The following is a 1,153,433-nucleotide window of genomic DNA, read 5'->3' as shown; positions in this document are numbered from 1 at the left end:
TGGTAAGGTGAGAAGGACGTCAGGAATTCAAGCAAAGAAAAGACAAACACATTGAGTAAATGCATATTCTAGTCTGGAACCAATCCAAAAAGCAAGCATCCCTGTTTCACTTCCCCTTCTATAGCGAGTGCACTAACTGGGACCATAACCGCTCTCAATATCCCCTTGGCCTGAGGAGGGGGTCTAATGCATGCTCCTACAGCAGATCTTAGCCTAATAAGCTGGGAAGTATATGAGATGTGTGTTTAAGTGCAAGAGCAGATCCAGTAGTGATGCCTTTTGTAGTTAAATAATCCATTTGCAGCCTCTGCCTGGTCTCACAGATGAAGAATGACTACTTGGGCAGGATGCCTCAGAGAGGCTAGTGCTGAAAAGCCATTCCCCCATCAGAGAGGATGACAGAACAGTGGGGGGAGAAGGAGAGGGAGCAGAGAAAGTGAGAGAGACATGTTATGTTTGCATTCCTCTCCATTTAGAAAAACAGACAACACAGCTTACATGCCATAGCTCACCAAAGAAAATATTTAGATTCTTTCCTTATGGTTCTTGGTGTGATCAGACATGTGTGGACCTGCTATGTATTCAGAAGTGAACTGAACATTTTTAGAAAAAAACTTCTGATTATGGGGTCGGAATATTCTGGCTGGTTTGTTTCAACCTTTTTGAAATGTCACTTTAATTGGGCAGGCCTGACATGTATAAAAATAAATCAGACTTTCAATTCTTTGGAAGTCTTAGACTTTGACTTATCGGGTGGTCAGCCAGTGGAGAAGGTGAGACAGGCTGCTCTGTCCCTGTCATTTTAAAAGTCAGGGCTCCGTATCCCAAATCATGTATCCCAATGTTGGTTACCAACTCTAGGATTAGCGCAATACTAAACAGCCTGCTGGCTGACTTGGCCAGCATGGAGCTAGGTCTGACTGAGTTAGTGTAACTGTGGGGGGGGCTAAGGGACTGAGGGACTGGAGGCTGAAGCCACTGACCTTGTGGAATCTGAAAAACATGCCTGCTCTACCTCACTCCAATGTTCAAACATTCTATTGGCCCATTCCTCTTCCAGGATGCTTCAGGAAGCATCTCCCAGTCTGCAGTGAACAAATACTTCAAGCAATGCATTGGTTTGCTCAGGCACTACCTTTAGCTGTCGTGGTGAACCAGCCATCAAAGAACCTGATGACCAGACTGAAGCAAAAACAGAAAGAGCTTTCAGACCTTCAGTATGCAATCTGCTTGCAATTAGCCTCGGGGATGTTTTCATCAGACACTTACATCTGAGAAGGATCTAGAGAAAAGAGGCAGGAAGTGACTTAGTACAAACAGTCAGAGCGGTATCAAATGGCAGACTTCAGAGTACAGCCTGAAGTTGTCTAGCTGGAAGAAGGTAGTATTATCTGAACTGTATGATTGGATATGCTTAAGTAAGGTGCAGAGACCAGGCTCAATCAAGCTGTCAGTCTCACCATCTCTAGTGCTCTATGTTCTTGACAGGATATTGATTCCAGTCTGAGTGACAGTCAAATGCTGGGAGGTCATCTCCTAGTGTCACTCCTGCCATCTGTCCTGCAGAAAGATAGGGTGACAGAAAGTTGCTGTTTAAAAAAAAAGAACTTTTGTGGAGATAGTAAGAACTGCCGATGCTGGAGTCAGAGATAACACAGTGGACCTGGAGGAACACAGGCAGCATCAGAGGAGCAGAAATGCCGGTCGGGGACCTCCTTCAGCCCAGACCCGAAACGTCAGCTTTCCTACTCCTCTGATGCTGTGTGGCCTGCTGTGTTCCTCAAGCTCCACACTGAATTTTTGTGGAATTTCTTCATATAGTGACTATGCTGAGAGGAAGAAAATATAAGGATGGCAGAGATATTGAATAGAAGACAAGTGGCTGTAGCGTCAAAGGACTTACAGCTCCGTGATCACCTTCCTCAAGCACTGATATCAATTATTGAATTGTAATTAGGAGTGGGGTCATGACACATTCGACTTCTCCATTAATAACCTGAAGGTGCTGAGGCCAGAAATGCTTCACAATTTCTGCTTTTATGAACATTGGACTAGCCTAGGGAACTTAGCAAGTGGCTCAGCACAATATTAAATTTCATAAGTCTGTTAATATGTATTTGAAGCTGAGACTTATACCTTTAAATAATAACTTCTGGCTGCATGAGAGATGGTTCAGTCCAACTCTGAGTAGTGATGCTGTTCCTCATAAATGTATTTTGCCACAGTGCAAGAAGTGGGGGTCTGAGAAGCCACAATGACTTCTTGTAAAGATGTAAGCATTGGGGAGACACTTCATTTAAAACATTCCATTACAATGTTTGCAAAAGTGCTGCACTCTTAGTTTACTCTTCTCTTTTAAATCAGATATTTCCCTTTAAACAAGCCCTGGGGTCGATTGCTAACGGTTAAACAGAATTCCCGGTAATGTTAAAGATTCAAGGATACTTTTTTAAAAATCCATTCAGAGGATTTGGGTGCCAATGACTAGGCTAATATTTCTTGTTATTATTTGTCAACGGGTTATTTAGTTACTCATTGTAGGACTTTACTTTGCACAGCTTGGCTGATGCATTTTCTCTCCTACAATCGAGGGAGAAGTTGTTGGAAAGACAGTAACTATTTTGTGAGTGGAAGCAGAAAGGAGGTGGGATGACACTTTTGATGCTTGATAACAAACACAAGTGAAGGAGGGCAGAATCCATGACAGCAAAACACAAACACTCTCGGACACAACATTTCAGAGAAAGGTAATCTTATCCTGGCACTTCTCGTGAAGTCTTTAAATGCCTTTGTGCACTGCAGCCACATCCGAGAGATGACTTGATCCCAATCACATCATGCCTATTCACCAATCTTTCCTAATGCCTGTCAAACACATTTCAGTAAGAGCATCTTAGTCTGTGCTCCACCTGCATTTCCAAGGCTATGTCTAGGAAGCTTGGGTGAAGATGCCGGTGTTGGACTGGGATGGACAAAGTCAAAATTCACATGACACCAGGTTATAGTCCAACAGGTTTATTTGAAATCACAAGTTTTCAGAGCATGCTGCCTTCATCAGGTGCAGCGAGAGAAGAGTACACATACGTGGTTTATGAGCAAAGAGATCAAAGGATCATACAACCGGTGTGAGTCAAGTGAACAAACCTAAAATGGTTGACTAACTGCTGCCTGTTGAATCTTAAAACATTTATGCATTCCTGCATTCTAGAAATTGCAGAACCAGGACATGGGGAATACTTTGAGAAAGAAGATGCAAGTTTTGATCAATTAAGATACAAATTCCAGAATCTGTTTCAAGTCACTGCCCCAAGATAATTAAAAGTTTCATCAGTGTTTGCCTAACTTTCCATCCTTAGAACAGGCGGAGTGATAGGAATATACAAAAGGTGACATCTCAGATCAGACACTGAATTGTAGGTGTGATGCCTTGTTTAGAATCTGTCTCCACGTTTTAACTTTGAATCAGGCTGGTTTTATTCCGAAAGCAGGAATTTATAAAATGCCATCAGAGATAATGGGAACTGCAGATGCTGGAGAATTCCAAGATAATAAAATGTGAGGCTGGATGAACACAGCAGGCCAAGCAGCATCTCAGGAGCACAAAAGCTGACGTTTCGGGCCTAGACCCTTCATCAGAGAGGGGGATGGGGAGAGGGAACTGGAATAAATAGGGAGAGAGGGGGAGGCGGACCGAAGATGGAGAGTAAAGAAGATAGGTGGAGAGAGTGGAGGTGGGGAGGTAGGGAGGGGATAGGTCAGTCCAGGGAAGACGGACAGGTCAAGGAGGTGGGATGAGGTTAGTAGGTAGCTGGGGGTGCGGCTTGGGGTGGGAGGAAGGGATGGGTGAGAGGAAGAACCGGTTAGGGAGGCAGAGACAGGTTGGACTGGTTTTGGGATGCAGTGGGTGGCGGGGAAGAGCTGGGCTGGTTGTGTGGTGCAGTGGGGGGAGGGGACGAACTGGGCTGGTTTAGGGATGCAGTAGGGGAAGGGGAGATTTTGAAACTGGTGAAGTCCACATTGATACCATATGGCTGCAGGGTTCCCAGGCGGAATATGAGTTGCTGTTCCTGCAACCTTCGGGTGGCATCATTGTGGCAGTGCAGGAGGCCCATGATGGACATGTCATCAAGAGAATGGGAGGGGGAGTGGAAATGGTTTGCGACTGGGAGGTGCAGTTGTTTGTTGCGAACTGAGCGGAGGTGTTCTGCAAAGCGGTCCCCAATCCTCCGCTTGGTTTCCCCAATGTAGAGGAAGCCGCACCGGGTACAGTGGATGCAGTATACCACATTGGCAGATGTGCAGGTGAACCTCTGCTTAATGTGGAATGTCATCTTGGGGCCTGGGATGGGGGTGAGGGAGGAGATGTGGGGACAAGGCCCGCAGACAAGGGTGGCGCAGTGGTAGTATGGCGCACTGACCTCTACATCGCCGAGGCCAGACGCCAACTCTCCGACACCACCTCCTACCGCCTCCTCGATCATGACCCCACACCCGAGCACCAAACCATCATCTCCAACACCATTCACGACCTCATCACCTCAGGGGACCTCCCACCCACAGCGTCCAACCTCATTGTTCCCCAACCCCGCACGGCCCATTTCTATCTCCTTCCCAAAATCCACAAACCTGCCTGCCCTGGTCGACCCATCGTCTCAGCCTGCTCCTGCCCCACCGAACTCATCTCCACCTATCTGGACTCCATTTTCTCCCCCTTGGTCCAGGAACTCCCCACCTATGTCCGTGACACCACCCACGCCCTCCACCTCCTCCAGGACTTCCAATTCCCTGGTCCCCAACACCTCATATTCACCATGGATGTCCAGTCCCTGTACACCTGCATTCCGCATGGAGATGGCCTCAAGGCCCTCCGCTTCTTCCTGTCCCGCAGGCCCGACCAGGTCCCCTCCACCGACACTCTCATCCGCCTAGCCGAACTCGTCCTCACACTCAACAACTTCTCTTTTGACTCCTCCCACTTCCAACAGACTAAGGGGGTGGCCATGGGCACCCGCATGGGCCCCAGCTATGCCTGCCTCTTTGTAGGTTACGTGGAACAGTCCCTCTTCCGCACCTACACAGGCCCCAAACCCCACCTCTTCCTCCGCTACATTGATGACTGTATCGGCGCCGCCTCTTGCTCCCCAGAGGAGATCGAACAGTTCATCCACTTCACCAACACCTTCCACCCCAACCTTCAGTTCACCTGGGCCATCTCCAGCACATCCCTCACCTTCCTGGACCTCTCAGTCTCCATCTCAGGCAACCAGCTTGTAACTGATGTCCATTTCAAGCCCACCGACTCCCACAGCTACCTAGAATACACCTCCTCCCACCCACCCTCCTGCAAAAATTCCATCCCCTATTCCCAATTCCTCCACCTCCGCCGCATCTGCTCCCACGATAAGACATTCCACTCGCGCACATCCCAGATGTCCAAGTTCTTTAAGGACCGCAACTTTCCCCCCACAGTGATCGAGAATGCCCTTGACCGCGTCTCCCGCATTTCCCGCAACACATCCCTCACACCCCGCCCCCGCCACAACCGCCTCAAGAGGATCCCCCTCGTTCTCACACACCACCCTACCAACCTCCGGATACAACGCATTATCCTCCGACACTTCCGCCATTTACAATCCGACTCCACCACCCAAGACATTTTTCCATCCCCTCCCCTGTCTGCTTTCCGGAGAGACCACTCTCTCCGTGACTCCCTTGTTCGCTCCACACTGCCCTCCAACCCCACCACACCCGGCACCTTCCCCTACAACCGCAGGAAATGCTACACTTGTCCCCACACCTCCTCCCTCACCCCCATCCCAGGCCCCAAGATGACATTCCACATTAGGCAGAGGTTCACCTGCACATCTGCCAATGTGGTATACTGCATCCACTGTACCCGGTGCGGCTTCCTCTACATTGGGGAAACCAAGTGGAGGCTTGGGGACCGCTTTGTAGAACACCTCCGCTCAGTTCGCAACAAACAACTGCACCTCCCAGTCGCAAACCATTTCCACTCCCCCTCCCATTTTCTTGATGACATGTCCATCATGGGCCTCCTGCACTGCCACAATGATGCCACCCGAAGGTTGCAGGAACAGCAACTCATATTCAGCCTGGGAACCCTGCAGCCATATGGTATCAATGTGGACTTCACCAGTTTCAAAATCTCCCCTTCCCCTACTGCATCCCTAAACCAGCCCAGTTTGTCTCCTCCCCCCACTGCACCACACAACCAGCCCAGCTCTTCCCCCCCACCCACTGCATCCCAAAACCAGTCCAACCTGTCTCTGCCTCCCTAACCGGTTCTTCCTCTCACCCATCCCTTCCTCCCACCCCAAGCCGCACCCCCAGCTACCTACTAACCTCATCCCACTCCTTGACCTGTCCGTCTTCCCTGGACTGACCTATCCCCTCCCTACCTCCCCACCTCCACTCTCTCCACCTATCTTCTTTACTCTCCATCTTCGGTCCGCCTCCCCCTCTCTCCCTATTTATTCCAGTTCCCTCTCCCCATCCCTTCTCTCTGATGAAGGGTCTAGGCCCGAAACGTCAGCTTTTGTGCTCCTGAGATGCTACTTGGCCTGCTGTGTTCATCCAGCCTCACATTTTATTATTTATAAAATGCCACACTGATTATGACTACAAATTGTGTCTTTCTTGAACAAGATAGAATTTATCTGCAAATAAACTAACATCTTGGATGAAATAATTCACCCGTAGGTTTACATATGTATTATATACATCTTATATGTAGTGTATGTGTGCGTTTTCGAGAGTGTGTGTGAGGGACGGGGTCTGTGTGTGTGCACTTGTGTAGTGAGTGCGTAATAAGTAATCCAAAACTGTACATAGTAATTAAGGTAAAGAGATCATAACAATTTATTAAGATGATGCTGTCAAAACAGGACAGCAAGGATGACTTTACAGGTAGAAAACAGTGTGGTAGGGTTACTTGTAGTGCAATATGAACCTAAGATCATGGTTGAGACCATCTTCATGGGTACGGAACTTGCCGACAGGTCTCTGCTCAGCGGTTCTATGTTGTTGTGTATCTCGAAGTCTGCCAGACTCAAAGATCAGAGGCTGAATGCCTTTGACCACGGAAGTGTTCCCTGAGTGGGAAGAAACACTCATGTCTGGCCATTGCTGCATGGTGTTGTAGCATCTGCATTGCCTCACCAATGTACCATGCCTTGGGGCGTCCTTGCCTGCAGCGTGTGTGATAGACAACATTGGCCGAGTCATATTGCTCTGTCTGTTTGATGGTTGCAAAGTTAGGCAGAGACTGATGAAACCTTTAACTATTTTTGGGCGGTGCCTTGAAACAGATTCTGGAATTTGCGTCTTCATCAATCAAAACTTGCGTCTCCTTTCTAGCTACATTCTGCTTCTGCAGTTTCTAGAATGCAGAAATGCATGAATGTTTTAAGATTCAACAGGAGGCCGTCAGTTTAGGTTTGTTTGCTCCACTCGCACCGGTTGTATGATCCTTTGATCTCTCTGCCTTTCATCTCCCTGCCTATAAACTCTGACACTGTGCTGTCCTCTCACTGCATCTGGCGGAGGGATTGCATTCCAAAAGTTTGCGATTTCAAATAAACTTGTTGGACTACAACCTGGAGTCGTACGATTTTTGACTAAGAAGCTTGAGATCCTTCTCAAATGGCCATGCCCACAGACATTATCCTGTAGCTTCCTTTAAATCCTTGCTGTTTTTCTCAGAAAAATCCATCCCAAAAATTGGGGCAGCTCTCGCATTGATGGTGGTGGGCAGCTGCTGATTGGGCATGTTTCTGAACAAATCTCTGAAGGGGTGATTTTGATAACGTTCAAAAGTGTCAGGACACGCTCCCAAAGTGGTTAATGTAGCAAGAAGACATTTCAGTTGTTAAATAGAGTTGAAAAATCAGGAACACCGAAAGAACTGCGGACGCTGAAAATCAGGAACAAAAACAAAATTGCTGGAAAAGCTCAGCAGGTCTGGCAGCGTGCAGAACAGAACTGTTCTGTTCTGAGGAAGAGTCCCCGGACTCAAAACATTAACTCTGCTTTTTTCCTTCACAGATGCCGCCAGACCTGCTGTGCTTTTCCAGCAACTTTGTTTTTGTTGTAGAAAAATCAAGAAACTAGACTAAACCTATATAGAATATTTGTTCAGCCTTAACTGGAGTATTAGGCAGCATTTTCCTTTCTGTAGAAGTAGCTGACCATGTGGCAGGAAAGCAAATAATCAGATGGCTTGTTATCAGAGAGGTATCTGTCTCATTGTGCCATCTCAGCAATAAAGATCTAGTCAGGAAACTGCATGGTCAGTCTTTTTTTCTGCCACTAATTAATGTCTTCAAGTGGTCAATTAATGGACCTCAATCTGCCAGCTGTCCAACTACCTGCCTTGCATGCCCATTAGGGAAATCAGGGTGACCTGCCTGCTGAAGCAGAGAGAGTCACCATTTGCTCCAATCTTGGACAAGTTTGAAGCGCCATGACAGAGGCCATGGTTACTGTGGTGACAACGCCCACTTCCTCTGCCCTGATCCCCAAGACAGATGGTCATCCACAGCAATGATAAACTCTGCAGGGCAGAAGGGTGCTGGGGTTGGGGGCCAAGGGGCCAGAGGTAGCGTAGGGGTTTGGCTTTCAGGAACCTCCTGCTCTAGGTCTAGTCCCTTGATCATGTACAGACTGGTATTCATTAACTGACCATTCAAGGGCCATAGTTGGTGGTCGGATAGGAAGGTGGAGCTTAAACCTTCCTATTCAAAATTTAATTTAGGCTGAAGCTCTCACTGCCTTAGGAATCTTCCAGATTCTGCCAATTTGTTTCCTAAACTCTTTTTTCTTGAATGATATCAGTGTCAGTCTGGTCTTCTGCATAAGGGAGGTCTTTGTGCAAATCTTTTTTGAATAGACAGTGCAACTAAGGCAAAGTCATAAAATTTAAAAATGAGGAAATGTTATTGCAAGCTGAGTGCCTGCATTTTTCAATGTCCAGACAAGAAAGTTATGTTCATTTATAGAGCTCAATGCTTAAAATGGCAGCAAGCACAATGACATATGCTACATGTAGATATAAGGGCAAACTTCCGAAATGAAGTCACAACCCATTCTATTTCAGTCTAAACAGAGTGCTGTTGATGATGAAAATGTTACCTACTCCCAGTTTGCATTAATTTAGGTTTGTAACTACATTGCTCCTGCTGATTGAATGTATCTCTTTTTTTTGCAAATAAATGAAGTTTGTTCAGTACAAATAGATCAATCACTTATGCAACCAAGTCTCAACAAAGACAAAAATGTAGTGTCAAGGAGTTCCCTGCATGTATCAGAAATTCTATAAACATAGATAAAAATAGCCAATGACTGCATTCTTTTCCTCACAGTTCATTTAATCAGTTATTCAACAATCCAAATGAAATAAAAAGCAACAGAAATTATCTAACAATAAGATTTTTTTTAACAATTTTCACCAGCCATTGGCATTCTCACTCAAGTTTCTATTAACACAGGGCTAGATTTATCATACTTATTGTGCTGGACATTCCAAGTCAAGTAATTGTGGAATACCTTTCCATTGAAATCAGGAATTCTACGCAGAATAAGCAATACACTGAAACTCTTTGCCCTGGTTCTGATATGTGTTTATTTGGAGTGGACTGTGTATGTGAAATGATTATGTTCTCTGGAATGAAAAACAAAATGCTATTAGGATGTTTCGAGGCCAATGGAATGTTGTCTCCATGGGTTAAGTACTTTCAATGTACTGACTAAAAGAACAATGATGAAGGGTGAAAATCTGCAACAAAAATAAGAACTGTTGTAAATATACTTTATGTCTGAAAAAAATTGGTTTTTTTTGGCAAATCAACGCTCTCCCTTCTTCCCTTCCAATTTTAATGGTACATACGCTGAGGTACTGTTCTACAGGCATTGAGTAAGCTAAGTGGTCATTCTTCACATTTCAAGATAACTTTGATGAAGGGTCTAGGTCCAAAACACCAGCTTTTGTGCTCCTGAGATGCTGCTTGGCCTGTTGTGTTCATCCAGCTACACACTTTGTTATCTTGGATTCTCCAGCATCTGCAGTTCCCATTATCTCCGATCACAATTCTTCACATTTCAGACTTGTGACAGTGACTGGCAGGCTATCCAACAGTAGAAGTCATCACAATTGCCATTGTCACTCAAAATCTGCACATTTATCATTGCCAACTCGTTAATGGTCAAGAGGTAGAACAGGAGCTGATTTTGCTCTCCCTTATCCTGCTGTAGTGAATGCATGATTATAGCACCTTGGCTGCTTTCATGACTGAGGTTAACTACTCTGGCATTGACAGATCAGTACTCTACCTGCTGATTCAGATTCAAGTTGTATTTATTAACTAACTTGCGAGGGAGATCAAGGAAGATAGGGTGATGTTTTGGCAATGTTGACGTGGTGAAAAGTCCCATTAGAAACATCAACCTGTTTTTTTCTCTTTATGCCTTTTTCCATTGTGGACTTGGAGAAGATGTTTCCACTAACAGGAGAGACTAGAATCAGGGAGCACAGCTTTTGAGTGAAGGGGTGACCCTTTAAAACTGAGATAAGGGGAAATCTCTTCAGCCAGAGGGTAGTTAATCTGTGGAACACATTGCCGCAGAGTGCTGCAGAAGCCAAGTCTTTGAGCATCTTTAAGACAGGGATGGATAGGTTCTAGGTTAGTAAGGGGGTCAAAGGTTACGGGGAGGAGGCAGGAGAATGGGTTTGAGAAACGTAACAGCCATGATCTAATGGCAGAGCAGAGTCGATGGGCCGATTAGCTCAATGCGTTTCCTTATATCTTATGGCCTAAGGTGCTAAATAGCTGGCTCTACACTCTGTTCTTATATTTGGTGTTATTACTAGGTAAGGGAAAACAGAAGGTTTTCATTCTGCTTTTTATCATTCACGGGATGAGCCGTCGTTGGCTAGGCCAGCATTTGTTTCCCATCCCTAACTGCCCAGGGGGCAGTTAAGATCAACCACATTGTTGTGGGTTTGGAGTCACGTGTATGCCAGACAAGGTAAGGATGGCAGTTTGCTTCCCATAAGGACATTAGTGAACTAAACAGGTTTTACTCGACAGTCGACAATGGATTCATGGTCATTGTTAGATTCTTAATTCCAAATACTTATTGAATTCAAATTCCACCATCTGCCATGGCAGGATTCGAATTCAGATCCCCAGAACATTATCTGGGTCTCTGACTTGACAGTCCAGTGATAAAATTACTAAGCCATCGCCTTCCCCCAGTTTGCTGAAATGTGCTCACTATAAGCCTTAAACAACTGTATACACTTACTGAGGGAAACTTTTTCCAGTGTAATCACAAACATGCTTCTTTACTGTTTTTTTTTGAGCAACAGAATTATGCAAAGAAGCCAAATTTAATTCCTACAAAACCCACCCACTTGTACAGAGTTAAAACCAGGGTTTTGCTGCTAAGCATCATGACTAGGATCAGAACCCTGAAGAAAACCAGAAGAGTTGCAAATGCTGTAAACTAGAAACAGAAACAGAAATTGCTGGAAAGGTTCAGTAGATTTGGCAGCATCTGTGGAGAAATATCAGAGTTAACATCTCAGTTCTGTGAGCCTTCCTCAAAGGGCCACTGGACCCGAAATGTTCACGCTTCAAATGAAGCCAGACCTGCTAATCTTTTCCAACAATTTCTGCTTTTGTTTCAGAGCCCTGAAGTACTTACACACAGAATTTTCAGATTACAGACTTTTTTAAAAATTTATTTTTTAGAAAGAGAAAATACAGCCAAACAATTACCACAGATGTACACTCAGTAGCGGTCTGTAGAGAAAATATCCTGAAAATATCACAACTGAAAAGGCATCAAGACAGCTTCAAAGGCATGGACTTAAAGGTAAGAATTATACCATAAACTGAGCCATCGTCTCCTGGGAGTTATCCCTGACTGTGAAAATGATGGGACTAAGACAGCAAGACATGTTCTTTATCTTCCCCTTTCAAGAATAGACAAACACAGGGGTTAAATGCCAATTCAAGCATCATCAGAGATAGTAAGAACTGACAATGCTGTAGTCTAAGATAACATAGTGTGGAGCTGGAGGGACACAGCAAGCCAGGCAGCATTAGAGGAGCAGGAAAGCTGACATTTCCGGTCAGGTCCCACACTGTGTTATCTCAAGCATCATCAGTGTGTGCTAGTTGAAGAAGACTTCAGCGGCCTGAAGTGCCCTTACATGCTGGTGAACAGAGGTACTTGTGTGAACTAGTTCGTTTTTGAACAGTAGTGTGCTGTGAAGGTCACAGTCAACGAATCATTAAATAACCACCCCTGCGTTCCAGGTAAAGAATGCTCTTGGTCTCAGCGCTGGAAGCAAGCTAGCCTGCAAGACATTCAAAAGGAAGCAGAATCAGAGGAAGACCCTGGCACTTTAAGCACTACTAGTCAGCTACCATCAAAGGAAAATAGGACAAATGATCTTCAATTAACCTGCAAAGCTCAGAATCCCAAAATTGATTGTCTAACTCTTAATATTCCACTATATACATAGAACATATAGAACATAGAACATTACAGCACAGTACAGGCCCTTCGGCCCTCGATGTTGTGCTGACCTGTCATGCCAATCTGAAATACTCTTCATGAACAATCCAAACACCAGTCAGTAGATCTTTGAACTTTTATCTTTTATTGCAACTCACTTAAAATTTCAAATCTGTGTGTATGAGTGTTCTGTTGTAGTTCCTTCTTGCATTTAGTAACTAAAAAAACTCACTGTTTTGTTAACTCAAGAAAGCCTGGTTAAGTTGGCTCATTTAAAAATATTAATTTGTTTGCTTTGGGCAAAAAAGATACAGAGGATATAGAGGATTTTTTGATGAACTAACAATGTCTATGAATAAAAGAAGAGGATGCAGTTTATCCCACCTTACCTGGGAGTTTAACAATTTTATGTAACTCATTTGGAGCTGTAATAATTTGGGGAAGCAGGCTCAAGGTTGGGAAATTTCCTGACTCGACAGTTTAATTTAAGTTGAACCCAATTTTCACCCAGGGAGGAAGGCTGGGATTCAGACCTGGGAAGAGATCCTAGATGGTCATAGTGGTGCATGAATGCTGTGGCAGGCTGTCTAGGAGGTCTGTCTTGGTTCTCTTGGACTTCATCCTCCATGTTTTAAAAGTTGCTATGCCCTCTAGCTCCCACCAAACTCCATGTTCCCTCATAACACTATGTTTATTTCCTCTCATCCCCATGCCACCTCCATAGCCAATCATTTGGTACCGCCAACCATCCCACCCCATAAGCAGACTCCACGAGCAGTGTGGAAATGCAAAAATATAAACTCCAAAAATTCCAACTAAGCTCTCACTCATACACTATTTGTCTTAGAAAAACTCTTATCCAAACTTCTTAAATCTCATGCATTCAGTGTCTTAAAAAAGCAAACAATTTTTTCCCAAAATTCACATTATAAACAGTTTATTCTTTAATAACATCCTTAAGCTATCAAACAAATTGTGATCTCAGTTTCCTGCTGAGCTAATTGTAGATTTTGAAACTCAACCAGGGTAGATAATTATATAATAAGTGCCTTTGGAGATGTCAGTGAAGAACTCTACTGAAACTGTGCGAAAGAATGTTCATTTTCTTTTCTAACCAATACCAGATAGACTTTCAATCAAGCAGCCCAGCAGATTATATTTATGTAATGTTCACTTGTAACACAAACCTGTTTTTAAAAAAATCTTCATGTTTAAAGAGCTGAGGGTTTTAAAGCCTTCAGATTGCGATGTTTGGGCTTTATCCTTCTTTAAGGAATATTTCTGTCTACTCCATCAATTTGTGACTCCAAAACTGCATGTTAAGTCCCGTGAACAAGCCAAACATCGATCTGCTTGAACTCAGCACTCAGTTCAACTTGCACCCTTGCATTTGGGTTTCACTCCAATGTAAATTATCCCCTACTCTTTTGCCATTCTAATAAATAGTGCAGAACTACTGGAAATCGAGGACAGGGCTGCCAAATTCAGGTCTAGTTCACTGTTTTTAAGCACCTGTGGCATCTTCCTGACTGTCAAAACTCAGTGTCCTTTTCTATACATTGATCAACCTGTAGGACTGTTTTTTTTCTGAATAACTTTAATCCTTTAGATTTTCTCAAGAAGAAAGAAAGAGTTTCAAAGGAAGATAAGGAGAATTTCATTTTATGTGGTGAACTGATCTGAACTATGTTTCCTCAAAGGGTAGCAGAAGTAGTTTTAATATTAACTTTTAGAAGGAATTTGGATTTCAGAACAAAATGTGAAGATCTGTAATGAAAGAGGAGAAGAATACAACAAATATGATCCAGCAAAGAAATGATGAGCCAAAGGATTACCTGCTGTGCTGCAGGCACTTCTAAGCTACCTTTCCCAAATCAAAGAACACCTTAGTTGTTACCCCCAGTGCACACAATTAAAGAAATGACATTAGCTGAATTGGATAAAGAACGTTGCTTGATGTCTTCAATACATTCCAACCCACTCAGTCTCCTTGCACTGACATTCAGAATAAATTATTTTGTATCTTAACAGCCAATTAAGATTATCACTTGTAACTTCATTAGACAATAGACGATAGACAATAGGTGCTGGAGTAGGCCATTCGGCCCTTCAAGCCAGCACCACCATTCATTATGATCATGGCTGATCATCCACAATCAGTATCCTGTTCCTGCCTTATCCCCATAACCCTTGATTCCACTATCTTTAAGAGCGCTATCTATCTCTTTCTTGAAAGTATCCAGAGACTTGGCCTCCACTGCCTTCTGGGGCAGAGCATTCCATATATCCACCACTCTCTGGGTGAAGAAGTTTTTCCTCAATTCTGTTCTAAATGGCCTACGCCTTATTTCTAAACTGTGTCCTCTGTTCCTGGACTCACCCATCAGCGGAAACATGCTTCCTGTCTCCAGAGTGTCCAATCTGTTAATAATCTTATACGCCTCAATCAGATCCCCTCTCATCCTTCTAAAATGATCCAGCATTGTTTGTTAAAAACTAAATGAGTTTAAATGCTTTTCAAATAAACAGAAAAATGAATCTGCCCTATATGGTAGTAGGGTCTGGTTATCACAGCCTATAAGATTCCACCCAAAGTCTCTTATGAAGCAGAAACATTCAGTGAAGGGTCCTGACTGAACAAGGAAATTACATATTGCAAGTTGGCTGAGAGTTTAGTTCTAAGTCTCACTTTCAGGTTTAGGTCCAGGCAAAAATTTTACTTCCGGGGAGCTGTGACTGTGAATCTGGGAGATTGTCTGGTGCAGAATTGAAGGTGCCAGCTTTAGCTCTGCTTATGCGTTGGAACAAACAGCATACAGTGAGAAACTTGTCCATTCTCATCTTGGCCTGGGCTGACAAACTGCAAGCTGCAACCTGCACATGCCAAGTGCACCCGCCTGAAACCAATTGTGTCCTTCTTTAAATTTGATGTTCTGACACTTATTGTTTAATGATCCTTCTGCTGTATTTACATCAGACCTAGGTTTGGGAGAGTTGGGGGTGTTTGGGATAATTTGAATAACCCCATACTTTACAAGTTTCTTATGATATCATTGGTGGGGGTGCTTTCAGCTGTCAAGGTGCCAACCTCACAATTCTTAATCTGAACATTTCACCTCCTTTAAAAGCCAACTCTTTAAATAAGCTTTTTATCACCTATCTGAATATCTCCCTTTCTGGCTTGATGTCAGACTTTCATTTTGTCTTGTGTGGACATGCCAGCTCACTACACTGTATGAGCTGCTATGCAGCCATTTTCTTTTAAGTGTAGTTTGTTGCCTAGTGTGGTCAAGGAAAACCACTTCCTGATCTAATTAGAAGTGTCTCTTGTAGTTATCAAAATAGATGGCTTAATCTTAATTTATTTGCCTAATTCTGAGCTGCATTGAAGTTTTCTTAGAACCATTCCCAACACAAGGTCTAGTGAGTTTTCTCATTGTATTTCTTCAGATAGAATGTAATGCAGTCTGACCACTGCAGGCTATCATGAGATGCGAAATCTGGCAAGGCCCATGTTGATGTTGGAAGCATTTAGCTCCATTTTCTATGAGAAGGGACTTATTGCTTGTTAATGGCCTGACTCACCTTTATTGGCAGTGCCCTGGCCATAACCTCTTCTAGACTTAAACAAAGTTGCTGGAAAAGCTCAGCAGGTCTAGCAGCACCTGTGAAGGAAAAAACAGAGTTAACGTTTTGGGCCTGGTGACTCTTACTCAGAACTGATGGTGGCCGGAAAAACATCAGTTTGTATCCAGAAAATAGGGAGGTGAGTGGGGTAGGGAGTAAACGATAGGATAGAGCCCAAAGAGAGAGGAAGACAGTTGGACAGACATTTGCTAACGATCAGGTTGGGAGGGTGAGTAGTTGTTAATGGGAACTGTTAGTGACCTACAACAGGGCGTGTGTAATGGCAGGCTATGTAGTAACAAGGCCTAGTGTGTGGGGTGGGGGCTGGGACATGGGAGAGTTTAGGCCCTAAAATTATCAAACTCAATATTGAGTCCAGAGGGCTGTAGGGTCCCCAAGCGGAAAATGTGTTGTTCCTCCACCTTGTATTGGGCTTCACTAGAACACTGCAGCAACCCACACAGAGAGATGCTGGCCAGGGAGCAGGGTGGTGCATTGATGATAATGGGAACTGCAGATCCGAAACGTCAGCTTTTGTGCTCCTGAGATGCTGCTGGGCCTGCTGTGTTCATCCAGCCTCACATTTTATTATCTTGGATTCTCCAGCATCTGCAGTTCCCATTATCACTAATACAATTTTAGCCTCACTGTGAAGCCTCTTCCAGGAGCTCCGTTGAAGGGTCTAGGCCCGAAACGTCAGCTTTTGTGCTCCTGAGATGCTGCTGGGCCTGCTGTGTTCATCCAGCCTCACATTTTATTGTCTTAGGTTGGTGCATTGAAGTGGCAGGTAACAGGTAGTTCAGGGTCTTTTGAGCGAGCAGAAAGTAGATGTTCTGCGAAGTGGTTGTAAAGTCTACGTTTCATTTCCCCAATGTAGGGGAGACCACATTGTGAGCAGCGAATGCAGTAGATTAGATTCTGGGAGGTGCAGGTGAAGTGTTGCTTCACCTGGAAGGTATGTTTAGGCCCTTGAATGCTGGCGAGGGAGGAGGTAAATGGGCAGGTGTTGCACCTTCACCAGTTACAGGGGAAGGTGCTGTAGGGCTGTGGGGAGGTATTGGTGCTGAAGGAGGTGTGGACCAGGGTGTCCTGGAAGGGGACACCTCCTTTCCTTGACTATGATTCCTTCCTTAGGATCACTGTATACGTATCTCATGCTGAATGTGGTACTTGGCTATATCCTTCAAGCTGATTGAACTATGATGAAGAAATTTCCTGACCCTTTCATTTACAACTTGGCATGTTGATGGTTCTCACCTCTGATCCCTGTTCTAACCTGCTACTCTTCCAGCAGAATTGATTCCCAAATGTCAAGTTTTCAGTGGCTGCTTTCAACTTATTTTAAATGCAGAAATTTTGTAACCGTTTAATTGACCAATCTTCGAGTTACTATGTACTGGCCAGTTGTGTTTTAGCTGAGTTCAATGTGGAATTGGAGGATTGCAATAATTTTACAAAATCAAAATCCTGAAGGAGAAGTTTATTGCTGTATTTGTTAAATCTAGGTAAAAGTTAATACAAAACTTGATTCCAGGTTTTGATGTAAAAGGACTGACAAATCATTTTTGTCTTGCCAATAGTTTAGGGCCTGTTATAGTGAGGAAATGAATTCAGTCCTTCATCAAATGACCACTGCTATTTCTTGGACAAGGGTTGAGACATACCTACGCTTAAACATAATGTTTCAAATAATCATAATTATGCATGTGCCACACTGATAAATCAATGAGTAGTTTGTGTTTCACCCCTCAGACAAAATGTAAATAAACTCTTCATTAATATGGGTTTAACCTGTCACAAGATCGCTACACATTGTATGCAAATAATGAACAAGAATCAACAGCATTTTTGCCCAACAGAAGGGTCTAGGCCCGAAACGTCAGCTTTCCTGCACCTCTGATGCTGCTTGGCCTGCTGTGTTCCTCCAGCTCCACACCTTGTTATCTCTACCCTACATTATGCAATGGCTTTCTCTCTCCCAAAAAGGATGTTATTCGTAACATTTGTAAAAATGCACTACAAAAACATTTCAACTTGAGTTTTGGAAATTTTGTAATAAAATTAAACTTGTCTCTGCATCACACTTTCCGCTCAAAATGTAATAGTCTTAGCATTTGCAAAATGTTAGGTATACAGCCAGAGTGCCAAGCCTTTTTTGTTAGTTAACATGGGTGATGAATCTATCCCTTTGTTGCAGCCTATGACTGGTAAAATACAAATTATTTACCAACTTGGCCAAACAGCAAAGGATGCTGGATGTGGGACACATTGGCCAAGTAAAGGTCTGCAAATTGCAAATCCAGAAACTCGAAACAGTGCAAACAAAGCAGCCAAGTGCTAATAGCATTAGCATAGTGTTAAAGAACACATCTTATTAATATATCAACTAAACAAAGGAGGAATGTATATTTTCAACTACAAACCAGACAGAAAGGCACCCAGGCCTTGCTTCACAAAGAAGCAAACATTAGCAAGCCACCCAAACAATTAACAACATTTCAAACCATTAAGTGAGTCCCCTGATTGGCCAGAACTACAGAAAGTTCCAGAAAACCATTCAATAAGATTTACAAACAGGGCTTACTTGCAAAACAATCTCTTAGACTTTCTGGAGATGAAGAAGTGGTGACTGGTGTGGCAAATGCAAAAACCTACCAACCACCTGAAATGACACAGAAAGAGAACACTAGCTTCGCAAACACAAATAAAGTTACAGGAAACTTTGCAAAATATTGTAACGACTAAGGCTACTAGGCAGGACTAGACATAGTATTGTTAGTACTAAAAACTTACTGTTACTTGTTCCTTATGCCAGTAAACAGATATTGAAACAATTACTGCCAATTAATTTCAACTGAAGAATGTGTCCTCTCTCAATTTAAAGGGACGGGGATTTAAATAACCTGTGTGGAGCTGGATGAACACAGCAGGCCAAGCAGCATCTCAGGAGCACAAAAGCTGACGTTTCGGGCCTAGACCCTCTGATGAAGAGTCTAGGCCTGAAACGTCAGCTTTTGTGCTCCTGAGATGCTGCTTGGCCTGCTGTGTTCATCCAGCTCCACACTTTGTTATCTTGGATTCTCCAGCGTCTGCAGTTCCCATTATCCCATTTAAATAACCTGACAGCTTTGGCAGTTCCACTGACCTTAGGCACTTATTAGTGTAGACATGGCTCCTCTTAATAATGCCAACACAGTACCTGGCCTCATGAAAGATCTATTGCCTCAAAATTGTCAGTCCCACAGGGCTTTGGAAATTTCAGTTGTGAAAGTTGCTTTTGAGTGAAAGAAGCTGCACTTTTAAATGTCCTGGTGCCTCCATGAACTACCAATTGCAAAATAAACTCCATCCATGTTCCTGCTCTCAGGCAAAATGGTGTTTGCCCCACATGAGGGAAGTGAGTTCAGATTTGGGGTTTTCGCACTGTTGGCTATTATTCTAAGCCCTTCCATCATGACTAAAATTCAGGCCTTTGTTTCTTGGCATCTGACCTCACTGTACATGGCGCTGAGTCATGCTGAAGGTAATTTTGCTGCAGGTGGGAAATGCATTTGTCAAGGCCTGTTACAATTCTTTTAATGGGACAGATATTGAATTCGTTTCAAACCACAGTTATTCAAACAATGATCACATCTGAAATCTGATAATCAATTTTGTAAATTCAGTAAATTCATCTAAATGTATGCCATTGTACAAGATCCTAAACAACCTTGCTTCGATGATTTAAACATGTTTTGATTGCATGTCTTTGTACAAGCTTTGTGGGTAGCTTTGTTTTCATTGTAAGAGAATCCTTTATTAATCTTCAGTCTCTGATTCAGAAATGATATTTATGCAGTGTGATTAGTAATTTTTCATTAAATTGTAAATTTTTCCATCTGCTGAAATTATTCTCAGTATATGATTGTTAACTGCAACTGGTCTTTCTCTGTCATAGCTGTTGTAAAGTTGCAGATATAATACCTCAATTGACTGTGTGTAGTATTTATCCTGCTTTGAATTCAGAAAATATCATTTGATGTGAAACAACCAAATATGAAAATGTACACTAAATTCATTGGACAAACAGAATTTGGAAAAGGCTTGGGGACCGCTTTGCAGAACACCTCCACTCAGTCCGCAACAAACAACTGCACCTCCCAGTCGCAAACCATTTCCACTCCCCCTCCCATTCTCTAGATGACATGTCCATCATGGGCCTCCTGCACTGCCACAATGATGCCACCCGAAGGTTGCAGGAACAGCAACTCATATTCCACCTGGGAACCCTGCAGCCATATGGTATCAATGTGGACTTCACCAGTTTCAAAATCTCCCCTTCCCCTACTGCATCCCTAAACCAGCCCAGTTCGTCCCCTCCCCCCACTGCACCACACAACCAGCCCAGCTCTTCCCCGCCACCCACTGCATCCCAAAACCAGTCCAACCTGTCTCTGCCTCCCTAACCGGTTCTTCCTCTCACCCATCCCTTCCTCCCACCCCAAGCCGCACCCCCAGCTACCTACTAACCTCATCCCACCTCCTTGACCTGTCCGTCTTCCCTGGACTGACCTATCCCCTCCCTACCTCCCCACCTACACTCTCTCCACCTATCTTCTTTCCTCTCCATCTTCGGTCCGCCTCCCCCTCTCTCCCTATTTATTCCAGTTCCCTCTCCCCATCCCCCTCTCTAATGAAGGGTCTAGGCCCGAAACGTCAGCTTTTGTGCTCCTGAGATGCTGCTTGGCCTGCTGTGTTCATCCAGCCTCACATTTTATTATCTCAGAATTTGGAAAACCTTGTTTTGCTAAGGGAGAAGAACTTTTTTTATATAAATTCATCACGAGAAGTGGGCAAGACAAAGCTTTGTTGGCCATCTGTAATTACTTTGATAAGTGGTGAGTGACCTTGTTGAACCACTTGTATGTCCGATCTGACGGAAATATTCCCTCGAGTTCTGTGAGCAAGGGAGTTCTTGGATTTTGACCCAGTGATGGTGAAGTAATCATGATTTTTCAAAGCAGCAGAGTGTGTGGCTTGAAGGAGAATTTGGCCAGAGTGGTTTTCCCATATTCCTGTGCCCCCTTTTCCTTCAGGCATTTAGTGGTTTTGAAGGTGCTATTGAAGAAGTCCTGGCAAGTCAATTCTGTAAAACTTGTAGGTAGTTTTCGGTGCAGTAATGCTTTACTTGTGGCGAAGACTGTCTGTTCAGCGTGGTAACTAACATACTAGCTGCACAGGCTGCTATCTCGTGGATGCCAAAGTGCTTTATGACATTTTTTTGGAACTATACTTATCACCATGTTTAAGGAAATAGGTTAATATGTTGGGAGCAGTTCATAGAAGGTTTACTATACTAATATTTGAAATGAGCATATTATCTTATGAGGAAAGGTTAGACAGGTTAGTCCTGTAATCTCTGGAGTTTACAGTCAGCTGTAACTTAATCAAAACACCTAAGATCCTGAGGGGACTTCACCATGTGGATGTTGAAAAGATGTTGAAAGGAGAGTCTAGAGCTAGAGGTTATAGTTTAAAAATAAGGAATCGCCCATTTAAGACAGATGATGAAATACTTTGTCTCTCTGAGGGTTATCTGCCTTTGGAATTCCCTATCTCAACAGGTGGTCGATGCAAAATCTTTAAAATTTTTTAAGGCAAGCAGGCAGATCAGCAAGGGGTTGGAAGATTATCGGGGACATGCAGAGATGTAGAATTCAAGTTAAAATCAGATTATCCATCACCTTATTAATTGGTGGACCCGATTCAAAAGGTTGTGACCTACTCATGTTGCTAACTCATGAGCTCATAGGGGAGCAGAGAACATTCATCAACCTCATGATTGTGCCTAGTAGGTGATGAACAAACTTTGGAGGGTCAGGCAGTGAGTCACATATAATATCCAATCTCTGTAGCCACAGTATTTAGGGACCTGTTCCAGTTACATATCAGATTAGTAAAAAGTTGCCGCGTGTTGATGATGACAATGAAGATGATAATGCGTATGAATGTCAAGAGGAGGTGGCTCGACTCTTTCTTGTTACATCTGATGGTTGCCTGGTGCTGGTCTGGCACAAACGTTATTTGCCATTGATTAATGCAAGCTCGAATGTTATCCAGACATAGTTGTGTGTGGGCACTGACTGCTTCAGTGTCTAAAGAATTGTGAATGAACAATCATCTGCAAACATCACCACTTCACTCCATCATAAGGTCAGAAGGTTATTGATCAAGCAGCTGGATAAAGGCAGAATTCCTTCAGCAATGTCCTAAGACTGAGAAGATTGGCCTTTGACAATTAGACCCAACTTCCTTTGATGTCAGCAGAGGATTAAAATTTCCCTGATCCTCAATGACTTCAATTGTGCCAGCGCTCCTTGATGCCAAATGCTACATTGACAATAAAGGGAGTCTCTATAATCTCACCTGTGAAACTCAGCACTTTTATCAATGTTGGTTTCTCCCAGGAGTCCTCCCTCCTGAATGGACACCTCACTACCTCCAGTTCTGATGGGTTAGTTCTGCTGGTGGAAGGAGACAGAGCCAGTGGGTTGGTAACCAAAACATATGATTCCATGATTACCACTGAGCTAAGCTGTTGTCTGTCTATCGGTGAGCTAGATCCCTCAATTATTTTTAAAGAAAGTCCCTCGATGTAAATGAGTAAGATGTATGCATGTGTGTGTGTGTGGTTGAATTGTCTGTGCTGATTATATGCTTCTGCTAGCTTATTTGTCCAGTTTTAGGTATTTTTAGTCAACCTGTTCAGATATAGCTCTTGAGCAGATGGGGTAGGAATCCCAGCCTTCTGGCCTAGAGGCAAGGACACTACCATGGCACCACAAAAGCTCTTTCCAATTTATTCTTGCTTTAGCAGGGTGATACAACTGATTAGTTTGCTAGGCCACTTAAGGAGTGAGTTAAGAAGCAGCCTTATAGGTCAAGGACCACATTTGGGCCCGAAAGGTGAACAGCTTATTACTAAAAAGGTGTTAGTGATCCATATGGCTTTCTATGACAATCCAATTTTCACTACTACTGCTTTTTAGTCCCAGATTAAATCTATTAACTGCATAGTGGGAGTTAAATAAGTATCACCTAATCTCACAGTGAGCAAATAGACTACAACATCCTTTACTATGCTTTTTATCTTACTTCTGCCCACGAGTTGCCTGTGACGTTTTATTTTCATGAAGATCGAATGACTTCCAAGGTGACTCACCAAGTGGAACGTATACTTTCAGTGCAATGTAAGCATACGCAAATGTTTGATGTGTGCCTCCTCCACCTCAAGTCTGGTCAGCCATTCTGTTGTCTATTTCAAAAGGCAATATTTTTGTGGTAATTAGAGAGTGACTCGTAATCTAGGTGATGTGATCCCACAGCCTCATCCTGGCCTGTTTCAAATAAACCTAATGCTGGGAGATTGATTCTTTTTTAATAATTACCAGTTAAAGAAAATTGCTATGGGAAAGTCATAGAGATCCTTATGCAATATCTAAAGTAAAATATCTTCTGGGTTCTCAATTATTCAGGAAACATTCCATATACAAGAACAATAAGATTTTAAGTAGTAAAATTAAATAGAGTTACAGGTATTCCCATTTTCAGAAAGGATGGCTATATAGGAGTTACAGGTGACTTCAACAATACTGAAATTGGATGGGAAAAGTTAGCCAAAGCTCCTGCTGGTGACCATTATTCAGTAAATTATGTTCTATAATCTTTATCATGATCAAATATAGAAAGTTTTGATTATTTCATGATGGTTCCTATAGTCAAACAGCCATTACCTGGGTTCACATATGAAAAATAAGTGAGACTTTTGAGTGGCCCAGGAACTTTCTCTTAGATGGTACCAATGGGGGAGAAAATTGGATGAGGGAATATACTTCGCATATTTATTATTTTTTAAGCAAATTTAACTTTTATTTGATGGCTTGGAAATATGAGCCCAGAACACAGAGTGTTTACACTGTTGGAGGTGCAGTCTTTCAGATGACATGCCAAATTAACAATGCAAGGCACTGTTGGAAGAAAAGCATGGAAGTTTTCCTAATTCCTCATTCATCAAACCTTCCTCCAAAAAGAGCTGATTCAAAGAACAGGTTTCGTTTCTGTTTGTCGCACTTTGCTATGTGTCCTCGAATACAACAATGCCTAACATTCTTGTGTTATCCTGAGGTTGTCAATGATGTCATATGCCTTTAGAAGGCTCATAAAATGGCCACAGCATATTTCCCTGTTTAGTCTGCCATGCCTGTGCTTTTTCTTGAGAACAATTCACTTAGTGCCTCCTTCACCTTCTCCACAAATCTTTGCACGTTTTTCCTTTACAGACAACAATCCAAATCCCTCTGGACTGCATCAGTTGAAGCTGCCTGCACCATACTCTTAGCAAAGACATTCCCATTTCTGGTTCCTCACTGTGTGACAGTGATTTTGCTAAATATGCCATTGGCTCTTATGCCAATCACTCTAATTCAATGCCCTTTGGTTGTCGTCCTTCCAGCACTGATGGCAATAGTTTCATCATAACAACTCTGTCTTATGATTTTTAATGTACCTGTCAAATCTCTTCTCAATGTTCTCTTCTTTAAGGAAATTGTCTCAACCTCACTAATCTGAACTGAAGCTCCTCATCGCTGAAATTCAATCTCATGAATGTTTTCTGCGCACTCCTGATAACCTGCACCTCATTCCTAAACTGAGGGTAATCAGAACTGGACACATTTTTTAATTTCAAAAATGTACTTTATTCATAAATTATCTGCAAGTGAGTACAAAAAGTAGAAAATATTTCCATACAGGCTTCGCAGAAAATACAGTGGGATTTTGACATTCCTCATTAGTGTTTCAATCCAGTTGCAAAAAATGACATTTTCTAACCTTGAAAGAAACGGCTTGCATTCCCATTAATGCCACAACAGGATCTTAAAGTGTAACAGGTCACACTCCAGTTAAGATAGTAAGAACTGCCAATGCTGGAAGCTGAGATAACAAGGTGTAGAGCTGGATGAACACAGCAGGCCAGGTAACATCAGAGGGAGCAGGAAAGCTGATGTTTCGGGTCTAGGCCCTTCTTCAGAAGAACACAGCGGGTCAGACAGCATCAGAGGAGCAGGAAAGCTGACATTTTGGGTCTGGACCCTTCTTCAGAAGTAGAAACATCAGCTTTCCTGCTCCTGTGATGCTGCCTGGCCTGCTGTGTTCATCCAGCTCAACACGTTGTTATCTCATACTCCAGTTGAGGCCAGACCAGGGTAGAGGTTTAACATAATTAGCTTACCTTTGTGCTCTATTCCCCTATTGATAAAGCCAAGATTCAGTACGCTTATTAACACCTCCCTCACCTGGTACTTGTCCACCCAATCCAATGATCTGTCTCTTCCTTTTGAAGTTCTACTTAATAGCTCAGATCACAATGCTTTCACATTTGTATGGTCTGCAAATTTTAAATCTGTGCCCTGCACACTAAAGTGCAAGCCACTTATGTATGTCAGCTCGAAAAAACATCCTAACACTGACTCCCTGAGGAATTCTACCTCATTATTAGCTTGTCTGTCAGAATGTATGCAGTGTTAATTTCCATATGTTCAAAGAGAAAGGTGCAGCAAAAGTAGGTTGGCCAAGAATCCTCAACTGAGAGGATAACGGATGGGGAATATCTGTTTAACAGCAAAAATACTTCCAGGTGCCAACAAATAAATTAAACTTCATGCTGTACCTTCTCCCTTTCTGTGTAGTTCTGGAGAACCTGTAACAGGAAAGCTACTTAAATAGAGTCAGCTACAGTCAAAATAAAAGTGCCATGTGAAACAGAGCCTTTCTAGTGCTTTTAGGCTTTCTTCACAGAGTGCCTGCCCTCTGGTAAGAATACAGAAAATTCCCTTATCCACAGCTTGATGCTGCATCTAACTGATGTTGTCTGTGATCAGTGCAGAATGTATCTTTCTTAGTGGAGGACAATATTTGATGAAATATAGTATTATGTTATTTATTCCTTCCTTGAGGAAAACAATCCTTAAGGCAAAAGGGTCATACACTAGGATTTCAGGACATTTCAGTGTACCATTGCTCTAATAAGGAGTTAAATTATTACGAGTCATATTTGGAGTTTTACTGCTGCTTGTAACTATGATAAAATTGGCAATCACTTCGGAACAACGTGGAACATGATGATTCACTAATTGCCTGCAAAGGGGCTCTGGGGACACTCCCATAATCTAAAATATGAGTAAACACTGTTTTAATTGTGAATATGAAAGACATTTTTCACCCATCACAATTTTGACATTTAAAAATCATGATGCCAAAAGTACTGTAGATTTCCACTCAATGAAAATGTGGCCATAGCAGTCTGATACTACAGCTCTGCGCATGTTATTTACCAAGCTGTCAAGATGCCTAATTTCTGGAATGTTTATGAATGCCTGTATCTTTCAGCTCCCTGGCACATAAATGTTTGTTCCATAACAGGGACCATATATTCAAATGCTGGCTCATGACACCTGTGAACAATCCACAGGCTGGTGCCAAGGACGGGTGAAACTCTATGCAAGCTTTCACAGAGGCCATTGTACAGCACAGCATAGGGCTCCTAGCACTGATTCAAATACCTGGACTGGTCAGGCAGTGAAATGCAGTGTATGCAAGACAGAGTATCTTGCATCAGTTGTTTGCAACAACCCCCACAACATGACTTGACAAGGAGGGGATATCTTGGGACAGGGCAAGATAGGTGAGTAGCAGATCACCTTGGAGGAGGCAATTTGCACTGAGAAAATTCCGATGGTCAGGAAGGTCTTTAGGAGATGCAAAGATGAGTGGAGTATATTTCAAAGTGCCGAAGGTTTCATTAAATCCTCAAAGTTTCTTGCTCACAGGGTGGAACTGAGCTACATTGAATTGTATTTTTTTGCTATTCCAGCTGCTCTCAGAGGCCAATGCACCCATTATTCAATGTACCTCGTTGACGGAGAAGGATTCCATTTTGCACTGAACTAGCAGGAACTGCCGATGCTGGAGAATCTAAGATAACAAGGTGTAGAGATGGATGAACACAGCAGGCCAAGCACCGTCAGAGGAGCAGGAAGGCTGACGTTTCGGGTCTAGACCCTTCTTCTTACACTATCTCTGCAGCAGTATCTGATAAACTCAAATGCTAAGTCCATGATTGACTGAGTTTTGAGAGGGAATACAGGAAAAACACATTGTTGAGACAGAGAGATATTGAATGGTGTCAAAGGGGAAGAGCAGCAATTCTTAGTTATGGGGAGTAGCAACCACGATCTGCACTAATGTTCCTGTTTCACAGTTAGTGACAGGGTGCCACGTGGCCTTTAAAAGCGCACCAGAACCTTTGAACCCTGACGGTGCCAGTGAAGCAACACCATCTGCATACAAGTCACAAATGACATTCAACATTTAAGTTGCTGTGTAATCTTCTCGCATTCGAAATGAGCTAAAAGCAGACGGTTACTCAGGAAAGCTCACCACGGATCATGGTGGACATGCTGCCATCTAAGATGCTCACCACCCTACATTAACTTCAAAATCAGAAATCCTGGCCGCTAAGTATATTTAGAAATTTCTCCAATATGTTTTGAAGAAACAAATTTCCTACTCCTTCTAAAATGTTTTCTGTTCTATTCCTGGTGCATTCCACTTAGGGACTTCTGAATCCTTGGGATTCCCCATAATCATTGGAGAACAACTTGGTTAAAAAATGAAGTCTTAAGACTGTAACACTATTTCAGAAAACCAACACAATGGTGAAGGGTTGTGGAAGCTATTCTATGGCTCTCTCAGGGTGAAGGTAAAACAAAACTGACACACTTGATGATGAAAGTTTTTAGCTCACTATTTGGGGTTCACTGGGCAATCCAAAACTTGAATCAAGACTGTTCCCAATTTGACAGGACACCATCAACAAATTGGTTAACCATTGAAAAATGGATATTGGGATTCCTTTTTACTTAGTTGCAGAAGTAAAAATGTTTGACTTTTGGCAGCACTCTGCATTTGAATCTGCATTGCAAAAACACCTGCCGAGTTCAGCACTAAAAATGTCTTAAAGCCATCTCCTCACTGTTAAAATGGCACATGAGTGTTAACAGGTGAAAGAAATTCACAATGAACCTGCATGGCAGTTCAGGACAGGGCTCTTGTGGTACAGTGGTAATGTCCCTACCTCTAGACCAGGAGGCCTTGATTCAAGTCATACAAGCTCCAGAGGTGTGTCATAGCATATCTGAACAAGTTGATTTGAAAATATTTATGGTACTTCAGCCCTCCTTGTATATTCATTGGATCCATCTTTACACACAATGAGACTGAGATATTAATAGATGCTTCCTATTTCTCCACTAAGGTCTGAAAGAGGAAGTCACTATTTCCTGCCATAAGGCAATGTTAACTCCTGAGATACTTTTGACCTAGTGACATGTGTAAAATTAAAGAAAATGTGACTAATCTAAAATCAGGAGAGTTTAACAGTTGTCACAAGAAAAAGAATCTTTAACATTACTTACAAACTATAACATAGCTCATATATTCCATATGTTAAGGATAAAATAATTTATCAAAACATATCCAAATCAAGGCTATTTGACAATGAGAATGAATTTTATATTTTAGATGCAATTAACAACAAAACATAAGCACATTTTCAAACATTTATTATAAATTGTATTTTTTAAGTCTCATTGTGTTGGTAGAAATAAAAGACTTTGTTTCCTCATTTATAAACTTCTATCTTCTTATTTCTTCGGTTTTGGTTCTCTATTTGTCCACTTCCTTTTGGTGGCAATTGACAGTTTCAAAATTCAGTTTACTTTTAAAGGTTCACTTTCAGCTTTGATCATGATACTGCTTGTTTCTGCTCCCGAGTTCAATAAAACATGCATTTAAACCAGGCTAGAAAGTAAAAAGCTTTGCTCTGATAAGGAAAAGATGCCTTTAGTTTGCAAGGAAACTTGAACTGCTCTCTCTGGGTGATATAGTTCCCGACTGCATAGCAGTAATGTTTCATATTAGACTGTTGCAGTCATACTGAGTCATTTGGTCTTGCCTAGGAGTTTTCATGGCAAGTGGTTTCAGCACTGCCCGAGCTAGATTAGAGGGATGTACAAGAAAGAAATCAAATGGGGCTCCCACTCCTGATTATTATTAAGAATCTCACTGGAAAGTGAATTTCTGTAGGCTGTGAGAAATGTAGATTTAAAGATTCCCATTATTGTAGCACAACTTGCCAGCATTCACTGACATGACTCATACACGACATGCATGCAGCTGTAAAGTCTCTGCTTCTATGGGTGCAGAAGCTTAAAAAAGCTTGTTAATTTAAGAGTGCATTTTTCATTGAAACATTTTTTTTTGCAAAGAAAAAGTCAGTTGAAAGTAGTGTTAGGAAATGTCTACATTTTCTTAGAAATGGCTAGTGCTTTCTGCCAGTGAGAGAGTGAACATGGAAAGTTAATGTGAACCATTTGGATTTGCAACAATCCAACGGAAGTTAATTGCAGTAAGCGAGAACTAAAGTCTACATTCTACAATGTTTCTGCCAGTATGTGAATGCCTTTTGAAATTTCAGTCTTTACTTGCAATGATGAAATATCAATGTTGAGTAATATCAAAGCCATTGAGCCAGAAAGAGAGGTCAGTAAAGACTGACAACCAACATGAAGCTATATGTTGTTAAATGACCACTTTTTCTGTTAAGACTTGAGTAGGTGAAACTTAGATGGAATGTAAAGTTTACTAGTGCAAAAACCACTTGTAACTTGACGTGACAAAAAAAATTCCCCAAGCTACACCGAAGCAAGTTATTATTCATTGACTGTTTTAGTTCCTTTTACTGACCTAGAATCAGTCATTCTGGGCAAAGTAGTGGAGGCTGGATCATATATTATATTGAAGGCAGAGTTAGACAAACTTCCGTTCAGTAAGGGAGGTAAAGGGTTACGGGGAGGTGAATAGGAAAGTGGGTTGAGGTTACAATCAAATCAGCCAAGTCCTTTTCAAATAGCAAAACGACTCAAGGGGGCAATCAACTTACTCCTGCTCTTAATTCTTGCCCTTTCTTCAAAGTGCTCAGATTATTGTGAGCAATTAGTTGCTCTTACACTAGAGTGTAACCATGTGCAATTACACAGTTAATGCTCTGCACCTATAATATCAGCCAAATAGCCCCTAGTAAACTAACAGAATGTCTGGATAGCAGAGTAGAGCTATTGGAAGTACTTGCACTAAAGCATCTATTTTACAGCAAACAAAGTCCATTTACTCAGCAAACAGAGCCTGGTTAAACACTTAACTACAGGAAAAAACCAAAGAGACAATCTTAAAATGATCCTGGCAAGTATAGCAAACTTTTGCGCTATCTTCCTATAATAGCAAGGTGTTTTCTGCAGTGAAAGGCAGTGAATGAAGGACAGTTACATGGAAACAATAAGTCTAACATAAATCCCAGTCATTACGGAAGTTAGTAGGAGATTTCAGAGATAGTAGGAACTGCGGATGCTGGAGAATCTGAGATAACAAGGTGTACAGCTCGATGAACACAGCAGGCCAAGCAGCATCAGAGGACCAGGAAGGCTGTCGTTTCAGGCCTAGACCCTTCTTCAGATTTTTCTGAAGAAGAGTGTAGGCCTGAAACAACAGCCTTCCTGCTCCTCTGATGCTCCTTGGCCTGCTGTGTTCATCCAGCTCGACACCTTGTTATCTCATTGCAGAAGCGTGTTCTCCCCAGGCATGATCTTTTCGGATTAATTTGCCAACAATCTCCATTCTCACTGGGAATTAGTGTGCATCTGCAGGAAGCCTAAATTCACAGCCATATGAAAATCTAAGTTAATAACTTGAGATCAGACCACTTGAAAAGTATGTCAGGCTTCCAGCAGTGGGAAAAATTAAAGCTGTTCAGCCCACTGTGAAAGTATCGACTCTTTCTGGGATCTTTTGATTTTCCTGGAGTGAAAGCATTGTTGAGGTGCAATGAAAATCAAATGCGGTATAGTTAGAGTTGAAGTTAACCTAGCACACTTTTGTCCACTACCTCTCTCTCTCTCCCCATCCCCACACCTCCAGTCCCTAAGACAAGCCTTACTCTCCTTCACATCAATAAATTGGCAATAACCTGCTCTTCAATATAAAGTGCAGAAAAGAGGCAGCAACAAAAACAAGTTAGTACAATGCATCTTTAAAAATTATCAATGATGATATTTGACTACAAAAGCTTGACCTGCTGGTAAATAAATCTGTTGGCTGATCATTATCTAGTTGAATTGTGCACTGAAAAATAGTGAAATATTTAAACCTGTTTGGAGTGATCTGTCCATTTTAGCTTGAAGTACAAATGAAATTTAAAACCTCCAAGTGAGTTTCTGCATTGGAATTAAAAACAAAAATATCTAAATTACTTTATTGGGATAAAAGAAAATCTACAAATGTTGATGTTGCTTCTGGTGTAACTCACTTCTCTAATATGTAATCCTTTAATTTCTGCTTCAGATATGTACAAAAGTCCACATGTGCAATTTGCCACTCAGAGAAAAAGTATCTTTTGTAACAGCTGCAATGCCATTTAGCAGTCAACGCAGTAGGAACACAACTTTAATAAGTGTTCAGTGTTAAAGTGTTGTCTGACTCAACCCAATGGAGTTGATAAACTGACCTTTAGCACCTGAAGCCAAAATATTGGCTGCAGAGAAGTGCATCATGCCCAAAGTCCTTTGAATCCCAGTCTGTTTATTGATCTGAAACCATGAGATCAGTGCCTTATCTGCACAGGCATTGGCTGCTGATGAGTGCACATGAAGGAATGGCGTGGTGGCTCAGTGGTTACCACTGCTGCCTCACAGCACTAGGGACCTGGGTTTGATTCTGCCCTCAGGTGACTGTGGAGTTTGTATATTCTGCCTGTGTCCACCTGGGTTTCCTCATACAGGCTAGGTGGATTAGCCATGCTAAATTACCTGTAGTGTTCAGGGATGGGTCAGTGTGGACTTGTTGGGCTGAATGGCCTGTTTGCCCACTGTAGGGATTCTATGAAAAATAACAGAACAATGTCCAATAAGAAGAATATTGGCCATCATCTCATTATTAAAATGTGAAATTGAATATGTTTATGTTTATAACTGAGTCCATGGATTCTAAAGAATTCAGAACTAGTCTATATATCATTCACACATTTATTTTCTGTGAAATGTGTGAGACCAATTGAATTGGAGGAATGCTATTGCTCCTAAGGCAAAACATTTCCAATGTCTCAGTGAAATCAGCTTTGATCAGGTTGGTAGCGCTTTATGCTACACAAAAAAACTCTGCTTGTTGCAACAAATATGTTACAACTTGCATCAACTGAGTCTTTCATAACAAACACAGACTTGACATTGTGTATCTAACCGCGATTAAGCACATGCAGGAGTTTACAAGCGAGTTAAAGAAATACAAAAGATTGGCTAAGAGCCACAGTTTGGACACAGGAGATGCATTCTGCCTGTGTGGGAGTGAACATGGATAGTTAATGCGAGCCATTGGATTTGCAAAAACCCAACAGCAGTTACATGTAGCAGGCATTAACTAAAGTACATATTTTACAATGTCTTGCTATGGTGAAATACCAATATTGAGTAACATTGAACCACTAAGCTAGAAAGAGAGTGACTTGAATGCCACTTCTGTTACAGAAGAGATGAGGAACATGGGGAAGTAATTCATCTATTTACATTTGGAATTTTTTTTGGGAATGTGATAAGACCAATATTCTGCCAAATAGACAATGGAAAAAAAAGAGGTCAATAAAGATTGGTGATCAACCTGAAGTTGTGTTTTGTTCATTAATTTTCCTGTTAAGACTTGACGAAATGAAACTTATACAAATTTTTAAATATTTCATCTACGTAGAATCATTCACACTAATTACTATTGTGTGGAAGACAGTGCACCACGTGATCAAATATCAGTAGACGCTTTCCCTACACATTTATGATTTTATTACAGTACAAGTACACAGTATTACATTATGTTCCGAGTTGGCGGTCGCCTGAACTAGCCCTTGAACCAAGACCTCGGGTCCCTGTCGGAGAACCACAGTGCTATTTTCCCTTACTCTGGCATCTTCTGGAAAGATCATTGCCCTAACAGTGCAGCTTAGGAATGCCCATGCTCCTCCAAGTTCACAGCCACCTGTTAATTATAATGCAAGCCATAGGGATGCTTCCCTTTCCACAGATATCCGCTGAGTGGCGAGCTCTTCCTGAAACAGCTTGTGGCAAGATCAGACTAGAATTGGATGAGATGAAGGCCACAGGGGCAGGGTAGATAGTGTATGAGACAGGTTGGGTAAAATGCAGAAAGAGAGGGATCTCATTATACCAGAAGATGACAAGCTCTCCAGAAATCTCAACACAACAGATACTTAACCATGTGCACATTGTCACTGATGTTCCTTCCCCATGGAGTGTTCCATTTGCTATTGTATCCCCACATCATAAACTAGCAGATTATACTCAATTGCTTCTGCTCCAGGACAATCACTAACTCTCTCATGTTGTCATCATTGATATTCCTCTGGTGTTGTAAAATGCCAAATAGCACCTGGATCACCTGAAAGCAACACCGAGTACATAATTAGAAAGCTGCTGCTTTCATCTAGTTTCCATTGCCAATAACCACTCTTCACAACTGGGACAGCAAAGATTTGCAATTTATGACAAAGTTCTTTGATGGTTGGCTTGGGTGGTGAGATCTGATTAGAGTTTTATGTATCAGAGATATTAGGAACTGCAGATGCTGGAGAATCTGAGATAGCAAGGTGTTGAGCTGGATGAACACAGCAGGCCGAGCAGCATCGGAGGAGCAGGAAAGCTGACGTTTCGGGCCTTGACCCTTCTTCAGAAATGGAAATTGCATTTCTGAAGAAGGATCTAGGCCCGAAACGTCAGCCTTCCTGCTCCTCCGATGCTGCTTGGCCTGCTGTGTTCATCCAGCTCTACACCTCGTTATCTCAGAATTTTATGTAGATCCTTTTGAGTCAATCCACTCACCTTTCTGGGTTAAGTGTAGGTAAAAATGTGGATTTGAGGTTATAATTGGATCAGCCGCAATTTTATTAAATGGCAAAGAAGGTTTGTTGGATCTACTCCTGCTCTCTGTCCCAATGTTTGCACTTTTATGATTCTAGCTGATGTTACAATGTATAAATCTGATCTCAGAATGAAATCTGTCTTAATAGACCTTTTTAAAAAATTAATATGGCAAACTTCCACTGACACGTAAACATACAAGCCTGCAGATAGCTTAAATACATTTATTACGCAAGAAAAATAAACAAAAAGAAAAGAAAATAAACTAGCTAAATAATAACAGTTTAAAAGATTTCAAATACCCAGCAAAACAAAATCCAATCTATTCCCACAACAGTCACTTTACAGTTAACTAAATCCTGAGAAATTTTCCTTCCCTGCCAAGTCTGATGGTTGACTTAACTGCTTCTTTGCAATTCCTGTTCACTGAGAGCTTAGACTTCCTCAGTGCCTTAGTGATCTGCAGCATTCTTATCAAATATTCCTGGTCATGACGTTTTCACAAGCGACAAGCCTTACGTGGAGATAACTTATTCCCTTAACTGCATTTTCCTTTCCAGGAAGAAGGTACGCTAGCACCTGACCCCCTTCAGGTTCTTTTACTCAATAAAAGCTTTCCTATCTCTCTGTTGTCTAATCTGAATTATCCTAAACCCAGAAGCAAGCTAATGTATCACAATGTATTCTCTCCCCTGGCCTAAACCAGCACAGCATAAACAAATTTTCATTAACTTTCCAGAAGGCTTTTAATCATCTGCTCTCTGACACATTGTGATTTCAAATCATGGTTGTGAAAAGACTAGCCAGTTAACCCCTTCTTAAAAAAGGACCGACATCCAAAGGCTGCTAGTTTATAACCCAAACTGTAAAAAAAAGTATCTTCCAAATAAAAATGATCACAGTGCAGATAGAGGCCATTTAGCCCATCAAGCCTGCACCAACCTCCAAACGGCATCCTACCCAATCTCTGTAACCCAGTGTTTAGCATGGCCAATCCACCTAGTCTGCACATCCTTTGGACCATGCAAGGTAACTGGAGCACCCAGTGGAAATCCACGCAGACACGGAGAGAATGTGCAAACTCTCTATAAGCAGTCACCCATGGCTGGAATTGAACTCATCTTCCTAGTGCTGTGAGGCAGCAGTGTGGCCCTGTACCATGCTGCGCATCCATTTACTAGAAGTTGTTACTTTCTTAACTGCTTTCTTCTTTTGCAATTCATCTATTTCATGTTTCAGACTGGCCTTGAATGTTTCTTGACAGATGTTGATATGTTCTTGCATTCTCTTTGATTTTAAAATGATATTCTCCTGGGAGACATCATAGCACTGTTGTACTCTTCTGTAATCAGTGGTTTAGTGTGCTTGAAAATCTTGAATCTCTTTTATCTCATTGAGGATTACACTTTAGACCTTCTCCAGCTAAGATGAGTAGCCTTTTTCTTGCTGTTTGACAGTTGTACCTCCAGGTCTTTTGTTCATGCATTGCTTTGGGCTTAAAGTCTATTGGCACAAGTATGGGAGCACCATTTACCTTCAACCTTACTTTTGAGGACTTCACTTTTGGTTTGCTAAGTTGAGCCACTTCACCAGGTCCATGAAGGTATGATATTGCATGAAGCACTGCTGTTTATCTGACATTAATGTTAACTTTATGTTCTCTTTCTGAAATTATCATTGCAATAGTCACAGACCGTTCATCACCTCTGAATCTAACTGAACTAATTTGTCCATGGTGTAGTGTAATTCATCAGAAAATTCAGCTGATATCTCTCCTGTGGCTAGTTGGATCTGTGTTATGCTTCCTTTAGCCAAACACTTATGTACAAAATGATTCAGCCTTTTGCAGTGAGGAAACTGCTTTCCCCAAGCTGGGTATGTTTGCTTCTCCTTTGCATGATGTCCTCTGCAATTGTTGTATCCTCCCTTTGTCTGTAATCATTCTGCCCTTTGGCCAGTGTTCTTTATCAGCATGATGCAAGGCTTGGTCTGGTTTGCCACGCATATTCTCTACCTGCTGATTTACAACTTTGACACTTCTGGGCATGTCAATTGTTTTCCTGAGAATAATGTTCTCTCAGCAGGCACATTCGCACTGTGGGATCTCATGTCTAATTCAACTGTTTCTTTAATTAGCTCGACTTTTAAAGTTAGGATTCTGTGAACAGAGTTAATGAGATTGATCGGTATGCAATGGTCTCTTTTTCACCTTGGGCCTCAATATTGAAACCAAATTGTTCATAAATTACATTTCCTTGTCTTTAAAAGAACCGCTTCAAGGTTTCCAAAATTTCTGCAGGCTGTTTCTTCTATTCTTCAGAGAGATTTAAGTTAGAACACACAATTACACAATCTCTTCCCATTAGTGCATCTATGTTTCGTTGCTGTGGCTTGTTGAGCAGATCTGTCATAATTTGTTATTTTACCTTTGCGAGCAGGTATGAAGAATTCTATTTTGTAAAATTTGCTGGAGCTGGGAGAGGAAAGGTTCCAGTTTGTGGATAAGATACGATGTCTCAGCTGTGACCTGATATGTTCCTTTTCAATATCTTTCCATTGCTTAGAGCAACTTTTGCAGCTCTGAACAATGCCATACATCTCCATGAGTATCTCAATTTCTTTAGTTTTTTCAAAACTGAATCTCAGCTCCACTTCTGACACCTTGTTATAAGTTCAGTGTGTAAGGCTTGGCCTGTATTGTGACTTTATTGAAACTGTTACAAGATGGCAGCTCCCAGTCAGTGTCTCATGGGTAGAAGCCAAATGACTAGAGCAAGCCAGGAAGTACATTGTTCCAGATGGCATTTCTTTCTCAAACAAAATGGGTTTAATAGGGCTGCAGAGATCTGCTTGGTGCTAATTTTGATTCTGTGTGGTAGTATACAGAACCTTCTATACGTCTGTCCCAATTTTAACTTTCATGAATGTAATGGAAAAAAGAGGAGAAATATAAAAGAGCTAATTGATTTACTATTACCTATTTTATGTGATCACATAAAGTCACAGTCTGTGGCTGTACTGTATCAACTCCTCTTCCTCTGTATGTGTCACTCTCCCCTTTCTTTCACCTCCTTTATCATCTCCATTCTTTCCCTATACATCTTCCTTTGTTTCTGCTGATTTTATGCCTCTCCTCTCATGATGCTATGGTCAAGGGTGTTGTGCATATTGTAGCTTCTAATGATATTACAAAGGCTTTCTTGGCATCTCAGTTGAAGACTGCACTGGGAGTGTGTCCACAACTTGGAACTAAATATGTTGAAGTCTAAGATCACACAGCTAACACCACAATTCTAAGCTCGACAAGACCTATGAAAAACCACAGTTAAACAGAAGATTGGCCTTTTTAACCGCATTATTCACTGATCTAGACAATTTGATTGCAGCCAAGTTCAAATCTTTGTATTGGATACATCTCAATGTGTCTTTCTGTTCAGCACTCACCTTGATGTAACTCCATTGAACACATCATTTAAGTCCTCTGTAGCATGCACTTCATTTCATTCTCTAGAGAACTGGAAAATACACTATCTCTTACCTCAGGCCAGGTTAAAGCCTAGTCATTCTCCTCCTGGCATTCCTGTCCTAGTGTAACCTGCAGTTCTTGCATATCTGAAGCAGGAAATCAAGGGAAACATCAGTGTGATTGGGGTGAAGTGACAGGCAAGCAGATTGTACTAACTGCAGCAGAAGCATGCTCATCAGGCAGGTTAATTGGGAAGATGCAAAGCAATCGCACTCCATGCTCTCAGTGACCTATTGCAGCCAGCAGCGTGAATGTAGTGAACCACCTTCTCTGTAGGGCTCAGGAGGTGTAGGCACAGTTTTGATCTGCTCCCTTCTAATGTGTTGTACATTACCCTGCAAAAGAGAGAGGGGGCAACATGTCAGTGATTGTGTAGCCCTATGTTCAAGTGATATGCCCATGATAACTGATTAGTTGGTGATATATGAAGGTAGTAAGAGGCAGGTGTGGAATTGACAGTATTAGTAGATGTATGATGAGGTAAAGTAGCTGGATGTTTGAGATAGCTGCTGGGTGAGTAATGGAGTGTGATGATTGAACATCATGGCAGACCGGTGCTCTGGTGGCTATGAGATAACAGACAAGATATGTTCACTGACATTATCCACCCATGTGAGGTAATTTGGCATCTTCTGACTCTGCTGTAAGGTTCTTGGATCCACATTGTAGAAGTTGACCTCTTTGGCCATCTGCTCCCAATCTTTTCTATGGAGTTGCTTCTTGAGGGTTTTTTTAGATGGCAGGTTTATGTCACTTTTTCATTTTACCAATAACTCTAATTTATCACCCATCAATCTAGAGCTTTCTGTCTGTTCTAATAGTCAGTTTGTAAGGAATTCCCTTGAAGTTTTTATTGCCACTTTCCTTGCTGTTACCATCTGCCTGAGTCCCTCTTACTTCCAAAAATAGCCAGCAGTGTTAAGAAAGGAGTGTGCATTACTGAAGGCATAGGAACTACAACTAAAATCATTCACATCAGGGGGTTACACACATTTGAGCTTTAAAAAAAGTGCATAGATTTACTGTCCCCTACTGTTTCTCTTCATTGAATTGTCAGATGGAGTTTCTTTGGTTATTGGCCATCCCTATTTGGCACTCAAGAAAGTGGTAATGAGCTGCCTTCTTGCAACACTGTGTGAAGTAGTTACAAACATAGTACTGTCAGGAAGGGAGTGCTAGAATTTTGTCCCAGTGACAGTGAAGGAACAACCATTTAGTTCCAAGTCAGGATAGCACGTCACCCAGAGAGGAATGTGCAAATGGGAGTGTTGCCTTGCACTTACGGCCTTTACCCGTCTTGGTGATAGACATTTGAAAGGCGCTGTCAATGGAGCTTTAACAAGTCGCTGCTGTGCAGTAGAGATGGTACACACTGTTCAAAGAAAAAGACACATTGTTGCTGCAATGACCGAAGGGATGGAGTGAACGTTTAAGGTAGCTGATGGAGTGGCAATTTATTTCCTGTTTCATTCAGACTTTTAAATGTATTTTTCCTTTCACTTGCAATCCTTCTTAGCCTCTCTCCCAGTGCATCACCCACTGTCACTAGTCCTTCCTATCTTGGTCTTTACTCTTTTTCTTCCTCATGCTCTTACTTACCATCAAGGTCAGCCATCTATTTGCAACATTAGTGAGGCTGCCAGCATGAGCGAAAGTTACATATATATTTAATCAATTTGAAACTATTATTTAAAAAAAATTAAACAACATTCTGGATATCACTGTAACTAGTGTCTCTGAAGCTGCTATTCACTCTGTGATACAGTGTAACAATTACAACTTGCTCTTGGTGCTTTGCCATTGTTCAGTTTAATATTTGAGTTAACAGGAAATATTTGTTCTGTCAAGGGACCATTAAATACAAATGAGAGTCTTCCTTTACATCATTAATCATTTTAAGCGTTCATGGAAATTGTCTGCCAGACTTTCCCTCCCTGAAGAAGTTTCAGAAACCTCCTTTGTGCACTCACCTTCACAGCACATTGCACTTGGGAACAGCAGAAGACTATTTACATCCTTGAAGCTGTTTCACAATTCAGTGAGGTTGTAGCAGATTTGCACATTAATTCATAGAATTCATAGAATCTCTACAGTGTGGAAACAGGCCTGTTAACCCAACAAGTCCACACCAACCCTCAAAGCATTCCACCCAGAATCATCCCCCTATAATCCACTGAATCTACATATCCCTGAGCACTATGGGCAATTTAGCATGGCCAACCCACCTAGCCTGCATATCTTGGACTGTGGGAGGAAACCGGAGCACCCGGAGGAAACCCATGCAGACAGGGGGAGAATGTGCAAACTCCATACAGACAGTCACCCGACTCCTTGACTCCTTGAGGCATCAGTGCTAAATACTGAGCCACCGTACTGCCTAAAAAGTCTAATATGCATAACTATGTCCTTTATTCCTCATTATCTTTGCTTAATATTAGTCTACCAATCTCAGATTTAGAATTAACAACATAACCAGCACCAATTGCCATTTTGAGGAAGAGGGTTCCAATCCTCTACCACCCTTTGCACATTGAGGTGTTCCCGAATTCCTGGAGGGCTTGGCTCTGATCCTTAGACAATGTTGCCAAGCCCAGGGCACCATCTTTCCCCCGCCATCCACAATCCTCAAATCAATACCTTCCCTTTAAACCCAATTCACCTTCCCTCAATATTGTGAACGATCTCACCTTACGAACACACCCTTGGCACCTCACAAGCAATGTACTGCATAAACTGCAAGGCTCCTCAGCAACCCTAACAATCCCACACAATCCATGCATATGTCAGTGCCTTTTTTAAATTCTAGGCATGTGCAAAGAGAGCTAAAGAATGGGCACATTGAAACAAAGTGCAATCGTGCAACAAACAAAAAGGTTGTTTGCTCACACTTTACAGACCCATCCTTACACCATTACAGACCAGTATAGTCCACCATTTGCAATAGCCTCAGCCTCAGAGGCCAGAGGCAGTTAAATCCCTGCAAATAACTGCCCGAGGATGGGTAACAGTTCAATTCTTACACCTCCCAACGCTATAGGAGCAAGGCCAGGCCTACGCTTGGGATACCTGCTTCTTTGGCCAGGAAATGAAACACGTAGCTGGCGGCTAGTATCAGGTCAGATCAGTCTCCTTCCTCCCCCTGCACACCTCAAGGCCTTTCTTGGATGGCTAGTCAGTTCATTTGGGGTTTCCAGCATCGCAGGTTGTTGGATTGTGGCCTACAAGCATTCTTGTTAGCCCAGGCAGGTGCTAACCCCACACATTAACCTCCCACTTCACACCCCACCCCCAAAACTCCAGCAGTTTGAACCCAAGTTAACTGGGACACAACATCACAACTGCTGCACTCTTCAGTCTTGACAAACTAGAGCAGCTGATCTGGTTTGCAGTCACTTACAGGCCAGAATTCGAGGCTGGATGAATCGGAAAACAGGAAAGAGCAAGTGCTTCAAACTTCCTTGTTTTAGAAAGAGAAGTGACAGAATTGTTCAAGCACAATTAATTTGCTGGAACACTGTAAAGTTAACAAACAGAGGAAAAGATCTCACTTCCTCCATTTAGATTGATATTTTAGACAAAGGTATTTCTTAGCTAATGTCTCACACATGGAGGAATAGAAAGGAGGACCAGAACGGCAAGCAGTTATTTCTCCAGGACTTCTTCAGCTTTTAACTTTGGGACTTTTCCATTGATCATTTAACCAGACATTAGGGAAATCCCTGTAAAAATTCTATCCCAAAGTGCTTACACTTTTCTTTTTACCATCTTTACAGTTCTTTTAAATTATACATTTTAGTTAAACAGGATAAGTAAAACAGCGGTAAAGTTACCTCTGACAGATAACACTGTTTATTATACTACTGGAATTCATCTCATGGAAACTGTGCATGAGATTAAGACAAAACTTACAGCTTTGTTGCTGCAGGTTGAAATTAGGCTGAATTTTGTTTCATATCCTTTTCTCTCAAACTTCCTCTTGTTGAAAGCCCATGGCTCTAATGTGGAGCAGCAATCCTACATATTTCATGGGTAGCAGAAATACAAGTTGGCTGTTGTTGCAACAATGTGAGGAAATAACAGTGCCAAAAAGTTCATTCTCCCACCAGAATATGAATGAAAGGTATATTTGACAGAAGTAGCACAAAGTAAATGTAAGCACTGCCAATGAAGCCCAGCAAATCATCAGTGAAGAGGAACAGGGTGGTCTGAAATATGCTCTCAAGGGGATCGCTCTGAGAATGTATGATGAGAATGTAAGTGCACATTTGTCTGCTTTCTCTGAGGAAGTGGCGCACCTGCTATGATGACCTCATCAGATATGCAGTTAGAGGCAAGCTACTCTCTGATACTGGCCTACCATACACTATTAAAAGCTTAAGACATTTACATATTGTTAAGAGTACTGTAATCACCATGCCCACAAACTGCATTTAGACAAGCATTGCAAGACTAAAAATGATGTGCTGTCAGACTGCATGCTTACATTGGTATTGCAATTCTGCTAGTTCTTGAAAGTGCAAATTTCCACTCAGTAAGCACAGTGCTATTTATTGCCGTCTTGCATTGTGCATTTTTTTCAAACACCTTATGCTTTGACAGTCAATAAGATCGAGAGAGGTTCAAGTCCCACTTCTGGGATGGAGCTAGACACTTCCAGTGAATTGTCAGGGATACCACCCTTAGGCGTGGATATGAAACAAAGGCTCTTCTTCCATGTTCCATGACTGGGAAAAATTCCAATGACATTGTCTAAGGAAGAACAGAGAGTTACCCTATGGCCTGAATAGTGTTCATCACTACATGAAAAAAACAAACAATTTAGTCATTTGTGGCATTGTTATTTGTGGGACCATATGAACAAATGGTTGCCACATTTATTAATTTCAAACCAAATTTACTTTACTGGTGTGGAACATCTGGTAAGTGGGTGGATAATACTTGAGTGAGCACTTGAAATGTCAACATGAAGGGCCAAGTGCTGGAAAGTGGGACTAGAGTAGATTTAAAGTTGTACAGTCTCTGAAGAGATGAGATGAAGAGCAGCTTCTATACTGTGTAATTCACTGATTCTAATAAAAACAGAGAATACTGGATGAACTCAACGGGTCTGACAGCAACTGTAGATACAATGAGAGAGTTATTGATTGGAATCTTTGGCCTCCCTGAGAGCAGACTGGCAGACAATGGTGGGAGGTGGACTGTAAAGGCAGGTTCCATAGTGGTGGTGCCATATCATGCACCACTAAATTCCAGTCTGTCCTGTTCAAGCATTTTGTACCCAATGGAGGGCTCAGATGGTCTTCCACTCCTTTACATACTAACCCACCAGCCAATGTCTTGCGAAGCCCAGCCGTCCCCAGGATCTGCCAGTTGTCTCCAGTGAAACCTCAGTCTTCTCTAGTTCTCTTGGCTCCATGGCTCTTCTACAGTGGGGATTACTGGCAGTCCCAGGAGTTGCCATCGCTCTCAGTGGTGCTGCTGAGACTTTAGAGCTGCTGGCTATTTGAAATACCAGCATGTGATGGCGGTGGAACATCAACCCAGATGGGGGCAGCAGTGACACCCCGAACCAGTTCATGGCCTGACAGCCGATATTTTACTATTAGGTGACTCAACCAAAGGGAAGCGGGATTACCATCGACTTCTCAGTTGTCTTGTAGGCTACCACTTCCTCATAAAATTGGGATCAACATTTCACTCTTTGACACTTCAATAGGTCTGATGAAAGAGCACAGGTCTGTTAAATTAAGTCTGTTTGTCTTCACAAAAGGCTGCAAGATCTGCTGATTAACTCCAGAGTTTTCTGTTCTTATTTCAGATGTCCAGCATCTGCAGCATTCTGCTTTCATTTCTTTGGTTGTGAAGCATTATTAGATTTTGTGAAGTGTGTTGTCTAAATTCCAAGTTCTTCTTTGGACACCAATAGAGCTAGTTTAAAGATATAACTTCAAATAGTGCTTGTTCTGGCTATGACATTTCAGTGGTTAAACACCTTCCATGCGACTAAGTAGGAGAACAAAATGTCTACTTGTTAAAAATCAGAATGCCTGATGTCTCTACTTAGTAACAACATCTGACAAGTAGCTGACCTTAGGGTAGAATTAAAGCAGATTCTGAGAGTGTGCCTAATAAAAGAGGCACAACTAAGTCAGACGTACAGACCAGCACAATTTTAACCAACCTGTTCAGTTATGACACGCTTCTGGAGCAAATGGCACATGTGCCAGGGCCTTTAGGAGGGCAGGCTACCACCGAGCCATTAATCGCAAATGCAAGCTAGCATAATCACATTTTAATGAGATACAGACAGCTGATTGAAGCTGCTTGAAGACTAGATATTGCATTAGAACAGCCACCTTTTATAAATCATTAAATACAGGGGTTCAACGAGGTGGCACAGAATTTAATTGACCACCCAAAATATATGCTCTTTTAAAAGTTTAGAACCTTTGCCTGTGTGACTGAAATAAAACAGAAATTGCTGGAAAAGCTCAGCAGGTCTGACAGCATCTGTGGAGAGAAAACGAGTTAATGTTTCATGCCAGTGACCTTCTTCAGAGCTGGACCCGAAACGTAAACTCGGCTTTTTCTCCACAGGTGTTGCCAGACGAGCTGAGTTTTTCCAGCAATTTCTGTTTTTGTTTCAGATTTCATTAATCCGCAGCTCTTTGGGTTTTTTCCCTGTGTAATTGATGCTGAAAACTATGAAAATGGAAATGCCATTTCCATGATGTCGTTGCTTACAAAAGCCCATGAGGATGATGTAAATGTTGGAGACTAGAGTAGCTTGGCACTAGATAGGGATCTCTGACTTTTCCATTCTGTACTCCGTTAATTAAGTTTTGCATTGTGTCTTTAAAAGCAGTCAACAACTTAACAATTCTGGGCTCTGTTCCAGTTTCAGTATTTTATTAGTTGTAACTTTATTGTATGAGCTGGCAAATGATGTTGACATATTGCAAGGTTAAGAGATACATGTGGTAACAGAGATGTGTCCAGCCTGCAGCCTAAGCTTTGAGCCAGTAAATAAGCATAGAATGTGCAGCTGGACTCAATTATAAGAACATGTTTTGAAGTCGGTTTCGGATTTCAGTATGACAACAAATCTGAATTTTAAGTTTGAATCTCATAGGGGCCTGACCGATGTGGGCTATGGTGAAAAATCAGGCAAGGCCTAGCTCAATGCAGAGAACAACTTGCTGCAATTTAGAACGGAGATCTTGGCATCGAGATAAGATTCTTGCTAGAAAGTGATGAGATGTTAGTTAACAGGGATTATTTTTTGTTAACAGCCTCATAAACTCTAAATCTTGCCACATTAATATACAGCTTTCAATGGTACAGCAGATTTTGTTTTAACTGACACCTTATGAACTGGCGCTCTCAATAAACTGGCAAAAATTATATACCTGACAGACCAGAATTTTGCCATATCATCACAATATCCACAATGACAATGTCCCAGTAATCAGTTGACGGTGTGAGTGAGAAATCTGTCTGCCGGGAAGTTTTATAGAAGGCAAAGTTGCATTATTATTTAAGTGGTTTTTGCTGTAAATAAAGTATAACAGTGATATGGACAAACTTTGCAACACATTTCTATCACTTAGTGTCTACTTTTACATTGATTATGTGGACCTCTTGATCAACTGGAATATTTGATCATCTGGCCCACTCTTGATCGCTTAGGTGCTGCTTCATAGAAAGTCTGCTGCACCACCACCTATAAGGAAGCTGGATCTCAAGAATTTCTGACAAGAAACCCAGGGTGTGTACCTGGAGATTTCAGTTCAACATGTGCGCTTTCGGACCACTGTCTTGGATACCAGCACGCAGGGCATGATCCACAGAAACTAGCTGTATTTGCACACCGTCATTAGCTGCACACGCCCAACCCACAACCCTGGGAGAAGACAATGTTCCTGCTCTGTGCCACCCTGTGCACCAAGACCTCCAGGAACCTGTCAATAAAGTGAGGCAACAATTTTCTCTTAGCTACCGTGCCGCCGGCAAATGCCAGAACTTGTACAGGGTAACTCCAGGTAGATGGTGGTTCTCCAGGTATACAATGGATAGTACAGGTTCCAGAGATTCTGATCTAATCCAATACATCTGGGCAGCGGTGAGTTCATCAAGGTCTTAGATCATAGATAAATAGAAACCCTACAGGTTGTAAACAGGCCATTCAGCCCAACAAGTCCATACCATCCATCGGATGAGCATCCCACCCTGACTCATTCCCCTACCCCTGATTTTGCCATGTCTAAACCACCTACCCTGAACATCCCTGGACACCATGGGCAATTTCCCATGTCCAATCCACCTAACCTGCACATTTTTGGACTGTGGGAGGAAACAGTAGCACCCAGAGGAAAACCAAGCAGACGCAGGGATAACGTGCCAACTCCACACAGACAGCGACCCAAGGGTGGAGCCAAATCCGGATCCCTGGCATTGTGAAGCAGCAGTGCTAACCACTGATCCACCGTGCCGCCTAGAATCTGGGGGTATTGCAAGATGGTAGAATCCAACTATCAACAGGAGAAAGAAGCACTATCGAGTGTGATAGGAATTAATGAGGTTAGTTTGCGATGATATGATGAGAGATTTCATTTGGCCCTGCGGAGAGAGACCCTTTGTGAAACCAGATGAAATTGGTGCTTAGCCAAAATATCATATGAGTCAGTCCTTAGATTTAATTTGCATTGAGAAGCCAAAGGAAAAAGGGCTAAAAGGTGGAATAACCCAGCTGACTGGTCAAACTGGCACTGCCATTCCCAACAGCAACTAGGGATGGGCAACAAATGCTGGCCAGCCAGTGCCACTCACATCTCAATAATGAATAAAAATAATTCACTATGATTACGGCTGTTCTGGTTATACTCCAGACTTCACTTTCCTACCTGTCTGCATCATTCCCTTGTTAAGCAAAAATCTGTTTCACTCAACTTTGAATATATTCAGTGACCCTATCTCCACAGGAGTTGAGGAAAAGAATGTCAAAAACTACCTACCTTCTCCTCGAAGGTATTCCTCCTAATCTCCAACTTGAATGGTAGACTGCTTATTTTCAACATGTAGTTCTTGAATCACCTTAGAGGGTAAAAGTCCTCATACCTTTCAGCCCCCAATGAATTTTGCCTTTCATCTGCCTTTTTCCCAGTTTCCAAAAAGCCATAGGACTAACTTTTCCTCATAAGACCGACCTTTCATCCCAGGGAACAGCAAGTACGTCCCTCTTTAAGTAAGATGCCAAAATCTGTGCAATGTGCTCTAGGTGCAGCCTCACCGACGCCTTGCACAGTTGCATGAAGAATTCCTTACTTTTAATACTTCAACTCCTTTGCAATAAAGCCATTATAGCATCATGATCACTAAATGTCCTGTCACTACCTCTGTAATAGTGGATTCTAAAGTTTCCCCATGACAGAGTTTAAGCTTGGTTTATAGTTTCCTGTATTCTGTCCATTTCCTTTCAAAAGTAGAATTGTTACATATGTATTTTTCCAGCCAACTGGTTCCCTTCTAGAATCTGAGGAATGTTGGAAAATTATAACCATTGCACTCACTATCCCTATAGTCACTTCCAATAGAGATCCCAGTCACAGACCACGAGTTCCAGAATAATTGTCAACCTTAAGTTCTATTTATTTTCCTATTACATTTTCTCTAATGAGAATGATTGCTTTAAATTTCGTCATTTTGACTTCTTATATTATTCTCAATTTTGTGTTTTTTTTCTGGGAAGACGAATGAAAATATTTATTTGGAGCACCTGTACTTTCTTTAGATTCTTTACATAGAAACATAGAAGATGGGAGCAGGAGGCCATTCAGCCCTTCAAGCCTGCTCCACCATTCCTCACGAACATGACTGATCATCTAACTCAATAGCCTAATCCTGCTTTTTCGCCATAATCTTTGATCCAATTGGCCCCAAGAGCTATATCTAGTCACCTCTTGAGTACATTCAATGTTTTGGCATCAGCTACTCCCTGCAATAATGATTCTGAAGGCTCACCACTCTTTGGGTGAAGAAATATCTCTTCATCTTCACCTTAAATCGTCTACACTGAATCCTCATACTGTGACCTCTGGATCCGGACATTCCCACCACCGGAAACATCCTCCCTGCCTCTACCTATCCAACCCTGTTAGAATTTTATAAGTTTCAATGAGATCCCTCCTCATTTGTCTGAATTCTAGCGAAAACAATCCCAAACCTAGTCAATCTCTCTTCGTATGTCAGACCCACCATGCCCTGCAGCAGCTTGGAAAACTTTTGCTGCATTTCCTCGAGCAAGAGCATCCTTCCTCAGAAAAGGAGACAAACACGGCACACAATATTCCAGGTGTGGTCTCACCAAGACCCTGTACAACTGAAACAACACATCCCTACTCCTGTACGGGAAACCTATTGCAATGAACGCCATTTACCTTCTTTAACGCCTGCTGCACCTACACGCTTACCATCAGTGGCTGTTGCACAAGGACACCCAGGTCCCATTGCACATTCCCCTCTCCCAATTCACAGCCATTCATGTAATCTGCCTTCTTGTTTTTGCTTCTGAAGTGAATAACTTCACATTTATCCAAATTATACTGCAGCTGCCATCGATTTGCCCAATCACCCAACCTGTCAAGTTCATGCTGAAGGATCACTGCATCCTTGTCAGTTTGCCCTCCCAACTTGGTGTCATGTGCAAACTTGGAGATGTTATATTTTGTTCCCTCATCCAAGTGAATAGCTGGAGTTCCAGCACTGATCCCTGTGGCACCTCACTAGTTACTGCTCGCCAACTTATAAAGAACCCATGAATTCCTATTTTTATTTCCTCGCTGCCAACCAGTTTCCTATCTATCTCAATACATTTGCCCCAACCCCATGCACTTTAATCTTGCACATTAGGCTCTTGTGTGGGACTTTTTCGGATGCTTTCTGAAAGTCTAAGTATGTTACATAGACTGGGTCCTCTTTGTCAATACTACTGGTTACACCTTCATCAAAATCCAACAAATTTGACAAGCATGATTTCCCTTTCATAAATCCATGATGACTCTGTCTGATCCAGACACTGCTTTCGAAATGGTCTGCTATAAAATTTTTGACATTTGAGAATTTACCCCACTACCGATGTTGGGCTTACCAATCTATAATTCCCTGTAGTTGCTCAACCTCCCTTTTTGAATATTAGAGTGACATTGGCCACCCTTCAATCTGCAGGGACAATTTCAGAGTCTATAGAATCCTGGAAGACGATCATCAATGCGTCCACCATTTCTAGAGATACTTTTTAAGTACTCTGAGATGTAGATTATATACCCCTGGAGATTATTGGCCTTCAATCCCAACAATTTTCCTAGCACCATTTCTTGACTAATATTGTTCTCCCTCGATGCCTCCCTCTCACCAAATCTTGCCTCATCCAATAATTCTGGCATATGATCTGTGTCCTCTTTTGTGAAGGCAGAACCAAAGTATGTATTCTGTTCCATAACCAGTTTTTTGCCCTCTATTATACATTCTGGCAGTCTTGTCTGTTGGGTACTTAGTTTTGTCATTACCATTCTCTTTCTCTTCAAATACCTATAGAAGGTCTTGGAGTCAGTCTTTGTGTTCCCTGTGAGATTACTTTCATGCTCTACTTTCCCCTTTTTAACCTATCCATTAGTCCTTCTTTGCTGAACTCTTAACTGTTCCCAATCCTCAGATTTATTATTTTTCTTGGCCAATCTGTGTGCTTCTTCTTTGGATCAGATACATCTCTTGTTTCCTTCATAAGCCATGGATTGGCCCCGTTGGCCATTTTGCTTTCAAGACTGACAGGAATAAATGGTTGTTGCAGATCACCCATGAGTTCCTTGAATGTTTGTCATTGCTTATCCACTGTCATCCCTTTAAGTAATGCTCCCCAATCTATCAAGGTCAACTCATGCCTCATATCCTCATAGCTTGTCTTGTTAAGGTTTAGCACCCTAGTCTCTGAATCAATAATCTCAATCTCCATCTTGATAAATAATTCTATCATGTTATGGTCACTCTTCCCCAATGGGTCTCACACAGCTAGATTGACAATGATTCCCTTCTCATTACACAGTACCCAGTCTAAATTGGTTCCTCCACATATAGGTCAAAAAAACCATCAAGCATATGGTCCAGAAATTCCTCCTCTATGCCATTGTGGCTAATTTTATACGCCCAATCTACGTGCAGATTAAAATCGCCCATGATCACTTATATTCCCGATCACATGCATCTCTAATTTCCTACTTAATGATATTCTTGACATCACCACTGCAGTTTGGGGTTCTATATATGACACCTACTAATGTTTTTTGCTCCTTGGCATTTCATAACTCTACCCGTATTTACTCCACTTTGTCAGAGCTAAAATCCTTTCTCACTATTGTGTAAATTCTAGCTTTAACCAGCAATGTCGCTCCACCACCTTTTCCTTTGTGCCTGCCCTTCCTAAATACTGAATACTGTGGGAAATTCAGTTCCCATTCCTGGTCACCCTGCAGCATGTCTCCATAGTCCCAATTATATCGTAACCGTTTACATCTATCTGCTCAATTAGTTCATCCATTTTATTGCAGATGCTCCACACATTAAGGCACAAAGCCTTTAAACTTGTCTTTTTAATGGTGTTTGTCTCATCTTTATTTTTCTCAATACCCCTGCTTGAATGTCTTCCTCTGTTTCTAAACATATCACTTTTCTTAGAGGCAGTAGGAACTGCCGAGTTGGAGTCTGAGATAACAAGGTCTACAGCTGGATAAACACAGCAGGCCAGGCAGCATCAGAGGAGCAAGAAAGCTGATGGTTCAAAACGTCAGATTTCTTGCTTCCTCACTTTTCTTATTCCCTTTTCTAGCCTTTGTTTTTGTCCTTGCTGTCTTCTTCTCTCACTCTTTACATAGGTAATTAGTAACGAGTGCATTCTTCAAAAGTTACAGATGTGCTTTGCAAACCTTGTTAAATACTTTTCAAAAAGTAACAGAAAGAGGAGACAAAGTCATACAGTTGATTTTCTAAAGTTCTGAATCAAAGGCTACTCCATTGTGGGCGTATAATTAACGTCACTCAGTCCAAGTATGTCATGTGAGGCGGGAGAAAGATTAAGGGATTGCAAATAAGTCCAACTGGAATTGAGGAGCAAAGGGAATAGATATACAAGTACAGAAATTTCAAAACATAATAGTACAGGGTAATAAATCTGTTAAAAATAGAAAAGCAAATACAGTCATTCAATTCTGCAGGGATAGAGTTGAAAAGCAGAGAGATTATTCTGACCTTGTAGAGAAACCTACTTAAATTGCTGCCTGCACGTGATAACAAAGGTAAAGATATAAAGGCATCGGTAAAGGCGTTAAAAAATTGACCAAGTTTCGAGGTTAATATTGAACAGCTGGGGTCTTTTAACCTAGAAAAGAGTAGGCTGAGGGGTACCCTAAAAGATGCCTTTGAAGTTCTGAAATGTAAAGGCTGTAGATGTAAGGATATTCACTGATAAACCCAATAGGAATTTCAGGAGAAATATTTTCGCCTTGAGGCTAATTGGATACAGAATGCATTATCAAAAGAAGCAGCTGAGGCATGTAGGATAGATTTATTTGAGTGAAGCTGAAAAAGCACCTGAAAGTAAGGGAAAGTTGTGCTGTTGGGATTAAGGAGTGGGAGAAGGTTTATTTGGTGGAAACGCCTGTACTGCATGGTGTGTTTGTGTGTGGTACATTCGGTGGTCTTGGTTTTATTTTGAGGCTCATTGGGAGTGATGAATAAGGAGGGTCCGATTTTGCACATGAAACTCACAGTAATTCCAGTATGCTTGGCTGCAGCATTACTGTTGTGTAGTGCCAATTCAAAGGTGGGATTTCAACAATGGTATCTTTTTGTTATATTAAGATCTTAATTGCTGCATATTGACTCAGGGCAGCAAAAGGCCGTGCATTGCTTGCTGGTTATCGTACAGGTGTTTTGTCATCATAATAGGTAACATCATCAGTGTGGCCTCTGATGAAGCGATGTTGATCTACTCCACTTGGTCATTTACGTGATCTGGACTGATGTAATGTTGCCGCAGTCATTGTAAGATATTTTGTCAACCAAGTTGGTCCTGCAAGTAATGCATATGGGGTCTTTGGTCCTTGAGAGTGTTTGTCGCAGTGTGGCTGTGGGTTTGTGTGCACAATGGATATCCCAACAACTTCATCCGCAGGTACTACTAGATAGACAATTCTAAGGGGACACAGTACCTGCCAAAACACTGGACACACTGTTGTACATCAAAAGCATATCAGAACTGACAACGAGATTCCTACGACCATGAGGAATCATCGTAGCACTCAAACCCACATCTACACTACAACAATTGTTCTCAAGGACCAAAGACTCCCAAGACTGCAGGACCAACTTGGTTTACAAAATACCTTACAATGGCTGCAGCAAAGTAATAAGGCTGTGTTACATCGGTCAGACCAGAAGGAAACTAGCCGTCAGGATACATGAGCAGCAGTTAGCAGCAAAACGACACAACGAACTTTCCCTCATCTCAGTGCAATCGAATAATGAAGGCTGATTAATCGATTAAACTGGAACAGCATGACCATAATAGCTCAAGCAAACCACTGACACACACAAGAATTCCTAGAAGCCTGGTTTTCAACCCATAGTACAATCAACAAACATATGGAATTGGACTCCATATACAAACCCATGCAAAACAGAATGGCAGATGACACAACCCAACTTAACAGACTGGATCATATGAATACCAAGCCCAGTAGAACAGCATTGCTTCATCAGAGGCCACACTGATGACATTACTTCACATGATGGCAAAACATCGGTAGGTTAGCCAGCCAGCTTGGTGAGCAAGTCAGCAACCTCATCCACAACCCGAGCTACAAATCTTCATAAGAATCTTAAAGGCTATGCATTGTTTTAATATAATCTTCCTTGAGGTAGTCATGATCCAGCAATGAGAGAAATTTGCTTTCTTAGCAATGGGATGAAGAAAACTGCTGTTTCAACAAAAAGTGTTTAGCTGAATCTAATCCAGGTCAAGAGAAGGAGCCAACTACAACAGACCTGGCTTCAGAGACGGAAATACTGAATGAACCAGAAAGGTAAGTGCCGTTTGGCATTCACCAATAGACTGTTATGTACATCTTTCTTCTCCGTTATCTCCCTTTGCAAACCTACTCAAATGTATCACTCCTTATACTGATTAGCTTTCATTCACACGCCTATTCTTCTCTTTGTATGCAATTATTTGCACTGCCGTCTAATCATCCCTCAGCTGTATAATTTATTGCCTCTCACTCATTGCTGCCTGCACCAAATTGTGATGACGCAAGTCCTGGGAAAAGCCCATATTTGCTTTTGGGCAATGTCCCTTTAAGATCAAAGAGCAGCAGGGAGAATGTTGGAAAAAAAGTGCATTTAGTATCTGTGTGAGACACCATTTAAGAAATGCCCATATGCTTTGGGGTTGCCATGGAACCGAAGAGAAGAGACACAAAGGATAGAAACACAAACGATACAAATAAAGATAGAAAATTAATTGCAGTGGAATTGGGTTCTGGTCTAGGTACATTTTGCTGTTTCACTGTTCAGAACACTGAGAATTCATACAAAAATACATCAAGCAAAGCTATCTCTGAATGGAACAATTTTCCATCACTGCCGTCATCAAACAGGTCCAGTCTGTGACTGCAGAGAATGTGTTACTGTGTATGTGCTATATATATATAGGAGCTGGACGAACACAGCAAGTCAGGCAGCCTCAGAGGGGCAGTAAAGTTAACGTTTCTGTTTGGGACCCTACATCAGGAATCAACTATTTAAAGGGGTTTATTAAGGCAGTCTCTGGGGATTTTGTGCCATCAAGACTGTGATGTGATAGAGGGAGTGTTTGTAGATTAGTACCTTGCCAGTGGTAACCGTGTTCAGGCAACTCAGAAGAAAAACAACTGCTGATGATTTGAAATCAACAGTTGAAAGGATTGCATGAGCAAAATCCTGTGAAATAAAGTTTAAATTTGAAAGACTGTGAGAATTCATAAGGTCTTACGCTTGTGAGGGAAGTAATGCCTGTGCTTGTAATGGCAATGAAATGTATCTGTTGTATCAACTGTTTGAAGGGATATCTACTTTTGTTTTTGAAATATACATCACCTGTTAATTGATATCTGAACAATTTTGGTTTATTTGATTTGTTACAGTTAAATCTTGTTCAGTGATTTTACTTCTGCTGGTATTGCTTGTTTCAATTTAAAATGTCAATGATCTCCACAGGGGTTGTAACACAATAAACTGTATCAATTGGGTGGACATGGGATATTACAATCAATTATAGATCCGTTTCCACCCTCATTGTACAAGTTAAAAACCAGAGATGGCCATTCACATATCTCACAACTGCCAAGTGGCAGTGAGAGAAAACAAGAAATTGTCAGGGTCGCCATGTTCCCTGATCATCAGACAGGAGGTGCCTGTGATCAAGTTAAGTATCACTGACTCATGTGTCACACAACATTTAGTCATATCATCTTAAGCTCAGCAGCAGGCGAAAATGATAATCTTTACAAAGATCAGATGATACATCCTTACCTAGCTGCTCATTATGGCTGATATTTTATCAGCCACTTTGGGATTGGATAGGAGGGAGTTAGATTGGAAAAATGGCGTGGAAAAATGGAATGTGTGCCAATTGGGTGGCATGTCAATTGCCTTCCTGTTAGTATGGCATTTTGCCAACAGTGGCAAGTCAGGAAGATTCTCTGTCCCTGTGCCTGTTGCCCAAAATCAGCCATTTAAATAGTGAAAGGTTCTTTCCTGCCTCATTTTACAAACTGCTGGGTGTCCATCCATTAGGTGGGAGACTGGCTAGTGAAATCTACCAGGCACCTGATTGGTCCAAAGTTGGTGGAGCCCTCTTTTTCAGGAGCTCTTTGGGCCATTGAAGGGACGCCAATGGCAATGGTACTGACTGTCCTCAGTCAACAGCTCACTGTGATCCCCTGTGCATTTTTAGCTTAATAGGGAGGAGGTAATTGAATATTCATCACTTCATCATGATTTCTATATTACGTCCCCCAGAGTTAATGTCTGTGATTGGGAGATCTTCACCCCCACCCATTCAGATATCCACCCTACTAAACCTGCCATTTCCAATTTTAAGTCGGGCAAAGATGGTAACAGTTTTCTGGTATAACAAGGTGTAGAGCTGGATGAACACAGCAGGCTAAGCAGCATCAGAGGAGCAGGAAGGCTGACGTTTCAGGCCTAGATGGTGCTTTTGTTTTTGTGAAAAGCCTGTCAACTTCAGCAATTATTTTATTCCACAACCATTCTGTTGTTTTTCTTTCTTTCTCCAGGTCATTTCAGTTGAACTCTGGTGTCTTGCACGACAGAAGCTCCTTCATTGTACTCCAACAGAGGAAACATGGGGACTTTTTATCTGAGTGTATAAAATCAACAAAGGCTTCTTTTACAAAAAAAAGTGACTTCCTCCTTGAACTGAGAATTCATTTCTGTAAAACAGCTTAAATGTGTAACCAGTACCATCAAAGACCAGTAATTATTTCCATGACATTGGGATTTATTATTTAAATAACAGGCACTTAAAAGTGCATTATAAATTCTTCCCAGTTGGCTGATTTCAATTTGAGCTTAATGAAACTGTGCTGTAGGACAGAGTGTTTGTGAAAGGGTTTACCTTGGAATAACCAATGCAACAAAGTGGAAGACTTGTGGTTTCCTGTAAGTTGCTGGTGAGGCACATTGGCTGATGATGTGATATTTGTGTGTATGCAAAAATCTGAATATAAAGGAGCTCACAGCACATCAAAACTTTGACTGTCTGTATTACTATGTTACAACCAAAACTGAACCCCATTTGAAACTTAACCTATCACAATTCACTTGCTTTGAGTTCACGGGTACCAGAAATGGATTTTGATATATGTTATGACAAAGGATATCTTGTCATATCATGAGAGGTATAGACAGGGTGGATAGCAAGAAGCCTTTTTCCCAGAGTGGGGGACTCAATTACTAGGGGTCACGGTATCAAGGTGAGAGGGGAAAAGTTTAAGGGAGATATGCGTGGAAAGTTCTTTATGCAAAGCGTGGTGGGTGCCTGGAATGCTTTTCCAGTGGAGGTGGTAGTAGCGGGCATGATAGCGTAATTGAAGATGTATCTAGACAGATACATGAATGGGCAAGGAACACAGGGATACAGATCCTTGGAAAATAGGCAACAGGTTTAGATAGAGGATATGGATTGGCGCAGGCTTGGAGGGCCGATGGGGGTGTTACTGTGCTGTAATTTTCTTTGCTCTTCTTTGTTCTATCTTATTATGACACTGTGTGCACTGCTCACAAAAGTATAACTGTGCTTCTCAAAAGGAATTGTGAAAGCAAGATGTAAAATGTAAGCATGTCTTTAACAATAAAGAAAAATCAACTATTGGGAAGTACCATTAACATTTCTTATTTTGGTTCTCTGTCCTACTGAAGAAGGTATTTCCTACTGATGGATGATATGATGGCTCAGTGGTTAGCACTGCAGCCTCACAGCACCAGGGACCCAGATTTGATTTCACCCTCAGGCGACTGTCTGTGTGGAGTTTGCACATTCTCCCCATGTCTGTGTAGGTTTCCTCCGGGTGCTCCGGTTTCCTCCCACATTCCAAAGATGTGCAGGTTAGGTGGATTGGCCTTGCTAAATTGCCCATAGTGTTCAGGGGTGTATAGATTGGGTGGGTTGCTCTGTGGATCGGTGTGGACTTGTTGGGCTGAAGGGCCTGCTTCCACACTGTAGTGATCCTGTGATTTTGAAGCTTGCCAGATATCCCATCATTTACCTAAATTGTCCATTCTTCACTGCGCATCTGAAAAATGTCAGGGGGTGGAGGGCTTCAGAGAGGAAACGGTAAAAATAAACTAATTTTGGACTGACTGGTCTTAATATGAGGCTTCCATTTCATTGTATGCTGCATTCATTGATGTCACCAGGTTTGATTGTGTTGGTTTCCAGTATAGTTGCAGTTAGAGCTAATCCCCTGAATGTTGTCAGAGTATGAGGGATTTCTGATCTACGTTCAGGTACTTACAATATTTTGTGCATTTAAGCAGTGCTGCATACTGATAGACATAAGGTCATTCCTGGTCTAGGGAGTTAGGTAAAGCAAGAAATTCTCTGGACGAGATGGTCAGAATTTTCTTCCTTGGTCCCACACACTTTAAGCTAGGAAACTATCACTGTTCCAAACTGAAATTCTCTGAAGGCAGCATCCACCTGTTGGTGGCCACAATTTTCCCATCTACCACAGGAGAATACTGGATCTGGCCAAAAATCTCATTTCTATCCCACCCATCCTCATTACTGCTTGGCCATGAAACAGTCTGACAGAAATTGGAGTAGGCCCACAATAGGAGCATTGATGGCTCTTTTGATGTTGGAGGGAGAGTCAAGGCCTCTTTGTAAGATGTTGCTGGTGATTTCTGGGCAGTATTTCCTTCTTTCTTTATTCTGTGTCCCTGGCCCTTGAGACATTCAGGCTTTCTGAGACTTGTGTGCACAAACAATAATCGGCTTCCAGCTCCTTTCCCTGTGTGAACTGTTGAATTACCAGCAAAGGAAGTGCAGAGAGTAATCATAAACACCACACCTTACCCCAGAGTTATTGCTTTCAATGATAGCACTCTTCTCACTGGCCTGACTGCCTGAGCAAACAGGTGAGTAGGGGAGTGGGGGAGGGGTGTGGGGATGATGGGGAGGATTTTTCTGGTGAACTTCTGAGCATCATGTCAGGCTCAAATGGACTGCACGGAAAACAGTTGATGAGATTTTCCCCAATCAGCTATAGTGAATGGGGTCTCTTAAATCTGGAGTGCTGTGAGAGAAGGAGATGCATTTTAAAAAGTATCTTTTGCAGCCTGGCCACCACCGTAGAAGTATCCCTCTATAATGCAGTCTGATTATGTCGCTTCATGCTGCTAAATTGGTCTCTGCTACTTGTGGGAATTTGGAGACCAGGATGATCATTCCAATCAGCCTGCTTCAATTTATCTTTGGGGTCCAATAATTAGCTAAGTTTTGGCTATCTGCCATGTGTTAGTGGAAAAATGACTGTATTGAGGCCTAAGGTCCACTGAAGGCATCCTTGGCCTGTGCATCTGGAGGCAGAAGGTGCTGCTTTCTTCAATAGGAGACTACTGAGGTGAAGTCTGCTTTAGAAGCATTGGATTTTCCTTCCCTTGGCTATTAGCATTGTACTGATTTAGTGTCTGACTGGGTTTTGCACTTGAAAATAGGGCAGGCAACAAGAGCACAGCAGCAAGCCTGAAACCTGCTAATCAGCATTCAGATCTAGAGGGGACGCAATGAGGAATCACCTCCTGCATTTTCTTTAAGCCCGCCCCTACTGCACAGTGATACGTGCAGTGCCTCAGAGAATTCTTCTGGTCCCCTAAGAGATGATCAGATCTGATGTAACAAGCCTCTGCTCCTTTCTCTTCTGGTGTGCACCTTGGGAATACACAATAAGCATGAAAATCTGCCTCTTTGTTACCAAGTTTCTGTCCTGCAGGTATTCTGTGCTGCGACTTTGGTAGAGAGATACTTGGAGCAATTCTGCTTCAATGATGTGACCAAAAATCACAAACTAGCCAGAGTATTACATGAAAGAAAGAACAAGGAGTGAGGTCTAACAGCAGCTGCTTCATGCACTGAATACACTCAGACAGCTCTGAGCAAAATCTCATTCTCAGCATTTTCTTGCAGAGAGCCACAATTACTGAACTGGGTCTACATAGTCCAAGAGTGGAGCTGTGTGACTCGGTTATTTAATTAGAGCATGCTTCTCAAACACTCCACATTTTGCAGATATCTCTACACACAAAGCAAACAACAACAGCTTTGCTCCTGCTGCTCTTTTTCACTGCATGTGACTTCATCAACTAAGAAACAAAACAGAACTTCACAAAGCATCTGCAGCTGTGTACCCTCCCTCCTCAAGACTCTGCTATTCCCTTACCCTCCTTCCCTCCCTCTCTGGCATTTAGTCATACATACTTTGATACGTACTTCTCATCGTACAGAAATTACTTTTAAAAAAAAGTGAAAATGGTTTTACAAAACACAAGACTTGCACCTGGCTTCTCTCTCTCTCTCTCTCTCTGTGATGTAATACATCCATAAACTACTCAAAGTTTAGATAAGCAAGCATGATCCTGTTGGTTTTAAACTGAAAAGTAACAAAAACTTTCATTTCTTTCCCCTTGTTATGGCAAAATATCCTTCGATAAGTGGGAAACAAAGAATAGTAATTTAATTCATTTAATGTGGAATTTAACTGTATTTAGGTCCATTAAATTTAAATCAGAAACTTATTTTCACAAATTCTACCAGAACACTTGACAAATGAGCTCATTTCTAGATTTAATAAAACCGATGAAAAAATAAACTGATGCATCTGTTCTGTCTTTAGCACATGTTTTAGATTTAAAGACCACAGATCATTCCAAAATCTCAGTGAGAAAGTTTCTACATTTTCTTAGTGCTATGCACACTGTGTCAGATTGCAAAGGTCTGAGGTTTGATCCTTGATCCGTGCTGAATTAGCTAATGCCAACCAGGCCTGCTTCAATGCACTACGATTGACCTCAGCACTCCTGGGTTCAGGGTGAGAAAGGTGTCATTTTGGATCTTTGATAGTGTTTATCGCTAGAAAATGTGCGCGTGTGAATGTTGTGCCAGGCTTCAGTTGGGATTAGCTGTGATACCACTTCAATGGCTTAGAGTATATACTCACACTTATGAGGTGATTTTAAATCTCTCGGCCTCGCAGTCACTTAGCCACCATGTTCCTCCTCCAATCTGCAATTTTCTTTAAATTTAGCCTATTTTTCCTAATTGAAACAATCAGAGATGTTATTGCACACTTTTGGGGCAGGTGGGACTTGAACCAGGGGCAGGGACACTACAGCTGTGCAATTAAATTGCAGGCGGTAATGCTTGCAGCTGGCAAAGTTCTTTCACATGTTCAGATTAGACTCTGATTAGGGTCTGCCAGACACTTTTACCTGAGACCTGAGCTATTCTGCCAGGTCTAGCCTGTCCAGATCCTGAGCCAGTGCCTCAAAATCTGTACATTTTTTTGACAGATTTCTTCTGGCCATCACAAAGCAACTTTAAGTCTCTCTTGATGTGCCCCTGCCTGGCCACAATTGCCCCTCAAGCTTGCCTTGTGCTGAAGATCATTTCCCTGGCTCCCTGGCTCGGAACTGCCTGATTGCAATGACTACATGATGGTTTCCTGGCCACTTTTCCTGCAGAATTTGGCAGACAACTTGCTGAGCTCAGCTAAACCTCCCTGTTACCTCTCCTGGCAATGCCAGGCTGCTGGTTAGACTGTGATCGCATTTTGGACTAACTTGAATGAAAAACTGCTATAGACCAGCCTGCACCATTAAGGTGAGGAGAAATTGGAAGGGGCATTACATTCAACATTTGATTCTCATTAATAGGCTGCACTTTTCGTACAGAATAGTAACAGATGAGTGATTGAATGCTGTGTGTGAATAGCAAAGAGAACTCTAACGACTGACTGAATTCTTTCTCCATTGTGTCAGAGAAACCTTTTGATACTAAATTAGTCATGCTCATTAGAGTGATGGATAGTGGTGCAGGAGAATGGAACTAAACCCAATTTGACACCTTAACTTCAGTTCATCGTCACCCAGATGTCAAAGTTCAGATTGTGCCTAATCGGCCGGAAATCTTGGGTTTTGTTGGATCAACCAGGCTCTCCTCGTTCTGTGCTTTCTCTGCACTGACCAGAAAAAAAAGTACGGACGGAATTCTCTTACCGCAGTGACACTGCTTACTTTGACTGGTGACATCGAGCTTTAAGAATGGTTGGCAAGCAGAAAAAGTGGCAACTGAACTCGGAGCAGATTTGGTGCCTGTTCTAAACATGTTTAAGTTTGGCATATAGTTGGATGACCTTAAAAGGATTAAAAGTTAACCAAAGGCTGTTTGATCAAAGAAACAAAGCAAGGAGAAGTCTTGCTGTCCTCGTGCTGAAGCTCGTGTTTTGGCTGCTACCTGTGAAGATGAGGAATGTGAGGCCATCCCACCATGAGACACATGCAAGTACTTGTAAGGACACTGAAGGATGCCAAAAAGGCACAACAGAGTCACTATCCTTTCTTGAAAAAGGATATTTTTAAATGTCATGCAGAAATGAAGGGCCCTTATTGTTTAAGCTGACCCAGCCCCTTTGATATCCATTTGAAAGGAGACCCGAGGGAATGCTCTGCTCTAGTTTACTTTGAAAATTATTGAAAGGAAAGCCAGGTTGACGGAAGGAACGGGGGAGGGGGAAACTATGAACTTATAAAGAACCCGCTGCTTCAGTCTGCCACTCCAGTATTTCAGACAGCACTGGGTGGAGGAGCAAACAGAAGTTTCTAAACATTGAAAAGGATTGCAAAGTCATGAACTATGAATTATACCATTTTCTACATAAATATTTAAGATAAAAATTTATCACTGCTACTGTTGCAAGCAGACCTCAGACGATGTTCTCCAGGTTATGGTTAAACTGCTGGCTGAGGAGGAATAATAACCCTCCCCTTCTTTACTCACCAGCACCCGCACCCCCCCACCCCCACCTTGCAACTATTCAGCGGCAATAATGTTAAATGAGAAAGGGTTACTCCATCGTGGATGCCTTTCTCCCAGGCCAAATTGGTTTGCTTTAAAAGGAACCAATTTAACCAAGCTTTCTCGAGTTAACAAAAGATTAAGGTTATTAGTTACTAAATATGACAGAAAATGAATGGTGCAACACACACACGCACACAGATTATGAATAAGGCCATGAAACATAGGAGTAGAAATAGGCCATTCAACCCATTGAGACCACGCTATCATTCAGTGAGATCATGGCTTTGAGTTGCATTGAGTTCAAATATACGAACATATACAGACCAGTTTGTGAAAAATAAATGTGCAACATTGATAGCTGAATTTTGAGACTCTTGGCTTTATACTTCATTGAGCGCTTATTGTCCTATTTCCAATGGTTAGTTGGAAACTCTCTTCCATCCTGTCTACTTTTCACTGACTTGTTGGTTGCTTAGTTTCTAGTACACTGAGAAATTCCTTTACCTGCAATGCAGGATTGATTACTACTTCACCTGTGATCTTTGCAGCATTTTAGCACTAGCACCCAATCTAATACCTCAGATCATTAGCACACATTCTCCTGTTAAAGGACACAGACAAGTCAGGCCATAACCTCTTTTTTTGTATATTCCCGAAAGGGCAAATCATTAATAATGTCTGCAAGAGATAGCTTTCTGCCCAGAGATCGATGACAGTCAGTCTTCCCATTATCTCTTCTTGGCACATCCCTCTCCATCTCTTTCAAATTTTTCTGACATCCTGTAATGTGGCATTCTATGGATCATGCAGAGAACCTTGCCAGTCATACCTGAATTTATATCTGCAGTCCATTTTTTTTGTCTGTAGATGTTGACTTTTAAATTAATACAGACATTTTGTAATTAAAAATTAAAAATGTCCATGCTACTTTGGAGTTCTAACCTAATCAACATCATAATATCAATGCATTTCTGTAACACTGAAGAGCGCCATTATTCTGTTCCCCACCTTTATAAAAGGGCCTGTAGGTGATTGAATGAGGCACAATGTTTATCTCCCTATTTGTCTCATATTTTTGCCAGTGTCCATTCGAACTCATCTACCTGGATACTATGCGAGTAATTATCACTGCAGCAATAATGTAGAAAAGTTGCACTCCTATGTCAATTAAAGACCCCAACACAAGTATAATTTCATGGCATTTTTGGCAAAGTCATGAGAGAATCCTAGAGGTAAACAGTTACAGAGGCATCATAGGCCACTTCAGTGGGAGAACATTTTAAAATATTTTCTTTGTGAGCTCTGAAGCGATTTCTAACCCAAACTGCAGCATTGGAGATGAGAATCCCGTAAATGTTTGGTTGCAATCATAATACAACCAAAAGGCAGAAGACTGCCCTTCCCGTTTCTCTCTTCATCTATCCATTCCCCCATCACACAGTATTCCCGAAGATCTCTGTTCCCATCCCATTTGCCTCCACCACCACCTCCTACCCTCCCCCTCCATCTCCAAAACTGAAATGGAGGTTATAAAGTTTATTGGGGATTCATAAGTGTGAGCTTGCCACATACGAAATCAAGGGCACCTTGATTTAAAATCAGAGCATGCAGTATGGAATTTGGGGAACAGATTTTCATTTTCCATTTTCCTATCTATGATGAATCATGTAAAGTTAGACTTCCATCCTCTTCTGCGGCAGAACAGATCTGGAAGTAATTGATAGTTTCTGAGAAATTAAATAGAAAATTCCAAAGAAACTTCTCTATCTGAAGAGTGAACTTGCGACCTCAGGGAGTGGTTAAAGTGTGTAGTATGAAGACACTTAAGACAAACTGGTCAACCAGTTGAGGGAGAATAGTTCCACAGTAAAATTGGGAAAGTTAGGAGAAGGCTCGAGCAGAACATAAGAACCAGCATTGACTAATTCAGCCAAATAAGCTGCCAGAGGAAGAGGTGGAGGCTGGTCTATGAGCAGGAAGGGTTTAGAGGCATACGGACCAATTACTGGCAATTACAACAATTAAAAGGTATCTGGATGCATAAATGAATAGGAAGGGTTGAGAGGGACATGGAACAAATGCTGGCAAATGGGGCTAGATCAGTTTGTGCTAACTGGATGAATTGGACTGAAAGGGCTGTTTCCATTCTGTACATCCCTATGGCTCTGTGAATCTAAATGGTCTACTGTAAGAAATACTCCTGTGTAGCAACTGTTGTCCTGAGGCCTTCAACTGGCTGGTCCTCTATAAAGCTAGATGTCAGGTCTATGGCTCATAAGGCATTACAACTGTGTGTGATCTTGACATCATTCAAATATGAACCCTGTAATGATTAGATAATGCGAATGCCACAAACTTATTAAAAGGGCTCCCCAGATTATATCAGGTAGTAAAAAGGGGTTAAATTATGTGGCCACAGACTAGGCTTGAATTTTCATGAGTATAGGCAGAAAAGAATTACATTTATGTAGAACCTTTCATGAGCTTGGGACGTCCCAATGGCTTCAGTTTCAATGAAGTACTTTCAAAGAGTAGTCACTCTTGTGAGGTGGGGAAAATGGAAATCACTTTGTGCAGAACAGGCCTCAACGTAATAATCAGTACGTAATCTGTATTTGTGATTGAGGGATAAATATTGGCCAGGAGCTAGAACACCAGAGCTCACTCCCCTGAGTCCTCTTCAACAGTGCCATGAATCCACCCACCTGAGATGGCAAACAGAGCCTCAGTTAGTGGAGTCACATGCAGACAGGGTAGTGAAGAAGGCACACATGTGTTCATTGGTCTGTACATTGAATATAGGAGTTACAACATTATGTAGTGGCTGTATGTGACATTGGTGAAGCCACTTATAGAGTACTGTGCTCAGTTCTGGTCTGCCAACTGGAGGAAAGATGTTGTTAAACTTGAAAGGGTTCAGAAAAGATTTACAAGAATATTGCAGGGATTGGAAGGTTTGAGCTATGGGGAGAAGCTGAATAGGCTGGGGCTTTTCTCCCTGGAGCATCGGACACTGAAGGGGGACATTATCTAGGTTTTTAAAATCATGAGCGGCAAGGATAATGTGAATAGCCAAGGTCCTCTTCCCCGGATAGGGGAGTCTGAAACTTAAGTGCATTGGTTTAAGATGAGAGGGGAAAGATTTAAAAGGAAACGGAGGGGCAACCTTATCATGCAGAGGGTGGGGAGAGGCTTGTAAAATTACAATATTTAAAAGGCACCTGAATGCGTGTAGGAAGAGGAATAGTTTCGAGACAAATGGACCAAATGTTGGTAGTTGGGGCTTGATCAGTTTAGGATAGCTGGTCAGTGCGGACCAGTTGAACTGAAGCACTGTTTCCATGCTGTACAACTCTATGCCTCTATTTCATCTGAAAACCAGCTCAGACCGCAGCACTCCTTCAACACGACACTGGAATGCCCATTTGTTTTTTTGTACTCATGTCCTTAGTTAAGGAGTAATCTAATTGAGGCGTTGTAATGATAAACTGTTTTGTAGATTAGATTCCCTACAGTGTGGTAACAGGCCCTTTGGCCCAACAAGTCCACATTGCCCCTTGGAGCATCCCACCCAGACCCATCCCCCTATAACCCACACACCTCTGAACACTATGGGCAATTTAACATGGTCAATCCACCTAACCTGCACATCTTTGGACTGTGGGAGGAAACCGGAGCACCCGGAGGAAACCCATGCAGACACAGGGAGAACGTACAAACTCCGCACGGACAGTTGCCTAAGGCTGGAATTGAACCCGGGTCCCTGGCGCTGTGAGGCTGCACTGCTAACCACTGAACCACCGTGCGAAAGTAGGGTAACTTTCTGCTGGTAAAGTACAGAACAAAGGAGGTACAGCCATCAAATTGGAACTAAATCTTTCAGGGATGATTTCAGGAATGACTTTTTCACATAATGAGTAGAGGGAATCTAGAAGATTTTCCCTCCCCACAAGTTATTGGCAGGTCGAGTGAATTCCGCATCAACTTTGCTCAGTAATTGTTTGGTATGCCATGTGCCAATGGAGTGCTATTGTGGAGCATTCAACTAATTAATAACGGGCTACATTCTTTGCTGGTGGAAGCATTCTTCTCCGTCTCATGTACCAACAGTTGCAGCAGCTGTTCTCAGCAGCTGAATAGTTTCTAGGAGGTTAGAGATAATCACACAGTGAGGCAGCTGTCACTAAAATCAGATAGAATTGTGTACCTCAGTGTACCCTTACACTGAGAGTGTGACATGTTTATATTTCATTCGAGCAGCCATCAAGCTCACATCAGGGCAATTCTGTGGTGTGGGTCCATCCACACTCGGAACTTAGTTGAAGCTTCCTAAACTCCCTTTACAAAGGACCCTTGTGGACAGCCAACAAAGATCTTTTGTCCTATTAGTCTGGCCTGCGTTGAAATAGAGGTGGCTCTGTAATATAAACATGATGTAAAAGAGCAGGCACACCAGGACCAAGAGATTGTGCCAACGGACAATGCACAGACATTACGTAATATGTATTATCCTACAATTTTATGCTAACGCTTTTCATTTTGCATCCTTTTTATAAGTGTACCTTCTTGCCACTTTCCCGATGATTGAGAGTGGAATCAAGTGTCTTAGCTGTATCATTAACAGTTAAATAAATATTGTATTGAACTTGATGGAAAAAGAATCAATGTTTTGTTTGACCGATGAAGGAAAAGGTAAAGTTAAAATATTTTCTCAGTTCCAGTCTTCCAAAGTATCTGACTGCTTCATCAGTCATTGTTTCATCGGCAAACAGGAGTCTGGAAGAACATAGCAGGCCAGGCAGCATCTGGAGGAATGGTATTACACTTCTTCAGGACTGAATGTGGGGGTAGGGAATCTGTTGTCTGTTATTTCCAGACTCTGGGTGATGTTGCCAATATGTCACAATTTCAGATGGGATACTCCAAATCGATATGCTCACGATTGAGGAGGGATGAGCCGCCTCCATCTTTATTCAACCGTCCCCTCAGTGGGTTGCAGCAAAATTGATTTAATAAAGAATTCCTTCCCTTTTTGTCAGAACAAAATAAATCATGTTTTAAAAGGTGCCACTTTCACCAGGCTTTTTTAAGCTAATGAAAAGTGAGTTTATTAGTTACTAAACAAAGTCAGTAATAATAGTATAATATACAGGCACAGGTTAGGAACAAGAAGTCAGTCCAAAGAGAGGTAAAAAAAGAAAAAGATGTGTCTCTGAGTTTTTTGTGAAAATAAGATAGTAGCACAGTGCAGCTGCAACATTGGATAGTGTCAGTAATGTTGGCATTGGTGCTTGAGCAGTTGATTTCAGGATACCTGGTTTTGCAGATTGATAGAAATTCTTTTGTCCTGGTACCATATGACAGTGGCTGGGTATCAGCACTCAGAGTGGAAGACTGCCTTTTCCATTTCTTTCCCTGCAGCGCAGGGGTGTTCAACAGTTTTAACAATCCTTAACATATAGATGGTGATGTTCCCATGCATTTGCCTGCCCTTGTATTTCTTGATCACAGCAGTCAGGGTTTGGAAGATGTTGTCAATTTAGCCTGGATGAGTTTTTACAGTGCATATTGTTGTTTGTACATATTGTTAACGCTGTGCATCAGTCATGCAAGGAATCAATGTTAGTGATGGCTGGGGATGGATAGATGGAGTGCCAACTAAATGGTTGCTATGCCATGTATTGTGCCAAGCTTCTTGAGCGTTGTTGGATCTATACTCCTATAAGCAAGTTGGGAGTATTTTATCACACTCCTGACTTGTGTCTTGTTGGTGGTGGATAGGTTTTGCGGAGACAAGAAGTATGTTACTCTAATATCTCCAGTATTTGTATGGCTAGTCAAGTTTGACTTCTGGGCAATGACAATCCCCAGATTGTTGATGGTGGGATTTCAGCAATGGTCATTTGATGTCAAGGGAGATGTTTAGATATTCTTCAGTTTGAAATGTTTGGTGCCTGGGATTTGTTTGTCGAATGTCACTTGTCACTGGTTAGTCCAAGTCTGAACATCATCCAGGTTTTGCTTCCTATAGGTACAAGCTTCTTCTGTATCTGAAGAATTCAATTAATGGCAAACATCATGCAATTGAGATGAAGGGGATGCCATTGATGAAGTAGCTGGGCCTTGGATGCTACCCTGAAGAACCCTGACAGAGATGTCCTTGGACTGAGGTAATTCACTTCCAACAACACAACCATCTGCCTTTGTGCTAGGCACCGAGCAGTGGGCAATTTTTACCTGGTTCCTATTAGCTTCAGTTTTGCCTGGGAAGGCCCTACTCAGTCGAGGGCTACTTTCATCAAGGCAGTCAATCTCATCTCTCTTCTGAAGCTCATTCAGCTTTTGTCCATATTTGGGACAAAGTTGTAATGAGATTGAGATCTGAATGGCCCTAACGGAATGCAAACTGGGCAGGTTAGTGCTGAGCAAGGGCCATTTGATAGCACTTTTGATGATCCTTTCTGATACTTTGCTGACAATTGAGAATAAACTGGTAATTGGACAGTGTGGGTTTATCTAGCTTTTAGACAAGATCGATCATAGAAATTTTCCACATTGCTGAGTAGATGGCAATGTTGTAGCTGTTCTGTAATAATTTGGCACAGCAAGCTCTTGGTCACAAGTCTTCAATACCACGACCTGAATGTTGTCAGGACCCAGAGCCTTGGCAGTATCCAGCACCCTCAGCCATTTCATGATATCATGTGGGGTGAATCTAATTGGCTGAAGACTGGCATGTGCGATACCAGTCACCTCACGAGGAGGCTGAGGCGAATAATCCACTCGGCATCTGTGGCCGAAAGTCGATGCAAACATATCAGCCTTAACCATGAACAGAGAAGGCTGAACCTTGCTTATTTCTGCTTATTTCTGTCCAAAGCTGGCCAAGTTTATTGGAGGGTTTTTTGCTGGGAGACCTGATGAGTTTTCTCACTCCATCTTCCCAAACTCATTTCACTGATTGCCTATCATACCTCTATAGCACAGAACTGAGGAAGGGTCACCGGACCCGAAATGTTAACTCTTTTTTCTCCTCCACAGATGCTGCCAGACCTGCTGAGCTTTTCCAACAACTTTGTTTTTGTTCCTGATTTACAGCGTCCGCAGTTCTTTTGGCTCTTATGCCTCTGTGGCATCTCTCACAAGGAGTCCTCTTCCTGGGAGACCAGCAGAGGAGATCGGCCCCAGATTTAGTTTCACAATCACAATTACCCAGGCTAGTTTCCAATTCCAGATACCTTGAATAAGTTTAAATGCCACCAGATGGCTTGGCGGGATTTGAACCGATGCCCCTACCAGCACATTAGCCTAAACCTCATGAATACTAATCCAGTAACATTGCCACCATGCCTCCATCTTGGGAATTTACTGAACTGTGGGTTCTGGGACATCCCTGGCAGAAATATATGTTTGGTCTGGCAAAGGCTGGCCCATGTTGCATAAAAGTGACAAATTTAAACCTCATTAAATGAAGACTGTCAAATACCATAAATCCGCTGACACTTCTCGCCCATTCTGTGTTATAAATATTACACTCACTTGAAATTTTATTGCCAGTTGTGAAATGATTGTACCACACCAATTGCAAGGGGATCTCTTCTTCCAAAGGCAAACTAGTAAAATATTCATGTGTGTGCATCTTGCAGTGACTCACAAAATTTAGCTCAGTCTGCATTTGACACACAATGAATCTGCGCACCTGTGAGTTCTCACAGTAGGGAAATTTTCCATAGAGCTGCAATGGAAGATAAAAGAATCAGTTACACCTTCAGCATCTTTTCCATTTATTCAATTCTTTCATTACCCAAGAGAAGATGGTGAGTATTGAGAACATTGAGCTTCTAACACACACAAAGAAAACTGCTCTCTCGTCTTGGGAACAAGAAGTAGCATGGTTCAATGCCAAGCTCATTGCTAAATTAGCAACCAAATTAACTACAAAACTGGCAAAAATTTCAAATCTTCCTGTCCTCCATTTGAACATGCTAATGTGGCAGGATAATAATGTAAAAATATTTACATTGATGTGTAATGGTTTTGGGAATTACAGTTCTGCAATTTCCCCCCAAAACATGCTTTACACATAAAATTTATAAACATAAACATATCATTTAACTATTAAAGTTTGCAAATAAATCCAACAAACTCAAAGCAGCGTATTACACTCTATACCATTGTAATAGTGTTAACATTTACAAAATCCATTCCAGGTCAGGTACGCGGTCTAAGAGAAAAACATTTCAAATTAGAAATGACAGAAAATGCGATAGGGAACGTCACCAAAGCACAATTAGGTGTACTTGCTAAAGCATCTTTTACAACCCCATTATGTCCCAAAGCCCTTTAAAGTCAATAAAGTCCTTTTGAAGTGTAGCCACTATACGGTTAAGTCGAAAATGTAGCAAACAACTTGCCGACAAGGTCACTTAGGCATTAATGGGTTTCATTGGCACAGGCCCATTTAATCAGGTAGGAGGGTGCTGAATGGAAGGCTGCTGCTTTCCAGGCACAGTCCTGAGTAAGTCCGTATTGCAGATGCTTGTGAATGGTCTTCCAACACTAATGTAAATAACACCCTTAGGTGGGCAATTAAAGCCCATTTAAGGGCCTCAAACCACTGCTGCTGGTTTTTACCAGGTAGCAATATGGGAAGTATAAACAGTAAATCTAAGTCACAAACCAATGCTTTCAGGCTTCCTTCAATCGTCAGCTGTTCGAAGACCCTCCATGTCTGTGTAAAGGACTCAGCATGAGCTGCTGGTGTTCAGCCTGTTGAATGCCAACTGCTGCCACGCCCATCCACTGTACTTACCTCCATTCCCACCAGCACTCACCTGTTCCCAGCCTTACATGACATTCTTGGATGGGTGTGATACTGGCAGCAGCCACTGTGTCCTTAGAGACAAGGCCAGCCAATGAAGATCCGCCTACCTCTGATTGGCCAGCATCTCTCAGAGAGCTCCATCTCTGTCCACAACGTCCTTGATTGTGGGGAAGGACTTCTGCTGCCCTGCTTCACAGTGCATCCCCAAAAGGAAGTGACTCCGGGATCTCAACAGCTCTGCTGCCACCCTGCAAGATTACCGTCATCTTCAATGAATACTGCTCAGAGGTAGTTGCTATTCCGGATGTAATTCATAATAAAGTGACACAATGTAAAAATGAGGAAGAACCTAAGACCTGGTAATCAGAACATTATAGAGCTAATGTTAAAAAGCTTATATTAAGACTCTAAAACTATAAAAGTTACATGAATTTTAAAAAGTTTCCCCACTATATGTTCTGCACAATTTAAATGTTTTATATCAGTGTATGGGTCTGAAAGGGCTAATGCTGGGGAGTGTCTTTGCACCACATAGTTTGATCTCGGCATCATATGGACTGGATAAGAGAACAGCTTTTAGGATCTGTATTAAAGTATGGTTTGCCATTCAGATATTCCTCACGGCCTCTGTAACAATGTCTATCATATCAGTCTAACTTCTACCTGACCACTGCCTCACAATGAACGCCCTTGACCACGTCTCCCGCATTTCCCACAACACATCCCTCACACCCCACCCCCGCCACAACCGCCCAAAGAGGACCCCTTTGTTCTCACACACCACCCCACCAACCTCTGGATACAACGCATCATCCTCCGACACTTCTTTCATCTACAATCCGACCCCACCACCCAAGACATTTTTCCATCCCCACCTTTGTCTGCTTTCCGGAGAGACCGCTCTCTCCATGGCTCCCTTGTTCGCTCCACACTGCCCTCCAACCTCACCACACCTGGCACCTTCCCCTGCAACCGCAGGAAATGCTACACTTGCCCCCACACCTCCTCCCTCACCCCTATCCCAGGCCCCAAGATGACTTTCCATATTAAGCAGAGGTTCACCTGCACATCTGCTAATGTGGTATACTGCATCCACTGTACTCGGTGTGGCTTCCTCTACATTGGGGAAACCAAGCGGAGGCTTGGGGACCGCTTTGCAGAACACCTCCACTCGGTTCGCAATAAACAACTGCACCTCCCAGTTGCAAACCATTTCCACTCCCCCTCCCATTCTTTAGATGACATGTCCATTATGGGCCTCCTGCAGTGCCACAATGATGCCACCCGAAGGTTGCAGGAACAGCAACTCATATTCCGCTTGGGAACCCTGCAGCCCAATGGTATCAATGTGGACTTCACCAGCTTCAAAATCTCCCCTTCCCCCACTGCATCCCAAAACCAACCCAGTTTGTCCCCTCCCCCCACTGCACCACACAACCAGCCCAGCTCTTCCCCTCCACCCACTGCATCCCAAAACCAGTCCAACCTGTCTCTGCCTCCCTAACCTGTTCTTCCTCTCACCCATCCCTTCCTCCCACCCCAAGTTGCACCTCCATCTCCTACCTACTAACCTCATCCCACCTCCTTGACCTGTCTGTCTTCCCTGGACTGACCTATCCCCTCCCTACCTCCCCACCTATACTCTCCTCTCCACCTATCTTATTTTCTCTCCATCTTCGGTCCGCCTCTCCCTCTCTCCCTATTTATTCCAGAACCCTCACCCCATCCCCCTCTCTGATGAAGGGTCTAGGCCCGAAACGTCAGCTTTTGTGCTCCTGGGATGCTGCTGGGCCTGCTGTGTTCATCCAGCCTCACATTTTATTATGTCGGATTCTCCAGCATCTGCAGTTCCCATTATCACTGTCACAATAAACTGCATCTTGTTTCAGGCAGAAGCCTCTTGCCACTGCATTACCAAATAGATTTCCTCACCGCACCAGAACAAGCATGCCCTGTAGATCCCTTCTCTGAAACAGGATGTGGTAGTAAATCTACCTTCATAGTGAACAACAGTACAGCCTACGCAACATGAAACACAGTCAGTTTGCCCCACAGCACTAAATTCCTCAAATATAGAATTTTCTGATCAGTTACAATGCTTGGTAAATGTCTTAAGAGATCAAAATAAATATCCTCTTCATTTTGTTCTGTGTTGATGACAGGAATGAGCAGAATGCAAGAGATCATGACTGGGACAATGAGGGTCGAGATAAGCTTTGCAATAAGCAATTGCATAAGGGTAGCACTGAAATAGAGGAGCTTAGCACTATCAACTATATACAAACTCTGGAGGTGAATGTCAGCGTATCCATTTTTGTTACATGTACAAATCCTGCATGGTTGCAGTTCAAAATGGCGCAGTATCTTTTGTTTTAATCTATGCTCAGCCAAATTAAATAATGGGAACTCTATTTGACCATTTCATTTAGTTGATTTGCCTTTGTATGCTTTTCAGAGCATATGGGACACAATCTGAAAACATTTCAAATGTTTGAAAAGTGTTTCTCTGTTCAGGGCGAACCAACTGTGACAGCTGTTTGCTGAAAACTTCATGCTAAGTCAGCGCAGGAGGCATCATTTGAGGTGGGAGAGGGTCTGAGATGGGGATGGTGGGATAGGGCCAAATTGGGAGTGGGGGATTGATGGGTATGGGGGGAGTGGGTAGGCAGAGCGTAAAGCAGTCCGACATGGCTCGTGCTGATTTTCTCTAAATTGGTGGGTTGGGAAAAAACATGGGCAAGAGACCAGCTGGCTTGCATCAAAGTCAATAGAACATGTCCAAATTCACAGGAAGCTGGTGGAAGGAGCAGTCCAGATTCAAACCAGTCACTTTATGTGAAAGGTTACTCGCTTCTAAGCTTCATGTGTGTGTGACCTCATGAGAGGAAAAGCGAACCTGAAGCAGAAGCCACATTTTTTTACGAAAAGCAACTGCAATGCTAAAATATATTTTATTTGAGAGTCACCAACAATGACTGATGACACATTGTTTAGCACTGACCCTTCATCTCACAGCACTGAATCCCTCCTTGTCCCCCACCTTTAGGATTCACCAGAAGACATGGTAGATCAGAAGTGCATTTGGACTGCAATCTTATAAACTAGCTCTGAGTCCGTTCAGCTTTTAATTCAATTAGAGTACAGCTAACGAAGGCCATGCAATAAATAAACATAGAAATATGGAAAATATGAGCAGGAGTAGGCCATTCTTCCCCTTAAGCCTGCTCTACCATTGAAGATGATCATGGCTGATCATCCAGCTTGGTACCCTGTTCCTGCTTTCTCCCCATGCCCTTGGATCCCTTTCACCTTAAGAACTGTATCTACCACCTTCTAGAAAATATTACATGTTTTGGCCTCAACCACTTCCTGTTGTAAAAAATTCCACAAGCTTTCCACTCTCCAAGTGAAAAAATTTCTTCTCACCTCAGTCTTAAATAGCCTACCCTATGTCTTCTGATTGTCACCCCTGGTTCTGGACTGTCATCGGGAACATTGTTCCAGTGTCTACCCTATATAGTCCAGATAGAATTTCACAGTTTTCTTCAGAAACCCCTGTTATTTTTCTAAATTCCATTACTTATGATCCTCCCTGATCCACTCTCTCTTCATTCGTCAGACTTGCCATCCCATGAATCAGAAGCAAAAACTGAAATTGCTGAAAAAACTCAGCAAATCTGGCAGCATCTGTGGAGAGAAATCAGAGTTAATGTTTTGGGTCAAGTGACGCTTCCTCAGAACCAGGAATCAGTCTGATAAACCTTCTTTGCACTCCCTCCTTAGCCAGAGCATTCTTCTTCAGATAGAGAGATCAAACCGAACACAACATTTTAGATGTGGTCTCAACAAGATCCTGTGCAATAGCAACTGTTCCTGTACTCGAATACTCTTGCAATGAAGGCCAACATACCACTGCCTTCTCTCACAGCCTGCTGTATCCACGAATAGTGTACAAGGACACCCAGGTCTTGCTGTGTCTCCCCCTCTCCCAATCCATCGCCATTTAGACTATAATTTTCTTTTCCTGTTTTTTTTTCTCAAGTGGATACCTCACATTTATCCACATTATACTTCATCTGCCACACATTTGCCCACTCACTCAATTCGTCCAAATCACACTGAAACATCTCAGCATCCCCCTCTCAGATCACCCATCATCCAGTTTTCTGTTTTCTGCAAACTTGAAGATATTACATTTATGTTCCTCAATTAAATCATTACCATACGTTGTGGATAGCTGGGGTCCATGAACAGATCCCTGCAGTGCAATAATCGTCTGTGCCTGCCATTTGTATAAAATGCTGTAGGAGTTTAAACAAAGTTGGAGCCTAGTCTCAGATATTTGAGTGGAAAAAACTCTTTACCAATTTTCACAATGTAGCAAACTTTGTTTTAACCATCGCTTTACGAACTGGCACTTTTGATAAATTGACAAAAATGATATACCTCAAATATCAAAGTTTATTCTATTGTCGCGATCTCCATGATGCCTGAGTAGTCAGTTGATGATGTGAGTGAGAAGGCTCTTTGCCAGTACATTTTGTTTAAGACAAAGTTGTATTATTATTTAAGTGATTTATGCTGTAAATAAAGTGTAACAGTGATGTGTATACTCTATGCATTATGTTTCTATCACTTATAGTGTGTGCTTTTACATTGATTTTGAGGACCTCTTGGTCAACTGGAAGATCTGAATAAATATTCTGCTCCAGTTGATGCTAATGAATAAAATGTTTGCTGTACACTGCCTCAACTTCTTGAAACATGTGAATATTGTGAAGTCTAAGGGAAATGTAGCACTGAAACTATTTGCTTAATTAACAATTCCATTTTTAATTCTTGGCCACTCTGTATTGGTGGACTATCAATTTAACGAATTTTGCAACCAGCACAAGGGTTTCTTTTTACTGTTCTTTACAGCAAAAAGAGATGACGAGGAGATTTTTTGAGAGACTGACCAGAGGATAATGGGCTTGGATTGAGTACATCAGGAGAAGAGTGAGGAGAAATGTACTTACTCAGGGAGTTCTCATAATCTAGAATATATATCTTGAAAAGACTTTGGAAACAGATTCCGTCATAGTTTTCTCAAATTAATTGTGTAAAGAATTGAAAAGGAAGGAAAATATGAGGTGTCCGACACAAAGGTCTTTGAATGAGAGTGCATTTTAGCTCTTTCAGAGATCTGACATATTAATAATTGGCTGGATAGTCTCCTTTTGTGAGGTTTTCCACATGTTGGGAGTAGGTTACATGTTTTTCAATGGGATTCAACTTCAGAAGCGGCAAGTGCAAATGCCGTTGTACAGTAGTTGAAGTATTGTTTTTGACACCAATTTTTTACAGTTACATTTAATAGGTTGTAACATGCTATAAAGAGGTGATATAGACAGTGAAACAAACTTTGCAAAATACCAGGAAAGACAGAAGAAGTGAAAAGCTAAATAGCAAAAGGTCTTGACATTTGAAATTCTGTTCTTTAAATGGAACCAAGAAGCTATTTTTCCTTGAAAACATTGCAAAGATGCATGACCAATAGAAGACCACAGCACTCCCTCTGACGCTTTGCAAAGCTCTGAAACATGCAACATTCTGTCTCTTATGCTGTTCAATCACTCATGCCAGAATTAACTCTTTTGAGAATTTGCCAGCACTATTTATCTCCAGATTGCCTCAGAGCAATTTGATCCCTGTTGCCATCACCTTCCGGGAGGTGTAATTAAATATCAATTGTCTGTTTACTTTTTATCTTCTGATCTTGAATCCATGTTTCCAGCCCCCAATCCAGTCTGGTTATAATTAGGTCAAAACTGAAAAGGGTACCCTAATATTCTAACAACACTGGTTTCACAGCCAAACGGCTCAGGTGTGATCTTTTACTCCAAACTCAGGAGAAAGTGCCTCAGATGTTCTAATTTTGATGAGGAAATGTGGGAGTGAACAGGAGTCTTGTAGAGGCAGCAACAGGGGCTCCTGCTTATAGAGACTGGCTGTGTGGATGGCTGCTCGGTACTCTGGGAAGTCATAGAATCATAGAATCCCTACAGTCTGGAAGCAAGCCGTTTGGTCCATTGAATCTACACCGACTCTCCGAACAGCATCCCACTCAGACCCAACTCTATAGCCTGTCCCTGTAACCCTGCATTTCCCACGGCTAATCCACCCAGCCTGCACATCCCTGGATACTATGGGAAATTTAGCATGGCCATTCCACCCAGCCAGCACATCTTTGGACTGAGGGAAGAAAGTGGAGCACCCAGAAAAAAACTGACGCAGGCACGGGGAGAATGTGCAAACTCTGCACAGGCAGTCACCCAAGGATGGAATCGAACCAAGGTTCCAGGCACTGTCAGGCAGCATTGCCAACCATTGAGCCACCATCATGCCCCATTTGTAAGGAGTAGAACGTGAACAAAAACAACCCTCTGGCCCTCACCATCCACTAAACACTCCCCACACCTCCTTCCCAGGAGTGAAAAGGGGGACATGGTTTATCACCCCCTGAAGATATAGCTTGAAGATTTTCAATGAATGGTATGCTTCGCATTTCTGGAGAAACTACTCTCAGAAGATCTGCGGCAGAGGGATGGAAAAGTTAGAGCATGGCAGTGATCCCGTGATAATTGCTGCCCACAGGAGATCCAGGCCAGTGACTTGCATGCTTGAAGCTGCCAGTGGGCCAAGCAACTTGGTTCATCAGCACAGTCAAACAATTGTTTTATATTTAGTCTGTTTCTTTACTAGCACATTTCTTTAATGCAGAGAAAAATATGTCAGCAGGAACCAAGGCTAAAATGTGCAATTCTCAGCACTTTTACGTCCCAGTTTAGGTCAAATTGTGTCACTCTCACTTCTGGCTGTGGGTTCTGGACTCATTCCAGAGACTTGGACACTTAATCTGGAGTGACACAGTGACATGTCAATGCTGCACTGTGAAGTGCTGACTTTACACGAAACTTTTCATCTCATTTGCCCATTCAAGTAGCTATGAAATCTCCCATGTTATTGGAAGAACTGAAGTTTCTTGCTGTCTTGGGCATCCCTCCCTCAATTAACACCAGCGAATACAAATGATCTACTTTATCCTTCACTGTTAATGCACAACTTGTCTCTCCCTTCCATGGATTGAACAACAATTAATCATGAATAATAATTCATTTGTTGTAAATTAGTTTGGGACATACTAAGAATGTAATAGGTCACCTGTCAACAGAGTTTTGTCTTTGTTTTTCCACTAAAACATGGGAAGCAGTGGAACTCTTGTGGGAACACCACTAACCGGCATCAATAACAACAACTTATAAATAGTGTCTTTGTTGTAAGGAATTTATAAAGTGCATTACAAATCAAAATTTGACAGTCAGCCACAAGAGCAGATAATAAGTCAGATAAGCTTCATCAAAAAAAAAGTTTTAAGAAGCGTCTTGAAGTAAGAAAGTGAAGCAGGGAGGCACATAATGGAGATATTGGTGCCTCAGCCACCAATATTGGAGCCACTGAAAACATGGATGCCAAAGACACCAGAGATATGCAGAAGGCTGCAGGACTGGAGGACATTACTGAGGTATGGAGAAGCAACATCCAAGAGGGATTGGAAAACAAGGAAATAATTCTAAAATCAATGCGTTGCTTACTAGGATGTATTGTAGGGCACAGACTTGTGATTGATAAGTAATTGGGATTTGGTCCAAGTTAAGACATGGAGGCAGAGTTTTTGATGACTTAGAAATGGTGAAACAAGGAGTCTGTTGTGTAAGTACTTCAGGACCATGAAGAAACCTTGCAATAATGTTACAGAGTTGCGCATCACTGAGCATAAATACAGCAGTCTGTATGTAACTAACAATGGTTTCCAAAGTAAATAACAGACTACAAGAAATGTAACCACTTTGTGATTCTCATACATTCTTGCATAATGATTTTGGGATGGGTAGCAAGGATAAGGAAAAATTGTACACCACAAGGGTGGGATTTTCTGAGGATTGGCAATTGCATGCAGACTGCATCAGCAGCTCTTCTTTTATATGAAATGAAAGAACATCATATTTCTGAGAGGTGATCCTGATTAGGGCTTCTCCAGAAATGCGAATGTGCAGTGTCATTAGGGCAATTTTTCATAATGCAGAGCTGTCAGAAAGCAAACCGGCAAACCATGACCCCTTATCACAGCAGTCAACTGCCCTATCCAGCTGGCTTTAAAGATCCAGAATCACAGACAGCTATATTGCCAATAGCTGATGTCGTGTGTGTATATATATATATATCTATTATGTATATATGGGTAAATGTGATGTTAGTGTGCCAGGAGGCTCAGATGCCAGGTGTTTATAGTAAAGGTGCGGGTAAGTAGGATCAAACTGGATAAAGTGTCATGGGGCAGGTAAGTAGGGTGCCAGCTGTGTGGGGGTGAAGGTGCCAGATAAGGAGACAGTGTGCGAGGTAAGTAGAGTGCCAATGTATGAGAATAGTGGGGTGTCAGGAGTATGATGCTAGATGGAAAGGGATTTAAGTGGTAGGAATAAGGTCCATGAAGTAGGATCCCTAGGTGGCAAGGGGTCAAGATCAGCAGTCGAGTGTTTAAGGTAGGTTGGGGTAGGTTGGATACATTGGATCTGGCTGTGACAAAAACAATCCATTAGGTACTGAGCAGGGTATCAGATCCTGGGAAAGGGAGGTAGATTGAATCCAGAGTGGGGAAAGTTGGGGCTTTATTCCTGGCAGGAAGAAAGCGGGTCTAGTCCTGATTGGGGGAAAGGAGCTAGTGGGTCTTGAACAAGTGGAGGCAGATTGGGTCTGGAGCTGTTAAAGAGATGTTCTAACAAGGAATAACACAAGTAACTCATTTGAGAATGTAAGTAAATATTAAGCAATGTTTATAACAGGGGAAAATGTTTGGAGAGGTGTTTAGTATCAGTGTTTCAGGACGCTGGAGCAAACTTACGTGATGTTATGGAACTATATATTTCTGAACTTCAAAAGAGAAGTGTGGGTGCAGTTAGAACCCTCTTGACGGAAATACTTTCTCTAGAAGAATAACACACTACATTACACTCTGGAATGAGAAAGGCTCCAGAACACATGAATATGAATACACAAAGAAGAGAGACTGATCCTTACTTAATGTAAATATAAGATCAGAGTTTAGTATTAACATGATTACCAGGTACAGTGATATTTAGAGCTCATGTACAATGTGCGTGCAGATCACCACTGTAACCATTTTCTTAAGAAAGGAGAGTGGGACGCTGGCAGAGGCATGGTGTGGGCTGCAAAGCCTGATTGGACTGCTGCAGTGGAAAGGAAAATTGGGCTGTTATTAGGTATTCTTTTTTTCTCATTTTATTCTAAGTTAATGTGAATGGTACCATGTATGTACAGGGAAGATATACACTTTTTACTGTATTTTTACATTGAACACACATGACAGTAAATAATTCAAACAAAAAGAACGGAGCACCACATTTCTGAAATAAAATTCCTTTCAGGATTCCCTCAAAAATTTAGTCATTCTTCCATTGCGACAGAACTGTCAGACAAACCATTCCCCCGTGCTATGTTTCACAGTAGTCACCTGCTGTATTCTGACATTTAAAGATCTTAACAGCCACATTGACAGCTGCTGTAAAATGTTAAGTACAGGAGGTAAATGTGATGTTATGTTGCCAGTTGAATGGGGAGGGAGGGTTAGGGTGCCATGTAACTAAGATCTCAGTTAGGAAGGTTGCCAGCTAGGGAGGGCTTTGTAACATTGGATAGAATGCCAGAAAAGTAGGGTGCCAGGTTAGTAGGATGCAGCGATGCAGGATGCAACATGCAAGGAAATTAGGATGCTAGCTGGATTGGGTGCCAGATAGGGAGGGACATGGTGCTAAATGAGTAGGCAGAGTGCCAGTTAAGTAAGGTGCCAAGATGCATTGTGGGAAAGGAATTAGGTCTGAGGCAGGTATGTCAAGCCTGTCTTAAACCCAAACTGATAGTGTGATATCAAACCACATGACAGGCCAGCCAGGAATGCATTGGAGTCGTCAAGTCTATAGGCAACAAGGATCAATGAGAGTTTTAGCAGCAGATGAGCTGGGACAGGGTGAACCTGGGTGACATTACACAGGTTGAAATGGGCAGATTTCATGATAGTGTGAATATGAGGCAAGGATTTCAACTTAGGATCAAGTATGACACCAAGGATGCAAACAATTTCATTTACTCTCAAAAAATTGACAAGGGCAAAGAAGGTTTCAGCAGGACCAGGCTTTCATCCTAAAACTACTTTATTGGCATAAATTTCAGTGCCACATGGTCCTGGATGACAGATAATATAATAATAATAGTATAATTATAGGATGATAGCCTTTGATAATAATGACAAGCAGTGTATTAATCAGTGCAGGAGTTGAGAGAGGTGGGGTGATGTAGGATGTGTTGGCATGGTAGCTGTGAATTCAAAAGATGTCACTGAGGGAAAGCACATGGGTGAGAAACAGAAATAATCCCAAAATGTTCCACTGGGAGACTAAAATCAGGCAGGTAATGCTGAACAGCTTCGTGGAGGTTTTTGAATGGAAAGGATTTGGGAAGAAAATGATGCAGAGGTTTGGGTGCAGAATTTAAGTCAGATCTAAGTGACCGATCACTGCCAGCAAAGAAAGGAATGGCCAGAATCAGAGTAAAGGAGTGATTGTGGAGGAGGAGATCATTAGGAGCCTTAAAGGAAGACTTGAAAGTTAGAATGGTGGTTTTCAACTGGAGTGGCTGGGGATGATGTACCAATGACAAGCTTCTAAGAGGTTTTTTTCTGTCTTTTAAGTGCGATGGAATGTGCCCACTATTAAAAATAAGATGGATCCCAATGAGCTCCAACTCTCCAATGTAATTGCACAATGGTTTCAAGCTGTTTCAGTAAATGAACCAGGCTGTGATTAAGGAGACTGTCCTCATGGTGGCATTTTTAACTAGCCTCTTACTGCTGGCAAATAGCAGATGCAAAAACATAATCAAGCTAAAGCTTAACCCATTTTACATTACTAATATGTGACGTTATTGTATCAAAAATATGCATGGCTCATTTATTTTTCTCCTGCCTCCAAAGAACAATATGACAAACAATTGTGCATGAATTTTCCCATACAGTCATTTGATCTATATGCATTTAGTTTGGTTCACTGTTCAGTAAAATGTACTTTATCTACAGCACTAACATCCGTCGTCCCAATGAGCACACACATCACCTAGTCAAAAAATTTGTAGGTCTGTCAATGGCCTTAAGAATTATTGCAAGACCTGAGAACTATACAGCCCAGTGAAGTGACACTATTGACAATGTTTATGAATCTGTGTCGTGCTAGCTGCTGTCACATAGGGAGGTCTTTGTATTCTGCAATTAGCCGATAAAAAAAGAGGAAATTGTCAGGATTACTATCCAGACATTGCTTTCCAGTAATCTGCTGGAATGTGACATTGGGTAAGGACAGTCCTGAACTCAGCTTGGACTGCCCCATAGTTTAGCAGCCAGCAAATGTACAATTAGAATTGTAAATGTTTCAGGAAGTTGGTTCATGTAATGTAAGCCCCTGGGTTTTACTTCAATCATGAGAGACGACTCGAGGGGAATTTTCGAGTTATTCTTACTCATAGGCCCTGTCTTTTCCTGCTCTTTTTAAACACAGCCCAACTCCCAACTCACCCCCAACCACCTGGTTCCCTGCAGATTACAATCCTCAATTGTCAAATCATCCAGACCAGAAGAAGGGCAGGTTTGGAGGAGATGCTGTGTTGTTATTTTTGTAAATGTTTGTATATATCAAACTCACCTTGGTATATTTAGCTGCCTAACTTAATTCGTCTGTTGCTTTGCACTTTAATCTTCATTTTTTGCAAGCACTTACATCGCAAAAGTAGGTGACAATTATATTGTATAAAACCCAGTCAATGGTGGATTTTGGCAGAGAAGGCCACGTTGTCTGTCCTCTGTGTAAATGTTTGTTGACTTAAAGGCTCACGGGTGAAGTGCTAATGCCATCTCCAATTTAACTTTAGCAGTTGTAAGCGCCGTCAGGATTATTGGAGAGAAAATTCTAAATGAAGCTGTAAAGTGAGCCTCAATCACAGCTGATTATAACAAGCTTTTGCGCATTCTCACCCACTTAAACTCAGATTGCAAAGAGTTAACAAAGTGTGGAGCTGGATGAACACAGCATGTCAAGCAGCATCTTAGGAGGACAAAAGCTGACGCTTCAGGCCTAGTCAGAGAAATGATGTCAGTGAGCCAGCTTCCCGTGTTCCCATTGCAAAAACAATTCTGGTCTCCATATCCCAAAGGCAGAATTCTAGGCTGTGAGGGAATGCAAGTTTACAAATCTATAACTGGGGTAAAAAGCAAAAATTTAAGTAAGCGAAACTGCTGATGGAATCTTACCGGGGGATATGGAACAAATTTAGGAAAATCAGTGAGCTGTCAAGTGAAGCCCATCTCGACTTGAGACTGAAAGTTGCTTTTCCAAGCAAATCCTGGACTTCAAAACAAGATTCTCACCGGAGAGTAGCAAGAGGTCTATTAACAGGGATAGCAAGAACTGCAGATGTGGGAGTCAGAGATAACACAGTGTGGAGCTGGAGGAACACAGCAGGCCAGGCAGCATCAGAGGAACAGGAAAGCTGGTGTTTCAAATGAAACGTCAACTTTCCTGCTCCTTTGATGCTACCTGGCCTGTTGTGTTCATTCAGCTCCACACTGTGTTATCTCTATTAGCGGGAATATTGCTCATTAGCACTCACAATAACACTTAATCTTATCTCATTAATTTGCAATCTCCAATTCTCGCACCCACCTGATAAGGATTAGATGCTAAGAATTCCCAATGTGAAAGCCAGAGCAGGTACCCAGTGACTCTAGCTGTCTGCTTGCTCACCCAAGCCCCCATCTTGGACACCAGTCACTGGTATGTCAGGGCACACTAGATGGGCAGGGCTTGCCCACACCCCACACCCACAGATGCTGGCATCCAATATATACTAGTCTCCTCATATCACCACAGCACATCTCCTGATCCCCTTACAGTACAATTCTGCGCTTCAATGCTGCACTTTGGAACACACTAGCACCTGTAAGGATACAAAGCACACTTGGACAGGTACCCAGCACACAGCTTGGACCAGGCAGCATCTCAGGACTGCGAGCTAGCTCTCTTAGTGCACACTTACTTTGCACCTACCTGCTTAGGAGTGTCTAGCATTGTAACCTCCTCTGCCAGCCTGGGGGGATGAAGATGTCTCTCCTGTTCACCACCCTATCAACCTGAACCTCCACATCCCTATCTGGAAAGCAATCCCCAATTACCCACTAACTGCCATCTCCAGGTTGACTATTTCTGTGCAGAACAGCTACAGTTTGCCAATGTTTGACTGGGTACACAGCGGCATTTTCGGTGATAACATCAGTGCCAGGGATCCAGAATATCCCGACCGTGCCAATACATCTGCCGATACTGAGTGAGAAAATCAGGCTTGCATCAGATTAGAGAAGAGCCACAGGGGTGTGGTGGCTAGTTAATGAGGCAATTTGGGATAATCACGTGAGAAATGCACAAAGCCTCACTGACAGAGATCTTTATGAAACCACATAAAAATGACACATTGCCAATTTGTAGTAATATTCAGCCCGATGGGTTGACACTCATAGAAACATCCAGCAAATAAGTCAGTCCATTACAGAAGCTATTAACGGGCAGGTCAGAAGAAAATGGAATTGGATCTAGGTAAAAGTGAAGTGATGCACTTGGGGCAAGACTCAAGAGGCAAGGGAATACATGATGAATGGTAGGCCCCTGGGAAGGATTGAGGATCAGAAGGATATTTTGTGCATGTTCCATTTAAGGGAATGGGAGAGGTAGATAAAGTAGTTAAGAAGGCATGTGGGATACTTGTCTTCATTAGCTGAGACATAGAGTTTAAGAGCGAGGAGGTCATGCTGGAACTGTGTAAAACATTCACTAAGCCAGAGCTGGAGTACTTTGTGCAGTTCTCAAATTCACATTATCGGAAGTTTGTGATGGCACTTCAGAAAGTGCAGAGGAGATTCACCAGTATGTTGCCTGAGCTGGAGATTTTCAGTTATAAAGAGGGATTGGATAGACTGGGGTAGCTCTCTTTGGAGCAGCGGAGACTCTGATTGAGATGTACAAAATTATAAGGGGCTTGGATAGGATAGACAAAAAGGAACTTTTCCCCTTGTTAGAAGGGATTGGTGATTGGGGGCATAGATGTAAAGCAAGGAGCAGAAGATTTAGAGGGGAAGTGAGGAAAAAGTTTTCGCCAAGGGGGTGATGGGAATCTGCAACTCACTGGCCATGGGGGTGGCAGAAACCCTCATAACGCTCAAGAAGTATTTAGATGTACACTTGCCACGTCAGGGCATACAAGACTGTGGGCCAAATGCAAGAAAATGGGATTACATTAGCTAAGTAATTGTTTCTGACCAGTGGGAACCTGATGGGCTGAAGGGCCTTTTTCTGTGCTCGTGACGCATACAACCCGATGACATTTGAGCTATTATGACAGTGCCAGCTCTTTGACACAGTTATCAAATAACCCATTTTTTCTCTTTTTTTTCTCCTTTCCAAACATTTGACCAACTCCCCCTTCTGAAAGCAACTACTGCATCTTTGCCCACCACCCTTTTGGACAGCACAGTCCTGATCACAGCAACTCGCTGAGTTAAAAAGTCATTTCCTCTGATCAACCCTTTGGTTCTCTCATTAACTGGTTTTTATCCGTATCTGATCTGGTTATCAGCCCTCCTGCCAGCAGAGACAAATTCTCTACATTCTTCTCCTGCTTTCTGAGCTAAACAAACACCAAATGGAAAAGTGTCTTTCTGCTGCTGCAGCTTCAGGGCAGCCACATTTTTAATAAGTCAATGATGACTATGTTATGCTTTGCAAAGTTATTTTCAAAACTGGTTCACTTCGGGAAAAATAATCTCTCTGTATAGTAATTGTCCTTGAATGATGTGGGGATCAGGAAAATCATAAAATATCGCAATTTATAATGGAATTAATTTCTAAGTGATTTGAGGGATGAGGTGAGGCAGAGGCTTATATTTTTTCTGACATTACCCTGCATATAGTTCAGTTGGGCATGGTGCTATTTGTTTTCCAAGGAGTAAGATAATTTAACAGGGATAATGGGAACTGCAGATGCTGGAGAATCCAAGATAATAAAGTGTGAAGCTGGATGAACACAGCAGTCCAAGCAGCATCTCAGGAGCACAAAAGCTGACATTTTGGGCCTAGACCCTTCATCAGAGGATATCAGAGAAGATAATTTAACATTCTCTTTATCCACATAAAAAAAAGGCCAGTTCCATTATCAGGAATGAATGAAAAGCAGTACTTCCATTGCATGATTTAAATTACATACCCGTTAGTGTGGGACACTTGGCCCCTCTTGAGTTGTGGTCATAGGTAATATGATCCAAGCGTGGCACATTTCAGGCTTTCTTCCATGACTTAAGAGTTAAACATGCTCAGTCGAAGCAATTGTTGGAAGTTACCATGGGAGTAATAAAGAGGGGGAGAAAAACTAGCAGTGTGCTCGGAGCTGGATACTGTCATCAATTCTGCTGGCAGAATGAGCTTTGCCAGCATGCGAAATCAGGAGTACGTGGCTAATTGCACTTATATAACACCATAGAAATTCAGGATTGCACTGTTGATTAAATAGACGATTATTAAAGTTGGGGGAACTTGTGGTGGTTTAAGATAAGTAAAGTAAAGTTGAATTCAAGACTAAGAAAGCAGCATTAATGTCTGCAGTTACATACTGCACTCATTAGAATGTAAAATGAAAAAAAATCCTCACTTTGGAGAAAGTTGAAATCTCAGGGTCTCTCCTCTGGCCTTCTGCATATCATTGGTGCAGGCATCATTCAGATGGATTGTAATCTGGTTGACTTTACCTGAACCCAGTTGAATTTCCAGACTTAGCACCTTATTCCAGGCTATTTCTCCCTAGCACAGGGCTGTCTTCTGACTGGCTCATGTACCTTGAAAGAGTGCAGAAATCTGATTGCAGTGGCAGTCCTGAGTTGTGTGCAGCAGGAGCAATGATTTTCAAAGACCGTAGCCTAAAGGTCTTCAGGTCCTGACAATGGTGACAAGTGTGTATGGAGCTCAAGTATTTCCCTGGTCTTCTGGACTTCATCATCTTGTCACTTTTGATTTGAAATGGCCAGGGTTCAGAGCTGAATGCCCACCCTTCAAAATGGGTGCATTTTTTTGTAGAAGGGGAAATGACAAAACAAAGTCAGTTATGGCTACACATTCTTCAAACATAATTAGCCACTCTCAATCAGAGCTGGAGGAGGCCAAAGATTTCTTCAATCACTTAGAGTTGAGGGAAGCTATCTCTCTTTTGCAGACTCACACGTATGCTGTGAAAAAAAGCCTTGTGGAGCCAATGACTCCCAGCCCCTTTTACAGCTGCGTTTCCCAAATAACCCTACTCTTTCCACAAAGCCATCTAATGTTTTGCGTTTCAAATATTAATCCAATTCCTTTCTGAATGTGACTGAGGATACTTCCACTGTCCTTAAAGCAGTATAGTGCAGATCACAACCACTCCCTGTGGTAGTCAAATGTACAATAGTTCTATGAGAGATAATGGGAACTGCGGATGCTGGAGAATCCGAGATAACAAAGTGTGGAGCTGGATGAACACAGCAGGCCGAGCAGCATCTTAGGAGCACAAAAGCTGATGGTGAAGGGTCTAGGCCCGAAACGTCAGCTTTTGTGCTCCTAAGATGCTGCTTGACCTGCTGTGTTCATCCAGCTCCACGCTTTGTTATCCACAATAGTTCTATGTTTGATTATGAGTTTCTTTTCCATCAATGCTAACCATATCATGCAAGCAAACATGATTGTATGCCTGAGTGATGTGGATTTGGAAAAGTAACTCAAGCTGTAGAGAAAATAAGAAGTTACAAATTGGAAATGGAAGCATGGAGGAGACATTTCGAAGACTAATGACACAAATCTATTACACACAGATAAACTAGTTTCATCTTTGCATTGATTCAGGGTATATGAACTATACAATGTTATCTGTATAAAAACTGTGTGTGTGTGTTTGGTGGGGGGAGATGGAGAGAGAGAAAGAGTGTGTGTGTGTGTGTTTGGGAGAGTGTGTGCATGTGTTGGGAAAGAAAGGGAGAGAGTGTGTGAGGGCCCTGGTGAGACCGCACCTGGAATATGGTGTGCAGTTTTGGTCTCCCAATTTGAGGAAGGACATTCTTGCTATTGAGGGAGTGCAGCATAGGTTCACAAGGTCAATTCCCAGAATGGCAGAACTATCGTATGTTGAAAGATTGGAGCGACTGGGCTTGTATACACTTGAGGTTAGAAGGATGAGAGGGGATCTGATTGAGACGTATAAAGATTATTAAGGGATTGGACACTGTGGAGGCAGGAAGCATGTTTCTGCTGATGGGTGAGTCCAGAACCAGAGGACACAGTTTAAAAATAAGGGGTAGGCCATTTAGAACAGAGTTGAGGAAAAACTTCTTCACACAGAGAGTGGTGGATATATGGAATGCTCTGCCCCAGAAGGCAGTGGAGGCCAACTCTCTGGATGCTTTCAAGAAAGAGATAGACAGAGCTCTTAAAGATAGTGGAATCAAGGGTTATAGGGATAAGGCAGGAACAGGATACTGATTGTGGATGATCAGCCATGATCATAATGAATGGTGGTGCTGGTTTGAAGGGCCGAATGGCCTACTCCAGCACCTATTGTCTATTGTCTATTGTGTGGGGGGAGAGACAGGAGAGAGTGTGTGTATGAGGGAAAGAGTGTGTGTGTGTGTGTGTGTGTGTGTGTGTGTGTGTGTGTGTGTGTGTGTGTGTGTGTGTGTGTGTGTGTGTGTGTGTGTGAGAGAGAGGGAGAGGGGGGACGGGAGAGAGAAGGAGAGTGTGTGTGTGTATTTGTGTATGTGTGTTTGTGTTTGTGTGTGTGTGAGGGGGGAGGGGAGAGAGAGGGAGAGTGTGTGTGTGAGAGAAAGTGTGTATTTGATTGTGGGAGGTAGTGTGTGTATGAGAGAGGATCCATGTGAGAGTTCGTGTATGTGCATGTGTGTGTGTTTGTGTGTGTGTGTATGTGTTGCGTGAGTGAGTGTGTGTGTATGTATGCATGTGTGAAGGTAATTGTGTGAGAATGTCTCGTGTGGTATATCACCTGTAGTGCCACATGAACCCAAGATCTCGGTTGAGGCCATCCTCTAGAGTACCAAACTTGGCTATCAGCCTCCGTGCAGCAACTCTGGATTGTCATGTAACCCGAAGTTCGCCTTGGAGCAAATTTACCTGAAGATCTGAGGCTAAATGTCCTTCACCACTGAAGAGATCTCCCACTGGGAGGGAACATTCCTGTCTGATGATTGTTGTGTGGTATCCATTCATCTGTTGTCTTAACTTCTGCATGGTTTCACCAATATACCATGCCATGGGTCATCCTTGCCTGCAGCGTATGAGATAGGCAACGTTGACTGAGTCGCCTGAGAATCTACAATGTACGTGGTGGGTGGTGTTCCCACTTGTGGTGGTAGTGTCCATGTTGATTGTCTGACATGTCTTGCAGAGGTACCATGACAGGGTTGTCTAGTGTTGTGGTCAATGTTGTCCTGAAGATTGGGTAGTTTGCTGTGAACAACGGTCTGTTTAAGGCTTGGCAGTTGTTTGAAGGTGAGAAGTTGAGGGGTGAGGAGGATCTTGGCGAGGTGCTCATCGTCATCAATAGTGTGTTGAAGGCTGAGAAAATATGGTGTAGTTTTTCCACTTCAGGGAAGTACTGGATGACAAAGGGCATCCTATCCGATGTATCCCATGTCTGTCTTGGCGGAAGTCATTAAGGTTTTTTTGCTGTGGCACATTGGAACTGGCGATTGATGACTTAAGCATCTATGCTTTGAAGGGCGTCCTTCAAAACTTTGAGGTGTCCATCTCGCTCCTCCTCATCCAAACAGATCGTGTGTATGCACAGGGCTTGTCTGTAGGGGATGGCTGTTTTAATATGGTTAGGGTGGAGGCTACAGAAGTGCAGCATTGTGAGGTTATCTGTGAGCTTGCGGTACAGTGAGATACAGAGGCGTCCGTCCTTGATGGATCTGTGTGTCCAAGAATGGGACTGATTCTAAACAGTAGTCCATGGTAAGTCTGAAACTTGTTGATATCACTATGTAGCTGTTTGAGCGAGTCCACACCATGATGCCAAAGGAAGAAAATTCATCAATGCATCTGGTGTATCGCATTGCTCGGAGGTTCTGCACAGCAAAGAAGACTTGTTTTAACCTGTACATGAAAATGTTGACATACCAGGGAGCAAATCTGTTCCCCATGGCTGTTCCGTGTGTCTGGATGAAGAACTGTTACTATAACCTGATGTCGTGTGATTTCTGACCTTGTCCACACCAGTCCAACACCGGCACCTCTGCATCATCGACAGCACAGGGAAATAGATTTTTTAATTCTATCATGTTACCCAAAGGTATCTGTCAGTTCTTCTCTTACACTGTTGAGTAGTTGGGGGAAGGGAATGATATATTGCACCTTGTGTTCCCAAAGGTGCATAGAGTCATAGAGCCATGCAGAATGGAAACAGATCCTTTGGCCAATTTATCCATCCTGAACAAGTCTCCTAAACTGGACTGGGTCCCATCTGTCTGCACTTTGCCAATATACCTTTAAACCTTTCCTTTCATTGTATCTGTCCAAATGTCTTTTAAATTCTGTAATTGTACTCGCCTCTCCATTTCCTCTGGCAACTTGTTCCATATACATAGCATCCTCTGTGTGAAAAAGTTGCCCCTTGGACCCTTTTTAAATCTCTCTCCTCTCACCTATGCCCTTTATCTTCGACTCCCCCTACCGTCAGACAAAAACACCGGCTCTTCACCTTATCTATATCCTTCATGATTTTATAACCCTCAATGAGGTTACTCCTCAGCCTCCTACGCTCCAGGGAAAGAAGGCCCAGCTTATTCAGCCTCTCCTTATAACTCAAACCCTCCAGACTCGGTAACATCCCTGTAAATCATTTTTGCCGCGTTTCCAGATAATAACATCTTTGCTATAGTAGGGTGACCAGAATTGTATGCAGTCCTCCAAATATGGCCCCACTAATGTCTTGTATAGCCATCCCAAATCCTGCACAATGCAAAAGTAAGCTACATTTGTTGATATGAAAAGAATTTCACTTTGTTCAATAATTATTGCATATTTGTTACAATGTGCACTCCTCCTCAACAAAAACAATATCCTGGAGTAATAAAAATGAACACAGAATTTTTTTTAGGAAGATAATCTGGTTCTTGAGTGAGTGTTTAAACCAAGCACTCAAAGTCTAATTTTGAAAACAGAATCCTGTTATTTCCCTCCAGATCTGCACCATATTGTGAATGGTGCAGTAGCACAGTGGGTAGCTCTGCTGCCTCGCAGTACGAGGGGCCTGGGTTTGATTCCACCCTCGGGCGATTGTCTGTGTGGAGTTTGCACATTCTCCCTGTGTCTGTGTGGGTTTCCTCTGGGTGCTCTGGTTTTCTCCCACAGTCCAAAGATGTGCAGATTAGGTGGATTGGCCATGCTAAATTGCCCAGAGTGCTCAGGGGTGTGTGGGTTAGGGGAATGGTCTGGATGGGATGCTCTGAGGTTCAGTGTGGATTTGTTGGGCTGAACACTGCAGAAATTCTAAGAATCGTATATTTGTCAAGGACGTTGAGGAATCAGAATCAGCAAAGTATTAAAATATTTAGCAGAGTATCTGAGGTAATATTTTTATTGACTTATTCAGGAACTTAATTGGAGTCCGAGAGCTTTACAAACTGTGGTAGCAAAAAGTTTAAATGTGCACATACAAGTTCCTTCCTTTTTTTCTGTGGTAACCTGCTGAGATATGATAACAGGTAGTTTGGTAAATCTCTAAATGTCCCCTAGCTGGATTTCAGAACTTTTTTGGAATCGGAGTTATTTATATGGCTGCAATGGCATGGTGGCTCAGTGGTTAGCACTGCTACATCACAGCACTGGGGACCTGGGTTCTATTCCAGCCTTGGGTGACTGTCTGTGTGGAGTTTGTATGTTGTCCCTGTCCCTGGGTGGTCTGGTTTCCTCCCACAGTCCAAAAACAGGTTAGGTAGATTTTCTGCAGGGTGCAGGGATGTGTAGGCTAGGTGGATTAGCCATGGGAAATGTAGGGTTACAGGGATAGGGTAGGGGACTGAGTCTGGGAGAGACACACTTCAGAGAATTGGTGCATACTTGCTGGGCTGAATGGCCTCCTTCCAGACTGTTGGGATTCTGGGGGAATGGAGATTGCAAAACAGATCACGTACCCTGGTTTTTGGTATAACTCAGATGACAACCCCGTGAAGAGGGTCTTGGGGGCATGATGAAAGCAGGAAAGTTCTGCAGTGTCCTGTTGCATAATGAAGTCTGGTGGGACAGGGGTGGTGGCTGGATGGTGGGAGTTGACTGTTCTCCAGAGTTAGAATTGTTATGTTTCCTGATCAGTGGCTAGCATTTTGAGCTCATAAAGAAAATTAGATGCCATTTCAAACAAGACATGATTGTGATAAGCACACATATTTGTTAGTGAATGCAACACTGGGCCAACTATGGGAGCACAATGGGATTTCATCGCCAATCTATGAACAATCTTCACCATTATGAGGAAGGGACACCAGACCTGAAATGTTAGCTCTGTTTTATCCTTCACAGATGCTGCCGGACCTGCTGCTTTGTTTTTGTTCCTGATTTACAGCATGCGCAGTTCTTTCGGTTTCTATGAACAATGTTGTTGGCTCTATGTGGGATTCTGCTGTCACAACCCTTCTGACCCCAGAACTTCACCTATCATACTCCACAGCAGACTACTGTGTTCCTGTTTGGTAGAAGTCATTACACACACATCTTTTGGCATTCAACCGAATGTAACAATATGCATCATAACTGGAAACCTCCATTTAACACCCCTCCTCAGCTTCCTGTCATCACACATATCACTTCCTCACATATCTGTCAACTGATGAAAACCCGTAAACCATCCACACATCCACCACACCTACTCACTCCATGATGATCCGTTCATCCTAACCACAAAACTGCCTGACGTCCATCCTGTTGCCCATTCTAAGCAACCTGAGCAAGATCTACTGCCAAAAATCCTTTAAATCAAGGAATGAGAACCACAGGTATGTCATCTGCAAAACACCATCAGTCAGATGACAGGATCTGAACCACCACTGCGAGAGTGGCACTAAACAGATTCAGGAGAAACCCAGGGTTGCAGCAAAACCAAACTCCATCATTAGGACCTCAATATAAACCCCGTATCAAACAATGCTGCACATTACTGAGGAATGTTCCTTCCATAGACTATGCGGAGACTAATCACTTTAAATGCAGCAAATGAGGTAGTTATCAATAGGTTTCAGGAATTTGCATTCACCAAATAATAAGAGTGGATCAGATGAATTTGCTCGGTTACCTGAGGAAGAATATAATTGTTTTAGACAAAATTTGATGAAGGCTCTTTTTTAAACACTAGAATTCCTAGGGTGATTGTCCTGCGAGGAATGATTCAGCAGACTAGTCCCTTACTCGGTAATTAGAAGAATGAAGTAATCTCATTAAAACATATAAGATACTTGAAGAGCTTTACAGGATAGCTACTGGGAAGATAATTCCTGTAGTTGGGGATATCTCAATCTTGGAGGTCCCAAACTAAGAATATCAATCAACTCTTTATGATTGAGATGAGAAGAGACTTCATCAGTCAGTGGTTTGTGAATCATTGTAATTTACTACCACAGATTGTTGTGAACATCCCATGATTGAGAATATTTAAGATTGTGATAAACAAAATTCAGCATACTAAGGGAATCTTGCGATATGGGCACTCTGTACAATGGTGCAGCTAAGACAAAAGGCCTGTTGTCAGCTCTTGAATGGGGCAGCAGGCTTGAGGGGCTGAATGGTCTACCCCTGCTCCTATTTCTTCAATGTTCTGATATCACATGACAACAATATTGGAAAGTAATTAGAACAATCAGGAAACATGAACCAACATAGAAAAATCTGTGGCCAAATTTTGGCTGCAATTCTTTGGTTAAGGCAGTGTGAGTTCATTCATTCATACCGTTTAATGTAATAGAAGGTACGGACATAAAAATTTCTGAATAAGGTGTGGAAATAAACCAGAGATGTAGATATAAAGAGAGATGCAAGAGGGATTTTAGATATTCAGCTTGGAGGGGATGTAATAAAAAGCCAACCATTTGGTCTGATTCAGGCAGCTGCAGGGTTGCATGCTGCTCAAACCTGGAGAGGCTCGGGGGCTGAGATGACTCTGAGCTTCCTCCCACTGCCCAAAGATGTGCAATTTAGGTGGACTGGTCATGCCAAATTGCCCTGTAGTGTTTGGGGATATGCAGGCTACACGGATTAGCCATGGTAAATGCAGGATTACAGGATAAGTTGGGGGGTGGGGTGCGCGGTGCTGGGTCTGGGCAGGATAGTCTTTGGATGGTCAGTGTAGCCTTTATTGGCACTGTTGGGATTCCATGATTTTATGAACTTCAAGGGGATAATTTTCAGGCTTGGGGATTTGAGCACTAGGCAGATGGATAAGACAGCCACAAGCAGTCTGCCAATTTAGTTTTGGGCTTTTATATCGAAAAAATGTTCCAGACAATACAAAATGGGTGGAGGCTGGAAGGGTACCATGAGCTAATCATATTCAAGGGTCTACAGGCAGGGAGACTGAAAACTCACCATCTATATTTGACATTGACATAGAAGGTTGCTCAGAGAGAAAGCCGCACGACACATCGCTAAATAATCTCCTATGCCTTATCTGGGCCAGGGCAAGAGTTATAGAGTGATACAATATGGAAATAGGCCCTTTTGCCCAAACTGGCCCATGCTGACCATGGTGCTGTCTCAGCTAGTTCCAATTGCCTGCATTTGACCCATATTCTTCTAAACACTTTTCATCCATGTACCTATCCAAATGTTTTTTAAATGTTGCTGTTGTACCTGTTTCAACCACTTTCTCTGGCAACCCATTCCATACATGTACCACTCTCTGCGTGAAAAAGTTGCCCCTCACATCCTTCTTAAATCTATCCCCTCTCACCTTAAACCTATGGCTTTTAGTTTTCAATTCCTATCCCTGGGGAAAAAAAAAACTAAATGCATTCATCCTAACTATGCCCCTCATGATTTCATGGGCTTCAGTAAGGTAAGCCCTCATTCTCCTCCTTTCCAAGGAGAAAAGTCCTATCCTGGCCAACCTCTTCCTCTAACGCATGCCTACTAGTCCTGGCAACATGCTCATAAATCTTCTTTGCACATTTTCCAGTTTAACTATGTCTTTCTTATAACAGGGTGACCAAAACAGTACACAATACTGCAAATGCAGCCTCATCTATGACTCCAAGTGTGGCCTCATCAACAACTTATACAACTGTAACGTAACGTTCTGACTTCTGTACTTGATGCCTTGACCGATGAAGGCCAGCATGCTAAATATCTCCTTCACCACCCTGTCCACCTGTGACCCCGCTTTCAACGAACTGTGTATTTGTACTCCTCGGTTCCTCTGTTCCACAGCACTCCTCAGGATCTTACTATTTACTATACAAGTCTGACCTTGGTTTGACTTTCCAAAGTACAATACCTCACACTTATGAAGAACCATATAGTCCATGCCATTGCTGTGGATGTGGTGACCCTCTTCAATGTAGTGGATGTGCAGGTATAGGAAATCCATGATAGACTCCAGGATCAGTAACCAGCTACTATTCCAGGGATGCTCTGTGTGCAAAGCAAGTGATTTGGTGCTCAAAGGAGTGCAGGTATGCCCTATCACACAATACGTCAACTCTACTTGGTGCCTGAGGACAGAGATGTCAGACTTAGGGATTGCACATCTCTAGCAGGATTGCATGTATTTCATGGACTCCCTGTGGTCTTGGAGGATTAGTGATCACAGTGACATGTCTAGTTTGAACACTTATTCTTTGCAAATAAGCTAAAATATCCACCACACTTGCTGCAGGACAGATATACGTCTGTCACGTTTCAGGATTTCTTACAATGTTACCATTGTGGTCAGTGGGAGGAGGGAGGAGGGGTGTTTTACTATTATGAGATAAGCTCAACTGTTAATATATTAAGTTCACAGAAAAATAGGGTTGCGAGACATAGGATTACGTTTTGAACAGAACCTCCACGTCAGGCTGCTTCTGCTTCTGATAATGGAAGATAACAACATTCCAGCACTCAGTCACATGCACTGATACCAATCCAATGACAAATTGTATTCTCTTGAAAATCAATCTTTAGCAAATTAAGTTTGTGGATTTGTCTATTGGGTATGGGCTAGGTTTCTCAGTTTGATGTCAAACACTAGCAAATGAAATTAGTTCAGAGATAGTAGGGACTGCAGATGCTGTAGAATCTGAGATAACAAGGTGTAGAACTGAATGAACACAGCAGGCCAAGCAGCATCAGAGGAAGGGTCTTGGCGTGAAATGTCAGTCTTCCTGCTCCTCTGATGCTGTTTGGCCTGCTGTGTTCATCCAGCTTGACACCTTGTTATCTCTTTTATAGCAATGAAATTAGGTTTGGTTCTGGGCTAAAGGTCAAGACACAGAAGTTATGTTTCTTGTAGCTCAGATTTTGCATAGAAGGTAAATTCTGAATTTATAAAATGACAATGTAGAATATGTGGATAAATCATAACTTTCTTTAAGTAGGAGAAACTGAGTGGATAAATGAGTCGGGATTAAAATATTTATATTTGTGGACTGTATGGATAAATTAAGCAGTTTATTGATTTGTCATTGGCCCCATGTCACTAGAGAAGACTCCTCTGCCTTTCATAATGTTGAAGAAACATCAATGTGCCAGAGTGGGCATGAAGTAGAATGAACGAGCTTATGATATCCAATTGTCTCACAAATAGAGAATATCCTTTGGATCATGTACCAATCTATATTAGAGGCTGTATCTGGGCCTGGAAGGGTTGGAAAGTACTAATACTTGAATGAGTGCAATCAGTACTGGCACAAATTGTCACAAGCACTGAGGGGGAGTCAGAAGTAGAACTTTGTGGGAGACCGCCCTAAGGTTATGTCCTTCCAGCAGTCTTTGGAATACAGTACACTTATTCTTATAACCTGTAAATAGGTGCCAAGATATAATAATCCACAAAATTCTTTTGTTAGTCCAGAAGGTGGCTACCCTCACATAAACAAGAGGACATGAGCCCCTAAAGTATCCACACACTTAGAAGATAAGGATGGCAACACACACAACAGTCAATATTGAGTTAGCTCCAAGAACATGAGTGATCAATGTAACGGTTATCACTGAGAGTCATAAGCAGATCTGTTGAAGTCTGCTCACTTAGCAGACCAGCAGTGTCTGTTTCTCCTCTGCTGTAGGGATAAGGGATCCAGTTGTAAATGCTAGGAGTAGTTTCCCAGGAGTTGAATCTAACCAATTCAAATATTAAATTAATTACACTGGACTATCATCTGTGAAAATATATTTGTACAATATAAGCACATATTAAGAGGGCATAGCTCCAACTCGATTTGAACCCTGGTCTGTCACATGTGCATCCCTGTAAATACCTGAAAAGGCAAATCATATGGAAACAATTTAGAATGCAATAAACTAGGTCAAATGCATGACATGAAATTCTGGAAGAACACATCCTCTGTCAAAACAAATGGTCAGATTTTTGGCCTCAGTTATGTGAAGTTAACAAATCTCAGAATGCGTTGGGGAGTTAAGTGACATAAACGTTGCCTAACTGAAGCCCTTGTCATGGAAGGAATCCTCAGAATGTTTATCCTTAACAGTACAATCCATTTTTCAGTGATTTAATAGGTCTGAAGATTTTAAAAAAAGAACAAAAGATGTCTGGAATACTTGAGCTGTGCAATGAGATATTCCAGCTGCTTCGGAAAGCTGACTACAAAATGGCTGCTGCATTTCAGAAAACAGCTGATAGATCCAATTTGATATCAAGGAAGTGAGATTCCGGATATAGGTAGCACAGTACCAATACCCGCAAAATGCATTACTGCATAAAAGAATTTTGGGGAAGTTATGGTTCAGTAAATCTATAGAAAATTCAAAGTTACAGCATTTGTTTAAACAAATTATCTTTCATTTGTGAAATATAAGTGGGCTTAAAAGGCATGTCTTGTGATTGAAACCAGGTGAACCTCATTGACTATGAGCTTCTTGATTAGAGTTGTTAACCTGGGCCAATCAGAAAAGCCCTAGCTGACTAATATTAACAGAGGATTTCGAATCTCCTTAGTTGAGTACTGATAGTGATCAGGCTGGCTACTGCAGGCATACAAATGAAGGGTAACTTGGTGATGGGATACTGACCTCTGTGCAGTTATTCCAGTGTGCATATATATCATTGTCAAGGTCAAATTGTATATTTCATACTCTGGATGGCTGATAAAAAGCTCCAAACTTTTGTTTTTCATGTTTGAGGAATAAGTGATGATATTTAATGTCTGGAATTCTCTATTCCAGAGAGTTGAGGAGGCTAAATCCTTGAAAGCATTTAAAGAGGAAAATAGATTTTTGAAATATCTGGGAATTGAGGGCTGAGCTGCTGGCAGGGAAAATGGAGTTGGGGTCTTGGACAGATCAGTCAGGACCTTATGGAAAGCCTTGAGGAGCTCAATAGCTTTCTTCTGTTCCTATTTCCAATATTTTTAACCCATTATGGGTGTTACTTACGCAGATCTTCTTTTCTTCAAGATAAGTAGAGGAATGTTTGGTAGTTTTACCCTTTATGTTACAAAGCCTGTACAGATAATAATTTTCATATCTGAGACAATATGTAGCCCCCATCCAATCTCTAAATCAGGTAGTCAGGGTTTGCTGTGTGCAAATAAGTTTCTACGTTAACATGCATTACAACAGCAGCTACACCTTAACTTGATCAGTGACCAGTGCAAACATGTAGTTGATAAGTCAGAAGCTGGATATCTTGCAATAGATAAGTTCTCAAAGCCCCTCCATTGCCTACAACACACCATACAGCAATGGGAAGGAATTTGCTTCACTTACCGGTATGTTTCCAGCTCTAGCAACACTTAAGAAATGAAACACCATCCAGGGCAAAGCAGCCTGCTTGATTGGTGCTTCATTCACCTTCTTAAATATTCTGTATCTTCACTGCTGATGCACAATAGCAGCACAGCATAACATCTCCGAGGTGCTTGTAACAATTCATCAAGAATGAACAAGGCATTTGTTACAGTTGCCTTCATTGGTCAATGCATTGCGTATGGGCATTGGGAGGTCATGTTGCGGCTGTAACACTGGCAGGCCTCTTTTAGAATTTGCGTTCAATTCTGGCCTCCCTGCTATTGGAAAGATGTTCTAAAACATGAAAGGGCTCAGAAAAGATTGGTAGGGATTTTACTATGATTGGAGGGTATGGATGATTGGAGGATATGAGCCGTAGGGAGGGGCTGAATAAGTGGGGGCTTTTTCTCCCCTGGAGCATCGGAGGCTGAGGTTTAGAAAATCATGAGGAGCATGGATAGGGTGAATAGCCGAGATCATCATACCCAGGGTAGGGAAGCCAAAATTGGGAGCACAAGTTTAAGATGAGAGTGGGAAAAATTTAAAAGCAACCTGATCGGCAACTTCTTCATGCACAGCATGGTGCGTGTATGGTGCGAGCCGCCAGAGAAGGTGGTGATGGTGGGTACAATTACAACATTTAAAAAACAACTGGATGGGTACATGAACAGGAAGGGTTTAGAGGGATATAGGCCAAATGCTGGCAAATGGGATGAGATCAGTTCAGGATATCTGGTTGGCATGGATGAGTTGGACCGAAGGGTCTGTTTCCATGCTGTATAACTCTATGACTCTATGACATTCACTAAACCAACAATCTTAAACATCGAGAAGACCATAGACATCATGTACATCAGTATATGATCTCCTCCAGCTTCCCCTCCAACGCGCACACACCATCCTGACTTTGAAACACGTCACAGTTCCTTCATGGTCGCGGAGTCTAAATCTTGGAGCTGTCTCCTTGACAGCACTGTGTTCCGAAATCCCAAAAGAACGGGAGGTGATCAAGAAGAAATCTAAACACCAGTTTCTCAAAAGCATTAAATTGTGCTCTGGTTCTCCATCCCGGTATTCTAAGAATGTTTTTTTTAAAATTGCAAGCTTGCAGGGGCAAAATAAAGTAAAATGATCACGCTTGCAAATTTATGAAGGGAAGTATTTGGCAAAGGTTCTGGCATTCTCCCTCTGTGATAATAGTGAAAAGCACTAAAGAATATTTTCAAAACAACCTATGATCATATGTTTGCATACATTTTGAAATATAAAGGAAAGCCTTGAGCAAGCTAGAAAATATCTTCCTCTCAGGCTCCAATAATGCTTGAGACATATTATTTATTATAAATTAGGTCCATCCAACCAAAACAAGCCTTTTGTTTCAGGTGAACATTGCATTGCAGTCAATGAATAGGCTCCTTTGTAATGACCTTCACCTAAATACAGTACAATAAAGAAAACTTGTAATTTATTTAAAATGTTTGTGGAATCTGTAATTATTTTTAGGAATGTTTGAAAACAACTTTTAAGAGTTTGCATCAACTGTAAAGTGATCAATTGCAATTTTCTTAGATAGTAAGCAATACTAGAAAGACTGCCTGATAGGCATGAAGGAGAACTACAGGCACAAAACTGTACTATAAGCTATGGAACTGAAGGACGAAGACGCAAATGCAGACGCAGAAAGAAAGTAGATGGAGACAGAAAATGGCACCAAGGAAATTCTCGTGAAGACAAAAAGCAAAGTGATCTCAGTGTCGTGATTAGGACCAGGTGGATCCATCGATTACAAGGTCCTTTGATTCGGTCATTGGCTCAGGGTAATCAGGGAGCCCTGGCTGGCAGGTATAAACAGGAGATTCAGAATCTCCTCACTTCAGGGGCTGAATATGAGCTGGCTGCCCACAGCCAGTGTACAAGTAAATAAAGGTGATTTGGTGATGGAATACCAGCCTCTGTGCAGTTACTTAACTCAGTTAGAGGTCAGTTTTTCTGTTCAGCTGAAAAGAGGTAAGACGTTCTGCAGGAACTGTGCAAGTTTGCTAAAAATGTCTAAAATCTGGAGAGTAGTGCAAATATATTTGAGACATTCAAGAATTGTGTGCAGTCCCAGAAGTGGCCACACCATACTCTGGAGTGTTACTTATTTTAGTGAAAAAGGAACTCTGGAACATGACACAATCAAAACTATCATGATGTGAAGGAGAATAGCTTCATTCAAATGTGTTTTTCTGAAGATTATCGTGCCCATAAAACCTGAATGTGAAATCTGTCGTTAGATGGAATTCTTGAGCTATCTTATATGAATAAAGAACAGTATATTGTGGAATGCTGTAGTTTCATTGTGCTACATGTTTGGCAGCAAATGATACAGATGCTTGTACATTGACTATTTAAAGTGAAACCTGTCTATTTATTTGAAATACCATTTAGTTCAAGTGTAATTTGTGTCGGTTCTGACTTGAGTTGAAGCAAAGGCTACATAATATCCCTTGAAATGGACGTCTGTCTACTGATAACCTGTTAGTTTAACACTATCACACAAAATCATGAACCACCTTGTTGAATCTGATACTTAATGAGTTTGTCACAAAATCATAGAAGCCCCACATTGTAGAAGCAGGTCATTTCACCAATCAAGTTGATCTCTACCCATCCAGAGCCACCCCCATCCCCATAACATAATGGGTAATCTACATCTTTGGACTGCAGGAGGAAACCCACACAGATATGGGGAAAATGTGCAAACTCCACACAGACAGTTGACCAAGGGTGGAGTCAACCTCAGTCCCTGGCACTGTAAGGAAGAAATACTAACCGCCGAGTCACAGTGCCTGTTGCTGCAAATAAGTTTGGCTCCAGACACCAATGTCATCTTAGAGCAACCTAATTATATCCCATCTACCTCCCCAGTGCAGGGGTAATGGACATTCACTGGCCAATAGACAATTAACAAGCTCTGATTTGAACATTCATGAGGCAGGAAAGATCTGCCAGGGTCTCTGAAAGTGCGGTAGATAGTAGAGTTCGCCTTAAAAGTTTGAGTGTATGGCTACCATCTCTCTTAAACATAATACAGGCACACACAAAATGAGTGGAAACTCCAGCATTTAGACTAGTAAAGCTTCAGGAAAGGATGTTTGTTTCTCTGTAATCCAATGTATAATCCTACTAAAGGTACTGCTATGCTCCTGTCTGACAAGACAAGAAGAAACAGGAACAAGAGTACGCCATTCGACCTCTTGAGCTTGCTCCACCATTCAATAGTAAAGTCCCAATCTTTTAGCTTTTGCTCATGGGAAAATCCTTCCATACCAGGACTATCTAAACTGCCTACATTGGAACGATATTCTTCCTTAAATAAGGAGACCAAAACTGCTCATAGAACTCCAGATGTGGTCTCACCAGTCGCTTGTGCAATTGTAGTAAGACTTCTCTACTCTTTTGCAACCCCCTTGAAATAAGGGAAATATTTGATTATCCTTCCTGAATACCTGTTCCAACTGTGTGCTAGCTTTCTGTGATAATGGGAACTGCAGATGCTGGAGAATCCAAGATAACAAAGTGTGGAGTTGGATGAACACAGCAGGCCACGCAGCATCTCAGGAGCACAAAAGCTGACGTTTTGGGCCTAGACCCATCCTCTGATGAAGGGTCTAGGCCCAAAACGTCAGCTTTTGTGCTCCTGAGATGCTGCTTGGCCTGCTGTGTTCATCCAACTCCACACTTTGTTATGCTAGCTTTCTGTGTTTTGTGCACAGATACCCCCCTGCCCCAGTCCCTTTATGTTGCAGATTTCTATAGGTTTTCTCTATCTAAATAATATGCTGCTCTTTTGTTCCCTTGCCCAAAATGAAAAACTTTACATTCCCACATTACACTCCATTTGCCAACATTTTGGCCACTTACTTAACCTATCAATATCTCACTGTAAACTGTTTGTATCCTTTTGACAACCTGCCTTTCTGCCTATTTTTGTATCGTCTGCAAGTTTGGCTGCAGCCTAATGACTTACATTGTTGAACACCTTCTGGACGTTCAAATACAACCCATATACTAATTCCCTTCCATCTATTCTAATTGAGACCTCCTCAAAAAGCTTGAATAAATTATTTAGACACAATTTCCTGTTCATGAAGCCGTGCTGACTCTGCTTAATTAGATTATGATGTTCCAAATGTTCTACTATTACATGTTAAATAATTGATTCCGATATTTTTCCAACAATAGATGATAGGCTAAAATTGGCCTACAGTTATCCACTTTTTGCCTCCCTCCCTTTTTGAATAGGGGTGTCGCACAGCAGTTTTCCAAACTTCTGTTAATCCTCCAGGATCCAATTTTTTTTGGGAAAATACAATCAATGCTTCCATTCTCTTTGTCGTCCCCTCTTTTAGGATCCCAAGATGCAAGTCATCAGGATCAGGGGGCTTATTTGCTTTTAGACCCATTAGTTTACCTAATATTACTTCTTTTGTAATGGTGACGGTAATTGATTCTTTCCCTTATTCATAAGTATTAATGGAATGTTTGAAGATGTTTGAAAAATATCTCTTTAGTCCTCTGCCATTTCTTTGTTCCCCAAGACTATTTCCCCAGATTCATTTCCTAAGGTTCCTATGGTCACTTTGACCTCTCTCTTCCTTTTCATACATTGAAAGAAGCTGTTATTGTCAGATCTTAAATTCCTCACTAGGCTAGCTCGTAGTTTATTAGTCTCTGAAATCTTTTTAGTCCTCCTTTACTGGATTCTGAACTTATCCCAGTCTTCCAGGGTATCACTGACTTCAGCTTCCTTGTATGCATTTTTTTCTTTTGACTTCATGCTATTCTAAACTTCCTTAGTTAGCCACGGTTGGTTTACTCCTCTCTTAGTATCTCTCTTCCATACGGGGAGTATTTTTGCTGAAAGTTATCAATTTCGTCCTCAAATATCAACCACTGTAGACCTGCTCCTATCCTGTTCCTGTGGCCGACCTGAAGGTTACATATGTAACTCTCCAGTAAGTAAATGTTATTTCTATGAGGGGAAAGTATGCACTTGATATCATGCAGGCACTCCACCTGCCTACATTTTTTCATGGTTCTTTGTTGAGAATTTTAAGAAAGGCAAAACCTAAAATTTGTGAGTACTATAAACAGGTTGCTGAACCATGTGCAATCATGATATCGGGTGCTGATCCTGTCAAAGTTAGGAGTTGTATTGAACAACACAGGACGAGCATTGTAGTTCCTTAGGGCTTTGTCACTCATGTGCCGATGTTTTTGTTTGGTGTGTATGGACAGTCTACTCTTTGCAAGGCTGAATACTTGTCCCTGTGGAATCCCTGATGTGAGGTTGGAGACACAAAAGCTCAGTGTGTGTTTGATGTGCTGGGGAATTTATGGCCCCAATCAGGGATTGCAATACATTTAATTGCTGGCTGGTTCAAATAGAAGAGGTCCCAGTAACTGATACACAAAGTGGCCTTAATTTGTGATATACTATTGGTCGTCAAAATGAACTGAATGTTTCAATAATTGAATAATAATTTCACAAATGTTATCTTAGGGATCTTATCTAAGGAAAGACATATTGATATTGGAAGCAGTCCAGGGAAGGGTCATCAGAGGAGCAGGAAGCCTGCTGTGATCATCCAGGTCTACATCTTGTTATCTCAGATTCTCCAGCATCTGCAGTTGCTAGTATATCAGAGAAGGGTCAGTCTGTTAATCCTGGGCATGGAGGGCCTTTCTTACGCAGAGAAGTTGAGTAGTTTGAGATTGTTCATTCTGGAGTTTAGCAGAATGAGAGGAGACATTATTGAGATATATAAGCCTATTAGGGGACTTGACAGATATGGAAATGTTGTTTTCCCTTTTGGAGTGTTTAGGATCACAGGGCATAATCTCAGAGTAAGGGGTCATCATTTAAACAGAGATGAGGAGGACTTTTTTCTCTGTCCAAGGGTAGTCAATCTGTGGAAATCTTTACCATCAAGGCTGTTGAGTTTGGGTCATTGGGTATATTCAAGGCTGAGGCAGACAGAGTTTTGATCAATAATGGAATCAAATTATGGGGACAAAGCAGAAAAGTGTAGCTAAGGATGATCAGATCAGCCATGATTTCATTGAATGACAGAGCAAACTCAGTGAGTTGATTGGTTTACTTCTGTTCCTGCATCTTATCATCTTATCTTCTTTACAGTGCTAATGTCATGTTCCCTCTCCTGACAAGTTTGATGATGGAGATACCCTTCACTTGATTTTGTTTTTCTTTCCACGCAGCCTAGTTTTGTGACAAGCCAATCTGGAGTTGTGTTTCAGTGATTTGGTGCCTAATATAAGCTAACTTTGCTGCTTTCATGAGCACAGTTCACACTCCCACAGATCAGTAATGCTGGTAAGTGTGTGGTACGAGACTCAAAGATTAATTTCCTGTTTATGAAGGTACTAAAACTATGGTTATCATGCTGAACTCTCATTGAGTTTCCTGAAGCATTTTTTAGTTACCGAACAAAAATCTTTGAATTGACACATGTCCAGAAATTGCACAGTTAACAGTGGAAATTTCTCCAATATAGGCATTAACAGTCCAACAGCCAGCAACCTCCCTTCTTCAAATCTGATAGTCATTTTCATTGAGCTTCTCAGAAAAAACATTTCAAAGTTGAGACAACTGCTTACTAGCTGAGGAAAATGAATAAAATGAACATCAGCAAAACATGGTACACTTTCAGTCAATCAGCTAAAGACTTATGCTCTGTGGTTATGATTGTCATTTGAAGATTGGCTTCATAAAAAACCTTAGATGTTCCCATTAGAGATGGAAATCAGAATCATTCAGAAATACAATACCGTTATCATTAAAATTATGTGATGACCTTCATTGTGTCATGACAAACTGTTCTTGAGGCTTGCTGCAGAAATTGCACTCTTGGATTGCACAACCTTCTGACTTCAATTCTAATACAATGCAACTTTTATTCTACATTTAACTAATAATGAAAGCAGTGAACAGAGTTCTTTAGACTGCATTAAAATTGGCTGAGTGTTGGTTTACATAAGATGTTATCAGCAAACGTTTTAAAATTATGCCAACATTTCTGTTAGGGTGCTTTCAACTTTTGTGTGAAGGCTAAAAAAATGTACATGAGTATATAGGTGAAGTAAGAGATGTCCATGGGAAATGTATGCAAATGGACACCATAGAGCAATACAGCTGTGAAAATGAGAAAAATGTGAAATGGATACATGGAGAAAAAGTGATAAAACATATTGAAGACAACCAGAAAGATAGGAGGCAGAGCAGCAAGAATTATAATGTGGGCAGCAAGGCAGTTACAGGAAGAGAACAAGATATAAAATTTAGATTTTTTTCTGTCAATAAACTGCAGGAAAAATAGTATTCTACTAATTATTAACAGTTGTAACCTCACGCAATGTGGTTCATTGGGTTAAAAAAATGATTGATGAAACTCTTCAAAATTTGTGAACTACAATTCCTTTAAAACTATATTAAGATCAAGTTTCCAGAATTCAGCCGTGAGATTATAATGGGCTGATCCTATGACTCTCTACTGCGATTCCACACATTCTAGTGTATTCTCTGGCATTGATCTGGGATGGAGAGTCAATTGATCAATGGAGTATTTTTGATTACTGTGATTTTATAACAACTACATGATAACATAGCAGCAGGAGAAAGTTGAGAAAATTAAATTGAAAGAAAAATGAAATCGAAGATAAGGGAAAGAAGGTGAGCAGAGTATAATCATGCCACTTGCATGTTTATACATATAAAATAAACACACCTTGATACTCTGAACAATTATCATATTTTTCTTAGCACAAGTCATTCACTCGAAAAATGGTTCAAGACTGAAAGTTTTACACCTTGAGCAAGTTCAACATTTGGCAGCAGTAATGATGGCCTAGTGTTAAACCAAGGCTATATTTTAATCTCGTTCTATGAACACTTTTTTTTAAGTAAGTCTATTTTTGGAGGAGAGGGCACTCTTGTGCTAATTAAGCTTCAGACTTAAGTTCTGCAGAATATATCTCTATTTTCTACATCGTTCCTGAACTCAAAAATATTGTACTTATAACAGAAGTGATTACAGCAGTCAGGAGAAGGGACCTATTTCCTTTCTCGCATAATTAAATCAAGAACCTGTTTAAACCTGTATGACTCAGTAGTACCACATGAATAAATGAGTTATCAGAGAACTTTGACAAACAATGTGCTATTGAACATTAATCTGAGCAACAATGCCCTGCCTGTGCAATTAGTGTCTTGTACCCAAAAATGGAAGGATTAGAAATCCATCATTCCTGATGAATATTACAAAAGGCTATGGGCTCTGACAATATGCCAACAACATCACCAAAGACTTGTGCTCAAGAACTAGCCATGCCCGATACAAGCTGTTCACAGCTAAATAAAAACTGACATCTACTTGACAATGTGGAAAATTACCCAATTATGTCCAGTCAATGAAAAGCAGAACAAATCCAACCTAGACAACTACTTCCCCATCAGTTTATCCTTGATCCTCAGTAAAAGTAATGGAATGTTTTCAAGAGTGATGTCGAAAAGCGCCCATTCTGCAATGATCAACTTGCTTGCACTTTGTTTGGGTTCTGCCAAGGCCACAACTCTGAGCCTCATTACAGCCTCGGCCCAAATTTGGACGAAAGAATTGAAAACTCCGGATGTAATGTAGGAATAACTGTCCTTAACACAAGGCCACGTTTGAATAAATGGGGCTCAGGCAAAATGGGAGTCAATAGAAATCATGAGAAAAGCCTCCACTGGTTAAAGTTATACTGACAGAACTGAAGATGGTTATGTTTGTTGGAGGTTAATCGTCTCAGCTCCAGGGCATCGCTGTACTTCCTCATCAATGACATTCCTTCATCATAAGATCAGATACAGCGATATTTGCTGATGATTACACAACGTTCAGCACCTTTCATGGCTGCTCAGAAGCAGGCTGAATCTGTTTACAGGAATACATGGATAATAGTCATGCTTGGGTTAATAGGTAGCAGGTAATATCTGCATCACACAAGGGCTAGTCAATTGCCGTCTCCAAAAGACAAAACCAAGCCACCTTGCCTTGATGTTTAATGGCATTATTATTACTGAAACCCCTACTATCAACATCCTGAAAGCTACGGTTGACCAGAACTGAACTGGCTAACCATATAGATCTATGGATTTCAAAAGTTGTTATGAATTCTTTGGCAAGGAACACATCTTTTGACTTTTCAAATCCTGCCTACCATCTACAAGGCACAAGTTAGGAGAATGATGGAATACTCTCCACTTGCCCAGATAATTGCATCTCCAGCAGCATAAAAGGGGTTTGACACCATCGAGGACAATGTATCCTGCTTGATTGCCAACCAAAATCCTCAACATTTATTCCCTCTACCACCAATGCACAGTAGCAACAGTGTGTATCATCTACAAGATGACCTGTAGCAACTCACCTAGACACCTTCAACAGTGCCTTCCAAACCCCAGCCTGCTGTCTTCTTTTTACCACCATGTTTACAACCAGAAACACATGCGGGGGATTACAGTTTGTAGTGCATTTCTGTTTTGATGCTAATTTAATACTTGTAAGTGTTCAATTAAAGAATCCCTGTCCAAACAGCCACTAAATTTAAGTTCGCACTCATTTCAGCTAAAGCTGTTCCCTTTTTAAAAAAACATATTTTGCAGTTAAAAGTTCAGTATAGCCATAGACGATCCGGGGATACGATCCGTGCTCATGGCAAAACGTTCACCGAGATAACCAAAAGTGTACAAATTAGCCTTGAATTTCTTTAACTTTCTGAAGGATTGCCATATTGAAAATGACAGGCAGAATTTTGCTTGTCTACGGGTGGTAATCAGAAGGCATCAGAGTCAGTAAAGTGCTGGAGAGCCAGGGCAGGATGGTACCCTGGTTCTTGCCAAGAAGTTTCCCAGAACTGGGAAAAGCAACGGCTTAGCTTCCAGCTGACTAGAACTAATTTATACGATTCAAAATCAAATTTAGGACCATTATCCCAGGCTTCTGGCATTTAACCATTTAAAACTGACACCCACCACATGGAGGTTCATAGGAACCAGAGGCACCATGGAACAGGAAGGTGCTGCCAGCATCAAAGGCTCTCCCCGGCATCCCCCCCCCCCCCGACCCCCCAAATCCACAGCTAAAGAAAATTCTTGGCTGGTCCTTTAAGTCTGCCTCAAAATGGAATGTTCTTCACTTTTACCTTGCTTTTTCACCAGTAGCCATCACCTCTTTGTGGTACAGCTAACATTACAGAGATGTCAACTCTCTGGGCTTGTAGCATTGAAAACCCACCTGCCTTCTTGTGTTCACACCCCCCAGGCCTTGCTAATCTCTTCTGAGCAATATCATGAGAACCAGTTCCAGCTCTCTGCAAAATGTCCTGGCCTCCCAAACAGCTTCCCAACATTGGAACATACTTCTTTCTAGGAAGCATCTGTCTCATTTTATTCGTATCACTGGGGCTATTCTCATGGTAATGTTGGCAATGTTACAGTAGTACAATAACAGACAGTTTGTCTGGTGGTAATCAGGTCCATTGTTTATCCAGAAAAGTTGCCAATGTAATTTGAGCAAATAGGTCAAGGTAAGTGCAAAACAAATTTGGTTGATAATCTAAATCAAAATTCACAAAGGCATAAGAAAGGTTACAACCCAATTCTTCTTCTAGCCAAGATAATGAAATGTGAGGCTGGATGAACACAGCAGGCCAAGCAGCATCTCAGGAGCACAAAAGCTGACGTTTCGGGCCTAGACCCTTCATCAGAGAGGGGGAATGGGGTGAGGGTTCTGGAATAAATACGGAGAGAGGGGGAGGCGGACCAAAGATGGAGAGTAAAGAAGATAGGTGGAGAGAGTATAGGTGGGGAGGTAGGGAGGGGATAGGTCAGTCCAGGGAAGACGGACAGGTCAAGGAGGTGGGATGAGGTTAGTAGGTAGATGGGGGTGCGGCTTGGGGTGGGAGGAAGGGATGGGTGAGAGGAAGAACAGGTTAGGGAGGCAGAGACAGGTTGGACTGGTTTTGGGATGCAGTGGGTGGAGTGGAGGAGCTGGGCTGGTTGTGTGGTGCAGTGGGGGGAGGGGACGAACTGGGCTGGTTTAGGGATGCAGTTGGGGAAGGGGAGATTTTGAAACTGGTGAAGTCCACCTTGATACCATTAGGCTGCAGGGTTCCCAGGTGGAATATGAGTTGCTGTTCCTGCAACCTTCGGGTGGCATCATTGTGGCAGTGCAGGAGGCCCATGATGGACATGTCATCTAAAGAATGGGAGGGGGAGTGGAAATGGTTTGCGACTGGGAGGTGCAGTAGTTTGTTGCGAACTGAGCGGAGGTGTTCTGCAAAGTGGTCTCCAAGCCTCCGCTTGGTTTCCCCAATGTAGAGGAAGCCACACCGGGTACAGTGGATGCAGTATACCACATTGGCAGATGTGCAGGTGAACCTCTGCTTAATGTGGAATGTCATCTTGGGGCCTGGGATAGGGGTGAGGGGGGAGGTGTGGGGGCATGTGTAGCATTTCCTGCGGTTACAGGGGAAGGTGCCGGGTGTGGTGGGGTTGGAGGGCAGTGTGGAGTGAACAAGGGAGTCATGGAGAGAGTGGTCTCTCCGGAAAGCAGACAGGGGTGGGGATGGAAAAATGTCTTGTGTGGTGGGGTCGGATTGTAGATGGTGGAAGTGTCGGAGGATGATGCGTTGTATCCGGAGGTTGGTGGGGTGGTGTGTGAGAACGAGGGGGATCCTATTTGGGCGGTTGTGGCGGGGACAGGGTGTGAGAGACGTGTTGCGGGAAATACGGGAGACGCGGTCGAGGGCATTCTCGATCACTGTGGCGGGAAAGTTGCGGTCCTTGAAGAATTTGGACATCTGGGATGTGCGGGAGTGGAATGTCTTGTCGTGGGAGCAGATGCGGCGGAGGCGGAGGAATTGGGAATAGGGGATGGAATACAACCGCCCAAAGAGGATCCCCCTCGTTCTCACACACCACCCCACCAACCTCCGGGTACAACACATCATCCTCCGACACTTCCGCCATCTACAATCCGACCCCACCACACAAGACATTTTTCCATCCCCACCCCTGTCTGCTTTCCGGAGAGACCACTCTCTCCGTGACTCCCTTGTTCGCTCCACACTGCCCTCCAACCCCACCACACCCGGCACCTTCCCCTGTAACCGCAGGAAATGCTACACATGCCCCCACACCTCCCCCGCTCACCCCTATCCCAGGCCCCAAGATGACATTCCACATTAAGCAGAGGTTCACCTGCACATCTGCCAATGTGGTATACTGCATCCACTGTACCCGGTGTGGCCTCCTCTACATTGGAGAAACCAAGCGGAGGCTTGGAGACCGCTTTGCAGAACACCTCCGCTCAGTTCGCAACAAACTACTGCACCTCCCAGTCACAAACCATTTCCACTCCCCCTCCCATTCTTTAGATGACATGTCCATTATGGGCCTCCTGCTGTGCCACAATGATGCCACCCGAAGGTTGCAGGAACAGCAACTCATATTCCGCCTGGGAACCCTGCAGCCTAATGGTATCAATGTGGACTTCACCAGTTTCAAAATCTCCCCTTCCCCAACTGCATCCCTAAACCAGCCCAGTTCATCCCCTCCCCCCACTGCACCACACAACCAGCCCAGATCCTCCACTCCACCCACTGCATCCCAAAACCAGTCCAACCTGTCTCTGCCTCCCTAACCTGTTCTTCCTCTCACCCATCCCTTCCTCCCACCCCAAGCCGCACCCCCATCTACCTACTAACCTCATCCCACCTCCTTGGCCTGTCCGTCTTCCCTGGACTGACCTATCCCCTCCCTACCTCCCCACCTATGCTCTCTCCACCTATCTTCTTTACTCTCCATCTTTGGTCCGCCTCCCCATCTCTCCGTATTTATTCCAGAACCCTCACCCCATCCCCCTCTCTGATGAAGGGTCTAGGCCCGAAACGTCAGCTTTTGTGCTCCTGAAATGCTGCTTGGCCTGCTGTGTTCATCCAGCCTCACATTTTGTTGTCTTGGATTCTCCAGCATCTGCAGTTCCCATTATCTCTGATACTATTCATTACAGATACTGGGGATAATGTTGGCCCATCGAGTACTTCCAGCACTTCCTTAATATGTATTTCGGGATTTTGAACAAGTAATGTATTCCTTCTTAATCCAAACTGTGACGTGTCACACCACTGGTCAATACTATATACTAGTGAAAATAGAATTCTCAGATATCAAGGCAGCCAGTTTTTGATAAATGTACAGCAGCAACAATGTCATAATTGTCAGTATTTTTGCCTGAAAGTCATCACACATTGCTCAGGGCAGTTCACATTCCTGACTCCTACCTGCAGAGTGCTTGAAAGCCAATGAATTCCATTACAAATGTAATCACATTCTTAATGCGAGGACTGTGGCATCCAATTCGTGCATGCAAACTCCCGCACATAGCAATGTAACACAGCTAGGTAATTAGAATCCCTACAGTATGGAAACAGGCCCTTCAGCCCAACAAGTCCACACCAAACCTTATAATATCCCACCCAGACCGATCCCCTCTAACCCACCTAAACTGCACCTCCCTGAACACTACAGGCAATTTAGCATGGCCAATCCACATACTCTGCACATCTTTGGACTGTGGGAGGAGACCAGAGCACTCAGATGAAACCCACGCAGAAACGGGGACAATGTGCAAACTCCACCCAAGGCTGGAATCGAACCCGGGTCCCTGGTGCTGTGAGGCAGCAGTGCTAACCATTATGCCACCGTGCTGTATTAGTAATGTCAGTTGAGGGATAAATATTAGCTGGGACACTTGGGAGAACCCCACCACAGCACTTCATTGAATACTGGCATGGAAACATTTACATCTACCTGACTGGCATTGTAATTGGTTTAACATCCTCATCTGAAGGAAAACAATCTGGAGTTTCCACTCAATGGCACTGTTACTGCAATTTGACTGAGATCTCTGCAACACTTGTGAGCATTTTAAAAACATCACATTGGAACATAATCTATCTACAGACTGACCATTGTCACTAAAGTGAATTACTCACCATTGGAACTTTCCACTGATTGCTCTTGTTTGTGGGCCTTCACGCAGGCTTTAATAATTAGGTACAAGGGGTACTAAATGTTTAAACATCTTTTAAGTGTGATTTTTGTTTGAATTTATGAGAACATTGTCGAATATATCCTTATATAAATAGAAAATAGTTTTAAGGAAGTGATTTGCACTCATTTATAATTTAGTTACTCAGAAATAACGGACTGACAGTGCGGATAATTGTTTTTATAATTATAAACCGTATCAGTATACTGATCAAACTTCACTCTTCAATACTCAAAGTCACTAATTTCATGCAAAATTTGACGTATTGCCCAAGTATGTTGTCTGATAGCAGATTTTGCGTTTGACAACAAGCAAACAGTATGAGTATGAATTTAAGGAAAGAAGGGCAACTTGCCCTGCACAATTCTGTATAAAAAGATGTTGTAATCAACAATAGCACCTAAAATGAAATTGAGACCACAATGACCACGGCATATAAACAAATACACATACAAAATATACATTTAACAGTTTCAATGTTCTGTGCAATGTTTTAGGACCATGTCTGGAGAGGTGAATAAGTTCTTCTCTTTTGACTCCTGAGATAGTTTCCAGAAAGTACCAAATATTAAATCAGTTGATGGGATTAAAGATTAATAATTGAATTCATGGCAAATACTTAAGCTGAAAAACTTTCTCTTGGAACACCAGGAAAGCAGATAACCAAATGTTGATAATGAAATGACCACTGCAGAATATACATCAATGCAGATAAAAGGAATTCAAACTAAATCTTAATCACCAATTTTAACTTGTGCTGAGGGTGGATTTATGAAGCAAATGTTAAGCTTGGCCCCAGCTCACCAAAGTGAACTCTCAAATCTAACAGGAAAGAAGCTCAGCTCCCACATGAATCTGATGTTAATAATAAACTGTGGAGCTAGATGAACACAGCAGGCCAAGCAGCATCTTATGAGCACAAAAACTTATGTTTCGGGCTCCTAAGATGCTGCTTGGCCTGCTGTGTATATCCAGCTCTACACTTTGTTATCTCGGATTCTCCAGCATCTGCAGTTCCCATTATCTCCGATGTTAATAATGTTGTGCCAGTGGCTAGGAGCCTGGTGGCCGCAGCATTAATCCATAGCCTAGGATTTGTAAGAACATTGGTCCACTAAATGAGGGGTGGGCAGGTCATCAGGAGTGGGAATTACAGAAACCGCAATTCAACAGTTCCTTCTTCCTGCCCCTTTAGTCCACAATGAAATCTTCTATAAACTGTAAATAAATCATGTTGTCAGCCCTCTCTGGGACTTCAGTAAGAGCTGAATGCTCCTGATCACTCATAAAATGTCAATGACCTGAATCACATATTCAGATCCTGATTTTTGCTTGTCAATGAGGCCTTTACCTGCCTGGGGGTCAGACTTTGATGCCTGCTCATATAATGTCCATTAAATGATGACAGCTGGGCAACAGGACAATCATATGTTTTATTGGCTAAGTGTCAGTTTCTTCGAGCTTCACAACAGTTTCCCTCTACAAGGGCCAGGGAGATCTTTTGTCATATCTTACCAAACTGACCTCATTAACTACTCATCCTGCTATTATGGTGACCCTGTGCTCTGATTCTAATCATAGTCAACAATCATGTGAGGTCCTAATGTTTGGGCTGGCACAAAAGCTGAACCGGACTGGCATAGAAAGCCACGACATCAGACCACTGTCACCATTGCCTGCACATCTCCCTCACTCACCATCGCCCACTACAAACCCCATCAGCATGAATCTTGCATAATCTCTCGACTACCTACACACTATCCAAATGCAGCAACAGTAGGAGGTGTACACTCTCCCCATCACACTCATCTCCCCTCTTACCTGCCTCTCTCTCTTTCCAGGGTGAAAACAGCCTACGATGGTGTAGAAAGAGTCAAAACTGATGCTAGAATGTCTGATAGTTGCCTCCTAACCCTATTAGAGAACAGAATCCTGATTCTGACCATATCGAGGGCTGACTGACATGTCAAAACCTCTGGACTAGTGTTGGAGGCTGCCCTTGACTTACTGTTGCAGGAGCCCTTGATTGAAGGTTATCCCGTTGACTTGACAGAAGACAGCTAGCAACTGTGATGACCTTCCTGACTTTGTGCGAGTGCTTAACAGCATGGCAATACAGCAGTACTGACAGCAGTACTGTGAGCAGAGCTCTGCTGAAGAGCAAGGCAAGGCAATACAGGGATGCTGTGAGCATCCAGGCAGGTTGGAAATCAAGGAGCACTAAAAGAGCAAGTAAACAGGCTGACGATGCTGGTACATTTTGAACACTAAAAGAATTAAGGGTTATGGTGAACATACAGAACATAGAACATAGAACAGTACAGCACAGTACAGGCCCTTCGGCCCTCGATATTGTGCTGACCTGTCATACCGATATGAAGCCCATCTAACCTACACTATTCCATGTACGTCCGTATGCTTGTCCAATGGCGACTTAAATGTACCTAAAGTTGGCGAGTGAGTGGGAGGGTAAGTGGAGCTGAGTCTCAAAGATCAGCCATGATCTTCTTAAATGGCGGGGCAGGCTCGAGGGACCAGATGGCCTACTTCTGCTCTTTGTTCTTATGTTCTTATGTCCACGTGCCTGAGCTCACAGTGTCCTTGCTATATCATTACAATGATAGTTTCAGTTGTTCTCTGAGATAAAATGCAGAAGCATGCTGTAAGTACATCAGAGAAATGCCATCAGGGCTCTTAGTGGCTGGCACATTATCAGGTGCCAATGTCCATGAATGCGGGCTGCATGTGACCAGTGCCCAAAGAGCATTCCTTGTTTCTGACTGGTGTCCAACATGGAGGGCCTTTGGAGGAAACAGTGAAGCTCTCTGATGAAGGGTCTAGGCCCGAAACGTCAGCTTTTGTGCTGCTGAGATGCTGCTTGGCCTGCTGTGTCCATCCAGCTCCACACTTTGTTATCTTGGATGCTCCAGCATCTGCAGTTCCCATTATTTCATCAAGTGAAGTCACCAGATACCCGCTCAGATTTCCACGTCAAGAATTCTTGACATCTGGTTTGTTCAGGGAAGGTGATAGGATTGGAGAAGTGTATTGATAAGAGAAGATAGACAGACAGTTAATCAAGTCATTAACATCTAATAATTACCTTTAATATGCAAAATGCTGCTGCTGCTCGGTGTGAACCATGATGCCCAGAATGGAAAGGTGCAGGCATTGGCCCTTATATATATCGAGATAGATCTATTTAGACTTCTCACATGATTCTGCCACATTTCTCACCATAGCCCCATTGTCCAGATCCCAATAAAATTCCCACCATTGTACATGAATGAATAGCTCAGTGTTAGAATTTTAACTCCACTTTACCCTGCCATCATTTTGTACAGGAGTTTAAAATTGGGGCTAAGGCTTTGATGGTAGTCCTAATCTTTGGAGTTTCACTCCTGGGACATATAATTCATCTTTCTAACAAATTTTAAGCATTTTCATTTCACTTTGAATCATGGAATCAGCATTGTTTGATTTTTAAATTTCAGTATGTACAAGGCTCATGTGATTGAATCAACAAGTAAGCCTATCATAAAGTGTTAAATTTAAACACTCTATATTCCACAAGGTAGATTCATCAAAATATATCACATGAATAGCTTTGACAACCTTTAGGGTTAGAAGTATTATGAGGTAGATGTCACTTTACAAAGCAGGAAGAGCATGCTTTCTTCATATTGTAAGTAATTAAGTAGGCTAGTGTCAGTGCCTAATGAATAGGTCTCATCTGAACTAGCTGCCCTTTCCATCACCTTCTGCTTTAAAATGTTTTGGAAGAAAATGCAGCAGGTGCCAGGCATGATGCCCTCAAGATTTCAACATGCTGCATCTCTTTAGGCCAATATTGAGGACTTGTGGGTAGCTGCCAGGGGTTAAGAGCTATTCTCAGAGAAGGTAGTTCCTGAAACCTACCTACCATGAGACACAGAAGTGTAAGAGGCATGACAAAGTGAGCTGTATTTACAGAAGCCTGCAGTGAAGAGAGCATCACTGTGTTGACGACAAGCTCTATTGCCTTGGCAAATCATGTGGACTCCTTCAAGATGACTCAGCTTGGGTTTCCCATTTTATGGTTGGCTGTTGCTTGCTCCACACCATATCTATTCAGAGACTTGAAAGCAAATGAAGAAGAAGGATTGGCGGAGGAAGATCACATAGAGGGCTGAAGAGGTAGGATGATGAAGAGGGTGCTGCTGAAGAGTTTTATGCCACAAGTCCCTAAGCCATGACTGAGCATCAGTACTGTCTGGTCTTTTCCAATCACTGCATGTAGCTCTGCAATGGAATATCCAATGATCCGGAAATTGTCCACCTCTGAGGGTCTTTCCTGTGTATTTCACCTGACTATTAGCATCTCCACCCTACAGAGCATGACTATGTTTGTCCTTTATCCACCAAAGCAGATTAATACCTATTAACTCTGTTCACTCTCCACCTCAGACTCAGCCAGTGCTCCTACTCCAACCTAATCTAGATTATATTCACACTGAGGACAGTTTATTGGTGCTGCTGACTGGTGTGGAGGTAAGATGGGGCAGTGAGGAGACCGACAATATCCACATGTTCTTCTTCTGCATGAGCCCAGGCTGCTGGCCCTATCAGAGAAAAGAGAAAGGTATTGATAAGAATTCACACAATGTAGCAGATGCAACTGCGTGACTAAGTCCATGAATAACAGCAATCAGGTCAACACAAGTCGTAGGTAGGAATTTCCTCCATACTCTTCATTTGGGCATACAACTATGGCTGGACTGTGCTCTGTTTCACTCCAAGCCTTGCCAATACCAGTTTTTGATTGGCATCATGGTAATCCAATGTCCCCAAGTGCTGGCTAATATTTATCCCTCAATCAACATCATTGTAGCAGATGAGCTGGTTATTACCATGTTGTCGTTTGTGAGAGCTTGCTATGTGACAATTGGCTGCCAAGTGCACAACATCACAACTTTGACTCCGCATCAAAGGTTCTTCAGTGGCTGCAGAGTGCTTTGGGACATCCTGGTTTATGAAAGGCACTTACTCAATGTAAAATACATTGGGCAGCATGGTGTTTCAGTGGTTGGCACTTCTGCCTCACAGCACCAGGGACCTGGGTTCGATTCCACCCTTGGGCGTTGTCAGTGTGAAGATTGCACATTCTCCCCATGTCTGCATAGGTTTCCTCTGTGTGCTCCAGTATCCTCCCACAATCCAACGATGTTGGGTTAGATGGATCGACCATGCTAAATTGCCCATGCTGCCCAAGGATGCATAGGTTAGCTGGATCATTCACAGGAAATGCAGGATTACAGAGAATAAGGCTACGGGGGAATGTGTCAGGTAGGATGCTCTTCAGATGGTCAGTATGGACTTGATGAGACAAACGGCCTTCTTCTACACTATAGGGATTCTAATGATCCTATAAAATTTAATAGGGAAAGTGATTTGCTATTCCCCAAGGTGTAGAAAGCTACAATCTATCCCTAATACGACAAGGTGTAGATCTAGATGAACACAGCAGGCCATGCAGCATCAGAGGAGCAGGAAAGCTGATGTTTTGGGTCTGGACTCTTCTTCAGAAATGGGGAGGGGAAGGAGATTCTGAAATAAATAGAGAGAGTGGGAGGCGGATAGAAGATGGATAAAGGAGCAGATAATTGAAGGGGAGACGGACTGGTCAAGGGGGCGGGGATGGAGCCAGTAAAGGACAGTGAAGGTGGGGAGTTAGGATGGGGTTTGGTCAGTCAAGGGAAGACAGACAGGTCAAAGAAGCGGGGATGAGGCTGGTAGGCAGGAGGTGGGAGTGGGGGTTCAGGTGGGAGGAGCGGATAGGTGGGAGAAAAGACAGACAGGTCAGGGAAGCAGGGACGAGCTGGGCTGGCTTTGGAATGAGGTTGGGGCGGGGAGATTTTGAACCTATAATCTATCCCTAGTGTTTTACGTAAAAAATGCACACATCAATGGGCCCACCTGTGGAATTATTCCTGAAGACATCTAGAACCTCCAGGAGCATGTGGGGCCAGAGTTGCAAGGCGGATGGAATTTGTTGAGTAGTGCAAAGGTCAACCAGCGACCCGCAGTTTCTTCAACATCCTGAATGTTTTCACTTGTCCTGATGGGAGTGGGAATGAGGTGAATCAGGGGAGCTTTTTCCAATATTTGTCTCACTGGGCTATGTAAGTTTTAAAGTTACCACAGAAAATGTCTCCTTTGAAAGGTGGTATTTAAAATAAAAGCCTTCAAGTGCAAGGTTTTTTATTGCAACGACAAAACAAATTAGGAGGAGATCAGATGAATCACAGGAAAAGGTTAATAGCCTGCTGTAGTACAGACTCTGTTGGCCTTTGATCTAACATTTAGATTAGATTAGATTCCCTACAGTGTGGAAATAATGGTGTCTTATTACATTGTTATAAACCTTGTGAATCTCAAATGGGTGTTGTTCGTATATTCTATCCTTTAGACTCCATAATTCATTCATTTAAGGAAACAACACACTTAGGAAAAAAGAAAGATTACAAACCCACATTTTCAAGATTTTGAGTTATTGCAATCATTTCACATCTCTATCACAAGAAACCTTATAAGTCTTACATTTTCCAGAGGTTTTATCAAATAACAGAACACAAGATATGTTAAACTGTGGTTAGCTGGACAATTGGAACAAAACTGATAAGTCATACATGCACACACAAAGCTTGGAAGAAAACAGCTTGGTTTTAGTGGGTGAATATTGTCACGTATTTGCTTAAAGTAATGACAGAATAAGGCAACTGGCCGCTCTACCTACAGCATGGAAGTTTTACAAGAGTGGGTTAATTCTAAGCAGTGTGACGTGCCAGAAAATGCTATTTCTCAGAACTCTGTGATCATTCATACTTGGAGCCAATCCAGTCTTCACAACAAGCACCATTTGGAGCAGGCTAAACATTAAGACCAGAAATTGTAAATCTAGGTCATTGAGCAGAGTGAAGCTTGTCATAAACAGGAAGCACTGTTCGAAGATACTGCTCAGGAAATTCTGCACAAGATCAAATGAAAATTTTTGAAAAAGTTTTCGACTGCTCTGATCAAAGTAACCTAATTAGAAAATATTATTGCATTTTATAATTAACATCGACAGAGAGAACAATATTTATATACCAGTAACTAACTGTTCTCATGATGCTTACAGAGTATTTATTTTAATATGAAATTATATTTTTCAGTCCTGGGGAGGAAGAAAGAGAACAGTGAACATCATTATTTGACAATTTGCATCGATTAGACTAAAAGATTCACTTTTTATCCAATCACAGAGGTGGGAATCAAAAAAACACGTGTTGATGTGGAGTATTTCAATATTAGCTCTGGAGGAAGTGAACACTATATGTGACTCACAGGCATTGTAACCTCCCCTAAGTGTAAAAAAACACACACAACTCGCAGGAACTAAACCTTTCTCTTTTCGCAAAAAGAACTGAAGCGACATCAGTTCCAACCCTCCCCCATTATTAACAGTTTAGGTCCTGGAGCAGACAGTATGACTTAGATTATACACAGATACTTTGTGAAATTGCTATGTTCTTGCAGTTCCACTGTGTTAACATGTAAAAGACCATGTTGTTTCTTAAAACAGATATTTATTGTAAACATCAGTGCTTTTATGTGGCTGTAACACACTTCAATTCAATTCATTTTAAGCAAAGAATACCTCCTGAAAGATTTGATCAAACGCATTTGCTTTTTTTTCCTTTGCTCCTGTTACTGACTTAATTGCTAATACAACACAACTATCCAACACCCCATTATCTCTGGTTACCATTTCCAGATCCAGCCCAGGGTAGATAGACCCAGGACTTTTTGAATAGAGAAAGGAAGAATACTGAACATAATCAGCTAATTGTGGAAATAGAAGACCCTCTCCATTTCATAGTCTGGTGCTTCCAAGCATTCTTACCAACACGTGAATTACTGAGGAAGGCGGTAAGCAAAGGTAAAACTTCTAAAGCGCAGTTATAGTAAACTGCAGAACAAACTCCAAAAGCGATAATATTAAATCCTATGATTTCGGCAGAAGATTCCTCTTGATCTAAGTCCAGTGACCAAAACTGCTGAGGCTTTCGTTCCCAGAATTTTCCTGTTTTCTTTGAGTCACACCTTCAATTTTACAGCCTTATATTGGAATATTCCTACCTTAATCGTCTCCAAGATTTACCTTCACCTTTTTTAAGATTCTTCCTAAATCCAAACTCTTTGATTAAACATCGGGTATGTTTTCAGCACCCACCATTTTTATTCTAGGTTCACAACATTTATGTTCTGAATTTGACTAAACTTGTCTGCGTCAGTACCACCTTCTCCTTTAAGATGCTCCCTGAAATCTATCTTTCTGACCAAGTATTTGGTCACCTGTCCAAATTGTCTCCTGATCTGTTTGGTGTCAAACTTTGTTTAGATAATATTCCTGTGCCAACTGGCTTGGAGCTTTTTCTATATGTCATAGGTGCTATATAAATGCAAGTTTTTTTAAAAATCTGATTTAAAGATGTACAAAAGTATATTTAGAATTCAGAAACACTATATTGAACTTGGCACCAGCCACTCGATTCCCTTTTGCTTTGCAACTTGAGACTCCACCACATTAAGAGACATTAACCTTGTCTGCCATGCCCATGCAAATTTGGGGTGCACTTATTTCTGAACTGTCACTCGTCACAGTTCTGTAAGTTACAACAGGGCAACAGATCATTCAACCTGACCGGTTCGTTTTGCGGTTTATTGTCGTATGGTCGTATGGTCATAGTTACAATAAACCATACTATTTCCATATCCATTTACAATCCTTCACCTATTTAAATGTCAATCGAGTTCTACTTTAATTAATGATGAACTCTTATGCCCTCAGAACTCATAGTGCAGAAAACATTGCATTCTGTTCCATTCCTCTTCCATCTCGTTGTGTCCTTGTAGATCCTCATATTGGACCCACAACATCTGGAAAGAATCTGCTATCTTCCCTGTATCAGGCTACTCATAATTTTAACCACTGTCACATTATCCCCAGGCTCACCATGCTGAGAAGATGCCAGGAAACCGCACCGTTGTCTTCCTTTTATTGTTTACTCAGAAGAATGATTCACTACAATTTTATCCTGGATAAGTGAATCATGCACCCAAAAGCCAGATTTGAATAAATATGCATTAAAGTGGATAACTACTGCCAGGGCATTTGTGGACCTGGTACAGTTGGTTAAGGTATTTGAAATAGGAAGGGACACACTAGGCAGGGATCCCACTCCTGACTTTCAGCCAGTGATCTATTTTGGAAGTGCATGCATGTTGGCATTGGCTGAAGGCAGAATGACAAACACAACCAAATCGCCTCATATGTGAGATAGAATGTATAGGTGAGGTATGAGAGTGTGGATAGTGCTCAACATGTTATTGACAAAATAGCTACAAGCTATAGGTATCGAGAAATTGCCATTCCTTAATCAGGTTTAATTTGATGGTAACCACAAATTGCATTGTGCTGACTGAACATGAAAAGCTGCAAAATTTTATTCATCAGTAATTCAAAAGGACACAATTCTTATGTACAATACCTGTGTCTTGACACCTTTTGTCCTTGGCGAAATAGCCATAAAAAAGTAACAAGCAACTTTATCATATTAATAATACCTCAGATATGTCTTTATTGTGCTTATTTCCATAGCAAAATTTCATAATTAGTTAAGATTTATTGACATGCTATTTGAATGTTCTAGTTTGAATTAGGCACATCAAAATAAAAAAGTTTGAACATTTATGCTCTATGACTCCTCCAGCTTTTTATGAATTTTTTCACTGTACATTGCATGTTTTATTGCAAGCTGTTTTTGAAAATTCATTCTCACGTTGTGGGAATCACCAGTGATAACGGTTGTCCTTCCCTAATTACCCTACAGAAGGTGATGACAAACATTCTTTTTGAGCTACTGTAATCCAGCTCCCATGAGCCAATGATCTAGCTTAAAAACTTCCCTCCACTGGTATTTTACTGAGTATCTCTAGCAAGTATAGCATGGTCACACAATCAATGGATTATTCCCTGATGTATGGTGAGATTGCTCATTACAGCTGAGCCACTGGCCTCAAAACTGCAAGGTTACAGATACAGCATATGGATAGAGTGTATAGACTGAGTGGACAGCCAGAGACATTTTCCGAGGGTGGAAGTTGCTATTACAAGGGAGTATAGTTTAAAGTGAGTGGAGCTAGTTATAGGGGAGACATCAGAGGTAGGCTCTTTACTCAGAGAGTGGTATGGGTGTGGAATGCATTGCCGGAGCTGGTAGTGAAGTTGGCCTCATTAGGGGCATTTAAGTGACTATTAGCCAGGCATGAGGATGATGGTATAAGGTAGGGGTGGAGGTTAGATAGGCCTTAGGTTTAGGGTAAAAGTTTGGCCCAACATCATGGGCCAAAGGGCCTATGCTGTGCAATACTGTTCTATGTTAAGTAATGGTGAGTCAGTCATTCCTTTTCATCATTGTTGCAGCCAGTTCCTGGTGAGGTACCGCAAATTGTTACGGCTCCTGATGAACCAATGACATATCTCTAATTATTAAATTCCCAGGAGAAAAGAGATAAACTGGCTCCTTTCTTCATTCTTCTGCCCCTGCAGTTAGTCGCAATAAGTTATTTAAAAAGGAACCACTGTCTTTTACCTACCTTTGAGACTAAACTAACTTACGTTTTAAAAGGAACTAATTTAACCAGATTTTCTTGAGTTAGTGCAGAGTGAGCTTATTAGATACTAAAATGTGGGAAGAGATACACAAATACTTGGATTGGGAATAAAAAAAAGGTGTAAAAAAATATAAAAGTAAAAGAAAATTGATTGGAATCTGATTCATTACTGAAGAGTAGGTATCAGAATGTTGTTCCCATAAATTGAATGATATAATAGTTTTGATTTTGATAGTTGAGCAGTTGATTTTGAGATTCTTGCCTCTGCAGGTTGACTTTTGTTCTTTTGTGTGGCTCCTTTTGATTTTGGCTGCCTGACCAAACAGAGTGGGGCAAGCATGTTTTCCTCTTTTACATGTAATGTGCTTAATGAATGTTCTCAAACTGTCACCTCCACAGCACACTAGTCCACACACGAGTGGGTCAGGGTACTTACACACATAGGCCATCAGTTATAATTAGTTTCTAACTTTTACTTTTGTCTATTCCTCGGAAAACACGAGTATGTCTGTGCAAGATGGCTTCCTGCTGAGAAGAGCCTGTGTAGTAACTCTCTGGTTATCTCTTCCTATTTGGTCTTTCTGTTTGAAGTTTCCCTGACTCTACAAAGGAGTGATGTTCCATGTGTCTGCACTGAACTCTGGCAGACAGTCTTGGAATTTTCATACATAGTTATCCTTTGGCTGTAGAGACCCCTTTTAAAAAGCATACTGGAGAATTAAAAGTTCAATATGCACATAAACATTTCAAAGTTCTGTTCTAACGTCATGATACTATATAACCTCTCCTGTGAAAAGGAACTACAAATAATTCTCCTATTAACATGATAGTTGTGTTCTTGTGTGACCTCGCGCAATAGAAAATCACACTATAGAAAATCGGGTTATAGGGAAATTGCAATAGAAAATCGCCTTATAGAGAAGCTGCGATAGAAAATCGCGTTATAGGGAAGTTGCAATAGAAAATCGCGTTATAGGGAAATCTCTATAGAAAATCACGTTATAGGGACATTGCTATAGAAAATCTTGTTATAGGGAAATCACGATAGAAAATCACATTATAAGGAAATTGCTATAGAAAATCGCATTACAGGGAAATCTCTATAGAAAATCGTTATGCTGTACAGCTGAAAGTTTGTGTTATACAAACAATGTTCACTATTCGTCAATCGCATTACAACCAATTTGCATTAATGAAACGCACATTATAGCAGAAATACCTGTATTATCAAGCTATGTTATGAAAGCCCAAAGCCTGGTGTGCTACTTTAGATCACTGCTTAGTTTCCTGCAACAGTGTTTGCTATCTGGATGATATGCTACACATTGATCATCAACTGTTGTGCGTTCCTCCAGCAAAGCATCAATGAAGTGTTTTTTTCTGCTCCATTAGATTGTCCTAGAATAATACTTTCAAAGGAGAAGTTGCTAGTCTCACTTACACTCCTGACCCAATCTATTCCCTCTGCGTCCATTGTCATTAACAATTCGATCAATTAATCAGCCCCTCAAACCCATTGTTTTTTGAGTGTATCTTGAGTGAACTGCATTCCAGTTCTTCAAAGTTGTAATGAAACAACTGGATACCTCTGTTCAATATTATGTCACAGAGGCCAATTCCTCATCCAAGAAGTGGTGTGTGATATGCGTAAACTAAAAATGGGAATAAAGTTCATCAGACAATTCCAAGGAGATAGCGTGTTTTGAGTAGATTTGTAGCTCAGGTTGAGGTTCTGGATGTGAGTTTGCTCGCTGAGCTGGAAGGTCAGTTTTCAGACATTTCGTCACCATTCTAGGTAACATTATCAGTGAGCCTCTGACGAAGCGCTGGTGTTATGTCCCACTTTCTATTGATCTGGTGAGGTTTCCTTGGGTTGGTGATGTCATTTCCTGCATTGGTGATGTCATTTCCTGTTCTTTTTCTCAGGGGATGGTAGATTGTCTCCAAATCAATGTGCTTGTTGATGGAGTTCCGGTTGGAATGCCATGCTTCGAGGAATTCTCGTGCACGTCTCTGTTTGGCTTGTCCTAGGATGGATGTGTTGTCCCAATCAAAGTGGTGTCCTTCCTCATCTGTATGTAAGGATACGAGTGATAGTGGGGCATGTCGTTTTGTGGCTAGTTAATGTTCATGTATTCTGGTAGCTAGCTTTCTGCCAGTTTGTCCATCAGAATACATGAACATCAACTAGCCACAAAACGACATGACCCACTGTCACTCGTATCCTTACATACAGATGAGGAAGGACACCACTTTGATTGGGACAACACATCCATCCTAGGACAAGCCAAACAGAGACGTGCACAAGAATTCCTAGAAGCATGGCATTCCAACCGGAACTCCATCAACAAGCACATTGATTTGGAGCCAATCTACCATCCCCTGAGAAAAAGAACAGGAAATGACATCACCAATGCAGGAAATGACACCACCAACCCAAGGAAACCTAACCAGATAAATAGAAAGTGGGGCAGAACACCAGCGCTTCACCGGAGGCTCACTGTTGATGTTACCTAGAATGGTGACAAAACATCTGGGAACAAACCTTCAAGCTCAGTGAACCAGCTTACATCTGGAACAAAATAAAGACCCACTCTCTTGTGGACCGAGAGGAGGAGAGTGCTGTGTTGGAGGTGAAAGGAAGACGTCGGGTTGGCTGTGCACCCTTGCAACCAGTGGATCTTAATGCTGGCTTCGGCCGAACGCTGGTTCAGGGGAGCAGCCGACCTGCAACGATGGCTGCGGCAAGTGCTCGTGCCCCAGGTCAGGGGGTCCGGAATACCATCCATGTTTCCGTGAAGAAGGTGGATGAAGGTGCACCTGTGGACCGCACCTTCTTCGTGAAGAGGGTCCTGTTGGACTGTTGCGGGTTCACTGCTGCGGACATTTACTGCCTGCAGGATTTCCCCGGAGGAGGTTTTTACGATGTGACCTTCAGGAGTGCCAAGCTTTGCGAGCGCTTCCTCGAGGTTTTCAAGGAGAAAGGAGGTGAGGGCCCCCTCTCTGTATTGACCGCTGTCCTGCTGTTCGTGATGCCAGCGCAGAGGAGCCGTATGGTGACTGTACACATGTAAAACCCGCATGTGCCAGCAGTTGATGTCCTGACCTTCCTTGGAAGGTACGTGAAGGTGGAAGGGGACCTAACTGACATCATGGACCCCTTTGGCATCTGGACCAGTAAGAGGCAGGTCAAGGTGACGCTGAGGATGGGCGCGGACGGGAACGTCGTACACCCACCGTCCAGCTTCGCGATCGGCAGGAGCAAGGGCTACCTGACCTATGCAGGGCAACCTAAAGTCTGCCATGCCTGTGGTAGGTCAGGTCACGTGGCGGCCGACTGCAAAGCCACCATCTGCAGGAACTGCAGGGAGGAGGGACACCTTGCAAAGGATTGCCCACAACAGAAAAGCTGCAACCTTTGCGGGGAAGCGGGCCACCTCTATAGGGCATGCCCGCAGCGGGGGACCACCTACACCCAGGTCGCCGGCAGGGGCAATGCGGGGCCAGCCCCCCCGGAGGAGAGGAAGGCACCAGGGCCCAGCAAGGACCCCACTAATGTGCTGGAGGGCCAGGTCGTGCAGGAGGGCCCAGCCCCGCAGGATGGGCCCGAGGCCAGCAAAGCGCCCCTGCAGGCTCCGCTCCGCCCCGACAACCCGGAGTTGATGGAGACGGCGACAGGCGACCCAGGGGAGTGGACGACAGTCCGGAAAGCGAGGAGGAAGGTGCATCAACGGGCCCAGGAACCGCAACCATCAGGCGGGAAGAGGCAGCTACAGGGGGGCTATAAGAGCTCCTCTGGCGAGGCGGATTCGGAGACGGCCCGCCCGAAGCAGAAGTTAAAGATCTCGAGGGAGAAGGGAAGCAGCACCACGCTTCCAGGTGATGGGAGGCATCCTGAGGCTCCCTCCGACACCCAGTCAAGTGCCGCTGGGGCACTGGAGGGCCCCCCGGAACTTCGGGCGGGAAGGAGGAAACAGCGCGTCCCCAGCCTGACCCAGAGCCGGACCCTCCTGTCTCTGCACCCCCGATGGGGGGATGCCACCCGGAAGGCAGCATGGACGGTTTCCTGAGCCCGGAGAGCGTCCAGCAGTTAGCCCGGGCAATGAGCATGAAGGGACAGATGGAGGGGCTGGACCTTGGACTTGGGGAGGGTACTGCGGTCACTGCCCACAATGGGGGTACGAGTTGCGAACATTAATGTGCGCAGTGTCAAGTCCACCGCAAGATGTGTATCCACGTTGGCCTACCTGACCACCATCAAGGCGGACATCCTGTTTCTGCAGGAGTGCGGGATACCGCACCTCGGCAGGTACGGGAAATGGTCCAGTGCCTGGACCTGTGGGCCTTCGATCTGGTCGGGAGGTAACGACTGTCAGTCCTCGGGCCTGGCTATTCTGCGGCGGGGGCGCGACTTCACCATCTCTCAAGTTCAGGAGGTGGTGGGGGGGCACCTCCTAGTGGCTGATGTCACCTACAGGAACGCACCCCTGAGGCTGATCAACGTGTACGCCCCAGCGGTACGGAATGAGCTGTTGGCTGTCCCGCAGCGGCTTCCACCCCTGCTGGCTACGTCCAGGCCGGTCATCCTAGGCGGAGACTTCAACTGCATCATCGATGCAGATGGAAGATCCGGCGTGGGGACAGTGGGTGGGGGGAGTCAACTGGACATCACGTCCAGATTCCTGATGGGCACGGTGAAGGACGCCAAGCTGCTCAACGTCTTCAGCACCCCTGCAGACGGAGCGCAGCGGAGGTACACCTGGTCGCGTTCAGACGGGTCTATCCGCTCAAGGATAGACTTCCTGTTTGTGTCACGGGCGTTCTCGGTCAGGTCCACCAGTGTCGAGCCGGTGTTCTTCTCTGACCACTGCCTCATGCTGGCCGACTGTCATTTACAGGACAACCAGCCGGCCGGCAAGGGGACGGGGAAGCTCAACAGCTCTGTTGACCCCAGAGAACGTCGAGGAGCTTAAGAGGGAGTACGCCGGTTGGAGAACCGTGAAACCCCTCTTTGAGTCTCCGAGCGACTGGTGGGAGATGGTGAAGGAGAACATCAAGAGGTTATTTGTCCTCAAGGGTGTTCGGAAGGCGAGAGAGAGGCAGGGAAAGCTGTCGCAACTCCAGAAAAGGGTGCAGAACCTGCTCCTTCTGCAGTTGATGGGGGTCGATGTCACGGAGGACCTCCGCGAGGTGAGGGGCCAGCAAGCCTCGCTCTTAGCCGCGGAGGCCTCCAGGATAATCTTCCGGTCCAGGGTCTGCTCTGTGGAGCAGGACGAGACGTGCTCGCGTTTCTTCTTTCAGAAGGTGCACAAAGAGAGCTCTGTGCTTAGCCGGCTGAAGGAGGACGACGGCTCGGTGACGTCGTCTCGGCCCGACATTTTGAGGATCAGCAGATCCTTCTATGCCGGACTGTATGACACGAAGCCCACGGACAGCACGGCCTCAGAGTCATTCCTGTCGTTTATCACGGAGGTCTTAGATGACGGCACGAGGGAGTGGCTGGACCGGCTGATATCCCTGGACGAGCTGACCAGAGCCCTCAAGTCCTTGGAGAGGAATAGGACTCCCGGGAGCGACGGCTTACCGGTCGAGCTGTATTCCGCTCTGTGGGGCCTGGTCGGACAGGACCTGCTGGAGGTGTACGATAGTGCGCTTCGGGCAGGGGAAATGTGCAAGTCCATGAGGAAGGGCATCATCACCCTCATTTACAAGAGGAAGGGGGAGAGGGAAGAAATTAAGAATTGGCGTCCCATTTCACTATTGAACATGGACTACAAAATCCTGGCAAAGGTCATAGCCAACTGGGTCAGGTCTGTCCTGGAGTCAGTGATTCACCCTGACCAAACTTGTGCTGTGCCAGGCAGGAAGATCGCTGAGAGCCTCGCGCTCATCAGGGATATGATCGCCTACGTACAGGACAGGCGGGTGGACACCTGCCTCGTCAGCCTGGACCAGGGGAAGGCCTTCGACAGGGTCTCTCATGCTTACATGAGGAATGTCCTCTCCAAATTGTGGTTCGGGGAGGGCATCTGCAATTGGATCCAGCTGCTCTACGCCAACATCGTTAGCGCAGTCGCGATCAATGGGTGGGAATCGGACAGTTTTCCTGTCAGATCTGGAGTCAGGCAGGGCTGCCCGCTCTCTCCTGCCTTGTTCGTGTGCTGTGTGGAGCCCTTCGCCGCATCCATCAGGAAGGACATGAGCCTGAAGGGCGTGACTATCCCAGGCAGCGGAGGCCTTCAGGTCAAGACCTCCCTGTACATGGACGATGTCGCCGTCTTCTGCACCGATCGTCGGTCGGTGAGTAGACTATTGGACATCTGCGGCCAGTTTGAACTGGCCTCTGATGCCAAAGTCAATAGGGGTAAGAGCGAGGTCATGTTCTTCGGGAACTGGGACGACCGCTCCTTCATCCCCTTCACCATCAGGACAGACTACCTGAAGGAGCTGGGTGTTTGGTTTGGTGGAGCTGGGGCATGCACTAAGAATTGGGAGGAGCGTATCACCAAATTGAAGCAGAAGCTGGGCAGGTGGACGCTCCGGTCCCTCTCCTTCGCGGGTAAGAACCTGGTTGTCAGGTGCGAGGGGCTTTCAGTACTGTTGTATGTCGCGCAGGCCTGGCCTATTCCCTGAACCTGCGCCGCTGCGGTCTCCCGGGCCATCTTCCACTTCATTTGGGGGTCAAGGATGGACCGGGTCCGCAGCGACACCATGTACAAAGACCTGGAAAATGGGGGAAAGGGTGTACCGAACGCCACCCTCGCCCTGATGGCTACCTTTGTGTGCGGCTGCATCAAGCTGTGCGTAGATCCTCAGTACGCAAACACCAAGTGTCACTACTTACTGAGGTTCTACCTGTCCCCGGTGTTGTGAAGGATGGGCCTGGCCTCGTTGCCGCAGAACGCTCCGAGTAGTTGGACCATCCTGTACCACCTGTCATTTGTGGAGAAATTTTTGAAAGGAAACACCTTTGACGACAAGGCCGTCAGGCAGTGGTCAGCACGTAGTATCCTCGAGACCCTTCGGGAAAAGGAGAGGGTGGATCCCGTCGTGTGGTTCCCCACGCAGACTGCCAAAGTCGGTTGGCAGAATGCCTCATTGCCAGAACTTTCAAACAAGCACAAGGACATTGCTTGGCTGGCGGTGAGAGGGGCCCTCCCAGTGAGATCCTTTATGCATGCCCGGAATCTCTGCGCCACCGCACGCTGCCCTCGAGGTGGCTGCGGGGGGACGAGACTGTCGATCACCTCCTTCTGAAGGTTGCATATGCGCAGGAGGTCTGGAGGGGGATGCAGTGGTATTTGTCGAGGTTCATCCCGAGCAGCTCCGTGACGCGGGACTCTGTGCTCTACAGGCTGTTTCCTGGGACGCACACCGAGACCAACATCAACTGCGCCTGGAGGACCATCAATGCGGTGAAAGACGCTCTTTGGTCTGCCCGCAACTTGCTGGTCTGCCAGCTGAAAGAACTGACCCCGACCGAATGTTGCAGACTGGCGCACTCCAAGGTCCAGGGCTACGTGCTGGGGGATGCGCTAAAGCTCGGGGCAGCCGCCGCCAAGGCGCGGTGGGGAAGGACCACGGTATGAAATCCCTCGCCCAGAATAGAAAAAAGGGCCCTATCTGGTACCTGGGCCCAGCTGGCGCCTTCCCCAACTGGTCAAGGGGCCAACTGGGACTGTGCGGGGTGACAACTGCCGGGGTATTTTCTTTGCTTTGTTTTTTTTTCTTTGTTTTTTTCCTTTAGTTGATGTATGTACCCCCTGGGTAACCCAGAGCGGCTTGCATGACTGGGTAGGTGTATAAATATGTTTTATTTTTTGTACATCTTATGAATAAAGTATATTTTTTCAAATAAAAAAAAGGTGACGAAACGTCTGAAAACTAACCTTCCAGCTCAGCGAGCAAACTCACGTCCATTCCAAGGAGACTTTATAAGCACCTTATATTGAGAGTTTCACTTTCTGTTCTAACTTACTTTACCCAGAATCTTCAAACTACAAAACTCTCAGTTCCATTGGTCTGTTCCTCCTCCAACATTGTCCAATTTTAAAATCTCATGTTCATATCAATTCATTGTTACTTCACGGTCAGTCCAGCCAAATGACTTTTTGACCTTGATGATACCAACTTTGTTTAACTTGGCTGTTCAACACGAGAAAACAAAGTCACTGCTTAGCACTTTGGCTTACGGTAATACAGTTTCGGGAAAAGAAGGTGCTCTCGTAGTAGGTTTCAAATTTACTTTTTTTTAAAATAACGTGACATCCTCTTGGTAAGCTGTAACAACATAACCTCAGTGCATTTTCACTAACATAATTTTAAGATCAACAATGCTGTTTTTGACAATCTTATTGGATTATGCCATAACGGGCAGAGCATACCAATCAATCCCAAAAGCCCTAATGTACCTGTGTTTCTCACCCATATGTAGCTAAACTCCCATCCAACCTGATTATGTTAACATTGAATATCCTTTATAGAGCACATTTTTACATTGAAATCAGTTTTGGCTCCTAAGATTTACTGACGGATGATTATTCTGAAATGCACAGTTGCCAAGGATGACCTCACTTTGTTCCTTTGAGGAGGAGCTGCAAATGACCTTTTGTACTAAGCTGGTGGATATTGGCCCTTTGCTCAAATAAAAAGCTGGATAAATTAACTCCTAGTGAGCATGACTTGTTTTTCTTTATTCAGAGGTCCTTCTGTTCCTGCCATCTTTACTACTGTGTTATGGCTAATAATATAATGTTAGCATTTACTGCCTAAGAAAAATGAGACAGCTAAACCATTCGCAGAGCCAATGGGACCAATGTTCTTTGAAGGTTGCTCTGTATTTTCCTTTTTTATTCTTTTGTGCTGGCAAGGTCAGTATTTGTTCCTCATCATCTTGATCTGAATGGTTTGCTAGGCCATTTCAGAGGGCAGTTTAAGAGTGGACTACACTGCTGTGGATCTGGAGTCACATCTGGCCCATCCAGTAAGGACAGCAGGTTTCCTTTTCTAAAGGACATCAGAGAACCAGATAGGCGTTTATGAAAATCAGCAGCGGTTACCATTAGTCTCGCTTTCAATTTCAGATTGGTTGAACACAAATTTCATCAATGTCCTTTGCTTCTAGAACAGCACACTGGGATTCCAGATTGTTAGAGCAGTGTTAATATTCTCGCACAACCACATCCCCTGACCTGACCTCCCGGTATTACATACTAAGAGTTCTTTCACTGAGGGTAGAATATCCAATATCAGCAGTTCCTAAAGGATGAGAGCCCACTGTTCAACTATGATTAGTCCCAGCACAAGAAAATGGGCCAGGATTAGCTGGAACAGGAGAGATGGGAGAAAGCATCACTCCACCAAATATCCCATCCCCACCCTCCATATATTTAAGCTCATTCAAAATTCTGTGACCATATTACATTGCACTATATGTGACCCATCTGTTAATTCTATGCTGGCTAACCTGCATTGGCTCATATGAACCCCATGCTTCAACTTTAATTTTTAATTCTTGTTTTCAAGCCCGTATATAACTTGCTCCCTCTGTATTTACCTAACCAGATTTTTCAATCCCCTAGTTTGTTCGTCTAACTCTTGCTTTTGTCCATCCAAAGCCACATTATTCAACATTATTAGTTCAGCCTTTAGCTGTAAAGGCCCTCTTCTCTAAAATTCAATCCCTAAGCCTTTCTGCCTTTCCTCTTCCTTTAAGATACTCCTTAAAACACACCTCTCTGAACACATTTGTAGTCTGCTCTGCCAATATCTTTCTTCAGCTTTGTGATGATTTTTTGTCTGATCAGCCTGTGTGATGATTTCTAAATTTTTTCCATAGTAAAGGCATTACATGAATGCAAATTATAGCACTTATTGACAAACATACCATAGCCAAAAACAAACTTCCAATTTTGCAAAAGTCTTTGCCTTCATTTTTCCTTCAGACCACATTTTAAATATTGTGAGCAATTTTGGACCCCATATTTCAGGAAGGATGTGGTGGCCCTAGAGGCAGTCCAGAGGAAGTTCATGAGAATGATCCCAGGAATGAAAGGCCTAACACATGAGGAACATTTAAGGATGATGGATCTATACTCAATGGAGTTTAGAAGGAGGAGGAGTTATCTAATTGAAACCTACAGAATACAGAACAGCCTGGACATGGTGGATGTTGGGAAGATATTTTCATTAGTAGGAGAGACTAGGACTCGAAGGCACAGACTTAGAGTAAAGGGAAGACCTTTTAGAATGAGGATGAGCAGAAACTTTTTTGCCATAGAGTGGTGAATCTGTGAGTTCATTGCCACAGAAGGCTGTGAAGGCCAGGTCATTGAGTATATTTAAGACAGAGATAGATAGGTCCTTGATTGTTGAGTGGATCTAAGGTTGGGAGAGAGAGCAGAAGAATAAGGTTGAGAAAATTATCAGCCATGATTGAATGGCAGCGTGACTCAATGACCCAAATGACCTCATGTCTTTTGGTCTTATCGTTTCGCTGTCCAATATGGAAGTAGTTGTCAATGAATAATCTTTGATTTGCCACTGGCTTGCTACTTCCTCATTTCTATCTTGGAAAATTATATTGAGGGAGTTAGCATCTGTACGTTAAGTATTTCATATGTAAAGTAGAACTAGCCATAGTTCTGGTTTTTAAACTTCCCACATTCTGCTTGAAAGTCTGTGCTACTAATATTATTGCAACTGAACATTTCCTGTGTAGGTACCATACAAATGTTTTATTCACTCTCAGTTTTTCAGAAAGCCTGCAGATATTACAAATGCTTCTTAAATCAGAAAGATCATATTGCAAAAGTGGGACAAGAAATATCAAAGGAAATTATAATCTCTTTTGGACATGATGTTGAAAATTCATCACAAACGTAAGTGAACTGTGACCAACCTTATCATGACAACATTTTCCAGTACAAATGCAGAAATTTAGAAAGGAAAGGGTAAGGACCGTGATATCCAATTCATATAAGAAAGATTTCAACCTTAGATACCAATCGCATCCATCTCTGACAATAGCTCCACTATCAACCCTGCATCATTATCTCCAGAATACCCCAGAATTGATCTTTGATTCCCTAATTTTCCATATTTAAACATTTTCTTTTGGTGGCATCATCCTCAGATATATGTTTAGCTCTGACATGTATACCAATGATATCCAGTTGTAACTGTCTACAAGCTCAGCTTCATTGCATCTGTGTAGCAAGACTGCATGGAATACATGTAGCCATGGGCTCATAGTTTCAACTCGGGATGGCTAATTTTGGTACACAGGCCTTTTTGTCTTACAGGCCAACTGCCAGGTTTCCAGCCTTTGGAAAATTCCCCACTTGTCTAGTTGAGTGCAGCTCCAACAACACTCAAGAAGGTCAGCACTATCCAGGATCATGTAGCCTGCTCGATTGTTACTCCAACCACTGCATTAAACATTCATTCCCAACACCATCAGCACATCTACACAGCATCTGTAAAATATGCAACTGTGACAATTTTCCAAACCAATGATCTCTATAGCCCCAAGGATCAATGTCACATGGGAACACCACCATCTGCAAGTTCCCCAGCAAGCTAGACACCACCCTGATTTGAACTTGTATCTCAATTCCTTCACTGCCACTGGGTCAAAATGCTGGAATTTCCTTCCTTTTATTTGTTCACGGGACACAGGCATCACTGCCAGCGTTTACTGCTGCTCCCTACCTGCACTGGAGAAAGCAATGGTGAGCTGCCTTCAGCCATAACAGGACTGTAGGTGTAACTCCTATCGCCCAAGGACTGGGGCAGCTGAAGGTCCAAGAAAGTAGGTCAACACCCTTTAAGGGTATTTAAGGATTTTAAGGGAATTCAGGATAGGAAATGAATGAGGCTTTGACAGTGACACCAACGTCCCATGAACAAATAAAAACTAAATCAGAGACATGTAAAATTAACTCACTCCAACCCATTTTACAAAGTCAAAATTTGCCCCACTGAATTTTTGCATGAGTCAGGTTTCTGCTGGAGGTTGAGCGTTCTCCTGTTTCCCATGATAATTCCACTGCCCCTCCCCTGGGTCTGAATTAATCAGAAGACCCTGCCTAGGTTAAAAGGTCATCATTTTATCTACTTACGCCCGACCTCCCAGCTCTCACTTGTTGCAAAACCACAGCAAGTTTGCTGTCTCCTGCTTCTGTTTGCAGTTGCAATTTTTGCAGAATGATTGAACTCTAAAAGTGGTATCAGTTGTTTGGAAGTGACTGATAGCAATTCTTTGTCTATGAATGAGATACCAGTCTGATGAGTGACTAGCTCAGAAAGCATTTGGAAAGGTTACTTTTTAATGTGGAATGTGGGCCATTGGTGAGTGGGAGTAGGGAGAAGTAGAGAAGTTCACTAGCAGTGTTTAAGCTGATGTGTAGGATATCACCTTCTCACACCAGCCATTGAAGTTTGATCACAGACTCACCATTAGCCTGTGTTGAGCCTCTTTTCTGCAAAACAGTAACTCCTGATCAATTTAATGTGAGTTCTTGAATAATGGCACATTTTCAGTCGCACTGTTTTCATGACTTTTTTTGACAGGAGTACAATATTAACTGTGTTCTTAATTTGGGAATGATTTACAAGAAAGATATTTAATCATTTCAAGTTTAAGACAATTACATATTTTTCTTTATTTTGGTCCTACATTTCATTCACTGTAACAATTCCAAAGCAGCCATGATTTTCTTCCACAAGGATGCTTTACGGAACGTGCTCGATGTACAACTGGCGACATCATTGTAAAATTAGAAGAGAATGAACCTGGGATCTTCCTCTAATGTGTGGTTCAGCTTTTCAATGGAAACAGGCCAGTGATCAGTGTTACTTACTCATCCTAGTCCAACAGCTTTATTTGAAAACACAAGCTCTCAGAGCCTCAGTCCTTCTTCAGGTGTTGGTGAGAGAGGTAGTATCAGATACAGAACTTACAAGTAAAAGACCAAAGGTTCACACCATTGATGAGGATGTACTAAACAAACCTAAGATGCTGTTCAATCTTTAATCAGTTAGAAGGTTTTAATTGATTAATATGTATGCGTAAATCCCTGAATTCCTTTCAAGTCATGGTCCTGAGAGAACTAAAGCTTTTATCAATGTAGAGAAGAGGTGAAATTTTAAGTCAGACAATGCTTGTTAGGTGTGAGACCTTGTTTATAATCCGATTGTGTTTTAGTTTGGAGTCAGCCTGGGTTTACTTCTAATGCTGCAATTTATAAAATGCCGTATAGACTGACTGTCTATAAATTGTGTGCTTTTTGAACAAAATAAAATGTACCTGTAATATCAATTCACCCCGTAGATTCACGTGTGTGTGTGTGTGTGTGTGTGTGTGTGACAGAGCTAGAGGGGGTGAGAGAGAGTGTGTGTAATGGGGTGGACAGAGAGAGACCCATATCCTCCTAACCCCACATCCAGTCCTGAATAGGGTTATTACCTGAAACGTTGGCTAATTCCTTCCTCCAGATGCTGCCTGGCTCACTGTGTTCTTCCAGCCTCCTGTTTGTCTACCTTGGATTCCAGCATCTGCAGATTTTTTTGTCTCTAACTATTAATTACTCATTCATCTCCTCCCTGTTCCCCAATATTTCACCTCCTTGAATTACAAATTCCCGTAAATCAGCAGCTCCACAGGTTTCAGTACCTCACCCAAACCTCTACATTTTGTGTGTCTGCTTTGTTGTTTATAGGTTACTCATTGTGGAGACCATTATAACCAATCCTGCTCATCAGGCAAGGGCTCACTTTTCTGCAAGGAGCATTGGATATCAGTGAGTAACGCAACTCCAGCTTTTTTCCTCCTTCTTAGCCTCAAGCAAATTGCAGTTATTCACCTGTCTGTTTTCCCCAAGAAAGTAAATAGTATGTGCAAGTATAAGAATAATCATTCAAATTTGACATTACAATTCAGATCAGTTTCATACACAATGTGCCTCTCTTCTTATTGCCAATACTCGTCATATTTACAGTGTATATTGACATGTAATGATAAGTATTCAGTGGCCCATACAAGAGGAAAGGTTTTACATGGTTTTCTGTCAAATACTGTGGTTAGTTTGGTGGTTGGGCCTTAGACACAGGGTGGGGGGGGGGGGGGGGTGTGGGTTGCCCCATTGCACTCTTGGTTCTGTTTGCTCAAACTGTGGTATGTCCCTCAGCACACCTACCCCTGTAATTTCATTATGTACCAGTTTGTCATACTCAGTCATTGACGGCTTTTTGCAGTGCTACTGAATGCTCCATTAGATTGTACCATATCACGTGTGGAAAGCTTTGTGCAAGCAAAGTCCTTTCATCAGGCATTGATCCACAATATAAGATTCATAAGGCATGCCTGGAAAAGGAGACGATCGCTTCTGTTAGATGGTTCCCTGAGCAGACTAACACGGTTTTTTAGCAAGACAGCGTCATCACTAGAATTTTCAAAAAAGCATTAAAACATAACCATTGAGAAGGGCCACGCTCACCCTTTCACGCAATGGCCTAACAAAGGGCAACCAACTCAGCTGAGGGTCAAACCTGAGTCCGTGCGTATGTTTGGCAGAACCACACTGTATTGTGACCTTGCTCAATGGAGAGATGAAAACTTATAAAATATAAAGCAGAAGCCAAAAGCTTACTTTTAAACAACAAAATCAACTTTGTCATATATTTCATTGAACAAAAATGTTGCTTAAAATAAACCAGAAGTTAAAGCTCTTTCAACTTGCACTCATGAGAGTGGCGACGTTAGATCACCAAGGGAACAAAAATGTACACAGCATAGGAGAGGGTGCTGATTAGTGCAATATGGGTACTATGAAGTTACAGTCAGAACTGTTAACTGGCAAACTCAGTTAACTCATTAAAGTTAAACCAGGCAGATCAACCCTGATTGATCAGGCCATTGCCATGAGGATGAAGCAGGGTTTGGCAGACTCCACAATGTTTCCCTCAGAGGAAAAGGTGCAACGTGTGAATATTTCCCTTTTTCCTACAAAGAACAGAGGAAAGTGAATCCACTGTGAGTCCAATTGGTAACCTAAACTGGTTTTCAGTGTAATTCTTAGCGGAGTCAGGATTACTAAGTAAACGTAATTCATTTGCAGGTACTAGAAGCTACAATTATTGTAATGGAGAACCTTTTTTTGTAAACAAAAGGAATACTTCTACAGATTGATAAAGATGTGATGAGGAATGGGTTATGGAGACCACCAATCTCTGTACTGACCCCATGTAAATAAATTGGTTGCTCGAATCAATTGGCTGGTTTGTAGCTAATCAGTTAACTAAGGGTGACGGTTATAACACAGTGTGGAGCTGGAGGAACAGAGCAGGCCAGGCAGTATCAGAGGAGCAGGAAAGCTGATGTTTCGTGTTAGGACCCTTATTCAGAAATAGGGGAGGGGCAAGCAAGCTCTGAAATAAATAGAGAGGAGGGGTGTGGCTGGGGATGTTGGAATGGTGAGAGGTAAGTGCAGGTAGGCGCTGGTGGGGATTGGTCAGTGAGGTGGAGCGGGCAGACAGGTGGGAGGGAAGATGGACAGGTTGTGTCTGGTCAAGGAGGTGGGGATGAGAGGGAGGGTTGGTCATGGGGTGAGGCCAGGGGTGGGGGGATTTTGAAACTGGTAAAGTCCACATGGAGACCATTGTTGTAGGCACCCAAGGCAGAATATGAGGTGCTGTTACTCCAGTTTCCGAGGGTGTCATTGTGGCACTGGGAGAGGTCTGGGATGGACATGTTGTTCAGGAAATGGGGGGGTGTAGTTGAAGTGGTTTGCAACTGGAAGATGTTGTTGTTTGTCACAAACAGAGGTGCAGGTGCTCTACAAAGTGGTCTCTGAGCCTCTGCTTGGTGTCACTGATGTAGAGTAGGCCACAGCGGGAACAGTGGATGCAATAGCGGATGTTCACCTAGACTACACCTCCTCTCACACACCTTCATGCAAGAATGTGATCCCCGACTCCCAATTCCTCCACCTCTGCTACATCTGTTCCCAAAGTGGGGTGTTCCACTCCCAAACAGCCCAGATTTCCTCTTATTTCAAGGACCACAACATCCCCCCCATCAGTGGTCGAAAATGTCCTCGGCCACATCTCTTGCGTTTCCTGGTCTACTGCATCCGCTGCGGCCTCCTCTACATTGGTGAGACCAACCGGAGGCTCAGAGACCGCATTGTACAGCACCTGTGCTCTGTTCGCGCCAAGCATTAACATTTTCTAGTTTATAATAGATTAGATTAGATTCCCTACAGTGTAGAAACAGGCCCTTTGGCCCAACAAGTCCACACCGCCCCTTGGAGCATCCCACCCAAATCCATCCCCCATAACCCTATAACCCACACACTCCTAAACACTACGGGCAATTTAGCATGGCTGATCCACCTAGCCTGCACATCTTTGGATGGTGGGAAAAAACCAGAGGACCCGGAGGAAACCCACGCAGACACGGGGAGAGTGTGCAAACTCCGCACAGACAGTTACCCGAGGCAGGAATTGAACCCGGGCCCCTGGTGCTGTGAGGCTGCAGTGATAACCATTGAGCCACCGTGCTGCCCCTTTTGCTAGGTATTTCAACTCCCCCTCCCACTCCCTGGATGACATGTCCATCCTGGGCGTCCTCCAGTGCCTCAACGATGACAACTGGAAACTAGAGGAGCAGCACCTAATATTCCGCCTTGGGATCCTACGGTCCTGGGGCGGCACGGTGACTCAGTGGTTAGCACTGCAGCCTCACAGCACCAGGGACCCGGGTTTGATTCCAGCCTTGGGCACATGTCTCTGCGGAGTTTGCACATTCTCCCCGTGTCTGCGTGTGTTTCCTCTGGGTGCTCTGGTTTCCTCCCACAGCCCAAAGATGTGCAGTCTAGGTGGATCGGCCATGCTAAATTGCCCATAGTGTTCAGGGGTCTGTGGGTTATAGGGGGATGGGTGTGGGTGGGATGTTCCAAAGGGCGGTGTGGGCTTGTTGGGCCGAAGGGCCTGTTTCCACACTGTAGGGAATCCAATCTAATCTAATCCAATGGTCTCAGTGTTATCTCTGACTGCACCATTGGCAGTTCCTACTCTCTAAGGCTGACAGTTAACTGCTTCTGCTGCAGTTCCATACCAGCCATTGTCCAATCAATCAGCACCATCTTCTCATGTGGTTTAAATTGTTTTCTTCTTTCTCAAGTTGTTGTTCTTGCATTATAATCTCACTGAGTGTAGGTTTAAAAAATTTGACTTCTATTTTTGGCAATGTGTAAGTTCTGCTCTGACCCTCAATTTTATTTCATTGAGTTTCCTATTTGTGAAATTGCTTGATTTCAGCTCAATGCCTCTCTTTGAGTTTGCCTTTGAAGGCACGAAATTGATTGTAATGATACTGTGCCAAGCCACAGAGCTCTAGATGTATTTGTCTCTTCCTATTGTTCACTAAGAGTGCTAAATGTGTGTGTGTCTTTAAACTGGACAGGTTTTCCTGCAAAATGCAACTCTTCATTCAAGAATTGCAACCATGCGTTTTTAAGTAAAATGACATAAACAGTTTTTCAGTTTTAAAAGCTTCTTCATTGTTCCTGTTATTCAAATTAATAGTCATATTGAGGGACAAGATGCACAGAAACATCTTTGAAGTTTTTGCAGTTTCCATTAGCACTATCGTGGAATGCTCACTATTGTCTGTAAGCCGGCCTTCCAAAAGAATTCTATGCCAATCGTGTTGCACACTGATGTTGATTTTATTCAATATCTGCTATTATTTGAGGCAATGAATGTGAATAGAAGACTCCTAAATCAAAACTCTTATTTCTGTCTTTTCTGTGTTTCAGGTAGAGTACGTCATAGCTGTTCTGTCAGTGCTGTGCAGTTAGTTATTCATGTGCACTTCACTGCAAGGAGCCAACAATATCAATCTCCAATTATCATCACATCAGAGCACTTTATCAACCATTTCCACGGATTCACATTATATTCAGTTAGCAGCAGAATTGAACACTGTTGGAATGTTATCTTGATTGATTTGCATGCTAGGGGCACTGAAAAGAAGTGAACACCTATGTTTTTACAAAACCAGCTCCTAAGTCATATATGGCAGAGATTTGTGGATAATTAAGGTTAATGGCTTGTTGGCCTTCATCCCAAGGGGATCGAAATACAGGAGTAAAGATATTTTGCTGCAGTTGTGTCGTGCTTTGGTGTGACTGTAACTGGGGTTTGGTCTTTTTGTCAAAAAATGATATTCTTACAATACAGAAAGTGCAGAAATGTTAACCAGGTTAACCTGTGGGATGGTGACACTACCTTATGAAGAGAGATTGAGGAAATTTAGCCTACTAACTACAGAGTTTTTAAAAATGAAAGTTGATCCCATTGAAACTTCCAAAATTCCGACAAGATTTGACATGGTGAATGATAACAAGGTGTTCCTACTGATTGGTGAGTCCAGAATCACGGGACATAGTCTCAGGATAGGGGGAGGCCATTTAATATGGAGATGAGGAAGAATTTCTTTACTCAGAGGATGGTGATTTTTTTTTGGAAGTTCTCTCCCCAAAAGGACTTCAGAAATTCAGTCATTGCGTATGTCGAGGTCAGAAATTGATAGATTTCTGGCTACTAAAGACATCAAGGGATATGGGGTTAGTAGAGGAAAGTGAAGTTGAAGTGGATGGTCAGCATTGAGCTAATTGAATAATGGTGCAGGCTCATCTGGCTGGAGTCTTACTCATGTTCCTGCACCATGGTTGGTGCAGACTTGATGGGCTGAATGGCCTCTTCTGCACAGTATGGATTCTATGACGCCACTAGAACAGCTATTGATATGATTAGTTTGAAAGGCATTCAAAATAACCTCAAATGTCTTTACTTAACATTCAAAAATGTACAAGCTCGAGACTGATTGCAGGATATTGAAGACTCGCTGAAATTGGATTCATTTTTTTTTGTTGATCTCTCAGCAGGAGCTCATATTGAAACTACAGTTCTAATACTTTCTCAACTCTCTGTCTAGATTTCAAAGCAAAAAGATTTATTTCCTTCAGCAAACGAGTCTCTTATCAAAAGCAATATATGCCCAATAAATGCCATGAAGGATTCAGATTGCCCAAGATTAACATCAAGTTGCATCAATCACTGGAGCACAAGTGGTAAGTATATTACATTCTGTTCACTGTTTCAAATGGTGGGCACTATCAACCCAAGGTGATCAGACTAACTCTAATATTCAGCTTCATTTGCAGACGGGCTAATGCACGTGGTTCTCCTAAAACACGATAGTTGCGTTCTTGTGTGACATCACACTATAGAAAATCCCCTTTTAAAATCGCGTTATAGGGAAACGACTATAGGAAATCGCTGTACCTATACAACAGAAAGTTCACATTATCCAAAGAGTGTCCACTATTCATCAGTTGTGTTACAGCTAATTTGAGTTTACAAAAGTATCAGAGATAATGGGAACTGCAGATGCTGGAGACCTGCTGTGTTCATCCAGCCTCACATTTTATTATCTTGAGTTCACAAAACACGTGTTATAACAGAACTACCTGTGCCTTGAAGTTCATCAAAATGCTTAATGTTGCACGTGGGAATCATTCAGCAATGGGTTAAAGTAATGCTTCTTGAAACTTTTCTTTCTTTCACAGTTTGATTAAAGACAGGATTTCTGGATGAAACAGTGTTTCATTGACCTTCATGATGTGATGTTGTACATGGATACACAAACATTATAAGTGGAAGGTCATATTGATAATGTGTACAGAACTTAAGCTTTATTTATAAAAGAGGGATAAAGGCTTTGGACGATAGGCTTACACGTGTTGTGGTTAGGCTACAATTAGAGTGTTTCGGTATTTTCAGAAGTAGGTAAATTTGAATTTCTGTAGCATTTTCAAAACCACAGTATTTTCAAAGCACTTTGCAATCTATGATTAACATGTTTAACTTTGGAAATGTAGGAAATTCCACAGCCAATATATCTTGCACACAGCAAAATCCTGGAGTCTGAAGTGCCGGCACCATTGAGCCTTTCTCCTGTCTGGAGCCATGGATAACATATTACCTTACATTTGTGAATTGAGGTCATTACCAGGAAGCAAAACTTTCACAATAGAAAAACAATCATGTCAACATTGTACAAGTATTAAGGTTGCTAGCGATAGCAACAGAATTTATGAAAGATTTAACAATATGAAATTATGCTTATTTGTAATAGCAATGGGTAATGAATTTGATTTTCCAGGAGTTAATTGCAATGCGCAGTGTATGCTAAAGCAATACAAAAATGAAGATTCAGAGAGTGATTCACAGTTTGTCATTTTAGTCCGATATTTGTGACCTCATTCTGGTCTGTGGTTGACTTAAGGTAGGGACTAAAATTTCTGATCCTTTTTACTGTGGATGGTATGTGTCAGTATAGGATCAGTTTTAACTGTGCTGCTCAACATGAATTCCCAATACCCATACTCTAGGCTCATACACAAAAACTGAACAACTGACACCCATAGGGCTGTATGCCAACAAGAACTCAAGAACTTTTGGCAAGTAAAGAACTGAAGGAAAAGGTATTGGAAAACATGTAAGTGCAGACACTCCAAGAAAGTATGATATAGGGGACTTGCGTCACTACACCCTATTACACACAATGGTACGGTTACATTTGTTACTTCAGGCCTCTCTGACATAAACAGCAATGTAGACTGTTATAGAATGATGCTGGAGGACATAGGGTGGTATCTCCCCCATAACTGAATGTCTTGGGGAACGACAAAAGGTCTTTTGAATATAAGGTGTGATCAGTAGTGGAGACCCTCTTCACGTCAAGAACAAAACACCTGATTCTGCAACTAAATGTTGAACAGTAAGATAAGGTTTTCACTAATGAAGAACAAAAGGTCTACTTGCATCCATTAGCATGGATTAATATGGCTTCATGATAATCTCACATCAGACATAAACATTTTCCCATTCTCCAACCTGCCGGGAGAAACTAGATAGTGGCAATTCCTGACATGAAGACCTGAGTAGGTACCTGGCAAATCCACCTAACTGCTTGCTCCTCTGTCCAATGTAGACAGCAGTCCCCAACATCTCAGGACATGATCTGTGGGCAAGGACAAGGGTGGGCCCATATCCACAGACATTGGCTTGGGTATGATGCAGCCTCATCGCACTCTCATGTCACATCGCTAATTCAATTACAATATGATTCTGCACATCAATGCTATACTTTGCAGCACACTGACAACTTTCATTGTAATGCTGCTGCCAGGCTACTTTGCACATATGATTGGTCAGCCAGCTTGTGGATTTAACTGGGGTACAACTTAAGGCTCCTCGTTTGCTCACTCAGTGCTCACTCACTTAGCACCAACTTCAATACTGAAAGCATCTCTGCCTTGCTTTGCCATTTTACTCTTTGTGACCCAAGCCAGGGCTTAAAAGTTCAAGGTTTAAGAGGAGCCAAATCAAGGGAGACAGCACAGTAGGTCAGGTGCGGTGTTTACTATCATAGTAAGTGTTTGGACACAGTTAATCAGACATTTGGGGTGTTCAGGGTCAGGGCATCTACATCACTGCAATCTGGGGAGTAGGCCACACTCAGCCTTCTGGAAGTCAGCGAAACCAGATCGATAAATTGTTGTACATTAGTCAGGGAGCTGCATAAGACCAATCTGGGTTTTAATTATACATCAATTGGAAGTATCTGTTTAAGTTAGTCAGTGCAATGGACCATGAATAGTCCTGGGGGTTAGCTCATTAAATTCAAGGGGAATTATCAGGAGTTTCCGCTCTAATCGAGATCCTATGGGAGCTGAGAGGTAAGTTTGTAGAAGTTTATAAAATCATGAAGGGCATAGATTGGGTGAATAGCCAAGGTCTTTTTCCCAGGGTCGCAAAGTCCAAAAGTAGAGTCCATAGGTTTAAGGTAGAAGGGGAAAGATTTCAAAGGGACCTATAGGGCAGCTTTTTCATACAGAGGGTGGTGCATCAGTTACGGGATTGGAGTTAGCATGCTGAAATATGGAGGAAACAGTAATTGTGAATATGGAGGAAACAGTAATTGTGAAAGGGGTAAATTCAGCAAAAATTGGGGAGATGAAGTGCATTGGAGAATAAGGAATCTTGCAGGAGAGAGGGTAAGTCATGGAGGAAGAATGCAGCCCGATTGATCATCAGAGAGGGGGATGGGGTGAGGGTTCTGGAATAAATAGGGAGAGAGGGGGAGGCGGACCGAAGATGGAGAGAAAAGAAGATAGGTGGAGAGAGTATAGGTGGGAAGGTAGGGAGGGGATAGGTCAGTCCAGGGAAGACGGACAGGTCAAGGAGGTGGGATGAGGTTAGTAGGTAGATGGGGGTGCGGCTTGGGGTGGGAGGAAGGGATGGGTGAGAGGAAGAACAGGTTAGGGAGGTTGAGACAGGTTAGACTGGCTTTGGGATGCAGTGGGTGGAGTGGAGGAGCTGGGCTGGTTGTGTGGTGCAGTGGGGGGAGGGGACGAACTGGGCTGGTTTAGGGATGCAGTTGGGGAAGGGGAGATTTTGAAACTGGTGAAGTCCACATTGATACCATATGGCTGCAGGGTTCCCAGGCGGAATATGAGTTGCTGTTCCTGCAACCTTCGGGTGGCATCATTGTGGCACTGCAGGAGGCCCATAATGGACATGTCATCTAAAGAATGGGAGGGGGAGTGGAAATGGTTTGCGACTGGGAGGTGCAGTAGTTTGTTGCGAACTGAGCGGAGGTGTTCTGCAAAGCGGTCTCCAAGCCTCCGCTTGGTTTCTCCAATGTAGAGGAAGCCACACCGGGTACAGTGGATGCAGTATACCACATTGGCAGATGTGCAGGTGAACCTCTGCTTAATGTGGAATGTCATCTTGGGGCCTGGGATAGGGGTGAGCGGGGAGGTGTGGTGGCAAGTGTAGCATTTCCTACGGTTGCAGGGGAAGGTGCCGGGTGTGGTGGGGTTGGAGGGCAGTGTGGAGCGAACAAGGGAGTCACGGAGAGAGTGGTCTCTCCGGAAAGCAGACAGGGGTGGGGATGGAAAAATGTCTTGGGTGGTGGGGTCGGATTGTAGATGGCGGAAGTATCGGAGGATGATGCGTTGTATCTGGAGGTTGGTGGGGTGGTGTGTGAGAACGAGGGGGATCCTCTTTGGGCGGTTGTGGCAGGGGCGGGGTGTGAGGGACGTGTTGCGGGAAATACGGGAGACGCAGTCGAGGGCGTTCTCGATCACTGTGGGGGGAAAGTTGCGGTCCTTGAAGAATTTGGACATCTGGGATGTGCGGGAGTGGAATGTCTTGTCGTGGGAGCAGATGCGGCGGAGGCGGAGGAATTGGGAATAGGGGATGGAATTTTTGCTGGAGGGTGGGTGGGAGGAGGTGTATTCTAGGTAGCTGTGGGAGTTGGTGGGCTTGAAATGGACATCAGTTGCAAGCTGGTTGCCTGAGATGGAGACTGAGAGGTCCAGAAAGGTGAGGGATGTGCTGGAGATGGCCCAGGTGAACTGAAGGTTGGGGTGGAAGGTGTAAGTGAAGTGGATGAACTGTTCGAGCTCCTCTGGGGGGCAAGAGGCGGCGCCGATACAGTCATCAATGTACCGGAGGAAGAGGTGGGGTTTGGGGCCTGTGTAGGTGTGGAAGAGGGACTGTTCCACGTAACCTACAAAGAGGCAGGCATAGCTGGGGCCCATGCGGGTGCCCATGGCCACCCCCTTAGTCTGTAGGAAGTGGGAGGAGTCAAAAGAGAAGTTGTAGAGGGTGAGGGCGAGTTCGGCTAGGCGGATGAGGGTGTCGGTGGAGGGGGACTGGTCGGGCCTGCGGGATAGGAAGAAGCGGAGGGCCTTGAGGCCATCTGCATGCGGAATACATGTGTATAGGGACTAGACATACATGGTGAAGATGAGGTGTTGGGGTCACGGAATTGGAAGTCCTGGAGGAGATGGAGGGCGTGGGTGGTGTCACGGACGTAGGTGGGGAGTTCCTGGACCAAGGGGGAGGAAATGGAGTCCAGATAGGTGGAGATGAGTTCGGTGGGGCAGGAGCAGGCTGAGACGATTGGTCGACTGGGGCAGGCAGGTTTGTGGATTTTGGGAAGGAGATAGAAACGGGCCGTGCGGGGTTGGGGAACAATGAGGTTGGAGGCTGTGGGTGGGAGGTCCCCTGAGGTGATGAGGTCATGGATGGTGTTGGAGATGATGGCTTGGTGCTCGGGTGTGGGGTCATGATCGAGGGGGCAGTAGGAGGTGGTGTCGGAGAGTTGGCGACTGGCCTCGGCGATGTAGAGGTCAGTGCGCCATACTACCACTGTGCGACCCTTGTCTGCGGGTTTGATGGTGAGGTTGGGGTTGGAGCGGAGGGCTGCCCGTCCTGCGGGGGAGAGGTTGGAGTGGGTGAGAGGGGTGGAGAGGTTGAGGCGGTTGATGTCTCGACGGCAGTTGGAGATGAAGAGGTCGAGGGAGGGTAGGAGGCCTGGGGGTGGTGTCCAGGAGGAGGACTTGTGTTGGAAGCGGGTGAAGGGGTCAGTGGAGGAAGGGTTAGGTTCCTGGTTGAAGAAGTAGGCATGGAGGCGAAGTCGGCGGAAAAACTGCTCTATGTCCAATCGTGACTGGTATTCGTTGATGTGTGGTTGTAGGGGGACAAAGGTGAGCCCCTTGCTAAGGACTGACCGTTCGTCCTCAGTCAGTGGGAGGTCTGGGGAGATGGTGAAGATTCGGCAGGGTTCAGTGTGGCTGTCTTCTCTGGGGTTGCTGGCTGTGGAGATTGTGGGCGGAGCGATGAGGTCGCGACCATGGGCGGGGTTCCGTCGGCGTCGGCCGTGGGCTGGGTTCCGTCGGCGGTGGCAGTGTCGGGGTGGGTGGCAGCAGCGGCTGCGGTGAGGGTGACTGCAGCAGCAGTCCCGGAAGTGGTGTAGCCGGCGGAGGCGGATGTGACGTCATCGGTGGGGTCTCCGGCCGCGTCCTCATGGTCAATGGCGGCAGGTGCATGGTGGGGGAGGGGCAGGGACAGACGCGGGATTTGGGAGGCACAGGAATCCTCTTGTGGGTGGCAGGGGCCAGTGAGTTGGTTGTACTTACGATTTTTGGTGTCCAGTAAAGCTGAGTGGAACTGGGTGTTCAGTCTGTGGATCCTGCGGAGGATAAAAAACAGCAGGGGTCCTTTGCAGGTCTGGGAGAGGGAGGGTCTGAGCTGGGGCAGGCTGGATTGCAGTGCCTGGAGGTGCCGGTGCATGGCTGCGAGTGTCTGTTTTAGGACTCGCAGGGAGAAACGCTTCTGAAGGGTCTGAATATTCTGGGTGTAGAGGTGGTCACGGTTGGGGCCAAATTGGGAAGGCTGAAATGTAGACTGTAGTCCCTTGGGGATGATCCGGTTCCGTAGGCAGGTGCTGAGGAAGGTGATGTGGCTGTGGTACCTGGTTTGCTTCAGGACATGGTCGAGCAGTTTCAAGGCCGAAGAGATTACAAGAGAGTTGCAATGGGAGAGAGATTCCCTGAGGTTGGTCCGGAGGGAGGAGGGTAACTTCTTCAGGTTAGGCATCCCTGGAAGAGGCTTCGCAGTGAGGTTAAAATAGTATCAGAGATAATGGGAACTGCAGATGCTGGAGAATCCAAGACAACAAAATGTGAGGCTGGATGAACACAGCAGGCCAAGCAGCATCTCAGGAGCACAAAAGCTGATGTTTCGGGCCTAGACCCTTCATCAGAGAGGGGGATGGGGTGAGGGTTCTGGAATAAATAGGGAGAGAGGGGGAGGCGGACCGAAGATGCAGAGAAAAGAAGATAAGTGGAGAGAGTATAGGTGGGGAGGTAGGGAGGGGATAGGTCAGTCCAGGGAAGACGGACAGGTCAAGGAGGTGGGATGAGGTTAGTAGGTAGATGGGGGTGCGGCCTGAGGTGGGAAGAAGGGATGGGTGAGAGGAAAAACCGGTTAGGGAGGCAGAGACAGGTTGGACTGGTTTTGGGATGCAGTGGGTGGAGTGGAAGAGCTGGGCTGGTTGTGTGGTGCAGTGGGGGGAGGGGATGAACTGGGCTGGTTTAGGGATGCAGTAGGGGAAGGGGAGATTTTGAAATTGGTGAAGTCCACATTGATACCATTAGGCTGCAGGGTTCCCAGGCGGAATATGAGTTGCTGTTCCTGCAACCTTCGGGTGGCATCATTGTGGCACTGCAGGAGGCCTATAATGGACATTTCATCTAAAGAATGGGAGGGGGAGTGGAAATGGTTTGCGACTGGGAGGTGCAGTAGTTTGTTGCGAACTGAGTGGAGGTGTTCTGCAACTGATTTACGTATTAGTGCTATTTGTTTTTAACATGATTTAATTTAAACCTGATTTTGACATTCTGCCAGTACAGACTGTGCCCATCTCCACATGACTGGATACAAGCAATTACTCCTAAATATCTTCCAGTTAAATAACATCCAAGTACTTTGCCAGAGCTTGTGTCGATTTGTCACTGAACAGGATCTAGAAGCACAAAGGCTTAACTTATGGTCTAATTTTTCCATGGCAATGAAGTCTGGGCTATTGAATCACATCGGAGACTATTAAAGCACAGAATAAGACCATTTAGCCCATTGTGCCTGTGCCAATTCTTGAGAGCACTGGCCAATTAGTCCCACTCCTAACTTTCTCCGCAGTCTTACAATACAGAATTATGAACTCTTAGAGCGCATAAGTCAAAAAAAATGTTGCACTTCTCTTTCTTTAGTAAATTTAATATGAAGCGGATTCAAAACATAACTGGGGGAAGCATCTTCAGTGAGAAGGGAGAGGCAGAATCAGGGACTATAGTTACAACACAGTTCGATGGCAGAATAGAAGTGCTAAGGTTTGTAGTATTTTGTACCTATTGAAGCAAGTAACCACAGTCGGTACAAGCCTCATGCTCTAGAATTCTGTATTAGGAACAGAACACAAAACTTCTGTGATGAGTTCATGACTGAGGTTAGGAAAGGAACAATAAAGCATGAATAATACAGTTTGGAGCTGGAGGAACACAGTAGTCCAGGCAGCATCAGAGGAGCAGGAAGGTTGACGTTCCAGGTCGGGACCCTTCTTCAGAAAAAGCACGTACACTGCTTTTTAAAACAGGCTTTAAAATCCTGAGCATATACGTTATGAATCAGTTTCAAAGCCCTATTTTTGCTGCTTTGTGAGCATGCACATAGGACCTCTCTAAATAGTTCAGTGACAGGGATAATTAATTTTCTGGCTCTGACTAATTCACCTTTTTTTATGTCTCATTTCTCCACAGAGAGTGACTTCAAAGAAAAGCCCCAAGGGCAAGAAAGGAGTCAATTGCAATTGACTTTAGATCTCTTAAGGTCAGCAACAGAAAACTCTGCAATTCAGATGCCAGTGAAGTGATTTGCAAGGATTTGCCTGCAAATCACCCATTTCCCTCAAGCCACTATTACTGGGAGAGGAAAGAATCCGTTAGTGCAACACTACAACTTCTCTCACTGCTGCGAAAGAATTTTTCTCTATTGAGATGTGTAGCTGTAATTGAACTCTGAAGACACGGATAGATAAAGCGAGGATTCCAAAACAAATGCCACAAGAGACCTTTCTGCAAATGTTAAATGCAGAATGTAGCTTGATCACACTTTGTCTAAAACACATATGCATCTACATACATAAAGATATAAATACTCAATCAAATGTACAAGCATACAGATGTACACACACATGCGCAAAAATGCACGTACTGACATGCACATGTAGCTACATCAGGCACACACATTAACAGATACATGTGCACAGATACACATAACTTTCACCCATGTAAATACATATGCACAGACATACATATACACAGTTATACACACATACAGACTTAAATATAGGAGACATGATTGAGAAGTTTTAAAGGTGGTCATGTGGCTGTTAAGGAGGATGACATGGTGACACAATGGTTAGCAGTAGTGTCTAACAGTGCCAAGAATCTGAGTTTGATTCCAACCTTGAGTAGCTGTGTGGAGTTTACATATTCCCCCGTGACTGCATGGATTTCTGCTGGGAGCTCCAGTTTCCCGCCACAATCCAAAGATGTGTAAGTTAGGTGGATTGGCCATTGGGTCCAGGGATGTGTAGGCTAGATGGATTAGCAATTGCAAATGTGAAGTCCCTGGGATATAGGGATTGGTTTGGGTGGGATAATCTTTGGAGAGTTCATGGGCTGAATGGCCTCTCTCTGCACTGTAGGGGTTTTATGATTTATGAGGAAGGAAGTTGGAAACTGATATCAATGGACTGAAAAGTAGCAAATGGAATATGTCCATAGAAATTGTTTACATGGGCTTTAGTAAAGCCTTTGACAACGTTCAGCGTGGTAGACACATTGGCAAAGTTAGTTCGCATGGAATTCAGGGTGAGCTTGCCAATTGGATACAAAATTGGTTTGATGGTAGGAGACAGAGGGTGGTAGTTTTTGGGACTGAGGGCCCATGATCAGTGGTATTCTACAGGGATTGATGCTGGGTGCACTTCTGGTTGTCATTTATGTAAACGATTTGGATGACAATATAGATGACATGATTAATAAATTTGTAGATGACACCAAAATTGGTGGTATAGTGGACAGTGAAGAAGGTTATCTAAGACTACAAAAGGATCTTGATCAATTGGGTCAATGAGCTGAAGAGCGACAGATGGAGTTTAATGTTGATAAATGAGAGGTAATGCATTTTGGTAAAGCAAGCAAGAGCAGCACTTATACAATTGATGGTAAAGCCCTGAGTTGTGTAGTAGAAAAGAGAAATCTATGGTTTGGGTACATAATTCTTTGAAGTTTTAGTCATGCGCAGGCATGAGGTGAAGAAGGCATTTAGCATGCTTGGGTTCATTGTTCAGACCTCAAGTTGGGATGTCATATCAAAATTGTACAGGACCTTGATGAGGCCTCTGCCGGAGTGTTGTGTCTAGTTGTGGTCACCCTGCGATAGGAAGGATATTATTAAATTGGAGAGGGTTCAGAAAAGATTTACCAGGATGTTGCTGGGAATGTAGGATTTCAGTTATAAAGATAGGCTGGGTACGCTGAAACTTTTTTCACTGGAGCGTGGGAGGTTGAGGGGTGATCTTTTAGAGGTTTATAAAATCATGAAGGGCATAGATAAGGTGAATAGCAAGGGTCTTTCCCCAAAGGTGGAGGAGTTCAAAACTAGGGGGCATATTTTTAAGGTGAGGGGGAAAGATTTTAAAAAGACATGAGCGGCAATCTTTTCACACAGAGAGTGGTTCATATGTGGCTTGAACTGCCAGAGGAAGTGGTGGATACAGGTACAATTACAACATTTAAAAGACATTTGAATAAGTACATGAAAGGAAAGGTTTGGAGAGATATGGGCCAAATGCCGGCAAGTGGGACTCGCTTGGTTTATGAACATGGTGGGGTTGGACTAGTTGGACCATGCTATATGACTTTATGGCTGTGTAAGTGTGAGATAATGGGAAGGGAAAATGAGATGAAGTGTCACCGGACCCGATATATTAACTCTGTTTATTCCTTCACAGATGCTGCCAGACCTGCTGGGCTTTTCCAGCAACTTAGTTTTTGCTCCTGATTTACAGCATCCGCAGTTCTTTCTGGTTCTTTTTTAGCTCATCATGGTTCTGAGCAATCCTCAGGCACATCAAGGGAATCGCTTCCAATCAGAGATTCCTCCTGGTGCAGTGAGTCAAGGTCTGCTTCTGAAAGCAGCCTAGAAGGAATATTAATACAAGACACACACATGTATGTATGGGTCCGAAATGAGCTGAGGTGGGCAGCACGGTGGCTCAGTGGTTAGTTCTGCTGCCTCACAGTTCCAGGGAACTGCATTCGATTCCACCTCGGATGGCTGTCTGTGTGGAGTTTGTACATTCTCCCTGTGTGGGTTTCCTCCGGGTGCTCCAGTTTCCTTCCACAGTCAGCAGATGTGCACGTTAGGCTGATTGGCCATGGGATAAACAGCGATACAGGGATAGGGTAGGGGAAGTGGTCTGGTTGGAATGCTCTCTGGAGAGTCAGTGTGGACTCAGTGGTCTGAATGGCCTGCTTCCACACTGTAGGGTTTGTATGATTCTAAATTAAAAGATATGTGGTTGAGTCTCTGGGTCACTTGTGAAGAGGTGATGGAGCATTCGAAATGTCAGCTTTTGTGCTCCTAACATACTGCTTGGCCTGCTGTGCTCTTCCAGCCCCACACTTTGATATCATGCAACATTAATAGTTGAGTTTGAGATTCTTGGCTTTGTATGATGATTGAAATCATTTACTCCTGCTTCCTTTTACCTGGTTTATTGGCTTGCTTCTAACTCATAGAGCAAGAGTGTCCTTTCCCTGCAATGCAGGGGTGACTAAAGTTGGTTATTCAACCGTGACTTTTACTTTACACGCATGCTCAAACCCAAGCTAGTACACATGATAGCGCAGCTCACGAGTACACTTTCTTCTACTAGCACAGACAGATCATGGTTGAGGTGGCTTAGAATCCCTGTTCTTGAGTATTCTTGAAAGAGCAAGACATAAAACATGGCTTTTACGCAGTCTATTGTCATTGTTCTTATCATCTTTGCAGTCTGAAATCACCCATTGATGATTAAATTCCATTTACAGTTCATTCCTCCCTTTTTAATTCCATCCCTTTGAAGCTTCCCTGAAGCCCCATTTAGTGCGATATCCCACGGCCTGTCTGTACATACAGTGACTGATCTACATCCACAGTCATCTCGGCTGAGTAGATCCTCTTGTAAACAGCACATATTGGTATTAAATGTTCAATATATCCCTAAGTGATCCTAAGTTAGGATCCTAATGTCACTGACATGGTCTAACTCCAGTTTCTGAGCTGTAATCGAGAAGCAAGTAACACAAAGATTGACTTGGAAATGTTTGGGGAAGAGAAACACAGACCACAGGTCCTCTGAAGGAATCAGTCAGGGGTTTGATCTTTGACTTCATCAGTGCCCTTCCTATCTTCATTGTGATGCATGTTGGCGTTAAAACTTGATTCAGGCCAAAGCACATTTTCCTTATAACCTTACTCAACAAACCTAACACTGAAGATGATGAGCCACTCCTTCATGCTAAATCGAGCAAAGTTCCTGCAAAGACTTTTAGATCTGATGCCTGAAATTGTCACTTTTCTTAAATCAAGGAATGAAGTGTGCAGTGTCAGAGCTGTCAGGTTCCTTAAAGACATAATGTCAAACTGGACAGAGATAATGGGGACTGCAGATGCTGGAGAATCTGAGATAACAAAGTGTGGAGCTGGATGAACACAGCAGGCCAAGCAACATCTTAGGACCACAAAAGCTGACGCTTTGGGCCTAGACCCTTCATCAGAAAAGCTTTTCTGATGAAGGGTCTAGGCCCAAAACATCAGCTTTTGTGCTCCTGAGATGCTGCTTGGCCTGCTGTGTTCATCCAGCTCCACACTTTGTTATGTCAAACTGGACAAGTTGAATGGTGAACTGCAGGGAAAGGACACAGATGCCCAATACATATGATAAGTGTTGTGAATAGATTCAAATTGAAGCCAGGTATGTGGTCCTCCCAATTAAAAATTTAAGTGCAACAACACTTTACTGAGTCGAGAGAAAGTACTTGAAAAAATCAAAAACAGGGAGAAAACATCTGTGTACATCTGAGGGTGTTAACAGAGGAGTTCACAGGAAACTTCAGAAATTAGATGAATAAAAAGGGATTGTCATGTGCGTCTCAAATCCATTCTTTCAAGCAGACATTGGTGAGCTGTTTGACATACAAATGTACAGTTGATACGGAAATAATTACTGTGCAAAATTATGTTGAGCTGAAAGCGAGATAAAGGGACTGTAGCTTTTGGGGACTTGTAAACAGAGAAAATGTCCAACCCTATTGTCCTGTGCTTTGAAAGCGGAAGCTCACTTTGACTTTACATGCCTCTGTAAGACAGCCAAATGAATAGAATCAAGTCCAAGTATTGCACTCGCCTCACAGATAACCAGTTGATGGAATGTATATAACAAGCAGTCTCAAACCACAATACAGACTTCAAGGCAGTGGCAAATAATGTGCAGTCTTAGGTGTCAAACTGAGACTTGTTAAGTAGAAGACAAAATTAACAAATATATGTAGGGAATAACAAGGTGTAGAGCTGGATGAGCACATTAGGTCAAGCAGCATCACAGGAGCAGGAAGGCTGATGTTTCGGGCCTAGATCCTTCTTCTAGCAGCTCCTACTATCGCTGTAACAAATACATATAATTGATTTTAGATTTATAGATTTATAAAGCACTAAAAATAAACTTTATTCTATATTTTCTTATGAATAGATCCTTGGTTGCAATTAAGTTCAAAAAGTGATCTTACGCTTAAGAAGGTTGGAGACCACTGGATTATTGCAGGAAATCTAGTAAAACCATGTGAGATGTCCAGTGAGGTCTTACTTGATGTCAAGGCCCACTAATTGAATTTTTTATCATTGTCCGAAGCGTCCAAGTGTGATTCTCACTAGGTAGTCGTGAGTTCCTATTAAAGGGGAATATTGCTTGTTAACAACCTTATTAGCAACCATTTTCAGTGCATTAATTTGCAGTTTTCTATTCTACCATCCTCCAGGAGCAAATTAGATGTCAACGATTCTCTACGTGGAGATCAGAGCAGGTACCTGCAGGTCGCTGTTTACTCCAAAGGACTTTCATGGTGGGCATCAGGCACTGCGAGCGACATCAGCACTGGGTGCATGCACTCCACCTCACAGACATTGGCATCTTGTCATGGCATATCTTATCTATTTACATTATGCCTTTGTAATTTAATGCTGTGTTTTGGTAACTATCATTGTAATGCTGCTCAAGAACGCTTCATTCTGGATGTGAGTTTGCTCGCTGAGCTGGAAGGTTAGTTTTCAGACGTTTCGTCACCATTGTAGGTAACATCATCAGTGAGCCTCCGGTGAAACACTGGTGTTATGTCCCGCTTTCTATTTATCTGTTTAGGTTTCCTTGGGTTGGTGATGTTATTTCCTGCGTTGGTGATGTCATTTCCTGTTCTTTTTCTCAGAGGATGGTAGATTGGCTCCAAATCAATGTGTTTGTTGATGGAGTTCCAGTTGGAAAGCCATGCCAGAAAGCTGGACATAACACCAGCGCTTCACCGGAGGCTCACTGATGATGTTACCTAGAATGGTGATGAAACGTCTGAAAACTAACCTTCCAGCTCAGCGAGCAAACTCACATCCAGAACCTCAACCTGAGCTACAAATCTTCTCAAAACTCGCTAACACTTCATTCTCAGGGACATGCATCCAGCTCATAGGCTAGACCAGGCTCCACCTCTAGGCTATTGTCTTGCTCTCTCTGTACTCACTCACTTTGACCCTGCCTGAATGTCCCTTTCTCATCCTGCCTCTTTGCTAAAATTACCAGGCTCTCAATATTTCCGTCTTGCCATGCCATTTCATGCAGATTCAAATGCAGGAAGCTCATCATAGTTATCAGCAATCCTCAGGTGGGTCAGGAGGATAGCCTCCAGACAGGGGTTATCCCTGGCACAATAAGTCAAGGGAAGCCTCTGAAAAAAGCCTAGCGCTTGGGCACGCTCAGCCACTCGAGATGGTCAGACCCAGGTTCCTTTCCTCATAAATAGTGAGGGACCAACTGTCAGGCAATATACAAATTGTCTTGACTTTTGGTCCGATTGTGAGCTGTTTTCCTTCTGGACTGAGAGGGAGAGCAACAGGGATTGAGGGAGATGGAAGTGGGTGTATCAGCTATTAGTGCTGGTACAAGTAAGGAGGTGACCAAAGTGAGTGAGTAGGCAGCACAGAGGACATGCCAAGTTATTGGTGTCATTGGGGGTTGAGGTGAGTGATGGTGAGTGTGGGAAGATGTTACAAGCAGCAATGGGGCTAGCAGAACATGAGCCTTGCTGGCATACCAGCACAGTAGCAGAGATAGAGTGAGCGTTACAAATCAGATAGAACTTATGCTACTAGAGTGGATAATGCCATTGAACTTTTTTGTACATTTCTGTACATTCCTCCAGCTGAGACTGCACTGAAGCTGGGTGGCAGCCTTAGGCGAGGCTGACATGGTCTGACGTCAATGCCTTCTATGCTGGAGCCAGGCATGTGGATGTCTCACCTCTACACCATCCGGTGCAATCAGACCTCTAGGTCCCTGCCTGCAAAGCTGAGCAACAATCTTACCTTCTCTGCCATGTGTAGAGCAAATGTCAGGAACCATGTCTAAAAGTATTTGACCAAATACAAAACAGCTTTTCGAAGATGGTGTGGGTGCCAGGGATATCAGTACATTCTGTGATATCCGTGGCAATGATGTGTTGTTCCAGATTCAGGGAGTGGTAGAATGAGGCTAGAATCGACAAAAGGAGCAACACAGGAGCCCAGTGGATGGTAAATGAGGTGGATTTGGTAAGATACAGCAAGAAAAACTGCTAGGGCTTGTGGAAAGAAAATCTTTGATGAAACTTGATAAAGTTGATACATAAGACATAAGATTCAGGCCTTGAAGTCTGTCTGTGATGGGGCATCAACTTGTAAAAGAATTTTTGTGCGTATTGTTGGGAAAGTGAGTATCCAATAAACCCACTCTCTAACGGAGAGCATCGTGCAGGGTTTGTGCTCTCTTTCATGTGTGATGGTGCCCAGGTGACCCAAGATGGAGATAAGACATTTAGTATTCAGTAGCTGTGTGCTTTCAGCACTGTATAACCTTCAGCTAGATTTTCCAACCCAAACAGATTCTGTCTTGTGACCTCAGTTTGCTCAAGGAAAGCTTGTGTACCAGTCTTTGAAAATGTGAAGTTGAAACTCATGTAGTCAGAGGTATTATTAACATAATCAATACAATCATTAGTGCTGTAGGGAGAAAAGTCACATACATTACATCTGCTAAGCTGAAAGCACTAATGTCATGCATGGGCTGTAAGAATGCAGCAGAGGCCACAACTGTTGCAACTGCATGTGAGTAGATTTTTTTGAATGGATCACAGTCTTGTTAAAAAAGTTTTAAATTTTATGATATAATAATCTTTATTCAAATGATGTTAGATTACCTATGTATAATGCACAATGAACAATTTTAATGACATTGTGGGTTGGCCATATTCCAGTTTTAAAACTATCCAAATTTCTTGGCTCTTTTTGTGCTTTGCAGCATTTCTTTGAGAAATTAGAGAGCTAATGACCCGATCTTTAACCTCCAACCTTTTTAGCCTAACTCAACAATAGCTGCCTTTAGGAACTTCTACAGAATATGCAATGAATGCAGCCTGTGAAAAATGTGTGGTCCTGCTAATCAAACATAATTTGACACCAGACCCAGCCCCACACAACGGGGAAGGAAATTAAAGTAACTTATTAATTGCCATGATGCACAATATGAAGTTCTACATAGTCATTTACAAATAAAAATAAAATACAGCTTATACAATATACAGCATTACTTGCTGTATACATCTAGAATTAGATACATACATTCCCCCCTGTATGCTTAGAAGTTAAGTAAATGAGAAATAAAATAATTTTATTTGTTATCATTAGTCTGGCATCCCTGAAAACCAGTGTGCTGACACAATGGGGCTAAATAACTTCCTTCTTTGCCATAACAATTCTGTGATTTCACATTTATGCTACTGTGCAATTCCATTAACAATGGTCACCATTCAATATTTCACCCAGGTGGCCATTTCTCATGTGTTACTGTGAGCCATCAAGCCATTCAACATGTTCAGCTTATTACTGCCAAACCCTGATGTACCTTCATCAAACATCTAACTATCTTCCTCTTGCCTCTTTGTCTGATGATTGTGCAAAAACATAGACTTATTCCTCCCTGATACATCAACATTTAGTGAACTTCAGCCAACTTACTGCCAGCTTAGCTGTGATCATGTGACTGAGCAAAATCCATACTTCAAGGCTGAGCCATTTCATCAAAACCAAATGGTACATTTAGCTACAGAATCTACACGTGCATATATGGCCACGGGATAGGTACAATTTAACAGGGTCAAAAAATTGCCTGCAATGAAAACAGTCAGCCCGAAATGTAACCGTCTCCCCTTCCCCCTCCCCCTTTTCTAATGAAGGGTCTAGGCCCGAGATGTGCAACTCTCTTGCTTAATGTTTATTGGAGTGATATCTAAAAATATTAGCATGTCCCCCACAATGAGTCATATAATGTAAAGAGGGTCAACACTACTTTGAATGCAAATTCCAACATGTTGAGCTCCCTGTACAAGTACATATCAGGAACTCATGATCATCTTCCACACAATGTTCAAAATGTCAAAGTGAAACCATTAGACAGAAAAAAAAATAAAGAGTACAGCCAAACATTTTCATTGGTGTAAGAATTCATCTGGTTTCAGAATTGGAGTGATACAAGGACTGGGGGTCCAAAGCAAGGCTCCACAGTTGACTGATAAATTAGTTCTTATTCATAACTTCAATACTTCGGACAATACCTGTTCCATTTAAAACCAATAAACAATTTTGGGCTTTTTGCCTTGTCAATATGGTATCAGATTGGGTGGATTAATGTGAAGTGGACCCATACAGTAACTTATTTGTCAATGGGGATCTGTGACTAGTGGTGCTCTGCCGGAATCAGTGCAGGGACCCCTATTGTTTGCATTAATGTGGAGGAGAATTTCGATGGTCTGATTAGTAAGTTTGTAGATAACACAGAGATTGTAGGAGCTGCAGACGATGACGCCTGCCAAGGATACAGCAGGATATGGATGGACTGGAGACTTGATCAGAGAAATGGTGGATGGAGCTTAATCTGGACAAAGGTGAGGTGATGAATTTTGGAATGGAAGAGGGATGTACACATTAAATGGAATAACCCTTAACTAGCACCAACAGATAGAGGGATCTAGGTGTTCACATTTCCCCGAATGTGACAAATAAATAAGGTGGTCAAGAAGGCATGTGGCACGCTTATCTTCTTTGGTTGGGGCATACAGTATAAAAATTGGCAAGACATGTTGCAGCTGTATAGAACTTTAGATAGGGCACATTTGGAATATTGTGTGCAGTTCTGACCACCACACAACCAGAAAGATGTAAAATAAAAACTGAAAGAACTGTGGCTGCTGTAAATCAGTGTTGCTGGAAAAGCCCAGCAGGTCTGGTAGCATCTGTGAAAGCAAAAACAGAGTTAATGTTTTGGGTCCGGTGACCCTTCCTCAGAGCTGATAGTGGCTGGGAAAATGTCAGTTTGAATACAGAAAATAGGGAGGTGGGTGGGGGAGGGAGTAAGCGATGGGATAGAGACCAAAGAGAGAGAAAGACAGTTGGACAGGCAAAGGAGTTGATAACGATCAGGTTGGAAGTGTCAATCATTGTTAATGCGGACTATTAGTGACTAACAACATCTGAGGTTTCTAGTTTAGAAAGGCATTATGTATCAACACACTCTCAGTAGGCTGAAGAGCCTGTTCATGTGCTGTACTGTTTTTTGCTCTTTATACTGGTCTGGCACTATCCAGATCTGGAAAACCTAAGTAGTACAGAACAATCAGATCCTATGAGGATCAAGTACTACCCTGTACTTCAGTTCATTACCAAAAAGTTTAGAGCAAAAGTATAATTCGGTGACCTGGGGCTGCAAAGTGCTAAGTGGGCAATTATTAGAGAACTTCTGCCTTACTATCTGTCTTTTGTCTTAATTTAATCTATCCTCCTCTATCATTATTTGTCTTCCTATTCTTGGTTTGTCGTCAAGACTGTTGCCTTCTCTGTTGTTCCTCTGTTAGTTTACAAGACTTAAATCTCAATGGTTAAAGAGGTATACTTTTGTTGTCTCTGTTAGGTAAATTTCCAATGCCTCAATGCCCTTGTTTATCAACTTGCACCTCTAGCAAGTAAGAATGCTGAAGGTTTTTGAGCTGAAAGGCAAAGGAGAAAGTTACATACTGTGTGCTATAGGGTGCCCCTCTCCAGTAAGATTGACTTCATTAAACCAATAAAGTCAAATACTCTTCTGCTCCTCTGATGCTGCTTGGCCTGCTGTGTTCATCCAGCTTTACACCTTGTTATCTTAAAACGTTCACTAGACAGATTCATGCCTGTTTTCCACTGCATTCAAATGGTTGTGATGAAGATTTCCATTCTTTTCTCTGCTGAGTCCCTTTAGAATTCTTAGAACCTGCAAACAAACAAATCAATAAACTTTCCATTATTATTTGAGCTTCAATAATTTTGAGCTGTAGGATCCCAGATGAATATACTGTGCAAAACCTCAGTGTACATAATGAATTCATTTGTCTTTAAATTCATTCTTTTAATTCCCTCTTTGCTATTAAACCAACACCATGCTTGCTAAAGGAATGAAACAATGCTGCAAATAACTACCATTAGATCTGCAAAGATGTGTTTGTGTGAGGGATGCCTCTTCAGAATGGGGTAAACTAGTACATGGAACTGAATCACCTATGAACAATCTATGTATCAGCATGAATAGATCTAGTTAGGAATCAATTCCTTAGAGTAATTACCAAACACAGTACTGTATTCATACGAGAAATCTATTGAAAGGTAAATTAATGAGTTCAAATCATGCTCTTTATGACATGGATTACAGATTGTGTAATATATCCTGAAAGTGTCAGTGTAATTGGATAGAGTCGTTCTTCTTTCTATGTCAAAATCAGGTCGCCTCATTGATCATGTGCCAAGCACTCTCAGTGTACAATTGGGAATTGTCATATCCAACATCATACAAAGTCATTTGGACCATTATACCCGTGTTCTGTTCCCAGTCTAGGCAGAGTTATCATCTTGTGTTCTCCTTGGGAGCTACAACTGGCCTTGGGCTTTGGGCTCAGGGAGCAAAAATAAAGTTTCCCTATTTGATTGCTGTGCAATTATGCCAGTTGGAAATTATGCATATGCTGACATAAGGCAAGGGCAGGCTTGACTGCAATACTTGCAGTGGTTAAATAACCTGCTGCGTAGGCTCACATGTGAAGAATGGCTTCTTACATATAGTACTGAATTACTTCGAGAATCTGTGAGAAAATATCCCAGCACGGCTTTTGTGTCTTTCGAAAATAATGGGACATGATTTAAAAAGATTTTCTTAATCCCCAAATATACTCTAATGAGCTGACCATGAAGATATTGGCAGCTACACACGCAAATGTAAACGTTTTAAAAATTAGATGTACTAAGAAAAACATAGACAGCTTGCAATTATATAGTGCTATGTCAAACCTCAATATATCCTAAAGTGTTGCACAACCAGTGGATCAATTTTAGTATAGGCACTATTATAACATAAGGAAATGTGTTATTGACACTCATAAAACTGGCTTCTGATTACTGTTCATCTTCTCTAACATTTCAGTGGTCTATTTGAATAATTTCCAGTTCCTAACTGCCACATGTTGTAAATGAGCTCTTCCTTAAACAATCTCCCCTAAGTTGTATATGAATTTATGGCCTAAACGTTGATGCCAATAATATCAATGGAAACAAGAGGTAACGTCAGCTTCTCTATGATTTGAAATTGAAACGTGCCTTATATTGAAAGCAATTATAGTTGCCAAACTTGCTGTCACTAATTGGTTGGGCATTTTTCTATTAGTTGAGGTTTGATCCTCAGCCTGCTTGTGTTAAAAATTCCCCTCCATTGTTTGGTGATGGAGCCATCTGGTTACCTTGAAGTACAACCCAAAGCAGGGAATACCTTTCATCCTAATTGTTTTCAACAAGCATGAAGACTGAGGTGCCATCATCTTTACATAGACTCATACAGTATGGAAACAAACCCTTTAGTCCAACCAGTCCAAGCCAAACATAATACCAAACTAAACTGTCACACCTGTCTGCACAGGTCCATATCCTGCCAAACCTCTCGTATTCATGTACTTACCTAACTGTCTTTTAAATGTTGTAACTGTGCCCATATCCACCAATTCCTCAGGAAGTTCATCCCACACTTGAACATCCCTCTGTGTAAAAAAAAATTGCCCTTTATGTATTTTACAAATCTCTCTCCTCTCACCTTTAAAATATGCCCCATAGTCTCAAACCCTATCTATGCTCCTCAAAGTTTATAAGCCTCTATAAAGTCACCTCTTAACCTCCTACGCTCAGTGAAAAATGTTTCAGCCTATCTAGCCTTTCCATATAACTCAAACCAATATTGTAAATATATTTTGCTCCACTGTTCTGACAAAATTTGTGAATATGTGTTTTATCCTCCTACACCTCTGTACCATAGAGGATTTTAAAACAGTTTTACCATTCCAGTTTAATACACTATTAGTATACATTTATACTGTGCTTTACTTTCATGGTCCTTGGAGCAATGGAGAAACTTTATTTTCTGAAGCAGCCTCCAGCAGATCTATGAGTGAACAGAGGGAAAGAACAAGATAAAGAATAGTTCTCTAACAGTTTCTTGACATTAATTTTAAGCATCTTCCACTTGGCCCTGCAGGTTGCAACAACGTTTTATAGCTCAGAGGAAGACTCCTATATTTGGAGTCAACCATATTTGCAGAATAAAAGCACATACCAAATAAATGAGCAGACATGAATTACATGAATTGTTCTGATGCAGTTTTTCAAAACATTGCTGCACTGAGAAGTAACCTTCTACTTTTAACAGTGGCACAGTGGATAGCACAGTGGATGTGCACTTTTAGTTTGATTTCAATTGAAAAAGTTGTGACCTTTTGTACATCCTTCACTCCACGAGCAGTAGCCTAAAGTAAAACCTCAAAACCTCAGTAACGGATTGTCAGAAATAGAGCACTGAATAAGATACATGATTTCAGCAACTCACAACAGGTCTTGGAAATCATTTATGAACGGTCCTCTGAGCTTAGATTGGTTTTTGTATCTAGCTCTGTTGACAATGTGCAGATTCTGATCAAATCATTTCCTAAATGGATGATGAAAGCCTGGCATAGTACTCATGACGTGCGTGAAAAGCGTAGAAATGAAACCCCTTGAGTTGGTTCTCCTTCTCCTCACCTTCAAAAGTGTATGCATGAACTACCCTTCAAGGAGACTTTCAGTGATATCCTCTACATGTCAATTATCCCACTAGTCACACCCTTCCCTCTTCCCTTCATGAAGAACCTTGGGATATTTTGCTCCATTTACTTGTCTTTTATCCATTTGTCAGACGTGCTTTACAAATTGTTCTTGGAAAGATGATGGCGAACTGCATTCTTGTGCTGTTGGCATCCTTGAGCTGCAGGTGCACTTAGGAAAGGAGTTCCATAATTTTGACACATGATAGTGAAGGAATAGTGACATAGTTTCAAGCCAGGATGATACGTGACTTGGGGGGGGTGATGTTCCCATGTATCTACCAGCCTTGCCCTTCTAGGTAGCAGAGATCATGAGTTTGAAAGTGTTCTTGATGGAACCAGGGTACATTGCTCTACAGTTATTTCCATGAAAATGTTGCAAGTGTTATATCTTTATTAAACTGTGTGCACATTGTAATGCTATTTGTCAAACATGGTTCTAATTCTTGCCTAGATATGACACCACATTGGGAAGTAATCCTAGCTTTTGTGCATGAAGAAAACAGAATATCGTTACAGTTAGAAGCCTTCTAATGTCTACTGACATGAGGTAGACAAAGTGCATACCTATTCTAGGTCTTTGTGCTTAACTAATCATGGAACAGATCACCAACCTGTCACCAGAGTTCAAAGCACGCATCAAGCATAGTTGACACAGAAACTTTCCCACTCTTACCACCTGCAATAGATTTTGGAAAGATTTGCAGTTGGATAATCAACCTGTTTTGTCTAGAAGTGGAACTTGAAACAAAAGCTTCTGCAGGGATGCTACTCAGAATGCCACAAGATCTCCCACAGAAGACAAGAAGCCATCTTTAACAATTCTTATATCATGCCAATATAGACATTTTAACTGATGATAACTTTAAGAACAATGAATGCTCTAACCCGGTCTGGTACTCGTCCACAAAAAATTTTTGTGATTAAAAGATAACAAAACAGCAGTAATTTTTAAGCACTGTGAAAATCAGTCTGCTGCAGGGTATTTTTTTTCTTCATTACCTATTTCTATTTATATTAGCATGATTTTCTGCCAGATACTGCATTATTACTAAATAAGGAAATAGTAGTAATTTGTGGTAAATGCAAGACTTCTGAGTATTGTGATACATGCACAAAAGCAATTCTTTTCAAGCCTCCTAATTTATTTGTGCAAGGAACTCACTTGATGACAAATCAATAAGAGTAACTTTGATGTCTGTATTAGAATCTTACTTTCTGCCTTTGGTTGTTAAGGAAGTAGAGTTGTTGAGGAAGTGGTAGTTTATCACAAAGACATCACAGGACCAAAATAACCGAAATTTGCAAGCACCTTGTGATTAACATCCTCTCCTGAAATCATTTATATTGTTCATTTTTCAGAATCTCACTGACGAAACATTTAGTAGTTATTCAGAACAAACTAAGATTTTGTCCTTTTGCCTTTATCAGACTGTATCCAGAGCAGCATTTTAATATTTTCTGGTAGCCGCAACTATGCTTAGAATTAATCCCCCAGAAATAAAAACTAGTTTAATGGCCTCAAGATCTGGCCGGTTCAATGGTTGTATTCAATAAGCTGATTACGAGGTTCCATGAGATGACTCAACACTACAGAGGCGAAAATGTCCATCATTTTGCTCTCTCTTGAATTAAGTAACCATAACTGGTGATGGTGAGCAACATCTCAATCATTCTCAGTGTCACTTGTTTGTGTGGTCACGGATGATGGGCAGAGTGATGGGCTTGCCTATCTTTGGTTGAAACAATCTGCTTAGTCCAAAACCACTTGAGTGAAATTCCATATTAAGTCCTGTTCCTTGGAAAGATTACTGCTGTTCTGGTGCAGGAAGACACAGAGCTAATGAAAAGCCCTTAACGACACATAAGATAGTAGCAGAATTCCAGTTCGTGTTATCGTGGAACCAGAAGATATGACAGCCAATATGTTCACATACTTTCCAAGGATGCAAGCATGTGGAAGCTGGATTATAAACAAAATTGTGCACTCATTCAAAATTTACCACAATTCAACAATGTAAAAATAGAATACTTGTGGTGTTTTACTGGTGCTTAATACAGTATACGAACTGAAAATAAGTTTCTGAGAAGAGTCAAATGTGCAGACACTGTCTTTGCTTTCAAACTGCCAGTGCCTCACTTGACATTTACAGTGCAAGACAGAGAAGATGAAGGATTAGCACAAATTAAAAATATTGTACAGCTGCCAGGGTAACAGGCATAGATATTAGTTAAGGACCACTTGTAATCATACAAGATATATCTATTAATGAAATGGGAGCCCTTGCAATTTGTGCCAATGGAGGATTTGTTCATTGCACTATAAGAATTTGTCTGCAGCCAATACAGCATTAGATTTGGGGAAAGCCTGCTACTTCTGCGCACTTCAGGGCCCTATCACCGAGATAGTAGGAACTGCCAATGCTGGAGAATCTGAGACAACAAGGTGTGGAGTTGGATGAACACAGCAGGCCAAGCAGCATCAGAGGAGCAGGAAAGCTGACATTTCGGGTCTGGACCCTTCTTCAGAAAAAGGGGCCTATTTCTGTTCCTTCCACTGACTATGGATCTGGAGGGGAAATTCTGCCGCCAGCATCAATTACCCACTCAGTATGAACACAATCTACAATCAATGAAGGTTACCATGAAGGTCCCAACTTCTCAACTCTGTCCCACACCTAAGGCAGTCACTCTCACGTTAAACTCACCACTAGTTGTCTCTATAAGAAAGCAGCTTCAGGATCCTGTGGGACTAAAACAACTTCTAATTTATAACTAGAATGTTGATGTTGATATACCCAGTTTCAGTAACTTGGAGGCAAAATGATTGAAGACCATAGTAGTAATTGTTGCAAATGCAGTGCCAAAGAATTGCACGTTTGTTGCCGGAAGTGACACACATCTTACCCAAGGGAAGCATAAACATCTCATGCAATGCTTCTTTGAGGTGGCCAACAGGCCTCGTTGGGTCTATAAACTTCCGTGGGCTCTCCTCCTATGGTGTCCATCTGATGGTTCCCCCTGTTACTGTTCCTTTTCCCCTAGCCAGACATAAAAAAAACAATTCATACTTTCAGATCATTAACTAAATTGCTGCACTACATAACCTCAGGCAGGATGCCTTTGACATTATTGCTATACTCAAGAGATCTCTACCATTGAACAGGCTCACACATTTGCTTAACCCCCAAAAGACAGGTTCAGTTATATTTCCAGATAGCCAACATTTATTTAAGCAATATAATCAAATATAAATCGTACTCTGAGATTCCCCAGGATAGGTTAACTGCTTCAGAAAGAGCGGAATTACATAACTACAACATGCTGCAGCACTCAAGCTTGGAAGAACGAGGTCAGACATCACAACGCCAGGTTATAGTCCCAACGGGTTTATTTGGGAACACAGAATATAACCTGGTGTGCTGAAGAATTTTTGGAGCCATTTTTGAAGGGTCCAGACCCAAAATGTCAGCGATTTCTAAAGAAGGGTCCAGACCCGAAACATCAGCTTTCCTACTCCTCTGATGCTGCTTGGCCTGCTGTATTCATCCAGCTCTGCACTCGTTATCTATAACCTGGTGTTGTGTGATTTCTGACCTCATCCACCCTAGTCCAATACCAGCACCTCCACATCTTGGAAGAATAACAAATGGCACGTAGGGAAAGTTAATTATATCAACCATACCAACTTGGCTCACACTTACATTCAAATAGGCAACATTTAACCAAATTTGCTGGGATTGCTTGACCCATGATGTCCAAGCAGTCAGATGCAAGCCAGCAAATTACAATAGTCACTTGTGATGCTGTGTCACAGATTAAAATTAAAATCTGTAGTGCAAGAAAGCCTACACTTACGAAAAATCTATGCTTGAGAATGTCCTTCTGCTCAAAGTACTGTTTAAACTTTGCATATTAAGTGCTTCTGAAAAGATTGACTCTTGCTTTGATTACACAAAGTTGACCCAAATCACCTCAACTTTGCTTGTCACCATAAATCACCTTACCTGATGAATATTTTCTAGTTTCTTGCTTTTTTTAAAAAGCAAAATATAAGGGAGTCTAGTTTACACTGTAGCCAATTCCTCAGTGTTGAGGAAGTGAGCTTTAATATTTTGCACTTTAGACAAAAAGTAACTTAGCCCATTGAAGCTAATCTGCTCCTTCAGTTAGGTGCAGGAATGGAAAAAAGTTACCACCTAGTGCTGAGTTACTGGGATTTGGTTCAAACTACCAGGAGCTTCAATTTGTTCAATTAGAAAAATTAGGAATCAGCAAACTTTTCATCTTCAATTTACTGTTGCTTCAGAGAGTGAAATAACCAAATTATTTCACTCTTACTACATTATATACAAGTAGGCTGTGGATCTTTATACAAGAGAATACTCACTTTTGGCCCAATCTATTGATTCAGCCAAAATAGGGCACTACTGTAGAATTTTTAAACATTTAGAAAAGATATTATTTCTCTCCTGCAGCATATATCAGACACTACTTCACATCATGCCTTATGTTTCTTTCAACAGTTCTGTGACCAGTCACAAGTCCATTTGTATGTTTTTTTCCAAAAAACACCAAACAAAAAAGTGATTAATTTCAAATTTTTATTTGCATATCAAAACAAAAACCAAAATCAGTTACTGTGCATGCCAAGAGACCTAACAGAATGGCACTCTACATAGTTGATTTGATTGAATTGATCATAGGTCCTTGTCATCTTCATTCACAGGCATTTGATTATTAATGTTCCTGCAGTCTTTCCTGGGCTCCCATGAGACATGCAAGCTCTTTAGTGCCACCAGACATACTAAGCCAGCCAGATGGTCAGTAGTTAAAATCCCCCACCCCCACTTTTCCAAATTAAAGGAAGGGCAAGTGGAAGAAAATAGATTTGGGGTAGAAGGGTTGGGTGCAGAAAGAAAGGAGGTTGTGGGGGTAGGAGACAACCAGGTCACTCAATATCCAAAGTTTTTTTTCCCCTTTAGGAAATACGTAGCTAGAAGGCAATGCTTGTGGAATGTACAGTGCAAATTCAGAAACAAAATCACTTTCATTGTGCCGCTGCTGCTTCTTTTGCCGCTTTTTTTTCTGCTTCGATTGCTAGGAGAGAAAGAGGAAGAAGAAAAGTATTAGATTACAACTCAGGTCAAAGTCTCCACATTCCAGTCTCTGGACCGTACAGCCCAATTTAATGCTCCTCATTACCCGAGATGTGCCGACCTACACCATGCCACCGCAGAAAACTCACCCTTTAAATTTAATCAGTTTTATGCTACGCAGGAAGAAGAGTTCAGGTTATGCAAACCTGAAAAGCGCGATACTGCTTCTTCTTTATTAAAAAAGTGGAAGAGTAGAAGATATATAACGCGTGATAATTGCAGATTAGGAACGTTAGTTTAAAAATTTCAACTCCTTCACCTAAATATCGCTGAAAAACGCAGAAGATTCAGCATCCAATTGAAAATGCGTTTAAATTAATCATATGCAGCAACTCCAAGTAAGTCACTGCGTTTACAGAATTGCTTACACGCAATGGAGTTGTTCGAAAATTCGTTCTTCTCTACCCAGCGCAAACCCCCCACTCAGTCTTTGGATTAAAAGACCACACCCGCCTCACATACACCGAGCAGTGAAAAAAAAGGAAGTGGCTTCCGCAGTTCGCTCTAACTGCACCTACTTGCTGCGTCTGGCAAGGGATTCTTCGTCTCAGTCTTTGTTTCTTTAAGTTTGCTCTTTTCGAATCCAGTGATCTCCTGCTGTAGTTCTCCCACGAGCTCCTTGGGTTTCTCATCAGCCATTGTCCCAACTATCTGCACTAGATCAATGTACATTTGAAAGAAAAAAGGGTCAATTCAGGTCCACCTCCCCGACGCCCATAGTTTACAGCAACGGGGGAGCAGTCGCTGTGCTGCAGCTCACCGTTGAAAAACAAAAATCACGGTCATCGAAACCTCTGTGCATGAGGTAGAAGTCAAACTGTATCCAAATCTTCGTTCACTCACGCAGATGCAGGGCAGTCACTAAGCGCCCACAGTGTAATCAGGAACAACTCCCAGCTCAAGAAAACCCATCAATGCGTATCTCCAAACATCGGATCCCAACACAACAGGAGATTCCTCACTTTACTTAAAAATGTCCTACTTCCTTCTTCCACCCACCCCACCCGCAATTAATGCAAAGGCTCCATTAGGAAATATTCACTTCATCTTAATCTTCGCAATAAGTCTTCTATTTTCAGCAGCCGCCTCAGAACCAGCGCCCCCAAACTCGGAAACAATTCCCTTCGACTCCAGCTACGATATAAGTAAGCTAGAGTGGAAGGCTTTTGACTGAAAGGACAAAAAAAAGGAACAGTCGGCACCATCCCACTGCTGCAATAATACATTCAAGAATGCGCAAACTGCTTGAATTATAACCGCTTACCGTTCGTCTGCACTTCTCAAAGAAACAACCAAACTCAGCTCACTCTAGACTGAGGCGAAACGCCTGGGAGCCGGGGTAGTTATATCGGCGTTTATGCAAATCACAGCGCGTCAGACTCTACACCCAGTCTTTGTCCATCTGTTCCTCGTTGGCTTTATTCTTCACTCAGTCGGAGCCAGTGAACTGGGCGTGTCCAAGTGAGATGGAGCAGGCGGGGATTGAAAGGTTCCTCTGATGGCAAGAGGTTGCTTTGCTAACTGGTTCCCCCTACCGAACGCTGACTACAGACTTTTACCAATAGCGACCTCAAGCGAGATCAGTCTGACATGGTCACCAGAGTGCAGTTGTGTTCTGTGTTCGTGACGCTTCCAAGCAATCATTACTGACAACTGGACTCTTTACCTGGCGTCCCAATGCAGCACGAGGTATACAATGAGTTGGTCGAATGCTAAAAAAAACCTCAATGAAAGAAATCCAACAATAGGTGCCCCCTTTTATTTTTATTCAGGTAGCCGCTCAAGCTTGAAGTTTGTTTATAATATCAATCAGTACATCTTAATGATGAGAGAGGGGAAACAAGTCCTGCTCGCAGGATCCCACCAACTCCTGGACGTCAGCCCCATGTACCCAAAGATCTGTGGTTTGAATTCTCCTGCTTAGACACATGATGGGCATTGGCAGAAACTCATGACCCTGCATAGGAATCATCCTCTAATCAAGGGTTAGCCATTGCCCACCATCATTTCCACTAAAAGCACTTGAGTCCCTGTGGTACCCATTGTTCATGGGAAGCCTCAGGCATAGCACTAACCTAATGTCCCTTGAGTCTGATTGGAGCAGACAGCTAAAGTAGGTACCCACACAGATCACATCCTTGGGCTCTAAATCATTAGTTTGATTGGTGGATTTATTGTTTTGATTATTATTGGAAATTTCAAGGATAAAAATAATCCAGAAGACAGTCATAGACTTTTTTGTGAAGCTGAGCTTGAGTTAATCCTCCCATTCCCCAAAACCTCATAGTAACTTCAAGGCTAAGGATTCTTTGGTTAAACTGAGCAGTTATATCGTTTTTGTGTTTATGCTCCCTCATCATCCACCCCAACCACACCATTATTCCATCTTGCCCAAATCATGTTTTGTACCTCTCTGTCCTGACACCCCATTCTGGAAGTCCCAGTGCTCATGGTTGCTGCAAGTGAGTATTTATTTATCGGTTTATAGGTAGTTCAGCTGCAAACAGATTCCATTCATAAGACTATTTGCAAGTTGATTTGTGCACAAATTGGAACACGATGCAGGACAGCATAAAGCAGTTGCTTCTAAGTAGATAGTTGTATGTTGGGCACTTAAAATTACACCTCTTTATGGGATTGCATTGATAGGTGATGAGCATTCATAAATCAGGACCCCCTCTATTCTCTTTTGTGAACTTAAAGTTTTAAGATGGCTTGACAATGCACGACAGGATGGTGGTAGAGGGTTGTTGTTCAGACTGGAGGCCTGTGACCAGCAGTGTGCCACAAGAATTGGTGCTGTGTTCATTGTTCTTGGCCATTTAGATAAGCGATTTGGATGAGAACATAGGAGGCATGATTATTAAGTTTGTGGATGACACCAAAATTGGTGGTACATTGGACAGTGAAGATTATCTAAGAGTACAACAGGATCTTGATTAATTGGGCCAATGGGCCGAAGAATGACAGATGGAGTTTAATTCAGATAAATGCATAGTGTTGTATTTTGGTAAAACAAACTAGAGCAGGCCGTACACAGTTAAAGGTCGGGCCCTGGAGAGTCTCATCCGACAGAGAGCCCTAGGGGTGCAGGGTCATATTTCCTTGAAAGTGGTGTCACAGGTAGACTGGGTAGTGAAGAAGGCATTTGGTACACTTGCCTTTGTTGGTCAGCTCACTGAGTACAGGGGTTAGGATGTCATGTTACAGCTATACAAGACCATTGTTAGGGCCACTGGAGTGCTGCAAACAATTCAGGTATCCTGCTGTAGAAAGGATGTTTTTAAACTGGAAAGGTGCAAAAAAGATTTAGAGGGATTTTTGAGATCAAAAGGCTTGAGTTATAAGGAAAGGATGGATAGGCTGAGATTGTTTCCCTAGAATGTAGGAGGCTCCAGGATGACTTTAAAGAGGTTTATAAAATCATGAGGGGAATAGATAAGTTGAATAGACAAGGTCTTTTCCTCAGCGTCAGGGAGTCCAAAACTAGAGGGTATAGGTTTCAAGTGAGAAGGGAAAAATTTAAAAGCGACCTAAGGGGCAATTCTTTCACACAGAGGGTGGTGCGTATATGGAATGAGCTGCCAGAAGAAGTGGTAAAGGCGGGTACAATTACAACATTTAAAAAAACATTTGGACAGGTACATGGATAGGAAAGGTTTGGAGGAAAATGGCCAAATGCTGGCAAATGGGACTAATTCAGTTTAGGATACCTGGACGGTATGGACCAGTTGGGCTGAAGGATCTGTTTCCATGTCATATGACACTATGGCTCAATGTTTATTTTAACCACTTTCGTCTCATTTTTTAATTAACATTAAATGGCAAAAAGCTCAGATTTATATTTCAGCATCTCAGGAGCCGTGAAATTTACATGGCCCATGCAAGACTTTGTTATAAACTCAAGTGAGCCACAAAGACAAAAATGTTTGAATAACACAGTTATTTTCAGGAATTCAGAAGATTTTTTTGCCTGTTATATTCATCAATACTTTCAATAATGAGAAATCTTAGTTTCAAACCCACACCAACCCAGGAATCACCTCACATTACTACACATGTGTGGTTAACAATATCAAACTGGATTCGTCATATGTATCAGAAATCTTTGTCTGTGCTTTTGATCTGAGTTAGCAGTTGCTATTACTGAGGTGCATGCCCAATCACAGTGAAATTCCTCAGTGTGTGCTTGAGTTCAAATAACATCAATGACTGATTTGATTGTTACCTAATGTTTTATTTGGGTTACCAATTCTGACTCTTAACTTAAGGGAGGCTTGGGGCTAGACCATTGTTTAACTTAAGATGTTTGCTCAGGGAGGCTGCAAATTCAATGGAAACTTGATAATTCATGCTGATCCTCAGCAAGATGAGTTAATGAAAACAATGGACGGCTGAACTAGTAGGCAGTCATCTAGGGGTCAATCATGTGGTTCAGGTGCTTGTGAAAAAATGAGATAACTTCACTTGAAATCAGCTGAAACTGTTCCCAGTGAACAGCACATAGGCCCAGATGTCCCATTGTCCAGATAGCCAGAGCCCAGATGTACCCTGAAAAGATCTGTGTCAGCACTCCTCGAATGTCTCAATGCACTGACTTGAATGACATTGCTCAAATTGTTTAAAATTCTAATGGACAATTCCCAAACTGGGGACCCTGCACAACTGTCTGCAATTCTGAAGTAGGAGACTTGGGTGAGATCTGTCTTACTTATCTGGATAGTTACACAGGTAACGTTACACAGATTGAAAACCATGTCTAACTGCTGGTAACCATACAACTGAATCCCCTCGCCCTGATACCCTGTTGACCATCCAAACTTCCAGAATCTACATTCCACCAATACTTTATTCCTTAGACCTCCGAACTCCTCTTCCAGCCAGCATGACTATTGAAACACACTACCCATCCTACCAATCCTCCACCCTGCTCCACTACCCACCTTGACATTCTACCCATGGTGTTATCTTCCCTACACTGCCACTTTACAAACCTGCTACATGACTTACCCTGTCATCTAGCACCCTGTAATGCAACCCACCCTGTTACCCCTCCCAGCTGGCAGCCTGCCCCTCCCCCATACTATCCTGACACCTACCACCCTGTCATCCTGTCATCGCACCCAGCCTGTGCTCAATCTGCATACCTGACTCACACTCACTCACTAACACACCAAAAAGTGACATATATGCTCCAGAATTTTGCAGTGTGTTCATGGATGCTGACCTACCAGAATGCAACCAGTGCTGTATAAAGTTAGTTGGCCTGGATGCCCTGACATTCCTCCCACCCAAACAAACCCATGCTATGAAGAAGGACTCCAGTGGAAACTCACCCTGCATTTCTGAAAAGGTGGGGTTTAGAAGCCTCAGCCAGAAATGTGCAGCAGTCTGACAGTGATTACCAATCCTTGATAAGAGCACTGGAAAGGATGACAGCAAGGTCTGAATTGCAGTCAATGAATTGCTTTTAGTGCTCATCAGGTGTAAGTAGGATTGTTCAAGGTGTAACCTGGATCCAGCTAAGTCCTTGGCTCATTTTATAGCATTCCAGTGATTCAGAACTAACATCTCCATGGAAATAGGGGCAGAGAGCAAGAAATATTGAAATGACCTTTGTTATATCCTCTCCTTGAGCGCCAATTCCAGTGGGTACTGTGCAGCTGGAACCTGATCTGGTATACTAGTCATTTGATGAGACATAATTTACAGAAAAAGAGTCCTTATTGAAACTCACAAACAGTTTGCAAACAAATACCAGCCCTGCCATTCTGACTGGTTTCATTGTAACGTATTGGAAGCCTAAGATACATCTGTAGGGCACTGATCTTCACAGTCAATAACATAGAGAATAGATGGCTACAGTTTTGTATAAGCAGCCCTTCAGAAATTTCTGTCCAGCTCACATACGCCCAATCTTCCAGCTTTTGTAAATCATTTTGGATATCACCTGGAAGTCATGAACTGAAACCAGGGAGGATTGATTCCAAAGAAGATTCATTCAGGTTGAAATGTTAACTCTGTTTCTGCCTCCTACTACCAGATGTGCAGGATGTTTTCAGCATTTTCTGTTTTTAATACAAATTTCTGCATTCCACAATGTTTTTCTTTCATTACATAAGAACTGGTAATCTGTTTTAATGTAAATATGTGAAACCTTGTCAAAAAAAGTGCTGGTGAGCTTTTACAGGTCACCTGTTGAACCGTCACCTATTTTTGAATGTTTAAAATGTTGGCAACTGTTTCTCAATCATCAAAAATCACTCTGGAAGCATGAGGCTGCTGTGCTATTCTTTGTTTATGTGTATTGGCATAGATGGCCGGTTTACAATGCCAAGCAATGCCAGCAGTGTAGGTTCAATTCCTGTACCAGCTGAGGGCACCAAGAAGGCCCTACCTTCTCAAGCTTATCCCTTGCCCAAGTACTGGTGATCCTCCGGTTCAACCATCTTTACTTAGCTACAGCTGGACACTTCCAACAGCATTCCATTAGGGTATTTAAACCAGATAAACAAGCTTCCTACAGTAGAATGAAAATGAAACTATTGGGCAGAATCTTATAGAGGCCTGAGTGACATGCGATATGATGGGAAATGTGCAGGATTACATTAGAAGCCTGGTGAAGTCTATCTTTGTGGGAGCGAATTGCTGCATCTTTTAACTAAATTCATGCATCAAGATGAGATCCTCACTTGGAAGTGATGAGTTGCCTATTGAGGGAGATTAGTGCTTGTTAACAACTTTATTAGTAGCATATCTCACCTCATTAATGTGTACCTTGCAGTTCTAACATCCACTGAGCGAAAATTAGATGCCAAGAATTCTTGATATGAAAGTCTGAATAGCTACCTAACGACATCAGTTCACCACTTTCTCCAAAATACATCTGAGGCCCGTTTCATGAGCACCAGCCAGATGCAGCCCACATCCATGCATATTGGCATCCGATATGTGTTTGCCTTTAAAAACCCTCATGGTACTACTCCAGCCCATTTAAAGGACACTTCTGCCCTTCAATGCTGCACTTTGGGTCAACACAATAACTCTCATTGCGGTGCTGCAGCAAGGATACTGACTCAGTTCACAGACTGGATCAGGCTGTGTCTCCAGTCTCTTTGTTTCCTCTCAAAGAGCTCATTTACTCTGAGCCCACCTGGATGCTCACAGCATCCCTGCCTTGCTCCTCAGCCAGAGACATCAGTACTCCTCTATCAGCACATCCATTTAACACAAACACAAAACTATGCATGGGGTGAGGGATGTCCCAACAGAATAAGTCTGAAAGCAATCCAGGGACTTGGATACAGTCACTCAGCTACTCAGTGTATCATAAGAGATGAGGAGCTGAATGTCTTGACTCTTTTTGCCCTACTAAAGACTGCTTTCTGCCTGGATTGAGAGTGAAGCAGGTATTAAGGGTGATAAAAGTGGATGTCACAGATATTAGTGTTTCAGGTGGAGCGATGACTCGAGCGAGTGGGTGGACAGTGCACAGGTCACGCATGGTTAAGTGCTGTCCGGTTTGGAATGGATAACAGTAAGCGAGCTAAGATGTTGCAGACAATAGTGAGAGTGTTACACCATGAGCCTCAGTTGGAAATTGGTACAGGAGCAGAGATTGAGTGCGTATGCGGTGTTGGAATAAAATGTGCTGGCCATTATGCTGGCACAGTGCAAAAGGTTATTGACCCTCTTCTGAAACTGCTGTGTGTTCCTCCAGATGGCTGAGACTGCACTGACCTGAGTGGCAAAATCAGACGTGACTGGCATGACTGGTTTCATGACCTCCTGTGCTGGGAGAGGTAGAAAACCCGTGCCATCTCTGTACTACCCCATCCACCAGGAACTCCAGGTCCCTGCCCTCAATTTTCCTTTGTCTGCCAAGTCCAAGGCACATGTCAGGAAAAGTGCAGCGTAGTTTCAGATTGACAGTATTGCCTCAGTGCATTATAGCCTTTAAAAGATGATGGCAGTTCTAGGGATGCCGGTCTATTGCGGGATGTCCTGGTAGTGGTGAGTCTTTCCAGGGATGGCACATAGTTGGTTGGGACTAGAATTGGGTGCGAGGGGCAGGTAGTTAATGGAATGAGTTTGGTAAGAAATGGCAAAAGATGTTGCTAGGCCTTGCAACAAAAAAATCTAAAAGAACTGACACTTAGCTAAAAAGTGCAAGTTTCAGCCCTTTTTACCTTTTTTTTATCTTTTTCACATTCTTTTTCTTTATCAGTCTACAGTTCACTATAATTTTTTCTCCCCTTTTCATCTCTTTTCGCTTTTATTTCTGTTTTGACAATTCAACTGGCCTGCGTGCAAAAGCCTTATCTTTCTGCCCTGAAGTTACTGCAGACATGAGATTATGTCAATGCTCAGGTACAAAATATTCCCATTTCTCCTTTAAAATCACAAACACAGATTCTCATGAGCTCACAGTTAATTCATCTCGTGACTAAAGGGGTTAATGAGTCAGTAGGAAGAGCCAAAGTTCAATTTCCAGGCTGTCCAGAGACATCTACTGCAGACATGCACAGACATCCAAGAGGATGGGGGGTGGAGTGGGGTGAATTGCTAGACAAACTATCCAACAAATAGATTTTGAGGACTGTATGCTTTATTGATTTGTTAGCAAGCTTTCACAACTAATTACTCCATTTTTACCTCATGCCTTGCCAGCAATTTAACAGAGAATAGTGATGATTGTTAAAATGTTTGTGTAAGCAGGATAATGAATGTGTTAAACAAATGAATGGTTAATGGATGTGTATTTATTCATTTTTATCAAAGGGGGATGCTGGCTGGGACATCAGGAGAGCTCTGTGTTGTACTTCGAATAGCATCAACAAAAAATACAATGCATTTATTTAGCTCCTGTAATGCAATGAAAAGGTGCTTCAAAGGAGTATTATGAAACAACAAAATTGCACAAAGCCATATAAGGAGAGTTTAGATATGATGACAAATAGCTTGGTCAATGATGTAGCTTTCAAAGAATGTCTTTTGGGTGCAAAAATGAGATTAGACAGAGAGAGAGATGTAGAATGAGAGTTCCAGTGTTCAAGATCTAGGCAAACTGATGGTGCAACCACCAATGACGCAGCAATTGAAATTGAGGATCCTGGAAGGCCAGAATTAAAGGAACACAAATATATTAGACTGGGGAAACTGGGTGTCCGACTTTGGAGGAGATTACAGAACCAGGGAGGGCAAAACCATAAAGTGATTTGCCAACAAAGGGGAGAATTTTAAAATGTTGAAATCAAGATGTTCTTTGATCAGGACCCAGTGTAGCTGAGGAGTACAGGGGTGATGGGGGAAACAGGATTAATACAAGGTTAAAGATGAGTATTGGTACAGACAGCAGGATATGGGAGGCTATCCAGAAATGTGTTTGAATAGTCCAGTCTAGAAGAAACAAAGACATGAACACAAATTTCAGAAGCAGTTATGCTGAGAGTAGGCATTCTCATGGCGTTGGAAACAGGAGTCCAAATAGGTGGTGTGAATATGTAGTGGGAAGCTCAGTTCAGAGTCAGATGGAACACCAAAGTTGTCTTATGACTTGTCCCATGGCAAGATTCCCCAATTTATTTTGCTTCCAAATGGGATACATCAAATCATCAAACTCAAGGGAGATTAACTGAATCACAGATAGTCGGAACTGCAGATGCTGAAGAATCTGAGATAACAAGGTGTAGAGCTGGATGAACACAGCAGGCCAAGCAGCATCAGAGGAGCAGGAAGGCTGACGTTTTGGGCCTTGACCCTTCTTCAGAAAAAATGCCACCTTTTATACATTGCTCCTATATCCTGCTGCTTTGATGCTGCTTGGCCTGCTGTGTTCATCCAGCTCTAGACCTTGTTATCTCAGATGAACTGAATCCCCTTCTTTTCATCTGTATGCTTGGTTGGTCCCAACAAGGGTAATTTAATGTCTTCCTCCCAGATCCAAAGGAATTTACATTTTAAAAGGAACTGCTTTAAACAGGTTTTATGATAAAGCTTTGAGTTTATTATTTACTAGCTGCAAGAACAAATAATAATGGAACAAATATACTAATAAATTAGAAATAAACGAGCCCAAAAAAGTTAAAAATTGATAGCACAGTTTCTGAGCTTTGTGAAAAGTTGACAGTAGGAAATTGGGGCTATTGTATCGGGTGAAACCAATGGTAATGATGTCGGTGGGGAAGTATCAGATATCGAGACACTTGGGTTGGCAGGTTAGCTGAAGTTCCTTGATCCAATCTTGAAGCATTCAGAGTGAGTAGTGTAGTGGTATTTAATGATACGTAATAAAGAGTGTGACTGTAGCCTAGTGACACTGTAGTTCACTAATATGCACATACCAGGAGGTTGCAGTTGGTTTTAACTCCTGGTATGTACATTTCTGTAAGGATAAAAACACAATTTGACTTCGGTTTGGGTCATTATCCACAGTTAATAACTTTCAGTGGAGGATGGTGGCAGAAGTAATCAGCCCGTCATTATCTCAACGGCCATAGAAGAGCGCAGCTTGGGTTGTTTTGACATGCCTCGCTCCCTTTACAGCGTTGCTGTTTGAAATTCCTTCATCACCCTCAGGATTTTGTTTCAGACAGCCACTGAATTTACGTCTGCTATCGTCGTTTTGCTATGTGCTATCTTTTGCCGCCTTTTATATTTTACTAACTTCAGGTAGAAGGGCTGAGTGGATGCTCCATCTTATCCTCTTTCACTGGTACCCAGCATCACAGATACCAGTCTTCAGCCAATTCAATTTGCTCCATGTGACATTAAGAAACAGTTGGAGGCACTGGATGCTGCAAAGTCTATGGGCACTGGCAACATTCTGGTAAGAGTACTGAAGGCCTGTGCTCCAGAACTTGAGAATCCCCTAGCCAAGTGTTCCAGTACAGTGACACCAATAGCATCTACTGGACAATGTGGAAAATTGCCCAAGTATGTCTGTGCACAAAAAGCAGGACAAATTCAATCTACCCAACTACACCCCACCAGTGTCCTCTCGATCATTAATAAAGTGATAAAGGGTGTCATCAACAGTGCTATCAAGCAGCACCTGCTCAGCAATAACCTGCTCAGTGATGCTCAGTTTGGTTTCTGAAATGGCAGTTAACCTCCTGACATCGTTACAGCTTTGGTTCAAACAAGGACAAAAGAGTTGAATTCCAGAGATGAGTCAAGAGTGACTGCCCTTTACATCAAGTTCGCAATGTAATGAGTGGCTCATCAAGGAATTGTAGCAAAACTGGGATAAATGGGTATTGGGGGCCAACTCTCTACTGGTTGACACATAGGAAGATGGTCATGGTTGTTGGATGTCAGTCATCTCTCTTCCAGGACATCTCTGCAGAAGTTCCTCAGGGTAGCGTCCTCAGTCTAACCATCTCCAACTGAGTCATCAATGACTTTCCCTTCATCATTAAGTCAGAAGAGGGGGATGTTCTCCGATGACTGCAGAATGTTGAGCAGCATTCACCAGATACTGAAGCAATCCAAGTAAATGCACAAGATCTTGACACTATCCAAGTTTAGGCTGACAAATCGCATGTAGCATTCATGTTGCAAAAATGCTAGGCAATGACCATCACCATAAGGGGCAATCTAATACTTTTCCCTTGACATTCAATGGTGTTACCATCATTGAACACCCCACTATTGATATCTTTGGGGTTACTATTGGCCAAAAACTCAACTGGACTTGCTATGTTAACTCAGCTACAAGCACAGGTCAGAGGCTAGGAATACTGCAATGGGTAACTCACCACCTGACTCCCACAGCCTGTCCACCATTTATGAGGAAGAAGTCAGGAGAGTGATGGAATACTTGCCTGGATGGTTGCAGCTCCAACATTCTTGCTTTCCAAGCCACTTTTCATCTTGACATGGAAATATACTGCCATTCCTTCCCTGTTAAAATCCAATCATTTGCTTCCTAAGAGCATTGTGGATCTAACTACAGCATGTGGACTCCAGCAGTTCAAGAAGGCAGCTCACCAGCTCCTTCTGAAAGGCAACTAGAGATAGGCAATAAATGCTGGCCAGCTGGTGATGCCCACATCCCACAAATGAATAAAAAGAAGTTCTCGTTTTTTTTCAAAAACACATGTTGTATCAAAAAGTTAAATGTCTGTAAGCACTTGAGGGCTCAGAACTTTCATTATAACAGTTGCAAATAGGTTTATTGCTCTCACAATTGCCAAGAATCTCTAACGTACAGATTTTACCTTTCACAACATTTAATCTAGAGGCAGCTAAAGTAGATCTCTGGAGTCCAGCATCAGTAAGTTATCAAACGGTGTAATTCAACATGGAAAAATACTTATAGATAGCGAACCAAAAAGCACAGATTACCAGTGATAATGGGAACTGCAGATGCTGGAGAATCCAAGATCATCCAGCCTCACATTTCGTTAGCACAGATTACCAGTAATGTGTTTGTCATTTAAATGGAGCGCACCTTGAAACATCCACACAGGATCAAAGTAAAAGACAATATTTAAGCAAAGTGAGGACTTCACAACAGCCCATTCTGTGAAGGAGCAGGGAATCACTGACAGCAACTTTTAACATAAGAATTTAACTGTGCAAATGTGGAAACCAGAAGTTGCCATTGTTTTCATAATGCAAAACAATATGAGTTTAGCCATGATCACAGCTACAAAATCCAGGCCAGTGTATTTATCATCAAAACCATGTAACAAAATTCACAATTGATACTTATGTAAGCTAATTTAGGTATAGAGTTATTTTCAGAACAGTTTTTTCAATAAGTCGAATTACTGCTAAATAAAAACATTGCCCAGTGTCTTTGGTGCATGATGTTTCTCAAACAGTTACCATTATTGACCCACTTGATGGCATGTTAGCCTTGAGCACTAGATAAATATTAACCATGGTTGAATTAATAATCTCAGCAAACACTCCAATGCAGTACCAGTGGACCGCTGCAATTTTGGCAAGCTGCTATTTACTTCAGACTTTTAGCTGAAGTTTCTTTCTGCCTGTTTCTCTGGTTAAGATTCACATTATAAATTCCATTCAGTTTTCTGAGCTTCCTAGCCACCATTCCTCCGTAAAACAAAATTAATTTAATATATTATTCACATATCACATTTATTGAATGTTATTAGTTCAGCGTGAAGACTCAGTTTGTCAGCAATGACAGGCATTAGGCTTTGAAAACCAGGAAAGCTATGTAAATCACTGACAGGTTCAGCATGACAATGACATGTACTAAAAATGCAAATCTTATTCATTTCATCATTTTCTCATATGACATCAATACACTGGATAATGTTCTCAAGCCCCATTTAAAACAATTTATCTGCTGAATGATGAAATGCATGCTAACAAAACCATTCCTGATTAGCATTCAATCCCTCACCCTACTAATTGGCATCAAACTAGCTGGACTTTACTTTAAAGAGAGAATTGTATGCTGGTATACTTGTATAGATGCAAGTTCCCATCCAAGCCACTTATCATCTTGACTTGGAAATTTGTCATTGTTCCTTCACTGTTGAAATCCAGGAATTCCCTCCCTAAGGGCATTGTGCATCTAACTACAACATATGGACGGCACACATCTGTGGAGTGTATTTTTCCTTTCGCCTGATACAGGAACATATCCTGATATATTGAAATAAATGAAAGAAAATGCTGGATGTATTTGACAGACCAGGCAGAAACTGTGGAAAGATAAACAATTCATTGTCAGAAACTCAAGTCCTTTGGAAATTTTCAAATATAGCGTCACAGAGTGATATGCATGTATGCCCCGAAAACAGACTTTTAGGTCTGACTCATTCATGCTGACCAGATATCCTAAATTAATCTAGTCCCATTTGCCAGAATTTGGCCCATATCATTCTAAACTCTTCCTATTCATGTGTCCTTTCAGATATCTTTTAAATGTTGTAGTTTTACCAGCTTCCACCACTTCCTCTGAGAGTTTATTCCATACATGCATCACCCTCTACATGAAAACCTTATCCCTTAGGTCCCTTTTAAATCTTTCCCGACTCACCTTAAACCTATGCACCTTAGTTTTGGACTCCCCGACCCTAAGGAGAAGACCTTGGCTATTCATCCTATCCATGTCCCTCATGATTTTATAAACCTCAATTATGTCAGCCCTCAGCCTCCGATGCTTCAGGGAAATTAGCCCCAGCCTATTTAGCCTTTCCCTGTAACTCAAACCCTCCAACCCTGGCAACTTACTTGTAAATGTTTTTTGAATCCTTTCATGTTTCACAACATCTTTCCTACAGGAGAGAGAGACCATTTCTGGGTCTCAACTATAGATAGGCCAAAAGTGCACTGGCAACTGGAATTATACCGGGAGGAGTCTAACTCACACATCACCTCCATTTTTGCTGTCCAATTAATGATGCCAGGTGATTCATAAGGTAAAAGGGTCATTAACACCTGCAGCGTGGGGTGAGGTGAGGTGAGGCAAGGCAAGAATGTTAGACCTTGATATTAAGACTGCATTCAACCGAGTATGGCATCGAAGGGCCTGAGCAAAATTGGAATCAATGGTATCAGGAGACAAAACGTTTTGGTGGTGAGAGTCACACCTGGCACATAGCAAAATGGTTGTAGTTGTTGGTGATTAGTCATGTCTCTCCAAGAGTTCCTTGGGGTAGTGTCCTAGGCCCGACCGTCTTCAGCTGCTTCGTCAATGATCTTCCCTCCATCATAAAGCCACAAGTGGGGATGTTCACCAATGATTGCACAATGTACAGGACCATTTGTGATTCCTCAGATACTGAAGCAGTCCATATAGAAATGCAACAAGATCTGCACAATATCTAGGCGTGACAAAAGGGAAGTAACATTTGCACCAGGCCATGACCATCAACAATAAGAGACAATTTAACCACCAGCCCTTGACATTCAATGTGTAACCATCACTTAATCTCCCACTATCAACTTCCTGGGTGTTCTCATTGACCAGAAACTCAACTGGACTCAGCATATGAACACAGAGACTGCAAAAGCAGGTCCGAAGCCAGGAATACTGCAGTGATTAATTCACATCCTGACTCTCCAATGCCTGTCCACCATCTACAAGGCATAAGCCAGGAATGTGATGGAACACTCCCCACTTGCCTGGATGGGTCCCGCCCCAACAACATTCAAGAAGCTTGAGACCATCCAGGACAGAGCAGCTGCTTAATTGGCATTACATCCACAAGTATCCACTGCCTCCATCACCAACACTCGGTAGCAGCAGTGTATACTATCTACAAGGTGCTGTACAAAAATCTACCAAAGATCCTTAGACAGCACCTTCCAAACCCACAATCATTTCCATTTATAAGGACAAGGGCAGCAGACACATGGGAACTCTATCACCTTCAAGTTTCCCTGAAAGCCCCTCTCCATCCTGATTTAGGAATATATCACTCTTACCTCACTATCACTGGGTCAAAATCCTAGAATTCCCTTCATAATTGCATTGTGGGTCAGCCCATAGCAGGTTCAAGAAGGCAGCGCGATGTCACCTTCTCAAGGGCAACTAAGGATGGGCAATAAATGCTGACCATCCAACAGCCCCAACAGCTCACAAATGAATATCTTTTTTTTAAAAAAAGCATGGCTGACTACCACACTGAGAGAACTGGGTGCTCCCAGGGGAGGAAGGAGTTGGGGACGTTGTCTCAAAATGGAGCTATTCTCTGAGGTATGATCAGAATTTAAAAGAAAAAACATGCCCTTAACTGCCAGGACCATCAGTGTGAATGGACAACCACTTCACAGTATAAGATATCCTAGTAAGACATCAGATAGAGGGTTGTGTATATTTGTTGGCACCACATCATACGATTGGACAGAAGAGTTTCAGGAAGGAGGAACTTCAGTTATGAGAGGAGATTTGATTGAGATGTTCAAAATCATGAAAGTATTGCATAGAGTTGTCAGGGAGAAGCTATTTCCTCATGAAAAGGAACAAAAGAAAAGTATAGATTTAAACTGGTCTGCAAAAATAACAAGGGACTCATGAGAAATTTGATTTACACAGTGAATTGTTAGGTACTGCTTGTGGAAATATGTTGGAGGTAGGTTCAGCTGAGGGAGTCAAGAAGGCATTAGATGATTGTTTTGAAAGAAATAATATACAAGAGTATAAGATTGACATGAGGTGATATCGCTCATTTGAAGAACTGATGAGGGGTTTTCCATACTTTACGATCTCAGAATTCCAGTGTTCCACTCTTCACTTGTTAGGACAGTTGCCATAGTCTTACCAAAAGGGCTGCTTTCTCATTAGAAATAGAGAGAGAAAACTGGTGGTAGTTTAACCTGAGGATCACCATGCCTCAGTCGAGGGGAGAGATTAAGAAGAAGAACTCTTCATGGTAACCTCAGCCAGAGTGGGAATTTAACCCACACTGCTGCCATCTCTCTGCATTGCTGACTTAGCCTTCCAGCCAACTGAACTAAACAGCCCATTCACAAATAATAAACATGGATTTCCTGACAATGAGTGCTGCCAGTTTTTAGACTCTTTGGCACATATCATTGTAATTTACACAATTCGGTACAAACCTCACTTCAGCTTTGAGCTATAAACTTCAAACAGGCATACTGTCAACCTGTTGAGTTCTTGTATGAGACGGATAAAGAATGGTTTAAAACTGTTCCCGACTCTATGCTGCCAAATAGAGGAGTGTGTTACAGTAGTACCTTTCATTTGGAGATGCTAGAAAATGGTGAGCAACTGTGTCAACTTTGAACATGAGTTAGCTGATCTCGCTAGAAACTGAGGCAATACAATATTAATTAGTTCACGTAGACTACAAGGACAACACTCAAAAAAGAATCCCACTTCTTATCAGTGTCCAGTGTTTGTTGCTGGGATATACTTGCAAGGAGTTCAGGTGAAAATTGAATGAGCTTCAGGCATTGTGCCTCTAAAGTCAAAAAGCATGCCAATGCCACCCAGGTGGACTCAGAAGAAAAAGATCGGTAAGTCTTTAGACATGAAACATCAACTGTATTTCTTTCTCCACAGATACTGCCAAGTCAACTGAGTTTTCCCCCTTTTATTTAAGAAAGAGTAAGGGGGACCTGATAGTATCAAGATTACAAGAGGAATGGATAGGATGAATGGAGAGCAGCTGTGCCCCTTAGTTAAAGAGTCAGTAACAAGCAGATTAATTTTAAAATTAAGTGTAGGAAGTTTGGAAGTTTGCCAAATCGACTGAGTTTTCCCCCTTTTATTTAAGAAAGAGTAAGGGGGACCTGATAGTATCAAGATTATAAGAGGAATGGATAGGATGAATGGAGAGCAGCTGTGCCCCTTAGTTAAAGAGTCAGTAACAAGCAGATTAGTTTTAAAATTAAGTGTAGGAAGTTTGGAGGGAATTTGAGAAAAATGATTTCACCCATGATGTAGTGACAGTCTGGAATGCACTACCTATAGTTAAGGTGGGGAACTTCACAACCTTAAAAAGTTCTTGGATGAGCACTTGAAGTGGTATAGCATTCAAGGCCTAGTGCAGGAAAGTGGGACTAGGGTCGGTAGTAGTATATTTTTGGCTTGATGGATTAAAGGGCCTTATTCTGTATTGTATGATTTTAAGGTGCTGATTTACGCTTACAGGTGAATCTGTGATGCATTAAGAGTTAGAACTTCAGATTAGGAAGAAAGTCAAATAAGTCTTTTTATTGTTAAAATTGTCCTCCGGACCTCTCAAATTATACAAAAAAGGATTTGTGTCAGGACAAAGTTCATGCTAATGCCACAGCTGAGCTCCACAATAATATTATTGCTGTGTAATCACTCCCATACCGGCATTGTTCTTTACAAATTATATATACTAATCAACTATAGATTATCTCTTGTTGAGGTTACCTCATGATGATAACTGTCATGTATCATTAACAAGCAGCAGCTTAAACTGATATTGTTGCAATCAAAATCCCATCCAAAAGTAATGTCCACCACTAAGAACTTGGTAGACATCAGCTACTAAGGCTTAAAATTCTCCATTAGTGTCTGGTGCAAACTGTTTGAGTGCTATTTTTTTCTGATTATGGTATGGTACCATGAGGGCCCTTTGATGACAATGCAACTTTGTAGTCTTCTTGTATCTGATTACAGAAAGGCTTTGAACTGAAATTCGAGTTTTTTGCCACTAAGTAATATTTTCACTGTTAGGCAAAATCTTTTTTAGAATAGTTGATAAAGAAACAATGAGGCCAGTGTGCGTGTGGTTTGGAATGTGTTCCAGCAGATTGATAAACCTTCACTTTGCTATTCTCTTTTTCAGGTCAGATAAGATGATAAAATGCTTCTGTGTGGCTTACAAGTTATTCTTGCTGCTTGTTGCTGGACTGCCTGACCCACCCAGTTCAGATATTAATTGTGTCTATAAATATTAAAGATATACAGTATTGAAATGCATTTAAAATAGTGATATATTATTTTTTGATTGATTTAATCTGTAGATGAGTTGTTGCAGGTTAGTTGAACCTACATTTGGAAACCTTGTATATCAATGACTAATTTAAATTATTTTGACTAATTGCCACTTTAAAGACAGGGAGACAGGTTTGGGGCTGAAGGGTATTGCCAACCTATTTGTAAATGTCAGACACAAGGGATTTGTGGATGTGCACTTGTATTCATTTTTCTGATGAATTAATGTTGGGGAATAGAACATTTTCACTCTATGATATAAACTTTATGAGTAACATTAATTCTATATGACAACTCTTTACTAATTTGCAGATTTCAATCCATCCTGCCATTACAACAGCGTTATCACCTTTAAAACTTGGAGCAGAGAACACTATTACTGGAGCAAGCAACATGGCAGCAGCTTCTGTCAATGTACTAAATATCCAAAGGGATTCCAAGAACTCTAATGTATAGGAACTCTTTTAGAGTTACATAAATCCTGTATGGACAGATTGAAATCTGCCAAACTTTGCTATATCGAAGACAACATTTCTCATGGAATAGATGCTAGCTGATAACCTCTTAGTCTAAGGAATTTGAGTGCTACCATGAGCTTAATTTCACATGAACCAGTGATGATATTGTGTTCCCATTTTTTTCTTTATTCATTCACGGGATGAGGGCATTGCTGGCTAGGCAGCATTGATTGTCCAGCAGGCAGCTAAGAGTCAACTACATTGCTGTGGGCCTGGAGTCACATGTAGGCCAAACTAGGTATGGCAGTTTTCTTCCCTAAAGGACTTTTGTGAACCAGATGGGTTTTTCCCCCAATCAATCAACAATAGATTCATGGTCTTCATTAGACTCTTAACTACAGATATTTATTTAACACAATTCCCACCATCTGCCGTGGCAGGATTTGAACCCAGGTCCCCAGAACATGATCTGGGTCTCTGGATTAACAGTCCAGTGATAATAACACTAGGCCATTGCCTCCCCATATTTTGCAGGAAACTGCTCAAACAGTAAGACAATCTCTTTGTGCAGCTACATTAGAAACTTTAACAGACAGAAGAAAGAGAAAAGCTTTAATTAAAACCTGTTGGAAGCAGTGTGTCACAGGTTTTTCACAAGAATCAGTGACCCTCCAGTTAAAATCCTCATATTTGGGAATAGCAGTTGTCCATATCATGAAATCCCTACAGTGTCAAAGCAGGCCATTCAGTTCACCAAGTCCACACCAACTCTCTGAAGATCATCTTTCCAAGGCCCACCCCATCACCCTATCCCTGTAACCCTTCATTTTTTATGACTAACCCACATAACTCTAGCAATTTAGCATGGCCAGTCAACCTAACCTGCACATCTTTGGACTGTGGGAAGAAACTAGAGTGCCCAGAGGTGTCCACACAGACACAGGGAGAATGTGTAAATTCTACACAAATAGTCACCTAAGTATGGAATTGAACCTGGGTCACTGGTGCTACGAGGCAGCTCTGCTAGCAACTGAGCCACCATGCCATATCTCAGAGTTAAGGCTGACATATGGTTGTGCGAGAATAACCTGAAAGGAGACAGAAAATTTTCCAGAAGATAAATGAAATTGATGCTCCAGTGCAGGACTGAACAAGTGCTGCAAATATGGACCTTTTGAATCAGACATTAAATCAAGGAATCATCTACTCTGTCAAGTGGATGTAAAATATCTCATTGCACTGTATGAAGAAGTTTGGAAACATTATCTCCACTGCTCAAACCAGGTTATCCCTCAAACAGTATTGCAAACACAAAGATCAGCTGACCCTTATTGCATTCCTGTTTATGTGATCTTGCTGTGTACAAATTGTCTACCCTGTTTCCTGTATTTCAAGAGTGATTACCCTTTGAAAATATACTGCATTGGCTGTAGAACATTTTGGGATGCTCAAAGATTACAAAAGATGTTACATAAATGCAAGCCTTTGTTTAAAAAAGGCTAACTGACATAGATTTTGACCTCAAAGGTCTGAAGCACAAGAGGCCAGAGATGATGTTAAGATAGATTTTGTTTACATTGCAGAACTGTTTTCATTTCTGCACATGGCAGCTCTGAAAAGATATGTTAACTTCCAGATGGTGAATTGCATTTTGAAGACAATGAAACTGGAACTGAAATGTTAAAGTCAATGAGAAATAGTTTAATAAACTAGGCATATTTTATCCATTCAGGGGATGTGAGTTTTGCTACCTGGGTCCGCATTCATAATTCCCTGGAGAGAGTGAGCTACCTTCTTGAATTGTTGCAGTCCATGTGGTGTAGCGACACCCACAGTGTTGTTTTGTGGAGGTAGTTTCAGGATTTTGATCTGGCAACATTGAAGGAAAAGCATTACATTTCCAAGTAATAGTGGTGAGTATGTTGGAGGGGAATTGCAAGTTGTGGTGCTCCTATTTACCTGTAGCCCTTGTCCTTCTGGAGGGTAGTGGCTGTGGACTTAGAAGGTGTTGTAAAAGGAGCCTTAAATTTTTGCAATGTGCCTTGTATGTGATACACTTTGCTGCTCCTGAGCATTGGTGAAGGAAAGAGAGAATGTTGTGGATGTGATGCAAATCAAACAGGCTACATTGTCATGGATGGTGTTAAGCTTCTTGAGAGTTGTTGGAGCTGCATTCATCCACGTAAGTAGAGATTATTGCATCACACTCCTGATTTGGGCTTTGTAGATAGTGGACAGGCACTGGGGAGTTAGGAGGTGAGTTACTCAATGTACAATTTTTAGTTTGGTACCCGCTTTTATTGCCACAGTATTTGTTCGGCTAGCCTAGTTTCGTTTCTTGCCAATGTTAACTTCCAAGATATTTAATAATAAGGAATTCAGTAATGGGAATATCATTGAAAGTCCAGAAGCAATGGTTAGATTCTTTTTCATTGGAAATGCCCATTACCTGGCACTTATGTAGCGTGAGTGTTGTCTGCTACTTTTTAGCCCAAGCCAGAATACTGTCTAGACCTTGCTGCATTTGGGCATGGTCTGCTTCAGTGTATGTAGAGTCATGAATGATGTTGAACATTGGATAATCATCAGTAAATGTCCCTTCTTATGATGGAGAAAAATTCATTGATGAAGCAGCTGAAGATGGTTGCACCAAGGGCACTACTCTGAGGAACCCCTGCATAGATGTCCTGGAGCTGTGATAATTGACTGTCAGCCACTGCAACCATCTTACCTTTGGCATCCAGAAGATTGATGGGTGCTCTAATTGATGCATTTCAGATGATTGGATGATTTGATAGAGTAGTTGGAAGGAAACTGTTTCCTCTGGTGAGTGAGTCCTGAACGAGGGACTGAAGATTTAATGTTGGAGATGGCTGTTCTAGGGTTACACAAAGTAGCACTCCTTCACACAAAGGCAGGTTCAAATCCAGATCTCTTAATCCCAAAAACCCGCTGATTAGAGTTAGGAGTCATTTGATCATTTCAAATATGAGACAGGTAGGTCTTTGTCAGGTCAGGACATTAAAAGGAGGAGTAGATGGAGATCAGCTATGTTCTAATGGAATGTTAAGGCAGGCTTGTAGGCCCCATTTCATTGTTCATAAATCCTAATCCGCCAGAAAATAATGGATCTCAGGATCATATGAGTCAATTAATTATGTGTTATGTAGAATAGAAAAGGTTGTGACATTAGGAACTTTTCATATGAATAAAGAACACTTAAGGTTGCAATGTAAAAATCAATGGAACAACCTGACCATTTCTGAGATGGATGACAATAACAGCATCAGTGACCCAGGAAAGTCAGTCTCCCCACCCTTGATAGCTCTGCCTCTAATTCTGTTCCATTCATTTCATGTTCATGTCCCTCAAACTCAGTGATCGTCATTGTTTTCTGACCTATAGAATTGCAGAGTATGCAGCAAACCCGCAAAATTCACCATCCAGACCTGGGAGCATCATTGAATGAAACAGAAATCAAAAATGCACCTGAATCTTCCCTTCAGCACATTTATCACCTGTTTGTTCTTCAGGTGCTGTTGTAAACTTTGTCATAAAGTCCCAGATTTTGCATGGAGGATAAGTATACCTATGATACTTCAGTATTATCATGCTGTGAATCAGGCATCCTGATATAAAATACAAACTTGCCGAATAAAATGTGAACATTCTGAAGTTCTGGTCTGACTTACTCTGGTCCTTCATATCTTGTAAGGGAACCTCGCTGATAGACGCAGCATTGAAATCAAAGTAAGGACGTGAAGGTGCAGAATGTAGCTTGAAAATACCCACCGAACACAGCAGAAATGTTTAAGCTTAGTTCATGCAGTCATGGGGAGCTGGAAGTGTTGTGGTAATGAAATTGGACCACTAATCCAGTATTCTATCTCAATGTTCTTGGTACATTGGTTTGAACTCGACCTGTTCTTGACAGTGAAATTTGAAATCAATAAGAGTTGGAATTAAAAGCTAGGCTAATAACATCAATATAACCATTTTGAATTATTATGAAAAGCCACCTGGTTCAGTAATGCCTTTAGAGAAAGAAATTTGCTGTCTTCACCAAACTGGCCTACACATGTCTCCAGATCCATAGTAATGTGGTTGGCTCTTACCTCCTCTTTCAGATGGATCAGCAAGCTACTTAGTTGGATCAAACCACTATAAACTCTAAACAAAGGCTGAAAACAATCAGACCACCCTGGAATCTACCTAGGTACCTGAAGCAACGATGCAAACTGAGCTCTGCAAAGTCCTACTTTCAAACACCTGGGAGCTTGTGCCCAGAGACTAGTCAAGTGCTGGACTGAAATAGTCATTCTCGAAGATCATACCTGACTGACAATGTCCCAGGCACCACCATCACGCTGGCAGCAGTTGTACAGACAGATGCAAGTTGCCTTGAGAGTCTCCAAACTGATTCCAGACCTATGAACTGTCATGGCATCAGGTCAAACACAAGTAAATTGCTCGTAGTGTTCAGGGGTGTGTGGGTTATAGGGGGATGGGTCTGGGTGGGATGCTCTAAGGGGGCGGTGTGGACTTGTTGGGCTGAAGGGCCTGTTTCCACACTGTAGGGAATCTAATCTAATCTAATCTACACAAATCTGCCTGCTGCACATACCTCTGCCGATGACAGTGTCTGTAGGAGTGACTCACACACTATCTCTACGGGGATGAAGTCTCACATTGATATTGAGGATGCTGCCAATAAATGCTGTGCAGTACTGCCACTTCTTTATATGGGATAGTTTTTGAATGGTCTGGTACCTCAAACCTTTCACTAAGGTGGTGCCTGGTTCACTTTGTCACAGAAGTGTGTGGAAAAGCCACAGAAGTCATTTTGTAACCTATGGGCATATGCTGTGCCAGGAAAGGGTATTGCCATGTCCAATTTATACCCTACATGAATAAGTAAAAATTCTTTACTGATTGATTGAACAATCTTGCTGTCTCGTGCCCTCGCTCACAGATCCCCTTGTACGGGGGTGCTGTTCTAAAACTGGTAGTCAATAGACAGCATATCTCTACTCAAAATCCTGCAAAACTCTTTAAAAGGCTGTCAACACATTGAACGGTAGGTGTTGTTTCGTTGCAACTGGTTGTAAAATTTGGGACATCATTTTTCTGCTTCAATGGGGCTTCCTCTAAAAGGTGTTCGTACTCCATAGACAATAAAATGTGAGGCTGGATGAACACAGCAGGCCCAGCAGCATCTCAGGAGCACAAAAGCTGACGTTTCGGGCCTAGACCCTTCATTAGAGTACTCCATAGACCTTGTCTCAAGAAACCAGCCAGCATTGTCACTGATTCTGAAACAGTACACAGACACTGGAGTGGTGAAAAATGAAGGCAACTTTTTTGCAATTTGAAAACCTATTTTAAATGATTTGAAGTTATTAAAATGTCTACTGGTTCACATTATGTTTAACTGTAAGGACTCATATGACAATATGAATGCATTCCAGAACTCTAAGTGCTTGTTGAAAAGCAACAAGCTGATAAAGATTAATGACCCATCGCTTTGTATGACTCCCACTAATACATTAATAGATGGATCTATCCTGCCAAACAATATATTGATACAGCTGAGAGATAGTAAGAACTGCAGATGCTGAATTCAGAGATAACACAGTGTGAAGCTGGACAAACACAGCAGGCCAGGCAGCACATGGACAGCCAATTGATTAACCTGGAAAAGGTCACCTATCGCATCTGAGAAATAAAGTGTTGTCATGATTGTCTGAGCTACCATAAGGAATGGCCTGGTTCTCAAGGAACTTTGGAGCTGCTCATTCTGTGTTAAAACAAATGGGAGTCCATTCAGTCTGAAATTATGCTATAATCACCTGCACAACTTTCCCCGCTAGTTTTCATACAGCTGGCAGAGATATACTTGGTAAATAACTTAGTGAGGAATATGAAATCAAAAAATAAACTTCAGTGACAAATGTGGTAGCTGTATCACATTGAATATATCTGTTTCAATCAAAAGAAAGATGAACAAGACCTTTTTTAAAGTCATACTTTTGTTGCAAGAAAACCTCTTGCATGAACAGGTGTTTCATGACTAAACCCCTGTTTTTTTCTCAAAGTCAGCAGTTCTGGGTGAATTTGGCCTGTTATCTGGGATTAGTACATACGTGGCAAATAAGACTTACTTTCCTTGTTTACCACTGCCCTCTGGAGGTGAAAATGAAGAAAAGGCAAACAGAGTAGTAACAAGGTAAAATTGCAATTGTAATAATCTTCAAGGAGTTTAATTCTATCCAGGATGAAATGATTGTCATGATTAGCACTCCTACCAATAAACTTAATATCCACTTATTCATCACCAGTGTCTGCAGTGAGTACTATCTAAAGAATGTAATGTGTCAATTTCCTAAACTTGCCGTTATAACCTCCCATAACCTTTACCCAGGAAATGAGAAACAGCACCAATATCCTGGCAACATCAGGGAGCCTCCTGTTCCACTCTAAGTACCACTCCACCCTCCTTGCATACATTACAATTCCTTCAACGTATCTTTGTGTCATCTGCAAACTTAACTAAAAAAGTCTTCGTTCCCTTGTCCAGATCATTAATTTATAATCTGAATAATTGTGGTCTCAACATTGAACCTGCACAACTCCACAAGTCATTGGCTGCTTTCCTGAAAAAGACTACTTTATCCCCACTCTCTGCCTTCTGCTAGTTCTTCCTCCATTTCTTCACACTGTTTCTGCCAGTCTTTGTTTCTGCCAATCTGTTTCTCATCGTCTATTGCTCATTCTGTGTTTCTCATCTTCTGTTTCTGCAGCATGGTTTCTCCTCATCTGTTTCAGCAACTCCACCTTGCACCCTCTGTTTCACACCCTCTGTACCTGTCAGTCTGTTTCTCCTCATCTACTTCTACCACTCTGTTTGTCATCCTCTGTTTCTCATTCTTTATTTCATATAATCTGTTTCTACCACCCTGTTTCTCATTCTCTGTTTCTCATCCTCTGTTTCTGCCGCACTATTTCTCCTTATCTGTTTCAGCCACTCTGTTTCTCACCCTCAATTTTTGGCACTTTGTTTCTCACGCTCAGTTTCTAATCCTCCATATCTAGCACTCTTTCTTCTTGTCATCTGCTTCTGCCACTATGTTTCTCATTATTTGTTTCTCATTCTCTGTATCTGCCACTGTGTTTCTCATGCTGTTTCAAATCCTCTGTACCTGGCACTCTGTTTCTCATGAGATAGTAGGAACTGCAGATGCTGGATGAACACAGCAGGCTAAGCAGCATCAGAGGAGTAGGAAGACTGGCATTTCGGGCCTAGAAACATTTCTGAAAAAGGGTCTAGGCCCAAAATGTCAGCCCTCCTGCTCCTCTGATGCTGTTTGGCCTGCAGTGTTCATCCAGCTCTACACCTTGTTATCTCTGCTTCTCATCATCAGTTTCCCATCCTCTGTATCTGCCATTAAGTTTCTCATCCTCTTTTCCTCATCCTTTGTTTTTGCAACTCTGTTTCACCTCATTTGTTTCTGCAATTCAATTTCTCAGTCTATGTTTCTTTCTCATGCTCTGTTACAAATCTCTGTTTCTGACCTCTGTTTCTGCCCCTTAGTTTCTTATCCTCTGTTCCTGCCCCTCTGTTTCAGCCCTTCTGTGTCTCATTCTCTGTTTCTTATCCTCTGCTTATGCCCCTCTATTTCTCATTCTCTGTTTCTCATGCTCTGTTGCTTATCTCATTTCTTAAATTCTGTTTCATATTCACTATTTCTGCATGCCTGTTTTTGCCACTCTATTTCTCATTGTTTGTTTCCGCCACTCTGTTTCTTGTTCTCTGTTTCTATAACTTTGTTTCTAATTCCCTTTTTCAGTGTCTCTGTTTCTCATACTCTGTTACTGCCCCAATGTATTCTGCCCACCTGTTTCTCATCCTCTGGTTCTCATACTCTGTTATTGGCCCAACATTTTCTGCCCCATTTTTTCCCATCAGCTGTAACTCATCCTGTGGTCCTGCCCCTCAGTTTGTGCCCCTCTGATTCTCATCCCCTTTTTCTCAAGCTCTGTTTGTCATTCTCTATTTCTGCATAACTGTTTATGCCACATGTGTCTGCCCCCCTGTCCTAGCCCCTACATTTCTGCCTCTCTATTTCTCATGCTCTGTTTTTATCTTCTGTTTCTCAAATACTGTTTCTCATTCATTATTTCTGCCAGCCTGTTTCTCATTATTTGGTTCTGCCTTTCTGTTTCACATTGTCTGTTTCTCTAACTTCGTTTCTCATCCTCCTTTTCTGTGCTGTTTCTCATCATCTGTTTCTAATCCTGCTTCAGCCCATCCTTTTCTCTCTGTTTCTTTATCTCTGTTTCTTTATCTCTGTTTCTGCCTCTCTGTTTCTTCCCATTTCTTTCCTCTGTTTCTCAACTCTGTTACTGGCCAGATGTTTTCTGTCCCTGTTTCACATGCTCTGTTTTCCATCCATTGTTTCTACCCCTCTGTTTCTCATGCTCTGGTTCTCGTCTCCAGTTGTTGCCCTAATGTTTTCTGCCCCTCTGTTTCTCATCCCTGTTTCTTCCGCTCTGTTTCTTCCCCTTAGTTTCCACTCCTCTGATTCTCATTCTGTGTTACTCATGCTCTAGTTCTCCTCCTCTGTTTCTCATGTTCAGTTTTTGCCTCTCTTGTTTCTCATCCTCTGTTTCTGCCAGTCAGTTTCTGCCCCTCTGATGATTAGCCTCTGTTTTTCATGCTGTTTTTCATCTACTGTTTGTCGTGCTCTGTCTCTCATCCTCTGTTTCTGCCCCTCTCCTTCTCTGTTTCTGCACCTCTGTTTCTCGTTCTTTGTTTCGTCCCATCTGTTTCTCATGCTAAGTTTCTCATGTTCTGTTTCTGCCCACTGGTTTTTGCCCTTCTGTTTCTCATCCACTGTTTCACATTCTCTGATTCTCATCCTCTGTTTCACATGCTCTGGTTCTCATTCTCTGTCTCTGCCCTTCAGTTTCTTATCCTCTGTTTCTGAGCCCCTGTTTCTCATTGTCTATTTGGCATTCTCTTTTTCTGACACTGTTTCTGTCAATCTGTTTCTCATCTTCTGGTTCTCGTCCTCTGTTTCTGCCCCTCAGTTTCTGCCACTCTAATCCCCATCCTCTGTTTCTCATTCTCTGTTTCTGCATCACTGTTTCTGCACGTCTGCAGCTGCCCCTCTGTTTCAGCCCCTAGGTTTCTGTTCCCTGTTTCTCATTTGCTATTTCTCACCCTCTGTTTCTCAACCTCTGTTACTGCCATGATGTTTTGTGCCCTTCTGTTTCTCCAGCTGTTTCTCATCCTCTGTTTCTCATGGGCTGTTCCCCATCCTCTGTTTCTGCCCCACTGTTTCTCATTCTCTTTCTGCTCGTCTGCATCTCATCCTCTGTTTCTAACTCTTTGTTTCTACAACTCTTTTTCCGCTGTCTGATTCTCATCCTCTGTTTCTCATCCTCTTTTTCTGATTCTCTGTTTCTTATTCTCTGTTTCCATCTATTTCTCAACCTTGATTCCCATACTCTGTTAGTGCCCCATAGTTTTCTGTCCCTATGTTTCCCATCCCCTGTAACTTCTCTGTTTCTACCCCTCAGTTTTTGCCACTGTGGTTCCCATTCTGTCTTTCTCATGCTCTGTTTCTCACCCTCTCTTCCTGCCCCTCAGATTCACAATCTCTTTTTCTGTCCCTCTCTTTCTCATTCTCTGTTTGTGCATCAATCTTTCTCCCCCTCCGTCTGTTCCCCTCTGTTCCAGCCCCTAGGCTTCTGCCAACTGTTTCTCATCCTGGGTTTCCCATATCCTGTTTCTGTAACTTTGTTTCTCGTCCTCTTTTTCTGACCATCTGTTTCTCTTCATCTGGTTCTCATCCCCTGTTTCTCATCCTTGATTCCTGCCCATCTGTTTGCCATTCACTGCTTCTGTATCTCTGATTCTGCCCCAGTGTTATCTACCCCTTTGTCTCATACTGTTTTTCATCCTCTGTTCCTGCCACACTGTTTCTCACCAGAGATAATGGGAACTACAGATGCTGGAGAATCCGAGATAACAAAGTGTGGAGCTGGATGAACACAACAGGCCAAGCAGCACCTCAGGAGCACAAAAGCTGACATTTCGGGCCTAGACCCTTCATCAGAGAGGGGGATAGGGAGAGGGAACTGGAATAAATAGGGAGAGAGGAGGAGGCGGACTGAAGATGGAGAGAAAAGAAGATAGGTAGAGAGGAGAGTATAGGTGGGGAGGTAGGGAGGGTATAGGTCAGTCCGGGGAGGACGGACAGGTCAAGGAGGTGGGATGAGGTTAGTAGGTAGGAAATGGAGGTGCGGCTTGAGGTGGGAGGAGGAGATAGATGAGAGGAAGAACAGGTTAGGGAGGCGGGGACGAGCTCGGCTGGTTTTGGGATGCAGTGGGGCAAGGGGAGATTTTGAAGCTGGTGAAATCCACATTGATGCCATTGGGCTGCAGGGTTCCCAAGCGGAATATGAGTTGCTGTTCCTGCAACCTTCGGATGGCATCATTATGGCATTGCAGGAGGCCCAGGATGGACATGTCGTCTGAGGAATGGGAGGGGGAGCTGAAATGGTTTGCCACTGGGAGGCGCAGTTGTTTATTGCGAACCGAGTGGAGGTGTTCTGCAAAGCAGTCCCCAAGCCTCTGCTTGGTTTCCCCAATGTAGAGGAAGCCACATCAGGTACACCGGGTAAGCCGCACCTCCATTTCCTACCTACTAACCTCATCCCGCCCTCTTGACCTGTCCGTCCTCCCCGGACTGACCTATCCCCTCCCTACCTCCCCACCTATACTCTCCTCTCCACCTATCTTCTCCTCTATCCATCTTCGATCCGCCTCCCCCTCTCTCCCTATTTATTTAAGAATCCTCTCCCTATCCCCCTTTTCAGATGAAGGGTCTAGGCCCAAAACATCAGCTTTTGTGCTCCTAAGATGCGGTTTTTGCCTGCTGTGTTCATCCAGCTCCACACTTTGTTACCACTGTTTCTCATGCTTTGTTTCTTCCCTTCTGTTTCTGCCCCTCTGTTTATCATTCCCTGATTCAGCATCACTGTGTCTGCCCCTCTGTTTCTCAAATTCTGTATCTCATTCAATATTTCTGCCTGCCTGTTTTTACCACTCTGCTTCTCATTGTTTGTTTCTGCCCCTTTGTTTCTCATTGTCTGTTTCTTCCTCCGTTTCTGCCCCTCAGTTTCTGCCTATCTGTTTCTCACCCTCTGTTTCTGCCCCTCTGCTTCTCATCCCCTCTTTCTTACTGACTGTTTCTCACTCTCTGCTTTTCATTCTCTTTTTCTGATCTTCTGTCTCTCATGTTCTATTTGTCATCCTCTATTGCTCATGCTTTGTTCCTTGCTCTCTGTTCCTGCCCCTCTGTTTCTCATCTTCAGTTTATGTCCATCTGTTTCTCATCCTGTTTTTTGTTCTCTTTTTCTGATACTCTATTTCTGCCCACCTATTTCTCATCATCTGTTTCTCATACTCTGTTTCAGCCCGGACATTTTCTTCAGCTCTGCTTCTGCCCCTCAGATTATGCCCCATTGATTCTCATCCTGTGTTTGTCATGCTCTGTTTTTTTATCCTCTGTTTCACGTGTTCTGTTAGACATGTTCTGTTTCTGTCCCTCTGTTTTCGTCCAAAGTTTCTGTCCCTCTGTTTATCATTCTCTGATTCTGCCCCTCTTTGTCTGCCTCTCTATTACTGCCCCAAGGTTCTGCCCCTCTGTTTCTCATCCTCTGCTTCTTATGCTCTGATTCTCATGCTCTGTTTTGCTTCCTCCGTTTCATTGGCTATGTTTCTCATCTTTTGTTTCTCATGCTCTGCTTCTCATGTTCTGTTTCTGCCCCTCTGTATCTCTTTCTCTTTCTCTGTTTCTCATGCTATGTTTCTGCCCTTCTGTTTCCGCCCATCTGCTTCTCAATTTGTGTTTCTGCATCACTGTTTCTGCTCCTCTGTGTCTGCCTGTCTGTTACAGTCCTCAAGGTTCTGTTCCTCTCTTTCTCATCATCTGTTGATCACCCTTTTTCTGCCACTCTGTTTCTTCTAATTATTCTGGTATGTTCAACAAACTATAAATCTCTACAGATCTCCGGAATGAAATATAGCAGTAGTAGTTAGGTTGCAAAATTGGATGAGACAAGGCAATAATGGCTGGAGACTAGTGGCAGAAGACAAAAATCAATTAGAATAATGGGTTGAAGCTGTAATTCAGGTTAAAATGTTACAGTAGTGAAAAGAAGGTTTAGATGAGAGCATGAAACTGATAGCTTTGTCTTGGTGATGTTAGTGTCCTTGTCTTTCCTTTTAAGAGAATTGAATTGGTGATTGAGCCACCATCAAGGCATTGGGATCATAAGTCGAGTGATAAGTAAAACCTCAAAGATCATTAATAAGATCATGTGGGAGTCAAGAATGCGTGACATGGTGTTGGGATACCAAAGTATGTGAGCAAAAGTCATTATTACCTCGGAGTTAACAAACATGATACGGTAAAAAGCATGCACATGTACACCTACTTGGTGAAAGGATCAGTACGGCTTTGAAGTACACAAAATCACAGCTTAAACAATAAGATGCTGACACAAAGTCCATTGACAAACTGACTTTAAAACAATGAAAGTAAACTGAGTGAACGGGCCCATTGGATGACATACAGATACCCTAACTTGTACATTTGTATGATGCATGTACTCCAGTGTTTATAGAACGTTGAATTGTACAGCACAGTCCAGGCCCTTCAGCCCACCAGGTTGTGCCAAATTTTTACCCTAAAGCTAAGGTCTATCTAACCTCCACCCCTACCTTATTCTTTCATCCATATGCCTATCTAATAGCTGCTTAAATGCCCCTAATGAGGCTGAGCTGTCTCCACCTTTTCTCGTAAGACCTTCCCTCCATTCCAGGCAACGTCCTAGTAAATCTACTCTGCACCTTTTCCAACACTTCCACATCTTTCCTGTAATGAGGCAACCAGAAGTGGACACATTACTCCAGATGTGGCCAAACCAGGCTTTTGTATAGCTGGAGCACGACTTCACGGTTCTTGAACTCAATCCCTCTATTAATGAAAGCTAACACACCATACACCTTCTCAACAACTCTATCCACCTGGGTGGCAGCTTTCAGGGAACTGTGGACATGAACCCCAAGATCCCTCTGCTCCTCCACACTGCCAGGAATCTTTCCATTAACCCTATATTCTGCTTGCAAATTTGTCCTCCCAAAATGCATCACCTCACACTTTTCAGGGTTAATCTCCAGCTGCCACTTCTCAGCCCAGCTCTGCATCCTATCAATGTCCCTTTGTAACCTAGAACCAGCCCTCTGCACTATCCACAACTCGACCCACTTGTGTATTGTCCCTGAGTTTACTAATCCACCCTTCCACTCCTTCATCCAACTCATTTACAAAAATCACACATAGAAGAGGACCCATAACAGATCCTTGTGGTACACCACTCATAACTGAGCACCATGTTAAATATTTTCCGTCCACTACCACCCTTTGTCTTCTAAGGGTCAGCCAATTCTGAATCCAATCTGCCACATTTCCCATATCCCATACCTCCTTGCCTTCCGCATGAGCCTACTACGGGGAACCTTATCAAATGCCTTACATAAATCTATGTATGCCACATCCACTGATCTACTTTCATCCACATGTTTAGTCACCTCTTCAAAGGATTCAATAACGTTTGAGAGGCATGATCTACCCCTCACAAATCCATGCTGACCATCTTGAACTGTGCCTATACAAGTGATCATAAGTACTATCTCTTAAAACCCTTTCCAATAATTTGCCCACCATTGAAGTAAGATTAACTGGCCTGTAATTTCCAAAGTTATCCCTATTTCCTTTTTTAAACAAGGGAATGGCATTTGTCACTGTCCAATCTTTCGGCACAATACCCATGGACAGTGAGGACAAAAAGATCGTTGCCAAAAGCCCCACGATCTCTTCCCTCACTTCCCATAGAATCCTTGGATAAATCCCATCAGGCCCGGGGGACTTATCTATCTTCAACTTCCTCAAAATTCCTAGTACATCTTCCTTACTAACATCCACCTCCTCTAGCCTACCAGCCTGTTTCACACTGTCTTCCTCTAAAACTGTGTCCCTCTCAGCGGTGAATACCGAAGAAAAGTATTCAGTAAGGACCTCTCCTATCTCTTTAGGCTCCGTGCACAAATTTACTTTACAATCCTTGATCGGCCCTACCCTTTCTCTGGCCGTTCTCTTATTCCTCACGTATGTGTAAAAAGCCTTGGGGTTTTCCTTGATCCTATCTGCCAAGGCTTTCTCATGCCCACTTATAGATCTCCTTCGCCCTTTCTTCAGCTCCTTCCCAGATAACTTGTATCCCTTGGGCCTTCTCCATTTCTTGTTTCCTCAACCTTACATAATCATCCTTCTTCCTCTTAATCAGTCTCTTGAGAACTAAGTGTCCCTCACTCGACCGCATCTTCCCTGCCTGCTAGGGACAAACATATTGAGCACACGCAGCATGCGTTCCTTAAACAATCTCTACATTTCAATAGTGCTCTTCCCTGACAGCATCTGTTTCCATTTTATGTTACCCAGTTCTTGCCTAACAGTTTGGCCCGGTTCATTGCTAAGCACCAAATTCAAAGTGGCCTCTCCTCGTGTTAGTATATTGTAGCTCAAAAGGGGGTACCTGCATTTGGAGGTAGTTACCACTCAATGATACAATCATTAATAGAATTGGCAAGGAGAGAAACATATTGGAGAAGTATTCTCAAGACAGATGCAGATAAAGAGAGCTGGAGAAATTTTGAGTCCATGTATAATGTTATTTTACTGTTCTACTGTATAATATTATTGGGTGAAGTGATCTGCGGATGGGGAACTGAAGGATTTAAAAAATCACAAATTAATAAACGTGAATCTGGAATATACTGAATTTTAGAGCAAATTATGTAAACAGGCTAGCTGAAAAATAAATTAGACAATATTCTGGTCACCTCAGTCAGGTGACACATATTGCTGGTTCTGTCACTTCCTTGACCATATGTCAGGGCTGGAATATATAACTAAGCGTTTGTCCACAAAGGCCACTGCAATCATTAAGTTGGTGATACACCCTATTGCTGTATTCTTTGTATTGATGCTCGTTATTTTCATTGTAGTTTTAGTATTCTAGTGTAGGTTATACACTCTCCTCACATGTTCTTGCACAGCTATTGCTGATTTTTGTTTGCATCTGCGATTGTAACATGTGCTGTCAGATATCATCAGGGTGGAATGCAGAGGATGGGCAGAAGGGCTAAAAACTAATGATGATACTCAACAGCTGTATGACCTTGAATGTGTCATGTGGGCATTTCTTTATGGGCTGAGTTAGCACAAACAGCTTGTTTTCCTACAACTGTGCTTTCTGTACCAGCCAGCAGTTTTGTCTTTCTGCATCTGCTTTCTTTCTGCTGGCTGTTTGTTACACTGTATAAGGGAGAGAGTTTTGTTCTAAGTCGCAGGACTTTGCCTTGCCTCAGAATCACAAGTTGTGTCAGGAACATACTTAAACCTCCAGACTAGCCACCAACTGAAGGATCCCTGATGGGCAGAAGGGTGTGAGACTGGTTGCTTTTTCTCTTTTCCATTTATTATTACCACGATAATCATTGTAATTACTTAATAAACATTCATATTTAAGCAAATTGCAGTTGTGGAGCCTTCTCTCAATTATACTTAACCAAATCCAAAAGAACCGCTTGGATACATGCAGTGATCTAAAACAAGCTGTGACAACCTTATTTTAATGTATTTGTATCTCAGTATATCCCCAACTTGCTGTATTTATATGCTATTCCTAATTCTCTCCTTCACTGATAAACTTTGGTGCAAATTTCCAGCATGTAAGTCTGAAAGGGCACCTGGCAGCTTCAGCTTATCAAATGCTTGCCCTAGTTGTTTCTTCAGACAATATCCCTGTATGCTCCATGGTCACATCCTCTTTGATCCTTCATTCATACAAGCTGGCATCAGCAAGCCACCAACCTCACCACATTATCCTAGATAATGGGAACTGCAGATGCTGGAGATTCCAAGATAATAAAATGTGAGGCTGGATGAACACAGCAGGCCAAGCAGCATCTCAGGAGCACAAAAGCTGACGTTTCAGGCCTAGACCCTTCATCAGAGAGGGGGATGGGGGGAGGGAACTGGAATAAATAGGGAGAGAGGGGGAGGCGGACCGAAGATGGAGAGTAAAGAAGATAGGTGGAGAGGGTGTAGGTGGGGAGGTAGGGAGGGGATAGGTCAGTCCAGGGAAGACGGACAGGTCAAGGAGGTGGGATGAGGTTAGTAGGTAGCTGGGGGTGCGGCTTGGGGTGGGAGGAAGGGATGGGTGAGAGGAAGAACCGGTTAGGGAGGCAGAGACAGGTTGGACTGGTTTTGGGATGCAGTGGGTAGGGGGGAAGAGCTGGGCTGGTTGTGTGGTGCAGTGGGGGGAGGGGATGAACTGGGCTGGTTGAGGGATGCAGTGGGGGAAGGGGAGATTTTGAAACTGGTGAAGTCCACATTGATACCATATGGCTGCAGGGTTCCCAGGCGGAATATGAGTTGCTGTTCCTGCAACCTTCGGGTGGCATCATTGTGGCAGTGCAGGAGGCCCATGATGGACATGTCATCAAGAGAATGGGAGGGGGAGTGGAAATGGTTTGCGACTGGGAGGTGCAGTTGTTTGTTGCGAACTGAGCGGAGGTGTTCTGCAAAGCGGTCCCCAAGCCTCCGCTTGGTTTCCCCAATGTAGAGAAAGCCGCACCGGGTACAGTGGATGCAGTATACCACATTGGCAGATGTGCAGGTGAACCTCTGCTTAATGTGGAATGTCATCTTGGGGCCTGGGATGGGGGTGAGGGAGGAGGTGTGGGGACAAGTGTAGCATTTCCTGCGGTTGCAGGGGAAGGTGCCGGGTGTGGTGGGGTTGGAGGGCAGTGTGGAGCGAACAAGGGAGTCACGGAGAGAGTGGTCTCTCCGGAAAGCAGACAGGGGTGGGGATGGAAAAATGTCTTGGGTGGTGGGGTCGGATTGTAAATGGCGGAAGTGTCGGAGGATAATGCGTTGTATCCGGAGGTTGGTAGGGTGGTGTGTGAGAACGAGGGGGATCCTCTTGGGGCGGTTGTGGCGGGGGCGGGGTGTGAGGGATGTGTCGCGGGAAATGCGGGAGACGCGGTCAAGGGCGTTCTCAATCACCGTGGGGGGGAAGTTGCGGTCCTTAAAGAACTTGGACATCTGGGATGTGCGGGAGTGGAATGTCTTATCGTGGGAGCAGATGCGGCGGAGGCGGAGGAATTGGGAATAGGGGATGGAATTTTTGCAGGAGGGTGGGTGGGAGGAGGTGTATTCTAGGTAGCTGTGGGAGTCGGTGGGCTTGTAATGGACATCAGTTACAAGCTGGTTGCCTGAGATGGAGACTGAGAGGTCCAGGAAGGTGAGGGATGTGCTGGAGATGGCCCAGGTGAACTGAAGGTTGGGGTGGAAGGTGTTGGTGAAGTGGATGAACTGTTCGAGCTCCTCTGGGGAGCAAGAGGCGGCGCCGATACAGTCATCAATGTACCGGAGGAAGAGGTGGGGTTTGGGGCCTGTGTAGGTGCGGAAGATGGACTGTTCCACGTAACCTACAAAGAGGCAGGCATAGCTGGGGCCCATGCGGGTGCCCATGGCCACCCCCTTAGTCTGTAGGAAGTGGGAGGAGTCAAAAGAGAAGTTGTTGAGTGTGAGGACGAGTTCCGCTAGGCGGATGAGAGTGTCGGTGGAGGGGGCCTGGTCGGGCCTGCGGGACAGGAAGAAGCGGAGGGCCTTGAGGCCATCTCCATGCGGAATGCAGGTGTACAGGGACTGGACGTCCATGGTGAATATGAGGTGTTGGGGGCCAGGGAATTGGAAGTCCTGGAGGAGGTGGAGGGCGTGGGTGGTGTCACGGACATAGGTGGGGAGTTCCTGGACCAAAGGGGAGAAAATGGAGTCCAGATAGGTGGAGATGAGTTCGGTGGGGCAGGAGCAGGCTGAGACGATGGGTCGACCAGGGCAGGCAGGTTTGTGGATTTTGGGAAGGAGATAGAAACGGGCCGTGCGGGGTTGGGGAACAATGAGGTTGGAGGCTGTGGGTGGGAGGTCCCCTGAGGTGATGAGGTCATGAATGGTGTTGGAGATGATGGTTTGGTGCTCGGGTGTGGGGTCATGATCGAGGAGGCGGTAGGAGGTGGTGTCGGAGAGTTGGCGTCTGGCCTCGGCGATGTAGAGGTCAGTACGCCATACTACCACTGCGCCACCCTTGTCTGCGGGTTTGATGGTGAGGTTGGGGTTGGAGCGGAGGGAGCGGAGGGCTGCCCGTTCTGCGGGGGAGAGGTTGGAGTGGGTGAGAGGGGTGGAGAGGTTGAGGCGGTTAATGTCTCGACGGCAGTTGGAGATGAAGAGGTCGAGGGAGGGTAGGAGGCCTGGGGGTGGTGTCCAGGGGGAGGACTTGTGTTGGAAGCGGGTGAAGGGGTCAGTGGAAGGAGGGTTGGGTTCCCGGTTGAAGAAGTAGGCATGCAGGCGAAGACGGCGGAAAAACTGCTCTATGTCCGACCGTGACTGGTATTCGTTGATGTGTGGTTGTAGGGGGACAAAGGTGAGCCCCTTGCTCAGGACTGACCGTTCGTCCTCAGTCAGTGGGAGGTCTGGGGGGATGGTGAAGATTCGGCAGGGCTCAGGGTGGCTGTCTCCTCTGGGGTTACAGGCTGTGGAAGTTGTGGGCGGAGCGATGATGTCGTCGGCCGTGGGCGGGGTTCCGTCGGCCGTGGGCGGGGTTCCGTCGGCCGTGGGCGGGGTTCCGTCGGCGTCGACCGTGGGCGGGGTTCCGTCGGCGTCGACCGTGGGCGGGGTTCCGTCGGCTGCCGCCCACCCCGATCCTCCCACCGCCGACGGAACATCCCAGATGTCCAAGTTCTTTAAGGACCGCAACTTCCCCCCCACGGTGATTGAGAACGCCCTTGACCGCGTCTCCCGCATTTCCCGCGACACATCCCTCACACCCCGCCCCCGCCACAACCGCCCCAAGAGGATCCCCCTCGTTCTCACACACCACCCTACCAACCTCCGGATACAACGCATTATCCTCCGACACTTCCGCCATTTACAATCCGACCCCACCACCCAAGACATTTTTCCATCCCCACCCCTGTCTGCTTTCCGGAGAGACCACTCTCTCCGTGACTCCCTTGTTCGCTCCACACTGCCCTCCAACCCCACCACACCCGGCACCTTCCCCTGCAACCGCAGGAAATGCTACACTTGTCCCCACACCTCCTCCCTCACCCCCATCCCAGGCCCCAAGATGACATTCCACATTAAGCAGAGGTTCACCTGCACATCTGCCAATGTGGTATACTGCATCCACTGTACCCGGTGCGGCTTTCTCTACATTGGGGAAACCAAGCGGAGGCTTGGGGACCGCTTTGCAGAACACCTCCGCTCAGTTTGCAACAAACAACTGCACCTCCCAGTCGCAAACCATTTCCACTCCCCCTCCCATTCTCTTGATGACATGTCCATCATGGGCCTCCTGCACTGCCACAATGATGCCACCCGAAGGTTGCAGGAACAGCAACTCATATTCCGCCTGGGAACCCTGCAGCCATATGGTATCAATGTGGACTTCACCAGTTTCAAAATCTCCCCTTCCCCCACTGCATCCCTCAACCAGCCCAGTTCATCCCCTCCCCCCACTGCACCACACAACCAGCCCAGCTCTTCCCCCCCACCCACTGCATCCCAAAACCAGTCCAACCTGTCTCTGCCTCCCTAACCGGTTCTTCCTCTCACCCATCCCTTCCTCCCACCCCAAGCCGCACCCCCAGCTACCTACTAACCTCATCCCACCTCCTTGACCTGTCCGTCTTCCCTGGACTGACCTATCCCCTCCCTACCTCCCCACCTACACCCTCTCCACCTATCTTCTTTACTCTCCATCTTCGGTCCGCCTCCCCCTCTCTCCCTATTTATTCCAGTTCCCTCCCCCCATCCCCCTCTCTGATGAAGGGTCTAGGCCCGAAACGTCAGCTTTTGTGCTCCTGAGATGCTGCTTGGCCTGCTGTGTTCATCCAGCCTCACATTTTATTATCACCACATTATCCTGCCTGCTCCCAGACTGACTCAACTACTGCTACAGTCCATCAGCACTTTACACTGTGGCTCAGGAGCACCTGTGACTTCCCCAATTCTGCCATCGTGCAGTGTTCACAGTGACACACAGCATCTCATGCTATCTTCACGGGATGTACCTTATGGCTCTTGGTTCTTTGCTCTTAGTTTAATATCTTGGCATTTACTCAGTTTATCACTTACTTGGAGGCTGCTTTCTTAGTTCATTCTTCAGCACTAGCTTACAGGCTGCCTCTTTGTGGCCTGCATGCCTTTCTTAGCACACAGGATATTTTGTATTAATTACAGGCTGCTAGCCTATGTGGTTGTGTTCAATGTGTGGGTTTACATGCTAAGTATGTGTTGGCCTCGTGTACGTGAAGTAGCAGAGAGTGGCACTTGCCCTTGCAATACACAAATGACATTTGACCTTCTTTCAACATTTTTGCACATCTTGTTTCACATAGGACACAGCAGTAAGCCAGACTTCAGTCTGTGCCCAGGCTGGTTTGGTCTAGTGGGGTGGCCTGTGTGGGGATCAGAGAGGAAATAATTGACCTCTCCTCCATCACCCTGTTGACTAACACCTCCAGGAACCATCCATAAAGTGGGAAGTGGGTCTTATCTTCCTCTGGACCATGTGTTCTCAAAAAATGGTCAAGCACCATGCTGTGATGAGAATGCAGTTTCTGGCTTGTAGCATCTAAAATGGTGTGCAGCTAGGCTTTAAATGTGATGCCAGAGGCTTGAATGCTGGAAAGTTTTGGCAGTGACGAGCATTCACCCCTTTCCAGCCATGTGATTCCCTGTGAAGGGCACCCAAGACTTCAGCTGCATAATGAATGATGTGAAAAATAGAAGGCTGCATAAGAAAAATGACTCTAAGTCATGGCAGACCAAGCAACATGAGTCTCACTCAATAAAATCTTTAACTGCAAATAGGAGTATTCCATCAATTTTATAGGAGAAGCTCTCGCAGCATAAGTGCAGCCACATCTTCATTTTCATCTTTGTTGAGCCATAGAAAAGGATTTTTGGATTTAGTTCTTCCAGGCAAAGACATCAGACAATTTATTCTTTACCATCCTGTGATAACCCAGTCTCACAGTTAGACTTAAAGTTTCATAATCAAAGAATGCATTGTATAAAATATCTGAATTGTAAGAATGGGATACTGATGTCTCTTTTTCTTAGCAGTCCCAAGATAGTAAAAGTTGTGCAAATCCAGTAAACAAAAGGACTAATAACTAATGATCACCGTAATTGTACACCAAAGTTAGATTGTGTTCTACCTGCAGACTTTTGAATCTCACTGATTCTGTGCATTTTGATTGCTTTTCTGAAAGTAAGTTTCTCCTCTCTCAGTAGACATTCTCTTTCTTCATGATCTGTTGTGCCCAACGTTCCCTCAAAACTATGCTGATGCATAAACGTGCAGCTTCTCCAAGGCTGTACACACCGCCACTGGCATCAATAGGACAACTGCAGCATTAACTTCTAGTTTCAGAAGTTACGACAGCACATGGACCTTCGAGGCTCAGGCAACCATAAAGAATATTGGAGGGAACATGAATACAATATTGTCTTTAATTAGATCTTTTTGTTGTGTAAATTTACAGGATTCTGTGAATGCAGGTGCATACTGAAGAATAAACTCCTTTTCACTCTAAACCCTAATATTGAACAGAGATAATGGGAACTGCAGATGCTGTAGAATCCAAGATAACAAAGTGTGGAGCTGGATGAACACAGCAGGCCAAGCAGCATCTCAGGAGCACAAAAGCTGACGTTTCGGGCCGAGACCCTTCATCAGAGAGGGGGATGGAGAGAGGGAACTGTAATAAATAGGGAGAAAGAGGGAGGCGGACCGAAGATGGAGAGAAAACAAGATAGGGAGACAGGAGAGTATAGGTGGGGAGGTAGGGAGGGGATAGGTCAGTCCAGGGAAGACGGACAGGACAAGGAGGCAGGATGAGGTGGTAGGTAGGAAATGGAGGTGTGGCTTGGGGTGGCAGGAAGGGATAGGTGAGAGGAAAAACAGATTAGGGAGGCGGAGACAGGCTGGGCTGGTTTTGGGATGCGGTGGGGGGAGAGGAAGAAATGGGCTGGTTTTGGGACGCAGTCGGGGAAGGGGAGATTTTGAAGCTTGTGAGGTCAACATTGATACCATCGGGCTGCAGGGTTCCCAAGCGGAATATGAGTTGCTGTTCCTGCAACCTTCGGGCGGCATCATTGTGGCACTGCAGGAGGCCCATAATGGACATGTCGTCTGAGGAATGGGAGGAGGAGTTAAAATGGCTCACGACTGGGAGGTGCAGTTGTTTGTTGCAAACCGAGTGGAGGTGTTCTGCAAAGTGGTCCCCAAGCCTCCGCTTGGTTTCCCCGATGTAGAGGAAGCCACACCGGGTGCAATGGATACAGTATACCACATTGGCAGATGTGCAGGTGAACATCTGCTTGATATGGAAAATCATCTTGGCGCCTGGGATAGGGGTGAGGGAGGAGGTGTGGGGGCAAGTGTAGCACTTCCTGTGGTTGCAGGGGAAGGTGCCGGGTGTGGTGGGGTTGGAGGTGAGTGTGGACCGGACAAGGGAGTTGCGGAGAGAGTGGTCTCTCTGGAAAGCAGACAAGGGTGGGGATGGAAAAATGGCTTGGGTGGTGGGGATTGTCGATGGCGGAAGTGTCGGAGGATGATGCGTTGCATCCGGAGGTTGGTGGGGTGGTATGTGAGAACGAGGGGTATCCAATGGGGGCGCTTGTGGCGGGAGCGGGGTGTGAGGGATGTGTTGTGGGAAATGCGGGAGATGCGGTCAAGGGCAATCTCGACCACTGCAGGGGGAAATTTGTGGTCCTTGAAGAACGTGGACATCTGGGATGTGCGGGAGTGGAAAGCCTCATCCTGGGAGCAGATGGAGCGGAGGCAGAGTAATTGGGAATAGGGGATGGAATTTTTGCTGGAGGGTGGGTGGGAGGAGGTGTATTCTAGTTTGTAGCTGTGGGAGTCAACGGGCTTGAAATGAACATCAGTTTCTAGCTGGTTACCTGAGATGGAGACTGAGAGGTCCAGGAAGGTGAGGGATGTGGTGAAGATGGTCCAGGTGAACTTGAGCTTGGGATGGAAGGTGTTGGTCCCCTCCCACCCACCCTCTTGCAAAAATTCCATCCCCTATTCACAATTCCTCCACCTCCGCTGCATCTGCTCCCAGGATGAGGCATTCCATTCCCGCACATCCCAGATGTCCACATTCTTCCAGGACCACAACTTTACCCCCGCAGTGGTCGAGAACACACTTGACCGCGTCTCCCACATTTCCCACAACACATTCTTCACACCCCGCCCCTGCCACAACCAACCCCAGAGGATCCCCCTCATTCTCACATACCACCCTACCAACCTCAGGATACAACGCATCATCCTCTGACACTTCCGTCATCTACAATCCGACCACACCACCCAAGCCATTTTTCCATCCCCACCCTTGTCTGCTTTCCGGAGAGACCACTCTCTCCGCAACTCCCTTGTCCGGTCCACACTCATCTCCAACCCCACCACACCCGGCACCTTCCCCTGCAACCACAGGAAGTGCTACGCTTGCTCCCACACCTCCTCCCTCACCCCTATCCCAGGCCCCAAGATGATTTGCCACATCAAGCAGATGTTCACCTGCACATCTGCCAATGTGGTATATTGTATCCATTGTACCCGGTGTGGCTTCCTCTACATTGGGGAAACCAAGCGGAGGCTTGGCGACCGCTTTGCAGAACACCTCCGCTCGGTTCGCAACAAACAACTGCACCCCCCAGTCGCAAACCATTTCCACTCCCCCTCCCATTCCTCAGATGACATGTCCATCATGGGCCTCCTGCAGTGCCACAATGATGCCGCCCGAATGTTGCAAGAACAGCAACTCATATTCCACTTGGGAACCCTGCAGCCCAATGGTATCAATGTGGACTGCACAAGCTTCAAAATCTCCCCTTCGCCCACCACATCCCAAAACCAGCCCATTTCTTCCCCTCCCCCCACTGCATCACAAAGCCAGCCCAGCTCATCCCCTCCCCCCACTGCATCCCAGAACCAGCCCAGCCTGTCTCCGCCTCCCTAACCTGTTCTTCCTCTCACCCATCCCTTCCTCCCACCTCAAGCCGCACCTCCATTTCCTTCCTACTAACCTCATCCCACCTCCTTGACCTGTCTGTCTTCCCTGGACTGACCTATCCCCTCCGTACCTCCCCACCTATACTCTCCTCATTACCTATCTTCTTTTCTCTCCATCTTCGGTCCGCCTCCCCCTCTCTCCCTATTTATTCCAGAACCCTCACTCCATCCCCCTCTCTGATGAAGGGTCTCGGCCCGAAACGTCAGCTTTTGTGCTCCTGAGATGCTGCTTGGCCTGCTGTGTTTGTCCAGCTCCACACTTTGTTACCCTAATATTGAACACACATCTTTCATAAGTTACATTCACTTGGGTTTCAATCTGCAGCTTGGTGTGTCTTCTGCAGCTTGTTTTTTTTTGTTCTTCAGAGAGATTTGGGGTAAAATACACTTTGAAATAATTTCTCCCTCGCATTGATAAATGTGTGGCTACTTGTAGCTGCTTTAATTTGTTAATTGTTACTATCTCAGTTTCATAGTGAAAGAAAAAACTTATAGTTTTGTTTCACGTCACCTTTCATTCCAGCCAGTGCCAGAAGAAGGAAAATTTGCAGCCATTATTTTTCATCCAGTGCTATCAGCAGTGGCCTGCTTCTTTATTCCTTTTCTGTGATTTATTGTGTCGTCAGTGGCTCTGAATATTCTGTGTTCCTCGTTTATTAGGTTTGCTTCAATACAGCACTTCAACATTCAACCTTAGTTCCACTCTGACATGAAGTTACAAGTTCGAAGGGCAACAATTTGTTTGTACTGTTTCTTCATTGAACTGACTGTAAGTCAGATGACTGCAGCAAAAGCCTCATGATAATAATCATAGGTTGACAGCAAGCCAGGAAGCCCATTAGGACAATATTGCATTTTTTATCTCCAACACTCGGTGATAAAGCGGTATGAAATAATAACTGTTTAGTTAGAACACAAGATCAACAAACTCCACAGCTGGAGAAACAAGACAACAGCTAAAGAGGCTGTACTGAGTGTTCTAACATATTGTCTTAACAGCTCAAAAAACTTTGAACTTCAACTGCCCTTAACTTTTTGTTGTGACCTTAACATCTCCACCAATCCATTGATGTTTGTTTGTTTGATGTCACCTTTTTTCCCCCTTTTACTCAAGAAAACCTTAGAATTGTCACCTTCAATTTCACCTGTTTAACCAAGTTTTGATTGAAGTGTGATAGTTATGTGCAAAACTAAAATATTTGCTGCAATCGACTGAGAGAGGTTAATATCGACAGGAGCTAATCAATGCTCCTCACCTGTGAATGAAAATATGACATTACATCACTTCAGTGAAAATAAAAATCAGTAGAAATGTAAACTGGGCTGCTGACAATTTTCTCTCATTTTATATTATCATAAAAATCTACACTGCAGAGTGAACGTAGATGAAAATGAAGTGTGGCCCTGACACTTGCCTGACTGTCCCTGCAGTGTTCAGTCAGAATGCACTTTTGCGAGGTTACTTTCCTTCCCTACCCATAGATCACATCTGGTCTACATTAAGTTACACCAATCATTACTTCAGTGGTGGGGGTGCTTGCAATGTAGTAATGGGTGTCCCTAACTTTGAGCCAGGGGATCTGGGGTCAAGTCCCATCTGCTACTAGGATGTCTAATAACATGCATGAAGAGTTTGTTTAGAAACTATCATTGCTTTGATAGATACAGGAATAAGTTGGTCCTGGAAACAGCCTTGTTATTAGCCCTACAGACCACCAGTGGGCACTGATTATCTTTGTTTGACATAAAAGCCGTGCCAGTCATCACCATGAACATCAGGACCTGACCAGATCTGCTTTCTTATCATTAAATTCAAGTGAAACTTTTGACATCTTAGAAAAAGGCAAAAGTAGTTTATTAAGGCAACATCAAGTAAACAAAGCAGCACAGTGACCTTGCTGTGAATAATAAACAGAACACTTCTCTTAAACAAAAGAATGGATGTATTTTCAGAAGCAGTGCATACTTAACTATTTTAAATTAACAACACATTATGAATATAATTTTGCCTCACCTTACAGAATAATAGCCAGAGCTTAAAAGTGTTGATGGCCATTATAGTGTATGAGTTATTATATTGTTTCCTCTATTGTTATCTGTTAAAGAGTGGAGACATGGGCCAGAGACACCTATTAAAAAGAAGTGACAAAGTGTATGAGATGGGAAGGCATGAAGGACAGCAAGAAGTGTATTGGAAGAACCTAGGGTGAAGATGACAGAGTTAGGAACTTAAATTTATTGACTGGCAGGAGCAGAAATCGGCGACTAATTTGAAGGAGGAAAGATAGCAGTCTTACTTACATTGGAATGTGGAAGTGGGAGCCGCAAATAGTATCCAAAATAAAATCCTATACAAAAACATTCAGTCTATGATGAATGCTGGGGTGATCAATGGAATCAACATGAATCATAGCTGCTTTGGGAATCTCTATGAAATATCTCTTTAGTTTTACTGCTGCTGACATCAAACTACTGCTAGTTATGGCTCATTCAGAATTTTGTGCAGGATAGTTGCTGGACAATGCGGCATCATTGATGGAAATACTAAACATAAAATAACAAGCATCTCTGACATGCATGTGGAAACTGATTTCATGCTCCCATTGATGTCTCTAAGAATCTGGATGCAAATGATGAAGAGGGTAGCAAGGATACTATAAATGAAAATGCAGCCAGGAGAGAAGAGGTCACCTAATATGAAGAACCAGGAGAGAAACAGAGGTAAGTTGAAGAAGGTGGAATTAATGTTGCAGTAACAGAGAGAGTAATTTAGAGAAAAGGCGAATAATGCAGGGGGGTAATGTTTGGTAATGTGAATTGTAATTTGATGATGGAAGATCTGGAAGAACATTTAAATCAAAAGTGTGAAGTTGCTGATGTTACAGGCATGGTACTGAAAATGTGAAGTTTAGAGTCAAAGTGAAGAGGAATTAGCGATGATGGGAGGTTGAGTGTGAAAATGTGCAATATGCACATCGAGAGTGATCAGATGGAGTAGTGGCTTGGGCAGTGCCCATGGGAGAGAAATGTTTTAATTTTAAGCACATTGAAAGAAGTTCCTGAGCACCTTCGAATGACAGTGGCAGCTAGAGGAAAAAAATTGACAGTTTATTATCAGAAAGGGAGATGAGAATTTTAGACTTATTCTTTATCTTCAGTTTAGCTTAGTTCCATAATAACTTGAAAGGCAGTTACAGTTAAGCTTAAGTGGTCAAGACGTAGTTGAGGATGGATGGCCAAGAAAATACATTGGACTTTGTAGCCTACCTGATCACCTATTGTGCATCATGCAAATAAAAAATGGCTTAATTGGATTCAACTGAATTCTGCAATTGTATTGTAGCTTGAGTTATTGTTTGCTGCTATTGCGTTTCTTAAGCATTGCCAGAAAAAATCTTCAGAATTAGGATTTTTAGGCCAATATAACACTGAGCTGCGACATAACCTCTTCCTTAATTTCAGATACTTTGAGTTTATTAAAACAGGTTCCAGTAGGATCAGCACGATTACATCTTCATTTTTATCCATTAATCTTTGATGAGCCATATAAAAGGCTGTTTTGAAACTTCCAGTCTTGACATATCTCCTTGTAAGCACGAACACAGTCTTTTTGCTCTTGTGTATGCTTTGAGAAAGATTCTCAACAACAGGCATTCCTAATTCCCAATCTCTCTCTTCCAAACAGAGGCAAAGTTGCCTTTCACCTTTATCTTCCAAATGAACCAATAATTCATTGACAATCCAGTCTGTCACAGCAAGATCTGAAGTGTCATAAGCAACAAACGCATCGTAGGAGCAGTTCTGCACTTTAAATGTGTGACACTGATACTGTTTCAATCTAGAAGCACAGAAATTGTACAAGTACCATACATCCCAGTAAAACAAATGATGGGTCACTGCTATAAACATGGTGCAAAAAATGATGATGGCAGAAGCCAAACTTAGTGAAGCTGCAACATCATCCATTGCACATGTGTGCTGATCAAGGAGAATAATGCTCTGTCCTCGTTGACTCTCAGGCGATCCACAGGTAACATCAGTGGCCAGCTGAGGAATGTCCAGGTCACATGTATTAATCCAGGCAATAAATGGCACAAGTTCACAAATGCAAGAAAATGGGTTCCCCTTTAAAATCAGAACTTCCAGGAAAAGTCGTTCATTTGTTGAAAAAACTGTCTGCTGTAACTTTTGAATTTTATTATAACTTAAATCAAGATACTTAACTCTGTTTGCTGATGTAAAGAAACTTATGGGGAGTTGAGAGATTCTATTTCGTTTCAGCAACAGTTTTTGGAGGGACTTGGTGCTATTGTACAGCCTATCAGGGGCAATAGTTAAGTCATTATAGCTCAGGTCTAAAGTCAGCAGGTTCTTCAAAAAGCGAAGTTGTGGCCAGCTAAACTTATGTAATTTGTTGTGTCTCAAAGACAAATATGATAAATTATACGGTAAATTTTCATAAATTTCAGATGGGATGTACTCAAGTTTGTTGTATGATAAATCGAGATGGGTCAAATTTATTAGATTTTTAAATAAGCTTGTATATCTATAATCCTCCCTTTTCCACAAAATATCCAGCCGATTTCCTTGGAATTTCAAAAGTTCCAAAGAGGCACTGTTCAATCTATTTTCTGTTAGGGTGAAGATGGCATTGTTGCCTAAATTTAACTTTTTCAAATATTTAAGGTTTTCAATAAATCCCATTTTATGTGTCACACCCTCGACAACAAAATAATGCTGGTTGTTGCTTAAGTCCAACACTTCCAGTTGCCACAGTTCTTGAAAAGCGTTATCATAAGCTGGATCAAGTCGATTATAAGAAAGATCTAAATATTTCAAATTTGACAAGGATGCAAACTCAGTCCCATTTAAAGCTTGCCCAATTGCATTTGATGACAAATTCAGGCACCTTATTTTCTCAAGGCCAATGAACAGTTTTGGGCTGATGAAGAAAATACTATTCAAACTCAAATCCAATGTCATCCCATATGAATCACAATCCCTCTTCATGTTTGGCCCAAAGATATAGTCACCATCATCATTAAGAGATTCATGTCCAAGGTGGCTATGGCCAGGTAGTAAATTTGATTCTTGTAATCTTGATTCCACATACGGGAGGTATTTACCTTTATATGTAGAATCATGTAGAAGATTTCTGTTGACTGATGGAGGTGATATTCTATTTTCTGAAAGATCTATTATCTTTAGCGATTTGAGATTTTTGAAGATCGTTAAGTTTGCCTGTTTAATGAAATTTGTTCCAAGATTGAGAATGGTAAGATTGTGGAGAAGGAACAATGGTTTTAGATCCTGGTAATCAAGTTCTTTGAAAACATAACCTTTAATATATAATTCTCTCAAAGAGACTAATTTAGAAAAATTTTTTGAAAGATTGATATTATTGAAATAATGAGCTATTTTATAGTTGAATGACAAGTCAATTTTTTCCAGCCTGGGTAGGTGGTTTAAAAAGTCTCCAGTAGCAATTTCATCAATCAAGAAATTCATTTGAAGATATAAAACCTTCAAGCTTGTACAATTCTGAAACCAGCTACTTTGTATTTTACGGAGGCTGTTGCTGGAAAGAATTAATGTCTGTAACTTTGGAAGCCTTTGAAAAGCATCTGGATGGATGTGAATGGACTTATCTCCCGGGCAGGGTTCACATGGGAAAGGAGCATTAAAACATCTGGGGCAGTTTTCAGATAAGTCAAGGTATTCCAGACCAATCAGATGTTCAAAATGATCAGGGTTTATAAATTGAATCTTGTTTTTATTGAGATTTAATGAAATTAGCGTTTCTGGCAAGTTTCGAGGAACAGTAGTTAAATTATTTGAGCCAAGTGATAGATTTTTCAGTTTGTTGCCACTTGAAAATGCTCCATCATGTATATAGTTGGACACATTGCAGGGATTGTGATAGTAACAATTTTGCGACAAGTGAAGTATTTCTATGTTTGACAGATTGGGTAGATCCTCTTTTGTTATATTAAGAATCTTATTGCCTTTGAGGCTGAGCAGTTGTAAACTAAATGAGAGTTTCTTTGGGATTCGTTTAAGCTGGTTTTGATTCAGGTATAATTCTTGCAGTTTTATCAGAGAGGAGAAGCTGTCCTCTGCAATATTCATGTTCTTCCCAGGTGAAACATTCTGACTCAAATCTAGCTTGGTTAGGTTTTGTAAGTTGGAGAAATAGTAACTGGAAATATTTGAAATCTGATTATTTGCCAGATTTAGACTTGTTGCATTTGCAGGAATGTTTGCTGGTATGCTTCGAAGCCGGCTGTTTCTGCAGTCTACTTGAATAGAGTAGCCATTATTCTGTAAACTCACATCACATGGAAGGCTTCTGGGAATCCAGCTGGGTGTGAGTGGTAAAACAATTTTGAGTAGAAAGAGGAAGCACAGTAAAATTAGTGCTGAAGCTGATGTTGGTTTGACCTAAAGAAACATTTTAAAATAAGTCAAAACAGGAAGTTGACTTTATTACTCATTTTCTGTGTACAAATACAGCACTTTTCAATTAAAATGTGCTATTTTCTATTCATGATTCACAAATTTATAGCACATAAAATATAGACACAGGGCTGAATTCCAGAAAAATTGGCTAAATGTCACTTTCTGGATGTTTTTGTTCATGAACTTTAATATGCTTTAGAACATAGAACATAGAACATAGGACATAGAACAGTACAGCACAGAACAGGCCCTTCAGCCCACGATGTTGTGCCGACCATTGATCCTCATGTATGCACCCTAAAATTTCTGTGACCATATGCATGCCCAGCAGTCTCTTAAATGACCCCAATGACCTTGCTTCCACAACTGCTGCTGGCAACCCATTCCATGCTCTCACAACTCTCTGTGTAAAGAACCCACCTCTGACATCCCCTCTATACTTTCCTCCAACCAGCTTAAAACTATGACCCCTCATGTTAGCCATTTCTGCCCTGGGAAATAGTCTCTGGCTATCAACTCTATCTATGCCTCTCATTATCCTGTATACCTCAATTAGGTCCCCTCTCCTCCTCCTTTCTCATGCTGCTTTATACTGTTCACCTTGTTACCTACACACCATGCCTTGATGACCTCTCCTGCACTTGTGCTATCATGCACTCGTCAACAGTAGAAGCAGTCACCATTGCTGGAAACTCCAGAGATTTCTGGGGCTGACACCATATTCAAAACTCTGTCGTGGACTAGGTCAATCACAGCCAGCTTGGAATTGCCCATCACATTGCACGTAGTGGGAGGGGAATGAATACAAAAAGCTTTTGAGGTTGCATAGTTGGCAAGGAGGCATTTCATTGGAAACCCAAGCTCAAATTCATAAATGTACTTTTTGGTCGACAGTCATTGTAACTGCAATAAAGACCAAGTTCCACAGACGACCTATTCTTCATGTCGTGCCACGTTAGGACACTGTATAAGAGAATGATGGCCTTTCTTAATTGCACAGTGTGGCATAACATCTTCCCATTGTTCAATGTAGGAGCATTGTATGCTGGAAAGACTTCAAAAGTTTGACACTGTCAACCTTTCTTGAGCAACAGCAAAAACAAAATGAATAAAATAACAACAGAAAAGGCTGCATTTGCTCTGAAAACAAATAGGGGTACTCCTCTTCTGAGCAATGAGAAACCATCCAATTCCAGGTCACTAGCAATTTTCACCATGTCACTGGTCATTATAGATTGAAAATAGTAATCTCTGAAGCTGAAGTATTCACAGGCAACCTTCAAAAGGGCATTTGCCCCTTGTCACACTCTTTCACAATTATTGCCCCATCTGTGCTCCATCTTGTTGCTCCCAATACCTACAACTGACTTCCCAAATTTTATCATCACAGCAATAGACCTGATGTCCCACTCCTCAGCCTTCTTGGATGAGTATCTCTGATTGATCAGTGACCATCAAATCCCCTGTACTATTTGCGCTGAACCTGTAGGACTGACTGTGGGCCAGTGCCCAGACAGCAGTGATAAATAATCTTTGATTCTGACAACCCCAAGCAGCCAACTGGCCATGTCCAAGCCCCTGAACTGACAAAGGAGAATGGCTGATTAAGGCAGGACTCTCAACTGACAACAGTCCCCTGTGACTTAACAGAGAACTACTCGCCTAGACTTTGAGACATGGCTGTTTGGTTGAAGCACGTGTGGTATGTTTTTCATGTACACCGGTGGTACACAGTGCAGGTGTGAGATTCACTTTGCACACCCCTTTGACTGAACATTACTGAAATATATGACAAGCTGCCTGACATTGCACCTGCGCTATACTGAAGGGCAACTTATATGTGGTTATGTTCCCACGTATCTGCTGCCCTTGTCTTTCTAGATGGAAGCGGTCACAGGTTTGGAAAGTGCTAAGTAAATTTATTAGTTTTCTGCTGTGCATCTGGGAGGTAGTACACGCTGCGGCTACTGAGCATCTGTGGTGGAGGGAGTGGATGCTTGTGGATGCGATGCCAATCAAGCGGGCTGCTTTGTCCAGGACAGTGTCAAGCCTTTTGAGTGTTGTTGTTGGAGCTGCACTCATCCAGGCAAGTCAGGAGTATTCCATAACACTCCTGATTTGTGCCTTGTAGATGATGGACAGGCTTTGGGGAATCAGAAGGTGAGTTAATCACTGCAGTATCTTTACCTTCTGATCTGCTGTTGTCATCACTGTGTTTGTGCAGTGAAACTAGTTCAGTTTCTGGTCAATGGTAACCCTAAGATGTTGGTAGTGGATGATTCAGTGATGGAAACATCATTGAATGTCATAAATGTTCGATTATCTCTCATTAGTGATAGTCATAACGTCGCACTTGAATGGCATGAATGTTGCTAGCCACTTTCCATCCCAAGGTTGGATGATGCCCAGATTTTGTTGCATTGGAGAATGGACTGCTTCATTACCTGACTGACCCCATAGAGGTGTCACTCTGAGCATGCCCTCGACTGTCTATATGATTTGTCTTTAAATAAAACATTGTTAATATTCACATTGACTATTGTAGAGGCAACCAGATGCCTGATAACTCAATCCAAAGAGGAAATGTATATCTACACCATTTCACATATATTTATATATTTAAATGTTATTTATTTGTAACTAAATCAGTATACCATGTGCATGGGCAGTTGGGAAGGTAAGTGATTGTTATTTAAGCACTTACCTCGAAGCCCCAGGTCCTACACAGTAGGGCCTCACTCCCTCCCTCCTCCTCTAACTTAATTAAAAGTCCACAGACTCGCAGCAGGAAGAGTGGGAGCGACAATCAGAGGCCTACAGGAGGGTGAATCTCTGCTTTAAAGATTAGCAAATACCTACTTTGACCGGCAGAGCCCTCCATTCCAGCAGCAGAAAGAGCGGGAGCTCTAACTGAGAAGGACTCTCGTGTGTTGTTAAGGTAAGGCTTTTCAATTTATATCCTTGTGTATTGTGTAATTGATTAAAAGTTTAATTGCTTAATTGAAAAAAAGTGTAGCAGAGATGTACTGGAAAGCATCTAATACATAAATTGTAAAAGTTAACTCAGTAAGTAGTAATGGCTGGACAGGTGATGTGCTGTAGCTGTATGATGTGGGAGCTGGCTAATCCCATTGTGAACGGCAGCGACCACATCTGCAGCAAGTGTTGGTTGCTGGAAGAACTCTGGATCAGAATAAATGATCTGGAATCTGAGCTTCAAACTCTGCGGCACATCCGGGAGGGGCAGAGTTACCTGGACACTTTGTTTCAGGAGGCAGCCACACCCGGTAGATTAAATAACTCAAATTCAGTAGGTGTTCAGGGACAAGGTGTGACTGTAAGTGAGGCAGGTAGGGGGATTCCGAGTTCAGGAGTGCAGGAGCCTCATTCCTTGACCTTGACCAACAAGTATGAGATTCTTGCTCCCTGTACGGATGAGGAAAAGGACTGTGGACAGGATGAGCCAGCTGACCACGGCACCGTGGCCCAGAAGGCCATTCAAGAGGGGGGAGCAAAAAGACAGGTAGTTGTTATAGGGGATTCTATTATTCGGGGGACAGATAGTATCCTATGCAAGCCGGATCGGGAGTCCCGAATGGTGTGTTGCCTGCCCAGTGCCAGGGTGTGGGACATCTCTGACCGGGTTGAAAGGATATTGGAGCGGGAGGGGGAGGATCCTGTTGTTGTGGTCCACGTTGGGACTAACAACATAGGCAAAGCTCGGGTAGAGGACCTGTTCAGGGATTACGAAGTACGAGGAAAGAAATTGAAGTACAGGCCCTCAAGGGTCATAATCTCCGGATTACTGCCCGAGCCACGTGCCAATTGGCATAGGGAAAAGAAAGTTAGGGAAGTAAACACATGGCTAAGGGATTGGTGTGGGAAAGAGGGATTCCATTTCATGGGGCATTGGCATCAGTTTTGGAACCGGGGGGATCTGTACCATTGGGACGGCTTCCACCTGAACCGACCTGGAACCAGTGTTCTAGCGAAAAGGGATAAATAGGGTGGTCAGTAGGACTTTAAACTTCTGAGTCGGGTTGCGGGGAAGGGAAAGTGAAAGAGACAGGGAGTATGGAGTTAAATGGAAAGATAAGCAACAGGATAGCATGTGTACAGGTCGGTTTAAGCTCGAGGCAGACTAGGAATACAGCAAAAAGGAAGGATAGCTTAAGACATCTTAGGATTTCCAATCTCTCTAACAGTGATAAGAAAGTTAGCATTAAGGCACTTTACCTAAATGCTCGTAGTATTCGCAACAAAGTAGATGAATTAACAGCACAAATCCTCTTGAATGATTATGATGTAGTAGGCATCACAGAGACATGGTTGCAGGGAGTTCAGGACTGGCAGTTAAACATCCAAGGATTCACAACATATCGAAAAGACAGGGAGGCGGGCAGAGGGGGTGGGGTTGCCTTGTTCATTAAGAATGAAATTAAATCTATGGCACTGAATGACATAGGGTCAGAAGATGTGGAGTCTATGTGGGTGGAATTGAGGAACCACAAAGGCAAAAAAACTATAATGGGAGTTATGTACAGACCTCCTAACAGTGATCAGGGCCAGGGGCGCAAGATGCACCGAGAAATAAATAGGGCATGTCAGAAAGGCAAAGTCACGGTGATCATGGGGGACTTCAATATGCAGGTGGATTGGGTGAATAATGTTGCTGGTGGATCCAAAGAAAGGGAATTCATGGAATGTTTGCAGGATGGCTTTTTGGAACAGCTTGTGATGGAGCCCACAAGGGAGCAGGCTATTCTGGAATTAGTGCTATGTAATGAGCCAGACTTTATAAAAGATCTTAAAGTAAGGGTACACTTAGGAGGCAGCGATCAGAATATGGTAGAGTTCAGTCTGCAGTTTGAAAGAGAGAAGGCAAAATCGGATGTAATGGTGTTACACTTAAATAAAGGTAATTACAGGGGCATGAGAGAGGAATTGGCGAAAATCGACTGGAAGCAGAGCCTAGTGGGGAAGACAGTAGAACAACAATGGCAGGAGTTTCTGGGTGTAATTGAGGATACAGTACAGAGGTTCATCCCAAAGAAAAGAAAGATCATCCGGGGTGGGATTAGACAGCCATGGCTGGCAAAGGAAGTCAGGAAATATATCAAAGAAAAAGAGACAGCCTATAAAGTGGCCAAGAGCACTGGGAAATCAGAAGATTGGGAAGGCTACAAAAACAAACAGAGGATAACAAAGAGAGCAATAAGGAAGGAGAGGATCAAATATGAAGGTAGGCTAGCTAGTAATATTAGAAATGATAGTAAAAGCTTCTTTCAATACATAAGAAACAAACGAGAGGCAAAAGTAGATATTGGGCCGCTCCAAATTGATGCTGGAAGGCTAGTGATGGGAGATAAGGAAATAGTGAAGAACTTAATAAGTACTTTGCGTCAGACTTCACAGTGGAAGACATGAGTAGTATGCCAACAATTAGGGAGAGTCGGGGGCAGAGTTGAGTATGGTAGGCATTACAAAAGAGAAAGTGCTAGAAAAGCTAAAAGGTCTAAAAATTGATAAATCTCCTGACCCTGATGGGCTACAGCCTCGAGTTCTGAGGGAGGTGGCTGAGGAAATAGCAGAGGCTTTGGTTGTGATCTTTCAAAAGTCACTGGAGTCAGGGAAAGTCCCAGATGATTGGAAAATTGCTGTTGTAACCCTCTTGTTTAAGAAAGGATCGAGGCAAAAGATGCAAAATTATAGGCCGATTAGCTTAACCTCAGTAGTTGGTAAAATTCTTGAATCCATTGTCAAGGATGAGATTTCTAAATTCCTGGAAGTGCAGGGTCAGATTAGAACAAGTCAGCATGGATTTAGTAAGGGGAGGTCGTGCCTGACAAACCTGTTAGAATTCTTTGAAGAGGTAACAAGTAGGTTAGACCAGGGAAACCCAGCAGATGTTTTCTATCTAGACTTCCAAAAGGCCTTTGATACGGTGCCTCACGGAAGGCTGCTGAGCAAGGTGAGGGCCCATGGTGTTCGAGGTAAGCTACTGGCTTGGATTGAGGATTGGCTGTCTGACAGAAGGCAGAGAGTTGGGATAAAAGGATCTTTTTCGGAATGGCAACCGATGACAAGTGGTGTCCCACAGGGTTCAGTGTTGGGGCCGCAGCTGTTCACCTTATATATTAATGATCTGGATGAAGGGACTGGGGGCATTCTGGTGAAGTTTGCTGATGATACAAAGATAGGTGGACGGCAGATAGTACTGAGGAAGTGGGGAAGCTGCAGAAAGATTTGGACAGTTTAGGAGAGTGGCTCAGGAAATGGCTGATGAAATTCAATGTGAGTAAATGTGAGGTTTTGCACTTTAGGAAAAAGAATACAGACATGGACTATTTTCTAAATGGTGCGAAAATTTGTAAAGCAGAAGTACAAAGGGATCTGGGAGTGTTGGTCCAAGATTCTCTAAAAGTTAACTTGCAGGTAGAGTCCGTGATTAAGAAAGCAAATGTAATATTGTCGTTTATCTCAAGAGGGTTGGAATATAAAAGCAGCGATGTGCTTCTGAGGCTTTATAAAGCTCTAGTTAGGCCCCATTTAGAATACTGTGTCCAATTTTGGGCCCTACACCTCAGGAAGGACATACTAGCCCTGGAGCATGCCCAGCGGAGATTCACATGGATGATTCCTGGAATGGTAGGTTTAACGTATGATGAACGGCTGAGGATCCTGGGATTGTACTCATTAGAGTTTAGAAGGTTGAGGGGAGATCTAATAGAAACTTACAAAATAATGTATGGCTTAGAAGGGGTGGGCGCTAGGAAGTTGTTTCCTTTAGGCAGGGAGACTAGGACCCGTGGGCACAGCCTTAAAATTAGAGGGGGTAAATTTAAAACTGAGATGAGACGACATTTCTTTAACCAGAGAGTGGTGGGCTTGTGAAATTCCTTGCTACGGAGTGCAGTGGAGGCCAGGATGTTGGATGCCTTCAAGGCAGAGATCAACAAATTCTTGATCTCAGAAGGAATCAAGGGCAACGGGGAGAGTGCAGGGAATTTGAGTTGAAATGCCCATCAGCCATGATTTAAATGGCAGAGAGGACTTGATGGGCCAAATGGCCTTACTTCCACTCCTATGTCTTTTGGTCTTATGGTCTTATGGACAGAAACTAATATCAGTGTACATTTAAAATTCATTATTTCGTCATTGAATATCGACATGAACACAAGGTTGTGAAACTTTTTTTTCACACCATCACATAAAAAATCCTCACTTCATTGCCTATCTAAATTTTCCAAATTTATTTTGCAAACAAAAAAAAAGCAAGTGTAGCAAACTGCTGTTAACTGGTTGTTCTGAAGTATTATTCAAGAGATGATAAATGTTGAATGACATGTTTCTTCTGTAGATGAAATCATAAATTACTCCTGAATCTTTGATATAATAAGCTCAGAGACAATCATTTAAAGTCTGGTCAAATTTGCAACGTGAAATCTACATCCCCAGGATATTATAGTCTACCTCCCAGAATACCTATGGATATGTTGAGCTCTTTCCAAAATTTGTTAAGTTTTGGAAAGATTTCTCCAGATTGGAAGTTTGTAACTGTCATCCCACTATTTAGGGTAGGAACAAGGGAGCATCTAAAATCAATCCCATCAATCATAAAGGATGTGATAGATGGACACTTAGATAACAATGATCAGATTGTGCAGAGTCAGCACTGAGTTGTGAATGGAAACCATGCTTGGCAAACTTGCTGAACTTTTTTGAGATGCTACTAAGAAAAATTGATAAAGGGAAGAATCAATGGATGAAGTAAACTTGGACTTTCAGAAGGCTTTTGATAAGATTCCCCAATGAGGTTGGTTAGCAAAATGAAAACACTCAGGATAGCAGGTAATGTATGGTCTGGATTAAAGATTGGCTAAAAGACAAAAGAAAAACTGAGCAGTCGGAATAAATGGATCATTCTCACATTGACAGGTTGTAGCTAATGGGATACAGCAGGGATCAGTATTTAGACCCAGCTGTTCACAAAATATTTCAAAGATTTGAACATTTTAACCAAATTTAACTCATCCAAAATTACAAATGAGACAAAACTAAGCAGGAATTTATGTTGCGAGGAAGATGAAAATGTTTTCCTGACGATTTGGACAGTTTAGTGATTGGACATGAATAAGACAGACTGAATATAATGTGGAAAAACATGAGGTTATCCATTTTGGTAAGATGTGCAGAATATTTCTTAAATGATGAGTGGGTTAATAAATGTAGATATGCAAAAGGACCTGGGTGCCCTTGCCAATAAGCCACTGAATGCTAACAAGCAAATGTGCAAGTTACTGGGAAGGCTTCTGGAATTTTAATTTTTAACACAAGAAGGTTTGAGTACAGGAGTAGTGAATTATTGTTAAAATTGAATAGGAGTTTGCTTACACTGCACCAGGAGCATTGTATGCAGGTTTGGTTTCCTTATCTCTGTGAAGATGTTATTAAGTTACATCTACTTCTCAGATGGTACAAACCTTCTATGAAGTGATTTGGCATATTGACAATAATTGCTAGAGTTTCGAAGAATGTGATGTTGAGACCTAAAAAGTACTTCAAGGGATAGACATAGTAATGCAGGTAGGATGTTTCTTTTGGTTGGGGAGTTGAAAATCAGGGGCACAATTTAACATTTAGGACTGAGTCAAGAAAAACTTTTTAGACTCATAGGGTTGTGAAGCTTTAGAATTTTCGACTCCAGAGGGCTGTAGAAGCTCATTCTTTGAGTATATTTAAAATAGATATTGATAAGTCTTTATCAGTGGTATAAAGAATTCTGCGGATAATGAGAATAAAAAGCATTGAAGTGTTTGATCAGCCTACAGAGCAGGCTTGATAGGCTGAAAGGCCTCTTCTGTTCCTGTGCCCTAACTTTATCTAGTTTAGTTTATCTACTGTTTAATTATATGCAGGCAGGGGCATTAATTTGTAGAATCTGAAGGAAGCAAGAGATGGAGAAGGAGGTTGCTTGATCAAGGGTCAATGATAAAGTTGTTGTTAATTTATTCCCCATTATGCTCAGTCACTTATTCTTTGCGACTGAACAATGCATTATGGGGAAAAATAAAATCATGCCCCTCATTTAGCTGAGTGATATACACTTTAGCAGAAACAGAAATGGTACTACTGGTTTCTTTCTTTAGCACTTTGAAGGAAGCTAAGGCAAGAATAAGCAAAGGGTAGTAACCTTTATCCAGTGTAACATCCTTCAGTTGAACCCAAAAAAGTTCAATCATCTTCAGGGTATTTTGCAACTCGAAACACACTTACAGTAAAATATTATCATTTTTCTTGAACCCCCATATAAGAGGGTTCTGGGATTAGAATCACTGTCAAAGTTGGGAGAAAACATAGGCAAGTTTTGTTGAATAGATGTTTCTATGGTAGCATTCAATGTTGTTTCTAGGAGATGCTCTACAGCCCTATGATTTTCTGATCTTTTGTTATTTGGAGATGCTTAGCAATCACATGGAGATAATGGTTAATAGGGACTTCACTGATTTCAGTGCATTTGCTAGTATGCTAATTCATAGTATGTGGTGATGTAAGGATTAAATGTGAGGTGTTGCTACATCTCACTATGACCCTTCAGCTATTCCTCTCCATCTTTAAAACACAGGCAGGGACACATCGGTTTTGTAGGTTCTGAAGTAACACGAGTCCGCAATTGGTTGTTATCAAACTCTTGTTTACAGTAGTCAAGTGTCACCTTAATCTCCAGAGCTTTTCATGCACAGAATGGAGGGTAATCACATTCTCCAGACATGGGCGTGGGGTATGGAGGAAAGGGGCGGACAAAGACTTAAAAATGAGTGACAGAAAAGAAGATTTTGAGTAATTCTTAGTATTTTTGGAACATTGCACATACTTGCACTAAAAATGAAAAATCAAAATAACTCACCATTTTCTCTTTGATTTTGAGAATTGAAATATCCCCAGGGAAAGTTAAAGCAATCTACTTTTCTTTTCGAGAAAGTGACAGGTCTAATTTGTGTGTAAAAATCTCAGAAGTGTTGACTGTTCATCCAACTTGCAGATTCCACCAAGGCACTGGGTGAAGTATGCTTTGCCTGAAAGGAGTATAAATGACAACACATTAAAAGTTAACTTTGCTGTTGTGCCTCACAAAGGTGCATTGAATAAAACACGGCTGTGTGTGACACACGCATACTACTCCTGAACCTCTGGTGGAGAAAAATAGAAAATGCTGAAACCTGTAGCTGGCCACACTGCAGTAAAATATAAATTTGTGGTACCTAGGGACGTAGAAACAGAGACAAGATGTTTAGTCAGCACATTAACTCCATCGGTCTGTATTTGAAACATAGGGTGGGATTTTCCCATCTTTTAGTCAATGTGATTTGTTAAGCAAGAGTCCTGGCTGGTGCCCAGTCCTAGCTAGCCAAGTGCCAGTTCTGCCATGCGATTTTCCACTTTTCATTTCATTAAATATGCAACTAGCATTTGGGTACCTATCTTGCCAAATCACGTGGTCAAAGAGGTTAAAGAACTTGCCACTGCTGGTACCATATGACATATACACTGAAATAACTCCACAGAGACTGATATTGTGTCACCAAGTCACCTTTTATCTATGCATGCATAAAACTTGACACCGATCTGGCTTCTTCAGAGCCAGCTATCAATGTGAACAGGATGTCCAACATTCCTATTTGTATCTGTCAGCCAGAACTCCCTGATTGGACCAGATTAACAGTCCCAGTCAGGAAACTCACATTCTATGAAAGTTCCCTTGCTGACCTCATTACAATAATTCCACACACCTCTATCACTATATTTAAAGCCCAGCTGTAAACCATTTCACCTGGTACACGCCAGAAACCAGACCTCACATTATGGTGTTTAAGCCTGAGCATTGAAAACGTAGCCCTGCAAAAAGTTCAGTCCATCACACAAACCAATCTATTGATTCCATCTACACTTCCCTCTGCCTCAGAAAGGCAGCCAACACCACTTAAGACCCCTCCCATCCTAGCTACAATCTCTACAAACCTCATCCATGAGGCAGAAGATACAAAAGCTTAAACACAAGTACCAACAGGTTCAAGAACGGCTTCTTCCCTGGGATTAAGGAAGAAAATTCTCATGTTCTGTGCCAGCTGCAGAGCTCAGGCATGGTTGAGTGAATGAACAGGATGTTACAAGTAACATTTGCTAAAGTCATCCAGGCAGCAGGGCAGGGAGGGCCAGATCCTGATGGGACTCAGGGCAACCGCCAGTAGAGTGACCAGATAAACTTAATGAGTTATTAGACTTCTAAATGTTTCTTTCAAATTTCAAATGCAATGTTGGTCTTGCTTTTTTTGCACCTTCCTTGCAGCCTAACCTTGTATTCCCCAGTCTGTTCCATCACCCTATGATCTGTGACCTGTTGCACCGCACACAAAATAAAACTTTTCACTGCACCTGGTACTTGTCATAATAATAAATCAAATCAAAAAAGATAAGCTCACTTCCCACTTTGTTGCTTGGGGCCTGGCAGATTGGTGGAATGGTGGAGAGGAGGTCAGGCATTTTTCCTCCCATAGGATACCTCACATGCATACTAAGCCACTTTGGACGTAAACTGCAGCCCAGGATAGTGCCACGTCTCAAGTTAAAAAAAAGACATCTGGGTGTGCATGTAGAAGGTCAGTCATCCTCTACACCCCACAAGGGTAAGTGCCAATATTTCCTCTCTGCTACCTCACTCTGACAAAACCCACCACCTACTCCAACTCTGTTACTGCAGGCTCCTTTGACCAAGATTCATGAACTATAGTTGTCACTATTGCATGCATCATGTCCACTCAATGTTCTCACCCAAACGACTCATGTCTTCTGCCTACTGCACCTGGGGGCATCTCACCACCTCATTTGCTCCTGCATCACCATTCATTGTTTTTTCATCACTTCCATTGCACTCAAATTGCTCCCTTTGTCCCATTGCAGGAAAGATCAGCCCAACCCAGAAATTAAGCCTCCACAGCATTCCAAATGACTTCGCTGTAACCACTAGACTGGTTGCACTTGACCTGCAGGATTGTCTGTGGCTGAAAGCCCAGACTGCGAGGATGAAGTTCCTATAACTCTGGTAGGATCAAACGCATGATTAGCCATCGCCAACGCCCTGTACTGGAATCAGCTCAGCCCCTTGACTGACTGTGGTTGTACCCCTCTTGACCATAGACCCCCTTCACTGCACTAAGGACTACTTTTTTTTGACTTCCACAAATTCTCATTTTCTTGAGACAGACACGGGACATTTGCCACATTAAGCTGTTGGCATGTGCTACAGTTATAATGTTGATGTAGCAAAGTGTTGCACAATGATATGTCCATCTCCCTGACTGATCGCTTTTCCCCACCATCACAAGCTGCCTACCTCACCCTCTACACTGAAGAGCAATGCAATCTAAAGTGGCTGGTAGCCTGCAACTCAGCACTGAAACCAGTGAGTGCATTCTAAGAAACCAATTTGAAGTACCAATAGAAGCCTTAAAGTAACTGGAAAAGAAAATAAAGTGAGTCGCAATAAGATGCATTCTAATGACATGTATGTATGTCCCTGTGCACAAAATGAGCTGGCAAAAACATCTAAATCATAGGGGGCTCTAGAGCTCCAAAGTAAGGTGGTAAAGGGTGAAGGCATTGTGTCAGATCTGCAACAGTTACTGAGTAATCAACAGGATCTCGTCTCACATCCCCAGGACTGGTACTGCACTCAAGTGAATATGCACTTCATTATTAGGGCAGAGAGTTGGTACTGAACTGACATGGACAAGATTCAAAAAATATGATGAGGATTTGGTTGGTAGGCTCTGTGTGAGCAGGTTGAAATGAAATGGCAGGATGGGAGAGTTAAAGCTGACTCCACAGCAGATGTTAGCAAGAGAAGTCCAGTTTAAGTTGTGTTAGTCAGGAAACTAAGACCATGCAGGAGGGCTAGCTAATGTGTGAAGAAAGGTATGAAAGATGTTTTGGGAGAGAAGTCAGAAGGTGAAGTTTAAAATAAGTTTAAAATAAGTTTAAATTTGTTAATGAAAGGCCACATAAGAGGACATGAATTGCGTTTAGAGTGTACACACAGAACATTTCTAATCCCTCCTTTCTAATATTTCCCAGAAGGCAGTCAGGAAAGAAACATTAAGGATAGAGATGTAAAATTAATAAATAAACATGCGAGTTCTATGGATTTTTTTTAAAAAAGAGGATATTTAAAATTAAAGGAAATGTTAGTTAATAACAAAAGGGGCAATAGGAGCAGGTACAAATAGACTTCATGGGATCACTCTCTCTTAGTCATTATTGATTAATTTACAGAGTGGATGGAAGCCTGTCTCACAAAAGACTGTATAATTGTTGGTCAAATGTGATAAAGGAGGTTATCCTGAGATGGGGAATGCCATTATAGTCGGTTTTGGTCAGGGAACACATTTAACAGGACCAGTGATTAAGGAAGAAAATTCTCATGTTCTGTGCCAGCTGCAGAGCTCAGGCATGGTTGAGTGAATGAACAGGATGTTACAAGTAGCATTTGCTAAAGTCATCCAGGCAGCAGGGCAGGGAAGGCCAGATCCTGATGGGACTCAGGGCAACTGCCAGTAGAGTGACCAGATAAACTTAATGAGTTAAAACAGGAATGCAATGAAATTGCTAGGGGATTTTGAGACTGGTAACCAGGAAGTAGGATCCTAAAATAGAAAGCTAAATGATTTGTGAGAGAGATGTGTGAGCAGCTGCACAGACCAAGACAGAAAGTTAGGGACTAGCAGATCACACACAATACAGTAATAGAGGCAGAACGGAACAGGCTGAGGTTCTGAGTGTAATGAGGAATGTCACAGTAAAGGTTGCAATGGTGGATTTGGATTTGCACCAAAATGGGAAGGACCTTATGAGGTGATCATAATTACCAAACTGTGCGTTGTGCATGGCCACAAAAGAGAACATAGAACACAGAACATTACAGCACAGTACAGGCCCTTCGGCCCTCGCTGTTGTGCCGACCTGTCATACCGATCTCAAGCCCATCTAACCTACACTATTCCATGTACGTCCATATGCTTATCCAATGACGACTTAAATGTACCTAAAGTTGGCGAATCTACTACCATTGCAGGCAAAGCATTCCATTCCCTCACTACTCTCTGAGAAAAGACTACCTCTGACATCTGTCCTATATCTTTCACCCCTCAATTTAAAGCTATGCCCCCTTGTGCTCGCCGTCACCATCCTAGGAAAAAGGCTCTCCCTATCCACCCTATCTAACCCTCTGATTATTTTATATGTTTCAATTAAGTCACCTCTCAACCTTCTTCTCTCTAATGAAAACAGCCTCAAGTCCCTCAGCCTTTCCTCGTAAGACCTTCCCTCCATACCAGGCAACATCCTAGTAAATCTCCTCTGCACCCTTCCCAAAGCTTCCACATCCTTCTTATAATGCAGTGACCAGAACTGTACACAATACTCCAAGTGCGGCTGCACCAGAGTTTTGTACAGCTTCAACATAACCTCTTGGTTCCGGAACTCGATCCCTCTATTAATAAAAGCTAAAACACTGTATGCCTTCTTAACAGCCCTGTCAACCTGGGTGGCAAAGATCATTGGAAGCATTAGTCATGGTTAAAGGGGTGGGGGATCCAGTGGTGAGTTTAATTGGCATTCAACAAAACATTAGCTCCCAGGAGTAAAAAATGGCTTCAGATTCCAACCACCAACTCATTGTGTGGACAAATGGATATGTGCTACTTTCCTTGACAAGGGCCTTGGCGGTTTTGGCTGCGAAAACATCAACCTACGATGTCACCAATAATTGCAATAATAGCAATGAGAAAGAAAAAGATACTGAAGCACAAATTGTTAACCCACCTTACCCAGCTTTGAACCCAGGACCAGAAAAAGGGCTAATGTTGGTAAAGGATGTTGAACTTTCATATGATAACTTATACAATGAGCTGGTACCAGTTGTTCTAAACATCTCCAATATTGCTTTACTTGAGTGATATTCAGTACAGACTTGAGCATTCAGTGACAGTGCAGGCAGCTTGCTTTAATGATGGAGGCTGACCAATGGCTGCACCCCCAGATCCCAGATAAAGATGAACTGAAACACTGCCTGGTCAATGATGTTGCTGCAGCATCTAACTCAGGAGGAAATTCAATTGGTTTGGCAATGGTGCAACAAAAGTTTCAGATATTAAGCTCTCAACTGAATGAATTTCTGAAAAAAAAGGTACAAGGACCCAGGAGAGAAAGCTCAGTACAGACAAAGGCCTGACATACTAATTCTCTGAACTTGGCCTCTGTACTGGAGTAATGCCTGGGCCATTAATAAATTGCTCAATATGCAGAAAATCCACTTAAATGATGCAGTCATGAAAGATGTCTACAAACAGATGGATTATGGATATACAAGGAGATGAAGGAAAACGTGTTACAAATTCATGAAAGTGAGATACCTCTGTGGAGAACAAATGTACACTCATTTAACCTGTCACAGAACAGGGAAAATAGCTGCCAGTTCAGGCATTTAATGTACGACATAGAATGGTTTTACGTATAATAAGCTAATTGGAATTGTGCTAACAATCCCAGGCACACCAGTATTAAGACCAATTAAGACATGCTTATAGACAATATTGGCTGAGTGGTATTATTTCTGAACTGTTAATTTGGAGACCAAAATAAAGTTCTGGGGACCCAGGTTCAAATCCCACCACCTGGTATCCCATTAGTCAGAAGCTGTCAATGTCAGAAAGACCCATTTGTTCCTGCTCAGTTTTCTGTCTTTAAGCTAGTTGACCAGTTTATTTTGGGATTATGGTAGGCATGGACTGGCTGGACTGAAGGGTCTGTTTCCATGCAAAATGAAAATCTGAAATTAAGAGTCTAATGATGACCACGAAACTATTGCCAATGGTCAGAAAAGCCCATCTGGCTCACTGCAGTCATTTAGGGAAGGAAACTGCCATCCTGACCTGATCTGGCCTACGTGTAACTCCAGACCCACAGCAATATGGTCAACACTTAGCTGCCCTATGGGCAATTAGGGATAAGCAATAAAGGCTGGCTTAGCCAGTGAAGCCCTCATTCTATGAATGAACAAATAAAATTACAAGAGATTATTATGTGAGGTGTAACCAAATATAGTAGAAATAATGAAAATATAACAAACACCACTTTAAATAGATGTAGTGTGGTAGCCTCTTTAATAGTATATCTATATCCAGTAAGTGAAACAGATGAAGCAAGGAGTAGATTAATGCAACAGCCAGTTGTACAATAGAAGTTATGTAGCCTGTAATGGAACCAACACATGTCGCATTTTTGGATACCGGCAGACGGTGCATTATCACATCACAAAAAAGAGTACTAATATGGCAAAAATTGATCCTGCTCCATAATTAACCATGTGATGCATTTGTACCAACAGGAAATTTAAAGTCCTGTAAAGAAATGGTTAGCTTTGTACAGGTCCTACCAGCGACAGGACCCGGTACTTTTATCATTGGGCTGTTAATCCAATAAAAATATCTGGAATTAAGAGCCTCATGACTACCATGAATCCTTTGTCAGAAAAATCCATCTGTTTCAATAATGTCATTTGGGGAAGGAAACAGCCATCCTTACCTGATCTGGCCTTCACGTGACTCCAGGGCTATAGCAATGCTGTTAGATACTTCACCTACAATTTCATTCAGTACAGCTCCAAAACTGGCATCTATTCAATAATGAGGACAATTGCCAACATATGTCCAGTACAGAAAAAGAAAAAGCAGGACAAGCAACCCAATAATGAATGACACAGCTTTCTATTGTAATTTTGGACTATGTAAGATGTTTTACGTGACCAATGAACTCCTTTGAATATATGACAATGCACCAAAATGGATAAATTTATGTTTCCTTTCATTTACATGTTGCCACCTGATACAATGAAATAAATTTTCTATCATTAGTGAAATCTCTTATACCTTGCATATTTCTAGAGATCTCTGTTAATTAGGTGTGAAATTTTCAGGAGTGTCAGGACAGTGACATAGTGGCTCAGTGATTAGCACTATTACCTCACAGCACCAGGGACACAGGTTCATTTCCACCCTTGGGCAACTCCAAGTGGAGTTCTCCCTGTATCTGCATGGATTTCTTCTGAGTGTTCTGGTTTCCTTCCAGCCCAATGACTTGCAGGTTAGGTGAATTGGCCATGCTAAATTATCCATAGTGTCTTTGGGATTAGCATGGTAATTGTGGGAATAGGGTATGGGGGGTGGATTATATAAATTCCTTTTGAAAGGATGAGTGTGGATTTAATGGGCCAAATGGCCTGTTTCCACACTGAAGGATTTCTATGACCAGCTCCTGTGTCTTTTGTTCACTTTCTGTTACCATTGAGAATAAAACTAAGCTATTTCAGTTGTTAAAATTCTTTGTTGTGTCACATATGATACTAATTTTAATCATGGTTCATTAAAAAGAGAAATGGCATTTTTAAGTTGTTTCAACATAAATGCGTTTGACAGGAAATTATCTTATTAATTCTATGTTTAAAATTGCAAACTTAGCTTCTTGGCCACTGAATTTGTTCCAATGTATAATGAAATATGCTGTCATCACATGATGTTACTCCACTTCCCACATATAAAATAATGTTTAAAAGAACAAATAGCTTCTCGTTATTTTCAAAGAATTTACATGCTTCTTTACAATTAATCTTTCAGAAGCCTGAGACAATTGTACTTGTGATGATCCATAGGTGCAGGATATTGACTGCACAATGATCAGTATAATTACTTTGATAATCCTGGTAGACTTTACAGCTCTAATTTTCAATTTACAAAATGAGGTGTGTAAATGTCCTTTTAATTTGCTTTTCGTTCTGCATTTCCCATAAACCTACTATGTTTTAGTAAAAGCAGAAAACTGCTCCCAGAGAGCAATGACAGAGCCAATTTTAAGAAGTTATTATTGTCCTTACTTGTCGATCATTTACTGTGTAATGCACAGATTCCTACATTTGAAGCAGGAAAACGTCACAACATCCAAAATAAATTGTCTCCTAAATCATAGCGTCAGATACATTTTTCTGTGTAACTGATTGGGTCATTACATGGATTATAACGCAAGAGTTCATATCAGCTTTTTAATTAGATGCAAGCCTATAGCCTTTGACAGATAATTAAGTTATTATAATCAATACACACATAATTGTTGCCACTTAAAATACATATCAAAATACATATTTTCATTATATTTACTCTCATAGATGATTGAAGAAAAGGAAATATTTCACTCACCACTATAGAGTATGCATTAAAGTCTTCCAATGTGTTATTCAGGAGCACTATATTTTAGCCGATGACTCTTGGTATGGAAATGGAGAAGTTCCCGCCTGATCGCAGAGGAATAATGCAAACTGTTCAGCTCATTGTATTCTCAAAATGTAATGCTTTATTTGTGACCGCAGTGTTCCCATTTAACCAACGTGACAAAATATTGTGAAATACTTGATGTACCTAAAATTAGCCAAAAAATACCATGGGCGACACTCTGAATTACCCAAGAAGTAATATAAAATCGACTTTAATTATTGTAGAAAAAAGTCATAAGCATTAATGGAAAGTATCAAAGGAGGTCAAATTTGGACCAAGGAAATCCAGTAACAAAACTGTTATCTACAATGTGGAAAATCATGAAGGTATTTTCTATCAAAAAATAAGATAAGAAAAATCCAGCCAATTACTGCATTATCAGTACATTTTCAATTATCAGTAGTGATTTTGTCAGATTGATTTAGCTCCAGACCTTGTTACAGCCTAATCCAATAACCTCTGTCAATTCAGATCCAAGCCAGTCGGTTAGACAGAAAGCAAGTATGGAGTTGTTCTCTTTCTGGTATGATGTTAGTGATTGCAATAAAGATAGGAATATACAGTGAAAGTGGAATAATCTGTGCCTCTACATCAGGAAAAAACTTTTTGACTTGCCCTTCAAGCCTTAAATAATGACTCCAAGAATTTCGCCATTGAGTGGCAAGTATATGCCACTTCCAATTTGCCTCTCCTTCATCAAGAATCTAAATAACACATCACATAAATCAGTACACAACCTGGCAGCTCCTTCATGTTGAATGTTTGTCCTGCCCATCATGCAGCAATTGAGCCTTCACAATAACATCCTGGCATTCTCCATTAATGCCACCTCGTTGAACTTTTGCCCAAGCATTGGGCATTGGCAAACCACCGGCTTCACCACATCATCGTCCCTGCTCTCAGGTCAATTCACATACCATTTCATCCATTTAACACTTTACTTTAGAGCTCAGAAATATCTGGACTTGCATTGTTTTGCCACGTTGCTTTGTGTGCAGACACACATCTGTATTTTATACATCTGCACAGGATGCATCTTATAGCTTATATTGCTTACCTTTCACTCACTTTGAGCTTATTTGGAAGCTGCCAGCCTCTTTATATTACATTTTTCTTTCTTAGAACACACTAGTTGGCTTCAGCACAGAATTGTGGTCTGCAAGCATCTGTTTGGGTCATATTAATTTCTTAGTACAGAGTCTATAGTGTTTAGTTACAGGCTGTCGACCTCTGTGGCATGCATTGTTTTATTAGGGCAGAGTAAGAGTCAGGTAGCTTGTGATGCTGGGCAGCACTGAACAGTCAAGGACATGGACATGTTGCTAAATGGCACTTTACTACTTCAAACCAGCAACTGTGCCAGCAGTTTATGCCACAAACACACTGCATGTGCTTCAAACAAATAGCTATGTGTGGAAGTCAATGTGAGCTGCCCACAATGGAGTAACAAGGATGACAATCAATCGGGGAAACTACCATCTTCTGTAAAGGCTCTCATTCAATTCCAGTTCGGGGGCTGACCACATTCACTCAGGCACTTGATCCTACTGGAATATGAGGGTTCATGTCCTTGCAGGCCACCGATATGGCTGCAGTCAGTGCTGTAATACAAGTGCTGGGAAATCCAAGGGACTTAGCCAGGGTGTTATGGAGACATCAGTCTAGGGGTGAGCTGGGATCTTTCAGGTTTGTCCTTTCAGGCTTAACTGTCCTGTCTTTCAGTTCAGTGATATGGTCCTGGTCAGTCATGGGGATTTGGTCAAAATGATCAAAGTATTTATCAGGGAGCAGTTCATAGCATTCTACAGAAAATGGACAGATCAGGTCTGGGAATGGGCTTTAAACTGGGAATGGATCACTCAGAGAGTGAGAGTGATGACAGTGATAGGGGACAATTGTAGTAGGATGGAACCTCATAATGAATGGCAGAAGACTGGGAGTTTTGAAAGGTTTTGGAGAGATGGATTCAAACTGGTAACATTGACTCTTGTATGTACGTTGGGAAAATATATGGCCAACAAAGCCCTGGGAATTTCAAATGTCAAGGGTTCTGGCATAAAGTTGGGACAGTAACGGGTATATAAAGGGTCTCCACGGAAACTGGGTAGTGTGAAAGGTTATAAGGGTCCCAGGGACACCAACATAAAAAGAGTTATAAAGTTTGGGGAAAATGTGTACTTCAAAATGGAATCTGCAAGTCACTGACAAACAAATGAAATTGGAACCATATCATGCCACATTGAGGATAAAATTCAAAATGGCTGACAACATGAGCAAAGTGGACTGAGTTTCTTGCTATTTATTTCCTTTAAATGACAGAATGAAACTCTTGGAAGTGGTGGGCCTACTAGGCATTAGAATAATCATGTTGCTACTAATTCAGTAATGTCACCCATCTGATTTAAACTGGTATTTCAGTGGCAAGTCATTCATTGTGCATGAATCCAAATGAAAGCTTACCACCTTGGCCAATCATTGCCACTATATGGAATAAATTAATTGCCTCCTTAAAATGTTGACAAAGCAACAGTAGTAAGAACAAGTTAATTAAAAGCAAAACTTGAAGGAGCATTTTCCTTGGAAGGATGTAGCAATCTAATTGCTGGCAGGAATCAACTCCCAATGGAGATTGAAAATTTTGGTGTGCAGGACAACATTCGATAAAGTGTCGTAGATTAGAACTCCTTATTAAGCCATGACAATGACATCACTGGAAAGTCTCCATGTGAGGGTATAACATGAGGCTTCATTGTGATGGATGTGAGAATTCAGGAAGTCCTTCAATAAAATTGTTTTTTCACTGACATTTCCCAAGGACTTAACTCCTTGTAGATCTCACATGAACAATTGTGGCCTTGATGCTCCTCTGAAAACAATGTAGAAAGACTCAGTAATTAATACTTCATCAGCAAGTTCAGCAAGAATAGCAACCTTCCATGGTTACCACACAGCTTATCTGTCATTTCCTAATTATTGACACATAAATGCATCCAGAAAGTGATTGATATCATTTTCACCAGAACACAGATCTGAATGTCTTTTATTCATGACCAGAAGAGTCTGACATCTTGGACAATATGATTCTCCACCACTGTTGATTTATCCCAAATGCAGGTGATATCAACTGTACCTATATTGCTTTGAGCGTACCCTTTCACCAACCTGCAGAGTTCTTCAACAGAAAAGATTTCCACTCCATCAATGTTTAAATTATATATAACCGTCAATGACAAATCCTGAAGACCTATGTCAGAATTCTAGGGAGCTGCCATGACTTCTACACACTAGAGAGCTCATATATGCCTGCCTACATCCAAGATCCATACAGGGAAAACTGCTGGAAAACAAAGGGTTACATCCATGAACATGGCCTGCAATATCTTTATAAAATCCTCAGATGGAGCGCATTAAATATAATGCTTTCATGCTTCCACCAGGAACTTTGTGGAACAGGTTAAAGACTTCCTGAAGATGAGGTCTTCCTGAAGGTGAGGTTTTGATGCCAGTTAACACTCCTGCAGTTATATCAGCCAACCATACTGAGAATTAAATAAAATTTTATAAAAAGGCCATTTAAAAAGGGTAAGATAGCTAGTATTGTAAGGCACATTTTATTATGCATGGATCTTGAACACTCTAAAGGCATGTGTCTAAAGAAATGACTGGCCAGAAAACTTGCACTCCTTAAATCTTATAACAACCTTTAGAGCAAACTAGAATATAAACAGATTCCTATGGACAGGATAAGAGGAAGACCAAGAATGGCAATAATAAGATAAATAATGTGACTATAAGGGCAGTCAACAGCTGAGAATTCTGCAGGAAGTAACTCACCTCCTGGCTCCTGAAGCCTGTCCACCCTATAGGGTGCCAGTTGGAATTTTGGAGGACCATTCCTTCTTGCCTGGATGAGTGCATCTCCAATAACTCAAGAGGCTTTACGTTATTTGGACACAGCATCCCACTTGACTAACACCCCATCTGCAATCTTAAATGTTCACTACCTTCACCAACTGGTGCAAAATGATAGCAGTTTGTGCTAGTTATAAAATGCACTGCAGCATCTCCTCAAGATTACTTCGATTGTATCTTTTAAGTTTGTGACATCTTCCACCCAAAAGAACATGGCAGTATGATTCTGCAAGTGACACATATTCTGACTTAGAATAATATTGCTGCTTTTTCCCTGTCTTTGGATTAAATTCCTGGGACTGCATCCGGAATAGCACCGGGAGTTTTCCCACATTAGATGGACTGTGGTGGTTCTCAAGAGTAATTAGAATTTGCCAATCGTAACCAATATGCTTTGAACTGATTTTTTTAATGGCAGAATTACTCAATACCAGATTATGACAGCAATTAATCAAAATGCTTGGAAGTTTTAAGCAATGAATGAAAATGACCAATAGATTTACGAAGCAAAGAATTCAAGATAACTGACAAAATAGCTTGGTCCAAGTGAAACAAAAATGTAAAGAATGGACATTTTTGTGAGGTATTAGAATAGACAATATTATGATAGCAAAAATATTCCACATGCCTGTGGCTACATTAATTGAAGTGAAGAAATGCTGGGTGGATATCTCAAAGGACAACAGGACTTCATCTGTTCAAACATGGGCATTAATCTCATTGATAATATCCTTAATGGGAGGGGAGCAGCCATTAGCAGCCCATCAGCTACCATCGCCACCTGTGCAATAGTATACTAGGTAGCCTCAGTACAATGAAAATATTTTTTGCGGAATAGCAAAGGTTGTACACAATGCTTCAAATAGCTAGACCCATAGGGCATGGAAGTTCTAATCTTAGGTTTGTGCTTTGGTTCATTGCTTCACAAGAAATGTATGAAAAAGTGAGGAATACCTTCACCTTCCTTGAGAAAACTTCAAGCCACATCCATGTTTGCACCCAGGCATGAGGAAGTTGGGTCAATATGTAACTTTGTCAGTGCCCTTCCTCTGTACAGTTTCATAGAATCCCTACAGTGTAGAAACAGGCCCTTCAGCCCAACAAGTTCACACTGACTATCACAGCATCACCCCCAGACCCATCCCCCTACAACCCACCTAATCTGCACATCCCTGAACACTACAGGCAATTTAGCGTGGCCAATCAACCTAGCCTGCACATCTTTGGACTGTGGGAGGAAACCGAAGCACCCGGAGGAAACCCACGCAGACACAGCAAGGATGTACAAACTCCACACAGACAGTTGCCTGAGGGTGAAATCAAACCCATGTCCCTGGTGCTGTGAGGCTGCAGTGCTAACCACTGAGCCACCGTGACACCCCATTGCTTATAACTATAATTATTCTGGAAGGTGATAAAGTCATTATGACAATTAAAATAAAATAAAATCCATGGCTTTTCCTTGCATCCTCAGTATATTGTGATCTTGAAGATTGCCACAATCTGTCATTCAAATTCTCAATGAAAGTGAAATCTAACCCACTCCTTTCTATGCTTGGTAAAACAAATAGAGCCCACTATCAGTAAAACTCATTGGAAATTTTTAGGTGCAATCTAATTCCACATCAAGTGCCAAACTGTGTCACCTTTCAACTGTTTCATGGGTGTTAACCTGATTGATCACAGAGGTTTGTCCAGTAGGTGACGGAATAACCCTAATGCTTAAGTATCTGACAATTTGACCTGAATGGTTCAGTTTCACAGTGAGGGCTTGCAGAATTTGAATGAATTATCCTTCCAAACTTAATATCTGATATTCTAGGCAATATTATTATTTTTCAAGGTACTGTCTCTTTACAGCTCATCAGGTGTAGAGGTTTTGGCAATTTAGCCCTAATTGTATAACATATATTTATTTCTTATAAGTCATCTATAGGCAGCAGAATCACACAAATTTATTACTTTATCGCTGCTTATGACAACAGTGAAAAAGCAGAAAATAATTAAGGTTCTCTTTGATTTTACTAAAATGCTTCTCAATCACTTTCTCTTTTGCCTTTCCAATTAATTACCATTTTTCCAGCTACAGCTTAAAGCAAAAGAAATGACTTGCTTTCATGAAGGAGTACAGTATTAAGTAGTACAATTTCACACCAGTAAATGAATGTGAACTGAGTACCAAAGAGTGGTAAATCAAGTAATAAGTATTTTTAAATGTAATATTATATGTATTAACCAATAAAGTGGTTGTTTAGACAAGTCACTCCAGAAACTCTAATGAGAAATTCAGATGTGAATGATATGGAGATGCATGTCATATAGGATAATAGTTCTGAAATTAATAATGATAATCTGTATTGAGTTCCATCCTATATGAAGAATTCATACAAGTGTTTGCATGGAGTCAGGGAGTTTTATGCCAGCTCTTCCAGAATGGAGACGTATTCTGATTAGCTCCACATTGTCCTTGTAACTATGTCTAACAGTGTAGTTGAACTTATAGCTATCATGCATTGTTAACTAAGACATGTGCCTCCTCCGTAAAGTGTCTACAGTGGTGCATCCTCCATCACTGATTCATAGTTCGGCCTTAGACACAGTATAGATAAAGGAGGATCAATGATAGCAAACTACCTCAAACATTTCTTACCATGTGCCCCATACTGGCAGAGATGACAGATACCATAAAGTGCTTGCAGTAGTTATCAGGGCAAATTCTAGAATGCGTAGAAGGATTATTATTTCTGTAGTTTTGATTTTAAGAGGAGTTTTAAAAAAACCATAAGATAAACGAGATAGAAATAATTTGCCATGCCTCTTAATTCCTTTATTTATAAATTGATAATCTAAAGGTGATTCTTGAAACTTTAGTTTCTTCTCTCTTTCCCTATTTCTGTCCTCTCTCTACACTCTGATCAAAGTTGTCAGTTCACTAGCTCAGATTTTACCTGATGATTTATTGCAGCCCCTTTTCAGACTGGAGATAATGGTGATAAGATTGAGTCTATTTGTGTCAGAAAGAAACTGTCAGGACCTGTTGGGACCAGTTTAGGACGTTGTTAGGTTCTGATTGTTTTGTTTGAGTCTATTAGTGTCTGTTATGGTTTGCTTGGATGGTTGAAGAACGAACGGGTCTGTTAGTCTGATTGGGTTTGTTAAGGTTTCATTGGAAGGAATTTGCCTAGCCCCTGAATGACATAGGCTATGGCAAAAACTTGAGAGAATCACTTGAGAAGTCATAGAAACATACAGTACAGAAGAGACCCTTCAGGCCATCAAGTCTGCACCGATTGAAAACTACTTAAGAAAAATCTTTCTCAAAGCCAAGAGAAACAAATCACATTTTCCAACTAAATACTGATCATCGACATGAGATTCTGATTCGTGAGCAGCTAGAACCCTATTACTAGGACTATTTAATCTTGCCTAGTTAACATGTAAGTTCTCAATCTACCATCCATTGGATAGAAACTTGATGCCAAAAATTCCCGACATGAAAGTCAGAGTGGGTACCTGGTGACTCCAGTTCATTGCTTGCACCCCTGGAGCTCCACCTTTGATACCTGGTGCCAACATCTCAATTTTCTGAAGAAGGGTCTAGGCCTGAAACGTCAATTTTCCTGTTCCTCTGATGCTGCTTGGCCTGCTGTGTCCATCCAGCTCCACACCTTGTTATCTCTGCATCTCAGAGTTCCTCACTTGTGTTTTTAGCACTCACACATTTAGTGCCTACCCAATACTCACAGCATCCTTGCCTTGCCTTACTTTTCAGTGCGTTACCCGCTCAACCAAAGCTAACAAGTCCAAGGTACTGCTGTTTATTTTGCTTTTTAGTGCCAATACAAAGGCAGCCAGTTTGTAATGGTTGGCAGCAATGATCAGTCAAAGTGGGGGCATGTATCTGTGTGGCACTGTTCTATGTCAATCTCACACCAGTGCCAACAGTGCATATGGCAAATGCACTGCATGAGCTTCAAGCAAATGACCAGATCTCAAATTTGAAGGGAACTAATCCTCATCCACTTCGATAGACACCTGTCAGTCTGGGAGTCCCGGCACAGTCAGTCAAGGGTAGCCTTCAATATCAATGGCTTGGGCATAATCATTTAGCCTTTCGGACATTCATGGTCAGCATCCTATCCTAAGGGGGTTGAGGAGCTAAGTGTCAGGCATCCCACCATCTGCCTTGTCTCTTGGCTCCTTCTGTCCTATCATACTGCTTTGTCCTGGAATGTGAGGAAGGGAGGGATTGAGTGCAATGCAAGTGCCTGCTACAGCTGTTAGTGCTGGTACAGGTGGAGGAAATGCATTGAGGAGTCTCAAATGATGTCAAAAGTAGAGGGCTTGCAGAGTTAGTATTGTGGGGAAATTGGGAATATAAGAGTAAGTGCAAGAAAATAGGCAGATGGTGACTCAGTGGTTAACACCGCTGCCTCACAGCACCAAGGATCTGGGTTTGATTCCACCCTCGGACTAGGCTGGCCAGTCTGGTGTTGTGGCCTCCACTTCTGGTCCTTCGGAAAGATGACAACTTCCTCTGCACCAACATATCTAATAAGACCTCCAAGTCCCTGGCTGAGAGTGAGGTGCCAACTTCCCCCTACCTGTCACACACATCATGATCTGTGCAGAGCTGCTCTGGACTGACAGTACTTGAATGGTTACTTTTATACATGACACCAGGCTTAGAAACCCCAGCTTATCCCAGCAGTAATGATAATCTAGATAGCATTGGACAAGAGGAATGCCAGAGGTGCATGGTTGGTAGTTAATGAGATGAGTTTGGAAGGATAACACAAGAAAACAAATCGGATCTTGGAGAAAGATGCCCTCAATGAAGCTTGATGGAGATGATAGTTTGTCAAATTATATAAGATTCAGCCCAATGGAGTCTGTTAGGTTTGTGAGAGTCTTTTATCTGTTGAAGACAAAGAATTGAGCTCCCAATGGTATTACAGTGTTTTGGTTTGTCAAGTAGAGGCTGCCCACTGAAAGATGTATATGTTTTCCAATGAATTTATCTTTATTGTATTTGTTCCTTTGGTGTGGGTGTCTCTGGCTAGGTCAGCATTTATTGCCTATCCAAGTTGCATTAAGGGCATTTAAGAGTCAACCACATTAATATCTGTCTAGAATCACATGTAGGCCAGATCTGTGTGGATGGCAGATTTCCTTCCCTAAAGAACATCAGTGAACCAGAAGGATTTTTACGATAATTGACAGTAATGCAATTGGTTACATGACATCTCTTAGACTAGCTTTTAAATCCAGAATTTTATTGAATTCAAATTTCACCATATGCCAATGTAGAATTTGAAGCTATAGTTGGAGGGCATTCATGCATAGGGCTTCAAAATTACTTGCCTTTGTAAAATGCCATCACCTCCCCTTATATATTCAGTACCAGTGAAATCAAAAATACCCGAACTGGAACTTTTGTGAGATTTGTGTACATTTTTCTTCATTACAGCATTTTGTTTGAAGATAAGAAGGAGGCCAATGAGTAAGGTCCAGGCTTCAGAAGAAATTTGTTTGATAACAGGCCCAAGTGCCCATGACCAACTTCACATAAGATAGTAACGTCATTGAGGATCTTCTATTACGGTGCCAATTCAGCTAAGGGTTTTTGAGGATACAGCACAGTAACCTTTTGAGGTCCCAAGTCTGACACATTCACCAGAGTACATCCATGTCTACAGTTTTCACACTCATACCATCACTGAGGCATGTTGTAGTATTGGGCTTAGTATCTCCAAACCAGACCATTAAGGTTAATCATTACATGTTTATTGGATATGACAATGAGCATTTGAATCAAGTAGAAAAATACATTAAAATAGGCCCGGTGTGAAAAACAGCCTACTTTTACTGGGAGGTAACTGCATAACCTTGATTGTCTGTAGGAATGATTCTTTCACATAGTTAGCTTGGAGTTACCTGGAAATGTTTTCAACGTATTTTCTGCACATTGGAATGTTTGGAAAAGTACTGAATGTACTATGAAATGATGATACAGCACACAACCCAGAACAGGATTAACATCAGAGACATTGTCCCACTTGTTGAACTTCACCATCAGACCGGCTTTCTGAGACCAGGGCCGTGGAATCTGTGAAAGAGCTCCAATTACCAGACGTCCAAAGTTACTGTCATGAAGACAAGGCAGTGAGACTCATTAGTTTGTGTGTGCATAAAAGTAGGTTAAATTAACAGATTTGCTCTTTAGCTTGTATATGAAATAATTTAAGCTAATAAATTCACTCATTAGGTTATGTACATATTAAGTAGAGTAAACTAATAAATTAGCTGTATATTGAAGTACACATATCTTCTTGTAATCATTTTGATTAAACCTTAAATATCCCATTAGATACTTTCCACCTAACACAACAGGTGACTATTGACTATAGTGTCCACTCATAATCGTAAGAACTCATTGGAACATGTTTACATTAAAAATCAAACTAAAATTCTGTTACAGAGCATGGCATGCATTGGAGAAAGTAGTCACTGTATTAACATGGTGATTCAAAATTACTGTCTACAATGTCAGACTGTATGACTGTTAACCCTTTATTGAACAATACTGACCCATAGTCTGGCATTCATGAACAAAGTGCAGTTCTGCCCATGTTGCCTCAGGAGAAGTGGAAGTAGATTGTCTGCATCTTTGACTGTGAGACAGCAATGACAATGGTGCTCTGCTTCAATTTTCGGGGACCCATTGACATCTTTAATCCTGACTGGCTTTCGGCAGGCTTGCTGCTGGGATGCAACTATTGTCCTCTCCACCACCAGTATGCAAGTGTGATCAGAGATAATGGGAACTGCAGATGCTGGAGAATCCAAGATAACAAAGTGTGAAGCTGGATGAACACAACAGGCCAAGCAGCATCTCAGGAGCACAAAAGCTGACGTTTTGGGCCTAGACCCTTTATCAGAGAGGGGGATGGGAGCGGGTTCTGGAATAAATAGGGAGAGAGGGGGAGGCGGATCATAGATGGGTAGAGGAGAAGATAGGTGGAGAGGAGAGTATAGGTGGGGAGGTGGAGAGAGGATAGGTCAGTCCGGGGAGGACGGACAGGTCAAGGAGGCGGGATGAGGTTAGTAGGTGGGAAATGTTAAGAGCAAACAACTGCACCTCCCAGTCGCGAGCCATTTTATCTCCCCTTCCCATTCATTAGACGACATGTCCATCATAGGCCTCCTGCAGTGCCATAATGATGCCACCCAAAGGTTACAGGAACAGCAACTCATATTCCGCTTGGGAAGCCTGAAGCTCAATGGTATCAATGTGGACTTCACAAGCTTCAAAATCTCCCCTTTGCCCAATGCATCCCAAAACCAGCCCAGTTCGTCCATGCCTCCCTAACTTGTTCTTCCTCTCATCTATCCCCTCCTCCCACCTCAAGCCGCACCTCCACTTTCCACCTACTAACCTCATCCTGCCTCCTTGACCTGTCCGTCCTCCCCGGACTGACCTATCCGCCCCCTACCTCCCCAACTATACTCTCCTCTCCACCTATCTTCTCCTCTATCCATCTTCGGTCCGCATCCTCCTCTCTCCCTATTTATTTCAGAACCCTGGCCCCATCCCCCTCTCTGATGAAGGGTCTAGGCTCGAAACGTCAGCTTTTGTGCTCCTGAGATGCTGCTTGGCCTGCTGTGTTCATACAGATTCACGCTTTGTTAACCAGTATGCAAGTGTTCTTTTTATAAAATTCATTCGCAGGATGTGGGTATCACTGGCTGGATAAACATTTATTGCCCATCCATAATTGCTCAGAGCCAACCACGTCGATGTAGGGCTGGAGTTACATACAGGCTAGACCAGCGAAAGACGAGCTCACATTCCTGAAGGAGATTATTGAATTAGTTTTTTTTTCCTAATAGCTTAACAGGTCATGTTTATCATTTCGCTGGCTTTTAAATTCCGGATTTTCTTGAATTCAAATTTTTCTTATATTTCAGAGTGTAGACATTTGCATGAAATACTGTTTCAGGGTGAAGCCACTGTGTGCGGTAGGCAGCAAAAGATTTTCTGTTTCCTATGAAAGGTTCATTCTGGGCTATCTGTAAGAGATTTCATAACCTGTTGACCAACATTTACTACTAAGGGATGATGGTAATGTAATAGTAATGTCATAGGGGCCTGTAATTCAATTTTCTGGGCTAATGCCTTGGGGACATGAGTTCACATCCTACCATGGCACCAGATGGAATTGAAATTTAAATGAATAAAAAAAACTAGATTTGAAACTACCATGGCAATGGTAACCATGGAACTATCATCAATTATATGTATTTTACAGAAGGAAATCTATCATCCTTACCTCATCTAACCAGCATATGAAGGTTTCACATAATATTGGTGATTCTTACCCACCCTCTGAAAAGGCTTAAATGGTGAATCTACGTAAGATTTCCAGATGGTTTAGCTGAACCATACCATAGATAATAACTGCGGTGAAGACTTTAACCTATTGTAATAACAACCATGATGTTTGCATAGAACAAGCTGGAAATAGAAATATAGAAATAAATGAGTATGCTATGATAGCCATTATAGAGATGGAATTGCAAGGTAGCCAAAACTAGGATATGAATTTTCAAGGACGTTTGATATTTTGGAGGGATGGAATGAATGGAAAAGGAGATCGGATGAGTCTGTTAATAAAGAATGATATCAGTACAGTGGAGAGAAATTAACTTGGGTAAAGGATCAAACTGCAGAATCAGTTTTGCTGGAGATAATAAATAGCAAAGAAAGCAAGTAAATGGTGGAAAATTATTTATACACCATTAACAATAGTTACACTGCAGGACTGAGTCAATAAAATACAGGAATTTGTAGGAAGGATATTGCTGTAATTGTGAGTGATTTTATATTTCATATAGAATGAATGAAATTGGCAAATATCCTGGATTTCGTACTATGCTTTTTTAGGGCTGTTTCTTTGAATAATACATTCTGGAAACAGCCAGGTAGCTGGCTATATTGAACCGGAAAATGTGAAATGAGACAGAATTAGTTAATGAGCTTACAATAAAGAATCGTCTCCACAGGGACAATAATAACATGATGGAATTTCATTCATTTTGAGGTTGAAAAACATGTGTCTAACCTTAGTGTCTTAAATGTAAGTAAACACAGTGATAAGCATATGAATGCAGAATTGGCTGAAATGAATTTGGTAAATTGATCAAAATTAAGGAGGTAAATAAACAGAAATTTAAGGAGATATTGCATTTTTTTAACATATTATTTCATTGATAAATTCCATTGAAACAGAAAACTCCATTACAAGGATGCACCAATAGTGACTAACTGAGAATGTTTAAGATTGCAGCAAATTGAAAGAGATGGTTTACAATGCTGAGATTAGTGATTCACCAGAAGATTGGAAATTTTTTTAGGAGCTCTTTACCCAACTAGTATATACAATATGGGAAGTCACTTCATCCAAGTCCTCAGAGCACTGTTAGTTTTTGGAATTGTCTTCCACAGACAGCAGTGAGGAATAGATGAAGGGTCTAGGCCCGAAACGTCAGCTTTTGTGCTCCTGAGATGCTGCTTGGCCTGCTGTGTTCATCCAGCCTCACATTTTGTTGTAGTGAGGAATAGATGTTTGAATATGTCTGACACCTAGTGGTAATATCAGGCCCAGCCTAATGCTCTGGAGACAGGGCAGGGGCTCATCCTATCACTATTGTTGCAGAATTTAAACTCATTTAAAAAATCTTGTATATCAGTTTTCATAACTAACAATTTTCTATTAGCAATTGTTGTTTGGGAAAACCTATCTGGTTCACCAAGGCATATCAGGGAGGAATGTCTGCTTTCCTTGCTTGTTCTGGTCAATCTGTTATGCCAGAACCACAGCAATGAATCTTACCTGGCCTTTGAAATGGCTCAGCAAGCCGTTCAGCTCAAGAGCAATTGGGGATGAACAATAAACGCTGGCCTTGCCAGTTATGCTTACCTCCCATGAATTAGAAAAAAAACAAAACTGAAGTTCGTTGAGGGAGAACCACAGGGAGCCCAGAGTAATAGGAGGCTATGGTCAGATCAACCACATCTTACTGGATAGCAGAGTAGGCTTGAGGCACTAAACACAGTTACAGCTCTGATTTTTATGTTCTTACATTACTGGGATTACTGCTAGGATCAGTTTGTTTCTGTTTGTCTCTATTTAGGTCTGTTATGGTCTATTACAATTTGTTAGGCTTTTTCAGAATCTGTTAAGTTTTATTATCATTAAGATCAATCAGAATTAGTTCTATTAGATCATGCTATGGTCTGTTTAGTTCTGTAATATTGGTTTAGTTCTATTTGTCAACATATTTTTGGATTTGTTAACGGCGGTTTGGCTCTGTTTATGTCTATTAGGATTGGTTCTTTGCGTTTGGATCTGTCATAGTCCATTTGGTTTTGTTGGAGTAATTCAGGCTCTGGTTGAGACAACTTGTTCTGGTTAGGGTGTGTTTGTGTCTGTTTTGGCCTGTTTGGTTCAGTTTGGTTCTTTTGTGGTTTAATGGGATCTATTATAATCTAATTATGTATATTATTTTCTGTTAGGTTCTGATTAAGGCTGTTAGAATTTCATCAATTCTATTAGTGTTTGTTGGACCTGTTAAGGACATTGTGATTCATTTATTGTTAGCATACTACATGTATATGTATGCAAGAATGTATGTATGATTTCCTAAAAGCAAGATTATAATAAACTGTCAACTTGCTGTCCTTTCACATTCAGAAATGTATGTGAAGGGCATAACCAAGATTAGAAAGACTGGGAGGGAAGATTAGATAAATAAAATATTATTTGATTATATTAAAATTGGCTTTGAATATTTGCATTTTGTAGAAAAAATGGAAGATTGAGAGGAATGAAGATCTTGTTTGCGGTGTTTTGCAGTATGTCCTGAATTGTTTAAATTAACTACTAATAATTATAGAATTCACAATAAAATGTTGTTTAAAAATAAGCTTTGTTTAACAATCGTGTAATTTAGCAATGCCTATACAGTTTATTTACATCCTGTGAAGTTGCTTAGTGCCCCCTGGTGTACAATGTTTGCCTTACTCTCAAATCTGTCAGTGTTGATGAGAATTGCGTTAATGCTTATTTTTTCCCTGCTTTGAGACTTCCAAGGTTTTGTTGGCCAATTTTGCAGTTAAATATCTAAATTAGAATCTGAGTCTCCTTATAATTTCTAATCTGTTTGGTTGTTTGGCTGACCACTAAAAGGTTCTATGATACAATGCAAAGCATTCAAAAATTCTAGCTTGAGCCAAAAACTAATGAAATGGTTATCAGATAGTTGTTTAAAGCACATTATTGAACACAATGTGGTAGCTACATTTATCTAAATTGTAACTTTGCATTTCATAGAATATAATTATTTGTGATGTGGTTGGAGAGTATTTCAAGGAGATGTGATGAAATATTGTACATGTATTAATTTTTTGCATATTCTAAATTTTAATGTGACGATTAAGGTCGCAAAATTAGGTCACCAGCATACAATCCTGCAACTTGCTTGACAATTTATATCACTCCTGAATTACTGCAAAAGCGAGCATAACGTGTTTCCTTTTTTCAAATTGGCATATTGGTTTTAAAATATTGACTTTTTAAATTCAACTCACAACATTTAAGTTTTTGGAAAAGAAGTACGGGAAAAGAAAGAAATCAGTTAAAAATGTCACACATACTTATCAATTCATAGAATTGCTACCGTGTGGAAGAAGGTTATTCGGCCCATACTAATCCTTTGAACAGTATCCCACCCAAACCCATTCCCCTATAACCCTGCATCTCCCATGGCTAATTCACCTAGCCTACAAATCCCTGGGCAATTTAGTGTAGTCAATCCACCTAACTTGCACATCTTTGGACTGTGGGAAGAAACCAGAGCACCCAGACATTGGGAGAATGTGCAAACTCCACAAAGAGAATAGCCAAGGGTGGAATCAAATCCAGGTCCCTGGTGCTGTGAGGCAGCGGTGCTAACCACTGAGCCACCGTACTCAGGTACGCTTTTAAATGTAAATAGAGAAAATAACTATATGATAGCAGCAACGAATATTGCATTTTTAAAAATAATGCCTTAACATGGCAAAACAGCCTAAGACACATCATACTGATGTACCATAATCAACCAAAAAAAAAGACACCAAGTTAAAGGAGGCAGTTTAGCATGTGACCAAAAACTTGGTCAAAGATTTAGGTTCTAAAAAAAAATGAGCAGGAAAGGCAAAAATGTTGAAGAAAAATGTTCGAGTGCAGACTTCAGCAATTAGGGGGGGGTGATGACCAATAGTCAGTCAAGGAATTGTAAGGAAGTTAAAAGGCATACCGTCTCCAAATGCAATCTCTGAGATTATTTTCTGATTTTAACCTCTTCCTTCAGGTTTGAGACCAACTGTAATTTTGAACAACTGAGTATATGGTTCCAAGTAATTTATACTAACAACAGTAATTTTAACAATGATCCCTGGGGCACACCACACAATGGGACTTCCCGCATCAAACCACAATTTTTCCAAGAAACATACATAATTTTTCACCCTTCAGATAATTTCTGTTAATTCCCAGAGCTTGCTCTCCACACAGCTTGAAATAAAATTCACTAGTGTGGAACTTGGCCCACTACCTCTTAGATGTTTAATAACACCACATCTGACAGCTTTCCCTGGTCTACTTGAATTTTTATTTCCTCAATGGAATCGGGAAAGTTGATCGGGCAGCATTTTCCCCTTCTCATTCACACTATTGTTGACAAAATTGTTATTATATGTATTATCTTCAAGTTTACTCTGATAACTGATTCTATTATTTTGCAAAGAATTAAGATTTAGATCTTTTAGAGATATTAGGAACTGCCGATGCTGGAGAATCTGAGATAACCAGTTGTAGAGATGGATGAACACAGCAGGCCAAGCAGGATCAGAGGCTCAGGAAAACTAACGTTTCAGGTCTGGACCCTTCTTCAGAAATGGGGGAGGGGAAGGGGATTCTGAAATAAATAGAGAGGGGGGGAGGCGGATGGAAGATGGATAAAGGACAGATAGGTGGAGAGGAGACAGACAAATCAAAGAGGTGGGGATGGAGCCAGTAAAGGTGAGTGTAGGTGGGTAGTTAGGGTGGGGGTTGGTCAGTCAAGGGAAGACAGACAGATCAAGGAGGCGGGAATGAGGCTGGTAGGTAGGAGGTGGGTGTGGGGGTTGAGGTGGGAGAAGTGTATAGGTGGGAGAAAGGACAGACAGGTTAGGGAGGTGGGGATGAACTGGGGTGGTTTTGGGATGTGTCCAGGGTTGAGTAGATTTTGAAGCTTGTGAAGTCCACATTGATACCATTGAGCTGCAGGGTTCCAAAGCGAAATATGAGGTGCTCTTCCTGCAACCTTCGGGTGGCATTGTTGTGGCACTGGAGGAGGTCCAGGATGGACACATCGTCCAAGGAGTGGGAGGGCAGTTGAAGTGGTTCATGAATGGGAGGTGCAGTCATTTGTAGCGAATCGAGCATAGGTATTCCACAAAGCAGTCTCCAAGCCTCCACTTTGTTTGCCCGATGTAGATGCGGCCACATCGGGAACAGCAGATACAGTATACCACGTGCAGGTGAACATCTGCTTGATGTGGAAGGTCTTCTTGGGGCCCAGGATGGGGGTAAGTGGGGGGAGGTATACAGGCAGGTGTATCACTTCCTGCAGTTGTAGGCAAAAGTGCGGGTTGTGGTGGGGCTGGAGGGGAGGGTGGAGCGGTCAAGGGAGTCACGGAGAGAAGGTCCCTCCGGAAGGCAGATAAGGGTGGGGAGGGAAATATGTCCTTGGTACTGGGGTCAGATTGCAGTTGGCAGAGGATGTTGGATCTGAAGGTTGGTGAGATCGTACGTGAGGATGAGGGGGATTCTGTTTTTGTTGTTATTATGGGGAGCGGGTGTGTGGGATGAGTTGCGGGAAACGCGAGAGATGAGGTCATTTAAAATAAATCTTTTAGTTCGGTTTTTCCGAACAAGGGCACTTTGTTAGTTTGTTTCTGATACCTTACCATTTCTAGTATCTCTGTAACAATAATTGTTAATGCCTTAAAATTTGCACTTTAATTTCCCGAGAAAAATGGTAGCAGAGCGGGTGGTAAGCTCGTTTGAAGAAAAAAAAGTGTAGGTCTTAAGATAGTTTATCAGATCAGCAAAAGTCATCAAAAGATCAGGTGCTGGGAGTTTCATTGTTTGCCATTTACAAAAACATGTTCTAGTAACTGCAGAGGAGTTCAGTCACAAAATACAGATGGACATTAATAAATTGCATATGGACATGCAATTTCAATGTAGACAAATGGAATGAAGAAAATGAAGACCCCAAAACTTTAAAACCCAATAGGATAAACGGAGGAGCAAAGGAATTGAAGGGGATAGACACACTAATCAATGAAACAAACACAAGTTAATGAGGCCTAAAAAATCGCTGGAGTTTATTTCTAAATGAGAGGATTGGAGAGCAGTAGTATGTTAATTTTCAGCCAATGGCTAAACTGTCATGCACAATTCATATGTCCTTATTATAAAAAGTATATAGAAGTACTGGAGAAGGTAGAAGCAATTTTTCTAGGATCATATAAGACTTAAGAGGTAATAATTGTGAATGAAGAGTGAACAAGCTAATGTACTTAACCTGGATAAGTAAAACACTGAGGGGAATTCAAAACAATTTTTTAAGATTATTAAAATGTTTGAGAGGGTAGGCCTGAACACATTTTCTACTTGGAAAAGACAAATTGAAGGGTCATAATTCTAGAAATGCAACTGATATACCCAAAAGAGAATTCAGAAGGAGCTTCTTTAGCCAAAGAGAGCTTCTAATGTGGAACAGGATACAATGAGAGTAGTTGAGGTAAATAGCATTAAGCAGGGAAATTAGATAAACCAATGATGGAGAAAGGAATACAAAGTTATGATGAACAGGGTTGGGATGAAGCTTGTGCGGAGCAAAGAATTGAATTTTTTGAGATTACAGTGTTCTCCCTGTTCTCTAGTTAAATTGATCCCTCAATTAAGACCACCAGCTTAGATCAACTGGTTATCTCATTAATGTTTTTGGAACATGGCTATGCATAAAAGATATGCTATGTATCCTTCCCAAGCAATAACACTCGAAAAGTAATTGCTTAGCTGCGATAATGAAATTCCTTTGCCATTTTTTGATTGCAGGCTGTCGGCTTCCTGTAGTGTCCTGTCCAGTATTTGGTGTATTACATTGAAAACAATTAATTGGTTAATTATGAATTTACCACAAAACAATTGTCAAAATCCAATTCTTGATCCTGCACCTTGTGCTTAAATTAATTCAAGTTATTCCATAATGGTGTGTTGAAACTTGCCATTCAAATCTCCAATTCAATTAAATTGAAATATTAGCTGGAATGAAATTATCTGCCCTGTTAAATAAGGAATCAGTCAAAAGATAATTGCCACTGAAAGACTTAATTAATAATGCACAAATGTAACACTTGCATTAATGCATCTGTACATCAGAAAGCTGCAACAGTGTTTAATGTAGCAATATGTGTAGTTTTTAAAAATTAATTCAGGAGATGTGAGCTTCTCTAGTGGGTTATTCATTGTGCCTCCTCGTTATCTTTGAGAAGCTGGTGCTGAGGTGACTTTTTAACCTGCAGCTGTCCACTTGGTGCGCGAACACTCACAATGTTGTTAGGAAGGGAGTTCCAGGATCTTGACCCAGTGACAGTGAAGGAATGACAGTATTTCTAAGTCAGGATAGGAGTAGCTTAGAGGTGGCAATGAATTGAAGGAGCTGGTGTTGTGGGGCACCTGGTGCCATTTTGCTCTTTAACCCACCCCAGTACATTCGTCAAAGGGAAAGATACAAAATGTATATGCAGTTTGAGTCAGCATAACTTGTTAAGCAGAGAGTTATCAGCCCATCTGTATCTTTGTAGTTACAAGAGATCCACCTAGTCTGTTTTGACTTGTTTCTTTCCAATTAAAGTATTGTTGTTTGAACTCCCCTTTATATCATTATTGTGACATTCTGTTGTTCTTGGTGGATCTCTGCAGTCCACCTTGTAAATCATACACACTGCTGCTACTGTGCATCAATCATGAATATTGTGAATGTTTAGAAATATGGTGCCAATCAAGTCGGGGCCTTCATCTATAGTTAAGGAAAAGATTATGAATTTAGAGTGAATACAAGAGGTTTGGTGGAATATTAAAAATCAGAACTTCAGAAGTTGTAATCTCCAGTTTACTCCCCCTGCCAAACTCAAATGAGGGAAAGAATAAAATAAGATAAAGGAGATAAACTTTACTGCCGTGAGTGGAGAAAATACTTCTGAAAAATCATCCAGTGAAAATGTATGGGTTGAAGTTGAAAATAATAATGGATGGTATCAAACTTCTGGAGTTGGAGCTGTGCTTATCCAGGCAAGTGGGATACATTCCATTATAGTCCTGAAAAATATCTTGTCCATGGTGGAGCAACTTTAGAGTCAAGCGGGTGTGTTACTCACTGCAGGATTTTTAGCCTTTGAAAAAAAATCTTTGGTCCACAAGTGATCCAAAGTGAGATATCTTCAGTCTGTCTCTGTATATTGGATACTCGCAAACATGCAATTCAAAGCATTTGTAATGTATTAAGAGTGTTTTTGAATTAAGTATCCATACCTCCTTCTTCAGTTATAATAATGGAGTAACTTAACAGTTATTAATGAGTCATGATTATTGGTGGTGTTCAAAGCACAAATAGATTAGCACTGTATCATACAATATAACTTTCCATCAATACAAATTCTTTATTTAATAAGATAATACAAAGATTTGTGCAATATACATTTAATGATTTGGTTGTACAAGATATTTAAGGAACTACGAAGAATTTCAGTTGCTGGATAGTCACATTTCCTGTAATTAAACATTCAAGGTGCATACAAATGGGGCACAATTATCAGTGGAAACGTAAACCAGGAGGTTGAGGTTTGCATCTTTTGCCCCAAATAGTCATGTGGTTTAAATTTTAACCAACCCCATAACTCAAAATTCCTTTCTAACAAAGAGAAGGACAAAGTAAGTATAGAAAACAGGGAGGGAGATGGTGGTCAACTTGAACAAATTAGTCTTGAGAGGAGGTATTAGAGGTTTTAGCAGGCTTGACAATCCCCAGGCTCAGATACAATGTACCCCAGGCTGTTGTGGGATGCAAGGGAGAAGCATATTTTTAAAGGCGAGATCGAGAAACTGGAAATTATTCTAAACATTGGTAGGAATGATATAGTTAGGGAAAAGATTATGACTTTACAGAGTGAATATAAAAGGTTCAGCAGAATATTAAAACTCAGAAGCTCAAAAGTAGTAATCTCTGGTTTACTCCATGACAAAACTCAAGTGAGGGAAATAATAAGGTAAAGGAGATAAATCAATGGCTAAAGAAGTGGCATAATGTTCATGGATTCAGGTTCTGTGATCATTATGATTACTTCTGGGGCAGAAAAGACCTGTTCAAAAAGAATGGGTTTCACCTGTATTGGAAAAGGACCAATAATCTACTGGGAAGATTTGCTAATTCTATTACTGTCCAGCATCTACTGTAAACTATTAGAGAGAGGGCGTGGAGGGATTATAATCAGCAGAATACAGAAAGACTGATGAGGATGATTTTGAATCTGAATAGAACAAGTTAATTAGAAAAGACAGACAAGAGCATGTCAGAGAATGAAGTAACTGAAGAATTAAACTGCATTTATTTCACTGCAATGGGTCTTACAAGTAAGGCTGATAAACTCAGGGCATGTTGAGGAACATGGGATTGGGATGTCATAGCTATTATATAAACTTGGTTGAGGGATAGACAGGACTGACATCTCAATATTCCTGGTTTCAGGTGCTAGAGGAAGGATAGAAAGAAAGACAAAAGAAGAGAAAGGGTGGTGTTTTTGATTAAGGAAAACAGTATTGCTGTAACTGGAGAAGATGTTTCTGAAAATATATCGGTTGAAATGAAAAATAAAAAAGGGATGATCACCTTGAAGGGATTGTAGTATCGACCATCCCACCCAATAGTCAGAGGGAAATTCAAGAATAATAAGGTTGTAATAATAAATGATTTTAATTTCCAAACATTGACTGGGACTACCATAGTGTTAAAGATTTGGATGGTGAAGAAGCAGTGAAATGTGTTCGACAAAATTCTCTTTATCAATATGTAAATATTCCTATTTGGGAAGGAGCAAAACTCGACCTTCTATTGGGTAATAAGCCAGGGCAAGTCACTGAAGTGATAGTTGGGAAACACTTTGTGTCTAGTGATCACAATTCTATCTGTTTTAAAATAGTTATGGAACAGAATAAATCTTTCTTAAAGATTAAAGCTTTTAATCGGAGTAAGGCAAATTTTAACGGTACGAGACAAGAACTTTCAAAAATTGGTTGAAGTAGACTTCGCAGGTAGAGGGACATCTGATAAGTGAAAGGGTTTCAAAAGTGTGATAAGGAGAGTTCAGATTCATTATGTGAGAGTGAAAGATGAAGCTGGTAGGATTAGAGAACAATGGATGAATAAAGATATTGAGGTTCTAGTCAAAACCAAAAAAGAATCATACATCAGATATAGACATCTGGGTTCAAATAAATCCCTTGAACAGTATAAAGAGTATTGAGGCATTCTTATGAGGGAGATCAGGAAGGCAAATACTGGATATGAGATAGCATGGCAAATAAGGCTAAAGATAATCCAAAGAAATTCTACAAGCACATTAAGAGCAAGAGAGCAACTAGAGACAGAGTCGGGCCCTTTAAAGGTCAAACAGGTAATCTTTTTTGTCGAACCTCAGGAAATGGGAAAGTTAGTAAATGAATACTTTGTATTATTTTTTACTGTGGAGAAAGAAATGGAAGCTAGAAAACTCAGGGAAATAGGTGGATTGACCATGCCCATAGTGTTCAGGGGTGCTGGTGGGTTTGATATGGGAAATGCAGGATTACAGGGACAGGGTCTGGGTGGAATGCTCTTCGGGTGGTCAGTGTGGGCCCATTGAGCCAAATGGTCTGTTTTCACACTGTAGGGATTCTATTCTAATTCTATATTGATGTTTTGAAAACAGTTCACCTTACAGAAGACGACATGCTGGAAGTCTTAGAAAATATCAAGATGAATAAATCTTCAGGACCTGATCTAGTGTATCTCAGGATGTTGTGGGAAGTCAGGGAGCCTCTTGCGGAAATATTTGTATCATCTATAGCTATGGGTGAGGTGCTGGAAGACTAGAGAGTGGCTAATGTTGTGCCTTTGTTATAAGAAGGAATATAAGGAGATCTGCGAGTCTGAATTCGGTGGTGGGTAAGTTGTTAGAAGTGATTCTAGGTGATAGGATTTATATGCATTTGTAAAGACAAGGAATGATTAGGCATAGTCAGCATGGATTTTGACAGGGAAGTCATGCCTCACAATCTTGATTGAGTTTTTTGAGGAAGTAACAAAGAAGATTGAGGGCAGAGTGGTAGAAACTTTTTTACTTGGACTTTAGTAGAACCTTTGACAAGGTTCCACATGGTAGACTAATTAATAAAGTTAGATCACATAGGATCACAGATCTTTGAGTATAGCAGTTGGAATGTCATATTGAGGTTGTACAGGAGCTTGGTGAGGCCCCTTCTGGTCTCCCGGTTATAGGAAGGATATTATTAAACTAGAGAGGGTTCAGAAGAGATTTATCAGGATGTTTCCAGGAATGGAGGGTTTGATTTATAATGAGAGGCTGGATAGAACATCGAATATAGAACAATATAGCGCGGAACAGGCCCTTCGGCCCTTAAACTTGCACCAATCTGTGAACTAATCTAAGCCCATCCCCCTGCACTATCCCATCATCATCCATATGCTTATCCAAGGATAGGCTGGGACTTATTTCACTGGAGCACAGGAGACTGCGGGGTGACCTTATAGAGGTTTACAAAATCATGAGGGAAATAGATAAGATGAATGAAGGTATCTTTTCCCTAGGGTGGGGGATTTAAAAATGAGAGGGGCATATTTTAAGTTGAGAGGAAAAAGATATAAAAAAGACATGAGAGGAAATTCTTGTACACAGAGAGTGGTTTGTGTGTGGGATGAATTTCCACAGGAAGCGATGGATGTGGGTACAGTTACAACATTTAAAAGCCATTTGGAATAATACATGAATAAGAAATGTTTCGAGAGATATCAGCCAACCACAGGCAGGTGGGGCTAGTTTAGTTTTGGATTTTGATTAGTACGGAATGTTGGGACTGAAGTATCTGTTTCAATGCTGTATGACTCTATAGAATTTCAGGGTTACTTTCCAACCTACCATTTCTGCCACCTCCAGCAGGATTTCACCACTAGACAACAAAATCCCCATCCTTGTCAGCATTTCACAGGGACGATCTCCTCTAGGACATTGTGGTCTACTCCTCCTTCACTCCCAACACATCCCACGTCTGATGGGACCTTTTCACACGATCACAAAGGGTAAAATATCTGTCCACTTATGTCCTCTCTCCTCAATATCCAAGGCTCCAGACATACCTCCAGGCCAACCAGGAGAGTGTAGGTGGGGAGGGCCTCCTGCAGTGCCACATTGATGCCACCCGAAGGTTACAGGAACAGCAACTCATATTCCGCTTGGGAACCCTGCAGCCCAATGGTATCAATGTGGACTGCACAAGCTTCAAAATCTCCCCTTCCCCCCACTGCATCCTAAAACCAGCCCAGCTCGTCCCCTCCCCCCACTGCATCCCCAAACCAGACCAGCTCGTCCCCGCTTCCCTAACCTATTCTTCCTCTCACCTATCCCCTCCTCCCACCTCAAGCCGCACCTCCATTTCCCACCTACTAACTTCATCCCGTCTCCTTGACATGTCTGTCCTCCCCAGACTGACCTATCCCCTCCCTACCTCCCCACCTACACTCTCCTCTCCACCTATCTTCTCCTCTATCCATCTTCGGTCTGCCTCCTGCTCTCTCCCTATTTATTTCAGAACCCTCTCCCCATCCCCCTCTCTGACGAAGGGTCTAGGCCCGAAATGTCAGCTTTTGAGCTACTAAGATGCTGCTTGGCCTGCTGTGTTCATCCAGCTTCACGCTTTGTTAGCAAGGAGATTATGATGGATTTAAGTACGAGATTACTTGAGCCATAACTGGTGTAGTATGCAGTTCTGATCATTACACACAGGAAGGATGTGATACAGCAGTTAGTAACTGGGGACACAGCTTTAAGACTGGAAGCAGGAGGGTGAGAGGTGATTTAAGGAAATATATTTTCACCCATAGGGTTGAGAGTATCTGGAACTCATTGACTTAAAAGGTGATAGAGGACGGAAACTGAACTATTCAGATGAGATCTTGAAATGCCATAGCATACCAACCTAAGGACAACCAGGTCAGTCATGGCAGCCTTGAGGAGGGGTTCATAGAATGCATCCGCGATAATTTCCTTGAACAATATGTAATGGAACCTGCAAGGGAGCAAGCTATCCTAGGTCTAGTCCTGTGAAATGAGACAGGAATAATTAATGATCTCACAGTTAGGAGTCCTCTCAGAAGGAGCAATCACAGTATGGTCGAATCTAAAATACAGATGGAGCGTGAGAAGGTTAAATCCAGTATCTATGTCCTGTGCTTAAACAAATGAGACTATGAAGGAATGATGGAGGAGTTTGCTAAGGTAGAATGGGAGCAAAAACTTTATGGTGGGTCAATTGAGGAACAGTGGAGGTCTTTCAAAATGATTTTTCACAGTGCTCAGCAGAAGTATATTCCAGTGATAAGGAAGAACAGTAGGAAAAGAGAGAGCCAGCCATGGATGTCCAAGGAAATAAAGGAAAGTATCAAATTGAAAAAAGACACATACAAAAAAGCAAAGAGTAGTGGGAAACTGGTAGACTGGAAAATCTTTAAAAGCCAACAGAAATCCACAAAAAAAGTTACAAAGAAACGTAAGATAGATTATGAGAGTAAACTAGCTCAGAACATAAAACAGGTAGCAAAAGTTTCTATAAGTATGTAAATTGTAAAAGAATGGCGAAGGTAAACATTGGTCATTTAGAGGATGAGAAGGCCAATTTAATAACAGGGAATGAGGAAATAGCCGAGACATTAAACAGTTATTTTGCGTCGGTCTTCACAGTGGAAGACACAAATAACATGCCTAAAACTAATGGCAAGAAGATTATAGCAGGTGAAGGCCTACAAATTATCATGATCACTAAAGGGGCAGTGCTGAGCAAGCTAATGGGGCAAAAGGTAGATAAGTCTCCTGACCCTGATGAAATGCATCCCAGGATACAAAAAGAGGTGATGGGTGAAATAGAAAATGCACTAGTAATTATTTACCAAAATTTACTGGACTCTGGGGTGGTTCCCACAGATTGGAAAACAGCCAGTGTGACGCCACTGTTTAAAAAGTAGACAAAAAGCAAGTAACTATAGGCCAGAGATAATGGGAACTGCAGATGCTGGAGATTCCAAGATAATAAAATGTGAGGCTGGATGAACACAGCAGGCCAAGCAGCATCTCAGGAGCACAAAAGCTGACGTTTCGGGCCTGGACCCTTCATCAGAGAGGGGGATGGGGGGAGGGAACTGGAATAAATAGGGAGAGAGGGGGAGGCGGACCGAAGATGGAGAGTAAAGAAGATAGGTGGAGAGGGTGTAGGTGGGGAGGTAGGGAGGGGATAGGTCAGTCCAGGGAAGACGGACAGGTCAAGGAGGTGGGATGAGGTTAGTAGGTAGCTGGGGGTGCGGCTTGGGGTGGGAGGAAGGGATGGGTGAGAGGAAGAACCGGTTAGGGAGGCAGAGACAGGTTGGACTGGTTTTGGGATGCAGTGGGTGGGGGGGAAGGGCTGGGCTGGTTGTGTGGTGCAGTGGGGGGAGGGGATGAACTGGGCTGGTTTAGGGATGCAGTGGGGGAAGGGGAGATTTTGAAACTGGTGAAGTCCACATTGATACCATATGGCTGCAGGGTTCCCAGGCGGAATATGAGTTGCTGTTCCTGCAACCTTCGGGTGGCATCATTGTGGCAGTGCAGGAGGCCCATGATGGACATGTCATCAAGAGAATGGGAGGGGGAGTGGAAATGGTTTGCGACTGGGAGGTGCAGTTGTTTGTTGCGAACTGAGCGGAGGTGTTCTGCAAAGCGGTCCCCAAGCCTCCGCTTGGTTTCCCCAATGTAGAGAAAGCCGCACCGGGTACAGTGGATGCAGTATATCACATTGGCAGATGTGCAGGTGAACCTCTGCTTAATGTGGAATGTCATCTTGGGGCCTGGGATGGGGGTGAGGGAGGAGGTGTGGGGACAAGTGTAGCATTTCCTGCGGTTGCAGGGGAAGGTGCCGGGTGTGGTGGGGTTGGAGGGCAGTGTGGAGCGAACAAGGGAGTCACGGAGAGAGTGGTCTCTCCGGAAAGCAGACACTTAACTTCGGTAGTGGGAAAAATGCTTGAATCGATCATTAAGGAAGAAATAGCAAGACATTTGGATATAAATTGTTCCATTGGGAGCACCCAGCATAGGTTCATGAAGGGTAGGTCATGTTTAACTAATTTGGTGAAATTCTTTGAGGACATTACTTGCATGGTGGACAGTGGGGAACCTGTGGATGTAATGTATCTGGATTTCCAGAAGGCGTTTGACAAGGTACCACGCCACAGGAGATAAAGTTGCATGGTATTACAGGTAATATATTGGCATCGATAGAGGCTCGGTTGACGAGTAGAAAACAAAGAGTAGGGGTAAATGGGTGTTTTTCTGGTTGACGGTCAGTGGCTAGTGGTGTGCTCAGGGATCAGGAATCAGTGTTGGGATCGCAATTGTTTACAATTTACATAGATGATTTGGAGTTGGGGACTAAGTGTGGTGTGTCAAAATTTACGGTTGACACTAAGGTGAGTGGTAGAGCAAAGTGTGCAGGAGACACTGAAAGTCTGCACAGGATATAGATAGTCTAAATGAGTGGGCAAAGGTCTGGCAGATGGAGTACAATGTTAAGTCTGACGTCATCCATTTTGGTAGGAATAACAGGAAAATAGACTATGTTTTAAATGGTAAAAAGTTGCAGCATGCTGCTGTGCAGAGGAATTTGAGTGTCCTTGCGCATGAATCGCTAAAAGTAGGATTGCAGGTGCAGCAGGTAATTAAAAAGGCAAATGGAATTTTGTCTGCCATTGCTACAGGGATAGAGTTTAAAAACGGGGAGGCTATGCTGCAGCTGTACAGGGTCCTGGTGAGGCCACACCTGGAGTACTGTATGCAATTTTGGTCTCCTTACTTGAGAAGAGATATACTAGCACTGGAGGAGGTGCAGAGTAGATTCATTTGGTTGATTCCAAAGTTGAGAGGGTTGGATTATGAGGAGAGACTGAGTAGACTGGGATTATACTCATTGGAATTCAAAAGAATGAGAGGAGATCTTATAGAAACATATTAGGTTTGAAGGGAATAGATAAGGTGGAGGTTGGGAGGTTGTTTCCACTAGCAGGTGAAACTAGGACTAGACGGCATTGCCTCAAAATAAAGGGAAACAGATGTAGGACTAAGGTCAGGAGAAAATTCTTCACCCAAAGGATTGTGAATCTGTGCAATTCCCTGCCCAGTGACGCGGTTGAAGCTACCTCGCTGAACGTTTTTAAGGCAAGGCTAGATAAATTTTTGAACAGTAAAGGAATTAAGGGTTATATTGAGTGGGCGAGTAAGTGGAGCTTAGTCTCAAAAAGATCAGCCATGATCTCATTAAATGGCAGGACAGGCTCGAGGGGCCAAATGGCCTACTCCTGCTCCTAGTTCTTATGTAAGTGTTGGACCACAACATGAAAAATTGATGAATGTTTATTGACTGGCACGGATACAATGGGCTTAAAGGGTCTCTTTCCACGCGGTTAAAACTATATTGTGTACTCGGTAGCTCATAACCAGGTGTGTTGACAGTGAAATATAACCTCTCATGTATTCAGTGTGTGTTTTATAGCCATTTTAAATATAGTGAGTGTTTATCAGGTATAGTTTTAGACATCTGAGGTTTACAGCAGACGTTGGTTCATGTGGCACACTCACACTTGCAGGCAAGCTAGACAATTTCGTTGAAGAGTTTGCCATGCTGTAGGCGGCTGTCAGCGGTCAGGGTGTTCCTCAGGCGCTGCCAGAAGAGGGGCTGGGCGCGGGGATTGCGGGGCCACTCGAGCACCGAGTGGCGGCTCAGCCTCTTCTTCAGCCGCAGGTAGCGAGAGCGCTGCCAAACCTTGTCCAGCAAGACCAGCACGATCACGTCTAGCTTCTCATCCAGCAGCCGCTGGTACGCCATGTGGAAGGCGGTGCGGAACTGCCCGGTAGCAATGTAAGGCCGGGTTAGGATGAAGACGGTCTTCCTGCTGCGGTGGATACTGTGCGAGAGGTTCTCCAAGATCAAGCGGCCCGGCACCCAGTCCCTTTCCTCCAGGCACAGGCAAAGGCGCCTGTCGCCTGTCTCCTCCAAGTGGGTGATCAGCTCCTTCAGGACCCAGTCGGTGACCAGTGAGTCGCGGGTGTCGTAGGCCACGAAGGCTGCGTAAGGGGTGCTCGCGGACGGCGACGAGGGCAGGCGCCGGTAGCCCCGCAGCTTGGCGCCGCACAGGTGGTAGGCATAGCGGGCATGCCAAGAGAGACGATGGGCTGCCAGTGACACGAAGAGCAGCAAAATGGTGAGGCCGGCGGTGGCGGCGTGCAGGCCGGCGCCGAGCGAGTCCAGCTCGCACGCGCGCCGGTCCAGGCTCAGCACGCTGCGGCCCAGGTGCACCCGCGGTGACGCACACGTCACGCCGGTGGCCAGGCGTGGCACGTGCACGCTGGTGCGGTTGAACCACCAGGCCAACCAGGAGGCGGCGTCACAGCTGCACGCGAACGGGTTGCCATCTAGCCGCAGCACGCGCAGCCCCGCCCACGACCCCTTCCCCGCCTCTTCCAACGGTCGAGGCGGCGGCAGGCTCGACGCGTCGATCGTCCGCAGGCGGTTCTTGCTCAGGTCGAGCTCCCTGAGCGAGGCAGCGCCGCGCAGGAAATAGCGCCCCAGGTGGGTGATGCGGTTGTCGGCCAGCACCAGGCAGCGGAGGCCGGCCGTGCAGTCAGCGAGCGACCTGGGCACGCAGCTCAGCTGGTTCCTGCCCAGGTCAAGCAGGCGCAGCGAGTTGAGGTGCTGCAGGCCCTTCCAGTGAAAGGAGCGCAGTTGGTTGGCGGCCAGCACCAGCTCCTCCAGCTGTGGCGGCAGATGCTCAAAGACGGGCAGTGGCACGAAGCTGAGAAAATTGGACGACAGGTCAAGGCGAGTCAGGTTATCGAGGCCCCTGAAGAGGCGCAGGTAGCGGTCGGTGCCGTCCCTCCACATGTAGTCCAGGCGGTTACCGCGGAACTCCAGCACCTGGAGCGACCGGCTGCTCAGCACCGTGTCGGCCGATGAGTGGATGGCGTTCCCGTTCAGGAAGAGCTTGGACAGTGCCGTCAGATTCTGGATGAAGCCCAGGCGGTGGGTCAGCCCCTCCATCTCAAAGTAGTGGCTGTTGTGGCTGAGGTCGAGCACCCGCAGCTTCTTGAGCTCCTGGAAGGCTGTCTCATACAGCAGGTCGATGCGGTTGTTGGACAGGTCGAGGTAGAGAAGGTCTGGCAGGTGCTGAAACTCGCTGCCATTGAGGGTCTGGCTGAGGGCGTTGCCAGACAGGTTGAGGCACCGCAGGGAGGAAAGGCCTTCGAAGAGCGTAGGCCCCACGAAAAAAATGTTGTTCCTGCTCAGGTCCAAGGTGGAGCCGTAGCGACTGCACCCGGTCTGGCGGGATGGCACAAACGGGTAGCTGGCCTCCTTCTCCGCCTTGAACTTGCAGCTCCGGCCATAGCCGTCATAGCGGAAGTAATGTATCTGATCGGACCAGCCGTAAAAGGCGCCAGCCGCCTGGCTAGGTTCATTGGACCCACACCAGGCACCCAATGGCTCGCCAGAGGATGGCGAGATTTTGTTCTCCGACAGGTCGAGTACTTTCATACCCTGGAACATGTTGAAGATCTGCAGATTGGCCACTTTGATGAAGTTGGTGCCCAGGTCCAAGAACTTGAGGTTCCTGAGCTTCCCCAGTGGCTTCAGATACTCGTCCTTCAGACTTTTGAAAACATAGCCCCTGATTCTTAAACTTTGGAGAGACTTGAGCTTGGAAAAGTTCTGGGAAAGATTCAGATACTTTGCATACAGCTTTAGCTCGTAGTTAAAGGACAGATCAATTACCTCTAGTTTGGTCAGATATTTCAGAAAAGCAGCATTGCCGATTTCCTTTAACAGAAAATTCTCGGACAAGTCCAGCATTTGCAGGTTGGAAGTGTTTTTGAACCAAGAACTAGATACTGCTGAGAGCGAATTGCTTTGCAAACGCAGAACTTTTAATTTATTTAGTGTTTGGAAAGCATTAGGGTGTATTTGGATATAACTTGGAGACTGGCATGGCTGGCAAGGGTATGGAGCATTGTAGCAGCGGGGACAGTTGCCACTCAAATCTAGGATCTCCAGCTCGGGCAGCTCAGCAAAGTCCTTCTCATTGATTTTCTTGATCATGTTATTGTACAGAAGAAGCAGCTTTAAACTAGATGGCAGTTTTCCAGGTACATAGGTCAAGTTGTTGTCTTTGAGCGACAGGATGGTGAGGTTGCTAAGACCGTAGAAAGCATCTTGTTCAATCTGGTAGGAGGTGTTGCAGGGGTTGCGATAGTAGCAGTTCTGACCTAGATAAATGGCCTCCAGGTTTGACATCACTGAAAGGTTTGCTTTAGTCAGGACAAAGATGCTGTTGGCTTCTAGACTCAGCATTGTCAGAGTATGGGGCAAGCCTTCAGGCAGCTCGTTTAGTTGGTTCCCATCCAAGTAGAGTGATCTCAAGGCTGGCAAGGAAGAGAAGGCCCCTTTTTGTACCCTCAAGGGCTTAGTGCACACTCTGTCTTTGGGACCAAGTCTGACAGGCACACAGTTACACCTTAAGTCAATCTCAGTGAGGTTACTTAATCCAGAAAAAGACGTGCTATGTACTTCAAGGATGTGATTAATAGTCAGGCTGATGTTGGTGGCATTTGAGGGAAAGCCAGTTGGTACATGTGTAAGTTCACGTTCACTGCAGTCCACAACCACTGCAGGGCCATTTTTTGTCACGTCACAAGGGAGACTTTTTGGAAACCATATGTTAGCAGTTGATTTTGAAACTGAGGTAAATAGAAAGAGGACATGAATCAGCAGGACAGGTGCACTGTTCACAACTACCTAAAAAGGAAAGAAAACAATGATTTAAGAAACTGGCACATCTTAAAGTTTGCATAAAATTTCACTGAAAGGACAATTTTGACAACCAAAGAGCTGTTGTAACCTCCCATCACCCTTTGACTCTGCAGGCTCAGTTTTACTCAATGTCACAAATAACTCACTCTTTCAAATCAAAGTCAATGGATCAGGTACTTAAATTTAACTGCAGCATATAAAGAGTCATGACCCAAAATGAATTTCAGATAAAAGCAAAATACTGAAACAAACAGACAGGATACTGGAAACACTCAGGAGGTCTGGCAGCATCTATGCAGAGAGGAGAACAGTTAACTTATTGAGTCTGGTATGATTTCCTAAGAACTCAAAAAATTAAGTTTGAAAGGAGGCACAGGATAATTTTTAACAATATTTTTCATGGATGTGACAATCACTAGGAAGGTCACCATTTGTTGCTGAACCAAACTGTCTAGGAACTGAATGTATGGTTATTTTAGAGGACATTAAAATTCAACAATGTTGTGGATTTAGAGTCTCATATAGATCAGCCAACTGGTAAGGGAAGCAGGTTTCCTTCCTTAAAGGATGATAGTGGAAACCCAGCTGTTTCTCTCAACAATCGATAGTAAGGAACTTACAATTCCGGGTCTTTATTACAATGAATTTACATTCCACCAGCTGCCTTCGGGTTTGAATTCATGCCCTCAAGGCATTAGGCTGGAGTACAGTGATAATACTAGAATGTCATCACCTCCCTTGGAAATTGAGTTGCACGAATATTAGGCAGAATTTGGTAAGAAAATTGAGTTGTTTGCAAGGGTAGGCTAAATGTACTTTGGCTCGAAGGCTTTACCTTTCCCGTAATATTTTGATGTTACAATGTAAGGAAGTTTCTTCAAGAAGAATATGCTGACCTATATATCTCTCAGTAACACTGTTCACATGCAGTACGGCCTGAAGACCACCAGTGCTCACTTTGGTTTGGATGCTTAAGGTTTTCAATAAGATTTGAATTGTTCAGTGTGAAAAATATGATTGCTTTGTGTGGATCTTTTGAAATTTCAGTTCACTGAAGTAGATCTGAATGAATAAAGTTTTTCATTTTACTTGATATGAATTCTAGAACAATGGTGTTTTTCATCTCGAAATAAGGACATTCAAGAGCTTTCCAAGCTATTCAGCCATTTGGAACACAAACTGCACGTAAAATTCTTCCTGACTTCATTCACAACCCTGAACTTTGTCATCTTGTTTGATTGTGTTATTTCATCATGGAATAAGTTATTGTGGGGATGGTAGCATTGTGATTAATGTTACCGTGCTATTAATTCAGAAGCTCTGACTGAGTCTCCAAGGTGTTCAGATCCCACCACAGCAGCTGGGGAGTATACATTTAATTAATAACTATTGAATGAAAGATGTCCTATCTTCACTCTAAAAATACTCTTCATTCTTTTCTGTGACACTATGAGGTCAATGAATGTTGCCTAAAATGAAAAGTGCAGGAGAACTTACCAGGATTAGTACTGTCATAGCACCTATAAGGAAGAGACAACCCCAGTGAGGTTACAGTTCAAGACTTGATTGAAACAGTGGAGGTGATATACAAAATAGACAGGGATAATTAATCTCTGAAATCGTGGATCAGAACAAAGTTTCGCAGTTCTGTCATATCCAGTTGAGACCGGAGGAGGACAAATAACAAGATCAAAAGCTTGACAAGCGCATCACATTTTTCCAAGATGACAGCGCCAGCAAGGTAGACAGATTTCAGACTCCTCGGCCTTTCCACTCCAGGTCAGTGGCCTCCTGTCTTTTCTCCTTATTCTTTTTCTTCATCTTTCTGTCAGTGGCAGCAGAGAAAGTGACATGATGGAGGAAGCATCTGGTGTGGGATTCTCGACGAGGCAGCAGTGGCCCAGTCTGGCATCAAAGCCGGGGACTCAGATCAATATTACATGACTTTTTGTAACTTATTTTCACGTTTCAGTTTCTGCTTGTAAACCGGAAGGATGAGCATGGCTTTATGGTCTTATTTTCCAAAGCGCAGATGGAGCTTGGAATGGTGGGCATCTCTGGCTGCGAAGCAGTGGACAAAGGTGCTTTGGCCTCTGTTGGGACATGTTGACAGTATTTTGGTAGCACTCGGTAGCACACTGAAGTTTGGCCTGGTCAAAGTCACCAACTATGATGAACAAGGCTTTGGGGTATATTGTTTCAAGGCTACTTAAAGTGGTGGATATTTCATCATGTGCATTCTTACACTTTCGCATGGGGTGAGATGTAAACTCCAATAAGGCTGCAGAAGTTTAATCCCCCAGCAGGTCATAGGGATGGCACTTTCCCATTAGATATTCTAGGTCTAGGGAGCAGTAACTCACCGGAGTTGTCACGTCTGAGCACCAACCGGTGTTGATTAGGAGGCAGTCCCTTCTACCCCTTGCTCTGCCGAAGGACACATCCATCTGATGAATTGAGAAACCCTTAGGTTGTAAGACACAGTCAGGTCTATGTAAACTGGGGCACACAGCAGCCTTTTGATTCCCTTTGATAGGTGAGTCTAACTTTTAAGATTATCCGGCTTGGTTTCAGCAGCTTGTACATTTGCCAGGAATATGCTGGGGAGGGCAGACTTGAAACTGCACTGTTTCAGTCTCATCTGCAGGCCAATGTTTCCTGGGTAAGTGGCAGCTTCTGGTCAGGCTGGGGAGTTAGTGTAGGTCGTCTGCCATTCCAAAAGGCATGTGGATGCATCCAATGGGGTCTTGGATACTGGTCACTACCTCAGGCACTCTGGAGGGTCTTATTCGCTGAGTGGTTGGGCCTCAATGTCGAGTCTTAAACTGACTGGGGAACTGCAAGGAGGCACATTAAAGTATTCCCTATTCCAAGTTTACTATCCATTTTCCAGTGAACTACAAACATAATAACTAGCAACAAAGTTGGTTCTAACCCACAAAAATGGTGCATGTTTGTGGGGGTAACATCGTGGGAAGCGAGGGGATTTGGGCTGCAGTCAGTGCCAGGGAAGAATGGTATGCACTATGGAGATGGCTGAGAGCAGTGGCTGTGAGTGGACTCAGCCCATTTGAAGAGCGGTGTACTCACGTGGAAGCTTACTGAAGTCATGGAGAATGGTTGTGATGGGACTCGGTCTGAAGGTCACACCAGGGAAGAACAGTACTCCAACACAGTCCACGAGGGAGCAACCAATGCAAAGAGTGTTCACTGAGATGACTCAGGCTATGAATAGCTACTAGACTTGAGGGGCAAGAAAAGTTCCAACCAGTGAGAAAACAAATGGGCTGTTCAGAGGACTGGGACCCTTTGGTGAAGAGACAGTTGGATTTTATACATCAAACATGTTAATGCATACCTAAAGGTGAACAAAGTGGCTGAAGACATCATGGTACTGGTTTTCTTGAATACAAGAAAGAGGAAGAAGAAGGCTTCTGTTAGGATGAGAATGCTCAGTTAGGGCGCTTGAGAGCTACGAGGTGGCCAGGAAAGACCTAAACAGAGAGCTCAGTATAGCCAGGAGGAGACATGAGAAGTTGTTGGCGGATAGGATCAGGGTAAACCCTAAGGCTTTCTATAGGTATTTAAGGAATAAAAGAATGACGAAAGTAAGATTAGGGCCAATCAAGGATAGTAGTGGTAAGTTGTGAGTGGAGTCAGATGAGATAGGGGAAGTGCTAAATGAATATTTTTCAACAGTATTCACTCTAGAAAACGACAATGTTGTCAAGGAGAATGCTGAGATACAGGCTACTAGACTAGGTGACATTGAGGTTCACAAGCAAGAGGTATTAGAAATCCTACAGAGTGTGAAGATAGATAAGTCCCCTGGGCCAGATGGGATTTATCCTCGGATCCTCTGGGAAGCCAGGGAGGAGATTGCCGAGGCCTTGGCATTGATCTTTAACTCATCATTGTCTACAGGAATAGTGCCAGATGACTGGAGGATAGCAAATGTGGTTCCCCTGTTCAAGAAGGGGATTAGAGACAACCCTGGTAATTATAGACCAGTGAGCCTTACCTCAGTTGTTGGTAAAGTGTTGAAAAGATTATAAGGGATAGGATTTATAATCATCTAGAAAAGAATAAATTGATTAGGGATAGTCAGCACGGTTTTGTAAAGGGAAGGTTGTGCCTCACAAACCTTATTGAGTTCTTTGAGAAGGTGACCAAACAGGTAGATGAGATAAACCAGTTGATGTGGTGTATATAGATTTCAGCAAGGCTTTCGATAAAGTTCCCCACAATAGGCTATTGTACAAAATGCGGAGGAATGGAATTGTGGGAGATATAGCAGTTTGGATCGGAAATTGGCTTGCTGAAAGAAGACAGAGGGTGGTAGTTGATGGGAAATGTTCATCCTGGAGACCAGTTACTAGTGGTGTACCGCAAGGGTCGGTGTTGGGTCCACTGCAGTTTGTCATTTTTGTAAATGACCTGGATGAGGGCTTAGAAGGATGGGTTAGTGAATTTGCAGACGACACTAAGGTCGGTGGAGTTGCGGACAGTGACAAAGACTGCTGTAGGTTGCAGAGAGACATACATAAGCTGCAGAGCTGGGCTGAGAGGTGGCAAATGCAGTTTAATGCAGACAAGTGTGAGGTGATGCACTTTGGTAGGAGTAACCGGAAGGCAAAGTACTGGGCTAATGGTAAGATTCTTAGCAGTGTAGATGAGCAGAGAGATCTTGGTGTCCATGTACACAGATCATTGAAAGTTGCCACCCAGGTTGACAGGGCTGTTAAGAAGGCATAATAATAAAATGTGAGGCTGGATGAACACAGCAGGCCAAGCAGCATCTCAGGAGCACAAAAGCTGACGTTTCGGGCCTAGACCCTTCATCTCCAAGATAATAAAATGTGAGGCTGGAAATTTCCTGTTCTTCATCCCCTGAGAAAAAGAACAGGAAATCACATCACCAACCCAAGGAAACCTCACCAGATAAATAGAAAGCGGGACATAACACCAGCGCTTCGTTGGAGGCTCACTGATGATGTTACCTAGAATGGTGACGAAACGTCTGAAAATTAACCTTCCAGCTCAGCGAGCAAACTCACATCCAGGATATTATGATTTCAGAGGGTTCCTCCAAGATGCTTAGTGGGGCCGTTTGGTTTGAGGTCTCTGACAGGAAGCCATCCAACAGTAGCTACTAACAAGGAGGTACCCAGATTTCAAGGCAGCTTTGAAATTACTACCTTGATGATGTTGGCTGCCAGAGAAGCAATACAATTGAGTGACGACAACCAGATGCATAAAGTAGCGGATACTCAGCAGAGTGTGGTACCAACCACAAAGAGTCAACATGCTGGATTTGAGCAGTCCAGTGCTGCAGTTGTAAGTAAATGGGCCAAATTGCTTGAAAATGCCAGGTACAACTCCAACCAGAGGAGGGGTGTCTGAAGGAGACAGTTTAGAGGGCAAAGCATAAGGTACATGACTCTGGTGAGGGAGTAGACTGGGAGTCAGGCAGGTCTGCAGAAGAAGCAGGAGGCCTGGAGAAGGAGGAGGCCTAGAGTATCAGAGTTTTGGTTAAACACCCTATTGGTACAGGGTGAAGCTGATTAATTTAGAAAATGCCCAGGAACAGAGGACAAGGCACTAAAGATAGAAGTGGAAATGGGTGCAGCAGCATCTCTGATTCCTGAGTCAATACATGGGGAAAATAAAAGGCACTGGCATTGAGGTTTGTCAGGGTTACACTACGGATATACACAGAACAAATGGCACTGAGGGGAATGTGCTGGCAAAAGTAAAGCTAAGGGACCAGTGTGACTGTGTGTAATGAAAGGCAACAACCCTGCATTATTTGGCTGGAGAATCTTTGAGCTTTGGAACCAGTAACCACCAGTGAAGGAGCCATCCTAATCATTCTGTTCTTACAAAACAGATGGGGCAGTGAGAATTTGTGGTGACTTAAGATCACAGTCAATGCAACTGTGTGTGTGGATCAATACCCACTTCCACACACATGTCCTTTTCAGTGGACTGGCTGGGGGAAAGATTCTCAAAAAATGGATCTGTCACAAACCTTCTTGCACAGAGGGTATGCAAAGGAGTCCCAGCTGCTGCTAACAATAGTTGCACATGGGATTCTTCCACTACAAACAACTTTCTTTTGGCATCACGCCAGTGTTATCTCTATTCTGAAGGGGTATGACCACATTTCAAGTGTATTGCCAGGTGTTCAGTATTGAAATTTTGGTTACTGGATCCTTCAAAGAGGAGCATCTGAAATACCCAGGAAAGATCTGAAAAAGGTTACAGGAACATGGTCTACAAGTAAAAAAGGACCAACGTGAGTTTTTTTAGAAAGTGTCTCCATAGAGTATCAGGGCCATGTAACTGATGGCAAGAGACTACATTGGGCACCCAAGAAACTGAAGACTTTTATGAAGGCCTCTCAGACCAGAGAATGTGTCTCGATTGAGATTGTTTTTAGATTGGATTCCCTACAGTGTGGAAACAGGCCCTTCGGCCCAACAAGTCCACACCGCCCCTTGAAGCATCCCACCCACACCCATCCCCCTATAGCCCCACACACCCCTGAACACTATGGGCAATTTAGCATGGCCAATCCACCTAACCTGCACATCTTTGGGCTGTGGGCGGAAACCGGAGCACCTGGCGAAAACCCACACAGACACGGGGAGAACGTGCGAACTCGGCACAGACAGTTGTCTGAGGCTGGAATTGAACCCAGGTGCCTGGCACTGTGAGGCTGCAGTGCTAACCACTGAGCCACTGTGCCACTCATTGTTCTGGGGACTCATTATTATAACGAGTCCAAAGCTAGAGGGCATAGGTTTAAGGTAAGGGGAGCAATTTAAAAGAGACCTGTGGGACAACTTTTTCGTACAGAAAGTGGTCCATACATAGATTGAGCTGTCTAAGAAGTCATAGAGGCAACAACAATTGCAACATTTAAAAGACATTTTGGACAGGTACATGGATAGGAAAGGTCTAGAGGGATATGGGCCAAATTTTGGCAAATGGGATTACTTCAGTTTGGGAAACTTGGTTGATATGGATGAGTTGGGCCAAAGGGTCTGTTTCTGTGCAATATGATTTACAATTTTATATTTGTGTTTGATCTGACAACCATGCTAAAATCTCTGCATGGCTGCTGGGAAAAGGGTGACTGTAAAAATAAATTCAGGAATATGAGGAGGCTTACGAGGAGGTGAAGCAAGCCCTAAAATGTCTGGAAGTGTTGACTTATTTTGACCCAAAATTGCCACTGCAGTTGGTGTGCAATACCTCACCCTGTGGGATCAGTGCTGCATTGTTACACATTTTGCTGAATGTAGAGGAATGGCCTGTTGCTTTCACATCAAGGTCACTAATGAAGACGGAGAACTATGCTCAAATGGAAAAGGAAAGATTGGGCATTGTGTTCGGTGTTGAGAAGTTCACCCATTTACTTTATGGTAGGCACTTTGTGCTGCTTTCAGAGCACAGGCCACTACCCTCTATTTTTTGGCACATGTACCATCAATGGCAGCAGCATGCCTGCAGAGATGGGTACTGGCTCTGTCAGTCTATTCATATGAAATCTGATGCCGACAGTCAGAAGCTGTCTGGGGGAGTTTTGTGAACTAGTTGGTCACTGCAAACCAGTCCAGATTGAGACTAGTGGTGTCAATCAAATATGTGTCTCCAAGCCAGTGTTGGCTATAACCATGGAAGAGACAACAGCAGTGTTACAGAGCAACAACAGCTCTAATCAGAGAGGAATGTATCTGCGGAATTGTAGTAGTAGCTGGAAACCCAGGAGACTGCCTAAAAAAGAAATCACCATCACCTGAGAGACTGATCATGTCAACATAGATAGTGGAAGGGTTGTTTTCTTTTTCCATGCCTCTTTTAAATATTCAAGGTGATGTACATATATGAGCTACAATGCTTGTATAATTGTTACAATTGTTGGATGTATCTGCATTGAGAAGGGCAGCATTGAAATAAAAGGGAAGGGTGTTTTGTATGCAGTTAGATTTGGATCTAGTGAACCACAAACAATACATCCCAACAATTAAATGCAAAAGACAAAGCTGAAGCAACAAACTTGAAGTGACCTATTTCAGACTCTTCCTGAGAATCTTGCATCACAGATGCCATTCTTCAGCCAATTCAATTCAGGCTTACACTTGCTAATTCATAGGTTCATATGCAATTCATTATGGGACAACCAAAAAAAGGTTGAAGACACTGCATACTGCAAAGTCGACAGTTGTCAATATTCCAACAATAGTACCGAAGGCTTGTGCTCCACAATGAACAGCACTTCTAACCAAGCTGTTCAAGTACTGGTATTATACCGGCATTTCTGCTACAATGTGGTAAATTGCCCACGGTTAATACAAAGTCACCATAGTCATACCAAACCATAGGGCTTTCTCATTAGAGATATAGCTGGTGGCGGTTTAATCCAAGGGTCACCACACTTTAGACAGGAGTCAAGATTGAGAAGGAAAGGCCATCATGATAATGTCAGCTAGTGCAGGAATTGAATCTATGCTATTGGCTTCACTCTGCATCTAACTGAATCTCTCACTCATTTATAACCTGACAAACAAAAAAGTAGTACAAATCCAACATAGCTAATTACTACTCCATCAGTCAAATTTCAATCATCAGTAAAGTGATGGAAAGTATCATTGATCGTATTATTAAGTGACATTTCCCCGGGCAACTCTTCTCCAAATTCATTGCAAAGTTGTTTGAAAGACAGAAGAGCTGAATTTCAGAGCTGATATGAGTAACTGCTTTGATATCATGGCAGCATTGCCTGAATGTGGCATCACGGAGCTCAATAAATGTGAGGCCAGTGAAAATTAGAAAATGCTCTCCATTTGGTTGGAGTAATACTTAATTCAAAGAAAGATACCTGTGATTATTGAAGAATAATTGATATTAACAGTGCTGAGGAGACCATTTGGCACATTTTATTCATGAAATCCGTACAATGTGGAAACAGGACATTTGGCACATTGGATCTACACTTTTTAAGAGCATCCTAATCCTGCATTTCCCATGACTAATCTACCTAAATCAGCACATCTTTGGACCGTGCAAGGAAACCAATGCAGTCATGGTGAGGATGTGCAAACTCCATATAGACTGTTGCCCGAGGGTAGAAGCATACTCAAGTCCTGTGCTAAGTTCGAAAAAAAATCATAAGCCACATGACACCAGGTTTTAGTCCAACAGGTTTATTTGAAATCACAAGTTTTCCGAGCACTGACAAATGAACAGCACTGTGAAAGCTTGTGATTTCAAATAAACCTGTTGGACTATAACCTGGAGCTATGTGACTTTTGACTTTGTCCATCCCAGTCCAACACTTGCACCTCCACATCTTAATTAAAAAAGATCTGACTACACTAATCCCATTTCTCAGCTTTTGGAAAATAAATTTGGATGCTACAGCAACACACCCCCAAGTGAAGATCTAAATAGTACCAAAATGTTATGATTCAAGCACCCTTTCAAGCAATGCGTTTCAAATTTCCATCACCATCAGTGAAAAAAGATTTCCCAAGCTCCTCTTAGACTTATACCCTTTAAATCTGTGCCCACTGTTCTACTAATGGAAAAAAATGCGTTCCAGTCCATTGTGTTTCTCTCAATCTTATGACCTTATGTTACATCTAAACATTCCCCACTCTAAGGAAAATAAGAGATAACAAAGTGTGGAGCTGGATGAGCACAGCAGGCCAAGCAGCATCTTAGGAGCACAAAAGCTGACGTTTCGGGCCCAGACTCTTCATCAGAAAAGGGGGATGGGGAGAGGATTCTGAAATAAATAGGGAGAGAGGGGGAGGCGGACCAAAGATGGATAGAGGAGACAATAGGTGGAGAGGAGAGTATAGGTGGGGACGTAGGAAGGGGATAGGTCAGTCCGGGGAGGACAGGCAGGTCAAGGGGGCAGGATGAGGTTGGTGGGTAGGAAATGGAGGTGTGGCTGGAGGTGGGTGGAGGGGTTAGGTGAGTGAAAGAACAGACTAGGGAGGTGGAGATGAGCTGGGCTGGTTTTGGGATGCAGTGGGGGGAGGGGAGACGTTGAAGCTTGTGAAATCCACATTGATACCGTTGGGCTGCAGGGTTCCCAAGCGGAATATGAGTTGCTGTTCCTGCAACCTTCGGGTGGCATCATTGTGGCACTGCTGGAGGCCCAAGATAGACATGTCATCTAAGGCATGGGAGGGTGAGTTAAAATGGTTCGCGCCTAGGAGGTGCAGTTGTTTATTGTGAACCGAACGGAGGTGTTCTGCAAAGCGGTCCCCAAGCCTCCGCTTGGTTTCCCCGATGTAGAGGAAGCCACACCGGGTACAATGGATGCAGTATACCACATTGGCAGATGTGCAGGTGAACATCTGCTTGATGTGTAAAGTCATCTTGGGGCCTGGGATGGGGGTGAGGGAGGAGGTGTGGGGGCAAGTGTAGCACTTCCTGTGGTTGCAGGGGAAAGTGCCGGGTGTGGTGGGGTTGGAGGGGAGTGTGGAGTGGACAAGGGAGTCTCAGAGAGAGTAGTCTCCCCGGAAGGTGGACAAGAGTGGGGATGGAAAAATGCCTTTGTGATGGGGTCAGATTGTAGATGGCAGAAGTGTCGGAGGATGATGCATTGTATCTGGAGGTTGGTGGGGTGGTATGTGAGGACTAGGGGGATTCTCTTTTGGCGGTTATTGCGGGGGCGAGGTGTGAGGGATCGGTTACGAGAAATGTGAGAGACACAGTCGAGGACGTTCTTGACTACTGCGGGGGGGGGGGGAGTGAAGTTGCGGTCCGTGAAGAACGAGGACATCTGGGATGTATGGGAGTGGAATGCCTCACCCTGGGAGCAGATGTGGTGGAGGCGATGGAATTGGGAATAGGGGATAGAATTTTTTCAGGGAGGTGGGTGGGAGGAGGTGTATTCTAGGTAGCTGTGGGAGTTGGTGGGCTTGAAATGGACATCGGTTTCTATGTGGTTGCCTGAGATGGAGACAGAGAGGTCCAGGAAGGTGAGGGATGTGTTGGAGATGGTCCAGGTGAACTTGAGGTTGGGGTGGAAGGTGTTGGTGAAGTGGATGTACTGTTTGAGCTCCTCTTGGGAGCATGAGGCGGCGCTGATACAGTCATCAATGTAACGGAGGAAGAGGTGGGTTTACGGCCAGTATAGGTGTGGAAGAGGGACTGTTACACCGCGTCATCCTCCGACACTTCTGCTATCTACAATCCAACCCCACTTCTAAAGACATTTTTCCATCCCCACCCTTGTCCACCTTCTGGAGAGACTACTCTCTCTAGGACGCTCCTGTCCATTCCATACTCCCCTCCAACCCCACCACACCCGGCAATTTCCCCTGCAACTGCAGGAAGTGCTACACTTGTCCCCACACCTCCTCCCTCACCCCCATCCCAGGCCCCAAGATGACTTTCCACATCAAGCAGATGTTCACCTGCACATCTGTCAATCCGCTGCACCCGTTGTGGCTTCCTCTACATTGGGGAAACCAAGCTGAGGCCTGGGGACCGCTTTGCAGAATGTCTATGCTTTGTTCGCAATAAACAACTGCACCTCCCAGTCGTGAACCATTTTAACTCCCCCTCCCATTCCTTAGACGACACAATGATGCCACCCGAAGGTTTGCAGAAACAGCAACTCATATTCCACTTGGGAACCGTTCAGCCCAACGGTATCAATGTGGATTTCACAAGCTTCAAAATATCCCCTCCCCCTACTGCAGCCCAAAACCAGCCCAGTTGTCCCCACCTCCCTAACCTGTTCTTCCTCTCACCTAACCCCTCCTCCCACCTCCAGCCACACCTCAATTTCCTACCCACTAACCTCATCCTGCCCCCTTGACCTGTCCATCCTCCCCGGACTGACCTATCCCCTCCCTATGTCCCCACCTATACTCTCCTCTCGACCAATCCTCTCCTCTATCCATCTTTGGTCCACCTCCCCCTCTCTCCCTATTTATTTCAGAACCCTCTCCCCATCCACCTCGCTGATGAAGGGTCTGGGCCCAAAACATCACCTTTTCTGTTCCTAAAATGCTGCTTGGCCTGCTGTGTTCATCCAGCTCCACGCTTTATTATCTCGGATTCTCCAGCATCTGCAGTTCCCATCATCTCTAAGGAAAATAAGCTTAACTTATTCAATCTTTTAATTTAGTTCAGAGTATCCAGCTCAAGCTGCATTCCTTACAATGTGATGACCAAAACTGCACACAGTACTCCAGTTCTGGCCCAACTAATATTTTAACCAGTTCTAATAGACACCTTGCTCTTGTATTCTATATCTCGTCTAGTAAGGGCAATGATTCCATATAGTTTAATTACCTTATCTAGCTGTTATATTACCTTCAGAGATCTTTCGATAGGCACAATAAAGTCTCTCCGTTCTTAAATACTTTTCAAGTCCCACAACTCACAGAGTGATTCCTTGTTAACCATCTGCACGTTCATTGTATAACACTTTTCTGCACTGAATTTCATTTGCCACTGCTCTGCCTAACTGACCAGTTAATTGATAATATTCAGTGCATCCTCACTATTTATCACGCTATCAATTTTCATGTCATCTGCAAAAGTCATACCTCTCACATTAAGTCCAAATTCTAAAGGAGATAAACCACAAACGACATGGGCCCCATCACAGGGGCCAGGTAATGACCATCTTCAACAAGAGACAATCTTCCAATATCCTTTTACGTTAGTGGCATTACTATCACTGAATCCCCAACTATCAACATTCAGGAATGCCACTGACTGGAAACTTAGCTTGACCAGCCATATAAATACAGCGGTAACAGAAGTTAGGAATTCTGCAGCAGTAACTTGCCTCTTAAACCCCCAATGCCTATTCATCACTTACAAAGACACAAATCAGGAGAATGATGGAAAACTTCCCAATCACCTAATTGGGTATAGGGCCAACGCAATTAAGCTCCATAATAGGTAGGACAAATAGCCCCTTGATTGGCACTACTTTATCCACCTTAAACATGCATGCTTTGCACTATGTTCTCACATGCCACTCAAATAACACATCAGAAATCCAGTGTCGTTATTTCCAGAGTTATCACAAAAAAAATTCAAAGTATGTGGATGGATGGATCTGTTTTCTGTATTTAACAAGAATTACTATTTATTGTAAGTAACTAGACTCTAGCTATGAGTAAACAATTATGAGCTATAGGCATGTAACTACTATTTAAAAGTCTAATCCCATTATAACCTGCCCTGACACATGCACACAGACACAGGCAGAAAAAGGTGTTGTGACAGAGGAAAAGACTGAGAAAGCAGGTCAGTGATTTCTGTGCAGAGGTTAATAAAATTATTCTTGTGCTGGTTGAACACTTCCTTGGTCTTGTCTGAAAGATTTCAGAATTTTGGAGAGCACAGAAGACTGGTTCACACTCTGATGTTACCACTTACGGTATTTTTTTCAGGCTTTGAGTGGTTTTTACAACAGAAAGCTTCTAAGCTGGTTAAGGTCTGAAGGCTTGCACTCATTTTGTTAACCCGAGAACCAATTGTTGGCACTGGTGGCAATCACCAGCTAGCTAGGATGAGTTTCACTTCGGAAATCCAGTGTCACTGATCGTGAGTTCAGTGAGCACTTCCATGGCTGATGTGTCTGATCCTAGAGCCACATCTCCCACCACACTTTATTTTCTAATGGTGGATGCATTGAGCAGGACATCTTTTAACTTGGGAATGCCATTCCACATTGGAGGACACACAGCCCTTGACAAAAGATACATCCTGTTCCTGTGGAAAGGGCAACTGGTTGACTGGATATTGCTTGACTGTTGCGGCATTCATCTGCTGTCACAGCCATGATACTTGATACTGAGTTCTGTCCAGGTCCTCCCCTCTGACCTGACTGTCATGGGGAGCCCTTCCAAGCATTGAGGACTCCTAATGCCATCGCTCTTGGGATCAATGGAACATTATGCCTCTCCAGCACAGCACCCACAGAAAAGTGAGAACCAATCATGCAGTTGTTGACAGGCAGAAAGTCTTTGTCACTGATAACTGATCAGTAGTTCATATCTGCTTGTTGCTGGCTATTTCTCCATTTGTACACTGTCCTCAACTCTAACTTGCCTGCAAACTATACTTCAATTACTACCTCACATAAGCATGAGTAAAAATGATGCTTGCAATTTCTGTCAGATTACTCGCTTTCAAAACATGCACCAATCCTCCAGCGACTCTTAGTTTTATAAAGTTTTTTTTCTCATTTCAGAGTACAATTAAAAGCAAAAACAAAATGTGTGTGGTGGGGCTACAGGAACTTGCCAAGCTTCCCTCAATAATGCTTTCCAAACCTAATTTCTACCAAATAGCAGGACAAAAGTAGATTTTGACCAAGACTCTTGGTCCGTTAGGGACTCAATGGGAGTGATCGGGGCTCTGGTGCATCTTTGTATGGCATTTCAGAAAAAGCACAGTCTTGACTGGAAAAGAGCTGTTGTCATCTGCCACCACTTTCTACCTCCATTGGCTGTTTAACCTATTTTTCTAATCAACTTGTTCAGAGATGTTATTGCACACACACCTCTGGAGCAGGTGGAACTTGAACATAGGGGTCCTGAGTTGGGACACTACCACTGAACCACATAGCCTCACAGTCAAAGAATCTGCACTGTAAATTAACTGTAGTATATGAGGCATAGCCTAATGACTGTGATGAACTCTGAAAGTAAAATGCAATAGATGGTGGAAATCTGAAACAAGCAGAGAAAATGCTGGAAAAGCTCAGGAACTCTGGCAACATCTGTGAAGAGAGAAACAGTTAACATTTCGACTGCAGTATGACTCTCCAAACCTCAATTCTGCACAGCATTCTCAAGGAGTTCTACAGCATATTTGAAGTAGATGTTCTTATCAATTTGCTATTGTATGCTAGTCTGTGGAAACCTTTCCCATGAGGAGTGCTGACACACAGTAAGATCTCAATTTCACTAGTATTTTGTACATGAGTGGACTCCTGAAATTGCTATCACTTGAAGTGTATCCTTCATCATCAAAGCAAAGTCTGGTCCATTATTCAAGATAATGGGAACTGCAGATGCTGGAGATTCCAAGATAATAAAATGTGAGGCTGGATGAACACAGCAGGCCAAGCAGCATCTCAGGAGCACAAAAGCTGACGTTTCGGGCCTAGACCCTTCATCAGAGAGGGTCTAGGCCCGAAACGTCAGCTTTTGTGCTCCTGAGATGCTGCTTGGCCTGCTGTGTTCATCCAGCCTCACATTTTATTATCTGGTCCATTATTCTTTTCTTTATCATTCCATTCTATCCTCTACTTAAATAATCTCTTGAGTTGTTGGGAAGTCTATGGTTATCCCATTCATCATAATTCATAATGTTGAGGCCAAGAAGCTTTCCTCCATATCTCACAGCATTTGAGCCTATTCTTTGCTTCTTAACCAACACATTTGGAAAGAATGTTCATGAAGTAACAGGACTGCAACACTTTAGTTTGATCACAACTTTCTGCAACGTATTGTCTATGATTTTGGCTGCACGGTTCATTATTAGGTAGGCTTTGCTAGGTTGCTATTTTGCAAATGTCAAATATGTTGAGAGTTACAGCTATTAATAGTCTTCTGTCCTTTTTCAGTTTTTACATGCAGTTCTTCATACTTCTCTGCAGTTCCTATGTCATTGGGAATTCACCAGATTGGAGATGTTGTGATTCTGACATTTGGCATCATATAGCTTACAGCATAGAAATAGGCTATTTGGCTCATGAAGTCTGCAATTCTGTTTGTCTGCATGAGCTACTAAGTCTAATCTCACAGTCTGCTCCCCCAACCTATAATTTACTTGAAATCTCAGCAGGTATCTACATCACAAACAAAAACAGAAATTTCTGGAAAAGCTCAGCCAATCTGGCAGTACCTGTGGAGAGAAATCAGAGTTAATGTTTTGGATCGAATGACCCTTCCTCAGAACTGGGTCGCTCAACCTGAAATGTTACCTCTGATTTCTCTCCACTGATGCTGCCAGACCTGCTGAGCTTTTCCAGCAATTTTTGTTTTAGTTTCTGATTTACAGTAATGACAGTTCTTTCTGTTTTTATCAGGTATCTACTTCCTTGTTTGTGGCAGAAAATTTTACATTCCAAATATACATAAAATAAATATTTTAACTTCCCTTCAATTCTTAATGTTAATTTAGATTTGTTCCCTATTTTATCATCTAACAGACCTTACCACATCTTATTGTTGCCATTTGTAATTATGAAAACCTCTACCAGGTAAATCCCCTTAAAATCTTTCATCCACTATTATTTAATATCCATTGAACAATCTGAGTTTGCTTTGATGTATTCTGCTTGGTATGTTTAAAGTTATGTCAGAGTGATAGTGCAGACAGTTGATAATCTGCCCATTCCTGCTCATGATAGGGTTTTAAAACTAATGCACTTTGGTGGGATGAAGTCTGTTGCTGAGAAAAGGCTGTCTAAAACCAATTCAAATTGGATAGAAGGCCAGAATAAGAACAAAAACTGCCCTAAATCGACCGTGGAAATGATTCCATTTTCAAGCGGTGACATCCTTCACCTTGAACAGAATATTTACCAACATTTATCACAAATCAATTACAAACGTTGCCTCCATATAGACAGAAGATTCATGGCGGATTCTTTTTCAAAACCAGGTTAAATTGCTGCAATTGTTTCCAAATTCTGGTTCACTTCCAAAATAAATGTATAGTAAAGGGGCCCACACAAAAAGAGCGATTTGAGACTCATGATTAATTTCACTTAAAGTGTGTAAATTGTTCCAACATGGAATTATGTTCAGCTTTGTGAACGCATTATTACTCTTCAGAAAAATGTATACTCAATCATTCTTTTCTAAAGTAAATGTAGTTATTTCTCAATTGACTATTGCTTTTATCCTCAAGCATGCTTTATGAAGATCTATCCCATTGCCATTGTACAGTGCAGTTAGGAAAACACTGCTTGCAATGGTGTCAGACAACAGATACTGTAAAAAATACAGCAACGATATAAATATTGAATTAGTTCCAGATTATATAAAGCAGAAGATTAGCTGTCAACTATATTTCAACTTGAATGCTACAATCTGGTAATCTTTTCATACACCGGAGTAATAAGGATAGGCTGGGACTTTTTTTTCACTGGAGCATAGGAGATTGAGGGTGACCATGTAGAGGTTTACAAGATCATGAGGGGCATAGATAAGGTGAATAGCAGTGATCTTTTCCTGAGGGTGGAGAGTTCAAAACTTGGGGGCATATTTTTAAGATGAGAGGAGAAAGTTTTATAAGGGGCAACTTTTTTACACAGAGGGTGGTTCGTGTGCAAAATGAACTTCCAGAGGAAGTGATGGATGTGGGTACAGTTACTATGTTTAAAAGACATTTGGCTCAGTACACAAATGAGGAATGGATGGATTTGGGCCAAGTGCAGGTAGGTAGGAATAGTTTGGTTTAGGATTATGGTCATCACGGACTGATTGGACTAAAGGGTCTGTTTCCATGCTGTGTGATTCTATGACTTTGACTCTATAAACCTACCATGAGGAAGATTGTATATGTTCTTTAGTTTTGGTAAAATCATAAATCCATTTTAGAAATAGAGAACTTGGAAGATCTTTCCATTAGGTGTACCTCCAATGTGTCTAACTCATAAACCAGAGAAAATATTCTCCTGATATTTTTACGGTTAATGAAAAATTTGTAGTGACTCCTGTTTAAAAAAATGTTAAATAAATTGCTTAGTGATTACCAATGATTGCACATGTATTTATATTTTGTGCACCATTCTTAGAAATATTTTTTCTGCATGTCCAATATTTTCAGGTTATTTTTAACATTGTTTTGGGATTGTGAACATTCTTAATGCTAAAATCTCTTGAAGGCAAAGAGTTGCATTGTAGTAATGTCATTGGACTAGTAATCCTTAGGAATGGGAGTAGGCAATTCAGTCCCTTGAGCCTGTTCTGCCATTCAATGAGATCATGGCTGATTTGTGGCTAACTCCATGTACCTGTTTTTGACCTTTATCCCTTAATATCTTTTCTTAACAAAAATCTAGCTGTCTCAGATTTAAAATTAACAACAGATCGAGAAGAGAGTTCCAAACCTCCGCCGCTCTCTATGTGTAAAAGTGCTTCTTAACATCTCCCCTGAACGGACTGCCCCTACCTTTTAGACTATACCCCTTAGTTCTAGAATCTCCAATCATTGGAAAAAAATATTTTTATCTATTCTATCTTTTACTGTTAATATCATGAAATCTTCAATCAGATCAGCCCTTTACCTTTTAAATTCTAGAGAAAACAGGTTTAATTTTTATAACCTTTTCTCATAATTTAACCCCTGAAGTCCAGTATTATACTTGTAAACCTGTGTTGTACTCCCTCTAGGGTTAATATATCCTTCCTAAGGTGTAGTGGTCAGATCTGCTCATGGTACTCCAAGTGGGGCCTAACTAGGGTTTTGTATAGCTGCAGCATAACCTCTGCATCCTTGTAATTCAGTCCTCTAGATATAACCAGAATCCGAGGCCAGTGTTCTGCTGAACTGAGTTTAAATCTCAACATAGCAGATGGTGAAATTTGAATTCAATAAAATATGGAATAAAGAAAAAAAAATAGCCTAATGCTGACCATGGAACCATTTAGTTGATTGCTATAAAAACCAGTCTGGTTCACTAATGTCCTTTAGGGAAAGAAATCCGGCATACTTACCTGGTCTGGCGTACATGTGACTCCAGACCCGCAGCAATGTGGTTGACTCTTCCTGTCCTCTAGGCGAATAGGGATGGGCAATAAAGGCTGACTTAGCTAGAAATGCCCACATTCCCCCAAATAAAGAAAAAGAAACCACAATGAATGTTTTAATGACCGCATCATAATGTACTAGTCAGTTTTTAAGATTGTAAACCATTCTTTTAAATCACAGATGTTACAGTTTTAGAACAACCTTAAAATCTAATTTTACACAAGAATTTTTATGAAAGACAAACTCAAATACTCATATTTCTTTTAACTCAAGAAAAAAAATTTCTTTGCCTCCCTTTCTCAAAGCATTCACTTATGAAGAATTACAGCCCTCTAGGCATTGAACATGACGAGCTAGTCTGTTTCTGGGGACATTGCAGTTAAACCTGAACCTGTCTTCCACAAATATTTCCATTACAGATCTGATAAAGTACTCAAAACTCGGCTTGTCTTCCAGCTTCCACGCCCTGATGAAGGGGACAACAAATATAGTACAGTCCTGTCTGAAGCAGTGCACCACTGAGATCAAAAACATCGATTCGAACCACTTTCTTAACAGTACATATTGAGCAAATATTTATTCAATGTAAATTCTCCTCACTGATGAGAAATGAGCATCCGTTCAGATGACCCCTCTACCCATTGTGTTTCTGTTCAGTGATGAAAACTTATGTTCTGCTCTACATTGTATGCAAAAATGAATAGATTCTGCTCAATGCAATATTGAAGAGCCACACAGCCCAAGAAAATATTCATTGCTGAAAGCAAGGCTGCCTGTAAAATGAAGTATAACATTTTGAAATCGAAGTACAAAATATCTCCTGAAAACCCAACATATAAACATGAGATGTAAAATAAAATAAAATGTACTAGATTACTTAAAAACCTCCAAAGAACAACACATGGTAAAAAAAAGTGGAAGTGATACAACACCTACCATTTTTTCTGCTGTAGCTAAGAATTTCCACGTTTGTCTCAGTAACTTTCCATCTTCTTACAAAAGAAACTGATAGAATATTCTTGGAATAACAATGTTTTCAACATTATCGCATCCTATCAGCAATTAAGGTTCTTTTTTATAGAGTGTGTACAGTGTATTACCTACTGTAGATCTAGAATTAGGTATATTCAGGAGTAAGTATGAACTTCATATCAAATAAAGTTTCACTTGTATCAGAAGAATGAAATTGAAACTGAATTATTAGTTCCACCTCTCCAAAGATAGCATGAAACAAAACGTTTTGCTTGGTTAACAAACTGTAGTCATGGGTATAATGGCTCATTATAATACACATTATGTGTTTTACACATTATGTACAGGGGTTTCTCAATTTTTATTGCATTTTCTTTTCCTGCTCCTAAATCAGAAACTATGTTGGAAACTAAAAGACAACAGCATTGTGGATGTTAATTTGTGCTCAATTTGATTGATAGACCAGAAAAGAAATGATCCATTCTGGGCCTCCTGCAGTGCCACAATGATGCTAGCCAAAGGTTGCAGGAACAGCAACTCACATTCCGCTTGGGAACCCTGCAGCCCAATGGTATCAATGTGGACCTCACAGGCTTCAAAATCTCCCCTCCCCCTACTGCATCCCAAAACCAGCTCAGCTCGTCCCCGCCTCCCTAAGCTGTCCTTTGTCCCACCTATCCCCTCCTCCCACCTCAAGCCCCACCTGCATCTCCAACCTACTAACCTCAGCCTGCCCCCTTGACCTGTCCATCCTTCCCGGACTGACCTATCCCCTCCCTACCTCCCCACCTACACTCACCTTTACTGGACTCCATCCCCGCTTCTTTGACCAGTCTGTCTCCTCTCTACCTATCTTCTCCTCTATCCATCTATTCATCTCTCCCTCTCTCCCTATTTATTTCAGCACCCCCTTCCCGTCCCTCATTTCTGAAGAAAGGTCTAGACCCAAAGATCCGCTTTCATGCTCCTCTGGTGCTGCTTGGCCTGCTGTGTTCATCCAGCTCTACACTTTGTTATCTCAGAACCACATTAAGTTAGGCTCAGATACATTATTCCATACAATGGGATGGAAATATGACAAAGGCAGGGTTTTTACTGCTGGGAGAGAAAATGGAAATCAAGATCTTTTCTAGGGTTGTCTCACTTCCTCTATCCAAGCTACAGGGAAACAGTGATAACCCAAAAGTTTCACAATGGCACCTTCTTAATTGACATGGAAAGATTTTTGACATTTGTGAGAAGGTGGGAAGTTTTCCTCAAATGCAGACTTGATTTAATCGGTCCACTGCAGCAATTACTATATTTGCCATGTGAATACAGTCGCTTGAGTTTAGATAAAGGATCAGAACCCTGACATATCAATCTTTCACACTTTCTTTGCTGCAATGTAGCCCACATTGAAAAGAAACAAGACAAAAGGATTTCAGCTGACCTGCAATGCAAACAATCTGAAAAATCAACTGTTTGATTACCAATCCTAACGCTACTGTACCAGCTAATGTATCAGCCAAAACATTTCATTATTTAATCTTCACGAACAACCTGTAGACCTTTCCACAGATCTTTCCACTTCATGGTTTTTTTCAAGTTACTTATTTCTAATTTGCACGTATGTGTTGTGTTATTATTTTTTCCCATTTTTCACAATGATTTGTTAAGTCAAGAAAGCCTGGTGAAATTAGTTAGATTTAAAATATGAATTCAATTGTTTGGGAGAAAAGCATCCATAAGGGAAAGGATGCTTTTTACATCCATCTTGTTCTGATCAGTTGAGGGTAACATGAATGAAGAATGTGAGTCAGTTTGTCCTGTCTCACTTGGGAGCTTAACGATTTGGGGTGTTCTGTCGAGAATCATAATAAACTGTGGAACTTTGCCAAGAGCTTCGTCATAAAAATACTAGGTTAGAACCAATTTAGGACTGTCTCAGGAAAGCCAAAAACTTGAAACCAGGGACAGGACAGTCATCCATGTTCTATTCAATGCTTTAGGCTAGTGCTGCTTCTAGCATAGTTAGATACTTCTCCTCAGTACCCCTTGACTGTAGATGTCCACATTTACACTATTAGAGGGTATTGGCTACTAATCTTAAAGTATGGCTTTCTCACTCCTACTGGAAATACTTTTCATTTATATATATGCATTATATGTCACTGAATACAGCTCTGCACTATTTTTGGAGCTGTTTTTACATGCTTCTTTCTAATCTGATATTTTCTGTTCCACTCTGTTGATGTTAGAGTGACATCTTCAGTTGAGTCATCTATTACTTGCTTATTCCATTATATTACACCTTGAACCTGAAGGTAATCTTGAATGCTGTAAGAGACTCTCGTTTTGACAGATGGCAGCAGAAAATCAACCGTCAAGGACACCTGCTTTGTCCATGGCTGTAGTGTAATAGCACAAGAGTGAAAAAGGGGTCATCTCACCAAAGAAGTGCACTTCCGCTTGCACATATCCTCTGGTGAGTGGATTCTGGTGAGTGATTAGATAGGGTGGCATTGAGTGAAGCGTTGGGCTGGGCTGGAATGGATGTTGGTGTGGTGATGTGCAGGAGGAAGTGTCAGAGCCAGATGAAACTTTGGGCAGCCTTCTTACAGGTGGGCATACATGCAAGATCTCAGACGCCACTGAAAAGGAGATCCAACTTAGCCAAGCTACAACAGATGCGCTCCACATCCGGTAGGATGCTTTTCGGAGGTATGTGGTGTAGACTCGATAGGCCAAATGGCCTACTTGCACACTGTAGAGACTCTTTGATTCTATGACATGTCAGAGTTCAGTCTAAGGTCGTGGCTCAGAAGATGTGAGTCCATCCAGCTCTTGTGACCACCACTGCTTAGGACTGTGAGCACATATGATTCTCCATTGTGAAAGAGGCACCACTTATGGGGAACAGCACTTGGAGTTCATGCAGGCACTACACATTGGTGTTTGCAGGATGCATGTCACACTATCTTACTCAGGCCAGACAGTGGCAATGCCAGGGATGTTGAAGAGATAACTGGAGCAGGTACCATTTGAATCACACCAGTAATTGTCTGGAGGACCAAACAAGGGCTAAAGATGTCACAAACAAGAAGGAAGGTGCCATTCCTCATGAGATAGCATCATCCCTTTGAGGGAGGGAGCATTTACGCAGCAATGATGGAGGCTGGCTCTGCTATTGTTCTGGTGCACCAGCCTCTGGAGATAGTTTCATTGGAGTGTCTCATGAAGAGGCTGGCCAGCGCCTAAATCTCAGCTGCAGGCAAATGCAAGGGAGTTTTCATCGCCTCCAAGGTCACAAGAGGAGCATCATGTGCGAGTGGATGAGTGAAGAGGGTCAAAAGGCTCAGGTTGCACAGAGAGTGTGGTTTCCAGCCTGTAGCTGGGCACTGTTTATGTTTATGAGGACAATGAGCTAATAAGATGATGACGTGGTGGAGGAGAGTAAGGATTCATCACTGATGATGTTGAAACATCTCTGAGATGTGCTTTTTTCATTCACAATTACAGTCTTCACTAGCAGCACTCACAGAAGCAGCTCAAAGTGGCTTCAAGACCATATTATTATAGGCCAGAATGGGTCTGTTGAAATGATCCTGAATTGAACTGTTTATAGCAATTTAAAAAGATCTTGAAGCACATGCTAGACTTGGTCACCTAGGGCACCTCAGTGTCTTTCCCCTCTACCTGTTCTTCCTCTGCTGATATATATGTCACAAGGCCTCACCGACTGGGAAATGCACAGGTTTCTACAGGGGCATCCTATGGGGAACTCAGCAGAGAACACAATGACTAATTTTCTTATTGGAACATAATGCAGGGCACTACCCAATGTTTCCTAGCACCAGGACAGCATTAACTAATGCTGTGCTCAACGGTGGTCCTTGTGAGGAGATGGCCATTGATATATTGCTTCTGCTCTTCCATTAGGGTCTCATAGAGGAGTCAATAACCATCTCTTAAGGGATAATCCTTATGCTTTGGAATTTACTGAGTTTAACATAGAACATAGAACATTACAACACAGTACAGGCCCTTCGGCCCTCAATGTTTGGGGATAATGGTGCAATGAAGAGCTGTGCCATGCTTAATAGGCAAGGTTTGAAGCAGTCATGGTCGCTGCCAGGAAAGCGAGCGCAAAATTTTTTGTTGTGATGGCAGACCAGCTGAACATTGAGGGCAATGGAACACTTGCAGTTGTTAAATCTGACTGGGTGGTTACTGGGTACAAACAATGATGCCTTGCACTTGGGGTAATCTAGCAATGGCAGTGAAACCCAATGCTCCAGTACCTGCAAGGCTGAATTTGTCTGGGATTAAGTGCACTGTCTTGTATGCCCTTCCTCATTTTGTTTTTGGTCGGTTAGCCTTAAAGAGACGGAGATTGAATCTGAACATCATAATTAGGCCCTATTTAATCTGAACCAAAGCCAGTAGAGATCTGCTGACATTAAAGTTAGGGTGTCCTGAGGTTGATTACGAGGGTACTCTGCTCTTCATTAACTTATTTATTCATTCCATTTTTGACAATCAGAAACTAAGCATACCCACTTGTCAATTAAAATGGGTCATTATTGCTCCTGAGCAAATACAGAGTGGAATAAAGATGAACTGATATTTTAAAAAGAAAGTCATTTGGGAGGTCAGGTACTAATATTTGATCCAGGTGGATCATCATAGCTGAAACACTGATTTAGCTTGCACATATTATTTTGGAAAGAGAAATTGATAGCTTTTATTTTCTACTGATATCTTTCATTTTCTAATGAACCTGTTGCTATCAACACTTCTGGAGCAAATGGGACTCATTCCCAGTCCTCCTAGTCCAAAGGTATGGACAGTATCACTGTACCACAACAGGACCATGGAAAAACTGTTGATACCTGCACTAACAGCAGTCACCTGAAGGCTAGTAAAGGGACTGATTTCCATTCAGAATCCTGTTCGTGCTCATTATGCTGCACATCACTTTGATGGCTGTCATCTGTCCTGACATCCACTTCTACCAGTGACCTAGTGACAGGGAGGAGATGCAGTGTTGATGCCAATTTCTGGCTGTATTTAAAGGGGTACTTATTAGGGAAATTGTTGGCCTGGCGGTATAATCACTGGATTGTTAACGTTCTGGGGGTCCAGGTTTAAGTATTGTCATGGCAAATGGTAGGATGATGACCGTGAATCCATTATCAATGGTTGGGGGTGGGGGGGGGTGGAATCTGGTTTGTTAATGCCTTTTGGAGAGGAAAACTGCCATCCTTACCTGGTGTGGCTTACATGCCACTCCAGACCCACAGCAATTTGGTTGACTCTTAACTGTCCTCTAGAATGAGCAATAAATGCTAGTCTAGCCAGCAATGCCTTCATCCTGTGAATGAATAAAAGAAACTCACCATTTCATGCCCATTTTCTACTGCTCAAGCTGTGAAGAAGACATCTCAAACACATTAGGGTTATTTGTCTAGACTTCACCATTTCAGTAGCATTACTCAGACAAATTTTACAGCATACCTTTCCTCCTTGGGATTTCCAGCTTCAGGACCTCGAGCACCATGTCTGAAAACCTGTGTGCCTGTTGCATGGTCCCTCAGCCATCATAAAATATATTAGATTAGATTAGATTCCCTGCAGGAAACAGGCCCTTCAGTCCAACAAGTCCACACCGCCCCTTGAAGCATCCCACCCAGACCCATCCCCCTATAACCCACATACCCCTGAACACTACGGGCAATTTAGCATGGCCAATCCACCTAGCCTGCACATTTTTGGGCTGAGGGAGAAAACCGGAGCACCCAGAGGAAACCCACACAGACACAGGGAGAATGTGCAAACTCCACACAGCCAGTCACCAGAGGTGGGAATCGAACCCGGGTCCCTGGCGCTGTGAGGCTGCAGTGCTAACCACTGAGCCACCGTGCCGCCTCTGTGCAGCTGCAGTATTCCACGGTTTCAGTGTAAGTGAATACAAGGAGCTCACATATACCCATTCCTGAAAATGAGTCTAACCAGTATTTAGGTGTTAAGCAAGCAGGTTTTAATTCTAACACCTTCTGACAAGTTTAACTTCAGCTGATGAAACACATTTTGGAAGTATTGTTACTGTTGGAATGTAGTCACAGGGCACCAGGTTATACTCCAACAGGTTTATTTGAAATAACAAGCTTTTAGCTTGCTGCTCCTTTGTTAGATGAAGTCCTGACTTCTGATTTTATTCGCCCCAGTCCAGCACCTCCACATCATTGTAATATAGGGACACAGGAGCTATTTTACATACAGTGACATCCCACTAACAGTAGAGAGTGAGGCTGGATGAACACAGCAAGCCAAGCAGCATCAGAGGAGCAGGAAAGCTGACGTTTTGGCTCAGGACCCTTCTTCAGAAATGGGGAAGGGGACGGGGATTCTGAAATAAATAGGGAGACACGGGAGGCGGATAGAAGATAGATAAAGGAGAAGATAGGGTGAGTGGAGATAGACAGGTCAAAGAGGCGGGATTAGAGCCAGTGAAGGTGAATATAGGTGTGGAGTTAGGGGATGACAGGTCATTCCAGGAAGGACAGAGAGTTTGGGGGTGGGGGGAGAGTGGGGAAGGTGGGATGAGGTTAGTGGGTTGGGGATTGGGGTGGGGCTTGAGGTGGGAGGAATGGTTAGGGAGGCGGGGATGAGCTGGGCTGGTTTTGGCATGTGGTCGGGGGATGGGAGATTTTGAAGATTGTAACGTCCACATTGATACCCTTGGGCTGCAAGTTCCCAAGCGAAATATGAGATGCTGTTCCTGCATCTTTCGGGTGGCGTCATTGTGGCAATGCAGGAGGCCCAGGATGGGCATGTTGTCCGAGGAGTGGCGTGGCGGGGTATTGAAATGGTTCGCGACTGGGAGGTGCAGTTGTTTGTTGTGAACAGAACGTAGATGTTCCGCAAAGCGGTTGCCAAGCCTCCATTTGGTTTCCCCAATGTAGAGGTGGCCACAACGGGAACAGCGGATACAGTATATTACATTGACAGACGTGCACGTGACCATCTGTTTGATGTGAAAAGTTTTCCAAGGGCCTGGGACCGGGGGCGGGGCGGGGGGGAGGTACAGGGGCAGGTGTAGCACTTGTTTTGGTTGCAGGGAAAAGTGCCGGGTATGGTGTGGCTGGAGGGGAGAGTGGAGTGGACAAGGGAGTCCCAGAGAGAGTGGTCCCTCCGGAAAGCACATAAGAGTGGGGAGGGAAAAATGTCTTTGGTAGTGGGGTCGGATTGCCGATGGCAGAAATGTCGGAGGATGATGCGTTAGATTTGGAGATTGGTGGGGTGGTACTTGAGGACGAGAGGGATTCTGTTTTGGTTATTATTATGGATAAGGGGTGTGAGGGATGAGTTGCAGGAAACGCGGGAGACACGGTCAAGGGCATTTTCGATCACTGTGGAGGGGATGTTGCGATTTTTGAAAAAAGAGGACATCTGGGATGTTCGGGAGTGGAATGCCTCATCTCAGGGGCAGATGCGGCGAAGGCGAAGGAATCGGGAATAGGAGATGGCATTTTTACAGGAAGGTTGATGAGAGGAGGAATATTTTAGGTAGTAGTGGGAGTCAGTAGGCTTAAAATGGATATCGGTTTCCAGGTGGATGTGAGAGATGGAGACAGACAGGTCCAGGAAGGAGAGAGCGGTGTCAGAGATGGTCCAGGTAAACTTAAGGCTGGGGTGGAAGTGTTAGTGAAGTGGAAGGACTGTTCAAGCTCCTCGTGGGAACACGAGGCAGCGCCGAAACAGTCATCAATGTAACAGAGGAAGAGACAGGGGATAGGGCCAGTGTAGGTCTGGAAGAGGGATTGTTCCACGTACCCTACAAAGAGGCAGGCGTAGCTTGGGCCCATGCGGGTACCCATGGCCACCCCCTTTGTCTGTAGGAAGTGGGAGGAATTAAAGGAGAAGTTGCTAAGGGTGAGGACGAATTCAAATAAGCGGATGAGGGTGTCAGTGGAGGGGGACTGGTCGGGTCTGTGGGACAGGAAGAAGCGGAGGGCTTTTAAGCCATCGGCATGGGGATTGCAGGTGTGCAGGGACTAGATGTCCAGAGTGCTCACGCACCACCCCACCAACCTCCAAATCTAACGCATCATCCTACGAAATTTCTGCCATCTGCAATCCGACCCCACCACCAAAGACATTTTTCCCTCCCCACCCTTACCTGCATTCGGGAGGGAACTCCCTCCATGACTCCCTTGTCTGCTCCACACTCTCCTTCAGCCCCACCACACCCGGCACTTTCCCCTGCAACTGAAGCAAGTGCTACACCTGCCCCTATACCTCCCCCCTCACCCCCATCCCAGGTCCTAGGAAGACTTTTCACATCAAACAGATGTTCACCTGCACATCTGTCAACGTGATATGCTGTATCCACTGTTCCCGATGTGGCCTCCTCTACATCAGGGAAACCACATGGAGGCTTGTGGACCGCTTTGCACAACACCTACGCTCTGTTCGCAACAAACAACTAGACCTCCCAGTCACAAACCGTTTCAATTCCCACCCCCACTCCTTGGACAACACTTCCATCCTGGGCCTCCTGCAGTACCACAATGACACCATCCAAACATAGAACACACCATCCTAAAGATGCAGGAACAGTATCTCATATTTCGCTTGGGTACCCTGCAGCCCAAGGGTATCAATGTGGACATTACAATCTTCAAAATCTCCCATCCCCTGACCACATGCCAAAATCAGCCCAGCTAGTCTCTGCCTCCCTAACCATTTCTCCCAACTCATGCCCTACTCCCAGCTCCTACCCACAAACCTCATCCCGCTCCCCCCACACCGACCTGTCCGTTCTCCCCGGACTGACCTATCCTCTCCCTAACTCACCACATACACTCACCATTACTGGCTCCACCGCCGGCTCATTGACCTGTCTGTCTCCACCTATCTTCTCCTTTATCCATCTTCTATCCACCTCCCAGTGTCTCCCTATTTATTTCAGAATCCCCTTCCCCTTCCCCATATCTGAAGAAGGGTCCCGACTTGAAACATCAGCTTTCCTGCTCCTATGATGCTGCTTGGCCTGCTGCGTTCATCCAGCTCTACACCTTGTTATCTCAAATTCTCCAGCATCTGCAGTTCCTACAGTCTCTCCCAGAAACAGTAACTGACATTTTAGTCATGTTGATTTTGGAAAAAGTACTTCCGTGGTACCTTTTATATCCAACTGAGAGTGCAGATAAAGCCTTTGATTGGAATCTGGTGATGTTCAAGAATTTGATGAACATCTGAAAAACAATGCCTCCAACAGCACACCACTGTAGTCGCATTGCAGTTACCAGCAAGAAGCTGAAAGCATAATCTCCTGACAGCAGCAAGTTCGAAATGAGGCACAGCCATATACGCTGGAAGTTGGTCACTTAAAGAGTTGGTTATCAGATGTTGCTAGAGTGAAATAAATAATTAAATGGATTCAAAAACAATGTAATGTGTTTTTTTGGTTTTGGAGAGCGTATCAAATGATATGTTGAGAATTCATGTAACTGGTATCAATGTATGAAAACACAACATGCATGTGATTTCAACGTTTTTATTCATTTAGAAAATACCATGTTCAATGTGGAGAATTTAAAAGAAACTGAAATAAAAACCACGTAGAACTGGATGCAAAATAGAAGGAAATAATTATGCAAAAGATACCTGAAAGTTAGAACATAGAACAGTACAGGGCCTTCGGCCCACGATGTGTCCTTCTCAAAGATCAAACTACCCTGCAGCCTCTACATTTTGCTATCATCCATGTGCCTATCCAAGAATCGCTTAAATGGTCCTAGAGATAGGGAGAACAGCTGAGAGGTCGCCTGAACGTTAGGAGTTATGGGGTAGCATTTGGTTTCGTCTCATGGTAGATCAAACATTCACATGCATGTTGACTTAAAAGTTAAGAGATAATGGGAACTGCAGATGCTGGAGAATCTGAGATAACAAAGTGTGGAGCTGGATGAACTCAGCAGGTCAAGCAGCATCTTAAGAGCCCAGAAGCTTTTGTGCTCCTAAGAAGCTGCTTGGCTTGTTGTGTTCATCCAGCTCCACACTTTGTTATCTTGACTTAGAGTTAAACTTACTTTACTTCCCGCTACGAAAATATGATTACAGTAATGTGTCTCTATGAAATGTGCTATAGTTGACCATGTGTTTAAAATAACTCTGAGGTGTAAACCAGTTTGATTTTAAATCATTTTTTAACAGCTGTATTTCTAGGTTGCGTTTGTTACCACCACAGCTCTTGGGCCGTCCACGGCCGCTGTCCATTTGACGATACCGTCAGCGTCGACACTGGGTTTGTGCAATGAATGGCCTCGTAGGTTAGTTCGGGAAGCGGTCTGCTGTCCCTGAAGTAAATGGGAGAACTGTTAACCGGGGGAGAGCTCATAGAGAGCCTTTAATGCCGCCTTACTTGCTACTCCAACTGCCAGACACTCGGTACAGTAACCTGGGAGATGCAGCCATAAGGATAGGCCGGGCACGGGGGTGGGTGCAGTGGCGACGGGAATGACTGAAGGTGTGAGTTACCTAAGTATCCCGTCTTACTGGGGGTAGCATATATTCAGTTATTTTTAACCGAGTCTGTCAGCGCATTTCACCTACTGATTTAAGCCTTTGAAAAAATGTGAAATATATACCAAGTATTTTTCTAGTAAAATCCTACAAGTTCTACTGTACCTGTCTTTAATTAATTGTGTTCGTCCAGTCACCTTTAGGATGTAACTTACTGAACCAGCTTTCAATGAAATGAATATTCTATGAGCAGAATATAGCTCCTGTGTAAAGGACTTTTTTTTCTGTTATGGACCATACAAGTTCAGTATGAAATACTGCATAATGTACAAAATAACTTTTTTTAAAAAAAGTCTTTTTCTTGTCAGTCACAAAAACCAGAATGTGGCAACCTTCTTTTCAGGTTCCTTTCAACTTTTCATTTGTTGTTTACGTCATGGGCCTGCTTTCAGTTAATAAACCTGGGCGTTATAAGCAAGTACTCGAACATGAAGGCACTTGGACTGTTTCTTCAAGTTTTATTCACAACCTTTGCCGAAATTCCTTTGCAGGTTGCAGTTCCTCACCTTTGTAATTATGATTTTCTTCAGTCAGCACGTTGAACTTGATTTAACTTATTATTCTTGTGAAAATTGCTTGTTAATGTCTGCATTCACACTTTAAAACATTTGCAACAACCACAGCTTCTTGGCTTAGAAATCTGTTGGATTGGTATCATTGTGAACCAAGACTGGGTGAAAGCACAGGGAATCAGGACATGTGCTTCAAGTCTTTTCCACACGAAGACAGCATTCTAAATTGTCCTTTATAAATTTACTTCTGCAGCTATGCTGTCACATTAGACAGCAACTGACTTTAGACTCAAAGAATTGCACATTTAAACAATTCAACCAGTTCTGATTTCAGTCATTTGAGAAGGACACGCAGTTCTGCAGCATCTGTAGTAATTTGCTCTTACAAGATCGTGGCCGATTTACCCCGATCTTTGACCCTTCTTTCATGCCATCTCCTCATAGCTCTCAAGAAGAAATTGTTTTGCATTTCAATTTTAAATGAGGACCCTTTTGCTTTGTAAAAAGTTTGAAATTCCCCCACTAATTTAGTTTAGTTCATCAAATCTTTTGTTTCTCATATTAGAGCTGCTACTAAATCATTTCACTGATTAGCATCCTGCTTATCTATTATCTTTGGAATTTTTATACTGTCTTCCACGATAAAGACTGATGCAAAATACTGGTTTCGGTTATCTACAATTACACTGCTCTCCATTGTCAGTTTTCCGGTTGCATATTCTTAGGATTGCACATTTACTTTGGCTACTCTCTTTATATATAAAGAGAGGAAGCTGTAACTGCTTTTCTCATTTCTTTACACTTCATGATAGTTTCATAATAAATATTCTCCCTTTATCATTATTTTAATTTTTTGATCATATGTCACTTGTTCCTGAAAAATCCTAATCCTTTGATCTGCCACTTAGTATGCCTTTGTTTTTGATTGGATGCTCTCCTTGACTGCTTTTGTTAGCTACAGGTGGTTCAACCTTCTCATCAACTTTTTGATCAGAATAAACTTTTGCTTAGCAACTTTTGTTGTGAATTTATCTACTTAAATATTTGCCACTGATCATCCACCAACTTTCCTTAGTCTATTTTATCTGCTTGCTTTGGGCAAAATTTTTATACATCTGTAATTGCCCTCGGTTAAGTTCAGAACACTGCTTTGAAATTGGATTTGCTTTCTTTAAACTGAATTTGTAATTCTACAGTGTTAGGATTGTTATCTTCAATTATGAGATCTCCTGTTAATCCTACAACATTACATATTAGTAGAAAATAATCTTTAAAATAACCTATTTCTAAGTCACTTCTGTAACATACTGCACAAAGAAACGAATCCTGAATCCCTGATCAAATTTGTCTTCCATGTTTTCCTTGCCCATCTAATTTATCCAGTCAATATGCAAATTACATTCACCCATGGCTATTGTTAGTGCCTTTCTTGTATGTCTCCATTAATTCTTGATGTATACTTTGTCCTATAGTGCAGCAAGCAACTCTTCAAGGTCATATAGATGACTCCTACGCATGACTTAATTCCCTTGCCTTCACTTATTTTCATGCGAACAGTTCCATTTCATGGCTTTGTTTTATTCATCCATGGGATGAGGGCATCTCTGACTAGGCCGGTATTTATTGCCCATCCCAAAGGTCAGTTAATTGACAACCACATTGCTATGGATCTGGACTGACATGTAAGAAGTGACCAGGTAAGGATTGGCAGGTTCCTTCCCTAAACAACATTTATGACCAAGATCATTTTTTCCCTGACAATCAGCAATGGATTCATGGTCATTGTTAGCATCTTAATTCCAGATTTTTTATTGAATTCATATTCCACCATCTGCCATGGCAGGATTTAAACCTGAGAAAACATTTACTAGGTCTCTGGGTTAACAGACCAGAGCTAATAGCACTAGGCCGTCACCTTACCTACACATGTTGTGCCTATACAACCAGTCACTACAGCACTAACTTATTTTATTTACAAAGCTACCACACCTACTTTACCTTTTTGCCTTTTCTGCTGGGACATCAAAAGGCTTCAATATCAAGTTTCCTGTCTTGGTCACCTTGCAACATCTTTCTATAACAGCTGTCAAGTCAGATACTATACAACAGTATCAAGGATAAGCTCTGTCTTAATTTTAAAACTTCCCATCCTTGTTATCAAATCCATCTTTATTTCCACCTCGTCCCATTTCTACAATTTCCCCCAGCCCCACAGATATCGGAGATATCCCAGATATCCTGTGAGTTTTCTGCGCTCTGCCCTCTTGAATATCCTAAATGTTAATCATTGCACCACAGATGGCCACATCCTCAGTTGCCTAGAAGTTAAACCCAGGAATGCCCTCTCTACACCTCTGCTTCATTTTTCTTCTTTGAGAAGCTCTAACAATCATATTGCACCTTTTGACTGAACGTTTCTTGTGACTTAACTTCTCTTTATGGCTTGGTATCATTCTTTGTTTTATAATATTCCTGTAAAGCATCTTACAATATTTAATTAAAGGTGCTGTGAATTATTACCAATTAAAAAAATTATCATGGCTGTTTTCTTATTGCCCTTCTTAAGTTGTCCGAACACCTTCAAGTGTGCACTGCCAGGTTTCTCTGTTCTTACACTCTATTTCAAATGGTATCAATTAGTTTGCATTCTTAAACTGAGAATGATATATATCACCTCAGTACAGTACATTTCATTACGATAAAGATTCTATGTAAATGCAAGCTGTTAGTTTTCCAATGCATCTACCCATTTCATCACATTAAATCTTCCTGAAGTCTACTACTACACTTCAAAGTCGTGTCACTTAAACATGTTGAAATTATCTTCGTGTTCATGTCATTTATCTACGTGTGGATATATACATAAAAAACACAGTAACTGTAACACTGATCCCTAAGGAACACCACTGCATATTTCTGTCAAACGTTTCACCACATTGTTTCCTAACCTTTAAATTTTGTGCTCATTGCCACTGTCTCTTTAATCCCATGAGCTTCAATTTTGTGAACAATTTATCATGTGGCATTTCATCAAATACCTTTCGAAAGTTCACATACGTTTCACTAGCAATACCTTCATCAGATACTTATTTAGTTTTATTCATATGACTGCTTTTTAGTGAAAATCTGGCAACTTTAGCAAAGAAAAGGATGTGATAGAACATAGTGTATATGATGAGTAAGATAAATGTTCTTAAGATATTTTGTTCATAAGTTCACATTGTTCATTAGAACTCCGCCTCTAAAGGCATGAAGCAGATCAAGAAGGCAGCTCACCTCTACCTTCTCAAGGGCACCTGAAGATGGGCAATAAATGCTGGCCCACCCAGTGATGCATACATCTCATGAATGATTTTTCTAAAGAAAAAAATCAATTTCCACACAGTGTCAGTAGATTATGGTAATGTATAATAAAATTACATAGCCCTAAATAGACCACTGTTTCATATTCAGATGAATCAATTATCAGATTCTCACTACAACTCAGATATAACTAAAATCAATGTGACTTGTAAAAAAGTCAACGGCTAACAGAGTCAGAAAGAATGCTTGATGGCCTGAGTCTCTTGCAAAAGGATCTTTTACCTACAAATTCTGATGAACTGTATTTATTTCCTTAACTTTGTATAAATGCTTTATCTATTATATGAATACATCTGGGAAGTCACTTTATAAATAGAGCTCATTAATTGTCTAAATTTAAATCTGCATATTCCATTTTGATTGCAATTATAAATAAAATTACAAGGGAGGTGACAGCCAAGTGGTATTATTGCAGAACTGTTAATCCAGAGACCCAGGTAATGATCTGGGGTCTTGGTTTGAATCCTGCAATGGCAGATAATATAAAGGTGAATTCAATAAAAATCTGGAATTAAGAGTCAAATAATTACGATGAAACTATTGCTAATTTTTTTTTTGGGGGGGGGGGGAGAAAAGCATCAGGTTCACGAACGTCCTTTAAGGAAGGAAACTGCTATTCGTACCTGGTCTGATTCCAGACCCACAGCAATGCAGTTGACTTTTAAGTGCCTCTGGGCAATTAGGGATGGGTAATAAATGCTCATTTAGCCAGTGATGCCCTCATCCTGTGAATGAATTTTTTAAAAAAGCCATTTGTCTTTAATTTTATATTCTAAGCAAAGCAATTATTTTTCCGCCAAATATCAGCAAATTAGATTAAACTCCCTACAATGTGGAAACAGGCCCTTCAGCTCAACAAGTCCACACTGCCCCTTGCAGCATCCCACCCACCCATAAGACCGTAAGTCATAGGAGTGGAAGTAAGGCCAATCGGCCCATCAAGTCCACTCCGCCATTTAAATCATGGCTGATGGGCATTTCAACTCCACTTCCCTGCACTCTCCCCATGGCCCTTGATTCCTTGTGAGATCAAGAATTTGTCAATCTCTGCCTTGAAGGCATCTAATGTCCCGGCCTCCACTGCACTCCGTGGCAATGAATTCCACAAGCCCACTGGCTGAAGAAATGTCGTCTCATTTCCGTTTTAAATTTACCCCCTCTAATTTTAAGGCTGTGCCCCTGAACACTATGGGCAATTTCACATGGCCAATCCACCTAGACTGCACAGCTTTGGACTGTGGGAGTAAACCAGAGCACCTGGAGAAAACCCACGCAGACACGGGGATAATGTGCAAACTCTGCACAGATACTCGCCCAAGGTTGGGATCAAACCTGGGTCCCCGGTGCTGTGAGGCTGCAGTGCTAACCACTGAGCCACCGTGCCGCCCCAAACATACCAACACATTTTATTAAACAGAATAGCAATCAATAAAAAGAGAATTCCGTGCCACGGCCTGTGAACTACCTGGGTCAATGTAAATAGACTTTGCAAAATTTAACCTCCCATTGTATTTTTAGCCTGCCATGCACAAGAATTAACTCTCTAAAACTGAACCTTGCAACGTTATATAAAAAAAAGAAAGCTGCTTCCTGACCAGAACATTATTTTAGTACCTGGTCCATTTGGGTTTGTGTTATTTGTCAGTGCTATCATTTTCTATTGTTGTGACCCTTTTGGTCCAAAGATTGACTGATAGTCTGAGACTCCCTGAACATGCTATAAACGTGCTGATACAGACACCAGGACAGAAATTAAGATTTCACTCTGTAATGATTCAGTGAAAGTGTTAAAAAAGGATTTTGCTTGAGGGACTGAAGGAGCATCAGAGACTGATGGGGTGACCCAAAAGACATCTATAAAATCATGAGAGGCATGGATAGGGCATCTAATAGGCAAGCTCTTTTCCCATGGTGGTGGAATCTAACACTAGAGGACATAGATTTAAGATGAAAGGAGAAAGGTATAAAAGGGACATTAGGGGCAACTTTTTCATGCAGAGGGTGATGCACATGTGGAACAAGCTGCCAAAGGAAGTGGTGGAGGCTGCTATATAGTTACAACATTTAAAAGGCATCTGGATGGGTGCATGAACAGGAAGGGTTTAGAAGGATATGGGTCAAATACTGGCAAATAAGATGAGATTTATATAGGCCATCTGGTCGGTATGGAGGATTTGGACCAAAGGGTCTGTTTCTCTGCTGTATATATTTATGAGACGGGGAATCTCGATGTCTGAATTGAATTGTTCCTTTTTAAAGATCATACACGAGAATGATGAGCCAAATGGTCTTCTGTGCTTTCTGATCTATGATATGTTACATTAAACTCAATCCTAATTAATTTTCTTTGCATCAAATACTAATTTTAGTCATCTGACAAACTAAAAATGGTCAAAATTCCTGTCAATAATTTAGTGAACAAATCTGAATATTCATTTTGTACCCATACCAGCCTCTTTTCCCTTCTGCAAAATTACTGGAGAATGTGTTCATCAACACTGCTTCAATTAAAGCAGTCAATAATATTGTAGATTGCACCGAGCGGAAAAAAGACATGGATGCAGTGTGGACAGCCATGAATGAATAATTTTATTCACGTCTCTACAACCTAGAGGGCAACAGAGAGCAATATAACAATATGGTCAGAACTTGCAATACACACTTCCCTGTTGAAAAAAAAACTTGTCTTTTAAAATGTAAAATGATACATTACATAAATTCCTAGAATATGATGCCTAAACCAACATCAACAATACCTGAAAACATTACAGATTTGCTTGCAAATTTGTTTTTACTGTAATCACAACCAGACATATGGCTGATTGTGATTTTAAGTGAAAATTGCTTCACTTTGACATCAGTAGGTCTTTATTTTTATATGATATGATGTTATTTTTATTAATGAGTGGGGTTTATTTCTTGTTCCTTCCTGTTTTCAATTAACCTAGTTGGCTTCTTTCTCTTTATGTCTGGCTCTCTCCTTCAATTTCTATTAGCTTCAGCTTAATTCTTCTCTCTCAACATCTCCAACTATGTCAAATCCTGACTGACTATCAAATCCATGTAATGGTTGGCACAGTGATATTGTTTGGTCTTAATTCAAAGACCCTGATTCACTTTGCTCTGCTGATGGATCCTGTGATATCATTCAGTACTGTGGCTCTCATTTACTTTCTTGCTTACTTCCATTTGGTAGGAATTTGGACGACAAAGTTACTTATGCTCTTCTTCAATCAGAGATGCATGCTCAACAACATCAATTTGTGTTTCCAAATCCTATGCACACAAGTTTTTCCCCAAACTACCTTTGGATCTACTATGACTGTGACTTTATATATGGTGATGAACCAGACCCTTACCACAACCTGGAATATTGACATTTGCTACACTGCTTGCAAACTGCCTGGACCTGACTAACTTAAGCACGGGCATATCACATGGACTGGACATTTAACTAGTTATTTACTGTCAAAAAATAGACACAACTGCATTTCTGAGTCAAACTGCAAACATGGACACGAACTCGATGAAATCTGGAAGACTTACCCTGTTGAAGCAGGGAATGAACTCTCTTGGAACCACCTCTGCCATTTCCATTATTATGACCTCCTCCTGTGCCAGCTTATTATCTTTGCTGAAAAACTTAGCCTAGATTTTATTGTTCTTGAAGTATTCTATGAACTAAGGTTGATTTCTAATCACCTACTGCAAATTTCATAAATTTGAGAATGTAATTTCTCATAATCTTAATTGACAACTGTCTCTTTCGATGGAATACAACACTTAGCGCATTTTCATTCTTAGTTAGGTCATGGGGTGACCTCAGAATTTCAGCATGTTGTATTGATCCAGGGATTGTGGGGCAGCTTCAGTTAAAAACTACATCAAAAGCATTTGGCCACAGCACGGAGACACAAACATTTCCTTTATTCACCTTCAGCCAAATCTGAAGCCTTCACTCTTGATTACATCAGCCCTCTTCATTCGGCTTGAACTCCCTGTTGTCTCTTAAGTACCTATTGCTTCAGTTACATACTGTACAGACTCATTTTGTGCATGAACATGACATGCACAAGCAGAAATCTTTCACGTCATTCAAACTGCCTCAAAGTCAACTTCACGAGTTCCAAAAACGTACCTTAATATTCTTCAGCATGTAATTTCTCAAACAAAATGCAAAACCAAATTCAGTCCTAGACTTGTGACTGTTACCGTTATGTGTTGCATTGAGGCATGTGGATTCACAACATACACTGTTAGTGACTTAATTTATTTACACCTCTAACAGAGGTATAATAAATGCTCAGATCTTTCCCATATGAGTATTAACATCTCTACATTAACACAATGGTCAAAATCAGTGCAGCCAACGCGGAGGCTAGCAGTTCACAAACTTTTTGCCATGTTGATCTTGTTCTAACGTTTTCACATTTTGTGTGACTGCATTTTTGTGGGAGAGGATTAAAAAGACAGTCACACACCATTTTACTGGCTGTGGTAGCAGCAATCAATCCTCAAAACAAATGATTCAGCCAACCTAACAGAAGAGAACATCAACATTTATGGGTATCACAGCTGTCAAAACTGGGTCTGAGCTCGATGCGTGCATTACTGCCTCATAGCTCAGAATCCCAACCATTGACCCACAGTTCTGAAAAACAATGGTCTGGACTGCAACAAACTCTGGTTTGGGCAACATGGGTGGATCACCACATATCCAGACAGGAATTATAAATGCTGTAATTGAGGCTGAGGCATTTCAACAGCCTCAAAAACCTAACATAAAGCACATTATTCATTGGCTTGAGTTTCTTACCAGTGAACGCAAAATCCTTTCAACACTTGCATCACGTGCAGTAATTAGTTAGCAGTATGCACTGGAGCAACTCTCCATACTTTATTCGCCATCTTTTTAGTCCTTTAGTCAAAAATAAAATAGGAAGATCGTGGGAACTCCTTGAGCTGCAAGTCACACATCATCCCGACTTGCCATTCCTTCATTGAAGAGAGTAACATTTTGTAAAGCTGAACTGCAAAAATTTCAATGCCACAATCTCCTGGGGTAACTGAAGCTGAGCAATAAATGTGCCATCACCCAGATCCCTTAAATCAGAAGGCAGGATCTTACTCAAACTTGCTGCAAAAATATCCCATCACCAATTGCTTGAGGCTCCCCTTGTAATTAATTAAAGCAGATATCTCCTCAAGTGTGTTTTTCTGCATAAAAAGTTACACTATTTGAATGAGTTGTGCAATTTTACAGAAATATTTATTTGTTCTACAGCACTTCAAATTGAGCTGGGCAAAGACACCGAGGAAAGAGATTGAAGGAGGGCAAAGAGATAAACTTGCATATTTCAAACAAAAAAAAACAGCGGATGCTGGAAATCTTATAAAAAGACAAATTGCTGGAGAAACTCAGGAGGTCTGGCAACGTCTGAGGAGAGAAGAGTTAACATTGAGTGATCCTCCTTCAGAATTGTTTTTATTCTCTCCACAGATGTTGCCAGACATGGTGTTTCTCCAGCAATTTGTCTTTTAAAAAGATTTCCAACATCCACAGTTCTTTATCTTATGAACGCAAGTTTATCTCATTGCCCCACTTCAATCTCTTTCCTCAGTGTCTTTTTCTAAATATCAATGTTACTGCTGCTGTCATGTAACATGGCTGATCCCAACTGATTCAACCAAAATCTGTGCACATGTACATATGGCTCTGGTTCACTCTCAGTTGACTCCACTCAGCGATTAAAAGGGAGTTTAGGCATATCTTGTCCCAGTTCAGAGCCTTATTTGTCTATTTAACACAACATTCTATTTTACACATTATCTGGTTAATTTTCACAGATCTCATGAAATCCTCTATACAGATCCCTAGGTAACCCATAAAATAATAGCAAGTGCTTTAAGGTACGTTGATGAGAGAGTCGGGTCTACAGCATAGATATGGGCCCTTTAGCCTAACTTGCCTGTACCTCCCAGTTTTCATAAACTAAGTCCCACTTGCTTGTGTTTGGTCAATATCACTTCATACCTATCCCATTCATTCACCTCCTTAATGTTTCTTCAATGATTAAATTGTACTCGTTGCCAGCAGGACCTCGAGCATCCCGTTCCAGACACTCACCACTTTGTGTTAAAAAAAACTGCCCCTCTGGACCCTTTTGTGTCTCTCCCCTCTCACCTTAAACCTACGCCCGCTAGGTTTAGACTTCCCTATCATGGGGAAAGGCTGTTGGCTATCTACCTTATCGATGCCTCTCATTATAGATGTCTACAAAAGGTGACCTCTCAGTCTCCTGTGTTCCAGGAAAAAAGTCCCAGCTTATCCAATATCTCTTAATAACTTAAGCCTTCCAGTCCAGGTAACATCCTAGCAAAACTTTTCTGCAGTCTTGCTAGTTTAACAATATCCTATCTGTAGCAAGGCAGCCAGAAACTGCATGCAGTACTCCAAACGTACAACTGCAACAAGACGACCCAACTCCTATACTCAATGCCATAGCGGATGAAAGCAGGCATGCTGCAAGCCACCTTCACTACTCTGTGACTCCACTTTCAAGGAACTATGAACCTGTACCCTTAGATCTTTTTGTTCTTTTAACACCTCCCAGATGTCAATGAGATTTTTCATGTAAAATCCTGTTTACTCTGAATACATCCCATTCAACTGTTTGAAGACATCTACCAGGCTTAATATTAATCTATTATCAAGCAACAGTCTATTAGGTGATTTCATTTTCTTACTTACTTGTGCAATCTTGGACGTTGCCTACAAACCATTGTATGTTATAAATAATTCATCAGCTGCAAAGCACATTGGATCCTCAGAGGATGCAAAGGGAACTATATACGTGCAAGTTCTTTAGCTGCTAGATCAAACAAAAACATTTTTAAAGTCCAGTATTTGATTCGTAGCAATATTCTGCAACTTTAATATCCTGGAATGGCATCACAGTGCTGAATTCACAAAGCTTAATCCATCATGTAGCTTTTAAAATGCTAAGTTTTGTCCACAGTGAGTTACATCCATCTTTAACACACCTATCTAGCTCTATCAAAACACTTGTGCAAATATGCATGCCCTGTTTGAAGAATATTTGGTTCTCTTTTTACACTTATTTATGCCAGGCACACAAAAGCTATGTAGCTTTGATTGAATTGTTCCAGTTGCCACTACATTATCTGTACTGTTCTAACACACAGTTTGCCATGTGTCCAGGATGAAAATGATCAAATCCCTGGCTGAAAATGTAATTAAGGTATTTTAATAAACCTATGCTGATCGGTGATCAAAGAAGTGACCGTACAGCTTCTTCGCTTCGAAAGGGTGATTTATGGTCACACAATTGAGACAGATGAGCAGCAGTTTCTTCTCAGAGGGTAGTGAATCCGTAGAATTCTTTACCACAGAGGACTGTTGAGACTGGACTGCTTGCTAAGAGTATTCGAGGCTGAGGTAGATTTTTAATCAGGAAGGAAATCAAGGGTTATAGGGAAAAGACAGGAAAGTGGATTTGAGGATGATCAGATTAACTATGATTTTATTGAATGGCAGAACAGACTTGATGGGCTGAATGGCCTACCTCTGTTCCTATATCTCTTGCTTTTACCTCCTTTCCAAATGCTCCACGTTGACAATGCAGCTACTACTGCTAAACCTCACTAGGTATTTCCACTGGCCTTAAGTATTAGAATGTCATCTATTTCTCCCAATATTTTTCTAGAACTTCCATTTCCAATCTCACTTCCCATTCTCAATTCATCTCCCTCCAAAAAGTGTTTGTACCTCAAGATTTCTCCCGCCACATCTCAAATTTATCATGAGCATGTCTAGAAACTATGATTACTAAAACTTAAGTGGTTTGCCATCTCTCCATCGGTCCTGTCCCACTGTCACGAACAAGCCAAAGGCATATATTGAGTCATGTTACATTTGCCCAACTGCTTACACCATCCTTTGTCTTTTGCCTCTGTATTCTGCAAATAGCAACACAAAACAGGAGTATATGCATCAACAGAAAATCATCAAGGACAACTTGGAATCCCCGAAAAATAGTGATAATTTGAATTTGAACAGCAAACAATTCCATAATGCTTCACAAAAATTTCACTTATTCAGCTAACTTAATAAATTACATAGAATAAAAATAAAAAAAATTGCAAGCTGATTTGATTTCTGCTTGAGCTGAGTATTTGCTAAGAGCAAATAGCCACTAACAAGAAACAAAACAGTTACATCTTGAGACCTTGAAGGGATCAAAAAGGTCCACAGAACTTTAGCAGTGTAACATATTTTTGAATGTAAACCCCCAGCCAACATACACAGTACCAAAAAAGGTGATCTGCTGGTATGGTCATCTGAAGCATTTTACCTTGTGTAGTCGTTGCACGGTTAAGACAAAATAAGAGTTGAATTCAGAATTGTACATTATTACTCATTGCCTCACTCACTTTAAGGTGGTGAGGAAGCCAACAAACGACAGAAGTGCCTTGCATAGACATCCCTTACCCCACACTTAAAACAAAACAGCTTTGCATTTGTCAGAGAACCTTTTCCCCTGCTATCTTGACCCACAGCACTGCAGTACGTTTTAATTAGTGTATACAGTGAAACAAAGAGCTTCAACTTTAATTGAGTCATCCCAAATCATGCATTTGAATAGTTTTTGAAACAGGTTGCTCGCCAAGATAAAAAAGAAGGCCATGTGCAAAATTCAAACAAGAGCTCAGAAGCTGCCTATTCTCTACAGGGATTAATGCTCTTCAAAATCAACACCCTGTTTATCAGAAGCAGCTGTACGTTAGCAACGGCAAACAGGAAGAGATTGGACTTGTGCTTTGCTCTTTTTTATGAGGCTGCAGCACTAAAGAATGCATTTCTTATATTATTACAAACTTCTGCACATCCACATTCTGAACAAAGATAGCACATTATTGAAGAGCTATTGTTTCTGCAGAGATATGTTATTTAAACCACTTGAGACACTGCAATTTGGCTGCAAGATCTGTATTTACACTTGAAAATTTTACTGGTAGTGGAATTCACTTATTAACCAACTAAAAAGTTCATTGGCCAGTTTTGCTGTTGCTGCTGAATGCAAATATTTGATCATGTCTGAAAGTTCAAATCAGTTTTAATGTGTTATGGAATGTCTGTTGGCAATTATTACTATAGTTGCACCTCAAACATTTGTTTCCTCAAAATAAACAAAATCAGCACATAGCCACACATATTTAACAGACTTGTGCACCAGTATAAGGAAGCCACATAGCCACAAGTTTGGAGATTTCATAGAAATTCACTTCATGAAAGATTATATTTTCAAAAGTACAAAAACAGATCGGCCATCCTTCCACTATGCATTGAGAGAAATAAAATCCTGTCCAATGACATTTGAAATAGTTATGTTTTCAACTTGCAAATATGGATGTAACTTTTCCAGTTTGATACAGCAATGGGCCCTTTCTTATTGGGTGTGCAGTATTCCAGTACGCAAATGGGTTCCCCAGATATGCAAATAGAGCAACTTTCAGACCAGGACTACTCAGTAGATCTGAAGTTTCATCACCTTACAGGGGAACATGGCTGAAAAGATATGACACAGATTCTCCATTGTGGGTCCTGCGTATTGCCTCAGCAAGGATCATCGATATATCAATCACCTGAAAGGAAAGAAACCAGACTAAGTGGTTTTGTGTTCAACACATTATTTCAAAATAAATCCAAACAAACAAAGATCAATCTTACCCGAACTTTTGAGCAAATTTTCATTTTTTCTTCTTGTGGAATGGTGTTTGTAACAACAATAGCTTCAAACGCAGCATTATTTATTCGACTAATGGCAGGGCCAGAGAAGATACCGTGAGTAAGGATAGCATAAACTTTGGTAGCACCAGCACACAGCAATCTGAAGAACAAAACACAAAGGAGACTAAAATCTACAGGAACAATACAATATAAAGTATTGCAAAGATATTTAAACAAGAAGTTAACATCCATAAGGTTTAACACTGTGGGTTTGTTACCAGAAATCAAGATACTGTTTACAAATAATAGTGCACTTCCTTTGAGGCAGTGATCAACAAGGTAGATGGTTTATATTTACACTTCCATAGCCAGAACCATCAATGCTTCTATTCTCATATGTAAACAACATGGATCGAACCAAATGCAAAATTTTCAAGTGTGTCGATGTCACAAGACTGAGCACAATTGAGAATTGAGGTGGCAGCAAGTACACTTCAAAGTGATGTAGACAAGCTGAGTGAGTGGACGGAGAAACAGCGGATGCAATGTGGCTAAATGTGAAGCTCTACATTTGGATGTGAAAATCTGAAAAAAAGGGTATTATTTTAAATGGTGATATATTGGGAAGTGCAAAGTACAGAGGGATCCGAGTGCTTTTGGACCCCAGTCAACTCAAGTAGAAAGGCAAATGATATATTGGCCTTTGCTCCAACAGAATTTGTGTTTAGTAGGGATGCCTTACTGCCCTTACACAAGGCCTTGGTACGACCACATCAGGAGTACTGAAAGCAGTTTTAGTCTCCCTGTTTAAAAAAAATGATATACTTACTGTAGAAGCACTGCAATAGACAATAGGTGCTGGAGTAGGCCATTCAGCCCTTCGAGCCAGCACCACCATTCATTATGATCATGGCTGATCATCCACAATCAGTATCCTGTTCCTGCCTTATCCCTATAACCCTTGATTCCACTATCTTTACGAGCTCTGTCTATCTCTTTCTTGAAAGCATCCAGAGAGTTGGCCTCCACTGCCTTCTGGGGCAGAGCATTCCATGTATCCTCCACTCTCTGGGTGAAGAAGTTTTTCCTCAATTCTGTTCTATATGGCCTACCCCTTATTTTTAAACTGTGTCCTCTGGTCCTGGACTCACCCATCAGCGGAAACATGCTTCCTGCCTCCACAGTGTCTAATCCCTTAATAATCTTACACGTCTCAATCAGATCCCCTCTCATCCTTCTAAACTCAAGGGTATACAAGCCCAGTCGCGCCAATCTTTCAACATACGATAGTCCCGCCATTCTGGGAATTGACCTTGTGAACCTATGCTGCACTCCCTCAATAGCAAGAAATGTCTTTCCTCAAATTGGGAGACCAAAACTGCACACAATACTCCAGGTGCGGTCTCACTAGGGCCCTGTACAGCTGCAGAAGGACCTCTTTGCTCCTATACTCAATTCCTCTTGTGATGAAGGCCAGCATGCTATTAGCTTTCTTCACTACCTGCTGTACCTGCATGCTTGCTTTCATTGACTGATGTACAAGAACACCTAGATCTCATTGTGCTTCCCCTTTACCTAACTTGACTCATTGAGATAGTCATCTACCTTCCTGTTCTTGCCACCAAAGCGTATAACTGCAGTAGAGGGTCACTGCATTGATATCCAGGATGGCAAAACTGCTCTATGAGAACAGATAGGTTCAACTGGGCCTGTATTTACTAGAGTTTTAGAAGCAGGAGAGGGGACCTGAGTGAAATGTATAAAATTCTAACAGGGCTGGACAGAAGAGATGCAGGGAGGCTATTATTTTCCATGGTTGGGAAATCCAGAACCAGGGGATGGAGTCCCAGGATACAGGGAAGACTATTTACGATTTGGAAGTGGAATTTTTTTTGAGAAAGAGTACTGAACCTGTGGAATTCTCTACCACAGAAGCTGTCATGACTAAATCACTGCATATACTCAAGAAAAAGACAGATAAAGGGGCATGGGTAGGTGGGAATACGACATTGAGAAAGAGGATCAATCATGATCCTATTGAATGGCAGAGCAAACACAAAAGGGCGAGAAGGCCCACTCCTGCTCCTAGTTTTTCCAGAGTGGAATGTCAGAGAAAATAAAATGAGCTAATCACAAGAAGCAAATCCATTGGAGTATCTTAGAAAATTCAAACCATGAGTGAAGCTGGAATCTAAATTATTGATAACAATACAAATAATATTTGAATTCCACTTATGCAGAAGTTTTACCTTTAAATTGGCAATTGGTCAAACTATCATTCTCTTGAAAATGGGAACTCTGTATTTTCTGAAGTGGGAAGCCGGAATGCTATTCTTCTGCTTAACAACAATTTCAGTATCTGTATTAGTATAACCATTTTGGACAGTTCAAGTCTTCAACGACAGCCCATACCTCACCCATAAAAGCAGGAATGACCAATTTAACATGAATATAATTTACTTTATTCACTCTTTGGACATGGGCATTGCTGGGTGGCCAGCATTTATTGCCAATCATTAGTGGCCCTTGAGAAGGTGGTAGTGAGCTGCCTTCTTGAACTGCTGCGCTCCACCAGCTGCAAGTTGACCGACAATGCCATTAAGGAGAGAATTCCAAGATTTTGACCCAGTGGTGAAGGAAGAGTGATATTTCCAAGTCAGGATGGCGAGTAGCTTGGAGCGGAACTTGCAGTTGGTGGTATTCCGATATATCGGCTGCCCTTGTCCTTCCAGATGGAAGCGGTAATGGGTTTGGAAGGTGTTGTCTCACAATCTTTGAATTTCTGCAACGCTTCTTATAGTACACTGCTGCTATTAAGGATGCTTGTGGATGCAGTGCCGATCAAACTGGCTTTTTTGGGGAGAGGTTCAAGTTTCAAGTGTTGTTGAAGCTGCACTTATCAGGCTAGTGGAGAATATTCCATCATACTCCTGACTTTTGCCTTGTAGATGGTGGAAAGACTATGGGGAGCCAGAAGGTGAGCTATTTGCCAGAGGATTTCTAGCCTCTGACTAGTGTGGCAAGTCCACTTGAATTTTTGGTCAGTGGTAGTATGGCCCTCAAATGTTGATTGAGGAGGTGGGAGTATTCAGTGACGGTAACACCATTGAACGTCCAGGGCTGTTCGTTAGAATGTCTTTTACTGGAAATGGTCATTGCCTGGCATTTGTGGGATGAACGTTACTGGCCATGGTGTCAGCCCAGGCCAGGATACTGTCCGGATGATGTTGTATTTGAACGTGGACTGCTTTTCAGTATCTCAAGAATCAAACAGTGCAATCAGTGAATGTCCCCACACTGGCTAACGATGCAGGGAAAGTAGCTGAAAATGGTTGGGCCTAGGATACTACCCTGAGGAACTCCTGCAGAGATAACTGAATTCTAACCACCACAACCATCTTCCTCTGTGCCAGGTATGACTCAAGCTAACAGAGAATTTTCCCACATTCCCTAGCAAAATTGGAATCAATGGGTCTCTCCTTAATGCCACATTCAGATTAATGCAGCATTGACATCAACAGCTGTCACTCTCATCTTAACTCCTCAGTTCAGCTTCTTTGTCCATGTTTGAACCAAAGTAATAAGGTCACGAGCTGAGTGGTCTTGATAGAACCCAAACTGGATGTCACACAGTAGGTTAGTGGAATGTCAGAGAAAATAAAATGAGCTAATCACAACAGCAGATGCTACTTAACACCACTGTTGATGACACCTTCAATCACTTTACTAATGACTGACGGTAGATTGATGGGGTAGTAATCGGCTGGTTTGATTTATTCTTTGCTTTTAAACATACAGTAAAATACTTGGACAATTATCCACATCGTTGAGTAGATGCCAGTGTTGTAACTGTACTGGAACAGCTTGGCTTAGGGGAGTAGCAATTTTTGCAGTACAAGCCTTCAGTATATTGCTAGAATGTTGTCAGGGTCCATAGCCTTTGCAGTATCCCGTGCCTTCAACAATTTCTTGATATCGTGTGGAGTGGATCAAATTAGCTGAAGACTAGCATCTGTAATGCTGGGGACCACCGGAGGAAGTGGAGATGGATCATCCGCTCAGCACCTCTGACTGAGGACTTATGTTTTGCTTCATGTGTCTGACTTTTCTATCACTGACGAGGAGATTCATGCAGCCTGCTCCTCAAGTTGTTTAATTCACGACTAGATGTGGGATGACTGCAAAGCTCATGTCTGATCTGACGGCTTTAGGATCATTTGGGCTCTGTCTATCACTTGCTGCTTATGCTGTCGGGACAGCAAGTAGTTCTGTAGTGGCATAATGTACTTTTTAGGAATAGAGTTGTGCCCATTGGAATAAACTAGATTTAGGAAGTTCCAGATAAAATTCAGTGCAGAATTTTCTCTACTGCCTCTTCCCAGAACTTTATAACATGACATCCCCACAAATCCCACAGCACATTGTTTACCAGATACCATTTGAATAAAGTATCATTTTAAAACGTTCTTCCAGATATAGCCACCACTCAAAATTATCTTGCCAATGATTCCTAATTGACCTTGAATGGAGTAGTCTGAACTTCAAAGTTCTGGAGTCATGTGAAGGCCGGACAAGTAAAGATGGCAAATATCTTTCCTTAATAGATATGAATTTATTGAGACAGGCTTTGAATTCCAGACTTTGTTAAATTAATTTAAATTCCACAAGCTGCCACAGTGTGACTTAAACTTGCGTGCCAAGAGCATTAGCCTCAGCCTCTGGAGTAACAGTCCAGTGACTATAAAACAATCTTCCCATTATGGTTCCCATGAAGTAGTCTGCACAGGACAGTCACCATGGGAAAGCGCAAGACACTGGGTCCTGTGTTTCTTTTTAAATTCTACTCATTTAATTTTGTTTACACAAATGATTTGATTTTTCAGCATATCCAGAATCAAGATCTTGCTCCTTTTCCTGCTGTTTAGGATCCACGACGGCACTTTTAGACTCGAGAGATCCATTATGCAATAAGACTACTTGTCAGGTAAATGCTCATGAACAGCGAGTTCAAGGCATTTCTGTAACGTTTATTCACTTCATAATAGGTGCTTTCGGTAAAGCCTGCATTTCTTTTCTGTGCAATATGTCCTTTAAGATCACGGCAGACTAGGAAATACATTAAGAGGCAAGTTTCCTGATTATAACATCTTTACACCCACGTGAGCCAAGGTAGCCATAGGAATGTTCAGCTTGAGAAGCAAAGATAAATAGAAAGCTAAATGCATTTGGGTTGGGTTTCAGCTATGTTACTGTTTGACCGTTTAGAACACAAATTTTACAAGAGAAAATGAGCAAAGTTCTCACTTAATAAACAGCTTTTAATTTGGCCCTTGTATTGAAGCAGGTCATCGACTAGAGTCGATGTTACTTTATGTAAAACCGGTGGAAAAGAAACTGGAAATTGAATAAGACTCAGTGACAAAACTGATACAGCAGTGAACTCCATCAGACCAATTAAAAAATTAAGAGGAACTATTTGGGAACTCATGTGATCAATGATGCCATTTCCCGAATGAGAGGCGACTCTGTGCTGTGTACTTTGTTGGTGCTATCTGTGTCCATGGATTTTAGATAAAATACAGCTGCTGGTGAACATGGTTCAAACAATTTGATGGAAAGGAGGGATAGATCCTACAAAACAAAATTGGATTTCAAAACATATTGCTCATGCTAGCACATTTTTGCCCAAACAACGCAAGTGGCTGCAATGATGTCAGCTGTAATGTTGCTGTATTGACAATTTAAAGTGATATTTATCTTATTGTTTAAAATATTATTAAACTAAAATTGTTTAAAATAGGGGGCATGCGAAAACCTTGGCAGGTAGGATCAAGGAAGACTCTAAGTTTTTTTACACACATGCGAGGAATAAGAGAATGACCAGAGAAAGGATAGGGCCAATCAAGGATTGTAAAAGGGAATTTGTGCACAAAGCCTAAAGAGATAGGAGAGGTCCTTAATGAATACTTTTCTTCGGTATTCACAACTGAGAGGGACATAGCTGTACAGGAGGACAGTGTGAAACAGGCTGGGGACTAGAGGTCAATGTTAGTAAGGAAGATGTACTAGAAATTTTAAGGAAGTTGAAGTTAGACAAGTCCCCAAGGCCTGATGGGATTTATCCAAGGATTCTATGGGAAGTGATGAAAGAGATCATAAGGCCTTTGGTGATGATCTTTTCATCCTCACTGTCCATCGGTATAGTGCCAGAAGATTGGAGAGAAAGGCAAACATCATTCCCTTGTTCAAAAAAGGGAATAGGGATAACCCTGGAAATTACAGGCCAGTTAGTCTTATGTCAGTGGTGGGCAAATTATTGGAAAGGACTCAGAGAGGTAGGATTTATGATCACTTGGAAAGGCAGTTTGATTTCTGATAGTAGCATGGATTTATCAGGGGTAGATCATGCCTCACAAACTTTATTGAATTCTTTGAAGAGGTGACCAAAAACGTGGATGAAAGTAGATCAGTAGATGTGGTATATAGGGATTTAAGTAAGGCATTTGATAAGGTTTGCCATGGCAGGCTCATGAAGGTGGTAAGGATGCACGGGATGGGGGAAAATATGGCAGACTGGATGCAGAACTGGCTGGCCTTTAGGAGATAAAGGGTGGTAGTGCATAGAAAACATTCAACATGGTGCTCAGCTACGAGTGGTGTATCACAAGGATCTGTTCTGGGTCCTCTCCTATTTGTGATTTTTGTAACTGAGTTGGATGAAGGAGTGGAAGGGTGGATTAGTAAGTTTGCTGATGATACAAAGGTGAGTCGTATTGTGGACAGTGTGGAGAGCTGTTGTAGGTTACAAAGGGACATTGATAGGATGCAGAGCTGGGCTGAGAAGTAGCAGATGGAGTTTAACCCTGAAAAGTGTGAAGTGATTCATTTTGGGAGGACAAACTCGAAAGCAGAATACAGGGTAACGGAAAGATTTTTGGCAGTGTGGAGGAACAGAGGGATCTTGGGGTTCTCGCCCACAGTTCCCTGAAAGCTGCCACCCAGGTGGATAGAGTTGTTAAGAAGGCCTATGTTGTGTTAGCTTTCATTGATAGAGGGATTGAGTTCAAGAGCTGTGAAGTTAGGCTCCAGCTATGCAAAACACTGGTTCGGCCACATCTGGAGTATTGTGTCCAGTTTTGGTCGTCTGATTACAGAAAAGATGTGGGACCATAGGAAAAGATGCAGAGGAGATTTACCAGGATGTTGCCTGGGATGGAGGGAAGGTCTTACAGGGAAAGGCTGAGAGTGGTAGGGTTTTTCTCTTTAAAACGAAGGATGAGAGGTGACTTGATAGGGGTGTACGAAATGATCACAGATGTAGACAGAGAAGACAGCCAGAGACTTTTTCCTAAGGTGGAGGTAGCTATTATGAGGGAGCATAGTTTTAAAGTGAGTGGAGGTAGATATAGGGGAGATGTCACAGGTAGGTTCTTTACTCAGAGTGGTTGGGGCGTGGAATGCATTGCCGGAGATGGTAGTTGAGTTGGCCTCATTAGGGGCATTTAAGCGGCTATTAGATAGGCATACGGATGATAGTATGAGGTAGGGGTGGTGGTTAGATGGACCTTAAGTTTAGGGCAAAATCCAGTACTGTGGTGTACTATTCCATGTTCTATATCCTTTTGCTGTTAATCGATGTTTGAATTATGCTGTTTTTAGTTACTTTGTTATAGTGAAAGTTTAAAACAGTGAAACATGGTCCATCAGTTTTATTTCCATTGGCACCATGGGGATTCCATAATGGGTAAATTAACCTTCCATCTCCCATTGTACACAGGCAGGTTAAACATTTCAAAGTCAGTATCTCACTAAGGATGCTGGAGCAGTGAAATCCTAAGTGCTGTACTTCATCCCTCATCGGGGCATTCAAAATAGATTTTAAGTGAGACCGAGAAGACTATGTATTTTAAATAATTATTCAATTCTTCTACTAGGCAATTAGGCAAATTGATAATAGGTGCAGTGGTCTCATTAAGAACAGATTCAAAACCACGCACCAATGAAATACAAGCAAAGTTGTGGTGTCTCCTTTGAAACAGAACAAGGACCACATAGAAGTACTGAATATGGTGTTGAAAAAGACAAGAATGATTATTTCCTTTGCAGAACACATTTGAAAGTAATATTCAGGATTGTGCAAGGCAAAGAATACCACTCATTGACGAGCAGCCTGCTCTCAGGGGAAAAAGGAACACGGTTGTGAAAAGCTATTTCTTATTAGAGTTGGTCATCAGAACAAGTGAAGAAAAGCATTCAAGTGGTGTGTCAAGATTAGTATCGCCTAAATGTAAATCACAAGTTTGGTGCAGTTTCAATAAACCCTTCTAACTCTACATATTGACTTTAGATGGCAATCTCTTTAACCGGACACACAATGACAAGGCAATTCACACCATTAATGTGGGAAAATATGAAGTTCAGTTTGGATAAATAAAAGTGGACAATTTAAATGGACAATGACTGCAAAATTCTGAAGTACAGAGAGATCTAGTCGTTCTAGCATGAGTCACAAAACATTAGTTTTCAGGTAAAGCAAGTGTTTATAAAGGCTAATAGAAAGATATCCTTAATCACAAGAGGAATTAATCATTAATTACAGAGGTCATGCTTCAGTTACACAAGGCACTGGTGAGGCTGTATCTTGAATATTGTACAGATTGATCTGATGTAAGGAAGGATGCCAATTAGAGGAGGTCTACTAAGTTGATATCCGGATTGAGCAGGTTGTGCCAATAATGGTATATTGGTCAGCCAGGGCTTGCTTTCATGGGAGTTTAGAAATACGAGGGGCAACATAATTGCAGTTTAGAAGATCCAAATTTAGGATTCTGGATTCCTCTGTGGGTCTATCCAGAACAAGGGACAATTATAAAACCAGCGGTGCCCCACTTACAGCAGAGAGGAAAGTTTTTTTGCTCAGCAGGTTGCACTCTTTAGAACACTCTGCCTCTAAAGGTGGGGTCATTGAATATTTTTAAGATGGGGGTAAATGATTTCTTGTTAAGGAATCAAATGTCATCAGGGATAGTCAGGAAGAGAGAGTTTGGAACACAAACAGATCAAAATACAGACAGCATTGCTACTATTTGCTGTACCATCTAGTAAACAGGTTAGAGAGAATGAGAAGCACCTTAAAAAAGGTACAGCTTCTGAAAATTCTCATGGAGACTCAAAAAAAAAGTGTTCCCTATCCTGAAAGCTAAACTGTGAAGTTTGAAGCTGCTTGTCCAGTGAAACAAATGCAGAAGGTTGATCGAGAAACTTGACAGGATTTACAGTCTTGTATGCTTCAAGAATGGGTCAAATCGTTGTTTCCACCTTGGAATTCCTAGGGACCCAATCCTTGTCCTTTCACACTGAAGGTAAGAATTCTCGGTACATGCCAAATCCAAAAAATTGTCCCAGTTCATACGAACTTGGCTAACTACTAAAATATATTTTAAAAAATTGCCCATGTTCAAAAACCAGAAATGGACGTTGTAAATATATCCATCATGAGTGTGTTCTCCTCAAAAATGACCACATCCCAAAATAATTTAACAAGAATATTATGTAGGACAGTGAAACCTTTATTTGGCCTTAACTTTAAACCCTTGATGAAGCTTCAATTCAAGGAAACAGAAGGCACATCTGCTTCCTGTTCCTTCTCCCCCAGTGCTGTGTACATTGCAAAACCAGTATTCTTCACTGGAAAAAAATCATCTTCTGGGAACTATTTTTACTATTTGCTCATATTTACTTACTTGTCAGCAGCATGACATATTGTCCCACACGTGTCTGCCATGTCATCTACAAGAATGGCTACTCGATCTTTAACATCGCCAACAAGCACCATTCTATCTACTTCATTTGCCTTCTTTCTCTCTTTATGGATCAGTGCAAATTCAACATTCAACCTATCAGCAATTGATGTTACCCTAAAGTAAAACCACAAAGAAGTGGATTATAACATCAATAATTAAACTGGAACCCAAGGCAAAATTTAACATTTTCCCAATGAAATAATGGCAGCATTATACAGATCAAATGTGAGGCATGTGATGTGAATCAGGAAATTTATTTTTGCATTTATAATTGGAAGACTGTACCCAATACAACAATTATTCTAGCATTTGCTTTTTGGCATCTCTCGTTTCTGTGAAACATGAGCAATGAAAAAGTAATTAAAATGCTTTTTTTTCTTTCACTGGCATGTTATATTAACTCTATCTTAACATCACAACCAGACCAAGCAAACTGTAAAATTATAACTGGATTCAAAAAGATAGTTACCTTTTGGCTCCACCAGCATCAGGAGAGACAATTATTGAATTCCTCCACTCTGGAATATTCTCCTTTATCCACTGCAATACTGCTGGCTCTGCATACAAGTTATCCACAGGAATATCAAAAAAACCCTATGCAAGGATAATTAAAGTGATCAGTTTTTGGAGGAAGGCTAAAGAATGTACAGTGCTCTTAGCTTCAATGGTATCTCCAAAAACTCTGATTTAATCTGTTTTGAATCCTTCGTCCAGAATCTTTAGATTTTCTTTTTCAAATAATAGCATTTATTATGTGAACAAAAAATCCATTGAAAAACTTCAGATTGTTACAATAATATTTTTTCCAGGTGCTCCTACACTTAGGAAGTCAACCAATTGATCAATGAAAGCATTTCGTCCAAGGTAAACATAAAACGGCAATTCTTCATTCATGTCACTGGAATGATTTTGTTAGAATAAACGTATTAGTAGATACAATTGACACATTAAAATATAACCAATTACCTGTACTCTACAACTTCAGCAAATCTATTTTGATGAATTATTTAGTCAGAATTGTTACCTTTAAAATACTCAATGTTTTAAATAGTAAAACACAAAACATGTAGATGAAATCACCAGAATTTGCAACTGAAAATAAAATCAGTCACTCTGCCATCGACACAGACAACGTCTAATTCACGTTGACCAATATGCTGCTGTTGGGATATTATGTAAAAGTTTATCAATTCAGTCCAGTCCCTCATCTTTTTGTCCTCCCATCACATTCTCTACAAATTTTAGGTCAAAGCGGGTGCAAAGGCAGACATTTACCAGAAGTAATACTCAAGGGATGACTCAATTCTTTTTTATGCACAATATCTGCAGCTCTCCGTGTTTAAAAGGAGAGTGGATTTATGTCTACATTTGCAAACCGTTTTTGCCTCTGATCATTAGCCACACATGTTGATTTTTGGGTCTGCCATGATACTCAACAGAGGATTACTCAAAGTTGAATTCCTGCTACTCCAGGTACCAGACTAAAAAAGACCTTAATAAGCTCAGCTATCATTTGCCGAATACTTTAATCGAATTGCACCAACTCACTGGCTGTGGATTTAGCACTCAGTGACATCCGTGGAGGACTCCCTTAAATATATGGTTTTCTTTGATCAAGGACAGATTTTTTTTTGCGGGAAACAACTCGTTGTTTTCAACTGATTACATTAAATAAATAAGTTGTGCAGTTAAGTAACAGACATGTAGCCAAGAAGATTCTACATGCTGCAATTTGTTACACCTCCAGAAAAATATTGCTCAATAAGAAGCATCTTAGCATGGTCAGATAGTCAAGACGAAGCCTAGTTGCTGTTACTTGACTAAAATGATGTCATATTTTACACTAACCTGTATCTGAGAGGCATGCAAATCCATGGTGATGATATGATCTGCTCCAGCAACTGACAACATGTTGGCCACAAGCTTAGCTGAAATTGGGGCACGACTCTAAAAGAAGACAGATGTGAGTCAGATCTCCAACAGCACAAATGCACGATTTCAGCCCAGATAATGTTCCAATCTGTCAGGATTCTTCAGGGACTGGTAAATTCTCCTGTAATAAATCAAGTTGGAGTTACATTTCATTCACTGGAAATCCAAATTACTGAGACACTGTTTCCTGGAATGTGTAATCCTACCCCAGGTCATGAATTCACTCGTCCAAGTCATTCAGTCAAATGATATCTAACCTAAAAGTACTTTGTAATAATGCAAATTTAGCATCATCACTGATAGGTTAATAGATTTTCAGTTCGACCCATGTTGATTGAGAAGGCACAAAGGCACAATTACTTGGTTAAGGAAAATTACTGAAGTCGTAAACTCAGCAGTGAAACGCTCAGATTGAGTGTTTAACTCCAAAATACAGCATGCTAACAGTCCTCATTTTGCAGTAGTAGCCAAGGGCTCAGCTCTTTCAGGTCGGGTGACTCTTAGTTTGGGTTTTTAAACCAGAAAGTGAGTCACTATCACCAAGGTCCAATTTATCATTCTTCCAAACTCAAAAACAAAATAGGTTTCACGTTCTAAAGAACAAACCAATTCTGGCCATCAACATTTACTGGCAAGCTGTGATACAGACAATCAATTTGAAGCTGCAATTCTGTGGAGACTTTGTTTCACTAGCTATTAACAGGCTATTATTCTTGCAATGTTTTAATTTTCTTCACTTGACTAACTCATGAAAAATCTTTTGCATTATGCAGGAAAGCAAATGTAGAGCAGATCGGTAACAAACAGGAAACTGGAACTCAAGACTTTCAATTGAAACAACACAGGTTTATTGTGCAATTTTTTTTAATTATAAATTTTTAATATTTCCAAACATCTGCATTTTTGACAAGTCACTTTCAAATAAGCCACAACTCTACAAGAAGAGAACTCAAAAACAAGAAAATCCGAATGAAGATACTTTCCTGTATCACATACCATATAAAACACAAACTCATGTCCCTACTTGACATAGAGGGAGAGCGAAATATGCATTGTTATGTGAATTAATTCCAAATGAAGGCACAATTGCATTGGGGAATGGAATGTTGCGTAATTTTGACTGTTAGTATTGGTCATTTTGAGGTCAAAAGTACCAGTTACATGCAGAGTAAAGCCTTTAACTGTCTAAATAATCTCAAGTCCAATTTTGCAGTAATTCTCATGACACCAGGAGAACACCGGACATGACCACTGCTAGGCAAGACTAGTGCGTGTAAAAGTGGGAACACTTTGTTTGACTCATGCTAACAAGAAACTAACATGCTCAGTGAACTGAATATGGTACAGAATTAGAAATGTACATTGGAATTTTGAAATCCTAATTAAAATACTATAATTGAAACTTAATAAATGTAACACTATAGTGCAATTGTGCTAAATTTGATTCAATTCAGTTAACATGAGTAAAACTTAAAAATGGCAATGAGCAGCCAGAAGGATTGACCTTAAGTACTTTTCACATATTAGCATGAAGTCCTTGTGCTGCAGCTCATTCTCTTTGAGAATCAACTGTTAACTTCTATTTATTTCACCAAGGGAAACAATCCACTTCGCTGAAGAAAATAGAAGCAATATCTAACCTGATGTTTAGCTCAGACAATTTTTTGAAAAACATGTGAAATTAGTTTGTCCTGCATCTCATTTGGACATCCTAGTCTTTTCAACAAGCATGAAAACAAGGGCTTCTTGTCAATGGTTATTAAATGAGCTGAATTTTCTTTTTAAAATATTACAACAGACCAGTTGTATTTTATGTCAAAAGGGCCATTTTATTCTATTTCAGGAGAAAATTAGGTATCTGGGCCACTCAATTAACTGACTGAAAAATGAGATCTTTTTATTCAGAAAACCCAAGAACTGTTGAGAGCCTCTGGTAAATGGTTAGCTGAATTCGTAAAAGTGCAAACCATGGAAGCAAATTTTAAAACGGTAGTTGGACGTAGCAGTGTCACTTGAGTGACAATCATTAACATAGTTGAACAATTTGTTCCAAAGATTATTGCAGTTATCAGACTATTAACATTTACTTGCTTAATTAGGAGAAACGTCCATAAGATACCAGAGATGTAGGCCATTCAGTCCATCAACTCAGTTCCACCATGCAATGAGATCATGTCTGATCGGATAATCAACTCCACTTTCCTGCCTTTCCCTATAACCCTTGATTCACTCACTAAAGATCTATATCAGCCTTGAATATACTTATGACTCAGTCTTGGCAGCCCTCTGAGATAAAGAATTCCACAGATGCACTCATGCTGTCACAATGAGCCATGCAAATCAGGCAAGAGAGAAATCTGATCATCTAAAGTATAAAAAAAAACGCACAAACCCTATTGTGATGCAAAGAATATTTGAGATTGTTGCTACACCATGATGGAGCACATCAAATTATTTTAGGTCTTTGGCTACTTAATTAAAAATTTGCTAGCTATATATTTAAGTATTTATGTTACACACACACCAATAACGTTGTGCCGAGTACAGACACAAAGTACACAAATTTAAAATCTATTTTTCAGACAGACCCACCAGATTTTAAGATGGCTAGCAGCATATTGAACAATTTCAGCTTCTGACATACCTGAAATCCAATGAAACACCTCAGTAAAATAGAAGTAATCTCAGCTAGTTGGGTAACTCCAGTCCATTTTGTCCATGCCGACTAAGTTTCCTAAGCTAAACTTGCCCCACTTACCTGCACTTGGCCTACATCCCTCCAAGTGTTTCTTATTCATATACTCATCCCCAAATATCTTTTAAATGTCATAAACGTACCTGCATCTATCACTTTCTCTGCCAGTTCATTCCACACATGAAACACCGTGTGTGGAAAAAGTTGCCCTTCAGGTCCGTTTTAAATCCTTCTCATCTCACCTTAAAAACAGGCCTGCTGGTTTTGAACTGGAGCAGAATTAACTTATGTGCAGTTTCCAGTTAGTTGAATAAATGTCATTCAGTTTAAAAGCAATTTACCCCTTATGGACAGGGCTGGAAAGGTGTGGGTCAAGAGGATATCACCAAGATTTGACAGAACAAATTACTATCAAAATTTTATTGGTATCACCTCACTGACTAATGCTTAATTAAGCAAATAGCTACTTTGCTTCATCCAAACAGTTCTTCTCAAAAGTGTGTAATCTTGACACAGATATAGAGGATGTTGACCTTGACAGCTCGAACAATCCAACACTAATTTGTAGACAATTATTTTTAAAAATATGCTCTAACTACACAGAGGAAAATATGTCTTAGAAATTTACCTGAAGTCAAATGTCCTGTAAGCATACTTCATATCAGACTGAGAAGAGACATAGAACTGGTCAAAGACTTTTTTAGCTAAAGGTCACAGTGAAGCATGAAGCGGTTGAAGAGATGTTGCTAAATATTTCCATGGACCTTAAAATGGACAATTAGCAAAATATGTAACAACTAGATTGTGACTTTCAAAACCCATTTCATGTAGCATCAGGGCAGCAGGGAAAAAAAAAATAAATCAGTCAGGTTGTCTATAACATAACATTCCTGAGGTGAAGGTCTAGATCTAACAGCCTTTTACTTCTCACTAAAGTCAGTGGCTATTACTCATGATATACCTATTTTTCAATATTGAGGTGATCTTCAAAGAATCGTTCAGAGTCCATCTATAGAGTTAAGCTTATTATTGTCTCCTCACTAGGAGTGAAAGAGAGCCTTCATACTTAATACAGTTTCTAACTTGCTTCTGAAAAAAAAGTGTCTTCCTATTCATGAACTTCAAATCCAGGTTCCAGTAAGGACTCACATCCTCAATCGCTCCCATCCTTCCAATCTCTACAAGCAGTTACCACTGAACAGGTGCATCAGGTTACCATGCAATCAAATAGTGTACGTGCATTTGAACAACAGGATGCAAGACATCAAAGGACTGGTGTGCAAATATTGGTTCACTTATGTCAATAAGCAGACCAATGTCAGAAATATAATGACAACAACTGATGCTATATAAAAATGAATGTGAAAACCATGTCTACTAAATTAGCCAACAGTGCTCTGGTACGTATATCTGTATCTATCTGAACAGACTGCTTCCAACTTGTAGAAAGTTTTTTTGAAAAAAAAAATCAAAACAAATAATGCGCAAATAGTAACTCTAATATTGGCAATATAAAAACAAACTGGAACACAATGACAACAGAGCAATGAGCAAATATACTAAAAGGAGAATGAAGTTTGAGATGAAAAGCACAGACCACCCAAGATAATAATATCTTTGTAATATGAAGATAGTCATCTAGTACGGTCATTCTCCAGTATCACAGGGCATGACTGAGACCACATGTGGCGGGGTGGGGGGGTATAGTCATATTGTTTTTTTGAAGAAGAATGGAGTTGTGTTGGAAGTAGTTCAGAGGTTTACTTGACTAATATTTGAAAGGGACTTGTTACCTTTTGAAGAGAAGTTTGAAAAGTCTAGGCTTGTATCCACTATAGTTTACTAGACTAACAGGTGACTCGATTAAGGAAGACAACAGGTTCTTGGTAAGGGGTGAAAGGGTTTAGGCAGGAATGTAATTTCATCTACAATCAGATGAGCAGATCAATAAAATGGTTCAGAACATGTGGACTTTTTTGTTTCCATTCTTAACCTATATATTGAATGCAGAAACAGGAAACAGATTTTGAAGGAACTGTATACATTATTGGTTCAGCTATAGCATGCGTACTGTGCACAGCTCTGATCATCTCATTGTAGAAAGGATGTTATTACATTACAGAAAATGCAGATGTGAACCAGAAGGATGTAGTCTGGACTGGGAAAATACAACCGAAGAAAGATTGGATACATTGGGTTGCCCTCGTAGGAGTAAAGGAACCTAAGGGGAGATTTGTGGTGTGCAAGACTGAGAGGGGCCAAGAATGGGCATGTTTATCTTAACATAGATGTTAGTGACCGAGCAGCATAGATTTAAACTGATTGCTAAAAAAAAAAATCACAGGGATAGTAGCAGTTATAACAACCAGAGTAATAACTGTTTTTCTTCTAAAGGGTGGCTGGGGTCTAGAACTCATAGCTTGAAACAGTAATAGGTGCGGAAACCCTCAACCTTTTTAAAAACAACTGCCTAGAAATGAGATAACAAAGTGTAGAGCTGGATGAACACATCAGATCAAGCAGCATCAGAGGAGCAGGAAAGCCCGTTTTGGGCCTAGACCCTTTCTGAAGATGGACAGCCACCAGCCCAGCCACCCTTTAGAAGAAAAACAGTTATTATTCCGGTTGTAACAACTGCTACTATCCCAGCAATTTTTTTTAGCAGTTTAAAATCTATGCCGTTCGGTCACCAACATCTATGTTAAGATAAACATGCCCATTCTAGGCCCCTCAGTCTTGCACGCCACAAAGCTCCACTTGGGTTCCGTTGCTCCTACGAGGGCAACCCAATGTATCCAATCTTACTTTGGTTGTATTTTCCTAGTCCAGACTACATCCTTCTACTTCACATCTGGGCCCAAAAACGTCAGCTTTCCTGCTCCTCTAATGCTGCTTGACCTGCTGTGTTCATCCAGCTCTACAGCTTGTTATCTCAGCTTCTCCAATTCCTACTATGCCTAGATATGAACTTTAACTGTGGTACCTGTCTGGATGGAGACCAAATGTGAAAGTGGGATTAGGTTGGGTGTCCCATTTTTCAGTTTGTGCAGAAACGATTGGCCAAAATGGTCTCCACTGTACTGCAATTTTCACAAAATTCTAAATTGTGTTATAAAGACATGCTTTGGAAATGTTCTTTTTCATAAACTACTGTTTTAAAACAAGCATCTTGATGAAAAAGAGGCACATTCTCAACAGAATATTCAAATTTTTTTTTTTAAAAGTACAGGAATTGTCATTCATCAGTTGCCAGATCAAAAAACATTACCTGTGCGGTTAATGGAATTAGGATTTCTTCCCCATAACAATTTTTTTCAATTATACTTAACGTAGCCAAACTTCTAACCCCACATAAACAAAACAAATCACAACTATCTTAACTGAACCTGTTATTGTTCTGTTACATGTCTGTTCTTTGTATCACACTATACATCAGTTTCCTCTCACCTCTCCCACAATCCAACAAGAAACAAATGACCAACAAAATTTATGTTACCTTGTCCTTCTTGTCTTGTCGTGCATAGGGAAAACAAGGAATAACTGCAGTGACTCGAGATGATGATGCAAACTTGCAGGCATTGATCATGATTAACAGCTCTATCAAATTATCATTGATTTCCCCACAGCCACTTTGGATTATGTACACGTCTTCTCCTCTGACACTCTCCCCAATTTCCACACTGCAGAACAAAGCAAAACGGATGAATCATTACTTTTGCAAAGACGCAGGGAGAAATTAAAAATACTATTTATATTCCAGGTAAGTGCTGCTGAGTCTTTAAATGTTTTGTCAGACATTTAGATTTAAAAAGGCTGTTTAAAACTAGGTAAAGTAGAGCAGGTGACTTTCTACAACTTGTGCTAAATGTTATACCAATGTGATCTGGCTGTCCTGGGAACTGGCACTCAGGTCACATCCTATTAAAACCCAAATGTCAGTTTTCACACCTGATTCAGGTGGTCTTCTGAGAATCCTTGAAATGATTTCCAGCAGCAAGGTCAATTGCTGTGATGATTTCAGGCAAAGCTTCCAACGTCCTTAAATTTGTGAATATGCAATGAAAGAAAATGAAACGGCAGCCAATGCAAACAGAGTGGAAAAAAAATTCTGTTGGCCAGACAGAATGCTGGCAGGAGCACATTTAAGTCAAAGAGCCACTATATGCACAAATTTAAGGACACTGGAAACTTTGCCTGGAATCTTCATCACTGGAGTTGATCCTGCTGCTGCAAGTCATTTCAAAAATTCCCAGAAGACCAAGTGAATCAATTTTCACCAAATGGTTGTCTTTACAAGTCAGTGAAACAAGGAGAAGGAAGCTAGCAGTAACTTTAGACTGAATCCTGCAAAGAGCTCAATTCTGTGGAAAGCATAGTATGAAGGAGCTGGGGTAGTAGTTTTGATGTGTTAGGAAGCAACTAGAAGAAGGGTGAGAATATATTTTCTGTTGTTTTGTGCATTAGTTAAAAATCAGACCCAGGCAAGTTTCCCAATTTGTTACAGCTCCAGACACAATACTACCCTTCTTCTGCACTGTGATTTTGTTAGTATGAGGAATACCTTCACTGCAAGTATATGCTAGGGCTGAAAAACTCTGCCTAATACTAAAACTGCCTCAAAAGGAACACCAAACAGCTGAAGGTCACATCTTTTGAATGAAGTAACTTAGCTCTAACAGCTAATGTGAAGGATGTTTTCCACCATTCTATGAATGGGATATAAAAAATGTTACATTGCCTCATACAGTATATTCAATATTACAGAACTTCTGTTAAGATCTTCCAATGACTTGGATTAGATTAGATTCCCTACAGTGTGGAAACAAACCCTTTGGCCCAATAAGTCCACACCGCCCCTTGGAGCATCCCACCCAGACCCATCCCCCTATAACCCACACACCCTTGAACACTACGGGCAATTTAGCATGGCCGATCCACCTAGCCTGCACATCTTTGGACTGTGGGAGGAAACCCACGCAGACACAGGGAAAATGCGCAAGCTCCGCACAGACAGTTACCAGAGGTTGGAATCGAAACTGGGTCCCTGGCACGATAAGGCTGCACTGCTAACTACTGAGCCACTGTGCCGCCCAGATTCTTCATTACGCATCAAACCATCTATTAACTTATACAGCACTTTTGCTCTGGTGGAAAAGAAATAAAAAATGGAGTCTAAGGACTTTTGCATCACTTGGTCACTAAACCAAGATGATTTTAAAAATCTATAATGCACTTTTCACCATTAGTACATTTTTCAAAAAAAAAAACAACAGAAAGCCACTCAGCAACTACATTAAACAGGTTCAGTGGACTAAAAATGACTTATTCAGCAACTCAAATTCTCAGGTGTGAGTACACTTAATCCAACTAAGAGACATGGACAGGGGAGGGAATATGGTCAGGTGCTCCAAACCCGATTATAATCAATTACCATCTACAGTACTTTTAACAAAAGAAAGTCTCATAAAGCACTTCACAGGACAATTACAAAACAGTGTGATGTTGAGGCCCACAAAGAAATTTTAGTTAAAATGGCCTGGAGCTTGCTGAAGGAGGTACATTTTAAGGAGTATCTTCAAGGTGTGAAGTAAAGTAAAGTACAGAGGCCAAAAGGTGTCAGCAAGTTATTCTGGAGCTTGAAACCAAACAACTGAAGTGCAGTAATTAAAAATCGGAGATAGAGAAGAAGCTAGAATTGAGTGCAGATGTCTTAGAGGGCTGAGAAGCTGAGGGTAGGGGGTTGGGTGGGGAAGAGTACAGAGACATGATCAAACATAGGTCAGTGAGCACAAGGGTAATAAGGGAATGGGACTTGCTGTGAGTTAAGACATGGCCGGTACAGTTTTAGATGACTTCAAAATCTGTAAATGGTAAAAAATGGAAGAAGAGCCAGACGTGCATTGGAATAGCGGAGAGAAGTAATAAAGTCATGAATGAAACTGTCTGTTGCAGACATGTTGAAACACAAATCAGGCCATGTTATAGACTTAATTGTAGAACAGACAGAAAATCAAAAGCTCACGTGGAGATGAAAGATGGCAACAAACATACAAACCAACTAATTCAGGGTCAGATTATTGCATAGAAAATTAATAGAGTCTATAGCTAGGGAACAGAGTTTGGAGATTTAAGTTACAAACACACACACACACATACACACACACAAAGTTTTTGAGTTCAGTTACAGAATGCAAGGGACATGGCGTCATTGCAACGATATCACAAAACTCAATGACTTTCAAAGAAGAAATGCTATTTTGGGAAGCCTGTTTTCTTTTCTGTCTAGTATTTTTCTAGTTGCAGCTATAAAATTAATAATCAACAAAAAGGAAAACGGAAACAATAAAGCTCCTCCTGTATATTTCTATACTTTCTAAATGTCTGAAAATGAGCACGCGCAGGGTATCACTTGTAGGTTAACTGCTCTTTAGGAGGATGACCAATGACATGATGGGTTAAATAGCCTTCTCTGTACTGTAATAATTCTATGATGTTGCATCAATGTTCTGCAGAATTAGCAATACAACATTCACAAAAACAACAATCCCAGGGAGAATTTCATTAACAGTGAAACATTAGCTCAAACTAAATGGGGCCTTGCCAACTAATATTTCCAGTCGACCAACTTAGCATGCCCAAACACAGGCAACAGATTTCTATGAATTTTCAACATTCTACAATGGGATGTGGGCAGTGTCAGTATTTGATGCCCATCCCTAACTGCTTTTGAACTGCTGGGTCTATTAGCCTGAAAAGCCAAAAGTACATTAGTGAATCATTTGTCCTTTTTACAATCAAATTAGCATTTTTTTTTCCCCAGATGTTACTGAATGCAGATTTCTTCAGTAAGATTTGAACATACGTCTCCAGAACACCATCCAAGGGTAAAGACATTACCAGTCCAATGATACTACCACTATTCCAATATGTTCCCTTGTTTTCCACACCATAAACGTAAGTAATCAAATGATTTGACTCTCTACACTGTTCACCTTTCTTCAGTACTGGTTTGACGTAGGCCCATTTTACACTTTGAACAGAGGTTTATGTTAAATTAGTCACCACATAATGCTATTAAATGTTTACATAAATACCACAAATCAATGACTCCTATCATAACCTGACAACGAAAGCAGCAAAAACTGAAGAATAAAAATGTAAATTGTTCTTGCACCATGATAGAATTAGAATAAAAAAGTATATCTGCTGTCAGAAGTAACCAAAGTCAAAGTCAGAGTGTCCTTCAAAAGGTCAGATTTGAACATTCCCACCATGAGCTTATGCCTCCGCCATACCTCTCAAGCTGCAAGTTTCTTCTCAACAAAAACAAAACAAAACCATAACAAGCTGGAGAAATCAAATCTCTCAGTCAACTTCTTTTGGTGAAATTTTGCAGTGCACTCAAATTTACAAAGCTTGGTTTTAATTGCACGTGGTTGAATCATTACACAGTAAATGGAACAAATTCATAATTGGTATTCGGTCAGAACTTTCCCTTTTCATGAGTTTCCACTTAACAAATCACTGATCAGTTTTATATGCATTCAATCATTCTAATTTGGCTCGAAAAAAAAATCCAGAGAACTTCAGTTCTGGAACCTAATCTTTACTCTTCATATCCACGTAAAACATGTACACCACCCAGTACATGATAGAATCTAGCCAATAAGATGTAGGTTGATGTCAATCAGAAATTTGCAGAGATATGCAAGCCATAATCTTTGAATTACCTAAACACAGTCAATCTGTCTTATTTATGATACTTAGAGTCAATGACATAAGTCTGGAGAAAGACCCTTTGGTCGAACTCACCCATGCTAAACCTAGTCCCATTTGCCAACATTTGGCCCATATCCCTCTTAAAAACTCTTCCTTTTCATGTACCCATCCAGATGCATTTTAAATGTTGCAATTGTACCAGCCTCCACCACTTCTTTTGGCAGCTCATTCCATACACACATCACACTGTGTGGAAAAAGTTGCCCCTAAGGTCCCTTTGACACCTTTCCCTTCACACCTTAAGCCTATGCCTCCCAGCTTTGGCCTCCCCACCTCCAGGGAAACAACCGTGTCAATTTACCCGATCCATATCCCTCAAATTTTATGAGCCTCCAAGGACACCCCTTAGCCTTCGACACTCCAGGGAAAATAGTCCCAGCCTATTCAGCCTCTCCCGACAGCTCAAACACCTCAACCCTGGCAACATCTTTGTAAATCTTTTCTGAACCCTTTCAAGTTTCACAACATCTTTCCTGTAGCAGGGTGACCCAAATTGCACACAGTATTCCAAAAGTGGCCTAACCAAAACCCTGTACAGCCGCAACGTGACCTCCCAACTCCTATACCCAATGCACAGTCCAATAAAAACAAGCATGCCAAATGCCTTCTTCACTATCCTGTCTACCTGCGACTCCACTTTCAAGGAACTGTGAACCTGCACTCCAAGGTTATTTATTACCTATGATGTTACCACTTTGTGGGTCAGAGATCTGGAAAGGATTTATTGGAATGGATTTATCAGAACTATCGCTTTAAAGCCATAATCTATTAGGAGTGAAAACACATACATGGGAGCATGGACTTTTATAGGATTTTTACCTTTCAAGTGAGCCAAATACCAATATAGACCATATAAAACAGGAAACTTGATCACCCAGTTTTATAACATTATCATGAGAGTGCAGCTGTCATTTAAAGCAGAATACCATGCTTACATCACAAACACAAACAGCCCTATAACTGAAACTCAAACTTTGTACAATCTTGGAGACTTAGTCCTCACTATCCACTAAGTTGTTACCCATGAAACCATATACTCAGAAGGTTGGCTCCAGAACCCATTCTCCTTTGACCATATTGTCTAGTTCAGTCTGTCTTGGCAAACTAATTACAGTCCTTCGTGGTGTATAGGAGGGCAACATTTGAGTGGTAGTGTTTTTTGTTAACCACGAAAAGTCCTTGGCCCATTTCTCACAGATAGCAAGGATTGAACGTAGACGTAAAATGTAGAGTTCACCCATTATACCAATGCATTGTGCTGCATTCTACTGTCCAAGCTCAATAACTTGTATCCAGTAGCTGCTCACCAACCAGATGTAGTCAAGGACTACAAATTAAGCAATGTTACTTAATCATAGCATTTAGTGGCACCTCCACTGTTCACAGCGTTTCTTTTGCAGCTGTTGGACTGAGAAAATCATGTAAATTGTAGCCTTTCCAGTTCTGTAAGTAGAGGGTGTGCAGTCAAACAAGGGTAACACTAACAAATCATCTTCACACTGATCAGGAAGGAGATGATTCAATAGTTTGTCACAGACACTGGAGTTACCCTTGTTCCTTTTCAGTGTCACAATCCTTGCAAAAATATTTAGGATATGGCCTCCTCCCTCCAGAGACACAGAGAGGTTTGTGCAGGTTTCCCATGCATGGTAAGTTCAGGCAGTATTACATTCACACCTGGACCTTTGCCCACAGCAGGTCAGTAGCTTTGCTAAGCACCTCCACTGAGAATGTGGTACCCAGCTGTGCCATGACATGCTTTCTGTAGAGTCTAGAGCTTCCTTGAAGAAGTTCACAAAAAGTAAAACTCAAGGTGGTGTTCCACCATCCTTCCAACTGTTTATGGCATTTGGTGACAACCTCCCCTTATCTTTATTTTTGATAGCCATTTTCTTTGCTGATGAACCTGTTAACTTTGATTTCTTCAGTCATTTCCTGCGTTGAAAGGTACCTGGTTACTCTGGCAATGTTTTAACCAGCATTCTTGGGGCACCGCTTAATAGTCTGTTCACTTTACTTTAAGTGACCTAACGCAAAGTCATCTTGCATGGATCTCTCAATTAATTGAGAGCATATTGCTTGGATTTCACAACATGTTCCATCAAAGTGTGTTAGCCTAGAAACATTTACATTTTTCTGACTAACAAGTTCAATATCAATCACAGCTATTTTGCACACATTATTGACCAGCTGCACACTGACTGTCAAGCCTGTGCAAATGCTCCTAACCAAGATTTGGCATTGTCTTTCTTTTTATTGGTCCAGTGCTATGGATTTGATTCACTTGTTGAGCAGAAAGTCTAAGCTCCCAACACCTACTGAAGCAGATGGGCCACACTTTGTCAGTACCCTAGTAGTCTGACACTGCCCAATTTGAGTTGGACAACGGCTGACCAGTGGGACATAATGGACCCTGTCACCACTGGAGACAGCACACACTCAGATTTGGTGTCCAAGTCTACTCCCTTAGCCTTCAACTCTCTCCAAGCTCCTAGAAGGCTGACAAACTCTGGCTCATAAATGTCAAGGTGTGTTCACGCATCTGTAGCTTGGACATTATAAATTGGGGCCAAATGTTTGGAGTTCCTCTTGAGCTTTAGCCCGGGGCCATAAGAGATCCAATTTCTCTGTGATGGCAGGAGAAGACACAGCTGCTGATGGAGAGGTTATTTACTAACAGGGAAAGACTTTGTAATTGGCTCTCTTCCGATTGCTACTGTGCAGAGACTAAAATTAGGACAACTAGCACTTCAAAGCTTGAAGTATGCTCTCTCCCCTTAGTCACACCCTATCACTGGATGCACAATGACCAACATTTACCCTTCAACATTAAAACTGACCTGGTCATTTCTGTCAAGGATATTTGTGGGATGTTGTGCAAAATGGCTCTCATCTTTCTCCAAGTTGTAACATCACTTCAGACATGCTGAGGTTGTCAAAGATACCGCAAGTACCAAAGATCCAACATCTGCATATGGCACACAACTGACATCAAACTTACGTATTGAGCATTATTAGAGAATCAGGTCTGATTAACTGCATTGTTAGCATTTTGCTTCAAAGTTTTAACCAAATATAATCATGAATACAGCTCTCTCAGTACAATAAACAACACTGATTCAAACTGTGAATAAAGAGATAGAAGAAATCCAAGAGCAATAACAGGAGAAAGTTTGCCTACAAAAGACGTTAGAAGGTTGAATTGTGGGTATCTATTATATGAGGACATGCATCTGAGCAGTACAGATGCAATTAAGTTGAGCAAAAGCTAGCAAAGTGCTTGAGGGAAAAAAGGACTGAAAGGTTTTGTTGAAAGCATGAGATGAAAGGGTGAGAGAAGGCACGTGGAGCTTAAACACCAACAGCAACTTGTTTGTGCTGAACTATGTTGGACTATACAGTATTTTTATGCTTCCAGTGACATATTCATAGTCAATTTACATTTACCTCCGAGTAATTTACATTTACCTATGAGTCAACATAGTATAAAGAACATTTCTCAAGTGGATCAGTCAGATTTCCATAAAGACAGCAATGCTGGACCAATTAAAAGTCAAAGTAAATCTCATTTATCCAAATGATAATAGACAAGCATTACAGTATTTAGGGTATTTGGGCAAAAGAAACTAAAACTAGTCCTATTGAACAGAAGTTGGAAACAAAAGCCTGAAAACATGTCGCATGCCAAGTGATACTTTAGCAGCTAACACAAGAAACATTTATGGATTATAATTTACTTACACGTTATAGTAAAAACTTGCAAAACATACAAGTCACACCTGAATAGAATAAAATTGGAACACTGAAGATAGTTTAATACTGTACACTGATGTTCTGTCCTTATAGTCATAAAAACTGGTAATGTTTACTTTTCTCAAAATCAGCCTCAGGCAGCAAATAGTTGCATTCATTTCAGAGATAATGGGAACTGCAGATGCTGGAGAATCCAAGATGACAAAGTGTGGGGCTGGATAAACACAACAGGCCAAGCAGCATCTTAGGAGCACAAAAGCTGACATTTTGGGCCTGGATCCTTTAGTTGCATTCGTTTACACACTTTGACCTAAATTCGTCAACTTTCAATCAATAACATAAGAAATCCCTCTGTCAATATGAAAAAGTGCATAATCACATTTCAAAAGACTGCACTACTGCAATTTTGTATGATACTATGCTAATCATAATTAAATCCCACTAATTATAATTGTCAAAATTAAATGCCAGCATACTAATAATCAAATGCCCATAAACCCAGGAAAACTGAACAAGTAAATTCTCACTTCCTCCGTTTAAAAACCATTTAGTATACATTGTTCACTCAATTTTGATCGTTCTAAGAGAAGATCTCAAAGAAAATGTAATAAAAATCTCAGATTTGTATTTCAGATCCTCAAGATGCTCTGACTCAGCCAACGACTTTTGTGCAAATGCCACTGTCGTGTTATGGAATCAGAAAAAGCAGACTATTTATTTCGAAGGTCCAATAAATAGCAAAATTACAAATAAACAATTAACATGTTGGGAGATTTTGGTTGAGAGATAAATGCTGACGATACAACTGGGAGACATCCTTGTGCTTTTTAAATTGTTAGCGAGTTGAGAAGATTTGTAGCTCAGGTTGAGGTTCTGGATGTGAGTTTGCTCGATGAGCTGGAAAGTTGCCTTGAATAGTTAGGCAGAATCTTGACTTAACAGTTCATCTCAAAGGCAGCACCTCTCAGTCTGCACTAAAGTGTCAGCCTATATTTACAGTCCTAACTGGCTCGTAGTTAAGTAATGCCTTGTTTTTAAAATTATCAACGTTTTTTCCGAATGCCTTAATGGCCTCACCTTTTCAAATCTCCAAGATATCTGCACTCATCTAATTCTGGCCTCTTTAATGCTCTTTCACTGGAGCCACGGCTTCAGCATCTTCGATCTCAAGCATGATTTCCCTCCCCAAAAATCTACCTCTTTCTCATTCTTTAAAGGTGTACCTGAAATTTACCTCTGACCAAGCTTTACATCATTTGCTATCATCTCATTATGTAATGGACACGTGCTGCGTTTTATAATTTCCTTGTCATACTTTATAACATCAGAAGTACTAGATAAACACTGTAAAATTCAAGTTACCTGGCACTCTTCCAATGAGGATACTTCTAACAGAATCTCCAATCTTCCCATGACAAAACGTGACAACTGCTCCAAGTACTTTATACAAAATTGTTTTATTTCAATACTACTTGAAATCATCAAAATAAATTTCTTATTTATTCGTTTTTAATACTGGCTTTGATGATGAACTGAAAACATACAGCTTGAAAGAGAAATGGAAAGGCAAATGGAATTTAGTCCTGAAAAGCACAAGGTGATGCCGTTTAGGAGGACTAACAAAGCAAGGGAGTTCACAATGAATGGTAGTACTCTAAGACGCACAGAGATTAGACGGACCTTGGTGTGCATATCCTTGAAGCTGGCAGGACAGGTAGAGGACGTTAAGGCATATGGGGATATCTGGTGGTTGTGAAGGAGTTGGATAAAACATTAGTTAAGCCACAGATGGGGTACTGTGTTCAGTTTTGGTCACTATATGATAAGACCAGTGTTACTGCCCTGTACAGGGTGCAGAGCAGATTCAGCAGAATGCACCTACACTGGAATGACTCAGGCGGGAGGAAAGGATTACATTGGCTAGAGGTGAGTTCCTTACGGGGGCTGAGAAGGAATCCGATTATGGACTATTACATCTCAGTGTCTGCGTACATGTGCGAACCTGAAACGGATGGTAGAGATGGGAATCATTTCAACATCTATGAAGTTAGATGATCACTTGAAATGCCATAGCTATGGGCCAAGTCCTGGAAACTGTGATTAGAGTAAATAAGCACTTGATGACCAGCACAGACGATGAGCCAAATGGCTTCCTTCCATGTTGTAACCTTTATGACTAAGTGTTGAGAATCAGCGCAAATTGGACAGACTGATGGTCACAAACGTAGTTCAACAACATTGTACTGACAGTGCCTCCTGATTAGCAAACACTTTCAGATATATAGAATTTTCAGAAATACCAAGAATTCCTCAAAGCCTACAGTTACATAGATGATAGGCATAATACATCAGTATATGTAAGATTTCTCAATACTGATCTTTTTCAAAACAAAATGTAAATTCAGGAATGGCTTCTAATTTAAATGTAGGCTTGAGAAAGTGGGTTGAGACAGGAACAGGATAGAGGCACAGAACAAAAATACTGGGTGTTAAGTTGTAGCAAGAGGTCTTTTTTTTTGGAAAGATCGATGCCAAATCACTATTTACCCAGATCATTGTTTGTCTCATGATTTTGAAAGAGCATTAGCTTTCACATGGGCATACAGTGCGATTTTAAACAAAGTACACTAATCCATGTAACTCTACAAAATGAGCAAAACGATTGGCAACTTAATCCATGTCAGACAAGCCTTAACTTGTCTTTGCAAAACTGAAGGGACTGATAGTCTCAAACACTGGCCGCATTATGTATTATAGTTTACAAGTCACATCACTAACAGCAACAAGTGCCTTTCTTTAAAGTCACTGAACACTCATCACTAAGCTTTAAATAGAAGGTTAATCATTAATCTCTTATTTCACTTTTGCAGCAGTTTGACAAAACTTCAGCTGCTAACCTTATACTCACATTAGAAACTAGTGAGAAAATTGATAATGATCCTGATAGAAAAAGGCATTTTATAAGTCACCTTTTAGTCCCTTTGCCAATCATTTCAAAACTGCAATGTCTGGTTTCTGACTCTTCTATTAATGGGACTAATTGTTTCCATTAATTGTTCGGTTACTCATGGTTTTTAAGACTCCTATCAAATCTGCTGTCATCGCTTTCCCCAAAGTCACTATGCAACTTTTTACTTGAATGTCATGTTCAAACTGCACAGGTTTTTCAAAGACTAATTTAGCCAATACCCAAAACCAAAATTGTACGGATCTTTTATCTTAAACTTCATGTTCTAGTCAGATGAGCAAAGTTATTCACCCAGTCATGTTAAGTTTAGAAAATCGATGCCTCAATTTGAAAGTCCAGGTATTGTTATCTTAAATCATACACACAGTTTTCCATCAGACACATTTGAAATACAGTGAAAGATTATTCTTCCAAACATTCAGAATGACTTAATATGAATTTTGAAATATTAATTTTATCTTGCGGCACCAATTATGTTAAACATGAGGTAAATGAATTGCAGCCCAAACAGTGGGTCAACGTATCAATTAAAGCTTGGCCAAACAATTTTTCATGATAGCCTTTCATTTCTGATTATAGAGAGATTTTTCAAAAACATACAGTTCTTGGTTTGTGGATACATTTTGACCAGAAAGAATTAATTTCCCTCTCCAACCTAAAAAATTCAGTTGGTACATTTACAAATCCTGCAAGACAAAACAACTTCGAATTATTTGCATATTTAATACAGAGAAACATCTAACTGCCCTTTATAAAAAGTGACATCAAATAAAGATGGATGTCAATATAAAAGGACGATAAAGAGGCGCTACTTAAGTACTGTCTTAACACTTGGAGTGAGGCAGGGCGCTTGAGAAAGGAAGTCTGAAGTGCAGAGGTTACAAAGCGCACAGCCTAAAGACTGAACAAGCAGGTAGCAAAGATTGGCAAACTAATTCATGTCAAAGCAACATCCCAGTGCTGACAATTGAAGTATTTACCTGTACTGCCAAGGGCACTACATGTCACCCCGATCCAAACCAACCGTCATCCACACTTCTTCGTGTAGAGGTGATGGCACTTTGCTGGTACTGTACGTGGGTCTACGACCACTTTTGAGCGCTGATCATTGCAATGGAGCAACTACGTTGCTTAGAAAAAAAACACATCCGGATATGCGCTCGTTTCAGCGGCGCCCTTCACGTTCTCAAGCGGACGATCAGGGGGAAAAAAGCAGGGCTGGCTTTCCTCTCCAAACTCATCATCGCAAGGCAAACTCGAGCAATTTTTAAAACATTATTCAAAAGGGCGGAAATAATTCAGAAGCGCTGGCGGGATAGTTAAAAAGTGTGTGTGTAGTGTGTGTGTGTGTGTGAAGTCTCTTGCTGTCAGCATCGACCGAGACAGGAAGGTGAATTGAGAGAGGGATTGGCGATGAGATGCGTACCTGACATGAAGACACAGGGCAGTGTCCACACATGGCCCAGGATTGATGCCAGTTCATGCTGGAGTCTGACAGGGACAGAGGACAGGATTTCAATTCCCTCTCCCAGGGTCAGGCCGGACCCTCAATCCCGGGCCCCTGCCCCAGGACTAACCGACCAGCTGTGGGGCCCGTGTGCCAGCCCAGACCCTCGGGCCCCTGGGCCTATACACACACAGCCCCGTGCCCGCCCCTGGCGGGGTAAACTGCCTGCCCCAAACTCACCATGTCTCCTGGTTACTGAATTTCTTGGTCACCACTTTGCCGAGCTCCAGGCCCAGCCTTTCGGCCACCCGCTGGGACAGGTCCTGGTGCGAGCTGCCGCTGAACAGCACGATGTTCGGCATTTCGGCGGCGGACAGAGCGCGAGCGAGTCAGCGATTCACCGAAAGACAACCTCCAGCATCTCACACAACCCCCTCCGCAGTCTTCCCGCACCGCGACGCGGTACAGCCCGGCCCGAGAGAAAACCACCTCTGCCCGCCCACAAGTTGACGCCCCCTCCCCTCTCACAGTCCAGCCTAGACCCGCCCCTTCCCTCTCACAGTCCGGGCCAGACCCGCCCCCTCCTTCTCACAGTCCGGGCCAGACCCGCCCCTTGCCTCTCACTGTCCGGGCCAGACCCGCCCCCTCCTTCTCACAGTCCGGGCCAGACCCGCCACTTGCCTCTCACTGTCCGGGCCAGACCCGCCCCCTCCTTCTCACAGTCCGGGCCAGACCCGCCACTTGCCTCTCACTGTCCGGGCCAGACCCGCCCCCTCCCTCTCACAGTCCAGCCTAGACCCGCCCCTTCCCTCTCACAGTCCGGGCCAGACCCGCCCCCTCCTTCTCACAGTCCGGGCCAGACCCGCCCCCTCCTTCTCACAGTCCGGGCCAGACCCGCCCCTTGCCTCTCACAGTCCGGGCCAGACCCGCCCCTTCCCTCTCACTGTCCAGGCAGACCCGCCCCCTCCTTCTCACAGTCCGGGCCAGACCCGCCCCCTCCTTCTCGCAGTCCGGGCCAGACCCGCCCCTTCCCTCTCACTGTCCGGGCAGACCCGCCCCCTCCTTCTCACAGTCCGGGCCAGACCAGCCCCCACCTTCTCTCCGTCCGGGCCAGACCCGCCCCCTCCCTCACACAGTGCGGGCCAGTCTCGCCCCCTCCCTCTCACAGTCCGGGCCAGACCCGCCCCCTCCTTCTCACAGTCCGGGCCAGACCCGCCCCTTCTCTCTCTCAATCAGGGCCAGACCCGCCCCCTCCCTCTCACAGTCCGGGCCAGACCCGCCCCATCCTTCTCACAGTCCGGGCCAATCCCGCCCCCTCCCTCTCTCAATCAGGGCCAGACCCGCCCCCTCCCTCTAACTGTCCGGGGCCAGTCCCGCCCCCTCCATCGCATAATCGGGGCCAGACCCGCCCCCTCCCTCGAACTGTCCGAGATGGTTCAAAATCTCGCCACCCTCGACCTCATCCAAAGACCAGCGCCCCCTCTCATCCCCGCCTCCTTGACCTGTCCATCTGCTTTCGTGCTCCTAAGATGCTGCTTGGCCTGCTGTGTTCATCCAGCTTCACACTTTGTTATCTCAGATTCTCTCCTTCCTATCTGCTCCTCCCAACTCACTGAACAATCCCCACCATTGCCTACCTACCCTCACCTTTACTAGCTTCATTCCTGCCTCCTTGACCTGTCCATCTTTTCTCCTGCCTATTCACTCCACTATCCACATGCCATCACCGGCCCCACTCTATTTATTTCAGAGCCCCCTTCCACTCCATTTCTGAAGATGCGTCCTGACCCGGCTTTCCTGCTCCTCTGATGCTGCTTGGCCTGCTTCACACTGTGTTAGCTCTGATGAAGAGTCATCTAGACTCAAAATATTGGATAAATTTGCGTTTTCTCCATAGATACTGCCTGGCTCGCTGTGAGTTCCAGCTTTTTTTTGTTTTCATTCCAGAGCAGTGCCTCCTTCTGTCAATCAGAGACAGATGTGCCTTCCCTCTTGTCAATCAGACAGATGTGCTCCACCTCCTGTCAATCAGAAGTAGACCAACCCCCATCCTGTCAATCTACGCAGCATGCCTCTCCACCTGGGAGATAGCAAGAACTGCAGATGCTGGAGTCAGAGATAAAACATCATGGAGCTAGAGGAGCATAGCAGGCCAGGCAGCATCAGAGGATCAGGAAAGTTCAAATTTTGGGTCGGGACCCTTCTTCAGAAAGGGTGAGGGAGATCAGAAATAAATTGAAAGAGGATGGGGGTGGCTGGGAAAGGTAGGTGGGATGGTGATTGGTGAGTGCAGGTAGGGAGTGGTGGGGATTGGACGGTGAGGTGGGAGGGGAGGATAGGTGGGAGAGTAGATAGACAGGTTGCATCAGGAGGCAGGGGTGAAAGGGAGGTTTGGACATCTGAATAAGTGTCTCGACCGGAAACATCAAATTTCCTCCTCCTCTGATGCTGTGTGGCCTGCTGTGTTCCTCCAGCTCCACACTGTGTTATGCCTCTCCTCCTGTCAATCAGACAAAATGCTCCTCCCCCTGTCACAGAGATGTACAGCACCGGAACAGACCCTTTGGTACAATTCATCCATGCGGACCAAGTATCCTAAATTAATCTGGCGCAGTTTGCCATCAGATGGCCCATATCCCTCTAAAACCTTTCTATTCATATACCCATCCAGATGCTTTATAAATGTTGTAATTGTACCAGCCTCAACCACCTGCTCTGGCAGCTCATTCCATCAATGCACCACTTTCTGCGTGAAGAAGTTGCCCCTTCCATCCCTTCTAGATCTTTCCCCTCTCATCTTAAACCTATGCCATCTAGTTTTAGGCTCTCCTACCATCAGAAAAAGTCCTTGACTCAATCCTGTCTCTTCTCCTCCTGTCTACATAGACAGTCTTGCCCCTTGCCCTGTCAATCAGAGACTGACCTAACCCTTATTCTATAAAAACAGATGGAACTGCTCCTCTTCCTGTCAGTTGGAGACAGATTTGCCCCTGTATGTAGAAATATGACAATTTGGACATCAGGACTAAAGGGATCAAAGGGTACAAACAGAAAACAGGGTATTAAGTTGGATGATCAAACATGATTGTATTGAGCGGTGGAGCAGGCTCAAAGTGCCAGTGAACTACTCCTACTCCTATTTTCAATATTTCTGAGTTTCTATGTCTGTAGATCATCAGATCGTACTGCACAACTAAAACAACACCTGAGGTGAAAGTGGTCTATTTTTGAAAGGTTTCTTAAAAGGACCTTCAGTTGATCTCGGATAAAGTTGTAAAACTAAACCCACTGGCTTGGCGAGCATGTCGACTATCTAAAGCTGTAATCACTATTTTTAGAATCATGTCAAATCCAGCATCCAGCTAAAATGGAATAAAAAGATATGTTGGGACAAGATCATGTGCAGGTTAAAAAGGGTGAAACAGATTCTCACTCCTCAGCTGCTCATAACAATATTAAGAGCATTGAATAAATGGTTCGTCAATGCCATGGATTTTCAGAATACTCCTAATGGAGATAGAAATAGGAAGAGGTTGAGAGACATAATTGCAGTGTACTGGGATTAAATAGATGAATGCTGCCCTAATTCTAGTGTTAATTATACCAGCAGCCCCATTGATAGCTCAGTACATTCCTGCCCTTGAATTTGGCCACTACAAATTAGCAAAAAATCAGCTCTGCTCCATTCTTGTTTCAACTTGAATCCTGTGATGAAAGTGATTCCTGCTCTCCTATTTCACTCTTTCATTCACAGAGCCCCTGGTTCATTCATTACCTGACTGTACTGTATGCTCATCTTGGAGATGACTTGGTCAAAATAAAAGTACTGATTAACTACTGGAAAGATTCAGCACTGCAAAGGTTTGTGAGCTCAAAACAGTAAGTTTCCAGTTTTCAAATCACAAGGGAACCGCATGACTGAACTACAATTTTAAACAAGAATTAAACTGTAGAAGCATACTATACATTACAAATTAGATTGAATAATTGAGTTCTGAAGAAGGGTCACTGAATCCAAAACATTAACTCTGCTTTCTTACCCCAGATGCTGCGAGACTTGCTAAGGTTCTACAGCAATTTCTGTTATTGTTTGAGATTTAAAAGATGCTTTTGTAATGAAATGGAAAGTATGTGAAATCTGTAATCATAGATGACTGATGGACTGGTTTTCATCTTCAGATGTAAATCATTTAATTCTACTTTTCATTGTTTAAAGACACTTGAATCCCAAGAGCTAAATCACTGTATTGTCCTACCTCACCTTACTTAGATAATAAGCTGAATGTTCCTACTTTTGATATGTTATTTTTGGGGAAGTTTCAAGTTGCATGCCCAGTTATAACTTGCAGCAGCTTTTTACATGCAATCCTCTGCTGCTTATGTTATTAATTACGCTTTCAGACTCTATGTCGCTGCTGCATCAGACAGTGATTGACACAAACAGTATGTTCACCTTCATAGCAAGAAGATTTGAATACAAGAGCAGGGATGTTTTGCTACAATTGACGAGGGGCTTAGTGAGATTGTAATCCCTGCATTGTAAGGACCAGATTCCTGGATTTTAGATCTTGGTTGCTCTTCATGTGCCTGACTGACCATGCCCAAATCCTGGACTGAGATCTGAGAGAAATGGATTCACTTAAAGTCCCCCTTTGTTCCACTGACAGCCAGCCCTCTAGACCTCTGACATCACCATGTAATTGCAACACACGATGCATGCTTGCTACATAAGCTGCTGGCATATGTTGCCAAAGTGACATAGATGTAGCAACATGCCCACATGTTCAGAACTGGCAACAATGATGAGCTGTTTGCTCTTCTGTCTGTTAAGGCAAAAGGCAAAGCAAACCAGAGATGCTGTGAGTGCCAAAAAGAGCACAAAGTAAATAAGCATTATGAATGCAAACTTTGAGCCATAAAATGCATCCCATATAGATACATGACATGAATGTGCGTATTTACGCACAGGCAACCTGTTAAAAGCATTGGAATGCAAGGTTTTGATGAGCACCAAACTGCAGTGGTGAAGTGATAAAGTGTATTACAACTTAGTCTGAGATCTGTCATAATGAGGCTATTGGTTTGCTGATGTTGACTTTCAGGGATGAAAGTGGTCACTGCCCATAGAGCATGCGATGGACCTTTATATGGAGGCCTGGAGAAAGCCTGGCAAACTGCATGTGTCAGACAACTGTTCTGATTTTCACGTCTGGGACTGGCACCATCTAGATTCTTGGCAGTGCATGGGAGAATTGCAAACAGCATATAATTGAGGCAAGATTAACCAATTATAGGGTGCAAATACATGGAAATAAGATAGCCACCATTTAATAATGAGATTCAGATCTCATCATCAAAATCTTAAGGGATAGATTGGATTTCTTTCCCTGACACTGAGATTTTTCCCTTCTCATAATCTTTTTTCCCCAAGTTGCCACTCAAGGCCTGGGAAAATTCCGCAAAATGATTTGCAACTGCAAATGTCAATTCCCATGGATTTAGGAATGATACAACAGGCAGGAGACAAAAATTGCACAAATTAACTTTAAAAGGATGAGAAAATTAAAGGGAAATGTCACAATTATTGGATAAAACTGAGATTGCTGCCATAAATATTTTCCATAATACTGGTTAATTTTCCATAATACTGGTTAACATAATAATGTTAACCAAACTTTTTTTGGGATTCAGAGAATGCTTGTAATTAATAATCAGGACCCTCTTCCTGATGTTAAGCTTCACCATTTATCCACTCTGGGGACTGATACTGATGTAAACTGGGCTATTTGTATTCAAATTTGTGTTAATCTGAAACTAACAAGGCCCAGAGTAGAATTTGAAACTGCATTTCCAATACAGTGACAAGCTTGTTCCTCACTCCGCCACTTTCAGCTCCCTAAAGCGTTGTTTTGATGAACAGCAGTTGATATAATTAATCCATCAGCAAATTTTTGCATGTCTGAAGAAATACGGGATTAAGAAATGACAGACAAGGATGAAGGAACAGTGATCTGTCAGTAAAGAGTGGTGCTGACAAACAGTTTTTGTGTGGTCCTGGAGATGATGCAGTGCTGCAGGAGTTTGTAAGGATTCATTTCTTCCATATCACCATCTAGCATCAGCCCATAGATCAGTGCTTGCGATATAAATAAAAGGAAGAGCAACAAAGTTTCAAAGTACAGCTGTCTGTTGGGTTCCATGCACACATGCAAGCTCAGTGCTGCATTTTAGTAGCCAGTGATATTGTAGCAGACCACTGAGTTTGACACTTTTCTATCCATAGATACAGTCTCCGAAAATCAGGGCTGGTTACCAATATTAATAGAAATACCAAAATCTACAGAAATGGTTGATGATATCTTAACAAATGTAGTCAAACAGACATGATCATAAGCCAAGCTGTTAATTATCCTGAAATGCCTTTCTCCATGCAATACTCTGTGTATCCAGCAAAAGATGCTATATCTCAAACTTTCATCTTCACCACTCTATTATATAGATTAGAGTCATTGATCACTTATTGCTATCACATCAAGCAATTTGATTATTACTTGACATCAAAGAGGCAGAATATAACAAATGCCATTATAATTGAAAATGAGGTATGAGGAAAAGTTGGTTGGATCTGCATGTGTCACGCATACGCCTGTTAATAACATTTCTGATGTCTTCTATCATGAGTTTTAGATATCTTTAGAGGACTGGGAAGATCAAGATAATTTAGAAACCTTGCAATGGTGTCCCAACCCCTGGGAACCAACAGGCCACCAACCGGCCATCATGGACATTTGGCTGGCCTCCTGTTCATGCTGACATCTACTGCTGTTCCCTGATTCCAGCAATTACCTCAGTTGATTCCAGTTAACAAACCTTCTGGAGACAAGAAAGAAATCTCTTAGTTGAAAAAATTAAGTGCAGTTGGAGAGAACAGAAAAAGAGTGAGGAAGGTCCCTTTGTGTGAATGTGCAAAACCTGCTCAAAAACTTTCTTAATAAGGTAACATCTCGACCAACGATCAATTTAATGAACCTTAATTGAACTGCCTCTAACACAAATGTGAATCTCTTCAATATAAGTCGCGAAATTGTGCACAGTGCTGTAGATATAGTCTCACCAACGCCCAAATTACTCTCCATGAGCCGAGTCAGCAGATGGAGAAATGAGCTAGCTTGGATCTGGAGAAGAAGCAGCGAGAGGAGCGAGAATGAAATGGGTGTGAGAGTGAAAACAAAAGCGCTTCTAAGGTCAGAAAAAGAGATGTCCTTTCTTGTCACTGTGACAGGTACAGAAGCAATTTTAAATTAAGTTATCGATTAGATTCAGCGATGGAAAACATTTAATATATACCCAACATTATTCCCCGATGCCAGACTCCTGCAAAGCATGAGGAAATATCCCACAATCTAACTCGTGCTTTTTTAAACATTTTACAATAATTGGAATGTTCGTGATCCCTACTGCTGAAGTCTTCATGCCTAATTACACAGACTCCACCCTCGACCTCATTCTGGACAGAGTATTAAATCGCACCCAGTAACTATTTCTCTCTTCACAGTTGCTACCTGATCACTGTACATTTCTAGCATGTTCCATTCGTACTTGCAATTTCCAGCAGCGACAGTACTTTGCTTTGGTTAAAAAAAGTGTTTTTTCTCCTGATCAATATTTAACGAATGCTGCCAGTTTCCAGTCGCTGCCGTCTGTGGTTATGTGAGTCATGAGCACGCATCTGTATTCAGCAGTGATACCACCAAGATCTGCAGCTGGTCGAAAATTCGCAGTGTGCATACACACACACACATACACACACGCAATGTAATGGTGAATGGGAGGCACATTAGACGTCGGAGCTACAGCCTGGTTTCCCAACATGAGTCAGTGATCTTGAGTACTGCCTTTTGAACATTCTCAAATCTTGAAGAGAACTAGTTTGCTATGTCAGAGATAATGGGAACTGCAGATGCTGGAGAATTCCAAGATAATAAAATGTGAGGCTGGATGAACACAGCAGGCCAAGCAGCATCTCAGGAGCACAAAAGCTGACGTTTCGGACCTAGACCCTTCATCAGAGAGGGGGATGGAGAGAGGGAACTGGAATAAATAGGGAGAGAGGGGGAGGCGGACCGAAGGTGGAGAGAAAAGAAGATAGGTGGAGAGGAGAGTATAGGTGGGGAGGTAGGGAGGGGATAGGTCAGTCCAGGGAAGACGGACAGGTCAAGGAGGTGGGATGAGGTTAGTAGGTAGATGGGGGTGCGGCTTTGGGTGGGAGGAAGGGATGGGTGAGAGGAAGAGCCGGCTAGGGAGGCAGAGACAGGTTGGACTGGTTTTGGGATGCAGTGGGTGGGGGGGAAGAGCTGGGCTGGTTGTGTGGTGCAGTGGGGGGAGGGGACGAACTGGGCTGGTTTAGGGATGCAGTAGGAGAAGGGGAGATTTTGAAACTGGTGAAGTCCACATTGATACCATTAGGCTGCAGGGTTCCCAGGCGGAATATGAGTTGCTGTTCCTGTGACCTTCGAGTGGCATCATTGTGGCACTGCAGGAGGCCCATGACGGACATGTCATCTAGAGAATGGGAGGGGGAGTGGAAATGGTTTGCGACTGGGAGGTGCAGTAGTTTGTTGCGAACTGAGCGGAGGTGTTCTGCAAAGCAGTCTCCAAGCCTCCGCTTGGTTTCCCCAATGTAGAGGAAGCCACACCGGGTACAGTGGATGCGGTATACCACATTGGCAGATGTGCAGGTGAACCTCTGCTTAATGTGGAATGTCATCTTGGGGCCTGGGTTAGGGGTGAGGAAGGAGGTGTGGGGGCAAGTGTAGCATTTCCTGCGGTTGCAGGGGAAGGTGCCGGGTGTGGTGGGGTTGGAGGGCAGTGTGGAGCGAACAAGGGAGTCACGGAGAGAGTGGTCTCTCCGGAAAGCAGACAGGGGTGGGGATGGAAAAATGTCTTGGGTGGTGGGGTCGGATTGTAAATGGCGGAAGTGTCAGTCAAAAGAGAAGTTGTTGAGGGTGAGGACGAGTTCAGCTAGGCGGATGAGGGTGTCGGTGGAGGGGGACTGGTCGGGCCTCCGCCTCCGCCGCATCTGCTCCCACGATAAGACATCCCACTCCCGCACATCCCAGATGTCCAAGTTCTTCAAGGACCGCAACTTTCCCCCCACAGTGATCGAGAACGCCCTTGACCACGTCTCCCGTATTTCCCGCAACACATCCCTCACACCCCGCACCCCCCCCCCCACAACCGCCCAAAGAGGATCCCCCTCGTTCTCACACACCACCCCACCAACCTCTGGATACAACGCATCATTCTCCGACACTTCCGCCATTTACAATCTGACCCCACCACCCAAGACATTTTTCCATCCCCACCCCTGTCTGCTTTCCGGAGAGACCACTCTCTCCGTGACTCCCTTGTTCGCTCCACACTGCCCTCCAACCCCACCACACCCGGCACCTCCCCTGCAACCGCAGGAAATGCTACACTTGCCCCCACACCTCCTCCCTCACCCCTATCCCAGGCCCCAAGATGACATTCCACATTAAGCAGAGGTTCACCAGCACATCTGCCAATGTGGTATACTGCATCCACTGTACCCGGTGTGGCGTCCTCTACATTGGGGAAACCAAGCGGAGGCTTGGAGACTGCTTTGCAGAACACCTCCGCTCAGTTCGCAACAAACAACTGCACCTCCCAGTCACAAACCATTTCCACTCCCCCTCCCATTCTCTAGATGACATGTCCTTCATGGGCCTCCTGCAGTGCCACAATGATGCCGCCCGAAGGTTGCAGGAACAACAACTCATATTCCGCCTGGGAACCCTGCAGCCTAATGGTATCAATGTGGACTTCACCAGTTTCAAAATCTCCCCTTCCCCTACTGCATCCCTAAACCAGCCCAGTTCGTCCCCTCCCCCCACTGCACCACACAACCAGCCCAGCTCTTCCCCCCACCCACTGCATCCCAAAACCAGTCCAACCTGTCTCTGCCTCCCTAACCGGTTCTTCCTCTCACCCCTCCCTTCCTCCCACCCCAAGCCACACCCCCATCTACCTACTAACCTCATCCCACCTCCTTGACCTGTCCGTCTTCCCTGGACTGACCTATCCCCTCCCTACCTCCCCACCTATACTCTCTCCACCTATCTTCTTTTCTCTCCATCTTCGGTCCGCCTCCCCCTCTCTCCCTATTTATTCCAGTTCCCTCTGCCCATCCCCTCTCTGATGAAGGGTCTAGGCCCGAAACGTCAGCGTTTGTGCTCCTGAGATGCTGCTTGGCCTCACATTTTATTATCTTAGTTTGCTATGTCAGTAGGTCAGCGTTCAGGATATTTTAATGAGAGCAAACCTGATATATTTATAGCTGGTTGATATATCTTAACAATACACTCTTTTCTCAATATTAAAGCAACAAGGTCACGAACAACACCATGGTACCAGTTAATTTGTCATTGCAATGAAACAATACAACTAACCAACAGAAAATTTCAGCACTTGTTGATTTCATGACAACTGCATGATCTACTGCTCATATAATTCTCTCTGTGGATGCTTCTTGTTCTGTGCTATTTCAGAATTGCTGTTACTTCTGAAGAGACAGTCAACAATCTGCCCAATAGTTCTTGAGGAATTTCTCATGTGCATTTCAAAGGCATTCAAGAAATGTCAAGGAATGAAATAAAACATGTCCTTTTGTAAAAAAAACGTGCTAAAATATAACTTGCAACAATAACTTTCAGTTGTTTATCCCCTTGAAGTATTTTCACAACAAAGAAGATTAGCTTTTGGAAGAAAGAGAATTGGAACTCAATCGATGCTGTTAGAAAATTTTGACTTGGATTCATAAAAAGTGAATTTAGATTTGCAATTCTGTACATACACCCATGAAAATTCATCTGATAATCAATAATATTTGACTTTCTTTGATTTGATTATGTGCTGTTCACCATTTCTGTTCCTCCTTGGACAGTGAAAGTATCTAAATCAAAAAATGTCAATGATTGTTAATAATATTTATTAGAATCCCTTACATCTTTGGTAAGAAGTATATGATTCACATTCAAGATGCTGTTAAAGTCCTTAAGCATGGTTCTTCACAATGGTGCAAACTACAGTGTGTGATTTATGGTAGCACTCTTGTCTGAGTCATAAGGCTGTAAATTCAAGTTTGACCTGAGCATTATAATCTGGACTGACGCTCCGATGTATGACTGTGGGAGTACTGCATAATGGAAGGTAAAAATGCCTTCTTTCAGAAATGGGCTAAACTGAGACTGTACCGCCCTGTCAGATCCATGACGCTATTTCACATGAAAACATGAGAACCCCCCAGCAGCACCACCTATGTTTATACATCCACCAACATCACTAAAGAAGGTTGTTTGGTTTTTACCATATTAATATTTAAGGACCTTGTCTGCAAAATAGCTGCTGCATTTCTGTCATAATTATCAGATATGCCCACCATGTGATCAATGACCAGTACATTGATAAAGCATGTCTAACTCACTTTTATTCTGTAAAGATTGAAGTTTAAAACAGACCAACAGTCAAGTTTTTGGTTTAAACACGTTAACATATAGTTTATAAAATTTTTTAAAGTTAAGCTTCCTTAGGGATAAAGAGATAAAATTATTGATGAGAAATTTGAGATATTAAAGTTTGAAAAGTACTGATAAAAATGCATTTACAAAAAATAATCTTAATAAATCACTGTGGTATTTGAGTCGAGCCCAAGACTTGAGTTCTTTATTTCTGTCATGGTTTCTAAAGTTAAGTAGGTGATGTTTTCCTTTACAGAAAGGTTCCTCAGAACATTAGGTTTTAGGAGAGAAGATTCTTGCCTTCTGGTTTGTAGGCATTTAGTTTTTAATGGCCCAGTTATTTTACAACACCCCATGAACTGGTTTTGAAATGTCTCTCCCTTTCTCTGTTTTTCTCACCTCTCTCTCTGTCTGGAGAGATATTTTCTTTTGAGATATTCAGGAAGACATCTCTCCTTATCTCATTGTCAGGGTAGTTCTGAAAACCTTACTGCGTAATTCTGCATATTGGCTGTTCTTAACCAGGTTTGTTTTATTGCTTGTATATGTGTTTTTCAGTTGTGGGGCCCTTGAAGAAAGAAATCAATTGCGCTGAGTCCCTTTTGAAGTTTTCCTCCATCTGCTGTCCGTCAAAAGCTAAAATTATTACACCTTTGTTGTCAGTAGGCAAACTCCAGATATTTTCAAGTATGTGACTCAGCAATCCACTTAGAACCTGGACCTGTATAATCAGGTGACTTGTAGCAGAAATGTTTGTTGAGCATTGCGATCTGTTAGAGTTTGATTAATTCCTCCTTTTTAAAAGACATCTACAATCTTGTAACTCTTTTGTTCATGACAATTCCTTACAGTACAACTATGGTTACACTTCAAAGTACTTCATTGGCTGTAAAATACTTTGGGATGTTATGGAACCATGAAGGGTGTTAGATAAATGCACGTCTTTGCTTTTTTTTATTATTCTCCTGCAAAAATTTCCATTTCTCGCATCATTGCTGCCTCCGTCAGTCCCTTGTAATTAGTGATGAAAAATGGATGCAGAATTGTAGTTACTATGATATTGCAAAATTGACAAAGAACTGGGCTTAGCACTAAATATGTCAGGGCATGTCAGACATAACTGACCAAAGTAATACTTCTGTCAGTGTGACCAGATTGAAGCCAAGATATTAGGAGCAAAACAACAGTGTTCAAAAATATCTTATCATTTTGAAAAAATATATATTTGTACAGAAATTAAAGAAGGAATTGTGAACACATGACTGAACTCTGTGCATCATCTTTGAAACCACTGATGACCTAAAACAAACTTGTCTGAGCAGGTTCATTTTGAACTAAGATAACAAGGTGTAGAGCTGGATGCACACAGCAGGCCAAGCAGCATCTGAGGAGCAGGAAAGCTGGTGTTTTGGGTCTAGACCCTTCTTCAGTATCTACTATCTCATTTTTACCTAGGCATTTGGCCTGCATCCTACAATGTGCTTGTACATATGGGTACAAGGACTGCCTGAATTTAGTGCCAGTAGCTCTTTACAATGAGTCAGGCATACACTAGTGTTGTTCACACTTTTTTTTTGATTGCAGCCTGTTTGGAAATGGGGAAGGACATTAGTTACTTTTTATGCCGGTTAAAGATAGTCAGCATCTTTTAATCAGAAGATATAGTGTGGTGGGAAACAAGAGGGAACACTAGTGAATTTAGACCTGCCTGCGAGATCTCTAGATTTGACCTCTCAGGTTTTCCTGTTCTCTTCAGAAGTCCTATTTTGGCCAAAGGACAAGAAGGTAGAGATTCTGTTACCCTTCCCCACTTCCTCCTGTCTCACTTCTATTGCAACCTTCACACTTGACATTTCAACAGATCCTCAGCTCTTTCTATTCTCCTTTCACACACGGAACCATACCCTCTTCCTCTTTTTCAGTTCAGGTGTTGAAAATTTGAGGGCCCTGTGCCAGTGCAGGAAGAAGACAATGGCTTTTCTAAAGATGCATTGTCACTCAACTGACTATAGCAAACTCGAGCATAGAACCAGCTACTGTGCATTCTTTAAGGTGTAGACTAAAGGGGCATTTTCATTTAATAAATCAGATGTGTAAAAGGTTGTGTAGTTGGATAATATTCCACAAAGGCCAGCTCTGCAGAATGCATGATCACAAACTCTGCTGCATAGGACTTGAAAGCTATCCCCATATCTCTATGTGGCTCAGTGGTCACTATTCTTTACAATCTGTTCAAGTGAAGCACCTTGTGAAAATTTGTGAGGATAAAGGTGCTATTCAACGGCATGTTGTTGCGTTATCTCCTTTTCGGATCTCAGTAAAACCTGTAAAGAATGACTCAGTAATGTGTTACATGGATGATAGCCATTCAATGGGTCAGATAAAATAATGGGACAGGACTGTTTGTAATGTGCGTATTACTGGGATTGACATTGTTCCTATGGCTTGTGAGCTTGTACCATACCATAGTGTTTGATCAATTTATTGAAACATCATTTTGGTATTGTGAGTACATTAGATGACAAGGTGAGCGTGCTAGAAAGTGTGAGGAGAAAGGTGAATTAGGCTATAAAGAGGGCAGCACCCAGAGCTTTCTGGCATATTGTCTTCTAGAGATGCAGGGTAATGGCAGAGCAGAACACATGGACAAATCCAAATTTACTGTCCAGAATTAAAAACAATGTTGAAACAAACGAAAGTGTAAATTGCTGGACAAATTGTTTCTTTAGAAGTGGAGATGGGTCACTGGATTTGAAACATCTTTTTCTTCACAGATGCTGCCTGACCTGCTGAGTTTCTCCAGCAATTTGTTTTTGTTTGTTTCAGATCTTCAGCTTCGCAGGTCTTTATTAAAGAAAAGGCCCACTTGCAGCCAAACTACATTATTATATTTCCAACTGTAGTTTATTTACAGAATACATCACGGGATGGCAGCTTGATTTTTATTGCGAGAATTTCAATGGGAGTCAGGCTTATTTTGTACAAAAATATTCATACTGTAGTTATCCAACATGCACCTTGACTAGTTACATTCCTCGAGAATAGTTATCGCAACTGAAATGAGACACTTTAAGTTGCATTGTAAGGATGTGTAAGTGAATATCACCGTGCAGGAGGAGTCAAAAACTGTATAGGTGTTTGATCCATGGCGTCTTAAAGCAGTGGGTAATGTCCCTGTCTCTCAAACAGAAACTCTGTGTTTAAGTATTATACAAGTCTTGACGGCCACAGAAGATGCCTACATTATGTGGCTAAACTGGTTGATTATCATTGTGTAAATCCTTCCAATATACCTGACAGGTAGTTGAACAGTTTTTTGGTCAGTTAGAACTGTACGATAGGTGTAGTGTAACTACCTCCACTCTTTGAAGGACCCAATATTCAGGATCTTGCTATGGACTGCATTCTGCCACAGCATCGTTCACACTTTGAAGGACTATCAGAAGAAGATATTTACTCCAGTAAGTTACAAGTGAATACTGTACAAGAATATACGGATATATATTCCCATTATTAAATTAGACTTCACCATGCACACTAGTACTAAATACATATTTAAAAGATTATTTTGCTCTGATCCCAATTTCAGGGGAAGTGTCACAAATATTTCAGAAAGGTACAGTGCACAGTATATTTCATTTTTTTTGGTAGTTTCGATGCTTCCCAAATGAAACTGTGGTAACTGGGCAAGAGAACGTCACCAGTAATTCAACCCCCAATGGATGTTTCTTCAAGACGGATGTTTTGCCCATCCTCTCCATTATATAAATGTAGCCACCAATAGATTATACTTGTTTGCAAAAACCAAAACAAAGTAATCCACTACTTATAAGTAATACAGGCTTCAAGACTTAGATGCTGAATCCCGTGGGGCAATTTGCCTGCCTTCCAAATGAGGTTGATTGCTAAGTCACCATTAAAGGAGTGCTAATGGCCTCAACATAGCACATCCTGTTAATGACAGCACTCCAGCTCCCAACATTTTTGCAGGGCTTGTCAAAAGGCATCTGAATAGATGATATATCTTTCTCAAAATGCAAGTCAACATCCGATGGTGTGCTTGGGACTCCGATTGCCAATTTCTTGACAACATAGCTAAGGAGGTCCCTAAAAAGATATGGTTGAAAATACCTCAGGTTGAGGAGATGTCCAAATGCTCCTCCAAAATCCAGAAAAGTAACGAGTGCCTCTCTAACCCTTGCTTCCCACTGCCAACTCCTCGCAATTGTGCAGCATTCACAGCAATTGTGTAAGCCTCCCCCGTGCACAGAGCTTGCTGGGTGCCTTCTGTCGTACTGGTCTGAATCCAGCTCGCTGCATCAGAAAATTAACAAGGTGTCTGCAACCTTCTGTTTCTATTTAAATGAAGCCTGGGCTTCAAAATGATTCTCTGCTGCTCACGGAATAGCCTGTACACTCCTAAAATCTACTCGATAGTAGTCATTTTGAATTGTAAACTGTATCAATATAAATATGAAACCAATGCACAATTAAAGTCCACTGTGATTTTCTTGCACAATAGAATACATTCCACACCATGTATGAAAGGAGAAACTACCGACAAATTATGATTAACTTTCTTACTTAAATTTCAAGTTATCAATTTTGACATATTTTGAGTTGCTCACAAGGTTGCAGGAGGTACAATCAAGCCAGTCTTATATCTGCCATGACCAGAGCATACAGGTGATCTTGTTGAAGGCTGTAGGGTCAGCTAACTAAAATAATATGGTTGAAGCAGCAGCAACCAGCAATCATACACCAGAAGAGCTCAAAGATTTCAGGAAAGAGGCAGAGCAAAATATACTAGAGATAATGGGAACTGCAGATGCTGGAGAATTCCAAGATAATAAAATGTGAGGCTGGATGAACACAGCAGGCCAAGCAGCATCTCAGGAGCACAAAAGCTGACGTTTCGGGCCTAGACCCTTCATCTAGGCCCGAAACGTCAGCTTTTGTGCTCCTGAGATGCTGCTTGGCCTGCTGTGTTCATCCAGCCTCACATTTTATTATCAGAGCAAAATATACTGTTTAGATTTAAGGGACCATGCCTACAGCTAATGGACTGAGCATTCCCTGCATTGAGCTGGTTGGAACTTCAAATAAAAAGTGTCAATGTGACCTTTCAAACCTCTCGAAAGCTGATATGGAATTGCAGCAGAGAATTGCCGAGGAAGAAGCCATCATATAAAGTCACATCGGCCACATTGAAAGCGTGATGGCTGTGGCTAGACTGGGAACTGCATAATCAGCAGAGCTGCTTAGAGCATTTGAAGAGGTTTACTCTTCTGATTGTACTTGGGCAGCAGGGATAGTGTTTTCAAATGAAATAACAGGGTAGATAACTGATAACCGGAGAAGCACACAATATACCTAGAACAATAGTTAAGCATGAACTCAAGGCCATCATGCCATTTTCTTTGTCCCAGACACAAGGTTTACTGGCAGCACTCTTGCTTGGTTTCTTACACCTTTGTCCACAAACTAAAGTCTCACATCCTGGTCTTTATACCATCTGTACCTATCATTTGCATTGCCCATTCCAGGAATTCTGAAACTGAATGGAGCTTAAACTTCAGTGCTTCTCTGATAGAAATCAATCTCATCTAAATTTGTTGGCACTACAAATGTGCAATGTTGATTGAGGCCCTCCCCAACCCAGCAATCTCCAGGCTTTCGCAGACTGCACTGTACAACTGAAAGAGAAGTCACATGACTGTGTCAAGCTAGCCAACTTCACTAAGAGTTACAAGCACAAGTTGTGGAACTTTTATACAATATACACTGCTGCAAAGAAAATTTTCATTGACTAACAACATTTTGATTAACAGGGAAAGCAGACCCTTTTTATCTGTATCTGGACATGCATTGCACACACAATCTTTAAGTTGTGTTTATGTGTTGTTGTCCGTTGTTGCTTTGCTATCTGTTCATTTCTGGGGTGCTGTTGCTTTGGTAACTGTTGTTGAAGGTCCATGGATAATCCAGGGGTATGATCCATAGTAATGACAGCCAGGATACAAAAATTGGGTGGTACCTCCATTATTGGGAAATAGAGAACTTTGTTAAATTAGCATTGGGTATCATCAGCTAAAAGGCAAGGTGTTATGATTTCAGTTAAATAAAATTTATGGAACTTCTATGAAGTGTGTGAAAGTATTTATGTGCGCTTTTGAATACATTGGATAAGTTGCTGTGTTTACTAAAGACTGTTACCACTTGTGCATAAGTTTGCCAGAGGAATAGACGACCTAAACACACAAAGGCTACAACAGGTAAGGGGAATGCAGTGCCAATGCCTCTTGGACTCTGAGGATGGCAGAAATAGAGCAGATTATGCAGCTCTGTAGAGTGCCCTTTGACAAATTGGAACCATAAAATCCTCCTTGATCCTTGACAAAGGGAGAAAGCTATCTGACAGGTTAGCCCATGCACCCAATAGTGTGCATACCCATTCAGCGAGACCCTGTATATAGCCGACTTAAAGTAATCACCTGAGCCTTTGTAGTGGAATCTGTTTCCCACCTTACTCTCAGGTAAACTGAATAAAAGCCGTTCCTCACCATATGCTGATTGTGTCGATTTCCGGCCTAAAGTAGCATTCAGGATACGAGCATTACCAGTATTTGTGCTAGTCAAGCATCAGATCAACTGGTAGGACCTCTTCATCTCTGGTGTCTCTTGCTGTTTCTGTTCCACATGAGGCTGTTGTCTGCAGCTGGGTAAATGGCAGTCATTGAGTGTTTGAAATCTAAAAATAGAAAGTTAAAGGTTGGAGTGGGAGAAAAGAGGTTTAGATTTGGGAAGCAGGATGCATTATGAGCAGTTTACTCACTGTGCTAGAAAGCTAAACTGGGATCTGAGGCGCTAATTAAGGCCAGAAGGTATCACTATCCTCAATATCCTTAGTGATAATGTGTTGTTTTATTCTCCATTATACAGCCAGTGCCATGATGCACAGAACCATCTTCTCTGTAGAGCAGAGGAGATGCCAGCATTTTTATCCCCTGCTGTATTTGCTCTACCATCTTCTGTTGTGATTATCAACATCTGAGAAAGGGAGTGAAAAGCAACTTCAATGTCTTTCAATCGCTTACTCCTGATTTTTAGTTTCAAGTACACCATTGAGCTGGTGAACTGTGGGGATGACAACCTATGATGAAATTTTTTAAAAAATTCTGTCAAGGGTCACAAGTTAGATAGAAAGCTAAACTAAAAATTCTCCAGAATTAATTTTGGGATCAGGAAAATAAATAAATCCAATCCCAATATGTTACCCCCCTGCAACATTCTCGCGATGTTATAAAATGTACAAATTCACATCACTTACTTTCTGTGGTTTGGCCTGTTTCTGACAGGAATATGATTGGATTCATGGTTAAATTACAAGGCAATTTCCCAAATTGGTTGAATGATGATAAAACAAATTAGTTTCTTCATGTTATCAGGTAACATTGTGTAGACATTAAAAACTACATTTCATGGTCAACAAGGTTTGTTAGCAGCTGGTACCTTCCAATTAAATTGTGCAGATTGTAATATTGAATAAATATTAAATCAATCTAACTTACCCTGAATACTTACATATCGATTTTCTGTTTACACACGCAATAGAAATTCTAAATACTTGCACCCAGTTTAGTTTCCAGTAAGTCTAGTAAAATATGTTATACCACCATGGAAGCAATTTTCATCAATTAGACAAATAACTTTAATGTAACCTTAATCTTGTGAATGTATCTGAATTATTCTAACTGTATGCTAGGTGTAACTGATGAAATTTCTACAAGAGACTGCCATCTCGCCAACTTTGTGTTCATTCTGGGGATCGTGAAGGGGAGGCAGAGTTTCAAAGCATGAAGAAAAGTTCTCAGCAAAATTCCTTCAACCCAATTCTGAGTATGCAAATGAGTTGCAATTTTCATTTCCCACTACTGAACTGTTTTTTTTTTGCTGTTGACTACTGATTTGCAAGCTGCATTTGTTATCTACACAGTTGCTTCTGTTCCTTTTTCACCCTTCTCCAAACAGCAAACCTCACACACTTTTGATCTTTTATTTCAGGCTGCTGAGGTGGAACAAACATTATGCCTTCACCAGACCTCAGTGGCATTGCTCCTGTCTCAAAGTAAATCGATAGGTTTGAGCACTTTTGGACCCTCAGATACCTCACTGAGTAATTTATTGATTATCCCGTCACAACACATTTCACAGGACTGGGAATGTGAGCTTCTTTATTCAACATAATAAAAGCAAAACTGGTACTTAATACAAACGGTCCAATGCCCTTAACAAATGGGTGTGAATGGTTAGCATTCCTGATGACCCAGGTGCTTCATTGAGATTGACTCCTATTATCACACCTATCAGAACGATATACTTTTACAAATGTTTAGAGGAAAATCTTCTTGTGTGCTTAATTAAATACAAATAAGAAACGAGCATTTGATGATGGAATTCAAACCTCCGGCTAAGAGTAATATTCAATGCTGGGTTTATTTAGCTGAAGGCAAAAATTATAGAACTGTATCATTTTATTTTGACCCACAGCTTACAGCTGCTCTCTGTAACCTAGCAACTCTTACTCGAAACAGCATGAGCAATATTTGCTGTGGGGCTGCAATGGCACTACTCTTAGATAACCACTTTCATCTTCAAATTGTGCCCAATGTGTTGGGGTGCAGAACTGTAAATGTAGCGTTAGAGTAGCAGAAAATTCAGATTTGATTCCTGCACATGTGCTAAGATTTAAACATTGCCTGGTCAGACACAACAGCTTTCTGGTGTTTCATGAGTTAAGTCCCATTATAGCATGGATTAGAGTTGTAGAGTTGGTGGTGGTAAGGGTTAGTTGATGACATGTCATCTTTTCCATCTGGTCCTAGGTCTTGTTGGGAGTGAGCACTGAGCCTGACTAACATCTGTTACCATGAATGGCTTTCTGAAATTCCATTTATTGGAATATTGTGCATTTATTAAGATCAACATGTTGGTATGATTGCACACCAATTACACATTAATGAAGTGGTAGCCATGTTGATATAAGGAAGCACATAGATCCACATGGGTGCGGTAAGTGATGCCCTACAACTTCAGGAATCCCACTATCCTGTCAAAACCATGATCTCTTTCATCATTCTTTAGATCTTGTTTTATTCACTCGTGGGGTGTGGGCTTGTCTTGCTAGATCAACATTTATTGCTTAATTGGCCAGAGGGCAGTTAAGGGTCAGTCACATTGCTTGGGTCTGGTGTCACATGTAGGCCAGATCGAGTAAGGATAACAGATTAAAAACCAAAAGAACTGCGGATGCTGTAAATCAGGAATAAAAAAAAGTTGCTGGGAAAGCTCAGCAGGTCTGGCATCATCTGTGGAGGAGAAAACAGAGTTAACGTTTTGGGTCCGGTGACCCTTTCTCGGTTCTGAGGAAGGGTCACCGGACCTGAAAGAAAAACAGATTTTCTTTCCTAACAAGATGAATGAACCAGATGATTTTTCTGAGAATCATTTCAGGGTCATAGAAACATATAAAAATAGAATATAGAAGCAGGAGGAGGCCATTTGTCCCTTGGAGCCTACTCTGCCATTCAACACGATCATGGCTGATCGTCCAACTCAATAGCCTATTTATGCTTTCTCTCCATAACCTTTGATCCCATTTGCCCCAAAGAGTCATATCTAGTCTCCTCTTGAGTACATTCAATGCTTTGGCATCAACTACTTCCTGTGGTAATGAATTCCACAGGCTCATCACTCTTTGGGTGAAGAATTATCTCCTCATCTCCATCCTAAATCATCCACCCTGAATCCTCAGACTGTGACCCCTGGTTCTAGACACACCCACCATCGGGAACATTCTCCCTGCATCTACCCTGACCAGTCCTAATAGAATTTTTAAAGTCTCTATGAGATCCTCCGTGATTCATCTGAACTCCAATGAAAACAATCCTAACCTAATTAATCTATCCTCATATGTCAGTCCTGCACTCCTTGGAGTCAGCCTAGTGAACCTTCACTGCACTCCCTCAAAAGCAAGAACATCCTTCCTCAGAAAAGGAGACCAAAACTGCACACAATATTCTAGGCGTGGCCTCACCAAGCCCCTGTATAACTGCAACAACACATCCCTGCTCCTGTACTCAAAATCTCTCACAATGAAGGCCAACATACCATTTGCCTTCCTTACTGCCTGCTGCACCAGCTAGCTTACCTTCAGCAACTGGTGCACAAGGATGCCCGGGTTCCACTGTATATTCCCCTGCCCCAGTTTATAGACATTCAGGTAGTAATCTGCCTTCTTGTTTTTGCTTCCAAAGTGCAAAAACTTCACATTTATCCAAATTATACTGTATCTGCCATTGATTTTCCCACTCACCCAACCTGTCCATCAAGGTACCCTTATTTCCAGACTCTTTACTGAATTCAAATTCCAATATTTGCTATGACTGGATTTGAATCCAAGTCCCAAGAACATTTGATGGGTTTCTGTATTAATAGTCTAGTGATAGTACCACGAGGCCATTGCCTCTTGAGAGAAGAGGCCTTGTGCATTGGCTCTACATCATCTTCTGGATAATCCTATTGCTAGATATTTGTAATGTCTCCTGTTACCACCCGGAAAGATCCAGACCATTAAATGTTGAGGATGACAATGACCCACATGGCCACTGGGAGGACTGTCCTACCCTGTTAAGAGCAACAATATTGCGCTAAATAACTAAGTGCAGCTCTATAACTACCTCCTTAGAAAATTGGAGCCTCCACAGATCTTGTTACAAGCACAATTATGGCAAATCAGTATCATTACAGAAGACCCATCAAGGGCAGGACTTTCAATGGAGAATTCTCCGTTTCCTCCCACCTCTAAAGTTGCTGAACACAATGTTGATTCCAGATTATTGTAGAATGTTGAATTGACAGACAAGATGTTATTCTTGTGATTGCACTGATTTTCACTGGGACACTGAAGCTTCACTGGAGCTCTGTAACAGGCCATGGACAGAAAGGCCAACGCAAGAGTAAGGTTGACAATTAAAATGACAAGGAAGTGAAAGTTTGTGGTTGTCCTTGCAGACAGAATGGAGGCATTCACAGTGGAAATTTGATTCTTGTTTTGGAATTCATCTCCAGGCAATTTCAGTTCTATTTCTTGAATTTCAATACTGCCTTAGTTTATAGGCAGTGTATGTCGTCAATGCCACCATCGCTGTTTGATAGGTTTTAAGCATCACCTGAGGGTTTGGATTTAAGACAGACTGACCAAGGAGAAGACAAAACAAGAACTATCTTCAAGCCTAGTTTTCTATAGAAGTTCTGTATTGCATGTTAACGTATCTACAATATATGCATAGTAATCTCGGATATACCAGGTTTAAACCTTATTGCTACATTGCTAAAAGATTGTTTGCCTACATTCTAACAATTCTCCACCATTGATCTATCAATTTTTTGTCTGACTAATTCCATCTACACTGTTCTATTTATACCCTGCATGATGCAACTCCATGACATTCGTTGTAAGGTTGTGCAGGGCCCTAAAGTCATTGCACAATAGCTTCAGTCATGTATGTTTTAGCTGCGATGACAATAATGATAAATTTTCAATCCAACTTGTGGAAATTTCAGATATTGTTGATGCTGTTGAGTCACCACCCAGAGAATGGTGAGTCTGTCAAATTCTCTGCTATGGAAAAAGTTTGATGTCAAAACGTTGAATGCTTTCAACGATGAGTTAGATATAGCTCCTATGGCTAAAAGAATCACATGGTATGGGGAGAGGGTAGAAACAGGGCTCTGAGTTGGATGATCACCCATAATCGTATTAAATGATGGAGCAGGCTTGAATGGCCTACTCCTGTTCCTATCTTAAGGGCAGTGCAATGGTTATCACAGTTGCCCCACAGTGTCAGGAACCTGAATTTGATTCCATCCTCAGTCAACTGTCTATGTGGAGTTTTCATGTTCTCTCCATGCCTGTGTGGATTTCCTCCAGGTGCTCCAGTCCCTTTCCACAGTCACAAAGATGCACATGTTAGGTGGATTAGGCATGCTAAATTGCCCATAGTGTGCCGGAATGTGCAGGCTAAGTGGGTTAGACATAGGAATTGCAGCGTTACAGGGACAGGATCAGGGTGGCGTGGGTCTGTTCGGGATGCTCTTTGGATGCTCAGTGCGGATTCAATGGACTGCAGGGATTTTATCATTGTGTAAAATTCTTGACAATTATTCACTGAACCATGGCAAAATGGCATGATTTTTACTATAGCTAAGGTAAGGAGGTAGCTCCTGAATCTGTTTCAATTGAACAGGGATCGAATCCCACATTGTTGGCATTAGTCTGATCTATATGCTCTCTGTCCAGCCAACTGAGCTAACTGTTTCTTTATTTGTCACTATATAAGCCATAAACGTAAATTCATAACATTAGCTAGCTGAATGGTAAGTGTTTTTATAAATACTTGTGTCTTGTAGAGCATATCTTCTTGAGTAGTTTCATACATTATTTGCAAGTAATCACTTATGCAACACACTTGAGGGAAAAAAAAATCTTCATTGTGTAAGCAAAGCAGTTTCTACACCCAGGGCCTTTTCGGACAACATGATATTTAAACAGATTAACATTCTTAGTGCAGGAAGAGGAATCTTGAGGGACTTAAAATGTCTTCTTGTGTTCCACACCAAGTATAACTAAGATATTAAAAATCCTGAAGATTGACATGTCCTTTATCACAACCAATTATTCTACAGTTTATGAATGTTGGGTCTATAACACAATTGCAGGCTAAATTTTGAACAATACTACAGTATGTTACACATTTTTCAAAAATACTCCCTGTACCATTAATAAAAAAAATCTGCTTCTCACAAAATTACATCTCTTTGCAAGTCTAATTACAAGAACGCAGTGCGATTATTGAAACATTAGCTCACAGTTAGTGTGCACTTGGATGTAGATTGGAGTGACTGCATAGACCAGGCTTCAAGTTACCAACCCACTGTCTACTCAACTCCCAAAAGCCTTTGTTTTAGTCAATGTTGCATCAATTGATCCTGTACACTGCCTCGGTGTTTTGTGAAAGGCAACTTTTCCACCATCTTGTGGTAGGTTTTAGCTCCTGCAGCAAAGAATACTATTTATTGGTTTTGGATTGGAGTACACTGGATAAGTGGTAGTATGTGCAGGGCTGATCCTTATTACTGTGAAGGTGAACTAGTATTTCAGGCCAAGGAAGCAATGTCCAAGGAATTGTGAATTGCCTCAAGTTGTTGGCAAATTTCTGCCATTTAATGGCTTGATGGAAATAGCACTTCACGTTTAAGTTCCTTGCAAATTTCAACAAGGTTTTTGCCCATTAATTGTCCATTAAGTGCATCACAGGAGAACAATTTGAGCAATAACAGTATGAGTATCCTTTTAATTACTTTTACTTGTTAATGATAGTTAAGCAACTAGAAACGGCAAGATAAAAAGTGTAAAATCTCATTTCATGAATGTGAAATATTGGACGTTTTAAAATTTCAAAATTTTAGTTATTATGTACCTCATTAATTCTGAGTATGTGCTGTGTAACAAAGCTTCTGCCTAAAAAGAGACTTGTAGAATAAATAAGTTGTTTATTGTTTGCCTGCAATGATTTACAGCGTATAAGAACAGTCTCTATGTTATTATAAAGATTACTGCGGGCTCTTGTGGTGCAATCATGGTGTCCTTACCTTTGTGTCAGTAGGTCTGGGTTTGGGACCCATCTGCTCTAGAGATGTGTAATAACATCTATGAACAGATTGATTAGGAACATATCACCAAAGATTGTTGAAGGCTCATGTGGTGCAGTGGTAGTGTTCCAACTTAGAGTCAGGAGGCCTGGGTTTATGCTCCACCTGCTCCAGATGTTCATAATAATCTCTCTGAACAGGTTGATTAGGAAAATAAAAACTAGGAAAACTGTGGATGCTGTAAATCAGGAACAAAAACAAAGTTGCCGGAAAAGCTCAGCAGGTCTGGTAGCATCTGTGGAGGAGAAAACAGACTTAATGTTTCGAGTCCAGTGACCCTATGAGTTCTGAGGAAGGGTCACTGTACCCGAAACATTAACTCTGTTTTCTCCTCCACAGATGCTGCCAGACCTGCTGAGCTTTTCCAGCAACTTTGTTTTGGATTAGGAAAATACCTAAAAAGACTATTGAAAGGACATAGCCTTAGCTCTGTCCTACATTAGACACTCCTTAATGCTCCCATCCAAGCCCTGATGACTACATTTCAATGAGTGCTGCACATTGCACTCAATCAAGTATTAATACTTTTAGACTCATACTACAACAAAACCAATCTATTTCACAAATATGTGGATATTTTGACGATGTGGGATAGTTTAAAATAGATGGAAGTGATTTGGCACCTATTTAGATATCTCTCCTGATTTTTATTTCTATTGAAATTTGTTACAACCCATTCTACAGCATCACGCAAAGACAAGATTTGCCAATATTCCTATGAATATACAACCAAATGAATGAGGAGCAGGAATAAGATGATCATTGATGATTGACCTACCAACTGAAAATTTGGTTGGTGACCAACCCCTGAAGAAGTTGTTCCTGTGGCTAAAGCACACAGACAGCAGCATTAACAGCTTACCCTTCACTGAGGAGGTATTTCCGCCCTCTGGGCTGCTGGTCAAATGATTGACTGAATACTTCAACACATCCAGCAATGCCAGAGTTTGTGGTAGCTACTGCCGGGAGTGCCGATGCAAAAACAAAGAAAATAACCTTGGATCCTGGATGGAAGTCAGTGTTGTAGAAGGAACTTAGGACCCTTGAACTATCTTCTGATGATGTTGTAGAGCTATATATCACAGAGTGTAAATAACAGAGAGTGGGTGGATTTAAGAGAGTCTAGAGGAAGAGTGCAACACGCTAGACAGCGACTCTCCCTCTTCCTTTTTCTCTCTGGAAGAAACTCAGACAGCAGTTGGACATGAACACTCGAAGAAGACAGATTAATGCTTACCTACTGTAACACGTGCTGCATCTTAGTTTTTTGGCTAAGTTATGTTGAGCTTTTTGGATGGGTTTTTGTTGTGAGTCTCAATGAGATTTCTTGCTGAAACTCACCAAACACATCTCATTAACCACCTACCTCACCTCTAGGATGTCTGTAATTCCCGATTTTATCCTTATCTTACTCCGTGCTATTCCCAGAACAACTCGTCACTCACAAGGTTTCCATCAAAAGACTGGCATCCCATGCAGCTGTGCACCAGCTCAAGTTGCAGTTCACCGTTGACCTTCACCACCAACATAAAAGCGCAGCAGCCACAAAGCCATGCTGTTCAGAGTACATAGCAGGCATTGTTGCAGGTACAACCTTCACAGACACAACCCCATTCTCTCTCCCTGTTCACCTCTCTGTTTACCACTAGGCTACACAGTTTACTTGTCCTTACCAGTATGCCACTAAACACCCTGTCTAGGTCACTACTACCCTGTTCCCAGTGCCCACTGGAGACCTGCATCTGGTCATTATATAATAGGAGAACATCAGATACAGGGAAATCAACTAGACATGTGCATCAACATGGTGAAGGCGAATTGACTGTCTTCCCAACCTCTTTACTATGAGGTTGGCTCAGGGAAGGATGGCTCTACACATGCCCTCTTCCACTCTTCCATCAGGACAAGCAGATAGGGCCATGACCGTAGAATCTACCAATCTGGGTCGTGGTTGCTAGCTGGGTCAGTGTACCCTCATTGTCCCAGAAGAATGCTCAGCACTGTAGGAAAAAGACCTCTGCTTCGACACAAGTGACATGGTCTTCTCTCTTCTGTATCCCAATTACTCTGTCTCTGTTACTGCACACCACCTTCCATCAAGGCTCACACTCTACCATTTTTATCATTGCCTGCACCATCTTCCCTCACTTGGTTTCAAGTATTAACCTTGTCTGCCCTATTTGCTGCCTACTCTCCCACTTGGGATACCTCAACATCTATCCTGCAACTGCACCAGCACAAACAGTTGGCTAGAATAGCCAAAACAGGTGATGGGATGTCTGGCATTCACCTCCCCACTCGCCATGAAGAGAGAATCCTGCCTGTCATGGGCAAAAACTGGGATTGATCCTGTGCTGAAACCAAAACATCCATGTATTGTCAACATGTGAGAAGCATTGTCCATTACTGTGTTACTGTCCCATTACCTCCAAGTATTTTTAATGTGCCTGAACCTTCCTCACTTACTTGTGAAGCATTTTCTCTTTTGTCTCCTGCAGGGACCAATGGCTTCTGCATGGTTTCAAGACTAAGACCTGTGGATATCCCCTCCTCTAACTTTCAGTAAGTTGGCACAGATGCCTCAGAGAATGCACGGGCAAGACTCAGATGCTGGCACCTCAGTGGGTATTTGATCTAGAGGCAAAACAGGACCACATTCCAGCCAGACTTCACTGCTATGACTTCACAGCTGGTCCAAGAAGAAACCCAAAATGTCATTGAGTCAGGTCATTTGGAGACCAGGAACCCATTCACCCTGAGCAAGAGAGGACCCCATAATGTTGGCCTTTTATGACTTCAATCAAATGCATGGCCAGGCACAGGAGGAGCAGGCAGGCTTTTCAGGATCATTGGGCAATCTGACATAAAGGCTGCGGGATTGCAGAAACACTGTTGTGCCCCTGCTGCTTCTGGCACGTGAGCATCTGTCTGACTCCATGGACAGATTGGCAACTGCCATGGAAATCAGTTGCAGGACCCTCAGAATCGACTGGATACACACACAGATCTGCACTCCATTGCACTAGCCATTGGAACTGCCCCTTCCTCACAAGGAGACGGGATAGTCACTATAGGTGCCCACCTTATTCTGACATTTGATGCAATCATGATCAAAAACATGGGGTCTATCTCATGCATTTTAACATGATTTATGACTGTCACCCATGTGTTCTACCTGGGAATTAAGTTGCTTGCTGACTCTACAAGTGTGGTAGGCCCGATCAGCACAATACTTTCAACTGCTGTTCACGCTAATGATCTGATGTTACTGCATAGGGAGCTCAGTATGAAGATGCTGTGGGTTGGAAAATTGACCACTGTGATGCTTCAGTCCTCTCTCTCTGATTTACATTCAAGGCCATAAAACGTATGGCTTTGTGGGACTGTTGACTTTACTCTGTTTCTCCTAGACAACATGAAAGGGACAAGTTAATAGAATGTTATCATTCAGTGCACAGGGAATTGAATGCAAAAGTCTTGTTTAGAGATCCTGGGTGAGTATGCATCAGGAGTATTATGTACAGTATTTAAGGAAGAAAGTGAATGTGTTTTAGACAGTTCAGAGAAGGTTTATGAGATTAATACCTTGAATGGGCAAATTGTCTTACGGTGAAAGCTTGGATAGACTCAATTTGTATCCATTTGAGTTTTCAAGAATAAGAGGTAATTTAATTGAAACATACAAAATCCTGAAAGGTTTTGACAGGTTGGATGTGTATGGGATGTTTCCTTTCATGGGAGAACCTACAACTAGGGGTCACTTCTAAAAGTCCGGGGTAGCCTATTTATAACATTGCTTCGACAATTTATTTTTGTTTCAGAGGATTGTGAGTCTTTTGAACTCGCTGTGATGGAAGTAACTTTTTGAATATTTTTAATCAAGTTAGTGAATTAGATTTATATTGGATTGGTGATTAGATTTTTCATAAGAAAGAGGTTGAGAGATTATCAGGATTTGGTGGGAAAGTAGATTTGATGTGACATTCAGAGGCACCATGATCTCATTGAACATTGGAGCAGACTGTACGGGATGAAAGGTTAGTCCCTGTTTCTGAATCGTATGTTCATATGCACATAATCTTACTTAAAGAGATTCTAAAATTAGGGGTAATAAATATGAGATATCCAAAATCAAGTTCTATATATAATTAAGGAGAAGCCTATTTAACCAAGAGTGGGGAGCATATTTTGTTATTCAGAGGGGTGAGAAGGAAATAACAAAAATGAATTTAACAGAGAGCTATCCCAGAGTATTGGGGAGAGAACAGAAGAATATCTTGATAAATCAAGTAAGAAGGAAGCAGACTCATGTGCTATAAAATTCTATTTAATTTTATCTATATATGGGAACACTCCATTTCTCATACAACCAAAATGCAAATAAAAACCTCTTGGGATCACTTGCTTTCATTTCTGTTCAATTACACCTACTCAAATATTGAATGAAACTCTTAAAGAAACTTAAGTTTGATTCCCCTACTAAATAAATCATAAACCATTCAACTGACTACTTGCAAGTTCAGTACACAGAATGATAAAAAGTTAGCTGTAAGTGAGCATTAAGGTTGTATTTTAGTCAAGGGAATTCATAGAATGCTAATATTGTCTGGTTAGCATATGTAGCATATGCATAATTATAATTTTCAGTTTTAATTCAAGATATGCTTTTTTAAACAACTTATTCCAAGTGTTTTTACAAAGAAATTCTTGCCTTTAACAGTTTGGGTCTGTTAGGGACGGATCTAAGTGGTTCATTCAAATCTAAGGGAATTTCATATCTGAGAATGTTTTTACATATATATAGAAGAATGGTAAATAATACACAACAGCAATTATCATACTTATGTAGCACCTTTCTTTTAATGAAACACCTCAAGGTGCTTCGCCAGTGTATTATGAAGCAAAATGTATCATCAAGGTACATAAACAAAAAGTAGTTTGGGTAATGAAAAGCTTGGCCAAAGAGGGAGCTTTTAAGGAGTTCTTTAAAGAAGGGAACTAGAGAGATGATGAGTTGAAAGGAGATATTCTAGAGCTCTGAGCCAAGATGACTGAAGACATACCATCAATGGTGTTGGAACTAAAATTAGAGTCTCACAAGAGGCAAGTGTTAAATGAGCCTACAATGGAGGAAATTGCATAGAGGGAGATATGAAGGATTTGAAAACAAGGAAAATAATTCTAAAATGTTGCATGTGAGGTCAGTCAGCTGAGGGTTGATAGGGGAATGGAACTTGGTGTGAGTTAAGTCATGGGCATCAGAGTTTAAGATAACCTCTGGTTAACAGAGCATGGAATATAAGGGAGATCACCCCAAAGTGCACTGGAATAATTGAGTCTAGATGCAATTAAGTCACGAATGAAAGTGTCAGCGGCAAATGAGCTGACAGAGGGACAAAGCTGTGTGGCGTCAGGGAGCTGGGAATAAGTGTTCTTGTATGTGCAGGGTTCTGGTTTGCAATCAGTAATTTGCCGATTTTTAAGCAATTTGACACTGGACTTATTTAGGGGATGTGAAACGAACAAGGCAGTACGCGGGTGTTTTTGGGCAAACAAATCTCTATTTTTATTATACACAAAAGGTAAGTATAATACAAGAAATAAAGGCAAATGGAATAAACAATGAAATTGGCACAATCAACTGTATAAAGAACAGTAATTAAATACACTATTAAATTAAAAACAGGTTAAACACTATTAGGAGCTAAATAGTAGTTTCAATCACAGGAACTTTAATCAGGCATCTTACTAGTTGTACCCCTGCACCGTCACCAGCCACCTTCCCCTCCCTGGGGAAACCTTGGGGTCTCAGGAATTTAAGCTCACCACATGAGGAGAACATAGTTTTAAAGTGCATCTGGTTGCTGAGATTCTTGCCACTCGGTTCGGAACAGGTCCGTGTCTGGAAGCTCTTGTTTGGATAGTGCGTCATTGACTTCTCCCCTCTCGGAGGATCTTTGTTGTGATGATGCCCATGATTCAGCTTCTCTGTTCAGCCTCTGTGGTTCTTGGTTCTGAAGCTGCTTGTTGGGGCTGGAAGTCTGTGGGAAAGCTGTTTCTGCAAAAACAAAAACAGGAGTTGCTGGAAAAGCTCAGTATGTCTGGCGGCATCTGTGAAGAGAAGTCAGGGTTAATATTTGGATCTAGTGACCCTTCCACAGAACTGTTTCTGCAGAAGCTTGTTGTTCAAAAGGGCGCTCCTTCAGGTAAGATCAGGATTAGCAGTTATACAAACTGGGTCCCACAAATCTCAAATCTGTGTTGCCATCGTGTTTCTAATGTTCTCTTTGATGTCAATTTTCTTCCTGATAGTACAGAGTATGTATGAATGTATTTTTTTATTGAAGTTGAATGTCCAGTATCTCTGAGATTCGGCACTGTCTGTGTTGGGTAGCCAGAGGTGTAAAAGTTAGTTTCAATCCAGAGTGTTGAGTTTGTTTGATTGTTCTCATAGAGTGGAGGTGTAAATTAGTGAACAATAATCCCAGACAGAAATAATTCTGGCTCTGTGCTGTATAGTTGCACCATGAGCTCAGGACTTTGTCCAGCATTTTAGATATTAGAAATGCCCAGAGTCTTGTCCAGTATTTTAGATGATGAGGATATTTGCACAATCCTACATATGCTGATGTGGTCAAAAACTCATCTCAGGATCATGTAGACACCAATATTTCAAACAGATTGGCTTAAATCTCAGACCATGTCAAGGAGGATGGATGGCATCAATATAGCTAAGGGACATAATTTGGAGCAGGTCTAAAAACAATGTTTTCAGCCATTCTAATCAGAGGAAATTGCTGCTGATTTATTTGGATAAGCAGTCTGTTAAGTTAGCAACAGTGGACTGGAGGTGTTGAGTGAAGTGGTGATGAATTATTGTATGTTAAAATTAATGCTGTGTTTGTGAATGGTTTTGGTGAACTGAATTTTATGACATTCCTGTGTTTCTCCAGTTTACACAATGGATAGAATCACAAATATCCCAGCACGAGGTATCAGATTTGTAAAACTAAAGATTCCTAATGTCTGTTACATATATTGCACAATGGTTTTGCTAATGTACAATGTGAGTACTTGCGGCAGAATTTAATGGATAATAGGACGGTAAAAGAAATCAGACACTGTAGCCCAAACATTAATCATAGAATGGGATCAATGATTGGTAATCTAGTGACATAAGTGTATCTTTCTGTATTTTGAATCATGGATATTCTTTGAATGGATGTAAACTTTTTTAAGCATAAGATTAGGCATTTGTGTAAATTTACACCCATTTGTTTCCATAATGTTACACTGAGCAGTGAGGTTTGAAACAAACAACGTTTTATGTATTTATTTGATGATAAACGTTATTCTATGCTTAACATATGCTCTGTGTTTGTTCTATTTTTAACGTTCATTCCCATTGAAGCTGAAAATGATGTTTAACACGCATGTACCGATTCGCTTCACACTGTGTGTGCAAGCAATCATTTGGTAATTTTACAAAGTAACATCACTGTTTAAGTCATCTGGGGGTCTAAAGTAGGTATTTGCGGTGGTCCTCAGTTCTTGGATGGAACTGTTGTTGGCATGGAACTATAAGCTATACAGTCTGGGAACGTACAGGTTTTGGCCAACTTTGTACTCAGTGTGGTGATCTCAGGATGGAGATGGTAAAGAGAAAGAAGGAACGTCTCTGGATCACAAATTAAAATGAAATACAGAAATATGTGAGCAGGAAAGCTTGCAGGGCTACAGGGAGAGAGTGGTAAAATAGTGCTAATTGGATGGACCTTTCAAGAAGCCAGCACAAGCTTGGTGGGACAAGAGGCCTCCATCTTTGTCATAGAAGTCTGTGATTTTAGCAAAGTGATTAAATCTCCCCAGTGATTAAACAACCCTCAATCCCTAAAACTAAACTCCCCCACCCCCTGAAATTAAACTCCCCACTCCGCAAACTAAACTCCTTCCACTTCCTGAAACTAAATCCCCTGCTCTCTGAACTAAACTCCCCTCACTCCCTGACATCAAGCATCCCACTCTTTAAGATCAAACTCATCTCACTGAAATCAACCATTCCCTGGGATCACTGTCCTCCCCACTCCCTGAGATCAAATACCCACTCCTTGAGATGTAACTCTCCCCAGCCCAGGAGATTAAACTCTTCCCACTTCCTGATATCAAGTCTGTAGAGAAGGCAGAGTTAACTCTTTAGGTCCAGTGACCTTTTTTTCTGAACTTATTGTAGCTAGCGAAAAGGTTTGTAAATAGGCTAAAGATGAGGTGGGAGGTGGTAGAGCAAGTGGGGAGGTATAATTGATAGGTGAAGTTGGAGCCCAGAAAGACAGAGAAAAACAGTTGGGCTGACAAAGGAATGGGTAAAGGTTAGCCTGGGAGAATCAATAGCTGATAATGGGGACCACAGGTGGATATTGATGGGTTGTTTGTGGGAGAAGGTGTTCAGAGCATAAAATTATCATACTCAATATTGAGTCCTGAAGCCTGGCTTCAAGACTCAATATCTAGTTTAATGATGTTTTGGCCTGAGCACCTTCTCTCATGTTTTCCCCCAAACCCCACATACCAGGTCTTGATCATCGCATGGGTTGCTATCACTAACAACCCATTATCTTCTACCTGTGGTCCCCATTAGCAGCTGTTCATTCTCCCAGGCTGACCTTTATCTGTTCCTTTGTCAGCCCAACTCTATTTCTGGGCTCGATCTCCACCTATCCTTTACTCCTTCTTCCTCCCTCCGCCCCGTTTTCAGCATGTATACCAACCTGTTCCTAGCTGCAATCAGTTCTGAAAAAGAATCACTGGATCTGAAAAGTTAATTCTTCTTTCTCTCCACAGATGTTTCCAGGCCTGCTGAATTTTTCCAGCAATTTCTGGTTTTGTTTCTGATTTCCAGCATCTACTGCTCTTTGGGATTTTTTTCCCCTGAGATCAATTGTTGCCAGTAGGAGTTGACATTGACATTGGAACTGCCATGCACCTTCAACATTCTACAAACTTTGAGGTCTTCCAAATTTTTGCTTCTCATGCCTTTACATCAGCCGAATCCCATTCCCCCCGTCGCTTGGTGATCTGCACCGGTCCATGTTTAAACAACATCTCCATTTCAAAATTCTCATAATTATTTTCAAATCTCTTCATGATCTTGAAACACTCAGTCCCCGGGTTTTCCGCCAGCTCAAGAAGTCAGATATGTCCTTCTCTCATTCTGATTATTTGCGCAGCCCTGTTATTTCCCACTCTTTCATTGGTGGCCATGCTTCAGTTGCCTAGTACTTAAGCTCTAGAACTGCCACCCTGTCCCTCTCACTGCTCTTTGTTCCTTTTAGACTCTTCTTGAAACCTACCTCTGTGATGAAGCTTTTCAATATCCACCTGGTTAGCTCCTTAAGTGTCTCAGTGTGAATTTTTGCTCTATTATATCTTCTGTGAAGTACTCAGAAATGCATTATCATATTTTAGGTACAGTATAAATAAAAATTAGAGCTGTTCGCTACCAAAATTCCTCTGTGCACAGACTTGTATTAAGCTACCACCTTTGGTTACAGATACATTGTCACTGTATCAATTTTACATGTTTTACAGAAACAGAGTGTTAGTACGACTATATAGTAAACCAAGGTAATTCATAAGTACAATCTGGTCAGTTTGACTCATGTCTTATTCATATCCTCCCATTTTCCCTCATTTGGTGTGATATAGCTATACATAATATTTCCAGGTTAAAACACAATTATATATATTTTAATACTATGAAGCCAAATTCCAAGCGAACACCATCTACAAGTTCACTAAAAACACCATCATAAGTCGGGCGGATATCTAACAACAAGGAATCAAAATACAGAAGGGAGATAGAGAGCTTGGCGACATGGTGCATTGAAAACAATCTGTCTCTTAACAGTGGCAATACTAAAGAACCGATCATCAACTTCAGAAAAAAAAAGAACACGCCCCCCATCCACATCAGCAGAACTGAGGCTGAGAGACTGAAGAGCATCAAGTTCCTTGGAGTGACAATAACCAACAACCTGTCCTGGACTTCCCACGTAAATGCGACAGTCACAAAGCAAAACAACGCCTCTTCTTCCTCAGGTGGCTCAGGAAATTTGGCACGAAATTAAGGTCCCTCACCAACTTCTACAGATACACCATTGAAAACATACTGTCCAGGTACATAATAGCCTGGCATTGCAACTGCTGTGCCCAGGACCATGAGAAACTACAGAAGGTGGTGTGCACAGCACAGACCATCATGAAAGCCAACCTTCCATCCATGGACTCTATTTACAGCTGCAGAAAGGCTGCCAACACCATCAAGACTTATCAGACCCTGGTAATGACCTCCTATAACCTCTTCTATCAGGCAGAAGATACGGAATCCTAAACACATGCACAAGCAGGTTCAGGAACAGCTTATTTCTGGCCATTATCAGACTGTTGAATAGATTTTAGCTTCAAATAATGTAACCTGCAATGTAATCTGGATGCCTCTTAATCTTTTTGATCTGTACGTCCTTTGCTTGCTGTGATCTGCCTGTACTGCTTGTAAACAAAGCTTTTCACTGCATTTCGGTACATGTGACAGTCAATCAATCATTCAGTCATTCAATCATGTGCACTAGGAATTGAAGAAACCAACTGATTTCATTTGACCCTTTGCATTCATTAGTCTGAACTACATTGAAACCCAGGATTCAGAAACGAAAGGACACAATGTGAACTGATTGTTCCAACATGATTCTGCTGGGATATGGAAATTTTGCACCAAGGTTCAAGTTTAACCTTTTCCTTGTTAATTAATGTGAAAGTCGAATGAATCACAAAAATTATTTCTTCTCTTTGGACAAGAGTTTGCTATGATGTAATTTATTCAAATAAACAACACATTTTTATATCACATAATTTATAATTTCCCTTGTATAGCACGAATCAGACTAACAGATATTTTCATTTTTCATCCAAACATGTCTAGAGACACAGCAAACACAAATTGAATCCAAAATTCCTCTTTTTAGCTCCATCACAGATGCTTTGTTTGAACACGCTTGAAATCCTGAGGATGTTGAACATTTACGTTTTTCTTTCTTTTGTTTACAGGTTTTGTCTTTTCCAACCTCCCTCTTATATTGATTTTATATGTCATAATTCAAGTAGCATATGATAATTCTTTTTTCTTGAGGTCTAGATTTGAGTTTTAATCCAAAACCTCCACCAATTAATATCACTCAGATGAGTTGGACATAAAGTGGCATTTCAGATTTTGCAAAATCACCACAGATATTCACCCAAACTGTCTCACATGACCTGAATCACTCCAGGGGAGAAAGCACACAGAAAATTGTAATGGTATTTTATGGAAAGTAAACAAGAATCCAAATGAAGGGAGTGGAATTTGGATAGTACTGCTGAGATCAAAGACCATACTAAACAAGAATGAGGTAAAGGTTGAAGGCAAGGGTGCATAAGATCATTGAAGCCAGTTTTTACATTTAAACTAAAATGGAATCAGACAATTATTTTCCAGCAATTTTCAAAATTCTCTGCTGCTCCATTGCTGTGTTGAATACACCAGATCCTTATTGGTGTACCTCACTTGTCACCTGACAGTACATTACTCAATTGGCCAGATCTTAAAAAACTTGAACAGTAAGTGTTGACCAACTATTCAACTGTGGAGGTAGTTCTAGTTAAGTTTATTTTCATGCAAATTCTGTGCATGCACATTTCGAATACAACATCTGTCTGATCTCCCTCAACCCGCGATTCTGCAGACAATTGTACCATCCCTACCATAGTCTCAACCAAGATCAGTTAATTCAGAATGGATCAGGTTTTAAACTTCTGAAGAAGGGTGATTGGACTTGAAGCACTAACTCGACTTCTGTCTTCATGGATGTAGCCAGCCTGCTGTGCATCTCCAATGTTTCCTGTTTCTATTTTCAACTTGCTGGTGTGTATCAGTCAGAGACTATGGGAAGTAGAGGATTTTTTAAAGAAAAATCATTCATGGGACATGGGCATTGCTGGCCTGACTAGCATTAATTGTCCATTCCTAGTTGCTCTTGAGAATGTGGTGGGCATCTGCCTTTTGAATTGCTGAAGTCCATATCGTGTCATAAGACCCGCAATATGTTTAGGGAGGGAGTCCCAGGATTTTGACACAAAGACAATGAAGGGAAGGTGATTGACTTGGAGCAGTAGGTGGTGGTGTTCCATAGATCAGCTGCCCTTGTACTTCTAGATGAAAGCGATTGATGGTTTGGAAAGTATTGTTTAAGGTAACTTGGTGTATTTCCGCAGTGCATCTTGTAGCTAATATACATTGCTGCTACTAAGCATCAGTGGTGGAAGGAGTGGTGCCAAACAAGTGGGCTGCTTTGTCCTGGATGGTGCCAAATATTTTGAGTATTGTTGGAACTGCAGTCATTCAGGCAAGTGAGTAGCATTCCATCACATTTTGAACTTGTCTTTGTAGATAATGGACAGGGTTGAACAATCAGAAGTTAAGTCACCTATCGCAAGATTCTTATCCTCTGACTTGCTATTGTAGCCACAGTATTTATACATCTAGCCCAGTTCAGTTTTTGGTCCATGATAACTCCCAGGATATTATAGTAGGGAATTCGGCAATGGTAATGTTTTTGAATGGCAAGCTGTGATGATAGGATTCTCTCGTATTGGAGATGGTCATTGCCTGGCATTTGCATGACATGAATGTGATTTGTCACTTATCAGCCGTGGTATGTACGTTGTCCAGATCTTGTTGCATTTGAACATGGACTACCTCAGTACCTTATGAGTCATGAATGGTGCTGAACATTGTGCAATCATCAATGAACATGCCCACTTCTGACCTTACATTGGAAAGAAATTCATTGATGAAGCAGTTAAAGATATTATGGGCAGGGATAGTCCAGCAGGGATCTCCTAAAGCTGAGACGACTGACTTCCAACTGTTTATTTTTGTGCCAGGTATGATTCCAACTAGTGAATGGTTACCCTGATGCTAGTTGATACCAGATTTGCTAGGGCTCTTTGATACCACATTCAGTCAATGTGGCTTTGATATTTCGGGAAGTCACCCTCATCTGTCCTCTTTCACATTTTATTGCAATGCTGCACAAAATGTGCAGTGTGAGACTTCTCCAAATGAGATAAAGACAAAGTCTTAAGTAATGTACAGCCACCTTGCAGCGTTTTAACTCCCATCCAATGCCTTAGGCGCTGCCTCTTCACAGACCCTCCCATCTGCTGCCAACAATGAAAACTCTGAAAAAAAATTAAAATATCTAGGGTCTCTCTGATTGCAGGAAGAAAGGGAAAAAGATAAATGAATGACAATGAAAGTCTTGATGAAAACTTGTCAGTGTCCACATCTGACCATGACGCCTGGTCCAAATATTTGTATCTTGCCTCATGCATCACTAGCCTAAAGGCTAAATTGATTACTTTGGATGACAAATGCAATAAGGCATATCTCCATTTGCTTAATGATTATGTCTATAAATATATGTAATATTTTTTGACAGTTTTAATACTAATTGCAATCTTTATCTTAATCATTTTGTCTGGTCGGGTAATTCCTTCTTACGTTGAAGCTATCTCACCCTTATATTTAGAGGTTACCAATCATAAGTGAACTTAATGGGAGCAAACTCCATATGTGTAGTATTTCTTCTGTTTACAACAGCAAGGAAGCAGAGCTGGCTAATTTCTGCATGAGCTAAGTGACAACAGTCAACTGGAGCAATGCACACAGGAGCCCACCTTCCTGCGCATGAAGAGGCTGGTGCCAAGATTACAATCATGTGAACTCTGTAATGTGAATATTGTAAAATTTATTAAGGACCTTACTCACTCTGAAAACAATAAGTTTTAACAAGCAGTAGGGCTAATTAAATGACCACTCAACAAGTTGCAGCTGGCATATTTTGAATTACTTGTGCTCAGGCAAAATTAGCTGTAGGTTTGTGAGGGATTGCTGGAGGCATGTGAAGCTGTTTGCGTTCTACAGAAAGATAGAAATGATTATGTAGCTTTTAGTGCATATTTGAGTAAGTGCTGAAGTGCAACTTGTTATACAGCACAACTAGGATAAGGGGAAAATGAAGCAGAGAGAGAAAAACATCTGTAAGGAGAAGGTGAGTTCTCTTTAGGAAATTTTTGTCCTGAGAGGGTTTTTCAATTGTACACTTCAGGAGGATTATAAATTTGTAGTAGTGTGCTATGTACCCCTGGGATACAATGGGACAAGGAAGAAGAAGGAAAGTGTGCAATTGATCAAATGTATCAATGCAACAAGACTGAGTGTAAAGGATAAATAATGACACTTGGTTTTAGTTAAATAGATCTTTGTCCTGCCCCTTTTTGTGGATCCACCACCTCCTTACAATATCCTGTTTCATTCCTTCATAACAAAGTGTCTGTTCCCAACATCGTGTTCAAAAAATGACTGATGTTAACCTTCACATAACATCAATAATGTTTAAAGATTCTTGTCTATGCTGAATGATTGTCATGTTGTGTTGTTTGTCTGGTATTATGTCCTCGAGCACCACAATTGCTATTGTACTGACTGGTGCAAAGCTGCTGATAACGTTGTAAAATGCTCTTGAATAGCTCTGGGTTTTTGGGGTCTGGGTTTTTGTGGTCTGGATTTAGACCGCACCAGCTTGGCTTGTGTAACATTTGTCAGAGCTAGTTGGCTGAGAGATCTCAGTAAAGTCATTGTTGGAGGTGTGGTGAGGGGAGCACTAGCACTGTCATGCAGCAAAAGGGGAGGCACAGTAATGCTGCATTTCTTACCCTCTGCAATCTTTAGCATCTACTGGAATATTGATTTACTAGGACTGCTTTGTGAATCTGCATGCCCCCTTTGAACAGGGGAATCTGCATTGACAGCAAATAGAAACCTTATGACTCCTGCATGTGTTTCTGCTGTACAGAAACAATCAGGAGCCCTCGACGTGATTTGCTCTAAGTTGAAAAGGTGGCTGGGAAGGTTCCATCGTGGGTCAGTCTGGCTGTGCTGCCATGGAGGTGCTTGACACTTCCACAGTGGAAAGGATGGACTCCAAGCTGAATGAGATGTGGAGTGGAGCCAGTTCCCTCTGTGCTTTACAGACATTAACTGTAAGTTGCCTGGCAGGCCTGTTAGTGAACCAAACATCTCAAAGTGCAAGTTTAACAGCAGTCTCATGTAGAACACCTGTAGGGTCTCAAATGTGACCCTATGGCAAAAATGGTACATCATCTCATATTCCCTGATCTAACATTTAAGTTGACATGTCCTCCAGTGTTGGTCGCTTCCAAATCCTCTAAGTGACTCAACACACACAAATCCTGGTTATAAACTGGGCTTTAAGGTTTGTGCTTGCCAACTGTTGAGTAGCTGACTGAGTGTGCTAGGTCAATGACAGTGCATCTTTTCTTTTTCTAGGTTACCTTCTATCTTCTCTTCTCTTTCCGCTTGCTTCTGGAGGTGCTGAGCAGCTAGTTCCTAGTTATCTGCAAGCACCAAAACATAATGTTTGGAACTGATGTACATTAGACTAGCAGGAAAGCAGATGATCTGCAGCCACTACATCTGCTTGGCAACATACAGAATAGAGTTATGAGTTAGCGCAGAAGGTGAATAAAGAACAAACTGCCATTCAGATTGGGCTAGGCTGAACTAGATGCCATGGCTCCATAATAGGACTGCCCATCATTCTAAAAGCCATTTCTTCCAGGCCATGCAAATGTATAATTGTGTATTTTTCCAGTACTCTGGCTTTTTTTTTTAAACCTGTGCTTTCTTCTTTGACAAGACTATCACTATCTTTGGGTCAGTGTGCTAGAGTGATTCAATGTTATGTGAAGGTTGTGTGCATATGGTTGGTATGCTTCAAAGCTGTGTGTGGGTGAAGTTTAATCCCAGTTTGTTGAGGGTGAGTACGGAGTATTAGGGTAAGCTGCTGGGCGAGACATGGGTAATGTGTTTAGTCTGAGGTGTGGCTTTCAAATGAATTCTATTGCCTTTGATTTCGCTTTGTGAAATAAACCCCTTGATTCTGCTGTCAAGTTTGTAGTGCTACACTCTGGGTAATACCCACAATATGCTCCTAAACTGTGCTTGGCTGCCATTTGAAAAATGGTCTCTGTCCTAGTTGAGTACATGTTGAGCTGTGATAGTAAAACGGGGTGCCCTCTCCTTCCCGTGCTACACTGTGGCTTTTCTGCCAATATCAAAAGCAGCCAAGGGTGCACTGCTGCAATATCCCTTTGATCGGCAGTGCCCCAACGCTACTTGTCCTCCTCACACTCCTGACAGCTGACTTCTCAGAAATAGACCTCGGTGCTGCAAGGAGACTGCACAATGATGGTAGTGAAGTGGGTGGACTTATTTTTTCTGACTTTAAGTCAGAAGCTGAATTTTACTGAACGTCAGCTAATAGTCAATTTCAGTGAATTTCCTGGACAGTTTCTCTCCATTGGCTCCAACAAATTTTCTCGAACAAATATCTGCCAGTTGCCTCATTACCAATACACCAATCCTCAATGGTGCCCCACTCGTGCTATTGTGCATTTGGTGATGGTGGCAGTAGTATGGTAAGTGTTTTTATTAGACATAACAAGGTGTGGAGCTGCATGAACCCAGCAGGCCAAGCAGCATCAGAGGACCAGGAAAGCTGAGGTTTCAGGCCTAGACCCTCCTTCAGAAATTCAGCCTTCCTGCTCCTCTGCTGCTTGGCCTGCTGTGTTTGTTCAGCTCTACGCCTCAGATTCTCCAGCATCTGCAATTCCTACGATCTCTGAAGTGTTTGGTTTTTTTTTGGTCAGCTCCAAAGGGCCCAGGAGTGTGCAGACTGATCAACTATTTGAGATAATCAAGAGGTCCCCATAATCAACGTAAAAACACACTTTAAGTAATATACCACTGTGAGGAGAAGTTGTCAACTTGGTACACGACTCAGGTTGGGGGGAAAAAAGGGCAGCATCAGTACCAGAATTCATCATCGGTTCAAGAAGTTGCAGGGACAGCAAGCTTTCTTTTAAATCAGCACCTTAAGAATTGGAAATTCACTGCATTATTCTATTCAATTATTGCAGTTTCTTACAAAGTTTCCCTCAGTGTAAATATACTGGTCATTCAATTGAATGACCTTGTAAAAATTCAACAGTTGATTCAATTGAGTCAGTCAACGCCTCCTTAAATATTGTAATCTGCTGTGATGTCAAGAGTAGTCAGTCAAGGCTGCAAATGAGAAGGACTTCTGCCGATAATGCAACTTTGCCTTTTATGTTAAAGTGATTTATATTGTAAATAAACTATTTCAGTGGTATATTACTTAAAGTGTGTTTTTACATTGATTATGGGACCAGTAAGGCTGGCAAATGAGGCATATTAGGCCGAATTTCACCAGAAATCAACTAAATGTTAACTTCAGAGAGTTTCATGGAGGGGTTTTCTCTGTTGAGGTGTACAGGCTTCTCTCTCAATTTTCTATTGCTGATCTCTGTTTACCATGTCTCTATGTTGCCGGTCTTACACTATTTTACACTTACCAGGGATGGAGACTTGCCACTGTGAAGGCCTTCCAGGGTGCTTGAGCCATACTTAAATCCCAACTCCGCACCAAGTTGCGCAGTAGCAGCCATGAAAAGCCCTTCATGGTCCACCTAGTCGAGACGCGAAAAAAGAGCTTCTGAGGGTTTAGTGACTCTTCCATACAAATATAAGCTCACATTTGTAAATATATTGCCTCCTTTAATCATCACCTACCTAATTCACTATCATTGTAATTGCAGGCACAAGAACCAAGCTGCACAGACAACTCATCCTCAGCACGTCCTGTCATAAAACCCTGTCTAAGGCGGTGCTACTCTTCCTTTAGCGCCCAATGCAGCATCACATCTTCTCATTGTTCCAAGACCACACACTGAAAAGCCTTCAAACAATTGAAAATGTTCACTTTTATTGAACGGTAGCCAAAGTGCAAATTAGAAAGTAGACAAAAAAAAAGCTGCATTGCTTCTGCGAATAAACAAATATTTTGTTAATGCATTATGACTCCTCCTGGCTCCTGTCTGGATTTAAATGAAGTTCTGAATGGCTTGCTGCATGCAATGTAGCATCACTCTCTCGTATTGAAGGTGATACTCTTCTCATTCATTGTCCCTTTCAGAAGACTTTTGCCAACTGTCCCAGCTTTCTGGAGTCCATCACATTGCTTCTGTCTGTTTTAGTTGTGCAGGGCACAGCATGTTAAAATTACTGACTGATGTGGTCTGCAAGGCTCTTCCAGATCAATCCAAGCACCTGATTCTCATCTTTAGGACACTGTCTGCTCCACCATGGCCCTAGTTGAAGAATGGGCAGCATTGTATTGTGCTCACCTACAGTTGTCTGCTTGCAGCAGGGAGTCATCAGATCTGGTTGGAGAGATAGTCTTTGTTTCCTGGTGACCATTCTTATGAGGCATTTAGCCCTTTGAAATCAAGCGGAAACATGACATTTCTCAAGGCATCATGGCAGCTTTCAGGTACAGGTTTGTGATACATGGTCTGAGGATCACCGGATGACTTAAACATATTCTTTCCACAAGTGTACATGTTGAAGTTTACTGCATCATGAGATAGAGATGTCAATGCAACGTACTTACAGTCTGACAGTGTACCGACACGTGGTAGAAGCCAGCTATGTTGGCAAAGCTGAATAAGAGGGCATGCAGCACTGACTTTGTCGGGAAATGAGATGATGTGATTGATCTGGCACAAATAACATCGATGACAGCCTTGATACATTTGTGGATTGGGAGATCCTACATAGGGCCCCAAAGGAGCCTGTAGAAGCAGTCATAATGAATTTTTAAAAAAAAAACTAGCCGACTTGTCCCTTTGGAAGCCCCTGGGATGGGATGTTCATCCACCTCTTCAGGTTCTAGATCCTACTCCAGAACATGACATTGTTCTATGACAGTGAACTGGGAAATTTTGTTTGTAGTGACCCTGTGCCTCATGCATTGAGGAAGAGAAACCCTCAGCCTCCATACCCCATACACCACCTGAGGGGATATTATGGACCAGACCAAACCCCCTCAATATACTAGGAAAGTCTAGTCCCTAACTACTTATTTTAAATGTAAAGTGTCAATTTCCAGTTGTAATTCGATTGCTCAAACTACCAGGCTTGAAATAAAACTCATTTTATTCATTATGGTTAAAATACAGACAAAATAAAAATAGAATTGGCTTAACTGTAATGATCAAAATAATTAATTATGTTAAGTAGTAACTGTTCCAGTGCAGTAACATTCCATAAACACACCCTTGGGAAAGGCAAATTCAGTAAAATAGATTCTCACATGTAATTCCAGCAACAGGAAGAGAACCTCAGCTTTTCTCTGAGTGGAATAAGAACTTCCACATCTAGCTTCAAGATCCCAGAACCTGCTACTGAAAGCTAAAACTTAAAAAAACTGGTTCTATGGAAGCCTGATCCCACCCATTCAGGTGCTTCTCTTGTTGAAAAGTTTAAGGAAAACCCCGAGGCCCCTCGAGCTGCTTGCTTTATTGGCTTTGAGCAGATTGCTCAGTGCCTTTGTCTCAAACATTCTTCAACTTTTGAAAAGAAAAAGGGCGGGGGGAATACCTATTTAAGCCACCATATGGTCACAACAGTCAGTTATAACTGAGATAATGGGAACTGCAGATGCTGGAGATTCCAAGATAATAAAATGTGAGGCTGGATGAACACAGCAGGCCAAGCAGCATCTCAGGAGCACAAAAGCTGACGTTTCGGGCCTAGACCCTTCATCAGAGAGGGGGATGGGGGGAGGGAACTGGAATAAATAGGGAGAGAGGGGGAGGCGGACCGAAGATGGAGAGCAAAGAAGATAGGTGGAGAGGGTGTAGGTGGGGAGGTAGGGAGGGGATAGGTCAGTCCAGGGAAGACGGACAGGTCAAGGAGGTGGGATGAGGTTAGTAGGTAGCTGGGGGTGCGGCTTGGGGTGGGAGGAAGGGATGGGTGAGAGGAAGAACCGGTTAGGGAGGCAGAGACAGGTTGGACTGGTTTTGGGATGCAGTGGGTGGGGGGGAAGAGCTGGGCTGGTTGTGTGGTGCAGTGGGGGGAGGGGATGAACTGGGCTGGTTTAGGGATGCAGTGGGGGAAGGGGAGATTTTGAAACTGGTGAAGTCCACATTGATACCATATGGCTGCAGGGTTCCCAGGCGGAATATGAGTTGCTGTTCCTGCAACCTTCGGGTGGCATCATTGTGGCAGTGCAGGAGGCCCATGATGGACATGTCATCAAGAGAATGGGAGGGGGAGTGGAAATGGTTTGCGACTGGGAGGTGCAGTTGTTTGTTGCGAACTGAGCGGAGGTGTTCTGCAAAGCGGTCCCCAAGCCTCCGCTTGGTTTCCCCAATGTAGAGAAAGCCGCACCGGGTACAGTGGATGCAGTATACCACATTGGCAGATGTGCAGGTGAACCTCTGCTTAATGTGGAATGTTCAGCAGCGTCTGGAGGTTGTTGCTGATTCTGGGCTTGCTGATGTATCTTGTCCTCTGTATGTCTGTATCTTTGTAGCACTTTGGTCACAGCAATGGTAACCTCTGTGGCTGGGTCCATCGGTCACTGTTCAAATGAAACTCTGTGGGGAACATCAGAAACAAAACAGGTCCTTTAATGTGAACTGTGAGCATTTACAACACACTTATCATAGTCCTCCATACAGTGAGTCACGGAGGATTCTGAGAAGGGTCATGAAATGTCTCTTGACAGAGCTTTGACACAGCGACTTTATTCTGAATGCAGCACAAGCTGTGCCACACAAATACAGGAAATTATAGGTGCAGGATGATTACTGGTACCTTGTCTTCCACATTCCAAATCCCCACGTTCAAACAAAGGCTGCATTCCATATAAGGACAGGTTGACAAATAGTTACAGTACAAGGTGAAGAGGAAGTCAGCTCTACTCTTGTGCAGCCTGAGACACTGGATTGGCTTTGCTAATTGGAACACAGGTGATTGTTCTAAGTTGTTCTCAGATTAGCTTGGTCTCTCTGACTGCGATTTCCCTGTGGCTGAGCACTGATGTGGTGAAGGATACTTGTGACCAGGATTAGCATTTCGCACAGTTAGGTACTGCCTGCATTTCACATATGGGGAGCTAATGTTTCCAGATGTCTTCAACCTGTCCTGTGAATGTGTGAGTGATGATGGGAACTACAGATGCTGGAGAATCCAAGATAATGAAATGAGGCTGGATGAACACAGCAGGCTCAGGAGCACAAAAGCTGACGTTTCGAGCCTAGATCCTTCATCAGAGCCTCTGATGAAGGGTCTAGGCCCAAAATGTCAGCTTTTGTGCTCCTGAGATGCTGCTTGGGCTGCTGTGTTCATCCAGCTTCACATTTCATTGTCCTGTGAATGTGCCCGCTTCTTGCAGTAGCCCTTTAGTGGACCTCATGCCACCGGCAGGTAAAGATCACATACTCAAATGGAAGAAAAAACATTTATTCCACCATCCTTCAAGTGTGCTTATAGCCATTCTCCATTTCCATTGACTATTTACAATTTGCAAGAAGATGGAAGATCATCCAGGGTACACTGATCAGTGAGCCACAGGCTCAGGGTACACTTAATACTGAATTTTAACATATTCCCATTCAACTCTTTTTCACTGGTGACTTCATTTACTGACATGACCCTGAGGCCTGGCCCTACAGCTTAGACGTTATGCTGCACTGATGTCTTGTTGAAGGTGGCCTTGTAACTATTGGGCTTTCCCCCCACCCACAAAATCCCACTTTTTTATACCAATGTTCTCAATGATCTATCATCTTCAAAACCTTCTATCCTCTTCACAATTATTATCCACTTTCCATCCCAATGTGCTACATCCAATTTCCAGAAATAACTTAATTAAAAACCAAAAGAACTGGGGATGCTGTAAATCAGGAACAAAAACAAAGTTGCTGGAAAAGCTCAGCAGGTCAGGCCGCATCCTTGAAGGAGAAAACAGAGTTAACGTTTCGGGTCTGGTTCTGAGGAAGGGTCACCGGACCCGAAACGTTAACTCTGTTTTCTCCTTCACGGATGCTGCCAGACCTGCTGAGCTTTTCCAGCAACTTTGTTTTTGTTCCAGAAATAACTTCCTTACCACAGCAGTGGCCTCAATTAACCTACCCTGAATTTCACTAAGCAGATGCTGGGGATTGCCAATAGCCCTCATCTCCCACAGAACAGACATTCCCAGTTGATGAGAGACTGGACCCTGATTGATCTCTGCAGCTCCCTGACTGAATTACTGTTCATGTATTGGAATGGTTGCACCGGACCTGCAAGTCCAACTGTGACCCACTACCTGATATGGAACCTTGGCACAAATGGCGGAATGGCAGTGTTCAAGTCTCTGGAATAATAACATACACTGCCCTTGACTGAAGGCTGTCTCGCTTGACCTGTCAGGACAACTCCTGTAATGTTTTGAGACATTGCTATTCGGTTGAAGCATATGCCAGATGTTTGCAGCATTAAGCTGCTGGCACATGGCAGAAATGTAACATTGATATTGTAGTATGTCTGCCCAGGTGATGGATCACAGCTGGCAACCATGGCAAACTTCCTGGCTTTGTGCTTATCTTAAAAGGCAAGTCCTGACAGAATTACTTTGAGCCTTTTAAGGTCTGAATGAAGTGGCAATGCACAAAAAGGCAAAGATGCTGTAAGCATCAAATAGGTTCAAAGTAAATGAGTGCTAAGAGAGAAAGTGAGGAGCCCTGAGATGCAGCTCAGTCTACTCCATGAAATGGGTGTCTGTCCCTGTGTGCAAAGTGACTTGTCATATCATAATAGGTGCCAGGGGGTTCCAAAGTCCAGAATTCAACTGGAAAGCTGTATTGTAAATGGTTCAGATGTGCCATTCTGTGCTGACACAGGTACGTGTCACCTTCCAACTAGGTGCTTATTGCCGATACAGCACAACCTGATTTTTAGTCGCTGTCCAAAATGAAGTTCCAGAGGTGATGGTGACTCAAACTTGTCACTATCAAGTGCCCATTCTGACTTTTCTGTTGAAACTGAAACAAGGACGGTGATAATTCCCAGTGAGGCCAGATGGATACTAATGAGTTTCAAATAGATCTCTTGCTGCTGATTCACAATTGCCTGCATTAGGAGCTGGATAGTGACTGCACATACTTTATAAGTAGTATGGGATGGGATGGGATGGGATGGGATATATTGTGATCAGTCCCTGTGCCTAAAATCCAAATGACTTCATCTTGTGTGCATTTTTGCTTATTGGACATTTCGTTTTGTTTTAACTTTTGAGGGTATCAAACTCCAAGATGCTACTGGAGCTTGATGAAACGAAGAACTGTATTATTGGAGATAACAAAATGTGAGGCTGGATGAACACAGCAGGCCAAGCAGCATCTCAGGAGCACAAAAGCTGACGTTTCAGGCCCAGACCCTTCATCAGAGAGGGGAATGGGGAGAGGGAACTGGAATAAATAGGGAGAGAGGGGGAGGAGGACCGAAGATGGAGAGTAAAGAAGATAAGTGGAGAGAGTATAGGTAGGGAGGGGATAGGTCAGTCCCTGGACTGACCTATCCCCTCCCTACCTCCCCACCTTTTCCTCTCTCCACCTATTATCTTTACTCTCCATCTTCGGTCCGCCTCCCCCTCTCTCCCTATTTATTCCAGTTCCCTCTCGCCTTGTGTTCATCCAGCCTCACATTTTGTTATCTTGGAATTCTCCAGCATCTGCAGTTCCCATTATCACTGTATTATTGGACGCAGTTTCTGATATTGATTTGCATTGCTATCATCACCAGGGCCATGGACCAAGAGTTGAAAATTGAGATTAGTGGATTCAGATGAAAGCAAAATACTGCAGATGTTGGAAATCTGAAACAAACACAGAAGACTGGGGAAACTTGGCAGGTTTGGCAGCATCAATGGAGAGAGAGAGAAACAAGGCTTGATGTTTTGAATCGTCTACAGAACTTCAGATCTTTTGGCACAAACATGCTGGGCCAAATAGCCTCCTGTGTGGTGAATTAAGTTGCAGCAATTGCCAAAACCTAATGGATTAAACAGTACAATTAGTGGGAAGTTCATATGCTCCACACTTTTTCACGTCAAATTCACCTGGAAAAAAGTTATCAGCATTCTCTACAAAACCACTCTGAAAAAGTTCAACGTTTGTTCAAAATCTTAACTGTTTGATTTCTGGCAGAGCTTTTGACACACTTACAAGTTAACATGGTAGCATGATTACAATTATTATGTAACTCAGGCCTGTATGAAGAAAAAAGGTTTGGCTAGCAAATAAAACATCTGTATCTCTTATGAAAATATATTTTTCAAAGTTTTTTTTTTGTTTTACATCAATCTTTTGCATAAGGTTAGAAGCATTGCACATTCAGTTCTGACAGTGACATAGTATGAACATTTGTAACCTTAAATCAGTCAACAAACTAGCAAAAGAGATGAGAATAATGATAGAACGAATTATTAAATCTCTCAACAAATCGAGGATGTAGATTTACAAATTGTCGGGGGTAAGAGTTATCCACATTTAAAAACCTGATGAAATCACAGGTACAAATGAAAGATCAAAGATGCTTCCTGAACTGAGTGTTTTTGTCTTATTTGAAAAGTAGTCTGATTAAAAGATTGGTCCTTTCCTGATATCTCTTGTATGCTACTTAACAAGCATGGCAGTCATCTATAAATCCTGGATTTTTCCATTCATAGACCATTCATGTGGCAGTCACAAGTTGATTTAAGTTCAAAATTGACTGGCATTATTGAAATGCATGTGTTGATGAATTGTCATTATTGTGCCTTTAATTAAAAAAAAGTACAGCCAATATTGGAAAATACAATTAACTAATTATATTGCTAAGCTTTGCTGTAAAAGTAAAATTTGCAAAGTTACTTACTTTGCTTGCAAGCAAAGATATTCACTTATAAAATAATTTTTGATATCCTCTGCAAGCCCCAAAGTGCTTCATAGTGAAGGAATTGCTTTTTGAAGTGTACAACGCTGGGCTTGAGAAGATGTGGCAAGCAACTTTCACACAGTAAGATCCCACAAACAACATTAACTTATTGTAGACTCTTCATTTTAATCAGCATATTGGTTGGGCATGATTTTAGGAATTTATATCCATACAAAAATGGCAAGACATGTCTCAGTTTACCAATCCTTTCCTCCCCCCCCCCCTTCCCAAAAAAAAGTTTAATAGATGTCTTCTTTGACATCATAAAAATCATAAGAAATGGGAACAGGAGTAGCCCTTTTTTTCTATCAACGCTTCTCTCTCAATTAATAACGTCTTGGCTGCTATGATATTGGCCTTAACTACACTTTCCTGTCTGTCTCCCATAACTTTTTGAATTCCGTGGAAATGAAACTAAAACCGTACCTTGAAATATACTCAATGCAAAAACCTGGGAGAGAAAATTCCTCAGCTCCATCCTAAATGGGGTAATGTTTATGTTAAAAGTGTACCCCCCGCCTCGAGAATTCCACGAGAGCAGGAACAGCCTTCTATCATTTACATTGTCCACGCCTTGTTCAGTTTCTCAAATGTTTGAGAAACATTTTTCGTTATTCTAAACTCTTGCAGTTACTGGCCCACCCTATTCAAACATTACTGAATTGACAGCCCCTTTATTAGCAGTATCAGTTCAATGGTGGGGGGTGAGGGGGAACATCTGAAAAGTCTCTAATGCAAGTATATCCTTCAAGTAAGGAGATCTAAATTATATAAAGTTCTCCCAGCAGTCAGCTCACTTGTGCCTGCACATTTGTAACAAGACATCCCTATTTTTCCACTCCATTCTCCTTACAGTAAAGGCTAACATTCCATTTGCTTCTTAATCACTTTTGGAACCTGTATATTAATCATTTGTGATTTATGTAGAGCACCCAGATCCCTCTGTACCACATTATTCTGCAATCTCTTCACCGGGGGGGGGGGGAGGGAGGAGAAGGAGAAGAAAGAGAAGGAAGGAGAGAGAGGGAGAAACACTCCTTTTCTATTGTTCCTACCAAATTGGACAACTTCATATTGTCCCACATTATACAGAAAACCTACATCCATCTATTTACAAACCTTTTGAATGCACACAAATTATGAGCTGTCCACCCACATTTGCATCATCAGCAAATTTGGCTACAATACAGTTAGTCTTTTCATCCAAGTCATGAACATGGAATGTTGTCTACGTTGCCAATGCTATAATATTGTAAATACTTGCACACTTTAAGGAGACGGACATCTAAATTGGCACACATGCCCACATGCCACAAAAGGAAAAATGAAAAATGTCCTAAAAGGCTTAATGTGCTTGCATTGATAATTTAGAAAAGATATGAAGAAAATATTTAGAAAGTCGGGTAGAATGTTGTTAGCACAGTTTAGCAAAAGTGTAGATAGAATAGGTTTATTTTCTCATGTGATGGATTTTAATACAGAAGGAATGTGAAGGCCTTAACTTGTCATTAAAGTTTGGCTTCTTGGAGAGGGGGCAAAAACAAAATTTGAAAACGTTGATCTTCTACAGTTTTAACAGAATCATAAGTTACAATGAAAAATGAATGTCAATTGCATGTACAGATATGCAGCTTTTCATTGGCACCAATGATGGATTGCAATATGAAGTCTCTTCCTTTGTGCTTTACACGACATGCTTTTAATGCATCAATTTTTGACCAACTAAGTATCTCTGTAGCAATGTGGGAGTGTTTTCTGTTTTAATGATCCTAACAAAATGCATAATCCTCCCATCATTTTGAGGCTTGTCGTCACTGACCTGTACATACTCTCCTCTCTAACATCATGAATTGGTGGTGATATTTTCTCTCTCTCTCTCTCTCTCTCTCTCCACCCCCCCCCCCCCCAGCACCCCCCTTCCATTACTAAGATTGAACTTCACAATATCACTGACCAGGATATTTACAGGTTGTCTTCAATCTGTAGTAATACATCCTGGGATGGAGTTCCTGGGGTGTCCCTAGCCCACATTATTTTTCAATGAAAAATACTGTCAAACTTAATTTGGCTGGGCTTCCAGCTCTGTTGACTGTGGAAATGTTCAGACTGTGTGCATTATTCAACTGCCCTTGATGATTTTCAGCCCAATGTTGCCACCGTGGTCCGAGGATCCCTATTTGGATATTGAAATGTGCTCACAGACCAAGCCAACTTTCTTTGTTCTCTGAGAATATCTGGTTACAGATGCTTTCCTACAAAGGATGATAATTCATATCAGTAGACAACTACTGAACTATTCAGAATATGATGTGCAGGAACTTAACTATTTAAAATGAAATGGTTGTGTTCATTTGCTGTTTGCAGGTTAGCCACTTTTAGAGGGCATTTTGATGCTTTGTTTAAAAATATATTTGAATAGAATATATTTCTATTATGAAATTTTAAAAAAAAGTCTATAGCTGTTTCATCTGATACATAATTTCCACATACCTTAGATTAGAATATTTCCTAATTGTGTGCTTGTGCTAAACACTTGTCAAAACAATCTTTCTGATTGCTTTACCAAAATAATTAGACATAACCGATCAATTTAATTCTTTATTGTTTATATTGTTTGCATTGTTTAAAAAGCATACTTTAAAATTTTAGATAATTACTATTTACAGAGTGATGAAGCATCACATGTGTGACCAGTATCGACGACCCCTTCCAAACACCCCAACCCTTTCCCTTCCCTCCGCCCCCCCGCCCCACCCCCCATGATGGCAGTTATAGTACTAGGGGATCTTGACACTCTTGGTCAGGCCACTCAATCATTCTGGAGCACGGGTTCCATATGAAAAATAACTAATTTTTATACCATTGCTTTCTATACTTCCTTGTCATCAGAAAGGGAGTTTCAATTACATTACAGTTCTAGCAGATTGAGCTGTATAACATATGGATATTTCACAGCCTCCTCATATAAAACATAATGTACACAAAACCAAGTTTCCTTTATAGCAGTCCGTGTGGTGGCCCCACACTTACAGTAAACTCTATGTATGGCTTTACAAGGGTACAGTTTAAAGTACAATTTGCATCTTATTTACTTAAAAGCGTTTTAAGTGAACGGGTTAGTGTGCTTACAATAGCCGTCATGGTAATTGAATGTCGTGCTAAAACCTTAACATTAGGGTCAATGGGGGTTGCTCCAGATACTGCTTCAGCAGCTCTCAGCAGACAAATATAGTTCATTACAACCTCGTCTACCTTAGCAACAATTTCCTGTTGCTGTGTTTCAGAATTCATTACTTTAACTAATCGCATGCAGGCTTCTGTTAAGCAACACAGTACTTGGAAGCTGGATGTCATGGCTAAGAGCATTTCCTCTGGGCTTTTTTCGGCAGCAGCCACTTTCCTGCAAGCACTTCCCAACTCCCTCGATTCAACTGACAACAGCTGTTTATACTGGCTAAATCGGAGTTGACGGAGGTCTGATTTAATGTGTTCTTTATTACCAACGCTCGCCTGTAAAAGCGAAAGGAGTTCGCTGGCATCTCTCTGTGCTGCAAGAAATCCACCTGGCAGTGCATACACCTTATCCTTGAGAGCATTAATTCTGGCCATTCTGCCAGCAAATGCTATGTCATTAGTGTTAATCTGTTCCTCCTCTTTGTCGTTGCTGTCGCCAGTTACTCGGCAAGGCTCCATGGTCAGTCCGACAGCTTTCATGGCATTTGCAGAGCTGGAGGATGTACCGAGTACTTGAGGTGGACTGGAGAAGAGATGATTTTGGACCACGCAAGACAACTGTCCCTTACTGCCATAACCGTCGTCGTCATCATCTTCAGCATCATTGTCTTTATTGAGGAAACAATAGGTAAAAGGACCACGACACTTCCAGTTGCTCATCTCTACTTTTGGAAAAGGCAATGGCTTGATGTGTCGGAGATCCTTTTGCACCGAAAGCATCTCCGTTGATCTCCGACTATCCTTCCCGTCAGCAGTAATGGAGCAGCATGATGATTTAATTGTCACTGATCGTTGCGTGGGGTTCTTGGATAATCTCTCGCCCAGAGGAAGTTCAACTCTTTTCTGTACAGGATGAGGATCAGGTATTTCAGGGAGATCAGAATACTGGAATCCTATGAAAGTCTTTGATTTTTCTACTAGGGTTTCTACATTTCCCATTCCTGGTATAACACTGCTGCTGCAACGCCTCAACACCTTCCTTCGGGGAGGAATTTTAAGGCTTCCTCTGCCAACTTCACAGGTTTTATTAAGTGGTGTTGCATGCGCTTGTTCTACTTTGGAAAGATCAGGTGACTCTCGGCAGGTACTTGGCACCTTTGTATCACTGCAAATGTTTGATGGCAGAGTAATGTTGTCGGCTTTGAATTGATTAGTGAATGCTGAAGTTGCACCTCCTCTTCCTCGTTGCTCAGGCTGTGTGCAAGCTACACTAGGGGTGGCAGAAAAACACAGAGAATCATTAAGCACCTCCTTGACAACATGCTGCAATTTACAATCTGGGTTGCACTGCTTGTCCTCAGCAGAGAGCTGCTTCTCATGAAAACCTCCAGGCAGAGCTTTATCATTCTCACTGGCAGCTCCTTTACTTAGACTGAGACACTGCTCAGAATGCAGATCTTGTCCTACATCTCTGTCAAAACAGTCAATTTGCCTCCTTTCTTTATTAATTGTTTCCTCAAGCTGTCTAGTTTTTTGAGTCCTCTGTTTAACTAAGTCATTCTCCCTCCTCAGCTTGGCTGGTAAGGAAGTGAAAAACATATTTCTAAAATTACACAGTGAGTTCTTAGGTAACTTATTTTTACTGGAAGAAAATGAGTCTTTAGATGTTGAAACTAATGAAGGGAATGTTAATGTGGTAGACCTATAATACTTAGAACATTTCTTATAATCTTTTACACCATCATTTTCATTTGGGAAAGTGAATGTTGTGTTTTTAAGATTAGGAAATGTGCTTAGTTTAATTTCTTGAGATAAACTATTACCATCATCGGACTTGGACTTACGTGTTCTCTCCACTACATCTGTGTTACAATTTTGAGAGCTAACTTCCTGAGGTGAATCTGACAAAAGAGGACTACTTTCTTGATCTCGAAAATAATCACTTCCCTCGCTCTCTATTTTACTTTCAAATGTTAAATGTTGCAGCTCAACATCTGTGTAAATATTATCGCTGTTTACTGAGGTACCTGTGGTTTCTTTAATCTTGGGTACTCGGTGGCACCCATCACGTATGGTACCAAATAATGGTTCAGCATTTGAAGGCGCATGCGTGTTATGGGCTGTTCTCCTATGACACAGGGCTTCAGCTTGGGGATGTAGATCTTTATATGATGTTCCATGGCTTTGAAGCAAAAGTGTTCGTTGATCTTCAGAAATGTAGCCAAGACCTTTTAAAGAAGATTCCGATAATATGTGCTTAATATCACTTGTACAGAGGGGGGAGTCCACAGGGGTGGCACACGTACTACTGCCTGTACTGCAGGCTGCATCTACTGAAGAACACTGGGAACTCTGCAAAGAGTAATGACCCTCACTTTGTAAAGAGGACATTCTTTTTGTCATATGGTATTCACAAAGTCTGGTCACGCTCTGTTCAGCCTCCGGGAGCTCTGATGATTGATCATCAGGGAACAGCTCCGTATCTTCTGAATCAGTCAGGTGTTTAGTTGAAGACATGTAAGTGGTATCAGAAAGAAAGCTTTCATCACGTCCAAGCCCTGAAGTGCTGGCCAAGGAGCAACGATCATCTATTTCAGTATCTGCTTCTTTCCCTTCATGTTCAGTTCCAGAAAGTATGCACGGTTTGTGAAAACCTTTGCCGTTAATTAACCCTGGGAAATGCTGATCAGTCATCTTTTCTCCTGAAACTTGAAACCAACTTTGTGACTCTCTACGGAAAGTAGTGCTTTCTAAGTCAAAAGTAGCTGTGCCGTGACTGTTCTTGGTAATCAATGTGTTGTATTTGCCGTTGGATGACAAGTCATCGCCCAGTTCTGTCTTTCTGTTTGCATGTTGCCTTTTCACTGATACAGTACCATCAAGTGCTATCTTGACACTAGTATCACCTGCCTTGTTTTTTTGCTTACTTGAGCAAGAATACATCAGCGATCCCATCTGCAGTTTGCTGAAGTAGTCGGTGACAGACTTTGTCTCCATTGTCTCTGGCTCCATCTCAATTTCCTCCGAAGGAAGTATCTGCTTCGACGGCACAGCTTTCGACTTTGCGTTACTACCCCGGTGGACAGCCATGGAATGTGTAGCTTTTGGAATCATTTTAGAAGTGGGCCCTATATTCTCATTCTGAGAGATTGGGAATTCAGTTTGCTCTTCTTGAAGTTGTTGATAGCCTTCGCTGGTAGCCACAAGCATATGCATGGAACTCTCAGAATGCTTCTGTGCTGAGGCTACCTCAGAGCTTTCAGTCATTTCAGAGGAGTTTGTTTCATTGCCAGAATCCGATGACGACTCAGGACTATAAGCTCTTAATATCACTACACCTGTATGCCATAAGAGAATAAACACCCAATTAATTACTTCATCATAGGCACTTTTTAAATCTTAATAAAATAGGTTTATTAAATAAAGTGCTTAGCATTCTTAAATTTCAATGCATAATAAGCATCCAGTGCATGAAATATCAACTAAGATTGTTCCATTAGCATGCCAGATCAGAAAAATGGGATGACACACTGATGGTAAAATTTGTTCTGGAATGTTTCCAAGTTGTTAACAAATTTACAGATGAAACATTATGACAGTCAATGAATAAATGTTACTATGGTGAAAGAACCTGAACTGTCATCTGTTTGCTGAATGGACTGCTCCTCAGACGCTGCCAGCGCCTCCAGGGCTTGCAAAGTGGATACCACTGCATCATCTAATGCTTGCTCACCACTCTGGTCTTCGGCCTGTGTAGGAATAGCATCTATGAGCGACACTGGGATGTCATCACTTGGAGAGCATTTGTTTTGGGTGGTCTCTTGCGGACTCTGCACTGGTTGATGCTGACCATCTTCTTCATCAGAGCTGTTGTCTCTGAAACCTGGTGGAGGGGCAGCTATTGCTATATTCAGTGTATGAAGGAGAAAATCGTCTTCATCGTCGTCATCACCTCCAGGTGGAGGAAGTGATGTTAAGTCAATTATATCATCGCTGGATCCAGAAATATTGAGAATGTCAGTTTTGTCTGCCTCACCAAGTGGGATATCTTCCTCACAGCTGGCCTCATCTTCATCCTCGGCATCATCTGTCGTCTCTGAATAACATATGTCATGTAGTAACGGCTCTTCGATGTTTTCTGCACTTGCAAATATTCTGCTATCGTTGATGTTTGCATAAACAGCATTTGTATCAATGTTGTCCACATCGATCCCAGGGAACGAGTACTCTGAGCATTTAATGTCACTTACACTGGTCAAGTACATAGATGCTTGTTGGTCTAAATTGCTTGGGCTATCATCCAGCAATCTTTCATAACCAAGGTGTCTTGGATTAAAGGCAGCTACATTGTGATCCTCGAAGACAAAGGATACTTTTGCTCCCCTTGGAGATTCTTGCACTGTCTTTGCAGGTTCTTTCCCAGACGACAACATGCTGAAAGCTTTGTTTTCAGCTTCCATAGTATTTATATATTCAGCCCCTAGATGACTATGATCATGAACATCTGTAATCTCCGTTATTAACCCCCCTCTGGAATCTTCATGATAAATTGAATCATTTGTGAAATCTATGTTTTGCTGCTTTGATTCTCTAATGGATGATGGATGAGTATCTTCTTTTTTAGCCCTGATGTGGCATGAACTTTTCGGTAAATAGTTCCATTCTAAGCTGTGCATATTATGTTTGGTCTTGTATTCTGGGCCTAAGAAAAAGAAAAACAGTCAGTTATTTCTGAACAATCAGCATCATTATTTAGCACACACAATATGAAATATTTCTGTCAAATTCCAATATAATATAACTCTTAATCTATACTTTTAAAATTTAGATAAAAGCATGATATTATAATGGCTGCTACTAATCAGGTGACCTTGTCATGTTAATCTCCAGACAACCCTGAGTCTCTCTTAAATATTTAATTAATTATGGACATTCATAGCACCATGGGCATTCACATAACCCTTTGTTCAAGGATGAGTAATCATGGAAGAATGATTGTATTCCAGCTGACCTGACTGAGTTTTTAACATCACCAAAAGGAAGTGTTGAAACTCAATGGATGTAAGACAAATGTGAATAGATCCTGCATAGATTCCGTTGCAAACTAAGCCAAAAAATCTCCAAGGTATCAAACAACAACACTACATGATTGGAATTAGCAAACACGTTGTTTGGGAAAAGGACTGAACTTGTGGCTGCCACATGATGAGGAATCCATTTTCCCCCTGTGTGCTTAAAATCAGTCCATGCTTCTTACAAACAGAGAATTCCAACAAGAGCTATCAAACTAGCTGCAAGTTATCCAAGTAGCCTTGGTAATAAACAATAATGTCCTGAAAGTGGGAATAAGTAGAAATCCCTCCTCAACTTGTTGCGATTTAAGAGTTCACCTAAGAACCAACCTCTCGAGAATTTGCAGTATTGTGCAGAGTGTGAAAAAGCAGGTACAGGTTTTAGCTTTACTGGAATCAGAACACCATAATTTCACCAGGACATCTGGGCATAATTAAGTTCCAATTTTAGAATCATATTCTTCTCTTATTTTCACACTTCTATTATAAATTTCCCTGTCCACATTTCTAAGGGAAGTTGGCTAAGTAAACCAGTTCTTTTATAATTACTCTGGTTTAACAATGGCCATCATGTTTTGCCTCCAACAAAGAGTATAATTTCCTCGGTTGGACTTCAGATTTTTTCAGGGCTGCACTTGCTGATGCCACAATTGAGAGACTCCATCCCAGGTAGCTGTTGGCATCAATAGTGGCACAGGTCAAACTTAGCCATAGAAAACCTCATTGATATCACTTTTTCTCACTTGCTGCCTGTCTCTTAAACCACGACTGCCTTCCTCACCACTCCACTCACTTGTTGCCTGCTGCCCTCTACTCCTTTTCCCTCTCCTGATCTCTAATTGCTTCACTCCAGAATCCTCAATTCTTCTTTCCCAATATTGTGTGACACTACTACTTACACCTGTCACCCTGCTTTCAAGCCCTGGCCAAGTGGGGAGACAAGTGAGGTGTTCAGTCTAAGTTAGAAAAGTGGTGACAATTTCAGAAGCTTTGAGAGGGATCAGAGGTTGGTAGTGTGAGAAGGAATGGTGCCTGGTGGTGCAGTAGAGGTTGGAGGGCTCATAATGGAATTGGAGATCTTTGGGAGAAGGTTATTAGGAGCATGGAGACCAGTTGCAATGACTTCATAGACCCTCGGACAAAGGAGGTAGGTACACCATGTTCTGGTCTTTTGTAAGCTACTATCTCCCCAATGCTCAGAAGAACTAACAGGAGCTCAACAGCAGCTAAATTTCAAAAATAAAATGTGTGACGATAGAGTTTGCAACCTTATTTAAAGTTTCAACCATTCTTCCTTGGAATGGATTGGCTGCCTGTCCAACCTGTGGCCTTCATTACAAGGTTTCCAATACAGGAGCAGGGATGTGTTTTTGAAGTTGCACAGGGCCTTGGTGAAACCACACCTGGAAATAATACATATAATTTTGGTCTCCTTTTCTAAGGAAGGATGTTCTTGCTTTCAAGGGAGTGCAGTGAAGGTTTACCAGTCTGATTCCAGGGATTATGGCTCTAACGTAGAAGAGATTGACTAGGATGGGATTGTTTTTGCCGGAGCTCAGATGCATGAGGGGCTTCTCGTAGAGACTTATAAAATTCTATTAGGACGAAACACGGTAGATGCATGGGGGATGTTCCTGATGGTGGGTGTGTCCATAACCAGGAGTTACAGCCTGAGATTTTGGGGTAGACGATTTAGGACGGAGATGAGACATTTCTTCACCCAGAGGGTGATGAGCCTTTGGAATTCATTACCATAGGAAGTAGTTGATACCAAAACGCTGAATATATTCAAGAGGCTGCCAGATACAGCACTTGGGGCAAATAGAATCAAAGGTCATGGAGAGAAAGCAGGATTAGATTATTGAGTTGGATGATCAGCCATGATCGTGATGAATGGCGGAGCACACTCGACGAGCCAAATGGCCATGTCCTCCTCCTATTTTCTAAAAAAATAGATGAGTTCAAGGCTTATGTCAGGAAACAGATTTCTTTGGTCTTTACTGCACCGTGTAGGCCAAAGCCACAATTTTGTTAACATTCAATCCTTGATTGTTCCTTACAATGAAAGAAATCAGTCACAGATGCAATGTAACCTTCATGTGGTCACCTATTTGTGTGTGTGTGTGCGCGCGCGCACGCACGCTTTTGGACTTGCACTTATTGACTGTGTGCACCATCTGTGGCTAATTGTACATTTTGATCCATTGAGCTTTGTTCATCAAAATTGCTGCCCATGTCTTAATTTGCAGTAAGTCCGCTCCTGTATTCTCTCCCTTCCCACTGTGCCCACTGGCTTACTGGTTCCTCTTGTACTACTGCTGATGCTCTTTGAACACAGACGTTGATTTGAGGTGACATAATAAATTTTTAAAAATGCAAACTGAGCAATCAGTTAAGAGAATACCAAGAATAAAAATATCCATCAATCGAAAAATGATTTTGATTACTATGAAGGTGGATTGCAGAGGGAGTTTTGGTGACACAATTGAAGAGTGAATACATTACAAACATGAAACAAAAAACTCCATGACCTTTGATTCTATTTGCCCCAAGTGCTGTATCTGGCAGCCTCTTGAATATATTCAGCGTTTTGGTATCAACTACTTCCTATGGTAATAAATTCCAAAGGCTCAAGCCTGGTAAGACCATGGCTGATCTGCCTTTATTTGAACTCTACATTCCTTCAGACCCCCAATAATTTTTCATCCTGTTGGTAATCAAGAACCTATTCACCTCTGCCTTAAAAATTTTTAAGATTCTGCATACAATGCCTTTTGAAGCAGAGAATCGTCAAAAAAAAAGTTTCTTCATCTGTCTTAAATGAGTGATGCCTTATTTTTAAACTATGACTGGAAGTTTATTTAAATCTCCATTGCTTTAAATTTCCTTAGATTTTAAAAGGACAGTATGCATATGTGACCAAAAAAAAACTCAATTCCAGCATCCTTACCGGAAAGTGTTTGTCTGCACATGCACCTAAGCATGGGCTGGTTGGAGCCAGGATTGAATCAGTGTGATTGACTTCTATTATTGGATAACTTCCTAAAGCTCACTTTACAGAATCACATATGGTCACCTGTATCATATTGCTACCAGTGGCCTACACTACAACAATGCTAGGTTCTTATTGGGAGCAAGGAAGATGATCATAAATAATAGCTGGGTAAACAAATCTGCGGATGAAGTGAAACTGGGTCTTAGGGATTAGAAGACATTGGTAAATTCAATGCTTATATTTAAATTTTGTCTCCTCTTCATAAAGCAATCAAACGATTGCCACTGGGAAAGATTTCCCTATGTATCCTTGTGCAACTAAACTCGTTCATATTTCTTTAAATGGATTATACGCAGGAATTCTCCTTTTCACTCACTGTTGAAAATTACAGATATAAATCCATGCTGTATTAAGCCCCACATATTAGTCATTGATCAGGTTTGCTGCCTTCAGTTGTTTAAAAATGCCCCTCTCCTTCCACGCAGCATCATTGTTGTCCAGGTGTTGCAAAACACGGCTTTTATTATAATATCGCTATGTGGCATGCTGTGAAAGCAGTTCCCAAGAACTACATTAGGCAGCACAAGGCCTGAGCTTGTGCTGGTATTATTCTGCATAACATGGTAGCTGTCTTAGTTGATCAATCTCACTGTCAACCCCCACAAAACCATCACCACCAACCCCATCCTAAATATGCAAGTCACTCTCACTGAGGTCTGGAAGTAATTGAAAACATTAGTTTAGCAATGTAATAAATTCAGAAATATTGTGTGCTCACATGTAATGATGCTACCTGCTTCATTATTCACAGTGCATTTGCCATGTGCCATGTTAAATATGGAGCGTCTTGAATCCACCAACAACCTGTAGTATCCAGCAGTCAAGCAAGCAAGGTTCATTGCATCTGTTGACTCCATTAATAATATGATGGGCTGCAAACAAAAGCACAACAGCAGTTTAAAAATCTTGCATCTGAGATTGAAAAGTTCATTTCAACTTATTAAATCAGCGAACCTTCTCTTTGTAATAGTGAAAGAATTACACAGGGAATTGGCCCCCTCGACTGACTGAGTAGACATGAAGCTCCTTTTAAAGCTCAGAGTGACTCTACTACAGATTGTACCAGGATTGTTAGTCGCTATTATTATTAAAACCAAATCTATCCATTTGGCATTCAAACTATCAAATCCATCCACTGAGAGGGTGATAAAGTAACTATGAAATGAAATCTTGTCAGGTCTATAACTGGCAAGATTTTGTTTTCCCAACCAAAAATAAGCGTGTGTTTTCATCTCTTTCTGTTTATGTTACAGATATTTAAAATCCAGGCTTCCAAGGTTCTCACCATTAAAACTTACCAATGAGGTCACTAGAAGAGGCTCAAGAACTTTGAAACTTAATTTGTTGTTTTTTTCACTGATACCTGATCCACGATCTCCCCATTCTCTTCCCTTCATTACCCCAACTCCCCTTCTAAAACTGATTCCACAGCACCTGCCTCAGCACCTCCAAGGAAATTGCTTTTCTTACCTTAACATCCAACACATTTAGTTCAACTCTAACATTGCTTTCTTCTTCCGAGAACATCTCAATCTTATTGACATGGCTGAAATCAGCCAGTAATGCCACAAGGTGTGTTTTTGCATTGATAACATGGCTTATTCCATATCTTGGTCCCACCAATAAAGTGACTTCAGAGTGTTTCTCCCCTTGCTGTTACGATCAGTAGAAAAAAGACAAAATAGGGTCAGACTTCAGTGTTTCTTCACTTTGTGAGTCAACAATTTACCAACAAATGGGCAAAGATTTTTACATTAGCACTTGGAATCAATTATTTGATATTCTTGAAAAGAACTGCAGTTTTATAGCTGAAAAGAAAATGTATAAAATATCTCACTCAATTGAAATAAAAGATTGCTGACTGGAATTTCAACTGTTCTTCTGATTGTCAGAAGATGGCTAATATCACTAGTGAACATCAGCAAGGTAGTGATACTGATAGACCTGCTAGAAATCATTAATAAATATTTATCATACTATGCAGAATGCAGAATTTTTTGTTAAAAGTGAAATGTAAACTGCAAGTAAGTCTAAGTGTACAGGAAAGATAGCAGTACAATGCAGAAAAAACGGTAATAAAAGTTGTCTAAGGTTAAAAGGATTTTCCTTCTAAATTACACAAAGTTTTGCTGTACACATTTTGTGACTGTAATACACTGGGTTATAGTTAATAAAGGCAGTAAGATTCCTGTGGATTTTTCAGGAGAAACACTCGAGTATTTGGCTACTTATCATTGGGATTGAAGGATCATAAAAATAAAACTAAATCAAAATGATTGGGCATTTTGTGCAGCAACTGATTCTTTTGTTTCTGGACCATAAGAATGTGCCATCAATCAGGTGATGTTGCTCACATTTGAACAATGTGAGCTGTAAGGTTGAAATGAAATCCCAGAGTCCAATTTGATTTTTTTTTGGGGCTGGTGAAGGCAAATTTCACATTGTTATTATCCTGAAGGTTTTTCCTGACATTGGTTAATGCTGATTTAAAAAAAAGTGTCGAAATCGTTCTGTTCACAATTGGTAAGGAGTAAACTACTGGGCCAAAGAACAGGACTGAAAGTACTTTTTGACTGAGAGATGCTGTTCAGAATTCTCGAGGCCTCTTTTTGATTTTCAGTGCTTTTTTTGCTTGTCCGGGCTCCTTTTTGGAGTCTCACTAACTCCTTCATCAGGTAAAGCAATCACTTTGCATCAATACCCTCTGTACTTGTGTTAGTATATGTGAGATTTGTACTCTCACAGCAGCAGAATTCAAATAATTCATCCCAATGGTCATCAATGGCACATTAAATTTAAAGCCACAACACACAAGGAAAGTACTTATTTCTTAGATACTATATCATTTTAATTGGTAGAAGACAACAGGTATAAATTTGCAATAAATTTGTACACAAAAACCACCATTCTAAGTATTCATGAACTGGAGAGGTGACAGCTAAACCGTTGCATATTTGTCTCTGACATAACTTCAAACTTAACAATGTGTAAATGCTTTGAGATGTCATAAGATATAAACACAAGTCTTATGAAACAAATCTGTTCAATATAATTATATTTTGACACAGCGTTCATTATGATATAGAAGGACAAAAATAATGTGGATTATAATGGCTCCTGTACTCCAGTTTTAATCTGGAGTTGGCACATGAATTTTCAACAGATTCATGGCCTCAGTTTTCCTGTTCTCACTGAGGTGAATATTCCTTTGTCTATTTTTAGATGCTATCCCAACTTTGCAGTCCCTCATTCCTCTTCCCAGCTCCTCTTTCCCTTTGTCAGCCTCTTTGTCAACATTTCAGCCCAACTTCCCCTTTCCATAGGATTCTCTCCTCTTCTTGGAGTCTGTCTCTCCTCTGTGTAGCTCTTCTCACCAACCACCCTGCTTCCTCTGCCCACAATTTTGCAGTCCCTTTTATCTTCTTTGCAGCCTCTATCCTTCCCTTTGCCACCTCTCTTTGTTCATGTGCCATTTTATCTCCTCCCCTACTCCCCACAGCTCCTTTCTCCCTAGTTTGCAGCCTCACTTCTCCCCAAGACTCCAGGAAACCAGCCTTGTCTCCAGTCCTCTCTTCCTGACCACCTTGGCCTTTCTCCACAGCCTTGTTTGCAAAGGCCGTGGGCACTTTGTCTTTGATCTTGCTGCCCTACCCAGAAGTCATGCATCCCACTGTGGTTCATCTCATTCATCCAATCACAGAATGGTTCTTTACGAACCCGTCAGCAACAGCAATGGAGAGAACTGATCTGAAATTGGAGGAGTGGTGCTTTCACTATTTGCTTCCATTCTGTGGGTCTACCTTTTCTCTGGTTGGTGAATTTAGAGATCATGAGGTCAGTTTTGTCCACTGCCCCATTGTTTCTTGGATGCGGCTCTGGAAATATTTCCTATGTGTTATTGAGTGTAGATGTGTATACATAAATATTTGCATTTAATAAAATACCAGACAATGTCATTTCGTACAAACATACTAGCATGCTAACTACCAAGATCCCAAAGTAATATTGCAATGTCTGAGTGACTTGTGTAGAATCCAAATTAGGGAAACTGCCCCTGTGTTCTTATGAAAATAAGGCTTGATAGGTCACATGTTCTCTTTTTAATTCTGTCCTTATGAACAGAATCAAGAAACTAACCTCAGCAGAATGACCCACTGTCAATAACATTCATGCACATATATGCATAACCATATGAAATCTGAATGTACAGACAATAGTGCCAAATCTCGACTGATAACGCTTCTGTGAAGCATTTTGGTAATCTCACTATGTTAAGGGTGCTGCACAAATACAGGTGGTTGTAGGCTGTGCAGCACACCAACTCCAGAACTTATCCACCAGTACAACATGAATAATTCTGTCATGTCCACGCAGACACCGGAAGAATGTGCAAACTCCAAATAGACAGTTGCACAAGGCTGGAATTGAACCTGAGCCACTGGCTCTGTGAGGCAGCTGTGCTAACTACTGACCCATCCTAAATGTAATTTACAGCTGATAAGTTACATGTCAGCTACCTCATCAATAAAACTGAAAAGCAATTATGTTGTAATTTATTCCCCCTTTTACAGATTTTCTCTGAAGGGAAATGAAATGTTATATTTTTCAGAGAGGGCTGTTAGTGCTGGGGCAATGGCATACAATGTCATGGATCATGTACATCAGGGCTCCATTCTGCACTAACAATGAGCCATAGCCCAAACTTCAAAACAGGAAAGGTTGGAACTTTCCATTTCTCAAGCTCGTGAACTTAGCAGCTCCTCTGAGTAAAACTGTCAATTCAGAATCAGTTAACACTGCATGATGGACAATTTTTCCATGTGGATCTGGGTTGAGGCTGCTATATTTAGCATCATGGTCTGAAAAGAGACTTTCATATTACCAATATAAGTTACAACCAAAACCACATTCTGTGCAAGGAAGGGATTTTTTTTTGGCTTCTGCAAGATCCTGAAAGCAATGAGTAACAGTGGTGAATTTCCTAAATCCGCATTCTCTGAATAAACACTCCAATGACACCTTCAGTGCACTTTGTCCTATGCCAGTAACACCGTAATGAGCTACAGACAGCAAAACCACAACTGAAGGTATGAACAGCATAATAAATATCCTGTAGTGAAGATTTTAAATGTCCAAAACCAATTTTTCCTAAAGCTTAAGCTTTCCTAAATTGTGGTCAAACACTCCAGTTCATAGAGCTTTGACAACTCAAGATAGTGAACCATTTGTCTTAATGGGAATTTTTAAATAGCACGCATTTTAGCAGTCGCAGGAAGGTGAACACAGCAGTATGAGAAGTTATATTCATGAGACTTGTTCATAAGAAAGGTGGGCAGTGTTGTTCCAATAATCTAATATTATCCCTGATAGCTTTGTGTGTCTGTGTGTGAAGAGTCACTTTTATCTAACTTGAATATTCATACAATTTTTATTCCCAATGCTAGAAAAAAATTCAGAGAAGAATTAAGATACATTACCACTAGCATTGCTTTAAAGACTCTGCCTCCATACAAACGCAAGTCACTGAGAAACTTTAAATAGTGCACCTTGGCTTGGAGTGCAGAGAGCTGCAATAGAAAGTAAGAAACTAAATTTGAGATAAAACGGCACAGTGAGGAGTGATGATGAATTGCTGACATCTGGATGTGTCAGAGTACGGCTGGATAAAGCTTAACATAAAATATCAAGAATCTTAACGTTCACATCAATGTAGACATTTGTACTGGGGTTTGAAAAAAAATGGAAATTAGTTTAATTCACATCTGTGGATACGCAGCCCTACCAACAAACATAAAATTCAACAAAATACAGTCTGATTGAGTTCTGGCTCATTAAAAATGAATATTTTAGTATTCTTTTTGCAGCTTTGAAACTTTTCAGCAACTTAATTGTTCTAGAAGGTAAGTAGTTGCTAGTTTAACACAGGGAATGTTTGAGTCTGTATTAGCAAACTGTTTTGTTTCCCTTCTGGGTGACATCATTAATGCCGTGTAACCTCCGTTTAAGTGCTGTTGCTCTGTCCCGCTCTGAATTTATATGGTCCAGTCTGTCATGGTGGGCAGCCTTGTTCCCCGTTTTATATCGCAGTGGTATGTAGATGGGAACTATTTCAACATGTTTGTTAATGGCATCAGTGGGTGAAAACCAGGCCTCCAGGAATTCTTGTGCTTGTCTTTATGTTGCTTGTCCTAGTACTGTAACTCTGTCCCAATCAAATTGATGACCTTCTGTGTCACACTGTACAGAAATGAGGGAGACTTGGTTGTGCCATTTTGCTGCAAGTTGGTGTTCATGTATCCTGGTGGCAATTTTCCTGCTCATCTGTTGGGTTTCTCGCAGATGTTGCACGGTATTTAAATGTCACATTTGTCCTGCTTATTGTGGGTATGGGGTCTTTTGTCTTTGATAGTAAGTGTGGCTGTTGGTTTGTGTGCCATTCTTATTCCAAGAGGTCGTAGGAGTCAGTTCTGTTGTGTTTCCAATGTAGGGGAGGGTGGCCAGTGTGTTGTGGCATACAGTGTCTTCTTGGTGTTGGTTGTTTGCCAGGCATTGGCAGATGATGTTTTTAGGATAACCATTTGCAATGGTCGGCATGAGGATACATGAACACCAACTTGGAGCAAAACAGCACAACCAACTCTCCTTCATTTCAATACACTCCAACATAGAAGGACAGCAGTTTGACTGGGACAATGTTTCTGATTGACAATGACAGGAACTCCTGAAGGCCTGGTTTTCAACTGCCAATGGAATTAACAAACAAGTTGAAATAGTCCCTATCTACATGCCACTATAAAACCAGAAACAAGACTCCCCACCATGGCAGACCGGGCCATATAAATTTAGAGCAGAACAAAACATCAGAGTTTTGTGGTGGCAACACAGCACTGATGCTGTCACCTAGAAGGGAGATGAAATGTTTGCATGAAAACCAGTCAATGTGGCAAGCTAAACAACAAATCCAACCGTAACCTGAGCTACATATCTTTGTTACAACATTAAATCACACTGTATTATTACATTTTTATTTCTTTATTCATTTAATTGAGGAACTGATATTAAACCTGATGCAATACCTCTTAAAAACACAAGACATGTTATACTGCTTTTGAAATCACTGTTACTCAGTGCTCTACTCTGTCGGTGATAATGCTGATAACGGTGGTACAACTCCCGTATTAGAAACACAGTTGCTGCATAATTTTGCAGAATTCTTATGACAGTGTCAGCACTTACACTGCAGTGAAATATTTTCCCTTGTAGATCATTATTAATTTATGGGATACTTTACCTTTTTGCCTGGAGGAACAAGGTTTTGGTTTGCTTTCAGGATGTGGGAAAGTGCTTTCTTCACATTCTTTTCCTTCATGCTCTGTAAGACCATAGGGGGAAGGAAGGTTTCAAGGCCCCATTCTTTCCTGTAGAATTATAATTCAAAGGGGCTGAGGTTATTTTTCTCTAAGATTGCTTGCTTCCAGACCAAAACATAATGTTGCACAGAGTTCTAATTCAGCCTTTTGGGTCATAAATAATGTAAAGGTGGTGGATTTTCTTAATTTCATGGGATGTGATTATAACTGGTAAGTCAGCAATAGGTTGTCATCCCAAATTACTCTGTTTTCAGAAGGCAGCAGTGGATCACTTTCATTAACTGCTGCAGGCTGTCTGGTGCATTTCCTATATGGCCCAAAGATGACAGGGAACTTACAGAATTTTGACCAATTGAAAGCAAAGAAATGATGACTTAATTCTGAATTACACTGGTGGGCAGTTTGGAGGGGAAGTTGGCAATGGTGGTACTCACAAATACCTACTTTCCTTGTCTCTCCAAGTGGTGGAGTTGTGGTTTTGGATGTTACTATTAAAGGAGACTTGGTGAGTTGCTACACTTCATCTTGTATATCGGAAACATTGCTGAGATTTTGTATGGAAGAGGGAAGCTGGGTTTATAATGGGAGCACAGAGTGGTGACAATGAAAAATGATTACAACTTGAAATTTGGTGCAAGTGTGGGATATAAGTTTTTTTTTGTTCTCAAACCATAGTTTAGATTAACAGAAAACTTGAATATGGAAATAGTCTCTGCAAAGTGAAAATTGGTAAATGTAACACTGCTATTCATGAAATTAGGGAGAGAAAAAATGAGGAATGACAAGCCAGTTAGCCTGATATCTGTCATCTGGAAATGTGGAAATCTATTATTCAGAAAATATTAACAATGCACTTAGAAAATTAAATGAAATGAATGTTGTTTTATGAAAAGGAAGTCCTGTTTGACAAACTTGAGAGTTATTTTTCAGGCTGTAACTAGGATGGTAGATTATGGGGGCTTGGATTTTCAAAAGGCATTTTCTAAAGCACCACACATTGTATGGAATCAATATTATTACGGATAGAGGACTGGTTAACGGATGGGGAGCATAGAGCATGGATAAATACAGCATTTTCAAAATGGCTGACTGTGACTAATTGTATTCTAATACTATTCTTGACTTCCTTAGTTGGTCTTTTTTGCTGAGTATTGTTACGAAGGTGCAGTCGGACCCCACCGATAACTAAAACTGAAATCCCCAGAGAAGCTTGCCTTACCTCATAAGCTGTTAAAAGAAATGTGAAAAGAAGTATAACCTGCCTCCCACCTCCCAATCTGCTATAAAGGAGAGGTGAAATAAAATGAACTCCTGACAGTCACTTACAATCAATAAGTACAATTTAATTTATTTAACTCTAACTCTAACAGTGAACAAATTAACAGAACTACTTACAAACCAAACAATTTCCCTTAACTACTAAGTATTTTTGAGTAAAACAAAATTCTAATCCTATGCTGTTCCAATAGATAGAAGTTCCACTTTTATAGAAACCAATTTTTTTTAAAATAAAAAAGCTTAATCTCTCAAAATTACAGCCAAGATAAGTCATCTTGAATGTTCTTTGCCTTCTCTGCTGTCCTCTGCTCAGGAACATCTTCTTCTATCGAATTCTTACATCAGGAATATGAGCTGAGAGTACCAGAATTCCTTTATTTGAATGGTGCTTACTCTGAGATCTTAGAGATTTCTGCAAGAGCCAGTGATTTTCATTTTCTTTACAGCTGATGGCTGTTAAAAGCTGTTCTCTCAACAGATGGCAGTTTGCTCTCACTCTGATTTTCAAATGCCATCTTCTTTTATACCCTTTTAGGTAGATAGGATTGGTCTGAGGTTGTCAAAACCAACAGATTTAAATTTAATTGGGTTTTGGTATCTATTTAATTGGCTAGATTCAAAAATCTGTTGTCTTGGTAAAAATGCTGCTTTGCCTGTTAACAACATATATCTTTGATACAATGTCTCAATTTCAAGAACCGTACATCTGTCGCCTGCAGACTTTTTAAAAAAATCTCCAAGAATAAAAACAACACACATTTTAAAGGGATCATGCACTCTTTCCCCCTATCATTTTACAAATTCTAAAGTCCTGCCTTCCAATCTACAAATACTATGCCATTGACTTCACCAGCTTCAAAATCTCTCCTCCCCCAGCCTGGAAGCTTCTCACTTACCTATCTGCTCTACCCTTTCCATTGACCAACCATACTATCCCCCTACCTGCTTCCAACTATCTCCATTTCACCTACCCTCCCCCAGCTCCTCATCACTCTCTCTATTTATTTGTGTTCCCCTCCCCCCTCAGTCCTGACAATAGGTTTCAGCCCAAAATGTTAGCTTTTCCACTCCTCAGATGCTGTCTGATGAGCTGTACTTTTCCAGCTCCACATTTATTGACTCTAGCTTCCAGTATCTGCAGTCCTTACTGTCTCCAAGTATGATACCAATTTCGCAATAGTATTTGTTTCTCAATGGAATGCATTTTCATTGAACAGATTGAATCATTTTACTATCTGTTCTCTACTTGTTGGATGTAGCCATTACATGGCACTTCCAAGACAGCAATGTCCCCTATTACTTAACAGTCCAAGAAAGAATGTTTTCCAGTAGCTGGTGCACTCAGACAGGCTGCTTCAGCATCTAAGTCATGGTGGAAATTACCCAAATCCAAACCAACAACAGCCTTGCAGCTGATCTGCCCTGGTGTGAGAAATGGGTCACACTGATATGTACCTGATGATTCTAGCTTCCTCAAGATAAATTCAGTTCTTGATCAAATCAGAGAGAGGTTGCTTAATTGGCCTGATTCTTTATAGGAAAATTGAATGAGACTTTTCTGCAGAAGTGGCAATGAGCAGACAGTGCTAATTGATATTAAATATTGAATTGTAACATCTGATAACTATCACAGTAACTTTCAGATGTAATTACTTTGTGACTTGCCCTGCTGTTCCAGAAACTTTGCTACACCTGTGTCTCACCAAGGGACTTGATGTCGAAACATGAAAGGCACAATGTTTCTTCAATGAATACATATCTCCTAGGTAAAGTCTCCCAAAAAAGATAGCGCTTGTTTACTGCAACATAAACACATGTTAAATGCTGTTATATGTTTTAGTTACTGCCAATAACTTCTCTGGCATCACAGATTTTCTTCTATAAGTGTGGAAATTCTTATTATTTCAGATTTAATCATTGGTGATTTTCAAAAATCAAACAAAATAATCAAAATACTGTTCTCCTGCGTTTTGGTCTCTTTTCTCAATCTTACTTTTCTTGCTCTCTGTTTCAATGCTTTTTGAACAACTTTTTAAAATATAATATTGGATTAAATAATCCAATTAGTATTTCCTAGTTCAGACTCTACACTGTTCATTAAAGATTCTCCAGTCTGAAGATTGGGCAAGTGCATATTTGTTTCTCACACACAGGTCCCAGATCTCCTATAGGGGATGTCATGTAATTCTAATTAAAAAGGTGATAAATCAATAAATTGCAATGCTATCCTCTTCTTCTCCTCTATTGTTTTAATTACAGTATAGTTGAAATGCTGAAATACATATGTCCAAATGCATGTTCTAGAACCAAAATAGAACTGTTGAACACAACATATCCTTTCGGTTACCCCAACTTTCAAGAGGTGCTCTTGAAATGTGAATGACTGCACGTTTAAAATATTAGCAACCAATTATAGGCACTCACTGCTGGGGAGGGACTAATGGACAGGGAAAAAAAACTGTTATTTCTTGGTTTGGCAAAACCCCAAGTGAGTTTATTCATTTTCAAAAGATAAAATGTGTTCTGACTGATAACTCTCTGTGGTTCTCTAAAATTGAGCATATGTACCGCTGTTTTCTCACAGAACTGAGAAGCAATATCCCATTGACATTTGTGGCATAAAAGGTGAACTTTAATTAAAATATCTGTCAGCCAGTTATTGGAAGTCATGCACTAGTAGAATTTTTTACATCTAATTAATAGTGAAAGCTCTGACAATGACCCTCATTAAATTTTTTTCTACTATTCTGGTTTAAGAGTTTTAGGAGCTCATCATGTTCCCTGCAACATGATAATTCACCAGCACCACTGATTCTGTTGTATTAAAGCACAGTAGAACTGTGATGAATAGAATAAGTCAAACTTAGTCAAGATATGCTACTTTTTATGCCTGGCAACTGATATGCTTCAAACCACATAATAGTCTGAGGTTGGAACCTGGATCAGTGCAGTCTCAGTCATCTGGAAGAATGCCCAGCACTGCAGGAAGAAGGTTACTGACCTCCTCCGCTCAGCCCAGATAATTGTCACCGTCTTTTCTCTGTTACATTACACTCATGCTATCTCAGCTACTGTACATACCTCCCATCAAGCCTCACACTCTACCCTTCTCACTACTACTTCCAACATCTTGCCCTACATGTTCTTGCCCGCCTCAGCATCTAGGTAGGCACAACGTGAGTGAGTGCTAAGACAAGAGATAAACAGAGCCTGAACTTCTGGGCAAAATCTCCTTTTCAATGCAAGTTGCTGCCCTAAAGGTGGCCTCATAGCAACACGCTATGAGAGTCCTGAGAGGCTGGCAAGAATCAGATGCCATTACTGGTGGATAGGAGACAAGTAAGGCTGGTGCCCTGAACTAGCTCCTGAGATGGTGCTGCCAGGCACAGAGGAACAAGCAGCCAGTTGCGTGCCCAGGTACCCACTCTGATTTTCATGTGGGAAATATTTAGTATCCAGCTTCCTTGTGATGTGCAGTCGGTTAGAAAGCTGCATATTAATGTGACAACATGTGCACTTGAAGACAATGTCAAGCAATAATTGCTGTTAATATGTATCTCACCGCTGACTTGTGAGAATCTCACCTCAATATGCAGAACTTAGTTCGAAAGTACAGCCAGTTGCTCTGGACATTGAGAAAGGCCATGCTGGAATTTTTGCGAAGTTCTGCCAGGTTACTCGCTATAGCCCATGTCATTCAGGGCCCTAACTTATTGGAGGTGAAAGGGCAGGAGCGCTGATAAGCACTGGGTGTCATCTCTTTTTAGGAAGGCCTGGGCAGTAAGAGACCTTCCTTGGGTTCAAGATCCCAGGAGCATTGTCCTACCAGCTGAGAGTTGCCTGTCAGCCAGAGGTTGGCACCTCTTCATTGCTTGGCAGTATCACCTGAGAGGTGGCAGATGGTATATGTTAAACCCACTAAGGTCCAGGACTGGCAAGGACTCAGGCATGGGATGAATGATGGTGGGAGGCTGGTTGCAGATTTGGGTGGCACAGGATGGGGTTTGGTAGGTAGAGTGAGCAGTAAGGCCATAGGAGATAACGCTCAGCAGGTATCCCCTTCATGAAGTCAGGTCTCTTAACATGTGCCTTTGAATGAGCCTGACCCCCAAACCTAGGAGCCTACATGCAACCAGAACAGAGTCTGCTTTATGGACTTCCCACAGGGAAGTCCACCACAGCCTCGGGGTGAATATCAAAGGCGGCAGCAGCATGAGACTCTTAAATAGGCATCGACTGAGGGTGGGGCAGCAGCAAATTATGTGAGCCACCCTGCTCTGGAGTTAATCAGGGGACAGGCAACAATCTGGCAGCTACCACATCCATCAGCTTTCCACCAAATTAAATATCCGCTACCACTGAAGCCACCATGTGGAAGGGCATTCAATTCCAGCGAAGCAGTCAGGTGAAAATGGTTAGAACTGTACATTTATTAATAATACTGCTTTAGGGTATTTTCAGGATATTAACTGCTTTGAAGTAAAGTGAGAGAGAATTCCTGTGGCAAGAACGTGAACTAATTTGATCATGGTACCTCTAGAGACCTTGGTTTTGTTTACAATGCTTAACAGTTTGTTCTGAGAGAAATGAATATAAACTTCCATTTGGTGCTATAAACAGTCAATAGACAGAATATAACTACAGAGTTAAGCATGTAGCAGGACATGGATTATGAGACAAAGCTATTAACTGGGGTCTCATGTATCAGCAAAGCAGTATTCCAATTTAACCATGGAACGTTATTGCAGTCAGCAATTCATCAAGCCCATTGACGGATATTCATTCATTCCTTTGCCAATACACCAAATGTCACAAATTATCAACAGCCTTTTCATTACTTACTCAATGTACTTCAGAGAGACTTTCTGTGATTGTTTAGTACTGATAGTTAAAATATACATCTGTAATGCAGCAAGTCGGAGAGCCACGTCATACTTCAGCTCAGGTCCAAATCGTTCCTGCACCACATCATTGCAACTCTGACAGAGAGACAAGAAAGGGATTAAATTCACCAACCAGACATACCTTTGAAATTGAGATACGTAATGGCCTGTGAAACCCATCCCTTGCGATATACTAGTATCCAAAACTAAATGTCACTGTAGCTTTTTAATTTTGAATGTTATCAGCAATTATTTCATATTTTTTCTGTTTCCTTATTTCTTTAAAGACCAGTGTTAGTATGCAATTGATAAACAGTACAAATTGTAATTGTATAGAAATGTGCCAATTTTATTTTGTGTGTGTCGCTTTGGTGCGGAGTCTTGAGCAGGTCGGAGAGAAGTTTTGTGTGCATCTGTGATATTGGTAACTGCCACCTCATCCGGTGGACAGTGTTCCATCTTTATGTGCAGGAAATTTTTATATATGCAGTTCACAGAATGTTTACTAAATTGATTCTGAGGATGGAAGGGTTCTTTTGACAAAGAAATTTGAGTAGGCTGGACTGGTACTCAAATGAGTTTAGGTTAATGAAAGGTGAACATATTGAAACGCAAGCTTCTGAAGGATTCGAAGGTGTAAATGCTGAGAGGATGTTTCCCCTCATCAGGGAAATGGGTTCCCTGGGGGGGGGGGGGGGGGGGGGGAGGAGAGTTTTATTTAAAGGGTCTCCTCTTTGAGACTGAGATTTTTTTCATTTAGAAGGTCACAAGGCTTTCGCATTCTCTTCTACGAGGAGCGCAGGAGGGTGGGTCATTCCCCTTCTGGCATCTATGAGAGATGTTAAATAGAGGTGTCAGACTGTGAGGAGTACCGAACCCAATTCTACTTTTGCTCAGATATATACACAAATTACAAACAAGAATGCATGTATCAGGGTAACCCACAATAAATACATTCAAGATTTACTCAGGGAGAGGGTCATCGATATTGTGGTTTGTGGATTTACAATGTTCATCACAGGTTGACCTTCCATTTATTGCTTTAGCTCCATTACAGCAGCAAGCTAGAGTTGAAGACAAAGAGCAAAGAATATCTAAGCTGTGCCTTCAGAAAAGTAATCTTTCGAACAGACGTGTGGATTTCTTTGTTACATGTGTCTCCAAGAAGATTTCTGTAAAGTATTATCCACCTATTTGTGGGGATCTGATGCAGAGCCTGAAAGCTCTCCATTCAACAATTCATAAATGATAGGACAAAACTCGATTACACAAGTAGTTACATAAATTTGTGAACTTATTAATATTTCCACTTTGAGAAGGCACTGTATTGAGGTTAGTCATTGGAATTAGAGGTCGCAAGTCCCGGCCTTTCTTCCAGACTCTCTTATGATGAAAGTAGCAGGTCTAAATTCTATAAAATAGTTTTATTATTAGCAGATCCAGGAATGGGAATGGAGAGTAAATGCTGTCATAATGGGCATATTAACTTCTTCCCTTCCAAATGCTCATTATTTAAGGCACTTTATATGTGAGCCGTTGCTCATTATAAGTGACTATTTTCATTCCAAACTGATCTGTTACAAATGTCACTTTTAAGGATGATCAGAACCTGTAATATTAGCTTTATTAGACACCTCTGAGGCAGTTTAAGATGTTTTCCTACATTTAAATGTGCAGTACAAATACAAGTTATAATTATTCTTCAATCCTGTCCGCATTTGATGACCAAAGTTTTTTTTCCATTTCATTACTGCTGACTGTTTTGCTTTCATACAGGATATATTAGCCAAGAAATTACAGTTGATGACTTGAGCAAATGAGCATTTCATACGTTAATGACAACATTAATGACTTTAATGCAAGTGTTAATTTCCTCATTTAACTGAGCACATAACGTGGGAGATGATTCCACAATCTGAAACAAACACAGAGAATGCTGGAGATACTCGGCAGGTCTAGCAAAATCTGTGGAGAGAGGAACAGAGTTAAAGTTCCAAGCCATGTATGACTCGTCTGAAAAAGAGTCATACCAGATTCAAATGTTAACATTGTTTTTCTCTCCACAGATGCTGCCAGATCTTCTGTGTTTCTGCAGGCCTCTTCTGTGTTTATTACATAAATGCAAGATTGTTAGAATTAAATCATGTATCAAAAGCATAATGTGACAGATCAACTAATATCTGAGGAAGGACACGCCTACCTGGACATACAAATACTCAAAAGCAACTGCATCTCTCCGCAATAAATCAATAGGATCCTTTGGGACAAAGCTGATTCGGAAAAGACACTTCATCTTGTGGGAGCCCGGTCTCTGTGTCACCTAAAACAAAGTAATATCAGATGCAGGGCAACTGGACAGAGATTGCAAGTACTACCATAATATGAAATTGTTAAAGGGAATAGGGAGAACAATGCCCAATAACTTAATGGCTCAGTTACTGTGTTGAGCATAAGAATTTGATTTTAATCAGTGCTGCACCTTCAAAGTTCAGCTTCTCAAACTGATGTGACTTGATTCATGTTGCAAGAGACAGATGCACTGTCACTTCGGAGCAAAATAGGAGTTCCTGCTGGAATTTCATATCTATGTTGTATCACTACATTTTAAGTAATGTTCATATCGCATGCCAAGTTCGTCTTTTTGCATGTTGAGTAATTCTTTACAAATATCTTGAGAGTTTGGTCGGAATAAATAATTGATCAGTTGAGTCTTGGATAGAACTTTTGTGCTGTTGGTAGAAAGTTTTATGATATGTTTGATATCCCACATTAAAGAAATTTGTGCTTCAGGCAATAATTTCCTCCAGAGCAGAGGTCATTGGAGATCTAATAAGTTCTAGCACAGGATAATTTAAAAAAAACAGAAAGTTGGTACAGGAGAAGTTTGAATGCAGTTTAAGACCACAATACTGAGATGCTCCATTGCAACTTTGAATGGACTTTTTGAAATGTCTGTTTGAAAATATTACTTTTAGAATTGTCCAATCTGTATTGTATAGGTCAAAAGAAAAATACTCTGGATTCCATAAAATTTACATAAAGGCAGAAAATGCTGGTAATTCTCAGCTGGTCTTGCAGCAGAGTTAACATGCCTTAACTGTTGGCTTTTGACTCTTCCCTTCCTTTCCTTGACTTCTCTGCCTCCATTTCTGGGTACAAGATGTAAAACAATATTAATTGTAAGTCCAGAGACACACACAGTGACATGATGCTACTTATTCACACCCTGCTTCCTGCAAGGACTCAGTTCCATTCTCTAAATTACTTTGTTCGCATTATGCCATCTTGTACGCTACTTTTTGTGAAGTCCTTTTCCCTGCAGCTGCAGACTCTACCCATGTCACCAATCAGGTGACAGGCCCATCCCTTCACTTCATGCTCTTCTGCTTTCACCCTTTCTGCCCAGAACTGTAAAAGGGTTCCATTTGTCGTACCATCCACTCCACCAATACTCAATGGGTCATTTTTGCCGCTTTTGCCATTTTCAGCAATGATGCTGCCATCAAACACATCTTTCCATCCCCCCTTCCAGCATTCCAAAAGGACCAATCCTCCACTGGATTGCCTATTCCACTTCATTATTATCTCAACAGGCTCCATCTTTCTCCGAGCACTTTTCAATGTAAATGCCAGAGGTACAATATTTGCTTTTTTAACTCTTTCCTTCTTATCAGCTGAGGTCCCAGATTCTCATTTCCAATGAAACAGTAATTTCTCGATACCTTTTTCGATTTAGTACATTGTATTTGCTGCTGGATGTGGTCTCCTAATCATGAGGGATACCCAATACAGATTGCCTGCCTGATCACCCACAAGAATGCAGCTGAGTGCCTAATCACTTGTCAGTTGAATTCTCCACATTGCTTCCACTCTGATCTTCATTCTACTGGTCTGCTGCAGTACTCCAATGAAGCTCCTTCACTCTTGAGGGTCAGTCTTCTTTAGACTGGCTGTTTTACAGTCTTCTGGATTCAACAGCTTTAGGTTATAACGTTTTTGTTTCCATTTTGATTCTCTTCCCCGTGTTTACCTTTTATGATGTTTGTTTTGTTTTTGGATGAGAACAATTCAGAATCTTATGATTCACACATTCTCTAGATACTACTTTTGTTTATTTACTTGTCCTATTGCCACTCAGTTTAACCTTGCACCATGAAGACTTTGTGATTTAATCTCTTCCACCCTAAACCATGTCACCAACGTTCATCCTTGTTCTCCTTTCTCATCATCTACCTCATATAGGTGGCAGTTGGCCAGAAACATTTGCTATATCTTGGAGTTCTAATGATTTCATAGACTAAAGATTTACAATGACATCAGATTTAAGGCACTGCCATTCAACATATATTCAATATATTATTCCAGCGAAAGCCTCTAAGCACATTTTCATTTTTTAAAAATCATGAGTATGCCTTGCTGTCAAAGATATGAAGGGGTTTATCTTCTAGGTTTGTCTTCAAGTCCATCACTGAGCCAGTGTTGGACTTTCCTGCTCCTCGAATGCTGTCTGACCTCTGTGTGTTTCCAGCTCCATCTTTTTTAACTCCGGCTTCCAGCAGCTACAGTCCTTTGTGTCTTCACTGAGCCAGTCTACATGAACTCTAAATTTTGTTTTGCTCTGCCCTATATTTGCGTAAATTATACTAAATAATCACAGCCTTTACAGGCTAAGTTTGTACAATATGCATTTACAAAGTAAAGAATAAACCAGGAATACTAATATAAATGCTTGTCAAGATCTACAGAATTTAGAAAGAAAATGCTGGAAATACTCAGCATGACTGGCCATAGCTGTGGCTGGAGAAATAACATGAGAATTTCAGGTCTGTGAATTTTCAGCAGTGCTGCCCAAAGTCATAAATATATTACGCTTTGCAGATGTGAAGAGGTAGATGATGAGAAAGGAGAACAAGGATGAACGTTGGTGACATGGTTTAGGGTGGAAGAGATTAAATCACAAAGTCTTCATGGTGCAAGGCTAAACTGAGTGGCAACAGGACAAGTAAATAAACAAAAGTAGTATCTAGAGGATGTGTGAATCATAAGATTCTGAATTGTTCTCATCCAAAAACAAAACAAACATCATAAAAGGTAAACACGGGGAAGAGAATCAAAATGGAAACAAAAATGTTATAACCTAAAGCTGTTGAATCCAGAAGACTGTAAAACAGCCAGTCTAAAGAAGACTGACCCTCAAGAGTGAAGGAGCTTCATTGGAGTACTGCAGCAGACCAGTAGAATGAAGATCAGAGTGGAAGCAATGTGGAGAATTCAACTGACAAGTGATTAGGCACTCAGCTGCATTCTTGTGGGTGATCAGGCAGGTAATCTGTATTGGGTATCCCTCATGATTAGGAGACCACATCCAGCAGCAAATACAATGTACTAAATCGAAAAAGGTCCACAGAACACATGATGAAAATTTGTTGTGCAACAGATCCTCACCACAGCTCATTGTGGTGTAAGATCCATCCGATTGGTTTGCTGCCACCATTCTCTTTTCCTGTAGGGATCAAGAGGGCTTGCTTTGTCTTATGAAGTAAAGGAAATAAAAAGAAACTTGGTAACTTAATGAAAAAAAGCTCTGGTCCAAAACAAGGCTGTTGTTTATTGAATGATAGCAACTAGGTTACATTACCTTGCCAGACATTGTTGCTAAGAAAATGAGGGATAGATCCAACATCTTTGAACTCCAAAGCTGTTTCCCACCCCTTTAGTCCAAATGACATTGTCACATTGAGCAAAGCTTAATGCATTCCACAGCATTAATTATTTCAGTATCACACTCTCATACAATACCTCTCAGCAAACTATTTTCCCCTACAGTCAACGTTTATTGATCTAAATAGTGGGGACAGGGATCAAATTTGGAAAGATATGGCAAATCAAAAAGAAGAGACTGACAAGGGAGAAGATATTATTATGAGAAATGTTAAAGATACTGTAACAAGAAGGGAAAGAGAACCGCATTGAAGAGTAATTAAGATAAGACTAGAGATTACAATGATAATAAAGGGACAAAGCTTAAGGCTCTGCATCTGAATACAGGTCACATTCGCATCAAAACGCATGAACTGGTAATAGAAACAGAAATAAAGAAGCAGCATCTGATAGTGATTACAAAGGCATATGCTGAATGACATAGAATAAAGTTTTGAATATATCGAACAGAAGTGCCTTGATTCTGGTAATACCATAAATCTCTGGTTTGTGAAGTCATTAGAACTCCAAAATAAAGTAACTGCCTCTGGCTGACTGCTGACTATTTGTATTATTCTAGAACACTGAAGGGTATGTGACATTTGGGAAGTACAGGAAGCTAGGAAAAGATAATAGAAACGTAGAATCTTCCAGAGGCCATTTGGGCCGTCGAGTCTGCACTGACCCTCAGAACAGCATCCGGACCCAACCCCTCACACGATCCCCGTAACCCCACGTTTAACCTGCACATCTTTGGACTTTAGGAAGAAACCCATGCAGACAAAAAGACAGTCACCCAAGACTGGAATTAAACCCAGGTCCCTGGGACTGTGAGGCAGCAGTGCTAAGTACTTGAGTACCAGGATGTTGAACTAGTCTGCACATAGATGAGAAAAGATAAAAGACAAGAAATTACTTGGCCGAATAGTGTACAGGCCTTCAAGTGTAAACATTTGATAAGATGGATCATTAAGGAAAACATAACGGGAGTTTGTAAGAAATGCACATCAATAATCATGGGGGAGTTTCAATTTAAAAATACATCGGAAAAACCACAGGTAGATACAGGTAGCCTAGATGAGAAGGTCATAGATGTTTGTGGGAAAGTTTTCTAGAATAACACATTCTGGAGCCAACCAGAGAGCAAGTTTTACTAGATCCATGATTGTGTAACTAGATTGGATTAATGATAGTGAAGGCACCCTAGCTTGTAATAACTAATAAAAGATTGAATTTTCCATTCAGTTTGAGGGCAAAAAGCATGAATCCAAGACTAGTATTTTACACAAGGGCATTTGTGAGGGCACAAAAGCAGAACTGGCAAACCTTGGGTTAAAAGGGACTTCAAAACCAATGCATAGCAAACATGTAAAGAATATCTCAGATTGCATAGAATAGATTGATTCCAATGAGAAAATAATACAATCAAAGAGAGGTCCAATATCTGTGGTTAACTTACAAAAAAAAGTTGAAGGTAGCATCAAATTTGAGGAAAATGCATATAACTATACAAGAATGTGTGACCGATCAGAAGATGCAATGGAATATTAAAAAAAAACAAGGAATTGTGAAAAAGGAGGGAGACCTAGAGTAAAAGAGAAAGTAGCTAGAATTATGGTAACAAATAAGGGTTTCTATAGATATTTTATAAAGAAAAAAACTAACAAAGCAAGCTGTAGAAAGTTGGTTAGGGTTACAAGAAGTTAATAGAAAATAGTTAAGAATAAGAGTTGAAATAAGAAGGTGGCAGAAAAGCTAACTGATATTTTGTATTGGTCTTCATTATGGGGAAACAAGCAACAGCTCTGAAATAACAGTAAATCTAGGAACAGAAGGGACGGAGGTACTAGAGAAAATTACAATCACCAGGAAAGTGGTACTGAGAAAACTGCTGGAGCTGACAAGTCCCTGGCTCCTGTTAACTTCATTCTACAATTTAAAAAGAATTGGCTCATAAACTAGTTGAGGTGTTGATTTTAATTTTTCTGAATTCCTTCATTTAGGAAGGCACCACTGAAGTTAGCTCATGTAACTCTTTTATTGAAGAGGAAGGAGACAGCGCAGGAAACTGCAGTCCAGATAACTTAAAATCTGTTTTGGGAAAGAGTATTATTAAACATATGTCCCAGAATCTTTCGAAAAGCTCAAGGTAATCAGGCAGAGTCAACATGATTTTGAGAAAACAATATCATGTTTAATCAAGTTCTCAGAGTTCTTTGTAGAATTAACATGCACTGTGAATATACGGTACTTAGATTTCCAAAAGGCTTTTGACAAAGTGCCACATCAGAGGTAATTGCTGAAAATAAAATCTCATTGTGTAGTGAGTAATATATTGGCAAGGATGAAAAACTGAAAAGATAACACTAAACTGAAAGTAAACATCAAAGGGTTAATCAGCCCTAATGAAGGGTCCTGACCCGAAATGCCGACTCTCCTGCTCCTCTGATGCTGCCTGATCTGCTGTTTTCCTCCAGCTCCACACCATATTGACGCTGACTCCAGCATCTGCAGTTCCTGCTATCTCTGGTAAATTTCTGGTTGGCAAGAGGTAGTGTGCTGCAGGGAGCAGTCCCAGGACCTGCACTGTTTGCAATTTATATAATGGACTTGCATGAAAGAGCCAAAGATAGAGTTGCTAAATTTGAATACACAAAGATAGTAGAAATAGTTTGAAGAGGGCATGAGAAGGATACAGATAGATAGATAGATCAAGGGAAAGTAGGCAAAAATCTGGCAAAAGGATCCTAATGTAGGCAAATGAGAAGTTGTTTATTTTTGGCTGGAAGAGTAAAGAACCACATCTTCTTTATGGTGAGCGATTGCAGAGCTATGAGGTGCAAAGGGTATCATGGTGTATGACGGACATAAGTTAATTATATAGAATTGCAAATAATTAAGAAAGCTAATGGGTTATCATTGTTTTTTGCAAGGGGAATACAATTCAAATGCAGGAGCTTATGCTTCACCTATACAGACACTGATGGACCCAAATCTGGAATACTGTAGACAGGCACTGGTTTCCTTTTTAAGGAAGGATGTAAATGTATTGGATGCATTTCTGAGCAGATTTACTGCAACAATACCTGAAATGGGTGGGTTGCCTTATGAGAAAAGATTGGAAAAGCTCAGCTTATATCCACCAGACTTCAGAAGAGGAAGACGTAAAGTTCCCGAGGGTCTTATCAAGGTACATGTGGAGAAAATATTTGCTCATGTAGAAGAATCAGGAACTCCAGGTTAACGATTCAAAATACTGACTGGGTGGTGGGTTTTGGAAATCTATTCCTCAAGAGGCAGTGGAAGCCAAGTTTTTTGCATATTTTTAAGGAAGAGATGGCTAAATTCTTGGTAAATATGAGGCTGAAAAATTATTGGTATTTGCCACGAATGTGGAGTTACTGAATTAGCCATAACCATTTTAAACAAAGGCACTAGCTCCAATAGCTGCTCCTAACTCAGTGCTATTTACACATAGGTTGGATGTTTTTCACTTGCCCTCGGTGCTTTCATTACAGGATTGCCTCTCGCCTGAGCCTTCTTTCAAAATTTACTCAACAAACTGTGTTATGGTTTAAAAAACTTCAGTTAAATATTCATCAATAAGCTGAAATGGGGTATACTACTCATTAACTCTCTCATCATTTTCATTTCTTTCCAAACTGCGCTGGTCTTCCCGTCTGAAATGTCTTCTGTGGGAAAGAAGTGGTTTATTTTTCTGCTAAACCTGTTTTATCCCTTGTGCTTATGCAGTCATAATCAAGGATTTTCACCTTTTGCAAGTAAAATAGATAATTCCTGTCATTTTCAAATAAAAAAATGATGCCATCTTTATCATGGCTTTGATAATCATTTCTCATTCTCTTAATGGCTGCACCACAAACTGGTGTTTAATAAATGATTCAGTGATAATGGGAACTGCAGATGCTGGAGAATCCAAGATAATAAAATGTGAGGCTGGATGAACACAGCAGGCCCAGCAGCATCTCAGGAGCACAAAAGCTGACGTTTCGGGCCTAGACCCCTCTAGGCCCGAAACGTCAGCTTTTGTGCTCGTGAGATGCTGCTGGGCCTGCTGTGTTCATCCAGCCTCACATTTTATTATCTTTAATAAATGATTCCTGTTTTCTTTATGATTGTCTTGAATTGATTCCACTCTTTGCAGCTGTTCAAGAAAAATCTGATTCCGTGAATGGATTTCACTAGACTATTTACACTGTCTGCGGTGCTACTGTTAATTCCCATTACTTTATCCCATTGGATGAGATCTGCTGTCTGCAGTTGAACAATTTTTTCCCATGTTTATTTACCATGTTTAAATAATTTCCTGCCTTCTCTGTGGGCTCAATGATTTCCTTTTTTCTCCCATTCAACATTGGCTTCTAAATGGCCTTTTTAAAATTTTCATCCTGTCTTTGTAATGCCCCAGAATTTGCAAATTACTCTGGGGCCTTTGTTTCCTCTAAATAGTGCCACACCTTGTGGAGGCCACTTGCATTGAGAGTGACACTTGATTTGAGCCTTTCTTGTCTATAAATAGTGTCTTTTTTTGTTAAGTGTTCTCTTCTCCACCAAGAATTTCAATTTACTCATACAGCCTTGGATGTATGTTTGATCTCTGGCTCCCACAGGTCTTCGACACTTAATATAATCTAGAACCATCCAGGCACATCTTCACACTCAACTGGAAATGTACTTCCTAGTTTAAACAGATGAAGATTGGTTTTGTTTTGAATTTGCAGTCTCACAAGAAATGACTGTGCCACTGCTGCACAGTCAGATCTTCTTATGTCAGTATTCTCATATCAACAGAGAGACGTGGTGAAAAGGCAATAAATATGATTTTGACCTTTTAAAAGTAATCTTAGAAAACATAAACGTGGATAAATCTTGGGACCTGATCAAGTGTATCCCAGGATGTTTGGGGGAGTTAGGAAGGAAACTGTAGGGCCCCTAGCAGAAATGCATGGTCATTTATGACCATGGGTGAGGTGCTGGAGGACTGAAAGGTGGCCAATATTGTGCCTTTGAGAAAGGCTGTAAGGAGAATCCTGGGAACTATAGATATGTGGGCCTGACATCGGTGGTGAGTATGTTATTGGAGGTGATTCTGAACAATAGCACTTACATGCATTTGGTGAGGTGAGGAATGATTGCGGATAGGCAGCATATTTTTACTGTGAGGAAAGTCATGTCTCACAAATTTGAGTGAGTTAATTTTGAGGAAGAGCAGAGTGGTAAGCGTTGCTTACTTGGATTTTAATAAAGCCTTTAACAAGGCTGTGCACGGTAGACTCATCAGTAAAGTTGGAACACTTGAGATTCTGGGTGAGCGTACCAACTGAATACCAAATTAGCTTGACAGTAGGAGACGGAGGGTGGTGGTGGAATGTCGTTTTTTAGTCTGGAGGCCTGCAACCAGCAGTGTTCCACAGGATCAGTACTTTTGTTTATCGATTATGTAGGATATTTAAAAGACATCTGAATAAATACATTAATAGGAAAGGTTTGGACAGACATGGGCCAAACGCAGGTAAATGAGACTAGTTTGGTTTGGGAACATGATCTGTGTGGACTAGTTGGACCGAAGGATTTGTTTCTGTGTTGTTTGACTCTATGGCTCTCTATAATGAAATAGTTTCTGAGGAAGCTTTAAAACGATTGTTTGGCATGAATTAAAGGGTTAAGTCATGAAGACAGGTTGTATAAACCTAATTAATAGAAGATTCAGGGTCAATTTACTTGATGTAGTTAAAAAAGCAAAGTCCTAATGAAGTAAATGCAGAGAAAGAAGTTCCACTTGTAGCAGAATCTAGGATAAGGGAGCATAATGTTACAATTACAGAAAGGTCATTTGGAAGTGAAATTAAACAGTATTTCTTGAAGCAATGGGTACAAAGGCAAAATACTGTGCTAGGAATCTATTAAAAATAGAAAATACTGGAAATACTCAGCATGTAAGAAAGCATTACTAGGGAGAGAAACAGATTTAATGTTTTAAGTGGATTTTGCCGGATCTGGAAGGTTAGAGCTTGCAGTAGGGTTTAAGGGACAAGAAAAGGAGCAGTGGAGGAAAGAGCAAAAGGGAAGATTTGTGACAAGGTGGAAGACAGGAGACAAAAGGATATGCAACAACATTAATGATAGTGGAAGGCATAAGAGGATTGAGACAACTGAAGATGTTCCTGTTTGGTAAAGATTTCAAAGGATGTGGAACAAATAAGCATATAGATGTTTATCATCGGACACAATGGAGGAATGGGCCTGATGGGCTGAATGGCCTACTGCTATTCTCTTCTTTCTGTTTTAAATTAGATCTTTTTTTCTCTAACGGTGGCAGACCTGAGGTGTGACATGAATTTGTGAGGGATTTGTGCACAACTGTTGAGCCTTAGTTTTGTTTGATACAGAAATTAGGGGTTTAGCTTACACAGAAATGGATCCCAGAGGTTCTTTCCTTTCTTAAGGATACTTGTGCAGTCCAGTCAGATGTCATGTGATGAGTGTTTCTCGGAGGTCAGGGTGTTGCCATGAGCAGGGTTTTCTCATGTTAATTACTACCTCGCAATATAGCACTTCTACTTACACCATTAAGAGGAATTACCTGAGTAAGTGTCTCCTGGTCATGAAGCAAGAGGAGTTTGGTTGCTTCTCCTTCAGTGCGCTGCTCAAGCATCAGAGAGAAATGTTCAATACATTTGATGGAGAGTTTCTCTTGAAGGGTCAGGATCACATCCTGTTAACACAAAAATATAGTTTTAAAATATTCTTTATTTTCATGAACTATTTTAATTAGATTTGAATCAATTGTAGCAAAATACTATCTTATTAATTGTGAAAAGCTACCACAGACCATTTCGTCTATGTGGGGCCTGAAACTGCCTTTTACCTTGAAGCAAAAGTAGAGGTTAGAGTCACACAGCGTGGAAACAGACTCTTCAGTCCAACTTGCCCATGCTAACTTAATTTTGTCTTGTTTGCCAGCACTGGCTCATATCCCTCTAAACCCTTGCTGTTCATGTGCAATTCAGATGCCTTTTAAATGTTAATTGTACTAGCCTCTACCATTTCCTCTGGCAGCTCATTCCATACATGCGCCACCTTCTGCGTGAAAAAGTTGCTCCTTCGGTCCCTTTTAAATCTTTCCCCTCTCACCTTAAACTTATGCCCTCTGGTTTTGGACTCTGCTACATTGAGGAAAAGACTTTGGTTACTCACCTCTTCTGTGCACCTTATGATCTTATAAACCTCTTATAAGGTCACCCCTCAGCTTCCAATGTTCTGAGGAAAACAGCCCCAGCCGAGGCAGCCTCCCCCTACAGCTCAAACCCTCCAACCCTGGCAACATTTCTGTCAATCTTTCCTGAAACACTTTCCAGTTTCATGATATCCTTCCTCTAGCATGGAGACCAGAATTGCATGCAATATTCCAAAAGTGGTCTAACCAATATCCTGTACTGCCACTACTGTCCTGTAGCACCACACATTAATCTAAATTAAACTCTATCTGCCACTTCTCGGCGCACCGGCCCGTCTGATCAAGGTCCCACTGTGCGTAGTCACTGGATGAAGAGCAGAAGGGAGAAATATTTATGCATGGTGTTATCTTCTACTTCAGCCTTTGTGAGGAACAATGTTTGAGGCATCTTCATTTTGTTAAGAAGATCTTCATTTTGATCTCTACTCAGTTTAAGGTAATGATGGAATTTCCAATGGCTGTGAGGGTGACTGTGGCCATACGTTTTATACTACTTCCGAGTCAGAGAGTGCAATATTTGCAACATCTCCCAGTTTTTCCATCCAGTGTTCTATAAAGGAAGCCACTGAATCTCTAAGCTGACGTTTCAGGCCTAGATCCTCCTTCAGAATTTCTGAAGAAGGGTCCAGGCCTGAAATGTCAGTCTTCCTGCTCCTTTGATGCTGCCTGGCCTGCTGCATTCATCCAGCCCTACACCTTGTTATCTCAGATTCTCAAGCATCGGCAGTTCCTACTACCACTAAGTCTCTGTTTTCTTTCTCATTCTTGTCACACAGGAGGAGTCTGTACCAATCTATCTGCATTAACCCCACTTTCCAAAGCCTGGACCGTAGCCTTGAATGTTATGACATTTCAAGTGCTCATCCAACGACTGTGATGTTCTCATCTCAACTGTCCTCCCAGGCAGTGCATTCCAGATTGCCATCAGCCTCTGGGTGAAAAACATTTTCCCCAAATCACCTCTCAGTCCCCTGCTCTTCACATTAAAATTATGACTCCCCTGTTATTGACCCTTCAACTGAGGGGAACAGCTGCTTCCCATTCATCCTGTCTATACCCTTCATAATGTATACACCCCAATCAGATCCCCTCTCAGCCTTCTCTGCTCGAAAGAAAACAATCCAAGCTAATTTAGTCTCTCTTCATTGCTAAAGTGCTCCATCCCATGCAACATCCTGGTGAATCTCCTCTGCACCCACTCCAGTGCTATCGTATTCTTCCTATAGTGTAGTGAGCAGAAGTGCACGTAGTACTCCAGCTGTGGCCTAACCAAAGTTCTGTACGGCTTCAACATAACCTCTATGCCTCAAATGATTAAGCCAAGTGTCCTGTATGCTTTCTTAAAGCACCTTATTAACCAGTCCTACTGCTTTTAAGGGTATGCAATAAGCACCTCAACATTCATTTGTTCCTCTAAGTTTCTCAGCGTCCTGACATTCATTGTGTACTTCCTTGTCTTATTACTTTTCTAAAGCATCATCTCATAGCTTTCAGGTTGAACACCATCTGGCATGGATCTCCCCACCTGATCAGCCCACCTATATCTTCCTGTAACCTAAAACTTTCTTCTTCCTCACTATTAACCACTCAACCAATCTTCACGTCAAATGCTAATTTAGTTGTCAGCCTGCACGTTTTCATCCATATCATATAAAAGGACTCAGCACTGATTCTTGTGATATGCCATTGGACACTGGACTCCAGTCATTAAAAATACTCTTCTACCACCACACTTTGTTTCCTACCAGCTAAACTAATTTTGAATCCCCATTTTGCCATTAGTCTCCCATGCGGGGCCTTGTCAAAGGCTTTGCTAAAGTCCGCAAAAAATTCAACCAAATTTTTTTGGCATAACTTCTGTCTGACAAATCCATTCTGATTATTGGAAATAACAAAGTGTGGAGCTGGATGAACACAGCAGGCCAAGTAACATCTTAGGTGCTCCTCAGATGCTGCTTGGCCTGCTGTGTTCATCCAGCTCCACACTTTGTTATCTTGGATTTTCCAGCATCTGCAGTTCCCATTATCTCTCTCTCCATTCTGATTATTCCTCTTCAAATCTTGCTTAGTACCCTACCAATATCCTCTTGCTCCACACACAGCACACTCCCTTAGTGCCTTATATGTCCTATTCTTTCCCTGATTTCCTCTTCCTCTTGATCTACTTGTAGAATATCTTGAGATTGTCCATAATCTTAACTTCCAGTGCTTTTCATGGCCCCCCTTTACTTTTTAAGATCCCTCCTGCACTTTCTGTATTCCATTAAGAGTACCTGTACCTGTTAAAAGCCTCTCTTTTCCTTCATACCAAATCCCAAATATTCCTGGACATCTAGGCTTCTCTGGGCATGTTGCCTCTACATGTCACCCTAAAGGGAACATTTTGGGCCTGTACTCTCCCATTTACTTTTTGAATGCATCGCATTTTACTGTTGTAGATTTTCCCAATAGTAGCTGTTCTCAGTCTACTTTGGCCAGATCCTGCCTTATTTTAATAAAATCTGCCCTCCTCTAATCCAAACCCTTCACTGCAGACCATCTCTTTCCATAATTATAATTCAATGCTTGATGACTTTTTTTTATTATGTACGTTACAATTGCCAGCTTTAAAGTTAGTTCTTCAAGTCAGTGACTGTTACTGTTTCTCTGTGTATTAATATAACTTTTAAAAGCTCTTATCCCCAAGTTAAATCTCCAGTAAAGGTTTTTAATCAAGTCTTTCCTGCTAATTAGTGATAATTGGACAAAATTCCATTATAATTCAAGCCAAGACACTGATGTATAATCCTGCAGGCGCTCATTGCTAGGTAGCTTTAGAAATAGCCGGCAGGATACTGGAAGGTAAGTGCATTCTAACTGGTTTAGCATCCCTCCATCATTACTTCCCTCCTTCTTCCAAAAGAAAAGATGATTTCTATTGGGGAACAAAGTGACCTGATAGATTGTGTATCGTAAATGCTATTTCAGGACTCTTTGAAATAGAACCAAAAATGTTATAAAACCAAAGAACAAGGATAAGGTTCTGAAATGACCTGTAATAACTTTCTGTTACAGATCATTTACGGTATGTCACAGGAGTCCACATATTAATGCCCTCCAAAGTCAGTATACTTTAGCAGCACTGGCTGTCCACTGTAAATATGCTGTATTCGACAGAGTGTTTCATTGCCAGAGAATTACAGAATTATGTCACAGGGACTCATGACATTAATTAATTGCTTCTATTACTAGTCAAAAACCTAGAAAACGTTATATTTATGTATAAATATTGACACATTTTGGATGTAAAATCCCCATGGAAATCACACTGCATTCAATAAGCTTGAGCATCTCCAAAGTTTCACAAAACTAATCTTAACTTCACAGGCACTAAATCAGAATCAGAAGTGGAAATTCTAACAGATAACACAGTTTAATTGAATTGCACAATTTCCTCGATGTGACTGGAAACATGATTGAATGGAATGCCTTGTTAGCTCAGAATGAGACGTTAAGATAATGAATACAGCATGCCTTTGTTTGAGGCTGCTATATGGGTAGTTTGTAGCTCTGTCTAATTTTGTAAGCAGGGCTAAAATGAACAAAGATTATTAAAGGTAACTAGGGAACAATTTCACTGCTCTTTCTTCTAGCTTGTACCATTTGTTAAATTCAACAAAATTTAATAAAAGAGCTCCATGTATTATTCAGCTGGTAGATAGCCTTTGGATATAAGATGAAGCAGTATTTCAAAACGGGGGGATTTGGGAGGAATTATAGTGGTGTGGAGAATGGATTCGTTAACATTTTCTTGCTTACACTCTTAATATTTAACTTAAATTGGATAAATAAAAACATAATGGTTTCCTTGAAAACCAGTGATTCATCGCAAACACATTTTCTCCTTCCCTAACAGTGTCAAAATTCTCTAGGACTACTGATCAAATAAACTAGGTAAAAATACGTCACAGCATCATATCTGCGTGCAACAGCATGTCAGGGTCAAAGCATTGTTGGCTCAGAAGAAGTGGACCATTGTGGCTGGTGTAAATGTTGACTGTTTAGTTCCATCAAGTTGAGGAACAAACTTTGCTTTATTTGACAATATATTACAAACATATTTCTACAAATAGTAACACCTCGCCCATGTTGTTACTTCTATCAGGTTCCATGGTTTTCTTTGCATTGGATACGAGTTATGTTTTGGTAGTGATATGGCATCAGAGAGAGCTTAATCACTTCAGTCTGCTGGCCTTCCCACCCAAATGTGAACTAATAGCTCACAGCAAAAACAATGAAAACAAAAATATCTTGGTTTTTTTTTGCAGTTGACTCATAGCTTGAAAAAGCAAAATGAATTAAAGGCACCAGATTACATTTTCCTAAAATGCCACTCGATTATTGAAAGTTACATTAGAAAAAGTATCAGTCATAGGCAGATCCTTAAAGTTAAGCATTTCAGAGAAATTTTAAAAAAACCTGTATTGAGTTCAATGATGATAATTCTGATCTGGTAAAATATGTGATCTCGGCTCAACTGCCTATAACAGCCTTCCCTCCAATTTATTATATTCTGGTATTCTTTTTGTAACATTGTTTGCCATATCACAATGATGACTACAATTCAGAAAATCCTTCTTTGCTTGTCACGTACTTTGCAATGCCCCGAGGTCAGGAAAGGTGCTGTATAAGAGCAATTTTTCTTTCTCATCCATTGAAGTCAAGTTTATCCACAAGGACTGAATTTCTCAGGCTTGGGCAGTGCTTTGGAGGCAGGGTGGGATCAAAGTTGTGGGGAACAAAGTACATTGTGCCAGTTCCCAATACATACCTACCTTCTGCTTTTTCAGAAAGTGACTTGTGTGTTAGCAGCAGCATCCTGGCACAGATTAGAAGCTAACTGAGGCTGTTATACAATTTTGCAGGAATATTGTGCCACATGGGATTAACGCTGTGTCTGTGATTTGGCATTTCAAAGAGGGTGATCAGAAAAAGAAAACATGATAGTTAAATATATTGTGTATGTTGATGATACATGTTGCTAAGCCTGAAGTCATCCACAGCCAGAAGGTTCCTACGGGGTGGTTAGTTCTTGGAGACTGTCTCACATTGTGCTGGAATTGAAGAAGTGTCCGGTGCCTATATTCAGCAACATTTAAGAATGGGCAAAGATGACAAACAGGCCACAGATTTCTGGCTTTCCCTCTCAGACAAACTCATGGTAGCCACTATCTGTGGATATTATGGTTGGTCCATCAGTAATCAGTCAGAAAACTTGCATCAGCAGACCAGGTGACAGTGATGGAAATATTCCCTCCAAATGGTGCCGGTGGTGGCTAAAGAGAGGCGATGATGCAATTAAGTTTTTATAAAGTTTTCAAAAAAGACTCAAAACATTAGCTGGCTGCTAAGAGCGGCTGGGAAGAGTTTCACCAAACTAAAGTTAACAAAGTGTGGAGCTGGATGAACACAGCAGGCCAAGCAGCATCTCAGGAGCACAAAAGTTGACGTTTCGGGCCTAGACCCTTCATCAGAGAGGGGGATGGGGTGAGGGTTCTGGAATAAATAGGGAGAGAGGGGGAGGTGGACCGAAGATGGAGAGGAGAGTATAGGTGGAGAGGTAGGGAGGGGATAGGTCAGTCCAGGGAAGACGGACAGGTCAAGGAGGTGGGATGAGGTTAGTAGGTAGGAGATGGAGGTGCGGCTTGGGGTGGGAGGAAGGGATGGGTGAGAGGAAGAACAGGTTAGGGAGGCAGAGACAGGCTGGGCTGGTTTTGGGATGCAGTGGGTGGAAGGGAAGAGCTGGGCTGGTTGTGTGGTGCAGTGGGGGGAGGGGACGAACTGGGCTGCTTTAGGGATGCGGTGGGGGAAGGGGAGATTTTGAAGCTGGTGAAGTGCACATTGCTACCATTGGGCTGCAGGGTTCCCAAGCGGAATATGAGTTGCTGTTCCTGCAACCTTCAGGTGGCATCATTGTGGCACTGCAGGAGGCCCATGATGGACATGTCGTCTGAGGAATGGGAGGGGGAGTTAAAATGGTTCGTGACTGGGAGGTGCAGTTATTTATTGCGAACCGAGCGGAGGTGTTCTGCAACGCGGTCCCCAAGCCTCCACTTGGTTTCCTCAATGTAGAGGAAGCCACACCGGGTACAATGGATACAGTATACCTCATGGGCAGATGTGCAGGTGAACCTCTGCTTAATGTGGAAAGTCATCTTGGGGCCTGGGATAGGGGTGAGGGAGGAGGTGTGGGGGCAAGTGTAGCATTTCCTGCGGTTGCAGGGGAAGGTGCCGGGTGTGGTGGGGTTGGAGGGCAGTGTGGAGCGAACAAGGGAGTCACGGAGAGTGTGGTCTCTCCGGAAGGCAGACAAGGGTGGGGATGGAAAAATGTCTTGGGTGGTGGGGTCGGATTGTAGATGGTGGACGTGTCGGAGGATGATGCATTGTATCCGGGGGTTGGTGGGGTGGTGTGTGAGAACGAGGGGGATCCTCTGGGAGCGGTTGTGGCAGGGGCGGGGTGTGAGGGATGTGTTGCGGGAAATGCGGGAGATGCGGACAAGGGCGTTCTCGACCACTGCGGGGGGAAAGTTGCGGTTCTTGAAGAACTTGGACATCTGGGATGTGCAGGAGTGGACTGCCTCATCCTGGGAGCAGATGCGGTGGAGGCAGAGGATTTGGGAATAGGGGATGGAATTTTTGCAGGGGGGTGGGTGGGAGGAGGTGTATTCTAGGTAGCTGTGCGAGTCGGTGGGCTTGAAATGGACATCAGCAAACTAAAGATAGTTTTGTAACAGTATCACTGGCTGGTGTACGAGACAATTATGAAATGATGACTATGACAGCAGTCAAGGGACAAATGCAACATTTAGAATGTCTTAATAGATTACATAACTTTGGAAAATCCTGTCAGTAAAGTGTTTCCTACTCGCTTAACAGCACAGGAAAGAGAACTTTTCAATGAAATGTGACAGATATTACAAGCATTATAATATGTCAGAAGATCTCCTATGATTTTGCTCACAGTCAGTGCTCAGTTTGGCTGATAGTTACATCTTAATAATTACTGTTAGCTCCCCGTCTGTCTTGTTGTTCCCTGAAGATGAATGTTTACTCTGTGATGGTTCAGTTTTTGCAAGGCGTTCAGGTACTTCCTGCATATTAATGTCTTTTTACTTCCTGTTCTCTCTCAATGCCTGTAAATTTCTGTGCCTTCACGCCATCAACTTGTTATCTATTTCCCTGATGCACCCAGCTCACTAAATAGATCAATGTATTATAACATTCATTTTGACAAATCAGGCTCAGTAACAAAATAAAAATATTCTTTTAGATCAGCTGCAGTTTGCTTATTTGTTTGTTGAGTGACTGAGGTTAACTAAGGCCTTGGACAAGGGCACCTGGAATTAGGAGGGTTCTAACCAGATAATTGCTGTGACAAACATTATATCTCAGATATACTTTTTGTTGTCAATAATATTTATCAAACTGATTAATGTATACATGAGTGTATCCTCTCTCCATACATTTCGATTGTTTGTGTTCCCCTGTTTCTTTATCTCTGTGAATTGATTGCATTGACAACTTGTCTGTGATTCCTGTTGTATAAGGTAATGTTTCTGATGAGATTAATGTTCATGTTACATTGGTTCCATCCATTCTACTGATGTCTCTCAAAGTCTGTGGGTAGATACCAGGAGGTCTCCAGGCCTTTGAGCCCAAAATCAGTCATTGTGGTTCCCACAATTCAACCATTTCTTTCCTTTTGTATCAGAGATAATGGGAACTGCAGATGCTGGAGAATCCAAGATAATAAAGTGTGAAGCTGGATGAACACAACAGGCCAAGCAGCATCTCAGGAGCACAAAAGCTGACGTTTCGGGCCGAGACCCTTCATCAGAGAGGGGGATGGGGTGAGGGTTCTGGAATAAATAGGGAGAGAGGGGGAGGCGGACCGAAGATGGAGAGAAAAGAAGATAGGTGGAGAGGAGAGTATAGGTGGGGAGGTACGGAGGGGATAGGTCAGTCCGGGGAAGACGGACAGGTCAAGGAGGTGGGATGAGGTTAGTAGGTAGAAAATGGAGGTGTGGCTTGAGGTGGGAGGAAGGGATAGGTGAGAGGAAGAACAGGTTAGGGAGGCAGAGACAGGCTGGGCTGGTTTTGGGATGCAGTGGCGGGAGGGGATGAACTGGGCTGGTTTTGGGATGCAGTGGGGGAAGGGGAGATTTTGAAGCTGGTGAAGTACACATTGATACCATTGGGCTGCAGGGTTCCCAAGCGGAATATGAGTTGCTGTTCCTGCAACCTTCGGGTGGCATCATTGTGGCACTGCAGGAGACCCATGATGGACATGTCATCTAAAGAATGGGAGGGGGAGTGGAAATGGTTTGTGACTGGGAGGTGCAGTTGTTTATTGCGAACTGAGCGGAGGCATTCCGCAAAGCGGTCCCCAAGCCTCCGCTTGGTTTCCCCAATGTAGAGGAAGCCACACCGGATACAATGGATACAGTATACCACATTGGCAGATGTGCAGGCGAACCTCTGCTTAATATGGAAAGTCATCTTGGGGCCTGGGATGGGGGTGAGGGAGGAGGTGTGGGGGTTAGTGTAGCACTTCCTGCAGTCACAGGGGAAGGTGCCGGGTGTGGTGGGGTTGGAGGGGAGTGTGGAGCGAACTTTTCTTTCTTTCTCACTCTTTCCCATCAACCCCTCTCTCTTTCAGTCTTTCTTTGTCTTTATCACCAAATATCTGATCGATCTTGGTGTCTTGTTTGTCCCTCCTTCCATCATGTTATTATCTGTGTACCTTTATTTCTCCAAAGTAGGTTGCTCTGTTTGCAACCAGTTAATTTTGTTATTAACCATGCATCTTTAGGTGGAGCTTTGAAGGAGTCAGGGGTCTAGGACTCACGTCAATAGTGGACTTAAAAGGATTTTCTTTCGATAGGGTGGGGTAACTGTGTAGTACCATTGGTATATACCCAGGACTGATCTGTAACAAGTTAAATAGTGAGGAAAGGCCTTTGACAGCCACTTCAATTTCCCTCCTCCATCAACCTTAGCTGTGTCAGAGGTTGTGAGCTCCACAGGAGAGCAGCTGAATTCTTAGACTAATGGAGGAAACAGTGATGTTCTTAACTTGAAGCAGGGAGAAAAACACAGGCGACTAGAGTGAGCGATTCAGGTCTGTAATCTTTTGGCAGATCTGATTCTGTCATGATATTTCTTTCTAAAGATGCTACTAGGCATGCTGAGCAGTTATAGCATTTTTTGTTTCTATTCCTTTTTGAGCTCATTGATATTTCCATTTCTACCACACTTGTAGACAGTGAATTTTAGTGAAAATTGGTGTTGACTGATGTGAAAACTGACAGCATTGAGAAATGGAAGATGTTTTCACTGTTATGCACACCCAGTGCCTGTGTCAAGAGGTCAAGCTTAGCGATATGAATTCAATTGATAACAGAACCTTTATGTGTATCAACTGTTGCTGAGTTGGTAACATCTTGTGTCTGAGTCAGATGGTTGTTGGTTCAAGTCCATTCAGGGAGCTGAGTACAATGTCAAGGCTAAAGCCCTTGCGCACTACAGAGGAAGTGACAGGCGTTTTGCATGTGCTGTCTTTTGGATGACACATTAAACTGAGACTATGCCTTGCTGGCCTGCTCAATGGATATAGATGATCCTGCAGCACTACTGCAATTGGCCAGAATGAGCTTTGAGATGTGATCATAAAAGCTGCTATTTAAGTACTAATCTTTCTCTTTACCTTCAGCACTTGCACTCAATGCCTGGCTCAGCAGAACAGCAGCAAGGCGCTGTTCCTCTTTAAATATTGCTGAGAGTTCCGAATCACCAAGTGAGACTGAGTTGTGGTTTTTCAATTTCTGGTAGCTTTCTGAAGTACTCACTTCTAGCATATTGCAATACGGAAATGAATGAGTATACTTGGAATAATAAAAGCAAAGAAACTCACTAAGTGTAAGTGTTAAGTTTTCAAGTTCAAAATAGAACATGGAAGCATGGGAGATTTGGCACAATGTTACCAGGGTTAAGGCATTTCAGTCATAAAGAGACAGAAACAGACATTGTTTTCCTGACAGCAAAGAAAGTTAAAAGGAGATTTAATAGAAATGTTCAAAATTGAGAGGTTTTGGTAGAGTAAAAAAAAATCCACTTTGGCTTCACAGGTCGACAGGGTGGTGAAGAAGGCATTCGGCAGGCTCGCTTTCATTGGTCAGAGTACTGAGTAAAAGAGTTAGATCATCATGTTGCAGCTGTACAGGACATCGGTGAGGTCACCTTGGAGTACTGCTACAGTTCTGTTCGCTGTAGGAAGGGTATTACTAAATTGGATAGGGTGCAGAAAAGATTTACAAGGATGTTACTGGGGTGGAGGGTTTGAATTGACTGAATAGGTTGGGACCTTTATTTCCCCTGGAGTGTAGGAGGTTTATAAATCATGAGGGGCATGGATTTAAAAGGGACCTTAGGGGCAACGTTTTCTCATAGAGGGTGGTATGTATGTGGAATGAACTGCCAAAGGACGTGGTCGATGCAGGTACAGTTAACATCCAAAAGACATTTGGACAGGTACATGCACAGGAAAGTTTTAGAGGGATATGAGCCACATGCAGACAAGCGGGACTAGTTTAGCTTGGGAAACTTGGTCGTCATGGATGTGTTGGATCGAAGGGTTTATAATTGTGCTGTATGGTTCTATAAGAGGGTCAATCACCATGGATTTAAAGTAATTAGCAAAAGATTTAGGAGGATTACTTGAAGCTGAGTACCTTTAAGCTCAGGTGTGTAATAATTCCAAGTGGGGGTTATCTGTAGTTTCAGTCTCTAAGTTAGGTACATGTGACTTACACTACTGACATGTTAGAGACGGGTACTCAGTGTGAGTACTAAATGGGTGATGTTTTTGTGTACTATTTAAGGTGTGTTATTGGGTATTGAACTGGGGGTGGGGGGGATGTGGTTGGGGGTGGTATTTTGTGTACTGAAGTGTTTTTGGGTTCGTGGGATTATATTTTTACTATTTTAAATATCTTTGAATTTGTGTTGTACATACAGAGTTTGGTGTGGCTTTCATTTTTGTTGATAAACTTCTGTGCTGTTGTTGATGCAAACTTTGTAACATTGTATGATTATGTTTCAGCAAGAAACCACTTTGTTAAAACCAAAACAAATCAAAATATTATCTATTCAGCTGTCTAAGATCTCCCTTTTCCAGGAATAACATCAGCAGGAACATAACAGCAGAATAAGTAGTGGGGTGTGGTCTTAGCTGACTACATACCACCAAGCCAGTTTCTATTGCTGTCTTTGGGAGAAAAAGTGCTCGAAGAGAAACATCAGACAAGAGTTTTAAAAAGAAACTTGTTTCCCTTTGGATATGTAACAAATATTGACTTCTTGAAAACAATCTCAAAATCAACATTACTTAAGATAATAAATATTACAACAAATAAATAATTACCCCAACCTTTATTCAACAATTATTGATAAATATCTCCAGGTTACCAGCATACAGCAGTAGATTTTTTGAGATCACAAGTATGGAAAATACGTCCAATTTAGTTGTCACAACAGAAGATTTTTAAATAGCCTAATGAGGGAATTAACTAATTAACAAAATATATTTGGGTGCACAGTGTCATTCTGTACACACCAATACTGATTGCGATCATTAGGTGCATGGTACAGTAATAGAATGTGCATTTATGTCCACACCTGACTACCACCATTGGAGATCCTAACTGACTGATCTGCAACCAATAAAATATACTTTTGAAGAACATTCACATGAACTAAATTCAAGAAACAATGCATGCACAGCAAGTCCCATTAACTGGTTTGAAAAGTTACTGTTTATAGTGGCGATGGCTGAGAGATAAAAACAAGACCACTGGGAGAATTCCTCTTTTCTGTTTCAAATAAATTCAAGGGAGAGAAACTAACAATGCTAACAGCAGGATACATCCAGCGTGAACCTGTCTCTGCCATGCTTTTACGTGCAAAAGAATAGGCACACAGGATCTTTGTTAGACATTTCAACTGAAAGGTGGCATCTCTGACATTGGTGCAATCCTTCATCACTTTATTGAAGGGTGAATCTGAGGATAAAACAGACAACTGTGGATGCTGGAGATCTGAAATAAAACCAGAAATTGTGAGCAAAACTCAGCAAGTCTGGCAACATCTGTGGGAATAAAATAGAGATAACGTTTCAAGTCCGGTGACTCTTCATTGGAGTTCCTGCTCAGGAATGTAGCCCTTTAAATCAGCAAAAGCATTATCCACACCACCCAGCATCCCAGCTACCGCTCATCCAAATAAACTCTACCCCATATTCAACAACCCTGCCTTTGCTCACCTTCCTGCTCCCTTGCAACACTGGATCCTCAGTTCCACCACTGGCAGAAATTGGGGTGGGGGGTTGTGGAAATGGGTGAGTTTTTTTTTCTTGATTTAGTCAGGAGGTATGAGCTTCGTTGGCTGGGCCAGTATTTGTTGTCTATCCTTAACTGCCCTTAAGAAATGGGTGGAGAGCTGCCCTGCTTTAAGTGCTGTAGTTGATGTGGTGTAGGTGGACACATAACATTGCTTGGGAGTGAGATTTTGTCTGGCTATTGTTTGACTAGTCTGTAAGACAGACAGCTCTCGCAATTTTGGCATTAGGTCCTAGATACTATTTCTGGTGTCTAGATTGATGCCAGGTGGTCTGTTCCAGCTTCCTTTTTGACCCTTTCTATTAGTTTGATGCAACTGAATGATTTGCTGGGCCAGTTCAGAGGCAGTTAAGAATCAACCATGGGTGTGGGATCACATGCAGGTCAAACCAGCTAAAGATGGCAGCTTTCCTTCTCCTGGCCAAGCAACAATATTGAATTGGATGAGTTTTTACAAGAATTGACAACAGTTTCATGAGTGTAGTTAGATTTTTAATTCCAGATTTTAGTTGAATTCACATTCTGCTAACTACCGTGGTGTAATTTGAACCAAGGTCCTCAGAACATTACCTCGATCTCTAGGTTACTAGTCTAGTGACGATACCAATACATTATTACATCCCCCAGTTGCCTGCATAAGTGAAGCTCAACAAAACTCAAGCAATTTATCACCATCTAGGGCGAACTTAGCCTATTCGATTAGTGTCACATCCACAAACATTCACTCCCTCCACCACTATTGCTCAGTAGCAGTAGTGTGTATCATCTACAAGAAATTTACCCAGATAACTTTAAACAGTACTTTTCAAACCCATAACTACAGCCATCTAGAAGATCAGCAGCAGCAGATTCACCATAGTAACTTGAAAATACACTACAGTTCCTACAGTGTCGCTGAGTCAAAATCCTGGAAATCCCTCCCTAAGAGCATTATGGGTCTACCTACACCAAATGAAATGCAGGGGTTCAAGAAGGCAGCTCATACCACATGCTCATGGTCAATTAGGGATAGCCAGAGATGCCCACATCTGATGAATGAATAAAATCAAAAATAAAAAAAAATTCTATCTTGTAGATAGTGGACAGGCTTTGAGAAGTCAGGAAGTGTATTACTTGTTGCAGAATTCTTAGCCTCTGACCTGCTGGTGTAGCCATAGTATTTACATGGCGAGTTCAGCTCAGTATTCGGTGAGTGGTAACCCCAGGATGTTGACAGTGGGGGATTCAGCAATGGTAATGCCATTGAATGTTAAGGCTGATGGTTAGATTCTCTCTTGTTGGAGGTCGTCACTGTCTGGCACTTGTATGCTGTGAATGTTGCATGGCACATGGTTACTGAAGCCTGGATATTGTCCACAACATTGTGCAATTGGAGGCAAGAACTGATTCAGTATCTGAGGAATCATGAATGGTGCTGATCACTGTGAAATCATTAGCTAACGCCCTCATTTCTGACCTACAGATCCATACCAATCTCAAAAAGCTGAGACTGAATAGGAGGATAAACCTATGCAGCGGAGATCAGAAATGTAAGTTTTAGCCTTTCTTTCATAATATTATTAAGGTGCGAGCACATCCTGTATTCTCTATTCCTACAGCAATTGCAATGAATTTATTTCATTTTCTTTTATGCACAGCAGCAATAAAAGTTGAGTTGTAAATGATTATCAGTCACAAATCACATACATATAGAGTCTTTGGTATAATAGTTGATCAAACCAGCATATCTTTAACAGCAAATTTGAAAGTTCCACAGACAAATCCCCTGGGCTAAATTTTTCCATTAATGGTGATGTCCTAGCAGGGGGGCTAAAGATGGGAGGAGTCTTGCTGTGGCTAGTGGATTGGAGAGTTATATTCCCAATGGTGACCAATTTAGATGCTACCAGCAGGATGGCAGCCTGCCCCCAGGTTCTACCAGTCAATGTGGCAACACATAAACTTTTTACTGTACTCAATAGAGTATGTGTGACAATAAAGCATCTCCAGACCCTAAACTGGATTCAGGAATGCTGGGAACAAGGAAGGGCATCTTGGTAAAATTTCAATGTTTGGTGCAGAACAGTGGGGTCAGTGAGAAACAGCAACAATGTTACCATGAGGGTGGCTACTGTTTTAGTAATGGTGATGATGGTGTTGGGGAGGGGGTGAACCTCTCACCCAGCCGTCGCCCCACGTGACAGTGCACTCTCCTGATGTGTAAAATGCCCACGGAGTCCAAATGTTACTTTAAATGGTCACTTATGGTGCCCAGTCAGCAATCAAATCACCAATTTCTCCACTGATAACAATATTGTCTGATGGAAGGAAGACACTGGGCTCTCCTAATCTGTACATGCAATCCCTGCCCCTGCCTATCAACGCAATCACAGAGGGCACAGAAAATTCTGCCCCTCCGGTCAACTGTGGAGACTATTGTTTTGAGCGTTGCCATCTGGGGGAGACTGAGGAGCAAGCAAATGTGTGTCATAAATTAAAACCACATCTCAATGGCAAAAGGCCACTCTCCCTGACAATAACACAAATGATATTCTGTTCTTATCGGTGTCTGGGTTAGACTTAGATATAGTTTAATCTGATTTACTGGCTTCAGCATTGGCAGACAGGAAGTTTGCAACAACAGAACCTTAAATGTGACCTGTCAGAAAATGAATCACTTTCCTTTGTTGTCATTCAAAACTGTATTCATTCCTTACTCTCTTTCGTCACTTTCTTAAATAAAGAGTCATTCAGCAAATTAAGCAGCTTTTTAAAGAACTGAGAAGAGATATTGCCCCTGATAAATTGTCTTTTTGGTTTGCAGGAGAAAAGAACCAGACAAATTATCACACATTTCTGTCCCAGCAATGAGAAGCACAAGTACTTTGATTTACTGATGTAGCCTGCTTATTCTTGAAAAGGGAAGGTTTTGGCAAACGCTTTTAGTTAAACTGGTATCTCCTTGCTGAATTAAATGATTGCATCCTCTGTGCTCTGCTGAAACATAGAAAACAGGAGCAGGAATAGGCCATTTGGCCCTGCAAGACTGCTCTGCCATTCATTAGGATCATGCAACTCAATGCCTTTCTCCCTCTGTGCCCCCATACCCTACACCCTTCGATTCGTTTACCCTAAAAAGGATATCTAACTCCTTGTAAACATTCAGTGACCTAGATCTGTACATCTAGCATGCAAACAACCAAAATCTTCTTTTCAATAAACATGTTTTAAAAATCTGCTAAATCCTCATGCTCCAGGAATTGTAGTTTATCTGTATGGAAGATAAAATTATTGCAATATGTCATGGTACAGTGGCATTCTGCCATTGAGATGTGGATTTAATTTATGGCTGAAGACTTGCTCGTTCCCATGCTAAGCCCACTCCCCCCATCTCCCTCACAAGACATTGGTTACACCACAGTTGGAATACTGTGTGCAATTCTGGTTGCCAATCTCTCAGAAGAACATGACTGCCCTGGATGGGGTGTGTAGGAGATTCCTTGAATGGACAGTTATGAGGAGAGAATAGCCAGGTTGGGTTTGCTTTCCCTGTAGCAGAGGAGGCTGATGGGGAATCTGACTGAGAGGTACAAAATTATGAGAGACGTAGACAGGGTAGATCATGAGAATCTTTTCCCCATGGCAGGTGAGCATAAGACTAGAGGGCATAAGTTTAAGGTGAGGAGCAGATGGTTTAGAGGCGATCTGAGGAAAATCTTTTCCACTCAGAAAGGTTATGGAAATGTGCAATGTGCTGCCTGACAGGGTGGTGGATGAAGGCATTCTCGCAGCATTCAAGAAGCATCTGGACAAACACTTAAAACGCCAGGGCATAGTAGTCTATGGAATAAGTGTAAGTAAATAGAATTAGTGTGGTTTGGTATTAGTTGGACAACATCGACATGGTGCACCGAAGAGCCTGTTTCTAATGTGTATGACTCTTCTGACTCTATGAGACACCTCTTTCCTCCACAAGAAATATGTTCCATTTGTGACAGACAGTGTGGACAATACTTATTAAAATGTAGCAAAGAGCTGCAGATGCTGGAGATCTGAAACCCAAACAGAAATTGCTGGAGAAACTTGGCAGGTCTGTGGGAAGAAAGCATTTAATGTTTAGAGACTGGTGACTCCTCATCAGAACAGATCAGACCTGACGAGTTTCTCCAGTAATTTTTGTTTTTGTTTCACACTTATTAAAACGTCCAAGTTGAAGTCTTCTCATCTCGGTTGCTGCAAGTACCACGTGTGAGATAAGTTTAAAATTAACCTCAGGCCCATTACTGGTGAATTTAGAAAGTTCAGATTTGTAAAAGGTTCTCTTTGTGCGTTAGGAGATATACTTCTCAGGCTGGGGTTAAATACAGTTTCGAGGTTTGGGTAGATGGTGTTTACTCTGCATTGGGCCACGTTGTACTGGAATTGTCAATGATTAATTTTCGAGATACACAAAGTTAATTTGTTATACTCTCAAAACTGGATTTCTCGCCATTGAAGTGGAACAATGTAGAAAGAATTGGTCTCTTTATAGTTAAAATTGTTGGTAATTGCACGTAATTCTAGGATTAGAACTGTTTCAGTTCAAAGCACACACCACTAGAGGGGACTGCAAATATATATATAGCTTATTCAGAGCTTCTGTTCTGTACATTTAGTGGTGCAGTTTTAGGACAGGACCAACTGTTATAACATATCTGAGAATCCAAATATTTTTGATGCACTGAAGTACTTGATCTGCAAAGCTATTGGAAAACATGTATTCAGCCCTGCCTCTTGACTGTAGGTCTGGACTTACCTTCATTGTTGTACTGTTGTCAAATCGGAAAGACTTAGTTTGTCCATTTTCAAGGTAAACCTTTAATACATTCGGCATGAACAGAAGGGAATTATCTTTGACAGCGTCCTGTGAATAGAAAAAGCAGGCATGTTACAGTCTAACCTTTTCTACACTGCAATGGCATTTCTGCAGGAACATTATTGCATTTTATCCTCATTATCTCCAGCAAGTACAGTGAACTGTGAAATGTTCCTTACATTAGTTGTTTCAGTTTAGAGTATTCTTTCACCCCATAAATCTACAGAAAGTAATTTGTGTAAGATCCATTCCTGGGATAAATCAGATTTCTCTATCATTAAAATAAATAAGCATGTGTTGACTTTCTGTGTCATTGCTCAAAATGAAAAATAGAAATTGTACTTTTGTCTATTGATTTTTCTCTCATTTTAATTTTTTTGAGTCTTCCTTTCTGCCTTTGTCTTTGCTTTCTGACTGTTGCTCTCTTTATTGTCCTTGATTGTTCTTTTTGTTGGTCAATCCAATTCCTTCTGTTACTATAATTTCTGATATTTGTTGCACTATCTGTTCCCTAGTGTGTCTTTATGTAGCCAATGATTTGCCTTTCCTGATTTACTGAAAACAGATACTTTGTACTCTTTTTAAAAAGTGTGAAGATGAAGACAAAAATGTTTCTATTTATTGGTAGGAATATATTCTTAACAAAAAAAAAGCCGAGGCTCAAGATAGACACTGAGCAGGAATTGGAAAAGAAGAGAGCTAGAAGTGGTAAAAGAAGGAAAAGCAAGCAAATAGGCCTCTACGGCAAGAAAAGGGGTCAAATGACTTGTATATGATGCTGTGATGGATCTGGAATTGCTTTGTCTGCAAAATCCAGGAGTCACTGAAAGGTACATGGATAGCACAGGGCCCTGAGCGTTGTCTTAAGTAGGAAGGTAGGGTCTGAGGCTTAGAAAAGGATACAGCGGCACCTGAAGATTAGTTGAGGCATTTAAGCCTGACGTTGTGGGTAAAGTCTGAGACACTAAAGCAGGGTGAAACACAAGGGCTGAGCTCTAACCAGCAGGGTGTGGGTATGGCAGATTCTGAAACCAGACAGGGAGGTTTAAATAACTATCCCTGAAATTTGAATTTGGACTGGAGGTGAAGCATAATTGATCCTGAAGCCAAATCTGAAAATGAAATCGTAACGTTAAGTGTAGAATTTTGTCATGTTGATCTTTTTTGTGTTTGGGAGTTGTGCGAACGTAGTTGGTATCCAAGGTAGGGTCTAGCAATGTGTTATATAGTAGACTGAGGGTGCACCATTAACAATAGCAGACTGCAGTCCAAGTCCTCTTTTGAAGCAGCAAATCTACCAGTTTGTTGCTTTGATGGTAACCTACTCTCTTGGTTCACAGCAGCCGGAATTTTATATAATGACAGAATCATTGAGTATAAAGAAGTAATTAGGTCCTTTAATAGCTCTTGCCATTTTTAAATTCATCTAATTTAAAACATCCAATTATTACAAGACTGTGTGACTAAAAAGAACATCAATATAACTGGAATACATGTGATATATAAAACAGATTTGTACATTGGCAATAAATTTAACTTAATGCTTAAATCTTGCTTGATGCGATGAAAATAATAGAGCAGGAATTCAGAGATCATTGTTCAATAGTGTCACCCACACAGTTTCTCTTCAATTCAGTTTAATTAGTAAATAGAAACGTGTGGGCTGTGATTCAGGCACATGATTTGTTGTGTTCAAATGTCCAAAATGCTATTTTATCACACTAAGCTTTGGACTGATTGCAGTATCTTATAAAATATACCCTGTAGAGATAATAGACTAAATAGATTCCTTTCATTATCCAGACTCCTCTTCAGCAGATTGGACATGATTTCAGTGTATAACATTTTAAGTTGTCGTGAACATGACAAATGTCCTTTTCCTTTTGTAAAATCTGACCATTGACTGATGAGTGTCTTAATTGCAGCTTTCAGATTTTCTGCTTCCAATAGATAATATATCTCTGATTAAAGAAAAACATGTTTAAAGCTCATCCATTTTTCCAAATGAGACATTGCACAAAATGTTAACTACCGTAACCACTGTGAGAAGAATATTTCATGTTGAAATAAAGATTTATGCTGAAGAATATGCTTCATAGATTCATCCTGTAATGTGTAGGAAACATGTTCTAAAGAAGTCAAGTCCAACACTAGCTTCGTAACCATCTGGTCGGTACCGATCTGATCTGTTTTGCTTGGTTGTATCAGACTGTAAAGGCTTCATTATTAAATACAGAAGGTCCCCAATTTACAAATGTGTGACTTACAAATGCTCGTACTTACAAACTAGATCAACAGACATGGGTATATTCATGCTAACTTCAAAGATTCTCGTACTTGTGGCTATTTTACATTATTCTATTTTGTCTTGGCTCACGTACAAATTGACTTGTGAATGTACTCAAGACTGGAGACTGTTCACAACTGGGTGTCCCTGTATCCTGCTAGGACGGGAACAGGTAGTGTGGGAAGCGTTTCATGTGGACTGTAAATGCCAATAGAGACTTGTTGGGCTGAGAGGCCTATTTCGGTTTTGTAAATTCAATGCAATTCTCAGTAATTAAAACCTCAGAACTAAGAAAGACGTACAAAATTAACTCAAAGCCGGCAGTTCAGGAGGAGCCACTTTTGGAACTAGACTCAGTGTTGGTGGCACAAGACAATACTGTTCAGATCAGTGGCAGGTCTGCTAAATGCACCATATCTACATTGTCTCCACTTACCGGGACCTGACCATTTATAATGACTTCCTCGGAGAAGCGAACTTTTACAGGATTGGACTTCAACCTGGCCTTCTTGGCTGCACTCATAAAGGCTGACTTGGGAGACTGAAACAGAAGAAAATTCAGGCAATGGAATTAGCTCACGGTTTCAGTTATGTGCTTGAAATCAATGTTCTAAGTGTTCAACTACAAAACGTCTTACAGTCCATTGGAGCATTTTCATTGCAGTGTAAAAATGTAACAAGTTGTGAAGGGTCCCGACCCAAAACATCAACTTTCTCGCTCCTCTAATGCTGCCTGACCCGCCATATTCCTCCAGCTCCACACTGTGTTGACTCTGACTCCAGTATCTGCAGTTCTTGCTCCCTCTGATTTTATTCAGGAACTGCCAGTGATATTGAAATATTCTACATCCTGTTTTCTTTAAAGATTTTACTTGAAATTTCACGTCCGTGTATTTTCATTGTGTTTTTTTTACTTTCTAGTTACACTTTTAGCTGGGCCGGTGGGTGGCCCCTCTCAAAGTTTATGTACCAATTTGTTAAGAGCTCTCATTGCAGCCCTCACCCACTACCGCTTCATCACACATGCCCTGTTTCCTCTTTTAGGGAATCAATTCACAACAAAGTAACTAAGCTTAGCAGCCCAATAAGAGTTGATCATAATTTTCACCTATCTGACATCAAGTGCCAATGATGATGAAGCTATAAGACATAACAGCAGAATTTGCCCATTTCGCTCATCCAGTCTACTTCACAATTCAATCACGGCTGGTCTGTTTCTTAGCCTCAGTCTCCTGCCTTCTCCCTGTAACCATTTAATCCCTTACTAATCAAGAAATTCTATCACTGTCTTAAATATATTCACTAACTTGGTCTCCACAGCCCTCTGTGGCAATGGGTTCCACAAATTCACCACCTTCTGACTGAAGAACCTTGCCCTTATCTTAGTCCTAAAGGGTTGTCCTTTCACACTGATACTTGTGTGCTAGTCTCTCCTACTAGTGGAAACATAGTCTCCACATTCACTCCATCCAAGTGTCTCAGTATTCTACTAGTTTTAACCAAATTCCACCCTCATCCTTCTAACTCCATCAAGTACAAACCCAGAGTCATCAGCTATTCCTTCTATGATAAGACCTTCATCCTGGGTTCATTCTTGTATGCCTTCTCTGGACCTCCTCCATGGCCAACCTTACCACGTCCTTCCTTAGATATGGGGCTCTCAACAGCCTTTTAGAGCCTCAGCAGTACATCCCTGCTCTTGAATTCTAGCCTCTTGAAGTGAATGCTAATATTGCATTTGCCTTCTTATCTGCTAACTGAACCATATGTTAACCTTAAGGGAATCCTTAATGAGGACATCCAAGTTTTTTTGTGCTTCAGATTTCCGAAGCCTTTCCACATATAGAAAATAATCTATGCCTCTACTCTTCCTACCAAAGTACATATCCTTACACTTACCCACATTGTGTTCCATCTGCCACTTCTCTGCCCACTCTCCTAGCCCGTCCAAACTCTTCTGCAGGCTCCCATTATCCTTAACACTACCTAACCCTCCACCTAACTTTGTGTCATCTGAAAACTTAGCAAAAATGCCCTCAATACCTTTGTCGAGATTGTTAATGCATAGTGTGAATAGCTGAGGTCCCAACACTGAGCTCTGCAGAATTCCACTAGTCCCTAGGTGCCATTCCTGACAAGACCCCTTTATCCCTACTCTCTGCCTTCTACCAGTAAGTCAATTCTCTACTCAAGCTTATATCTTACACCTAACATCATGGGCTCTTACTTTATTCAGTAGACTCCTGTATGACATCTTGTCAAAGGCCTTCTGGAAATTCAAAGAGATTACATCCACTGGCTCTCCTTTATCTAACTTTTTTGTTATCTCCTCAAAGAATTCTAACAGATTTGTCAGGCATAACCTTTTCTTGATGATGTAGTGCTGATTCAGTACTATTTTAGTATGCACTTCCAAGAATTCCACAATCTCATCCTTCGTAATGGACTCTACAATCTAATTAACAACCGAGGTCAAAATAACTGGCTTATAATTTCCCATTTAGCTCTCTCCCTTAAATGGATGTTCCTTTAGTCAGTTCCCAGTCCTCTGGGACCCATCCTGACTCCAGTGATTCCTGAAAGATCACTTCCAATGCCTCCACTATCTCCTTTTGGCTATCTCCTTCATTATCCTGTGTTGTTGTCAATCTGGTCCATGTGATTTATCCACCTTCAAATCTTCTCCAGCACCTTCTACTTCATGATGACCGCTGCACTCACCTCTGCCCCTTGACTCTCTTGAAGTTTTTATATGCTACTGATGTCTTCCACCATGAAGACTAATACTAAGTACCTTCTTAGTTCTTTGTTCCCCTTTACTAATTCTCCAGTCTCATTATCCAGTGGTCCAATTTCAAGTCTTGCTTCTCCACCACCTTTTGTGCATCTGAAAATAATTCACACAATCTTCTTTTATAATGTTAGCTAGATTACCTCCATTTTTCATCTTTTCCCCTCATTATTGCTTTATTGGGTGTTCTCTGCAGGTTTTTAAAAGTCTTTCCAATCCCACTAATCTTTGCAATTATGTACGCTTTTTCTTTTACTTTTATGCTGTCCCTAACTTTGCTTGCCCATTCAGTATGTTTCTTCTTCATCCGGATAAATTTCTGCTGTGTCTCCCAAATTATCCTCAGAAATTCCTGCCACTGTTGCTCCACCAGATTAATCTTGATCAAACATCCTGCCTACAAGAACATATCCACAAAACATTAACAATTTTCATAAGTCTTTTATGGGTTATGGTAGTCAACGACAAGATAAGCATTTATTGACCATCCCTAATTACCCTTAAAAAGGTGACCACGGCAAACAATTCATGCAGTACTGGTTCTGTAAATGGTATGTGAAAAACAGTAGGTGTCTTTCAACATCACATATGGAAATTGCATAATTTTACATGTTAAGGTAGCTTTATCATTAATGGATACACAACAACAGCTTAATAATCTTGTGATGACAGTGGCCAATTAGTGTATAATTTACTCATTCCCTTTTTTGTCAATTTTCTAATTTCGACCAAAGAAAGCTCGACTCCTTAAGGTATTTCAGAAATAAGTTTCATTTTCTGGAATGAGGCTGTATATTTAAAGGTACACAGTATTTACTGACTGCAGAGACACCCATTTTACAATGCGTCCTCATTTTAGTCAGTGTGTGACTGGCAACACAAAACAGAAAAAAATTATAATTTAAAAACATGATCACTTGTTGATTTCATACATTGAAAGGCTGTGTGCAAATAAATTCAAATGTAAGTTAATACAAGTAACAAGAAACTTTAGACCTATATGTATATGCTATTGTAGTTTCAGTGATTAATCTGTTTCATAATGTTCACATGATCCAAAAATAAAATAATAAAGCAATTTTTAGCATCACTCTCAGGTGGGCTTCGACCCCATAAACTTTCCAGCTATTTTCAAATCTGTGCAATGCCTATCTGCACTTACCTTGGGCTAAGTGACATTACAGTATTCATCCCCCATATCTTTATTACTTCCAGCCTACTTCAATGCTTTTCCAGTTAAATTCCCACTTACCAGCTTCCATAAATTTGACTTCATTCAACAATGTTGTTGATATCCTAACCCATACTTTGTCCTGCTCATCTAACTCATTGGGCCTTACAGATCCATATTAGCTGCCAATCTGATAATACTGAATTTAGAATTCTCATTTTAATATTCAAATCCCTCCATGGCATCACTGACCACTATCCCTGTCAACTCCTCCGGTAGTCCAGGCATTTTGAAATCCTTGTATCTCTCGTAGAGCCCCGATTTAATTTGCTTCACGACTGCCGGTCACACTATTAGCTGCCTAGATTGTACATGCTCTAAAATTCTCCGCCAAAACAATTTTACATCTCTACCTCTCTAACCTATTACGCTGTTCTGTAAAATTGACCTCATTAACTAAGATTTTTATCAACTGCCCTAATATCTCTTTGTGACTTTAACTTTTGGAATAATGTCTATGTGACGCATCTTGGGATGTTTTATTATGTCAAAAATGTGATGTGTTGTTGTTTGTTATTCCATTACTTGGGGAGGCAATGGCCTAGTGGTATTACTGCTGGACTGTTAATCCAGAGTCCCAGATATTGTTCTGGGGCCCCATGTTTGATTCCCATCATGGCAGGTGGTGGAATTTGAAATCAGTGAAAAAAAATTCTGGAATTCAGAGTCTAATGATGCCTGCCGATTGTTTGGGGTAGAAAAGAAAAACCATCTGCTTCACTACTGTCATTTAGAAAAGGAAACTGCCAACCTTATTTAGTCTGGCCTACAATGTGGTTGACACTAAACTGCAATCTGGGCAATTAGGGTTGGGCAATAAATGCTGTCAGCCAGCCACGCTCTAACCCATGAATGATCAAAGAAAAAAATTATTGACTAAAGAACTCTACAGGAAGTTGCAAATGTGCTCCTAAAACTTTCCTTTTCTTTGTTAGTACATATTGGCTACTTCCACACCAAAGAGTTTCACATGCATTATCTCCAGGCTAACAATGTTTGAACAAACCATCAGCCATTATGTAGCATTCTTACCAACAGAAACTAACCCAGAACAGAGCAGAGTTTAAGGCAGCAACCTTCTATCTTATGTATAGTTAGAGGCTCTTGTGTTGTAGTGGTAGTATCCCTTTCTCTGGGCCAGAAGGCTGGGTTAAAGTCCTAACGTGCACCAGAAGTCTCACATCTGAACAGCTTGATTTAAAATATCTATGTCTATAGTTTACTGTTGTACCAGACAGTGCGTTTATCGAAGAAGTGATGAGGTGAACATCAATTTAACTTCCTCTGACTTTTATTAATGGTAGTTACATTGTTTCTTTTGGCGATTTATCCTACTTTTTAAAAAAAGAAAAATAAATTTAATTTTCTTTCCTTGGAATGAGTTGAGGAACAAAAATGAGCGTGACACCTAATTGTATTTGACCTAGACAAATCTAAAGGTTATTTTCTGTCCTTACCCAAGATGATTCTACACAATATGTCTAATTTACTGCCTGTTATCTGCTGTCCAACGTGTAACTTTCATAACAGGTCTAAAATTGGATCTATGATTGCATTTGATAGCTATCATCAAATGTCTGATGATACTTAAGCTTCAAAATACAAAGCAACTTAAAAATCTGTACGATTGATATGAGCCACATATCTAGAGTTACATGTTGGAATACCAAAACGGGTTTCATACTTTTCCTTTCTATTTGGCTAATGCATTATTTCTAAACTGATGCTTCTTGATAAACTACCTTAAAATAACTTAACAATAGTCAACTGCCTATCTTGGGCAGCTGTGACTCGAAAAACCAAAACCTTATAACTATTCAAATATTTAATAGGCTCATGTGCAATTTCTCTTTGCATCATTTTAGCAAAAACATAACATTTAATTGACATAGGTTAAATATAAGCGACTGGAATTTCAAACCCAGCAAGTTAAACAGTCTTAATACTCCATGCCATAATTTCAGGGGCATTATGTTCTATGAACTTTCATAAGCTGATTAACCATGGTCTGAGGCCCAAGAAGCTCTGTGTGCAGATTAATATCGGAGACCTTACATCTTTGTAAATTCACTAACTCTTAGGCACATGAGATTTAGAACACAAATTACATGTTCTGTAAGCTTCAGGAAGCAGAATAATCAACAGCATGCAAACCAATTGGAATCCACAGTTCGGCCACATTTAGCTCTAACCAGCTGGAGTGCTTATACAATGCTTTCATGCATTTGTGCATATGGTGGGGGAGTCATTTTATTTCACAGCCCTCAAAAGTAGTTAGCTTTCTTATTGCAATAATAATTCGCTGGCCATTTGTTGCCTTTAGAAGAAATCAGAAGACTTATTCTAATTGTGTAATGTATATATTTTTAGTATTCATGGTGATTCAGTGGGAAGAGTGAGACACAAGGTAAATAAAATCAAGTTCTCCCCTGTTATGAATTTGACTAAATAATACAGAATCATAGCCAAATACAATATATGTGGTTGGGCAGAAGCATATATACATTATATACTCGCTCACTGTATACCCAACTCAATGAACCATGACAATGCAAACAAAGAAAATATTTGCAATCTTAATTACAAACTGCAGAATTCCTTGGAGCACAGCCAAAGATATTGCTTTTCACATCTCTGTCATAATGCTCAGCAAGCATATTGTACTTTGCATTTAACAATAACCCTTCAGGAAAACTTACTTCTACTCATGGATTTCTTGTTAACTATGGATTGAAGAAAACAGTTTTGACTGTGTTATGGCACCAATGGTCTGCATTTAGCCTTATTACCAGTGCCAGCTAGATTTCAAAACAAATTATAAAATAGTCAGTGTGAGTGTTGCATATTTTGGTCACGAATCTTCCTTCATGTTAGATCAGCCACGTTTCTCATATACACAGGCCAATCAGAAATCAGGACTACAATTGGCATTCAGTTCAACAAAGCAAATCCATTTAAGGTTGCTGTACTTCAGACTTCTGAGTGAAAGCACCTTCTGATACTACTACCGCCCGAATTATCTAATCAGAAATAAGGCCCGATTGCATCAGTGTATATGACTCCACTTATATCTTCTTTCTTGCTTCAAACCACACCTTCTTTTACATCTACAGCTGGAAAACTCTCCATATCACTTTCAGTCTCCCAATTCACTACTTGTTGACACTATTTTCACAGTGATTAAGCATCCCTCACTTTTGCTTCACACTGCTTTAGATGCCCTTATTTCTAGAAAGACGCTTACTCTTTCCCAATCTACTTGGCCACCTACTAAATCGTTTATCTTCACTCTCCTAAGTCTAAGGAGGACTGAGTTGAATTTATATGATATGCATTTTGACTATTCATCACTGGATCTGACTGGGCTACATTCAGCTCCACCAGATGCTGTTTTACATGGCCAAAGTGGATCACTAATCTGTGCCATCCTTGATTGTGAAGATAATGTGCAGCATCTTTTCTCTAGTGCCAACCATTTCCTTAAAGTCATTCCCTGTGCCTGCTTCACTCTTATCTCCAATAACAAATTAAAGAAATTCATGGGCTCCTTTATAAATAAAATTCAGACCAACTACTGAGCTGTGTCTGCCACGTTCCTCTATTTCTATTAAACCAAACCAAACTTTCAATCATGTTCCTACCTACATTAACCACAATCCCACACTCCACTCTGTTAAACCTCCTGTTTCACCTTACGCCTTCTCTGACCTCATGTTTTGTCCATGAGACGTCTTTGTCTCTCAACTCAATTGCCATTTTGAACACAACCACCCTTCTTGCTTCCTTCTTAGCTGACACTGTAAACAATTCCCTCCCAACTTTGTTGTCGATAATTTCCAATACAGATGGGAAATCAACAGAAACTGATAGAAAATAGTGCTGCTGGAGACACGTGTCTCTCAAAGTCCTCCAGTTGAGTGAGCTAAATGTGGGAAATGTCATCTCAAAAAGCTTCCAGGCTACATAAAACACATGTGTGATCTTAACTGCCTGCCCAATCAGGTGCCAGGAGCTAAAATCACCCTTTTGTACGGTATCTGGTGTCTGACTGTGTTGTAAGTTATGTGCATGTTTGTACTCTTGTTCGTGCTCCTTCAAGTCACTCTATAGTTTACTTTAACACTTGCATTAACAGGATGGGAGAATTCAAAGGCATTCACACAATAAGTGAACAGCATAATTCAATAAGTAATTGCAAATCAGTAAGGATGAGAGGACAGACACTGTACCAAAGCTGTAGCATGTGGGAGATCCAACACTGTGGTGAGCCCAGGCAAATTTGTCTGCAGCAAATGTTTGAAGTTCAAGTAGCTCTGGCTCAAAGGTAATTTGTTCGAATCTGTACTACAGACACTGATGCATTTGGGAGGGAGAATGTTAACTGGACATTTGTTGTATCAAGAGGCAGTCAGGCCAATTTAAGTTTGGGTTTTTTGATTTCGTTGGTTGTCAGTGTGTGATCATGAGTGAGGCAAGTAAGACAGCCATAAGGAGAGGACTTGAAGGAGTGTCAGCTTCTGCTGTTGTCCAATAAGTTTGAGGCTCTCTCAGCTTGTTAGGGTGAGAGTGGGGCTGCAGGGGCTGATGAGCAAACTGACAGTGGCAATATGGTGCAGGAAGCCATTCAAATGGGACGGCGATGAAGAAATATAGTGACCATTGTAGATAAATAATATAATGAGTAGGATTAACACCATCCTCTGAAGAAGAGTCCAGACAGCTGAGAGTTACTCAAGACTAGAAACCACAACATTAAAGGGAGGAGCCAATTGTTATGGTCTGTGTAAGCACCAACCATATAGTTTCAACTAGGATAGAGATCTGAATAGGTAGGAGAAGGAGTTAAAATCATACAGCACGGAAACAGATCCTTTGGTACAACTCATCCATGCCAACTAGATTTTCCGAAGTGAACTAGTCTCATTTGCCAGCGTATGGCCCATTTCCCTCTAAACCTTTCTTTTCCATTTACCATCCAATTAGCGTTTAATGTTGTAATTGTACTCATCTACCATTTCCTATAACAGTTCATTTGATAAACGCATCACCCTCTGTATGAAAAAGTTACCCCTCAGGTCCCTTGTAAATCTTTCCCTTCTCAGCTGAAACTTATGCCCTCTAGTTTTGGAGTCCCCTATCCTGGAGAAAAGACCTTGGCTATTCACTTATCTATGATTATCTGCCTCTCATGATTGCCTCAAAGTTTACGAACTCAGAGTTACTACCTGAGCTGCATGTAAATCAGCCCTATATACATAAGATTAGAGAAATTTGTATTTTAAACTTAAGTAGCAGCAATTATATGGATGTGAAAGCTGAGCCAGCTGAAGTGAACTGGCACATGAGGCCAGGCAACAGATCAACAGGGATACGGTCACTGACATTTAAGAGGATGTCTCAGTATATTCAGTGTAATTTTATAATCAATATAAAATAAAATTCTAAAGGGAAGATAAACAATCTACGGCTAATTCAAAAAAAAATTAACAAAGGAATCAAACTTGTGGGAAAAAGCATATCATAGATATTATAGTGCCATATGGAGTGGCAGGTTAGAATATAAACTATGGCAAAGGGTGACAAAAAGTTATTCAGGAGGAAGAAATTAGAGAGTAGGAGGAAGCAAGCTAGGAATGTAAAAACAGACAAGCAAGAATTTCTACAGGTATTTAACAAGGAAAGGAGGAAGCAAACTGAGTATCAGTCCAAAATGGCAGATGAAATGAATAAATGCTTTGCTTCATAAAAAAAATCGCAAGGAACTGTGGATGCTGGAAATCCAAAACCAAAGCATAATTTGCTGGAGAAACTCAGCAGGTTGAGCAGCATCTGTGGAGAGAAAGTAGTATTACTGTTTCTTGGCCAGTGGCCCTTCAGAAATCCCTGCAGCTAGGAAAAGGTTAGTATGCATGCTGAAGACAGGATGAAGGGAGGAGTAAATGAAAGGTCTTGATGGAGCACGGAGGGAGAACAGCAGTGAGCAAACAAAGGATGGGGTAAAGGTCAGCCTAGGAGAATGAGGAGTTGCTAATGGGGACTATTTGTAGGTGACAATGGATTGTTTGTGTTGGCAGTCATGTAACAACAAAGATTGGGAGGTTAGGATTAGGACAAAGGAGGAGGTGCTCAAACCCCAAAATTACTGAAGTCAATATTGAGTCCTGAAGGCTGTAGGATTCCCAAGCGAAAAATGAGATGCTGTTCTTCTAGCTTGCACTGAGATTAGTTGCAGCACCCCAGCAAGCCTGAGACAGAGGTGTTAGCCAGGGAATACAGTGGTGTGTTTGAAGTGGCAGGCAACTGGAGGCTCAGGATCATTTTTTGCAGACAAAACCTAAGTGTCCTGCAAAACAGTTGACCAGGAGAGGCGACCACATTGTGAGTAGCAAATTCAATAGACTAGATTGAGTGAAGTACAGGTAAATTGCTGCTTCAATTGGAAGGTGTGTCTGGCACCTTGGATAGTGAGTAGAGAGGAAGTAAATGGTTGCAGGGGAAGATGCCACAGAGGTGTTGCTTCAGTCTTCACTGTAGAGGATGCAAAATCATTCCTGCATTAGCTGTCAATCAGGAGGTGGAAGGAAGAGTAGAATTTAGTGAAATTACAATCACGAGAGAAGTGATGCTGAAGAAACTGATGGGGATAGGAGCTGACTTGTCCATGGGTTCTTGTAGACTTCATCCTAGGGCCTTGAAGAAGCTGACTCAAAGATGTGGGAGAAAATGGGTTCTGTTTCATAGGGCACTGGCCTGTGTCATTGGGACAGTAACAGCAGCTGTGGTGGTACTGGCTTCATTTGAGCTAGTGAATTGAATAGTTAGGGTTGTTGATAAGGTTTTAAACTGTAGCTGGGATTGGTGGGGAGAGTGTTTAATTTAAAGGAAGAATAAAAAAAAACAAAAGGAAATAAGAGGGCATTGATATGGTGAAGAGGTGAATAATAATCAAAATGTGACAGAAGGGGTGGAAATATATATGCAGAAAAATGCAGAAGAAATTACATCCAGACTAAATAATAATGTTAAAAGGTCAAAACTTCAACTCTATCTGAATGTGTGTAGCATTTATAAGAAAATAGTTGAATTGGCTGCAAAAAGTAAATGCAAAAGACTTGTTAGCTGTTACAGAACTATGATTACTGTGTGGCCATGAGTGCAAACTCAATGTTCAAGGGTGTTTGACATGTCTAGAAGAATAAGTTTAAAAAGTAGGTGGCGTGGCTTTGTTAACAAAGGGGCGTATCAGTGCACTGTGAGTAATACTGGAGGTTCAATAGATTATGGCGTGGAATCAATTTGGGCGTAAGTAAGGAATGACAAGGGAAAGACATTACGGATGGGAATCAGTTATACACCCCTGAAGAAGTGTCACTGCAGGACAATGCAGAAATTAGAAATAACTGAGGCGTGTAAGAAGGATTTTAATCGGCATATTGACTGGACAAATCAGACGGGCAAGGATGACATGGACGATGAACTTCTGTAGTGCATCAGGGATTGCTTATTTGAACAGTACATTGCAGAACCCGACTCGGGAACAGACTATTTTAGATCTAGTAATATGTAATGATGTAGAATTAATAAGAGATCACATGGTTAAAGATGTTCAGAGGGTAGTGATTACAACATTTGCAGAGTTTCAAATTCGGTTTCAAGGAGAGCAGCTCAGATTTCAAACAAGTGTCCACAACTTAAATAAAAGGAATCGCAGAAGGATGAAGAAAGAATTGTTTAAAATGGTCTGGGAAAATAGAGTAAGGAGAAAGTCATTGAATGAGTAGCGGCAGATAATTTAGCAGTTATTTCACAATGCTCAGCCAAAGTTTATTCTGGTCAAAAGTGAGAACTCAATGAGAAGAATGAGCCACCCATGGTTAACAAAGTTGGCCAAGGACAGTACCCAAACAAAAACTAAGGCTTACTCAGTGCCCAAAATAGGTGGCAGACCAGTGGATTGGGAATTTTTTTTAATGAAAAAGCTTAAAATAGTTAATAAAAAGGGAGAAATGATTATGAAAGTAAAGTGGCAACAAATATAAAAACAAAGAACAAGAGTTTCTATGGGTATATGAAAACAAAAGAAGTAAGTAACTGAAGTATATGTGGGACCCTCGGAGGACACAACTGGGGAACTGATAATTTAGGCCAATATTTTGCAACGGTCTTCACAGTGGAGGCCGTAATAAATATCCCAAAGGTAACAAAGATAAGCAATGGGTGTTAATGGGACGTAAGATTTTGTAGCACTTCTATCAACAGGGGCAAAGTATTTGATAAATCAGCAGCACAAAAGGCAGACAAATAGTCAGGACCTGTGGCCTAGACCCAAGAGTTTTAGAAGAAGTGGCTAGAGAGAGAGTGGAGGCAGTGGTAAAAATATTGCAGAACCTACTGGATTCCGTGCGGGTTCCTGCAGGTTAGGAAACTGCTAATATAACATCCATGTTTAAGAAAGGATGGAGACATTTAGCATGAAATGGTTGGCCATTTGGCCTGATAGCTGTTGCTGGGAAAACTCTAGAGGCTATTGATAATAAGAAATAGCTGTGCATTTAGAGAAGCTTAACACGATCAAACAGAGTCAACAGGATTTGGTGACGGGGAAATCATGTTTGACAACTTTTCTTCAATGCTTCTAGGATATAACAAGCAGAGTTGACAAAGGGGAACCGGTAGATGTAGTACATTTCAGAAGGGTGAAGTTCATTAAGATCCTGCATAAAAGGTTACTGCATTAGAAATAAATTTGCAGTATTGGAGATAGTACATCAGCATGGACTGAGGATTAGTAGCACACTAAATAAAGACAGTTGGTTTCAATGGGTCTTTTTCAGCTTGCAAAGACATCACTGGTGGACTGATACAGGATCAGCTCCAGGGCCTCAATTATTTATTGTCCATATTAGTGATGTGGAGTTGGGGGACATAGTGTCATGAATCCAAATTTGCTGATGATTAAGAAAAATACATGGGAGGGCATATTTGTGACGAGGACATAGGAATCTGTAAGTTGAATGGGGCTAGCTGGGTAGCTCAGGAGCTGGTACAGACATGACAGATTGAATGGCCTCCTTCTGTACTGAGAGATTATATATAGATAGGTGGGATGAGTGGATAAGAACATGGCAGATGAAGTTTACTAAAGAGTGTAAAGTCTTGCACTTTAGAAGGTAAAATAAAAAGTCAGACTATTATTCAAATAGAGAGACACTGAAGAGTGTAGCAGAAAAAAAATCTGATTTTATTGTACATAACATATAAGATTAGCATGCAGAAACAGCAAATTATTATAGTCTTTATTACGAGAGTGTTTAAAAACAATCAAGTCTTGTTGAAACTCTATGGGATGTTGAGTACAAATTTGGGTGACTGCGGGTTGTACTGTTCTCATGAAATGTACCCTCTTTGGTCATTTGGATTTGGAAAACTGATAGTTTGCTGGATGGAAGACTCTCTCTTTAGTTCTCTTCCTGACAATCTGAGGTCTGTGTCCTTTTATACTGGAGGATCTTTAATCTCTTGGATTTCCTTTATAAAGGATGTCTTGTTTGATGAAAACAGGCAGTTGCAAATTTGAAGTGTCTTCTATTGTTGGACATTGTTCCTCCCTTTTTAGTTGTGGCTTCCACAGAGATATATGCACCACATCTTCAGTTTGCATCAGCATATTTGTATGTTGAAACTGCCTGTAGATCTGTACTATGTAGACTCTTTTCTTCAATGCACTGGTCTAGACATTCTCAGTTATTCTCTGCTGTTGTATTAATATTATCCAATATACTCACTTCTTCAAATCTGCTATTTGTTTCTTGCTTGACATAATCTCTGGCACAACTGTTAAGGATTCTTCTTGGGAAGATAAGGAGGCCAAATATTCTGCTTCAACTTGCCCCTTCCAAGTCTCCTCAGCATTCAACATAAAATTTGAATCTGTCACAGCTACCTGATCACCAAGCTGTGTTGCACCCTGAGTTACATTAGTTAAAGATTTATCCATTAGCTTAAGTGAGATGTATTACTCATTGGCTCTATCATTGCATGCACGTGCTTACAAACTTTGCTAATTCTTGCAGAATGAACTGACTTCAGTGCTGTCAACCTTGCAAAACATTTCTACCAACCCAGTATAATCACAGGTTCCTATTTGTTGACAGTGTGAAACAAAATCCTTATAACACCTGAACTCCTCTCACTGAATCCTGCTTTCTGTTTGAGTTCATCATGAATTAAGGGATTTCTACAAAATCTTCTATTGCTTGTAATTTAATTGGTTGTCGTTGACTAGTTATTCGATGGCCAGTTGTTCTCTAATACAAACTAGTCTGAATTCTTCCATCATTATAAGAAGATTGAAGTCAAGACATGCATTCACACTCGAATGAAAATTCTTGATTATCGAATCATAGAAAAATAAAGCACAGAAACAGACCCTTTGGCCCGACTCGTCTGTGCCAACCAGATACCCTAAATAAATCTAGTCCCATTTGCCAGCATTTGGCCCATATCCCTTTAAATCCTTCCTATTCATACACCCATCCAGATGCCTTTTAAATGTTGTAATTGTACCAGCCTCTATCACTTCTTCTGGCAGCTCAAGCCATACACACACCACCCTCTACATGAAGAAGTTGCCCCTTATGTCCCTTTTAAATCTTACCCCTCTCACTTTAAACTTATGTCCTCTAATTGTGGACTCCCCCACCCTGGGAAAAAGATGTTTTCTATTTACCCTACTAATGCCTCTCATGATTTTATAAATCTCCATAAGGTCACCCCTCAGCCTCTGACACTCAAGGGAAAACAGCCGCAGCCTATTCAGCCTCTCTCTATAGCTCAAACCCTCCAACCCTGGCAATAACTTTGCAAATCTTTTCTGAAACATTTCGAAGCATGTTTATGCTTACTACAATTTGGTATCCCCTACATGAGGTCATTTAAAATATATTTGATCTGAAATGCTATGCCCCTTAGGATATGTGGTTGCATTAAAATCAGCTGTAGACATTGTTTTCTTGATGATGTTTTACAATCTAATAATTCTATCTGCTCACACTTCCTCTGGTATCTACATTGAAATCTATAACATAACTATTAACATAAATGTCAACTTTCCAAAAATCTATGTTCAAGTCCACCTCATTAACATTTCTGGATGGGTAGCTATTTGAATAGTTTGCTTTTTAAGTGACTGTGTCCTACTTTAGCACATATTCTGCAAGCCACCTATTGTGTGATATGTGATATAAAGGATTTATTTTTTTTAAAGCTTGGCGCTATCTGTTACTCAGAGGCTTCTTTCTTTCAGAGAGCTGACAATGACTTCCAGTAGAGATAATTTATTGAATCATCTATGGATTTTCCTGGATGCTTTACTCTTCTATTAAATCTTGCTCTTTCAAGAATATTATTTGTTCTAATGTTGAAGTAAGTTTTCAAGGTTTTAAGTGCGTCTTCAGAAATATCTGTTGTTTCTTTTACACCTTGAGCTACAGCATCAGTTATACTCTCAATGAAACATAAAAGTATATTTACTTGTTCAACTTCTGATTTAGTATTTGATTTAGTAGCTACTCTGATCTTAAGAATTGTTTCCACCAGGATGTCCAATGCTGCGATCTATTTGGTATATCTTCGGCATGAAATCTTACTGAAAACAATTTTTCAAATGCCAAGTTTTCCTAATGTTGTTACGGCTTTTATTCTGCAGTAATAGATGTTCAGCTGCTTTATGCTGCTGTACTGAAGCGTTTTCACATGTTTTGCTGCCAAAATGGTGCATTCCTGCCTTTTTCTCCTGGCTCCATTGGATGAATCCTGCTGCCTGCAGCCTGAATAAACTGTCCCTGGTTCCTTAGTGACTATACTGAATGAAGGTTTGATAAACAATACCCACTGTAATCATGGTTTTACTGAATGACTCCTACTATTTGTATCCTTAAGTGTATCCTACCTCCTTAACTTTTTTTTCTGTCGGATTCCTGCTGTCTGCATTGCCAATAATTTTACTTTCTTTCATTGTTTCTTCCATGGTGATTGCCATACTCTTCAATGTAGCTAAATATTTCTCATTTTTAACACCATTTTAATAAAGGATCTACCACCTTTTATATTGGCCCTAATGAAGTCTCTTATCTTTCTTCTTCCATTGGATCAAGGCTGCTTAGGTTAATAATTTTCTCCTGTGTCATTTTAATTCTGGCTTTCTGATATTCGTGGGTCTAAGATCTTGTCTTAAATTGCTTTTGGGCCCTTGTAGCCAAATCTCACAGCGCTGTAAGTAACTTCCTTATATTGTGCTCTACCAGCCTACACTGTGATACCATTCTTTTACAGCTTTTCCCTTGCCCAGCAGGAATTCTTACTTCACTCACAGGGTGCCTGATGTTGTCTGATTGAATCCCAAGGCAGGATTACTCCTACAAGCCACTGCTCTGGAGTTCCTAATTCTCCTTTTCCAGGGAGCTGCCAACTCTCCTGCTGCAGCATTACCGTCCTCTGTAGATTCTTGATTGTTGGGTCTCAACAAGCTGATTTCTTCAGAAATGTTCCTAAATCTGAAAACTCACCCTGCTGCTGACTATCTGCTTGAGCAACTGATTTAAAGCTAAAGATGCTGAAAAACGTATCTCTTGCCAGCAAGTTGTATGAGGCAGCTGAACAAAGTCCATAAGCTCGCCATGTGCAGCTTAACCAAATCTTCTGCTCCTCATGTGGTAGGTCAGTTGTTATCATCCTCTTTAGGGACTTATAGGGCCACCCTGCTCTTGTATGGTACAGGAAAGCCATTTGCAGGAATGGAAGAGGGTCTAGTATTGTGCAACAAACAGTTCATTGCATTTTCGATGCTATTACAGATCACGTTGCTATGATAGTCTCTGCAACACTGCATATGTGGAAGCCCTGGACATTAGAGATTATTTGTCCAAAGTCCTAAACTACTTTGCTCACAATCTCATATGTTATCATCATTGTGGGTGGCATTTCAGGCACTTTTTAGTATTATCTTTTCTATCTCAAATATATGAGTTTGCGCACGTGCAAGAAAGACAGATAATATCTGGATGAAGACAGGACGTGTGCTTTTTAAAAACAGATTATATAATTTTGTGAGACAGCGAGTGTGTGGGTTGAGCCAGAAAATATGATGGCATGTGTGTCTGTGTAACGGAGAGAGAGAGAGAGAGAGAGAGACAGACAGTGTGAGAGAAGGCAATTGAATTACCTTGAGACTGAGCCACACTGTTCTCCTCCTCCTCCCTTTCCACAAAGCAAGATGGTAAAGGAGGAAGACCCAGATTAAAAGCCAACTCAGTTCTGACTGCCACATTTGTATGAATTACACTAATGTCAGCTCAGAATGTTCATGAACAGAGATGAATACAAGATCAGTGTTAGTTAAAGCCAGCACCTTAGCCTGGACTCGGTCTCCACTCATTCCTTGGTAACCAGATCTTGGGGCAGTCTTTTTCTCTCACCAGCTCCACCTTTTTAAAGAAAAATTCTAAAAAGATTTCATTAGTTAATTCTGCTGCTTGGCACTCTTTAATAATTTCTTTACTTTTGACCCTCAAAAAAATCTTTTAAAAGCAATTCTCATTTAATATAGTGCCAAACTTCCTCATTCTGACATCCATTTTGATTCAGGAAAATATAGAGATGTGGGTCCTCACAGACAGTCCTGCTTAAAGAATAGTTAACATCACTATCTACTGTGAGTGATGATGTTTCTCAATCAGTTTCTTCTTCTACGTCTACACCACTTTTTCTACTGCTCTTTTACTTCTTGTTCCCACATTACTGCTTGGCCAAGTTACAGTTAATACACATCAGGGAGGAAAAAGGCAAAAAGGCAGGGAACGCATTGAGAAGGTACGTTGGGGGTGGAGTTAGGCTGGTGAGGATGCAAAGAGGAGAGCAAGCCTACAGTGCATGCTTACACCTTGTGAAACTTGACAATCAGAAGAGAAAGGGAAGACAGATAGAGAAAGGAGGTGTTGACAAGCACATGGTCATCTTCCATGCTTCCAGTCCCACCACTGGCCACGTTCTCAGTTACAGCATGTACCTGTCCCACAGTGGCTAGGTGTTGCAAGAGAGATCTTATTCATCCCTTGCTCAAGTGATGAAGAATCACAGAATCCCCATTGTGGAAAAAGGCCATTCAGCCCAACAAGTCCACACCAACCCTCTGAAGAGCATCTCACCCAGACCAGTCCCTCTACCCTATCCTACATTTCCTATGGCTAATGCACCTAACCAACATATCCCTCAACACTGTCTAGAGATTAACAACTTTGAGGTTTTGTTTTCTAATTTAGCACTTAACCTCTGATTCTCCATCAGCAGTACCTCCTCCTCCATTGGACCCATGTTGTTGCTCACTACACTACCACTAGAACCTTCTCTTCTCTTTGTAGGTTCTCACCAGTCCAAATCATATCCCAAACACTAGCATTGGGCAGACAGCACAGGCATCTGCTGCGGAGAATAACTTCTAAAGCTATTTCTTCCTCTTATTCATTAATGGGACATGGTCATAGCTGGCTAGGACCGTATTTAATGCCCGTCCCTAGTTATCCTCAAGATGGTTCTTGAACTGTTGTTGTCCATTTGGTGTAGGTTGACTTGAAATGTTGTTATTGTGCTAAGGTTGTGAATATTGTGCTAAGGTATGAAGTGAAACTTCATGAGGAATGAGTTATGGTCATTAAAGATTGTTGGTAAGTTGGCAGCAAATAAGCACTGTGTGTGGTATTTGAAGACTTTGATCCATTTGAGAGAGATGCCAGCACTGACAATAACTGGAGTCAGTCAGTCATAGAGTATGATCTTCCTGTTCATTTCCAGGCCATTACAAATTTCACAGATTTTGAGATTTACTAAGATCAGTCATGTAAATTCAGGTAACTTACAGGTAGTAGAGTAGGCACTCTTTTTACAAAATGCTCAGTTGTTTTGATTAAAATTGTTATAAAATAACAATCACTAAAATTGCTCTCCAAATACACTGCTTCTTGTAAGATTTGACATTTGGATTTATGCAAATACATTTGAGGGGCAACTTGGACCTAAACCTCACTTTGAAATGTCTGCAAGTTTGGAATGCAGTTTTCAGCCAAATTACCAGACGCACGCTAAGCTGAAACTCAATATTCTTACGTTTGATTCTCTTCTCATTCACACCTTGCACAAAAATAAAAACAGCCATATGAATATTACACGCAGTTTGGATCTTGAAAGAAAAATTCTGTTTTAATGTCTGACCTGGAAACAACATCCTAAAATATGCAATTTTCCTGTCATTGTGGACTTAGAACAGGAATCTGTTACTATTGACTGTTGTCCAGGGAAAGAGAAAAATCAACATTTGTCCTGTCCTTTTGTAAGCACAAGCACAGCTATATAGATGCTGGAGGATACAATTAGAGAAATTGAGAAGGTAGCGTGGAGTGAATCACAGTGCACATGTGAGAAATATCAAATGGTAGTGGCTTAGGAGCAGAACGCACCTGCTGTCCAGATGGCCATCAATGACCCCTCTATTTTGGGAAATTTAGCTGTGTACTGACAGTGGGCAGATTTGTGCTGTTACTGCTATTCAGTAAAACACAGATTGTGGTGTTTAGCCATTGACCTATGCACTGATGCCTATTTCATATGTTTGTGGGCACTAAAGATGATTTTGACGCAAGTTCAGAAAAGGGTGCCTGACACGCAGATTCCTCAACCGTGATCCTACTTCTGCTTTGATATAATGTGAATAAGGATTGTGTTCCCTTTGCTCAGCAGTTGTGCTAAATGGAGCTGTAATTTGTTGCAACAGGAAGAACAGGCAACTGCCAAGGTGGGTGTTTTCTTTTGGAATACCTCCGGTGCTTGCTGACATTCTGAAATAGAACCCCCTTTCTTTGACACTCTGGTAACAACTCCACTGATCTACAAACACGTGATCCTAAACGTGAGATCATCCTATCCATGGTAAAGGTGGGGAAAATGTGGGAAACAGAAAAGGCCAAAGTAGACTTCCACTGTGTGGACTGAGAATCAAAGTATTGGGAAAGAAGATATAAATTTCTACCAACCAAGGTAAAATGGTAAAACTTCTCTGCAGAGCCTAAGAACTGAAATTTATCGGGGTGGGGGGGAGAGGAGAGAATGTGTGTGTGTTGAGGGGCACTTGGCTGTGTGTCACCGTAGCCATCCCTTGACACTAGCCATCACGTGTTAAACACAGCTTCCCCACAGCTGTAACATGCTGTGGATGGCCTTATGGTGGTGAACAGTGGGACTTCCTCCAACTGCAGGTATACATTGATCCTTTAATGAAAATATTTATGATCCTTGAAAGCAAGTTGCTGCAAAGTGATGCTTTACATCTCTACCCCCTTCTTGGAAGGGAACGGTGTTTTCACAAAGCAACATATAAGATGGTGAGATGAATAAGGATAAATAAAATTACAATTAAAAATTAATATTTGCCACACGTTAAAATTATAAAGTGTCAGTGATATGTTTATAGATTTGCCTCATGACAAATTGTGAAAGAAACAGTATGACAAAAATAATTCACAAGTAAGTGTATTTGAGTGATTGTTACAGGATTAAATCAAAAGATGCCAGTGAAGAAATTTTTCAAATAATATTGGAGAGTAGAACATCCTTGAGGTATGCAGGATATGTTTCAGTATCAATTGAACATTACCCTGCTGTACAGTATTTTATTGGCTTAGAATCATGTTGGACAATGTTATTGTACAAGACATAATTACAATGGCATAGAACTTTCATTGGAGACAATTCACAGAAATGACAAAACAGCGATAGATGTTGTGCTGGTGTACTACATTGGCGGTACGAATGGAAGATAAATCTGAAGAATGCTTTCACCAGTTAGTCATACCAAATCCAAAAGGAGAAGTGTGGCTTTGAGGTCCATTAAATTAGTTATTATTATGGTAACCCCTGGATCTCCGGTGCTTGTCTGACTCTGTTCATAATCCATTTTATGAAGAAGTGTCACTGGACCAAAAATGCTAATTCTTCTTTCTCTCCACAGTTGCTGCCAGACTTGCTGAGTTTTTCCAGCAATTTCTGTCTTTGTTTCTAATTTCCAACATCTGCAGTTCTTTCAGTTTTTTTGTTTCCTGTTAGTAACTTTCCAACTCACAGAGGGCTATTGTGAGGGTTCAGGTATTTTTTCCTACATTTATGCTGAAATCCAATGCTGGAACAATTCCATTGACATCTTGAAACATATGGTTTATATAACATGCTACAATACGTTCACAGACTCTCCAGAACAATGGGGATCACTTCACTCACTACAGAAGCAAAAGCAGAGCGTTTGGATTCAAAACACTTCAAAACAGGACAGAATAGCAGACCAGTTATATTTGTTCATATTACTGTAAAGTTATAAATTTCCTTTAATAAACTAACACTTTAAGGTTATGTATGAGCTATATTGCTAGGGTCTTTAAGAAATTACTACTGCTGTTCAAATTCAAGTATAGAATGAGAACTTATGATGGTAAACGTTTATCCTTAGAATTCCTGGGACAATATATTCTTGTGTTCATGGTGAATATCAGGAACTTAAATGCATCCTGCCCAATCATTTACAGTGCACAGCAATGCACAGCACTATTAGATATCAGATATTGTCGACTGTTGGACTCTTTCTTACAAGTCAGAGGTTTGTGGAGCTAATGCTCAGTTTCAAGACCTGAGCACAAAATGCAGGCTGACACTTCAAAGATGTCATCTTTCAAATATGATGTTAAACTGAGGTCTCATCTTGCTCTCTCGGGTACAAATGATGCTATTTTGATGAAAACTATTTTTAGTGTTCTGGTCAATATTTATATCTCAATCATCATCAATAAGTTATTTGTTCAATATCTCATTGCTGTTTGTCAGTCCTTTTAACAGGCAAATTGGCTGCTGTGTAGTTACTGTGTAGCTTTAAAGCTCTTTGGGAATACCATTACTCATTGACGGGATGTGCCATTACTGGCAAAGTCAGAACTTGTTATCCATCCCGAATTGCCTTAAGCAGGAGGTGCTGGAGGAGATTTCGACCACATTGGCAGATGTACAGTTGAACCTCTGTTTGATGTGAAAGGTTCAACTGCACGTCTGCCAATGTGGTCTACTGCATCCGCTGCACCTGATGTGGCCTCCTCTACATTGGTGAGACCCAGCGGAGGCATGGAGGCTGCTTCAGACAGCACCTGTGCTCTGTTCGCGACAAACAACAACACCTTCCAGTCGTGAACCACTTCAACTCCACCTCCCACTCCCTGGGCGACACAGCCATCCTGAGCTGTCTCCATTGTCACAACGATGCTACGCAGAAACTGGAGGAATAGCACCTCATATTCTGCCTCGGGAGCCTATAGCCCAATGGTCTGAATGTGGACTTTACCAGTTTCAAAATCTCCCCACCCCTGGCCTCATCCCATGACCAACCATCCCTCTCATCCCTGCCTCCTTGACCTGTCCATCTTCTCTCCTACCTATCAGCTCCTCCCACCTCACTAACCAATCCCCACCACTGCCTACCTACACTCACCTATCACCATCCCACCTACCTTCCCCAGCACTACCCTCCCTCTCTATTTATTTCAGAGCTCCCTTCCCTTCCCCCATTTCTGAAGAAGGGTCCTGACCCAAAATGTCAACTTTCCTGCTCCTCCGATTGTGTCTGGCCTGCTGTGTTCATCCAACTCTACACCTTGCTATCTCAGACTCCAGCATCGGCAGTTCTTACTACCTCTGCCTTGAGCAGGAGCTATCTTCTTGAGCCTTTGCAATTCATTTGGTGTAAGTAAACTCAAAGAGCTGCAGTCATGAAAGTGCTATTAACATGTGCAACATTCTTTTCATTTCTGGCTGAAAATCAGAGGATGACAATTTTCCCCACATTTCCAAAATGCTCCTAGAAGTGTTCAAGAGAAAAGTTTACCACCAAATGCCATGTTGTTCTATAAACATTTACAAAGACAAATCTCAATTTCTGTGTGAGTGAGACACAAAAACAGAAGTAACAAATAATAAGCAAATGAAAAGTGGGTCTATACTTACAGGGTATGGTTGAACAACTGTCAAAATGATTGATTCCTTGCAGCTCCTGTGGAGGCAAAAACAAATTGTCATATTTATTTTTACAGTATCTGTGAGGTTTTAACACCACATTGTGAGCTTATTTACAGCTAAAAGCATTTATCTCAGTGGTCTTGACAATTCCTTTTAACAGTAAGAAAAACAATATTTAAACATCAGTGGAAAAGGGTTATGCACCTGAGGAAGAGACAAACAATGGTGCACAAATTGAGGTACGTCTCTTGTACTAAATCATAGACTATTTACCTTAAACTCAGCAAATCAGGAGGCAAACACTCAGGTTTGGGGATTTACATTCAGTAAAGGAGAAAAAAAAACACTTAGCATGGCCTCATTTGGATTTCATTTTGTTGTAATGAGATGAATTTCTCTTCTGTCAGCTAGTTCATTTGTGAAGAGGTTATCCTGAACTCCCTTTTTCCTAATCGAGTCACACAGCAGGAATCAGGATTTATAGGGCAGCACGTTGGCTCAGTGGTCACTGTCAGGGAATCAGGATTTATAGGATGGCATGGTGTCTCAGTGGTTAGCACTGCTGCCTCACAGCACCAGGAACCCGGGTAGGATTCCACCCTCGAGTGACTGTCTGTGTGGAGTTTGCACATGTTCCCTGTGTCTGCATGGATTTCCTCCCACGGTCCAAAGATGTGCAGACCAGGTGGGTTGGCCATGCTAAATTGCCCATAGTGTCCAGGGATGTGTAGATTAGGTGGGTTATAGGGGGATGGGTCTGGGTGGGATGCTCTGTGTGGACTTTGGTTAAATTTAACTGTGCTGACCAGTCATCCCAACCTGACTTAGTCCCATTTATATTGGAACATTTTTTCCAAGAAACTTATTCTGCAGCAGTGTCACGTTGGACTCGAAATGTTAAGTCTTTTTTTCTCTTGGATGCTGCCAGGCCTACTGAGTTTTTCCAGCACTGACTGTTATTTGATCACAAATGGTTGAAAAAAGCAACTTTCCATTCACATTTAAAAATAAACTCTGGAAGCATAGTGGAGAAAGCAAAGTCATACTAACATTTCAATTTAATAACTATTCAATCTTCCATTTAACACTGGCTACGTCTTAATAAAATTAACAGATTCTGACCAAAGTGTGGCAGAGAGGGGACATATTTGTACCGTAGATGTCATTAACTCGGTACAGGATAAATACTTCAGTTTAAAGCAAAAGAAACTTCAGTCAGTTAAATCTTTCAGGAAAGCAATGATTTTGTGTCCAGTACAAGTAAATTCTCAATGAGGCCAGGATAATAGGAGTGCATGCCCCAGATGGAAGCTTTTTGTTTTTATCATCTCTTTGTTTCAGAAATTAATTGGTTTAATAAGTGCGAGTTAGCCAGGGTGTCTGTTTTAAATGTTGATAAATGCAGGTTAACAGACAAAGCAAGAGACAAATGAAATGGCATTTTGATAGCTGGGCCATGAAGCATAACATATGCAGGAAGGTGGAAATAATTAGTACAAGCAACCTGGCAATGACACAAGCATTAACTTCAATCGAATAGCTAGAAAATTAATGGATTTCCTACCATAAATGACACATTGTTTCTCAGCCTCAGATCTCCTCAGAGATATGAAGGTGAGTGTCAAATCTGAGACAGAAAGCTGATGGGGTGATGAAGTGAGTTTCTGAGGGAGCTATAGTGAATATTAACTGTTGGCTGCTGTCCTGCTGCCAGCCACATGGCAGTGTGTGGCTTTGAGAGAGCCTGCTGGCACCAAGGTGAGTAACAGGGGTCAAGGAATTTAGATTGTTAGAATTGGAACGGTGGGGCAGGGGATGAATTGGGAGGGGAGTGCAGGAGCACCCTGAAGATGGGAGGAGGCAGGGGGAAGCCCAGATATTATTGGTCCCTAGGTCACCACAAAATTAATGATAAATGTTCTATATTTCTGGCCTTCAGAAGATTAATAGAGAAGGGATTACATTTCCTGTAACTTATATGGCTGCTTCTGTCTATTAGATAACCCATGAATAGAACATATGGGCACTGGGTGAGACTTTTTGCATATTTTGAGAGGTCACTGGTTTGGGAAAAACTGCAAGTTGCAGGAGTTCAGTGCGGGATTGAAGCAGGATTACCTGAGTAGCTATGAGTTGGCTTTCCTATTTTCTGGTCTACAAACACTAATTAGTGACACTTATTTGATGGATCCAGTAAATTTCTCCTCCTTTCCCGATGGCAGGTTTCCCAAGCCCGGAGAGGAACAATCTCAAATAGGTTGCTAGAATTTTTATTAACGTCTGTAATAAAAATGTTTGTCCAAAATATGTCAATTAGTTAGTTTAAGCAAAGTCACTGATGGCGAGTTTATTTGGTAGGTGGTGTCTGGAGCATGCAGAGGCTCCAGAGAATTTGAGTGTATGATGCATATGTTGCTGTCCAGTGTTGTTGATGGCAGTAATAGTGACAGTGGGAAAGAGTGCTTGGTGGAAGATAGAAACAAAGCAAGATTAGGAGAGTCCAGCAACAAAATGACCTTGACTGGATAGATTACTTCTGTGAGGGATGCGATAGAATTGATTGCAAAAATGGGGATGTCAACAGCCTGATAGGGATAGCATGGAAAGAAGCACTGGCAAGAGAGGGATGGTTAAGAAGACGGTGTTGGTTAAGTGTGACAAAATGGTAGAGACAACTATTTGACAGAATTTTATTGTGTGAAAGATACTCTTCGCTAAAAATAAAGCTTCATTGGTTTAAATGAAGTGGAGGTTGAGCAAAATCTGTCAGATGAAATAAAGTAACGCATCAGCATGGAATCAATGCATAAACAGAATGTAATAGTCTCTGTCTCCCACTGAGTTTCTACGCGTTGCGCTCCAGTAGCCATGTCACCACTCAAAACTAGACTCAAAGAAGGAGTAGTTGTAAGGTTGCTACAGAAATTGAATCCTAAGCAAAGATGTTTTTATGGAAAAATTTTGGAGTTAGGAAGCTGCTTTCTACTATGATTGAATTATTATTGGCAGATTTCCAGCAATTAAAGTGCATATTCTTTAAATGGTATTGATGTCATTAACTGTAAGTCTGCTTTTGAACTCAGGAAAAAAACAGTTTCAACAAGAGGGCACTCAGAACGCATATCTTTGCAGTTATGTTAACTCAACTTTATAACAATCATGCAGTTCTTCCTTGAGGTTTTTTTCCCCTGACTTGTTGATGTTCTGTAACCACGAAGCTAAAAAATAACTTTTCATTAGCAAGCTTCAGGCTAATCAACTGCCAACAACAAGCCGTTCTTAAAAAGTCCATTAACCTTTTCTCTTAATGTTAATGGACCCTTTGGAAACAAAAAATCACAATCGGGATTCACATCCTTACTGAACACTGATTAGTTCCTCCTTTGGCCATGCTCTACATGTGTGTCAGGTTTTCATAAAATACATTCATTAACTTTTTGAGATATATTACACCGTGTTTTCACTCTTGGGTCAGGTACACAGAGGGGAGAATTCCCAGTTCCACAGGTTTAATAAACAGGCTGGGAATCCCTGAAATTATATTTTTACTCTGAGGGATTGGGCTGAATTGGAAATTATGGGTGACGGTAGATGAAAAGGGTGGGATGCTGGGTGCAGAGGCAAGCTGGGATGATGGATTTGGCACTGTATCCAAACTTTGAAAACTTCCTCCATTCTACAAACCTCTCACTCTGTGTGCAATTCATGTCAACTCTGCTGCCACATGTCCTCTGCCTGCCTCCTACAGCCACTCGTACTCTCCATGCCAATAATTGTCCTTAATCACACCCACCATGCCAAACTATGTTCCTCCTCCAGCTCCTCATGGCCCTTTACAGTCTCCATGTCCAATTTATTGGTAACTGATACCCTACATATAGTACCCTTAGCACTTAACATTTAACATGTCAACTTCCCGAGTGGTCATCATGGCCCAACTTCAACAACACCACTATCACAGAATCTCCAACATCAACATCATTTGGGGGGTTGGGGGGAAGAGGTGTCAAGTAAAGTGGCTACAATACCTGCAGAGGCCAAGAATTCTGCCTGAGTAACTCACCTCCCGACTCCTCAAAGTCTAGCCACCACCTACAAGGCAGAAGTTAGGTTGGAGGAGCCTCGATGAGTGCATTTCTAACAACACACCAGGGTGACGATGCCCAGGTCAGAACAGCTCATTTGATTGGCACTACATCCACAAACATTCACTCCTTTGATCACTGATATATAGTACGAGCAATGTGTACCATCTACAGGATGCACAGCAATAACTCATCAAGGTTCCTTACACAGCCTCATCAAACCAGCAACCTAGGAAGACAAAGGCAGCAATACATGGGAATATAATTATCCGTAAGTTGTCCGCAATCTGCTCACCATCCTGTCGTGGAAACATATCCTTCAGTATGGATGGACCAAATACTGGAACTCTCAAACATGTTGTGGGTCTACCTATACCAAATAAACTGCGGTGGTTTAAGAAAACAGATACCACCACCTAAACAAGTGCATCTAAGAATCAGCAAAAACTCACATCCCAAACCAGAGCTCACAGGTTTATGTGAGAGGGGAAAGATCTAGAAAGGATCTGAGGGGTAACTTTTTCATGCAGAGGGTGATGTGTGAATGGAAGCTGGCAGAGAAAGTGGTGGAGGTGGCTACAATTACAAGATTTAAAAGGAATCTGGATGGGTACATGAACAGGAAGGGTTTAGAGGGATATGGCCAAATGCTGGCAAATGGGAGTAGATCAGATTGGGATGGCTGGTCAACACGGATGAGTTGGACTGAAGGGTACTGTTTGGACCTGAAATATATAGCTAATCCTTGCTAATATTTAAATATATGGCTCATTTTAATAAAATTAGTCACCTTATCCATTAAAGTTGGAATGTGGCATCTTTGAAGCTGTATAGGGTCAGGGAATTTACTCAGAGAATAGTTGGTTTGTAGAAATGGCTACAATAATTGGGGCAGCTAGCATTTTAGGGGAAGCTTGGTGAGCACATGACGAAGAAAGATATGAGCAGTTACGTTGATAGGGCTATGGATTTATGAAGAGAGATGGGAACAGGCTCACGTATAACACATACACCAATATGGGCCAGTTGAATTAAATAGTCTATTTAGTGCTGTTCATTTACACAATTCGAGGCATAGTATATAAAGGGTCCAGTATAGTTTCATATGAAACTTGATTTGCTTATAGAAGCTATAATTTCGTTGTGAAGATTAGATAAAATTGTTGGATGAAAATTCAATTCCTAACCCTACGCCACTGTTATGTATTGCAAATTTAAAAATTGTAGTTATTATTTTCCTGATAATATAAGTTTCTATTGAGATTTGGATGGTAGAATTTCCATGCATTCAAAGTTCAAAAGTGAAAATCCACATTCAATGATACATTATTTTTAATGTATTTTGTTGCAGTCAGTGATACATTTGACTACAGTTCATTCATTACTAAAATCATAAGCAATGGAATCTTCACTTCCCACAGCCAGTAACGTGAAGACAGCTGAAATCGGGCCAGAAAACGTTACTGAAATACAGGTGCCAGTTATTAGCATTAAATATTCATGTACCTGTATTGAAAGCAAGAAGTGCTATTTTTTTCATTTTTTATTCTATAAATAAAATTACAACTGAAATTTCCTTCAGTTCTAATTTTTTCATTGCTCATGGAGAAAGTAATTACGGGATCCTTTTTAGTTTTACACTTCCTTGTATATTTGCAGTTAAACAACCCATATACAAAAGGTGTAGGCTGTATCAATCCAATTTGGACTGTGTTTGTTATGTACACGAGATATCACAATAAGCATCAATAATATTTTGATAGATGGTTTCCTAAGGGAATAAATTGTTATTTTATTGAATCTGAACTTAGTGTGCAGGATATTATGTGATAAACCATATCATAAAGGACAAAAGTCATTATTACTGGTATAGTAATGGGATTCGTCTTGCCAAACCTAACATTGCGTTATTAGCCTGAAGGCATTTCAGGTAAATTATGAAAGACACAGGCCATCCAGACAATTTCTGAAGAATGGTCTAGGCCCGAAACGTCAGCTTTCCTGCTCCTCTTATGCTGCTTGGCCTGCTGTGTTCATTCAGCTCTATGGCTTGTCATGTCTTAATCTAGACAACTGCTCAGGAATGCTCAGTTTGCCAAAAAGGAGAACAAAATCAACCTAGCTAAATGCTACCTCATCAGCATCCTTCCAAACAGTGGAAAGGTGAATGAAGGAGTTGCACACAGTGCTGTTGATCAATATTTCTTCTTCAATAACCTGCTCACTAATACTTAGTTTGGGTTCCATCAAGGCAACTTAGTTGCAGGGAATTTTATAGTCCCATTCCATGGATGCAATAGCTGAATTTCAGAGGTCAGCTAAGAGTGACTGCCTTGGGTCAGTTAATATTTGAAAGGACGGTGCTAAGGAGTCTAAGGTTTTTAAAACTGTACTTGGCATGTTGGTATCATTGACTTAGTCAGTGTTTGTTGCCCATGTTCAACTGCCCTTGATAAGGTAGTGATGAGCCACCTCCTTAAACCACTGCAGTCCATCTGGTGTAGGTACATACACAATGCAATCAGGAATGAAGTTGCAAGATTCTAATCCACTGACAGTAAAGGCAAGGTGTTACAGCTTCTGTCAGACTGGTGTGTGGCTTAGAGGGAACATACTGTTGTTGGTATTCCCATCTATCTGTTGGTCTTGTCCTTCTAGATGATGGAGGTCACAGGTTTGAAAGGTGCTGTTGAAGGAGCATTGATGAGGTTTTACATTCCACAATGCAAATAGTAGACATTGCTGCTATTGCTTATAAGTGGTGAAGCGATGTGAATATGTAAGGTTATCCATGATCTAGCAAGCTCCTTTTCCTGGAAATTGTTGAACTTCTCGAGTGTTATTGGAACTGCACACATCCAGGCAGCATTCCATCATATATCCTCGTATCTTGTTATAGTGGGCAGACTTTGGTTAGATTCTCTCTTGTTAAAGATGGTCATTTGCTGGTACATAAATGTTATCTTTTAGTTATCAGACCAAATCTAGATGTCAACATCTTACTGCAAAGGACACAAACTGCTGAAGTATGTGAGGAATCACGAGTGGTGTTGAACATCATGGAATCATCATTGGGCAGCCCGACTTCTAACCTTATGGAGAGCAGGCCATTGATGAAGTGGCTGCAGATGCTCAGATACTAGTCTGAGGAACTCCTGCAGTGAGAGTCCTTGAGATTGAAATGATTGAGTAAACTAGAAATAACTGAATAAATCCATTGTCAAAGGGGTGTAGGGCAAGAAACAATTCAATACAGTGTGCAGCTGGAGGACAGGGCTGATGAAGAGTCCCAACATGAAACGTTAACTCTCCTGCTCCTCTGATTGTGCCTGACTTGCTGTGTTCCTCCAGCTCCACACTGCATTGACTTTGACTCCAGTATCTACAGTTCTTGCTATCTCCAATAAACTATTTAATGTCTGGAAATATTCTCTATGCAAAGGAATATGGTTGCTTGAGGCTCATTATCTTGACTTTAAGACTTTACTGTGTGTGTTTCTCAAGTAAATCTCCTAGATCTAGGTATCTTCAGTTGCTCAACAAATGACCTTCACTGCATCATAAGGTCAGAAGTAGAGCTGTTTATACCGTTTTCAATTCCATTCATAGGTCACATCATTTATGATGAAATAATTATATGTCATCCACAAGGAAGCGTAAGTACCTTTTTCTACAAGTGGTTTTATAGATTGAGGAGCAGAACTCCATATCATGCATGCATCAAGAAAAGGGGGCAAGGCTTATCGAATTACTGCAGCTAGCACAGGATTTTAACCTGCCTCAGTAGCATCATTCAGTACTGCAATCTAACCACCTTGAGTTAATCGACCCCAAAGTTCCATACACAATTCCTTACATAATAAAATCAGCCCATGCAGCAATACCTGAACAACATTTACCTAGACTTAAATGACTGAATGACAATGGACATTCACATTACACAAGCTCATCAGTTTTCAATGAAATTCATTAAGAATTGACAAGATTTGCCAACCCCGGCAATAGATTTGGTCCTTTTGTGTTACATCTAATTTCCAGAACCCCATAAAACAGTGGAAAATTGATTTGACAATAAAAATTAAATAAAATAAAAATAAATTTAGAAATATAAAACTGGTTTAAAAGAAAGGTTGAGAAGAAATTGCTCTTCCACAGCTCGTGCACTTGCTACATTACACAAAAATTCCTATCCTGTGCATTAGTTTTGATGAGATGTTATCAATGTTTACCAATGGTCTTAAAATTGCTGCTGTGGGTAGAATAGCATAGTGCACATTAATAGTCTAGCCTTACTTTCTTTTCTTTTTGGCTCATCAACAGTTCAATACATAGCAATTAATTGAATTTACGTAAAATTGCTGGGGCTTAACATTGACTAGAGTTTCTCTTCATGACACCTGCTCATGAGCTAGTGTTGCAATGCATGGAGTGTATGTTAACAGCGCATGCAACAGTTTCGAAGCTCTGTAAAATTCACGAGCATGTCCATGGCAGTGCAATAAAACACCAGGCTGCTCTTACAAGGCAACAATTTAAATGCCCAATGCAGATGCTTGGCCATTGTATTCTGGCGAGGCAATCTCTGATGAAGGGTCCAGGCCCGAAACGTCAGCCTTTGTGCTCCTGAGATGCTGCTGGGCCTGCTGTGTTCACCCAGCCTCACATTTTATTATCTTGGATTCTCCAGCATCTGCAGTTCCCATTATCACATCTTTCCTGATACAGTCAATCCATTCTTGAGAAGTTGAAACTGAACAAATTCAAATCTGTTAGGTCTGGAACTCTACAATACTTTTTGATAAGCTGCATTCAAAGCATTATTGAAAGAAATTCCTATCTGTGCTCTATTTTTTAACTCCATTCAAGAAGAGGCACCTGTCACACAGATGTCATTGGAAAAGCTAACGCGTAATTATCGAGGAGCTGATGTTTTTTCAACTGTTTCAGTCAGTGTGATAATTCTACTACCGCTGCGCTTTTAGGTGGGGTGTTCTAGGATCTTGATCCAGTAAATATACAGGAATTGTTTCCAAGTCAGGATGAATATGTTACATGAAGAAAATTTTTGAGTGATTCCCATCACTGCCCTATCAAGCAGGAATGGTCACAATTTGGGAGGTGCTGGAGCAGATACATTGCTCAATTATTGCAGATTATCTTATGAATACTATAAAATGCTGCTGTAGTTATTTGTGCAAAATAGAGTCAATGTTTAGGGTGGTAGCTGGTATATCAAGAGGCTTTTTTTGGAATTTCATTCATAAAGAAAACTGGATAGTATTCCATCATACTCCTGATATGTGTCCACTGAAATAGAGGAAGGATTTTGGGCGTCAACGGGTAAGTCAAACACTGCAGAATATGGAGGGAGTCAATGATAATATTACAACTGAATGTCAAGAGGTGATTGTCAGATTATCTCATTGGAGATAACACTTACATGACATGGATGTTGCATACCAGTTATCAGCTAAGGCTTCAATGCTGTTGACTTAATTCTGCACATGCAAACATAATACATCATGACCTGGGGAACTGAAAATGCAACTGAGCATCCACATTTCTAACATTATAACAGAGGAATGACTATTGATAATGCAGCTGAAGATGGCTGAACCTAGGATACTGGCAATGAGGAATTCTGTGGCCACATCCTGGGGTTGAAATTATTTGTCTCCTTCAGTCACAAACATTTCCCTTTCCTGCTCCGTATCATTTCGGCCGGAGGACAGTTGTCCCTATCGTCAGTGACCTCAAGAGTACTCGGGTTCCTTGAAGCCAGCTGCTCGACTGCTATTTGTTCTCATTAATGAGATGCCATGATACATTTCAGTAGGTATAGTGCAATTTTTAAAAAATAAATAAACTAAGTAGGAAATGTGAAATTGGGAGACATGGATGGATTATACGCTGAGTGCTAGTTCCCTGCATCACGGCATAAATTAGGGGTTAAGTTAGGGCTGAACCCCACTCCGCTCGCCTTGCTTTATATTTTCATTCGATCAGCTGAAGGACCTAACCTCAATAGCCTTCTGTAGGAAAGAATTTAATAGATTCACAAGCCTCTGACAGAAGTAATTCCTCTTCATTTCTGTCTTAAATGTGTGAACCTTTACTCTGAGATTATGTTCTCTAGTTCCACACACTCTCACAGAGAAAACAACCTCTTTGTGTAAACGCTGTCGAGCCCCCCTAAGAATTTCTTATGTGTCATTAAGAGTACCCCTCATTTTTCTAAACGCCAATAGGTACAGGCCCAAGCTACTAAATCTCTGTTTTTCTTAAGATAATCCCTCCATACCTGAGATCAACCAACTCTGGACTGCCTCTGATGCTGGTATATCCTTAATTGGATGAGGTGACTTTGTACCTCAACAAGTGCCTTGTAATAGTTTGAGCAAGATTCCCCTTTTTTGGTACTCCATTCCCTTCAAAATAAGGCAAACTTTTTATCCGCTTTGCCTGCCAAATGTGGACGCTAGAATCCAAATCCTGTTGTGCTGCAATAATATTTAGCCCTTCTATCCTTTCTGCCAGACTGCATAAGCCTGCATTTTCCCACATTATATTCCTTGTGCCATGACTATCGCCCACTTGCTTAATCTGTCTATATCTCCCTGCAGGTTCTTTCGTGTCATTCACATCACTTGCCTTCCCATCTATCTTTGTGTCATTCACAACCTGATGACAGCATATTCATTTTCCTCATCCCAGTCATAAATATTTATTGTAAATAATTATGGCCCCAGTACTGATGAACTAGTGACAGCCCACTTGTTACAGATTGCCATCTTAAAAATGCTCCTCTTATCCCAACTCTCTGTCTTCTATTAATTAGCCAATCCTCTATCTATGTTAATAGACTACCCAACACCATGGGCTGTTATCTTATTAACTAGCTTAATGTGCTATAAAATACACTGAAAATCCAAATATATTACATCTACTGCTTCTCCTTTACCTATTTTGTTTGTTACCTTCTCAAAGAACTCTAATAAATTTGTCAGGCATGGTCTCCCTTTCATGAGGCTATGTTGCTTGATCATATTAGGTATTTCTGAATGCTCTGCCGTTTCATTCTTAATATTAGACTATAAAGTTTTCCCAATAACTAATGTCAAGCTACCATACATGTAGTTACCTTTTTTTGTCTCCTTCGCTTTCTAAATAAAGGCATTACACTGGCAGTTTTCTAATCCCTTGGGATATTTCTAGAATTTAAGGATTCCCAGAAGATTACTACCAATGCATCAACTAGATCTATAGCTATTTCATTGAATATCTTAGGATACAACCTACAAAGTCCAAGGTACATTTCAGTTTTTAGCCCCATTATTTTTCTGAGCACACTTTCCCTCATGATAGTTAGTGCATTCATTTCTTCTCATCCTTTTGTCCCTTGATTATTTAGTAATGTTTGGAATGCTATTTATGTATACTACTATGACTGAAGCAAGTACTAAGACTGAAGCAAAGTACCTATTCAACTCCTCTGCTATTGTCTAGTTTCCCATTGTTGTTTCCTGAAACTCATTCTATAAGGGGACTATGTTCACTTTGGTTTCTCTCTATTATACATTTTTTTAAACAAAGTTACTGCTGTCTTGATATTGCTTAGAAGGTTACCCTCAAAGTTTATCTTATTCCCTTTTTTTGATCATCCTTTTTAGGTTCTTAAAACTTTCCCAATCTGCTGGTTTAACAATAATCTTTGCCGCATTGTGTTTTTCTTTCAATTTGGTGCTATCCTCAACTTCACTGGAGAACCATTATTGACTTATCCCCTTCCTAGAATCCATTTTCCTCACCAGGATATATTTTTGCTCTGAGCCATGATTATTTTCTTAAACATCTGCCGTTGTTCCACAACTGTCTTTGCTACCAAACTCCTTCTCCAGTTCACCCCAGCTAGCTCTGAATTCATTCCTTTCTAAATACTCTTATATAACGTTAGCACAGTTGTTTCTCCCCCTCAAAGTGAATGTGAAAATCAACCATGTTATGGTCTCTATTTCCTTGGGTATCTTTTACTCTGGCATTATTAGTGAAATCTACCTTGTTACACTACCAGATCCAAAGAAGCTTGATCCCTGTTTAGATCTATAATGTATTGTTCTAGGAATGTGTTCTGAATACAATCTAGGAATTCCTCCTCATACCTACCTTGATCACTACAACTTTCGCAATTAAAAATTAAAGATTAAAGTACAGTCTTTGAAACATTCCCTCATTTTCTCCTGATTTATTCTCTGTCCCACCCCATAACTACTGTTACGGTGCCTATAGGCTACTCCTACTAATATCTTCACCCCCTCTTTATTTCTTCCTTCCACCTGTATAGATTCCACATCTTCTGACCATGGATCATCTCTTGCTATTGTACTTATTCTATCTTGTTCCACTTTATTCTCCTCCGTCTATCAACTGCACAAACCTCCATTTTCTAGCCCCTTTTCAGTTCTGAAGAAGAGTGATATTGAACGTGAAAAGTCAACTATTTCTTTCTCCACAGATGCTGTTAAGACCTGCCATGTTTCTCCAGCATTTTCTGCATTTGTTTCTGTTACAACTTTTGTTAGTTTGATGTATTTTACTTATTATACTGTTGGCTGCACCTAAAGAATGTATTTGTTGTCCATGTCCTCACATTTCCATCCATCTTCACTTAATATGTCAATGGCCTTTTTTCTTGTCAGAAAGGTCCTTCCTAAAGGTTTTAATTGCTGTAGAGGCAACAAATAACTCAAATAGCCTGTCTGAGAGTTCCTCTTTAGAAAAGTCACATTAATGTACTTTGCTGTAGCATCTTCCGACAAACTGGTCAATGGAATCTTAGGGTTGATTTCTGGGGAAGAGCTTGGAGAAGAGTGAGAGCCTGTTAATTCTGAAGCAAATTTTTACATTAAGCTGATCTTCAAGCAATCTCCAGATCTTTTCTGAATCTTTCTGATTCCCTCCTTGTCAATGGCATATGTGATATTGAGAACCTTTCCCTCAGGATCATCTATTACTTGATCTATAAAACAGCACTGAGCATGTTTGAACAGCTGTACTGCAGGTTGGGTGTCATTGGATGCCCTATCCAGGATACAGCCTTAAACATATTGCATTTAGGCCATGTGTCTCTGACTTTGTATCAGTGAAAATTTAAACATCATGTTACTTAAGAAGACTTTGCAGCTTTTTTTTGGAGAAATTCTTATTTAAATAGTGATGAACAATGTATTTTATCTTTCCAGCTTTCTGTACAACTATGTTGGAGTTGTGCCCCAATTGAACTGAAACATCCAAGTTACATTATTTATGCTTATAAAAAACACTAACACACACCAAAACATGAATAGGAAATTATTACAGCTAAAACATAATAAGTGCGTGACTTTTGGCAAAAGATTGCTTTGCAGGCTGGTGATGTGTCCTTCTATCACTTTCTGCTGGCAAGCCTAAATTGGAAGTGCTCAAAATTCACAAACAGTTGCTGCCTCATTACTTTGCAGTTGCCTGTGGGTTTTTTATTTCATGCTTACATGGCTAGATAGAAGATCTGGCTTGAATGTTTGATTTCAGAGCAGCTCTGTGACCATCTGTACAAATGCCCTTGTTGATATTACAGATCATGTTGCAGCTCAGCTTAAGGTAAAAAAAATGAAGACAGCAAAATATACAAAGTATTTCTAATTGGACGACAGATTAACACTAAATACTGAACTCTTGCCTAAGTTGGTTCTCTTATTTTGTTTGAATTCTCCTTTCCATCCCTCCTTTGACTTTAGTGAACAATTCATAGCTTTCATGAGTTGAAAGATAACCTTCTCCACTCACTTTTCTCTTTTAAACTCCAATTTCAACATTTTAGCAAAAAAAAGCGCTCTTCATTACTTTCAATCCACTAAGACCTAAATTGGGTTTTATCCCTGCCAGTTCTATAATGTCCTTTACTCTGACACAAATAAGTCATCTGGTCCTGAAGGTTTCATCCTAAAGGTCAGTGTTTCTGGATTTATTGACTCCCAGCTGTTTCATTTCTTCCTCTCAGTTCAAGCTTCTCTGTGAAAATTTATTAAGATTCACTCTGAAGAAAGGTAATTCCTGTTGCTATTTGAATGGTTGATTAATTTTCAAAATGGAACATGCTGTTATTTACCAAATAATCCATTGTTTTGAAAGTTCTGGCCTAATTCATAATCATCCTTATAACTCTTGACACATTTGCTCCATTGTTGATCTATCTTTCTGGAATTCTATTATGCAATTTGGTGAAATCTTTGCATTATCTTGGAGATGCCACTTTGTCACTTTGCATTTCAAAATAAGTTCTGATTATTTGACCTACTTCTATAGTCATGTCCATACTTAGGCATTATCTTTTTTCAAATCACTCCACCCCGGACAACAATTGATCCTCGGACAATTCCCAGTAACTCAAGATTTCCCAGGACCCTGCTGCTTTTCCTACTTCTATTTTTACTTCGTATCGACAATCTCCGTTGTTCATTTTTCAACTCCCAACCATTCTTGATCCACAGATTCCATTCTGTATTTATCAGCTTCCTGTTGCACATGTGCAATACAAAGGGCCTTCACTCCTCTTGCAGCTCAATTATTAAGAGATTTTCCATTTCAGTGAGTCTTAGCCCATAACTTTTCACCTATTGAAATGAATTTACATTTTGAAACCTCCTGACTGCAGAGTTGGAAAATTCTATCCGGATATCAAGATCTCTTTCATGTTTTTGATGGCAATGAAAATCATAATGGTTTGAATTCTTCCCAAAGGTGGCATTTTTCTCTCCCGTCCAATATTTATATCTTTCCTATCTTGATGTTCTTTGAATTAACATTGTCTATTTAATCTAATAGTTTTTGCAATAGTTTTTACAACAGTGCAAGTACACTTTGAAATGTGTTTTCCTTTTATTTATTTCTCTCTGATCAGAGGTAGCAATTTGTTACTGGGTTGGTAGGGAATGGAATTAGAGGTCAAGACAGGATTGCAGATGTCTGAGTGGGGTCTGGTTGGGAGCTCTCAAAGAGACTGGAGACCTTTGGTTGACAAGGCAGAGGTGTGTGGATAGGGGGTGGGTGGAGATCTTGTGGGAAGGGAGCTTGCCGAGTCCTCTGTAAAAATGGAGATTAAAAGTGTTGTGGGGAGATCAGGGTATGGGGTGATCTGAAACGTCTCTGGAGGATGGGATGGCCAAGGTCAACCAAGTAGAGACACAGTGGGTCCATCGCATAAATAGAAAGCCCCTGCTTCTGGCACCAGCAGTCCACCCATTGCCATGGTTTGGTAAACCTGGCTGTCAAACATTACAGATGCAAGTGGTGAATGCAAATGAGGCATGCAAACATATTGTGTTATTTAAAATGTTATTTAAACCTATCTGGTTGGCCACTTGCAGCCCGATCCATTGAAGCCGCAAGTGGACAGGTCAATGTTGGCCTTCAAACTGGCAGCACTAGTTGTCTTTGGATCAAGTTGAAGTACACAACAACCCTTGAAATGTCAATGGCATTCAAAGTCGCTGCTTGCAAATTTTGTAATGACAATATCATTGATCCATTTCATAGAAAGACCAATGCACAATAATAATGGAGTGGGTTGAATAATTTATCAACATGTTCACTGATATTTTGACAATTAGTGTGACAGAATGGAAATGGTAGTAAGTTTTGTATAATGTTGGATTGCGTCCAGTCTCATCAGTCTATTTACTCTGCCTACTTGATGTTGAAAAAAAGTATGCACTGGGAAGTGCATGGGATGGTCGCAGCACAGTCAGTTTACAAAGTTCTATTACTTTCACAATCTGAGCAAAGAATTAAACCTGCAGACTGGCTGTTTGAATACATCCTTTACTTTCACTAATTGACCTGATTTTCATGCAATGTCAGGAACCTGCACCAGTTTAAAGGATCACAACAACACAAAGGAAAATGTAAGCTAGAAGCAATAGCAATATGGAAAAATAGTGAGATCCTAACTAAATTGTGGCTCACTTCTGAACTTTAGTCACAAACTGACCCTTTATTTGTGCTAGGCATGAAATTAATCTTCCGTCAGGACGTAAATGGGTGGCAACAATACAGCAGCCCAGCTGCACCCCGCAACAGACTTTACCATTATATCCCATCTGCTCCGTTTTCACAATGCATAATGATTCCATACTCATTGCTGTTGTTCCAGGCTCAGAAAACCTAAGCAAAGCAACTAACTGGCATGTAGTCCAGCCAGAATAGCACTGGCGTATGTAAGATGGACCTAGACTTTCTGTTTGTTAAGTTGTCACTGCAGTAACATGCACTGAAAGCTGAGTTACCAGGCCCGACAGATACCTCAACGGCAACTTGGGATGGACAATAAATGTTGGCCATTTGGCAATGCCCACATCATATAAACGAAAAAGAAATTCCAATAAGTCTTCAACTTTAATTCGAGTCAGAGGATCCTTAAGATTCCAACCCAGTTCAGTGAGAAGTTACCAAGGAAAGATCAGAGGGATCAAATCCTGTTCTAACTTCTACGTATCTAAAACCCCGACAGCTGATTCACTAATGATCCCTGACATCCCTTCCCAATCCAAGGGCCTTTTCACACCAATCTGCCTCAATTTCACCAGCCAGCATCCCATAATTTTACTGTTTATCTTCCATCACCCTCACTCCCTTAGTATGTGCTGCATTATCCCCTCAGCCATCAGTTCTTCTACCCAGTTCACCCACTTTTCTGCCAATGCACCCCCTCAGTCAGTTAGCTGCCACCCCAACTTCTCACCCACTTGCCTACCACTCTACCTTCTCAGCCTATCCCATCAGCTACCTACCACCCTATGCTCTCACTCACTTGCCTTACATACTTAGTTTCTTTCTGTAGCTTTACGGTGAAACTTTGGAATATTTGAGTTCTCCATTTACAGGAATATAGCAGTTTGTGCTGTAATAAAAGAGATTCACCTGGATTGAAGCTGCACTGCACATTTCTAAAGCTTATGGCATTTGGATCCTCAGCAAAGAAAAATAGAATATAGATGCAGGATAGGAAAGTATATTGTGACAACTGCAATTTGTATCTGAACTCACCATCAAATCAAACAGAATGGATGTAAGAAAACATTTTTAACATGATTGTGTTATTAAATAGTGTGTTACAAGTTGAACAGAATAAAATGAATATAACACATCAAAGAAAAATTGTGGTGCTTGAAACCAGTGTAGTGGTTATTTAGCCCTTCTCTGTACTAAGTCCAGACTTACAAACTGAATTTTGACAAATGTATTTATAAATGTTGCATTAACTTCCATATGAATGATACCAATCCATCTTCAACTGTCAAGTACCACCTTTGACATTTTTCATCATCCAGACGTAAGTACAGCTTTACTAGTCCAGTACGCTAAACACGACACCATTTAACTAATTTCAATCACTCCTGCTGTGCAATTTGACTATTCGTCCAACAAAAAGTTGTGGACGTGCCAAAATCTTTTGCAATTGAAAATTTGGTGAGATTGAAGTTAATATCGTCCTGGCACTGTTGCCAGAAGCGTAGCAACTTAGTTCCTGATTCCACCCCATCTCGTCTCAACCAGTTTTGTAGCCTACTTGCCAAGGGTGAATCTAGCAGTGTGTAAACATTTGAATTTGATTCTAAGCCGAGCTTGCAGTCCAGTTCATCACACGGACTGACAAATTCCACCTGCTAATTGTTGCCCAACTTTGAACACAATGAAGGGATAATACATAGCTGAGGAGCAGGAAGGAGCTAAGAAGAGATCCTTGGGGAACTCCAGAGATGTGCCCCCTGACTGCGTCCCAAAACCAGCCCATCTCGGACCCGTCTTCCTAACCTGTCCTCCCACTTATCCACTCCTCCCACCTCAAGCCCCATCCCCCTATCCTACCTACTAGCCTCATCCTGCCTCCTTGACATGTCCATCCTCCCTGGATCGACCTATCCCCTCCCTGGACTGACTCATCCCCTCCCTAACTCCCCACCTACACTCACCTTTACAGGCTCCAACCCTGCCTCCTTGACCTGTCTGTCTCCTCTCCACCAAGCTTCTCGTTTAAAATATGCGTAAAGACCTCTGCGATCTTCTATCCGCCTCCCCCTCTCTTCCTGTTTATTTCAGAATCCCCTTCCCCTCCCCCATTTCTGAAGAAGGGTCTAGACCCCAAAACGTCAGCTTTCCTGAACATCTCCGATGTTGCTTTGCCTGCTATGTTCATCCAGCTCCTTACCTTGTTGTTTCAGATTCTCTTGCATTGGCAGTTCCTACTATCCCCTCACTACAATGACTCCTCTAGCTACAACTGTTTAGACAATAATGGAATCAGGCAAGTACAGTCCTATGCATTGGACAGTGGAGTGTGGGAGGACAATGATGTGATCAACCGTGTTGTTGACTATATAGGCAGGTCAAGAAGGATGAGAAGACATGGTTTATCGTTGTCAAATTCTAACAGAAAGTGGTTTGTGACTTCAATTAAAGGTAAAGACAGAAACCTGTTTGGGGGAATTCAAACATATAGTTCAAATGTGGATGGGTACAATCAATTTGACTAAATGACTTTGGAAGGCCAGGGAGGCTACAAATGGGCTATAGCTTAGAAAGAAAGAATGATCATGGGTGGGGTTTGTTGAAGAATGAGTTTTGATGACAGATTTGACCATAACTGAACAGAGAACATTACTAACAATGCCAGCTAATGTTTGTATGAGGAGGGAAGTTAAGTTGTTAGCAGTTTAATGGAAATAAGGTTGATTGAGCACTAGGTGGGTTTCATGAATAAGATGAGCTCACAGAGAAGATAAGGGGAAATATGAGTGAAATTTCATCAGTATGACTTTGAGGGTATGATAGACAAGATCCTTAGAAGAAAATTGAGTGAAGGACAGGGAGACTCTAGCAGTTGAATGAAGGCTGTCAATTTTAGTGTCGAAGAAGGTCATGAGCTCCTAGCTGTTGCTGTTGGTGGAAAAGGCGGAGGACAGAAATCTGAGAAGTTGGTTTACAGTAGAGAAATAAAGAATTAGGGATTATCCTTTCATTTCAGGGTGATGGTGGAGTATTGAGGAATTCTATCAGATGATGGAAGGATCCAATTGTGCTCTTTAAGGTGCAGAAGTAAAGGGAAGAGAAGTGACTTAGCCATTCTTTCAGAACTGCATTCACTGGTCTTTGTTGAGCAGCGATCTAAATCTGTTAAGGATGCCAACTTTTAGATGCAAGGTTAAATTGAAACATATATCTCCTCTCAGGTACTTGTAAGAGGCAGACATTATTAGCTGTGATAAACGGGAACTGCAGATGCTGGAGAATCCAAGATAACAAAGTGTGGAGCTGGATGAACACAGCAGGCCAAGCAGTATCTCAGGAGCACAAAAGCTGATGTTTTGGGCCTAGAACCTTCATTAGAGAGGGGAATGGGGAGGGGAAACTGGAATAAATATGGAGAGAGGGGGAGGCGGATCGAAGATGGACAGAAAAGAAGATAGGTGGAGAGGAGAGTATAGGTAAGGAGGTAGGGAGGGGGTAGGTCAGTCCAGGGAAGACGGACACATCAAGGGGGTGGGATGAGGTGGCAGGTAGGAAATGTAGGTGCGGCTTGAGGTGGGAGGAAGGGATGGGTGAGAGGAAGAACAGGTTAGTGATATGGAGACAGGCTGGGCCGGTTTTGGGATGCAGTGGGGGAAGGGGAGATTTTGAAGCTTGTGAAGTCCACGTTAATACCATTGGGCTGCAGGGTTCCCAAGCGCAATATGAGTTGCTGTTCTTGCAACCTTCGGGTGGCATCATTGTGGCACTGCGGGAGGCCCATGATGACATGTCATCTGAGGAATGGGAGGGGGAGTTAAAATGGTTTGCGACTGGGAGGTGCAGTTGTTTGTTGCGAACTGAGCGGAGGTGTTCTGCAAATCCTCTGACACTTCTGCCATTTACAATCCGACCCCACCACTCAAGCCATTTTTCCATCCCCACCCTTGTCTGCCTTCTGGAGAGACCACTCTCTCCGCGACTCCCTTGTCCACTCCACACTCCCCTCCAACCCCACCACACCCGGCACCTTCCCCTGCAACCGCAGGAAGTGCTACACTTACCCCCACACCTCCTGCCTCACCCCCATCCCAGGCCCCAAGATGATTTTCCATATCAAGCAGATGTTCACCTGCACATCTACCAATGTGGTATATTGTATCCATTGTACCCGATGTGGCTTCCTTTACATTGGGAGGCTTGGGGACCGCTTGGCAGAACACCTTCGCTTGGTTCGCAACAAAAAACTGCACCTCCCAGTCGCGAACCATTTTAACTCCCCCTCCCAATCCTCAGACGACATGTCCATCATGGGCCTCCTGCAGTGCCACAATGATGCCTTCCGAAGGTTGCAAGAACAGCAACTCATAGTCTGCTTGGGAACCCTGCAGCCCAATGGTATCAATGTGGAATTCACAAGCTTAAAAGTCTCCCCTTCCGCCACTGCATCCCAAAACCAGCCCAGTTCTTCCCCTCCCCCTACCTTCTCACCTATACTCTCCTCTCCACCTATCTTCATTTCTCTCCGTCTTTGGTCCGCCTCCCCCTCTCTCCCTATTTATTCCAGTTCCCTCTTCCCATCCCCCTCTCTGATGAAGGGTTTAGGCCCAAAACGTCAGCTTTTGTGCTCCTGAGATGCTGCTTGGCCTGCTGTGTTCATCCAGCCCCGCATTTTGTTATCTTAGACTTTGTTAGCTCCAGTGTTTTGACCAATACATATCCTTAAGCATCATGGAAACAATACTGATACATTGCTCTTTGTTGGACCTTGGTTGCTGCATTTACATTACAACAAGGCTTACACTTCAATGGTGTTTAAATATGCATAAAGACCTTTGCGATGTCCTGTGGTTGTAAAGGGTCATGTATAAATGTACAACCTTCTTTAAGTTTTCCTTATACTTTCTGAAAAGTAGCCCTAGGAGTAGGAGAACAGACAAAGGTGTAGTCTTGTGGTCAGAGACACATAAGTACAGTGGTAAATAATAGAACGTATAGGCAGCTTGGAGACATCATTTAGGAGGATGGCTTTAACCTTTGTTAGTTTTCTGTCAAGCTATTATATCAATACAATAAACTAATTGAAAAGCTCTTTGAGTACAACAGTGTGCTTTAAATGGACATTTTTGATGGAAATATACAGTAGGATGGAGAATACAAGTCCTTTGGTAGAGTTTGCAGGGTCTGCATTATGAAGAATGAACTGAAAAGTGCAAAGATTGCATCCTTTATATTTTTCTATATTTTTGATTGTGAACTGAAATAGGAAAAGGGCTCTTTTTGAAACTAAGGATTGTGGAAATGGTTACTGCTATTTTTAAAAGGAGGTTTCAGACACTCATTCTAAGTTTTTGCTGTTTGTTGAAGCAGCAGGGGAGTGCTGTACTGGGGATAGAGGGTCTGTACGAAAGGAGATTTAGCCAGTGACAAGTAGCTGATTGGTTTGTGGAATAGTGACTGGTTGTTGATGACAAACATCTCCCGCCTGCCAACAACTATGATTCATGGAGCTGAACAGCTTGTGGAACTGCATTTTTGGTTAAAACCTTCGGACTTCTGAAAAGGAAGGAACTAGCCTTTACTCTGCTCTGAAAAAAAACCTCAAGCCTGAAAAAATGTTTATTTCTCCATATCAGTTGCCGTGAGCTGTGACTTTTAACCAGAACGCCAGAGGCTTTGTGCCTCCTGCAAACCAATGGAACTGCCTGAGAAGGAATATCAGGGAGCCACAGCCCTAACCTTAACTCTGACACACCAAAAGGACCATCCTAGCAGATTCCATGACAGGGGCCATTGAACTGTTTCCCAAGACTTTACCTCTACTTATAACACCCATGTTTTTTTTCATGTCTATCTGTGTATTGTGTAGTGGGAGTTTTATAAGGTGGTTATGAGCTTTTAATTGTAGAGATATATGTCAACAGTTCACAATTGATAATATTTACAATGAACTGTGTTTTCATTCCGTTCAATTCATAGGTTATGTAGTGCACAATCAAAATTAGGTTTCTACTTTAAATCCGTTTGACAACATTCAAGGTTCATTTCCACAATTTAGTTGACTTTGCCATAATAGCATCCTGTTAAAACACAATCAAAGACTGAAATATGGCATCAGCACTCAGGTTGGTCTGATAATAAACATTTTAAGGACTGCAACTGGGGCCAATAGAACATGAACCAAATACTTGAAAGTAAAAGGATGGCACAGTAGGAGTTTTATATATGACACCCCTGACTTGACACAGTCAGCAATGAGTGTTTGGAAAGTTGGATAGTCTTGAACGAATGGGAGGGGTGGCTGTGATCTTAATTATAAGTACAAAGTTACTGCTGTGGATTGGCTGTAGTAGTAGATTTGAAAAAAAGTCATAAGTTTAGCAACAAAAGCAGCAGTAGTCCATTTGGACTTCCAAGCCTCATCATGATTCAGTAAAATCATGGCTGATCAACCTTCCCCAAATCTTTCCATTCCCTCGGCATCAAAAATCTTATTCATCATCATCTTGAATATATTCAGTGTCTGAGCATACACAACCCTCTAGGGTAGAAAATTCCAAAGATTTAGAATGTTTTGAATGAAGAAATTTCTCATCTCTATCCTACACAGCTGAGCTCTTATTCTGAAACAATGACACATTGTTCTAGAGCCCCCTCTCCCTCTGCATTTCAGCTGCAGGGGAACATTTTCTCAGCATGTAGCTTTGTTAAGCACTTTAAGAATTTTATGGCTCTATGAGATCACCTACCAGTCTTGTAAATTCTGGAGAAAATAGGCCTACTGTAGTCAATCTCTCCTCAGAGGACAATTACCTCATCTCAGCAGTTAATGAAACATGCTGTACTCCCTTTAAGTATATATCTTTCCTTTAGGCAATAAGGCAGATGTGGTACATTTTACTCCAGGTGTGGTCTCAATGGAGCCTTTGAATTGCAGTAAGAATTCTTGAGCTTATACACTAATTCCCTTGTAATAAAAATGAACATTCATTTGCTTTCCTGAATGCAGCACCTACACACGATTTGTGGCTTGAGTACAAGAACACCCAGGTCTGAACATTTTATACATCAACATTTTCCAGAATATTTTAAATAAAAGCATACTTTTCTATTTTCCTGCTCAACTGAATAATTTCAGATTTCTCTGCATTTGCTACGTCCTTGCCCAATTAACCTGGCTAAATCCTCCTACAGACTCCTGGCATCGTACACAAAGTTTACGTTCCTATTTAATTTGAACCATCAGCAAGCTTGGATACATTGCACATTGTCCTCTCATCTGAGTCATTATTACAGACTGCAAATACATGAGGTCCCAACAAACATAATGACAAAGGTCCCTTGGTGACATGGAATGCCATTGTAGCAGTTGTCCTCAGTGATCTGTGGGTAAGTTTATAGATTTGGTTGGTGCCATAATGATAGGTGCAGCTAGTGTAAATCACCTAATGCTCACTGATCTCCAAATCCTTGCTAATCTCCAAACCCCTGCTAATCTCCTAATGCCTGCTAATCTCTTGGCTGTGCTGTTTTTCATTTTGTTCCATTTTAAATACTGTATGTGTGTGATCTTTTCAGCCAATCCTCCACCAATAAAATAACCTCCACTGGTGTCTACAGAACTGCAGCTGATATCTTAATACCTTCTGACTTCATGAACTTAAGCGAGCATCGTTAATAGAGGGCATCCTTCATATGTGGCTCGCTTTCAGAGCTGCTGCTATTCTGATGAAGTCCTGAAAATGAGTGAATTTTCTGTTTCCTTTCTGTTTACAGAAGAGTGAAAACCAAACCTACCCAAAACGAGTAAACACACGTCTCTAATCGAAAACAACACAAGTTCACATCAATAAAAATATTTAAAATACTGAAAAAGCATAATTAAAACAGTAGGAAAAAGATGATAGAGGCTATTTTGGTGTAGTGGATGGAGTCCCTAGCTGTCAACTGGAAACTCAGTGATTGAGTCTCATTACAGGATTTGAAAGCCACAGCGGATGGCTATGTCTTATGACTGTCAAATGGGTTGTTATCACCTGTAAACCTTCCAATATGTCTAACTGCAAGCGGTAAGAATACGAGTCTCTTAATGATGCTTGATGTGGAGTGGAGCTCCTCAAGCTGTATAGCTGATGGTTTTTGGCTAGTGATCTGTTCTTGGCGCAGGAAGACATATAAATCTACTTATAAGTTGCTACACGTAATCCAATATAAACATCTCAAGACTGTTCATCTTTGTGAGCTACACTGCACTAATGTCATGTGTCTGCAATATTTTTTCCAATCTTGAAAGGTAACACAGATATGTTAATTTTGCAATTTTACAGACTGTCAGTTGTCAGGTCTCTTTTCTTTCCAGTCACTGGATGTGAAATTGGAGAATCAATTTCTGGCTTAACATATAAAACTACATCATCTCACCAACAAATAAGCAACCATTGATTATAGTCACAAAAATGTATGAAATTATATCAACCAGTCTTCAGGTCTTATTTTTCAGATGCATCTATAAGTGCTCCTTTAGCCAATGGCCAAACCCTTAAAGAGTCAAGAGTTTATTTTCTGCTTTTGGCAGATCTGTGCTGTGTAAGGGTGTGATGGAATTTTTGGATGATTGGTCAGTGGTGGGTCCTAGCATTTCAACTGGAAAATGTACAATGTCCCAATTCCAATGTCTGTTTGGTCTTGCTGGCTATCCACCCGCTGAGCCTCCTGATAAGTCACTAACATGTAGTGATATAAGGACTAGTGTCAGTCGTGCGTTTGAAATCTGGAAATTGCACTGAAGCAACATGGAACAAAAATGATTAAGCATTCTTGATGCCAGTAACACTCAGGTTAGTGGAAATGAAGGACTGCTGAACCCAAAGCTGGCAATAGCTTTGACTACTGCGTACTAAAACTGGGGAAGAGCTTTTTAGCTTCAGAGCTGAATTTGCTTGTAACTGTATGAAGGAGGCCACCAGGGTCTTTTCCTTACAAATGATGAGATATTTTGAACAGCGAATATTGTTTATCCAATTGGAATTCTGTAGTTTTCACTTCTAATGATAGAGCAATACTACAGGATGAAGCAAGGTAGAGTGAAACATGATATGTGGAGATTAGTTCTTCAATTCTGTCCTCTTGTGGAGAGGCTATTCAGATTCAATGAAGGCATTTGTGAGGAACTCTCTGTTAGAAAATTTTATTTCATTGAAGTGGCAGTTAGAGATTTGTGTCCTTGTAAATTCATTTTTATCCTAATCTGCTGATATTCTCATCATGCTTTCTGAGCTTTTTGAATGCTTCACTCTAATTTCTAAACCCACGCAGGAACTCTCCAATGTTGAAATTTGTGGTAATGAGACAAAATGAACATTTAATTGAGCTGACTCCATAAAGGTGCTCAGGCTACATACCTTGGTCAATAGGCCCAAGGTTAAAAGTACCAACAGAGGAGGTTGCATCATAAAAGCAGTAAATACTGAAATTGCATGCAGTATTTCAAAAGTGGCCTAACAAACGTCCTGCACAGCCACAAATGACCTCCCAACTCCTATACTCAATGCATTGGCCAATGAAGACAAGCAACCAAATGTCTTCTTCACCACCGTGTCTATGCCCCTAGGTCCCTTTGTTTGGCAACGCTCCTCAACCTCCTTGTTTGTGTGAAGCAGGAATCCCATATACTTTCTTATAGCCTATTTAACTTGTCCTATCACCTTCAAACAACAACTTGCATTCATATAACTTTTTTAACATTACAAATTGCAGTATAACAGAAAATGCAAATGATGATGTTGTAATTGCTGGCATTAGTCAGTCATCTGCACAGCCAGGAAGTAGAATAAGAGACAGTTTAGAAGAAGAGTACATAGGTAGGTCATGGACTCTACACTAGAAAGCTGTATTCAATAACCTGTACTGTATATATGTAAATAAAAAGTGTTATGGTATTGAAAGGAGTGAGGGAGACTTACCCTATGATAAAGAGCCAACAGCTTTTAATAGTAGACACCACAGCCCAGAGATACTAAAGAAAATTACCTAACAGCATGATTAGCCTAAAGCATGGCGATAGCTAGGAAAGCCTCCAGGATATGAATTGAGATCACAGTCCAGGAGATGCAGCAGCAAAAACAGAAGACTTCAAAGACTAGGAAAGAACCTCCGAAGATTTTGAAGTCAAAACCACACGTTAGAAAGATGCTGGAGAAAAAAACCTACTTAATCAGAAGACTTTAACATTAAAGGAAGGAACTCAATAAGTGATTGTTGGGCAGCTCCAGTAGAGGCATTGACATTGCCACTTCCCATTGAAAATGTGGAGGGCTGAGAACAAGGCCAGAAAGAAAACAGCAACATTAAGTCAGCACATTCTTACATGCTCTAGATGCAATTGCAGGTGAAGTTATCAATCGAGACAACACCACAATTGCAACAAGGCCAAAGTAGGAGGGGCTGAGGGGGAGATTAGGACACTTTGAGAAATACTGCAAGGTCAGTAACACTTTTAAAGTCACAGATTTAGAGAAAAGGTCCCCCCAAGGCAAAATTTCCAGAAAATAGGAATCATAAGGAAAAGAAAAAGTCCACGAAGTTAAAGATGAAGAACAAAAACGTAAGACAACCTTCATGGGGAGGTCAAAGAATTTCAACAGAAATTCTGGATCATCATCTTAAAGGCACAACAGGTCTGAAACAGAACCTAAACAGATATTTCAATATAACTGACTGCTTGCCATGATTCGAATCTGTGAATACTTTATCTCAGAACATAATATTAAAAGGTCGAGGGGAAAGAAATCTTCAGGTACATGAACGATTCACCACTAAACTCAGTCAGAAAGAATGAGACTTCATTGAAAAAACCTTTTGAACCAGAACAGTTCACTATGAAGTAGAAATGCATTTATTACACTTAGTCTGTTTGAGAAAGTACACATTGTACTCCAGGGAGAAAATAGAAGAGAACTTTGACAATAATTTCCCGTTACTCAGAAGCTGAAGCAGATTAAAACAGGAGTACCTCATTACTCTCCAAAAAAGATGTTAAATCCATCTGCCTGTGCACTCCAAGGAAAATTCCTCATCCACTTTTGAAATAGATAAAATATCAGTTTTATAGCATGAACAAAAGCTACGTCATATTGTCAGCAACAGACAATGATGCAATGGGGCTCAGCACTTGTAACAGTTACCACGCCAAATGGGGAGCAATGGTCGTATGTGATCTCACTCAGTTAAGCAAAGGAGTTTGAAGAGAAATTCATAAAGTTTCGTGGTTGATGTCAGATTGGCCAAATTATCAAGAAGCAAGCTCTTCACAATGCTTGTCTACAAGTCAGCATTACTGACATCATTCATCATACCATTCAAATGGTTATTATATTTCTAACATTAGAATTAGCCTTTATTGTCACATGTACTCAATGAGTTGAGTGAAAAGTTCGTATGATGCCACTTACAGCATAAATTAGGTTCAAAGGTACCTAGGTACAGCGTTTTTAGTTACAAGACCTTAGACAATACAGAAATAAAATGTCCAGCATTGCAGAAATAAAAGGTCAGAACCACAGTCTTCCAACCCAGGCCACACAGGCACCTAGCCTCCAGTCCACACCATGCCTGGCTTCACCTTGAGGATCATAAGGCTGGGAGATTGCTTCAGACCACCACGCCAGGAGGCTGCTATGGCAGGCCAGAGGACGCCATACCATACCAGGATGCTGCAGTTCCAGGCAGGGAGGTCACCATGCTACGCTGAGAGGTTGCTGCGGGAGGTCAGGAGATTGCAATACCGTGCCAGAAGCCACTGTGGGAGCCTGGGAGGTTGCCACACCACACCAGGAGGAAGCTGTGGGAGGCTGGAAGTTCACTGCATCATACCGGGATGACACTGTGCCACACCGGGAGGCTGCCGCACCAGGTCAGGGAGTTGCCATGTGGGTCACCATAGAAGTTACCATGTCACACCAGAAGGTCACTGAGGGAGGCTGCTACAGGATAAGGCCAACATATGAGTGTCAACGTAGCCATTCATTTTCTCAGTTTCCAGAAAGGCCTTGGCTAGAGATGAGCAATGCATTCAGTTGACCTCACAGGAAAGACACATTTAGTTGCAGTTGACTACCATTCAAGATGGATTGAAGTAGCAAGACTTCATTCAATCACAGTACAGTCCATGATTAAAGCACCAAAATGAGATTTCGCAAGACACAGTTTGCCAGAGAAAAATTTTTGGGCAAAAACTCTATTTGTGATTGAGGAATTCATAAAGTTCCTCACTGAGGTAGATATCGATGAAAGAAGTAAGTTCTCAACTTCATCCCAGGCAAACAAAGGAGCAGAATAGAGCAGGTCTAGAATGTGAACTCACTAATAGGTGATTCCCAGTGTGCTTTTTACGGTATGGATTAACACCATTAAATAATGGATATTCACTGGCAGAATGACTCATAGGAAGGAGGTTGAAAATAAATACATCCCAGAGTACTTAATCAAGTTACCCAGGAATAGTGGTTGCTTTGGTGATAATCTTCTGTGATTCATAGTCTTTGGAACAACTCCAACAGATTGGAGATTAGCTAATGTAACCCCAAGCTTCAAAAAGGGAGGTAGAGAGAAAACAGGAATGCATACATCAACAAGTCTGACGTTGTTATTTGGAAGATGCTGCAGTCCATCATCAAGGATTTTGTAGCACAGCGCTTGAAAAACAGTGGTAGATTCAGACACAGTCAGTATGGGTTTGAAAAAGGAAAAACACAAGCTTGATAAATCAACTAGAATTCTTCGAGGAAGTATCTAGTAGAGTTGAGTGGGAAACCACTGGATGTGATTTATTTGGACCTTCAGAAGGCTTTTGAAAAATTCCGACATAAGCGAGTAATGTGTAAGATTAAAGCACATAGTATACAGATAGGGACAGAAAACTGGCTAGCAGACACGAAACAAATAGTAGGAACAAGTGGGTCTTTTCCTGAATGACAGGCAATGACTAATGGAGCAAGGACCAGTACTGGTGCTGAAACTATTAGGGGAGGCAGTGGCCTTGTGGTATTATTGCTGGACTGTTAATCCAGAGGCCCAGGTAGCATTTTGGGTACCTGGGTTCAAATCCCACCAATGGCAGATGGTGGAATTTGAATTCAATAAAAATCTAGAATTAAGAGTCTAATGATGACTCTGAATCTATTGTTGATTGTCAGAAAAACCCATCTGGTTCACTTATGGAAAGGAAATTACATTCTCACCTGGTCTGGGCTACAGGTGACTCCAGACCCATTGTAATGTGGCTGACTCTTATCTGCCCTTGGGCAACTAGAGATGAGCAATGATTGATGGGGTGGCCAGCAATGCCCTCATCCCAAAATGAATGAGAAACAAACTCCGCAGCAGCCATTGCTGTCTCAGAGCTTTGGAGTTCAGAATTTTGACTGGCTAGAATGGACGAATGAGAGTAACTCCTTCTGTTGTTATGCAATTAACCACATTGTCACTGTCATTCTGAGCATCATCGCCAGCTCTCTCTGCAGCACATTCTAAAGTTCCAACTCGCATGTCAAGACAATCTGGATCTCTGACTGGGCTATCTGATCCGCGGCAGAGGGCAGTTAAGAGTCAACTACATTGGTGTGGGTCTGGAGATATTATCTACCCCCAAATCATCTGCATGCCAATTCAAGCCCTCCACCCACTTCCCCATGGTCTCTTTATAATTTTCATGCCAGTTTATCACAACTCAGATCCCTACAACTCCCATGGCCCTTTGTGCTAACTTAAAGCCCTTGCATGCCCAGTCATCCAGTGCAGAGTGTATAAAGTCAAATTAATATGGAACAACAAGTGGATGTGTGGAACTACTCAGAAAAGAAAAAGAAACCTCTCATTCATAAATCTTACTTTGAGCTAATCCTGTTGTGCCAACCGTCATATCAAAGAAATAATCAGACTGACCACTAAAGTATCAATAACAGAGGGTTCAAGCACTTCACAACTCTTAATCATGTGTGAATACACATTGAGACATTGACAAAGGAAACGACAGCAAGAACAATTTATTCTAACCACTTGAAGATGTTAATTGAGCAAAGTCAACAGTTGTCTCCAGTCATTAAAAACTGAATTCCCATTTAGGAGTCTGGGCTCCTCACGAGATATGCATGATGAAGCTATCCAACCCCACTGAAAGAGTTCTTACATCTGACTGCATTATGAATGTTTTGTATGTGTGTGATTTTTTTTAACAACAACACTGCCAATACCATCTTTCCCCCCACTCTTGTCTTTTCTGCTTATGTTACCAGGAATATTAAGTACCCATTTCTTCCCCTGTTTAAGCCAAGTTCCTGTTATTGCAACAGTATCAACATCTGAGGTAGCTACAACTCATGAACCTTGCTTATAATAATTCATGCAAGTGCATTCCAATCCCATCTTATTCTACCGTTTATTTCCCCATTGCTGTTATTTTTGAAGTACTCTCAAAAACAAAGAATACTTGAACACTTAAGAACCGATTGTTGTTTTTGCTTTGGTCTTCGAAAACCCTGCAAAAGTTGAAGTATTAAAAACATTACTCATATCATAAAATCCTGAAACAATAGTCCAATAGTGTTAGAGAGAGGTTGTCAGGGGTGGGGTGGCTGTTGGATCTGGGTGCGATGCTTTATGAAGGGTCCGTGCAGATTTTATGAGTTGAATGGCCTCTTTCTGCACTGTAGGGATTCTATGATTTCCAATTTGACTTAGTCACAGTCTTTGTTAAATTTGATTTCTGGATTGCATGCACTCACCCATTCCTGATTCTAAGTTGTAATTATTAAGCATTGCTGTAGATAAACAAAACTAAATATTGAACTGTAATTGCTCCTTGCGGGTTTTTAAGTATATTTTTGATAGTGCATTCAGCTATTTCTGATTCTAAGTTATAATTATTCTTTACAGATGATAAGTAGCTTTAGACTTATTGCTCTGTTTAAGTATGTGTATTTCCATACATCACCTGCACATCATCTATCATGATTGTTTGTAGATTCCCCTTCTCAGTCCAACCAACACAATAACATGACTCGAAAAACAGGCTGACTTCTCTATGTGTCTTATTCAGTCAGTAACCTACAAATTCCATCATTCCTTAATTCTAACTAAATACACTCACAGCAAATTATAGGCCAGAACATTAACGTCAATGTCAAATGGAGATTGCAACACTGCTCTGTGTAATGAGCAGTCACTGACAGTGAATCTCAATAAATTGGTGTAGGTTCCTTCTTGTAATTCCTAAAATTTTAAGTATGTCCTTCGAAGCTTGCCAGGGAGATGTACATCTTCAGAGTGACCCATGGCCATGGCTAAGGCCAAGTAATTAGGAAGTGGCTCAAAGCCTGCCTGGAATGCTAGCCTCTGTCACAATTAATCTAGGATTAACAATGGCTACCTACTCTTCATGAACTCCTGAACTTTCTGTTGTTGCATTTTTAAAAGATATTCAGAATTTTGTTCCTGAATGACCTTTACTAATCCAACAAGTTTTACAAACTGTAAGCTGTTCGCCTGTGTTCATGGCTCTATAGTAAATGCAAGTTATTGTTGTTGCTATTCAGGATGCTGTATCATGTTGGTGTCAGCCAAGTAGATATCTGCCTTGACACTACTTATATAAAGGCAGCCTTTTAAAATTAAAGCAGAGCATCGGCTCAGAGCTGCTGTCAACTCAAAAGCACCATTCCATTGAAATGAGGACAGAAAGCAGCATCACCTCCTGTATGATGACAGAAGGTATAAGTGCCCCAGTGGAGGAGACATCTGTCAGTGGCCTTGTGCCACCTATCCATCTTTTGTTGTACTCACTTACTGGGGAGGTATGTATATCTTCTTTCTCCAGTAGTCATGGTAACGGAGAAGATGACAAAAACAACCTGCTGAGTGCTTACAGGGAAGGAGCCCACAGGCTTTGAAAGCTGCAAGTGCAGAAAAGGGCACCAAATATTGTGATTGTTGATTTTACTGTCCTGTGTACAGTTCACAAATTGTCAAGGTTGTTCTGATAAACAGGAATAAGATGATTGTGAATCTTATGTTTGTTGGTCTGTGGCAAGCATTGTTGATCATTTCGTGTCATTATGATTGCATTAACATTGAATGCTAAGAATAAAGTATGCAAAAAAAACTTTCCCACTAGACAGATGCACTGCACTGTCCTCTAAAAGGTGAGAATTTGTTAGCAGTTTATCAAGCTGTCACCATCAAGGCGTAAGGGTCTAATATAAGATTTTGAACTCTCACAGGTACAAAATAATGATCTGCTTGGCAAAAGACAGACAGTGAAAGCCTTCATCCCAAGGACATGTTTTTGAAAACTCAATGTTCTAAAGGTTAATTAGTGATTTAGCATATGACATGCTTTGAACATCAATGTACAATGATTTTCTTAAGTTCATGATGGATTTTCAATATTTGAACCAATATGTATGTGACTTCTGTGCATCATATACGCTTGTATAAAAGTCCAGTTTCCAAAAAAGGATGCTGTCAACTTCTGCATGAGTTTTACAATAGTTTGAGGTGTGAAATCTACCCTCTCTATTATCTTGCTATCATTGTCAGACAGTGTGCCCACCAAGCAATCCCAAAGTAGCCCATAAGAAACCTTCATGTGTGCAGTCAAGAGGAGCTACGTTATGACATTCAATGCTAATTTTGATTTCCATCAAGTGGGCTTGCACTAGTGTGAGTTTAAATTCAGTGGCAAGCAGGTGTTAAGTACAAAGAAGTTATAAGTTTTTTGGCCAAAGGTTAGAGGTCGATTTTAACACAACATTGGCTGCTACTTAAAGATATAACTTAATTATAAAATGCTGTAAAATTAATTTCCTCTGACAAAAAATTGAGTATTTATATAATCAGAAACATTTCCTGTCCATCAGTTGTAAATTGGTTTTTATTGTGTGTATAAAACTATTTTAGCACAGTTATTGGGAGAATGGGCTATTAGAAATGGTAGATACATGGAGTCTCTGGACCCAAGTTACAAATCCTTATATTAGTGCTAAAAACAAAGATGCCACAGTTCATAAGCTATTTCAATCTCAGTAAAACACAAATCTGGCATCAATTGACCATGCTCTAAGTCCTTAGAAGGCTCTGGTACAAAAGGAAGTCCTTTTCCCAATACCAAAATCTTATTGTGAATTGGTGCTATTTGTTGCGGCTGAGAGAGGTTGGTAATGAAACAGCATTAGGGGATGTGATAGTTAATGAGGGCTCTTTATCAACGTATGAGTTGCAGATGGCTGTTGCTAGTGTTAGTGCAGCTTGATTTTCCGAGCATTCGTCTTGCACAAATGATACAGTGGGATTTCCTGGTTGCGCCTCATGTTGAGCCCTGCAGCTTCATACTGCAAGCAAGATGTGCAAAATCCTGGTGGGTTTTAATTTTCCAAAGTTGGGAAAGGTTCTTTTAGATTGGAAAATAGCTAATGTAGCTCCTTTATTCAAAAATGAAAAAGGGTAGAATGTAGGAAACTACAGGCCGGTTAGCTCACCATCTGTCATAGGAAAAATGTTAGCTGTTATTAAAGACATTATAACAGAGCACTTAGATAAGCAGAACGTGATCAGGCACAGCCAACATTATTTTTTCAAAGGGAAAATTCTTTGAAGAAATAACTTGTGCTGTATATAAAGGGGACCCAGTAGATGTATTACAGTTAGATTTCTAAAAGGCATCTGATACATGTCACATCAAAGGCTGTTATGGAAAATAAGAGGTCATCGCGCTGGTGGTAATGTATTGACAGAGACAAAAGATCGTATTGCTAACAGGAAACAGAAAGTAGCAATAAATGTATCTTTTTTAGGTTGGCAGGATACCTGTCTAGCTCCTCACACCTTATGAGGAGAGGATTCTGACTCGGTCTGGCCCATGCAGAGCCCGGAAAGAAACTGGAGGCTGCCCATGGCTTGCTGTGCCAAGAATCCCTGACCAAAGGCCATCACCCTTTAACTTGACAGAGGCTGCTGACAAGTGTGACAAGATTCCTGGCTTTATCGAGAAGATTTGTACCTTGAGTTGGGGATGAGGTTGTAGAGGTAGACATGCTTGCTGAGCCAGCTGGTTTGGTTGCAATGAAGCCCACCAGCTCAGCGAGTATGTCTACAAGCTCATTCCTGGCTTTGTATCTGTGCTGATCAACATCATAATAATACTGTAGTATAAGACGAGTATCTGTGTGTCAGGGGAAATGCTCAAAAAAAGGAAGGCATTGCCATGGAATATGTGGATTTTGAGAGCATCTGGGTAGGGTCAAAATGAGTGGGAACCAAGAGTGTGAGCAAAAAAACCAGTGGTGCAATCCGTGAGTTAGGGGCATGTACCTGAGCACAGTGTCCTTGCTGCAGTATTACAATGATAGTTCCTGGTGAATTTCCATAAATTCCATCCTGAATCCCAAAGCAGATTTCTGCACTTCTCATGGTTCCCAGCATAAACTCACTTGTGTAATGAGAAGGAGTGGGAGGCAAAAGCCAGTGGGGGCCAAACAATTCACCGTTTTCTCTGCCACATTGTAATGTCTATGAAACAACAACTGTATATTTTGGGGCTTATTATCCTTCAATTCAAGCCAGGTGAGGGCTACTTGTTTTCAGCAGAATGCAGGTACTGCTGTTCCTATTAAAATATCTCCTGTTAAGTCTCCAAATGCTATCAGAACTTCACTGTAGACTGTTGAAGGCAAGATGCTCTTGGATTTTAATTGCTAGAATAATAAGAATCTTCTTCATGATGAAAATATAAAACCATGACAACACATAACAAGATGATCCACCAACCTATAGTCTGCAGGAACATATGACAATTCAACCCAGACACAATGAATTGAGTAAGCAAAATTATTGAGATGAAGCAAGGTTAGCGGACACGATGAAGCTGCAGGGCAAATTTGTAAATGAGGTGCATAATTTTGGTGAGTTGAGGAACTGGAAATACCAATTCCAATTAGTAGGGAAAATGGATAATTATTTCACGGAAATAAAGGTGGATGCCACAGAAGCAAGTTCAATGCTGCCTTGTGCTGCACAGTCCATTGAGGACTGTCTTCCATGTAGTCCTTTCCAGACAGAGTGACATTAAGAAACCTCTAAATTCATGTCCTTTAACAATCAGGACATTAGACCTCCAGGTCAAGCAATGAGGAGAGTTTTCTGCTCTCATTTGATGGTCAGATCAGAGGAAGGGAGATACCTGAACTCTCACGCTCCCCATCGCTTTCACGATTAATTCCTGGTATGAAGGCTCATGATCGACCCTCCTATCCCTCCTCCAGCTGTGATGTGGAGGTGGTGGTGTTGGACGGGGGGTGGACAAAGCCAGAAGTGTGACGGCACCACAACATGGTCCAAAGCACTGCACCTTTTTCCGGTGAAGACCTCTGCTAAACAGGGCTTCCTGGCCTTTGGATTCCAGGGGAAGACCTGCTGGAGGCCCCAAAAATGCCCAATTGGTTTGTGGTTTGGTAGGCTTTCCTGAGGAGAATGAGCTCAAGCTTTCACTGGTTCTGTAGCCAGGAGGGAAGACAACCAACATCTAACATGATTCCACACAATGCTCTTTTATTAAACAGGGGAGGCGATGGCCTCGTGGTATTATCACTGGACTGTTAATCCAGAGATCCAGATAATGTTCTGGAGACCCGGGTTCGAATTCCACCACAGCATATGGTGGAATTTGGACTCAATAAATATCCAGAATTAACAGATTAATGATGACCTTTAATTCATCATCGATTGTTGGAAAAAGTCATCTGTCTCCCTAATCTCTTTTAGGGGAGGAAACTGCCGACCTTACCTGGTCTGGCAAACATGTGACTCCAGGCCCGCAACAATGTGGTTGACTCTGAACTGCCCTCTGGGCAATTAAGGATGGGCAATAAATGCTGCCTAGCCAGCGACACCCTCATCCCGTGAATGAATAAAGAAAAAAAATTAAGCTTATATGACCAAATTCAGACAATAAGACATCATATGGAAATAGGATTAGCTCCTCGACTCAGTACCTTAGCGTTCTCAGAAATCCAAGTAATTTCCACTTGTCTCTGCAAATGGAAGAACCAGAGCAAAGCCTGGCTGCCAATGAGCAAGAGTCCATCTCAGCCTGTTGCAGGTCAGGTTTAGGACTTAATTCATGATTTAAAACGTGTCCCAAAGGCTCATAACAATTCAGAGATGCCATTAACATCTTAATCTCTTCACTGACTGCAAAAATGTCAGAGGAGGGGTCAAAAATAGTATGCTCCATGGAAATCCTGGTACACTTTGTATGTAAAGCGACACTTTTTTTTGCCAATTTTGGAGAGTTTGATCTTGATTTTGTGACTTTAAAGATATTAATCCAGAAAATAATCTTCTGACCTGCTTTAAAAGTAATTACTTTGCATTTTCCAGATAAGGCTGAAAAGAGGTTCAAGATCTTCATGTAAATCAAGGGTAGACATTGGGGAGATAAAATGTGACATAGATAAATAATGGTTTAGGCCTCACTGTTATGCATCCACAGTAAGTTTTAAACATTGCCTATGTTATTATTATCTTTTCCTTTTCCTGTGAATGATTATCAACCTCCATGCTCTGACATTACTATCACAATGTTTCTTGAATTGCAATTTCATTCTCAAAGACATGATAACATTCACAGAAAGAGACATTATTTTCACCTCTTTCTTAGCATGCCTGTTGCTTGCTGTAAATGAATACTTTGTTTTTGATATAAGAACACAGGACTTAGACCAGACTCAACAACAGTCACCTGGGCCATTTCCAACACATTCCTCACCTTCCTGGACCTCTCAGTCTCCATCTCAGGTAACCAACTAGAAACTGATGTCCATTTCTAGCCCACTGACTCCCACAGCTACCTAGAATACACCTCTTCCCACCCACCCTCCTGCAAAAATTCCATCCCCTATTCCCAATTCCTCTGCCTCCGCCGCATCTGCTCCCAGGATGAGGCATTCCACTCCCGCACATCCCAGATGTCCACGTTCTTCAAGGACCACAACTTTCCCCCCCGCAGTGGTCGAGAACGCCCTTGACCGTGTCTCCCGCATTTCCCGCAACACATCCCTCACACCCCGCCCCCGCCACAACCGCCCCCAGAGGATCCCCCTCGATCTCACATACCACCCCACCAACCTCCAGATACAACGCATCATCCTCCGACACTTCTGCCATCTACAATCCGACCCCACCACCCAAGCTATTTTTCCATCCCCACCCTTGTCTGCCTTCCAGAGAAACCACTCTCTCCGCGACACCCTTGTCCGCTCCACACTCCTCTCCAACCCCACCACACCCGGCACCTTCCCCTGCAACCACAGGAAGTGCTACACTTGCCCCCACACCTCCTCCCTTACCCCTATCCCAGGCCCCAAGATGACCTTCCATATCAAGCAGATGTTCACCTGCACATCTGCCAATGTGGTATATTGTATCCATTCTACCCGGTGTGGCTTCCTCTATATTGGGGAAACCAAGCGGAGGCTTGGGGACCGCTTTGCAGAACACCTCTGCTCGGTTTGCAACAAACAATTGCGAACCATTTCAACTCCCACTCCCATTCCTCAGATGACATGTCCATCATGGGCCTCCTCAGTGCCACAATGATTCCACCCAAAGGTTGCAGGAACAGCAACTCATCTTCCGCTTGGGAACCCTGCAGCCCAATGGTATCAGTGTAGACTTCACAAGCTTCAAAATCTCCCCTTCACCCACTGCATCCCAAAACCAGCCCAGTTCTTCCCCTCCCCCCACTGCATAACAAAACCAGCCCAGCTCGTCCCCTCCCCCCACTGTATCCCAAAACCAGTGCAGCCTGTCTCTGCTTCCCTAACCTGTTCTTCCTCTCACCCATCCATTCCTCCCACCTCAAGCCGCACCTCCATTTCCTACCTACCACCTCATCCCGCCTCTTTGACCTGTCCATCTTCCCTACTGACCTATCCCCTCCCTACCTTCTCACCTATACTCTCCTCTCCACCTATCTTGTTTTCTCTCTATCTTCGGTCTGCCTCCCCCTCTCTCCCTATTTATTCCAGTTCCCTCTCCCCATCCCCCTCTCTGATGAAGGGTCTAGGCCCTAAACTTCAGCTTTTGTGCTCCTGAGATGCTGCTTGGCCTGCTGTGTTCATCCAGCTCCACACTTTGTTATCTTGGATTCTCCAGCATCTGCAGTACCCATTATCACTCAAGAACAGGTTAGTTTGACTTTCCAGCCGACCATGGCTGATCTGATTGTGGCCTCAATTCCATTTTCTTGTCTGCACTGCAGAATTCCCGACTCCCTTGTTGATCAAAAATTTGTCTAACTCAGCCTAGAATAACTTTGGTGACCTAGCCACCACTGATTTGTGGGAAAAGAATTCCACAAGTTCAACATCCTTGAGTCAAAAAAGGGCTCAGATCCTCCAACGGCCAATTCCTCACTGGAGCTGAATGTCAGGACCCCATGAAATCACCAACACAGCAGATGCTGTGGAATTTCTGGGAATGCCCCTGGTTCTGGAACCATCTGAAGAAAAACTCTTAATACTGGAAAGCCTAGAGGGTTCTGTTTCCATTGAGCTAGTAATTGGCCAGGAAGAGTTAAAAACCTAGTCTAACTCCTAGGTAACAGTAATGCTGAAATCCCAACATACCACACAGACCCCAAACTGCATCACTTCTGACTCTTTCCACCCTGAGGTCCCAAGCAACCGCCCCGACTTGACCAGAACCACACAAAATTCCCCAAACCACAACACACCACTCCACACTCAACAAACCCTCATCACCCACAATCCCGGCTGCTGGCTCAAACTTCTGGGATCCAACACCCACCTCCCTCATGGCTCCAATATCCCGCTGCTTCTGATAACCCCTCCAGCACTGGCTTCCATACACCTACCTATGCCCTTACTCCTGATCTAGCCAAAGCACTCTATCACTTCTCTGGTACCCTAATCCTTAAACAACTGCCACACTAACCTTACATATTTATTTCTGTCAAAATGACTATCTGTGCTGCTGCAAATTTAAGTCTCAAAATGTGGCACACTGACTGCTGCAAAAAGGGGATTATGATTTGACTTCCTCCAAGTATCCTGCACAGGTGAGCTATGTTGCTTTCAGCAACGCTCTACATTTCTGAAGTGGTGGGATTGGAATTTCTGCCGAGAAGTGCAGAGCTCAGTACTAACAATAAAAAAAGAGGAGTGGTAATCAAATGGGAGTGCCAGTTCTCAGAATACCCAGCCATGGCCTCCTCATCTCTGAATTAAAATTGAGGTTTTCTCTTCTTAGACTGTCCCCTTGTTGTAGTTTCGTGTGCAAGAGGAAACAGTGGGTGACCAGAAAGTGTTTTCTGCTTTTTGTGTTCCTATAAAATAATTTCTCCGGGTACTCACCTTCTCGATGATCAGTTGTCTGCTTTCTTCAAGAAATAAATAATTGCACTTAACTGTCACCTGGCTCCCAGCTGCCATGACAGGAGGGAAGAAAATGACAAAGACTAAAGGTTTCTTTACTGCTCCAGTAAAGTGTGTGGCTGCCTTAAATCTTTTGCAACCTTCTCATCCAACTTAGTGTAAATGGTGATTTCTGCAGGACAATGGCTTTGTGACTGGTGAATAACCCTGGATCTAAGATATGCTAAGAATCAAGACTCCTGTCACATGGTATTCTCCTGTCCATAAGGAGCTGTGGATCCCATCTTCAGTGGATAATATGCAATTAATACTCTGGCTAGGGTCAAGTAATGTAAAGAAGGATTTTTCAAGCAAAAGAAAACTGCCAGTTTGGCAAGCTCATATAACTTCTCAAAAAATAAGAGGTAATGAGTCTTATTTGGTCAGATATTATTTTTAAACACAAACGGTTGGAGATTATTTAATTGATGTTTATTCAATTTTGACATTGAAAACAATGCAAGTAACACTCCTTATTCTTTCCAAGGCTTGGTCAAGCTGTTTATCATTTCCATTGTCAACAGATAAATGTCTCAGTCACGCACAACAATGCAGTTCCATTAAATCATTTCTTGGCTTTCATTGGGATAATGATGAGTGGACAAAGGTGAACAAATAGCCATTACCTTACAAGGTCAATGACTCTCTCTCTGGGAGCTGTGCTGACAGGCTCATCATTAATCTTTATGATCTGGTCTCCAGGTATCAGCTTCCCTTCAGAGGGCCCCCCTAAAAAACAGATAAACATGGCATTAAATTGTACTGCATAGTACATTATGCATTTATTTTGCAATGAGCATCATATTGATATGTTACTTACTTCTTACCTGATGGAACACCTGATCTTTACCAGTTGTTCTGCTCTCAGCACGGAGTGTGAAGTGTGGAGAGTGCAAAATGCTGGGAATTTAGGGAGGTATGAGAGAGAGGCATTGTCGAATCTTGTTCTGGACGTTTTTGCAAGAGACTGCTTTGTGGCCAAAGTGCTGCTGGTTAGATCCAAGAATGAGCCTACGCGAATACCAGACTTTGTTGAGGAGGACGAGCAACTACAAGGCAAGGGCACAGTAAGACCTTATTTCTTTTCCCCAAGTCCACTACTTGTCAAAGATGCAGAGATGGCAGTCAGTGGAATGGTCCCCAAGCCTCCGCTGGGATAGTTTCCTCAGGGTGGTCTGGTTTCCTCCCACAGTCCAACAATGAGCGGGATAGGTGGTTTTGCCATAGGAAATGCAGGGTTAGGATAAAGGGGTGCGTGTCTGGGTAGACTCAATGGGCTATAGCCTGTTTCCTCACTGTAGGGATTCTATAACTACTTCCACCGGATATTCCAGAAAGATCATCCAGTGGAGCTACATGGGTGGAATGGGATGATCACTTTGATGGGATTGTATTATTGGCCCCCCAACAGTCAGCAAGAAATTCAGGAGCAGATATGTAGGGAGATCACAGGTAGCTGTAAGAATAATAGGACTGTCATACTAGGGGATTTTAACTTGCAAACAAACGCAGACTGGGTCTGCCAAGGTGTTAAGGGCTTGGATGCACAGAAATTTGTTAAATATGTTCAAGAAAACTTTCTCAATCAATATATAAATGGCCCTACTGTAGAAGTGGCAAGCCTCAATCTCCACTTGGGGGAAAAAAGGCAGAGGAAGTGGGGGAGTACTTTGGAACTAGTGACCATAATTCTACTAGTTTTAAAATACCTATGAAAAAGGGTAGACCTGGTTCTCAAGTTAAAATTCTAAATTTGGGAAATGTCAATTTTAATGGTATTAGACAGGAACTTGGAAAAATTGTTTGGGGGAGGCTTTCTAAAGTGAGATAGCAAGGGTTCAGGACCAGCATGTTTCTGTTAGTGTAAAGGGCAAGGCTGGCAGGAGTAGGGAACAAGGGACAACTCGAAATATTGAGGCTCTGGTTAAGAAAATTGACCCATATGCCAGGTGAAGACAGCTGGCATCACTTAAGTGAAATGAGAAGGGTGAAATGGGACATTAGATAATGCTGACAGATGGGGTAAAGGAAAATCCAGAGACAAGTATAATAAGGGCAACAGAGTAAATAGTGAGAGAAAGGGCCTCTTAAGAATCATTGAGGCTGTCTAGGTGTGGAACCACAGGAGATGGCTGGGATCCTTAATTCTTCTCATCAGTATTTACTATGCAAAAACATATGGAAGCTAGGGAGCCCAGAGAAATAAATGGTGATATCTTTAAAGAAATCCACATTACAGAAGAGGTGGTCTTGAAGGTCTTAAAACTCGTAAAGGTAGATAGATCCCTGGGACCTAATCAAGTGTGTCCCAGATGTTGAGATGCCAGGGAAGAAACTGCAGCGTCCTTCGGAGGGACCTTCAACAGCCATGGGTGAGGTGTCAGAAGAATAAAAGGCGGCGAGTGTTGTGCCATTATTTAAGAAAGGCTGTTGGAAAAGCCAGGGAGCCACAGACTGTTATGCCTAGCGTCAGTGGTGGGAAGTTGTCAGAGGTGATTCTGAAAGATAGGATCTACATGCACGTGGAAAGGCAAGGACTGATTAAGGATAGTCAGCATTGCTCTGTGTGTGGGAAATTGTATCTCACAAACTAGACTGAGTTTTCTGACGAGGTGACCAAGATGTGACATTGACCACATGGCCTTCACCATGTGAAACCTTGCTGCTAATGCTAACACTTTGTTAGACTCATTAGTAAGGTTAGATCACATGGGATTCAAGGACAGCCAGCCAATTGGCTTAAGACCATAAGACATAGGAGTGGAAGTAAGGCTATTCAGCCCATCAAGTCCACTCCGCCATTTAAATCATGGCTGATGGGCATTTCAACACCACTTCCCTGCACTCTCCCCGTAGCCCTCGATTCCTTTTGAGGTTAAGAATTTGTCGATCTCTGCCTTGAAGGCATCCAACGTCCCGTCCTCCGCTGCACTCTGCAGCAATGAATTCCACAATCCCACCACTGTCTGGCTGAAGAAATGTCGTCTCACTTCCATTTTAAATTTAGCCCCTCTAATTTTAGGGCTGTGCCCACGGGTCCTAGTCTCCCCGCCTAATGGAAACAACTTCCTAGCATCCACCCCTTCTAAACCATACACGGCCTGACGGTAGGAGTCAGAGGGTGACAGTTGTTATTCAGATTGGAGGCTTGTGTGCCACAAGGATCAGTGCTGGGTTCACTGTTGTTTTGTCATTTATATAAACATTCTGGATAAGAATGCAGGAGGCATGGTTAGTAAGTTTGCAGATAACACCAAAATTGGTGGCATAGTGGACAGTGAAGAAGGTTACTTAAAAGTACAGCAGCATGTTGATCAACTTGGCCAGCGGGCTGAGGAATGGCAGATGGTGTTTAATTCAGATAAATGCAATGTGTTGCATTTGTTTAAGTCCTGACCTGGTTTGTCTTACCAGTTAATCTGGGGAGTGGCAAACAGGGCGGTGAAGAGGTACTTGGCACACTTGCCCTCATCAGTTAGAGCATTGGGTTGGGATGTCATCTTACTGCTGTACAAGACATTGGTAAGGCCATATTTGGAGTACTGCGTACGATTCTGGCTGTTCTGCAACGGGCAAGATTTACAACGATACTACTGAGGCAGGAAGGTCTGGGTTAGAAGGAGAGGCTGGCTAGGCTGGGATATTTTCTCTGGAGCATAGGAAGCTGAGCACTGGCCTTATAGAAGTTCGTAAAATAATGAAAGGCATTCTTAAGGTGAAGGGCCAAGGACGTTTCCCCAGCGTGATGTGTCCAAAAACTAGAGAGTATAGGTTTAAGGTGAGAGGAGAAAGATTTGAAAGGGGCCTGAGGGGCAACTTTTTCACACAGAGGATGGTGCGTATCTGGAACGTGCTGCTAGAGGAAGTGATAGAGGTTGGTACAATTACAACATTTAAAAGATGTTTGGATAGGTAGACGGGTAGGAAATGTATAGATGGATATTGCTAAACGAAGGCAAATGTGACTAGCTCAGTTTAGGAAACTTGGTCAGCATCGATGACTTAGAGTCATAGACATATACAACACGGATATAGACCCATTGGTCCAACTTGTTCATGTTGACCAGTATCCTAAATTAATCGAGTCCCATTTGCCAGCATTTGGCTTATATCCCTCTAAACCCTTCCTATTCAGATATCCATCCGGATGCCTTTTAAATGTTGCAACTGTACTAGACTCCAGCAGTTTCTCTGGCAGCTCATTCCAAACACACACCACCCTCTGTGTGAAAAGATGCCCCTTAAGTCCCTTTTAAATCTTTCCCCTCCCATCTTAACTGTATGCTCTCTAGTTTTAGACTCCCCGACACTGGGGAAAAGACCTTGACTTTTCACCCTATTCATGTCCCTCATGATTTTATGAATCTCTACAAAATCACCACTCAGCCTCCAACGCTCTGGGGCAAATAGCCCCAGCCTGTTCAGGCTCTACCTATAGCTCAAACCCTCCAATCCTGACAACATCCTTGTAAATCTTTTCTGAACCCTTTCAAGTTTCACAACATCTCTGCTATAGCTGGGAGACCAGAATTAAATGCAGTATTCCAAAAGTGGCCTAACCAATGTTCTGTACAGCGCAACATGGCACCCAACTCCTACACTCAATGTGCTGACCAAATGCCTACTTCGCTATCCTGTCTACCTGCAACACCTGCCCTTCAAAGTCCCTTTGTTCAGCAATGTTCCCCAGGACCATAAGTGCATAAATTCTGCCCTGATTTGTCTTTCTAAAACACAGCACTCCTACTTATCTAAACTAAACTCCTTGACCCCACAGGCCCATCTCATCAAGATTCTGTTGTTCTCTGAGGTAGGGCCATCAGACCCGAAACATTAACTCTGATTTGTCTTCACAGATGTTGCCAGACCTGCTGAGCTTTTCCAGCAACTTCTGTTTTAATAACCTTCTTTGCAGTCCACTACACCACCAATTTTGCTGTCATCTGCAAAATAAATAACCACACCCTCTTTATTCACATCCAAATCATTTAGGGCCATGGAGCCTGTTTCTGTGCTGTATTATTCACTCACCATAAATGGATGCAATGCACACTTAAAATGAAAAGGTGGAAAATCTGTAATGATTGCCCCTTCTAAAGTAAGCCCCAAGATACTCAGTGGTTCAGTCTTCAGAAATTGCTTGGACAATTTTCAAAGAGGGTCACTTGAGCAACTAACTTTGTGACATTTGCAAATCCTTTTGGTATAATAATGTGAACTAGGACTTCAGATCTCAAATGAAGTTGGGCTATTTGTCCAGCAGTAAAGCTACATCATCAAGTTTATGATAACAAAGTGTGGAGCTGGATGAACACAGCAGGCCAAGCAGCATCTCAGGAGTACAAAAGCTGACGTTTCGGGCCTAGACCCTTCATCAGAGTGGCTCTGATGAAGGGCCTAGGCCCGAAACGTCAGCTTTTGTACTCCTGAGAAGCTGCTTGGCCTGATGTGTTCATCCAGCTCCACACTTCGTTATCTTGGATTCTCCAGCATCTGCAGTTCCCATTATCACTCATCCAAATTTATTTCTGCTTTAAGGGCTACAGTACAAATAGCAACATGAGATAGAATAAGAAGTGACTAATACGTACCACAACTCTCTTTGCTGAGGACTGCTAGTTAGTAAACCAGTGATTGGAAAGACTAAGAGAATAAGTAAAGGACTCAAGTCAACTGATTTGATTTCATCCTCACCTGGCGTAACAGACCGCACCACAACAGGCTTCTCACTGCCTGCGACAAACCCAAACCCTAGCACTGGATCTCGTTTCATCTCTATCTTGCGAGAAGCTGGCTGGACGACTTGGCTTCCCTCAAGTCGAGGGTCTTCGAAGCTTGTCGACTGAGTCACATGGCTATAAGAGGGCAAGAATAGAACCTCTTTTAGAATTATGATTTTTCTTAGGATAGTGAATACTTGGCTTTGTGACATTGATCCACAGACTAAATTGACCATGTAGTGCAAAATCAATGCTATTAGATAATTATCAAATTCTTTTCTGTATAACAAAGGTAACAGTCTACAATTGAACTCAAATTCAAGCATTACTACAGCACGGTAACACAGCAAATTTGTTTTGAACCTGAAAATGCTCTGGTTTCTCTGTGTTTACTACACAGTTTGTCTTTGGCCTTTTTGGAGTAAGGCTGGGTTCTGAGCCTACTGACCTGCCCAACAGTGGGAACATCCAACAATGCCAAAATTGAGTTTAGATCAAGGAGTTAGATGGGACCAGGAAAAATGTTTCAAATGACGGCATGTGCCAGGATACTTGGACAATGGAGTTTCAGCCTGTATATTTGTTCACACATCTTATTGCTTTTAAACAGAAGTAAATTGAATTCGACAACAAATCATTAAGATATTTTAAGGCAAAATTGTACTGTGTTAGCTGAGAAAGGAAATCATCAATATGCAGAAAAGAAGTCTATTTTTTGACATCAATCAATGCAATCAAATCAGTACACATACAATGGAAACATCAGATATACTTGCAATAAATACAGGTTGTTATTTGCTCAGATTTGTGCCAAGGCAATATCTTAGACAAAAGTTATTCCTGGAAGAAGTTGCACAATGGAATTAACTTGTGTATTATTAAATAATAATCTTCAATTTAAAAAAATCTCTGAGGCACCAAGTTTGGGTCCCATCACTCATTCAGTTGGCTTATATCGAAAGGGATCCATTGGGTGTCCAAAGCAATTATCTGTTTTGGGCATTTAATCCTCATTCAAGATATTTGGTGTGTTAAGCGTTCACTCGGAAGCTCTGGAGTAGTCAATTTATTGATACGTAAATGATTGTCTCTGAGACAAGCCATTCATTTCTAGTTTGTTGTTAGTAAATTATAAAATATATGGTCCTGAAACATGCACCTAACTACTATCTCACAGGAGGTAACAATTTCTCTGAACTAGTGTTAATACCATTTATCAGTCTTAAGCTAAAGTGACCTACTTTCTTACAATAGTGTAATACATTACCTCTTGTTGCTCAAGTACATGCCTTTCCTGCTGAAGACTCATCTCTTGATACAGATAAACCCCTAAAACTTCAGGAAATTAAACTGGTCAGCATAAACAATTCAGGAGATAAAGAATTGCTTCAGGTCTAGCTGGCAAGTCACAAGCAAAACAATGTAAAACACAGCTTTATTCTATGGGATTATCAGATCACATTGCCAACAGTCAAAAAGATAAAGAAAATCCTGGTATCATTGAAGTCTTAAACACAGTGACAATTATTTTACATTAAGCACTAATTGTATTTTGGAAGAAAGCAAGATCCAATTTATGAATACAACTTTCAGGAGAATCTGTTGACAACTCCGTACATTGCCTTAATTTTGTGAATGACAGGCATTAAAACCAGAATTAATTAGATTCAGAAACAATATCAGAAATTTCTAGAAAAACTCAGCAGGTCTGGCAGCATCTGTGGAGACAAAGCAGAGTTAATGTTAACCTTGAGACTCTCACGGTTACCTTGAATACACATTCTCACACCTTGCTTCCTGTAAAGACAATTCCATTCGATCAGTTTATGCACATCTTTTGTGATGATGCCAAATTCAACAAGGGGCCCTGAAATGTTCACCTTTTTCCTCAACTGAGGATTCCCCACCACTGTGGTTGACAGGTGGTTGCCTTCCATTATGTCAGAACAATTACCCACAATTAGGCCACATTCTCCCTCTTCCCTCCCACAATAGTGGCAGGGTCCCCCTCGTCCTCACATGCAAAGGATCATTAGCTGCCATTTCTGCTTCTTCCAACAGGATGCCACCATCAGACACATATTGCCATTCCCTCCCTGCTTAGACTTCTGCAGGGAACATTTCTTCTGGGACACCTTGCTCCACACCTTCTCCACTCTCAACATCTCCACACGCCCATCACACTTTGCATTGCAAACTCAGAAGCTGTAACACCAGCCCATTTCCTTCTCCGTCCTCAACATCCAAGGCCCCAGACACACCTTCCATGTGAAGCAGCGATTTACCTGCACTCAATCTAGTCTGCTGTATTTGATGCTCACAATGTGGTCTCCTCTACGCTGGGGAGATGAAGCATAAACAGGGTGACCACTTTATAGAATATTTACATTGCGTCTGCTAAAATGACTCTGAGCTTCTAATTGCTTGCCATTTCAACACACCACTGTCTTCCCTGACCAGCACCTCTGTCTCAGGTTTGCTGCAATGCTCCAGCGTAGCTCAGTGCAAGCTGGAAGAACGACGCCTCATCTTCCGCTTGGAACCCTGCAACCTCTGGTCTCAATACTCAGTACCATAATTTTAGGGCCTGCGCATCAGCTCCCATGTCTTTACTTCAACCCCACATACTAGGCATTGTCACCAAATGGGCTGCCACCACTAACAATCCCTTGTCAGCTACTCATAGTCCCATTATCAACTATTCACCTATTCCTTTGTCAGCCCAACTATTATTTTCTCTCCCACTCTCTCTCTCTCTCTCTCTCTCTCTCTCCATCTACCATTTAGTCCTTCCCCTACTCCCCATTCCCCCTTTAGTGTATATACTAACCCTTTCCTTGGTACAATTAGTTCTGAAGAAAGGTCACTGGACTTGACTCTGTTTTCTCTTCACAGATGCTGCCAGACCTGCTGAGATTTTCCATCGAAGTTCTTAGATTTTTAAAATTAGGTTCAGAATTGTCATCAGAATTTCTGAGTCATCTCTTTCAGAAATGTTTCAATTGAAGGAAGATCCCAAACTTGAAATGGCTATCCATATTATGCTAGAAGCTGAGATGCATCAAAACCATAGACAAATTAGGGGAACAGCAGGTCAAACGTGCTCCAGAATACCATCAGAACCTATCAACGCCAGAAGATGCAAACACTCCAAAAAAAGACAAACAAAAGCAAAGAATATTCAAATCCTTTGATACTAGAAATCATTGTCCAAGATGTGGAGTAAAAAAGCACACATAAATAAAAACAATGTCCCGCTCTAATATAAGAATATCATTTTTACAAGATTGCTGAAACATTATCAGAAAATGTGCAAAACCCAGAAATAATCCTTAAACAACAGAAACAATGCTAATTATATCCACAAGCATGTTGATAACTTATACCAAATACAGTCACAAAGAAATCTGACTCAAAATATTCTTCCATTAGAAATGCATCCTTAGAAGAAATACCATAGTGTTATGACTACAAGTCAGGACCCCGAAGTACTGAGACATCTTTAACTTGTATTCCAAAATGTGTTTTCCAAAAGTAGGTAATATAGCTGAAAATGACTGCGGATGCAAATTAAGTGGCTACCTGGACAGAGAGGCATGTAACACCTAAAATGTCAAATAAACTCCAAACAAACTGAACCGTGATATTTTCTGCTCATTTTATTAGTTATGCATTTGGCCACTATGACACCCTTCCCATTGAATCACACAATGCTTCTCTCAGCCTTCCGCATTTGATTTTGAATCTTCTGCAGGACAAGGAACAGCTAAATCAGTAACTGTATGATTAGAAACTGTGGGCTTTTAATCACTTTTGAAAATGTTGAATTGTTTATATTAGTAAAGTTCGTTGGCATGTGTAGTTGATATGTAATTAGCAATTATTAATTAATTAATTAATACATTTAGAGATAGTAGGGCAGCTAAAGTCCTGTCTGCTAGTTGCTGGTGTTATCAAGGACAAAACATGTCTGCAGTAAACGTTTGCAGCAATAGGAACTTTGACTCAAATACTTGTTGAACTGGAGTGATAAGATGTGGGCATGTTATTACAGGAGGTAATCCCAACTCATAGGGTAGGATCTTCTGATTTGGTCAGCGGTCAGGGATAGGTTGTGTTACTACAAATGAGATAGATAAGGGGACCCAGATGGCAGGAGGCACAGGAGCTCAGTCTTTGTAATTTGAGGGTTTTTTGGCTTGTTTGAATGACAGTGAGGGTTGCAGGATGGATGAACTAACTGATCAAAACACCATGATACAGGAAACTATCAGACAGTCAAAGGGGTAATGCGGTGGTAAGAAAGATTGAGGTCTGCCTGGTGTCAGTGTTGGCGATATCTGTTCTGGGCAGGAAAAGGACTTGCTGTAGAATGGAGAGGTACAGTGGTCATGGACTGTCTCAGCACTAATAACAAAGGCAGAGGCAGGAAAGTGGGACTCTAAGAAGTTAGTTTCTAAAATAGAAAGCAGGGCCTCAAGGGTAATAATTTCTCGATTACTACCTGAGCTGCATGGAATTGGCATTGACTGAATAAGGTTACAGTGGTGAATGTGCAGCTCAATGACTGAAGGAGAAGTGGGCTCCAGTTCTGAGGCACTGGAACCTGTAAAGCAGGAAGTAGGTGCTGGCTCTTGTGCCCTTGTGAGCTGCATAACTATAGAACTAGACAGAAATGTAAACTGAAGTGATAGGGGAGTGGGGTTGCAGAGCATACATTGTACATAACTCTTAATCAAATTGAATTGAAATATAAATAAATACAAATCTGCCCTTGACATCACTACCACCTTTGACCAAAAATGGCATGAAGAATCCCTTACAAAACCACAGTCAATGGGAACGGGCGGGAATCTCTCCACCTAGTGGAATCATACCTGGCATAAAAGAAGATGGTCGTGGTTGTTGGAGGTCAGTCATCTCAGCGCCTGGAGCTCCTCAGGGTGTAACCATCTTCAGCTTCTTCACCAATGACCTTCCCTCCATTATAACATCAGAACTGGCAATGTTTACTGATGACTGCACATTGTTCAGCACCATTCACAATTCCTCAGAAACTGTAACAGTACACACCCAAATGCAGCAAGACCCAGTCTTGGACTGACAATTGGGAAGTAACATTCACACCACAGAAATGCCTTGCAGCAACCATCTCCCATAGCTGACAATCTAACCACCACCCTTTCATATTCAATGATTGTGCCATTACTGAATCACCCATTATCAACATCCTGTGTGGCCACCATTGACTGGAAATTAAGCTGGGTTAGCGATTTAAATACAATGGCTGTAACAGTAGGTCAGAGGCGAGGAATACTGCAGCAAGTAACTCACTTTCCGACTGTATCAGAGATAACAGGAACTGCAGATGCTGGAGAATCCAAGATAATGTGGTGTGGACCTGGATGAACACAGCAGGCCAGGCAGCATCTTAGGAGCAGGAAAGCTGACGTTTCGGGCTGTTATCTCACTTTGTGACTCCCCAAGATTGTGTCTGCAAGGTGTAACAAGCCAAAATGTGACGGAATATTCCCCACTTGCCTGGATTAGTGCAGATCCAACAACACTAAAGAATCTGGACACTATTCAGGACAAAGCAGCCTGCTTGATTGACACTACATCACAATCATCCACCACTCAGTAGCAGCAGTGTATACCACCTACAAGATGCACTCAACGAATTCACTGGGGATCGTCAGATAGCACTTTCCAAAACCACGACCACTTCCATCCAGGAGGACAAGGACAGTTGATATGACAGTGCCACCAGCTGCAATTTCTCTCCCTGCCACTCACCATCCTGACTTGGAAATATATCACCATTCCTCCAGTGTTGCTGGGTCACAATTGAAAATTGTGGAATTCCTTCACTGAGGACATGGTGGGTCAACCTACAGCACATGGACAGCAACGGTTCAAGAGGCAGCTCAACACCACCTCCTCAAGTGCAATTAGGGATGAGCTGTAAATGCTGGCCTAACCAGTGACACCCACATCCTACAACTGAATGAAACAAAATATGTTTTACTGGAATTTTCCTGAACAGGTTCTAACTGGGGTCAGTAGAGAGCTGGTGAATGTTTTGAGTGTTCTCTCCTCCATCAGGGTTTCTGTGCAAAGGTTGGAATTCAGGCCTGGAAACACCTCAATTTGAAGCAAGACAATTATTGCAAAAATCCAGCAGGTAATCTGTTCTGTTACCTTGCAGGTATTTTCAAAGTTGGAAGCACCCATCACGGTAAAGTGTCATCTGACGGAATGAAAACGACGTAATTCAACGGATGCAATGAAGTTTATCTTTGAATTCTGATTAAAAAATAGAGTTGAATATTAATTTCCCCAAAGGCATCAGTATAGCCTGCCCAATTTAAGCATACATAGATATCAGGTTGCATAGCATTATGGCAGTTCCTGGTTCCTGGTTCATGAACTTAAAACTTGTTTTGTTTTTAATTCACTTGTGAGACATGGGCATCGCTGGCTGTGCCAAAATTTACTGCCTGTCCCTAATTGCCCTTGAGAAGGTGGTGGTGAGCTACCTTCTTGAACTGCTGTAGGTTGACGCACAATGCCATTAGGGAGGGAATTCCAGGATTTTGACCCGGCAACCGTGAAAGAACGGCAATACATTCCAAGTCAGGATACCGAATAGCTCAGAGGGGGGCTTGCAGGGTGGGGTGTTCGCATGTATCTGCTGCCCTTGCACTTCTAGATGGAAGTAGTCATGAGTTTGGAAGGTCTATGGATCTTTGGTGAATTTCTGCAGTGCATCGTGTAGATAGTAACAGCAGTGTTTACTAAACGTCAGTGGTGGAGGGGAGTGGATGTGGTACCAATCAAGCGTGCTGCTTTGTCCTGGATGGTGTCAAGATTCTTGAGTGTTGTTGGAGCTGCACTCATCCATGCAAGTGGGGAGTATTCCATCACACTGCTGACTTGTGCCTTGTTGAAGGCAGAGAGGCTTTGGACAGTTGGGAGGTGAGTTACTCACTGCAATATTCTTAGCCTTTGACCTGCTGTTATAGCCACTGTGTTTATGCATCGATTCCAATTAAGTCTCTTGTCAATGATAGTCTCTAGGAATGTTGACAGTGGGGTATTCAGTGGTGGTAAGAACACTGAATGTCAAGGTGATGGTGGCACCATTGAATGACAAGATGGTGGTTAGATTTTCTCTTATTGGAGATGGTCATTGCCTGGCATTTATGTGGCACAAATGTTACATGCCGTATGTCATCCCAGACCTGCATACTGTCCAAATTTTGTTGCATTTGAATATGGATTGCTTCAGAATCTTAGGAGTTGTGAATGATGCTGGACATCAGCAAACATCCCCATTTTTCCTGCGTGGGAAGGAAAGTAATTAATGAAGCAGCTGAGGATGGTTGGACCAAGGATACTACCCTGAGAAACTCGTGCAATGATATCCTGGAGCTCAGGTGACGACTGACCTCCAACAACCATAACCATTTTCCTTATTAGATCACAGAAATACTCCCACTTAGCTCCTTATGTACACACTGACCCTTTGCAAGTGCGTCCTACCTACTTGTCTTTCCCCTGAAATAGTTTTTCAACAGATAATTGTCCAATCCAATTTTAGAAGTTACAATTTGTCCATACTGCACATTAAGACAGTGTATTCCAGATCTCATCCACCTGTTGTGTACAAATGCTTTTTCTAATTTTAGAACACAATTTTTTGGAGAAATTCAGCAGGTGGTACAGCATCTCTGGAGCATTCAGATTCAGAGTTGAGGACAATTACTTCTTCAGAATGTGTTATTTCTCGTGACATCATTGATCCCCTTGCTTTTCAAATTAAATTGTTGTCCTTTGAGTCTCAATCTTTCACCAAAGGGAAGCATATCTCCCCCTCCATTCTAGCCTGACCCCTCATCACTTTCAACATGATCTATCAATCCCTGCAACCTCTTCTCTAGGAAGAACAGCCTCAATTTTCCTTTGATCTAACCATGTTAGATTCTCATTCCTGGAAGCTTTCTCTTAAATCTTTCCTACACTGTCTAATGCCTTACCTGTGTCTGAAATTGGGTATAGTACGCCAGGTTAGATCGAATCAGCTTCACAATAAGACTGACCATAATCTACTTGCTATTTTACCCTAGGCCATTGCTTGCAAAGGGCAGGATCACGTGCATTTTGTCCACTTACTTAATCTGGGTCCTGTTGTCTTTGATTTGTACACATAGACATCTGCTCCTGCACAACCAGATATGGTCAGTAGGTTTGCAGATAACACCAAAATTGGAGATATAGTGGACAGAGAAGAAGGTTACTTCAGCGTACAATGGGACCCTAAAGAGGTGGGCCGAGGAGTGGCAGAAGGAGTGTAATCCAGATAAATGTGAAGTGCTGCATTCTGGTAAGGCAATTCAGGGCAGAACAAAGACACACAATGGTTAAGGCCCCTGGGCAGTGTTGCCAAACAGAGATCTTGGGGTGCCAGTTCACAGTTCCTTGAAAGTGGAGTTGCAGGTAGATAGGTTAGTGAAGAAGGTATTTGATACGCTTGCCTTTATTGGTCAGTGAATTGAGTGTAGAAGTTGAGAGGTCATGTTATGGCTGTACAGGACATTGTTAGGCTACATTTGGAATACTGCATTTAATTCTGGTCTCCTGACTGTAGCAGAGATGTTGTGAAACTTGAAAAGGGTTCAGAAAAGATTTACAAAGATGTTTCCAGATTGGAGAGTTTCAGGTATGGGTACAGGCTGAGGTTCTTTTCCCTGAAGCATCAGAGACTGAGGGGTGACCTTATAGAAGTTTATAAAATCATGAGCGTCGTGGATAAGGTGAACAGCCAAAGTCTTTTCTCCCGGGTAAGAGAGTCCAAAATTAGAGGGCATGTCTTTAAGGTGGGAGGGGAAAGCTTTAAAAGGGACCCAAGGGGCAACTTTTTCACATGGAGGTGCATGTATGGAATGAGCTGCCAGAGGAAGTGGTTGAGGATGGTACAATTACAACATTTAAAAGGCACCTGGACCGGTACGTGAATAGGAAGGATTGAGAGGGAAATGGGCCAAATGCTGGCAAATGGGACGAGATCAATTTGGGATATCTAGTCGGCTTGGATGAGTTAGACCAAAGGGTCTTTCCATACTGAACATCTATGACTTTATGATTCTATATTTGCAAATTGCATTATTGGAGGCATTAAAACAGTCAATATCAGAGCTGAACTTCAAATCCTACACGTATCCATCACCTACAGGAAGGGAAAACATTTTCTTGTGAGCCCTGATCAGGCACACTGACATAAATGTGCATTTCGGATTAATTAAGTAGCTGCTGAAACTGCAAATTGTTCCTCTCTCAAAAGAAAACAAAACCATTCACAAATAATTTAGTACAAACTGTCAGGGGTAACTAAATTGAGATGTGGAAAAGTAAACCTGACTTACCCAATGCTATATTGCATTGGATCACTGTTCTTTGCAGTGTCTCATTGTGCCCTGCCATCTGGCGTCCTGGGTCAAATTGATGGGGGTGGGGTGGGGTTTAACTATTAGGCTTGTGATCTGACACATGTCCAGACGTTAATACTGGACTAAGTCCCACAGACAATTAATTGACACAATAGTTTAAAAGTGAAATTACATTTTATTTACTTCTTTCTGTTGATTTAATATGGACAGTCTCCCCCACTATCTAACTTAAGTAAATCTCCTAGCTTGCTGTCAGACAAAAGGAGTAATATGACAGTAAGTTTTCAACCCAAGATCTCCATGAAAAATTGCATGTGTAACTAACATGTGTAAACTGCCACTGAGTCTTGTAATATCTGTCATGATCCTGGACCAGTCCACTAAAATTATGTTTTGCTCTGACTGGACACCAGTCACTTTCTTTTCAAAAGTAGACGAGGTTTCAGATCCTATGGCACTTACCACTAAAAGAATAAAACTATAATATTCCATAGTTTTGAACAAAAAACTACATTTTACTATGAAATGATAGAATAGTTATATAGCCTGCAAGACTTTCACAACTTAATACTTGGGGTTAGAAATGAGATGTGTTAAATATGGGTAAGAGATTGTGTTCAAACACCACATGGTATATTTTAAATTTCAAATGCAACATTTCTCAGCAATTCACCCCAGGCTTTAACAACACAGTGGCTCATCAAATGCCATTAAACTTCATGAAGGTTTATAATTCTTCGCTATTGATCTGACCTTTAAATGCCCTCTTGAGACACACTCCAACACGGACATTATTCCTGAATGACTGCTCTGATCTGGTTGATCACCACCCATCCCTACATTTAACTGCTGTTGGACTTAGAAAAGAATCACTTCAGCTCAAAACTGACAATGAACTTCAATGAGGCAGTGACACCTGTGGGATTTTCTGGCAAACACTAATCTTGCTCAGTTACATCAAGCATCGCTTGTGAGGTTTTCAATACTATCCCTTTCAATTTCACTGAAGTATTAATGTTAACAGACAATTTCTGAGCTCCTCACAACCTCCCCAACGTGGCGTCAGCAATGTTACCACCTTCTCAGCTCCTAGGATGACTTCCGAGTCTTGCTTTCAACACTGAGCTGTTTATTAATTCCAAGCACCTCTAGTTCTAACAACACAGCATCATCCAGCTGCTCTTGACTCCTTATGGAGTCCCTTAAACACAGTCTGTTTAACTCTGCTTCCTTCCTAACGGTACAGCTATCTTTAGCATTGCTGACATGTAGTCTACCTCTTTCTATAACAGTATTCCAACCTCACTCTCTGTGTCTGGTTTTGTAATCCACTTTAGTGACCTCCAAACTGTCCCAAATGACCTATCAACAGCTTGGTAATAAAACCTTCTCTCAATGCTGGACAGAGCAAAATGTTACCAGGTAGCAATTGTTTGAACTATATAATTCATGAATGGCACCATTCGTAAGATTGCAGGCTTACTTAGTACAAAAAATGAATACAAAGGCAGGATCTCATCACATAATTTGTTCATCATTATAAAAAAAATCACATAAATATTACTTTTAGTATCTCAGTTAGTCTCAATGATCATGCTGAATTGTAATGAATCTAGTACATTAAAAGAACATTTAATAAAGATAGGTTCTCTGTTTACAACACCACAAGCATAACTTTAAACATCATTTTATAGACGATAGACAATAGGTGCAGCAGTAGGCTATTCGGCCCTTCGAACCAGCACCACCATTCATTATGATCATGGCTGATCATCCACAATCAGTATCCTGTTCCTGCCTTATCCCCATAACCCTTGATTCCACTATCTTTAAGAGCTCTATCCATCTCTTTCTTGAAAGTATCCAGAGACTTGGCCTCCACTGCCTTCTGGGGCAGAGCATTCCATATATCCACCACTCTCTGTGTGAAGAAGTTTCTCCTCAACTCTGTTCTAAATGGCCTACCCCTTATTTTTAAACTGTGTCCTCTGGTTCTTGAAAACAAGATACCTGGTGGCTGTACAAGTTATCAACTTATTCTGAGTGTTTTCATGTACGTTACTGCAAAAGCTTACAGGCAAAAAATGCAGTCCAATTACATTGCATCAGATAAGATTATCTTTTCTAATATAAACTCAGGTTATCCCAAGAGAAAACAATGAGCATTTCTGGCACATCAGAGAACTAGTAGTTGGCGGTTCCAAGTGAAACAGGTGGGTGCTTCGTAATTATGTACTATGGCATGAAGTTCTGTTCTGACAAGATGTGAGGAAGAACAGGACATTTTAATGAATGGCAGCCAGGACAACATGCATGAGCATGTGCTCTACAAAGGCAGATCTGCAGCAAAACATGATTGGTGCTGTCATGGGTAGATGCATCTGTTCCAGCACATTGCGAAGGTGGAACAGGTTTTCCTCCTTTTCCTGTTTTCTCACCACCTACTGCAGGACCATTCTGGCAGTGGTCTCCTTCAAAGCTCAAATATTTGGTTGGTAGTGTTACTATTTCTCAGTGACTGAGTTCAGTAATTAGCATGGAGTATCTTCAAAATCATCCTCAGCCCCATTCAGCTTCATGAATAATTCAACCACATTGCACAGCATGGCAAGTAAGAATAATCCACGACATTTTTGGCTGATGGTATTGTAGCAATACAGCATGGAGACAGACCCTTTGGTCCAACCAGTCCATGCCAAACATAATCCCGAACTAAACTAGATCACCTGCCTGATCCTGGCCCATATGCCTCCAAACATTGACTATTCATGCACTTATCCAAATGCCTTTTAAACACTGTAATTGTACCCATATCCACCACTTCCTCAGGAAGTTCATTCCACATGTGAACCACCCTCTGTGTTCAAAATTTGCCCCTCATGACTTTTTTAAAGCTCTCTCCTCTCACCTTAAATATGTGTCCCCAGTCTTTAAATTTCACCATCCCAGGGAAAAGACAACTACTATTAACTCTATCCATACCTCTCATTACTTTACAAACTTCTCTAAGGTCACATCTCAACCTCCTGTGCTCCTGTGAGAAAAGTCCCAGCCGATCCAGCATTTCATTATAACAAAAACCTTCCATAACCGGCAACACCCTAGTAAATCTCTTCTGTACCCTCTCCAGCTGCATAACAGGATGACCGGAACTGGGCACAGTATTCCAGAAGAGGCCTCACCAATGTCCTACACAGCCTCAACACGACTTCCCAACTCAAAGGACTGAGCAATGAAGGCAAGCGTACCAAATGCCTTTATAACCACCCTGCCTATATGGGATGCAAACTTCAAAGAATTAGGCAGCTGAATTTCTACTCTTTCTGCTCTACAGCACTACCCACGGCCCTACCATTAATTGTATAAGCTCTACCTCTGTTCGTTCTATCAACATGCAATACCTCGCGTTTAACCAGATTGAACTCTATCTGCTATTTTTCAGCCTCTGAACCATTTAATCAAGATCCTTTTATAATCTTAGAAAACCTTGTTCACTATTGGTTATACCATCAATTTTAGTGTCGTCTACAAACTTGTATCTTAGGCAAAACTTCCAAACAACTGGAATCTAATTTATGAACATGTTTTGTTCCATGGGATTTTATCTTTCTTGTTCTTACTCTTTCATGCCAACTTCAGATAGATGGATGGGATATCCATGATCATAGCTCTTAGCCATTAAGATTGGTATGATGGATGACCACATGACAATGGCAATTTGCTCAGTAGCTTTTGTCCATCATGAAGATCCATCAGCACCATACCATTGCTCAAGACAGTGATGTTTTCATTTGGTTACTCGTGTTCTGGCACACTTGACCAGCCATCTGTACAATCAACCAATTAGCTGCAAGAATGTTAACATGTATCAACCTATTACAAACACAATGGCCTTATCAATCAGCAGGCAGATCCCTTCCACAATTTCATCCTCCACTATGCGTAAACATCTCTTTCAACTGTTGAAGTTATACTTTTCGATGAGTGACAATGTTGCCCAAAAAATCGAGGCCTACCGGTTCTTCTTAGGAGCTCTTTTAAGGTCACAACTGCTCTCTTTGCAGCAATGCTTACATGGTGTGACTTTAAAATTTATTCACTCTAAACTTATGTCCATTTTACCCATTGTTAGCATCAACATACATGGAAAATGAATGGTAGCACCCACTTCCTTGGTAATTGCTAAATGAAGATAAGTTCAACTATTGGGCTGCTCTCTCACTAAAGAGAGAGAGAGACGGCTGGTGGTGGTTTAACCTGATGGTCACCATGCTTCATAGTTACCTCATCTGGTGAGGGAATTGAACCGACATTTTTGGCATCAATCTGCATCACACAACAGGCATCCAACCAAATGAACTAACAAACTCCCCGTTGCTAAATGGAAGTGTTTTCTCTCACTGAACTGGAGGGACTATCATACAGGGCGCATGTGCTTTACCAAATGTATTCTACCCCAGTGGGAAACCTACCAATTTATTGAATTAGTGTGGCTCTCGCTTTGTCTCACAGATTCTACGCAAGAGACAATGAAATGCAAAGCTCACTTAAATATACCAACCATAACACTCTCTGCATAAATGTTGTGTTACTGCCTGACTAATGCAATAAAGCTCAACAAGAATTTAGCAGCAAAGACTTGGAAGACTGTTCTTCAGATGGCAGTTGGTATGAACCTTCATAGTTTCAAAAAAGTTTTGATAGGCGAAAAAATACAAATTTCTAAATAAGTCGGCCAACCCAAAGCAATGAAATTGGCATTAAAGAACGGGATGTTTGACTTTTAGGAGTTTCCAGTTTGCCTCTATGTGATACTTATGTAAGGGTGTATGTGCAATGGAGGCAGATAAGAGATGGTTAGAACATAAAACACTACAGCGCAGTACAGGCCCTTTGGCACTCGATGTTGCACCGACCTGTGGAACCAATCTGAAGCCCATCTAACCTACACTATTCCATTATCATCCATATGTTTATCTAATGACCATTTAAATGCCCTTAAAGTTGGCGAGTCTACTACTGTTGCAGGCAGGGCATTTCACACACTTACTACTGTCTGAGTAAAGAACCTACATCTGATATCTGTCCGATATCTATCAGCCCTCAGTTTATAGCTATGTCCTGGAATGGTGAGGTTGTCTTGTGAGGAAGGGTTGGGCAGGCTCGGCTTGTATCCACTAGAGCTTAGGGCTTGGATTAGTACCTGGGAGCATGATGTTATTGCGATTATTGAGACTTGGTTGAGAGAAGGGCAGGATCGGCAACTAAATATCCCAGGATATAGATGCTTCAGGCGGGATAGAAAGGGAGGTAAAAGGGGTGGAGGAGTTGCATTAATGGTCAAAGAGGATATCACAGCTGTGCTTAAGGAGGACACTATGGAGCACTCGAACAGTGAGGCAATATGGGCACAGCTCAGAAATAGGAAGGGTGTGGTAACAATGTTGGGGCTGTACTACAGGCCACCCAACAGCGAGCGTGAGATAGAGGTACAAATATGTAGTCAGATAATGGAAAGATGTAGGAGCAGCAGAGTGGTGGTGATGGGAGATTTTAATTTTCCCAGCATTGACTGGGATTCACTTCATGTTAGGGGTTTAGATAGAGCAGAATTTGTAAGCAGCACCCAGGAGGGCTTTCTAGAGCAGTACATAAATAGTCCAACTCAAGAAGGGGCCATACTGGATCTGGTGTTGGGGAATGAGCCCAGGCAGGTGGCTGAAGTTTCAGTAAAGGATTACTTTGGGAATAGTGATCACAATTCTATAAGTTTTGGAATACTGATGGACAAAGACATGGGCGGTCCTAAAGGAAGAGTGCTGAATTGAGGGAAGGCCAAGAATAGCAAAACTCGGCAGGAGCTGGGGAATGTGGATTGGGAGCAGCTGTTTGAGGGTAAATCCACATTTAATATGTGGGAGGCTTTTAAAGAGAGGTTGATTAGAGTGCAGGGCAGTCATGTCCCTGTGAAAATGAGGGATAGAAAGGGCAAGATGAGGGAACCACGGATGACAGGTGAAATTGTGAGACTAGCAAAGAAGAAAAAGGAAGCATACATAAGGTCTAGGTGACTGAAAACAGACAAAGCTTTGGAAGAATATGGTAGGATCAATCTGAAACGAGGAATTAAGAGGGCTAAAAGGGGTCATGAAATTTCTTTAGCAAACAGGATTAAGGAAAATCCCAAAGCCTTTTGTTCATACATAAGGAGCAAGAGGGTAACGACAGAAAGGGTTGGGCCACTCAAGAACAAATAAGGGAAGTTATGCGAGGAGTCAGAAAAAATGAGTGAGATTCTTAATGAGTACTTTGCATCTGTATTCACTGAGGAGAGGGGCATGGCGGATGTTGAGGTTAGGGATAGATGTTACATTACTCTAGGTCAAGTCAGCATAAGCTGCGGAGGGGTGGGGAGTGTTGTGTACTCTAAAAGACATTGGGGTGGGCAAGTCCCCAGGTCCAGATGGGATCTATCCCAGGTTACTGAGGGAAGTGAGAGAAGGAATAGCTGGGGTCTTAACAGACATCTTTGCAGCATCTTTGAGCACAGGTGAGGTCCCAGAGGACTGGAGAATTGCTAATGTTGTCCTCTTGTTTAAGAAGGGTAGCAAAGATAATCCAGGTAATTGTAGGCCGGTGAGCCTGTCATCAGTGGTGGGGAAACTGCTGGAAAAGATACTGAGGGATAGGATCTATTTACATTTGGAAGAAAATGGGCTTATTAGTGATAGGCAGCATGGTTTTGTGCGGAGAAGTCATGCCTTACCAACTTGATAGAATTCTTTGAGGAAGTGACAAAGCTGATAGATAAGGGAAGGGCTGCAGATGTCATACACGTGGACTTCAGTAAGGCGTTTGATAAGGTTCCCCATGGTAGGCTGATAAGGTTCTCCATGGTAGGCTGATGGAGAAAGTGAAGTCACATGGGGTTCAGGGTGTACCAGCTAGATGGATAGAGAACTGGCTGGGCAACAGGAGACAGGGAGTTGTAGTGGAAGGGAGTTTCTCAAAATGGAGAATTGTGCCCTGTGCTGGGACCACTGTTGTTTACATAAATGATCTGGAGGAAGGTATCGATGGTCTGATTAGCAAGTCTGCAGATGACACTAAGAGTGGTGGAGTAGCAGGTAGTGAAGGGGGCTGTTGGAGAATGCAGCAGAATATAGATAGATTGGAGAATTGGGCTGAGAAATGGCAGATGGAGTTCAATCAAGGCAAATGTGAGGTGATGCATTTTGGAAGATCCAATTCAAGAACGAACTGTGTGGTAAATGGAAAAGCCCCGGGGAAAATTGATGCACAGAGAGATCTGGGTGTTTGGGTCCATTGTACCCTGAAGGTGGCAACGCAGGTCAATAGGGTGGTCAAGAAGGCATGTGGCATGCTTTCCTTCATTGGGCGGGGCATTGAGTACAAGAGTTGGCAGGTCATGTTGCAGTTGTATAGGACTTTGGTTCGACCACATTTGGAATGCTGCGTACAGTTCTGGTCACCACATTACCAAAAGGATGTGGATGCTTTGGAGAGGGTGTTGAGGAGGTTCATCAGGATGTTGCCTGGTATGGAGGGTGCTAGCTATGAAGGAAGGTTGAGTAGATTAAGATTATTTACATTGGAAAGATGGAGGTTGAGGGGGGACCTGATTGAGGTCTACAAAATCATGAAAGGTATAGACAGGGTGGATAGCAAAAAGCTTTGTCCCAGAGTGGGAGACTTAATTACTAGGGGTCACGGTTTCAAGGTAAGAGGTGAAAAGTTTAAGGGAGATATGTGTGGAAAGTTCTTTACACAGTGGGTGGTGGGTGCCTGGAACATGTTGCCTGCAGAGGTGGTAGAGGTAGGCATGATAGCATCATTTAAGATATATCTAGACAGATACATGAATGAGCATGGAGCAGAGAGATACAGACCCTTGGAAAATAGTTGACAGGTTTAGATAGAGGATCTGGATTGGTGCAGTCTTGGAGGGCTGAAGGCCCTGTTCCTACGCTGTAATTTTCTTTGTTCTTTGTAGAGTTTACAAGATCAAGATGCAACTTGATTGAAACATAAGAAATCCTGAAAGATCACAGCAGGGAAGATATGGAGACAATGTTTCCGATTTTGCAAATCTAGAACTAGGGGTCCCCATTTAAAAAAAAAACAAAGGATTTAAAAGAGAGATGAGGCAATTTATTTTTCTCTCTGAGGGTTGAGAGTCTTTGAAACTCTCTCTCTGAAGAGATAACAGAAGTGGAGTCCTGAAATGTGGATTTGAAGTTACATTCAGATGAGCCATGATTTCATTCAATAAACAGTGCAGGATTGAAGGGCTGACTGGCTTATAACTGTACTTGGTTTTTATGTTTGTAAACATTTTAAATTGCACCTCCTAACCCAAAAACCAATTCCTGCCTCCAATCCCCACAACAGTTTGCCTCACGTATAGTAGCAGACAACAATCTTCAGGTAATGCCCAATTCTTGCAAACCATTAAATAAAACATCACAATTTGCTGAGTTGAAATGAGCTTACAAACATTCTCATCTGAGGCACTTGTTACTCATTTAATATTTTGTCATCATATATATTTGAAATATCCTAAGGAGGTGAAAGATGCTCCAAGAATATCCACCCTTTTCTTTCTTTTTTTATATTTTGTAGAAGGACGTTTCCATTCTAAAGATGGAGATGAGGAAAGGAAATGAGAGCAGTACACACTAAAGCAAGGGTAAATGTTTGTTGCTTTATTATAGTATATATATTCCCTGACTATCTTTATAGTAATTTGTTAATTAAATGCTAAGTGTTCCTTGGCAAATAGCATTATTTAATACGGAGCGTGTTATTTTGTGATGTGGTAATTCAAGTGGGGAGAGACACTCACAGGGAGTAAATATCAGGAAATTACTTGTTGCACATGGGTCTGAAAGGGTTAATACATGAGTGAGTGCAGGAAAAGCCAATGGCTACAATAATGTCACAACGATTTGGTCAGATTAAAGAAAGTGCTTTGAAGAGAAAGACCTGGACCTAATGTGTTCCTAACACATCCTGGTAGGAACGTTCATCTCATCCACATTAGCCCTAAGTAATTACAGCAATGCAATAAACTTCACATTGTTTATTCAACAAGACCTTGCTTGTCAGACCAAAGCACTGGATATTCTTACCCACCTTAAATTACTTCAAGCTTGAAAGAACACACTAATTGGTAAAGCATCGAGGACTGTGTGCCAGAAATTTTCTGAGAATCAGTCGCCATCAGTATGGATTATGTCCCAGCTGCTTTAAACCCTGCAAAATTTCTGTGGTCCAATGTGGGAGGGGATCGAAAAACCCAAATGAGCCCAGGAGTCTGCTCCAAAGACATCTAATTTCAATATTCAGATAGATGTCACAAAACTCCAAATGTTATTTTCAGAAGTTGACATAACTCTGAAACTATCAGTATCACACAGTATTCTCAGCCTCCTAGGCATCTGTTGTGCAGCAGAAAGTTGATGTAAAGCTTGTAACCCTCTCTCCAGGTGGTTAGCATGAGAATGCATGGATGTTACTGTTGACAAGTTTATTTCAAAAAAAAGCAGGCTAACCATTAAATTGCAATTGTTTTAGCAAATTAACCAGTAAATAAAACACAGCAAAACTAAGCTATGTTCTATATGGAAGATTGAATTGTTAAATGTTAATAGCTGTGGTTTTACACCCACTCAGGAACTCAATACTATTAACAAGAATCTAAGAGTGTACGTTTTCAGGTCTCACAACTAAACTAACATACAGCCAAACTCAGGGCAGTTAAAGATATTCACAACTCACAAACTTGCAGAGTATTTCCAACCTTTGCCCACACAGGTTTCATAAAAGAAAATGGTTTGTATTTATTTTAACATGGACAGATAAAGACTGAAAACTGACATTTTACATCCCGGTTTCAAATCTTTTCTTCTGGATATCTCTGCAATGAAAAGCTACTCTGGTCAATTTCAGAAATCTTACGTGTTGATGGGGAGCCTGAAACAAACAATTTTCAGAGCATACAGATGCAATGGATGACACCTCACTGCAAATACAAGTGCACATTCATAAATGTAAAAGGTACACAGGTTATCTATGCTTTACCTCATCCCATTTTAGGCCTCTAAGGGAGTAAGACCCTTTGCCTAATGTTCAGAGTAGCTTACAACATACCAGTCACTGTGCTGCACTGTCACCCCTGAACATGCCAGGGTACCTGTGAGCACTGATGACTCTCCCTTCTGCAGTACCTTTTGCCTTCCCAGGCTCTATCATCTTCCAAACTTACATGTTGTATTGCCTACTTCGTATTTATTGTTTTGTCTGCATACTGCCTCCATTCCTCACAACTGACTTTCCCAAATTACCCACCACAGAAGTATGTCATCATCCTTTGATTTTCATTGAACTCACTTTGAAGACTGAACATGACCCATCCCCAACAAAATTGGACAGACAACCCTGACTGATCTCTGTGCAACTCTCTGACCGACTTATCATGAATCTCTAAACTATTGCACTGGACCTACAGGCCTGACAGAGGCTAACTCATTAGACTGCAGAGGTACGGACCTCTGACCCTGACCATCCCAAGCAACCACTGGCCAGCGTCCAAGCCCTGGACTGATAGCAAATTATGTCCTTGACTTACTGTGCCAGCACCCATGACTGAAAGTTCTCTCCCATGGGCTGATTACACCCTTCAGACTTTACCACTTGTTTGAAGCACTTGTAGCATGGTGCAGGGGAAACAATGATGTAGAACAGTGATGTACAGCAGTACATCTACCCTCTTGACAGATCATTGCTGACAAGCATGACAGTCTGCTTGCCCTTGTATCTGCACTCAACAGCAAAGCAAGACAGAGCTACAGTGGGTCTTCAAGCGTTATCCAAAGAGGCAATGTGCAAAAAGGCAAGGCAAGTAAGAGATATGATGAGTATCCAAGTAGGTGCAAAGTGAGTGAGTGCTCGGGCAGCAAACAAGGAACCCCGAGATGCAACCTGTTCCGATCCATGAGGTGGGTGCCTGTCCCTGCACAGAAAGCGTTCTGGCAGCAGTTCTGCTGGTGAGCTCCAAAGCGCAGAACCGTATTGTAAGGTGGGTCAGAGATGTGCCATAAGGATGTAAAGAGGCGGGTGCATGGCCAATGTCAATCACATGTGGACAGAGTTATGGCAGCCACTGCCTATGGAGCATGTCCTAAGATTGCTACGGAAGCTGGAGTCGCCACGTATCAGATCTGATTTTTACGTCAAGAACTGCTGCTGTTTAGAATCCAGTCAGCAGGTCGGAAGTTGGCAAACTGCAAATCAGTGAGGCACAATTTACGAGTAAGAGAATGCTAATGCATGCAAATTGGCTTTTTGGTGCTCACTCGCGAGACTCGCATTTCACCATTCAACACTTTGATTGGAGAACTGGCCTTTTTGCTCTCAGTGTTGAGAATCCCTTCTCTCTTTTTGCCAAGCCTTCTTGAAAATGCCCACATTCAGGAGCTGGAAAGATTCCACTCAAGATTTCAGATCACATTACCAAACAAGGGAAGCTATTAAATCACATCTAGAAATTTATATCCATCAGACAAAGCATATGCCCGAACATCCAAAGTGTTCTGTTTGAAATCACTTTGTTTTCAATCAGTAGAAAACATCATAGACTATTCTAAATTCCCCTGTTACCTTCTCAATCATGGCCCATTCACATATCTCATGATCTGGTGCTATTCAGCTCTAATCCGTGTTATTAATAATAACTTTCAAAATATTTAAAATTTCTGATTAAGCAAAATAATACTGAACAGTTGTAGCAAAGTAGAGAGCTGGATGAACTTGGCAGGCCAAGCAGCATCTTAGGAGCACAAAAGCTGACGTTTTGGGCCTCGGCCCGAAATGTCAGCTTTTGTGCTCCTAAAATGCTGCTTGGCCTGCCAAGTTCATCCAGCTCCACACTTTGTTATCTCAGCATTTTCCAGCATCTGCAGTTCCCATTATCTCTGAACAGTTGTGACTGGATTACAAGCAATAATCCCAGTTTCAGGCATCAAGATAAAAACAAATAATTCAAGCTTCTTTCCACTTGTTTATGATGTGGTCTGAACCCATTGATTGATTTATTAGTTTATGATTGACTGCATGCCATTCAGTAAGCTTGACTAATTCTGATTATTAGAACATTTTTGGACCAATTTGGTATAAAAGGGGAGTAAATTGGTGATGTTTCTTTCGTGTATTTTTTTTTCTCCGCTTCTTCAACAATGTTTTGGAGAATGATGGAGGCAGGCATTTGCAGCAGGTTGTAAGCAGTGTGTCCTTTTCAATACATTATGCAATTTTAAAGGATTACTTAAGTTCAACTCGAAAATAAAATGAAGCACTGCAGGTGCTCAATATCTGAAACAAAACTGAAATTGCTGGAGAGACTCAGCAGGTCTGGCACCATGTGTGGCGAGCAAGCAGAAAGCTCACTAGACTCAAAACATTAACTCTGCTTTCTCTCCATAGATGCTGCCAGACCTGCTGAGTTTCTCCAGCAATTGCGGTTTATGTTCCTTGGGTTCACCTCTCTGGTACATCTCCAATATTGAAAGAATAGATGGAGCAAACGTTCCATTCACCAATCCAGCCTGCTGCTCCAAATTACAGTCATAGGATGTTTCATGCTCCGGAGTTGAACAATTAGTGTCTATAACGGGGTGCCACTGAAATGTGATTAGCTTCATTGTGTAGCTTTGATGTAGAATGGCAGTATAGAAAGGTCCTTCCCAGATAATTCTTTATTGGAACTGATGGGTCTATTTTGAGATGGACATGGGTGAAAATTGATGGGGCCTTCCCGTAACTGATGGTTACATTAGATCTATCAAGAGGAAGACTGGGGAGATGTTTTGGAGTACCCCAGCCAGATCTGATGTGACCCTCTGCTCTCCACCACCCTCTATCCGCACCCAACCTATCTCTGGACCAATCTAACCTCTGAAAGAGGCAGAATTACTGCAGAACTGGATTCTGAACAGTATTCCAAAGCCCATTCAGCAATTATGTGGAGGATGTATGCAGGTTCGTATGAAATTTTACCCCTATGATTCCCAGCCCGCTCTCTTTGACCAATTGTTAAATAAATAGCCTGGTACCAAGGCTCTCCACACAACCTAGTTTCAATTCTTAATCTCTCCATGGGATTTCATAATTTCACATCATTCTTTGTATTTTTGAGCAGCCAGCAACTGTTATTGCTATTTTCCATTTGCATCAACACTGGAACATGAACAAAGTGTGGGGCTGGATGAAGACAGCAGGCCAAGCAGCATCTCAGGAGCATAAAAGCTGATGTTTCGGGCCTAGACCCTTCATATAAGAGGCCTCTCTGATGAAGGGTCTAGGCCCGAAACGTCAGCTTTTGTGCTCCTGAGATGCTGCTTGGCCTGCTGTGTTCATCCAGCTCCATACCTTGTTATCTTGGATTCCACAGCATCTACAGTTCCTATTATCACTGGAACATGAACAGTTCTTTTCAACTTTCTCAACTGGTCTCCATTTGATCAGTCCAGGAAACAGAGAAGTCAGCCAGACTTTTCACCTATTTTTACCATCCTGCGAACAAAAATAATCCAATAATTAATCACTTTTCAGGGTTTGATTAACTCTGTGGGTTAGTTTATTGCAAATCTAACTAGTTTCTGCTAGATTCAAGGGAGGGATTATTTTGAAGATGACAGTTAAAACATAGGATGTAACCCTCTCCAAGTTTTTCACTGTTGAATATTCTATGTCTTTCAAGTTGTTTGGAGTATTCTACATGAATACATGTATTCAAACCTCATATTAAATTGAGGCTATGTCTGTGCATAATGTTTATGCTGGAAGTTGTGTGAACAAGTTTACTTGGGCCTTCATTTCAATAACAGGTTATTTTTACAATGCAGGCCACTTATAACATCATAGCACAGCAAAACAACTGGAAGGTTTGGCACCGTCACTTTAAGAGACAAACAATTACGATGCTGCTTAGCCTGCTGTGTTCATCCAGCTCCACACTTTGTTATCTCGTATTCTCCAGCATTTGCAGTTCCCCTTTATCTCTGGTCATAAAAGAGTAATTCATTCTGAATGAAATAAGATTAAAGCCATGAGTTTAAAAAGTTCATATAATTAGAACAATTGTTGGGTATGTAATATGATTTTTTTTACAGTCACGGAGAAGATGTGAGTCACCTTTCTGATGCCTCATGATGTACAGTATTCCCTATTCATGGTACATCCTATATTTACTTATTGACTAAGGTCTTCCTCTAACACTATACTTATCGGGTTTCAGCTGCTCAATATATTATTCCTAAAGACAATTCAACCTTGCAAGTAAAGTATTACATCTGTTTTTCTGGCAAAACTGTTAAATGCATTCCCTTATTAAATAATTTACATCTTCCTCAAGTACTTACATCATTTTAAGACTGACAGTGCTGTCCACCTACAGTTTACTTGTTTCACAATTCTACAAGTATAGTTTGCAGTGGAGAAAGCCAGCAGCACTGAAACAAAACTCAAAAGAATTTACTCCTTTAATCAGTTTGGCTACTGCTGTTCAAGTTAATGAAATAAATTGTGACTGACACAGAAGCTGTTCACCCACTCAGTCCCTGCCCAAATCCAACGATACTTCAAAGCCAAGAGCATAAATATTGACGAGTCCTGCAATCCTGCATTCATTCTTGTACAATTCTTTTTTTGAAGCCTTTTATGAAATATGAAGCCATTTTTTTCATGATGTTGTTTGTGAAAAATCTGTCAGTGAAGCTACTCAGAAATCATTCAGATCTGCGTCAGAAATTTTTAGTTCTCATCCAAATATTTCAAAAATCATGAAGTGAACAGCATTGAATTATCTTGGGCCCTTACTCCTCACAACAACACAAAGACTGATCAAGCTTCACATTTTATTCGAAGCGGATTAAAGGTGAGATTTTTCAATAAACACATCAGTATCAGTCAAAAATATTTCTAATCATGAATCTGAGACAGTTGTTGTCTATTACTGTTGTTGTTGGATCTCCCTCAATTTCGAGGTGATAATCACAGCGCTCAGAACTGACATTGCTATCTGGAGATATTGACACAGGCATACTGCTCACGTACCCATGCTAGTATCTGTTAATACTTCTCTCCTTCTGCAACAGAAGAATGTGTATACAATATGTGGAGTTGCTGGTGTTGGACTGGGGTGGACAAGGTCAAAAGTCACACAACATCAGGTTATGGTCCAGAGATAATGGGAACTGCAGATGCTGGAGAATCCGAGATAACCAAGTGTGGAGCTGGATGAACATAGTAGGCCAAGCAGCATCTTAAGAGCACAAAAGCTGATGTTTCGGGCCTAGACCCCTCCTGAAATGTCAGCTTTTGTGCTCCTAAGCTGCTGCTTGGCCTGCTGTGTTCATCCAGCTCCACACTTTGTTAACCAGTTTACGGTCCAACAGGTTTAATTGAAAACATATGCTTTTGAAGAAGGAGCGAAGCTCCAAAAGCTTGTGTTTTCAAATGAACCTGTTGGCCTATAACTGGGGTCATACAATAAGCATGAATGTGGCCAAATACGGGGGTGGGGGGGGGGGGGAATGCTTGAAATAACACTTGCCCGCCTCCTTCATTCAGCAGGCTGCACAGCTGGCCAAAGAGCAAGGGAATATGTCCCTGTGCAGAACAATGATTGGAGATCAACAGTCATTGAGGAAGAAAGCCTCCAATCTGCTCCTCCCAGCGACACATCAAGCACAAATATCTGAATGAAACCTTGGGTAAGCTGTGGCAACTTGTAACAGAAAATCTTTTCTAGTAGCCACCAGATCTCAATCCAGATCAAAAATGCCCATCCATACGAGCCCCTTACACCATAACTGAGGGAGAACAGTGATGAACCTCAAAGCATTTACTGTCATGGCCAACCTCCCTACGGTGGTGGATGATTTCTTCACACTCAGCTCACTGGTCACATTCTGGTGAGCACAGCATTAAGAAGGGAAATAGAGCTGAGGTCTCTGACATAAGAGGACTTTCAGGAGAACAGATCCCTGCCGAGCCCAGTTCAGATAATGAGCTTTTGGACATTGATGAACTGATAGAGATGTCGAGGCAATCAGAGGACTGTCTTGCAGAGGTGACACGGAACTTGTGTAAAATAAAGACCAGGGCTGAGGAGGTTGCCCTAGTTCATTCTATTGGCATGGCCCCAGCACGGGAGCACAAGACTCACATCATGGAATTGGTGGCAGTTACTGTGGAGAGCCAGGTCCAGCAGAATAATGGTCTCTGGAGCCTTCACATCATCAATTAAGCCATTGGATGGATTAATTCAGCATCTAGGCATGAAGAGGCCATGAATTGTTAACCTCCTTCCAGGCACCCGTCCCATCAAGGGCTGAGAGATGTGCTATTATGCACTGACACAGGGAAAAGCAACAAACAGGCATCCAGTGATTGTCATCTCGGCACACTCCAAAGATGTCCTGTTCCACCACCTCCTCTTTTTCAGGGTCTCAAAGATCTCCATTAGGTCAAGCCAAGGAGACCGAACCTGAAGCTCCAGAGTCAACAAGCACTAGACCACCAGATGATGCCCATCAAAGTCATCTGAGGCAAGCCAATAATGCACAATCAATCACATGACAGATATGACCAGACAACTCTGCAGAGGCGATATTTAAAAATAGACCACTGTGAAAATACCCTGGTGGGACCATGCATCCAAACTCAAAACACTAAAAAGGAAGATTTTTCCCAAACCACTTGACATCCTGTCATTGAGATTACAATGTTGACAGTTGTAGAAAAAATAAGATTTTCAAATCAGACCTCGTTCAAATGGTAAGTCAATTAAAATTAGGTCCTTGAAAGCAGTTTAAGAGGAAATTAAAAATTCTGATTTTTGCACCTTCCGCAGGTTCCTAGAAGATACTTTACTGAAAGATCTATTCAGCTTAAACTGGAGAAGGTTTTGTCTTTGACAGGGAAGTAAGATCTATCTTTTGACTGCCTGCCAACTGCTTCAAGGTTTTGTTCCTTCAACTGACACACTTAAGTGTATACTGAAAGAACAGCTTTAGGTCAGAAGCTGTTGCTAGGCAACCTTCACCATATGGCCTCTTCCACCAGTTTGTTTAGCAACCCATATTTTATCTCTCGCTTAAAAGTTTGGCTTGCATTAACACTCTTCAGCTTTTGACATTTCAATAATTACTGCTGAACTCAACTCTGAGAATTCACACAGCTAAAATCTCTGTTTAATCCAGAGCATCCAAGCAGTTGCATCATCCAGTTCCTTGTAATTGTTAAATAAATGGCTTTGATTGTGGGAGCTTGTGACTCTCATGCTTGATTGAGATTTTTGAACAAGTAACAAACAGGACTGATAGGGGCAGAACAGTGGATGTGATCTATATGGACTTCAATTAGGCGCTTGGCAAGGTTTCCTACGGTAGACTGATTACCAAGGTTATTTCACATGGAATTCGGGGAGATCTCCACTTGAATGCAGAATTGGCTTGAAGGTAGATGATAGAGGATGATGGTAGGGGTTTGTTTTTCCTGACCAGAGGCCTGTGATTAGTGGTATGCCACAAGAATTGGTGCTGGGCTATATGTCATTTATATAAATGATTTGGGTGTGAACATAGGAGGTATGGTTAGTAAATTTGCCAATGAAACCAAAATTGGAGGTATAGTGGACAGTGAAGAAGGTTGCCTCAGAGTACATTTGGAACTTTATCAGATGGGCTGATGGGCCGAAGAGTGGCCAATGGAGTTTAATTTAGACAAATGTGAGGTGCTTAATTTTGGAAAGGCAAATCAAAGCAGGACTTACACATTTGATGGTAAGGTCCTGGGGAGTGTTGCTGAACAAAGAAATCTTTGAGCGTAGGTTCAAAGTTCCTTGAAAGTGGAGTCGTAGATAGCTAGGATAGCGAATAAGGTGTTTGAGATGCTTGACTTTGTTGGTCAGTGCACTAAGTATAGGAGTTAGGAGGTCATGTTGTGGCTGTACAGCATATTGGTGAGGCCTCTTTTACTGTGTGCAATTCTGGTCTCTCCCCCACAGGAAGGATGTTGTGAAACTTGGAAGGATTCAGAAAAGATTTAAAAGCATGTTGCAAGAGTTGGAAGGTTTGAGCTACAGGGACAGACTGAATAAACTGAGGCTATTTACACTGGAGGGTTGGAGGCTGAGAGTTGACTTTATCAATGTTTATAATATCATGATGGGCATGGATAGAGTAAATAGGCAAGGTCTTTTCCCAAGGTAGGGGAGTCCAAAGCTAGAAGGCATTAGTTTATCGTGAGAGGGGAAAGATATAAAAGGACCTAAGGGGCAACTTTTTAATGCAGAGGGTGGTGCATGTATGGAATGAGCTGCCAGAATGAGTGGTGGAGGCTGGTACAATTATAACATTTAAAAAGCATCTGGGTGGTTATCTGAATAGGAAGGATTTAGAGGGGTATGGGTCAAATGCTGGCAGGTGGAACAAATTTATCTAGGATACCTGGTCAGCATGGTTGTGTTGGACTGAAGGGGTCTGTTTCCGTGCTGTACATCTCTATAACTCTAAGACTAAATACAGGTGCATGTCAAGTTTTGATTCTATCCCTTCTTCATCCTCTACAATACATTCCTGTCTCTGACTGTACACGGACTTCTCCTTTCTTCTGGTGTCCTCTATGTCCCTCTTCAATCTCCTTCTGTAACTCTTTCCCCTTTAATGTTTTCTCTTGAAATTTCTTTCTTCCCCTTGATCCCACTCCCATCTACATTCTCATGCCTGGCTTTGCTCCATGATTTATTCAATTCATCTGCCTTTTCTCCCTCCCCAGATACTCTACTGTGTTTTCCACCCTAAACATTCAGCTAACACCCCATCTTGCCTCTCTTGTCTCTGTTACTGTGATTGTCTTCCTCTGCAGTACAATTTCATCCTTCCATTCCCTAGGATACTTTCATGCCCTGGCAACCATCTCCCTTAAGTTCCACTACTTACTGTTCCTTTATACCTGAACCATTTAAGTCTAAAACTTTGAGTGGAGCTCTTTCAGTAAATCTTCATTTTGAGTTCAGCTACTCTTGCCTGCCCTAATCAAGTCTGTTGGCATTAGCCAATGTGGCTGCCTTCCTAGTGCAGACTTGTTAACTCAGTCAGGATTTACGCTGTACACCGTACGTGATGACAACAGTAAGACTGCATATCAAGGAGACCTCTCCTTAGCTCGTTGACCCAGTCAGGCTTCACCCCTTCCACTATAAACATATATACAAAGAAAAGAGATAACAAGGTGCAGAGCTGGATGAACACAGCAGACCAAGCAGTGCCAGAGGAGCAGGAATGCTGACGGTTCGGGCCTAGATCCTTCTGAAGAAGGGTCGAGACCTGAAATGTCAGCCTACCTGCTCCTCTAATGCTGCTCAGCCTGCTGTGTTCAGCCAGCTCTACAGCTTGTTATTTCAGATTCTCCAGCATCTGCAGTTCCTATTTCTCTACACAAAGAAAAGGCTTAGTTATGGAGGAGTCAAGTTACTGAGGAAGTTTGTATTTACCAGCGCTTGGCGGAACAAGTCCAGCAGATATACGCTTCATATATATTTTGTCATACACATATTTTCCTTTTTTATCTGCCATGACTGCACCTATGAGTGTAATTTCAGCAGGGACTGTTCGTAAGTATTCATGGAATGCTAATGAATACAAAACATGTTCTTGATCATGACCTGCCTGAAAAGTTTGAGAACCTCATCGACAAATGTTTTAATCTGCTGTCAGGAAACTGAATTTTGGTCTCCCGCCCAATTAATTTTCCTCACCTGCCTCTAAGAGCTCCAAGCAGACCTGAAGGACTCTGCCCAATGTGTCTGCTACAAAGTTGCACTTTTTAATTTCAGCTCTGGTACTTGGAAACCAATACTTTACCATTTTCCATTGAGACTATACTGGCAAATATTAATTACAAGTAAAAACCAAAAGAACTGCAGATGCTGTAAATCAGGAACAAAAACAAAGTTGCTGGAAAAGCTCTGCAGGTTGGTAGCGTCTGTGAAGAGAAAACAGAGTTAATGTTTCGGGTCTGGTGACCCTTCCTCAAAAAGTTCTGAACTGTGTTTTCTCCTTCACAGATGCTGCCAGACCTGCTGAGCTTAATCACAAGTATATTGTGTTATCTTCCTCTCTACTTAACGAAGGGGTTAATGTGTTTCAATTACGCTATGAATACCTACCTTAAATAAATGGAGAAAACAATTCTATACAAATTACTGTCACTATTGAGTATGATTTCAAATTGAAATGTCCTTGAATTGCAAATTTCAATTAGTCCATCTACTGCTTAACTTTCATTGGCTGCAGAATGTGCCTCCACGGCAGTCACAGTTTGATACAAATGTTTGTTTTCAGTTCCAAATGATGTCTATGGCACACAGTCTTGATGCCAGGCCAGTTGGATGCCATTCTGATGAAGGTGCCTGGGCATGTGTCAGGAGTGACCGCTAAAAACGTGCAGAGTCAGCATGTTGAGATGTTAACCAGATTGTGATGACGACTTGACGCAAGTGCTTTGGAACTGATCTCTGAACTGTTTCCAGGAGACTTTGGAAACAGTGACATAATCAAATCAACAGAACAACTGGAGGTAACATGGGTAGTGGGGATGTGGTAACATCACACCAGTAGGAGTCGAGGACCTCGGGCTCATGTTCTGGGGACATGGGCTCAAATCCCATCATAGCAGAAGGTGACGTCTGAATCTTATAAAGTCTGCAAAAAAAAACTGACCTAATGGCGGCCAGGAACATGATGCAGCATTAAAAGCGATCTGTTTCACTAATGTGCCTTAGGGAAGGAAATCATAATCAATCTGCCCCATGTGTGACTCCAGACCCATGGAAATACAGATTCCTATCCGTCCTCTGTGCAATAAATGTTGGCCTTGCTTGAAATACCTATACCCATGAATAAATTACTTTAAAAAATCTAGATGGGATCAGAACTAGGTGACTGCAGTGCTCCTTATCACTTTATGGAACACGTTTTCTCACACACATCAATTTCATTGCATTCTCTTCCGTTTGGCATCTCAATCTGAAGACAATAAAGATCCTGTTTGTGTTGATAATCAAGTCATTGCATCCAATTTCTCAGCATAGATGTCTGACAGCAGGATATTAGGGCTCTTAGATCAGGAAACACATAAATTTGACCTGAAAGTTGCAACATTTCTGAATGTTATGAAAGGATTAATAAGGTGTATTAAATAATGTAATAAAAACACAACAAACTGGTGTCCACAACAAGGAAGTCAAAGAACACAGTAAATCCTTCAGATGAGGAGGATTTTCTTCTATCTTAAGATCATTGATCACATCATAAGATATAGGAGCACAATTTTGCCATTCGATCATGGTTGATATGTTTCTCGACCCCATTCTCCTGCCTTTTCCCCATAGCCCTTGATTCCCTTACTAAACCAAGAACCTAACTCTCTCTATCTTATGTACACTCAATGACTTGGCCTTCACAGCCCTCTGTGGCAATGAATTTCTCCGATTAACCACCCTCTCGCTGAAAAAATTCCTCCTCATATCAATTCTAAAGGATTGCCCCATCACTATGAGTATGTGCTTCTTGGTCTTAGTCTCTCCTACTAATAAAATGTCTTCTCCCCACTCTATCCAGGCATCTCTGTACCTGTAATTTATTTCAGTCAGATCCCACCTCATTCTTCTAAATTCCAACAAGTACAGACCCAGACTCCTCAACTGCTCCTCATAAGGCAAGCCCTTCATCCCCGGGATCATTTGGATTCCCTTCAATGCCAATATGAGGTTTGTTGGATTGGCCATGCTAAATTGACTATAGTATCCAGGGATGTGATGGCTAAGATTAGTCTTGTGGAATGCAGGGTTGTAGGGGAATGGGTCTGCATGGGGCACTCTTCAGAGGGTTGGCGCAGAATCAATGGGCCGAATGGCCTGCTTCCACACTGTAGGGATTCTGTGATACCCTTTCTTACATTCAGAGCCCCAAAACTGCTCACAATATTCCAAATATGATCTGACCACAGCCTTCCTTATATAGCAGCAGCATCTCTAATACACCTTTGTTCTTGTGTTCTCGATCTCTTGAAATGCACTTTCCTTCCTGTCAGCTGAACCTGCAAGTTAACCTTAAAAGAATCCAAGTTCCTTTGTGCTTCAGCTTTCCAAAGCCTTCCCTCATTTAGAAAATGGTCCACATTTCTGTTCTTCCAACCAAAATGCAAAACCTCAGGCTTTACCACACTGTACTCCACCATCAACTCCTGTGTCAATGAAAACTCTGACTAATGCATTCTTAAATATACTCAGTTGACCAGACTCTCTCTCACTCTGGGAAAAATTTCTAAAAATTCCGAAATGGTCAGTGAAGTCTACAGGGCGTGCTTGAACGTGTGTTGTCGGATCTTGTTGAGACTTCAAGCATTCTGCATGATTCACTTGTCATAGATGCGATAGTGTGCGTTCCCGTTGGATATAAAGAGGACAAGCAACAGCAACACAGAGCCGGACAAGTTGTCAGTGCAGGGAGGAGCAGCAGGGGAAGAAAGGTTCCAACAGGAGGCCCTAACTCTTCAGAGGGCAGCTCTCCTACCTGAAGTTTAGTCAGTAACATTATATCAGATGTCAACCCGTCAGTCAGGCTGTTCTCGTTGAAATTTGCCATCCTGTTAAAGCCAAAACTGAAATCTCAGAGCAGGGTGATGACCGAATTGATAGTAGGTATAAAAGTGACTCAGGCAATGAACTTTTAGGCATTGGGCTCTTCTAAATTTGAACGTGAAACATCCAATGTATCATAAAGGAGGTCACAACAGCTTCAGAAGCATTAAGACTGTACAATGCTATTGAAATGCCTTCTGGACACTGCCTGTCAATTTGGCAATGTACCTCAACCAACAGGCATTTAATTCCTTCAACATCGGTTCAAGTGCAACAACCCATTTCTTTTACTCATCCACAGGCTGTGGCTCTCAGTGGGAGGGGTAAAATATATTATCCATCTCTAATTTTCCCTGAGAAGTTGGTAGTGAACCGCCTCTTGATAATGAGGAAGATTTCCTTCCATCCAGAATTTAAAGGAAAATGTCAGAAGCCACGTGACAGCAGGTTATAGTCCAGCAGATTTAGTTGAAATCATAAGCTTTCTGAGCACTGCTCCTTTTCTGGATGAAGTGAGGCTTCATCTGACAAAGGAGCAGCACTCCGAAAGCTTACAATTTCAAATAAACCTGTTGGACTATAACCTGATGTCGTGTGGCTTCTGACTTTGTCCACCACAGTCCAACTCCAGCATCTCCACATTAGAACATAATGAAAGCTATCAGCTTTTAAGTTCCAGATCTTTTTATTTAATCAACTGAATTTAAATTCCCCAGATACCATGGCATCAGAACGCTTATGTATCCGGGTTACTAATTCAATAGCATAACCATTATGTTACTGTTTCCTATGTATTCTAGCAACAGCCATAGTACCTTCATGCTATAGCAGGCCATTGCACTCCTTATATTTAGACATGTTGTTCGAACATGCAATTGAGTGAGAAACACTAGAAGGTCATTCAGCCCTCAAGCCTGATCTGTCATTCAATAAGATCATGGCTGATCTATTTTTAACCCCAATCTGCATTTCTGCCAGCCCCTAATAACCTTTCACCCCCTGGTTTAACAAGAATCTATAAATCTCCGCCTTAAGAATATGCAAGAACTCTGCTTTCACAACATTTTCAAGGAGACCATTTCAGAGACTTTTACTACCTGCTGTGAGAAAAACACCTCATATGTTTTAATTGAGTGACTTTTTAGTTTTAAACTGTGACCCTTAGTTCTAGATTCTCCATTAAGAAGAAAATTTCACTAAGCATCTACCGTTTCAAGACATTATAAGTTTCATGCAAATCACCTCTTTCTCTTCTAAATCCTAGCAGGCACAAGGCTGGCCTGCCCAACCTTTCCTTGAAACCAAGCTCTCCATTCCAAATACTAGACTAGTAAACATCCTCCAATATATTTACATTGCTCCATAAATACGATGACGAATACTTTGCACAGTATTCCAGATCTAGTCACACCAATGCCCTGTATAACTGAAGCATGGCCTCACTACTTTTGTACTAAATTACCCATGAGATACGTAATTACATTTGATTAGCATTCCTAATTATTGTTGTACCTGCACACTAACCTTTTCTAACTCATGCACAAAGACACCTGGATCCCTCTGTATATCAGAATACTGAAATCTCTCACCTGCCATACATAATATACTTTGCTTTTATTATTGCTGCCAAAATGAAAAATTTCACATTTTCCCACATTATATTCCATTTGCCCCAATTTTGTCCACGTTAAACTTTCTATCCTTATGTCTTCTTCACAACTCACTTTCCTATTTATCTTTGTCATCAGTAAATTTGATAACTATACTCCCTATCTATTCATCTAATCATTTGCTAAGTTGTAAACAGTTGAGGTCCTAGTACCATTCCCTGCGACACACCATTTGTTACATCTTGCCAAAATGAAAATACCCACATAGAATCTACTCTATGCTTCCTGTTAGCCAATCAATCTACTATCCATGTTACTATGTTACCTCTGACAACATCAGTTTTTATTTTTCGTAATTATCTTTGATGTCAATTCAGAGGTTGACAATTGGATGACGAGGTTTATTTATCATTTAAAAAGATGACCCCGTGGCAGGTGCACAACACATGCATAAGTATAAGAAATGTATACAGCAAAAGCCATGTTGTCACATGTAATGTGATAGAGCAGACTATTCCCATGCTGAAACAATGCTCCCACTAACTGGCCAATACCAAAGGGATCCTGCAGTACTCAGCAGAGTGGGTATCATAAAGCAGTCTGGTATAACGCTGCTCAACTCCACCGTCATCAGAGTTTTACCATCAGCTATGTGGGAACTATTTACGGACAGGGAGGAAGCAGCCAATGCCAGCGTGTTTTGGTTTTGTGTAGTCTGTGATTGACTCAGCTGACCATGGTTCCACTGAACTCAACACAAAATCTTCATTTGACACCAGCTTCAATCTCATCTTCTCTCTGTTACTGACCTTCACATTCTGCACCTGGCAAGCATGCAGCATAAAAGTCATCATAAAAGAAATACTTCAAACCATACTTTAAAAATGAAACCAGGACAACCTTTGTGCATTATTCCCCAAGTGCCTTTTCTAGTCGTGCAGCACAGTTCCACTCCAAATGGCCGTAGTGTGGCTGATGGAGGGATGCTGACTTTTAAAGAGGGAGACTGCAGATGACCCTGTAAGTTGGTCCTTAAGCAACTCTGCACCTGGGAGGACTTTCAGACTTTCGACTGCAGCTTTTCAGATAGGACACTGCAGTCTGGGCTGTTTGGCTGACTGCATCAAGCCGAGAGAGAATAGCAGGCAATGTGCCCCATGGTGTCACCTCTGCCACATACAGAGCTCACCCTAGTCTCTTATGATTTTGTGCCCCTGGTCATACAGCTACTTAGCACTGTGCTTAGTTATGGCTGAACACTGAAGATATTTAAGCTAATCAGGCAGCACAAAATTTTCATGCTGTCTGCTTTGGAAAATTGTACAGCATAATCCCCGCATCGTTTTCACAGATTATCAACTTTTGTGGTCATTTTGACTAAGCTTTATCCAGGATCCCTAGTTTCCATGTTCTGGATAATTCACCGATTCTAAGCTGCTGCAGAAAGTGACATTTTGAGAGCATTTAGGTTGGAGACTCATTTACAACAGAAAATTGCAGCTACTTTCACTCCTGCCATCTTCAACTGCTAAGGACATTCTGTCAGTGAATTTACCCTTTTTACAGATTTTCTATCCAGCTGCCCTCTGGCTAATATTTGGAGTCACCCAGTTATAATCCAACATCTTCAAAGCTTATTCTTCAAAGTTAACACAAGAGTAATGGTGATATTTCGCATTACCAGGATGGGTAGTCAGCCTCTACAATATTAATCTTTGGGTTGGAGAGGTCACAGCAGTGTACATATTACCTCATCTAAAGTAACACAATAACAATTCAAACAAACTTCAAACTAATGGGTAAACTGGAAGTTTTTGGAAACAGTATTTTCAAGTGACATTACCCACCCCAACTCAGCCAAAATGCAATGGTGATAGCTGGCCTACATTCTGTGGCAAATTAATGCTGACAGTCATGCTCATTCCTTAAAGGAAAGGCCTCCCTTGCCTTCTGTAAAAAATTCACTCAGTTTGGAGGCATGTGGGTAGGTGAGAGGAAGAGCACCCACTTGATTTTATGTATCTCTCCTCCTTGATATCTGCTGGCAGGTGAAAACTAAGTCCAGCCTCATGTTACTTTTGTTAAAACGCTATGAAGATGTCAAAGTAAGTGATCTATGTGGCAGGGCAATGCATTGGAATTGGAGGACCAACACCCTGTGTTTCAGACTGTCAGAGCACAGGCATTGCTATTCACAGCTCTCACGTAATGAAGTAATTGGTTCAGAGGAACAATTCTAGACAGCAGCAACGTTGTGGTCAGGAGCACTTCAAGTGACAGGAATGAAATCTCAGGAGAAAGGGTCTGAAGAAGGGTCACTGCACCCGAAACGTTAACTCTGATTTCTCTCCACAAGTGCTGCCGGACTTCCTGAGATTTTCCAGCTTTTCCTGTTTTTGTTTTGGATTCCAACATCTGCAGTTCTTTTGCTATTTTTATTTTCTCAGGAGAAAGGGTCTTCCTTAATCTGCTGTAGCTTCTGCAACTGGGTACAAGGCAGTGGAGATGGAGGCTCCGACCACTTTGCTCAACAGAGAAGGGGAAGCCATGGAGATAGCAAAAACTGCAGATGGTGAAGTCAGAGTCAATACAGTGTGGAGATGGAGGGAACACCACAGGTCAGGCAGCATCAGAGGAACAGGAAGTTGATGTTTCAGGTTTACACCCTTCATCAGGACTGGGGCTATTTTTTTAAAAAACGGATCAGCCTCATTAAATCAGTTTTTTTTAAAGCCATGGAGTTGGATTTGAGAACACCGATGAGAGTTTTAAAATTGAGGGATAGCTTAAATAGGAACCAGTGTCAGTCAGTGTGCCCAGAGTTAATGGGTGAATGGGACTTGATGCAAGTTAAGAAAATGGGCAGTCAAGTTATGGATGACCTTTAGCACACTGACAGTGCACAGTACTGAGAGGTAAAGGAAAGATGGAGAAGCAGATTTGTAATTCTAAAGCATGTTTCCTCGCCCAAGGACAAGTGCGTTACAATCGTGAACTAGCTTTTAAGTGTTTCAGAGATAGCAGGAAATGCAGAATCTGAGGTAACATGGTGTGGAGCTAGAAGAACACAGCAGGCCAAGCAGCATCAGAGGAGCAGGAAGTCTGATGTTTTGGGCCTAGACCCTTCTTCAGAAAGGTATAGTCACTTAAGTATAGTCACTTTTTAAATGGATAAAGTAGAAAGATCACTCCTTATTACTCTAATACTTATCAATCTTCACTGGCATCCTATCTACCTTCACGAAAATTAGTACAATAATTATTCTCATCCATGAAACTAGATCTTACACTCCCCAGTTTTGTATTCCTCTTATTCTTCTATTTACCTGATTCTTGTAAAGATTGTTTACTTTAATCAGCCTCTGTACTGTCCAGTGCATTCCCATCGCCACTCCTACTTCATGGATTTTATTTATGGGATGTAACACTAAGAATGAAAAAAGGTCATATCAGCAGAGGCAAGATTTAGGCTGTCACACCGTTCCAGCTGGGTTAGTGCTTAATACATGCTGGGGTTTACAAGGAACTTTTGGGAATTTTTGAAATAACGTTATCAGCCTAACAGGCTTCTAAGGGGTGAGCCCTGATTGGCTTGGTCTACTTCTTCTGACCCTCCTGTCCTGGGTGGATACTTTGATGCTGAACCAGACTCCTTACAATCTTGGTGTCAGATTTGAGTTTGAGATAAGTTTCCAGCCACATCCCTCTGCCAATCACTATGACTGCATACTTACACCACCACAACCTGCCTGACTCTGTCCCAGCTTAGGCTCATCTGCTGAAATAACCAGCATTCACTCACTTGTTTTCTCTCGAACTGAGATTAAAATGCAGTTCTGGAAGCCTCCCGCATCCCAGTTTTTTCAGTAAGTTTGAGCTTGCTCAAAATTTTGCTGTCCACATCCTAACTTGTAGCTATCTCTGTGGTTGCTGGCCTACACCAGGACCTGTTCAATTGTAAAAGCTAATTTATTATTTTGGACTGTGGAATTAAAAAATGGGAAAATATACTGCCTTATACCAAGGAAGCTGAGGAGGAAGACATTTCATTTTCAAAAACAAGTTACTTAAGCTCACTGTGAGTTGTATTTACAATGGTGTGTGTGTGTGTGTGTGTGTGTGTGTGTGTGTGTGTGTGTGTTTGTGTATCCTTGGATTAGTTGTTCAGTTAACCCTAGTACCTGTTCTCATTCCCTAATTTCCCGTAAATGTCGCACTGTGCAAATAGTCTCGTTTATCAGAAAAGGGCATTAAAAATCCTCAGGCACTTGAAAGGGCAAATCCTGAACCAGCGAATGAAAGACTGAGGATGTATCCACAATTTTATGGCATTCACAAAGAATAAGAAGGAGTTGCATGAAAACCAAAGTAAAAGAAGAATAATTGACTCCTGTAGTCCGAACTGCTGTCAGAACTGTGTGTCCCCGAGTCTTTGTTTCCTTCCCAACTTGTAATAATTGTGTCCAGTCTCATTATGTCTCTGTCTCTGTGTGTATGGGAGTATTTAAAAAAAAGTAGAGGTTAAACTTCAGAATTGAGTTACCAGTTTGTGTTTCACTTTTGCTATTATAATAAACATCAATTTTCTTATTAATGATAAAAACATGAAATGCATATTCTTTTCACCTGAATCAGACAGTAAGTTCAAGTTGGGCAATTTGATGGTTTAATCAGCTTTTCATTTTTTTGTGATGACTCCATGACTAGTGGAGCTTCTTTTCCAGCACACTACCCAATGAATTGTGACATTAACTCTCAGTTCTAAAGTTATCAAACAAGCACAGTAACACAGCTATCACTTAATCAGTATGGATGCCTGATTTACATGACGACATCAAATGTTATCAATTAATCCACGTGCCTATCTCTCTGGATTTGTTCCCAGCTTCTCCAAATGTCAAGTAATTTTGTTCAGTCCCTTGGTGATGAACTGGGACATGAGTCGGCTGGCAAAATGTCATTTTCCAGCAGTAAAATGTCACACACCACAGCCCAACTGAGTCAATTAAGAGGCTAATTAAGGGGGTCAATGGGTCCACTACCAGGTGGGGTGATGATAGAGTGAGACCTGTTATCCAGCAGTGATTACTGCTACAACAGCAATCCTCATTAACCACCTCCTTCCTGATTGCTGAGGCCTGCCTTACTATAGTATTTCTCCAATATTTCTCATCCTTTAGCATTGGTGTCTCATGCCAACACAATTGTGTCATTCCACAGATCTAAGAAAGGCATTACACCTTAAAGGCAGTCAGTTGACATATTGACATATGATACTCTAGTGTGAGAGGATTCCATCTTACTCTCTGTCCAGTCAATCAATTAGTCTGTGAGACAATAGCCTGTCAGTCTGTTTCTCAGCCAGTCAATAATGTACATAAAATAATAGTAATCTGTTTTGGCATGCTCATGGGATGTGGGCATCATTCATATGCCAGTATTTATTGCTTATCTGAATTGCCCTTGAGAAGGTTCTGTTGACCAACCTTCTTGAATTGCTGCAGTTCACATGACACAGGTAGAGCCATAACGCTACTATGATTGGAATTTCAAGATTTTGACCCAGCAACAGTGAAGGAACAACAGTATATTTCCAAGTGTGGATGATGGCTTGCAGATTATGGTATTCCCATGTATCTACTGCACCTATCCTTCCAGATGTTTTCAGTCATGGGTTTGATAGTTGCTGTCTAAGGAGGCTTGGTGAATTTCTGCAGTGCATCTTGTAGATCGTACATGCGTGTGCAACTGAGCATCAATATTGAGGAAGTGAATGTTTTGAATGGAGTATGACTCAAATGGGTTTGCCCTGGATGGCTTAGCTTCTTGAGTGATGTTAGAACTTCACTCCTCCAAGTAAGTGGGGGGTATTCCATTACTCTCCTGATTTGTGCCTTGTAGATGGAGGACAAGCTCTGGGAAGTCAATAGATGAGCTACTGTGCATAATTCCTAGTCTGGCCTCTTCATGTAGCCACAGCATTTATATGGCAACAAAAACAAAGTTGCTGGAAAAGCTCAACAGGTCAGGCAGCACCTGTGAAGGAAAAAAACAGGGTTAACATTTTGGACCCGGTGACCCTTCTTCAGAACTGGAAGTTCTTTTCCAGCAACTTTGTTTTTGTTCCTGATTCACAGCATCTGCAGTTCTTTTGGTTTTTATTTATAGGGCAAGTCCAGGTGAGTTTCTGATGCTGCCACTGATCCATACTATATTAATTTCTTCAGGTTTTTCAGTGAATTTCAGCTTGTCAGCATGAATTAAAAGATATAATGCAGAACACACACAGGCAGCCTTTAAGCAGTAAAAGTTTTAATGAAGACAAACTAGCTTTCTTTGCTGCAGGATAGCTGATTCTAGTCCCATCAATCTCTCAGGTGTGCAGGAAACGTGATCGGTGACATCTTTATGTCAGTTAAATGTCTTTCTCAGGTATACACTTGGTTATCAATTCGAGAAATTGTAATTTCAACTGATTCTTTAGGCCTCCAACTTACAGCTCTCGGGATTTTAGGAACACAACTGTATAAGAAATGTGGTTAAGTTATAATGCTGCCCGCAGGGTTTACTTGGTCATTAATCCCTCTGAAATGGTCTTCAGATGAATGATTTGATTGATGGCTTGCTATTTCTGTTAAAAGTGAAGTTTTTGATTATTAAAAAGAGCTAGCTGAATGACAGCTCAATTCCAATGTAGCAAAAGTGGGGAACAAGGGCAAAATCATGCATATTAGGGCAGGTCCTCTGGGTTTTACAAATATCTGATCAGCTAAAAACATGGAGCCTGGAAAACTAATGTTATAAAACCATAAGGTAAAGGAGTAGAAATGGACCATTCAGCCTATTAAATCTGCTCCACCATTCAATGAGATCATGGCCGATCTGATAATTCTCATCTCCTTTCATTCCTTTACCCCATAACCCTCAATCCCTTACTGATTAAAATTGTGTCTGCTTCAGTCTTGAATGCATTTAATGACCCAGGCTCAAAAATTCTTCTGTGGTAAAGAATTCCACAGATCCACCACCTTCTGTGAGAAGAAATTCCTCCTCATCGCTGTCTTAAATGTGCAACCCCTTATTTTGAGATTATGCCCTCTGATCCTAGACTCTCTCACAAGTGGGAACAATCTTTGTGCATCTACTCTGTCAAGTTCCTTGAAATCTTGTCTGTTTCAATAAAGTCGCCTCTCCTTATATTCCAACAAGCACAGGTCTCTCCTCATTATAGGGTCCCTCTATTACTGGATATTAGCCTAGTGAACATTCTCTGGACGCCCTCCAATGCCAGTGTATCTGTCCTTTGACAAGGGGCCCAAAACTGCCCACAGTATTCAAGCTGTGGTTTGACGAGTGCCTTATGCAGATTTAGCAAAATCTCCCTCCTTTTAATCTCCATTCCCTATGAAATAAAGGCCAACATGCATCCCCTGTGTGTTGAGCTAAGTTTCTCCTTCGACAATGATGAGTCATTAATTAAGGAGGATTATTTCTCATTCAACGCTTTGTTAACTGCACATCTCTGCTCACGAATATACAGTTTCCTATCTTAACAGATGACCTGAACAGATGGCTAGAATTCTTGACATGGAAGTCAAAGTTGGTATCTAATGACTTCAGCTCACCATTGGCTGTGTCGAGCCTGTGTTGTTCACCCCAAACAGCAGCTCAACGTATGATCCACAAAACCAGGTACACCAGACACTGACATCTGAGATTTGCCAACCCCTGATGATCCCTATGGCACCTCTCCAAATTCACTTCCACAAGCTGAGGAAACTAGCCCTGATTTACAAGGTGCACCAACAACTGGCATTAAAAGGCTGTTACCATGTTAAAATGTTGGTCAAAGCAATTTCCACTATGCTCTTGGTGCTTATAAATTTAACATCGCCAGCTTAACGATATAGAAATTTAGCGGCAAGATTTTTAAAGGAGGCAACATCTGGCCAAAAGCATCTCATCGCTTATGAAGCTTCCAAGGGTGTTGTGGGAGGAAGGGAACATTGCTGCATTGTATATCATCCTGAGCTTTATGACGGACATTACTGAATTCATATACTTTTTGGCATTGGGCACAGAGCTGCAGTGACACAGAGATGGTGTTCAGACAGGATGTAGCAAAGGACCGGAAAACTGTGTGGCCTGGTAGTTAAGTAGTGACTGGGGTGACAGAATGGGCTTGCACCGGTGAGTGAGTGTCAGCCATGCTGCCTTAATGCAGTGATCAATATAGCTTTGTGGCTGCTGAACCATTATGTTGTCGGTGAGGGCTAATATCAGTTCACCAACGCTTGTGAGGATGCACAATAGCCATTCAAAGATTGCGCAGGTTCCAGGGAAGTTGGTGTTTCAATGGATATCAGGTGAGTGGTGAGCTGTTCTACAAACAGCACATGGTAACTAGAATCAGATATGATGGACACGATGAGGTGAGGTAGGTAATTAATGTACCCGGTGTGGCTTCCTCTACATTGGGGAAACCAAGCGGAGGCTTGGAGACCGCTTTGCAGAACACCTCCGCTTAGTTCGCAACAAACAACTGCACCTCCCAGTCGCAAACCATTTCCACACCCCCTCCCATTCTTTAGATGACATGTCCATCATGGGCCTCCTGCAGTGCCACAATGATGCCACCCGAAGGTTGCAGGAACAGCAACTCATATTCCGCCTGGGAACCCTGCAGCCTAATGGTATCAATGTGGACTTCATTCAGTTTCAAAATCTCCCCTTCCCCAACTGCATCCCTAAACCAGCCCAGTTCGCCCCCTCCGCCCACTGCACCACACAACCAGCCCAGCTCTTCCCCCCCCACCCACCGCATCCCAAAACCAGTCCAACCTGTCTCTGCCTCCCTAACCGGTTCTTCCTCTTGAGTAAAAACTGAGCTTCATGGCAAAAAAAAACACTGAAAAACTTGACACAATTGATAATTAGCCAAAGAAACAACATTCAGCACTTGCCCTGTGTTCCAAATTGCTTGAGTGGTTACTCTGGCTTCAATTAAAATTTTATCAGCAATATTTTTGTATTTCTCTTCCAGATTAGGACCCTTGGAGTAAAATATAATGTTTTTAAAATGAACAGGTCTGCTCAGTAAGTGAACTTTCGCTTCAGAAGCAAACTTTGGGTCACCTATGTGCTCTTGCTTCAGCAATGACAGCCATTTTAGGTATTGTTATTTAGGTATTTAAATGAGACTATTTGCCTGTCAGTGGCATTCAGATTCACAGGATTAGTAATATGCAAGGTTTCACCAGAGGCAGCAAACCTCATGAGGTCCAAACTTGAAAGTATAGGATTTTATTCACAGCACAAAAAACTGACAAGCTTTCAAAACGAAAATGGTCATTTCTGTCATAATTCAAGGAATGCAGAAATGTTGGACCAACTTTATCTGATCTATGCTGCACCAGAATTGATTTTGAAACTGGTCGACTGTGGAAAAATCTCCATTTGCCAGGGCAGTCATCACTCACCTTGCTGAATGATCAGATAGCACACATGCTCACGCACACAGACATTGAAACACTGCGTTTAGAATAGAGCAAATGTGCGCACTAGTAATGCACCAAAATTGCTCTCTTTGAAATTACTTGGACCAATCCTAATAAACTAGTGAACAGGCACAGCAGAGGTGTTTAACTCCGAGGGAAAGAAGGCCACTTTTTCCAGTTAAGTGCCTCAAAAAAATAAGCAAATTAAAAACAAATTCCAGTTACTTTTGATTTAGCCAGGGAAGGTTTGATTTTTAAAGGGGAATGATTGGATGACACACCATCATGTTGGAAGGCTTCAAAGTTGTAGACCATGGGACAGGCCCACGATTACTCAAATTATAAGCTTCGGTTCTCTTGATGAGAGAGGACAAGTCCAGTCACACGCACAGTTGCAAAATTAATAGGTCATCCCGAATACCTAGGTATATCTTCTATTACCAAGCTCAAAACCAAGGCAAAAAGGAGTCCAGCAATGATTACTTGCACTGGGGCTAGTAAGGAAATGACAGCAACTGGGATAAAATGAGATTTAGGTGAGCACGTATTAAAAACAAAACGGGGACAATCTATCTTTATTTTTCTTTAAACATCCCCAGCACTACTTTACATCTCTCAAAAGAAAAACATACTACTTTTCAATATAAAGAGGCTTCCTGAAGGAAAGAACCTGAAAGGGTTCAATTTCTGTTAGCTGTTCGATTTGGGCACAAGCAATATAATGATAAATGTTTAATCTTGTGATATTTGGTAATCTGAATGGCATCTCTCCTTTCACTGTTTATAGTTGGTGTGAACTTGTTTCATGACATTCCCCCCTCCATAATAAATGAGGAAAAGCGTTCTGCTTCAAACCAGCTTTGTCACATTGTACATGTCACAGACACAAAATGCACACTATAATTTAGTTCAAAATCATTCGCCATATGTTTCCAATCCCACCAATCCCTGCTCCTGACATAAATATTGTATTGATTGCATTGTGAATTCAGGTTTTATCTGAAAATGCCTGTACTGTTTATATATGTTTTCCTCCAGTCCCTTTTACAGCCGCTGTCTCAGGATTTTGGAGCAAGGTTAACTCTGAATTAATCAAGTGGCCTCATTTTGAATTCAGTTTGAAGCCACAGCACTGTCTTCAAAGGACAAAGTCAAAATGGACAACCAATCTTGTTAGCGTGGAAAAGAAAATATCTAGGACATTCTCAGGAATAGATTGGAGAAGGAACAGCCTGCTTACAGAGTAGAAGCTCTGAATGAAAGGGCTTTGCTCTGACTTTCCACTGTCCAAAGCACAGCGGTGAGCACGTGTGGAAAATGGCTCAGTGACCAGTGGTCTCATTTGTGCAATGGATATATTTTTCATGTCAGTCCAATGGCCAGCCAAACAATACTTGCTAATGAGACAACAGAGTGGGAACAATGTTGAACATCAAATTTTCATCATTTGCTTTAGTTACCCTGGATTTCACTTGGTCAAATAATGTCCAATTCTAACAATCTGCCACTTTCTGGAGTGATGGATTTAAAACTTCATTTTAATTATGGGGCCAGTAATGTTGTCAGAGTTGGGGTGACTCCCTACACTTTAGACTGGTGTGAGTACTCATTCACATCACAGTAGCCTGTTCCGAACCTTCACCAAGTGCGAATGGCAACAGAACTGCAGCTGACCTAAAAATACTAATTGGGATACTTGCTCAAGTCAAGGCTGAATCAACTGTTCAGAGGCAAGATGCTCCATTGTGGAAGCTCTGGTCTCAAGAAGTGGGAGCAATGAAGGAAGAGATTGAGTTAAGAAGTTATGGAGGAGAAGACAGAATGACTAAAATAAAGAAGAACAGGGTAGGAAAAAGAAGGAGACTTGTTGTCTTTTTGCTTATCTTTCATCAGGGCATATATATATGATGGTAATGCCAGAATCAGGTAACTAAATTAATGCATAATAAGAAATAACTACAGGGTGCAACTACAACAGAAAGATTTGAAGGCTAAAAATCTGTTGCACTGACACGTTGGCATGTGGTAGACTTCACTAACGGATTACACTCAGGTAAAAATGTGGTCCTTTAGTTTTAATATTGTGTATGAGGCACTTTCATCGCCATATAGAGATTTCAGGCAGCCATCAGAAGTTCTGAAAAAGAGTCATATCAGTATTGAGACATTAACTCAGTTTCTGCATCAGATACTGCTGAGTTTCTCTGGTACTTTCTGTCTTTACATCACAAGATGAGTTTAGGAACTACAAAACTCTCAAATGCTTGCAGACGTGCTGGCATCAAAGATATGCTGGAAATCCAGTACTATAATAAGCAGGCTGAAAAAAAAAACTCAAAGTGCTACAAAATTGTCAAAATAAAGACCAAAACCAGGCTCAGCCTATTTCTATTGACCCGCGGAGCAGGACACCATTTATCACCCACTGGAGTGCCAGATTGTCAGTGAGTTCTCACCTTTCTGTGTTTCTTCTTTAAGTGATCACAAATAGCCTGTTCCAAATAAAGCTGATAGTGGATTCTGGGAACTATGGTCTCATTATTCCACCTATTTCCCAAAGCCTTCCCACCAGTGTTCAGGATGTTTTTATTTTGCTTCACTAATCCCACAAGGTCTGTGGATTAACAGTCTGGCAATAAGACCACTAGACCATCGCCTGTCCACGGCCAAGTGCCCTTTGGGGAAGGAAACTGCCACCCTTACCTGTTTTGGCCTACATGTGACTCCAGACCCACAGCAATGTGGTTGACTCTGAACTGTCCTCTGGGCAATTTGGGATGGGCAATAAATGCTGCCCGGCCAGCGAAGCTCTCATCCTGTGAATGAATAAAGGAAAAGCTCTGGGCATCACCTGTTGCCCATCCCTAATTGCCCTTGAACAGGGCGACTTGCTTGTCAGCTCACTTCAGCCAGCAATTAAAAGTCAATCAATTCTGTAATCAAATGCAGGTCAGAACCGGTAAAGATTGCATTTCATTACAGAGTCTAAGAAGTTCTTCCAACAATCAGTGAGTTTTTATGGTGACCATTAAGGAGAGCAGCATTTTAGTTCCAGATATTTTCCTCAGCTACCATGGTGGAATTTTAATTTGATCCCCCAGCATTAGCCTCGAATTATGGATTACTAGTCCAGTGACATTGCCACCATGTTACCATCTCAGAGGCTCAACGTGGCAGTCTGTCCACAGCCTGGGACAGTCTTTTGGCCTGATGTGGCCTAAGTGTGGACTTCTGGCATCACTGTGATTCAAAGGCTGACACGGAGACTGGAGGCAAGGTGTTCTGGGTTGGAAGGGCTGTCATTCTGAACTTCTTATTTCTCCATTTTTCTAATTTACTCCTCTAATCTGTAATGCTGGATTTTTTATTTCTTTATTTTTCTAACTTGTTTTCCTAAGAACTTGTACTGAAGAATCTGTACCTAAGTACCTTTTACCAAAGAATGACACTGTAGGCTTGTAAACTTTCCACTGTGCTAATTTGAGTACACATGACAATAAAGCTAATTCAATTCAATTTGATCCCCCCTTGTGTATGTCAGAAAGCCTGAGAAAATGAAGTACATATCCTGCATTTTGCAGCATATATAAATTATACCATTACCTTTTCCTCACTTGGAAACTGACTCTAGAGGTTTGTGAACTCAGTACTGACACCTTTCGAAGCAATCTGTTTCAATAATTTATTTGCAGGGTCCTGTTAGATCTCCAGGCCATGCAATGATCTTAAGACAATGCTAATTACTTTTGTTCTTGTTTTCGTTGTGTGACAGAGCTCCTTCTGACTCACCGGCATGATATAAAAAAATCTACGGCCAACTAATTCTGACATTTTTTTTTCCTTTCTGGTTATTTTTGAATTGATCTGTTCCTGTCTCCTTTAATTACCTTTCTGACTAATTCATTCCAGAACTCTTGCCAACTGTAGAAGGAATAAGGAAAATTTGGCAGAGGTTCCTCATTCAAATTTTTATTCACAAGGAACTGAATTCTTTACCAAACTGAGTACTTGTATCTGGATCAATTCTGCAACTTCACATACTCGTCTTTTCCAACAGTTCCTTAAATTCATTCTCCTGCCATAAAACCGTTAATCATCATAATTATATTAATTGTTTACCCTCTAAAACTCTCTACGGAATCATGTTGTTTCTGTGATTAGTTGAACTGCATTCAGAACTTCAAGTATGTGTCTAACCAAGGCTATTTTTTAATGCACATGCCTACAATCAGGAGCAGGTGTCGGCCATTCAACTTCTGGGTCCTACCCCACCATTTAAAATTATTATCACTGATTTGATCATAAACTCAAATTCTACATCCCTGCCCACTCCTGATGATCTTTTACCCCCTCGCTCGCATAGAAACTATCCCACCCTGTCGTAATAATATTCAAAGGCTTTGTTCCCTCTTCTGCTCAGGAAGAGCGTTCCCAAGACTTTTAAACCTTTATGAGAGACATTTTTGCTGCATTAGAGAATCTCCAGAGTGTGAAAACAGGACATTATGCCAAACAACTCTACACTGACCCTCCGAAGAGCTTCCCATCCAGACCTACCCACTGCCCTGTCCCTGTAACCATGGGAAATATGAGTAATCTACCTAACCTGCACTTCTTTGGACTGTGGGAGGAAACCCATGTAGACACAGGGAGAATGTGCAAACTCCACACTGGCAGTCGACTGATAGTGGAATCCAAACCTGGGTCCCTGGTGCTGTGAGGAGCAGTGCTAACCACTGAACCATCATGCTGGTCCATGCATGTCTGTTTTAAATGACTAATTTTGGGCAGGTCCCTTTGGAGAGGAAAACAGTAAATGTACTTGGCTTAGATTTCTCAAAGGCATTTGATGAAGTGACAAATCTAAGTACAGTGGTAGTTCTCCTTCAACCACAGCAAGTTACATAAACACCAATAGTTTAGTGAAGCAATGTTTCTTTTTCTCAAAACCATGCTGACTATGCCTGATTATCTTCAGCTTATCTCGGTGTCCTGCTATCACTTCTTTAACACTAACTTCTCTTCCCCATGACAGACATTAAGTTAGCTTTCCCGCAATTACATACTTTCTGTCTCCCTCTTTTGTGAACAATAGAATTACATTTACTACCTTTCAAACCAAAAGTCTTGCTCCAAATTGTGGGAGTTCTGAAAAATTAAAAGCAATGCATCAAACATCTCATTTGTCATATCTTTTAGGAGCTTAGGATAAAATCCATCAGGGTCCAGGTACCTGTCAGCACTCCGCTCCAAGTAGTTGCTCAGTCTCACCTATCTGGTGATTGTTATTTCCAGAGTCCCTCCCTCCCAAACACTTCTTGGCTTATTAATGCTTCTGGGATGTAACTTTCATCCTCTGTGGTTAAGACTGATGCAAAATATCTGTTCGATACATTCGCCTTCTCTTTCTTTTCCTTTGATAATTCTCCAGACACATTTTCCAAGGAACCAATGCCCACTTTGCTGACTTGTTTCTTTCTTAAGCATTAGTTTTATCTAAAAAAAAGTCTGTTTTATATTTCAGCCCAGCTTTCTTGTACTATGATAACAAAGTGTGGAGCAGGATGAACACAGCAGGGCAAGCAGCATCTCGGGAGCGCAAAAGCTGGCGTGTCGGGCCTAGACCCTTCATCAGGGATTTCTTCCCCTCGCCCCACTGCATCACAAAACCAGCCCAGCTCATCCCCTCCCCCCACTGCATCCCAAAGCCAGCACAGCCTGTCTCCGCTTCCCTAACCTGTTCCTCCTCTCACCCATCCCTTCCTCCCACCTCAAGCCGCACCTCCATTTCCTACCTACCAGCTCATCCCGCCTCCTCGACCTGTCCATCTTCCCTGGACTGACATATTCCCTCCCTACCTCCTCACCTATACTCTCCTCTCTATCTATCTTCTTTTCTGTCCATCTTCGGTCCGCCTCCCCCCTCTCCCTATTTATTCCAGTTCCCTCTCCCCATCCCCCTCTCTGATGAAGGGTCTAGGCCCGAAACATCAGCTTTTGTGCTCCTGAGATGCTACTTGGCCTGCTGTGTTCATCCAGCTCCACACTTTGTTATCTTGGATTCTCCAGCATCTGCAGTTCCCATTATCACAAGTCAGGAGTGTGATGGAATACTCCCCACTTGCCTGGATGAGTGCAGCTCCAACAATACTCAAGAAGCTTGACACCATCCAGGATAAAGCAGCCCGCTTGATTGGCACTACACCCAGAAGCATCCACTCACTTCACCAACAACATGCCACAGTGTGTACCATCTATGAGATGCACTGCGGAAATTCACCAAAATTCCTTTGACAGCACTTTCCAAACCATGACTACTTCCATCTTGAAGGACAAAAGAAACAGATAAATGGGAACACCATCACCAGAAAGTTCTTCTCCAAGCCACTCATCATCCTAACTTGGAAATGTATTGCAGTTTCTTCACTGTCACCTGGAAATCCCCCCTAAGAGCATTGCAGATCAACCCACAGCATGCGGACTGCAGTGGTTCAAGAAGGCAGCTCACCACCACCTTCTCAAGAGCAACTAGGGAGTGACAATAATCGGTGGTCAACCAGCAATATCCATGTCCACAAATGAATAAGTGAAAAAAACTACCCTGAGAATATTCAATGTGCTCCTCACGTAAGTTTCTTGTCCCCAACTGACTTTTTGACATATTGACCAGTCAATACGCAGATTAAAATCTCCAACTATTGCCATGCCTTTCTCACAAGTTCCCATTATTGTTACCTACCACTTCCCCGATGGTTCTATTCAGGGGCCTGTATATTATTCTCACAAGTAAATTTTTGTCTTTGTCATTTTTCATCTCCAACCAAATCATTCCCACGTGCTGGGAAGCTTCATGCATTCAGGTCCAGAGTCTTTAGGTTAATCCTTTAATTTGTAATCTGGAGCCTCATCTGTGGATTTACTTTTAGATTTGTACTCTATCCAAACTGTCACGGCTGCTTTATCAATTCGCTTGTAAATACCTTCCTCTTCTACCTTGTCTCTGCTTCTGATTTACCACATCTGCCCAAATTCATGATCTTATACCTACTATTTAGTTGAAAATCCTCTCTAATTGCCCAGTTATACAGCTCCTAAGAAGACCAACTACAGCACGGTTCAGATAAAGACCATCCCAACGGTAAAAACTCTTCTTCTCTCCATGTTGGTGGCAATGACCCACAAACTAGAACTTGCTTTGTATCCTGTACTGTGTCAATGCAAATTGGAACATTACTTGCTCATATTTATTGTTGTCAATCTAAATATGCAACCTGAACAATTCCAATTAGCAAATACTCCTACTAACTTGTTTCTTGTTCCACATCAATTATGCTACGCTTATCTATACTGAATTACCTTTGTTGCACATTGACCAAGAAACCTCTCAGTTGAAAATTTCAATCTAAGCTTATTTTAACACCTTATTTATCATCTTCTTACTGTTATATCACCTAAATACATGGAGTTTCTGTTCACTGCATTCTTGTCAAAGTAATTAATACATATACATGATACATAGGGATTTAAATGTCATTCATATGGCTGACACCAGGATGTCCAAAGGACAAGTGATATCTGCTTATTCCTACAGGAATGTTTTTGCAACTAGATTATCCTGTGCTCTGCCACAATGAGTATGTGTAAAGTTAGTTCAAAATCATTTGTTTGAGGATATCTTCACTGCATTCAACATTAAAGTACTGTATTGCTAATGCAGGACAGTTATAAATGGGGACGTGTGTTATGCACTCTCTGTATTGAATTTCTTACTGTTCAGCTGACCTACACATCTTGTTCTTCTGGATCTGCAACCTCAGAGTTGCCTCTTCCAATTTCACTGTCCTGTTAAGTTTGCCATTATCTCCCAATTTCAGCTCTTTTCATAGAGCTGCTTTATCCAACAATGTGCAGTTATAAACCACAAAATATATTCTTTGTAAGTCATTCTAAGGTGCATCACTATTGATCAGAGAACATTTAAGGTCATGTCACATAAGTGGTAGTGTATCAGTGATCAGAACTTTGGTCAAAGAAATAGATATTAAGGAATATTTCAATGGAGAGGTAGACAGGTGATGTTGAAATTCCAGATATTGGTGCTTTGCAAGCTGCTTCTCTCTCTGCAGATGCAGCCAGACCTGCTGGGTTTATCCAGTACTGTGTGTTTTTATTCCACACTGAACTTTCCTAATTCTTTGACTGAGTACTTCTCAGTTCGCCTCCTTTAAACACTATCCCATTCATAAAGTTTATTCAGAATGTTCAGAGTTAGGTGTTTAATAGACTTTCATTTGGAACTTTTTAAAAGTTGGGGGAGGGGGGTGAAGGAGGAAGAAGAATTGAACACAAACCATTTTTGCTGTGATTGCTCAAAACGATGAAGAGCATTAATTTGGTGAGATCAGTCACTCCTGAATCCATATCAATTGGTATATATGAGATTGTTCATCTGCCTCAAGCTGATTCCAGGTAATTGATTCCATTATTTTCACTGAATGGCCGTGAGCTAATAGTTTTGGAGTTGCCCAGGCCTCCTTTGCCAAGCTTTCTGAATATTCCTGAATTTCAGGACAATAGCTTGTTTTCAATCTTCTGATACCTTTCTAAGGTTCAATACACTCCTCATGAAAATTATTAATGTGTCACAAATCTCTTCCCTTGGAGATAATTATCTGTCTGTGGTAATATATTTGAGTCTGATTGGAATTCCCAGGCAGACCAGTGAACTTTTTGAGAATTCTGTGCTTTTACTGAGGATATCATTAGGAGTGGCTCATCAGACACAGTGCTCCTACCTCTGAGCCAAGAGGCCCACCTCAAATCCCACCTGCTTCAGAGGTGTATAAAAACATCTGTGAATGGGTTTATTATAAAGTATTTATCTTGTTTGGGAAGCGTCTGCTGCTCATGAAATCCTCTGTGAATAGTTGAACGTGTCCTCCAGAATATTTGAATATCTTATGCTCAAACATTTACTGTTATGTGCTCAGAATATTTTATTCTCACCATTAGTTCAAGTCCATTGGTAGCTTTTGATAGTTCTCACCTCTACTCTTGTTCTTCCTATTGAACTAAAAGTATTATTGCATTGTTTGGCTAGTTTCAGTAGTTACACTTTTATTCCAGGTCTCCCTTGTCCCTCTGATTCATTTACCAAGCTGCTTCTGAAATTTTTTAGTCTACATTCCAGCCAACTAGTCCACTATTATTCCTGAGGCATTTATTGCTGCCAAGTTGCTTCTTTTAATTTGATTTCTGATCCATTTAGGATCACATTTCCAACAGAGCTTGCTGGTTTTAGGAATGTATAATTTTGCTGCAGTGTTCAACTGCTTTCTCTTTACAAGTTGCTGCATTCCCATCCCAGCTTTATTTGCTTTAGTTGTTCCTTTGTGCCATATTTTAAAGTTTTGTTTCTAGCTTCTGATAATATATATTTCAGGCTGCCACATCTTGTTGAACTCTTGTTAAACTGGTCATTGTCATCCAGAGTTGCTAAGATTTACAAATAATATATAATTTCTGGTAGTTTACGAATACAAGGTGATAACGGATCCTGTTGGATTCATTGTTGCACTGAGTGAGGAAGCAGTTGAATAATGATTTGGTTTTTCAACAACTTGGCTATTCCCAATTCAGATCTGGCTGATCTAAGACCACCAACAAAATTATTGTTCTCAAATATGGTTCCTATTGCTTCATAGAACAAATTATTCTCTTTCTAACTGATCTGAAGGTGTATAGAGATAGTAGGAACTGCCGATGCTGGAGAATCTGAGATATCAAGGTGTAGAGCTGGATGAACACAGCAGGCCAAGTAGCATCATAGGAGCAGGAAGGCTGACATTTCAAGTCTACATCCTTCTTCAGAAATCTTCAGATGATGTGCAGCATGTTCCTTGTGTTAGATGGATTTTTTTAGCATTGGTAACGTCTACTTCATTTCATAGCTTTCCATTCGTCAAACATCCTGACATATCCCACCACTATTGGGAACAAGTTCTTTACCATCCTTGACTGGTCATATCCAAGACCACAACACATGATATTTTTTCATTATCTTTTATAATGACTCTGAAGCCCATTGTAACTTGTTCGTCTCTACAAGAATAGGGCAAAACTGATCCAAAGATAGCATGGAGTAACTCATGCTCCAATTATGCGGGTGTTTCAGTTGCTGTTATCATGGGTAAGTTCCTGTGTTGGGTGGGTGAAGCTTTAGGTCAGAGGCCACCAACAATAGGAATAGGAGTAGGCCATTTGGTCTCTTAAACCAGGATTACGATTAATCCGTATGTTAACTCCACTTACTCAACTGTCAGGTATCTTGGCACCTTCAGTGAACAAAAGAATATCAAACTCAAATTTTCAATTGACCTAACATGCCTGACCATTTGGCTGACATTTGGTATTTCAGCTGCTCTTTGTGCAAAGAGGTGCCTCCTGATCTCACTCTTAAATGGCCTCGCTCAAAGACGAAGGTTATGCCCCGCCTTATTCTGGCTGCACACCCCTGCAGGAAATACCTTTTCTGCACATGGTTTTGTCATTTTTGAAACCTTAATTAGGTCATCCCATTTCAAATAACAAAAGAATACAAATCAGGTTCATCCAATTTCTGCTTATAATGTAATCCTTTCAACCCTGGTATCAGTCTGGTGGATCTGCATCCCATTCCTACAAAGGCCAACATATCTTTCTGTAGTGACTTGAGATGACATCTAACCAAGGTTCTGCACAGCTTAAATATCACAAAGCATACTTTAATATTCTAAACCCTTGAGATAAAAAAGAAATTCCATTAGCCTTTGTAGTCAATTTTCTGCACTCTCTGTGGATGTTAGAACACAATTCCTTATGCTTCCCAAAACTCTCAGTTTCTGATCAATATGCCAATTGGCATTATATGATAATAATAACAAACAGGGTTCTATTTGTAAGTACAAATAGACTCTGGCAATTTGAAGCATATTTTGAATAGCATACCTAGCAGTCTGCTTGAGGTCAATATGAAAATAGTCCAACTACAGGTTAATTTTATTCTTTAGTGATCAAGTGTGGGAACACTCTCAGGATCCCAACCGTCAGCATTTTCACTGTGGAAGCCAGGTACAATGCAGTATCCTTGTCTTATCCACTTTTCAGTGATGACAGAAATTGATTTTCAATAAATCGGGGACTATCTCGATAAAATCAGTGGATGCCTATTTCAAAATCAGTCTCTTCTGGCCCCACTTCCAACTCTGAATTAAACATGGGTCAGATTTTAACATTTGCATTGGGATATTAATGTCGGGACCAAATAGGAGCCCTGAGTTGACAACAATATTCCTGAAGGCAGCCTCCCTGATCTCACCGTCTATAATAGTTTCACAGTGCAGAGGGCTGCAGTCAGAAGGCTGGAGGTTCTGTCTCCATGGCATGTTCACCAGGAGAGGTTGGCACTGTCAAGGCAGATCAGGATAACTCAACTTGGATGCGCCTGCACAACAATCAATAAATAACCATGACTCAGAGGGGAAGATGAGACTGTGGTCTTCTGCCAACTCACCATCCTTTCAGCTTCATGGAGACACCAGCTTTAATGGCCTCCCATCCTGTTGCATTAAGGCTGTCAGCTTTCAGTTCATGGCCTTCCACACCCCCCAACCCCGACCATGATGCAGTGGTCATTGCGAAAATGGCAGTGAGGCTGCAAACTGGGCCCTAACAGGCATTTTAGCTTTGTGGATTAGGGAGCCAGTCTGGTTTACCTGGAAAAGTTCCTAAGTGGCAGGACTGTCTGGTGGAACCATCCTAACCTGGCTCCGTGATATCTTTTCATCCTATTTGTCTCCAGATCCACCGTTGTGCGGTTGTGGAATTTCAGGTATGTTTTATTTATGTACCACACTGTGAATACTGACTCTGCAGTAGCTTCTAGTTCAAGGAATCTGTTACAGATGCAAACTTCTTTCATTACCCTCAACTCCCCTTTGCCCCACCCCATATCTGTTGGTTCTGGGGGAGGTTTGTGAAATTTCTTGTTTTTGCTCCAGCCATACTTACCTTCTGTCTCGCTCGCCTTCTGCCATTGGACTTTGTTCCTTTGCAATCTGATCCTTCCCATCCTTCCACCTCTATTTATTTTAAATGATGTTCTACTGTATTTTTAATGCCTCTTGCAGGTTTGTTTGAGCCGAGTCGTTTTTTTACTATGCGCAGCCCATCTCTCCCCTATCACTGGTTTTATTCTGAAAGGTTCACAGTTACGTAAGAAGGCTAGGCTATCATTCTCACTCTTTAGAAGTACACAGAATTTACAGCACTGAAACAACATGTTTTAGAGAAATGGTTTTTATCCCCACTCAGTTTCCATTCAAGTGTATTTGCATTTAGCCAAACTCAAAGCTGCCAAAATTGCCAGTCTAATTGGGCAATGTTTGACAATGCAACTTTCAAAAATAAACTTTGAAATATTTTAACTCAGCCTCTGAGGTCCACTACCGGTACTAACCTGAATTTAAATAACTTTTTTAAGAAAACACAGAATTATTTGCTGGTAATAATTATGTACCGAGGTCAGCTCATTCAGAATATAGGTATGTAAATATAAAGTCTAATAAAACACACCGATGAGTGTTCTTGTTCCTAAAACAGCCTAATTTTAAGATCCTTCTCATGGGCCTGCAAACAAGTAGAACTTGGCACCCAATTGATGAGGTGAGTGTGACCAGTTTCATACATATCAGGATTGTTGTACAAGGTTTTTTTTAAAACCAATCCAGGGAGGCAATTTATGATCATTGCCAGAGTCTCGCCCATGACAACAATCTAACCTATGCAGCATCTTCTTGTCCACGCTGCACTCATTAATTTTCTGAGACCTTTAGGTCTTCTGCAGTGTTGGATAGTATCCGATATCTGATTTTGTCATGGATAGCTCCATTGTGTTTTTTATTTCTACTTGCTTTATCAACAACAATTCATGAAGTACTGCTTAAGTCATCTGAAGTCAGCAGGTGCCTACACAGATTTCCATATTGAAAATTCTCAACATCTAGCTTGGATGGCACATTTGGTAAGAGAAAGCTGAGCATTACAGAGGTGAGTCACAGTGTTAATAGCGTGTTTAGGATGCTACAAGCCCCCTTAATTGGCATCTGCCACTGCCTACTGAGAAATTTCCCCTGGTGCTTGGCAAATGTATGAAAAAAGCAACAGTCTCTTTCAGAACTGAAAATTAAAAATGCTAGAGATCACAGCGGGTCAGGCAGCATTCATGGAGAGTAAGCAAGCCAATGTTTTGAGTCTAGATGACTCTTCATCAGAGATGTAGCGAAGTGTGGAAGGGGCAGCATTTATGCAATCATAGGGGGTGGGGGTTGGAATGGTGGGAGAGAAAAGGTGCTGATAGTGCAGATTAAGTGATTGGAGTATGGGAATGGCAGAACAATAGTGTGTCTAACTACCAGACTGGAAAGAACAGACAGTCCCAATGGTGTGGGGAGAGAAGAGAGATAGCATGGTGACAGATAATGTAACAAGTAAAGCTGAAAGAAAGGGAAGAAGTAGGAGTGGGATCACAATCTGAAGATGTTGAATTCAATATTAAGTCCAGAAGGCTCTAAAGTGCCTGGTTTGAAGAGGAGATGTTGTTCCTGCAAGCACTGCAGCATGCTGAGGACAGACATGTGGACGTGCGATCAGCTGTGACTGGCTACGGACGGTTGGTGTCATCCTCACACACAGACTGGAGGTGCTCTGTAAAGTGGTCACACTGTCTGCGTTTGGTTTCTTCAATGTAGAGGTGGCCACACTGGGTGCAGTAAATACAATACACAAGATTGAAGGAGGTACAGGTGAAATGCTGCTTCACCTGGAAAGACTGTTTACCCCTTGGATGGTGAGCAGGGAGGAGGTGAAGGGGCAGGTGTTGCTCTTTTGTAGTTACATGGGAAGAGGGGGGTGGTACTGGTGGTGAAGGAATAGGCTAGGGTGTTCTGGAGGGAACAATCCCTGCGAAATGCAGACGGGGGAATGAAAGGAAGATGCGTTTGATCGTGGTGTTCTGCTGGAGTTGTCTGAAATGGTGGAGCATGATCCTTTGAAGGTAGCGGCTGATGGGATGAAAAGTGAGGACAACGGGGACCCAATCACACCATTGTGAGAGAAGGGGCAAGGCTGGAAGCACAGGTGATAGTGGATGTCGTTGAGGGACCTGTCAACCACAGTGGGCAGGAAACCACTGTTATGGAAGAAGGATGCCACATCAGCAGCGCTGTTTTAGGAAGTGGCATCATCCAAACAGATATAACTTAAGGGAAGGAACTGGATGAATGGGATATAGGCCTTGCAGGACATGGGGTGTGAACAGCTGTAGTGAAGGTAGCTATGGAAATCAGTGGCTTTGTAGTGGATGGCAATGGGCAGTATATTTCCTGAAATGGAGATGGAGAGGTCAAGGAAAGGAAGGGAAGTGTCGGAAATGGACGATGTGCAAGTTATAGAGGGGTGGAAATTGGAGGCAAAATTTTGAACAAATCTTTCAAGGTCCAGGCAGAAGCACGAAGCCACACCGAAACAGTTGTCGGTATCCTGGGAAGAAAGTTGTGGGGTGGGGCAGGTGTCAGACTGGAACAAGAGTGTTCCACGTACCCCATAAAGAGGCAGTCATAACTGGGACCTATGATAGCGCCCACAGCCACTCCCTTGATTTGGCAGAAGTGAGACAAATTAATGGAGAAATTCTTCATTGAGGTATGGCAGAGGACAGTGGTGGTAGGTAGGGGCTGTTCAGGCCTCTGGTCAAAAACGAAAGCGAGCGCTCTCAGACTGTCCTGGTGCAAAATGGAGGTTCAGAGGAATTGGCATCCATGGTGAACAGGAGACAGCCAGGGCCAGGGATCTGGAAATTGTCGATACAGTGGGGCATCAGAGGAATTGCGGAGGTAAGGTGAAGATCAGTGTGCCAGACTACAATGACTACAAGAGCACCACCTTTGACAGCGGGTTTGATTACAAAGTGAGGGTTGGCCTGAGAGAGAGAAGTGTGTGGCAATATCAGAAGGGGCCAGGTTACAGTATGTGAGAGGTGCAGAGGAATTGAGACTGCCAAGGTCACGCCAGCAGTTTTCAAAGAAGAGATCGAGGGCGTGTAAGAGGCCGACGAATGGGTCCAAATGGAGGGTGAATACTAGAGGCGGGTAAAGAGATCAGTGGAACAGCGGATAGAGATCCTTTTCAGAACTTGAGTTATCGATCAATCTGATTATCATCCTACGATTCTTTCACTAATTTCTGAAACATCACAGTTAATGTTCAAGAACTTCCTGTTGTTAAATAGTTTCACTGCAGCAGTTTATCTAATTACCAATTTATATAGCCTGTAATCCTTTCAGTTTTGTTCTACCAGCTCTTAAGCTATTTGGCATCCCTGCACCCAAATGTTTAACAGAGTTTTTCAAAATTTTGTCAGATCCCACTGGAGCAACTAGCTGCCATGCTAGTAGTCCAGGACTCAGCATATCTCCCTCTGTGCACTTGGGAATCAATTGACATGATCACAATCATTTTACAAGCTTTTAAAAGTGAAACATATAATTCACAGGTTCCCTCAGTCAATTATAGGAATAGGTGCCCTTTCAGATGGAGTTTAAACATTTTACAAGGAAAGTAGATGCATGTTTTAAAGGAAAATAGTACTGTGAAAACGGAGAACCAAAGGAATGACAGACCAACTGCCCTCTTTTGCTGTTTTAACTTCTCGGATTTTGTAGTGCACGAGCAGGCTGGATTTACTAATGGCAACAAACCAATGCAAGGTCGCTAAGTTGATAGTTTCAGATCTCGTTATAGCCATGGACAGATGAGTTGAATTCTTGTGTTCTCCTCATATTAAGGTGGCATTCAGCTGCGCCTTGCATTAAGTAAAACTGAAGTGGATAATAAGTAGGGGCCAAATGTCTCTGGTTCAATCTATAATCAGAACAGAATGCTTGGTTCAGCTTCAGAGCAATGCTGCATAAGATCCATAGGCTGTGTCCTACACACAACTATCTTTCATTTTGATCAATGCCCTTCCTTCCAATGTGATCCATTTAGAATTCCTCAGGTAATAATGATAACTACTAGGCAATGGCCATCTCCAGCATGAAAACACCTATCTCTGCTAGACATTAAATGCTATGACCACTGTTCAGTCCTCAGTCACTACCATCTTGATCAGAAACTCACTTGGACAAGTCACCTTGATGCTGTTGTGATTAAAGTAGTTCAGGGCATGATGTTCTGCAGCCAATGGCTCCCCTGCACAAAGACTCTCCATTTACTGTGTCTAAGTCAGGAGTGAGATGAAATGCTCTCCACTTGACTGGGTTAGGTTCTATTGCATAAATCGTCACAAATTGGGCAAGAAATCTCTTAAATTGAAAATTTCAATCTAAATTTGTTTCACACATTGTTTATCATCTCTTTACTTTTATATCACCTAAAAATGTGAAGTGTCTGTTCACTGCACTCTTTTTAAATATCCTTCATGTGGCTGAGGCCATGATGTCCAAAGAACAAGTGATCCACATACTTCTACAAGAATGTTTCTTGAAACTTGGTTATCCTACGCTGTACCCCAACATTGATATGTGTAAAGTCAGCTCAAAATTACTTATTTAAGAGTATCTAGGCTGAATACACATTAAAGCATTGTATTGCTAACACAGGATAATTACAAATGGCGAAATGTGTTATACAGCTCTCCGCATTATCAAAATTGTTTCGGCCAAAATGGTTCATTTAATCAGAATCTCATTCACTAGCCTAACCTCTCACCTTTCCATCATTAGTTAATGCAGGTTTTATGTTATTTATTATCCACACAGTGCACTGCAGACATGTGTTGAGGCTGGTTCCATGGCACCTCCTAACCCATTACTTCCACCAAGTCAAAGGAAAAGAACATCAAATGCAAGGAACACTAGTACTTTTAAATTCACCTCCAAGTCACACATGATTTTGGCAGAAGTCACACTGTCACTGTGTCAAATTGCTGGGACTCTCAACCTGAGAACATTGTGAAAGGACCTCTGCAACATGGACTGCATAAATTCAAGGAAGTGGCTTTCCACCACTTAAGGATAGTCAATAAACGCTTGTATTGCCAGCAACATCCATAAACTAAGAATCAATTTTTTTAAAAAAGCTGACCTCTTAAATGAATGATACGTTGGCATTCTTGCAATGCAGTTCCATGTCTTCCACTGTACGTCTTATTGAGCATCTCAGCACACAAACTTATTAAATGCACAGTTGGAGAATTTTGAGCACCAGGCAGTCTCAGAAATTCCAAGCTGTGACCGGCAAAATCGAAGAGGAGTGCCCCGGTTTCTGACTGACAATGAGAATAGTCCTTTTAATACAAAATAAAAATCTATACATTTAGAGCAAGTGACTAATAAAAATTCAGGTGCACACCAGTACAACACTAAAAGAGAGAGGCTCGGCAGAACAGGATGGCAGACATGTTGGAGAAAGAATAATTATTTGAGGCACTTACAGACATTTGCACAAAACACAAACCTTACCTTTTTGAATTAGGCTTGTAATGTCAGACACAAATCAAAAGAAATGCTGCTGCCTTGGGCAGTTTTGAATCCATTGTGACAGAGAAGATGCGATCATAGTCTGACACAGCTGTCAGGTGAAAATTTAACTGCACACAGGACAGGCAGAAGGTGGAAGATGTGCGTTGTGTCTGTGATCAGGAGGTGGTACTGCAATCTATGGTGAATAAATATGACTGTCTTAGCAACATTTCCAGAAGCTGCAGTTACAGTGCTCTTCAATGCTCAGTGGAACATAGGCATGTTTTCTGTTAACCCTTTCAAAAAATGCATTCATTTATATCAATACGTAAGCATTTTTTTTACAACTTGTTCTATTTAGTTTTCCAATATTGACAGATATTCTATTCATGATCAAGATTAAAAATTAACAATCAATCAATTAATGCAAACAACTGTTTTTGTGAAGTTTGTAGTTTGTCAGATGAAATAATTTTCTAATCTATTTCTGTGAAATGTGTGCAGTTTTAAGAGATTTGGGTGGATGACGAAGTCAGGAAAGCTAGCAATGCATGAGGGTTGATTTACAACTCAATCATCACATTGAAGGAGATGCATCAAAAAGCACATTTTCCTTTCATTGCTGTTAGAGGAAAAAAAATGGACATTTGCTTCCTCTTTGCATATTTGTTTCTACTGACAGTAGTGACTGAGGAATAATATATCCAAGATGTTTCTCAGCAGTATGGAAGCTGAACAGGTTGGGGCAGATTTAGAGGATGGACTACAACACTGGCTTGGAAGCTTTCTGACGTGCAGTCCATCTGTGCGCTATCACTAGGTGCAAAAACAAGAGAATCTGCCTCGATAATGTCCTGGGTTTGTCTACTGCATCTCAACAGGGACGTTCAATATCATACCCTTTTCAAAAAGAAATCCTGAGATGAATATTTTTGTTTACAGGGGCAAAATTAGTGGGGTGCACCAAACACGTCCGTAAGTAACCTGATAAAGCAGACGATGCCAAAACTCCAGGGTCCTTCAGTATAAACTGGAAACATGCAAAATCTATTGCATGATCAAGTTTATGAGTGTTTTCTTGTTCATATTCAGCAGAGTTTCTGAAGAAGGCTAGTGTTGAAAACCACGTCCAAACCCTTTACAGATTATAAGATCTGCATTCTCCCCAGAGCCCTGCATCTTGCTCCACTTTAAGTATTGATCCTAAAAATATAAGAGTCTCTGAGGTGTGGCATTCCACATCACTGCAGCCATCTGTGTAGAGGAATTCTCAAAATCACGTTCATCACTCTCTGTGACATTTTCAAAACTATCCTTAGGACCTTAGAAACCAAGAGGAAAGAGGGCAAGAATAGATCATTCAGCTTTTGTACCTTCTCCATTATTCCATATTATGCCATTTATCTTGCAATTCCCAAAGCACCTCATGTCACTGGCATCTAGATATGTCAATCTTTGTCTTCAGCATACTTATTAACTGAGTTAACACAAACCTCTGGAGTGTAAAATTCCAAAGACTTGCTTATCCCTCAGTGGAGAAATTCTTCCTCATTGCAATGCTAAATGTCTTGCCCCTCATTCTGTGAATTTCGTCTGGTTTTCAGATCCAGATCTCAGGTGTTCTTAGACTACCTCTCATTCTTCTAAACTCTGGAGAATGTAGCCCTGCCAACCCAGGAATTAGACTGGCAAACCTCTGCTGCCTTCCCTCTATCACAAATATAGCCCTCATTAGGGAATTGGGGAGGGGGGGGGGAACTGTATAAAATACTCTAAGTGGGAGTTAGTTTAAGCACTATTCAGTTGAAGCAAGGCATGTCTACGCCGTACTCAAAACCTCCCTATTTTCCTTCTTCATAACTTGTACCAAGCATGTTACTTTTCAGTGACTTATGAACAAGTGCACCCCAAGTCCCTTTAGACACTAACACTTCACAGTCTCTCAATATGTGAGAAATACTTTGCATTTCTCAAAGTGGTCAGCCATACACTTATCGACTATGTTACTTTTTACACTTGCAACTTACAATTTTCAGGCACCATTCCAGAAACTACTTAATTTTGAAACAGGTCCATCAAAACATCCAATATCTCCATAGCCACCTCTTTGTACATTTTGTAATATAGATCATCAGGTTCCAGGGACTTGTCAACCTACTGTCCCAATAGTTTGTCCAATGCTACTTCTTTAAGGATACTATTGCTTTCAGTTCCTCATTCTCATCAATTCCTTGGATCTCTAGTCTTTCGAAAAATTTTCTGGTATCTGCCTTTATAAACACAAAATAATTATTTTGTTTGTCTTCCATTTTGCTATTTCCGATTAAGTACTCTTCCTATCTTGGACTGGAATAGACTCACAACCATTTTTGCTAATCTTTTTCCGTTTTACAAGACTACAGAAGCTTTTAAAATCCACTTTTATGTTTCCTGCTATGTTATATTCATACTCTATTCATCCATTCTTATTGGCTTCTTGGTGGTCCTTTTGCTAAATTCCAAAATACACCTAATCGTCAGTTTTATCAGTTTTGCCAAAGTCACAAATTCCCTTCTTTTATCCAATATATTCTTTGAATTCCTTTGTTAGCCATGGTAGACTTAGCTCTTCCTTATCTGAGGAAGAAGGTTCTGGCTGCTGGGGGAGCACATCAAAAATTTATCAGATTGATTCCTGGGACAGCTGGACTGAGGTACAGTGACAGACTGAATCACTTAGGATTATATTCACTGAAGTTTAGAAGAATGTTTAGGTCTTGGTTTCAGATTGAACTATATCATTTTCAAATTTAATGGAAAATTTTATCATATCAATGCCATTCTTCCCTTTTACAACGCAATTATTAGTTAATCCTTCCTCATTGCATAACACAAAATCTAAAATATCCTATTGCCTAACTGACTTTTCAACATACCATAATGGAGAAAGAACATCTTCTATCAATTCCAGGAAATCCTCTTCCACAGCCCTGGTGTTCATTATACACATAGTTTATGTGTGGAATGAAGTCACCCACCATTACAGCATTACCCTAATTATATGTGTCATTAATTTTCTAATTTCTATCATGCTCCAGCTAACTGCCATTGTTTAGTAGCCTAGAAACAACAACTATCACTATTTACTGGCTCTTTCCATTTCTGAGTTCAACAAAAAACAAATTCTACACCTTGTTTTCCTCAGCTAAGTTCTTCTGTAGCAAACTGTAATACAGAAAGTGAAATCAGTGATGGGGTTAATTGTTAATTAATTGTCTGAGTATGTATAAGGCAGAAACAGCTGGGATTGGTGTGTGGTAAGAGCTATACAGCAAGTAGCTAGGGTTGTTGTGGCACAGTCGTAACATCATGCCTCTGAGCCAGGAGGTCTGGCTTCAAGTCCCATATGCTCCAGTAATGTATAATAACTTCTCTGAATCGATTAATTAAAAAATATTTTGAGTGAGTAACTAACAAATTCTATCCAAAAAGAAAGATCTCTTGGATTTTGTCTCATTTAGATCCAAACTGATACTATTAACAGATTAAAGTTTTTGAAAAGATTTGTAGCTCGGGTTGTGTGTTTGATTGCAGAGGTTTTTGTCACCCTCGGCAAGCAAGTCTACAATCTCATTATTAACAGAGGATGGTAGACTAAAGATGATGTTTATAAGGTGAGGATTCTTCTAGAGAACAGACTGCAATTGAAGTTACTTGAAGAAGAATGGCTAGAACCAAGGGCAAAGTGTCAGGATGAGACTTCCAACTAATATTTTGTGAAGCTGAACCCGATAAAGGGGAAATATAATAATGGGTCATATGCTTATCAAGAGAAATAAAAGGTATGTCCTTGGTTTTCTCCCAGAAGCAAAAGCAGTTGTAAAGTATTCTCAGAGCTGAAGACTCAAGATTTGGCCAATGATGAATCTATTAAAGTCTATGGACAAAATTGAGAAGAAAAATAACAATAAATGTATGAGACATGGCAACATTTTGATAAATTTAGAAAGCAGGATGAATATTCTATACAAAAATATACACTGGGATTTAACAGGCTATATGCAAGGTTTCAAAACTTCTACCTAAAGATTCCTAATTCAATGGTAGACTGTAAACTGCTGGATTGTGTTGAAATGGTGTACATGGATAGACTTGTGGTGTTAAGTGCAGTCAGGTTTTCACAAAAAAAACACTTTTGGAACAAATGTTTGAAGCCGTAATAAAATCTCTGGGAAAAAGCCAAGAGTGAGTCCGTGTGGCTTTTGTGGCTCAAATGGGATATTCAGCAAGAACATAAGGAATGGAAAATTCAATAGTAACAGAAAGGCGAGACTATCCGAATACAGACCAAAAGACTAGTAATTGTAAGAATACATCTGCTATCTGCTTATTCATCTTTTCACACTTTACAAAATCCTATTAGAAGATACAAGAGTAAGGGAGATTCAGTGGACTAATCTTATAGAAGAGATCAGTGAAAAGCAGGATATTAATTTTAAAAAAAGGACACTGTCACAGGCCATAGCCAATATCTGATTAGCAAGAGAGATTAATGAAGTTTCAGCTATGGACATGGAGGTACTGAATGCAGGAAAGAACAGTTTCATCTTAGACTGTATAGACATGGTAACTTTGTCAATCTGTAATAATAAACAGTAAAGAAAAAAGAACAATAGTGGACAAGGTACTGGAGAAAAGGATAATAATAAGACTGAGTGCATTAACTAAGTTCCAAACAGACAACAGGGGTGTGTGACAATGATAAATAGAGATATGTATGTGGGAAAATCTTATGGTAATGTGGTACAATGTGGAGCACTGAGGTAATGAACACAGTGAGGGAAGTCCCTTTAGCAATGGAGCGTGTGCAAGAAATAACATGGTAGTAGATAAAATGTTTCATAAAAATAGTAGACCATCAATTGTAAATTAGTATCTGCCTGAAAATAGGCAGTATATGGAACAAACGCAATTGAAATGGGTGGCTTCGTGGGTGTGATGGGTGGCAAATATGGTCAACGTTTATTGGTTTTTGGGAGAAATCCAAAACAGTTCTAATTTATCATCCCCTAGCTTGGGAAGGGACTACAATTAGCTCTAATTTTTCTGAGAACTTGAATGCCTTGCCTGAAGGAATAAGGGCATTCCTTAAGGCTTGACGTTTCTTAGAAAATTTGATGAGCCTTTTAGCATCGAGGCGATCAAGAATAAACTGTAATTCATGGGACACGGTATATCAAGAAAAATAAGTGCAAAAAGAATGGAAAGACACTGGCAAGGTTGAAGGTAGGGATGGAAAAGCAATGATTTTACAGCAAAGCAATTAGAGTCATTCCCCAATGTTAAGTGACACAAATGCACACTTACAGAATTTGAGCAAGTCATAGAAAGCGACGACACATCAAGCACTTATCATATACATATGTTGGACAGTAATGAAGACCAAAGACCAGACTGTAGAAGATGAATGTTGACTGCACATGGACACTGTGATACAGGGACACAGAGACGCAGGTTAGGGCGATTTGCTCCACAGAACAACCGCTAACAACTGCTACCAAAGTAAGATATATGCCAGAAGAGGTAGCTGAACAGAGGCATGAGTCATGGATTGAAAGAAACAGTGTAAAGGTGTTAAAGGCTAGAAAATGGAGTGCAAGTTCTGAAAGTTGAATGGCATTAAGAAAAGATTGCAAACTTGATAAAGGAAGTATGCTCATAGAAAGAAGAGATCTTGTAGTCCATAACAAGTTAGGATGATGAATCGAGTAGTGTCACCAATACAGGGACCTTAGGACAGACTGGGAATACTGTTGTTTCATTGATATCTTTGCCTTCATGAAATTTTACCTTCAAGGATTCCATACACTGCGTTTCAATAAAAATGCATCTTTCCCTACCAGTCAGTCTAGCTGGGAAGGTGTAGGGAGCAGGTAGTGAGATTAGTTGCTTTGCTATATATTAATTTTACAAATGTTTATATATTTTACTATTTTAAATAAAATAAACCGCTGAGTTAATCAATTCCTGGGTGATTGATTGTTAAATTAATATCATCAGCTTGGCAACTGTGAGAAGAAGCAGCTCTGTAATTGAGATGTTTTAGTGTGTAAAAACAAATTAGAAGATAAGTGAATAAAGGATGCCAAACACAAAGAGTTGGAAAGATAGAAAGAATTTGGTATACACACCAAGGTACCATAAAATGGTATGAATTACATACCATTTTTGTATACACTCCAAGATAGCGGATAACCAACATTACCAGACAAATGGGTATGTGCACAAGAAGTGCTTTCTGATAGGTTATAGTGAGACTATTAGCTCAGGGTTTCAAAGAGAAATTTGGTGATCAAATATTAGAGGATCCTCCACAGCAGGACACGTGATCTTTAAAATATTCTAAGTTCTATTTAAGTCAACTGACACGATCACTGCATTTTTATAGTGTGAAAAGTTCTGAAGAGAAATATTTATGAAACCATCTAAAGAAGCAGTTGATATAGAGGGGAAACAATGAAAATTAAACAAACATATTAATAGGTTGAACGATAGGTTTGATATTTCTCAGTTAGATCAGTCTTGCAGAAGGAGGTTACATTCAGCATAAAGAACATTCAGCAATGTTCCAATACTATCACAAGGAGTATGTGGCAGGCATCTTTATGATGCACAACAATGAATTTCTTTGGGGAGATTCTACATAATTTGAAAGATGTGTGATAGGCAAAATAAAAAAAAAAGAATTTAAGCCTGGAACACAGGTTTTGGGATCTTCCATATATATGAAGTTAGACATTAAACAAAATAAACCAGGAGTCTGACTTTGGATTTACAGTTTTATCTGCAAAGTACTAATCGCATCCTGATAAATTGGCCAAGTCTTCACAGGAACATAACTTGCATCCAGGGAAGAATCGGAGTCATGATGAAAGACAGTTGGGCAATTAAACAGATAATCATAACATAGTGAAGCTGAGGAAATATCGAGGGCAAACAAAACGTTAAAGAAATTTAATTCAGAAAATGCTTGCTCAAGTTTCCAGTTTTATGCGATCCTGGAGATATGAAGTAGGTCCTTTTTTTTTTAGCAATGCTTCACTCCAATCTTCCAGGTGACTATTTGAGTACAACAGGGTTTAATATATTCTTAGTCAAAAGCAATAATAAATATCCGTTGGTCTGGAATATCCAAAAAAAATTAAAAATACCTTTGCTGCTCAGACATTCGTGTTAGTAAAAGCTGACGAAATTGGGATACATATTGAACATAATACCAGCAGACATAGCAGCAGAAGTAGGCTATTCACCCTATTCAGTCAGCACTGTCATCAATGACATTGTGGCTGTTGTGTTAAAACTCATTTTGAGTGCTGTATAGAAAATCCTGTGCAAGGAGCAATCTGAGAAAAGTATGCCCATTGAATGTTCTCTTTGGGACAGTGTACATTCGACAAAGGGATTAGCTGGCATAAAACGCAGTCAAACTTTTTTCACAAAAAAGGTACTTGGTCCATGATATTACTGAAGATCCTCGAGGAGGGATACAAGGCAGTCTGTGGAGTTATACAAATTTCTAAAAAGCAGGTTTTCTTTAGATCGCTTTATAATTAAATGTAAGACCATATAAGACCATAAGACACAGGATTGGAAGTAATGTTGTAATTGTTTTTTGTTTGAAGAAAGGGAGAACATGGAAAGTTGATTGCTCTATAGGGAATATGAAATAAAATGTAATTGATCAGTTATATTATAAAATATGATGTGGAACACTAGAAATAACATCAGAAATTACATTAGCTTTGTTCAGAAAATTATTTCTATATCTTCAAAAGTTTTATTTAAAGAGAAGGGAATCTGTTAATATCACAACGAGATAAGGAGATGATTGGGGTTATTTTATTACTAACTGGGTATATATAAAGGATGAAAAGGAAGGAGTAGGGTCTGGAAAGAGCTAGATGACTGGATAATTAATAAACTTGATCCAGTAAAAGAAGGTTCACCAAATGACTTGCATTTATTTTGACAATGCACTGATATTATCCTTATTATCAACACTCCCATCTTCTCTTCTTTTTCCCTGTCCCTTCTGTCAGATGTCCTTGAATATTCAGTTCCTTGCCTTGGTCACCCTGTAGGATATCTCTGTAATGGCAACTAATGGCCTTTACTTCTATTCATGCCATCAATTCACTTATCTAATTATGAAAGATGATGTATTCACATTCATTATCTTTAATTTGTTTTAATGCATAATTGCCTAGTATGACTCTATTTGATATTTGCATTTGTTCACGCTGACTTCTACTTTCATTAAAACTTTCCTAACGCACATGACCAGCTTTGATCTTCTCCTATTTGATACCCTCGCAGATTCCTATTCCATAAAAATTAGCTCAGATTCTCCCCAGCAGCAACGTACAACCCATTTTCCCTACATAGGTTCCATCTACCCTGGAGCCAATTTCAACATCCAGATGTTCATTCACTCTGTTTCTTCTCATCACAAGGCTACCATGCCCTCCACAACAAAGGAAATAATTGCCCCTTCTTAGGAATTTTAAAGATCTTTACACTATTCCCCTAATTTAAAACAGAGGTAATGTAGGTCTATTTTATGCCCTATCCATCTGAACACACACAGGAATTATATATTTTAACTTTTGGTTTTGAATGTTTGTTCAGTCATATCCTTCAGTCTTACCATTCTCAACTGTTCCTTCTGGTTCACCCACCTGGTTCACCAATGTCCTTTATGGAAGGAAACTGCCATCCTTACCTGGTCTGGCCTACATGCAACTCCAGATCCACAGAAATGTGAATGACTCTTAACTGCCTTCCGGGCAATAAATGCTGTCTAGACAGCGACGCCCTCATCCCGTGAATGAATAAAGTAAACTGTAGCTTATCGGAAGTACAGTACCTTTTTGTTGTATGTACTTCAAACGAGGAAAGAGAAACTTTAAGACGTTTGCATCTTTTCACTAATACGGCACCATTTCATTCAAATTGTTTCCCAACATGCACTTCGAAAAATCAGGTCCCATATTACCTGTCCAGGGAAGAGCTATAATTATGGTAACCATACAGCTCAGTTGTGGTTCTTTACTGTTGAAGTGCAGTATCATTTGAGACACATGCATTTGCAGGATACAAAATACTTGAAATAGGCAGAAAATGAACTCTATGATCTACAATTTTCTCAGACAACTTTTAGGTATAATTTCCTGTTGAGAATTATCAGATCACAGAATAATCCCTATTTTTTCAAGTTGTGAACAGCACTTTGAGTCATAGTCATAGAGCACAGAAACAGACTTTTAGGTCAAACCAATCCACACTGACCATATTCCCAAACTAAACTAGTCCCATCTGCCTGCACTTGACCCATATCCCTCCAAACATTTCTTATTCAAGGACTTAGACAAACCTCTTTTAAACGCTGTAACTGTACCCACATCCACCACTTTCTCTGGAAGTTCATCCCACATAGTCCTTTTTAAATCTTTCTCCTCTCCCCTTAAAAATATGCCTCCACATCTTAAAATCCTCCACAATAGGAAAAATATATCTGCCATTTACCTTGTCTATACTGCTCATGATTTTAAAAATCTCAAAAAGATCACTCACAACCTCCTACATTCCAGTGAAAAAAATCCCAGCCTGTCAAGCCTCTCTCTATAACTCTATTCCTGGCAACATCCTGGCAAAAAGTTTCTGAACCCTCTCCAGCTTGATGATATCGGTCCTATCACAGGGTGGTCAGAGCCAGATACAGTATTTCCAGAAGAGGTCTTACCAAAGCTTTCTGCAACCTCAATATGATATCCAAACTCCTATATTCAATGGTCTGAGTATTGAAGGCAAGCGTGCTAAACGCCTTCTTAATCACCCAGTCTACACACGATGCAAACTTCAAAGAATTATGTGCCTGAAGCCCCAGGTCTCTCTGTTCTACCACACTATACACGGCCTAGTTTTAAATGTATAAATCCTGCCCTTGTTTGTTTTCCTAATGCAAAACTCCTCAGTACCTAAATGTTTTGATGCCTAATTTTCAGTTGCATTAATCTTACATTAAAACATTGAGAACTGCACTCTTTAAAAGTACTTAAATGGCAATAAAGAACTTTAGGACATCAGAAAGTCATGTATCAATGCGAGTCTTTCCTTTTTTTTGCAGTGAATCTACATTACACATAGATTCCTTGATCATGGATTCAGTGCTATAGTTGCGGATTTTTAAAACAAAAATCTTTCTTGGGATGTGACCTGTGGGGAATTGCACGTAGTGGCATTTCCATATTTCTGCTACATTCCAAACAATGATATGGATTTTACTTCCAAAAGGATGCAGAGATGCTTTTATTATATCTTGTAACTAAGCAGCCAACCATGGTAACATGACATTCAAAGACTCAACAGATGTTTATTAGTTATTAACAGCTGACTATTTTAAACAGACACCACATTCACAAGTATATCCATATCATGCCTAGTATTAGACTAGTCAGTTACAGAGGAAGATTATGCTTCAAATAAGATGCCAGAGACTTATATAACTTCAGGTCACATGCAATGATTCAGTGATGATATCATTGGCATGTCTCTTAAAGATACACTGACATACTGATTGTGAGACATAACACAACAAACAATTCCAATCTTTCCTCCTGATTTTTGTTGACTTAATTTTGCTAGGCTTGTTTGATGCCAACTTGGTCAAATGCTATATTGATGTCAAGAACAAGGACTCCTACATCAGCTCTTTGTCCATGTTTTGACAGACTTCTGTAGGTCCTTCCTGTGTGCAAATTCATTGGACTTGTGTCCAATGTACCTGTGTAATTAAATATTTCACTATATATGCTCTGACACTTCATGTAGTTGATAAATCATGTATCTTTTGTAAATCTCAGCTGCTCTAGTCATAGCTCCATTCAATTGTCATGATTCAATTAGTACAGGTTTAAACAGTTGCTTTGAGATAGTCAAAATAGGCTGCCTGAAGAAGACAACCTTTAACTTCAGTGAATTCACAGTGATTGAAATTAAACCAGCACAGTTCAAAGAGACTTTTCTCATTTCAGTTTATAGTAAGTCTTAATGCGACAACAGCCACATGAAAGACAATGTTAAGCTGAAGCCTTAATAACATTACAGAATTAAAGATAAACCGTTCCACATTCTAACTAATATCAATTTAACATGCTTTGATAGGTTTAGTAATTATAGCAGGTTTTAATCTGGTAATGAACAGTATTAAACAGGTATAATGGTATAAAAACTGCTCTTTTTAAAACTAAATTTATTATACTAATGAATACTTTTTGACTGGATCACAACCTAAGACAGCCGAAAGACTCAAAAGTATACACATTAGTCAAGTTCAGGATGATAAGCATCCTAAGATATGAGAGAAGTGAGAATGGGAATTGTGAAGGCACGGGTTGTAATTTTTTAGTCTTCTTTAAACTCAGGGCTCACGGTGCCAGAAGATTAAAAATTTGCAGAAGTTATGCCCTTGTTAAAGAAAGGTGCAAAGATAAGTCCAGTAAGTACAAACCAGCGAGTCTGACCTCAGTGGTGGAAACATTTCTGGAAATGGTAACTGAGTACAAAATTAATCATTACTTGGGTGAATGTGCGCTAATTAAAAGAAGCCAGCATAGATTTGTTAGTATATCATACTAGACTAATTTGCTGAAATTTTTGATGTAATGACAGAGGGGGTTGATGCTGCTGATGTGGACTTCCAAAAAGTATTTCCTCACATGCTCTACAACAGACTGATTTTTGGCTAAGTTAGAGCCCATGGAATAAAAAAGACAGAAATGCCAGGAAGAAATAGGTTGGTGGTTAATGCATGTTTCTTAGACTGGAGTAAGCTTCATATAGGAGTTCTCCAGGAGCCCTTGTTCATCCTCGTGCATACTGATGAGCAAGATTCTGGTGTAGGAGGTCTTGTGGCTTAGTGCTAGCATCCCTACCTCTGGGACAGAAGGACTACGTTAGAGACCAATGCTGGGGCTTGTTAGCCATTATAAATGTGTGCATAATCTGGCCAAATAGGTTGAATATTAGCAGCTAGGTCATTTCAATAGGCCTAACGGCATATGTTACAAGTAGACATGTTTCCTGGTCAGCTGTCGTGCAGAGGCAATGGCAAACCACTGTAAAACATCTGCCAAATGCATTAACCAAGCAAATGAAAGTCTCTGGCCCAATGTTCAGTAGTAGGTACAGGAGAAAAGACTGACTGTACTTGGTGTACAGGAGATAATTTCAAAGTTTTTGTGGATGATATGAAACATAGAAACATACTGAATGTAAGGTGGTTAGGGCAAAACTTCAATAGGACTAAAACAGGTTGTGAAATAAGTGACAGATGAAATCAACACAGAGTACTGTGAAATCATTTATTTCGATGGGACTAACATGGAGAAATAACAAAAGATAAATTATACAATTCTAAAGGGATTGCAGGAGCAGAAGAATGCGGGTATTTGTGCAAAATCATTGAAGGTGGCAGGACAGAAAGAAGAGCCAATGTATGATATTTTTAAAACAAAGTTAAGGAAAAAAAATTGGGTAACCATAGGTTGGTTTACTTAACATCTGTTCTTGGGAAAATGTTAGATTTTATTATGGATGTAACAGCAGGCTATTTAGCAATACATAATAGGATCCAGAAGAATCAACATGGCTTCATAAAGGGGCAGGCATGCCAAAAAAAAGACTAACTTGTTTTTGAGAAGGCAACATGCTTGATAGATAAAGGGGACACAGTGGATGTAATATATTTGGATTTTCAGAAGACATCTCATAAAGTGCCACACATTAGGCTACTTAATGAGGTAAGAGCCCACTTCGTTGGAAGTAGTATGTTAGCATGGATATACGATTGTCTTACAACCTGAAGATAGAGAGTTCAGCCAAGTATTTTCAGGATGGCAACCTGTAACTAGTGGAGTGCCCCAGAGATCACTGCTGGAGTCACAATTATTTTACTATATATTAATGACTTGCATCAGGAAAATGAATGTACTGACACTTTGAAGATGACACAAAAATAGGTGAATACGCAACTCGTGAGAATGACACAATCAGTCTGCAGAGGGATATTGACAGGTTAAATGAGTAGACAAAAACATGGCAGATAGAATATAATGAGAAAAATTCTGAAGTTATACACTTTGGCAGGAAGAGAAGCTGAATATTATTTAAATGGAGAAAGACTGTAGAAAGCAACAGTACACAGAGATTTGGAAGTCCCTGTCCAAAATTACAAAAAGCTAGCATTCAAGTTCAACAGATAATTGGGAAGACTAACGGAATGTTGACCTTTATTCCAAAGTGAATGCAATATATAAGTACAGAGGATTTGCTAAAACTGTGCAAGCATTAAACCATAGCTTGAATGCTAGGAACAGTTTTGGGATCCTTATCTGAGGATAGATATGTAAGCATTGGAGGCAGTCCAGAGAAGTTTCACTACTCTGCTCCAGATATAAGGAGAGATTGAGTCGGTAAACTCATTGATATTTAGACAAATGAGAGGTGACCATGTTGAAATGTTCAAGATTCTTAGGGGACTAGAAAGGGTAGAAGTGCAAAGATTACTACCCCTTATGTGAGTGTCTAGGACCAAAAGACGTAATCTCAGAGTAAGGAGTCACACATTTCTTTCAGGGATGAGAAGGAATTTCTACTCTCAGAATCTGGTGAACCTATGAAATTCTTTATTACAAAGGGCTGTAAAGGCTGAGATAGATTTTTAATCTGTAAGGGAATCAAGGGTTATGAGGAGAAGGCTGGGAAGTGGAGTAGAGGAGCTTTAGATCAGAAATGATCTCATTCAACGGTAGGGCAGACCAGATGGGCTGAACGACCCTACTTGTGCTCCCATGTCTTACAGTCTTATGAGAAGCATTTAGAAAAGTGTACGGTATCTTAGACTCTATTAATATAGGCACAGTATACAAAGGCAAGGACGTTACATTAAACTTGCCTGAACACTGGTTGGACCTCAAGTGGAGAAAGATTTAATTGCAGGCACCATGAAAGGATTCAGATTCACACTGTTCATTTAGTCTCAGAAATATCATTACAAACACCCAAACCTTAGTGAAAAGTTACTGCTACCTCCGCACTAAGGCTTAAGCGCAGACAGGCTTAGATGTAACTGGTTTCATACAGGCAAGTTTCCGTGCAATCACAAGATGCTATTTTCCTTCAGACAGTATCTCTCCCCTGGACAGATAAAACAAACTGCCAAATGAAATTATTGCGATATTAATTTCAAAGCAATTACATGAGTTCCCTAAACTCAATGTCTAGCAGCTGTGCCATCATTTTCTGACACCGACACAGGCTGACTTCCCGGATTGTGCTATCCTTCTGTGTTACCAGACTGCTGTCACTGGGAAACAATCTATTTTTTTCTCTTGAACCGAACTGTTAAATCCCCAACTCTTCCACCAAGGCTGTAAAACCTTAATAACATGCATGTAAATGAAACAAACTTTAGATTTCTCAGTGCCATAGCCCAAGGTTACTAATAAAACCCTAAATATTAAAAGCCATGTCTTCACTGTTTTAACAAACTACACTTAACATTGGGTGATCAGAAATGCAATAGGAGAGGATGGGTAGGAATGTGGTTAAAGATTCTGGTGGATGATGGCTGAGGGTTGTGAGGGGTACTTGGGGGTCCTGGAAGTCCTAATCAGGAGTGAGTTCACAAATTTGGGAACAGACATGGCGGTGATTAATGTCAGAAATTATCTTTTAATATAGTGTGGGGTTGGAGGAACACAGCAGGTCAGGCAGCATCAGACGAGCAGGAAAGTCAATGTTTTAGGTCGGGAACCCTCATTTGGACTTTCCTTCATTCTGTGGTCTTAATGTTGGTTTTTGTGAAGGAGATCTGCAATGGTGCTGACTATCTCTGGAATAAAATAAAGTTGCAAAAAGGAAACAGAGGCAGGGGTTAGGCATAAATCTGCATAACCTGATAGCCAAATGTCTTCTTCTGACATGAACAAAGATCACTCTTGTGTAGTTTCTATTAAGATGGTGTCTTAGGGGTGGTATGGTGGCAGAGTAGTTAGCGCTGCTGCCTCACACTGCCAGGGACCCAGGTTCGATTCCACCCTCGGGCAACTGTCTGTGTGTTGTTTGCATGTTCACCCTATATGGGTTTCCTCCGAGTGCTCTGGTCTCCTCCCACAGTCCAAAGATGTTCTGGTAAGGTGGATTGGTCATGCTAAGTTGTCTGTAATGTCTAGAGGTATGTAGGCTCGGTGGATTAGTCACAGTTAATGTACGGTCTTGAGGATAGCATGTGGACGTGGGTCAAGAGCTATTCAGAGAATTGGTGCAGACTCTATGGGCTGAATGGCCTCTATGTGCACTGTAGGGATTCTGTGTGTACAGTGTGGACCACAAAAGAAATATGTGTTCAGTTACACAGAACTTAGAAAACTAAACGACACCCACAGTGCTGAGGAACTGCACTGCAGCATTAAATGTCCAGCTCTCAGTGTCAGTCAGATGCAGAAAATAATTCCCGTCCACCTAATTCTAAATATGTGTCTCACCCTCCACCTGAGAACAGTATCCCTTTCTGGATCAATATTACTGTTCTGAAGACACAATTAAGTGATATACTGCAGACAATCTTATGCTGTAGGCTAAAATCCTCTCGAACAGCCCAACTCTTTTCACCATTACAGACTGAAGGCAGAGGACACATGAACACCATTTTTCTAAGTTTGAAGCTGCACCCATTCTTCAAAGGAAAGACATCAATGTCTAAGACACTACCGATGCCAATAACCCAGGTTTCTGCAACTGACGGCTCTCGAAGTTGCATGAGATTAATGAGAACAAACTTACAGTTCCTGACCTTGACGTAATTGAGGGCTCGTTTCACTTCTATAGACATTTATTAACATTAAGTTTCAGAGATTATACTGTTCAATGAAAAAAAGTCTTTGCAAAAATTGTTTAACATATTGTTCCAAATTCTATCTTTTGTTTTGTAGTTATTTGAGGAACAGCATTGTGGCTCTTAATGTATTGCATTTTTGACCAAATTTTTAAAAAATGGATTTCCTTGCTGTTAAGGATAATGGCTCATTCATTCTGTGCTAATGTTGGTACTAGCACAGTTAGTATCTCTAGGCTGCAGATGTCAACACATGCAATGTTAGAAGCTACTGGTTTTTTCCGAGAAGGAGGCATCTTTGCTATCTTCAGTACTATAACACTATTTCATTTCTGCCTATACATTGCAGGTTACCGAACACAGTTTTTTAGTACACAGTACTTATAGGTGGAAGGATGCTGTCACCACACCTCATTTCCTGATTGGATGTAAGGTCCTATTTGGATTACAGGAGGTAGGGAATAACCATTATACGTATCTTAACTAAACAGGCTCTTCATAATAAGATGTAGTTTATTGCATACGAGCAACTAGGTACAAGTTATATTAGTTAGTTAGACATTGATACCACAATGATTGAGGTCCACAGACAACACCATGCTCTTCATGATCCATGGACATTCTCCCAATTTCTCCTCCAAATGTCGAATTACATCATCAGTTTGGATGGAACTTAATGCAGTCTGCAACATGAACCCTTTCAGAATCCTTACATGGTACAATGACCTCTCTCTTTACTGGCTTCTGGTTCCTTCCCATCTTTCACTCTTTGCTGATGTCAGAGGAACATTATTTGTTGCAGCATCATTTGCACATTCCATTATAATGACACTGAGCCGTCTCATAGCCTATTCTCTTAAATTCATATCCTATAAGAGGGATTATGAATAAAAACCTGGATAAATATTAAATAATCTGAAATCTGTTCTTTTCTGACATGTAAAAGTTCAGTGCATATTATTTCAAGAAGGAAGCTGTAAAATGGATGTACACAACAGTTTGAGCTGCATACAGGCTTTACCAGTGGTCTGAAAACAGCAGAGTTGTTACTGAATCAGTTACAAATTCTATAACATCACAACACTGAATCATGTTCTGAGCTACACTTGAAATGCACCATCATTTAATTGTTTATGTGGAACTACTGTTAAAAATCGGAACCTAAGAGTAAACCTGGTACCAAAACCATATCAGAACAGCATATGGGTATATTCTACATAACATTTAAGCAAATAAATTCTACTATCACTATTATCACAATGGCAAGTGAATTGGGGGTTCCTAATCAAAAGGTGCACATGTGGTAAGGAACAACAAAGGTATGAACGTTTTTCAAGTTTCTAACATCACTTTGTGATGTTATCAAGAATTGAGGGGTCATCTGTTCTCACAAGATCTGAACTTTCTTCTAATTTTCAACAAGAACTGCACACAAAGCACACAGGTTATGTTGAATCAACAATAATCTTATAGTCTGACAAAAGGCAAACAGTACGATTTTGTGGACTGTGATCCCGGTTTCTGGATTTCCATGTTGCTGTGTACCAGGGTGCCTAAAAAACTTCCACATAAAGCTGTCAATTTTAACTTTGAGACAGCGTGGCGAAGATGGAGATGATGGCATTACCACCACATTAACACCAACAATGAGGCTGGGATTTTGAAAAGACAATTACTTTAATGTGTGAACAACTATATTTTTTGAAAAAGCAAGGTTTGCCACTTGAGTTGAGCATCTACAGGAATTTGAGGATAATTTCATTCATAACCTCTACTGATTAGTGGCAAAATGACTATGGAGCATTGAAATCAGAATCTATAATGGAGAATTATTGTTGGAGTAATTAAGGTAGGCGATGGCCTGGTGGTATTATTGCTAGACTATTAATCCAGAAACTCAGCTAATGTTCTGGTGACCTGGGTTTGTATCCCACTGTAGCAGGTTAATTTTTAAAAAATCTGTACTTAAGAATCAACTGACGACCATGAAGCCATTGTCAATTTTTAGAAATACCCATCTGGTTCACTAGTGCCCTTCAGGGAAGGAGATCTGCCACCCGCACCTGATCTGGCCTACATGTGACTTCAGGCCCACAGCAATGTTGCTGACTCTCAGCTGCCCTCTAAAATGACCTAGTAAGCCACTCAGTTGTACCAATCGCTACAAAATCTCAAAGAAATGAAACTGAATGAATCTCTGGTATCGACCTTGGCAGTGGAAAGGACAACTGCAGTAAAAGCTCTCTCGACTTTTGAGAGTCCTCCTTACTAATGTCTGGGGGCTACTGCCTAAAATAGGAGAGCTGTCACAGAGATTAGTCAATCAATAGCCTGACGCAGTCATACTCATGGAATCATACCTTACAGACAATGTCCCAGACACCACCATCGCCATCACTGGATATGGCCTGTCCCACCGGCAGGCCAGAGCTGGCAGAAGTAGTGGCACAGTGGGATATGGTCAAGAGGGAGCTGTCCTAGGATTTCTCAACATTGTTGCTGGATGCCATGAAGTCTCATGGCTGCAGGGTAAACACGGGTAAGAAAACCTGCTGATTACCACATACTGTTCTCCCTCAGCTGATAAACTGGCTGTTGAACAACACTTGGAGGAAACACTGAGGATGGCAAGGGCACAAAATGTACTCTGGGTGGGTGATTTCATTGTCCACCACTAAGAGTGGCTGGTCAGCAGTACTACAGACTGAGCTGGCCGACTCCTACAGGACACAGACTGGGTCTGTGGAAGTTGGTGAGGGAACCAACAAGAGAAAAAGGTATCTATGTCCTCATCCTTACCAATCTGCCAGCTGCAGGAGCATCTGTCCATGACAGTATCAGTAAGAGTGGCCATCTGTGGAGACGAAGTCCTACCTTCACATTGAGAATAACTTCCTCTGTGTTGTGTGACACTATCACCATGCTAAGGGGGACAGACTTCACACAGATGTAACAACTCAGGTTTAGGCATCCATGAGGCAATGTGGGCCATTAGCAGCAGCAGAATTGTACTCCAGTACAATCTGTAACTTCACGGCCCAGCATATCCCTCACTCAACTATTATCATCAAGCCAGTGGATCAACCTGCTTCAATGGAGAGTGCAGGACATGCCAGCAGCAATATCAGGCATAACTGAAGATGAGGTGTCAATCTGGTGAAACCACCAAACAGGACTGTTTGAATGCCAAACAGCAAAAGCAGCAAAGTGATAGACAGGGCCAAGTGATCCCACAACCAATGGATCAGAACTAAGGTCGGCAGTCTTGCCACATGCAGTAGTGAATGGTGGTGGACAACTAAACAACTCACCAGAGGAGGACGCTCCACAAATATCCGCATCCTCAACGATGGAACAGGCCAGCACATCAGTGCAAAAGATAAGGCTGAGGCTTTCACAGCAATCTACAGCCAGATGTGCCGAGCGGATGATCCAGCTTGGTGTCTTCCAGTGGTCCCTAGCCTTACAGATACCAGTCTTCAGCCAATTCGATCCACTCCACGTGATATCAAGAAATGGGTGGAGACTCTGGATAGTGCAAAGGTTACCGGCCCTGACAACATTCTGGCAATAGCACTGAAAACTTGTGCTCCAGAACTTGTCGCTCCCCTAGCCATGCTGTTCCAATACAGTGACAACACTGGTATCTACGCGACTGTGGAAAAATGCCCAAGTATGTCATGTACATAAAAAGCAAGACAAATTCCCACCCCATCAGTCTCCTCTCAATTATCAGTAAAATGATGGAAGGTATCATCAACTGTGCCATCAAGCAGCACCTGCTCAGCAATAATCTGCTCAGTGACGCCCAGTTTGGGTTCCACCAGAGCCGCTCAGCTCCTGATCTCCTTACAGCCTTGGTTCAAACATGAACAAAAGAGCTGAATTCCAGAGCTGAGGTGAGAACGACAGCCATTGACATCAAGGCTGCATTCAATAGTGTGTGACATCAGGGAGCCCAGAAAAACTGGATCAATGGGTATCAGGGGCAAACTCTCCAATGGTTGGAGTCCAACCTGAATATGGCTGTGGGTGTTGGAGGTCAGTCATCTCAGCTCCAAGACATCTCTGCTGGAGCTCCTCAGGGTCGTGTCCAAGGCCCAACCGTCTTCAGCTGCTTCATCAATGACCTTCCTTCCATCATAAGGTCAGATGTGGGGATGTTTGCCGATGACTGCATAATATTCAGCACCCCCCATTCGTAACTCCTCAGATACTGAAGCAGTCTATGTTCAAATGCAACAAGATCTGGACAATATCCAAGTTCGGACTGACAAGTAGCAAGTAACATTTGTGCCACACAAATGTCAGGCTAATACCATCACCAAGAAGAGATAATCCAACTACTAACTGTTGGCATGAAATGGTGTTACCATTGCTGAATCCCCCACTATCAACATCCTGGGGGGTACCACTGACTAGAAACTCAACTGGATTCACTACATAAATGCAGTGGCAACAAAAACAGGTCAGAAGCTAGGAATACTGCAGCAAATAACTCACCTCCTGACCCCTTAAAGCCTGCCCACCACCTACAAAGCACAAGTCAAGAGTGTGATGGAATACTCCCCAATTGCCTGGATGAGTGCAGCCCCAACGTCACTCAAGAAGTTTGACACCATCCAGGACAAAGGAGCCCGCTTAACTGGCACTATACCAACAAGAATTCACTCCCTCCACTACTGACACTCAGTAGCAGCAGTGTGTACTAGCTACAAGGTGCACTGCAGAAATTCACCAAAGATCCTCAGGCAGCACCTTCCACACCCATGACCATTTCCATCTAGAAGGACAAGGGCAGCAGACATATAGGAACACCACCACCCTCAAGTTCCTCCCCAAGCCACTCACCATCCTGATATGGAAATATTTTGCTGTTCCTGGGTCAATATCCTGGAATTCCCTCCCTAATGGCATTGTGGATCAACCTGCAGCAGTTCAAAAAGATAACCCACCACCGGCTTCTTAAGGGCAATCAGGAATGGACAATAAATGGCCAGCCAGTGACGCCGACATCCCCAAAATGAACAAAAGAAAAGAGTCATGGTTATATTGACTACAGTCCAATAACAAGTTGACTTTGGGAAAAGCTATTCAGATTATGCCTGCAGCAAAAAACCAGGAAGAAATATAGACAAATCCTATGAAGAAAAGGATGAACGCACCACAGGAAGGCAACATAACATAGCCATTTTATACAATATACACACTCTATAAAGGCACACGCAACAAGGCAACACAAAAAAATATACCAAACAGTAGACGCTGTCAGTGTTAATATCAGTGCTATTCCAAAGAACCCTATAAGCACAAGTAATGCCCAGCTATGTCAAAGAACACCACATCTGGTGGGTCACTTCCTGAAGACATGCAGAAGTACAAAACACTTGTAGAACACTAATAAATCAAATGATTATTCATACAGAATTGTTAATGTGATAGAAGTAGCAACATTAAAGAAGAGACCAAATGCATTCCTGAAGGAAACTGGCGATCTAACCAACTTGAGTTTATGTATCTCAGTGGACATCGCATTAATTTTAAGCTTCAACAGGGTCAATTACAAATGGCTTATTAGCTCAAAAATTATGGTCCATGTGCTATATTGCCCAAGATTAAAGATATGCTATAAGCAACTCTGCAAGACAAAGGATGGCAGATATTTGAGAATGTTACATAATTAACAATCAAGAAACCTCACACCAGCAAACATACATGCGTTGATCTCAACATTCTTCAAACGGTCAAAAAGATTGGTCAACAGGAGTAAAACTTCCTTAGAGAAGGTATACTCTAAACTATTCACAGATTTTGAACCACAAGATCAAATACAGCATCATCTTAGAAAAAGATGCTGAACAATTATGTCTCCAACCAGAAAATTCCAATCCCTTAATGAATCAAATTCAGAAGTCACTTAAGGAAGTGCTCAAAATGGGCAAATTGTGAAAACAAACCGAATAATCATCATACATGGTTACCGTATCCAAACCCAACTGATCCATCATCATATGCATTGATCAAGGACAGGTCAACAAGGGGGTAGCAATGGAAATATGCCCTAATTGGTAAGGAGATCAACGGTAACAGGGAGGATGCAGGAGAATGGGGTTGAGAAACATATCAGTCAATGGTAGGGCAGGCTCTATGAACCGAATGGCCTAACTCAGCACCAATATCTTCTGGTCTTTTGTATCCACAGCAGATAAAAGTTAGTCAAGTTATCTAAACTAGAGATTTCACTGACCGATTACAACAGTAGGTTCTGTCAAATGTCATTTGACAATCAATGAAGATTGTTTACTTTAAGTCTCAGTCCATTTGGGAGATTTTGCTTTATCAGACTGCGATTTGGGATGGCCTCAAGACCAGAGATTTGCAACAGACAATATCAAAGTTGGGCATGATTAACAAGTTGTTATGTACCACATGGATGATATATTGATACATGGGCAGTTAGTTAAGGAGCATGACCAGAGGATACTTGAAGTTTTAACTCTCCTACAGGAATTATCCTCAAAAAAGTGTGAATTTTCCAAGGAATCTATCATGTCTTGAACATTTGTTGACAAGGATAGAATACTACCACACCCACAAGTTAAAATTGTTCAGGAGTTTCCCGCTCCAGAATTGGGTTCTGACCTGCAAACAATTCTGAGCAGTTTACGAAATTGGTTGATGACATTTATATTGAACTTGCCAACTATGACTGAACTCTTCGGGCAACTCCACAAGATGCAAAAATAGTGCTGAGTATTGCATCAAAAAGAGGCTTTCCAAACAATCAAACTACATGCTGACATCCACTGATGTCTGGTCCAGTACAGCCTTCCTTTCCAACTAGCATTTGTGGATGCTTTAGCTGCAGGCATAGAAGGCCTACTTCGAAGTAAACAGACAGGCGTCCCAAAACCTGTGTGCTATGCCTCCAGATTATGGAGGCATATCACAATTATAGAGAAGGGGGATCTCCCAGATTTTCAGTCTATATCCTTAGCCTGAAAGTGTTCATCGAGACATGCCATAACCTATTGGTCTCCCTATTAGAGGAGGAAGATACCTCCATGGAGACAAATATTCTGACTCTGTTTTATAATGTTTGTCCATCAGATGAAATATGTGCAGAGGAAACTACAAACGACTGTGGATGCGCTCTCCAAAGCAGTGCAGCCCTACAATGAATGACAAGGAACTTCTTGGTGAAATTTAATGGTCTATTCAGATCCATGACATGCTGAGCAGCAACCCAAACAATTTGAACAAAAGGTGGATCGAGAAACAAAAAAGAGAAATTGCTGGAGAAACTCAGCAGGTCAGGCAACATCTGTGGGAAGACTGCAGAGTTAACATTTTGAGTCAGAACTAAGGATCGAGACTGTCTGCGTTCATCAACAAGATGTCGATGCTCTTCCATTCAAAGGTTTGGTGGGATATCTCATTTGAGGATGGACAGCACTTCACAATTGTAAGTGCTTGCTCAAAGGTTGGTTGTTGCAATTTAAAGTTGGCAAGGTATCCTAGATAAATCAGAGACGCACGGGAGATTAATAACATACTAAAGTACACCATGTTCAATGCAACAAGACTTGGATGATATCCAGGCTTGGCATGACAACTGGCAAGTAACATTGCCAGGCAATTACTATCTCCAATAAGAGACAATACAACCACCATCCCTTGACATTCAATAGTGTTGCCATCACTGAATCCCTCACTGTCAACATTCTTGGGGTTACCATTGATCCACCACATAAACACAGTGGCTACAAGAACAGGTTGGAGGCTAGGAGTAAGTCACCTCATGTTTCCCCAGAGCTTATCCACCATCTACAAGGCACAAGTCAAGAGCATCTTGGAATTTTCCCAACTTGATGAGATGGGTGACACCATCTCAGTAGCAGCACTGTGTACTGCCTACGAAATGCAAAGAGTCTCAGGCAACACCTTCCAAACCCATGAGCACTTCCATCACAAAGCTCAAGGGCAGTAGATACATGGGAACACCACCACCTGCAAGTACCCGTCCAAGCCACTCCATATCCTGACTTGAAATATATCACCATCTCTTCACTGTCACTGGATCAAAGTCCTGCAATTCCCACCCTAAGGGCATTTTGGAATAACCCACAGTACATGGACAGCAGTGATTCAAGAAAGTAGCCAATCAGCACCTTTCAAGGGCAACTAAGAATGGTCAATAAATTCTAGCCAGCCAACTATGCCCATGCCCTATGGGTGAATTATGAAGACTGTGCAGGTGGCTCAGTCATCTGGGTGGCCAGAGATCTTAAAGTAATTGAGGACATCATAGCTGACTGCCAAACTTGCCCCACCATTTTCCTCACCAGACTATAACCAGTTTAGCGAGTGATTCTCAAAGGGCTGCCACTCTTTAAAGACCACTGGGAAAATGGAGTCAATTGTACATACTGTAAATTATATACAAGTGCACATTGCTGTACATTGACATATCCTATTCCAAAGTAAATCTGCAGGCATCTAATGACCATTGATTACAACTTCACACTGTAATTGCCAGCCAACCCAGACTTACTGAAATCATAGCTGACCGAATTATCTTTGCCTCCACAAGCTAATTTGAGCATCAAGACATAAAATAGTGTACACTGCTGAGAGTACACAGAACATAGAACATTACAGCACAGTACAGGGCCTTCGGCCCTCGATGTTGTGCCGACCTGTCATACTGATCTGAAGCCCATCTAACCTATACTATTCCATGTACGTCCATATGCTTATCCAATGACGACTTAAATGTACCTAAAGTTGGCAAATCTACTACCGTTGCAGGCAAAGCGTTCCATTCCCTTACTACTCTCTGAGTAAAGAAACTACCTCTGACATCTGTCCTTTGCAAGAATATCAGGAATGTAGAGCGAATCTGAAAAAAGGAATAAAGAGGGCTAAGATAGGACATGAGATATTGCTGGCAAACATGGTTAAGGAAAATCCCAAAGCCTTTTATTCATATATAAAGAGCAAGAGCGTAACTAGAGAAAGGATTGGCCCACTTAAGGACAAAGAAGGAAAGTTATGCGCTGAGTCAGAGAAAATGGGTGACATTCTTAACGAGTACTTTTCATCGGTATTCACCAAGGAGAGGGACATGACAGATGTTGAGGTTAGGGATAGATGTTTGCTTAGTCTAGGTCAAGTTGACATAAGGAAGGAGGAAGTGTTAGGTATCCTAAAATACATTAAGGTGGACAAGTCCGCAGGTCCGGATGGGATCTATCACAGGGTACTGAGGGAAGCGAGAGAGGAAATAGCCGGGGCCCTAACAGATATCTTTGCAGTGTCCTTAGACACGGGTGAGGTCCCAGAGGACTTGATACCTGCTAATGTTGTCCCCTTGTTTAAAAAGGGCAGCAAGGATAATCCAGGTAATTATCGACCGGTGAGCCTGACGTCAGTGGTAGGGAAGCTACTTGAGAAGATACTGAGGGATAGGATCTATTCCCATTTGGAAGAAAATGGGCTTATCAGTGATAGGCAACATGGTTTTGTACAGGGAAGGTCTTGTCTTACCAACTTAATAGAATTCTTTGAGGATGTGACAAAGTTGATTGATGAGGAAAAGGCTGTAGATGTCATATACATGGACTTCAGTAAGGCATTTGATAAGGTTCCCCATGGCAGGCTGATGGAGAAAGTGAAGTCACATGGGGTCCAGGGTGTGCTAGCTAGATGGATAAAAAACCTGGCTGGGCAACAGGAGACAGAGGGTGGTAGTAGAAGGGAGTTTCTCAAATTGGAGACCTGTGACCAGTGGTGTTCCACAGGGATCTGTGCTGGGACCACTGTTGTTTGTGATATATGTAAATGATCTGGAGGAAGGTGCAGGTGGTCTGATCAGCAAGTTTGCTGATGACACTAAGATTGGTGGAGTAGCTGATAGTGAAGGGGACTGTCAGAAATTACAGCAGAATATAGATAGACTGGAGAGTTGGGCAGATAAATGGCAGATGGAGTTCAGTCTGTGCAAATGCGAGGTGATGCACTTTGGAAGATCAAATTCAAGGGCGAACTATACAATAAGTGGAAAAGTCCTAGGGAAAATTGATGAACAGAGAGATCTGGGTGATCAGGTCCATTGTTCCCTGAAGGTGACAACAGGGTGGTCAAGAAGGCATACGGCATGCTTTCCTACATTGGGCGGGGTATTGAGTACAAGAGTTGGCAGGTCATGTTGCAGTTGTATAGGACTTTGGTTCGGCCACATTTGGAGTACTGTGTGCAGTTCTGGTCGCCACATTACCAAAAGGATGTGGATGCTTTAAAGAGGGTGCAGAGGAGGTTCACCAGGATGTTGCCTGGTGTGGAGGCTGCTAGCTATGAAGAGAGGTTGAATAGATTAGGATGATTTTCATTAGAATGACGGAGATTGAGGGGGGACCTGATTGAGGTCTACAAAATCATGAGAGGTATAGACAGGGTGGATAGCAAAAAGCTTTTTCCCAGAGTGGGGGACTCAATTACTAGGGGTCATGAGTTCAAACTGAGAGGAGGAAAGTTTAAGGGAGATATGCGTGGCAAGTTCTTTACGCAGAGGGTGGTGGGTACCTGGAACACGTTGCCAGCGGAGGTGGTAGACGTAGACACGTTAGCGTCTTTTAAGATATATTTGGACAGGTACATGGATGGGCAGGGAGCAAATGGACACAGACCGTTAGAAAATAGATGACAGGTTAGACAGAGGATCTTGATCGGCGCAGGCCTGGAGGGCCGAAGGGCCTGTTCCTGTGCTGTAGGTTTCTTTGTTTGTTTATATCTTTCACCGCTCAATTTAAAGCTATGCCCCCTCGTGCTCGCCGTCACCATCTTAGGAAAAAGGCTCTCCCTATCCACCCTATCTAACCCTCTGATTATTTTATATGTTTCAACTAAGTCACCTCTCAACCTTCTTCTCTCTAATGAAAACAGCCTCAAGTCCCTCAGCCTTTCCTCGTAAGACTTTCCCTCCATACCAGGCAACATCCTAGTAAATCTCCTCTGCACCCTTTCCCAAGCTTCCACATCCTTCTTATAATGCGGTGACAAGAACTGTACGTAATACTCCAAGTGTGGCCGCACCAGAGTTTTGTACAGCTGCAGCATAATTAGTACAACCTGATTTCCCGGCCATCATTGTTACAATTCAAAATATTCATTACTTTCGGTAATCAGAGTGCACTTCAATAATTTCTGCACAAAGCTTGCTGATGAAAAGCTAAAATCTGAACTAATCTGGAGAGAACTGAATATTGTCGTGAGATCAGTATTGGCACGCTCAGGCACTGCTGCAAACAGTGTTTGAAATAACCTAGCTTTTATTACTGTCAAAACAATTTTTTTCTTCCTGAGACCTATTGAGGAAATTGCTATTTTAAGACTTTTGGTTTGCGATATTTGCTCTAAACTATAAAGATACATCACATTTAGCCATCATTTCCCACAATGGCTGTTTCCCATTTTGATCAGCAGTAGTGCAAATTACACAAATACAAAATCTGATTGCTGCACTAAGAACCACACGGAATTACAATACCAGCAGCTCTTGGTGCCATAGAAACCAGCTCATTAATACTGGAAAGCTTTTCCACTGCTCTTAAAAAACTGTGCATTTCGAAATCCAATTTGAAAATGAAAATGAAGATACTTGCAGTTATACAGTACCTTTCTCATCCCTAGCCTCTCTGCACTCTCCGTTGCAGTAGGGTTGCCACGGTTATAATAAAGGAGCTGAGAAGGCAATTTCTGTACAGCCAGGTCCCGCAAAAAGCAAGGGATACATTTTGACCGGGATACCAGAGAACTTCCCTGTTCTTCAAAGTAGTGCCATGAGAATTTTTACAGCCACCTAAGAGGACGGGCTGGACCTTCTTTTAATAGGTGGCAAACCAGGCCACAGGGTTACTCTCTCTGTAGACAGAGGTGAATGGCGGTCGTTTAACCTGACGCCCAACATGATGTCCTCAGACTATTACAGGAACTGAACCCACTCGATTGGCATTTCTCTGCAATGCAAACCAGCTATCCAGCCAACCTAGCTAAATGTACTCCTCTTCTGACAGATGACACCTCTGACAAGGCCATACTCCCTCTATGTTGCAGTGAATCGGCACCAGAATTTTTGGCTCGATTATGCGCTTCTGTATCTAGAACAGGACATGACCATCCAGCTCAGTACCCTGGTTGCTGCTTTTTCCCCATACCCTTTGCTCTCTTTAGCCTTAAGAACTGTAATTAACTCCTTTGTGAACACATTCAATGTTTTGACCTCAATCACTTTCTCTGACAGAGAATTCCACAGGCTCAGCAGTCCAAGGATCAGAGGGATCTTGGTTTGCAAGTCCACTAGATTAAGTGGTTAACAAGGCATAACATGTAAGAGCAGGGAGACACTGCAGAATTTCAGTTATGAAGAAAAATTCGACAGACTGGGGTTGTTTTCCTTAAACCAGAGGAGATTGAGCGGGATTTGATGGAGACATATGAAATTATGACGAGAATAGATAGGGTTGACAGGAAGATACATTTCTCCTTGATGGAGGGATCAATGACTAGGGGACCGAATTGAAGGTAAAGAGCAGAATGTGTGGGGGAGATGTACCAAAACACTTTTTCACGCAGAGGATGGTGGAAGTCTGGAACTCACTGCCACTAAGGGCGGCAGAGGCAGAAACCCTCATAATTAAGAAGTATTTAGATGTGCATTTGCAATGTCAAGGCATACAAGGTTATGGGCCAAATGCTGGAAAATGGGGTGAGAATGGTCAGCTGGATATTTTTGACTGGCACAGACTTGATGGGCCGACAGGCCTTTTTTCTGTGCTCTGGATCTCTATGACTTCATGATTTTCTCTGGATGAAGAACCTTCTCTTGATCTCAGTCCGAAACAGCCAAACCTGTATTCTTAGACTGTGACTTCGTATTCCCCAATCATTGGGAACACGTTTCCTGCAATTACCCTATCTCATCCTGTTAGATTTTTACAGGTGTCTGTAAGAACCCCTCTACACACCCTATTATTCTAAACTCCAATGAATATGATTCTAATTATATTCAGTCTCTCTTCATATGTCTCTCCTGACATCCCAGGAGTCAGTCTGGTAAATTTTGTTGCCCTCCTTCCATAGCCAGAACATCTTTCCTCAAATAATGACACAAAAACTGAGCACAATACTCCAGGTGCGATGTCACCAAGGCCCTGTACAATTACAGCTAGATTTCCTTGCTACTGGACTGAAATACTCTTACTATTAAGGCCAGCTTATCACTTGTCTTCTTCACTGCCTGCTGTATTTGTATGATTACTTTCAGTGACTGATATATCGAAGATACTCAGGCCTTTTTGCTCCTCCTTTTTTGCCAAACCATCCTTGTTCAGATAATAATCTTTCTTACTGTTTTTGCTACCAAAGTGGGTAACTTCTATTTATCTGCATTATACTTCATATGTCATGCGTTTGCCCACTCACTCACTTGTCCATATCACACTGAAGCATTTCTGCATTCTCCTCACAATTCAAGCTTCCACCTGGGTTTGTGTCTTCTGCAAAGTTGGAGATATTACATTTAACTCCCTCCTCAAAATCATTAATTTACTTGGCAAAGAGCTGGGGTGCAAGCACTGATTCCTGCAGTGGATGCCGCTCTGAAAATGATCCATTTATTTCTACTCTTTGTTTCCTTTCTGCTAACCAATCCTCTATCCATGCCAGGACATTACCGCCTCAATCCCATGCATTTTAGTTTTGTATAGTATTCTTTTATGTGGAATCTTCTGAAACTCTAAATAAACCACATTGCCTCTTCACCTTATCACTTTACTAGCTATATAAATTTCAGTTGATTTGTCAAGTTTAGTTCACTTTCATATATCCTTGCTGAGTCCGTCTGAGCCTGTCACTGATTTTGTTTCTTGAGAACCAGAAATAGTTCATTGCAATTGAGAATTGTATTCCAAAATGTGGCAACAGAACGTTTCCCTTCAGTACTAAATTAAAGTCACTGTGGAGGCAAAATTACGTACAGACAAACATAGAGACCCAAAGCAATCTGAGGTTGAGTTTCCAAGTAAACGCAGGAGTTCAGGTCAAGAAATCTGTAAACAGTTGCAGTTTGCTAGTCTGATTGATAGATAGATGTGGCAAGCTGCAACAATGAACATATACATTTATTGATGATGAGAAAAGGTTGAGCATGCTCAGAGGTTTTGTGTTGATCTGAGAAGAGAAGTGGTAGTGAGGGAAGTTGGCAGATTGCCTTGGTGATCAGCGATATCTTGAGGTATTTCACAGGTTAGTTTATTGTGCCTGGAGAAAACATCTCTGTGACTCTTAGTTCACAAATGCTGGAGCCAATACTTTTCCATCGTTTTACCTGTCAGGATTTCTGACACTCAGGAAATCAAATCTACAACGCTTAGAAATCTGCCTTTGGAAACTGGCATGAGGACATTAGAAGCCTGGTGTCATACACTTCTCGCTCAGCCTCATAAGTGGAACAGTCTTCTCTTGCTCTCCTCCTTTCTTTCAACAAATGTGAAGGACTATATATCAGCATGAATAAACACACATGTAGAGAAGATGGAGAGTGGCACAGTTTGCGAGCAATAACGTGCATTTTCTCTTTCTAAATCTGACGTTGAATCCAACCTAGGAAGATATTTATCTTGCACCAAGTTACAGGTCACACAGGCAGGTCCAAAACACCAAACAGTAGAAAATTACTGTCATTGAAAAATATGCATCAGGGAATTCTATACAGGTTATATCCAGTCAATCATCGTAGCGTAGACAATGTGTGTAGAAGTGAGAATAAGAATGTATGTGTGCATGTGTGTGAGCGTGTGTGTGCGTGCACACACAAGAGTGGCAGGGGAGATAAGGTTAACGTTACATTTGACTCACTATCAATGGAACTGGACATATTTAACTGAAGAAACACAAAAACTGTTGTTATCCTGTACCGTCATCCATCACCATAATGAGCACATATGCACAAGCAGATGGATATTGTGTCAAGCAGTTTTAATGCTCATAAGAGCGAATGCAATACTGTCTATGAACACTCATCAGAGCACCAGCACACCTGTAGTCATTCCACTCACAGTCTGACAGCCAAAGAAGTAGAAACATGGAACATAGTATTCCATCTGAAAAGTTCACTGCAAGCCGTTAATGTAATTTTATCAACATAAAATAGCTTTAGGCAGCGCTATATTTCTTCTTACTGCAGTGAACACCCTGCCTCGATAAATAAGCTACTGGAGGACCAATCTCTTCTGCAGTACCTTTCTCAAATGGCACAGGAACTATTTTGTTGCCTCAAATGGATTTATTGCTACCTTATGAATGTTTAGAGTCCATTCACTCCTGCTGCTGTGAGGGAATGTAACTTCAGGTATGGAAACAGTAAGAAAGATAGTTGTTTTATCACAGTTTATGTATTGATCTCTTAGAGTCCCAAGTGTCAGATGAGAGACACATTGTGTGCCGGTTATCGACAGATAGATCTGTTTAATTTCACTTTGGTGTCATGACACTTAAGGCAGAAAGTGTGCAAACATTAATTCTTCCATTGTCATAGAAACTAAACTATGCTTAGTTTCATAAAATGTGAGGCTGGATGAACACAGCAGACCAAGCAGCATCTCAGGAGCACAAAAGCTGACGTTTCGGGCCTAGACCCTTCATCAGAGATGAAGGGTCTAGGCCCGAAACGTCAGCTTTTGTGCTCCTGAGATGCTGCTTGGCCTGCTGTGTTCATCCAGCCTCACATTTTATTATCTTGGAATTCTCCAGCATCTGCAGTTCTCATTATCTCTTATGCTTAGTTTCACATCATTTCATTTTTTTGATGCTTCTTCCCTCACTATGCTTTGATATTTTTCACTTGATTGCTTATCCTGGGGAATGTGTCCTGGATGTCAATATTTTATACGATAATTGAAGCTGTATCAATCCCAGGCCTGGATCTAATTTAGCAATTGCATCTCAAGTCTCATCTTATTCATAAAACAAATGAATTAGTCAATCTTTCTTTCTTGAGAAACAATGTACACGTTTTGATCAGAATTCCTGACATAATGCCAGCAGCAAGGAAGATGTTTCATTGCAGACAGCTTCGCAACCAATGTGTACACTTGAGAGTCTAGGTTAAAGTCCATCTTCAAACTGTTTGTCTCAAGTCTGCTGTTTTATTGCTGGAAGGGCCATTTTTTGCAGCAAATTGTATTCATGGCGCACGCACACACTTTCAGCGTGGCTCATCACAAACAGAATCTAGGCGAAGGTTTTGGTATGGGCTTAGGAACAAATACCATGAATATTCGGAGCAAGCATATCGTGACATCAGTCAGTATTGAATCCTGACTTAATGACAGCACCGCCATATCAGCCACAGCTCTCATAGCCAACAACATGTGAATATGGGTTCAGCAGGAGCAGTGATTCCCTTCGCCCTTCCCAAAAAGTTGTTTGCAGATGAGGGAGGAGGGGAGAAAGCAGATCTGTTAGCAATAGTGCTTATGCACCTCACATCATCTATAAGAACTTCTCCGACCTCCACATATGCCAAGACCAATCTGTGCATCTATAAGCCAATATGCAAAAACACCCATAAAAGTTCTGTAGGCCAATGCATTCTCTACTCTTGTGTTAATCACATTGAATTGTTTAACCATGATTTTATTGTGTTCCTACGAATGAACGTAAACCAGTTAAGATGAAGCTTCTGTAAGCTGGGTTCATCTCTTATTGATGGGCATCAAATTAGAAACAGGCACCTTGGTCAAAGAACTGCATCATAGGCATGAGAAAAGGAAGGCAGGATGGAAAGTACCCAGATTTTTAACAAAGTCTGCTATGTGATTTCAAACACTGTTTCAGAACTGTGCTCAGTTGTTCCTGTGAACATTAAAATAAGGGAGTTGGGGATACCACCACAGGAATAGCCTAAAAGGGAGACTTGGAAAAATATATCTAGAGATCTTAACAGGCCAGTGATGAAATGAAAAATAAATTAAAAGGGCCAGAAACAGCTATTGCCCTTATACAGCATTGTCATAGCAAAAGACTCATGAAAAAACATCATAAATAACTTGCCAATGTAGCAGTTTGTTGAACTACTCAGAAATCATGTCAAGAGATCTGTTGATGGATTGGATTTTGGGATTTCTAAACAATCAATAGCATTGTAAGAATGTACTGTACTAAGAAGTGTAATAAAGTTGCGCTTCATTAAAGTGAACTGTATCCGAGTTGCCGTGTTCTACTGATTTCTAGACTAAAATCTTTAGACCCAAAAGGCAGTTTTGTGCATTATCTGTGCTTCATGAGCAAGTGTCCAACAGATCTCCAGCATCTCTGTCAACTAGGTCTACAATCCCAGAGCATGGCAAGAACAGTACTGCCAGTAAGCTATAAAGATGACAGCATTCTTGAATAAAATGAAGAACTGCAAAGGCTGGAGCTCTGAAACAAACAAACGGGAATTGCAGGAGATACTCAGCAGATATGGCAGCATCCGTGAAGAGAAAGCACAGTTAAGTGTTCTGAAGAAGGGTCACTAGACTCAAAACATTAACTACATATGCTACCAGACCTACAATAATTTTGAACCTCTCTGCATGAGCATCTTTGAGGCAGCAGGAGGCAACACTTGTAACATGTTTTTCTTGTCTGCTTTTTCTGCTGCAACAGAGAGATGTCAGACACTCTTCAGGGAAGTAAAGAGGAGTTCACTGCATTCAGCAGATACAGGGTGTACCTGGTTTTGTCAGGACAGAGGGTATTCCCATGAAGGGAAGTGCAATTGTTTTTACACATGTGACTGCCACATTTGCAGGCTTAAACCAAAGATTTACCATGACTGCAATGTTTACCACTCATTAAGTAAGTGATTAGCTTGTGACTAAGCTCAAGGCATCAAGATTGTAAATGTTTGCTATTCAATAAGATCATGGCTGCGCTGAATGCAGCTTTAACTTCACTTTTTTGCTGATCCCTCATACCTTTTGCCTCCCTTATGGATTAAAAATCTGTCTAGCTCAGCCTTGAACATATTCACTGACTTAGTCTCTACTACTGTCTGAGATAGGAACATCCAATAATTAACAACCCTCAGAGAAGAAATTCCTCCTCATTACTGTCATAAGTGGCGGACCACTTGTTTTGAAACTGTGGTCCCTAGACCTTTGCTGTATCTGCTGCATCTCCCTGTCATGCTGCAGACTGATGGAATACCAATAAAGCCACACGATGAAAAGCAGTTTTGAGACCTTCTGATTTCATGATACTCTTGTACAATCCATCTCTTCACCCCTCTGACTAAAGGAACTTGTCTGAACTCCCCATACATACTACTTTCCATAAATCAGCAGCAGCAGAAATTTGTTAAAATGACTTTCTGCGTAAAGCTGCGGAATGATCCCCTTAAACAATGGCAGTGGGACACGAGCATATATTCAATTGTGTACTTTTAACAGAGAACATGAACAGGACATATTGGATCCAAAGTGGTTTTAGACATCAACTGGCACCATTCTGCATGCATCTAGCACATATACGGTTACAGCACTATTGCACTTCCTTACATGGTGGTCAACATGGACTGCAGTGGACCTTTCTGGCAACAGAACCCCTCTCATTGATGTCATTTGCTAGGTCCCATATCACTGAAACCAACAAGGTGACAGAGACCAATTTGGTCACTCTGAAGTCTGCAGTGAGATGCGACATATGTGGCTAGTCTCTGTTCCAGTTAACATTTAAGTGTAAAACTTTAAATGCAAATTTAAGTCAAGGAAATTCACCCACAGAGTAGTGTCCAACGTACTGCATGCTAATAGAACATAAAATGTAGAACAGTACAGCACAGTACAGGCCCTTCAGTCCACAATGTTGTGCCGGCCTATTATTCTACTAAGATCAAACTACCCTGCGTATCCTGCATTTTACTATCCTCCATTTGCCAATCCAAGAGTCGCTTAAAAGTCTCTAAAGTATCTGACTCCACTACCACAGCTGGCAGCACATTCCACATGCCCACCACACTCTGTGTAAAGAACATACCTCTGACATCTCCCCTATACCTTCCTCCAATCACCTTAAAATTATGCCCGCTCGTAATGGTCATTTCTGCCCCGGGAAAAAGTCTCTGGATATCCACTCAATCTATGTCTCTCATCATCTTGTACACATCTATCCAGTCTCCTCTCATCCTCCTTTGTTCCAATGAGAAAAGCCCTAGTTCCCTCAACCTTTCCTCATAAGGCCTGCCTTCCAGTGCAGGCAGCATCCTGGTAAATCTCCTTTGCACCCTTTCTAATGCTTCCATATCTTTCCTGTAGTGAGGCGACCAGAACAGAACACAATATTCCAAGTGTGGACAAACCAGAGTTTTATAGAGCTGCAGCATAACCTCGCGGCTTTTAAACTCAATTCCCTTGCCAATGAAAGCCAACACACCATAAGCCTTCTTTACACCCCTATCAACTGGGGTAAGCAACTTTGATGGATCTATGGATGTGGACCCCAAGATCCCTCTGTTCCTCCACACTGCCAAAAATTCTGCCATAAACCCAGTATTCTGCATTCAAATTCAACTTTCCAAAATGAATCACTTCACAATTTTTTGGGTTGAATTCCATCTGCCATTTCTTTGCCCAGCTCTGCATCCTGTCAATACCCCGTTGCAACTTCCAACTGCCCTCCACACTACCCACAACTCCACCAATCTTCGTGTCATCAGCAAACTTACTAACCCACCCTTTCACTTCCTCATCCAAGTCATTTATAAAGATCAGAAACAGCAGAGGTCCCAGAACAGATCCCTGCAGAGCACCACTAGTCACCAAGCTCCACCTAAATGGTTTCCAACTTCTTTGGACAGCCAGTTTTGTATCCAGACAAAATCCCTGAAACGCATAACTCCTTACTTTCTAAATGAGCCTACCATGTGGAACCTTATCGAATGCCTTGCTAAAATCCATAAACACCACATCCACTGCTCTACCTTCAATGCGTTTTGTCACATCCTCAAAGAATTGAATAAGGCTTGTGAGGCATGACCTCCCCCTCACTAAGCCATGTTGACTCTTTCTAATCAAACTGTGCTTTTCCAAATAATCATAAATACTATTTCTCAGAATCCTCTCCAATAATTTGCCCACCATGTAACTAAGACTGTCTGATCTGTAATTCCCAGGGTTAACCCTATTCCCTCTCCTGAACAAGGGAATGACATTTGCCATCCTCCAAACATCTGGTACTACTCCAGTGGACAGTGAGGATGCAAAGATGATTGCCAAAGGGGCAGCAATCTCCTCCCTCACTAGAAACCTTGGGTATATCCTATCTGGCCTCAGGGACGTATCTACCCTCATGTTTTTTTTTCCAATTTCTAGCACATCCTCCTTCCTGACATCAACCTATTCAAGAATATCTGCCTGTTTCATGCTGACCTCACAAATGTCAAGGTCCCTCTCACTGGTGAGTAGTGAAGCAAAGTATTCATTAAGGGCCTCCCCTACCTCTTCTGACTCTGCTCACAAGTTCTCTCCACTATCCCTGATTGGTCTTACCCTCACTCTGGCCATCCTCTTGTTCCTCACATAAGCATAAAGTGCCTTGGGATTTCCCTTGATCCAACACGCCAAGGTTTTCTCATTCCCTCTTCTAGCTCTCCTAACTCCATTCTTCAGTTCCTTCCTGGCTACCTTGTAGCCATCCAGACCCCTGTCCAATCCTTGCTTCCTCAACCTGAAGTAAGCTTCCTTCTTCCGCTTGACTAGGTGTTCCACATGTCTTGTCATCCAAGGTTCCTTCACCTTACCATCCCTTCCTTGCCTCAGCAGGACAAACCTATCCAGTACCTGTAGCAACTGCTCCCTCAACAACCTCTACATTTCTGTTGTGCATATCCCTGAGAACATCTGTTCCCAATTTATACTCCATAGTTCTTGCCTAATAGAATTGTAACTTCCCCTCTCCCAATTAAACACTTCCCATACTGTTTGTTCCAATCCCACTCCATGACTACAGTACAGCAACACCCATTAGTTTCACCAACATAAGTTTCTGTACTGTAATCTTATTGCTGATAGCACTTTGCTGTCATCCTATGGGAAATCATGCATGTTTGCTCCTTTAACTATCTCACAACATTTCTTTACTGGTCTCTATGGAATTGTGACTTGTCGACATTTCTGCATTTTAAACTTTGATATTCATTGGCACATATAATTTTCAGTTCTAACATTGGACATCGCTGAATCAACTGATCTCCTACCAGTATCAGGATAAACAGTCTTTTTTTATTAAGTTTGCCAGCACAAAGCTGAATTCAGGGAATTGGCAAAGAGGTGGTAGTGTTTTCATATTTTGGTGCATGTTTTGTTTCACTGTTCTGGCAGAGACTTTAATATCAAACAAGTGAACATTGACAACTGATATTCATTAACAGAGCAGAGAACAGACTACCTTGGCCAGTTCCTTGAAAATTCTCTAGACTCCTAGAATACACCAATCTTCAACAGATGAAGAATGACATCTCCTGAATGGAATTAGCAGAATTGTAGTCACAGAAATCCATGATACAGAAATGGAGGCTCTTTGGCCCATTGTGCCTCTCCTAACTCTGGAAAAATACATTTCTTTTGTCAATAACTAACTCATGCATCACCTAGACATTATTCAACTTGTATTTTAAACTATTTAGAAATCAGCTTCCATGACTTTTTCAGGTTGACTATTTCAAGTTCTGGCAATTTGGAGTGAAAAAAGTCAGCTCAACTCTTACAGAAAACTTTAGCCAATGATTTCAAATCTATGATGCCTGCTTACTAGCCCATTCACCAGAGCGATTCGTTCAGATCTAACTAGTCCAACAAAATATTTCATCATCATGAAAACCTCTCACCTCTTCATCTTGTCTGTTCCAGTGAGAACAGATTCAATTTTTCCAACTTCACCTCGACTTTGATGCAACTCATCCCTGTAAGCTTCCTGTGAAATTTCCCCTGCATCTTTTACATGGTATTTACACCTTTCTTGACATATGATGTCCAGAAATGCCCATTAAACTACAGCTGAGCTTGGTTTACTGTCTTTTTGCTTAGATATTCTTTTCTTTTATTTGTAAGTCAAACAAATCTGTATGCTTTTTTGAACTGTCACCTTTAAATCTATGTACATGTTGAAACCAAGGTTTATTTGTTCATCAGAGATAATGGGAGCTGCAGATGCTGGAGAATCCAAGATAACAAAGGGTGAAGGTGGATGAACACAGCAGGCCAACCCTCTGATGAAGGGTCTCAGCCCGAAATGTCAGCTTTTGTGCTCCTGAGATGCTGCTTGGCCTGCTGTGTTCATCCAGCTTCACACTTTGTTTATTTGCTCATCTATGTTTTTCAAAGTTGTGTCATTTATAGTATGTCATCTTTCTAAATTAGTCCTTCCAAAATGCATTACTTCACACTTCTCTGCACTGAATTCCATTTGCCAAGTTTCTACCTACTTCACCATTCCGTCTGGCATCCTGGAGTCTAACTAACCCCATCACCACCTATTATCTCTTCCACCAAGTTCAGTATCATTTACAAGAAATTCTATAATGTGGCTACTAGAACTTGGGTTTGACCTCCCACCTGAAAAGACTAGTGGGCCCATTTAACTGTTGGGGAAAGCCGCTGCAGACCACATGCCAATCTGATAACTTTTCCTTTTTGTTACGCAGGCAATTTTGTGTTCATATTGCCACTTTCTCAATTTCATTCACTTCCATCTTTCTTAATAAGTGTCCTAATAATTACCTTCCAAATTGGCAGGCAGAATAGAGGAACTGAATATTATTTAAATGCAGAAAGATTGTAGAAAGCTGCAGCACAGAGGATTTAGGAATCCTTGTCCAAGATTCGCTAAAGTCATCTAATTTCAGCAGTTAATATGAAAGGCAAATGGAATATTCGCTTTTATTTTAGAGCGAATAGAATAAATAAGTAGGGAGCGTTTGCAAAAACTAAGCAAGGCCACAGCTGGAATAATATTAACAGTTTTGAGCCTTTCGCTTAAGAATTTATACTGGCACTGGAGGCCATCCAAAAAAGGCTCACTTGACTGATCCCAAGTATGGAGGAACAATGATGAGAGGATGAGTAGGTTGCACGTGTATACATTTGAGTTTAGAAGAATAGGTTTCTTAAGTGAAACGTACAAGATTCTTGGGGAATGTGACAGGGTAGATGTAGAAAGTTGTTAATCCTTATAGGAAAGTCTAGGATCAGCAAGCAAAGAGTCATACAGCATGGAAACAGACCTTTTGGCCCAAATAGTCACGCCAACCATGTTCCCAAACCAAAGTAGTCCCACTTGACTGTGTATGGACAATATGTCTCCAAACGTTTTTTATTCATGTACTTATCCAAATCTCTTTAAAACATTGTAACTGTACCCACATCCACCATTTCCTCTGGAAATTCATTCTACATACGAACTACTCTCTGTTAAAAAGTCGCCTCTCGTGTTGTTTTTAAAACTTTCTCCCCTCAGCTTGAAAATATACTTCCTACTTTTGAACTCCTCAGCTGAGAGAAAAGACCCTCTCTATTCATTTTATACATGCCCCTTGTAGTTCTATAAATCTCAAAAGGGTCATTCCTCAATCTCATATGCTCCAGTGAAAAAGTCCTAGCCTATCCAGCCTATTCTTATAACTCAAACTTTCCATTCCCAGCAACATTCTGGTTTACTGAACCCTCTCCAATTTAGCAATATCCTTCCTACAGCAGGGGTCCACAACTGGACACAGTACTCCAGAAGAGACCTCACCACATCGTGTTACAACCTCAGCATGACGACCCAACTCTTCTACTCAAAGGTTTGATGATCTCAGAATAATAGATCACACAGTTAAGGCAGATATGAAGAGGGATTTCTTCTTGTAGAAGGTAGAGAATCTACAGAATCCTGCATCACAAAGGGCTGACAAGACTGAGAACAGACAGATTTTTAATCAGTAAGGGAATCAAGGCTTACAGGGAAAAACCAGAAAAGTGAGTTGAAGATTATTAGATCAGCCATGATTGTACTGAACAGCAGACCAGACATGATGGGATGACTGGTCTATTTCTGCTCCTATGTCTTATGGTACTATTATAAACCACATTTTCAGTGAGCAAATCAATCAAATTAGTCAGACATAATTCACCTTCAATATAACAAAGTGTGTAGCTTGATGAACACAGCAGGCCAAGCGGCATCTCAGGAGCACAAAAGCTCTGATGAAGGGTCTAGGCCCGAAACATCAGCTTTTGTGCTCCTGAGATGCTGCTTGGCCTGCTGTGTTCATCCAGCTTCACACTTTGTTATCTTGGATTCTCCAGCATCTGCAGTTCCCATTATCTCTGATCACCTTCAATATATTTTTCATGTATCTCTTTAAATTAACGTAAGTTTTTCGAAAAGAAAATTCATTTTGTCTCTGATGGTGGTTTCCATAAAGTACTCCAACACTGACATTAGGTTAGCTGATCTGTAATTTCCTCAGCTCTGGGGTGATCCTGAATTTCCTTTCATTTTTTAGTAAGCATGTCACCCATCAGAATCAGTACCTGAAATCCAACAATGTTGGTTCATTCTCAGTGATGACAATAAGTAAAATCTGGGATACATTCGCATTCATCAGTGCAGGGCAGAAATGTGTGTACCATTAACTAATTTGTTAAAATGAACAAAATTACCACACCACACTCATTCTTTTACTCGAAACAAGGCAAGAAATTAACCTTTGACTCGGAGTCTCAAAGTCAATCTGGAGGTTTAGTATCCCTACTCAGTGAATGCAGTGTATGTGTAAAAATGTAAAGATCACCAGCTCAGCTAAGATCTGTTTGGAAGTTTTATGACTGCATTACACGACATGCCAACTGAAGGTGATCACACGTTCATTATCATGATAACGGCGTGACATGCACTGGTTTATGATGGTTATTGTTAATTTTATAGCACATCACCATGATAAATTGGAGGATGTATAACAAGCTATACAATAGTAAGAAATATTATACTGAGTGATACACAACATTCTATTCCGCTGCCAGCTGTGTGGTTAGTCATGGAGCGCATAGCCTCAAATTTCTCCTTTTAACTCTAGATCCAGAAGAGCACCCTTTACCAAGGGTGCTTTTTTAAACCACATTAACAAACATTCTCGTTACCATTTTGATTTGGAGATAAATTTTAAGGAGGTTCCATCTAACTCGTTTAGACAGGATAGGGCCTAATTTCAATAGGCTAGGCTGAATCTAAACTACATGAGAGGTAAACATATGAACTGACTGCACCATCCTGTTTCCACATTAGAACATACATTTTTTGAAGTGTAAACCTTTGAAATCTAGCCACGTACAACTTGTATTTTTGTACTTGAAGAGAAGGAAAACTGTATAACCCAGTCCGATTTATGGTAACTGTCTGTTTTATCAAAGATTCTTTATTCATTGTGCATTTCTTGAGTGTATGTTTCTTCAAAAAGTCTTTTTCACAAGTTCTAGAAGTATAATTATATTGATCATGTGTCAAACAGAAGTAAATGGTGGAATAATGACAATACTAAAGCCACGGTTGCTGTGACTCACAAAATAGTTGCCAAAAATCAACGTCATTTACCATGCTGTCAATGTCAAGGTAAGTCGAACTGGCTGCAAACAAACGTGTTTCACAGATTTCCTCAAGAAAAATGAATAAATCTCCCTCTAGAAAAGTGAAACTTGTCAGATCTAGCTCATGAATGAGTAAAATATTACTGTACATATGACCTGCACATCTCAATGTCCTAAAGTTAGATCGTCATATGTAGAGCTGGATGAACACAGCAGGCCAAGCAGCATCAGAGGAGCAGGAAGGACGACGTTTTGGGCCTAGACCCTTCTTCAGAAATGGGGGAGGGGAAGGGGCTTCTGAAATAAATAGGGAGTGAGGGGGAGGCGGATAGAAGATGGGCAGAGGAGAAGATAGGTGCAGAGGAGACAGACTGGTCAAAGAGACGGGGATGGAGCCAGTAAAGGTGAGTACAGGTGTTGAGGTAGGTAGGTGAGGGGGGTCAGTCCAGAGAGGACGGACAGGTCAAGGGGGCGGGATGAGTTTAGTAGGTAGGAGATGGAGGTGCGGCCTGAGGTGGGAGGAGGGGATAGGTGGGAGGAAGGAAGGTGAGGGAGGCAAAGTTGAGCTGGGCTGGTATTGGGATGTGGTGGGGGAGGGAAGATTTTGAAGCTTGTGAAGTCCACATTGATACCATTGGGCTGCAGGGTTCCCAAGCAGAATATGAGTTACTGTTCCTGCAACCTTCAGGTTGCATCATTGTGGCACTGCAGGAGGCCCAGGGTGGACATGTTGTCTGAGGAATGGGAGGGGGAATTGAAATGGCTTGTGACTGGGAGGTGCAGTTGTTTATTGCGAACCAAGTGTAGGTGTTCTGCAAAGTGGTCCCCAAGCCTCTGCTTGGTTTCCCCAATGTAGAGGAGGCCACAACAGGAACAGTGGATGCAGTATACCACATTAGCAGATGTGCAGATGAACATCTGCTTGATGTGGAAAGTCTTCTTAGGCCCTGGATGGGAGTGAGGGGGGAGGTATGGGGGCAAATGCAGCACTTCCTGCGGTTGCAGGGAAAAGTGCCAGGTGTGATGGGGCTGGAAGGGAGTGTGGAGCGGACCAAGGGAGTCACGGAGGGAGTGGTCCCTCCAGAAAGCAGAGAAGGGTGGGGAGGGAAAAATGTCTTTGGTGGTGGGGTCGGATTGCAGATGGCGGAAGTGTCGGAGGGTGATGCATTGGATCCGGAGATTGGTGGAGTGGTACGTGAGGATGAGGGTGATTCTGTTTTGGTTGTTATTGCAGGGAGAGGATATGAGGGATGAGTTGCAGGAAATGTGGGAGACACGGTCAAGGGCGTTCTTGATCACTGAGGTGGGGGGTGTGTGAGTTGTGGTCCTTGCAAAACGAGGACATCAGAGATGTATGGGAGAGGAATGCTTCATTCTGGCAGCAGATGCAGCGGAAGCGAAGGAATTGGGGATAGGGGATGGCATTTTTGCAGGAAAGTGGCTGTGAGGAGGTATATCCTAGGTAGCTGTGGGAGTTGGTGGGCTTGAAATGGACATCGGTTTCTAGGTGGTTGCCTGAGATGGAGACAGAGAGGTCCAGGAAGGAGAGAGAGGTATTAGAGATGGTCCAGGTGAACTTAAGGTTGGGGTGGAAGGTGTGGGTGAAGTGGATGAACTGTTTGAGTTACTCGTGAGTGCACGAGGCAGCACCGATATAGTCATCAATGTAACGGAGGAAGGAGGGGTGTTGGGCCAGTGTAGGTACGGAAGAGGGATTGTTCTACGCAATCTACAAAAAGGCAGGCATAGCTTGGGGCTGTGCAGGTACCCATGCCACCCCCCCCCCCCCCGCCCCCTTTGTTTGTAGGAAGTGGTGGGAATTGAAAGAGAAGTTGTTGAGAGTGAGGATGAGTTCAGATAAGCAGATGAGGGTGTCAGTGGAAGGGAACTGGTCAAGCCTGCGGGACACAATGAGGCAGAGGGCATTTTGGCCATCTGTATGGGGAATGCAGGTATATAGGGGGCTGGATGTCCATGGTAAAGATGAGGTGTTGGGGCCAGGGAATTGGAAGTTCTGGAGGAGGTGGAGGGTGTGGCTGGTGTCATGGACATAGGTAGGGAGTTCCTGGATAAAAGGGGAAAAAACGGAGTCCAGATAGGTAGAGATAAGTTTGGTGGGGCAGGAGCAGATGGAGACAATAGGTTGACTAGGGTGGTCCGGTTTGTGGATTTTAGGAAGGAGATAGAAGCGGGAGGTGCCGGGTTGGGCAACGATGAGGTTGGAGGCTGTGAGTGGGAGGTCACCTGAGGTGACGTGGTTGCGGATGAATTGAGAGATGATGGTTTGGTGGCCGGGGGTGGGGTGATTATCAAGGGGGCGGTAGGAGATAATGTTGGAGAGTTGGTGGCTGGCCTAGGCAATGTCGAGTTCAGTGCGCCATACTGCAACTGAACCTCCCTTGTCTGCAGGTTATATGGTGAGGTTGGGATTGGAGTGGAGGGCTGCACATTCTGTGGAGGAGAGGTTGGAGGGGGTGAGGGGGTGGCGAGGTTGAGGCAATTGGTGTCACAACGGCAGTTGGAGATGAAGAGGTCGAGGGAGGGTAGGAGGCCTTGGGGTGATGTCCAGGAGGTGGCGGTGCATTGGAGGGGGAAGAAGGGGTCAGTAGAAGGAGGGTTAGGTTCACGGTTGAAGAAGTAAGTGCGGAGGTGGAGGCGGTGGAAAAACTGCTCCATGTCCAAACATGGCTGGTATTCGTTGATGTGTGGGTGGAGGAGGACAAAGGTGAGCCCCTTACTGAGGACTGACCGTTCATCCTCAGTCAGTGGGAGGCCTGGGGGGATGGTGAATATTCAGCAGGGCTGGCTGCTGCTGTCTCCTCCAGAGGGGCTGGCTGCGGAGTTGGGTCGGCGTCTGCTGTGGACGGAGTTGGGGTGGCCTTGGGCGGAGTTGCGTTGGCATTGGCAGTGAGTTGCGTCAGCGGTGAGTGGACCTTCTCCCCCCACGCCCCCCCCAACCCCCCCCCCCCCACCCCCGACCGTGTCCCTGCATTTCCCACAACTCATCCCCTCCCTGCAATGACAACCAAAACAGAATCGCCCTCATCCTCACGTACCACCCCACCAACCTCCGGATCCAATGCATCATCCTCCGATACTTCCGCCATCTACAATCCGACCCCACCACCAAAGACATTTTTCCCTCCCCACCCTTCTCATCCTTCCGGAGGGACCAGTCTCTCCCTGACTCCCTTGGTCCGCTCCACGCTCCCCTCCTGCCCCACCACACCTGGCACTTTTCCCTGCAACCGCAGGAAGTGCAACACCTGCCCCCACACCTCCCCCCTCACTCCCATCCCAGGCCCCAAAAAGACCTTCCACATCAAACAGATGTTCACCTGCGCATCTGCTAATGTGGTACGCTGCATCTGCTGTTTCCGTTGTGGCCTCCTCTACATTGGGGAAACCAAGCAGAGGCTTGGGGATCGCTTTGCAGAACACCTACGCTTAGTTCGCACTAAACAACTGCACCTCCCAGTCGCAAACCATTTCAACTCTCCCTCCATTCTGCTGATGACATGTCCATCCTGGGCCTCCTGCAGTGCCACAATGATGCCACCCGAAGGTTGCAGGAACAGCAACTCATATTCCGCTTGGGAACCCTGCAGCCCAATGGTATCAATGTGGACTTCACAAGCTTCAAAATCTCCCCTCCCTCTACCACATCCTAAAACCAGCCCCGTCATCCCTGCCTCCCTAACCTGTTCTTCCTCTCACTTATCCACTCCTCCCACCTCAAGCCGCATCTCCATTTCCTACCTACTAACCTCATCCCGCCCCCTTGACCTGTCCGTCCTCCCTGGACTGACCTATCTCCTCCCTCCCTCCCCACCTACACTGACCTTTACTGGCTCCATCCCTGCCTCTTTGACCGAACTGTTTCCTCTCTACCTACCTTCTCCTCTATTCAGCTTATATCCGCCTTCCCCTCTCTCCCTATTTATTTCAGAACCCCGTTCCCTCCCCCATTTCTGAAGAAGGGTCTAGGCCCGAATCGTCAGCCTTCCTGCTCCTCTGATGCTGCTTGATCTGCTGTGTTCATCCAGCTCTACACCTTGTTATCTCAGATTCTCCAGCGTTTGCAGTTCCTACTATCTCTAGATCATCATGTGATAATTTAAAATAGCTTTCTGCTGAAAATGGATGCAGAACATTAACAAGCCTATGACAAGACTATTTTCCAAAGATATTGAGGAATTTGGAATGTATGACAGTCACTCAACCTTCTCTATGATTATTTAGAATATCATTGAATGGTCACTATTATCCTGAGGAATGGGAAGTGCCTGCAAGTACAGTATAACCATTATAATAAAATGATGGAAGAGCGTGAGAGGTTCAAATAACCATGGCAACAGGATGACGAGAATGGATTAAAGAGGGTTATGCTTAAGTATATTTATGCTGACAATATGTTATTTTGCTGTTATTTCCCTATACACTTGTTTAGTATGCTATATTGTACAACATTATATTTACCATAACATATGGATGGAATAAAAAGATCAAAGGTAGAAATTGGTGTAAGACTGTATCCTGCACTCACATTAGAATTATATGGTATGATGTATCAATGTACCCATTCTGGAAATGATTATGTGGGATGTAACTGTGCACTCTGATGAAATTGTTCAGGCAGATGTTCCAAAGCAATGAATAGCCTCAATAAATAGCTGACCTTGCATTTTTTGAAATGGATTTGTATGCACTCTGGTGTTTAGAATAACAAGATGATTTAAAATGAAACACCAAAAAATCGTACTATAGTATGAGAGCGGCACAAAGCCTGGATTTGAAGGTGGCTATTTTTAGCGTCATGGTTCAGAGTTTAGACAATCGTTGAAATTTATAGGATTATTACAGTGATCCATAAATAAGATCCTTTTTTGGCATCAATCAGGAGCAACCTTTTGGAGCTGTAGATTTTAAAGCAAAGTCAGATGTTTACATCTAATGTAACAACAAGTGCTCACTTCTTCTCTTCCCATCAGTTTTTCCTTTATTTTAACCAATGATTAGATATGTTCAATTAAAACATTCTAATGTAAATATTCTCCCTGTACACAGAGTATTGAAAGGCTACAAATCAGGAAAGTAGAAGTAAAAGGCAATTACATTAAGTGTGGGTAAAACGCTCACAGAAGCACTCCTTTACACACCAAAAACGTGACTGAAAGGAACAAGCAGCTTATTTGAAGTACAAGTATAAGCGATTGTGATCTCATGGCCTTTTAAATTATGAAAAAACTGAGATTGTTAGAAAGGTTTCTCCCATTCATGAATTAAAACAAACTCTTCTGTACATGCCAGAGCTGACGCAAGTGCAAAACAGCAGCCAGGACAGATTTACAATTCTTTTTAAAAAAGCAGGAAGCCTGTTTGCTAATCAAGAAAATAACATGGAAACTGGTCTCATTTGCTTATATTTCTAGGCTTGTTTAATTGGGATCTCAAGCCCACATGTTTGAAACAAAGTGAAAAAGATATCCTTATCAATGATAAGTGAACAGAATTTGAGGGAGTGAAATCTAGACTGGGGCAGTTGTTCTTGGGCACCTATTCCCTCATTATTGGACAAATGAATAGGATGTTGCAATTGTACACGTGATTGGTCTTACATATAGGCCAGTTCGCAAAACTAAAATACAAAATGGGTACAAGACAATAGGAAAGAAAACGAAGAGTAAAAGGCATGGAAGAAGTCATTAATTCAGCCAGCAGGGTCCAGACCATTCCTTCTGTCTAATCTGCACCAATAAACCTTTTACCTTCACTAGTCATATTTTGATGATGTGCCGTACCAGACTCGCCATTCCTCAACACATCATTTTGATGTTTTAAGCTGAATTGCTGGTGACTCCCAACTCTTTTGGATAATTGTTTACCCTGCCTCTCCATTATACTAATAAATAAAATCAATCGATTTTGCAAGGGCCAATTATGCTTTGAGATAAATTTTAACTTTGGCCTCTTCTGAAATTGTGAAAGTTTGCAATGATATCACAACCTGAGCAGAAAGAAAGTTTATTTACGTGTTACGTTCCATTGATTCAATAACTGCTTTCAGCAGGAGTGCAAAGCAAGCTGCCTCTAACGTATAAGCAAAGAAAATAGAAGCAGGAGTTGGCTATTCAGCCCCTCGAACTTGTTCCACCATTCCATGTGATCACAGCTGACCAACCTACTTAGTAGCCCGTTCCCACTTTCATCCCAAAGCCTTTGATCCCATTAAGCCCAAAGAACTACATATAATTCTTTCTTGAAAACATTCAATGTTTTGGCTTCAACTGCTTTCTGTGGCAGAGAATTTCAAAGACTCACCATTCTGTAGGTGAAGCAATTTCTCCTCATCTCAGTTTGAAATGAGCCGGATGCTATAATTATCTGTATACACTTATTATACTTTTCATTATGGTAGATCAATGAGTATTTTGTTTATCAAGGTGAGGTGAGAGTGACAGCCCTCAACACCAAGGCTGCATTCGACCATGTGTGGTGTCAAGGAGCCCCAGCAAAACTGGAATCAATAGGTATCGGGGGAAAACTCTCCATGGTTGGAGCCATACCTGACGCCTAGGAAAATAGTCATGCTTGTTGAAGGTCAATCATCTCAGCTCCAGGACATCTCTGTAGGAGTTTCTCACGGTAGTGTCCTCGGTCTTCAGCTGCTTTATCAATGACCTTCCCTCCATTATAAGGTCGAAAATGGGGATGTTCACAGACGATTACACAATGTCAGCACCATTCATGACTCCTCAGATACTGAAGCAGTCCATGTTCAAATGCAAACAAGATCTGGACAGTATCCAGGCCACAGCTGACAAGTGGCAAGTAATATTCATGCCGCATAAATGCCAGGCTATGACCATCACCAATAAGAGGCAATCGAACCACTGCCTCTTGACATTCGACAGTGTTACCATCACTGAATACCCCACTATCAACATCCTGGAAGTTATCATTGACCAGAAACTCAACTGAACTAACCACATGAACACAGGTCTGACGTTAGAAATACTGCAGTGAGTAACTCACCTCCTCATTCCCCAAAGATAGTCCGCAGTCTACAACAAGGCACAGGCCAGGGGTTTGATGGAATACTCCGCACTTGCCTGGATGAGAGCAACTCCAGCAACACTCAAGAAGTTTGACACCATCCACGACATTAGCACTATATCCACAAGCATCCATTCCCTCTGCCACCGATGCTCAGTAGTGGCAGTGTGCACTATCTACAAAATTCACTGCAGAAATTCACCAAAGGTCCTCAGACAGCACCTTCCAAACCCACAACGACTTGCAACAAGATAAAATGTGAGGCTGGATGAACACAGCAGGCCAAGCAGCATCTCAGGAGCACAAAAGCTGACGTTTCGGGCCTAGACCCTTCATCAGAGTGCCTGAGATGCTGCTTGGCCTGCTGTGTTCATCCAGCCTCACATTTTATCTTGGAATTCTCTAGCATCTGCAGTTCCCATTATCTCTGATACCACTTGCAACAAGATGGACAAGGTCAGCAGATTTAGGGGAATATCACTGCCTCCAAGGTCCCCTTCAAGTCACTCACAATCCTAACTTGGAAATATATCGTCATCCCTTCACTGTCACTGGGTGAAAATCCTGGAATTCCCTCCTGAATGGCATTTTGGGGGCTACCTACAGCAGGGGCACTGCAGCAGTTTACCACCACCTTCTCAAGGGCATCGAGGGATGGGGTGCTAGAAACACACACATTCTGAAACGGAATTTTTACAAAAAATGTTAAAATACAGAAGTCATTATTAACCAATAGAGAAATTCAGAAGTCTGACCAAACAAAGTAATCCCTACAAAGAATTTAAACCTCTTTCATGGTGGTCCTCATCACACAAAGCATAACAGAACACTTAGCAGCCATTGCTGGTAAGTTCATTGCTCAGACAGTGCAGAATGCAAGCAATGTGAAATATTTTAGCATAATAACGTAATGTTAGGGGAGATATAACAAGGTGTAGAGCTGGATGAACACAGCAGGCCAGGCAGTATCAGAGGAAAGCTGATGTTTCGGGTCTGGGCTCTTCTTCAGAAATAGGGGAGGGGAAGGGGCTCTGAAATAGAGCGAGGGGGTGGCGATGATAGAAGGTCTTTTCTCCCACCTATCCACTCCTCCCACCTCACTGACCAACCCCCACCCCCACTTCCTACCTATTTGCCTCATCCCTGCCTCCTTAACCTGTCCACCTTCCCTCCCACCTACCCACCACTCCCTCCTCACTGACCAACCCCTGTCCCACATCCCTACCAACACTCACCTTTACTGGCTTCATCCCCATCTCCTTGACCCGTCCGTCTTCTCTCCACCTTCTATCTTTGCCTCCCCCTCTATTTATTTCAGAATCCCATTCCCCTCCCCCATTTCTGAAGAAGGGTCCAGACCTGAAATAGGCGTGTTATTCATCCAGCTCTACACCTTGTTATCTCAGGCTCCAGCATCGGCAGTTCCTACTATCTCTTAGAGGAGATATGAAGGGTTTGAGCATCTTTGGAAATGGATAAAGTATCATAGCAGACTGCTAAGACAGCAGAGGATGAAACAGTTGAGGCCCTCATCATCATTTTCTAATCCTGTCTAGCTGTAGTTGTGACCCTGGAGCGTTGAATGACAGCTTTTTTTGTGATGCTTAAAAAAGGATAGAGGAGATCCAAATAATTACAGGCCATTCAGACTAAACACCTTGGTTTGCAAACAGGATAACATATTTTGAAGGTCTAGTAAAGAGATCTGATGCAATTTTCATGCATTTTAGCAAGAACCTTTGAAAAGGTTACAGGTAGCAGATTGATCAGAAAACAGCCCATGAGATCCAATGGAAAATAGTAAGTTAGATCCAAAATTGGTTAAGTGGGAGGTTGCAAAGGGTAATAGTCAGCATGCAGTACTGAGCTTGGGGCAGTCAAGGTAGTTGACTGCTGTGAATCTTCCTTCATTTATACTGTGTCTCGGGACTCTCTAATTATCAGTGGTACAGGATAAATCGCTGGTGAGCCTAAACACAAGAGGCACTTGTCTTCATTAACATTGCACGATGGTGATAAATGCAGCTTATTATTAGTTAGGCATCGTTACTCTTGGGAGTTGTACAGAAAATCTGCTCCAGCTGAATGACTGTGTAGAGCTCATCTGATTCGATCCAAAAGACCTTATCAGATAGGGGAGCTCAAAGTCACATAAGTATTAATTCTTTCAGAACTATTACCTCAAACAGCAGTTTCCATTCAGAGTCTGCAAGGCTAAGTGCTAGATTTTTGGCCTTTCACATATCGCTGATCTGAATTTAAATGTGACAGGTGTGATTCAAAAAACTGCAAATTATGCAAAATCTGGCTGAGTGGTTAGTAGTGAGGAAGAAAACTAAACTTCACGCATATAACAATGGGCCAGTCTGATGGTCAGTAAAGTGGCAAATGGAATTCAACTTGAAAAAGTGTGAGGTGATGCACTTTGGAGCAGACAAAAACTTAGCAGATATTCTATAATATGGGAAAATGTAAGGATCTGTGCTTTGGTGGGCTCCTCCAATCTTCCCAATATTACTTAAATGGAGAATGACTGTAGGAAGCTGTAAGTACAGGGGGATTTGGAAGTCCTCATGCAGAAATCAATGCCAGCAGAGCCCTGGGCTAGAGTACCTGGGTTCAAGTCCTACCTGCTGCAGACATATATAGCATATCTGAACCAGTTCAATTTAAAAATTTACAATTTCAGTAGGCGACAGGAAAGGCAAATGGAATGTTGGCCTTTATTTTGAAAAGAAACGAGTTTAAAATCAGAGTCTTGCTGAGACTACGTAAGGCAACAGTTGGACCGCAACTGGAATGCTATGAACAACTTTGGGCGCTTTTATCTAAGGAAAGGTATATTGGCATGGAGACAGTCCAGAAAATGTTCACTACGCTGATTCTGGATACAGAGGGACTCTCTGATAAGATGGCATTACAAAGGTTGTAATTGGACTTTTTGGAGTTTAGAAGAATAAGATGAAACTCTGTTGAAACATACAAAATTCTTTTGGGACTTTTTTGAACAGGGTATATGCAGAAAGGCTGTAACCCCTTGTGTAAGGGTCTAGGGCCAGAGGGCATCATCTCAGTAGAAAGCGGGCACCTATTTAAGACAGACATAAGGAGGAATTCTTTCACTCAGAATGTATTGAATCTTAGGAGGTTAGGTGGTTATGTTTATTTCAGGCAGAAATTGATAGAGTTTTAATTAGTAAGGGAAAAGAGGGTGTAGTGATTGGAACCAGGTGGATCTCATTGACTTTGAGGCTCTTGACTGGGGTTGTTAACCTGGGCCAATCAGGAGGCAGCGGCTGACGAATATTAACCGGAGATTTAGAATTTCCTCCGTTTAGGGGACTGACTCCAAATGGGCCAGTGTACTGTGCACAAGCAAATAAAGGGTGACTTGCTGATGGGATACAGGCCCATGTACAGTTATGTCAAAGGGTTATGGGGAAAAGACAAGAATCTCTATCTCGGTAACTTTATACCTAAGATGCCATCGTACGTGGCAACTTGTAAATTTTTCACTGTATTCAGGTGAGTACATGTTACAATAAGGCTCATTCAATTCAATACAATTATCAGATCAGCCTTGATATCATTGAATAGTGAAGCAGACTTGATGGGCTGAATGGCCTCCTGCTGCTTCTTCATCTATGTCTTATAGAAGACAACTCCTTAAGGGAATATACAATTGGTGGCAGGATAAGAAGAAATGTAAAAACCGGAAAGAACCACAGATGCTGTAAATCAACAAAAACAGAAGTTGCTCGAAAAGCTTATCAGGTCTGGAAATGTATGTGAAGAGAAAAAGTCTGAGTTAATGTTTCGGGTCCAGTGACCCTTCCTCAGAACTGATCGTAGCAGGAAAACATCGATTTATGTGCACAAAGTAGGGAGGGGGATCAGGTAGGGAGGGGGATCAGGTAGGGAGTGAACAATAGGACAAAAGATAGAACCCAAAAAGACAGAGGAGCAGCTGGGTAGACAGCAGAGTTGAGAACGATCTGGTGAGGAGGATGAATAGCTGTTAATGGGGACTGTTAGTGATGAACAATTGGTAGTGTGTAATGGCAGGCTATGTGATATCAAGGCCTGGTGTGTGGTAGGGGGCTAGGACATGGGAGAGTTTAGGCCTATAATTATTGAACTTGATATTGAGTCCGGAGGACTGCAGGGTCCCTAAGTGGAAAATTAGGTGTCGAATTTTCAGCTTGTACTGAGCGTCATTGTAAGCCAGAGACGGAGATGTTAGCCAGGGAACAGGGTGGTTTGTTAAACTTCCAGGCAACTGGAAGCTCAGGGTCACTTTTGCGAGCAGAACACAGATGCTCTGCAAAGCGGTCACCCATTCTCCTCTGCAGTGGGGAAACGAACAGTCGGCTGGGTGACTGCTTCGCAGAACATCTATCAGGTCAATTATCAGAAAGCATGGATTGAGAATTGGTAGAAGCATTAGGGGGAAATTACTTATAACCAGAGCCTGGCAGGAATCAGCCTGAAATGGTGTAGAGATAGAAACACTCAAGACACTTAAAATAATTCTTGAATTTGCACTTGAAGAAGTGAAAGAACTAAAAACTGGGAATAGGCTGGAAAGCTCTTTATTGGTTAGCATATGTACAATAGGCTGAAGGATCTCCTTCTGAGCTACAAAATTTTAGTATTTCCATTTTTTTTCATTCAAAGCAAAGATGAGAAGTAACTCGTAGTTTCTAACTTTTCCTATGGAAAATTACTAAAAGCAAGCAGTGACAATACATTCCAGCCAGAACTCCTGAGGTTATCATTTTCAAATTGAAGTATTAGCCAATACAAAGGAAAGTTAAGATGACTCACCAATAAATAGTAATCACAATAAGTCTCTTTACTTCATGACAAGGGTTATATGACGTTGGGAGAATAAATTCAGCTTTATTCTGTTACATCAGTACAGCACTGCATCCTAATTCTACAGAAGTGAGACAAGATGCTAGTTACATGTGTCAATGACACCCTGTAGCGAAACAATGCTGTTTTACATGAGAACCACAAATAGGCTGTAACCTTTTAACCAGCAATCCAAGGAGTGCTGGTTATACTCGTAAATTATATCTATAAATGTGAGTTACCAAGAAGAATTTATGACAGGTATTCAGCAAATGCAGTAATGGGTCAGACATATTTCACACACTTGTCACAGTTAATCGGTGAAGGCAGAGTATGAAGAGGGAATAAAAAAAAGTCATAAAATTTACTCATACCATGCCTGCTAAATCAAGCCAGAAAAATGCATCCAGTTTGCCAATATATTATCAAGTGCGTATTTTATTGCACAACACTGAACACAGCAAAGTAAACCTGCACTTGCCCACTTTGGTCCGATTTATTTCAAACCTCCCAGTGTCCACACACTCTTTGCAGGATGGGGGGCACAGGGTCACAGGTGGAAAGACATGATGTATCAAAGACCAGAGAAAAGGTAAAAGAAGAAAATAACAATATGAGAAACGAGGATCGGAGAATAGCAGTAAGGGGCAGAGAGAAAACAAACGTAGAAATAAATCATCAAATCAAGATAAGTGTTACACAGGTAATAAATAAAAACGAAGGTTTCATATCTTGCTGCATGTAGCATTTATAACAAAGTAAACAAATTAATGGCACACGTCAAAGTATATTGTTATGAGCTGACAGCCATCACTGAAATATGTCTTCAGGATGCCAAGGATTAGGTTTTAAATATTCAGGGCTATACGCCTTTCAGGGAGAACAGGATGTGAAGTAAGAGTGGAGGGATAGCATTGTCAATCAGGGTGGGGGGGGTTATTTGTGTACTAATTAACGATGATGTTGTTTCAAGAGTACAAAGTGTAAATTCAGTGTGGGTGGAAATTAGGAATAGTAGGGAAAAGATGACAATTGTAAAAGTGCTCTAGAGATCCCCTAACAGTAATCACAATGCGGGGCAAGGCATACAAAAAGGAATATTGGTCCTTGTGATAAAAAGATGGCAACAATCCTGGGTAACTTTAATCTATATTTTAAAAAATCACATAAGCAGTGGTACACTGGATAAGGAGTTCATAAAATGCTTTTAAGTTTGTTTATTTTGGAACCCAACCAGGAAACAGGTTATATTAAACTTGTGTTGTGTAATGTGAAAGGATTAATTAGAGATCTCTGAGTGTGCAGAATTAGCAGTGGAGTTACGTAGCTGTGACCACATTATGCTTGAATTTTATATCCTGTTTGAAAGGGATAAAATCGAGTCTGAGACTAGCATTTTAAACCGAAATGTGGGCAACTTTTGAGGGAATGCCAGCTAAGTTAGCTGAAATGAGCTGGCAGAAATGGGTAGAGGATCAACAGTTGCAGATATATAATGGGATATTTCAGAATACTCAGAGCACATGTAATTTGACCATAAAGAAAAAGTATAAAGGGAGGACCCACCATGCATGGTTAGCTAAAGGAGTTACCGAAAAACATATAACTTTGCAAAGATGGGTAATGGGCAGATAATTTATCAGAATATAAAGAACAGAAGAGAATGGCTAAAAATGCTAATCAAGTTGAAGAAATTAGAGTCTGACAGGAAGCTAGCTAGGAAAATAAGGACAGATAGTGAGAATTTCTACAGGTATTTAAGCAAGAAGAAAATAGGTAGAGTATTGGTCTGCTGGACTGTGAGAATGGGGAAGTTGATCATAGATACTAAGTAAATGACAGATGGATGACAAATATTTTGCACCTGTCTTCACTATGGAGGATACAAAAAGTACCCCAGTAACACCCCTAAATTAGGAGGTAGGAACTTAGCAAAATTACTGGAGGGAACAAAATATTATCAAGAAAACTGATGGAGATATGGGCCAACAGGACTTCAGTTCCAATAGACAACATCCTGGATCTTAAAAGGTATGGCTAATGAGGCTCTGATGCCTTGATTTTAATTTTCGAAAATTTCATAGATTCAGGAAAGGTTTCAACTATCTGGAAAGTAGCAAACATAACTCCTGCATTCAAGGAGGAAACAAGGCAGGAAGCAGGAAATGACTGACCAGTCAGCTTGACATCTGAAATAGGAAAAGAGTGAATACAGTTTCATCAAAAAGAAATCATATTTATCGAATTATTTATTGGAGGTTCTTTGAAGGAATAATATGTGCTGGGGACAACAGGGAAATTATAGGCATGATATATTTGGATTTCCAGATGACATTTGATGAGGTGGCCCAACAAAAATTATGTCAGTAAATAAAAACTTATATTATATAGGGTAACATATTAGCATGGAAAGATGATCAGCAGGCTAGCAGAAAACAGAGTAGATGGTTATTCATCTCACCGGCAGAATATAATTAGTGCAGTCCCACAGGGGTCCGTGCAAGACCCTCTGTTTTTTACAGTTTAATGAACTAAATGAACACAGCAAAGGCTGGCTGCTCTTGCAAATGGTGCCAAGATGGGTAGGAAAATACATTGTGAAGAAGATATAACGGAATTGCAGAACAGATATGCTTTCCTTATTTGTCAATCTGGAATGAAAGGTCACTGTTTTAGGCTAAAGAGTGGTATATTTAAAACAGTGATGAAGAGGATTGTGATCCTGCGGAATTCACAACCCTAGGGTGGGGTGGATACTTGGACACAGACTAAATACAACAAGGAGACTGACACATCCTTAAGCAGTGTGATGATGCTATTACTAAAAGAGTTTTTTTTCCCTTTTTTGAAGGGAGGTTGCAAGGCAGTGGTGGAGAGTTGTCCCTAAAAAAGTAAACAATTTGTGAGGCCTTAGGGTGTGTTTTTGAAGTTGGAACAATGGAAGCAGCCAGGCTGTGGCCCGCTCTCACAGACCAGGCTTTCTAATTTTTTTTACTTTTTAGGTTTATTTTTAAGCCGAAGTTTTTGGAATCTCAAAACAGTTGGAGCTTTAATCATTGTCTCCTAGTTGCTACTTTCTCTGAATTATCTCTTGATGTTTTTTCCTTCTGGATTGGAGAACTGCATGTGAGAATCTGTGTCTGAATTTGCCTTTTTACCAAGGGGTCTGTTTATGGAGTGCTACTATATTAGAACAGTTAATTAGTAGTAAGCTCTGTGTCTATTATTCGATTAAGTTTTCAAATAATTAAGTTATTCTAAATTCTTCTTTCTTTTGTCTGTATTTCAACTATAGTTGAAATAAATTGTGTTTTACTTAATGTTGAGTAGTTTCACCAAATTGCATCTGGAACAAGGCGCTTCACATCTACCTTTAAGGTAAGAAAAAGTTAGGGTCGGGGCTAACTTTTTAATTCTATTCTGATACATAACAAGTAGTAGTAAGGAGTGATAAGTAAATAAGTAATAAAAGTAAGGATTGTATCAGAGATAATGGGAACTGCAGATGCTGGAGAGTCCGAGATAACAAAGTGTGGAGCTGGATGAACACAGCAGGCCAAGCAGCATGATAAGACCATAAGACCATGAGACATAGGAGTGGAAGTAAGGCCATTTGGCCCATCAAATCCACTCTGCCATTTAAATTGTGGCTGATGGGCATTTCAACACCACTTCCCTGCACTCTCCCCGTAGCCCTTGATACCTTTTGAGATCAAGAATTTGTCCATCTCTGTCTTGAAGGCATCCAACATCCCAGCCTCCACTGCACTCTGCGGCAATGAACTCCACAAGCCCCACCACTCTCTGGCTGAAGAACTGTCATCTCATTTCAGTTTTAAATTTACCCCCTCTAATTTTAGAGCTGTGTCCACAGGTCCTAGTCTCTCCGCCTAACGGAAACAACTTCCTAGCATCGATCCCTTCTAAACCATCCAAAGGATGTTGTTTTTCAGTTGCACAGAACATTAATGAGATGATATCATGAATGCTGTACGCAGTTTCGGTCTTCTTATTTTCAAAGGTTGTAAATGCTTCAGAAGCAGTTCACAAAAAGTGTACGAGATTAATACTTTGAAAGAGTGGGTTGTCTTTCATGACTGTTTGGAAAGTTGAGATTTGTTTCTAATGGAGTTCAGAACAGTGAGAGGTGACTTAATGGAAGTGTGTAAGATCCTAAATGATCTTCACAAAATGGACTTGGAAGAGATGTTTCCTCTTATGGGTCAGTCCAGAAATATGGGGCACTGCTTTAAAATTAGAGGTCATCCTTTTAAAATAGACATGGTCTTTTTCTCTCACAAGGTTATAGAGTCATGCAACATGGAAAAAGACCCTTTGGACCAACCAGTCCATGCTGAACATAATCTCAAACTAAACTAGTCTCACCTTCCTGCTCCTGGCCCATATCCCTCCAAACCTTTCCTATTCACCTACCTATCCAAATGTCTTTGAAACACTAATTGTACCCGCATTCACCACTTCCTCAAAGTTCACTCCACACGTGAACAACCCTCTGTGTAAATCACCTCTGACAATTTACATACAACCAAAGTCAGACTCACAGATCTTTCCTTGGTTTCTCTGTAAAACTTTTCTTTTAAAAAGGTACAACATTAGCCACCCTCTAGTCAACAAGCATCTCACCTGTAGTTAGAGATGACACAAATACCTCAGCAAGAGGTCTCCCAATTTCGTTCCCTCCTTTCACAACGTTCTGGCATACATTAGATCAGGTCCTGGAGATTTATCCACCTAAGAGCTCCTGAAATTCCTCTTCTGTAATGCGAACTGTTTTTAAAACATCAAAGTTTATTTCTCTGCATTATCTAGACCCCATTTCTTTCTCCACAGCAAAAAATGGTGCGAAATATTCATTTAGTATCACTCCCATTCCCCCAACACAAAGACAATTTCTTTGATCTTTAAGAGGCCCTACCCTCTCTCTAATTACCCTCTTGCTCTTAATGTACTTGTAGAATATCTTTGGATTATCCTCAACCTTACCTGCCAATGCTATCTCATATCCCCTCTTTGCCTTCCTGATTTTTTTTCTTAAGAACACCCTTACACTCTATGTTTATTAAGAGGTTCAATTGAATCAAGTTGTCGATATCTAAAATAAGATTCTCTTTTATTCTTAAGTAGAACCTCAACATACCTTTATTACTCTATTGTTCCTTAATCTTACCAGCCCTACCCTCCACTCTAACAGGAACAAAATGCCTCTGAACTCTCCTCATCACACTATTGAACACATCCCATGAGTCGGCCGTCCTTTACCTGCAAACAGTCTGTTCCAATCAACTTTTGAAAGTTTTTGTATCATACCATTAAAATTTGCCTTACTCCTATTAAAAACTTTTAACTTTTATGGAAGGCTTATACTTTTCCTAGCCATTTTGAAACAACTGAAATTATGATCATTAGAACCAAAGTGTTCCCCCACATTTACTTCAGTCACCTGCCATACCTTATTGCCCAAAAGTTTTGCTCCTTCTCTAGTTGGAGCATCTACGTATTAATAAAGAAAATGTTCCTGGGCTCATTTGACAAATTCTTCATTGTCCAAACCTTTATCGCTATAATAGCCCCAGTCAATGTTTGAAAAATTAAAATCCCCCATTATTACAACTTTATTATGCTTACATACATTGACATTTCCATAAATATTTGTTTCTCACTTTCTCTCTGACTATTGTACTGCAGTACAATCCTATCAAAATGTTCTTTCCTTCCGTATTTCTAATTTCTATACATATATTTTCACTGGACGATTTTTCAGAAACATCTTTTCTAGTTACAGCAGTAATGTATTCCTGAATCATATACGCCAACATCCTCCTCCCCCCTGTCTTGCCTCCTTTCCTATCCTTCCTTTAGCTTCTAAAACCAAGAACATGGCTGTGTGTCTTTGGAACTCTGTCTTAGAAGGCGGGTGAGTCAGAGTCATTGATATTTTTAAAACAGAGGTGGGTGGATTCCTATTAGGCAAATGAATCTAAGGTCATTAGGGGCAATTGGGAATGTGGAATTCTAATGCAAACAAATCAACCAATATCTTATGGAATGGCAAAACAGACTTGAATTGCCAAGTACTGTACTTCTGGTCCCAGTCTGTATGTTCATGTGTAAATTTTAGGATTAAATTTTACAGTACGTCATAATCAGAGATATAGCATGTTCGAATCTTACTGTTACATTATTGGAAGACTATTCTATGAACTCTATCACCAAATGCTAGATGGCCTAATTCACATGTATCTACTATTTACTTGGCTAAACTTCAGGCTTCTGCCTAGCTCTTACTTTCACTTCACCCACATTGTGCTACTTGTACCCACTGAAGATGAACTCCAGAACATCATCACAATCTTGCTCCAGGGTCCGAAAGGCTTTTACATGACAAGTGCAGAGTGTGTAGTACAGAGAGAGTAGCATAGGTCCTTATCTCAATATCTATAACAGTACTTGTCTGTTACCTCACCCTTTGTTTAGTTGGCCATCATGATGTGTAAAATATTGACAACTGATGTTTGATTTCTATTGTCTAATTCAGCGCATTTTCATAGACTGAAAATATATGAAAAATGAACCAAAAGCAGTGACAAAATAACCATAAGCATTGCTTAATCACAAACAGTTAAGTTTCAACATGAATTAGACAACAGACAGCTGAGCTGAAATTAACATTTTATCCAAAGGTAAGGAAGCTAGTCAACCCATCCTGGCAAGGGAGGTGGAGGTATAAATAAACCCTCATCTCCTTGTTTTATTTTACACCCTAATGATATTGCTTGCATATCGGAGATGAAAACGTATCCTGCAAACTTGATTAAAATGAACTCAGACAAAGAAATATTCAAATCATTGTACTTCAAGAAGCTGTTTTGGTAGTGAGAGAAGAAACTTGATCTGCAGACTGTAAAGTTATGGAATCTCCCTCCCTCTCTCTGTCTGTCTCAGAAAAGTACACATTTTATCAAAGTTTGTTATCTTGTACTCATCAAGAATCATTCACAATAAGAGCAATGTGAAGGGAACACAACATTTCACATTGAGTGAGAAGAGTTGGCAACTGCACTCTGGTACAAGTATACTGTGGAGATTACACTAGATAAATGATGGCTGACAGTTAATTGCCAAATGTTCTTAAAAATTTAAAGCCAGGTTGACTCTGATTAGCCAAGACATTGCCCTGAGAAGCAAACCCAAGATGGTTGTCACTTGTTGTGCTGAGTTAAATAACTGTAATCTAAATGTGTATATGTTCCTTTTGTCTGCAAGAACAGAGTCCTGTGCATTAACATATGTAACTTCCAGCATATTCAAGTGCGCCACACTTTGAGTCCGACTGACAATTCTACATTGGTTGTTCCTTCGACACATGGGATTATTTTGCAGATATTGTCCAATTGTGGAATCACACCTAATTTTGGATATTGTGCTTTAAGTTTGAAAGCACAGGTTGGATAGGGATGATCAGCATCTTGTCTTGCTTTTTTTTAAAAAAAACAGAGAGGGGTACAGGCTTCAGCTAAAAAGAGTATCTGGCATTGTTACGGCTTACCAAGGAGGCTGGAAAAAGAGGAATCAATTTAGTCCTTCTTACCTGGTCATAATATGCGACACAAGATATCCATTGCCTGTGACCTGTATCTGATAACTCATCAGTGATGATTCTTACTGCATATCTTATATGGTACAAACAGTATCATTATTTATGTTGGTGGCTGCAAGTAATACCTGAACAAGTGATGAGTCCTTTCCATTCATGCACTGATGTAGCTCTCTTTCTGTCTATCTATAGAACATAAGAAATAGGAGCAGGAGTTGATTATGTGACCTAGCTAATCTGCTGCATTTTCAATCTGCTCATGGCTTCAAATCTGCTTTTCTCTCATTTTACACACCCATTGATTCCCTGAAACACCAAAGATCTCTCTATCGTAGCCATAAATATATTCAATGATGGAGCATTCTGAAATGTAAAATTGGAAAAAGGAACACAGGACTTGTGAGCAGTAGTAGACCACATGAACCTTTGTGCCTGCTCCAAGATTCAAAGACTGAGCTGGTTAACTGTACCCTGTAACTCTTGATACCCTTGTCTATTGGGAATTTATCTAACTCAGCTCTGAACAAATCTAAAAACACTGCCTTCACTACACACCGGGAAACAGAATTCCATGCTCTAAGACCAACTGAGGGAAGAAAAATAATCATAAGTCTCCTCAAGACTTACAGCTTTCAAATAAATAACGTCATTGTTCTAAATTCTAATGTGTATAAGCTTAACCTGTTTAAATTTTCTTCACATGAGAAGACTTTAATTCCAGGATAGTGTCCAATGAGCCTTCTTTGAATTGCCTCCAAAGTAATTATAGTAAAGTTACCGTAGTCTTACGTGACTACATGGGTGCATTCTCATTAGAGGTTTAACCTGAGGGCCACCACACCTCAGGCAAGGGGTAAGTTCGAGAAGGAGCATCCTTCGTGGTAAACTCAGCCAGTGTGAGAGTTTTACCCACATTGTTGGCATCATTTTGCTTTGCAGCTGGCAGTCCAACCAACTAACCAAACCCAAGAACCGAAATTATGTAATTCTTCAAATATGGCAACCAAAAATACAGTCAGTGCTCCAGATGCATTTTCAGCAACACCCTGCACAATTGCAGTAAAACTTCTCTACATTTATATTTAATTCCTCTTGCAACAAAGAGTATCCCACTTGCTTTCTTACTAACTTGCTGTACTTACACAAACTTCTTTTTGTGTAATTTGCGCACCTGGGCACTCAATTTCCTCTGTATCTATTTTAATCTCTATTTAAATCATTTATTGCAATTTTAAATAGCCACAAATCTTCTCCTCATCTCAGTCCCAAGACATCAGCTGTTGATCAAGATACCATGACTTCCTGTCCTAGACTTACCTGCTGGGCAGCCTCTTGGTGTTCTACCCTGTCAATCCCTTTCAGAATATGTAATGTTTCAGTGAGGTCACCTCTCATTCTTCTAAACTTCAGAAAATATGGACTTAATTTACTCAACCGTTTTACTCATCCCAGGTACCAATCTAGCGCATCTTTGCTACATTGTCACCAGTTCAAATCTGTCTTATTTAGGCTCAAATAAGTTCAATAAATCAATCTCCATGGCACTCTGCGGCAGATAATTCCAAACACTGACAAAACTGACATAAGGAATTCCTCCCCAGTCCTTTCTTAAACGCAAGGTCCCTAAGTATTATAATGTACCCTGAGTTTTGGGTCTCCCTGTGAGAGGAAATATCTTTGAGCAACCATTCTGTTAAGCTCCCTCAGAATCTTACATATTTGAAGAAGATCATTCTTGTAAAATCCAATGAGTACGAGTCCAAAATGCTCCTCCTTTTCTCATAAAACAAGCCCTCAATCCCAGAAATCAGTCTCATGCACCATTGCTAAACAGCTTCTGATGGAACTACATTTCTCCTTAAGTAAGGTGACCAAAACAGTGCACACTACTCTAGGTGCAGTCACACCAGTATCCTGTACATTTGCAGCAAGACTTCCCTTCATGTTTACTCCCTAAGCCTTGCAGTAAAGTCCAACATTCCATTTATCCTCCTGATCCCCTGCATTCCCTGCACACACTCATTTTATAAATCATGTGCAAGGACACCCAGGTCTTTCTTTACTGTAGCATTTTTCAGTCTCTATCCACCTAAGTAATATTCTAATTCTCTGTTCTTCAAGTTAAAGTGGACAACCTAACATTTTCCTATGTTGTACTCCATTCGCCATATATTCTCCCACTCATGTTACCTACTTGTATTCCTTGAATGAGATAGGGGACAATGCAACAGCATGCTGTTATTCTGAATGACCTCAGCAATGCTAAGACCTCTGTTGAAGCCAGCTTCGTGTTATAGCAACCATCTTCTTGAAATGTCTGAGATGTAGGTGTTCTTGTCCATCCACTCACTCAGCTTGCTTCTTTCTATTTTGTGCTAGCAATGTAGAGACAGCAAAAGTCTTAAATTCACTCATTCCACCAAAATGTGCACAAAAGTAACTCGCTGAAAATTCTTTGTCAGTAACTTCTAGACAAATATCCTCTATCACTTAGAAATTTAAGGGCAGCAAAGAAATGGGAATACCACTAAGTCCTCCTCCAGGTCACACACCATCCTGATCTGGAAAGTTATCCTATGTCATTGTTTATCACTGTGCTAAATGCCAGGAGCATGCTCCTTAACAGCACTGTGGGTCCACCTAAACTTCACAGGCTTCAGCAGTTCAAGAAGTTGGCTCACCACCATTTTTGTGGGATCAAAAGTATACGCTCATTTTACCAAGAATGCCCACACCTCATGCGTGAATCATGTTTCGCGACAGCTATATATTAAATGCTATCTCTCAATTTAACTAAGGATTGGCACCACTTTGTGCTCAGTTGCAAATTGGTTCTGTTTCCTACACTTTAGTCTCTGCATGGATTGGCTGCTTTAATCTGTTACCTGCTCTTTCCACCATCCTCTGCAGAGATAGCTAGGTCAGGCGGTTATGGCAACACTCTTGGAGGTAGCTGCTATGCCTCTTCCTGCCATTTTCTGACCATTTGATATTCTACAGAGTTAAACAGGGGTCGAGGCCAATATTTGAGCATGGCCTTCAATAACGTCTCCAAAACCACTCCAAGTCCAGCAGAAATAAACAAGGCTACAGGTGCTGAGTGAATGTTTGATACGGAGATGGCTAGATGTGTGTGTTGGTAAGGTTATCTAAGGATATGAAACAAAAGAGAATCAGCGGGAACTGCAGATGCAGTAAATCAGAAACAAAATAGATAATAAATGAGAGTTGGGACACATTTCTGCCATGATCTGAGCGTGTGGTGGAAGATGCTAAATCTTTCTCTCATGTTTCTACGTTGCAATAGAACAAAAAGAGAAACGTCTCCATATTTTCCCTGTTCGTTATTTTAATAGCAGTAACTCATTTAAAATAAGCAGCCTGAGGCTTTTGGTAAGATGGTGGGGATAAAAATTCATATGAATATTAATGATAAGACACCATGTGATTTTAATCCAAATATTAGAGCAAGGTAAATTATTTCAATGAAACAATTAATTACTTGGTTTATAACTTTAAACAAACGACATTTGTAGGTTTGTTGTTAGCTGCACTGAACAAATGAATAGCATTCATCTTTGAGAGAGCTGGGGACTGCATATAAGACAGGCGAAACTTCAATGATGAAAATGTTCTCTTTGAAAATACAATCTCTGACTATACTCCTTGAGGCTGTGAAAAGAAATAAAAGATACTGTTTCATATTTCTGCTATCATTTGCTTTTATTAACTAAGCCATGGCCTCAAGTTTGCTGTTAGCTGTTAGCTGTGTGGCACCATTTCGGTTAAAGATTAATTTTGCATACATATGTCCTAGTAAACTGCTTTCATTCAGGGAAAGAAATGTTCAAGCAGCTGGAACTCAGAATTATATGAGTTTCTGCTTTGGACACACGATGTCCAGGTGTGCTCAGCTCATGGTTCTTTGGGAAAAAATTAATTGAACAGTTGATTGTTTAGACTGAATAATTTAAAATTAAAACAAAGAAGTTACATCGTATAACTGTTGAGGAGCCTCTGCAGAGACTTCATTCCATAATGACTGATTTACATTGCTTCTTTATCAGCAAAGTTTCATTTCATATCTTGTTGCCATGCAATACACCTTCCTTCACCTTCAAAAGAATGCAGGTCTTCACATCGACTTGTCCCCTCTTACTGCCAAGATCCTACTTCAACCTACATTACCTCAAAGCCAGATCTTCACAACATTTCCTTTTGAGCCTTTTTGCCTCAATAAACTGTTACAATACCACTTTAAATTGTGGCTGTGCAGTGAATCCAGGTTGCTAAGACAACATGCACTTTTCCAAAGCCTTGTAGTCCAGACCTATGAATAGGGTGGTGGGGGGTCCTACTTTCTTTCCATGGTATGGCTGACCATGAATCTGCAGGCTGAAACTCAACTCGTTTGGCAATGTTACAAATGCATCTTCCCTGGCCATCCAGTCTCAGGGCAGGAGTCCAAAAGGGTTCTTCTGGCTCAGGCAAGAACAATACTCAGCACATCATACAATCTCCTCTTTATAAAACAGGCATAGGGACAAGCTTATGAATTTCAAATTAATTTCCAATAACTTCAGACTTCAAAACAAGTCTGCTACTTTATCAGGCCGCACAGAAAGGAAAGGAAGAATATAAGGTAATCACATGCAATGATGGCTCAGATGCTACTCATATTTAACAAGTGAGTCTCCCTCAGTAGATAAAAGATTTACTATTTATTTTAGAGTTGTTATGATCCCTGATGAGACCGCAAAATTTATGTTACGGTCAGGCTAGCAACCCAGCAATTTCTTTTTATGTGGGTGGACAAAGTTTGAGATCTTCCGTACTTACTGATCAAACAAAATACACTTCACTGTACAATGTTATACCAACAAACAATCTACAATCTGCATACCACATTGTCTAATGTGCAGAATATTAGACAAATATGGGCACTAAGCTGTGGTCAAACATCCCATGGAGCATATAAAACTGGAAATGTAATCAGATCCCACAGGCTTTTCAACAACACTCCTCCTCTCCCCATTTCCACCCCACCTGCGTTAACGATGATGTGAGTCACCAGATCCTTTTACAACTTTGTTTCCTTCATGAGGGACTCAAACTATTTATTGTTAAAAACCTTACTTTAGAACTCTCTCAGAATTTGTTCTGTCAAAAACTACTCATTTACCTGTTAGCTTCCCCAAAGCTGCATACCACTGGATTCTTGAAACTCCTCACCACATCTCTTCATGGGCAATAGCTAGCTTCATCACTCTGGGATTCTTTCCAGCTGTTAAAACTTTTTAGCTGCACCACATTAATACTGCCTGTGGGCTTCCTTAACCCTCATTACAGTTGCAATGAACCATCGATGGTTCCCAGTGATTCTTCCAAGCCCCAACTTCCCCAAGCAGCTCCCAGGGCTTTCCTGAGTTTTAACCCTAACTCTGAGGCTTTTCCTGAGGCCAAACTGTCCAGGATGTGCAACAGCGGCACCTTTTCAATACAGACTCTCTTCCACTGCTCGTAAATGCCAGAATGACCAGCAGTCCAAAGGTGCAATGTTCTGCTTTGACTGCCTCCGACTGACTAACTAAAACTAAAATTGTGACACTTGAACTGCTTCAAGTGGCCTGTTGGAAACCTTGCAATGAGCCCCATCCTTTGTTCCTCAGGAGACTTAAATTCTGTAATCAAAGTACTGTAATACAATTACTGTACTCTATTCTATAAATATTGCAATATCAGCAAGAGCTGGCTGACACAGCACAAATGAACAGAAATAAAATGCATTTTATCACAAAGTTTTTTTAAAAAGAAAATGCAGAAGATTTCTGAAAAATCAAATCAGGTAAAGAACAAATCCTCCTTCAATTGAGCTACTGTCTTCCAAATTTGTGGTTGGTGCCTGATTTTTAGCTTCTTCAGGTGGTGTAGAAGCTGTTATTTCATTTGGACACAGTGAACTTTTCAGCAAATCAGTAGGATATTATTGCAGAAAGGTTTCTCATCTTCGAAGTTTTGCTAACAGCTGAATTATCAGCAGAGATCAACTGACATTGACTCCTGCATTACGATGAATCTCCAATTTCTACATGAAAGCTTCTCGGAGCCACTACACATATACATGACAATATTCTGACTAGTCTGGCCAGGGAGTTTTCTCCACACTATTACTAAGATACATTTCTTCAATATTCTGTCATAATCACTGTTTATGCTATTTCACATCATCTAATACATGGGTGTTTTCCTCAGCTAAATATTAAGACTGCAGAAGTTTTTCTGCTATCTATCTGTACTTCTTTCCTGAATTTTCACTCAACATGCTGCATCGATCTAATTGAGCTACAAACTCTGATTGATCAGACTCCTTGCAGTTAGGGAAATGTCATTTAATGATGTTCATGGCATTTTGGCTTCGCTATTATACTGTGGGTAATGAGGTGTTGATGTCTTGAGATAATTTCCTATCTTTTGGTAAACACCACAAATTCTGCAGATGGAAGTGGGAAATCATTTTCAGTCCCTAAAATGCCTTCCTAATTTATTATGCATAACATTCAATTGAGACCAATGTACTTGGCTGGAAGAGCAGACTCAAAATGCCAGTAGAGGGAGCCTGAAATAAGAACAGCCACGTTTTAATAGGACACGCAGATCTATTTAGGGTTTGGTTTTGAACTAAGAAGCTTACAGTTTTGTTTTTAAAAGTATCTCTTGGAGTTCCGTCAGAACATTCAGCATAGAAACATAATTGAGTTAGGTTCCTTTAATAAACATGTTGTAATGTTCACACATGATGAGCACAGTATAGCCATGTAACTCACAAGGGTGATTCAGGCCTGGTCACAATATCATATTGTAGTGAAGTCTGGTTTGGTATACAGTGATGAACCAAACTGATATCATACTTTCCAATACCCTCTAAGAACACCACATCCCCTGTCTGGAACTGCCTTTCAAACAATATTTTTTCATGTCTTGACAGCATTCGGCCGAATCCCATGGCATAGCGACCATGGGTCGGGTCCCATAGCAGAGTGAGCATGGGCCGGATCCTGTGGCAGAGCGAGTGTGGGCCAGGTCCCGTGGCAGAGGGCAGCAAATAGGCTGAGTCCAGCAGTGGCAGCACAGAGAACACGCTAAGTTCTACGGCAGAGTGGAATGAACAAGCCGATTCCCAGAGGGGCTGTGGAGTGAGTTCTGGTGAGAAGCTGGCACATGGAGGCAGCACGGTCTTGTGCTCTGGGATTGGCAGGCATGGGCTGAAACTTCTGGACTTAATGTCACTTATTATCATTCGGGACTTTTTTTAAAAAAACTGTTCCCATGCTAATTTATACCTTTTTTCACTCTATAACAACACAATACTTTTTTTAAACTCTGTAACTACACTTAAAAGTATCTGTCCCGAGATCCTTTGTACTTAAGATGGCAGCAAAAGATGAAATTACAAACTCTTCGCTGCACTCATTGAAGTGCACATGACAATAAAGGCTATTCTAATCTATTCAAAGTTTCCTACACCTATTGCTTCATGGCTGATAAAACGTGACCAGTTCTTCTGGACAGTGCTCTGTTTGAATATTTACCACGTTCTGCCTGCGAACATAGCTTTAAATCTGCCACGGGCAAACTCACCAAAATTTCTTCAACTTTTGCTGGGAATGCCACCAAGTAACATTTCCCGAACAAATCATCTAATACAAGGTACTTGTTGCCCAAAAAATGTCATTTGTACATGTTTTCTACAGCATTTCACTGTGAAATGGATCGTTCTTCTGCACTTGTTGCACATCTCCCCAAAGGCACGGCCTAGGTCTCTCTTATAAAGCTCATGTTTCTTCCAAGAGTTTTGGTGCTTGAGAATCTTTGGAGATTTTTGAATGCCACCTTAATGTTGCTCTCTGTCATGCCTTGGGTTTCTGTGGTTCTAAGTATTGCTCTCACATTCTGATCCTTCAATTCTCCAAAGGCGATGAATTCTACCAGATCCATCCACCTTCAACAAAGTTAGAGCATCTTCTCAAACAGAGCAATCTCACTCAGTCCTTTGGATCTGTAATTCCAAACACCAGTGGGTCACATAGTATCTATTTTGGTACCACTGGGTTTAATTTGCAGCGTTCGATAAGCTTCCATGTGTCTGTAGGATACTGAAGGCGCCTACTGTGATCATGTATTGATTGCTCTTCAAATGTCAGATATAGCCATAAGCATGTAATATTACAAATAAGGTCAGCAAAGTTTCTGGAAATCAGATTACATGCATAGGGAAAAGGGGAAGGAAATGATTCATGTGCTGAATCATATGATTCACACTTAGGTGTTGTAAATGTGCAAGCTCACACCCCACATCAGACACACTAAGCCTATGCTGATACTGTAACTGATATTTTGTCCATTGTCTCAATCCATTTTCCTGGCTAATCTCCACTGCCTTCCTTTCCTTGATGATATGATGCAAAGCCACATTTTGAAAATCCCTTTATAGGTTCATCCCACCTTTGAAATGTCCTCTATCCCTTGATTTGTGTTCCTTTGCTATTTCCTCTCTTTCCACACTGTATATTAGTTACATAGGTTGAATCAATCTGACAGGATGAAGGGAAGAAAACTGTTAAGAGTCCAGCGGGAGAGAAAAGGGCATGAATACTATCAAGCTCTCAATTTCTATGGTGCAATTCTATGTAAACATAAAATCATGCTAAAGCAATAGCCCATTTAAGAGAAAGCAAACTAAGCCTAGTCAGATATATGCTGAGATTTTCGATGCTTTATTTAGGTTGCAGGTGGATACAAATAACTGTTCGGTTTCAAAATCTAATGAACGCTGATCTCGCTGAATGCATTTTAATTGTTGTGGTTGTCTACACCCACACTTCCTTTTGTCTCTAAACCGCCACTGAAGAATATCATTTAAGATATGGTACTTTCAAATAATTGTGTTATCTTCCATTGCCTGGTTAGAGATAGAAGTAAAACGTCTCATCCATTTCTCCACAGACTGTTCTTTCCATTACCTGGGACAAGAATAATAGGGGTGTCAGAAAGATCCATTCCCCAACAAAATACTTTCATCACGGGCTCACGATTAAACAATTGCTAGAATATTGAGAACTAAATCATTTTTTTTAACTGACGTACTTCATTTTGTGTAACAAATGCCAATGTAACTCTTAATAAATATGAATTAATATCTTTAGCCTGAGGTGCACGATCTGCCTGAAAACTATTTTTTCAGCTAGCAGAGAAATCAGGAGGTTGCCCACACTATTTATAAGGTAGATTCAAAATTTTGTAAGGTTTTGCACTTGGGTCTATAGCATGTTATGTCCTTTCTAAACAGATACATTTTGGGTTTATAAGAACAATAGGTTTACATATGAGAATCAATAAGTACAAGAATATTGGAAAGTCGCTCATGTTGTGATGTGTACTCCATCTTGTGGCTTTGTTGGGTAAAAAAAATGCAGCTAAGTTTATTTCACCATCTTCCTCAGGATTTGAACTGCTGACTGAAAAGTAGTCATAATGTAACCTCACACGTGTTTCTTGTGCTACCAGCCTGCAGTAAATAGCATTTTTATTAAATTAACCATGAGACTATGAGGCATAAAAACAAAATAAAAAGAGGAGTACTACACACTGATAACACTCACGTCTATAGATTCACATCTATTTGTAAATCAGTGAACGTGTCAGTGAGTGTGGGCTGGCTGAAAGTTTGTAAAATGAGTCCCCCTGATTTACACTTAATTGGGCAGGTTGTTCAATATACTGGACTCAAAGGAAGATCAGAAATTGCAATGTATAGTGAAAATTGTGGCCGACTGCATCTAGCCTTCCAGACATTGGGTAAATATTTCTCTAAAACAGATACAGACTGCCTTTTCAATAACAATGACCTTCCTTTGTAACAAGCTTCTCCTTTACACATTTATTATTATAATTTCTCCTTTCCAAGGGAAATAGATTGCACAGTGTATCTTTATTGTATTTTCCATATATCCTAAGAACATGAAAGGTAGAATAAAGGAACGACAGAGAAAATTGAATCCAATGGAAACTGGTAAGGAGACTACTCATACCAAGCTATTAGGCATCCACAAAATCTGGAAATAAAGCGACTCTGAATTCTATTTGTACCATACACAACTAACCAGAACAGTGGAATACAACTACTCGACAGAAGATTATCAACAACTGAGGCTGTTTCCGCCTGCACTTTTTTTCCCATGTGCATAAAAGCGTACTGGCCACTGGAGGCATAGGACAGTCATGGTCAAGCTTAAAGGCAGGACTTGAAAAGATGTTGGACAGAATTTCTTCATCCTCTTCTCCTTATTACTTTAGCCCTTCTTGCTTTAATCGAAGCCTCCACAGTCTGTTTGTTAAATTCCAGTTACTTCCACCAGCCACTTCTCTCTCTGCTTTGCCTTAGCACTTCTTCACAGGTTTAAAACACAGGAATACAGGAACAAGTGTAGGCAATTCAGCCCACAACAGGATTAGGGTTAGGGCTAGAGCTTATTCAACCACTCAATGAGAACATAGTGTAATTCCATATATCTGCCTTTGGCCCTTAACCCTTAACACATTTGCTCAACCAAAAAAAAAGGCACAGATTTAAAATTAGCAACTGATGAAAAGCATCTCCTGCCATATGTGAAAGAGGTTTTCAAACATCTCCCACCCTTTGGACATAAAAGTGCTTCCTGACATCTCTCCTTAATGGTCTGGCCCTAATTCTCATACAATGCCCTCTGGTTCTAGAATCCCAAACCAGTGGAAATAGTTTATCCTTATTTGCTTTGTCAGTGCCGTTAATATCTTGACAGCTTTGATCAGATCACCCCTTTATGAAGGGATTTGACAGATTGTACAAGGAACCACTGTTTCCAGTGAATGGTCAGTCAACAATCAGATAGGGTAGAGATTTGTGGTACTATTGTTGGCAAAGTTACCTGAGAGTCGATGAGGAGAAATGTCTTTCACAGTGAGTTGAATGATCTTGAATGAATTGAGAGGGTGAAAGAAATAGGTTCAAGAATCTTTTTTAAGATGGAATTGGATACGTATCTCAAAGGAGTAAAATGCAGGAATGACAGGGATGATGAGGACAGTGGGGGGCAAATTGGTATCTCTAACAAAAGCCAGTGCAGGGATAATTTATGTTGTGCTGTGTCCTTCTCACTGAAACACATTTTAAATTCTTAGCAATTCTGGTGAGTGTTTATACCTCATAGTACTTTGCAATAAGCAGAATTTAAAGAGACACACAGCATTATTAACCTCAGTTGATATTGAACCTTCTATAACATTTATTCAGGAGTTACAGTATATGTAGGGATTTGTATTTTCCTTCTTGGATGAATACACTTCCATGATATCTATTATTGATTGATGTTACAGTGAAAAGTTCACCTGGATTAAAATTGCTGTACATGTCCATGGCATTTCTGCTGAATGACATTCTATTCAATATACATTTTTAACACAGAACAGTCTTCAATGTATTTATTGCACAAAAGGGTCAGTGAAGGGGGACAGGGTATAAAAAGAATAGTGAGTGATAATGTTTTTTTTAAAAAGTGAATGTATTTTCTATAAATATAATGAAACATTGAATGCTTTCTCATCCAATCCAAGTCATGTCTTAGATCCTGCTTCTTAAATTTAACATTGCTCAAAATCTGGAGGCTGTAAAGTCGTGACTACTTCCAATTCATTCTTCCAAAGAATTCTTTACATTTAACCAAAAAGCTGTGATGAAATAATGACCATGACTGATGGGTGTTGGTGAGAGCATGTGACACAAAGCAGAAGATAATGAAAGGTGCTTTTTTTTTACAATGTGAGTTCACTATGATACTTTTGGCTGGAAGATTTGGTGCAAGGCATGATACCTTGTTTCCATACTCAAAAATCTTGCAGAAATTAAGCAATAGCTTGATACATACCAAAGGCTTTGCCTACATTTCTTAATTGGCACATGGTTAATGAGTTTTGAGAAGATTTGTAGCTCAGGTTGAGGTTCTGGATGTGAGATTGCTCGCTGAGCTGGAAGGTTAGTTTTCAAACGTTTCGTCACCATTCTAGGTAACATCATCAGTGAGCCTCCGACGAAGCGCTGGTGTTATGTCCCGCGTTCTATTTATCTGGTTAGGTTTCCTTGGGTTGGTGATGTCATTTCCTGTTCTTTTTCTCAGGGGATGGTAGATTGGCTCCAAATCAATGTGCTTGTTGATGGAGTTCCGGTTGGAATGCCATGCTGCTAGGAATTCTCGTGCATGTCTCTGTTTGGCTTGTCCTAGGATGGATGTGTTGTCCCAATCAAAGTGGTGTCCTTCCTCATCTGTATGTAAGGATACGAGTGATAGTGGGTCATGTTGTTTTGTGGCTAGTTGATGTTCATGTATCCTGGTGGCTAGCTTTCTGCCTGTTTGTCCAATGTAGTGTTTGTCACAGTTCTTGCAAGGTATTTTGTAGATGACGTTCGTTTTGTTTGTTGTCTGTATAGGGTCTTTTAGGTTCATTAGCTGCTGTTTTAGTGTGTTGGTGGATTTGTGGCTACCCTGATGCCAAGAGGTCCGAGGAGTCTGGCAGTCATTTCGGAAATGTCTTTGACGTAGGGGAGAGTGGTTATGGTTTCTGGGCCCATTTTGTCTGTTTGTTTGGGTTTGTTGCTCAGGAATCGGCGGACTGTGCTCATAGGGTACCCATTCTGTTTGAATATGTTGTATAGGTGATTTTCTTCTGCTCTTCGTAGTTCCTCTGTGCTGCAGTGTGTGGTGGCTCTGTTCTGGGTCCTCTTCTATTTGTGATATTTGTGAATGTTTTGGACTAAGGAATGGAAGGGTGGATTAGTAAGTTTGTGGACGATATGAAGATGGGTCGTGTTGTGGACGGTGCGGAGGGCTGTTCTAGGTTACAAAAGGGACATTGATAGATGCAGAGCTGGGCTGAGGAGTGGCAGATGGAGTTTAACCCTGAAAAGTGTCAGGTGATTCATTCTGGAAGGACAAAATTGAAAGCAGAATACAGCGTGAATGGAAAGATTCTTGGCTGTGTGGAAGAGCAGAGGGATCTCGGGTTTAATGTACACAATTCCCTGAAAGCTGCCACCCAGGTGGATAGAGTTGTTAAGAAGGCACATGGTGTGTTAGCTTTCATCAACAAAGGGATTGAGTGCAACAGCCGTGAAGTTATGCTCCAGCCATACAAAAGCCTGGTTCAACCACATCTGGAGTATTGTGTCCAGTTCTGGTTGCCTCATTACAGGAAAGATGTGGAAGCGTTGGAAAAGGTGCAGAGGAGATTTACCAGGATGTTGCTTGAAATGGAGGGAAGGTCTTAAGAGGAACGGTTGAGAGAGCTAGGGTTCTTCTCTTTAAAAAGGAGGACGAAGGATGAGAGGTGACACGATAGAAGTCTACAAAATGATCAGAGGTATAGATAGATTAGACAGCCAGAGGTTCTTCCCTCAGGTGGAGGTAGCTATTATGAGGGGGCATAGTTTTAAAGTGAGTGGAGGTAAATACAGGGGAGATGTCAGAGGTAGGTTCTTTACTCAGAGTGGTAGGGGCGTTGAATGCATTGCCAGAGAGGGTAGTGGAGTCAGCTTCATTAGGGGCATTTAAGCAGCTGTTAGATAGGCATATGGATGATAATATAAGGTAGGGGTGGAGGTTAGATAGACTTTAGGATTAGGGTAAAAGTTCGGCACAACATCATGGGCTGAAGGGCCTGTACTGGGCTGTACTGTTCTATGTTCCATGTTTATCAGATGTTAAAGAAAGGTGTGGTACTGTATAGAACATAGAACACAGAACATAGAAAAGTACAGCACAGTACAGGCCCTTCGGCCCACGGTGCTGTGCCGTGGAATAATCCTAATCCAAAAATAAAATAACCTAACCTACATTCCCCTCAATTCAGTGCTGTCCATGTGCATGTCCAGCAGTCGCTTAAATGTCACTAATGACTCTGCTTCCTCGACTACCACTGGTAAACTATTCCATGCGCTCACAACTCTCTGGGTGAAGAACCTCCCACTGACGTCTCCTCTATACCTTCCTCCCAACACCTTTAAAACTACGATAAGACATTCCACTCCTGCACATCCCAGATATCCGCCTCCACCCTCCTGCTAAAATTCCATCCCCTATTCCCAATTCCTCCGCCTCCGCCGCATCTGCTCCCACGATAAGACATTCCACTCCCACACATCCCAGATGTCCAAGTTCTTTAAGGACCGCAACTTTCCCCCGACAGTGATCGAGAACGCCCTTGACCGCGTCTCCCGTATTTCCTGCAACACATCCCTCACACCCCGCCCCCGCCACAACCGTCCTAAGAGGATCCCCCTCGTTCTCACACACCACCCTACCAACCTCCGGATACAACGCATCATCCTCTGACACTTCCGCCATTTACAATCCGACCCCACCACCCAAGACATTTTTCCATCCCCACCCCTGTCTGCTTTCCGGAGAGACCACTCTCTCCGTGACTCCCTTGTTCGCTCCACACTGCCCTCCAACCCCACCACACCCGGCACCTTCCCCTGCAACCGCAGGAAATGCCACACTTGTCCCCACACCTCCTCCCTCACCCCTATCCCAGGCCCCAAGATGACATTCCACATTAAGCAGAGGTTCACCTGCACATCTGCCAATGTGGTATACTGCATCCACTGTACCCGGTGCGGCTTCCTCTACATTGGGGAAACCAAGCAGAGGCTTGGGGACCGCTTTGCAGAACACCTCCGCTCAGTTCGCAACAAACAACTGCACCTCCCAGTCGCAAACCATTTCCACTCCCCCTCCCATTCTCTTGATGACATGTCCATCATGGGCCTCCTGCACTGCCACAATGATGCCACCCGAAGGTTGCAGGAACAGCAACTCATATTCCGCCTGGGAACCCTGCAGCCATATGGTATCAATGTGGACTTCACCAGTTTCAAAATCTCCCCTTCCCCTACTGCATCCCTAAACCAGCCCAGTTCGTCCCCTTCCCCCACTGCACCACACAACCAGCCCAGCTCTTCCCCCCCACCCACTGCATCCCAAAACCAGTCCAACCTGTCTCTGCCTCCCTAACCGGTTCTTCCTCTCACCCATCCCTTCCTCCCACCCCAAGCCGCACCCCCAGCTACCTACTAACCTCATCCCACCTCCTTGACCTGTCCGTCTTCCCTGGACTGACCTATCCCCTCCCTACCTCCCCACCCATACTCTCTCCACCGATCTTCTTTACTCTCCATCGTCGGTCCGCCTCCCCCTCTCTCCCTATTTATTCCAGTTCCCTCTCCCCATCCCCCTCTCTGATGAAGGGTCTAGGCCCGAAACGTCAGCTTTTGTGCTCCTGAGATGCTGCTTGGCCTGCTGTGTTCATCCAGCCTCACATTTTATTATCTTGGAATTCTCCAGCATCTGCAGTTCCCATTATCTCTGATACCTTTAAAACTATGACCCCTCATGGCAGTCAATCCTGCCCTGGGGAAAAGTCTCTGGCTATCGACTCTATCCATGCCTCTCATTACCTTGTACACCTAAAGTATGGTAATACGTTGTTAAAAATATTATGAACAAATAAAAACTAAAAGAACTGTGAATCAGAGACAGAGAGGGTTCAGAGGAGGTTTACCAGGATGTAGCCTGGAGTGGAGGGCTTATCTTATGAAGAGAGGTTGACTGAGCTCAGACTTTTTTCATTGGAGAAAAGGAGGAGGAGAGGGAACCTAATTGAGGTATACAAGATAATGAGAGGCATAGATAGAGTTGATAGCCAGAGACTATTTCCCAGGGCAGAAATGGCTAACACGAGGGGTCATAGTTTTAAGCTCGTTGGAGGAAAGTATAGAGGGGATGTCAGAGGCGGGTTCTTTACACAGAGAGTTGTGAGAGCATGGAATGCGTTGCCAGCAGCAGTTGTGGAAGCAAGGTCATTGGGGTTATTTAAGAGACTGCTGGACATGCATGTGGTCACAGAAACTTGAGGTTGCATACATGAGGATCAATGGTCGGCACAACATCGTGGGTTGAAGGGCCTGTTCTGTGCTATACTGTTCTATGTTCTATGAAACACAAATTGGTGAAAAAGCTCAGTAGGTCTGGTAGTACCTGTGGAGAGAAATCAGAGTCAATGTTTCAAGTCAAGAACACAGTTCTGAGGACAGGTCACTCAACCCGAAATGTTAATGCTGCCAGATCTGCTGAGCTTTTCCAGCAATTTCTACTTTTGTTCTGCACAATGAACAAGTATTCATTTAATGAGCATTTGTACCGAGTTACATCCATGTATAATACGATGATTGAGGTTCAGTACATGTATGAGCATGTGTATCAACAGTGGAAAGTGTGACCCATAGGATGCACTGCACAAATTCACCAAGTCTTACACAGCGCCTTCCAACCCTTTGACTACTATAACCTGGAGGAACTAGGTCAAGAGATACAATGCAAGCTTCCTGCCAAGCCATTCATCATCCTGAGTTGGAACTACATCGCCATTCCTTCAGTATTGCTGGGTCAAACCTAGAGCTTCCTTCCTAATTGTACTGGGTTGTTAAACTCCAAGATGTGCAGACGTTCAAGAATGCAGCTTACCATGACCTCGCAAGGAAATTAGGGATTGGCAATAAATGTTGGCCTACGCTGCAATGTCCACTATGCATTAACGAATAATGGCATGATGCTATAAATTGACAATGAGGCATATTTTGTTGTTACCATCTGAATTTGGGCATTGTGCTTATAAAAAGGTATTTGAATTTTAGAGAAAATTAGAGGGTATTGAGGATGATTACAGCACTCTGCTATAAAGCAAGGCCAAGGAGTCCAAATATTAAATGAATCTGATACAGGTAACTATCATTTAAGTAACAGGGAAACATTTTTATTTTATGTTGCAACACTGCAATCTCATCTCCACAAGAACACTTGTATTTAACTTACCAATCCAGGTCCAGCATACCAACTGCCACAGGAAATCCATAAATGGGCAATTCTTAATTCAAACCAAAAATCGTCACCTTCTAAAGTAGATAGAATGACAATATTTTGAATTAGTGCTTTGACATACTGAGGTGAGTCAAATTTGATGTTTCTACTCAACAGCTTTGATTGTTTCATCGCAACCCACATCCTTCACTGCCAAGTCCACAAAGTCGAATAATTGAGGAAAATGATTTTCTTCTCTCACAGTGTTTTGTCATGCCCATTTGGTTACGAGCATTAGAAAATAACATCATGAAAAGGTTGTGGATTTAAGGTCCCTTCCGGGGCACAGGCACATTGTCTGAGGACAGCGCTGGCAGGGTGCTGCGAGTTAGAAGCCACGCATTTTGCATCACATATTAAACTGTGCCTGTGCCTCTTTGGCTGAAAGTATAAGGTGATCAAAGAACAGCAGTGCCCAATACCACCAAAACAGGAATGAACTGGTCATTCATCTCACATGGCGACTGTAGGATCTGAATGTGCGCTAATTTACTGCATTCATGTTTACACTTTAAAAGTGAAATGGGGTCATCTTGAAAACATTAAAGAAAAATCAGAAAACCTTCTGAAGAATATAAAGAAAATTGCATTTTTCATGACCCAAGGGCAAGTGAAAGGATCTTACTGTCAATTAAGTATTTTTGAAGTGCTGTCACTGTTATAAGGATATGAAAGCTACTACATCAAGTAAGTAGGTCCTTTTTATGAATTCCATTTTGATATGCCTGTTTCAAACCCAAGGGGGTCACCTGATGTATCAAATGACACATCATAGAAGACATGAACAGATTTATAGATGATCACGAAAACCAATCTTCCTTCCATTGAGATAACAAGGTGTAGAGCTGGATGAACACAGCAGGCCAAGCAGCATCAGAGGAGCAGGAAGGCTGACGTTTCAGGCCTCGGCCCTTCATTTCTGCTGCTTGGCGGGCTGTGTCAATCCAGCTCTACACCTTGTATCAGTGATAATGGGAACTGCAGATGCTGGAGAATCCAAGATAACAAAGTGTGAAGCTGGATGAACACAGCAGGCCAAGCAGCATCTCAGGAACACAAAAGCTGACGTTTCGGGCCTAGGGTCTGCTGCTTGGCCTGCTGTGTTCATCCAGCTTCACACTTTGTTATCTCAGCTCTAAACCTTGTTATCTCAGATTCTCCAGCATCTACAGTTCCTACCATCTCTTCCTTCCATTGACTCCATCTACATTTTCCACTGCCTTGGGAAAGCAGCCAACATAATCAAAGACCGCTCCCATTCTGGTTATACTCTCTTGCACCCTCTTCTATCTGGAAGATACAAAAGTTTGAAAACAGCTAACCAACACATTTAAGGACACCTTCTTCCCCGCTGTTATCAGATTTACAAATGGACCTCATTTATTAAAGTTGACCTCTGTCTGCACCTTCTTTAAAACCATGATGTGCAGGTGCCAGGACTGGACTGCATTGGACAAGGTCAGAAATCACTTGACACGAGGTTATGGTCCAACAAATTTATTTGAAAACGCATGCTTTCATAGCATGCTCCCATCTGAGAAAGGGGCAACACTCCAAAAGCTAGCATTTTCAAATAAACCCGTTGGATTATAACCTGGTGTCGTGTAATTTTTGATCTTCTTTTTAGCTGTAACACTACATTCTGCAGTCTATTCTATTACCTTGATGTACTTATGTAATGTGCGATTTATCTGGTTAGCATGCAAAACAATATTTTCCACTATATATCAGTACACCTGACAATAATAAATCAAATCAAATTGTATATTAATCAAAAACTATGTCCTCATTTAAGTGGTTCAATAACTACCTAAAGAACCACAGTGGGAAAATAAAAACTGCTTTGATTCCTCTTGTACAAATGCTAACAAACAATTTATGGCAGCTTCAGAATTTCCCATTCACACAGACCAGCCACCTCGTCTTTGCCATGGACGTGCTATCTTTTTACAAGCCCAACGTCCATCAAGATGATCTCAGGGTTCTCCACTTCTTCCTGGAAAAAAGGCCTGAATAAAACTCATCCACCACCACCTTCCTCCGTCTATCCAAACCCATCCTTACACAACTTCTCCTTTAACTCCTCCAACTTTCTTCAGACCAAAGGTATGGCCAAGGAGACCTCCATGGTCCCCAGTTATGCTTGCCTCTGCATGGAATACGTGGAAGATTTCTTGTTACAGTCCTACTCAGGTCTCACCCTACAACTCCAGCATATCAATGGCATCATCGGTGCTGCTTCTCTCTCTTGTCTCGAAATGGAAACATTTTCTCTCTACTTCCAATTTCCACCTTCGTCTCAAAAACTTTATTTGGTCTATCCCTAATCCCATCCTTCCTTCCTTCCTTCTGGGGATAGATTAGCCACCAATATCCATTAGAAACACGCCAACTCCCAGAGTTACCTCGACCTCACATCCTAACCTCTTTGAGCATTCCATTCCATTCTTCCAATCCATCACACATATTCTGGTAAATGCTCCCTTTTGCAGGGAGCGGCCTCAGAAATGTCCACCCTTTTCCTCAAACAAGCATTTCCCACCACCGTGGCTGGCAGGGCCCTCAGCCAGGTCTGATTCATTTCCTGCACTTCTGCTCTGGACTTTTCTCTTCCCTCTCACAACACCATTTGAGTCCCCCAGTTCTCACTTTCCACAACACCAGCGTCCACGACCACAGGATCACTAGTGCCATTTCCGTCACCTCCAGCGGGATACCACCACAAGACGCATATTCCTCTCCACTCTCTTTACAACATTCCACAGGGACCATTCCCTCTGGGACATCTTGGCCCACTCCCAACACCTCCTCCCACCCCAATGGCACCTTCCCTGATAATCGGAGAAGGTCCATTTACTTGCGCCATTCTTGGTCCAAGGTCCCTGTCAACTTCCAGGTGAAGCAGCAATTTTCCTGCACTTCACTCGATCTAGTCTATTGTGTTTGCTGTTCACAATGTAATCGCCTCTACACTGGGGAGATGAAACAGAGACGGAATTGCTGGTTTGCAGAACACCTACATTCTGACTTCAAAAATGACCCTGGGCTTCCAGTTCCGTGCCTGTTCAACACACCAATGTGTTCCCTGGTCAACACCTCTGTTTCAGGCTTGCTGGAGTGCTCCGGCGAGTCTCAGCAAAAGCACCTCATTTTCTGCTTGTGCACCCTGCAGCCTTTAGGCAGCACAGTGGTTCAGCAGTTAGCATTGCTGCCTCACAGGACCAGGGACCTGGGTTCAATTCCACCCTCAGGTGTGGAGATCTGTGTAGAGTTTGCACATTCCACTTGTGTCTGTGTGGGTTTCCTCCAGGTGTTATAGTTTCCTCCCACAGTCCAAAAATGTGCAGGGTAGGTGGATTGGCCATGCTAAATTGCCCATAATGCCTAGGGATGTTTAGGATACGTGGGGTTAGACATGGGAAAATGCAGGGGTAGGGGAATGGGTCTGGGTGGGATGGTCTTCAGAGGGCGGCGTGAACTTGTTCGGCCCAAAAGGCCTGTTCCCACACTGTAGGGATTCTATGGTATGTATAATTCACTATCGAGTTGACTAAGTTTAGAATCCAAACACCTTCCTCAATGTCCTTTACCCACCCTAGACCTTGTCATTACATTGGCTGCTTTCAGCAGAGCCAACCAGTTTTCACCTACTGATAGACTCTATTAACAGCTCTTTTTTCACCCTGGCTTACCATTATCTATCCCTTTGACTGCAAAACTGCCTTTTTTCTCCCTATAGCTCCACCTCCTCCTACTGCTTACTCCTTTACCACCCCCACCCAACTGAACATTCCACCACTGGTCCTCTGAATCGGGACGCCAAGGTTCAAGTCTCACCTGCTGCATCTCTGATCAAGCTGATCAGAAAATATTTACATACCAGCTTTCCAAAGTACAATCTGTTCCTAAGAAAGGTCACTGGACCCAATATGTTAATTCTGTTATCTCTCCACAGATCCTGCCAGACGTGCTAAATTTCTCTAGCAATTTCTGTTTTTGTACAAATACTAAATTTACTTGAAACTAAACAGTCTCAAGATCAGTCCATTTTCAGTTCTTCTCAGGTACAGTAGTGCCAAGTCACTGCTCATTTTAGGTTTGCTAATGTTTTTCTAGGACTCTGTTAAATATGGTTCCAAATGAGAATCATATTAGAATTGAAATGTTGACTCTGCTTTTCTTTCTACAGATGCTGTCAGACCTGTTGAGTAATCTGCAGGGCATTCAATTTTTATTTCAGACTTCCAGAATCCACAGAACTTTGCTTCTTTTTAACATGCATTAATAGCTCTGGAAAGGAACACTCTTGCCTATCCACCTTGATGACAAACTTGATAATCATAATGCTGGCAGTTAAGCTCATTATGACTTTTCATAAATCTCTGGGTGCAAGTCTATTTGTGAACATAGCTATAGCAAATGAGGCATTTAATTTATTAGATTTCATTGAATGTAAATGGCACACAATCAATTTTCAAGCACACATGTTGGTGATTTTTCAATGGCCAGATTGTCATTTCTGCAGAGAAGATGAGTTGTGTGTCAGGACCCTGCAGAATCCCCAAAGCAGCACTGTGCAATGGAACTGAAGGGCTATCAAAAATTCTAATGGACAATTACTGCACACCTGAACTCTTCAAAAGTATCCATTCAAATTCAAGAATTCAGAGGGCTCAGTGTAGTTAAATGAAGGGTTAGGAAGAGTTGTACGATTAAAAACCTATTCTAACTTGTGGGAAACTATTAAACTTACCTCCCAACTAATCACCCCCACAATGCCCGCAAGACACCTTACGCCTCTCAGATTGTAACCCAATACTCACCTCACTCCCCAAGGCTCAATACATCCTGTCTCCACTGGAACCATCAATCCCATCCTCCCCTGAGACCCACCTCCACCACTCTTTCACCCTCAAGACCCTCAGGATCCAGCACATGCTCCACCACCTAATTTTGGTTGCAGAGCCATTACAGCATGGAAACATACCCTTCAGTCCAACCAGTCCAGGCCAACCATAATACCAAACTAAACTAGTACCACCTGCCTGTGCTTGGTCCCTAGTCCTCCACACATTTCTTATTCATCCCCAGAGAAAAAAAGGGTTTCTTCAATTTGCTTGATTTCTCTAATGCTACAAACAGCCGCAGAGTAACATGGCTATTTAACTGACATTTACGGCTCCAATTATGATATTAGATTTTTTTCATCACATTGCAGATTAGGCTTAGGCCAATTGAATAACAAATGAAGCTAAACCTCTTTCATTTTAAGACACTTAATAGATCCCTGCAGCGACCATCTGTAAACTCAGGGGAAACGTACTTTGATGAATATCACTCTTCAGCCGTTTACATTCAAATCCTGCTTTTTATCCTACCCTTGCTCCTTCAGGCATTGTCACGTTGATAGGGTATGAGTCAGTGTACAGCAGATGTGTCCGGTTACACATCCATTCATGAGGCTCGCACAGGCAATGATTGCTAGCAGATAGTGGTGGGTGAAGAGTATGACAGTTGACCCCAGTTCTGATGTTGTTCTTAACTAGCCTCCACACACAAGCAAGAATCACTAGATAGAACTTCTAACCAGGAACATTGAGGTGTTCTGGCCAACAGTAATGTTCATACAGCTATCCTGGTTCAAATCACCATAAATTCAGCTATCATAACATTAATGTTCTGGTAAAGAAAATAAAAATGTAAAAGACAACTATTATTTAAAATATTAATACACATGCCCAATATTCAGGCACAATGAAAGATCAAATGTAATGTGCAAATAGTATATGTTTGGCACTGATTCAAAAGATAAGGCATAAATCAAATTGATTAGAAAAGAAATGCTTTCATGCGATAAACGTAGTTTTCCATCAAAGTCTTATACATCTGTTCATGATGCTGAAAATCTGTCCAACCATTCTAGCGTGTATGTTATTAATATGGTTTAATTCTTTCAAATTGGGACAGTGAAAGGTTTGCTAAGGGAATTACTCTCCTAATCTGCTTTTGATTCTCACTGAACATTCAGACCAACTAAAAATTAAAAGGCTTGTGCAAGCTTTATCTGGACTCAATGTATTACATGAATGTACCAAAATCCTTCCATTGCTTGCACAATATAACAATATGCACTGTAGTCATGCACAGGGAAGTCACAGACCAACGATTCCATTAGGAATTTAGAAAAGTAAAAGGATCCCTTTACCCAAATGGTTCCATATGAATAAAAAGGACTCTGCATTTTTGAGAACTCCTGGCTGGCCTCCACTCTTCCATCCTTCATGAAAACTATGCTCAACAAAACACTTGTCAATATCCCAACCCACACAAAGTTGCATTTGTTCATTACCCCTTTGCTTCCATTCCAGCAATGCCTCAATCTTATCATCATTATGTTCAAACATGTCCGTGGCCTCATGTCTCATGACCTCTTTAACCTTCTATTGCTTTAAAGCCATCTAAAAGTTGTGTCCCTCTGACTTCTTGTATGTCATTCATTCCCATTCTAGTTACTTGCTGTTGTGCCTTCAGTCAATTGGAATTCCCTCTTTGTAACCTCTCTCTCAATTTCTCTCACACAAGAGCAGAATTGCAAAAAGAAAGTGGACTGATTTCTCCTCCTCGAAGTAACAAGTTCTTGAGAATGTTTCATTTACTTTGTTTCCCCAACTGTAAAGGTCATCTTCAGACACTTGACAGGCTTTCAGAAAGAGACTGATGGGGCAGAATCTTGCACTGTTAATGGATTTGCAAAGCCAGTGAGAGGTTTGTGTTGCAGGTTCTAAGGAAGTCTCACAGGATTTGCTGGAACAAAAACAAAGTTGCTGGAAAAGCTCAGCAGGTCTGGCAGCATGTGCGGAGGAGAAAACAGAGTTAACGTTTTGGGTCCGGTGATCCTTCCTCAGAACTGATGAGAGACTGGAACGGAAATCCCATCACAGAGAGTAGCAGAACTTCTTCAAGGTAGGCATGCCTGGAAGAGATGTGGCAGTGAGTTAAATACTAATAAAAACCAAAAGAACTGAAGTTCTGAGGAAGGGTCACCAGACCCAAAACGGTAACTCTGTTTTCTCCTCCACAGATGCTGCCAGACCTGCTGAGCTTTTCCAGCAAATTTGTTTTTGTTCCTGATTTACAGCATCCCCAGTTCCACAGGATTTTCTGTAGTCATGCAATGCCAAGACCACTGGTGGATCTTCACCTGGAATTATGTCCCTGGGGACTGAATGTCTCTCCTAACCAATCAGAGGTTAGGCACATGCACACAGAGAGGCACGGCTGGAGCCACAGGAGTGCAACCCTGAGACAAAGATTTCAGGAACAAGGGCAGTAGTTTAGATGGGGTAGGGGGATAGTATTTCAAAGTGTTTTTGGAGGGGGAGGGGATCTGGGGGATCAGGGGCAGGGGCAGGGGCAGTAGCAGTAGGCAACTGTCAGCACCTACATCACCCACCCATGTCCAAGTGCCCCAACCAGACACAGCGAGATTTGTAAGATAATAAAATGTGAGGCTGGATGAACACAGCAGGCCAAGCAGCATCCCAGGAGCACAAAAGCTGACGTTTCGGGCCTAGACCCTTCATCAGAGAGAGGGATGGGGAGAGGGAACTGGAATAAATAGGGAGAGAGGGGGAGGCGGACCGAAGATGGAGAGTAAAGAAGATAGGTGGAGAGAGTATAGGTGGGGAGGTAGGGAGGGGATAGGTCAGTCCAGGGAATTGTGGCTGAATTGAGCAAGAAGCTGGGCAAGCTATCAATTAAAGGGGATGATTGCTTGTTAACTGCTTACTCACAGGACAATTAACTTTATTGATATTCAACTTTCTATCTTAGCAAATGTGCCAAACAAACTAGTCGTCAAGAAAATTCGACTTAGACTGGTTGCTGCGGTCTCTGATCCATTTACACGACACTTCTGAACTTCAGCTCAGCACCTCAGACTGCACCAGCACCTATCACTGTAACACTGCAGAAAAGACACATCAGGGCCATGCACCCAGCTCACAGACAAGACCAGGCTGCATCTCTGTGCTCTTTCCTTGCTGTCATAAGGCTCACTCACTCTCAGCCTATCTGGATGCTAACAGGATCTCCGCCTTGCATTTCCTCTGCCAACTCCGGCAGGCTCATGGACCAAACGTCAGGCAGCTGACTACCTACCTTGACTCTTTTTATCTATTGTGGGGGCTGACTTCCTCCTGGAATGACAGAGAAGCCAGTATGAAGGGTGACACAGTACTGGTGCTGGTGGAGAATGTCCTGAGCAAATGAGCAGATAGCACTGAGGGCATGCAGGGTTAGTAGTGTCAGCAGGGATTGGGTGTGTAATAGTGATTGAAGGAAGATGCTGCAGGCAATAGTTATGAGAAGAATGAGCCTTGGTGGGAATTGGGTCAAAGATAAACTGCAATATCAGAGAGAAAATCTTATGCTGGTGGAGTGGAAAGATCAATAATTTTCTTTTTACATTGCTGGGTACTCCTCCAGTCATCTGACACTGTACTGACTCATATTGTACTTCTTCAAACATTGAGAATACCACAAATCGTAGCAGTTAGGTTGACACAGGACATAAGACCCCATTCCTCCTCTCATCCAAAAATCATGTTTTTGCATACATGGTTGATCCATAGTTAGCTCAGTTAGTTGGCTTGTATGGCAGAGTGCTACCAACAGCATGAGGTCAGTTCCTGTACCGGCTGAGGTGACTATTAAGATACTGCCTTCTCACCCTGATCTGTCACTCGAGCTGTGATGACCCTCAAGTTAAACTCACCACCAGTTGTCGCTCTCTTATGAGATAGAGTCATCGAGTTGTACAGCACAGAAACGGACGCTTTGGTCCAACTTGTCAGCGCTGACTAAATATCCTGAACTGATCGAGTCCCATTTGCCAGAATTTATTTCATATCCCTCTGAACCCTTTTAAAATGTTGTAATTGTACCCACCTCCACCAGTTGGCCTGGCAACATCCTCTGCATGAAAAAATTTCCCCTCGGGTCCTTTTTAACTGTTTCCCTTCTCACATTTTACCTATGCCCTCTAATTTTGGACTCCCCCACCCTAGGAAAAAGACCTTAGCTATTCACCCTATCCACACTCCTCATGATTTTAAAAACCTCTATAAGGTTACTCCTGAGCCCCCAATGTTCCAGGGAAAAATGTCCCAGCCAGTTGAACCTCTCCCTATAGCTCAAACCTTGCAGTCTCAGCAACATCCTTATAAATTGTTTCTGCACCCTCTCAAGTTTAATGACATCCTTCCTATAGAAGGATGACCAGAATTGCATGCAAAATTTAAAATGTGGCCTCACCAGTGACCTGTACAGCCACGACATGGCATCCCAATTCTACACTCAAATGTTCTGACCAATGAAGACAAGCGTGCCAAATGCCTTCTTCACCACCCTTCTACCTGCAATTCCATTTTCAAGGAACTATGCACCTGCACCCCTACGTCAGCAATACTCCAAAGCGCCCTACCATTAACTGCATAAGTCCTGCCCTGATTTACCTTACCAAAGTGCACCAACTCACAATGATCTAAATTAAGTTCCATCTGCCACTATTCAGCCCATTGGCCCATCTGACCAAGGTCCCATTGTACTTTTGAGATAATCTTCTCCACTGTCAACCACACCAACTATTTTGGTGTCATTGCAAACTTACCAATCATGCCTCTTTTTTTACATCCAAATCATTTATCTAACTAAGAAAAAGTAGTGGATCTAGCACTAATCCATGCGGCACACCATTAGTCACAGGCCTCCAGTCTGAAAAGCAACTCTCCAGCACCACTCTCTTCTTCCAAGCTTCAAGCCAATCTTGTATCCAATTATATACAATGTGCTCTAATCTAACTAAGCAGCCTACCATGTGGAACAGTGTCGAACATTTTGTTAAAGTCTATATAGACGTAACCTACCCCTTTGCTTTCATCAATCTTCTTTGTCTGATTTTCCTCTGGGGTTACAGCTACTGGAACTACTATACTCTCTTAGTCATCAGCTTCACATTTTCACCGCTCAAATGCATGTTTTACTACTGGTACTTTATACTGGTCACAAGTGATTAAGCAGGCAAAATTAGCCCAGCTACAAAAGATATGGAAGGCTCTAAGACACATGAACTCTATACATCAGAGGCAAATGACATATCAACGTGGTAACTACCCACATTCAGGCAAATGGTTCACTCTGAAACTTGGTTCTATACTCTAATCCTAACCCTCATTTTTGGAAAGATTCTGAGGCTTTAAAGGTCAACTTATATGCCAACATCTGCAGTAATTCTCAATTACTGGATGAGTGGATCTCCAAAAACACTCAAGAAGACTGACGCCAACCAGGAGAAAGCAGCCGATTTGATCGGCACCACATCCACAGGCATCCACACCACCAATGCTCAGTAGTAGCAGTGCGTACAATCTACAAGATGTACTGCAGGAATTCACCAAAGACCCTCAGCGGAACCTTCCAGACCCATGATGATTCCCATCTAGAAGGACGAGGGTAGCAGATACATGGGAACACCACCACCGCCAAGTTCCCTTCCAAGCCACTCACCATCCTGTCTTGGAAATATATTGCCGTCCTTCAGCATTGCTGGGTCAAAAACCTAGAATTCCCACCTCAATGCATGGAGAGTCAACCCACAGCAGGTGAACTGCAGCAGTTCAAGAGGGCAGCTCACCACCACTTTCTCAAGGGCAACTAAGGACTGGCAATAAATGCTGCCAGGCAGCATCACCCACAAATGAATAGAAGAAGTATGACAAAATTATTTGAAGGTTTTGTAAAGCTGGATTTCAAGATGAATATGATACTACCTTCACACAACTTTAATGCAGTCCCTTCATGAACGATTAAGTAAGTTGCTGACAATATTATTTTAGTGACCGTCATCTGCCTACATTGCTATCTCCAAAGACAACGCTGAAAACTTATAATACAATTGTTACAGAGAAGCTATAATTCCCTGAAATCCCCAGTGATGTAAGGACTGAATCCCACCTTATTTAACTAATATTTCTCAATGAACTTATATAATGCAAACTCATCGTTTATGTTCCCCCTAATCGCTTTCAAATTTGTCTTCAGTCTTGATTAACCCGTCCAGCCCATATTTTCTCCCTTTTTGGGTGCAAGATGGCAACACAGTAAAAGGGCTGCGAGCGGGCTCTTGCCCATGGCCCCATCCACTCCCATATGCTTTCCTTTTTTGTTTTACTCATGCTTCTGCTCTTTGCTTTTGCTTTACTCTTCTTTTTGTTTCTTTTTCTGTGGCGGGTTGGTTGGTAGCACTGGTAATGTTAGCGGGAGTGGGCCGCATGCAGAGTCACACATGTGGCTTCTCCTGGCACTCAAAGGCCTCTGGCGGCGGCAGTAAGGTCATCCTCCTGGCGTTCAGGGCGAGCGACAACTAAGATCTTGCAGTGATGGGAGATGGCACACCGGCAGCAGTGGACTCTTCCTGCTGGCGGAGCTGGCAAGGTGCAATCTGCAGCCAAAGCAGGACTTGTGGCCCAGCAGAGGTCTGGCCTGGCAACAGTGCAAGGGGCTGTTGATTGCAGAGTGAGGTGGACTCAGCAGTGTCAGCGAAGTGGGCGAAGCGGTGAAGAAATGGCACTGAAAGCGGGGCGACTCCATTGGTGGTTCTGGCACAGGCAGCAGTATGGCGGTGGCAGTCTCCCTTGAGGCTAGGTGCCAACATGGACCGGGTCAAAAAGACTGATACCCTAAACTTTCTACATCTTTATTTTTCTAATTTATTCTGATGACCTGCAGTGTTGGAGTGTTTATTTCTGCTAGGTTATCAAACCAGGGTCTACAAGCAGATTTTAATGCACTCTCACTTTCACCACTAGGTGGAATCTGGTGGATTTATTATTCTCATTATGCTAACCTCTGCTCTCAAGATGTCTAGATATAAAATGCAACAGTACACTTGTATGAATGATATTTTGAAACAGCTTCCACTCCACCTTAACATTTGTACTGCCTGATGATGATGAACTGAAGTTAGATAGGTTTTCTAACATCTGTCAATGTTTACAGTTTGGATGTACCTCTGATCATCAAGGAAGTAGGGACTGTTACAAGATCTATGGTGTGGTGACTAGCAAAACATTAGTATCTAATGGTTTTCCTGAAACAATTGACAAGGCTGGACATGGGGCTATTATTACACAGCTACACAAGGCATTTTACCGGACGTGGAAAGCCCTGCATTGATTGAAACAATGTCATTAACACCAACTGACCCTGTTTTGGGGAATGTAAGTTTCTGCCATGGCTTCATAAGTGACAAAACAGGTTGATTCTTGACGAACAGGTCGGTGTCCCATGATGTCACACAATCCAGACAGCAGGATTTGCACACTTTCCTTTCCAACTCACCATCTCTCTTTCTCATCATTCAAACACAGCGACTCCAATTGTGATGATGCTTGATAGGCAAGTTTTCGCCACTTTTAATGACCGGTCCTCCTCTCAAGTTATTAATGCCAATGCTGTTGCCCTGCAAGGAGAGCTTCAGTATGTCTTTATGGTATGTTCTCGTACTTTACTGGAAATCTTCCCATTTGAGGGTTGAGAAACAAGAATTTTGCAAAAGCAAAGCTTCTCCTCCATCTAGACACAGCACCCATCCTGCAAATGATGCAACCATCTTCAAAGCACATCAGAACAAAAACAGAGGTATCCCAAATCAACAATAGATGGCAAGAATCTCTACAACATTTGTTTACTTAATAATTCCTGAACATAATGACAGGAGGCTTGTGGGATTGCAGTACAACTTCAGGACAATTCAGTGGATCAAAAACATGGTGTCTGATGCTTGCCAAATTCAGAGAAGTTAGCTACAATTAAAGCTGATATCTTAAGGTATTTCTTAACTTAACCAAAGCTTTCAGCACTATGAATTAGCCAAAGTTTAGGAGACTCTTAAGAAAATTTGGTTGTCTGGTTTTGTTTTTGATGGTTCTGAAACAACTCCATGTTTGGTTGTGGCACAAAGTGTATTGAGGTTACTAAGCATTTGCTGTTTTGAATGATTTGACGTAAAGATTTATACAGGTCTCAGATCTACTTATACTCATATGTGGCTCTGCTGGATGATACAGCAACAACTTTCAGACAGTCACAGATATCATTCCATATAAGAACAACCTTGATGATATATTAAGATCGGGACCTATGTTTGAAGTCTTCCTACAAATTATACATTGATATTTGTGTGCTGGTGATTGTGCATTTATTACTTTCAATTGATAATAGATGAATTTGGGCTTACTGCTAATCTGATGAAAACTAAAGGAATATATCAGGCTATTCGTCAAAGGCATACTGGCAGAAGTGCACTGAATGCGGTTAAGAAGTTCAGCCATCTTTGCAGGTAACTAACCAATAATGCAAGGATCAATAACTGAACACAAAAACAAAGCCCAAGTGAAGCCTTTGGAGGTCTGCCAAGCATTACATTGAAGTTACCAATTACCTGAAAGATTAAGTCATTATTGTCCATGCCAAACTCAAATTTGGATATGAAACATGGACAGTGTCAAAGTGTCTGGAAGGTAGTAAGACCAAATCATGAGTACAAAGTACTGGAATGTGCTGACAACATTATTAATGAGACTCAGATAATCTACAAGATGATCATTGATTTTTGAGGAATCCTGGTGACTGACAAACAATGGTACAGAGGTAGAAGAAGTGAAAGACTTAGTAATGCAATACTGTGCCAGTTACAAACCAGAAAGGGAAATGGAGTACTTAAGAGGCGACGCCATTTGCAATAACTTATCCTGCCAGAAACCTGTCACTTGAGGCTAATCAGAGAAAACGCCTCGTCACTTTTTTTTTCTTAGTCATCCAGAATTCCACCCATAAATATCCGTACAATTCTTTGATGGTACCGAGATCACCATTCAATGAGCACCATTCTGCTAATACCTGTGACCAAACCTCGACAGTAACCCATTGTTTGCAAGACACATTTGCATTCCTGCGGATGTGCTAAGTTTTAGATTCATTCTTACTCTTGAAAGCAAAATTTGATTAATCACCAAGAAAACATCACTAGTTTACTGCAGACCTAATTTGTGGTTATAATAAAAAGGCAAAATAGAGTTGTTCACTGGTGTTGTTCACGTTGTGATCTTCCAATTTAATAAATGTCACAAGTCCAATAAGAATTGTACCTAGGAGGCAACAATCACAAATTGCTCTAAATACCAATGTTTTTCTCCCATGAAGTATGTAAGAAATGTATCAAGTTAAAGGAATTTAATCAATCTAAGGATCCTAAGGGAAGAGCATACCATTCACAGCTAACTGAAGAAATTAAAGGTCATTTCAAATAGAAAGAAGAAAAAACAAGCTATTCTGCAAAGATGAAAAATCAGAATATTAAAAAAGCAAAAACTAAAATATACATAAAAGCAATGAGAAATCAGTGCAAGAGAGAAAGCTAACTAGAAACATAAAATACGGATATTAAATTTTTCTGAAAAGTAGTTAAAAAGGAAAAGAGTGGTGAACCTTGAGCGACTGAATCTGGGCATTTACTAATGGAAAATAACAAAATAGCAAATGAATTGAACAAATAATGTTGCATCTGTCTTCACGGTGAGTGAAACAAATAATATTGCAGAAATAATTACCAATTAGAACATGAAAGTGAGTGCAGAACACTGGATAATTATAATTGCCAGGGAAAGACAGATACTAAATTGTTTGAACTAAAATCTGACCATCTCCAGGCCTTGATGGATTTCACTTTAAAGTGGCAAATCACATTTCTTCAAAATCATCCCTAAGTCCTGGAATGGTCCCATCGGGTTGGAAATCTGAAAATGTTATTCCTCTATTCAGGACAGGAAGGAAACAGATGGATGAAAACTGGACTGGTTCGCCTAATATTTAGCCTATGGAAAAAACTGGTACATTTATATCAGGGCAATGAGAAAATCTTAATGCAATTAGGGTATCCACATGGTGTTGTGACTGAGAAATTGTATTGACTATTGTTCTTTAAGGTAGTAACAAACAAAATATAGGGAAACTAGTTGATGTACCATATTTGGTTTCTGGAAGTCAGTTGACAAAGTCGCATATCAAAGAATATTGTGCAGAGTAAGAAATCATGGTATAATGGGTAATATATCAGCATTGTTGCAGGTTTGGTTGTCTAATGGTATGCATTTTTGTCAAGTTTGTAACAAGCAGTGTGCCCCAGGGGTCATTATTGGGACCTCAATTATTTACAATCTATATCAAAGACTTAGATGAATGTTGCCAGGTTTAATTGATGATACAAAGATAGATAGGATGTAGAGTTGTGAAGATGACACAGGGAATCTGCAAAGGAACGGAGACAGGTTGTGGTAAGAAGTGAACTTGTTCACTTTGGCAGAAAGAATAGAAAAGTAGTCTGGTAATAAAAGGTTACTGTACAGATTCAGCAGGAACATAGGAAGAGAAATTGATTGTTTGTCATTTACTGCACTAACTGAAATACAAAAATAAAGATGTATTGCTAAGTTCCATGGAATGTTGGTGAGGCCACACCTGTAGCATTAAGTACAGCCTTTGTCTCCATACTTAGGAATCAATCTAAATGCGTTGCTGTAGTTCAAAAAGATACACTCCAGTAATTCTTGGGATTCTGGAGTTATCTTAATGGGTGCACTGGAAGCCCCCACCCTCCCATGAAGTTTAAACCAATCACTGTGCCTCCTAACGTAGCCTCTGAAACCTGCATCCTCAACTCCTTGTCCCCGCCACAGAATGCCTATCCCTCCCCCTGAAAAGGCCCATTCCTTTCTTGTGGCACTATTGGGACAGCAAAAACTCACAGTCAATCAAAATGGCTGGCAGCTCCTGGGGGTGGGACATCATCTTACAGAGGGATCAAGTTCCAACTCTCAGCATATTTAGCACATACACAGCAAATTATTGCGATGAACTGCCTACATTCAAAGTCAGTTGGTTGAAAATGGGCCTTTCTAATACCGGGGGGCTGGAGGATTTAGGAATAGGCCTCACTGTGGAAAATTCTTTATGATTGAATACAATGATGAATGCAGGTTATATCCTCTTGCTGGAAACTCTGGGTTGATTGACTCCATTTCATCTCCTCAACCGCTTTCTCAGGCTGAGCCAGATTGTGCAACATCTTGGAGCACTGTTTTGTCCCCAGATGAGGTGCAAACCTCTCACGCTATCCACAACAAGGACCACTCATTTCTATTTCTCTAATACCATCCACCTTTGCTTCTTACTGAGACACTGCTGGAACTCTTATCCATGATTTTATCTTTCAACTTGGACTCATTAGTCCAATTTCTTCCTTGCCAGCCCAACATGTCTCACACTGGTCCAAAGGCGTCCACTAACCTCGGCATTTTACAAACTGAACCAACTATACACCTGAACTTAGATGATGCATTTCTGTCAGCTTTGAAATTAGGGGGAAAGGAGGGGAGGGCAATGATTGACTACAATCATAATCAATGTACGTATGCCTTTGAGTGTAGGCCATGACAATTCATCCTCATTACACATCACCAAATTCAGAATTTCCCTAGTGGGCTCTATCACAAGCTGCCATGATCAGTTGAAAGGTGGACCAGGTACATCGGGCCAAATGGCCTCTGCTGGGTCTTGCTTCTTTGATTTTATGGTAATAGCTGCAGACATGAGAGGAAAGTCTAAGATAACAAAGTGTGGAGTTGGATGAACACAGCAGGCCAAGTAGCATCTTAGGAGTACAAAAGCTGACGTTTCGGGCCGAGACCCTTCCCGAAACATCAGCTTTTGTGCTCCTAAGAAGCTGCTTGGCCCGTTGTGTTCATTCAGCTCCACATTTTGTTATCTCGGATTCTCCAGCATCTGCAGTTCCCGTTATCTCTCAGAGAAAAGTCTATGTTGCAGTCTGAGATAAAGGGAACTGCAGATACTGGGGAATCCGAGATAACAAAATGTGTAGCTGGCTGAACACAGTAGGCCAAGCAGCATCTCAGGAGCACAAAAGCTGACGTTTCGGAGGGTCTAGGCCCGAAACGTCAGCTTTTGTGCTCCTGAGATGCTGCTTGGCCTACTGTGTTCATCCAGCTCCACATTTTGTTATCTCGGATTCTCCAGCATCTGCAGTTCCCGTTATCTCTCAGAGAAAAGTCTATGTTGCAGTCTGAGATAAAGGGAACTGCAGATACTGGGGAATCCGAGATAACAAAATGTGTAGCTGGCTGAACACAGTAGGCCAAGCAGCATCTCAGGAGCACAAAAGCTGACGTTTCGGGCCTAGACCCTCCGAAACGTCAGCTTTTGTGCTCCTGAGATGCTGCTTGGCCTGCTGTGTTCATCCAGCTACACACTTTGTTATCTATGTTGCAGTCTGTCAGTTTTTTTCAATTTAAGTATTCCAATACTTAAAACTATTCTCCAATTCTCCAAAGGAAAAATGGGAAGTGAAGCATCAAAGGCAACAGATTATATGAAACCAATCCCTAAAAGTGGACAGTGAAGTGTAAATTAAAATAGAATCTCCAATTTAACCTCCAAGCTTCTGCCTTAGAACCATCAACCGATAAATGTAATAGCTTTAAGGACAATTCCTTGATAGTAATAAAATTGGATTCATGTATTTTAGCTTTTCTGCTTAAGGAATGATAAAGCAAAAGTGACTGTGATTGAACAATACATCTAACCTCACCTCTAATTCCAAATCAGCAATAAACAAAAGTTCTTTCCACTATTAAAGCAAATTTAATTATATTGTTGGTGTTCTGATACGTTTGGCTCATGTTTTACATTTTTTGTGAGTGTATTATGCACCTGAATTTTGATTGACATTGATGAGCCATCACAGCTTCTTGTACCATTTCTTATTCTTGTCCACCACTTTAATCGGTTAATCCAGCATTCCTCTGTGGCTATTGCAGGCTGGGCGCTGGTACATTGAAAATTACAGCCTGAGGATAATGCACTCCTTTTGTTACTTCATTGCCAAGGGCCGGAATTTGGAGGAATATTGATGGGCCATCTTGTGCTTGACAACTTGTATTCATAACAGTACCTTCACAGTAACATGTCCCAAAGCACGGCATAGCTGAGTTAACAAACAAAACTTGACACCAAACCACATAAGGAAAGAACAAATGATCCAAGCCCTTTTCCAGAAAGAAAGCCTCCTGGACAGTTTTAAAGGACGAAATAAAAATATAGAGGCATGGAGATGAAAAGATGGAATCCCTGAGCTTAGGGTGCTGGCAGCTAGAGGCACAGCTCTTAACTCTGGAGCAATTAAAATTTGGGATGTCCAAAGGTTGAAATTGGAGGAGCACAAAAATCATGGGATGATGCTGGAATGGAGGAAGTTACAGATTTAGGAAAAGATGAGGTCATGAAAGCAATGATAAGTATTTTAAATTCAAGATATTGCTTAGCAGGGAGCTAACTGAGGCACATGAGCACAGGAGATGATAGACATATGGGACTTTATGCAAATGCAAACCAGGGCAAGCCCAGCAAAAAACCAATGCCGCTGCATTCAGCGATTAGCCTCCAGACTGAATGATTAGCACCACTGCATCTGGCTGGCAGCATTTCCTAAAGTCCTGCAGGCTTCATTTCCAGCAAAGCAGGTGAGATCTTTATCCCACGTGACTGGTCATTGTTTTGAAAATTAACCAGAAGTTAAAATTGTGGTTAAAGTCAAATCCAAAATAAATAGGCTGCAAAATAACCCATCAGTAATTACTGGTTACTATCTAGGGTGTAAAGCCCTGGATGTGAAAGGATAGGAAGGTAAACAACTGGGACATTATTATTCCATTTTGTCCAAGATAACAAAATATGAGGCTGGATGAACACAGCAGGCCAAGCAGCATCTCAGGAGCACAAAAGCTGACGTTTCTGGCCTAGACCATTCATCATTCCATTTTGTCCAACTTGGTTGCCATTTATGAAATGATGCCTGTCAATAACAGCATGCACGTATTTGCATTTTTAAAAATTGTTTAATTGAGCCAACTGGAGAGTAGGTATTGATTTAATTCTGTGTCAACTCCCGAGGGGAATAAATTGTTCCACACCACCGTAAAGAATGCTCCAAGTGCCAACTCAGAATGCCACAACCTGCAAACCAATTGCTAATTTATTGGATACTAACACAACCTGTATTATCACTCCCATCTGTTAGGTATGAATATGGATAAGAGACTCAGTTTAGCTGTTAATTTCATGCTGAAATGCTTGTTCATAACAACTATGTATTTGCTAAAGTTTAATTACTAATTTGCATTGTGAAAATCAAACCAATTTCCATTGAGCAGGCAGATATGGATACTATTTAAATATTATAATAGATTTTTATTTATTAATTTATCCAAGATATATTAAATTAAACTTGCAAGTTGGTTTTCAATAAGGTCAGCCTGACAAATGACATAGGTGCATTGGATGCTTGGGCTGATACAAGACACGCAACTGCTCAGGAATTCTGGTAATATATTGAGAAGAATCTTTTTTTGAAATGCAAGTGGTTTCATGCTGTTATTACCATGACTCACTGCTGACTTGCAGACAAAAATAACAAAAGTCAAACACCAGAGCTAATTTGAGCTGCAAACATACTGAAATATATAATTGGTGTAAAAACACATCGATGCAAATAGGCTTAAGGATGAAATTATTCCGCTTACGACAATGACGACAATGAAAAAGCTTTTGGATTTTCTGTTTGCACTTAGTTGAAACACATTTGCAGTAGAGGGACAGGAGAAGATGATTTAGCCATTCTACGTCATTATTCCACAGGCCACATATGATCTACTCTGTCATGGCCTCTACACAACCAACAACAAAAAAAAATCACTTGACAAAATGATTGCAAAGATTTTCCAGAGGTCTTTGTTTCTAACAGTGAAGTTGAAACAAATAATTGTAAGCTCAAACACCTCAGAATTCCTATCCAGAAGAATTCAAAACACCAATGTCAATAGAGACATTGCAGGATGCAACATCAACTTATGTAACTGAAGAGGTTCCCAGTTTGAGGGAAGTCTCGTATGGTCTGTCTGGTTGGAAAATGCAATTTTAAAGTTGAAATAATGGAGGAAGTATTTTGTATACTGACAGAGATTCCCCAGGCTTTTCTTCTCTTCTGCTAGGAGGATTCACTCAGATGGAATTTACTGTACAATACAAATCACAATTATACATTCTCTGACATATCTAACTGTTCACTTCACTGCTTCTGTTATTTCACAAGAATCTTGAATATAAATTACTGAGGCTGGTCATCGACTCACTTTCACATGGGAGAGAATTATATTCTTGATTGAAGCTTTTTTCTAATTTTGTGTTTCATTTAGGGGCCTGAGTACAATTTTGAAAAATAGTGTAAAATGTTGAAAAGAAGTTGATTGTATATTCAGCTACAAAATAAATGCAAGGAGTGTTGAAAATTGAGTCATAGGGGATGTTTCACGTCTAATTTATTCTGTTCATGATTGTTCAGCTGGTTGCTCTTTATGTACTGGCTTGAATGCATGGTTAACCAACACTGACATGAGTTCTTGGCTTTTACAGGGGACATTGCCTCAGACCTTTAGAGCTCATTTTGAATGGGTAGAAGACAAATTCCAGATAAAATGTGACTCTGAAAGTGAAAGTGGCTTCAGACTACTCTTTTCAGCATGGGATGTAAGATTTTCCATGTTTCTGAATTTTGTTTATAAGCATTTAGGAATTTTCTTGCAAGAACCAACTTCTGTGTATTCATTACATTACATTTGTTCTTACAAAATTTAATTTCAAAATTAGTGCAATTGGTACATATTTGTAGCAAAAACTGGAAGGCAGGTTATTATTTGAATGGCTATAAATTGGGAAAGCGGAATGTTCAACAACACCTGGGCATCCTCAAGCAGCAGTCACTGAAAGTAAGCACGCAGGTAGTACAGAAGGTAAACTGTATGTTGGACCCTCGTAGTGAGAGGAAATTGAGTATAGGAACAAGGATTTCTTGCAGCAATTATACAGATCATTGGTGAAGCTACAGCCGGAATACTGTGCGTCATTTTAGTCCCCTTATCTCAGAAAGGATGCTCTTGCAATAGAGGGCGTGCAGCAAAGATTTACCAAATTGATTACTGAGATGAGAGGTCTGATGAATGAGGAGATATTGGGTTGGTTAAGATTGTACTCATTGGAGTTTAGAAGAATGGGTGGGGGGGGAGGGGAATCTCATAAAAACATATAAAGTTCCAACAAAACTAGACAGGTTACATGCAGGAAAGATGTTGCCAAAGATTGGGAAGCCCAGAAACAGAGCTCATAAAAATAAGGGGAAAATTTTTCAGGTCTGAGAGGAGGAAAAAATATCTTCTCCGAGACAGAGATAAGCCTGTGGAATTCTCATTACAGAAAGTGGTTGACGCCAAAACTTTGTGAGTTTTCAAACAGGAGGTAAATATAGCTTAGTTGAAAGGATCAGGGGTATGGGGGGAGGGCAGGATTAGGATATTGAACCTGATGATCAGCCATGATCATAATGAATGGTGCAGCAGGCTCAAGGTGTTAAATGGCCTAGTGCTGCTCCTATCTTCTCTGTTTCTACAAGTGCAGCCACAGGAACATGGGCCAAAGGACCCTGTACTGTTCTAACAGGAAGAATGCTCAAAACAGTGAAATGAAATTAGAGTAGATAGTAATTGTCAAGCTAGTGATAATATTAGGTTCAGTAGCCTGAAAGGCCTCCTGCTGTTTAATAAAAACTATTACATTTCCTATGGAATCCGTATTGAACACATATTGTGTCATCACTTCTTGTGTTAGTAACATATTGATGGCTAGTAATAGATGGGACGTACTGTTGTGCCCTTACCTGTATCATAATTCATTGTTGTACATATTATTGGATTATCTAAATTAGAATATTTTAAAATCATCATTTTTTTAGAGTAACCAAACAAATTTATTGCAATTAGCCTGCCAAGAATTTTTCATACCATATAATCTTAAAACTATCAGGTTTTGCAAAACTGTTAGTTAAAAACAGCATTCTATTCCCAACTCACTTGAAAAAAATAAAACTGTTAACATCACAGAAATCATACTAACAAGTTACTCAATTGTGGGCAGAGTAAGGGACCACCTCTTGCAATCACAGAGCCCTTAAAACTTCCACCCTGAGGGCATACCAAGAATGTAACCAGAGCAACACAAATTTGCGAATTAAACCTTGAAAAGAACTTACAAAGACAAAACAAAAACCAGTCAATTCACATTTGAACGTGAGCAGAACAGTTCGGAAGGAGCATCACTAGACTTAAATCATTACAGCTGCTTTCTCCCCACAGATGCTGCCCCAGACCTGCTGAGTTTCCCCAGAAATTTCCGTTTTTGTTTCAAAGCACTTTGTTGCAAGCCAATGATTGGTCAGCCAAAGGGGTTTGACATCATAAAGACCATTCAATCTCTCTTTTCCCTGTACAGTCAGTGTTAGGGCATTGCCTGACTGACACTTGATGCCTCAATGGTGAGTCAACCCTCTGCAAAGGCCCTTTAGGGCAAATACAATATCAAATAAAATCCAAAAGAACTGCAGATGCTGTAAATCAGGAATAAAAGCAGGAGTTGCTGGCAAAGCTCAGCAGGTCAGGCAGCATTCGTGGAGAAAAATAAAATCAGAGTTAATGTTTTGGGTCCGGTGAATTCTGAGGAAAAGGCACCAGACCCGAAACATTAACTCTGATTTTTTTGTCCACGGATACTGCCAGACTTACTGAGCTTTTCCAGCAACTTCTGTTTTTGACCCACATCAATATCACCTCTTTACCCAAAAGTGGCACAAATAATAGCCTAAATTTCGAGTCAAGTTGTAAAGCCAGCAGAACATGAGCAAGTTTGACCCTGGAAGAGGAGCAGGCAGCACCAGTCACATGAGAAGAGTTTTCTGGATCGAGACGAAACTCCATGCAGTCAAACTAAGGGCTACCAAATAGCTATTCCAGGTCTTCTTTCAAGACTCCAAACTGGTGAGCATCAAATTGGGCCAAAACAGTGCAGGCAATAGATTTCTCATTTGGTATTCTAAGCTACAAATAAGGACATATGATGCTGCTATACCTAATAAAGTAATTCTATCCTTTGTTAGGGGTAAAAACATTCAACATGTGCCACAATTCCTTTATCTGCACTTCATCATGGTCCAGTGTTTACACTGCAGTTCCTGAAATGACAACTTCTCTGGAACGATGATCTCACAAAGCAATCTCAGCAGGTTAATGAAACTCAAACAAAAACATACTAAACTAGATATGACAGCAGACTTTCCTTCCTTCTTAATGGTTTTTCTTATATCACATTCATTCATATTCGTGCATGCTCTCAAACAATCTTTTTGAAGAAATCAAAATCTAGGTGAAGGCCCAAGAGTCATAATACAGCACATGGCGAAGACTGAAATGAAGATGACAAGACAAATCAAAAATTAATTATCAAGTGCCACCAAGGGTTTTTCAAAGGCAGCAGATGATAAAATTAAGTGAAGGCGGAGGAAGCTAGAAAGTTTTATGGTGCTAGGGTTCTGGGAGAAAATAGAGACGGATGACAGAAATCGATGAAGCAGTACAAACAGTATGAAATAATAATTTAGTAGGATGAGGAAGGAAAGTTGGGAACAGCAACAACTGTCTGAGTTGATAAAATAGTGGAAGAGGATGCAAAGGACAAAAACAAGCCTATGTTTGCAAGTGACAAAATAACACCATTGAAACTAAAATAAATTTCCTCCTGATGCCCCTGAAATTAAATTTCAAATTTTGACATGGGTTTGATGCTCATTGTTCTCCGGGGCCATGATGCATCCAATGGTTTACAACACTTTTGCCTCATGGATAGACATACTATAAACTGCACCTCTTTGATCTTATAAACCAGAAATCGTTGCTTGTTAATCATGTTTAGAAATATGAATCGGGTTTGCCACTTTTTCGTTCATAAAATGAAATGGGCTGCGATAGGAATGTCATTCTTGATGACTGGTGACTGACAGTTTAAGTTTAGCACCAGCTGTCCTTCTTCAATGAGACAGCAGCCCTATGATCTCCTGAGACTTTGGCATTTGTTGCTTCATCATAAGACAGAAGGAGGAGATGCAAATGGACTTCTTTCTTATAAATTTACATGTCTGATTTACATTTTAGAGCCTTGTAGAAAGGCCACTCAACGAACCAACTATGTATTCCAAAATCTGATTAGTGGAAACCTTGTATTATTCTGGAATTTCTGCATTATAATCAACATCATTGAGATAGAGTGGCCAAACACTGAACAATGTTTAACTTTTTTTTGTATCTCAATTTTCAATGATGGTCTCTGGATTACATCATGTCATTAGATCAAAACTAGCACCAGCCTATAGTCTATTATAATTTTGTACAAAGCATGAAGGAATGGATTAAAAGGAAATCCAACTTTGGAACCTACTTGATGTAGCAATCTCTGCCATCCTTAGTAGTCGCCATCTCCCATCCATAGGGAAGCCCCTGAGAACAGTTCCAGTTCGTTGGAGAAGGTAACCAGCCTGAAGACTTTGCTCTGTGGCTAGAAATAAGAAAATTAATTGATTAAGTTAAAAGTTTAAGTATCCATATTTCTTTACTGTTAATTTCACCCTTCAGCAGCCATAAGAAAGGTTAATGAAGGATGTAGTGTAATGAAGGACCAGGAGTTATTGCTTGCTAACATAATTTACTGAACAGAGCAATTCACCTTGTATTTTTTTCAGGATCATCATCTATGACTAATGGTAGCAGACATTCAGTGAGCTATAAAAATGTTTGTTACACACACACCCTGATTCCCAAGTTGATCCAAATACAGAAGCATTGCAGGAGCAGGATTAATCAAACAATTTCCCTAAATTACCCATCACTATATTTCCAAAGTGCTTGGTTGGTTGTTAAGTGCTTTGGGACATTGTGAAATCATAAAGACATTGTATAAATATACTTTTTTCCCTTTAAACATGTAAATATTTGATTATAAGGTATTTGTGGCAAGGACAATCACATTATGGTTTCATGATATATACTATATTGAACAGAATACAATTTTACCAACTTTTCTAACAATACCTCATTTTTTTTTACAAGATCCTTATTATTTTGCTCCATATGGCTATATTAACTTTTTTATTACTCCCTTACTTAAAAAGCATAATTTCACATCCCTCAAACATAATGGAATTCAACACATTAGTCTAATAGGATTAAAATGTTTCAGTGGAATTATATGCACAGTTAAGAATAATTATTATGCTTGCTTTTGACTTCACAAACCATTACATGTAATAAATCAAGGCCTCTTTTATTATTCCTTTGTGTTATTTTATTGGGCTTTATCAACAATGATAGCATCAATCTCATGTACAACACCAAACATATTTACAAGGGTATAGTTTGTTTTCATTGGATTTGTTGTAATGTTTACATAGTTACGAAGGTTAAAAAGATACAGACACAGCTGGAGAGATCAGGGAATAGATAAATGAATGAATGAAAGAAAGAATGGAAGGCTTTCCCCAATGATGCAGTTGGCACATCTACCAGCTGGCTTCAAACTGAGCTATACAGACCAGAATGCTCAGAATTTGAATATTACTTCACATTATGTTACCTTAGCTTAGATAGGATAGTGGTAGAATGCGACAATTTCACTTTCTGAAATAAAACAAATTTAGCAAAAGTTCCTAGTCCAAACAATTCTCAGTGGTTTTTGCTACAAATCATGTACGTATGGACTTTACAGGGAACGAGATCAGGTGCTTCTGGATGCATTCTACAGTTGAAAATCTCAGGCTGTGTAGGACCGTTTACAAATAAAACAGGTCCTTTAGCCAAAGTGCCAGATGAGAACTGGTATCCACGTCCAAGTCCTGGCAACAGCTGAAAAAAAACTGAAATTGAAATGTCAGAAAAAAAATGGCTAGTCTTTCAAAAATTAATATTCTAAATTGAAGCACCAGCATACTTTGAATCCATCTTGGAAAGATCATGTTCCTTTAAATCATTATGTGCTGAAACACTTGGTCCATTTTAAATTCTTTTTGTGAACAGTATATCTGATGTTGGTTATTCCTGTTCAGACTTGTTCCACTTGTTGTGAAAATGACTTGATGAGATTTTATGTAAACTGCTGACAATCTCTCTAGACTCTACTATATCAGTTAGCATTTCTCAGGACTACCAATTAATCTTAGCCATGATCATGACCTCCTGGTTTTTCAGATAAAGGAAAGTACCATACTATTAGATAATTAGCATTGGAACAGAATAGATTATTCGGCCTCTTCAGTCTGTTCTGCCATTCAATTAGACAATGATTAATCTGACCTTTTTTAACCTCCATTTACTAACCCGAGTTCCATTTCCTTTCAGAATTCTTCTTACTCATACTCACTCTACTTACCCACACTCTCCTCTCCACCTATCTTCTCCTCTATCCATCTTCAGTCTGCCTCCCCCCTCTCCCTATTTTTTCAGAATCTTCTCCCCATCCCCCTTTTCCGATGAAGGGTCTAGGCCCGAAACGTCAGCTTTTGTGCTCCTAAGATGCTGCTTGGCCTGCTGTGTTCATCCAGCCCACACTTTGTTAACGAAGTTCTGAACAGTTTGTCAATTACAGATTAATGCTCAGCATAAACACTTTAATTCCAGTTGAGTGCTTTCTGTAAAATCTACAGCATATTGAATTCTCAGTATCTTATGGCATATAAATTAAGCCATCAAGCACTCTTTCTGCAGGTAGGTTAAGTCCCCAGTGTAATAGGCAGGACATATGCACATTTACAACTAGAAAAGTGCCATGTGACCTATTACTAGGCATCTTAGTTATCTAAATTCCTTGGCTAAAAATTGCTTCTCCAAGAAATAATCTGGACTTCTCATCCCTCAATATCTTGTCTAATGTTCAGGACAATATGAGACAACTAAGGTTTTGGAGTAGATCTGTAGCTCGGGCTGTGGGTGTGGAGGTTGATTGGCTCGCCGAGCTGGTCTTTTGTTCCGGAGACGTTTCGTTACCGAGCTTGGTAACATCCTTAGTGCAGTCAAGCACGGTAACGAAACGTCTGCAGAACAACAAAGCAGCTCAGCGAGCCAACCAACCTCAGCATGAGATAACAAATGTACTTTGGGTAATAAGGATTGTCACTGACTAAATATGTTATTCATTATCACTTGAAATTCCAAACCACAAACAGAACAAACAAAAGAAGTTCCCCACTGCTGACTTGTTGATGCTGTTTTGTTCTTAGGCAACCCATCTGCCTTGCTTTCACAGACCAGTTAATATGGGCTCTGCATCTTTTTAACTCATGTGTTGCACAGAGTGACAGAAGACACTGTGCACATGAACTGTTATTAATTATCTTGAGAATATAACGTACTTTTTACATCTGGAACTCATTGTTTTAACGAGTCCAGAACATCATAAACGTTACTACTGGGGCTTCATATAAATGACAGAAACACTTCACGTAAATGACAGAAAACGTTACTATGTGCCTGAGCAAATTTCAAATAAGCTAAAGATATGATTCAAGTGGAGGAGGTTTATGCAGAATCTACTTTTATCTCTGCAATGTGAGTTTAAATCTAGTCTGGGGCAAAGAAATTAATGATTTTTTTTGTCTATTGACTCAAAAAGGACTGGAATCTTAAGTCAGTCCCTATGAGTCACACAACCAAAATCTGATATTCAGTAGTCCCCATTATCCAGCAGTGATCTATTCCACAAATCTAGAAATTGCTTTGAAGTTGAATGCATTCATTTCACATTTCACTGGTAGTTATTTTAAATGAAGCATTAATCTATTTATTTTAGCAGGTTAAAGCTTTAAATAATATGGCAAACAAAAAGAATATCACATGAATACACAAATGCATTCTCACAAACAGTATGTAAAATCTTATTTCACAAGATTAAGAGAATAGTTGATGATAGACGTGTTTAATGCCACAGTAATGTATTCAAGGCTGCTTCTCTGAGATTAAATGGACAGGAAGTTGTTTAATCCATGTTTGTACTGAGATGTGTATAAATAGCATTTTTAAAAATGGGAGCAACAGCAGATCATATGACTCTAGAGCCTACAGTACCATTCAGTGCAATCATGAACTAATCTTTCTCCTCAAATCTGCTTCCCTGCAATTGTACTTCACACTGGATTCCCTGAAAAATCAACAATATATCTATGCCAGCCTTAAATATACTCGGAAATGAAGCAATTGTAACATTTTGCAGTGCAGAATTCCCAACGGTTGAATTTTCCCATTTTCAGGCTAAGTGTTACATTCTGAGAATTTCATGGCAGGTATTGAGACAAGACTCAGAACAACCTTCCGACACTACCTTCCTCTCCTCACCCCATCCCTGAGCAACCAGGCTCTCTGACGTACTTCTCGACAAGATGCACTGCAGAAATTCACCAAAGATCCTCAGGCAGCACCTTTCAAACCCATGACCATTTCCATCTAGAAGGACAAGGGCATCAGATATATGGGAACACCACCACCTTCAAGTTCCCCTCAAAGCCACTCACCATCCTGGCTTGGAAATATATCACCGTTCCTTCACTGTCGCTGGGTCAAAATCCTGGAATGCCCTCCCTTAAAGATATTGTGGGTCAACCTACGGCAGGTGGACTTCCGCGATTCAAGAAGGCAGCCCAACACCACCTTCTCAAGGGATGGGCAATAAATGCTGGCCAGCCAGCGACGCCCACATCACTCAAACAAATCGGAGAAAAAAAGTGAGCGAGCACTATGAAATAAAGTTCAGGGCATTCTGTGTGATGGCTGTCACTGTGTGCAAAATGACCTGGCAGGAACATGCATGTCAAAGGTGTCCTGAATCTCAAAAACGAAGTCCTGAAGGGTTGTAGTTGATTGTGAGTCAGTTCAAGATCAAGACGAGATTGTGATGAGGCTGGCGGTTTGCTAATGCAGACCCTGGTTCGTGGATGGCGAGTGGATGCTGTTCATGGAGCATTCAAGGATATGTCAGTTAAAGAACATTAAAAGAGAGTCCAGGAGTACAAAGCAGCATGCTGAATCCACCAGGTAACTGCTCTGACTTGCAAATAGAGAACTGCTGCCTTCTTGCGAGAAGAGAATTATAAGCTGCATAGAAATAGGACAAAGTTAACCAATAATGTGATGAGAGAGATAATGGGAACTGCAGATGCAGGAGAATCCGAGATAACAAAGTGTGGAGCTGGATGAACACAGCAGGCCAAGCGGCATCTTAGGAACAGGAAAGCTGACGTTTCGGGCCTAGACCCATCATCAGAAAAAAAGGTGATGCAATTGCTTGCAAATAAAGTAGGTGAGACTTATTTGTGAGATTAAAAACTCACTATTGAAAGCTTAAAGCAAAATTGGAAACTATTTTTCTTGATGCTGTGATTCAGATTTTTTCCAATCTTGTCATATATTCCCAGATTCTTTTCCATCGCTCAAGACCTGGAAATATTCTACCTAAAATTCATGACCCTTTTGAGTGAAGAAATTTTTCATTTTGGTCCTAAATGATTAATACCTTCTATGTCTCCAATCCTATAACCTCATGTTCTAGATTCCCCAGCCAGGATGAACAGCCGCACATTGTCTATGCTTGAGTGACATTACCTCACAGTCTTCTAATGTCCAGAGAGTAATTACTCAGCCTTTCAACATAACAGGGCTCTCAACCCAGGATCTTTAGCTTATAAGTCTATCTTTGTATATGGAGACCAGGACTATATACAGAATTCTAGGTATGCTCTCCTGAAAGTACTGTACGGCTAGTGCAGGGCTTCCCTGTTCTTGTACTCCAATCCCTTTGTAATATGTAATTTCTTGTTGTATATGCTAACTTTCAGTTTCCTTGTAAGAATACACTCAATTTTTTTGAAGGTCAACATTTGAAAGTTTTGCACCCTTGAAAAATATTCTGCTCTTCCATTCTTGCTACCATCAGGGGATATAATGGCCTGCTGGTATCATCGCTGGACTGTTAATCCAGAGATCAAGATCATGTTCTGGGGATCCAAATTCGAACCCGGTTCCACCATGGCAAATGGTGGAATTTGAATGTAATAAAAATCTGGAATTAAGTGTCTAATGATGACCATGAACCCATTGTCAATTGTCAGAAAAACTCATGTAGTTCACTAATGACCTTTAGGGAAGGGAGCTGCCATCCTTACCTGGTCTGGGCTACATGTAACTCCAGACCTACAGCAGCATGCCCTCTAGGATCAGTAAGCCAGCAACACTTTGAGTAATTTTAAAAAATGAACAATCTCATACATCTCCACATTATTCACCACCTACCACCTCTTCTGCTTTCACGTAATCTGACTTTATCACTTTTTAACCTCTGCATCCTTCTCACAGCTTGCATTCTCAACTAGTTTTACATCATCAGCAAACTTAGGTATCTTACCCATAACCTCCTCATCTAAGTTAACATAGTTTGTAAATAGTTAAGTGTTCGGCCCTTGCAGCCCTTCTCTAGCTACCAATTTCCAAATTGAAAATTCTCAGTTTATTCTAACTCTGTGCTCCTGTTCACTAATAGAAATTCACTAACTGTGCAAATACATCATCTCCTGCTCCATGACTCATTATCTTACATACTGCTCTTTTGTTTCATTCTAAGTCAAAGCCTTTTAAAATCTTCAAGTATAATCTATCTGCTTGCTCTCCATTATCTACCCGATAATTTGCATCCTCAAAAACATCTGAATAAGGTTGTCAAGCACGATTTCTTTTTTTAAAATCACGTTGACGCTAATCAAATTCTCATTTTCCAAGTTAACTGTTAAGGTTTCCTTAATAATAGATTCCAACATTTTCCTGATGATTGATTTCGGGCTTAATGCTCTGGAGGGCCCCATTTTCACACTTGCTTCTTTCTTCAATGGTGACATTACATATGGTAAACTTAAAATCCATTGGGACAGTTCCAGAATCTCAAGAACTTGGGAATATCATATCCAAAGTATCCACTGTCTCTGCAGCTACCTGTTTTACAACCCTTGGACAGCTGGCCATCCACCTCTGAAGATTGGTTGGATTTTGGTCCCTTAAGCTCCTTTGATATTATTTTGCTGCTGGTAATTACTCAATGAGCATAAAAATCTTTGTGCCCCAATACACACATTTTATCAAGTTTCGCTCTACCTACAACCACATACATTGGCACATGTACTTGTTAAAATTGTCAGAATGAGACAGAATTTCAGAATGTGAAGAAGACTGAAACTATCACTTTCAGCCTCTGTCAAAAACTTCGCCTTTTGCCATTTTATTCTCCATCCTTTCCTTTGCTGCTCAGGAAGGCTCGACCAAAACTGCACGTTTTCTCAATGTTTTCTTCAACTCAAAGCTAAATATTCAGCTTTTCAAAGTATTAGCAGCCACTGATTTTGATCTGTGCAACAGTGCTTGCCTCTGCCTCTATCTTGCCCTAGTTTGTTGAAGACTTTTTTCAGATCTTTGTATCCTCTGCATTCCATTCTCAGTGCCTTCCCTCGCTTAAGTTCCAAGCATGAGCAATCGTTCCTCTAGCAAGTCCTTTTCACACAACACTCTTGATCTGTGGTCCCACATTGGCTGCACAATACATTAGTTTGAAAAATATTGTCCTTATCAACAAATTTCTCCATGGCTTTGCTCATCATGCACTGTGTTTTCTGCATGTTAGACTGCAGAACATAAATGATTCGGGTTCTTCAGGAGGCAGATTTTGTGAAGCTTACCATGTCATAAACTGACACACACAGGGCCAGAAAGTGGCTAAATGTCAGTTTTGGAGAATTTCAGAGTTTCTCTCCAAGAGGCTTGGGCAGTTTTCTCGTACAATCATCCCAACTTGCCTCATTAACCTTTATCCTTGTCCTCATGGTGCTCAGTTATCCTATTCTCCTACTTGCCATGAGCTCTCCGTATCCCTGGTACTAGCAAAACATTTAACAATCTGCTTGATACACAGTCAAGCAACGTCAGTCAGAGCTGCCCTGCATGGTCCCTGTAAATTGTGCTGGAGGTGGCAAATAAGGATAAATTGCATTCAGAAGCCTGGTGGATGGGGTAGTGCAGAGGAGGCCACAACACTAGATGCTGCCAGTAAATGCAGTGGTCATTTTCTGAGCCAGTACAGTTTCAACCGTATGGAGAACCGCACAGCAACGTAGTTAAACGGTCAGTGACCTTCCCTGATGTGGCAGGGTAACTTACACCATCTTCTATCTGTTCCCTCACACTACGTCCATCTCTGCATCCACTTCCCACCAAAGCTCACACTGCACAACTCTCACCATTGCCTGCAACATTTTCCCTCAATCGCTGTTACTCACCCCAAGTTTCCACCCCATTAATCTGCACAGCCTACTGACTCACTCAGGGCACCTCACCGCCTTTACCCCACCTGCACTAACAACTGTGCAACCTGTTTTCATCTCACTCAAAATCACTGCCTTTCTCTCATTCCAGGCGAAAATGGCCCAGTGCAGGGTGAAACAGCCAAGACGGATTGCGGGGCACCCAGCATTTGCTCCTCATTCCCGACAAAGACAGAATTTTGCCCTTGGCCCTCAGGACTGGCACTGATCCTGAAAAGGCGCTGAAACATCCAGGGCTAGTAACTAAGTAAGATGCAGTGACCATCACTGTGTGACTGTCAATATACTCACTGTGAATGTATTCTTAACAAGCTAGAAGTGCTATTCCTGGTTCACAATGCACTCTCTCTTTTGTCTCTGACATACATGAGTGGTATTAACAAGTTCTTCACAGCGACAAAGCTATAATATACAGAATCAGAATTAGGCCATTCAACCCATCGAGTCTGCTCCCCATTTCAACATGGCTAGCATGTTTCTCAACCCCATTCTCCTGCCTTCACCTCATAACCCTTGATCCCCTTAACAATCAAGAACCTATATCGCTGTCTTAACTGTACTCAATCTCTTGGCTTCCACAGTCCTCTGCAGCAATGAGTTTCACACATTTGCCGTCCTTGGGTTGAAGAAATTCCCCCTCATCTCAGTTCTAAAGGGTCGCGCCCTCGCTTCGAAGCCTGTCCTTCAAGTGGAAACATCTTCGCTACGTCCACTCCATCCAGGCCTCTCAGTATTCTGTAAGTTTCAATCAGAACCCATCCCACCCCCACCCAACCTGCACCCTTCAAAACTCGATCGAGTACAGACCCGGAGTACTCAGCCGCTCTTCATACGACAAGCCCATCACTCCCGGATCATTCTTGTAAACCTCCCCTGGACCTCGCCCCAATGCAAACATATCTTTCCTTCAATTTGGGGCCCAAATCAGCCCCAAAATACATCTCCTCCTCTACTTCCACAAGCCAGTGCACGGATGCCTCATAGGATGCACTGGTCAGACTGCTTCTGGTACCAGCTCAAATATTGACACTTTGGTGGGTGCGTTAGCTGCATTAAGGCTAGATTCGAGTGGGGATCACCTGCTGGCGAGCACGTCACCTCGACATCTCTGCAGCTGGCTGAGGGGGAAAATGCCCCAGGCCACTGGCACTCTGAGGGCTGCCAGAGAATAGGCACCTGTTTAGCCCCATGATGTCAGCATAGGTCTGTCTCTCTTGGAGTTTGCTTGTTATCCGCACTAACATGGTCCAGTTATTGGTGCTCACCCACGGTAAGGTGATTTGGGGACAGACGGCATTGCCTTCCCTCAAGGTGTCCCTTCCTCACAAGACAACAGAGCAGCGCATAGATAGGGGAGACAGGAGAAGACTTTTCCCCTTGATGGTGGGATCAATGACCAGGGGCATATATTGAAGGTAAGGGGAAAAGATTTAGAACAAATGTGACAAAAGTTCTTTTCATCCAAAATGTGGTAGGAATCTGGAACACTGCCTGTAAGGTTGGTTAAGGCACAGATCCTCATAGCATTTATAAAATATTCAGATGTGCACTCACGAAGTTAGGTATACAAGGCTACGGGCCAAGTCCGTGAAAATGAGATTAGCGCTGTTACGTGTCTTTTGTTGGGCCAAAGGGCCTTTTTCTGTGTTGCTAGCTCTTAGAGCAGGAAACACATATATATTGCAAGAAGTCTCCTCTCAGATCATTCCAGAGGTGGCTACTTTTTCCAGCTTCATCCCTCAGACCATGTGAAGTCAAGCCCAAACAGTACAACTTTCTCTGGGCTGGATACACTCAACACATCTGGGCCTCCCAGCCACAAAGTTCCCAGGATTGGCTGACCAATTCTCCAACACCAACACACTCAATTGGGGGGGGGCAAACTCCCTCTACCTCAGCTGCAGAACCCAGGAGTACACTGGTGACACTTCATTTAGGGCCAGGGAAGATTTCGCCCATAGTCTATCTTATGCGCATACTAATGTTATTGCACACAATACACACACAGCTGACTGTGTGATGAACTACTCTGATTCCATGATACAGAAATGGTGACTGAAGGTGAGGTGACTTTTCTTGCTAACTGGAATGTCACATACTGTGATGTCATGTAAGTGTCTGAAAGGTACGGGCCAGCCTGGTCTGGAATCCAATGCCACAATACAACAGCACATGCTCATTTGCAATGTTTTTGAGTATCGCATCTTCTCCAAGTTCCTCCAGTGATCTGATTTTGGTTTCCTGTGCATATTCTAGGCTGTTTTCAGCTTCAGCTGCACAGTGTGAAACGTCTTCTCCGGAATGTTTTGCTTGTACACTTTGTTTGCACCTGCCCATATTCCACCCCACCCCACCATCTCTAAACGCACCCTTCTTTATACAAATTGTTATCCAGTTACCCTGAGCCTCCAGAAAAGGCTTGGCAGCTATTCCTTTTATGTGAAATGCTTTGAGATATTCTCATGATTTGGAGGTAACCAAATGAATGAAAGCTGCTTTTGTTGTTGTAACATTTGGGCTGAAGCAAATAATGGTATTATCAAGTAAACAAAGAACTATAAAAATAATTTAGAATACTAGATAATCAGCTCCTGAAGTCCAAAATGTCATAAGTAAAGAATATGCCTGGAAAGATGAGAAGCATTACTGAGATCACAGTAAAGCTGACTGAAGTTAAAATAAAACCCTGTTTATCGCAGCTTTTGGGTTGCATTTCAATAATGAGAAAGTTTACATCTCAAGCACCTCGGTATAATATAACCATAGAACAATAGGAAATAACTTAACTTACTACTATTGCTGCTGTATTCTTCTATTCACATGGAAGAAAAACACAATGACCGAACATTTTTCTTCTCTCACAGCTTATGGTGCAATGATGCTGAACAATAAATGATTGAAACAACTTGCAGTTATGTCCCTGAGAAAGAACAAACAATGGAATGTGCGGTCTGCCTTCTGATAATTCACACAAGTGGCAATATTTCATACGTGAATTGCGACAAGGGCCATTTTGAGTTTGGGCAGTAGTTTAAAATGCACAATATTAAATCATCTCTCTCAATTTTCAGAGATAGCAGGAACTGCGGATGCTGGAGAATCTAAGATAACAAGGTGTAGAGCATCAGAGGAGCAGGAAGGCTGAAGCTTCAGGCCTAGGCCTTTCTTCAGAAAACTTTGACGAAGGGTCTAGGCGTGAAACATCAGCCTTCCTGCTCCTCTGATGCTGCTTGGCCTGCTGTGTTCATCCAGCTCTACACCCTGTTATCTCTCAATTTTCATGTCTGTTTTACACCATCACTCTGTTTTGATCTTTTCAATGTGTGCGCGTTCTGTCTAAATATATCTCTGGGATCCCTCAGTTTCATGTTGTGGATTGTCCAAAATCCTCATCTGGAAACTGTCTTTGCACACAGTGGTGGCAAATTTAAATTCACATCTTTCACCTTCTATCCTAAACCTTTCAATAATAATTTCGCTTCCATGTTTGCTGATAACTTTTCCGTTTATTTCCCTGCCCCTCCATCCTTCTTCAACTCATCACCCCCTATTGCCTCTTTCAATATCTCTCTGGATATTTCTGCTATTCCCAGATCATGCTACCTGTGAGATTTCCACGCCCAGTCTCAATCTTACATTCCTTATTCAATTTTACAGCTGTATTTCTCTCACAGGCACACCAAAATATCATATCATGTGCCTTAACCTTAGTATCCAGTTCTTGCCCTTAGTTAGCTGCTTGCCCTCATGACTGATACTCACATTGGTCACTTAACCTCATCCGTCTCAGCCAATATCAGACTAGTTGCCCACCTTGACCAATATCAGACACCCATGTTTGGTAGCAGCTTGACCACAGGTTTGAGGTTACAGTAGATGGGGAGAAAGAGGAGATGTCTGGTACTGCCCTTGGATAAAAGCAGAGTTGATTATTTTTATGGGATTTAGGAAAGACTACTGCTCTTTCTGGCCCAATAAAACAACCATATCTTCTCATCACCCGTTGTATTTCTGCCAGTAAAATTGGCAGTTCTTTTCAAATACATCAATCAGGGTTCTATGTGAGTTTTGAGAAGATTTGTAGCTCAGGTTGAGGTTCTGGATGTGAGTTTGCTCGCTGAGCTGGAAGGTTAGTTTTCAGAGGTTTCGTCACCATTCTAGTTAACATCATCAGTGAGCCTCCGACGAAGCGCTGGTGTTATGTCCCGCTTTCTATTTATCTGGTTAGGTTTCCTTGGGTTGGTGATGTCATTTCCTGTTCTTTTTCTCAGGGGATGGTAGATTGATTTGGAGCCAATGTGTTTGTTGATGGAGTTCCAGTTGGAAGCCTAGAAGCATGGCATTCCAACCGGAATTCCATCAACAAACACATTGATTTGGAGCCAAAACTAACCTTCCAGCTCAGCGAGCAAACTCACATCCAGGGTTCTATGTAGTTATAAGATATCAAAAAAAGGCAACCATCTGAACCAGGAAGGAACTTCTGTTGCTTTTTCAATTCTTTCAGAGGACAGGAATATCACTGCCTTGATCGGCATTTAATGTTCCGGCCACCGCCAACCCCCCGAATTACCCTTGAGAAGGCCATTATGATTTACTTTCTTGAACCATACTTGTCCTTACATGTCGGTCCATGGACAGTACCTTAAGAAGTACAGAATTTTGACCCAGCAACAGTGAAGAACAGAGATCAGGGTGGTGTATGGCTTGGAGAGGAACTTGCATGTGGTGCTGATGTTCCCGTCGGAGTTCTGGGTTTCTAGTATCCTGTTGAATGAGCCTTAGCAAGTGACTTACAGATTGTACACAGTGTTGCCACCGTGCACATACTGTGGAGGGAGTTAACATATAAGGTGCTGGGTGGGGTGTCAAATCAAGTGAGCTGGTTTGTCCTGGACGGTGCTGAGCTACTTGGGTATCTTTGGAATTGTATTCATTCTAGCAAGTGGAATATATTCTATCACATTCTGAGCCTTGTAGAAGGTGGACAGGATACGGCGAGTCACGAGATAAGTTATTCACTGCAGAGTTCTCAGCTCTGGCCTTCGGATCTACGGTCTGTCTTCTTTGTCCAGAATTCGCTACACCACGTGTTTCACTTCAACTCTCCAGTATCAGCAGTACTTTGTTTTTGTCTTTCAAAAGTCACATTCATGTGAATACTTTCACAAATAACTTCTCTTACACTGGCTATCTTTAACAAATCACTATGAAGAGAAAGAACAATGTGCTAACTTACCTCTTGTTATTTTTGCATTCTTATATTGTGATAAAATTCAGATTTTAAATAAATTGTATCTGGAACTCATTGCCTGAAATAGTGCGAAAGCAGCGACCATCACAACATTTAAGAAGCATTTGGGTGAATATTTCAAAAGCCATAATGGCTGGTCAAGTGCTGAAAAATGTGATTTAGAACATTATTTCTGGGACCCAAACCCTGCACGATCTCCGCATCAGTACTTGATAAGCTAAAAAAGACATTTTTCATCAGTTTTCATGGTGAAACATTATTCCTGAGTATGAATGAATTGCTCGAATTCAAACAATTCACAAGAGATACTGATAGGTTAAATGAGTCAGCAAAAAGTTGGCAATTGAAGTTTAATATGGGAAAGTGCAAAGATGTTCATTTTTTGGGAGAGAACAAATGAATGGAATATCATTAAAATGTAGAAAAACTTTTGAATGCTGCAACACAAAGGATCTTGGGGTACTTGTACACAAAACACAGAAAGGGAGCACACAAGAGCAGCAGGTAATCAGGAAGGCTAATGGAATATTAGCCCTTATTTTCAGGGGTTTGGGGTATAAGAGCAGGGAGGTCTCACTGCAAGTCCACAGGGTGCCAGTTAGACCACATGGACTCGCAGTCATACAGCATCGAAGCAGACTCTTCAGTCCAACCAGTCCTTGCTGAACATAATCCCAAACTAACTTAGTCCACCCTGCCTGCTCCTGGCCCATATCCCTCTAAACCTTTCCTGTTCATGTATTTATACAAATGTCTCTTTGCAACTGTACCCACATCCACCACTTCCTTCGATTATAGTATAAGTCCATCCTATACATGAACGACTCTCTGTGTAAAAAAACTATCCGTCATGTTTTATTCAAATCTCTCCCCTCTCACCTTAATGTGTCCCCCAATCTTGAAATCCTCCATCCTTGGGTAAAGACAACTACCACTAACTCTATCTATACTCCTCACCATTTTATAAACTTCTATAAAGTCACTTCTCAACCTCCTGTTCTCCATTGAGAAAAGTCCCAGCTTATCCAGCCTTTCTTTACAACTCAAACCTTCCATACCTGGCAACATCCCGGTAAATCTCTGCTGAACCCTCTTCAGCTCGATAATAACTGGGTGACTGGTATTCCATAGGAGGCCTCACTAATGTCCTAACCTCAGCATGACTTCCCATCTCCTGAACTCAAAGGACTGAGCATTGAAGGCAAGCATGTTAAATGTCTTTTTAACAAAGCAAGCTTGAAAGAATTATGTCCTTGATCCCCTAGACCCCTCTGTTCCACAGCGCTACTCAAGGCCCTACCATTAATTGTATATGCCCAAATCTTGTTTGCTATACCAAAATGCAATACCTTGCAATTACCCAGATTGAACTCCATCTGCCATTTTTCAGCCCACTGACCCATTTGACCACAATTTGTTTGTAATCTTAGAAAACCTTCTTCACTGTCTACCATGCCACTAATTTTAGTGTCGTCTGCAAACTTACTAACCATGCCCCTATTATTCTTATCCAAATTGTTTATATAAATGTCACATAAAAGAGGGCTCAGAACTGAACCCTGTGGAATACTGCTGGTGACGGGCCTCCAGTCCAAAAGCAACCCTCCATCATTATTTTCTGTCTCCTGCCATTAAGCCAATTATGTATCAAACTGGCAAGCACACCCTGAATCCCATGAGATCTAACTTTACTAATTAGTCAACCTTGCAGAACCTTGTCGAAGGTCTAAGTAAACAACAGTTACTGTTCTGCCCTCAAATTTTTGTGGTCTCTTACCTGAAGTACTGTGAGCAGTTTTAGGCTCCTTATTTAAGCAAAAATAGAGTTTCATTGGAGGCAGTTCAGAGAAGGATGATTCCTGTATGGAGGAATTATGAGCAAAGATTAACAAGGTGGGGCTCTTCTTTCACTGCAGTTTAGAAGAATGAGAGGAGATCTCATTAAAATAGCTCCGATTTTTAAAGGGCTTGGCAGGGTAAATGCTAAGAAGGTGTTTCCCTCATGGGAGAGACGAAGAGCCGGGGGCACAGTCTCAGAATAAAAGGTCACCAATTTAAGACCAAAATGAAGATGAATTTCTTCGCTCAGAGGGTTGTCAGTCTTTGGAAGACCCTGTTACAGGCAGCTGAGGTGGCAGAGACCCTGTGTAAGATTAAAGCGGTGATAGATTTTTGATCGGTTCCTGAATCAAGGGTACGAGGAAAGGCCCATCAGCCATGATTAAATGGCAGAGTGGACTCGATGGGCCAAATGGCCTTACTTCCACTCCTATGTCTTATGGTCTTATGGCAGGACAATTTTGCCAGGAATGTCAGATCAGCCATGATGCTAATGAATGGCAGAGCAGGCTCAAGGGGCCAAATGTTTTACTCCTGTTCCAATTTTCTATGGTCTTAAATTGACTGGCTAGTGATTGTCTACACTGCCAAAATGCAGCCGCTATTAATATTTTCAGTTCCGAGGAACAAGGGGACTTGTGAACAATTTTAAGATCAGTTGTTTGCTCAAAAAAGAAAGAACAATGTGTTAACATATTCCTACTTGTGAATTTTGTATTTCTTTATTGAGATAAAATTCATATGGAAAATGAAGGGTATCTCAAACTCGATGCTTGAGAAAATAGTGTGCAGCAGCAAACATTGCAACATTTCAGAAGTATTTGGAGGAGTACCGGAAAAGCCAAAGAGCTGTGTCAGTACTCGGAAATGGGGTTAGATTTTTATTTCTGGGTCCCAAACCCTGCACCATCTCCACATCAGTGCTTTATGATCAGTGCAGACATGACAGATTGTAGGGGCTTTTCTGTGCTGTAAGAATCTCTGACAAAGATCTGAAACGTATTCACTCACATATTGAGAAGAGCCTAACTCGGAGAAAAGTAGGGGTTATAACCAAGTGCCTTGTACAAAATGAATACACCTGGCTCTCATGCACAAGAATAAGCAATGTGGAAAATAGCCTCAGGAGTAAAGAACAATGTAAACGCCGAAAGCAATGCCCAATCTGCACTCACAGCTTCTATCAGCTTGCCAGGGTCACTGAAGGCCTTAACTGCTCAGTGATATTTTCCATTCATTTTTGGGGTGTATGCTTCACTGACTGAGCTAACATTTATCATAAATCCCCAGTTACCTTTGAGAAGGTAGAGGTGAGCTTCCTTCTTGAATCACTGCAGCACGTTCAGTGCAGGTCCCCCACAATGCTTTCAGACAGGGGTTTCTAGGATTTTGACTAAACAACCCTTAAATGACCAGTAATATATTTTCAAATCTGTTTTGGGAGTGGCTTGAAGGGAACTGCATATGGCAGTGTTCCTATGGATATGTTCTCCTGGTCCTTCTACATGACAGTTGTCATGTGTATGGAAAGTGCTGTCTTTGAAGACTTGGGGCATCTTGTAGATAGTACGCACTGCTGCTACTGAGCATTGGTAGTGGAGGGAGTGAACATCTGTGGATATGGTGGCAAGCAAGCAGGTTGCTTTGTCCTGATCGTGTCAAGCTTCTTCAATGTTTTTGGAACAGCACTTATCAAAGCAAGTGAGAAGTATTCCTTCATACCTGCATCTTATAGATGATGGACAGGCTTTAGGAAGTTAGCAAATCACAGGATTCCCAGGCACTAACCTGGTCTTCGAGCTACTGTGTTTATGTGGCTAGTTCCATTCAGTTTCTGGTCAGTGACGATCCCAGGAGGTTGATAGTGGGGAATTTAGTGTTGGTAATGCTCATGGTTATCAAAGGATGATGGTTAGATTCTCTTTTGTTGGAGGTGGTTATGGTGGTACGTGTCATGCAGATATTACTTCACATTTGTCAACTCAAACATGGATACTGTCCAGGTCTTGCTGCATTTGAACATGAAGTGCTTCAATGTCTGAGGAGTCACAAATGATGCTGAACATTGTGCAATCATCGGCAACATGCCCAATCCTGACCTCATGACAGAGGGAAGGTCATCGATGAAGCAGCTGAAGATGGTTGGGCCTAGGACAGTACCCTGAGGCACTCCTACAGAATGTCCTAGAGCTGAGATAACTGACCTCCAATAATAATGACCACCTTCTTTTATGTCAGGTATGACTCCAACCAGCAGAAAACCTCCTGGTTCCCACTGATGCCAAATCTTCTAGGGCTCCTTGAAGCCCTGCTGATCCAAATGTGTTCTTGCTGTCAAGGGCAGTCACTCTCACCACGCCTGTAGAATTCAGCTCTTTTTTCCCCTATTTAAATCAAAACTGCAATAGGATCAGGAGCTGAGTGGCCCTGGTGGAACCCAAACTGAATGTGAGAGAGCAGGTTATTGCGCAGCACATGCTGCTTGATAGCACTGCTGATATTATCTTCAAGCACTTTACAGATGATCAGTAAGGGTCTCATGATTGAGTAATTGGTGCATGCACATTTATTATGCTTTGGGTGTACAGGACATAACCGAGAAATTTTCTATTTTGCCAGGTAGACACTAGCGTTTCAGCATTACTGGGACAAATTGGCTTGGGGCACAGCAAATTCTGGAACACAGGTCTTTAGCAGCAGTGCTAAAATGTTGGCAGGGCCCATAGTCTTTGAAGTATCCAGAGACTTCAACCATTTCCAGATAATCACATGGAATGAATCAAAATGACTAAAGGCCAGTGTCTGTGCCACTGGGGACCACTGGAGTTGGAAATAGAAGGTTTTAACCTCATACGTCAAACTGTATGCCACGTGGAAAAAAAATACTGTAGGAGGACTATATCAGCGTGCTGACAGAAAACAATACAGAAGATCCATAGCTGTTGCATGTTCTAGACGGTAGTGAACTGATCTTCATCATGTTGTGTTATTTAATTCAGTTTTGTTGTAAATAATAAACCATCCTAGCTTTCTCCATTCATTCTGTTGGGATGTAATGAACAGCAAGCAGTCTCTGAAACCCTAGCTAAGCTGCCAATTTAAGATGGAACATAGAACATTACAGCACAGTACAGGCCCTTCGGCCCTCAATGTTGTGCCGACCTGTCATACCGATCTCAAGCCCATCTAACCTACACTATTCCATGTACGTCCATATGCTTGTCCAATGACGACTTAAATGTACCTAAAGTTGGCGATTCTACTACCATTGCAGGCAAAGCATTCCATTCCCTTACTACTCTCTGAGTAAAGAAACTACCTCTGACATCTGTCCTATATCTTTCACCCCTCAATTTAAAGCTATGCCCCCTCGCTGTCACCATCCTCGGAAAAAGGCTCTCCCTATCCACCCTATCTAACCCTCTGATTATTTTATATGTTTCAATTAAGTCACCTCTCAACCTTCTTCTCTCTAATGAAAACAGCCTCAAGTCGCTCAGCCTTTCCTCATAAGACCTTCCCTCTATACCAGGCAACATCCTAGTAAATCTCCTCTGCACCCTTTCCAAAGCTTGCACATCCTTCTTATAATGCAGTGACCAGAACTGTACACAATACTCCAAGAGCGGCCGCACCAGAGTTTTGTACAGCTTCGCCATAACCTCTTGGTTCTGGAACTCGATCCCTCTAATAATAAAAGCTAAAACACTGTACGCCTTCTTAACAGCCCTGTCAACCTGGGTGGCAACTTTCAAGGATCTGTGTACATGGACACCGAGATCTCTCTGCTCATCTACACTACTAAGAATCTTACCATAAGGCCAGTAATTTGCCTTCCGGTTACTCCTACCAAAGTGCATCACCTCACACTTGTCTGCATTAAACTCCATTTGCCACCTCTCAGCCCAGCTCTGCAGCTTATCTATGTCTCTCTGCAACCTACAGCATCCTTCGTCACTATCCACAGCTCCACCGACCTTAGTGTCGTCTGTGAATTTACTAACCCATCCTTCTACGCCCTCATCCAGGTCATTTATAAAAATGACAAACAGCAGTGGGCCCAACACCGACCCTTGCGGTAAACCACTAGTAACTGGTCTCCAGGATGAACATTTCCCATCAACGACCACCCTCTGTCTTCTTTCAGCAAGCCAAATTCCGATCCAACAGATAGTTGATCATGGTGATGACATGGCTAATATTGACTCTACTGAGAGCCAAAGTCTGCTTACAAACTTTCCCTCAAGATTTCCTAGTGTCCTGAAATAATATAGCTTGTTTTCTTTTGGCTTTGAAGGACAGTTCACGAGTTGAGCCTAGTTAGTTTAACACAGAAAACAGACTGAGCTCAAACTCAAGCTATCTTTCTGCCTTAGTTACACTGTGCATGATATCAATGTGATCTTGATAAGCTCAGAACTACATTCCATTTCCATGTTTCCACTGAAAGGCCAGTGTGTGTAAGTTAGGCTTTTACTGCACATCCTGTAAGCTATGATGGGAGAAGCACCATGGTAATTAAAACACTAGCTTTGAAGTGCACAGCTATCAAGTGTTTTGTTTTTGCCATTGACAAGGTGAAAGTTAAAGTAAAACAAATGCATGCATAAGCTAAACACTGCACTCATTATTTTTTTCATCAGCCGTCTGTAAAAAATAATGTGGCTTCCAGTAACACAAACAATTCAGCTTATATTGTCCATTAGTCCAGGAACAGTTAGCTTTTAAACCAGCAAATATTGCAACCACCGAATCTACAATTGCACCTTGCAAGCTACTTCAGACTTGTTGATGATACAGTAAACTAACCACAGTAAATGGAAAACATGTTGACAGCTCCTGTTGAAACAGTGCAAAATAAAATCAATAGTTCACTCAAAATTATTACACAATTTCATTGTGTCTCTGCTGGTTTTTGTTTGTGAGGATATGGTTTAACTTTGTTCAGAGGTACCCCAAGTATATTCTACGTTAACTTTGAGTTCGAAATGTCAGGGATTAAATGAATTGCAAGCCGCAAATTATCAGAATTGGGTCAGGTCAGTCTAATTTGATCAACAGCCAAGATATTTTGAGTTGGAGTTGGCCTGTTCTTTTCTAAAGCATGATGGCGTTCATACAGAAAACCAAGACTCAGTCTACACATGCTATTCGCCCTAGAGCATCATTGGAGATTTCGATCACATAGCATGACTTAGATCAACAACAGTAACCTTTTATTTAAATTACACATAGACTGGAAATCTCATATGGATGAAGCAAGTCTTAATGTATAAGTAGAATACAATGGAAGACCCACTGATGATTGATGCATGTTTGCATTTTCTGCAGTGTAGAAATCACAGACACACATTTTATGTATTTATTAATTAAACAACTGCCCTACTCAGTGGAATTTAATGATGTATCCCATGCACTTCCCTCAGGCCTCTGTGCCAATTAATTCCATGGTGGGAAGGCCAGAGAACAGCCTTTCACTTCATCATTAGCTCAGGATTGTAAGTGAGAAATTAACAGTGAATTAAAGAGCTCATTCATCTGCTATTGGTAACAACCCAAAAGTGGGTAAGGAGCACATCATACTGTGAGGATGACAAGCAATCCAGTGCAGAACTGCTTGCTGAGTCCCAAGAGGACATTCAATCTAGGGACCTGGCAGTCAGAAAGGAGTGTGGGCCCACTGAGAGCCATCCACCATCCTAGCAGTTAACCTGAATGAATTAATGAATGGTTTTATTGTCGCGTGTATTTCACACTAGGAATACAATAAACTAGAGTGAAAAGCTTTCATTTGTCATCAAAATTCAGTGGTGCCATTTTGAATGATTTAAGAGTCAGGAAAAAATAGAAGATATAGCTTAAACAGAGTCCATCAGTCCTGGGCCAGCTCATTCTCGACACGCGCGCTGCCATACCTCTTTTGCCAGCTCACTGCTATCTATGCTGGTGCCAACCCAATGTCAAAGTCACCAATCTGTCACTCAGGTGCTGTCTTTCATTGCTGTGTCAATGGGCTAGCCTCTTCCTCTTATTCCAGCTGTGGTATCCCAATGCCAACATCCATCCCCACGCCCCCAAATGCATACATTCTCTCTCTCTCTCTTTCTCTTTCACACACACACACACACACACACACACACACACAGACACACACACACACACACACACACACACACACACACACACACACACACACACACACAAACATACCCACCCCTTGGTGGCATGGTGATTTGTCACAGCTGTCTGATTTTGAGTGGCCACAGCTCGTGGCAAGCAAATGTCCATTTCCATCAACACCTCAAACCAAAGGGATGGTTAGTAGCTGTGGGCCATAAGGTCTGACAAGCTTCCCAACTTTTCAGGCAGTTAGTAAGTGCTCCCATAACCTGGTCCAGCTTCCAAATGTCTCATTTTCTTTTCAACTGCTCAACTGACTGAATCGATGCATCCTGAGTTCACAGTGAATTTGACAAAAAAACCTCTGCTTTCTGTCACTTACTGAAGATCTATTGTTTTAAAGCCATTTATCATCAAATAAAGAGAATGAACACAGCTGCTTAATGGCACCACCCAAACCTTCTAATTCATTCAATAAAAATTATCATAGCATCCCACTGGAAAATGTAATCTGGAGTTCAATCAAATTTTGTTTGCAAACGATCAAGCAATTGTATTCAATGCAGCTTTCATGGTACATGCATTTTCTGTTCTATTTCAGCACACCTGTCAATAAATGCCCCTCAACAACGAAGACAGGTAGTTTGTCAAGAAAACAAACTTTAAAAATAGCTACAACATGTTCTGAACAAACTCGCTATAACTATCAGAAAACATAACAGGTTGTGCAATCGTACAAACATAAGAAGAAGCAGCAGAAGTAAGCCAAATCGGGCCACTAAGCCCGCTCCACTGTTTGATATGATTGTGGTGGATCGGAATACGGCCTCAACTCCACTTTCTGCCTTCCCAATGATACACTTTAGCTTCCTTGTCGACCATAAACTAAACTTCTAATCATCAAATGACGCTGCCTCCACTATTTCCTGCAGAAGAGAATGTCACAGGCTGATTACTTTGATATAAAAAAAACTCCTCATCCACATCTTAAATGACAGTCTCCTTGTTTCTAAACTGAGTCACAACAGAAAACACATTTTTGGCCTCCTCCCTGTTAAGTCCCCTCAGCATTCTACGTGAAATAATAAGGGCCTTCAGGAAGGGACCCTGTCACCCCAAATCAGTCATGCTTGCACAGTTGACACTACAAAATAAAACAAAGAACTGCAGATGCTGGAAATCTGACAAAAACAGAAATTGCTGGTGAAACTCAGCAGGTCAGTAAGGTTACCATTTTGCATCCAGAGACTCTTCACACTAAATGCATGATTTGTAATGTCTTCTTGAGCAGCTTAGCCAAGAACATTGCAGCAGGCTCAGGAGAACCACAATACAAGCTCAAGGAACAACATTTCATTTTCCACTTAGGTACAGCCTTCAGGTCTCAATATTGAATTCAATTAACTTCAAGAAACCGGCCACATTATGCCTGTTCTCCATGACTGTTCCATTCTCCACTCTGTCCTCTCTCACAGCTGTATTGTGTTTGTCCTGAAGGATTCTGAAGAAGGAACAGTGGACTTGAAATGTTAAATCTGATTTCTCTTTACAGATGTTGCCAGGCCTGTTGAGTTTCACCAGCATTTTCTGCTTTTATTTCTGATTTCCAGCATCTGCAGTTCTTTTGTTTTTTGTTTGCTGTATTTGTGCCTTGTTTATTTAGCACTTAATAGAATAGAACAAATTCTCTACCTTTCAAATCATGATTTACACTTCTTTCACATCTCTTTTATTGCTTGTCCACTACTAATAACCTTATTGCTTTTTTTCCCCATTGGGGCCTCTTACTTCTCCTCTACATCTCTGTTTAAATCATCATTGGAAGGTAAAAGCTGTTGTTCTACCTGTGCACTGTCTCCATGTGTACTATCACAAAGTGAAGTGATCCTTCCCTCTTTTGTTGAAGACGGTGATAAAGAGTTGAACTTGTCTGTTCATTCCACTGAAAACACCAACGACACACAGTGCCTTCCTCAGTGTTACTCAGTTGTTGGATGTTTGCAAAGAGGTATGATCTGTCTTTATGTTTTTTGTCAATCCTGCCATTGTGGGATTCCTAGGCCATTATGGAATTCCTGGGCCATTGTTCCTTATGGCTAAATGCATCAAATTAAATCATAAAACAGAAAATGCTTGAAATACTCAGAAGGTTGCAAAGTATCAATGATCAGTGTTTGAGTTTCAAGTCAATGATTTTTCTTGAACGGTCATGATGTTATGAAACAGAATATTATTTTGAGAGCTACGGCACATTCCTGACAAAAAAAATTGCATGTAAAAATATTTTATTCAGCTTTTAGATTTCTGTTTGGATTGTACAGGTTTATCTGGTCTTTTAAAAGTACTATGCACACTGCCACAGTTGTCTATGGTACCTTGTCATTGGTACCATGGTTTAACTTACTGGCTTGTATCTAATGTCACCACAGCTCATTTCCATTAAATGATTCCCCATCTTCTCTTATGACTGTTAAATGGTATGCTTCCTTTATGATTATTGAGTGTTTCCAATATAAACTCTCATGGGCCATCTCATGTTGTGTGTCTAATGAGCTGTGGTGATTCTCTGAATTCTGGCATTCTTTTTAAGAATTCTATGGGAGTTCTGATGGCTACACAATGCGGGCCATCAATTTTTGGCCTGTGTCAGAAATGATACTAAAAATTGTGAAGGCTTTTGAAGTTACTGAAGAATCCACAACTGCTGGTTAGATGAACAATGGCCTGGCTAATTTTTCTCAGCTGCTTAAAATAAATATCCCCCAAATCATGGTTGATCATATTAACTGACATCTACATTAAAATCCATATATTCTTGACTGTGTCAATGAAGAACAACGAAAGGAAAATTAACAATTGAAACATGTACATTAAATAGCCTGCACACTGGAACTCTGCTGACGAGTAAAACTGAGTGCAAAATATGTTTTGCAGGTGGTCATTTTAAATATTGCTGAAGGGATAGATGATAGAACACAGAACATTACGGCACAGTACAGGCCCTTCGGCCCTCGATGTTGTGCCGACCTGTCATACCAATCTGGAGCCCATCTAACCTACACTATTCCATGTACGTCCATATGCCTGTCCAATGATGACTTAAATGTACCTAAAGTTGGCGAATCTACTACCGTTGCAGGCAAAGCGTTCCATTCCCTTACTACTCTGAGTAAAGAAACTACCTCAGACAGCTGTCCTATATCTTTCACCCCTCAATTTAAAGCTATGCCCCCTCGTGCTCGCCGTCACCATCCTAGGAAAAAGGCTCTCCCTATCCACCCTATCTAACCCTCTGATTAGTTTATATGTTTCAATTAAGTCACCTCTCAGCCTTCTTCTTTCTAACGAAAACAGCCTACAGTCCCTCAGCCTTTCCTCATAAGACCTTCCCTCCATACCAGGCAACACCCTAGTAATACTCCTCTGCACCCTTTCCAAACCCCTTGGTTCCGGAACTCGATCCCTCTATTAATAAAAGCTAAAACACTGTACACCTTCTTAACAGCCCTGTCAACCTGGGTGGCAACTTTCAAGGATCTATGTACAGGGACACCAAGATCTCTCTGCTCATCTACACTGCTAAGAATCTTACCATTAGCCCAGTACTTTGCCTTCCGGTTACTTCTACCAGAGTGCATCACCTCACACTTGTCTGCATTAAACTCCATTTGCCACCTCTCAGCCCAGCTCTGCAGCTTATCTATGTCTCTTTGCAACCTACAGTATCCTTCGTCACTATCCACAACTCCACCGACCTTAGTGTCGTCTGCAAATTTACTAACCCATCCTTCTATGCCCTCATCCAGGTCATTTATAAAAATGACAAACAGCAGTGGACCCAACACCGACCCTTGCGGTACACCACTAGTAACAGGTCTCCAGGATGAACATTTCCCATCAACTACCACCCTCTGTCTTCTTTCAGCAAGCCAATTTCCGATCCAACGTGCCATATCTCCAACAATCCCATTCCTCCGCGTTTTGTACAATATAAAATACAATGATAAATTGTGGACTAACACTTATGACAAAAATAAACAACTATTTCTCCACAGGTGCTGCGAGCCCTGCCGAGCATTTCCAGCAATTTCTGTTTTTGTTTCTGAATTACAGCATCCACAGTTCTTTTAGTTTTTATGCAATGGTTCAAGGATTCGGAATAGGTGGAGTGGCAGGGGAAGATGTGATGTTCATTAGCTTTAGTTTCACTTTCTTTATTCATTCACAGGATGATGGAGCCACTGACTAGGCCAGCATTTATTGCCCTTCCCTAACTGCCCAGAGAGGTAGTTAAAAATCAACCACATGGATTACAGTCTGGAGTCACAAGGAGGCAGCTTCCTTCCCTACAGGACTTTTGTGAACCAGATGGGATCTCCCTTTCAATGGGCAAAAGTTGCATGGTCATCATCAGAATCTTATTTTCAAATTATTACTGAATTCAAATTCCAACTTCTGCCACAGTGGGATTCCAACCCAGATACCCACAAAATTACCTGGGTCTCTGGATTCATAACCTGGTGTCAATACCTCTAGGCCAACACTTATCCTATTTTATCCTTCTTCAGGTCTGTCCTTTATATGCACAGATCCAAATGTTTAAAATCACTGCACACAGGAAAATAATCCTGCTGCTTTCTGTCAGGTCAAAGCTCAAAAACGCTGCTATGTGAAACAGCGAAGATGAGAAGAAAAATGAAAAAGTATAATCGTATGCCAAGCCATTAATATGTGGTGAAAAAGGCTTTGTTAGTTGGGTCTGGCCTGGATGGCAGCGAGTCAGTCGTGATTCTGAACAGCTCAGATGGACTTCTCTTTAGTTTTTTTCGGTCTTTTCGTTTTTCTCTTATTCTTAAGCTATCAAAATGGTGCCATACTGTGGTGATGAATGAAGGCTTTTCACCGTACTTTGTTGTATTTCTGACTAGACTACACATGACAATAAAATCAGTCATTCATAAAATATGTTTGAAATACATGACAACTTATAAAGTCTGGAATAACTCTAATGAGTAAAATAAAATATTGAGGCATTGCCAAAGCGTGGTTTAGTCCTTCAAGAAAATGTTCCAGCCAGCCCCAAATTGTAAAATGGTATCAGAAAACATGATGCAGATCAGGCAGCAACATGTTAACTTGAGGATTAGAATAGCAGAATCCCTACAATGTGGAAGAGACCAATCGGCCCGTCCAGTCCACACAAACCCTCTCCAGAGCATCCCACCTAGACCCACGCCACCTACTGTTGCTGATGAAAATTCCATAATGCCTATTGCTCTGGTTTCACATTTTTTATTGAACCGACTTTTCTCATCAATCTCTTCAGAGATGTTATTACACATCTCTGCAGCAGTTGGGCCTTGAACTTGGGCCTCCCAGTCCAGGGGTAAGGACATTACCACAGCAACTCTCATTTCTGAAGGACTTATATGGGATTTGATGCAGTGACTGATAAGAGGAAACACCTTTTCACATAATTACAATTTCAAGTCTGTACTTTGTTCATTATGTTTTTTTTCAAGGATTCACTGGTATTATATAGTTATAAATAAGTACTTCGAGCCCAAATCAGTTCAGATGCTGAAAGCACAAGTGTCTACTTACTGTAAGCCCTGACAAGAGACAATTCTATAACTTGAAAATAGGGTCAACTTCATGGCTGAGGTACATTTATCTGTGTCCATCTGAAATGTTGACAAATGTGGACTCTGCCTTACGGGATTGCAATGGAGCAAAGGCATTATCTGAATTGGCCTTCTTTGTACTTCTACCTCCAGTGGAACAATTAGCTGAATGTTCTTAATATCGTTATCCTCTTTTTCTTCATTCATTGTATGCGGTGTTGGTGGCTGGGTGGGTCAACATATATTGCCTGTCCCTTGTGTTTGAGAAGATGGTGGTGAGCTGCCTTCTTGAATTGCTGCTACAGGGAGACCCACAATGCGGTCAGGAAGATCCAGGTTACTGACCCAGCGACAGCCAAGAAACCATGATATATTTCCAAGTCAGGATGGTGACTGGCTTGGAGTAGAACTTGCAAGTGGTGGTGTTCCCAAGTAACTGCTGCCTTTGTGTTTCCAGATGGTTGTGATCATGGGTTTGTAAGGTCCTGCCTGAGGAATTTGGCGAATTTTAACACTGCATTTTATAGACAGAACACACTGCTGCTACTGAGCATTGGTGGTGGACTTAAAAGTAATGGTAGGGAATTTCCATTAACAGGTGTCCATGTAATGTTGGGCATTATGCATCTTTTTGATGAGACATTTATGCCAAATAAATGTGTGATACCCAACTTTCTGATTTTCAAGTGATCCAGAAAAATACACCCACTAAATGCTTTGCTCAATAACAGTTTCTACCTAACAGGAACCTGGTGGGTTGAAATTCTATCCATACATTACAGCTTAGATTACATATGCAATAAATCATTCCAGGAATTGAAAAAGATTGCTTCAGTGAGGTACTATATTTAGAAGCAAAGTATCACTGATTCCCTCCGAGAGAACTTCATTTGCGATGTTATTTTTACTGCACCAATTGTTTCTGAATGATACCTTTTGTGGCTTAATTTATCTTTAAAAAAAAGCAGTTGCATAAGACAATATCATCTATTAACTCTGATCTGAAAAATTTGATTTAACTTTTCACATGGTGAACTTACTCTGCATTAATTGAGGCATCCAGAATAATAAGAATTAGAGCTTTAGCATAATAGAGATTATAATTCCAATTAAGCACTATTACTAAAATAATAACATTCTACCTAGTGAAAAGCTACGTCAAATTTTGTTTTTCCACTTTATCTAATTCAGATGCATAACATTACCCCAGTTCAAAAAGTCATTTCAGCTAGAGTAAGCTAGCAGCTGAAATTACAACACGATTTCCCCTTTATTATTGAGATCAGAATTGGAAGCATTTGCAATCGAGCCAAACTTTCTCCTTGGATATCTTTTAAAAGTCAGAAAAATAGACTTTGTCCAGTACATGCTGAAATCATAAAATTGCTGCTTACGGCTTACTAATTTGATTCAAACAATCTTCTAATGGAGATGCAAAAATGACTTCCATGTGTACCTATTCTTGGAGCAATGGCTTGCCCGTGTGTACTGCTCTTGGGAAATATTCAAAATCATAGCTGTTGCCCTCGGTACTTGGTGCAAGTTTTTTTTTGGCATTGATGGCTTGCATAAAGCTCATTTAGCAATCAGATAAACTACAGGGGACAAGGGATACGTGGTTGTTCATTTCTGACATTATCTTTTGAATAGGTGCTGCCCTTAATACCACGGACACTAACAGAGACAATAGCAAAAATGGTAGATCATCTTACACAGATATACAAACAGAATGTTATCTGTGGCATAGATCTGCAGCTGATTTCAAGTGTTAAACTGGCGGCTGATTGGTTTTGTAAATCCTTTCTAAGAATGATTGTTTTTAAGAATAGTTCATCAGTCCTATTAAAGATTATGATCATTGCAGGCTACTTTATTATCTCACTTTGTTAAATTTGTTAAGGAATAAAGATAAACAGGAAAGTAGCATTTCATATACATTTTGCCTTTTAGGTATGAGAGATTTGGACTGTTAGTTTTATTGTACGAATGTTAAGAGTGTTTCAGATGCTAGCATACAAGATGATGAAGTGGTATATCTATATCCCCAGAATGACTTCTCGATTTATTTATTTATCCTACATTGTTTACATAGTTATATAGGTGGTCTGCACACCAAAAAAAATCACAATAATTTTAATCTTTCATGAAATCACTGAGGGTAATTTTCAGCTTTAATTTGAATTTGTCTGATAGGAGTGAGGATATTGTGTGTATTTTTGCAGTGAAATTATTTTGCACTTCAGTGGTGCCAAAATGTAATTATGGCACATTTCCTTTTTGTTCCAAATCCGCCACAACAATTGATATTTCTAAGTTTTTCCCAGCGAATGTGCATGTGAAGGAAAGCGTCAAAGATTGCTATGAGAGGTGATTTGCAATGTTATGGCACCATCATTGTCCTCTATATCTATACTTGCTGACAAATAGCAATCTCCGGATTACTCTCGATGCCACATGCCAGTGAATATGGGAACAGAGTGGAACAGATGAAGGAAGGCTGGCAAAATGGTGCAGGTCTGATTTCCTGGATCCTTTGCCTAAATCCAGAAGTCTGTTCTTGGATAAGTGGGATTAGTACAGGTCAGACAGATTGTACCTTAACAGGTTTGTACTCTAACCATGCCATGATGGTACAAATATCCTGAGATGATGACCTTTGAACTGACAATGTTATCCAGTGTGAGGAAAGTAAATCTCAATCTCACTATTCTACTTCACCCACTCGTCTTTTAATTATTGAATTACTAATCTCTCTGTTGCTTTACTTCCTCCTTTCCCATGTCTTGGGTAACAGTTCTGCGACTGACAATGGAGTGAGTACACATTACTTCGTTGTTTTTGCAGGAGGTGCAAAAGACTGAAGCGACAGGGAAGCATTTTATTTTGACTATTGGGTCATACCACAATAAAACTTGCCTAAAAAAAAACCTCTCTGAATGAATCTTTTTCTTCTCTGGGTGTAAATATTGATTTCTGATCATAGCTGGTGAAGACTCCTTAATAATCTCAAATAACTTGAGGAGAACACTATGTGCAAAAGACTGCCGCCACATTGAGAATTACTTCTGTAAGGACCTAATTACATGCTGAAAGATGTAAATGCTACAAAAGTTAAAACAGCAGCTCGGCAGAAGAGTGCAATGAATCCACTGAATCTAAGACATACTGAGACCAGTTACACATAGGTGATATTACCTGACCAGGCCTAAACTAACAATTCAGAAACAAATCACATCATCTGGGGAATTTCACTTCTGCTAAATAAATCTGAAGTAAACTGCTATGATCAGAATTGTGCGTTTAGAATTAACGATGGTTATAATGCTCTTTAAGGAAGAACTTGCCATCTTGCCTGCTCTGGCCTGTCTTGTGATTCTGGACTCAGAGCATGTGACTCTTAACAGTGCTGTGAAACATCCTATCAAGCTACAGGATCATTAGAGTATGGCTTTTTGACCACATTATCACAGGCACATAATGACATCTGATAAATTCTGTCTTCGATGGCGCTACTAACATTTTACTGAATTTTTTCTTAAAAGAAGTCCAGATATTTTGATGTTTTTTTAAACATCAGGCCAAAATTACAAGGAGGCATCGAAAAGTTATATTACTAAGCTGACCACAGATGATTGCTAGAAATCAGTATGTTACAGTTTTGGTCAACATCCCAACAATTCCCAGCCATTTCTGACTAAACCATCTAATTCTGAGGTTTGAAATCCCAGCAAAATATTTTGACCAATTACTTTTAAACTTTGGTATCAAATTATGCCTACTCTTTTTCTGAAGTATAATAAATATCACAGTAAATCTGTGCATATTTACAGAGCCTCAGTCAAAACAACAAAAACTTAGGCCTCCACAAATTGAAGCCTCATTGGTGTAAGTGCCATGTAATGACAAGGTTAGTGTTGAGATCAGTCAGGCTAAAATGAATGTCCAGATGGACCTACTTGTTGTATGTTACTCAATCTATAATGAATTTCAGTTGGGGAATACCTTTGATTGGTAGACTTCTTAACTGTAAGCTAATGAAAACATCAGGGAAAAATATTGGAGAAGGCCATTAGTTGAATACAGGGATAGTGATGAGTGATTAGCCTGTAGTAATGGAGGCAGTGTATGAATTTAATGTTCCATGTGATTTAACTAGTAATAGATTGCAGCCAGTACTAAGCGCGCGACTGAGTGACAACACATTTCAGCAAAGACTGCAGGGTGACTTTCTACCACCTTGTAGTGAGGGACAAATAGTTGAATACTGGATGGGCAGGCAGGTGACGCAGCTAGGGATTAATGAAGCAAGTGGAGGGGATACGGAGATTTTCACCAAATCCTTCTGTTATTTGTGATTGGTCACGCTCCAGGTCAGTAAAAGACAGACAGTATAAAAGACTGACACTTTTGTATGTAATTCTTTTCCAGCTGAATGGCCTTGGACAAGAGATTCCCAGGAATGGTGCATTTTCACAAAGGCAGCAGCATAGCCTTTACTGTGAAATAAGTCTTTTTAAACAAACAAAATGTATTATCACACGAGAAAGACATGGAATTAGAAACAGTATTATTAGGAAGACTTAATTTCATGGTTAAGGAAACACCTACTACCATCTCTAAACGGTGCAAGCACATAGTCTAGGCAACAGAGCACACAAGATTAAATGCATGCTATAAGCAACTCTCCAACACAGTGGACACCAAATGGAAGCAATTTATACCAACTTCACAATCAACAATTCTCATTTTTGAGTAGGAAGGCATGTTTTGACTTCAAAGAGTTAAACCACAAACAGCCAAATAACAGCCAGTTAAAGGACAGCTGATAGAAGATTTCCTAAGGCTCCCTATACTCATTGTCGAACTTAGACAAAAAGCAGAATCTATTAAAATTAGTTATGTTGCCACAAGAAATTTTATTTCATATCATCAACAAGTTGGGAACCTGTGTCTAGGCTGTATTGGCACAGATGTTTTCCACTGTTATCAACACTGAAGAATGCTCATACAGTAAGAGCCTTCAGGTCTCCGCAAGGAAAACCATACAATGTCAAAGTTAAATAACAGTACACTCGACTTGATCGAATTGGGAAAACTACAGCAAAATGTAACTCAGAGTTCAACATAGATTGGTGAACAAATACATGAGTCAGATTCAAGGCTGCTGTTAGATGATGTGGAAGAGACAGGTTCAGGCAGAATCTGTGACTTCTTATTTTCCCAGAAAAAATCTTTAGTAACTATGACAGAGGTCCTGGCAAACCAGAAGTAATCTTCAAACAGCAGAGCTAAACGTAGGGAGCATGTTGGTTTGATCTGTAATGCAATTGCTGAAGGTGAAGGAGAGAGTCCAAATTAATCAACGTATTGAAATGAAATATTTACATGTTTCACAAAATATACAGGTGGATTCAGAGTGAAAATCTGCTGACATAGATTGCAGATGCGATGCATACTATTCCATGGAAGCCAATGTCCAACAATTCAAGATACTGCAAGGAAGTAATTACCTCTTTTCAGAAATACAGGTTAATGCAAATAGTAAACTGCCTATTTCATCAAGGAAGATGTATTCTGAGAAGGTAATAAAAGACATTCAATGGCAACCAGTTTAAAGAGGCCTCCAGACCTCAGATTGACAGGAAGAGAATCAAAGACAATGGCCTTCCTCCAAGCAAAGAACCACTTTTCTAGGACATAACAGAATGCATCCTGGGAGAATAGTGAAAGCTCTAGCTCAACTAAACTTTTACAGTGAGTGACATGGGAGAAGATGGGGTATTGGCAGATATAATTATGTGCATAAAAGTATAATTTTAATAATGGAACAAAAAGTATGGGGGAGATGCTGTACAATTTGGTTATATAAACTCACGATCACAAAAGATTGAGACCTAATGTCCAGGCTTGTTCAACGTCTCTGAAACTACGTCTATGTGATCTCAATTGTGAATAGTAGGAAGCTCATTTTTATAAATTAGCCTCTCATTGTACCCTATTCTCGTTCAACTTGAGAATTTGCTACTCTCGTGCATAGAAGAAAGTAGATGCAAACAATTCTCGAAACAAGGGCCGGAGCAGGTAGCCAGTGGCTCCAGCTTTGCCACTTACTCCTCCAGACACCACCCTCGACCAGCTGCCCTCGACAAATCAGGGCACACTCCATGGCTCACGATCACTTCCTTCACACACAACAGTTGACATCAGATACTCAGTGTGCCTCTCGCATCAACATGGCACATTTCCAACTCACTTAGAATACTGCTCATCCCATCAACACTGTACTTTGGAGTGCACTGACACTTTGCATTGTCTTGCTCCTGCTGGGCTGCTTGAGTTGAGGACAAACAGCCATCTGATGGATTGGAGCAGGGTGTATCCCAGGGCTTTCTTTTAACAAATGAAGTTTCATATTTTAGCCCACAATACTATACACAAAGGTACAGTACAACAGAACAATGTTCCATGATCTCATGGTCAGCATCTGAAATGGGCGATTTTCACAAAGGTTGGAGGAAAAGAAGTGCCAGAGGCTATTTGCCAAATAAAGATTCAATTGAGTAGTCCTGCATCTTCAACAGCTGTTTACCTGGACCTCTGCCTCATCTTCCATCTTTTACACTTCAGCCCAAGCATACATTTTTTCCATGACTTCTCTCGTTCATGTCATCAGGGTCTCATAACCCTGGAAATAGCTGGCTCTCTCAACGGTCACTCGCTTTGCAAATTCGAATGCTTGTAGCATCTCTGCTGAGCCTCCATTTTTTGCACACTGTTCCCTATTCAGACCTGAATGTCTTGTTATACTTCCATCTTGACTTGTGTTTTAACACAGACACAAAACCAGGCAGCTTGTCTTGGATGCCATCACTGATCAGATAAAGGGATGGACATGTTGCTGCATGATTTACTGCTATGTCAAAGTCACACCTAATGTATGTGCCAAAAGTTTAAGCAGCAAACACACTGCATGTACTTCTACAAATGGCTGTGTCCCAAAGTCATAGGGGAGAAAACACGTCAAGGAGGACCTGTCAGGAGGTAATGACATTAGTCATCTGTTTAAAGTTCTTGTGAAGATTTGTAGCTTGGATTGTGGGTGAGGTTGTTGGCTTGCTTGCCGGCTTGCTTGCCAAGCTGGCTGTTTATCGTACAAACATTTTGCCACCATGCCAGATAGCATCATCAGCGCGGCCTCCGACAAAGCGATGTTGTTCTACTCCACTTGGTATTTATATGATCTAGTCCGTTAAATTGGGTTGTGTCATTTGCAGTTATATTCTGTATAGGTTTGTATATGGGGTCTAATTCCATATGTTTGTGGATTGCATTATGGGTTGAAAACCAGGGTACTGGGATCTGACCATCCTAGCTCAAGCCAACCACAGATATGCACGTGAGTTCCCAGAGGCCCCTGGTTTTCAACCCGTAATGCAATCAACAAATATATGGAATTAGAGCCCATATACAAACCCATGCAGAACAGAACCGTGAATGACACAACCCAACATAACAGGCTGGATCATATAAATACCAAGAGGAGTAAAACAGCATGGCTTCATCAGAGGCTGTGCTGATGGTGCTACCTAGCATGGTGACGAAGCATGTGTATGATAACCAGCCAGCTCAGCGAGCAAGCCAACAGCCTTAATCATCTGTCATCAATGCAGGTCCTAGAATCTGGCTAGTCGGCCACTTGGTACAGTCACTGTCAGGGGTTCTCTACTATTTGAGTCTGGAATGGGCCTCAGTCAGTTCTACGGATCCAGTGCAACCAGTCAGGTGACTGGTGGTAAATGTGTTGGTGAGCTTCACAAAGATCAGAAAAAAAATGATCAACCATCAGTCAGGGACTGTTCTTCCAAATCAGTCAGCAGGGCGGAACATTGTTCAGAACTATGACAAAATATTAGACAACATTGGTTGTGTCACACTCACATCCTGCATACAGTACGAGCCTTTCAAATGTGACGGACATAGCACCTAAACACATTAGCCACCTTGTCGTGTAAGAGTAAAAAGTCTCAAAAGGGGTGTGGAATAATGACTGGATGTTGCAGAATCTAATTATTCAAGACTGAATGGCCTTAATCCCATGGAGAAGATGTGATGGCAACGATTAGCCTTGCCATAACTAAGAAGATGATCAGTGGTGAGGCTGAAAGCATTGAGGATGACAATATGTAACTGCATGTTACATCTTCTCACTTCAAACACATCCCACAATCTCTTCTGGTTAAAAGCTGCAAATTGTGCAAATCTGAACCTTCTGTTAACTCCCCTTCTTACACTCCAACCCCACCACTGAATCTTTATCTAACTGCATTCCCAAAAACAGCCAATTAACAAGGGCGCCTGAAGTGCAGCAGAATGCCTAATGCCTGCATTAACATCTTAACCATGATGGCATTCAGTGGCCATAACAAAAATGAAGGTGTGCAATTCAGATAGCATTTTGGTTAACAAAACAGAAACTGTAGCACAAAAGCTACAGGTGCTAAGGAGTCTGGCATTTCAACTACAATCACTGTCCCAAGTTCAAACTTCATTTTGAGTCATAGGTGACAACTATAAAGTATAAAGTTAAGCAGTCCAAAAAGTATTATCAAATGATCTTATTTTTAAAAAAAGTTAAGTTTAAGTCCTTCCTGTATTGCAGCCTAATACTCAAGCATTTCTGTTGTTTAATGTAACAAACATCCTAAGAATAACTAGGTGACCATGATAGACCTGCGATAGACACCATTTCGCCACCTCCACAAGATGCCACCACCAGACACATATTCCCCTCCCCTCCTGTGTCCGCCTTCTGCAAGGACCTTGTGTAGTAGCTCAAAATACCACTTGCACATACACACTGCAAAGTTCCCTTCTCTGACACTTCGATAGGTTTAACTGACTTTAGCTTGTAGATTGGAGTTGTAAATAGCTTTTTTTTCTGGAGCTATTCATACACTTCAGCCTACAACTTCAAGTAAGCCTTTCAGTGTTTTATCCCAACACTTCCTTTCTTGAGTTAACACTAACTCTTTACTTCAAGGTTGTAGAATCTCGATTCACGCTATCATTTCCTTCTCGGGGGCACAGATCTATACAACCATATTCGTCCAAGGATTTCACAGGACTGTCCAAAATTCAAAGTAAAATGTGAAAAGACTATCTCTCTCTCTCTCAGCTATAGGTGTTTCCCTTAATACTAAAAAATATCTCTTTGTGACTTTCCAACCTGGATCTTTTAATCTTGCTCAATGGTAAACCTTAGAAAAATACACAAAATCCCATTAATTATAAAACCAGGCCTCAGAAACTGTTTCAAAGAAAATCACCATAGCTACTGAAATTCTTACCAGTTAATAATTAATTTCACACAGAGAAAAAAATCAATATCCTGCTACTTCTGAATCAAAGAAACCAAACTTGTAATCAATTATATATCACACAGTTTACATCACAGAACTTGGAAACATCTGGGGACTCTCTGTTGCTTTCCTCTGAAGACCATGATAATGTTTCAAATTGTGCCCAGAACTATTCCAAGTCCAATCAGGGCTTTACATCACTGTTTAAAAGGTACCATTATATTATCCCGTCCTATTATTTTTGTCCTTGACTACTACCATTTATTTATCTGTGGACATGGACCTCAAAATTGCTCTGGACCAACACTGCTCTGGGCTTTTTAGTATTCACATTCTCACACCCAAAGATTGGCCAAACAATGATATTGTATCTTCATTTGCAGATAGGACTATTTAGAGATATTGGGGTACATATGACTTTTACCACTTCTGCTTCAGACTGCTCAACAACCACTGGGCTAATGTACACTCAATGAGATGGTTAGCAATTGACAGCAGTTTAAGAAATGCTGCCTTAAAGGTATAGGCATATATCACAAGATGTGTACTCAAATCTACCACTATTGATCCAAAATGGCAATCAGAACCAAGAACTGTGTCTGGTTTTCCTTATCCTAGCCCAGGAATGCTTTCATCCTTTGTAGCACCAGAGCAACCTGCTTAAGGTCGTTCAACTCAGCAAAGAGTGAAAATTGAAATGAAGATCTTCAGTTAGGTTACCTTGGGTTAGGTCGCCTTGATCAATTCAGGTAATCATAGAGCTAAAGGCATATCAGTAAATGTGCAGTATCCATGTCCTTTGAGCAGCATGAGTGAAACATTGTGCATGTTCAAGCTTAATTGGATTAATTTGCAGAAATTGGGCTGGTCAAAGGTTCTTTGTATGCTAGGTTACATCCAGGCTTTTTAAGTTTTAGACCGAATGGTCTGGCTACTGTTAACCTGAGACCATTGTGAACATCAGCTTATTGTCAGTGGAAGGTAATCTGAAAATGGAGCTATTGTGTACAACATATAAATGATAATTATTTCATTTTACATTTATATATTATTAATTATATATAATGTCATATAGCATTACATCTAAAGACACACAGCCACTCTTTTTTTAAAACAGTATGGGTAACTATTTTATTCTGACAGTAAAAACACAGGTCTTCAGTCACTCTACTGGTAAGTCAGTGACAAAATCAACTACGGCAGAAGATGGTTAAATTGTTGGAGAGCGGGCGAATGCGTAGATCAGCAACTTGCCATGATATAAATATCTGCATTAACAGATGTGGGCAATTCGCATTGTACTTGCCAGCTATAAATACAAAGAGGGTAATTTAAAATGCACCAGAGAAGACATTAAAATTTTACTCATTATTCTGCTCTCAGAAAATAAATCTATGCTGTGTGTATTAGGGCTTGTCCAATAAGCTCTCATACTTCTAAGTCGAGAAACTAATTTCTATGGGTTTTTAATGTGTAAAAGGATTTCACTTTATTGCAACCAACTGATGAGGGTCATGGCTGCAGCCTTGACCATCTCCTCTCAATTAGTTGCAGCAAACATCTTTTCACTTTCTTTTTCTCTTTTTAGCATGTAGCTATCATACCTTAATTAAATTTCATCAGGGTCAAAAATGAATGCCAATTTCAAAAAACTCACTTGATGGACAAAGAGTAGAGTTTATTACCAGACAAGAAAGAATAACGTGACAGCAAACACGCACACAAAACACAAGTAGCAAGCCTACAAAGAATGCGTGGGGAGGAGGGATGTTTAACATAGACAAGAAGATAAAAAGGCAGTTGCAGTTTCAAGTATTTTTTAAAAGAATCTTCGGGTTGAGAGTTAGAAACCTGAGTCCAAGCTGTTATTCTATTTCCACAGGCTGGTGAAACCTATAGGTTCCCTGGTTTTTTTTAGCGAACTGAGGGCTTTCCAAGTTTTCCTCTACCAGCAGTGTTTTTTTGAGATTAAAGTTAAGAGAGAGAATGAGGACTTTCTATTCCCTTACTGGTTGCAGACCACATTTCTTTCTCTTTGCAAAGTAAAGCATGCACTGAAATATGGTTCATTTGTTAATCCCATGTCTAGTTCAATTTTCTTTACACATCTGAACTTGTAGGTAATGTTTCATCTGCATTATGTGAAGTTATCATGCAAACGTCATTAAAATAAGATTTGTGAATTTTTCGACATCCAACTGAGTTTCAGTGCTCCTTGACTGAAATGGTATTTCAAAATCATTTTGTTTTTACTTTTCACGTGGGTTGCCCGGGCTTGTCAGTTGATCACATCTTGGTTTTAGGTTGGCAGTGTCCTTTTGTAAACAAACATTTTTAGTCCATGAAGGCCTCAAGTACTTAAAAGAAAAAGATGATAGTTGAATGGTGATACTCCATTTACACTACGAGTGTAATAATTTTTAGATCCCTCTAAACAATGACAATTACTGACATTTCATTAATTACCCAGAAGCTGAAATTAATTTATTACTTATTCCATCACTCAAAGTTATCACACAGTGAATCAAATGAACATAACCATGAAATAATACATCTACCTCATAAATTCACACTCAATGTTTAACTTTAACAATTATCTAAAATTGTTACTTTTGGTGTAATCTGCAGCTTCCTTATCAAGTCAGGAAAAGTACTTTGTTAATAACAAATAGTTGTTTCATTCTTCAGATAATATATTTCAATGAATAACTAAGTCAAACTGATTAAATTGATTTGGAGGCAACCAGTTTTGGTCTAAATACATCTTATTGTACTTTCAATATTTTCAGCATTAAGCTAATCTCTCCATTCAGGATAGCTGACCATCAATTGGTAAAATAAAAGCCAAAACCAGGCAGATGAAGCAAAATTAAGGAAATGTTATATTTTGCAATTGCAAAGTGAATGTAACAAGAATGAAAATTTAAAAAATTACCTGACAGAAGACGTAGGCTGAACTCTGATCAGTCATTCTAGCTAAGATTGACTGTCTCACTGGAAATGCAAAACTGCGTTGCATGTTGTAGCATTCTTCAAACAAATAAACATGGCTCAACTGAGCTTTTAAAAAATGCACCGCAAAATGTGTTTCTTTCAATTCATTCTCAGGATTTGACAACTAATAGCAATGCTCTGTTTCACCCACCTTTCAAATAGTCCTGCAAGCAAAGCTATTCTAAATGTAAACTCCTACCTGAATCCTGAATCTGCATCATTCCTCAGTTTCTCTCCTATCTCTCTTCATAGAAGCACTGAGATCATTTGGCTCTATGAAACCTAACCTATAGTCTATAAGCCTGATTTCCACTTCACATCTTTTCCTGGCCCCATGTTAATTGATATTGTTAACAGTTGCCTTTCCTCACGTATTATACTCCTTCTTTAAAAAATGTACCATCATCACTCGCTTCCTCAAGAAGCCCACTCTTTATCTCTCAACGCTTGCAAAGTACCATTTCTCCCTAGACTCCCTTTCCCTTTTGAATGCCTTTAACATGTTACAGAAACAGAAAATGCTGGAAACAGACAGCATGTTCAAGGGTTAAGCATGAATTTTGGCTAAGACGTTAATCGATTCAAGAGATAGTAACAGACTTGACTGGCAACCAACAGTCAAGGGCTAATAAAAAGTAAAATATATAGATGATGGAAATCTGAAATGAAAACAAAAAGTACCAGAAATGCTCAGCCGGACAGGCAGCATCTGTGGAAGAAACAAAATAGAAGGCTCATGATCTGTGATCAGAACTGGCAAAGTGCCATTGACCTGAAACTTTTAACAGATGCTGCCTGAGTAGCTGACAATTTCCAGTACTTTTTGTTTTCATTTCATATTTCCACCTTCGGTAAATTTTATTTTTTAATTAGTACTTGACCACTCGCCTGAATCGTCTTTCCCGCAATGCATGCTGGGACTCTTTCAATCAGATTTCTGCTCCATCACATTACAGAAGCAGCTTGTATCAAAATCATTACAAAATATCCTATGACAATGACCATGGTAAACAGTCACACTTTGTCTACCTCAATCGGTCAGCGCCATCAACAACATCATCTTCATCCTCCAGCTCTCCCTGTGCAGCTGGGTGCAGTTCCCCTTGCAATGATACCATTCATAAGTAGCCTCCGCATTAATATTTGTTCTCAGTTCCACATTATTAGATTGGTGTGGCTCCATCTCTTTCAAACTTTCCACGGTCGCCACCACCCTCCTCAAAATCCGACCTTATTCAGTTACAACTTCCCGTTCCACCTCAAAGTCCTTCCCAAATCTGTGCTCATCATTTTGGCATGCCCAAGTTTCAGCAATGTTGCATTAATCACTTCTACTCACCTGATACAATGGGTGGCCAGTGTGATGCAACTTAGTTTGCATGATTGCCGAGGCAACTTTTAATCCAAAGAGGTGCACACAATATCGGTGATCTTGGGATGTATGTCTCCTTTTGAACCTTAATCACACCCCAATGAGTTATATATCCAGTAATTTTCAATGCTGTTAACAAGCATATAGATACTTCTGTTTGGATTCTGTTCTATTATGTCCACAACTCCAAAATTCTTTGATGCTTTTCATTGCTTGAAGCATACTATTTTTATAGTGTGTCCTCTGGAAATCATACAATTTTAAACTTAGCCACTGAAAATGACAGTGTCACAAAAATAATTCACAAAATCACAATAGGCTTGTGACCTTGCCATGTATACCAGTGACATTTGGAAAAACTCAAGACCTAATGCAGGGCAAGAAAATAATATCAACACTCAAGATTAGTGTTACTTCTCAAAATGTGTCAGTCTATATATTTCACTTAATAATGAATGGCAAAACTCATACATTTTTAGGGCTCTTTCATGTTATAAGATAAATTTGAAACAACTGAGAAAAACTGGACTCTTAGTTTATGCAATGTCATGCAGAACTAATAAAAAAAATCTTGTGTAAAGGTTATCTGAAGTACAAAGCATTTCAATTGAAATATCTTGTTTCAGAGATCCAAAAATATTGCCAAGTGGGCAGTAATTCAAGTAACCTCCCATTGCTAATTGAGCACATATGAACATCAGCTTTTGCACAACCAGAGGGTAGCAAAACTGCCCATTATTCAAAAATTCTGAGACGGTTATTTGTAAATGTTGAGGCACAGTATTCAGGCCAAATAAAGACAGTTTTACATCCTACTTAGCAGTGATGTGCCCTGATATAGATGCGTTTAATGGTGAGATATTAAGGATAATCTTTTTATTGTGGCCATACCAGAAAAATAGAATGAAAAAGATTCTCAGACCCCATGTAAGGCAAAGACAAGAAGAGTGGTTCTTACATTCAGCAATATTCCGTATTATAGCTTTTGATCGTTTTGAATATAAAGGCTATGCATGGGCTGTTAGTTGTTTATCCATCTTCTTATTTCAACCTGTAATCTGTTCGTAATGTTCAGTTGAAAGAAAATAAAAGTTAAAGATTCACAATATGGAGAAAAAGAAAGAGCAATTAAGACTTTTTCATAGTTTGCTTTCCATTGTTGATTCAGCAAGGGGATGGGCACCAAAGTTGTAGTTCGACTATAGAAAAGGTTGAGAGTAGGGTGGTCCGAAATAAAGTTTCAGGGAAGCAAGATGGCACTGGCAAGCAAGCAGTTGGATTGAAGTGTGTCTACTTCAATTCCAGGAGCATCCAGAATAAGGTGGGTGAACTTGCAGCATGGGTTGGTACCTGGGACTTCGATGTTGTGGCCATTTTGGAGACATGATAGAGCAGGGACAGGAATGGTTGTTGCAGATTCTGGGATTTAGATGTTTCAGTAAGAACAGAGAAGATGGTAAAAGGGGCGGAGATTCGCCAACTTTAGGTACATTTAAGTCGTCTTTGGACAATCATATGGACGTACATGGAATAGCGTAGGTTAGATGGGCTTGAGATCGGTATGACAGGAAGGCACAACATCGAGGGCCAAAGGGCCTGTACTGTGCTGTAATGTTCTAAGTTCTATGTGTGGCATTGTTAGTCAAGGGCAGTATTACAGTTGCAGAAAGGATGTTTGGGGACTCGTCAACTGAGGTAGTATGGGCTGAGGTTAGAAACAGCAAAGGAGAGGTCACCCTGTTGTGAGTTTTCTATAGGCCTCTGAATAGTTCCAGAGATGTAGAGAAAAGGATAGCAAAGATGATTCTCGATAGGAGTGAGAGAGACAGGGTAGTTGTCATGGGGGACTTCAACTTTCCAAATATTGACTCGGAACACTATAGTTCGAGCACTATAGACGGGTCAATTTTTGTCCAGAGTGTACAGGAGGGCTTCCTGACACAGTATGTAGATAGGCCAACAAGGGGCAAAGCCACATTTGATTTGGTACTGGGTAATGAGCCTGACCAGGTGTTAGATTTGGAAGTAGGTGGGCACTTTGGTGATAGCGATCACAATTCTGTTATGTTTACTTTAGTGATGGAAAGGGATAGGTGTATACCACTGGGCAAGAGTTATAGCTGGGGGAAAGGCAATTACGATGAGATTAGGCAAGATTTAGGGAGCATAGGATGGGGAAGGAAACTGCAGGGGATGGGCACATTAGAAATGTGGAGCTTATTCAAGGAAAAGCTCCTGAGTGTCCTAGATAAGTATGTACTTGTCAGGCAGGGAGGAAGGTGTAGAGTGCAGGAGCCGTGGTTTACAAAGGAGGTGGAATCTCTCTTCAAGAGGAAGCAGAAGGCTTATGTCAGGATGAGATGTGAAGGCTCAGTTAGGGCACTTGAGGGCTATGAGGTAGCCAGGAAAGACCTAAAAAGAGGGCTCAGAAGAGCCAGGAGGAGACATGAGAAGTTGTTGGCAGATAGGATCAGGGTAAACCCTGAGGCTTTCTATAGGTATTTAAGGAATAAAAGAATGACGAAAGTAAGATGAGGCCCAATCAAGGATAGTAGTGGTAAGTTGTGTGTGGAGTCAGATGAGATAGGGGAAGCGCTAAATGAACATTTTTCAACAGTATTCACTATAGAAAACGACAATGTTGTCAAGGAGAATACTGAGATACAGGCTACTAGATTAGGTGGAATTGAGGTTCACAAGGAAGAGGTATTAGAAATCCTACAGAATGTGAAGATAGATAAGTTCCCTGGGCTGGATGGGATTTATCCTCGGATCCACTGGGAAGCCAGGGAGGAGATTTCCGAGCCTTTGGCATTGATCTTTAACTCGTCATTGTCTAGAGGAATACTGCCAGATGACTGGAGGATAGCAAATGTGGTTCCCCTGTTCAAGAAGGGGAGTAGAGCCAACCCTGGTAATTATAGACCAGTGAGCCTTACCTCAGTTGTTGGTAAAGTGTTGGAAAAGGTTATAAGGGATAGGATTTATAATCATCTAGAAAAGAATAAATTGATTAGGGATAGTCAGCACAGTTTTGTGAAGGGAAGGTTGTGCCTCACAAACATTATTGAGTTCTTTGAGAAGGTGCCCAAACAGGTAGATGAGAGTAAACCGGTTGATGTGGTGTATATGGATTTCAGCAAGGCGTTCAATAAGGTTCCCCACAATAGGCTATTATACAAAATGCGGAGGAATGGAATTGTGGGAGATGTAGCAGTTTGGATCGGAAATTGGCTTGCTGAAAGAAGACAGACGGTGGTCGTTGATGGAAAATGTTCATCCTGGAGACCAGTTACTAGTGGTGTACCGCAAGGGTCGGTGTTGGGTCCACTGCTATTTGTCATTTTTATAAATGACCTGGATGAGGGCGTAGAAGGATGGGTTAGTAAATTTGCAGACGACACTAAGGTCGGTGGAGTTGTGGATAGTGACGAAGGATGCTATAGGTTGCAGAGAGACATAGATAAGCTGCAGAGCTGGGCTGAGAGGTGGAAAAATGGAGTTTAATGCAGATAAGTGTGAGGTGATGCACTTTGGTAGGAGTAACCAGAAGGCAAAGTACAGGGCTAATGGTAAGATTCTTGGTAGTGTAGATGAGCAGAGAGATCTCGGTGTCCATGTACACAGATCCTTGAAAGTTGCCACCCAGGTTGACAGGGCTGTTAAAAAGGCATACAGTGTCTTAGCTTTTATTAATAGAGGGATCGAATTCCGGAACCAAGAGGTTATGGCGAAGCTGTACAAAACTCTGGTGCGGCCGCACTTGGAGTATTGTGCACTGTTCTGGTCACCGCATTATAAGTAGGATGAGGAGGCTTTGGAAAGGGTGCAGAGGAGATTTACTAGGATGTTGCCTGGTATGGAGGGAAGGTCTTACGAGGAAAGGCTGAGGGACTTGAGGCTGTTTTCATTAGAGAGAAGAAGGTTGAGAGGTGACTTAATTGAAACATATAAAATAATCAGAGGGTTGGATAGGGTGGATAGGGAGAGCCTTTTTCCTTGGATGGTGACGGCGAGCACGAGGGGGCATAGCTTTAAATTGAGGGGTGAAAGATAATGGACAGCCATCAGAGGTAGTTTCTTTACTCAGAGAGTAGTAAGGGAATGGAACTCTTTGCCTGCAACGGTAGTAGATTCGCCAACTTTGGGTACATTTACGGCGTCATTGGATAAGCATATGGACGTACATGGAATAGTGTAGGTTAGATGGGCTTCAGATTGGTATGACAGGTCGGCACAACATCGAGGACCAAAGGGCCTGTACTGTGCTGTAATGTTCTATGATAACTTCATGCAAACCTGGAGAAGAATCCTTCACTGATGGTTTATTTATAGACTGCGAAGCTTTGAGATGTGGCTGTTACAAAAATATTCTTGGCTCCAATCCTGCTGTGGCTGATCCACTTCAAAAAAAAATCCTTGAAAAGTTTACTGAACTGTGTAATCATCTAACTCCTGAGAAAACATAGCAAATTATCTTTAAAACTAATCAGGCAATTAGATCTCATTCAAACTTCAAATTATTCTTCAGCATCACTTAACCAAAATAATTCATGTGACCTAAGCAAAGGCATAAACTAGAACAGGAAGGTTCGATGAAATGTGAAACCTCCCCTGAGTGTGGGCTGTGTTAGCAAGTCTGTCCTTGCAACCAGTGCTCTTTCTGAAATGGTGTCAGGTTTTAGGTGTGCTGGGTCCCACAGCAACTACAGCTTTATGCTTGCAGAGGTTTACTCAGATGACTAATGTTCTGAGGTAGTTCATTAGAATTCATCCCTTGCATATAACCCCATTTTTGGTACTGTTTTCATGAAAGTCAAAGAATATAGAAAGTGTCGTCTGAAGGAGGTCTGAGATGTCATTGAGCGCTGCGGTCGTCTTTCTCATATAATCACAACAGCTCATGCATTTGCTTGCTGATCATCACTAATTGCTCCCTTGAAATCATTTCACCAAGATACACAAACATACTCTCCACCTTGCAACGTTATGTGTACATACATTCTGTTCTGAATTTGAGGAAAATATATAGGAAATGTAGACGCAGAAACTAAAAAGGACAAAGGCCATGTGAAGTTATAGGCAGTTGATGGGGCAAAAAGCTAGAGAAGATGGTTTGTTGTTGCAAGATAGATTCTGGAATTGCAGTTTGGAGATAGTGGCCACAGACAGATGGGATGTCGTATTTTATCTGCAAGTTACTTCTTCTAGCTAATAGCCAGTTACATTACATGTTGTTCGTCCTCAAGAATGCACCACTAGAATTTAATGATATAGAAACAGAAGGACAATGGAAATGGAAGGCTGTGATGGGCCTGAATAGGTCAAACTTAAGCTGCAAATCAATAAAAGGCTAATGGAGGGAGCAATAAGATTCAACTTGTACATCATATCATTACATCTTCAGAATCAATCAGAGAGTAATGCAGCATGGAAACAGGCCTTTCGGCCCAAACTGGTCCATGCTGGCCTTGGTGCCCACTCAGCTAGTTCCAATTGCCTGCATTTGGTCCATATCCCTCTAAACTTTTCCCATCCACGTACCTATCCAAATATTTTTTTAAATGTAGCTACTGTACCTGCCTCAACCACTTTCTCTGGCAGCCCATTCCACTGGATGTTGTGCAAAGGTTCAAATACCAGTAATTAGTCACTTATTTTTATGCATGAACCATGTCTCTGTGAGTGAACTCTTGCTTCTGTGTCAGTCTGTTTTGAGTTCAAGTGCCAGTTCATAGATTTGAACATGAAATCTCGGCTGGTACTCCACTGTAACATTGAGGAAGTGCTGTACTGTCAGACAACACTGTCTTTCCAACGAGAAGTTAATGGGAAGCTTCCCCTCCTAGGAGGACATAAAAGATTCCATAGAGCCTTTACACAAACGTAAAGGAACTTTTCTGGTGTCTTGAACAACATTTATCCCTCATTATCCCTCAATTACGAAAACAAACAATCCTAATAGTGTGATTCATAATTATTGCTATTTATAGGACCTTAATGTGCATTATTGTTTGTTGTGTTGCCCTACATTATGAGAGTGATTACACTTTATAAGGTGTCAAAATGGGTGTTGCAAGGTTTCCTTTTGTGGGAGAGACTACAATTAGGAGACACGGTTTAAAAATATGGTATCACCCATTTAAAAATAAGCTGTCACCCTGTAACGCTTGATCCCCTTGACAACCAAGAATCTATCTCTGTCTTAAATACACTCAGTGACCTGGTCACTACAGCCTTCTGTGGCAATGAATTCCACAGATTCACCACTCTCTGACTGAAAAGGTTTCTCCTCATCACCATTCTAAAGAGTCTTCCCTTTACTCTAAGGCTGTGTCCTCAGGTCCTAGTCTTACCTGCTAATGGAAACATCTTTGCAACATCCAGGCCATTTTGTATTCTGTAAGTTTCAATTAGATTCCCCTCATCCTTCTAAACTCCATCAAATTTAGATCCAGAGTCCTCAAACATTCCTCGTATGTTAAGCCTTTCATTCCTGGGATCTTGTGAACCTCCTCTGCACCCGCTCCAGAGCAAGTGCATCTTTCTTGAGCTATCATGTCCAAAATTGCTCAATACTCTAAATGTGGTCTGAGCAGAGATTTATAATGCCTCAGAAGTACATCACTGCTTTTATATTCAAGTCCTCTCAAAACAAATGCCAACTGCATTTGCCTTCCTAACTACCGACTCAACCTGCAAGGTTACCTTAAGAGAACAAGGACTCCCAAGCCACATCAGATTTCTGAATTTTCTCCTCATTTATAAATAGTTTATGCCTCTATTCTTCCTACCAAAGTGCATGACCTCACACTTCCCCACGTTGTATTCCATCTGCCACTTCTTTGCCTACTTCCCTAACCTGTCTAAGAACTTCTGCAGCCTCCCCACCTCCTCAATACAGCCTGACCCCCATCTATCTTTGCATCATCTGCAAAATAAGCCAGAATGCCCTCAGTTCCTTCATCTAGATCATTAATGTATAACGTGAAAAGTTATGGTCACAACACTGACCCTCGCAGAACACCACTTGTCACCGGCTGCCATCTTAACAGGGACCCTTTTATCCTCACTCTCTGCTTTCTGCCAGACAGACAATCTTCTATCCATGCTAGCACCTTGCCTCTCACACCATGGACACTTATCTTACTCAGCAGCCTCCTGTACAGCACCTTGTCAAAGACCTTCTGGGAGTCCAAGTAGATAAAATCCATTGGCTCTCGTTGGTCTACCCTGCTCGTTAGTCAAAGAATTCTAGCAGATTTGTCAGGCACAACCGCCCCTTGATGAAACCATGCTGACTTTGCTCTATTTTACCAAGCATTTGCAAATATTCAGAAATCTCATCCTTCACAATGAACTCCAAAACCTTACCAACAACTGACAGGCTAATCGGCCTGTAATTTCCCATCTTTTGCCTTACTCCCTTCTTAAACATGGGTGTTACATTAGTGATTTTCCAGTTCTCTATAATTCTCCCTGACTCCAGTGATTCCTGAAAGATTGCCACCAACATTTCCACTATCTTTTCAGCTGTCTCCTTCAAAATTCTGGAGTGTAGTTAATCTGGTCCAGGTGGTTTATCCACCTTCAGCCCTTTCAGTTTTTCTAGCATCTTCTTCTTGATAATGGCCACTTTACTCTCCTCTGCCCCCTGACTCTCTTGAATGTTTGGGATATTACTCATGTCTTCCGCCATGAAGGCTGATGCAAAATACTTATTCAGTTGCTCTGCCTCCATTTCTTCGTTCTCCATTGCTACTTCTCCAACATCATTTTCCATCAGTCCAATGTCCTCTTTTGCCTCTCTTTGGACCTTTATGTATCTAAAGAAACTCTTGCAGTTTTCCTTTACATCACTGGCTAGCTTACTCTCATATTTAATCTTCTCCCACTTTATTTCTTTTCTCATTGCCCTCTGTCAGTACTTGGAGACTTTCTAAACCTCTAGCTTCTCAGTGCCCACATTGTATGCTTTCTCTTTTGCTTTTATGTTGTTCCTAACTTCTCTTGTCAGTCTTGGTTGCCTCATCTTCCCTTCAGTATGCTTCTTTCTCTTAGGGATGAATTTTTGCTGTGTCTCCTGAATTACTCCCAGTAACTCCTGCCATTGCTGTTTCACTGTCATTCCTGCTCGGCTCCTCCCTCAGTCAATCCCAGCCAGCTCCTCCCTCATGCCTCTGCAGTTGCCTTTATTCAACTATAATACTGTTACATCTGATTCTGCCTTCTCTCTCTCAAATCACAGAATAAATTCTATCATATTATGTTCACTGTCTCCTAAGGGTTCCTTCACCTTAAGCTCCTGCATCAAATCTGCTTCATTGCACAACATTAAATCCGGAATAGCCTATTCCCGAGTTCTGAGGAAGGGTCACCGTACCCGAAACATTAACTCTGTTTTTTCCCTTCACAGATGCTGCCAGGCCTGCTAAGTTTTTCCAGAAACTTTGTTTTTGTTTTTGTTCCTGATTTACAGCATCCACAGTTCTTTCAGTTTTTAAATCTCCTATTCCCTAGTGGGTTCCACTACAAGCTGTGCCAAAAAGTCATCTCGTAGGCATTCCGCAAATTCCTTTTCTTGCAATTCACTACCAAGGGCGACACCTCACTTTAAAACCATATCCTCTAATTCTGAATTCACCAACAAGAGAAAACATTGTTTCCATTTCTACTTTGTCAAGGCTATTCAGGATTTTATACATTACAATATGGATTCCTTCCTTAATCTTCTCCAGTGCAGCAAGCCCAACCTGTACGACCTATCCTAGTATATCCATCTACTTATTTCAAACACCAATCTCGTAAAAACTGAAAGAACTGCAGATGCTGACAATCAGAAACAAAAATAGAAATTGGTGGAAAAACTCAGCAAGCCTGGCAGCATTTATGGATAGAAATCAGAGTTAATGGTAAGGGTTCAGTGACCCTTCTTCAGAACACACCTTCCTCTCTTACCTTGTGTCTACAATTTCATTTAGCATATCATAGCGAGTTTGATCCTTTGACCCCAATATTTAGTTTCAAACCTTCTAGACCTCCATAGATATATATCTTGCGAGAACACTGGTCTCAGGTTCAAGTGTGGGCTGTCCCAATGATACAGCCTCCATTTTACACTCTATTAGTCGCAGTGGTCCATGAACCAGAACCCATTTCTCTAACACCAGACTTAGAGCTACGTATTTATCTCTTTATTCAAATGTTCATCCACTTAACATTACCTCCCAAACCCCATGACCTGTACCACCTAGAAGGGCATGTGAACATCACCATTTTCCTCCAGGGAAAAGGAAATGGAGGATCAGGAAAGTTGCCCTTGGCATAGAAGGATAGCAGCAAAGGTTTCCCAGAATAATTTCTGGAATGGCGGGCTTGATGTGTAAGGAGAGGCTGAAACCGTAAGAATCATATTCGCTGACATTCAGAAGAATTGTGGGTGGGGAGGGTGTAATGTGGAAATCTATAAGATTCTAACTGGATTAACCAGGGCAAATGCAGGAAGGATGCTTCTAACGGCAGGAGAGTCCAGAACTAGGGGTCACAATCTAAGAATAGAGGATAACCATTTTGGACTGAGATTTGAAGAGATTTCTTCACACAGAGAATGGTGAGCCTGTGCAATTCTCAACCACAGAAAGCAGTCGAGGCGAAAACGTTGCACAGTTTCGAAAAGCAGTTGGCTGTAGCACTTGGTGCGAATGAGAGTCGTGGATACGGGGGGGTGGGGGGATAAGAACAGGTTACTGATTTAGATGATCCACCATGATCATGATAAATGTCAGGGCAGGCGTGAAGGACTGAATGGCCACACTGGCTCCTACTTTTGAAGTTTCTATATTTCTCCAAACTACACACCATCCTGACTTGGAACAATATCATAATTCATCCACTTCTGCTGGGTCCAAATAACTTGGAACATCCTCTCTACAGAACCCTGAGTCTACCCATACCCAATGAACTATAGCAGTTCTTGTGCATTCAGGGATGGGCAATAAATGCTGACTCTGTCCGCAGTGCTCACATCCAATGAAATAATTAATATGTCAAACTTTGTGAGTAAGTTCAGTAATACAGTGGGCAACTGTACTACGTGAGAACTTGGTACAGATATAGGCCAAAAGGGCGCTTACTCTACAACTTCTGTTTCCTAGGAATAAAACTAACCATTAACAATGGGGCTCACTCTTTGCCTTAGTCACACAATGGGAACACAACCTCTTCATTCAAAAAATCAGTCATACTACAGTATTCTTCATACTCCGTCAATGGCTTATTTAGTAAGTATTTCAACATTACTGTTATATTATCAGAATTTAGTGGTGCTGATCACTCTGAAAAACAGCCTGAGTACTTTAAATCCAGGACAGGACCCAGCATCATCCATTTTCTAACTAGGCAGTGTAATCCAAGAAACAAACGTGGCCCAGTTACAAACGGTTTAACTGTTCGATGTATAGAGAGCTGGGGAACAAAAGAGAAACAGGAAAAGCTAACTCTAAAACAGTAACCAGGCAGGTGGGGTGGATAGAATTTATTCTGCATCATGTTCTTTCATGGCACATGGACTTACTTGTTCTTGAGCCACAACTATTCTGACTTTCTTATGACTAACTGGAGCAGAACACTGATGGTGACCTGGGAAGAAGGTGACACCATAGGCCAGGTATTACTCTGCAGACCAGGCATCACAAACGAAAAAATACATTGAATGTAAAAGCTGCTACTGAAGATTTAGATTAATTTACAACTGAGATGACAAATGGCAAATTAAAATTGGAATTGTTATAGGCACTGCGCATAGCTGGAAATACATGAATCATAAACATTCAGTGAATATGATAGAATTAGTACAGGAGGACCTGAAATGGAACCTACAACTAATCATTCCTATGTCACGTTCAGTATCACAGAAATGAGTCAAGGAAAATTTAAAAAGTTAATAAAATGTTAGGATGATGAACAGAATAGAAACATAGGGGCACACAAATTATGCTAAGGTTTTGTGCTGCACCATCAGACTGCACTTAGACTCTTGTGATTAATGCTCCTCCCCTTGCAAACTAAAAAACTTCACAAGTACCGTAAGGGAGACACAGGAAATGAACACAACTAATTCCAAGTGTAAAAGGAATGAGCAATGACAAAATAATTGAATAATACCAGGTTTCAAATTGAATAAACCAGTTTAAGAGCATACACTGCAACATTAAATTTAGCATAATTCAACCCTGACCTCTTTTCAAAGACTCTAACACAAGAGAAGAAGCCTGTTGCTCTTCAGTTTGTACATGGAAGGGTTTATTAGATGCTTTTCAGAGGAGGAAAAACATCTTTAAAAAAAGACTATTATAAGCTCGATGTCAAAAATAAAATGCAACACTGAACCTGAGCAGAGCGTAGACTCAAGCTCAGGTGAGGGACCCTATAGCCTGATACAATGCCTTAAAGTCTTCATTAGCAATAACATCAACTGTATTAGACTTAATTGAAAAGCGTTAACCCCAATAGCCCATTGATTACACCAATTCTACTATTCAACCTGTCATTTACTGTAAATGGTGCATGAAATGACGTGTCAGGAATATTAGATTATAATCAGCACCAGGTCTTTGAAGGAATTCTCAAAAACATATCCCGAAAGATTGGACATTGATCAAACACCCTTACATACTTATCACTCAAATAACAAAGAATACATTCCTCAAAGCATCATCAAGAGTTACAGATCCCTAATGAGAATTAATATGTACAATGTACAGCTCCATTTGATATTCAAGGATTATTAAAATTTGTGTTGCTTAAGTTTTTTTCCATAAACACTCTAGTGAGTTATTACAGTTAAAAGTTAATATTAACGCATTGTTGGAATCAATACATAATCACAGGGGAGTGTATTGTGGAATCCTGATGTGTGTATAGAGTGGCAGGAGGGGGCCTGGGCTGACTAAATTCTCACAGGAGTTCTCCAACTCATCTGTTGTCGCAGCAGGAAGCCCTGCCCACTGACAGAACCACCACTCATGCTGTTTTTGCCACGTCCTACACCTCTTCTGCAAAGTTAAGGCAGAGGACTCAGAGAATCACAACAGATCTTCACTCTCCGTAGTGTAATTTTCTGAACATTAGTGTTCCAGAATGTTGTGCGCATGCATCCAAACTTTCAAAATGTACTTTCCAAGTTTGAGACTCTCAACCACAAAAGCAAAATACCACCTGAAATTAACTGGAAGGATATACACAGAATGTAGATCAAGACTTGGAATTTGCACAAGGATTTTTGTTTCTCTACCCAGAATTCGTTGCTATAATTGAAGTTCACTTGTTTGCTTCAGGGCTTTTAAATTAAAGCAAGCAGCAGTCTGCACAGTTGGATTTTTTGCAATTTTTAAAATTCACATCGATAAGTTGAGCTACCGTTGCAGAATCTCATCTCCTACACTAAGAAAGGAACAGATGGTTGTGTACAGCTTGTTTTATTTCTCTATTTAATGAGGCCTTTGCTTACCATGCTGTAACACACAATTGTTCCAGAGACCGTTTTGCAGTGACTTTTGTAGATAAATGTTGATAGATCTTAATTCTTCAACTAACATGCAAATAATAAAGGATTATATCCCCCTGTCCCTGATTAGTCCCAAGAAGACCATGGGGATGAATCTTCGTGGGGCATTGCCAATTCAATAACCACACTGCAGGGTAGAGCCTGGGAGAAATCCAATTTGCAATGTATCGACTGGGCTTATCACCAATGTCCACTTAAAGGGCAGCAGCAGAGCAGGAGAATTGACTAGGAATTCGGGTTTTCCCACTTGTTTTGACTCATCATGTTATCTTAAATTGGAGACATGTTCTCTGTTCCCAAATCCTCTAAAGGCCCGATGTCATAGTGGCACCGCTTACTTTTATCTCTGGATTAAATGATATCCCTTCCAAATTCAAAGCACGGAAAACAGTCTGCCTTTGTGGTACACAGGCCTACATTTATTCCTAAATAATGGAGACCAAATCGATTAAAAAAAGGGAACATGGACCGTTTAGCCACTGCCTGCATTTGGTGGCCAAAACCTACTCATCAGGTTTTGTGTGATGCCTGCCAGACTTACTCGGGATCCTGCAGGTCCTTCAAATAAAATGTGACATTTACAGCTGCACCTCCCAAATGCCAGACAACGATCTTCTCCAATGAGACACAATCTAACCCCTGCCCCTTGACATTCAATGGTCTTACCAATACTGAACCCACACTGTCAATATCCTGAGGGTTGCTATTGACCATAAATTCAAGTGGGCTCATCACACAAACACAGTGCCGACAAGAGCGGGTCAGAGGCTGGAATCACTGCAGCGAGTAGCACACCCTCCTGACTCCCCAAAGGCTCTCCACCACCTACAAGGCACAAGTCAGGAATCTGATGGAATACTGCCCACTTGCCTGGATGAGTGCAGCTCCAGCAACATTCAGGAAGCTTGACACCATCCAGGAAAATGCAGCTTGCTTGATCGACATACATCTACAAGCATCCACTCACTCTACGACTGACACTCAGTAACAACAGTGTGTAGATGCACTGCAAGAATTCACCAAAGGTCCACTGACAGCACTGTCCAAATTTACAACCACTTCCATCTAGAAGGGCAGGGGCAGCAGATACATGGGAGCAACGTCATCTGCAAGTTCCCGTCCAAGCCACTCACCATCCTGATTTGGAAATCTATCACCGTTCCTTTACTGTTGCTGAGTCAAGATCCTGGAATTGCTTCCTACAGGGCATTGTGGGTCAACCTATAGTATGCAAACTGCAGCAGTTCAAGAAGGCAGCTCACCATCACATTCTCAATGGCAACTTAGGGGGCAGGCAATAAAGATTGGTCAGCCAGCAATTCCCACAGCACACAAGTGAATTAAAAGAAAACTAGATTCACACTCAAAGTGGTCTGAATAAATTCCTGTCGGATGGATTTCTCATGTCAGCAAAGAATTTAGTGGACAACCACAACATGAATTACTTTGTTATTACCTAAAGGTTTTATCCACACAAAGCAGAGCTTGTAAATGTGACCAACTTAAGGTCGACCCAGTCAACATTCTTCTAACAGACATCTTCCTTGTAACCATGACCCAAAAGGAAGAGGACATGAAAAATTACATAACAGCAGATATTGTAGGTTCACATTGTGAACATCGGTTCAAAAACTCCATACCAAGATAAAGAAATTGTGAAACAATTCTATTGGGGCCCTGAACAATTCAATAATTAGCTCTTTCTTCCAGCGTACCATTTTCTTACAGACTGCCACTACATTTTTCCTTAAGCCAAGACTACTCCTACTCATCCATCTGCTGAAAATCCACAGGGTGAATCCCTTCCAAGTGGGGCTATATGGCAGAAAGGCTGTTATTGTGTTACTCAAGATGCAAACAAATTTTTGACTAAATCAAAACCTTAGTGCAAGCTGCTGTGTCATAACTAGGTGGAATGTCATGTAGTGCGTTCAGTTCTGGAAATGAGGCTTTGGGATGGATAGAGAAACAAGGGAAGATAAATTTGAGATGAGATTTAACAGAGGTTCAAAATCATATGGGATCTGAACAGAGCTGAAATAGAGAAATTGTTTCAACCAATGGGAGGGTCAAGAACCAGGGACACCAAATCAGGGTTTATAATAGAAGAGCCAAAACGTTTTCACACAATTCATATTAGCATCTAGAGTGCACTGCTTCAGGATATAACCAAGGTGAAGTCAATTTTGTCTTTCAAAAAAGAATTGTATATTTTCTGAAATGAATAAAGCTTCAGGACTAAGAGGAATGGGCTAAGAAATGTCATAGAGACATCTGGCATGGAACCAGACCATCCGGTTCAACTTGTCAATGCCGACCATGTTGGAAAATTAACCCACTTGCTTCATTTGGTCAGTATCCCTCTAAACCTTCCGTATTCATGTACCTATCCAAATGTCTTTTGAATGTGATAATTGTGCCTGCATCCACCACTTCCTCTGGCAGTTCATTCCACATTTGAACCACTCACTGTGTGAAAAGTTTGTTTCTCAGGTCTCTTTTGAACCTTTCACCTCTCACTTTAAAACATATGTCCCTTAGTTTTGAACTAGGGACAAGGCCTTTGCGATTCACCTTATCTATGCCCCTCGTGATTTATAAATGTTTATGAGATTATATAAACCTCAATCTCCTACGCTCCAGTGAAAAATGACCCAGCTATCCAACCTCTCCTTCTAACTCAAACCCTCCAGTCCTGGCAATATTATGGTAATTTTTTTCTGAACCCTTTCTAATGTAATAACATGCTTCCAATAGAAGGGGTACCAGAACTGTACAAAGCACTCCAAAAGTGGCCTCAACAATGTTCTGTACAACCCCAATATGACTTCCAAACTCCTATACTCAATGGTATGAACAATGAAGGAGACAAGTAGAGTAGCTGAGCTTGCTCATATAGGGCTGAATTGCTCTGAAAGAGTACAAATGATACAAGATATAACTTTTTAACGCTAACAGTTTAACCTACAGCTTGAGTAGCAGAATTATGAAACATGGCAATGTAAAAAATAGGAAGAGGAGTAGGCCATATGAGCTTTCTGCCATTCAATATGATCCAATTCTGTAACTTGTTCCTGCTGTCTCCCCATAACCTTTGATTCCTTCAGCCCTAAGAAATGAGAAATGAGGTTTGCTAAGAATATCAGTTAACAATTTACTACACCCAACAGCCATTCATTGTTAGTCACAATTAGGTTACAAGGAATTGTACATGCAAGCAAACAGCATCCTCCTGTTGATCACATTTGTCAGCAACAGGCCAAACTTTCCAGCTGCAATCATATACCATTCTTTGCAATGATCATTATACTCCTCTTTCCAAGCCAGAGTGCTTCTCTGACAAAGTACTATTGTCCCATCAAATTCCATTTGAAGATACATACTGTCCAAAATTATTCTGAATTCTTTGTTTAAATGGTAGTGTTCATTAACATGATTTCCCTTTCATGAGCCATGTCAATGCAGCTTGATTCTGTTATGACTTTCGAAATGTCCTGCCACTAACCCCTTAATAATGAATCCTAGTATTTTCCCAAAGACAGGTTAAATGACCTAGCGTTTTCTGCTCTCTGTCACTTTCCTTTCTTGATTAGAGGTATTATATGAACATTTTTCAAATCTGCTGAGGCCTTTCCAGAATCTAGATAATATTGGAAGATTACAAATGGTGCATTCAATATCTCTACCACCATTTCTTTTAAGACTCCAGTCTGCAGACCATTAGACTTCCTAGTATTTTTACTCTAATAATTACTTTAAGTTCCTCCCTCCTTTTTAGTTTTATCCTATTCCTGGGATGCTTTCTTTATGTCTTCTGCTGTGAAAACAGATACAAACTACTTGCTCAAAGTCTCTGCTATTTTCTTGCTTCCCATTATTAGTTCCCCAGTCTCACCCTCTAACCACTTCAGACACTCTTTTCCACCTTATATCCAGCCTTGATAAATTCTGTGCTTCCTTGAACCTCTCCCCAGAAAAATAAACTGCTTGTGGAATCAAGTGCCCTGCATTCAAAAGGCGGCAAATCTGTTATCATCAATCAGTTGTCTTTCTCACAGCTTTTAAAAAACTGTGCACCATTTAAGCTCGACGCATCAGCATTTTTAAAATGTGTTCAATCGTGCTTCTCTTTTACTTCTGCATTGCGAATTGTAACCACACCTAAAGAGGCATCAAACATTCTTTATTTCCGATTTTGTTTCCTATCAGAAGCAACCAAAATAGAGCAAGGAATATTCTGAGCCTTGGAATGATGTGGGCAATGGTGAGTCAGGTGGGAAGAAATGGCAGAATCAGAAATATGAGATTCTCAACATCAAATGCAAAAAAGTCTGATTCTGCCACCAAGTTTTGAACAGCAAGACAAGAATATCATGGGGAAACAGTGACAGGTGTCTATGCAAGCAACAGCATTCCATTACTAGCTCATGGAAGAATACTTGCTAAGGAGAGGCGTTCTCAGTCAAGTCAAAGGTGTCTGTCAGCAGAAATGGTGTCCCACCACAGTCAGTCAGGGACAGTGTCCAATCTCAGTTCAAGGGATTGAACAGGGTTAGCCAGATTTGGGAGGGGTTGGGGTGATCAGGGTGAGGGGTTCCATATCACTGCAGTCTGGGGACTCGGTCATAGTCAGTCCTTCGGGTCCAGTTCCACCAGTCTGGGGATTAGTGGTAAGTAATTTGTGGAGTGACACAGAGATCAGACAGAGTCTAGACACCTGTCAGCCGGGGATGTCATGACAGGAGTTTGGGACACAGACAGTCCTAAAGGTCTGCCTAATGAAAAACAGATGGATTGTTAGGAGACCAGCTCTGTAACAGGGAAGCAAGGGAAGTCAACTGTGGGAATTGGAGTCAGCATAATGGGACCCAGAGGCAACAATAATTGTGAAGGGAGAAACTCAGCATATAAGGTGGAGGGGTAGGGGATAGTGAGATAAATAGCATCGAAGGGCACTGATTATTGCAGGGTTAGGGGTGCAGGGGGAGGGATCACCATCACCTAGCTTTGACGTGGGGGACAATGCAAAACAATGGTTAGCACTGGAGTAGTCGGTCTGGAGCTCAGGGGTCAATGTTGGGATGAAGTCGTCAATGAAAGAGTTTGTGGGAACATGAAGAATCTCAATACTAATGGGCTTGATCAGGAATGACAGGAAAAAAGAAAGATAAAGGTTCAGTGGACACATTGATTGTCAGACTGAGCCTGCTATTTAGTATGTCAAATGCAACCTTGCTTGCCTTCTGTCCTCATGCAAATTGTGATGGTGTAATGGAAATAGAAAATTGCTGCCACAACACCAGAAGTGGATGGAATAAGTGCTTCTTTCTGTTTGATTCACATAGGTTCAACTTGTGAGCGATGCAAGACCTATCAAGGGACCCATGCATCAATCAGGCACTTTCACAGTGCAGGCTGATGATACTTGTAAACATTGTACACTGAATCTGAAATGCAAGCAGTGTCCAACTGTGTGGGATCCTAATCCTGGTTATGAGCAATCTTCACCATGTCATTTGCTATTACAGATTTCATTTGTTATGTTGTGAAGCAGAATAATCAAAGCTGACCTTTAAAGTGTCATCTGTGGGCTACTATTCACAAAGGAAATCCAAGATCTCACAAGCTGCACAACAGGGAGCTGGCTTCTCTCACCTTGAGAAATGTTTCCAACTGAATGGTGAATCTGTGAAATTCTCTCCCCAGAGAGCTATAGAAGTTTAGTCTGAGTGTATATTTGTAAGATTTCTGATTACCATTAGCATAAAGGCTTCTCGAGATAGTGAGAGTAAAAGACATTAAAGTGTTTGAATCGTCACGTTCATAATACATGGTGCAGCAGGTGTAATGGGCTGAATGGTCTACCCATGCTGTAATATTCCTTGAATTATACATATTCACCATCATGCTTTATGTACAAAGCTGCCTTTCTTTGGTGACGAGGTGTGGGGTCGATTTTTGTGGGCGAGGGGAGGATTGTTTCAGTAATTCTAAAAAACCCCTCAATCTCCTGTTGTACTTGCACGGCACTGCCTGTGTGCATATACTAAAATCAGGCTCCCTAAGCCAAAGGTCCACGTAGACTATTTCATGATCATCCTCGCTGGTATCCTCTTTGTGTCACTGCATCAAGGATTATGCTAAACCATCATTTGTGCAAAACAAATGCTGACTACACACACTTCTAATGATCTGTTCTGTTTCTGAGATTCCCCACACAGCCTCATTGGAAACACGACCAGTGAATCCGATCACAGCAAGGATTATCATCACTGTGGCCACAGTGTTGCAGTGTTGCAATCATTCATTGATTAAATTTGCTGTTGCTTGAAAGGCAAGCAGTCGCTTTTTGCTCCCAGAAGCAAATGCAGGGTGGTATTTTGTTTGTTTTATTCTTTGCCTTTGCAGAACAAAGTGAACACTTTCAAACTCTGACGGATTCAATATTTTTTATCAAAATGGACGAGGGTGGGCTTGAAATCAAAATGTTCAACTTGGGAGAGGCTGATTTAAATAATATCAAACCAGTTTTAGCCAGAGTGGAAACGGAGCAGATACTTTGAGGTAATTCACTACCGAGAGGGATTATGTCAGTGTTGGAGGACAGTGATATTCTTATAGAATCTAACATTGACTGACAGGAAGTTCTGAGTGGTCTGGCAGGCTTGTAAGGAGTTAAATATCCAGGGCAGGATAAACTGTATCCTAGGCTGTTCAGTGAGATAAGGGAAGAAATAGTAGGGCACTGACAATAATTTTCAATTCCTCTTTGGCCACAGGAGAGGGGCTGGAGGACAGCCAATAGTACTGTTATTCAAGAAGTGAGGAAGGGATAAACCAGGAAACTAAAGAGTGATCAGTATAACCTCAGTTGTGGCAAACTGTTGGGAGCAATTCTGAAGGACAGAATTAATCTGCACTTGAGAGGTAGTGATTAATCAAGAACACTCAGCATGGTTTCATATCTGGTCAACTTGATTGAATTTTTCGAAAAGGCCACCAGGTATATAGCTTAGGGCAATGCATTTGACAGCCTACTTGGACTTCAGCAAAGCATGTGAGAATGCCCCACATGGGAAACTGATAGTGAAGGTAAGAGCCAAAGAAATTTGGCTGATTTTATCCAGAATTAACTGAGTGGCAAGAAGCAGGGGATGATGGTTCATGGGTGTTTTTGTGACAGGAAGACTACATCCAAAGGGGTTCTACAGGGACCAGTGTTGGGACCTTTGCCATTTGTGGCATCTGCAAATGTTTTAGACTTGAATGTAGGAGGGTTTAATCAGTAAGTTCACAGATGGTACAAAAATTGGTGTGGGGATGCGATAACTAGTGGGAAGGATAGACTTAGACTTCGAGGCAATATAGCTGGGCTTATCAGTGGCAAAGGATAAAGTGTGAGGTGTTACTCTTGGGTAGGACAAACAAAGAAAGGGAATACATGATGACTGTAGAGCTCTGGGAAGCACTGAGGATCAGAAGAACCTTGGAGTGCATGTACACTAATCCTTTAAGTTATCAGGACAGTTAGATAAAGTGGTTAAGAAGGCATACAGGATACTTGCCTTTATTAGCCAAGGGATATAGTTTAACAGCAGGGAGGCTATGCTGGAACTGAATAAAAGGTTGATTAGGTCACAGCCAGAGTATCATGTGCAGTTCTGAAATCTTTATATGAAGGATGTGATTATACTAGAGAGGGTGCATAGGAGATTTTCCAGGATATTGCCAGGGCTGGAGAGTTTTCATCATGAGAGAGATTGGATAGAATGGAGTTGTTTTCTTTGGAGCAGAGGAGATGGAGAGGATACCTTGGCTGAGATGCATAGATTTATGAGGGGCTCAGGGTAGACAGGAAGAAACTTCTAAGGAAAGGGGCAGTTGCAATAGAGGGAATGTAGGGCATTTTTTCTCTACTCAAAATGGAAACCTGGAAACCTACTGCCTAGAAGGCTGGTAACAGTTAAGAAGGATTTAAATGTGCACTTGGGATGCTAACGCAAACAAGATACGTGCTAGGAAATGGGATTAAAATAGCTGGACGGTTCTTTTTGACTGGCACAGACTCAATTGGCCAAAGGCCATAGGCATTTATGACTATGTCTGGGTGAAAGGGCAACTAGGTTATGTAAAAAAAAGACAAATATCTTTCTGTATTGGTGGTTTGCGACAAGTTTTGCAATTCATCACAGAAAGTTCATGATATGTTTACTTGCATGTGCATTATTTGTTGTGAAGTCCATGTACTCTTCAAGCGAAGGCAATAAAGAGATTTTATCCTATGATGGACATGGAAATAAATAACTGAATCTGAAGCATGAATGTAAGAATTGTTATTTTTAACAATTTAGTGTAGGCTATTTACCTCATTCAATGAGTACAATAAACATGGAGGACTGAAGAGTTTATTATTTCTGTTTCTTTCCATGTTTAGTAATAGTAGATTGCAGTCAATATACAGGGACATGGCTACATGAACTAAGTTTGACTGTTGCCAAAATACTTTGCTCACTATCTTTAAAATAAAAATATTCCTATTAGGAAATTAAATAATGAAAAGATCGATGAGAGCTACACTAATTTCATGATATGTGTAACAGCTGTTCAAATATCTATGCCTAAATTTTTGGAAGCTCGAATACCATTCGGAATAGAAATCATTTTACCATATGGAGCAAAGGTGTCACAGACACAGAAATCTAAAGGAACACTTTAACATGAGAGGTACAGGATAATGGTCAATCATCAATCTTGTTTTTACACCATAAATATGCAAGTGAGGCATAAGGGATTAACAAAAACGTGTTGGCCTGTGTCATTCATTTTTGCATAATTACCACTAACATTTTGTACAATCTTAGATGAAAATTCACCCAGCACCTGCCAAAATTAACTGCCAAGTTTCTTTACTACTTGTTGATTCTTGCAATCATATTTAAGAAATCCTTAATAATTACAGGACATACCATAAAAATCTTAAAAATAAATTCTAATGAATCTTGTCTTTTAATTGTGTTATCCTTCATAACATAACAAACTGGGTGTGGCTAACACAGCTTTGAAGAATCCAACATGTTTCTTACAGCTTGCTATTGTATACAAACAGTGCAATTCTCAGGCATATTTGTGTCTGTGCTCATATCAAGCTATCCAGCTACAAATGGCAGCATGCTATCATTAACATGCTATGCTTCAAGCGATTGCAGTTAGAATGAAGTATCCAACTTTTATTCGCTTAGTTCACATGCTATGATAAAGTTCTATCATAAGTAAGGTATAGTGGCATACTGTGTCCTTTAAAGAACATGCCTCCCATGAGGCATAAAACAACCAAGATAACACTGTATTTACCTAACACTTTTAAATAATGAAATGATGCAAGCTACGTCGCAGCAGCATTATAATATCAAGTATGACACCTAGTCGAAGGAGTAGGCCCTGGGCTAGATTTTCATTGAGGTGCGAAGATTCTATGGACCCAATTCTGTGATTCTCAACAAAACCCCTGGGTTTCCAATTTCCAGGTTTGCAATTTGACAGTACAATCCGGTTCATGTTGTGCAACCTCACCTTGCAGTCCACACATGGCCAGCACCAATGTGGAAACTGGAATAGAGATAATGGGAACTGCAGATGCTGGAGAATCCAAGATAATAAAATGTGAGGCTGGATGAACACAGCAGGCCAAGCAGCATCTCAGGAGCACAAAAGCTGACATTTCCGGCCTAGACCCTTCATCAGAGAGGGGGATGGGGTGAGGGTTCTGGAATAAATAGGGAGAGAGGGGGAGGCGGACCGAAGATGGAGAGAAAAGAAGATAGGTAGAGAGAGTATAGGTGGGGAGGTAGGGAGGGGATAGGTCAGTCCAGGGAAGACGGACAGGTCAAGGAGGTGGGATGAGGTTAGTAGGTAGATGGGGGTGCGGCTTGAGGTGGGAGGAAGGGATGGGTGAGAGGAAGAACAGGTTAGGGAGGCAGAGACAGGTTGGACTGGTTTTGGGATGCAGTGGGTGGAGGGGAAGAGCTTGTCTGGTTGTGTGGTGCAGTGGGGGGAGGGGACGAACTGGGCTGGTTTAGGGATGCGATTGGGGAAGGGGAGATTTTGAAACTGGTGAAGTCTACAATCCGACCCCACCACCCAAGCATCATCCTCCGACACTTCCGCCATCTACAATCTGACCCCACCACCCAAGACATTTTTCCATCCCCTCCCCTGTCTGCTTTCCGGAGAGACCACTCTCTCCGTGACTCCCTTGTTCGCTCCACACTGCCCTCCAACCCCACCACATCCGGCACCTTCCCCTGCAACTGCAGAAAATGCTACACTTGCCCCCACACCTCCTCCCTCACCCCTATCCCAGGCCCCAAGATGACATTCCACATTAAGCAGAGGTTCACCTGCACATCTGCCAATGTGGTATACTGCATCCACTGTACCCGGTGTGGCTTCCTCTACATGGGGGAAACCAAGAGGAGGCTTGGAGACTGCTTTGCAGAACACCTCCGCTCAGTTCGCAACAAACAACTGCACCTCCCAGTCGCAAACCATTTCCACTCCCCCTCCCATTCTTTAGATGACATGTCCATCATGGGCCTCCTGCAGTGCCACAATGATGCCACCCGAAGGTTGCAGGAACAGCAACTCATATTCCGCCTGGGAACCCTGCAGCCTAATGGTATCAATGTGGACTTCACCAGTTTCAAAATCTCCCCTTCCCCCACCGCATCCCTAAACCAGCCCAGTTCGTCCCCTCCCCCCACTGCACCACACAACCAGCCCAGCTCTTCCCCTCCACCCACTGCATCCCAAAACCAGTCCAACCTGTCTCTGCCTCCCTAACCTGTTCTTCCTCTCACCCATTCCTTCCTCCCACCCCAAGCCGCACCTCCATCTCCTACCTACCAACCTCATCCCACCTCCTTGACCTGTCCGTCTTCCCTGGACTGACCTATCCCCTCCCTACCTCCCCACCTATACTCTCTCCACCTATCTTCTTTTCTCTCCATCTTCGGTCCGCCTCCCCCTCTCTCCCTATTTATTCCAGAACCCTCACCCCATCCCCCTCTCTGATGAAGGGTCTAGGCCGGAAATGTCAGCTTTTGTGCTCCTGAGATGCTGCTTGGCCTGCTGTGTTCATCCAGCCTCACATTTTATTATCTTGGAAACTGGAATAGCCTGTTCTTACGTAATCTTAGGCAGGCCAACTTTTAATGGACTTGTGCTTCATAGCCCTCAGAGGTGCCATGAACCACTGTCTGGAAAAGGGAAGTTTACGTAAGCTAAATTTATACGTTTCCCGCAACTCACCCCTCACAAGCCCTCCCCGCAATAACAACAAAGACAGAATCCCCCTTGTCCTCACTATCACCCCAACAACCTCTGGATTCAATGCATCATTCTCCACCACTTCTACCACCTGCAATCTGACCCCACTACCAAGGTAATTTTTCCCTCCCCACCCTTATCTGCTTTCCGAAAGGATCGCTCTCTCCATAGCTTTCTCATTCACTCCAAACTCCCCACTGGCTCCATCATCCCTGGCACGTCTCCCTGCAACTATAGGAAGTGTTATCCTTGCCCCTACACCACACCCCTCACCCGCATCCCAGATCCCAAGAAAACGTTGCACATTAAATAGATGTTCACCTGCACATCTGCTAATGTGATATATTGCATCTGCTGTTCCCGATGTGGCGTCCTCTACATCGGGCAAACGAAGCAGAGTCTTGGAGACTGCTTTGTGGAATACCTATGCTCGGTTCGCTACAAACGACTGCACCTCCCATTTGTGAATCACTTCAACTCCCCTCCCACTCCTTGGATGGCATGTCCATCCTGGGCCTCTTCCAGTGCCACAACAATGCCACCCGAAGGCTGCAGAAACAGTACTTCATATTTCACTTGGAACCCTGCAGACCAATGGTATCAATGTGGACCCCACAAGCTTCAAAATCTCCCCAACCCCGACCTCATCCCAAGATCAGCCCAGCTCGTCCCTGCCTCCTAGGCCTGTCTGTCTTTTCTCCCACGTATCCAGTCCTCCCACCTCAATGACCAACCCCCATCCCCATTTCCTATCGACTAGCCTCATCCCCGCCTCCTTGACTTGTCTGTCTCCTCTCCACCTATCTGCTCCTTTATCCACCTTCCATCATCGCCTCCCCTTCTATTTATTTCAGAGACCCCTTCCCTCCCCCATTTCTGAAGAAGAGTCCACACCCGAAACGTCAGCTTTCCTGCACCTCTGATGCTGCCTGGCCTGCTGTGTCCATCCAGCCCTCCACCTTGATTTCTATCTTTAAAAAGTCTTACCCATTGTCCCCATAACCCACACACTTTCAGACCAAGCTACTGTCCCGACCTACTCCATCATACCTCATACCCTCCATGCCCAGCGGAGACATTTCCATGCCCATTCACTGACTGTACACTCTGTAAAGAACCAATAAATCCTACAGTGAATACAGGACATAAACATATTTTTATAAAGTCATTCTTTGTGACATTCCACTTTCTTAAACAAAAACCCATTTTACTGGAGACCAGTAAATCATCCACACCATTTAAAGTATTAATAACAGAAATCACAAGCAATTAGAACGACTTTATCTTGTGAAAATACAAAAAGTGTTAAATTGACAGAACAGAGAGCCAGAGCCATCAATGACGCGATGATTTCCCCAGCACTCAGCTGTTTCAAAAGTCTAATGGATGCCTGCGCTCTCAGGCAAGGGTGAATATCTACCTCAACCACGTTTTCTGCCTCAAGGTTCATTTTTTAAAATTCCCCCTTCCATGGAAATGACGATCCTAGGCACATTTAAATGCAAACACGACTAGCATTCAATTAGCAAAAAAACAGTGGATGCTGGAAATCAGAAACAAAAAGCGGCAATTTCTGGAAATTCTCAGCATGTCCGGCAGAATCTGTGGTAAGAAATCAGAGTTAATATTTGGGCACAGTGACCTTTCTCCAGAACATTCTGAAGGAGGGTCTCTGGACCTGAAGCGTTAATTCTGCTTTCTCTGCACAGATGCTGCCAGAGATGCCGAGTTCTTACAGCAATTTCTGCTTTTGCAGTATTCTTAAATTGTGAGCTTCAGTACCTGTTAGCAAGCGGTTTGAATTCAGAGGCTAACAAATCAAATCCAATCATATCCACATGCAAACAATCCGACAGGGACCACTGCGATAACAATCATTGTAGTGGTGTCCCTACCTATTGAGCCAGAAGGCCTGGGTTCAAGTATCAGCTGCTCCACAGTTGTGTAATAGCAATTCTAAACAGCCTGATTAAAAAATATTCTATACCAATCACAAATGAGAGCTTTCAGTCAAATCTGTTTACTCCTCACCAGTGATGTGATAAGATCAGGAAAATCAACACAGATGAGCAACCGAACTTGAAATCTTATTATTCAGCTCTTCTCAGTGCTGTACAACATAATGGAAAAGTGTCAACCATTGACTTACCACGAGAAAAGTAGCAGATGATGACCAGAGGAAAATCCAGCCTCTTTCTTCAACATTTTGGCTGACTAATGCAATTTGTTCACAGGCCTCCAGTGTTCAAATGGGATTCCAAACAACCATAGGTAGGACGGGGTTTAGACAAGGAAATTACGCCCCTACACCAGTTATAAAATCCTATCGTAAAATCTAATGTACAAATCAATAGGGCATGCACCGTACATTCATTGACATAACTAGTTGCCTTTCGTAAAGAACATTGACAACCTCCTATCAAAGAAAAATTCAGTTTTGGCGGCTCGATCTCACTCCTGCATATCTATGGCCTGGCTCCACACTTAACTCAGCTGATTATTTACAGCCTGAAACAGGTGAATGACACCAACTACACCCACAGCTGACTGGTAAAATATTTCATAAAAACCAAAAGAACTGCAGCTGCTGTAAATCAGGAACAAAAACAAAGTTGCTGGAAAAGCTCAGCAGGTCAGGCCGCATCAGTGAAGGAGAAAACAGAGTTAACATTTTGGGTCGGCTGACCCTCCCTCAAAAAGCTCTGAGGAAGGGACACAGGACCCGAAACATTAACACTGTTTTCTCCTCCACAGATGCTGGTAAAATATTTCCACGGTTTTGCACTTGCAATTGCAGCCACAATATTTTAATTCTGATGCTAGGCAGAAATTTGAATTTTTTTTAAACCAAGTCATTGCAAAATGTATATTTTTCATTCAAGAGATTAAATAACAATTATATATCTAGATTCCCGATGTCAAATTTATAGCCTTTTTATCATAGTAATTGAAATAATTATTGAAATAAAGACCGTTATGGATACCTCATGTGCCAGGTCATGGGTTAGTTATTAATTTAAGAGTTAAGTTTAATATTTCCAAAAATCTTTTCCTCAGTTACACTGAATGATATAAAACACATGGAACAACAAATTAAACATTTTATTTGCCATCTTAATTCTAAACTGGTATTAGCAGCTTTCTCAAATGTATAGAATGTTATTATGTGTGTCATTTTTCTCCACAACTATCTAAATCTAACTCCCAGCTGTGGTTATTTTTATCACCTGAAGTATCATATAGCTACCAATTTATTAATTGCTGTACTTGCAACACGATATTTTCCTGGCTAAGACACAGATACCCACCTACAAGTCTGAACTTTTGGTCCTTTTTTTTGCAGCATCACATCTTCAGTTCAGCCCAGGTAACACCCTTTGACCTTCTGACATAACCTTTCTTTTTGAACAAGTAAATGCCTTATGATCAGAACAGACAGAAACAGTTTAGCAGATTGCACAGAGGACTGAGTTAATCTGAAACAGAACATATGAATTGGGATTTAGAGAGAAGTCTAAATAATTAATTGTTCCGGTGTCAAATTACTAGTAAATAATTGATGGGATGTGCAAGGTTCCACTTGAGAGTTTAGGAATTGGGAAGAACCAAAGACTTACGGAGGAACATGAAGTCATCTCCACAAACAGTTAAACATGACTAATTTCACAGTTAAGTTTCTTCTATAAGTTGCACAAGTTTACAGGTGATACACAATTCAGTACGTTTTAGTTTGACTGAGTTGGACATGGAAGTTAAACATTTTGATCTACTCACTGAATTCAAGTAGTTAAAAAATACTTATAACCAATTCTAAGATAATAAAGTGTGAGGCTGGATGAACACAGCAGGCCCAGCAGCATCTCAGGAGCACAAAAGCTGACGTTTTGGGCCTAGACCCTTCATCAGAGAGGGGGGATGGGGTGAGGGTTCTGGAATAAATAGAGAGAGGGGGAGGCGGACCGAAGATGGAGAGAAAAGAAGATAGGTGGAGAGGAGAGTATAGGTGGGGAGGTGGGGAGGGGATAGGTCAGTCCAGGGAAGACGGACACGTCAAGGAGGTGGCACCTCCATCTCCTACCTACTAACCTCATCCCACCTCCTTGACCTGTCCGTCTTCCCCGGACTGACCTATCCCCTCTATACCTCCCCACCCATACTCTCCTCTCCACCTATCTTTTTTTCTCTCCATCTTCGGTCCGCCTCCCACTCTCTCCCTATTTATTCCAGAACCCTCTCACCATCCCCCTCTCTGATGAAGGGTCTAGGCCCGAAACGTCAGCTTTTGTGCTCCTGAGATGCTGCTGGGCCTGCTGTGTTCATCCAGTCTCACACTTTATTATCTTGGATTCTCCAGCATCTGCAGTTCCCATTATCACTATAACCAATTCTCTTTGCTGACGGCATGCAGCCAGCTGTTACTTATGTTTTTATTGGTTTCTGAAAGACTTTGAAAACAGTCATTGAAGAATGAAAAGCAATTATACTGCAGGTGCTGGAAATCTGAAGTATCTTTTGGTAAACCTACTTAGTCAGCATGTTATTAGGGATACAAAATATTTAGTTATCATGCAAGTTTTAAGCTGCCTTTTAATGACACACATTGAGTAAGATATTGTACAATAAATTTTCCATTAACCACATATTAGTTGAAATAATTGTGTGCAAAATGTTCCTGCAGTGTCCAGTGTTCTTCCAATGTCAGTTCACAGGAATATCAATGTTGGGGATTATGTTGATGATGACTGTTGGTTTGGACAGGATCTGGGACAGATGTTGAACATGGCTGTTAGTGCAAAGGAGTGTAGACTGTTCAGCTTCTTGGTAATGAGCTATGGATGCGGATTTCTGCTTCTGCTTCATTACCAACATCTATCATCAATGTGCTCATCTTTATTAAGCTGAAAATCCTCTTCAAGTGGTAGCTTCATATGCTTTTCATTGAATAGACAGATTTTGCAGCAGACAGCATACAATGGACTGAATTTAATGGTGGTATCCACTTTCAGCACTTTGAAAGCTAGGTGCAACCTTTTGGCAGACATTTTCAGAAGACCTGACAAGCAAAAATACCAAACGGGAAATTACTGTCTGCTGGTAAGATTCTGAGCTTTTAAGGGTGAACTCTCCTTACTCAGAATTGTTAGGATTTGGTATGCACTGCCTGGGATAGTGGTGGAGGTGAATTCATAGGAGGTTTCAAAAGAGAGCCGAACGCATGTATGAAAATGATGAAGTTAAAGGGTATGGAGATGGGGCTGGAGGGTGGGACTAGCTGGGCAGCTCTTTCAAGAGCCAATACAGACACAATGGGTCAAACGTTGTCCTTCTGTACTGTAAAATTCTGTGATTCTCATTTCCAGACTGAAATAGTAATTAGCCAATCAGAGATGTAAACTTTTCAAATATTTGCCAAGTTACTATGTAATTTGTTCTGCTACCCTGCCTTAAATGGATATTTTATACTTAATGCAGCAATCTGTTATGAAAGGTTAATCCACATCACTCCTCTTGGTCATCAAAAGGATTCTTCCAGTATTTTCACCCTAGAGAGTATACAAAGAGTAGGATGAATCATCTGAAATATACCAACTCTGCCAACAGAGATTCGACATCCAATGGCTTCCTGAAGTTCCCTGAGGAACAATTTCTTTTAGCAGCGGTCTTATTTTTCAGCAAGATAATAACAAAATTCCTTGCAACTCCATGATTCTGCACTGGTTCTGCCTCTTACAAACTGGTTTGAGCGAAGACTTATGACTTCTCACAGGTTCAGGGTATCATTACAGAGTGCATCCCAAAGGATCTTTCACACAATGTAACTACCTTCATGAAACTTGAATGTTATAACTATGAATGCGCAAAGGGTGTATGATAACCAATAGTGTAATATGCAGGTCTTTGCTCTTTTTCCTGACAGATGTGTTTGACATTGACTGACACAATACAAAAGCATTCAGGCTCATTCTTTTCACTTGCATATTGTAAGAAACTCTTGGAGGGGAGTGCTTTTCGCTGCACACTTTGCATCTGATATTTGTTTCAAAAGCTGTACATGGCTGCGGAGTCTAGCTATAGTTAGTTTACTATTCGAAGTAGAATATTCACTGAGTATACCCAAAGGGATAACAAAGTGCCATTTCAGACTGCTGAACTGATCTCATGATTTTTGTTTATTCATTCAGGGATGTGAGCTTTGTAGACTGGATCACCTGTTACTGCCCATCCCCACTGCCTTTGAGAAGGGCATGATGAGCGACCTTCTTGAACTGCAGCAGTCCATCTGCTCCAGATTGACTGAAAATGCTGTTAGGGAGAAAATTTCAGGGTTTTGACTCAATGACAGTGAAGAAACGGTGATATATTTCTAAGTCATGACAGGGAACGACTTGTGGGGGGGGAACCTGTGGGTAGGGCTCCTATGTACCTGTGCTCCATGTCATTCGTGATGGTCCTGTGAGAGCTTGGAAGGTACTGTCTAAGGAATCTTCATAAATTTCTGCAGTGAATTTTGTAGCGGGTATGCACTGCTATTACTTATATGTCAGTGGCGGAGAGAATAAATGGGAATATGATTCAAGTACAAGGTCTTGCCCTGGACAGTATCAAGCTTGAGTATTGCTACAGCTACATCCAACCAGGCAAGTGGTAACTATTCCATCAGACTACTGTTTGGTGCCTTGTGGACATGGACAGATGAGGAGTGGCAGTCAGAAGGTGAATTACTCACTGCAGGATTATTAGCCTTTGAGCTGTTCTTGTTGTGCTCAATGGCTAGTTCATTCAGCTGTTGAGGATAAATGTCAAGTGTGTTTTTCTCTCTTGTTCATTCCTTCATGGTGTGCCGGAGGCTGAATATGGCAAGAATGTCCTTTAGGAATATGCAGCTTTGTCAGTAATGGTGCTGCCGAGCCACTCTAGGTGATGGACATTGAAGTCTTCCACCCAGCTGTACCAGTGCAACGCTCAATGCTTCCTCCTAGCGTTGCTCAACATGGAGGAGCGCTGATTTACTAGCTGAGTCAAGATGGAGTGGGGTTTGGGAGTTGTATTCTGTAATCAGAAGGAGTTTTCTTTGCCATGTTTCACCTCATGACATGAAACCTAATGGGTTCCAGAATCAATGTTGAGGATTCCCTTCCAACTGTACACCACTGAGACACATCTTCTGGGTCTGGCCAGCTGCTGGGACAGGTCACACCTAGTGTTGGTGCAAGTTGAGCTTGGAATATTATAAGGTATGATTTCATGAGTCTGACTGTGTCAGACTGCTGGCTGACTCATCTCTGAGACAGGTCTCCCATTCTTGCACTAGGTTGATGCCAGGTGATCCATCCCACTTCATTCCTTTTTTTGACAAATTTCCAACAATGTAACCAAGAAATAGTGTGCTGCAAATCACAAGGCAGAATGCAATTCCTCACTCAGGAATGTAGGGAAAACAACGGGGATGGCTTCATCACCTTTCTGACTGCCATCCTGGCACCATTTAAGTCAAGGTTAGGAAAACCTAGGAGGGTAATTGAGGCCCTTCAATGGCTAATTACACAGCAGTGAAGGCTGGTGGTTTCCCCAGGAACTGGGAGCCCTTGCTGATCAATCCATAAAGGATAAGGGCCACTTCACTGAAGAGGACCCCCTGCCTTTTAGAAACCCCTTTCTCTTCCACGGCCTGCCTGGGTGTCTGCAATGAGCCCTACCAACTCATCTGCACTGTGGACCTGCTCTACCATCACTGGTCCAGACTATTACAGTCCCAAAAATGGCAATCTTTTCACAAAGCAACTGGATATCGATATGAAATGAAAATATTCACAAGCTACAGGGATACAATGGGATAATTCTTTCAAAAAGTGAAATTAACTGAATAAAAGCAAATGCAACACCAAAATCTACTTTGTATGCAAACTCCCACTATTGAGATTAAAATTACTTTCTCTCGTGTGAGAGTAAGATGAGAAACTATTTCATTTATCAGATCGCAAAAACATTAAATAGCTTTATAAATACCACTTGAATCAACCAATTAAGGGCATACATCCTTTGGATTGTGAGCAGCTAAGTCTTGCTAGCTTATTTAGGTTGGGAAACAGCACTGGCCTCATCAGGACATCAAAATTTTTATGCATCCATCAGTCTGCGTCTCATTTCAGACGGTGCTGTGCCAGTCCTCCTCGCAGAATAAAATTAGCCAAGGTGCGCACACTCACCCAAACTGTTTGGGTGGAACAGTTTACATTCACTACTGCTCAAACTTAGGCTGTGAAGGGACCAAAATCACCTGACAATATCTGGACCTATGTCTGGAAAATGTTTTGCATATATCAAAAACTTTCAGTGACAGGAATTCCTTGTGGGTTGCTTCCTCGTGTTGTATTTTACTTCATATTTTTCACTTGGCAAAAGAAATAAAGATGTTTCCTGCAATACTTTGAAGAGACTAAAATTCTGCAGAATGCCTAAAGCAAAAACTTGCAAAATGATTTATGGATTTTCTTTGTCTTGATCACTTGAGGAATTTGCATTTTCTTAAGCCAAAATTTTAAATGACATTCTTCATCACAGGCTCTATTCATCAAATGAACTAACATACTGCAAAATCACATTAGCTTTTCAAAACAAATGTGATTCATTAGGCAAGGAAAATCCCAGAAATATGCACAATACTACCAAAATGCAATGCATCTCTCTCTTCGCATCACTGCTGAGTGTTGATCAGTTACCAAACGTGCTGTGGGCACATGAATTTACACTTATTTTCTTAATGATTTTTGCTTTCACAGACCAGAGGCAGATTCTTGTGCCCAGCCCCATTGTGAGTTTGGTGGCAGAGGTGTCATTTAAGAGGGAAAAATGGTGCATCCCTCCCTTGCCAAGTCCATCCTGAAAATGTCTGGGGGGATGTCTCAAGGATGACCTTTCACCTTCCCCACCGCTACCAAGGTAAAACCTTAAGTGAGCATTTAATGGGCAGTCAAGGGTCACTTCCCACTGCTGATAATATTACCTCAGTACAAGCAGGGCTCACCATTTGGTGGTACAACAAGCAATCCCTAATGTGTTTATTTTTGGTCCCTTGTTCCAAGGCAACTCGCATCTGACTAAGGGATTCAACAACGGGAAGCAACAGTGGGGTTGAGAGACACCCTCCTCCCCCCACCCTTGCTGCTGTATTCCCTCACTGAACTCTCCCACAACCATACCTCTCACAATAACTTACCCAGAGTCCAACCTCAATGTAAAGCCTTGGCTGTTGTACCACCGGCAGCCGTTGCTTTCCCAGCAGCGCTGCTGAGTCCATAGAGCTGCCTGTCAACCAGCAACTCTTAGCCAGTGGAAAGCTTTCCTCTGGAGTCTTTGACCCTGGGGTCCTTGATTCCCACAGATGAGCTGACACTGTCCAGTTGAAGGTCTGAGTGGCACAAATTATTGAACGGTGGAGCAAGCTTCAGGGGCTATGTGGCCTCTCTTTCTGTTGCTATTTATTATGTGAAATCAAAATTGAGGACTCAATGCCAGTTGAACACTGAAAACACTTCCAACCTCAATGCAAATACTCATGAAGACAGTTTGATAAAGAATTTCACTAAGATAAGTTAAAAAAAACAGTAAAAACAGGCCATGAAAGAGGTAAAATAGTATCAGAGATAATGGGAACTGCAGATGCTGGAGAATTCCAAGATAATAAAATGTGAGGCTGGATGAACACAGCAGGCCAAGCAGCATCTCAGGAGCACAAAAGCTTTTGTGCTCCTGAGATGCTGCTTGGCCTGCTGTGTTCATCCAGCCTCACATTTTATTATCATGAAAGAGGTAAAACAGGATCCAGAGATTTTCATTTTGATCTGTTTCAAAGTGGACAGAGTGCTAAATGCCAGCTGGATCATTTAAAAGAGAACTCGATTATAAATATACATTTATATAGAATCAGGAAGTAACTGTCATAAAAAGTCTTTGGAACTTAGAATGTGGGTCAAGGCCACTTACTACTTGTTTAGGAGTTTGATAAGATTATCTGAATTGGACACAAAAAACTTCGCCGAAATACCAGCCTTCCTGCTCCTAAGATGCTGCTTGGTCTTCTGTGTTCATCCAACTCTACACCTTATTATCCAATAAAGGAATGTCTCTCAAGAGCACAGGTGGACCAAATAACATAAATCCTAGATTCCTCAAGGAAGACTGGGAAATTTTAGAAATGGATAATGCTCAGTCACTGAAACACATTGGCATAAGGCTGCTGATGTTCTTTAACAATGTAACTTAAGCTTATTTAAACAAAAGAGAAAAGGTTAGATATCCAAGCAAACTGGAAAAAATTTAATGCAAGCAACAAAATAAGTACAAACCTATTGCCAAACACTAACGTTTTGTAGATACTCAATTCCAGAGAAATTCCACAACTAAGTTTTTAAAACTTAGTTAACTGATGCCTTCAAGTTTCTTTTCCTTCAATTTTCAAGACAATTTCACTATTCTTTTCCCAGTCTGCTGACATAAACTGTTTTCAATTCTGATGACCTAAGCCTCTTTACATTTGGGGTAAGTGGAATGTTTGTATGGTCTCTCACCATATGGATACTTCACAGATTAGAAACCACATCTGCTGAAGTGACTCATTCCCCTGAACTAAAAACTTCAGTTCTCAACTGAGCTGTGGTTCTTCCAAACTGAACTTCAAAGCTCTGTTCTGAACTGAAAATTAAAGTACTGCCATTGATGTATTTACGTGGTCTGTTATAAAGTCATTAGTATCACAATTTTATCAATTAACATTACATAATTCTTCTTAGGCACCTAACTGCAATCATGTTTTCTCGGACTGTTGGCTTAGGTCATTGCCTAAATGACTTTCTGACTTATTTTGAAACAACATAATCGGTACTGATTTGACCAAAATCCACCTCTCCTTATTTTTAAATATATGCAAATTCCAGAAATGATTATATATGTTTCCCTTTTATAAGGAAATCCATAAATGCTAAAAAAAATCATTAGATGTTATTCCAATAAGGAGTAAAATACAAACTAGTGAATTGAAGCTCAGTTAGTTTGTTCATTAGACAAAATGAAAACGATGCATGAGCATTTAAGGAATGTAATCAATGCTCATTTACAGAGCATAAAAACAATCAGCAATACAGTCAGTCATCCATTTTACGCTATCACTAACAATAAAAAACAACCTCAGTCACTTTGTTAGAAAATACCCAAATTTACTCAAATCATATTGAGAATTATTATCTATAAGCCACTGAGTCATTACAAGTTACTTGTATTTTCAACAGGCATCTTCAATTCTTTTTCAATGAGTTGATATTGTCAAACTCATTTGACAAAATGACTAGTTGGGTGGACATATTTGCTAAATTCAGTTACAAATTAAGATTATATTTTGCTGTGGTTTTAACGTATATCATGCACCGTGGTAAATTAGATTGGTGCAGATTGACAGAAAGAGTAAGATATTGGTCTCACAACTGTTGGAAAAAAATTACTAGTCAATATAAATCACAGAATCCCAAGTCACAGCGTGCATCTTGGGGAATATGCTTCAAAAGCCAAGAGTCAAGTATCAACATTAACACTGGATAATTATATGATAATACTCAATTTGGAACAATGTATAGTTTGGTCTTCCAATTTTGTACTGGGGCACAAAAAGCTGTCTCCAACCTGTCCATTCCCTCAAAATAAACTATATGAATGCAACTGGCTAGAAATCACAGCTTATAGAAAAGATGATAAGCAGGACAGATAAAGGGGAAGTAGTTGATGTCACAAATTGGATTTCAGAATGTGTTTTATAAAGTTACCATACATTAGGCTACTTAATAAGATCCCATGATGTTGGGAGGTACTATTTTAGCATAGGTAGAGGATTGGCTAACTATTTGAGGATAGAGAGTTCAGGAAAGGGAAACATTTTCAGGATGACAGTCTGCACCAGTGGACTACCCCAGGGATCAGGGCTGGACCACAATCATTTGCAACATATGTTAATAACTCAGATGAGGAAAGTGAATATTCTTCAGTCAAATTTGAGGATGATACAAAAAACAGGTAGGAAGGGAAGAGGTGACGATGACACAGAGTCTGCAGAGGGATACAGACAGCTTTAGCAAATGGGTGAAAACTCATCAATACAATATAATGTGGCAAAGATTATGTACTTTGGCACGAAGAGTAAAGGAGCTGAATATTAATAAAATGGAGAAATACTGCAGAAAGTTACTGTACAGAGAGATTTGGGAGTCCTCATCCATGAACTAAAAAGTTAGCATCCAAGTTCAGTGGGTAATAGGGAGAGCAAATGAAATGAGATAGTAGGAACTGCAGATGCTGGAGAATATGAGCTAATAAGGTGTCGAGCTGGATGAACACAGCAGGCCAAGCAGCTTCAGGGGAGCAGGAAAGCTGGCGTTTTGGGCCTAGACCCTTCTTCAGAAAACATGAATAGCAGAATTATTGAGCTGAATGGTGTACTTGTACTCCTATTTCTCAAGAAGGGTCTAGGCCCAAAATGTCAGCTTTCCTGCTCCTCTGATGCTGCTTGAGCTGCGGAGTTCATCTAACTCTGCACCTTATTATCTAAAGCAAATGAAATGCTGCCTTTACGGGGAATAGAGTATAAAATTTAAAGGTTGCATAAAAAAAAAGCAAGGTACTGGTCAGACCACAACTGGAATACTGAAAGGTTTTGGGCCGCTTTTCTTGGAAAGAAAAACTGACATCGGAGTAGTTCAGAGAAGGTTCACTGGGCTGATACTGAAAAGTGTATGGGAGGGTGGGGTTATCTTACAAGGAGAGGGTAAGGTGGTGGGGTCTACTAATTGTAATTTAGAAAAATTAAAGCATATAAGATTTTTTGATGACTTGACAAGCTGTTTTCCCCTACATGAGGGACCAGGACCAGAGGCCATAATGTCAGAAAAGTCAGAAAAAGGGGTTGCCCATTTAAGGCAGACACGCATGATGGCACAGTGATTAGCACTGCTGCCTCACAGCGCCAGGGTAGTACATGTCAAGAGTGAGACAGTCAGATTTTTAATCAATAAGGGTATCAAGGGTTAAAAAGGGAAAAGGCAGGGAAGTGGAATTGAAGTTTATCAGATCAGCCATGATTTCTCAGAATGGCAGAGCTGATGAGCGGAATGGTGTACTTCTACTCCTATACACTATGACCTTCTGACTTACTGTAGTTATGCCACCTCTGCTGTAAATGCTTTCACTTTAATTGACACCCATTTATCACATTCAAACATAGTGTCAGGAGTGTGCTGCCGAAATTGTGTAGATTTTCAAAGCTGCAATAGAGCTAACTATTGTTAAAAAATAAACAGCAAGGCCAATTTGAAAATAGTAGACTTCAACTTTAAATTATTGGATAAGTCAGCATTGCTGTGAAGTTTCCATTTCAGGCTGCTGAGAAAATGAAAGGAGATAGGAGATAGAATTGAAATCTTTCCACCCTCAGTACAGAACAATGAAATAACCACAGACTTGAACAAGAAGACTGAAAGAAAAGTTAAAATAGTAAGCCTGTTATCAATGCTTGAGAAAGCATGCCACAAGTTACTTTGCGCCGCAAACCTCAATGAGGGAAAAGAGAACCCAAAGAAGAGAGATTTTGAAGGCCTTACAAACATACTGAAGCCTTTATTCACGTCATTTATGAACAGTGTATGATCAACTTCAGAGCTTGGGGAAAAGGGAGAGTATTGATCACTGTTACATTGAGCTGAACCCCATCAATCTCAACAACTGATTATACCGAAACAGAGATAACAAAGTGTAGAGCTGGATGAACACAGCAGGCCAAGTAGCATCAGAGGAGCAGGAAGGCTGACGGTTCGGAACTAGACCATTCTTCAGAAAAAACAGGATTGGTTTAGGCATTAAAGATTCAGCTGTAAGAGTACATTTGCTGAGAGAGAAGAATTTGTTTTCTTAAGAGAGATGTTTGCATGCGCAAAAGTTCGGTGGGGCTTAGCATTATTTCAGTTGGAAGAAGAACAGGATAAGAACTTAAACGCGAGGACATAGTGCCAAGGACCAAGTGCAGGTAAGTAGGTTTGGGACTCCCTCTATAACTTATTGAAGGAAAATAAAAGGAATATTTTCCAAAGAGCCATAAGAAAGATCTTGACCAAAGTAGAGGGTGTAATATTGGGCAGGACATTGCACCAAAGACAAAGTATGTCTATCTTGACAAAAACAGCTCTAACAGCAAAAAGCTGAACCACTTTGCACACAAGTACTTCTTCAGATAGAAGCAATAAAGCCTAAAAGGATCGTTGCTGGACAGATGTTCAGCTGGGAATTCTGATGAATCATCTAACACCAAACAATAGATTGGCATCATTAAGTATAAAGGAGATAAATAGTTTGTGACTGTTTTCATTGATGACTGTAGAGCATCAAGTGAATATGAAGCATCAGGTAGACAGAGGTGCTTCATGCAACGTCATGAGATTTGCACACCTGCACAAAGTAGCTCAAGATGGCGGCGTATGCACGAAGCCCTCAACGACAGGGTGTAGGTTATACAATGGAACGATAATCATCTCAAGAGGACCGATAAATATTCAGAGCCCAATGCAATAAGAAGGATTAAGATGTGAAGTTCCAGATGGCAGACTTGACTCAAAATCCACGCATCTGAGTTGAATCCAGCATAAAACTTGTACTAGTAACTTTACACATGCCAGAAGAAATTTGCAGAGTTTCACAGGCCACTAAGCTGTTGGCTATTAAACATATCCAAGAAGATTATAAAAATGCTCTTGGCATTCAGACCTTGGAGGTCTTCCTGGCGAATATCATCTTGAAGGAGATTACAGTGAGAGATCACTCAGCATCTGTCAAGAAGATTTATGGCTACCCTCAAGTCAAGCCTGAACGACTAGATAGAGGAGCCAGTGTCCCCAGTGCTCAAGAAGGTATCAAAACATGCACAGAATAAGAAGCAGCCCACAAATCATTCTTTGAGAATCTAGCAACTCATGATCAGCAAACACAAGAACAGCAGAACATCACAGAAAAGCAGAAGAATAAGCATGATAAGGAAGCAAAATAGAACAAGAAGAAAAAGATGCTACTGACCATATCTAAAGTGAAGTGCATATGTCATGCATCGGTGGTAAAAGGGTTTCACCTAGACCCTGATAATGTGAAAGCTGTGACAGATTTGCAATGACTAACAGGTATAAGCATTACAACAATTTGGTGGATTTGTGAACTATCTTACAAGTTTCTTGTCTAATTTTTCATCAGAAACTAATCATCAATGCAAGTTCACTGCAAAGACTACGCAATGGTAGTCTTTGGTCAATGAGCATTACAAAAAGTAGCTGACACTCATATGAAACAAAATGAGAGACAGGTCAAAATGCTTTGAATACCATCCACCGAGCCGAGGCACTGAATGCAAAAGACATGCGTCTTGGTTTGATCAAGCACTCACCATCAGTATGACATTCCCAAGGAAAGAATCATCATCCCAAGAAGGAGTAGATACAAAAGAAGCTGACAGAAACAACTATACATATGCAATCAAAAGAACTGAAATCCAAATAGATAAAACATATAATCTGAGACTAATGAAAGTGAGACAGACTGGAATTCTCCGAATTTTCTTCATTTTTTAAATTTATTCATAGGATGAGGACATTGCAGGCCAGGCAGCATTTTTTGCTCATCCTCAATTGCCCAGAGGGCAGTTAAGAGTCAACCACTTTGCGGTGGATCTGTAATCACATGTAGGCCAGACCAAGTAAGGATAGCAGTTTCCTTCCCTAAAGGACATTAATGAGCCAGCTAATAACTGTTAGTCATTGCAAATCTGCGACTGCTTTCAAATTATCAGGGTCTAGGTGAAATCCTTTTACCACCGATGCATGACGTAGGTACTTCACTTTAGATATGGTCAGTTGCATCATTTTCTTCTTGTTCTATTTTTCCAACAATCACCAATGGATTCATGGTCAACATTACACTCTTAATTCCAGGTAATTATTGAATTCAAATTTCAACATCTGCCACAACAGGATTTGAACCCAAGTCCCCAGAACATTATCTGGGACTCTGGATTAACAGTCCAGCGATAATACCACTAGGCCATCACCTCCCCATTCTTTTTGTTGACCATGCATATTGGGAAACATGGTAACTGTGAATAATAATGTATGCAAACTTTTCTGATGCAGACTGAAAAGGGGAACTTTTTGGAGCAATGTATCTGCATCGCGTACTGGCTGGTTTACAGTGGAATGTGACCTCTACCTCTGCTGTAAGTGTCTTCTTTTTATGATGTTAAACATGGACGAGGACTGGTTTTATTGTTTTTTTTCCTAAGTGTAGAGCCAATTCCCAATTATTTTGCACATCAATCACTTCCATTCATTTGAAGGTAATACAGAAGTATTTACTTTCAAAAATCCAATTTATCTGTATAATGAATACATTTTAGGATTAAGCGTAGTTTTCTAACAGCATTAACAAGTTTCCTTTAGGCATTGATGAATGAGGTGTCAAAAAATTCATTTTGTTGTAAAGTGAAGAGGCTAATATTTATATAGGTGAGAACAAGAGCCATTAATCTGCAATTTAATTCCTTAAATATGTTTTTTGAATGGACAGCAATAACCCAATTAGAGATTTGCTGTTACTATTTCTACATTTGCAGCAAAATGGAATTATAGCATCATACAGCAAAGATGTATGGTTATTCAGCCCATCATATCTCTGGCAGCTCTTTGAAATAGCTTCCTGAAGTGTCAATCTCTGTTCTTTCCCCAGATCCCTGCATTCATTTTTCCACTTTCAGGAAAATATACAATGTCCTGTTGCAAATCATCATTGAATCAGTTCTCCATACCTGTTCAGACATGGAAGCGATTGTGGCATTGCTTAAATGTTCACTGGAAGTAACCGGAATGGGGTAGAATTAACTATAGTTAAACTTAGACAGTGATCTATCTACTAATGTAACACACTACTTTTAGATCGTAAACTTTCCTCACCATTCAATGCAACTGCGCAGATACAATATATTCAAAGGTAGACGAAAATCAATACGAAAATTCAGCAGGTAGTACGATTAAAAATTTACATAAAAGATTACATTAAAACATTAACCTATCTTTATTTTTTCAGTCATCAAGTGAACTGCCGTATATTCAAGTACTTTCTGTATTTTAATTTTCAGCATACATTTTGTTTTGACCTTATCATGAAGTTGAGTACTGTTCCAATCTTTCGTTTCATTATATCCCGACAATGCAATGATTTTATGTACTCATTTTCATGAAATTTAAAAAAAATAAAGGCATTAGCAATCTGTAAGAACGTCAGGCGTTTTTGCATTTCATTACATTGGGATACAATGTTTTATTTAGGGGGCCATTAATGAGGCTTGCTTGATGGTAACTTTTTTGATTTTCAGGCCTACATTTGGCTTTCAGGGGTTCTTTCCTCACTAACTCATTTATTAGGTGATGTAGTCATGCAGTAACAGTATCATCTGTAGTTGTGTTGATATATTGGGTACTTCAGCTCACATTGAAGCATAATTAGAACAATCCATCAATATCCCATACAATCATCAACCTTCCATTAAATTTAAAGTAACAGCACACAATGAGAGCACTGATTTCCGAGACACTATAGTCTTCAAATTAACACAACTGGCATAACTTAGCAACAAATATTACTGGCACACAGAAGTCCATCACTCTAAACACATCTTCTGCAGATGGGTGAGATGATAGCTAATGCATTTCCATCACATATGCACAAAATGAGAAAAAATAGCCAGATAGTGATGACTTTTGAACTGCGTTTCATTCCACAATCTCAAATTTAAAATAAACAACTAGCAATGTTCCCTACAATCCTATGAGGTAGCTCCTGAACATATGCAATCTTCAGTTATGGATTACATGATCTACTACAAGGAATTCACTACTTATAATTTCAAATACTCCTGGCTCCTAGTCAGCTGAGTACTCTTTTGTTGGCTGCTTTAAAACTGCTCTATGCCCTTTGCAGCCTCTCACTGTCTCCCCATGTGCGCTGTCCCACACACACGTAGCCTGTCTCTCCCCACAATGCCCCTGAAATATTCCACTCTTCTCATCACTGCTGCCCTCTCTCTCTGTCGCCAATACCATAGTATCCCTTTCTAGCACTTTTCTGCCTTACAGCCTGCTCCAAGCATCTCTTGTAACGTCCCCATCTTCTAGCGAGTTTTGAGAAGATTTGTAGCTCAGGTTGAGGTTCTGGATGTGAGTTTGCTCGCTGAGCTGGAAGGTTAGTTTTCAGACGTTTCGTCACCATTCTAGGTAACATCATCAGTGAGCCTCCGACGAAGCGCTGGTGTTATGTCCCACTTTCTATTTATCTGGTTAGGTTTCCTTGGGTTGGTGATGTCATTTCCTGTTCTTTTTCTCAGAGGATGGTAGATTGGCTCCAAATCAATGTGCTTGTTGATGGAGTTCCGGTTGGAATGCCATGTTTCTAGGAATTCTCGTGCGTGTCTCTGTTTGGCTTGTCCTAGGATGGATGTGTTGTCCCAATCAAAGTGGTGTCCTTCCTCATCTGTATGTAAGGATACGAGTGATAGTGGGTCATGTCGTTTTGTGGCTAGGTGATGAATGATAAATAGAAAGCGGGACATAACACCAGCGCTTCACCGGAGGCTCACTGATGATGTTACCTAGAATGGTGACGAAACGTCTGAAAACTAACCTTCCAGCTCAGCGAGCAAACTCACATCCAGTCCCCATCTTCCCTCACTCCCTTGCAGTTGCCCCCGTCCCATTCAAGTCTCCATCTCCTTTAAATGCCATCAACCACCAAAACAGCCTCCCCACTCTCAACAATATCCATGGTGCCTCTTTCTCCTGCCAGCAGATAGCCTCCCCTCAGACCTAACAAGCTGAATCGCAAAAGATGGCTCCCAGTCTGATTGCCAGCTTTCCTCGCCTCAACTCCTTGGCTCTACAGGCCTTGTCTCTCTAGCAGTCCTGATGCCAGTTTGCCAGTCTAGAAGCCGTGATATTTTGCTAACGTTCCTTTCTCTCTATCTTACTCACTCTCTCACTGCTTCCCCAATTACAGGCTGATTGTCTCCTATATAGGCACACAGGTGAACATGACAGCAGCAAATGTGAGAGAGAACCCATCTGTGATTAGAGAAGCAGCTGCCCAGAGATTCTATCAATTCCACTTTTACTGGGCAATATTTCAGTGGTTAGTTGTGCCTAGCTCGCCCCTCCCCCCGACTGAATTATACCCAAAGGATAGAGGGATTGTGAGGGTAATTTCACCCACCTCCCCAATGTTACTTGGAACACTGGATTAAATCATAATTAATGGAAAATGAACAGAAATCCATGACAGAGAATTTTCCAACACAATTACATTCTGAACTTGGCGGCATGGAAGAAATCATTAAACACTTCCAGAGTTTACACCTTTAACTACACACACAGTGGATATAATATTAACAGTCTTATTAACAGGATTCAATCCAACTTCCATTTTAAGTAGAAAGCTTTTGAGCAACAGTACAGGCGAGGACGATCAATGCTGCATGTCTGACTGAAACAAATTATTAGAATTAAGTTACAAGAGTGTATTATGCACTATAAAAGTATCAAAGCAAAACAATTCTAGCAAAAAACTAATACCACATACATTACAAATACCCACCAATCTGACTTCGATCCTCCTTGTAATGTTTGCTATTCTCTCTTGCAACACATATAGTTACAATGGTAGCCAACCCTTGAGATACAAAACATATCCTGTTGCACTTTGTCACATAACATCTACTCGAATAAAAAAATGTTCTATGCTGTAAAAACAAATAGGCTCAAACACATCTTCCTCTACAGCCTTGTCAGGTAGAAATGATACTCGTAAGTAAAAACGTTCTAATAATGGAGTCAATGCTCTGCATTATTCCAGCTTAATGACTGCAGTAATGAATGCAATTTGCTTACCTCATACAATTATAATTAAACATGATTCCTTAGTTTTCCTATTACCAAAAGGATTGTAATATGAATTGGTCAATAAGTCAGATGCACTACTTGAAATGCAGTAAACAAACAAATGGATCGTATTTCTGAAAAAAAGTCACATTGTCTCCTAAAGATATGATATAAGCAGTTGAAAATACTTAACTAGCATTTTGTAATTCAAAACTTGGCTTTTGCTTAAGAAAAAGACATGTTGCTGAATCTTTTGCACTCGGCTGCATAAACACTGAAATGCCATCTTTCAAAGGCAAGCTGATGTTGATTGGATGAAGCATTTCCATGGAGAAAACAATGGGCTCCCTAAGCTCCTGACTAATTCAGAAAAGGAGCAAGCCTTGAATTTTGTTTGCAGAGAACAGATCCCAGTGTGTGGATATGTATCGTTTCTGATAAGCATGAGAGAGCCATATTATGATCTCGTCTAATTACCTTAAACTGTAGCCAGTATTTACCAATGACTAGCTGATTGAATCATGCAACACCTTCCTTTGGTTGTTCAGAAAAGACAGAATGATAACTAAACAATTTGCACTCAATGGAATGATGGTAAGCAAATAGAAACACTAATCTGCAGGATTTGGCTGAGTTAAGAGATCAATCAAAGCAACTCATCAAAATATTAACACAAAAAGCATCGCTATTTCCATCAACATGTTGGTTCCACGATGGGCATTATAACAAGAAGTATTACAATTGCCTTCTTCATTACATGATGTATAAGTTTATTTACTCTTTCATTCAACATGGGCACTGCTTATGATGTCTATATTTACTGCTCACCCGAAATTGGCCCTGAGATGATGAATTGCCTTCTTAAAGGATGGCTTGGAGGAGATCTCATAGATAATTATGTTCCCATTCTTTTGTTGCTCTTGGCGGCAAAATGGCAGGTTTGAAAGGTGCTGTCAGTTTCTGCATCGTACCTTGCAGATTGTACCCAGTTCTGTTACTATGTCAGTGGTGGAAGGAATTGATGTTTGAGGGGGTAGATAGGGTGTTGATCAACTGGCTGCTTTGTTCTGGATGGCATCAACTTCTTAAGTATTGTTAGAGCTGCATTCATCCAGACAAGTAGAGAGTATTCCATCACACTCCTGAATTGTGTCCTTTAAGTGGTGGACAGGCTTGGGGGATGGGAGATACAGTCAGGTGGCGGGTTCCTCGTCACCAATATTCCAGCACTTATCTGCCTTGTATATACAGTATTTATACAACTGGTAGTGTTCAGCTTCTAGTCAATGGTAACCCCCAGGATGTCGCTAAGTATTGATGAAGGTCAAGAAATTGAAACATTAACTTTGTTCCTCTCCACAGATGCTGCCTGACCTGCTAGTTGTTTTAATTTGGATCTGTAGTATATGCAGTGTTTTGCTTTTGTGTTGACAGCAGGGAATTCACTGATGGAAATGCCTTTGAATGCCACAGGGCAATGGTTAGAATCTCTGTTGTTGGGAATAATCAATGCCTGGCACTTGCTTAGTGTGAATGTTTTGTCACTTATTAACCCAAGCATGAATTTGGCCAGGTCTTGCTGCATTTGGACATAGACTACTTCAGTATCTAAACAGTCCCAAATGGTGCTGAACATTGTAAAATCATCAGTGAACATTCCTGATCTGATCTTATTGTTAAGGGAAGGGCATTGATAGAAGCAGCTCAAGATTGTTGGGCCTAGGATACTATTCTAAGGAGCAGCTATAGTGAGGCCCTGGGATTCGGGTGATTGGCTTCCAATAACCACAACTATCTTTCCTTTGCGCCAGGTATGACTGCAATGCTGTGTTTTTTTCTCCCCTGACTGATCCTGACTCCAGTTGCCATACTCGTCATCTCAATGACAGCTCGCAATCAACTTGCCAATTATCAAGAGTAGATTGATTTTTGTGGCAATTGGCTGGTTTGGATTTGTCTTTTGTTTTGTGGAAGTGGCACAACTGGACAAATTTCCATTTGTTAGGTAAATATCAGTGCTGTAGCAGTAATGGATCTGCTTTAGTTAGGAGAGAAGCAGGTCATAATTTGTCTCCAAATTCCTGCTAACATTTTCATCATCATAGAATCCCTATAGTGTGTAAACAGGCCCTTCAGGCCAACAAGTCCACAGTGACCCTCAGAGCATCCCACCCAGACCCATCCCCCTATAACCCACCTAAGTTACACACCCCTGAACACTAAAGGGAATTTAGCATGGCCAATCCACCTAGCTGCACATCGCTGAACTGTAGGAGGAAACCGGAGCACCCGGAGGAAACCCATGCAGGCATGGGTGAATGTGCAGACTCCACAGACAGTTACCCGAGGGTGAACTGAACCCAGGCTCCTGGCACTGTGAGGCAGCAATGCTAACCGCTGGGCCACCATGTCACCCCGTAAAATAGTGTTTCACACAACTGCCAAGCACTTAAAGCTTCTTCTCCAAGTTCAAGTTTTCAGAAATGTTATTAAGTGCAATTCCACTCGAAGTCAATGAATAAAGGTGGAAGTAAAAGTTGAATCAGGCCTCAATATTAAGTACAGTTAGACAATAAACTATATTCAAAAACAGAACTTGCTGGAAAAGCTCAGTAGGTCTGGCAGCATCTGTGACGAGAAAATTAGGGTTGACATTTCAGGTCCTGTGACCCTTCCCCAGACCCGGACCCGAAACATTAACTCTTATGTTTTCTGACAAGTGGCAACTGATATTCACGCAACACAAATTCCAGTTTATGACCATCACCAATAAGAGGCAATCTAACCACCACGCCTTGACATTCAATGGTGTTACCATCACTGAATCCCCCACTATCAACATCCTGGGGGTTACCATTGACCAGAAACTCACTACATTAACACAGTGGTGACAAGAGCAGGTCAGAAGCTAGGAATACTGCAGCGAGTAATTCATCTCCTGACTCCTCAAAGCCAGTCCACCACCTACAAGGCACAAGTCAGCAGTGTGATGGAATACTCTCCACTTGCCTGGATGACTGCAGCCCCAACAACACAAGGAACTTGACACTATCCAGGACAAGGAGCCCATTTGATTGGCACTACATCCACAAGCATCCACTCCCTCCCCCACTGACACTTAGTAACAGCAGTGAGTACTATCTACAAGACACACTACAGAAATTCACCAAAGATCATCAGACAGCACCTTCCAAACCCACAACCATTTCCATCTAGAAGGACAAAGGGCAGCAGATATATGGGAACACCACCACCTCCAAGTCCCTTTCCAAGTCACTCATCATCCTAAGTTGGAAATATATCACCGCTCCTTCACAGTTGCTGGGTCAAAATCCTGGAATTCCCTCCCTAATAGCATCGTAGGTCAACCCTCGGCAAGAGGAATGCAGCGGTTCAGGAAGGCAGCTCATCACCACCTTCTCAAGGGCAACTAGGGATGGGCAAGAAATGCTGGCCAGCCAGCGACGCCTACATCCCACAAAATGAATAGGAGAAAAAGACCTGTTGAGCTTTTCCAGCAACTTCTGTTTATGTTCCTGATTTACAGCATCTGCAGTTCTTCCAGTTTTTAATAAACTAGGGTCTTTGCTTTCTCATGTCTGAGAACATGTCAGAGATTCTTCATACTCAAAAGGAACCAGGTGTTTTATTTCTTTCAACAATGTAAATTATTCAGTCATGCCTGTGGTAAGAATTTTCACGTTGCCTGCAGAGACACACTGGCATTCTTGCAGCAGTAAGTTTATTTCAAGTAAATTATTCTTTCGACTTCTGTCTCAATAGGGATATGTATCCAAGGGAAGCTTCCAGCTGATAAACTGTACAACACAGATCTCTAAGTACAAGTAGAAGCAAGAATGGGGCAGGTTATACACACATATTGCATAGGGAGCTCTCAGCTTTCTGATAACAGAAAATTGAAAATTAATCATTTGCCGCACATGCAGTATGAAAGTTTCTATTCTTGTTGTCAACAATGGCCCAAGGGCAAACTTTCTGGTACAACCGCTTTCAAAGGATCCAAAATGTGACTCAGCATGCTAATGGCATCCTCACTGAAACAATGGGCTGGATTTTCTGAGGGCTGGCAGATCTTACACAGATTTCCACTCAGGCCACTTTCTTCAGGAATGTAGGAAACTCCTCAGTCCTGGCATGAGATACTGGTCAGAGGTCCATTCTTCACTCTGGCAGCACCCTCTCTGTGCAAACTTCACAGAAATGCAAACCATGGCCCCTCTGCACAGCAGTCAGCTACCTTATTCTGAAATGTAAAGACCCAGACTCACAGACAGTCTCTCTGACGGCTGCCATCAAGGAAATATATAAGACAATTGTGATGTTAGGGTGCAAAGGAAGCAGGATGCCAGGTCCAACAGAATGGGTCAGGTTGGGTCTGGCAGCGATGGGTATGAGGAATCGAGTCAGGTCCAGTGTGGGAACAGTCGCAACTGTGGGATCCAATCGATTCAGCCAGCAGATGAAGAATTACTCAGAGGTTTAACTACATATTTAATAGCCCAACACTTGCTGAGTAATATTTCCTTATTTTCATTGGAACTCATTAAATTCATTGATTTATCTGCTGAATTTCAGAGGGTTTCAGGTAGAGAGGAACTATCGAGCGGAATCTTCAATTTTCGGGGCAATTCCTTCAGAGTCTGGTACAATGGAGATTTCACAAGGACCTACGCACATCTCTCATCTACTCTAGAATACTGACTGTCTAGTCATTGGAAAATTCAGGCCAATAATTCTGGTGTACTGTTTACAAGAACTCTAAAGAAATTCAAACTGTCAAACATACTGATTTGAAGAAATCAATATTATTGATTGACAAGGTCACTGCTCCATCAAATGAAAGTTTACCAAAGATGACCACAAAAGAAAGGTTCTGATGGTCATGTCTTATTTCAGGATCCACACTGACCGTCTTATAAAATTGTTCTTTCATATTTAAGGTTCCTGAATTAAATATCTGCCCAATTCTTTATCATCAGCACTTCAGCTAACCAGAACCAGATGGTGAGCTCTCATTTGAAGTAACAAACAAGATATATGTTTGAATAGGGAACAATTAGCAAGAGTAAGTAGTTGTAGAATAACAATGTGATGGCATATACAATGATACAAAGACGTGAATATTTGAGTCTGTTGGTATTGGTGCAAAATGAAATTCAGATTCACAATTTAGCCTGATGTTGGAACAAAGTGGAATGAAGTTTATTTCAAGATCAAGTCAGACTATGACTCTGAATTTGGGTTCATTTTACATTATAACTGTAACCGCTGAAGAATTAAAATTATGCTGTACTAATGCCATCATTAGAATTCATTGAACATCGAACTTAGAAAAGTAGAGCACAGTACAGGCCCTTTGGCCCACAATATTGTGCCGTGGAATAATCCTAATCCAAAAATAAAATAACCTAACCTACATTCCCCTCAATTCACTGCTGTCCATGTGCATGTCCAGCAGTCGCTTAAATGTCACGAATGACTCTGCTTCCACGACTACCACTGGCTAAGTATTCCATGCGCTCACAACTCTCTGGGTGAAGAACCTCCCTCTGACGTCTCCTCTATACCTTCCTCCTAACACCTTAAAACTATGACCCCTCGTGGCAGTCAATTCTGCCCTGGGGAAAAGCCTCTGGCTATCGACTCTATCCATGCCTCTCATTACCTTGTACACCACTTCACTCAAGGTCACTCAACAGCAATTTTCTCTTGGCAATGATTTAAACGATTTATCCTACAGACAGGAAATAAGGAGCTGGTTTTGCCTCCAATATTTGTCGTGGCTCCAGTACGCTTCAGAAAGTAAACTGGGTTAACCCATGTTTTGGGAAGTCTATGTTTTCTGTAGTGTGATTTCTCTTCAAGACTAAAATTTGCCAGTTGTTATTTAAAAAGGGCTGGTTGGGTCTTTGGGTATAAACTATACGGTTACAAAAAAAATCGTGTGACCCGAGATTACCGTGGGGATGAAGGGATAAGGAGCAAAGGATGAACACAGAGCTAGCTGCAGGGCTTTGGATCAGCCGGATTTTTAATTAGACCGTTTGGAAGACAAGAAATCGGTGCAAATGGAAAACAAACAAGATTGTCTCTGGATAGAACAATTTTTTTGGTTGGTTGTGTTTGAACAGATCCTGGTGGTGGAATGGCTGCTTGAGAATATAGCAGAAACTTTGTTACTGTTCATAGTTGGAAAGGACAAAACACTAGAGGATAGGAAGAACAGGAACCTGTGGAATGGATAAGATGCATTGTTTCTGTCAAAGCAGTCCTAGAACCCAGATAGGCTGCAAGGACAACAGGGTAGTTGGGAGGGAAACCGAGAACAAGGCTGCAAAAGTGGAACGAGACACTGCAATTGGTGGAGAGAGAGAGATAAGCGCTCTTTAGAAAACCACAGATCAGTGTTACTTTTAAACCTGATTTTGAAATATTTTAATTATCCAAAGGACGTAGGGCAAAGGCGGGTATACAGAGTTGGGTTCAGAACATCCATAATCTGATAGCCAACACAGAGACATGGATGTGAGATGATAAATTCTGGTACCCAAATATTTCAAAAATGTAGGGCATAGGAAAAGGTAGGAGCAAATTACTGCAGATGCTGAAATCTGAACAGAAAACAAAAAAATGCTGGAGATCACTGCAAGTCAGGCAGCATCCATGGACAGAAATCATTTCAAGGCGTTGCTAAAGACATTGTTGAAACCCAAATGAGAGAGGATTCATACACTTGTGCCTTATCGGTGGCAACTATGTCACAGGATTTGGATCGAATACTACGGCTGATGAATGAAACTGAACAGTCAAAACAATTGGTTGGTAAGTAAGAAATTGCACAAAATGAAGGTCATGTGGGGAAAACTGTAATTGCTCATGGTGACACGTTGATGAGGGAAGAAGTGAGAGTACTTCTCACTGTGTGAGGTGTGTATTTGCTATACCAAAGATTTAATGTGAAATTTACATTGTACTTTGAGCTATTCTTCACTTGTTAATTATAAATAGTTGCTATGTTGGTTTTAGTAGGTTTGTTACAATAAAAGCTTTTTTATTCAATGAAATCTTGCCCAGCATTTTTCTTTACATTGGCATTCCGTGGATGCTTTTCTATTTCAAATGTTTTTAGTCATTCGGAGAACTGTAACAAATTTTTTAGTTTTTTGTCCAACATTTTAGTGCTCAGTGTAAGTTAGCACATGAAAGAAGAAACAAACTTTTTTAAAAAGTAGATATAATAATCTATTCATCATAGATATTCTGATAATCCATATCAAGATATTAAAAAAATTGGACAGTTGAAGAGCTAAGAAACAATATGAAATGAAAAGCACATAAAGATACAAATAATGGCATAGGTGTAAACAAATTGGAACAACAAGAACTAGAGAAAAGGGTAGTATAAATAGAAACTTGCAACAGTTATCAAACATGAAATATGTTTAAAACCCAAAAGAATTGTGGATGCTGGAAATCAGAAACTGAAACAGAAACTGGTGGATAATCTCAGTAGGTCAGGCAGCATCTGGGGACAGACATGTGAGTTAACATTTCAGGTCCAGTTCTGAGGAAGGGTCATTGGACGCAAAACTTTAGCTCTGATTTCTCTCCACAGCTGCTGCCAGACCTGTTGAGCTTTTCCAGCAATTTCTGTTTTGGTTCATCAAAAATGTTTAAATTACATTGTGAAAGGAGGATGGTCAGCAGCAATTTGAACTTATTCACAATGGATGAGGTGATATGTCTAATAAAAGTAAGGAAACAGCAGATGCGTTGAAACATTATCTTCTACCAGCATTTAAAGCAAAAAAAGTGGTCAGAATGTTAGTAATTTCAAGGAAATTAAACTCCAGAGACAGGGACTCCCCATAACTAGTATAAGCAAAGTAACAGCAATGAAGAAAATAATGGCATCAAAGAATTCATACGATTAGATGGTTTCTGTCCCATGGTTTTAAAGGAAGTGAGTAAGAATATTGTAAATGTCCTCATGATAACCATTGAAAGTTCTTTTGATCTCGGAACAGATCACACAGCAAATGGATTTTGTAGAGAGTATGTCATGACTGAAAAGCTTGTAACTAGTGGTAGCATAATGGTCCACGTTGGAGCTTCAACAATTCACCATATTCATTAATGCCTTTGAAGATGGGATAGAAAGCCACATACCCAAGTGTGATGTCGGCACAAAGATATATCGTAATGAAAGCAGTTTGAATGGAAGCACAAAATTACGAGGAGATATTAAAACATTTTTAAGGTAAGGGTGTAAATCTATTGTAATTTGATTTCTATGTAGGCAAATGTGAAGTGATCCATCCTAAATATAAAAAAAAATAAAGTACTTCTAAATGGTGGGAAACTAGAAACAGTGATGGTCCAAAGAGACTTAGGGTCCAGGTACACTGATCATTATCTTGTCTTGAACGAGCATGGAAAATGACCAAAAGGTTATCAGAAAGTCAATTTTACATCTAGAGGATTAGAATATAGGACATGCAAGTAATGTTACACCTATACAATATCTGAGTTAGACCACATCTGGGGTACTGTGGACAGTTGTGGGCACTCACAACTTAAAAAGGAAACCCTGGCTTGGGAGGAAGTGCAGTTTAAGTTTACCAGAATAATACCTAAAACCCAAGGGTGAAATGAGGAGGAAGGATCATGCGGAGGAAGGATCATGCAAATAAAGGAATCCGGATTTTAGTAGGTTAAGGTGATTTGAAAGAGGTTTTACAGATATTGAAGTGAACAGGTAGGGTAGCAAGAAAAAAAGCCTGTTCCAGTTGATTGGAGAACAGCATTAAAAATACATGGGGCAAAGGAAGCTCCAAATGGACTGAGGAAGGGGATGGAAAATGAAGGATGCCACAGTGGGATAGGAAAGAAGGAGGCTTCAAAGGATGTGGGATGAGCAAAAGCAGCAGGAAGGTTTATGGGGTAGGAGAAGAAGGTGATAACCAAGAGTATTGGAGGAGGCAGCATTGTGATGAGCAAGAGGCTACTCAGGTTTGGGGTGGAAGAAAGTAGCTACAAAGGGGTTGGCAGAAGAGGAAGCTGCAAGACCAGCTCAGAGGGGCAGGGTTTGCAAGGAAACTGTGCACAGAAGAAGCAAAGATGTAACCAGTCCGGTGGATGGGAAAGAGACCGCAACAAGTTTTGCAAGAGCCAGAGGCTACAAGAGGAGTACAGGGTTGAAGGAGGCAGCAAGGGGGTGGAGAGGAGAGGTAGGCTGCAAGGACAATAGGGTAGTTCGGAGGGAAATAGAGAACAAGGCTGCAAAAGTGGAGCGAGACACTGCAATTGGTGGGGAGAGAGATGAGTGCTCTTTAGAAAATCATAGATCAGTGTTATTTTTAAGCCTGATTTTGAAAGATTTTAATTATCCAAAGGACGTAGGGCAAAGGCGGATATACAGAGTTGGGTTCAGAATATCCATAATCTGATAGCTAACACAGAGACATGGATGTGAGATGACAAAGTCTGGTACCCAAATATTTCAAAAAGATATGGCATTAGGAAAAGGTAGGAACAAATTACTGTAGATACTGAAATCTGAACCAAAAACAAAAAATGCTGGAGATCACTGCAAATCATGGACAGAAAGCTAGGAAAAGGTTGTCGGGTAAGTTCTGTTAAATAAAATGATATTATTACCAAAGAAGAGATTATCTTAGTTCAAAAGATCAAGATATAGCAGTAATTTGGGATGTGAAGAGGATTACAGAGTCTGCATTGGAATGAAACAAGTTAAGTAAATGGGTAGATGAAGTACAATGCAGGAACATGTGAGCTCATCCATTTTGCCAGGAAGAATGGAATAGCATTAAACATAGAGAGATTCTGGTACTCAACAGAACAGTGGAATCTGGTGACCTGGCATGTGGATCCCAGTTAGTATGTAGGTACAATGACTAATTGAGAAGTCAAATGAAATGTTGGTGTTTATTGCATTAGGAATAGAAGCTTAGCTACAGTTATAAAGGGTAGTGAAGAGACCACTTCTGGAGATCTTCGTACAGTTTTGGTCTCCTTATTTAAGAAAAGATGCAACTGCAATGGAAGTAGTATAAAGAAAGTTTATTTGCTTGATTCTTTGGATGAAGAGACTACCTCATGAGGAAAAAGTTAGATGGAGGGTCTACATTCATTGCTACTTAGAAAGAAGAAATTTGATCCTATTGAGACACATAGGATCCTGAAAGGACCTGACAGAGTGAATGATGAAACGATGAATCAAAGAATTCTTTTCTCTCAAACAGAAGTTGGGGCAGGATCAAAGCATATTTCCAAAGTGAAGTTGAAGTCCTTAATTGGCAAAGGACCCAAAGGGTACTGAAGATACAATGGAGAGTAGAGTTGAGGCCAACATCAAATCAACCATCATCTTATCAAATGGTGGACCAAACTTGAGGGGCCAAACGACCTACTCCTACTTCATATCTTCATGCACATGTATTTCATTCCTTGAATGAAGATCTCAATAGTACCCCAGATCTCAAGTTACATCAAAGACAGATAATAACATGGCAATCTCTTCACAGTAAACTAAGTATTACTTGCATAACTCATTAGCTATTTTTATTTGCAGCAGTGGGAAAGAAATTTACTTGTTCATTCTAAACGCTTTTGAGCTATTTCAAATTATGGCTAAAAATAATCAAGCATCCATTTGCACAGCAACACCATTAAAATGTACCAGCCTTTCACCAATTAATCAAGAGTATTTATCAGCATGGTTTCAATCCCCTGCGTGCTTCTTGTAAAGATGTTTCTGCCATTTTATTTGATCTAATTTGTTTCAAACCACATTGACTCTATGATCCTTGGGCTGCCTTCAAAAAAATTCTTCTATACTGGCAGGAATGTCAAATGTTGACGAGGAAATTGGACCTGTGTCATTTATTCAAGGGCAGGGGCCCACAGCCAAGGCTCCGCAGTGCCCTTGAGCTCCAAGACAATGTTGAAAATGGTCCTACCAAATCAACACCTTTCAAGATAAAACCTCTCTTAAAAAACTACTGAGTGGGGTAAACACACAAAAAAGACAATCACTATTAATATCAGTGGCACACTAATTACTAAAAAAATTTAGCTTTTTTTTTAAACCCAGGTCCAAAATATCAAATTTAAATGAGCATACGTATGTTATGGCAAGTTGATATAATGCTGCCGCTTCAGCTAATGCTGGAGGGAGGAAACTCTGCACCATTCCTCACCTACATTTCTTAGTGACTGTCACTAACTGAGGGTTTTTTCCCATCGGACAGTGCAGTATGACCTCAAACACCTGCCATTCTTAAACCAGGTGAGTGCAGCAACTTGTTTCTAAGTGGTTTGTAGGCTAATCAGCAAAGAACTAACCAGAGTGCTGATAAATGTTTGGCTGACTTGACTTTTCAATCTTTACAAGGCTGTCAGCTGTTTATTTGACCAGGCACGGCACAAGCAATTGATCAAACTGTCTGCTTCTGTACCAACTGAAACCGACACTCTGACATCCAGCAGACCACTCATGTGAGTTGCAGATGGACGTGTTAATATTTTTGTATTGGGGAATATATCTGGTGGAGATTGTAAATGGTGATCCCTCTGATATTCTGTAGGGTGATGTTGTTGTGCATGAATTTTCTGCTGGAATTCATCAGCTGCTAAGATCCATCTTTGAAAAAGATTGTTCTGTTTGTTAAGAGGCAGTTTCTGGGATATTCATAACCGAAATTATTAGCTTTTAATCAAACATAGAACATAGAACAATACAGCACAGAACTGGCCTTTTGGCCCTCGATGTTGCGCCGATCTGTGATCTAATCTAAGCCCCTCCCCCTACACTATCCCATCATTATCCATATGCTTGTCCAAGGACTGTTTAAAACCCCTAATGTGGCTGAGTTAATTACATTGGCAATTACATGTTTTTCAACATTGCTTCAATCTCCTGTGTGCTTTTGTAAAGATATTCCTGCCATTTTGTTTGTTTCAAACCAGAATGACTTTACGATCTATGAACTGTTTTAGAAAAACAAATTCAATGGACAATGGCTTGAGAACCACAAATGCTGAGCAAAGAAACACTGTGACAATGAATTCTAATGTTGCAAATGGTTCATTGAATTAGTGGCTTCTTGTGGAAGGTTAATTTTACATTAGAATGAAACATGTTCCTTCCAGTGACTGAATTCATGCAAAGTGCAGTCACAAACGCAGCTTCTTACACCAATTCCACAGTCAGTTTCTACCTTCTGAAAAGCACAATTCCAGCATTGGAGATTACTGTAATTTCAGCATTTGTTCAATTTGCTCATCAGATGTAAGCAATGCTATCAAGGCACCATCTCTATTTGTTCAGAAGGCATGGAGAGTTAATGGCACAGAGTCTAACCAGAGTTCCATTAAATATATCACCTTATCACACCTGAAGTACATCAGTGAAGCAGTTGGATTTTTGTAACAAAGCAAAAACTTTTAACTGAAATTGCTGGAAAAGCTCTGCAGGTCCGGCTGCATCTGTGGAGTGAAATCACAGTGACTGTTTCAGGTTGGGTGACCATTCTTCAGAACCCTTCCTCTGAGGAAGAGTCATTTGGCCCAAAACATTAACTGTAATTTCTCTCCACAGCCCTGCTGAGCTTTTCCAGCAATTTCTATTTTGTTTCTAATTCACAGTATCTGCAGTTCTGTCAGTTTTTAAAATTTTTAAATGATCTTTTTCATGTTCATGCCCACAGCTTTACTGAAGTTCTGTTTCATCATTCACAAGGAAACATTTTTGTGATACCCTGGTCCTATACCCTCATCAGTAGGCTCCCATGTTGTTAATACATATATGCAGACTTGTTCATCAGATTTCATTTGGTGCTGAAATTACATTCAGTAACTTACTCCACAAGGTGTTGTTTTGTGTTTTTTTTCCAAACTACAGAAAAATGGGAAATAATAAATGTATCAAAAAGTTATCAAAAATTCTCTCATCCTTTAACAGGCAATACATTTTAATGCAGGAAATTCTTCTTGACATTTCACTGTATCCCTGATAAATCTACAGCCTGCCTGAACAAATCATGTTTCCTGGTGCAGTGGAAGGTTGTCAAACTGGGGGCTGCTGCAAGATCTTCAGATTTTCTTTTCTTCTTCTTCTTCACTAAATACATGATCAGGTTATTTCGCTTCCAGTCCAATACCCACTGATTTTCTGCAGTAATAATATTATTTATCTTTTAATTGCTTACACTATATTTTGAGGATTACTACAAGAGGTTTATGGAAGTATGTCAACTCTGTAAGAGATTGCAGGCATGTGTCGATATTTGCCTCAATGGGATTAGGACACCATGCAGGAAGCTCAAAAATTATTGTTAGAGAACTCACACAATAAACAGCATTAGACTGAAGTAGCTGAATTGCTGCATTTTTGAAAGAATGCCTTGATCCCTTTCTACTCGCTATTATTTCCCTGCTGATTTTGTACTAGTGCAAGTAGATAAAATTCTGTGGAATTAAAGCATTTAATGATTTGTACTGCCTACAAAGTGTGAAAAAATGGCTTGTGACTTTATACAGAATCATTGGTACCATAATAATAACCCACGATGTGTCATAGTTGCCAATAGGTGAGCTGATCAAAACTTTACACATTTTCAACTTTTATGCTTTCAATACGAAAGACTAATTCTCAGTCAACAGGCAATGCATAGCCAGTGCACCTCATAAAATTTGGCCTTAATATCTTGAACAAGATTTTGCAGTAAAATGCTGCAGAGAAAGACTGCCCTGTCACATCAAAATAAATTGTTATAAGCAATTTTAACACAATAGCCTGCTGGCTCTTCAAACTGATCACTGGAAGTTTATCTTTGTCACTCAAGAGGGCATGAAGCCTTCTTTTTAGAATACAGCCACAGAATGTGTCAAAGTTAGCAATTTCTTCTTAAATATTATTTGTATTGATTAATTTTCACTTGAAAATTTTAGGGGGTGTTAATCATTCTTCAATGGTATTGTACAGCTACTTACAAATGATTGGGCAAAAAGTCTAAAAATACCAAACAAAATGTACACTGTAACTGAATGGCCACTAGTGTAGCCTGAAGAAATATAGAAAGATCACAGTAAAGTATCCTTTCTTCTTCCATAAAAAAGATGCATGTTACCCAAAGGAGACAGGCGACACATCATACTGAATCAGTATATCACTAGCTAAGGGGTCCAGGTTTGAATCTTGATCAGGGCATTGGGTTTGTTGCCTGCACAGATCGGGGACCAAATATTTCGGGCTCAGTGTCAGTCTAAATTGACGCCTGACTGCAGAGGGCACAGAAATCAAGAGGGTAAAAACTTCTGATCCTAAGCAATTTAATAAAATCAGACAGATTGGAAGTAATTTTATTATGCTTCTATTTCTTGAAAGTAATCTGATTTACTGCAAGCGTTTTGTTCACAAAGATGTACACCTAATTTGAAAAGTTGCCATTCAGCTCTGATTGGTGCTGAGCAGCTCTCTTACAATCCAGAGTACCTGGGTGCCCATAACATCATCCACTCTTGTGGCTATCAGCAACATCTGTGCAATTTTTGTTTTGTTCTCAAATGGATCTTTAAAAGAAAATCTGTCTGGTTTCCATGGTATCTAGAGTGTGGTTTAGTGATCATAGGCAGAGAAATGGTGCCTGGCAGAAAATTGACCAATCTAAATTAAACAACAGCCAGCAGCTATCAGAACGGTAACCATGATTAAAGAGGTCAGAAGGGTCAGGGGAACCCTGAGTATTGTACATTGGAGGAGTTTTGATCAAGCTTCCATGCATCATGGCTTTGAGCCAGAGCTGTGCAGCTCACGCATCACCTGCAATGGCAAGAGTGAAGAGTGTAGGTGTGGCCACATTGGATGTTTTGAATGCAGCTCACGACTCCATTGGCCAAAGGCCATGGAACATTTTGAAAGGTCAGTGGAGAGGGGGGAACAAACACACACAGCTGCATGCTATCCCTACAATGAAAACTGGACCTGGCTCAATTGCAGAGCATGAACACCTGGAGAGAGACAGAAAGAGGAAGAGAGAGAGAGAGAGAGAGAGAGAGAGAGAAGATCCACCCTGACCTATGAGAACAATTTCCATGAAAGACAGCCAGCCCGAATCAGAGAGGAAAGAGATTCCAAATTGCCGAGCTCAAACATGTGGGTTGCAGTGGATAATATCCTTTCTTAGGCATAGCTAGATGAAGATTAAATATTGTACCAATTTGGAAAATGCTCTGACCGTATTTCCAAGAAAGAATATTTTGTTAATAAAATAGAGTCAAAGAGCAAACCAAGTTTTATGTCCCTTTATACTCCTCACTAATAAGAGCGCTTGGGTAAAGTGGTTTTAATATATAAGCTGATCAAATGTCTAAAATATGGACAACATGTTTCAAAACTGCTCTCCATGCAGAATATCACTTATGGGATTTTGTTTAACGGCAAATTAGGTATTGAGTGGAAATTGGACTCTGTCCACTTCTGGAATCTGGGCTGGTGTTTTGTAATCTGCTCGCACCCATTTCCATTGAGGCCGGTACACAAACTTCACACTGCCTCCTCATTTCTATCATTTCTACATGCAGAGCAGCACAACCCACACTGCTGGCTGATTCCAGGCGTCACAGGAGACCTGACAACCTGTGAAGTGTTGCAATGTTCCAGTTAGCTTCCAATTCTTAAGGAGACGTTGCACTGAATTGAAAGCTGCTGTTGCTGCAAAACGCTTCAGTTGGAGGGATGTAGCACCAGCCAGACTCTCCAGAGGACTCTTCAGTTTGTGTGTCTGGCACTACAGGCCTTAATTATACATGGAAGAGATGAGATGTAATTCCTTTGCAGGGAGGTAGAGGTGTTTACGGAATGTCCTCCAAAAGCAATGGTATTAAATGAACATTGATGTCAACTTCCAGAGCCAGGTCCCAAAGATGTGGCAGCAGAGCTGAAAGATGTTGAATGACCTTATGCGGGTGGTCAAGATCAGTGAAGATATCTTCATATGACAGCTCCCAACCATCATAATACCAATCTCACACAGTATCAAATTCAAAGAAAAGACATATAATTCTGCAAGGATAGATGGCATGTAAGAAGACTGGTCAAAATATTTAAAAATGTTGCTAAAACATTAATAAGGAGAGAAAAATTAAAGTATACCAGAACGTTGGGCAAAACAGATAAGAAAAGTTTCTTCTGATATTTAAAAAAGAAAGAGTTAAGAAAATGTTGATTCTACAGAAAATAAGTCTGGGGAAACAGTAATGGAGGATAAGTAGACGGCAGACAAATTGAACAGATATTTTGCATCAGTCCTCACTAGAGATTTATCAGTAGAATTTTTGAAACAGCTATTAATCAGGAACTGAAATACAGATTGTAACACAAGAAAATTCCAATGAGCCAGACAGTAGCAACTTGTTGGAATTCAGAGGTGACAAGTCCCCAGGTCCTGATAGATTTCATCCTGGCTAAAATTAGCCAGTGAAATGGCCGATGTGTTGGTTTTAATTTCCTAAAACTCATTCAATTCAGAGAGGGTTCCTTTAGATCGGAAAATAACTAATGCAACCCCTTTACTCAAAAAAGGGTAGGAAGGAGGCAGGAAGCAAGAATCTACAAGCCAATTAGCTTAATATCTGTTAGAGCGTGGGCGGTAAGGGGTCTGGGGTGATGAGCAAACTGACCATTGCACCATAATATATTCAAGAGGGTGGGGTGGGGGGGAAGAAAAGAGAAATGTAGTTATAATCAGGGGTAGTACAGTCAAGGAAATAGACATGGTTCTCTGTGGCCCAGATGGAGAGTCCCAAAGTCTCATCTGGGCTGCAGAGGAACTTGGAATGGCAGGGGAAATATTCAGTTGTCATGGTCCACCTAGGTACCTATGATACTGGTAGAAAGAGGAACGGCGCTCTGCTGAGGGAGGTAGCTGATCTCAAGAAAAGGAATTCAGGCAATTTTTTTTGCAGCAGCCTATGGTAGAGACCACTACAGAATAGGCAATTCAGGATTTGGTGGTGTGTAATGAGGCTGATTGGATAAGACGACATAGAGCTGAGTAGTCCCGAGGGGGCAGTGAGCATAATATGATAGCATTTACCCTGCAGTTTAAGAGGGAGAAGCTGGAATCAGGTGAAATGATATTACAATTGAGTGAAGGTAACTACAAAGACACGAGGGAGGAGCACCTTGAAGCTAAATTACAAAGCAGAACCAAAAGGGTAATAATCTCTGGATTACGACCTGTGCCATGACCAAATCGGCATATGGTCAACAATATTAAAGAGGTAACTGCACGGCTCAAAGATTGTTGTGGGAGAAATAGGGTCAAATTTACGGGATATTGCCACCTGTACAGGGGAAGGAGGGAGCTGTTCCAATGGGATGGGATCGACCTGAATCATGCTGAAAGCAGAGTCCCAGCAAATCGCACAACTAGGACTACGGATGGGCCTTTAAGCTACTTCAGAGTCAGGGAGTTAAAAGTTTTTGGTGAGGGAGCGGCTCAGCAGAGGTTATTAAAGCTTCCAGAAAGTTGTGAAACTTGAAAGAGTTCAGAAAATTTTCCACAAGGAGGTTTCCAGGGTTGGAGAATTTGAGCTATAGGGAGAAGCTGAATAGGATGGGGCTATTTTCCCCAGACTGTCAGACGCTAAGGGCTGGCTTTATAGAAGTTTCTAAAACCATGAGGGGCTTAGATAGGGTGAATAGCCAATGTCTTTCTCCCAAGGTAGGGGAGTCTAAAACTAGAGGGTATAGGTTTAAGGTGAGGGGAAAAGATTTAAAACGGACCTAAGGGGCAAATTTTTCACGTAAAGGGTGGTTTGTGTATGGAATGAACTAGAGGCGAAAGTGGTACAATTACAACATTTAAAAGGGGCCAAATTGGTAAATGAATAGGAAGGGTTTAGAGGAATATGGACCAAATGCTGGCAAATGGGATTAGATTAATTTAGGATATCTAGTCAGCATGGACGAGTTGGATCGAAGGGTCTGTTTCCATGCTGTGGATTTCTATGACTGTATAACAAGAAACAGGACAGTGTATGGATAGGGTCAGGAACCTACCTTCAGGTACAGCAGATAAGGGAATGCCCATTAGAAGTAGGGCAGGAGTGAGGGTGTGTACTTGAATTAATGCTGTATACAAAACAAGGTCAGTGTGCTTGTAGCCTGGCATGTGTCACAGAGATGTAGCTGCAAAGAGATCTGGGCTGGGATCTAAATATCCAAGGATACATGTCCTTTTGAAAAGATGTGCAGAGAGGGTGGGTTCCTTGTTCATAAGAAAGTAAATTAATAGCAAGACACAGTACAGGGTTGTACGGGGTGGAATCTGTGTTCGTAGTTGAGGAACCGCAAAGGGAAAAAACCCTGATTGGAGTCGTGTACAGGCCTCCCAGCAGTAGTCAAGATGTGGGAAAGAAAATAAACTATGAGTCAGCAAAGGCATGTAAGAAAGGCACTATTACAATAGTCATTACAGACTTCAATATGCCGGTGGACTAGGAAAATCAGGCTGGCAGCTGGATGTCTGGAAAAGGAATTTATGCAATGTCTACGATTTTTTTTTGGAGCAGCTTACGGTAGAGACCCCTAGGGAACAGGCAATTCTGGATTCGGCCGAGTGTAATGAGGCTGATTGGATGAAACAACTTATAGCTGAGGAACTCCTAAGGGGCAATCATAAAATGATAGCATTCACCCTGCAGTTTAAGAGGGAGAAACTGGGATCAGGTGATATGTTGTTACAACTGAGTGAAGGTAACTACAAAAACATGAGGGAGGAGTTGGCTAGAGTTGATTGGGAAGCAGGGAAGAGCATGGAGCAGCAATTTCAGGGGGTAATTTAGGGAGGTGGAGCAAAAATTCATCCCAAGGAAGAAGAATCATACTAAGGAAAGGATGAAGCAACGGTAACTGACACAGGGAGTCAGGGGTAGCATAAAAGAAAAAACATACAATGTAGTGAAGATGAGTGGGAAGCCTGGGATTAGGAAGCCTTTAAAAACCAGCAGACAACATCTAGAAATGCAATAAGGGGGTAGAAGATGAAATAATGCAATAAGCCAGCTAGTAATACAAAATGGCAAGGGTTTCGTTTTGATTTTTAAAAGATAAAAGAGAAGCAAGCATAGACATTGGACCACTGAAAAATGAGGCTAGAGAATTAGTAATGGGGAACAAAGAAATGGCAAAGGAACTTAATAAGTAAAAGCCGGAAGACCTGTAAATCATAAACAGTAACTGAAATTGCTGCAAAAGCTGAGCAGGTCTGGCAGCACAGTGGAGAGAAATCAGAGGTAGCGTTTTGGGTTTAGTGAATCTTCCACAGAACCGTTCTTTTCCAAGAAAGCGTCATTCAACCCGAAACATCAACTCTGATTTTTCTCCACAGATGCTGCCAGATTTGATCAGTTTTTTCCAGCAATTTTGGTTTTTCGAACTGAATAAGCACTTTGCATCATTTTTCAGTGGAAGACACCAGCAGCATTCTGGGACTTCCAGAGAATGAGAGCAGTGGTGCTTGTAGTGGCCATCACTAAGGAGGGGATGCTGGGGAGGTCTAAAAGTCTGAACGTGGTTAAAACACCTGGACCAGATGGACAACACCCCAAAATTCTAAAGGAGATACCTGAAGGTGGTGCAAAGACATTGGTGGTGGTCTTTCAGGAATGACTGGAGTTGGGGATAGTCACAGATAACAGGAAAATGACTAAAGTACCACCCCTGTTAGGGGAAGGGAGGGAAGCAGAAGATAGGAAACTACAAGTTAGTTATAGCCTGACCTCGGTCACTGGTAAGATTTTACAGCTCGTTGTTAAGAATGATATTGCAGTGCAGGGTAAAATAGGGTTTTGTCAAGGGGAGGTCGTGCCTGATAACTCTGCGGAGATAATGAGCAAGTTAGATAAAGGAGAGCCAGTGGATGTGATCTGTTTGGATTGCCAGAAAGCCTTTGACAATGTGCCACACAGGAGGCTGCAAAATAAAAACCCATGGTGTTAGGGACAAGGTAGTAGCATGGACAGAGAACTGGTTATAGAGTCATAAAATACAGAAACAGACTCTTGTGTAACTGACTAGAGGCAGAGGGACGGAATAAAAGGGTCTTTTACAGGATGGCAGCCAGTGATTAGTGGAGTTCTACAGGGATCAGTATTGGGCCACAATTATGCACATTATACATTAATAATTAAAGAAGTGGCAGATGGAATACAATGTGGGAAAGTGTGAAGTTATGCACCTTAGTCGGAAGAATAATGTTGTAAACTATTTTCTAAATGGGAAAAGGCTTTGGAAATCTGGAGCACAAAAACAGTTGGATTTCTAGTTCAGGACTCTCTTCAGGTTAACATGCAGTTTCAGTAGGTAATTAGGAATGCAAATACAATGTTAGCAATCATTTCAAGAGGCCAGAATACAACAACAGAGATGTACCGCTGAGGCTACATAAGGCTCTGATCAAACCACATTTAGGGTTCAGAGGAGGTTGACAAGAATGATCTGGGAGTGAAGAGCTTGTTTTAGGTACAGCGGGTGAGTACTCAGGGTCTGTACTCAATGGAGTTTGGAAGGATAAGAGGGGATCTGATTAAAATTTACAGAATATTGAGAGGCCGAGATACAGTGGATGTGGAGGATATGTTTATTCTGGTAGGAGAGACTAGGACCCAAGGGCACAGCCTCAGAGTAAAGGGATGACCCTTCAGAACTGAGATGAGGAAGACTTTCTTCCGCCAGAGGGTGGTTAGTCGGTAGACGTCATTGCTGCAGATGGATATGGAGGCCAAGTTATTGAGTGTATTTAAGACAGAGACAGGCAGGTTCTTGGTTCGTAAAGGGATCAAGGGTTAGCCGAGAAGGCAGAAGCATGGGGTTGAGAAACATATCAGCTATGATCAAATGGTGGAGCAACTTGATGGGCTGGCTTACCTAATTTGGCTCTGATGTCTTATGGTCTAAAGGGGCAATGTTAGAAACTGTTATTAAAAATATGACAACAGTGCACCATAAGTTGAATGTAATGAAAAAAGCCAACATGGTTTTGTTAAAGGGGAATCCTATTTAACAAATTTATTGCAGTTCTTTCAAGAAGTAAATTTTGCTGTGGATAATGAGGATGTGTTGGAAGCATTTCAGAAAAGGTTTACCACACTGATAACTGGAATGAGCAGATTGCCTTATGAGGAAAGGCAAGGGAGGCTAGGTCTGTATCCTCTGGAGTTTAGAACAGTCAGAGGTGAACTTGACTGAAATATATAAGATCCACAATGCGTTGTTATGGAAAGGATGTTTATGTTTCTTCTTTTGAGAGAAGCTAGAACTAGGAGTTTCAGCTTAAAAGTAAAGGAGCCCACCCATTTAAAACAAAGACGAGGAAACATTTTTTCGCTCAGAGGGTCGACAGTCTTTGGAATTCCCCTCCTCAAAATTCAGTGCTGAATATTGAAATGCTTTTATAGCAGAGGGAGACAGATTCTTAATTATTGTGGATATGTAGACCTGAGATTAAAATTAGATCAGCTACAATCTTATTGAATAGCAAAGCACTGACAGCCCAAGTAGCCTGCTCTTGTTCCTTGTTCGTAAGTTCATGTTTGCACTGCAATTCTATTTTATTCGTTTGCAAGATGTGGGTTTCAGTGGCTACGTTAGCACTTACTGCTCATCCCTAATTGCCCAGAGGGCAGAGAAATGTGAACAAGTTGCTATGAATCTGGAGTCATATATGGACCACACAATTTCCTTCCAGGACATTCGTGAACCAAATGAGCTTTTTATAGGTCATCATTAAACTCTTACTTCCAGATTCTGATTGACTTCAAATATCACCACCTGCCAGAGTGGGATTTGAATATGAGTCCTCAGAATGTTACCTGGGTCTCTGGATTACCACTTGCCCGCTGCCTGGCTGTCCACCTTACTGCAAACCCTCTGTGGATTGTCTTGTGTCTCCCCATTCAGATTCCCATGCCCTGCCACTCTCATTTTAATCCTCCCCTAGAGTACTAGCAAGTGCCCCTGCATGTACATTGGTCTCAGTCTTGCTGGGGTGCAATCTGTCCAGTTTGTACAGATCCCATCTTCGCCTGAATCAGTCCGAATGCCTCAAGAATCTGAGGCACTCCTTTCCAAACCATCTATTTGGTCACTTAGTAAAACTGATCTCTTCGTGTACAATTGTTCTTGTCCCCAGCAGCACAGGCTGACATTTCTGAGACTATCACTTTTGAGGTCCTGCTTTTTAATTTTTTCTCTAGTTTCCTGTAGAGTACCTAGAAATCCTTATCTTCCTTTTATAACTATGTTGGTGGTACTGACATGAAAGATGCCCTCTGTCCACCCTCCCCTGACATTCAGTATGTCCTGGCACCAGAAAGGCAATCCATCTCAGTGCCATATCCGCAGCGAAAGATAAGTCCACCTGCTACTCCTGAGGTAGAATCCACTATCGCTACTGCTTGCCCACTCTTTTCTCTCCTCTATCACACAGTTAAGCCATTCTTAGTGCCACTAACTCGGCTCTCACCGCATTCCACAGAGAAACGATCAAAAACAGAAAGTCTGTAGAGGGGGCACAGCACCAGGGAATTCTGACTTTACCTGCCTCGTGCTTTTACTCTGTCTGGCAGTCACCCATTCCCTTTCTGCCTGTGCACCCTTTACCTCTGTTCTGACCACCTTGTTGTATGTGGTATCCATGAATATCTCAGCCTTGCAGATAGTCCGAATTGATTTCAGCTGCTGTTCGATGGTCGAAGACATGAGACTTCCAGTACCTGCGCCTGAAGGAATCTTCTGCATATGGTTAGCCTGGACAATGTGTCCCTGACTCCCCACAAGGACAAGATGGCCCACAATAGGAGGCACAAACAGAAGACAAGGAGGGAACAGCTATGGCTTTGTCACCTTCACACATAAGAGGAGATTGTGCTCTAAAGCATGGAGTTGCTGCAACAGAGCCTGTACTGACTGTTATTGTGAGCACTCAGGAGGTCAGTTAATAACTATCTTGTGGCAGTCGCTAAAAGTCTCCTCACTCTCACCTTGCCGTATGGCACGAAACACAAGCAGCAGTTCATGTGAAAGACTGAGCAGCCTTTGAAGCAGGCAATGTGGAATAGTTCTTAAAGAAATTTAAGGCCAAGTCATCAAAAGTGAAAGCTCGTAATCTATTCTTAATTATACTTGATGGCTTATATTGTCACCACTATCTAGAGAAACTATTGAAACATCCATGCAATTTGGACTTGCCTTAACCCTATTTCAATTTGACAGTTATCAGATACTGAAGAGGTGCCACCTCACTGTCCACAGCAGACTCAGGAGCAAGAATGAGACAGCTACATCAGATCTTTGACGAAGAAGCGCTCATACCCTATATGAGACTCGTAACCATAAGTTCAGTTACTGGTACTGTGCAAATTTTAGAAACCAGGATCTGTACACAATGAGTCACTGTGAATGAGTGACTGGAAGGAAAGGATAACTCCTCAGTTAGAGGGTTCACACAAACGAGCTTTGCAGCAGCAACTTGAATCAAGCTTTGAAGGGATGGTCTTCACAAGAATGCTGATGACATTGCAGACAGAAATGAAAAGAGCAGGCCTGTTAGACAGTTTCCTGTTACTGTAAAAGGAGTATGGAGGAGCCCAGCTCCAAAATAGTGCAGCGCATTGTGCAGAGCTGGGAGCCATCTTTTTCCCTGTGGAAATGACAGTCAGCTCCATGGCAGCACTTGCAAACCCAGCTGCAATACAGGAGCTGGTAGCCCTGTCTCAACTTCCATTGTACTGGAGATGGCAGCTACCCAACCACTGAGCGGTGAAATGGAAACACAGACTGCATTTGTGAAATCTTGGAAGCTTCAACTGCAGATAGTAGTGCCCACTTGGTGTTCAGGATCTCTCAGGAGTCCAGTCATCCCTACTCCAGCACATTACACAGCTTGTCCAGGGCTGTGGGTATTTAGTTCAAATTTGCTGTCCTCTCTCAAGATGACACCATTGCTGCTCTCACCAATTCCCTTGTTGTTATCTCTCAGCCAGACAGCCCAGACTAACACTGCACATGCTGAACTAGGTTGGATGTGTGTAGAGTCCTGCTCCTCCTATTTGTAAAACTTCCCCTCTCTGCAGTCTCTACTCCATTTCTCAGTAACACTGCAGACTGACAGGCAACCAAACTAACCCCCACACATAACTGAGTTTTCAAAATTTTATGACTTCCTGAATGTACGCAGCAGCTCAACAAAAAGAACTTTCACTAACTTTGCCAGAGGCATTTAAAGCAAAAATGCCTCACTTCCAACTTGGATACTCAATCTTTAAATAGCGTATAAGCATGTGTGTTTGTGTGTGAACAGGGGAGTGGGGGTGCAACGGGTGGGGTACCTCGAGTATCTAGCCCCATGCTCACGTGAGATTGATCAGCACTGGCATTCAGTGCACGTATGCAGAACACATTTGCCAAACAGGTATCAAATCAGCAAGATAGGCTAATTGGTTGTAAGAATCAGGCCAGTCTTCAAACTGTGAGTGCACAAATAGCCTGTGAACATTAATGGCCTACTCAGCATGGGGCATCGTAGAAGGGATAAGCACTTGTGGTTAAATTTCATCGGGATTTCCACAGCATCAGAACTGATACGTAGCCTGAAATTTAGACTTGGGATTTACATTGAGACTAGGATTGGTTTATTTAGAATTAAGTCAAACTACAAGGTGTCGAAATGATCTCTGGAGAGAAGTCTCGATCTAAACTTAAGCAAATCATTGCCCTTTTTTACGCAAATGTATATTTTTGGAGGTCAGTGGCCAGTACTAGCTGTTTCCGAAGTAATTGATGCGAGCCATTTTGATCATTGCTCTGCCCTGATCAGAAGAAGCTGATGAACAAGTTAACAAAAATCAAATGTTGTCATCTGACAAACAAAACCATTGCCAGTTAAATCCACCACACATGTAATTTTCATATTTGCAGCAACCAAATATTACTGTTACTGATGGTATAGAAAATACATTCATGACATTAAAAGCATTTTATATCAAAGTTTAAACTTTGCATTTCAGCTGATGAAGCTAATTATTTTAATGGATCTTGATGTAATCAAGTGAAAAGGTACACCTGCCATATGTGTTCAATTTTTTTTCATCCACAGTGGTTAATTCAAAAATAACTTGCACTATTTCGTCGATCTTGTGGAACTGCTAATTAAATGAGTACAAGAACGCAAAGTATATTAGTAAGCTGATTTTCCATTAATGAATACAATGACTAAATCCATTAAAAAGAGAACTGCAGTTTAACTAGAGAAAATCAGAATTGAATGCTGAATGTTACCACTCAGTGAATCAAGCCGGGCCAACAAATACTTCCAGCCGTCCAATGTTGCAATGTCTGGGTGGACAGTTCAGGCAAGATCCTTTCAATCATTAAAAAGTACTTGGATGAGCACTTGTGATAAGTGTCACAATTTTTAAGGCTACAAACTGCGTTAGAAAGTAGAACTAGTGTAGATTCAGACAGTTTTTGTCACTGTAGACTCAATGGGCTGAAGGGCCTTTTCAGCATGACAATATGATTTTATGTGGTTGATTAACTTTGCAAACCAAGTACTAAATTATGAATACTTTTACTCTGTTACCAATATGAAATAAATGCTATGTAGATGGATAATTTCTAATATATTTGTAATCACAATTGCGATTAATTCATTTCTCAGTCTGCATTTGCACTTTGAGTCAGAAATCTGCAGAACATTGTAGCATTCAGTGCACAAATAATTCAAAGGGGTCACTATATTTGACTGGTCCACAATATTAGTATATCTATTACTCCCTAGGAACAAGGACAGAGCTTGTTGCTAGGTTTTTAACAGGTTAGGGGTCACAGTTGGAGAATAAGGCAAATAGAGACAGAAACAGGCCTTGTGCAAAAAAGAACTGTTACGTGCTGCTGAGGAGGCAACTGAGGGTGACTGGCTCAATTTAGTCAGAATTCATAAAGTTGTTCTAGGAACTAGAAAGATTTCTTCTTGTGAGAGTTAGGGCTCCAAAGAATCCTATACATAATTAATAGTTCTGTGCAGTTAGGGTGGGGTTTGAAAGCCCACAAGGAGGATTTGCTTGATGTCACTGAGCCAGTTACAGCTTGGAAATAACCCAAGGGCAGTATCTGCTTGGTGAAACTCAGTTTGTGGAAAAAAGCACTGGATTTGTGCCTGTGAGTAAGTACTGGACTGAAATTTCCAGAATCCAGGAATATAGGCCCAGGAAAGAAGAGTGAAAGACTGAGCAGCCTTTGAAGCATGCAATGTGGAACAGTTCTTGAAGAAAATTCAAGGTCAAGTCATCAAAAGTGAAGGCTCATAATCTATTCTTAATTATATCTGATGGCTTATATTGTCACCAATATCTAGGGAAACTATTGAAACATCCATGGAATTTGTCTTGGTCGCATTTGCTCTTGGTGCAGAATGATCAACTATCATGTGCCTCATATATGTGTCATGTTAAGTTTGGGATGTTAGAATGTAAGTATATCTGCCATTGCACAGTCTAAACATATTTTGGTAATAACCTTTGCATGTTTGTCTAAGTTTTGTTCATAATAAATTAGTTATTCTCCATTGACGAAAGAAGTCTGGTGGAATTGTCTTTCATTCTAAACCAGAGGCACCCTGAAACCTATATAATTGGCAATATTGTCAACATGGTTAAATTTTAAAATTCATTGTAACTGTTGGACGAGTAGGGCTAGAAAGGAATTGGTGCACCCACCAACTCAGTTAGAATTGAACGTAATTTAGAATTCCTTTAATGTAAATGTCATACTTAATGAACTAAAGTAGACGAGAACAAACAACTGATTCTATTCAAAGAGATGCAGCCCTAACAAATAATTCACATCTACAAATTTTAAAACTGAGAGAGACACACGTAACAAAGTTCACCTGTTGTCGCTAAGAAGGGTTCGTTGGTATTAATTTCAGGTTAATTTTATACCTAATGCATCAACATTTATCCCACAATGCTTATAGATCAGTTAGAAACAACATCTTGCACTATTTCTGAGACGATTGAAGTGACCTTCTTTGACGTTCATACCTTGCTAGCTCTCATAGTGTCAAACTTGTTCAGTGGTAGAATTGTGCCTCGGTGAAGATGTGTGCCTTTAAACCTCAGACCAGGGTTGAACCGTTATGCAACTTAGTGGAAGCATGACAATTTCACTCATTTTCCCTTTCGGGTAAGGCATCACTGTTGAAGTACTCTCCTGCCAGAGGTGCCATCTTCTGGATGGGACTTTAAACCAAGGTGCCCCTTCAGCTAAGTGCAAAAAATTCCACGGTACCGTTTCAAAGAAGAATAGGGAGGGTGTTGATGAGAGCCTGACCAATATATAATCCTTCATCCAATATCATTAAAAAATCAGATTTTGTCCCATTGCTGTTTGTGGGCACATCCTGTACACACACTGGATGCCATATGATAACAATGACTACTTTTTTCCTTTTGAATAGTCATTGTGACAACTGAGTCATGAAAATCACTAAGTAAATAAGTTCATAGTTCCTTGAAAGTACAGACGCGGGTAGACAGGACAGTGAAGGTGGCATTTGGTATGCTTGTCATTATTGATCATTGCATTGAGTATTGGAGTTAAGAAATCATGTTGTGGTTATACAGGACATTGGTTAGGCCACTTTTGGAACACACTGTGTAGTTCTGGTCTCCCTGCTACAGGAAGGATGTTGTGAAACTTGAAAGGGTTCAGAAAAGACTTACAAGGATGTTGCCAGGGTTGGAGGTTTTGAGCTATAGGGAGGGGTTGAATAGGCTGGGACTATTTTCCCTGGAGCATCAGAGCCTAAGGGCTGACCTTATAGAAGTTTATAAAATCATGAAGGGCGTAGATAGGGTGGACAGCCCATGTATTTTTCCCAGGAGAGGTGAGTCCAAAACAAGAGGACATAGGTTTCAGGTGAGAGGGGGAAGATTTAAAAGAGACCTAACGGGCAACTTTTTCACACAGCAGGCGGTGTGCACGTGGAATGAGCTGCCAGAGGATGTGGTGGAGGTTAGGACCGTTACAACATTGAAAAGGCTGAGTGCTGGCAAATAGGACTAGATTAACGTAGGATTTCTGGTCAGCATGAACAAATTGGACCAAAGGGTCTGTTTTGTGCTATGCAGCTCAATGACTGTATAGTCCATACAATGGAAGCCCTATCTGCTAGCACAAGTCAGATGTTATATCACAAACAAGTTAATATTGTTCTCCATATTGGCACAGAGTTACACAGTACTGCTGCTGAACATAATGGCTCCACATTCAACAGGAAAATGGAAAATTACGGCAGAGAAAAGATCCATGTTTTTTTTAAAAAAATTTTCTCATCTTACGTGAGGAATAAGAGAATGGTCAAAGAAAGAGTAGGGCCGATCAGGGATAGCATAGGGAACTTGTGTGTGGAGCCTGAGGAGGTAGGGGAAGCCCTAAATGAGTTTTTTGCTTCTGTCTTTACGAAAGAAACCAACTTTGTAGTGAATGAAACCTTTGAAGAGCAGGTGTGCATGCTGGAATGGATAGAGATAGACGAAGCCGATGTGCTGAAAATTTTGTCAAACATTAAGATTGACAAGTCGCCAGGCCCGGATCAGATTTGTCCTCGGCTGCTTTGGGAAGCGAGAAATGCAATTGCTTCGCCACTTGCGAAGATCTTTGCATCCTCGCTCTCCACTGGAGTCGTACCTGAGGACTGTAGAGAGGCAAATGTAATTCCTCTCTTCAAGAAAGGAAATAGGGAAATCCCTGGCAATTATAGACCGGTAAGTCTCACGTCTGTCGTCTGCAAAGTGTTAGAAAGGATTCTGAGGGATAAGATTTATGACCATCTGGAAGAGCATGGCTTGATCAAATACAGTCAACACGGCTTTGTGAGGGGTAGGTCATGCCTTACAAACCTTATTGAGTTTTTTGAGGATGTGACTAGAAAGGTTGATGAGGGTCGAGCTGTGGATGTGGTGTATATGGACTTCAGTAAGGCATTTGATAAGGTTCCCCATGGTAGGCTCATTCAGAAGGTCAGGAGGAATGGGATACAGGGGAACTTAGCTGCTTGGATACAGAATTGGCTGGCCAACAGAAGACAGCGAGTGGTAGTAGAAGGAAAATATTCTGCCTGGAAGTCAGTGGTGAGTGGAGTTCCACAGGGCTCTGTCCTTGGGCCTCTACTGTTTGTAATTTTTATTAATGACTTGGACGAGGGAATTGAAGGATGGGTCAGCAAGTTTGCAGACGACACAAAGGTCGGAGGTGTCGTTGACAGTGTAGAGGGCTGTTGTAGGCTGCAGCGGGACATTGACAGGATGCAGAGATGGGCTGAGAGGTGGCAGATGGAGTTCGACCTGGATAAATGCGAGGTGATGCATTTTGGAAGGTCGAATTTGAAAGCTGAGTACAGGATTAAGGATAGGATTCTTGGCAGCGTGGAGGAACAGAGGGATCTTGGTGTGCAGATACATAGATCCCTTAAAATGGCCACCCAAGTGGACAGGGTTGTTAAGAAAGCATCTGGTGTTTTGGCTTTCATTAACAGGGGGATTGAGTTTAAGAGTCGTGAGATCTTGTTGCAGCTCTATAAAACTTTGGTTAGACCGCACTTGGAATACTGCGTCCAGTTCTGGGCGCCCTATTATAGGAAAGATGTGGATGCTTTGGAGAGGGTTCAGAGGAGGTTTACCAGGATGCTGCCTGGACTGGAGGGCTTATCTTATGAAGAGAGGTTGACTGAGCTCGGTCTCTTTTCGTTGGAGAAAAGGAGGAGGAGAGGGGACCTAATTGAGGTACACAAGATAATGAGAGGCATAGATAGAGTTGATAGCCAGAGACTATTTCCCAGGGCAGAAATGGCTAGCACGAGGGGTCATAGTTTTAAGCTGGTTGGAGGAAAGTATAGAGGGGATGTCAGAGGCAGGTTCTTTACGCAGAGAGTTGTGAGAGCATGGAATGCGTTGCCAGCAGCAGTTGTGGAAGCAAGGTCATTGGGGTCATTTAAGAGACTGCTGGACATGTATATGGTCACAGAAATTTGAGGGTGCATACATGAGGATCAATGGTCGGCACAACATTGTGGGCTGAAGGGCCTGTTCTGTGCTGTACTGTTCTATGTTCTATGTTCTATGATGTAGGTTTTACCAGCCATGCTCACATTTATTGCTTGACTGTATTCGTCCTTGAGAAGGTGATAGTGAAATAGCCTTCCATTCAAAAAAGCATCTAGAAACATAAAAACACAGAAAAAGCTAGAGCAGATGTAGGCTACTTGGCCCTCCATGCCTACTGTGCCATTCAATATACAACTGATTATCTAACTCAGTACCCAGTTCCCACTTCTCCCACAACACGCTTTGATTCCCTCAGCCCTAAGAACTTTATCTAAATACTTCCTCTTCAAAATATTCAAGGTTTTGGCCTCACCTGCCTTCTGTGGCACAAAATATACTATTCTCTGTGTGAAGACAGTATTCTCCTCATCTCAGTCTTCAAGGTCTATCCTGTATCCTTAGACTGTGATTCCTTGTTCTGAATTCTCTCCACTCATTCGGTAAATCTTTCCTGTGTTTACCGTCTAGTCCTGTTGGAATTTTATCGGTTTCTCTGAGAATCTCCATCTTCCTTCTAAACTCTAACGAACATTGTCCTCACCGATCTAGTCTCTCTTCGTGCATCAGTACTGCCATCTCCAGGAATTAGAGATAATGGGAACTGCAGATGCTGGAGAATCCAAGATAACAAAGTGTGAAGCTGGATGAACACAGCAGGCCAAGCAGCATCTCATGAGCTCCTGATATGCTGCTTTGCCAGCTGTGTTCATCCAGCCTCACACTTTGTTATCCCCAGGAATCAGCCTGACAAATCTTTGTTGTACTTTCTCATTAGGCACAGGATCCTTCCTCAGATAAGATGACCAAAACTGCACATTACACTCAAATACTCAGCAGGGACCTGGACAATTGCAGCAAGATTTTCATGCTCCTGTACTCGAATCTTCTTGCTATAAAGCCAACATACCATATGCTTGCCGGTTACTTTCAGCAACTGATATTTAAGGAGACCTGGGTCTCACTGAACCTTCCTCTCTTCCAGCCTATTGCCACTCAGATAATAACCTGCCTTTTTTTTGTGAAACATCAAATTTCCATTCTGGTATAGATTCAGAGTGCTATTAGTAACAAGGTTCCATGAGTTTTAAAGTGAAGGAACTGTGATATAAGCCACAATGATTTGACTTGGATGGGATCCAGCAGGTGGTGGTGAATCTATACCTTCCTGCATTTGTCCTTCGAGGTAGTAGAGGTTTCAAGTTTGGAAGGAGTTGCCAAAGGAGCATTGTTGAATTGCAGTAGTGCATCTTCAAAGATGCCACTAAAAGGTAACAGTGCAATTGAACAGTGAATATTTAAATTGGTAGACGGGGTGCGAACAAGCTGGCCTCTTTGCCCTGGATTTTGTCCAGTTTCAAACATTGTAGGAGCTGCACACATCCAGCAAATGGAGTGGATTCCATCACATTTCTGACGTGTGCCTCGTAAACAGTGGACAGCGTTTGGTAAGTCATGAGGAGAGTTACTTGCTGCAGAATTCCAAGCCACTGGAGCTTGTTCTTTAGTCACAGTATTTACTTAGCTTGGCCAATTTGGATTCTGATCTATGCGATGCTGGAGATCTTATTAGTGCAGGTGCATTGGAGAAGAGGTGCCATGGTGTGTTGGGAGGTGGCCAAGAGACCATCAGCAACACGCTGGACATGGATTGAGAGCCGGTGGCTAGCAAGGTCAATCCTCATCAATTGGATCTAAGCACAAGAAGTGCAATGATTTCAAGTAGGAGATCAAGATCAACAAATGTATTTTCACATCTGCTTCTGCCATTTTCCAACACATCCCCATTACTTACCAATTAGCACTCCTTAGCAATCGGAACCCATGCCTCATCTCCAGATATGCTACCTGCCCTTTATACACATTCTCATGATGCCAGAATCACACCAGCACCCACTGCTTCCACATGTCCTCAGCTAGTCATATGGGGCAGGAACAACACCAAAATGCAGTCAGCCACATTCTTCCTTCACTCCTTCTGGATGAGGGAGCACACAATAGAAGGGAGTAAGAACACCTGCACCTCCTCAGCCATAAAGGCCTCAAAACGGTTCTCTGCATCATGATGGCACTGGCCACAAGACCTTTGGCATCTCTAAGATTATTGAAGGTGACAGTATGTTCCTTCCCGTTTCCCAGATTACCTTTATCTTGTACTTGGCATGAAGAGAAAACTGCAGATGATGTCAACATAGACCTTTTGCTTTATACCCTACCCTCACTCTAATCTCTTGTTGTCTGATTTTCTCTTTCAGTCATTCAAGAATCTTTACCTGCTCAAGTATTGCAACCTTCTGAGTGGAGAAAAAGTAACAACACATCGGTGAAATAATATGTCATTTGTCTTGGCACCAGCAACTCCCAACTTGGATATTTGCACTCAACTCATCTTAAAACCTGACAAAAAGCCAGGATCTGTACACAGTGAGTCAACTGGCTTGAGTGGGTGGCAATTAAGTCAAGGAAAGAGTGATGACCAAAGAGGGAATTTGCAAATAAGATTGACTGCAGTGAAAACGGATGATGATCTTGTCGGGACAGCATGCGTGAGACCAGTGATTAGCATAGACACTGAGATACTGCATACTTTCACTGGTCTGCCAAAGAAGGTGGCTCATCAATGCCAATTGCAGAGCAGCATGGCTTCAAGCTGACAGAGGACAACAAGCAGACATTCCCCTCTCCACCACCTCCACTCTATCTCCCTACTTACTGCATGTCTAGAGGCATTGCAACTGCCAACCCAAAACCATAAAAACACTTCTCGAAACATAACGTAAAGGGCATGGTCCTCAGTTCTGTGACAGATGGTGAATTATCACTGGGGAGACAAAAGGTAGGATATTTGTGGCAAATATCCTATCTTCTGAACTGTTTTGTAACCAGGCTGGCTGAGTTCAGTTTCTATTCAATGGTACTCCCAAGATGTTAATAGTGGATATTCAATAATGTTATTGCCACTGATAGTTTGATTCTGCCTTGTTGGACAGAATCAACTGACACTGTGTGCTGTGTATCTTACTTGTCACGTATCAGCCCAAGCATGGATATTCGCCCTAGTCTAGCCACACCTGAACATGAGCCACTTCAGCATCCGACTCAAACCACATGTTCTGAAAATTTTGCAATCACTAATAAAAATTTTCACTTCTGATCACATGATTGTCAGAACTTCATTAACGAAACAGTAGATGTTGTTTGGGCCTTAAAAACTAACTTGCGCAACTCCTGCAATGATATTCTTGGACTGAAATGGCTGACTTCTAACAATTGTAAACATCCTGCTTTGTGCTAGGTATGGCTCCAAGCAATTTAGAGATCTCCGCCTTTCTTTTGTTCACAGTCTTGCTCAGATCCCCTGAAGGCACATTCAGTTAAATGCTACCTTGATATCATGGGCAGCCTTCTCATCTCCCCTCTGGAGTTCAGCTGTTTTGTCCATGTTTAGACCAAGATTACAAGGAAGTCAGGAACTAAGTGACATTGGTGAAACCCAAGCTAGATGCCACAGAGCAGATTAATAATGAGCAAGTTCCCCTAGATCGCACTGATGATGTCCCCTTCCATCACTTTGCTGATGATTGTGAGTAAACTGGTAAGGCTATAATCGTCCACTAAAAATGTGTCCTGCTTTCTGAGGACAGAATATAACTAATTGATTTTCCACATTATTGGATAGATGCCAGTGTTGTAGTAGTACTGTGGAACAGTTTGACTTGGGATATGGCTTTTCCTGAAGCACAAGTCTTCAGTATTATTACCAGAAAGTAGTCAAGGTCCCACAACCTTTGCAGTACCTAGTGCTTTCAACTGTTGTTTTATGTCATGTAAATTGAATAGAATTGATGCAAAACTGGCCTCTGAGAGGCTGGTACCTCAAGAGAAGGGTGAGATGAATCATTTATTCAGCAGTTACCACTGAAGACTGTTACAAATACTTCAGCATTTCCTTTGTGCTAATGTGTTGGATTCCCTTCCTGTTGGGGATGGAAATAGTTGTGGAACCTCCTCCAGTCAGTTGTTAAATTGTCCACCACCATTTGTAACTGGACGTGGCAGGACTGCAGAGCTGAGATCTAATCCATTAGTTGTGTAATCACTTAGCCACATCTATTGTTTGCTTTTGAAATGTTTAGCATGCAAATGACAAGTGTTGTAGATTCACCAGGTTGACATCTCATTTCTAGCCAACAGGTATAGTGATGCAACAAGTGTCTGTTGCATTGTCTGCAAGGTATGATTCAACAACTATGACTGACATTGCTCATCTAGTCTATGGGAGACAACTCTCTCAATTTTGATCCAAGGCCTCAGATGTTAGTAAGGAGGACCTGACAGAGTCGACAGGATTGGATTGGTATTTGTCATTTCCAGTGCCTAGATTGATGCTGGTGGTTTATCTGGTATCATTCCTTTCTTTGGACTTTGTAGCAGTTTTAATCTATGATTGATTCTGCTCCATCATTTCAGAGGCCTGTTAATAATCAACCACATTGCTGTGGGTCTGGGTAACATAAGGATCACAAATATCCTTCCCTAAAGGGCATTAGTGAACCAGGTGTGTTTTTACAATGTATAACAATGATTATTTGGTATATTGCAGATTTTATTGAATTCAAATTTTGCCATCTGCCCTATTTGGATTTAAACCCACACGTCCAGAATACTAGTTTACAGCTCGAGATTACTAGTCCAGTAACATTACGACTGTGTCACTACTGTCGCCATTATTTACTTAGTGGAGGTCTTTGTTACTAGAGTTTTGTTGGTGCACACAGTTTACTGCTCATCATAGAGCGTGATGTTTGGAAATGCTCACATGTTGATTAACAGCTGGAAAGGCATCGACAGGAATCATATGCCACAGCCTTAAGCATCTTTTGTTTACAGACTTTCAGAGCCCATGCAATGAGGGTGTCAGTAAGTAATCATTTCACTGTGCCATACAGATACATCAACACAGAATTCTGAACCAGAATATATCAAAGCATTTTGCAACCACTGAATTCAAATACAGTCATTGATCAAAGTAAATACACAAGTCAATTGACAAACTGGCTGTACCACAAATGAGGAATGACCATGTGATCCATTTTTGTGTTGTTATTATTTAAGGAACATATGCCGTCCTAGATTCTGAGTGGAACTGTCTGCCCTTCTTTAAACATGATGGAAATGTACGTCGACCTGAACGGGCAGTAAGACCTGAACCAAAGACAACATCTCTGACAGTAAAGCACCACCGTAATACTGCACTGAAGAGTCACCCTAGTTAATGTAGTCAATTTCAGGATGGGGCTTCAACGCGTATCCTGTTGACACATGAAGGTGAAAGTGTTACCAAGCTGACAGTCAGTCGGACATTTCAGTGTAATTTCCAGGAACACAAATTGCTGATGGAACCTGACATTTACCGCACATTTTTTTCACTTTCCCATCTGTGAACTCATAGACACATTTGCCACAACAACAAGTTCTGGTAAAAGCCGATGGAGAAAACATTAATACAATCCACAGCAAAACAAGCTTGGAAAAGAGGACAGAAAAATAAAAGAGGGGAAGCGTAAAGATTTCATATATTACAACACACACAAGTCATTCAGTATGTCGACGTAGCTGTTTTATGTGCACACAAACCTACCTTAAACCCAATGCAGTCATCACACAACTCACAGCTCACTCATTTGGGTCAATAGACAACAGGTGCAGAAGTAGGCCATTTGATCCTTCGAGTCAGCACCACCATTCATTATGATCACGGCTGATCATCCACGATCAGTATCCTGTTCCTGCCTTATCCCCATAACCCTTGATTCCACTATCTTTAAGAGCTCTATCCATCTCTTTCTTGAAAGTATCCAGAGACTTGGCCTCCACTGCCTTCTGGGGCAGAGAATTCCATATATCCGCCAGTGTCTGGATGAAGACGTTTTTCCACAACTCTGTTCTAAATGGCTTACCCCTTATTTTTAAACTGTGTCCTCTGGTTCTGGATTCACCCATCGGCAGAAACACGCTTCCTGCCTCCACAGTGTCCAATCCCTTAATAATCTTGTACGTTTCAATCAGGTCCCCTCTCATCCTTCTAAACTCAAGTGTATACAAGCTCAGTCACTCCAATCTTTCAACATATGATAGTCCCGCCATTCCAGGAATTGACCTCATGAACCTATGCTGCACTCCCTCAATAGCAAGAATATCCTTCCTCAAATTTGGAGACCAAAATGACACACAATACTCCAGGTGCGGTCTCACCAGGGCCCTGTACAGCTGCAGAAGGACCTCTTTGCTCCTATACTCAATTCCTCTTGTTGTGAAGGCCAGCATGCTATTAGCTTTCTTCACTACCTGCTGAACCTGCATGTTTGCTTTCATTGACTGATGTACAAGACCCAGATCTCATTGTACTTCCCCTTTACCTAACTTGACTCCACTTAGATAGTAATCTGCCTTCCTGTTCTTGCCACACATTTATCCACACTAAACTGCATCTGCCATGCATCCGCCCACTCACCTAGCCTGTCTAAGTCACCTTGTATTCTCATAACATCCTCCTCACATTTCATCCTGCCACCCAGCTTTGTGTCATCAGCAAATTTGCTAATATTACTTTTAATGCCCTCATCTACATCATTAATATATATTGTAAACAGCTGCGTCCCAGCACCAAACCTTGTGGTACCTCACTGGTCACTGCCTGCCATTCCGAAAGGGACTTTGCTCCCTGTCAGCCAGCCAATTTTCAATCCAACTCAGTATTTTGCCCCCATACCACGTGCCCTAATTTTGCTCACTAATCTCCTTTGTGGGACTTTATCAAAGGCCTTCTGAAAGTCCAGGTACATTACATCCACTGACTCTCCCTTGTCCATCTTCATAGTTACATCCGCAAAAAATTCCAGAAGATTAGTCAAGCACAATTTCCCCTTCGTAAATCCATGCTGACTCTGACCTATCCTGTTACTGCTATGCAAATGAGTCGTAATTTCATCTTTTATAATTGACTCCAGCATCTTTCCCATCACTGACATCAGGCTAACCGGTCTATAATTCCCTGTTTTCTCTCTCCCTCCTTTCTTGAAAAGTGCAGCAACATTAGCCACCCTCAAATCCGCAGGAACTGATCCTGAATCTATAGAACATTGGAAAATGATTACCAATGCGTCCACGATTTCTACAGCCACCTCCTTAAATGCCCTGAGATGCAGACCATCAGGTCCCGGCGACTTATCGGCCTTCAGACCTAACAGTCTATCCAATACCATTTCCTGCCTAATATAAATTCCCTTCAGTTCATCCATTACCCTAGGTCCTTCAGCCACGAAGACATCCAGGAGACGGCTTGTGTTTACCCTAGTGAAGACAGATCCAAAGTACCTGTTCAACTCTTACGCCATTTCCTTGTTCCCCATAATAAATTCACCCTTTTCTGTCTTCAAGGGCCCAATTTTAGTCTTAACCATTTTTCTTTTTTTTACGTACCTAAAAAAGCTTTTACTATCCTCCTTTATATTTTTGGCCAGTTTGCCTTCGTACCTCATTTTTCTCCACGTATTGCCTTTTTAGTTATCTTCTGTTGCTCTTTAAAAGTTTCCCAGTCCTCCGGCTTCCCGCTCATCTTTGCTATGTTACACTTCTGTTTTATGACAATGGCGATGGCGATGTATAAAGGGTCAGATGGCTGTGGGTTCAAGTCCGACACACAACAGTTTTTAAGCACGTGCAATGAGGCTGACACTTCAGTGCAGGACCAAGGATTGCTGTGCTATTAGAGTCATATTTCAGATGAAATATTAAACCCAGGTCTCTAAAGCAGATGGAGAAAATATGCTGTTGTGGTATTTTGAAGAAAAGCAGGGCAGTTAATCATGACTAATATTCATCACTAAAACAAGTTATCTGGTCATTATCAGATAGCTGCTTCATTGAAGCCTGTTGTGTAGAAATTAGCTACCATTTTTCGTACATGAAAACAATGACTACATTTCAAATGAATTTTACAGAAAAGTGCTTTGCAAAGTTCTGCAGCTTTGCAAAGTGTGATTGACATGTCTTTTTTCTTTTCCTTTCCTTGTTCTTCGTAAATCTTTGATAATCCTAATTTTTCAAGTGGCTAATTTCCTTTCAAAATAGCTTATGTATCTATACAGTTGTCTATTGCAAACAATTCTATTCTATATAAGAAAAGTTTTTTGTAAATATGTAAAATATTGTTTTGTACATTTGCAGCTATTGTTTGTATTAGTTCAAGGAACGTTTGCATCACTGGCAATGCAACAACGATTGTTAACTGCCATTTAAAACGTGTTGGTGAGTCACTTTCACAAAACAAAGCAATCCAATTGGTGTAAGTGTCCAAGTCAGGCTGTTCTACTACCTTGAAGTGATGTTAATGGTACTCATATGAGACTTTGATGACAAGTTTAATAGATGCTATGGAAGGAACCTTAGTAACTGCATCTTGTAGTCAATACACACTCCTGCTACTGGTACACAGAGCAAATAGTTACGGTACTGGGTGGGTAGCAATAGGATGAAGTAACTAATGGGCTATAACAGACTGAAATTATTTCATAATTTTTATATTTTCTATTCAACCTGTTCAAGATGACAAATTATTTTTAACGTCTTATAAATTCTTAAACTGAATAGCAGGATTTGACTTCCCCTTTGCTGGATTACAAGTCTGGTAAAGTAACTATTGCATCATTGTATCCATCTGGCAAGGCACAGAATGATTGGGGCTTCAATGCTTCTTGAGTTACAGAAATGATGTTAAAATGCGTCCTTGAATTAGTTACATGCAAGTAATTCAGACATTTGATCTCAGTTAAATCTGATTTATATTGCCATTAACAATAGTAATTTATTCAGCAAATAAACATATGCACAGCATGATTTCATTTGTAAGAAATTCTTTAAGAGTCAGTTAGTTTGATTGCACATAAGTAGCCGTGGATCAATAACATTCCACTTTTTCATTGCTGTTTTAGTTACAATGTATGATTACACTGTATAATCATATTAAAAAAAACTCATTTTGAACAACAAAATAAGAAATTCAAGAGAAAAGTAACCATGGAAAATATTTTCTGAGGTCAAATACAGACTTGAAACAGTCAGTCAGTTCAGTCCTGATTTTGTGGCAGACATATGCCACTTATTTGAGTAGCTACCCTCAACTTCAGATGTAATTTATTATAATGGGCACTTTAAGATGTTTTGACATGTTAAAATTACAAACGTAAAATTATTCACTTCCAATCTTCCAGTTATTGAAAATGGATTGGGGAATATTGCTTACCATGCATGACATGCAGCAAATTCCTTTTTTTTCAAAGGAATGGCTCTAAAGTTTCATTACATAAAGCTTAAACGCAACTTTGCAAGGTTTCTAATTACATCAGCTATAACAAATGAAATTGCACCAAACGGTCATGCTATAAAATAACTTGCTCACTGAAATGAGATATGTACTGAATACATAAAATCACAATTACATTTTAATCATGACAATCTAAACATACCACTGAATCTTTTTGGTATAAAAATGTGATCACAACTTCGTACAAGAGAGGCTTCTTTTTAAAAGATAGTTTGTGCTATATAGCAACATCCAAAGGCAAAATCTGGTTCCCAGTAAAGTCCAAGATGAAATGTCAATGCAGCTTAATATTAACAAAATGATTTATTGTACAAACTTACTGCATTATTCAAAACAATGATGTGGAACAATGATCTTTTATCATGTGTTGTATATGATCTGCTATTTGCCATATTGACACGCCTCAGTTTAATATGGACAGAGAGCACAGAACAGAGCAATGAACATTCTTTGACTATCCACATCAAGCAGATATTCACCAGCACATCTCCTAATGTGGTATACTGCATCCACTGTTCCCATTGTGGCCTCCTCTACATCAGAGAAACCAAGCAGAGGCTTGGGGACCACTTTTCAGAACACCTACACTCAGTTCGCAATAAACAACTGCACCTCGCAGTCGTGAACCACTTCAACTCCCCCTCCCAGTCCTCAGACAACATGTCCATCCTGGGCATCCTGCAATGCCACAATGATGCTACCTGAAGGTTGCAGGAACAGCAACTCATATGCTGCTTGGGAACCCGTCAGCCCAATGGTATCAATGTGGACTTCACCAGCTTCAAAATCCCCCCTCCACCTATCGCATTCCAAAACCAGCCCAGCTTGTCTTCACCTCCCTAACCTATCCTTCCTCTCACCTATGCCCTCCTCTCACCTCAAGCCCTACCCCCATCTCCTACCTACTAACCTCATCCTGCCCCCTTGACCTGTCCTTCCTCCCTGGACTGACCTATCTCCGCCCAACCTACACTCACCTTGACTGGCTCCATCCCTGCCTCTTTGACCGGTCTGTCTCCTCTCCACCTATCTTCTCCTCTATCCATCTTCTATCCGCCTCCCTCTCTCTCCCTATTTATCTCAGAACCCCCTTCCACTCACCCATTTCTGAAGAAGGGTCTAGGCCTGAAACATCAGCCTTCCTGCTCCTCTGATGCTGCTCAGCCTGCTAGGTTCATCCAGCTCTACACCTTGTTATCTCAGATTCTCCAGCATCTGCAGTTCCTACTATGTCATTCTCTGAACACAGCTGTCTTTTACCTCTTCTGTCTGGGTGTCTATGATTGCTGTTGCCCATCAAAAGGCTCACTTCACACACACACTTCACAGAATGAAGCACTTAATCCACCTCCCCCTGATGTGGTAGAAGTTATGTTCATTTCCATTGTACAGTCGCTCTTTGCATCACAATGGAGGGACAAAGCAGCTGCACTTCACACAGTAAGTCACATAGTCTGGCTTTCAAGATAATAAAGTGTGAAGCTGGATGAACACAGCAGGCCAAGCAGCATCTCAGGAGCACAAAAGCTGATGTTTCGGGCTGGCTTTCAGTCTAGGTGACCCACCCCCTAAAATCATTCATATTCTATTGCTAGTAGTCATTCCTGTCAACCTCATTTGCTTTGATGTTTCCAAAAAAACTCATTTATTCCACTGATTATCACTTTCCACCCTGAGCCCCAGGTATATCAAGTCATCATGGCAGACACAGAGATGCACTGTCTCCCATCCAAGTGAAAATGGTGCTGACTGTCAAAGATCTCTCGTTTAACCCTTTCCCTCCCATGGAAACCTGCCCTTACACATTTTGCTCCACATTTATCCCCACTGTATCCCAGTATGCTGCCTCAATCTCAGCTGAGTTCCCCAGATTCACTGTGCAGCACTGCCCCCTGACTTTGATGCACTGACCACAGCCACTCTCTTGGATGAACAGCCTCAACTGACGACTGGCAAGAACCCTGACCCATCTCTGTGCAGCTCAGAGACTAACTCACCTGTCACAAATCCCCAGACTGGTTGAACTGGACCAACGGACCTGACTGTGGCCCAATCCCAGAGCTTTGGAGGTACAGACCCCTAACCCTGACTGTTCCAAGCTGCTGGTTAACTGTCTCCAAGCCCCTGGGCAGATGCTGAGAGGCTGCCTTGACTTACTGTGCCAGGAGCTCATGTCTGAATGATGTCTCCCTTGATCCAACTAAGAACTATTCTCTGTTGAGTTTTGGCCATTTCATTGAAGCACATTGGAGTATGTGCCGTATCCACTGCTGGCACATGGTGCAGGTGGCAGACTGATGTAGCACATGACCACCGCTGACACAGTGCTTTGTGTCAGTGCTGAAAAGCAAGTCAGGAGAGAGGTAATGTGAACCTTTCAGCTCTGGCTGAGAGGTCAAAAAGCTAAAGGTCAAAGCAAAACAATACAAGGCAAGGCAGCTCAGTGGGTACAACTTGGGTGAGTACTAAGACATCAAGCAAGGAGGCCTGAGATGCATCCTGTTCCAATCCATGAGTCAGCTACCTGTGGCTATGTGCAAAGTGTCCTGACAATGACACTGGAATGAAAGAGGCAGGCGTACTTCAAAGTGCAGCACTGAGGTTTAGAACCATCTTGTTGATGGTTGGGAATGTGCCATGATGTATACCAATGTCAGTGGAAGGGATGGTTGTGTGGTCAGTGCCCATTAACCATACTGTGAGATGTTGGTGGCAGGTGTCCAAGATAGGTAGGCAGAGCAGTACTCACTCTGACTTTCACATTGGGAACAACACTCTCAAAGTTGTACATAGGCAGCTGCTCCGACGTCGTGCCATCACTAATTTCTTCTGGAAGTTATTGATAATGCTCTGCACAGCCAGTAAGAAAATTAGAGGGAATGCTGCTTGTGATTTGTTGCCACATAGTTTATATCTGCCAGATAGGAGGGTGGGAAACTGCTAATAATGAGGTAAATTAACTAATAATTAAATAAGAATATTTGCAAATGGATCTGTCATTACTCAGTGGTGTAATGTATCAACAGCCAACTTACTTCCTCCCTCCTCAGTATCCAAGATCCCAGAAACACCTTGCAGATGAAACAACGGCTTAGCTGCACTTCACTCAATCTTGTCACACAATCACAGAATCCCTACAGTGTGGAAACATGCCCTTTGGCCCAACAAGTCCACACCGACCCTTGGAGCATCCCACCCAGACCCATCCCCCTGCAGCCCACACCCCTGAACACTATGGGCAATTTAGCATGGCCAATCCACCTGGCCTGCACATCTCTGGACTGTACTGGAGTCTACTGTATTCACTGCTCACCATGCAGTTTCCTCTAGACTGGGGTGAAAAAATGAAGACTGAGTGACCGCTTTGCACAATACCTATGATCTGTCCATAAAAATGATCCTGAGTTCTGATTGCCAGCCACTTCAACGCACCACTGTGTTCTCTGACCATCACTTCTGTCTTGGGCTTTACTCCAGTGAGGCTCAGCACAAACTGGAAGAATAGTATAACGCAGTGTGGAGCTGCAGAAGCACAGCAGGCCAGGCAGCATCAGAGGAGCAGGAAAGTTGAAGAAGGGTCCCCACCTGGAACTAACCTGCTCCTCTGATACTGCCTGGCCTGCTGTGTTCCTCCAGCTCCACATTGTGTTATCTCTGACTCCAGCATCTGCAGTTCTTACTATCTCTGGAAGAACAGGACTTCATTTTCCACTGGTGAACACCGCAGCCTTCAGGGCTCAATACTGAGTTAAAACATTTTAAGAGCCCGAACACCACCTTTCACATCCTTTACCACTCCCACACCCTACATCCCATAATGACATGGGCTGCTTTCAGCACAGCCAAACCATTTCCACCTACTCATTTTCCCCTTTATCAGCCTTTTTTTCCCTCCCTGGCTTACCATTATCAACCCCTTAAGAACCCAAAGAACTGCGGATGCTGTAAATCAGGAACAAAAACAAAGTTGCTGGAAAAGCTCAGCAGGTCTGGCAGCATCTATGAAGAAAAAAAAATCAGAGTTAACATTTCAGGTCTGGTGACCCTTCCTCAGTACTGGGATTATCCATCACTTTGTCAGCCAAACTTTCTTTCTTTCTCTCTCTGTAATCCATGTCCACCTATCCATTCGCTCCCTTTCACCTACCCACCTCACCCCCGCTCCCCATCATCAGCAGAAATACCACCACTGTCAGTTATGAAAGCTCACTGAATTTGAAGCATTAGCTATTTTCCCTCAACACATGCTGCCAGACCTGCTAAGGTTCTCCAGCAATTTGTTTCAGCGTCTTCAACATCCCCAGTTCCTTATTTTATAATAAAAAAAACTCCGAATCTTTCCTGAGGCAACCATTCAGCGCAACAGTAGTTGAATTCTTCCAACTGGATTGCAAGTCCTGGGTCAAAAAAGAAAATGTAGCAGATAGCTTATCTGATCATTCTTGGCAGGCTTCATCAACCTAAGCCGTGCAACCAAATCATCTCATCATGTCTCACAGATTCAAAATGAACACTTGGACAATCACAATTCATGGAAAGCTTTTCAGCAAAGAATGAACACCCATAGAACAGAAAGAAAATGGTGAAGACTGGCTCAGTAAAAGGAAGCAATTCATAATCACTATTTTGTAGAGAAGTTTAATTTTATTCATAACTATTTAGCTCAACATCAGCCATTAGTCTGCAAGGTAGTAATTTTCTTAGAAAATTTCTCTGATGAGAAAGGAAGATGTCAATTTCTCCCAATCCCTTTGTTATCAGGTAACGATGTGGATCTTTTGCAAAAGAAAAAGAAAATCATCCAACCTGGAAAGTGATGAATGTGAAATACTTGCCTGGTACAAATTTAAAGAATTAAATATAAATCTATTCTTCAAAATCAGCATTACATAATTAAATAAGTAAGTTTGCGCCTCTTCATTTTCAGGTAAGTATTATAATTTGAAAGGGAAGATACAATTTAATTACAGGGATTTACATGTTGCTTCCAGTCATCATTATTTATGCTCTACTTTATAATGAATATGGCATGATAATCATTTTACCTTTCTATCATTATCAATAAATGCAGGGTGTGGGAAGTGTGAAGAAGTCAGAGTCAACCCATTGTTATCTATTATTTGTACAGCCCACTAATGGCCAACAAGTGACTGATGCAGAATGTTCTGGAGATGTTTTAAGTCACTTAGTCATCCATTCGTACTGCATGAACGAACAATATGTTATCATTTAGCTCTAATAGAAACACTGCATTGTGATTCCACCTCTTGCAGTTTTGACTTTAGATCAAATTGATTCTGCAGCCACAGTACAGTCTCTAGTAGGTTTTACACTGGATCAAAGACAATGGATAGAAAAAAAAATAGCTGATTGTTGAATGCTTTAGCTAGCTCAACATCACATATTCTGGAACAGAACTGGTTGAAACGTCTGCTATAACAACGACTGTAAGAAGACCAGGCTCTCATTTTCAATTCTTAAACTAATTGGCCTATTAGGAGTTAGGAAATCACATTGAGGCTATTCATCATTCACCACAACTCATGTACAAATTGTGCTCAACTTCAGGAAATTTGACTATGCTGTATTTCTCCATCATGTATGAACGAACTTCATCTCAGAAAGTTTAATTTTGTCCATTCCTGTCTAAGTATCAATTTAATTATACTGTAATTGTTAATTACTATCAAACAATTGTCTCACTAACTGAAATTAACTCAGGTTTTAACTGTTGGACATTTTTAGATTCTTTTAGGTTTTAATTGTTTGAGATTTTATACATGTAAAGCAAGACATTTTCGTTTGTTTTCTGACTACTAAGATTTGTTTGAATCTGTTGACAACTTCACTAGAAGATTACTATTTCCGAGTTTCTAAAAACAGTCAACTTGACCGATTAAGAAAGATACTGAAATAAAAATGGGAAGTGCTGGAGAAACTCAACAGTTCTGGCAGCATCTGTGGAGAAAGAAACAGTATTTTGTGTGTGTCATGAATTATTCAGATGATGAATGGATCCTTTTACTTCTGATATATTTGCCTAAAGATGAGGACACGAATCAATCTTTGCTTATTCAGGTCAAAGCTATCAACTCTAAATATTTATAAATTATGCTTGCACATATGGTTTTCACAAATGGTGGCATTCATGTCACCTTTTTTGTTTCAGACTCATTCAACATCTTGTTCCATATCATGTACTCTCAGTTTCTGTCCACCAAATAGCACAGTGGCAAGGTAAAGCGAATTGCAAATAAACACATACCAAAAATTGTTAAGCCTACAAGTGTTGAAAATATAAATATGAGTGTTCTGGCCAGTATCAATAAAGCACAGAGGTTATTTTGCTGTTCCTGATCCAGATTTATGACTCAAAACTTTGATTAATAATAAAATAACTTCATCTGAAACATTAACTATCTTGCCACGGATGCTGGAAGACTGAAAGATTTACAAAATGTTCTGCTTTTACTTAATATTTGAAACAAATTGACATCATAGTGGAATAGATTGCACAACAACAAAAAACAGAAGTTGCTGGAAAAGTTCAGCAGGTCTGGCAGCATCTGTGAAGAAACAATCAGAGTTAAAGTTTCGCGTCCGGTGACCCTTCCGCAGAACTGAAGGGTCACCTGACCTGAAAGGTTAATTCTATTTTTTCTTCACAGATGCTGCCAGACCTGCTGAATTTTCCAGCAATTTCTGTTTTACTTCCTGATTTACAGCATCCACAGTTCTTTGTTTTTTTTATTTAAATTATATACAAATTTAATTAAACAGACTGGTTTAGACTTCATTTGATATCAATAATGACTTCACAGAAATGGATTTTAAAATGCATCTATGTATGGGAAGAGAGAGAAAGTAAAAAAGAGAGAGAGACGGCTGGCTGAATGGATGAAGGAAGGATGAAGTCCTTAATTTACCAAAGCACTCAGGTCATTCTCATTCATTGACAGCTGAAATTTAACAGCTTTCTTATCGACTATTCTGAAAGCTCCATTTAGATTCAATTCAAAATGAGGTTAACATTCTCTGACTGTATTATTTCACAAGTGAATGTGAAGCGTTGTTAATGCCACAAAAGCAATCCCATTCCAAATGGTGATGCACCATGCCATCTTTAAAATTGGGGACACAGTATCAACAGAAAAAGTGGCAATCTAGATGAGAATGAGGCATCTCTAAATGTTGGAAGTTGGATTATTTTTCAGAGAAATTTGTTTTGTTCTTTCACTTTCCATCTAATCTGCATTGCAGCGTTCCCCTTAACTGCAGCAGCTAGGCTGGAACAAATAAAATATGAGAACATCTTACAGCTATTGGTCTTAAACTATTCTGATTGCAGACACAATAACATAAGAGTGACAGTTAATTTAATGTGCAAAGGCAATGGGGTTATATTGCATTTAAAAACCAAAAGCAATCTTCCATAATTTCATTACATTGACATCTTTGGTACTTTCATGTTCATTGTTAAGTGGACTCAAATTACAATGCCCCGCAATTATCTCAAGTAATTCAGTTGTCACTGCAAAATCAAATCAGCATGGAAATGACCTTTCATGTAGATTTATATTGCAATGAATCTTTTCACTTTTGTTTTATCTGAGAAACACAAGTGGTGAGCCCTTAAAATATGCTGCCTATGTTTAGGCTTCTACAAGTACAACATGTTTAATATCAGTGTGCTCAATGTACCACTGGAAGAAAGGAAACATTGAATGTTGTTTGATGATAAAATTAGTTAAGGATATGCTTTTCTTAAGACAAATAGATTCATCTGATGGGTCTTTATGATCACTCACTGCTTCCTCCACTTCCTTCCTGCATATAATGTTAAAAATCTTTTTGAAGATCCTTTTGAAATAACTCTATCTGCTTCATGGTGCTAGAAATGTGCAGGTCAGCATTAGACACACATATATTGGTCCTATTAGTATTGCTCAAGGCTGACTTAAATATATGTTTTACTAGAAAAAGAACTCAAGTTTCATGGGGATAGGCAGAAATTGGAGTTAAGGTCAGTGACAGAGTAGATGCAAGGAGCCAAACAGCCTACCAGTGCCCCTAATTGCTGTGTATTTCGGTGCTCTTGTGATATGGGACACATATTTATGTTGTATGAAATTCTCACTGTCCCACCACATGGTGAATGTGATAACAAGAGGATATGTATGGCTTTTACTTTCCGTCAATATATTACGCATACCAATGAATAATTAAAATATCATAGAACTACCCACTCCAATAACTTTACTGTATTTGACATTAAATTCTATAACAGCTAAAAATGTATTGATATCATGTCTTTAACATAGTGGGATATCTGAAGGTAGATCATAGCAGCCATGCAAAGCGATATTGAGGCAGATGACCAAAAGCTTTGTCAATGAGGTAGACGTTATCTTAAATGGGGTAAAGGACATATGAAGCCAATGAGGTTTAGTGAGTAAGGAGTTCAAACGTTAGGTCTTGGCACCTGAAGGCACAGCCATCAACTGTATAGTGATCAAAATTGGAAATATGCATGAGGCCAAGTTGACAATGGTACAGATACCTCACAATGTTGTGAGGATGAAGGAGATGACAGCTAGACAGAATAAAAGCAATGGGGGGATTTGCAAAAAACTATCACAGCGTGACTCTACTGAATACCATAGATCAGTGAGTGAAGGGTCATGAATGAATAGGGCTTGGTATAGGTTAGGACACAGAGAGCTGTATTTTGGGGTAGTTCCTTTCAAAACAGAAGGGGGAAAGGACATCAGAGGAAATGGGAGAGCAGAGCAGAGGAGGAGAAGGGGAGCAGTAATGAGGAACATGGGAGAGGAAATTGAAAGTAGCAAGAGGGGAGAAATGAGGTAAGCAGCAGGAAGGGAAGAGAATGGAGGAGAAATTACGCAAGACAGACAGGTGAAGAAAAGGGGAAGAGAGGACGGAGGTAGTGATTTGATGTGTTTAGTACTTTTCCAAGTTGTCTTACCATGTTCAAATTGATTTCTGAGCCTTGAGGCATTGACACACAATTAGGACGATAATTACTCTCAGGGTGCCACAGTTAATTTTAGTCACCATGCCACAAAAATGCAAATGAATTGGGGAGGATAGACAGAAAAGAATCAAGATTGATTCCATGAATAAATGAGGTTAGATGTGATTTATCTGGATTGCAGTTGTAATTTTCAAATACCCTTCATTGAGGTGTCTCATAATAGACTAATGAGTAAAGTCAGAGAATGTGGAGTCAGTGATCAAGACTGACTTCAAGAAAGAAAATAAAGAATGAGAGTAAAGGATAGCTAGCCAGAGTAGTAGGAAGTGAGAAGTTTTTTTTTACAATAAGCAACACTGGGATCAATGCAGTTTGCTATTCACCATTTACATGACTTATTTGGGCCTTGGAATCATAAACATGACTTCTAAATTTGAGGATGACACCAAATTAGGGGAGATAGCTAATAATAGGGAAGGCTGCAATGAATCCTAGGAGAATATTAATGAACTTGCAAAATTCACAAAGTTCAACACAGATAAGGTGAGATCATATATTGTAGTAGACAGAACAAGGGGTCAATATTATTTGAAAATTGCAAATTCCAGATGAGGTAGAGGAAAAACAGATCCTGGTTTACAAAATGGACCAATTACTAAAATTTGCATCAGTGGTTAGCAAGGCCATAAAAAGGCGAATTAAGCAGTCTTGCTTCATTCTACTGAAATAGAATCGAAAAATGTAGTATTTTATGCTGAAGATTGATTGAGCCTCGGTTAGACAAAATTTGAAGTCTTCCATGCAATTCTGACTGTCATATAATAAAAAATGATATGGGGGCACTTGAGAGAGAGCAAAGATCGACAGAGATAACATCAGAAATGCACATATGTGAGTACACATATCAGAAAATTATTCATAGGCCGAGTTTCCTCTCTTGAAAAAGCCTGACAGGGTGACCTATATAAGATTTTGATAAAAGTGGATGCGAGACTGTTTTCTCTGATGGGGAAGAACACTTCAGTACAGAATTCAACAGCATATCTTACCCAGAAAGCAATGTGAAATTCCCTAGCTCAGGAACTGACTGAATTGAATAGTGTAGATGCATTTACGGAAGAGCTATGAGGGAGAAGTGCATACAGGGTAATACATGTGATGTGATAAATTACGTATTCAGATGAGCAAATATAGGAGGCGGCATGAATACAGCATAAACTTTGGCAAAGGCTGAATGGTTTATTCTCATGCTACACATCCTACGTAACCTACTCACTGTGAGGATCATTAGGGAAAGATGAGTTTTCAGTGGTACAGGTAATGCGGTTATTGATGAAACTATATTCATAAATGTTATCTATTTACCTTGAAAATTAAAATTACCATTTCAAACAGCAGGACATAGTGAATCCAAATTAGTGAAAAGTATATTTAAAATATAAATACTCCACAGAGTATTTGCTATTCAAACAGTGATAAAGCTTTTTTTGTTGAGTTCCTGAGGTGCAGTGTGTAGCTGTGTGCAACCAGTGAACTAGACGCTTGGGGTTCAAGCTAATGTTCAAACGAAGGTGTATTCAAGATGCAGCTAAAAATCGGTTGCATATAACTTCTGAATTCTTTCAACAGATGCCAATGACAGACGATGAGTGGGAGATCCTTCTTGTCATCCAGTTCATGGAAAGAAAGTTGGAGCCTCCACCATCATTATCCACTGCTCCAAGCTACAACATGCACTGAAACATGAATGCTGCTACAGGAACTTGGTGGCAGCAGGTGGACTCAGCTGATGCTCAGATTGTGGCTGAGAGCCAGTGCCATCCATATTCTGGCTAGGCTGCATTTGGCTCTGACATGCTCACCTTGAGCACTTGGTGGTACCATGGAATGGACTTGTCCTTTGGACAGGGAACTGAGAAAAGAGGTAATAAATGTCCACCATACCACTGGCCAAAAGCCAGCCCGCATTTTTGCTGAGGTCCTAATGTTGCATGTTCACCTAAAGACACCCTTTGTGTGAAGATTAAATTGGTCGGAATGCCAGTGGTTCCATCTCTAACTGAGAACAAAAAAACTATAAGCGAGAAAACCTCAACGGGTTAAACCTCGACTCAAAAGAAATTCCGACTATTTCAGGCTTCTCCGGCTAACACCAATCCGTTCCCATTGTTGGACCGAGTGCTAATAACAGGGCTGTGTGTGTGGGTGTGAGTGTGTGTGTGTGTACAAGAGATAAGGGTCTATGTTGCGCCTGGAGGGGCAACATTCAGTACGATGGATGAGTATTAGGTAAACGGATTTCAATTTATTTACAGAGACCTCCAGCTGACGGCACAGAGTGTGATACCCTGGAAAGCCTAGTAGAAGGTACTTTATGTTTAATGTCACTGCAAAAAAAAACAGTATTAACTTGACCGACTGCTGTAAATCCAACAACAGCACTGGTTGGATTTCGAGTATCAGATCTGGCATTATTTTACGAAAATAAATGGAGTGATTGTTTTGGCAGCTTCGGTTCTGAAAAAGCCATCCACACAAGGTGAAGCAGATCCCGCGCTCTGGAAGGTTTTGGAGGGAGGGTAAAGAGTGCAATCTGATTTACTGATAACTGCAGAGACAAATCCCTCCAAGTTTGGAGGGAGCTTTCTCTCTATCCAACTCTCCCTAGTCGGGGCAAAAGCCCCTAAGGAGGAATCTGACAGGCCACCAGCACCTTAATCTGCAGCTGGAAGGATATCTCCTTCTGTCAGGGCTCTCTGCAGTCTGTTTTAAAAGTCCAGCTACAGGCAGCCTGACCTGATCTGGGTCATATTCTCTTCCTCTCTCCAACATCAGATTCCCCTGTCTCTCGGGTCCGACTAACACCCCCTCTCCCTCTACCGGGTCCGACTGACACCCCCGCCCGGGTCCAACTGACACCCCCTCCTCCTCTACCGGGTCAGAGTGACACCCCTCTCCCTCTCCTGGGTCCAACTGACACCCCGTCTCCCTCACCCTCTCCCGGCTAAGACTGACATCCCCTCTCCCTTACCCTCTCCCGGGTCCAACTGACACCCCCTCTCCCTCACCCGGCTAAGACTGACACCTCCTCTCCCTCACCCTCTCCCGGGTCCGACTGACACCCCTTCTCCCTCACCCGGCTAAGACTGACACCCCCTCTCTCTCTCCCGGGTCCGACTGACACCCCCTCTCCCTCACCCGGCTAAGACTGACACCCCCTCTCTCTCTCCCGGGTCCGACTGACACCCCCTCTCCCTCACCCTCTCCCAGCTAAGACTGACACCCCCTCTCCCTCACCCTCTCCCGGGTCCGACTGACACCCCCTCTCCCTCTCCTGGGTCAGACTGACACCCCCTCCCCCTCACCCCTGGGTCAGACTGACAAGCTTTCTCCCTCCCACTCTCGCTCTCCTGGGTCAGACCGGACCCTCTCTCCCCGGGTCAGACTGCCACTCCACCCACCCTCCTCCCTTCCCGGGTCAGAGCGGACCATCCCTCCCTTCCCTCTCCTGGGTCAAACCCCGCCTCCCATCTCCCCACCCCCTCGGGTCCGTCTGGCCCCACTTTACCTCCCTCCTGAGTCAGTCTTGCCCTCTGTCTCTCTGTGGTCCAACTGTCACCCTCCCAACCCCGTCTCTCCCGGGTCAAACTGTCACCCCCCCAACCCCTTCTCTCCCGGCTCAAACTGTACTCCCCCTCAACCCCGTCTCTCCCAGCTCAAACTGTACCCCCCCAGCCCCATCCTCTCCTGGCTCAAACTGTACTCCCCCCCAACCCCTTCTCTCCCGGCTCAAACTGTACTCCCCCTCAACCCCGTCTCTCCCGGCTCAAACTGTACCCCCCAGCCCCGTCCTCTCCCGGCTCAAACTGTACCCCCCAGCCCCGTCCTCTCCCGGCTCAAACTGTACTCCCCCTCAACCCCGTCTCTCCCGGCTCAAACTGTACTCCCCCTCAACCCCGTCTCTCCCGGCTCAAACTGTACTCCCCCTCAACCCCGTCTCTCCCGGCTCAAACTGTAGCCCCCCAGCCCCGTCCTCTCCCGGCTCAAACTGTACCCCCCCCAACCCCGTCTCTCCCGGCTCAAACTGTAGCCCCCCAGCCCCGTCCTCTCCCGGCTCAAACTGTACTCCCCCTCAACCCCGTCTCTCCCTGCTCAAACTGTAGCCCCCCAGCCCCGTCCTCTCCCGGCTCAAACTGTACCCCCCCAGCCCCGTCCTCTCCCAGCTCAAACTGTTCCCCCCCCCCCCCAGCCCCGTCCTCTCCCGGCTCAAACTGTACCCCCCCAACCCTGTCTCTCCCGGCTCAAAGTGTACCCCGCCAAACCCCGTCTCAAACTGTACCCCCCCAGCCCCGTCCTCTCCCGGCTCAAACTGTACCCCCCCAACCCTGTCTCTCCCGGCTCAAAGTGTACCCCGCCAAACCCCGTCTCAAACTGTACCCCCCCAGCCCCGTCCTCTCCCGGCTCAAACTGTCACCACCCCCCCCCCCCCCCCCTGCCCCGTCTCTCCCGGGTGAAATTCTTCTTCCTGTACTACTCTGTACTATTTTAGTTCTTGTAGAGCCGGTTGGAGGTCTGTTTGCTCCAGTCCTGGCTGTGCCCGGTTTGAGACGAATTCTCGCTCGAACTCCGCAAGAATCAGACTGAACTCGCTTCTCAGACATTGCGTTATTTTGCATTTTTTTTAGACTTGTTTAGGTCTTCCGATCAATGTTCGCCACCTGCGAAATTTCAGGAAAAATATTGCCGGATGAACTTTTCCCAGTAGGTTCCAGAAACTGACAGAGCGCCAGAAGGATTGTCTTTTAATGTTAATAATAACAAATAAATGTGAGGAAAGAAAGAGGGAAAAAGTGCACGCAAAAGCGTTTCTGCGTCGTACTGCCGCTGAGAGTACTGTTTGAAATGTCCCTAATCCATCCGAAGTAATCCTTTACAGTTCCCAAAAACGAGAACTCCACAAACACCACCACCGACACGTTTTAAAAAATGCTTCTCACACCCGGAACCAATTTAACTTTTTTTAAAATCAGTAATTAACACAATCGAGCGAACCAATGTTACAAATTTACAATTTTGGGCGGTTAAGAATTGTTCAAAAAATAACATGTACAACTTACAGGAAATTTCGACTGCTCCGCAAATACATCGAAACATGACAGAATCCGTTCTTTCTTTACGTTGCTGAAAAGAAACGAATTTTCGCAACCCAGACCAGGAAATATCTTACCTTAGTGATTTAGCCTGTTGCTTTTACTTATCGTAGTTGAAAGCTCAGTTTAAATTCCTTGCATTTGCAGTGCTGGGGCTTAGCTTTTAAGAAAAAGGCACTGCTGATTCAGTCTTCGTATAAATTTGGTGTGAATTCTGGAGCACTGAACCGGCTTTGTGCCTGCACCAAGATTCAGTGTTGGCTGATAGACCTCGGTCCACTTCGTGGTGTCTGGCTCGCAACGGGACTAGCCAGCAACCAGCTTTAAGAGGGATTTTTGCAAACGTACCGGGCTCCTGCCGAGCACGGCTACATCTATGCTGCTGGACTGCTTGCGCCACACCATTCTGTCTCCAAAGGCATGCTTCGCCTAGTACCGCGCAATAGGAGCTGACCCCATTCCTGCGCTACAAATTTCAGCCGAGCAAGAGCAACGCTGGGGTTTCAAAATAAGCTCGTCCGTTTGCAGAGAATCCGGGACAGAAATCGATGGTCGACCAGTCACTTAAAAGTCCGCTTTCACCGCAAGCGGTTCATTCTGCGCACCTCACAGAAAAGTTCGGGGAGAAAAGGATGGTGATTGATAAAACACCCCCGAGTGTCAAAGCTTAACCTTTCCTCTGTGGTAAAGTGCCCGTCGCTTCCCCGCACAATCCAGGACCTCCTTTCACAATGGCCTGAATGAGACCGGCTTTCTAAAGTAATAAAAAAGAACAAGAGCAAATTTGCTGCCCAACCTCTCCCGAGAACAGGATGCATTAATCTGAAACATGAGTAGAATTGCTAACGAGAAAGCCTATCCGACATCCTCACTGAGCCGTAATTCAAATCCTCTTTTTTTAATACTGATGGAAATGCATTGATTTCTGCAACTTGCTGAGTTCATGGTATGCTAATCTTTTGCTTATTCCAAACTAAACTAAAGAATCGTATAAATTGCCATGCAAAGCCAATCAAACTAAAATTGATATTTTGTTTCATTCTGCACAGTTTTTTTCATTAGGGCGTTCAAAATATTTTCATTAATCTTAATTCTACCCTAAAACAGTAATCATACACTGTGACTTTTATCATTGGAATATTCCAATTGGAGCTATCCTGCAAAGAGGAATACAACTATTGACCTGTGCATTGATCTCTTTCATCACCCAATTGGATAATACAGGATGATTAATTACTCACAATGTGCATTTAATATTTAACAGAGTAAATGTATCATCAATTCCAACAGATCCAAAAAATGAAACTCTTAGTATAGACTAGACTATTCAATTAAAACTGTATATTTATTGTGGAGAATCTATGTCAGTGGGTTGGACTTGAAGGATATACATTTCTCCCCCAGACAACAATTTCTTTGCAAGTCTCCCAGATGTGAATAAACTATGCCATTTTCATTTTGAATCATAGAATCTCTGCAGTGTGGAAGCAGGCTATTTGACCCATCAAGTTCACACTGACCCTCTGCACAGAACCTCATCCAAACCCACCCCTTATCCTATCCCTGTAACCCTGCACTTCCCATGGCTAATCCACTGAGCCTGCATATCCTGGACCCTATGGGCAATTTAGCATGGCCAATCCACCTAACTTGCATATTTTCAGACTGCGGGAAGAAACTGGAGGACACCCAGGCAGATGAGGGGAGCATGTGCAAACTCCTCACAGACAGTGACCTGAGGGTGGAATTGAACCAGGGTCCCTGGCACTGTGAAGCAACTATGCCAACCACTGAGTCACCGTGCTACCCCATTTAGAATCTCTATAGTGTGGAAACAGGCCACTTTGCCAGTCAGGTCCACACTAATACTCTGAAGAACATCCCACCCAGATTCACCACCCCTTTCCCATATTTCCCATGGCTAACCCACTTAACCTGTACAATCCTGGTCACCATGGGCAGTTTAGCATGACCAATCCAGCGACCTGTGTAGGGTTTGCACACTATCCCTGTGTCTTTGGACAGTGAGAGGAAACCAGAACACCTGGAGGAAACCCACACAGACACAGGTACAATGTGCAAACTCTTACACAGACAGTCGCCCAAGTCTGGAATCAAGCCCTCATTTATGGAAAGAAGGTTTGAGAATTATTCTCAGACTTGCAATTTGTTGTTGTAAGTGGTTTATACAACAAATTTCATTTATTGCATTGCTGATACAGATGGGACAGTTCAATGCTTAATTACCAAAGATCCCACAATCACTTGAGTGAAAATAGTGCCACATTTAAATTCATACAGCCTTTTCAAATATAAAGCATCATTTTTTACACGAAATCATGAACTTTCTGTTAGTACTTAACTGCTGTGAATAATCACTTGCAGAATTTCGCAGATTACATCTATTATTGCAGGGTAGATGAAGCAGTGGCATTTCACTGTACAGTACAGGGCACCTAAATATATAATTATAGGCAAATAACACTAATCAATTAAAAATAACATGCATAATAAAAGCATCCAGGAATAGCTTTTACAGTTTTTGTTACTCGTTTTTGTGCAATCCATGCCAGAATATGAATTTAACACTCCCCATCTTTAAGGAAGACACTTTTATATTGTATAATCCTTTAGATGAACAAACCAATGCAATTCCAAAGCTTTGATGTCTAGAAAATTCACATTGCATCAGATATGCCTGAATTCTGTTACAGTCAATGGTGGCCTTGAAAAAATATAAGATGCTAGCACATCCCACACCAACTAAAACGTTTTATTTATATCACCTGAATGATTCAGACTCAGGGAGGGCTTCTTCCCTTCCCTAAATGGTGTGAACAATAGCATGAATATAAGAAAATATGTTGAGAATGAAAATATTGGAACCTCAGTCCAGAAAATGATTCTAACCTTCCCCTTCAGCTTTAAATACAAATTCAAAATCTTACTATTTGGCAGCAACTACCTCATTTCTAGTTGTACGTGTAAATTGTTAACCCCCATTTCACATCATTTCTATGCCACTTACAATTCTCCACTCCTCTCCTGAGAAACTAGATGGTATAAATTCCTAACTTGTGAATGAGATCAGGTATCTGGCAGCTGCAGCTCACCCACTGCTTGCCCTGACCTTCCTTTAACTCTGCCTTCATCACAATTTCTCTATATACTCCACGGACCTCATCTTTTGTCCAAGCATTGTAACATGGGCAAACCACCAGCCTCACCACATCATCATGTCTACTCTCTGTACAATACATACCCTGTCAGACATTCAGGACTTCACTTTGGAGACGAGGGTCACTTACAACATACGTGCACCAGACCGGTTGCTTTGTGTGCAGGAACACATATACAACTCAGGCATTTAAACAGGATGCATCTTACAGCTATGATCATGATTTCCTACTGTTCACTTGATGCCCGTCAGCCTCAGTGGCTAGCATCGCTCAGTAGCACAGATGGTGAGACAGACAGCTTGCAACAACAGGGAACAATGAGCAATCAAAGGGGTGGACATGTCTCCGTAAGCCACATTGCTACTTCAATGTCACATCCACAGCACTTACCAGCAGCTTATGCAGCAAACATATTGTATGTGCTTCAAACAAAGGATATATCTGAAAGGTAATAGGTAGCTGTCTTTGATAGAGTCAAGTGGGACTACAATAAGTCAGGAATTGCTGCCAGAGTCAGTAAACAGACACATCCAATTTCTGTCCAGGGGTATGGCCACTGTGCAGCCGCTGACCAGAGTGTGGAGATGCGTGTCATTCTATATGGGGTTTGAGCCGCAGTCACTCCTGCAGATCAAGTGCCACTAGCGAGGGACCATCAGTCTTGGGACTGGGTATTTCTTCCTTCAATGAGACTGAGGGAGGGATTGAGTTGATGGAAGTGAATGGAAGATCAGTGTTTGATGCAGGATAGGTGGTGAAGTATCTCCAGTAAGTGAGTAGGAAGTGGAGAAGGTAAGAAAGATCATGAATTTGGGAGAGTGACAGAAGTTGACTAGACACACTGCATGCAATATCAAGAGTTATAGTTCATAACCCTTGGTAAGATCAGTGTGCGGTGGCAAAGTTAGAGGGAATGGTAGCCCTGTGAGTGTGTGAGATATTAGAGAGAAGATGGTGGCACTTAATCGTCTGGAGTACAGAATATTTTTGCACTGCTTCCTGTACTGCTGGACATTCTGCTTCACTTGGAACACAGCATTGACCCAGGCAGCTATCCGGGTAGGTCTGGTAATGTGGCCTCCTTTGGAGAACTACCATCTTGTCAAATGGACTTCCAGGTCCCTATCCATGAAGCAAAGTATGAACTTTGCTTTCTTCACCATGTCCTCCGTGACATTGTGGAATATCATAGTGTGTGAAGCAGTGCCTTGCAGTGGTGTGTGGCTGGGCTTTAAATTTGGTGTCCGCAGCATGAATGCCGAGAGGTCCCAGCAGGAGCACATATTTCCACCTCTCTAGGCTTATGTTGTCTACAAGGAGAGTGATGAAGAGCACAGTTGAGTAAGTACTGACATTAAGAATAGATGGTTCAGTGGGAAAAATTGTACCGAGCCATAGTGGATCAAGTGTCATCACTCATTCAACATAACACTAATTCAAAATGGGAAAGTATCAAGGGGAAATCCTTTCACTTTCACACTGCATAACACACAGTAGAAGAGATAGGTTTATGGAACTCAGAATGTGTGTTACAATGGTCACCAACGATGGAAAAAATGATGGAGATGGAAGGAGTAAAGATCCTTGTGTAGCTCTCTCTGACTGTACTGGTCAATCCCAAGAATGGACTACATTTAAATAATTGTACTTAGAGGAGCGTTTAGGCTGCCATTGTATCCTTTTAGCAAAGCTACACTGAGAACACATATCATACTTCCTGTATTCCATTCAACTTTTGCAAAAGAAATCCTGAAAGTCTTTAGTAAAAAAAAAATTTGGAACTGCAATGTTCATTTTTTAATGTTCTGTTTTTCCTATTTTAATATGTAATTTGTTTGAATACAGCATTACTTTTCTTTGTGAAATTTCACCTTAGCATTGTTTTGTACTTTCAGGCCTGGATGTGAATATCTAATTTAAAAAAATAGAAATTTGGCTTTAACACACACAAACAAATTGGGAGAAACACATTAAGGTCACACCAAAAAAATCCAAAATCTGAAAAATTGTCTCTTCAACAAAACAGAAAGAAAAAGAATTTGTTCATTAATAAATGAAATGGTTGCCATAGAACTTTGTTAATTATATTACTACAGTATGTAGGCAGGAAAATAGTGACACAATCTAAGCTATCACAAGGTGAAAGGATTAAGTTAGTTAAAATTAGTTTGGAAATTAGTCTTGGAAAAAAATTAGTTTGAGCTCTTGCTCAGATTGAACAGTGATTTGCAGAGTTCATCTTTGCTATGAAGCATCCATTTATCTGTATAATCCTCAGGATCTTGAGAATTATATTTCCTTGGATAGGTATGACATACAGTACGAATTTAAACAAATTTACTTTTTTCAACTCATGCTAAAAGGCACCATGATTAACTTGTTGGTGGTCTTGGCATCAGCATTTACTGCACATAAAATCAAAGTAACCTTTGTACTCAATTGTTCTCCGAGTAGAACAGCAGCTTTGCTAATTATAAGATAACAAAGTGTGAAGCTGGATGAATACAGCAGGCCAAGCAGCATCTCAGGAACACAAAAGCTGACGTTTCGGGCCTAGACCCTTCATCAGAGAGCAAATTAGTTGTCCTGTAGTTTGTTGAGTGGAGATGCATGTTTTAGCAGATGTGGATGTTGATGACTGAGAGCCCATGGTGCTTTAATGTTCACACCCAAGTAAACATACGTGTTTGATAAAAGAATATTAATACTGCTTTTTTAAAGATGTCTGGGTATAAATGATTACATATTAGGAAATGACAATCCATGCAGCCAAACAGGTGATAGCAAACGCCTTGAACAATTGGACCAAGAAATGACAGGAAAACATGGTGAGCAAATACTTTAAGTAAGTAGAGATTTTGCAAGACTGATTTAATAGCCCTTTATACATTTTTTTCTTCCCCCAAACAGTAGGTCTTGCCAGAGGCATTGCTACAGATTTAATGTCATGGAAAAAAATGTTTTCAATAAAAGATTATGTCCCATGTGAGATTGACTATTGCTTGAAGCTTACTCACTGTGACCCTATTGTGGCCTTCGCGCATCAATGATAGTCAATTTTCTGAAGGTCACTGATTCAGAAGGATCTTCTTTTTCATGAATGTAGCAGCTTGTTGCCCGTACATAATTGCCCTCAAGCTGATGGCTTATGAGACCATTTCGGTATGGCATTTAACAGTCAACCACATTGCTGTGCATCTGAAGAAAAGGCAGAAAAATTCTAACCCAACCGATTACTGCCACATAAATCTACTCTTAATCGTGATGAAGTTGATGAAACATCTTGTCAACAGTACTTTCCCAGTAATAAACTGCTCATTTTGGGCTCTTGTGGTGCAGTGGCAGTGTCCCTGCCTTCAAGTTCAAATTCTACATGGTAGGTTCAAGTCCACCTGCTCCAGAGGTATGTAATAACATGATGAGAAAGTATAAAAAGGGGGAAAAAATCTGCTCACTGATGTTTAGTTTGGCTTCTGCCACGACCTTAGACCTCATTGCAGCCTTGGTCATAATATAGACAAAAAAGCTGAACTCAATGAGATGAGAGTGACATCAAGGCAGAAGGTAAGCAAGTGTGACATTACAAAACCCAAGCAAAGTTTGAGTCACCGGGCATCAGGGAACACTTTCCACCGGCTGGAGCCATATTTAATATAAAGGGAAAATGTTGGCGGCTGCTGAAGGTCAGTTATCCCAATCCCATGATATTGTTCCATGAGTTCCCTGGGATATTAACCAAGTCCCAATCATCTTCCTCAATGATCCACAATTATAAGGTTAGAAGTGGGGATGTTTCGGAAGCATTTGTGACTCCTGAGATACTGAAGCACTGTATACCCACGTCCAGAAAGTTGTGGAAAATATCCATGCTTGGTGATAACCGCAACATAACATTCACACCACATAAATGCCAGGCAATGAGCATCTCCAACAAGAGAGAATCCAACCATCTTCCCTTGACATTCCAAGACATTAGCATTGCTGAATCCCCTATGAACATCCTTTGATGATATCACTGAGCAGAAGCTGAACTGGAATGGAAACATAAATACCATGGCAACCAAAGCAGACTGGACGCTGGATATTCTCTAGTGAATTCTGCAAAGAGCCCACCTTCTTCAAGGCACAAGTCAGGAAAGTAATGGATTACTCCCAACTTGTGTAGACAAGTACAGCTCCAACAACTTGTAGTAGCTTGACACCATCTAAGACTTGATTGGCAACCCATCAGTACTCACTCCCTTCCTTACTGATGCACAATGACAGCAATGTGTACTGCATACAAGGTGCACTGCAGAAACCCATCAAAGTTTCTTCAACAGCATCTCTAAAATCTATGACCTCCTCCATCTAGAAGGACCATGAGCACAGGTACATTGGAACACACCACTTGCAAGTTTCTCACCAGACCACACATCATCCTGACTCATATTCCTTCACTGCTGCCAGATCAAAATCCTGGAACTTACTTCCTAACAGCACCGTGAGGGTATACCTACAACACAGGGACTGCAATGGCTCTAGGGAGGTTATCACCATCTCAAGGGCAATTAGGTTGGGCCATAACTACTGGCCTTGCCTATGGTACCCACAAATAAACAAATAAAAAATAAAGTCACATATAAGCCAGACCAGATAAGGATGGCAAATTTCCTTCTCTCAAAGACGAAAGTGCATAAGACGGGTTATGATAGCCACTGATCAAAGTTTCATGGTCTCCCTTTGCTAACTTTTCAATTCCAGTAATATTTATTCAAGTTAAATTCCACCTGGGTGTAGATATCTGGGTGGAATTTGAACCCCTATCCTCAGACAGCATTAGCCTAGGTCTTTGGATTATTAGCAAGTGACCACAACATCACTATTGGTTCTCTCATGCTGTTCTAGGCATTCCACATATAAAACCATCCCGTTTAGTGTTTTGTTTTCCATTCTTAACTTGGTTTTCTTTTTAGGTCATGTTACTCCTTCAAAAATCACAGTCCCCAATTTAAAAGGTCTGTGATGTATTTCCAATTTTGGACTGTGTGAGGCTTGATCTTTTTGCATTCAAAGGACCCAATGGACCTTATGTCTAGCACTATTTATTCAATTCAAGGGAACATTCTGCATTATAGATATTGTGATAATTCTGACTCCAAATGAGCACTTAAATTTAAATTGAAGATGTTTGAGCTGGGTTTTCTGCAATAACAGTACTGTACAGAATTTTCTGCAGCAAAAAGCTGTACAAGTGCTGAACAACAAAAGAAGCTGGTTTCACTCCTGGAGTGCTTCTTCAACTGCACACAAATGAGGATCCATTAAGTCACTGAAAGAACAGGCAAAGCTCAGAGCAATTTTAAAGTGCCTTCTTCCAGGCATGCATTGCAATCCCTTTTCAGCATAGCCAGAAACACCTAGCAAGTGGAGGCACTGAGCCTACAGCTACATAAAGATTAAGAAAAACCATTTGTCTCATAGTGAAACAAATTGTTTTAAGGTGTCTTGAAACAGGAGATCGATCAGTCATTACCGCCAGAATGCTTGGTTAGCCCCTAGTAATCCACGGTAATGCTGACAAGATCAAACAAGTTGTGCAAAATGCTACACCTTTAAGAGCTGGTCATGTGGATCAGTCTGGAAGAAGCACAGAGAACATGGAAAGATTCTTGGCTTTCTGGGTCAAAGACTAAAATCAGCAACAGATGTTTCTTTGAATCAAAGAAAAAGTGAGCAGCATGTGTGAGCTCTTACAGAAATGAACAGGGTGAGAGTTTGCCATTGGTAAATTTCAATACTAGTCATGGGTAGTTTGTTGCAAGAATCTAACCAATGAACATTAAGACGTTTGGTGAAGCAGCGAGTGCTGGTGGATAGCAAGTGATGAATTCCCTACTTATTTGAAGAGAATCATTGAAGAAGATAGCTCTTCAGAAAAATAAATTTTCAATGGTTTTTGGAAATGTGTGTGACAGAGAACATACAAGAGGATAAGCTGGTGCCAAGATTGTCAGTTACCAAAGTTTGCCAAGTTTTGCTTGTTGAAAAACCAGTCGTAGATTTTAAGATTAGCCCTCAGCATTGTAACAGTGCAAGACATCACAGACAGTGACAGTCTGCCTGAAGGAGCAAAGGTGCATCATTCTGGAGCTCATAGAAGGAAATCTGGATGATGGGCACTTTATTTGGAATGGCTCACTCCATATGCCATCCCTGCTGAAGCATATATTGCCCAAGAGAAAATATTGCTCCTGGTGGATAATTGATCATGTTATCCCATCAGCATTGTTGAAGTATCTGAAAATGTCAAGGCGTTCTTCTGTCAGTGAATATAACTTCTATATTATAGCCCCTGGTAACTTTCAATGCTTACTATCTCTTTTGTACCTTGCCCTATTTTACTAATGCAACAGATAGTCAGAATGCGACAGATTGTCATGTACTTGTTGATGGTTTGACATTGTTAGATAAAACTTACGTTTCCTGCAAAATGCCTGGCCAGTGTTTAAAATGTTACCCGCTAGTTCTACATTTTGTAATGTCCAACCATCCATCGTGTTTTAGGACTTTTTGCATCATGGACATCATCATTATCAAGCTGTCGTCATGCACCAACTGGTCCTTCGACAACTTGATTTGTTCAATATAGTTTTTCAGAACTTGATCTGGCCCATTCTTGCAGATAGAGCTGCTTACTCTTCACCTTCCTCTCAGTGGTTAGTTGTGTACTGAGAACTTCAATAGAATATGATTCAATAAGCATCAAGTCATCTTTGTCAACCTGATGCACTATAACCCATAATCTGCCCTTGCCTGGGAGTTAGACTGTCATGCAGCGGTATCACATTAGTCTAAGCCTCAATCTCTGGATTCTTATAGACATTTCTGTGTTCTCCTTTAACCTTAATAATGTAACTAATAGCTATGGGCTGTTTCACCTGGAATGTCAGCTCTATAAGATAACCTGTAAACATTTCACATCCTTGTGTGACAGCTAAAGCTTCTTTTGTCAATTCCAGCATATCTCAGCTCAGTTTGTGATGAGACTTCTGATGTGACAGCTGTGGGTCTCCTGGTCCCATCAGTCTGCACCTTAATGAGAACTGCAGCTAACTCCTTGGCTGATGCATTCACAGCTATTATGGTAGTATACTTTGGTTATGATGAGATTCTATATTTGAGGACAGCAGCTGCTCCTTGATCTCCTGAAAAGCCGCAGCCTGTTTCTGCCTCCAGTAGCATGGTTAGCATTTCTTCAACAGCTCCCTTATGGGAGACTGGCTAAGTTAGGAATTAACTTTCCTGCATGGTTCACCATGCGATGAAGTGCTTGACATCGATTATGTGGTGCAGTTCCAGAAATTCACTTACAGCCCTTGGCCTTCTTAGATTTAATGTGATAGCTTGGCTCCTGATCAAGATAATTACATCTGATCCAACACTTCAGTGCCTTTTTCTCCACCGGATCCCCAAAACCACTGAAATCATCAATGTCTACCTTAAACATACTCAGAAATTGAGCTTCCATGGTCATATCTGTACGAGGGAATTCAAAAGGTTCACAAATCTTTCCTCATTTTGGATTAAGTGACACCTCCCTTGTCGTTAAATTATGCCCCTTGGTTCTAGACTCCCCAGTCAGGGGAAACATTTTATTTGTACTAACCCTCTCTGCTCCTTTAAGTAATTTTAAAGTTGTAGTTGAATTACCTCTTGTGCTTTGAAACGCTAGACAATACAGGCCCAGTTTGGCCATATCCTCATCATTGGACAGGGCTACCACCCTGGGAACAAAGTTTGGTGAACCTTCTTTGCACTCCTTTGATAGCAATAACATTCTTTCTTCAGATAAAATGACTAAAGCAGCACAGTGCTCCTGGTGCAGTACAAACAAACTCCTACATGATCAAGTGATAGTAGGGACTGCAGCTGCTGGAGAATCTGAGATAACAAGGTGTAGACCTGGATGAACACAGCAGGCCCAAGCAGCATCAGAGGAACATGAAAGCTGGCGTTTCAGGCCTAGACCCTTCTTCAGAAATGCGGGAGGGAAAGGAGGTTCTGAAATAAATAGGGAGAGAGGGGGAGGCAGATAGAAGATGGATAGAGGAGAAGAAAGGTGCAGAGGAGACAGGCTGGTCAAAGAGGCAGGGATGGAGCCAGAAAAGGTGAGTGTAGGTGGGGAGTTAGGGAGGAGATAGGTCAATCCGAGGAGGACAGACAGGTTAAGGGGGCAGGATGAGGTTAGTACGTAGGAAATGGGGGTTCGGCTTGAGGTGGGAGGAGGGGAATAGATGCGAGGCAGGACAGGTTAGGCAGGTGGGGGCGAGCTGGGCTGCTGTTGGGATACAGTGGGGGAGGGGAGATTTTGAAGCTTGTGAAGTCCACATTGATACCATTGGGCTGCAGGGTTCCCAGGCGGAATATGAGTTGCTGTTCCTGCAACCTTCAGGTGGCATCGTTGTGGCACTGCAGGAGGCCCAGGATGGACATGTTGTCGAAGGAATGGGAGGGGGAGTTGAAATGGTTCGCGACTGGGAGGTGCAGTTGTTTATTGCAGGTGTTCTGCAAAGCGGTCCCGAAGCCTCTGCTCAGTTTCCCTAACATAGTGGAGGCCACACGAGAACAGCGGATGCAGTATACCACATTGGCAGATGTGCAGGTGAACATCTGCTTGATCTGGAAAGTCTTCTTGGGGCCTCGGATGGGGGTGAGGCGGGAGGTGTAGGGGCAGGTGTAGCACTTCCTGCGGTTGCAGGGGAAAGTGCCGGGTGTGGTGGGGTTGGAGGGGAGTGAGGAGTGGACAAGGGAGTCATGGAGAGAGTGGCCCCTCTGGAAGGCAGATAAGGGTGGGAGGGCAAGTGTCTTTGGTGGTGGGGTTGGATTGCAGATGGCAGAAGTGTCGGAGGATGATGCGTTGGATCCGGAGGTTGGTGGGGTGGTACGTGAGGATCAGGGGGATTCTGTTTCGGCTGTTATTGCGGGAAGGGGGTGTGAGGGATGAACTGTGGGAAATGCGGGAGACACGGTCGAGGGCGTTCTCAATGAATAAGTGGAGGAAGTTGCGGTCCTTGAAACGAGGACATCTGAGATGTACAGGAGTGGAATGCCTCATCCTGGGAGCAGATGCAGCGGAGGCAAAGGATTTGGGTTTAAGGGATGGCATTTTTGCAAGAAGATGGGTGGGAGGAGCTGTATTCTAGGTAGCTGTGAGAGTCAATGAGCTTGAAATAGATATCGGTTTCTAGGTAGTTGCCGGAAATGAAGACAGAGAGGTCCAGGAAGGAGAGAGAGGTATTAGAGATAGTCCAGGTGAACTTGAGGTTGGGGTGGAAGGTGTTGGTAAAGTTGGTGAACTGTTCGAGCTCCTCACGGGAGCACAAGGCAGCACCGATACAGTCATCAATGTAACTGAGGAAGAAGTGGGGTTTGGGGCCTGTGTAGGTGCAGAAGAGGGACTGTTCCACGTAACCTAAAAAGAGGCAGGCATGGCTTGGGCCCATGTGGGTACCCATGGCCACCCCCTTTGTCTGTAGGAAGTGGGAGGAATTGAAAGAGAAGTTGTGGAGGGTGACGACGAGTTCGGCTAAGTGGATGAGGGTGTCAGTGGAGGGGGATTGGTCAGGCCTGCAGGACAGGGAGAAGCGGAGGGCCTTTAGGCCATCTGTATGGAGAATGCAGGTGTGTAGGGACTGGACATCCATGGTAAAGGTGAAGTGTTGGGGAACGGGGAATTGGAAGTTTTGGAGGAGGTGGAGGGCATGGGTGCTGTCACGGATGTAGGTAGGGAGTTCCTGGACCAAGGGGGAAAAATTGGAGTCCAGACAGGTGGAGATAAATTTGGTGGGGCAGGAGCAGGTGGAGACAATGGGTCGACCAGGGCAGCCAGGTTTGTAGATTTTGGGAAAGAGATAGAAGCGGGCAGTGTGGGGTTGGGCAACGATGAGGTTGGAGGCTGTGGGTCACCTGAGTTTATGAAGTTGTAGATGGTTTGGGAGATGATGGTTTGGTGGTTGGTTGTGGGGTCATGATCAAGGGTGTGGTAGGAGGTGGTGTTGGAGAGTTGGCACCTGGCCTAGGCGATGTCGAGTTCAGTGTGCCATACTACAACTGCGCCTCCCTTGTCCGCAGGTTTTATGGTGAATTTGGGATTGGAGTGGAAGGAGCAGAGGCCTGCACTTTCTGTGGGGGAGAGGTTGGAGGGGGTGAGAGGGGTGGAGAGGTTGAGGCGATTGATGTCACAATGACAGTTGGAAATGAAGAGGTCATGGAAGGGTAGGAGGCCTGGGGATGGTGACCAGAAGGAGGGGGTGTGTTGGAGGTGAGTGAAGGGGTCACTAGAGGGAGGGCAAGGTTCACGGTTGAAGAAGTAAGCGCGGAGGTGGAGGCAGTGGAAAAACTGCTCGATGTCCAAATGTGACCGGTATTCGTCGATGTGTGGGTAGACGGGACAAAGGTGAGGCCTCTACTAAGGACTGACTGTTCATCCTCAATCAGGGGGAGATCTAGGGGGCTGGTGAAGACTTGGCAGAACTGGGTGCTGCTGTCTCCTCTGGAGTTACTGGCTGTGGAGGCGGTGGGCGGAGCGACATTGGCGTCAGCTGTGGGCAGAGTTGCATCGGCATTGGTGATGGGTGGAGTGCCGTTGGCGGTGGGTGGAGCTTCCCCCCCCTCAGTGGTCAAGAACATGCAAAAAGACCTGAGAGTTCTAGTCCCAGATTCTCGCAAGGTAAACTTACAGGTTGAGGCAGTAGCCAGGAAGGCAAATGCAATGTGGGCATTTATCTTCAGAAGACTTGAATATAAAAGCAGGGATGTACTACTGAAGCTTTATAAGGTTCTGGTCAGGCCACATTTGGAGTATTGTGTACAGTTTTGGGCCCCAGATCTCAGGAAGGATGTACTGGGCCTGGAGCGGGTTCAGCGGAGGTTCACGAGACAAGTCCCAGGAATGGAAAGCTTAACATATGAGGAACGTTTGAGGACTCTGGGACTATACTCATTGGCGTTTAGAAGGATGAGGGGGTATCTAATTGAAACCTACAGAATACTGAATGGCCTGGACAGACTGGATGTTGGGAAGATGCTTCACTTGGTAGGACAGACTAGGACCCAAGGGCACAGCCTTAAAATAAAAGGAAGACTTTTTAGAACAGAGATAAGGAGAAACGTCTTCAGCCAGAGAGTGGTGAATCTATGGAATTCACTGCCACAGAATGCTGTGGAGGCCAGGTCATTGAGTACATCTAAGACTGAGATAGATAGGTTCTTGATTATCAAACGGATCAAGGGTTACAGGGAGAAAGCAGGAGAATGTGGTTGAGGAACTTATCAGCCATGATTGAATGGCGGAGCAGACTCATAAAACATAGAACATAGAACATAGAACATTACAGCACAGTACAGGCCCTTCGACCCTCGATGTTGTGCCAACCTGTCATACCGATCTCAAGCCCATCTAACCTACACTATTCCACGTGCGTCCATGTGCTTATCCAGTGACGACTTAAATGTACCTAAAGTTGGCGAATCTACTACCGTTGCAGGCAAAGCGTTCCATTCCCTTACTACTCTCTGAGTAAAGAAACCACCTCTGACATCTGTCCTATATCTTTCATCCCTCAATTTAAAGCTATGCCCCCTCGTGCTCGCCGTCACCATCCTAGGAAAAAGGCTCTCCCTATCCACCCTATCTAACCCTCTGATTATTTTATATGTTTCAACTAAGTCACCTCTCAACCTTCTTCTCTCTAATGAAAGCAGCCTCAAGTCCCTCAGCCTTTCCTCGTAAGACCTTCCCTCCATACCAGGCAACATCCTTGTAAATCTCCTCTCCACCCTTTCCCAAGCTTCCACATCCTTCTTATAATGCGGTGACCAGAACCGTACACAATACTCCAAGTGCGGCCGCACCAGAGTTTTGTACTCAATGGGCAAAATGGCCTAATTTTTGCTCCTATGTCTTATGGTCTTTAAAGCTATACATATTGACCCCAGTTTGAAGAGAACATCTTTTTCATCTGACACATTGTGAAAAGGCATTAAATTTGCTGCAATAGACATTAAGTTATGTGACTTGGCTGGATTAAATACTTGACACCAATCTTTCAACATGGGATAAATACAGGTGTACTATACTTATTCAAAGGGCCCAATTTTTCATTTGTCCATCACTCCATTATCATGTACAGTATCAACTTCTTGAAAAATGACAGGTGATCATAGATCTAAATTTCTTGGCAAGTAAACCGAGACCAATCACTTAAATTTGATTAAGAAACCAATGTATCTTTGAAATATATATCAAGGTATTCTGGTTTGATGTAAGATCATTTGATCCCATTTTATTTCATGGTACAACCTCAGTTGTTTGCATTCATGTGATGCCTTAAACATAGAAAAGTCTCAAAGTATTTCACAGTCACAAATAAAAAATACTGTTATTGATTTCACCTTAGTTTTTTTTAATCTGGTTAAATCTTTGTGCTCAACTAATGTGAAAGAAATCTCAGTGCTAGTGACTGGGTATCTTTCCTTATTCTTCAAAAGAAATTACATTGGACTCAAAACGTTAACTCTGTCTCTCTCTCTCCAGAGATTCTCTTGCCTCTGCTAAGTTTCTCTGATACTTTCTGTTTTTATTTCAGAAAAACAGCATCTGCAGTAATTTCCTTTTATTAGAAATTACCAACTGGAAAACACAACTGAAAGTTAATAGCCGGAAGATTGATCAGCTAAAGCAAAGTTCACTGGAATTTCCGTAGAGGTCTAGAGTCTATCTTAAAATTCAATTTACAACTGCAACTAAAAGGACAACATTTTCACTCAAAGGAGAGGCACACAATTAACTTCCAGCCCAGCAATGGAGTTTCAGATCAGTGATGTGGTATAACGCAGTAATACCAGTGCTGAATGATAAAAGCAAAATACTGCAGATGCTGCTGTTCTGAAATTTAAAAAAAAAACAGAAATTGCTGGTGAAACTCTAAGATCTGGTAACAAATGTGGAGAGAGAAACAGAGTTGATGTTTCATTTGCTGTACAACTTGGCATCTGACATGACTTCAGTGTTCTGAAAGAGTCGTATCGGACTCAAAACATTAACTGTCTTTCTTTCTCCACAGATGATGCCAATGCTGAATAATGCTGGCCTAATGGAAGTTTTCAGTACAAACTATTGAATCCTTTAATCATTCAAATCCTTTTCAGTGCAAGTTCAGAAGAAATGCCTCCAGCATTGTACATCATAAACAGCTGACATGTTTTTCAACATTCCGACTCTCTGCTCCTTTCCCATTGGTGAGGCAATTTCATCATAGCTGCCATTGATTTCTTGTCACTAACTCTGCTTTCAAGTCTTAACTACAAAATGTTTGGATCATAGCCCTCAGTGGATCACAATGACATTCAGAATATTCTGCAATATAGCTCCTGCATGAATCATTGAGGTTTTCACTTTCACTTTAGGCAACTGTTGATCTAACACATTATACATATCTGAGATGAAGACATACATTCATCACCAGGTTGTAATCTGGTATAGCTTAAATGAAAGAAGCCTCCAAAATATATACCTATATAGTTTCTAATTTGTCTTCCCTTCTACTGTACATCATTGCAATAATGATGTGTATCTACTGCTGATGCATCATTACCTGGAGTTGAATGACTGACAACTAAACCAATATCACTTTGGTCCTCACAGGTACAACATTGTAGTTGCTGTTCCACTTTCCCAAAATATCCCTGAATTATAGACATTTTCACTGACTTTGAGAGTGTTCCTCTGCTGGGATAATCTGGATTGAGAACCTGCAAATACATATTACTTGTGGCTTCTATCTGCTGCAAAGCTGGTGGCATCATCTTGTAGAGATTGTTCCTTCTGTGAGAATACAAATTATTATTGCAGAGGTAGAGTTCAAATCCAAGATATGACTTGCATCAATCTGCTGCAATGCTGATCCAAACAGAAAATTAATTGCAATACCACGTTTCAAGGTGCATGGAAAGACATTAAGATAAGCTGAGAGCTTATCTGAGAGCACTAAGAGCTTTGGATCTTCCAGGCAGTGGCAATAACAAACAGATTTTCACTGCACTCCTAAATTCCTCTAATTCACACTTTTGTATCTTCCCTCTAGTGTCTTTCAGTCCTGGTTTCATGAGAACAGGAAGTGCAGCCTTCGCAGAGAACTCAAATGAAGAAGATTACAGTCAGGAGGAGACAGAAAAGACAAAGTCCAGACTTTGAAAGCTTGTGAAGGGATGTGGAGGAGAATAAGTGAATGAGTAGGTAGGTGGGTGAAATGATAAGGTGGTAAGGTGGCCTGGCCTGACCTGACCTGACCTGACCTCACTACCGCCAGACCAATCCAACCTGAGACTCTCGTACCCAATTTATCCTCTGAGCCAACTGCCCCAGGACGTTTGGACGGACCCAGCTCATGGATGAGTCCAGGCTGCCTCCCAGGGCAGCTGGCTTGCTCTTTCAGCACTTGTCAATGTATCACCTTCCTGTATGTTCACACAATCCATGCCATGTATTGTTATGTCTGTTGTTGTGTTAATCTTTAAGCTCGAGTCAAAGGCTCTCAGCACTGCCTTAATGGTGTGTCTTTAATCATGATACTTACACAGGCTGCTTGTCAGTAAGGATCTTCCAGGGGCAGGTGGGGAAGATATCCCGGTGTACAGCACACCAAGACATCAATCCAACACCAATGGCATGTACCAACTACTTGTACAGCAATGGACTGCAAGTTATTTTCAATTAGATGGGCATTTAATGAACTGCAGAGGGCTAGTTCTCAGTCCAGTGAAGAGGGTCCCAGTGCTGTCCATCATGGTACAGTCTGTGTACAGTTCGACCATCAGTCATCTGTTTCAGACATTCACAGTCCAGCGGATCTATCTGAATATAATCTGGGGAGTGGACTATGGTCAGTTCTGTGGGGCCAACAAAAGCAGTCAAGAGGATCACATTTCTCAACTGGGAAGATACAAAAACAGTGGTAAGGGATCTGGTCAATCATTAGTCAGGGTTGGTCATCAAAGACAGTGAATGATCTAAGGTGATTTCAGTCCTGGGGTCCATCCATGAATCATTGAGGAGGTTGTCTCTACTACAATCTGAGCAGAGTGCAACATCCTGGCACGCAGTGTTCTGCACAATTAAGCGCAATCAGCAATGAGGCAATGTGATAGGCGTTGAGGAGCCTGAGGAACAGGAGCAGATATCTGAACAGAAGATCGAGGACTATGAACTGGAGAAAGCTGTCCTTGTACATGACAGAGCAGCCAGTTCCAGTAGATGCAGCAGGGACTGTCAAGTAGTTATATTTGATGCTAGTATTTGGTTTGCATTGTTGGGATGAACTGTAGCCTCTACTCATTCTGTTTGTAGTTCCTTTCAGTCATTGTTAATAAAAGCTCAAGTTTGGAAATGTATGAATGCTTGCCTGTATGTGATATTCTCCTAGGTGTCTTGTGGACACTGGGGACACACAGCAGTGACCTCAAGAGGGTATTTAGACTCCATATACCCATGGATAGGTAAAGTGTGTGGTACGGTTGTGAAACAGCTACACTGCCGAGTGTCAGTCATGCCGGTTAGGTGCCATGAACAGTGTGGCTTTGGGGCTGCTGTGGCATTATATTGCTGGTGAAAGGCAATGCTGGATTAGTCTGGGTGCACAGCAGCTTCTTAAAATGGTGCAAGGTCTGTTGGCAAATATTCGTTGAGTGGTGAGTTGTCTCTGAAATGGTGCATCATAAGGTGGTGTGAGAAGCAGACGTGAGGGGCAGTACAAGATCAGGGTGAATAGTTAATAAAGCATGTTTGATAAGAAACAGCAAGAGACCTCACTTGGTCTCCTGGTGAGAATACTTCCACAAAATACAACTTGCATTTAGCCGCAAAAGTGTATGATTCAGTCCGACGCATATGTAAATTTGTCTGACAAGATAAACAAAAAGGATGTCTTCCTGCTTCAAGAGATGGTTTCTGTTAAGCAGTTAGATTTTCTGAAGAACCAAGGATCAGGATGATGACATATGACCGCTGCCAAGTGTAGTCCAGCACAGGCATGCTCGAGTTTGAGTGGTTACATAGTTATCTGTAGCTGGAGGTTGTCATTTGAGCTGTTGAATAAACCCAAAATTTTAAAGAAAATTAAAACCATGCCACTTTGTCTGTACTATTTGCCAACAGTACAATACCTGGTCAACAGGCATCACCCTTACTTTTCTCACGGCCTCAACTTTGTATTCACGAGCAACTTTGAAATTATAAATTGCAATATCTCAGTTACCAAATCACTTAACATAGATGAAATTGCAAATATAATCTCAGCGTAAGCAATCCTATTCTAGTTTTTTTATTCAGTGTCAACATTTCACTGTGAATCACACTTCCCATTCTCCATAAACCCTCTTCCAATGTTGATTGCCTATCATTGCAAAATTGGATTTTGTTGACTTATAAGATGAGATGTTTTAAAGATCTATCACATTCTTTGAAAGTTGAACATAGTTTTGACTCTTTTCAGGTTGTTGGTTTTTAACCATGTACGACAATATATTGGAATTATAAAGCCTCCTAAATGAAAAAAAATTCTCATTATGCTTTAAGTGAATGTTATCTCAATGTTTCTTACTATGCTACATAAGACCAAAGAAATAGGATTTAAGGACCATCTTCAAGGATAGAGAACAAAGTGGATAGTCAATACCAGACCTTGGAAATTAGATTGAATCTGAAGAAATGACTCTTAATGGTGGAACAAAAGGAAATTTATATTGCACAAGAGGCCAGAAATTAAGGAGGGCAAAGCTGTTGATGTATTGTAGACACGAGAAAGTTATTGAGATGGAGAGGCTGAGAACAGGAAGGGAATTGAACACAATCAGTAGATTTTAAAATTTGATTGAGTACAAGGTAATGGTTGACCGGAGTTTATAGTGTTAGGTATGCCAAAAATCTGACAACCGATAGCCTCCTGGATGGTACCTCTCATGAAAAAAATTCATCACAATGTTATTGGAGAATTGTCAGACACATGTTAGAAGATAAACAGGCATTAGATCAGATCATTCTGCAGTTATATTTTATGTCAGAAGCCTAACACAATAAAATAATGATCTCTAGATCTGACAAGACTCATGTCTGGCTTTTGATTTGCAGAAGTGTAGTAGAATTCCAGTTTACTTAAAGATAAAGGAGATTTCTATCTTTATTGATTGTTCTACCCATACAAAATGAAACAAACCAAACTGCAGAACAATAAAGCACCATACAGTCAGAATTGGCACTGACGGCAGGCATTAGAGCCATGAGCTAAATATACCTGAAGTTTTTCCAGGTATTTTGTTTCCCCGTACTCAAATTTAGAATATGAATCCATGAACTCATCTTTATTTTTAGTGCCAATGCTTATGATTTTCAATGAGATGTGACACTTCAGACCATTACTTCTGATTAACATCACAATGATAATGCATATGTAGTAGGTTTTTAATTCTGTTATAGCTCTGCCTGCAACGGAAAAAGTAATTTGATCATATTGCCCACCTGTGAATCAAACAAATACTGTTCTCAGTGATCATGTAGCATCCCCTAGCCCTCATTCTCTGTAATTTCAGTATTCCTTTTAACTGACATTTGAGTACTGAAATGATTGTACATAATATAATTACTGAAAAAGAAGGACAATGAGACAACAATTTACTTCTAAGATTCAGTTAACCAAATCGTAAACTGTCTATCTTTCATTTCTGGCTGACCCTCCTCATTTCACCTTTGTAAACAGTAACTTTCAATCAAATTTGTCCACACAGAATTATGGAATCTCACAGTGTAGAATGAGAAGTATTAAGGCTTTACTGCATCTTTGAAAAAGATACCCAGTGATTAGGTTAGATTAGATTTATTTGTCACAAGAATACATAAGTACCAGCAAAAAGTGCAGAAAGTCACCATTCACTGGCAGCCACTTGGATACAAAAACTAGAATTAAAAGATTGAACAGAGTCAAAAGGTAAGCAAGAAAAAAATAGAAAAGTCCAGATCTCAGAGTGCCATCTCCACATGGTGCAGGCACCACTCCAATCGCCAGGTCACCCAGGAGGCCACCACCACCACTGCTGCCATGTGAAAGGTCTGTTCTCACTGCCATCGTCCGCTCACCAGCCCCGTTCTCACTGCTCACTGCCCCTTCACCGTCCCCACTCTCACTGGCCCTGCTCTCACAGCCCACTGCCCCCTCACCGGCCCTGCTCACACCGGCCCTCCTCTCACCGCCCACTGCCTGCTCACACCGGCCCTGCTCTCACCAAACACTGCCCCTCACCGGCCCCACTCTCACCGCCCACTGCCCACTCACTGACACCACTCTCACCACCCACTGCCCCCTCACTGACCCCGCTCTCACCGGCCACTGCCCCCTCACTGGCCCCGCTCTCACCGGCCACTGTCCCCTCACTGGCCCCGCTCTCACCGGCCACTGCCCCCTCACTGGCCCCGCTCTCACCGGCCACTGTCCCCTCACTGGCCCCACTCTCACCGGCCACTGCCCCCTCACTGGCCCCGCTCTCACCGGCCACTGTCCCCTCACTGGCCCCGCTCTCACCGGCCACTGCTGCCCCCAAACTGGCCCCACTCTCACTGGCCACTGCCCCCTCACTGACTCCCGCTTTCACTGGCCACTGCCCCCTCACCGGCCCCACTCTCACCACCCACTGGCCTTTCACTGGCCCCGCTCTCACTGCCCACTGCTATCCCCTCACCGGCCCCACTCTCACCGCCCACTGCTGCCCCCTCACTGGCCCCGCTCTCACCGCCCACTGCTGTCACCGCCCACTGCCCCCTCACCTGGCACGCTCTCACTGCTCACTGCCCCTTCACTGACCACGCTCTCAGTGCCCACTGCTGCCCCCTCACCGCCCCCACTCTCCCCACTAAACTGGCCTACGCTTGATCCATCGCCACCAATCTGGGCCACACTCGATCCACTGTCGCTGTAGGACGTGGCCCGTGCATTCTGCTCCTACCACATGCTTCCCGCTTACAATCCGACTCCTTAGGTAGTTAAAAGGGAGAGGAGGGGGTGGGGGGGTAGGACTACTGCAGGAAGGAGTGAGAAAAAGAAAGGAAAAGGGCAAGGGAACTGGGAAGCAAAGTGAAGCCCAAATGGAGTGACCTACCCTGTCACCATCTTATCACCTTGTGCTGAATGAAGACCCGCATCTGAGGAGAATTCCTAGATATCTGCAAATGTGTCCTCTTTATGATGCCCAATTGTTCTAAAAGATGCTGTAAAACCTGTGCTGCTGTCCTTTCAGCTGCTTTATTTGAAAATCTAGGAAACTTTTGTGTGAGGTGATTTCTTCTCATTCCTGCTCAAAGTTTTTGCAAATCATTCCAAATCTATCATCTTTAGTTACTGACCACCTTGCCAAAGGAAATAGTTCCCCTCGATTTGCTTGACAAAAACACAATATAATGTTGAACATTCCTAATAAGTCTCCGCTTAACCTTTACTCAAAATGCAAACAATCCAAGTTTCACTAATCTCTCCATATATTCAAACCCCTTCATCCCTGGTAGCATAATAAAGTTTCCCTGTGGAGTTTCTAGGGCCTTCACAGATCTCCTAAAGTGTGGTGCTGAGATGTGTGCAATGCTCCAGCTTGTTTTTGTATTCAACTCCCTTTGTGCAAAGCCGAGTATCTCTCATGCTTTCTAACTTGCTGCTTAATTCCAGAGATCGCTAGTGATCTGTACTCATCTTTGGTTCTCTCAAGTTCTTACATCTTAGCTTTTATTAATAGAGGGATCGAGTTCCGGAACCACGAGGCTATGCTGCAGCTGTACAAAACTCTGGTGCAGCCGCATTTGGAGTATTGTGTACAGTTCTGGTCACCGCATTATAAGAAGGATGTGGAAGCTTTGGAAAGGGTGCAGAGGAGATTTACTAGGATGTTGCCTGGTGTGGAGGGAAGGTCTTACGAGGAAAGGCTGTGGGACTTGAGCCTGTTTTCATTAGAGAGAAGAAGGTTGAGAGGTGACTTAATTGAAACATATAAAATAATCAGAGGGTTAGATAGGGTGGATAGGGAGAGCCTTTTTCCTAGGATGGTGATGGCGAGCATGAGGGGGTATAGCTTTAAATTGAGGGGTGAAAGATATAGGGCAGATGTCAGAGGTAGTTTTTTTACTCAGAGAGTAGTTAGGGAGTGGAACGCTTTGCCTGCAACGGTAGTAGATTCGCCAACTTTAAGTACATTTGAGTCGTCATTGGACAAGCATATGGACGTACGTGGAATAGTGTAGGTTAGATGGGCTTGAGGTCGGTATGACAGGTCAGCACAACATCGAGGGCCAAAGGGCCTGTACTGTGCTGTAATGTTCTATGTTCTATCACTCCTTTGATTTTTTTTTAAAATTCTCTTATGCGATACAGGGATTGCTGCTTGGGCCAACATTTATTTCCCATCCCTAGTTACCCTTGAGAAGCTGGTGGTGAGCTGCCTTCTTGAACCATTGTAGTCCATTTAGTCTAGGTAGGCTCATAATGCCATTAGGGAAGGAGTTTCAGAACTTTAATCTAGTGACACTGAAGGAATGGTAATCTAATTCCAAGTCAGAATGGTGAGTGACTTATAGGAGAACTTGCAGGTGGGTGATGTTTCGAGGCATTAGTTGCCCTTATCTTTCTTGATTGCAGTGGTCCTGAACTTGGAAGGTGTTGTCTAAGAAACTTCGATGAACTTCTAAAGTACATTTTGTTGACGGTACATGTTGTTTCTACTGAGCATTTGTGGTGGACGGAGTGAATGCTTGTGTATCCAAGTTCAGGTCATTTCAATATGTAACAGGGCATCACCAGCAACATGGGAGAAGAGGACAGCTGGGCTGATGAATTGGTCAGTCCCTGTGGATCTCTTTGTTTCTCCTGGGAGAGTGTCTTTAGCTGGCTGAGAAGGACGAGGGCTGGGTGTGGAACCAGATGCCATAAGGTGAAGAGAGAGGAGCAACAAGAAGCCTTAATGGAAATTTTGGACTTGTGAGAGATTGTATGAGAGCAGATGCAAAAGTGGAGTAGTTTGAAGCCTCTAACTAGTGGCTTGAAATCCAGGAATTGGAAGTGGAGTAGGCATGCAGTTATTGCCGACCTTTAGAAAGTTCACCCTACCAGTTCCAAAGAAAGAAAGATTCAAATCACGTCTTAGAGGCAGGTTAATATGGCTCCCATGGTCACAGCAAATCAGCAATAGGGGTTTCACCAACTGAGCTCTTCTACCTAGCTGATTAAAGGTCAGGAGGCAAACACTTGATGGTACACTGGTAGAACTGGAGCTTAGCTGTGAGAATTCACTGAATATAGTTGGTTTATCAGAGTTAAGCATTCACATTGTTCTTTGTAAAATTTGATGCCAGTTAAAAAAAGATCTCTTAGGGCAGCACGGTGGCTCAATGGTTAGCACTGCTGCCTCACAGTGCTCGGGCCAAGGGGTTCAATTCCACCTGGGGGCAACTACTTGTGTGGAGTTTGCACATCTTCCCGTGTCGGCATGGGTTTCCTTTGGGTGTTCCAGGTTTCTCTTCAGTCGAAAGTGATGCAGGTTAGGTGGATTGGCCATGCTAAGTTGTCCATATTGTCTAGGGATGTGTAGGTTAGGTGGATTAGCCATGGGAAATGCAGGGTTACAAGGGTAGGGTAGCGGGGGTTAGTATGGGTGGGATGCTGTTCAAAAGTCAGTGTGGACTTGTTGGGCTGAATGGCCCGTTTCCACACTATAGGGATTCCATGATGATTCTCCGTTTTATATTCTTCATCCAGTCCATGTGCATGAATTGCATGTAATATATATAATAGGAAAAGCAAAGATTCAAACATAGATCTCTGGGAAAACCTCACCACTTGGACATCTAAGTGTATGTCACAAATTGTGAAAAAGATTCATTAACTACGATAGCCTCCTAGCCACTAACCCATATCATACCCAAATTACTGCCAACCATTCAATACCACATGTTTCAGTTTCACAAGTAATTATTGGATTAGATTCCCTACAGTGTGGAAACAGGCCCTTCGGTCCAACAAGTCCACACTGCCCCTTGGAGCATCCCGCCCAGACCCATCCCCCTATAACCCACACACCCCTGAACACTCTGGGCAATTTAGCATGGCCAATCCACCTAGCCTGCACATCTTTGGACTGTGGGAGGAAACCGGAGCACCCGGAGGAAACCCACGCAGACACGGGGAGAGTGTGCAAACTCCGCACAGACAGTTACCCGAGGTTGGAATCGAACCCGGGTCCCAGGCGCTGTGAGGCTGCAGTGCTCACCACTGAGCCACCGTTCCAACCTAATTATGTTACATAATATTTTATCCAATTCCTTTTGAACATATATACAGCTTCTTATATTGACTGCACAATGTTCATAATCCTACTTGTTACTTCAAAGAACTTTTTACGATGAACAGCAGTGAGTAAAGCCCCAAGCAGTAATGCATAGGTCGTATCAGACACAGGAAATGCTCCAGGTTTCATAAGAAACTTGGAATCCAAACTACCATACACAGAAATATACCAGGCTAGTGAAGGATCACATTAAGCCCAGAAATGGAAAAAATAGAAGTAAAGGTATGCAAGGTTCAGAACTGCTTCACACATGGATAGAGAAAGCCACAAAGACCTGTATATTACTGTCTGCTGTGGGCACCATTGCTAGTGATGTACAACGACAGGGATTGGATGAGATTACAAATTCTTACGAAAGGTAATATGGGCATGCAGCATTTATTTCAATGCTTTTCAGAATTTAGTTATGGAGGACAAAGTTTAATAGATGGAAACAGATAAAATATATTTATTAATGATCTCCACAGGTTGCCCTAGATGGTGCTTATGAGGGCTTCAAGGCACAGTTGATTCATAACTGGATTGATTATGGGCTTACAGTTCAGTCACACCTCTGGTAGGCGAGGAGTGATTCAACTCTGGCGAAAGCTGTTTGAAGTGAGAGACAAAAGAACTTAATAAACAGAACCAGGCTAAAATGTTGGCCAATAGCAGAAAACAAGTGAGGCAATTCAGTTTCTAGGCTACAAAGGAGAAATGCATGACAAAAACAGGAAAAGCCCTGCCGTATACAAGTCTCAAATGTCTCTGGTGTGGAGGGAGTAAAGCCACACAAATACAACTGATGCTCAGCAGTAGGAGCTTAATTGTGAAAAAAATCCAGTCATTTTACAACAGCTTGATTGCTCCAAACTGCAGGCAATCTGAAAAGAAATGCAGAAATCATGCTGATATAGTAATGATGTCAAAGTCACATGGGTAGATAGGATAAGGGGTGGCAGAATGGTATAGTCAATGGAGTAGTAATCCAAAACCCCAAGCCAATTTTCTGCAGATGTGGGTTTGAATCCTATCATGTTAGATGGTGAAATTGAATTCAACAAAACATGTGCTATTAGATTAAAAATAACTGGCCGAGTGGCATTAACAAAACCATTGTTGGATTGTTATAAAAACATCTGGTTCATTCATGCTCTTTAGGGAAGGCAATCTGCCATCTGTATCTTATCTGACCTTCAATTACACAGTGATATGGTCGACTCATTACTACTTTCTCAAAAATTATGCGTGGGTATTAAATGCTGGCTAAGGGAGTAATGGCCACATCCCATGGCAAAATAAAAGAAAACTGGAAGGGTTCAGAGACTCTAACCTTGTGTCAAAACTGACCTATATAAAGAACTAGCTGGAAGTAAGAGTTCTTAAGGTCCTTCCTCTGAACTTGACCTGAAACATTAACTCTGATTTCTCTCCACAGAAGCTGCCTGACCTGCTGAGCATTTCTAGCTATTTATGTTTTCGTCTGATTTACAGCATCTGCAGTTCTTTTGGCTTTTATCAAGATCTCCTAACTCTCAGTTAATCTTTGTCATACTGTGTCAATTTTTCCCTGTAATCACTGTTATGTTTGGGTTCCAATTGTATTCTGTACTTAAAATTTAATACGGACAAACAGAGGCATGGAGACTTGAGTGGAGATTTGAAGGCAATAATGAGATGCAGAAATTGTAAGCAGAAGCTCCCACCATGTGGAGAACAGTCACTCAGCTGTGATTTCGCCTAAATTGGCCAATTAGTGGACAAGAAATGTGTTCATGCTCTTGCAATGGGACAGCTAATGGGAAGTCTTCCAGCACTGAGAGAGTTCAAGCTCCTGTTACAAGGGAAGTGGAAGAAAGGCTGTCATTAAATGGAGACTTCTGTAGTAAAAGTAAAAGGTATTCAGAATCAAAACTACACATAGTATTAAAACATAGTGGTGCTACTTGAGTTGGCGTCTTTTAAATGATTTTAAGTGGGCATGAATTATTTTACTCACCTCCCTCACACACAAGTGGGTAACTATGCCAATGCCCAAAACTGCCTATGGAAAGTAGCCTGATGTTGGTTTGAACATTCAAACTGGCACCTTGGCTGACAGTACTATTTTTATCATATACCTGTCTCTAGCCACAGTGACAGTTCAAAATTTAGGCCATCCAGAGAGACAGGATGTTCTCCTCATTTGACCTTCTCGTCTCCTACTTCACCCTCATCCTGCAATCTATAGTGATTTGCACTCTGTAGGTGGTGTATCCATGTACCTCTTTCTCAGATACTGAAGATGTGTTATGAGAGTAGGCAGCTGTTTTTCGCAGGTAAAGGGATCGTTAGAAGTGGTAGGTCTTTAAAAGAGATAGCGAAAGTTCAGAGACAACATATTTCTGTTCGTGTGAAGGGCAAGGTTGGAAGGTGTAGGGAAAGCTGGATGGGTAGAGAAATTGAGCGTCGGGTAAAGAAAAAGATGGCATATATCAGTATAGACAGCTAGGAGGGCAAAAAGGGGATAGGAGAAGTTTTGACAAATAGCATTAAGGAGAATCTACGGAAATTCTGTAAGTTCATTAAAAGCAAAAGAGTAACTAGGGATAGAATAGGGCCCCTTGAAGATCAAAATCACTGTCTTCCTGTGGAACCATAGGAGATGGGTGAGATATGAAATGAATATTTTATGTCCGTAATTATAGTGGAGAAGGACATGGAGCCAAGGTTACTTGGGGAATAAATAGTGATGTCTTGAAAAGTGTCCATTTTACAGAAGAGGACGTAATCCCAGTAATCTGTGGGAATTGAGGGAAGAGATTTCTGGGTCACTAGCTGGTACATTTGTATCATTGACAGCCACTGGTGAGATGCCAGAAGACTGGAGATTGGTTAATATGGTGCCAATATTTAAGTAAGGCTGAAAGGAAATGCCAGGGAACCACAGACCAGTGAGCCTTATGTCAGTTGTGTGTAAGTTGTTGGAGGGTATTCTGATGGACAGGATTTACATGTGTTTGGAAAGGCAAGGAGTGATTAAGGACAGTCAACATGATTTTGTGTGCAGGAAGTTGTGTTTTATTAACTTGGCCAAGTTTTTAAATGGTATCAAGCAGTTTCTTTCCATTGTATGTGTGGGGATTGATTTCTTTTGTATGTTAACTGCAGAGTGTTTGGAAGTAAAATAAGGCTGAGTCAACACAGCTTTGTCAAGGGAAGGTCATTCCTGACAAATCTATTTGAATTCTTTGAGGAGGTAATGAGTAGATTAGATAAAGGAGAGTCAGTGGATGTGATTGATTTGGATTTCAAGAAGGTCTTTGACAAGTTGTGACACAGGAGGTTGCTAAATAAAATAAGAGTCCACAGTGTAAAGGACAAGGTATTGGTTATGGATAGAGGATTGGCTGACAGGCAGAAGGCAGAGAGTGGGGACAAAGGAATCTTTTCCAAGATGTCTATCGGTGAGTAGTGGAGTTCCGCAAGGATTGGTGTTGGGACCACAACTATCCACATGATACATTAACAATTTGGATGAAGGAATTGAGGATATTGTTGCTAAATTTACAACTGACACAAAGATAGGTGGTGGGACAGGTAGTATTGAGGAAGCAGGGAGGCTGCAGAACAACTCGAACAGCTAAGAGAGTGGCCAAAGAAGTGCAGATGGAATACAATATAGGAAGCTGTAAGGTTATGAACCTTGGTTGGAAATGGGGAAAGCCTTCAGAAATCTGAAGCACAAAGAGATTTAGCAGTCATAGTTCAGGATTCTTTTAAGGTTAATGCACAGGTTCTGTTGGCAATTAGGAAGGCAAATGCAATGTTGTCATTAGCTAAAATACAACAGCGGGGACGTATGACTGAAGCTATATAAGAGTCTGATCAGACCATATTTGAACTAGCCCCCCTATCCAAGGGAGATATCTTGGAGGGGGTCCAGAGAATGTTCACAAGAATGAAGGGCTTATCATATAAGGAGTGATTGAGGACACTGGGTATGTACTTGACGGAGGTGAGAAAGATGAGGGAAGGATCTCATTGAATTTTACAGAATGCTGAGAGAGCTGGACAGAGTGGCTATGGAGAAGACATTTACACTAGGAGAGACTGGGACTTGAGGGCAGAGCCTCAGAGTGAGTGGGCACTCCTTCAGAGATGAGCAAGGATTTCTTCAGCCAGAATGTCAGGAAAGTGTGGAACTCATTGCCACAGTGTACTAGTGGAGGCAACGTCATTGAATGCTTTTGAGATGGAGATAAATACTTTCTTCATTAGAAAGTGGATCAAGGGTTACAGGGAGAAGGCAGGAGAATGGTATTGAGAGACAGATTAGCCACAGTTGAGTGGTAAAGTAGTCTCATGGGTCAAATGACCTAATTTTGCATCTGCACCTTATGTTCTTATGGTCTTACCAGTCTCAATGGAGATCGTAATGTATCTAAAATCGAATGCCAGAACCACAAGGTCAATCTTGAAATAAATTCTGGATTTCTCAACTACCCATTAAATATTCTGTTTATTCCATCCAAGAGATGAAGAAATAAAACATTGGGAATAGTTCATTAGATAGTGCTAGTTATGCTGTATCACTAGGCGGATTTTGGGTAAAAAAAATCCAGGCATATGAATATACAAATGCATGTAATCAATATAATTTTTATATTTTCACTGCTTTCATCCCCACTGATGTTATCACTGGATCAATCATTTCTCAGATTGAATCTGGCAATGATGGACCAGATCTAACATCAAGGGCCAAAGGGCCTGTTCTGCACTGTATTGTTCAATGTTGTACGTTCTATTTTGTTTTTAATAAGTGTCTTTCACAGAAACAGACACTGTCCTTTTGGTTCTAACAGTGAAACAAAACTTCACTGTACAAAAGAATGAAATAAAAAGTAAGAAGCCGAGCTGTTTACCAATGTCAAAAGTTTAAACATTTTCAAACATATGGTAAAATATAATCCCATGAATGCGAAGAGCGCTCCTTTATAAGACTCACTCCAGAGAGAATTCCTTTCTCAAACTGTATTTTTAGGACTTAGTTTCATAAAAATGAGCTAAGCTTTAAATAACCTCGTTCAGGATTTTTACCATACACTTCTCGTCTTTAACTTGTAAATTAAACTCCTTATACTGAGATCAGAGATAATGGGGACTGCAGATGCTGGAGAATCTGAGATAACAAAGTGTGGGGCTGGATGAACACTGCAGGCCAAGCAGCATCTTAGGAGCACAAAAGCTGACGTTTCGGGCCTCGACCCTTCATCAGAAAAGGGGGATGGGAGAGGATTCTGCAATAAATAGGGATGGGGAGGTGGACCGAAGATGGATAGAGGAGAAGATAGGTGGAGAGGAGAGTATGGGGGTGGGGGGGGGGGGGGGGGGGGGGGAGGGAGGGAGGGGATAGGTCAGTTCAGGGAGGACGGACAGGTCAAGGGGGCGGGATGAGGTTAGTAGTAGGAAATGGAGGTGCGGCTTGAGGTGGGAAGAGGGGATAGGTGAGAGGAAGAACAGGTTAGGCAAGTGGAGATGAGCTGGGCTGGTTTTGGGATGCAGTGGGGGGAGGGGAGATTTTGAAGCTGGTGAAATCCACATTGATACCATTGGGCTGCAGGGTTCCCAAGCGGAATATGAGTTGCTGCTCCTGCAACCTGCGGGTGGCATCATTATGGCACTGCAGGAGGCCCAGGATGGACATGTCGTCTAAGGAATGGGAGAGGGAGTTGAAATGGTTCGTGACTGGGAGGTGCAGTTGTTTATTGTGAACCGAGCGTAAGTGTTCTGCAAAACAGTCCCCAAGCCTCCGCTTGGTTTCCCCAATGTACAGGAAGCCACACAGTGTACAGCAGATGCAGTAAACCACATTGGCAGATGTGCAGGTGAACATCTGCTTGATGTGGAAAGTCATCTGGGGGCCTGGGATGGGGGTGAGGGAGGAGGTGTGGGGGCAAGTGTAGCACTTCCTGCGGTTGCAGGGGAAAGTGCTGGGTGTGGTGGGGTTGGAGGGGAGTGCGGAACGGATAAGGGATTCCCGGAGACAGTGGTCTCTCTGGAAGGCAAACAAGGGTAGGGTTGGAAAAATGTCTTTAGTGGTGGGGTTGGATTGTAGATGGCGGAAATGTTGGAGGATAATGCGTTGTATCCGAAGGTTGGTGGGGTGGTATGAGTGCTGGGGGATTTTCTTTTGGAGGTTAATGCGGGGGTGGGGTGTGAGGGATGAGGTGCGAGAAATGTGGGAGACACAGTAGAGGGCATTCTCGACCACTGCGGGGGGAATTTGTGGTCCTTGAAGAACGAGGACATCTGGGATGTGCGGGAGTGGAATGCCTCATCCTGGGAGCAGATGCAACGGAGGCAAAGGAGTTGGGAATAGGGGATGGAATTTTTGCAGGACGGTGGGTGGGAGGAGGTGTATTCCAGGTAGCTGTGGGAGTCAATGGGCTTGAAATGGACATCGGTTTGTAGGTGGTTGCCTGAGATGGAGACAGAAAGGTCCAGGAAGGTGAGGGATGTGTTGGAGATGGTCCAGGTAAATTTGAGGTTGCGGCAGAAGGTGTTGGTGAAGTGGATGAACTGTTTGAGCTCCTCTTGGGAGCATGAGACGGCGCCGATACAGTCAATGTAACGGAGGAAGAGGTGGGGTTTATGGCCAGTGTAGGTGCGAAAGAGGGACTGTTCCACATAACCTACAAAGAGGCAGGCATAGCTTGGGCCCATGCAGATTCCCATGGCCACCCCCTTTGTCTGCAGAAAGTGGGAGGAATCGAAACAAGTTGTTGAGGGTGAGGATGAGTTTGGTTAGGCGGATGAGGGCGTCGGTGGAGAGGGACTGGTCGGGCCTGCGGAACAGGAAGAAACGGAGGGCTACCAGCTTCAAGATCTCCCCTCCCCCCACTGCATCCCAAAACCAGCCCAGCTTGCCCCCGCCTCCCTAACCTGTTCTTCCTCTCACTTAGCTCCTCCTCCCACCTCAAGCCACACCTCCATTTCCTACCTACGAACCTCATCCGGCCCCCTTAACCTGTCCATCCTCCCTGGACTGACCTATTTCCCCCACCTCCCCACCTATACTCACCTCTGCAGGCTCCACCCTTGCCCCTTTACCTTGTCTGTCTCCTCTCCACCTATCTTCTCCTCTATCCATCTTCAGTCTGCCTCCCCCTCTCTCCTTATTTATTTTGGAATCTTCTCCCCATCCCCCTTTTCTGATGAAGGGTCTAGGCCAGAAACGTCAGCTTTTGTGCTCCTAATATGCTGCTTGGCCTGCTGTGTTCATCCAGCCCCACACTTTGTTATCTCCTTACACTGAGATAACGTGTTTTTAACAGTCCTAAACAATCTCCTTTCCTCAGAAACAATTGCCTTATGTATACAGCTCCAGCCATGAAACCAAAAGGCTTATTCAAGCTATGGATGCTTCCCCATTCCAAGAAAGAATAACTTCTGGATCCATTTACCTAAAACATAATGCTTAATTGTTGACTCTGTTAACTCATAAAACTCTAGCAATGAAAACAATATTACGTTAATTTCCAGGAAGTCTCTTTCATACTGTGTTTTAGAGTAAATTAGGGTGGCACGGTGGCTCAATGGTTAGCACTGCAGCCTAACAGCGCCAGCGACCCAGGTTCGATTCCAGCCTCTGGAAACTGTCTGTGTGGAGTTTGCACATTCTCCCCACGTCTGCATGAGTTTCTTCCGAGTGCTCCAGTTTCCTCCCACAGTTGAAAGATATGCAGGGTAGGTGGATTGGCCATGCTATATTTCCCATAATGCCCATGGATATTTAGGTTGGGTGGGTTAGACATGGGGAAATGCAAGGGTGGGATGATCTTCGGAGGGGCGGTATGGACTTGTTGGGCCGAATGGCCTGTTTCCACACTGTAGAGTTTCTATGATTTTAAATCACCTTGGCTGCAGAAACACCCTGAAGTTGATCATTAAACCCCTTCCTAGACCTAGACCAAGGCCACTTGCCACTAATTCAAAATCTAAACAGAAATAGATACTAAACTGTATATAAATTGCAAACCTTGTATAACAATACACATACATGAATGTATATATTTGTGTGAGAATTGGACAGAACTATTTTATGTTCCTGGCCTGCCTGATTCAACTTTCCAAGCATCCTTTAAATAGTTGGCTCAAGACTGCAGACTGAAACAGGTCAGGGGCAACTTAAATATGCAAATTGTGAGCCAATGCCATTTTTAGGACATTGATTTCCATTTCATGTACAAGTGGGTAGACAGCGTGCCGCATCTAGCTGTATCAACTACTGGTGAGACTAAGCAACTATTCTCAAAATGATTGTGGAGGGTGCTCCCCAGGGGTGATCTCAACAAATTTTCTTTTTTCCTTGGACATAGAAAAACAGGAACATTGCAGAAATGGTCCTCACAAAACTACTATAGCTTACTGTACGCCCATTCAACCACTCCAGTCTGGAATAGGCCAACTATCCTCATTCTTCTTCAAATAGAACTAACTAGCTCACAACCTTCAAGAAAGCTGGTTGATCACTGGGTATCGCTAAATGGCAAACTGAACAGAGTATTCAGGTGGTGCTTCAAGCTCAAAATGAAGATAAAGTGGGCTCAAGCCTGAAGAGATTCAGACCTCCTGATGGTAGTTTTGGTTGTGAGCTGTGTTTTAGTCCACCCATTTTCGGTAGAAGTTAAAATGATCCCAGGTAAGTGTCATATTCTGGTAAATATTCAACTAACGCGAAGACAGATTTCAATTAACTACTGAACCTATAGTTTTAGTTTGCTGTAAAAACAAAGTACTAATCTTTAATTGTTTGGCATTTACTTTTCAAAATGATGTTAGGTCTTTACTTTAGATCATCACTCTTGAGGTCTGTAGATAAAACTGCCAGATACACATTTTTAATCTTTTCCTTTATGCCTTGAGAGAATTTTATTAAGTGAGAATTGCGTTATTGTTTCAGGTTCAGCCAATTCGACTTTATGGCTTTTGCAGCTGCAGAACTTCAAAGAAAATCGTTTGTGCTGATGCAGTGTGATTGAAAATATGTACATATTTTAAAAGTTATCATAGACTCAGCAGAATGAATCCTATGTAAGCAGGTATTGGAATCAATTCGTCAGAACCTTACAGCACAGAACTGTCCACATTCAATGCTAATAGGTCAATCTAATTCTGTGAAGCAAATCTCTTCTCAATATAGGTTCACTGTTTGTTTATGATAAACAGAGCACAGCTCGAAAGTCGACTTTAGCTGCGTTACCCTAGAACTAGGATTGCTTAATGAGCTGCTGAGATTCAATGAAAAAAGCATATCCTATTTTTCAGCACAGTTGGTCTGAAGCATGATAAATACAAGGTTAAGAGAAATCCCAACTTCGTGCATGTCAGGGAGAAACTCTTTTCAAAGACGACATATCAAGAATTGCTATTAAAAAGAAGCCACACTATCATGAAAACTCATGATTGCATTTTATCACACATTGGCTTGTTTCTTCCTTCTCCCTCTTTAGACTAGACCAACCTGTCTTATGATTTCACACACTCACACAGGTAAGCTGAGTGTTGGCTTGCTGTGTTCAGGTCAGGAAGTGGGGAGGCCATGCTGAGGTTGGGCCTAGCCCAGGAGCAACACTAGAGTCTGAGATTCTGTCCCTGGTCCTGGATAGAAATAAGCTAGCACATCCCCAAACTCAATGTCCATCCATGCATCTTTCAATTGAAAATGGTAATGATCAGCAACACAAACCCAAGTCATTTTTCCCCTCCCTAATTCAGGGCTGCCCCAAACAACTGTACCTGTAGCACTTACCATTACTTGAGCCAACATATTGAGAAATGCTTGGGCTATTGTGCCCTATTTTATTGCATATATACACCCTGTATTTTATTCCAATGAGACACATGGTGATGGCAATGCTTTCTCTTGTTTTTAACAATCACAGCATTTACAGCTGAATCACAGCCATTACAACGATTGACACAACAGTTTGTCTCCAAGTGCTGTAACTTCAGTATTACTGAACAACGTGCTTAAAAGACAAAAAATTCATAATACTCAAAGGCTAGCACAACTATGAAGTAATTTAAAAGCAATTTGATGGCAGTACTGGATTATCTTTAATCCAAGGAGCAACTGCACAATTAACTGCTAGATCCTCTATCACAGCCAGAAGATCAGCAGACAGATGCACAACACATGAAAAATAATCAATATTAACAGCACAAAATTTACCAGACAATGCCTGGGCCATTCACTACCATAAACGGGAAAAGCCAAGGAAAAGCAATTTAATATTGTTCACTATACAAAACGAGCATATTAGATCAATGTTAAGAGTGGTTTACATTTCCTGATGTTCCAAATTACAATTTAAATGTTATTGTAGAAAGTTACAAACAAAACCAATTGATTAATTGAAGACTCCTCTCTTTGTTTGTGAGAAAGTTTTGGGAATGTTGATTCTCTGGGAAATTGCACAAACTAAAAGGTTATGATTATTTTGAGAGACTTAAGAAATGTGGTTTTCACAAAGGTTCAGAAGATTAGGAAATGGCCTGGTAAGAGGTATTTTAAATTATGAACGAGCATGACAAAGTTAGAATCATATTGATTCCACTGATCAGTAAGATGGAGTTGAGGTAAAATTAAGATATACACAAGAGGACATAACACTGTTGTAGAAAAATTTTTTCGCAGTGAGCGTAATTAGAATTAAGAGATCACTGCAACAAAATCAGAACCCATCAATTATTTTAAAAGCAATTTGGACTTTTGCTTGAAAGATTAAAAACAATGAAGAGTAAACAGGAGAATGTACTTAGACTACACAGCTCATGCAGATAACTGGAACAAGAATGCTACGTTATTTTGTAATCCCAATTCTTTTTGTTCAATTGCATGAATGAAAAATCTAAATTAAATGTACTTAATTTATTATGTATTAAAAATACATTAGAAACACATTTTATGTTGAAAATGTATTGTCACAGTTTGTGTTTGCAAACCCTGGTGTGCAATGAGTTCATTAAAGGGATAATGCTAATGTGTTCTGGAGCAGTTTTTGTATATTAACTGAATACTGGAGATTATCTCAACTGGAATAAGTCACTCTGCTAGTTCAGCGACATGTTGTATTCCTCCAATGCACAGAAGGTGTAATAGAAAAGTGATAACATCATAAATGGTAATGAGCATGAGGAATCTCATAAGATCTTACATTAGAAACTAAACCCATGAGATTCACAGTATTCAATCTGTTAGTTGGCTTGTTTGAACTAAGCTATTTTGAGAGGGTGAGATGAACTGATCTGTGCTAACAAGCTACTGAGCATTTTGTTTAGTCAGAATGAACTTCACTTGACCTCACAACTGCTTCAATTATCATTAAATGCATAGAAGCAACTGGGCCAGGGAGAGAAATTTTGGGCACTGTGTTTCTCCTGTCTCTGGGTTCCTGGCCTACCCTCTTTGAACTCTCAACAGCTCATGTTGAGCTCACTTGCAATGCATTTGAGGCTCAGCAGAGTTGAATAATGCAGCGCAGAAGGAGTCCATTCAACCCACTGAGTTTGTGATAGTTTGTTCAAAGATATCTGCCACTTAGTCTCCCTCACTTGCTCCTTCCCTAACACTTTTCTCCAAGTATTTATTCAATTTCCTTTTGAAAACTAATTTGAATTTGTATCCACCTCAACAGCATCTTCACCTCAACATCAGAGGAGTGCATTCTAAATTCTAACTACAGTTTGTATGAAAGATTTTCGATGTGTGGCCTCTTTTCCTGCCAACCAATTTAAATGAATTGAAGAGATAATGGGAACTGCAGATGCTGGAGAATTCCAAGATAATAAAATGTGAGGCTGGATGAACACAGCAGGCCAAGCAGCATCTCAGGAGCACATCTCTGATGAAGGGTCTAGGCCCAAAACATTAGCTTTTGTGCTCCTGAGATGCTGCTTGGCCTGCTGTGTTCATCCAGCCTCACATTTTATTATCTTAAATGAAGTGAAATCTGGATTGTCTGATTATTGATACTTAAGTTATTAAAGTTTCTATTTATACATTCTAAATCCTTCATAATTTTACACAAATCCATTAAATCCCCTCAGCTATTTCGGCTTGTAGAAAAGCAGCCACACCCTTCCCAACACACTCATTCCTGGAGCCATTCCAGAAATCTCTTCTAAACCCTCTGCAAAGCCTTCACATCCTTTTGGTGCCCAGAATGGGAAATTGCAGTGGGGTTGAACTGATACATGTAAGTTCAATAAGCCCTCTTTCTATTTGCACTCTGCGCCTCCAATCATAAAACCAATAGAAAGCCCAATTTTTCAGTGATACATTTTACCACCATGGTATTGTCAGACAATTGCACAAAACCTGAACATTTATTTTATGCAACTAGCTTCTCTTTCCTACACTAATCCTCTGGCCTACACAAATCGCCAGAGCCTGGAGCTGTCCTTGACCACACAATAATCTGGAGCTACTCTTGGCAGTTTCCAAGGCTCAGAGCCATGCCTCCAGTAAACTCTGAGGACTGCATTTGTGCTCAGTAATTGCAGAGGCACAGGGCTGTGTTTAGCAACACAGCGGTGTGTAGCCTAGGCATGGAGTAGGGCTTGGAAATCCCCAGAGTCCAGACCCATGCTTGGATATCCCTGAAGCCTGAGTCAAGACCCCCTGATAGCACATGTTCTGTCACGTGCACACCCCTCTCTGGAACCTTGAAGAGTGGCATGCACTTCTGCCCCACAAAACCTTGTTCCTATTTTTTCCTTCCATTAAATAATATTGGTGAAGCATCCCTCACAAATCCACCTGTCCAACATTTATGAACCGGTTTAAAGATGAACCTCATCTATATGCATGTATTAATAATCCTACAGATTCCTCATTTGCACAATCTACATGTCTAAAATCCACCTTACTCAATATGTCATCAGGTTTTGCCATGTGAAATTCAGAAGCAAGAATATGTGGCTATGAGTTGCCACATATCTTTTTATCCAGCACGTGTGGAATTCATTTTAATTGTAATTATTTGAAAAGAAAATCTGACAGGAAACTGACAATTATCACATTTGGTTATCACTTGTTTATTGATAGCTGGGAAGTGCATGAATTCTAAGCATTGAAATCCACATGTAAGAATGATGCAGAGAAAGAGAAAAGTTGTAATGGAAAAAAAAAATTTAAATTTATTAAAAGAAGTACGATTCTAACAAGAAGCCTGGGGTTTTTCACTGCTGTGATGACCAGCTTACATATTTTGGTGTTGAATGGAGAAAATAGAATCTGGTAGCAAAGAAGGAGATAACTGAGACAAAGTCTTACATTGTTCCTCATTAACAATTATGTTTTGCCATGAGTAAGAAAATCTAAACATTGAAATGACTGTCATCAATGAGGTGCACACAGAGACAGACAGAAAAAGAGGTATCAGCATCCTGGGGGTTACCACTGACCAGCCGTATCAATGCAGTGGCCATAAGCGCAGCGCAGAGGCTTGAAATCCTGCAGCAAGTACTATATCTCAGCTCCTGACTCATGCCTGGCCACCACCTACAAGGCATATGTCAGGAATATGATGAAATATTCCCCCACTTGCCTGGATCAGCTTCACAAACACACAAGAACATGCACACACCATCCAGGACAAGGCAGCTTGCTTGATTGCTTGTGGATATAACGTCATTCAGTCATTCCACTATGACAAGGAGCTGTGCATACCATCTACCAGATGCACTGCAGAAATTCACCAAGCCTCCATCCATGTCACCTTCCAGACCAATGGCTATAACAAGGTCAGTCGGGACCTCATAGAATATGAGCCAATAGAACTGTAGATGCTGTAAATCAGAAACAAAAAAAAACAGAAGTTGCTGGAAAAGCTCAGCAGGTCTGGCAGCATCTGTGAAAAGTAATCAGAGTTAATGTTTCAGTTCTGGTGGCCCTTCCTCAGAATACTTCCCAACTGGGCTGTTAATGTGGTCCATTCAGGGACTTCTGTCTGTCAGATAAAAAAAGAGTGTCACAGATACTGGCATGATAGCCGACCTTGAAGAGGCAGTACTAATTTCAAGGACTGTTCACGTGGAAAAAGAAGGGTATTTTGACGAAGCGATACCAGCCTCTGTGAGTTTTTACACCAATGACCTCTTCAATCTAAAGGGACAAGAGCAGGAGATTCTTGGGATCACCCACTGCCAAAATATTCAGTTTATCATAGAATCACAGAACACCTACAGCGCAGAAGTCAGTCAATTGGCCTATTGAGTCCACACTGAAGCCCAGAGGAGCATCCCACCCAGACCACAACCCCTCATCCTATCCTCCAAATCCTGCATCTCAAGGCTAATTTACCTAATCTAACATCGCTGGATACAATGGGCAATTTAACACGGCCAATCCTGCACATCTTTGAGCTGTGGGAGGAAACTGGAGCACCCAGAAAAAAACCTACGCAGACACAGGGAGAACGTGCAAACTCTACACACACAGCCACCTGAGGGCGGGATCAAACCTGGTCCCTGGTGCCGTGAGGCAACAGTGCTAATCACAGGGTCACTATGCCACCTACTATGTCATGCTTGGTTCAAAATAATGGAACTCTTTCACAAACACCCTTGAAGGGTTACTTGCACCAATTGGACTGTAAAGTGGCAGCTCACCAGCACCCGCCTTCCACTGATGGAACTTAAAAAGGGGTCACCTTTTATTGGATTATCCTTGTTAGGACTGATGAAACCTACTGTTCTCCAGCTGTTCCAATTATGGTTATGTCATATTTAAGTCTGAAACGCACGGTATTAACCTTCCAAATTGGTGATGAATGCATTGCAGACAGATTGTAAATTCCACCAACTTTGGTCAGATCTGGTGTTCCTTTTATACCACAATGCCAGAAAATAACTATTGCTGAAAAATTATTGCAGTCTCCCTTCCAAAACGGAAAATATTTCAGTTTGCTAAACATTCTATACATTTCAATATTTCAACACACCTTGATTTGATGGTTTATAATGCCTTTCATCAACTTATTTATGTAACTCCAATAATATTTTCAAGTTGCTTTTGATGTGATGAAGTTTTCTGTATGTTAGCCATTGCATCATTAAGCACACGGACTAGGATACGTATTGAAGCAAATATCTGGAAATTTATTAACAACTAACTATGAACACAAATGCCATCTCAGACTTGCACATTATCTGAGTTATGTGCTTACATATGTTAGTACTTCAAGATACACCTAATTGTCTGGCTGCCTGACTGCCTGTCCACTTATCTGATGAACAGAGGATAAGTCCTTTTATACCAGAGCACCACATTGTGATCTCATCTAACTGTCTTAAAGCTTTGTGACTTTCTAAAACTTGTGCAATAATACAACTACTTCATTGAAAAGTACAATTGCGTTGGCAGCCTAGCTTGCTTCTGTAAAGCTTGAATTTATAACTAAAAAATACGTTGTGCTCAGAACTTCCTAATCAAACTGGCCATCACCTGGCTTTCCTAAAGAAACACTCAAAATCAAGAGAGTCAGGAAATGCCAAATTTACAGGGTTATTGAGGAAGCACTTAACATCACGTACCAGTGTTATTAAGTTATTAGTACATTCTAACAGAAATATCTTAATGAATTCTCACTTCTTGTATATTGTTGCTGAAAATCAGGTTCATGATTTAATCAGAGATAATGGGAACTGCAGATGCTGGAGATTCCAAGATAATAAAATGTGAGGCTGGATGAACACAGCAGGCCAAGCAGCATCTCAGGAGCACAAAAGCTGACGTTTCGGGCCTAGACCCTTCATCAGAGATGAAGGGTCTAGGTCCGAAACGTCAGCTTTTGTGCTCCTGAGATGCTGCTTGGCCTGCTGTGTTCATCCAGCCTCACATTTTATTATCATGATTTAATCAGCAGCTTTTAAACAAAAACTTGCCAAAATCCTTTCATTCAAAGATAATGGGAACTGCAGATGCTGGAGAATCTGAGATAACAAAGTGTGGAGCTGGATGAACACAGGTTGCAGGAACAGCAACTCATATTCCGCTTGGGAACCCTGCAGCCCAATGGTATCAATATGGATTTCACCAGCTTCAAAATCTCCCCTCCCCATCCCCGTTTTCTGATGAAGGGTCTAAGCCCGAAACGTCAGCTTTTGTGCTCCTAAGATGCTGCTTGGTCTGCTGTCTTCATCCAGCTCCACACTTTGTTATCCTTTCATTCAAAGGTCTTTTTGTGAGTAAATCAAAATTTTCAGAGGTGGTCCCCAAAATTATTGAAATAAATGACAAAATGTTTGCCAATACCAATTTTTCAAAACAATTCTTCATCCGAATAGTATTAAAGTGTTCATTTCATTTTCCAACTATTGCAGTCTCCCTTCCAAAACAGAAAATATTTCAGTTTACTAAACATTCTGTGCATTTTATTCATGCAATATTTTAACACACCTTGATTTGATGGTTTATAATGCCCTTTCATCAACTTAGTGTCATTTTTCATTTTCCTTTCTTTAAAAATATGCCTTGATTTCACCCAATTTCTCTGTCCTTTCCAAATTGTAATGTGCTTGGGGTTTCACTGAAAATATTTCTCTTAGATTCACCATTTCAGAACAATCCCATAAGTGTTATATTTTTGTCACAGCTAGATTATCCTGGACAATAACACTGATGGGGAGTTTGACTAAGGCGGCATCCTAACCAACCACAATTATTTCTAGGACGCTGCAGTTAATTTTAGTCTCTCTTAAAATTGCTCCAACTGGCAGAAGTTAACAGTGCACAAAAGGGGATAAGACGGAGAGCTTTCTTGTTTTTATGGCTTTGAAATAATTTACAATATTATTAATTCTGCTGTATTTATATGTTGGCAAAAACATGGATAGGATTTTGGGAATAAAATTAGTAAAACAGGGGGGAAAATGTCCAAGAACAGAATATAAAGCTGCTGTGATTTTGAAACAGACTGCAGCACTAATACCATCATGAACCTAAATATGAAAATATTTCTGATCTAAAAATGACTTTTACCTCAAAACTCCTCAGTAAATTCAAGAGTGGAAATAATATCAACTGAGATGTAACTGAGCAACTGAGATGTACCTGTTTTGGGCCGACTGTTGTTTGTCATTTTTATAAATGACCTGGATGAAGGCGTAGAAGGATGGGTTAGTAAATTTGCAGATGACCTACTAAAGTCGGTGGAGTTGTGGACAGTGCGGAAGAATGTTGCAGGTTACAGAGGGACATAGATAAGCAGTGGAGCTGGGCTGAGAGGTGAAAAATGAAGTTTAATGCGGAAAAGTGTGAGGTGATTCACTTCGGAAGGAGTAGCAGGGATACAGAATACTGGGCTAATGGTAAGATTCTTGGTTGTGTGGATAAGCAGAGGGATCTCGGTGTCCATGTGAATAGGTCCCTGAAAGTTGCCACCCAGGTTAATAGGGTTGTTAAGAAGGTGTACAGTGTGTTAGGTTTTATTGGTAGAGGGATTGAGTTTTGGAGCCATGAGGTCACATTGCAGCTGTACAAAACTCTGGTGCGGCCACACTTGGAGTATCGCGTACAGTTCTGGTCACCGCATTAAAGGAAGGATGTGGAAGCATTGGAAAGGGTGCAGAGGAGATTTACCAGGTTGTTGCCTGGTATGGAGAGAAGGTCTTACGAGGAGAGACTGAGGGACTTGAGGCTGTTTTTGTTAGGGAGAAGAAGGTTAAGAGGTGGACAGTGAGAGCTAGCACAAGGGGACATAGGTTTAAATTGAGAGATGATAGATATAGGACAGATGTCAGAGGTAAGTTCTCTACTCAGAGAGTAGTAAGGGTGTGGAGTGCTCTGCCTACAACAGTCGTAGAGTTGACAACTTTAAGGGCATTTAAATGATCGTTGGATAAACACATGGACGATAGCGGAATAGTGTAGGTTAGCTGGGCTTCAGATTGGTTTCACAGATCGGCGCAACATCGAGGGCTGAAGGGCCTGTACTGCTCTGTTATGTTCTATGTTGTATGAGCAAGGTATAGCGTACATTAATAAATCAGCTGAGACATAAGAGTGTTTTTCTGGCAATGAAGATGATCAATCTTAATTTATATTTTATTTAGAAATAACTATATACTTTAATGGATCAACTTATTAAATACATTATTTTGCAGAAAATACTGTAAGATTTCAAAACGCAATGTGATTAACAGTACTCCAATCCTCTTCATTTCATTTGTATTTAATCCTGGTGCCTTTAGATTCAATTTCAGCCAAGCAAAGCTGAAATTAAGTTCAAGTTGATTAAATTATACTTTTAATCAAATGTGAAAGTCTGTCACACACTTCAGAATCATGAAAACTAGCAAGAATCTAAATTCCATGTTTCAAACAGAAAACTTGGCATTCTTAGAAAATTATAACTAGAACACCCCATGACAAACAAAATGTTTCCTTCATCCAAATTTCCATGTATATATTTATCTCGACATTAAAAACATATAATTGAGAATTGTGTTTTTCTTTTCATAGCATCATTTTTCCTTTAAACAGTGCATAAACAGGACAGTACAAAGTAATTGAAAATATACCTAAAAAATTACACAATGCTATATTACTCTTTCTGCCCTCCTTCACATGTGCATCTATGATTTTTATCATTCCATCACCGGTAGTGACACATTTAGACACGTAGGCCCTAAAGTCTGGAAATTCTTCTTAAGTCTCTTCACCTGCTATCCCTCTCTCTCAGCTCCTTAAAAGCTATCTTTTTGACCAAGCATTTGTCATCCATTGGAATATTCCCCCATGTGTTAAATTTTGTTTGCTAGTGCTCATGTGATGAACCTTTGCAAGCTTCATCACATCAAAAGTTCTATACAAATGCAAGTTGTTTCTGTAGTACAGACATGCAATGTTTGCACAATATTAGTCGACTATTCTTTTAGTAGAAGTATCATTTTATCTAAAATAAAACAGTCAGGTAAAATTATATAAAGTCCCTAAAATAATATTACAGGGCAGAATTCACTTTGTTAGATATTTAAACATTGTTGTGGTGTTTTTTACGAATACAGAGTAGGAATGACCATTAGTATTAACATACTTCTCCAAAAATTCAATTCGAATACAAAAATTATAATTAATTCTACTATTTCTTGTCTAAATGTGATCATTTATACAATGATTACATTTTAAAAATATTTTTAGGCGTCTTCATTTATACAATGATTTCTGTTGACACATTTAAGGGCACTGGCTTCTAGATATTACTGAGCCTGACAGCAAGAGGGAGATAATTAACATCAGCAGACGTACAGTCATTAGCTCAGCAGTACTTCAGTTTCAACTGCATATGTTAGTTCACCTCATGCTGGTGAAAACAGCAACCCCTCCAATTTTATTCTCACACTGATATCATTGACATTAAATGTTTGAACATAAATATTAATAAGAAAAACTCAACAGAAATAAACAAGATTGAACTTTCAAAAGAAGTAACATGTATTATATGTTTATGAACAACTCTCATGTAAACTTGCAACGATTATTGGACAACAATGAATTCTTCATTGTCGCCACTGCCCTATAGCAATATCACGGAATTTGCTGAAGGTTGAATCAGCCATGCCATGCAGCGGAGCAAAACAAGAGCCAAAATGTATCAAAAGCACCCAAGTGAATCATGCTCCCGAGCCACTAAAAAAAAAGTTGATATCATTTAACTTATGTTTCCACATTGTATTTATAGCACTTTGATGAGAGTCTATTTTGTTACTATTCTCATATTTAATATATAAATGTGCAAATTCATCATTATTTCCCAGGCAGAAACTGTCATTGATCGCTTAGTCACCTTAGTGATAATATCACATTCCCTTTTTGCTCAATGGGTTGTTTCAATCATCACCAGAAACCAGATGAAGTAAAGAACGGAAATAATGCAACCATCTCATTGAGATTCAAAGGTAGATCTGCAATATGTCTTGCACAGGCTGCACACTAATTTTCCTGACCCTTCCCTTCTCCCTTGCTTTCTTGCTGTGGAATTCACAGCTAAACAAATATCAAGTAAAAGAATATTTGTCCCTCTTAAAACTTTTCTTTTATTCACTCATGGGACATGGGTATCACTGGCTGCCCAGCATTTATTCTCCTTTCTTGGTTGCCCTTGAAAAGGCGATAGTGAGTTGCTTTCTTGAACTATTGCAGTTGCTATGGTATAGATTGACCTACAAAGCCCTTCGGGAGGGAATTCCAGGATTTTGATCCAGCAACAGTGAAGGAATGGGGATATATTTCCACGTCAGAATGGCAAGTGGCTTGGAGGGGAGCTTGCAGTGGTGTTTCTATGTATCTGCTGCCCTTGTCCTTCTAAACGGAAGTGATCCTGGGTTTGAAAGGTGCTAAGAATCTCTGGTGAATTTCTGCACTGCATCTTGATCATTGGTGATGGAGGGAATGACTGTTTGTGGATGTGGTGCCACTCGAGTGGGGTTCTTTGTCCTGGGCTGTGTGAAACTTCTTGAATGTTGCTACAGCTGCACCCATCCATGCAAGTTGAGGATATTCCATCACACTCCTGACTTGTGACTTGTAGATAGTGGACAGACTTCGGGGAGTCAGGAGATGAGTTACCCACAATAGCATTCCTCGCTTCTAACCTGCTCTTGTAGTCACTGTATTTATGTGGTTAGTCCAATTGAGATTCTGGTCAATGGTAACCTCAAGGGGGAATTCAGAGATGGCAGCACTGTTGAATATCAAGGGGTGGTGGTTAGATTGTGTCTTACAGGAGATGGTTATTGGCTGGCAATTGTGTGGCATGAATGTTACTTGTCACTTATCAGTCAAAGCCTGGATATTGTCCAGATCGTGTTGCATTTGAACATGGACTGCTTCAACATGTGAGGAGTCACAAATGGTTTTGAACATTGTGCAACCATCAGCAAACATCCCACTTTTAACCTTATGATAGTAGGAAGGTCATTGATGAAGCAGCTTAAGATGGTGGGGCTTGGGATACTACCCTGAGGAACTCCTACAGAGATGTCCTGGAGCTGAGATGACGGATCTCCAACAACTACAACCATCTTCCTATGTACCAGGTATGATTCCAGCAGAGAGTCTGCCCCTGATATCCATTGATTCCAGTTTTGCTAGGGCTCTTTGATGCTACATTTGGTTGAATGCAGCCTTGATGTCAAGTGTTGTCACTCTCACTTCATCTGTGTTCATATGTGATCCAAGGTGCAATGAGGTTGGGAGCTGAGTGGCCCTGGCAGACCTCAAACTGGGTGTCAATGAGCAGGTTATTGGTGACTAGATGCTGTTCGATAGCACTGTTGATGACACCTTTCATTACTTCACTGACAACTGATGGATGGTAACTGGCTGGGCTGGAACCGTCCTGCTTTTCATGCACAGGACATATCTGGGCAATTTTCCACATTGCCAGATAGGTGCTACTATTGTAGTGTAACTGTACTGGCAGAAATTGGTGAGGGGAGCAGCAAGTTCTGGAGCACAGATCATCAGTACGATTGCCAGAATGTCGTCAGGGCCCACAGCGTGAGCATTACTCTAGGATCTTGGGTTTGTGGCAGAGGGTGTCAATTTGATTTGAATCTGGTCTAAGTATATGCTGTAGTGTCATGGATGTTTAGAGTGCATAAGGAGGTCATGTAGCTCACCATGTCTGCTTGGAAACCAAAGATCTGACTGTAATAAATCTCATTTTCTAGTTTTCGGCCCAAAGCCTTGAAGGCGGTGGCAACACAAGTGAAAATCTAAATACTGCTTAAATGTTACATGAGATTATGACTCAGCCACCCTTTCATGCAGTGAATTCTTTTCTTAACCTTCTACGTCTTACATTAAATCTATGCTCCTTGATTTTTGACTGCTTGACTGATGGGTAAAGTGCCTTCTTATCTATTCTATCTATGCCCCTCACATCTCATACCTCTCTAGCAAGCCCCCTCTCAAACTTCACTACTCCAAGGAAAACAACTAAAGCCTATCCAGTTTTCCTACTGGATAGTTCTTTCAGCCTAGGCAACATCCTGGTGAGTCCCCTCTGCAGTGTAATCACATTCTTCTTCTAAGGTGACCAGAACTACATGCAGTACTCCAGGTGGGCACAGCAATTTATACAGTTCCAGCACATTCTCCTTGCTCCTGTATTCTGTTCCTTAGGTCATAAAGGCAAATATTCCACATGCCAAAAATTCCATCCCCTATTCCCAATTCCTCCGCCTCCGCCGCATCTGCTCCCACGACAAGACATTCCACTCCCGCACATCCCAGATGTCCAAGTTCTTTAAGGACCGCAACTTTCCCCCCACAGTGATCGAGAACGCCCTTGACCGCGTCTCCCGCATTTCCCGCGACACATCCCTCACACCCCGCCCCCGCCACAACCGCCCCAAGAGGATCCCCCTCGTTCTCACACACCACCCTACCAACCTCCGGATACAACGCATTATCCTCCGACACTTCCGCCATTTACAATCCGACCCCACCACCCAAGACATTTTTCCATCCCCTCCCCTGTCTGCTTTCCGGAGAGACCACTCTCTCCGTGACTCCCTTGTTCGCTCCACACTGCCCTCCAACCCCACCACACCCGGCACCTTCCCCTGCAACCGCAGGAAATGCTACACTTGTCCCCACACCTCCTCCCTCACCCCCATCCCAGGCCCCAAGATGACATTCCACATCAAGCAGAGGTTCACCTGCACATCTGCCAATGTGGTATACTGCATCCACTGTACCCGGTGCGGCTTCCTCTACATTGGGGAAACCAAGCGGAGGCTTGGGGACCGCTTTGCAGAACACCTCCGCTCAGTTCGCAAAAAACAACTGCACCTCCCAGTCGCAAACCATTTCCACTCCCCCTCCCATTCTCTTGATGACATGTCCATCATGGGCCTCCTGCACTGCCACAATGATGCCACCCGAAGGTTGCAGGAACAGCAACTCATATTCCGCCTGGGAACCCTGCAGCCATATGGTATCAATGTGGACTTCACCAGTTTCAAAATCACCCCTTCCCCTACTGCATCCCTAAACCAGCCCAGTTCGTCCCCTCCCCCCACTGCACCACACAACCAGCCCAGCTCTTCCCCCCCACCCACTGCATCCCAAAACCAGTCCAACCTGTCTCTGCCTCCCTAACCTGTTCTTCCTCTCATCCATCCCTTCCTCCCACCCCAAGCCGCACCCCCCGCTACCTACTAACCTCATCCCACCTCCTTGACCTGTCCGTCTTCCCTGGACTGACCTATCCCCTCCCTACCTCCCCACCTACACTCTCTCTACCTATCTTCTTTACTCTCCATCTTCGGTCCGCCTCCCCCTCTCTCCCTATTTATTCCAGTTCCCTCCCCCCATCCCCCTCTCTGATGAAGGGTCTAGGCCCGAAACGTCAGCTTTTGTGCTCCTGAGATGCTGCTTGGCCTGCTGTGTTCGTCCAGCCTCACATTTTATTATCTGTTCCACATGCCTATTTGGCCACCTTCCTGTATGCTTTGTTGTCTTCCGCAATCTGTGGATACACACACCAAGGTCCCTCTGAGCTGCAATAATTTCAAGGATTCTACCATTCATAGTATAATTCCTTGGTTTGTTAATTCTCCCCAAGTGCATCACCTCACTCTTTTCTGGTTTGACTTGCATTTGGTACTGCTCTGCCCAGCTAATGAGTCCTCCTGCAGTTTATGGCTATTCCCTTTGTTACTTATCAACCTACTAATATTCATGACATCCTTAAACTTATTGATTATACCCCAATATTTAAGTCAAAATCATTAAACAGCAAGGGCCGCAGCGCCGAACCCTGTGAAACTCCACAGGTAACTAGCTTCCGATCACACATGCATACCTCGAGTATCACCTGCTTCCTGGCTTTCAGTCAATATTAGATGCAACACACTTCTCTGCCTTGGATACCATGGCTCCTTGAGCAGTCTAGTTTGACAGATCTTATTAAAAGCCTTAGTAATGTCCACGTAGACCATATTAAATCCATTATTGTCATCAACACACCTGGTTACATTCTCAGTAATTGATCAAATTTGTCAAACCCAACCTTCTCCTGACAAATCCATGCTGAACATCCTTGATTAATCAGAGTCTTACCAAATGTAGGTATATTCTGTCTGTCAGAATTCTGTCTCATAATGTCATATCACTGAGGTTTGACGACTGGCCTGTAATTTCCTGGTCTATCCCTTCCACCCCTTTTTGACAACGGCACAACATTAGCAGTCGTTCAGTCCTCTTGCACCTCACCTGTCATTTGAGAAATTTGAAATTGACTTCTTGAGTCCCTGACATCTCAACAGCCTGGTAGATACCACATCTGGGATTGTGGATTTTTCCACTTATAAGGCAGATAAATCCAAAAGAACCTCACCTCTACGTCTCTCAAAGTTAATTTGTTATTTTGTTTCATGCTTGACCATCCTGATGCCTATTCCTGCATTGTCCTTTTAACACTTGAAGACCAATGCAAAGAATTCATTGATGACTGTCCCTGTGCCTTCCTTGTCCACATATAGGTTCCCTCAATGGTCGATTATCGGCCCTTCTCTTTATGACATTATTCTCGTGCTTTTTATTTGTTTTTAACAAAACTTTGGGTTTTCTTTTATTCTACCCACCAATCATTCCTAATTTCCTTTTTATGTTCTACCCTGCATGTTTATAATTCCATGGGGACTCTGCTGTATTGGTATCTGTCATCTATTGTGTGCTACCGCAACAATTACTGACATTGTGAAGTTGGGATGGAATACTGCCACCACTTCTTCTTTGGAGACTATGTTTGAGAGCCCATTTAAATATCAGTGGTGGAGAATAAAATACTATTGAGCCTTAACAAGAAGAGGTGTATGCCTTACCAACAATGGTGTAATGTATTGCTTGATAGCAATAGGTACTAGTTACATTGGCTAGTTATGCATTATCATGGAGATCAACAGGACTCAAAGATAACATTTCTGATCTTATCAGAATCCAGAGCCACAGTCCACAAACCTCCACCTTGCATTTGTTTCTTTTGCAAAATACTTTAAAGCTATGCTGTCCTTGATCCCTTTGTGTGTAGAAACAGTTTCTCCCTATCCACTCTGTCTAGACCCCTCAATTTTGAAACCTTCCACTAGGTCTCGTCAGATTTCTCCTCTCCAAGGAGGACAGACCAAACATCCTTAATCTTCCCTCATAACCAAGGCGTCTCATCCATGTGACATTTTTGTAAACCTTTCCTGCACTCTCTCAATGAGTTCACATCCCCCCTAAGTTGTGACACCCAGAACTATACATAATACTCGAGTTGAAGTCTAGCCATTATCTTCTATAAGGTCAACATAACCTCACTGCTCTTGTATGCTATGTGCCTATTTATGAAATTTAGAATACTGCATGTTTTAATAATATCTCTTTCCACCTAAAACCTTATGTACATATACACCCAAACCTCTGTGCTCCTGAATGCCCTTTAGAACAGTATGTTTTATTGCATAGGATCTTTCCTTGTACTCACTACCAAAGTGCATCATCTCATACTTCTCCCTGCTAAAGTTCATCTGCCACCTAACCATCTACTCCACCAATATGTTGATGTTGTCTTGAAGTTCTAACAATTTCCAAAAACAGTTAGAAAGTCCTAATGACAAAAACCAGAATGGCAACTGCAGAACAGGAAGCTCTGTTCCTCTGTCATCAGCACTGTATCCTGCCTAAAGGCTGGTACGTCCTTGAGTTATGAAACTATCTCGATCAACAGAGTCCAAGAATGACCTTGGTACTAGTCAATGCATTATGTGTGTATTGCCACTTTTAAAATCAGGTATAGGCAGCACGGTGGCTCAATGGTTAGCAATGCTGCCTCAGGGGCCCTGGTTTGATTCCACCTCTGGGTGACTGTCTGTGAGGAGTTTGTACATTCTCCCCGTGTCTGTGTGGGTTTCCTTCGGGTGCTCCGGTTTCCTCCCACAATCCAAAGATATGCAGGTGAGATGGATTAGCCATGCTAAATTGCCCATAGTGTTCAGGGGTATGGAGACTGGGTGAGCTATGGGGGGTTGGGCCAGTGTGGACTTGTTGGGCCAAAGGAATTCGAAGAAAAAAAAAGGATGGAGCAGAAAAAACCTCTACTATTACTTTCACTACCAGTGTCACTGTGTTTTGTAGAAGAAACTAATGCGATGTGGAGGATTGTGGAGTCTAGCTTTGATTTCTGATAGGATCAGATATATTATCTCCGGATCCTGTTAGTCTCAATGATAATGTCTAACTAGAGAACATAACTAGTACCTATTGGTATGTTATGACAGTGACCTTCAAATGACTGACCAGCTTATTGCTATGGTCAGTTGAAATACATGAGGAGGCAGTTGAAATGATGGGCATGTAAAAAACCCACAGGTATGGAGCTTATCCTGTTTGTTTGTGATTGCTTGCTCAGATGGTAGTAATGTTCCAGAAGAGGTAAAGAAGTGACTTCAAACTCCTATAGTTAGAGAACAAAATTTGGAAGACTTTTCTCTGACACCATAAGATGAATGAAACTTTTCCAGGGAATAACATATATCCTGCATTGTAAGTCAGTATTAACGTAAAGATAACTTTGGCTTATCATCTGTGTTGAGACAATACATCAAATTCATGTTCGCTGCATGAGCTGATAATTTGCTCCATAGGTCCATTACTCTCCGGAAGCAGACTTTGTGAACATCCAACGTAATTCTGCTCTTACAAAAAGGCTAAGTATAATCTTTTGCTCCTACTTGATCTATCCAGCTGAAATAGTTGATCCGCAGAAACACAACTCAGTCCTTTTGTGATTTTGTAACTGTCAACCCATTCTTCAGCCTACAATTTCCAGATAAGGTAAAGCTTTATTACATAACTAAGATGTTGTATACAGGGTATTGATCTTGCGATGCTAATGTGCACTTTTTCAAGAGCCTCAAAACCATCCGCCAATCAGGGAGATCAAAGCTGCACACAGTATTGTTGCTGAATGTTAATTAAGCCCTTGTTAATGGACAGTATGGTATACATTTTATTGCAAGGATTGCACTGTGACTGCAAAGTAGAATCTGCTGCAGCTTTACCTTTATAGCTTTGGTCAGACCCATTAGGGAGTAACACTGGAAAACAGCCAACATCTTGCTTTTCACCAATGGCTTTCTTTTTGTTCTCTGCAGGGTGTGTGCACATTTAGGATGAGACCCAATATATTGATGTTTATCAATCTGCAAAAACAGTTAGAAAGTCCTAATGATGAAAGCCAGAATGGCAACTGCAGAACAGGAAGCACTTTGTCTTTGTCACCTGCCTCAAGGCTGGTACTTCCTTGAGTTATTACATGATCTACATCAAGAAAGTCCAGGAATGACACATATGCACCACAACTATTTCTACTTTAAACACCATTCATTAAAAGTTTAACCTTTTCCACCAAAGTGCAGAGTCTGTTTACAGTACTGAAAATATTTCCCAGTCCTAATGCCACCCAAATGTTCGTATCACTGATAAACATAATTTCCACACATGTTATAGGGCAGTGACACATGCCAATGCTGCACTGAACAACATGTCTGCCAGAGGGAGCATTAAATATGATCAAGTGTGAGTCTCTCACCAGTAACGCAATATACATTAGACCCAATTAAATTGATTAACTCTTAAATTCAATGGGGCCTTTCCTGATCTTCAGTTATGACCAGTCCCCAGCGACGTTCCCACGACTTGCTTCAATTTGAGATACTTCAAAATGTTTCAGATAGGATACCTCAAACTGTGAAGCTCCCGGGTGAGGAGGCATGAATTGATCAATGATCATGAGACTCCTCATATAGTTCTGGTCTGAGACTATTAGAAATAACTGTTCTTAACAACTGCAAATGGGCATAAACACCATTTCCGTGAGAATATAATTTCCCTTTCACAAGAAACCAAGTTACTCACTTAGAATTTCAAGTATTCCGCTTAGGAACCCTGCAGCCCAATGGTATCAATGTGGACTTCACAAGCTTCAAAATCTCCCCCTCCCGCTACCGCATCCAAAATCCAGCCCAGCTCATCCCCACCTCCCTAACCTGTCCTTCCTCCCACCTCAAGCCCCACTCCCATCTCCTACCTACTAACCTCATCCCACCTCCTTGACCTGTCTGTCCTCCCTGGACTGACCTATCCCCTCCCTACCTCCCCACCTACACACATCTCTACTAGATCCATCCCTGCCCCTATAACCTGTCTGTCTCGTCTCCACCTATCTTCTCCTCTATCCATCTTCTATCCACCTCCCTCTCTCCCCCTATTTATTTCAGAACCCTCTTCCCTTAACCCATTTCTGAAGAAGGGTCTGGACCCAAAACGTCAGCCTTCCTGCTCCTCTGATGCTGCTTGGCCTGCTGTACCCAGCTCTACACTTTATTGTCAGCATCTCCAGCAGATTCTCCAGCATCTGCAGTTCCTACTATCTCAGAATTTCAAGTCTTTTGTCTTTGAACAACACTCCTTCAGTAATGTGTTATTTCATGGGTAAGAGACATTAAAAGCACCTACTTAACAATTGTGCAATTCAATCTGTGCTTTTTGTCTTCAACGGCTTTGAAATCTAGATCCTTTTCTGTTTCTCTCTGTTTTGCGTTCTTAGCCAGATGTGCTTTCAGAAGCTAAAAAATACAGCTTCGACTTAAAGAGTTAAGTTGGATAACTGATCAACAACATTTGCCAACTGGTATTCAAATTATTTGTAAAAATTGAAAATTAAGATAATGTTACTCACAGGGACACAAGTTGATTTATCTATGAAAATTACTTTTCTCAGTGGAAAAACAGGATTGCAATTCAAATATACACTAGGGCTCTCAGAAATATGTGTCACCATGCTTCATTGAGCATCTCCATCACTTGTACTTAGAACAACAATGTCAACATAAACTCAAAACTACATTAAAACCTCTCACGACTTACCCTCCAGATTTTTTCAAATTTTTTTTTGAGCAAGGCAAACATTTGTTATGGGGAGAGGACTATTTCACAGTTTTATCTGGTTTAATCCAGACTTATTTGTGGAAAGTGTGAACGTTGCATGTGATGAGGCTGTCGGATATGTTTTCAGATCAGGAAAAGTTTACAATTAGATGTTGGAGAAAGGCTAAGATTTCAAGTTAAATGAGGGTACTCAATGACACAGTAAATGCATTGCAGTTAAGATTAATGAAGATTTTGCAAGGAAAATGTATATACTGCTTTATGGATGGTTTCTCATGCTCTTTAAGCCAATGCTGCTACTTGCTCATTGAGGTAATGGTTTAGAGTATCACTGCTGTGGGTGTAAACATTGTTCTTGTGACTGCTTGACTTCCATCTCTGATGAATACTCATCAACTCTTTATGATACATAACACTCTATTTATGCATGTACTCGGCAGGTTATCGATTACAGCTCTCTACTGTATTCTCTACAACGTTTCTTTGCCAGTGCTCCTTCTAGACTAGTATCTTCTCTTTTCCTAATGTCAGAGTCATGAGATTAGTTATATCATCATTAATTTCATTGTACCATAACAGAGCCATTTTTTTTGAGATTAAGAGGTGTCCTGAAGGAACCACCGTGTGGCTTAGTTGCAAAACATTTGGCTACACCCCTTGCAAACTTGACAAGAAAAGGGTATGTGCTATTTAGTTACATTGAACATGCTGCAATTATTCTATTAGCTAGTATAAGTTCCCTTCCAACAATCCTAAGAAATGGAGGTGCTGCTGCTGCTGACCTTCTAGGTGGTAGTAGTTTTACAAGCTACTGTTTTGGTGGCCTTGGTGAATTTCTGCAATGCATCATCTGTCAGGTGATGCACACTGCTTGAACTGTGATGGAGGGACTGAATGTTTGTGGATGAGGTGCCAATCAAGTTAGATTTCTCCTGGATGGTGTGAAGCTTCTTAAATGCTGTTGAAGCAGCATTCATCCGAATAAGTGGGCAGTATTCCATCACACGCTGATTTTTGTGTTGTTAATAGTTGAAATGCTTTGAGAAGTCTGTAGGCATGTTAGTCACTGCAGAATTCCTAGTCTCTGTTACAGCTATGTTATTTATATGGCTATCAATTCAGTTTCAAGTCACTGATAAGCTCCCAGAATCTTGATACTGGGGTAATGCTATTGACTGTCAAGAGCAATGATTAAATTCTCTCCTGTTGGAGATGGGCATGGCCTGGCATTTGAGCTGCAGGAACATTATGTGCCACTTGTCATCCCAAGATGTTATACAAGTCTTGCTCACCTTTCACATTGAACTATATTTACTCCATTTACCAAAAATGCAAATTGGTAATGGTGCTGCAATTACAACATGATTCATGCCCAATGATTTATCTCTTTAATCAACTGAAATTAATGATGGAAACATTAATGGACAATCATACAATACAAGAGGTGCTAAATCAGAGTCCCTGGTTTTAGGGGCAAAGTACTGGCATGGATAGAGGATTAGCTGACTGGCAGAAGGCAAAGAGTAGGGATAAAGGGGTCTTTTTCAGGATGGAAGCCAGTGACTAATGGAGTTCCACAGGGGTCAGCATTGGCACCACAACTATTCATGTTATACACGTTGATAATTTGGACAAAGGAACAGAAGGCATTGTCGCTAAGATTGCAGATGGCGCAAAAATAGGTGGAGGGGTGGGTATTGTTAAGGAAGTGGGAAGGCTGCAGAAGCTTATGTACAGACTAGAAGATGGGCAAAAGAGTGGCAGATGGAATACAATGTGGGAAAGTGTGAAGCTATGCACTTTGCTAGGAAGAATACAGATATAGACTATCTTCTAAAATCTGAAGGACAAAGGGGCTTAGGAGTACTAATTCAGGAATCTCTTCAGGTTAACATACGGATTCAGTCGACAGTCAGGAAGGCAGATGCAACATTAGAATTCATTTTGAGAAGGCTTGAATACAAGAACAAGGATGTACTACTATGGCTGTATAAGGCTCTGATGGGACTGCATTTGGAATATTGTGAGTAGTTTTGGGCCCTGCAGCTAAGGAAGGACGTGATGGAAGGGGGTCCAGAGGAGTTTTACAATAATGATCCTGAGAATGGGGGACTTGTCATATGAGGAATGGTTCAGGACTCTGGGTCTGTACTTGACGGAACTGCGGAGGAGGAGGGGGGATACGCTTGGAACTTACAAAATACTCAGAGGCCTGGATAGAGTGGATGTGGAGAAGATATTTCCAATAGTAGCAGAGATTAGGACTCAAGAGTACAGACTCAGAGTGATGACCCTTTAAAACTGAGATGAGGAGAAATTTCTTCAGTCACTCAAAAGGCTGTAGAAGCCAAGCCTTTCAGTGTCTTTAAGACAGGGATAGATAGGTTCTTGTTTAGGAAGGGGGTCAAGGGTTATGGAGAGAAGGCAGGAGACTGGGTTGAGGCACATATCAGTCATGATCAAATAGCACAGCAGACACAACTGGCTGATTAGCCTAATTCTGCTACTATATATTTTAAAGATAATGGAAATATCATATGTTTGAGTCAATCAGGTACAGTTAAACTCAGAACTTGGTTAATTTCCAGATACCATTGATAAAATAATCTTAAACGTTCCCAAATTGCGGTCTTGGTATGCCATTAACTACCTGCGAATATGGTACTGTATCTGGGAACAATGAAGTGAAAATAATACATCACAATAACAATACAATGTAAATTGTTTGCTGGTGTAAATATCATACTGATGCACAAGTACGGTAACGTGTTGCAAGATATGCAAAAGTTGTTACACTCTTTCCTGTGAAATAATTCAAAGCTCTATTTCTCATACCAAATCTTCCAGCATCTCTACCTGTGAATATATTAATCACAGGTGAGTCTATTTGGAAAACAAAACTTATCATTGAGTGAGGATGTTCAAATCTTTCTCATAATTAAAACAGTACAACTTTCACATAAATATAAGACTGACCTTGTTCATCCAAGTTGATTGGAGTTGTGACAGTGACAAAAATCAAAACTTTAATTCTAAAAATATCACCCTTTAATTTTGCACAATGAGCTTGTTACTTCCAAAAAATATTGCTTGAGAATATTACTACCCAAAGGAAGCTATGCTACCTTCAAGATCTACAAAACAAATTCATTTTCTGTGTTAAAAACTGAAAGAACTGCAGCTGCTGTAAATCAGGAACAAAAACAGAAGTTGCTGGAAAAGCTCAGCAGGTCTGGCAGCATCTGTGAAGAAAAGTCAGAGTTAATGTTTCAAACCGATGTTAACTAGGAAAATGTTGGTTTATATGCATAAGATAATGTCGGGGGGAAGGGAGTAAGGAGTAAATGATAGGATAAAGGAGAGAGCCCAAAGAAAGAGAATAACAGTTGGACAGGCAGAGGAGTTCATAAGAGAGAATAGGAACTGCAGATGCTGGAGAATCCCAGATGACAAGGTGTCGAGCTGGATGAGCACAGCAGGCCAAGCAGCATCAGAGGAGTAGGAAAGCTGACGTTTTGGGCCTAGACCCTTCTTCAGAAATGGGGGAGGGGAGGGGGGGTTCTGAAATAAATAGGGAGAGAGGGGAAGGCGTATCGAAGGTGGATAGAGGAGAAGATAGGTGGAAAGGAGACAGATGAGTTAAAGAGGCAGGGACGGAGCCAGGAAAGGTGAGTGTGGGACAGGTGGTAGGGAGGAGATAGGACAAATCAGGGAGGACGGACAGGTGAAGGGGGTGGAGGTTAGTAGGTATAAAATTGGGATGTGGCTTGAGGTGGGAGGAGGGGCTTGGTGAGAGAAGAACAGGTTAGGGAGGCGGGAACGAGCTGGACTGGTTTAGGGATGCGGTTGGGCGAGGGGAGATTTTGAAGCTTGTGATATACACATTGATACCATTGGGCTACAGGGCTCCCAAGCAGAAGATGAGTCGCTGTTCCTGTAACCTTCGGGTGGCATCATTGTGGCACTGCAGGAGGCCCAGAACGATCATGTCGTCTGAGGAATGGGGGGGGGGGGGGGGCGGGGTTTGAACTAGTTTGCGACTGGAAGGTGCAGTTGTTTAGTGCGAACTGAGTGTAGGTGTTCTGCAAAGCAGTCCCCAAGCCTCCAATTGGTTTCCCTGGTATGGAGAGGGGACAACGAGAACAGCGGATGCAGTATACCACATTAGCAGATGTGCAGGTGAACATCTGCTTGATGTGGAAAGTGTTCTTGGGGCCTGAGATGGGGGTGAGGGAGAAGTTGTAGGGACAGGTGTAGCACTTCCTGTGGTTGCAGGGAAAAGTGCCGGATGTGGTAGGGCTGGAGGAGAGTGTGGAGCGGACAAGGGAGTCACGGAGAGAGTGGCCCCCCTGGAAAGCAAACAAAGGTGGGGAGGGAATTTACATTGTATTATTATTGTCTTTGGTGGTGGGGTTGGCTTGCAGATGGCGGAAGTGTCGGAGGATGATTTCACAAGCTTCGAAATCTCCCCTCCTGCTACTGCATCCTAAAACCAGCCCAGCTCGTCCCTGCCTCCCTAACCTGTCCTAACTCTCATCTATCCCCTCCTCCCACCTCAAGCAGCACCCCCATTTCCTACCTAATAACCTCATCCCGCCCCCTTGACCAGTCCATCTGCCCTGGATTGACCTATCCCTTCCCTACCTCCCCACTTACACTCACCTTAACTGGCTCCATCCCCACCTCTTTGACTCATCTGTCTCCTTTCCACCTATCTTCTCCTCTATCCATCTTCAATCCACCTCCCCCTTTCTCTCTATTTATTTCAGAACCGTCTTCCCCTTCCCCATTTCTGATGAAGGGTCTAGGCCCGAAAAATCAACCTTCCTGCTCCTCTGATGCTGCTTGGCCTGTTGTGTTCATTCAGTTCTACACCTTGTTATCAGAGTTCATAACCAGGCTCGGAGGGTGAATAGCTGTTAATAAGGACTTTTAGTGACTAACAATAGGTAGTGTGTAATGGCAGGCTATGTGCTAACGAGGCCTGACGTGTCGGGTAGGGGGAGAGGGCATGGGAAAGTTTAGGCCCTAAAATTATTGAACTCAATATTGAGTCTGTGTTAAGGGTTATACGGTATAATTAGGCCCCAAAAGGTGAATTCAAAATTGAGGCCCGAGATCAATAAAAGCTGGAAACATCCCTGATGAATACTGCAGCATTCTCTGATGAAGAAATCATTTAATATTTCTCTTCACTCAATGAACTGCATTACACGGAGTGTATCTTCAATCAGCTATGTGCACATATATAGCTAAAAATATACCTCACCTCAGTTTTTAAACTTATAAAGAAGCTGGAACTTTTCCGCCTTTAAAGCAATTCACTTTTTTTTGACAATAAAGGTTTGGCTGATTATATTTGAAATATATGAAGAAGTGCAATTTTTCCAAGCAACCAATTTCACGACTTTCAGCCAAAAATCATATGCCCTACAGGTGTACATTGCAGGGCTACAGCTTTCCAATTCAATCAGGCATAACAAAGCTTAGACACTAACTAACTGATATAAGAAAATCCTTATGGGATCCCCGTAGACATAATTGAGCATCTTCTAATCTGAGTTTCCAGAAATCAGCTGCATATGCACATGTAGGAAGAATGTATCAAGAATTCTCAGAAAGTTAATCATTGCCTGGCACTTGTATGATTTGCCACATCATCCTAAGCTGGAAGATTGTCCTGGTCTTGCTGCATTTGTCTATGAACTGCTTTAGTACCTGAGGAGTTGCAACTGGTGCTGAACATTGTGCAATAACGACATCATGAATGCCCCCACTTCTGACCCTATGATAGAGGGCACGTCATTTATGAAGCAGCTGAAGCTGGTTGGCCTGGGATACTACCTTGACAAATTCCTCCAGAGATGCTCAGGAACTGACTGGTGGGCAGAGGGGGTGGGGTGGCCCTGTTGGTGGGGCATGATATTCAGTCCCTTGCGAGGGGGGACAAAGAATCAGGAGATGTAGAGTCAGTATGGACAGAGCTGAGAAATTCTAAGGGTAGAAAGACCCTAATGGGAGTTATCTACAGGCCCCCAAACAGGAGTCAGGATGTAGAGTGTAAGTTGAATCAAGAGTTGAAATTGGCCTGTCGCAAAGGGATCACTACAGTTGTTATGGGAGATTAAAACATGCGGGTAGACTGGGAGAAACAGGATGGTACTGGACCCCAAGAAAGGGAGTTTGTGAAGTGCCTCCAAGATGGATTCTTAGAACAGCTTGTACTGGAGCCTACCAGGGAGAAGGCAATTCTGGATCTGGTGTTGTGCAACGAACCAGATTTGATCAGGGACCTCAAAGTAAAGGAGCCATTAGGAGGTAGTGACCATAATATGCTAAGTTTTAATCTGCAGTTTGAGAGGGAGAAGGGAGAATTGGAAGAGTCAGTATTGCAGTTGAATAAAGGGAACTATGGAGCTATGAGGGAGGAGCTGGCCAAAGTTCAGTGGTACAATACCCTAGCAGGGATGGCAGTGGAACAACAATGGCAGATATTTCTGGATATAATGCAGAAGGTGCAGGATCAGCTCATTCCAAAGAGGAAGAAAGATCCTAAGGGGAGGCAGGGGCAGCCATGGCTGACGAGGGAAGTTAAGGACTGTATAAAGATAAAAGAGAAGAAGTATAACATAGCAAAGATGAGTGGGAAGCCGGAGGACTGGGAAGCTTTTAAAGAGCAACAGCAGATAACTAAAAAGGCAATACACAGAGAAAAATGAGCTATGAAGGAAAACCGGCCAAAAATATAAAGGAGGATAGTAAAAGCTTTTTTACGTATGTGAAAAGAAAAAAAATGGTTAAGACTAAAATTGCTCCCTTGAAGTCAGAAACAGGTGAATTTATTATGGGGAACAAGGAAATGGCAGAAGAGTTGAATAGGTACTTTGGATTTGTCTTCACTAGGGAAGACACAAGCAATCTCCCAGATGTAATAGCGGCTGAAGGACCGAGGGTAATGGACGAATTGAAGGGTATTTATATTAGGCAGGAAATGGTGTTGGATAGACTGTTAGGTCTGAAGGCAGATAAATCCCCGGGATGCATCCCAGGGTACTTAAGGAGGTGGCTCTAGAAATTGTGGACGCATTGGTAATCATTTTCCAAGGTTCTATAGATTCAGGATCAGTTCCTGCGGATTGGAGGGTGGCAAATGTTGTCCCACTTTTCAAGAAAGGAGGGAGACAGAAAACAGGAAATTATAGACCGGTTAGCCTGACGTCAGTGGTGGGAAAGATGCTGGAGTCAATTATAAAAGGTGAAATTACAACTCATTTGGATAGCAGTAACAGAATAGGTCAGAGTCAGCATGGATTTACGAAGGGGAAATCGTGCTTGACTAATCTTCTGGAATTTTTTGCGGATGTATCTATGAAGATGGATAAAGGAGAACCAGTGGATGTAGTGTACCTGGACTTTCAGAAATCCTTTGATAAAGTCCCGCATAGGAGATTGGTGAACAAAATTAGGGCACATGGTACTGGGGGCAAAATATTGAGTTGGTTTGAAAATTGGCTGGTGACAGGAAGCAAAGAGTAGTGATAAACGGGTCCCTTTCGGAATGGCAGGGGTACCACAAGTTTTGGTGCTGGGACCTCAGCTGTTTACGATATATATTAATGATATAGATGAAGGCATTAAAAGTAATATTAGCAAATTTGCTGATGTCACAAAGTTGGGTGGCAGTGTGAAATGTGAGGAGGATGTTATGAGAATACACGGTGACTTGAACAGGCTAGGTGAGTGGGCAGATGCATGGCAGATGCAGTTTAATGTGGATAAATGTGCGGTTATACACTTTGGTGGCAAGATTACTATCTCAATGGAGTCAAGTTAGGTAAAGGGGAAGTACAACGAGATCTGGGTGTTCTTGTACATCAGAAAGCATGCAGGTACAGCAGGCAGTGAAGAAAGCTAATAGCATGCTGGCCTTCATAACAAGAGGAATTGAGTATAGGAGCAAAAAGGTCCTTCTGCAGCTGTACAGGGCCCTGGTGAGACTGCACCTGAAGTATTGTGTGCAGTTTTGGTCTCCCAATTTGAGGAAGGACATTCTTGCTATTGAGGGAGTGCAGCGTAGGTTCATGAGGTCAATTCCTGGAATGGCGGGACTATCATACGTTGAAGGATTGGAGCGACTGGGCTTGTATACACTAGATTTTAGAAGGATGAGAGGGGATCTGATTGAGGCGTATAAGATTATGAAGGGATTGGACACTGTGGAGACAGGAAGCATGTTTACACTAATGGGTGAGTCCAGAACCAGAGGACACAGTTTAAAAATAAAGGGTAGGCCATTTAGAACAGAGTTGAGGAAAAATTTCTTCACACAGAGAGTGGTAGATATATGGAATGCTCTGCCCCCGAAGGCAGTGGAGGCTAAGTCTCTGGATACTTTCAAGAAAGAGATAGATAGAGCTCTTAAAGATAGTGGAATCAAGGGTTATGGGGATAAGGCAGGAACAGGATACTGATCGTGGATGATCAGCCATGATCATAATGAATGGTGGTGTTGGCTCGAAGGGCCAAATGGTCTACTCCAGCACTTATTGTCTATTGTCTATTGCCTATTGTCTATTGAAGTGATTGAATTTAGCAGTGAATTCTCTATCCCAGAGGGCTGTGGAAACTCAGTGATTAACTATCTACAATCATTGTGCCAGGTCTGATTCTAACCAGTGAGGAGTTTCCTTCTCATTGCCAGTGACTCCATTTTTGCAAGGACTTCATGATGTCTTCACACTTGGACAAATGCTGCCTTGATTTAATCATAGTCACTCAAACTCACTTTCTTTATTTATGTTTGGACCAAGACTAATGAGGTCAGGAGCTGTGCTGCTGTGATGGGAACCAAACTGATTGTGAGCAGGTTATCACGCAGCAAATACCACTTGGTGGTACTGTTGTTGACCCCTTCCATTTCTTTGCTGATGACTGAATGTAGGCTGATGGGGCATAATCAACAGTGGCTGACTTATCTTGTTTTTGTGAAATTTTATATTGCGTACTGTGTAGCAGGCAATAGGTAGTTGTTTTCTCAAGATAGTGAGCAATATTGATTACAATCGTTCCCAAAGTGAGCGTTACTGGTCAGTACTGCGACTTTGTGCAAAACAGTTTCAACTTAAACAATATCAGGAAATTCTGAATTGGGATTCAGATCTCACACTTTATGCATCCATGTCTTCTGGTACACTTGATCTATCAGCTGTCTGATAAGGTCTAACATTCTGAATCCAGATATTTGTTCTTGTGTGCACTTCTGATTCCCTTGCTTAGGGAAGGACATACTTGCTACAGAGGGAGTGTCGCGCCAGTTCACCAGAACCAGGTTCCTGTGATGGTGGGACTGTTCTATGAGAAGAGAGTAAGGAAACTGAGCTTGTATTTCTGAAGTTTTAGAAGAGTCAGAAGCCATCTCAGAAAAACTTATAAAATTCTTAAAGGGGTAGGCAGACTAAACACAGAAAGGATATTTTCCTTAGCTGTAGATTTCAGAAGGATCAGACCGAGTCTCAGGGTAAAAGACACACCATTTAGGATGGAGACAAAGGGGAATGTTTTCAATCAGACAGTGTTAAATCTTTGGAATATCTCAGAGGGCTGTGGAAGCTTAAGTCATTATGTATCTTCAAAACAGGTTTCTAGTTATTAATAACATTGAGGCAATGGGGATATATAGGAACATGGCCTTGAGGTAGATGATGAACTGTTTTAAAATGATGGAGCAGGTTCGATGGGCTGAAGACCCTACAGCTGCTTCTATGTTTTTATGTTCATAAAGCAACTCACCATTTATCAGCCAAAAGGTACAGCTACACTGCAAGTCTGAAGTGACAAAATCTAGTACGGGATAATTTCTTTCACACAGAGGGTGGAAGTGGAGGACATGAGCATAATTTCAACATTCAAAAGGCATTCTGGATGAACATGAGTCGGAAGGGTTTAGAGGGATAAAGGCCAAATGCAGGCAAATGGGATTGGGTCAAATTGGGATAATTGGTCAGCGCAGAACAGTTGGACCAAAGGATCTGTTTTTGTGCTGTATAACTCTGATTCTATAAGTGGTTCTTTTTAAACATAGTGTACATACTGATTCCCTTAATTAGGAATGCAAAGTGAATAAATAGCAAGAGGTAAATACATAATGTGAGAATCATGAAGGAAAGTTAATTTCAAAGACAACAAAAATAATTTAAGATCCGTGGGCCAAATGTTAAAGATTGCTGAAAATAAGCCTATATTAAAAACAACTACATAATTAACAGTTAAATCATATAAAATACACAAAATATTAAAGATAATAATGTTTACATTGTTTTGTGTTATATCTCACTCGACATGAGGCTGTACCTGGAGTATTGTGTGCATTTTTGGTCTGCTTATCTTGCTATAGAGAGACTGCAGCGGAGGTTCACTAGCACTGAAACAAGTCTGAGGAAACCTACTTCTGCTCCTCGGTCTCAGTCAGGACTTAATTACTTAGTAAATGAATAAATATTTCCTATTATTTTAATGGCATGTCCTATGACAGCACAGTCAAGCTTTAACTTTCCGTAGCCTTTAAATATGTAAGATCATAATAAATAAAAGCAGGAGTAGGCCATTGGGCTCATCATATCTGCTTCAGCATTTAAATAGCTGGGTTGATCTGGTTGTGTCCTTAACTCCAGGTTCCTGTCTGTCCCTACCCTCAAATCCTTGACTTCCTGCTCAATCAAAAATTTGTCTGGAAGAGACTTGAATATAATCAATAACCAATCCTCCACTATTCACTGGAACTGTGAATTTAAAAGATTTATTTGAAAGAAGAAATACTTCCTAATCTCCGTTTTAAGTGGACGCCCTTCTGTTGTTAAATAGCTGCGCCTTGTTCTAGATTTTCTCCATGAGGGACATCATCTGCTCAGTATTCACTTTATCAAGCCCCCTCAGAAACCTTGACCTGTCTTTGAGGCATTTGACTTTCATCCCGTAGAATCTCATTCAGTGTTTTTGTATTTTGCAAGCCAAGCAAACTCTTCAATTATATACAGGAAAAAACAGGCGAAGGACAATAAAATGGCAATTTTCTTGAAAAAGTACATCAATTTTAGAATCCTTTGACTACAGATCATAGCTTCACCCTTTGGTAGTGACAAATATTCTCAGTTACTCACATCTTCTCACATTTCATAGAGACATAACATTTCCTGTGTTGTCTGCACTAAACAAATCCAGGGCCACGTTGATAAGTGACTTAAAATAAACCCTTCAGACTTAACTGCACAAACAACACCTGAACTTCTTTGCAGAGAAAGCAGAGTGAGCATTTTGAATTCGGTGACTCGATATGAGAATTTGCAGTAGCTAGGGGAAAGTACTATTTATAATGAAAATGGTGTATCTTCCCTTCTAGAATAATAGGATCCCAAGTCCCCACTTCCTAACCCACCTGCTTCTGCATCCAAAGGATCAGAAGCCAAGATTTCTCCAGCAGGATGCCACCAGCAGGCACACATTCCCCTCCCCTCCACTCCCCTGTTAGTATTCCGCAAGAACTGTTTCTTCCGGGACACCTTGGTCCTCTCTTCCTTCATTCTAACACCACAAGGCACCTTCCCTTCAATCACACAAGGTGTAACACCAGCCCGTTTATTTCCTCCCTCCTTAGTATGCAAGAGCCCAGACACAGCATCCAGGTTAAACAGCAGTTTATCTGCACTTCACTCAATCTCGTCTATTGCATTTGCTGCTCACAGAGTGGTCTCCTCTACACTGGGGAGATGAAACACAGACTGGGTGAATGCTTTGCTGCTGAGTTCTGTTTGTAAAAATAACCCCAAGCTTCCAGTTTCCTGCCACTTCAACACACCACTGTGCTCCCGTGCCAACATTTCTGTCTTAGGCTTGCTGTAGTGTTCCATTGAGCTTCAGTGCGAGCTTGAAGAACAAGACTGCAATTTCCACTTGGGGACTCTGCATCCTCTAGGACTCAACATTGGTTCCAGGAACAAAAACAGAAATTGCTGGAAAAACTCAGCAGGTCTGGCAGCTCGGTGAAGGAAAAAAAAACCAGAGCTAACATTTTGGGTCTGGTGACCCGTCGGGTGATGTTTCAGGTCACTAGAGCCAAAATGTTAACTCTGACCTTTTTCTTCACAGATGCTGCCAGACCTGCTGAGCTTTCTCAGCGACTTCTGTTTATGTCCCTGATTTACAGCAAGTGCAGTTCTTTTGGTTCTTAGTTGAGTTCAGTAACCTTAGAGCCTGATTCCACCCTTCTATGTTTATTACTCAGCCCCAACATTGTGGTCCCGTCATGACATTGGTTGCTTTCAGCACAGTCTATCCATTGTCTCTCCTATTCTTAGCTCTCATTATAAACTTCTCTTGTCCTGGCTTCCTGTGCATAATCTCTCACCTGCCTAACCCCTTTGGTATCTCTGTCACTCTTGGCTCAATCTTCATCTATCTGTTCACCTCCTCCCCTCACTACCCTGCCCCAGCTCTTCACCATAATAGCACTTCTCTTTAGCTACAATCTGTTGTGAAGAAGGGCCACTGGGCTCAAAATGTTAACTCTGCTTTCTCCCCACAGGCGCAGCCAGATCTGAGTTCTCCAGCAATTTCTGCTTTTGTTTCAAATCTCCAGCATCCGTAGTTCTCAGTTTTATTTAACCTGCTCTTCTAAACATCAGAAATATAAGCAAACAGAGGAAGCAGCTGAAGGCCTGCATCCTGACAGCCACACTCTTTACACTGTAGCCCTCCAAGGTTGAGAGCAGGCTTCAAAGATAAACAAAATTTTTTGAAGATACTGGTGAAGGGTTGAACTGTGAACAGAATATGAAGCAGTTCAACTTGCACTCTCATACTGTCATTCATGGGTTGTGGGCCATTCATCCTGTTGGTAAGTATGGAGTTCCAGGATTTTGATGGAACAAGAAAGGAGGAGCAACTACCTCAGAAATCCCGATCAGGGCTGGAAACCCTACTTCCATCTCAGTTGCACAGAAATAAAGTTACATTCAGATGACTCCTCCTTTGGAAATCCCTGGACACCAGGAGGGCACCAGGTGGAACGGTGGCTCAGTGGTTAGCACTGTTACCTTCACAGTGACAGGGACCCGAGTTTGATTCAACTCTCAGGGGACTCTCAGTGCAGAATTTGTACATTCTCCTTGTGTTTGCATGGACTTCCTCTGGATGCTCTGGTTGGCTTCCACAGTCCAAAGATGTGCACGTTAGGTGGACTGGCCATGCTAAATGGAGGATTAGGTGGAGAGGATTGGGTGCTGGGTCTGGATGCAATGCTGACCAGAGGATCAATGTAAATTTGCTGAATTACCTCTTTCCGCAATGTGGGGATTCTACGATTCTCAGAGCCTTCGGATAAGAAACAAAAAATAGATGTCCAGGAATCTTCTCAGACATCATTGAAACTATGACCACATATACAGCAGGAAGTGTGCCATGTTTTGCAATTTAAATGCCTTGCAATCATTATGTCATGGGATGAGACACAATCATGTAATCCAGGTCAGACAATGGGAAACTCGGGAGTACGAACATCTCTGGTTATACAGTTAATACATCAGAAGTTTCTACTTCTCACAATGCTGCTGTTACTTGCACAGCTACCACCCTCTTGTGATTGCCTTGGATCAGTAAGTCTCTCCAAGCATACTGAGACATGTGCAAAAATTTAACTGCCAAGCAGGAAAAGACTCATTTGTGAGTAGGGATTATATCTAAAAATACTGGTAACTTAGATACTGACATGATCCTGCCACTACCAGGTTGTACCAAGGCAGTTGTGAAATTGAGCAGGAAATCTTGTTCTCAGAAAGGTGATTAAAATATTTACATAAACAAGAGACTGAACCTTTAATCCTGAATGCTGGCCTTAATTCAGCCACTGCACAGCACAGAGACATTGGACACAGGGATACAGCTTAAAGAAGGCAACAGGCCCAACATAAGATCTAAAATGCAGAGGATCAGCTCTCTCGGCATTTATGAACGCCATAATCTCAGGGGTACAGACTCCCCACGACAGGTCTCTGCTGACATCTGCAGCCTGATAGAAGACCACTTTTATCCCAATGGGCTAAGTGGGCAGGAATTGCCAGTAGCTGATAAGGTGGCTACCACCAGAAGTCCATCCCTGATTCCCTGTTTGCCTGGGAGTTGTGCATTCTTTCCTCCTGGATGGAGACAAAATAGAGGTGTGAAGGTGAGAAATGTATTTTATAGAGAGAAAGGAATGATACCAACTATGAAGGGTGATTCATAGAATCCCTTCGGTGTGGAAACAGGCCCTTCAGCCCAACAAGTCCACACCAAACCTCATACCATCCCAACCAGACCCATTCCCCTGTAACCGACCTAATCTACACATTCCTGAACACTATGGGCAACTTAGCATGGCCAATCTAACTAACCTGCACATCTCTGGACTGTGGGAGGAAACCCACGCAGACAGGGGGAGAGTGTGCAAACTCCACACAGACAGTGGCCCGAAGGTGGAATTGAACCCAGGTTGTTGGCGCTGTGAGGCTGCAGTGATAACCATTGAGCCACTGTGCCGCCCTAAATTGTGATTGTGAGGCAAGGGAAGGTCAGATGGCACAAAGGTGAAGTTGAATGATTGCCATTCAGATGGATGGTGTGAAGAGATGTCTGGAAAGAGGGGAATTAGTGGAGTTTCAAGCTGTGTAAGAGAATGCGGGGAAAGTTAGATTGTAGGGCTTAGTGCCTGAAGATGGGATATCACCGGCCTTCTGCTCTCGTGAGGTGTTTGAGCCTTTTGAGGGTCTATGTCCAGGTTTGAGAGACCAAATTTACACTGCTTTGATAGTAATTTTGCGCATTCATCATGGGAGTGGCCAATATGGGTTTGCAACTTCTGTAAATATCTGTTTAGCTTGAGATTTTCTTGTTCTGTCCATGGAAAACTACACTACCTCAGTCCCTCCAATTCCTCAGCATGACCTCCAGAGTAGAGAGAGTGACTCTGTGGGCAACCTTCCCTCGTTTCCTTTCCCTCCATGCAGTGGCTGATCTCCAACAGCATTGCAGAATTTCATCACCCTGACTCCCACCAGGCATGTTTCACTTAAAAGCTTTCCTTTGACAAACGGGATTTCTCATCATGTCTACACTTGTTATTGGATCTGAAATCTAAAATCTGAATGTTAAAGTTCTGTCCGAATCAGAGCCATAGAAAAGCCCCCTGACACAACAACCCAGGTTCTTGATCTGCTGCTGGAGCCCCCACTGTGAGGGGACCTGTTATGGTAAAACACTGTGTTGTGAAGTTGGGTAGAGTATTTGTGGATTAGAAGGCAGGATGTTAGAATTTGGTGTTTGTAAAATATTGATGTTTATCAAATGATAGGGGGGAAAGCAGCATGTGGTCCCTTTAAAAGAAGATGTGCTTTTTCTTGGCCTGGTGGTTAAAAAAACGGCTGTGGGCAGCAGCTTGTGGGTTTGCAGATGTACAGAGCACCTGAATTGTAACATTTATATCAAAAGGCTGGATGATTAGCAGGCCAAGCTGAGTTCTTCATTTAATTATCAAGACAACAAGTTTTGGGTTTAGCCAATTAATTTAAACCAGGCACTTAGACACTAAACACCAAATAAATTTAAATCTGATGGTTTTGACAGCATAGGACCAATCCTAATGTAAGAAATTGACATGTAATCAATGCATAAAAGCAGGGAGAGTTACTAAATCAGCTGAGAGTGAACTGCCATCTCCTAAAATATCAGCTATCTTAGTTTTAGAGAAAGAATCAATTAAATAAAAGTACCACAGCACTCTTGGTTAATATTCCTAACAGAAGATCAACAGAGAAGACACAGAACATTCTGGAAAATAAAACCTGGCTGTATTTTCAAGAAAGTAAGTCCTAATTTTGTTTTTATTTTCATTTATGTTAGTGAGACTTGAACTTATTAGAAATGCATACCATTCGAATGTTGTTTTATTTGGGGATAGTTAGTAGTTAGAGGGGAATTGTTAGGTTTATTAATAGTTCAGTTAATTGTTCACAATTTGACTTAGATACATAAATTATTACGTGTTGGTTATAAAGTGAGCATCAGGAGTTTATTTCATTTTACCACTCCTTTATAACAGATGGGGAGTGACAGGCGGGTTATACCACTTTTCACATTTCTTTTAACAGATTTTAGGGTGAGGCAAGCCTCTCTGGGTGTTTCGGTTTTAGTTATCGGCGGGGAGTGGGGGGTCCACTTACTGCCCATTAAGTTAGAAGTCTTGTGAAATGTACTTCAATCATAATTTTCTGCAGTATTTCATTTTCCATTTAATACTGATGGAAAATATTCATTGGTATTCTTGTGATGATCTCCTGAACAATGAACAGCCTGGCTAGTTTTAATGGTGGCTTTTGCCACACAGTCAGTACCATCAAGATTGAAGTAAGAAGTGTTTGCTGATATATCTTACAATACTTCAGAAAAATTATCGTATAGACACCACCCTGAACACCACTGAGCCATAACTACAGGCTGTACTAGCTATAAGATTAATCACAGTAACTCACCAAACTTCCAGCAACATCTTCCACATTCATGATCTCTACCACTCGGAAGGACAAAAACAGCTGGTGGACAGGAATACCACCACCTCTAAATTCCCCTCAGCCGTGACCCAACAGTTGTTGATGTTCCTTAATTGTCAGTGGGTCAACTTTTTGCAACTTTGTGACTAACATCACTGTTCAGCCACTTCTGCCAAGAAGATGGCAACAATTTAAGAAATCTCAATACCTCCTTTCTCAAAGGCACCTAGGGATGGACAAAAAAGTGCTGGCCTTAGCAGTCACACACTCATCCTGAGAATGAATTTAAAAAAAACTCTACTGCATGTTCCTGTGTCAAGTGGGCTAGTCGCTACCATGATAAAAAAAACCTGTTCTAATTGCACAAGGTGTCAGATTTTGATGGTGTATCAGTGTAAGCCTTTGGCTGGATTTAACTTGATTTAAGTCATATATTCCATTTACATAAGAATATCTGTCATACATAAAATCCATGTTAAAATCTAATACCTCCAGTAGTATTTGTTTTTTCGTGGATAGATACTGCACATTAATATACATATTTGGTGTATTTAACAGTTTGTATTATAAATACTACTATCAGGAAGCTCACATTCAAATAAGTAGAATTGGGATCATTTTCACAGAAAAGCCAACAAGATTTCTGCAAATTTAGAACTCAGGAATGGACTAATGAAATTCTATTCTGTGGAAAATAGACAAATGAAATGCTGTGAAATAAGGTCATTGACTTTTGGAGGAAACCTTGGCACATTTGACTAACTGTCATTTGAATTCTGGTAGCACTATATTGATTACTTTATACTTCATATCATTTTATTGATTACCCTGGATCAGTTTGTCCTTTATCTTTGAACAGTCCAATTACTCAGTATCAGTGTATCGATTATCTCATGTCAGCAGATAACGGCAACCATCAACAAAAGTTCCATATTTTTGTTTTGTGACTTTTAAACCATGCAAAACACATGTATGCGTCCAGCATGTATCCTGAAAACTGGCAGCCTGCATGACACAAACCCTCTGCAGTAAATTTGAATTTAAAAAATGATATGAATAGGTAATGTTACACTGCGATCGCAGTGGCTGTACACCATGAGAATTGGAATGAGTGTTGAAGCTTGCATTTACTTCATGCTATGAAGCAGTGATGCAGCAAAACCTGCTCCTTTGAGTAATAAATAACATTTTAGGTACCTGAACATTCAATTTTCTGCTTTGTGAACAAATGTTTCTATCAATTTTTAAACCAGTTGGCCATGACGAGTCATGCTAAGTGATGCCACCTTATCTTTGATTTGCAAGCACACATTTTTTTTATAAAGCCTCTTCAGCACAACCAATCCATATTTCACTGGAAGACCTAATAAATGGAAGAATCTCACTTTGTGATTTGTAGAAATGTGTTACATTTTGTAGCAGCTCTTTAAAAGTGGCACTGTAACTAAATATCAATCATCTGTTACTGTACCTTTTGACTAAAGAAAGTAGAATCATGATATGCAACACACAGGATCAAGAAGATCAGTCAGACCCTCTAACTCATCTCAGTTCACTATGGCCACTTACAACTGGTTAGACCACTTGCTCCACTCATGATGGCACTGAGAAGGACATCACTGAACGTCCGATGTGCGAAAACACTTACAATAGCGAATGTACAAAGGATATGCTTCTACTTTAGTTTGTGTTCAATGAATCCTCAATTTTCGAACAGTTGTGCTGACCCAAACTAAACTATGAAATTGCATGTCAAATATTCACTGTTGGATCATTCCTTTTAGCACATATTGAGAAGATTGAACCCAATTTTAACTGAAAAAGTGTATGCCTGCATCAGGTGCAAAGGTGAGGGAATGGTTAAAGTTTCAAATCTGTTTCCTGACTTAACCTCACCTCCAGCCTGCGCATTTTCAGTTTAAACTCAGGCCTAAAAATAGGCAAGTGAGCAACGCATTCAGAGGTGCATCTTTGAATGTGGTAATGGGACGTTAGCCTCCTTGCCATGTAGTTTTTGAAATTTAGGTGCTGTTTTTTGGGTTGGCTGGGTGTCGGGTCACTCAAAGTGGAGATTTGATGGATGTAGGGATTAGGAACCTTTTCGCCTTATCTGCATGGGTGCAGGTACCTACCAGGTGGAAAACCAATCACTTACACCAATGTAGAGGGTGAGGGTTGGAGCTCTCGATGGTTGGTCCTCCTGACTTGCTGCTTGAACTAGACGCCGTGAGGAACGTCAGTGAAAGCTCTGCCCATAGTCTTTGCTTTCCTCGACAAACTTCATACTCTGGTCCCTGAGCTTACCAGGCCACTGAAGCTATGCAGTCTGTACTTAGTGTTTGTGTCATATTTAGTCCCTCCATAACATTGTCTGACATCACACATCAATTCCAATACATCCGTGGCCGATTTCCCACATTCTAGCTTCTGTAAACTTGAGAGTATCATAAAGTCTGCTGCTCTTGTCCCAACTAGCACAAAGTCCTGTTACCCATCATCACTCACCTGTGAAATGATTTTAATAAAACCAAAACTGACACAGAGACAGATACCAGCGGTTAAAAGTTTGGTCAAAGAAGTAAATTTTATGACTCACCCGAAATGAGAACCAGCGAGATCGAGAGGGAGAACGAAAGATGGCAGTAATTTTTTAAAAAATTGTGATTCCAGATCTTAAAATCTAGTTGGTTTATGATGCAGTTACGAAGTGAGGATGACGAACTCAGGCCATTCTGAGGCTGTGATGGTGGATAATCGTCTAGGAGTGGGAGTAGGTAGTCTTTGTGACAACAAAGATATTGAGTTGCAAGCATATTCTCAGTCAATTCAGAATTGGCTTTTAAATATTCCTGAGATGTCAAAATGTGCTGTATAACAAACTTTTTCTAAATGCCAACAGCCCGAGTCTTTAAGTACATGACTCTCTAAGGTACGTAGTGTGCCTTCACTATATATTTTTGTTCGTTTACACTTAGGAACATTCCAGTCAACTTGATGTTTGCTTTTTAAAGAAAGTTGAAAGTGCCTGCTTGTAAGTGTTAAGGTAGGCTATAGTTTTCTTTTAGAAATGTGAGTGTATTCATTCAGAGAGTTACAAAATATGATTGTGTGCGGGGTGAATGAATGGGAGAAATTAAAGTCAGCAAATTTTGTCAACAGATTCTATCCTAAGAAATCTTGATGATTTTTGAATATTATTTATAAGATAACAAATAGCAGTTGATTCAAAACCAAGACAGTTTGTATTTGTTGTTGCAGTTTAGGGTTGAACAGCCATTAAAGCCTAATAGTACAATAGTTGAGGTAGGAAGACGTTTGTGCTACACTTTAATCAGGCAGACAATGACCAGGGTATACAATTAATCCTGGTCCCTCAGTATAATGAAGCCAAGGAGCTTCCAGTGTAAAATGTGCACGCCACTGGGCAGCTCGTCAATATACGGATGGGAAATTGGACTTGTGAAGGGCAGTGCCTTACTGTGGAATTGTAACTAAAGTGAGCAAAACTAAGAAGCGGGGTTGGTTGCAGCAGCCAATGGATGTGAAGAGTATTTGTCACTAAACGCAGATTGCTTCTAGAATTCGAAGGAGTAAACGCCACAAATGAACGTCAATGAATAGTTCCCCAAAACGTACATTTCGTTTTCTCTGGGGACATATTTAATCACTATTGCTCTCAAACGGTTCGGCTTACTTCAAATGATGTGAACTGGATGAATTCAGAGCATATTGGACTTTAGCTCACTGTCCACAATCCTTCTTGGTATCCTTAGCCTTTATCATATTGTTCAATGTGTACAGTACAGAGGGATGTTACAAGAAGTTAATCTGATGTGGCATTGCCTTTAGCTTTGCAAGGATCTCGCACCAGAGGGACACAATTAAACAAATATCTGTAGTATGATTCATAATCCCCAGGGAATATGTAATGCTGAATAAGGAAAGCAAATGCCAGGAGAAGAAAAGGTAACAGTCAAAAAATGATACAGGAATATTTCCATTCCGGGGCAGAGCGGGGTAGGGGGTGGTAGCACCAATTCATAACTGTGGTAATTTAAATGAAATCAATATCATCCCCACCAAGATGCTGTCATATATTAGCCTTAGAATTAGAGGGGGTAAATTTAAAACGGAAATGAGGAGACATTTCTTCAGCCAGAGAGTTGTGGGCCTGTGGAATTCATTGTCACGGAGCGCAGTGGAGGCCGGGACGTTAAATGTCTTCAAGGCAGAGATCGATAAATTCTTGATCTCACAAGGAATCAAGGGCTACGGGGAGAGTGCAGGGAAGTGGAGTTGAAATGCCCATCAGCCATGATTAAATAGTGGAGTGGACTCGATGGGGTGAATGGCCTTACTTCCACTCCTATGTCTTATGGTCTTATATATGAAGATGGGAAAGTTTACAGAACTTCCACTACTGATTAGAACTGGTGTCCAGAAACGCAGCTGTCCCAGATTACTGTACTTATGATGAAAAGCTCAGCATTAATACTAGATTTCCCAGAAGCAATTAGCAACAGAAGAAATGATATCTTACTTGAAATGTTCCTCCTATTGTTTAATTTCATTTTTGTTTTCCAGATGGACCTTCCTAAGAAATTCTAATCTGGTCTGATGGATTATTACAGGTCCACACTGAGAGAATACTTCCTCGATTAGGCTGCATTTCCAGTACTAAACATGACACTCTTGTTTAAAACGAAAGCCTCATGTTATTTCGAAAATCATTTAACAGCAGCTCCATTAGTGTAGTTTTAAGCGATCAGACTGAAGAAGAAAACAAATCTGTATGAATCCTACACAGCATTCTGACAAAAGATGGTTGGATTACCTCATACTTGGCTTTGAAAATACACAGATGAACCAAAAGTATTTCAATGTAGAGGAGTCAATTGGAAGAAAAGTAATTTTTTTCAGCTTTTAATGTTACACAGACAATTCATACAAAAGGATTGTTAAATGGGCAAATGTTTGTCGGAGTGTTTTTTTTTATTTAGGAAAGATTTATAGATATTTTCTAAATCAATCTGTTCAGGGATGTTACGTCACAACATGGCACAGTGATTAGCACTGCAGCCTCACAGCACCAGGGACTCGGGTTCGATTCCAGCCTCGGGCAACTGACTGTGTGGAATTTGCACATTCTCCCTGTGTCTGCGTGGGTTTCCTCCAGGTGCTCCGGTTTCCTCCCACAGTCCAAGGATGTGCTGACTAGGTGGATTGGCCATGCTATATTGCCCGTAGTGTTCAGGGATGTGTGTGGGTTATAGGGGGATGGGTCTGGGTGGGATGCTGCAAGGGGTGGTGTGGACTTGTTGGGCCGAAGGGCCTGTTTCCACACTGTAGGGAATCTAATCTAATCTAATCTCTGGAGCAGCTCACTACCACAGCACTACAAGAATCCCTGGAAAAGAATTACACAGTTTGTAATCTCGCATATTTTGATGAGACAGTTCCATTCTTGAGAAAAAAACATTATAAGTCTGATTTTGTTTTTATTACAGACAAGCTGGAAATGACATGCAATTCTAACATTATTCTCAAGCACACAATTTCAATGTAATTCATGAGGCCACACCTTGCGCTGTTGCTTCTTGGTGAAACTAACATCCTTCATGCATTAAACAAGCCATTAGCATGATGGCTTGACCTCAATTAAGTTCCTGAGATCAGGTCATTTAAATAGTTAGATAATGATTTCTGTACCAGTCTCAGTAATGCCTCTGTCACTAAAGGGTTGTGTGATGCTGCAAAGGTGCATCATAACATGTCTGAACAGGTTGATTAAAAATAATTACTTGAACATAATGTTTGGGATGCAGTACGAGTGTCCCTATTTCTAGGTAAGGTTCAAATACTATCTGTCTACTAATGTATCCAAACAGGTTGATTCACAATTTTTAAAAACTATTGCATTAGGGGCCCTTATAATTTTGGTAGTACTACCTCTGGGCTGGAAGGTCAACTCTCACCTCTAGATTTGCTGGCTATGGAAGTGTGTCAAAACATATCCAAACAGGTTGATTAGGAATTATCTTTCTTTGGCCGTGATGTCGGGGAAGTTGTATATCCAGTGCATTTATGGGTGGCTGGAAAAATTGAAAGGGATGAGATCTCTTCAAGACAGCTGAATGGGAAAGTACAGCTGGTGGTAAACATTACTCCAGTTCTTTGAAAAGTCAAAAGTAATCTCTCTCATTTTGTGGAAGCTCGCTAACAATGGTAGACTGCATGGACAAGGAATTGCCATATGCCATATGAGATAGAGAGAAAAGTTATAGTTAATAATACCAAGGAAGGTAAAATTAACATTGAGGCACAAAGTAGTAGTAGTAGTAGGTTGCATCCTTCCAACCACCATCCCACTCCCACCATCTTCTCTAATGGCTGGCAAAGTTCTATTGTATGAAATGAATGCATGAAGTGTTTATTCTCTGCAACACATACACATCTAATACTGCCCATCATACCTGGCAGGATCTAGTAACTAGATCAAACCACTTTATTGCCTTCCTCCAAGAAGTCTGAACAAGCCACAGCATACATGAAGGAAGCTGGCTAATACTTAATGGAAATGTAATGAATTAAGGGTACAAGCTGCATGTGTATTCCCTGTTTATCGTTCACTAATACCAAATCCCCACACAACTTTAAGGCTGTTTAGCGTCATCAGATGCATATCCACACTTGAGAAAGATACATATTCAGCCAGTAACAAATGAGAGGCCACATGACTCTACAGCTACAAAGCCTCTGAACACTAACATGGTTGCCAACTGGTGATCAGCTTAGTTTAATGAGGTTATACAAGAAAGGAGCAAAAGTCGGCCATCTGGTTCATCAAGCCTTTAGCACAATCCATCAAGATCATGACTGAGCTGATTGTTAAGTTCACTTTCACTTGAACCCTCAACTTCTTTCCAGATCAAAAGTTCCTCTAACTCAACCTTGAATATATTTAATAACACAGGCTCCACTTTCTCTATGAAAGAGATTTCCAACGGCAATCTGAGCAGAAAAATTCATTCTTACCTGTCTTAAATGGGACAGTCCTTATTTTTGAAATGTGCTCTAATTCCCCCAAGAGGGGAAACAACCTTACTCAGGATCTTGTCTGTTTTGATAAAATCAACTTTCATTGGCTTGAACGCCATTGGGTGGAATTTTATGGGGATGTGAGTGACATAGGCTATGGTGAGGTTTGTGGCAGAACCAGCTGAGAAGTCCATCTCACTGATCTCAACATTGGGAGCATCTCACTGCACCTTTTACGTTTTTGCCAAGTGGTGATGTGAGTTTCTCACTAGACAGCAGTGAGTTGCATATTAAGGGGGGATTATTGCTTGGTTAATGCCTACTTGATGTTGTTACTCACCTGATTAGTATTCAGCTTCCTACCTTACAAAATGTGTGAAACAAACTCGATGTTGGGAAAACCCCTGATCAATTTAGGTCACCAACTACACTGAAGGGCCTCCATGTTAGACACCAGATACTAACATCTCAGGGCATGCTCCATGAGCAAAAGTCACATGCACATCACATCCACAGTATTCAATATGTGCCAGCCCCGAAGAACCTTTATGGCATATCCCTGATCCACTCACAAGTCCTTCTGTACTTCAATGCTGCACCTTGGGCTGCAACAGCACCGAGTATTATAATACGGCAGCAAAGACACTGTGCTCAGGGACAGCCATTCAGCTCATTGAGTGGGCCTGGCTCCATCTTGCTGTCACAGCGCTCAATCACTCAGAACCTACCTGGATGCTGACAGGATCCATGTCTTGCATTGCTTTGCATTTTCATGTTTTGTCCCATCAGCCAAAGATAACAGGCTCATTTAACTGAGATAATGGGAACTGCAGATGCTGGAGAATTCCAAGATAATAAAATGTGAGTCTGGATGAACACAGCAGGCCAAGCAGCATCTCAGGAGCACAAAAGCTGACGTTTCGGGCCTAGACCCTTCATCAGAGGCTCATTTAACTTCTGTCTTGCCTTACTGTTTAGTGAGACATAAAGGAAGGAAGCTTGAGACGTTTGTTAGAAGGTCTCCAACAAGTGAAGAGAGATAACTTTTGTCCCTGGGGTCCTGGCACAGTAAGTCAACGAGTTTCTACTACAAATCCAGATGCTTTGGTACAGTCAGTCAGTCATTTAGGATGGTTTGAGTCAGCATGCTGTCCATACAAGGGTTAAGGAACTGAAATGTGGTAACCCTACAGCCACCGAGAGTATTTTTTTACACTGCTGCGGCCTGTTTTCATCCGGTAATGTGAGACAGACAGGGATTAAGGGAGATACAAGTGAATGGTACAGCTTTTCCTCTTGGTGTAAGTGAGGAGGTGTACTCTGTGAGTAGTTAAGCAGCACAGACAGAATGCAGAGTTAGTGTTGTCAGTGGGTGAGCTACAGTTGATGGTGACTGAGACACATTGCAGGTAATAGTGAGAATGACAGAGCACGATCCTTGACGGGAGGTAGGTACAGTAGCAGAGACAGAGTAAGTGTGAAGTATGAGAGAGGTGTGGCACTTACTCTGTGGAGTGGAGAGAAACACTGACCTTCTTCCTACTCTGCCGTGTGTTCCTCCAGTTGGCTGGGGCCGCACTAAGTTGGATGGCAAGCTCAGAGCAGGCTGGCATCATCTAGTGTCATGGCGTCCACTGCTGGGAGAATGGGAAGCCCTGCCTCTATGCCGCTATGCCCATCAGGAACTCTGGGACCTTGTAAACGTTACAGGGCACCGATTTCCCTCAGCCTGCCACGTCCAAATGAAGTGTCAGGAACCATGCAGGACAGTTCTGAACCAATTGCACTTAACCAGGTGCACGCTGGACTTTAAATGATGGCATGAGCATAAACGAAGGGGTCTATAAGTGTAAGTGGTGAGCTGAATTCACCAGGTGGGCGCTCTGATTTCCACAATGAGTTGTCTCAATGTCTAACTTCTTTGGCACATTTGTTAAGAGTAGCAGTATCAATTAAGCAAGCAATAGGGCCCCTTAATTGGCAACTCACCACACTGCTTGCCAAAAGGGTAAATATAGATTGAGATGTTCCCGATGTCAAGGAGGACCTCACTGGGCTTCTTGTCTGCTTCTTCCGCAAATTCCACTATCGCCCACATCACTCAGTCCCCGACAAGATTCAAGCCTATGATTCTAAGTTTGGGAACATGACATCTAAGTGACATCATTTGATCATTAATTAAACTGAAGTGCTGACCATGCTGATTGGCATAGCAGTCAACTACTTGGTGAGTGTATGCAGTACATTAGCCTGTGGTGCAATATTGGTCAGAAATGGGTTGCAGACAATAAAATTGAGGGCAGTGCCGACCTTGTCATACTCTCATTTCAGTGCAGCATGGTTGCTAGTGTCCTGAGTGCACTTTGCTAAGCTTTGCATCAGGCTGCCAGCTGAACCCCAATGTGCTGATAGAAATATCCCCAGTTATTGCTGGGTTTGGTCATGTACCTGCAGATCTCCCTGTCATGCTTTCTTTTACTTTGGGCTACTTCAATCAAGAAGCAATAACAATGTAAAATTATGGAAGAGTGCCAAATAAAAGACTGGCATATGAAAGGTAAATAAAATTTGTAAAAAAATCATAAACAACAGGGTTCATTAAGGGGCCACTGTGTAAGGTACTTTGTTTGCTGTCACTCCAAATGGGTACAAAAGATCATCATCTCAACAACTTTGCATCAACACAGAAGCCATATTGAGGTTCAGGCATTCAACACGCACAAGAAATTTCACAAACAAAATGCAACAGATTTCAGAATTTAAGCCAAAGTGGAAATGAGCACTTTACTAATTTTCCAATCCTCTGTGCTCATGGCATAGCTGATGCACTAGTATGTCCACAGTCGGCTTTATCAGGCCAGTAAAAGGCATGATATAACCATGGAGCGTGTGTGTGTGTGTGTGTGTGTGTGTGTGTGTGTGTGTGTGTGTGTGTGTGTGTGTGTGTGTGTGTGTGTGTGTGTGTGTGTGTGTGTGTGAGAGAGAGAAGGTGCAGGTGTGCATGGGAGTGAATGCAAGAGACAGCGTGCATGTGAAAGAGTGTGCATTCGAGAGGTTTTGTGTGTGTGTGCATGCGTGAGAGAGTGTGTGCTCGAGAGTGAGAGAATGTGCATTTGTGTGAGAGTCAGTGAGTATTTGAGAGTGAGTGTGAGGGAGCGAGGCTGCACGTGAGAGTGAGTGCGTGTGAGACAGCATGGGTGTGCATGAGAGAGGAGGAGTGAGGGCGAGTGAGACTGATGGTGAGAGAGAGAGTGTGCGTGTAAGAGAAACAGTGTGTCTATGTGAGAGAGATGTGTATGTATGTCAAAGAGACAGCGTGTGTGAGAGAGTGTGTGCACGTGTATTTGTATGAGAGAGTCTATATTTATGTGTGAGAGAGAATGTGGGTGCGAGGGAGTGAGTGAGTGCGTGAAGGAGAGAGTCCATGTGTTTGCAAGTGAGTGAGTAAGTGTGTGTGAGACAGAGAGAGTGATTGCGTTTGCTGGGGCCATGGGGACAAGTTTCTGGACTGCAGATTGGACACTGCAATATTAAAGATCAGAGATAATGGGAACTGCAGATGCTGGAGATTCCAAGATAATAAAATGTGAGGCTGGATGAACACAGCAGGCCAAGCAGCATCACAGGTGTGCTCCTGAGATGCTGCTTGGCCTGCTGTGTTCATCCAGCCTCACATTTTATTACACTGCAATATTAAAGATGACTTTTGCAAATTCAACCTGGATGATGAAGATTCTGGAAGGTTCCAAATTGGGGTCCTCCCTTAAACACAGGGTTTTCGAAGGCAAGAATTGAAGCTTACTTTAAATACAGAGACATTAAATCCCGGTTTGCAAGTAAAAGGAAAGCTGATAAGATTACTCGTCCACTTTTATATCTTTAAGACAAATAGTCATTGAACTTGAAACATTCATTCTGTTTCTTTCTCCACAGATGCTGCCAGCCTGCTAAATTTTCCCAGAATTTCCTGTTTTTATTCTAAATATCCACAAGTTAAGCACGAAAAGCCACAATCAATGAATATCAATAGCCCTTGACCCTGTGACTAAAACTGGTTCTCTGGCACTGAAATTGTTTCATATTAAAATGCAGAAGAGATTTAAAGCAGTCTGCACAACAATACTGACAAGTCAACAGCTACAGAGAAAGCATTGTGTTGCTGATGCCCTTCAAGAGCCAAGAGGTTTAACAGTCAGTTAAATAGCTTCGGAGTCTTAATCCAAAGCTCCCAACTCAGCTGTAAAGATATTAGAAGTCAAAATGCAACAGTCACAAAGGATTGTCAATATGGATTCTTTGTTACAGAGGGACGCTGAGGCTGGATCATTAAGTATATGCAATGCTGAGACAGACAGATTTTTAATCAGCAAAGGACTCAGGGGTTCTAGGGATAATGCAGAGTGAGGAATATCAGATGAGCCGTGGTTTCACTAAATGCAGGGGAAACTTGATGGGCCTACTTCCACTCCTACATCTCATGGTATAATGTTGAACTGTTTGACAGTATTCTCTTCAAAGGGACCCTACAGTTAACTCAAATATCCAACCACAGTTATCTGTTAAATTACCTGGATTAGAAATTCTGAGTGAGCAAATGTATACTTCTTCAATGAAATCTTAAAGACACATTCTGTTAACTATTCAGAGATAATGGGAACTGTAGATGCTGGAGAATCCAAAATAACAAAGTGTGAAGCTGGGTGAACACAGCAGGCCAAGCAGCATCTTAGGAGCACAAAAGCTGACATTTCGGGCCTGAAGGGTCTAGGCCTGAAACGTCAGCTTTTGTGCTTCTAAGATGCTGCTTGGCCTGCAGTGTTCATCCAACTACACATTCTGTTAACTATTGTTCTGGTGTATTACTAGTAGAAGCACACCATCTTCTTCAATGGTATCTTCCTTCAGTGTGAAGTGTGCAATTGATGTGGCGTTAGATCTTTCAAGGGCAGTGCATGAATAAAGAATCATTTGTATTCAAACACAGGAATGTCTGCCGTAGGGCCTTTTAAAAATTGATCGCACACTAACAACAGGTTTGGAAATACACAAACCTACCTTTTCAAAAACAACCACACTGATTACAGGAAAAAGGGGAGGGAATTGGAGGATTCAGTGTATTTATCCTCTCCAGTCTTCAACAGCTTCATTTACTATACTAATGATCAAATAATGAAATAGTTGGCAAACACTTCCTCACAAAGTTAGTGTACCTTTAAGTATTGCTTTAATTGGAGTGCATCCATCCAGAGATTAACATGAGTTTGAATACATAATAGAGATAATTTTCTAATTATTTTGAACATTGATGTTCTGCCCTAGGATATGTACATGCACATGTAATTTTCAGCACCATAACTTGTTTGAGAAATTTACTGAAAATGAAAGGGAAAGCATTTTTCCCTGGGGGAGCTACTGATTAGATGAGAATGAGTAGATGGGGCAGTCATCAATCTAAGACCTACAAAGCGATACAAGTGGGCATCCTACAAAATCATAAGGAAATTTAGGGCCATTCTAGTTTCAGCAGATGCATCTCAATAGTCTCTTGATTATGCAATTTTGTGCTCTGTAGTGGTGATAGGCTTAATATCTTTTACCAAGTTTACGGAAACAGAATTATTTGTGTAAGAGTACAATCAGGTATGCTACCTACCTCAACATAAAAGAGATGTGTCACAACAAGGAGGCAAGAGAGAATGTAAAATTGCTTTAGGTCGAAGTTTTACAAACATTTAAGAATATTTATGTATACATAAAACATGTAATACAAACATGGTAACTTCTCAGAAACATAATGGAATTTTGTCTGCATTTTTAGAAAATATATTCCAGAAGTAGATCAGTGTCTACAGCCAATTGAGGATAATTCAGTGCACAGAGAAGCACAATGAATCACCGACTGACTGAATCATTTTCAGTCACCAGCTGCACACACTATCAAATAGCAAACGCATGCACTGCCAATAGTGTCAGTCTTCCTGTTACAGCAGTCGGAACCATGACACGTGCCTCCTGCTGTAAGAAAGAACTGTTATAACACTCCGCACCTGCAGGACTTGTAATTTAAGGGTCTTCATGTTTCACAAGTGGTGGTTTCAGCAGTGCTTTGTTGCCAAAGGCTTCTTTCCCTAACCACAGCTGCTGGATGGAGTTGCTTTCACGCGTTTTCGAGTCAGCTTCTAAGAGCCATAAGGACCGCAGCTTGTTCCCCCGTCGGTACTAGTTCATGATTAGCGAAGATTATAAATAGGCTGTATCCGTGGCACTTACCACCAAAAAGCAATACATTCCTACAAGAGAATTGATGTCGCTTTTTGAATTTGTGACTACAACACTGAAGCAATTTTCTGTCCCACTTTGATGCGCTTTTTCCGAGTCCAACACTAAATAGGAGATTTGTTGTTTAAATGTTTCAGCACAGCACGCAGCAGAAGGTTCATTCAGTGCTTGACTGGGAACAGCTTTCACACTAAATGAGGAAGATGATGGGTCCTTGAGTGCCGTTGCCACTGAGCGAAACGGTGCGGCTGGAGCTGCTCAGATTTGGAGAAGCAAGTTGGTGACTAAAATGCTTACTCCGAGAAGTCCTGATGACAACGGTCATCGGTTTTATAAGGAGCAATTGTCAGTCACAATGCAGTTCAATCCAAGTGAGCTGTGATTTAAGCTATTAGGAGTTTCAGAGCACAATCATTTTTTGATTTTTCTTTAAAATGGGAAGTATTTTGATTGTGTCTTAATATAGGCTTCAGAACTTCAAAAAACTGTTTGTGGACTGAAGGAAGCAACAAAATTTAAACTGTTACACATTGAGAGGAGCAGCAATAACTCTGTCTTGAAGAAACTATTAAAGGACAAGGACAAACTTATGTAGGAATTGAAAGCAATTAGCAATAGCTGGGAGAATGAGGCTTTGAAGCTATGTGAGCAAAATTGTTTTGGCATCTGTTTGATAAACTGGCTGTTTTACGCCACAAGGACAGCTGATTACCATGCCGAAGAATTTAAGGAGTTAATCACAGGAAAGTTGTGTCTCCAAACAGATAATCAATGCCAAATGTAACGAGGAACAAAGAAGCGAATTCAGTGTAAACAGCAAGTTGCAAACTCAATGATTCCAGAGGAATACTGAATACTTTGGATGAAAGAATCTAAAGAATCATCAATAATATCACTCCTTAGACACGAACGATGAAAAGAACTGTATAAGAGTCCAACACCTGAACCCCCTTCACTGGCGGAACTTTGAAAAACACAACTGTGCAAGAAATCAAACTTTGGGCATGAGAGACAGACACTGTTGGTTGGACTCATAGCTAAATTCCACGATCAATTAGGTAACGGCCAAGTTGAGTTGTGAGGCTTAATTTGCTCGCTTGAGGGCCCTTATTTTGGTTGCTACATGAAATAAAGTTTAAATCATTGTCTTAGTACTTGATTGTCTGTAAGATTTCTTAATAAGTAGCCAAACTGAAAGTAACTTGTGGTGACATACCAACAATCGTTTTGTTAATTGCTTTTCTATTTGATAGAAGCTACAGATGGGGCCATTTTAATTTGGGAATGATGGCGGAATTTTCCCACAGACATCAGTAATATATCTACTTAGACTGCCAGAAGTATCATTCATAAATCTCCTATTTGCAAAGATGATCCAATGTCCTGGATGTTAGTGAGGCCTCTTAAATTTTACCATTGTTTTCTCCTCTGACAAATTTTTACAATCACTGCTCCAACCTTCATTTTTTCTTACCCACAAAATCATTTTGGTTATATCTGCTCCTGCCCACCCAAATACTTGGCTAATATTAGGATAGCTATCTTATTGAGAGCTACCTGGCCAAAAATAGCCTTCAAAAAGGCCCGTACTGATATAAATACGAGAAGCTACACTATCAGCAGATGAAAATCCCATTATAGCTGCATTGGCTGCATGAAGAGATGCGTTTATACTGTATCACTGCACACTACAGTGATGATGGACTTCACTCTTATTTCCTCCTTATGCATGGAAAATATGCAATTATGATCTATAAGTTTCAAATCCATCACCATCTCTGAAAACCTGCATTTATTGAATTCAGTTTCATGATTTGAGCCCCTGCGTTGCTTGTCTTGTACTGTACTCATTGAAATTCAAGTTTCATCTCTTTCTAATTCTTTTCCCTCCTTACTGTACAACAATAGCAACAACTGGATCGTACAGGAATTTTAACATAAAGGAAATCCCAGGGTGCTTCATTAATAAATGCAAAAAAACAGGCATTGAGCCAGAGAGGAGAGATTATAAAGTGATTGAAAACTTCAGTGAAGAAATGAGGATGATGAAGTATAAAGCTAAAGTGTTGGGAGACAGGGAACTAGTGTATCTGAACGCGGCTTTGAGATGAAGAGCAAACAATAATCACTACTGAATGAGAGTGTGAGCAGCGTTTTGGAAAAGTTAGAATTCAATAAAGATGGAAGAAGAGAGGCCAGCAAAGAGATTATTAGAGTATTATTAGAGTAGGCAGGTTGGGCAAGATACAAAGAGTTGAGGGTCGGAGAAAGGCAATATTCTGCAGGTTGACATGAATGGTTTTAGTGATGGGCAAACATGGGATTTAAAGGCAAAATGGGTTGCTGACATTGTGATATTTGGGAAAGTGCACTGATACTTGAGCCCCACTACTCCTGAGTTTTCAAAATTAAAGATTCAATCAAATTATTCCAAGGCTTTTAATGTCTGATGAATTCAGATTAACTGGAACACTGAGCAATATTCTGTACTTAACAAGAAAGGACTGCTTATCACAAAAAATATCAGTTTTAGACAATGGAAAACAAAATTTACAATATCCACTTAGAACATCATTAGATCAAAAGACAGGAGGAGCAGAAGTAGACAATGCAGCCTTTTGAATCTGCTCCACCATTCAACAAAATCATGACAGATCGGATAGTCCTCAAATTCAGTTTCCTGCCTTTCCACATAATTTCCTTACTGTTAAGAAAAACTGTTTATCTCAACCTTGACGTCCTAAGTGATCCAGTTTCAAAGACTCTGAAGTAAAGAATTCCACACGTTCACGATCCTCAGAGAAGAAATTCCTCCTCGTCTATATGTTAAATGGGCAAAGGCTTACTTCAAACATTTGGTCCTAGGCTCCACCCAAAGGTGAAACATTATCTCCACATCTATACTGTTGAGCTCTTAAGAATCTTGTGTGTTTTAATAAGGCCACATCTCATTCTTCTCACTTCAATGAGTACAGGTCCACCCTGTAACTCCAACTTGCCCCTTCTTGAACACCTATACGTACATGCAGACAAGCAAAATCCATAGATGTTATTTGTGGTCAAAAGACAAATGGCAGAACACAGCTGAATAACACGAGTCCACAGGATTTAATAGTGTCCTTCGGCTTCTTCCAAGTCCTTTTGATTTCCAGTCTTCTTTCCAAATCCTCTCAGTTCTTCACTGCAGAAAAGTGGCAGTTGGCACACAAGTTGCTCAGTTTATCAGTCATGGGTTTAAAGCAGTGGTTTATAGGAAATTGTCATCTGCAAATAATTAGCCATCTTCCATTTCTTCATTACTTTTCTGCAAGATAGAGATGGATGCATTCTTTTTGGAACTTGGAGGCTTTCTGCCACTGTATTTTTAATACACAGGGTCTCCACCTGTCCAGGAGCCAATTAGAGAGTTGTTGTCATGCCAATGGCTTCTGACCCACACAACCTGTCCTACCTGAAGAATTTTTACCACACTGTCACTAAGCAAAACTGCACTGAGCACACTCCCGTAGTTCCAATAAGTCCAGCAGTCCTCCATCACTGCTTGAACAAAGCGACAGTGTAAATACTACTCACAACGATGTTCAGTAATTTGTTTTAAAATGCAACATTTCCTTCCAAAGTTTCCTGGGTTTAAAGCAGTTTTCTTTCCCCATTCGGCTCAACAATCCATAAATGAAAATAAAACTAAGAGAAGAAAAGTATAAGAAAAGTTTATGATCGTAAATTGTCTCCCTCAATGTGAAGCTAATGGGGAGCTTGGTGGCATATTTGACCACTGATAAACTTCCAATTACACATCTGGTTTTACTAAGACCACCTATATTCACTCAGTACTGTTACTCAAATCTGGCACTTCTTCAGTTCAAACATTGCTGAAACTCCAGTCTTTTGACTACTATAGACTTGATATTCTAATGCACTGCTTGCTGATGACCCATCTTCCACACTCAGAAATTTGAACTTACTCAAAACCAAACCGTTTGTAGCCTAGCTTTCAACTTTGTGCTCACTGATTTCTACTAGCTTCCTATAAAGTAACACGCCAATTTTAAAATTTCTCATTCAACTTTACAACCCTTCCAGTGGCAATCCCACAATTTTTAACATTCACGATCTTTTTTTCCAAATCTCTCCGTAACTTCATCCTTTCCTATCTTTATAATGTATTCCAATACTATAGAGTCATATGGTACTGATACAGACCTTCAGTCCAACCAAATTTTCCAAACTAAACTAGTCCCCCTTGCCTGCATTTGGCCCATATCCCTCTAAACCTTTTTTTATTTGTGTACTCATCCAAATGTCTTTTAAATATGTTGTTACTGTACCTGCATCTACCTCTTTCTCTGACAGTTCATTCCACATATGAACCATCCTGTGCGTGAAAAAAGTTGTCCCTTAGGTCACTTTTAAATTTTTATCCTTTTACCTTAAAAATATGCCCTGTAGTTTGAACTCCCCCACCCTGGGGAAAAGACCCTTGCTATTCACCTTATCTATGCCCCTCATGATTTTATAAATCTCTACAAGGTTACCTCTTAACTTCCTATGCCCCAGTGTAAAATGTCGCAGCCTAGCAAGCCTCTCCTTGTAATTCAAATCCTCTAATGCCTACAATGTCCTCATAAATGTTTTCTGAACCCTCTCCAATTGAATAATATCCTTCCTATAGCAGGGTGACCTCTGTGCACCTCAATTCTGGTCTCTTGTAATCCTTTGGTTTCACGTGCTCTATCAAAGGTGGCTGTACTTCAGCTGCCAAGGCTTTAAGCTCTGGAATTTTCTCCTTACACTTCCCACTCTACCTTTTATCTCAATCTTTAAGGTACTTCTTAAAACCTACTGCTTTGGCCAAGAATTTGTTGATCTTCCTTATTGTGTGGCTATGTGACACTATTTGATAGTGCTTCTGTGATAATTTACTGTATTAAAGTTGTACTATAATAACATTTACTTACATAGAACCTTTAGCATTATGAAGTGTTTGAAAGTGCTGCACAGGAGTATTAGGAAACAAAACCAACACTGAGCCACGTAAGATGATATTTGGTCAAATGACCAAAATCTAAGTCAAAGAGGTGAGTATAAGTAATGCCTTCTCAAAGTGAGTTAAAGAGACCAGAAGGTGCACACATTGATGGAGCAATGAAAAATGGAGATGTACAAGAGGCTGGCATTAAAGGAACACAAATATCTCAGGAACGGCGCAGCTGAAGGAGAATATAGAGGTGGAAAGAGATAAGACCATGATGTGATTAGAAAATAATGCCACGAATTTTAAAATTAAGGCTTGACCTGAAGATAAAAACTATAAGAACTGTGAATGCTGCAAATCAGGAACAAAAAACTGAAGTTGCTGAAAAAGCTCAGCAAGTCTGGTAACATCTGTGAAGAAAACATCAGAGTTAACGTTTTGGGTCTGGTGAAGAACTCAAGTTTAGTTCCAGTTCTGAGGTAGGGTCACCAGACCTGAAAAAATAACTCTGATTTTTTTTCTTCACAGATGCTGCCAGACCAGCTGGTGGAAGTAAGTGGTCTTCGCAGTAGCATGAATATGAAGTTGGAAACTAAACTTGGGGATAAATGTGACACCAAGGCTGTGAGTAGACCAGCTTATATACAGTCAAAGTGTTGCTGTTGACAGCCCGGTATTATGATGGAGTCAGTGGCATTGAAAAGGAATTTGCCATAAAGCTGAAATATTGCTTATGTCTTTCCCATGAGGAACTATGGACTATTTAGGACTTCATGTCAGACAAGCAGTGGGATAAAGGGAAACAGCCAAGGGCATTAATAAGGTGATAGCGAGCCAGAACCACAGGCTATTAACATGGAGACGATAGGTTATCCCTGCAGCAATGAGCTTTTTCCTGTAGATGAAGCAACATAAGAAATATTTTGACTGAAAGGAAGAGCCTGAAGAACTGTAGAAGTGACCTGTTTTTGTTGAAGGAAAGAGAAACCCCTGTTCCTTCATTTTATCTTTAATCTCATCTGACTCCTATTCCAGAGTCATTCAGTTTGCTATTTGTAGCTGCTGTGTCAGAGAGTCCTACAGCACAGATCCAGGCCCTTTGGCCCAAATTAGTCCATGCTGACCAAAATATCTATCCGCACTAACCCCATTTCCCTGCACTTGGTCCATATCCTCCTAAATTTCTCCTATCCATGCGGTGGTTCTGCTTAGAAATATAGAACACGAGAGCATGAGTAGGTCATTTGGCCCTTTGAAACTGCTCCACCGTTCCATATGATCATGGCTAATCATCCAATTCAGTACCCAGTTCCTGCTTTCTCCCCAATACCCTTTTGTCCTTTTAACTCTGAGAAATTTAGTTATCTCCTTCTTGAAAACAGTTACAGTTTTGGCCTCAACCACTTCCAGTAGCAGAGAACATCACTGGCTCACCACTCTCTAGATAAAGAAATTTCTCCTCGTCTCTGTCTTCAGAGGCTTACCTCTGCCCATACTCTGTGGCCTTTAGGTTCAGTTTAGAATCATATGCAGATTGTTCTCCATCCGTGAATCCCAACCTCAGTTACAGGATCAGGTGGCAGGAACATCAGAGAATTTCCTACTCCCATCAAATTGCTCAAAAGATTGATAAAACAACAGCCCAGAGGAGAAGAAAAACAAAAATACTTGACAATGAACATGGGGATGGACCTCCATTTTAAAGTACACAAGATGTGTTATACCAGTGGGCCTCATTCGCCCATTTTACTGGTTTTTCCTTCTAATCGAGATCAGGTGGTGTCAGACATAGCTCCTGCAATTGTATTACCATTTACCCAGACAGTTCAGGTTCCACTCGTGCCTAAAAGGACAAAAGCAACTTGGCATCACAATTGCTCAGCGAGCACTTTGACACAGCATAATCCACGAGTCATTAAGCATGCCAAGGAGAAAAACAGTCTTAAAGCTTAAGCAAATTTCACACAAATGGCACAAAATAAATGCAGTACTTCATACTCCTGTTGGATCTGGACAGTGTTAAGGCAGTGGAAAGATAAAAGTGATGTGAGGGGGCTGAAAGGTCAGCTTTAATTAACCGAGCAGTAATCACGTAGATCACAGGCCTGGAGGTGATAACTGCGCACCCCTCTCACCAGCAGGCCCATCACTGGAGAAGGGTCAGTAGGAAATCAGCCTTTACAAACCGAGACTCGGAATTCTGGGCTTCAGTGAAAATTACATCCTCGGGAGCTGCCAGCCTAGTCAAAAGTGTGATAACGAGAATTTCCAGGCATTATGCCCCCTTTAGAGTGAAAGGTACTATCAACATCTTCTCATCACCAGCACTCCTTCCACACACACACACACACCACACCCCAACTACTGCTTAAATGCTGTCCCTTCCATACTACATCAGCTCTGATGAAGAATCATCCAGGCTTGAAGTGTTAATTTGCTCTCTCTCCATGGATGCTGTCAGAGCCACTGTCATGTCTAGCTTGTTTTGTTTTCAGAGTAAAAGATAAGGCTGGTAAGATTTGGGAACAATAAATAAATAAAGATATTGACATTATAGTCAAGAATAAAAAGACAATCATAGATATAGACAACTGGGATCAACTGAATTGCTTTCAGAGTGTAGGAAAAAGGAAGAAGGCAAAAAGAGGATATGAGATCACCATGGCAGATATGGTTAAAGATACTCCAAAAAGATTCTACATTAGGAGCGTTCCAAGATAATAAAATGTGAGGCTGGACGAACACAGCAGGCCAAGCAGCATCTCAGGAGCACAAAAGCTCACGTTTTGGGCCTAGACCCTTCATCAGAGACTTTTGTGCTCCTGAGATGCTGCTTGGCCTGCTGTGTTCATCCAGCCTCACATTTTATTATCTTGGAATTCTCCAGCATCTGCAGTTCCCATTATCTCTCTCTCCTCTACATTAGGAGCGCATGAGCAACTAGAGAGAGAACGGGACTCCTTAAAGATCAATTAATTTGTCTTTGTTTTGAACCTTGGAGATAACAGTTATTAAATGAATATTTTGCATCACTTTTTACTGTTGAGAAAGAAATGGAGGCTAGAGAACTTGAGGAAATAAATATTGATGTTTTGAAAACAGTTCACATTACAGAACAGGAAGTACTGGTAGTCTTAGAAAACAAAAAGGTTGATAAATCTCCAGGACCTGATCAATTGTATCCCAAAATATTGTGAGAAGTTAAAGAGAAAACTGCGGGCCCGAGCAGAAATATTTGTATCATATATAAAGACAGGTGAAGTACCAGAGGACTGGAGAGTGGCTAATGTTGTGGTTTTTTTGAAGAAAGGCTATGAGAAGCTTTGAAACTACAGACCTGTGAGTGTGACATCAATGGTGGCTAACTTATTGAAGGTGGTTCTGCAGGATAGGATTTACATGTACTTGGAGAGGTAAGGATTGATTAGGGATAGTCAGCGTGGTTTTGTGCAAGGAAAATCATGTCTCTCAAACTTTGAGTTTATTTAATGAAGAAACCAAAAAAGGCTGATGAGGCTTTTTTGGTAGACATTGTTTGCTTGGACTTTAGTTAAGCCTTTGACAAGGTTCCTTATCATAGACAATTTAGTAAAATTAGATTGCGTGGGATTCAGGGTGACTTACCAATTGGGTACAAAATTGGCTTTATGGTAGGAGACAGAGGGTGGTAGTGGAGGGTTCTTTTTCAGACTGGAGAGCCTGTGGCTACCTCAGGGATTTGTCCACTTTTGTTTGTCATTTATATAAATGATTTGTCTGACAGGATAGGAGGCATGGTTAGCACGTTTTCAGATGATACCAAAATTGGTGGTTTAATAGACAGTGAAGAAAGTAATATGATTACAAAGAGATCTTGTTTAATTGAGTGAATGGGCTGAGGGGTGGCAGAGATGGTGTTTAATTTGGATAAATGTGAGGCATTGCATTTTGGTAATACGATCAAGGAAGAACTTATACAATTAATGGTAGGGCCTGGGTATTGTTGTAGAACAAAGAGAACTAAGGGTTCAGGTACATAATTCCTTGAAATTGGCATCACAGGTGGACAGAATGGTTGAAATAAAAGGGGTCTGGCATGCTTGCCTTCATTGCTCAATCCTTTTGAGTATAGGAGATGGGACGTCAGCGACATCCTGCCTCATCCTGTTTATCTTTGTCAGCCACGTTTCCATGATTAGACCAGGTTAACAGCCCCAATCAGGCAATTCATATTCTATGAAGTCCACCTGGCTGACCTCATTGCAATCACTAGAGCAATTGCCCATTGCCTTCCTGCCCAGCCCCAAACCTGTACTCATAAGACAGGAGAAGGAGTAGCTAGCCCCAAGCCTGTCTGCTTTTAGAACTTGTACACTCCTCAGCCTCTCAACTGCAATAGGATGCTGATCAGAGGAAGGTGGCTAGAGTGGGAGAGAGATAATGGGAACTGCAGATGCTGGAGAATCCAAGATAACAAAGCGTGGAGCTGGATGAACACAGCAGGCCAAGCAGTATCTCAGGAGCACAAAAACTGACGTTTCAGGCCATAAAGCCAATTTTGTACCCAATTGGTAAGTCACCCTGAATCCCAGGTAATCTAATTTTACTAATTCGTCTATGACAAATCCTATCCTGCCTCATGAGGCAGGATGTTGCTGTGCCTCTTCTGGGCTACTGTGTGCAGCTCCAGTTGCCCTGTTATAGGAAGGATATTATTAACCTGGAGAGGGTTCAAGATTTACCAGCACGATGCTGGGAATGGAGGGTTTGAGATATAAGAGTAGAATGGAAAGGATGGGACCTTCTTCACTGGAGCATAGGAGGTTGAGGGGTGACCTTATTGAGGTTTATAAAATCACAAGGGATGTAGATAAGGGTCTTTTACCTCAGGCAGGGGAGTTCAAAACTAGGGGACATATTTTTAAAGGTGCAAGGAGAAGATTTTAGAAAGGACATGAGCAGCAACTTTTTAAACAAAGAGCATAGTTTGTGTGTGGCATGAACTGCCAGAGAGAGTGACGGACATAGGTGCAGTTACAAGGTTTAAAAGGCACTTGCTTAAGTTCAGGAATAGGGAAAGTTTGGAGGAATATGGGCCAAAAGCAGATAGGTGGGACTAGTTTAGTTTGGGAACATGATCAGCAGGGATTGATTGGACTGAAGGGTCTGTTTCCATGCTGTACAACTCTATAATTTTAAGTCAGTTGGCCAGAAACTCCTACAATTGCAGCGACAGCAGAACTCAGCAGTGGGCACTGCCAAGCACTGCACTCAAGAAGTGTCATGTAGACTTGAGTATTTTAGCACAGGGAGTTATTGGGCACCCAAGAGGATGGGGGCAGTGTGAGGTGCAGCAAGTAAGGGTTATGTTTTGGAAGCTGGTGGGGGGGTGCAGTTAAACAGCAGGGGTGGTATGGGGAGAGCGGGAATTTGGGGGCATGTGGTGAAATAGGATTTTACATGAGGAGAAGGAAATTAAGCCCCACCACTGAATGTATCCCCTTGCATCCTGCCTTTTCACCAAAAAAAGACTTTCCCACTCTCAGCCGCCTTCCTCCGCTCAGCATCCTATTGCAGTTGAGAGGCTGAGGAGTGTACAAGTTCTAAAAGCAGACAGGCTTGGGGCCAGCTACTCCTTCTCCTGTCTTATGAGTACAGGTTTGGGGCTGGGCAATTGCTCTCGCGATTGCAATAAGGTCAGCCAGGTGGACTTCATAGAATATGAGTTGCCTGATTGGGGCTGTTAACCTGGTCTAATCGTGGAACCGTGGCTGACAAAGATAAACAGACATCCTGATCCTCCCGAGAGATGGATCAGTATCACGGGCTCTCTGCAGGTAAATAAGGACTGACTTGGTGACAGGACATGAGCATCTGTGGAGTTATTTCAAATGCCACCCAACATATTTCACCTGCCTCCCCAGGCTGAATTTAATACAGCACAGCCATTAAATCCAGCCCGATGTTTCAGTTAAAAAAATCTGAAAGTTTGCTAGCAGCACTATGTGTCAGTTCCTGGATACTTTTTATTTTGATTTCAGAGTTCTGCATCAACTCAATGCTCGCTTTGTATTTCACATCAGTTTAATCATATTTGAACCATAGCAAGGTTCCTGTTCTTTTTTTCTGTTTCAAGTTTGTTTGCTGTAATCTTTTACCTCATGTTTTGATGCTACTGCATTTTCCCAATTTTCTATGTCCCTTTGTACTGCAGGCCAACTCAGGATTTCCAAAAATTAGATGAATCCTTCAAGTGATAGCATCACCTCTTCCATAACAGCAAGCTTCTAGAAAGCTATGACTCATGAAACTCTGGCTCATTTTGTTTTCTGTTTGGAACTGACTCTTCTCTCAATAATGACTCACCCTCATGTTGGAGATTATGTTAATGGAATAAATAATATCAACCTGTGATCAGGCATTATTATCTTAATAAGTGAAGTGTAGCCAGGAGTGTGGATCGTGCACTAGCTTCAGCGGGCTCTGCGAGAATCATTAATTTCTTGCTTGATCAAATTGCTACATGCTTATGTAATAAACAGATTCTGCTCTTGCAAAATATGCTGCTCTCGGTTTCAGCCAAATTAAGGAGGGGAAGGGAGGAGAGGAGATGGGAGTTACAGCAAATTTTAGCAGATGAAATATGCTCTCTGTCACAGAACTCCAGAATCAAATCGCATCATCATGCGTTATAAATGGTCGGGTGCATGTCAGGAATTGGCAGCCTGCAGGAAACATTTCAGCAAGTAACAGCTGCTGGGTAACCCTTGGGCAGCGCAAAACTAAATGGACCACAGTGACCATGGGTGGAATCTGGTCCTCCTGATGTGGCAAGCTGGCAGGTGGGAAGGGCATTTAATTAGGCAAGGCAATAGTGTACCCAAATCCACCATCTGTCCAGCTTCACCAGTGCTAAGTCTGAGGCAGCAAGGCCCATAGTCAAGCTTACGGCCCTGCCACCGAATAAGGACCACTTAAAAGCTTCAGCTGCTAGGGTTTGGGCCTCGTGGTGGTGGCGAGTGGGCCCAGAGTGGACCTCATGTGGTGGTATTTACTTTTCTGGTGCAAGCATGGGAGCTGGCAGCAGAATAGGTGGTTGCTACATTGACGGAGGCAATGAGGTAAGCCCAGCAGCGAAAAATGGTGCCTGAGGATTGGCAACTTCATTGTTGGTTGGGTCCAATGCTGGCAGCAGGAAGATGGAGGCAGAAGAGCATCACCGCAACATTGTGACAGAAGCGACTTTGATGTTGGCTGCTCTGGTGCATTTGGCAGAGAGACATTTATGGAGGAACATTGGCCCAGCAGCAAAAGATGGCACCTGAAGAGTGGTGACTTCGACGCTGGTCAATTGCAGTGTACATGATGATGAGGCGGTGGAGGACGGATAGCAGCACAACCGCTATTGATGATCAGCTGGCTCAGGACTGATGGAGTCTCTTTAAGCCACGTCTTTCTACTTATTTCCTTTGAGCAATTCAAAATGGCGCTGGATTGCGGCCACAGTAGAAAAGCTATTCACTATATTTTACTGTTCTTCTCATTGTAAAACACACATGACAATACAAACATAAATCATAATCCAGTGCCAAGTTGGCCTGTTGCCATACGGCTTGCATGACAGGTTGATCTGTTTGTGCAACTTGGCAGCTTCATGGCACGGGATTGGGCACTGAGCAGGAGTTGGCCTCTGGGATCCAGTACCTCAAACCCCCTTCCCATGCTGTAAAAAACCTCCTTCGCCTCCCCCCTCTCCCAATGATTCCCAAGCCAGGAATGAACACCATAATTGAAAACTAATTACTTACCCTTCTCAACATCCACAATCCCAGGACTCAAGAGATGCTCTCAGAAACCCCCCACAGTCTCCACCACAGCGCTGCTGCTTACAGGAGCTGATAGCCTACAACTGCTCTTACTGGTCATGTCCTCTGCCCCAAGGGTCTTGACTCCAGCAAAGGCCCACCACTGCCCTATTGGCTTTTAATTCAGTGGAGGAGGCAGCACAAGTCTCTTGATGATTCTCCATCTGGCAGCCAAGCCCCTGCTGTCACAAGATTCCTCCCTGGGGGTTGATTTGCACTTGCACTTGTCACTCACCTGTAATGTAGTAATGATCCGATAGCATTTCAATTGCTCATTATTAAACCAACTTAAACAGTAATATTAAATGTCATGAGCCAAAAGAACTGTGGATGCTGTAAATCAGGAACAAAAGCAGAAGTTGCTGGAAAAACCCTAGCAGACCTGGCAGCATCTGTGGGGAGAAAATCAGAGTTAACGTTTCAGAGCCTAGTGACTCTTCCTCAGACCCATTCTGAGGAAGGTTCACTAGACCTGAAACATTAACTCTGGCTTTCTCTTCACAGATGCTGCCAGCTCTGCTGAGCTTTTCCAGAAGTCTCTGCTTTTGTTAAATGGTATGAGGACAACTAACTGAAAATTGGACAATGGAGTAGGTTTTAAGGAGCATCTTAAATGAAAAGAGAGAGGAAATGGCACAGAGAGAACACAAATATCTCAGAAGCCTTTAGAATTGTACTGGGTAGAGATTTGAAAGCAATATGAGAATGTTTTGAAGTCAGAGTCTGGGACTCGCTGTGAGTTAGAATATGGACAGCAGAATTTTTGATGCTCTCAGGCAGTCATCCTTTGCAATACCATTTTGAAACATGTTGCATCTGTAAGGTGAAAAATGGAAATGCCACTAGGGCAAAACCAGACAGTTTCCTGCTTCACTTATTCACTGCCAGCCTTAAAGTTCTTCCAGAGTAAGGTGTGGCACACTGAGGGCAAAACTGGACAGCCTCCAAAAAATCGGTGAAATGTATTAATCTGTGCTGTTGCCTCCTGATGAAGACAGCACACAAATCTGCTGCTACTCTTATTACCACGATCATAGCATGTTAATGCTATTATCAATGCTAAACATGCTACAGATTTGTTTTAGCTGGGGGCCCAAGTCATGTGAGATTAGTACCCATAAAGCTGGTCTGTCTTGCTTAAAGCCAGTCAATAACCCTTACATTTGGCTGCAACAAGTAGTAGATGTGTCCAAGCAGGAAGCACATAGAATAATGGTGACACCCATGGCTCAGTCTTGCCTTGTTGTTCAAAAGATTGGTGATTCAAGTGTCATTCTGAGGCTTGAGCACAATATTTCAAGTGACGCTCTATTGCAGTAATGAAGGAGTGCTGCACCGATGGAGATAATCTCTTTGGGCAAGATCATAAGTTTTTCAGATCCCACTGTACTGTTTTCACAAGAGCAGCTGAGTTATCCCTAGCATCCTGGACGATATTTATTCCTCAATCGACATCATATAAATGGATGCTGTGGTCATTATCACATTACTGTTTGTGGAAGCTTGTGGATATGCAAATTGGCTGCTATGTCTCCTATATTACAATTGTACCCAAGCTAACAAAACACTTATATGCCTTAAAATCTTTGTGATACATTCAGTTCTGGAAAGGTGTTTTAGAAAAGAAACTCTTTCTTCCACAGGGCAGTTAGCATAATCAACACTGGAATACTTGATGCAGGAACTAGACATGAGGAGAGAGGCTGTCTCATTTCAGAGAAAACCAGGAAGCCTTTCTGACAAAAACCACAAATTCAGAGAGCGTACAGAGCCATCTCAATAAATGCCAAGGTGTCACCCTGCGTAACTGGATGCAATGACACAACACAATCAATGGCTTCATGAGTGACTGCGATCAGTGAATGCATTTTCAAATATTGTAACCCTAGAAATGAATCAGAAGAGGCTCACTTCATTATCACATTCCCATTTACCGCTGATCAACAATCTCGAGCAACCATGACTCATATGTCAAATGATTAGTTTCACCCGAGCATCTTACAGTAATCATGATTTGAATCTTCATGTGGCCTTACTTGTCCTGGATGGAGTCGCGCTTCTTCAGTGATGCCAGAGTTGCACTCATCCAGGCAAGTGAGAAGTATTCCATCACACTCTTGACTTGTGCCTTCTAGGTGTTGGATAAGCTTTCTGGAGTCAGGTGGTGAGCTACGCACTACATATTTCCTAGCCTCTGCTCTTCTCTTGTTGCATCAGTATATGGCTGGTCCAGTTCAAGTTCTGGTCAGCTTCTCCCAGGATGTTTCTTGTAGGGGACTTAGCATTAGCAATTTCACTGAATATGAAGAGAAAATGGTTGGACCTTGTCTTGATGGGGATCACCATTGTTTGACACTGCAATGGTGTGAATTTTGGTTTTCCATTTATGGGTCTAAGGTTGGACATCGTTCTGGACTTGTTGCATTTGGAAATAGACTAGAGATCGTGAACAGTGCTGAACATTGTGCCGTGTTAAGCAAACATTTGCATTTTTGGCTACACGATCGTTTGAAAATAAATTATGAAGTACCGTGAAGATTGCTGGGCCAAGACACTACTTTGAGATACTCCAGCAGAAGTGTCCTGCAGCTGCAATGAATGGCCTCCAACAATCACAAACACCCTCCTCTTAACTCTAACCGATGGAAATATTTCCCCCGACTCCCATTGACTCCAGTTTTTCTCAGGTTCTTTGATGCCACACTACGAAAAAAGTGAGCTTGATGTCAAGGGCAGCCAATCTTACCTCACCTCCTTTTGCTCATATTTGGACCAAAGTCAAAATGAAGGATTAAGTGGCTCAGGCAGAACCCAGACTAAGCATCAGTGAGCAGTTTATTTATTTCCAACTGCTGCTTAATAGTAATGTCAAGGACCACTTATATCATCTCACTCTTGATCAAGAGTAGACTAATAGAGTGATTGGGTTTGTCCTGATTTTCATGGAAAGAACATACTTGGGTAATATTCCACACTGTTGGACAGATGCCATTATTGTAGCTGTACTGGGCCAGCTCAATGTGTGACGTGAAGATACCAAGAACTGCAGATGCTGGAGTCAGAGATAACACAGTGTGGAACTGCAGGAACACAGCAGGCCAAGCAGCATCTGAGGAACAAAGCTGGCATTTTGGGTCAGGATCCTTCTTCAGAACTCCCCATTTCTGAAGAAGGGTCCGGACCCAAAACGTCAGCTTTCCTGCTCCTCTGATGTTGCATTACCTGCTATGTTCCTCCAGCTCAATGTGTGGCATGGTTAGTTCTGAAGCACAAATGTTTACTATTCATGCCAGAATATAAGTGGGACCAATAGCCTTTGCAATATGTCAGCCTTTTTTGAAAACACATGAAATTAATCAAATTGTTTAAAGACTGGCATCTGTGATCCTGGAGACTTCAGGAGGAGGCTGAAATGCCTCATGTACTTGGCATTTCTGGCTAAAGATAGATACAAAATCTTCAGCCTTGTCTTTTGCGATGATATGCTGGACTACCCATCATTGAGGATGCTCCACTTCCTGTTAGTTGCCCACCACCATTCATGACTGGATGTGACAGGACTGCAGAACTTAGATCTGATCCATGGGTTGTACAATCACTTAGCACTGCCTATTGCACATTGCTTCCACTTTTGGGAAAACCTGGCACGTTTCATTGAACCTGGCATAATTCCCCACTTGATGGTAACAGGAGCATGTGGGAAATGCCAGACCACAAGTTACAGGTTGTGATTGAATGCATTTATGCTGCTGATGATGATAACCCACAACATCACATGGATGCCAGTTTTGAGATGTTAGATCAGTTTAAAGCCTGACCCATTCAACTAAAGTAGTAGCACTCTCGGGATCAGTGTGACTGAGACAATGGTACCATGGATTGCTGTGTGTAAGGTGACTTGGCATATAGGATAACCCCAAATGTCTGATGGCAAAATGTATGTTTAGGACATGCATCATTGCCATACAAGTTGGTACTCTTATTTTATAGCTAATAAGCACATATTTAGGGCTCTCTGCACATCAGGAGTCAGTGGTTCAGCAATACAAGTTTAGGGTCATAGTTACCTTATAAATCAGCGTATTGGATCAAGCAGGCAATGCAAGCCTTGTTGCCTTAAAGATGTGGGGAATTTTAAGATTCTACCACAAGTGGAACCTTGCAAGGCAACTGGTCAACATAGCAGTTCACTTTATGCAGGGTCTATAAGTTAACTCTTGCTCTTGGAAGGAATTTTGAATGCTTTGAAGTTCAACTATGGTATCAGCTAAGGAAATAATAAAGTAACATTTAAAACAAGTCAAAGTTCATGATTATGACAGGACAACAAGATAGTATGAATAGATTTGAAATACTCTATCAAGGTGATTGGACTGTAAAAAATGGGCCAAATTCCATGCTGTAAATTTCTACATTTTCCGTTATGGCATATATGTAATTATGTAGATCCTGAATAACAGTCATAAATTGAAAATCCTTATTTTCATGAACCAGTGACTCCACAGCTACAATAAATCTGCTGCCTAATTTACTGGTGATTACTGCTGGATGAAATAAATTGTATGCTGCGATAGCACACACCAGATTCTGGAATAGTTTAATTAGTAACATCCAAATACTGAGTGATATCATGCAAACATCTTGTGCCAAACTTATCCCCAGGGTCAGCTGGCAGAATGTAAATTTATCTGTGTATGTCAGATCTCCCAATATTTGGTGTGAGTTTGCTTCCAAAAAGGTGTTTCACTTGACACAGTGATTTTTTTTTCCTACAGTAGCTGCATGTGGATGCCATGGTACTGAAGAATTCAACAGACATATATTACAACTAAACATTATTTCAACTAAGTATTATTACCGGGTCAAGACCTTTGATTTCCCTTCCTAAGGAGGATGTGATAAACCTAGAGTATGTGGACTGCTGCAATTCAAGAAGGCAGTTCACTATCACCTTCTCAAGGGTAACTAGGGACAGGCAATACATGTTGGCCAGCCACATCCAATGAGTAAATAAAAGAAACAAATCTTACATTCTTCAAGCACACAGGTGATTGAACATCAAGCAATCAGGTTACAACAGAGGGGCACTCCTGGATAAGCTGAGTTATAAGACCTTCAAGTGCTCAGGTTACGAATCACGCCCATGATACCACCACTGTCTCTTAATGAAACACTGACTGAGACACAACACAATGGCATTTGGAAGGAGCGCACAAAAAGGTGTTAACGAAATTGGAAATCTTGCATTGGATATTAAACCACTGCAGTTTCCTAATGATTTTTAAGTTGCCACATTCATTGTCTAAACATTTATAGGTAACCCTTCATTTTCAGTCATTTGCAATAATTCAAGTATATTTGTTATGTATTCCTAACAGGCTGTAAGACCAGTCTGAAGCATTGATATATACACATAATACAAGACTCCCAACATGAGTTAACAGTTCTGGGCTAAAAGCACGTGGCGACTGAGCCTGTATGAATTCATATGGAGGGAAATTGATGCGCTTAATCAAATTTTTCCCTGTGCATGATTTCATGTAGAATCTTAGACCTGTTCCACATTGCTAGCATTGGTTTGCATATTCCATTTGTACAAGCGGAGTTTTCAATTTTTACTGCCAGTACCAACTTACAGTGATAAAACTGTTTGTTGGTATAAGGACTGTGTCTTCCTTATTTTCAAACCTTTAAGAAATGCTGGACTGTAATGAGAAAGAACTGATTCTAAAAACAGCGATTTTTACCATGATGGCTGCATTATTTCACAACAAGCAATTGACACTGATTGTGAACTCTGATTTGGTGGCTGTGAGTGATTACAATCTGAGGAGCTGTTTACAAGTGAAGCTGATTGGCTATCAGTTAGCTGACTGGGTTGGAACTGGAGACATGTTGCAGAAACATAGGCGCTCAGAGAGAGAAAGACACAGAAATGTCTACCGTTATTCTCCCCTGAAAAAAAGCTGCTTGTTCCCTACATTAAAAGAAACGTCAGTTTAATCTTGAAGAAAACCAGTTATCCTTCCTGCAGTAGTTGCTTTAACTTTTGCAAATCACAAGCACATTGCCTGGTATTTGTTACACATAAATGTTCACTGGGAGCTGACACATCAGCTCACTGTCATCGCAGCTTTAGACAATCTCAATGCTTAGAGCTTCATTTTCTTCAAGACTAAGTAGGGAGATGGGAAGCAATTTATGCTGAGCTTAGAGATGGGGGTGCAGTGAGACTGCCAGGGATATGCGGCAATATTGGCAATTGAGACTGAATGTGGAACTGCCAAGGTACCACGAGGTGATGCATTTGGGAAAAATACATGGTTAGGAGCAAATTTGGTGAGTGCAGACTCTATATGAGTCATCATGCTGCAGATATGGATGCCACATTTTACGATGGGTCAAAGGCATGTGCACTTTAATAGGTAATTGTAAATGGTGTTGGGGAGATGTTAAAGGATTCAAATATGAGGAAAAAAGTGAAAATTAGTACTGAATGTGCCAAATCAGGAATAAAATGCCAAGACAAAATGTTCAATCAAGGAATATTTATGAGTAAACCTTGCAATTAAAGTAATTATTTTGTAATGTGTCTGCTATATCAAGAATATTAATCTTGAAGAATCAAATTAATGACTCCTGGTAGGGAGCCTGGCCTGCTAAGAGCACATAACCAAAATGCAAACATATGTAGTACACTTTGTTCTCGCTTACAATACTTAAATAATTGAAAAATAGGATGCAGCATGTCATATCTCTGATGGCAAAACATAGCACTTGGGAGGTCTTAAAATCTACGTCTTAGTTTGCATTTTGCACTGTTTGGACTCGCTGCTTTATGTACATTAGAAAAACTGCCTTCTAATAGTGAGGTATTTGGCTATTGGGTACCGTGGCATTGGACTGTGCTGCCCAAGTGTTACACAAGAAAGATGACCAATATGGGGCAGTACGGTGGCTCAGTAGTTAGCACTGCTGCCTCAGAGCACCAGGGAACCAGGTTCGATTCCAGCCTTGGGTGACTGTCTGTGTAGAGTTTGCACGTTCTCCCTATGTCTATGTGAGTTTCCTCCAGGTGCTATGGTTTCCTCCCACAGTACAAAAATGTGCAGGGTAGGTGGCTTGCCCATAGTGCCCAGGGATGTTTAGGTTAGGTTAGGTTAGGTGTGTTAGACATGGGGAATGGTTCTGGGTGGAATGCTCTTCAGAGCGGCAGTGCAGAATTGTTGGGCTGAATGGCCTGTTTCCACACTGTAGGGATCCTGTGATTCAATGACATGCATCAGGTCAACAGTTTTTATTTTTTAGGTGATTTCTCTTTGGTTTCACTGATGGGAGTACATGTTTGGAAGATTTCCATCATTATTGGCTGCATGATTAGTATCATGCAGCCAGAGTGCAGGGAGAAGATTCTGGTGGTGAAGAGCCTGTTTCATTATGCTTCCATTGTAAAGAATGGTAAAATAATCTATTGTGTTCTCTAAGGGTAAGCAACATCTCCATCGTAGTCAATTTATTTTCAGTTTACAAAAAAACTCATTCTACTGAATGCATTGTTGACTAAGAATGTATTATTTCTGAAAGAATTAATTACACTTTATGTTTTCACAATTGACTGCAAGTCTTATTTTGCAAAATACTCGGCCCTAAATCAATTGGATAATACAATCTACTGATTACAATTTTCAGGACAATTTGTGAGTTATTTGTTGCTTGTGCCTTTTTCATAACAAAGTCACAAATTATTTAATCAGCATTTGATCAAATGCAGGCACGTAGCATGGCATCAGCAATGATTGAATATATGTTTGTCAGTCAGTATGTGGGAAAAAAAATGTAATTTCAATCCATGTGCATGCATTTTAAACTTTGTTAGTGTTTAAAGGAAAGGATAAGGGCACATTTTATTTAATTGCTGCTGAATTGTCATTGTAATGACCTTCCTTTTATGTGACATTCACTAGGTTTGGTACAAGTTGTCTTCAAGCTACACGATAAAAATCAAAGTACACTACTTTTGCCCGAAATGTAATTCCATTGAAAATTGCCTTCCTATCAGCCAAGCCAAGCTGTGCTTGATGGTTTATTATTCAGTGTCCTCAGTAAAGCCTGCCCAGTACAATATTTCCAGCACTCACAGCCTGGACAGGATAGGAAAGATTGAATCTCAAATATTGAGTCTGCAGTGCTCAAATGGATTCTGTATGCCAGCATTTCCTGTCATTTCATCAACATTCATCCCAGAAAAAGTACTGGTGCTGAGTCTGTTTATAAATGAGATTGATGGCATTGAACATGTTCAGAATACATAAGTCTGGGATGAATATATTTACTGAAGAGAGTAGTAGTGTGATTACCTTCCAAAATGGATGTGGAGCTACCTTCCTTCACCTGGTGATTAACAGAAAGGGATAAATAAGAGAATTCATTTTTAAAAATTCTTAGTTTTGAGTATGGTTGGCAAGGCTTGAATTGCCCTCGAGAATCTCCCATCTGAAAACAGGGAATCACACAGACTCCTTGCATTAAGTATCCATTTCTATTCCATACTGAGTCAAATTGTTTCGAAAGGGTTTCTTCAAAGGATTCTCACGTAGCAACAGACTTCAGAGTGAAAACCATGTTAAAGAACCCAAACATGACAGGGCTCTGTGATGGGGAGACAACTATTGATAATGTGAATGAATGACTTGAATGAGCAAAGTAAAGGTACGAATGCCAAATTTGCAGGTGACACAAAGATAGGCAGGAAGGCAAGTGGTGAGGGTGATGCATAAAATCTGCAGAGGGACAGACAGGTTTAATGAGTGGGTAAAAAGTTGGCAGATGGAATATAACGTGGGAAATATGAGATTACGCACTTTGACAGGAAGAAGAGAGGAGCTGAATATTATTTAAATGGTGAAAGAATGCAAAAACCTACGGCACAGAGGGTCCCCATGCATGAACCACAAAATGCCAGTATGTTCCTTCAGCAGTAACAGGAAGGTGAATGAAATATTGGCCTTTACTTCAAGGAGATAGAATATAAAATTAGGATGGATTTGCTACAACTACACATTTTCTAAAGAATATCTAAAGAAAGACACACTGGCGTTGGAAGCTGTACCGAGAAAATTCATTTTACTGATTTCTGGTATGGAGGGAGTGTTTTTTGAGGAGAGGTTGAATCGGCTGGACTTGTACACACTGGAGGTTTAGAACAGTGAGAGGCAACCTTATTGAACCTTATTCCTAAGGGACTCTTGGGAAGGATGTTTCCCCTTGTGGGAAAGTATAGGACCAGAGGGCACAATCTGAAAGTAAGGGTTGCCCATATCAGACAGAGTTGAGGAGGAATTTCATCTCTCATAGCGTAATGAATCTGTGGAACTCTTTATGTAGGGGCCTGTCGAGTCTGCACCATCAAAAAACATTCGAGGCTGAGAGCAGCCATAATTGTATTGAATGGCAGTCAACACCCAGAATGACTGGTCTCTGCCTTTATTTCTCATGTTTACCTTCAAATGCACATCATTACAAATTCTAAAAATCTGCCACAACATTGTCTTGCTAACACATCAGTTCTATTTTTGCACAGTTAAAGCAACTGATGATTTTGTACAATTCTTCCTTACATTTTGGATGTTCAGAGATGAGTATAAACAAGGTTGTGATAAAAGTTGAAGTATGTTCTGCACAGAGCTATGTTTAAAACTACTCCATTAAAAACATTGAATTTTATGTTCTGTGTTGAATTTCAAGACTGTTTTCCCATTGTACAACTTCACACTGGTGAAATTGTAATCATTATTGTTAAGAATATCTGTGGTAAGAAATAAACCATTTTACCATTTTTATTACCAAATATTGCCATCAAGCTCTTCCAGATCTGGCAAAAATATGCTTTAATCCTACTGCAACAGAGGACTACTGCCACACTGATACAAATTTTCTATTTCAGATAAATAACTTTGAAGGTGATAATGGGAACTGCAGATGCTGGAGAATCTAAGATAATAAAATGTGAGGCTGGATGAACACAGCAGGCCCAGCAGCATCTCAGGATCTCTACATTGGGGAAACCAAGCGAAGGCTTGGGGACCGCTTTGCAGAACACCTCCGCTCGGTTCGCAATAAACAACTGCACCTCCCAGTCGCAAACCATTTCCACTCCCCCTCCCATTCTTTAGATGACATATCCATCATGGGCCTCTTGCAGTGCCACAATGATACCACCCAAAGGCTGCAGGAACAGCAACTCATATTCCGCTTGGGAACCCTGCAGCCCAATGGTATCAATGTGGACTTCACCAGCTTCAAAATCTCCCCTTCCCCCACCACATCCCAAAACCAGCCCAGTTCGTCCCCTCCCCCCACTGCACCACACAACCAGCCCAGCTCTTCCCCTCCACCCACTGCATCCCAAAACCAGTCCAACCTGTCTCTGCCTCCCTAACCTGTTCTTCCTCTCACCCATCCCTTCCTCCCACCCCAAGCCGCACCTCCATCTCCTACCTAATAACGTCATCCCACCTCCTTGACCTGTCCGTCTTCCCCGGACTGACCTATCCCCTCTCTACCTCCCCACCTATACTCTCCTCTCCACCTATCTTCTTTTCTCTCCATCTTTTGTCTGCCTCCCCCTCTCTCCCTATTTATTCCAGAACCCACTCCCCATGCCCCTCTCTGATGAAGGGTCTAGGCCCGAAACGTCAGCTTTTATGCTCCTGAGATGCTGCTGGGCCTGTTGTGTTCATCCAGCCTCACATTTTATTATCTTAAATAACTTTGAAGGGCCATTTTGCACTTTGGGTCCTCACGCATTCAGCACAAAGTTTGAAACTATCTGAAATAATTTCTAAGGGACCCATTAGGCAAACAACTGGACATACTTTTTTCAGCATATCTCTGCTGTGAAAGATGTCCGCTATGACCCAGGACGCAGGGGTAAAATTGCAGTTTCATGGCCCAGAAACATTCATTCATTCCAAGGGAAAATTCTAAACTTTGAAACAGTTAGAATTTTGGATTTGGTTGTATTCATTAACAGAAATGAGTGACGTACAAAAATAATGATCACAAAATCATATTTTGTTCGTGTCAGCCCAACTTCCAGTAAAACACACACTCACGCTAACCAAACTTCAATTTGATGTGAATATACAAACCCTGGAATGAGTGGAGGCTTTTCCATTCCTCAAGCCTGCTTAACCATTCTGGAATAAAAACAGAAAATGATGGAGTAACACAGATCTGGAGCTTACCTGAATAGAGGAAGATTCATCCTTGGAACCCAAATTCTGAAGAATAGTCTTTCAAATCAAAACTGTAACTCTCACCTTGCATGGAATGCTGCTAGACCTGCTGAGTTTCTCCAACGGTTGTGTTTTTATCTCAGGTTTCCAGCATCCACTGAATTTTGCTTCCACTAATCTAAACCCTGGTCAATCACTTACCTCAATCCCTGAATATTATTTGTGTCTAGAAATCAAATATCTTCGATTTTGACCTTATGTTATGACTCAGCTTCTGTCTGCCTCAGGGTTAGAGAATCCAAAAGCTGCACCAGCCTCTGAGTGAAGGAATTTCTCATTTCAGTCTTAAATAGAAATCCTTTTTTAATCAGAGGTAGTTTTAGCCAGATATAGACCCCACACCCAGGGGAAACATCCTTAACAAGGCAACTCTGTTTATCACTTTAACGAACTGTACAAGTTTCTCTGAGACTGGCTCTCATTCTTCTAAACTCCATAAAATACAGGCCAAATCTGATCTGACGAACCTCTGCTGCACTCTTTCCATTGCAGTATGTCTTTTCTTAGGCAAGCAGACCAGAACAGCACATTATTCTCCAAGCACAGTCTCACTAGTGTGCATTATAAGTGAAACAAGACTACTTTTTCGCTCCTGTACTCAAATTCACTTAGAATAAAGGCTAACATACTGCTTGCCTTCCAAATTTCTTGATCCACCTGCATGCTTGTTTTCAGGAATCACTGAAAGCTGTCAGCCAAGTCCCTCTGAACAGAAACACTTTGCAATCTCTCTCCAATTAAAAACGACGCACATTCTGCACATTTTTCTCCCTTGTCAAGCTGAATAACTGCACACTTATCCACATTATTTATCAACTACCATGCTCTTGCCCACTCACTCGGCAAGTTGGTTTCCATACTTCTCACAACTTGCATGTTACACTTACACTCACCATGCTTTCGTGTTTCAATATTAGAAACATCACAATAGACCACCACAAACAAATGGATTGGATTGCCAACAGCTGGAGGCCAAGCACTGACCCTCGTGCTAGTGTATGCGATGCAGCTATTTGATGTGAGAATGAATTATTCCTGCACTCTACTTTCTGCTTGTTAAACATATCTCAATCCCTGGCACTATGCTGATTCTGTCCAACAGAGAATTATGTTCCAAATATCCACTAATCCCATCCTTTATAACAGTTTTCTACATTTTCCCTGTTACTGGTGTCAGACTAACAATTTGTAGTTACTTTTTCTCTCTCTACTTTCTTAAACAGTGAGTTGCACTGACAAAGTTCCAATCTGCAAGCTGAAAGTGATTACCTGTGCACTCATTATGTCGAAAACCACACATTTCAAATCAATGGGACCTGGGATTTTGTCAAATTTCAGGTTTATTAAATTCTCCAATACTACTTTTTACAAATTCTAATTTCTCACAGTTACACACAGTACTAGACCCTTGGATCTTTGTTATTTAAGGTAGGCTTCTTTGAAAATATAGACATAAAGTATTTATTTAGCTCCTCTTATAAATTCTTCTGTCTCTTCCTCTACTTTGCCTTTGCTGATCTTTTCCTTTTTTATATCCCTATGCATACTTTTGCAATCCATTGGTTCCCATTTAATTTCTTTAATCTCACGTGGATGAAAGTCACCTTTTATTATTGCATTCTCTTTGCAACGAGTATTCCTAATTTCCTGATGTATACCCTGCCTTACATTATCATGACCGTGTATTTTAGATTAGATTCCCTACAGTGTGGAAACAGGCCCTTCGGCCCAACAAGTCCATACCGCCCCTTGGAGCATCCCACCCAGACCCATACCCCTGTAACCCACACACCCCTGAACACTACGGGCAATTTAGCATGGCCAATCCACCTAGCCTGCACATCTTTGGATTGTGGGAGGAAACCAGAGCATCCGGAGGAAACCCACACAGACACAGGGAGAATGTGCAAACTCTGCGCAGACAGTTGCCCGAAGCTGGATTTGAACCCGGGTCCCAGGCGCTGTGAGGCTGCAGTGCTAACCACTGAGCCACTGTGCCGTCCCCAAATTTGTGGCCTACAAGTCAGTACTACTAATTTCCGGTGCATCTCGCTGTTTCTTAGCTCCACCAAAATAGATATTGCATCTCATACTTCTGAGTGGAGATTCTAGCTCGTTGATCATTCACAAATCCTAACCCTTATTACCACCACTACACCCACCTCTGTTTCCTTTTGGTAATCCTTCCTAATTGTGAAATATCCTTTGATATTCAGTACCAAGTCTTGGGTCACCCTGCAGTTACATCAGTATAATAATAGTTAACCTATACTCTTTACTTCTACTTTTGCCATCTCACATTTGTTTATGTTACTTGCCAGTTTCATTTACAGATTTTCAACTTCCCATACTCACTTAGAGGCTTGAGCTGAACAGCAAGGAAACAGGTCCTTTGGTCCAACTTGTCCCTGCCAACCAGATATCCTAAACTGATCTAGTCCCATTTGCCAGCGTTTGGCTCATATACCTCAAAATCTTGTGAAGAAAAATGAATGAGAGTTAACATTTCAGGTCCAGTGAATACCGGTTCTGAGGAAGGGTCATCAGACCCAAAACATTAACTCTGATTTTTTTTTTCTTCAGGGATGTTGTCGGACCTGCTGAGCTTTTCCAGCAACTTCTGTTTTTGCTCCAGATGTACAGCATCCACAGTTCTTTTGGTTTTCCCTCAAAACCTTCCTATTCATATACCCATCCAGGTGCATTTTAAATGTTGGAATTCTACCAGCCTCCACCACTTCCTCTGGCAGCTCATTCCAAATATGCATCACCCTCTGTGTGAAAAGTTGTCTCTTAGTTCCCTTTTAAACCTTTCCCCTCTAGTTTGGACTACCTCACCCCAGGAAAAAGACCCTGGCTATTCACTCTATTCATGTCCCTCAAGATTTGATAAATATCTGTTAAGTCACCCCTCAGCATCCGATGCTCCAGGGAAACTAGGCCCAGACCATTCAGTTTCTCCCTGTAGCTCAAAGCCTCCAAACCTAGTGACATCCCTGTAAAGCATTCTCTGAAACCTTTTCAAGTTTCACAACATCCTTCCTATTGCAGCGAGACCAGAACTGTACACAGTATTCCAAAACTGGCCTTACCAATATCCAGTACAGCCACAACATGACCTCCCAACTTCTATACTCAATGCGCTGACCAATAAAAGTAAGCGTTCCAAATGCCTTCTTCACTATCCTGTCTACATGGGACCCCAAATTTTATTTTAATTCTGAGTTCCTTCTTAGGTTCCCATTCCCTTAACAAAGTATAAAACCTGCCCAAAAGCACTAGTAAATATTCCCATGAGGATATTAGTCTCGGTGATATGAAGGAGCAATTTAATCTCCTGCCCCATAGTGTGTTCAAGTGCCTCAAACATCCAAAGCTCTCTCACCTGCACCTTTTTTTTTCCAGCCATGTGTTCATTTGTTTAAACATCCTATTGCTATATGCACTCGTAGTATTGGGAGCAAACTTGAGATTACTGCCTTTGAGGTCCTGCTTTACAATCTGTTACATAGTCCTGAATGACAAACAACTCATGTGAAAAAGGAAAGATTAAGGCTTGGAATTCTCTTTACGATAACATCTTTCCTTTCCACAGCCACAACGAATGCCCAAATCCAAGATAGCCTCACAGGATTGGTTGCTGAATGCAATGACATCACCCTCCCAAGCAATGGAATTGACCACACCTTCAATTATAAGTCAGGCAAATTGTCGCCAGATGATAATGGCTCTATAATGGGTCAGGAAACATGTATGTTATTAATAAATAGGTACATGGTTTAAATGACACAGATTTCCTTGTATCATCCCCTGCTGCACCATACTATGTTATTAAGTGCAATTAGCGAGGCCTGCTAAAAGTCAGCTGCAGGTCTCATGTACTTAAACTGCTAACCTGTCATTTTTGTTTCTGGGTCACAGCTACATTAGCAGGAGGTTGCTTCATGCAGCTGCAGATCCTGTTTAATTAAAGAGAAGGCAATCAGCCAACAATTTCCTTCAAAAAAGAACAGAGGTAGCAAAACAAAAAGAAACACAAAGAAAATCTGGTTCAAAAGAAAAAGAAAAACCTTTGTGGTGTTTTAATTTTATAAATAGTCGTCCATATTGATGTGTGGCATTTTTCTGTGGATTAATTTTAAACACCAGCATTATATACATGCTAAAATTGTACATTAATATATCAAAAAAAAATTAGTAGTCGCTGATCTTACTAATTTGACTGTTTGCCGGGAAAATTTGATTACCTGTATCAGTCAGGACCTTAGGGCAGGGGTTGGCAACAGTGGGCATGGGAATAATGTCTAATGGTGGATTGTCATCGATTACCTGGCTCAGAAAATAAGATCAGGCGAAAAAACTTTACTGGGGGAAGACAGAAAAAGAAAAGAGTTGAGAGAAAATGGTAGAAAATAATTTCTTGGTGGCTTTGCATAAAATGCAATTCACCAATGAATGAGACTAAGACACACTTTTTCTTCATGAAGGCGGGGTGATAATGACACAGAGAAAGATGGTTTATACAAGAAAAGAATATGGGCTGTCAGAACAAATTGTTTAACAGTCTGTGTCGACACAAGTGAAATTGATTGCAACCTGTACATATAGTATTGATATTTGAGGAAGTACTTCTCCAGCTTCAAAAGCCCTCCAACGCCCCCAGCCTTATCCCATGTCCATCCCTCCCACCCCTGACCTGACCTGGCCTGTCCATTTTCTTACCCACCTATCTGTTCCATCCTTCCTATGGACCAATCACAGTACCTGCATCCACCTATCACCATCTCTCATACCCTTCCACCCCAGCTTCATCCCCTCCCTCTATATATTTCTGGGACCCCGTCCCCAGTCCTGACAAAGGGTTTCTGCCTGAAACGTTGACTTTCCTGTTCCTCGGATGCTGTCTGACCTGCTGTGCTTTTCTAGCCTCACACTTTGAGGAAGGATGTTATAGATATTGATTTCTGGGTCTAACAAAGTAGACTGCATATTCTTTTCCAGTACTAAGCATTCCAATGTTTCAAACTACAATGTTGTTTGTTCCAATGAAATTAATGTGTTGCACAGCCCATTATACCGGTGTTACTTTAGCCCAGCAGATATGGGAGTCTCATACTTCAGACAGCTTTTTCAAGAGAAGTTTTCAATAAAGTGATTGTTGTGTACACACTTATGTGAACTTTAATGTAGGGAAGGCAGATCAATGATTAGAGAAAGTCTCACAGAATTACAAGGACAGCATCTGAAAATGGCTACAATGCTTCTCGGTATGCAAGTAAACATTACTTTGATGTAAGCAACATATCAATATCATACTGCCTGCAAACATACACGATTATTTGATGTAGCAAGTCACAACTGTATTGTTGAATGTCTAGGGAATTTAGCAGGAAGCTCGGATCTGTGCAAGTAATTAGAGCTAGAGTACCCTGTTTAAAGCCCGCATGCAAACCTTAAAGGGGAAGTGTTTTTTTCAGTTGGAGAAGATGCTGTGAAACTTTGTAGAAGTGAGTGTGGTCAAGAAGAAGAACGGACCATGGTGTGACAAACTGGTTAGTTAATATGTTTATGCAAAATGGCATGATTTGACTTCCAAATTGGCTTGGAATATTTATCTTATGACAGATCTTGATTAAGAAATGCATCATTTGTGGCGAAAAGGGAATTAAGGACACGTTTACTGATATCGGATTCGGAGTCAATCACAGACAGTGCAGCCAAAAAGCTTCCCTTCTTCTTTCCAATGTGAATGGAAATGGTCATAGCATAAAAGACAGAGCGAAGTGAATTTCTGAAGTCTGTTCAGGCAAACTTCCTTGATTGGTATGTTTCTTGCCCAGCGGAAGAGAAGATATTGTTGGATCTGATTCTGGACAATAGGATAGATCAAAAGGATCAAGTTGCACTCCAGGAACATTTGGGAAACACAATAAGGGCACTGTAATGTTTAGATTAATTACGGAAAAGTACAGGGAGTAATCCAGATTATAAACACGTGATTGGATAAAGGTCAAGAGAACATATCTGACTTGGTAAGTTAGGTTCAATGATTGGCTGGGAAAATAATTAACAATGGGAAACTACAGGCAAACCTCTCTGTCTAAAGAGGAGATGGGAACAGGTGACTTGTACTTTCATGATGGAAAAAACTGAGGTGAACAAGCCAAATAAGCCTACAAGAGGAAAGAAATGGAGGTTTCAATGAAACAGTAAAAGAAGCATATGACAGATATTAGGTTAATAATGCAAGCGTGAACCAAGCTAAATATCGAAAGTTCAAATGGAAAGTGAAAGAAAAGCGAAGATAGGGTATGACGGCAGGCTAGGAACTATCAAAAGAAAGGGAATTCAAAAATCTTCAACACAACTATAAATGGGGATGGTTAGTAAAAGGTGGGTGAGGTTAATTAGCAACCAAGAAGAAAGAGATCTACACCTGCAGACGTTGGCATGGCCAAAGTGTCAAATGATTACCAACTTTTACGATTCTTGGGGGAAGAATGCACTGGGAAGCAAACCCACTACACCATGAGCTAGACCAAAATGTAAATGTCTCACTCAATCACCATAAATGGTCAACTCATTTATCTTTATTTCTGTTAACCAGAACAGGATGTTTTCACCAGGTTTCTCAATAAATTCAGAAATATCACATTTATTATCGCAAAACTTACTCTTTAGACAAATGGTGAACTGTTTATTAACTAAGCTAGTACGCAAATGAAACTAGATCCCCATATATCCCAAAAACACACATTCATACACAGACAAGATGAGTTACACACACATCTCTGCAGGGCAATTATGAGTGGAAAAAACCTTATGAATCAAGAGTCCAAACTGGAACAGTGAATGAGGATGAACACAGCAGGCCAAGCAGCACCTCAGGAGCACAAAAGCTGACGTTTCGGGCCCAGGCCCTTCATCAGAGGGCCAAGGCCTCTAAGCCCAAAATGTCAGCTTTTGTGCTCCTGAGATGCTGCTTGGCCTGCTGTGTTCATCCAGCTCCACACTTTGTTATCTTGGATTCTCCAGCATTTACAGTTCACATTATTTCCGGGACAGTGAATGAGGTGACTTTCTCACTGCTTCTTCAGTTTCTTGCAGTTTCACTTTGCTATTGGGCTTAGAATACTGGGAAATCTACAGACTTTAGGTTCAGATGAGAAAGTTAGAAGTCCTGATATTGGAAATGTTTTCCTTTTTTTATCCAAACTACTTCACTCAGAGATATGTCGACAGTACTGTTGTTAGCTCTCAGGTCTGATTGCTACAGACTGAGGGAGCAAATATTGCATCCTTGCAAACATCAGAGGCAATTGCTCACACTTTCTAGGTGTGCAAAGAAACAAAAACACTTCGTTGTTAGCTCAATAATTTAAGTCATTCAATTTTGTTTTCACTAAAACTTAACTTAGTACTGCTTTCCAAAGTTCTTTTTTTGATAAACAGTAAACAAATCATAACTTTGCTAAGACTTTCTGTTCGAAATAATCAGATAATAAATCCTTCATATCCCAGTAATGCCCAAATTGTCCGTTTTAGTTCTCACTATCCATAAATATGCCACCCCAACATTTAAATCTGTCTTTATCAAGAAAGATGATGTTGTCAATGTCATGGTTAAAAAAGATAGTCGAGACACTAATTGGGTCAAAAGATTAATGAAGAGAAGGTGCAGGAAAGATTGGCCAGGTTTAAAATAGATACGTTACCTAATCCATTAGATGAGGGAAAGCAGAGCCAAAATGTCCATCATATTTCAATCTTCTTTCTATGTAGAAGTGATGCATCATTATTCAAGAAATAAACTCATGCAAGGTCTACACAAATGAGGTACTTTTCTCCTAACACTACATGTTCTGACACATTCAGGACTGGCAAATATTGATGCACTCGATCGTGCCAGGATTGCTTTGTACCTCACTGTTGCAGGCTTTTCTCCTACACAGTGACTGAGTTTTGACCCACCCTTTTTGAAGATCCACAATTTCCAACACAGGTTTGCACTGTACTTAAAAGCAGCAATTCTAGATCATAGTTCCCTCTTAATAGCATCACAGCTACTGCCTTCCTTACAATGGACTGGAAACAGATCTGAGCTCTTCTCCATCTGTAAATGTAATGCAATTCTACAGTAAATGATCAGGAGCAAAATTTTTTTTACATTTCTGTGATACTGAAGATTTCAGAAAACAGTATAATGACTTGGTTGCAATATTTCTCTGATGTAATTGTTTTCTTTTTGCTGTAATTCTTGGCAATTTCCTTAACTGTTGAATTCATCATTGATCACAAGTAGAAATAATTGCAATTACTGTCTACTTTTAAAAAAAAATTCAAGCCTTCTGTAACATGTGAGGTGTCAGTCTGTTTTATTAATGCAATCACTGTTAATGCAATACTTCCAAAACTAATAGAAAATGAATTTAATGGGCTAGATGCTAAAATTCAAAAATCATTTAGGAGAAATAGTAAATGTTTAACCAATTCTCCTAAGTGAACTCATCCATTCAGTCACTTTTATAGACATAATTAATAAATTATAATTTGAGGTTGATTCACCTACAATTTAGATGAACTGCAAATTAATTTCCAAAACATTGCAGGACTCTCACAGATGACATGAGATGAATTTAGAGTTTGTCATGATATTTTTGTATTTTTTTTGGAAAGGGAAGAAGAAATATCTGTAACCGCTCTATGATATTCTCTTCAACCATTTAGTGGAATCTTTACGGGCTCACAGTGAGTTGGCCACATTGAAGCCTGGGCAGGCCAGTCATGCAGGTGACCCAAAGATGGTTAGAAGGAATGCACCATCCTTCCTCAATTCAGCAGGTTTGCATGAAGTTGAATGTTCCTCCTTCATTGCATTGTGGCTCATTCTAACCAAATGGTTCAAAGAGGCAGCTCACTATGTCACTTTCTCAAGGGCAATAAGTGTTGGCCCATTAAAATGTTGTTCACATCTCCCGAATGAATAGAGAATTGATTATGATGAAGGTCCCAATCCTCTCCAGGCATCCTCACCGTGCTCCATTTGTTCAGCCTCTGCGGTGGCAAAGCAATGCACAACTGACTGTAGGATGCTGCAGAAGTTTACAGCCAAGCTTTGAAATGATCAACTGGAGATGAATTTGAAAGCCTGGTGATTGGTGGGGCTTTCTGATTTATCAAGTGAGATATGAGGTGACAAGAACACACAAGTCTTTGCTCAGCTGTACCCTTCAACTCTGGCCTGCCAGGTGGTTTTGCCTACTTCAGTATGCTGTATACTCTATGCCCTGCACAACACCTCTTTCTCCTGTGTGGTCCTTTTCCCTCTGCTGTGACTCCCTGATGCTGAGGGTTTTTTTCTTTGTTGTACATGCTGTCGGCATGCTGCTTCAATAATCTCATGCTGGTCAACCTGGTCATCTGATTCAACGATAAGTCAATGCCCATTCCCTAGGTGACAAGGACCGCATCCATACTTCTTGACCATCCCGTTGATGAGCTCGTGAAAATTCTCAACCAGTTGAAAACTTCCCCTCACATTCAACAAAGTCTTGTTGCCTTCTGACTTGCCTGTGCAAGAATCCAGAATTGGAAGAACATAAAGGAAAATCCAGAAAAGTGTGAAAGTGTCTGGTACTGGTCCAAACTGGTCTTGTATACCTTAAAATGTCCAGACAAGTACTAGTCATTTCCAGGCTTTACTGTTTATACTTTCTTTGCAAAACTATCCGAGAGTGTAGAGGACCAGAGCTGGTCACAGACATAAGGAACAAACAGAGAGGATTGGTGGAGATCACAAGGAGGGGTGAGGTATACAGGAGATAACCGAGGTAATGAGGAGTGAGTGTTGGAGAAGGTTACTGAGGTGAGGAAGACAGACAGTTGGAGGTGATAATAGACAGGAAGAAATGGGAGTTGGAGGTGGTTACAGAAACAGTTACAGAGAGTTGGAGGTATTAACAGACAGGAAGGAATGGGAGTTGGAGACAGTTACAGAAACATGGAGGGACAAGGCCATGGGGATATTTGAAAACAAGGACAAGTATTTTAAAATCCTTGCAGCATAGTTCAGTGAGCACAGGGATGGTGGATGAATGGGACTCAGTGTGAGAAAGCAGATAGCAGAGTCGTGGACGAATCAAAAACATTTGGTACTAGTTTCAAAAATATTTGCTGTGACAGCGCACGCTTGATAGATTATTGTTGATGTAATCTCAATGGCTCAAAGAATCCTGGAATTGCCGCAGAGAATTTATCTCACCACAGAAGGGATACATCCCCGACTCATTTCCAAAAAACCTTCAAACATCTCTGACTGGGAGATCTGACCTGCATGCTGCATGCTGGTATGACAGTTTCAAAGTGGGTAAGCGCTAAATGCAGGTACCAATACGACTTGTCTGTTCCTGTGTTTTTGTTTAATTTGTTGGCGAATTTGCTGAAACTGATGTGATCTAATGAGAGGGATGAAAGATCTGGATAAATGTAGCTTTTTTCCTAAAATGCTTGCACCAAATATGGCTTTGCAATATGCCAGCACTTAGCACATGTAGATGGCAATTAAACCAACCAAGATACTGCTTCACCTAAGCAGGACAGGTCAACTCGCTATTTAACTGAAGATAATGAATAAGTTTGCCTGGTGATATAGATCTTGGGGAGAGGTCTTCAAACCGTCATCATAATCAGATTTTACAGTTGATGTATAATCAAGTAATCTACTTGAGATGCTCAAAGAAGCAATCAGACCTCAACAATTTCATGCTCTTTATTATCCGTAAAGCTAAATAATTACTTAGAATCAGAATCATTGAGTGAAAAATCAAAAAAGGTATTTGTACGCTTTCAAGGAACAATCACAAAACAGTATTTAATACTGTAGTGGTCTTGCTATGGAGAATGCAACCATTAATGCTGATTGTCTGTTAAAGGCCAGTTTTTGTATAAACTGTACATCAGGCAGGGTGACCCTGATGTGTCAGGCATTGCCTTGGTCTGGTGGCTAACTGTCAATCATTAATTAGTGCATTTTTCAATGACAATGCCTCAGAGTCCACTTGTGAACCAGTCAGCACTTGCCTTGTCAGGGAACATAAATGCTGGTTTTCCCTTAAACTGGTATACTTGTGAATTGTTCTGATGTAAGAAAGGTGAAAAGATTCAACATAATTTGTCTTTTTTCAGTAAGACTCAAGGTCTGTACTATCAAACAATTGCTTAAATACTGGCCTCTCTCTTAACCAAGCAAAAGAATTTATTTCATATTCTAACAAACCAACCTGAGTCCAGAAGTCGGGGAAAGTTTCACTTTACCCGAACAGCTTTGTAAATAGACATTGAATGTTTCTTCATACCATTGTGGGTTTGATTCACTGCAGTTTCACAAACAGTTCAGAGTTGCATTTGAACTACATGCATGTCAATTGCTCGGTCAAATTAGATCAGAGATCACAAGAAGGTTGAGGTCAAATGGAGACACCAGTATTAACACAAGGAATTGGGTAGGGAAAGTAATCAGAGCCTTCAATGAAGAGTGCCCGATATCAGCAAAATAAAATACATTCTTCAGTCCTAAAGCACTTTATCCAATCGTACACTCTCTTGAAAAAATCCATTTAATTATTTCAACGACAGCCCATGCAGACTGTTGTAAAAATGCTGAATTCTGAAGAAAGATTAGCGCAGCTGTCCAAATATGATTTTCATGCTGAGGTGCTTTTGAAAACCGGCAATTAATTTCCAAGGGTCCGGTTTGCACAGATTCAAGCAAGAGATTGAGTTTACGCATAACTTCCAGTGAAATCCCTCTCTACAGTCATTATTACAAATCATGTCGGAATGTAAGGGGTAGCAAAAACTGATAATATCTGAGCTGAGATAACAAGGTGTAGAGCTCGAAGAAGGAACTAGGCCCGAAACATCTGCCTTCCTGCTCCTCTGATACTGCTTGGCCTGCTGTGTTCATCCAGATTTACACCTTGTTATCTCAGATTCTCCAGCATCTGCATTTCCTACTGTCTCTGAAATAATATCTGAGCTGGTCAGGCTGGAAAATGACAAGGACTGAAAGTACATCCATCACTAGACTGACAGAGATCAGGCATAATCCCCCATGAAATTCAATAACTTAAATAAAGGCCTAGTTTCAGACATGCATTTTGAAAGGGCACACACCAACTTTTTAGGTATGAAAACAGATGAAATCACTAAGCGTGTCAGAAGGGAGATAACCTTACTATCATCAGTCCTATAATTCTACTGATCACTGACTCCATGGACTCTGCTGATAGATCAACATGTACCACCTTGCTTCATAGATTTCTCCCTGAAGGTACATTCATTCATGACCAAAGCCCCTCCTACTCATGGCCTTATTTCTTGCTAATCACAGTTTAAATAGAACTGGTTGGTAGCATTGCTTATCTCCTCAGCAGCCTTCATTTTTCCACCATCTGTCGTAACTCAGCTGCTGCTGTGGTGAGAGATAATGGGAACTGTAGATGCTGGAGAATCCAAGATAATAAAGTGTGAAGCTGGATGAACACAGCAGGCCAAGCAGCATCTCAGGAGCACAAAAGCTGATGTTTCGGGCCTAGACCCTTCATCAGAGAGTGGGATGGGGAGAGGGTTCTGGAATAAATAGGAAGAGAGGGGGAGGCGGACCGAAGATGGAGAGAAAAGAAGATAGGTGGAGAGGAGAGTATAGGTGGGGAGGTAGGGAGGGGATAGATCAGTCCAGGGAAGATGGACAGGTCAAGGAGGTGGGATGAAGATAGTAGGTAGGAAATGGAGATGCGGCTTGAGATGGGAGGAAGGGATGGGTGAGAGGAAGAACAGGTTAGGGAGGCAGAGACAGGCTGGGCTGGTTTTGGGATGCAGTGGGGGGAGGGGAGATTTTGAAGCTGGTGAAGTCCACATTGATACCATTGGGCTGCAGGGTTCCCAAGCGGAATATGAGTTGCTGTTCCTGCAACCTTCGGGTGGCATCATTGTGGCACTGCAGGAGGCCCATGATGGACATGTCATCTGAAGAATGGGAGGGGGAGTTAAAATAGTTTGCGACTGGGAGGTGCAGTTGTTTATTGAGAACCGAGCGGAGGTGTTCTGCAAAGCGGTCCCCAAGCCCCTTGGTTTCCCTGCTGTGGTGATCTGACTGTGAACAACAAATCAAATTGGTCTCTCCCTAAAATATCTGAGGCATTCTCCTCTTAGAGCATTTTGTCTTGTTTTCTTTCTCCTAGCTGTCCTTTAAAATGCCACTGCTTTACAGACTCTGTGCCCCAATCTAACACCCGCCTTCCTTTCTTCCCTCAGCACTCATTGAGTGACATCTCATCTGCAGAGGTGTTTATCTCAACTTGCCCTTCGAACTTTACTGCCTTTCTTTCCAAGGTAAAGTTAAACCAAGGCCACACAAGTTCTTCCAGGCATGTGTAAAAGATCCCAGACAATCAGGGGTGTGATCTCATATAATATACACATTTGGGTTTAGAAGAATAAGGGATTTCTCCTTAAAAGTGTAAGATTCAGAGGGGGCTTTACAACGTAGATACTGAGGAATGTTTCCCTTTGGAGTGTGGGGGTTTAGAATCTAGATTTGGAGGGCATTGCCACAGAATAAGGAGTTGTCTAGTGAAGACAGAATACCAGTGGAATTTCTTCTGAGAATTCATTAACCTTTGGAATTCTTTCTCCTGGACAGCAGTGAAATTGAGTAATTGGTTATATTCAAGTCTGAATTGGACATGTTTGGTGTACGAAATGCTTTAAAGTCATTGGGGCCAGACAGAAGATTGGAGTAACCACGAAACAAAATCAACAGAAATTTTTCTGAATGTTGACTTGAGAAACCAAATGTCGACCCTGTCCTACTTCTTACATTATTTTATCATGGTCTCTACATCAGTGAGCCTCCGACAAAGCGCTGGTGTTATGTCCCGCTTTCTATTTATCTGTTTAGGTTTCCTTGGGTTGGTGGTGTCATTTCCTGCATTGGTGATGTCATTTCCTGTTCTTTTTCTCAGGGGATGGTAGATTGGCTCCAAATCAATGTGTTTGTTGATGGAGTTCTGGTTGGAATGCCATGCTTCTAGGAATTCTCGTGCGTGTCTCTGTTTGGCTTGTCCTAGGATGGATGTGTTGTCCCAATCAAAGTGGTGTCCTTCCTCGTCTGTATGTAAGGATACGAGTGATAGTGGGTCATGTCGTTTTGTGGCTAGTTGATGTTCATGTATTCGGGTGGACAAACTGGCAGAAAGCTAGCCACCAGAATACATGAACATCAACTAGCCACAAAACGACATGACCCACTATCACTCGTATCCTTACATACAGACGAGGAAGGACACCACTTTGATTGGTACAACACATCCATCCTAGGACAAGCCAAACAGAGACACGCACGAGAATTCCTAGAAGCTTGGCATTCCAACCGGAACTCCATCAACAAACACATTGATTTGGAGTCAATCTACCATCCCTGAGAAAAAGAATAGGAAATGACATCACCAACGCAGGAAATGACATCACCAACCCAAGGAAACCTAACCAGATAAATAGAAAGCGGAACATAACACCAGCGCTTCGTCGGAGGCTCACTGATGATGTTATCTAGTATGGTGACGAAACGTCTGAAAACTAACCTTCCAGCTCAGCGAGCAAACTCACATCCAGAACCTCAAACTGAGCTACAAATCTTCTCAAAACTCGCTATGGTCTCTACACATAAACCCCTGACTAATCTTCACCACCCCACCTCAACCAGTGCTATTTACAGGCTCTCTTCTAATTCCATTCTCTTGATGAAAACAAAAACTGCTGGAAATCACAGTGGGTCAGGCAACATCCGTGGAGACAAAGCAAGCTAATGTTTCACCAGACTGGAAACATTACGTTGCTCTCTCTCCACAGATGCTGCCTGACCCACTGTGATTTCCAATATGTTTTTGTTTGCGGTACAGATTCCAGCATCTGCAGTAATTTGGCCCATTCTCTTAATCACTGAGTAATAGAATTTGTGTATCTTTTAGCCATCATATCCAACTCCCTTACAATACTACCTCCCTTTGTGTCCATCCCTGGATGGACACCCCGGGTGTTTCGGTTTCCTCCTACACTCAAAGATGTGCAGGCTATGTGGATTGGCCATGCTGAATTGCCCATAGTGTTCAGGGATGTGCAGATTAGGTGGGTTTTAGGGGATGGGTCTGGGTGGAATGCTGACGGTCGATGTGGACTTGTTAGGCCGAAGGGCCTGTTTCCACACTGTAGGGATTCCAATGATCATGAGCATGGTGATTGACAAAATGGAAGGTCTGAAAGCTGAACTGGTCAGTTTGATCAAGCTGAAACACCTGTACAGATTGGTTTCCTTCTTTGATTTTGTTGAATGTTTCAAAAAATCTCAGTGTACCAACAGGATTCTACGCACAAAATAACTTTTGATGAATTATACATGGAATAGACATGGATCATTCGGGCCAACATGTCCATGCTGGTGTTACACTCTTCATGGCTCTTCTCTAATCTCTGTTGATCCAAGTCTTGTTTGAAAATCTTCTAACTATCCCCTTCTCTCTCATATGGTTGACGACCTTCCCATTAAATGCATCCTTACTATTCATTTCAAACACTCCCAGTAGTAGAGAGGCACATTCCTCCCAATATCTGGGTGAATAAAAGAAAATCCTATTGCGTTTCACTGAAATCATCCTATGTCATTTATCTCATTTCTATTTGTCAGACCTTGCTGTGAGAATAGTGGCTGTTACAATAGTGAACACATTTCTAAATGTACTTCATCAGATGTAAAGAACTTTAGGACATTCTGAGATTGTAAAATAAGCTTTACAAATGCAAGTCTTTCTTCTTTGTATTTATTATACAAACTTTATCATTAATGTAAAGTGTGAACACTGATTGTCCCAGCCAGCACTGATGCTCTTAAAACAAAACCTCCCACTTTCTGCTATTCCGAATAACTGGTGTTTACTTCCATTCTTTGCTTTCTATCTTCAAACCAGCTTGCAATTCACTCTGCCATTGGCAGCATGGTATCTATCTTTCGTCTGTTCTGAGGTACTTTATTGAAGGACTTTTGCAAATACAGATAAATTACATCTGCAGCATTACTAGTGTTTATACTCACAGTTACCTTCCCAAAATGAAAATCAAAGTTGACACCATCTGACCAATGCCAGAGTCCCTTTAATTGGAAACCCTCTGTTGGACAGACCCGGTGGGTCATCATGCACTCTTTCAATTGGTCAGGGAACCCAGGTGTGGAATTCTAACATGGAACCTCAGTGAAAGAGTGTCACCAAAGATCACTGAAGCTTTCAGCAAGTCTCTAACCTGATTTTCCCATCTTTTCAGGTGGGACTAAAAATTCCAAATTCTTCCTGTTGATTGCCAGTCATTCATGTTACTAAGAGGATACTTTGACAGATAATGATTGATAGGCAAAAAATTGGTTAGAGTAGAAGTTTAAACTTAGATCGGATGGTCTTTAGATCAAGTAACTAAACTGAGGGAAAAAAGGTCAAATTAATCCAGCATGCTAAGACTGCAATAAGGTCAGACATGTTAGCAAAATAAGCAAGGCACAAACAGAAGAGAAAAGCTTAAACGAAATGGTTATGTCCCAGATTTACACAAGAATCACACAGGACAATGAAACGAAAATACCTTCATGTAAATAATGCTTGACCCAAAGCAAATAGCTCCATTCCAGTGGCTAAAAGTGCCCCCCCAAGACATTAAGCTGCTGTAGAGGGGTAATAAACTGAGAGGATGTTTTAAGACTAAAGAGTAGGTGTCCCATCTAAACAAGATTAAAGGTTTCAGTCAACCATCTGATTAACTCTTCCCCCTTCTGTGCAGGCACCCTGTCATTAATGTACGATTTAAATGTCAGGGGTGGAAATTGGCCATGCTAGGATGAGTGGATTTAAATGCATTTCAGATGACTGGTACATTCAAATAATGTTGCACCCATGCAACAAGAGTCTAAAAGCTAAAATTTCTAACAGCCGTCAGAGATCTATTTTTCCCACAAGAAGAGTATATATCCCTTGCGTATGTACAAATCAACACTAGTGAAGTTTCCAAGTATCTCTATCTGGTTTTGTGGGTCAGTGTAATCCAAAAAAACCTACCCTTTCAATTGCCAAACAACCAATTGTGGCATCTTTAGTTGGTGCTTTATACACAAATACAGCAATTCTGTTTTTTCAAAACAAAATCATATAGAGGTTACAAGCGATGTGCCATTTTTGTAAGGTAAACTTTGGTGCAAATATACATTATCCAGCAACTTGTGATAATTCTCAATTCATAAAAGGCTAGCTTCTTAGAAGATGTGTAATGATAGGTGTTCAGAGATAATGGGGACTGCAGATGCTGGAGAATCCGAGACAACAAAGTGTGGAGCTGGATGAACACAGTAGGCCAAGCAGCATCTTGGGAAGACAAAAGCTGACATTTTGGGCCTAGACCCTTCATCAGGAAAGCTTTTCTGATGATGGGTCTAGGCCCAAAACGTCAGCTTTTGTGCTCCTAAGATGCTGCTTGGCCTGCTGTGTTCATCCAGCTCCACACTTTATTAATGATGGGTGTTGTTCAATTGCCTTCATATTATCAGGAAATTCTAATGTACTATCTTTTCACACTCAGTTACAATAATTTAAAGCTTTCTGAAATAATATTATATTTCCAAAGGGGAGAAAGCTCAGCTTGTGTCAAACTTTCACTCTGGTACTGCTACTAAGCACATATAAAACAAAATCAAATACTTGTTTAGGTTACATACAATTCAATACACTTTACAAGTCTTTTTCAATAGCGAATAGAAACGGATGCCTTCCATTTACATCTTTAATCACGCTTTCAGAATTCCGACTTACATAGCAATGCATCTTGCATAATTTCTTACGTAGCTAACTGTATGAAATGGCTGGAGAAATGTACTGTATTCCAAGCAATATGACTATGTGGGACACGGACGAAGGAATAGAAAGCAGTTGCTCTCCTCAGTCAAAGAGTCAATAACAAGGGGGTACAATTTTCAGTTGAAAGGCAGGAGGTTTAGAGGAATTGAGGAAAATTGTTTTCAACTAGAGGATTGTGGGAGGTTGGGAATGCATTCCTCGGGAGGTAGTTGAGAGAGGGAATCTCACAGCCTTTAGTAAGTACTCAGTTGAGTGTCAAAACATTCAAGGCTATGGGCGTAGCGCCATAAATTGGTACTAGTATAGATTTAGTGTAGCTTTGGTGTTACTAACTTCATGATCCAAAGTGCCTTTTCTATACTGTATGATTCTACAAGTTACTGTTTTCATGCTTTCTAAAGGGAGAAAAATATTGTAATTCATGGCTGTTTGCAAATCATATTACTTAACTAATCGGTTGATTAGGAAGCGCGTTACAGGAAATTAACACTGAAATTTCAAAATTACTGACTGAACTACATTATTTGCATTCCATCTGCTGTGACAACATTAAGTATCAATGGGAGAGGTTCTATGTAGAGGATCAAAAAGGGTCTTGTACTTATGCTTATACTAACAATCTATGCTTGGATTTTAAAGCAACATGAAGGCTAAAGCTCTATTACTTTCCTGCTGTTACTTCAATGACCTATTTGTAAAAACAGTGGATGGACTAGTTACAATCACTCTTTACATTTTAGATCTAACCAGTGCTCGAGGGCAATGTAAATTTGCAACAGAACACTGTTGTCCCATTTAGGGAGGAAAATACATGTGATACTGGATAGGATACTTAAATTGCACAGCCAAATTTGTGTCAGTCGTTGGTTCAAAAAAAATGTGCTTGCACGAACAAGACTAGCGATCAATCCCTCAATGACTGCTACATTCTAATGTTCACCTTTGTCAAGTTAGGTCATTGATAATAATGAATGTATTGTCTTTTTTGAACTAAACTCAAAGAACCTTATAAGCTGTCTCACATTGACTGCAGTTGAACTGTTACCAAATGTGCAACATAAATTAGGCACCTTATGGAATGGCTTTCAGAGTGTTTTCAAGGCTATAGAAACTTCAGGAAAAAGAGTGCAATTTTGCAATCTTCAGAGAAAAGTACTTCATATCCCTTCATACTGAAAGTGGGATATGATCAATTCATGAATTTCTGGTAAAGGAAAAGGTTTAATACCTTGTAATAAATAGAGTGAAATTCAAACCATTCACCATTTTTAAAATGTACATCATAAGTTTCTTTTCCTATGTTTATGAATCTACTGATATTAACACTATGCTGTGGAATCTGCACCCAGATAACATATACACTGCTGGACCTTATCAAGTTAAGCAGCTGTAGTAAAATAGGTCACCCATGTTCTCTTTAATTCTATGTTGACTCTGATTTTGAGGTCAATGGTAGAGGAACGGTGCTTACTGTTCGCCGCATTTACAGCTCACCTTAGACACATTGCAAATTTTTCACATAGCACAGTTTGTCTGAGCAAATGTGACACCCTCAAGAGATCTGTGATACACTTGTGTCGGAAGCTACAGAATAGCTCTTCAACCCATCAAACTGAAGTAATCCTACTGAGGCAACCAGGGTAAAAAGAGATCAGAAGCCAGTTTACGGCTCCTCTGGGCTTTGTTAAGATACTTTCGCTGAGCCACTATGTTAGAATTTCACCTCAGGGTTCCTTGGCAGTTGGAGAAGAGGGTCATGATGACACATTGCTCCTCTGTAGTTGGTGCTCCCTCATGCACTTAACATGCGTCCTACTCAGGAATATCTTGTCACTTCCCTCTCCCGCTGCTCACTGGAGGATGCATTACTGCAGTCAATTGGGCTGCTAATGAAATTCATTATCCCTTAATTATTACTTTTGAAATGGTGAGTGAGCTATAACTTTCAGGGTCGGGCTGTCCGCTATATTACTGCTTACAGGCATAATAACATCAAGAACACAATCTAGAATCATCATACTGCATTACCTCAATGAGGAAGGAAAATGCTTAACTTTTATAGGTAAAATTCAGTCTGCAAAATCTAAATTAAGAAGTGACATTTAGAATACTTAATTCATTGTTTAATCATGTACAGAAGGTAAAATAAAGTGAGGGTAAGAAAAATGAGATTTAGAAAGGTAGAAAGAAAAAGATTTTTTTTAACTTATTGTAAGAGATTTTTCTGAAAATGCAAGTTCAGAAGGAATGAGATTTCATGTTACTAAGTTAAATTTTCGGGACCAGAGATTGTTTGGCTATAGTTGAGAATTGCCTTGCTGTTGCAAGTCTATAAACATCTATGTCCACTAATGTCTGCTCTGTTGTTTCCTGCTGTGTTAGAATAGAATCCCTACAGTGTGGAAATAGGCCATTCAGCCCAACAAGTCCACACCGACCCTCAGAAGAGCATCCCATCCATCCCCATCTGCCTATGCTGTCCCTGTAATATGCATTTCCTACGGCTAGCCCACCTAGCCACATCCCTGAATACTATAGGTAATTTAGCATGGCCAATTCACCCAGCTCACACACCTTTTTGTACAGTGGGAGGAAACCAGAGCAGTGAACGGAAAGCCAAGCAGACACGGGGAGAACATGCAAACTCCACACAGACCATCACCTGAGGGTAGAATCACACCTGGGTCTGTGGCACTATGAGGCAGCAATGCTAACCACTAAGCCACTATGCTCCCCCCCCACTATGTTTGGTGGGTAGGTACAGCAATTTCACACCATTTTAATGTTCAGAGTTACACCACCACAGCAAAGCTTGCGGAAGTGCAGGAAAAATTGGACAGCAATTTCTGAATTTCTTCTTTTACTTGCACTTATGTGGACTCTGAAATCTGATTTAAAATTTATTTCATAATAAGAGGAGCATTAATAACCTCACGATTTTTTTTCAGGCAAAATGCAGGCCATTTAGTTTGATCTCATTCCACAGCTCTGAAGCAGATATTTCAAACAAAATTGTTCTTAAGTCTTCCTAATGCATCAATTTCAGTAACAATCATGTATCTCGTAGTTCCTGGTGAGATGCAAAGTTCGCAGGGAACGTTCAAGCTGGTGTTTAGACCCAGAATGCAGCATCAAAGTAAAACTTCGTAAGCATTTTGACTAACATAATTTCATTCCCAAAATTTAGACAGGGGCTCCCAATCTACCTCCATGCCCACATGTGACAAACCCATAAGTGGGTAGAATGTTATTAGATTTCCAATCTGACACACTTTACTGGAAGTTAATCCCTACCCAACTCTTCTTGCCTATTAGGATTCGACCCATTATTCCACTGCTACTGTGTGTTATCATCTGGAAGCTGTGCCAAATATTCACACACTGGAAAAATAAATTGCCGTCTCTGATTTTGATTATTACAGGAGTCTTATTTGGTGGCGTTCTCACCCCAGTCAGAAAATTACAAACTATAGAACAGCATCATAGAAAGGTTACAGGAAACGACCATTTAGCCAGTCATGCCTGCGCTATCTGTCGGCAAGAGCAACTCCCTGTCTTTTCATTCAAGTTCTGCAATGTTTTATTCCCATTGTTTGCTCAATGTCCTTTAGAAAAATACAACTGAATCTGCTTCCAGCACACAAACTCACACAGCATTCCATATTCCAACCACTCACTGCATAAAAACATTTTCTATGTGACACCTTTGATTCTTTCGCCAATAACTTTAAATCAGCATCTTATTATTTGAGACCTTTCTATCAACAGCAGCAACTTCTACCTGGTTAGACATAGGAACATAATAAGATGAATAAGCCATTCAGCCCCTCAATCCTGTTCCACCATTCTGTGATATCAAGGTAGATCTGTAGCCTAACTCCACACATCTATCTTTATTCCATGCCCCTGAATATGCTCACTCAACAAAAAATTATCTATCTCCGACTTAAAGTTAACAACTGAGCCAGCAACAACAGCTGTTTAAAGTCATACAGCATGGGAATAGATCCTTTGGTCCAACTAGTCCGTGCCGACTATAATCCCAAACTAACCTAGTCCCACCGTGGCGCTTAGCCCATATCCCTCCAAACATTTGTTGTTCATTCACTTATCTAAATAACTTTTGAACGTTGTAACTATACCTGCATCCACCACTTCTTCTGGACGCTCATTCCACATACGAACCGCTCGTCATGTAAAAAGTTGCCTCTTGTATCTTCTTAAAATCTTTCTCCTCTCAACTTAAAAATAAGCCCCACAGTCTTGAAATTTCCTACTCTAGGGAAAAGACACATGCCATTCACATTATGTAGACCCCTCATGATTTTATTAACCTCTATAAGGTTACCTCTCAATCTCGTATGCTCCAGTGAAAAAAGTCTCAGCCTATCCAGCTTCTCTTTACAACACAAATGTTCTATTTCCAGCAACATCCTGGTATATCTCTTTTGAAACTCTCCAGCTTTATAATATCCTACTTTTAACAGGGGGACCAGACTGGACACGGTACTCCATAAGAAGTCACATCATCATACTGTATATCCTCAAATAACATCCTAACTCCTACATTCATAGGTCTGAGCAATGAAGGAAGAGAGTTTGTGCAGGAGAGTTTCAAATCTCTACCACTCTGGTGTGCAGAAGTGCTTCCTAACATCTCTCCTGAATGGTCTGGCCCTTATTGTCAGACTTCGCTCACTAGTTCCAAATTTCGTGAACCAGTGGAAATAGTTTGTCTTTATCAGCTCTGTCTTTTCCTGTTTATATAGCGAAGGCTTTGATCAAAATTCTACAGAAAAGGGGCCCAATTTGTCTAATCTCTCTGCATACCTTAATGCCTGAAGCCCAGTTATCACTCTTGCAAACTTCAGCTGTACTCCCTCCAAAACCAATATAATCCTTCTGAAGGTGTGGTGCCCAGATCTGCTCACAGTACTCCAAGTGGGATCTACTGAGGCTTTCATATTGCTGCAGCATAACTTCTGCATCTATAATCCTGTCCTGTTGCTATCAAGGCCAGCATTCCAATAACCTTCTTAACTATCTTCTGCACCTGTTTGTGACATTTTAAAGAGTTATGACCAGAACTCCCAAGTCTCTTTGGACATCCGCTTCCTTTAATTTCGTCCAATCTAGAAAGTACCCTGATCTACCCTTCTCAGTTCAAAATGAATAACCTCACACTTGCTGATATTGATCTCCACCTGCGACAGTTTTGCCCATTCACCAAGTCTATCAATACCCATTTGTAATTTTATGCTATCATCGACACTGTCTTGAATGTCACCTAACTTTGTGTCATCAGCAAATTTGGATATATGATGTTATGCCATTAAGTAAAAGTTGTTAATCGCTACCTCTGAATTCCAGTTGCTCCAGAGATCTGCAATAACTCATCTGTGCAGTTGTTACAGAAAATATTAATGTCATTAATAAGTAACATGACTAACTGAGGCCTGAACGCAGATTCCTGGGTGGGACACCACTGGTTGTATCTTGCCAATTTGAGCACCTAGCCATTATCCCTGCTTTCTATTGCCTGCTCCTCAATCGGTTTCCAAGCCAGGTAAGTAATTTGCCCTCAATTCCATGGGCTTCTACTTCAATTATCAGTCCCATATGTGAGATTTTTACAAGACACCTCATGATTTTGAATGCCTCCATCAAATATTCTCTCAACCTTACCTTTACAAGCAAAGTAACTTCAGCCTCTCCAATCTCCATTTACCCAGGGTACCATGCTTGTAAATCTTTTCTGCACCCTTCACACGTTTCCTAAAGTGCACGACTCAGAATTGTACAAAATAGTCCAGTTGAGGCTGAACCAGGGCTTTATAAAGTTCATAAGAACTTACTTGCTTTTGTTCTCTATGTCCCTATTTTAAAAGGACAGGAGCCCTAATGTCTTTTAAACTGCTTTTCAAGCCTGTCCTGCCACTCACAGCATTTTGTTATGTCCCCAGGTCTCCATTTCTGCACTCTCCATGGAACACACTTTTTGCTTGTACTGATTTTCCTTGTTCTTCCTACCATAGACATTAAACTTAATCTATCACAGCTCTGCCACATTCCACCACCCTGTCTGTGTCGTCCTGAGGTCTATCATTATCCATATTACAATTCATTATACTTTCAAATGTGGCCTCACCTAAATACTTTGAGATTGTGCCTGCACTCTCAAGTTTAGGTCTTTGATACATATCAAGATAAGCTTGTTGAGAACCCCACTATTTACCTTCCTCAGCTCAAACTACTATTCACCATTAGTGTGTTATCTTTCCCTCAGCCAGTATCATTCCTATGTTGCAACTGTCTCATTTTTACCATGGATTTCACCTTTGCTAGAAAGTCTATTATTATGTGACACCTCATCAAATAACTTTGGGAAGACCGTGCACACTGACTCTATTGCTTTTTGTAATCCTCTGTTACATCATCAAAACTCATTCAAATTAGTTAAACACAATTTACATCTAACAAATAGATTGTCGGTTTTCTATTATAAATCCACACTTGTTCAAACAGCCACTCATTTTGTCCCCAATTATCAATTTGAAAAGCTTCCTCACCAACATAGTTAAACTGTCTAGTCTGCCAATGCAGAGTTGATCCTCATTTCATTTTTGGACAAAATTATAACATTTGTAATTGCCTAGTCCTCTAAGGAGGGTTGGAAGTTTATGTCCAGTAGTTTACATCCCTTCAAATCCTTGAATGCAGCCCATCCAATCGTCAAGGCTAATCATTTTTGAGTCAAGCTGTATTTCTAATACTTACGCTTTATCAATATTTAGCCATTCCAGCATCCCAATTATCTTTTGTTTTACAATAACCTGGGCAGTATCTTGGTAAAGACAACTGCAAAATATTTAGTACCACAACTATGCTCTCTGTTTCCTTTTTGCCACACCCTTGCTTTTCTATTCTTATCCTAGTTAAACATTTATATAAAAAGCTGATTGGATTTTCTTCTATGTTTGTTGCCAGTCTCTCCTCAAATCTTCTCCTTGTCTCTGTTATTTCCTTTTTTAACTTCTTTGAAGTTACTATATACTACATGTTCTTAATTGTATTACCAACCTGAAATCAGCTTACCCAAATCATGTTTCATTTTACTCTCTATCACTTATGCCATTTAAAGAGTTTTGGTTTTGTTTGCTTTATCTTTTCCCATTCTTGAAATGCATTTCAAAATGCTGGTCAACATCAGGCAGGAGGTACTGACGTACCAATAACAGGAGCAGGAGCAGTGGCCTTTTGAAGTACTGCACTCAGGAGACGCGGTGATGAGGTGAGATGGATTGCAACTTGATAAGTATTTCAAGGTTAGTGAGGGAGCCAGGGGTTGAATATTCACAGGACACAGTGGTGGATAATCTCAGAAGCCTTTACATTGGGGGAACTCACCAATGGACACAGAGACCCAGTTAACGAGATATTCCTTGCCTTGCCCACTATCAGGTAATCCAGGAAAACCAGTTCATTGAGCATGGGGCTCTCCTGCTGCTGGTTAGATGCAGTTAAAGGCTTTAATTGGTCCACTGGTAGTCGGGCTGCCTGGTGCCAGCCCTGTCACCGAGGGGGACATGGGTAGCCAGACAGCAGGTGGCCATTTTGTGCCCGTGCATCTTCAAACCCACCAGCAGGAAGAACTAAATCAGACATGAACTCTATTTCTCTCTGCAGATGCTGCCTAAACTGCTGAACAATTTTAGCATATGCCGTTTTATTTCAGATTTCCAGCATCTGCAGCAAATTATCCTTGAGTTGTTGTTGTCAGCAATGCATTACCGTGGATCAATCACGGCTGTTCTGCACCTCAAATCCATATAATTGCCTTGTTTTATATTCTTTGATGACCATATCCAATAAAAGGTATACTGATTCCCACATCATTGTTTCACAGTGACGGCAGAGTGCATGTAAGCATGTAAAAACTTCTTTAAATATATAAAGAGGAAAAGATTAGTGAAGACAATTATAGGTTCATTAAAGTCATAAATTATCATGCGGAACACAGAAATAGCAGACAAATTGACCACATATTTTGGTTCTGTTTTCATAAAAAAGGACAGAAGTAAATTCTGTTAAATGTGAGGGAGTGAAAAGGGTAGTGAGAGGGAGGAAGTGAAGAAATTAGTTTGAAAGAAAAGGGGCTACAAAAATTAGTGAGGATAAAGGCTGACAAATCCCCAGAGTCAAATAATCTGTATCCTAGAGTACTCAAGGAAATGGCCTTAGAAATTTTGGGTGCACTAATGGTTATTTTCCAAAATTCTGTACATTCTGGAGCTGTTCCTACAGATTAGAGAAGATTACAAATGTTATAATTTTGTCCAAAAATGAAATGAGGATCAACTCTGCATTGGCAGACTAGACAGTTTAATAATATTGAGATTAATATTAATATTAATATTAATATTCTGTCTTCATATTAATAATATTAAGACAGAATATTATTTAAATGCTGACAAACTGAACCCCACTATTTAAAAAAAAGGAAAGGAAAAAGTAAAATTACTGGCCAGTCAGTTTAACATCAATTGTTGAGAAAATTCTCGAGTCTATAATAAAGGACAGCATGACAGAACACTTGGAAAGTGTTGGCAGAATTAAAAAATGTCAGTGTGGGTTTATGAAGGGGAAATCATGCTTAAATAGTCTTCTGGAGTTTGTTGAGGATGTAACTAGAAGAATAGATAAGTTGGTAGTGGATATTATGTATTTGGATTTCAGGGAAGGTTTTGATAAAGGGGATAGTGGAAAAACTAAAACACATGGGATTAGGGGTAATATGCTGGCATGGACTGAGAATTGGCTGACAGACAGAGTAACTGGATCTTTTCCACGTGACAGTCCATGACCAGTTGTGTGCTGGTGGGAGTAGAATTTGGGCCCCAGCCGTTCAGAACTACTAGGATGAGGGAGCCAGAAGCAGTGTTGCCAATTTTGCTGACATCACAAAACTAGGTGGGATTCTGGATTGTGAGGAGGATGCTAGGAATCTTCAAGGTAACCGAAATAAGTCGAATGTGCGGGGAAAATGCATTGCAAATGCAGTGTAATGTAAGTGTGAAATTATATACTTTGGTGTGAAAACAGAAAGACAGAATATTATTTAAATGCTGATATATTAGGAAATATGGATATACGAATGGATTGAATGTACTTGTACACTTGTCAATAAAAGTAAACAGGCAGGTGCAGCAAACAATTATGAAGATAAATGGATATGAATTCAGAAGCAGGGATGTCTTGCTACACTTATATAGGGTCTGGGCACGACTGCATCTGGTGTGCCGTTTTGGATTCCCCATCTAAGAGCATATTTTCTTGCCATAGGCTGTTTCTAGGAATGTGGGACGGTCACAAAAGGAAAGATTAGTTCAAAGGGGTCTGCATTCATTATAGTTCAGGAGAATGATGTACATGAAATACTGACAAGGCTAGAAAAACTAGATGCAGGGAAAATGTTTCCCCTAACTGGGAAGTCTAGAACCTGTTGTCACAGTTTCGGGATACAGAGTAGGCCATTTCAGACTGGGATGACAAGATATTTGTTTAACCAGAGATGGGTCAAATTGCAGAATTCACTGCCGCAGAAGTTTGTGGAGACTGGGTCACTGAGACTATTCAAGAAAGAGATTGACACAATTTTAGATATTAAAGGCATCAAGGGTTATAGAGAGAAGGCAGGAATATGAAGCTTAGGTAGAGGATCAGCCATGAGCATATTGAAAGGTGGAGCAAGAACAAAGGGCCAAATGGCCTTACTCTTACTCTCTACAAGATGAACTGCAGCATCTCATTCAGCCTCCTTTGAAAGAACCTTCAACGTCTTGATCTGCACCACAATATAGATGAGAAACAGTACCAGATGCAAAAGAACACTACAATCATCAAGCCCCCATTCAAGCCACCCACCACCCTGACTTGGAACAATATTGCTGCTGGATCAAACCTGGGGCTTCCTCCCTAAATGGCACTGTAAGTGTACCTATATCACAGCACATTGAGCAGTTCAGTGAGATAACTCACCACCACTTTCTTGGGGGTAAATTGGGATGGACAACAAACTTTGACCATGCAAGCAACAGCCACATACCATGGACAACATTTTTAAAAACTCAATTGAGAAAATTGTCACAATAGGTTGGGGACTTGAATATCCATTACCAAGACAGGCTCAGTTACTGGCTGGGCAGGTGGAGTCTTAAAGGACATAGCTGCATGACTGGGTCTGTGGAGGATGGTGAGGGAACCATGAGGGAAAAAGATCCTTCATTGATTTCTCGCCAGTTTACCTGTGGTAGATGTATCTGTCCTTGTCAGTATTGGCATGGCCCTTAACAAGATGAAGTCTGATCTTCCCCACTGTGTTGTGTTGCACTATAACAGTGCTAAATTGGTTTGATTTCAAAAAGATCATGCCATTCAAAATGAGACAACTATGATGCATTTTGGCTCATTAGTACGAACAGAATTGCATTCAACCACAATCCATAACCTGCAGCCCAGAATATCCTCATTCTACCATCATCATTGAGTGAGGAATCAACCCTGATTCAACAAATAGTAAATGAAGATACGTTGAGAGTGGTATCAAGCATGCCAGAAAATGAGGCACCATTGAGGTGAAGCTACAAAACATGACTACTTGAATGCCAGAAAACAAAAGCAACATGTGATAAATGAAGCTAAGCAACCCCTCAACCAACAGATCAGATCTAAGCTCTGTAATGCCTAGCCATGAATAGTGATGGACAGCTGAACAATTAGCATGAGATGGATGCTTTACGAATATCCTCAATGATAGGGGAGTGCAGAAAAATCAATGTAAAAGACAAGGCTAGAGCATTTGCAACTATCTTCAGACAAAAGGGTCAAGTAGACAATCCACCTCAATGTCCTTCTGAGCTTCCTAGTTTCAGAGATGCCAAGCTTCAGTCAATTTCAAATGATTCATACAATATCAGGGAACGGCTGAAGGCAATGGATACTGCAAAGACTATGGGCTCTGACAACATTCTGTAGTAATACTGAACATATGTGTCACATAAGTCGCTCTGCTTCAACCAAACTGTTTCATTAGTTACAACACTAACATCTCTCCAGGAAATGGAACATTGCTGAGGCTTGCCCTGTCTACAAAGAGCAAAACAAATTCAGTCTGGCCAATTACCAGTCTATCAATCTACTTTTAATCATCAGGAAAATGATGAAAGTGGTCATCAGGCCTTCAAGTAGCACCTGCAAATATATAATGTGCTCAATGAACAGTTTGGGTTTCACCAGTTCTCAGCTCCTGAACTCATGAAGACAACATTGACAAAAGAACCAAATAAGGTGAGAGTGACTGCTCTTGACAAAGCTGCAATATTTGTCCATCAAGGAGCTCTAGCAAAACTGGACACAACAGGAACTGGAGAAAACAATCCACTGGTTAGAGTCATACCTAACACACAGGAATCTAGTTGTGGTTGCTGAAGACTTGTCATCCCAGCCTCAAGACACGTCTACTGGAGTGACCTCAGCTCAACCATCTGCAGTTGCTTCATAAATGACTTTCCTTTTATCATAAATCAGAAGTGAGGATGTTTGTTGATGACTGATCAATGTTCCACACCATTCATGATTCCTCAGCTACAGAAGCAGTTCTTATCCCTTTTGCATGATTACCTGGACAATGTCTAGTCTTGGAATGATAAGTGACAAGTTACATTCATGCCAGAGAAACATCTTGCAACATCTTCAACAAAGGAGAATCTAATCATTGTCCATGAGTAAATTAAATAATTGCAGAATATTTTTGAGTGCAATGCCCAGGAATAAAAGGATCCTGTGACTCAGGATAAGACATTTTCATTGTTCATGTCAACAATCTACTCCAAACACTCAACTCCTAAACAAAAAAAGAATTCTTCACATTGACACTCATTTTAGATCAAAGCTTTGAATAAAATATGCATATTCAGAGTCTTTGTATTTACTGTAGAGAGTCTTGGGAAAAATGTGTATGTTCAGAGACCTTTAAAGTAACAATGCTGATTCTAAAATAAGCCTTTTATCTTTCGAAGCTGCTCACTTTTTTAGCATTGTTTACTTTTTAATAAGCAAGAAGAATCTTTGGGGTGGCCAAAACAGGCACATAAGACATCCTATAATTGTATGAAAATTGCCCATCTCACAGCTGTCTCTCTTACAAGCTGAAAAATACTGATACAACTTTAGTTGATTAGAAGGCAGTAATTCAGAGAAAAAAAATTCAGTCAAAAGTCCTCTCCAAGGGTTGACTGCGCAATGAAGCCATACAGCACTGATCATCAAATATCTTCTTTCGAAACAATGCTCCAACTCCTCTTGCTTGCTTGTTTTAGTGTCAAGCTCATCCTGTGGCAAATGCAGCAGGTAAGATTCAGGTAGGGTCAGAAAAAGGTCTTCTTTTTTGTGGATAGATGACATCCCTTACAGGAAAAACAAAAGGCAACACGTTCCTTAAATCTTTTGTTACTCCAACTGCTCAAAAATGATATCAGAGATAATGGGAACTGCAGATGCTGGAGAATTCCCAGATAATAAAATGTGAGGCTGGATGAACACAGCAGGCCAAGCAGCATCTGAGATGCTGCTTGGCCTGCTGTGTTCATCCAGCCTCACATTTTATTATCTGGGAATTCTCCAGCATCTGCAGTTCCCATTATCTCTGATACTATTTTAACCTCACTGCGAAGCCTCTTCCAGGGATGCCTAACCTGAAGGAGTTACCCTCCTCCCTCCGGACCAACCTCAGGGAATCTCTCTCCCATTGCAACTCTACTCTCCATCTTCGGTCCGCCTCCCCCTCTCTCCCTATTTATTCCAGCACCCTCACCCTATCCCCCTCTCTGATGAAGGGTCTAGGCCCGAAACGTCAGCTTTTGTGCTCCTGAGATGCTACTTGGCCTGCTGTGTTCATCCAGCCTCACATTTTATTATCTTGCTCAAAAATGATGCCTACTTACACCTCAATAAGATCATACATCTCACTTCATCTGTTGTTGAAATCCTTTTCCATGCTTTCACTATTTCCTGGCCTGACGATTATAATTTTCTGCTGGCTGGCTTCCCAAACTACGTCGTCCATTAACTTGAACTCATCCAAACCTATTTTGTTCACACCAAATGGAATTCACCCATTCCACTCATTGTTGACTGAGGTACTTTAGCTGCTGGCAATAGCACACATTTAGAATCCTGATACTTGTTTTCAAATTTCTCCCTGGGCTTGAAACTCTTTATCTTAGTAACACATAGAAGATGGAACATAGCACACAGAACAGAGAACATAGAATAGTACAGCACAGTGCTGGCTCTTCAGCCCATGGTGTTGTGCTGACCTAGTATCCTATTAAGATCAATCTACCTTGTACACCCTACATTTTATTATCCTCCATGTAACTATCCAAGATTCACTTAAAAGTCTCCGAAGTATCTGACTCCACTACCACTGCCAGCAGCGCATTCCACATGCACTCCACACTCTGTGTAAAGAACCTACCTCTGACATCTCCCCCATAACTTTCTCCAATCGCCTTAAAATTTTGCCCCCTCATAATAGTCATTTCCGCCCTGGGAAAAAGTCTCTATCTACTCTATCTATGCCTCTCATCATTTGTACATCTCTATCATCCTTCTTTGCTCCAATGAAAAAAGCCTTTGCTCCTTCAACCTTTCCTCATAAGACCTGCCCTGGCAACATCCTGGTAAATCTCCTCTGCACCCTCTCTAAAGCTCTCACATCCTTCCTATACTGAGGTGACCAGAACTGAACACAATATTCCAAGTGTGATCTAACCAGAGTTTTATAGAGCTGCAGCATAACCTCATGGCTCTTAAACTCAATCCCCCTGCCAATGAAAGCCAACACACCGTACACCTTCTTTACAACCCTATCAACTTGGATAGCAACTTTGAGGGAACTATGGACGTGGATCCCAAGATCCCTCTGCTCCACCACACTGCTGAGAATCCTGCCATTAACTGTGTATTCTCTATTCAAATTTGACCTTCCAAAATGAATCACTTACACTTTCCTGCCACTTCTTTGCCCAACTCTGCATCCTGTCAATGTCCCGTTGCAAACTACAACAGCCCTCCATGCTGTCCACAACTCCACCATTCTTCATGTCATCAGCAAACTTACTAACCCACCCTTCCACTTCCTCATCCAAGTAATTTAGAAAGATCACAAAGAGAAATGGTCCCAGAACAGATCGCTGCAGAACACCAACGGACACAGAGCTCCAGACTAATCTTCTCCAGCTTTCTGAGACCTTTGTGCTACTTCAATATTGGCTTCTTGCACACCCCCAATTTTCTTCATTCCACCAATCAAAGCAAAACAGGCAGCAGAGTTCACCTTAAGCTGACAACATTGAATTCAGCACTGACTTGCAGGAAGAATCAAAAATGATTTTAAGGTTTTTTTTAAACACATGCATGATGGTTCTCTTAACCATCAATAGCACCTTTAATGAGCTCAAGACACCTCAAAAAGCTGTGCAGCCAATTTGCAGTGTTGCCTCTGTTCTCATGTCGGGACTGTCGACAAACACTTGCTCGTTGCATGTTAAATCCCATTCCGTGGCAATAGGGCACTCAGAGCAGATGTTACAATTGTACTCATCACCTATTGTCTGAGGACGCCCTCCCTTTCCATGATCCATCAAGATAACTCAAGATATAGTATTCTATTCAGAGACAGGGTACAGAATAATAAAAACCTGTCTGCACGTTAATAGGTAATTGTCTGGTGAGCACTGCTGTTTGCAACGCAGAGTTTGATTATTATTACTTTTTTTATGAATGCCTGATTAATTTTAACATATTTTCTAAAGCTGAAGACTCCAGACCTGTAATCAGAAATGACAAGGCCAATTTAAAAGCGATTTAACTGGTGTGATCTCTATGGTCACTTCCCTCTCACACTGGCATCATCCACCAGAGAAAAAAGCCTTGGCAAAGTCCCCTTTTTCACCACATGCACAATCTGTTACTTGGTAACTCAAATAATCTATATTGTTAACAAGTAGAAGAATGCCCAAATGAGGATTACCCCCCGTATCCTGGGCAAGTCATTGATTTGGCAAAACTGAAAGACCACATCCCCTCCATACTCAGGAAAGCAACAAATTAAATGAAGTCAAATACATTCAATCACATGTGGAATTCAGGCAACTAAAATCCCTGGCTAACATTGCAAATAACTCCTCTGGACTCCTGTCTTGAAGTGGACCAGTGGGCCAGTCACTTCCACGTTCACTGTTTAAGTCTTGGAGGGGATAATGGTTCTGTAAGAGTTAATGTTAATGTTTCACAATATAACCACAGTATTTGGATAGAGAATTGGGCAACCTAAATTCCCAAAGGAGACAGATGTGTAATCTCGAGCACCCAAGAGTTGTAATTACGTCTAATGTAATTGCCCTATTGCTAATATGCAATGCACTACAATATGTTAGATAAGGCATGTACCTTTACTTGCAGGATTCCCTGCTGGATAATTCTTTACTACTGACAATTAGACAGACCATCAGATTCAGCAAAGAGGGAGAGTGGTACCAAGCACATGTAGCTTTTATAGCCAAGGGAAAATCGTATTCCATATTCCTGCTGAGTGTTTTCAATGGCAGACCATCTTTTGCTGTTGGCAGGAGCTACTTCTAAATCTTTGGTTACAATTCATTCTCACACTCCTGATTAATGGGGATCCATGGAGGGACGGATGGACAGGCCAGAAGGCCTCCTCATGGGCCTACTTCTTTGCTTGACCAAAGTAGCTATTAACAGGTCCAGCAGCAGGGCATGGAGACGGTCATTACAGATGACTGCCTGCTCCTCTCCCAAGGTTACATCCATATTTGGTCGTCCACTTTGGGGGGGAGCATGTGATGTTCATCAGCATGATAAAGGCCTTTCGAAACAATGGGCAGTGCAAGGGCTGGGAGCATCATCACCTCAGACAACGTTATCTTGGTTTAGTAAGTTTGATTCACCTTTTTATAAATTTATGTGAACCAAGAGGGAGGCCTTCAAAAAGGAGATGACAAGACTCCAGAGGCAGTGCTTCCTGTTCACATGAACGGCAAGGCTGGTAGCTGTATGACCACAGAAATTGAGGCTCACCTCCCTACCCTATCCCAGTAACTTGGCATTTCCCATTGCTAACTCGCCCTATCTTGCACACCCCTGGACATTATGAGCAATTTAGTATGGCCAATTCACCCAACCTGCTCATCTTTGGACCGTGGGAAGAAACCAGAGGACTCAGAGGAAACTAACACCAGAGGCTGGAGTCAAACCCAGGTCCCTGGTGCTGTGAGGCAGCAGTACTAACCACTGAGCCACCGTGCCACTCATGCGTTCGGTATAGATAACTAGGGTCAAGTGAATCCCTCGAGGAGTATAAAGGCTATAAGAGTATATACCTGAGGACAATCAGGAGAGCAAAAAGGGGACATGAGATAGATTTTGCATATAAGGTTAAGGAGAATCCAACAGGGTTCTACAAATACATTAAGGACAAAAAAAAGAACAACTAGGGAAAGAATAGGACTGCTTAAAGTTCAAGATAGCCGTCTATGTGTGGTACTGCAGGTAATGGATGAGATACTAAATGAGTATTTTGCATCAGTATTTTCTACGGAGAAGGATAATAGAAGCTAGGGAACTTGAGAAATAAATAGTGAAATCATGAAAAGTGCCCATATTACAGAGATGGTGGTGCTGGGCATCTTAAAATGCCTAAAGCTGGATAAATCCCTGGCACTTAATCAGGCGTAGCCTAGAACTTTGTGGGAAGCTAGGAAAGTGATTGCTGGGCCCCTCGCTGAGATATTTGTTTCATCAATAGCCACAGGTGAGGTGCCAGAAGGCAGAGGGTTGGCTAATGTGGTGTCATTATTTAAGAAAGGTGGTAAGGAAAGTCAGGAAACTACAGACCAGTGAGGCTGTCAGCAGTAAATTGGGTAAATTGTTGGAAGGTGTTCTGAGGGACTGGATTTACATGTATTTGGAAAGGCAAGGACTTATTAGGGATAGTCAACATGGCTTTGTGTGTGGGAAATCTTGTCAAATGGACCGGACTGTGTTTTTTTGAAGAAGTGACATAGAAGCTTAATGGAGGTAAAGCAATGTGCATTCAGCAAGGTTCTGCATGGTAGACTAGTAAACTTGGTTAGGTCACATGGAGTACAGGAAGGGCTAGCCAAATGTACACAAAATTGGCTGGAAGGTAGGAGACAGCAGGTAGTGGTGGGGGGTTGCTTTCGGCCTTGAGATCTGTGACGAGTGGCGTGCCTCAAGGATTGGTGCTGGGTCCCCTGCTATTTGTCTCTTACTTAAATGATTTGTATGTGAATAAAGGAGGAATGGTTAGGAAATTTTCAGGGACATCAAAATTGGTGGTGTAGTGGACAGCTAAGAAGGTTCTCTCAGAGCACATAAGACTTTAATGAGATGGGCCAACGTACAGAGGAATGGCAGATAGAGTTTAATTTACACAAATATGTGGTGTTGCATTTTGGTAAGGCAAATCAGGGCAGGACTTATCCACTTAATCGAAAGGTCATGGGGAGTGTTGCCGAACAAGCAGGCCTTGCAGTGCTGGTTCAGAGTTCCTTGAAAGTGGATTGTAGATAGACAGGGTAGTGAAGAATGCATTTGGTGCACTTGCTTTAACTGGTCAGTGCACTGAGTATAGGAGTTGGAGATGTCACAATCCTGTGGATGTATGGGAAACAGATGAGACTACTTTTGGAAACCTGCATTCAATTCTGCTCTCACGGCTATAAGAAAAGTGTTGTTAAATGTGAAAGGGTGCAGAAAAGATTTACAAGGATTTTGCTGGGGCTGGAGGTTTTGAACTGTAGGAGAAGACTGAACAGACGGGGGCTATTTTCCCCGGAGCATCAGAGAGTAAGGGGTGACTTTGCAGATGTTCATAAAACCCTGAGGGGCATGGATAGTGTGAATAACCAAGGGCCTTTTTCCCAGGGTGGTGGAGTCTAAATCTAGAGGCCATAGGTTTAAGGTGAGAGGGGTAAGATGTAAAAGGCACCAAAGGGGCAATATTTTCATGCACAGAGTGTGTGTATACGGTGCGAGTTGCCAGAGGAAGTGGTGGAAACTGTAAAATTACACAGTAAAAGGCATCTGGATGGGTATATGATTAGGAATGATTTTGAGAGGTTTTTTTTCCTATTCATTTGTGGGACGTGTGTTTTGCTGGCTGGCCAGCATTTCTCACCCATCCCTAGAAGGCTCTCTGATGCTCCGGGGAAAATAGCCCCCGTCTGTTCAGTCTTCTCCTACAGTTCAAAACCTCCAGCCCCAGCAAAATCCTTGTAAATCTTTTCTGCACCCTTTCACATTTAACAACATTTTTCTTATAGCCGTGAGAGCAGAATTGAATGCAGGTTTCCAAAAGTGGTCTCATCTGTTTCCCATACATCCACAGGATTGTGACATCTCCAACTCCTATACTCAGTGCACTGACCAGTTAAAGCAAGTGCCACACCATCGAGAAGATGGTGGTGAGCTGCCTTCTTGAACCACCAAATTTGGGCCAAATGCAAATAAAGGGATTAGATTAATTTAGGATATCTAGTCAGAATGGACAGGGTGGACCGAAGGGTCTGTTTCTGTGCTGTACAACCCTATGACTCATTAAGTTTATCTATTTGTTATGACAGGGGCCCATCATCAGCTGTTTGACCTGATTATAGCTTTGTTTCCAAAGAAAAAATGGAGAATGGAGCACTTTAGGCAATAGTAGTGTCCTTACCTGTGAGCCAGGAAGCCTGGGTCCAAATCCCACCCATACCAGAAGTGTTACATAACACATCTGAACAGAAGGGAGAGTTGGTGTCAACAAACCACCCCAAAGAGAAGCCACCAGTGGTCAGTACCCAAATGTTGACCAATGTCATCATGACATGGTGATCAATCATGTGCACACTGCTGTAGCAATACATTGGGGTAAAGAAGACCCATTTGACCCAGCTGGAAGAAAAAGAGTTGAAGTCAAGTTCCTTGACTACATTAATAACGTTACAGTCAGTCAGCAGCTGAAAAACGAACACTGACTAATAATCAATGGCACTCACTGGACGAGCAACAAGGTGAAAGCAGCACTCCGGACAGAATCTTCATCTCAGAGATGGAAAGAGGCAGAAGGAAAAACGGCTTGGGCAAATAAAGAATGAAAGAAAACTTCACTGGGAACCAAAAAACTATCTTTGGGAACATGGCACTGCGAAAGCAATTGAGGGGTCAGGAACTAAAATTGTTGATCCCTATTGTGAAAATAAGGGATACTTTCACACTAATTCTGCACTGTCTGCTCACTGACTTGGGACATCTCCCCAGTGCACAAAAGTAATATTTCTGCCATGCACTTTCTTCTCCCATAACACCAGCCGCGCTCTTATTCCAGTAGGATAACATCCGACAAAAGGGCTGAAATAGTCAGGTCAGGTGGCGGGCTGCCCATCATTCAGTTTCTCACCTGGCACGAGGGAGCCATGACTCTGACAATCCCAACTAGGACCTGTTGTCAGAAGCTGCTCTTGAGTTACTGTGCTAGGAACACCCTGAGCAAAGGCTATCTCCTTTGGCTTGACTAGGAACTGTTGATAAATATGACCAGCTTTCTGGCTTTGAGTCTGTGCTCTCATAGACAAGCATTTGACAGCTGTCAATGTTCATGAATGTGGAATGCATGAGACCAGTGCCATGCAAGAAGAACTGAGAAGTTTTTGTTTCTATGTTGGGTTTTACAAACCTTTGTTTATTGGGGAAATGTGGCAGGATCACAACTGAAACATTATGATGCCGATTCTGTCAAATGACTCACCACAGTGCACAATTCTCAGACCCCGCTAAGATTCTGCATTACATGGTCCAAATGAAAGAACCCCAAGATGACATGTATGTTACAAGTAACACTGTAATACAGAGTATAAGAGTTCAGAATGTATATGTGGTTCACAACCAACAATCCTCACTCTTGAGCCTACACATGCCTTGGTTTCAATATCTTTGTGGTAGCAGACAAAGCTCAATTAGCAACCTGAAACAAAATAATGTGAACCAAACTGTCAAGGAGCTGAAAGAAGATTTGATTGGACTTTCTAGACTCATGGTAAAATGCAAACATAGGAAAGAATCGATTCAGGTTACCCATGCTGGCATAAGAGTGTTGTTTCATAACAGTCAACACAAAGGAAGTACAACATTTATGGGATGGCGCAGAAATGTCTTCCATTTGCATTATTGTGGAATAACACTACAAACAAATCTCAGAAAAGACTCTTCAGCATCAGTGACATGCTGCTGAGTGAGCCGCAATCTTCCTGTAACATGACAAAGGACATGAAAATGTCACCATAAAGTCCACCAGAAAGACATCCATTGAGGGTAAATCAACGTGCTCATCCTCATCAAGACAGATATCTCAAAAGTTTGAGTAAAGACGTGCATGAGCAAAATGAAGATAGATGGAATTCAACTCCATACTAGCCAGACCAAGGCCAGGAGGCTGTCAAAAAGAAGAATTTTCCCGGTCTGAACATCCAGAATATTGCAGAACAAAGAATCTATTCAAATCAAAAACAAATTTCCTGGTCCAGAAATCCAGAATGTTGCAAGGAGGAAGGTAATTGTTTCAATGGAACAACCATCAGCCATAATGGGCATTCAGGGCAGTAATGCTCCTCCAGCGAAGGGAATGGACTAACTGCCAGGTATTAGGATATACTCAGCAATGGACCCCTGAGAGATCAAAGTTCCTTCAATGAAGAAATGATAACAAAGAATTAGAATCAGGTCAACAATCCTTAAGTCAATGTCCTAGCAAATCAAAGGAAATGTATTCTGGAAGAATTGTGTAGCCTCCAGATAATCTGCATTTGTGAAGTCACAGATTTCAAGGCAAGATGGGGTATTGGGAAATATGTAAGCAGTTTTCATATATCAGCACGTATGTACATTAACTAGTGGGGCAAAGCTTGGGTGAAGATTGTGTAAGATGTTTCTCAGAATTAGCCAATTGCTTTTTCTGTTAAGTGCAGCCTTCATATGGGCTACACTTCCAACAGCTCATGGTATTACCTGCTCTTTAAGGATAGTAAGTATGCTCCTTACTTTGTCTTCTGCAACTGCCCGATCTCTTCTACCTTCTTTAAAATGAAGAATAGTGGAAGGCCTATTTAAAATTTCATAGCTGTTGCTCTGTCTTTCTGAATGTGTTGAATTCCAGAACATCTCTAGTTCAGGAACTCGAAGGACTTTGGTAACTACATCAATGAAACATGCTGAAAGAGAATTGCAGATAAAATCACAGCTAAACTGCAAAATATGAAGCTTCAGGGTTCCTAATCTCGCTGTAGACCAAATCATAAAATGATGGCAGCATTATACGGCCTCAGGCCCTGCTACATCTCCATTTACCAGCTTAAATCTGGAGACATTTGATAACTGGCATTAATGACAGAAAGATCACATTCTCTTGTTTTGTTTTTCCCAAAGGCTATGTCAATGATGCACAAAAGTCTGAATAAATGCCATCCAAAAGAATGTGGAAATCCTAGTGTGGTAGAAGTAATTTGTGCCGCATAGATATTTGGTCACATGCTAAAAAAAGGCATCACAACATTGTATCAGCAGACAACTCCAGAACACTCTGAGCTATTATTTTATTTAACTCCCATGATGCAGGAAACAGGGATCAGATGGGTTCTGGATCTCAAACTCGACAGAAACAACCATTGATCTGGCATTTTTATGAAGATGTCTCCATGGAGACAATCTGCTGTCCAATTAAGGGTGTCATGTGGTCTTGATCAGAGGTCTTCCAGCTGAAGAGGAGCAGTAAGCTGAAGTAAACAATACCCTTGGATTACCATTGAACTGGACCAACCATATAAACACGATGTCTACAAGGCCAAGTCAGATTCTGTATCAAGTAGCTCATCTCCTCAAAGTCTGTCCCTCAAAGTCTGTCCACCAAGTACAAAACACAAATCGGAAGTATGATAAAAAATGCTCCATGTGCCTGGATAGGTGCAGATCTAACACCCTACAATATTCACTTCCTTCATCACCAACGCACAGCATACCATCTCCAAGATGCACAGTAACAATTCAACAAGGCTCCTTAGGGACCCCCCTTCCAAACCAACAATCTCTTTCCGAAATACACACAAGACAAGGTACCAATATGAAATGTTACCAATAACTTCAAAAATCGCAGCTGTATTTTGAGCAAATACACAAATAATTGTTCATTGTTTTTACAACATCAAATAACCTTTATCAAGAAAGCAGTTTTATAGTTTTCATTTGGCATGATAATATCAAAGGTTAGGGTAGACTTTTGGCAAACCTGCATTATCAACATTAGCATGTTAATAATTTTTTTAACGAATTATAGAAATGATACAAAGTGTTCTTTATACCGTAAATGACATAACAAATTTGAATGGGAGCCGTCATTAATGCAATTCATCTTGTGTGAGAACCTCAACAGCTCAACAAAATCTGTTACGTAGCCCTCAAGACCGAATTATTGTCCACCCTTGCATTAACACAAGATCTTGCATTTGTTCTCAAGGAAATGTTACATAATTCCTTGCTACTGAATGAAAGATCAGGTGAGTTTTCCTAAGCTGTCCCGACCAATAATGACCCCTCGATCAGCACCATTACAACAGGCTATGTCATTGTCACATGGCTATGTGTTTGAAAAGCAGTGTGAAAATTGCTGTCATGTTTCCTACATTACATCTACACTTCTAAAGTAGTTAACTGGCTGTAGGCATTTTGAGGCATCTTAAGGTCGGCAAAAGTGCAACATGTTATACAAGTTCAAGTACTATCTTTTAAAAACTATTGTTTAGAGGACCTATATTTGGGACAAGCCTCAGAAAATAATTTTTAGTATGCATAAAATAGTTTGGAAATAGTAACTGTCAAATGTATTAAAATGTGCTGTCAGCTGCCCTTAAATACATGACAATATTTCTGAAGATGTACTTTCAGTTCTCCTGTGAGCATTTCCATAGCAACAGTGTATTTCCATTCCAGAGACAATGATGAGTAGAATATTAAAGGAGGTCCTGGTAAATTATCCCTTACATAAGTCAGGAAACTCAATAGAACCAGAAATTTGTACAGTAGAAAATCGAGAACTCAGAGTTACAAGACTGGTTTTTAAACAGGAGAGGTCACAATACATATGTTGCTTTTCAAAAAAAAAAGCAGCACAACAATTGAAAATTAGATGACAAGTGAATTCTTGCTGCTGGTCACTATCAATTGCCTTTGCTGTCAATTTAAAGTTCTACCCAAGCACTTCAATATATTTTCAACCAGAAAATGAGACGCAAGAAATTAGGTTCCAATCATCGTACCCACAAGCAACATCTTCCTGCCCATTGTGATTGAGCTCCTTTTCTGTTTTAAACAGGCATAGAGACCATGAATTACACTGTTACATTCTAGAAGTGATGGTTTGTACCTGTCATTACAGTGCAGTGCTCACCAAGTTGTAGTGTGACAGGTCACATCATTTAAACATCTGAGGGCAAAAAAGCATAAAACAAAAAGAGGATTATATGGTAATCTATCAGTCAGAAAGTGGTGCATTCCATCATGGATGTGAGCACCTTACCTGAGGTAGCAACTGAGTGTAGTCTGGATGGTGTGCAGCACTATCAAAGGTGGTGATAATGGGAACTGCAGATGCTGGAGAATCCAAGATAATAAAATGAGGCTGGATGAACACAGCAGGCCCAGCAGCATCTCAGGAGCACAAAAGCTGACGTTTCGGGCCTAGACCCTTCATCTGATGAAGGGTCTAGGCCTGAAACGTCAGCTTTTGTGCTCCTGAGATGCTGCTGGGCCTGCTGTGTTAATCCAGCCTCACATTTTACTATCAAAGGTGGTACCTGCCCTCTCAGGTGAATGTGAAAGATCTCATTGTGTTGTTTTGTAGAAGAACAGGAAGTTCTTTTCAGTATTCCGGACAAAAATTATGCCTTAGGCAACATCATAAAAATAGGTTACCTGTCATTATCTCAGTGCTAATTGCGGAGCCTCGTTCTGCAGAAATATATGCTACATTTCTGAAATTACAACAATGACAACACTTCCACAGCACTCATGCGATTCAGATGCACTTTAGGTCTTTCTAAGCTGATGAAAAGTAGTGTATAAATGCAGATGTTTCTTCCTTACACAGCTTTCGACACAATAAAACTAAACAAAGATGCATGGGTAAAACTATTACTAAATGGGTAAAACTATTACTGTTACTTGAACACCCAGATTCCAAGATTATTCCCTGTTGGATTGTAACAATGTTAAAAAGGTGTAATGATATTTTGCAGGCAAAAAATTGAGTCAGCACTTGATCACATCAGAATCTGTTCCATTTTTGATTTAGCACAGTTTCCTGCCAGTCAACTGGATTTAAATAGATATAAATAATAAGGGGTGGTGCAGAGTGATTGATATCCTGCGATTTGAACTGCCATTGGATCAAGTGCAATGTACATTTGGTTAAATCTATGAAAAGTGACTCATTCTGCTCACTGTTATTCTGGAGATGGAACAGCACATTGGTTTTAAAGTGACACTGTCTTCAAAGAAGGGAACTTGGCAAAAACTGTTTTTTCGGCTGAGACAAAAAGAATCATCATTTTCAGTACTTTGACATGAAATGTAAACAACATGATGTGTTTTGACATGGTTTATATTATTCTCTTGTCATTTGCAGTCACAAGATGCTTGTGACTCAATGATTTCATGAAGAAAGCTTTGAAACAAAGCAAAGGCAGCAATTTACTTAAGTATTGAGATTTACTGCAGTTGAATAACACAGTTTTATATCTGCTCTATTCTTATTTGGTGCAGCAATGGCGACACGGGTGGTTCAGTGGTTAGCACTGCTGCCTCATAGCACCAGGGAACCAGGTTCGACTCCACCCTTGGGTGACGATCTGGGTGGAGTCTGCACGATCTCCACTGTGGCTGCATGTGTTTCCTTGGGGTGCTCTGGTTTCCTCCCACAGTCCAAAGATGTGCAAGTTAGGTGGATTGACATACTAAATTGCCCATAGTGTCCAGGGATCTGCAGGCTAGGTGGGTTAGCTATGGGAAATGTAGGATTACAGAGATGGAATACGTTTGGATGGAATGTTCATCAGAGGGTCAATGTGGACTCAATGGGCCAAATGGCCTGCTTCCACAATGTAGGGACTCTACAATTCAAAAGTGGATTGAAGCCCCACTTCAAAGACTTGAGCACATGATCTGAGCAGGCACTTCAGTGCAGAACCAAATGTGCGCCACAAGAAGTGCCATCTTTGAATCAACATTAAACTAAGACTATGGCTGTTGTCACAACAAAATTTAATATTTCATTGTTGTATGCAATCAAAGTCTTTTTATGCATGAGGTTAGATTGCTTCCTTTCCTAAGAGTAATTTGTTCCAACTGAAATGATTCTAGCAACATGATTTCTGTGAGCTTAAAATAAAGAGTCTTATGTATTCTTACAAACTTCACCTGAAGGATTGAAAATGTGATGCCTTGCACACATGCACCACACAAATAAGTACAGGATGCATTTAAAGAAAAAGAATGCGATTCCAATGCAAAATCCTTTTTTTCTCTTACATAGCAGGCTTGCAGTTTTTTAGATGCATTTGTTTTTTTTAACCAGATTGTAAGTCTGGTAAAGTGGAATACTCTCAGTAAGCTGAGTGTCTTTTTGCAATTGAATTGCCAGGAGGTGGGCTCTGCAGAGAAGATGAAGTTGGAAAAATTTGGGAAGGCATTCTTTTTAATACTTACAAGGTAGATTATATTTTGTCTTGGTTGCACATTGTCATTTACACAATAATTCTGCAAGTTTATTATTGCCTACTTACATTTTCTTGTCATCTTTTTCACAATTAAGTCATGAAGGAACTGTATACCCTCACTCACAAGGTGTTCTGGAACATGATGTGCAGGGTTACCTCAGCTCTCAGAGCAGAACCCTAACTATCCAAAATCAATTGCACGGAGAGCAGGCCTGTGGACGTTAGATCATGTCCGAGCAGTCCAGGGATTCCAAAATCTCATTTCCATGAAGGCAACTGTCATTCAAATTGCCAGCAGCCTCCAGGAACTGTGCTTGCATGAGTCAGGGCTTGACCCCAATTCCAGGTTCCATGGGATTTGCGATTCTCCAGTAAATTCGACCATTCTTACAACAATGAGAAGGTAACCTTTGCTGGTGAAAATTGGGGCCTTTGTGTTTATTGAATATGGTGATTTTTTTTCCTGCCTCTGTAGCAAATCTGTCCATATTCAGTTGTGAAAAAACCTAATTAATCTTTGAAAATCAAATAGTACTGTGACCACTTTAGAAAGGATATACATCTCCCAGATGAACATCTGAATTAGCAGGAAGTCTTCTGTCAGCATAACTTTGTGAAACATTAAGGTCCTTCTAAACAGTCTGCTATGCATTTTGAAGCAAATTAGATATCAGATAACTTAACACCAGTGCTGCTTGCAGAATTGATACTGCAAAGCTGCTCCTCTTGAGCTAGAAGTACCATAAAAAAAATTGTTTAAAATGTATTTACCTTATTTGGCAGTGCCTGCAAATTGCATTGCAGATATGCAACTGGCATGTTATGTGGTTATAAAAATGGACAGATTCATTCTTCAGTGTTTGAGATTCTATGGCAACAGCAGCTACTGGATGGTCCCATTTCGTTGTTAACAAGGCAAGCTAGGAGTCAGAATTGAAAGCTACTAAGTGTAATTTATAACTTATGAGCTTGTGATCTGACATTGTTGGAACAGTAAATGTTGAGATTTGACAGTAATTCACAAAACAATGAGTTTGGCATGATTCGTACATCATATGAGGTCGATTTTAGTCTATATGAAGATATTAAACCGGCAATAAGATAAAATAAAAATCAGCAGCACAAGTAGGCTATATATCCCCTCAAGCCTTTGCCATTCAGTAACATACTGGATGAAATTTGATATCTGGTCCACTTTCCACCAACTCCCCATCCCCCTCGATTCCATTATCTAGTAATCTTGGCCTTGAATAAACTCATCAATTGAGGAATACTACTCTCTGGGCAATGTTCTATCTAAGCCATGGAAAGTTATTGTGCTTGTACATTCTGCCCAATTTAAGATACTGTGTGAACAGTTGTGTAAAAGCATTTGCAATTTTGTCCACTTAAATGTAATTATTGCACAATAAGTACACAAAAAAATGAGTGCATTACCTCATGAATACAGAATTTCACAGATTCACAACCGAGCAAAGAAAGGTTTTCACATATCAGAAGTCCTAAAGGCCAGCCCCTTATCTCGAGACTCTGGGCCTAGTCCAGATTCTCCACTTTAGGGGAATTACTAAAATATGTTACATTTTAATGAAAGGATGTCTCATTTTTTTCTAATCAACATATCAGTATCTTAGTATCGCCCACGATTTTAACTTGCAAATATCGTGAGACATGTAACATGGGTTGTAATTTTGCCATCAATCAACACTATTCAAAATATCAAGATCTAACTCTCTGAGTGAATACAGCCTATCATAGGTATAAAATATTTCTTCTAAAACATATTCCATTCTTCATACAATAACCTAGACATAAATATCCTTTATAAAACCTAGAAAGATTAATATCCATGTTTTAATCCATCAGGGTGACACATGACTGAATTGATGTTTTACCAAGGAAGTGTAGTCAAAACATACTTGCATATTTATAGGGAAGGGCATCAGTTACATACTTCTTATTGACATCACCAGGAAAGAACAGACACAAAAATAACAATGATAATTCTATATAATTTGTATACTGCAGTCAACAACTCTGGAACCAATGCGAGCCCACTCTAATTTTTAATCAAAAACTAACATCTTGTTTTAGTGGTGTCATTCTCACCTCTAAGCCAGAGGATCATCTACAATGAAAGGGTGAATAGACAGTTTAGAGTAGTGTTTGTTACATGAGAACTAGACGGGCATGATTCTTAGATAACAAGTTGTGGAGCTGGATGAACACAGCAGGCCAAGCAGCATCTTCGAAGCAGGAATCTTGCTAATTTCATCGATACTTGTTAATTGTAATGGTACTGTTGAATTCAATAAAAGTTTTAATCACAGCAAAGTGTTTGACATCGGTGAAATCAGGCATTACAAGAAAGACAGGAATAAGGTTTTTTATTCAGGCAACAGAAGACAATTTGGGAAGACACTAACCAACTAACAGCTCATCGTGCACTCAAATAGCAAATCTGCAATAGAAGTGGATTGCATGTGAAGTTTTTCAGAGCCTGTCACAATGGAATTGAAAGATTAATTCTGTTTTTTTCTCCACAGATGCTGCCAGATGTGTTTATGCAGCACTCCTGTTTTTACGTCTATTCTTATCATTTTTAAGCATCACTAATATTACAAATATCATGATTGCTGTCGATACTCTCTGAGGTTAAGTGACCTGGTCACTGTGATAAGCAGTCCCGATTATGTCAGGTTCAGGAGTTTGAACAGTCTGCCTGACATCTACCTCTCAACACTGTAAATCACCTGAACTGAATATTATAAAATTTGACATAAGGCTGAATATTTATGATGATTTTTCAATGAGATAAGGTCCAATATGAATTGCTTTCCAAATACAAGAAACAAGGAAGCATACAAAGTGACAATTTCAATCAAAATTCACTTGATTTAGTTACAAGTAATGATTTGAAATTAAGAAAAATAATAAATCCCTGCACTAACTTGTCCATAATGTGTTTGAGCCAGATCGCTGCATCTGATTTATATTGAGCTTGAAATAAACACATTTTCCCTGATCAGGCTGGCTTCCCTTTCGAGACTGAAGTGGACCATGATCACAGTTTTTTTGTTTATTTTCGCCATTTATTATGTGGTCAGTTATATGCTTGTAGATGCAGCAAACAATAAAGATTATCCAATGAGAGATCATTTCCAAGGACCCCATCCTTGGTTCATATCAATAACTTTTCCAGGGATAATAGTGAGTGCTTGCAGAAACTCCGAAACCATATATTGAGTAATCCCAGGACAAATAACACTTAAAACTCCTCTTTGTCATTTCTTCCGACCTTGCCATGAATGAGACATTCAGTTATATAATGCATTTCACAATCTGAGATTGTGTCAAATAAGTTGTTTTGTAATGCAATCATTATTGATCATGTAGGAAATGTGAAGCCATTTGGGCACAGCAAATCTTCATAAACAGCAATGCAATTACAAAACATTTTGAAATGATGTGAGCTAAGGGATAAACTTTGGTTAAGACAACCTGACTTTCACTGCTTATCTGCTGTGAGAGGATCTTTTATGATTAACACAGCGCCTCAGTTTAACGTCTTATCCAACTAAAGGACTCTGTCTTGCAACAATGTGGCAATGCCTCAATAATGTCATGCCGTATTAGCCCAGATTTTGTGCTTAAGATTATAGATTTGGCCTTAAAGCCACACATAAAGCAATTTGCTCAGAGGCATGAGTGCTGCCAGTTGAGCTTTATCTATCGTCAAAGCATTGTAAGGAGAAAAGGGACACAGGGAGAAAACAGGGAACCAGTAAATCTGATGTTGGTAGTTGGGAAGATGTGAGAGTCCATTATCAAGGATTTTATTGCAGAGCAATCAGAAAACAGTGGTAGAATCAGACAGAGGCAGTATGGATTTACAAAAGAGATATCATGCTTGCCAAATCTACTTGAATTCTTCAAAGTTGTAACTAATAGAGCTGATCAGTGGAGACAATGGTTGTAATTTTTTGGATTTTCGGAAGGCTTTCAATGAAGTCCCATACTAGAGATTAATGGGTAAAATTAAGGTGCACGGGATTGGGGATAGAGCATTGAGGGGGATAGAAAATGGGTTAGAAAACAGGAAACAAACCGGAGGAATAAATGGTATCAGAGATAATGGGAACTGCAGATGCTGGAGATTCCAAGATAATAAAATGTGAGGCTGGATGAACACAGCAGGCCAAGCAGCATCTCAGGAGCACAAAAGCTGACGTTTCGGGCCTAGACCCTTCATCAGAGAGGGGGATGGGGGGAGGGAACTGGAATAAATAGGGAGAGAGGGGGAGGCGGACCGAAGATGGAGAGTAAAGAAGATAGGTGGAGAGAGTGTAGGTGGGGAGGTAGGGAGGGGATAGGTCAGTCCAGGGAAGACGGACAGGTCAAGGAGGTGGGATGAGGTTAGTAGGTAGCTGGGGGTGTGGCTTGGGGTGGGAGGAAGGGATGGGTGAGAGGAAGAACCGGTTAGGGAGGCAGAGACAGGTTGGACTGGTTTTGGGATGCAGTGGGTGGGGGGGGAAGAGCTGGGCTGGTTGTGTGGTGCAGTGGGGGGAGGGGATGAACTGGGCTGGTTTAGGGATGCAGTAGGGGAAGGGGAGATTTTGAAACTGGTGAAGTCCACATTGATACCATATGGCTGCAGGGTTCCCAGGCGGAATATGAGTTGCTGTTCCTGCAACCTTCGGGTGGCATCATTGTGGCAGTGCAGGAGGCCCATGATGGACATGATGGACATGTCATCAAGAGAATGGGAGGGGGAGTGGAAATGGTTTGCGACTGGGAGGTGCAGTTGTTTGTTGCGAACTGAGCGGAGGTGTTCTGCAAAGCGGTCCCCAAGCCTCCGCTTGGTTTCCCCAATGTAGAGGAAGCCGCACCGGGTACAGTGGATGCAGTGTACCACATTGGCAGATGTGCAGGTGAACCTCTGCTTAATGTGGAATGTGAGTTGTGAGGTAGACGCAGAGATGTTGTAAGGTGATTTGAAGATGCTGAGTAAGTGGGCAATTACATGTCAGTTACAGTATAATGTGAATAAAATGTAAGGATATCCATTTTTGTGGCAAAAGTAGGAAGGCAGAGTATTATCTGAATGGCTGTAAACTGAGAGGGAATGCCCAAAGAGACTCTAATGTCCAAGTGCACCAGCTGCTGAAGGTAAGTGCGCAAGTACAACAGGCAGTAGAGAAGATAAACTGAACGTTGGCATTTTTAGCAAGAGGAATTGTGTGTACAGGAGCAAGGATGTCTTGCTGCACTAATACTGGGAATTGGTGAGGTGACACCTGGAATATTTTGTGCAGTTCTGGTCTCCTTAACTGAGGAAGAATGAACATGATCTCAAGGGAGTGTAATGAAAACATACCAGACTGAATTGTGGCACAATAGGTTTGCTAAATAAAGAGAGATTGTGTCAGTTAGGATAGTAACCACTGGAATTTAGAAGATTGGGTGGGGTGGGAGTAATCTATAAAATTCTAACAGGACTGAACAGGTACGATGCAGGAAGGATGTTGCGAGTGATGGGGGAGTCCAGAACCAGGGATCATTATATAAGGGTAGGGGGTAAATCTTTTTGAAGTCAGATGAGGAGAAATTCTTCCCCCGAAAGTAGTGAGCCTGTGGAATTCACCAACAGAGAAAATGGCTGAGGCCAAAATGTTACATGTTTTCAAGGAGGAGGTAAACATAGTGAAAGGGAATCAATGGATATCATGGGGTGGGAGGCAGGATTAAGATATTGAGCCCAGTGATCAGCCATAATCCTGATTATATTGAATGGCAGAGCAATTTTGAGGGGTTGAATGACTTGTTCCCTTCTATTTTTCTATGAATTTTAAACCTATCTGAACTCACTTCAGTTTAAACACATGTAAATCTGAACCATTTCCTTTCTGCAAAAAGCAGAGAGCTTCATTTACATCGTAAAATCTGGAGTGAAATATCTTGCACGCTGTTTACAGACATTTGTATTTGAAGAATGCCCATTAACAATCATACTCCCGTAAAATGGGTGCTGAGGTTGCTAGGTAATAGCAACTACAAGGAAGTAAATTGAAAGGTCACAGTAGTGTTAGGTTGATTGTGGTCATTTTTGGGTGTTCTTGCTCATTATTTTTCACCACTGCTATTTAAGTTCTCACAAGCCTTGATGCTGGATGTTGTTTTCCACTAGCACTGTTATTTGCACCTATCGGCAGGAACAATAATTGAGAGGTGACAGCCCTATATCTGCACCAGTTGCCCTTGATAATAACCATCTGGTCTCTGAACGCCAACACCAAAGAAAAACAAACCTCACTTGTCCAGAAGACAAACTTACTCTTATTTCCAATGGAAACAGAACTAGTGAACCAAATGATACAATATAACTATATGAATATCTGACTTTAAGAGATATTTCCTCCAAAAAGCTTCAAAACCAGTCTTTGCTACTGTCAGTAGTGATACGTTAAGGATAGCATTTCAAGATGATCAATTGCTGACATAAATTGATTAGCAGTATACACTAAGATTCCAGAACCACATATGAGGACAATGTTGCGCCCACCTGGCAATAACTGCAGAAGCTACTTTAAGCCAAACTTACAGATGGACCATCCAACAGCAATTCTTGCAGCGACTATACAGCATATGTTTGACAAAACAAGGACAGTTCTACTCAAATGCAATTTGAACCCTGTTATAATTTCCATCCAGGCATCTTGCAATGCTTATTTAGTGGAATTGTACTGTTATATAGGAACAGAACCACCCTCCTTGCACTCATGCAGCATCACCTGAACATGAGCAATCATAAAAACTGGGAAAAGAGTTGGACTGTATTATGAAATGGCTGCAGTCTCGAGATTGCACGTTGGATTTCCAGAGCCTTCACGTTTTTCATCTCTTCCCTTTCAAGATCTGTGGACAGATTGAAATGCTTTCCTAAAGCCAGAGGTGTTGTCATTTCCCAATCCAAGGTTTCTTATTGACCACCACATGCTTTACGTTTCACTCGTATGACATTTGCTATTTCTGCCACAGGTGTGTTGTTTGCATATGTCCCAGTGCACTAAAATGACATACAATTGTGAAGATCACCACTGAAAAATAGTGCCCGTAACTGTCTTTGGGTAAAGCTATTTGGTATAAATTGCAACCAATTTGGAAAATTGATACTGCCATTTCCTTTGCAATTCTTCTGTGAATTCTATTAATTTGAAGGATTATTTTCTTAATGCAGAACTGTACAGCAGAACGCAGATTTTCTAAAACATACAAAGTTATTAAATTTTTCAGGTATTGATTTTTGACAAACTTAGTGTCGTAACGGTTTCTCAGTCAATACGAATGCCTCAGCTCTGAAAGCATGGAGCGCATAGCGACTGTTATTAGACCTCAAAACTGAATAACACCACCCAATCAAGTTTATGGTGTATAATCATTTACAACTGATTCTATCAGTAAGCAGTTTCAAGGTGACAGCAAGAACTTAAGACTTCACTATATTCTCAGTTAGATAACAAAAGAGCAAATTTTGAAAGCACATGGGAAATTAATCAGCATTGAAGGAAGACTGATTAACTTTCATGTCATGTTGAAAGGCCTTATCAGAAACACAAACCTATCTTGTCTCATGTAGATTCTAAGCCAACAATCTGTTATTTTGCAACATTTATTGCTTTCCTTAATCACATATTTCAAATCTTCAGGATTTGTGAGGGCTTTTTTAAAATCTCGATGTAAATGTATTTCCTTCCTTCCAGGAATCCATCGAGGTTTCTTTGTACAAACAAGCAAATATTTTTCTATTCTTTCATGTATTGCAATACAAAACAATATTTTGGTCATGAACCATATGTTCTGCAGACTGGTGGACAGATCCCAATAGTAACAAATACTGATAATACCCAGGTCTTCATGTGCCCAGTGAGTAAACTGTACTTCACATTTGTTTAATTCTACTTCAGGAACTTAAGTGTTGGAAAGTTGCAGACAGAGATTTTCCATAGAATTGCATATGTTCAGTGCTCAGAGAATTCCAAAGCAGATTCAAATGATTCACAATAACTGAAAACTTGATTAGTCGATTTATTTTTCATATCCTTCCTGCCTAAGAAATACCATGCAACGTGTATTTTTCATTGTTATTTTAAAATATCCATAAGTTGTGAATTTGCCGTTTTACGAAGTCACTTAATATAATTTGAGAGACAAAGTTGATCCCTACAGTGAAACCCATTACATCGAAATGCAGGGGAAAAGCTGGCGTTGGAAGGTATCTTCTCATTTGCGTGATCAAACCTGAAGAATTTCTGACAGATTATAATTAACAGTAAACTAAAGATCATCCAGCAAAGGCGCGTGCAGTGACATTTCTTTAAAACGAGTGCCTGTTTGTAGGGTGTACACCAGCGGAGAGAATGTTTGTATGTTGTTGAGAGAGGAGGGGTAATGAGAATTATCCACAGACACACAGTGCCATTGCTTAATGCGAGCCCAAACTCCCTCGCACCCAACAATTAAAGTGTCAGGAATATCTGCTGGTTTACATCAAAATAAATGCCAGACTCAGAAACATCAGCCGAATTAAAACTGACATTTGCTCATGTACCCATCAGACACAAATACGACCATCTGAGCATTATTCAACACCGGAGCATATCAAACAAGTAGCTTTGGCGACGCTAAAAATGAATTCAACTTTTTTTCGACCAGGGCATCAGCGATAAAGGACAGTTGATTTATCGTTCTGTTCCCCCCCCCCCCCCACCCCCCACGTAATATTCAGCACACTGGAAAAAAAAGATTCAATATTCTCCCACAGTTGGGAAGACATCGAAGTGTTACTGTTAATAAGCCATCAAACACCGGCTTCAAGACTTCTAAAGATCGAAATTGGCCACTAGTAAAATGTAATGAAATCATTCTCCAATTTTCCACCAAGCTATAATTCTTTTCCCACTTACACACCCTTTTCACTGCATCTCTATTATCCCCGAAGCTCGACAACCTATCTGCCTGTAACCATTACACTAAGACAGCGTTAGTCATAGGGAGTAAAAATGCTGCTGCTCCTAAAAATGATGCATCGTGTCTTCACGGCTGTCCCTGTTGTGGCTGTACATCCAATCGAGCGGATTCCACGGGACGGGGAGCTTGCAGTCGCTAATGAGCAGTGGACAATATTCAGAGGATGTATGAGGCACGCTTACCTTGACAGCTTTGCGATCTTCACAAAGCTAAACACATCCATGCATGCAGAAAGCTCTTGTGTCCTCACTCCAGCTCCATAATGTATCCTTATTCAAATCGACTGGGGCTACATGGAGAGGAACGGCTTCCCTTTCCTCCTGCTCCGAGATTCACGGGTCCATCCACTCCGGCTTGAGGTAACATTGGCTCTCCCTGAGAGATCCGGCGTTCAGTGCTCACATTCCCCCGCCACCAATTGGCATGCTCCCACTGACCCCTCTTAGCCCCTCAGTCAAATGGCAAGCCACTGGGAGTGGGAGTCTCCGAGGCAGGCAGCAACTCCGAGGATGCACGCAAAATCACTCCTGCTGCTTGCTTGTCTCCTCTCGGGTTTGCTCCAATCACAGCCAACACTTGATGACAAATTAAAGCAAAATCTTTTTTTTGGAGGGGGAAGGGGTGTAGGGGGAGGCAAACGCCGCAGAAGAAGCAAAATAAAACCTAGTGCTCGAAAGGAAAACAGCTCGCTTTAGACAGGTGCGCTATCATTCTGACTCCGACCTGTACAGGCTCTCGCCTGTTAAAATGCACGGGAACATGATGCTCGCTTAAGTTCTTCCCTCACTTCAGCGACTGTTTCCCGTCTGCAAAACTACATATTTCCCACTACACTTAACCCTCGAGAGTTGTTGTGGAAACTGCATATGAATAGATCCTGCTGCTTGGTGAGCACAAGTCAGAATATTTCTCTGCGAGTACACAATGGCAATTTGACCTTTACAATTTAATTGACAGATTCATGAGTTCCGAGAAAAATAACGAAACATTGCAACAAAAGGATAGTTAAAGAAAACACGGTGATAAAGATTTAATTAAACATCAATCTTGCCTAGACAGAAACCTAGTTATCTTTCTATAAAACTAATTCTCAAGGTAACTTCATACAAAAGGGTACACAGTGCACCGGAAGGTTCAAATCTTTATTTACGTTAAACAGAAGCAGCTTACAATTGTTTTATATTAAACATTGCTAAATTCAAATCCTTTCTTCATTTTAAAAACTTGGTTGAAATGACCAGTCACTGTCAAAAGTTTTGTTTTCTTCATTACCCGGGCTGACACCTGTTCTAAGTTTCTAAAAGTTGTTATCTCACAAACAGAGGATTTAAGATACCTCAGAATTCTCAAAGACTGGCATACCATCTCAATGTATATTAAATATGTTGCTGCAATTAAAGGATGCCAAATGTCTGCAAGATCGTAAGTGTGTGATGAACAAAGAAAAGGAGCCAATATGAGCCCCTCCAGCTAACTTCTATCCAATAAGATCATGGCTGATCCATGTTTTTTTTTCAAATTTTACATTCCCTGATAAATTTTGATTCCCTTGACTAACAAGAATCTGTCTACCTCCACCTTGATTTTATTCAACAAGCCCACCTCCATTCTCCTCAGATGCCAAGAATTCCAAAGCCACACAACCCTGAGAGAAAAGGAATCTCTCCGCAGCCTTATCCAAAAAGGGTGCCCCCAATTTTAAAACTGCCTCACAAAAGGTCACATTCTTTCCATTGGCCACTTGTCTACACCATTCGGGATTCTATACACTTCATTCATATCACCCCTCACTCTTTCAAACTCCAATAGAAACAAGTCCAGTCACTGCCCAACCTATTCTCAATCCACTCATTCCATCATTCAAGCTAATAATTTTTCCCTGAACTGCCTCCAATGCAGTTGCTTCCCTGCCTAATTAAGGTTAGCAATACTGCACGTCACCAATACCCTGTGCAACTAAAGCACAACATCCTCACTATTACGTTCAATTCCTCTCATAACAAAGGATAGCATCAGCCTTCTTGACTGCATGCTGTTCCCACATACCATTGACTCATACACAAGAACACCCAAGTTCCTCTGAGCCTTGGAATTCTGCAATCATTCTCCATTTAATTGTTTATATTTTAACTGTTCTTGCCAAAATGAACTTAATATTTGCCCTCATTATACTGCATCACCAGATTTTTGTACACTTACTCATCCTACCTATATCCAACCACAACCTCACGTCTTCTTCACAACATACTTCCCAACTATCATATGGTGATCTTTGTATTTAGCTACTATGCCATTGCTCCCATCATTGATACAGGTTTTAAAAAGTTGAGGGCCCAGCACAAACACTTGTGGGACTATACTGATCATATTCTACTGATGGGTCAAAGGTCCATTTATATAAACTCTCTGGTTTAATAAGGCCATTAGATGCAGAAGCAGGCAATAGACCCATTGAGTCTGTTTCATTATTCAGTGAGATTATGGCTGACCCGACCATTTTCAGCCAGGATCGCAGCCAATTCTGCAAGCGTCTGATCTTCTACAAAGCTACTATATTAATTCCTATGAGCATTTATATTCCACAAGTACAATATTCCTCCAATCACAGGAACACCACTTGGGATTACATATCATTCTCCAGTTAGACGAAGTTTGGGATAGAAATGGAGTTGCAGTTCTCCGAGAAAATACATTACAGAGACCAGAATTAACCCACATGGGAAAGCTAGGTTCCTTTCCCTCCACTGTACAACTCCCTGTATAGTCAGAAACTCAACCTTTTATTTTTGCTCCTGAAATGAATCAGTCAGTGACCAATTAATGTCAATGCACATTCCTCCAGGATTGGAGGCCAGACTGTCAAAACTGGAAAAATTAATGGGAGTAATTTTCAGTGAACATGCCTGGCTTCCTGATTTTTCATTGACCTTCCTATGTTAGTCCTTATTGTGTGGGTTACATTAAGAATTCATCAATTAGCCGCTGCACTACTGATGCAGGACCTCTGCCAGGATTTTTTTACATGTGTAAACAACCGTGCCTGCCACTGAACATGTCTGTGCTTTAACCTGAGATTGCTGCCAATTTACAACAGATAGAATTACTCTGGATCATTAACTATGGCCAGTTATTTTTGGATCAACTGATGTTTGGGCAACCACATATTAAAACTCACCTGGAAGTCTGCTTCCAGTTTCTCTCAAGTTGTGTGGTGAATACACACACTTTGTAATTTTATTGGGACCAATTTGATACATTAGTCCATTCATCATGAATCATCCACATTGCTCTTCTGGCTGAAGGTAGATGCAAAGTTCTTCAGCCTTGTTCCACAGTTGAGGAGTAGAGCCTTATCCTCTGTTACTTAGAAAATTGCCCATCCCTGTTCACACCTAGTTGTGGGAGAACTGCAAATTTTAAATCTGACCATTTGGATGACTTACGTCTGCTTCTGTTCATTGGCAAATAAGTAATTCTGTTTCAGATTCCCACCAGGTTTATACTTTGTTTTCAGGTATGCCTGGTGCTATTTCTGACAAGGCCTCAATCAGTCTTTTTTGAACCAGAGTTAATCCTCAATTTGATGGTAACAGTAGATTAAGGAATATGCTGGGCCATGGAATTGTGATTGAACTCTGCTGATGGCTCATCACGTTTCACAGATGTACTGCTTTGAACTGTCAAGATCTGTTGAAAGTCTGTCCCAGTTAGCATGGCACAACACAATGAAGAGTATCCAAAATGTGAAGATGGGCTTTATGCCCAGACAGATTGCATGATGGGCGTCATACCAATTCTATCAATGGCCCATGCATCTGAAACAGTTTTAGCCATGTTAATGAGGCCAGGTAGGATTTTTCTTTCTCCTTGTTAATTCACCTACCACTTGCTGTAAATGCAGTCTAGCTTCTATGACCTTCAGAACTCAAAGCCTAGTCAATAGTGGAGCCACTAAGTTAAGGATCAGACCAAAACCTCCTTCTAACTATTCAGAAGGTAGTTAAGACCCTAGCTTTTTCTTATTTTAAAGGTAAATGTAAGGTGTTCATTCCAGATGCAATTTGATTGGTTAAACCACCAGATTTAAAATAGAACACCCTTTATTCATGCACTATAGTAAAAATACACGAGAGAGGACGAATTGGATCAACAACTCTCCTAGAAAATTTAACAGAACAGTAGATACAGTAACTATTAATAATTACCTGTTCCATTATAGTAATACCCCATAAACACACCCTTAACAAAATGCAAATTCAGAAGACAGATTGTCTCACATTCAATCCTATCAGCAAGAAAGAGCTACATGCAGCAGCGCCCCAGAGAGAGACGTCTTTTCCTTCCACAATTTCAGTTCACACCTACTAAATAAAGCAAAACCTGCAAAATCCTGGGCATGTATGTCTCGACGGCGTGTACTTCTATTGTTCCAACTTTTGGAGAACACCCAACGCTTCACAAATTGTTTAACGCCACTGACTGCTTAACACCTATTCCTGCAACTTCTGTCTAAAAGAAACCAGGACAAAACACACCTCTTAAAGCCACAAGCAGAGTACATTCTGGAGCATGCCCAGTCTCAGTGCTTCTTTCCAAATTGTATTCAACATGAAAAAGTACTGGTTCACCAGCTGACAGGGGTTAGTCAGTGGTTATCAGCAGGATGTTACCTTGCCCATATTTGACTTGATGCTGTGAGATTCATGGTGTTTGGCTACTTGCTGACACTAGTTCAGAACATACACAGATTTGGCTGTGGTTGAGTCTGGGGCTTGGTATTTCAACGATTGTCAGTGATTCAATGCACATCTCAGATTGTTGCTTTAAGTCAATTGTGGTAATGCTCTGTTGAACTTGGCACAAGCCTGAGGTGGATTTGTTACTCTCATTTACAATGCCTTTGTCAATGTTTGGTGGTCTCACTTTGTTTTATTCATTTTGACTTTGTGGTGATACATTACAACTGAGCGAGTTACTAGGCCATTTCAGAGGGCTTTTGGGAATCTGAAAAACTGCTGGGAATCTGGAGACACATGCAGCCAGATTGGACAAGAACAGCTGATTTCCTTCTAATGGCAGTCATTGAAAACTCATCTGGCCACTAATCACAATCACCAATGGCTTCATGATCATTGTTATTGAGGCCCACACACGTAGAGCGACATTGGTGCCAAATGCAGAGGCTTGGTGCTCTTGGTCACCTATTGTATTTGTGATCAAGGAGTGGGATGGATGTACTCAGGTGGAAGTGGCTCTACTGTGCCCAGGTCATGGGCAGATTGGATGTGCCCGATTTCAAAGTGTGCCAACAGAAGCATCATGATCTGTGATTTCTGTCCCTTGCCCTGATGAGGACTAATTTTTCTTTTTGGAAATTCCAGCTTTATTAATTTAGTTAAATTCCACCAGCTGCCAAAGTGGGATTTTGAACCTGTGTCACCACGATATCAATGTGGACTTCGGGATTACTAACCCAATACCGCAATGTCAATGCTTTCCCTATATTCTAAATATCATAGGAGATTTTACATTATGAACCTACTTCATCTCATTTCAGGAATAAAGATATGAAGTAGACATGAGACTTACATTTTGAGGGAGAAAATGTTGCTGTAGTGGGTTAAAGCATTACTGAGATTAAATACTTCCTAATTTTTGTTTGACTGATATACCTCAACGACTGTTCAATTTTTTGCTGAAGGCGTGTAAGCTTCCATAGAGGAGTATGTTAAACAGTAATGTCACAAAACTAATTATATATATATAAAATATAAAGGTAAGAAAATAAGTTCTTTTTAAACACAGAAAATGAACTCAAAACATTTTCAGTAGCTAAAACCTGGGATAGGTAACCATAAGTTGTTTCTCTCAGGCATGTTATGCAATGGATAAAATGGAATTTCTAGGGAGTAAGGAGTGGCTGCATGACCTCAGCTTTCTTGCTGGAAGTAATGCATGTAAGACAGATGAGTTCAAGGTGTGATTGACACATGGAATTATGAAATTGTTGCCATCATAGAGAAGTGATTGAGGGAGATGCAGGACTAGCATCTCAACATGCCAGGATATAGGATCTTCTGTCAAGGCAGGTGAGGCTGCAAAAGACATGATGGTTTTGCATTATTAATTAAGGAATCAGTTGCTGCAGTAAGACCTTTGAAGGGCCTTCAGATGGGGCTTTTGGGGAGAGCTTAGGAATAAAAAGGGGGCAGTCACATTGCTGGGAGTGCACTATAGGCCCCCAAATATCCAGCAAGCAGTAGAGGAGCAGATATGTAGACAATTCACTGAAGTGTGTAAAACTAAGAACCGCAATTATATTAGGAGATTTCAGCTTCCCCAACATTAATTGGGATAGTCGTAGTGGAAAGAGTGAGAAGAGTTGGATTTCTTGAAGTGTATTCATTTTCATGACAAAACATAGAAAATTCAACAAGGGACGGTGCAGTGCTGGTCCCAACTGTGGGCAATGACGTTAGATAGGTGCTCGAGGTGGCAGTAGGGAAGCATTTCAGTGATGGCGATCACAACATGGGATGATTTAACTTTGTTATGGAAAAGAAAAAGATGGTCTGAAAAGATGGGGGAAGGCAGTTTTCTATTTATGATAAGGCAGGATGAGGCAGAAATAGACAGCGAATAGCTATCCAACAGTAACTTAATAAAACAGTGGGGATGCGTCAAAAGGGTAAAATATAAGAGCAACAGGCCCAGGGAACCCTGGATGCCTAGGAAAATGCAGGATTTACCAAGAAAAGAGAAACTTTTAGCAAGTACAAGCGAGCAATCAGAGCTCTTAGAAGAGTATAGAAAGTATGTGGGGAACCTAAGAAATCTAATTAAGAGGACAAAAGGGGGCATGACAAAATACTGGTGGCTAAAATTAGGGACAATCCTAAGGTATTCTATATGTAGAGGAGAATAGCCAAGCTGAGAGTATGGCCTGTTAGGGACCAAGGGGACAATCTTTGCATGGAAGTGGAGGAAACTCACAGGGTGTTAAACAGGGTCTCCTGTCTTCAGTCAGGAGGAGGTGGAGGGAAAAGAATTGGATACAGGGAATCTGAGAGTCTTGAGTGGATTGACATAGAGAATGCAGAATTATTAGGATTTTTGGCAAGCTTAAAAGTGAACAAATCCCCAGATCCAGAGATGTGTTAACTTTGAGACTGTTGTGGAAGGTGAGTGAAAAAATTACACAGGCTCTGACCCAAAATATTTAATTCCTCTCTGGCCACAAGGGCGGTGCCAGAGGACTGCTTATGTGGTTTTAGTTTTCAAGAAGGGGAGTAGGAATAAACTAAGGAATGTCAGAACTGAATTTCTCGGAGGTAGGGAAACTATTAGATAACATTCTAAACAAAAGAATTAATCTCCAGTTGGAAAGATTTAATCAGGGTAGTCAGCATGGCTTTACCAAAAGGAGGTCAAGCTTAACATATTTGATGGAATTTTTTTGTTGAGCTAATCTGATGTGAAGATGAGGGTAATACACAGACATATATGTTTTTCAGCAACGCCTCTGACAAGCTCCACATAGGAGATTGATAAGGCAGGTAAAAGCACATTGGATCCAATGTAACTTGGGAAGTTGAGCCAAACATAAACTTAGTGATAGGAGGCAGAAGGTAATGAAAGAAGGCTGTTTGTGTATCTGAAGGCCAGTGTCCAGTGGAGTACCACAGGGATCAGTGCTAGCTTCTTTATTGTTTGTGATATATACACAGACAATGTCGATGAGAATGTGATGGGAGCTGCTAAGTAAGTTAGTGATGACATGAATATTGAGAGGTCAGTTAATTATGAAGGAGGAGGTCAGTAGCTACAGGAAAATGCACTTTGGAAGAAGTAACAAGGCAACAGAAAGCAGAACACTGGAAAGCTCAGAGAAGTAGAGGGACGTTGCAATGCTTGTCCATAGATCCCTGAAGGTAGCAGGACAAGTCAAAGGTTGGTTAAGGCTGCATCCATGGAACACTTGTCTTAGAATTACACAGTACAAAAAAGGCCTTTCAGCCTATTGAGCTTGTGCCACCAAAGATATACTGCAACATACACTGGTCCCAATTTCTCGTACTGAGCCCACAGTCTTAAATGTTATGACATTTCTAGTATTCATCCAAATACTTTTTAATGGTTATAAGGGTTCTCACCTCGACTACCTTCCCAAGCAGTACACTTTTACTTGAAAATTGTTTTCCTCCTTATTGTTGATGGTTCAAATCAGGGGAACAGCTGTTTTCTATCCCCCCATCCATGCCTCCTCATAATTCCTATTGCCTCAATCAAGTTGCTCCTCCAACCTTCTCTGTATCAAAGAAGACAGCCGGAGCTTATCCAGCCTCTCTTCATGGCTAAACTGCTCCAGCTCAGGCAAAATCCTGATGAATCTCCTCTGCACCCCCTCCAGTGCAATCAGATCCTTCCTATAATGTGATGACCAAACTGCACAGAACTCTAGCTCTGGCCTAACGGAAGTTCTGTACAGCTCCAATATAGCCCATCAGCCCTTCTAATCCATGCTTCAACTGATATAATGATCCTGAATGCCTCCTTAATTACCTTGTTAACCTGTTCTGCAGCCTCCAGGGATCTTTGGACAAGCACCCAAGAACTCTATGTTCCTTTGAGCTTCCTAGGGTCCCACCATTCAGCGAGTTGAAGGGTCAGTAACGAGGGAAAAAAAAATTTAAGATGAAAGGCATGAAGTTTACAGGCGATTTGAGAAGAACATTTTTCAGCCAGAGGTTGATGGAAGAACCAACAAGACAACAGACAACAGGACACTGGAAAGCTCAGGGAAAAAGAGGGACCTTGCTATGCTTGTCCATAGATCCCTCAAGATAGCAGGACACTGCTGCCTCACAGTGCTAGGGACCCAGGTTCGATTCCACCCTCGGAAAACTCTCTGTGTGGAGTTTGCACGTTCTCCGTGTCTCCGTGGGTTCCCTTTGGGTGCTCTGGTTTCCTCCAACAGTCCAAAGATGTGCAAGCTAGGTGGATTGTCCATACCAAATTGCCCGTAATATACAGAGATGTGCAAGTTAGGGGTTATATGGGGCTGGGTCTGGGTGGGATGCTCTGAGGGTCAGTGTGGACTTGTTGGGCCAAAGTGCTTATTTCCACATGGTAGGGATTCTATGATGATGATAAAGTTTATGATGAACTAGGTGTAATCCTAATCTTCTTTAGGATGGCAACAATTTACCTTTGTAACACTGATCCTGGTTGCTCTGAAGTGATTATTGCTGATTATGACCATACTGTATGAGGGTAGAATTAATCCCAGTTGCAATTAGGATGTAGCTTGCAATGTTCTTCATTTCGGATCAGATATGGGAAATGGCTAAAGCAGCACTGGAAAGGCTACCCGCAAGTATAGATGTGGACAAGCATGAATCAGAAGTCACACAAAGACAAGAGAAAATTACTGTCTAGGAAGTTAACTAGAAATTTCACCCTGCATATTTGTAAATGTTATCTGCACCATCCATTTATTGGCACAGAAATGAAAAATTTGAGTGATTACCCTTCTATTGTTGAGTAGAGATAGGGCCTTGGAAGAGGGAGTCTAAAAGGAGATTGAAAATATCATTAAAAAGCAGAATAAATGTTTGTTGAATATTGCATCTGTTCAGCCTGTAAATCAACATGACCAGCCTTGGGTGTTGTTTATTATATGCAATTCCAATACAGACTTGTATGTGCTGGAAGTGCTCATTAGGAACCTAGGTGCAAAGGTTAGTTGTCTACATAGGTACTCCAAAGTATGGCTTTATAAAATTGCTTCAGTGGATAAAGTTGTAAGGTGGCTTAGTTGTTATAATGAACCAGCCAGTCTACAGGTCAAATCCTACTAACGGAAAGCTGTGCAACTGAATTAATCAAGAGATTGTTAGTAGCTTCCACTGAAAATGTCCACAAAAGCTGCTAGATTGTCTCCATGTTACTGCAGTTTCATGGCTTGACATTGACTCAATGCTGTCAGAGACAGGCAAATACAATGCTACTAGCGCCACACATATCCAAACAAAGCAAAACAATGCAGATGCCAGAAATCTAAAAGAAAAACAGAAAATGCTAGAAATAGTCAGTGAGCATCACTGTATGGGATAAATAATGTTAATATTTAATTAACATTTTGCTTTTATATTCCACAGCCTTAACATAGTAGAAGAAAATCCCCAAGGTACTTCATGGAACTGCAATCAAACAGAATTTTACAATGCTCCGAATGAGGAGATATCAGGATAAATGACAAAATGTTTCATCAAAGGGGTAAGTTTCAAGGAATATCTGAAAGGAAAAATATGATGTATGGAGACAAGAAAGTTTAGGACGTTAATTCCAGAATATATCTTAACAGGTGCTCTCTAATTTGTTTATAGAAGATTGATGAAAACCCAGATGAAATGGCAAGAATGACCTTTTTACATCTTAGTTTTCAGTGATTCTGCTGAATAATTAACAGAGAGCAAGAAAACACATTGGTTGTAAAATTATATAATTGAACATTAGTTTGTTTAAAAAAAATCAGATGAATATTTAGAATTTCTTTCCATGCTTGTTTGAAAGAGATATTGTTTCATATACACTAAAATTAAGAGATAATAGAATAAGAAATTTCCTATAAATTTCCCATAGCAGTGTTCCGCAGAGTAAAGCCAAAGTCAACATCAATACAATAGTTAAAACCACTGCCCCATTTTAAAATTCTTTAATTAACCACATTTTGTGCATGTATTGGCCAGGATTTACTGTTGATTAGACAGTTATTTTTCCAGTTTAGATGGGAGTTCCACAATGAAACACAAAAGAATTCCCATCATAACATATACCAAAGGAATTACCCTGAAAATCATATTGATTTGAATTGAATTGCAAACTTGGCAACTCCTTTGTGCCTGGAATCCTCTGTAGATATTTAATTTGGAGACATCCAAGGGTTCCAACAAAATTAAGTAAAATAGATACTCAAGAAAAGTAGGCTATTAAACACAATCACCTACAATCACCCTAACCTATGCTAATTACTCCATCACTCACCCACTTGGAACCCTATCTCTTTCACACCTGGCAGACTACCCCACCCAGCTGGCATCCTATGTACATTGCACCCTGCAGCATATCCAGCTAGCTCTCATCTGGTATCCTACCCAGGCACCCCAATCCATCTGAAGATGGCACCCTATTTACTGGCACTCTGCCACTCAATTCTACTAGCACCCTGCCCTCTAATCACCTGGCATTCTTTCCCTGGCACCCTGCTCCAGCTCCAGGTTGCGACTTTCCAAGCTGGCACCCCGGGATCCTATCCACCTGTCACCCAAGTTACCTGATACCCTATCCTCCCAGCCCATCTGGCATCCTTATCTCCCAGCACCATAACATCACGCTTATCTAATGGATTGGGTGCACATGTCAGACTGTCAGAACTTGTCAATTTCAGTATATGGCAGCTGAATGCTGTGAAAAGGATACATGGTTTGCCTTCCTCTGACAGTTCATGCAATGAAAGAACTTTCAGAATGCAAGAACAGCTCTGTATTTCTGAGGAAGCCCTGGGCAGAAACATGGAACACCCTACTTTGGCAAAAAGGAAGGTCAATGATGCCACTGACAGGAAATTCAAAACCATCATCTTTCACCAAAGTGATGTACTATTTAGGTAGCCAGAGAACTCCTTTTCTCAAACATATTCATTATTACAATCTCTGAATCCAGCAAAAAGACTGCAAAGATCCTGATGCAAGCTGCAAATCTCCCAGTAATTGATTGGTGCTTTCATTATTCAGCACACTATGTAGGAATTTGGTCAACACATCTTAAACCTCCACTACAGTCTAAGAACTTTCCTTAAATACAAGTAACAGACAGCTGGTAGCTCTACAATGCTGCAGTTAAAGTCCTAAGCTGAATGCCATCTGTCAACACTACATGTGGTTTGCATTTCTAATGACAAATCTTAGATTAATTAGAAATGATGAAGTTATTTATTGGTAAATGGTTGCAGTTTAAAAACTATAGTGCTATAATTATTACAGTCTCATTGGTTCCTCACTCTTACCACAATAACAATTCAAAGGGAATAACTCCTAAGGCAATTGCGTGTTCCATATGCAAGAATAGGCAATTGTCTGCTACAGTTATTGCTTCTGATAATGAGACTACTTACATTTCCTGTGCTACAACAAGTATTTGAATTGTATCATCCATCTATGTGTAAAGCTAATATCTCACCTAACTCTAACACGTGTTCTGTAAATTTTTCATGTCATGTAAAATTTACAGTCAACTGAAACTGAATCAGAACTTAGTTAAAAAAACCTGTAACCAATCCAGTAAAAGCTAAACAGTTAAAATTATCATGTTAGGTAATCTAGAGCTACTACGTATTACAAAGCAAGCACACCAAACACTCAATATCAGTTGAAAGAGTAACTGATTACTGAAAATAATCACAAACAGTTTAGATAACAAAACACATAGGCAAAGATTTGAAACCCATCTAAACACAAAAGTAAAATGATAGCTTTAAGCCATTTTCAAATAGTTTCTGTATATTTTTGTTTTTTTGATTTGTGGTGAATATTGTGCAAGATACTGGTTAACGCGTCTTTAACAAATAATTCTATTCAGACTAATCCAGGCAGCTAATCTCACCCAGTTTGCATTTCTGTCAGGATACCATCATCTCCTGCAATGATATCAGTTACCAATTGCAAAAGCTCTGGAGAAATTACTCCACTTCTCTGGAAGTCTTTCATTGATTTGCCAAGGCTACAGAGGATGACTGGGGAACCGATGCAGAAACTCCACCCTCTTCTAAATTGGACTTTCATTTGAGTTCCCTCAGAATTTGTTTAGAATTGTTGTCTGTTAGTTTGAGCCACCTCACTTAATAGTGACTGTCTTGCAACTTGCATCATCTCAAAGCTCAGGGTTCTAATGTGGGCACAACCATTGGTAAGAAATGTCAGATTTCAAAGTGCCAAATCACAATGTTTGATGTGGTAGTTCTTAATGGTGCTGAATAATTCTCATTTTTATTTCAAAAATTTTTTCAGTCATTTGACACTGACATCAGTGACAAAGTAAGACAATAGAAATATTCCCAAAACTATTTTGAGCAATTTGATCAATTTATGACATCATCTTGTTATTTGTTTGCCAGTAACCTTTCATTCTGTTTGTTATTTTATCGTTAGCTTTGCTACAAATAATTTAGTAGTTTTGAGGAATCAGCATTAAGATTTGAGATAACATGGCATGAAGCTGAATGAACACAACAGGCCAAGCAGCATCAGAGGAGCAGGAAAGTTTGACGTTTCGGGTTGAGACCCTTTTTCAGAAATTTAAATAACTTTCCTGCTCCTCTGATGCTGCTTGGCTTGCTGTGTTCATCCAGCTTCATACCGTGTTATCTCAGATTCTCCAGCATTGACAGTTCCTACCAGCATTGTGATTTGTTGTCTTTTGTAGTTATAATATTTGAGCCAATTGAGTTGAAGTATGGATGTGATGTTATGAATATTAGTTACACATTGTTCAGCCCCTAAGGGTAGATAATATCTCCTTCTCTTTAGTCCAAGGCCCCCATTACAGTGCTAGACTATCTTGGAGCTTGCTCTTTCCTATGTTGTACCACAGTCTTGGACTCTTTGTTCTCATATTCTCTTCTACCAACACTTTTCAGAACCTTTTCCAGCCAAACTATGCTTCTGCGAGAAGGATGCTGGGAGATCAGGATGCCAGGTGAGTTGGGATGATAGGGTATCAGATATCCTGGTGGTCAATTGCAACAAATATGGGATAACACAATGAAACCAAATAAATCAGAACCTCAAATCCCACCCCCCCAAAAAAATCAAAATTTCCCCTGAAAGTTAACACGAGTTTAGAACCTCATTCATGAGTGATGACATTATTTCCATGCATTTGCATCTCATTAACAGCCCAAGTTGCCTCATTTCTTCCCAGCTCCAAATTCTCTTTTCCTTCCCTGAGAAACTAGACAGTGCTAATTTCTGACATGAAAATCAGAATCGTAACCTGGCAGTAGCAGCTCATTACTTGCTTCTCCACGTCTTTATCCAATTCTGTCATTATCACTGTATCTTCACATGGCCCACGTAAAATGGCTCACTCTACTGTTTGTCCAAGCAAGTTGGCATCAGAAAACCACTTGTCTCACCATATCTGGTTTGGATGAATTCATTCATCACTTCAGCCCTTCAGAACTTCATTCTGGAGCTCAGGGACATCTTGCATGGATCAAGGATACACCTTACGTCTCTTAACTTCATTTCCTAGTGCTTAGGTATTTTGCACTTAGTTGGAGGTAGTGGTCTCTGTAATTGTAAATCTATTTAGCATGGAGTGAAGGTGTCCGCTGATTATGGGTTGGATCACTGAACAATCATGGAAGTGGATATGTTGCTGTACAGCATCGTATGATGTTAATGTCATACAGACATCATGTGCAATCAGGTTACACAATAAACTGACTGTGTATGCTTCAAATACATGGTGAGGGCAAAAATCAAAAGGGATGTATCTTTAAATGGAGTCAAAAGGATTTATGGTCAGTTGTGGGGTACTAACACAGCCAAGCAAGGGGTTTATCCTATTCTAATCCACGGGACTTCTGGCCAGTTACTTGGGCACATTGTCCCACCACACCCTGAGGTCTGACTGCTGCCTGAGATTTGGGCCACAGTCAGTCCTGTGGTGATTACATTCAGGGTGCTGTGCAGACATCAGGCTGGGAGCTTCTGTCAGCTGTTCCAAACAAAAGATGAGATTGAGTAAGATGACAGTAGATGGCTAGTGGTAATACAGGAACAGGAGATGTGTTGAGGTGGCTCCACTGAGTACAAAAGAGATATCAGGAAGCATTAATAATTTGAGAGGATGAGGTGGATGATGTGTAGAAATTATGCACATATTAATGAGATTTTTAATTAATTAGCCTTAGCAGTGGAAACGTTAGAGTGATTGGTGAAGCTGTGCATACAAAGTGATGGAGAGAAGTTGGTGGCCCTTACCATTGTGGAGAACAGAAGGTCATTAAAGTTTCTTCCTGCACTGCACATTGCATTTCACCTGGAACACTTTACTAACACAGATCCCTATCTCAGTTCTGGTTGACTGGGTCTGGAGACTCAGTCTCCCTGGATGGTGAACAGGAAGCAGCACTGCACTCCTGTCCACCAAGGACCTCTGAATCCCTGTTTGCAAAATAAGGAGTCACCCTACATTTCTTTGCCATTTCATTTGGGACAACAACACAGGAGGATATTGTGAAGGGCAGTTCCTGGCTTGTAGCAACTTTAAGTGCTGTGGAGCTGAAGTTGGAATATGGCATTAATGGTGTAAACTTTGCAAAATCCAGGCAGTGGTGAGCTCTATCACTTCTCCTGCCACACAATTCCTCAACTCGGGTTCTGAAGAGGCTTGTTGTATAATCGACAATAAATGAAGGAAGAATGTTGAGTGGAGTATAAAGAACCGGGTGCTATCAGTCCACTTAGAAAACACTTACCCTGTGGTTGCACATGCTACACTTAAAGAGGCATTTCACAATTAGTGAGCTCCCTTAGAAGGAATAGGTACAGCCAAGCAGATCTTGTTATCTTGATGCCTGTCTTAGTGAATCTTAGTGGGTCTTAGTGAATTTTACAGCTTGCCTTTTTTTTAGATTTCTAAAGCTTTAATCACAAACATAAATTACAAACAGCATTGGCTTCAGCAGTAAACCTCATGAAACTGCACCTTCTGCCTCTTTAAATGGCTGAGCTTTTACCCTGAATCTTTTCTCTTTATATGAAGCCATTGAATTATCCATTCAGCTACTTGCTCCTGATTCAGAAAATTCTGACCTTCGACATTAGTTTAGTGTGTGGAACTGTATTAAAGTCTCTTCAAAGAATCCAAACCACTTGGTTAAATATGACTTTTCATTTGAATCTGTGCTAACACTTTATAGCTATATTTTTGGCTTCTGGATTTTTAAAATGATTTCCTTCCGACAAGATTTTATTGACATGAGCTGGTCGGCCTACAGTTTTGTGGAGATGGTCATTCTATCTTCCTGAAGATCAGTGTGATGACACCTCCTCTTGTCCTCTGAATATTGATCTTTACAGAGATTGTAACACTATAAGTAGGCTTGGGCTAACATGCCTATACTGGTTACCACTTTTAATTCCATTGCAAAAACACAAGTTAACTTCATGATAACAAATCAATTCGTAATGTTATCGGATACATGCAGCATCTACTGCTACTTTTGACAATGGAAAGGACTTGTATTTAGAAATTTACTTGGATTTATCGACAGATTTGAGACAACAAACAACTTGTTAAGAAAACCTGTTGTGATTGATGTCATGATCAGATTGCTGTAAACTTCCAATGACACTGTTCATAACTCACTCACACTTTCAAAGCTTGTGATTTGTCAACAATTTTCTTGGGTGAAATAACATTTCTGGTGCACTGTCTTGAACATTGTGGCATGCATACCTGTTGAGTGCCTTCAAATTTTTTTTTCAAATTTAATGAAATAAACTTGTTTGTAAAGGATAGCTTCAAAACCGCAAATGCAAACCACGCAGGCCATTATTCATACATCAAACCTGGTAAATTTGTGCTATACTGTAGTTCTAATTATCTGTGTTATTTTCATGAAACTATAATGAAGCAAGAAAGGTCAACCATATCAAACACTAGCGAATGAAGCACATGCTACAATTTACTGTTACAATTTATTCCAATATTGAGTTTCCAGCTGTGCTTGAAATGCATCTATTCCAAATGAGAATAATCTTCAGTGATAATCTGCAAGAAATATTCTTTATTTGACCCCGAAACATCTGCATGCAACCCCAAGGCTATAAATGCTTTCTTTATTAGAAAACTCATGTTAGTCATCTCATTTATTGTTTTCATTTCAAGCGCTTATATTGCATTCCAAGTTAGGAATGTCATTACCTGTATTCCCCTGTGCTGTCACCAATAAGTCTCTGGCAGTTCTTAAATAATTGAACTTAATTGCAGTTCTTTCTCACTTTACGTGTTCTTTTCTCTGAGAATTGTACTCTGAATTGTGTCCTCGGCATTATTTATGAGAGAACCTCAAAGGACTCCGGAAATTGCAAAATGTTTTAGGGGAGACCTTTGACTGTGTAGAGCTTCTACACAGACTTTTGCCTTAGACATAATAAAGGTTTGTACCTGCCTGTTCAGAATGACTTTCTTTATTGATGTATTAAAAGGTTGCTATTCAGCCCATCAGTTACAGCTCTACAGTACTCCCTGTCCTATGCATCAGTGTAGGCCTGTGTTGCATTGCTGTACCAAACAACTTTCAATCATTATGCTTCTGAAAAGAAGTCTCTATTTGGACAGTAACTTTTTCCTGCATTGTCTTTTATGGCATTCCTGCTCCCATGATTACCAAAATCTACCGGCATTCTCATTTTCTCAGCATTTCCACCAAAGATGGAAATATAATACTGGTCCGATTTTTACCTTTCTCAAATGACTGAGCTGGCAGCAACAAATTTGATGGTGGGGAAAATTTGTGAAAAATTGGCCTCGTGCACCAGAAAGTTGTGAACAATAACAAGCAGCTTGGTGGAGAAATGAGAAGTAGGTCTGGAGTGCTGTGCTGTGAATTGTGGTTTTCAGGTGAATGGTGAGCAAACCAAGAAAGAAGATGATATATTGAAAGAAGGTAAGTGGGTTGGGAATTAACTGAAAGATAGTGAAGTTGGAGAGGCCAGTGGCCACCATGTTGGAAGGTAGCATGGCTAATTGGAATAATGTTAGGCAATAAGATGAGTGATGTCCCACAGCAATCTAAAACCTTAGGAATTTTGATTGGGAAGAACACTCTTGATTTCTTTGCCTTCCAGGTTCTCCACACTGGAACTATTCGTTAAAAAAATTTTGCTGGTGGAAACATTGCCATTCTTAGACCATTGTAGGAGCTGGTTTTCTCACACATAGGTGCTACTAAGTGCCTCACAGAAAACCTGCTACAGCAGCACTGTGCAGCCGTTAAGTCACTTAGTGGCATTCCTATAGGGCTGAAGAGCCTCTTCTAGTCATGGCCATTGGACACCTCTTTTTGGCCTCTACTGACATGACAGATTTTTCCAAATCATGACACACGTAGTGTCCAACATATTGCCTCATTAGTGGGCTGAATTTCGAGATTGGTATATTTGAGGACTTAAAGTATTTAGATAGGTAGTGTTGCAGGCAGCACTGATCGTATCACATCATAAAGGAAAACAGAAACATAATACAAAATTAGAAAAGCTATTTAACCAAATCAAAATTCTTCCTACACATCTTTCCATAGGGTCAGTCTAATTTTTCCATCTTCTGAGGAGAGGAACAAGCTACAAAAACAAACTGTACTCCCTGCCTCACAAAACATCCCAGCCATTGCAAAAGTATTTGGATGAAGAATTCCATGATAACTGTCCAATATTATTGAATCTTGACAAATTTTGTTTTGAGTTTTACAATCCAGTACTACAGGTACCAGAGAGAGCAAGGTGTAGAGCTGGATGAACACAGCCGGCCAAGCAGCATCAGAGGAGCAGGAAGGCTGATGTATCTCAGACTCTCCAGCATCTGTAGTTCCTACCGTCTCTGAAACAATTTTAACCCCACTACAAATACCATGTTTGATCATCTTTAACCTAGTGATTTTTTTTCACAATCTTCATTTTTAAAAGCAACTGAATGAAAATGTAATTATACAAGGTAATCACTTGCACAAATTAATTTTGATGGGGACTGATTCTTCCTTTTCCCTGGATCTCTGGGAATGCTGAAACAATTTAATTTTGCATCCATGAATTATCTTTCACCCGCAAGCAAAACATAGGTTATATAAACTGTTCATGCATGCCTTGCAACATTTTAAAGATTTGTACTATATCTTGTTCAATCTTCTTTCCTTCAATCACAACAAGCCAGGATTTTTAGTTTATCTTCATAATAGCTCTCTGTATGTCTTAAAATTGTTCTTATCATTCTTTTCTCATCCCTCCCAGTACATCAATGTCTTTTTGCAGACTAGACACTGCAAACAATATTCCAAATTGATTTTACCAGCAAGATTTAAAGGGCCAGAATAATCTGTTATGATTTGTGACCAAATGCCCTTGAGATGAATTCTGGATGATTAAGCTTGCTGAGAACAGCTGCAGGTTGAGTGTGGTTATTGAATAGACAGTGAAACAGTTTATCTCTATCTCTGCCAATGTACACCTACCCATTGTGTATGAGTTTCATGCTTCCTGGAGTCATTTGAATTCACTTAAATTGTAACATTATATCTCATTTGTCTTTTCTTTTCATTCATTGACTTTATTTGTTCCAATCCCTTGGGATGCTGTCTGACTCCAAACTACCCATCATGGTACATTCAAAAAGAAAGTGTGCTCTAAATCATGACACATGGAAATCCAAAATGTCCCCACATAGCACACTACTCATAAATCCTCGTGCCTTGTACTACCCATCCATTCCTTATCTTCTACTTGATCAATTCTGAAGATGGAAAGCTATCACTCAAAGTCCAAAGACACCAATTAAAAGCAATCCTCATAAATTTAAGAGCAATATTCTAAGGACGGAATCCAAAATCACTGAAGTACTTCCAAAACACAAGAAAGCAGAGATGTGTCTCAATTTGACTTCTTCAGCAAGTTAGTGTGTTATTATGGATCCTCTAGCTGATTATATATGAATTGAGGAAGGAAATAATGATTAAGAAATATACAACGTGAGTTTGTATCAATTTTCACAAGAGCCAAAGCACTTTTGGAATGCAGGGCCAATTTCTATCTCTTATTGGAAGCAGGAATTGTTTTGCGAATCGCAAAAACTTCGGGATTTTTTTGAGAAGTTTTTTGAACTTTCCAGATGCTGTGCATTTTTGTGTGACTTGTTTTCACAAGTTATGAAGGCCTCAGGTGCAAAATACTCATGGCCCTCTTCTGTGGTTGATAGCTCTATAAAGTGCACCTGCTCGGAGAGTTTGTAACTGTCAGCACGGAGTTTGCTGAACATTTGGGAACATTTAAGTAGATGAAATTTCACTCTTAGATGTTATTTGTGATGTAGGTGTGTTATCACATAATGACTAATCATAGGTCTCTGTTCTGTAATGATGAGTTGGCCATTACATTGATCAGCATTGTGTCTGCACTGAAAGGCACTATAGCATGTTTTCGATCCGTGAAAGGGCTACAATACATTCAAAAGAATGAAGAACTATGATGGAAAACTACTCTGTTAACTTTGGTCCTGTCACTTAAATTATAGCTATTTTATTTCACTTATTATGTTTATGCCTCTACCCAAAAATTTAGAAAATTATCCAGCTACATCCTGTCCACAAATGTAGAACAAATCCAACTCGGCCAATTATTGCCTTACCAGTCTATGCTCACTCAACAACAAGGAGGAGGTCAATGGTGTTGTCAAGCAACACTTACAGTGGAATTTTTATGCTCACTGACACCGAGATTTGGTTTTTCCAGGGGCACAACTCCTGACCTCATTGTAGTCTTGCACTCAACATAGACAAAAAAGAAGCTGATTAAGACGAGAGCCGAGTAATTGCCCTTGACATCAAGGAACATTTGACTGAGTTTAGCATCAAGCCTGAGCAAAACTGGAGTCAATGGGAATTGGAGGAAATTTTTCCACTTGTTGGTGTCATTTTTGGCACAAAGGAAAATGGATGTGGCTGTTGGAGATCGATCATCTCAGCTCCAGGAAACCTCAGAGTAGTATCCAAGGCCAAACTATCTTCAGCTGCCTCAAGAATGACCTGCCTCCCTCATGAGGTCAGAAGTGGGCACATTTATTGATGATTGCACAATATTGAACAGATTTAATGATTCCTCAGATTCTGAAGCAGTTGGTGTCCCTAAAAGCAGCATGAGCTGGATAAGATCCAGGTTTTGGTTTAGAAGTGGTAAGTAAAATTAGTGCCACTTAAGTATGAGAGAATGACAATGACAAACGAAAGAGAACCATCATTTCTTGATGTTTAATGGCATCACCATCCCTGCACCCATCACTCTCAATATTCTAGGGACTTTACCATTGACCAGAAAGAGAACTAGACTATCCATGTGAGCACTGAGGCTACAAGACCATGTTGAAACTCAGAATTCTGCAGTGGTCAACTTACCTCCTATGCCCCCAATATCTGTCCGCCGTCCTCAAGGTGCAAGTGAGAAGTGTGATGGAACTCTGTCTCCACTTGCTTGGACGGGCAGAGCTCAAATAATACTCCAAAAGCTGGATATCATTCAGGACAAAACATCTTATTTCATTGGCATCCCATCTAGATCTTCAATATTTACTCTCCTTGACATTAATGCACAGTGGCAGCAGTGTGTCTTATCTATAAGATTCATTGCACTAACTCATCAAGCCTTCTTTGACAGGACCTGCTGCCTCTACCCACTACTAAGACAAAGACTGTAGATCAGTGGAAAAATTAGTGTTCCTCTCGAAGCCAAGTGATCGTGACTCAAACTACATCACTATTTCATCAGAGTTGCTGGCCAAAATTCTGGACCTCCCTTCAAAATGGCATTGTTCATACATCTGATTGACTGCAATGGCATAAGGTGCCACACTCAGTGAAACTGGGGATGGACAATAAATGCTGACCTGGCCAGCAATGCCACTATCCCATGAATGAACAAAACGAATGACCCTTCTTCAGGGTAAAAAAAAAGAAACTCTCAAATCTTCAGTGTGTTAATAGTCTTCCTGAAGAATGACAATAATATTGATTCTTGTGATTTTAAGATACCCAAGTGCATGCTAAATTTTTAGAAATCATCTTTCATTGCCTGTAAGTCTTGTTGTTTATGGAAAAGTAAATGTATATCTTTTTTATAAAAAAACTTCAAACACAACAAAGTAATTTTTCTGTCTATGGTGGTCAGGTGAGAGTTGTGGAAAAGAAAAAGAGAAAATTATTCCCCATCCCTACTCTGGTAACAGAAAACAGATGATAGTTATGATTGGCCTCACTCTATTCAAAAGGATGACTTGACTGTTGTAAATATAAATAAGGAACACTCCATGTTTCTCCTTTATAGTCAGCTGTCTCGTTTTTATTCATTCATGGGATGTGGGTGTCACTGACTTGGCCAGCACTTACTGCACATTCCTAATTGTTCTGACACTGAGTGGCTTGTTGAGCAGTTTCAGAGGACAGTTAAGGGTTAGCCACAGTGATCTGGAGTCACATTATAGATGACAGCATGTAAGGATGGCAGATTTCCTTCTCTAAAGTAGATTAGTAAGCCAGGAAGGTTTTAATGGCAATTGACAATGGTTACATCACCTCTCATTGGCTAATTTGTTAACACCAGATTTTTAGTGAATTCAAAATTTATCATCTGACATGATGGGATTCTTGGTCATGTCCACATAACATTGGTGGGGGATTTTGGATTACTAGTCTGCTAGCATTACCAATATGCCAAGAAAAATCGCTTTGAATTGGCCTGCTGTGCTCTAATTTTCTGAGCACAGTACCATGAAAGCCAACAATATCTGCTTTGTGTTTAAAAATATAACAATCTTTCTGTATCTTTCTCTTTTAAGAAACAACTTAATAATTGCCTTAAAGAAGTCCTCAAAATGAAGTGAATAGTCAGACTGAACTCCGTGATGGAGAAAGGATTAATGCTAAATAAATCATGAATCATAAGACAAACAAAACATTCCATTGTGGTGACAGAAAACAAGACATTCAGACCGCAGAAACAGCTCATTAAGGAGAACTTATAAATATCTTGCCTTATCTGGGCTTTGAGCAGCAAAGACATCAGAAGTTCAGTATTTAAGTGGGTATGACTCAGTGCTAGTACTTCTGTTAATTTGGAGGTTATCATGGTCAGGTTAAATGATTGACACCAGAAGAGAAGCCATCACACACATATACTATGTTGATTGGTTCCTTTTGAAATCTAGGATATATTAATATTTCCGATTGATAATTTTCAGCTGATTGCTGTGAGTTACTGTGGATTTGGAAACATATGTCATACCCGACAAAGCTGGTTGAAGAGGTGACAGAAGTATTAAACATCAAAATGTCTATAGATTTTATTTATGTGGACTTCCAGAAGGAATTTGATAAAATCCATTATAAAAGATGCTGCTAGCTAACATTTAAACTCATGGAATTAAAGATATGACCTGGTTAGGAAATTGGTGGAACAAACACAGAAAATGTTGGAGAAGCTCAGCAGATGTCTTAGTGTCAGTGGAGGCAGAAACTGAGTTAACATGTTGAGTTCAACATGAATTCTTCTTTAGAATTCTATTTCTATGAACTATTTCTGTGGGTGGGAAATCTAGGCCAAAACTTGTAGTCTAAAAAAGAATTAGTGCCAGAACTTTCAGGAAAGTAATTAGAAAACACTTCAATATATTGAGAGTAGTAGGTGTTGCTAAATCTTTTCCACAAGGGGCAATTGATGCTAGATCAATTGTTAAATTTATGTCTGAGTTGAAGGTTTTTATTGGGCAGACATTTTAAGTGACAAAAGGCAAAAACTGGTGAATGGCGTCACATCACAGATCTGATTGAATGAAGGATTTGAGGGCTCGATAACCCATTCCTGTTCCGACATTCATATGATACACAAACGTAGCCTTTCAACCTTAGTTCTTGGCAGATTTCTGATTATTTTAGCGATTGCTGTAGTATTTTTCACAATAGAAGATTTAAGGACATTATGGAGTCAGAGAGACAGCTCGACAACAGGCCCTATGGTCGAACTCGTCCACACCAACCAGATATCCTAACTTAATCTAGTCCCATTTGTCACCATTGGTCCATATCCCTCTCAACCCTTCCTATTCATATACCCATCCAGATGTCTCTTAAAATGTTGTAATTGTATCAGCCTCCACCACTTCCTCTGGCAGATCATACATGCATCACCCTCTGTGTGAAAAGGTTGTCCTTTAGGTCCCTTTGAAATCTTTCCCTTCTCACTTTAAACCTATGCCCTCTAGTTTTGGGTTCCCCTACCTTGGGGAAAGACCTCAGCTATTCACCTTTCCATGGCCCTCATGATTTTACAAACTTCTGTGAGATCATCCCTCGGCCTCCAATGGTCCAGGGAAAATAGCCCCAGCCTATTCAACCTCTCCCTGCAGCTCAAGCACCCCCAACCCTGGCAACATCCATGTAAATCTTTTCTGAACCGTTTCAAATTTCACAATTTCTTTCCCACAGTTGGGAGACCAGAATTGAATGCAGCTTTCCAAAATTGGCCAAACCAATGTCCTGTACAGCTGCAACCTGACCTCTCAACTCTTACAGTCAATGCACTGGCCAATAAAGGCAAGCATACCAAATGCTTTCTTCACTACTCTGTCCACCTGCCACTCCAATTTCAAGGAACTAATGAACCTGCACTCCAAGGCCCAAGCAACACTCCCCAGCACGTTACCATTAATTGTGAACATCCTGCACAAATCTGCTTTACCAGATTGCAGCACCTCACATTATCTAATTTAAACTTCCTCGACACTCCTCGGCCCATCTGATCAAGGTCTTGGTGTACTCTGAGATAACCTTCTTGGTTGTCCACAACACCACCAATTTTGGTGTCATCTGCAAACTTACTAACCATACCTCTTTTATTCACATCAAAATCATTTATATAAATGACAGAAAACAGGAGGCGCAGCACTGATCCTTGCAGCATATTGCTAGTCAGAGGTCTCCAGTCCAAATGTTCCCAAAGTAAACTAATCCCACTAGGCTGTGTTCGGCACGTATCCCTCCAAATGTTTCCTCTTCATGTAGTTGTCCAAATGTCTTTTAAATGTTGTAACTGCACCCTCATTCATCACTTGCTCTGGCAGTTCATTCCGCACACGAAACACTGTGTAAAAAAAGTGACCTCATGTTATTTTTATAGTTTTCTCCCCTCACCTTAGGGAAAAGACCTTTGCTATTCACCTTATCGATGCCTCTCAGGACTTTATAAACCGCTGTAAGGTCAGCCCTCAACCTCCTCCTCATTGAATAAAGTCCCAGCCTATCCAGATTATTTTTACAACTCAAACCCTCCGTTCTTGCAACATTCTGGTAAATATTTCTGATCCCTGTCCAAATTAATAATATCCTTCCAATAGCAGGGCAGTCAGAACTACACACAGTACTCCAGAACAGGCCTCACCAATATCTTGTACAATCTCAATATTACATCCCAACTCCTATACTCAAAAGTCTGAAGAACGAAGGCAAGCATGCTAAACACCTTCTTAACCAGGAAGGAGTAAATTACTGCAGATACTGGAATATGAACTGAAAACAAAAAAAATGATGGAGATCATAGCAGGTCATGCAGCATCCAGAGAGAAAGCAAGATAATTTTGAGTCCAAATGATTCTTCATCAGAGCTGATGAAAAGTCATCTAGACTCAAAACATTAGCTTTCCCTCTCTCTATGGATGCTGCCTGACCTGCTGTGATCTCCATTTTTTTTTTCTTTTCAGATTTCTTAACCCACCTGTCTACATGTGAAGCAAATGTCAAACAATTGCATACCCGAATCCCAAGATCTCTGTTCTGCAATATTGTTCAGGACCCTACCATTAATTGTGGAAGTCCTGCCCTTGTTTGTTTTGGAAAATGCAATATCTCGCATTTAACAAAATTAAACTCTATCTGCAATTCCTCAGCCCATTGACGCAATTGATCGAGATTTCTTTGTAATCTTAGATAACCTCCAGTCACCCAGCACCTCACCCATACCTACAGATGATACAAATGTTTCTGAGGGGCGCTGCAATTTCTTCCCTAACTTCCAACAATGTCATGAGATACACTTGATCAAGTCCTGGAGATATATCCATCTCTAAAGTTTTGTAATACCTCCAGTACTTACTCATGTGTAATGTGAACTGTTTTCAAAACATCAATATTTATTTCCCAGAATTCTGTAGCTCCATTTCTTTCTCCATAATAAAATATGACACAAAACATTCAGTTAATATCCCTCCCATCACCTGAGGTTCAACACATAGATGAACTCGTTGATCTTTAAGAGACCTTATTCTCTCTCTAGTTGCCCTTTTGCTCTTAGTGTGCTTATAGAATCTCTTTGGATTGTCCTTCACCGTATCTGCCAAGGTTATCTCATATCTCCTCTTTGCTGTCCTGATTTCCCTTTTACAAATGCTCCAGTGCTCTTTATAATCTTCAAGAGATACATTTCATCCCAGTTTACTATATTTAGTACAAGATTCTTTCTTATTCTGACTAGAACTTCAATATTTTTATTCATCCATTGTTTCTTACTCTTACCAGCCTTACCCTTCACTTTAACAGTTGCCCCTTTACCCACGAACAATCTACTCTAATTAACATGTGTAAATTTTTGCCTCATGCCATTAAAATTTGTTTTACTCCAATTTAAAACTTCAAATTTTATGGAAGCCTTTTCCTTTTCCATAACTATTTTAAAATCAATAGAATTATGACCACTGGTCCCAAAAAATTCCCTACAAACAGTTTAATCACTAGCCCAGCCTATTTGCCAAGAAAAAGTCAAGTTTTGCTCCTTCCCTAGTCAGTATATTTACATACTGAGAAAGAACATTTTCTTGAACAATTCCTCACCATCCAGACCTTTAATGTGAAAGAAGCCCCAGTCAATCTTTAGAAAATTAAAATCCCCTTCTGTTACAACCCCATTATTCTTACATATATCTGAGATCTCTCTACATATTTGCTCCCCAATTTCCCTCTGACTTCTGTGGGGCCAATAGTAGAATCACATCATAGTCGTCATCGCTTTCTTATTTCTAATTTCTACCCATATAGTTTTACTGGACAATTCCACAGAAACATCCTCTCTCCAATTGTAGTAGAAATGTTTTCTTTAACTACAAATGCTACTGTGCCTTCTCTATTGCCTCTCTTCCTACAGCATCTGAAACCCGGAATGCTAAGCTGTCAGTCCTGTCCTTCAAATTCCCTCAGCCAAGTTCCTGTAATAGCTAGGTCAAGCCAATTCCATGCTCCCATACAACTACTGAGTTCATCAGTTTTACCTGTAAGACCTCTTTCAGTCGAAGTAAATACAGTGTAACTCTTCAGAGTAACCTCATTATCAGACTTGCTCTTGTCTGCCTTTTCTAATTAGATTGCTCTTTTATGATTCAAAACCATCCTTTTCTGTCTTTCAATTTTTACTACGATGTGGAGTTGCCGCTGTTGGACTGGGGTGGGTAAGGTCAGAAATCACATGACACTAGGTTATAGTTCAACAGAGATAGTAGGAATTGCAGATGCTGGAGAATCTGAGACAATAAGATGCTCCCTTTCTCACTAACACCTGAAGGCTTGTGATTTCAAATAAACCTGTTGAACAATTGACAACAAGATGTAAAGCTGGATGAACACAGCAAGCCAAGCAGCAAAGTAGCAGGAAGGCTGATGTTTGCTTGGGGACCACTTTGCAGAACACCTACGCTCAGTTTGCATTAAACAACTGCACCTCCCAGTCGCAAACCATTTCAATTCCCCCTCCCATTCCTCAGATGACATGTCTATCCTGGGCCTCCTGCAGTGCCACAATGATACCACCCAAAGGTTGCAGGAACAGCAACTCATATTCCGCTTGGGAACCCTGCAGCCCAATAGTTAACGTGGACTTCACAAGCTTCAAAAGCTCCCCTCCCACTACTGCATCCCAAAACCAGCCCAGCTCGTCCCCGCCTCCCTAACCTATTCTTCCTCTCACCTATCCCCTCCTTCCACCTCAAGCTGCACCCCCACTTCCTATCTAACCTCATCCTGCCCCCTTGACCTGTCCGTCCTCCATGGACTGACCTATCTCCTACATAATTCCACACCTACAATCACCTTTACTGGCTGCACCCCCACCTCTTCACCTGTCTCCTCTCGACCTATCTTCTCTTCTATCCACCTTCCCCTCTCTCCCTATTTATTTCCGAATCCCCTTACCCTCTCCCATTTCTGAAGAAGGGTCTAGGCCCAAAATGTCAGCCTTCCTGCTCCTCTGATGCCGCTTGGCCTGCTGTGTTCATCCAGCTTTACAGCTTGTTGTCAATTGTTCAACAGGTTTATTTGAAATCACAAGCCTTCAGGTGTTAGTGAGAAAGGGAGCATCAGACACAGAATTTATAAGTGAAAGATCAAAGAATCAATACCACTAATTGTCTGTGCATCTCTGTGTGAGAGTCTGAGAGAGAGAGTGTGCATGAGAGAGAGAGACTGTGTGTGTGCGCATGTGTGTGTGAGACAGAGAGAGAGAGAGAGAGATAGAGAGTGCATGTGAGAGAGAGAGGGGCAGAGTGTGTGTGTGTGTGAGAGAGAGGGAGAGAGGGAGAGAGAGGGGGAGAGAGAGTGTGTATGAGTGTGTGTGTGAAATTTAATTAGTTTGGGAAACTTTCCTTCATCAATAAAGGAATGACTAGGGCACCCAGTAAGAAATAAATTCCTCACAACTCATCAGCTAAAGAGTGCTAGCAGTTGGGGTAGATATGAAAATTTTACATATAACTAACTTATAGCAATTAGTAAGAATCAACAGCCTTTTTTTATGATTAGTACAGTGGGAAAATAAATGAGTAACAGAATTTGATAGAGACAGCAAATGATTCCACAAACAACAGAATTCAAACAATTCTTGGAGATAAGCAAGTCTGGGACACGTCTGAATGAGTATAGCCTGTAACATGGGAATAGGAATTAACAGGATGCATTGGATTTCCCAAGACCTGGTGGTTACAATCTCTGTTAAACATCGTAAAATCAGAGGGAATCTAGGGCTGGCCACAGAATTGTCCATCATTGTTAGGTATTTCATGGGATTGCGTGTATAGAATAAGGGGGAGGGCACAGTGACCACATTGTATGTGATTATTGTAACACAAAATGTATAAAAATACTGTTTTTCACTGTAAAAGGGAAGATCGTCATTGAATTCTCTTCCAATCGGCGCTGAAGATTAAGAGAATAACTGTGTCCTTTCGTCAAGGCCAGATTCTGAGGGATCCTGCGGCTCGCTCCCTGTAGGATCTGCTGAATGCTTGTGTAAAGACTGAATTCTGCCTGCCTTCTGAGCATGTCTCTCCAGTTGCAGGGGTTTGTTACTAAACTAACTATATCATTCCCACCAATGTGTACAAGAGATTCTGCCTTCTCGCTCTCCCCTTTGACAATATGTTTCAATTGTTTAGCGATGTCCTTCACGCTGGCACCAGGAAGACACCAGACTACCCTCGATTCATGCTCATGGCTGCAGAATCTCCTGTCTGTGCCCTGGACAGGACAGTCTCCTCTAATAATTATTCTTTTAAATCTTGAATAACCCCAATTAACAGCTGATATATGCTTCTGTGAAATTGGAACATTGCAACTCAGGCAGACAGCAAAAAGACTTCAAAAGTTATGATAATATCATTATGCTGTTAGAATTATACGTGTTGCTGCAAATGTGCAAGTGGCCCCGAGATAAGGCTGGAGCAGGATTGGGGATGCGAGGTGACAGGAAGAATTTTAAGTCACCTTGTCCAGATAGTTTTTTGCTTCAAATGCAAACAGGAAATGAAAATCTAAGAAGAATGGACAGGACCACAGCCATCAGGTTCAACACTCTAATGTTTCAGAACACTAACAACAGCCTCCCAGGAGAAAGCTAGGGTAGGCCAGTTCATCAAGCTCATAAGGATGAGATTGCATTAGATTTAAAAACATTGCTAACAGTCAGTATTGAGACTGTAATCTATTCAATGGATTAGCTGTCTAATGCTGTTAGTCTGTCCGCTATCTGTGGAATACAATTCTAAACGAATCTTACCAAATTTACATTGATTTCAGAAACTTTGATTAAAATGCACGTAACCCTAAACTGTTGTATTTTGTAAATATTATCATTTATTTCTTGACTATTCTGACTTTTTCAACTGCTAAGCAAGGGTTAACTAATTCCCTTAATAGTTTGTTCCTTTCCAAATGAGATGTCAAAAGTGCACATCCAAATTAGTCGATTTAAACTAATTTGGTTAATTGGATTTCTGTCACATGTTCTGAGACAACTGCAAATAAAGTAGAATTTGAACCCAGATCTTCTGGCCCAGAGATAGGAACACTACCACAAGAGAGCTCTATCACTAATACTATGCCCGTCTGAGATTTTTCTTATGCTTGGAAGCAGCAAACTGCATTGGTTTAACTGAGTCTAATGAATCAGCAGCATGTGTTTTCAACAAGTTGCTGAGAGGTTTGGATAAGGAGGACAAAAATCACACATAAGCATACACTGTTTACAGGTACTACTGATGCTTGGAAAGGTGACGGATTAAAGTCAGGCCATACAAGTGAGGCAAGACAGAAGATCAATATACATCTTAGGAAGGAGAAAAGAAACTAAAATATAACAGCAAAAAAAAACCAGCAGGTGGGTGTTGTTTTTGCCAGCCCGTTAGGTGATGGGAAGAGGGTAGCATGGCATTTATGGTTTTTATTCAGCTGCCCCAGAGTAGACATCACCTTTTCCCCACCCCAATCATCATATCGTCCAATACTGTTACTACATCAGGCAGAAAGAACCTGCCTCAACTTCCCTGCAACTTCTGCTTCTACTCTGGATTCTACCCACTCTCCAATCAACACACGGATTCCTCTCCCCAGGGTCACTCTTGAGTCCTAACCAGCTGCAGCTAACTGGCACACCTCTCCCTTCTCATCTGTCCACCCCGACTATACACCCTAACCCTCTACCTCTCCACCCTCCCCTCTATCTCATCTCTCCCACACCCCTCCCGCATCCAATTACTCCCCAGCCCATTACCCTCCCACCCTCCTTCCCCTCCCACAACTACCCCACCCACCACGCCGTGTCCAACTTTCACCTGTCACATGACTATTGTCCTTCGCCCCCCCCCCCCCCATCCCCTCCTTCACCCTCCTTGACACTACCCGCCCCTGGACCTTGCTACATATTCACCATCTGTGCTGACCTTGAACTCTGAGACCAAATGGTCTGTCCTCAGTAATGAGCTCACCTCTGCCCCCACTTCAATGAGTTTTGTGCCCACCATGACATGGAGCTCTTCTTCCACACCTTCTTCTTCAATAAAGACTCCCAAACAACCTCCAAAGACTTCCTTCTCCTGCCTCTAACCTTCCTCCTCCTCCTGGGAACCCCCTTACAGCCTCCTACCCACTTTTGAACTCTTTACCGCTAACTGCCAACATAACATCAACCACCTTGATTTTGCCTCTGAACGTGTGGCGCTCCACTCTATCCACGCCAATCCTCATGTCGCTATCAAACCTGCTGACAAACGTGGGGTGATGGTAGTCTGAAGGTCAGGTGCCTATGTTGCAGAGGCCAAACACCAACTCTCCAACACCACATCCTACCTCCCTTCACCATGAACCCACCATTGCTCATCAAGACACCGGCTCCCACACTGTCCATGACCTCATCATTTCCAGCGACCTCCCCTCCACCACCTCCAACACTGCACCAGCCTGGTTTCACTTGCTCCCCAAAGTCCACAAGCCCAGCCGCTCCGGCCGACCCATCATCTCCGCATGCTCCTGCCCCACCAAACTCATCTCTTCCTACCTCAACTCTATTCTCTCCCACTTGGTCCAGGCACTCCCCACCTACATCGGGGGCACAAACCACACCCTCCACTTTTTCGGAAATGTCCAGATCCGTGGCACCCAGTGCTTCATCTTTACTATGGACGTGCAATTCCTATACACATCTGTCCCCCACAAGGACGGCCTACAGGCCCTCAGTTTTTCCCTCTCCAACAAACCCATCCAGTACCACACTACCATTAGTCTCCTCCGCCTCACCGAACTAGTCCTCTCCCGCAATAGCTTTTCCTTCAATTCTTCCCACTTTCTCCAATTCCAGGGGGTGGCCATGGGCACTCGCATGGGCCCCAGCTATGCCTGCCTGCCTGTTGGTTATGTCAAACAGTCCCTCTTCAGTATGTACGCCTGTAATGTTCCTCAACTTTTCCACTGCTACATCGATAACTGTACTAGTGCTGCACCCTGCACCCAGGCTGAACTGGAGCAGCTCCTCGACTTCGTGAACAACTTCCACCCTGCTCTCAAATTCACTCTGTCTGTCTCAGACACCTGCCTTCCCTTTCTTGATCTCTCTATTTCCATTTCTGGCGACAGTTTATGAACCAACATTTGTGATAAACCCACACACTCCCATGGTTACCTGGGCTACACCTCCTCCTGCCCCGTATCTTGCAAAACTTCCATCCCATTATCCCAATTCCTCCTCCTCCATCTCATCTGCTCTGTTGAGGAGATGTACCACTCTCAGGCATCCTGGATGGGTTAGGGTTAGGGTTAGGGTTAGTGTCTGCCTTTTTCAAACAACAGGCAGCTTTCCACTGCACCTCCTCCATTCCCCACTCTTCACGTCTAAATGCAACCCCCGCCTCCCAAAACATAAAGATTGGGTCCCTCTTGTCCTGACTTTCCACACCACCAGCCTCTGCATCCTATCAGCCTCAAACACTTCCATGAACTCCAATTAGACCCTACCACTCGAACATCTCCATTTCTCCAACCCTCTCTCCTTCCGTAATGACCATTCCCTTCGCCACTCCTTAGTTCACACCACACTCCCCACCCACCACTCCGAACCTCCCAAATACCTCCTCCTGTAACTTTAAAAGATGAAACACCTGCCCACACACCTACTTCCACACTTCCATCTGGGCCCTAAACAGTCCTTCCAAGTGAGACAGAGCTTCACCTGCATCTCCTCCAACCTAGTCTATTGCATCTGGTGCTCCTGATGTGTTCTCCCCTACATCAGTGAGACCAAATACGGATTAGTAGATTGTTTTGCCAAGCATCTTTGCCTGGCCCAAAATGGCCAGCCTAATGTCCCAGTCACTGCCCATTCAACACCATCCCTGCCCACCCCTACTGACATGTTTGTCCTCAGCCTCCTTCACTGTTGCAGCGAGTCAGAATGCAAATTTGAAGAACAACACCATATCTTCCACCTGGGCACCTTGCAGCCCGGAGGACTTAACATCGAGTTCTGTAATTTCAAGTAAGCTTCCCACCCATCCCCAGCTCCCTTTCCAGCCACCTCCTGCATTCTTTTCCACCTACTGACCCTCCCTTCTAGCAACTAGATTCATCCCTCCCAAACAGGTTGAATCTACTATTGGTGTCCACCTATAATCACCATTCTGCTCCCCTTCCCCCTACTTTATCTGCAGAGCCCCCTTCCCTCCCCAAATCCAGTCCTGAAGAAGGGTAATACCCAAAATGTTGACTTCTCTTTTCCTTCAGATGCTGCCTGGCCTGCTATTTGTCCTACCTTCAATTCCAGCATCTGCAGTTCTTCTGACTCGAAGGAAGAAAGTACCCAAGCACTCCTAGTCTTCTTGCCACAACTTTCTACTTGCTCTCCGTCCATAAAAAAGAACCTGAGGTTTACACAAAAATTTCTTAATGAATTTTGTCAGTGTGAATATGTTTTTTGAAACCTATACCGCAACTGCCACATTTATGTTGCGATAGCTTCCCACTCCATCCCTGTTGCTCCTGCGGTACCATTGCCCTTTAGGCTTAGCATAAAAAGCCAGATAGCAAAAAGTTACATTCACAGCCATATGAACATTGAGATCTATGTGAAGGCAATAGTTAGGATTATCAGCCCTCAACCAATGTTGCAACTTCAGAAAGGCTATCTTTTGAAATGAAGGGTGTGTGTGTGGTGAACCTGGCTCTTAAAATTGGCCTCACTGTATTGGGACCTTTCTGGTAATGGGTCCACTCGAGGCCACCATGCAGCAGGTTATAATATCAAACCTTGTCCCCATCTATGTCTCTACCACTTGGTGGAGATGAGATCAGAGTTAGCAGCTATCGGGCTCAACCTCCAGGAAAAACAACCTCTACCATATTTATTCCTTTCTGTGATAGGTACCTATTAGCTTGGCCCAAGGGTAAGTCTAGAAGTGACTTTTTCTGTTGATAATCAGGGGACGCCTACTGTGTCATATCTATGAAGAGGTGGGGCATGATTGGTAGAACTACCCTGCCTCCAAGGCCACCCAAGTCATTCAAGCAGCCATGGCTTGACACCACAGCATTTCCTCCCACCTGTCTCACCAGTCTCAGTAAGTGGTTGATATCATAATGTGTTTCATGCTGTACATGGTTCGCTGTGCAGAAAAGCATGACCATCCTTCACATAGAAGACAAAGTCTAGTAGAATTCCACTCCCAGACAGGCAGAATAATATATTCTGGGTGAGTTGCAGTTGCAGAGATTGAAACGTAAGAAAAATATTAATTTAGATGTATAGTTACGAAGTTGAAGGATTTCAAAATGAGAAAGATAGTAGCAAGAATCAGGATGTTTCAGAGAAGGCAAACTTTATGGTGCATCAGATGCCACGGAACAAATGGAGCTTGGAATCAAGCAGTCGAATGAAAGCTTTTCATCTGCAGCTATTCTGAGATGGCAACCAACAATGTTGATCAAGTGCAGACTGAAGCCATACCAGTTTATGCAAGAGTGATAACAGATTGCTCATGTTCTAGCAATGTACTAGCAATGAAGCAAGAGGCACCTTGGCTCATTCAGAGCTTAATGTCACCCCGGTAGCTGGAATGTTTGATAATAGCTACAAGATAAATGGAAGCAGGGAAATATTAATAGGCATCATGGTGTCCATGCTAAATTTGACTCAATTCAGCTGGTTTATGTTGCCATGGTGTTGAATATGAATTACAAAAAGAAAAATAACAGGCATCTGGATGGACACACGAAAAGAAAGGGTTTAGAGGGATATGGGCTGAATGCTGGCAAATGGGACTAAATTAAGTTAGGATATCTGGTCAGCATGGATGAGTTGGACTGAAGAGTCTGTTTCCATACTGTACATCTTTATGATTCTATAAAAGGACAACAATGGAAATATAGGCTATGACACATCAACAACCTCATTAGCCAGTGTTTCTTAGATATATACAATTTCAACGCTTTTTCAAAAATATTCCTTTTCCATAATTTAATCTTAAAAGAAGTCAGTTACGCTCGCCCAAAGTTTGTAGAAGAAATTTTTATCATTTTTGTACAGATTCCCAGGTTTGCCTGGTATTTTTTAAAATTTGTTCTTTGGACGTGAGCAATGCTGGCTGAGCCAGAAATTATTGCCTATTAGTTACCCTTGTCAAAGTGATGGTGAGTGGTCGACTTGGATGGCTACAGTTCACATACATTAGGTAGATCCACACTGTCATTAGGGAGGGTGTTCCAGAAAGTTGGCCCAATGACACTGAAAGAATGGTAATACATTTCCATGTCAGGATGGTGAGTGACTTAGAGGGTAACTTGCAGGTGGCGATGCTCCTATGTATCTGCTTCCCTTGTGGTTCTACATGGAAGTGGTTGTGGGTTTGGAAATGAAGTGTTTCATTTACAGGCAGTTTCCAAGGATTATTTTACATATATGAAAAAACATTATTTGCAGATGAGTATTAAGGGATCCTGCTTATGAAGATTATGCTTTAAATTCTGATTGCCAAGATTTCACAGGTAGCACGCTGATCCTGTCAGACCCTGAAAGAAATGAATCATGCATCCTGGTTCTGACATAATACACAAAATAATCAACTTGACTGCGACAGTGAAGTCAGATTCGACACGGTGCAATAGACAAGAGATTGACTGATTAACTTGATGTACTGACAGTAGCTGATTCTCTCTGTCAAAAATAAAGGGGCATAAAAGTAGTTCAAACTAGAAATCAAAATAAGGGATCAGAGAGCAAAATATACCCTTTCAAACATTACCAACCCTGATTATACCTATGAAATTAACACTTTCAGTTTATCAACATGCATTGCATGCCCTGCTGTCATATTGGCATTTGAAGGGTGAGGACATAAACTCAAAAATACACAAATACTGACTGCAGATGAAGGCTGTATCAATAAAGTATTGGCCCACAGATTATACAATGGCACAGTTTGTCCTTTAATGCCAGTCAAAGTCATTTCTATAACCCAAAGAGCAATTATTTACCTTACAGGCACAAAAAAGTCAATATTCATTTTATTGCAACCTCGGACTTAATTTAAAGGAAAACAGAATACATTTTGCTCAAAATTTAATCATAATGTTCTCTATGCATTATGAATTGAGGAAGCATGGACAATAATGTGTGTTTACAGAGTCCATATTTTATGGAAGTTTCTCCTTAGGGAAACAAAGGTGGAGTTTAGTACCAACTTGATCAAAGGGGAACTGGACAGACAAATCTATTGGAATGAGTCAAAATAAAGACCAGTGGATGATTTATTTGCAAAACTTTTGATTGGTTAATAAAACACATTAGTTTCTTTCAGCTGCACAATTCTACCTCCCAAAGTATCATCTGCACGATAGATCACGAGAATCAATCATGCTGAAATAAAAACTGGGTTTTGCACATATGCCAACCCTTTAAAAAATAATATTGAATGATTTTTATATCACAAGCTGGATCCTCAGCTCAATCTGCTAGAATGAATTTGTTTAATTGATTTAGTACAGTATTCACACTGAACTTAATTAACTGAAGACTGAATTACATTTCAGTTGTATACATTTAGTTTTGTGCGCTGTCCTGTGTTTATCACTCAATAACCAGAAAATTTACTTCATTGTTTTTCGATTTTCAAAAGCAAACAAGATAAATTCCCCACAATTTTTATTTAATTAAAAATTTCTCTGCAGCCAAGTGTAATGCCCTTGGCATATTGCTTTCACTGGTTGCCTATCATGTGTCCAAGATCTGCAACCGGACAAGATAAATGCTTATGCATGCACATTACACAAAAGCATGAAAAGGCTATAGAATCAATCATCACATTGCTATTGTCCCATTTCAGATACCTGAAGGCAATGAACAACAAATGGTTTAAACTGTTGAGTCCAACATTTTATTTGAAAGAATGAAGTAAAAATAATACTTCAATAAATTTGTATCATAGCACCAGGAGTTTTGACATTTTTGTACTGCACAAAGTTCCTGAAACAGGAAAAATCACCTGTTGTACATTGTAAATGATGGGTACTTTTGACCTTCCAATGAAGAGATTTTTATGATATAGTCAAAAATACAGCATTCCACTGAGCCTTTATATGGGAAATGAGCATGCGCTGAAAAAGACCATTATTCCTGTAAACCCATGAGCTGCTTCCATTCTGAAAGTTTGCTTGGATTCTCTGGCTTCAGCTGCCAAGTGTGAACACTGTTCTGAAGAACAGCCAACAGAACACGTCAGACTTTTAAGACAACAAAGTGTGGAGCTGGATGAACTCAGCAGGCCAAGCAGCATCTTAGGAGCACAAAAGCTGACGTTTCAGGCCTAGACCTTTCATCAGAGAGGGGGATGGGGAAAGGGTTCTGGAATTAATAGGGACAGAGGGGGAGGCAGACTGAAGATGGAGAGAAAAGAAGATAGGTGGAGAGGAGATGATAGGTGGGGAGGTAGGGAGGGGATAAATCAGTCCAGGGAAGATGGACAGGTTAAGGACGTGAGATGAGGTTAGTAGGTAGGAGATGGAGATGCAGCTTGAGGTGGGAGGAAGGGATGGGTGGGTGTTTTTTTGTAAATTAACATAGCCTGGTGAATATTTAAATGTTGCCATCTTGTTTGACTTAAAAACTGGTTTTCAGTAAGTTAGAGATAAATCTACATGTACATCAATCTCTGGCCCACCAAAGTTGGAAACAGGTGAGCTAGATCAAGTTTAAGACAATGTACAGCACAGAACTGGGAAATTTGGCCCAATTCGTTTTAATCTCCACTAGACACTCTTCTCTCCATATTTCATCTAACTCCATCAACACATATTTCTAGTACTTCTTTTTCCCTTCATGTATTTCTATAAATTCTTCTTAACTGTTACCTAACTCATGGGGCAGGAAATGGGCAGGTTTGTGTCTGTTGCCCATGTTGACCTAAGTGACTGGCTTACTTTCCTTGACTCGGTGAAAATTCAGGAGGAGTGGAAAACAGGGATTAAATTTCAATGCACCACAATCTAGTGGGTGGTCAAGATAAAATCCCTCCTACAGAAGTTGAGTAGTTGGACCTAATTCCATCAATGGGGGCACAAAGATGGACTGTGGAAGAGACCATTGCTGGGGCATTCTGCAGAGTGCTATTGGTCTGACAGAAATTACAATTTGCGTGAGGTCATCGAGGAATTCAAAGAGGAGGGTTAGAATATTAAGCTTAATGAATAGAATAAAGGCAATCAGTACAGAACATGGGTGACAGGTAAGTGAGAATAATCCCTTCGACATTTATACATGGAAAGAGTTTTTGACAAGGCAGAGTTTATCAGAAATCCAAAATCCTTGCACCTCCCTCTCAACAACTGTATTCACATCTCCCTTCGATGTCGGACAATTGAATTGCTCAAGGCTAGCAGACTCCAAAGCAGGCAACATAAGTCCTTTCATTTGATCTCAATGCAAATTACAGTGGACTGGAATATAAAATTAGGGAAGCCTCACTGAAACTATACAAGGAACTAGTCAGATTATACCGAGAATACTGTGAACAGTTGTTGTCCCGTCATCTAAGGAGAAATATACTGGCCATGGAAGAACTCCAGAGAATAGTCACTACATTGATTCTGGGTACGGAGGGCTTTTCTTATGAAGAGAGGTTGAGTAGGTTGGGCCTGCACTCATTGGGGTTTTGACGAAAGAAAGCAGTGACTTTACTGAAATACGTAAGTATCCTAGGGAGTCTTCTGGACACCAAAAATCGTAAGTACAACCAACTCACTGGCCCCTGCCACCCACAAGAGGATTCCTGCGCCTCCCAAATCCCGACTCTGTCCCTGCCCCTCCCCCACCATGCACCCGCCGCCATTGACCATGAGGACACGGCCGGAGACCCCACCGATGACGTCACATCCGCCCCCGCCGGCCACAGAACTTCCGGAACCGCTGCTGCAGTCACCACCTCCACGTCCAGGTACTACAGCCCACACACCACCCTCACCTCAGCTGCTGCCGCCCACCCCGATCCTCCCACCGCTGACGGCACCCCGCCCACGGTCGACGCCGACGGAACCCCGCCCACGGTCGACGCCGACGGAACCCCGCCCACGGTCGACGCCGACGGAACCCCGCCCACGGTCGACGCCGACGGAACCCCGCCCACGGCCGACGGAACCCCGCCCACGGCCGTCGGAACCCCGCCCACGGCCGACGACATCATCGCTCCGCCCACAACCTCCACAGCCTGCAACCCCAGAGGAGACAGCCACCCTGAGCCCTGCCGAATCTTCACCATCCCCCCAGACCTCCCACTGACTGAGGACGAACGGTCAGTCCTGAGCAAGGGGCTCACCTTTGTCCCCCTACAACCACACATCAACGAATACCAGTCACGGTCGGACATAGAGCAGTTTTTCCGCCGTCTTCGCCTGCATGCCCACTTCTTCAACTGGGAACCCAACCCTCCTTCCACTGACCCCTTCACCCGCTTCCAACACAAGTCCTCCTCCTGGACACCACCCCCAGGCCTCCTACCCTCCCTCGACCTCTTCATCTCCAACTGCCGTCGAGACATTAACCGCCTCAACCTCTCCACCCCTCTCACCCACTCCAACCTCTCCCCCGCAGAACGGGCAGCCCTCCGCTCCCTCCGCTCCAACCCCAACCTCACCATCAAACCCGCAGACAAGGGTGGCGCAGTGGTAGTATGGCGTACTGACCTCTACATCGCCGAGGCCAGACGCCAACTCTCCGACACCACCTCCTACCGCCTCCTCGATCATGACCCCACACCCGAGCACCAAACCATCATCTCCAACACCATTCATGACCTCATCACCTCAGGGGACCTCCCACCCACAGCCTCCAACCTCATTGTTCCCCAACCCCGCACGGCCCGTTTCTATCTCCTTCCCAAAATCCACAAACCTGCCTGCCCTGGTCGACCCATCGTCTCAGCCTGCTCCTGCCCCACCGAACTCATCTCCACCTATCTGGACTCCATTTTCTCACCTTTGGTCCAGGAACTCCCCACCTATGTCCGTGACACCACCCACGCCCTCCACCTCCTCCAGGACTTCCAATTCACTGGCCCCCAACACCTCATATTCACCATGGACGTCCAGTCCCTGTACACCTGCATTCCGCATGGAGATGGCCTCAAGGCCCTCCGCTTCTTCCTGTCCCGCAGGCCCGACCAGGCCCCCTCCACCGACACTCTCATCCGCCTAGCGGAACTCGTCCTCACACTCAACAACTTCTCTTTTGACTCCTCCCACTTCCTACAGACTAAGGGGGTGGCCATGGGCACCCGCATGGGCCCCAGCTATGCCTGCCTCTTTGTAGGTTATGTGGAACAGTCCATCTTCCGCACCTACACAGGCCCCAAACCCCACCTCTTCCTCCGGTACATTGATGACTGTATCGGCGCCGCCTCTTGCTCCCCAGAGGAGCTCGAACAGTTCATCCACTTCACCAACACCTTCCACCCCAACCTTCAGTTCACCTGGGCCATCTCCAGCACATCCCTCACCTTCCTGGACCTCTCAGTCTCCATCTCAGGCAACCAGCTTGTAACTGATGTCCATTTCAAGCCCACCGACTCCCACAGCTACCTAGAATACACCTCCTCCCACCCACCCTCCTGCAAAAATTCCATCCCCTATTCCCAATTCCTCCGCCTCCGCCGCATCTGCTCCCACGATAAGACATTCCACTCCCGCACATCCCAGATGTCCAAGTTCTTTAAGGACCGCAACTTTCCCCCCACGGTGATTGAGAACGCCCTTGACCGCGTCTCCCGCATTTCCCGCGACACATCCCTCACACCCCGCCCCCGCCACAACCGCCCCAAGAGGATCCCCCTCGTTCTCACACACCACCCTACCAACCTCCGGATACAACGCATTATCCTCCGACACTTCCGCCATTTACAATCCGACCCCACCACCCAAGACATTTTTCCATCCCCACCCCTGTCTGCTTTCCGGAGAGACCACTCTCTCCGTGACTCCCTTGTTCGCTCCACACTGCCCTCCAACCCCACCACACCCGGCACCTTCCCCTGCAACCGCAGGAAATGCTACACTTGTCCCCACACCTCCTCCCTCACCCCCATCCCAGGCCCCAAGATGACATTCCACATTAAGCAGAGGTTCACCTGCACATCTGCCAATGTGGTATACTGCATCCACTGTACCCGGTGCGGCTTTCTCTACATTGGGGAAACCAAGCGGAGGCTTGGGGACCGCTTTGCAGAACACCTCCGCTCAGTTCGCAACAAACAACTGCACCTCCCAGTCGCAAACCATTTCCACTCCCCCTCCCATTCTCTTGATGACATGTCCATCATGGGCCTCCTGCACTGCCACAATGATGCCACCCGAAGGTTGCAGGAACAGCAACTCATATTCCGCCTGGGAACCCTGCAGCCATATGGTATCAATGTGGACTTCACCAGTTTCAAAATCTCCCCTTCCCCCACTGCATCCCTAAACCAGCCCAGTTCATCCCCTCCCCCCACTGCACCACACAACCAGCCCAGCTCTTCCCCCCCACCCACTGCATCCCAAAACCAGTCCAACCTGTCTCTGCCTCCCTAACCGGTTCTTCCTCTCACCCATCCCTTCCTCCCACCCCAAGCCGCACCCCCAGCTACCTACTAACCTCATCCCACCTCCTTGACCTGTCCGTCTTCCCTGGACTGACCTATCCCCTCCCTACCTCCCCACCTACACCCTCTCCACCTATCTTCTTTACTCTCCATCTTCGGTCCGCCTCCCCCTCTCTCCCTATTTATTCCAGTTCCCTCCCCCCATCCCCCTCTCTGATGAAGGGTCTAGGCCCGAAACGTAAGCTTTTGTGCTCCTGAGATGCTGCTTGGCCTGCTGTGTTCATCCAGCCTCACATTTTATTATCTTGGAATCTCCAGCATCTGCAGTTCCCATTATCTCAGATGAAAAAGATTGTTTCCTTTTTTGGGAGAATCAAGAATCAGAAGGCATGATTGCGGCACAAGGCGTCTCCCTTCACAAACAGAGATGAGGAAGAATCAGTATGTGGAATTTGTAAAAAAAAATCACAGGGAGCTAAAGAGGCTGAAGAGTGAAGAATATTCAAGGCTATGATAAATTTTTAGTCAGTGAAGGAGCCAAGGGTTGTGGAGTTTATGATTTTCACGTCCACTGAGTGGTGGAGCAATCAAATTGGGCAAATGGCCTACATCTGCTCCTACATCTTATCACAGAATCTTAGAATCCCTACACTGTAGAAATAGGCATTTGGCTCATCGGGTCAACAGCAACGCTCGAAAGAGCATCCCACCTGGACCCACCCCATCCCTGTATTCCTGTATTTCCCATAGTGAATCCACATAACCCGCACATCATTGGACGGTGGGAGGAAACAAGAGCACCCAGAGGAAGCCCACAGACACAGAGGGAATGTGAAAACTCCACACTGACAGTCCCATACAATTTTAAACCATAAAAATCTTACGGACTTCGCATTGGTCACCTTGCTCTTATACATCTTACAGGCATTTTGAGCAAGATTTTCAAGGAACCTTCAATATCTGTGGACAGAAATTCATGACCTCTTGGCATTTGATGTTTGAAGTCAGGGGTCCAGTGGCAAAACGAAGGGGCTGTAAGCAAGTAGGAGAAATAAACAAACAGTCTGAAAATGGTTTTGTCAATCACACTGGTGTACTCGGGTACAATAACATTTTTTATTCCATTGCCTGCAATTTATTGGACAGTATGTAAACCCATTTGTTGTAATGAAACCAGAAATTATGCCATAGAGTCTATGATTCCGTACAAAATTATCCACCACACTTTGCAAGCCCACAGCCCCAGGGTGGCAATCCTTCTGCTTTTAACAAATGGTCAATCCTGCTCAGTCACTGTTGTGTGAAAACTTCTTGTGGTATCACATTTTTCTGTTCAAATGATATCTCTTACTAGCAGTTCCAAAATAGATATCTCCAGATTTCTGAAGCAATTTTGCAACTCTTGTGAACTGCACAGTAAAAACAAAACAAACCACAGGATTCAACAGGAATCATTTATTAGATGCAGATGTGTTAGCTTGTCAAAAAAAGGAAATGCAATTAAATTGTGCCAGTGAGATAGGAGATGCCTCAGTGCCTTTCTGTGATGTTTGTAAAATCATTATTTTGCACTTATCAATAATGTGACAAGGAATACAAAGCATGACAGGATCAAATAAGTTTTACTTTTTGTTCCCGTATACAGTGCAGCCAAGAGAAACCTCTCAAACGGACTTTAAACAGAACAACAAAAGATTCCGTAATATACAATTTAACTTTGTAAAACCCAAGTCTCATTAATCCATATTCAAAATCATCCCTGCTAATGCTGTGTACAAAGATTAACATGGAATCAAGAGTAGTTTAATGTAAGACTGAAAACCAACATTTTCACACTTTATAAAACACAATTGTGTCAATGAAAATCAGTACACAAATCCTAAGTCACCTTTCACTGAACACATGCCAGTACTTGCTTAACATTCCAATGTTGTACAACTCTATGCCATTATAAAAGAAGATGCAACAGTACTTTTTGTGCAAAAGCCAGCTGCCATGGTCATTTTAGAATAGATCTATTGCAGCTTGTTGTAGATCTGTTCAGGGATTTTAAATTTAGTTATCTATGTTCTGTTCAAGAGGAACATATCATTCCATGATGATGGCAAGTTCAATGCCAATTAAGTATCAAATGAGAAAATGCAGGATTATAGGATTGTGATTGTGAATTCTGAAGAATTCTGAAGAGGGGTCTAGACCCGAACCATCAGCTTTCCTGCTCCTCTGATGCTGCTTGGCCTGTTGTGTTCATCCAGCTCTACGCCTTGTTATCTATAATATGACTTGTTGATTTAGTCTTGGCTATTTTAGTTTACCAATGTAATATTCTTCTCAAAGTATCAGAGAAAAAGTGCAGAAAGGGTTTGGTATCGCATTCTATGGGTAGACATATTGGTCACACTTTTATATTTGGTTTAGTAGAGCCCATATCTTCAGATTCACAGGGATCAGAGCTGGGGCCGATACTATTTGTATTTTTAGTTTTGATTTGTAGGAAGGGATTGACCATGTTGTGGCCACATTTGCTGGTGACACAATGATAGACAGGAAATCAAGTTCTGAGGAACATACAAAGTGTCCGTAAAGAAACACAGACAGATTAGATAATTAGGCAAAAATTTGGCAGCTGGAGTATCGTATGAGGAAATGTGCTTTGTCCACATTGGCAGGAAAAAAAAAGCAGAATATTAAATCAGTGGAGCGAGACTGCAGAATGGTCCAATACAGAATGATCTGGGTGCCCTTGGTCATGAATCATTATAGTTTGCAGGTACAGCAAATCATCAGAAAGGCGAGTGGAATTTATTTTTTGCAAGGAGGATGAAATGTAAAAGTATGGAAGTCTTGATGCAACTGTACACAGCATTTGACAAGAAATTGTGGAATACTATGGACAACTTCTTTTTCTCCTCAGTAAGGATGTTTTGATGATTCTCATGGAGAAATGGCAAACTAAAGTAATTAAATTTAACAAACAGCCTGCAAATAAAGAAATTATCAACACTATTTCTTTCCTTTTAACCTTTACTTTGAGTCAGGACCAATGTAAATTAAACTTAAATTAACTGGGAAATGGTATTTCAAAGAAAAAGGTAGATAATGGCTCAATAGGGATATGTTTTTTACAGTTACAAACATCTGCTTTACATCTCTTCATTAATTTACACACACTCTCAATCTTTCCAACTCAAATTGATTCAATCCCTGAGCTGCATTCGTAGGCAGCTGTTTCTCATATACAGTTAATGCCAACATGGCAATGCCTACCAACCCTCTCTCACACAGGTCATGTCAATCTTGATAGCATAGCTTTCCAGGCTTCCTTTGCAACTGATTAAATCAACAACAGCCTATTGAAAATCTTGTCCTCTGATACAAACTTCACATACTTGATTTATTCGCAGGACCTTTGAGGATTTAGTTCTCTATTAGCCCATTCATACAGCCTCTTCCTCACATTTCTGTAATTCTGTTTTGTTCTCACTATCAAAACCAAAAAAGTGGCTATTTTGTTGAATTCTATTGTCTTCAACTGATTTTTGTTTTGTGTTCCTTTTTCCATCTTATCTGCTTTCTGTATGAGTTCTGATCACCTTCACTTTCCAGCTCGTCTGCTTTCAACTTCACTTTGTATCAATCCTCAAAATTAATTAACTTCCTTCCTGGTGATGAAACTTCCAGAACATGAACTGCCAGATCACACAGACTAACATTTCCTATAATTCAAGGAAATTACAATTAATCTCTTTACAATAGATCCAAATTCTTAAATGCTTATTTCAAGCATTCTTAAAACCAATTACAGATTATACTGACATTTTAAAGAAAATACATAATGTTCCTTCAAGTAAGTTAGCAAGCAAACAATTGGCAAATAGCATTTAATATGGGGAAGTGTGAGCATGTTCACTTTGACTTGAAAGAAGAACAGCACTACTTTTTTTTAAAATGATGAAAGATTTTGAAGCTCAGTGAAAGGGGAATCTGCATGTTCTGGTGTATGAACCATGAAAAACTAGTGCGCAAGTACAAAACACTATTAAGAAGGCAAATGTTATAACAAGGGAAATGGAATATAAAGAGAGCTTGTACTGCAGCTGGACCATGGTGAACCCTATACCCAAATATTTTCCACAGCTTTGGTCTCGTCGTGACCACGGGTCAGTAGCCCAAAGCGTGGTGTAGATTTCTAACATGTAATTATCAAATGCTTCTTCTAAGAACTGGCTAGTACAGTCAAAAATGGCTACAGGTGTAAATTAAGTGGCTGGCTAGAGAAAGAGACCCAAAGAATATCGCTCCTATGGAGTCGAAAACAACTTCAAACAAAACCCTCGATAAAAGGATGGGAGAGTTGGGATAAAGAAAGTCGAAATCAACTGGATTGTGATCTCTTGTGATGACAAAGACATTGAAGGACTGACAGACTTCTACTCTAAAACAAGTCACCCCTTGCTGATTATGCGACATATTTCTTGTTCTTCCTTTCGAAGAATGCACAAGGTCAAGGTCTAAAGAACCAGTTTCAACTCTAATGGAATATGGTAGCAGGACTGAATGTTCTCATGTGCACCACCCTAGTATTCAATGTTAGTATATTTGAAAGTCTGTTGAAGAACACTTCTAACCCACAGGTAAAGGAGTGTCCTGCTCTGAGTACGAGAAGTGACCTAGCTAGCAATGCATGTAAAATGGAATAGGACAACAAAAGACTCTCTCCACCCTGAATACTGAAGCTCAGTCAACAATGACAGGAATCAGAGCTACAGAATCTTAATCAATCTGCATATGTGAAGACTGTGAAACTGACTGTTGAATTCTAAACAGCTACACCACCAGCAAATTCCTTTGCAACAGCTACAATGTGGAATTATCTGCTCTTGTTGAACAATTCAGACACTGATCCGTAAATCTTTTTTTTCAGAAAAAAGATTTTCTTTTTGTGCTCAGCTCATGTTTCTCGCACGCGCGCGTGCACATGTGTGTGTGTGTGTGTGCACGCGCACGTGCTGTGTTACTAATTCTTCTTCATTTAGTAATTAATAAACCCATTCTTCGTTAATAGAAGGATGCCTGGCTAAACTGCACCCTTTTAATGACACAAGTTAATTAGAATCCAGAAGAGAGGTACTTACCAAGCAAGAGGTCCATTTTAAAATCAATCTCATCAAGGCCAGTTCATCCTTCCTTGTCGGGAATTCGGTCAGTCCTGTCAGGAATTATAATAATCTCAGGAGCCTCACGCAGATTGTGGAAATAACAATGAGTTATTGCTGAATGTCCCCACAGATATGTATAATGCGATCTCCTTTCATGCCGTTGACTATGACAGTTTAAGAATTTATCAGGAGTTAAGCGAGCATTACTAGGAAGCTGTGATTATGTCTGTCCTTCAGGTCATTTTCCAGATCCATTTCATCCATTTTTCTGAATTGTTTGAAACATTCCCACATCAGTCAGAGGATTGATATTAATACTGCTTCTATACCACAATCAAGCTGTTGCATTCAGGGTCTCCTCTAAAAGGTTGAATTTTTTGGGGCCTGTTGAGCTCAGGAACAGAAACAAACAGTCAGGGACTAACAACTTCAAGGCTGCCTGATTTGGCAGCATCCTGACCCCATTTCCCAGTGTTGGCCAGCTGCAGGTTTGGGAGACAGCAAGCTGTTATGAAACTGCATTGTATTGTCCCACTTTTTTAAAGCAGTTTCAGTGCTTTTTCTTAATTTCACATTTCTATCACTGGAAGTTTTTTTCTCTTATTTCATAGTTGATTTTGTTTTAAATTATAGATGATTTGAAGGTTGATTTTAACTATCATGTGGATGACCATCACCACTGACAGGCTCAACACAACCCAGACACTCCAAGGTGAGTTCAGACCAGACCCCAGCTTTGATATCATCAAGGCAAGGCCTGGTGTGGTCTGGAGGGTAGGGGACTGGGTGGAAAGACTGTTGTTTGAACTTCTTATTTCTTTATTTTTCCAATTAATTCCTTTGATTTTGTACCTAATATTGTCCATGAGTCTGTAATGCTGGACTTTTTAATTTCTTTCTTTTTTTCCTCAGAATTTGTACTTGAGAATCTCTACCCAGGTACATTTGTACCCAAGATGGTGCAGTAAGAGGCTTTTTGCTGTACTCATGTCAGTGCGTGACAATAAAGCTAATTCTAATAACCAATCTATTTTGAGAGCAGGATCTTGTTGACACATCCCAGGGGAGTTGCACATCATAAAAGGGCATTTTGTAATAGTTCACCATCTCTGAGGCAGCAGGAGACCAGGCAGTGTTAAGACAGATTAAACCAACAGGACAATATGCTCAGGGAGAGATAAAAGCTTCCTGGCCAGACATGCATGTTGTCCAGGTGGTAGTGGTTCATTATTTCATAAAGTGGAAGAGAACTCCACTTCTTCCTCACTTTTAGACTAAACCTTTTTAGGTCCCCTTCCACTTGACTGCCAGGGTTTACCAATCCAAGCCTTGTGGTGTATATTGTATCCAGTAAGCAATTAAACTACCACTGTGGCCTGACAAACACTCAGTGAGCTTCAATGCAACTGGATTCTGATGGACATCTGAGCCACCGGAGCTTTTGAGTAAAAATGGTGATCAAAGGAGGAAAGGGGCAGTAAGTGAACCATCTCCATGTAGCTTCAGTCCTGCCCAGTGTCTACTCCATTAAGTTAAAAATGACAGAAACTGTCAGGTGTTAGCAAATGCTGAGCATTAATTTATCGGCACATAGGTAGAACAAACAGTCAAGCAATAAATTCTCTGGGCTTAATATGTCATATCTTTTTCCATCATTTGAACACAGGTGTTAAGCTGTATTTTTGAAATGGATAAATACCCGAGTTAAAATAATACACAGAGGAATGTCAGAAGATGTTTAAAGTATTTGCAAGCTAGTATTGACAATAATGATTTAAAACAGATGATAGTTAATTGTATAATGAATAAAGATTCCAACAAATTCTTTGACATTTGTCTATCTGGTATCCAGATTTTTCTAAAATTAGCTAATTATTAATGAAGGACAAAACATCTTACACTGTGGTATATATGAGATATACCTGTACTTAATTTGCACTGGCTAAAAACTTGTTACCACTCTGCAAGGGTTAATGTCCCAAAAACACACTCGAGGGCTGGTCTTGCCTGTTGTGTTTGCACATTAATAACTTGGGACCATAATTGTGGCTTTGCAGACATATCATCTGCTTTGCCTGGAGGCCAGGCCTCGAGATGGGATTGCGAGTTGGGAAACTTAGCCCTGTAATCGGAATTATTCTATAAAGGTGCAGAGCAACAAATTGAGTGTTGTGCCACTATATAAGCTCTGACAGTAGTAAGTCGATCCTTATGTATATAGTTTAATTGTTCTGTACAATTTTAAAAAAGCTAGGGATGGTCTAGTGCCCAGTAATCTTAAACTAGCTAGTAGGGACCAGTGTGTCTGAAATGTGATAATACTCTTTCATTGGTTTCACAGTAAACCCAAGGGATTCATAGCCTGTCTGTTTGTTCTGGTTATGTGACTATGATAAATAGAAACACCACGTTTCAGAAGAGCAAGAAGTATCCCTGCTATGCCCAATTGACTCAGGAACCGACATATTAAGAGCAACTTTCAAGGTGAATCAGAGGCTAGATATTTAAATTGGCTGGCATTGTGACTTGGAGGGAAACTTGACAGCAGTGCAGATCCCATGATATCACTCTTCTCATTGCTCTCTACCATGGAAGCTGTAGCGCTGGGAGGAGAATTTGATGCCAGCTTGATGAGATGCTGCACTGTTTTTGCTAAGTAGTGAGCCTCCAGCCCAAATAATTTCCCAAACTGTTTGAGAGCCACTCTGCACCTCTTAAATGAAGGCGCATTCTGACTGCATTGAGTTCTGGATGCAAATGGAGAAGAGAATCTAACTATCAGTAAGAAAACTGGGTGCGGCATGATGTGCTCCCAGGTTTTGGCAGGAGGCATTTGAGAGTCAGATGGAGGAGATGGATGGAGGAGAGAAGTCCTTTATCCTCAGAGGATCAGGAGCCCAACTATACAATGATTTTGAAGGAAATTAAAGCAAATAGCCATGAAAGGCATGATGAGCACTGTTGGTCAAGTTACTCTCCCTCAGACGCTGTCAATTTCAACTAATATCCATACACTCTCACATAGCACTGCTTCAAATTTCACAGCAATATCTCTCAACTTGCCACAGTGCAGCTATTTAAACATGACAACAGGAATTGAAACATGGCAACAATATCATCCAAACACATCACACATAATCACTGAAACAATTCCATGTCTCAGGTCAAACACAGTATGTAAGTAGAAGCAGTACCTAACTTATGGAGATAGTGCAGACCTGGTTGAATGTGCTTATCCCATCAGTGGAGTGGCCACAGCTAGGACCTTGGCCAGTCAGAGAACTGAAACTAGAGAATACGATATGTGCAACGACATTCTTATGTTATCTAAATACGATACAAATGAGATGCTTGGATTCTGTTTAATTCAAGTCTCTAGTGAATTTATTTATGACTAAATGAATGTATACAGAGGAGAGTAATCTCTAGAAACAGCCTGTACCTTGAATCCTGCAGTGCAGACAGCCCTTGATATGTAATAACGTCCAGGTACTTTTTCCATTTATATGTTGAGGTCTTAAAATGACATCACTCCGAGCATGATAATGTAACAGTAAATACTACTTAATCCTTCTCCTCAAATTACACATCCCCCTCACCCTGTAAATCTTTGATATGCAGAATGCAAGCTTCAGATGATGTAAACCTGTCTAAGAACATAAGAAACAGAAACAGAACTGGACCAAATAACTTGCTGAGCCTTTTCTGCCATTCAGTGTGATCCTGGCTGATATCTGGTTTCGACTTCACTTTCCCATAGTCCTCCCTTAGCAAAGATCTATCTTTCTCAGCCTTGAACAGATTCAATAGCGTGCACTTTGCTTTCCTTGCCACTCCATCAGAGCCCCTGCTGTTGATTAAAACCAAAAGAACTGTGGACGCTGTAAACCCGGAACAAAAACAAAGTTGCTGGGAAAGCTCAGCAGGTCTGGGTTCCAGTTCTGAGGAAGGATCACCGGATCTGAAAACGTTAGCTCTGTTCTTTCCTTCACGGATGCTGCCAGATCTGTTGAGCTATTCCTGCAACTTCTGTTTTTGTTCCTGCTGTTGATAGCCAGCCAGCCACCCAGCCCAGATTACTGACAGCCATGCTGAGATGGGCCTCTCCAAAGCTGGCGAATTAGGTCCACAGCTGATGTAAGTCATCCTCCAGGGCCATTTTGCAGTCTTTTCCCCTTGAAAATCAGCAGTATTAGCCATGCTACAGTGTTGTAATATTGCATTTGCAGGAAAAAGCACTGTGCACTGGGGGAAGCCCCTTTTCCTGGGTAAATGATGTGCCAGGTCCAACTCCCTCCATCGGTCATAGGGTGATGGAAATGTACAGCACAGAAACAGACCCTTTGGTTCAACTTGTCATGGCAACCATATATCCTAAATTAATCTTGTCCCAGTTGACAGCATTTGGCCCATATCCCTTTAAATCCTTCTTATTCATATATTCATTCAGATGCCTTTAAAATGTTGTAATTGTACCTGCCTTCACCACTTCCTCATGCCAAACTAATGCCTGGCCAGCAACACCGTTGTCCTGTGAATGAATAAAAGGACCACTTTCTGTATGAAAAAGTTGTCCCTTAGATCCCTTTTAAATCTTTCCCCTCTCACATTAAACCTTTGCTCTGTAATTTTGGACCTCCCTATCCTGGGGAAAGACCTTGACTATTCACCCTATCCATGCTCCCGATGATTTTATAAATATCTATTAGGTCACCCCTCAGCCTCTGATGCTCCAGGGAAAATAACCCCTGCCGAGTCAAACTCTCCCTGTAGCTCAAACCCTCCAACCCTGGCAATATCCCTGCAAATCCTTTCTGAGCTCTTTCAAGTTTCACAACTTCTATCCTATAGCTGAGAGACCAGAATTGAATGCAGCATTCCAAAACTGGCCAAACCAATGTCCTGTACAGCTGCAACCTGACCTCCCAACTGCTACAGTCAATGCACTGGCCAATAAAGGCGAGTGTACCAAACACCTTCTTCCCTACCCGGTCTACCTGAAATTCGCTTTTAAGGAACTATGAACCTGCATACCAAGGTCACTTTGTTCGGCAGCACTCACTGGAACCTTACCATTAAGTGTACAAGTCCTGCCCTGATATGCCTCTCCAAAACACAGCATCTCACATTTATCTAAATTAAACTCCATCTGCCACTCCATGGCCCATCAGCCCATTTGATCAAGATCCTGTGGTATTCCAACCCAACCTTCTTCACCGTCCACGACACCACCAATTTTGGCATAATCTGCAAATTTACTAACCATACCTCCTCTAACCTCATCGAAATCATTCATATAGGTGACAAAAAGCAGTTGACCTAGCACTGATCCTCATGGCATGCTGCTAGTCACAGGCTTCTGGTCTGAAAAGCAGCCCTCCACCACTACCCTCTGTCACCTACCTTCAAACCAATTTTGTATCCAAATGGCTACTTTCTCCCTGTATTCCATGTGATCTACCATTGTTAAACAATCTACTGAGCAGAACTATGTCAAATGCCTTGCTGAAGTCCATATAGACAACATCCACCACTCTGCCTTCATCAATGCTCTTCGTCACTCGTCCAAAAAAAATCAATCAAGGTAGTGACACAATTTCTAACAGACAAAGCCATGTTGACTATCCCTAAATAGTTCTTGCCTTTCCAAATGCATGCAAATCCTGTCCCTCAGAATGACCTCCAACAATTTTCTGACAGGACACGCATTTCTTTTTGCCTGAAGAGAGACAGATGCAACAGAGGACAATAACCTGGGAGATGGCTGGTACTTCTTGCACTACGTTCTGGAAAAATTTTGACATAAGGCTTTGGTCACTGACAGTGTTAGCTTCCGGGCATGATGATCTGCCTTTAACAAAAATTCATTCAACACGTTCTTCAGAAAGAATGCATACACTGCTTGTGGCTCAGTTGGAGGGAAGTGATGTGACTCAGGAAGACATTCTGCTCTTCCCTCTGTCAACAATTGTCCTCACCTTTGCTGTCTCTGCTACATTTCCCTGTCATATAGTAGTCCAGAGGAAATAAATCTACAGCATCCATATCTGGAAGCAAGTCACCATACTGAAACCCAAAGTGATAACCAAGGCTTGCTCCTGACATGCAGTGCAACCTCCTGCAAATGTCAGCAATCTCAACCAACTATTGAAAACACCAAATATGCCCAATACATCAAACAGAGCGAGCGGAGAGCAATCAGAAGCTAACCCGTAAATTTTTGAACATTCTTCTAAAATTAATTGATGCACATTGCCCTACCTACTAGAGAGCACATATTCCATTGTGCAAGATTATAAGGCAACATTAGCTTGCACTGTGAGGTTGAAAATAGTAGCACTGACATGAAATCACTGTTAAAACGAACTGATCTAGTGGTTGAACTAATCTGCTAATTTACCATGCAGATTTCCACTTTCCTCAGCAAGATGATATTTTGGTCAGATATTTATACTTACAGCTTCTTGGTATGAAAATGGCATCGTCAGACCCAAAACATGCATGATGCAGTCATTGCTATGTCTGGCATTCTCAGTATTGGCGACACTGGCATCTAAGACTAAGGGTTGGCTGGGGGACAATGGATGACTCTCACAAAATCTAGAATATAAGACAAATTGAAATGCTGCGAGAGCTGAGGGCACATGATGTTGGTGAAGCAGAAATTAGAAAGGCTTCAATTTTTCAGCTCCCCAAATTCAAAGGCAGAGCCTTGAACTTTTGCTTTGCTTGTACTGCAAATGGGCGGTGAAACTCCTCAGGTCTGCTCACAATTCAGTGGTCTTACTTCGACAGATGTGCAGTCGAAAACCCCATTGACACCACTGAACAGTGCTTCCACCGAAACTCTGACAAATTAATGTGATAGTCGGTATCCAACCTGAAAATAGCTAATCCTTACTGTTGGGTTTTAATTGAAGTTCAAGTCTGAAGCAGAATTAAAACATCTACAATCACCAAACAGTTCTGGATCACCACATACTCACAGTGACATGAATTGTGCAATAATATTGATTTGTAGAAAACAAGATGCACAGAAAAAGACATGAATCTCCAGACAGCTCAGAAATGTCCATCTTAAGGAACATCTACTGAAAGCAATGTTTATAATCACAGGTAAAGGGAGTGCAAGAATGCACAAACTGGCAGAAAAGGTGAAAGGCAATATTCTCATATCAAGTTGAAGGAAGGTATGTAGGGAGAGGACGTGAAAGAAAATTTTTTTTTGAAGGTGGTTTGGAGATAGTCATTTTGAAAGCGAGAGGATAGTACCGGAAGAGCCGAAATTATTTACTTAGGAACATAGGAATAGGAGAAGGCCATTCAGTCTATCGAGCCTGCTCTACCAGTTTTTTACAATCGTGGCTAATCAAATACTTCAATGTCTTTTTACCCACACTTTCCCCATAATGTTTTACGCCACAGATAAATCAAACTTTTGTCAAATTCTAAATATACTCAAAGACTGATCTTCCACAGGCCTCTGAGTAAAATCATTTCTGTTCATCTCAGTCCTAAGTGGCATTTCCCTTATTTTTTAAATTATGCCCCAGGATCTAGGATTTCCCAGTCAGAGGAAACATCTTACCTGCATCTACCCTGTCTACCCCTGCAAATATTTCATTGGTTTCAATGAGAACTTAATATTCATTGAAACGCTAAAGAATACAGATCCAGTTTGCCCAATTTCTCTTCATAGCCCAGTCCCACCATAGCAGGAACAAGTGTGGCAATCCTTTGTTGCATTCCCTCAAAAACAGTAATATCTTTACTGAAATAAGGAGACCGAAACGGCACACACTTTTAGGTGTGGTTTAACACAGTTTCTACACAATTGAAGCAAGACTTCACTACTCCTGCACTCTTGTGATAAGGGCTAATATTCTATAAGCCTTCCTGATGTAAACATAAAATATAAAAAGAGTCAGCCATTTGACCCCTTTCGCCTGGTCTGCCATTCAATATGGCCATGGCTGGTCACTGCACTCAATATCCTACTCTCGCTCTCCCTCCATATCTCTTGATCCCTTGTGCCGCAAGAGCTATATCTATCATCTTCTTGGAAATACACAATGTTTTGGCCTCAATCATATCCTGTGGTAATGAATTCCACAGGCTCATCACTCAGTGGCTAAAGAAATTTCTCCCCATCTCAGTCCTAAAAGATTTAGCCTTTGTCCTTAAAATGTTACCCCTGGCTCTGGACTCCCCCCACTATCAAGAACTTCCTGCATCTAACCTGACTTGTCCTGTGAGAATTTCCTAGATTCATAAGAGCTCCTGCCAACTCCCCCATTCTTCTCAACTCCAGTGAATACAATCCTAGCTAACTGAATCTCTCTTCATACACAGTCCTGTCGGAATTAATTTACGGTACTCCCTCTGTAGCAAAATCATCCTTCCTCAGATAAGGATGCCAAAAGTGCACACAATATTCCTGGTGTGTCCTCATCTGTATAACTGCAGCAAGACATCCTTGTTCCTGTACCTAAATCCTCTCACTGATGAAGGCATCATGCAGTTTGTCTTCTTTCCTGCCTTTTGCTTCTGCATATTTACTTTCAGTGACTGGTGCACGAGGACACCCAGGTCTCCTGGAATATTCCCCTTTCAATTTACAACCAAATAATAAGCGGCTTTCCCAAATTTGCTACCAAATTGATGACTTAGTTTTGTATCATCTACAAACTTGGAAATATTACATTTGGTCCCCACATTTCCTAGATTCATAAGAGCTCCTGCCAACTCCCGCATTCTTCTCAACTCCAGTGAATACAATCCTAGCTAACTGAATCTCTCCTCCTACGCAGTCCTGTCATTCCAAGAATTGATTGATGTTGTGAATAGCTGAGGCCAAAGTACTGATTCTTATGGTATACCACTGGTCACAGGTTGCCAATGCAAGAATGATGCATTCATTCCTACTCTCAGTTTTCCGTTTGTTAGCCAATCCTTAAAGCAAAGGCCAGTACATTACCTCCTACACTATGTGCTTTGCTTTGCTAAACAATCTCCTTATCAAAGGAGGGGACCTCATCAAAAACCTTCTGAAAATCCACAGCCACCTTTCTCAGTTTTGCTGGCAACATCAAAAAACATCAAGTTGATCAAACACAATTTTCCATTCACACATTTATGCTAACTATGCCAAAAGGGTGCTTGTTATCCACATGTCCATTTCACAGAATATGCCAGGGACTTCACAGTGATACTGCAATAACAAGGGACTATTTGGCCCATTGTGCCAGCATCAGTTCTTCAAATAAGCATCATTACCTAATGCCAAAGAGCTGGTTTCCTCCATAGGCTTAAGTTTTTTTTAAAAAATCAAAATAATCATCCAGTATCCTGTTGAATACCTTAATTGAACGTGATGCCACCATACTTCCAGATAGTGCATTTCATACCCTAATTCCTTGCTGAGTAACAAAGGTTTTTCTCACTTCACCCTTGCTTCTTTTACAATTCAATTTATATCTGTTCCCACTTCCTCTTGAAAGTTTCTCCGCCGTTAGCCTAATCAGCCCCCACATGATCGAAAACCTTCAGCAAATCTCCTCTTAGAATTCTCTCCAAGAATAACAATCCCAACACCTTCAAACTATGCACATAACTGAAGATCTTCAGTCCTCGAACTACTCTTATAAATCTCGTCGACACTTTCTCCAACACATTCCTCCTGTAATGTAGCACCTAGACTGTACACAATACTTCAGCATAACAATTGCCATTCCAAGTTCAACATAACTTTCCTGCTGTTGTACTCTATGCCTCTATTAATAAAGCTGAAAACATTGTATGCTTTGTTTACTTTTTTCTCTAACTGCCCTGCCTTTTGCACAAATTCAACACTTATAAACATTCAGGTCTTGCTGTTCTTGCACTCCCTTTACAATTGTACTTTTTGTAATGTTGTCTTTTAATGTTCTTCCAACAAAAAATGATCACCTCTCACCTCTCTGCGTTCAGTCTCACCTATTACCTTTCTCTCCATCCCAACTACATGTTTATATCCTTCTGGAATTTTACGTTGTTTCATCGCGGTTTACAATTCTTCCAAGTTTTGTGTCACTTGCAAGCTTTGAAATTGCCTTCTGCACACCAAGATCTAGATCATGTATGTATATTAGGAAAGGCAGGAGTCCCTGCTGTACTCCACTAAAAATCTTCTTCCAAGCTGAAAAATATCCATTGGCCATTTCTTGGTCTCATTATGGAGTCAATTTTGTATGCATGTTGCTACGGACCATTTTATTCCAGGACATTAACTTTCCTCAAAAATCTGTTGCATAGCATTGAATCAAAATGCCCTCTGAAAGTCCTTGCACACTAAGTAGGAGTAGAGTGCCTCTCCCACTATTTGGTAGTGAAGTTACATTTACAGTTATGTGTAAAAGACAATACGGCACACTCCAAAGCATCCATGCCCTTGCTGTTGTGTGACGACCAAATGTGCACACATCATTTCAAAGATAATAAGATGGAGAACAGGATGAACCAAGAAGCCCAGGCACCATCAGAGGAGCAGGGAAGCTGACGTTTCGGGTCAGGACCCTTCTTCAGAAATGGGGGAGGGGGAAGGGATCTAAAATAAATAGAGAGAGGAGGGGTGGGCTGGGGAAGATAGGAGGGATGGTTAGATTAGATTAGATTCCCTACAGTGTGGCAACAGGCCCTTCGGCCCAACAAGTCCACACTGCCCCTTGAAGCATCTCACCCAGACCCATCCCCATATAACCCACATACCCCTGAACACTACGGGCAATTTAGCATAGCCAATCCACCTAGCCAGCACATCTTTGGACTGTGGGAGGAAACCGGAGCACCTGGAGGAAACCCACGCAGACACGGGGAGAATGTGCAAACTCCACACAGACAGTCACCCGAAGCTGGAATCAAACCTGGGTCCCTGGCACTGTGAGGCTGCAGTGCTAACCACTGAGCCACCATGCCGCCCCATGGTGATAGGTGAGTGTAGGTTGGTAGTGATGGGGATTGGTCAGTGAGGTACAAGAAGTGGATAGGTAGAAGAGAAGATGGACAGGTCAAGGAGGTGATAGGTGAGCGCAGGTAGGCAGCGGTGGGGATTGGTCAGTGACGGGGGAGGACCAGACAGTTGGGAGAGAAGACGGACAGGACAAGGAGTTGGGGATGTGAGGGAGGGTTGGTCATGGTTAAGTGACAGGTGAAATGTAGGAAAATCACGGCAATAATAGCTTATGACACTTGGTATATTAATATGGAAATCACATCAGTTCTAAATGAAATCTTGACAGTTATTTTAATCCTTTGTGAAATAAGTTGCAAGAAATTACAAGGGCTAAATGAATAACCTCCCAGAATCCAGACTCAAGCATAACAATGTGCAACCAACACATGCTGATAGATGTAATGCAGATAGTGTGGTATCTTCCTGTTGCTTGGCTATTTACATGGCAATGCAGCCAATGCTAACTGCAGTACTAATCGGCCACACACATCAACCAATGCCACCCCCCCAAAAAAAATCATTTGGATTTCTCACAGATTGGCAACCTCACACAAGCAGTTGCTCCACTTTTAGTTTCACACAACAAAAAAGTGTGCTGCATTTCTGACAGGCAATTCCAATCAGAGCCCCTTCAGAAATGTGGAGCAGTACTTTCTTTCTGACGGGTGCCTCACGATATTGTATAGTTGCAGGAAGGCAAACCATGACCCTTTATCACAGAACTCACTGGGTGTGTTTCCATTTTAAAAGTCTGGCACCACAAGCAGAGATACCAAGGCGTAGAGCTGGATGAACACAGCAGGCCAAGCAGCATCAGAGGAGCAGGAAAGCTGACGTTTTGGGCCTAGACCCTTCTTCAGAAATGAGGGAGGGGAAGGGGTTTCTGAAATAAATAGGGAGAGAGGGGGAGGCGGAAAGAAGATGGATAGAGAAGAAGATAGGTGGAGAGGAGACAGATGGGTCAAAGATGCAGGGATGGAACCCTGTAAAGGTGGGTGTGGGTGGAGAAGTAGGGAGGTGATAGGTCAGTCCGGTGAAGACGGACAGGTCAGTAGGTGTGGGAGGAGGCTAATAGGTAGGAAATGGGGGTGGGGTTTGGGGTGGGAGGAGGGGATAGGTGGCAGGAAGGACAGGTTGGGGAGGTGGGGACGAGCTGGGCTGGTTTTGGGATGCAGTAGGGGGAGGGGAGATTTTGAAGCTTGTGAAACCCACATTGATACCATTGGGCTGCAGGGTTCCCAAGCAGAATATGAGTTATTGTTCCTGTAACCTTCGGGTAGCATCATTGTGGTGCTGCAGGAGGCCAAGGATGGACGTGTCGTCTAACGAATGGTGGGGGTGGGAGGTGGGGAGTTCAAATGGTTCGCGACTGGGAGGTGCAGTTGTTTGGTGCGTGCCAAGCATAGGTGTACCACAAAATGTCCCCAAGCCTCTACTTGATTTCCCCAATGTAGAGGAGGCGACAACGGGAACAGCGGATACAGTATACCACATTGGCAGATGTGCAGGTGAATATCTGCTTGATGTGGAAAGTCTTCTTGGGGCCTGGGATGGGGGTGAGGGAGGAGGTGTGGGGGCAGGTGTAGCACTTCCTGTGGTTGCAAGGAAAAGTGCTGGGCGTGGTGGGACTGGGGGTTGGCGGGGGGGAGTGGAGGGGGAGTATGGAGCGGACAAGGGAGTCACAGAGAGAGTGGCCCCTCTGGAAAGCAGATAAGGGTGGGGAGGGGAAAATGTCTTTGGTGTTGGGGTCGGATTGCAAGTGGCGGAAGTGTCGGAGGATGATACGTTGGATCTAGAGGTTGTTGGGGTGGTACTTGAGGATGAAGGGGTTCTGTTTTGGTTTTTACTGCTGGGAGGGGGTGTAAGGGATGAGTTGCGGGAAATGTGGGAGACATGTGTCTATGGAATGAGAGAGGGAGTTGAAATGGTTTGCGACTGCAAGGTGCAGTTGTTGGATGCTACACGGAAGGTGCAGGAACAGCAACTCATATTCCATTTGGGAACACTGCAGCCCAATGGTATCAATGTGGACTTCACAAGCTTCAAAATTTTCAAAAGCTCGCCCCCACTTCCCTAAGCTGTCTTTCCTCTCACCTAACCCTTTCTCCCACCTCAAGCCCCACCCCCATTTCCGACCTACTAACCTCATCCCGCCCCCTTAACCTGTCCGTCATCCCTGGATTGACCTATCCCCTCCCTACCGCCCCACCTACACTGACCTTTCCTGGCTCCATCCCTGCCTCTTTGACTTGTCTGTCTCCTCTCCACCTATCTTCTCCTCTATCCATCTTCTATCCGCCTCTCCCTCTCTCCCTATTTATTTCAGAAACCCCTTCCCCTCCCTCATTTCTGAAGAAGGGTGTAGGCCCCAAATGTCAGCCTTCCTGCTCCTAAGATGCTGCTTGGCCTGCTATGTTCATCCAACTCTACGCCTTGTTATCTCAGATTCTCCAGCATCTGCAGTTCCTACTATCTCTCAGCATCACAAACAGCCAGTTTATTAGCTGCAGTCAAAAGGCTCAGTACATAAGGCGAGGTTACTGTGTTAATGGTAGGGAGCAGGGTGCCAGGTGGATAGGGAGCCAGGGCACAAGTGGCCAGAATAACATTCCTAACCAAAACTTATGACTGAAATTGTGCCATGTTGCATTCAAACTTAAGCTAATCGCTTCTGCATTCATTTATTCTCTAGCTTCCAAGTGTCTTTACCTGCCTTAAGGCTCCTAGTACTACCACCTTGGGTGGCAGATTGCTACTGATTTTCTGTGGGGCATGTTGCCAATGGACCTTGAGCAGAACCTGAAGTAATTCTGTGTTAAAACATCAAAAATTTGGGTTGCAAAGTCTTGACCTGGATAGTAATCTGGCCTATCTGGCAGAAAACAAGAGCTCCAATGATTAACAGGGATTATAGGACTAATACTGCCATCCAGAGAGGGGACTGCAGGAGTCAGCGCCCGTACCATCCCACCAGAACAGTGCGTTAGAAGAAATCCTGATAAGCATTTGGAGGACAGAATGTTGAACAGCAGTGGCAGAAGATTCCCTTCATCATAGTAACATTCTGAACCTCCACTGCAGCAAGCTGACTGTACATGTCGTCATTCGGAGTTTCCACTGTAGCACTCCGATATTTGGTGTAAGCTGCTTTTGCTGCAACGGAAATGGAAACATGGAATCCTATATCATAGTTGGATCCACAAGAATGTTTAGTAGAGTTTTCTACTACATCTGTGCTGGAAAGGAGAGGGTGAAAAGTTTGTACATTGCCCTCCCTGCCAAGTTAGTGTAGATGAATTCCAGCTTCAGCTGAACTGCTGCAGAATGAAGATATCATGACTATTGACAGCCTGTATGGGATGGACTTGAATGAGGCACTGCCCACACACCATTCCAAAAATCAAGGCATCACATCCCTTTTGGCTCTGATACGTGGCAGAGAAAACTGACTTGCAGTGCCCACAACAGCATGTCAGGATAAAGTTAAGAGACTTGTTCAAGATATCACTGAATCACAGCATGTGATTTGCAGGGATAAATATCTCAGGCAGCATCTGACATAGAACACAGAACATAGAACAGTACAGCACAGTACAGGCCCTTCGGCCCACGATGTTGTGCCAAACTTTTACCCTAATCCTAAAGACTATCTAAACTCCACCCCTATCTTATACTATCATCCATATGCCTATCTAATAGCCGCTTAGATGCCCCTAATGAGGCCAACTCCTCTACCCTCTCTGGCAATGCATTCCACACCCCAACCACTCTCTGAGTAAAGAACCTACCTCTGACATCTCCCTTATATCTATATCCACTCACTTTAAAACTATGTCCCTTCATAATAGCTACCTCCACCCTAGGAAAAACTCTCTGGCTGTCTACTCTATCCATACCTCTGATCATTTTGTACACCTCTATCAAGTCACCTCTCATCCTTTGTCATTCTAAAGAGAAAAGCCCTAGCTCTCTCAACCCTTCCTTGTAAGGCCTTCCCTCCATTCCAGGCAACACCCTGGTAAATCTCCTCTGCACCTTTTCCAACACTTCTACATCTTTCCTGTAATGAGGCAGCCAAAACTGGACTCAATACTCCAAATGTGGCCAAACCACGCTTTTGTACAGCTGGAGCATAACTTCACGGCTCTTGAACGCAATCCCTCTATTAGTGAAAGCTAACACACCACACACCTTCTTAACAACTCTATCCACCTGGGTGGCAGCTTTCATGTGGCCATGAACTGCAAGATCCCTCTGCTCCTCCACACTGCCAAGAATCTTTCTGTTAACCCCATATTCTGCTTTCAAATTTTCCCTTCCAAAATGAATCACCTGACACTTTTCAGGGTTAAACTCCATCTGTCACTTCTCAGCCCGGCTCCGCATCCTATCAAAGTCCCTTTGTAACCTAGAACAGCCCTCCGCACTGTCCACAACTCAACCCACCTTGGTATCGTCCACGAAATTACTAATCCACCACTCCACTCCTCCATCTGAATTATTTACAAAAATTACAACTAGAAGAGGACCCAGAACAAATCCTTGTGGTTAACCACTCATCATTGAGCACCGTAGATGTTTGCAAATTAAAACTACTGAAGAACTCACAAAGAACATACAAACATATGCCACAATTATTAAAAAAAAGTGGTAACTGACTTCTAAGTTGTTGATGATCTCTCTACATAGATGATTGGAATGACTTCGCTGTAATTTAAGATGCATTCGGCTGTATAAGGCTATGAAAGGGGAATTAAACTGAAAGATGGCCTTTCTGCTGATACTGCCAATTGGCGCTGCCATCGACCAGTTCTGTGCACTTCTCGTGAACAGCCACTGTTTACAATGAATGTTTGCGGCGACAGTATATGACATTTTATTCTTTGGTCGGATGTGGGCATTGCTGGCGAGCCAACTTTTAATGCCCATCCCTAGTTGCAAGTCAGAAGGTGGTGGTGAGCTATCTTCTTGAGCCATTGTAGTCAATGTGCTGGAGGCACACCATGATATTATTAGCGAGGGAATATGAGGATTTTGACTCAGTAACTGAAGGAATGGCAACATGTTTCCAAGTCAGGATGGGGGGTAAGCTTGGAAGAGAACTTGCAGCTGGTGGTGTTTCCATTTCACGTCATAAGTATTCACACCATTCAATGAACATGTTTTTTCAAACCTCTAGGCCTTCTCGGTACCCACAAAACATGTACTACGGAGCCCAATTTCTCACCTGTAACTGGTTAATTAAACTGCTACTGCTCATAAAATTGCATTGTTGAATAATACTTTTAAAGTGGAAGAATTTAACACTCAGTTTGCAAGTCAGAAAAGGCTTTGCCAAATTTAAAAAGGGCAATTACATAGGAATGAGGGCATAGCTTATTGATGTGGGCTGGGAAAGGTGTTTAGAAGAAAAGGCAGTTGAGGAACAATGGCAGGCATTTAAGAAAATTGTTCATGAATCACAGCAAAGATATATCCAAGTGAGGAAGAAGGATTCTAGGAAGAGAACAAATCAACCATGGTTAATAAAGAAGTTTAAGGAAAATGTCAAATTAAAAGATAAAAACCTATAATGTGGCAAAGATTTGTGGTAAATCAGAAGTTTGTGAAAGTTTTAAAATGCCAGAAAAAGATGACCAAATAACAATAGAGGGGGGAGATAATAAGTAGAAAACTATCAAGGAAGATGAAAATAAACAGTAAGAGCTTCTTTAAATATGTAAAAAGGAGAGGTAATCGTGAACTTTGGCGCCTTCGAGAATGAGACTGGGATGAGGAAACATCTGAGGTATCAAATAATTGCTTTGCATTACTCTTCACAGTAGAAAACACAATAAGTGCATTCCAAAAATATTATGTGTTCAAGAAGCTAAAGTGAGGAAGGAAACAAAATAATAGCAATCACTAGAGAAAAGTACTCAGGAAACTAATGGAGCTGAAAGACAAAAGGTTCCCTGGATCTGATGGCTTACATCTTACAGTTTTAAAAGAAGTAACTGCAGAGATAGAGGTTGCACTGGTAGTAATCTTCTAAGAATCCTGAGAAAATCCCAGAGGATTAGAAACTACAAAGTATCACCTTTATTCAAAAGAAAACAAAAACAGGTAACAAAAGGCTAGCTAAGTTAACATCTGGGAAAATGTTAAGACTGTTATAAATAATGGAATAGGAGAGCATTTAGGAAAACAGTATATAATCAAGCAGCATCAGCATGGTTTCAGGGGAGGGAAATCATGCCTGACGCATCATTCTAGTTATTTGACAAGGTAACATCAGCACAGGTAAAGCAGGACCAGTAGATGATTCAGTATGTTCATATTTTGAAAATCATTTACAAGGTGAGGACACCCCTGGCCAGGCCAGCATTTACTGCCGATCCCTAATTGTCCTGAGCAGTTAGGGGTTAAACACATTGCAGCGGATCTGGAGTCACATGTAGGCCAGACCAGGTAAGGGTGGCAGTTTCCTTCCCTAAAGGACATTAATGAACCAGACGGGTTTTTCCTGACAATCGACAATGGATTCATGGTAATCATTGGATTCTTGATTCCACATTTTTACTGAATTCAAATCCCACTATCTGCCTGGTGAGATTCAAACCCTAGTACCCAAAGAATTATCTGGGTCTCTGGATTAACTCTTCAGTGATCAAACCACCAGGCCATCATTGCCCCAAAATGTTTGATAAAGTACATTACACAAGGATACATAATAAGGTAAGAGTCCGCGGTACTGGAGATAGCATATTAGCATGGGGAGACATTAGATAACTAATAGCAGACAGCAGGTTGGAATAAAGATGGCATTTTCAGGACGGTGATCCACAACAAGTGGAGTGCCACAAAGGTTCAGTGCTTGAGCCACCTTTGTAGTATATAATAATGACTTGGTAGACAGAAGTGATTGTGCTATTACCCAGATTTAGAGACCACATTGAAATGGGTGGGAAGGCAAACAATGTGCATGACAAATGAATCTGCAGAAGGATGTAGACAAGATCAGCAAGGAGCAAAAATGTTGGCAGTTGTAATATAATGTGAGAAAATGTAAGTTATGCACTTTGGCAGGCTGGATAGAACACTATTTAAACAGAGAAAGACTGTTACACAGAGAGATTTGGAGATTCTTAGTCCAAGAACCACAAAAATTCTGATATCCATTTTCAGCAGGTAATAGAGAAAGTAAATGGAATTTTGGCCTTTATTTCAAAAGGAATTGAGTGTGAAAATGGGTAAGTCTAGCTAAAACTATATTTGGCACGAGTTCGTTCACACCTACAATCCTGTGTATGGTGCTGGTTGTGCTTTGTGAAGAAAGGTTCACAAGATTGATCTGGTTTTGGAAGGTTTATTATGAGGAGAGATTGTGTAAGTTCGGCTTGTACTGATTGGAGTTTAGATGAATGAGAGGAGACCTTTTGAAATATTGAAGAATCAGGAGGAAAAATATGCCATTTGGCCTATCAAGTCTGCTCTGCTCTGATCAGATAATCCTCAACTCCATTGCCCCGTCTTTTCCAAATGTTTCTCAATTCTTTTACTGATTAGAAATTAGTCTGTCTCAGGCTTGAATACACTTGATAGCCCCGCCTCACAGATCTTTGTGGTAAAAGAATTCCACAGATTCACCACCCTGAGTGGGAAAAAAAGTGCTCCTCAACACTGTCTTAAATGGTGACCATGATATTAGATGTAACTCAGTTTTCTAATTCATATTCAATCAATACTATTCCAAAAAGGTCAATTTGTCTTCACATTTACTTTCTGTTGTTCCTTCTCAGAATGTTATGTTTCTTTTTCATTTGATCTTGACAACGATCCTATTATTCTGCTGCAATTCAGTGTTGGCCATCCTTCACTGGGTCAGAATTAATGTTAATGGGCAATCATGACTTACTTCTCATTGTAAAGTGCTCTAATGTGGTAAACACCATAATTCTCAAAATTCAGTAGCTACAGTAAAAATAGAAAAATCAAAGAACTGCAGTTGCTATAAATCAGAAACAAAAACAGAAATTGCTGGAAAAGCTCAGCAGGTCTTGCAGCATCTTCACAATAGTCACTGGATCTGCAACATTAATTCTACTTTCTTTCCAAAAATGCTGACAGACCTGCTAAGTTTTTCCAGCAATTTCTGTTTTCTGTAAAAATAGAAGTTGGATACCCTTAAAAATAAAATAGACATGGGATAATACAAATTACATCTAAAGAAATGTAACTCTTTATTCCTGCAGCATCAGAAACGAACTGTTGTCAAAGCTGCTTCGTGGATTGGAACCTTTTATTTGGAAACACAATATATTGGAATAATTCACAGTGAGATACACAATTCTAGTGTCTCTGAATGATAATTTCTATTCAATTGCCCTAATTGGTAGCTAGCCTATCTACACAAAAGGTAATTAAATAAATGATTCTTGAGCTAGGAAACTGCAACTCATATCTCATCTAGCTAAATGTGAAACATTACTATAAACAATTATTAGATTATTCAATCCATGACATCTGACACCTAGAAGGACAAGAATGGTGAGAGCATGGGAGCAGCACTAACTGCATGTTCACTTTCAAAACACATCATCTTGAGTTGGAAATTCATTGCCATTCTTTCGTCATTGCGGGGTAAAATTCTGATACTCCTGGACTAAACAGTAGGATGGGACTTTTTTCTCCACATGGACTGCAGCAATTCAAGGAGATGAAGGGAAATTTGCTATCAGAAATAAATGTTTGCATTGCCAGTGCTATGTTTTACGAATAGAAAATAGTCCAGATTAGAATAACAGTAGGGTTCTGATGTAAAACGTCAACTTTCCTGCTCCTCTGATGCTGCCTGGCCTGCTGTGATCCTCCAGCCCCACACTGTTGTTTCTGAGCCCAGCATCTGCAGTTCTTACTATTTCCAATAACAACTTTGAGGTCTCCAATTCCTCAATACAGAAGTATAATTCATACTTAATGTTACTTAGAACTCAGTTTAGAAAATTATTTGGAAGGCCATACCAATTTCAGATATTTTCTTTTTGAAAGGGTTTGACAATCTTGATTAATGTATTCTTCATGTCTTTTACTTGGTTCTCAACCATAAATCGGTGATAGCGCCGCAGCAGTCAGAAAGCGATTGCTGTTGTATGGGTCTGTCAGCTTACTGCACTGTATTAGCTGCTGGTTATGATAGAGAAGGATGGTGGCATCATCATTCAGGTGTCGGAAACTACAGGGCCTGCTTGGTCCAGTGCCATCGAGGAAAAATGCTTCCTGGTTTAACTAGAAGAATCAGTTGCTGTAAACACAATGCAATTTATTGCATTTGCACAACTAGTTACAGGTTACATTGATACAAGAGACATTGTTACAGCGACTTTGGTGAAGACCAGATGTAAGATTTCACTTCTTTGAAATCCTAAGTTTTTATGCATCAGAATCCATAGGAATTCATTTTAGTGCGTGGTGCTTATGGCACTCCTTAGTTCAGATGCTTGAAAAATAATGGTTTCACACATTTCATCAGAAATTTCACTACACAATCATAACTGTGCAGCCCAAAAGGTCTACTGCACTGTCAGAGGTTGCACTTCTTGGAAGAGATTTAAACCACCCTCTCAGGTCCACACAAAAAGCACAAAGATACTATCTGGTGAAAAAGTTGCCTTGGAGTTGTGGCCAACAGTTATCCCACAATTAACACCCCGTTTTAGAGTTATCCAGTTATCACTGTCATTGCTAATGTGGGACTTTGCTGTGCATAACTTCCCACTGCCATCCTGTATATTATCACTGCAACTTTCACTTCGAAAATAATTCCATGAGGAGTTTTAGGACATGCTGAGAGGGCTAATGCTGCCAAAACAAAATGCAAATTCTTCCCTTACTATGTTTTTGCAGCCTGGAAGAAAGAAAGAGGGCAGTGGTTGAAGGTCAGTCGTCTCGGCTCCAGGATGACTCTGCAGGAGTTTCTTAGGGTAGTGCAACAGTCCCAACCATCCTCAGCTTTATCAATTATTTTCCTGCTCTGTCATAGAGGTCAAAAGTGTGGATGTTTGATCATGATTGCACAATGTTCAGCACCATTCATGATTCCTGATACTCAAGCAATCCACAATCAAATACGTAAGATTTGGTCAAAATCCAGGTTTGGACTGACAAGTAGCAAGTAATAGTCACACTTTGCAAGCGCCAAGCAGGAACCATTTCCAACAAGAGACTATCCAAGCATCACCACTTGAAATTCAATTGTATCACATAATCCTCCATTATCAATACCCTGGGCCTCACCATTGACCAGAAAATGTTAAAAACTGGCCATACAAGTTCTATAGCTGCAGGAGCAGTTCCGAGGCTAGGAACCTTGTCTTCCCCAATGTTTGTCCATCAACTAGAAGGCACAAATCAGGGGTGAGTTGGAATCCTCCCCACATGTCTGGAAGGGCGCATCTCCAGCAACACTCAAGAAGCTTGTGACTATTCAGGGCAAAGCAGCCCAGTTGGATAGTGTCACAAGCATCCACTCCATTCATCACCGATGCTCAGTAGCAGCAGTGTACATCACCTACAAGATGTACTGCAGAAATCCACCTCAGCTCCTTAAACAGCACCTCCAAACCCACAATCACTACTGTCTCCAAGGACAAAGCCAGCAAATACACAGGAATATCACCACCTGCATCCTGACTTGGAAATACGTGGTTGTTCCATCAGGGTTGCTGGTTTAAAGTCATGGAACACCCTCACTAAGTGTTGTGGGTCTGTCGAGAGCAAATGGTCTGTAGCAGTTCAAGAAGGAAGCTCACCATCAAACCTCAAGGACAATTACAGTTGAGCAATAAATACCTGCACAGCCAATGATGCTCATAGCCTGTGAATGAATAAATAAAGAAGGTGTGAACAGGATCTCAGATTGGTTTTAGCAGATTGTTGCCAAGGTAAACACTGAGCCCTGACCTATTGTTTAAGGGGGTAGACCTAAAGTGGGTTCATGTTCATGTTACATGGCCCCACCCATTCTACCACTGTCCCATACTGACTTTGGATGGAGATGTGGATTATACTCGAACTTGCAGAAGGAGCAGAATGTATCCGGTCCCCGTAATTAGGCCTGACCAAATTCGTTGTGCTGATTTCTATCATACAATTAAGCCTCAGACTGCCTAAGAACAGTTCCTATTTTGTGGTATACACCACCGTAAATCAATAGACAAGCTAGGCACAAACCTAAGACAAAAGAGGATAGGTGTCAGCAATGCTTACCCTGTACCACCTATGTATAGAAGTGGAAAATACCACAAGATATTAGGAGTGGAATTTGACGAAATACCACGTTGTTGCAGTGCTTTGGATTTTAATCTACCACCTGGAGACTTCCAAAGACCCAGAAGAAAAGAAAAAAAATTGAAGCAAATGAGCACACCACTGTAAAAGCACTACCACTTCAAGAACGAGAGATAGCCAGCAGTTAAAGCACAATTATCAAGCAAGGGAGAGATAGCAGTAGCATGCAGGCAACAAAAAGACAGGCTCAGCACACCAAAGGTAAGGGTTTGTTCGGAAGGTGATAAAAAGTACCGGGGCAGAAATGTCAGTTATGAAAAAGAGATAAAAGTTAATTGTCCACAGAAAATACTAAAGACTTAGCAAAAGATCTTTGAACAACAACTGAAAACTCTGGAAGGTAAAAGGACAGGCCCGAAGGGAAAGGAAATATTTTGATGATAAATGGGACATTAGGGAAGGTGAGTGAGAGTTTTCACCTCTCAGAGTATCACTGTCATCAACTTTAAACTCCACGAGGCACAGCTGTAAGGAACAGTGAAATAGCTCAAAAATAAAATTACATGAAGAGAAGGCTTCAGAATTTATGTAAGCTAAAGGCAAACAATTTTTAAAACAACTGGTGTGTGTCTGGCAGAAGAAAATTCAGAAAAAATAAAAGATTTAAAATGATGTGTCTCAGTAATTACGTTGGAACTTTGATGGGAAGTCTTCTAAACACCACCGTTAGAATGTGTTATTGAAAAACAATTGTTGAATTAAATGTTTAGTGTTTTAGATCATAAAGGTCAGCAAACATCCATTGGACCTGATAAGTAAATGGGAAAAACTCCAGCATGGCTGCAGTGGCAGGAAAACACGAGAAGACAGAGTGTGTAGTTTTAAGAAGTAAAAGAGGCAGAAAATGCTGAAAATGGCAGGAAAGCAGAGTAAGCAGCAAAGATATGCAATTTTATAAAGAAATAGGTTTAAATAGCTTGAAGGCAATGGATTAATACATAACACTCAGTAATAGTGTTTAAAGCTTTTTCTAAAGAATTCAATGCAACATTATAGAAATACAGTTAAAAGATTGGCAAATAAAGGAAATACTGCAACATTGTAGGAGCATATTACTGCAGAAGTGGGAACCTGAACTGAAAACAGAAATGCTGGAGATCAGAGCAGGTCAGGCAGCACCCGTGGGCTTTTTTTTGTTTTTAACAGGGCAACATGTCTGTGGTGCAGATTTTTACAAGTTCTTGTCATTCAATTTACAGTAACATTCATGAATACAACCTTAAAGAACAGTAAACTAAATGCAATACTTAAATGATACAGATTAATCAGTATGTCAAAAAGAATTGTAAAAGTAAGTTTCCAGCAGATTCAAGGTTAGAGAAGGGTTATACAGAACACCTGATCGGACTTCGTAGGGGTGCCAATTCTTAAGATACAGAATAAAAACCAAAAGAACTGTGGATGCTGTAAATCAAGAACAAAAACAAAGTTGCTGGAAAAGTTCAGCAGGTCTGGCAGCATCTGTGAAGGAAAAAACAGCGTTAATGTTTCGAGTCCGGTGACCCTTCCTCAGAACTGATGTGCTGAAAATAGGGAGGTGGGTGGGGTAGGGAGTAAACGATAGGATAGAGCCCAAAGAGAGAGAAAGACAGTTCGATAGACAAAGGAGTTGCTAATGATCAGCCTGGGAGAATGAATAGCTGTTAATGGGAACTGTTAGTGACAAACAACAAGGAATGTGTAATGGCAGATAATAAAATGTGAGGCTGGATGAACACAGCAGGCCCAGCAGCATCTCAGGAGCACAAAAGCTGACGTTTCGGGCCTAGACCCTTCATCAGAGAGGGGGATGGGGTGAGGGTTCTTGAATAAATAGGGAGAGAGGGGGAGGCGGACCGAAGATGGAGAGAAAAGAAGATAGGTGGAGAGGAGAGTATAAGTGGGGAGGCAGGGAGGGGATAGGTCAGTCCAGGGAAGACGGACAGGACAAGGAGGTGGGACGAGGTTAGTAGGTAGGAGATGGAGGTGCGGCTTGGCGTGGGAGGAAGGGATGGGTGAGAGGAAGAACAGGTTAGGGAGGCAGAGACAGGTTGGACTGGTTTTGGGATGCAGTGGGTGGAGGGGAAGAGCTGGGCTGGTAATGGCAGGCTATTTGGTAACAGGCCTGGTGTGTGGGGTGGGTGCTGGGACATGGGAGAGTTTAGACCCTAAAATTATTCTCTCAGTATTGAGTCCAGAAGGCAGTAGCGTTCTGAAGCGGAAAATGAGGTGTTGTTGCTCAGCTTGCATTGGGCTTCACTGGAACACTGCAGCAAGCCAGAGACAGAGATGTTGGTCAGGGAGCAGGGTGGTGCATTGAAGTGGCAGGCAACAAGTAGTTCAGGGTTTTTTTTGCAAGCAGAACGTAGATGTTCTGTGAAGTGGTCGCCAATTCTATGCTTCGTTTCCCCAGTGTAGAGGAGACCACGTTGTGAGCAGTGAAATGCAGAAACTAGATTCTTGGAAGTGCAGGTGAAGTGTTGTTTCATCTGAAAGGTATGTTTGGGCCCTTGGGTTCTGAGGAAGGAGGAGGTAAATGGGCAGGTGTTGCACCTTCACCGGTTACAGGGGAAGGTGCCACAGAGCTGTGGGGAGGTGTTGGGGGTGGACCAGTGTGTAACAGTGGGAACAGTCCCTGCGGTAGGCAGACAAGGGAGGGGAGGGGAATATGTGTTTGGTGGTGGCATCTTGCTGGAGATGGCGGAAATGGCATCTGACGATCTTCTGGATGTGGATGCTGGTGGGATGGTAGGTGCGGATAAGGGGAACCCTTTCACTGTTGCGGGAGAGAAGAGAAGGGGTGAGGGTGGAAGTGCGGGAGATGGGTCCGACCTGGTTGAGGGCCCCGTTGACAATGAAGCTGGGAATCCTTGGTTGAGGAAGAATGTGGACATTTCGGAGGCTCCCTTGTTGAAGGTGGCCTCATCTGAAAATATGCGACGGAGACGGAGGAACAGAGAGAATGGGATGGAGTCTTTACAGGAAGTGGGATGTGAGGATGTATAGTCCAGGTAGCTGTGGGAGTCAGTGGGTTTGTAATGGATATTAGTGGCCACTCTCTTCCCAGAAATGGAAACAGAAATGTCGAGGAAGGGAAGAGAGGAGTCAGAGATAGACCAGGTGGAAGTAAGGGCAGGGTGGAAATTAGAGGCGAAATTGATGAAGCTTTTCAATTCTAGGCAAGAGAGGGAAGCAGCACCAATGATATCATTGATGTTTCGGAGAATGAGTCGTGGGTGGGGTCCGGAATAGGACTGGAACAAGAAATGTTCCACGTACCCTATGAAGAGACAGGCGTAACTAGGGCCCATGCGGGTACCCATGGCAACCCCCTCTTAACTGAAGAAAATGAGAGGAGTTGAAAGAGAAGTTGTTGAGGGTGAGGACAAGCTCGGCTAAGCGGAGAAGGGTGGTGATAGATGGGGATGGTTCAGGTTTTTACTCCAGGAAGAAGCGGAGAGCCCTAAGACCCTCCTGGCGGGGAATGAACGTGTAAAAGGATTGCACATTCATGGTAAAGAGGAGGTGGCTGGAGCTGGTAAACTGGAAGCTGTGAAAGCGGCGTAAGGCGTCAGATAAATCATGGATGTATGTGGGTAGGGATTGGACCGGGGGGGAGAAGACCAAGTCAAGGCTATCCTCACCTACCATCCCACCAGCATCCACATCCAGAAGATCATCAGACACCATTTCCACCACCTCCAGCAAGATGCCACCACCAGACACATATTCCCCCCTACTCCCTTGTCTGCCTTCCGCAGGGACCATTCCCTCCAGGACACCCTGGTCCACACTTTCTTCACCCCCAATGCTACCCCACAGCCCTACAGTGCCTTCCTCTGTAACTGGAGAAGGTGCAACACCTGCCCATTTACCTCCTCCCTTCCCAGCATCCAAGGGCCCAAACATACCTTCACCTGCACTTCCAAGAATCTAGTCTACTGAATTTGCTGCTCACAATGTGGTCTCCTCTACACTGGGGAAACGAAGCGTAGACTTGGTGACCACTTCGCAGAACATCTATGTCCTGCTTGCAAAAAAGCCCCTGAGCTACCTGTTACCTGTCACTTCAATGCACCATTTAGTGCCCTGACAAAAATCTCTGTCCCTGGCTTGCTACAGTGTTCCAGTGAAGCCCAACGCAAGCTGGAGGAACAACACCTCATTTTCCGCTTGGAGACCCTACAGCCCTCCGGACTCATAATTGAGTTAAATAATTTTAGGGTCTAAACTCTCCCATGCCCCAGCCCCCTACCCCACACACCAGGCCTTGTTACCACATAGTCTGCCATTACGCACCCCCGTTGTTAGTCACTAACAGTCCCCATTAACAACTACTTACCCTCCCAGCCTGATCGTTAGCAACTCCTTTGTGTGTCTAACTGTCTTTCTCTCTCTCTTCGTGCTCTATCCTATCATTTACTCCCTACCCCATCCACCTCCTAATTTTTTGCATATAAAGTAATATTTTCCCAGCCACCATCAGTTCTGAGGAAGGGTCACCGGACCCAAAACGTTAACACTGTTTTCTCCTCCACAGATGCTGCCAGACCTGCTGAGCTTTTCCAGCAACTTTGTTTTTGTTCTTAAGATACAGCATTGCCTCAAAATTAAACACAGATTGTAGCTGAGCAAGTTAACATGCAATAATATGCAAAGTACCTAATTGACTTTATTAACAAACAAATATCAATAAGATGACAGATATTTTTGAAAATTGACTTTTAAAAAAAGCTTCATTTTAAGAAAAATGAGATTTGTGAACGAGCAGATTTTAACAGAAGTTCACCTTTCAGGAGACTGGTAAACATTTTCATTTAATTTTACCACTGCAGACTGGTGGAAAATTGACAATGTGGACTTTGAAAATCCTAAGTCATCAGGGACAAAATTGTTGTTGAAATTTTTGATGAAATTTTGTCAGTTTTCTTGGAGTCATGGAATATTCAACTTTGAAAGCTATTCAAATCAAGTTGGAGGGAGAAACCCGAAAGATTCTGAAGAAAGGCTACAGGACTTGAAATGTCTGTTTTCTCTTCACAGATGCTGCCAGATGTGCTGAGTTTCTTCAGCAATTTCTGTTTTCATTTGTGGCACATTTACAAAATCCTCTTGATAATATAACCAGAAAGATTCACAGGCAGATCATGAGCGGAGAAGACCAAAACCACCTTAAAGAGGGCAACAGAGTCTACAATTGTAGGTATGGGCACAATAGAGACACAAGTCTACACAGAGTGCAGGCCAAACACCTGATGCTAAAACTAGTATCAGTATTGTGCCTTAAAGGGCTCTCAAGATCTATATCCAACCATCAAAGGAATTAAACATTTTTTAGACTGTAAATTACTTCCAGAAGATGTGCAGAGGTTAACTTGCAGTTTCAGAACAGTGGAAGTAATGGTGGCCACATGTATGAAGAGAACTACAGTGTAGAACACCCACCACCGTTAATTCGATTCTCCTTTGGAAATGATCCCCGCGACATTCCTAATGAGTGGAAGTGACAGAACATATCTTATGGGCATTCTGTTGATTTTGTACTTGATATAGAAGCAAATGTTACCGTCTTATCAGACCAGTTACCATGGTTGAAGAAACAAAAAGTTAAAGTCCACAGGGATTAGACTACATTTCACAGATGGAATAACTGTTAAAAACATAGGAATGCTGCAGATTACATTACACCACAATACACAGAGCAGAGTTGAAAATGTGTACATTGTTTTGAATCAACAAACTTCATGGTCGAGTCTGAACGAATGTGTCAATCTCAACAGAAGAGTTCGAGGAGAGCAACAAGACAGCAAGTGGTATAGAAGGAAGTAAGAACAAACCATTGTTAAGCAACCAGTCAAAAGCCAATCTGCAGAAGATTTCAATGCATTTCCTAGGCTCATGATAAAATCCCATGAAACAAAACAGTTCGATGAGATCACTTAAAATGGCATAAAGGAGGTGCTCAACATTGTCAACACAAAGGGTGTCACAGACTTCACAAGACTGGTGGAAATATTCAAATCTCTGGCTTCTAAAACAGAACTGCCAGTGCTAGTGACAGAGAGAGCACTGTGCGAGCAGCAATTCTGCAGTAGCATGACTGAGAGTCTGAAAAAGTTTACCAGTGAAACAACCATAGTGGGCAACTGAAGACATCCAGCTGAATGGCACATAAACTACCTATGACTTCACAGAAGACAGACCATGAAGAAGTCAAGATGAACAAACTGCCTGGTCTAAGCCATAATGTTATAGAAAGAGATGACATCTTCCACATCTGTGACACCTTAGTTCACTGTTCATGAATATCCCCTCCCCTTCTTGGAGCACCTTACAATACAATGACAAGTGATCTGAGTTAAGGTGGAACCAGATCTTTATACCCTCAGGTTACATGCAATGATACTGTGATAATATCATGAGCATTTTTTTTTGTACACTGACATACTGATCTTCAGAAGTAGCACAAAAATGTCCATAAATCATTAACGCCCTTAGGCCAATTTTGTAAATCTGTATGATCACCATACATATTTCTCCTGTGTGCTTACAAGCAGGAAGTTTTGTCAAGTGAAAGTGGAAAAACAAAATCAACCTTAAGTAATATAGTAAGAGTAAAGCAGTAGTATTTCTTCCTTTTGTGAGTGCTGTTTTATGCAGAACAGCAGGAAATTACGTTCCAGTGCTTATGAATCAGTCAAACTGCCTTCAGTAATTGCAGAAATGTGCATCATGGGAAATGAAGCTGAAGCAACATCTAAGCATTTTGCTGGTACCACATTGTCATTTTCACAATAATAAGAATGGTAGAAACTGGACAGTCATGAACAGTGAGTGGCGTGGGAGTTGAGCGAAAAAGACCATAGTTCCTCATGTGGCAAGCTTTTCCAGTCACAATGCAAACATGTTCCAAGAGCAATTGTAGACAGCTGTAAGATCAATAGTCCTATGCACTGACAAGCAGATAAAAAAGTTTTATCAGTGATAATGGGAACTGCGGATGCTGGAGAATCCAAGATAACAAAGTGTGGAGCTGGATGAACACAGCAGGCCAAGCAGCATCTCAGGAGCACAAAAAATGATGTTTCATCAGAGATAAAAAAGTTTATTCGTTTGGCTGTGTAGTAGATTACTAATGTGCTGTAAATGACTCCCTTAGTAAATTAAGAGTTCATAAAACATACGGTTTCATTGTTGTGTGTAATAAGACACTAGTTATACGCAGAGATTGTGCTGACACAGATATTTAGTGTTTGGAGACCTTGAAACAAATATTTCAATTTTACAAGGTAAACTGACTTATACAAGGCTAATTAAGAAATGAAACAATGATGTTATTCCATGATCTTAACTCTTATGTAATGAACACATTTGAAATGATTCAATTTGCCATACTCACTTGTAGATCATAAAAATTAAAGCCATTTCTCACTACCTAAACAACAGTGTAAAGACTAACAGTGTGTGATTAACAACTTTATCCTGACGACTTGGACATTAAGCAAAACTGGAAGAGACCAGTATCTACGATTGTCTCTTAGCTTCATATGAAAAGTGAAAATACAGTGATAAAGCTGAGTTATTTTTGTGACAAATGAACCTACGTGGTTATGAAGACAAAATGTTGCAATAAATAGCCTATTGGTTCCTGGCCAACCATGAAAAAAAATTGCCGATCTCGGTAAAGAAATAAGCTCATTATGAATCTTCACATACAATCCACTGAATAAAATGTCATTGATGGCTGCAGCATTATTACTGTTGGCGGCAATGAAAAAAAAAACTCATATTTCCATAGAGCCTTCCACGGACGCAGGTTGTAACAAAATGTTTCATAGCCAATAGGATATTTCTAAAGTTATCTTTGGTTCTTCTGTTGGTCGCTTAAAATCATTACCTGTTTGCTCCAAACCATTTTCCAAAGGAATCAGTTTCTTTATATCTATTGTCTCCATCATAATTTTGAACATCCCAATCATACATCTTCCAATCTTTTTTCTTGTCTAGGGAGTAAAACACTAGCTTCTCCAATCTATCCATGGACCAGAGTTTCTCATCTCTCAAATCCATTGCATAAATGTATTCTGCACCCAATGCCATCACATCTGTACATTAAATTTCAACTACCATTTACTCACCTCTTCCACCAGCCTATATCCTCCTTAAATGTATCATGACCCTCCGCACAGCTCACAATATTTTCAACCATATGTCAGCGACAAATTTTAAATCTAATCTATACGCAAAAGTCTAGATCATTTACATAGGTCATATATAGCAAGTCTCCAAGCACTGAGATAACAAGGTGTAGAGCTGGATGAACATAGCAGGCCAAGCAGCATCTTAGGAGCAGGAAGGCTGATGTTTTGGGCCTAAACCCTTCATCTGATGGCCTGCTGTGTTCATCTAGCTCTACACCTTGTTATCATGAATTCTCTAGCACCTGTAGTTCCTATTATCTCTCCAAGTATTGACCCCTGAGGAAACCCAGAAAATACTTTCCCTCAATCTGAATTCACTTTTACTATTACTTTTTATTCAGTCAACTTTATACCTGTGCTACCACTTTCCTTTCTGTTGAATGGACGAGCTAAGCCTATTAGGTGACAATTTATCAGATACCTTTGGGATGTTCGTGAGCGCCACCTCAAACACATTACCTTTAGCAGCTCTCTCTGTTATTTTATCAAATAACTAAATTGATGGTTGAGAGCTAAATTTTGTGAAGGATACTGTATGGCATATAACATTAAGGATTTGAAGAACCTAACATTCTATTTTCATTCTTAATATTATTCTAAATAAGAGTGACCCATCTGGTATGATACTTTGTGATATCTTTACAACTGAGTATTGATATATTGGCTTAGATTTTACACTGGGTGGAAAAGGAATGGAGCTCACTGTTCATTACACGTGAAGCTACACATGTAATTTTCCATGGGAATTTGAGGTGGCTGAGTGAATGAATCACTAGAGGACCTTCCGGAGCCTCTGAAGGGACTCCAAAATCTGTTTTTAAAAAATAGGAGCAAAACATCACATAAAATAACTGTTCAACCGAACACTATGAAAAATCCTCACTGAGACATGTAGGGAGTAATGTTGATGTCCAAGCATGGGTGAGAAGACTTTGTAAATTCCAAATGCAAATATAGCTTGACCACTGAGTTTGAATAAGTGTTCTCATTGCATACTTGTGCTGGCTACATATCAGAAATTCCTGTCTCTCCTGCTTGTTGGGAGTAGTTAAACAAGTTGATGCTGACACTGGGATGTAATTTCTGTGGTTCTCTCCCAATCTCCCACTCTAGCTTCAGGGGAAGATTTTGTAAAGGCACCAGGGACATGGTAGAAATGGTCATGTTCTGTATTTATCGACTGTTCCTGCTTATCCTTTGTTGAAGCTATACTCTGAAGCTCACCACAGAATTCCTCATCATCCTGGTTAAAGTGACTTTCCATCAAAGTAGACGTTTTACTGTTATGGTATTCAGTTGAAAGCCAAGTTGATCAGGGAAGGCCTTTTATTGATATTTTATGGAGATATGGTCTCAGTTGGATGGCTCTGTATTAGGAGAAAGGTTTCACAGCAGGAAACAATCCTGAATGTGCACATGCGAACCAGCCCCCAGTGGCAGCCCCCGGCCTCCAATGTCAGCCTTCCAGTGTGGTGCGGTGGCCTTCCGGCATGGCGTCCTCCCAGCCCAGCATGATAGTCTCTGGGCATGGCCTCATCATAGTCACCCTGACCTGAGGTGATTCCAGAGCGCTCTCCCAGCCTCATGAACCTTGAGGTGAAGCCCAGCACGGACTGGAGCGAAGGCCTGGTGTTTTCTGGAGGCTAAGTGCCAGTGTGGTCCGAGTTGGAAGGCTGCTACTCTGAACATTTATGTCTGCAATGCTGAGCTTTTTATTTCTCCTATTTTTCTCAGATCTTGTAACTGAAGAAGCTTTATCTTGGTACCTTTGTAGATTTTTCTCCCCACATTGTGAGTGGTGACTTATAAACTTTTCATTGTATTTATTTGAGTACATGTGACAATAGTGCTAATCATGTTCTATAGTATCCTACCTGGTTGATGCTTAAAGATGGAAATTTACATCTTAACATTCATTGTTATAGTTCTAATAATTTCTCCAACATGATTTGAACATGTTGAGGGACGTCACATAGAATAGTTTATCTTCAAGTCACACCAACAATCCAGTTGTGTCATAATATTTCTGGAAAGTTTATTAGAAAATACCTTTAAACAAAATGGAATAAAAACTCAAAGGTTATCTGGCATAGTGTGGAATGTAGTTTATGCCACAACCAGACCAGCCACAATCTTATTAAATGATGGAGCAGGCTTGAGATGCCAAATAGCCTACTTCAACTTCCAACTTGTATGTACTGCAAATTGGGCAAGAAACACAAATTTGGAAATAAGGTCAACTAAACTGCACCACCAGAACTTTCCATTTTGTTCAAATCTTTTATCCACATGCAGGCTGCAGTTGTGTATTGGAAGAACTCTTCAGTCTCACAGGACTTAGAAGCTACAACAGTTGCTCACAGAGTGCACCTGATATAAAGTATCCATACCAGGCCATAAGCCCAGCCTGCACTGACCTCAATTACGTACTGGAAAAGTATTAGAGCAGGCTGTGAGGGGACAGTAGAGGAACATTTACATGTCCACAGAGATATAATACTCAGTAATGATCCCAGCACTGGACCTGTTCATACTGGTAGGCATATAGCAGTGGATCTTCAAACAAGCATGCCATTCTCCAATCAGTATCTTCCACTTTATGTTAAACTGGGAAATAAAGTCAATCATGTCTTAAAATGGGCTGGAAATACACTAGAATCTGCATTGCACTGCAGGTGCAGACTTATTTCACCACCCTTATGCAATTTGTACCTCCAAGGAAGCCTAATGAATGGATTAAGATCAGGAATTTCCTTGTCAATGAGATTCCCCTCTCAACCTTCTAAACTCCAGTAAATGCAGGTCCAATTGTCTTGTTTCATTGCAGCCATAACTTTGCTAGCTCCTTTGGGGAAAATACTGACTTACCAGTAAAGAGAGCTCGAGATGCACAGCAGGCGAACACAAACATCTCTGAAAAAATTCTCTATTAAACCCCGTTGTGCATGATTGGAACTATTCACCAATCTAGGTAATGTCTACATTGACAATCTCCATCAGGATTGTAATATCAGAGCAATGACAAAAAACTAAAATCCCGTATCTTAGACATCAAATTTAGCATTGGTGGGTTTTTGTGCAACAAGACCATCTAGCTGGAAAAGCTCTGGCAGCATCTGTGGAGGAGAAAACAGATTTATTGTTTTGGGTCTGGTGGCCCTTCCTCAGAAGTGTCCTTGATTTATAGCATCTGCAGTTCTTTTGGTTTTTTAAAACCATCTGGCTGTTTTGCATATTATATTAATGTTCATTTCCACACGCATTTAGATGCATTTGGTAAACTTTTGAATTTCAGCGCACAAATTCTGTTTCTGGATTAAAAATTATGGTTTTCTCCCCACATTTGTCAATATCTACACTTACCTGGATGAACTGAATGGGGGGGGGGGAGAGACCAGCTCCAAATGCTGATGGGCTGTTTTAATTTTGAAGATTCTTGTAATGAAAGGGTTAACAGATTAACAGAATTCAAAGCTGTGTTTATTGTGTGGAAACCGAATGTGTGCAATACTTGTTAATTATGTCAATATTTGTTAAATCACAGTTACAATGTGGAATTGTATGGAACAATGTTAATTGAAACACAACAGTTTAATGTAGCAAATTGGTCAAAGATAGACAGTTAGGGGAGGAACAGAAAATATCCTATTATGGCTAAACCAATGGAATACAAATTGGGATGTGCAAAACCATCCAGCAGCCAATTGTGCACCGTGCAAACCAATCAATTTCCAGAAGGGGACTGTGCATGAGCTGTTTCAAATGCTGTATTCTGTTTCTAAAAGTCTGAAAAGGTCCCACACAGGAGCACTCATGAGGAAAGATAGATATATTTTGACAGCTAATGCTTCAGAAAGGAGACAGAAGACACATGCCGATGGGAAGAGTAGAAACAACTGGGCAGAAAGATCTCGGTCAAAGATCTCCCCTCCAAAATGACAGGCATATCCTCTCAGACTGAGCAGTGGGAGATGACTGCACGTGTTCATTTAAAGTTTTGTTCAACATTCTCAATAAGAAGTTTTGGGTTTGGAGTGAGTGTGTCAATCATAAACCTTGGTCTCTAAATTTAAAGATGTACAATTACTTACACTCTTATCACATCATTACTGACTTTAAGCATTTCTTTTGGCATGACATGCTTATAACAAAAGTATTTTCTGTTTAAAGAATTGAGGTTGTGGGGAGGCAATGGTCTGGTGGTATTGTTGCGAGACTATTAATCCAGAAACTCAGCTAAAATTTCTGGGGACCCAGATTTGAATCTAGCCACAGCAATTGGTGATATTTTCAATTCAATAAAAAAGAGTCAGGAATTAAAAATCTGCTGATGACAAGAAAGCATTGTCGATTGTCAAAAAAGCCCCATCTGGTTCACTAATGTCCATCAGAGAAGGAAATCTGCCATCCTTACCTGGTCTGGCCTACATGTGGCACCAGGGCCACAGCAATGTGGTTGATTTTCAACTGCCCTCTGAAATGGCCCAGCAATGCACTCAGTTTTATCAATCACTGTGCTGTCTCAACCAGGAGATGAAACTGAATGAACGGAAAGCGAATGCAGTGGTTCAAGAAGGCAGCTCACTGCCACTTAAGGGCAGCTAGAGATTAGCAACAAATGCTGGGCAGCCAGAAAATCCCACTTCCCACAAATGAATTATAAAAAAGGAAAGCAGCAAACATACGCTATCTCTCCTCACTAAGCCTCTCCCTGGACAAATCTAATAGAATTCATCTAGGTGGGTGGGATTCTTTCAGTATTGGTCTTCACTGGACAGAGGGACTGTATGAGTTTAAATATCAGGGAGAAGCTCTGTGAAACAATTAAAGAATTAAGCAGAAATAGAGAGGCTTAAAAGTAGATGAACATCCAGCTCCAGATGAAATTCTTCCCAGGTTGTTGAGTGAGGCAAAGGAAAAAACAGTAGGAGTGTTAAGCACAAAATTCTCAAATCCTCTCTGGCCACAGAAGAGGTACCAGAGAACGAGAGAACAGCCAATGTGGTACCGCTATTTAAGAAGGGAGCAAGAGACAAACCAGGAAGTACAGGCCAGTGAGTCTAACCTCAGGTGATGGAGAAACTATTCTTCGTTTAATTCCCTTGTTGGACATGGCTGTCGCCGTCTAGGCCAAAATTTATTGTCCGTGCATAGTTGCCCTTTGGAAGGTGGCGGTGAGCTGTCTTCTTGAAATGCCGCCCTTCACGCGCTGTAGCCAGGCCTATAACGCACATAAGGAGGGAATTCCAGGAATTTGACCCAGTGACAAATGAAAGAACGAAAATATATTTCCAAGTCAGCAGTTGAATGGCCTGAAGGGGAGCTTGCTGGTGGCGTTCCATGTATATACTGCCATTGACCTTCTATTGGAAGCAATTCCAAGTGACAGAATTAACCCAAATTTGAAAACGCAAAGATTAATCCAGCAAAATCGGAATGGTTTTGCTAAGGGGAGGCTGTATCCGACAAATTTGTTTGAATTTTCTGAAGAGGTGACCAGGTGTACCACATCCTGAGTATGAAGAAGCAGAGGGTGATGGTTGAAGATAGTTTTTTCTGACTTGAGAGCTGTGTCCTGCAGCATTTAGTGTTCTGGCCCTTGCTGTTTGTGATTTATATAAATGATTTAGACTTGAATTTAGGAGGATTGATCAGTACGTTCCCAGATGACACATAGCTTGGTGGAGTGGTAAATGGTGTGGAGAGTAGTCTTAGGTTACAGGAAAATTTAGTTGGTCAGGTCCAGATGGTTTGATCAGAGGCAAATTGAATTCAATTCAGTTAAAAGTGAGGCAATGCACTTGGGCAGGACTCACAAGGCAAGGGAATGCACAATGAATGGTAAGATCTTGGGAAGCACTACAGATCAGAGGGACTTCACTGTGCATGTACGCTGGCCTCTTAATGTGGCAGGATAGTTGAATAAAGTGGTTAAGAATGTACATGGACACTTGCTTTTATTAGTTGAGGCATAGAGTTTAATATCAGATCAGTTATGCTGGAATTGAATAAAACATTGTTTAGGTCACAGCTAGTGTATTGTGTCCAATTCCAGAATCCACATTATAGAGGGCGCAGAGGAGATTTATCAGGATGTTGCCTGGTTTGGAGAGTTTCAGTTATGAAATGAGATTGGCCAGACTGAGGCTGTTTTCCTTAGAACAGGGGGAACATGATTAAGATGTATAAAATAATAAGGGTAAATGATAGGGTGAATAAGAAGAAACTTTTTAAGAGACCAAATGGCATAAATTTAAGTTAAGGGCAGAAGGTTTAGAGGAGATATGAGGGAGAAATCTTTCCACTCAGAAGGTGATGGGAATCTAGAACTTATTGCCCATAAGGGTGGTAAAGCCAGAAGCCCGCACACATTTAACTAGTATTTAGATGTGCACTTGTAATGCTGAAGCATACAAGGCAATGGGCCAAATGCAAAAAGGGATTAGAATAATCAGGTATAATGGGAACTGCTGATGCTGGAGAATTCCAAGATAATAAAATGTGAGGCTGGATGAACACAGCAGGCCAAGCAGCATCTCAGGAGCACAAAAGCTGACGTTTCGGGCTCTGATGAAGGGTCTAGGCCCGAAACGTCAGCTTTTGTGCTCCAGAATAATCAGGTGGTTGTTTTTGTTGGGAGCAGACTCAACGGGCTGAAGGGCTTCTTTCTGTGTTGTAAATCTCTATGACTCTAATGTTTCTCAGTAAAGTGGTCCAGCCTGCAAAATTGCTCACCTTAAAATTTAGGAACTAATTGTTGGACATGTGTTCTGCAGATAATATACAACGTCAGAATGACCAGAAATAGGAGATTTTGCAAGTTGATGAAATGGATTAGACAAAGGCTTTTAAATTCTAATATCATACCAAAGCTTTTTTCCTCAATAAGCAGTTTTCAATCAGCCACATCAATAAAAATCAAAAACATCCTAATTCTACAACTTAATAAAAGGTTGTCAAAATACGAGTGCTTGAAATGTGAATAGTATGTACCAGGGCTCTGAGCCATTTCTTTTCAAGCAGACCACCGAATGCTAGAGGTGAAAAATCAAGGCAAATATCACTAAACATCTATTGAAGAAAATAGCACAGTATGTTTCTGATGCAATTTACTCTAACCTATTCTTTTTTCACACCTCAAAATGGTAGAACTCCACATTTCGCTTTCTCCTTCAACAATCTGCAAACATCTGAAAAAAAAATACAACTCAGGTATCATTTAACCACAAATTATTGACCTATTTTGCATCTTGTTCTCAACCTGAAAAATATATGGTGGGTTTAATAAAAGTCAGTCAGCTACCCAAATCACCATAAACAGTCAATCCAGTCGCCTCAAAGATAGCTGTCAGTTTGATCCATTGGTATTGCTTATAATTGGTTAGATTATCAGCAAAAAAAAACAAAGGCTTGGAATTGTTGTTGAAAACCTGCATTGATTTTGAGCCTCTGTTAAATCTATGATGCTTTGTGAAACAAACAACACTGTTCTGAATGACAGATTATAATTATCACTGCCTGCTGGAGTTCGAACAAATTAGCTGTGTCTTCTTAAAAAAAAATACTTTTATGTTTTGCTGTAGTTTGGCAATTAAACATGGTACGAACATTAGGAGAATGATATCAGTAATCGAAAGCACTATTACAAGTACAGCATCATATCAAAAGAGAAAAAATAAGGGTTTTCGGAGAAATCGCTATCACCATTTGCATGGTTGCCCTGGTGACGAACCAAATGTTGTCAGGCATTGACCTTGGGCACAAGTATGTCACACAGGTAGCAAACTGTCTGGTTCAATCTCCAGCATGGAGAAACCAGAAGTTAATGACTAGCAAACAGATATTGTGGTGGGGACTAATGACAATGGGAGAGATTTTCCAATAGTCAGCTGCAGAAAATTTTGGCAAATCCAGAAACTATTAAGCCATGTGAGCAATATGACAAAAGACAGTGGAGCTGCCTAAATTTTTCCCACTTTGCCTCATTTTTAAAAAAAGTGAGGTGTGACTCCAAAATAGGGCAGGGTTGGGGAAGGCTGTAGAGTGGGACAAGAAGGGGTGCAGACAGTAATGAGCTTTGCTTCTGTAACATCTGGCATGCTCTTCCAGATGATTCGAGATCAGAGCTCACTTTTTGACTAGGTGATCACCATTTAAAGTCAAGAAAAAAGTCAGCTTTTCTGTCACCACCCCTGCAAAGCCTAGTGCTGTCCGAGAGGGTCTCCTTTCCACATTGATCATTGTTGTCTCAGAGAAGGAATAGCTCCTGACTCCAAACACCACAGTTTTGAAAGCTGTGAATTAGACACAAAAGAAAGGTTGAAATGAAAGGTGGTAGTGAGGTAGATCCAGGTTACATCCACATACATATGGAAACTGATACAGTGGGATAGCCATTCCTATTGGAGGCAGCAATTGAAGCACAGGGGTGGGGGAGCATCATCAATTCTCAGTTGAAAACCAGCAAGTCATAATGGCCTTAATGACAGGGGTGTGGGGGGCAGGGTAGCAACAGAGGTTGGTCCTCTAGAAAGTAAGTCCAGATTGGCCTGAATTGGCAGCCATTCTTCAGGCTACCATTTATCTGATGTTTTAAAAAAAACAAAAAACAGTGAGAGAGACAGGGAGAGAGAGACAGACAGACAGACAGAGAGACAGACAGACAGAGATAGACAGGCAGAGACAGAGCGAGAGACCGCGAGAGCGAGAGACAGTACCAGGTTACATGATACACTGGGACCCAGGACAGAGCAGGAAAAGATAATAAAATGTGAGGCTGGATGAACACAGCAGGCCAAGCAGCATCTCAGGAGCACAAAAGCTGACGTTTCGGGCCTAGACCCTTCATCAGAGAGGGGGATGGGGGGAGGGAACTGGAATAAATAGGGAGAGAGGGGGAGGCGGACCGAAGATGGAGAGTAAAGAAGATAGGTGGAGAGGGTGTAGGTGGGGAGGTAGGGAGGGGATAGGTCAGTCCAGGGAAGACGGACAGGTCAAGGAGGTGGGATGAGGTTAGTAGGTAGCTGGGGGTGCGGCTTGGGGTGGGAGGAAGGGATGGGTGGGAGGAAGAACCGGTTAGGGAGGCAGAGACAGGTTGGACTGGTTTTGGGATGCAGTGGGTGGGGGGGAAGAGCTGGGCTGGTTGTGTGGTGCAGTGGGGGGAGGGGATGAACTGGGCTGGTTTAGGGATGCAGTGGGGGAAGGGGAGATTTTGAAACTGGTGAAGTCCACATTGATACCATATGGCTGCAGGGTTCCCAGGCGGAATATGAGTTGCTGTTCCTGCAACCTTCGGGTGGCATCATTGTGGCAGTGCAGGAGGCCCATGATGGACATGTCATCAAGAGAATGGGAGGGGGAGTGGAAATGGTTTGCGACTGGGAGGTGCAGTTGTTTGTTGCGAACTGAGCGGAGGTGTTCTGCAAAGCGGTCCCCAAGCCTCCGCTTGGTTTCCCCAATGTAGAGGAAGCCGCACCGGGTACAGTGGATGCAGTATACCATATTGGCAGATGTGCAGGTGAACCTCTGCTTAATGTGGAATGTCATCTTGGGGCCTGGGATGGGGGTGAGGGAGGAGGTGTGGGGACAAGTGTAGCATTTCCTGCGGTCTCTTGATGACATGTCCATCATGGGCCTCCTGCACTGCCACAATGATGCCACCCGAAGGTTGCAGGAACAGCAACTCATATTCCGCCTGGGAACCCTGCAGCCATATGGTATCAATGTGGACTTCACCAGTTTCAAAATCTCCCCTTCCCCCACTGCATCCCTAAACCAGCCCAGTTCATCCCCTCCCCCCACTGCACCACACAACCAGCCCAGCTCTTCCCCCCCACCCACTGCATCCCAAAACCAGTCCAACCTGTCTCTGCCTCCCTAACCGGTTCTTCCTCCCACCCATCCCTTCCTCCCACCCCAAGCCGCACCCCCAGCTACCTACTAACCTCATCCCACCTCCTTGACCTGTCCGTCTTCCCTGGACTGACCTATCCCCTCCCTACCTCCCCACCTACACCCTCTCCACCTATCTTCTTTACTCTCCATCTTCGGTCCGCCTCCCCCTCTCTCCCTATTTATTCCAGTTCCCTCCCCCCATCCCCCTCTCTGATGAAGGGTCTAGGCCCGAAACGTCAGCTTTTGTGCTCCTGAGATGCTGCTTGGCCTGCTGTGTTCATCCAACCTCACATTTTATTATCTTGGAATCTCCAGCATCTGCAGTTCCCATTTTCTCAGAGCAGGAAAAGAGTTGTTTAGTAAAGCATTATTATGGCTCCATAGGTTTGTTTTTGGCTAAGCTGTCACTTCTTTGCATTAAATTAAACAGTTCCTGTTCTGCCACCCTGGTCTCACCTGCTTGCAGCTGGTCAGTCTCAGAGAGCTTCTAATGGGTGCCCACCCCCAGGAAAATCAAGAGGTCAGCAGTTAAGGATTTAATGAGCTCCCCAATGACCTCAAGCTGCTTACTTAACAAAGCGGGCAGCTTTACATCACTGCTGACCCATCTCCCTAGCACACATTCTCTCACCCTCCCAACACCCAATTTTCAGTAAAATTGTCAGAATGGAAATGAGGTGTTTTCGGCCATGAAAATGAAGCCAAACTCCATGTTATGCAAAGCGAGACATTGTTGTTAACTTCAAATCTGTCTTTTTTTTTAAAATAAAGGATGTATGAATTTGATTTTGATGAAAATCCCTGATTTGGTCATGAAATCAAATAATCACACCACAAATACATTCAAAAAATTAGGAGCAGATCTTCTAATAGCGGTCAGCAGGATGCATTTCACAATATTGTATTTTATAATAAGTCACTCCCTCATTTACCATCTATGATGTATTAGATCCTCCGTGTCGTATATCATCAGGTTCCATGATATAGTAACAAAATTTCAGTCAGATCTTACTGCAAACATCACAGTGAGGCTAATGGCACTCACCAGTTTTCTGCACATATGATACATTATCATCTAACAAAGGGTGGATGTGTGGCTCAAAACCATATCCATCAGTTGCCATCTGAGCTAATTGCACCACTCCGCACTCTGTCTCACCACTTCACCACTGACTTGCATAACATCTCATGAAGTTGTTCTATTTATGTAAAAGACAGGAATTAAACCAGCCACTGATACTTAGGGCTAATAAATAAGCATAACTATCCTTTTACATTGTGATAATTGTTAATGATTGCCAATAAACCTCTCCCCTAAGAAGTGAACAATTAAGAAGGCTGTATTGTCAAAAGATGCTGTCTTTTTGATGAGATGCTAAACCAAGATGCCATTTGCCCACTAATGTAAACTTAAAAATGCAAATGTACTACCTCAAAGAAAAATGCAGTTATCACTCGTGTCCTAGCCTATATTTATCCTTAATAATGTACCACCACAACTGATGATCTGGCTATTAGCACACTGCTGTTTGTAAATGCTTGATATGCCCAAATTACTCCAGTCGTTTTATGACACTCTGGGGATGCATGAAGGCCATAAAATGCATTACATAAATTCAAATTTTGCTTTATTTTAATTCTCCTTTCCCTCTCTCTCTAAATGTTATTTTTCCCTTTACTTTTTTGTGTGATTTTATAGTGAGCTAAATATTCCAGCTTGCAAGCCCTGCTTTAAATTCTGTGATAGCAATAGATAACGAAATGCTTCCGTGGTGGGCCAAGATGAGATCTGATGCTCATGGTTGTTCAGTAAAAGGCATCATCTTGGTCAAGGATTTGACACTTTGGAATGGTTGCCTGGAGAATTGTTTTGAAACTGATTGTTATTTTAAATTGTCAGCTCCTATTCATCATGAATGATGTACTGCAACTTGGAAGATAGTGCTTGATCTAAAATTCTTTCCTCAAAGGTGCCAATTGATTAAATACAAGCAAGTCATCATTGAGGATTTCAAGCTCTACTTAAAAGCATATTCCACTTTTCACTTCTGGATATCTGAAGAGGACTTTTGATGTATATCAGGATTCTTTCTGAAACAGATAAGCCAAGAATTCTTCAACACTTCTTCTGAAAATTTTCTGAAGCCTTCACTTAAAACAAAAAATAGTGTACACCCCTTTTCAGCACTCTATTGTCAACATGATGTGACAGGGAGCTGCTTGGCTATTGACGTCTTGTTAGCATCTTCCCTTGGCCTGAAGGAGGTCATGTGGCCAGGCTGACCATCACCAGGTGTTGCCAGAGAGAAAGCCTGGAGATAGATTTGAATCCTCTGCAGGGTGTCTTCCACAAGAAAACTTAAGCATAGAAATCCTGCATACTTGTGCAATTTCATTGACAGAGTGAGGCCTTCTGTTGGTATAAGTTGATTAATGGGGTCTTTCGAAAAAATACACTGTTGCAGCACATTTTGATATTAATGTACAAAAAGCTGTTGCGAACACAGTGTGTAGATCAACACAAATATCGAGTCAACACACTTTTTTTTATTAAAAGATCTATCTTGTTTTCCTCAGGAAAACAAAGAGACAAACTTGCTGCATTATGGTTTTTGAAGATGATGATGATGATGAAAGTTACTTGAAGACTCTTGAGACTTCGAGAATCTATTTCTTCTGAAATACTGCCCTCAAAGGCTATGAAAATAAATACACGTTTTCAATCTTTTACAGGTGTGTGAAAATAATTCCATATTGGAATTCTGATGAAGAAGAAGTTGTCCCTCATATGAAATAACATATGCTTCTTGCACTACAATTAAAAAAAATTGCTGAGTGATAATTACCAGTTATTTATATGGGCACTTGCTAGCTTTTAGTACTTACTGCATACAGCTAACATTTGACCGGTGGTATATAGTACACAATAACACCCTAGGCTGATAAATTTTTCAAGGCTTTTCCAATTGTGACTGATTTAGTAGTTGCCCCTCAGACATAGGGCCCCATGTCATGGTCTCCACTTGGCAACAACAGGGCTATGGTGGGTTAAAAAAAAATTAAAGCTCACCACCTACCGTCCATCCTATAGCTATCCCTAAAAAGGCTTCTGGAATTTTCTTCAGGGTGGACATCTCTTTTGGGAAGAAACCTACATATAAGAATCAAGGTCCAGCTCTGGTTTGGGGTATATTAGCAAACCCCAAGCTCCAACCAGAGTAGTATTTCGGTACCAATGTGATTAGTGTGCACTGTTCATTATCTACCCACTGAGAATCAAGTATTGAGGGGCCTAACCAGCAATTTTACAAACATGAACAAAGTGCAGGGTAGGCCACTTGGCTGCTTAAGCCTACACTGCCAGAAGATCATGGGTAATCTGTTTACTTCACATTCCTGCCAACTACAAGACAGCCTTTCATCCTTGCTCATCAAGGATCTATCAACCTCTGCCTGGAAAAATATCCAAAGGGTCTATTTCCACAGCCTTTTGAGGAAGAGTCCCAAACAGTCACAACCATCTGAGGAAAATAAAAATTCTATTTATCTTTGTCTTAAATGGGTGATTCTTTATCCTGACACAGTTCAAGGTTCTCTCACTAAAGACAATAACCTTTCCGTTTGCACCATGTCGAGACCCCTCGGTGTCTTCTACATCTCAATCAAATTGCCTCATTCTCTTCTAAACGTCAGTGGATACAAGCATAGCCTGTCCAACTATTCTACAAAAATGTTGCCCTGCACCCCCGATGAAAGAATTAGCCAGTGTTAGTTTAGTAAACCTCCTCTGAACTGCTGTCAATGTGATTACGTTCTTCCTTAAATAAAGTGATCAATATTGGAAATAATACTCTAAAAGCAGTCTCACAAATGCCCTGTATAGCTGAAACATAACCTCATACCATTATTTTCAATTCCCTGTGCAACAAACAACTCCATTCTATTAGCTTTCCTAATTATTGCCGTGCCTGCTTACTAACCCGTTGCGATTTATGCACTAAGTCACCAAGACCCATTCACATCTCAGGATTCTGCAACCTCTGCAATATGTTTTATTTTTAATTCTTCCTGTTAATATTCTTCCTGTCTATCCAGCCATTCAAAAAATAAAGTGACATTTATAACATAAAGAAAAGATTTTGAGGCAGCAGGAGAAGCTCCTTCAAAAGTCTCTGGTAATACGTAAAGCCCAGAGTGCCTTTAAGTACCACACAAAATCATCTGCATCGCCCTCAATATAAGTCAGCCGTCTTCCACCTGCTATGCTGCAGCCAGTGGGGTAGAACTACATAACAGCACTAGCTCAGGAAAAGTGTCCACAGACGGGTTGTTTGATAAAGTTCTAAGGGAATTATTTTGTGTTGTCTTTTATTACAGGACCTCTATTAAGAGGATGTCTTAACAGCCCAGACCAGTAAGGCACAAGATTGAAAAATGTGGAGTAATAGTAAATCAGGGATGTGATTTTCGGGGAGTTGGGTCCAGGATCTGGTCACTGTCAGCCTGTCTTGAGTGAAAAGTAACTTGGATGCCTCCTCCTTTCTTCCTGCCCTATAGTAGTTTTGTGGTAGGAATGGAGGGTCCATTTGAGCCAGGCGCTGAGGACTGCAGCTGACTACCGTGAACTTTGAGGCATGTTCTGGTATGTACACCACTCCCAGCACACAGCATTTCCATGGGCTTTACCCAGTTTCTGATTCAATAGTTTACTTATTCCACTCATCATAAACATGCTGCCCTTGTGTACTCGGGTGGCAGGGCCAAGTCCTGGACCTTGTGAAGAGTGGGTAGCCCTTGTTATAAGGTAGTCAAGTCTCAGGCTCAAGCCAGAGGATGGTAGCTACAGTCAAATAGTGCAGGACCAAAGCATTGTGGAGGCTGTCAGGATGACAGGCATTCACCAACACATGCATGATGGCACACCAACTGCATGTTTATGCTCTTGCAGAACATCATTCTCTAACATTGGGGACTTACAGAGACATGGGCGAAAAACCGATGTCATCTGCACTGTTCTTTCTAGCCTAACAAAGCCTTGTGCCTGCTAAAGTTTCCTCTCCTGGTGAACGCGGCCTCTGTGATTTCCTTACAAAGTTGCCTGGTGAACTCATGTTATGATGTACACGTTGAACAGGGTGGAATTTTTCTGTGTTGCCACTGCATCATTTTGCTGTGTGGCTACAGGACAGATTTTACTGGGTGACAGCACCCATTGATCACATCTTGGGTGATTGGTAGGCAGCTCAGACACTGCTTCTCACCAAAAGGGGGAGGCAGAAGTGCTGTCTAAAGGTCTGTGACGGATAGGGCTTTCCATTGAGAGTGCTTGTCCTCATCCTTATGTACAGCTTCCCCTTTCTGCTGCCTCCATTCTGTATCTCCACATGACTACAGGCCAAGAGGGACTACAACTAGAGCCACCATTTTCCAAAGCAGGCTCCCTCCTATAGGCTCCTCTGACCTCCTCATCAAAGTCCAACACCTTCCCTTTCACACAGAAACAACACAGTTATTCCATTTTGTAGCTGCTTTTCCTTGGAAATCACAACAAATAGCATTAGTGGGATGGATTGGGATCTTTCCTCAGCTGAATGAATGCTCTGCTGGGAATGTGAAGAGAAGGCTAGAACTGAACATGCAAGGCCTAAAATGGCAGCTTGTGTGCCAAAGCAGATGTAGACATTGTTTGACGTCATAATCCATCCACTCTGCACTTTCCTGTTACGTGAATGGCATGCGTTAGCTCTTGGTTGTGCTTGCTGTCACCAAAGCATGGGGCAATAGTCCGCCCATTCAATCGTAGGGCCTGTGCCATTGATGCCAGTAACTGCACAATTTGTGTAGCAGCTTACACAATATTTTGTAATGCTTGCACAGAATTTAGTATTTATGTGTTAATTGCAATTAGTTTTATGTTATACCGATTCATTTTTAAGTTTATTTAGAGCAGCAGCCTGTAAAGCAAATCTTAAAATATTAACCTGGAGGAGCTCTCAGAAAGAGCCCTCACTGTGTAACTCCATTTCACACTCCAAACCTAACAACAAGCTGGATAGTGAGGGGAGCAGAGGACAAGTAATGATGGGAATAGCTGGGGTAGCCCTGACGGAGAGGCAGCAACATGGACAGACAGCAATGACATCAGTGGCATAGACTTCCTGTTCAAGTGGACTGGCAGGATGTACACGGTCACTGCCTACAAGCTTGGACCTCAATAGATATTGCACCAGGAATTGATGGCAGCAATCTGAGTGACTGGAACCCTGGCACCCTGCACCCTGTTGCATTGGCCCCAGCAGTGCTACAAAAGATTAATTTCCTAACCTTGAAAACACATAATATCCAGTTCATGTAAAGAATATTATGCTGTAATCAGATAAACTGTTTGAAAGTTATATCGTTTTTGGGGAAAGAGAAGAATTTGTGTGATCATAGTAAACTATGGCCCATTACCCAATAAAATATTGTTATTCGTCACACTGCAACATGAAACACTGTCTGCAATGTGGAAATTATTTCACATTCCTTGACACCACCCTGTTCCTAAAAAGAACAATTTCTTCCATTTGTTATGTGATAAAACCATAAATATTTTCTACTTGTTTACTCACATTTAATATTCTGCCAGAAGTGTGAATGAGGCAATTTTTCCTTAATCCAATTAAATCCTCAAAATTGTAAGTGCAACTCTTCAGAATGACTAAAAATTGTTTTCAATTATTTGTCAGCCTTTCCAAGGGTTTTGTGAGGTGGATGCAAAGTAAAATGCGGCAGCTCAAAAGATGAATAGATAAGAAGGGTCTAGGTCTGAAACGTCTGCTTTTGTGCTCCTAAGATGCTGCTTGGCCTGCTGTGTTGATCCAGCCCGACACTTTGTTATCTTAAATAAGAAGCTAAACTGTTTGAATCAAGTAACATGCAATGAGTAGATTGCACATGCCATAAAGTGGGGCCAATTGTTGTGGTGCACATTTAAGATGCATCACACTGTACGTTTCTAAAAACATTTCCCTCTGAGCTTTAACACATTCATTCCAAGGCATTCCCATGGTCTAGACAGAAAAGAAGAAGCCAATGGTTTCAGAGATAATGGGAACTGCAGATGCTGGAGATTCCAAGATAATAAAGTGTGAAGCTGGATGAACACAGCAGGGCCCAGCAGCATCTCAGGAGCACAAAAGCTGACGTTTTGGACCTAGACCCTTCATCAGAGAAGGGGATGGGGACAGGGTTCTGGAATAAACAGGGAGAGAGGGGGAGGCGGACTGAAGATGGATACAGGAGAAGATAGGTGGAGAGGAGAGTAAAGGTGGGGAGGTGGGGAGGGGATAGGTCAGTCCAGAGAGGACGGACAGGTCAAGGTGGCGGGATGAGGTGGTAGGTGGGAAATGGAGATGCGGCTTGAGGTGGGAGGAGGGGATAGGTGAGAGGAAGAACAGGTTAGGGAGGCGGAGACAAGTTGGGCTGGTTTTGGAATGCAGTGGGGGAGGGGAGGATTTTGAAGCTTGTGAAGTCTACATTGATACCATTGGGCTGCAGGGTTCCCAAGCGGAATATGAATTGCTGATTCTGCAACCTTCGGGTGGCATCATTGTGGAAGTGCTGGAGGCCTATGATGGACATGTCGTCTGAGGAATGGGAGGGGGAGTTAAAATGGTTCGCAACTGGGAGGTGCAGTTGTATATTGCAAACCGAGCGGAGGTGTTCTGCAAAGCGATCCCTAAGCCTCTGCTTGGTTTCCACAATGTAGAGGAAGCCACACCGGGTACAGTGGATGCAGTATAGCACATTGGCAGATGTGCAGGTGAACATCTGCTTAATATGGAAAGTCATCTTGGGTCCTGGGGTGGGGGTGAGGGAGCAGGTGTGGGGGCAAGTGTAGCACTTCCTACGGTTACAGGGGAAGGTGCCGGGTTGGAGGGGAGTGTGGAGCGGGTGATGGAGTCATGGAGAGAGTGGTCTCTCCGCAAGGCAGACAAGGGTGGGGATGGAAAAATGTCTTGGGTGGTGGGGTCGGATTGTAGATGGCGGAAGTGTCGGAGGATGATGCGTTGCATCCGGAGGTTGGTGGGGTGGTGTGTGAGGACAAGGGGGATTCTCTTAGGGTGGTTATTGCGGGGGTGGGGTATGTGGGATGTGTTGCAGGAGATGTGGGAGACATGGTCAAGGGCGTTCTCGACCACTGTCGGGGGGGATGTTGCAGTCCTTGAAGAACGTGGACATCTGGGACGTGCAGGAGTGGAATGCCACATTCTGGGAGCAGATGCAGTGGCGGCGAAGGAATTGGGAATTGGGGATGGAATTTTTGCAGGTGTCGGGTGGGAGGAGGTGTATTCTAGGTAGCTGTGGGAGTCGGTGGGCTTGAAGTGGACATCAGTTTCCAGCTGGTTGCCTGAGATGGAGACAGAGAGGTCCAGGAAGAAGAGCTTGAACAGTTCATCCACTTCACCAGTTCGAGCAGTTCATCCACTTCACCAACACCTTCCACCCCAACCTCAAGTTCACCTGGGCCATCTCCAACACATCCCTCACCTTCCTGGACCTCTCTGTCTCAATTACTAAAGAGCAGATTTTCAAATGCAATGACAAAAATTATGGTCAACACAGTTCTACTCTGAAAGTTAAGACACTTTGTTGCTGTTTTATTTGAATGCAAGTATGTGATAGTTTATCATTTACAGTTGAATACGCTGGTTAGGAGTATATGAAATTGGAACATTACAAACCCAAGCAGCTCTCTGCTTTGTACCATATCATGATTTCTAATCTAATCAAACTCCTGAAGCATTTATTTATAAACATTGGTCAACCTTTAAAACTAATACAGAAAACCCACTAACTCTTTATTCATTCCTGCAATGCACATATTTAATGTTGGCCATTATGCTCCACAACACACAGATTCAACAGCTTATTTAAAATAAAAGCATAGTACTGTGGACACTTGAAATCTCAAAAAAGAAAGTGATGGAAATACTCAGCAGACCTGACAGCACATCTCTCTATGGAGAGAGAGTTAACCTTTTTACACTGAGTATGACTCTCCTTCAGAACTCCAGACAAAAGGTCATATTGTAAGTGTGGGGTGTGCTGACATCTACCTTGCCAGCTGGCCAGAAAGCCAACTCTCAAATACCTTGATTCTATTTCTTCTTCCCCTTGTCCAGTCCCTTCACAAATACATTCTTGATTCTTCTGACATTTTACGGCAGTTCCATAATTTCCAGCTTCTAGGCCCTAGCTCCCTACTCTTCACCATCTATGTACAATGCCTCTAAATGTGCATTATTCAACAGGATGATATCGGGGATCTCAGCTTATACTTTGAAAAGAGGCTGGACAGTCACCATGCAACACCACCTTCCTTCTCCTCGCTGAGATTGGTCTTGGCTTGTCCATTAACTCAACTCATATTCTCTAGAAAAAAAGAGAAGGCTGTGGGTATCTGCACAAGTCCTAGCTACGCCTATGTCTTTGAATTTTTTAGAATGTTCCTTGCTCTAGTCCTACATAAGGTACCCCACAACTTTTTTCCGGTGCACAAATGGTATCATTGGTGCGGATACCTGCTCTCATGTAGACTTGAAAAACTTCAAAGTTGTTTTAATTTTCCATCCATCTCTTGTCTTCAGTAAACGCAAGCATTCTTTGTCTTCCGAGTTTCTATTTCTGTGGATAGTCTACTCACTAAAAATATAAATCAGGAACTAATGGAGGGTCACTACAATTGTCATGGACGATTTTGATGTGAATATGGCATGGACATTATCCTGAGGAACTCTTGCAAAGGTGTCCTGAAACAGAGACAACTTGAGGGGAGGTGATGGCCTAGTGGTATTATCAGTGGAATGTTAAGCCAGAGACCCAAATAATGTTCTGGAGATCCAGGTTCAAATCCCATCATGGCAGATGGTGGAATTTGAATTCAATAAATATCTGGAATTAAGAATCTAATGATGGCTAATGAATCCACTGTCGATTGTCAGAAAAACCTATCTGGTTCACTAATGTCCTTTAGACTGGGAAACTGCTGTGCTTACTTGGTCTGGCCTACATGTGACTCCAGAGCCACAGCAATGTGGTTGACTTTTAACTGCCCTCTGGGCAATTAAGGATGGGCAATAAGTTCTGCCTCGCCAGCAACACCCTCATCCTGTCAATGAATAAAGAGGGGGAGAAAAGACTGGTCTCCAACATCCACAACCGCTGTTCCGGGTATGACCCCAACACCAATGGAGATTTTGCCCCATCATTCCCATTCCTGTTTTTGCTAGGGCTCCTAGATCCCAAACCTGATTATATGCAGCCTTGATGTCAAGGGCTTTTACTGTCCTCTCGCTTCCGGAATTCAGCTCTTTTGACTATGCTTGAACCAAGGCTGTAATGAGGTTAGAAGCTGAGTGGCCCTGGAATAACTCAAACTAATATTGCTAAGCAAGTGCTGCTTGATGGTACTGTTGTGGTAGGGTTAACAAGTGATCTTGCAGGTAACGATCGCACGATAGAATTTGAAATTCTGTTTGAGAGAAGCTCCAGTTTCAAACCAGTGTCTACACATCAGGGTAATTACAAACAAATAAAGAAAGAGTTGTTTCACCACCTTGGAAAATAGACTAAAGTTAGTCAATGAACGGTAGCAGATATTTAGGCAGATATTTCACAGCTCTAAGCACAAGTTTATTGAGGTCAAAAGAAGGACTCGATGAGAAGGACAAACCACCCGTGATTACCAAAGGGGGTCAAGGAGACTGTTCAAACAGAAGCTAAAACATACAAAGTGACAAAGTACTGGTCGGCCGGAGAATTGTGATTTCTTTAGGAAACAGCAGCAGATTTATTCATGCTATTAAGAAGAAGAAAACTAATTTTGAAAGTAAATTGATAATAAATAAACAAACAAACAGCAGAACTTCCATGGGCATATCAAAAATGACTACGGGATTCCTAAAAGATGCGATAGCAGAATTACAAACAGGAAACTGGAAAATAGCATTTAATGAACTAATACTTTGCATCGCTCTTCTTGGTGGAGGGCACTATTAAATCCTAAAAATAACAGACACAAAGTGCTAAAGATGGAAAAGTCTTGTAACAGTCTCTATCATGAGGAGCCAAGTTTTGGACAAATGAATGGGAATAAAGGCTGACACACCACCAGAACCTAAGGAACTTTATACAAGGGTTTTAAAGGAAGTGATGGCAGAGACAGTGGAGGCTTCGGTCAAAATATTGCAGAACTCACTAAATTCTAGAAGAGCTCCAGCCACTTGGAAAACCACTAATGTGATGTAGTGAAAAGATTCAAGTACACGAGCGGGAATGTTTTGCTGCAGTTGTACAGGGCCTTAGTGAAACTACACTGGGAGTATAGTGTTCCGTTTAGTCTTCGCATCTGAGGAAAAATGTTCTATCTATAGAAGGACTGCAACAAAGGTTTGCCAGAGTGATTCCTGAAATTGCAAGACTACCTCATGAAGAATCCAGAATTCGGAATCACAGCCTAACCTGTAAAAAATTGACTATCTAGGACTGAGATATTTTCACCTTGTCAGTGGTAAGCCCATGGAAATCTCTGCCACAGGAAGTGGTTGAAGCCAAAACATTGAATATTTTTTAAAAAGTGTTTGATATAGTTTTTACTGCTAATGGAATCAAAGGATATGGAGAGAAAGTAGAAAAAGGGTACCAAGTTGGATGTTCAGCTGTAACTATATGGAATTCTGGTGACTGTCTTTAAGAAAGAATAAGTTGCCATTGGAGGCTGTTCAAAAGAGATGGACGGGTATAAAGCGGATGACTTATCAAGAACAGCCAAAAAAAATACCATTATTAATTACAATTTAGAAGAATGTGAGGGTGGATTTTATGGAAATGTATAACATTCCAAGGGGGCTTGACAGGCTAATTGTGAGAAGGTGCTTCCCCTGGTGGAGGAAATCACAAACTAGGGAAAAGAATAAGGGAACATTCATTTAAAATGGAAATGTGAAAGAATTTCTTCCTACCGATTGTACTGAACGCCTGGTATTCTCTACCTCAGACTTGTGGAGGCTAGATTAGTTAAAGATTTGAAGAGGAGGTGGTTGAATGTTGAAATATTGGAGAGTGGAAGGCTGTAATGAACTGGCATGAAAAAGGAGTTGAGTCCTGCGACAGATCACCCATAGTCTGAATGAATGGTAAGGCAGGCGTGTGGAGTCATTGGCTTACTCCTGCTCCATTTCTTATGTTGTTCAGTTCTAACAAAGAATCTTATTGGACTTGAAACGTTAACTCTATTTTTTTTTCCATAGATGTTGACAGACTTGTTGAGTATCAACAGCATTTTTAGTTTTTATTTCCAATCTCAAGCATCCACAGTGTTTCACTCTTATACTTCTTTAGAACTTTTCAAACATTTTGAGTATTTCCAGCACTTCCTATTTTAGTTGACAGGAATTTGTGGGTCCTGGAAATCATCCTCTAAATTAATTGTGACAATTTCCAATGGTGGATGTATAAAAAGGTCAGACCATAGAGCTGCTCTCCCATTATAGAGACGACTGGTGGTGATTTAACCCGAGGGTTTTATGCCTCAGGTGAGAGGAAAGATTGAGATGGAGAGTCCTTCATGGTCATCTCAGCCAGTGCAAGAATTTAATCCATGGCCGTTGGCATCATTTTTCATTCCAAACCAGCCATCCAGCCCAAGAGCGAACCACATGCGTATTCAGCATCTTCTTAAAGGAGTCAGTGAATAAACTGCCTAGTTTAGGGTTTGTTTTATACCTGTGTCGTCTGAGACTTCACTCTGACTTCAAGACACATAACTCGCTTGGATGGCTATTTATCACGCATGCAAAATAGCCCAGTAACTAATTCCCCCTCAAAATTTTTTTATCTATTCAAAACACATTGCCCTTGTCAAGTACTTCATTATAATGTGAGAGATGCAATTTCTAAACTCTTCTTCTTTCTTCTCTAAATTGTTACACAATGTAACAAAATTCTTTCAAGTTTCACCAAATGAGTCCTCACTAGTGATCTGGAAAATTTTATACAGAAGTAACCTTGACTGCATAATCATGCCTGTGGGCTTTTGAGCATTTTGATAAAACTATTGACTCAAAAGCTACAGTAGCTGTCAATAGTGTATGTTGCAGTCTACAAATTGCAAGCTTTGACTTTAGGGGATAGCAGGCCATTTTGCTGATCAATGTTAAAGGCATCAGTCCCAGAAATAGTCCTTTTTTAAAAAATATACTCAATATTGGAAACAAACACTTGCAGAACCAGTCAGATGCAAAATAAAGTTTTCTCTGATCTTTTGTAACCACGTGGAGAACATACCATTACAAGCCATACTTTTGATTTCCAGCTGCTGACACAAAAGAACCAATCATTGAGAGTAGTTATGTTCTTCTAATGTTCTGATCTCATTAGGGGTATTTTTAATCTCCTTTGAAGAGAATAAAGTGAATAAAGAATTGAAACAAAAAAAACAAATTTATTTACTTGAGCTCTACTTTAGTGTTGTTGGAATTTGACTCAATTATTATCCCCTCTTTGCCCCAGTCAGGGACCTTGACATACTTTGGACGTGCTAAACTGACTTTAGCACATACCATTATGATTGCACAGCGAAGATTGCTGAGGTTCACAAAGTCAATGCACACTACAAACTATAGGCTCTGTAATACATTTGCACTCATTTATCATTCTCAAGCTGGTGTTTAAACAGGTCATTCTGGAGATATCTCACAGTTACAATTGGCTTTGGTGTTCTCTTTACTATTTCAAATATGTTCAAGTGACACTTTTTTTCAGATTACAAATGGTATTCCTGCTGCTGGCCTGCATTGTACTTTCCAAATTACATTTATTAATGTAATACCAATTCAATCTTCATTACAATAAAAATAATCAATCAACAACCCCATTACTTCTCATTATTCAATTTTTATCACAGTATAAATTTCACTCCCTTTCCCCTACACCCGAATGTATGGAATGAATCACAATATGAATGTAACATCTATTACTTTGATAAAACACAGAAATGCCAAAGCATATCATACAGATAGCAATTTCTTTTTGCATTAGAAGTACAAGTTAAACCTTTCTGCCTGTCTGTTACTGAAACAGATTAACAGCAAAAATAATTGTAGTTTCATGCTGAGAGGTACTCCTGATATTAGTATAGAAAACACAATTTATTCAGCATTGAAACTTGTAAAGTCACCAATTACATATATTACTAAATAAATTCTGATCATTTCCCACTATTAAAAATACCACAGATTACTTCTTAGTTTGGGCTTCTTCAGCTGTCCAACAACAACACAGCTTAGCTAACATTTTACAAGCACATATTCTTAGAGAAAAAAACAAAATTCAATTACACACAAGTTAGAAAGAAAAATATACCCACTGAATAACTGTGAAGATTCCAAGCTCATTATCAGAAGGATCCATCTTTGCAAAGTCAGGATGCAGTAAAGTGGCAGTCTCAAAGAGGATGTCAAATCCGTTTATAAATTTACATTGAAAAATTAGTGTAATTTATCCACTTGGACAGAATGTACTTGCAAAGGTGCAGCACTTGGAATTTCCTCTCTGAATCACTTTACCTTTCTGGATAAATCCTGACCATTAACAGACTGGCTTGTTTTCTCGAAGAGTGAGTTGCAACTGCCTAGAGCAAGAGAAAAGTCATTTCTTCTGCCTCAGTAACGATACAAAATTGTGTTCCATGTCACTGCACTAGTCCAGAGAGGAATCACAACAGAACAACTGTCCTCTTGTACGTGGAACTAAGCTACATGCATCAGTGTCAGGACACAAAACCCATTTGGTCAATGCTTTATATGTACTTCACAATATTTCACATTTATTTTTATTGTTCTGTGGACATTGCAATAAGTAATGTTACGACCAGTGTTAATTATGGTAATTTTTACTTTTAATCAGAGTGTTACGATTCCAGCTGAAGATAATACTGGACAGGTCCGACCTTGGAGTCAAACCTGGCTTAATTAAAAAGACAATAAAGTGTGAAGCTGGATGAACACAGCAGGCCAAGCAGCATCTCAGGAGCACAAAAGCTGACGTTTTGGGCCTAGACCCTTCATCAGGTCTAGGCCCGAACCGTCAGCTTTTGTGCTCCTGAGATGCTGCTTGGCCTGCTGTGTTCATCCAGCTTCACACTTTGTTATCTTGTATTCTCCAGCATCTGCAGTTCCCATTATCTCTGAATTAAAAAGACGGTGTTTTCCAGTTTGTTTACCTTAGTGGTCAGCTACTGAATATATTCACAAGCGGACATCAAATTACCATTAACAAAAGAGCATCAATGCTCATTATGCATGAGAAAGCATTTTACATTATAGAAGAATGACACAAAACAGTCTTATTATAAATATCAGATATAAAGACTCAGCCCTTTTGCCCTGGAGATTTCACAAGCTTCAAAATCTCCCCTCCCCCAACCGCATCCTAAAGCCTGCCCAGCTCGCACCTGCCTCCTTAACCTGTCCTCCCATCAATCCCATCCTCCCACCTCAAGCCCCATCCTCATCTCCTAGCTGCTAGCCTCATCCTGTCTCTTTGACATGTCCGTCCTCCCTGGACTGACCAACCCCCACTCTAATTCCCCACCTACACTCATCTTTACTGCCTCCTTGACCTGTCTGTCTCCACTCCACCTATCTTCACCTTTATCCATCTTCTGTACGCCTCCCCGTCTCTTCCTATTTATTTCAGAATCCCCTTTCTCAAGAAGGGTGTAGACATGAAACGTCAGCTTTCCTGCTCCTCTGATGCTGCCTGACCTTCTGTGTTCCTCCAGTTCCGCACTATATCGACTCGGACTCTAGCATTTGCAGTTCTTGCTATCTCTGAGTGCATTTAGATATTGTTATGATAACATTAAGTGTGAACTACTAGTCTGAACTTCTATCTTCTGTTTTCTTTAAGACTTACATGGACTCAACGGTTCAAAAGGACAAATATGGACCTAAAATGACTGCTGTGGTGACCTAACAATGTATTGGGTCTGGTCCAAGGAACGCAAGTCGGATCCAGCATTTCATTTAAAGACAGTGAGATCTGGCAACTAAATCAATGTAGGGAAATTTATATCCTGTTTAATTCACATTTTCATGATACAATCACACATGTGGAGATGATGATTGTGTGTGTAGTATTCAGTTTGGTAAAACAATGAAGGGAGACTCTGGAATACACTGAAGGACCATTATTTTGGCAGCTGGTTTTCAGCAGCAAAGCAGAGGGAAAAAAATGGATTCATAAGAGCAGAATTGCAATATCTAGTTCTTTTCTTTTGGCATACCTGCTCATCTTTTGAGCATAAGCTATGGTGAAAAAGCAAACTGGAAAGGAATTGTTCACTGAGATTTGAGGATTTTGCAAATTCCTCACTAAAGAGAGATTAAAACCACATCCAAAACAGTCATATAGCCAGGTTTCACTCTTGCAACTTTAATCTTCTTGCTTGCACTAGATATCCTCTATCCCTGGGTTTTAACTATGATCTGTGCTTGTGTGTGGTTGATGCAGCATCAAGATTTTTTTAAGTGAAGTAGTTCATAAAGTTCTTTTTTGTTTCACTCAAGAAGATCTAGAAATGGACTCCTTCATGTGCATCTAGCTTGTTAGATTTTGAATTCAAGTGTAAGAGTTCCATGATATAATTAAATTAAAAATAAGAAGCATTTAAAAAAAAGCTGATTCATCTTCCTTACCAGGGCATAACATTTTATAAATAGACAGTACATTTGCACAAATGGGCAAACTTTACCATCAAAGATGTATGGATGGTTAAATATGCAAGTGCACTTTCAATACCAGCACCCCTAGTCAATTAATTTTGTGTTCATGCCTCTTATCAGTTTAATATGTATACTGGATTGCAAGTGTTTACTCAGTATGACACACGAGTCGGGCTGGAATCCCCCAATAAGCGGGATCTGGAGGGATGAGTATTTTAAAAATCAATCTTCACCTGATTAGATACCATCTGTTCCTGATTCATGTCACAGGACTCTGGACGGAAGTCTACAGTTGCATAAGTATGTTTGCAATGCTGGCAAGTATCAAAAGAATTATCAGATTATCTAAAATTCTGCTGAATGTATTCTATCCATCTTTGAGACTGTCATAACAATATATGTACTATAGATTTTCAAATGCCATCTTTGATTTTAGTAGCTAGAAATTTCATGGCCATATGAAATTTATTTAAAACAGGAGAAAACATTGACTTAAAATGACCTCAGGTCACCACTCAGGTTAGTCAAGCTTCATGAAACCAAAGTATTTTTAAATGATTGGTTCAGGCATAGATTGGACTTGAACTCAGAGCTCCTGGCTCAGAGGTTGGGGCACTAGCACTGTATCGCAAGAGCCCAAATGAGGTGCAGGTCATGATCACACCAGCTCCAATCAGTGAGGAAACACAGAGGTGGGATGGTAAGGCAGTGGCTACAATGAAGTGCCTTGCAAAATCTTCTCCCTGAAGTTGAAGGTTCCTGATCTACTGTAAGCTATCATCGTTGGACATACAACAGCTTTTATAAACTTCCAAAAAACTGCTGTGCCATTTCAATTCTACTCCCTATGTAAAATTCTCCTTAAAACTCATGCCTTGGAATAAACTTTTGGGAAGTGCTTCTGTGCCTCCATGACTTTGCTTTTTGGCATGTCACCTTCTGTCCTCACTCGATCATGTTTTGAGCACAAATATTTTTTTCAACTAATTATACCTTGGAAAATAATTCTTCAACTTAACCACACAAATCTGGAATACATCTAGAAAATAGTACATGTACAAGCCCTCATGCATGCAATCATGACCTGTGATTTTATACTTTCGGCTACTCTCACAGTAACAGTCCCACATTACACCTGTTATGGAGCAGACCGAACCCTCTCAAAATATATTAAGAAGGTAGTCTAGACTCTAATTTTTTCTTATATTGAAAAGGTAAATGTAAGACTTTTTTTTAGATGCAATTCAACTGGTCAAACTGACAGGCTTGAAACAAAACACACTGTCACATACACATATATTAAATATATTAACTGCCACCCATTTACTGTTCCAACCTAGTAATATCCCATTAACATACCCATGACAAAGACAAATTTAATAAAATAGATTATCGTACATATAATTCCAGCAGCAAAAAGAGAACTCTAGCTTTTAACTAGAACAGAGAAAGGAAGAAAAAGCATCCACATCCACCTTTAGGTCACAAGCAACTGTTACTGAAGACCAAACCCAGAAGAAAATAATCCTGGTCCTCTGGGAGCTTGACCCAACCCATTCAGGCTGCTTCTATTGCTCCAACATTAAAAAAAACACTCACAAATTCACAAGCTGTTTACTTTATTGGCTTTGGGGCAAACCAGTCAATATCTCCATCTCAATCTTTCTTCATAAACAAAAGGACAAAATAACCTCATAAACCTATAGTATCATCACAAACCATATTCAATCCCTGAAGGAAAATATCTAAAGGAATCATTTTCAAGAATTAAACTACTACTTCAGAATTGGAGGACTTGTCAAATAATTGTGGATACTGTTTCATACCAGCATAAAGTTTTTCTTACTGTTTACTGACAGGGTAGTAGATCTTGATTCTGCAAGAAGTAATTGTAAGTAGTATTCATTTTATTCTCGATGATATTGAATTGATTGACATAGGCATTGAAATCTGTATTGGAAACACAAATAAGCAGTGTGGAAGTGGTTTGGATTAAGCAAGAAGGTCAGAAGGTACATACAGATGGGTATAGGTCTGATGGTAAACTGCTCATCTCTGGAAATGTTAAATATACTGAACATATAGTAGCATAAATATTCATTCTCAACAAGATAATATAAACTGACAGTTCATTGTAATGACCAAATATTAGCTCGGTAGAATCCCAAAAGTGGCCAGGAAAAAAAAATCAAATTTTTCAAAACATTTTATATAATTCATATAACTATTTGCACTCCTGGAAATCTGAATTCAAAATGAGACTCAAGAAATAAGAATCATTATTTGTTTGTGATGTTTATCATCATTTACCCATAAGTTATCAAATCAGAAATTGTAGGCATCCCATGAAAATTATCCTGGAGCAAACAACAGTTCAGGTTCTTGCTGCCTTCAATAGCATTTTCAAGTGAAAGAAAGAATTAGGTACAGGAAAATATTCTGCTGAAATTAAAATATGAACTTGTGGGAATAAGGTTTTTCCAAAAATTAATATTAAAACTACCCAAGGAATATCAAAATTTTAATTGTACCAATTATATTGAAAGAAAAGTACAATAACTATGAAAAAATTCATGTCAACTGCACGAAGAAAAGAGCTCAAAGGAAATTGCTTCAGAGTTTTTGTTCATCAAGTTGGTTACAAAACAGCAAAGAGAGTGGAATTTTGAAGATAAGCTCTTTGTGCAGCAAATAGTGGGAAGTAGTATCCTACTAGTATTTCTATTGCAAGCTTAATTTGCTTGCCTTATAAAAGTAAAAGGTTAAGCAGTGGCCTGGAAAAATGTATAAGATTATGAGAGGTAAAGGTAGTGAGGATAGGAAGACACTTTTGCCATTAATAGAGCAATCGACAATGAGGGGGCAGAGATTTAAGGTAAGAGATGGAAGGCGAGAGTCTTGAGTAAACATTTTCTTCCACTTAGCAGTTGGTGGTAGTCCGGAACACACTGCCTGAAAGAATATGTGAGTCGGATACTCTCAAAACATTGAAGATATTAGATATCCACCATTTGGCCACAACCTTCAGGGCTGCAGATCGGGAGTTGGAAACCGGGATTAGTCTTTGCAGATTTTTGTTGACTGGTGCAGACATAATAAGCTGAATGGCCCTTTATTTAACATTTATAGGTTGAATCTTAAGGTTTGTTTGTATGAGTTTCCTATCATGTGAAAACTTTGAAATTACACCAAATCCATGCTGGTAATGCTACAGGGCAAGTAAAACAGAAGTTTGGATTAATGCCTCAAAGACCTGAACAAAAATCCAATCAAGACGGGGCGGGGGGGGGGGGGGGGGGGGGGGGGGGGGTGTGGAAATCAATAAATCTGGAACAAAACGCTAGTCTTATCAGCAATATCACATCATTGTTAAAAATCCATTCACGTCAGAGATAACCTTGCTATCTCTACCTGGTCTGACCTACACGTGGCTTCAAATTCATAAAAAATGTTATTGCCTTCTATCTGCCTTCTTAAATGGTCTTGCGAGCCACTCAGGAAAATAGCAGAGAGTAGGTGTGTCCACATCAGATGGATATAATCGATCAAGAGGTTGGCTCACCATCACTAATTCACAAGCAAAATTAAGAATGAAGAATTATTGCTGGCCTGCACAGTAACATTCACATTCTAAGAATTCATCAAAAACAAAGTCCAGCCTTTGGTATGTTTTAAAACAGGGACTGGTGCCCAAGGCACAGCTCCTACACATGTGCCACCAGTACAAAAGAAACAATCATTCATGCTTGTTGTTCATCTTTACCCAGTTTGCTATCCATGAAGCCACTGCTTATTTATTCTCAGAGAAAGCTTTGACTAAAATCAAAAATAATTTATTGGAATGGCGGGTGCAAATCAAATTACTTCACAGAATTCTGATCACAGAATACTGAATTATCAGGGCACAGGATGAGATCATTCAGCCCATTTTGATTAAACTGGCCCTCTGAATGAACATTATGACTCCTACCAGGACCTGAAATTTGTTTGTCTCTAAATAATCTTCTAATGTGCTGTCAGGAAGAAACTGCCCCATCACACTTCCAGATGTAGTTTGTAATGAAGCTAAATGGTTAAACAAATTCCGCTTTGCCAGTGTTTGTGCTTTTTTCAGCTACAAACAAATGAATGGATGACACTTCTAACATAGTGGCCTCAGAGACCAGCTGAGGCAGTTATGGGTGTTTATTCAGTATAATTACTGCCAGAGGGGATTAAAAAGGCTGAGCTAAAGCAAAATCTCCATCCCATTAGAATCAGAACTGTAACACAGGAATTGGCTCCAGTCATTGTCAATACATCAATTAGCTTAACAAAAGTACACCTTTTATATGTCCACCATCAAGGCAAACATATTCCACTAGCAAAATTGCAGTGCATCTTAAAGCTGGGGGAAAAAGAAATCAGAGACTCTCAACATTGAGTTGTGTTAAAGTGAGTGGTGGCTACAAGTAAAGCTGTTACTCATGCCGTGTAGGGCTGCCAGATGCGAAATGAGACAGACTTCAAACAAATCTAGTATCTCAAAATTGTGGATCTATGGGGCATTGTGAACCATCAGTAACAGCAGAACTGTATTCAATCACTATCTGGAAGCTCATGTCCTGACATTTCTTCACTTTACCACTGTTACCAAGCCAGGAGATCAACTCTGGTTCAAAAAAAGAGAGTGCAGGAGGGCATGCCAGGGTCACTATCAAGCATACCTAAAAATTACAGGACAATGTGCACGTCAATAGGAGAAACAACATGACATTGACAGGGCTAAGTGTTCCTTCAACCAATGAATCAGTTCTCAGCACTGCAGCCCTGCCATATCCAGTCGGTGATGGTGGTGGGCAATAAATCAACAGAAGATGGAGGCTCCACAACTATCTTCATACTCAGAACATTCATGTAAAAGACAGAGCTGAAGCGTTTGTGTCCATCTTCAGCCATAAGTCATCTCAGCCTCCTCCTCATGTCCACTTCATCACGATGAAATGCTGAAGACATTGGATACTGCAAAGGCTTGGTACAAACAAACAAATAAACAAACAAACAATCTGGCAATAATATTGAAGACTTGTGCTCCAGAATTAGCTGCGTTCCTAACCAATCAGTTCCAGTACAACCACAGAACTGAGTTTTAGCTGTCAATTCTGATACATGTACAGCTATGTCCTGACCACAAAAAAATTTCACTAATTCAATGTAGCCAATCAGGCTTCTCTTGATCATCAGTATCGTGCTGGAAGGTATCATTAACAGTGTTGCCAAGCAACTCCTGCAAAAGGAATAACCTACTCACTGCTGGATTATAGCCAAGGCTGCACAGTCTTTACCTCCTGACAGCTTTGGTCTAAACATGGACATAAAAGAAGAACGCTAGAAGTGAGGCGAGAGTGACTGCTCTTGACATAAGACAGCATTTGACCACATGTGACATCAAGGACTCCTCGCAAAACATGTAATGAATGGGAATCGGGAAAATGTTCTGCTGGTTGGAGCATACTGAGCATGAAGGAAGATGGTGGTGGTCGTTGGACCATCTCAGTCCAAGGACATCTATGCAGGAAATCCTGGAGAAAGTGAGTTTGGAGAACACTAAAAATGAAAATGATTCAACAGGTAGCCTGCGTCAGTCTTCATTATAAAGGAAACAAGTAACATCCCAGAAGCACCTATAAATAAGAAAATGGAGGGAACGATGAACTTTAGAATCACCACAGAAGCAGTACTCAGTAAATTGCTGGAACTGTGGACTGACAAGTGTTCGCGGATGAACCTCATCCAAGCGTCTTCAAAGAATGGCCAGTGAATCAATTGATGCCATGGTTTTAATTGCCCAAAACGTCATTGGTTCAGGGAAAGTATCATTAGAGCAGAAGACAGTAAATAAAATTGCTTAACTCAAAATAAGGGGGACAGAAAGAAGAAAGTTCCAGGTCAGACAGCTGGAAATTGGTCACAAGGAAAATGTTAGGATCTAGTATTAAAGAATTTATAGAAATTTGAGATAAGCTCAAAAGTACTCAGGTAAAGTCAACATGATTTTATGAAGGGGAAATATTGTTCAATGAATCTATTAGAATCCTATTAGAATGAGGTAACGTGCCCTGAGAATACAAGGAAACTAATGAACATATTGTTTCCAGAAGGCATTCAATGAAGTGTCATATCAAAGGCTTTTGCAGAAAATAAAGCTTATGGCCTCAACAGCAGTAAGTTTGGGTGAAAACAGAAAGAAAAGAGTAAACATAAATAGAGATAGTAGGAACTGCGGATGCTGCAGAATCTGAGATAACAAGGTGTAGAGCTGGATGAACACAGCAGGCCAAGCAGCAGCAGAGGAGCAGGAAGGCTGATATTTCGGGTTGAGACCCTTCTTCAGAAAATGAAGAAGGTCTCTACTCGAAACGTCAACTTCCCTGCTCCAGTAAACATAAATGGATCTTTTTTAGCTTGGCAAGGCGTAACCCGTGATGTGCCATAGAGGTCAGTGCTGAGGCGTCACTGTTCACAATTTATACTACGTACTTAGATGAACAAATTGAAAACACATTTGCCAAATTTGCAAATGACACAAAGAAAGGCAGGAAATCAAGTTGAAAAGAAAACAAACGGAATCTTTTGTGGAAAATATTCAGATAAGTTGTGAGTGAGAATAGATATAAAAAAAAGGAGCATGATGCGAGAAAACACAAAAATGTTAATTTGGTAGGCTGACGATGAAAAGAACTTGAAGACGTAGAGCGGCCTGGGTGTCCTTGTGTATGAATCACAAGTATTTTATACAGATAAAACTAATTATTAGGAAAGCTAATACTTTATTGCAAAGGGAATTGAATAGAACAGCTGGGAGGTTATGCTTCACTTATACAGGGTACTGGTGAGACTATACCAGGAATACAACAGAACCAGTTGACTTATTTAATGGAGGGTGTAAATACTTTGGAAGAAGTTTAGAAAAAGGTATGCCAGACTAATACCTGGGGTATTCTAATGTTGTCACTTAGGATACACTAGGTTAATACCTGTTGAAGTTTAAAAGAGGAGATGACTTATTAAGCATATAGCATCCTGAAGGATGTTCACAAGGTAGATGTTGAGAGGATATTTTCTTTTTTGGGAGAATTTAGAACCAGGGATCACCAATTTAAAATCAGTGGTGAGGCATTTTTTTTCCCCCTGAGTATCACATGTCCTTGAAACTCTTTCTGAAATTCCTTGAATATTTTACAGGCAAAGCTTGATAGACTCTTACTAAACAAATGGGTGCCAGGTTATCAGGTGTAGGCAGGAATGTGGATTTGAAGATCAAATGTGATCAGGCTTGATCTTACTGAATGGCAGAGCATGCTTGAAGGGCTGAGTGGCATACTGTGCTCAACACAATTCATGACTAATCTGACATTAAAATAGTTTGTATCCAAATGTGATAAGACCTTGAAAACATTCAGATTTGGGTTGATATATGTTGTGAAGGTTACTTGTCACTTAAGAGCCAGGCAAAGACCATCTCTAACAAAAGTAAATCCAACCATTGCCCCTTGATTTTCAATGCATTATCATCACTGAATTCCCCACTATCAACATCATTGATCAGAAACTAAATTGGACCAGCCAGTAACACAACTCCTGTTTCCCCAGAGTCTGTCCACCATCCATGTGGAACAAATCAGGAGTGTGATGGAATACTCTTCACTTGCTGGATGCATCCAATCCCATTCAAATAATTTGACATTATCCGAATCAAAACACACCACATTATTGGCATCTCATCCATCACCTTTGGCATTCATTCCTTTCACCAGCAGTGCACAGGACCAACAGTGGATTGCATCTGCAAGATGGATTGCAGAAACTCATTGAGCCTTCTTGGATAGCACCTTACAAACTGGGAAACGCCTAGGGAAACAATATCACAAGGGTGCTAGATACATGGGGAAATCTGCAATTGCAAGCTCCTGAGTTTTGAGAAGATTTGTAGCTCAGGTTGAGGTTCTGGATGTGAGTTTGCTCGCTGAACTGGAAGATTAGTTTTCAGACGTTTCGTCACCATTCTAGGTAACATCATCAGTGAGTCTCCGATGAAGCCAGCGAGTTTTGAGATGATTTGTAGCTCAGGTTGAGGTTCTGGATGTGAGATTGCTCGCTGAGCTGGAAGGTTAGTTTTCAGACGTTTCGTCACCATTCTAGGTAACATCAGTGAGCCTCCGACGAAGCCTCGTCGGAGGCTCACTGATGATGTTACCTAGAATGGTGACGAAACGTCTGAAAACTAACCTTCCAGCTCAGCGAGCAAACTTACATTGCAAGCTCCCCTCCAAGCCAAACACTCTAATTACTTGGAAACATATTTCTGTTACTTCAATATCACTGCATCAAAATCCTGGAACTCTCCCCCAACAGCATTGTGGCTGCACCTAAACCAAATCAACTGCAACAGTTCTAGGCAGCAGCATACCATCGCCTCTCAAGGGCAACTGAGAGAGAGAAAAAAAAATCAGCCATGGTGCTTGTGGGCAGGAATCTCATATTGATCAAATTGTGATTGTGCTGATCTGACTGTAGTCCAGTTGTTCATTTTCTCCTGGCCTGAAAGCTAAAAGAACATTGTTCAATGAAAAGTGAAAAATAGTCCATTGTTTGTAACCTTCTCCATTCCTATTTCCTCAGGGTGCCTCTAAGTCATGATGCATTTCAATCTGTGAGACTGTTCTGTGACATAGAGGAGCCTAACTGAAAAGCTTGGTTTTCTTTCACAAATAGTTGGTAATTTTTGAAAATCAGTTCTATTTGGTTAGCGATAGATAACACTGTACAGTTGACCATGAGGATTGATGCGTGCAACTTTGACCCGAGTAGTGCAGCAATGAAACAAACTCAGTGTCATTGGAGTAAGAAATGAAGAACTGCAAAAGGTTGGCCCTTAGCCAAAGAACGGAGAGTGTTTGGAAATAATGGCAGGTAACAGAGCATCAGTAAGACAAGAATCAAAGCACAGAAACGAGTATGTAGAATCTCTTGTTACTATTCATATGACTACATCTGTTTTTAGAATTCTCCATTCATATTTGACTATTCAAAACTTCTTTAATGTATTTTCCTCATTATGGAGTACTTTCTTTCTATTTGAATTCAGATATGCATTTCTCAATTATTTTTATGACTTTAATTGGTTCCCAGGAATATTTTAGTTACAGTGTTCAACTGGCAAACATGAGCAGACCTTCTCGCTCAAGCGACAGGTTTTCCTGCATCTACTGTTTTGAGCATTGCTTCTAGGTAAGCTGCCATTTCAGTGCCATTCCTGAGGCAGGCAAAATTTGGGAAGTACCGCCAAATTGCCTATTTGAATATCATTCTGCCACAGGCACTTGTACATGGGCACAAGTTGCAGGAGAATCACAAACCATGTTTTTAAACACTCAGTCTGTATCTCCCAGCTATTGGATTAACGTGGAATGTTTGATTAATGAGCACATCAGGAACATGATTTCTTCCTTCTGGCACCAGCTGTGAATGATAAATACCTGATACCAGCAACAAAGTTACAGAAAATAATTTGAATGTATTTGGATTTAAAATGTAAAAATTCAGGACTTTGGAAAAAGAAAACAATAAGCAGCGGTTAGTATAATACAACATCATGAAAAACAGGCAAATCTTCCTTTCTCAGAGATAGCAAGAACTGCCAATGCTGGAGTGAGAGATAACAGTGTGGAACTAGAGGAACACAGCAGGCCAGGCAGCAGCAGAGGAGTAGGAAAATTAACATTTTGGGTCAGGACCCTTCTTCAAAGAAATCTTTTTTTTTCTTAAGGTTTTGAACCCTTTCTTTCCGAAAGTGTTGATCCATGTAAAAATACACTTTCAATGCTTACTTGCCCAAATGGCTATTCTTGCAATGTGCATCTTGGTGCTGTGGGAAAGGTGAAGTTAAACATCAATGAAGATACAAAATAGGTGTTAGTGGATCAGCCCTATGAAGTTAAGTTTTACCTAGGTTGTTCACAGCTATTCAACAACTGGAACAGCACAACCTAAACCCACATGTGTCACCCTCTGTGCACTCCTCTCTCTTTCAGCTAGCCATTCCACCTTTCATCTCCATAGCCAAACCATTAATAACAATTTGCATTTATATAGCCCCTTTAAAATTATAAAACATGCCAAGCTATTTCACAAAATGTGACATCAAACAACAGGAAGAGATACTCGGACAGATAGGAGAGGTTTGGTTCTACAGATGGATTTTAAAGCAAGAGTTAGGACGGAGAAAGATTTAGAGGAAATGCCACTGTTTAGAGTTTATCCAGGCAAACCCGAAGTGGTCAGTAGTGGAGCAATTAAACTTGAGAGTGCTGAAAAAGACCAGAATCGGAGGAGTGTAGATATCTAGGAAGGCCATGGAACTGAAGGGAGATTGCAAAGGTAGGCAGGAGCAAGAGCGTGAATGAGAGCAAGGAATGAGAATGTTAAAATAAAGGTATTGTTTGACTGGGAGTCAGCGTGGATCGGTGAATAAGAGGTGACTGGGACTTGGTGTGAATTAGCACGAACAATAAAGCTTTTGATAAACTTCCTTTACCCTTCTTCCTATCTTAATCCACCACATGCCTTCACTTCTGCATTCTTCCCAGGGTCAAATGTCCCCAGATATAAAACATTATTTCTCATTGGGCTCATGCTGCCTCTTTGAAGGAGTTTGATCAATTTAGACCTCACACTCTAACATTTACCCCAATGAACCTACAAATAAGCTCACTTCAGTGATTTCCAAATCTCTTTTGAAAATGCTTGTAAAATCTGATTCGACAACCGAGTAGCTGTGTTCAGACTATTAAAGCAGCCTGCATGAAATAATTTCTTCTTATGTTGGGTGCTCGCGTTTATTTCCCATTCTTCATTGTCTTGGAGGAGGCTGTGGTGTTGTAGGTCCAATAATGCTGTTAATGAAGGAATTCTAGGAGAATTTTGATCCCGCCACAGTGAAGAAACAATGATATATTTCTAAGTCAGAATGGTGAGTGGCTTGGAAAAGAACTTGCAGACGATGGTGTTCTCATGTATATCCAGCACTTGTCCTTCTAATGGCTGTGGCTGTGGGTTTGGAAGGTGCTTCTGAATGTCAGTCAAGCAGGTTCATTGTCCTGGATATTGTCAAGCTTTGAGTGTTGGTGGAGGTGCACTCATCCAGACAAGTGGGGCGTATTCCATCACGCTCCTGATGTTTGTCGTGTAGATAATGAGGAGACAGGAGGGAGTTGCTTTCTCCAGGATTCCTAGCTTTCTTTTTAAATAGGATCCCTATAGCATTAAAGCAGGCCATTCAGCCCAAGTCGACACTGACCTTATGAAAAGCACCCCACTCAGACTCACACCCCTAACCCCATCCCTGTAACCCTGCATTTCCAATGCTTTATCCATCTAGCCTGCACACCCCTGAACACAATGGGCAGTTTAACATGGTCAATCAAACTAACCTGCATATATTTGGACTGTAGGAGGAAACCAGAGCACACAGATGAAACCCACACAGGAATGAGATGAATGTGACAACTCCACACAGAGGGTTGGCTGAGACTAGAATCAAACCCAGATCCCTGGTGCTGTGAGACAGCAGTGCTAATCACTGAGCCATTTCTGACGTGCTCTTGCAGCTACGTAGGACATTGAACAGAACTGTACCACACTGGAACAAGCTCTTTGACCCACAATGTTGTGATAAATATGATACCAACTGAAACTAATTCCTTCTGCCTGCCAGCAGTCCATATGCTTCCATTCCTTGCACATTTATGTGCTTATCTAAAAGTCCTTAAATATCCCTAAAGTATTAGCCTCCACCACCACACCAGCAGTACGTCCCATACTCCTAGCACTCTGCGTAAAAAAAAAAACTTGCCCCTCACATCCCCTTTGAACTTTCCCCCTTCTATCCTTAAATGCATGCCACCTAGTATTAGACATTTCAACTCTGCAGAAAATGATTTTGACCGTCAACCCTATCCATGTATTTCATAATTTTATAGACTTCTATCAAGACTCTGCTCAGCCTATGCTGCTCAACAGCTTAAGTTTTTCTAGCCTCTCCCTATAGCTCATATCCTCTAATCCAGGCAACATCCTGGTAAACCATTTCTGCACCCTCTCCAAAGCCTCCACGTCCTTCCTGCAATGTAGTGACCAGAATTAAGTGCAATACTCTTAATGTGGCCTAACCAAAGTCTTAGGCTCAGTGATTAGCACTGCTGCAACATGACATCCTGACTCCTGTACTCAACAATAGAGGCATGCATGCCATACTCCTTCTTTCCTACCCTATCTGCTTGCGTGGCCACTTTCAGGGAGCTGTGGATTTGAACCCCAAAATCCTTCTATACATCAATGCTGTTCAGAATCTGACCATTAACTGTATACTTTTCCTTAACATTTGATGTCCCAAAGTGGACCACCTCACAATTACCCAGGTTAAACTCCATCTGCCACTTCTCCACCCATACATGCAACTGATCTACTTCCCACTGTATCCTTTGGCAACCTGAGGTGTCACGAATGTTTCTGAATGCTGTGCAAGCTTTGGCAAATATCCCCACTTCTGACTTTCTCAAGGAGGGAAAGTCATTGATGAGGTTGCTGAAGATGGACCTTGCACATTATAAACAGGAACTCCTGCAGAGATGTCCTGTGGCTGAAATGACTGGACTCCAATAACCAGAACCATCTTCTTATGTGCAATATATGACACTAACAATGTGAGTTTCACCCTTGATTCCCATTGATTTCAGTTTTGCAATAGGTCCTTTGAGGATGCACTCATCAAATGCTACCTTGATGTCAAGGGAAGTCACTGTTACCTGACCTACAGAGTTCATCTGGTCTTCAACATTCGGATTAGGTTTTAATGTCAACATTGTATTGTTCGTGCAGTAATCAAGGCCCTTCTGGGTCCTAAAGCAAGAATAAGCAGGTTATTGCTGAGTGAATGCAGCTTGGCAACACTGTTGATGATACCTTCTATCACTTTATTGATGATTGAGACTACTTTGATGGGGTATTATTTGGCTGAATTGGATTGTCCTATATTTTGTATACACAGAGTAGTTCCTCACATTACTACGTAGATGCCAATATTGTAGCTGTACAGGAAACAGTTTGTCTAGGGATATGGCAGAATCTGGAGACTTCGGGAGTCTTTAGTACTATTGCCAGAAGATTGTCAGAGACCAGAGCTTTTCAATTATCTCATGCTTTCAGCCATTTTTTGCTATCACGTAGAGTGAATCACATTGGATGGATAAAAACTGAAACAACTGCAGAATCTGTAAATCAGAAACAAAAACAGAAGTTGCTGGGGAAGCTCAGGTCTGGCAACATCTGTGGAAAGGAATCAGAGTTAATGTTTAGGTTTGAGTGACCCTTCCTCAGAACTATCTGGCTGAAGACTGGCACCTGTGGAGAAGGCAGAGATGGAATTTCCTGTTGGCACTTTGAGCTGAAGATTGTTGTGAATGCTTCAGTCTTATCTTTTACACTGATGCCTTGAGCTTCCCTTGCATTATGGGTTTGGATATTTGTGGATCATCCTTATCTCGTGAGTTGTTCAATTGTCCATGGTTATTCACAACAGGACTGCACAATACAGATCTGATTCACTGGTTTTGGAATCAATGAGCTGTGTCTATAATCTGCTTCTTCTGATGTTTTGCATCTCAGTATTTCTTCACTGTTGTTTCATCAGAATGACAACACATTTTTAGGTATGCCCAGTACAGCTCCTGGCACATTTCCCCGCACTCTTCAATGAACTGACTTGAACGAAACATGGAACTATGCCACACTCACTCATTAGTTACACAGAGCATGTAAATTATGGAGAAGCTGGATTTGATACTTTCCTAAGACTAACTGGCATAAAGTGAGTTTGTATAGAAAACCAAACTGCCCAGTAAGGCTTTGGATTTATTATAAGTTGTAATTTTGTCACCAAACTGAGAAGAGGACAAATACACTCAGAGTACAAAAGGCAGATCCTTCTCTTTCCCCTGACAGTGGAAGAAAGTCAGCACTAAAAGATTCTGAAAAGAAGAGGCTCAAATGAAAGCAAAAGACCTTGGACTCAATGAAGGATTGACACAAGCAATTACAATATGATAACATCTACAAAAAGCAAACGAACTGCAAATAAGGCATTTATTTCACCCAGAGATAACCAGAACTTCAGATGTTGGTGTCACAGATAACACAGTGTGGAGCAGGAGGAGCACAGCAGGCCAGGCAGCATCCAAGGAGCAGGAACATTGATGTTTCAGGTCAGGACCCTTCTTCAGAAAAGAAAACCTTTTCTGAAGAGGAGTTCTGACGTGAAGTGTCAACTTATTTCACCCATGTGATTTGAACTCTTGATCCGCAGAATGTGTTCCTATTTGCCTATGTTTCCAGGGTCTGCCCTATTCATAAATGCTGTGTGTGTATTTTCAAATCGATGGGATACAAAGGAGTTTCTATTTATTTACCATTGATCCATTTTGTGACATTTTAGGAAACATTTGCTATAAAAGTTATGTTTTTGTTTATTTGCACATGATGAAATCTGGTAAGAAAATCAGATTGAAATAAGACTAATTCACCACCTGCTGAACAAAGTTCCGGCGGCTCTTATGGCAACTGTGAAGAATTGGTAAAAGGATGGAACCGAGAAAGTGACAACTTCTACAGAATTCATTAGCAGCATGGCAGCAGTGGAGCCAGCTGGGCAGCGGAGTCTGTGTTCACCCAACAAAATGAAATAAAATTTAGAAGAGTTACCATTACCCCCAGACCAACCATAGAAGGATTTTTGGCACAATGTGCAAATACAGAAATTCTCACCGCTCTCAATGTGAAGGATTGTTATTGACAAATGAAGCTGGATGAAAGTAATTGCATTCTAATTATATTTTGGACCACATTTGGAAGATTGTGATGATCCCATCTGATATTTTTACTGGACTGCTCAAATCCCAGATTGAAATTTGGCCTGAAAAATTGTATTTTGTGTTGGTTTAGTTTTAATGAGGTGGCCTCTCACTGAAATATAAGCACACAATGTTGTATAGTATTTAAACAATACAATGAACTGTTTATTAAATAAAGGAACTGTAGATAAAATAGAATAAACCAGGTTATTTACATCTAACACAAACTGAAAGAATTTGAAGAACAGTGAAATATAATTCCATTAATTTCAAGAACTCCTTTACAGATCCCAAAACAATGACTTCTGCAATACTTACACCAGAAAAATCCCTTTCTCAAATACCTTGATGTGTTTAATTTGGCTCCAGCTCTCACTCTTAAATCTGACAGCTTCAGTGCGGTCCACATTGGTACCTCTTTTGCATTGCAACATCAAGCCTTTCCCAAAGAGGGAAACCAGTGACAAAAAAAACATACAGCGATACATGGCAATGAATGTACTGTTTGTACTAGAACTCCAATTTGAAGTATACAAGACAAGTAAGACAATTTGCTAGTGTTGCTGGTTTTACCTTCTGGCTTGTCATTCAGCCTCACCTTCATTCCATGCTAAAAGAGGTCTTCCCTCTTGTTTTTTCTCTCCATATCTCCTCTATTTCTTTACATGAAGTACTGTTAGTCTGTAATTTGACCTCTGTTTGTTAGGTTGGGAAATATAATGAAAATAGGCCACAATATCTGTATATTTAGCACGTATGCCAAGACATTCTGTGCAGGGTGCTGTTATCAGCATATACACACTCTGCACTGGCTAGTGGTGACTTTACAACATACATAGCTTTCTTTGAAACATCTCTAATTTGACTCCACTTTGCTGAAAGGTCATTGACATTAAATATGAGTTCTGCTTCTCCTGGCTGCGCCTCAGAAGCTGATAGATCTGCCGAGTATATCCAGAATGTTAGGTTTTCATTTCAGATTTCCATAATCTACAGTATTTTGTTTTTACAATGAATTAAAAATTCATATACTTGAGTTATGTGTAACAGCATCAATTACATCTGTCTCTTGTGATGCATTGTAACTTAAGATGTTGCCTTGGGGGTACTACACATCAAAAGCATCTCACTTCAGGCTATCAGAGATAATGGGAACTGCAGACACTGGAGAATCCAAGATAACAAAGTGTGGAGCTGGATGAACACAGCAGCAGCATCTTAGGAGCACAAAAGCTGACTTTTCGGGCCTAGACCTTCATCGGACCTTTTTTTCTGATGAAGGGTCAAGGCCCGAAAAGTCAGCTTTTGTGCACCTGAGATGCTGCTTGGCCTGCTGTGTTCATCCAGCCCCACACTTTGGTATCTTCACTTCATGCTATCATGGGCATTAATACCTGGCTGGAATGAAGGCTATATTATTCTTTTCTATAAAGAAACACACCACAAAATTAACCAATCATGCAATGAACAAGTGGGTATAGTAGAGGGATACATCTAAGAGCAATCAATTAGATAGTTAATGATTGAACAAAATTATAATACAAGCAATTCAATTCAACTGATAAGTATCAATGAAGAGTAAATGAAGCTGAGCAATTTATTAATTTAATCCAGAAGCCAACAATCATGCATTGACCAGACGATTCATTCAAATAATAAAGTGAATTTAAAACGATAATGCAGACTTTTGGTTACAACAAATATCAATGTAATTGATGTGTATAATAAAAAAAATCCATTAAAAGGTAATGACCAAAGTAAAATGTTTGTTCATATTTTGTATGCAGTGTTGTTGGAAACATTTTCTCAGTGAGGCCTACCGCTGGCTGGAGCCTATTGCTTTATTTTAAGTTTTTAATTGACAGCTCGATAATTAATTTAAACTTTGTCTTCAGTTTTTTTATTATAAACACATTTAGTTTGTTTGTGCTTTCTCTTGGATCCATTCATGTGAACAATTTATGTTAAATAAATTAGAAAAGAAGATAGTTTCTTCTGTCTTGATATGACTTCAAGCAGGGCTGGTGCTGATGTTTTGATTACTTTCTGACCCAATATGACAGCTATTAGTGATAATGGGAACTGCAGCTGCTGGAGAATCCAAGATAACAAAAAGTGCGGAGCTGGATGAACACAGCAGGCCAAGCAGCATCTTAGGAGCACTAAAGCTTTAGTGCTCCTAAGATGCTGCTTGGCCTGCTGTGTTCATCCAGCTCCACACTTTGCTATCTTGTAGCCATATGTGTTGGCTCTACACTGCTTCAAGAGCAATTTAAATTCCTACATGTGTCAGTATGTTTGCATATCAAAACTGTACACTCTCCTGAACCCCACCATTGCCTGCAAGCCTCAGTGTTTTGAATCATATGCTATCAATCCCTTGGCTCAGGCCAATTGTTCTGAAGAACTATACTAAACTCGAAACATTAAATTTCTTTCTCTCGCCATTGATGCTGACAGACCTGTTGATTTTCTTCAGCATTCTTTCTCCCCCAAATTTCCTTCTTCTACAGTATTTTACTTTTATTCAGACCAATTGTTCTCTGACAATGACTACCTTTCGTTGTTGACGTCTAGAATGTGTACCTTATCCTTGAAGGCGTCAACTATTCCAAGCTTTCTTGCTGTCCATACCCTAAATAACACCAAATCCTCTTTGCCTTTTATTCCTTGCTCATTAACTTACATTGGTTCCTAATTCATTAATGCCTTTGAATGTGAAATTTTCATCTTGCTGTGCAAATCCTTTTGTGTCCTCATCCCTCCATAATTTTGCATATCTATCACCCCCAAGTCCCATTGTCTTTCAAAAGACTGTGCTCATCAAATTCTGGCTGTTACGCATCCCCAGCTTCTTTCACCTTGCTGTTGGTGGTTATTATTTCAGCTGTCTTAACCCTAATGCCTGTAATTACTTTCCAAAACATCTCTGCCTCTCTCCCCATTCCTTTAAGCTCCTGTTTACAAACAGACTTCCTTGCCAGCTTTGGTGTTCCTATCCTAATGTCTCCTTTCTAGATTTTATATAATATACGTAATATATACCACGAAAAAATTAAATCTTCTTAAGACAGATGCCTGGAAATTTATTTGCAACACTAACCACTTAGCTATAATATTGGAGATAACAAAGTGTGGAGCTGGATGAACACAGCAGGCCAAGCATCATCTTAGGAACACAAAAGCTGACGTTTCGGGCCTAGACCTTTCAGCAGAAAAGGGGGATGGGGAGAGGATTCTGAAATAAATAGGGAGAGAAGGGGAGGCAGGTCGAGGATGGATAGAGGAGAAGATAGGTGGAGAGGACAGTATAGGTGGGGAGGTACGGAGGGGATAGTTCAGTCCGGGGAGGACGACAGGTCAAGGGGGCAGGATGAAGTTAGTAGGTAGGAAATGGAGGTGAGGCTTGGAGGTGGGAGGAGGGGATAGGTGGTAGGAAGAACAAGTTAGGGAGGCGGGGACGAGCTGGGCTGGTTTAGGGATGCAGTGGAGGGAGGGAAGATTTTGAAGCTTGGTGAAATCCACATTGATACCATTGGGCTGCGGGGTTCCCAAGTGGAAAATGAGTTGCTGTTCCTGCAACCTTCGGGTGGCATCATTATAGCACTGCAGGAGGCCCATGATGGGCATGTCGTCTAAGGAATGGGAGAGGGAATCAAAATGGTTCGTGACTGGGAGGTGCAGTTGTTTATTGCGAACTGAGCATAGATGTTCTGCAAAGCGGTCCCCAAGCCTCCGCTTGGTTTCCCCAATGTAGAGGAAGCCACAACGGGTACAGTGGATGCAGTATACTACATTGGCGGATGTGCAGGTGAACATCTGCTTGATGTAGAAAGTCATCTTGGGGCCTCGGATGGGGGTGAGTGAGGAGTTGTGGGGGCAAGTATGACACTTCCTGCGGTTGCAGGGCAAAGTACCAGGTGAGGTAGGGTTGGAGGGGAGTGTGGAGCAGACAAGGGAGTCCCGGAGGGAGTACTCTCTCTGGAAGGCAGACAAGGGTGGGGATGGGAAAATGTCATTAGTGGTGGGGTTGGACTGTAGATGGCGGAAGTGTCAGAGGATGATGCGTTGTATACGGAGGTTGGTGGCGTGGTATGTGAGGACGAAGGGGATTCTTTTTTGGCAGTTATTGCAGGGGGTGGGTGTGAGGGATGAGGTGCGGGAAATGCGAGAGACTTGGTCGAGGGCGTCCTCTACCACTGCTGGGGGTGGGGGGGGGGGGGGGGTAGTGGTGCGGAGTTGGGGTCCTTGAAGATCGAGGACATCTGAGATGTACGGGAGTGGAATGCCTCATCCTGGGAGCAGATGTGGCGGAGGTGAAGGAACTGGGAATAGGGGATGGAATTTTTGCAGGAAGGTGGGTGGGAGGAGGTGTATTCTAGGTGGCTGTGGGAGTTGGTGGGCTTGAAATGGACATCGGTTTCTAGGTGGTTGCCTGAAATGGAGACAGAGAGGTCCTGGAAGGTGAAGGATGTGTTGGAGATGATCCAGGTGAATTTGAGTTTGGGGTGGAAGGTGTTGGTGAAGTGGATGAACTGTTTGAGCTCCTCTTGGGAGCAAGAGGCGGTTCTGATGCAGTCATCAATTTATTGGAGGAAGAGGTGGGGATTAGGGCCAGTGTAGGTGCTGAAGAGGGACTGTTCCATGTAACCTACAAAGAGGCAGGCATAGCTTGGGCCCATGCAGGTACCCATGGCCACCGCCTTTGTCTGTAGGAAGTGGGAGGAATCGAAAGAGAAGCTATAATATTGATAGGTTGGGAATAATGCATTCTGAAGTTACTAGATGTTACATACACATAGCTGGCTGACTGAACACTACATTGACTCCATTACCCAGACTGTCACTGAAAGTGAAGTGGAAATATTTAAATGTCACATGTCATGATGCCATGCAGCGGTTTTTAAAAGGCAAGAGGTCTGTCTGATCTGGAATCTATGCTGCAATAAAACAATATCAATTCAATAGCAAACTGCAAAATAAAAGTTGTGGTTGTACTTCTCTGTCAGTCAACCAACTATCTGACAATGATTGTGCACCTGTAAGCCATAAGACAAGACATTGGAGAAGTAGGCCATTCTGCCCACCAAGTCTTCTCCCCAATTCAACAAGATCAGAAGTCACATGACACCAGGTTATAGCCCAACACATTTATTTGCAATCACAAGCTTTTGCAGCACCGCTCCCTTGTCAGGTAAAGTGCAATTTCACATAAACTTGATGGACTGTGACCTGGTGTCGTGTGATTTCTGACTTTGTCCACCCCAGTCCAACACCAGTACCTCTACACCGTGGCCATTCAATGAGATCACAGCTGATTTAATAATCCTCAATTTCACATTCCTGCCCTTTCCCCATAATCTTGATCCCATTGATGTACAATAATCTGTCTACCTCAGCCTTGAATGTACCTAATGTCTCAGTTCAACTCCACTGTGACAAATAATTTTACAGGTTGGCAACCTCCTGAGGAAAGAAATTTCCCCTCATCTGTCACGTGATCCTTTATTTTGAATTTGATCCTAGAGAATCAGCTAGTGAGTTATCAACTCATGAGAGTGGACATGGTAGAAAACTATTATTTTAGCACTTACAATTTAAATATCAACATAACCACTGAAATGCATTTATCACCCTAAAACATAATTAAGAAGATATTATGTATTCATTTACCTTTCAATTATAACATGGTCACAGTGGGTACACAGTAGTCATCTTTATACATGTTAGATTTCAATTTATTCAATCACACATCACACAATGTCAGGTGAATAACATCAGCAAGAACCAAACATCAAAATTACACAGCAGTAAAATATTACTATTATTTGTGTTTCTATTGCAAGATATATTTTCATGCGATAGAAATTAATGTCCTTAGTGGGCCAACACAATTTATTGTTACTCTATCTTTTCTTCTAGGAATTTTAAACAGCTATTAATCTGTTAAATTCAATAATATTGTGGGAGTTGATCAATGCTGGAATTGGCAAAACCACTATATTTGAAATCAAAATGTTCAAATAACGTATTGTGAAGGAATCAAATTTGAAATGTGCTGAATATTCTAAGTGTCGGCATGTGGTTGAAGCAAATAAATTGTTACTGAGTTCTGATGAAATATCACGACCCACAACATTAACTCCCTTTAGACCCTGCCTGACCTGCTGAGTATTTCTATCATTTATGGTCGATTGTTATTGAATATTATGTCAGGTGTAAAAATTACATATTCTTGAGAAGCAGCTGTCAGTACCTATTGTGTTTTAGAATTATAGAAAAGTACAGAACTAAAGGAAGTTACTTTATGGATTAATTCTGCAACGATCCTTTTAAAGAGCAAGTGAGTTTTCCATATTTCTGCAATAAGTGTGTTGAAACTAAACCTTTCAGTTAAATTTATTCGTTACCGTATTCACTTTGTGTTTTATTTTCTACTTAAGCTCAATTGTGGTTTTCTGCAACAGACATGGACCTTGTTTAATATAACACATTTTATGATTTATTCTCAACCAGGTCATAAGGAAGTATTGCAATCTGAAGAATTGTCAATTCCGGAGAAATGAGCACATAGTTTGCTCAGAATCCTATGCCAGAATCAATATTTCCAGTTTGTTATGTTGCTGTAATACAGACCATCTGATCGTTTATTTAATTATTGAGCTCAATGAAGAAGAAAACAGAAAATGCTTGAATCAATATTTTTGTTTGCCGAAAAGATGCTCAATCTCATTGTACTTTTGTCTCGGAGTTTAATTAGGAAAGAGATTAATATATTGGTATTCAAAATGAGTAATAAGGAACCATTTTAAACTTGAACAGGGGATTTTATTTTGAATCACACTGTAGTTAAACTAAAAATCATATTTTGCCAAATAATTCAATACAAATTTGAAACAGCATGTCTGCTGATAAGATTGATGATCATAATCTCTTCTAGTTCCTTATCTGATTATAAAGCAGTTAAGAATAATTGCAAGAAAAGTTGTCAAACTAAAAGAAATTTCTTAAAGCCTAATAAAATCAAGGATTGCTCTTAAATGGCTCAGATGTTCCAGTCAGGTCTGGGCATCTTGACGCAGAGTGGGGAGGCAGTATTAAGGTTAGTGTTGTGCCTAACAGCGTAAAGAGTGGGGCAGAGTTTTCAAGTCTAGAGATATTAGGGAGGGTCGAGTCTGGGTCGGGGGCGGGGGTTTTTAGGCCGGTGGAACACGTGGGAGCACGTGCATCGCGCAGCCAAATTCTCCCATGTTGCTACAGCAATTCCCTGACCAGTCAGGTCTATCTGCCTAGTTCTGCAAATTAAAGGTTGACCGTTTACTGTTCTTGCTGCCATGTCAATGATGGCTCAACCAATCAGCAGTCTTTTTGCACGCTCTGTAAGATGGTACCTCTTTTGTCCCACATTTTGCATTTGAGTTCTAAGTAGAGCAAGATGAGAGGTTTCAACTTCAAACTCCTTTTAGCAATTTTTAAGGTCCATACCACCAAGCATCTATTAAAATATTTCACCAATTGGTCACCTTCAAAGAGCAGTTTTTGCTTCAGAGGAGAGTACATTCCTAGGTACATTTTCCTCCATTAAACAAAGTACTGGTGCTCATTTCAAGAGGAATACAACACAGAAACAGAAGAATAGTGTTAACTACACAGAATTCTGGTTTGATCAAAAGTGCCATATCTTGTTCTGTTATTGCAGCATTAGAGAAGGCAGAGAAAGGAGCTTGCAATTATTCTTAACTGCTTTATAATTGTCAGAGCTTAACGCTTGTGCTCTGCAAGCAAAAAAGTGTGTCCAGGGTGAGGTTCTTTAATTTGGTAACAGAATGTTAACTGAGGGCTTGTTAGGAATTTGCAAATTTATGATGAATCAATTGTGTTGAGTTGAGGAAATTGATTCTAGATTCTTCCACAATTACAGGTAAGAAATATGAATAAAATAAATGATGTAATGAATGAGTGAGAGATAATGGGAACTGCAGATGCTGGAGAATCCAAGATAATAAAGTGTGAAGCTGGATGAACACAGCAGGCCAAGCAGCATCTCAGGAGCACAAAAGCTGACATTTCGGGCCTCGACCCTTCATCACAGAGGGGGATGCCCTACCTCCCCACCTATACTCTCCTCTCCACCTATCTTCTTTTCTCTCCATCTTCGGTCCGCCTCCCCCTCTCTCCCTATTTAGTCCAGAACCCTCTCCCCATCCCCCTCTCTGATGAAGGGTCCAGGCCCGAAATGTCAGCTTTTGTGCTCCTGAGATGCTGCTTGGCCTGCTGTGTTCATCCAGCTTCACACTTTATTATATTATAATGAATGAGTAATTTGTTTACATTTGGCATCTCACTGGCACATTGAGGTTGAACCAAATAACATTGATGAATTTAATAGGAGGGGAGCACAAGGGAGGTAGGAGCAGAGAAATAGAGAGACATGTAAATGAGGGTCATTAAAAATCACAAAATGTAAAAACCAGCAAAGGTTTGTTGGGCTTAGTGCATTCCACATAGTGCTAATGAACAAGTGAAGTGCATCGAAAGTTGGAGCTATTTGAAACAAAAAGGTGGCTAGTTGCGGGAATTTAGTTGGAGTTACATCTGTCCCAAAGTGAACATAAGTTAAGATGCTCGCCAGCCAGCACAGAGAACCCAGGGTGAAATGTTAAAATTGCAAATAACCCATCACAGTGGAATATTTTTTGAAGTTGATTTTCCCATTATGTAAATGAGAGGAGGGGTGAGGAGGGATGCTGAAAGTACTCGTTATTCTCTATTGTTTTAATTACAACAGTTCTCCATGCCTAATTACAGTAAATTATAACATGTTGCAAGCACCACACTGGATAGAATATATTGCCTGACGAATGGTGAAAAATCCAGGAAGATTAATCTCTTTTGTTTTAAACAGCCAAATATTTAGATTGCAACTCTCAGAACAATGGTTTCCAAGGAAAGGACCAGTTTACATGTAAATTATACTTATTTCCAATGCTCAGAAAAACTTTATTGACTGAATAACTTTTGAAATATGTCTTTGGTGTTTTGTCGGCACAGCAAAAGGTCACAAATGTCAATTTAATGAATGGCCAGAAAATCAGTTTTTGCGTTGGTGGTAAAGCACGAGTATTCCAGGAGATTGCTGTCATTTTCGAAAAATCACCACATTACATCACCTGAACAAAAATTGCTTTGTGCCTCAAATAGTGCAGCTCCCCTATAAATAATTCAACTGATATTTCAGCTGAGATTATGTTCAAAAATCATTGAACGTGGCTTGGGCCTGCAAGTCTCTAACTCACACGCATGAGTATTAGTGCTAAATGTAACTGTAATACCTCGTATTAATACATGCAATAAGATTATTTTCACAATTAATGGCGAAGGGAAGTCTGTTTTGAGAGATCCTGTAATTTCACCCTTAATACAACATGCAAGAATGGAGAATAATTTGTCAAATTAGCTCTGAAAAGACACTCGCACCCTTCTCACTACCTCACTAATGAAGTACCTACAAATTACTCACCACCTCAGTGCTAAATCCCCTAGGGTGCAGACGGAACTTGGCAATCCTTACGATTCAGAAACTGCAAGTTTCTGATTGGCTGGTAGATTCTGGCAACCAGGAATATTAGTTCTGAGGCCTGTGATACAGCAAAAAAAAATCTGTTAATGGGCCAATTGGCATGTAAAGCTTGAGTTGACTCTGTGAGGGGGGTGGCATATAAATTGCAACCTAACACCTAATCTCACACTGATAAAATATCAGAAAATCACATTGATTGCTATTTATTAAGAAATGGATTGTCACACAGTTATTTAGCTTTTCAGGGAATTATTTTCTTTATAATATCTCATTTATTAGCAAAGTAGGGAGTAGATTAGTTCAGTGATAATGGGAACTGCAGATGCTGGAGAATCCAAGATAATGAAATGTGAGGCTGGATGAACACAGCAGGCCCAGCAGCATCTCAGGAGCACAAAAGCTGACGTTTCGGGCCTAGACCCTTCATCAGAGAGGGGGATGGGGTGAGGGTTCTGGAATAAATAAGGAGAGAGGGGGAGGCGGGCCAAAGATGGAGAGAAAAGAAGATAGGTGGAGAGGAGAGTATCGGTGGGGAGGTAGGGCTTCAGGACATGCTCGACCATGTCCTGAAGCCCTACCTCCCCACCTATATGCTCCTCTCTATCTTCTTTTCTCTCCATCTTTGGTCCACCTCCCCCTCCCTCCCTATTTATTCCAGAACCCTCACCCCATCCCCCTCTCTGATGAAGGGTCTAGGCCCGAAACGTCAGCTTTTGTACAGTAGATTAGTTCAGTTGGCTGGCCAGCCAGCTTGTGATGTAGAGTGACACCAACAGCTTGCACTCAATTCCACCAGCTGAGGTTACCATAATGGAAGCTTCTTCTCAACCTCTCCTGCCTCGAGGCATGGTGACCCTTAGGCTAAGCCAGCCATCTCTCAGGAGCAGTGCTGTGGTCCAATAGGACTTTGATGACATTCTCTTTCTATAAAGAAAAATATTTATTCATGTATTGCTGCACCTCGATCAGCCTGTTACGACGTGTTATGCATTAATATTGTTGTTTAGAGGTTGGAGAGTTTATAATGTCACTTGAATAGGTTCATAAGTAGAAGAACTGCTCAGACTCCAGTATTTTCAAATCAATGTCAGCTTGGTACACCATCTGTGTATCTGAGTGTTTTCAAAGACAAAATATACAGTTATTTATTTTGTATGATGTAGGATAGTATGACAAACAGGGCAAAATTCAATGAATTGGAGTACTTCACTTTTACATTTACCAAAATGACCCTCCATAGCAAAAAATAAGTAGATATTTTAAAATGGATAAAAAAAGTTTGATTTACTTGCAATAAAATGGGTTGCGTTTTGTGAAAAAAATTACAGTTTTATTGATGCAGGAATCAGTCTCTTGTGTTTTGATGTTGGAAGTTCAATCAAAATTTTGGATTGAGCTGCAGCCATTTTCCTGGTGAAAAGAATGTACTTCAACCACAGGGTATAAATTGTAAAACATCTCGTCATTGAGAAATCGAGGCGATGATGGCATTTTGATGACATAACTGGATTAGTCATCCAAAAGACCCAAACTAATCATTTTCGGAATGGGGGCATTGAAATTGAAATTCAGTTTCACTGGAGACTGAGTTGTACAGCTCTATGACACCTTGTAATCCCAGCCCTGACTACTGCTGCTACTAGCACTATTGGAACTGCACACTGCCAGTCAGATTGGTCAGCAACTCTGAGGCAAGATTTCCATCTGAATGAGGAGTAGGAGTCTCTTCTGCAAACGATTAATTCTCTGTGCAACAGTAAATAGTTAAGAAACTCGTTAACTCAGCAGGGATGCATTCTTTAAGGCTATTTAGTGGCTTAATGGCTAGGGTAGCAGGGCAGGAAACCTGTTACACAACAAATTCTGCCTTGCCTCAATAATTTTTATAATCTACAATTTATATATACAATGGGTTTTTTATATACAATGGGTTGACATGGCCAGGTTTAGCCATTAAGCCTTAATTATAGAAAATGGTTGAAGGAAATCGCAGTATGCCCAACACATTTACCTAACTCTATCTGAAGATAGCATAAACCAGTGTGTTTGGTTTGCTCAGATGTATTTACAGGCAAAATACAAAAATACAATTGTAGTGGCAGCGATGGCCTTCCGTGTCATTATGTAATGAGCCTAACAGGAACTTCTTGCATCTGCATGTGCGTAGTTAATTGGAAATCCTCAGAAATTTGCTGTCAGTGATACCCACACCTTCATAAGTTTCATTATTCCAGTCCGCTCAGATGAAAAAAAACTAACAAGAAAGAGTGAAATGATGTGAATTTGCATTTTCACGTCAGTATTCATACTTAGAAAAAACATTTAAAAGCCTTGAAAGGAGGTACAAGTGTATTTTTAACAGCATCTTAATGTCATCATTACTTTTAAACAAATTCTCTAGTCCTGGAAAACTAATGTTTGAAATAGCCAAAAGCGTTCCATTGATACTTCAACTAACATTTTCAAAGATCGTTTGTGAAATTACAAGGTCTACCTCATTCAATCTACATTTTGCTTTCTGTAAAATTGTAAAAAGTTGATGTTAACAGCAGTCAGTTATTTTGGGGATCGAAGGCAACAACAAGTAAATGTTGATAGGGAAACATTAGAAGTTCCTCCCTGAAAGCTTTCAGTAAGGTGAGCTGGTTCACGTGTCCGATGACATCTCTGTCATTAGATACCACAGATCCCCAAAGCTACTGCAATAATGAAACTAGGTACCATCTCTTCAATGTATTCATGTCACAGATATCGCTAGGTCGTCGTGGGCAGCCTTCTAACTCAACAGTAATTACGATCGTTTGCCGCCAGTTGAAAAAGGCTGGATTTTGTAAGCCAAGTGATATTGTAAGTAAGCATAATAATTCAAATTTAAAAAATCACAAAATCAATGGAGGAGGGAAAGATATACTCCTATAACATGCATATGTGAAATTTGATGAAGGAAGGTCTCAAAATTCAATTATGTGCAGTCTATATTTTTCATCTCATTGATGGTATTTCAGATCAAAAATTGTTACATATGGTGACAGCACACACACGGCTGATTGTGCCTGATGGTAGGTTTTGTAAGGCCATTAACTTGATCGCAGCATACATGTGCTGGCAAATTCAGCGGATTGTAATGTCAGTCAACGTGCACTGCTGACTTGATGTTTCTCGCCGCCCCAACCGCCTCTTCTCAAGTCATCATGAAAATGCGTCCATCAGCGGAACGCACTCCCGCAAGATCGAACTAAATCATGTGCGCTCAGGTTCATTGCTAATGGGTTTGCTCTGGCTGTTCCCAGTGGGGGCGTTCAGTGGTTTTTCAACAACGAGTGAAAGCATGTGCTGAAGGCACTTTAAAAGATTGTATTCACAGCTGCTCTGGTTGGGGGGCGGTCACAGCTGGGCACGGTGTTCGGGGAACAACCCTCCTACATTAAAGCTCCGAGAGGAATACCGCCTCAGACACCTGACTTCCTAAAGGAATTGCCCACCTCTCACCTGAATCCACCGTAAAACAAGTATTCCAAGCTGACTTCAATCAATCAACCCACTTTAGTATTCCGTAGAAACTCATTAATCCCTTGGTACCGGTCTCGCTGTCCTGGTGTTCTTACACAGTGCTATCTCTAACGCTGACAGGAAACCTTTCACTTAAAGAGCACGACTGCAGGTTGTCCTGGAAGACAGGCCCTCGGCTCAGGTGACTCAGACGCTAGAAGGCTAAGCTTTAGACTGCACCCCTTGGCATGGTGAAAGTAGTCTGCGTTGTGAGGTTGAAACACAGTGACAAGGGCAGTAATGGGTTGATATCAAGAGGAAAATGAAAGCAGTAATCCTCAGAAAGGGCAGTCAGCTCACAGTCCCTGGAACTGATCAGGAGACAAATAGTGGTACCTCACCAATTAATTAGAGGGTAAGGTGCTGGACTGCTTTTGCATTTTCTCCAGCTCTGACAGCACTGTTGAAGCCACATTATTGCCAGGTGAACTTCCACTGAAGTGTCTACTGGTTGTGCTACAGTGTAATCAGAGACATTGGTCATCCTAGGTAACATGGTGTAGAGCAGGATGAACACAGCGGGCCAAGCAGCATCAGAGAAGCAGGAAGGCTGATGTTTCGGGCCTAGACCCTTCATCAGAAATGCTTTTTTATTTACTTTATTCCCCTGAAGTAGACACTCTCTCACTTAGCAGAGTCCTGTGCCCAATGTTGATATTCCTGTTGCCTTTTCCCCCATCCCACTCAGGTCTGTGAAGATCAGGTTTAACCTGGTGCAGAGTCTTCTCAGCATTAGCAACAGTGCTGGAGCTATCTGTGTAGCTGCATGAGGGGTGGTCCTATAACCAAACAGGAACCAGGACAGTTTGGCATCTGGTGAAACTCTAGGCTGTTTCTTTAAGCCTGTCTTCAAAGTGTGGACTGCTGTTTCCACCTGACCATTAGACAGTGGATGGCGTGGAGCTGTCTCCACGTGTTGAATGCCACTCGACTGAGTCAAATTGCCTGCTGGCAAATGATGGCCCATTATCTGTGACTAACACTTCTGGGAGCCCATGTATTGCCAAAGATGAGTGCAGTTTTTCTATCAGAGATAGCAGGAACTGCAGATACTGGAGAATCCGAGATAACAAGGTATGGAGTTGGATGAACACAGCAGGCCAAGCAGCATCTTAGGAGCAGGAAAGCTTACGTTTCAGGCCTAGAACCTTCTTTAGAAATGGGGGAGCAGAAGAGGATTCTGAAATAAATAGGGAGAGAGAGAGGGAGACAGATAGAAGATAGGTGGAGAGGTGACAGACAAGTCAAAGAGGCGGGGATGGAGCCAGTAAAAGGGGAGCATAGGTGGGGAGATGGGAGGGGATAGTCAGTCCAGGGAGGATGGACAGATCAAGGGGGTGGGATGAGATTAGTAGGTGGGAGATGGGGGTGGGGCTTGAGGTGGGAGGAGGGGATAGGTGAAAGGAAGAACAGTTTAGGGAGATGGGACGAGCTGGGCTGGTTTTGGGATGCAGTAGCGCGAGGGAAATTTTGAAGCTTGTGAAATCCACATTGATACCATTGGGCTGCAGGGTTCCCAAGCGGAATATGAGAATACAGAATGTGCTGAGAAGACTCTGCACCAGGTTAAATCTGATCTTCCCAGACGTGGGTGGGATGAGGGAAACGGCAACAGGAACATCAACATTGGACACAAGACTCTGCTAAGCAAGAGAGTCAGTTTACTTCAGGGGACTAAAGTAAATAAAAAAGCATTTCTGATGAAGGGTCTAGGCCTGAAACGTCAGCCTTCCTGCTCCTCTGATGCTGCTTGGCCTGCTGTGTTCATCCAGCTCTACACCTTGTTATCTCGAATTCTCCAGCATCTGCAGTTCCTACTATCTCTGATACATTGGTCAACCTGCCAGCTTTTAGGCAGGCTGGTCAATCCACTATTAGTGTGCACACATCAGCATTTTTGTGTCGGCCACCCCACTGAAATCTTCATCCTGTGTCAACCCACAAGTAACCTCATCCTCTGAATTAGCATCTGTTTGGCATTTGTCCCCTTCTTGGCACAGGTCATTGATATCTGATATTTCTTCACAGCAAGATTCTGCCTCTGATCTGAACTATTCTCTAAATTATATTCAATGTCAGTCTCAGATCTCATGTCTAAGTGTTAAGTGAAGAAAGAAAAATCAAAAACTGTATACCTACACCATCTGTAGATTGACAATTGGAAAAAAAAAGGTATTAAATATGCTGAAATAGAATTGGAGAAGGAGGAGTTAGGAAACTGGGAAATTTTCTGTATTTTCAGTTCTGAGGAGGGATCACCGGACCTGAAATATGAACACTGTTTTTACCTTCACAGCTGCTGCCAGACCTGCTGAGCTTTACCAGCAGCTTTGTTTTTGAAATAGGAAATTTTATTAGTTTCAGTTGGAGAATCAGAATCATACAGCTCAGATGCAGACCCTTCAGTCCAACCAGTCCTTGCGAACCACAATCCCAATCTAAACTAGTCCCACCTGCCTGCATTTGTCCCATACCCCTCCAAACATTTCTTACTTAATGGACTTATCCAAATGTATTTTAAATGTTGTAACTGGACTTGCATTCGCCACTTTCTCTGGCAGTTCATTGCACACATGAACCACTGTGTGCAAACAAATTGCCCCTCATGTCTTTAAAATCTCTCCTCTCACCTTAAAAGTATGCCTCCTAGTCTTGAAATCACTGACCATATCTATACTCATGATGTTTTACATCTTTTAAGGTCACCCTTCAACCTCCTATATTTCAGCAAAAAAAATCCCAGCCTGTCTAGCCTCTCCTTACAACTCAAAGCCTCCATTCCCAGCAATATCCTGCTAAGTCTTTTCTGAACCCTCTCCAGCTTAATAATGTTCTTCTGATAAGAAGGTGATCAGAAGTGGACACAGTACTCCAGAAAAGGCCTCACCACTACCCTGCATGACCTCAGTGTGACTTCCCAACTCTGATACACAAAGGACTGGGCAGTGAAGGCAAGAAAGAATGCTAAATGCCTTCTTAACCACCCTGTCACTCTGCAAACTTCAGAAGAATTACATCCCTGAGCCCTTGCATCCTCTGTTCCAAAATACTACCCAAGGCCCAAATTTCAAATTGTATAAGTCCTGCCTATCTCATTCCACCTTGAAAAAAATATGGACTTTATTGTAATGAATGCCTAAGGTGCATGTGCCTACAAGGGAATGACTGATTGGTGAGTAGTGAGTAAGGCAGGTACGTCCTCACAATTTCTAGTATTCTTTTTGGCTTCTAATCTGTAAGGATAGTGCACAGACCAGGAAAGAAAGCCCACAGGTAACTAGATTTGATTTAATCTAATATAAAATACCCCCCCAGGGATAATTTAAAGAGTTAAGTCATGGCAGGAGAACTCAAAATCTTGGTTTACTCCTCTTGCTCCATGTGACAGACTGGAGACAGTTCCAGCCACCCCCGGGTCAGCGTGTGCGCAGGATGGGTTACACCTGGGCAGGACTGATGTCCGAGGGAATGTTTGCTAGAACACTTGGGGAGGTTTTAAATTAATAGGCTAGGGAAATGGAAACCCATGTAAAGAGTCAGAGAAGAATACAGCAAGGACAAAAACAAAATCTAGAAAAGGGAATTTTTAAAAAAGTGATTGCCTGAGACCAAGGACATGATTCAAACAGGGTGATTGAGAATGATAAGAAATGGACAAGTACTGTTAAAAAGATAAGCTTAAAGGCTTTGTGTCTTAATGCAGGGAGCATCTGCAGTAAAGTGGATGAACTAATTGTGCAGATAGACAGTTATGATATAATTGGGATTATGGAGTCATGACTGCAAAGTGACCAGGGATGGGAAATGAATGTCCCAGGGTATTCACTATTTAGGAAGAACAAGCAAAAAAGCAAAATGGTAGCAGGGCAGCATTGCTGGTCAAGAGAATTTAACTCAGTAGTGAGAAATGCTTTTAGCTCTGACAATGTGGAGTCCGTATGGGTAGAATTGAGTAATACCAAGGGGCAAAAAACATTAGATGCCATATATAGACCCATCAAACTGCAATGGTGTTGATAATGGCAGTAAACAGAAAATTCAAGATGTATATGTTAAGGGAATATTGGGGATCATGGGTGATTTTAATTTGCACATGGATTAGGTGAATCAACTTAGGTACATTGCCATAGAGGACGAATTCCTGGATGGTTTTCTTGACCAATATGTGGGGGAACCAACAAGAGAGTAGGCCGAGCACGTTAAAAAAAAATTCTATCAGGTTGGAGAGTGAAGTTGTTGATTCAGAGACTAGGGTGCTGAACCTAAATAAAGGAAACTGAGGATACGAGGGAAGAGTTAGCCTGGATAGATTGTGAAGAGTTACTTAAAAGAATGACAATAGATAGGCAAACATTCAAGGAACGCATGGGGGAAAACTACAACAACAGTTTATTCCTGTCAGTTGCGAAAGCAAAATTTGTAAGGGGACCAATCCATAGCTTACAAAAGGAAATAACAGACAGTATCCAATCCGAGGAAGAAGCATACAGATTGGCCAAGGAAAATAATAAATCTGAAGATTGGGAGCAGTTTAGAATTCTGCAAAGGACAAAGGGATTGATTAAGAAGGGGAAAAGAGAGTATGAAAGTAAGTTTGCAGGGAACATAAATACTGACTCTAAGAGTTTCTGTTGGCATGTGAAGTGAAAGAGATTGGAAGGACATATGTAGGTCCCCTACAGACAGAAACAGGGGAATAGGGGATAAAAGACCCGAGCAACTGAATACATACTGAGTTCTGTCTTCACAAAAGAGGACACAGATCGGATCCCAGAATTGTTGGAGGAGGTAAGATTTAGGGAAGAACTGAGGGAGATCAATATTAGTTTAGAAATGGTGCTCGGAAAATTGTTGGGATTGAAGGCTGATAAAACCCAAGGCTTGATAATCTATATCCCAGAGTACTTAAGGAAGTAGCTCTAAAAATAGTGGATGCATTGGTTGTCAACTTCCAGGATTCTACAGACTCTGAAACCGTCCCTGCAGATTGGAGAGTCGCTAATGTCACTCCAATACTCAAAAAGGGAGGTAGAGGGGGATAAAAAGGAATTATAAATCAATGAGCCTACCATCAGTATTGGGGAAAATTGTTAAATCCATTGTCAAGGATTTTAAAACAGAGCATTTAGAAATCAATGACAGAAACAGCATGGATTTATGCAGGCAAAATTGTGCTTAACAAATCTTGTGGATTCTATGAGGACATAACTAGTAAAGTTGACAAGAGAAAGCCAGTTAATATAGTATATTTGGACTTGTAGAAAGCAATTCACAAAGTGCCACATAAGATATTAATGTGCAAAATTATAGCACTTAGGATTGGGGGAAAGGGTATTGAGATGGATTGGAAATGGGTTGGCAAGAGGAAACAAAGGGTAGGAATTAAAGTCTCCTTTTCAAATCAACTTATCCAAGGTGACAGACACTTAGATTGTTTCTTATTGCAGATAGTCATTGCCTGGCTCTTAAGTTTATTTGTCACTTGTCACCCAGGCCTAGATTTTGTCCAAAGCAAGCTATATTTAAACGTGACAACCAAGTGCGAAGTTGGATGAACACAGCAGGCCAAGCAGCACTCCAGGGCTCTGATCACAGTATATTTAAACGTGGACTGCTTCTGGAGAAGTCAGAAATGGTGCTGAACATTGTTCACCAAGATTTGCATATTCCCACTTCTTGTCTTAAATTTGTCATTGATAAAGCAGTTAAAGATTTTCGGGCTGACGACACCACCCTGAGGAACTCACAAAGGTTCTAGAGCTGAGTGACTGACCTCCAACCACCACAACCGTCTTTCTATATGTCATATATGATTCCAATCGGTGGAGAGTTTGCTTCCTAATTTCTACTGATTCCAGTTTTGTTCGGGCTGTTTGATGCCACACACTGCCAGATGTGGCCTTGAGTCAAGGGCTGTCACCTCACCTCTGGAATTCAGCCCTTTTTGTTCAAAATATGGAAGTCAGGAGTGGAGTGACCCTGACAGAACCCAAACTGGGCATTGCTGAGCAGATTATTAAGCAGGTGTTCCTTGACAGCACTTTCGATGACAGCTTCTAGCACTTCACTAATGAGATTAGGCTGCTGGGTCAGTAATTGGCCAAGTTGGTTTTATCTTTTTTTGTGGTGTACACGACGTACCTGGCCAATTTTCCACATTGTACTGGAACGGCTTGGCTAGGGGAGCATCAAGTTCTGGGATCAAGTCTTCACTACTATTGCCGGAATGTTGTCAGGACTCATAGCCTTTGCAGTATCCAGTGTCTCCAACCATTTCTCAGTATCACATGGATCAAACCAAATTGACTGAGGATGGGTATCTGAATCCTGTGGACGACTGGTGGAGGCCAAGATGGATCATTTACTCAGCACTTCTGGTCGAAGTTTGCTGTGAATTCTTCAGTCTTATCTTTTGCATTGATGCGTTGGGCTCTTCCATCATTGAGGATGGGGATATTGATGGAGACTCCTCCTCCACTGAGTTGCTTAATTGTTCACCACCATTCATGACTGGATGTGTCAGGACTGCAGAGCTGAGATGTGATCTGTTGGTTATGGGACTGCTTAGCTCTGTCTGTCTATCGCTTGCCGCTTATGCTGTTTAGCATTCAAGTAGTCTTGTTTGGTAGCTTCAGCAGGTTAGCAACTCATCTTTAGCTCTGTCTAGTGCTGCTCCCAGCATGCCCTCTTGCATTGTCCATTGAACCAGGGTAAAATCCTAACTTGATGGTAATGGGCGAATGGAGAATATGTTGGGCCACAATGTTGTATTTTGTGCTAGTGTACAATTCTGCTGGTGATGATGGCCCACAGCGTTTCACGGATGCCTATTCTCAAGTTGCTCGATCTGTTTAAAGAGTCTCATTCAACACAATGATAGTTCCACACAACACATTGGAAGGCAGGAAGAGGATGGCCTTCCTCTGCATCACCCCCTGCCCTTGTCGGAGCAACATGGTGCCTTCTTCGCCTTCTCTGCTATGTTCTGATATGGCCTTTCAATGAGCAGGGCAGCTGCCTAGTGCTCAGCAGATATCCAACGAGTGGCAAGTTGTTCCTTAAACAGTGTATGGTAAGATGTGGCTGGAATCAAGCCTGAGGGACACTACTGGAGCAAAGAAGGTAGTTCGTGAGGCAGATTTGGTAAGAGATGGAGAAATCTCACCCACCAGAAAAATCCCTGCACAACTCTTAAAATGACTTTCGGGATAAGTCAGAGTTAAAAATTTGACTTTCATTAATTGCTTTAACCTTTTGTTATTAGCAGTGAATGCACAATTTTGCCTCTAGTTTGTACTAAGAATGACCATTAACTGACAGAATTTTAACATTTTCAGCAAGAAATTATTGACAAATTTTGACATTTGTGTATGCACCCATATTATTGCTGTGACTACATCAATAATATGATTAATGCTTAAGCATTAACATGATTCAGGCTATCTCCATGTTTGGTTGGTGTCCATGAGTAGTTGTATATTGTCATGGGAAACAATGTTCTGTCAAATGACAATCTTGAATAGGCAGGAAGTGTTACCTGTATACTAATAAAATGTAAACTTTTGCAGTAAGTAGAACACTACTACAGCACATCACATTTCAATACAATATTTACAACAACAGAATATAACTTTTGCCATAGATTTAATGGATAAAGTCAATTTTCTATTAGATTTAATGAAGCAATAGGACTAACAAGTTATCAGGTGATGAAATATAAGAAGTCTGCAAATATTATCAAAATTAAACCATTTGATAAATATATTTGCCATTCCACTTGTGGAACAAACACCAGAGGCTCTGAGAAAGACCATGTTCCTCACAGAATAGAACGCACAGAGAAGACAGGAAGTCACAATCTTACAGATATGTACATCCAACATGTCTTAAACAATTTACACTTTAAAATCTGCAGTTGTTTTACGGTCCTCAAGAGGAGATGCTAGGAACTGTAACTCCAGTTCAGGATATCCTCTTCACCAACAAGTATTCACAGATCAAGCATCAAACAGCCCAATAAATCAAAGCTGTCTGAACACTGCTGCAGTAGCACACCTCAGCTTCAAAAAACCTTTTATGTAGCTAGAACCTTTCACAACTCAGGTCTTCTAACAGCACTGTTAAAGTACTCTAACCAGAGTCAATGTTGTAATGTGTGAAATAGCATTCAGTTTGCATCCAATTGGCTCCCCAAAACCATAATGAGACAATCAAATAAGTTGATTCGATTGGTCAGGGCTAAACATTGGCTGGAACTTCAGGGGAACTCACTTGCTTTTCTTTGAATACCACCATGAAATCTTTATATCCTCCTGAGAAGAAAGTAGTTGTTTAATATTTCATCTAAAAGAGAACAGCATCCCTGTTTCTGCTTGTGGCTTTCCCCTCAGTACTGCAGTATAGCATCAACCGAGTGTCGAACTTAAAAAAAATACAATCTTGTCACTTAGTCGATAATGCAAACTTTGGATATTCATATTTTACTGTTTACAGTAGGACCAGTGCCCACGAAAAGGTCTGTGCCATCAAAGTTACATGATGCCAAATTATAATGGTCAAGTGAAAGGAAAAGGACTATGCCACCTTCAGATGGCAACCGAAACTCACTGACTGCTCACCCTCAACCAGTTTCCTCGGATCACTTCCCATCCACCTCCTTGACATGCTTGTGGATCTCTGAGACATAATTGCTAAGACGAAGGCAGGTAAACTGCAACACCTCACCCAAATGGTGATGAGGCCCAAAGTCAAATTTCCCATTCGAGGGAATATTTGTTGTCTGCCAGTGGGGTGATGCACAGTTATAGGTATGAACAGATTCATAGCCCCTAGTATCCACATGCAAGGGGCCATTTTTTTTTAAATAAATGAAGAGAAGACCATCATCTTGAATTTTCTTTCCATCTTTCTGCATATTACTTTAACCTCATATGGTTGAGAACACATTCAGCAGCAAAAAAAAAATCCCTCGCCAGTGCTTTTACAAAAAGAGGGAGCAGCTGGTATGATTCAGCATCTGATTTTTGATTTTCAGCGTTAGATAAATTTGCTTAAGCCTACAGAATGTAGTTACTTCACACCATAACAACAGACCTTCGCATCGGCATCAAACACGACTAGGAGGATGAGCAAAAACAGAAGGCAGGACAAGCTGCTTTAAGTGTGAGGATGAGCAAATTTGTTGCAGCATGCATGGTGGAATATTGCTGACTTTCATAGGACCAGACTAGAAACAGCTTAAAAGGATGTCCTTGGAAAACTCCGAGCCTTGAAGCTTCTTCTGAAAAGTACAGCAGGACCAGGTAGCCAGTTCTGAGGAAGGGTCACCGGACCCGTAATGTTAACTCCGTTTCTTCCTACGCAGCTGCTGCCAGGCCTGCTGAGCTTTTCCAGCAACATTGTTTTTGTTCCTGATTTGCAGCATCCACAGTTGTTGCGGTTTTATCTACAGAGTAGCTTTGTTGGGGGAACATGAGTTTACAACACTACGGCAGTTTCGTACATCATACACCTAGGACTCCCTGCCACTTCACTAAGGTGTCAGCTTATCCACCACATAAAAAAGAGGTGTCACTCTAGTCCAGACTAACACTAACACCTGCAACCACGTGATGGCAGTCTGGGGATGCATGGTATCTAAATGAACTTACTTAACTCAGATAACAAGGTAGAGCTGAAAGGACACAGCAGGCAAGTAGCATCATAGGTGCAGGAAAGCTGACCTTTCGGGCCTAGACCCTTCTTCAGCTCAGTCCGAGCTTGCACAACAGCCCTCAGTCTGGTGAAAGCTGCTTGAATTGCAATTGACATTCACAAATTGGCCAACAGATGACGTATCACAGTTGGGTACAAAAAAGAGAAGTTGGCCATCATCTCTGTCATCAACAGAATGGGCTCTAAGCTCTGGTGTTGCATTCCTCCATGATCCACAATTTTAAGAGCAGTTTTGATGACTGTTGTTCCGATGCACCAAGCATTTTATGAGGAAGGGTCACCGGACCAAAAATGTGAACTCTGTTTTCTCCTTCACAGATGCTGCCGGACCTGCTGAGCCTTTCCAGCAACTTTGGTTTTGTAAGCATTCTATTGTGTTTGCTTCTCAGCCCTGTTTATCACCTCCCATTAATGCTGGTTTTGGAGACTGCTGCAGAAATCCTGGGAGCTCATCCTCTGCTCTACCTACCTGCCATGTCGGCAGGCCATCCTTGGCTGGACTCTAACTGCGTAGAAGCAAAAGTATCAGATCTGCAGTATGAACGTGCAGGAGGATGGGACTTGCACTGAATACTTTATGCCGTCAGCAATTTATAAGCCAGAAGAGGGTGTAGGATGAGGGAGAACTGGGATGTAAGGAGATTAGGTTTAAGTATACCATAAATCTTCCATTAATTCAGTCCAGTTGATGGACACAGGAGCTACAGGCCTGACAGACCCGTCCAGTTATCCACCATCTTCTCCTGCAAGAGGGAGGGAAGTGTGTCAGTGAGTGATACAATCTGTTTGATTGTTGTGGTTTGCTATCATTGAATAGCTGGCAGCATGTGAAAGTTGTGTGATAGGGGTGTGATCCTTACAGCAGTAATCGGATATAACAGTGTGGTGGACATGGTTAGCCTGACCATATAGGCATACTGGGTACTCACCTTAGCTCAAGGCTTTAAGGAATACCAAGTTATGGTGAATTATTTTCTCTATTAAAAATAAAACCCTATCTTATAAGACAAACAAATTGTCCTTGCAAAACTGTACATCATTGCCCTATTGAAAGTTGAATTAGATTATGGATTTTACTGTTTTCATGTTTAGTTGAAACAGGTCCTTTAAATTTTTCAGAAAATTAACAATACAGCACATGAAAAGAAATTGTGTAGAGCTCAGTCTTGTAAAACTAAAACTGATCAGATAAAAGAACAAACAAAACTAAAAAAAATCCTTCCTTAAATGTTCAATTTGATAAACACCAAATTAGAAGCAATTCACAACATCAAGGTGAAGGCACCTCACTTCAAGATGAAGTCAACTTAAATTAAAATGAAGACAGCTTATTCCCAGATGGAGACAGCTCACAGCATCAAATGAGAACAAAAGTTAAGAAAATGTGTTAATCTGCAGATATGTGCCAAAGTTGGAAAAAAACCCAGTGGAGACGAAGGTATATATTTGTAAAGGGTAACTTGCAAGCAAATTATTAGTTCAGAGACAAGATTACTGTTACATAGCCTAGAATGTGATGTGCACAAATGACAATTCTGATAGACCACGGACCTGAATGAATTTCACTTCCCAAGAAATTGAAATAAATGAAAATTCTCTGTGCACCACTACAAGAGGAAATCAAATCAGGAAGAAATACATTGAGACTGGTTACAATAGTCAGTGTCAAAAGACTATCTTGCTTCTGCTACAAGTTGTTCAGTAATCATACAATTACTGGCTCAGTTCCACCAGAAAAGTCAGAATATGTCATCTTGGGTTTTCCTTCTCACAAAAAGCGTCACAAGCATTTGGAAAACATACAAAATTGGAAAGAACTTCAACTACAACTGAAATTCTCAAAATTTCTCCAACTGTAGCAGTTCAAAAAGACTCACCACCTCCTTGTCAAGGGCAACAAGGGATGGGCAAAAAAATTTCAGCACAGCCAGCGACTTGCACGTCCTATTAATGATTAAATAATTTAATGTACAAGACCCTGAGGGGACTTGAACAGGTAGATGTTGGCAGTATGTTTAGTAGAAACTAGAAGTATGGGGTCATTGGCTAAAGTTATGAGCTGTTCTTTTAAAATTAGTCTTTACTGTCACATACACTCAATGAGTGTAGTGAAAAGTTTATATGTTGCCGCTTGTGGTGTCATCTTAGGGACAAAGTTACCTAGGTGCAGCTTCTTTAGTTACGGGATCTTAGAAAATAGAGAATTAACAAGTCCAGTGTTGCAGAAAAATAAAGTCCAGAACAATAGCCTTCCAACTCAGACCACAGTGGCACCTAGCCTCCAGACTGCAACAAGCTTCACCTTCAGGATCATGAGGCTGGGAGTTCACCTCACACCGCCATACCAGGCTGAAGGTGCCACACCAAGACGCCACTACAAGAGATGGGGAGAAACTACACCAGGCCAGTAGGTCAACCAGCCATACCAGGAAGCTGCCATGGGAGGCCACGGTGCCAGGCCAGGAGCTTGTCATGCCATGCTGGACAGCCACTGTGCCAGGCTGTGGGATGGCCAGACCAAGAGGCTGCTGCACCAGGGTGGGAATTTGCAAATCGGAGACTGGGAAGAGAAGGGAAAAAGAAAACATTAAGAGGAAAAAAAAAGAGAAAAAAAGTGGGCAGAGTGGATGAGCTCTGCAACAGAATAGGACACTCCAGCCAGTCTTGGCCCTCACTTTAATACAGAAATGGGAAAACATTTTTCTCAGATATTTCAATGCAATTGCAATTCCCTTCTTCAAAGGCAGTGGATGCAGAATCTTTAAATTTTTTAAGGTAGAGATACATAGCTTCTTGATTACCTGTGTTGATCTGGGCTATGAATGTATAATTGAGGTTAAAATCAAAACAGTCAAGACCTTATTGAACAGGCAAGCAGAATTGAAGGGCTGAGTGGCCCTCTGTCTCTTATTCATACGGTCTTGTGAACCAGAATGCATTTGGAGAAAGCAACAGTTCGGGGGAGGCGAAAGATGAATCAGTTCAAGATGTAAAACTGAACTTTAACGTAAACATCTACTTCTCAATCCTACATATTGCAATCCAGTCAGTCAAAGATTGACTTCAGCTGATCCAGCAGCGTGGTTCAATATTTTGTTTCCTCAGCAGTGTGTACAGTTTGCAAAATAAAACTTTAAAAAGATATTAAACTTTTGCTTGAAGCTAGAATTGGCAGCACCACTTGGGAATTCAAAAGATATTGATACTGTAGATTAGTGCAGTGAGCTGAAGGTTATGTCACAATGATTTTCAAGACATCTTACACTTCGAGAAGTATTGAAGTTTATTCCTAAACGCAAACTCAAACTCACAGACGACATTCCCAATATCTTAATTGCTCTTTGAATCCTCTTGACCCTTCCAGTTTGTTGCTTGTGGGGAACTTAACTTTGAAAAGTTAAAACTGAGAAAGACATACCTTTAATCTGTCCAGCTGTAAGAGACACTTCTTGCACTGGTTACCATTTTGATAGAACTCAAAATATTTTCAAGATGTAACTCAGTATTTCCTAATTCGTGAAAGCAAAAGTATGAAAAACAAAGGCCTAAGTGTTGTGTTATAATTGTGCTAGGATTAAAGGCAAGTCGAGGGGAAAAAAATCCAATAAATACTTGTTTTACATTGTTATATTACTGGCTTGGTATTTGAAATGAACAATGTTAAAAGTTATTTCTAAATTTCTTATATTTCTCTTTTTTGAATGTGGGGTACAGGGTGTGCAATAACCAATTTGCCTGGGACTCCAAAATCCCTGTCAGTAGATATATGAAAGTCAAGGACAAGTCCGGATTGATCTGGATATTTGCTACATTGGTAATTTTAACTATGGCTGAGGCGGTCATGTTGTCAGCATATGATTTCTTTAACACACATTCAGTGAACTCAAGAGAGGCCATAGAATCACATGGTACAGAATCAGATCCTGCAATCCAGTTCATCCATGCCAACCAGATATTCCTATCTGACCTAGTCCTATTTGCCAGCATTTGGCCCATATCTGTCAAAACCCTTCCTATTCATCCAGGTCATTGAACTAGTAATGCCAAAATGATGGAAATTTTCATAGAAGGCCCATGCAACTTGTAATTAGCAGATGCATTTGTGAATATTTTATTTCTAAAAATTGTTCCCACCGCCACAGGCAAATTCACAAATAGTTCATTCATAGGCTTGGATCTTGGTATTTTTCCACATTCATTTGCTTTTGCTCGTAGTTTTTCCTCTCCTCAGGCTAGTCATGTCTGCTGTAACACCAGTTCATGAGCAAATCGATACTTGTGTAAGTGGCCATTATCAATGTTTGAGCCGAGACAGCGAGTCGAGTAAGGCAATCGGATGTGGAACAAACAGTATTGCCAGTTTGATTTCATCTCAACCCATTCTTGCTAATTGGACTTCCATGCTGGGACCGCAATTAGTGATCTGGTCTGTCTGATTTTTGCCCTTCACAATCTGAGGGCAAGGAGATCACTCGTAATAGAACGACTTCCACCTCAATGACAGCAGTATAAATAAGAAATCAAATTCAAAACCTGTTTGGGACAATTATTGGCCTACATGTTTCATTTACTAAGTGAACCAACAGGAGTCTCTGCCTGTTTTGAAAATCAAGATAGCTTGAGTTGTCTTTCAAATTTGCAATAGCCCTATTCACAAGCCTCAAAAACCCACTGCTTTTCCCATAGTACAAAGATATAAATTTCAGGGAGATTTCAAGTAACTTCCTCTGTAAGGAAAGACGAAGTTATATTTCTACTTTCTCTATTATTTCCCATTATAAATTCTTCAGTCTCTGTCATTAATAAACCCAATACTTTTTCATGTTAATATTGACCTTTTTACATAAATATGAATTTATGAACACATTCAGGATATATGAGTATCTCTTGCTGGGCCAAGATTTAATGGTCAGTCTTAACAGTTCGATAAGATGGCAAGCTGCTTTCTTGAATTGCTGCAGTCTTTTGGCATAAATACACCCACAATACTGTTGAAGAGGGTGTTCTGGATTTTTGACCTACCAGCACTGAAGAAAAGGGGATTTGTTTTCAAATCTGGATGGTCAGTGGCTTGGAGAAACAAAAATTCTTGCAGATGGTAGTGTTCCAATATATCTAAGGTCCTTGTCCTCCTAGATTGTAGAAGACGTGGGATTGGAGGGTGCTGCAGTTTTGCTGAATAAAAGCAGTGTATCTTATAGATGGCATACACAGCTGGCATGGAGTATCAGTAGTAGGGGGAGTAAATGTTTGTGGATCTAGTACCAATCAGCAAGTTCCTTTGTCTTCAATGGTAGCAAGCTTCTTGACTGTTTTTCAAACTGTATTCATCCAGGCAAGTGGGGATTATTTCATCACAGATAATAAAATGTGAGGCCGGATGAACACAGCAGGCCCAGCAGCATCTCAGGAGCACAAAAGCTGACATTTCGGGCCTAGACCCATCATCAGAGAGGGGGATGGGGTGAGGGTTCTGGAATAAATAGGGAGAGAGGGGGAGGCGGACCGAAGATGGAGAGAAAAGATAGGTGGAGAGGAGAGTATAGGTGGGGAGGTAGGGAGGGGATAGGTCAGTCCAGGGAAGAAAGACAGGTCAAGGAGGTGGGATGAGGTTAGTAGGTAGGAGATGGAGGTGCGGCTTGGGGTGGGAGGAAGGGATGGGTGAGAGGAAGAACAGGTTAGGGAGGCAGAAACAGGCTGGACTGATTTTGGGATGCAGTGGGTGGAGGGGAAGAGCTGGGCTGATTGTGTGGTGCATTGGGGGGAGGGGACGAACTGGGCTGGTTTTGGGATGCGGTGGGGGAAGGGGAGATTTTGAAGCTGGTGAAGCCCACATTGATACCATTGGGCTGCAGGGTTCCCAAGTGGAATATGAGTTGCTGTTCCTGCAACCTTCGGGTGGCATCATTGTGGCACTGCAGGAGGCCCATGATGGACATGTCATCTAAAGAATGGGAGGGGGAGTGGAAATGGTTTGTGACTGGGAGGTGCAGTTGTTTATTGCGAACCGAGCGGAGGTGTTCTGCAAAGCGGACCCCAAGCCTCCGCTTGGTTTCCCCATTGTAGAGGAAGTTCTTCAAGGACCGCAACATTCCCCCCCACAGAGGTCGAAAACGCCCTTGACCATGTCTCCCGCATTTCCCGCAACACATCCCTCACACCCCGCTCCCACCACAACCGCCCAAAGAGGATCCCCCTTGTTCTCACACACCACCCCACCAACCTCCGGATACAACGCATCATCCTCCGACACTTCCGCCATCTACAATCCGACCCCACCACCCAAGACATTTTTCCATCCCCACCCTTGTCTGCTTTCCGGAAAGACGACTCTCTCCGTGACTCCCTTGTTCGCTCCACACTGCCCTCCAACCCCACCACACCCGGCACCTTCCCCTGCAACCGCAGGAAATGCTACACTTGCCCCCACACCTCCTCCCTCACCCCTATCCCAGGCCCCAAGATGACTTTCCATATTAAGCAGAGGTTCACCTGCACATCTGCCAATATGGTATACTGTATCCATTGTACCCGGTGTGGCTTCCTCGACATTGGGGAAACCAAGCGGAGGCTTGGGGACCGCTTTGCAGAACACCTCCGCTCGGTTCGCAATAAACAACTGCACCTCCCAGTCGCAAACCATTTCCACTCCCCCTCCCATTCTTTAGATGACATGTCCATCATGGGCCTCCTGCAGTGCCACAATGATGCCACCCGAAGGTTGCAGGAACAGCAACTCATATTCCACTTGGGAACCCTGCAGCCCAATGGTATCAATGTGGGCTTCACCAGCTTCAAAATCTCCCCTTCCCCCACCGCATCCCAAAACCAGCCCAGTTCGTCCCCTTCCCCCACTGCACCACACAATCAGCCCAGCTCTTCCCCTCCACCCACTGCATCCCAAAACCAGTCCAGCCTGTCTCTGCCTCCCTAACCTGTTCTTCCTCTCACCCATCCCTTCCTCCTACCCCAAGCTGCACCTCCATCTCCTACCTACTAACCTCATCCCACCTCCTTGACCTGTCTGTCTTCCCTGGACTGACCTATCCCCTCCCTACCTCCCCACCTATACTCTCCTCTCCACCTATCTTTTCTCTCCATCTTCGGTCCGCCTCCCCCTCTCTCCCTATTTATTCCAGAACCCTCACCCCATCCCCCTCTCTGATGAAGGGTCTAGGCCCGAAATGTCAGCTTCTGTGCTCCTGAGATGCTGCTGGCCCTGCTGTGTTGATCCAGCCTCATGGTCTATTATCTTGGATTCTCCAGCATCTGCAGTTCCCATCATCACTGATACATTATTTCATCACACTCCTGACTTGCACCTTGTAGATAGTAGACAGATATTGGGCAGTTGGGTTATTTGGTTGCTGCAGGATTCTTGGCGTTTGTTCTACTCTTCTTTTATTAGCCACTGTTGATTTAATTTATAGTTTTGTACCTAATAAGGGACTTGTATACATTAAATGTATGCCTCATCCAATCCAGTCAATGGTTACACCCAGGATGTTGATAGAGGATTCAGCGATAACATCATTGAATGTCAAGTGCTGAAAATTAGATTCTGTCTTATTGGGGATGGTCATTGCTTGGCATTTGTATAAAGTAAATGCCACTTGCTACTTGTTAACCCAAGCCTGGACATTGTCCAAGTCTTACTGCATTTGGCCACGGACTGCAGTGGTATCTGAATATTGTGGAACATTGTGTAACCATCGGCAAACATCCCCACTTCTGATGATTTTATGTTTCTTGCAAATTTACATTAATTTTCTAGTTTTCATTTTTGTTTCTTTGGTGAATTGTAAAAATGACTGGTCCTTGGGCATACTGCATTTTCGACAACTTTGTAAGCCTCCTCCTCTCAGCTAATGAAGTCTTCACCTTCCTTTTGTTAGCCACTGTTGATTTAATTCATAGTTTTGCGCCTAATAAGGTACTCATTATGAACCATGTTTGATTTTTTTTTGAGAACAGTCACAATTGCCTGTCTGCTGTTGTAACTTTTAATGTATTTTCCCATCCACCAACCAACTTGTCCCTCATACCTTCATAGTTTCCTTCAGTAATATTTAGACCTTAAAACAGTACAACATAGGGACAGGCCCATCAGCTCACCATATCTGTGCTGAACATGATGCTCTTCTGAACTAATCTCATCTGTTTGCACATGGTCCATACCCCTGTATTCCTCACCTGTTCATGTGTCTGTCAAAATGCCTCTTAAAATGTTTAAGATGTTACTTTTGGATTGAACTATATGACTTTCAAATTGAAGATAAAATTACACTGTATCTCAGTCATTGCTCTCGAAATGTTCTTTTACAATCTAAAGCATATTTCCCATTTGCAGTCATAAGAAGCGTAATGAATCCTGCTATACTAAGGCACATACCAGAAAGGTTAATACAGGATACATTGTCAAAAGTGATTAATTCTGTCAGGCTGATGCCTTGGTTGCAACAATTTCTCCAATTTAATGGAGGGTTTGTCTCCACAAAGCCCAAGGACATTTCTCACTGTATCACCATAAGCATACCTGCCCCTAAAGGAGCCCCCATCTCATCTGATGCTAGCCCAATTCCAACACTCACTATAGTCAGAAGAGCTACTCATTCGGCAGATATTCTAGAACAGGCCAGTATCACTAGATCCAGGAGTGTCTTGACACCCCAAGCATTAGTATTCTGGAGTTTCTTTTCAATGGAATGGCACGGGAACCCCAGACATTGATCATGGCACACAGCTGACATTGCTGACATCTCCCCTGACACATGTAGCTCCACCTTTTCAATCCAGTTGTTGTTTCACCACCACAACACATGGCATACCTGTCCTTTGCCACTTTCCATCAAATATCTTTAAGGCACTGCCACTGTCACCAATGCTATATAAACAGCAGCATTTTATTATTGTCCAGAGGCATACTGGCAAAGATTGAGGAGGATATGGACATTCTAAGTTTGTAGATGACACAAAGCTGGTAGGGAGGGTGAGCTGAAACAATGATGCAGAGATGGTTCTGAGAGATTCGGACAAGTTGAGTACATGGGTAAATGCATGGCAGATGAAATATAATGTGAATAAATGATGTTTACCTAGTAGCAAAAACAGGAAGGCAAATTATTATCTGAATGGTAATAAGTTAGGAAAGAGGGAGATGTAGGAAGACCTGGGTGTCCTCGTACACCTGTTGCTGAAAGTAAGCATGTAGGTGCAGCGGGCTATGAAGAGGGCAAGTGGCATGTTGGCCTTTAAAGCAGCAGGATTCAAGTACAGAAGCAAGGATGTCTTTCTGTAATTGTGCAGGGCCTTGGTGAGACTGCACTTGGAATGTTGTTTACACTTTTGGTCTCCTAATGAGTTAGGATATTCTGGCTATGGAGAGAATGCAAAGGCAAACTAGACTGATTCCTGAAATTGCAAGTCTGAAAAATAGAGAGAGACAGGTTTAGTTAAGACAGTTTATTGGGAGGTTAGAAGGAGGGGGAAGCTCATAGAAATGTGTAAAATTCCAAAAAGACTGGACAGAGTAAACACGGGAAGGATTTTCCCAAAGCCCATAGAGTCCAGAACCCGGCGTCACAGTCTAAGAGTACAGGGTTGGCTACTTAGGACTGAGGTAAAGAGAAATTTCTTTACTTGGAAAGTGGTGAGCCTATGGAATTCTTCTTTACCAAAAAAAATTACCAGTTAAAGGCAAAATATTGGACATTTTCAAGAAGGTGTTAAATATAGTTCTTAGGGCTAGGGAGATCTAGGGGTATGGGGAGAAAGCAGGAACATGGTACTGAGTGGGGATGATCAGCCACCCTCATATCAAATGGTGGAACAGGCCTGAAGGGCTGAATGTCTTTTTTTTTCTCTAAATTAGCAAAGGCAAATACACAGATCTTTAAAACACACCCCAGAATGCAAACAAAATGCAGGCCTGATGACCAACTACTATTTTACCATCTATTATTGTCTGAGGCACCCAGTTCTCACCTGCCGGGAGCAGGTATCAATGAGGTTCTGTTTGTTTGCAGTGCTCAACAAAACTAAGCTTTTTCATGGACAAAGAGATGCTCATCCCCTCAGAACACAACTTAACTGTGCTCTCACTTCCTCAGCTTCCAGCACATCATCTCACCAATTGCTACAGTTTTGTAAAGTGTAACAAAATGATGCAGCAGACCGGACCAAGTAACAAACTCACTCAGCACACTGACTGCCCCTACCATGGCCCTGGGAAAGAAAAGGCACCATTGTATTTGAGCTTGGCATCCATTAACCATGATATTAACACAACGGTGCCCTTGCTTCATGAGGGCCATTGTCAAGCAGACAATCTGCTGAAATGCATGTCTGTTGCTTGGTCAAGTCAGGGCCCTCTTGTCCCCCAGTAACCGGACAGGAACATGACAATGACCCAGGCTGTAGTAATTGTGACAGCGGCCAGGGTAACCTCCTGGCAGCAGAACTGCTGACCGCACAGCCATTTTACATAAATGAGTGGTACCCCTTCCTTTTCATAAACTCTGCACTGTTGCAATTTGACCCTCTTGGTGCCACCTACATGAATTCAATGACACACTGCATCTATGGTATCAAATCACCTATTATTTCCATTCCAATTCTGTGTATGTTCTAAGAACCAGATTTGCCAAAGGCACTTTTGACAAACCTGCCTTTGAATTTACATATGCACTTTGAAATTTGTCAATCTTAAAGTCATCTGTTTTCTGAGTCACCAAAAATTGTTCTATTATCTTTCTCCCACAAAGGCTGAAGGAAATGATTCTTTCCTCAACAATCGTTCAAGGCAGCCGACATCTGCTCCAATAAAGTCATCCATGCTGAGAACCAAGTACTCGATAGAATAAGAAGGCTGTCTCTGAGCCACCCTGGCCTAATCCACCTATTTAAATGCAATAACTGATAGAAGGAACTCCAAAATACATAAAATATTGAAGAACTTCAATCTGCTTATTCATTTATAAAAATACCGTATTGCCATGCTACATAGCATTTAGAAGATTTTGTTTGCAAATTTTATTCAAAACTGGAAGTAGGTCTGAGCTTTCTTCATTCCCCATTTGATGAGCATCTAGTTCACAAATACTTCTGATTTTTGCAAGAACAAGAATGTCAAACCTGCTTTTCACTGTAGGCGGTCACCCATGTCCAGACAGCCACTTTATTCCTTCACTGTTTGTATGGTTCAAACTCTGGGGTTATGTTGGGTAATCATTCTGACAATACACATTTGCTTTCAATCATTTCACTCAACCACAACTCATGCAGCTTTTTGCCTGTTTCTTTGCCCCCCACCTTAATCCTTCGGTCTTGATCTCTAGGTAATATCCTCTACCAATGTGTTTTACTCCAGAAAACCTGTTGAAGAAGTATCGGGCTGTAACTAAACTGTGTAAATTTTCATATATAATTATAGAGTTACACGCCACCAGTATACACCTTCAAACAGAACAACCACTTTTAACCTATCTCTATTTCTATGGAGCTCAAGTTAATGATTTGCTAATATCCAGCACCTGCATACAATTAGTCACAATTACCACTATTAATTGAGCCCAATCTTTTTCCCAACAAAATATGGCCATCCTTTGAGATCGGAATTTTTAATATGCGGGCTTATTTGTTGGCAGAAATCAAGGCACTCCCCAAATAGAACAACCAGCTGTCAAAATCAGGCTTTTGTTCTAAGATAGTGACATTTTATGAAAGGAAAAATATTTTTAAGGCTCACTCATATGAGATGATATATTCACTTACTTTGTTTGATCTCAATTATGTTTTTACTATTTTTCCATTTCATTTCCCAAACTTCCTCAATTAACAGTTCAAACAATTTTCTGAAAATAATTACACTAACCACTCAGCTGTACAAACTAGGTGCGAAAAGGTAGAGGAAGAAGTTGGTGGTTGCTGAGTCTGCTTTTTCAGCCATAAAATCAGCACAAAGCAGTCTTCTCTTGCATTAGCATGATCTGTACCTAGTTTGCAGAAGCTAAATTCATGGGGTTGATTGTTTGCCATATAAGGCAGGTCCTTAGATCTCACCTGAGCCCTCTCAAACATGGGCCTCCATGTCTATGAAAAGAACCCTTCCCAAATTTGTTGAGGCTGAAAGAGGCACCTGCCCAATCAGGATTTGTAAGTGGCTCCAGCATGATATTTTGTAAAAGTAACCTTCCCATTGGTGCAGACAGAGCAGATAGGGTAACATTGATATCTTCCTTCAGATAAGCTTCTTGCAGAACCAAGGCCAGTGCTTACACTGAGTGAATTGATGAGACTCGACAATCAATTCCATTGATCCTTGGGATTCTATGTTTGATGCATGGTTTTCATATCACACTCAATCTAACAAAGATCATTAGACTAATTTCTAGGTCATTGTCTTCCAGTAGCACTGTGTTACTTGTATTATTTCAAGTGGGTGTCAGTTAGTTCTGTTGGCTGTGTGGCTGGTTTGTGATACAGAATGTTACTAACAGTGTGCTTTCAGTTCCTGCACGGGCTGAGGTTACCATGGAGGACTGTCCTTTTCAACCTCTCCCCTTGCCTGAGGTGTGGTGAGCGTCAGGTTAAACCACCACCAGTCACTTCTTCTGTTTCTTCGCCAGCATTTTAAACAAGTGTTCCTGGCTCTGCTACATTTATGCCATTATCTCTTTTCTCTCTAAAAAGACTGAAACTAATGTCATTATCATTTCAGGCACTCAAGATTCAAATGTTCCACCCTCTCAGAATCACAACAAGCTCTGGATTACAAGCAGTCTGCTAACTGGCTTTCCTTTTCAGAGCTGCAACAAGAATAAGTCCTGCACTCTTTTGACCAATTTTCTTCTGAAAGGATTTCCTCCCCGTGTTATCACAGTTCAATATATACATTATTAAAATCATCTATATCCATCCAGCTTCAATGCAATGAAGTACTCAAGCACCCACTGATCACTCTTGGCTGCTAAACAAGCAACTGACGTGACAAATAAGTTAATTTGAATTCTTAAATAGTACAAAAATTGTATTCAATAGTCAGTGACAGTGAACTCTAACCATTTTGCTGGAACATTATCTCAGAAACCAGGATCATTCATCCTTTCATTTTATACCATTGTATATTTCCGTGTTGTGTTAACAATAAATAAAATACATTCTCAACAGATACCATAGATACTTGTGTAAGAATCAAATTTTTTTGACATTTTTTTAAGATTAAATTTCTGGGGTTGACTATTACTACTTTGGAAAGGCTGAAATTCATGTTACGGTCCAAAATACTGTATCATTATCAGAAGCCCTATTGATCTCTAAACAAATTAAAAAACACAATGAATTACTGTAATTACTGTAATATCTTATCTTCTAGTTCAGCAGCAGCTTTTATGCAACCTTAGTTCTCTGCCGAAGTACTAATTCATGCCTTCTCATGAACCTTGTGTGCCATTCAGCACTTCAAATCTGAAATTCCATATTTCTTTGATTCGTTTTCTGCGTGGATTTGAATGGCTTCACAACTGACACAACTTCCATTTTGCTGATTGTCAAGTACCCACTCAGCAATTGTTTTTTTTCTCCAGTTGTGGTCACTTGCTAAGTTGACCTCTGTTGGCACACTTTTGTTTTGCCATTGTCTAAAGTTGGTTTGACATCTTTCTCCAGTCTCTCACAGGTTTCTCTGAAACACAAAATTTTCTTGCTGCTACACAGTTATTTGCTTTCTCTGCAACTTCAGTAACTTCCAGTTTAAATGCTGCAGTAGATTTTTTTTGATTTTCCAAGGATCATTCTTACAAAAAAACACGATGAAATAATTTCAAAACAGCATGAAAAAAAATCGTTTCCCCATTGTAACATATATGTACAGGACAATGCCTTGACTCACAAATGTTGATCTATTACTTGTGAAGAACTAGGGTTGACTTTTATATGAGATACATGGAGAATTCCAGATTTGTTGGCGAAAATTAGGAGGTTGACTTTTACATGAGATCCACTTTCCCTTGAGCATATACATCTATTTCTAAGTTGTAATGTGAAATCTGCAGTTGGTACTGCAGATACATTACCTGCTAAATTGTTGTTTAAAAGCTGTTGTGACACATATTTCATTCTATGTAACTGATTCAACCACTTCCCTTTGGGACACACAAGAATGAAATAATAGCGCTTAGAATACCAAAGGGAGATCAAGTTATTCATGGTGTACTGTGAGTAAAAACAGTAAACTGCTCTTTATTAGTTCGCCTCTTGCCAACTCTTCAGATCATTCTCCATCTGACATTTAAAAAGGTGCTAGGTAGGTGAGGGTGGGATGGAGATTGGTGCTGCGGGAAAGTGCGGGAGTGTAGGAGCATTGGCAGCGAGGACAGAGATTGGCTAAGAGCTGGTGTTATGCCTCACAAAGCCTGTTCCCTTGGCCAAGCATTGTATACAATGAGGCCCTTAAGTGGGTATTAACTGCCCAAATAAGGATGTAAACTCACTTCAGCTTGGGATGGTTGTTCACCAGAGGCAAGAAAGCTCGAGATACCACCTGACATCCGGCCAACAATTTAAATGCCCCACGCACATCAAACACAACCTCAGATGGACATAAAATTCCACCCACAATGTGTCTAAACAAAATGTGTGAAAAAGTTCACACCCGGCTAATTTCATTTCACATGTCAGTTAACATTTTATGTTTAAGTACAGACAGAGAAAGCAAAGCTAAATCAACACAAAGACATTCAAGATATATGCAAAGACCATAAGACCATAAGACAAAGGAGTGGAAGTAAGGCCATTTGGCCCATCAAGTCCACTCCGCCATTTAAATCATGGCTGATGGGCATTTCAACTCCACTTCCCTGCACTCTCCCCATAGCCCGTGATTCCTTGTGAGATCAAGAATTTGTCGATCTCTGCCTTGAAGGCATCTAACGTCCCAGCCTCCACTGCACTCCATGGCAATGAATTCCACAAGCAGACCACTCTCTGGCTGAAGAAATGTCACCTCATTTCCATTTTAAATTTATCCCCTCTAATTCTAAGGCTGTGCCCACTGCTCCTAGTCTCCCCGCCTAACGGAAACAACTTCCCAGCATCCACCCCTTCTAAGTCATACATTATCTTGTATAGCCTAAAACTGATAGAGAATTGCCTGTTGTTGAAAACAAAATGAATGTGTCTCTAAGAAATTTCATGAAGTGATAACTGAGGAGTTTCAGCAAGAAGAAGCAACCGCGTAAAATGATGGGAGGTTGGTATGAAATGAAGAAACCCAACACACTCTGATAATGGGTCCGAGGTCAGACAGCTGGATCATAGAAGATCATAGAATCCCTACAGTGTGAACACAGGCTCTTTGGTGAAAAAAGTTCACACTGACCTTCAGAGCATCCCCTTAATCTACACCTCCCCGAACACTATGGGCAATTTTGCATGGCAAATCCGCTTACCCTGCACATATTTGGACTGTGGGAGGAAACCAGATCGCCCAGAGGAAACCCATGCAGACATGGGGAGAATGTACAAATTCCACACAGCGAGGTGTCAATAAAGTGAGCCTTCCTCAAGTTTGGCATAGGACTCTGTAATACAAGGACAGACGAGGGAAAAGTGGAGGTTTGGAGGCATGGGGATGGAGATGGCAAGGGATACTGGGAGCAAAGGTTGTGTTTGGAGAACAACATGCAGAGGAAATGGAAGTGAATAAATGTGCATGTTTCAGCATTGATAGAATACAACAATAATTTGTGCTGTCCCGATACAGCAGGAAATTAATTTGCTGTCCACGCCATTGAGAGTTTAGTTGACCCTTTAGCATCCAGAGTAAGAGATGACTAATTTTTTTGGAGAAAAGCATAAAAGGAAACCCCACTGTTACCAAAGTAGAATTGCAAAACATAAATAGACCGTATCCTTTAATGAATTGAAAGATATTCAGTCAGCAAATAGTTACAAATGCCATTCTTATCTCAGTGCATAGATTTCCACCAATTTTGTCTATGCTTATCCAATCTTCCACACAGACTAAATGCTGGCAAGTTTAACACACCCATCTTGAACAGAATAGAAATTTCACAGTAAGAGTCATTGACTCTACGAATCTTCGAGATAAATAGCACAGGAAATGACTCTTTGGTCCAACTCATCCATGCTGACCAGGTATCCTACATAAATCTAGTCCCATTTACCAGCATTTGCCCATATCCCTCTAAACCCTTGCTATTCATATAGTCACTCAGATGCCTTTTAAATGTTGTAAATGTACCAGCCTCCACTACTTCCTCTCGCAGCTCATTCCATACACGTGCTACCCTCTGCATGAAAACATTGTCCCTTAGATCTCTTTAAGTCTTTCCCATCTCACTTTAAACCAATGCCCTTTGTTGTTTGACTCCCCCCACCCCATGGAAAAGACCTTGTCTATTTACCCTATCTTGATTTTATAAACCTCTATGAGGTCACCCCTCAGCATTCAACGCTCCAGGGAAAATACCCTCAACCTATTCAGCCTGTCCCTGTAGCTTAAACCCTCCAACCCTGTGAACATCCTTGTAAATCTTTTTTGAACCCTTCCAAGTTTCACAACGTCCTTCCTATAGCAAGGAGACCAGAAATGAATGCAGCATTCCAAAAGTGGCCTAACCAATGTCCTGGACAGCTGCAACATGACTTCCCAAATCTCATACTCAATGCACTGACCAATAAAGGCAAGCATACTAAACGCCTTCTTCATTATCCAATCTACCTGCAACTCTACTTTCAAGGAACTATGAACCTGCACTCTAAGGTCTCATCGCACAGCAACATTCCCCAGATCCTTACCATTAAGTGAATAAGCCCTGCCCTGATTTACCTTTCCAAAATGAAGCACGTCATATTTATTTAAATTAAACTCCATTTGCCAGCATTGACCCATCTGATTACCAGCCGTGCCATTCCTTTCAGTTCATACAGATAATTGATTTTTTTTTCTGCATATCTGTTTGATGTAACTAGCTTTCTTTATATTCACTTGATAATACAGCTGAAACATCAAAACTTTAAGAGCAGAAAAAATAGATTTTGTATTACAAATTTTGAATATTATATCATTTCATTTTTCTTTATTTCGAAATCTGGAAGTGAATGTGCAGTCTATAAAACTGTTCGTGGACCTTTAACTTCATTCCAGAACAGGCATAAATCAGACCCACACAGAGCTTTGCACTGATATAATGCTTCGCATTACCAAATCATTAGTAGTTAAGACCAAAAGAGAAACCAACAAATGGAACATTGTCTGAAATCTCTGCTTTACCTGAAGTGCATTATGTGAATCCTTTCAGTCTGGGCTGATTGAGAGTCATTCATTTACAAGAGGCTCTGGCTTTCCATATTTATACATCCCATTTTAGATCATTGCCTTTGGTCAATGCATTTGAAAAATAAAATCATAGATTTGGTCTGTCGCAACATTAACCAAAGCCAAATCAATCATAGAAAAGAGCAGCTTTCAGAATGGAAAATGTTTTTTTTCTCATTTGTCTTGCAAAATCTGATGTTTTGTAATTGTGAGGTTATGTTCATAGAGAAAGATTAACATAATAGTTTTGCTGGTGAGCATTTCCTGTTGATCTTAAGTACGGAATTTCAATTGGGCGAGCGTAAGATTTTTTTGAAAATCCAGTCATGTAAGCGTTGGACTAGAGATGCTATCTAAAATTTAATTAGCAACTTAATTAGTTAATTAAATGCTACAAAGGTGGCAGCAGAAGTGATGTGTGTGATAGCTGTAGTACGTGGGGACTCATGAACACGTGTGCAATACCAGGCAATCACATTTGCAGCAAGAATCTACGGTTGAAGAAATGTCAACTCCGTGTCATTGAGCTGGAGATGAACTGCAGACACTACAAAATGTCAGGGAGGGAACAAGTTATACATCTTTTCCACTTTGTTACTCTAACTAATTGTTTCTAGAAGCTTCTGCACCACAGAAGTTAAACTGACTGGGTTGTAACTGCTGGGCTTAGCGATACAACTTTTCTTGAACAAGACAATGTTTGCAATTTTCCCACTTATGGCACCTATCCTCCTGCCCCTAATCCTCCATTCGTTGCCACAAAAATGGGGATGCTGACTAATTTCACAAAATAAATTTCTCATCAGTTAGCTTGGACCAGACATCAGGAACATTCCAATGGCAAGCAGCTTTTAGAACATTCAGGACATCATTACCTGTTCCTCTCAAACCTGCCACACTTACCATACCACGGCTGATATTACTATTGCCTGAGAGTGCATGTTGACAAGGATCAGAAGCATTTGGCCTGTAGGTTGCTGGCTCAAACCTGTGACAGGCTACTTACAATGTATACAATTGCAACGTAACGACAGAGCAGATCCAGCAGGTTTGAGGCAACCATAGTATCTGTAACCAAGCGTGCTCATTCACCCCTTGCATATGTAATGGGGCCTCCAGCAGTGAACGGCGATGGTGAAGGAGAGTAGCTGGAGCAGTCAAAGGAATATTCACTGGCAATTAGGTGACTTTGGTGGAAGGTGAGCCAATGAGAAGGGGGAGCAGATTGACAAAGGATTCCTCAGCCCAATGTAATTCATAGGCTTCGTTCCTTATATCTACTATAACCACTCCTTGTTTATCTTTAATTTTCCTTCTTGTTTGTAATGGTCTGATGTCAGTAGAATTTTGAATCAATGTTGCATGGTCTTTAGACCTTATGCTCAAATGTTATGTTACACATGGCTTTGAAACACAAAAGTCAGATGAACAGCTCTTGGGTGATACTGTTGTATCAATCAGTTTCAGGAATAGAAGCCTCGTGGTACAAAATGTCATCCTATCTCAATAAATGATCACATATATGGAACCTCAGCTCAGAGGCCCAAAGTATCATAAGGCTCCTGAAGGCCCCAACTCAATATTGTTCCTTAAAGCTCAGTTCTAGCAAAGGAATGTTTTAATCTGTGCACATCTACTACATAATCCCACTGCTGAATGATTTATTTACACAAATTTAGCTGGCTCAAACCAGGATTCTATTTAGAAAAAATCCTGAATGCTGACTTGTGAGGAACAGATCCCTGCTGCAGAAGAAACTGATAAAAGTGCTAAAATGACATATTTCAACAGATTTACCAAATCATTTGAAAAGTCAACTAACTCAATACTTTCCCGAGTGGATGCAGGCTAGATAAGGGGCCAAAGCCTGTGTGTCTTAGTATCACATTGCCATGCTTTATCTTTTAGGAAAGGTAACTACAATTTGACAAAAAAACACGAAGAAGTAACTTTTCACCCCCTGGCCATTTCAGTCATGGCAGCCAATATGGAGAGCACAATTCCTGGCTCCTTACAGGGATTGTGAGGATTGATGAGAGAGGGAAATAATTTGGTGCATTGGCCTCAGAAAGAAACTTGCCTTCTCTTTGCCACCTCACTGAGTTCTAGGCAAGGAAGGCTGTGGGGGAGATAACAAAGTGTAGAGCTGGATGAACGCAGCAGGCCAAGCAGCATCATAGGAGCACAAAAGCTGACATTTCAGGCCTAGACCCTGGTGACCTTGTTTCACTGTTCATTAAAGGCCTCAAGTGGTCAATCAATAACTAGTCAAGGGCCTCAACTCATGACACAGATTGGGAGCAAATGGATAGGTTCTGCCTTTGCCTCTAATCGCCCTGATGATTCTGCTCTTCCTCCTACCCCCAACCTGCAAAAAGACAAAAGTCACTTGCCTTCTCATTGCTAAATCCAGAGGAGAAGGCCTTGACTGATGGACTTCAGGCCAGAGGCTGTCAGCATCTGATGATCTGGGACCCAATTCTGAGACCTGTGATTCAGTCAGAAGCTCACCCTCACTTGCCTGGCAGCTCTGAACTGAATTGTTTCTGAGGTGATTGGATTGATTTCCTCAGCAGTGGAGGTGGTGTGCCATTCATCATCTGACACACTCGCTCCCACACATCAAAGCATGGGAAAAATCCACCCTTCGAAACTGTGGTTGCACGGGAATGTAAGCAGCAGCGGACAAGTCAACACACTATTTTTGCATATGACCTGGCCTAGTTAGCCCTTTTTAAAATCACCTTTCCTGACATCAGGTAACATTCCAGAGCTTGGACTTGAAGGTACAAATCATGCATACCTACCATTATTTTTTAAAATGTGTTGATATCATCAAGCAAAGTACCTCAGCACAAGGTGCCATTTAAATAACTTCTCGGAAGTCACTTACAGATGGTATGGTGGTCAGCAAGAACAATCTTTAAACACAGCCAATATCATAACAGTCATCAGTCGCACCCCAGATTTTGACCTTCCACATATCACATAGTTCAAGTCCAGTGGTTTCAGATGTGATTCAATCAAATATGTTGCAAATGGTGGGCCTTTGTGACTCCCTATTGCCACTGTGACAGATAAGCTAATTTTGGCCACTTACCAAAAAGTGTGGTCTCATTTCCAACACACAATGACCTTCACTCAATTGTTGAGTGGCTGAATGCTTGAGTTAACATGCCTGACTCAAGAATATATGTAAATATAATTGCAATAGAATTGTATTCAGATCCCAGTATGATGGATTATACATAAGGTGCAAAATGAAGAAGTGGTAACAAAATAGGAGGGGAAATGATCTTGTTCCAATGTTACATTAATAACTGGTTCAGAACATGCAAATACAGAATTGAGGTAGTTATTACAACTGATCACACCAATGGGAAATGATTTTCACATTAAGGAATTTGTGCTATAATTGTTGGCTGAAATTATCATGCAATCAGTGCTAAATTTACAATACACTGGCACATTACTCTAAGTAAGTCCTCTGTGGTAACACAGAACTCAAGAGATTGTCCAGTGCTGCAATGTTAATATACTGACTGCATTTTAACAACAAAGACAGCACCACATTTATGGGGCTGTAACAAATTATGTACAGGTTTTATTCACTGACTCACATGAGCTGAATGCAGTTTATTCCTCAGTTACACAGGACAATCAGTGTTATGTTGACAGATTCAAGTGCTTTCAGCCAAATCTGTGAGGTAGAAAATTTGAATAACTGGCCCAAGCTCCTGCTGGAACTTAGTTTAAGATCAGTAGAAACCTCAGAACAATACAAATCACCAACTGTGATTTTTCATCTAGGGCTTTTGATAATCATCCTGTAAAGCCATAGTGGAAGATCTCAATACCCACTCCCTTTGAATTTTTTTATTGTTGTACACTGAGAAGAGAACAGACTGGTTCTTGCAGGCATCTTTGTTGAATGTCCCAAATTGTGGAGAAAATGAAAACACCCGCACTAGGGATAAGTATAATCCTATCAGAATGGACGAGCCATCTCAGTTTAATGCACTTCACTCACACTGATTGCTGTAGTATAATCAGGGTCCAAGATTTCTAATGGGAGTTATTGATCACTTTTGTATAGAAATTGATTCAGAATTGTGTGTTCAATATGAACCATTTGAATCATCCTCTTGAAATTCAGAAGAATATAAAAGAATATTGAAGACTAAGAACAATATCCTGCCTCCTGCTCAAAATTGTGAATATCCATTCTGCTCAGTATCCTCTCTCACTATGGTTTCTCCTGTTTCTAACACCTATTACCCATCCATTAGTCTGCAACTACCATATTCATGGTCTCTATGTGACATTATTTTGTTCCATCATAACTTTTCTATTTGTCACTCAACTACCCACTGACATTCTTAGCAATATCAGCTTCCCCTGCACCCCTAGCATTGGCTCCATTTTCCAAATATAGAACTCTTGATTCATTGTCTTGTTCAATTATTATTCCATCTTTAATTTCTTTCTTTTTCTTCAAATTCTTCAAATGTGTTAATACTGCTTGGCATTTCACCCATATCTTCCATCAGCTCTGAATCGCAACTGCTTCAGGCCATTTTCCAAAAGCTCAAAAACTGTCCTGATTCTCTATATTCTGAGACTTTCATCTACAGCTGTTGCATTTCTTTCTGCTTCTCTGAAGCCCTGAATATAGTTATCCACCCAATCTCAACACATTACTCCTCCTATCCATCCTAATAGTAATACCTTACCCTCCATCTGTTTCTACTTATCTCGATAGCAGTCACCTCTTGCAATTGATTTTTTTCAACCGCAGTATATTCATACAGCACACATGTACATCTGGCATCAGCAGAAGTTTTCTCCATGACTTTTCCTACTTAATATCTTACCAGTGCTGTCCACAAGTGTGTGGCCAATTGATTTTGGTATCTGCAGCATCCTCCAGGCTGCCCATTTCTGTGCTATGCAACTAACTGTTTAATGTCAAGTATGGATCAATACAACTTTCCACAGATATTTTGAAGCAATTTGGTTTGTCCATATCAAAAACTTTTGCAATGATTCCACTCAATCATCTTCAGGACCAAATAGTCTGATTGGCTTATGATCAGCCTCTAAACAGACAAACTCTAATTCCATACCTCAGCACAGGTAAAGGTGCAAATAGCAAGTCCTGCTTACTATTCAGAACTGTTCTCACGGTATTCCATAGGATTGAAATCAGTACATTGAGAGAAGTGAAAGTACTTGTTTGTAAACTGCTCCATTTCTAAGAGAATCTTACTTTTGCAAGCTCCTCCTTCCTTTATCCTAGATTGCACGTTTCATGCGTGCATCTTAGTCCAATGTATATCCTCCCTTTGCTCCACCATTGGTGACAGCCATATCAGTTTTCATTCTCTATTGCCTGGAATTAATAACATGGATGTAGTTCTTAGTGAAAAAAAATTAAAAATTTAATTCAAAAGTTAAGTGTGGAGAAACCAATAGGGTTCATCACTTAATTGTTTTGCCCTTCACCACCTAAAGCTGCTTTAGTTTTGATAGAAAGCATACATTTTAAATGTCGTAACACTGTAAGTGAAGAACTCAAATGTTTCTTGTATTAAAAAATAAAGAAGAAGCAAAATTACTTCCTAATGTGCGCATTCTCTTGAGGCATCTTGCCTACTTACCACTTCTAGATTAGTGCTGCTCGTTGTTATTAATAAGGACACGATTTCTGCAAATATTCATAAATGACACTAATTAGACTCATGGATTACATGCTTTATATTTTTAATTATTTTTGTGACTTATATAGCTTTCATGCAACTTGCAGAGATTTATCAATGTCAAGCAACTGACAGTGGAACTTATTGAACAGAAAGGGCTGAATATCTCATCACACAGCAATTACACCTTAAACCTTTCATTATTGACTATATAACATTTAAGCTTGAAGTATGGTATACAATATAACAAATTGAATAGTAAGCTAATATAAAACTAAATTTTAGCCAGATTAGTAAAACCTGATGATGTCCACTCTCATCAAGTTATTAACCTGCCAGCCAACCTTCCACAAATTTCACATCTTCTCATACTGTGTGGAGGAGAAACATGGAAAACAATTTGGCTCCTGAGCTTCTTTTCCAATTACATCCCTGGATTCATATTTCTCTTTTGTTTCAGAATCCAGGATCTCAAGAGCATATACCAATAATTTGAACTACTCATCTCAATTCTTGGAGCCAAAGCAGGGGGAAAAACATCACTAAAATATGTACATCAAATGGATGAAGGCCTCTAAGCAGAAGATCAAATATACACCACCAGAAATTCCACTAAGGAAAGAAGAGGTGAATGAATCATTTCGGTCTAAATATTTTCTGAAATAGCTTTGGCACCATTTTATTTTCTCTACCAAGCTCAGCTCTAATGACTGTTAACTGGAACAAAATAAACTTTCACTGGGCTTCTATAATAAACAAAATAACTTGTAGGACAAAGCTGTGAATTCAGAATAGAGAATGGATTGCCCTCACTCAGTTTTCTGTTGGGTATATTAAATTACATCCATCATAGAATGATGGAAGATCTTCAACAAGATTTCAAATTGAGATGCAGATGGGAAACAACTAGGAACTCTAATATGTGAAAATGTGTCAGGTTTGCTTTCAGCTGTTTTTAAGATTTCTCTTTTAGTGATAGGGGCGGCTATTTTTAACTCTAATCTTCTTCAACACCTCAAGTCAAGGTCTGAAAACAGAAAAAAATAACTTTAGTTCAGAGCTGCTTCTCACCAAGGGTCAGCACAGATCTAGCATATTTCAAAGTATGTTTCTCTAATAACTGAACCATTAAGTTCCACCTCTCATCCCTCAAAAGACTAAAGTGGATTCTTTCTCCCTATACTACTAGCCTTTTCTGTAATTTCCAGATAATGCATTCTCTATCCAATAAGTCAGAAGGTCAAAGAGATTTATTGTTTTGCAAGATATTATGGCAAAACCTCCAAAACAAATGTAAAAAAGTATTTGGCACACCAGTTTCTAACAGTCCATAAACATTCATTTATTCCTAACACAGTGCCATCACCTAAATCTTTTTGTTTCTGGATTGTGGGGGGACCAGACTTATGCCCCAAAATTTCTGTTGGATCTCTGCAAAATTCTCAGCAGTGACTCTGTAGAAATCGACTGGGAAGTTTTGTCTTCCAGTGAGTAATACCCCTCCTCCCAGGGACCATCCAGAAATGACTCAAACCCTGAATTAGAGTCAAAGACTTTGGATGGTTTTCACTTGCTAGCCTGGATAGTTACTGAGGAAATGTTAGACAGAAATATCCTAGTCTTACTCTTGGTTAAACTAATCCTCTAGCATCCATCCCAGGCCCCTCCCCATCCAGACTCCTTTTCGAGCTACTTCACTGGACTGCATTACCCAACCCCAATTAAGCCATGTAGAGGCAGAGTCTGGAGTTATACAGCATAGACACAGACCCTTCTGTCCAAATTGTCCATGCTGACCAGATATGCTAAACTGGCCTGGTCCCAATTGTCAGCATTTGGCCCATATTGCTCTCAACCCTTCCTATTCATATACCCATCCAAATGCCTTTTAAATGTTATAATTGTACCAGCCTCCACCACATCCTCTGGCAGCTTGTTCCATACATGCACCACCCTCTTTGTGAAAAGGTTGACCCTTATGTCCCTTTTAGATCTTTCCTCTCTCACCTTAAACCTAAGCCCTCTAGTTTTGGACTCCTCCACCCTGGGGAAAAGACCTTGTCTATTCACTCTATTCATGCCCCTCATGATTTTACAAACCTCTGTAAGGTCATCCTTCAGTCTCCAATGCTCAGGGGGGAAAATGCCAGCCTATTCAGCCTCTTCCTATAGCTCAAAGCCTCGAATGCTAGCAGCATCCTTGTAAAACTTTTCTGCAGCTTTTCAAGTTTCACAACATCCTGCCGACAGCAGGGAGATCAGAATTGTACGTAGTATTCCAAAAGTGACCTAACCAATGTCCTGTGCAACATGGCATGACATCCCAACTCCTATATTCAATGCATTAATCAATGAAGGAAAGTGTGCTAAATGCCTCCTTAATCACCCCGTCTACCTGCGACTCCACTATCAAGGAACTATGCACCAGCGCTCCTAAGTCACTTTGTTGGCAACACTCGCCAGGGCCCTACCATTGACAGTGTAAGTCCTACCTCAATTTGCCTTGCCTAAATGCAACACTTCACAGTTATCAAAATTAAACTCCATTTGCCACTCCTTGGCCCTTTGGCCCATCTGCTCAATATCCCATTGTACTCTGTGATAACCTTCTTCACTGTTCATTACACCATTATTGGGGAGGTGATGGCCTAATGGTATTGTCGCTGGACTGTTAACCCAGAGACCCAGATAATGCTCCGGGGACCCAGGTTTGAATCCTGCCATGGGAGGTGGAGGAATTTGAATTCAATAAAAAAACTGGAGCTAAAATGAATCTAATGATGACCATAAATCTGTCGTCAATCATCAGAAAAACCCATGTGGATCACTAATGTCCTTTAGGGAAGGAAACTGCCATTCTCACTTGGTCTGGCCTACATGTGACTCCAGACCCACAGCAATGTGGTTGACTCTGAACGGCCCTCTGGGCAATTAGGGATGGGCAATAAATGCTGCCAGCCAGCAATGCCCTCATCCCGTCAATGAATAAAAAACACCACCAATTTTGTTGACATTTGCAAACTTACTAACCATTATTCCTATGTTCACATCCAAATCCTTTATATAAATGATGAAAAGCAGTGAACTCAGCACTGATCCTTATGATGAAACTCTGGTCGTGGGCTTTCAGTCTGAAAGACAATCCTCCATCACCACAGTCTGTCTCCTACCTTCAAGCCAATTTTGAATCCAGTTGGTTAGCTGTCCCTGAATCCCATGGTGATCCAATCTTGCTAACCAGCCCACCATGCAGAAACTTGTCGAATAGTGAAGTCCATACAGATAGCGTCGACTGCTCTGCCTTAAGCACCTCTGTACCTCATTTAAACATTCACAAATTCACTCACATAGTCACAATAACACACCAGGAGAAGTTCTGAAACATTTAACATTTACTAATATAGCAGCTAATGCCAGTTTAAATGTTTTATGTCGAATATATTTGCTGTTCCCGTTGAGGATTTGTATGATGCATGAGTTCTGATGGAACCCGCATTGGAAGATTGGCCAGACAATTGGAGAAAAGTGAACAGTTTAAACTTTCAGGAAAAGAAGGATTCCAATACTGATTGGAAGATGTAGGCCACTGTTTCCATTTTCTATGTGGACCAATTGGGCCAAATTGTCCATTTCTATATTGTAAATAGATCTCCCTTTATTCAATTAGATAATGGCTATTTACCCACTTTAGCTTCATATCTTTGAGAATCCATCATAAAAATCCAATTTATTTCAGCCTTAAAATTCAATTTACTTAGTATCCACAGCTTTTTGGGAAAGGAATTTTTGGATCTTCACAAGTGATTATGTTAAAGAGTGTTTTTTTGTTTAATTCCTGAATGGCCCAATGAAAAACACATGATTATGGTCCAGTGACTCCCTTCCATTGAAAATTTATCATTTCAAATAGTCCATTTTTGATCACCCCTCAACAAAACAATTATAATCAGCCCTCAATTTTGAATTCAGGCTTCCCTAAAATAAATAACGTTCTATTAGTCTTTTCTCCATTTACACGAGTCACCATCAAGCTACCCAAGTCAACTGACTATTCTTCACTTGCCTATATGGAGTGTGAAGCAGACCATTATAACTGCAGGTTGCAAGCAAGGCAAACCTCACTCCAGCCTTAATCAAAATCCACATGATGTTACGCAGAGACAACTGCCTGCAGGTAGTGTGGGCAATCCACTTTCCTGCCAGGTTAAGGGAACAGTAGCTTTATGATGTTGTGACTGAAATCCATTACCTCAGCATAGACTAAAAAAAAAATTGTACATGGCCCTTTTCCCCTTTTCTGCTGCTTTTATTCCTCCTCCAACATTTTTTTTCAGTCTTAATTCAATTTTTGACTTGTCCTTTTAGAAAACATTGGTTCAGATTGAACTGGAGTATTGTGTTCAATTCTGGGCACTGTATTTTGGGATGGATATGACAATTCTGGAAAGGTGGCAGAAAAGGTTGATGAGAATGGTTTCAGGGTTGAGGACTGCAGTTACAGAGAGTACTGTCCTCCACAGAGCAAAAAAAGAGAGATTTAAAAAGATAGATTCATACATGGAATGGATGAAGAGAAACAGTTCCTATTGATGGCGAGATCTAGAGAACGCCAATCCATGATGATTGGAAAGAGAATTAGCTTGAGATAAGAAAATAACATTTTTTTTGGAGCAACTGATTGGGATTTGGAATATACAACTGATTTTGTGGTTGGAGAAAATATAAATCAAAACCATCTAAAGACAAATACCTGAAGAGAAAGAATTTGCAGGCTATGGATAAAAGTGGCTGATATTTTCCCTTTCTTGATTGGGATCAACTGAGTTGCTGTAGCATTGAAAGTTGAGAAGCCTCCATTTGAGTCGTAACTATGCTAGGATTTTAATGAAAAGGAACCATGGAGGCCAGGTTATCATATATCGTACTGAAAAACTGCATTAGAACTGAAGATGCAGCCAGAGAATATGTAGGTGCACAGTGAAAATCCATTCATCTTTGAAGTATATTAAATACAAGTAAACAAAGGACAGAAAAAAACGCACTCCCCAAAAATACTTCTCAAATCAGTAAAAATCACAAATGACCTTTGTATTTACATAAAAATAATACAGGATATTGGTGATGAAATATTAATATTCAGCAAAAGATGTTCCATGCAAAGCATATATAGAACCCAAGAGAAACAGTTCTGTTTGATAGAAATACCGTATTCTGGTTGAAGGCTCCATTACAACACACTTGCTCAGTCACTTCATATCCTGGATTAGTATTTCAATTGAGTACTACACTTTGAGAAATTGTACATCT

The 1,153,433-nt window shown here is 41.5% G+C and overlaps 4 protein-coding genes and 2 long non-coding RNA genes across 13 annotated transcripts; all 6 read right to left on the bottom strand.

The window, feature by feature from the left end:
• Window positions 1–168,926: 168,926 nt before the first annotated feature.
• LOC125456981 (uncharacterized) lies at window positions 168,927–170,896 on the bottom strand. Its single transcript, XR_007248550.2, has 3 exons — window positions 170,760–170,896; window positions 170,014–170,151; window positions 168,927–169,436 (listed from the first exon to the last, which is right to left on the bottom strand). It is a non-coding gene; the product is annotated as an uncharacterized LOC125456981 (long non-coding RNA).
• A 45,090-nt stretch (window positions 170,897–215,986) lies between these two features.
• Window positions 215,987–218,800, bottom strand: LOC132206004 (toll-like receptor 7). The gene has a single exon (XM_059650000.1). The coding sequence runs from the start codon at window positions 218,798–218,800 to the stop codon at window positions 215,987–215,989; it is 2,814 nt and encodes a 937-aa protein (XP_059505983.1).
• Window positions 218,801–219,011: 211 nt separating this feature from the next.
• On the bottom strand, window positions 219,012–237,537 carry LOC125457080 (uncharacterized). Its single transcript, XR_009446567.1, has 3 exons — window positions 237,433–237,537; window positions 229,038–229,206; window positions 219,012–219,112 (listed from the first exon to the last, which is right to left on the bottom strand). It is a non-coding gene; the product is annotated as an uncharacterized LOC125457080 (long non-coding RNA).
• Window positions 237,538–266,519: 28,982 nt separating this feature from the next.
• Window positions 266,520–271,244, bottom strand: tlr7 (toll-like receptor 7). The gene is made up of 2 exons (XM_059649999.1): window positions 271,227–271,244; window positions 266,520–269,714 (listed from the first exon to the last, which is right to left on the bottom strand). The coding sequence occupies exons 1-2, from the start codon at window positions 271,242–271,244 to the stop codon at window positions 266,520–266,522; spliced, it is 3,213 nt and encodes a 1,070-aa protein (XP_059505982.1).
• A 35,234-nt stretch (window positions 271,245–306,478) lies between these two features.
• LOC125456852 (ribose-phosphate pyrophosphokinase 2) lies at window positions 306,479–344,531 on the bottom strand. The gene is made up of 7 exons (XM_048540305.2): window positions 344,279–344,531; window positions 331,588–331,771; window positions 325,313–325,411; window positions 323,934–324,058; window positions 323,405–323,578; window positions 313,662–313,821; window positions 306,479–313,576 (listed from the first exon to the last, which is right to left on the bottom strand). The coding sequence occupies exons 1-7, from the start codon at window positions 344,398–344,400 to the stop codon at window positions 313,484–313,486; spliced, it is 957 nt and encodes a 318-aa protein (XP_048396262.1). The 5' UTR covers window positions 344,401–344,531; the 3' UTR covers window positions 306,479–313,483.
• A 52,581-nt stretch (window positions 344,532–397,112) lies between these two features.
• On the bottom strand, window positions 397,113–983,965 carry frmpd4 (FERM and PDZ domain containing 4). Of its 8 annotated transcripts, XM_059650371.1 has the most exons (18): window positions 683,629–683,741; window positions 580,990–581,185; window positions 580,613–580,796; window positions 520,121–520,281; window positions 515,053–515,155; window positions 474,805–474,850; window positions 452,133–452,237; window positions 449,350–449,457; window positions 431,488–431,619; window positions 421,384–421,503; window positions 419,143–419,279; window positions 412,944–413,070; window positions 411,130–411,219; window positions 407,123–407,305; window positions 406,371–406,524; window positions 401,157–402,227; window positions 399,553–400,863; window positions 398,681–398,795 (listed from the first exon to the last, which is right to left on the bottom strand). In XM_059650371.1, exons 3-18 carry the CDS (start codon window positions 580,636–580,638, stop codon window positions 398,791–398,793), a joined length of 3,879 nt encoding a protein of 1,292 aa, XP_059506354.1. In that variant the 5' UTR covers window positions 580,639–580,796; window positions 580,990–581,185; window positions 683,629–683,741; the 3' UTR covers window positions 398,681–398,790. The 8 variants fall into 8 exon arrangements, with proteins under 8 accessions (XP_048397140.1, XP_059506354.1, XP_048397133.1 ...); XM_048541183.2 differs by lacking the exons at window positions 580,613–580,796; window positions 580,990–581,185 and adding an exon at window positions 983,419–983,965 and having other exon boundaries at window positions 397,113–398,790; window positions 683,629–683,745; XM_048541176.2 differs by lacking the exons at window positions 580,613–580,796; window positions 580,990–581,185 and adding an exon at window positions 983,419–983,965 and having other exon boundaries at window positions 683,629–683,745.
• Window positions 983,966–1,153,433: the final 169,468 nt, after the last annotated feature.

This window comes from Stegostoma tigrinum, chromosome 12, assembly GCF_030684315.1.
Source record: "Stegostoma tigrinum isolate sSteTig4 chromosome 12, sSteTig4.hap1, whole genome shotgun sequence".
NCBI lineage: Eukaryota > Metazoa > Chordata > Chondrichthyes > Orectolobiformes > Stegostomatidae > Stegostoma > Stegostoma tigrinum.
This window is presented reverse-complemented; position numbering and strand designations above follow the sequence as displayed.

What these genes read in the sequence shown, in the direction of transcription:
- LOC132206004 (XM_059650000.1), bottom strand. Translation starts at nt 218,800, where the DNA reads ATGAATATTGCAGAGGACAGCTTCTCCTCTCTGATAAAACTGCAAGAA.
- LOC125456852 (XM_048540305.2), bottom strand. Translation starts at nt 344,400, where the DNA reads ATGCCGAACATCGTGCTGTTCAGCGGCAGCTCGCACCAGGACCTGTCC. An exon ending in ATATGTCATGCTGCTGACAA is followed by an intron (nt 313,822 to 323,404) that starts GTAAGTAAATAT and finishes TTTGTTCTTCAG; the next exon opens with ATTGCTGTGTGCTGGTGCTA. An exon ending in AAATTTGCTCAAAAGTTCGG is followed by an intron (nt 313,577 to 313,661) that starts GTAAGATTGATC and finishes CTTTCCTTTCAG; the next exon opens with GTGATTGATATATCGATGAT.
- frmpd4 (XM_048541183.2), bottom strand. Translation starts at nt 983,459, where the DNA reads ATGGATGTGTTTAGCTTTGTGAAGATCGCAAAGCTGTCAAG. An exon ending in AGAGTCATTGACCTTGTAAG is followed by an intron (nt 474,851 to 515,052) that starts GTAATGGCTATT and finishes TTGCCTCCACAG; the next exon opens with GAGCTGCAAGGAATCAATCA. An exon ending in TTGTTCCTCCAGGCAAAAAG is followed by an intron (nt 411,220 to 412,943) that starts GTAAAGTATCCC and finishes TTTCTATTGCAG; the next exon opens with CTCTCTGCACTCCAAGCCAA.